The 974,036-nt window shown below is 45.2% G+C and overlaps 5 protein-coding genes, 1 long non-coding RNA gene and 1 other non-coding gene across 18 annotated transcripts; 3 read left to right on the top strand and 4 right to left on the bottom strand.

Moving 5' to 3' along the window:
- The first annotated feature begins 17,723 nt into the window (after positions 1–17,723).
- On the top strand, positions 17,724–631,626 carry dph1 (diphthamide biosynthesis 1). Of its 5 annotated transcripts, XM_087977225.1 has the most exons (13): positions 17,727–17,960; positions 33,662–33,808; positions 44,301–44,364; positions 267,568–267,689; positions 352,029–352,183; positions 368,228–368,349; positions 454,520–454,588; positions 521,578–521,734; positions 548,666–548,766; positions 598,248–598,326; positions 602,145–602,279; positions 630,491–630,727; positions 631,199–631,626. In XM_087977225.1, exons 1-13 carry the CDS (start codon positions 17,837–17,839, stop codon positions 631,316–631,318), a joined length of 1,632 nt encoding a protein of 543 aa, XP_087833351.1. In that variant the 5' UTR covers positions 17,727–17,836; the 3' UTR covers positions 631,319–631,626. The 5 variants fall into 5 exon arrangements, with proteins under 5 accessions (XP_087833352.1, XP_087833351.1, XP_087833354.1 ...); XM_087977226.1 differs by lacking the exon at positions 454,520–454,588 and having other exon boundaries at positions 17,724–17,960; XM_087977227.1 differs by lacking the exon at positions 630,491–630,727 and having other exon boundaries at positions 17,735–17,960.
- On the bottom strand, positions 154,691–161,814 carry LOC122563920 (uncharacterized). The gene is made up of 3 exons (XR_006315776.2): positions 161,734–161,814; positions 157,067–157,168; positions 154,691–155,042 (listed from the first exon to the last, which is right to left on the bottom strand). It is a non-coding gene; the product is annotated as an uncharacterized LOC122563920 (long non-coding RNA).
- Positions 386,510–386,612, bottom strand: LOC122564249 (U6 spliceosomal RNA). Its single transcript, XR_006315845.1, has one exon. It is a non-coding gene; the product is annotated as a U6 spliceosomal RNA (small nuclear RNA).
- Positions 631,627–664,259: 32,633 nt separating the features above from the next.
- On the top strand, positions 664,260–669,282 carry ovca2 (OVCA2 serine hydrolase domain containing). Its single transcript, XM_043718166.2, has 2 exons — positions 664,260–664,478; positions 666,971–669,282. The coding sequence occupies exons 1-2, from the start codon at positions 664,289–664,291 to the stop codon at positions 667,471–667,473; spliced, it is 693 nt and encodes a 230-aa protein (XP_043574101.2). The 5' UTR covers positions 664,260–664,288; the 3' UTR covers positions 667,474–669,282.
- Positions 669,283–682,690: 13,408 nt separating this feature from the next.
- trim37 (tripartite motif containing 37) lies at positions 682,691–784,872 on the top strand. 6 transcript variants are annotated; one of them, XM_087977222.1, is made up of 28 exons: positions 682,692–683,099; positions 693,165–693,234; positions 693,726–693,828; positions 693,943–694,046; positions 698,211–698,312; positions 700,172–700,212; positions 702,642–702,758; positions 705,760–705,847; positions 706,546–706,668; positions 715,559–715,682; positions 716,186–716,253; positions 716,775–716,899; positions 719,259–719,309; positions 723,655–723,736; positions 724,989–725,065; positions 736,789–736,968; positions 741,539–741,653; positions 752,710–752,925; positions 754,614–754,753; positions 756,896–756,975; positions 758,651–758,839; positions 763,919–764,209; positions 772,097–772,228; positions 772,856–773,042; positions 774,870–774,985; positions 776,718–776,867; positions 778,616–778,673; positions 781,928–782,066. In XM_087977222.1, coding segments are annotated over exons 4-28 (2,874 nt in total). In that variant the 5' UTR covers positions 682,692–683,099; positions 693,165–693,234; positions 693,726–693,828; positions 693,943–694,025; the 3' UTR covers positions 781,929–782,066. The 6 variants fall into 6 exon arrangements, with proteins under 6 accessions (XP_087833350.1, XP_087833349.1, XP_087833348.1 ...); XM_043718164.2 differs by lacking the exon at positions 693,165–693,234 and adding an exon at positions 684,253–684,328; XM_043718165.2 differs by lacking the exon at positions 693,165–693,234 and having other exon boundaries at positions 778,619–778,673.
- A 10,253-nt stretch (positions 784,873–795,125) lies between these two features.
- On the bottom strand, positions 795,126–931,494 carry ppm1e (protein phosphatase, Mg2+/Mn2+ dependent, 1E). Its single transcript, XM_043718162.2, has 7 exons — positions 931,214–931,494; positions 829,713–829,834; positions 808,180–808,379; positions 806,985–807,173; positions 804,656–804,799; positions 801,750–801,843; positions 795,126–798,872 (listed from the first exon to the last, which is right to left on the bottom strand). Exons 1-7 carry the CDS (start codon positions 931,393–931,395, stop codon positions 797,989–797,991), a joined length of 1,815 nt encoding a protein of 604 aa, XP_043574097.1. The 5' UTR covers positions 931,396–931,494; the 3' UTR covers positions 795,126–797,988.
- Positions 931,495–940,912: 9,418 nt separating this feature from the next.
- Positions 940,913–971,054, bottom strand: rad51c (RAD51 paralog C). Of its 3 annotated transcripts, XM_043718156.2 has the most exons (9): positions 970,756–971,054; positions 967,393–967,651; positions 966,093–966,259; positions 957,213–957,346; positions 950,192–950,323; positions 949,029–949,095; positions 945,486–945,546; positions 942,089–942,149; positions 940,913–941,445 (listed from the first exon to the last, which is right to left on the bottom strand). In XM_043718156.2, the coding sequence occupies exons 1-9, from the start codon at positions 970,871–970,873 to the stop codon at positions 941,356–941,358; spliced, it is 1,089 nt and encodes a 362-aa protein (XP_043574091.1). In that variant the 5' UTR covers positions 970,874–971,054; the 3' UTR covers positions 940,913–941,355. The 3 variants fall into 3 exon arrangements, with proteins under 3 accessions (XP_043574091.1, XP_087833346.1, XP_043574092.1); XM_087977220.1 differs by lacking the exon at positions 942,089–942,149; XM_043718157.2 differs by lacking the exons at positions 942,089–942,149; positions 945,486–945,546; positions 949,029–949,095.
- Between the last annotated feature and the right edge of the window lie 2,982 nt (positions 971,055–974,036).

The raw sequence follows: 974,036 nt of genomic DNA, 5'->3' as shown, positions 1-974,036 counted from the left end.
CTCTCCCCTCCCCTTCTCTACATCTCTCTCCCCCCTCCCCCTCTCTCTCACACTCTCCCCTCCCCTTCTCTCACACTCTCTCCCCCTCCCCTTCTCTCACACTCTCCCCCTCCCCTCTCTCTCTCTCCCTCCCCTTCTCTCACTCTCTCTCCCCCTCCCCTTCTCTCTCTCTCGCCATCCCCTCCTCTCTCTCTCTCTCTCCCCTTCTCTCTCTCTCTCCCCATCCCCTCTCTCTCTCTCTCCCCATCCCCTCTCTCTCTCTCCCCTCCCTTTCTCTCTCTCTCTCGCTCCCCTCCCTTTCTCTCTCTCTCCCCTCCCCTCTCTCTCCCCCCTCCCCTTCTCTCTCTCTTCCCCCCTCCCCTTCTTTCTCTCTTCCCCCCTCCCTTTCTGTCTCTCCCTACTCCCCTTCTCTCTCTCTCCCCTTCCCTCTCTCTCTCTCTCTCTCTCCCCTCCCCTCCTCTCTCTCTCTCCCCCCTCCACTTCTCTCTCTCTCCCCTCTCCACTTCTCTCTCTCCCCCTCCCCTTCTCTCTCTCCCCATCCCCTTCTCTCTCTCCCCTCCCCTTCTCTCTCTCTCTCCCCTCCCCTTCTCTCTCTCTCTCCCCTCCCCTTCTCTCTCTCTCCCCTCCCCTCCTCTCTCTCTCTCTCCCCTCCCCTCCTCTCTCTCTCTATCCCCTCCCCTCCTCTCTCTCTCCTCCCCTCCCCTCCTCTCTCTCTCTCCTCCCCTCCCCTCCTCTCTCTCTCTCCTCCCCTCCTCTCTCTCTCTCTCTCTCCCCTCCCCTTCTCTCTCTCTCTCTCCTCCCCTCCCTTTCTCTCTCTCTCCCCTCCCCTTCTCTCTCCCTCTCCCCTTGTCTCTCTCACTTCACTCCCCTCTCTCTCTCCCCTCTCCTTCTCTCTCGTTACCCCCTCGCTCTCTCACTCTCTGTCACCCCATCTCTCTCTCCACACCCTTCTCTTCTCTCTCTCCCCTCCCCTTCTCTCTCCCCCTCCCCTTCTCTCTCACCCCCTCCCCTTCTCTCTCACCCCCTCCCCTTCTCTCTCTCCCCCTTCCCTTATCTCTCTCTCTCCCCCCTCCCATTCTCTCTCTCTCCCCCCTCCCATTCTCTCTCTTCTCCCCCCTCCCATTCTCTCTCTCTCCCCCCCTCCACTTCTCTCTCTCTCCCCCCTCCACTTCTCTCTCTCCCCCCTCCACTTCTCTCTCTCCCCCCTCCACTTCTCTCTCTCCCACCCTCCACTTCTCTCTCTCACCCCTTCCCTTTCTCTCTCTCCCCCTCCCCTTCTCTCTCTCTCTCCCCCCTCCCCTTCTCTCTCTCTCCCCCTCCCCTTCTCTCTCTCTTTCCTCTCCCCTTCCCTCTCTCTCCCCCCTCCACTTCTCTCTCTCCCCTCCCCTTCTCTCTCTCCCCCTCCCCTTCTCTCTCTCCCCCTCCCCTTCTCTCTCTCTCCCCCTCCTCATCTCTCTCTCTCTCGCCCCCTCCCCTTCTCTCTCTCTCCCCCTCCCCTTCTCTCTCTCTCCCCCTCCCCTTCTCTCTCTCCCCCTCCTCTCTCTCTCTCCCCCTCCACTTCTCTCTCTCCCACTCCCCTTTACTCTCTCTTCCCCCCTCCCTTTCTGTCTCTCCCCACTCCCCTTCTCTCTCTCTCTCCCCTTCCCTCACTCTCTCTCTCTCTCCTCCCTCCCCCTCTCTCTCACTCCCCCTCCCCTCCTGTCTCCCCCTCCCCCTCTCTCTCTATCCCCTCCCCATCTCTCTCCCTCCACCCTTCCCCTCCCCCCCTCCCTCCCCCGTTCCCGTCACTCTCTCCGCACTTTCTCTCCACCCCACTCTCTCTCTCTCCCCCCCTTTCCCCTCCCCATGCCTCTCTGTCCCTTCCTCCCCTCTCTGTCCCCTCCCCCTCTCTCTCCCCTCCCCTTCTCTGTCTCTCCACCTCCCCTTCTCTCTCTCCCCCTCCCCTTCTCTCACTTCTCTCCCCTCCCCTTCTCTCTCTCTCTCCCCTCCCCTCCTCTCTCTCCCCTCCCCTTCTCTCCCTCTCTCTCCCCTCCCCTCCTCTCCTCTCCTCTCTCTCCCCCCTCCACTTCTCTCTCTCTCCCCTCCCCTTCTCTGTCTCTCTCCCCTCCCCTCCTCTCTCTCTCTCCCCCCTCCACTTCTCTCTCTCTCCCCCTCCCGTTCTCTCTCTCCCCATCCCCTTCTCTCTCTCCCCTCCCCTTCTCTCTCTCTCTCCCCTCCCCTTCTCTCTCACTCCCCTCCCCTCCCCTCCTCTCTCTCCCGCCCTCCACTTCTCTCTCTCTCCCCCTCCCCTACTCTCTCTCTCCCCTCCCCTTCTCACTCTCTCCCCATCCCCTTCTCTCTCTCTCCCCTCCCCTTCTCTCCCTCTCTCTCCCCTCCCCTTCTCTCCCTCTCTCTCCCTTCCCCTTCTCTCCCTCTCTCTCCCCTCCCCTCCTCTCCTCTCTCTCCCCCCTCCACTTCTGTCTCTCTCCCCTCCCCTTCTCTGTCTCTCTCCCCTCCCCTTCTCTGTCTCTCTCCCCTCCCCTTCTCTCTCTCTCCCCCCTTCTCTCTCTCTCCCCCTCCCCTTCTCTCACACCACCTCCCCTCTCTCTCTCTCTCCCCCCCTCCCCTTCTCTCTCTCTCTCTCCCCCTCCACTTCTCTCTCTCTCCCCCTCCCCTTCTCTCTCTCTCCCCCTCCCCTTCTCTCTCTCTCCCCCTCCACTTCTCTCTCTCTCCCCCTCCCCTTCTCTCTCTCTCCCCCTCCCCTTCTCTCTCTCTCCCCCTCCCCTTCTCTCTCTCTCCCCCTCCCCTTCTCTCTGTCTTCCCCCCTCCCTTTCTGTCTCTCCCCACTCCCCTTCTCTCTCTCTCTCCCCTTGCCTCACTCTCTCTCTCCTCCCTCCCCCTCTCTCTCACTCCCCCCTCACCCCCTCTCTCCCCCCTCTCTCTCTATCCCCTCCCCATCTCTCTCCCTCCACCCTTCCCCTCTCCCCCCCTCCCTCCCCGCCCCGCCTCTCTCTCCCCCGTTCCCGTCTCTCTCTCTGCCCTTTCTCTCCCCCCTCTCTCCCTCTCTCCCCCCCCTTTCCCCTCCCCACGCCTCTCTGTCCCTTCCTCCTCCCCTCTCTCCCCCCTCCCCCCTCTCTCCCCTCCCTCCTCCCCTCTCTCCCCCCTCCCCCCTCTCTCCCCTCCCTCTCTCTCTCCCCTCCCCTTCACTGTCTCTCCCCCTCCCCTTCTCACTCTCTCCCCCTCCCCTTCTCTCACTCTCTCCCCTCCCCTTCTCTCACTCTCTCTCCCCCTCCCCTTCTCTCACTCTCCCCCTCCCCTCTCTCCTCTATCTCCCTCCCCCTCTCTCACTCTCTCTCTCGCCATCCCCTCCTCTCTCTCTCCCCTTCTCTCTCTCTCCCCATCCCTTCTCTCTCTCTTCCCCCCTCCCCTTCTTTCTCTCTTCCCCACTCCCTTTCTTTCTCTCTTCCCCCCTCCCTTTCTGTCTCTCCCTACTCCCCTTCTCTCTCTCTCTCTCCCCTTCCCTCTCTCTCTCTCCTCCCTCCACCTCTCTCTCCCCTCCCCTTCTCACTCTCTCCCCATCCCCTTCTCTCTCTCTCCCCTCCCCTTCTCTCCCTCTCTCTTCTCTCCCTCTCTCTCCCCTCCCCTTCTCTCTCTCTCTATCCCCTCCCCTCCTCTCTTCTCCTCTCTCTCCCCCCTCCACTTCTCTCTCTCTCCCCTCCCCTTCTCTCTCTCTCTCTCCCCTCCCCTCCTCTCTCTCTCTCCCCCCTCCACTTCTCTCTCTCTCTCCCCTCTCCACTTCTCTCTCTCCCTCCCCTTCTCTCTCTCCCCATCCCCTTCTCTCTCTCCCCTCCCCTTCTCTCTCTCTCTCTCCCCTCCCCTTCTCTCTCTCTCTCTCCCCTCCCCTTCTCTCTCTCTCCCCTCCCCTTCTCTCTCTCTCCCCTCCCCTTCTCTCCCTCTCTCTCCCCTCCCCTTCTCTCCCTCTCTCTCCCTTCCCCTTCTCTCCCTCTCTCTCCCCTCCCCTCCTCTCCTCTCTCTCCCCCCTCCACTTCTGTCTCTCTCCCCTCCCCTTCTCTGTCTCTCTCCCCTCCCCTTCTCTCTCTCTCCCCCCTTCTCTCTCTCTCCCCCTCCCCTTCTCTCACACCACCTCCCCTCTCTCTCTCTCTCCCCCCCTCCCCTTCTCTCTCTCTCTCTCCCCCTCCACTTCTCTCTCTCTCCCCCTCCCCTTCTCTCTCTCTCCCCCTCCCCTTCTCTCTCTCTCCCCCTCCCCTTCTCTCTCTCTCCCCCTCCCCTTCTCTCTCTCTCCCCCTCCCCTTCTCTCTCTCTCCCCCTCCCCTTCTCTCTGTCTTCCCCCCTCCCTTTCTGTCTCTCCCCACTCCCCTTCTCTCTCTCTCTCCCCTTGCCTCACTCTCTCTCTCCTCCCTCCCCCTCTCTCTCACTCCCCCCTCACCCCCTCTCTCCCCCCTCTCTCTCTATCCCCTCCCCATCTCTCTCCCTCCACCCTTCCCCTCTCCCCCCCTCCCTCCCCGCCCCGCCTTTCTCTCCCCCGTTCCCGTCTCTCTCTCTGCCCTTTCTCTCCCCCCTCTCTCCCTCTCTCCCCCCCCTTTCCCCTCCCCACGCCTCTCTGTCCCTTCCTCCTCCCCTCTCTCCCCCCTCCCCCCTCTCTCCCCTCCCTCCTCCCCTCTCTCCCCCCTCCCCCCTCTCTCCCCTCCCTCTCTCTCTCCCCTCCCCTTCACTGTCTCTCCCCCTCCCCTTCTCACTCTCTCCACCTCCCCTTCTCTCACTCTCTCCCCTCCCCTTCTCTCACTCTCTCTCCCCCTCCCCTTCTCTCACTCTCCCCCTCCCCTCTCTCCTCTTTCTCCCTCCCCCTCTCTCACTCTCTCTCTCGCCATCCCCTCCTCTCTCTCTCCCCTTCTCTCTCTCTCTCCCCATCCCCTTCTCTCTCTCTTCCCCCCTCCCCTTCTTTCTCTCTTCCCCACTCCCTTTCTTTCTCTCTTCCCCCCTCCCTTTCTGTCTCTCCCTACTCCCCTTCTCTCTCTCTCTCTCCCCTTCCCTCTCTCTCTCTCCTCCCTCCACCTCTCTCTCCCCTCCCCTTCTCACTCTCTCCCCATCCCCTTCTCTCTCTCTCCCCTCCCCTTCTCTCCCTCTCTCTTCTCTCCCCTCTCTCTCCCCTCCCCTTCTCTCTCTCTCTATCCCCTCCCCTCCTCTCTTCTCCTCTCTCTCCCCCCTCCACTTCTCTCTCTCTCCCCTCCCCTTCTCTCTCTCTCTCTCCCCTCCCCTCCTCTCTCTCTCTCCCCCCTCCACTTCTCTCTCTCTCTCCCCTCTCCACTTCTCTCTCTCCCTCCCCTTCTCTCTCTCCCCATCCCCTTCTCTCTCTCCCCTCCCCTTCTCTCTCTCTCTCTCCCCTCCCCTTCTCTCTCTCTCTCTCCCCTCCCCTTCTCTCTCTCTCCCCTCCCCTTCTCTCTCTCTCCCCTCCTCTTCTCTCTCTCTCCCCTCCCCTTCTCTCTCTCTCCCCTCCCCTCCTCTCTCTCTCTCTCCCCTCCCCTCCTCTCTCTCCCCTCCCCTTCTCTCTCTCTCTCCCCTCCCCTCTCTCCCCTCCCCTTCTCTCTCTCTCTCCCCTCCCCTCTCTCCCCTCCCCTTCTCTCTCTCTCCCCTCCCTTTCTCTCCCCTCCCCTTCTCTCTCTCTCCCCTCCCTTTCTCTCCCTCTCTCCCCTCCCCTTCGCTCTCCCTCTCCCCTTGTCTCTCTCACTTCACTCCCCTCACTCTCTCCCCTCTCCTTCTCTCTCGTTACCCCCTCGCTCTCTCCCTCTCTGTCACCCCATCTCTCTCTCCACACCCTTCTCTTCTCTCTCTCCACTCCCCTTCACTCTCTCCCCCTCCCCTTCTCACTCTCTCCCCATCCCCTTCTCTCTCTCTCCCCTCCCCTTCTCTCCCTCTCTCTTCTCTCCCTCTCTCTCCCCTCCCCTTCTCTCTCTCTCTATCCCCTCCCCTCCTCTCTTCTCCTCTCTCTCCCCCCTCCACTTCTCTCTCTCCCCTCCCCTTCTCTCTCTCTCTCCCCTCCCCTTCTCTCTCACCCCCTCCCCTTCTCTCTCTCTCACCCTCCCCTTCTCTCTCTCCCCCTCCCATTCTCTCTCTCTCCCCCCTCCCATTCTCTCTCTCTCCCCCCTCCCATTCTCTCTCTCTCCCCCCTCCACTTCTCTCTCTCTCCCCCCTCCCCTTCTCTCTCTCCCCCCTCCCCTTCTCTCTCTGCCCCCTCCCCTTCTCTATCTCTCTCTTCCCCCTCCCCTTCTCTCTCTCTCCCCGCTCCCCTTCTCTCTCTCTCTCCCCTCCCCTTCTCTCTCTCTCTCTCCCCCTCCCCTTCTCACTCTCTCCCCCTCCCCTTCTCACTCTCTCCCCCTCCCCTTCTCTCTCTCCCCTACCTTTCTCTCTCCCCCTACCTTCTCTCTCTCCCCTCTCCCTTCCCCCTCTCCCTTCTCTCTCTCTCCCCCCTCGCCTTCTCTCTCTCCCCTCCCCTTCTCTCTCCCGCCTCCCCTTCTCTCTCCCCCTTCCCCTTCTCTCTCCCCCCTCCCCTTCTCTCTCCCCCTAACTTCTCTCTCTCCCCTCTCCCTTCTCTCTCTCCCCCTCCCCTTCTCTCTCTCCCCCCTCCCCTTCTCTCTCTCCCCTTCGCCTTTTCACTCTCTCCCCCTCCCCTTCTCTCTCTCCCCTACCCTTCTCTCTCCCCCTACCTTCTCTCTCTCCCCTCTACCTTCTCTCTCTCCCCCCTCCCCTTCTCTCTCTCCCCTTCCCCTTTTCACTCTCTCCCCCTCCCCTTCTCTCTCTCCCCTACCCTTCTCTCTCCCCCTACCCTTCTCTCTCCCCCTACCCTTCTCACTCTCTCCCCCTCCCCTTCTCACTCTCTCCCCCTCCCCTTCTCTCTCTCCCCCTACCCTTCTCTCTCTCCCCCTACCCTTCTCTCTCTACCCCCTCCCCTTCTCTCTCTCCCCCCTACCCTTCTCTCTCTCCCCTCCCCTTCTCTCTCCCCCCTCCCCTTCTCTCTCCCCCTAACTTCTCTCTCTCCCCTCTCCCTTCTCTCTCTCCCCCCTCCCCTTCTCTCTCTCCCCTTCCCCTTTTCACTCTCTCCCCCTCCCCTTCTCTCTCTCCCCTACCCTTCTCTCTCCCCCTACCCTTCTCTCTCTCCCCCTACCCTTCTCACTCTCTCCCCCTCCCCTTCTCACTCTCTCCCCCTCCCCTTCTCTCTCTCTCCCCCTCCCCTTCTCTCTCTCCCCCTCTCTCTCTCCCCCTACCCTTCTCTCTCTCCCCCTACCCTTCTCTCTCTACCCCCTCCCCTTCTCTCTCTCCCCCCTACCCTTCTCTCTCTACCCCCTACCCTTCTCTCTCTCTCCCCTCCCCTTCTCTCTCTCCCCTCCCCTTCTCTCGCTCTCTCCCCCTCCACTTCTCTCTCTCCCCGCTCCCTTCTCTCTCTTCCCCCTCTGCCTTCTCTCTCGCCCCCTCCCCCTTCTCTCTCTCCCCCTCCCCTTCTCTCTCTCTCCCCCCTCCCCTTCTCTCTCTCCCCCTCCCCTTCTCACTCTCTCCCCCTCTCCTTCTCTCTCTCCCCTACCCTTCTCTCTCTCCCCTCTCCCTTCCCCCCTCCCTTCTCTCTCTCCCCCTCCCCTTCTCTCTCTCTCCCCCTCCCCTTCTCTCTCTCTCCCCCTCCCCTTCTCTCTCTCCCCCTCCCCTTCTCTCTCTCTCTCCCCCTACCCTTCTCTCTCTCTCTCTCTCCCCTCCCCTTCTCTCGCTCTCTCCCCCTCCACTTCTCTCTCTCCCCGCCTTCTCTCTCTCCCCTCCCCTTCTCTCGCTCTCTCCCCCTCCACTTCTCTCTCTCCCCCCCTTCTCTCTCTCCCCCTCCCCTTCTCTCTCTCTCCCCCTCCCCTTCTCTCTCTCCCCCTCCCCTTCTCACTCTCTCCCCCTCTCCTTCTCTCTCTCCCCTACCCTTCTCTCTCTCCCCTCTCCCTTCCCCCCTCCCTTCTCTCTCTCCCCCTCCCCTTCTCTCTCTCTCCCCCTCCCCTTCTCTCTCTCTCCCCCTCCCCTTCTCTCTCTCTCCCCCTCCCCTTCTCTCTCTCTCTCTCTACCCTCCCCTTCTCTCGCTCTCTCCCCCTCCACTTCTCTCTCTCCCCCCCTTCTCTCTCTCCCCTACCCTTCTCTCTCTCTCCCCTCCCCTTCTCTCGCTCTCTCCCCCTCCACTTCTCTCTCTCCCCCCCTTTTCTCTCTCCCCTCTCCCTTCTCTCTTCCCACTCTCCCTTCTCTCTCTCCCTCCCCCTTCTCTCTCTCCCCCTCCCCTTCTCTCTCTCCCCTCCCCTTCTCACTCTCTCCCCCTCCCCTTCTCACTCTCTCCCCCTCCCCTTCTCACTCTCTCCCCCTCCCCTTCTCACTCTCTCCCCCTCCCCTTCTCTCTCTCCCCTACCCTTCTCTCTCCCCCTACCTTCTCTCTCTCCCCTCTCCCTTCCCCCTCTCCCTTCTCTCTCTCCCCCCTCCTCCTTCTCTCTCTCCCCTCCCCTTCTCACTCTCTCCTCCTCCCCTTCTCACTCTCTCCCCCTCCCCTTCTCACTCTCTCCCCCTCCGCTTCTCTCTCTCCCTTACCCTTCTCTCTCCCCCTACCTTCTCTCTCTCCCCGCTCCCTTCCCCCTCTCCCTTCTCTCTCTCCCCCCTCCCCTTCTCTCTCTCCCCTCCCCTTCTCTCTCCCCCCTCCCCTTCTCTCTCTCCCCTACCCTTCTCTCTCCCCCTACCTTCTCTCTCTCCCCTCTCCCTTCTCTCTCTCCCCCCTCCCCTTCTCTCTCTCCCCTTCGCCTTTTCACTCTCTCCCCCTCCCCTTCTCTCTCTCCCCTACCCTTCTCTCTCCCCCTACCCTTCTCTCTCTTCCCCTACCCTTCTCTCTCTCCCCCTACCCTTCTCACTCTCTCCTCCTCCCCTTCTCTCTCTCTCTCCCCCTACCCTTCTCTCTCTCTCTCTCTCCCCCTACCCTTCTCTCTCTCTCTCTTCCCACCTCCCCTTCTCTCTCTCTCTTCCCACCTCCCCTTCTCTCTCTCTCTTTCCACCTCCCCTGCTCTCTCTCTCTTCCCACCTCCCCTTCTCTCTCTCTCTTCCCACCTCCCCTGCTCTCTCTCTTCCCCTCTCCTTCTCTCTCTCTTCCCCCTCCTCGATCCCTCCCCCACTCCTCCTCCCCTCCTCGCTGCCCCCCTCCTCCGCTCCTCCTCCCCACCCCCTTCCTCCTCCCCTCTCCTCCTTCCCTCCTCCTCCCCTCTTCCTCTCCCCCCTCCCCCTCCCCTCCCTTCCCTTCTCCTCCCCCTCCTCCCTCCCTCCCCTCCTCCTCCCCCTCCTCCCTCCCTCCCCTCCTCCCTCTCTCCCCCCTCCTCCCTCTCTCTCTCCCTCCTCCCTCTCTCTACCTCCCCCTGCCCCCTTCTCTCTCCCTCCCCCGTCGCCTCTCTCTCTCCCTTCCCCACCCCCTCTCTCTCCCTCCCCCGACCCCCTCTCTCCCTCCCCCTGCCCCCTCTCTCTCTCTCCCTCCCCCCGCCCTCTCTCTCTCCCTCCCCCCGCCCTCTCTCTCTCCCTCCCCCCGCCCTCTCTCTCTCTCCCTCCCCCCACCCTCTCTCTCTCTCCCTCCCCCCATCGGCTCTCTCTCTCTCCCTCGCACCCCGCACCCTCTCTCTCTCTCCCTACCCCTGCCCCCTCTCTCTCCCTCCCTCCCCCCTCTCTCTCCCTCCCTCCCCCCTCTCTCTCCCTCCCTCGCTCCCTCCCCCCAGCCTCCCTCTCTCCCTCCCCCTCTCTCTCTCCCTCCCCTTGCCCTCCCTCTCTCTTCCTCCCTCCCCCGCCCCCTCCATCTCTCCCTCCCCCCTCTCTCTCCCTCCCCCCGCCCCCTCTCTTTCTCCCCGTGCCCCCCTCTCTTTCTCCCCCCGCCCCCTCTCTCCCATGCCCCCCTCTCTCTCTCCCCCCGCCACCTCTCTCTCTCTCTCCCCCACCCCCTCTCTCTCTCTCCCTGCCCCCACGCCCGCCCCACCTCTCCCTCTCCCGTGCCCTCTCTCCCCCCCCGCCCCTCTCTCTCTCTCCCTCCACCTGCCCCCCCCTCTCTCTCTCGCTCTCCACCCGCCCCCCCTCTCTCTCCCTCCACCCGCCCCTCTCTCTCTCACCCTCCCCCCCCCTCTCCCCCTCCCCCCTCTCTCTCCCTCCCGCCAGCCCCCACTCTCTCTCTCTCGCTCTCCACCCGCCCCTCTCTCTCTCCCTCCACCCGCCCCTCTCTCTCTCACCCTCCCCCCCCTCTCTCTCCCTCTGCCCCCTCTCTCTCTCTCTTCCCCACCCCCCTCCCCCTCTCTCCCCTGCCCCTCTCTCTCTCTCCCTCCCCTGCCCCCTCTCTCTCTCTCCCTCCCCCACCTCCTCTCTCTCCCTCCCCTCCCCCCCTCTCTCCCTCCCCTCCCCCACTCTCTCCCTCCCCGCGCCCCCTCTCCCTCCCTGTGCCCCCTCTCCCTCCCCGCGCCCCCTCTCCCTCCCTGCGCCCCTCTCTCTCTCTCCCTCCCTGCGCCCCCTCTCTCTCTTTCCCTCCCCCGTGCCCCTCCCTCTCTTTCCCTCCCCCCGCCGCCCCTCCCTCTCTCTCTCTCTCCCTCCCCCCACCCCCCTCTCTCTCTCCCTCCCCGCCCCCCTTCTCTCTCCCTCCCCCCACCCCCCTCTCTCTCTCCCTCCCCTGCCCCCCTTCTCTCTCCCTCCCCTGCCCCCTTCTCTCTCCCTCCCCTGCCCCCCCTCTCTCTCTCCCCCCGCCCCCCTCTCTCTCTCTCCATCCCTCCCCCTGCCCCCCCTCCCTCCCTCCTCTCTCTCCCTCCCCCTGCTCCCCTTCTCTCCCTCCCCCTGCCCCCTCTCTCTCTCCATCCCCTGCCCCCCTTCTCTCTCCCCCCCCCGCCCCCCTCTCTCTCTCCCCCCCGCCCCCCTCTCTCTCTCCCCCTCCCTCCCCCTGCCCACCCCCTCCCTCCCCTTGCCCCCCCCTCTCTCTCTCCCTCCCCCTCTCTCCCTCGCCCCCCTCCTCTCTCTCCCTCCCCCTGCTCCCCCTCTCTCCCTCCCTCCGCTCCCCCCTCTCTCTCCCCCCCGGCCCCCCACCCCCTTTCCCTCCTTCCCCCACCCCCCTCTCCCTCCCCCCCCACCCCCCCTCCCTCCCCCCCCACCCCCCTCTCCCTCCCTCTCTCTCCCCCCACCCCCTTCCTCTCTCTCCCCCCACCCCCTTCCTCTCTCTCCCCCCACCGCCCCCTCTCCGCAGGTAGATAGGATAGTGAAGAAGGCGTTTGATATGCTTTCCTTTGTCAGTTAGAGTATTGAGTACAGGAGTTGGGAGGTCATGTTGCGGCTGTACAGGACATTGGTTAGACCACTGTTGGAATATTGCATGCAATTCTGGGCTCCTGCCTATTGGAAAGATGTTGTGAAAAGTGAAAGGGTTCAGAAAAGATTTACATTACAAGGATATTGCCAGGGTTGGAGGATTTGAGCTATAAGGAGAGGCTGAGCAGGCTGGGGCTGTTTTCCCTGGAGCATCGGAGGCTGAGGGGTGACATTATAGAGATTTACAAAATTATGAGGGGCATGGATAGGATAAATAGACAAGGTCTTTTCCCTGGGGTTGAGGAGTCCAGAACTAGAAGGCATACGTTTAGGGTGAGGGGGAAAGATATAAAAGAGAGCTAGGGAGCAACTTTTTCACACAGAGGGTGGTGTGTGTGTATGGAATGAGCTGCCAGAGAAAGTGGTGGAGGCTGGTACAATTGCAACATTTAAGAGGCATTTGGATGGATACATGAATAGGAAGGGTTTGGAGGGATATGAGCCGGGTGCTGGCAGGTGGGACTAGATTGGGTTGGGATATCTGGTTGGCATGGACGGGTTGGACCAAAGGGTCTGTTTCCATACTGTACATCTCTATGACTATTTATGACTATGACACAGTGAGTTCCCACAACGAAGTAGAAATCAGAGAGAATTCCCCACTTTTGTTTTTGCAAACAGGGCCACGCAATCTGTTATACCCTCCTTAACAGGCACAGAAAGTAACAGTAGACAATTCAGCCCATTAAGCATGCCTGGCCATTCTATACAATCATGGCTGACCTTGGTCTTCAACTCCATTTTCCCAACCACTTCCAAGATCTCATGACCCCCGGATAGATCAAAAATTTGTCTATCCCAGTCTTCAACATATTCAACAGTGGAGCAACCACGACCTTCTGGGTAGAAAATCCCCCAGAGTCACATCCACTTAGAATCACTGAATCCCTACAGTGTGGAAGCAGGCCATTCGGCCTATCAAATTCTTACCAACCCTCGAAAGAGCACCCCATCCAGACCTAGCCCTTATACTATCCCTGGACACCACAGGGCAATTTAGCATGGCCCATCCACCTAACCTGCACATCTTTGGACTGAGGAAGGAAACAGGAGTACCCAGAGGAAACCCATGCAGGTACAGGGAGAATGTGCAAACTCCACACAGTCACCCAAGGCTGGAATAGAACCCAGGACCATGGACAGTAAGACAGCAGTGCTAATCACTGAGCCGTCATGCCATTTACAGTCACAGAGACATAGAGATGTACAGCATGGAAATAGACCCTTCAGTCCAACTTGAGCATGCTGACCAAATATGCTAAATTAATCTAGTCCCATTTGCCAGCATTTGGCCTATATCCCTCTTAACCCTTCCTATTCATGTACCTATCCACATGCCTTTTAAATGTTAGTCAATACATGTAATATTTGGTAAATTCCACTTTGGAAATAGAACGAGTCTGATTCAAGACTGGGATACAGACAGACTCTGATCTCCCAACTTTAATGCATTGTCTGAGCTGAAATGTCACCCTTTGTTATAAAACCTGAAGTTATTTCGAGAAGTGACTTAAAAGAAATTCTGGGATTTACATATTAATGAACTTAAACCAGCATTCTAAAAGATGAAAGACTTGGATGGCACAATGACTCAGTGGTTAGCACTGCCACCTCACAGCGCCAGGGTATGGGTTCAATTCTAGCCTCGGGCAACAGTCTGTGTGGAGTTTACACATTCTCCCCGTGTCTGCGTGGGTCTCCTCCGGGTGCTCCAGGTTCCTCCTACAGTCCAAAGATGTGCAGGTCAAGTGAACTGGCCATGCTAAATTGCCCATTATGCTAGGTGCATTAGTCAGAGGGAAATGGGTCGGGTTGGATTACTCTTCAGAGGGTCGGTGTGGACTTGTTGGGCCAAAGGGCCTGTTTCCACACTGTAGGGAATCTAATCTAATCTTAACAATCCAGGTTTGTTGAATATATCACTATATAAAACTGTAACCTTTTGCTATAAATTCTGTGTCTTATGATCTTCTACTCCACAACCACCTGATGAAGGAGCAGCACTCCGAAAACTCTCTCTCCCCCTCCCCCGCTCCATCTCCTCCTCACCCTCTCCTCTCCCCCGCGCACTCTCTCTCCCCCTCCCCTGCCCCCTCTCCGTCTTCCCCTCCCCCTCTCCCACTCCCCCGACCCCTCTCCCACTCCCCCGACCCCTCTCTCTCTCCCCCCGCCCCCTCTCCCTCTCTCTCTCCCCCTGCCCCGCCCCCTCTCCCTCTCCCCCTCCACCGCTCTCTCCCGTGCCCCCCCTCCCTCTCCCCCCTCCCCATCTCCCCCCCCTTCTCCCTCTCTCTCTTCCCCCCGCCCCGCCCCCCCTCGCCCCCACCCCCTCTCCCTCCCCCCCACCCCCACTCTCTCTCCCCCCCACCCCCACTCTCTCTCCCCCCCATCCCCTCTCCCTCCCCCCAACCCCCTCTCTCTCCCCCCAACCCCCTCTCTCTCCCCCCAACCCCCTCTCTCTCCCCCCAACCCCCTCTCTCTCCCCCCACCCCCTCTCCCACCCCCCACCCCCTCTCCCACCCCCCACCCCCTCTCTCTTCCCCCCCGCACCGCCCCCTCTCCCTCTCCCCCCACTCCCTCTCCCTCTCCCCCCGCCCCCTCTCCCTCTCTCTCCCCCCGCTCCCTCTCCCTCTCCCCCCCGCCCCCTCTCCCTCTCTCTCCCCCCCGCCCCCCTCCCTCTCTCTCTCCGCCCGCCCCCTGTCCCTCTCCCCCTGCCCCCTCTCCCTCTCCCCCACGCCCCTTCTCTCTCTCTCTCTCCTCTCCCTCTCTCTCCCCCCCGCCCCCTCTCCCTCTCTCTCCCCCCCGCCCCCTCTCCCTCTCTCTCCCCCCGCCCCCTCTCCCTCTCTCTCTCCCCCCGCCCCTCTCCCTCTGCCCCGCCCCCTCTCCCTCTCTCTCCCCCCCGCCCCCTCTCCCTCTCTCTCCCCCCGCCCCCCCTCTCTCCCCTGCCCCCCCTCTCTCCCCCGCCCCCCTCTCTCCCCCCGCCCCCTCTCCCTCTCTCTCCCCCGCCCCCCCTCTCTCTCTCTCTCCCCCCGCCCCCTCTCCCTCTCCCCCCGCCCCCTCTCCCTCTCCCTCTCCCCTGCCACCTCTCCCTTTCCCCCTCCCCACCCCCTCTCCCTCTCTCTCCCCCGCCCCCTCTCCCCCTCCCCCTCTCCCTCTCTCTCCCCTCCACCGCCCCCTCTCCCTCTCCCTCTCTCTCTCCCCGCCCCCTCTCCCTCTCTCCCCCCGCCCCCTCTCCCTCTCTCTCCCCCCGCCCCTTCTCCCTCTCCCCCCGCCCCCTCTCTCTCTCTGCCCTCCCACGCCCCCTCTCCCTCTCTCTGCCCTCCCCCGCCCCCTCTCCCTCTCTCTCTCTCTCTCTCCCTCTCTCTCTCTCCCCCGCTCCCTCTCCCCCCCTCACTCTCCCCCTCTCCCCCTCCCTTTCCCCCTCCCTCGCCCCCTCCCCTCTCCCCTGCCCCCTCTCCCCCGCCCTCTCTCCCTCCCCCCACCCTCTCTCCCTCCCCCGCCCTCTCTCCCTCCCCCCGCCCTCTCTCCCTCCCCCGCCCCTCTCTCCCCCTCCCCCTCTCTCTCCCCCTCTTCCCCTCTCTCCCTCCCCCTCTCCTGCCCTCTCCCGCCCCCTCTCCCCCATCCCCTCTCCCTCTCCCCCGCCCCCTCTCCCTCTCTCTCCCCCGCCCCCTCTCCCTCTCTCTCCCCGCCCCCTCTCCCTCTCTCTCCGTCCCCTCTCCCTCTCTCTCCGTCCCCTCTCCCTCTCTCTCTCCCACGCCCCCTCTCCCTCTCTCTCTCCCCCGCCCCCTCTCCCTCTCTCCCCCGCCCCCTCTCCCTCTCTCTCTCTCCCCCGCCCCCTCTCCCTCTCTCTCTCCCCCGCCCCCTCCCTCTCTCTCTTCCCCGCCCCCTCTCCCTCTCCCCTGCCCCCTCTCCCTCTCTCTCCCCCGCCCCCCCTCTCTCTCCCCCGCCCCCCCATCCCCCTCTCTCCCTCTCTCTCTCTCCCCCGCCCCCCCTCTCTCTCTCTCCCCTCCCCCGCCCCCCCTCTCTCTCTCCCCGCCCCCGCCCCCTCTCTCTCCCTCCCCTCCCCCGCCCCCTCTCTCTCCCTCCCCTCCCCCGTCCCCTCTCTCTCCCCTCCCTGCCTTCTCTCTCTCTCCCCTCCCTGCCTTCTCTCTCTCCCCCCTCCCCGCCCCCTCTCTCTCCCCCCCCTTCCCCTCCCTCTCTCTCCCCTCCCCGCCCCCTCTCTCTCCCCCCTCCCCCTTCCCCTCCCTCTCTCCCCTCCCCCTTCCCCTCCCTCTCTCCCCTCCCCCTTCCCCTCCCTCTCTCCCCCCCTCCCCCTCCCTCTCTCCCCCCCTCCCCCTCCCTCTCTCCCCCCCTCCCCCTCCCCCTCTCCCCCCCTCCCCCTCCCTCTCTCCCCCCCTCCCTCTCTCCCCTCCCCCGCCCTCCTCCCTCTCTCCCCTCCCCTGCCCCCTCTCCCCTCTCCCCTCCCCTGCCCCCTCTCCCTCTCCCCTCCCCCGCTCCTTCCTTCCTCCCCCGCTCCCTCTCTCTCCCTCTCTCTCTCCCCTCCCCCGCCCCCTCTCCCTCTCTCTCTCCCCTCCCCCGCCCCCCTCTCCCTCCCTCTCTCCCCTCCCCGGCCCCCTCTCCCTCCCTCTCTCTCTCCCCTCCCCCGCCCCCTCTCCCTCCCTCTCTCCCCTCCCCCGCCCCCTCTCCCTCCCTCTCTCCCCTCCCCCGCCCCCTCTCCCTCCCTCTCTCCCCTCCCCCGCCCCCTCTCCCTCCCGCTCTCCCCTCCCCCGCCCCCTCTCCCTCCCTCTCTCCCCTCCCCCGCCCCCTCTCCCTCCCTCTCTCCCCTCCCCCGCCCCCTCTCCCTCCCTCTCTCCCCTCCCCCGCCCCCTCTCCCTCCCTCTCTCTCCCTCTCTCTCCCCTCCCCGCCCCCTCTCCATCCCCTTCCCGCCCCCTCTCCCTCCCTCTCTCTCTCCCCTCCCCCGCCCCCTCTACCTCTCTCTCTCCCCTCCCCCGCCCCCTCTCCCTCCCCTCCCCCGCCCCCTCTCCCTCCCTCTCTCCCCTCCCCCGCCCCCTCTCCCTCCCGCTCTCCCCTCCCCCGCCCCCTCTCCCTCCCGCTCTCCCCTCCCCCGCCCCCTCTCCCTCCCGCTCTCCCCTCCCCCGCCCCCTCTCCCTCCCTCTCTCCCCTCCCCCGCCCCCTCTCCCTCCCTCTCTCTCCCCTCCCCCACCCCCTCTCCCTCCCTCTCTCTCCCCTCCCCCACCCCCTCTCCCTCCCTCTCTCTCCCCTCCCCCGCCCCCTCTCCCTCCCTCTCTCTCTCCCCTTCCCCGCCCCCTCTCCATCCCCTTCCCGCCCCCTCTCCCTCCCTCTCTCTCTCCCCTCCCCCGCCCCCTCTCCCTCCCTCTCTCCCCTCCCCCGCCCTCTCTCCCTCCCTCTCTCCCCTCCCCCGCCCCCTCTCCCTCCCTCTCTCCCCTCCCCCACCCCCTCTCGCTCCCCCTCTCCCCTCCCCCGCCCCCTCTCCCTCCCTCTCTCTCCCCTCCCCCGCCCCCTCTCCCTCCCTCTCTCCCCTCCCCCACCCCCTCTCGCTCCCCCTCTCCCCTCCCCCGCCCCCTCTCCCTCCCTCTCTCTCCCCTCCCCCGCCCCCTCTCCCCTCCCCCCCCTGCCCCCTCTCCCTCTCCCCTCCCCCTCTCCCTCTCCCCCTCCCCCGCCCCCTCTCCCCTCCCCCCCTGCCCCCTCTCCCCCCTGCCCCCTCTCCCCCCTGCCCCCTCTCCCTCTTCCCCTCCCCCGCCCCCTCTCCCCCTCCCCCACCCCCTCTCCCTCTTCCCCACCCCCTCTCCCTCTCCCCCACCCCCTCTCCCTCTCCCCTGTCCCGCTCCCCCCTCCCCTGCCCCGCTCCCCTCTCCCGCCCCCCCTCTCCTTCCCCCCGCCCCCTCTCCCTCTCCCCCTCCCCCCGCCCCCTCTCCCTCGCCCCGCCCCCTCTCCCTCGCCCCCTCTCCCTCTCCCTCTCTCCCTCTCCCTCTCCCTCTCTCTCTCTCTCCCCCTCCCCCTCCCCCTCTCTCTCCCCCCCGCTCTCTCCCCCTCCCTTTCCCCCTCTCCCCCCTCCCTTTCCCCCTCTCCCCCCTCCCTCTCCCCCTCTCCCCCCTCCCTCTCCCCCTCTCCCCCCTCCCTCTCCCCCTCTCCCCCCTCCCTCTCCCCCCCGCTCTCTCCCCCTCCCTTTCCCCCTCCCTCTCCCTCCTCCCCTCTCCCTCTCCCCCGCCCCCTCTTCGCCTCTCTCCCCCGCCCCCTCTTCCCCTCTCTCCCCCCGCCCCCTCTTCCCCTCTCTCCCCCCGCCCCCTCTTCCCCTCTCTCCCCCCGCCCCCTCTTCCCCTCTCTCCCTCCCCCCCCCCGCTCGATGTCTCTGGGTGTGATTGCTCGCCCTCGATCGGTTTCTCGGTGAGTGATTGGCGCGCTGCTCGAGCTGCTCGCGCTGCCCACGTGGTCTGTTGTTGTCGGGGAATGGCCGAGCGGAGCGGGATGCCGGGCCCCGGGCTCACTCTGACTGAGGCAGTGAGGGCCGCCGGGGAGCACGGCCAGGAGCTGGCGGTACCGAGAGGCGGCCAACCCGGGAGGAGAACCATAGGTGAGGGAGAGCGGGGACAGAGGAGGAGAGGGGATGGGGAACCTCTAAACCTTAACCTCTCACTCTACCCCCTAACCTCTAACCCTTAACCCTAAATCCTGCCTTTACTAACACTAACCCCTACCCCCAACCCTAACTTCAATCCTACCCCACAATGCTGAGTATCGCCCTGCTCTGGGTATCGCCCTGCTCTGGGTATCACCCTGCGCTGGGTATCACCCTGCTCTGGGTATCGCCCTGCTCTGGGTATCGCCCTGCGCTGGGTATCGCCCTAGGCTGGGTATCACCCTCGGTTGAGTATCACCCTCGGTTGAGTTTCACCCTTGCTGGGTATCACCCTGCTCTGGGTATCACCCTTGCTGGGTATCACCCTGCTCTGGGTATCGCCCTGCGCTGAGTATCACCCTGCGCTGGGTATCACCCTGCGCTGGGTATCACCCTGTGCTGGGTATCGCCCTGCGCTGGGTATCGCCCTGCGCTGGGTATCGCCCTAGGCTGGGTATCACCCTCGGTTGAGTATCACCCTCGGTTGAGTTTCACCCTTGCTGGGTATCACCCTGCTCTGGGTATCACCCTGCGCTGGGTATCACCCTGCGCTGGGTATCACCCTGCGCTGGGTATCACCCTGCTCTGGGTATCACCCTGCTCTGGGTATCACCCTGCGCTGGGTATCGCCCTGCGCTGAGTATCGCCCTGCGCTGGGTATCACCCTAGGCTGGGTATCACCCTCGGTTGAGTTTCACCCTTGCTGGGTATCATCCTGCACTGGGTATCATCCTGCGCTGTGTTATCGCCCTGCGCTTCGAATCTCCCTGTGCTGCGTATCACCCTGTGCTGCTTCCCTCTGTCTCGTCCATGCATCCATTCCTCAGTCTCACTCTGTACTCATTTCGTCAGGATCAAAGGATACTGATTTGCTGGAAGTGTAGAATTGCACACATTTCAACCTTTTTCAAAAAGAAAAAAAAAATGTCAATAGTTACTGATCAGAGAATTTAAGTTGGGAAAATTTCGAGAAATAGTAACTTTGGAATAGAATTAATAGTTATTTGGTCAATGTGATTCAAGTAGGGAGAGCCAACGTGGATTTCTCAAGGGAAAGTTGTGTTTAATATCTTGGAATTCTTCTGGGAGTTTGGAGAGAATTGAATTGAATTGAATTTATTGTCACGTGTACCGAGGCACAGTGAAAAGTTTTGTCTTGCAAGCAATACAGGCTGATCACAGAGTTAAGTAGCATAGATAAGTAAATAATAGGAAAACAGCAGCAAAAACAAAAACAAGTACAGGTGAATGTTAAGAGTTTGTGAGTCCATTCAGTATTCTAACAACAACAGTAGGGTAGAAACTGTTGTGAAACCGGCTGGTGTGTGTTCAGGCTTCTGTACCTTCTCCCCGATGGTAGAGGTTGTAGAAAAACATTGCCGGGGTGGGATGGATCTTTGAGAATGCTGGTGGCCCTTCCTTGACAGTGGGCCTAGTAGATGGATTCTATAGATGGGAGGTTGGCCTTTGTGATTGTCCAGGCCGAGTTCACCACTCTCTGTAACCCGTCTCCGACCTTGAATGGTACAGTTTCCATTCGAGGTAGTGACACATCCAGACAGAATGCTCTTGATGGCGCACCGATAAAAGTTGGCAAGGATATTCGCTGCCATGCCAAATTTCCTCAGCTGCCTGAGGAAGAAGAGACGTTGTTGGGCCTTTGTAACCAGTGCTTGCACATGAAGAATCCAAGAAAACTTGTTGTGGATGACAACTCCCAGGAGCTTGACACTGTCCACTCGTTCCACCTCTGTGCTGTTAATGTGGAGGGGGGTATGAGTAACATCCCACCCTCAGTCAATAATGAGTTCCTTGGTTTTGCTGGCATTGAGAGCTAGGTTGCTGTCGGTGCACCATTTTTCCAGGTCTTCCACCTCCCATCTGTAGTCTGTTTTGTCGCCATCGGAGATTCGACCGACTATGGTGGTATCATCAGCGAACTTGTAAATGGCCTGGTACGCCGTCTGGTCCCATCCAGAGAGGATTGATGGGGGGAATGTTGTGTACATGGACTTCCAAAAGGCATTTGATATAGTGTGTAACCAAAGACTTGTGAGCTCAGTTAAAACTCATAAAATATATGGACAGCAGCAACATGGATACAGAATTGACTAGGAGATAGGAAACGGAGAGTATTGGTGAATGGATATTTTTCAGGCAGGAGGAAGGTCTGTATTGGAATTCCCTGGAGCTAACATGGCCTAGTGGTATTATCAGCGCTGAAAATGTGTTGCTGGAAAAGCGCAGCAGGTCAGGCTGCATCCAAGGAACAGGAGAATCGACGTTTTGGGCATAAGCCCTTCTTCAGGAAGTGGTATTATCACTGGACTGTTAATCCAGAGAGACCCAGGTAGTGTTCTGGGGACCTGGGTTCGAATCCCACTATGGCAGGTGGTAGAATTTGAATTCAATTTTAAAATAAGTCTGGAATTAAAAGTCTAATGACAACTATGAATCCATTGTCCATAGTTGGAAAAACCCATCTGGTTCACTAATGTCCTTTAGGGAAGTAAATGCCATTCTTACCTGGCCTGGCTTACATGTGACTCCAGACCCAGAACAATGTGGTTGGTTCTTAACTGTCCTCTGGGTAATTAGGAATGGGCAATATGTGCCAATGATACCCTCACCCCGCAGAGTCATGCAGCACGGAAACAGACCCTTTGCCTTAACTCAACCATGCTGATCAGGTTTCCTAAACTGAGCTAGTTCCTTTTGCCTGAGTTTGATCCATGTCACTATAAACCTTTCCTGATTTGGAGATGCTGGTGTTGGACTGTGGTGTACAAAGTTAAAAATCACACAACACCAGGTTATAGTCCAACTGGTTTAATTGGAAGCACACTAGCTTTCGGAGCGACGCTCCTTCATCAGGTGGTAATGCTATCACCTGATGAAGGAGCGCCGCTCCAAAAGCTATTCACCTTACCTATGAACCTCATGATTTTAAAAACCTCTATAAGCTCACCTCAACCTCCTACGCTCCAGGGAAAAAAACATTCGAGCCTATCCAGCCTCTCCTTATAACTCAAACTCTCCAGTCTTGGTAACATCCTTGTAAATCTTGTTTGTCTCTTTTACAGTTCAATAACATCCTTCCTATCGGAGGGCAACCAGAATTGTGTGCAGTACTCCAAATGTAGCCTTACCAATATCTTGTAACCACTGTCAATTGTCATTAAAACCCACCTGTCATCCTCACCTGGTCTGGTCATCAGACTCACAACTTTTAACTGCCCTCTGACATGACCAGGGCAATTGGAAATAGGAAATAAAATACTGACCTAGTGAGTGATGCTCAAATTCTGTGAACAAATATTTAAAACAAAGTCTAATCTCTACACTGCTGTGAATCTGGCCTCTTATTATGTTCCAGCGTTGGCAGCTGTGCCTTCAGCTGCCTGGACCCTAAACTTGAGAATGCCAATCAGAAACCATTCTCTCTCCACTTTTTAAACCTGACCTCTTTGACCAGGCTCTACCACACTGCCCTAATATCTTTTTGAATGGTTCAAAGTGAAATTTTTGGTAATTCTCCTGCAAGGTGCTTTAAAATGTTTATTTATGTTAGGAAAATAGGAACAGCAGTAGGCCATTCAGCCCCTCGAGCCTGTTGCGTCATTCAGAGAGATTGTGGCTGGCCTGTGGCCTAACTGCATATGCCTGCCTTTGGCCCACATTCCTTAATAGCTTTGACAAAAATTATCTCAGATTTAAAATTAACAACTGATCCAGCATCCATACCATTTGCGGAAGAGAGTTCCAAACCTCTACCACGCATTGTGTGTAGAATTGCTTTGTAACATCTCTCCTGGAAGTCTGTCCTGAACTCTCAGACTATGCCTTTTAGTTCTAACATCTCCAATCAGTGGAAATAGTTTATTTTTATCTATCCTATCTTTTCCTTTTAATAACTGGAAGACATGGATCAGATCACCCCTTAACCTTCTAAATTCTAGGGAAAGCAGATCTAATTTGGATAATCTTTCCTCATAACTTAACCCCTGAAGTCCAGGTATCATTCATCTCAAACGACGTTGTACTCCCTCCAAGGCCAATCTATCTTTCTTAAGGTGAAATACCCAGATAGAAATAAATAAAAACAGCAGTAAAGAAAGTCTTGCCATTATCCAGTATCTTTCACGACTGCCAGACTTCTCAAAGTGCTTTAAATCAAGCATATATTTCTCTAGTGTAGCCTCCTGTAATAATGTGAGAATGAGTCATGTAATGAGGTGTTGAGGGGCTTTCTAAATATCACTTGTTGTTGTAATCTGCATTACTGAGTGATGAGGGAACTGGGAAGAGGTCCCTGACCCATTCAGAATCATTATGTCTAACTAAGAAACCTGACCGAGTCTTTGTAGAAAGATAGTTCCTCAGTGCTAAATGAGACACCTTCCGTTTTAAGAAAAATAGTTTGCATTTTTCTCATGTTTTATTACCTCTCTCAAAGTTCCTGGAGCACTTAATGGAATTAATTTGAAGTAACTTTTTATGTTTAGATTAGATTAGATTAGATTCCCTACAGTGTGGAAACAGGCCCTTCAGCCCAACAAGTCCACACCGACCCAGTCCCATTTCCCTCTGAATGATGCACCTAACACTACGGACAATTTAGCCTGGCCAATTCACCTTACCTGCACATCTTTGGACTGTGGGAGAAAACTGGAGCACCCGGAGGAAACCCACGCAGACACAGGGAGAATGTGCAAACTCCACACAGAGAGTCGCCCTACAACTAAGTTCAAATTGCAAACCAGAATTCAAAATATTCTGCTATCCCTGATCTGCTTTCTGACATTCTTTTGTCTGTAGCTCTGTATACTGTACAGAAATGGGCCTCTGTATACTGTAACCAAATGGTCTGTGCTACCAGTTGTGTCACCTCCCCCCCCCCCCTCCCCCCCCCCCCCCCCCCCAACCAATTCTAACAGCACAGACCTCTATGCCCCTCCCCATTTTGTGTTTCAAATAAAAGCAAAATATTGTGTATACTGGAAATCTAAAATAAAAGAAACAGTGTTGGAGAAGCTCAGTAGACCTTGTAGTATCTATGCCTAAGGGAAAGACAATGGAACAAGGACATGCCACAACCCAAAGGACTAGCCACACTATCATACATCAAGAGCATTTCCGAACTGACAGCCGGACCACTAGGACTCATAACAGCACACAAACCAACAGCCACTCTCAGACAACAACTCACCAGGACGAAGGACCCGATACCCAGCATGAGCAAAACCAATGTTGTGTACAAAATCCCATGCAAGGACTGCACAAAACACTACATAGGACAAACAGGAAGATAGCTAATGATCCGCCTTCATGAACACCAACTAGCCACGAAACGACACGACCAGCTATCCTTAGTAGCCACACACTCAGATGGCAAGCAACATGAGTTCGACTGGGATAACACTACTATTATAGGACAAGCCAAAAAGAACAGCCAGGGAATTCCTAGAGGCATGGCACTCATCCACAGATTCAATCAATAAGCACATCGACCTGGACCCAATATACCGGCCACTGGAGCGGACAGCTGGAACTGACAACCGGAAGTGGCAGATTCAAACCACTACAAATGCCAGAGGAACCAACACAGAAGCGCTTCACAGGAGGCTCCCAAGCACTGAGGATGTCACCGAGAGGGGACGAAACGTCTGCAACACAAATTCCCAGCTCGGCGAACAGAACCACAACAACGAGCACCCAAGCTACAAATCTTCTCACAAACATTGAGTCATTGGCACACTGACCTCGGAAATAGTGTATGTGTTGCATCAGATCTGACTGTGGGACATGAGTGGTCAGGGCTGAGGGAGTGCTACTTTGCTGGTGCTGGAGGAGCTTATAGGCTGCGGCACTGTTTGTCCACTTGTTGACGTCATTCCCTTCCCTTCCCTGTCCCAGGAAGTTGTCTGTTATGCATCTCCACCTCTCCCTGTCTCATACTGCCCCCTCACATTCCATTCAGTCCTTTGTTTCAGCAATCCGTTTTCTTCTCTGCTCTCTCCTAAATTTTCTGTAGATTTTTCCCCTCTAAAAACTGCTTCTGTTTGCCATCTAACTAGAACACTGTGACCACTTCTGATCCCCTTATCTAAAGAGCCATATACTGGCATTGCAGGCACATCAGAGAGGGTTCACTGGGCAGAAACCAGGAATGGAAGGGCTGTCTTATCAGGAGAAGTTAATAAGGTTGGAATACAGAAAAATGAGAGGCGATCTTATTGAATCAGCAATGTTTAGGGCACTTGACATGGTAGAAGGGGAAACGTTGTTTCCCCTCGTGGGAGAATCTAGGGCTAAAGGGCACAACCTTAGAATAGGGGATCACACGTTTAAGACAGAAATGAGGAGGAATTTCTTCTGTCAGAGGCTTGTCAATCTGAGGAATGCTTTACTGCAAAAGGTTGTCAAGGCTGGATCATTAGACACAGTCATGGCTGAGATAAACAGTAAATCAGTAAAAGAATCAAGGCTTATGGGGAGAAGACAGAAAACTGGAGTTGAGAAATATAATATCAGCCAAGATCTCAACCCTTTGCAGACTGAATGGCCTACATCTGCTTCCGTTTCTTATGGTCTTATCTACTCGAGTGGAGAGGCTCTTCCAGCCTTAGACTTATTCTTAACAATGTGCCCCTGAGTTTTATGTTCCCTTTGATTTTGATGTTATGCATGAATCTCCTCTTATCATCAACCATTTCCAGCCCTTCTTTATGATCCAGTGTAGGGTTCCTCTTCTTTATCTGCATTGTGAATGCATTCAGCTTCTCCCTTGACCTTAATGGGGTAAATGCCAAATAGTTGTTTCTACTGGTCAGGGAACCTAAAACCCGGGCGCAATCTCAGAAGCAGAGGTTGATTGTTTAGGATGGAGATGTGGAGAAATTTCTTCACACATGCCAGAGGCAGTGGTGGAGGCTGGTACAATTACAACATTTAAAAATGTTGATAGTAGCCATGACGTGGAGGAGCTGGTGTTGGACAAATCACACAACACCAGGTTTATTTGGAAACACTAGCTTTCGGAGTGCTGCTCCTTCATCAGGTGGTTGTGGAGTAGAAGATCATAAGACACAGAATTTATAGCAAAAGGTTACAGTTTTATATAGTGATATATTCAACAAACCTGGATTGTTAAGATTAGATTAGATTCCCTACAGTGTGGAAACAGGCCCTTTGGCCCAACAAGTCCACACCGACCCTCTGAAGAGTAATCCAACCCGACCCATTTCCCTCTGACTAATGCACCTAGCATAATGGGCAATTTAGCATGGCCAGTTCACCTGACCTGCACATCTTTGGACTGTAGGAGGAACCTGGAGCACCCGGAGGAAACCCACGCAGACACGGGGAGAATGTGTAAACTCCACACAGACTGTTGCCCGAGGCTAGAATTGAACCCATACCCTGGCGCTGTGAGGTGGCAGTGCTAACCACTGAGTCATTGTGCCATCCAAGTCTTTCATCTTTTAGAATGCTGGTTTAAGTTCATTAATATGTAAATCCCAGAATTTCTTTTAAGTCACTTCTCGAAATAACTTCAGGTTTTATAACAAACGGTGACATTTCAGCTCAGACAATGCATTAAAGTTGGGAGATCAGAGTCTGTCTGTATCCCAGTCTTGAGTCAGACTCGTTCTATTTCCAAAGTGGAATTTACCAAATATTACATGTATTGACTAACATTTAAAAGGCATGTGGATAGGTACATGAATAGGAAGGGTTAAGAGGGATATAGGCCAAATGCTGGCAAATGGGACTAGATTAATTTAGCATATTTGGTCAGCATGCTCAAGTTGGACTGAAGGGTCTATTTCCATGCTGTACATCTCTATGTCTCTGTGACTGTAAATGGCATGACGGCTCAGTGATTAGTATGCTGTCTTACTGTCCATGGTCCTGGGTTCTATTCCAGCCTTGGGTGACTGTGTGGAGTTTGCACATTCTCCCTGTACCTGCATGGGTTTCCTCTGGGTACTCCTGTTTCCTTCCTCAGTCCAAAGATGTGCAGGTTAGGTGGATGGGCCATGCTAAATTGCCCTGTGGTGTCCAGGGATAGTATAAGGGCTAGGTCTGGATGGGGTGCTCTTTCGAGGGTTGGTAAGGATTTGATAGGCCGAATGGCCTGCTTCCACACTGTAGGGATTCAGTGATTCTAAGTGGATGTGACTCTGGGGGATTTTCTACCCAGAAGGTAGTGGTTGCTCCACTGTTGAATATGTTGAAGACTGGGATAGACAAATTTTTGATCTATCCGGGGGTCATGAGATCTTGGAAGTGGTTGGGAAAATGGAGTTGAAGACCAAGGTCAGCCATGATTGTATAGAATGGCCAGGCATGCTTAATGGGCTGAATGGTCTACTGTTACTTTCTGTGCCTGTTAAGGAGGGTATAACAGATTGCGTGGCCCTGTTTGCAAAAACAAAAGTGGGGAATTCTCTCTGATTTCTACTTCGTTGTGGGAACTCACTGTGTCATAGTCATAGAGATGTACAGTATGGAAACAGACCCTTTGGTCCAACCCGTCCATGCCAACCAGATATCCCAACCCAATCTAGTCCCACCTGCCAGCACCCGGCTCATATCCCTCCAAACCCTTCCTATTCATGTATCCATCCAAATGCCTCTTAAATGTTGCAATTGTACCAACCTCCACCACTTTCTCTGGCAGCTCATTCCATACACACACCACCCTCTGTGTGAAAAAGTTGCTCCCTAGCTCTCTTTTATATCTTTCCCCCTCACCCTAAACGTATGCCTTCTAGTTCTGGACTCCTCAACCCCAGGGAAAAGACCTTGTCTATTTATCCTATCCATGCCCCTCATAATTTTGTAAATCTCTATAATGTCACCCCTCAGCCTCCGATGCTCCAGGGAAAACAGCCCCAGTCTTAGCTCAAATCCTCCAACCCTGGCAATATCCTTGTAAATCTTTTCTGAACCCTTTCACTTTTCACAACATCTTTCCAATAGGCAGGAGCCCAGAATTGCATGCAATATTCCAACAGTGGTCTAACCAATGTCCTGTACAGCCGCAACATGACCTCCCAACTCCTGTACTCAATACTCTAACTGACAAAGGAAAGCATATCAAACGCCTTCTTCACTATCCTATCTACCTGCGGCTCCACTTTCAAGGAGCTATGAACCTGCACTCCAAGGTCTCTTTCTTCAGCAACACTCCCTAGGACCTTACCATTAAGTGTATAAGCCCTGCTCTGATTTGCTTTCCCAAAATGCAGCACCTCGCATTTATCTGAATTAAACTCCATCTCCCACTTCTCAGCCCATTGGCCCATCTGGTCAAGATCCTGTTGTAATCTAAGGTAAACTACTTTGCTGTCCACTGCACCTCCAATTTTGGTGTCATCTGCAAACTTACTGAATATACCGCTTATGCACGCATCCGAATCGTTTATATAAATAATGAAATGTAGTGGAGACAGCACTGATCCTTGTGGCACTCCACTGGTCACCGGCCTCCAGTCTGAAAAACAACCCTCCACCACCACCACTGGCTCAAAGGTAGAAGACCTTTGAGCCAGTTCTGTATTCAAATGGCTAGTTCTCCCTGTATTCCATGAGATCTAACCCTGCTCACCAGTCTCCCATGGGGAACCTTGTCGAACGCCTTACTGAAGTCCCTATAGATCACATTTTCCGTTCTGCCCTCATCAATCTTCAAAAAACTCAATCAAGTTTGTGAGTCATGATTTCCCATGTACAAAGCCATGTTGACTATCCCTAATCAGTCCTTTCCAAATACATGTCCATCCTGTCCCTCAGGATTCCCTCCAACAAGTTGCCCACCACTGACGTCAGGCTCACTAGTCCATAGTTGAAAATGTGTTTCAGGATTATGCCCAAAACGTCGATTCTCCTGTTCCTTGGATGCTGCCTGACCTGCTGCGCTTTTCCAGCAACACATTTTCAGCTCTGATCTCCAGCATCTGCAGCCCTCACTCACTAGTCTATAGTTCCCTGGCTTGTCCTTACCACCCTTCTTAAACAGTGGCAACACGTTAGCCAACCTCCAGTCTTCCGGCACTTCACCTGTGACTATCGGTGATCTTAGCAAGAGGCCCAGCAGTCACTTCCCTAGCTTCCCACAGAATTCTAAGGTACACCTGATCAGGTCCTGGGGATTTATCCACTTTTATATGTTTTGAGACATCCAGCACTTCCTCCTCTGTAATATGGACATTTTTCAAGATGTCACCATCTATTTCCCTACATTCTATAACTTCCATGTCCTTTTCCACAATAAACATTGATGCAAAATACTCGTTTAGGATCTCCCCCATTTTCTGCGGCTCCACACAAAGGCCGCCTTGCTGATCTTTGAGGGGCCCTATTCTCTCCCTAGTTACCCTTTTGTCCTTAATGTACTTGTAAAAACCCTTGAATTCTCCTGGATTCTACTTGCCAAAGCTATCTCATGTCCCTTTTTTGCCCTCCTGATTTCCCTCTTAAGTATACTTCGACTGCCTTTATACTCTTCTAAGGATTCACTCGATCTATCCTGTCTATACCTGACATATGATTCTTTTTCTTAACCAAACCTTCAATTTCTTTAAAAATCACCCACCAGGTTATAGTCCAATAGGTTTAATTGGAAGCACACTAGCTTTCCATGAGATCTAACCCTGCTCACCAGTCTCCCATGGGGAACCTTGTCGAACGCCTTACTGAAGTCCATATAGATCACATCTACCGTTCTGCCCTCATCAATCCTCTTTGGTTTTTTTTAGGTATATGAAAGGTAAAAAAATGGTTAAGACTAAAATTGGACCCTTGAAGACAGAAACAGGGGAATATATTACGGGGAACAAAGAAATGGCAGAAGAATTGAATTGGTACTTCAGCTCTGTGTTCACTGGGGAGGACACAAGCAATCTCCCTGAGGTAACAGTGGCTGAAGGACCTGAACTGAAGGGAATTTATATTTGCCAGGAATTGGTGTTGGAGAGACTGTTGGGTCTGAAGGTTGATAATTATTTTCCAGAGTTCGATAGATTCGTGATCAGTTCCTGCGGATTGGAGGGTGGCTAATGTTGTACCACTTTTTAAGAAAGGTGGGAGAGAGAAAGCAGGAAATTATAGACCAGTTAGTCTGACCTCAGTGGTGGGAAAGATGCTGGAGCCTATTATAAAGGATAAAATTACGACACATCTGGATAGTAGTAACAGGTTAGGTCAGAGTCAGCATGGATTTATGAAGGGGAAATCATGCTTAACTAATCTTCTGGAATGGTTTGAGGATGTAACTCTGAAGATGGACGAGGGAGATCCAGTAGATGTAGTGTACCTGGACTTTCAGAAAGCTTTTGATAAAGTCCCACGCAGGAGGTTAGTGAGCAAAATTAGGGCGCATGGTATTGGGAGCAAAGTACTGACTTGGATTGAAAATTGGTTGGTTGATAGGAAACAAAGAGTAGTGATAAACGGCTCCATTTTGGAATGGCAGGCAGTGACCAGTGGGGTACCGCAGGGATCCGTGCTGGGACCACAGCTTTTTACAATATATGTTAATGATATAGAAGATGGTATTAGTAATAACATTAGCAAATTTGCTGATGATACTAAGCTGGGTGGCAGGGTGAAATGTGCTGAGGATGTTTGGAGATCACAGGGTGGCCTGGACAAGTTAGGTGAGTGGGCAGATGCATGGCAGATGCAGTTTAATGTGGATAAATGTATGGTTATCCACTTTGGTGGCAAGAACAGGAAGGCAGATTACTATCTAAATGGAATCAATTTAGGTAAAGGGGCAGTACAGAGAGATCTGGGTGTTCTTGTACACCAGTCAATGAAGGTAAGCATGCAGGTACAGCAGGTAGTGAAGATGGCTAATAGCATGCTGGCCTTCATAACAAGAGGGATTGAGTATAGAAGCAAAGAGGTTCTTCTGCAGGGCTCTGGTGAGACCACACCTGGAGTACTGTGTGCAGTTTTGGTCTCCAAATTTGAGGAAAGACATTCTGGCTATTGAGGGAGTGCAGCGTAGGTTCACAAGGTCAATTCCTGGAATGGCGGGATTATCTTACACTGAAAGACTGGAGCGACTGGGCTTGTATACCCTTGAGTTTAGAAGAATGAGAGGGGATCTGATTGAGACATATAAGATTATTAAAGGATTGGACACTCTGGAGGCAGGAAATATGTTTCCGCTGATGGGTGAGTGCCGAACCAGAGGACACAGCTTAAAAATACGGGGTAGACCATTTAGGACAGAGATGAGGAGAAACTTCTTCACCCAGAGAGTGGTGGCTGTGTGGAATGCTCTGCTCCAGAGGGCAGTGGAGGCCCAGTCTCTGGATTCATTTAAGAAAGAGTTGGATAGAGCTCTCAAGGATTGTGGAATCAAGGGCTATGGAGATAAGGCAGAAACAGGATACTGATTAAGGATGATCAGCCATGATCATATTGAATGGTGGTGCAGGCTCGAAGGGCAGAATGGCCTACTCCTGCACCTATTGTCTATTGTCTTTCGGAGCGTCGCCTATCACCTGTTTCAGACTATGTCTTGATGAAGGAGCGATGCTCCAAAAGCTAGTGTGCTTCCAATTAAACCTGTTGGACTATAACCTGGTGTTGTGTGATTTTTAACTTTGTACACCCCACTCCAACACCGGCATTTCCAAATCGTCTCAATTTCTTTAGTCATCCAGCATTCGCTATACCTACCATGCTTTCCTTTCACCCTAACAGGAATATACTTTCTCTGGATTCTCATTATCTCATTTCTGAAGGCTTCCCATTTTCCAGCTGTCCCTTTACCTGCGAAGAGTTGTCCCTGTGGTGACCTTGTTTTCTTGGGTTATTCTGAGAGTCCACAACTGATTCATTGGTTGTGACATCCTTTTGTGGAGCTTTTGATGTTATGGCCACGCTGCAATAAAACAGTTGAAGAAGAAGGTTGTAAATGGTATTAATTCTCAATGTGCCTGTTACAGTGGGGCAAAGCTAGCACCCTCGGAAATCTGAGCCAACCGCAGCTGCGGTGGCTCTCCTTTGCCAGTTCCTCTGTCACTTCTCGATATCTGTTCAAAATCTTCAGCCCCTCAACCTGGGTGATCCACCAAGACAGCAAAAAGGAAGCTGCACTTCCTTTAACTTTCAAAAGCAGGGAGAAAGAAAGAATTTGAAAAACAAATGATTTTATAAGAACACTGTTTTATTTATGATCCTGTGGATTGGAGGCTGTGCAGAATCTTGGTGTCTCTCGACAGTGAAGGTGTTAAATTGATGTGTTGTGATAAACAATGCAGGATTTGCATCGGTGAATGTGCACAGCGAGAAAGGGATAAAAATCGGATGGCTGAAAGTCTGTTGTGTACATGAGGTGTAAAAACTGTACTGGGTAAATGACTGTACAGCTTACTGTGCATGTGCTGGAGTTAACTTGTAGTAGAGTCATCCAAATCTCTCTTTGGTGTGCTCTTGTCCTACTTGCATTTTTTAAAAATCCAGATTATTGGTTAATCCAAGTTTCTGTTTTGAGGGTAATTAAAAAGCAGTCTGCAGGGATTTCCCCATTGGGTTATGGCTCTTGTTCTGATCTTCAAGCCTGTTGTATCATCGCACTTTCTGACTACACGAAGCAGGATGTGGCAGGCTGTTTTCACAGGAATGTGTGTAGGAAGCTGCATTCGCACTGCTGTGCAGTTGAAACTAGAGCTTGGCCTATCTGATAATGCAGTTCCCTCTTGCTCAGACTTTGAATGGATGTCCTGGCTGCATGTTTTACTGGATTGCATGAATATTGAAAATCCTCTGGCGCTGTTCAAAGGCAGCACCTAGGGACCCGGCTTTGGTTCCAGCCTTGGGTGAATGTATGGAGTTTGCACATTCTTCCTGTGTCTGCGTGGGTTTCCTCTGGGTGATCCAGTTTCCTCCCAAAGGTGTGCAGGTTAGGTAGATGGGCCATGCTAAATTGCCCCATGGTGTCCGGGGATGTGCAGGGACCTCAGCCCGCTGATTGCCATCCTGGTCACACTCTTGGCTTCAAGTGAATAGGTTGATGGTGTGGGTCTAGGTGGGATTCTCTTTGGAAGGATGGCCTGGATCTGATGGGCCGAATGGTCTGCTCCCACACTGTAGGGATGCTATGATACTATTTTATGAAAAATAGTGACTAGAAGTAGAGAATTTCATCATCACTGAGGACACCTCTGTACTCTCAGGTGGGCAGAAAAGATCCCATGGGACTGTGTTGAAGAAGAAAAGGGAATTCTTCAAGTTCCTTAGCCGATGTTTATCCCTGAATTCACATCTCAAAATCAGGTCATCTGATTTTCTTACATGGCTGTTTGTGGGACCTTAATGTGTGAAAATTGGTTGCCATGCACACTACATTGCAACAGTCACTACACTTCAAAATGTAATGTATGGGCTTTGCAAAGAGCTTTTATAAAGGCAAGGTTTTTTTTGTGTTGTCTCCATAATTAATTGCACTATTGAGTAGTCGCATTGTAAAGGAAGAATAAATATTGCTGAGAAAAGACCGTTTCGTGAGGCTTTTTCCTTCCCACTCATTAGGACAGTTTGTGAGAAATTTTTAAAAAGTGCAGGGAAAACAACACTTGGAATACATGAGGAAGAGTGCTGATTGGTTGTCATGTAAACCCCTGTACCAATCACCATCCATTTGCCAACCAATTTCGATATGTTGGGAAACATGGCAGGCAGTCTATTCACAGCAAGCTCCCACAAACAGCATGATATAATGACCAGATTTTTTTTAAGTCATGTTGGTTGAACAATAATTATTGGCCATCAGACCAGCTTGTTCATCTTCACCTGAGAGGGCAGGCAGGGTCTAAGCTTAAGGTCTCACCCAGAAGATGGCACTTCCAGCATTCATTCCTTCAGTGTGTTACTCGCGAGCTGGATTATGTACTCTGGGATCTGGAGTGGGATGTGAACTCACAACCTTCTGACTCAGAGGGAGAGCGCTACCCACTGAGCCAAAACTGGCACCTAAGCGAAGCATAGTGGGAGGTTTCTGAGGGGATGGAATGCAATGTTATTGTGTGTCTGTCAGTCAGTCAGCAGAACTTGGTTTGCTGCTGTAGTGCAGGGCTTGCTTTACAAAGCGCCAGGAACCTGTTAGCTGGGGTGACAGTGATTGCTGGCCTCAGATACTCTGTGACTTCTGCTGAAGCACTCTGGGACCAAGAGGATCTTGATTCTGCTATGGTTATTTTTTGGTGTTAGGTCATCTTTCAGTAAAACACCACCGACTTGCATGCATTTTCCTGTGGGTCGTGGGGGTAGATGACTCATGGTACAACATGGGTACAAAGCTGGTTTATAAACGTTTTATAGTAAATGCTTGGGCCTTACAATTGGTTGGTCATCCACTGTCTCAGGCACTGTGAAAGACACAAAGAAGAATTAAGGACAAGAGAAATAAATATAGATGTGTTGAGCATTCAATGGTGTACAGACTAAACCTTGGCGTTATTGGTCTACATCATTGTTGTGAAACCGTTACAGCATAAAGGATGACTGTGCAAAATGGGTTTCATTAATACATGGCAAACACCTGAGTAATGATTCAGTAGGGGTGATGGGAAGGGCTCATCAACACAGTGGTAACTGTCTGTGTTTTTCCTCCTCTCCCACTTTGGGATTAGGTCCTCGTCGTCGGGTGGCAAATCAGATTCCTGAAGAAATCCTAAATAACAGAGAGCTCCAGGAAGCTGCACAGGTGCTGCCCAGTAACTACAACTTTGAGATCCACAAGACTGTCTGGAGAATAAAGCAAGCAGATGCTAAAAGAGGTACTAGTCCCCCTCACCCTGTTATCGCAGGAAGACGCGTAGATTAATGTCACCATAAGAAAAGTTACAAAGATGTTAAGTTGGGTCCCTAGCTTGTATTGGATTGTGGGACTCCATTTGGAGTGGAGATAGAGGCCCCAAAACTGGCCTCAGCACCAGGGTTAGAGCGAACCAAGATTCCGGGCACAAGTGGGGGATGATGTATGGTTTGGGATCCATCTGTTTGCCCAATAAAGCTTCCAGTGAGACACCGCTGGAGGACTGAGGCCAGTGACAGGTCAGCAGCCCCCCTCGATCCAAGAGGAGCAAATTAGCTAGAAAGGTGGCTGTGGGACTTGGTGGGTGATTGCTACTCCAACATGCTCTACCACTCAGTGCTAGAGAGGGAGTGTGAAGTCATGCAGTCAGAGCCATTAGTTGTATGCCTTACGATGGCAAGCTACTGCTCCACAAGTATACGTGGAGCTGATGAGCTTTATATGTAGCTGTTTATTTACTGCTTGTTCATTTTGAGCCACGTTGGTGTTGATGTTGGTGCAGTCATGAAGCTAACTGCAACTAAAGAGAATCTAATTTTCCCTTGATATTCAGTGGCATTACCATGCTGAGTCCCACATGATCTACATTCTGAGAGTTACCATTAACCAGAAACTAATTATGGACCAGTCTCATAATTGCCGTGGCTTCAACAGCAACCACAGCCTGGAAATATTGTGGCTAGTCATTCACCACCTGACTGTCCAAAGCCTGTCCTTCATCTGTCACACACAAGTCAGGAGCATTATTGCCTGGAAGTGTGCAGCTCCACTAAGACCCAAACTCAACATCATCCAGGCCAAAATAGCTCATTTGATTGGCACCACATTCATCACCTACATCATTGGCTGTCTTTACCATCAAAGCCACATTGGCAGCAGTGTGTATCACCTACAAGGTGAGTTGGAGCTGTATCACCATTGCTTCACCACCAGAGGGTCAAAATCCTCGACCTTTCTTCCTAACAGCTGTGTCGGTGATCCTACGCACATCAGTGGTTCTGAAAGGCAGCCCACCACCACTTTCTCAAAAGCAACTTGGAATGGACAGCCTTTGATTGTTTCCCTTGATCACATATGAAATAAGACAAGCTTGCATTTGTTTAGCAATTCTCCAGTCCTCCAGGATGTCACCCATGTTCAAGGATGCTGCAGAGATATCTGCTAGGGCCCCCACTGTTTCCTTTCTTGCTTCCCTCAATAAACTGGGATAGATCCCATCCGAACCTAGGGACTTGTCCATCTTAATGCCTTCTAGAATACCCAATATTTCCTCCCTCCTTATGCTGACTTAACCTGGAGTAATCAAACATCTATCCCTAACTTCGGTGAGGAAACAGACCCTTCGGTACAACTCGTCCATACCAACCAAGTTTCCCAAACTAAACGAGTCCCATTTGCCTGCGCTTGGCACTTATCCCTTTAAACCTTTCCTATTCATGTACCTGTCCAAGTGATTTCTAAATATTGTAACTGTACCTGCAACTACCACTTCCTCTGGCAGCTCATCCCACATACAAACCACCCTCTTTGTGGAAAAAGTTGTCCCTCAGGTACCTTTCAAATATTTCTCCTCACATCTTAAAAATGTCTCTAGTTTTGAACTTCCCCATCCAAGGGAAAAGATCTTTGCTTTTCACCTTGTCTATGCACCTCGTGATTTTATACACCCCTGAACTATCTCCATCTCAAAACCAACCAGATAATTAGTCATCTTTTAAAAATGCATTAGCACACATTCCCTCATTTTTCCCTGCTGATAATCCATTCCCACATTCCTGGCTCAGTGAGAAATGCAATGCAAAAAAGAAACTAGGCTGAGCAAATATAATTATTGCTGCTGTAGATTGAGCTGATCCCGGTCATCAGGCCTTTCTTTACAGTTTTAATGTGATATATGTAGACATAATAAACACTGTCCCTGGGGTGGGGGAGTCCAGGACCTCAGGACATAGTTTTAGGGTGAGAGGGGAAAGATATAAAAGAGACGTAAGGGGCAACTTTTTCACGCAAAGGGTGGGTGCGTGTATGGAATGAGCTGCCAGAGGAAGTGGTGGAGACTGGTACAACTGCAACATTTAAAAGGCATCTGGATGGGTATATGAATAGGAAGGATTTGGAGGGATATGGGCCTGGCACTGGCAAATGGGACTAGATTAGGTTAGGATGTCTGGTCTGTATAGACAAGTGGGACTGAAGGGTCTGTTTCCATGCTGTACATCTCAATGCCTATGCCTCTGACTCTAAACCAACCAAGAAGAAAAGCACATGGAATTTACAGTAACAAGCATTTTCTGCTGGAAGTGGCTTAGGAAGGTTTCCTTAAAAACCACAATCTGATAACATATCCCAGGTCTTCCAATGAGCTGTTGTTCAGCCGGTTAGTGTAGATAATGGGTTTGATATTCTTGTTCTTGCACAGGTTTGATCAGATCAGCAAAATAAATCCAAGTTCACACAACGGGATAAATGACCACTCAATGTACATCAATTTAAATTAAAACCATCTTAGTACTTTAACATATAAGATATTTAAGTATAAAATTATACTAAAAACAGCAAGGAATGACTAAAGGATTAGTAAGAAGGAGAAAATTAGAGTACAAGGGAAAACCAGCTGGAAATATGAAGAGAGAAAGTTTCTGCAACTGTTTGAAAAAGAAGACAGTTACCAACATCACTGAGTATAGTCAAGCCTGCAATCCATAGGCTTTTGGATTCTAGGAGAATCGAGAGGGATTGAGTGGGAAATGGCAGAGAGGTGGAAGATGAGCCATGACCTTATTGAGAGATAGGGCAGGCTCATGAGTTCCTATGGCCGATTGCTGTTCCTACCTTGTGTGTACCAAGTCTTTAAATCAAATTCCATGCTGGAGGCCTGAGTCAAATCAATCATTGTACCAGTTTTCCCCTTGTTTACCCATTGTCCTGGAACTTAAAATATGCTCTCCCCTCTCGATCCGATTACTGTCTTAGAATCATGGAATTCCCACAGTGTAGAAGCTGGCCATTCAGCCCATTGAGTCCACACTGCCCCTCCAGAATGCATCTCAGCCACACCCATGACTAACCCAGGAGCCTGTCCATCCTTAGACACTATGGGCAGTTTATCATGGCACATCTTTAGACTGTGGGAGGAAACTGGAGCACCCGAAGGAAACCCACCCAAATACAGTGAGAATGTACAAACACCACGAGAATGGAATTGAACCCAGGTCCCTGGGTGCTAAACACTGAACCACCGTGCTAAACACTGAACCACCGTGCCTAGATGTATTTATTTGCTTGGATGGTCATTGCTGACCTGGATTGTTTGGCTCAAGATGGCTGACAACTCCTCGGTTAGTGTGACTGGGCCACTGACCATGCTGCACCCCGTCAGTATTGGAATCTATATTTCTGATGCTAGGAATTGAATTCACAATCTTCCGACTCAGAGGTGAGAGCACTACCCAGTAAGCCATCATGTCACAAGAAAAATAAATTTACAGTTTTTTTTTGGTTTTTATTGCGGGGCTGATGTCAAGGAATTTTGGTTCTTCGACATGACAAGTCTCTCTGTTTTCTTTCCTAATATCCATACGATCAGATAGCCATCTTATGTGTCAACTGTCTGACAAATTTAATGGATTTATCGAGAGCTGTCTGTCTGAAGTGCACAGGTGGGTTGTGTTTGCTGAAGTGATTTTTTTCTCTCACCACAACAAGCTTCAGAGATGGTGGTTCTGGTGCATTTTTATTTCTCTATGTGATTAGGATAGTTAGGGGAGGAGAAAATTATATCTTTTTTCTTACCAAAGATCAATAGTCGCAATGTTTTAGAGTTCCGTTAGTTTCTTTATTCTTCATCCATGGTTTAACTGTATTGTTTCTGAGTGAACAAATTGTAACCTATGTTTTTATTAATATCTTTGCTTCTTTTTTCATCCTGTGGAAGGAAGACTTGCATTTATTTAGTGCCATTCATGATTACAGAAGCTTCACAGCCTATTGTGGGTGTCTTGATAACATAGGAAACGTGTCAGCTGATTGGTGCACAGCAAGCCTCGTGAAATGGTCACATGGCAATAACCAATCTATTTGATGTTGATCTGAGAGATCAGTATTGGGCAGAGCGCCAAGCATAACTTGTCTGTTCTTCTCTGAATTAGTGCGATGGGGTTTTGGTGTCCCCCAGCGAAGGTAGGTGGGGCCTCTGTTTGCTGTGTCATCTCCCAGGCAGCCCCTCCAACTGTGCTGCACTCCTTCAGAGCTGCTGTGAGGTGTCTGTCTTGATTTTCCGATACAAATCTCACATTAGACTTGAATCCACAACAGTGTAACTCAGGCCAGTGTTAGCAGTAGAGGTCTGGCTGACTGTGACTGCAGAGAGAGAGAGACCACTGACCTGAAACTCTGTTTCACTCTTCAAAGATGCTGCTAGACTGACTGAGCATTTCTGACATTTTCTGTTTTGATTAAATTTATTTTTAAGGCAAATATCTATTTGCCAGATGGGGGGGATGGTGGAGTCAGGTGTGGTTGCCTATGTTGCAAGGGAAAGAAGAATTCTCAACTTCTTGTCGTTCCTTAGTGTTCCCAGCTCAATTGTAACACAGACAGAGTGCAGCTCTTTTAGCAATGAACATACCTGTGATTAACAATGGACACGGTTACGGGGAGAATGCCTGCAATTAAGGTCCAGGCAGCTGAAGGAAGGATAAACATTGGAGAGATACACAGGGTTAAAATTGGAGAGATGTGGGATAGCGGTGTAGCTGGAGATGTTTACAGAGATCGGGAGGGGTTATGCCATGCGAGGACATTAATTTACAAGAGAGCCAGTGTGGCTAAAGTACCATGTCTTTGAGGCTCACAGAGCAGATTGAGTTGAGTTTTCCTGACATAAATGGAGCTTTTAAAATGTTAAATGCTGGGGATTAATTAATTAAGGCAATTTCACGAGGTGTGAACATCTTATCAAAGCTGCTTGAAGACTTGCCTGTTACAAATAACCAGTTTTTTTTTACATGGAAGTAAAAGATGCCTTTGTAATTAACATTTGAAATACGAAGCTATTCAGTCTGTCAAGCCCAGAATTCAGTCAGATCATGGCTGATCATCTCCTTAATGCCATTTTCCCACACCATCCCCATATCCTATAAGACTATAAGTTATGAAAGAAAGGCTGGATAGACTGGGATTTTTTTTCCACTGGAGTGCAAGAGGTTGAGGTGACTTTATAGAGGTTTTGTAAAATAATGAGGGGTATGGATAGACTTAAAGGTAGGTGTCCTTTTCCTAGGATAGGGGATTTCTCGACTAGGGCCACATTTTTAAGGTGAGAGGAGGAAGATTTTAAAAAGATACAAATTTTTACAAAGAGGGTGGTTCGTGTGTGGCATGAACTTCCTGAGGAAGTGGTGGAAATGGTTACAGTTATTACATTTGGATAAGTACATGAATAAGAAAAGTTTTGAGAGGTAAGGGCCAAGAGCAGACAGGTCGGGCTAGTTTAGTTTGGAATTATGTTTGGCATGGACTGGTTGGACAAGTCTGTTTCAGTGCAGTATGATTGTATGACTATGGTGACTTTAATTTCTTTTCACACCCTGCGATTTCTTCCTAAACCTTCCTGTGTATCTCTGTCTCTCTCTCTCTCTCTCTCTCTTTTAAGATAATCCTTAAGACCGACCCCTTTGACCAAGACCTTGGTGACTTGTATTCCGTCATGTGGCTCGGTGCCAAACTTTGTCTGATAATCGTTCCTGTCAAGTGCCGTGGGATGTTTAATTGTGTTAAAATGTGTTATCAGAATGCAAGATGATATGAGAGGCGAGACCATGAATGTCAGTGAGCCCATTCTGGGCATTGAGAGGGAAAGTTATTGCTGTCTGATCATTCTATTCCTTGTGTGCACCTGGGGACAAGCCGACCAGGCATGCAGCTCCACTGCGGCTTAGCTTTAGATTCAGGCCTTTGTAAATACAAGAAAGGAACATTGATTGGCAGGAGAGTGTACTGTATTGCAGATTGTTACACACTCTTCCTTTGTTCCTTATTTCTGTATTGCCACAATTTACCCTCTCTGTATCTGTCCTCCCATAATATACCCTCTCTGTATCTGTCCTCCCTTCTCAATTTGTGCTCCTGTCTACATGCCCTCTCTCTGTATTTCGGCAATGTGTCTTCTTTACATCAATAGTCTCATAATTTATTGTCTCTGTATATTAAGTAATAATGTGTTGAATGCCCTCTGCACACTGTGTTAAACCTCAGCATACAATACACATGTCTGCTCCCTTGCAGGATGCAGTTAAAAATCACACAACACCGGGTTATAGTCCAACAGGTTTATTTGGAAGCACAAGCTTTTGGAGTGCACCTCCTACATCAGGTAACTAGTGAGGCAGGATCCTGCTCCACTAGCTACCTGACGAATGAATAGTGTTCCGAAAGCATATACTTCCAAATAAACCTATTGGACTATAACCTGGTGTTGTGTGATTTCTAACTTTGTCCATCCCAGTCCAACACCAGCACCTCCACACCCTTGCAGGCTGGCAGAGGATTGTATCCATTGTTCTTGCAGGGTAGTATGCTCACCTCTAGTCTGCACTCCAATGTTCAAAGGCAGGTTCCTGTAGGTGGTTCTGTGTGCTGTGCAGTATTCCTGGTTGCTGGCTGCCAGCATGTTGTACTTGCCAGTCACAGCTGTGACCATTGTCTCACAATTGGCACTTTTGGGAAGAGAATTAAATTCCAGTCCAGGCATGGGGATGTAAAATCTCCGTGATTGCACAGAGATGGGAAGTAACAGTGAAAAGCCTATAAATAGGTTTGCAGTACCCTATGGATATTTTGTTCAAGCCTTTAGGTTTATGTAGGTTTATTGCAGTGATAGAGTTAATGCCATTACTCCAATCTCTTTACCCACTGGATATGTGACCCAGGAGCTAATGTTGACTGAACCAGTGTGTGAATATGTGCCACCAAACCTTTTATTGATATGTTCACAGGATGTGTGTTGGCACTGACAAGGCCAGAATTTATTGCTTAGCCTTGAATGGTTTTGCAAGATGCTGCTGGGCTTCCCCCTGGAGACACTGCAGTCAATGTTGTGCATTCAGTGTAAAACAAAGTTCCCAAAATGCTTCACGATCGTGATGCATGTAGGAAGATCTTTGAGCATCTGACCTCTGGGTTAACAAGGTGAGGTTCAGCATGAGAAATGAAGAGGAGGGAGGTGTGTAGGGTGAAAGGGAAAGGCTGAGGTTGGGCAGGCAAGGTGGAGCGTGGCCCTAGCCATATTGCTGTTGCAGAGAGCTGGCATGGATATATTGGGGTGAAGTGACCTGCTCCCCTGTTATGATCGCTCAAGAAGAAGTCAATCAGGGAGGGTTTTGGAGGGAATGCCAGAGCTTAGGGTCTCAGATGGCAGAAGGGTGGTGGTGATGGAGTGATGGAAATCTGGGTGAACAGAGGGCAGCAGAGATCTCCCAAAGGGAGAAGAGAATAGCCACTGCCAGTGCTCCTGAGCTTCAGCCACACCCCAATATATCCTAAACCAAACAGTGTTAATTTTCTGTGGCTTTGCCTTCAGCTACCCAGACTCTGCAGTCCAGAACCATCTGCCTGAACCTCCCGCGGTCTGGGACCATCCGCCTGAACCTCCCGCGGTCTGGGACCATCCGCCTGAACCTCCCGCCGTCCGGGACCATCCGCCTGAACCTCCCGCGGTCCGGAACCCTCCGCCTGAACCTCCCGCCGTCCGGAACCCTCCGCCTGAACCTCCCGCGGTCCGGAACCCTCCGCCTGAACCTCCCGCGGTCCGGAACCCTCCGCCTGAACCTCCCGCGGTCCGGAACCCTCCGCCTGAACCTCCCGCGGTCCGGAACCCTCCGCCTGAACCTCCCGCGGTCCGGAACCCTCCGCCTGAACCTCCCGCGGTCCGGAACCCTCCGCCTGAACCTCCCGCGGTCCGGAACCCTCCGCCTGAACCTCCCGCGGTCCGGAACCCTCCGCCTGAACCTCCCGCGGTCCGGAACCCTCCGCCTGAACCTCCCGCGGTCCGGAACCCTCCGCCTGAACCTCCCGCGGTCCGGAACCCTCCGCCTGAACCTCCCGCGGTCCGGAACCCTCCGCCTGAACCTCCCGCGGTCCGGAACCCTCCGCCTGAACCTCCCGCGGTCCGGAACCCTCCGCCTGAACCTCCCGCGGTCCGGAACCCTCCGCCTGAACCTCCCGCGGTCCGGAACCCTCCGCCTGAACCTCCCGCGGTCCGGAACCCTCCGCCTGAACCTCCCGCGGTCCGGAACCCTCCGCCTGAACCTCCCGCGGTCCGGAACCCTCCGCCTGAACCTCCCGCGGTCCGGAACCCTCCGCCTGAACCTCCCGCGGTCCGGAACCCTCCGCCTGAACCTCCCGCGGTCCGGAACCCTCCGCCTGAACCTCCCGCGGTCCGGAACCCTCCGCCTGAACCTCCCGCGGTCCGGAACCCTCCGCCTGAACCTCCCGCGGTCCGGAACCCTCCGCCTGAACCTCCCGCGGTCCGGAACCCTCCGCCTGAACCTCCCGCGGTCCGGAACTCTCCGTCTGAACCTGCTGTGGTCTTTATTTGAACTTGAATTCATTGTTTTTGAGGAAGCTTTGATTGATTGATGTTTGGGAATTGTTACAGTCAATTAATAATAGGCAGAATGGTCTAAATATACAACCAAATGGATTTGCATCACCACAGTTGTGTGGCTTTAAACCTGGCAGCAGGGTTGGTGGCAAGGACAAACACTGTCTTCCTGCCAATTGTCCACTAGCCAAACTGGTACTGATATAGATCTCAATAGTCAAATGACTTTGCAGCATTTGTAATCTTGGTTCTGCTTGTTGGGAGGGGGAGCTGAAGGCACAGTGGTTATGTTACAGGACTGGTGTTGCAGATAGCAAAGTTAATGCTCAGGGAACATGGGTTCAAATTCCGCCACTGTAACTGTTGGAAATAGAATTCAAATAATTAATAATTTCAAATTGGTAATCTGGAATTGAAGGCTAGTTTCAATATGGTGACTGTAAAGCTATCATCAGTTGTTGTCAAAGCCTCTCTGGTTCACTGACTTCCTTCAGGGAAGGAAATCCACTGTCCTTACCTGGACTGACCCACGTGTGATTCCAGACTCTCAACAATGTGATCAACTGTTAAGCACCCTCTGGGAAACTAGCCAGTGATGTCTACATCCGATTGAATGAATATTAAAAAATCCTATGGGAAAAGTAAAAATAACTTCCTCCTCAACTACTTCTGTCTCTGCTGATTTAGACCCTCTGAAGTTGACTCTGATGTTGTTGTCAACACCATCTCATATCTCCTTTGAGTTGATGTCCATATTTGATCAAACATCTTGCAATGTTGTTCCATGTTAAATCTGCTACATTAAAGTGTGTTACTGGTGGAGGTGGAAAGAGGAATTGCAGTCCCACAGTTAAATGGGTTGGTGATTGACAAGACAGTGAGTAAAGGTATATTATCATTGCAACCTGTTATCTTTGTCATTGCTTTGTAAACATTGTAAATCAAGTGAGGAATCTTTGCCTCCCCTATAATCTGTGTCATCTCGGCAAATTGAAATTTCAGTGTGTGACATATTTTCTCTCTTTGCGATCAATGATGGCAGCATATTATCCCAGATGAATATGGCATAGGTCAGTTGGACTAACTTTTGAGGAGCTCCATGAGCACTAGTGAGTGTCAATGCGAGGATCTTGGAAGGAAAGAGCAATCTTTTGTTCATGCATTATGTATATTGCAGGTAAGGTCAATATTTATTGCCCCTCCCTAATTGCCTGGGAGGAAGTGGTAGTCAGCTGCCTTTAGAGTGTCGGTAGACCAACAATGCTGTAACAGAGGGGATGAATTCTGAGATTTTAACCGAGCCATGGTAAAGAAATAGCAATTATAGCTGCATTCAGGATGGTGCGTGGCCTCCAGAGGAATGTGGAGGCGGTGGTGTTCCATGTATCTGCTACCCTTGTCCTTCTCACTGGAAGAGTAAACAATTGTTGCTGAAGTGAGACTTGGCAAATTACTGCAGTGCATTTTATAAATGGTACACATTGCTACCACTGAGCACCACTGTTGAAGAGAGTGAATGTTGAAGGTGGGGCTGCCAATCCATATGGAGGCTGCAGCCATGAGGTATACCAGGCGCCAGTAGGTGTCATGATCTAGGACAGTAACATGTGAACTAGAGATAATTCGTCAGTCTGGTTGGACACGTTCCAACCCATCTCCGTGGCATGGACCCTACCGTTGTACCACAAAACCTGGAGTTAGTTTGAGTGCAGTGACAATGTGGTGAGGAAGAATCGAGCATTTTCGGCTGGGCCTGTTGCAGACATGTAGCACACATCGAAAACACAAATAGAAACCCGCAAAACCAAACAGTGGTGTTTTCATCAATATCTCTTTTCTATGTCTTACATAGTTGCCCTGCAGATGCCTGAAGGACTCCTGATGTTTGCCTGCACGATTGCTGATATCATCGAAAGGTAAGACAACTCATTAAATTGACAGCTTTGAGCACCAAATCCATAGGGCCAGCCTGGACTTGTAAGTAATTAAGGGAGATCTGAGTAGACGCAGCACTTGTGTAGAGTATAGGACATCGGTTACTTGGTTTTGTGGGTTGTCGATGCTGATGTATTTGGTTGGATGGTTTTTTTTCCATCAAATTTGCAGAGCAGTGGTGGGTCAAGATGTTACAATTCACAGCTTTGTCAATGACTCAATTTGGTTCCTAATTAGCTGAAGGAATTAAAGAGAAGATAATGGGCTACATGTTCAGTGTCATAAACTGCAAGAAAGAAGCTTTGAATGGTTTATATTTGTCATAACAGAACCCTAGGGGACAGATCAGCTTCCTTCAGTTCACTCAGAGGGCACTTAAGTGAACCGCCATTTACAATTGCTTTTGTTGCTGCTGTGCTGTCCTCCTGTTTGATGTGGGGACTTTCCGATGTTGTTTGAAGGCTGGAGCTGTGCTGTGTAGGAATGGGCACAGTGGGTCTTTGATCTCAGTGTCAAGAATTGCAGAATGTTGTCCCTCGAACAACAGAGAGATGTGCGAGTCTTCAAAGCCAAATTTGACTTGTTGATAACTGAAATTAAAAGTGGAACACTTGTGGACCTTTGAGCAATATCACTGCACCATGCTCCATTTGCACAGAAAAATCCAGAATCATAGAAATGTTTCTCATAAGAACATTGGGGGAAAATCCTGAATACCATATAGTTAACAAAAATTAATTTAACTTCTTTTGAACAAACCATTGGCTATATCGGATCACATGACAGCCTCCCTGTATAATGCAGATTATTTTTTCATAACACAGCCTCTAATAAACCAGAGGACACAATATTAATTTCCAAAAGAGCCAGAGGAGACTTCAGGGAGATTGCAAATTGTTGTGATCTGGAATGCACTGCCTGAAAGGGCGATGGAAGCAGATTCAATAGGAACTTTCAATAGTTAATCAGGTAGCTACTTGAATGGTTTAAAAACAAAATGCAGGACTGTGGGTCAAGGGCAAGAGAGTGGGACTAACTGGATAACTCTGCCAGAGAGCTAGAATATATGTGCTGGGCAGAATGTGCTCCATTTCTGCAGTCTCACTCTGCTAGCATGAGGCCCAAGGTACAGTATAGCCAACACAGTGAAAAGAGAACAGGAGAGGTCACCAGAAGATGCCAGGGCGCAATAACTTAGGGTTTTCATAGGAGTTAAGAAATGTAAAGTGACAGTTAAGAAATGTAAAGTGTTTCAACATGCTGGAATAGGGCTTGGTAACCAATGTCTGATTTCAACAATAAATAAAAATCAGAGGACAAAAGCTTCACCTCACTTATGAATACTGGAGGATTGTGTCAAATGGTGTGGGAGATTCAAAGGAAAATCACAGAACACTTAGAACACAGAAAGAGGCCATTCCACCCATTATGCCTGCACAACCTCCAAATGAGCAACTCCCATTGTGTCCTTCTCCTGGGAAGCATGCAGAGTATTCCTTTCCAAGTAACAGTCCAATTCTCGTCAGAAAGCCTTGATTAAGCCTGCCTTCACCATACTTTCATGCAGTGCATTCCAGATCTGCCCCACCCACTGGATGAAAAAGATTTTCCTCATGTCACTTTTATTTCTTTTGTCAGTGGGATGGCTCAGTTGTTAGCAATGCTGCCTTACAGCATCAGGGACCTGTTTTCGATTCCAGCCTCGAGCGACTGTCTGTGTGGAGTTTGCACATCCTCCCCCTGTCTACATGGGTTTCCTCTGGGATGCTCTGGTTTCCTCCCACAATCCAAAGATGTGTGGGATATGTGGATTGGCCAAGGGAAATGCAGGTTATGGGATGGGGTTGGTAGAGTTGGTGTGGACATGGTAGACCAAATGGCCTGCATCCATACTATAGGGATTTAATGATTCTATGACTTTGAATCTGTGCCCTCTTGTTCTCAATCCTTTCATGAGTGGGAACAATTTTTCCTTATCTGCTCTGCCCAGAACTCCCCCTACCCCTCCAATGGGATCCCCCCATCGGATCTTCCCTGTGGCTTCTGTTCTCCAAGAAAAGCTGTCCTCACTTCTCCAACCTGTTTTTAATGAATATGTCAATTTCCTCAGTATTGGAAGTATTTTTGTGAATCAGTGACTGATTACAGAGGAGCAGCCTGATACAGTAGCTTAGTAGTTTCCTAGCCGGTATAAAGAAGTTTAAACACATTGTAAGATGTAATAGAGGAGTCTATTCAGCCCCACAAGGCTGTTCCACCATTCAAGCAGATGAAAGCTCATTTCCACCTTAACTTCATCTTCCTTCTTTGGTGTCTAACTCTTAATTAGAGAGAAAAAAAGTCTCACTTTTGAAGTTTTGGAGTGGGAAATTCAGATGCCTGGCTTGGTAATCTTTTGCGGATCAAGCTGAATGAGTGAAATGTGATTGAACTGAGGAGTTTAAGATAATTAATGTCTTTTTAATAGGTTCAGTACAAGTTGGGAGGATCCAGAACAAAGGAACAGAGCCTGAAAATTAGAGTCATTAGCTTCTCTTCACAAACCCTGTCCTCATACCATTGGAAAAAGACTGCTGTTAGGCGAGGGAATTTCTAAACTGAGACTTTTTTTTCGACAAGGTGTGCAACAGGATACAGAATCCAAGTGGGAAAATGCAGTCAAGTCACTGATCCAGCCCTGGCAGGCTTGAGTTGCAGTCAACTCTCAAGGGGCAGAATGGCCACCTGTTAGTTTTAATGCCTGAAATACCATGCTGCAACTCTGCCTGCCAGTTAGTCCCTTGTTAGTTTGTAAGATGCGCACACTGCAATCTGTCAACAGAATTAAAATGCACCTTTTTCACATCTCTCACCCCTTTGCTGCCATTAGCATTGCCTTTGTCTTTTGCTCTGGCATCCTCACAATCTGTTCCACTTGCTCTTCCTCCCACCTGTCAACAGCATTAAAACTACCAATTCCCTGCCCTTTCTCAGCTCTGAAGAAGCGTCTTATCCGATTCAAAACATTAACGCTGTTTCTGTCTCCACTGATGCTGCCAGACCTGCTGAGTTCCTTCAGAATTTTCTGTTTTATCAAACAGGGCTTGGTTGGCTTGCTGTAATTTCAGTTTCATAACTTATAATGTGTTTTCCTGTTTAAAATGAGCTCACTGCGAAGTTAATCAATCCCTGGTGAGCAATTGATGATTAGATCGTAATCATTAACATGACGCAGCACAGTGAATGTGGGCTAGAATGTAAGAGTGTGGGCTGGAATATAGTGTGATTGCTTAACATTTTTTAAAGCAGTCACAACTTTATCTGGAGATCTTAGATTTGGATGGTCAGCATCTGGGATTGCAAAACAATTTTGAATATCATGCAAGTATCCTGTGAGTCAAGCTGTGCAGGTTTATGGTATGACTTTTTGCAGATTGCAGTGATTCTGATAAAGCAAGAAAATTCTGGGGCTGATCAGCAGATCAAGCAGCTTCTGTGGAGAGAGAAAAACACATCCCAGTGAAAGCTCATGGACCTGAAACGTTAACTCTGTTTCTATCTCCCCACTGCTGCCTGGCCTGCTGATGATTTCCGGTTGCTTGCTGTTTGCATTTCAGATCTCAGTATCTGCAGCTTCTTGCCTTTGCAGCGATCCCCTTGTTGATTGGATTTGATGCAGTGAAATAACGTACCTTGTGATTTGCTGTAATTGATGACTCCACTGCTTATGGTTCCTCCAAGCATGCTGCCCTGTTTAGCAGGGGTAGCTGAGATAAAGTGTGATTGAGATATCGGTGAACTTTGTGATCAAATCGCTGCTGAATGGAAACTGATCCCCGGAGTCGATTTTTAAGTGTAGTCATTGTTGTATCCGGAAAAGGTGACAGCTGATTTGTGCAGAACAACACCCCCACCCCACAAGCAGCAATATGATAATGCCTGGATGATCTGTTTTTGTGTTGTTGATTGAGGGCTAAATGTTAAACAGGACACCTGGGATAAAACCCCTGTCCTTTCTTAAAATAGTGCCACAATATCTTTTACATTCACCTGAGAAAGCAAACAGTGATCTTGGTTGAACAACCCATTTGGAAGATGGCCCATTTAAGTGCAGTGTTCCTTCAGCACTGGATTAGGAGTGTCAAGGTCAGGTTTCACTCTCCAGCTTCTTGTATGGGACTTGAACTTGTACCCTTCTGATGGAGCACTGTCTACTGAACTGTGGCACCCTCTGGGCTGAAAGCTGAAGTTTGTTCAATCTTGTCTCCTGGCTGAGCCATTTTCTCACTTTAAATTGATGTTGTTGCTTTTCTGTGATCAACCTTAAATGTCTCCCTGCTGTCCCCATGTCCAATCCTGGGCCCATTCTGCATGGTATGTCTGGTTGAAAGATTGAATTTTGCTTCTGTTCTCCCGAGAATTAGTGGACTGTTCCGTGGTTTTAACATACTGTGACTTTTCTTTTGTGAAGCAGTTGAATTGCAGGTGAGCAAAACGGCAAAGTGCAATCCCACAAGCAGCAACAAGGCAAATGACCAGCACCAATTGTTCTGGATGCATTTCTGAGGGAGGAGTATTGACCTGAAAAAGAAAACTCTGTTCCTGCTTGAATGGTGCTTTCGTGTCACCCTGTCTAGATAGAAAGAACATGAGTGCAATGACCCAATCTAACAAGTCAGCACTCTTTCAGCTCCTGCACTGAGCTCTCAGCCTGGAATCTTGACTTGGATCAATACTGAGGATTGAACTGACGGCCTGCTGACTTTGAGGCAACCTGAATATCACTTCTCAAACCTTTGGAATCCAGCCCCATTCCTATCCATATGCTGTGGTATCTTTTCTCTAATACCCTAATCTTAATATTTATATAGATGAGGAAGCATTGCAAAAGGCAGGAAGGGGAGGATCACTTCCCCACCACAGCCACCTTGACAACAACCTCCTGAGACTTTGGGTGTGCAGGAAGATCTAACTTTCTCTCCACCAGTCCAATCAAACTTTGGCACGTGTTGAACAATTCTGACGAGGAGACTTTGCACCAGATGCCTTTGGCACTCTGCTCAGGGAGCCATCTGACAGAATCCCCGTCCTCTTGTTGTCTGATCAGATACAACGTCTTTATTGTACTTGCTAATGAGCCATGGTTTAATTTTCTTAACTCCTTTCAGAAATAGAATTGGACATGTATTTCAAAAGGTGCAAAAGTATTGTCCAACTTTGGATGAAGAGCAGGGGAGTGGGAATAACTGGGTGGTTCTTTCAAAGATACAGCTTTGATGTGGTGGGCTAGATGATGACCTCCTATGCTGCTGCTGTTCTGGTAATCAGTCGATGACAATTTGCATCTCTGGGTCCTTAAATGAGAAGGGAGAGGATCATAAATCCTGCTCTTTGGTGAAGACAAATCTGAAAAACAGCAAACAGTACAAAGGAAATTCCATTTGTGCCTCAAAGGAAGTAAAAGACCCTCCAGTTAACCACGAGGATACTGTAAATATCCGATGATAGACTGAATTCAAATACTCAAGCTGTTGTGAATTTGGCTTCTGTAGATTACTAACATGTTCACAAAGCAAATACGCTGCTGTATTTGTTTCTGTCAAGCCAGGCTGATTGAGATGTGTCTTTTTTTAGTCTCCAATTTCCTTTCAAATGAAAATTAATTTCACAGATGTTGAAGGCATGAAGTGATCTGTCGTTGTAGGGTGAAGCATGTCTCATCAAAGAGCAGGAGTGCTGTGCTCTGCTTGGTCCTCAGCTTGGAAACCAGGATTTCACGAAACTGCCGGCTGCTTCTCACTTGGGATTTTTCTTGTGAGACTAGAGACAAATCAGAATACATTAGCCAAGGGATCAAAGGCCTTCAGCATTGAGAGGTTTTAAGCTTGGACTGAATCAAGGCTTTGTCCATCGTGGGAATTTCTCAAGTGGTAATCACTGCCTTCCCTCCTCCTGCCAGGAGAAAGAAAATAAACCTTTTAGCCTAGATGTTTTTAAGGTCTGCCCAAGGAAAGCTGTCATAACATGGGGAAAAATGGCATCTGATTTATGCATAGCAATCTCCCAGAAGCAGTGAGGTGATAATGGCCAGACAATCTGATTTTGTGTTGTTGTTGAGCGATAAATATTGGCATGGTCACTGGGGAGCAGCTCCTCATCTCATCTCGGAAATGGAATCTGTTTTGCCCATTCAAAAGGGCAGATGGCATTTCGGTTTAAGTGTCTCATCTGAAAGACAGCAGCCTCGACTGTGTACAATTCATGCACATGTTGCTTTGGAGGTTTATTGTATCTAATACAAAGACATTAATGGAATATAATAGGATATAAGTCATAATTTGACAATATCTGGCACTGCCAGTGTTTTAAGTGCTGACACCTGATATCGTAGGCAGATGATTCTCCCAATTATTCCTGTGGGGATTGCAATGTCATTTCCATCTTGTAATTTGACAGGTTACACGAAGTTAAGCGGTTTTTATTGGTTTCCATTGTAAGCTATTTTGTTTCCTCTCTCTCCCCAAAGAACAGATCTTTCAACTCCAGATATGATTCAGCTTCACTCAGTTCGTTGCATTGTTGTCTCTCAGTCAGAAATTGTCAGTTCATGACCCAATCTAGGACTTGAGCAAGCAATCTCAGTTGTCATTGAGTAATTGCTGTATGGCGCTGCCGATAAGAAGTTAATCCACGGCTCCATCTGTCTTTTCAGATGGACCAGGTGGATTAAAAGATGCCCTTTTAGTATTTCAGAGAATAGGCATTTTTTTTAAGAAAGCTTTTTTTTGTCTTGCACATTGACCATTCACAAGAATACCAGTGTGAAGGGGAACAACATTTTTATGTTGCCCAAGTCGAGAGTGCAGATTTGTTTGCAAATAGACTCTGGTAGGGGCATAGACATCAAGAATGCATCAGTTAGATGATGACTGACAGTTAACTGCCAAGGTTTATTAAAGTGTTCTTAAGCGTGTATGCTGAAATGTTTTTGCAAAATATCTTTTTTTCTGCAGTATTCAAGAAGTCTCATTGCTTGTGAAGAGCTGTCTTCCTTAAATATTATCACTAAAATAAATGGATTAAGCGGTTACTCATGCCAGTTTTCTTTATGGGACCTTATTGTGCACGAAGTAACAGTTTATTTGACTACATAAGAATATTGACTGCACTCCAAAACTGTTCGATGTGCACAGGATTTTGTGATACACATGAGGAAACTGATGAGGAACTTGTTGCAATTTTAATCTCGTCTAAAAATGTTTAGTTAAGCAATGTTGATCACTCAAGGCAAATAGTGAGAAATGTATCCCACACTCCCTTATAGAAAGCTCACCTAAACCATATTGCCACACTGAACTTGAACAGAAATCTGTTGACCCAAAGTACCCACCATATTGTTGTTCCTGTTCTCTGTGGAGGAAAGCATCACAGTTGAGCTCTGAAGCTCTCCAGTAGCAATACACCCAGGTTTCTTCAACGGTACCTTCCAAACCCATGACCTCTGAATGGACTTCTCAAATTTTATGTTGATCTTGCTCTTTGTGCACCTTCTCGGCAGCTGTAACATTGTATTCCTTGTCCTGTTTTATTATCCTAATGCACTTTTTATGGTATGATCTGCCTGTACTGCACACATAACAAAACCTCTCACTGCATCTACCGCCTAGGAGGACATGAGCAGCAGATACGTGGAACCACTACCACGTAGAGGTTCCCTGCAATCCACACACACCATCTTGACTCGAAACTAGATTGCAGTCCCTTAGCTGTCATTGGGTCAAAGTCCTCGGACACTCTTCTCAATATCACTGAGGCTGTCCCTAAACTATGAGGACCAGAGCAGTTGAAAGGGCAGCTAACCACCATCTTCGTGCAGTTAGGGATGGAGAATAAATGTTGGCTTGTCCAGTGGCACCCACATCCTATTAATGAATACAGTGAGAAAAAAGGCTTTGCAATGCATGGTGAATCTGAAAACTATTCTATTCTATTTTATTTTAATCCTGGATTTGGTATAATTTGATGCTCAGAGTAGACGCTAACTTCCTCTGGTATGCTTTGTAGGGGGCAGTAACACACTGGGAGTTGGGACAAGGGTAATATGGCATCATAAGGATAGGAAGCAAAGATGGAAAATAGGTTTTCAGTCACTCTAATTAAATACCTTTCTTGGTCAAGGTCTAGAGGAAAATATTATAAGTTTGGAGAAATATTTGGAAAGCGTTGAATTTTCCTTCATAACTATAACCATTTAAACTTTGAATATTCTCACTTGGGTAAAGGAACTGAACAGGTCTAATGATACAAGGATGGTGGTGGGAAGAGGATAATCTCATTTGTGTGGAATGTAAAAGATCAACGTGAACCTGGGCTGAATGGCCTTTGGCTCTCAAATTCTTTTCAAGATAAGTCTGATCGGGACATCCATCAAAATGTGGAGTTATCCCCAATCCCTGAGTCCACTCTTTCTTAATCACCCCCTGACCCCCACATTACTCCCTCTATGATAATTCCAGTCCACATTCTCACCACTGCCTGTTTGCGGACCAGTCAAGGCATGGCTAGATTCACAAGACTGATTCATGGCAGTGTCCTGCGAGGGAGAATTTAAGGAAACTGGGCCCATATTCTTTGGAGTTTAGAACAATGAGAGTTGAGCTCATTGAAACGTGAAATTTTCATGAGCACTTGGTAGGGTAGTTGCTAAGAGGCTGTTTCTCTTGGAACAAAGGGACACTGTCTCAGAATAAGACTGAGATGTTTCTTTACTGAGAGGGATGTGAATCTTAGAATTTCTTTACACACAGTTGCTGAGTATATTAAAGAGAGAGTTGATAAAAATTCTTGTAATCAAAGGGAATTGAGGGGACATGGGGAAAGGACAAGAAAGTGGAGTTGAAGTATAGAATTATCATCTTGGAGAATGGCACAGCAGTTTCAAGGGGCTGAGTACTCTATTCCTGCGCCTATGTTTTCATGTGCAAATTGCTCAAAGCTTGAGCAATCTAAGCAGTGCCTACCTTCTACCAGTTTGTCTCTTCTCCTTTAATTTCAAATGGTGGCAAGGAATAACTTTACTATGTAACTCTGTTCTGTGGCAGGAAAATAGTTAATCTCACCCCTTCTTCCCCCTTCCCCAAGGCTGAAGACGGTACCTCGGATCAGGATGAGGCCATTCGCCCCTTCAAGTCTGATTCACCTTACAGTTAGATCACAACCTTAAATCCATGTACCTGCTGTGGATTGTAATCCTTAACATCTTTGCTTAAAAAAAATGCATACCTCCTCATTCTCTCTGGGAATGTTCAATTGTTACTCCCCACCCCCAGCACAGCCTCAGTACGCCCTCCCAGCCCAATCAACAATGCAAGAAAGGCACAGTCTGTTGCAAAGAGAAAATTAAAGGTAGCAATACATAAGTAGCATCCACTAATTTACTGACTCCCCAGAGGTCTAAAGGTAAATCGTTGCAGAAAACATAATTAGCGCAATATTCTTATACACAGCTGTTAATTAGAAATATTCCAGAAACAGACTTTGTTGCTTTATAACAATGGTCTTCATTGTGAGAATCTTTAATTCCTCATAGTCATTATGCTCTGTTGGGATGTAACTCCAAGAGGCAGGGCTTGTTGTGGAGGGAACATAATTGGAACAGATGTAGCTGTGCAATATGAGAATGAAGATCTGAGATTTTCGTTTGATCTTGGAATGTCAGGGCAACACTGATTGAAATTGCGATTGATGCACAGTCAATAATGACCTTCAAAGTGGGGTTGACTACTTGAATACACGGATTTGTTAAGGGAACATCATGTCTGATTAACCTGATGGAGTTTTTTCGAGATGTAACAGAGAGAGGCTGTTGATGTGGTATATATTGACTTCTGAAAGGCATTTGATTCAGTACCACACATTAGATTCATAGAGTCCCTACAGTGTGGAAACAGGCCAAACGGCCCAATGAGTCCACAACGACCCTCCAAAGAGTTACCCACCCAGACCCATCTCTCTACCCTATTATTCTACATTTCCCCTGACTAATGTACCTAACCTACACATCCCTGAACACTACAGGCAATTTAGCATGGCCAATTCACCTAACCTGCACATCTTTGGACTGTGGGAGGAAACCGGAACACCCGGAGGAAACCCACGCAGACACGGAGAATGTGCAAACCCCACACAGACAGTCACCCGAGGCTGGAATTGAACCTGGATCCCTGGCGCAGTGAGGCAGCAGTGCTAACCACTGAGCACCATGACTCGAGGAAAGTTGTATGCCATTTAATAAAAGGGACAGTGGCAATGTAGATACAAGACTGGTTGAGTAATAGGAAACCGAGGATGACAATTGACAGATTTGTATTTGGTTGGAGGAAGGTTTGTAGTGGAGTTCCCCATGGGTTGGTGTGGGACACATGCTTTTGCTGTGATAACTGACCCAGATTATGGTATGCAGGAGTAATCTCTAAAGTTTATGGACAATGTACGATTTGGAAGTATTGTAAACTGAACAGGACAGTGTAAGATGATATTGATATGTTGGCGGAGCGGGTGGTTAGATGGCTGGTGATGTTCAAAGTGGAGAATTGGGGAGTAATAACATTTTGGTACAAAGAATGTGGAGAGCAGTATAAAATAAAGGGAAATATTGCAGGACCAGAGAATCTGGTTTGTATGTGTACTTAATTTATGAAATGTGGCAGGGCAGGTAAAGAGAGCTGTTAATAAAGCATTTCTGTACTGTAGTGGTTATCCCGTTCACTTCACATGCCAAAGCATTTTGAAACGAGTTGCAGCATTTGTGAGCGATATTGTGGTGGTGTCCTTACCTTAGGGCTAGAAGGCCCAAATTCAGATCCCACCTTCTCCAGACTTGTGGTAATGCGTCTGAGTAGGTTGGTTAAAAATATAAGTATTTTAGATTTAACAAGTAGGGATATAGGGTTTGGCTAAAGTAGGAATGATGTTTCAAAGAGAGTATAGAATCAGTGGGTAGAATGGCCTTATTCTATGCTTGTTTTCAAATGAGAAAATAGTTTTTTTTTCAGGAAAATCGATAATTGAATGTTCTTGGTGAAGACTTTATCATGTTTCTTTGGTGTTGACAAGTGAGCTTAATGCTTGGGAAATTAGACTTCCCAACTCGTGGCATGGAGATGTTATTGCTCAACGGGTAGTGTGCCTGCCTTTGTGGTGGAAGCTCTGAGTTCGATTGGGAGCATTGGAGGATTATTTGGATAGATTTAATGTACAAGGTTATGGGCGGAAAGCGGGAGATTGTTATGAGGTAATGATGTTCACTTAACGGTGGGCCAAATGGCCTCCTTCTGCACTGTAACAATCCTGAGATTCTGTGATGGGAAAGGTTTGTTCACAGTGAGGACAAACCGGGTTGATTATCAATTCATAATTCCTTACAATGCACTCATGGTGGGCTGTCAGAGTGACTGTGTCGCCTGGTCAGTCAATGTTCAATGTGCTATGGTACTCTGACAACAAACTGATGACTGGTCCACAACAAATGAATAATGGAACCAGCACACGTTTTGTCGTGCCACTAAGTGTGGGAAAAGAAACTAAGTTAATAACATTCAGAAACTCAAGTTGGTACACCTATTATTTTAACTTGAATAAAATAACCTGGTTGACACCTTTCATTAAAATGGCAGGTGAAGGGATTTATAAGAGTGAATTTATGTCACTGCAGAATATTTGAAGAAACCTAACTGCACAATTCCAGTTTTGAGGTGAGGTACCTCAGCCTTTTGGCTTTTCAAGTACCATGGAGCCCACTGTTGGTTCTTGGTTGTTGATGGGATTTTAGCCATAATTTGCGAGAGGACAGTTGACCAGGAGTTGCCTGGAATTTATTATTAATTGGATGCCTTCTCAGGTGGGTGCTCAAGGCAGGTCAGACAGTAATACAGAAAGATTTAGAAGGACATGAGGGGCAACCTTTTCACACAGCAGGTGGTTTGTATGTGGAACAAGCTGCCAGAGGAGGTGGTAAATGCAGATACAGTTACAACATTTAAAAGTCATTTAGACAGGTGCATGAATAGGAAAGTTTTAGTGGGATATGGGCCTAATGCAGGCAAGTGGGATTAGTTCAATTTAGGAAACCTGGTAGGTATGGACAAGTTGGACCAAAGGGCCTGTTCCGTGCTGTTTGATTAGTTGTCCAAGCCTTTCATGACGTGTTCTGAAGAAGGGCCACTGGACCTGAAACGTTAATTTGGTTTTCTCTCCACGGGTGCTGTCAGACCTATTGAGGTGTTCCAGCACTTTGTTTCTGTTTAACTTAATGACATCAGTGATCTTGAGGTCGTAGCTGGCCGCTTGCAGTGAAATGATTCTTGGGAAGTGTATCCATGTGGAGTTGAGATGAATGACCCGGAATGTGAGGAGTTGAGTTGCAATCTGTGTGTGCTGAGTGTGAGAGAGGGAAGATTCCGTCATTAAGGAGCTACAGGTATGGTCCTTTTGCTTGGCTTGACTGGGAGGTGGAACAACTCCAGTGGCAGCCTGATATTCCTGCTTACTGGTCTGGAAGGAATGCTGCTTTGCATCTTACTCCACTGGCCCTGCTGGAAACTAGCCAAGAGGCTGTGACAGTAACCATGGCAACATCTCCGGTGTGGGCAGAGTTTGAATTTCTGCTTCGACAGAGGAGTCTGAAGGCTAGTGGGTAAGTGGATTTGAGGGTTGAGGGGGGGAAATAAATCAGAAGGACCCCATTTTCTAGGGGAGCATCCTGGCTTCTGAGTTCTTTTATGCTATGGGCTATTGCTTTATTGTCTCAGTGGTTTGATGTATGTTCTTCTGATGATAGAATAATAACAATTCTCTGATTTTCGTCTTTGCACTGCAATATCCAGGAATCTCAAAACACTGAAGCACAGCAGAACTACTAATGTGTTCAAGAAAGCAAGATTTGCATTTGTGTAGTGCCCATTTGTATAGTAGAGGTAAAAACAATGGCTGCAGATGCTGGAAACCAGATTCTGGATCAGTGGTGCTGGAAGAGCACAGCAATTCAGGCAGCATCCGAGGACCTCGGATGCTGCCTGAATTGCTGTGCTCTTCCAGCACCACTGACCCATTTGTATAGTGTCAGCTATCCTGAAGTATTTGGTCACCCATGAAGCACTGTTTTAAAGTGCGATCATATTTGCAGGGAATGTGCAAACCAGTTACTGGGTAGAAAACTCCCACAATCAGCAATGTAATCTTTGTTAGATAGTCTGCATTTTAATGATGTTGGCTGAGGGGTAGATAATTGCAAGGGAGTTATAGCATCATACAGCATAGAAACAGACCCTTTTCTCCAACTAGTCCATGCTGACCATAATCCCAAACTGAACGAGTCCCACCTGCCTGGGTTTAGCCCATATCTGTCCAAATATTTCCTATTTATGTACATATCCAATGTCTTTTAAACGTTGTAAGTGTACCTGCATCCATACTTCCTCTGGAAGTTCATTCTACACATGAGCCATTATATTTAAAAAAAATTGCCCCCATGATTTGTAAAAAAAATTTCTTCACTCACCTTAAAAATTTGCTCTGTAGTCTTGAAATCCCCCATCGTGGGGAGAATTCCCCTTCACTTGTGTGAAGTAATGCCACGTGATGTTATAGCTTTCACCTGAGAGGACAGAGGGGGTCTCTGTTCATCTTCTCATCAGAACACAGCAGCTCTGGCTGTGCAGCACTCCCTCAGCAACACTCCAGGAGTACCTCGCATTTTGTACTCGTGTTGTTGTTATACAGTTAAATCATTTACTCTGAGGTTTTCGTCTGTCGAATGAATTTTCAACTTTAGCTGTTTGTTATATGACTGCAGCTGAATGCAGGCTGCAGATTGTGATGGGTAAAGCTGCTGCTATGGAGAATGCAAGAAGATTGACAGTTAACTGTCAGGCTTTGTTTAAATTTTAAACAGGCTCGTTGGTGCTAATTGATTAGGGCATTGCACTGAGAAATGAACTAGCAAATGGCTCTCAACTGTTTTGTTGAGTTGAAACAAGTGCAGTGTGTATCTGTGATCCCTTTTCTGTCTTATTGTCATCTCACCCCAGTTTCCTTTGTGACCAAAAATTTATCCATCTCTGTTTTGAGTTCTGTGGTCTGTAGGAGAGGGCATTCTGAAGAATCACAACCATCTGAGTATGCAATTTCTCCTCCTCTCAATCCAAATGCATGTTTATTAGAGCCACCTCATTCTTCTGAAATCCAATTAACGTTGACCCATTCAACTCAGCCTCTCCCGTAAAAGAGGCATGTCACTAATGCTTACAATCATACAATAGTTATAGCAAGAAAAAGGGGCCACTTGGCCCCAATATATGTGTGCTCAGGAGAAGATATGGGGCCTCTCCAGTCTGTCTGCCACATCTTGAGACTTCACATAGCCAGCATAATCTCCCAGCAGCTCCCAACTCCTTCAATCATCTTCCGTGTTCCACCTGCCTCTTGTCTGTCTTCCAGACCTTGCAGCTTTGGTTAAGTTGGAACCTCACTAAACAGGCCCACACTTCTTCACACAAGACCACTGTCCAGACTTTCAGAGAGGAATGAGATGAAGCAAATCCGAGTGGATAGTGTGCTGCCAGGTTTGGGTGTTAAATCCAAATTGGATTTGTTTTGGCGGGGGGGGGGGGCAGATGCAGATGTTTGAGGCAGCGCTCCGAAAGCTAGTGCTTCCAAATAAATCTGTTCGATTATAACCTGGTGTTGTGATTTTTAAGTTTGATTTTGTTCATAAGTCATGCTTACAGCTCTCCAGGGTCGTAATGGCTGGAAATCTGGATGCTGCGTTGCCAAGGCGAATGCAATAAAACTCTCCTACTTCTCTAAGCAGAACTTACTGAAAGTCAAGTGCTTTGGCCAGTAATCCTTCTCCTGTCTAGACTGAAAGGAAAGCTCAAGCGGTTTATTGTCCTGCAAACACTCGGATGAGATTATTTTCATTGTGATCTTTCTCGCCCGCCCATTTTTTTTATATAATAGACATATATCCACAGGAATGCCATTTATAACAATTAAGGCTGACTTCTTGTTACCCAGTGCTAGCTGAAAGGCAATTTCACCTCCCTGACTCTCAGCCAGCGGGTGTGGAGTGTTGACAACGCATTGCATTCAATTGATATGTGATGACTGAAGGATTCAATTTGTGATGTAATCGCTACAAGATTGCTAGAATCCAATCTTCCGTGAATTACAGGGAGTTAACTCATACACTGGAGAGAGGGTCCTGAAGACATTCAAAACTGCGCAACCAAAGCTCAAGTGGTTTACAGCTGCCTTTGCACTCCTAGATTAGATTATTGTATTGAAATCCCTCTAGGGTTATCTCAATTCTTCCTCCCCGCTCTGTAATTCAAGTTTGGAAGTCTGTTTTCATGCCTTGAATATCTTTGTCACTACTGGTGGTGACTGTCTTAGGGGTTTTGTGCCGTCGATGTTCACTGACGTATACACTAACCAGTCGTACAGCTCTATCCCATTTTGCTTCATGTGAGGATGTGTCCCCAAGGTTATCGGGCCAGCTAGTTGTTCTGGACTGTGAAAAAGCAGAATCTCATGAAATCAGTGCTGGGGACTGTGGAGATGAATGGGATAACAGAAAACAATTTCACGGCCCTTGCAGTTCCTGAAATCATTTAGCAAACCACAGTGAAAAGTTTATTTATTTTCAAAAATATTTTTGCACATACTTATTTTTACCTTTCTGGAGAATAATTGGTGGAAGGATTCTTGGGCTCATTGTCGACCTGTTGATCAACATTGCGAGCATTCCTTCCATGATGACGTGGGACTCGAACCCAGCTCAGAGGTGGGGATGCTATCCCCTGCAGCTGAAGATCTTCATCCCTGTTGCTTTAGCAAAGGTGGAATAACCCTCTTTGACATTTTCGTGAAAGTGATTGTGTTCCACGTCATCATCCCTTCTGGTCTCTTAACCTCTGCTGAGCCTCTGCTGCCTCAGCTCTCTTCCAACTCTGCTCTCTTGCACCACCTCTGTTTCCATCATGGTGGCTGTCCTTAGCTCTGGAATTCCCACTCAGTCTCTCTACTGATCTCCCCTTCTTTACGACAACCCTTAAAATGTAACTTTTGAACGCCACAATTTTTTGTTGTCACCCCCCCCCCCCTTGTCCCTTGTTGTGGCCCAGTTCACATTTTGTTTGTTAACGTTCCTTGGGATATTTTATTTCATTCAAGGTGTTGTATTAAAGGAGAAGCTTGTTATGTGGAGGGCCATTACAGGTGAATCGGGTTTCAGTGGTACCATTTTGAGTTTAATCATCTTGTAAGTATTGTTTTATTTTCTTTTATTATGATGTTAGAAATCTTTACTCCAGCAATAAGTCCCTGGTTTAAGGGTGAAATTGGGCGTAAAAAAAGAAAGCAGAGCAGTACAGATGGTGGAGATAATGAATAAATAAACAAATAAATAAAAACAGAGTGCTGGAGACACTCAGCAGGTCTGGCACCATCTATGGAGAGAGAAAAATGGTTAACATTTTAAGTCTAATGTGACTCCTCTTCAGAACTCTGCTTCTTGATCTGTCCACGGATGCTGAGTTCCTCCATTGTCTTTTTCTAAAAAATACATTTGAAACAATTTCATTTGTTCTTCATCTACTGTTGAGGTTTTCCTGACTGCTTAGTCCTCATTTTTATCATTTTAAAATTGTATCAATCAAATTAATATTCTTTATCTGCTCATTCTGCTTTTTTCATTATTTATAAAACATGGAAATTTGACCAGATGTTGATTGGATAATCTCCTGGAGGTTTTGTCACATGATTTTCTTCTGATTGCCCTACCTCCACACTTTGCTACATCAACACATCACTTTTGGAGCACTTGGCGTCATTAATAGGAATAGGAGTAGGCCATTAGAGCCAACGAGCCTGCTTCACCATTCAGCATGATCGTGGCTGATCCTCTGTTTCAACGCCATACTCCTGCTCTCTCCCTATACCCCTTGACACTTTGAGTTTTTGGATTTCTATCTATTTTGGTTCTTCAATACATTCAGTGACTTCACTTCCATAGACTTCCATGATGGTGAATTCTGCAGGCTCACCTCTCTCTGCGTGAAGAAATTTCTCTGTCTTCTCCTCAATCTAAAATAGTCTGCCCCCATCCCCATCACTGCCCCAGCCAAGGGAAACATCGTCCCTACGCCCAGTCTGTCCAGGTCCTGCCAGAATTACATTTGTTTCAATGAGATCCCCTCCCATTCTTAACTTCAGTGGATACAGTCTGTCTGCCTTATGACAAACCAGTCACCTCAGGAATCAGTCTGGTGAGCCTTCACTCTCTGCCTCTGTGGCAATTGCATCTTTTATTTGGTAAGGAAAAGAAAACTGAACACAGTGCTTCAGCTCTGGTCTCATCCTAGGCCCTATACATCAGCAGTAAGTCTTCCTTGCTCCTTTACTGAATCTTCTTGCTATGAAGACCAGCATACCATTGAGCTTTCTAACTGTGCTGCCCCTGCGTACTTGTTTTCAGTGACTGGTGTACAAGGACTCGAAGATCCCTTTGTATATCAACATTTCCCAACCTATCATTGTTTCAATAATACCGTGCCATTTTGTTTTTTCCTACTCAAGTGGGCAACATCACAGTTATCCACATTATACTGCATCTACCATGTATTGGCCCATTAAATCAACTTGTCTAAATTGTCCTAAGGCCTTTCTATGTTCTCACCATTCACAGTCCCAACCTATTCTTGAGTCATCTGCAAACTTTGAAATATGACATTTGATCATCTTGTCTATTGGTATGAATTGTGAATAGGTTTTGCACAAGCAGCTCCCTGTGGAGGAGGCCATTCAACTGCTTGGGTTCATGCTAACTCCTACTTCCATTCTCTAAGCTCCAACCCCATAGCTTTCATGTCTCTCATAGCCTGCATTCCTTTGTCTCCAATATTTTTAGAATGCAAGTGAAAAGTAACATTTGTACCTTGCAAGTGTAAGGCAGTGTCCATTTCCAACATGAGAGAATCTAACCTTGACATTCAATGGCTTTACCATCACTGAATCCCCCACTATTAACATTCTGGTAGTTACCATTGACCAGAAACTGAACTGGACTAGCAATATAAATACTGTTCTTATGAGAGAAGATCAGAGGCCAGGGGTTCTGAAGTGAACAATATAACTTCTGACTTTCCAAAGCTTGACCTACTATCTACACGGCACATGTCAGGAGAATGATGGAATAGTTTCCATTTGTTTGGATGGTTGTAACTCCAACAACACATGACGTTTGACACGATCCAGGACACAGTAATCTGGCTTAATTGGCACCGCATCCATCACCTTCACTCTGTTTACCACCAACACTCTCTGTGGCAGTGGTGTACTCCATCTTCAAGATATACGGCAGTTACTCACCATGGCTCCTTCAACGACATCTTCCAAACTTGTAACTTGTAAACTAGAAGGGCAAGGGCAGTAGATACATGCAAACACTATCACCCATAAGTTCCCTTCCAGGTTACTCACCATCCTGAGATGGGAATATATTGCTGTTCCTTCATTGTTCTGGAATTGCCTTCCTAATAACGCAGCAAAAATATTTCACAAAAATTGAAACAAAACTTTAAATCTTCTATGATTGTTCCCCCTGGTTTTCTGGCAGGAGTGCCTTTGGAAATTAATCTTTAATTACTGTAAACTCCACTCTCTTTGGGTGTTTGCAGACTGTGTGTGATGTGCATTTTCGCAGTTATTCCAGGCAAAATGAGTGCTTGTTGCAAGAACCCTTTTTATCCAGGAAGTATTCTCTTCCTGATATCCCCATGGTATTCCTCAAGTGAGCATTGGATGTAAGGAGGTAATATGGAAATGGGTGGGATATGGTCGGGCACATCTCCAAATCAATAATTGTAAGAATTCACTTCTGAGATGGTAAAGTATTTGTAAATCAATTTCTGGGAAATAAGGAATGTTTCCCTTATTCGCTTCAGGTAAAGAAATCAATCATAGCATGCGTAGGAGGGATGAGTTGCATTTCTTGTCCATATGGTTAGGATGTGGATTTTGATAGCGAACATTAATAAATAAATAGAAGTTCAAATGAATCTAATTTCTGTTTTCGTTTTAATAAAATTCTATGCAAATGTACTTGCTATCATCAAAATATTCCATCTAAGCAAATATATGTATTTTTGTATTGCTGAAGAGAGGGATGAGTTGTCAAAACCTTTTGTTTTGCACTCATCAGGACAGAATCACAGGAATACAGATCTCAAAGGCAACAACATTTATGTTAAAAATCACATAACACCAGGTTATAGTCTAACAGGTTTATTTGGAAGCAATAGCTTTCAGAGCGCTGCTCCTTCATCAGGTGGTTGTGGAGTATACTTATACTTTAGAAAGTATACTCCACAACCACCTGATAAAGGAGCAGCACTCTGAAAGCTATTGCTTCCAAATAAACCTGTTGGACTATAACCTGGTGTTGTGTGATTTTTAACTTTGTACACCCCAGTCCAACATCGGCATCTCCAAACCATTTATGTAGGTTGAGAAGAGGGTATTTGTTGGATTGGTAAGTAGACTATGAATAGAGAAGTTGTGTTTCTTCCAAACTCTCTCATTTATATTCTAGCACACTCCTTGAAGTATCTCACCCTTTGAGACTGATGATTCTATCTCTCTTCTTGGACTCTTGCACATGACTGATGTCACTGTTACGTGATGAAATGAGTCACTATCTCCATTACCATAAGCATTAACCCATTATTCTACCTTTGACTTCTCATGTTGGTTGAGCTGTATAGTGTATTGCAGGTGTTACGATAGATAAGGTCGCTATTTTGCATTGCTTACTGCTTCCTCTCTTTGTATGGGAACTGGCCTGCATGTTGTGCCTTTTAAACCCATTGTCATTCTTTCTGAAGCAATGGCTTCGAAGTAATCAATGTTGTATTTCTTTCTTATTACACTGGTCAGAATTTTTATTCCACCTGGATCACAAATAAGATGCAGCAAAGAAAGCTGATGATTATTATTTTGGGCTGCTTCTATTTTTCTTACCTCCGTTAGTTTGGCTTTGGTGATTATGAATAGGAAAGGTTTAGAGGGCTCTGGGCCAAGTGCTGGCAAATGTCACTAGATTAGGTTTGGATATCTGGTCAGCGTCAACGATTTGGACCGAAGGGTCTCTTTCCATGCTGTACATCTCTCTGACTCCATGGTGATTCAGTTGCCTCTCATTGGTGAGGTGTTAGCTTATTACAGCATCTCTAGAGCATTACCGCTAGCTGCTGACGTCTTGCTGTGATTTCGTGATGTGTCCAGGATAGCAAAGAGAAAAGCTTACTTTAAACTTTTCCTTGGTCACTGCATGTATCCTGTGTCTCCACAGGATAGTTCTCACACTTCTGAAATGTGCGAAGCATCACAGCTGACCTAGTTTCTGATATTAATGTAAAATTTATTGAACATTAGATGGCAGGTGAATAATTATAATTGATTTTGAACACTTGTCTTTCTAGTAGATTTAGAGCAGTTTTCACAAGCAGCAAGTCCTGTTGCAGACCGAGAATGGCCATGTCTGTACGTTCTTGTTATGTGTCTTAATTATGTTGTGAATGTGGTCTCCAATAATAAGCCCTCAATGGAGGGCAGAGAAAAGACTTCAAAAAATACCTTGAACAATTTGATTTGTTTGCCTTCCCACTTGTGGCTGAGTTTTATTTTCAGTTTGTCAATAGATAATGCAACGATACATGTGTCGTGAATGGGTGAAATCATTCTTTGAAGAAAACTAATGTGTTTGCTGTTACTTGGACATTTGATCCTTTTATGGCCATAGCTTTGCTTTTCCCTATCTTCCCCAAGAGCCCTCCAGGCAAACAAGCCTTCGGGAATGCTAAATTGAACCATCTCACTCATTCTCAATTTCCATCCTACCTTCATTGCTGCTCTGGAATTGCCCACCTACTCTTCTACCTCTCTTTAGGATGCTCGCTAAAACCTATCTTTTCATTACTGTTGGCAACTGTGATTTAATGTACTCCTGAATCCCAAGGGCAGCACAGTGGCTTAGTGGTTAGCACTACTGCCTCGGTGCCAGGGACCCAGGTTCAATTCTAGCTTTGGAGCACTGCCTGCATGGTTTTTCCTCCAGGTGCTCTGGTTTCCTCCCACAGTCCAAAGATGTCTAGTCTAGATGGATTGGCCATGAGAAATGCAGGGTTATCCACAGGGATAGGGTGGGGATGGGTCTGGGTGGGATGCTCTTTGGAGGATTGGTGTGGACTCGATGGGTTGAACGGTCTCCTTCCATTCTAGGGATTCATAGGGATTCTATCATTCTCTAAAGGTTTCCTCACATGACTTGCTCCCACTCTATAGCCACACATCCATCCTTGTGATCCACCCATTGAAAAGCAAAGAAACTCGTGGCCTGAAAGGATGATATGTGACCGTCAGCCAAACAGGTGTTCTTTGATCCCCATTTACAACGTTTTAAAATCCAGTAAAGAGAAATGTTCAAATAACCTGATTCATAGGATCTTTTCTACTGTCTCTGTGACTTTTCTTCACTTTGTACATGTTGTGCTGGAGCCTGATCTGATGTTGTAATGTTGATAACCAGCTAGGTGTTAGGGTAATCTGTTATCACTTTACTATGCAGCAAGCAGCCATTGTTACTCAACACTAAGCATCTTCTGCTGAATCTTCATATGGTTTCCCTTCTCCACTTAATATTATGAACTCCCTAGACTCGTACTAATGAGAAATTGGGGACAGCACATCTACCTGAAGGACATATCATACTAAGGTGCATCCCCTACAACAACTTGATTCCTTCCACTAGTCTTCACCCACCAAGATAGCCACCATGATGCCCACCACTCTATCTCTCTTTCTCTCCTTTCTAAGTTGCTGCTTAAAATCTTAACTGTTTGTCCAACCTTTTGGTCACCTGGCTTACTGTATCCTGTCTTGGCTCAGTGTTAGTTTGTATGCAATACCTGGGGCTGGTTTCTTTTTAACTGTATCAAAGGCCCCACACAAATGCACGTTGTTGCATCAAACTTGTCTTTGGGTCAATGAGTTCTTGACTTCAATGCTCTCTGTGTAGGGTGAGGCATGAGAAATCATGTTTAAAAAAGCCCAGCTTTAAACATTCTGCTGCCGGCCATCCAGCCTTTTCGAGAATTACTCCTTGCTCTTTTTGCTTTCATTGTCTGGGCCAGTGTTCGTTTACTGTCACCATTCACTCTTTTTGTGTCAGTGACTCCTGAACTTTGAGCCAGTGGCCCCTGCAGCCTTTTGTCTGTCGGTCTCTGCGGGGAGCCTGGTGATTGTTGCCCCAAGTTGATAGCGTGTTTGTCCATGACATCGTTGTTATTTAAATAGTGTAACTGATGTAATTGTCGGGAGAAAGGGACTTCACAGAGCAACTGCGAACTCGTGATTACATCATTTAACTGATGATAATTAGCAGAAAATGATGCCATGGCAACCAAAGTGGCCTAAATTAGTGAGTGCTGTACACTTGCACCAGAGCAATAAAGACAGATTAAAAAGGTGCACACAGTAATCAACAGTAGACAAGGAGCCATAATATGATTAAACAGTTGCACACTGGATAACTTATTTCTATTGTTCCACTATTCCATTCCCTTCTCCCCATAAACGGGGAAGTGGTAGGAAATGTGGGAACACAGCCCTTACTTCTATGTTGCTGTGCTTGGTTATAGCATGCTCCCACTCCATATGGAGACACTGTTGAAATAATCAGTTCCCTCCCTCCCTCCCTCCGTCTCATGTGCCAATTAAGTCACAATCACTCGTTCACACGTACAGGTGAAATCTCACTTCCCCATGTTAACGAGGAAAATTGCAGCATGTCAGCAGATGTTACCAGTGAAGTCAGGCTCTTAAAAACCACTCGTATGAGTAAAAATGGGCATGAGTGTAATCATAAGAATCAAACGGCACAGATGGAGGCCACTTGGCCTGAATCTTTTATACTGGCTCCGACTATCCATTCAATTCCACTTATCCTAAGCTGTCACAGTAGTCTTGCAAAGTTGTTTTTTTCTTTATCATGTACATCTCTGACTACCACAATCGTACAGTACTGAAAAGGCCCTTCGGTCCATCAAGTCTGTACCATCAGAGTTATACTGCTACCTACACTCGTCTCACTTTCCCGCACTAGGCCCATAGCTTTGAATGCTATGACAAAGTTTTTCAGATAGAAGCGTAAACTGGCCACAGTCTCCACTGCCTCCCCTCCCCGCACCCCGTCCCACCCACTCTGGTTATTGAGGCTGACAGTGGGAGATGGTGATGTGGTGGTGATGATGCTCTGGAAGCAGCTGGTGGAATTTACATTCATAAGACCTTAAGAAATGGGAAGGAGGAGGCCGTTCAGCCCCTTGGGCTGATCCAGTATTCTTAGTGTCCACTTTTCTGCATTTTCCCAAGCCTTGATTAGAAATTTGTCTTAGCCTTAAACGTACACAAGGACTCTGCCCCCACAACTCTCTGTGGCAAGGAGTTCCAAACACACTCTGAGAAAAGGAATTCCTCCTAATCTGAGTCTTAAATTGGCATCCCTTTGATCTGAGACTATGCCCTCTGGTCCTAGATCCTTCCATAAGGAGAAACATCTCTCAGCATTTACTCTGTCAGATACTTTAAGAATCTGGAATGTTTCAATGAGATCACCTCTCATTCTTTTAAGCTCCAGTGAGTAGAATCCCAACCTGTTTAGCCTTTGCTCATACGATAATCCCACCATACTAAAGTCACACAAGTGGAATTTCTCTGAACTGCCTCTAGTGAAATGATACCTTTCCTTAAATAAGGGAACCAAATTGCTCGTAGTACTCCAGATGTGATCTCACCAGCTCCTTGTACAGTTGCAGTAAGACTTCCCTACTCTTCTACTCTAATCCCCTTGAAACAAGGGCCGACATTCCATCAGCCTTCCTGATTACCTGCTGTACCTGTGTGTTGGCTTTCTATGTTTTGCGCTCAAGTACCAAGAAGTCCCTTTGTATTGCAACGTTTTGCAGATTTTCCCCATTTAAATAATAATCTGTTCTCCCTTTCAAAAAAACCAGCATTTTCCCACATTATGCAGTATTTGCCAATTTTTTGCCCACTTACTTAACCTGTCAATATCTCTCTGTAAACTGTTTGTATCTCTCTGGCAACCTGCCTTTCCATTTCTTTTTGTGTCATCTGCAAATCTGGCTACAGTATATTCACTTCCTTCCTCCAACACATTAATATATATTGTGAACAGTTGTGGTCCCAGCACTGATCCTTGTGGGACCCCACTGGTTACAGGTTGCCAATCTGAAAAATAAATCACTCACTGTTTCCTGTCCATGAGGCAATTTTCTATTCATCTCTATCCATTCAATTAGTATTAAAATCTAGAATTCAAAAACTGGTCTCAGGGAAAGTAACCATGAGACCATCACTAGCAATGTGGTTTGATGTTAGGTGCCCTTTTGTAATTTCAGGTGGACAGTAAATGCACAGCCAGGCCAGCAAATCCCACATCCCAGAGCGAATAACATAAAATCTTTGATTGTCATTGGTTCACCAATGTCCCTTAGGGAAGGAAAATTGCTGTCCTTCCCCACCTGGCCTACACGTGACTCCAGATCCTCTTGAACTCTTCCCCCTGAAATGGTTGAGTTAGCCGTTCCATTCAAGGCAACCAATGCTGACCCTGCCAGCAACACACACATCCTGTCCCAGTAAAAGGTCAACTGTAACTATAAGGCCAGGGAGGTGATGGCCCAGTGTTGTCATCGCTATGCAATTAATCCAGACACCCTGGTAATATTCTGGGGACTGGGTTCAAATCCTGCCATGGCAGACTGTGAAATTTCAATCTGGATTTGGGAATCTAATGATGACCATGAACTCATTGTCAGTTGTCAGAAAAAAGCCAACTTTCATTAATCTTCTTCAGGGACGAAACTGCAGTCCTTACAACATCTGGTCTACATGTGACTCCAGACTCGAGCAATGTGGTTGACACTTAACGTAATTAGGGTTAGGTAATAAATGTTGGCCTGGCTAATAACACCCACATCCTGTGAATGAATAAAAAAAACTAATATCTGTATAATGGTGAAGGGCAAGTCCAGGATTTCAGGGGGTTCCCTTCTCCCCTATATCTTAACACCTAAACTCTTCCCCGCAAGAAAACTCCTTTCTGTTACCGAAGAACAGTGGAATTAATGGTGCAGCCATGAATCTCAATGTATGTTAATGCAGTGTTAAACCTCAAGTACACCTTGTATTTTAGTTTGTGCTGAAGGGACTGGGTGACATTCTGATAATGTCAAGGACAGCTACTCCTGCAGCTCTTGAGCTGAAGTGTGAGCCTGCTGCTGTGGTTGAAGGGAGCCATTGTTTGCTCAGACCTGGTTTTTCGAAGAGCAAAGAAATTATTTTCCCACCAAAGTGATTTGTTTTCTCCAGTGCATTTTGCTGCTTACAACAAAATAACATTTAAGAAGAAATAAGTGTATTTTCTCCACATTCCTCCAAACGGGTGATTGGCAACACCGAAAGTGGGCACAATTCCACCACATTGCCTAAGAATGCACAATAATGCCAGCCTTGCCAACAGTCCCAAGGAAGAGTTATAAAGTTGTACAGCATCAAAACAGACCCTTTGGTCCAACCGGTCCATGCTGAACATAATCCCAAACTAGGCAAAAGGAGATTAGAGTCAAGAGCGTGGTGCTGGAAAAGCACAGCAGGTCAGACAGCTCGTGCTCCTCTGGTGCTGCCTGATCTTTGCTTTTCCAGCATCATAATCCCAAAATAAACTAGTCCCACCTGCCTGCTCCTGGCCCATATCTCTCCAAACCTTTCCTTTTCATGTACTTATCCAAATGTCTTTTAAATGTTGTGACTGTGCCCATATCCACCACTTCCTCAGGAAGCTCATTCCACATATGAACCACCCTCTGTGTAAAAAAACAAAAATTGCCCCTCCTGTCTTTTTAAAATCGCTCTCCTCTCACTTTAAAAATGTGCCCCCTAGTCTTGAAATACCCCATCCTAGGAAAAAGACACCGACCATTAACTCTATCTATACCTGTCATGGTTGTCTCTCAACCTCCTAACCTCCAGTGAAAAAAAAGTCCCAACCAATCCATCCCTTCTTTATTACTCAAACCTTGCATACACGGGAACATCCTGATAAATCTCTTCTGAATCCTCTCCAGCTTAATACTATCCTTCCTATAACTGGATAAAAGGGGTTTATATGTGGTTATTTTGTGACGTCTTTGGGCCTACTCTGCTAAGCCTGTGTTTGAGCCAACTTATGGAAGATGTGTAGGAGAGGTATGGCCTATTGTGATTCTTCTGTCATTTTTTAAATCATTTGTCTGCTTCACAAAAACTGAGATTGGAAATTTGCTGCAAAGGGCCATTGAGTGGCAAACTTTGGCTTTAACTTTTTTTTGTTAATGGCACTTAGCTTCAAATCCCTGAGTATACAGCTCTTGCTGCCTATTACAGCAGTGCCTTGGCTATAGGTATCCAGACACTCGCAGGCGCTTTGTCTGAATGACCGGCCACGGGTTGCTTTGACAACTTTCATGTGTGATTGATTGTTCGGCACTCACTGTCCATGGATGCGCGACTCGGAGAAATGTTATTGATGACCTTTTTTTACTTTATTTTTCTTTAGTCATTAAGCATTTATCCGTGTCTGGCCTAGACATTCCCTTCAGATGCTGAACCGCCAACCTTGAAATATTATCAGAACTGATGACCCTGTCAATGGCTGAATTGTTAAGTGTGGAATGGTGAAAGGTCAGTTGGCCATTGAAACTTATTTCTCCTCCTCCGTGGTCTTGTGAACAATTTATGCTGTAAATGAAATAAAGTGCGGGAAGTGTGTAGAAGGTCAACCAACATTTTGAGTGTAGTGGTCAGTAAAGGGTTGTACTTGAAATGTCTTTTATTTTAATTGTTGGCTGACCTGTGCATTTTCGGAATCTTCCATGTGTATTTTTTTGTGCTTTCAGCTGTGGTTGCTCCCCACCCCACGCTCAGACACCTTTACACTGATGAATTTTGCAATTTAGTTCCATTTCCGAAGGAGGCAATTACTACAGATTATCAAATCTCAATGAAAATGCTACAAAATTTCTCCCTGACTTCTGTCTCCAAATGATATTTGATTGAAAACTGCAGGAAATCCGTAAAACATTTCAATTTTTCCATTAAACCCCTGGCCAATTACATTTTGTAGACCACCTGGATTCTGTAGATGATACTCCTTGTTTGAATAACAATCCATCCCTTCCACACTCACATTTTCATTAACTTCCATCAATGTAATTTTGCTGATATTAGAGGTGTTTAAAATATCACCTCCCTGTTTAGCTTTCTGCACTGCACAAATCCTCCTCCTCGTTCAAGTGGAACAGTCTCGTGTGATCAAATGACCTGCCTTGTTCCTATATTCCACCTAAGTCCTCAGCTGTCCTTTTAGTTCTTTCATGGGATGTGGGTGTCATTGGCTAAGCCTGCGTTTATTGCCCTAGAGCGGGTTATGATATGCTGCCACCTTGATCTGCTGGAGTCCATGTAGTGTAGGTACACCCGGTGCTGTTGGGAAGGCAGTTGAGATCATAAGATGTCGAAGCAGAAGCAGCCCATTCGTCCCCTCGAGTCTGCTTCTCCAACGAGGTCAATATCGATCTGATAATCCTCAACTCCTCCCTTTTCCCCAGAACCCTTGATTCTCTTACTGATTAAAAACCTGTCTGTCTCAACCTTGAATATACTTGACAACCCTGCCTCCACAGCAGTAAAAGGAATTCCACAGATTCTGAGAGAAGAAATTGCTCCTCATCTCTGACTTATTCTGAGATGAAAACCTCTGGTCCAAGACTGTGTCCCACAAGGGGAAACAGCCTTTCCACATCTGCCTTGTCAAGTCCACTAAGAACTTTGTATGCTTCAATAAGGTCGCCTCTCATTCTTCTATATTCCAATGAGTACTGGCTCAATCAAATCAACCTTTCCCAAGAAGACAGTCCCTCCACACCTAACAACTAGTGAGTTCCTGGATTGAACAATAATGAAGAAACAGCAGTTTATTTCCAAGACAGGGTGATGTGTTGTTGGGAGGGAATCATGCAGGTGTGTGAAATACTCATGTGTCTACTGTCCTTGTCCTTCTCTGTGGTAGAGTTTGCAGATTTGGAAGGTGCTGTCGAAGGAGCTTTAGTGAGGCAGTGCAGCTTGAACCTGATAAATACTGCTACCACCATGTGCCTCTGGTGGATGTGGTGATAATCAAGTGGGTTACTTTGCCCTGGATGGTACTAAGTGTCGTTCGAGCCCCATTCAGCTAGCAAGTAGAGAGTATTCATCACATTCCTGACTTGTAAATGGTGGATAGCTTTGAGGAGGCTGGAGGTGAGTTATTCACCACAGACCTTCTAGCCTCTTGCAGCCACACAGTTTGTTTTATGGTTGTTCACAGGATGAGGGCATCGCTGGCTAGACCAGCATTTACTGTTCATCCCTAATTGCCCAGAGAGCAGTTAATCATCCTAGAATCTGAGTTAACTACATTGCTGTAAGTCTGGGGTTGCATGTACATAAGACCAGGAAAAGATGGCAGATTTCATTCTCTAAAGGACATTAATGGACCAGATGAATTTTTACAATGATGGCTACACGGTTATCTGCTAAGCTTTTATTGAATTCAAATTTGACTATCTGTCGTGGTGCGATTCGACCCCACGTCCCCAGAACGTTAACCTGGGGCTATGGATTACTAGGTCAGTGACACTAACACTGCTCCTGCCTACCCTGAGGGGAGCCTGGGTCTGTTCAGTTTCTCAGAGAAAGTGAGGACTGCGGATGCTGGAGATCACAGTTGAAGAGTGGTGCTGGAAAAGCACAGTCGGTTAGGCAGCATCCGAGGAGCAGGAGAGTCGACGTTTTGATCATAAGCCCTTCATCAGGAATGAGGGGTGGCCTAAAGGGGACTGAGAGATAAATGGAAGGGGGCTGGGGGATGGTAGCTGGGAATGCGGTAGGAGATGAAGGTGGGAGTGAAGGTGATAGGTCGGGGGGGTTGGTGGTGGAGTGGTTAGGTGGGAAAGAAGATGGGCGGGCAAGACAGTTCAAGAGGGCGGTACCGAGTTGGAAGGTTGGAACTGGGATAAGGTCGGGCGAGGGGAGATGAGGAAACTGGTGATTCTCCTACTCCTCAGATGTTGCCTGACCGGCTGTGCTTTTCCAGCACCACACTCTTCAACCTAGTTCAGTTTCTAGTCAGTAGGTGTTGGTAATGGGTTCCTGCAGGGTGGAAGGTAAGGAGAAAGATTTGTTTTCATCCCCCTCCTTTGTTTTTCTCATTAACCTTTCACAATTCTGGTTTCTCGATAGTAAATTCATGCCCAATCCAGGAGCTAGCCTGCCTGGGCAAGTCAGCACTTGTTGTGAGTTGGTGATATCTAATGCCCACAGTAATCTAGGACGGTGTGCACTGGGAATATGTTGGTCTTGTTTATTGTCTGTCAGATTTATAGGTATATTTTTATCACATCCTTACCTAACCATAGAAGACAATAGCAAACTTGAAAGACTGCTCACAACTGAATGCACTGCAGCAAGCTCCTTAGACCAAAGTCCTCAAAAGGCAAGGGCAGCATGTACGTGGATGCACTACTCAAATTTCCCCTGCAAGGTGCAATCCATTCTGACTTCGACATGTAGTGGCCTATTTTTCAATGTTAAAAACAAAATTAGGGGTCACTGGATCCAAAATGTTAACTCTGCTTTCTCTCCACAGATGCTGCCAGACCTGCTGAGTTTCTTCAGCAATTTCTGATTTTGTTTCTGATTTACAGCATCTGTAGTTCTTTGGGTTTTTTCCCCTTTCAGTGTCGCTGTGTTAAAATCCTAGCGCTTCCTACCTGAAATTGTTGTGGAAGTCAGAGAGTCATAGAGATGTACAGCACAGAAACCGAGCTTTCGGTCTAATCTGTCCGTGCCAACCAGATTTCCTAAATTAATCTAGTCCCATTTGCCAGCACTTGACCCATATCCCTCTAAACCTTTCCTATTCATGTTCCTATCCAGATGTCTTTTAAATGTTGTAATTGTACCAGCTTCCAACACTTCATTCCATACATGCACCACCCTTTGCAAGAAAAGGTTGTCCCTCTCACCCTAAACCATGCCCTCTAGTTCTGGATTCCCCCACCTCAGAGAAAAGACCTTGACTGTTTACCCTATCCATGCCCATTATGATTTTATAAGCCTCTATCAGGCCATCCTTCAGGCCCCGGGAAAAGAGCCTCAGTCTATTCAGCCTCGCCCTATAGCCCAAACCCTCCAACCCTGGCAGCATCTTTGTACGTCTTTTCTGAACCCTACCTTCACCAACACAACGTGCAGCACCCCAACAACTTTTTGAGAGCAACTGAGGGCAAGCAGTTAATCTCTGTGCCACCCCCTTTCCCTAGAATTAACTTTTTAAAAGGTGGGTAACAGATTGTCAGAAGCAAATTGATTCACAGACAGCCACTTGCTGAAGCCAGTTTTAACAGCAAGTCAATGACATTAGTCGAGGTGAGACAGCTCACATGCACATCCAAAGCTGGACATGTGTCTAGTCTCCATTCAATCTCTCAATGGCACAGAATCAGGCCATTCAGCCCCACCAGTCCATGCCAGTCTTTGTGCTCCAACCTAGCTACCTCCCATTCTTCTATGTCTGACTATCATCGTAACGCCCAATTCCCTTCTCTCACTCTGTTTCTCTCTCTGTCTCTCTCTCTCTCTGTCTCTCTCTCTCTCTGTCTCTCTCTCTCTCTCTCTCTGTCTCTCTCTCTCTCTGTCTCTCTCTCTCTCCCACCCCCCTCTACTCCAACCACTCCCCTTCCCCTCTCTTCGCTCGCTCTCTCTCGCTCGCTCTCTCGCTCGCTCTCTCTCTCTCTCTCTCTCTCTCATGGTTATTTAGCCTCCCCTCAAAAACCTCTATGCTCTTTGTGTTATGCCATGGAGCAGTAATTCCCACGTTCCTGGCATAAAATGTTTCTTTTGAGTTCCCGAGTTGATTTCTTGCTGATAGTTTTGTGACCTTTAATTTTACCCTTATTGCAAATCCTCACTCTCTGTGGATCTATAATTTTGATGGCCTCTCTTTTCAAGAGGAAGGTACCCAGTCTGGTTACCATTTCCTGATCTGTGCATTCTTTGAGGATCTTTCTGGGGGAAAAAAATGATGGGCGCATATTTCTCGTGAGTGGAGTAGTCACCCAATCGTTACACATTGGGCCTTTCTCAGAATTACATAGGTGCTGTTCCCACCCACAAAGCTGTTTATATGATCCCATGTTTGTGATGACTCAGTCAAAGCCAGAACCAAACAGTGTGTCAAAAGCATCTGACTAGTGAAGTACAGGGTTTCGCTTTGCGAAACCGGTGAGTGTGTGTAGCAGCAGGGATACATGGACACCCCACTCACAGCCAGGCTCCCTGTGCTTTCTGACCAACATCAGCTCCTTGTCCAGCAAAGCCTCTCTTAAAACCCTGACCTTTGTTTTCCACCTCCCTCAGCTACACAGCCCTCTGACATCACTGCACTCCTCCAAATCTCATTTCTTGTGAAACCCCACCTTCCAGGATCTTGCTACTATTGCTGGCCATGTCTTCAGCTAATTTCGACTCTAAACTGTGAAATTCCCTCCCTCAACCTTTCCTCCCCATGCTCACTCACTCTCTGACCTGCCTCCTCACCATCTGTCCAGTAAAGAATGATTAACTCTTTCCCCCATCATGTTACAACTAATATTTTGCTATGCGATTCAGGTGTGAAAATTTGTTTTGAGTCACTTTGCCACATCTAAGGTGCTGTGTAAATCAAATTATATCACACATTGCTGTTGGTTAGATTATGTCATTGAATAATAACCTAGTGATCCGTGTTTTTCTATCACCAGCACTGTGGTGTACTTGCTTACTGTTCATTAGGCTGTTTGTCCCAACGCAAACTGAAAAAGGATGAGAAGCCATTCAAAGTGTGGAAAGTCCATGTTTCTTACTAATGAGTCTGAACTTGGAGTCCAATCTGCAGGAGAATTCACAAGTATCTGATTTGGTATCCAGTCACTGAATTTATTTCTTATCCTCGGAAGAGATAGCTGGGAGACTGGATGTATTTATAGTTAAATCCTTCAAAGTTACAATTGTTACGGTGCAGGAGGAGGCCATTCAGCCCACTATTCTCTGCTAGCTCTCCAATTGATCATCTCACTAGAGTCATCCTTCTGCCTTCTCTCTGTGACCCAGCACATCATTCCTGTTTAAGTAACAGTTTAATTCGGTTTTGCAAGCCTTGGTTGAACCTGCCTCCAGGGAGTGCATTCCAGACCCTAACCATTTACAGTGTGAACAAGCTTTCTCCTTGTGTCACTTTTACTGCTTTTGCCAATTGCTTCAAACCTCCTTTTACAAGTTGGAGCACTTTCTCTATGAACTTTGTCCCTCATGATTTTTTAAGGTGTCTATAAAATCTCCTGACAGCTTTCACTTGGTTCAGGGATTGAGCCCATAACTCTCCAATTTGTCTTCATAACTGAAGTTTCTCACCCCTGGAGCCACTCTCATGAATCTTTCTCGCATTCTCTCTGATGCTTTCCATATCCTTTTAAACTGCAGTGCCTGGAACTGGACACAGTGCACAACTGAGGCCGAAATAGTGTCTTGTACAAGTTCAACGCAATCTCTTTGGTATGAAACTTTGGTATTGCTGGAAAATCTCAGTAGGTCTGGCAGCATCTGTGGAGAGAATGCAGAGATAGTGTTAATGCTCTGAGTCTAGTGACCCTTTTTCAGAATTGGCAGTTTTTGTTTCTGATTTCCTGCATTCGCAGTTCTTTGGTTTTTGTTTCATAATCTCTTTGGTCTTGTACTCTATGCCTCTATTAATAAAGCTGAGGATGTTATGCGCTTTATTTAACACACTCTCCACCTGTCCTGCTATCTTCAAAGACTTATGCACATATACACCCAGGCAAGAAGCATCTCCAGAAGGTCTGCACTTGTAAGCAGTTTCACTGTGCACTGCTGCCACTTCTTGAAGGGAATATATTGCAATGTATTACGGAGGCTGAAGCCTCTGAATTGCCCGTTCTTTAGAGAGAATGAAGAAGACATTTCCAATAATGGTGCCAGAGGGGGGAGGGACCTCTGTTACATATAGGAGCTGGGATTGTTCTCCTTGGAACAGGAAAGCGTTAGGGGAGATTTTGAAGAGATGTTCAAAGGGTTTTGATCAGAGTAAATTGAAAAGAGACTTTTCCAGTGGCAGATGGTTCGAGAATTGGATTTATGGCAATCACCAAAAGAACTGGAGGCATGTCCATAAGCCCTTAAGAAATATGAACAGGCGTCTGCCATTTGGCTGCTTGAGTCTGCTCTGCCATTCAGTAGAATCATGGCTGGTCTGACATTCCTCATATTCACTTTCATACCCTTTCTGTGTAACTCTTGATTCCCGACTGCTTGAGAATCTGTCTATCTCAGCCTTAAGATTAAACAAGAACTGTGCCCTCACAGCTTTCTGTGGCAAGGAGTTCCAAAGACTTTTAACCCTCTGAGAGAAGCAATTCCTTTTCATCTCAGTCTTAAATTGGTACCCCTTAATTCTGAGACTATGACTGGGAGAATTTAAACAACATGCAAGTTGTTGTGATCTGGAACGCATTGTCTGAAAGGGGAGTGGAAGCAGTTTCAATCATAATGGGTGTCAGATAAATACCTGAATGCTGTCTGTGGGGAAAGTGGAGTGAGATTATTTAGATTAGAGTGGTGCTGTAAAAGCACAGCAGGTCAGGCAGCATCTGAGGAACAGGAAAATCGACGTTTCGGGCCAAAGCCCTGATGAAGGCTGCTCCTCGGTTGCTGCCTGACCTGCTGTGCTTTTCCAGTACCGCTCTAATCTAGACTCTGGTTTCCAGCATCTGCAGCCCTTATTTCTACCTGAGATTATTTAGATATTTGCTCAAACAACGTAGGTACAGTGAGCCATATGGCCACCACTTTATCTTTCAATGATTCGACCCGAACAAAAGTCGGAGCAATACAACCCACTTGTCGTGTCATTTTACCTCCTTTCCTCCTTCTCTGAGAGTTCTGGTCATTATCAATCATATTGCTTACTAAGACAAATGACCCTGCACCCCATCTCAGAATAACTTAGCTTGCAGCTGTGATTTTGGCACGGTAAGGATGGCCCTAACCGCTGAGTATCAATCATTTGAATTGATGCACTTGCCTGTGGGACCCTGTCCTGCCTGATGTCCCTGTGTAGCCAATGTGTACCCAGCCTCTAGTAGAGTGTCACGCAACTGGGCACGTGCAGTATTGTTAATAGATTCTCTGATAGGAACAGAAACGTAAGGGCCAAGAGAAGCAGGTGAGCGGAAGGAAACAGAGTGCAGTTTGTTAATTTTAAAATCTGGAAGACGTATTTGGCACGGTGCAGATTCACCAGAATTACGACAGAGCTCCAGAGGAGCTAACATATGAGGACAGGTGGCATAAACTTGGCGTGTGTTTTCCTTGCATTTAAAAGGCTGTGGGAATTAAAAACGATCAAAGTATTTGATAAGGTAAATGTTGAGAAGCAATTTTGAAATCCAGATGAAGGGATACAGTTATGAATGAAAGGCACCTCATAGGAGCTAAATCAGGATGGACTTCTTACAAAGTGGAAATGTGCAACACTCGGCACCTCGCCCTCATCACACCCTCAGCGAAAGGTTGGGGGTCATTTGCAACCTTTCAGGTTCAGTTTGTTGACTGGGAGTTTTGAGGGGAATGGATGGTTGGGGTCATGGTGCCGACCCACCATGATCTGATTGAACACCAGAATGACTTCGATAGGCCGAATGGCTTCCTAATGTTCAGCGATGTTTTTGTTTTGGCTGTGAATATGAAGATATTCATGAAGTCAGTCAGACCTTGCAGCATGATGCTGTGTGGCAAAGCCAGGATCAGATGTTTAATATGCAGGAATGTAGTTAAGAGTTATTTTGTTTAAATTAAGTGAGACAGCCTGCTCATCTAAGGAAGCGTAGCATGTTCATTATTTTGTGTTACTTGGAGACAACTTGATTGAATTAAATGAGCCCAATCCTTGTGTGTGCTGTGTACGTTCACTGGCAGGGTGTGAAATAAAGTAATATTGCGTTTCATGCCTGCCCTTACTCTGTCAACTGTTTGTACATTCCTCATCTGGCAAGGTTGAAGAATCATATGTGAGGGTACATGTTCAGTTATCTTTTCTTTATTTTTGCTTTTGATGTGGATACTGCTGGTAAGGTGAGCATTTGTTATGTGACGATGCTGTCACTTTAAAAAACTTATTTTGTCCTTGGTTTTTTTTGAAGAGAGGTCGTAAAGGCAGAGGTGCAGAAGAGGCTAGTTTAACCGTGGAAGGGGAGTGGCCAGTTCTCCAAGTTCAGGTTTTTTTCCTAGTTCTTGTGATTGCTACAGCTAAAGCGTGTGATTCCAGGAGGGTTGCAAGCTTCAGTAAAGATATCCTCTGCCTTTTCCGTGAAATCTCTGGATGTCAGTCCCTCCTGCCTGGGAGAATTTGTGTTTAAATTTAGCTTTTTGCCAAGGGATGTGTTTATGGGATGTTACTGTATTGGAACAGTTAATTAGTAATAATTGCTGTATTGGGTCGGTTAAGTTTTCCAATAGTTAAGTTGCTCTAAATTCTGCTTCCTTTTGTTCACGTTTCAACTGTAGTGTTCAATTACATTCTGTTTTGCTTAAAGCCGAGTGGTTTGACCAGCTGCATCACACCTGGAATACCCACTTCACATCGGCCTTTTAAATAAGAAAAAGCTAGGGTCTAGGCTACCTTCTTAAAATATTTTGAGGAGGTCTGGCCTGGTCCATAACAATTGCCCATTCCTAATTGCTCTTGCACAAGTGGTTTGCCCAGCCATTTTGGAGGACAGTTTAAAGTCATCCACATTTCTGTGGGTCTGGAGTCACATAGACTGGGCAAAAATGGCTGATTTCCCTCCCAGAAGGACATCAGTGAACCATGTGGGATTTTACAAAAAAAAGGATGGTTAGTCTGAACACTGTGACAGAGACTAATGTTTCTCCAGCTGCTGTTTGGGATTTGACCCCCCCCCCAAGATGTTTAGATTGGGCAAATGGATGTTACTTGTCGGAAAAGTCCTAGCTCCGGATCTGCTCCTGTAGCCACAATCTGAATGTGGCCGGTCCAGTTCAGTTTCTGATTAATGGGAACTTTTTGAGTAACTGGCTGAGATGTTAATACTATTGGATTTATGATTGACAGAGTAGAGACATCAATACAGTTAGTTTATGCCTTCAGGAACAAAAGGTTCAGACTTGTGGTTCAGTAGAACTCAATGCTCAGTTCAGATGATAGCAGGAGAATTGAGTCTTTAGTTATATGATTTAGTGTGAAGTTTCCAAGCCAGGAGTGTTTGGGTAGAAGTCTTCAAGCTGTTAGAACCAAAAAAAGGTTTAGCCTGTCAGTACTGAAAGATTGATACTAACACATTTGAAAATGAAAAGACAGCCTAAACAGACTAAGAGGAAAAAACTGGGAAGTGTTAGGCAAAAATTTATAAAGCAGAAATCAGAATAACGTTGATTTAGGATTGAATCTCTAACAAATGGTTTTGAGAAACAGTTAAAAAGCCTTTTGATTTTTGTATTAAGACCTTTCTACCTGTGGTATGTGCAAGATCTTTGTTTTTTTCTTCTTTTGTGTAATAAACTTATTCTGTTATTAAAGAGCATCTGCAGCCTTGTAGGAAAATGCTTGTTACTAAGTTCCATGGTAACCAACTCTAAAAATTAAATATATGATCTGTCAAGCCAGCTTTACTTCTGGGATTACCAACATTACCATCAGTAAGGCTTGTAACTACAGTTGATTCCACATCCATGTTGCAGACTCAATTGCATACCCTGGAGTGTATGTTGACAGCACTTTGTCAGTCGCTGGAGCTGTACTGTGGCCATTGACTGGGGAATTGATCAATCCTCTCTGTTCCAGCCATGAGTAATAGTGTCACTTTAACAACCCCTCACTCAAGGGAATTGAAGTGTTCGTGACTTCTGATCAAATGATGTTGAAGTGCTGACGTTGGACTGGGTTGGACAAAGGAGAAAGTGAGGACTGCAGATGCTGGAGATCAGAGCTGAAAAATGTGTTGCTGGAAAAGCGCAGCAGGTCAGGCAGCATCCAAGGAGCAGGATCCTGCTCCTTGGATGCTGCCTGACCTGCTGCGCTTTTCCAGCAACACATTTTTCAGCTGGGTTGGACAAAGTCAGAAGTCACACGATACCAGGTTACAGTCCAACAAGTTTATTTGAAATCACGAGCTTTCAGAGCGCTGCTGCTTCATCAGGTGAAGTGACTTCTGAGGAAGAGTAACTGGGCCTGAAACATTAACGCTGATTTCTCTTCACATGTAGTGCCAAGCCTGCTGAACTTTCCCAGCAATTCCTGAGGTCATGTGACTTCTGACTCTGATCAAATGCAGCTTGCACTTTGTGAAGTTTCTATGCAAAATAAGTTTGGACAAGATTTTTTCAGAAGTTCTCTCAACACGGTTGTTCTAAATTGCTAAAACTACAGTTGAAAACATTTGCGAGGCTATATAATGCTATAAGCTGAAAATGTGTTGCTGGAAAAGCGCAGCAGGTCAGGCAGCATCCAAGGAACAGGAGAATCGACGTTTCGGGCATAAGCCCTTCCTCCTGTTCCTTGGATGCTGCCTGACCTGCGCTTTTCCAGCAACACATTTTCAGCTCTGATCTCCAGCATCTGCAGTCCTCACTTTCTCCTATATAATGCTATAATACAATTCTCGACAGTAGGATCAGGGATACTTTGTAAGGGAACTAGGTTCATTCCTTGTAAGGTGTCTTGGGTTTGTTTCAAGAATGGGGGCTTGGCATTAAGTTTGAGGTAGTCTGAACCTCAGAACAGTACTGCTCTATATATAATATTATTGCCACTTCACCCATCTTCAAGCCATACAGAACACAGTTATTTGGACCCTTGTAGTCAGCAGGCAGATTGAGCTTGGTTGAATTTAAATTTTAAGTTCCTGAAAGTGTGTTCCCCAGATCCCCTGTGGCTGCTGCTGAATTTTCAACTGGTGTGAAATCTGCCTTCGTACAAATATGCTATTTTTTCTTGTATGATTGCCAAAGATGTGGGCGGTTGAATTTTATACTGTCGTTTATAATTAAAATGGAATAATCAGTAGATTCAGGATCTAAAACTCTGTTGCCCTATTCTGACTTGGACCAAGTCCCCTTCACCCATCTGCCTTCAGCTCGTTTAGCTACACTGGCTCAAAGTCTGATCCTCATGCATGAACCCTTCCATGACCTGACCCCACCTAATCTTGTCACATCTCTGCCTCCACTTTTGGTCCCTTGCATTTCAAGATTTCAATCAGTCTCCCACTGGGTACTTGCACCTTCAGCTGCTTAGGCCCTAAGTCCTGAATTTCTCTCTTTAAACTGTTTGGGTCTTTCTACCTCCCCTTCCCTTTCTCAGACTCTTAATGTCATTTAGATTAGATTAGATTACTTACAGTGTGGAAACAGGCCCTTCGGCCCAACAAGTCCACACCAACCCGCCGAAGCGCAACCCACCCATACCCCTACCTTTACCCCTTTAACCTAACACTACGGGCAATTTAGCATGGCCAATTCACCTGACCCGCACATCTTTGGACTGTGGGAGGAAACCGGAGCACCCGGAGGAAACCCACGCAGACACGGGGAGAATGTGCAAACTCCACACAGTCAGTCGCCTGAGTCGGGAATTGAACCTGGGTCTACAGGCGCTGTGAGGCAGCAGTGCTAACCACTGGGCCACCGTGCCGCCCACAAAGGTGGGGTCATAGAGATGTTCAGCACGGAAACAGACCCTTCGGTCCAAATCCTCCATGCCGACCAGATAGCCTAACCTAACCTGGTCCCATTTGCCAGCACTTGGCCGATATCCCTTGAAACCCTTTCTAGTCATATACCCATCCAGATGCCTTTTAAATGTTGTAATTGTACCAGCCTCCACCACTTCCTCTGACAGCTCATTCTATACATGCAGAGTGGAGGCAGAGATGTGACAAGATTAGGTGGGGTCAGGTCATGGAAGGGTTCATGCATGAGGATCAGACTTTGAGCCAGTGTAGCTAAACGAGCTGAAGGCAGATGGGTGAAGGGGACTTGGTCCAAGTCAGAATAGGGCAACAGAGTTTTAGATCCTGAATCTACTGATTATTCCATTTTAATTATAAACGACAGTATACATGCATCACCCTCTGCGTAAAAAGGTTGCCCCTATGTCCCTTTTAATTTTTTCCCTTCTCATCCTAAACCCATGCCCTCTAGTTCTGGACTCCCCCAGCCCAGAGAAAAGACTTTGTCTCTTAACTCTATCCTTGCCTCTCATGATTTTATAAACCTCTGTAAGGTCACCCCTCAGCCTCCAACACTCCAGGGAAAACAGCCTCAGCCTGTTCAGCCTCTCCCTGTAGCTCAAATCCTCCAACCCTGGCAACATCCTTGTAAATCTTTCATAGAGGTCTCCAGCATGGAAACAGAACCTTTGGCCTATCTTGTCTGTGTCCGCTTCTGAAAACCTGCATCTTCAGCTAAGCTTCTGGTTATCCAGTTTTAATACCTCAGTGCCAAAGATTGTCTGGAAAATCTTCCTGTGCAGCCTCAGGTGTTTCATCATGGAGAGTACCAAAATAGGACTCCTCTTGTGACTCAGGTGAAGTCATTACATATGAGGGCAAGTAGTCATACCAGTCGATCTGGGGAACTGTGCCCTTTGAGAAAATGGTGGGGAAGGTGAAAAAGTCTCATAAACATCTGACCCTTGGCTCCTAATGTTTGAGGGCTGCAGGACCCAGGAGCAACCTTGTGATGATGTCATGAAGCTACCCATCACTATGCATAAATAGCACAATGTGGACAGAGTTAGATGAGACTGCAATATGTGAGCCTAGACCACATCACATTGTACTACACAAAACTGCATTATAAACTAAACTGCACCACACTTAAACTAAACTACAGTAAACTAAACTAAACTTGAGAGTTTTAAGAGAAAATAGACATAAACTTACAAAGTGAATTGATTAATGACTATAAAGTGCAAAAATAAGACCAGAACCTGGTGTATTTACAATTACCATGGTTATTATTAATGTATAATACATAATGCTATTTTGAAGTCAAAGCTTCAAGACTGTTGGAGAGACTAATGACTGTCTGGGAGGAATAAATGTTCTGCTCAAGTCTACACTTTGTTCTTGTGACACATATGTGGGTTGTGGGCTGGATTATCTTATCCAAAAGTGCATAGTTTAAAAGAGTGAAGAACTCTGGGAGTTTTCACTGGGAAAATCCACATGTACCCCGCTGTGATGACCCCCCCACTCTCACCCCCTGCCAAACTGTGCTGCCATTCTAAACAAATCAGGCCCTTCAGTAATTCTTGCTGTAATTCTTTTTGTGTGTGTCTGTGGCCTGTTCATTTCAATGCCTGGTACCTTTAATGCTTTTTGGTTGACATTGTAAACAAAGGCAGCCCATGTGACATCTTCCAGGTTGTTGCTGGACCCTGTACATGTGTAGTTAAGTGCGGGCACTGCTTGTAACCTGGCCTATTGAAAGGCTTGATTCCTGAACTTATCATTTATTTCCTCAATTCCTGTGGATGCAGATGCAGTTTGACGGGCTACTTGCATCTTCATCTTCTGCTGTGACAAAAACTCAAAGGTGGGAAATACTCAGCAGATTAAGGGCAGACAGCGACAGAGTTCAGTGAACTTTTCACCACACGTTGAATGGCAGGAAAATGAGGCATCCTTGGGTGGAACTGGCTACGGGTTCCACAGACAGGCATGGGTTATACAAAACAGACAGCATTCACATCATGATGACAGGTCTCCTAGCTCTTGCTTGTGCTTTCACGCTCTCACACTCTGTTTCTCACTCACGTGCTGACACTCCTCTGTGTCCCTTCCCCTCCTCTCTACATGTCCAACTTCTTGCAGGGTTCTGACCTCGTTCACTTGCAAACTCTTGACATCTCCCACTTCTGATAGCATGTTGTTGACCTGAGGTGCTAGCTTTCTCTGTCTCTCCGCGGGTGTTACCTGACCCGCTGAGTATTTCCAGCCATTTCCTTCCGTCGTTTCCACCATCCACAACGCTTCCTATTTGTTATTCTCTTCTTTCTGTTTCCCCAAATCTCACCATAGGAGAGTAAGAGTGAGAGTGTGTGTGTGTGTGAGTGTGTGCGTGTGAGCAAGTATGTGTGAGCGAACGAGGAAGAGGCAGGAGACTTGTCATCATGGTGTGCATGCAATCTGTTTTGTGCCACCCTCGCACATTCACTGTAGCCCACCTGTGACCTCCACATAGTTTTTGCAGTGTTGGTGAATTCAACCAAACGGCAGTGTTTCTGAAGCTGAAATACTGGAAGGCATAGTCATTTCTCAGAGCTTAGGCTACACGGTGTTAACCTCCTCCTTAATTAATGAGGGATCAATTTTATATCTGTGTGTTTCATTTGACAGTTTACATTGTATTTGTTGATGAACTGAGTGCAATTTGATGTTAGATACTTGACTGAGGGAATTGAACCTTGAAAGGGCTCGCTAGCTCTGACTACTGCTCTCTCAGCCCTACACTTAAGGGTACTGTACTTTACCCCATCCTGGATTGAGGGCAGGGCCTGCGGGTGCTGATTGCTGGTAAAAGTCCAAATAAGAAACTGTCCAAATAAAAGCACCTTCACAGCAGGAGACATGAGATGACATTTTTGGTTATTATTACGTTGATAATGTATTTATGTGGTGCTTTTCACTACCACTCAATGTCTCAAAGTCCTTCACAGCCCAAATGAAAGTGCTCTTTAGAATGTAGTTACAGTTGTAGTCAATTTGTGCACAGCAAGAGTCCACAAATAACAGTAACTGTTTTTTTTGGGATGCTAGTTGAGGATTTAAGGTTGGCCCAGGATTACTCCTCTGCTCTGCTTTGAAACTGTGCCACGAGATCTTTTATATCTACTTGGGCAGGAACATTCGCCTCATCTGAAAGACAGCACCTCTGACAGTGCAGCACACCTTCAGTGCTACACTGGAGTAGCAGCTTGGATTGTTGTGCTTGAGTCCTGGTATGGGAGTTGAACCTGGAACCCTGTGACTGGGAAGCAAGAGTGCCATCATTGTTTGTCTAATAAATGTCCTAATTCAACAGGCCTGATATAAATGGAGGCCGATATCTAATGTGGCAATAAGGTTGAGGCAGGTTTAAGTGCCCCCCGTGGACAGACTAGTGCTCCCTCCAAGGATCACTGCATTTGGGATAAGGATGGAAATCTCGGAAAATGTTGGCAGCAGCTGTGAAGATGAATGATTTTTTGCCTGTCCTTGTTTTTGTCGTATTACTAGGACCTTATTCAAAAAAAAACCTGATGTCTTCACTATCACCTTGTTGGTTGTGGAAGCTTGCTGTGTATAAATTGGCCACTTTGTTTCCTATATCACAATAATGACAACTGAATGAGCTTCATCTTTTACCGTGTGATTTGATGCCACACTGAGTTTGCGTTTGAAACAGATTGTTAAGGAGAAAGTAAAGAACTGTCTTCAGGCTTGAATTTCAAGCTAACATTCTTTATTCATGTTAAATAGTGCTGGACATGGTGATCGTAGACATAGCACGCTCTGACTTCAAGTTGCATTAGGGAAGGACGTCTGTGCCTATTAACTTTCATGTGCTCCTGTGAAAGTTCCAGGCTAAGCTAGGGTGGGGCGGTGTGCAGGGGGCTGGTTTAATTCCATTCATACTGTGCTGTTTATTCTCAGTGTTGTGCAGCTCGGTGACATCATTGCTCTTGAAGCCATTACTAATCTAGAAAACACTTAGGGATACCCAGAAGTCATAAGAAGTGCTGTGTAATTTTTTTTGTGCTTCGTGTGTTTGATCTGCTTTCCCTATTGTTGCGTAAGGTTTTCAGAATCCTGGATCAACCTAATAGTGATATCTTGGCCATCACTGGGGTTAAATAACACCTTGTGGGCAGGGTTAAAATAATCTTGGGTGGAAAGATTGAGGGAGCACGAATGCACGCAATGGATAGATTACTCCTAATGTAACTATGAGATCAGAGTCTATTAAGTCTGATTATTATGTGCAGCAGTATTTCATATTTATGAATAATAAATCTTGTTACTTTGAAATCTGGGCAGTTCTTGACTTTGCCTTCTCCTTGACCAGTCTATCTCGAATCCAAACTCAGTGTGGCATCAAGCCACATGATAAAAGGCCGACAAGTGTTGTGTCAGCTTCTTTATTACCATGTCTTTCCAAGCTTCATGCGCACTCAAAAACGATAATGGTAACATTCAGCCACTGTCAGCCAAATACCGACCTTCTCCCATACCTCACTTCAGGCCCAAGGGAAGGGGCTGCAGAAGGTGCTATTCACTGGGACCTCAGCTGCAAAGCCCTGTCAGTCAAAACAGACCGAATCCTTAGCAGCCAACCTGGTGTGCTGACCACACTGTTTTGAATGACTGTATTCTTCAGCTTTGTTGGAGACACTAGATTACCCAGTCACTCCTTTCTTCCATGCCTCATGCCCTGTGGTGTTTCTCATTGTCACTACTGTCTTCACTCTTCACACCTGGCTAGAACATAGGTTGAGAGTGAGGCACTCTGTGCCCCCATATTTACTTTGGCCCCTTGGTCCTTGGCTCCCTCCCTCCTTACCTCCCTCTGCCAATGGTGTCCGTAGTCCTTTCCCCCTCCCCCTCCCCCTCCCCCTTCCCCTTCCTGACCTCACCTTGGTCTCACGATGATGCTGTGTCCCTGGCTGTGATGGTGTGCTGTCATTGAAAGTTTGAGTTTGCATAACCTGCAAATGCCCATAGGGCAGCAGAGAGAACGTCAGGACTTTTGATTATCAATGATGGTTGGAGAGTAATGAAGTCTTGCTGCAAGGCTTTAGTAAGACCACACAAAGAGGGCAGAGGGTAACTGATTTTATTTCTGGGACGATAGGGTTTAACTACCCCAAGACAGTAGGATAAGCCTTATGGCATCCCAAGTTTGGAATAATAAAGAGGTGATCAGATGGAAACAAAACATTCGGAGAGAAGTTGACAGGGAAGACACTCAATGTTCTTTCCTCTTTTGGAGGGGGTGGGTGGGCCTTCATTGTCCTCTAATAAGGGACTCGTGGGGGGTTTAGAAATCTCTCCAATCACCGTGTCAAGCTGTGGAATTCTCTCTTCCAGAGGGCTGTTCTTTAATGATGTTCAAGAGTGAAGTGGTCAGTATTTTGGACACTGAAAGGATTGGGGGATAAGGGCATAGTGAGGGTGAGTGGGGTTGAATTTGAAGATCAACAGTGATTCTATTGAAGGAGAGAGCAGGCTCGAGGGGCTGAGTAGCCTACTCCCGGTCCTATTATGTTCTCAATGTTGCGGTTCTCGTGCTTGGCTGAAGAAGGGAGAAATCTATGACCTTTGTGCCTTATGTGTCGCAGAAGCCACTGTGTTTTGTGAGATTGAATGCAGATCGAGAGCCTGTTGGCTGTGCAGCCAATCTGCCTGATCTTGATTGTTTGTGCAGCAGTGAATTAGCTGCCTGTGATAAAAGACATGTCCAGAGCAGTGTTGAGAGTGTTGGAGTCCTTCTGTTTGTGCCATGAATCAAACCTTTGAATTTCTAGCACCTGCACTGGCCCACACTCCTCCTCCATCAATTCCCAACCACTGGGACCAAGAGTCACAACTGTTTAATCCCGCCTGAATCAGACAGCAGCAAAGCATAAGGAGGCTTAAAGGAGCAGGATTCCACATTCGTGAGCTAAAGCATCTCATTGCTGGGATTGTCACTGTGCTAGCTTGAGCCAGACTAGGCTGGAGTTGTCCGCTCCTCCTTTCAAGGCAGTGCACTGGGTTTGGGAAGCTGCACAATTGAACAGGGTGAAGGTGAGGGGGTTGGAGGGGGGTTTATTTTACCCTCTTTGAAGTGGGGCACATCTCGGTGAGTTGGTCAGAAAGCAAACCCATCTGTCCAGAAATCTCAACACTGCCATAACATTTGAAAAAAGCAATAATCGTGTGCTGCTCTTCGCCTGTTGATGAAGTGGCTTCGGCAGAGAAGTGGAATGTGTCAGCTGTGGCTCAGTGGGAGGCACACACTTGTTGAGTCAGAAGGTTGTAGCTTGTTGTACCCCAGCCAACATTCATCTCTCAGCCAGCCTTGTTAGAAACGAGTTCATTGCCTATTCGTAATTTTTTGTGGGATCTTGCTATGCACATAAAATTGCACTGACTCACTTGTAAGTGGTAGCCAGGTGTTTGGAAATGACGAGAGGGGTCCCAAAGGGCAGGATAATTGCAAGACTTTCCTCCTCAGATAGCAGGTCTCTTAGAACATGATAACCGACCAGCAAGACTGGCACTTGGTTACAGTATCGAGCGAGTCATATTATCGGGATAAGACATTGTCTTCTGTATTGGTTGATTGAAAAGATCCCATGACATATTTGAAGAAGAACAAGGGAGACCCAGCCAAGGTAAATCCCTGAATCAACTTCACAAAAATATCTGTGTCTTGCAGTGGTCACTACTACCTCATTGGCTGTAGGGTACTGTGAGCTATCCAGTGCTCATGAAAAACACTTTATGCATGCAAAGCTTTATTTTCTATTTTGCTATTTTTGTTCAGATTTACTCTCTATGTGAGATTGGTTGAGAGGTAAGTGTTGACTGGGGGACCATGAAGAAATCCTCTTTTGTTCTTTAACCTGAAAGAACAATAAGACCATTTCATTGAAAAGAGAGCACCCCAACAGTGTAGCACTCCCTCCGTACTGCACTGGGAGTGCCAGCCTTGAGGGAATGTCAATCTAGAACCTATGGACCAAGAGCTGGGATAGGCTGGACAGCTCTTTTTTTCCCTGGATGGATGGACAGAATGGCTTCCTGTGCTCAACATTTTAATCACCTCCACCTGAAATGAGAAGGCCAGTCACTGAGCCAGACAGACAGTGATAGTCCTTGCCCTGTTGCCATCGACTGTCTGCATATGGTCTAACTCTGCATCAAGCTTGGGATCTTCCTGTTCCATATGGCTCAGTGCCACGAGAAAAGAGGATGGAATGGGAAAGGAGGAAGATTTCCATGGGAGCAGCTTTGATGTGTAGGCTGGGTGTTTGGAGCCTCTTGCATGCTGTGCCATAAGAGTGGGTTGAACATGGCTTCATGCCCAGGTTTTCTCTCTGTTTTGTTACCAGCCCCTGCGTTGTAGTCGAGCAGCCAGCAGATGCCAGCAGAGAGTCATCCAGGGGTGGGACTCCCACATGATCTGCTCTCGCCAGGTAGATGTAATTGATCCTATAGCCCCATTACAAAGAAGGCTGCAGGAGAGCTCCCCATTGTCCTGGCTAGCATGAAACCCATCAACCAACACTGTCTTAACAAAAGGCACATCATCTGGTCATTATCACTGTCTTGCTGGATCTTGCTGTCCATGCAAGTTTATATTTGATGTTTGCCATGTTGCAATGATGGTAACACTTCCCAAAGCACTTCATTCGCCATTGGGAAAGCACTTTGGGAACTCTCGAGGCTGTGAAATAGGCAGAGTGACATCGGAGGAGGTCACAGTTAGAACCTTTGAGCATAACATCATTCAGCCCTGGGGTCTGACTTTTTGAAGATCTGCTATCTGTGGGCAGGGATGAAAATGGAGGAGAACCAATTAGGAGACAGCGTGCAGGGATTTATTTAACCTTCCTAACTCTTCCCTCCCTCCCCTCCCTCCTTCACCAATCCAAACCATAAGGCTTCGACACGTTAATGTCCTTCATTAACCAGTGATAATTAAGTGCATTGTTACAGCTGAATCAATGAATAAAGTGGAGTTGTGAAACTTGTCACATTTGCTTGTTTGATATTTACCAGATTGGTTACTGGCTGCACATGAATCCTGTGCACTCCATTATAGCCTTTCCTAATTGCTACCACATCCTGCACCTTGACATTTCAGTTCTTCCTCATGAACGTTGTGAACCTTTAAATGCTGAAGCCCCTCTTCCTTTCATACTCTGCTGTAAAGGCTGTCATTTTTCCAGTAATTGATTTTGGTTCACCTCCCAACATTGAAGGAAGGTTTTCTGTGTTGCACTATGACCCCCAAATGGTTGGAACAATGGAAACCTCTGTTTCCTATCTCACATTTTCTGTACCTTAGTCACTGCTGACTTCACTAAGTTCTCATTCTCTCCCAAGTGCAGTGTGAAATCCATATTAAACTGTTGTTTGGCAGCCCTCTGTGATGGGTTAAGCAGTCAATGCTCCTGAATTCCAAGTAAGTAACTTTTCATATTGGATATACAAATTTAATCTTTTGTAAGATCAGTATGATGGGGATGGGTGTTAAGTACCAACTGGGCAGAGGGCCGTAGGTTCAAGCATCACTCCACAGCCTAGGCACATATTCCAAGCTGACACTTCAGGGCAATGCTGAGAATTGAAGTACATAAGATAGATGCCTTTAAAGAAATGCTAGGTAAGTACGTGAGGAAGAATGTAATGGAAGAGCATACAAGTGGAGGGGAGAGCTTTTGTGAGCCAAAATGCCAACAGATTTGTTGGGCTGTATGGCCACCACCTATGCTGTTATTTCTATGTAATTAAGCTACGTGGTAAGATAGAAACCCAAGTTGCATCGCTATTCTTTGTGCAATCAGTTTACTGACGTACTCAGTTCTACAGTTCTCACCCAACAACTCCTGTGCCCAAGTTGGTAAATAATTTTGTTACACGCACGCAACCAAATCTGTTCCTCTGAACCTTATCCATGATGTTAACAAGCCATAGCAATGTGATTGGCAAGTCAGCAGCAAGAAGATGTGTCTTCTCATCGAACCATTGCACGCTTGCCTGTTTCACAGGCGCTGTAAAGATCCCACAGCGCAGCTTAAAGATCAAGGCATTCTGCACACTATCTCCATCAGCCAATGTCACCAAAAGGCACCTTGTCTCATTGTCACTCATCAGATTGCTCCTTGTGAGTTTCTGCCTTCCCCACATAACTGACTGGTGCAAGACATCCTGGGACATTTTGAGATGTTGTCAGGTGCTATTTAATGGAAGTTTGTCTTTAAGCATTGACATATAATAACACTCCCATCATTTGAAGTGGATCTGTGTTAGGTTCCAGAGGAATGAAATTTGAACTATTGAGACATTACTGAGAGAAGCTGATCCGATTTGCTGGTCACTATGGAATGATCAAAGAGAATTGAACCTCAGAATGGAGCTGCCTCGCTTAGGTTTCCCACAGGCAGTGGTGAAATAGAGAGAGTACAGCCCAGGCATCAACACCACCCCCACCCTCTGTCCGAAAACCCTGTCTATGCTGCCCATATAACTTGCAGCGCTGAATTCAACACCTCACTGGGAGTTGGTGCCACACTTGCTATCCACTGATGGCAAGCTCCATTTCTTGTGGTGACACCCAAGGAGCTGTTTGTGCCCCTCTCTGCTGAGTGTAGGGTGGGAGGTCATGGTGTTGATTAACCATGTGAAGAGGATGGCAGGGGCTAGTCTGTCATGGTCACAGCAATGAAGATTGGCATTTGTAACTAGTTTGAGCCATTTTGGTTTTGTGACAGTGAATGAAGTACTAACTAGAATGACTCAAACATGGAATTGAAAGGACTTGGGAGATGGCATGACATTCAAGGATCCTGGAGTTTGATGATGGGGCACCAGTTTGCAAAGGCCCAAGGAATTCAAGGAGGAGTTTGTTGTTGGCTGTGTGACGGTTGTGAGGTTGGCTAACCATTTATAATGGGCTTTGACTGGGAAAGTGGGTGGGCAACAGCTGAGAGGGAAACAGGAGCCCAGCAAGTTGGGTGTCTAGCTTTGGAGCGGTGGGTGAGAAGGGTGAAACTGGACTGTGTTCATGCTGGGGCTTGTGGACACGGACAGCAGCAAGCTGTAGCCTAGAGAGCTCCTTCCCCTTGTGGCTGTGGGGAAAGGGGTTTGGGGGGAATCGGGAAAGCAGTGGGAGAGGGGTCTGCAGGGACGGTTGGCAGCAGAGGAAAGCAGCCTACAAAACGTGTTTTCGTATTTATGAAGATTTCCTGCACTTGGATCTGGTGCAAATCTCAGGGAGCAGCTGCTCCCTAATTATAGCAGAAACATTCTCCCAGTCTTCTTTTCACTGGCATGGTTGCAGCCAGGGGTACGTCATTGTTAACTGGCTGACGGCTGACTCTTTCTGGTTTCTGAGAAGAGCTTTTGGCTTTTCTGTTTACTCTCCTCAACAGTGGCAATGACCTGGTGTCCCTACTGTGCAAGACAGTCAGGGGTCCACCTCCCAACCAGATGGCCTGTTGGATGCAATGCTTGGGTTGCCAGTCACCTCGAACCTGCCGCCCACTGACAACAATCAATTACGTCAATCCTCAGACCGGTTAGGGGGCACATCGTGGTGAGACATCAACTCTCCCTTGTCTAAGGCTGGATAGTGAGGGAGGTGGGGGTGGTATGGAAGGTGTGACTCTAACTGCTTCAGCTAACTCTGGGGAGTTACTGACTGCCTCCTCCAATTGCATTGCTCTTGAGCTTTCTGGACAGTGAGGGTCATCATCAGGTATTCCAGTCAGCACTATACCTGTGCATGTGGAATGGACAGAGCCCCATTGCCTGCTGTCTTCTGAAGAATACTGCACAGTTCCATCTCACCCTCCTCTCTAGCCTTGCCACACATATGCAGAGCTAGTGAGGTTGATATTTGTTAACCCCACCCGCTTCTCCTGCTTCCAGGCACAGATAGAGTTACACAGCACAGAAACAGACCCTTCAGCACAATTTGTTTGTACTGCATTGAAGACTTGTTTCCCATAACAACTTGCACTTAAATGGCACCTTTAACGTAACAAATGCCCCAAAACACATCACAGGAGTGCAACTAGGCAAAAACTGACATTGGTTTTCTGTTAAGCCGGCAAAACCTCAGTCACAGAGGCAGGGACTTTCTTCTTTTCAAATTCTCTGCTGGAAGACAGGTCTGACCTATAGCATTGTGATCTCCACCATGGGTTGGGGAGGTCAACAATTATTTTCTTTTGTTAATTTTTGTTGAATTTGCTCCATTGAAACCAGTGTTCCAGATCTGTGCGAAGCACTAGATTTAAAAGAGAGAGTCTGTTTGCCTACTGGTTAATGTTACCAACTCCAACTGTAGTTGGGAATCTTTTGTCTTTCTTTAGATTAGATTAGATTAGATTACTTACAGTGTGGAAACAGGCCCTTCGGCCCAACAAGTCCACACCGACCCGCCGAACCGCATCCCACCCAAACCACTACATTTACCCCTTTAACCTAACACTATGGGCAATTTAGCATGGCCAATTCACCTGACCCGCACATCTTTGGACTGTGGGAGGAAACCGGAGCACCCGGAGGAAACCCACGCAGACACGGGGAGAATGTGCAAACTCCACACAGTCAGTCGCCTGAGTCGGGAATTGAACCCGGGTCTCTGGCGCTGTGAGGCAGCAGTGCTAAGCACTGTGCCACCGTCAAATGACAATCCCCTTGCTAATGCCAGGCACCTCAATGGGATCTTCTTTCTGTGCTGTCAGGAGCAGTCGAGTCAAGGCTTTGGTGCCGGGTTCTGTCGAGGGCTGTGATGACCTTCCCAAAATGCGGTGCCTCAAAGTACAGGTGATGATTCAGCTGGGAATGAGCTAAAGATTTACTAAAGGTTTTGCAGCAATCCTGTCTAGAAGGATGCCAAGAGAGTGACCTTTGAAAAGGGACGTTTGTGAGAGATTTTGAGGATTTTAATTTAATGAAATGGTTTATTTAACAAAATACGTGCAAATGGAGTTGAGCATAGCGGATGGAATGCCTGCGGGTCTGTGTCTTGGGTCCATGCTGCCGAGCTGCTTTTTGTTCATGTTAATTCTAAGCACTCGTCTTTATGGCACTGACTAAATTTGCTTTCATTCACTCCCAGGGAAATCTAATACAAGCATAAAATCCCAAAAAGCAGGACATCAGCAGAAATAAGCCAGTCACGGTCCATTTTTTTTTAACCAGAAGCGAACAATGTGTGCTCAGACTGAGGCAATTTCATTAAAGTCTCTCGAATGGAGAAAATAACTTTAGTGTTTGCCTTTATTGTCTCATTTTGATGGGAGGAAGGCATCTTGGCTTCTTTGATAGACGCTTAGAAAATACATTCAGCAATGTGCTTTGCACTTAGCCATTCGGTCATGCATATTTTCTTTATTTTATAATGAATTATGTTGCACTATTACTTAAGATAGGTAATAAATTCATATGTGGCACATGTATCAACAACACACTCTGTGCACATTGCATACACACTGCAAAACAAATACACAATACCTTTCATTCTCACTCAGACTCACTCTCACTCTCTCACTTTCACACACTCACTCATTCCCTCACACTTGCGCACACACTCATACTTTTATTCACACTCACTTTCACTCATACTCACTTTCACACACACACACACACACACACTCTCACACATATGCGCACACTCGCTCTCTCACTCATGCACATTCTCACTCACGCACACTCTCACTCAGGGGCACACATCCATTTACTATGGGGTCACTGACCTGAAGGAACAGATATATGCGATGGGCAAAAGAGCCAGCGATAACATGAGGACAAAATATTCTACGTAAAAGGGATTTGAAATTCACTGCCCCATAAGGTAGTGAATTCACCATTATCTTCATTGAATAAATTGAAAGAAAACCATTGCAGAAAGCAACCAGGCCGATATGCTTTTATTCTTTCGTGGGATATTGGCATCTCTGGCAAGACCAACATTTGATGCCCATGCTAATTGCATTAACAGTAATGAATTGAACAGCTTGCTAACTCACTCCAGAGGTCATTTAAGAGGCTGTGGCTCTGGAGTCATGCGAAGGCCAGACTAGATAAAGATAGCAGGTTTTCTTTCCTAACGGGCATTACTGGACCAGAAAGGTTTTTATGATGATCAGTGGTCGTTGTCTTGGTCACTAGTACAGAGTTCAATTCGATTCCAGAATTATCAACTCTTGTATTTAAATTCCTTCAGCAGCTGTGGTGTGATTTGAACCTCTGTCTCTGAAGCCTTTGCCTGCACCTCTGGATTACTAGTCCAGAGCCACTGTCTACCACAACCCAACTGATCTTCGATAGAGCTGCCACAGTTCTCCTTTACAGTACTATTCTGTGATCTTGGAATGGTGGTGGCATCAAACATCCTTGTTTAAGTGGTGTAGAGTAGATGGTGGCTTCACAGTAATGTCACTGCGCTGTGGTTCAAAGACCAAGGCTGATGAATACTCTTCAAATAAAGCCGTGGATTGTTTGCTGCTTCTGCCCAGTGTAGGGGAGGGATGAGGAGTGACCTGAATGGAATTACAGAATGTAGGAATGTCTCCTATATTCATGGACCACTTGGCCTGATGGATGTATGAAGACATTAAAGCTCTCCCTGTCCCCACTTCAGCTTGCGCCATTGGCATTATGTTACTTCTCAGTCTATTCTGCAGATCTCTGAAAATTCAGGCCGAGCCCACTGCAGCACTGAGGCATCAGCCCAGCTGTGGACCGCATCAACCTTCACAATTCTGCCTCATTTTTGAGGCTAGTGATGTCAGCGGAGTTAAGATGTTTCACTGAGTGTGAATTAAGACACTGTCGATCAGACACGATTGTATTGAAGAATAGAGTAGGCCTGAGGTGTCAGGTGGCCTGTTCTTGCTTCTTAGCACCAGAAATGTTTTAATGTTGTGAAAGGCTGGTTCAGAATCAATAGCAGCAGGCTTTTTCCAATTCTTGAGTTAAAGATTATCTAAGATTACAAAGAGATCTTGATCAATTGGATCAACGGGCTGAAGAGTAGCAGATGAAGTTTAATTTCGATAAATGCGAGTGTTGCATTTCGGTAAAACAAACAGTCCATTCAGTCCATTGAACCTGGAACCATACCAGAATTGAATGAATTTTGGAGAATTAATCTGCCAACACATCAAGTACCTCATTAGCTACCTCTTTTAAGATGCGAAGATGACGTCCATTAGGACCTGGAGACTTGTCAACCCAGAGCTCCCTCAGTTTTCTTAGAACCACATCCTTTCTGATTGGAGTTTTGTTAAGTTCCTCTTGCCCTTCCACCTCCTGATTTACAGTTACTACTGGAATGTCCCTAATGTCATCAGTCTCTATTAGCTACTTATTTCTCTTTTGAACTTGCTCCGTGAGTCTGAGGTAGAGAATTCCCAGCCACTGAGTGAAGAAATTCCTCCTTATCTTGGTTCTAAATGGCCTACACCCTATTTTGAGACTGTCCCTCCATTCTGCTGTCATGAACCAGCGAAATGTCCAGACTGCATCCACCCTGCATCCACTCTGTCACGCCCTGTACATTTTAATGAGATTGCCTCTCATTCTTCAAAACTCTGGAGAATATAGTCCCAATCTCCTCATTAAATAACACAGTAGTCCCTGAAATGAATCTGATGTAACTCCATTGTACTCCCTTTATGGCAAGATATCTTTTCTGAGACCAAAACTGTATACTAAACCATACACGTCTATGCACAAAGTGTTGTGGAGATCATGTTGAGGTCAGTGATTGAGTCACAGAAGTGTTACGGTGTAGAAGGAGGCCATTTGACCCATCACGTTTGCACCAGCTCTTCAAACGAGCATCATTTCCAAGTGCCAGCTCATGTTTTTTCCCCATATCCTCACACATTATTTTTATCCAAATAATCATCCAATTTCCTTGTGAATGCTTCAATTGAACCTGCTTCTACCACACTTGGTGGGAGGTGATAGCCTAGTGATATTACCGCTGAACTGTTAATCCAGAGACCCAGGTAATGTTCTGGGGACCTGGGTTGAAATCCAATCATTGCAGATGGTGGAATTTGAATTCAATAAAAAAAAATCTTGAATTGAGTTCTAACCATGAATCCATTGCTGATTGTCGGAGAAACCTTTAGGCAAGGAGTTGCCGTCCTTACCTGGTCTGGCCTACATGTGATTCCTGATCCCCAACAATGTGTTTGAATCGTAACTGCCCGCTGGGCAATTAGAGATGGCCAATAAATGCCAGCAACACCCTCATCCCATCAATGAATTTTAAAAAAACTTTCAGGCAGCATATTCCATGATCAGTCTGTGTGTGAATGCTCAAAAATTGAATTGGATATTGGAATCCAAGAAAAGAACTGAAGGGCTATATGACCACAGTGGGTAAATACAATTCAATAGATTCCTAGAGTGGGAGTTATCCAAGGAAGAGAAATTTAATAGGATGGGTCTATATTCACTGGAGTTCAGAAGAAAGATATATAAAAATATATAAAAGATATATTATTGAAATATATAAAATTGTCAGCAGGTTTGACAGAGTAGATAGTGAGAGCCTGTCTCCCCAAAGTTGAAGAGTCTAGAATTAGGGAGAGATTGTAGCCTCAGAACAAGGGGTTGACTATTTGAGGCTGAGATGAAGAGCATTGTGAATCTTTGAGGATCTTTATTGCAGAGATCTTGGTGGCTCAGTTGTTGAGTGTATTTAAGACTGTGATTGATAGATGTTTGGGTGCTAAGAGATGTGGGATTCCAAGCTGGACGATGAAGCTAAGATAGAAGCTGGGCATGATCTGATTGAATAGTAGAGGCAGCTGTATGGCTAAACTCTGCATATTGACAATTCACCTCTAAATGGAACAACGACACAAGTTTGCAGTACCCTGTGAATGTGTGCAGTCCTTTTGCGTACTTTGTGTTCTATCGAAAGAGAGAGTCTCTCTTAATTCCCCTGCTGCCTCACACCTGACATTTTCTTCCATTTCCTTATTGACATTGGAAGAGGGAAGAAAAAACATCAATTAGCAGCTCGAAAATGGGAACAAACAAACTGCAGAGCTCGATAAAAATCAACCATTTTGAAGAGAGGGCAAATCTATTTTGTAGAGCTGAATGCAGTCGCTGTGACACCAGTCACATTATCAAAGCAAACTTCTTGAAATAGCAGAAGAAAATTAAATTTTATCAGTGAGGAATATTTTCTCTGAAATTGTTTTTGTTCTCATTATTAGTGAAGCTCCTCTGAAGAAGTTGATTGCAAGCAGTGGGGTACGTGTGTCAGAAAAAAATTTATTATCAGAGTCCACACAATGAATAGAGAATCCCATGGAGATCAAATTTACCATGGGTATTGGCTCCCACATGGTCCTAAAGATCTCCACTGCAAAAGGCTTTGATGTATAAAACACTGAAACTGAGTGGTTTTTTTAACTGCTTACTTACGCACATTTGAGAGGAATTAGTCCCAATAGATGTGGTCGTTGTCATAGAAACGCAAGCTTCACGATCCATGGAAGTTGCAACACATTTTGGCCCATGGTCTCTCTGATGGTTCAACCAGCAAGCAGCACCAATTTGTATTTGTGAAGAGGCTGCCTTTATTGTTGTAAAACCTAAGACACCGTGCAAACATTAGCAAACAGAATTTGACGCTGAAACAAAATTGGGACCGAGAGCTCACTCGAAGGGATAGGCTGAATGAAAGAGAGTGGAGGAAATTTGAGAAATTAGGGCCCAGGCAGCTGAAGGCAGCACCGACCATGGTGGAGCATTACATTTGGGGATGCTGAAGAGGCCAAAATTGGAGGAGAGCAGGTATCTTTAAGGTATGCAGGTCTTGGTGGAAGTTAGTGAGGTAGAGAGGGCATGCAGAAAACAAGGTTGAAAGTCAACATTGAGGCATTGCCCACTTGAGAGTCACTCTAGGTCAGCGGGCACGGAACTGCTAGATGAATAGCACTGGATTTGGGTGAGGATGTGGTCAGAAGAGTTTTGGATAAACAAAACATGAGGTTCAAACTTGCTGGATGGCAGGGGCCTATCAATGACTGGTCGTTTCAGCCTGTCAAGGTGGGTTGTGCAGCTGGACCACCCCTCACCAATCCTAGAACCCTCCTTGCCAATCACTCGCCCACACCCCTGGGAAAGGTAAATAAAAGGAAGAATTGGACTGATTTAGTGGGGAAAGAAATACCTGATAGTGATTGTTAGGGTCTCACTTATTTACCATGAAGCCATGGAATCTTGCAATGCTGAAGGAGTCCCCATTGCCTGTGCTGGATCTCTTAAAAGTCTTATGCAAATCCCCTACCCCTTGCCCTGGTGGTTCCCAGGGCACTGTGCTTCTCTGTCCTTCACTATTAATCCAAGTTTCTTGTCCCATTACCTTTAAATCTGTCTCCTCCATCCAGTGGCTATAGTTTATGAGCTACTCTTCAAAATAGTGAATGGATTCAAACAAGGCACGTCCGTTCTCATGAGAACAGTCTGTTTCTCGATAACATATTACAATCCTGGAATAGGCCACCAGCTTTGTGATGCTCTGGTATTGACTAGTAATATTTACTTTTAAAAGTTGACAAAGAGTGAAATCCTGAGAGAATAAACCACAAGATTCCATGGTTGAACAAACAACAAATAACTTTATTATACAACTTTAGCACAGTAATATAATATGATAGATGTAGAATTTATATTCTGACACCTAGAATTAACATGAAGTAAGTGATCAGCCACGTCACAGTGCATGTCAAGTAGCACATGTGATTGAGACAGATCCCTTGAGTTTCTCAGCATCTCTTCCCCCCCCCCCCCCAAAAATGTTAATGACACAGTGAGTAATTTCATTAATCTTCTCGAGGGATTACAATTCCTAACTTTTGCTGAACCCTTCTCCAACCTTTGCATCATGGATTGCTTCAATGAGTGTTCCCATTCGAGTAAATCACTCTCTTCTTCCTGGGTTTATGTTACCCTGGAATCAGAAATTGCACTCCGGTATTTGTTCACAAGTGTAACTCCACTGACGGCTAGCTTCACCAAACTAGCCCTACCATGGGCACATCTTCAGGCTCCAGTCTTGTTCAGTTGCATCAAACACTGCCTGTGAGCTTACTAACCCCACTCTCACAGCTACAATGAAGTATTCTTTACACTGAGGTTTTTTAAGCTCTTCATGACCCTACCCCATCAAACATCTTTTTCAACTCCCCGGTACGACCTTTCATTCCTGACTCCAACACTTACTAATTCCTGGAACTTGTTCCTGAGTTCTGACAGCACACAGCCTTCCAACTGCTCTTGGCTTCTCACTGAGTCCCCTACTCAGAACCCATGTTGTACAGCCACCTGCCCAGTAATGTAGCCTAACATTGGGAGAAAGTGAGGACTGCAGATGCTGGAGATCAGAGCCGAAAAATGTGTTGCTGGAAAAGCGCAGCAGGTCAGGCAGCATCCAAGGAGCAGGAGAATCGACGTTTCGGGCATGAACCCTTCAGGAAATGAAGCCTAACATTGGGCCTACCTCTCTCTATCTGTCTCATCATCATGCCTTTTACCTCTGAATTCCTCTCCAATGACCACAATACTGTCTTGAGCAATATATTGGAAACCCTGGTCAAAATTGAATGTTTCCACCAAGTAACTTTTGTTTGGGAGTGGACTGTATTTTGAAGATCACTTTCTCAAAGAATACTGAAAACGGATTTCATCATAAGCTTCTCTGCTCACCTGAAGTCCTTCATCTCTGGCAGCATTCTGTTAAATCTCCTCTGCACTTTCTTCGATGTCCAGGTGCCTTTGATCAAGGGTAATGCCTGAAACTTGGCTCAGAACTCTAGTTGAGGCCAAAACAGTGCTTCATAACTGTTTAACTAACATAACTCCTGTACTTTCATGCTCTTTCCCTTGAGCTTTTTTAAAGCAGTTTTTTTCAACTAGCTCTTCCACCTTTAAGGATTTAAGTGGGTACAGTGTTAGATTTGTTCTGCTTGGCCTCCTTAACGTTGTACCATTTGGTTCATGTTCCTGAAAATTGTTGGAGGAATGAGGAAGTCAGGGAAAGTGGGCAGGAGACCTGGTAGAAGTATACAAAATCTCGAGGTGTCTGGACAGAATGGAAAGGGGAGAGACCGTTCCCACTGGTGGAGGGATTGAGAACAAAAGGCACAGATGTAAAATGATTGGCACAAGAAGCAATGTGGGTAGGAGGAGAGACTTTTTGATGCTGTGAGTGGTTGGGATCTGAATGCACTGCCTGAGTGTGCAGCAAAGGCAGATTCAATCAGGCTATCTAATGGGGATGCCAGAAAATTTGCTGCTTTGTCTCTTTTCCATTATTCAGTGGTCTGCATTAATGTTTCCCATTAATCACTCAAAGCTGATATGTGTTCGAGCCAGCATGCCCTTGCATTCGTGTTAATGAACAGACATCTGGAGGGGAACAAAACCCTTTGTTCTTGTTCCATCTTTCCTGTCTCCTTGTGCTTCTCAGGCACAAGGTTCCCCGCCCGGTTTTGGATCATATCACTCAGCGTATGGTTACAATAGTTGCATGTTTCAAGCTCGACTTTTCATCATGCCCAACTGTTGCTGCTGTTCGAGAATGAAAAGTCATGTAGGAATCCTGTTTCTTGTGATTAAATATCTTCAACCAATATCTGACTCTGGGACCAGCATTGCGGTGTAGTATTCCAGATCGGGTCTAACCATGGTTTTAGAGCAAAGGTGGGATTATCATGGAAATACATCTGAAAACTCTCATCACTTTTGCAAAGCCTTGCTTCGCAATCCAAAATATACAGTCTGTTCGAAAACTGCTGCGTGGTGGCAACATGCAGCTCTGACTGGAGTTTTCATTGTGTTGCTCAGGACAGTTTTGGGGTCACTGAAGAGGAGTTCAGAGGTCAAAGGCAGGGTGATGAGACAGACAGAGAGAGGTAGGCCACATTACTGGGCAGGCGACTGAATGACATGGGTTCTGAATAGGGGAACTTGTCAAATTGACGTGAGAATTCTGAGAGAAAAATGGGATCAGTTCAACTCATTCAGCACACTTTGTCATTCAGTAAAATTGTGGCTAATCTTCATTTTCTCACCCACTCCCACCGTCCCTTAATTCACCAAGAGCCTGAAAGTGTATTTCGCCAGCTTCTTCGATTGGTTAAGTGTTAAATTCATAATCTTGCAAGCCTAGAGCTTAATCCTATAGTACACTTCGAGAGTAATTCGCGGTATATTCGATTCCAACCTCAGGTCTGTGTGGAGTTTGTATGTTCTCCCCATGTCTGCATTGCTCTGGAGTTCCGGTTTCCTCCCATAGTTCAGGTTGGGTGGATTGGCCATGCTATATCATCCATAGTGTCCAGAGATGTGTAGACTAGGTGGATTGGCCATGGGAAATGCAGGGTTACAGTGACAGGGTAGAAGGGGTGGGTCTGGGTGGGATGCTCTTTGGAGGGGCAGTGTAGACCCGATGGGCTGAATGGCCTGCGTCCACTCTGTAGGGATTCTATGATTCCTAATTGTCTTCCTGACCTGTCTCCTGATCAAAGTTTGTCACTGTTGCAGGGTGTTGGATCGGTTTGGTCATGTTCTTGGGGAGGCTGTTTTGGAAGCCTCAGTAAATTGGAAATGAGGGGACCTGGGGAATGGCTGTGCTGTACCACAGCAGAGAGGAGGAGGAGAAAAGGAAAGGTGAAGAAGCTGGGACTTGGTTCCTGAAGGAATTGAGTCTGAAGCACAGATATTGGGATTAGAGACTGTAGCTAATGGGAACGAATCCTAGAGCACAGGCTTGATGGACTGAAGAGTCTGTCTATCTCCAGGCAGCTCAGAAGTGGGTATTGGGCGATGTCAGGAGTTAGATGGGCTATTAAACTCCTCACCACTTGTTATGAGGAATGATTGTCGTCCATTGTAACATTGAGGTACATCAATAGCATCTGCATTTCTATCACAGCTTCATTGTGGTTAAATGCCCCATTATTAAATGCCCCATTCCTGAAGAAGGGCCTGTGCCCGAAACGTCGAATCTCCTGTTCCCTGGATGCTGCCTGACCTGCTGTGCTGTTCCAGCAATAAAGTTTCAACTTTGATCTCCAGCATCTGCAGACCTCACTTTCTCCTGCCCCATTATTAAGCATTGTCAAGCTTAAGGGACAGATGACGGAAAGCTTGATGCATCTTAAGGGAGGTATGAGAGAGAGAGGGAACAGGTGAGGTTTAGGAGAGAATTCCAGAGCTTGGAGCATCAGCAATTGATGGTGTGAGCATCAGGGCTGGATGACTGGGGATGTTCAAGAGGCTGGAATTAGAGGAGCACAGTGATCTTGGAGGGTTATAAACCTGGATGAGGTTGCAGAGATGTGTCAGAGGGATGGTAGATGGACTTGAATACAAGGCTGAGAATTTTAAAATCAATGTCTTGCCAGTGCAAGAGCCAATGTTAGCCAAAAACACTCCAGTTTTATTTGTTTTGTGCCCTTTAGGGCTGTCGAGCTGTTATGATTGTTTTTAGTTTACTTTATTTGACAGTCTCTAAGCTCAAATCTGCTATGATTTGGATTTCATAATTCTTCAGTCACTCCTTACCAAAGGGTGTTTAAAAAATGTTCACAAGATGTTGTTCACAAAATATTATTCATAAAGCTGGTGACTGTTCTGGAGGTTAAGGGGGCTTGAATTTTGAGAGGTGGGCAGGTGTTTGAGTCTACAAGCATATGAATTGGGGCTGGAGGGAGGCCATTTGAAAATTCCACAGGCTCCGCACTCTCTGGTTGAAGACATTTCTCCTCATCTCAGTCCTAAATGGTCTATCCCATATCGTTAGAACCATAGGTTCTGGACTCCCTCCCTGACTCGGGAGCACCCTTCCTGCATTTATACTGTTTAGTCCTGTTAGAATTTTATAGGGATTCTATGGTTGATACTGCTCATACTCCAGGTCTCCACGTGATGGGCTGAATGGCCACCTCCTGCTCTGGTACAGTTATGTAATGTTGTTGGTATTTGGTTCCTGGACTAGTTTATGTTTATAATTTTCTTGTAGCTGGCATTGTGTGAAGCTTTGGTCTGTGCTGTGTCGGATGCAGGCAATGCAGCATTGCATTAGAATGGTAAACCCAGAGAGTGGGGCTTTGCACCTCTGGTATTCTGTGGAGCTGGGACCAGCACAGGATGGAGGATTGCAAGCAAATCTCCCTCTAGTGTTGGCCAACAAAACTGCTCAATTTCAGCACATTCAGCATCAGACTTCCCAACTGAAAACATGCCCCATTATTGGGCCTCTCCTAGAGCATTTCCCTTGCCCAAATTTCATTCAGACATCATGCTGCGGAAAGGCTGCCAACATCATCAAAGACCCTTCTCACCTCAGTAATGATCCCCTACAACTTCTTCCCTTCTGTCAGGCCGAAGATACAGAAGCCTAAACACACGCAGCAGCAGGTCAGGAACAGCTGGCCATCTCGAACCCCAGATAATGCACAACTTGCTAACGTTGATCTCTCTTGTACACCTTGTGCAATGTTACCCACATGCCTCTGTCTAAATCTTCTGATCTGTACATCCTTGCTTGCTATGATCTGCCTGTACTGCTCATAAAGAAAGCTTTTCACTGTACTTCGGTACGTGTGACAATAAATCAATCAATCAATGTCTGGCTCGAACTTGAGAGCCACTTGATGCGTAGGCTGTCAGTGATGACCTGCATATAGATAGCACCTTTACCAGTAGTCCAAAGTCCCAAGGAGTGCCATGGTCAGTCAACCTCTAACTCTGACCCACTTAAAAGGATGTTAGGACAGACAGTCAAAGGCCCTGACCAAAGACATCGGGCTGCAAGCCTCCATGTGACAACTGAAGCTAAACCTGACAACCTTTGACCCCAAGGTGAGCATCTGGCCAGTTATCCACACTGTAAGACCTTAGCCCTATTCTGTAACAGCACCCCTGTCTGTACCTGCCCTGGCTCACCTGTCACTGAAACCCTCCTTTGTACCTGTGTTATCGCTACATTTGACTGTTCCAACACACTCCTGGTCAACCTCGCACTACATCAGTAAACCGGAGGTCACCCAAAACTCTGCTGTCTATGCCTCACTCAGGCCGACAAAGGTGGAGAGATTTGGTGAGGGTATTTCAAGAGGATGAAGCTGCGATTAGAGTCAGTGGCTGTTGCACTGCCTATACTTCCTTACACCCTTTTTGTGCTGTTAATGACTCAATTTTTTATCCGGTGAGAGCAAAACGTCAGAATCCTGTTTGGGAGACTTTAAGCGAGGATGAGCTTTGATCAAACGAAAGAATGAAATGTCAGAGAATCTGAGCTGGTGGAAAGAGTTGATCAGTATTACCTGGTTATTCCATTGTTTTGACATGTTAGACCTGGGATTAAAATTGCTAGAATGCAAACAGAAAGTGCTAGAGAAACTCAGCAGGTCTGGCAGCTTCTGTGCAGAGATACAGAGTTAATGTTTCCGTTCAATGACCTTTCATCAGTCTAAAATGTTAACCCTGTTTCTCCAACACTTTCTGTTTTTATTCCAGATCTCTGGCATGTGCAGTATTTTGCTTTTGGATCAGAGTTTGATGTTGCTGGGATTTGTTCACACAAATGTTTACACTTACTCACACTTAAGCATGTACACACACACACAGGTGCACGTGTATATGTGCTCACATGTCCATGCACACTTCCATAGACGGATACTCATGCTTTTACACATGCACGCACACGCACACACACATGCAGACCCATTATGCACAGACATGTAGCTGCTCCGAGGTTCCTCTGATGTTCTCTGGTGCACCAATCAGTGTGACTGGTGTCCTGACACATTGACTTCTAGTTTTAGGAGTCACTGCCGCACACAGACTTCAGAGGCCTGCACACAGAGAGAAAAATTCTACAGAGTATTGATGCAATGACGTGTACACACACACAGATATATCTTCATTTCCCTTTTGAGAAATCTCGATGAAATGCCAAGGCCCTCAGTGAAGGGCACAATCAAGATTTAAACGGGTGAATGAGATGAGTTATATCGGGAAACATTGGTGACAGGCTTGCTATTTAATCAACTTTGAAGATTTTCGAAAGGAGCAAAGGCTGAGGGTTCCACTGTTTTCAGGCTCCAGGAAAGATTGTGTTGGAGGTTGAGACAATGTGATGGTCTCTGTGCAGGAAGGAAGAGGAAGATGTAGCAGGAGGTATTTCAAAATAGGGGGCAACTCTGGTGATGGCTTTACAAGAATCTGACACAAGCAAATATCTGCAACATCCCAACCCTCCGAGCTCTCCCAGACTTGTACATACGTGGCACATTGTGCGTCTTTTCTGTTTGCTTTGTTTTCATAGAATTGCCTGTGTTATTTGTTGTGTTCCTGGTGTGTGTATATATATTCACCAGTATCATTTTATGTTTAAAGATTATGTGAAATGTTATGCTTATTTCACTGTTTTCTGCTGCTGTGTACTTGCTGTATCAACCTATCACTGTATATGTTTTAACGACCTAAGCTACGATGCCTTTCCTTGTGCAGTATCTGATTTGGGCTTGGTCTGTACTATTTTGTGAGCAGAAAGGTGTAGGAGGAGACTGTGATGGTAGGATGCAAGCTCTGTTTAACGAATTTCTATTATCATGACCAGGCAATGACTGAATCCCCCACTATCAACATCCTTGGGGGTTACCCTTGAGAAATGTTTGGGGGCTCTGGCCCAGTAATAAATAAGTTTAATTTGTGGGTTGTGTGTTTTGCCATCATGTTCCATTTGAGAAGATAGCCTTCTGGAGTGCTAGTTTGTGCCCTGCTTGACTATTTCAGAGGATAGTTAAGAGTCACACACTTTATTGAGGGCCAGCAGGCCAAACCCGGTTATGATAGCAGATCCCCTTCCCTTAAGAGTACAAGTGAATGCAACGGGTGTTTATAATGACCTGGCAATTTAATGATCACCGTTAGATCTTTTTATAAAATTACAAATATGCTTCATTAAAATCAAGTTCCACAGCTGGTGTGGTGGGATTTGAACTTCTGCCCAGCCCAGAATTCTGTCTTACTGGTCGAGTAACATGACCACAGGCAATTCCCGATTTTTCAGTGTCTGATGTACGAACACAAACCCATGCAGGGGCGTATTGACATTAATTTTAAAGATCTGATATGCAAATATTTCCACATATTTATGAACAACTATTTTATATTGTCCTATATTGCATTCCAACTTGCATACTAATCAAATGTACTCAAGAACAGAACCTATTTGTACACTGGGGGCTGCCTGTGTGTGAGACCACACCTTGTACAGGAAAGGGTAAAGTGAGCGAGAGATGACATTCTGAGTATAAATGCTGGTCAGTTTTAGTGATGTGCAAGTTCCCTTTGATGTTGAGAGCCTGTTGAGAGCAAAAGGTTAACAGGAGCCTTTAGTCGTGGAGTGGAGCAGGCAATAAATGTCAAGGGTTTGTTGGAATGGCTGCAATCCATGACTTTGTAAATTGTGTTGTTTAATCTGAGTCAATTGACAATTGAGTAATATTCAGATGCCATGAAAACATCAAATACTACAGCATCCTGGCTAATTATGATTTCAATTTCATAAGCATGGTATTGTCATAAGGATTATACTGCACAATGCTGCCCATACATCACAGGAAAATCCTTATCCACACCAGTCCAGTCAAACTGGCCAGTACTTTTGTTTTGTGAGACTCCTGACAGACCAGATGGTTATAGTCTGTAGTTTTTCTTTTGTTTTGCAAGGTTTGGTATTTGCTATTGGAAATACAGAACAAATTGGGGCATTGTCATATGTTCACCCCCTGATGCAGACCCACTCCAGAGATCTGAGCATAAGAGCCTGGGTTAACAACCTAATGCAGTACTGAGGGAGGCTATACTGCCAGAAAGTCACCACTGGGGGAGTATCACGGAGTCAGTACTGATGGAGTGCCACACTTTCGGAGGGCCAGTACCGAGGCAGTGCGGCACTATCAGGATCAATGCCCATTGAGAGTGTCCATATTGTCAGAGGGTCAGTACAGAGGGAGTGCTGCGCTGTTGGAGGGTCAGTACTTAGGGAGTACTGCACTGTTGGAGGGTCAGTACTTGGTGAGTACTGCACTGTTGGAGGGTCAGTGCTGAGGGAGTGCTGCACTGTTGGAAGGTTAGTGCTGAGGGAGTGGGCACTGTAGGAGGATCAGTGCTGACGGAGTGCCGTTCGGTCGGAGGGTTGGTGCTGAGGGCGTGCTGCACTGTCGGAAGGTCAATGCTGAGTGAGTGCCGCACTATTGGATGATCAGTGCTGAGGGAGTGCCGTACTGTCAGAGGGTCAGTGCTGAGGGAGTGCTGTACTGTTGGAAGGTCAGTGCTGAGGGAGTGAGCACTATAGGAGGATCAGTGCTGAGGGAGTGCAGCACTGTTGGAGGGTCAATGCTGTGGGAGTGCCGCAATGTCGGAGTGTCAGTGCTGAGGGAATGGGCACTGTAGGAGGATCAGTGCTGAGGGAGTGTCACTCTGTCGGAGGGACAGTGCTGAGGGAGTGCCACACTGTCGGAGGGTCAGTGCCGAGGGAGTGCCGCTCTGTCGGAGGTTCAGTGCTGAGGGAGTGCTGTACTGTTGGAAGGTCAGTGCTGAGGGAGTGAGCACTATAGGAGGATTAGTGCTGAGGGAGTGCTGCACTGTTGGAGGGTCAATGCTGTGGGAGTGCCTCAATGTCGGAAGGTCAGTGCTGAGGGAGCGCCGCACTGTAGGAGGATCAGTGCTGAGGGAGTGCCACACTGTTGGAGGGTCAGTGCTGAGGGAGCGCCGCACTGTAGGAGGATCAGTGCTGAGGGAGTGTCGCTCTGTCGGAGGATCAGTGCTGAGGGAGTGCCACACTGTTGGAGGGTCAGTGCTGAGGGAGTGCCGCACTGTCGGAGGGTCAGTGCTGAGGGAGTGCCACACTGTCGGAAGGTCAGTGCTGAGGGAGTGGGCACTATAGGAAGATCAGTGCTGAGGGAGTGCCGCACTGTCGGAGGGTCAGCGCCGCACTGTCGGAGGGTCAGCGCCGCACTGTCGGAGGGTCAGCGCCGCGGGAGTGCCGCACTGTTGGAGGGTCAATGCTGAGGGAGTGCCACAATGTCAGAGGGTCAGTGCTGAGGGAGTGCCGCACTGTCGCAGGGTCAGTGCTGAGGGAGTGCCGCACTGTCGGAGGATAGTGCTGAGGGAATGGTGCACTGTCGGAGGATAGTGCTGAGGGAATGGTGCACTGTCAGAGGGTCAGTATTGAGGGAGCTTTTTTTAACATTATAAATGAAATCAAAATGCTGGACAAACTCAGCAGAACTGTTTTGCTCTATGCATGGATTCTGACTGAATTTCTCTAGCAGTTTCTGTTTTTATTTCTGATTTCCATTGTCCTTAGTTCTTTGTTTTCATTTTTATGTTTTATTTTGGAGAGGTGGGGCCATCAATGGCCAGGCCAGTGTTTAATGTCTGTTCCTAATTGCGGTGGAGAAGGTGGGATAGCGGCTACAGTATTTGGTTCAATGCGATTCTGCTGATATCCTGTACTGCCTGATGAATGGCCATTTTTGAGTTACTAGATTATTTTGAAGTCATTTCTGATTTCGCACTATCAAAGTGGTTGTATCTGAGGGAGTGCTGTCTCATATGTCATGGATTGGAAAAAAACATTCAATGTAAGGTGAAGCCCCAGTGACGGAGCACTTTGGAAAACATTGGTCAACAGTCTCTGTACCTTTTGTTTTATTCATTCGCGGGATGAGGATGTCACGGGCCAGGCCAGCATTTATTATCCATCCCTAATTGCCCAGAGGGCGGTAAGAGTCAGCCATATTGCTGTGGGTCTGGAGTCACATGATAGTCCAGACCAGATAAGGATGGCAGTTTCCTTCCCTAAAGGGCATTAATGACCCAGATGGGTTTTTCTGTCAATCGGCAATGGTTTCAGGGTCATCATTAGACTCTTAATTCCAGATTTTTATTGAATTCAAATTCCATCATCTGCTGTGGCAGGATTTGAAACTCAATCCCCAAAACATTCCCTGGGTCCCTAGATTAACAATCTAACGATAATACCACTAGGCCTTCGCCTCCCCCCAGCCAACTGCACAGTTTTCCTTTTGAAGGTGTCTTGGTCATGTTCTTAGGGTCCTGAGGCAAAAAACTGGGATCTGCAACTTGCTGAAGATTTAAAAGTTAGAATGTCAGGATCTCCTTGCAGCGAGGAGCTATCCGCAGTGCTTGGGCCCAAGAGGAACATTTGTCAGAATTAGTAATTTTAGCATCTAAAATGTGTCGAGTGTAGCACAAACTTCCTGTGAGTGTCTCATTTATTGCACGCCTGTCACACCTTGATGATTGAACATGAATCCTCCAGCTTGCCATCAGCAAAGCCACATTACCAGGGAATTATCTTCAAATGCCACATGAAATGATCCAATTACATTTTCTCCCTGCGTGTTCTCAGCTGTCCAGCCCATAAATCAGGAACCAAATAATAACTTGGAGGGTTTGTTTTCTGTTAACTGCGATGATCTGTGCAGTCGGTGGTGAAATGGAATCTAAGGGATTGACTCGAACATTTCCAGTCGCCACGGGCAAGAATTGATCAATTATACAACTTTCTACCACTTGACCACATCGTTGGTGACCCCGAAGGAATGGGCATCTCATTGAGGTATTTTTTTGTCTCACTGTCCAGTCACACATTGGGAGGCTATCACTGGCCTTGATGGTGTGCTCCAGGAACCTTACCCAAAGGATCTGATTTTGGCATGTTTGGAAGGGGCAGAAGTGTTTGGTGGATAAGGCTTTGCAAATGTCTCAGCGCTCAGTGTCTCTCCATCAGAAGTGGTGTTGATTCACAAGTTGAAGCCTTCACTGATTTGTATTTTTCCCCAGCTGGAACTGAATTATTAATTGCCCATTGATGTTCTTGAATAGTTTTCACAGGATGGGTCCCATTCCTAAAAAGGGTTTCATTTGGAAATTGATGACTTTGGACAGAGAACAACAAATGTTAGGATGTAAGGTTATGTAATAGAAACCTCGCAAAACTGTAGCTCCATCCACAAACATGCTTCCCAGTGAGAACAGTCAAAGGCTATCACTGACTCCCACACACTGTCTCCCAGATGGAGTGTAGCGGCTACACTCTGTGCCTCCAGGATTCAGTCCTGCATCAGTTGAAAGAATCGAGGTCAGTGTCTCTAGGCTTTTTCTGTTTGGTGTTTTGTCGGAGATGGTGGATAAAATTCAGCCAGGGGGAATGAGGAGGGTTAGTGGCACACACGGCACTGGCTGTCAAACCAGCCCCAGAAATCCCCACAATATTAAAGCAAGGCACTGGTGTCTGATGACTCCATCTAACATGGCAAAAGCTAAAGGAGGAAGGCAATGGGGAGTAAATCTGCTGACTAGCTCCCTGCCCTCCCGTGCCCCCTGCCCTCCCGTGCCCCCTGCCCTTCCGTGCCCCCTGCCCACCTCTGCCCCCTGCCCACCTCTGCCCCCTGCCCAACTGTGCCCCATCTTCCTGTGCCCCCTGCCCCCCTGCCCACCTGTGCCCCATCTTCCTGTGCCCCCTGCCCACCCGTGCCCCCTGCCCACCGGTGCCCCCTGCCCACCGGTGCCCCCTGCCCACCTGTGCCCCCCGCCCTCCTGTGCCCCCTGCCCTCCTGTGCCCCCGCCCAACTGTACTCCCTGTCTCCAGTGCTCCATGCCCACCTGTGCCCACTGCCCGCCAGTGTTCCCTGCCCGCTAGTGTTCCCTGCCCGCCAGTGTTCCCTGTCCACCTGTGCCCCATGCCCTCCTGCACTCCGTGCCCATCTGCGCTCCATGCCCTCCTGTGTTCCCTGTCTCCTACGCTCCATGCCCTCCTACGCTCCATGCCCTCCTATGCTCCATGCCCTCCCGCGCTCCTTGTCCTCCCGCGCTCCTTGTCCTCCCGCGCTCCTTGTCCTCCCGCGCTCCTTGTCCTCCCGCGCTCCTTGTCCTCCCGCGCTCCTTGTCCTCCCGCGCTCCTTGTCCTCCCGCGCTCCTTGTCCTCCCGCGCTCCTTGTCCTCCCGCGCTCCTTGTCCTCCCGCGCTCCCTGTCAACCTGCGCCCCATGCCCTCCAGCGCTCCCTGCCCACCTGTGTCCCCTGCCCAACTGTTCTCTGTGCCCTCCTGCGCTCTGTGCCCTCCTGCGCTCTGTGCCCTCCTGCGCTCTGTGCCCTCCTGCGCTCTGTGCCCCCCTGCGCTCTGTGCCCTCCTGCGCTCTGTGCCTTTCTGTGCTCCATGCCCTCCTATGCTCCCTGTCCACCTGCCCCCCCTGCCCTCCTGTGCACCCTGTCCTCTTGCGCCCCATGCCCTCCTGTGCCCCATGCCCTCCTCTGCTCCCTGCCCTCCTCTGCTCCCTGCCCTCCTCTGCTCCCTGCCCTCCTCTGCTCCCTGCCCTTCTGTGCACTCTGTCCTCTTGTGCCCCATGTCCTCTTGTGCCCCATGTCCTCTTGTGCCCCATGTCCTCTTGTGCCCCATGTCCTCTTGTGCCCCATGCCCTCCGCCCTCTGCTCTCCTGCACCCTCTGCTCTCCTGCGCCCCCTGTCCACCTGTGCCCCCTGCCCACCTGTGCTCATCGCCCACCTGTGTTCCCTGCCTACCTGGTACCTTAGTTCCTTAACAAACTGGCTGCTCAACCCCACATATACCTGCATACCTACACTTTCCCATGAGCTGTTAAAGTGTCTGACTGTGCTGCTGGACAGTTAAATCTCAGCCACAGCATACTGCTGTGGAATGGTCTGGTTTGACTTTCCTGAGCTGTCCTGCACTCTGGTGGGACTGTTTGCTTTGTGCTCTGGCCTGTGTTTCCAAAGGATCAGAATTGCTGGCCAGAAATGTGAGCTTGGTTCTGACAGGAGAAACAGGAGCTGAGTTGCAAATTGCAATGTCTGGGGCACTCTTCTCTCAAGAAATAGTTTGAATTCTTCATCCTAGAGACCATCAAGGTTGAGGAGAAGAGAAAGATGAGGTAAAGAGTAGGGATAGCTGTCAGTCAGACTGTTTCAATGGTGTAATGGTCCATTGAAAAACATGACATATTTCCAATTGTACCTTCCTTACCTAACCCTCGCATAGCCACTTACTACCTTGGCCTTTCTTAATTTGATTAGCCCGAAGATGAAGGTCCTGGATAACAGTTAGGACGCTGGTCTTTGTCTGGAAGGCGTTTTAATGGTAGCAAACAACGAGGCATTTTATCTTGAGCATCAAATGCTGAACGTAATATACTCGACTCTGAACAGTTCAATATTCTCAACTGGATTATTACCCTGTAAATCACCGATGGATGTCCAGTATCGATATAATATTTTCAAGAATGATAACTGATAATGTAATTTGAACAGAGTCTCTGATTTCCTGTTAAAGCTATAAAATTGCAGTGTTAATTTTTTGATTTATTTGATAGTACCATCTCAAATCTCCAAGTGGAGAAGCTGGTTTTCTATTCTAAGCTTTCCTTCTACTTGTGTTTCATAAAAAGATAGATATGAACAGATTTGTGCTTTTCAAGACTGTCACTGCATGAACGTTATTAAAGTGTGGTGGCGGTCAGAGGGCAGGATCCATGGTTAGCCAATACTACACAGCCAGATCCCGCCAAAAATAAAACCATGTGGTCACGATCAGATAGTTTATTTTGAAGATGTCGCTTGAGGGATAAATATTTGCCAGGACCCTGGGATAACTCCACCTGAGCGAATGGACAGTGACACGTGGAAACAAAAAAAAATTGCTGGAAAAACTCAGCAGGTCTGGCATATGTGGAGAGAAAGCAGAGCTAATGTTTTGGGTCCAGTAACCGTTTTTCAGTTTCTTCTATTCTGAAGAGGGATCACTGGAATCGAAACATTAACTCTGATTTCTCTCCACAGATGCTTCCAGACCTGCTGAGTTTCTCCAACAATTTCTGTTTTAGTTTCTGATGCCAGCACCTGCAGTTCTTTGGCCTTTTTTTTATGTTTAGTAATCAACTGGGACCTGTTTGCAGAAATAGCTGAAATCCACTTCAGTCAGAGGTCGTTAGACCCATGGCTGAGAGGGTTAGATTTACCAGAATGACCCTTGATTGCACAAATAGGGCTTGTGTTCACGGGGATTTGGAAGGTTAAAGGCTTATTTGCTTGATATTTTCAAGAAATTAAGGGAAGCAGATAGGATAGATTAGGGGATACTAATAGATTAGATTACTTACAGTGTGGAAACAGGCCCTTCGGCCCAACAAGTACACACCGACCCGCCGAAGCACAACTCACCCATACCTCTACATTTACCCCTTCACCTAACACTGTAGGCAATTTAGCATGGCCAATTCACCTACCCTGCACATCTTTGGACTGTGGGAGGAAACCGGAGCACCCAGAGGAAACCCACACAGACAAGGGGAGAATGTGCAAACTCCACACAGTCAGTCGCCTGAGGTGGGAATTGAACCCAGGTCTCTGGCGCTGTGAGGCAGCAGTGCTAACCACTATGCCACTGTGTCGCCCATGGATTTTGCTGATTGGTTGAAATAAAGACTTGGGCCTGCAGTCAAATGATAAAAGCCAAACTAAGGAATGAAATGAGGAACAACTTCTTCACACAACAAGTGAGAGATATTTTGGAACTCTGGGCCACAAATGGCAGCTGATACCAGACTGGTTATATTCTGGAATATTCAGTACATTTGCAGAGTCCCAGCAAATAAGCCTGTGGAAATTCTGTGTCAGAGAAAGAGACTGAGGCCTAATATTGAATGTTTTCAAGAAGGAGACCAATATAACTATTGGGGCGAAAGGGATCGTAGGGTATGGGGAGAAAGTGGGAACATAATTTGGATGATTGGCCATGATTATATTAAATAGCGGAGCAGGCTTGAAGGACTGAATGGTCTACTTTGTTCCTGTTTTCTGTGTTTCCATGTTTCTGTGGCATGAAGGGATATGGGACTAAGGCAGGTGTTGGGTCACACGTTGGCTGTGACCTCAGTGAAGATGGTACAGGCTCAATGGATTAAATTTTCTACAGTTCCTGTGCATCCAGCTTTGTGAAAGGTACCAGTGTTTTACAAGGAAGAGAGGAGATTGTAAGACAGAATCAATCGGGCCTTTAGACTGCTGGTTTTCTGCGCGGTTTTCAGAATTCTACTGGCAGAATATGCGAGAGACCATTCCGAATAGGCCATTTGGTCCCTCAAGCCTTCTCTGCCATTTCATCAGACAATAGTTGATCCCCAATCCACACTCCCACCTATCCCCAGTAACCTTTCACCCCCTTGTTTAACAAGGATCTATCCTAAGATTATTCAGGCTCTGCTTCCAGCAACTTTTAAGAAGACATTTCCAAAGACGTGTGACCCTCTGTAAGAAGAAGTTTGCCTCATTTCTGTTGTAAATGGGCAAGCCCTGATCTTTAAACAGTGACCCTTTGATCTCGAATGTATGCCTTAAATCAGCTTTAATGGCCGAGTAAATATTCAGGCAAACCGTTTAACTAATTGTACTTCTTCGTTAGTGTTTATTTATTTTGCTCCAATACTATGTGGCCTTTAATTTTGAAGCATGGAGGAGAAAAGGATTTTAAAAACCTGGTAGAAAACTTTAGGAAAAAGCTGAAAGGCTGTGTACTGCTACCTGGCAGAGCTGATTTAGATTAGGTGTGTAATTTGTACCTTTGACACTGCAGTTAGATTTTATTTCTAAGTGATGTTTCAGTTGTAGTGAGGCTGTAAATTTTCTCGATTGTTCTTGGGAAATGATTGCTATTGGTAGGACCAGCACTTATTGTCCATCACTGATTACCATTGAGAAGATGGCAGTGACCCATTGCCTTAAACCACTGCAGGGCGAAAGTGAGGACTGCAGATGTTGGAGATCACAGTCAAGATTAGAGTCGCGCTGGAAAAGCACAGCAGGTCAGGCAGCATCCGAGGAGCAGGAAAATTGACATTTCAGGCAAAAGCACTTCATCAAGAAGCTTTTCCAGCACTACTGTAATCTTGACTTAAACCACTGCAGTCCGTCCGGTGTTGGGGCTGGCAATTAATATAAGCTTGGCACCATCCATGACGAAGGTGCACAATTGATTGGCATCCCAACCACTATCTACAACATTCAGTCTTTGACCATATGGTTTGATGCCAAACTGAGTTTATTGAGACAGACTGATCAAGGAGAAAACAAGGACAGTCTTTAGGCTTAGATGTGAGAGTGATTCTTTTCTTATACTTCCATACAAAATATTGCTATAGAGTCACAGAGATGAACAGGATGGAAACAGACCCTTCGGTCCAACCTGTCCATGCCGACCAGATATCCCAACCCAATCTAGTCCCACCTGCCGGCACCCGGCCCATATCCCTCCAAACCCTTCCTATTCATATACCCATCCAAATGCCTTTTAAATGCTATAATTGTAACAGCCTCTACCACTTCCTCTGGCAGCTCATTCCATACACGTACCACCCTCTGTGTGAAAAAGTTGCCCCTTAGGTCTTTTTTATATCTTTCCTCTCTCACCCTAAACTATGCCCTCTAGTTCTGAACTTCCCCACCCTAGGGAAAAGACTTTGTCTATTTATCCTATCCACGCCCCTCATGATTTTATAAACCTTTATTAGGTCCCCCTCAGCCTCCGACGCTCCAGGGAAAACAGCCCCAGCCTGTTCAGCCTCTCCCTATAGCTCAAATCCTCCAACCCTGGCAACATCCTTGTAAATCATTTCTGAACCCTTTCAGGTTTTGCAACTTCTTTCCGATAGGAAGGAGACCAGAATTGCAATATTCCAACAGTGGTCTAACCAATGTCCTGTACAGCCGCAACATGACCTCCCAACTCCTGTACTCAATACTCTGACCAATAAAGGAAAGCATACCAAACGCCTTCTTCACTATCCTATCTGCCTGCGATTCCACTTTCAAGGAGTATGAACCTGCACTCCAAGGTCTTTTTGTTCAGCAACACTCCCTCAGACCTTACCATTAAGTGAATAAGCCCTGCTCTGATTTGCTTTCCCAAAATGCAGCACCTCGCATTTATCTAAATTAAACTCCATCTGCCACCCCTCAGCCCATTGGCCCATCTGATCACGATTCTATTGTAATCCGAGGTAACCTTCTTCGCTGTCCACTACACCTTCAATTTTGGTGTCATCTGCAAACTTACTAAGTATACCTCTTAAGCTCAGATCGAAATCATTTATATAAATAACAAATAGTAGAGGGCCCAGCACCGATCCTTGTGGCACTCCACTGGTCACAGGCCTCCAGTCTGAAAAACAACCCCCCACCATCACCCTCTGTCTTCTACCTTTGAGCCAGATCTGTATCCAAATTGTTAGTTATGCCTGTATTCCATGAGATCTCACCTTACTAACCAGTCTTCCATGGGAAACCTTGTTGAACGCTTTACTTAAGCCCATGTAGATTGTGTCTGCCGCTCTGCCCACTTCAATCCTCTTTGTTACTTCTTCAAAAAACTCAATCGAGTTTGTGAATCATGATTCCCCACGCACAAAGCCATGTTGACTATCCCTCATCAGTCCTTGTTTTTCCAAATACATGTACATCCTGTCCCTCAGGATTCCCTCCAACAACTTGCCCACCACCGACACCAGGCTCACTGGTCTATAGTTCCCTGGCTTGTCCTTACCACCTTTCTTAAACAGTGGCACCACGTTAGCCAACCTCCAGTTTTCTGGCACCTTACCTGTGACTATCGATGATGCAAATATCTCAGCAAGAGGCCCAGCAATCACTCCTCTAGCTTCCCACAGAGTTCTAGGGCACACCTGATCAGGTCCTGATCAGGATTTATCCACTTTTATGTGTTTCAAGACATCCAGCACTTCCTCCTCTGTAATATGGACATTTTTCAAGATGTCACCATCTATTTCCCTAAATTTTTAAGTCTTCCGTGTCCTTTTCCACAGTAAACACTGATGCAAAATACTCGTTTAGTATCTTCCCCCATCTCCTGTGGCTTCACACAAAGGCCACCTTGCTGATATTTGAGGGGCCCTATTCTCTCCCTAGTTACCCTTTTGTCCTTAGCATATTGTAAAAACTCTTTGGATCCTCCTTAACTCTATTTGCCAAAGCTATCTCATGTCTCCTATACCTGGCTTTACTGAAATACCAGGCTATGACTTGTATTTGTTGCAGGCTAATCTGTTGTCTTCGTGTATTCGTGCTCAAGGAAGTCTTAGAGTACAAAGTGTTCTAACTCTGCCCTCACTGTACTATTTATACATGGTGTTGTGCAGCTGCATGACATCATTGCAAGGTCACTCCATGTTCCTGAATCCCATATACCACATTCAGTATCATTGTCCTTGGTGCATAGTGCTGCCAGTGTGTAACATGTATGTGATATGCTGCAGCAATGTCAAGGACTTACATATGTGGTACAGAGATGCTTCAGTATTGATGGTTGATTGAAAAAGTGGGCAATCTGAGCACAATTCCTGATGGAGACTCAGTCACCACTGGTATGGAATGGTGGAGGGAGCTGGGTGCATTGCAGAGACTGAGCATGTGTTGGGCAGGGTTCACAGTGAGAGAGAGCAAGAATTACGGCCTTCATCCTATTAAAATATGGACTGGACCTGCATGGTCTCTGAAATATTTCCAATCCCGGATCTTCAAGAGAAGGATTCGTTCCATCGAGTTCCCCTCTGGGAAACCGGGAGAGAGGCTGCAGCCAACTTCTTCATCTCTCGCTGCACCAGGCTGAGTGGTTAAAAGCAGCACTTATACATTTTTTATGCAGTTCCCAGTTCCTTATTTCCTTGTTCATTAGAGAAATTCAGAAGCCGGTATTCCCTGGATGCAGATTTTAATGAGTAATTTCAGAAAATGGGAAGTAAATTACTCGAACATTGGTGCATTTGCAGTCCCTGCCTACTACCCAGCACTCGATTCTTTCCAAAACAACAATTAAGGCCGACAAAGCGTGACCTTACTAAGAACTCTGATATCGCACTAAGTTCTTTCAATTTGAATTGCTGTTGCCCTTTGAGAACCATACTAGTGGTTTGGTTCCCGATAATGTTCCGAGCTCTGACAAGCTGCTGCATAATTCCCAACCGGAGTGGGACGTTTATATTGATGCATTTCCTATTTCAGCTGAAAATAGAAGCATATGTCGGATGTCCAATTGCTTCAGTTCTAATATATTTAATCCCCTTCTGCTGTTGAGCTGGTTTCTGTTAATGAATATTTGCACCCTCAAGCTGGTGTTTCACTATTTCCCAAAACTTCTTGTGTCCAATCTATCCCCAACCGCCTCATGTCATTTCCAACAATAAAGATCTAGCCATCTTTCCTTGCTATTCAATGCATTACCAATGTTGAAATACCCTATCAATGTCTAGGGGGGTTTACTACTGACCAGAGACTGAATTGGCCTATACTTACCCTGGGTGCAAGGGTGGGCCAGAGATGGGAATTTGTGGGAAGTAACTCTCATCCTGTGTCCCCAAAGCCTGTCCACCATCTACAAGGCACCAGTCAGGAGTGTACTGGAATATTCTCTCGCTGCCTGGACGACTGCACTCAAGAAGCTTAACACCATCCAGGACAATGCAGCCATCTTGATTGACACCCCAGTCACCACCGTCCCTCCATCACTAATGCACAGTGACACCAGTGTGTACTAGCAACAACTCACTAAAGGTCCTTTAGCAGCCTCTTCCAAACGCGTGAACATCCATCACCAAGAGAGACAAGGTCAGCAAAACTCTACTTATCTGTTCCCCCAAAGCACGTGGGATGGTCTGGGTGCACCCTTCGGAGGTGGAGTTTAGTCTTGGTTGACATGTCTGAAGGTGCAGCTAGCTAGCTCTCTCCTAGTTTATATGAACTTACAAATTATGAGCACGTGTAGGCCATTCAGCCCTATGAATCTGCTTTGTCATTTGATAAGATCATGATGGATCTGATTAACTCGACTTCCTGTCTCCCCCCTATACCTTTTGACAGCCTCACTAGTCAAAAATCTAATTCACCCTCAAAATATTCCATGATACAGCCTGGGTCTATGGAGAAGGGCATTTGCTAGTCTCACGGCCCTGTGAAAAACGCAAAAATTTCCCAATTTTTGTCTAAAGTGGGAGACCACTTATTTTTAAACTATGGCCCCTGATTCCAGTCTCTCCTATCAGGGGAAACAACTTGGCAACAGCCACCTTCTCAAATACTCGCAGGATCTTATATTGCCTTGTCTTAATATTTGTCCTTTGGAATTTGAGACACGATCGTGAACAAACACAGCTGCACTGACTTCCCTTGTCTTCCTCCCCCTGTTGCCCCTTTCCAGAAGAGGTTCCAAAGATATCTCTTACCACCACCTATCCTGTTTGAGGTTATGGTGAGACGTAAGTGCATCATCGTGATGATCTGTCTCAGAAAGTGTTGTCTGCTCATTTCTCTATGTCACACAATCTTACACTTTCCTCTTTGGTTGCTTATAAAAGTCTCCCATTTTCAGCTTCAAACAACAATCAGGAAAAAGAATATGCAAGATAGTTTCTCTCCTTTGTGTGATTTAAAGAAGCGCAAGTCCTTTTCCTGAAGGATCCCCTGCCTATTAGTGTCCCTCAGGAGCTTCCAGCTCTTCTGCCGTCACTAGCAAAGCTTTTGCTGGTTCAGTCCTTGGCTATAGTTTATAACTTTGAGCATGAACGTGTACCTCTGTCCAGGGATACTCAAGGTCTCAAGTGATTCTGTTACCTGTGCAATTCATAGCTGCCATGTTTGTTTTCGAACTTTGTACCAGCAGTGATGAATTCATTGCAGCAGTCATTGATATCTTCAGTGAGCCAGAAATTCTGACTTATTAATCTTACGATGCACGTTCAGCTCCCATCGCACACAATCAGGAAAGTCTGGAGACAAGAGCGTGGTGAAGTGATTTGAGTGTGACCAGGATTTTGTCGCCAATATAAATTTTGCAAAAATTATCACTGGTTAGCCCTTAGGTGGGGAATTATGTTCAGTTGTGAATGCCACACTTCGGAAGGTTATCAGATTCTTAGAGAAAGGGCGCAGAGGAGAATTATCAGCACAAATCAGAGACTTCAGTTATTCTGAGAGACTGAACAAAAAAGCTTAAAAAGAGATTTGATGGAGGTGTTCAGATCATGAAGGATTTTGATAGAGCAAATACAGAAATAAGTATTTCTAGTGGTGGAGGGACTCATTCAGTGTGATTGCCAAAAGAATCAGAGGATACATGCAGAGCATTTGTTTAAAGCTGCATTTTGTCATGGTCTGAAAGGCTGGTGAAAGCAGTTCCTAAAAGTTAAAACCGGAGCCAATCGTGATAAATCATTATCAGCATTTATTTGCAGAGTAGTACATTATAAGCATCCATCTCTTAATGGTGAATACCATTGTTTCTGTTTATGTCAATAAGTAGTAGCACAGGTGAATCCCCAGTTAATGGCCACCACCTTTGTACAAATAACCACAATATGCATCTTAACAAAAGTAGATTCAAACAGGCTTTCTAAAGCAGATTGGATATGTTCTTGAAACATGCACAGACCTGTGAGGTGAGTGCGAGAATCAAAATAATTAAGCAGTTCCACCAAAGAGCCAGTAAATGAATGAGAGGTTGAATGGCCTCTTTCTGTACTGGATCATGCTATGATTTTAAACTGTTTGACCATAGTGGCACCACAGCCCAGTTTGAAATCTTCTGTACCTGATGAGACCAGAGTTACAAACTAGATTCACAGGACAATAATCGAGAGAGGGAGATCTGATTGACTTTTGTTTGTCTCTTTGCTTCACCAAAACTAGCCTGTCACAGTTTAGCTATGGCCAGAGCAGAGACTGTATTTCCTAATTGGTTTAGTTCCACACCAGGCTGAGCAGCTCCTGCTCCCAAATGATGGGGGAGTTAGGTGATAGATCAACCATGATCTCACTGAATGATGGAACAAGTTTGAAGGGTTCAATGTCTTACTCCTGTAATATGTTGATGGCATCGTTGTAATGTCGCTCAGCTAGTACCAGAGGTCACGACTCATGCTGTAAAGGACACTAATTCAAATCCTACCTTGGTGGCTGGTGGAATTTGAATTCAGTTACTAAAAGCTGGAATTGAAAGCTAGTCTCATTGACAGTAATATGCAATTGTAATCAATTATTGTAAAAACCCATCTTCCATCCTGAAGGAAAGGCAATCTGCTGTTCTTGCCCGGTCTGGTCTACGTGTGATGTGGGAGCTCAATAATATGGTTGGCTTTTAACTGCCCTTTGAAATGGCACAAGCTGGAAGAGTACAGCAAGCCAGGTAGCATCAGGAGGTGGCAAAGTCCAACTTTTGGGTATATTTGAAATGGCGCAGCAAGCCATTCAGTTTCAGGGCATTTAGGGATGGGGCAATATATGTTGGCTCTGCCCAGGAAAGAATAGAAAATAAAACTAACCTTGCTGTCCCCTCGGGGTATGTGGAGTGATGTTGGAAGTTTGGAAATCTGGGTGCTGACAGTCTCGGGGCGATAACTTACAGAATATCAACAGGCAAGTGCTGATTGGATTAGCTGCACCCACTCTGAATGGGTCGCTGGACCATTGCAATGATGTCTCTGAACACATATCTCTCTCGTTCTCTCTGTGCAATTCACAGCTGCCACTTTTCTCATGACTTTGTACCAGAAGTGATGGTTTCATTGCACCAGTCCTTGATATCTGCAGTGAGCCAGAAATTCTGTCTTATTAATCTTACAAAGCATGGTTCAGTGCAGCTCCCATCACGCACAATCAGGAGAGCCTTGAGTTGAGAGGGTGGTGAAATGATTTGAGCGTGACCAGAATTCTGTTGCTTAGCGTATTTGGTTCGGTCCTCAAGAGACTTACCGTCTGAAAGAAAGAGATTCAAACCTTTGAACTTGTATAGCGCCCAGCACAACCGCTGACTGGACCATTCCAAGGTGTCTTATAGCCAGCAAAATACTCTTTGAAATGTCACCGTTCTTGTGTTGGTCAGAAAAACAGCAGTCAGTTTAAGAACAGGAAGATCCAGTAGCTGGGAGTGAAATAATCAGGCAGGTCATCTGTTGTCAGTGCTGGTTGATGATTGGGCAAGGAGAATGCCCCAGTTCTTTGTTGAATAGTGCTGTGGAATCTGAAGGCCTTGGTTTGATGCTACCACTACGGGTAATCCCTCAGTACTCAACTGGATTGTCAGCCCTAGATTTTGCGCTATGTTCTCTGGATTGGAACTTGAACCCATAACCATCTGTCTACATTGCACATGTTTAGAGAGCCATTGAAAATGACATGGAAATATCGAAAATACGAGCAGGAGTAGGCCATTCGGCCCCTCAGGTCTGTTCCACTATTCAGTATGATCGTGGCTGATCATCCTGTTCCTATTTCTGCTTTCTCCCTATACCCTTTGGTCTCTTTAGCCTTAAGAACCTTTTCCAACTCCATGAAAATGTTCTGCATTTTGCCCTGAACTGCTTTCTGTGGCAGAGAATTCCACAGGCTCACCATTTCTCCTCATGTCAGTCCTAAATGGCCCACCCAGTATCCTGAGACTGTGACCCCTGGTTCTGGACTCCCCAGTTAGTCCAGAACCAGTCCAGTCTTTGGGAACATTCCAATGTGATGTCCCAATGTGATGGACATTGCCAAAACGTTTTGGGGGCTTTATGAATGGCTTGACAATAAGTGCGGTCACCATGGGTTTAGCAAAAATGACCTGCTGGGGATTTTGTTCCCAGTCAATTCTAGTTTGTTTCTGTGTTAATGGGCACATGGGAACAAACTGAAGATGCTAGCAAAAACAGAAATTGCTCGTAAAGTTCAGCAGGCCTGGCAGCATCCGTGGGAGAGAAATCAGGGTTAACTTTTCGGGTCCAGGGATCCTTCCTTTGAACAACTGCTCCAATTCAGAGTTCTGAGGAAGGGTCACTTGACTTGAGCTTTTCCAGCAATTTTTGTTTTTGTTTCTGATTTGCAGCACCCAGAGTTCTTTCAGTTTTTATGAAGATTGCTCACTCTAGTTCATATGTTCCTGACAGGTTGATCCCATCTCCTGTCATAACTTACCCAATTGGTTAGTGTACTCCATATGTCTGCAGCCGATGGGAAAGCTGTAAGACCTCCTAGTCACCTTATTGGATGATCTTAGACAATCAGTTCAACAGCTTCAACAGCCATCTCTACTATGCAAACACAAATGACGCAATTATTTTTGATGTCCTCATACATTTTATCTTCTGCTATTCCCAGCAGTTGTTCTGCAGATTAATCTTCAGTCCTGGAGAATCGGCAACTCCAAGGCATGGCAGAAATCTAACCACATTTGTATCAGCCGCATGTAGGCTGGGAGCAAGCAGAAAAATACAACAAGAATTGAAGATAAACTGTATTCTCATCTCTGAACTGCACAGGGGGTTGTTCAGGCAGGGACGTTGGCCAGTATTAAGGAGATCCGCACAATGTTTGAATGTTCTGTGATTTCACAGTAAATTAAGCTTCAGGTAATGTAACCAATTCCAGACAAAGCAGTCTGCAGGACAACAGACAAAAAAATGTTACGTTATGAAAAGGGGCCCTTGCAAATCCTTAGAGATTAATACATTCTCAAGATTTATCTTCATTTTGCTTGCAGAGAAGGTGGGGGAAACACAAAACTGTAGAGTGCAAATGCTTAAAATATGTTTTTGATCAGAACTTTGTAATCAGAGGTCTGAGCGATATTGGTCCTATTCATGATTTGGAAGTGCCAATGTTGGACTGGGGTCTACAAAGTTAAAAATCACACAACACCAGGTTTTGGTTCAACAGATTTATTTGGAAGCACTAGCTTTCTGAGCGCTGCTTTTTAATTGGGGAGCATTCACCAAAAGCTAATGCTTCCATATAAACCTGTTTGACTAGAACCTGTTGTATAATTTTTAACTTGGTCCTATTTAAGCAGCCTGGTTTTTGTCTTGAAGTTTCCCAGGGAAAATACTGCTGAGTAATGCTGTCCCCAACAATGTACCAATTCCTGATCTCAGAGGAGTGCTACATTCTGCCTTATGGCAATCTAGTTTTACTCCAAATCAGCCATCGTATTGTCTGGGGGAATGAGAGCAAGTTCAGCACCATTAGTTATCAAGTGTATGTCCAATATAGATTCGAGTCTTACTGTCACACAATATTGAGCCACTGTATTGGAAATCACTGCCAGCTGTTTGTTGACCTGGATGTACTCTGCTGTTGAACCAAAAGATTGTTTGCAGGTCAACATAACCCATCCTGATCAAAGCTGGAGTCTTCGTGCTGGCCCTGGAATGCACCAGTTTTGCTAGCCTGTCTCTTGTGGAGGTTTTAGGCATTGATGAATGGTTGCTGGTGCTGCTCAAGCCTTCTGCCATTGTGGAGCCATTTGGAAGCTTAAAAATTGTCACAGTTTCATGGGTGGACATTTTGGAGCATGGAAGGGGGTGACCAGAATGGGGAAGTTTTCTGTGAAAGTGGAGGGGGAAAGATGCTACGTGCTAGAGTGGAGCACATCAATTTTACTTCAGTCTGCATGCCACAGTAGCCATTGCTGTCTTGGAACCTGTGACCCCAAAAGTCTAGCGCATGACCCTACTTGTGTCTCAACCAATCAGGAAAATAGTGTCTTGCTGGTTAGGCCTACGTCTATTGACCATCACTTAATTGTCCATGAAAAGTCTTGTTGAGCTGCCTTCTTGAACTGCTATAGTCCATAGGATGTAGCTGCACCCATAATGCTGTTCGGAAGGGTGTTCCAGAATTTTGATTCAGTGACAGTGATTTCTCAATGCAACATTATCTCTAGGCATCTCTCTTTATACTCTCGTCGAATCCATCAGTTGAATGCTTCCCCTGTCGAAGAGTGCCTGTGCTACTGTGACTACGGTTGAGTTTATGGTGGAAGAGTAAGACTTACAACTCGATTAAAAGATGGAAAAGAGCTCCAAGTAGAAGGTTTGTGAGAACCAGCCTCAAAATGTAGAAGCCATTAATACAGGGGCTCATTGAACATGTGAGGTGCCAGATCCATGTACCTGGATCTGAATGTACTATGAGATTTGAACACACAGATGGCCCAAAGATCATGAAGTATGATTAATGATGATGCCAGTGGAATAAATAATCTTAATTGCTGTTCATTTTTTTTGCAAAGAAGACAAAATTTATATGGAATTAGCCTGTGGTTTATATTTGTTTGAGGAGATCCTTTATCTATTTGGTCTTTCTGTCCATGAGCCCTCGACCCTCAAAGACATCCTCTCCTCCAGAGAGGGTCCATTTGATTACTCTAGCCTGCCTACTTAGTGCTGTCCCTCACTGTCGCCACCTGCTGCTGAGGTCTTGTTCTGTAAAAAAAGGACTCTTGCGAATCCTTACAGATTAATATTTTCTCAAAATTTACCTCCACTCTGTGTGGGACATAAGTGGGTATTAGAAATAAGTTGCTGAAGTTACATTTGAGGGAAATTGAGACTGTACTTTCGGGTGGTTGTGAAACCTTTAGATTGACTGTAGAAAGATTTAACAGAAGAGTTCCAGGGATATAAGACGTCAATTGAATTGGAGAAGCTGGGTTTTCTGTTAGAAAAAAACAAAGTTGAGAAGAATGTAACGATACCTCAAGATCAAGTTTCCACCAGTAACACAAGAACAAAATACTGTGGATGCTGAAAATCTGAAATGAAAACAGAACATTCTGGAAAGTTCTGATAACAGATCATTTGACTTGAACCATTTGCTATCTCCCTGGAAGCTGCCAGCTGTGCTGAGTATTTCCAGCATTTTCTGCTTTTATTTAATTTGGTAAACTGATGATTGCAAGAATTGTTGTTATTAACCTTTCTCTAACAAAGGGCAGATTGTCCATTTACAAAGTTTGCAACTTGTGGAGGACAATGTCTGTCTGCTGTGAAGCCATTTCATTTTTAAAAAATACCTCATTAGTAAGAAGAGTTCAGATCAAGCGAAAGAGTCTCTGATAAATGAAATAAAAATCAATTTCTGTTTGACAAATTCCCTTGGTATTCTGTGCTTTGAGTTCAGCATGAGTTTGTTCTGGGCTGTGTCTTGAGCAGTTGCCCTGTTTCTCATCTTTATTAAGTGTTGAGTTTGCACATTTTTTGCAGTATTTAGGAGTGTTTAATGTGAATATACAGTTAACAAAGGGAAAAGCAGATAAGCCACATGTCTCAGTCTCTTCCACCCGTTGAGTATCCTGGCCCCGTCAGATCCCAACCTGAATACTTACGAAATGGGACACTACTGGTTTACGGTATGTCATAGAACCACAGAATCCCTACACTGTGGAAACAGGCCATTTGGCACAACAAGTCCACACTGACCCTCCGAGGGAGCATCCAACCCAGACCCACCCCCCCACCCTATTAGAACATAGAACATAGAAGAATACAGCGCAGTACAGGCCCTTGGGCCCTCGATGTTGCGCCGATCCAAGCCCACCTAAACTACACTAACCCACTATCCTCCATATACCTATCCAATGCCCTCTTAAATGCCCATAAAGAGGGAGAGTCCACCACTGTTACTGGCAGGGCATTCCATGAACTAACGACTCGCTGAGTGAAGAACCTACCCCTAACATCAGTCCTATATCTACCCCCCCTTAATTTAAAGCTATGCCCCCTTGTAATACCCGACTCAATACGCGGGAAAAGGTTCATACTGTCGACCCTATCTAACCCCCTAATCATCTTGTACTCAACATTTCCCCTGACTAATGCACTTAACCTGCTCACCCCTGAATACTATGGGCAAATTAGCATGGCCAATTCACTTAATCTGCACATATTTGGACTGTGGGAGGAAACCGGAGCTCTTGGAGGAAACCCACACAGACACGGGAAGAATGTGCAAACCCCACATAGGCAGTTACCCGACAATGGAGTCGAACCCGGGTTCCTGGCGTTGTGAGGCAGCAGTGCTAACCACTGAGCCAATGCCATCATGTCCTACATGATGGATTTCCAAATTCCCTCCTGCTGAAGTTGTGAGTGCTCACCAAGTGAACGGACTCCACTTCAGCCCTGTCTTCATGCTGCACTGGCAACACCTCAGCCCTGTCTTCATGCTGCACTGGCAACACCTCAGCCCTGTCTTCATGCTGCACTGGCAACACCTCAGCCCTGTCTTCATGCTGCACTGGCTACGTCTCAGCCCTGTCATCATGCTACCCTGCCTTCGTCTCAGCCCTGTCATGAAGCTGCACTGGCTACGTCTCAACCGTGTCTTCATGCTGCACTGGCTACGTCTCAACCGTGTCTTCATGCTGCACTGGCTACATCTCCACCTTGTCTTCAAGCTCCACTGGTTACGCCTCAGCCCTGTCTTCAAGCTGCACTGGCTATGTCTCAGCCCTGCCATGAAGCTGCACTGGCTATGTCTCAGCCCTGCCATGAAGCTGCACTGGCTATGTCTCAGCCCTGCCATGAAGCTGCACTGGCTATGTCTCAGCCCTGTCATCATGCTGCACTGGCTACATCTTAACCCTGTCACCGTGCTGCACTGGCTGTGTCTCAGCCCTGTCTTCATGCTACTATGAATCTAGAGTCTAGATTAGAGTGGTGCCGGAAAAGCACAGCTTCTTCAGGATGAAGGGCTTTTGCCCGAAACGTCGATTTTCCTGCTCCTTGGATGCTGCCTGACCTGCTGTGCTTTTCCAGCACCACTCTAATCTAAACTCTGGTTTCCCACATCTGCAGTGCTCACTTTTGCCTACTCTATTCTAGTCTCACTCTTCAGCAATTGGCCCATAGCTGTGAGTGTAATGAGATTTCAAGTGCTCATCCACGTACTTTTCAAAGGTTGTGAGGTTCCCCACTTTAAAAGTCATTAAATACTCCCTGCAAATGTTCTTGCTTTGGGCTGTGTGCTGTCTATCGTCTAAGGGACTGCTGGAGAGAAATGGATTTTCTTCATTCTTCATTTTTCTTTCTCCCACCTGTCCACCCACTTTTCATGACCATCATCCCATCCTGTCATTTGTTTCCATTTTCTCCTGTACCCAGTCACTCACGATTCTGACTTGGAAATATATTGCTGGTGCCTTCAATATTTTAGGCTCAAAATCCTGAAACTCCCTCCCTAACAATACTGTGGGTCCACCTACACCAAATGGACTGTGCCAGTTCACAAAGGTAGCTCACTGCCGCCTCCTCCAGGGTAATTAGGAACAAGCAATAAATGCTGGTCCAGCCAGCGATGCAAACATCTCATGAGACTGACTAAAACAAAACACACTTTCCAGACAAAGCCTTTCACCTGTGTTCAACCCGAGTTATTATTCCAGCATCTGGTTTTGAGGAGGACCCTGCGGTGAGATTGAATATGGACAAAAGAGCAATGATTGATTTTTCCCAGAGAAGCATGTGTCCGTATAGAAAGCTGTGTGCCACACAGTTCCACTCACCCTTAATCAATTTCCAGTCTGTGAGAGCTTGCTGCTGAAGTGCCTCTCAGTTCTTTGAACACAATCCTTCCTAACTGTTCTGTCAGAGAATGATCTTTTTGGATATGTGGGAATGGGGTCGTGAAGCAGGCCTCTAATCCTTGCCCCGACTTTCTGGTTTTATTGATAAACTGAAGCAGGCAACAGGGAAGAAGTTACTCCCCTTGCTTTCCACTCACTGGATCAAAAACCTGGACATGTCATGGCATTGCTTGCGCAGTATGGAAATAGGCCATTCAGCCCAACTGAATCTTGCTCTATAATAGTCTCTTGCCCCTCCCTTCATCCTGCCCTGTCAACAGGTTCTTTTCTCTTTCACATTTGTGTATCTTCCCCAATTTGTGCTGTTCACTTTAGGAATCCCTGTGGAATCTGGTGTGCCCCCTAATGCCTTGTGGTTGTTTATGTCTTGGGCCTTTCCAGTGTTTAAGGGAAAAGAACACATAGTATAGAGTACCATAACAAGATAGCAAGAATGGTTAGTGCATAATAGCAGCAGGTGTAGCTACACTTGGTTAGGCATGTCTAGGAGCTGGGACACATCTCTCTGAAGCTAGAGTAGACCTCCTCATCTCTACCACAGACTCTGTATGACATCAGTAGAGTGAGTGAATCCAGTGCAATGTGAATGTTATCCCGATCAGAACCACTACTTTATACAACTATGACTGAGTAAAATCTCTCTTGAATTTCAGATTGTGACTACCATACATTTATGACCTCAAACTTAGGTCTCCCTCACATTATCTCTCTGTCTGAGCTATCAGACCCCCTTCATGATTTTCAAGATCTCTATCAGGTTGCTCTTGAGCTGACTTGCTCTGAGAGAAAAGAGTATTGGTGTAATCACTGATATAACCTCGCAGTTTGATAACATTCTGGTAAAATCTTATCTTGCATCTTCTCCAATAACCATTTTTTAATTGCGAGTTTTGAGAAGATTTGTAGCTCGGGTCGAGGTTCTGGATGTAGGTTTGCTCGCTGAGCTGGAAGGTTTGTTTTCAGATGTTTCGTCACCACACCAGATAACATAATCATTGAGCCTCCAGATGAAGCACTGGACGTATGGCCCACTTTCTATTTATGTGTTTAGGTTTCCTTGGGTTGGCGATGTCATTTCCTGTGGTGATGCCATTTCTTGTTCTTTTTCTCAGGGGGTGGTAAATGGATCCAAGTCAATGTGTTTGTTGATAAGGGTTCCGGTTGGAATGCCATGCCTCTAGGAATTCTTGCACGTGTCTCTGTCTGGCTTGGAAACACATTGACTTGGATTCCATTTACCACTACGTTCCTTAGATGAATGTTTAGTATTCTTCAACTTTAAATGCTTTGTTTTTCAGTAACAACTACAAAGCAGGTTTCCCAGTAAGGTTTAAATTAGAAGAAAGGATGATGTTTGTTTACACAGACATACACAAACACAAGTGGCTTCTAGAAACAAGGCACAGATTTAAGTTTTTGCTTTATTTGATCATTGACTGTGGTCTTTGCTGGTTGGGCCAACATTTATTACTTGTCCTTCGTTGCCCTTGAGAAGGTGGTGGTGAGCTGCCTTCTTGAATCGCTGCAGTCCATGTGCTATAGGTTGACCCATAATGCTCTTATGGATGGATTTCCAGGATTTTGACCCAGTGACACTGAAGGAGCGGCAATGTATTTCCAAGTCATGATGGTTAATGGAGGAGGGAAATTTGCAGTGGGTGGTATTCCCATGCATGCTGCCTTTGTCCTTCAAGATGGAAATGGCCATGGTTTGGCAGGTGCTGTCTGAGGATCTTTTGTGAATTTCTACACTGCATTTTGTAGACTGTACAGACTGCTGCTACTGGGTGCTGGTGGTGGAGGGAGTGGATGCTTGTGGATGTGGTGCTAATCAAGTGGACTGCTTTGTTTTGGATGATGCTGAGCTGCATCCATCCAAGGAGGTTATTAGCAGAAATACAAATAGTTTTTGAAGTATTAGTTTTCAGTCGTGCACACACTGTAGACCTGGCTGATATTCCTTCTCCTCACTCCTTGGAGAGGATTGGAAGTTTGGAAGTCTCTGGATTTCCAAGCTATGTTATGGCTGGGTTTCTGTCAGGATGAATCTTTTAAATGAAAATGAGTTAGTCCCCCTAGCCAGGGTTCTGTTCTTGTGACTGGAGAAATCGTCCCTTTAGTCCTGTTCAGACTGACTGGTTTCTGCTAACTGAAACAACAGAAATTGCTGGAGAAACTCAGTAGATCTGGTGGCATCTGTGGGGAGAGAAACACAATTAATGTTTTGAGTTCAGTGACCCTTTGTTAGACCTGCTGAGTTCCTCCAGCAATTTCTGTTATTGCTTCAGATCTCCAGCATCTGCAGTTGTTATATTTGTCTGCTGTCTGATTTGTTATCAATGTTTCATTTCAGTCAAACAATCAAATCTTCAATAATCCATTAGAAATTTTAAATTTAAAGGTCTCAGTATACAACAGAGAATGGATGGGGATTCTTCACACTTATGACTTGACGGCTCTTTTGTTAAGCTTCAAACTTGGGAGAAGGTCATTGATTTTGAGCTTTGGTTAAGTCCACAAATAGAAGGTGCAAGTTCCACAGGTGATTTTCAACTTGGCTCCTTTGTTCAAGGAAGGGTGTCCCACCGTTTACGTTTCTAGATCTTTTCAAAGGCTTGGTCAAACCAGAACTGTTTGTCTCTACTTAAGAAAAAGTGACAGAGGGTCTCATTTCCCTCGGCTATCTTGGATCAGGGTATAATGTTCATGTTCTTGTATTCTTAATGTCAGAAATGTTCATTGTTTTTATGCACTTGCACATGACCTGAGTGTGACAGAGGTTACTAAACAGAGAAATGCATTGTTATTGTTGAATTTTATTGTTGAAAACTTCTTGTGGTAATATAATGTAGGAAAGCATGCATAATATTGAATAAGGTGTAATATTGAAAAGACACTTGGTTGGACATGGATGGTATGGTCAAACATGGAATGGAGATGGTTAGGGTGAAGGAAGGGTTAGCTGGTTAAGAACCAGAATAAAAGGGACCCTGATTTTGTGTGGTAGAGGGATCTGAAGACTAGAGACGAGATTTGTCAAAACAAGAAGCAACATGCAGAGATAGGCTTGAAGGCCAAAAGATCAAAGATGTGAGAGAAGCCATTTGTGTGCTTGAACATCCTGATCTCGCTACCTGTACTAAAATCCACATTAAACTGCAGATTGACATGCAAACAGACATACTAGCGTACCGATCAGGAGCAGGGGTAGGCCCCTTGAGCCTGGTCTATCATTCAATAAGATCATTGCTAATCTGATTGTGGCTTTAACCCTCATTCCTGCATTCCCCCATATTCTCCGATGCCTTTCAAGCAAGCATCTATCTGCCTCTGTTTTAACAATGTTCGATGGCCCCAACCTCACCACTATGAGGAAAAGAGTTCCACAGACACATGACCCTCAACTCCACCTTAAATGGGAGACCCTTTTTAGTTTTTGCCTCTTTTTACAAAGGGAAACATTCTTTCAGCATCCACCTTATTAAGTTTTCTTAAAATCTTATTTTTTAGTAAGATGATCTATTGTTTTTCTAAACTCCACTAGATACAAGCCCAGCAAACATTCCTCATAACACAACCCCTTCATCCCCATGAGTGAAGCTCCTCTGAATTGCTTCTAATGCTGTTATGTCCTTTCTTAAATTAGGAGATCAGAACTGTATGCTGTACTGTAGATGGTGTTCTCACCTATACTCTGTAAACTATAGCAAAATATCGTGACTTTTATATTCTATTCCCTTTACAATAAACAATGATACTACATTGGTTAGCGATTTTTGAGAAGATTTGTAGCTCAAGTTGATGATAAGTCTGTAAGTTAGCTCACTGAGCTGGAAGGTTCATTTTCAGATGTTTCGTCACCATGACTAGGTAACATCATTAGTGAGAGTCTTCAGTGAAGCCCTGGTGATATGTCCTACCTCTCTATTTATATGTCTTGTTTTCTTAAGGTGGGTGATGTCATTTTAGGTTCTGCTTTTCAAGGGAAGGTAGATAGGATCTAAATCAATGTGTTTATTGATGGAGTTCTGGTTAGAATGCCATGCCTGTACGAATCCTCGTGTGTGTGTCTTTGTTTCGCTTATCCTAGAATTTGTGTGTTGTCCTAGTCAAAGTGGTGTCCTCCTTTGTCTGTATGTAAGGAAACTAGTGATAGTGGATCATGTCTTTTGGTAGCTAGCTGGTATTCATGTATCCTGGTGGCAAGTTTCTGCTTGTTTGTTCAATGAAGTTTTTTTTACAGTTCTTGCATGGTATCTTGTAAATGACGTTCGTTTTGCTGATAGAATGAGCTACATCACACTGCAGCACCCTAGAACTACAAACAGCAGAAGAAAAATATTTGTACAAGATTTTCCAGAAAAACGGGTATCCAATAAACACAATCCACTGCTTCCTCAGAAATAAACCCAAACAAGCAGACACAATACGACCAAAAACTACAACCACATTACTTTACATCAAAGACATATCAGAAATGACTTCCAGACTACTCAGACCCCTTGGCAGCATGATAGCCCACAAACCTACTAGCGTACTTAAACAGTGATTAATGAACCTAAAGGCTCCAAAAGATACTACCAGCAAAGTGAACTCATTTTCAAGATACCGTGCAAGAACTGTAAAAAAACACTACATCGGACAAACAAGCAGGAAACTTGCCACCAGGATACATGAACACCAACTGGCCACCAAAAGACATGAGCCACTATCATTAGTTTCCATACATACAAACACAGAAGGACACCACTTTGACTGGGACAATACATGCATCCTAGCACAAGAGTAACAAAGACATGCACAAGGATTTCTAGAGGCATGGCACTCTAACCAGAACACATTGATTTAGACCCCATCTACCTTCCCTTGAAAAAAAGAACTGGAAATGACATCACCCACCTTAAGAAACCAAGACCTATAAATAGAGACATACCACCAGCTCTTCACCAGAGACTCTGACTGATGACGTTACCTAGTCATGGTGATGAAATGTCTGAAAACAAACCTTCCAGCTCAGCGAGCAAACTTACGTACATACTACATGGGGCGGCATGGTGGCTCAGTGGTTAGCACTGCTGCCTCACAGCGCCAGAGACCCGGATTCAATTCCCACCTCAGGCGACTGACTGTGTGGAGTTTGCACATTCTCCCCGTATCTGCGTGGGTTTCCTCTGGGTGCTCCGGTTTCCTCCCACAGTCCAAAAAAAATGTGCATGTTAGGTAAATTGGCCATGTTAAAATTGCCTGTAATGTTAGGTGAAGGGGTAAATGTAGGAGAATGGGTCTGGCTGGGTTGCACTTCAGTGGGTCGGTGTGGACTTGTTGGGCCGAAGGGCCTGTTTCCACACTGTAAGTAAGTAATCTAATCTAAGTAAGTAAGTAAAGTACATTGATCTTCCTTATCACTTGCTGTATCTGCAAACTAATGTTTTGTGATTCATACACTGGGACACCCAGATCCCTCTGCACTCCAGAGTTCTGCAGACCGCTTCCATTTCAATCATTTGCCGTTTTTCTATTCTTCCTGCTAAAGCAGACAAGTTCATGTTTTCCTGTATTGGACTCCATCTGCTAGATTTTGTCCGCTGTCTAACCCCTCTGTATTGCTTTGCAATCTGCTTATGTCCACTTACCTATCTATCTTTGTCTCATTGGGAAACTCAGCAACATGCATTCAGACCATTCATGAAGTTTGTTAATATAGATTGTAAATAATTCAGGCTCTAGCACTCCTCTTGTTACTACAGTTTATGGAAATCGTAACAAACCTTTTCTGACTTTGTCTCAATAAAATTGATTCACAACTGAGCTTTGCTGCTAAGTCTGTTCCTGCTCAGGAAGGAAGAAGCCCAAATTCTGACACGCTTTTAGAATCATGTTCTCTGTTTTCATGGATCTTTACTTTATTTTAAATTCATTTTATTTTGCTGTATTTTAAATGCATAGTCGATCAGAACCCAAATGTCTATGACTATGTACAAGGAAAGCTAGCAGACTGCATCGTAGAAAATTTGGTGAGGAACATGGAAGCGTGTTCCAACTCGAACTTGTCAGCTGTGTCCCCCTGGGTAGTCCTTCTGGATCTGAAGGTTGTGGGTTTAAGTGTCATTCTTGGCACTTGAACAAAATATTCCAGACATCCGCTCCCAGTTTAGCACCGAGGGAATGCCACACTGTTGGAGATGTCAGTTAGAATCATAGAGTCATAAAGCACAGAAACAGACTCTTTGGTCCAATTGCCCATGCTGGCCAGATATCCCAAACCAATCTAGCCCCATTTCATGGATGAGCCATTAAAATGAAGCCTCACATAGACATGAAAGATCCTGGGACACACTTTTGACAATACATTGGAGAGCACTCCCTGATCAATAACCACTCCTCAACCAACATCACCTTCTTCTCAATTAGAAAAAAAACATATTATCTCTTATTTTATAGTACACCTTGTTCCAAAATAGAACTGATGAACTTCACACGTTTACTTTTCTTCTCTCCATGGATGCTGCTGGACCTGCTGAGTTTTTCCAGCACTTTGTTTTTAATTCAGATCTCCAGCATCCGCAGTATTTTGCTTTTGTTTCAGATTTTCTTCTTTCTGTTTGTGGAATCTTGTTGTGTGGACAGCATATCCTGAGGTTGTGAGAAATGCTATCTGAATGAAAGTCTTTATTGTGCTCCTTGAAGGCAGCATTCTTGATGAAAGTAGGTGGGTGAGGGGATTTAATTAGATAGAGCGGTTGTTTTGTGAGGAAAGGCTGAGCAGGTTGGGCCTGTACCCAGTGAAGTTCAGAAGAGTAAGAGAAGATCTTATTGTGGCATCTGAGATCCTGAGGGGACATAACAGGATAGATGCTGAGGGAGTGCGAAACCTTACCACTTGGGGAGTCTCGAAGTAGGGATTACAGTTTAAGAACAAGGGAGATGAGAAGTTTCTTGTCTCAGAGGGTCACTCATCTTAGGTATTTTGTCCGTGAGAGAGCAGTGGAGGTTGGGTCATTGAATGTATCCAGGGTTTAGACAGGGAGTTGGAGTCTCGTGGAGGGAGAAAGCAATAAGGCAGCATTAAGATCACACTGAGCCAATTCATGAACTTACTGAATGTTGGGGCAGGCCTGAATGGCTTCCTCCTGCTCCTATTTTTTCTGAGATCTCATTCAACAGAGGTACAGTTTCTGTGACTGATTGAGATGAATTGAAGTTTGATGCTGTTAATTTATTATAAAGTGGTGGGTTCAGCTGCACATCTTTCCTGATCTGTGCATTCTATTCTTTTCCGTGCTCGAAATTTCAAGTTTTATTGCTGTGTCTTCAGCTTTCTAACATAAAACAAAGCACATTTACCCTAATATGTACAAACCACATAGCTTTATGAGCTCTGGAAAGCTTAGCATATTATTAGCATGAAATAAAGAGGCTAAAGTGAAAGATGCTGATTCCAATCTTAAAGATAGAAGCAAAAGATGTTCTTCACATGCAAACAGGCATTTTAACCCACCACGCCTGTGTTGTTTATGTTCCACACAAGGCTTTCCCTTTATCTGAACCCGTCGAGGTAGCTTTCTGTTCTTTCCTGTCCAGTCTGTCCAACGTCCTTCTGAAAGCACCAGTGTTGTAGTGATTGGAATCAGGACCAGGTAGACCTCATTGACTATGAGATGCCTGATTGGGATTGTTAACCTAGGCCAATCAGGGAGCCCTGGCTGACACACATAAACAGGAGACATATTTTGATTTAGTCCCTGCCCTCCCCTTCACGGTTTGATCACACAGAATTGCCCTTTGATGTGAAGGGCACTGCTTGTCACTGGCCACTCGGGTGTTTTCCTATCTTCCTGATGGTGGAAATTGAATAAAGATTCGTGCACTTTGTGTCTCTCACTGTGTCTCACACCTGCGCACACACACCAAAACAAAACAGAGGATTCAGTTTGTAAAAAAAAATAAACAGGAGACAAGGTGGGTTGGTCAGTCCACACGTTGGTCAGAGACTGGAAGGCCGATGACTGTCCTGCAGGAAGGCTAGCCAAGGATGGTCTGATCAGTATGTAGTGGGGACTGGTGTCAGGTATCTTTCTTATAAGCCATTTTGGGTCTGTGTTCTGTGCACTGTTTCTCATTTGATTGCAGTGGCTTGTCTGTGTTTGTTACTGTTATCTTTGTGCTGACTGAAAGTGGGATCTTAGGTTTGTCCTTTTCTCCCTGAAAACTGGTTTGACTTTGCTGCCCTTTCCCCTGTATATAGTGGGGGGTTTTGTGAACTGCTGCTTTCTGTTTATTATTAATTGTATTTTTTACTGTTTAATAAAAAAAATATAAACAGGAGATTCAGAAGGTCTCCTCAGTGATTTGAGCTGACTGGTCACAGCCCATGTATTGTGCCTGTGTAAATAAAGAGTGACTTGGTGACAGAATACCAACCTCTCGGCAGTTATTTCGGACATTATTTGTCTTAAGTACCACTTGTGATAGTGAGTTCCACATCTTCACCACTCTCTGGGTAAAGAGATTTCTTCTGCATTTATTAGCAGCTAATTTTTTAAAAATATAAACGACCTCTCGAATTTAATATCCCCAGAAGTGGAAGCATCTGCTTTACACTCCCAGACGTCCCTTCAGTCCTTTATCTCCCACCCATTGGCTCGGCTCAGTGAACAAACCTCTTGTGATTCGGGGTCAGGGACTTGGTGTCCCCTCTCTTGGCTGGTATGTGGGTGTCACACTGGGTGTGGCCTTTCTTTGTCTGTTCTGTTGGATGTGGCAGGTTTCCATAGAGTAACCTAAAGAGCGAAGGAAGTTTTGTGTCCATGTTAACATTCTTCACACCCTGAACCACTTCCCACCCAGTGCCTCTGAAAATAGACTCCCCAGTTTCCCGATTCCTTGTATGACCTCATATGGTTTGGCCAGTCACCTTGGTAACCTCTTGTTGGTCACCTTACTGTAACTAGCTTCCCTTTATTTACTCTTATGTAAACCCTTCATGATCTTGAACATGTCTGTCAAATCTCCCCTTGAAAGAGAATAAACCCAGCTTCTACCGTAGCAGTACATTAACAGCCTGTTCTCATTCCATAAATCTCCTCTGCCCCTGTGCTAAGGTCTTTACGTTGTGCCTAAAGTGTGACTGTGCATTGAGCAGGACCACCGCCTAATAGTGACATTAGAAGGCAGTGGGTAATGTTGCACCATTGGGATGGAGTAAGAGGGGGGCAGTGTGACATTTTTAGTTTTTCAATTGGAGGCTGACAGCTGGTGCTTTGCAAAGGGTCTTGCCTTCACTGCTTCGTTGCCAGGAGTATATTGTTGTTGTGCTTACAAAGTGGGCTTTCAGACTCTTGTGTTCTGAATAGGCCAGAGTTTGCTTCGCTGCCAGATTCATCTCACTAAAGAGTCATGGGCCTCTCAGCCAGCTGTCATTTGGTGAGATTAGCCACAAGGTGCATTTAGTTTGGAATTGTCTTTTCATCAATGGGTTTATTGGATTGAAGTTAGTATCTATTCAGCTTCTCAACATTGAACCAATGTCCTGCTCTCTGTGTGCTGTTTTTAATTGACTCCTCTTCTCCTACCTATCTTGCATCCCCTTGCCCTCACATCCCCTCACCCTCACGTTCCCTCACACCCCTTCGCCCTGACTCCCCATCACACGTTCTCATTCTCACTCCCTATCACCCTCACCCTCACCCTCACCCTTGCATTCCCTTTCACCCCCTCGTCCCCACTCCCCTCACACCCCGTCACCCTCACTCCCTGTTATACTCACAACCCCTCGCCCTCACACCACCTCACCCTCATACTCCCTCGCCCACACACCTTCCGCCCTCACAAACCCTCATCCTCAGACCCCTCACACTCACTCCCAAACACCCACACACCCGACCGTCACTCACCCTAACCCTCCTTCACCCCGTCCTCACATTCACTCAACCCCCCACACCTTCAATCATCCTCACTCCCCATCACCCTCACTCCACCTCACCTTTGCACCCATCAACCTCACTCCCTATTACCCTTACACCCCCTTGCTCTCGCTCCCTCTCACGTTCTGTCATCCTCACTCCCCACGCTGTCACACCCCACGGCATCACACCTCCCACCCTCTCACACCCCCCCCCGCCCTCTCACACCCCCCACCTGCTCACATCCCTCTCAACCCCCCGTCCTCTTACACCCCCCGTCCTCTTACACCCCCCGTCCTCTTACACCCCCCGTCCTCTTACACCCCCGGTCCTCTTACACCCCCGGTCCTCTTACACCCCCGGTCCTCTTACACCCCCCTCCTCTTACACCCCCCCTCCTCTTACACCCCCCCTCCTCTTACACCCCCCGTCCTCTTACACCCCCCGTCCTCTTACACCCCCCGTCCTCTTACACCCCCCCGTCCTCTTACACCCCCCCGTCCTCTTACACCCCCCCGTCCTCTTACACCCCCGTCCTCTTACACCCCCCGTCCTCTTACACCCCCCGTCCTCTTACACCCCCCGTCCTCTTACACCCCCCGTCCTCTTACACCCCCCGTCCTCTTACACCCCCCGTCCTCTTACACCCCCCGTCCTCTTACACCCCCCGTCCCCTTTCACCCCCCGTCTCCTTACACCCCCGCCCTCTTACACCCCCCGTCCTCTTACACCCCCCGTCCTCTTACACCCCCCGTCCTCTTACACCCCCCGTCCTCTTACACCCCCCGTCCTCTTACACCCCCCGTCCTCTTACACCCCCCGTCCTCTTACACCCCCCGTCCTCTTACACCCCCCGTCCTCTTACACCCCCGGTCCTCTTACACCCCCGGTCCTCTTACACCCCCGGTCCTCTTACACCCCCCTCCTCTTACACCCCCCCTCCTCTTACACCCCCCGTCCTCTTACACCCCCCGTCCTCTTACACCCCCCGTCCTCTTACACCCCCCGTCCTCTTACACCCCCCGTCCTCTTACACCCCCCCGTCCTCTTACACCCCCCCGTCCTCTTACACCCCCCCGTCCTCTTACACCCCCCCGTCCTCTTACACCCCCGTCCTCTTACACCCCCGTCCTCTTACACCCCCGTCCTCTTACACCCCCCGTCCTCTTACACCCCCCGTCCTCTTACACCCCCCGTCCTCTTACACCCCCCGTCCTCTTACACCCCCCGTCCTCTTACACCCCCCGTCCTCTTACACCCCCCGTCCCCTTTCACCCCCCGTCTCCTTACACCCCCGCCCTCTTACACCCCCCGCCCTCTTACACCCCCCGCCCTCTTACACCCCCCGCCCTCTTACACCCCCCGCCCTCTTACACCCCCCGCCCTCTTGCACCCCCCGCCCTCTTGCACCCCCTGCCTTCTTACACCCCCCGCCTTCTTACATCCCCCTCCTTCTTACACCCCCCGCCCTCTCGCGCCCCCCGCCCTCTCGCGCCCCCCGCCCTCTCGCGCCCCCCGCCCTCTCGCGCCCCCCCGCCCTTTCGCGCCCCCCCGCCCTTTCGCGCCCCCCCGCCCTTTCGCGCCCCCCGCCCTTTCGCGCCCCCCCGCCCTTTCGCGCCCCCCCGCCCTTTCGCGCCCCCCCGCCCTTTCGCGCCCCCCCGCCCTTTCGCGCCCCCCCGCCCTTTCGCGCCCCCCCGCCCTTTCGCGCCCCCCCGCCCTTTCGCGCCCCCCCGCCCTTTCGCGCCCCCCCGCCCTTTCGCGCCCCCCCGCCCTTTCGCGCCCCCCCGCCCTTTAGCGCCCCCCCGCCCTTTCGCGCGGCCCCGCCCTTTCGCGCCCCCCCGCCCTTTCGCGCCCCCCCGCCCTCTCGCGCCCCCCCGCCCTCTCGCGCCCCCCCGCCCTCTCGCGCCCCCCCGCCCTCTCTCACCCCCCGCCCTCTCTCACCCCCCGCCCTCTCTCACCCCCCGCCCTCTCTCACCCCCCGCCCTCTCTCACCCCCCGCCCTCTCTCACCCCCGCCCTCTCTCACCCCCCGCCCTCTCTCACCCCCCGCCCTCTCTCACCCCCCGCCCTCTCTCCCCCAGCTCTCTCTCACCCCCTTGCCCCCTCTCGCACCCCCGCCCTCTCTCACCCCCCGCCCTCTCTCACCCCCCGCCCTCTCTCACCCCCCGCCCTCTCTCACCCCCCGCCCTCTCTCACCCCCCGCCCTCTCTCACCCCCCGCCCTCTCTCACCCCCCGCCCTCTCTCACCCCCCGCCCTCTCTCACCCCCGCCCTCTCTCACCCCCCGCCCTCTCTCACCCCCCGCCCTCTCTCACCCCCCGCCCTCTCTCCCCCAGCTCTCTCTCACCCCCTTGCCCCCTCTCGCACCCCCGCCCTCTCTCACCCCCCGCCCTCTCTCACCCCCCGCCCTCTCTCACCCCCCGCCCTCTCTCACCCCCCGCCCTCTCTCACCCCCCGCCCTCTCTCACCCCCCGCCCTCTCTCACCCCCCGCCCTCTCTCACCCCCCGCCCTCTCTCACCCCCCGCCCTCTCTCACCCCCCGCCCTCTCTCACCCCCCGCCCTCTCTCACCCCCCGCCCTCTCTCACCCCCCGCCCTCTCTCACCCCCCGCCCTCTCTCACCCCCCGCCCTCTCTCACCCCCCGCCCTCTCTCACCCCCCGCCCTCTCTCACCCCCCGCCCTCTCTCACCCCCCGCCCTCTCTCCCCCAGCTCTCTCTCACCCCCTTGCCCCCTCTCGCACCCCCGCCCTCTCGCACCCCACCGCCCTCTCGCACCCCACCGCCCTCTCGCACCCCCCCGCCCTCTCGCACCCCCCCGCCCTCTCGCACCCCCCCGCCCTCTCGCACCCCCCCGCCCTCTCGCACCCCCCCGCCCTCTCGCACCCCCCCGCCCTCTCGCACCCCCCCGCCCTCTCGCACCCCCCCGCCCTCTCGCACCCCCCCGCCCTCTCGCACCCCCCCGCCCTCTCGCACCCCCCGCCCTCTCGCACCCCCCCCGCCCTCTCGCACCCCCCCGCCCTCTCGCACCCCCCCGCCCTCTCGCACCCCCCCGCCCTCTCGCACCCCCCCGCCCTCTCGCACCCCCCCGCCCTCTCGCACACCCCCGCCCTCTCGCACCCCCCCGCCCTCTCGCACCCCCCCGCCCTCTCGCACCCCCCCGCCCTCTCGCACCCCCCCGCCCTCTCGCACCCTCCCGCCCTCTCGCACCCCCCCGCCCTCTCGCACCCCCCCGCCCTCTCGCACCCCCCCGCCCTCTCGCACCCCCCCGCCCTCTCGCACCCCCCCGCCCTCTCGCACCCCCCCGCCCTCTCGCACCCCCCCGCCCTCTCGCACCCCCCGCCCTCTCGCACCCCCCGCCCTCTCGCACCCCCCGCCCTCTCGCACCCCCCCGCCCTCTCGCACCCCCCCCCCTCTCGCACCCCCCCGCCCTCTCGCACCCCCCCGCCCTCTCTCACCGCCCCGCCCTCTCTCACCGCCCCGCCCTCTCTCACCGCCCCGCCCTCCCTCACCGCCCCGCCCTCCCTCACCGCCCCGCCCTCCCTCACCGCCCCGCCCTCACCGCCCTCTCTCACCGCCCCGCCCTCTCTCCCCCCGCCCTCTCTCCCCCCGCCCTCTCTCCCCCGCCCTCTCTCCCCCCGCCCTCTCTCCCCCGCCCTCTCTCCCCCGCCCTCTCTCCCCCCGCCCTCTCTCCCCCCGCCCTCTCTCCCCCCGCCCTCTCTCCCCCCGCCCTCTCTCCCCCCGCCCTCTCTCCCCCCGCCCTCTCTCCCCCCGCCCTCTCTCCCCCCGCCCTCTCTCCCCCCGCCCTCTCTCCCCTGCCCTCTCTCCCCCCGCCCACTCTCCCCCCGCCCACTCTCCCCCGCCCACTCTCCCCCCGCCCACTCTCCCCCCGCCCACTCTCCCCCCGCCCCCTCTCGCCCCCGCCCCCTCTCGCCCCCGCCCCCTCTCGCCCCCGCCCCCTCTCGCCCCCGCCCCCTCTCGCCCCCGCCCCCTCTCGCCCCCGCCCCCTCTCGCCCCCGCCCCCTCTCGCCCCCGCCCCCTCTCGCCCTCGCCCTCGCCCCCTCTCGCCCTCGCCCCCTCACCCTCTTACACCCCCTCACCCCCTTCCCCTCGTTCCCCCCTTGCCCTCGTCTCCCCTTCGCCTTTACACCCTCGTACCCTCACACTCCATTGCTCTTTCGTGGGTCGATGTAGACTCAGTGATCCAAGTGGCCTGCTTCCACACTGTAGTGAATCTATGCTGCTTTGGATGTGGGGCAAGTGACCTGATATAGTTGGGAAACTGGAAAATTTGAGAGAGGTGGTATGGCGGTCAAGTGGGTGTTGGAAGAGACCATGAGGTATTGATGGACGGAAGTTGTGTGCAGGTTGAGCCTCTTCCTTATTGATTCTGCTCAGTTTCCATTGACACTCTGGCAGCCTTTGCAGTTAAGGAAGAATTACAGTGCAAGAGGCACAGTGCCAACAGAGAGAGGTGAAGGAAGAAGATCCAATATATTGAAGTGTGAGTTGTAGTAATTAGGGTTTCTAACTGCCTGCTTAACATCCAGCTTTGGGCATTAACTGTGGCCTTACCGTTCTGCAGCACGACATTTAGGGAGATGGCTTTCTCAGTGTAGAATTCTGTTTTGATTAATTTGCGAAAAATCTTCTGTTAGCTTCTGCCTGCTATCTTGTACCAATTTTTAAATACGATGGTGTTGAGGAAATGCTTCCCTTATGTGTTGTAGCCTTAAATGTAAAGTTGTGATGATTACTGAGGATATTGATGAATTTTTCAATGAGAGTCCAAATATCTCATACCTCAACACAAATGCAGCAGGTATTGTTACTCCATGACGTTCTCACCAATTAACAATTAGATTAGATTAGATGACCTAGAATGTGGAAACAGGGCCTTCGGCCCAACAAGTCCACACCGACCCGCCGAAGTGCAACCCACGCAGACCCATTCCCCTACATTTAACCCTTCATCTAACACTACGGGCAATTTAGCATGGCCACTCCACCTAACCTGCACATCTTTGGACTGTGGGAGGAAATCGGAGCACCCGGAGGAAACCCACGCAGACATGGGGAGAATGCGCAAACTCCACACAGACAGTCACCCAAGGCTGGAATTGAACCTGGAGCCCTGGTGCTGTGAGGCAGCAGTGCTAACCACTGTGCCACTGTGTCAGTGAGAATGAAAAAATCGAAATACTGTGCTCCAGAAAAGCTCTAGAGGAAAAAAAAGTGATTGTGACCCATTTCTTCAGCAGTGAAGTACATTCTCAGGACAGCTGTGGAATGCCTTCCTGGATTTTTCTGCTCACATCAATTCATTTGTGGGATATGGGTGTTCCGGTCCAGGCAAGCATTTATTGCCTGTTCCAAGTTGCCCCTGAGAACATGGTGGTGAGCTGCCTCTTAATCTGCTGCAGTTCATCTGCAGAACCAAAAACCCTCCACACAGAAGCTGGAGTGGGACCCACTGATCCACATCTTGCCCTCCGTCCTCCTATCTCTCCCCGAGGTGGAGAGAGTTTGTTCACAGTTGAGGGGCAGACTGCTAGAGCTGTACAGGATTTTCTTCTGTCATCTCGCTCTCTCTCGCTCTCGCTCTCTCTCTCGGTGCTATGTCGCTTGCTGTGTCCCTTAGCCCCTTCCTCAAAGAGAATGTGGGCAATGGACGGCTGTATTTCTCATCAAAACACAACCCCCGCATGGTCCACCACACAGTGGGGTTTGTTCAATTCTTTAACTTGTGATGCTGCTTTTAATTCTGTCTCAGGTGAAAATATTATACAAGCCATTGGTGCTGCTGTCAGATTTGTGTTAGATTATAAAGCTAAAATAATGCAGTGCATCTCATTTTTTTTATTTCATATCAACACATGAGCCCCCCCCTCCCACTGCCCCTTGGGATGTATTTAATTATCATCTGCCTATATAGCTCTTTGTTCTATTCAGCTCAGCACCACCGATTTACTAATCTGGCTTGCATTTGTATTCTGCTGTTGCAGAGTCTTCTTAAAAGGTCCCTCTCTATCCATCTGTCAGCCCTGAGCTCCTAGCGTTTTGTCCCCCCCTGACCCCACGGTGACCCGCTTGTTATTTTGGCTTCTGGTGCACCATCAGTTTGAATTCAGTCGGTTGGTGATGACTTGTGGCAGCAGATGTGCTCCGAGTGGGGGTGAGTGTGAGACACATGTTTAATAGTGATGATAGGTTGGCAACTCCTGGGTCTAAACCCAACACCTGCAGAAAAAAAGGGCACCTTGCATTTTCATGGCGCCTGTTTTAATCTCACTCCAAAGTGCTTTACAACCGGTGAAGTGCGTTGTTGCAACGCTGTTGGCCGTCTTACGGTGCTGCACTGTCAGAGGGGCCGTCTTTCAATGAAACAAGAAAACGAGAGCACACTTAATGCCCCAGTGGATGCAAGAGGTCCAATGGCACCATTGTGGAAGAAGGGTGGGGACTGAACCTCCGTGTCCTGGCCAGTGCTTTTATTCCCCAATCAGCATTGTAAAAACAGTCTATTTGGTCTTGATTAGTGGAGTACCACAAGGATCGGTGCTGGGTCCTCTACGTTTTGTTATTTATATAAATGATTTGGATGCGAGCATAAGAGGTACAGTTAGTAAGTTTGCAGATGACACCAAAATTGGAGGAATAGTGGACAGCGTAGAGGGTTACCTCAGATTACATCAGGATCTTGACCAGATGGGCCAATGAGCTGAGGAGTGGCAGATGGAGTTTAATTCAGATAAATGCGAGGTGCTGCATTTTGGGAAAGCAAATCTTAGCAGGACTTATACACTTAATGGTAAGGTCCGAGGGAGTGTTGCTGAACAAAGAGACTTTGGAGTGCAGGTTCATAGCTCCTTGAAAGTGGAGTCGCAGGTAGATAGGATAGTGAAGAAGGCATTTGGTGTGCTTTCCTTTATTGGTCAGAGTATTGAGTACAGGAGTTGGGAGGTCATGTTACGGCTGTACAGGACATTGATTAGGCCACTGTTGGAATATTGCGTGATCTTCCTATTGGAAAGATGTGAAACTTGAAAGGGTTCAGAAAAGATTTACAAGTAGGTTGCCAGGGTTGGAGGATTTGAGCGAGAGGGAGAGGCCGGACAGCCTGGGGCTGTTTTCTCTGGAGCGTCGGAGGCTGAGGGGTGACCTTATAGAGGTTTACAAAAGTATGAGGGGCATGGATAGGATAAATAGGCAAAGTCTTTTCCCTGGGGTTGGGAGGTCCAGAACTAGAGGGCATAGGTTTAGGGTGAGAGGGGAAAGATATAGAAGAGACCTACGGGCAACGTTTTCACGCAGAGAGTGGTATGTGTATGGAATGAGCTGCCAGAGGAAGTGGTCGACGCTGATACAATTGCAACATTTAAGAGGCATTTGGATGGGTATATGAATAGGAAGGGTTTGGAGAGATATGGGCCGGGTGCTGGCAGGTGGGACTAGATTGGGTTGGGATATCTGGTCGGCATGGATGGGTTGGACCGAAGGTATGACTCTAGATTGCTGTTTGTGAGATCTTCCTGTGAGCGACATGACTCCTGCATTTCCTGCATTACAGCAGTGACTCCACTTTTAAAAAAGACCTTATTGGATATAATGGGCTTTTGGCGGTCTGTGAAGAAGAGTCAGGGACTCTGAGGTTGTGTAGGTGCTATATAAGTGCATGTAATACTATTAGGCCTTTGGCTTCCCATCACTTACTGATATTACAACAGTGACTGCATCTCTGAAAAAAATTTGTTTTGCTGTGACCCTCTTCAGGACTTCCTGAGCTTGTAGGAATTGTGAAACAATGATTAAATAATCATAATTCATTATTCTTTTGAAGCACTTGGAGGTAAGGTTAATTGGCCGAATAGCCTTTAACCCTGAGTGGAGTGATTGCTCTCGTTATTGTTCCTGGGTTCCACCATTTTGCCGCCTTCCTGATGGCTGCTGGGAGGCGCTGCTGAGCAGAGACTGAGCACTCTCCATGGAGGAAGCAGAAGTGGCAACAGCCCCCTTACCACAACCTGTCCATGAGAGAATCAGCCAGAGGACTCCGAGGAGGCAACTTGCTTGTGTTTCGTCTGAAACCCACAGATCAGGAAAATAACAAAAGGGAGGAATTGAGAGTTATCTGAGGGGCGTGATGTTTGAAAGATGCATTTTTTTTCCCCAGAAATGAACTTAGTACTATCATTGTATCTGTTTATATTGTCTAATGGGGCAGAGGAGAGAAAGAACGGGTAGGAAAAGTGGGGGAACGAGTATAGGGGAGGGGGGAATGTGACTAGGAGAGGGGGATGAGTGTAAGGGTGGGAGAGGGCTGGAAGAAGAAAGGTATGTAGGTGGGAGAGGAATAGGCTGGAGGGAAGGAGAGTAGACAGTAGGGGAGAGGGGTTTGGACAAAGTTAGGAAAGGTTGGGTGGACTGGGGAGAGGGAAACCAAGGTGGGAGTGTGATGAGATGTCTGTGAACTGGAAAGGAACATGTGAAAGGAACATGTGTAAGGTCTTTTGTCCCTTGAGCCTGCTTCTCCATTCAAGTAGAACATGGTTATCTATATCGTACACCATTTAACAATCTTTGATTCAAATTCCCTTTCCTGGAAAAATATATTTATCCTGTAACCCACTGCGTCAGAAGAGTATCAACAGTGAGAGAGCCATTGGAATAGAATGACGGAGTGGGACTGATTAAAATGTTGTGTGGAGAGCCAGCAGGATATTGATGGAGTGAATGGCCTCCTGACATATCTCTGGATTTACAGATGTCAGCTTTGAAAGCTTCAATTGTTTCAGTATCCAGAGCCTTTTGGGAGAGGGAACTTTTACAGCCTTTTATGTGAAAAAGTGCTGATTCCCCTGAGTGATCTGGCTGTAATTTGAAGATTATTTTCCCTTTACTTGACTCCTGCTGCAGAGAAAATGGTTTCTACCCTGTCAAATCCTCTAAACGTTTTAAGCACCTTGATGGGACCCGCCCTCTCAATCTTCTGCACTCAAACACTTACTCTTGGATTAATGTTTATTTTTATTTTGATGATTTAAAATTCTTTGTATTTATGTAGCACCTTCTCCATCACACAAACGTATCAAACCGCTTGACAGACTAAATTACTTGTGGAGTGAGGTGACTGTGATGTTGTTGTTTGGGACTTGGTGTGCATGAGCAACAGTTACCATGGATACTGCCATTTGTTCAGATTGCTTTAATCTTCAGCATTGAAGCAGTGGTCCCTTAACCTACAAATAACAAGGATCGTGCCACGGGGGAGGGGCCGTCATCTTGAGGTGACCATTCGGCCTCTCAAGCCTGTTCTTCTGTTCCTCGAGATTGTGATGATTGTCTGTCTCAGCTTAGGCCTGTCTTCTCTACCCTTAGAAAATATCTTTTTTAGTAGGTTTGTTTTGTTTTTGGAAGCAGGTGCGCTATGGCATGTACGTCGGCATGTGTTGAGCTAGAGGTAAGGGTCAGTCCCTTTTACCTTCAGATTTCACTGACACCAAAGCACCCAGCATTGTCTGTTCAGTCATTGTCTACAAGCTGCTCTGGAGAAATCCCTTGGTCTTGAAAGACACAATACAACTGGAGAGGTTCCTGTCACCCTTCCCACCCCTCCCACCCAAACGTTGGCGCTAAGAGGTGAAGGATGGGTGGTGGCAGAAGACAGGGTACTGCATATCACCACCACCCAGTGGGTGAAAGAGCATGAGGAGCTGGGCAAATCCTCCCCTCAGTGTTGGGAGTGATTCCCAGCGCCTGAGATGAGGAGTTGCAAAGACCTCGCTTGAAATACAGTCATTCCACTGTCTCCCAAAGCGCATGTCACTGCATGTAGTTGATTAGGAGGGTTAAACAATATTTTTGATCAGCTCGAAATTAAATAACCAAGCAATCACAGTGTCAAACAGGCAGCTGGTGCAGGCACAGAATGGTCATGATTACACATCCTTGCTGTGAGAGACAGTTGACACTGCCTCCTAATGAAACAAATACAGATATCTCCTTTTATTAGCTGGGCAAGTGACATATGCATTGACTCGATGGTTCACTCACCACCAGATGGCACCGGCTCTCGGTGATGCCAAAGTGTTGGTTGGCCAACCTCTTAAGCGGCCCACTCGACCAGGAAGGCTGCGTGTTCCTGATGACTGGTACAGCTAAAAAGCATTCCTCTATGTGGCTGGACAGACTCCATCGGGGACAGGTTGGCTTTTGATAGCCTCTCGAAATGTGGGTAGGCCCTGTTGAAATTAAGGTTTGTTCAGTTGGAAGTTTTTGAGGTTTTGAGTGTGATTCCTCACTGTTACCTGCAGGATGTAGAGTGCAGAAGGGCAAACTGGTTTGGTTCTCTCCTCCTCTGGGGTAGTTTACCAACTGGCTGTGGGTCCCATGCATGTTTTTTGCAGATGATAACTCAAGATTCCATTCTGTTTCACCCCCTCTCACCCGTCACCCCACCCTTTGTCACCCGTCACCCCGCCCTCTGTCACCCGTCACCCTGCCCTCTGTCACCCGTCACCCTGCCCTCTGTCACCCGTCACCCTGCCCTCTGTCACCCGTCACCCTGCCCTCTGTCACCCGTCACCCTGCCCTCTGTCACCCGTCACCCTGCCCTCTGTCATCCGTCACCTCGCCCTCTGTCACCTGTCACCCCGCCCTCCGTCACTGTCACCCTGCCCTCTGTCACCCGTCACCCCACCCTCTTGTCACCCGTCACCCCACCTCTCTCACCCGTCACCCCACCTCTCTCACCCGTCACCCCACCTCTCTCACCCGTCACCCCACCCTCTCTCACCCGTCACCCCACCCTCTCTCACCCGTCACCCCACCCTCTCTCACCCGTCACCCCACCCTCTCTCACCCGTCACCCCACCCTCTCTCACCCGTCACCCCACCCTCTCTCACCCGTCACCCCACCTTCTCTCACCCGTCACCCCACCTTCTCTCACCCGTCGCCCCACCCTCTCTCACCCGTCGCCCCACCCTCTCTCAATTGTCACCCCAACCTGTCTCACCCGTCACCTTATCCTCCCACACCCATCCACACACTCTCTCTCATCCGTTACCCCACCCTCCCCATCTATCACCCCACCCTCTTTCACACGTCACCCCTCCCTCTCTCACCCATCACCCCAGCCTCCCTCACCCATCACCTCTCTCTCTCACCCATCACCTCTCTCCCACACCCATCACCCCACTCATTACCACACCCTCTCTTACCCATCACCCCACCCTCTCACCTATCACCCCACCCTCTCCAGCCATCACTACATCCCCTACAGCCCATTCCCCCTCTCCTCACATCCATTTACCCCATACCCTCCCACTCGTTCCCCTCACCCTTCCCACCCGTTCCCCTCACCCCTCCCACCCATTGTCCTGCCTCTTCTCATTCATTTAGCTCATCCCCTCCCACCCATTCCCTGCTCTCCTCACACCTATTTACCCCATACTCTCCCACCCATTCCCATCTCTCCTCCCCTGGCTCTCATGTCACCAGTCGGAGGAGACTTTCTATTGTCACAACTCACTGGGGTAAACATATACATAAATAAACGAAAAGGTGTTATGGGTGGAATGGATAACTGGAAAAACCGTTCAATGTCTCCTGTCCACAGGGTTCACTGAGATGATCCTTTAGCTTGTCAGAACCTGCTGTTTGTTGATCTCTCTTCTCCAGATGCTTTTCACTTCCTTACAGGAGGCACAGAACAGCTGGTTTACAAATTATAAAGTCTCTTAATTGCCGGTTAAAAGTCACAGCTTACAGCAACTGGTGAGGGAAAAATAAATTAGATTTCTCCTGGCTTTTGATGTTTTTCACTGCAGAAAGAAAGAGACCGCCTTCTCTATCTGGGTCTGACAGCAGCTTGCCATATTGTAAACATCCATAAACTGTTCAGTTGTCCCGTAGCCAATCATGTAGCTGTTGGAAGGCAAAAGGCCTTTGTCAGTGACAGCTGGTCACCTCTGCACAGACCAATTGCCGACTTGTTTCTGGCTGAATCTCACCTTGGATACGTACTTCCAGCTGTCTACAGTAACATTCCCCCATTGCTTTAACAAGCAGCAGTGTAAACAGTGCTTAGAGTGAGTGTCAGTAATGCACTTTTTAAAAGGGCAGCAATCCCTTCCATAATCCTTGGTTCTTAAAACAGCCCTGTTCACATTTTAATCCACAAACAAAATGTAACACTGAATACTGATACCAGTATTCACTCTGTCATACGCTACAATTATTTTGTGCATTTCAGTGAAATTGCTTCTTACTTTTTGACCCTCGAGGGAATGCAGGCCCAGTTTCCTCAGTCTTTCCTTGTAGGACAGTCTGATTAGGGATTAGTCTGGTGAACCATCACTGTATGTCCTCTGTGGTGAGTATCTCCCCCTTCAGATAAAGAGATCATAACTGTGCATAATATTCCAGATGAGATCTCAGCAAAGCTCTGAATCGCCTACTCTCGCTCCTAATTTGTCCTTTTGTAATGGGCGACTGCAGTGCACTCCATGAAAAAATAAAAATATTTCTAAATCTCATTGAAAACGTTGGCCTTACAAATTGCTCATTATGCAATCCCAAGCATTAGCCATATCTCATTAGGTAGGTTTCTTTCTCTGGCATGGTCACCAGCAATAGTTGTAACATTGGGAAAATCCTGAACTCTGTGTAATAAAAAAAAATTGTCTTCCTGACTACAAACCTGTGGCAGTTTTGGATCACATGACAATCTCCCCTAGACAAAACACTTCTTTTAATAAGACAAAATCTAGCAAGCGATGATGTTTTGTTTCCCGTGACAGGTGGTTTGTTAACCAGAGGGCACAGATTTAAGGTAATTGGTTCAGAGCCAGAGGTGACTTTAGGGAGAACAGTTTTACACAGTGAGTTGTTATGATCTGGAACATGCTGTTGGAGAGGTTGGTTGTAGGGGAGTCATAGAATCCCCACAGTGTGGATGTAGCCCATTTGGCCCATCAAGTTCACACTGACGCTATGAAAAGCAGAGGGGTTTACAAAAATTCAACACCAAGACCCACAAGATAAAGCAGAAGAAGTGATCAAACATTTGGTCAAAAAGATTAAGGAGCGTCTTATAGGAAGAGGGAAAGAGGAGAAGAAGTGGAGAATTTTAGGGAGGGGATTAGATCTTAGTGGCCCGTCACCTGAAGGTACAGTAATACCAGAATGATGGAAATCATGGGCATAAAGGAGCCAGAATTGGAGGAACGTGAATCAAAGAACCCCTACAATGTGGAATAAGACCATTCCCTCCATCGAGTCCACGCTGATCCTCCAAAGAGCATCCCACCCAGACCCTGTAACCCTGCATTTCCCATGGCTAATCCACCTAGCCTGCACATCCCTGGATCTATGGAAGTTTAGCAGAGCCAATTCACCTAACCTGCACATCTTTGGATTATGGAAACCCATGCATACACGGGACAACGTGAGGCAGCAGTGCTAACCACTGAGCTGCCGTGCCAGAACTTTGAAAATGAAATTATATAAATATTTGAAGAGTAAAATTTACATGGTGTAGGGCATGGGACTGGGTCTGTGCTAAAAAGCTGACAGAGAAGCAATGGGCTAAAGGCCTCTTCTGTAACTCTCTGCATGGTTGCTGTCCCCACAGCTCAGAACAAAAACCTGCCCTCTTTAGAATGGACAATGCACAAGATTCTCTGGGAAGATTTTGTTCAGTTTTCAACTGAGTTTCAGTGGGTCACACTCTCTCATTGGAATGTGTCACAGGAGATAAAAATAACCCTTCTCAAATCAAGACATTGAAATAATGCCACAGAGGCCGGTATCCCATCACCAAGATATCCTTTATTTACACACTGAGAGCCCCTGACATTAATTCAACTCCCTCACATTCAGCTCTCAGGGTGAACAGAACCTCTGATGCTCTTCTTTCTGTCTGTCAGCCAGGGCTCCCTGATTGGACCAGGTTAACAGCCTCAATCGGGGAACTCCTATTCTATGAAGTCCACCTGGCTGACCTCATTACAATCAGTACAGAGCTAAAGGCTCGGGGGACTTGAACACCAAGGTCTCAGCTGCAGCTTGGCTGTGGGAGGCACTCCCATAGACCGTGGCTGATCAAGCAGAAGGTCCTAGCGATGCCTTTCTCCAGCACATTGCTGGCTTCACCCGCTGCACCCACGTCCTGAAGGTGAACACAAAAGAGAAATTATTGATAGGTTTCTCACATTCTGAATATTCATCTTTCATGCGCTGTTCCCAATTCAACAAAAAATCTCGGGTGAGCAAACTACACCCGAGCAGCATCTAATGTCTTGTCTATCTTTATGTCTCTGCATGATGTTTTGTGCGGTAGATATTACAGTTCATGGTCCATTGAGAGCATCTTTCTCTTTTTTTCCCTTTCCCCAAAAACATTTGCGCAGCAGAAATTAGAGATTGCAGTGTTTTCCTTACATTGTCTATCCTAGGGGCACATTGGAAGATTGATATGATTCCCAGCGGAGTCTTCATAGATGAGTATGTGCACAAGCATGCAATCTGTCTCTGTCATTCTCAGATACACAGGTACACGGCACACACACATAAGTGTGTGTGTATATATATATATACTATATATATGTATACACACACACACGGACACGGACAAATGCACATATACACAAAATGAACTTTTTGTATTAGCAGTGTCATTGAGATTAATAGAGTTGTACCGCACGGTCCAATGTGGCCATGCCAAACAGAAAACCTAAACTGATCTCAAGTCCCATTTGCATTTGGCCCACATCCCTCTCAACCTTTCCGATTCATATACCCATCCAGATGCCTTTTAAATGTCGTGATTGTATCAATCTCCATCACTTCCTCTGGCAGCTCATTCCTCACATCACCAGCCTCTGCATGAAAATATTGCCCCTTAGGTCTCTTAAATCTTTCCTCTCTCATCTTAAACCTATGCCCTCTACTTTTGGACCCCCCCCTGCCCTGTGAAAGAGATCTTGGTTGTTTGCCTTATTCATGCCCCTCATGATTTAATAAACCTCTATAAGGTCACCCCTCAGCCTCTAATGCTCCAGCGAAAATAGCTCTAGGCTATTCAGCCTCTCCCTATAGCTCAAACCCTCCAACCCTGTTAACATTCTTGTAAGTATTTTCTGAACCCTTTCAAGTTTCACAACATCTTTCCTATAGCAGGGAGACCAGAACTGGATGCAGTATTCCAAAAGTGGCCTCACCAGTGCCCTGTACAGACTTCCCAATTTCTGTGCTCATCGCACTGACCAATAAAGACAAGTGTTTTGTGGAAATAAATCCTGAAAGGCGGGCTAGCATAGGGGAAATGGGGGTGCAAAGGTGAAGGGAAGGGGATGGTTATTCAGCACTGTTTCATGGTGGGGTAGACTTGTGTGTTTGAAGAGAGATCTTGCTGGATTGAAAATTCCTTTAATGAGGGAAGAGGAGCCATCAAATTCAAGTTCCCAATTTTTTTATTTCTTTGGAAAACAAATTCAATTTCTTCTGCTGTTGTGCTTTCCCCTAGTGGCTATGATCTGAGATTTGCTTTCAGCAGCACCTACCAGTCTTGCTGTTTACTCTTTTTCAGCATTTCATCACATAAAGGATTTAAATGTTTTTTAAAAGAAAGGCAATGTATTCTTGTCATTCCCGTGGAGAAAAGGTGCTTAATGTGACAAGTTAAGGTGCTTTCTCTGCAAACTGAATGGTCAGAAATACGTTAGCATGTCTGGGTAATCAAAAACCACTTCACACCCATTATGTTGAAAAGTCCTGTGATTTCTATCTTTCCAGTGAACAGAGAAAGCTGAAAAGAGTAGAGGCTGTGCCAGCTTTTGAAACTGCAAGGGGGCTGATTCTTGAACAGCGAGTTGTTAAAATTTTCAGTTAGAAGTCGTGGGGGATGGTTAGAAAGCATCTTTAAGACAAGTCGGATAACTCATTGAAATGAGGAAGTGTGGTATACTACACAGTGTTTGTAATGTGTTAACATACAGATTTGTTGAGCCATCTGCATTTTAAAAAAAATGATTATTTGTGTAAATTTGGGATTTTATAACATTGTGGGTGTTTTCATATGTTTTTTGGTGCCTATTGAGAGACTGCCAGATTTACTATGGTGAGGTTTGAACTCTGAACCTCAAAGATGATAACTGCATCCGTTGGCTTTCACCCCTCCTTTGTCTAACTTACCGTTTTATTCTCTCATTCCTGTTTCTTTGTCTCTGTCTGCCACTTCCTCCTTGTTTATCTTCATCTCTTCCCATCTTTATTTTCATCTGTTCCCCACGTTCCCTGTTGGTGTCAGAGGTTTGTGAGCTGCTGGGTTAATGGAAGTGATCTTGAGGAACTGCAGCTGCTAAAGCTGAGATTTTCATTAGTGCATGAGGTACATAACAGAAATTAATTTTATTTAAAAAACTAAATGAGGAAAATGAGATGAGAGCTATAATGAATTGACAATTAATTTCTTCATATTACGGAAACCAGGAAGATGCTCATCGTGTTCTCCTAAGCAACAGGCAATTTAAAGGCTGAGTTGTTTTAAGTTTAATTAATTCCAGTTACCATCACTGTCTGAAAGTGGGATCTCCATGGCTTACAAAGCTTGTCCACATTAATGTTCTTAATTTGGACTAATATAGTTATCACCATTAGTGCTGTTTAAAAGAGTCGTCGGTTAAGCATGTGGACATTTTGTACCATTATAAAGTAGGAATTTAAAGTTGCAAATTCTAGTCATCTCCCTGTTGCCTATAAGCATTGAATCTGATCCACCTCAGCTCATCTGCTGCTGCAGACTGGATCCTAGTTTTGTTCTCTGGACTTGGCAACTTCATCAGACTGCCTTCCCTCAACCCTCCCCTATTCTCCTCACAGTCCTACCCTCCCCACTCCCCTTCCTCACCCCTCAGCCTGCTTACCTTACTCTGTCCTCCTCCCTAGCCTCCTCCACACTTTCCCACTCCCCTTCTCCTGTTTCCCAGGTGATGCCAGGGGCATATTAACTGTTCTCGCCAACTCATCAAAAAAAGTTGCCGCTTTACAAATGGATTTGTAGGCTCTTGTTCAGGTTATTTTTAGCTTTATTCCTTTCTTTAATGTGCAATAAATTCACCTCTATCTCCATTCTAATTTTATCTCCATCCTAATTTTTGTGCTAAGATGTATCAACATTGTGTGACTTGTTCTGAAGTCCCATCAGCAGTGAGAATGATCAGGTAATTTATGCAATTATTCTATTGTTAATTTTTCTGATGGGCCATTACCTCATTTGCCCTCTCAGCTGAGTAAAAACGTAGTTGCAATACTGGCAGTATCAACTGTGTGAAAAATTTCCCAGGTATATCCTATCCCTAAAAAGCTAGGTCAATCTAACCTGGACCAAACCTATCAGTCCACTTTTGATCATCAGTAAAATGATGGAAGGGTTTGTCAACGGTGCTATCAAACACCTTCTCATCAACAGTAACCTACTCACGTGACCCCCAGTTTGGATTCTGCTAGGTCCATTCAGTTCCTGACCTCGTTACCTTAGCCCAGTCCATCACGAAAACCAGCCTTTCATCAATTGACTCCCTCTATACTTCCTGCTGCCTCAGGAAAACAAAAAGACCCTTCCCATCCTGATTATTCTCTCTTCCACCCCTTTCCATTGGGCAGAAGATACAAGCACTTGAAAACACATACCAAAAGATTTAAGAACTGCTTCTTCCCCCCGAATATCAGACTTATGAACGGACATCTCATATTAGAGTTGATCTTTCTCTGCCCCTTCTCAGTGGCTGTAACACTGTATTCTGCTTCCTGTTCTCTTTCCCTGATTTGTAAGGTATGATTTGTCTGGATAGCATGCAATACAGTACTTTTCACTGTATCTCAGTACATGTGACAATAATAAATCAAATGAACTCAAAGATATTTGTATCACATGTGCCGGGCATTGACCATCTCCAAAAGAAAGAAACCAAAAGTCATCCCTTGACATTCAATGGCATTGCCTTCATTGTCCCACTGTCAACATTCTGGGGATTAACATTGACCATAAACTGTACTAGACTAACCACATACATACGGTGGCTATAAGAGCAGATGGGAGGCTAAGAATTATGCAATGAGTAGTTTACCTCCTGACTGCCTGAAGCCTGTCCACCATCTACAAGGCACAAATCAGGAGTGTGATAGAATACTCCCCACTTGCCTGGATGGATGCAGCCCCAAAAACACTCAAGTTCAACACCATCCAGGCCAAAGCAGCTCGCTTGATTAGTACCATATCCCTACTTTCATTATTCACTCCCTCCACCACTGACAGACAGAGACAGCAGGATTTATCATCTACAAAATGTACTGCAACAACTCACCAAGGCTCTTTTGACAGCACATTCTAAACCTGTAACCTTACCATACAGAAGGACAAGGGCAGCTCATGGGATACATCAGAGGTATCATCACCTGCAAGTTTCCCCTTCAAACTACTCACCATCCTGATTGAGAAATATATCACCGTTCCTTCAGTGTCACTGGGTTAACATCCTGGAATTCTCTCCCTAAGGGCATTGTGGGTGAACCCACAGCAGGTGGGCTGCAGCAGTTCAAAAAACAGCTCAGCACCTTCTCAAGGGCAACTAGGGGCAGATAATAAATGCTGGCCAGCCAGCGACACCCACATCCCACAAGTGAATAGTGCAAATGAATTTAAAATAACAATCTGGGAGTGGCTACCTGTTTCGTATTTGTAGTAATCAGCAGTATTGATTGAGATTTGGAAAGTGACTTTGGTTGCTGTGCAGTAGCAAGGCATCCAACTACCCGATTCTGTCATGATATGAAGCATTGACTTGTCTGAGCTTTGTGATCTCAGCATGTGATCCATAGCACTGAAATTATTGAATTCAAGGAGATTTTTGTTTTAGTTTGTTAAGCTGGATGATTGACATGTTTGTAATGCGAAGGGGCTGTCTCTGGAATGGAAACATCGTTTCATTAAATTTGACAGTACGTGAGGAGGCCATTTGGTCCATTTTGCCTGTTTTGGCTATTGAGTTAGTTCCATATCCTCTTCTGCTTTGCTCACGGCGCTGCAAGTATTTTCCTTTACAAATGCTGATTCAATTCCCTTCGTCTAAGTTGCTGTCAAACCTGCTTCCATCATCTTTGCAGGCAATGCAGTCCAGATTGTTGTAACTCGCTGTGCAAAAGCATTTATCCCCTCTCCTTGCTGGCTTTCCCTGCACGCATGTTAAATCAGTGTTTGTTGGCTTCTGGACCTTACTACTATTGAAAAATGTTTCTCTCTTTTTGAAAGCCCTCCTACAAATGTGAACACTTCGAGTAAATCTCACCAAACCTTCTGTGCTCTAAGGTGGACAATCCCAACTTCTCCTGTCTCCAGATATAACTGAAGTCCCTCACCTCTGATACCTTGCCTGTAAATCTCCTCCACACTTTCTCCAAGACCTTGTCATTCTTTCTGAAATGAGGTGCCTGAATTAAAAACAAATCATGGGAAGTAGGTCTCGCTAGCAAAGTCAACATTTTGTGCCCATCCACTTTAGATGGACTTGCCATGCTAAATTGCCCATAGTATCCATGGATGTGCAGGCTAGGTGGATTAGCCAGGAAATGCAGGGTTACAAGGATAGGGTAGGGGATGGGTCAGGTGGGATGCTCTTCAGAGGGTCAGTGTAGACTCAGTGGGCCTAATGGCCTGCTTCCATGCTGTAGAGATTCTGTGATTCATCCCTAATTGCCCTGCAGGAGGGGGTAGTGAGCTGCCTTCTTCAGCGGTTGCAGTCCTTGAAGTGTAGAGAGATCCACAATGCTGTTAGGAAGAGAGCTCCAGGATCTTGGTCCATTGATGGTGAAGGAAAACTACAGTGATAGATTTCCAAGTCTGGGTGGTGGCTGGCCTGGAAGGGAACTTGATCATGGTCTTCTCATGTTGCTCTTCTATGTGCAAGTTTGGAAGTTACTGCCAAAAGAGCCTGGTTGAGTTACTGCAATGTACCTTGTAGGTGGTGCACATTGCTGCTACTGTGGTGGAGGGACTGAACATTGGAAGTGATGTAGGGGGTGTTAATCAAGTGGGCTGCTTTGACCTGGATGGTGTCAAGCACACTCCTGACTTATGCCTTGTAGGTGGTGGTGCAGGACTCCTACTATCTGACCTGCTGTTGCAGGATGTGGCTGCTCCAGTTTCTGGTTAGTAATAACCCTCAGGATGATATTAGTGAGGGATTCAATGATGGCAGTGGCATTAAATGTGAAGAGGCGATGGTTGAATTCCCACTTGTTGAAGATACTCATTGCCTGCTACTCATGTGGAACGATTATTACTTTGCCATTTGTCAGCCCAGTATCTAGCTATACATGATGCCAAGCTATACTCCAGCAGCTTTGTTTGAAGTCACAAGCTTTCAGAGCACTGCTCTTCAGGAGAACTTAATCTGATGAAGGAGCAATGCTCTGAAAGCTGATGAGTTCAAATAAACCTGTTTGACTACAGCCTGGTGTTGTGTGATTTCTGACCACCACCCCCCCCCCCCCCCCCCCCCCCCCAAGTCCAGCGCTGGCACCTCCACAACAAAGCAATGATCCAATCAGGTGTAACTTCCTTGACTTTTCTGAACTCTACTTCCATTTACAGGAACACAGGAGCACGAAGAGGCCATTCAACCTCTGGAGCCTGATCAATTACTCATAAGATCATGGCTGATCATCAACCTCAATGCCATTTTCTTTGTTATTCCCATATCCCATAATATCTTAAAATCTAGAAATGCATTTCCATGTTTGGCAAACTCAGTGGATTGAGACTATGCACCCCTCTGAGGTTGAAAATTCCAAAGCTTAAGTACCTTCCGAGTGAAGAAATTCCTCCTCATCTCAGGCCTAAATGGCTAGACCCTTGTTCTGAATCTGCGTCCCCTGGTTCCTGCTGGGGTAAACGTCCCTCCTATCATGTCTGTGCCAGCCACGTCCAGTTTCCCATCTGGAAGTTCCACATTTGACCAAGCTACAAACGGAACTTGACACCCGCGTGCGTCACTGAGGGCAGCAGTGTTTTTTTTACAAGTGGGGAGGAGGAGCAGAAGCTGCTGCTAATAATGATGGAAAGAGACATGAGGCAAGAATTGAAAACAGCACGAATCTAGGGCACCAGTCAGCAGAAGCTGTTCATGTTTAAGTAAATGTGTCTTTTATTGCAAAATGGCTGGAGTTTTTCACTGAAATACAAAATAAAAAGGTCCATGCAAAGATTTACCTGCTATGTGAGAAAAGAATGTGTATTTCTCTGCATGTTTGTGTATACATGCACGTGCACATATATATATATATGTGTTTCTTTGACAGCTTTCCATATTGTGAAACAATGACCCGTGCTGTGATGGCCCTTTCTACCTTAAATGCTGCCTCGTGTCTCAAGAGCCAAAGGATGTAGGAGTAGACATTGGCCATTCTGCCCATCAAGTTTGCTGTGTCATTCACCAAGATCATGGCTGATTTGATCATCTTCAATCCCTGCCCCTCCCAATCCTTGGCTCCCTTGATCTCCTTATTGATTAAAGCTCTGTCTATCTCAGCTTTGATTATACTGAAGGACCCAGCCTCTACAGATTCACTACCTTCTTCTGCTGTCCCTCCAAATGGTCATCACGCAGAGAGCATGCCCATCAGGGACTGTGTTCTGGTTGTCTCTTTTACATACCTTCCCTCAACAACATCTCCAAAGCAGATTAACTAATCAGCCCATTTACGGTTTCTGGGATCTTCTGCAATTGCTGACAGAACAACTATGGCATGAGAACATCAAAAAAACAGGAGGAGGCCATTTTACCCCTCACAACTGCTCTGCCATTTAGTAAGAAGTTCGTTGATCTGATCCTGGTTCACCTTAACTTTCCTGTCCGTCATTTTAACTTTTGATTCCTTGCAATACAAAAATTTGTCAAATTCAGCTTCTAATATATTCAATGTCCCAGCCTCCGCATCTCTACAGTGTAGGATTCCAAAGATAAATGACCAAGTGAAGAAATTTCTCCTTATCGTTGTCTTAAATTTGAGACAACTGTATTCTAAAATGATTCAGAGATGCCGGTGTTGGACTGGGGTGTACAAAGTTAAAAATCACACAACACCAGGTTATAGTCCAACAGGTTTAATTGGAAGCACACTAGCTTTCGGAGTGACAATCACCTGGTGAAGGAGCGTCGCTCCAAAAGCTAGTGTGCTTCCAATTAAACCTGTTGGACTATAACCTGGTGTTGTGTGATTTTTAACTTTGTATTCTAAAATGATCACTCCCTCGTTCCAGCATGTTCCCTCAGCATTCAGTCTCCCTCAGAATGTTGCACATCTCAAGTGACTGCATTTATTTTTTGACCCTGTGGCACGTGTGAGGTATACATATGCACATGCCTGATTCCTGGCTGATCCTGTCCTCTAGTCCATTACATTTTGAAACAGTGAAAACAGGGAAAGACAGTCAATCATATCATACCAGTTTCTTGTCATCTGGGAATCTGTAACCTCACCTCAGAAATCAAAGTCAGCTTGCCTTGTTTGAATTTAATAATTTAACTGTGACAAGTAACAGTTCCCCACCAAACATAGTCCAACCAATCAGCATGTTCTGCTCAGCTGTGTACACATTATTGTTTAGAAATGTGTTGCTGGAAAAGTGCAGCAGGTCAGGCAGCATACACATTATTGTTGCCCTTCTAAAGTTGGTTTTCTTGTGTTTCAGTCCTGATGAATGCCAGACAGAAACCTTCAACATCATGTTTTTTTAAGGAATTTTTATATTTTAATTAACCTGGTATTAACTTCAGAATAAGTACAGCAGGAGGCCGTTCATCCCCTCGAGCCTATTCTGCAATTTAGCAAAGTCACAGCTGATCTGTATCTAAACTCAATCCACCTTGAGAGCCTTTAAAGCCTTCACTGGCAAAAATCAATCGACCTGGCTAGATATACAGTTTGGCCTTTACAGGCTTTATGGGGTCAGGCTTAGCTGCAAACATTGTTCCAGTTTGTCCGCAGAATAATACGCTGTGCAATAAATACTGCAACCTACTGAACTTTGGGTTTTGGTGATATCACAGATTTCCAATGAGCTTAGCGTGTGTGGAAAGACGGACAATGTAGTATTATTCTAAATTTATTGAACTATCTGTTACCATCTGGCCATGTGCATTGAGGTCCTGTGTGCTTGTATTTAGTGTGAGTCAAGCAGTCACTGCATGGCTTGGGGAACGATTCCTTCCTTGCATATGCTGAAACTATTGCCTTTGATTATTATAAATACCATCCTGGATGGACCTGTCAGGAAGTCATTTTTAAAACACAGATCGAGCAGCCAGCACCCTTTTAAAACAAATGGATCTGGAATAAATTCATTCATAAATAAATGATTACCTGACTGAGAGTCGCAAGCAGGTTTCTCTGTACTCCACTCTCCCCAAGGTAGTGACTGCAATCTTTCTGCAGTTTGAACGAGATAAAGAGTGAGCTTCTCTAGAAAGCAAATGTTGGTTTAGGTTAATTGCGCAAAGTAGGGATGATGCTCTGGGATCCCATGTCTGATAAATGTCTTAAAAGAATTGCCTCCGAATTTACTTATTGCTTTCCTTGTTTAAACCTATTTCCCTTTTGATTGGTGGACAGGTTGACATTGGGTTGGAGTCGTGTAGGAAAATGAGTTGGGGAAACCAAAACTAGAGCTGTTAACGTAGAAACGTAGAAGCATAGCAAATCGAAACAGGAGACAGCTTTGAGCCTGCTCAGCCATTCAATATGTTCATGGCTCATCGTCCAATTCTGTTCTGTGGTCCTTATTTCTCCCTTACCCTTGAATCCCTTTAGTCCTAAAAATTATATCTAACTCCTTGAAAACATTCAATGTTTTGGCCTCGACCGCTTTCAGTGGCAGAGAATTCCACAGGCTTCGCACTCTCTGGGTGAGGACATTTCTCCTCACCTCAGTCTGAAGTATTATGGTCACTAAATAAATTGAATAAGGAGCAGGAGAAGCATTTTTACCTATCCAGTGATGAGAATGTGGAACCTGTTACTACATGGAGTACTTGAGGTATCTTTGTTATCCTGTCATCGGAGACGGGTGTCACTGGCAAACTAAGCATTTGTTGCCCGTCCCTAATTGCCCTTGAACTGCTCAGCCATTTTAGAGGCCAACTGAGAGTCAATCATGTTGTTGTGGGTCTGGTGTCACATGTAGGCTAGACTGGGTAAGGATAATAGATTTCCTTCCCTGAAGAGTATGAGTGAATCAGACGGGAGCAATGGCTGATAGCTTCCTGGTCACTGTTACTGAGACTAGCATTCAATTTCAGGCTTTCTCATTGTGTTTAAATTCCAACAGGTGCCATGGTGGGATTTGAACCCGTGCCTGTGTAGCAACAGCCTGAGCCTTTGGTTCACTATAGGCCAGTGACATTATCACGACATTATCCCACCCACCATCTTTTCGATGAGACATCAAAACAAGGTTCTGTCTATCCTCTCAGGTGGACATTAAATTAAAAACTCCCATGTGACTCCAGACTCAAAGCAATTGACTCTTAATTACCCTCCGAAATGGCCATAATGAGGCACTCAGTTCAAGGGGCAATTATGAGCGTTGTTGAAACTTTATTGCTGGAACAGCACAGCAGGTCAGGCAGCATCCAGGGAACAGGAGATTCGACGTTTCGGGAACGTCGAATCTCCTGTTCCCTGGATGCTGCCTGACCTGCTGTGCTGTTCCAGCAATAAAGTTTCAACTTTGATCTCCAGCATCTGCAGACCTCACTTTCTCCTCGCAATTATGAGCGTGTCAAGCTTGCCAATGAGATCCCATAAAAGAATAAAGAAATTGAATTCCACTTCAATGCCTTGGACTAGGAAACTGAGCCGACCAGTTCTGGTTCCTTCTCCCAGTTTCTGCCCAGTGCCATTGAGATTCTGCTTGAGGTGCGTGTGTGAGCATCGAGCATAAGCATTGTCAAACCTACCTCCCCCTCTTAGTGCAGTCATGTGCTTTATGCCAAGTTGAGCTTTCACACTTGTAGGAGCTGCTGGGTGGCAGCTGCCAAATGTGGAGCATCACTGACAGTGGAGGCTTCTGGAGGAGGCTGAAGGTGGAGGAGTATTTCACCAGTTCAGTGTGGGCAATGAGTAGTATTTTCACTTCCAGCAGCAAGTTAAAGTGATTGTATTACATGTAAATGGCTAACTAATTTGAGGTTTGCTGAAATAAAGTGAGGCATTTTGTTCAAGCTTTTCATCTTGTACTGATCAGGACAATTTGCAAAATCTCCAAAGTGAAAGGACGTTTATACAACATGAGAGAAAGATGTGGATTGGTTGATGAGTGGACTCTGGTAATCAAAGAACACTTGCCAACCAATCAGCACTTTGCTCTCATGCAGTGTAAGTGTCATTTGCTTTTCTTGCGAATTGTCCTGATGAGTGCAAGACGAAAAGCTTCAAGTAAATGTGTGCTTTTCCTCCGCAGGTCTGTCCTGCCAAATTACTTTTTATAATTAGAGGTTATAATTGTTCTGCATTGATTTAGAGCTTAGGAGTGCAATTGTTATGCGACTGAATGTTGTCTGTGAACAGTTACTGGATTGATGTTACTGTGCAAAGGTGCTGGTTGTGAGCACCAATATTGCACACTGCCAGGAAATTACCGGGATAATTATACACAGGAGAAATGAAACAGAATAACAAGTAATGAGAGACATTGCCCTGGGGAAGCAAAAGCACTTAATAATTACACTGTATGCTTACGGAGCAAGACTCTTTAGTCATTATTGGAATGACACAGTTTTGGTTGGTTCAGTCTTCATTCTCAAAAGGAGTTAACTGAAGGCACTTCATATAAGGTGCTTGGAAAGGAAAGGGTCAGCTCTAGATCAGTAGTAACACCCTTGCCCTCTTAATTTGTGGGCTCAAGTGTCACCTCCAGCCAGAGGTCTTGGCAGATGTTCAGTGCAGTGGTGAGGGAGTGCTACGTAGGCACTGGCTGAGGCATTAAACAGAGGCCTTGCCCACTCTGCCATCGTTATTTGAAGATTTTGAAGAACAGGCAGGTTCAGCTGGTGACAGTAAAACTCTTTTCCCCTCCTGTCAAAAGTACGAAGACAGACCAGAAGTCAACTTTCTAATTGTTGATGGGATCTTGCAGTTTTCAATTTGACTGCCATGTTTCCCAAGGTTGAATTTGGAAAAGTATCTTATTGGCTGTAAAGAGCTTTGAGCCAGAGGTGCCATCTGAATGCAATTCTTTATTTATTTTCTTCCCTCTCTCTTGACAAGTTTGCCTCAGCTTTAAATTGGTGAAGGACAGATTTGGACCAATGTCAGGAAATCTATCTCAGCACAGGTCTTTTTCATGAACTAGCAATCTGAAGGCTTTGAAGACACAGTTCAAATCCCAGTCTGGTAGCTGTGGAGTTTAAATTCAATTAATAAAATCTTGGATTCAAAAGCTAGTGTTCATAACATTAACCATAGTGTAATCATTTATTGGTGTAAAAATCCATCTGCTTCACACTTGTCCTTCAGGGATCAAGATCTGCGGTCCTCACCCAGTCTGCCTGCACATGACTCCATACTGACAGCAATATGGTTGACTTTTAATACCCCATGGAAATCTCTGAGCAGAGCATTCCGTTCATGGGCAATTAGGGATGGGGAAAAATGCTTGGTAGCCAGTGACACACACATCTCATTGAAAGAATGAAGAAAACTCATTGCCTGGAGTCAGGATATTAAAAAGGAGAGACTGGGGAATGGGACAATGTGACATGACTATACAGTCTGCCTAAGCTGTACTTTTGTGTGCTCAACACCTTATGCTGAGCAAGAGCAGTTTGTTTTGTTTTATTGTCAAAATATTAATTTGTATTTTCTGTCAGTGTTGACTTTTGCAAACAGGATTTGTTAGAGGTATAGTCAGACATTTGAGGAGAATTAGTGAGAGTGTGTGTTTGTAGCCTCGATTCCTCACTGCCTGATGCTGACAAAGTATACCAATATGAGCAAGGAAAAGGGGCAAGAAGCAGAAAAGATTGTTTGGGCTGTTTTACTGCTGCTCCTTTGACTCTCCCATTCCAATCTATTATCCTCACTGTTCTATCAAATCCTATCCCTCTTGTTCCATCACTCTCCCACCTCAGTCATACTCTCCTCAACTCCCTGTCACCCTTTCTCCCTTGAAATCCAAAACTCATCCTCCTTGAACTCCACCATCCCTCCAGTAGCCTTATCCTCTCACAGAAGCCATTCTCCCTGTAATACACTAACTCTCCCATGGAAGTTTCTCCTCTCTCTGCTAATTCTACTAGCCTAACTATTCTTTGATATATTTGTTATGCAGCCTGGAACCTTAATTTAAACCTTATCTATAACAGCTTTTATCGACACGGAACAACAAGACATGAGTAAGTGCATTTTTGAGCAAAATGGTCTTTCTTCTGTAGTATTGTCTTCACTCAGGCCTTCAGAAACATAATCTTGGCTCATTCTCCAGCTGCCACACTGAGGGGAGTGCGTTTGGGGTGAGGAAGTGGAGTTAACCCTTTGTGTCCTGGCCAACATTTATCTCTCAATCAACGTCACCAAAACAGACGATGTGATTATTAGTTTCTGGGTATTGTGAGTCCTAGGGAAATGTCTCAATTTTCAACAAAAATCCTGCAAATATTCAACATGTGAAGAAGCATCTATGGAGAGAAAAACAAAGGTGATGTTTACCATTTAAAAAAAAACTGCTCTTCAAAATGCTTGGTCCCTTTATGATGCAGATGTGCAGTGGAGGAACAACCCAATGTCCATTGAGGAACAACCCAAAACACAGACATCAACAACCTCTAAACAAAGCCTGTCCAGAAGTGATTGGGCTACAAGACCTGGTTTATATTTATCCCCAAACCAGTTCTAAAACTGGTCATTTACACATGGCTGATTGTGGGAATTTGCAGCGTGCTCTTAAGTTATTGCATTTCCTACATGATCAGTAATTTTACTTGGATATAAAATGCTTTAGGACATTCAAACGTCAAAAAAAGCTGCCATGAATTTTTCACTTAACTTTCTTTGTGACAAAGTCACCATGGAGTGGAGCAGTTAAGGTCTGAATTAAATCTGAATTGTTCTGTGGCATTTACCCAGCACTCATTACACCTTAAAACTCTTCTTTTTAGTTCAATTCAAATTAAAAAATGGTTTAAGAACAAGTAGACTCTTCTAGTAATGGCATTCTTCCCAGCAGCTGTCTATATTTGCTTTTGAAATGTAAAATCCCCCTGTGTCTATTCCCAGCACTGACCTGTAATAATTACAGGTTTAATTAGGAAGGAACTTAGAAATGGCTACAGTTACTGATACTCCCCGGTGAGCTTTTCGAGAACTTTCCCCATCTATTTTGTGTTAAGAGCTGAGGCCATCTTTCTCCACCACCCACATTTGACAATCCTTTCCCTAATAAATTCTGTTTTTCAGCCTGGAGTTTTAATATCCTTGGTTTGTGGCACCTGAAGGAAACAAGATATAAAATCTAAGTGCAAAATAGAAAGACAAATGTAAACTATTTCAAATTGCAAATGCTTCAAATGCTGTGTCAAGTGACTTCTGTAGCACGGTCTTGACTCAGGCCTTCAGAACAATAATCTTGGCTCATTCCCCAGCTGCTGTACTGAGGGGAGTGCGTTTGGAGTGGGGAAGTGGAGTTATCATTTGTGGCCTGGCTAACGTTTATGTCTCAAATGACGTCACCAAAACAGACGAGGTGGTCATTAACAAATTGGGAGCTTGCTGTAGACAAATTGGTTGTCACCCTTCTTACACTAAAATATGACTACATTTCAAAAATGGTGGATTGGCTCCAAAGCAATTTAGGTTATCCATTGGTTGTGAAAGGTGCTGCATAAATCCAAATGGCCTCTTCTGGTGTAGCTGTAGTGTCCCTACCTCTAAGCCAGGAGGCCTGAGTTTAAGTGCTACCTGTTCAGAGGTGTGTAACAAATCTCTGATCAAGTTGGTTAGAAAATATCCACAAATCCAACTCTTCCTGTGTGGACTCTTAGGAGAATTAGAAATGCCAGATTCATGCAGTAAGGGGCATCTTTTTGAGTTTGCAAATGAGGCAGTTTGATATATTTGACCTCCGTGTGCATGTTGTTGTCATCTACAGTTAGAACACGTACTGAGCGATTATTGGTGAGAAATACAATTTTGATTATCGATGAAATTCCTGCACCTGCTTTTGAAAATGGAGGTGTTAGCATGTTCAAAAGAGGTAGCACCTTTGCTGAAAAGGAGACTTTGCAGGGCTATGGGTGGGCAGGAGGAGAGTGGGTGCAGAGGAAATTTGCAAGGATGTTACCAAGATGACCCAATTCAGCAATGAGGAAAGGTCGGATAGACTGGGGTTAAGGCAGAGAAGCTGAGGGGAGATTTGCTTGAGTTGCACAAAATTGTTAGGGATTTGGACAGAGTGGATGGGGAGTTATTGTAGCAGAGAGTTGAGTGGCTAGGGACGGTGTTTAAAAGTGATTAGTAGAAGAGTTTAGAGGAGAGGTGAGGAAAAGTACTTTCATCCATTGGGTGGTAGGGGCTACAACACACTGACTGAAATGGAGGCTGAAACTTCCAACTTGTTTAAAAGGTATCTGGACATAGACCAAGGTCTATAACCTATAGGAAGACTCTTCACAGACATCAATGATCTCTCAGATGAGCCTTTACTATTACAGCGCGCAAAGATGAATGGTGATCCATTTTGGTCCCCCGTGAAATAACATGAGCATTATTTGCACCAATGTCAAATTCTCATGTCTGCAGAATGCTCTTGCTTGGAAATGAGAAGGGGCCCTGGGCAAGACTGCACTGCTGTGAGTCGAGAGTGTGTTGCTGGGAACGCACAGCAGGTCAGGCAGCATCTGAGCAGCCGGAGATTCTCCTGCTCCTCGGATGCTGCCTTACCTGCTGTGCTTTCCCAGCAACACACTCTCGACTCTGATCTCCAACATCTACAGTCCTCACTTCCTTCTGCATTGCTGTGAGAACAAGGTCACTGTACACCATTATTGAGCTTCATCCATCGTGGTAATGATTCTTCCCAGCTGCTGGTGGTGGGTATTGTCACTAAATGAATGTCTTGCCTAATCCTAATGCAATATGTATTAATGACATGGATGACAAAAGTGAACATACTGCAGCCAAATTTGTGAATGACACAAAGATAGGTGGGAAGGTCGGTGATAATGAATAGAGATAGAGGGATATAGGCAGGTTAATGAGTGGTCACAAACTTAGCCAAAGGAATATCGTGGGAAAATGTGAGGTCATGCACTCTTTCTGGAAGAACAGAGCAGCAGAATATTATTAACGTGCAGAAAGAGGGCAGTGGGGGCCCTTGCCCTTAAGTCACAAAAAGCTAACATCCAAGTTCAGCAGGTAATAGCAAAGGCAAATGGGTTTTTTACCTTTATTTTGAAAATAATTGAGTATAAAAATGGGAAAGTCTCACTAAAACGATACAAGGCACAAATCAGCCCTCACCTCGAATATTGTGAACAGTTTTGGGTGCCTTATATAAAGAGAAAAGTAATGGCAATAGAAGCAGTCTAATGGACATTGTCTGGGTTAATCTTGGTTGTGGCTGAAAATGTGTTGCTGGAAAAAGCACAGCAGGTCAGGCAGCATCCAGGGAACAGGAGAATCGACGTTTCGGGCATAAGCCCTTCTTCAGGAATCAGGAAGCCCTTCCTGAAGAAGGGCTTATGCCCGAAACGTCAATTCTCCTGTTCCCTGGATGCTGCCTGACCTGCTGCGCTTTTCCAGCAACACATTTTCAGCTCTGATCTCCAGCATCTGCAGACCTCACTTTCTCCTTAATTTTGGTTGTGGAGGGATTGTCTTTTTAGGAGAGATTGAGTAGGTTGAGACTGCATTTATTGAAGTTCAAAAGGATAGGAAGTGGCCTTATTGAAACATACTGCATACTTAGGTGCTCATTAAAGGCAGACACAGAGAGGCTGTCTCCCTTTGTGGGAGAGTCTCGGACCAGAGTCATATAGATGTACAGTCCAACTCATCTATGCCAATCAGATATCCTAAATTAATCTAGTCCCATTTGCCAGCACTTGGTCCATATCCCCCTCAACCCTTCCTATTCATATACCAGATGCCTTTTAAATGTTGAAATTGTGCCAGCCTCCACCACATCCTCTGGCAGCTCATGTTGACCTTTGGGTCTCTTTTCAATCTTTCCCATCTCACCCTAAACCTATGCCCTCTAGTTCTGGATTCCGGAGAGCACATCTTAGAGTAAAGGGTAACTATTTCAAATAGAGGTGAGGAATGTTTTTTCTCTGAGTGTACTGAACCTGTGGAATTCTTTACCACAGTGAGCTTCGAGGCTGGCTCTTTAAATATCGTCAAGGATGAGACAGATTTTTAATTTGTAAGGGAATCAAGAGTTATCGTACAAAGAGTGGAGTAGAGGTTTGTCATTATTAGTCATTGTCTCCTTGAATGATTGGCTGAATGGTCTATTTCTGCTTCTATGTCATATAGTCTTACCTTAATTCAGATATTATAAAGGGACATCTGCCTTTACACGGACTTCCTATCAACATCCCAAGGAGCACCATTGATCAGAAACTGACCCGGACTAGCCATATAAATACTGTGGCTGCAAGAGCAGATTAGAGGTTAGGAACCATTCTTTGAATAACTCACCTTTTCATTCCTCAAAACCTGTACAAACTCTCCAAGGCACAAGTCAGGAGTATGATGTGAAGTCTCCACTTGCTTGGATGTATGCAGCTACAACAACTCTTGAGAAGCTCAACAAAATTTGGGACAAAGTAACTGCTTGATCGGCACCCCCTTTATCATGTTTGCTCTATTTACCGCTGACACACAGTGTGTACCATCTACAAGATGCGGTAACTCATCCAGGCTCCTCTGCCAGCATCTTCCAAGCCTGCAACCTCTACCGCTTAGAAAAGCAAGAGCAACAGATACATGGGAACACCATTACCTGCAAGTTCCCCTCCACCAGTCACCATCTTGACTTAGAAATATATCAGTGTCGCTGGGTAAAAGTCCTGGAATTCTCTCCCTAACAACATTGTAGATGTACCTACAGCACAAGGACTGCAACAGTTCAAGAAGGCAGCTCACCACCACCTTCTCCAGTCCAATCAGGGATGGGCCAGCGATGTCCATATCCTGTGAACTAGTAAAAATAAGCACCTGCTGGAACTTTGTGTAGTCTAGATGAGCTAATAGTCACAGGCTCCCACCTCTAACTGACATTAATCAACAACTTTTGTGGCTAAATCCAGCTGTGAGTTGCTTTCCATGATAGGATTTGAACTAGTGGGTCTTGCTGGTGAGGTACTAAAACCACCCAATTATTGTAACACTGTAGGGGTCAGTTAGCTCAGTTGGCTACAAGGCTAGATCATGATGCAGAATGACTAAAATGGCTTGGTTCAACCCATAAACTAGCTGTGGTAGTTTATGGATGTCCTCCCTCCCCATATTGACTCACTCTTACATGGGATGTGGTTAGCTCTCATGATAATCGTATGCCTCTCTCAGGTGGAATGCAGTGTCTATGGACTTTCATAGTCTATAGTTAATTATTTTAATACATCTTGTATTGCTGTGCACTGTGTGAGACATGAATACACAGGCTGTTTTGATGCCAAGCCAGTCAGGGAATTATAATACTAGACTTCATACTTTTCTCTTGATACTGAGTTTGTTTGCAGAATGTTGTGTTACATATGTATGTTCCAATCTACAAATCCCAATGTCTCACAGTATTTTTAAAATTTTTTTTGATAAAGTTGAATAAAGAAATAAACCAACTGACAGCCTTTCAAAGGGCAGCATAATCGCAAGATTACATACTCAACTCATGACCAGGACTTGGAAACCTGACCTCCAATACAGGGACAAGATCACTAACTAAAGAGCCACAACTTCCATCCAGTATTAATTCACGTTCCACCAAGTGCCGTAATGAGATTCAAATCTGAGTGTTAAGGATACTGGCTTAATGCTCTGGCGAACTGTTCCACTAACTTTACCGTGACGCACAGTCTTTCTCTATTCTCTCTCTCTCTACACTTTTCAAGAAGGATTGGCCAACTTTCTTTAGCTCTTTGTTATCGTTGGCAGGGTCATTATTTGTTCCCAAATCCTGAATTGTCCTTGAACTGAGTGGCTTGCTATGCCATTTCACAGGGCAGTTCTTTTATTCATTTGTGGGATGTGTGTGTTGCTGGCTGGGTCAGCATTTATTGCCCGTCTCCAGTTGCCCTTGAGAAGGTGGTAGTGAGCTGCCTTCTTGATGTTATGTGTCTGCCTGTTTGGAGTTGGCCATACCTAAAATGGACAGCAGTGAGCCACATGGCTTTTACAAATAATGGTAGTTGTCACGGTAACATTAAGCAAAGAACTGCAGATGCTGGAGATCTGAAACAGAAAGAGAAATTGCTGGAGAAACTCAGCAGGTCTGGCAGCATCTGTGGGGAGCAAGCAGAGTCAATGTTTTGAGTCTGGTGACTGTTCCATCAGGTTTGGGATGCTGCCAGCCCTGCTGACTATCCCCAGCAATTTCTGTTTTTGTGCTGGTTGCCACAGTCACAACTTTTAATTCCAGTGAATTTAAATTTCACAAGCAGCTGCAATGGGATTTGAGCCCAGGTTTGAGACTCTAGATCACCAGCCCAGCATCATCATTGCCTCTGCTAGTCTCTATTTACAGTTGTTTCACGTATTCTTAATTAAACTATTCAGACTTGCGATGGCACACTTGATGGCAGGTGGGATTTGAACACTCCTGGCCCCGAGAAGGAGCACTACCGCTGTGCTACCTCTATTCCATTAGAGCAGTTGTTTTAGTCAGCCCTGGTCAGAGATTTCTGGAGCAGGTGGGACAAGAACCCAGATCTCCTGGCACAGAGGTAGGGACACTAACACTGCACCACAAGAGCACAAAGTTAAAATTAAACAATGCCCTTCATGTGTATCTTAATTGTATCATTAGCATGCCATTAACACAGGCCTCCAAATGTTGGATTAGGAGGACATAAGCTGTCTTATATTTGCTGGAATCCCAAAGGCAAGGCTGATTTAATTGAGTTTGTGTGAACGTTGATTGGGTATGTGGCTAGAAACAATTTTGCCCTGGGGGTTTCAGTAGTTGCGGACAAGGGGACATAATCTTAGAATCAAGTCAGACCATTCCAGTTGAGAATTTGAGAAAGAGCTCTAAAGGCACAAGGTGTGAGAAGTTGGAGACATTCCGCTTGCACAATTCTCCGTCAATAATTTTAACCCAGAGGTGGACAGATGTTTGCTGGGCTCTGCTATTTAGAGATTTGTGGGCAAGGCTCCTCGATCAGCATTAAGGGCAGAACAAGTTCAAAGTGCTGAATATCCTAATGCAGCTCCTCACAGGGAAAGGGGAAAGCAGGAGTGGGGCAATTGGAAAATCAGCGAGGTTCTCAGAAGGTTTCTCTAGGGCAATTTCTTTGTAATTGGAAACTGTTTAGTGAGCGCAGTTCTCTATGTTGATGTCAGGTTGTTTAATGGAAGTATTGAAAGCTGTGATCCCACTGATTTGTACTGAGAGCTGGATAGTGTTTTGCAGGGAGCTGAATTAAAATTGACTTTGTTTTTAAAGTTAAAAATCACAATATTAGGTTATAGTCCTAATTATTGGGAAGCACTAGCTTTCAGAGTGCTGCTCCTTCATAATGTGGTTGTGGAGAAAAAGATCATGATCACAGAATTTATAGCCAAAAGAGTCCAGTGTGATGGAGATGTGATTTTTTTTGTTTTTAAAGAGCAGGTTGCCATTAAGTAGATCAGTCACATGGTATTCCGTCAGATCACATGAGGTAAACCTGAGATGAAGGATGAATTAACAAGATTGGCTTTGAATCCTTCAAGACCCCAATAAACAATGTTTGGTATCCACTCTTTAATTAACACAGTCGAGCATTGATTAAGGATAGGTCATTGAACCTTGCTGGTCACAGAGCAGTTCCAGTCTGCTCCGGCTTCTATTCCCAGGTTTCCAGCTTCTGAGGTATGGCCTTTCTCACTTTTCCTGACAAAATTGCTCCTGCAGCTCCACAATCCCAGACCGATCTGTGCTCCACTGTGTAGCTTCCCAGGTATGGGAGTCTACCATTAACCTGAAGCCACCAACCTGAACCCCTTACGGGGGAAGATTGAGCAGGTTGGGTCTGTACTCATGAGAGTTGAGAAGATTCAAATGTTATTTGCAACAGGAGATTCTGTGGGTGCTTGACTGGGTGGGTTCTGAGAGGAGGTTGGGGAAATGTAGAACAAAGGCTTCTGTTTAAATTCCACTGGAGTCTCCCAGTTTAGGTGGGGGAGACTGAGGAGGAATTTCCCCTCTGAGGTGAGAGTCTTGGAAATCTCTTGCACAGAAAATAGTGGATCTTTTAGCATATTAAAGTTTGAGTTCGGTTGATTTCAGATCAACAAGGGAGTAGAGGTTATGAGTGGGGGGCAATGGGTGAAGTGCTGGTGGGAGTGTGTATAGGCAAGTGTCAGATGGCGTTTAATTTAGCTCAATGTGAGGTGCTGCATTTTGGAAAGGCAAATCAGGGCAGGACTTATACACTTAATGATAATGCCCCGGGGAGCGTTGCTGAACAAAGAGACCTTGGAATGCAGATTCAAAGTTCCTTGAATGTGGAGTCCCAAGTTGACAGGATGATGAAGAAGATGTTTGCTATGTTTGCCGTTATTGTTTTGTGCACTGATTATAGGAGTTAGGAGGTAAGGTTGCAGCTATACTGGATATTGGTTCAGCCACTTTTGGAATACTGCATGCAATTCTGATCTCCCTGGTTGAGGAAGGATGTTGTGAAACTTGAAAGGGTTCAGGAACGATTTAAAGGATGTTGCCAGGATTGGAGGATTTGAGCTACAGGAGAAGCTGAATCGACTAGGGCTGTTTTCCGTGGAGCGTTACGGGCTGAGGAGTGACCTTATAGAGGTTTATAAAATCTTGAGGGGCATGGATAGGGTGAATAGCTAAGGCCCTTTCCCTGGATTTGGGGAGTGCTGAACTAGAGGGCATAGGTTTTGGGTGAGAGGGGAAAATTTTAAAGGGGACCTGAGGGGCAGCTTTTTCACACAGAGGGTGGCGCGTGTATGGAATGAGCTGCCAGAGAAAGTAGTGGAGGCTGGTACAATACAGCATTTAAAAGGCATCTGGATGGGTATATGAATAACGGCCTAGTGCTGGCAAATGGGACTAGATTAATTTAGAATATCTGGTCAGTATGGATGAGTTGGACCGAAGGATCTGTTTCTGTGCTGTACATCTCTATGATTCTTAAGTGGATCTGCCATGGTCTTATTGAATGGTGGAACAGGCTTGATGGGCTAAATGGGCTATTCTAGCTCCTATTTTATATGTTCAACAGGGATGTAGCTGGATGAATAATATGTGCTGCCTAGGTGGCTGCTGTGTCTCTGAAGGCTGGGTGCTGGAAGTGTGGTGTTGGGAGGGTTCGCTCTTGGTGTGACCTGGATGAACACTAGGCCTGAGCCTAAGACATAGTTACTTTAAGTAAACAAATAATTAAAAAAAGAAAATGATGAGCTAGAATTTGAAATCTGTCAACACCGAACTGACGTAAACCTTGTCTGTGGTAGTTACAGGCCACCCACGTGAAAGAGTTTGTGTTGCTTCAGTCCAGGTCCTAATAGGCCTGAATACAGTGCACAAAATTGCCCATAACTCGGCACTAATTGACACTAAATTGTCCATCAGAGTCAATGGGATCATGGGTACAGCTGGCATGGGAAAAGGAATGTCATTATATTATGGAACATCAGAGCAGCAGGTTATAAACCATGTCAGGAATGCGGTCTAAGCTATAACAAGCTCAGCATTTGATAACTCTTTATGCTATTGTTTGATGCCCCTGGGTCTGATATTCTTGACTCTTTGGCAAACAACTAATCTTTGCTACAATATCCGCAAGCATCTTGTAACCTTGGTAAACGAAGTTGTTTGTCTTACTTGTGACACTTCCTACTGAGGTGTGAAGACCATACAAACTTACAGTGAAACTCCTAGTCACCTTGTGATGCTGATGACAGGACATGGTTGGCTCCATGTCTCTTCCAGGAAGGAAGAAAAACATACTTTGCATTGATATAGTACCTTTCACAAACCCCAGGATATTTTATAGCATTTTACAGCTAACAACGTATTTTTGAAGCATAACCAGTTTTGCATTGAAGCCAATTTGTACACAGCAAGCTCCCACAAACAGCAACAAGGTAAAGACTAGATATCCTGCATGGATTTGTTATTGTTAATTGAGGGATAAATATTGACCAGGACACAGGGGAACATAGCCCAGCTGCTTGTGAAAATGCATGGTGGTGCCTTGAATGCCCAGTTGAGAAGGGGGTTGGTTTTACTCCATTGGCTGCGTTGTTGGTTTGTGAGACCAAATTCCAATCCTGGCTGCATTTACCATGCCTCAACCTCACTCCTCGTCTGAGGCGTGGTGACCCTCAGGTTAAACCATCACCAGTCATCTCTCTCTTAATGAGAGAGGTGGCTGTATGGTCCAGTTAGATTATGGAAACTTTACTTAACTTGAGAGGGACCTCAAGTTTCCCCTTATTGGCTGCCCCTTCAAATCCCTCAGCACCTACACTGGGGGTGTCAGCCTCAGGTTATATTTTCAAGACTCTGAAACGATCCTTCAGTCTCCCATTCAGAGGCAAATGTGTAATCACAGAGATCCAGAAAGTGATTTTGAGTCCTTGACAGTGTCATGATGTGTGTAATTTTTCGAATGGGGAGTTCCTCAGCTTGACGCTCTGGCCTTGTGGGGTGTGTTTCAGGAAGGTTGGACCCTAGCAGCCAGAAGTAAAAGGCGATTCACTCTCAGGGGGAGTGTTAGGTTTTTCTGTGTGCAATTATTCAATATTCACTGTGTTTGATTGGTTAAGGCTGGATGTGGATCCAGAGCAAAGTAAACAAGCTCTAGAAATTGCTGTAAAGTCAGAACAAGATCTTTAAAATAAAAGCTCTTTAAATCAAGGCCTTCATATATACAGACTGACATACTGCTTCTGAATTTCAGAATGTACTTCATTGGACTAACTCTGCACACACAGGCAGTCTGGTAAAGATGGGTGTGTAAGCCGCAGGGTAAAATCTGGTGTCCTGGTAATAAAATGGTGTGTGCTGATCCGCAAATTGTAACAGAGAATCCTGGCATAAGAAAGAGAGGGCCGTCCGGAGGCTCATTGTATGGTGATGAAACGTCTAAAAATGAACGTCTGAAACCTACGTCCAGAACCTCAACCTGAGCTACAAATCTTCTCAAACTTGATTCATTCTGAAATGCTTTTCAAATGTTTCAGTCTGCAAGTTTTGTTAGAAAGATCCGAGGAAATATTAGTGAATCTCGCTTCCTGACCGTTTACTTCTCTCTTTGCTTCTTTCGGTCACCCCCTCTGGATATTTGCCCCCTCTCTGGTTATTCCCCCTGAGTACTTGCCCCCCTTTGGGTATTTCCCACCCTCTCTGGGTGTCTCACTGGTTGTGTCTCACCCTGTCATGCTTTTCTCCCGGATTTCTCTCATGTTGTTCTCAGTTTTTCTGTGTCTTCTTCTACTTACAGTTTCTTCTCAGCCTACTGTACATTTCACTCTTGACTTGATCTCTGTTTCTTTCATACTTTTCTGACTGTTTGTCCCGGTCTCTGTATTTCTCTTGCTCTCTTTGTCTTTCTAGTGTTATGATCCAAAACAGGAACCTGTCTTGATAGGTCACATTTTGTTTTGTATTGGTTTTAACAAGGAGGTTTCTCGTTGAAATAAGCGTGCGATGCTACAGATTTTCTCTTAACAATAATGTCTCTCTTCTCCGTCTGTTATCACGGTGTAAACTTTCTTGCTTTGTTTTGCTGAATTCAGTTTGTATGGCTTTTTGAGGCTATGGCCATTAATAAATCTCAAGTGACTGGATAGAGTGGAGGGGATTTTCATGTTGTAATTAAATATGTGGAAGGGTTCAGGGGATGTCTGAAACTGCTGAAGTGTAGTTCAAGTGATGTTGTGAGCTCAAGGTTAAAGTACAGCTTTTTACTTGGAGAGTTTGACTTAAAGAACGTGCGGCTTAGTGGTTAGCACTGCTACCTCACAGTGTCAGGGACCCAGGTTTGATTCCACTCAACTGTGTGGAGTTTGCACATTCTCCCCATGTCTATTTGGCTTTGCTCTTGGTGCTCCAGTTTCCTCCCACAATCCAAAGATGTGCAGGCTGGGTGGATTAACCATGCTAAACTGACCACAGTGTCCAGAGTTTCTAAGTGGATTAGCCATAGGGAATGCAGGGATAGGATAGGGTGTTGGTTCTGTGTGCAAAGCTCTATGGAGAGTCGTTATGGACCTATTGGGTTAAAGAGCCTGCTTCCAAACTGTTGGGATTCTATGATTCGATGAAGAGAGGGGCTTTATATCTGAAAATTAGTCACTTGTCCGTCCTGATAAAACTGCTGAGGGGATGGCTCAGAATATAGATATAAAACAGCAAAACAAGGAGAGAGGGTCCTCCAGAATGAGGAAGGGGCTACCAGCAGTCTGCTGCATGTCTCTCTTGGGCATTGGGGGAGTGGGCGAGCATAGTGATAGCCTGAACCATTTGAGACAGCGCTAATGCTTTAAACAATCAGATTGGTCTTATTGATGTATTGTCATGAGCACCATCTGATCAGGGACAATGTTGTTATGGTTGTTCCTTCTGGGCTGAGAATGTAGGAAGAGAGTGCATTATAGATAAGCTCGCCCCTGACGTTATCTGCGTGTGTGCGCACACAGGAACCTATTTATAAAGCAACTGCTATGCAGTCGAACGTCCCAAGGCACTTTGGAGAAGTGTTACCAAGCAAAATTTAACATTACGCCTCATCGAGAGATAGTGGTCAGATGAAGAAAAGTTTGGCCGAACAGCAAGATTTTAAGGAACGTCTTAAAAGGTAGACACACACTGACACTACCTGTGTGCATGTATACACGTGCACAGAGTATGTGAATATGTACAAACACAGGTATATTATTTGTGTGCATATACACACATGATATGTATGCATGTAATACTCATACACTATGTGTATGCCTATACGGTACACTGTGTGTGCATATACACACATGTGCAAACACTAGACACTGTATAACGTGCACATGCTGAACGGAGGATCCACCTCATTATGTCCTCGTATGTTTGGCTCTGTTGCTGGTGGTGAGTGTGCTCCTCAGACTGGATCAGTGCTGGGGTGAGCGGAGGTCTTGGTATACCATTGGAGTGCAAGTGCACATGCTCACATACACACACTCACAGAGAGAGAGAGAGACGCATGTATATACACGCGCACGCGCACACTCACTCACTCACTCACTCACTCTTTCACACACACACAGATAGACGTGCACACACACACATAGATAGACGTGCATACACACACAGATAGATGTGCGCACACACACAGATAGACATGCGCACACACACAGATAGACGTGCGCACACACAGATAGACGTGCGCGCGCACACACACAGATAGGTGTGTGCGCACATACACACACACACACACACACACATACACAGACGTACACACACAAAGACAGGCACATGCACACAGACACTGCACGACGTGAACACGAACTGTTTCCTCTGAAGCATATGAACAGACTTTGCACACACACACACTGCACAACATATACATTAACTGCTCGCACATTAATGATGCACAGTGTGCACATCACAAGAGTGCATGTGAGGACCATCCACACAATTAACACTTGCAATGAAAGTGGAGCCAAAGCTCCCTGACCTAGGCACTCCCCATTCAGCCCTGAGGCAACCAGCCCAAACCAAGTTCTTGGCTAGTGCACCTCAGCAAGGCCTTCTTGCTGTTAGTGTGATAGGGAAATGACCAGCCAGGGCTAACATACCTCCCCCCTTCACAATGCAGTGTTTAGAAATAAATCTTTCATTAAGGGCTTACCCCAGCTCTCTCAGCTCAGTAAAACCACACGAGTTGCAATAGTATTCTGGTGCACTGCCTCTCCGGCTCTTTCTCCCCTTTGATCTCGGGAAACCTGCCCTTCTTGGTGATGCTGAGTGCTTATTAAAACAGTACTGTCTGCTGCCTCTCGATGCAGCACAGTTACTTACTGGGGGAGCCTGTCAGTTTAGATAAATAACGGGCCTAGCAACCCAAAGCAAACCGTCAGTAGTTCCATGTTACGCTACCAATTATTTATATAAACTGACAGGTGGATGTGCCATAGCAAGTACTTCATTCAAACACAGAATGACTTGACTGAAGAAATATAGAATTCCCTCCATGTCGGTGAATGGAGGGTTGGCTACAGTAGCCGATGTCATCTATTCCCTCCAAATATTGGCCCAGCTTTTCATTTTCCTTACAGTTCTCCATCGTTTTCACCACCAGCTCCTCACTCCATCATTTCCCAGCATCCCTCCCTCATCTCCCCATCCACCCATTTCCATTCTTCCCTCCATCATATCCTCTATCCCTCCTGCATCACACCCCTCATCCTCCATCTCTCCTTCCCTCCATCACATCAATCACATCCTCCAACTCTCCTTCCCTCCAACATACCCCCACCCCCGTCTCCCTCCCTCCCCTCCACAACATTTCCCTATTACTCCCTCCCGCATATTCCCCCTCCTCCCTGCCAGACCCCTCCCTCCATCTGTCAGCCAGGCTGTCTATCTGCAGCATTGTGGCTGTATGCAGTCCCTGTTGGTCCCTTCCCTTCCTCTTCCTGTGTCACACACACTGTGCTTTGTTCTAATTGCAAACAATTCTGAGGCCTGACCCTTTCGTGAGGGAGCTAGGGCAGTGTGTAGCGTGGAGTGACATTGGACTAGCATTCAATCTTGTGCGCAAACACACTTATCAGTGGCATGTGTACATTGTGGAGCGTGAGCACTGTGTGTAAGTACATGCACTGGTTTGTTTCCTCTAAATACATAGGAGCATAAGAAATAGGAGGAAGAGGAGGCTATTCAGCCCTTCAAGCCTGATTCACTATTCATTATGATCACGTCTGATCATCCAGTTCAGTCCCTTGTTCCCACTTTCCCCTAACCCTTTAGCCCTAAGAACTATATCTAACCCCTTTTTGAAAGCACTGTGTTTTTGCCTCAAATACTTTAATTGGCCGAGAATTCCACAGGTTTACCACTCTCTGGGTCAAGAAATTTCTGCTCATCTCAGTCCTCCAAGACCTACGTCATATCCTTAGACAGTGAACCCTGGTTCTGCACTCCCCTTGTCATCAGGAACATCCTTCCTGCATTTACCCTGTCTAAGCCTGTTAGAATTTTATTGGCTGCTATGAGATCACTCCTTATTCTTCCAAACTTCAGTGGATATAGTTCTAACCAATCCAGTCTCTCTTCATGCGTCAGTCCTGCGATTCCAGGAATCAACCTGGTAAACCTTCAGTGTACTTCTTCCATCACCAGGACATCCTTTTTCAGATAAGGAAACTGTTACTGCACACAATATTCCAGATGTGGTCTCACCAAGACTCTGTACAATCGCAGCAAGGTATCACAGCTCCTATACTCAAACCCTCTTGCTATTAAAGTCAACATGCCATTTGCCTTGTTCAGGACCTGCCCCACTTGCATCCTTACCTTCAGTGAGTGCTGTACAGGGACACCCAGGTCTTGTTGCACCTGTTCCTTTCCCAACTCTTTGTTATTCAATCTGCCTTCCTGATTTTGGTACCAAAGTAGAATACCTCTCACATGGCACTCACAGCATACTTCATCTGCCATGCTTTTACCCACTTACTCAACTTGTCCAAATCACACTGAAGTATCTCAACCACCTCATAGTTCAGCCTCCCACCCAGAATTGTGTTACCTCTAATCCCTGTACCTAAATCATGAGCATATACTGGAATAGCTGGGATCCAAGCACTGATCCCAGTGGTTCCACACTGCTCAGTGGCTGCCGCTATTTATTCCAACTGTTTCCTGTCTGCCAACCAGTTCTCGATCCGTGTTAGTACACTTGTCCAAAATCCCATGTGCTTTAATTTGTGCACATGCAGATTCTAATGTTTGTGTGTGTCTCTTTGTTTTTTATACATGCGCAGTAAATGGGTGCTGCTGACGAGGTCAGCAGTTACTTACCCAGAGGATAGTTAAGAATCACCCACATGGTTTTTTTTACACCAATTGGCAATGTTAACATGAAGCCGTTAATCCACCCCATCACACTACGACGTTAGCCTGGGCATTCTGAAGGGCTTGTTCGGTGACATTACCACTACTACACCAGTGACACTCTGTGAGCTCTGTATCTTGTGAGCATTTGTCCTTCACTTCCCTGCAATTCCTGAGGGCTGAGAATGAGACTGTATCTTCACTCATAATTGTTATTGAAACAGGTTGGCATAGTCCTTTCAAATAATGTCTAAATGTCAGATGTAACAAGGGGAAAAGATAGCTGCTTAATGGCTTTGAAAAAACGATTTTGGCTTTTAGAAGAATAAATTTTATGCATCTCCATTTAAAATCAGCCTGTTTTTTCAGAGCTGCAGGTAAGGGACTTCTCCCTCCATTTACTCTTCTCTTTTCCTGCTATTCCTTCTCTTTGTCAGTACTTGGATTCTTTCTGCTGTTCCTTTTACTCATGTTGTTTGGCCATTTCTCTTTCCCTTTCTCTTACTCTCTCTCTTTGTCTCTCTCTGTCTGTCTGTCTCTCTCTCTCTCTCTCTCTCTCTCTCTGTCTGTCTCTCTCTCTCTGTCTTCAACGTCTCTTTTGGCCCTCATTGCCGTTTTTTAATTCGATGAGCAAAGATTGGGAAAGATCAGAGGAGCTCAGGCTCAAGTCTAGGGAGGATCAAACACTAAACCCCGAAGGCACTTAGGATTAAGCCAGAGAGCAGGCCCAGAGGACAGCAATGTGTGCTGATAGGCAGTACATTTGGAATTAGAATAAGGAAGGATTTCACTCTCAAAGGCAGAGAAAAGACTGGGAACAGTTGTCAGACACACGGAATGCAACAAAACTCAAGGGTGTTCAAGGATGCTAGGGTTTATGTTCAAAGGAGGAAGCTAAATTGGAATGTTGTGGCACCATGGCAGTGAGAGAGGTTTCTGTGGCTTACGGGTGGGTCAGTCAGGAAGGGTCCAAAACTAGACGAGTGGGTCAGTGAGACAGGGTCAGGACTAGAGAAGTGAGTCAGTGAGGGAGAGTCAAGACAGAGGAGTGGGTCAGCGAGGGAGGGTCTGGATAGAGCAGTGGGTCAGTGACGGAGAGTCGGGACTAGAGAAGTGGGTCAGTGAGGGAGGGTTGGGACTGGAGGAGTGGGTCAGTGAGGGAGGGCGGGGACAGGAGGAGTGGGTCAGTGAGGGAGGGCGGAGACGGGAGGAGTGGGTCAGTGAGGGAGGGCGGAGACGGGAGGAGTGGGTCAGCGAGGGAGGGCGGGGACAGAGGAGCCGGTCAGCGAGGGAGGGCGGGGACAGAGGAGCGGGTCAGCGAGGGAGGGCGGGGACTGGAGGAGCGGGTCAGCGAGGGAGGGCGGGGACTGGAGGAGGGGTCAGCGAGGGAGGGCGGGGATAGAGGAGCAGGTCAGCGAGGGAGGGCGGGGATAGAGGAGCAGGTCAGCGAGGGAGGGCGGGGATAGAGGAGCGGGTCAGCGAGGGAGGGCGGGGATAGAGGAGCGGGTCAGCGAGGGAGGGCGGGGACTGGAGGAGCGGGTCAGCGAGGGAGGGCGGGGAATGGAGGAGCAGGTCAGCGAGGGAGGGCGTGGATAGAGGAGCAGGTCAGCGAGGTAGGGTGGGGATAGAGGAGCAGGTCAGCGAGGGAGGGTGGGAATAGAGGAGCGAATCAGCAAGGGAGGGCGGAGACTGGAAGAGCGGGTCAGCGAGGGAGGGTGGGGACTGGAGGAGGGGTCAGCGAGGGAGGGCGCGGACAGAGGACCAGGTCAGCGAGGGAGGGCGCGGACAGAGGACCAGGTCAGCGAGGGAGGGCGGAGACAGAGGAGCGGGTCAGCGAGGGAGGGCGGGGGCAGGAGGAGCGGATCAGCGAGGGAGGGAGGGGACAGAGGAGAGGGTCAGCGAGGGAGGGCGGTGACGAGAGGTGTGGGTCAGCGAGGTAGGGCGGGGACGGGAGGAGCGGGTCAGCGAGGGATGGTGGGGCCTGGAGGAGGGGTCAACGAGGCAGGGTAGGGATAGAGGAGCCGGTCAGCGAGGGAAGGCGGGGATAGAGAAACGGGTCAGCGAGGGAGGGCGGGGGCAGGAGGAGCGGATCAGCGAGGGAGGGCAGGGATAGAGGAGCGGGTCAGCAAGGGAGTGCAGGGACAGAGAAGAGGGTCAGCAAGGGAGTGCAGGGATAGAGAAGAGGGTCAGCGAGGGAGGGGGGGACAGAGAAGCGGGTCAGCGAGGGAGGGTGGGGATAGAGGAGCAGGTTCGCGAGGGAAGGCGAGGACAGAGGCGCGGGTCAGCGAGGGAGGGCGAGGACTGGAGGAGGGGTCAGCGAGGGAGGGTGGGGACAGAGGAGCGGGTCAGCGAGGGAGGGCGGGGACAGAGGAGCGGGTCAGCGAGGGAGGGCGGGGACACAGGAGCGGGTCAGCGAGGGAGGGCGGGGACAGAGGAGCGGGTCAGCGAGGGAGGGCGGGGACAGAGGAGAGGGTCAGCGAGGGAGGGCGGGGACGGGAGGAGCGTGTCAGCGAGGGATGGCAGGGCCTGGAGGAGGGTCCAGCGAGGGAGGGTGGGGATAGAGGTGCAGGTCAGCGAGGGAGGGCGGGGATAGAGGAGCGGGTCAGCGAGGGAGGGCACGGGTAGAGGAGCAGGACAGCGAGGGAGAGCACGGGTAGAGGAGCGGGTCAGCAAGGGAGGGCGGGGACTAGAGGAGCGAGTCAGCGAGGGAGGGTGGGGATAGAGGAGCGGGTCAGCGAGGGAAGGCGGGGACTAGAGGAGCGAGTCAGCGAGGGAGGGCAGGGACAGAGGAGCGGGGCCTGGATGAACGGGTCAGCGAGGGAGGGCGGGGATAGTGGAGCGGGTCAACGAGGGAGGGCGGGGATAGAGGAGCGGGTCAGCGAGGGAGGGCGGGGATAGAGGAGCGGGTCAGCGAGGGAGGGCGGGGATAGAGGAGCGGGTCAGCGAGGGAGGGCGGGGACTGGAGGAGCGGGTCTGCGAGGGAGGGCGGGGATAGAGGAGCAGGTCAGCGTGGGAGGGTGGGGATAGAGGAGCAGATCAGCGAGGGAGGGTGGGGACAGAGGAGAGGGTCAGCGAGGGAGGGCGGGGACGGGAGGAGGGGGTCAGCGAGGGATGGCAGGGCCTGGAGGAGGGTTCAGCGAGGGAGGGTGGGGATAGAGGTGCAGGTCAGCGAGGGAGGGCGGGGATAGAGGTGCAGGTCAGCGAGGGAGGGCGGAGACTGGAAGAGCGGGTCAGCCAGGGAGGGTGGGGACTGGAAGAGCGGGTCAGCCAGGGAGGGTGGGGACTGGAGGAGGGGTCAGCGAGGGAGGGCGCGGACAGAGGAGCGGGTCAGCGAGGGAGGGTGGGGATAGAGGAGCGGGTCAGCGAGGGAGGGTGGGGATAGAGGAGCGGATCAGCAAGGGAGGGCGGAGACTGGAAGAGCGGGTCAGCCAAGGAGGGTGGGGACTGGAGGAGGGGTCAGTGAGGGAGGGCGTGGACAGAGGAGCGGGTCAGCGAGGGAGGGCGGGGACACAGGAGCGGGTCAGCGAGGGAGGGCGGAGACAGAGGAGCGGGTCAGCGAGGGAGGGCGGGGCAGAGGAGCCGGTCAGCGAGGGAGGGCGGGGACAGAGGAGCGGGTCAGCGAGGGAGGGCGGGGGCAGGAGGAGCGGATCAGCGAGGGAGGGAGGGGACAGAGGAGCGGATCAGCAAGGGAGGGCGGAGACTGGAAGAGCGGGTCAGCCAGGGAGGGTGGGGACTGGAAGAGCGGGTCAGCCAGGGAGGGTGGGGACTGGAGGAGGGGTCAGCGAGGGAGGGCGCGGACAGAGGAGCGGGTCAGCGAGGGAGGGTGGGGATAGAGGAGCGGGTCAGTGAGGGAGGGTGGGGATAGAGGAGCGGATCAGCAAGGGAGGGCGGTGACTGGAAGAGCGGGTCAGCCAAGGAGGGTGGGGACTGGAGGAGGGGTCAGCGAGGGAGGGCGTGGACAGAGGAGCGGGTCAGCGAGGGAGGGCGGGGACACAGGAGCGGGTCAGCGAAGGAGGGCGGAGACAGAGGAGCGGGTCAGCGAGGGAGGGCGGGGCAGAGGAGCCGGTCAGCGAGGGAGGGCGGGGACAGAGGAGCGGGTCAGCGAGGGAGGGCGGGGGCAGGAGGAGCGGATCAGCGAGGGAGGGAGGGGACAGAGGAGCGGGTCAGCGAGGGAGGGCGGTGACGGGAGGTGCGGGTCAGCGAGGTAGGGCGGGCACGGGAGGAGCGGGTCAGCGAGGGATGGCGGGGCCTGGAGGAGGGGTCAACGAGGCAGTGCAGGGATAGAGGAGCCGGTCAGCGAGGGAAGGCGGGGATAGAGAAGCGGGTCAGCGAGGGAGGGCGGAGACAGAGAAGCGGGTCAGTGAGGGAGGGCAGGGACAGAGGAACCGGTCAGCGAGGGAGGGCGGGGACAGAGAAGCGGGTCAGTGAGGGAGGGCAGGGACAGAGGAACCGGTCAGCGAGGGAGGGCGGGGACAGAGGAACCGGTCAGCGAGGGAGGGCGGGGACAGAGGAACCGGTCAGCGAGGGAGGGCATGGGTAGAGGAGCGGGTCAGCGAGGGAGGGCGGGGACTGGAGGAGCGGGTCAGCGAGGGAGGGCGGGGACTGGAGGAGCGGGTCAGCGAGGGAGGGCGGGGACTGGAGGAGGGGTCAGTGAGGGAGGGCGGGGACAGAGGAGCGGGTCAGCGAGGGAGGGCGGCGAGGGAGGGCGGGGACAGAGGAGCGGGTCAGCGAGGGAGGGCGGGGACAGAGGAGCCGGTCAGCGAGGGAGGGCGGGGACAGAGGAGCAGGTCAGCGAGGGAGGGCGGGAACAGAGGAGCGGGTCAGCGAGGGAGGGCGGGGACAGAGGAGCAGGTCAGCGAGGGAGGGTGGGGATAGAGGAGCGGGTCAGCGAGGGAGGGCGGGGACAGAGGAGCAGGTCAGCGAGGGAGGGCGGTGACTAGAGGAATGGGTCAGCGAGTGAGGGCGGGGATAGAGGAGCTGGTCAGCGAGGGAGGGCGGGGACTGGAAGAGTGAGTTCCTGTGGGAGAAGTCTCTGAGGATTGGAGTGAGTTTTGAAGGTTGAGTTAAGAGTCAAAGATGTTGATAGGAAAATTAAGGTGCTGAGCACTTGGAAAGATTATTTAATCTGATGGAGTCAGTGACTGGGGAGTCTTTAATTAAAAATTATCGTTGGCCATGTGCGAGAATCCTGTTTGAGCAGGGGATGCTTTAAAACTGAGGAAGCCATTGAGTGGGGGACAATTACCCTGTCTGGATATTGAAAATGAATTAGGTTCTTCAATCACGTTTTGCAGTTCTTCAACCTGTTGTGGATGGCGATGCACAATCTTACATTTAATGCTTGATGAAAAGGACACTGTACATTTGAGAGTCTTGGAGCTCCCAAATATCCAGTTTAGGGTGGCTTGGTGGTTAGCACTGCAGCCTCACAGCACCAGGCCCTGGGTTTGATTCCAGCCTTGGGCGACTGTGTGGAGTTTGCACGTCCTCCCCATGTCTGTGTGGATTTCCTCCAGGTGCTCTGGTTTCCTCCAACAATCCAAAGATGTGCAGGTCAGGTGGATTGGCTGTGGGAAATTATTTTCTGGATTAGTGGTGCTGGAAGAGCATAGCAGTTCAGGCAGCATCCAAGGAGCTTCGAAGGGCTTTTGCCCGAAACGTCGATTTCGAAGCTCCTTGGATGCTGCCTGAACTGCTGTGCTCTTCCAGCACCACTAATCCAGAATCTGGTTTCCAGCATCTGCAGTCATTGTTTTAACCACAGGAAATTATCCACAGTGTTAGGTGCATGAGGCAGAGGGAAATGGGTCTGGGTAGCTTACTCTTCAGAGGGTCAGTATGCACCTTAGATTAGATTAGATTACTTACAGTGTGGAAACAGGCCCTTCGGCCCATCAAGTCCACAGCGCCCCGCCGAAGCGCAACCCACCCAAATCCCTACATTTACCCCTTACCTAACACCACGGGCAATTTAGCATGGCCAATTCACCTAACCTGCACATCTTTGGACTGTGGGAGGAAACCGGAGCACCCGGAGGAAACCCACGCAGACACGGGGAGAACGTGCAAACTCCACACAGTCAGTTGCCTGAGGCGGGAATTGAACCCGGGTCTCTGGCGCTGTGAGGCAGCAGTGCTAACCACTGTGCCACCGTGCCACCCACCTGTTAGACCAAATGGCCTGTTTCCACACTGTAGGGAATCTAATCTAATCTAACACACTTTTGAAGGTGAACATGAATAAGCAGTTGTTTCTAATTGCTCTCCTGAGGGGCAGTGACAGAATCGATGGACCAAATTGCCTGTTGTAATTAAATGGAGAGAGAGGCTTTCTGATTCTGTACATTTTATTTCTGCCCAAGCCGAAATAACTCGGCCGATGAGAAACTCCAGGAGTTGTGTGGGAGATGTATAATAATGTTGAATCTTTCAGTGCAGGCTCAGGTCACTTTGGTTTTGGGTGGGTGGGCAGGGCAGACATTAAGCTGGAAGCTGAGGCTTGTTTCAAGCCAGCCTGAGGATGTCTTCCCTGGAACAGAACATCTCCTGGCATCTCTCCCTGGGCAAGATTCCCTCCAAATCTCAAATGCCTGATGTTAATCCCTGCCCTCAGACTGGGCTGGGCTGGGCTGGGCTGCAAACTGCTTGATTCAGATCATGGAAAGGCACAAAGAGAACAATATTTATTTCCCAGAGGACAGTTGAGAATCAGTCACTTTGCTGCGGGTCTGGAGTCACATGTAGGCCAGACCAGATAAGGATAGAGACGAAACAAAACTGCTGATGCTGGAATCCAAAGTAGGCAGGCAGGAGGCTGGATGAACACAGCAAGCCAGGCAGCATCAGGAGGTGGAGAAGTCGATGTTTCAGGTGTATCCTTTCTTCAGGGCCTGAAGAAGGGTTTTAGATTAGATTAGATTTAGATTACATTACAGTGTGGAAACAGGCCCTTCGGCCCAACAAGTCCACACCGACACGCCGAAGCGAAACCCACCCATACCCCTACATTTACCCCTTACCTAACACTACGGGCAATTTAGCATGGCCAATTCACCTGACCCTGCACATCTTTTGGACTGTGGGAGGAAACCGGAGCACCCGGAGGAAACCCACGCAGACACGGGGAGAACGTGCAAACTCCACACAGTCAGTCGCCTGAGGCGGGAATTGAACCCGGGTCTCAGGCGCTGTGAGGCAGCAGTGCTAACCACTGTGCCACCGTGCCGCCCACAATGTTATATCCAAAACATTGACTTCTCCACCTCCTGATGCTGCCTGGCTTGCTGTATTCATCCAGTCTCCGCCAGACCAGGTAAGGATGGTAGATCCTGTTCCCTGAAGGCCATTGGTGAACTAGATGGGTTTTTAGAAGAACCGTCAGCGGTTGTATGGTTGTTGGTGGAATATTTCTATTTTAGATATTTTCTCCCCAGCATTGATTTCAAATTTGATCTTCTGTGGTAGTGGGAATTGAACCCAAGGTCTCTGGGTCCAGCAAGGTCTCTGACGTCACTATCTTACTGTTTCTCCTTCCCAGTGACTGACATTGTCATCCCTGGAATGGATTTGCACATCTTTTCAACACCTTCGTCAAGGTCTTCATATCCTTCCAGTTTTCCCATGTGAGGGACTACCAGCTTTCTGCTGGTTGAAGAGACCAGAACTAGAAATGTTGCCTAAAATTGGCGCCAGATCTTGCATGGGTCAAACTAAAAACACATCTACGTGAATAAGTGTGATCAAAGTAATGTGTTATGTTGGTTCAGGGATAAATATTGTCCAGAACGCCAGGGTGCACCCTCTTCAAAACAGTGCCCATGGGATCTTTTATGTTAGTCTGCAAGAGAAGGCAGGGCCTTGATTTAATGTATTATCTGAAGGTTGGCGCCTTTGACAGTGCAGCCCTCCTACAGTACTGCCCTGGTAGTGCCAGCCAAGCTTTATGGCCAGGGTTTTGGAGTGAACACTCCTGTTTTTGACTCTGAGGTGAAGATACTGTGCACCAAGCGACAGATAAAATCTTTTTTCTCCACTCTATTGATATCGCTCATCCTTTGATCATGATTTGGAGATGTTGGTGTTGGACTGGGGTGTGCAAAGTTACAAATCACACAACGCCAGGTTATAGTCTAACAGGTTTAATTGGAAGCACTAGCTTTCGACACCCACCTGATGAAGGAGCGGCGCTCCGAAAGCTCGTGCTTCCAATTAAACCTGTTGGACTATAACCTGGTGTTGTGCGTTTTGTAACTTCATCCTTTGGGAAATTTGGACTGTCTCCTTGCCAACAGTGGGTGCTGTAAACCACTTCCCTAGTCACAGCTGGACATCGTCTTGAGAAAAATAGCCAAGTCTAGAGAAGTCACAGGCCTGACTGCGTTGTAGGTGAAGGGTTCGTTTTGCAGCGGATGCACGCAGCCTCAGTGATCCGGGAACTGTGGGAGTGTAGTTGTCATGGTTGCTGGGAGTTCGACACTTAACTCTTGTTACGAATCTATAGGTGGCTACTCTCAAAATTGAGTGTGAAAAGAACAAAGTTGAACCTAATATGAAGCTTGCTTTTGAACACCCCAGGAATGAAGTGGTAGCCTTTGGATTTCAATTCAGCAATTGGATAAAAATGTCAAAGCATTTTCTGATGTGCTTATAGCTATACTTAAGAATATGTGCTTCACCATTTTCACTTCTTTGTCATCTCCAACCCATAGCCTATCATCAGTAGGAGAGAGTGCGATCAATACTCTTTTTTTTCTTGATTCTTTATTCATTCAGGGGATGAAGGCCTCACTGGCTTCCTGATTTTAGGGCTGTTGTGATACAGTGGTAGTGTCCATACCTCGGGTCAGAAGGTCCGGGTTCGAATCCCACCTGCCCCAGTGGTGTATTGTAACATACAAAATCAAAATACTGCGGATGCTGGGAAGCTGAAACAAACAGTGAGAATGCTGGAGAAACTCAGCAGGTCTGGCAGCATCTGAAGAAGAAAGTGAGGACTGCAGATGCTGGAGATCAGAGTTGAGTGTGTGTTGCTGGAAAAGCACAGCAGGTCAGGCAGCATCTAATGTCATCTACCATATCCGTTGCACCCGATGTGGTCTTCTCTACATCGGGGAGACAGAATGCCTACTTGCGGATCGTTTCAGAGAACATCTTTGGGACACCCGCACCCACCAACCTCACTGCCCCGTGGCTGAACACTTCAACTTCCCCTCCCAATCCATCAAGGACATGGAGGCCCTGGGCCTCCTCCATCGCCAAACCCTAACTACCTGATGCTGGGAGGAAGAAAGCCTCATATTTTGCCTTGGGACCCTGCAACCACACGGGATCAATGTGGATTTCAACAGTTTCCTTATTTCCCTTCCCCTCCACGTTATTCCCAGTTCCAAGCCTCCAACTCGGCACCGCCCTCTTGATCTGTCCATCACCTTTCCCATCTGTCCGCTCCACCTTCCTCTCTGACCTATCACCTTCGCCTCCACCTTCATCCATCTATCACATTCTCAGCTGCCTTCCCCCCCCAACCTGCCTCCCAACCTCCCTCCCATTTATCTCGCAGTCCCCTTGGCCCACAAGCCTCATTCCTGATGAAGGGCTTATCCCTGAAACGTTGTTTCTTCTGCTCCTCAGATGCTGCCTGACCTGCTGTGCTTTTTCAGCACCACACTCTCAACAGCATCTGAAGAAGAGTCATACTAAATACTGGGCCCGAAATGTTAACTGAGTTTCTGTCTCCACAGATGCCACCAAACCTGCTGAGTTTCTGCAGCATTCTCTGTGTATGTCATAGCGTGGTTAAATTGGCTGATTAAAAATATTGACAATGGAAGGATAATTGATAGTGCACATGTGAGCACCGCTGGCAGAATAAGGGCTCAGACACATTTCACCCAACACGAAGATAGCATCACCTCCAAGTTCGTCAGAAGCAGGACTCCCCTCTCTGTGTCCTGTTTATCCTCTAACCATCTCACTGTCTCCGAAAGGGTGCCCTGTGGCAATGGCATGGGTTCACTGCAGCCTCAGCTCTTCCTGTGTCGGTGGGAAGATTGAATTCCAGCAATTCGGAAAGAAGGGAAGGAAGCTGGTGGAACAGAATAACATCATAAACCAGTGTACCTCCTTGGAACTGCAGTGAACCCATGCCATTGCCTCAGGTCACCCTTTAGGAGACGGGGAGATGACCAATGTGACCCTGTATTCACAAGTAGTTGCCAATAGATGCCCTGTTGAAATAAGAAGCTGTGTTTGGTGTTAGCCATGGGTTAGTGGGCAGATCTCTGAATTAGAACATCATGGGTTTATATTTCCTCCCAAAGACTGGAGCGCAGATCATAGAATCGCTACAGTGTGGAAACAGGCCATTTGACCCTCCGAAGAGCATCCCACCAGACACACCCATCGCCATAACCTTGCATTTCCCATAGCTAATCCACTTAGCCTGTACATTTTTGGCCTCCAAGGCAGATATACCAATGTACAGATTAGGATTTAAATGAGGCTCTCAGGCCATTGAGCCTGCAATGTTGTTTGATAAGATCCTGACTGATGTGCCTGTGATTTCATACCCTCAACAGCGGTTGACTCCATTATTAGTCAAGAATCTATCTACCTCTACCTGAAAAAATATTCATTGGCCCAGCCGCTGCTGCTGTGTGTTGGAGAGAGTTCCACAGGCGTGCAACCCTCTGAGAGAAAGACAATTTGCCTCGTCTACGTTTTAAATAGGAGACCATTTTAAACGGTGCCCCCTAGTTCCAGTACCTATGTCCCACCACCACCACCACCACCACCAGGGGAAACATCCTCTCATCGTCACCCGGTCAAGGCCTCTCACGATTTTGTATGGTTCAAAAATCACCTCTCCTTCTAAGCTCCAGCAAATCCCAGGTCCTGCCTTTTCTCGAGAGGTAACCCCAGCGCTCTGGGTATTGGGAGGGGGTGAACTGTTGATAATGCTGCACTGTCAGAGGGGCAGGCTTTTAGATGAGATCATAGAATCGCAGAATCCCTTCAGTGTAGATAGAGGCCACTCAGCCCATTGAGACTGTACTGACCCTCTAAAGTGCATTCCACTCAGACTCACCTCCCTGACCCTATCACTGTAACCCTGCAATTCCCATGGCTAATGTACCTAGCCTGCATCTCCCTGGACACTATCGACAATTTAACACGGCCAATCCACCTGACCTGACATATTTGGACTGTAGGAGGAACCTGGAGCAGTTGGAGGAAGCTCACACAGACATGGGGAGAATGTGCAAACTCCACACAGACCGTCGCCTGAGGCTGGAATCGAACCCAGGTCCCTGACGCTTTGAGGCAGCAGTGGTAACCATTGTTAAAGATATTAAAGCATAGTCCTGTTTGCTTCTTCAGGGTGCTGTTTCAGAATGGGGTTGCATGATTCTGACCAATATTGGTCCGTCAGCCGAGGTTGGCAGCTGTGATACACCTCACACATTACCACATTGGCAGTGAAGATTCCTGGGGTGCCTGAGATGGTAAAGGGTTCAGTATATAAAAGCCAAATCTTGTTTCTTTATTGCCTTTTGTGAGCAGAACCGAGGCCACTTGTTTCTGCTGTAGTCTTCAGCAGGGTCGACCCCCAGTGATGCAGTCATCAGTTTACCCAGTGGGCCAGAAGTGAGTTGCAATGAGCAACAACACAAGTTCTGTTTGATGTTTAAAGCCTCCTCACCTTGCTTTACTTTGCAGAGGTCACTCTCCTTAATGAGATATAGTTTGAAGTGTAATCGGCTACTGGATTGCAGACTTTCGAATCAATATTATTAATGTGAATATGAACTCCTGATGCCAAGAATTCCTGACAACATCAAGGGATGTTTTCTGTTTCTCTCTCGCCCTCTCTCTCTCTCTCTCGCTCTCGCTCTCTCTCGCTCTCTCTCTCGCTCTCTCTCACACACACACACACGCGCACACGCACACATTTTCTCATAGAAAATACCAGCAGAAGTAGGCTATTCAGCCCATACAAGCCTGCTTCACTATTCTATGGCTGATCATCTAACACAGTCCCTAGCTCCTGCTTTCTCCTCATACCCTTTAATCCTTCATAATATTAAGGGTATTGGTCTCCATCACTTTCTGTGCAGAAAAGTCCACAGGCTCATCACTCTCTAGGTGAAGAGGTTTCTCCTTGTCTTAGCGCCCTAAATGGCCGACTCTGCATCCTTAAATTGTGACCCCTGATTCCGATTCCCCCGCCACACTCTCTCTTGCTTCCTTTTTGTCTCTCTGTCTGTCTCCCCTTTCCCCTCCTTCTCCCTCTCTCTTTCTCGCCATAAGACATAAAGACATAGGAGCAGAAATTAGGCCATTCAGCCCATTGAGACTGCTCCGCCATTCAATCATGGCTGATAAGTTTCTCAACCCCATTCTCTCGCTTTTTGCCCCTAACTCTTGATACTCAAGAACCTATCTATCTCAGTATTAAATATACTCAATGACCTGGCCTCCACAGCCTTCTGTGGCAATGAATTTCATAGATTCACCATTCAGATTGAAGAACCATGGTTACCAAGGGAATCATGGGACCTGGGCACAGGCTGGGTAAATGGAGAAGGTGTGATTATCAGCCATGGATCTTAGAGAATAGCAGAGCAGACTCAAGGGGCTGAATGCCAAACTGCTCCTGATGTTTCTTATTGGATGCAAATCGCGACAGCAACATTTCATTTCTTGGAGATGAAGGCCAGCATTTGTTGCCAATCCCTAACTGCTCTTGAATTGTGCAGCTTATTGGATCATTCAAGAGGGCATTTAAGAAAGGGCTCTAGTGTCAGGTGTTGGCCGGACCCAGTAAAGATGGCAGATTTCCTTCCCTAAAAACACATTAGAGAACCAGATGGGTTTTCTTATGACAATCACTAATAGTTTCATTGTCACCATTACGAGGAGTTGCTTCCAATCCAAATTTTATCAAATGTATTTCAATTTAGATTTGAACCCATATCTTAAGTGAATTTGCTTGCACCTATGGATTCCTAGTCCAGAGACATGATCACTACCCACTACCTTTGAAATAACTGTGGCGGCAGGGTGGCTTAGTGGTTAGCACTGCTGCCTCACAGTGCCAGGGACCTGGGTTTGAATCCACCTTTGGGTGACTGCCTCTGTGGAGTTTGCACATTCTCCCCGTGTCTGCGTGGGTTTCCTCCGGGTGATCCGGTTTCCTCCCATGGTCCAAAGATGTGCACTTTAGGTGGAATACCCATGTTAAATTGCTCAAGTGTCCAGGAATGTGCCAGCCTGGTGGGTTAGCAATTGGGAAATGCAAGGGTCAGAGATTGGGTGGCTCTGGGTGGGATGCTCTTTGGAGGGGCAGTACAGACTCGGTGGGCCAAATGGCCTGCTTCCACACTGTAGTAGAATGGAGCAACCACCGCAGTCATTCATGGAGAAGTCAAAGAGGAGATTTGATTCGAGGCTTTGGAAATTATAACTGGTTTTGATGAGGTGAATAATGTACGTAAGAGTTCATTTATCCCCTGTTGCTTGTCAATGGTGAGACAACCTTCGATTAAAATCCTTGATCGGAGTGAGGAGATATTCTGTTGCACCGAGAGTGATTGGAGCTTTGGAAACCTCTCCACAAGAAGTAGCTGAGCAAGAGAACAGGTCATCTTTAGCTGCAAAATTTGTGTGAATATTCAAAGAGGGGGCATTAGTTTTATAGTCTAGAAAAAAGTTGAAATAACCCAATGACTTATTTCACAGCTTTAAATGTTGATGGTTCTCATACAGCTTTTGCGTGAGTTGTTAAAACTGAGGCCCTGTCTCTCCCTCTGAAGAAGGAAACCGAACCTGTGGCAATCAATAACAAAAACAGGGCAGTGGAAGAAAGTTATGTCTCAGTCCAAGAAGAATATCTAGTCATTAGCAAATTTCTGTTTGGAGGACTTGCCTTTGAGGAGATTGGCTACCACATTTCCAACATTACAGCAGTGACTGCACTTCAGAATGCCCTTGGCTAGCCTTTAAAGTGCTTTGGAATATCCTGAAGTGGCAAAAGAATTCACGGAAATCCAAATTCTTCCTTTACAATCTAACAGGGGTTTAAATCACCGAATGGCAGCTGGTGGAATTGAAGTTCATTTGTTGCAAATCTAGGATTGAAGCAGGTCTGGGTGACGGTGATGGTGAAACCATTGTCAGTTATCATTAAAAACCCATCTGGTTCACTGATTTCCTCCAGTGGAGGAGATCTACTCTACTCATGCACCCTGGCCTGCCTGTCGGGAGATTTTGTCATTGCTTGCCTTCATGTTAACAATCCATTATCACTCCCACCCCCATTTGTAATATTTTTACAACAAGAAAAGAGAAATGCTCAAAGGAAACATGAAAAAAATTCCATCTTTTTAAAAGGTCTTGTGATTTTTCCCACGGTTGCACATAACAATGTCCTGGAAATTCATCTGGCTCAGTGGTTAGCACTGCTGCCTCAGGGCCAGGGAGCCAGGTTGATTCCAGCCTGGGGCTGTGTGGAGTTTGCTCATTTTCCCGTGTCTGCGTGGGTTTCCTCCTGGTGCTCCGGTTTCCTCCGACAGCCCAAGGATGTGCAGGTTAGGTGGATTGGCCATGCTAAATTGCTCAGAGTGTCTAGGGATGTGCAGACTTGGTGAATTAACCTTGATTTTTAAAAAAACCCATGCGGAGTTACAGTTTGGGTGGACCTGGGTGGGATGCTCTTCAGAGGGTCGGTGCAGATTTGATGGGCTGAATGGCCTCTTTCTGCACTGCAGGGATTCCACAATCTTCTACTCGGAAAGAGTGCAGACCAACCCTGGAGAGTGGGCCTGTCCTATGAACAGAGACGGGGCCTGTATTCTCTCAAGTTTTGAAGAATGAGAGATCATCTTATTGCTACTTACAGCATACTTCTAGGGATAGAGAGGGGAGATCAAGATAAACACCTCCTCTGGCTGGGGAGTCTAGAACCAGTGGCCACAATTTAACAATAAGGGCAATGTCACTAAGATCAGAGATAGGGAGAAATTATTTTATTTGGATGATGACGAATCTCTCGACCCCAGATGGCTGTGGCTGCTCAGTCTTTGAGCGTGTTTAAGGTAGAGATTGATTGATTGATTTCTGATTACCACCGCAAGGTTATGGGGATGGAATGGGTAAATGGTGTTGAATTGTTCAATCTGCCGTACTAGAATTGAATAGCACAATGGACTGAATGGTTTCCTCCTGTTGCTGCGGTGAGCTGGAATTCCTACTGCAGTCCCACAGCAACATGGTTGTTTCTTCAATTGCCGTCTGAAATAACGGAACCACTCAGTTCAAAGTTAATACGGGACTGGCAACAAATCCTGGCATGCGCATCCTCTAAAAAGAACACACTTGTTTATCAAAAAAAAGACTAAATAAATAGGTGAGGGGAGGCATGATTCTGAGAGAGTCTCCTTTTCAACAGTAAAATGGACCAGTTCCTACTCTTCCAGTCCCAAGCCCCCTGTTTAGCTCATTCCCCTGGTGACACTAGACAGCACACACTGTGTTTGTGTTGTTCTTGTTGTGCTGTGGATCTTTGGCTGAAGGCAATGTGCTGTACATGAGAGAAATGAGAGTTAGTGCCACTCGAGTGTGTTTCATTTCGGGGGCTGTGAAGTGTTTGAATGCTTCACGGATCCCATGGGGTTGTAGGGTTTTGGCGGGAGGGGGGGGTGTTGGGAAGCAGGTTTGAAAGTATCGTTTTGTTCTGCAATGAATAAAGAACATTCAGCATCATCGCCGTCTGTGTTGTTCGCAGCCTGTATCTGTCTGTCCAATCTAGTTGGCCCTTGGGGGGGAGAACGAGCTGGACGAAGATATAAACAACATACGCAATCTCTCCTTGTTGAAGCAAAAGAAAAGATTGATTTGCAGTCGGCGAAGGCTTAAAAATAGCTCTGAAAATTCTCTTTGTTGGCAGGATTTGGAAAACTGGATTTGTCTTTTTCTCTGCGGGGAGTTTTGAGATGGTTTCACCCGGTTTCTTTTTATAGCAGTCGGCTGTGACCCATTTCCAGTGTAATAACTTGCGTCGTTTCTATAAGGGGCAATTATTTTTACTGTTCAACTCTCTCGGCATCTTACCCCAAGAGACCTCTTGCTGCTACACCTGTGTAATCAGTCACTGATGTATAAGTGAGAGTCCCTGAGCCTCACATTTTCACTGTGAGGGCAAGGTGTACCAACTCCCCAGGGCATAGGACTGGGATCTGGGTCTCAGCATGTTGTTGATGGTGGACAGGGCCTGGAGTGCTGTGCCATAGAATCGTGGAATTGTACAGCACGGAAACAGACCCTTTGGTCCAACCTGTCCATTCTGACCTGATATTTTAAATTAATCGAGACCCGTTTGGCCTATGTCCTGCTAAACCCTTCCCATTCATACACCCGTCCAGATGCCTTCTAAATGTTGTAATTGTACCAGCTTCCACCACTTGTATCTGGCAGTTCATTGCACGCACACTTGCTGCGTGAAAGTGTTGTCCCTTAGGTCCCTTTTACATCTTTCCCCTCTCACCTTAAGCCTATGCCCTCTAGTTTTGGACTCTCCTACCCTGGGAAAAGACCATGTCTATTTACCCCATCCGTGCGCCTCATAAACCTGTATAAGGTCACCTCTCAGCCTCTGACGCTCCAGGGAAAATAGCCCCAGCCTATTCAACCTCTCCCTATAGCTCAAACCCTCCAACCCTGGTAATATCCTTGTAAATCTTTTCTGAACCCTTTCAAGTTTCACAACATCCTTGATACAGGAGGAAGACTGGAACTGAATGCAATATTCCAAACTTGGCCTAACCAATGTCCTGTACAGCTGCAAAATGACCTCCCAACTGTTATACTCAACGTACTGACCAATAATGGCAAGCATACCAAATGTCTTCTCCAACCTATTATCTCCCGGCGACTCCACTTTCAAGGAACTGTGAGCCTGCACTCCAAGGTCTCTTTGTTCAGCAACACTCCCCAGAACCTTACCATTAAGTGTGTAAATTCTGCCCTGATTTATGTGGGCGGCACGGTGGTGCAGTGGTTAGCACTGCTGCCTCACAGCGCCAGAGACCCGGGTTCAATTCCCGCCTCAGGCGACTGACTGTGTGGAGTTTGCGCATTCTCCCCGTGTCTGCGTGGGTTTCCTCCGGGTGCTCCGGTTTCCTCCCACAGTCACAAAGATGTGCGGGTCAGGTAAATTGGCCATGCTAAATTGCCCGTAGTGTTAGGTTAAAGGGGTAAATGTAGGGGTATGGGTGGGTTGCGCTTCGGCGGGTCGGTGTGGACTTGTTGGGCCGAAGGGCCTGTTTCCACACTGTAAGTAATCTAATCTAATCAAAATGCATCACCTCATATTTATCTAAATTAAACTCCATCTGCCAATCCTCGGCCTATTGACCCATCTCACCTGGAACTTCATCTCCTTCGTGTCACCCTGTTTCCAACGATGCGCATTTCTGACAGAAACCACTTTGACTATGCATTTATGTAGCACCCTTGATGTAGTAAATGTGCTCCAAGATGCTTGACAGCTGCATTATCGATTAAGCTGACCTTTCACTGTTTTGTGATCTGTAAAATTTGACAGAGACCTACATCAGGAGGGTTCAGGATAGGTGATCAAGAACCAGGTCAAAGAGGTAGGTTTTAAGAAGGACCTTAAAGTAGGAGAGGGAGATAGAGTGGTTTCGAGAAGGATTACCGGAACGTTAAATCTTGGTAGCAGGAAGCACTGCGGTCAGTTGGGGAGTGATTAGAAAATTGAGGCTGTTAATTGATAATATCCTGATGGACCTGATCATGAACTGAACTCCACCTTGGTGACTGCCTCACCTGAAACCTTCGACTCCCTGGTTCATCTAAATTCTGTCCAACTCCATCCTGAGAATATTTAAAGACAATTTTAAGTTACAAGTACAGTTTTGTCATTTAAGAAACATCTGGAGAGGTACGTGAATGGGATAGGTCTGGAGGGATGCGGACTAAGCACAGGCAAATGGGATTAGATTAATTGTGAGAACTGAGTGGCATGGACAAGTTGGGCTGAAGGGTCTGTTCCTGTGCTGGACGACACCTCTATGACTATATGACCTAGCCTTCATAGATCTGTGGGGAAGAGACTTCAAGAGACTATATGACCCTTGCATCCCCCTCCATTCAGTCTTAAATAGCATTTTTTTTAAACTACGCCCTATGGACAAGGATAGTAAAATACAGATAAGAATTTCAAACTGGACGTTTCATAAGACTACAGGGAGGATGAGGGATAATAACCTCAGTTCTGTCCCCCATCACCTCTTCCATCCATCCCTCCCTCCTTTTCATCTGAAGCATTAATGAGGTTTTATTTATAGTATTTATTCATAAGCCTTAAAGCCTTGGCAGTGACAACAGGACAATCAGTTTCTTCTTTCTCGTTCTTGGTTCTGACTCTGAAATGTTTGACCTGTGACTGCAGATGTTGCCCAAATTACAATGCAGCCTAATGATGTGGCAGCATTCGCTGGAGAGGACCACAGCTAATACCACGCCACAGTTTATTTAGAAATAATATCTGTCAAAGAATAATGAATTGACCGAGTTTTGGAATTTTAATCTAGAAACTGTTTTTTTTCTAAATTATGAGTCGCAAGGCTTGAATAATTTATCGCCTCAAATATCATTAATATTCATGCAGAGATGTTGGGAGATGTGTTTGTAGATCCAGGGAAGAGAGTGGGGTTTTTTATTGTTGCTTCACCCTCAGCTCAAACGGCAAACTTAGCTCTTACACAGTTTGGGCTGTTTCTGCCCGGTGAGGTAACAAGGAAACATTTGCCTGTGTTCAGAGTTTCCTGCCACCTGAAGCATCCTCCCGAAGCCCGGTGGGCGATTGATTGTCCTTTGAGGACTTTGACAGAGCGAAGTGGCCGCCAAGTATGTGCACAGCAGGATCCCACGCACAGCCATTAAGGGTTTCGAGGGATTGAGGTGCATACGGTTTGTATCGGGAGTGGGCGAGGTGATAGTGACATCGTCAAGCTTCCCAAGCAGGGAACTGGTAGTATGGTGGGAATGTCGTTGGACTAGCAATCCTGGGAAACCCAGGCCAGTGTTTTGGGGACATGGGTTCAAATCCCACCAGAGCGGATGGTGAAATTTGAATTTAGTAAATATCTGTCGTTAAAAAGCTGGCCAACTGGCAACCGCTGTCAATTCATTAGAACAAAACCATTCTGGTTCACTAATGTCCTTTAGAGAAGGAAATCCGCCATTCTTACCCGGTCTGGCCTATATGTGACTCCAGAGCCACAGCAAGGTGGTTTACTCATAATTGTCCTCTGGGCAATAAATACTGGCTGAGCCAGTGATGCCCACATCTCGTGAACGAATTAAAAAAAAACACTCGGGTTAAGTAATGTAGATTCTTGGCTGTTCCACAGACTGGAACAGACTGCATGTCAGATGTGGCTGTTCTGGTAATGTGACAGGTCTGGGCATTTCGTTGAGAGGTTTGAACGTGGGACACCTGATGGGATGGCAGAGTATGGTCAGAGACTGGATACCAGGCCACACAGATAGAAATGGATCATTTTTGCTGTTGTAAAGGAGGGCCTGGTCCTGTTGCTGAAACCATTGAAACTGTCAGGCAGTGAGGAAGAAGAGGTGGCCAATCAGTGTTTAAGTGTGAATGGAGTCAAATCCTCCAGAAGGTGGCTGTCTTTTGCATCCCCTTGATGATGTAGGGGCTTTAAAACTTTCATACTACTTTTAAACCTCTCATAGCATCACCATTCCCTGTCTCTGTAAACTCCTCTAGCCTCACAATCCTCCAAGATATCAGGCAGCTCAGTGGTTAGCACTGCTGCCTTATAGCACCAGGGACCCAGGTTTAATTCTACCTTCAGGCAGCTGTCTATGTGGAGTTTGCACATTCTCCCTGTGTCTCTGTGGGTTTCCTCTGGGTGCTCTGGTTTCCTCCCACAGTCCAAAGATATGCAGGTTAGGGTGGATTGGTCATGGGAAATGACCCATAGTGTCCAGGGATGTGCAGACTAGGTGGATTAGGCATGGGAAATGCAAGGTTATAGGAATAGGGTAGCAGAGTGGGTCTGGGTGGGACGCTCTTCATAGGGTTGGTTTGGACTCAATGGGCCGGATGGTCTGTGTCCACACTGTGCAAATTCTGTCTTTCTGTAATCCATGTTCCTCCAATTCTGGCTCCTTGCATGTCGCAAACTCCTATCCCTCCGTCTTTAATTCCTGTACCTTCAGATGACGGGTGATTAAGCTCTATAATACCTTCCCTAAAGCTCTCCACTTCTCCTCCTTTCCCATAAGTCGCTCCTTAATACCAACCTCTTTCACCAAGTGTTTGATCGCCTCTCATGCTTTCCTTTGTGTGAGTTTGTTGTTGAATTTTTGTAATCTTTTCCTGTGAAGTACCTTTAACGACTTTAAGTTGCTATGAAAATGCGAGTTGTTGTGAGATTTGGATGATCCAATGAGTGCAGAGAAAGAACTGTTGCAGAACTGTGTAAGAAATTGCTGTAAATCGGTGACCTTTAATGTAGCGATCCTAGCAGCACTGAGAGTAGAGTACACTGTCACCGTGCCCTTTATTCTGTTAAGATGCACCATAAGGAGTATTTGCAGCTCCTTATTTCTTGAAGCAACACTGGAGAAGAAAAGTGAGTATTTATAGACTGCTGTCTGTGTAAGCAGAACAGCTGCAACAACAAACAAGTGGACAAAAGCCTTTGGCAGCAGGCTCCTCCACTGAATCCCCTACCAAAGTGAATGTGTAGGATTTACTTTAGCTGTTTCACTGAAAGACTTGATAGAGATTGGGAGATAAGGATAATTTTTTTTCCACACAGTATGTTTTGCTGTGATCTGGCATAAGCTGTGACAGGGCGGAGGATGTAGATTCAATAGTAAGTTAGATAAAGAATCATAGAGTGGGTACAGCATGGAAGGTGATCTTTCAACCCATCATGTCTCTGCCAGCTTTCTGCAAGAATGACTCAGGTAGTCCAGCTGCCTCACCTGATCTTCATGGAATTGATGCTTTTTTTTCCTGTCCTGTTGCTTATCCAACTCTCTTTTGAAAGCCATCACTGAATCTGCCTCCTGTCAGGCTGCACATTCCAGATCTCTACCATCCATGGTGTGAATGGGTTTACCTGTCATCTCATGGAGTCACAGATCTCACAGCACAGATCGAGGCCTTTCAGCCCATCATGGCTGCACCAGTCACCAACCCTCCATCTACTCTAATCCTATTTGCCAGTACTTGGCTGGTAACCTTGCATGCTGTAGCATTTCAAGTGTTCATCCAAATAATTCCTCAATGTCTTGAGGGTTCCCACCTCATTCTTCAAGGGGCAACTTTGCAGGGGCACGGAGCAAGAGTGGGAATACCCGAATGAGGGGTTGCTGCGTTGGGGAGCTGATATGACAGATATGGAAGTAGAAGGTATGATTGGTTCCTTTCCTCCATTGAACCTTCAATTCGATCATGTCTCATCTGTATCGAAACTCCTTGGTTCCACATCCCACAATACCCAGGATGTGGAGGTGCAAGTGTTGGACCGGTGTGGACAAAGTCAGAGGTTGAACCTGGTGTCATGTGACCTCTGACATAATCTCCCAATGAGGCTGAATGGCTTTTTGTGTGGTGCATGTTTCTGTGACTGGACCGGATATTGCTTTGCAGCACTTTTCATCTTGTTCATTACTCCTATTTCCCACTTCCTCTACATTCAGCCCCTGCTCTGCAGGAGAAGGTCACCCTCCAGGGACCTCGCTGCACTCCTATCATTGGTCTCTGACTCCTGGTCGGAGTTGGTAGATGGGGCCATACCCAGATAAAGGACATGGCCCATCCTGTAGCTTGGCACTTCTGAGCAATGATCCACATGTCTCTTGGCTGCAGGATGAACTGTGATGGTGGCTGGAACAGTTTCAGATTCCCACCATCATCAAGAAGTCCAACAGAATTCAGGAGTAACCTCTCCCAGAGAACAACAGCAGGATAAACTTATATTTATAGAGAAACATAGAGAGTAAGAGCAGGAGTAGGCCATTCAGCCCCTCTAAGCCTGCTCTGCCATTCAGTATGATCATGGCTGATCATGCAGTCAGTTCCCTATTCCCGCTTTCTCCCCATCTCCTTCGATCCCTTTAGCTCTAAGAACTATATCTAGCTCTTTGAAAACATTTAATGTTTTGGCCTCAACTGCTTTCTATGGTAGAAATTCCACAGGCTCCCCATTCTCTGGGGGGGAAGACATTTCTCCTCATCTCAGTCCTAAATGACTCTCCAAATATCCTTAGACTGTTGACTCCAGGTTCTGGACTCCTTGATCATCAGGAACATCCTTCCTGCATGTACCCTGCATTGGCCTGTTAGAATTTTATAGGTTTCTGTGAGATTCCCCTCATTCTTCTAAATTCCAATGAGGATTATCCTAACCAAACCAGTCACTCCTCATATGTCAACCCCAGCATCCGTGCTGTTACTGAGAATCTTTTAACACAATGAAACAGGCCGAGGTGCTTCACAAGAATGTAATAAAACCAACTGTGACAGTCATTCACTTGGTGAGATGATAAGAATCTCCAAATTAGGAACAGGAGTAGGGTGTTTGTCTCTTGGGCAACCTCCACCATTCAGTCAGAACATGACTGAGTATTTACTTCAATGCCAGTTTCCTACATTATCCCAATATCTCTCAACATCTTTAATATCTAGGGATATTGGTCAGATGACTGAAAGCTTTGTCAGACTTAGGGGTTTTCATGTATTGTCTGAAAGGAGGAGAGCACAGTGGGCAATGTAGGGAGGGAATTTCACTTCCATTTAATTGAATCCATCTTGGCTTTCAATTGAACAGTGTTGAAGGACTTGGTCAAAATACGTCCCGCAGATGTTGGTGATCTGAAATAAAAACAAGCTCAGCCGGTCTGTTCCAATACTGTTCCAACAACGCTGGACTCAAATCATTAATAAAAACCAAAGAACTGTGGAATTTGAAAATCAGAAATAGAAATTGCTGGAAAGGTTCCCGAAACGTTAACTCTGATTTCTCTCCAAAGATGCTGCCAGACCTACTGAGCTTTTCCAGCAATTTCTGTTCCTGTTTTGAATCATGAATTCTACTGCTCCCTCCAAAGATGCTGTCAGACCCGTTGAGTTTCTGCAGCCCTTTCTGCTTTTATATTGAAGTACACTGTCCTCTCGGGTTTTGGTTTTGAAGCAACGATGAAAATAAGTGTGCGACTTGCTCAACGTGGCTCGGGAATTTGACAGTGTAATCTGAGGTGAGAGGGAGCAGTTCATAAAGCCTCATTAAACTGTGGCTAATTATCATTCTGATGAGGCAAAGTTGATGTGGTCTGGTAGTGAATGCCCTGAGCCAATAGAGCTCGCTTCCAGCGTGCCTGCTGTCAGCTGGCATTAACCTGGAGCTCATTTTCAACTGATAGAAATCTCTGCTGTCTCCAGGCTACTGGCTGCAGTTTAGTTTGGTAGAGGAGAGTTAGAGAAATTGTATAAGTCCCAAATGCAATAAAACAAATACTTGGGGTCTCATGATTGTCTGTCGTTCCTAAACAACATGAGACTCCTACTTCTTTTTGTGGTCCTAACTTATTCTGTCTCTGTAAATTGAAAACAAGAAGCAACCTTCCTGTTGGTACCTGGTTCTCCGGCAATGAGCTGGATTGTTTTCCTGCCCTTGGGGTTTCACACAGGACTGAGGGAACCTCGCAGGACCTGGACTGACTCCTGAGGAGTGCGGAGAGCTGTGTGACCTGTGGAGTGGTTTCAGCAGGTAGCCTGGGGTGGAAGGGGGGGTGATGCTCAGCTTGCCCCTTATCCCCACAGTCAGGATCTCATAAAAATAGTGTCTCGGTGACATCCTCAGTGCTTGGGAGCCCCCTGTGAAGCGCTTCTGTGATCTTTCCTCCGGCATTTGTAGTGGTTTGAATCTGCCGCTTCCGGTTGTCAGTTCCAGCTTTCCGCTGCGGTGGTCGGTATATTGGGTCCAGGTCGATGTGCTTATTGATTGAATCTGTGGATGAGTGCCATGCCTCTAGGAATTCCCTGGCTGTTCTCTGTTTGGCTTGTCCTATAATAGTAGGGTTGCCCCAGTCGAATTCATGTTGCTTGTCATCTGTGTGTGTGGCTACTAAGGATAGCTGGTTGTGTCGTTGGTGTTTATGGATGTGGACCATTAGCTGTCTTCCTATTTGTCCTATGTAGTGTTTTGTGCAGTCCTTGCATGGGATTTTGTACACTACATTGGTTTTGCTCATGCTGGGTATTGGGTCCTTCGTCCTGGTGAGTTGTTGTCTGAGAGTGACAACAGGAAGCAGCAGATTCAAACCACTATAAATGTCGGAGGAAAGATCACAGGAGGCTTCCAAGCACTGAGGATGTCACCTAGACAGGGGATGAAACGTCTGCAACACAAATTCCCAGCTCGGCGAACAGAACTACAACAACGAGCGCCCGAGCTACAAATCTTCTCACAAACTTTGAAATGAATGGAGTATTCCAAAAGTTGACTAACCAATGTCCTGTACACTGTTCCTACTTTCAATTTTCATGTATCCAATATGTTTGTTTTTCTTCTAATTCTTGCAAGGACTGTGCCTGTCTCTGGACCAGCCAGTCCCTAATTCCCATTACCCTTGCCTTGCTGTGTCATTTCAGAGGGTACTTGAGGGTCAATTACACTCCCGTGGGTCTGGAGTCACCTGTGGGCCAGACCAAATAAGGATGGCAGCTTTCCGGACTTTATTCTGGACACGAGCACATCAGATAGTGTCTAGAGATTAGTTTTATATTCTAGATTTATTCATCGAATATAAATTCCAGTCACTGTCTTGATGGAGTTTAAACCAGGAGCATAAGGCTGGGCCTTTCTATTACTGTTTTAGTGATGTTCCCACTACAGCATCTCCCTCTGAGTTGATGTGTTCAACGGTCTCAACTAAGTCCAGTGTTTCGTAGAATCACACCAAGTTACATTATAGAAGGAGGCCATTCCATCCATTATGTCAGTGCGGTGTCTTTGATAAGTTCTTAATTCTCACCCTCCATTTTGTGTGCATATCCTCACAAATTCCTCATTCTTAAGTTCCGGTCCAACTCCCTTTTAAAATTCATAGGGAATCAACATGCACCACCCTTTCAAGTGAAGAGAACGGGGGTTAGAGGCGAGAAGCAATTGGGCAGTTTTCCTGTTCATGGCTGCTACCTTTTATTTAATTGAAACATACAAGATCCTGAGGAGAAACAGGAATTGCTGGAAAAACTCAGCAGGTCTGGCAGCATCTGTAGAGAGAGAAAGCAAAGTTAACGTTTTGAGACTAGTGACACTTATCCAAAACGCCGGACCCGAAAAGTTAATCTTGCTTTCTTTCTCCACAGATGCTGCTCAAACTGCGGAGCTTCTCCAGCAATTTCTGATTTTTGTTTCAGATCTTCTATATCTACAGTTCATTGTTTTATTTTGATTCCTGAGGGACTTTGACTGGGTGAATGTATCTTGTGTGAGAATCTGAAACAAGGGGTCGCGGTTTAAAAAGAAGGCATTGCATGTATAAGTCAGAGATGAGAAGTGATAAGTTTTTCTCTGAGGGTGAATAGTCTTTCGAAGTCTCTTTCTCAAAAGACAGTGGAAGCAGACTTTGAGGATTTTAAGATTGCCTTTATTGGTCAGTGCATTGGAGTATAGGAATCAGGAGGTCATGTTGTGGCTGTACACGACATTAGACCACTTTTGGAATTCTCAATTCAGTTCTGGTCTCCCTGCTATAGGAAGGATGTTGTGAAACTTGAAAGGGTTCAGAAAAGATTTGCAAGAATGTTGGCAGGGTTGGAGGATTTGATCTACAGGGAGAGGCAGGGCTGTTTTCCCTGGAGCATCAGAGGCTGAGGGGTGACCTTAGATTAGATTCCCTACAGTGTGGAAACAGGCCCTTCGGCCCAACCAGTCCACACCGACCCTCCGAAGGGTAACCCACCGAGACCCATTTCCCTCTGACTAATGCACCTAACATTGTGGGTGTTTATAAAATCATAAGGGTCAGTATTCAGGGTTTTTGCCACTGGATAGGGGAGTTCAAAACTAGAGGGCATAAATTTAAGAGAAGAGGGGAAAGATTTAAAAGGTACCTAAGGGGCAACTTTATCTCACAGAGGGTGGTGTGTGAATGGAATGAGCTGCCAGAAGAAGTGGTGGAGGCTGGTACAATTACAGCATTTAAAAGACACCTGGATGGGCACATGAATACGTAAAGTTTAGAGGGACATGGGCCAAGTGCTGACAAATGGGATTAGATTAATTTTGGATATCTGGTTGGAATAGATGTGTTAGACTAAAAGGATGGTTTCTATACTATGTGACTCTAAGGGAACTGTGGATAGATTCTTGATAAGCAAAGGGGTGAAAGGTCATCAGCATAGGTAGGAATGTGGAGTAATTGGTTCCGTTATGATTTTATTTATGGTCTATCAGACTGGACGGGCTGAGTGACATCCTGCTCCTGATTTTGTGTTCTCAGTATAAAGCGTGCTGTACAGGTGATTCAGGACAGAGTTAAACTGTAGCCTGTGAATCTCAGCCACCTAGGTCCATATATGGAGTATGGACACTTGGATGATGTGTCCTCAGTGAGCTGAGTCCTGGGGAACTTATGTGAGTTGTACCCCAGATTGTGTTTGTATCTGTGAGACAACCATAATCTGATCAGTGTGTGAGAGTGAGAACTGTACCCTAGTTACTGCATGGTGTGTATCTGTGCCTTTCCCCAGAGAGAAATAGGCAGCTTAAAAAGAATCCTGATTGTTCAGCACCAGAGTTACTGTTCATCCATTGAGAGCAATTATTTACCTTCATTTTGAACCAGTGTCCAATCCCTCGACAGACATGAGCACCCAGTGTTACATAGCAAGATCGCCATGATTTATTTGGAGTTTTCTATTGCCAAGCGAGCCCACTCCCCGAAGCTGAGGATGATCAGGCAGACCCTGTAGAGTCATCTTTGACTTGTTAAAACCAGGAGACACTTGAGTGACATTTTGTGGAGCACTGAAGGATTGGTTTAAAATCCGATTGAGTTATCTGTGCAGTAGGTCATTTTTCACTGTCCAAAGATGATATGAGTTTGATGATTTATTTCGCAATAACCTGGAATGTCATTTTTTTTCCCCCGATGGATTTTTTTTATATCCGGTTTCTAAATGTTTTGGGGGAGAGGATTTGATCATCTTTCCATGAAGATAAGCTGTATAGAATTTGTGCTCTTTTGTTGACCTTGCCTGCATCACCTACACTTTGCATGGACTGTAAACAATTCAACCTTGGAAATCCTGCCCTAATGTCTCATGGAGGCTTAAACTTGCTGCTTTGACTTAGCCAGTAACATACTCACTCCGCCTGGCACTTCCCAAAAGGTGTGAGTTCAAATCCCCCTCAGAGGACCAAATCCAGGATAACTGCTCCCAGTGCAATACTAAGAGAGTGCTACATTTATGGAAGTGCTGTCTTCTGGGTAAGATGCCAAACCCCTGGCCCTGCATGGCCCCTCAGGTAGATGTAAATGATCCCATAGCCATTGTTCCAAAACAAAACTTGTATTTATATAGCATCTTTAATGCGGCAGAACTTCCTGTTGCACTTCACAAGAGCATTATTAACCAGAATTTGACGTTAAAGAGGGTATTATCAGGAAAAATATTTCATCAAAGGGGAATGCCTTATAGGAGAACAGAGAGGTGCTGAGATGGAATTCATGTGAAAGAGAACAGGTGAACTCTCTCTGGTGTCCTAGCTGATACTCAGTCCTGAAGCAACATCACAAACACAGATTATCTGCCCGTTAACAGGTTGCCGTTTGGGGCATCTTGCTAAGCAAATTTGTTCAATGGGTTTCTTGCATATATAGCGATCGTTTATTCAGCTCCCATTTGAAAATCAGTATTCAGGCTGTTTCTACTGCTGCTGCTTCAGGCAGGACCTTCTGGATCATTATAATAACTCACTGGGTAAAAGCAACTCACTAAGGCTCCTTTGACAACATCTCCTGAACCTATGACCTTTACCCTCTTGTAGGACAAGGGCAGCAGATATACGGGAACACCACCACTTGCAAGTTGCCCTCCAAGCCACTCACCATCTTGACTTGGCAACATATTGTTGTTCCTTCACTGTAGCTGTTCAAACTTCTGGACCTCCTTCTCTAACAGCATTCCGGGTCTACTTACACCCCCACGGACTGCAGTGGTTCAAGAATGCAGCTCACCTTCAGGGCAATAAGGGATGGGCAGTAAATGTTGGCCTTGCCTCTGAAGCTCAGATCCTCACCTCTAATGAACCAGTAAAAATAGTTTCTTCTTGTTGCAGTGTCAGAGCGTGAGTTTGATTAAACCTTGGTTTAAACTTTAACCCTCTGTTGTGATTAATTTCTCTGTGTGGTAGTGGGTTTGACTCTGCTGGCTTTGTTGCCACTTTAAGTGAAGGTTGTGAATGTGAGACTAGCTCCACAACACGGGCTGAAGCTAATGTGTGCACCAATCCCTGGTTCCTACTTTCCCTATAAAGTGAAGTGATGGGATTTGATTTGGTCAGCCCTCATCCACTTTCGTGTCAATTTCAGTGGAAGGTGGACTAAGCGGCCCCAGCTCTCGGCTGTGATATAGAGGCACTGGGCCAGTGCCCATGGGCTGCTCTCTATCACTGCTTGAACTGAATACCATGCAACCATTAGTGGCTGGTTTTGAAGACGACTTTTCAAATGCAGATTGCGTGTGAAGTTGATCCTGTGCTTTTACTGCTGACCTACTTTACACTGACAGCAGTTGATCCCTCAGCTGCCTGGCACAGTCCCCCAGCCACACTCTCCCTGTAATGAGCCTGCTGGAACAACACAAAATCCACTCGATCACACTTCCCCAAAAAAGCCAGAGCATGTCCCATTATACGCACACTCCCCACCACTCCCCCTCCCCCACCTTTCTCTGTCTGGCCTCAGAGAAAGGCATTGTTACAGAAATTGACGCTGATTAAATTCCAGCCAGGATAAATATTCTAAATTTAATGAATACACAACAAATCCCCATTTAAAGCATTGATTAAAGGAAGATGAAAGACCTACCTTTGTATAAACCCTTTTCACAACCTCAGCATGTCCCAAAACATAGCCAATTAAGAGTCTTTTGAAGTGTAACGTAGGAGATATGACCAACAATTTGTACGCAGCAAGCTCCTGCAAACAACAGTATGATAATAAAGTCATAGTCATTATGGCACTGATGGAGGCCATTCAACTCACTGAGACTGTGCTACTCTTCCATTCCTTTGTTCTATCCATTTAACTCTACAGGTTTATTTTCAAGTGCCTGTCCAATTTCCTTCTGAAATCATTAATCGACACTCTTTTCACCATCCTCATGGACAGCAAGCTCCATAGAATTTCTATCCACAGCATTAGAAAACTCTTTCTCCTCCACCCCGCCCTGTCCCGCCCCACCCCACCCTGCCAATCCACTCTATCTCTTTGTCCAATATATTAGGTCTGTGGTTCCCAGTCCTTGCAAAATCAACCAAGGTGAACCCAAGTCATCTGCTTTTGTGATGTTGGTGAGAGGTATGTATTCGCTGGGACACCAGAGAACTGAAATAATGTTGTGGAATCTTTCATACCCAGACCTCAGATCTTTCTTGTTGACATAGCTGCATTTGCGAATTATTTTCTACTTCTGACTTTAGAATGAATAAATGTCCAAATCACCAGTTATCCATTGTTCAGTCTGCAAACCTGTAACCTGCAGTGGTTGAGGATGCAATGGTTTAACCCTCATACATGGATAATCCTGTAGCAATCTGAAATCCACATTGATGGCAGCCACTTGCATTTATATAGCATCTTTACCATAGTGAAGTGTCCCATTGCGTTTTCCTAAAACATAATCAAACATGGGGACAGCACGATGGCTCAGTGGTTAACTCAGTGCTGCATCACAGTGCTAGGGACCTGGGTTCGATTCCACCCTCGGGTGACTGACTGTGTGGAGTTAACATGTTCTCCCTGTGTCTACAAGGGTTCCTCCAGGGGCTACAGTTTCCTCCCACAGTCCAAAGAGGTGCAGGTTAAGCGAATGGGCCTTGCTAAGTTGCCCTGTGTTGTCTGGGCATGTGCAGGCTCGGTGGATGGGCTCTGCTAAGTTGCCCCGTGTTTTCCTTTCATGTGCAGGCTAGGTGGGTTAGGCATGGGAAGGGTCACATTATGGGGCAGGGGATTGGATCTGGATAGGGTGCTCTTCAGATGATTGGTTTGGCCTTGATGGGCGGAATGACCTGCTTCCATGTCATAGGGATTCTATGACTCTAAGTGATATAAATTAAATGTTTGGTGAAGACAGGATTTTGAGGGAACATCTTGCAGGCGGAGTGAGGGAGAGATTGAGAGAGGGAATCCCAGAGCCCTGAGCCCAGATACCTGAAGGAACAGTTGCCATTGGTGGTGCAGTGAATGTTGGGCAAGACCAAAGTGACCAGACTGGGGGAGCACAGATATCTCAGTGAGGCTGGAGATGATTACAGAGGTCCGGGCAGGCAAAGCCAAGGCGGGATTTGAAGATAAGGATAAGAGGCTTCGAACTGGGGCTGCTTAATGCAGGAAGAGAACAAATATAGGCCAAGGTCTGGAGGGGGGAATGTGACTTGGTGCAAGTTGCTGCACGTGGAGTATGGTGTTCAATTTTGGTCACCTTGCTAGAAGGATGTTATTAAACTGGAAAGAGTGCAGAACCAATTTACAAGGATGTTGCCAGACTGAAGGGTCTGAGTATTAAGGAAGATTGGACAGGCTAGGACCTTTCTCTTTAGAGTACACGAGACAGAGGGGTGATTTTATAGAAGTGTATAAGATCATAAGAGCGTGGATAGGGTGGATGCACTCAGTCTTTTTCCCGGGGTTGAGGAATCATGGACTAGAAGGCATCAATTTAAGGCTAGAAGGGAAAGAATAAAAGCGAACCAGAGGGGCAACTTTTTTGCACAGAGGGTGGTGAGCACATGGAATGAGCTGCCAGTGGAAGCGGTTGAGGCGGGTACATTAACAATATTTAGGCATTTTGGACAAATATATGGATAGGGAAGGTTATGAAGGATATGGGCTAAGTGCAGGGAAATGGGTTAGTGTGGATGGACATTTTGGCATGGATCAGTTTGGGCTGAAGGGTCTGTCTCCTTGCTGTAGGACTCTATGGCTCTTAATTAAACAGTGTTTTTGCATGAACTGGTCTTTGTGCTAGTGCATGATGGGAGGTTGACCGGAGAGGCACTGGGACACCGAATCAATGGAGGACGATTTGGAGATGAAGCAGACTTCTGATTTGCACCTTGCACCTGATAGGCTGACGAGATTTCTTATTAATAATTTTCTATTGATCAGTTTGCCTGAATGTCACTTGTCAGTGCTTTTTCTGATGTTGAACTGTCTTGTGGGTGAGCCCAGCAGGTGGATATAAAAAACATCCCATGTCACCAATTTCAAAGGTGACTTGTTCCTTGACTGAAATCACAAAGGACAAATGAGCTCGTCATTCTCACAGTACTCTTTGAGGGAGCTTGCTGTGAGCAAATTTGCTGCTGTGTTTCTTGGGTCACGAGAGCAACTATGTGTCTGAGGAGTATCGACACACAGAGTCAGAGTCATACAGCATGGAAACAGACTCTCCGGTCCAACCAGTCCATGCTGAACATAATCCCAAACTAAAGTAGCTCTATCTACCTACTACTGGCCCACATCCCTCCAAACCTTTCCTAATCTGATGAAGGAGCGTCGCTCCGAAAGCTAGTGTGCTTCCAATTAAACCTGTTGGACTATAACCTGGTGTTGTGTGATTTTAACTTTGTACACCCCAGTCCAACACCGGCATTTCCAAATCATTTCCTAATCATGTACTTATCCAAATGTCTTTTCAACATTCTAATTTTACTGTAGTGGTAGTGAATGGTGCTATGTAAATGCAGGTTTGGTGTTTGCACCTGTCTGTGAGTTGTATTGTCATGGATGTGAGAGAATGGTCAGGGCTGCTTGAAAGCTGCTGCAGAACCCAAATTTAAAAATAGACGCGTTCCATTTTTTTTCATAAGAGCAAACCAGACTGATTCGGGTCATGGGTGCGGAAGGGAATGCCAAAAATATAGAAGGGCACTGTGTGTCATTCATTGGTGGTTAGTTTGCATCTCCCTCCCTGACCCTGCAGTCTAAGTGATGGATGTCCTGGGAACTCACCTGAATGTGGCTGAGAGCCTTATTATGCTGCCCTCCCTCAAACAGCAGGAGGAGAGAGATACTCTGCCTCAGCAGATAGCACTTGGCCGGATTACAGCTTGACTTAGTCAGAGTGGAGTGGGCTGGAGACAACTAAGCCAACCATGAATTTATAGATGTGACTCTGGCCCCTTGCTGGGTAAGTGAGGAGTTGGAGGACATGAGGTTGGATGAGATTCTCAGTCTTGGGGAGAAATCATGAGGATTTTTAAATGCTTGTGTTCTGGGAGTTGGAGGACCAGTGGAGACCCTGGCTGAGGGTGTGAACATTTTTATTAATTAGGCTGTAAATGTAGGAGGTCAATGAGAGGTTCTGCCAGAGAGAAAGGTAAGGGCAGAGAGAATCGACTCTTGGGTCAAGCATTAATTTTGGGGAGTTGGTTGAGAAAGCGACCCTGGGTCAGGGGTGCTCTAAACAGATTGACAGCATCTTAGTTTAACCAAGACAACACTTCTCTTAATAGCTCCCAGAAGTTGCAGACCCTTCCTCAGGGTGGCACTGCCTCAGGACTGCACTCCCTTGGGAGTGTATTGGACGTGTCGGTCTGTGTTATCTTTCAGCAGGACTTTAAGCTACATTCAACTGACTAGGGCTGGAGTAATGCCAACTAAACCAAGATGGAGCCCAGTTTAATATCTGTGTCAAAATAGAGAGGGTTTGTTGGACTGTGCCATCATTCTGATGCTTAATCACATCCTGAGACCACATAGTGACATTGTTGGTTGAGATGATGAGGGAATAAGTGGACAGTAAACTGACTTTGTTGATGTGACCTTTCAAAACACCGAGTTTGGACCACCTCGATTGCTGTGCTTGGTTCCTGCTATCCATCAATCAGAAGTGTTATCAGTTGTTGTGTTTTTAACAATGCCTTGGGAAACCAGGAGGATTTCCAGCTGTTGCAGTAATGAGAGCTAATCTTTGTGAAAACACTTTGATGCCTTGTTTCCTGGTTTGAAGCTTATTCCCTGCTGGCTGGGTGCAGACTCACTGCCTTTCCCTGAGCTTGAATTCCCCACCCACCCACTCTCATGTCTAGTCTCTCTCTATCCCCCCCTCCCCCACCGCGCTGATAGCTGTGATGAGTGCGTCCAGGTACCTTCCTTTCATCTCAGCTCTGAATGTGCCGTGAGCGTGGCTCCCTATCACTGTGTGAAACCAGGATGTCTCTTTAATTACCACCTTAATTAGAACTCAAGCATTGCCATTGGGATTTCAGTGAAGTACAGATTCTGGGTATATAAAATTTTCATACAATGTCCACTTTGAAAAAAAAACCAGCAATAAAAATGTAGAGATAGTCTTTCCGCAATGGACTTATCTCTGGAGGGACCATTCTGGGCTCTCTAAACACCCGAGTATAATACCATCAGTTACAGCTTGGTCTCTGGCAAGGGAGTATTTGGGAGGTCGTGAATTAATAATGTAGCATATAAAGCTTGATTATAAATACCCCTCTAGCCTACAGTCTGCTGTCACAGCACCCCTGTCACATTGAGCCTAAGCTCATGTTTTTCAGATTCTGGAATACCAACTTCTGTTATGATTTGGTGTTGCACTGGGGTGTACAAAGTTAAAAAAATCTATATGTTTCCACTTTCCAATCTGGTGCTTCTAAATAAACCTGTTGGACTATAACCTGGTGTTGTGTGATTTTTACTTCTTTTATGGCATAGATTCCAGATCACATGGGTTTGCACCTTTAAGACAGTCAGGTGGCATGATGATGTGATCTGAACTCGTCTTCAGTCATGCTGCATGAAATGGAGTCAATACAGCATCTTCAGTCAGTCATGATTTGGAGGAGTCGGTCTTGGACTGGGGTGGACAAAGTTTAAAATCACACAACACCAGGTTATAGTCCAATAGGTTTATTTGGAAGAACTAGCTTTCGGAGCACCTCTCCTTCAGGTGGTTGTCAACCACCTGATGAAAGAGCAGCGCTCCGAAAGTTAGTGCTTCCAAATAAGCCTGTTGGACTATAACCTGGTGTTATGTGATTTTTAACTTCAGTCAGTCAGCTATGTGTATACATCAGTAAGCACAAAAATGAGTCTGTGTCTGCAAGTCTGTGATATTGTAGCTGTCTAAATGGTGTTGCAAATAAACATCAAGACATCTGTCTCAATAAGTACCAGGTTCTTTGTGGTATTGTTATGCAGGCCAACAAATACCAAACCACAAAGCACACCATTAGTGGTAGTGTTAAAAGCTAGTGGTTCCAGCTAGTTGGTGGCAGTAAGTCACGTCATTTTCCTGTTGTGACTCCGAAGGGATGAGTGTACAGGTGATCAGGCCCTACCACTCCAAAGGCAATTCCAAACTGTTTTATTTAAACACCAAAATGGTCAATTTCTACTATTACTGTTATCCAGAATGCAAGAGACTTTCTTAAAACTTAAAAAACATCTGGATGGGTACATGATATAGGAAGGGTTTAGAGGAAAAGGGTCAAGTGCTGGCAAATGGGACTATATTAATTTGGGGTGGATATCTGGTCAGCATGGACACGTTGAACCAAAGGTTCTGTTTCCATGCTGTACAACTCTATGATTCTAAACAAAAGAACTACAGATTCTGGAAATTTGAAACAAAAACAGAAATTATTGGAGATACTCAGCAGGTCTGGCATCATCTGTGGGAAGAAAACAGGGATAACACTCTGAGTCCGGTGACTCTTCATCAGGAACCCTGATATTTAAAAGGTTATCAGGTTTCAGTTGTAATTCACTGTGAGATTGCTGGCTTTGTTTTACTGTTTATCTATTACTAACTCGAAGAGAGATGCTGTCTGCTATAAGTTTCTTTGATAACTTATATCTCAGGTTTGTGAAAATATGCAGCAATTAACTCCAGAGGCTGTTGCGAGGTAACAAACAGCACATTTCCAAGGTTTTTCCAACTCTGTTTCTCCTGCAATCATTTCTTCTTAAAAATCTTTATTGGATTGTTTCTCCCAAACTTGTTTGCTTTTCTAACAGATTGCACTGTCTTCTTTGACCTCTGATTTGATACTTTCAAATTTGACAAAGCCTCTTCAGACCAGAAATGTCTAAACAGTTCTATGTTATAGTTTCTCACAGTCCATAAATATATATTAATTCCCATCAAACACCCATCAACCTGTGTAGGCTCAAAACTGAAGTCTATTACCACAATTAAACTAAAAGCCACAAACCTATACTAATGCAGATCAAGAAATGTATCTATCTTTTTATAAAAACAATAGTTAAACAAGTCCCAGGACAACTCTAATGTAAAAAAATAGAAACTGGTTAAAAGTTTTGAAGGACAGCTCCATTCCACAAAACAAATCTAAATCAAAATATGGCTTTCTACATTAAAAGAATATTGCTTTCTTAATAAAGAGGCCTTATCTGTGTCCAAAGTCCATTTTGTTTTTTCCTGAAACAGCACAAGACCAATTATCAAAGTGGATCAGTGGTGCTGGAAGAGCACAGCAATTCAGGCAGCATCCGAGGACAGGCAAAATCGACGTTTCGGGCAAAAGCCCTTCATCAGGAATAAAGGCAGAGAGCCTGAAGCGTGGAGAGATAAGCTAGAGGAGGGTGGGGGTGGGGAGAGAGTGGCATAGAGTACAATAGGTCAGTGGGGAAGGTGATGAAGGTGATAGGTCAGGGAGGAGAGGGTGGAGTGGATAGGTGGAAAAGGAGCTGGGCTGGTCGGACAAGTCCGGACAGGTCAGGGGATCGAGTTGCTGGAGGTTAGAAGCTAGGATGAGGTGGGGGAAGGGGAAATGAGGAAACTGTTGAAATCCACATTGATGCCCTGGGGTTGAAGTGTTCCAAGGCGGAAGATGAGGCGTTCTTCCTCCAGGCGTCTATTGGTGAGGGAGCGGCGGTGGAGGAGGCCCAACCCCAGGGCATCAATGTGGATTTCAACAGTTTCCTCATTTCCCCTTCCCCCACCTCATCCTAGCTTCTAACCTCCAGCAACTCGATCCCCTGACCTGTCCGGACTTGTCCGACCTGCCCAGCTCCTTTTCCACCTATCCACTCCACCCTCTCCTCCCTGACCTATCACCTTCATCTCCTTCCCCACTGACCTATTGTACTCTATGCCACTCTCTCCCCACCCCCACCCTCCTCTAGCTTATCTCTCCACGCTTCAGGCTCTCTGCCTTTATTCCTGATGAAGGGCTTTTGCCCGAAACGTCGATTTTGCCTGTCCTCAGATGCTGCCTGAATTGCTGTGCTCTTCCAGCACCACTGATCCAGAATCTGGTTTCCAGCATCTGCAGTCATTGTTTTTACCTCGTTGATTTTAACCCTACTGCGAATCCTCTTGCAAGGATGCCTGCCTTGAAGAAGTTTTCCTCCTCTCTCTACAAGAATCTCAGGGAGTCTCTCTCTCTCACTGCAACTCCCAGGTCATTTCCTCAGCCCTGAAGCTCTTCAACCATGTCCTGAAACAAACTCGCTATCACAGCCACATTTGCTTCCTCAGTGCCTGTCTCCGTAACCAACTCACCCTACACGGACTCCGGACCACCTTTAAACCAGCAGAGTTCGGACCCGAACAGGACAAACAGTACAGATTACAGATTCAAAAACACCAGCAACGGTTCTCCATCAAGATCCTCCGCTCCACGCTTGCAGCAATGCGCCGGTACCTAACCTCTCTACAGTCTGCCCTGCTTCAGCTGAGGGCCACACTCTCTCAGAATTGCAAAGGACCCACTCTGTACTACATCCTCAGGAGAATTCATACTCTCAACAAACAGTATTTCAATTCCATCTCAAACATCAAAAACTGTAAGTACAACAAACTTTTATCTACCCAGCACCATAACCAGCACTCCTTGAACATCCCAGAAGATTCCCCTGGCCTCGGAAACGCCATTAGCCATGCGGCTGATGCAGCTGCCACCCCCATGCTGATTGATGATGTCACTTCTGCCCCATCATGGCCACTCCCACAGCCACTTCCGGCCCTCACATCATCGCCGATGCCACACGCTCAGTGACTTCCGCCACCCCTACTGCCGTGTCTGCCACCACTTCCGACCCCACCAGCGCCACTCACCTGCATTCTGCTGACACCCCCCCCCCCCCCCCCCACAGACCCCACTGTCACTATCCCCACCCCCCAGAACCCCGAGGGGAACACTACCCCTGCTCATGACTCTACCCCCATTCCCCCCACCATCACACCCACTACAGGTACTGGCTCCAACCCCACTCCCAGCTCTACACCCACACCAGCTCCCAGCCCTGCCGAGTTTTCACCATCCCCCCAGACCTCCCCCTCACTGAGGACGAACGATCAGTCCTCAGCAAAGGACTCACCTTCGTCCCCCTCCGTCCACGCATCAATGAATTTAATACACGCCGTGACATCGAACAATTCTTCCGTTGCCTCCGCCTCCGAGCTTACTTTCACAATCAGGACCCCCGCCCACCTTCCGAGGACCCCTTCGCCCACCTCCAACACACTGCATCCACCTGGACACCCCGCGCTGGCCTATTACCTGCCCTCGACCTCTTCATTTCCAACTGCCGCCGGGACATTAACCGCCTCAACCTGTCGACCCCACTCCAACCTCTCACCCTCACAACGCGCAGCCCTCCAATCCCTCTGCTCCAATCCTGACCTCACCATCAAGCCAGCGGACAAAGGGGGCGCAGTGGTAGTCTGGCGCACTGACCTCTACATCGCTGAAGCCAAACGCCAACTCGAGGACACCTCTTCCTACCGCCCCCTTGACCATGACCCCACCCCCCATCACCAAACCATCATCTCCCAGACCATCCAGAACCTCATCACCTCAGGAGATCTCCCACCCACAGCTTCCAACCTCATAGTCCGGGAACCCCGCACTGCCCGGTTCTACCTCCTTCCCAAGATCCACAAGCCTGACCACCCTGGCCGACCCATTGTCTCAGCATGCTCCTGCCCCACTGAACTCATCTCTACCTACCTCGACACTGTCCTATCCCCCCTAGTCCAGGAACTCCCCACATACGTTCGAGACACCACCCACGCCCTCCACCTCCTCCAAGACTTCCGTTTCCCCGGCCCCCAACGCCTCATCTTCACCATGGATATCCAATCCCTCTACACCTCCATCCGCCATGACCAGGGCCTCCAAGCCCTCCGTTTTTTCCTCTCCAGACGTTCCCAACAGTACCCCTCCACCGACACTCTCATTCGTTTGGCCGAACTGGTCCTCACCCTTAACAATTTCTCCTTCGAATCCTCCCACTTCCTCCAGACCAAAGGGGTAGCCATGGGCACACGTATGGGCCCCAGCTATGCCTGTCTCTTTGTTGGCTACGTAGAGCAGTTGATCTTCCGTAATTACACCGGCACCACTTCCCACCTCTTCCTCCGCTACATTGATGACTGCATTGGTGCCACCTCGTGCTCCCGCGAGGAGGTTGAGCAATTCATCAACTTCACCAACACATTCCACCCTGACCTTAAATTTACCTGGACCATCTCTGACACCTCCCTCCCCTTCCTGGACCTCTCCATCTCCATTAATGACGACCGACTTGACACTGACATTTTTTACAAACCCACTGACTCCCACAGCTACCTGGATTACACCTCTTCCCACCCTACCTCTTGCAAAAATGCCATCCCGTATTCCCAATTCCTCCGCCTCCGCCGTATCTGCTCCCAGGAGGAGCGGTTCCACCATAGAACACACCAGATGGCCTCCTTCTTTAGAGACCGCAATTTCCCTTCCCACGTGGTTAAAGATGCCCTCCAACGCATCTCATCCACATCCCGCACCTCCGCCCTCAGACCCAACCCCTCCAACCGCAACAAGGACAGAACGCCCCTGGTGCTCACCTTCCACCCTACCAACCTTCGCATAAACCAAATCATCCGCCGACATTTCCGCCACCTCCAAACAGACCCCACCACCAGGGATATATTTCCCTCCCCACCCCTCTCCGCCTTCCGCAAAGACCGTTCCCTCCGTGACTACCTGGTCAGGTCCACGCCCCCCCTACGACCCACCCTCCCATCCTGGCACTTTCCCCTGCCACCGCAGGAACTGTAAAACCTGCGCCCACACCTCCTCCCTCACCTCTATCCAAGGCCCCAAAGGAGCTTTCCACATCCATCAAAGTTTTACCTGCACATCCACTAATATCATCTATTGTATCCGTTGCTCCCGATGCAGTCTCCTCTACATTGGGGAGACTGGGTGCCTCCTAGCAGAGCGCTTTAGGGAACATCTCCGAGACACCCGCACCAATCAACCAAATCGCCCAGTGGCTCAACATTTCAACTCCCCCTCCCACTCTGCCGAGGATATGGAGGTGCTGGGCCTCCTCCACCGCCGCTCCCTCACCACCAGACGCCTGGAGGAAGAACGCCTCATCTTCCGCCTCGGAACACTTCAACCCCAGGGCATCAATGTGGATTTCAACAGTTTCCTCATTTCCCCTTCCCCCACCTCATCCTAGCTTCTAACCTCCAGCAACTCGATCCCCTGATCTGTCCGGACTTGTCCGACCTGCCCAGCTCCTTTTCCACCTATCCACTGCACCCTCTCCTCCCTGCCCTATCACCTTCATCTCCTTCCCCACTGACCTATTGTACTCTATGCCACTCTCTCCCCACCCCCACCCTCCTCTAGCTTATCTCTCCACGCTTCAGGCTCTCTGCCTTTATTCCTGATGAAGGGCTTTTGCCCGAAATGTCGATTTTGCCTGTCCTTGGATGCTGCCTGAATTGCTGTGCTCTTCCAGCACCACTGATCCAGAATCTGGTTTCCAGCATCTGCAGTCATTGTTTTTACCTAATAAACAAAGTGCTCATGAGACCTCACTTCTGTATTTTTGGTGCAAATGGCACCTAAAGGTGCATGCATGCAATTTTTACAGGGAGAATAAAGTAATAATGGAGTAAAGAGAAGCTAACAACAGTTTTTCAAAAACTGTTCTTTAGGAGAACATATTGCTACACAAGGAAGTTGGAAATATATAAACTCGCAGTGGAAGTAGATCATTTTGTCCCTTCAAGCCTGCTCCACCATTCAATATACAAACAGCTCACCACAGATTGGCAAACGATTGACATGCTGTCAGAATTTTAGTTTGTTAAAGAAAGAATCTACCTTTACATGCACTATACATTTAAGACAGTTACATGATATTTCAACATGTGATATTCTAGTGAAGAGGTACTTGTCTTGCCTCCAGTCACTTTTTCTGTGTAATGGAGTCAGTGTAGCGGCTGCAGTCAGCTACATGAATGATATCAGCAAACACAGAACTCTGATTGTACAAGTCTGAAATATTGCAACCATGTAAGTAGGTAGTGTTGTAAATGAACTTTAAGGCATTTGTCTCAACATGAACCCACTCTCTGCGGTGTATGTTATACAGAGTAACACATAGAAAGTCACAAAGTGCATCACTTATTAACGGTAAGCTCCTGAAGGGAGGGCATCAAGGCCTTATCCAACATCCAGGGGATATTGACTAGAACTGGACTGGTGTGTGATACAACACAAGGTTGATCTCTTTGGAGGGGAGATGAGGTATTTGAAACTGGGAGGAATTTTGATCAGTGCAGAAAGAGGGAAACTAATTCCATTGGCTGGTGGATCATTAACCAGAGGATGCAGATTTGTGAAAATCTTGTGGGAATAAACAAATGAGATGAGGATTCTTCCTGCGCAGCAAGTTCTGGAATACACTGCCTGAACGAAGCGGTGTTGGTTGATTCAGGAATAATGTTTGCAAAAGACCTGAAGGGCAAAATAAATGGAAAAGAGTGGGGATTGGTGGAGTGGGACAAAATGGACACCTCTTTCAGAGATATTGGACAGGCGTGATGGATCAAATGGCCTTATTCTATGATTCTGTGCCGGGAGCTGTTAATATGCAACATGTTATTCTGCAAGTTAAAGCTCCATCATAGCCATGAACTCCCTCATCTTTCACAAGTCTGTCTAACTCAGCCCTGAATATGTCAGTGACCTCCCCTCCTCTGCTCCCTAGGGAATTGAGCTCCTTAGACTAATTCTGGATCAGTGGTGCTGGAAGAGCACAGCAATTCAGGCAGCATCCGAGGACGGGCAAAATCGACGTTTCGGGCAAAAGCCCTTCATCAGGAAGGGCTTTTGCCCGAAACGTCGATTTTGCCTGTCCTCGGATGCTGCCTGAATTGCTGTGCTCTTCCAGCACCACTGATCCAGAATCTGGTTTCCAGCATCTGCAGTCATTGTTTTTACCTCCTTAGACTAATGGCCATTGGAAAAAAAAATCTGCTCTTCTCTAGCTTAAAAGAGAGACCTGTGATTCCAAGATTTTTCTGAGATTGGCACATGAATTGTGACACATGATTGAAAGGTAGATGTATTTATAGAGTTCACAGTTATCTTTTTGTTTTCTTTCCCCTTCAGCTCAATTATTTTTTGATTGCAATTAAGTTTAAGAGTCTCCGTCTGGTATCAGAAGGTTGCTGAACTCTGGAGGCTGGCTTGTGTCGTGGCAGTGTCTCTACCCCTAGACTGGGAGGCCTAAGTGTGTCATAACATTTCTGAACAGGTTGATTAGAAAAGAAATGTTGAACAAGCAGTCCAGCTGTCTGCATCTCACTTTGAGATGTTTCTTAAGTTGGATCGAATCACTCTGCATAGTTTTAGAGATTCCTTGCTGTTGCTTTCTGATGACTCCAGACTTTTATCTGTAAGGACGACCCTCCTAACATTGACCTTTAACCTTGGGAGGATATGATCCCCATTGGGTCTGACAACTTTCAAACGAAAGCAGTTTCCAGGACGCCAATGGGCAAGATTTCAGTTTTTGTAACTTCTCCTTAACAGATCAATTACAATCAATACAATACAAGCGTTAATTAGCAGGTGAAGGATGTTTTAAATGCAAAAGGTGAGTTTAACTTTAAGTAGCCAGGAAAATACAGATATGCCTCCTAGTTGCAAGCACTCAATACTTCCTGCACACATGAAGCAGCACCTACAAACTCATAGCATTTACAAAACACCCTCCACTATGTAGGGTCTTTCCAAATCCAACGCATTCTGGTTTGGCCCTTGGCAGTTCATAGCAGCTGCATTCTGACAGAAATCCCTAAACAGTTACCATCAGTCAGGCACCTGTCTGCATACTCTCTCTCACTTGGGTCTCGATTGTCCCAAAGGCACAGAGTCTTCCAAACCCCCTTTATCTGATCCCTTCAAATGTTCTGGTGGGCTCTGACATCACTGAAACAAAAGCATTGGATCTTGATGAAGCCACAATTCATTTCCCTTCCAGTATTCAGCTCTCTGCTCTTTCCCGGTGGCATAGCACACAGTAGCACAGTCTCTGTTCCATGCTCAGAGACCGGCTTCAAACCAGGATCTGTTCAAAGGCTGTGAAACCAAAAACTCTTCAGTTCTGAGAGAACCTTTTCTTTAACTGTTTATACTTATCCTCAGTCTGTTTTTCCAATCAGAAATTGAAACCTGTCTCAACCTGAGCTTTCTTTTCACCTTTCACTTTTTAGCTCTTGTCATGGCAGCCTCAGGTCACATGGTCATTCCTTGGAACTCAAAAATACCATAATCAGGAAACCAGTTCACCTTCTTTCAGATTACTACCCAGCCCAGTTTCAAGGAACGTCTCTCAAATTAAATACAAGCAGTTCCCAAAATACCTGGGTCATGAGACAGAAGTCAAGGTTACAAAGCACAATGTGGTGATTCCAGCCCAAGTGGGGATGTTCATCCTCCCAGAATCAGTCACACAGTGCTTCGGATGAAGGAAGCCCTTCGGTCCATTTCAGCTCACCTTGTATCGGAATGTCAAACCTGCTGTCAGCATCCAGAAGATTTTGGGAGGAAAGTTCCGGTCTACAGTTAGGACCGTGGAATTTTCTCGATCCACCCAAGCAACTGAACAAATCGTCCCAAGGACAGAGCCTTGCCAAAGGCAGCACTCCCTCAGACAGTGCCATTTTAGGTTATGAGCTGAGGCCCTTAAGTACAGATCGACTGGACCCTGTTTTCATTGCCTATTGCATAGAGGGAGTCCTATTTGCAATCTGAAACTGCAGTATGCAAACTGCATTTGTTTTCACCATCTCTTTCTCTGTTCAAGTCTGCTCTAGATGATACAGATAAAATTCTGAGGGGACCTGATAACGTTGCGTCAGTCTCCTCTGGCTGGAAATGGAGAGCGGGTTTGCCCAGGCAGATGGCCCACAGGCCACAATGCAGCCCCCTAAGGGGCCTTATCTGGCATACCACCTGTGTTCCAAATACAGATCTCTACATATGGAGATAAAAACAGAAATTGCTGGAATAAATGCCATCACATTTAATATTTGCCGGTAGACTGGGGAGTACCTAATGGTGCACTAAACCTTTCATCTGTGGCTCAATGCATTGACAGCCATCTATCTGAGTTGTAAAAAAGTGAGCTTCAGGCCAACTGTAGTGACTTGAGCACGATAAACCTAGCAGACACTGTGTTGTCTTGATTAACTTAATCTTTCATTCGATGTTTAAAATAAAGTCCCTCTCTGCCCCCTGGTGAAAGTAAAGCATCCCATTGCTGCTATTTAAAAGCAGATTGGGGGAGTCTTCCTCCACCGCCATCACCATGCAAGCCCATGTTCTTCTCAATAATTTCCCTTCGGCAAATAATGAGGGGCAAAGATAGGACAAATAGGCAAAGTCTTTTTCCTGGGGTGGGGGAGTCCAGAACTAGAGGGCATAGGTTTAGGGTGAGAGGGGAAAGATATAAAAGAGACCTAGGAGCAACATTTTCACGTAGAGGGTGGTACATGTATGGAATGAGCTACCAGAGGAAGTGGTGGAGGCTGGTATAATTGTGACATTTAAAAGGCATCTGGATGAGTATATGAATAAGGAGAGTTTAGATGAATGTGGGCCTTGTGTTGGCAGGTGGGACTGGTTGGCATGGACGAGTTGGACATGTTTCCATGCTGTACATCTCTTTGACTCTATGTAATAACTCAGCAGGTCTGGCAGCATTTGTGGAGAGAAATCAGAGTTCATGTTTTAGGTCCAAAGACGCTTCCTTAGAACTGATGGTAGTTAGGAAAGAGTTGGTTTTTGTGTTCTTGTCTCGTTGTGGGCTCTATCTCCACCTCTCCTCCCCTCCCCCCCCCACCCCATGCACATACACACACACACACACCCTATTTTATGCATAAAAACAAACTTTTTCCGAGCTACCGTCAGTTCTGAGGAAGGGTCACTTTACTTGAAGTGTTAACTCTGATTTCTCTCCACGGATGCTGCCTGCTGAGTTTTTGCATCAATTTCTGTTTTTGTTTCTGATTTCCAGCATCTGCAGTTCTTGTGGTTTTTACTTATTTCCTTTAGCGCAGGTTTAGCTCAGGTGGCTGGCAATTGGTTTGAGATGAAGGGTGATGCCAACAGTGTGGGTTTCATTCCCACACTGACTGAACTCACCATGAAGGACTGTTGTTCTTCATCTCTCCCCTCGCTGGAGGCGTGGTGACCCTCAGGTTAAACCACAACACATGTCTCTCTCTAATGAGAGAGTAGCCCCCTTATGGTCTGGTAAAGATTACAACGACTTCTAGACATTGATGTTTTTAAACATTCATTCGAGGGATCTGGGCACGCTGCCCAGGGCAGCACGGAGTCCCTATCACCAATAGCCAAGGGTGTTCAGAAAAAGGGAGAGTGAAAATGATTGATAGAGTCATACAGCATGGAAACGGACCCTTCAGTTCAACCAGTCCATGCCGTACATAATCCCAAACTAAACTAGTCCCACCTGCCTGCTCCTGGCTCAGGTATCGGTCCAAATGCTTTTTAAATGCCACATCCACCACTTCCTCAGGAGGTTCTTTCCACACTTGAAACACCCTCTGTGTAAAACATTTGCCCCTCATGTCTTTTTTAAATCTCTCTCCTCTCACCATAAAAATGTGCCCCAGTCTTAAAATTCCCCATCTTAGGGAAAAGACAATATCCGTCGACTCCATCCATACCCCTCATTATTTTATAAACCATAATCCGGTCATCTCTCAACCTCCTATGCTCCAGTGAAAAACATCCCAGCCTATCCAGTCTTTCTTTCAAACTCCAACCTTCCATATCCAGCAACATCCTGGTAAATCTCTCTGAACCCCCGTCAGCTTGATAATATCCTTCCTATAACTGGGCAACCAGCGCTGGACAGTATTCCAGAAGAGTTTGTGTGAATGACGTGTGGAAAGGAGCAATAAAAGTGTACGATGGTAAGAGTGAAAGTGTGAGGGAGAAAGTGCATGAGTTAGGGAGAAACTCTGAAACTAGGGTTCATATTTCAGGGGTTGAAGACTTCTTTACCTCAGCAATCTGTGGAAGCTCAGTAGTTTCTGAGATTGATCAGTGTTTGTACACAAAGGTGCTTGAGGGATAACATTTAGAAGCGAGAAATGAACTTGAGGTGGAGCATCAGCCATAATGGGCTAGCAGGCCCCAGGGGCTGAATGGCCTACTCTTACTTCTCATGTAGAGCCTTGTGTTTCTTTAATGAGCAGACATTCTGTGAAGAGATGCCAGATGCCAAGTGCTTCTCGAAATGAGCGCCACCAGCTTTGTGACTGATTCAGCTGCAAACTGTGAAATAATTCCATCTCAGCTCATGTCCAGAGTGCATGACAAAACCAACAGCAGTCAGACTGGATCAGGAAGTACTTCTTCACACAAAGGGCCAACTCTCTCCACCAGAAGTCTGCTGGGTGGGTGAGGGGCCATGTTTACTTGAAACATTTTGCAAACTGAAATGGGAAAGTGATCAATGGATAGTTATGAGGAAGGCATGGTGGGATATAGTGCTCTATCATGATCTAATTGAGAGGTCACTCTAAAGGGGCTGAATAGCCTCCTCCTATTCTATAGTCCAGTGATTTCACAGCCGACATGATTTAAACGGTAAAAGGCACAGTGGTGTTGGCATCTGAATGCCATACTGAATGACATTGACAAAATGGTTGTGCAACGTTCGCAATCATAGCATCAGTGAACGGGCTAATTGTTTGAGCCATCCTTTAGTCCTGACCAGGGTTAGTTGTAGTTGTCTTTTCCCTAGGATGGGGGATTTTGAAACAAGGGGGCACATTTTTCAGGTGAGTGGGGAAAGGTTTAAAAAAGACATGGGACAGAAGCTTTTACACAGGGTGGTTCGCGTGGGGAATGACCTTTCTGAGGAATTGGTGGATATAGGCACAGTTACAATGTTTAAAAGACACTTAGATTAGTATATGAACAGGAAAGGTTTGGAGGGATATGGATCAGGAGCAGGCAGGTGGGACTAGTTTAGTTTGGGATTATGGTCAATGTGATCTGGTTGAACTGTATGGCTCTATGACAAAGTTTTTTATTCAAGTGCTGCTCTCTATGTTAGCTTAAATAAAGATTGAGTTCTTGTTGGGACAGATTTCTTGAGATTTATTAACAACACTTACTGCCTACTTTGCTGTAACATCACTGATGTAAGCGTAGTCTGGATTCTGTGTTTATTCATGTTTACTATACATGACATACCCATAGCTGACTGAACTAAACACTACTCACTCCATTACACTGAGAAGACAATTGAAAGCGACATGGATACTTAATACTGGAGTGTCAGATGTTGTGGTATCACTTGAAGTGCCATAACCTCGAAGGGTATGGACCAAGAGCAAATGGGATTAGGCTCTGCCTCTGTGCTCGAACTTGCTACAGTTCACTGATTCCAGTTACTTTTTCACTTCATTATCAAACTGAATTGAAGATTTCCCACTGACATGCTGGGTTCTGAAGTCTTACTCTCTAGATCATTGATCCAATTGTATAACCAGTGTTGCAGCTAAGACATGGGAGGTACTGTAGTACTGAATCACTTTTAGATTGATTCACACCAGAAATGCAGGAGGCTTACAGTGGAAGAAGCAACTTAGACAAGACTGGCTTCATCAGGGATTGGGAACTTTGGAAGATCACAGATACCCATGCTACTTGACGTGCCTATCTGGGCTGGAGTCAATGTCATATCATAGCAGATGAAACAGAAAGCACCCATTTAGACAGTAAGTTCTAGATCCCTACCACCCTATGGGTGAAAAACATTCCCCTCTAAACTTTCTACTTCCTTCTCTAAATCCACAAGCACCAGTGGATGCCCTCACCGTCGACTATCTGATTAAGCCAGTATTCCTTAAGTTCCAACATGTTGCTTCCTTCACTGTCAGCCTCTTGCATTTCTTGTGTTAATCATTCTAATCAGGATTCGGTGCCCTAATACCTACTGTGAGGACTGCAGAAGAGAGTCCGAGTCGAAAAGTGTGGTGCTGGAAAAGCACAGCAGGTCAGGCAGCATCCGAGCAGCAGGAGAATCGATGATGAAGGGCTTGCACCCAAAACGTTGACTGTCTTGCTCCTCGGATGTTGCCTGACCTACTGTGCTTTTCCAGCACCACACTTTTTGACTTGAACCTACTGCTGTCTTAGTTACAGGACTGGTTTTGGAAAACAGTCAGGTGGCAACATTTCCTCACCAACATGGTGGATTCTTAAAGGCCCAATAACTTGCCTTCACGAAGAGTAGTCACCTGTGGCTTAGTGAGTAGTGCTGTTGCCTCAATGCAGACATGAGGGGCCGAATGGCCTCTTTCTGTGCTGGAATGATTCTGTGAAGTGGTTGAGTAAAACTGCTGAGTCTTGCTGAGTGGATGGTCCAGCACCTCCTTCCCCAGGCAGCTCGGAGTGCACAATAAAAACTAGCCTTGCCCTCAACGCCGTTGAGTCTGTGAGTAATGAACAGCACTGCTCACAAATTGTGGCTTACGGTGGCTGCACAGTTGGAGGAATGGCTGGATTGTTTCAGGTTCCCAGCAAGGTTTCGGAGCATGTTTTTTGGAAAGGACTTGTGGTGGTCGAAAGGGTTAATCTGCACTGTTTCACTTCAGTGGCCAAACATTTGCTTTGGGTGTCGGTCTTTTTATTGATGCATCCTGCCATGTCTGTAAATCTCGTCCCTCAATTACTTTCACCTCAGAATATGAAGCGTGCAGTAATTGCAAGTCGTCAAGTCATTGTGGAAAGCTGGTCATCTCAAATTAAATCTCTGGCCCCCTGAACAGCCTTAGGCGGATGAAATGGTGGAATTCAAAGATGTGTCAGCAGTCACAGAACAGAGTGGCCAGCGCAGCAGGGCAGAACTCCTTTGTATCATGGCTGTGGGATCTTTTATACCTGTCTCAGAGGGAAGAGAGTGCAGCACTGTCTCTGGGCTTCACTGGCAGTGTCACTGTCCAGTCACTGGGCTGGGAATTGAAGCTCATGCCCTCCTTAGTCAGGGGGAAGTCCATGATGCTATCAGCTGCTTTCCACCTCATTCATACTAGGGAAAGGCAGGGCTGCAGTTCACAGGGTTCTGTGATTTGATTGGGCTGACAGTCTCGTGAAAACCGTCCCCTGCAGGTTTTCCCCTTTATGGTGCTGTGCGATCTTTGGTGCTTTCCACCAACGTGGAATTTCACAAAAGAGGAAAGTGCTGATCTTTTATAAACCACACACACTCACCCTCACACCAACACATGTGCACACACATGCACACGCACTCACCCTCATATCCACACATAGTCATCCACACACACCCACACGCACTCACCCTCACATCCACACATGTGCACACAGTCATCCACACACACCCACACCCACACGCACTCACCCTCACACCCACACATGTGCACACACTCATCCACACACCCACACACACTCACCCTCACATCCACATGTGTGACACACTCATCCACACACACCCACACGCACTCACCCTCACACCCACATATGTGCACACACTCATCCACACGCACCCACATGCACTCACCCTCACATCCACATGTGTGACACACTCATCCACACACACCCACACACACTCACCCTCACACCCACACATGTGCACACACTCATCCACACGCACCCACATGCACTCACCCTCACATCCACATGTGCATGCACTCATCCACATGCACCCACACGCACTCACCCTCACGCCCACGTGTGACACACTCATCCACACACCCACATGCACTCACCCTCACACCCACATGTGTGCACACACTCATCCACACACCCACACAAATCCATACATACTCATCCTCCCACCCATGCGCACACACACATACCCATGTGAACATGCACTCAATCATACATCCACAATCCCACACGTACTCACCCAAACATCCACAAGCCCACACGCACACCCACACATACACACATGTACAGATACGCATTGACATACCCACATGCACGCACACGCAGACACACATGCCTAACGTGTACACGCACAAGCACACATCCACACGCACAGATGTATATGCATGCACACATAACGCCCTTGACAGCTTTCATAGAATTATACTCGAGATACGGCAATGAGTAGCACAAAAAAAGTCCATTCAGCCCAACCAGTCTGTGCTAGTGTTTGTGGTCCACTAGATGCTTCTTCCATTAATCCTTATCTCAATCTGCCATTGTAATCCTCTCTTCCCTACTCCATAAGCTGCTTATCTAACTTCCCCTTAAATACTACCATTAATAATATGGAGTCATATAAAATTCACCCCAAATGCTCTCTGTGATAGTGAGTTCCACATTCTCACCACTCTTTGGGTGAACTAGTATTTTTTTTGAATCCTTGATTTGGACAGAATGCTGTCCTCTCAGGGGCAATGTAACCATCCCTTTTGGTCCTCTTTTGCAAAAGGGCAGCAGAATCCTGGTCAACATTTACCCCTTGATCAACATCAATAAATCTGATGATCTGGGTCACGATCCACATTGCTGGTTGTGTTAGCTTGCTGTGCACAAACTGACCGCTGCTTTTCCTACATCGCAGGAGCAATGTCAAACACTTCATTGGTCGTGAATCATTGACAGCCTCTGGTTATAGTCTTCCTCACAAGAGGAAGCATTCTGTCTGTATCCGTCCTATCATCCTGGGTTCTGAGGAAGGATCACCAGACCGGAAACATTATCTCTGATTTCTCTTCTCAGGTGCTGCCAGATCTGCTGAGATTTTCCAGTAACTTCTGATTTTGTTTCTGTCAAAACATGTCATTATTTTAAAGTTTTCTATTAGGTCACCCCTCTGCCTTCTTTTCCCACCCAACCTGTGAATCCTTTCCTGATGTGCAAACTCGCATGTTTCTAGAGTCTCCGTGTGAGTCTCCTGTGCATCCCTGTCAGTGCCTCTATATCATTTTTATAATACAGTGACCAGGTCTGCACATAGTATCTGAAGTGTAGTTTAACTGCTGTTCAATATGCAGTTAGCTTAACTTCTCTGTTTTCAACTGTATTCCTCTAAAAATAAACCTGACTGCTTACTTTGCCATTTTAGGACATTGCTAATCCATGAGACAACTTTTAGTGATTATGTTAGTCTGAATTTCTTTTTGTTTTTCTGTCCCCAGCAAGACTTAGCCCATCCAAGTTACAAGTGACCCTTCCTGTTGTCAGTGATAGCTTGAAGGACAAGTGTTGATCGGGTCATTCGGGTGTAAAAATGAAAGGTTTGCATTTATATAGCTCCTTTTATGACTGCTGGACATCGCAAAGTGCTTCACGACCAATGAAGTGTTTGACATTGCTCCTGCGATGTAGGAAAAGCAGCGGTCAGTTTGTGCACAGCAAGCTAACACAACCAGCAATGAGGATAGTGACCCAGATCATCAGATTTATTGACCTTGATCAAGGGGTAAATGTAGACCAGGATTCTGCTGCCCTTTTGCAAAAGAGGACCAAAAGGGATGGTTACATTGCCCCTGAGAGGACAGCATTCTGTCCAAAGGTCCATGCCCAGCGATTGGTGTGCCGGCACGGTGCTCCGGTTTCTCCCGTCATTACTGCACACACACCTCGGCAGCCGGAGCGATTGGAGGGAACGTTGCAGACAGGCCCTCATGTCTTCTGCAAGACTCCTTCTGTCCTGCCCTGGAGTGGCAGCTTTGAGCTCTGTTCTCAGGTTTCTGGGATGAGAACTGAACCCAGAAGAGAAGCTGTTAAACTAATCAGATTTTTAAAAAAAATTATTCATTTGTGAAGTGCAGTTATCACTGTCTGGGCCAACATGTATTGCCTGTCCCTAGTTACCCTTGAGAAGGTGGTGGCGAGCTGCCTTCTTGAACTGCTGCAGTCTATGTGTTGCAGGTAGACCCACAATGACATTAAAGAAGGAATTCCAGGACTTTGACCCATATAATCCCACAGAGGGGAACCTGATCCGCACTTTGGATCAGGAGTTGCTCTCACCCCAGATAAATATATCAGTTGTAGGTCTGTTGGGTATCTCCGATACATGGCTAGCCTTTCATGATCGTTATCACGCTTGCTGCCATCTTGGCAAAATGGCCACCGTGTGGGAGGGTTCCTCTCCAAAATGTGGTAACTTCTCCCTGGAACTGTCCTCTGTCCAGGGATCCTGCCTCACAGCCCAACACATACAGCAGCATTTTCAGAGAGAGTTCAATAAAGTTTCTGCTTTTGTTGCTTCCATTATAAATCTTGTCAACGCGCTCTCATCGTCAGCGTGGATTAAGACGATAAACACATTTCTAACTTCTATTGAAAGATTAGTTCAAACTGCACACAAAATAATACCCATCGCACGAATGAAAGAGAGACATTTTGCTTCAAGCTGTAAGTAGATGCAGACTTCCCTCATGGTTTCTCATCTGCAATTCTCACTCACTCTCACCTGCACTCACTCAATTTCTTTTTATTATATCCCCTTGTACTCTTTCTTTCAAAAATTCGATTCCCTCTCTTATTTGCACATATAGTCACACACGTTTTTCCTCAAACTCGCTCACTTCCTCACTGATTTTACTTTTCCACATTTTCTTGCAACACATTGTGCACCAGAACAAGCCAACATTGACAAATAAACTGATTTCTCTCTGTGCCCTTCCCCTATCTGGCCTGTTGCACTTACCCTCGCCTCTTTGCACTCACTGTCCATCGCTGTCACTCTCTCTTCCATGTTCTGCCTTGTTCTCCTTTATGCTTTTCCTTCCTCTCTATCCCTCCCTATCTCAGTGTCCCACAATCTCCCAATGTTCTCTCACTCTCTCTGTCCGCACCTCTCTCTCCCTTTCTTGCTCTCTCTTGCATTCTTGCTCCATTTCTCCTTTTGGCTCTGCTCTTTCTCTCTGGCTCCCTCTGATCTTCCCTTCCTCCCCCCATTATTTTCTCCCTTTTTCTCCCCATCCCCTTGTCCCTCCCTCACTCAGTCTCTCCCTCCATCCCACTCTCCCTCTGTCCCTCCAATCACTCTCCCTCTCTCTGACGCACCCTCCCTCTCTCTTTCACTCCATTTCTCTCCCTCTCTGACTCCCTTTACTACCCTCCCCCAAACACACTCTGACCTTGCTCTCTGTGCCTCTCTTTGAGTTGGGTATATAAGGGACTGTTCATTTAATCAGATATTTTCACTGAATCGTCGTGAGGAGGAGACTGTTTGATGCCTGTGCTGTCTGTGTGGTTGTCCCAAAAGGAGCAGCTCCAGAAACTGAAGTGAGCCTCACCCAGCGGTCTCCAGGATCACAAACATAGAATGATCCACCTCTGTAGGAGGTCATTTGGCACATGGAGCCTGTGTCAGCCCTTTGGAGGAATAGTTCCTATTGATCCCATTTCCCAGATCCTTCTGTTTTCTCTGTCTAGGTCGATGTGTTTTAGAAGCTGCTGTAAAATCTGTCTGAGCAGCAGCTGGAAGCAGTGCGCTCCAGACTGTAAAACCCACAGTCTGTTTTCTGTTTGAGGCCAGGGTCAGCCCGATTAAATTCAAACACGTAATCAACGCCATGGGGAATGACAGAGAGTGGGGATTATCGTTTTAGCGAGAAGTGTTTGGGTTGGGGAATGAGAGTGTGGAGTTAGGAAGCTGGGTTGATTATTTTTGGCTTTTAGATTTTGTTGTGTTGCCTCTACATTACCAAATAGCATCTGGTGGACTAAATATCCTCCAATCCTGGAATTACATGCGATTACATCCCATTAGTGCAATTGGAGCAACTCCCGCAGCTTTATCCACAGAACAATCAAAACCCCTTCAACTGCTTGTGGTGTCTCAGCCCGGAACTGAAAGTTTCTCTGTTATTTGAAGTGTTTGATCAATCAAGGATTATAGGTTCCTACATAACCCAAGTTGCTAATCTTTTTGGAGTTCACTCTAACCAGCCGTGCTGGCCCCTCTCTGAATTTAAATAACTCTGACATTGTTAGTTTGTCTAATATAGTTTGAACTTTAAAGAATCCCGAGTGCTGGATTACAGTACCATTCTCTAACTGTGATCAGACTGATCAATGTGAAGAGAGGGAGCTTTTTCTTTTCAGAGGACATGGTGAAGCTAAAATATCAATTCCTGTGCTGTTTTGGCTTTGGGTTGGATATATTACAGAATTGATGATTTTTAATATGCTTTCAAAGTTCAGGAGCTTTTCTTTCTCAGATGCCCATTTTAAGTGTACCCCTCGCTCTCATCTGTCCCTGGGTGTACCTCACTCTCACCTGTTCCTGGGTGTATCACACTCTCACCTGTCCCTGGACATACCTCACTCTCACCTGTCCATGGGCATACCTCACTCACTCCTGTCTCTGGGTGTATTTCACTCTCACCCATCCCTGGGCATACCTCACTCTCACCTATCCCTGGGCATACCTCACTCTCACCTATCCCTGGGTGTATCTCACTCTCACCTGTCCCTGGGTGTATCTCACTCTCACCTATCCCTGGGTGTATCTCACTCTCTCCTGTCCCTGGGTGTATCTCACTCTCTCCTGTCCCTGGGCGTATCTCACTCTCACCTATCCCTGGGCGTACATCACTCTCACCCGTCCATGGGCGTACCACACTCTCACCTGTCCCTGGGTGTACCCCACTCTCATCCATCCCTGGGCATACCTCACTCTCACCTGTCCCTGGGTGTATCACACTCTCACCTGTTCCTGGGCGTACCTCACTCTCACCTGTCCCTGGGCATACCTCACTCTCACCTGTCCCTGGGTGTACCTCACTCTCACCTGTCCCTGGGTGTATCACACTCTCTCCTGTCCCTGGGCGTACCTCACTCTCACCTGTCCCTGGGTGTACCTCACTCTCACCTGTCCCTGGGTGTACCTCACTCTCACCTGTCCCTGGGTGTATCTCACTCTCTCCTGTCCCTGGGCGTACCTCACTCTCACCTGTCCCTGGGCGTACATCACTCTCACCCGTCCCTGGGTGTACCCCACTCTCATCCATCCCTGGGCATACCTCACTCTCACCTGTCCCTGGGTGTATCACACTCTCACCTGTTCCTGGGTGTATCTCACTCTCACCCGTTTCCCTGGCCATACCTCACTCTCACCTGTCCCTGGGCGTACCTCACTCTCACCTGTCCCTGGGTGTACCTCACTCTCACCTGTCCCTGGGTGTACCTCACTCTCACCTGTCCCTGGGTGTACCTCACTCTCACCTGTCCCTGGGTGTATCTCACTCTCACCTGTCCCTGGGTGTACTTCACTCTCACCTGTCCCTGGGTGTACTTCACTCTCACCTGTCTCTGGGTGTACCTCATTCTCACCTGTCCCTGGGTGTACTTCACTCTCACCTATCCCTGGGTGTACCTCACTCTCACCTGTCCCTGGGTGTACCTCATTCTCACCTGTCCCTGGGTGTACTTCACTCTCACCTATCCCTGGGTGTACTTCACTCTCACCTGTCCCTGGGCGTACCTCACTCTCACTTGTCCCTGGGTGTACTTCACTCTCACCTATCCCTGGGTGTACCTCACTCTCACCTGTCCCTGGGTGTACTTCACTCTCACCTGTCCCTGACTGTACTTCACTCTCACCTATCCCTGACTGTACTTCACTCTCACCTGTCCCTGACTGTACTTCACTCTCACCTATCCCTGACTGTACTTCACTCTCACCTGTCCCTGGGTGTACCTCACTCTCACCTGTCCCTGAGTGTACCTCACTCTCAGCTGTCCCTCGGTGTACCTCACTCTCACCCGTCCCTGGGTGTACCTCGCTCTCACTTGTCCCTGGGCATGCCTCACTGTCACCTATCCCTGAGTGTACCTTACTCTCACCAGTCCCTGGGTGTACCTCACTTTCACCTGTCCCTGGGTGTACTTCACTCTCACCTATCCTTGGGTGTACCTCACTGTCAACTATCCCTGGGCATACCTCACTCTCACCTGTCCCTGAGCGTACCTCACGCTCTCCTGCTCCTCTCCCGTGTACCTCACTCTCTCCTGCTCCCTCTCGGGTACCTCACTCTCTCCTGCTCCCTCTCGGGTACCTCAATCTCTCCTGCTCCCTCTGGGGGTACCTCTCTCTCTCCTGCTCCTCTCCCGTGTACCTCACTCTCTCCTGCTCCCTCTCGGGTACCTCACTCTCTCCTGCTCCCTCTCGGGTACCTCACTCTCTCCTTCTTCTCTCCCGTGTACCTCACTCTCTCCTGCTCCCTCTGGGGTTGCCTCACTCTCTTTTGCTCCCTCTGAGGGTATCTCTCTCTTTCCTGCTCCTTCTGGGGTACCTCACTCTCTCTGCTCCCTCTAGGGTACCTCACTCTCTCCTGCTCCTCTCTGGGGTACCTCACTCTCTCCTGCTCCCTCTGGGGTACCTCACTCCCTCCTGCTCCCTCTGGGGTTGCCTCACTCTCTTTTGCTCCCTCTGAGGGTATCTCTCTCTTTCCTGCTCCTTCTAGGGTACCTCACTCTCTCCTGCTCCCTCTAGGGTACCTCACTCTCTCCTGCTCCTCTCTGGGGTACCTCACTCTCTCCTGCTCCCTCTGGGGTACCTCACTCCCTCCTGCTCCCTCTAGGGGTACCTCACTCTCTCCTGCTCCCTCTGGGGGTAACTCACTCTCTCCTGCTCCCTCTAGGGGTACCTCACTCTCTCCTGCTCCTCTCCCGTGTACCTTACTCTCTCCTGCTCCCTCTGGGGGTACCTCACTCTCTCCTGTTCCTCTCCCGTGTACCTTACTCTCTCCTGCTCCCTCTGGGGGTACCTCACTCTCTCCTGCTCCTCTCCCATGTACCTCACTCTCTCCTGTTCCTCTCCCGTGTACCTCACTCTCTCCTGCTCCTTTCTGGGGTACCTCACTCTCTCCTGCTCTCTCTGGGGTACCTCACTCCCTCCTGCTCCCTCTGGGGTAACTCACTCTCTCCTGCTCCCTCTGGGGTACCCCACCCCCTCCTGCTCCCTCTGGGGTACCTCACTCTCTCCTGCTCCCTCTGGGGGTAACTCACTCTCTCCTGCTCCCTCTAGGGGTACCTCACTCTCTCCTGCTCCTCTCCCGTGTACCTTACTCTCTCCTGCTCCTCTCCCGTGTACCTTACTCTCTCCTGCTCCCTCTGGGGGTACCTCACTCTCTCCTGCTCCTCTCCCATGTACCTCACTCTCTTCTGTTCCTCTCCTGTGTACCTCACTCTCTCCTGCTCCCTCTGGGGGTACCTCACTCTCTCCTGCTCCTCTCCCATGTACCTCACTCTCTTCTGTTCCTCTCCTGTGTACCTCACTCTCTCCTGCTCCCTCTGGGGTTGCCTCACTCTCTTTTGCTCCCTCTGAGGGTATCTCTCTCTTTCCTGCTCCTTCTGGGGTACCTCACTCTCTCCTGCTCCCTCTAGGGTACCTCACTCTCTCCTGCTCCTCTCTGGGGTACCTCACTCTCTCCTGCTCCCTCTGGGGTACCTCACTCCCTCCTGCTCCCTCTGGGGTACCTCACTCCCTCCTGCTCCCTCTGGGGTACCTCACTCTCTCCTGCTCCCTCTGGGGGTAACTCACTCTCTCCTGCTCCCTCTAGGGGTACCTCACTCTCTCCTGCTCCTCTCCCGTGTACCTTACTCTCTCCTGCTCCCTCTGGGGGTACCTCACTCTCTCCTGTTCCTCTCCCGTGTACCTTACTCTCTCCTGCTCCCTCTGGGGGTACCTCACTCTCTCCTGCTCCTCTCCCGTGTACCTCACTCTCTCCTGTTCCTCTCCCGTGTACCTCACTCTCTCCTGCTCCTTTCTGGGGTACCTCACTCTCTCCTGCTCCCTCTGGGGTACCTCACTCCCTCCTGCTCCCTCTGGGGTACCTCACTCTCTCCTGCTCCCTCTGGGGGTAACTCACTCTCTCCTGCTCCCTCTAGGGGTACCTCACTCTCTCCTGCTCCTCTCCCGTGTACCTTACTCTCTCCTGCTCCTCTCCCGTGTACCTTACTCTCTCCTGCTCCCTCTGGGGGTACCTCACTCTCTCCTGCTCCTCTCCCATGTACCTCACTCTCTTCTGTTCCTCTCCTGTGTACCTCACTCTCTCCTGCTCCCTCTGGGGGTACCTCACTCTCTCCTGCTCCTCTCCCATGTACCTCACTCTCTTCTGTTCCTCTCCTGTGTACCTCACTCTCTCCTGCTCCCTCTGGGCATGCCTCACTCTCCTGCCTTCACGTATGCTCTGCTGTTGCCAGCTCTCCTCAGGTGTCCCGCTCTTACTGTCCTGTGTGTCCAGACCCAGTTAAACGTTAATTACCAAGTGTCTGATTGTGGATCTCTCTGGGTGTGCCATGGTTGGGTGTGGGTCACTGCTGTAATACTCCAATGCCCACCTCACCTGCTGAGAGAAAGAACTGGGTTCCCTTGCATACCCAGTACCCAATGGCAGTTCACTGTATGTGGTCAAGGTGCCTCGTGGTGTTTAGTTCTCCTGCCAGGTACCTTACCTGCTGTCGATTCTTTCCCTAACAGAACAAGCTGGAGGCTTCAGGGTTTACCCACACGTCTTAAAATGGGCTCCCTGCTGCAGGGAGCACCTCCCAGATTGTACAGAGATTCGTGAGCTGTAAGGTGGCTCCTGCAACTCAGCACCACCACGGAAGAAACTGGTGTTGATTACTTTGCTTTGGTGTAAATCACAGTCTGAATCCCTGGGATTCTTTCAATGTAATGTGCCTGTGCCCAGTCACCAAAGGGAAAGATTAATCCACAGCATCAGTACCTGTGTCTGTGTCTGTCTGCTTATCATTATTTGTGTCTGTGTCTGTCTGCTTGTCTGTGTCTGTCTGTGTCCATGTCTGTCTGTGTGTGTGTGTGTGTGTGTGTGTGTGTGTGTGTATATATATATATATATATATATATATATCTGTCTGTCTTTGTCACTGTTATCACAAGACTCAAGTTTATCAAGAAATAGTTTGTTAAAATGGTGTTCCAATTTCTTTCTTCAACTTCCTTTCAAAAGTAAAATCAGGCATTCATAGTCCTTCAAATTCAAGCCTATCCGAAATTGTTAATCATAAGGGCTCCACAGTAGCAGAAATATTCATAATTGAAACATTCATAATTGATCATTGTAAATTCTGTTATTATTTTATACTTTATTTTTATTTCAACACTCGGCTATAATTATTTTATGAATTATGATAATTTGTTTTATTTGTGGCATCATTATAATTTGGCATTTGTTGCCCTGATGAATTTTCAATAAACTGTTGATCTAAAACCAATTATCAACATGCATGCCTTTCTATCTGTCTGCATGCCTCCATCTTTACACACACAGTCAAAGAGTCATTCAGTACAGAATCAGACCCTTTGGTCCATCTCATCCATGCTGACCAAGTTTCCCAAACTAAATAGAGTCATAGAGATGTACAGCACGGAAACAGACCCTTCGGTCCAACCCGTCCATGCCGACCAGATATCCCAACCCAATCTAGTCCCATCTACCAGCACCCGCCCATATCTCTCCAAATCCTTTCTATTCATATACCCATCCAAATGCCTCTTAAATGTCGCAATTGTACCAGCCTCCACCACATCCTCTGGCAGCTCATTACATACACGTACCATCCTCAGGGTGAAAACGTTGTCCCTTAGGTCCTTTTTATATCTTTCCCCTCTCACCCTAAACCCTGCCCTCTAGTTCTGGACTTCCCCACCCCAGGGAAAAGACTTTTCCTATTTACCCTATCCATGCCGCTCATAATTTTGTAAACCTCTATAAGGTCACCCCTCAACCTCCAACGCTCCAGGGAAAACAGCCCCAGCCTGTTCAGCCTCTCCCTGTAGCTCAAATCCTCCAACCCTGGTAGCATCCTTGTAAATCTTTTCTGAACCCTTTCAAGTTTCGCAACATCTTTCAATCGGAAGGAGACCAGAATTGCAATATTCCAAAAGTGGCCTAACCAATGTCCTGTACAGCCACAACATGGCCTCCCAACTCCTGTACTCAATACTCTGACCAATAAAGGAAAGCATACCAAACGCCTTCTTCACTATCCTATCTACCTGCGACTCCACTTTCAAGGAGCTATGAACCTGCACTCGAAGGTCTCTTTGTTCAGCAGCACTCCCTAGGACCTTACCATTAAGTGTATAAGTCCTGCTAAGATTTGCTTTCCCAAAGTGCAGCACCTTGCATTTATCTGAACTAAACTCCACCTGCCACTTTTCAGCCCATTTGCCCATCTGGTCCAGATTCTGTTGTAATCTGAGGTAACCCTCTTCGCTGTCCACTACACCTCCAATTTTGGTGTCATCTGCAAACTTACTAACTACTTCTTATGCTCGCATCCAAATCATTTATATAAATGACAAAAAGTAGAGGACCCAGCACTGATCCTTGTGGCACTCCACTGGTCACAGGCCTCCAGTCTGAAAAACAACCCTCCACCACCACCCTCTGTCTTCTACCTTTTGGCCAGTTCTGTATCCAAATGGCTAGTTCTCCCTGTATTCCGTGGGATCCAATCTTGCTAATCAGTCTCCCATGGGGAACCTTGTCAAATGCCTTACTGAAGTCCATATAGATCACATCTACTGCTCTGCCCTCATCAATCCTCTTTGTTACTTCCTCAAAAAACTCAATCAAGTTTGTGAGACATGATTTCCCACGCACAAACCCATGTTGACTATCCCTAATCAGTCCTTGCCTTTCCAAATATAATGAGTTTTATTTGCCCGCAATTACCCCATATCCCCCTAAACCTTTCCTATTCATGTACCTGTGCAAATGTCTTTCAAATGTTATAACCTTACCTTCATCTACCACTTCCTCTGTCAAGTCATTCCAGATCTGAACCACCCTCTTGCCTTAAAATGATGCTTATGCCTCTCCTACTGTGTCTCTCAGTGCACATTCTATCCTTGTGCACGTTTGTTTTTTTTTATTCATGTGTGGGCATTGCTTGGTGGATGTCCATCCTAAATTGCCATTGTCTGAATGCATGGCTTGGAATTTCCCCAAATCAGGGCAGCTTCTGGGATTGCCCACCGCCCTCCCTTCCCATTTCCACTTATCGCAGTCCTTACCTTGTCAGCTCCATTGCTGAAGTGGACAGTTTAGCTGCCCCACTCATAACTGTAATGGAAACCCCTTCTGTAAGGAGCCTTTCAGTGAAACTGTGAATCACGAAGGAGCCCCTGTCACAAGTAGAGGAATTACTTTATTCACAAATACAGCAAAAAAAAATTGCTTGTGAACACTTGACTGAGTTTCAAAAAGTCAAGAAACACATAGCTCTTCCAGGGTTGTGTTCACTTATGATGGACAGTTTTGTGAGACTTTTAACCAATTGCATTTCAGTGTGTTTGATGAAAGAGATGTTTAATTTTGAAACTGATTGATCACTCAAGGATTTACATTTCTTATATCAGTTTAATGATTGAGATTTTCAATGTCTGGTGTATTTTAGTAGGAGTTCCATGAGATAGTTAGAAGTTTGTTTTTCAGCTCCATTTCAAAGACTTAGCACCTGAGGTCTTTGGTAGTGATGCCAAGTAGATGGTTATGAAAGAACATGGAGAAAATCAGGGGCCTGATCTTCAAGGGTTTAGACGGATATGGGGCAAATGCTGTCAAATGGGACTACATTAATTTGGGATATCTAGTTGGCATGGACGAGTTGGACTGGTATGTCTGATTCCATGCTGTTTGACTTTATGATTCAACATTTCAATGTGTTTTTGTTAGCATGCACGTGTCTGTCTCAATGTCTCTTTGTCTCCTGTCATGTTGGTGCACATACTGATGTGTGTATCCGTGTCTGCGTCTCTCTCTGGTTGTTTCTTCCTCCTTGTCTCTCTGTATGTTAGTGTCTCCCTGCCTCTACATATTCCAATTTGTACCTTGTCTCTCTGGCTCTCTCTCTCCCCCTCTCTATCTCTCTGTGTATGTCTCTCTCTCGCTCTCTCTCTCTCTCTCTGTCTTTCTCTCTCCCTCTCTTTCCTCCTATTTCAGTCTCACTGCTTTTGTCTAGTTTTCATTATTTTCAGTTTTACTTTTTAAATCTTATCCTTTCTTTGTTAATGTATTTTGGTTCAATCCAACTAGCCCTGTGATTTTGTTGTTCAGTAATACATGGTGTGAATTTTAACTAGTTTCAGATTGCACAGATTATAGCAGGATTTATCCATAATGGTGATCTGATTGATAGAGAGGCAGTGTTGCTTGTGACTGCTCCTTGGGAGGGAGTGAGTGTTGTGGATGGACAGCAGTGGTACTGAATCTAAAGTACAGTTCAGTGTTCCAGCTGCCTCTCGTGAAATGAGTCCTTTCCTAATGAATATGTTCTTGGACTATGTGCATCTCTGGTGAGGCGGTATTGATTATCCAGCTGAAGTGGGGCTGTTGGCCCAGCGCCTTAATGCTTTTGAGTTGCGAGCTAGGTCACTTCGCAAGCTGGTAAAGAGTGAACCATGTTGGAATGGGATTGTCTTATGAGCAAAGCTTAAGCAGGTTGGGACTCATAGAGTTGTACAGCATGGAAACAGACCCTTCAGTCCAGCTAGTCCACACTGACCATGATCACAAACCAAACTAGTCCCACCTGTTCTGAGCTTGGCCCAAATCCCTCTAAACCTTTTCTGTTCATGTACGTATCCAAATTTCTTTTTAATATTGTAACTGTATATGTATCCACCACTTCCTCTGTAAGTTCATTCCATATTTGAACCACACTCTGTGTCAAAAATCAATTGCCTCTGATGTCCTTTTTAAATTTTTACCCTTGCACCTTAAAAATATGCCCCCTAGCTTTGGACTCCCCCACCCCAGGGAAAATACTCTTGCTATTCACTCTATCTGTGTCCCTCATGATTTTATAAACCTCTCTAATGTCACCCCTCAGCCTCCTACACTTCATTGAAAAAGATCCCTTTATCTTTATAACTCAAACCTTTCATTCCTGGCAACATCCTGGTAAATCTTTTCTGAATCCTGTCCTTGAAGAATGAGAGGTCACCTCACTGAAACATATAGGATTCCTAAGGGACTAAGCTCGATGCTGAGAGATTGTTTCCCATCATGGAGGAGCCTAGGGCCATAGTGTTAGATTAAAGAGGCACAAGTTTAAAACTGAGATGAGAAGGAATTCTTCTAATGAAGGTTGAGAGTCTTTGAAACTCCTGTGTTTTTTTTAAGGCTGAGATGGATTCTTGATCTGTGGTGGAATCAAGGCTATGGGGAAAGGACAGAAAAGTGGACACAAGGAATGTTGGATCAGCCATGTTCCCATGGAATGGCAAAGCGGGCTCGAGGGGTTGAATGGCCTATGCCTGTTCCTAGTTCTTATGATCCTATGGAGCAGAGCTATAGATACTCATGTTGTAAGAGATGCCCACATCTAGCAGCTGGTTCCACTGTGAATTTGCTGCTTGTAAAATTATTTTACAGGCTTACTGACGAAGGATTAACCACTAATGGATCATTGACGGAAGAGGTATGTACTTAAGTAACAAGAAGTCATTAATTAGATAGTAGTAAGATATGGGTTATATTAGAATACATTGTTATCTCCTGAGAGATAGCAGCAAGGTCAATGTGACATGGCTATAGAATGTAGCATTACAACTGACCAGCTCTTCCCAGAGACAGCCCTTTATGTATCAGTGATTGGAGCTATTCCAGATCTTCCCACTGCCTTGCATATCGCAATCTGTATTCCATGAGCAAGAAAGGTATGTGGAGATTTACCAGAATGGCCCCAGCGATTAGTTTGGAGCAGAGAGCATTGAGGGGGAGCTGTTCTATGTGTACAACTAATGAGAGGTTCACACAAGGGAGTCTGAGGACCAGCAGCAACACATTCAGGGGAAGAGGAGAAGGGGGTGTGTGTGAACAGTATTGGGGGTTGGGGTGAAGAATGTGGGAGGAGTGTGGTATGTGAAGAATGCAGGGGGGGAGTGTGAATGTGGGGAGGGGGGGTGGAGATTGTGGAGAGTGTGAATGTGGGTAAGGGGGTGTGTGGGGGGCGGGAGTGTGAATGTGGGTAAGGGGGTGTGTGGAGAATGTTGGAGGGGGAGTGTGAATGTGGGTAAGGAGTTGTGTGGGGAATGTGGGGGGGGGGGGGAGTGTGAATGTGGGTAAGGGGGTGTGTGGGGAACATGGGGGGGGGGGGGAGTGTGAATGTGGGTAAGGGGGCCTGTGGAGAATGTGGTGGGGGGAGTGTGAATGTGGTAAGGGGGGTGGAGATTGTGGAGAGTGTGAAAGGGGGTAAGGGGGTGTGTGGAGAATGTTGGAGGGGGAGTGTGAATGTGGGTAAGGAGTTGTGTGGGGAATGTGGGGGGGGAGTGTGAATGTGGGTAAGGGGGTGTGTGGGGAACATGGGGGGGGGGGGGGAGTGTGAATGTGGGTAAGGGGGCCTGTGGAGAATGTGGGTGGGGGGGGAGTGTGAATGTGGGTAAGGGTGTGTGTGGAGGGTATGATGGGGGGAGTGTGAATGTGGGTAAGGGGAGGTGTGGAGGATGTCGGGGGGGTGAATGTGAGTCAGGGAGTGGGTGGACGATGTCGGGTGAGGGTGTGAATTTGGGTAAGGGGGTGGGTGGAGGATGTCGGGGGGGAGTGTGAATGTGGGTAAGGGGGTATGTGGGGGGAGTGTGAATGTGGGTAAGGGGGTGGGTGGAGGATGTCGAGGGGGAGTGTGAATGTGGGTAAGGGGGTGGGTGGAGGATGTCGAGGGGGAGTGTGAATGTGGGTAAGGGGGTGGGTGGAGGATGTTGGGGGGAGTGTGAATGTGGGTAAGAGGTGGGTGGAGGATGTCGGGATGGAGTGTGAATGTGGGTAAGGGGGTGGGTAGAGGATGTCGGGGGGAGTGTAAATGTGGGTAAGGGGGTGGGTGGGAGGAGTGTGAATGTGGGTAAGGGAATGGGTGTAGGATGTTGGGAGGGAGTGTGAATGTGGGTAAGGGGATGGGTGGTGGAAGTGTGAATATGGGTAACGGGGTGGGTGGAGGATGTCGGGGGGGGAGTGTGAATGTGGGTGGGGCGGAGTGTGAATGTGGGTAAGGGGGTGGGTGAGGGGGGTGTGTGAATGTGAGTAAGGGGGTGGTTGAGGCGGGTGTGTGAATGTGAGTAAAGGGGTGGTTGAGGGGGGTGTGTGAATGTGGGTAAGGGGGTGTCTGGGGGCAAGTGTGAATGTGGGTAAGCGTGTGTGTGTGAGGGGTGTGTGTGAATGTGGGTAAGGGGGTGTGTGAGGGGGGAGTGTGAATGTGGGTAAGGGGGTGTCTGAGGGGAGAGTGTGAATGTGGGTAAGGGGGTGTGTGAGGGGGGAGTGTGAATGTGGGTAAGGGTGTGTGTGAGGGGGGAGTGTGAATGTGGGTAAGGGTGTGTGTGAGGGGGGAGTGTGAATGTGGGTAAGGGTATGTGTGAGGGGGGAGTGTGAATGTGGGTAAGGGGGGTGTGTGTGCGGGGAGTGTGAATGTGGGTGGGGTGTGAGTGTAGGGGGGTGTGAATGTGGGTAAGGGTGAGTGTGGGGGTGAGTGTGAATGTGGATGAGGGTGTGTGTGTGAGGGGGGAGTGTGAATGTGGGTAAGTGTGTGTCTGGGGGGGGGAGTGTGAGTGTGGATAAGGGTGTGTGTGTGAGGGGGGAGTGTGAATGTGGGCAAGGGGGTGTGTGGGAGCGCATGTGAATGTGGATAAGGGTGTGTATGTGAGGGGGGAGCATGAATGTGGGTAAGGGGGTGTGTGAGGAGGAGTGTGAATGTGGGTAAGGGGGTGTGTGGGGGGGAGTGTGAATGTGGTTAAGGGGGTTTGCGGGGGGGGGAGTGTGAATGTGGGTAAGGAACTGTTTGTGGGGGTGTGTATGAATGTGGGTAAGGGTGTGTGTGTGTGGGGGGGAAGTGTGAAAGTGGGTGGGGGGTGTGTGTGAATGTGAATGTGGGTGGGGGGTGTGTGTGAATGTGGATAAGAGTGTGGGTGGGGGTGTGTGTGTGAATGTGGGTAAGGGTGTGTGGGTGGGGGGGAGTGTGAATGTGGGTAATGGGTGTGGGGGGGGTGTGAATGTGGTTAAGGGGGTGGGTGGAGGATGTCATGGGGAGTGTGAATGTGAGTAGGGGGGTGTGTGGGGGGAGTGTGAATGTGGGTAAGGGGGTAGGTGGAGGATGTCGGGGGAGGTGTGAATGTGGGTAAGGGTGTGTGTGGGGGCGAGTGTGAATGTGGATAAGGGTGTGCGTGTGAGGGGGGAGTGTGAATCTGGGTAAGGGGGTGTGAGGGGGCGCATGTGAATGTGGATAAGAGTGTGTATGTGAGGGGGCGCATGTGAATGTGGATAAGGGTGTGTATGTGAGGGGGGAGCGTGAATGTGGGTAAGGGGGTGTGTGGGGGAGAGTGTGAATGTGGGTAAGGGGTGTGTGAGGGGGAGTGTGAATGTGGGTAAGGGGGTGTGTGAGGGGGAGTGTGAATGTGGGTAAGGGGGTGTGTGAGGGGTAGTGTGAATGTGGGTAAGGGGGGTGTGTGAGGGGGAGTGTGAATGTGGGTAAGGGTGTGTGTGGGGGGGGAGTGTGAATGTGGGTAAGGGGATGTGTGAGGGGGAGTGTGAATGTGGGTAAGGGGGTGTGTGAGGGGGAGTGTGAATGTGGGTAAGGGTGTGTGTGGGGGGGGGAGTGTGAATGTGGGTAAGGATGTGTGTGGGGGCAGTGTGAATGTGGGTAAGGGGTTGTGTGGGGGGAGTGTGAATGTGGGTAAGGGATTGTGTGGGGGCAGTGTGAATGTGGGTAAGGGCTTGTGTGGGGGCAGTGTGAATGTGGGTAAGGGCTTGTGTGGGGGCAGTGTGAATGTGGGTAAGGGCTTGTGTGGGGGCAGTGTGAATGTGGGTAAGGGGGTGTGTGGGGGCATGTGAATGTGGGTAAGGGGATGTGGGGGGAGTGTGAATGTGGGTAAGGGAGTGTGTATGGGGGGAGTGTGAATTTGGGTAAAGGGGTGTGTTGGGGCGAGTATGTGTGTGGGTAAGGCTGTGTGTGGGGGGGGAGTGTGAATGAGGGTAAAGGGCGTGTGTGCGGGCGAGTGTGAATGTGGATAAGGGTGTGTGTGTGGGGGGAGTGTGAATGTGTGTGTGTGTGTGAGGGGAGTGTGAATGTGAGTAAGCGGGGTGTGTGGGGGGGGGGGAGTGTGAATGTGGGTAAGGTTGTGTGTGGAGATTGTGTGGGGGAGGGAGTGTGAATGTGGGTAAGGCGATGTGTGGGGGAGGGAGTGTGAATGTGGGTAAGGGGCTGTGTGGGGGAGGGAGTGTGAATGTGGGTAAGGGGGTGTGTGGGGGAGGGAGTGTGAATGTGGGTAAGGGGGTGTGTGGGGGAGGGAGTGTGTATGTGGGTAAGGGTGTGTGTGGGGGACGAAATGTGAATGTGAGTAAGGGTGTGTATGGAGGAGGGAGTGTGAATGTGGGTAAGGGGGTGTGTGGGGGAGGGAGTGTGATTGTGGGTAAGGGGTTGTGTGGGGGAGGGAGCGTGAATGTTGGTAAGGGGGTGTGCATGTGGGGAGTGTGAATTTGGGTAAAGGGGTGTGTGGGGGCGAGTGTGAATGTGGATAAGGGTGTGTGTGTGAGGGAGGAGTGTGAATGTGGGTAAGCGGGGTGTGTGTGGGGGGGAGTGTGAATGTGGGAAAGGTTGTGTGTGGAGATTGTATGGGGGAGGGAGTGTGAATGTGGGTAAGAGGGTGTGTGGGGGAGGGAGTGTGAATGTGGGTAAGGGGGTGTGTGGGGGAGGGAGTGTGAATGTGGGTAAGGGGCTGTGTGGGGAAGGAAATGTGAATGAGGGTAAGGGTGTGTGTGGGGGAGGGAGTGTGAATGTGGGTAAGGGGGTGTGTGGGGGAGGGAGTGTGAATGTGGGTAAGGGGATGTGTGGGGGAGGTAGTGTGAATGTGGGTAAGGGTGTGTGGGGGAGGGAGTGTGAATGTGGGTAAGGGGATGTGTGGGGGAGGTAGTGTGAATGTGGGTAAGGGGGTGTGTGGGGGAGGGAGTGTGAATGTAGGTAAGGGGGTGTGTGGGAGAGGGAGTGTGAATGTGGGTAAGGGGGTGTGTGGGGGAGGGAGTGTGAATGTGGGTAAGGGGCTGTGTGGGGGAGGAAATGTGAATGAGGGTAAGGGTGTGTGTGGGGGAGGGAGTGTGAATGTGGGTAAGGGTGTGTGTGGGGGAGGGAGTGTGAATGTGTGGGTAAGGGGATGTGTGGGGGAGGTAGTGTGAATGTGGGTAAGGGTGTGTGGGGGAGGGAGTGTGAATGTGGGTAAGGGGATGTGTGGGGGAGGTAGTGTGAATGTGGGTAAGGGGGTGTGTGGGGGAGGGAGTGTGAATGTGCGTAAGGGGGTGTGTGGAGGATGTGAGGGGGTGTGTGGGGGGTGGGGGTGTGAATGTGGGTAAGGGGTTTGTGAATGTGGGTAAGGGGGTGTGTGAATGTGGGTAAGGGGATTTGTGAGGGCGAGTGTGAATGTGGATAAGGGTGTGTGTGGGGGCGAGTTTGAATGTGGGTAAGGGGGTGTGTGGAGGGGGAGTGTGAATGTGGATAAGGGGTGTGTGGGGGGGGGAGTGTGAATGGGGGTAAGGGTGTCTGTGATGGGAGTATGAATGTGGGTAAGGGTGTGTGTGGGGGGAGTGTGAATGTGGGTATGTGTGTGTGTGAGGGGAGTGTGAATGTGAGTAACGGGTGTGTGTGGGGGGGGAGTGTGAATGTGGATAAGGTTGTGTGTGGGGGAGGGAGTGTGAATGTGGGTAAGGGGGTGTGTCGGGGAGGGAGTGTGAATGTGGGTAAGGGGATGTGTGGGGGAGGGAGTGTGAATGTGGGTAAGGGGCTGTGTCGGGGAGGGAGTGTGAATGTGGGTAAGGGGGTGTGTGGGGGAGGGAGTGTGAATGTTGGTAAGGGGGTGTGTGGGGGAGGGAGTGTGAATGTGCGTAAGGGGGTGTGTGGAGGATGTGGGGGGGAGTGTGAATGTGGGTGAGGGGGTGTGTGGGGGGTGGGGGTGTGAATGTGGGTAAGGGGTTTGTGAATGTGGGTAAGGGGGTGTGTGAATGTGGGTAAGGGGATTTGTGAGGGCGAGTGTGAATGTGGATAAGGGTGTGTGTGGGGGCGAGTTTGAATGTGGGTAAGGGGGTGTGTGGAGGGGGAGTGTGAATGTGGATAAGGGGTGTGTGGGGGGGGGAGTGTGAATGGGGGTAAGGGTGTGTGTTGGGGGAGTGTGAATGTGGGTATGTGTGTGTGTGAGGGGAGTGTGAATGTGAGTAACGGGTGTGTGTGGGGGGGAGTGTGAATGTGGATAAGGTTGTGTGTGGGGGAGGGAGTGTGAATGTGGGTAAGGGGGTGTGTCGGGGAGGGAGTGTGAATGTGGGTAAGGGGATGTGTGGGGGAGGGAGTGTGAATGTGGGTAAGGGGCTGTGTCGGGGAGGGAGTGTGAATGTGGGTAAGGGGGTGTGTGGGGGAGGGAGTGTGAATGTGGGTAAAGGCGGTGTGTGGGGGGACGAAATGTGAATGTGAGTAAGGGTGTGTGTGGAGGAGGGCGTGTGAATGTGGGTAAGGGGGTGTGTGGGGGAGGGAGTGTGAATGTGGGTAAGGGGATGTGTGGGGGAGGTAGTGTGAATGTGGGTAAGGGTATGTGTATGGGGGGAGTGTGAATTTGGGTAAAGGGGTGTGTGGGGGCGAGTGTGAATGTGGATAAGGGTGTGTGTGGAGAGGAGTGTGAATGTGGGTAAGGTTGTGTGTGGAGATTGTGTGTGGGAGGGAGTGTGAATGTGGGTAAGGGGGTGTGTGGGGGAGGGAGTGTGAATGTGGGTAAGGGGGTGTGTGGGGGAGGGAGTGTGAATGTGGGTAAGGGGGTGTGTGGGGGAGGGAGTGTGAATGTGGGTAAGGGGGTGTGTGGGGGAGGGAGTGTGAATGTGGGTAAGGGAGTGTGTGGGGGAGGGAGTGTGAATGTGGGTAAGGGGGTGTGTGGGGGAGGGAGTGTGAATGTGGGTAAGGGGGTGTGTGGGGGAGGGAGTGTGAATGTGGGTAAGGGGGTGTGTGGGGGAGGGAGTGTGAATGTGGGTGCAGAATGGGTGGAGGATATGTGGGGGGGGGCAGTGTGAATGTGAGTGGGGGATGCGGGGGGGGAGTGTGAATGTGGGTAAGGGGGTGCTTGTGGGGAGGGAGTGTGAATGTGGGTGGGGGATGCGGGGGGGGAGTGTGAATGTGGGTAAGGGGGTGCTTGTGGGGAGGGAGTGTGAATGTGGGTAAGGGGGTGCTTGTGGGGAGGGAGTGTGAATGTGGGTGGGGGATGCGGGGGGGAGTGTGAATGTGGGTAAGGGGGTGCTTGTGGGGAGGGAGTGTGAATGTGGGTAAGGGGGTGTGTGGGGGAGGGAGTGTGAATGTGGGTAAGGGGGTGTGTGTAGGGGGCGTGTGAATGTGGGTAAGGGGGTTTGTGTGGGGGAGGGAGTGTGAATGTGGGTAAGGGGGTGCTTGTGGGGAGGGAGTGTGAATGTGGGTAAGGGGGTGTGTGTAGGGGGCGTGTGAATGTGGGTAAAGGGGTGTGTGGGGGGAGTGTGAATGTGGGTAAGGAGGTGTGTGTAGGGGGCATGTGAATGTGGGTAAGGGGGTGTATGAGGGGGGAATGTGAATGTGGGTAATGGTGGTATGTGGTGGCGAGTGAGTATGTGGGTAAGGGGCTGTGTGGGGGAGGGAGTGTGAATGTGTGTCAGGGGGTGTGTGTAGGGAGCGTATGAATGTGGGTAAGGGGGTGTGTGTGGGGGGAATGTGAATGTGGGTAATGGTGGTATGTGGTGGCAAGTGAGAATGTGGGTAAGGGGCTGTGTGGGGGAGGGAGTGTGAATGTGGGTGAGGGGGTGTGTGGGGGTAGGGGGTGTGAATGTGGGTAAGGGGTTTGTGAATGTGGGTAAGGGGGTGTGTGAATGTGGGTAAGGGGGTGAGTGTGGGGGGAATGTGAATGTGGGTAAGGGGTGTGTGGGGGGGGCAGTGTGAATGTCGGTAAGGGGTTGTGTGGGGGAGGGAGTGTGGATGTGGGTAAGGGGGTGTGTGGGGGAGGGAGTGTGAATGTGAGTTAGGTGGTGTGTGGGGGGGCAGTGTGAATGTGGGTAAGGGTGTGTGTGGGGGGGAGTGTGAATGTGGGTCAGAGGGCGTGTGGAGGATGTCGGGGGGGGGGGAGTGAATGTGGGTAAGGGGATGTGTGGCGGCGAGTGTGAATCTGGGTAAGGTCGTGTGTGGAGATTGTGTCGGGGAGGGAGTGTGAATGTGGGTAAGGGGGAGTGTGGGGGAGGGAGTATGAAACTGGGTAAGGGGGTGTGTGTGGGAGAGAGTGTGAATGTGGATGGGGGGATTGGTGGAGGATGTGTGGGGGAAGAGTGTGAATGTGGGTGGGGGTTTGGGTGGAGGATGTGTGGGGGCGAGTGTGAATGTGGGTGGGGAGATGGGTGGAGGATGTGTGGGGGGGGAGTGTGAATGTGGGTGGGTTGTTGGGTGGAGGATGGGTGGGTAGTGTGAATGTGGGTAGGGGGGTGGGTGGAGGATGTCGGGGAGGTGTGAATGTGGGTAAGGGGGTGTGTGGGGGCGAGTGTGAATGTGGATAAGGATGTGTGTGTGAGGGGAGAGTGTGAATCTGGGTAAGGGGGTGTGAGGGGGCGCATGTCAATGTGGATAAGGGTGTGTATTGTGGGCGGCACGGTGGCACAGTGGTTAGCACTGCTGCCTCACAGCGCCAGAGACCCGGGATCAATTCCCGCCTCAGGCGACTGACTGTGTGGAGTTTGCACGTTCTCCCCGTGTCTGCGTGGGTTTCCTCCGGGTGCTCCGGTTTCCTCCCACAGTCCAATGATGTGCAGGTCAGGTGAATTGGCCATGCTAAATTGCCCGTAGTGTTAGGTAAGGGGTATGGGTGGGTTGCGTTTCGGCGGGGCGGTGTGGACTTGTTGGGCCGAAGGGCCTGTTTCCACACTGTAAGTAATCTAATCTAATCTAATCTAATGTGAGGGGGGAGCATGAATGTGGGTAAGGATGTGTGTGTGTGGGGGGGGGGGGGGGAGTGTGAATGTGGGTAAGGGGGTGTGAGGGGGCGCATGTGAATGTGGATAAGGGTGTGTATGTGAGGGGAGAGCATGAATGTGGATAAGGGTGTGTGTGTGTGGGGGAGAGTGTGAATGTGGGTAAGGGGGTGTGTGGGGGAGAGTGTGAATGTGGGTAAGGGGGTGTGTGAGGGGGAGTGTGAATGTGGGTAAGGGGGTGTGTGGAGGGGGAGTGTGAATGTGGATAAGGGGGGTGTATGGGGGCGCATGTGAATGTGGATAAGGGTGTGTATGTGAGGGGAGAGCATGAATGTGGGTAAGGGGGTGTGTGGGGGAGAGTGTGAATGTGGGTAAGGGGGTGTGTGAGGGGGAGTGTGAATGTGGGTAAGGGGGTGTGTGAGGGGGTGTGTGAGGGGGAGTGTGAATGTGGGTAAGGGGGTGTGTGAATGTGGGTAAGGGGTTGTGTGAGGGGGAGTGTGAATGTGGGTAAGTGGGTGTGTGAGGGGGAGTGTGAATGTGGGTAAGTGGGTGTGTGAGGGGGAGTGTGAATGTGGGTAAGGGTGTGTGTGGGGGGGGGGAGTGTGAATGTGGGTAAGGGTGTGTGGGGGGGGGGGGAGTGTGAATGTGGGTAAGGGTGTGTGTGGGGGGGGAGTGTGAATGTGGGTAAGGATGTGTGTGGGGGCAGTGTGAATGTGGGTAAGGGGGTGTGTGGGGGCGTGTGAATGTGGATAAGGGGGTGTGTGGGGGGAGTGTGAATGTGGGTAAGGGAGTGTGTGTGGGGGGAGTGTGAATGTGGGTAAGGGGGGTGTGTTGGGGCGAGTATGAATGTGGATAAGGGTGTGTGGGTAAGGCTGTGTGTGGGGGGGAGTGTGAATGTGGGTAAGGGGGTGTGTGAGGGGCAGTGTAAATGTGGGTAAGGGGGTGTGTGGGGGGACTGTGAATGTGGGTAAGGGAGTGTGTGTGGGGGTAGTGTGAATGTGGGTAAGGGTATGTGTATGGGGGGAGTGTGAATGAGGGTAAAGGGGGTGTGCGGGCGAGTGTGAATGTGGATAAGGGTGTGTGTGTGAGGGAGGAGTGTGAATGTGGGTAAGGTGGTGTGTGGAGGGGGAGTGTGAATGTGGATGGGGGAGTGTGAATGTGGGTAAGGGTGTGTGTGGGGGCAGTGTGAATGTGTGTGTGTGAGGGGAGTGTGTATGTGAGTAAGCGGGGTGTGTGGGGGGGGAGTGTGAATGTGGGTAAGGTTGTGTGTGGAGATTGTGTGGGGGAGGGAGTGTGAATGTGGGTAAGGGGCTGTGTGGGGGAGGGAGTGTGAATGTGGGTAAGGGGGTGTGTGGGGGAGCGAGTGTGATTGTGGGTAAGGGGATGTGTGGGGGAGGTTGTGTGAATGTGAGTAAGGGTGTGTGTATGTGGGGAGTGTGAATTTGGGTAAAGGGGTGTGTGGGGGCGAGTGTGAATGTGGATAAGGGGGGTGTATGGGGGCGCATGTGAATGTGGATAAGGGTGTGTATGTGAGGGGAGAGCATGAATGTGGGTAAGGGGGTGTGTGGGGGAGAGTGTGAATGTGGGTAAGGGGGTGTGTGAGGGGGAGTGTGAATGTGGGTAAGGGGGTGTGTGAGGGGGTGTGTGAGTGGGGGGGGGGAGTGTGAATGTGGGTAAGGTTGTGTGTGCAGATTGTGTGGGGGAGGGAGTGTGTATGTGGGTAAGGGTGTGTGTGGTGGACGAAATGTGAATGTGAGTAAGGGTGTGTGTGGAGGAGGGAGTGTGAATGTGGGTAAGGGGGTGTGTGGGGGAGTGAGTGTGATTGTGGGTAAAGGGGTGTGTGGGGGCGAGTGTGAATGTGGATAAGGGTGTGTGTGTGAGGGAGGAGTGTGAATGTGGGTAAGCGGGGTGTGTGGGGGGGGGAGTGTGAATGTGGGTAAGGTTGTGTGTGGAGATTGTGTGGGGGAGGGAGTGTGAATGTGGGTAAGGGGGTGTGTGGGGGAGGGAGTGTGAATGTGGGTAAGGGGGTGTGTGGGGGAGGGAGTGTGAATGTGGGTAAGGGGGTGTGTGGGGGAGGGAGTGTGAATGTGGGTAAGGGGCTGTGTGGGGGAGGGAGTGTGAATGTGGGTAAGGGGCTGTGTGGGGGAGGGAGTGTGAATGTGGGTAAGGGGCTATGTGGGGGAGGGAGTGTGAATGTAGGTAAGGGGCTGTGTGGGGGAGGAAATGTGAATGAGGGTAAGGGTGTGTGTGGGGGAGGGAGTGTGAATGTGGGTAAGGGGGTGTGTGGGGGAGGGAGTGTGAATGTGGGTAAGGGTGTGTGGGGGAGGGAGTGTGAATGTGGGTAAGGGGATGTGTGGGGGGGGTAGTGTGAATGGGTAAGGGGATGTGTGGGGGAGGTAGTGTGAATGTGGGTAAGGGGATTTGTGGGGGCGAGTGTGAATGTGGATAAGGGTGTGTGTGGGGGGGAGTTTGAATGTGGGTAAGGGGGTGTGTGGAGGGGGAGTGTGAATGTGGATAAGGGGTGTGTGGGGGGGGGGGGGAGTGTGAATGGGGGTAAGGGTGTGTGTGTGGTGGGAGTATGAATGTGGGTAAGGGTGTGTGTGAGGGGGGAATGTGAATGTGGGTAATGGTGGTATGTGGTGGCGAGTGAGTATGTGGGTAAGGGGCTGTGTGGGGGAGGGAGTGTGAATGTGGGTCAGGGGGTGTGTGTAGGGAGTGTGTGAATGTGGGTAAGGGGGTGTGTGTGGGGGGAATGTGAATGTGGGTAATGGTGGTGTGTGGTGGCAAGTGAGAATGTGGGTAAGGGGCTGTGTGGGGGAGGGAGTGTGAATGTGGGTGAGGGGTTTGTGAATGTGGGTAAGGGGGTGTGTGAATGTGGGTAAGTGGGTGAGTGTGGGGGGAATGTGAATGTGGGTAAGGGCTGTGTGGGGGGGGCAGTGTGAATGTCGGTAAGGGGTTGTGTGGGGGAGGGTGTGTGGATGTGGGTAAGGGGGTGTGTGGGGGAGGGAGTGTGAATGTGGGTTAGGTGGTGTGTGGGGGGACTGTGTGAATGTGCGTAAGGCGGTGTGTGGGGGATGGAGTGTGAATGTGGGTAAGGGGGTGTGTGGGGGGGAGTGTGAATGTGGGTCAGAGGGTGTGTGGAGAATGTCGGCGGGGGGGGGAGTGTGAATGTGGGTAAGGGGATGTGTGGCGGCGAGTGTGAATCTGGGTAAGGTCGTGTGTGGAGATTGTGTCGGGGAGGGAGTGTGAATGTGGGTAAGGGGGTGTGTGGGGGAGGGAGTATGAAACTGGATAAGGGGGTGTGTGTGGGAGAGAGTGTGAATGTGGGTGGGGGGATTGGTGGAGGATGTGTGGGGGGGGAGTGTGAATGTGGGTGGGGGGTTGGGTGGAGGATGTGTGGGGGCGAGTGTGAATGTGGGTGGGGAGATGGGTGGAGGATGTGTGGCTGGCGGGTGTGAATGTGGGTGGGGTGTTGGGTGGAGGATGGGTGGGGAGTGTGAATATGGGTAAGAGGGTGGGTGGAGGATGTTGGGGGTGTGTGAATGTGGGTAAGGGGGTGCGTGTGGGGGGGGAGTGTGTGTGTGGGGGGTAGTGTGAATGTGGGTAAAGGGGTGCGTGTGAGGGGGGAGTGTGAATGTGGGTAAAGGGGTGCGTGTGAGGGGGGAGTGTGAATGTGGGTAAGGGGATGCATGTGAGGGTGGAGTGTGAATGTGAGTAAGGGTGTGTGTGTGGGGGGGGGAGTGTGAATGTGGGTAAGGGGATGCATGTGAGGGTGGAGTGTGAATGTGGGTAAGGGTGTGTGTGTGGGGGGTGGGGAGTGTGAATGTGGGTAAGGGGGTGCGTGAGAGGGTAGAGTATGAATGTGGGTAAGGGGGTGGGTGGAGATTGTTGGGGGGAGTGTGAATGTGGGTGGGGGGTTGGGTGGAGGATGTGTGCGGGCGAGTGTGAATGTGGGTGGGGAGATGGGTGGAGGATGTGTGGGGGGGGAGTGTGAATGTGGGTGGGGTGTTGGGTGGAGGATGGGTGGAGAGTGTCAATGTGGGTAAGGGGGTGGGTGGAGGATGTTGGGGGTGTGTGAATGTGGGTAAGGGGGTGCGTGTGGGGGAGGAAGTATGAAACTGGGTAAGGGGGTGTGTGTGGGAGAGAGTGTGAATGTGGGTGGTGGGATTGGTGGAGGATGTGTGGGGTGAGAGTGTGAATGTGGGTGGGGGTTGGGTGGAGGATGTGTGGGGCGAGTGTGAATGTGGGTGGGGGTTGGGTGGAGGATGTGTGGGGCGAGTGTGAATGCGGGTGGGGGGTTGGGTGGAGGATGTGTGGGGCGAGTGTGAATGTGGGTGGGGAGATGGGTGGAGGATGTGTGGGGGGGGGAGTGTGAATGTGGGTAGGGGGGTGGGTAGAGGATGTTGGGGGTGTGTGAATGTGGGTAAGGGAGTGCGTGTGGGGGGATGTGTGTGTGTGGGGGGGAGTGTGAATGTGGGTAAAGGGGTGCGTGTGAGGGGGGAGTGTGAATGTGGGTAAGGGGATGCATGTGAGGGTGGAGTGTGAATGTGGGTAAGGGTGTGTGTGTGGGGGGGGGAGTGTGAATGTGGGTAAGGGGATGCATGTGAGGGTGGAGTGTGAATGTGGGTAAGGGTGTGTGTGTGGGGGGGGGGGGGGGAGTGTGAATGTGGGTAAGGGTGTGCGTGAGAGGGTAGAGTATGAATGTGGGTAAGGGGGTGGGTGGAGATTGTTGGGGGGAGTGTGAATGTGGGTGGGGGGTTGGGTGGGGGAGGGAGTGTGAATGTGGGTAAAGGGGTGCGTGTGAGGGGGGAGTGTGAATGTGGGTAAAGGGATGCGTGAGAGGGTAGAGTATGAATGTGGGTAAGGGAGTGGGTGGAGATTGTTGGGGGGAGTGTGAATGTGAGTAAGGGGGTTGGTGGAGAATCTGTGGGAGAGTGTGTATTTGGGTGGGGGGTTTGCGAAAGAGCCTTTCTAATATAGCGTGACCTGGCCAGGTGGCCGGGGGTAGAGACAATCTACAAAATCAAAAGGAAATTGGAGGGGCAAACAAATTAGACTTGAAGGACGATGTGGATGGGGTAAAAGATTGTATTTCTCCATATGGTGCCAGCATGGGCTGAGTGGGCTGAATGGCCTCCTCCTGTGCTGTACTGAGCACCTCACTTGAGGGCCTGAGTATTAATGAGCCGGATGCTGTGGTGGTTGTCCAAGAGTTGACCCAGTGCTCCGTGTCTAACCCCCTCCTTAATGTTCTCTGTGAAACAGACTGAGCCACTATATGTCTCTGATTCATACTGTTTCTCACGTGGAAGCCCAGCATTTGTGGTTTGATTTTTTAACTGAGAGTATACATGAGCTGTGTAGTATTTGCGTGTTATATAGGTGTGTGATAGGGCACAGTTTGGAAATGAGAAAGCTCCAAGGTGGTATTGATTGAGTGTGAAATTACTCTGAAGCCAGTTGGTACTTTGAATACTATAAACAATCAGCTAATCACAGCAACTGTGTTTCTCTCAGTCATCTGTATCTGCATCTTTATCATACACTTTCCAGCTTTTCTTTTTCTTTTTGTCCACCTCTCTGCCTTTCCATCACTGTCTCACTTTCCTCTAGCTCACTCCCTGTCTGTCTATATCTGTTTCCATATCTAGGTTTCGGTGCCTCTTCTTCCTCTTCGTGTCTGCCTCTATTTTTTTTTCTCATTGTGTCCTTCCTCACTCTTTGCTGGTCTCCTCATCTCTGCCTCTCTGGTTCTGCCAGTGCTTTTCTCTTCTTCCAACACTGAATTGCTGTGAGGCACTTCTGAAACAGAAAGTTAGCAGCTAGTATGTCTGCCTCAGTTCGGCATTACTGGAGTGGAAAGCTCCTTCAAGCTGTTGGATAATTGTAATCTAACAGCCATTCCAGACACACACACATACACAACCTAGAAAATGCTGCCTATTTGCACTGTAAATGTTTAGTTGGAAAATGCAGAGTTTTGGTAAATACTTTGAAGCGAAGCTGAAAGCAGTTTGCTTTAGGAATTATAACAGGAGTCAGTAATCCGTGCTTAGCAAGGATGAACAAATCTGCTACTCTGGTAAACATTAATGTTGAGATCCAGGATGTAGGGCCCGAGGGACATCTCAGATGTAACACGCGGCCCTACAATGGGCAAGGGCGTGAAGGTGAAAGACTCCCATCCAGTCTTGAGCTCTTTCCCCATGCTGCAGTGTTGAGTGGCTGCCACTAGTGGCCCACAGTGAGCTCAGACTTGAGATGGAGAGAAAGCTGGTTTTGTAACAATTGTGAGAATCCCACAAATCACAGGACCAGGAAAAGGCCAGTCAGCCATAGAGTCATAGAGATGTACAGCATGTCTCCACCAGTTCCTCTGGCAGCTCATTCCATACACGTACCCTTTGAGCTTTTTCTACCATTCATTTAAATTATAGCTGATCTGTTCTTAACTCCATATATCCATCTTTGTTCTGTAATCCGTGGTGTAGTGATAATGTCACTAGATGAGTAGTCCAGAGACCAGGCTAATCTCTGGAGCACAGGTCAAGATGGGGAAATTTGAAATTAATAAAGACCTGGAATTATAGGTTAGTGTAACGGCAACCATGTAATCATTTTTGGTTGTCCTGGGGAAAAAAAATCTTTATTTATTAGTGTCCTTTAGGGAGGGAAATACATTGTCCCTACCTGCTGTTATTGATCAAACCAAACCCCCTTCAAACATAACAATAAGTTAGCCCGTTACCCAACTTTTTCTTATTTAGAGGCGAGTATAAAGTGCTGTGTTCCAGATGTAATTCAATGGTTTATGCTCCACGGCTTTAAGCAAAACACACTTTATTCTCACTTGACAGTTAAAATACAAAGGAAAGAAAGAAGAATTGTCTAACTTTAAGTTCGTTGGAAAATTTAACAGGATAATAGATTATTTAACTCCAAAACAGCAGCAGTTCCAATATAGTAACACACTTGGCAAAGGCAAATTCAATAAAATAGATTGTATCACATGCAATTCTCCAGTCCAGGAGGAAAGAACATTAAGAGAAAATTCTGGCAGAGGGGGAGAGTTCAAGTGTTTTGCTGTAGTAGGGAGTGGTGTGTAGCAGCTTTAAAACCCCAAGAACTGCTGAAAGCTAAACTAAAACCCTGGTTCAGTGAGAGCCTGACTCCATCCATTCATGCTGCTTCCATTGTTCTGACTTTCAAAAAATAACTCCAAGGTCTGACAAGCTGTTTCCTTTGTTGACTTGGAATAGACTGTTCTACACCTCTATCTCAATCTGTCCTCAGAAAGAAAAGAGTAAAATACACCTCTAAAAGCCATAGTATCATCTCACTGCTCTGGCCTACTTGTGACTCCAGACCTACTCTTAATTGCCCTCTGAAATGGCCCTACTAAACTACTCAGTACAAGCGGCAGTTAGGAACAGGCAATAATAAATGCTTGCTAAACCAGCGACTTCCACATCCCATAGACAAATAAAAGGCTGGGCCTTACCTAATACAGACAGTGGGCCTGGAGAAGGCTGGTCCAGTTTGCTAATGGGCAGTGGAGTTTTTAGCTGGTTGACCCACTGACCAATACCAGATACCTTTTTGTTCAGTATACTAGGCCTGAGGTGGAAGATTAATTTAAAGAGAAATGTACAGCGCCAGAGTCCCAGGTTTGATTCCAGCCTCGGACAACTGTCTATGTGGAGTTTGCACATTCTCCCTGTGTCTGCGTGGGTTTCCTTTCACAGTCCAAAGATGTGTAGGTCAGGTGAATTGGCCAGGCTAAATTGCACGTAATGTTAGGTGCATTAGTCAGAGGGAAATGAACCTGGTTGGGTTACTCTTCGGAGGGTCGGTGTGGACTGGTTGGGCCAAAGGGCCTGTTTCCACACTGTAGGGAATCTAATCATAATCAACAGTAATTTTGTAAAATACAGGCGTGTAAAGACAATGATTAACCAAGGATGCAACATGATTTGGTTTGCTGTTCTCATCAATGTTTCAACATACTCTCAAGCACAAATGATTTGGGCCCATTTTTATTTGTGGGTTTGTAGACTGGGCGGTCTATGTTGATGACAGCATGGAAATAGGCCCTTAGGCCCATCGTGTCTGCAGTGATCATCAAGCTTCCATGTATTCTAATCCTATTGTCCGGTACTTGGCCCATAGCCTTGTGTGCTGAAGAGATATACAACATAGTGTGCGATAATGTCATCCCTGTGCAGGTGGTGTTACACCCCCACTTTGTAGCCACATGCATGCCGGTCAGGTGCCAGGAATTCCTTGCCGACAGTAGTGACCACCGTATGCTCAACGACTTTGAGTGATTGTCTTTTTGGGGCCAGTTTGTGGTGAATGCCAAACCTGCAAGACGTTGCCTTAAATGTCATGAAATGGCCCGACAAGAACATTGTCAAGTAAAATCTGACATTGATCTGGGAGGTATGTTTCAAACAATGTCGTAAAGGAAGCAAGAGGAGGCATAGAAAGGAATTGGAGAAGTGAGAGTCCAGTCAGCTAAAGGCACAACTGCCACTCTTAAAATCTGTGATGTGCAAGAGGCCTTACATATAGAGCAGAACCAATATATCAGAGTTTGTGGAGCTGGATGGGATGACAGAGAGAGATAGAGATGTGAGGCTAGGGAACAGGGATGACGATTACAAACTTCTAGATCTATACCAGTGTCTGATTTTCTTTCCCACCATATATTTCTAAATGGGCCTTCGTGTTTAAATGTGCACCGATGGAAGAGTCAGCTATTGAGAAAGTGTTCAAAACTTGAAACTGGGTGAAGGAGCTTTTGCTTTATGGATGCAGAGCCTGGTCAGGAGGACACCCCCCTCCAAGGAACCCATGTTTGAATCAGGCCTAGGCTCCTCTCTCTGGGGAATGCACCCCTGTGGTTCAGGAAGGGGCATGTTTCGCTGAGGTTATTGAATGGATGTCTGTTGGAGTTGAGTGGGGTTTCACTCCAGGATTTGTCTGCCACACGTTGGCTGGGCAATGCTCGATGGCCATCCTCAGGATAAACAATGTGCTTCTTTAGACAGCAGTATCATCCCTTAACAAATACATGGACAAGCAATGCAGCTTCAGAAAGACAGCTCTAACTATTATTTCTGAATTCAGGGCAAAGTCCAGCTGCTAATTAGCTCAATTACCATATGTAAATCACACTCAGCATATTTGGTGTGACCTTCTCAGCATAGTAATGACTGTAGCATTTAAACATGGTCAATGTGAAGTAGTTCAGAGTGACCTTGTCTTGCAGCCTCTGCCCTCTCCCAAATTGTTGAGGAAGAAGATTTTAGAGAGCAATTTGCACTGTCATTCCTGAGCTCCCTTTGCACAATCTCTGGAATGAAAGGCTGAAGGGATCTTGCTGCACTTGTATCGAGCTTTGGTGGGATTGTCTCGGGAGTATCCCTGATTTCGGGCCCCTGCCCAAAACGTTGATTTTCCTAGTCCTCGGATGCTGCCTGACCTGCTGTGCTTTTCCAACACCACTCTAATCTTGACTCTGATCTCAGCATCTCCAGCCCTCACTTTCGCCTCGGGAGTATTGTGTCCGGTTTTGGTTTCCTTGCCTATGGAATGGTGTATTAGCCACAGAAGGGCCCCCCAGACTAAACTCCAGCAGGCTGAGATTATCCTGTGAGGACAGATTGAGGAGACCAAGAGTTCAGAAGAATATATGGTGACCACATGCACAATCATTCTAGAGCTTGACGCAGGAGAAGCAGGAAATCGGGGTGGTAGGGGAAAGGGCTTTTATAGATCCAGTGGACACGGTCTCAGTATGAGAGGTAGGAGTTCAGGACTGAGGTGAGAAAGGATTTCTTCGTTCAGGGATTGGGGTGAACTCTGTCGCTGGGGTCCATGGAAGCTCAGTTATTGAATAGATTCAAGATAGAGATCTGTGAATTTCTAAGCATTAAAGAGTTTAAGAATATGGGGATTGAATGGAATATTGGCTTGCAATAAATCATCAGCCATGATCTAGTTGAATGGTGGGGGGGGGGGTAGTGGGATTGAATGGGGTCTTTGTGCTCCTATATTCTGACGGGTACTGCTGACTATCTAAGGTCTTACGTCCATATCAACCAATGAGGGGTGGTTATCACAAATTTCTAGCAAATATTGATTTGCATCTCAACTTTGTCTTAATGTTGCAGAAAAGAGGAGGCATTTTTAAGAGTTCACAAGGTGTGACCTTGAAGCTGAACTTGGGAAAGAACCCTTTGAGCTGGTTGCAGCCTGTAAATCACACTTGTGTGTTCATTATGTGAAGGCACTCAACCAGTATTCCACCTCATAACACCACCCAATCCATAATACCATTATACCAGAGTTCTGAGGAAGGGTCACTTGACTCAAAACATTAACTCTGATTTCTCTCCACAGATGTTGCCAGACCTGCTGAGCTTCTCCAGCAATTTCTGTTTTTGTTTCTGACTTACAGCATCTGTGGTTCTTTCAGGTTTTCTTTTCCCACAACACCTCTCATCTCTTTGCTGACCTCTGTTGCACCTGCCCTTCGACAATCCCAATTACCTTCAAAATTCTTGCCCTTGTGCAGAAGTTGCTGCCTAGTCTGTCCCGTCCCTACATATTCGCTGGAGTATCAGAGCGATACTGGAATATTGAATCAGGGGTGATTCGATTGTGATTTTTAGGATTTTGAAAGTCATTGGTAGGGTGGATGGAGAGGAACACTTTCCCCTGGTGGAGGAGATGTGGAACAGGGATGACAGAACTTTAAAATCAGAGTTGTTCATTCAGGAGAGAAGTTAGCAAACACTTCTTCATGTGAAGGCTGGTTAAGACCATAAGATGTGGGAATGGAAGAAGCGGCCATTCAGCCCATTGAGTCTGCTCCACCATTTAATGACAGCTTGGCTGATCTGATAATTCTTAACTCCATTTTCCTGCTTTTTCCTTCAAGTGTCAAGCTTTCCCCTACAAGACACAATGGGATGCTGGCTAAATTAATCATTTTAAATCTGTAACCAGTAGATTTTTGTGGGTCACAATTGCTAACAAAGTCAAGTGGATGGAATTAAGATACAGGTTGGTCATGATTTAATTGAATGGTGGGAGAATGTTGAGGTGCTGAATTCCCTCCTCCTGTTCCTCAGACTCTGGGACACTTCAGTTCCACTTCTTACCCCTACATCTCCACGCCTTTATCCAGGTAATACTGTACAGTTGTCTAACTCTAATGCATGCTCTCTCCACACCTCCCTCGTGCTTGTGGCTGTCTGTACCGGTGGTCAACACTCCCCACTCTACTTTAAAACTGTTCTATGATTCACTTCGTGAGTCATCTCCCACCATCAAAGCCCAGTCTCCTGTAATCCTCAAGTTTAAGCTAAACCAGTCGGAGGTGAAGTCAGGAACTGCTTCGTTACACCTTGGATAGTTGAAATCTCAAACTCCCTTGACCCATAAGGAGTCTATGGATGAATAGGAGCCAGCTGTAATCTTAAAGATTCAGATTGGTAATGTTTTGTTGGTTAAGGGAGTTGATGGTTAAGGTGGGAAAATTGAGATTGATGTGCAGATTGGTCATGACCTGCCAATTCAATGACAGAACAGAATTGAGAGGCTGAATGGTCTCTTAACTTGTTCCTGAACTGAATGACCCTGATACTTTGCTCTGAATTAAAGCTGCCACATCGGTTCTTGTCCATGATGAAGTATTGGGGATTGAAGCAGTTCCCTGTTGATAAGGATTATAGGGACTTTGAGCAGAAGCTCAGAGAAGTGGCAGTGTGACGTGTAACTCTCTGGCTTGTTTTGCAGGTTCACAGGAGCTGACACCCTGATAATGGGTGATGTAACCTATGGAGCATGCTGCGTGGATGATTTCACAGCCAGAGCCCTTGGAGCTGACTTCCTGGTGCATTATGGCCACAGCTGTCTCGGTCTGTATCTCTTCCTTCTATTTACCTAGTCACAAGTCATCTCTCAATATGAGTATTGTCCCAGTGTCTTGGTCAACCCCGATCGCCCTCAAGGAGAAAGTGAGGTCTGCAGATGCTGGAGATCAAAGTTGAAACTTTATTGCTGGAACAGCACAGCAGGTCAGGCAGCATCCAGGGAACAGGAGATTCGACGTTTCGGGCACAGGCCCTTCTTCAGGAATGAGAAGAAGGGCCTGAAGAAGGGCCTGTGCCCGAAACGTCGAATCTCCTGTTCCCTGGATGCTGCCTGACCTGCTGTGCTGTTCCAGCAATAAAGTTTCAACCCCGATCGCCCTCAACAGATACCATTAAAAACAAAGGATCTGGTCATTTATCTCATTGCTGCCTGTGGGATCTTGCTGTGTGCTAAGTGGTTGCTGTGTGAGCTTACATGGGTGTGTCTCAGAAAATAGCTTTAGGGTATCCAGAGAATGAGAAAAATACAATGGATATTTACTTACATATATTCTCCCTCTCTCTCTCTCTGTCTCTCTCTCTCCCCCACCTCTCTCTCTCACACTCACGCACACACACTCAATCTCTCTCTTTCTGTCTCTCACTGTCTCTCTCTCTCTCTCACACACATTCTCTCTCTCTCTCATACATTCTCTCTCTCTCTCTGTCTCTCTCTTTCAATAGTGGAATCTTTATAAAATATGCAAGCTCTTTAGTTTTCCAGTAGGCACATTGTTGTTTTGGTTCCAATTGATATTTCAATTGCGCTACGTGCCGCACAGAAATGCCTCGGGATTCAGAAAGTGCGATCCGCAGTTGGCACGCAGATGTTCTTGCCGGGAAATGTTCAACTTGGTCAAGAATTCATTCCCCCTGACAGAAACAGCCAATTTACAAAGCTTTGCCTCCAAGCTCATTTAATAATTTAGTTAGCAAATTAAACGGAGCACATGTAGCATGACTGTGTGGTCTTCCCCACCCCATCTAGCAGAAAGTGATCTGATTGGTGTTGTGGATCTGCGAGGGATGCGCAGTCGCTCATACTAACACCTGGTGAAGTTGTGGCAAAATGGAATCTGGGACCAATAACAATTGCACGAGCAACCCGATGCGGTAATATTGCATTGAATAATCCATCCTAATTGGAATTGGAAAGGCATTTAAAGCCAACAGGGATGTAGCTTCTGAGATATCTGCCAATGATTAGTTGGACAGCACACACAATTGATCAAGAAGTTTTGACGAAAGTGGCACACTGAAGGAATGTTTGCAGGTGCCCACCAAGAGTCAACTATAGTTCTTTAGGCACATGCTTAGGAGAGAGAAGCCAGAGCATCTTGTCGTGTTGGGTAAAATTAAGTTGGTGAGGTAGGGCAAGAAGAAGACAAAGGAGAAACACAATGATGTTTTAAGAAGCAGATCAGATACATTGAGCTGCGATCAAGGGCTGTGAAAGTTGAACCATGATGGTTGATGCCACTGGAAGTCATCTTTTCCTCTGTCTGTAAGAGCTGGCAGTCACTGGTTCAGAATAAAAAGATGGTTAGTTTATCAGGTACTCTCTTCATTATCACCATCTGCTTTCAGCTTCATGACAGTGCCTATCTCTGCCACTGTCTCAGCCCAGGTACTGCTAAAACACTCACCTTCTGTACTTTTGTTACTACCAGACTTTGCTATTCCAACTTTCCCCAGGCCATCTTCCATTGTCTGTAAACTTAAGCTCATCTAAACTCCTCTTGCCTGTCTTCTAACCGGGGTCAAGTCCCGTTCACCCATCACCCCTCTACTCATTGCCCTACATTAACTCCTTGTTAAGGATCACTGATGATAAAATCAAATCCATACGTTCAAATTGCTCAATCACCATATGACTCCCCCATCGCTGTAACTTCTTCCATCACCACATCCCTCTGAGGCAGCCTGACCTCTTGTGCATCTGCAAAACTTAATCACTTTACCATTAGTGGCCACACCTTCAGCTGGCTGGACTCTGAGTTCTAAAGTTGAAACTTTATTGCTGGAACAGCACAGCAGGTCAGGCAGCATCCAGGGAACAGGAGATTCGACGTTTCGGGCACAGGCCCTTCTTCAGGAATGAGCAGAGAGTGTTCAGCAGGAGAAGATAAAAGGTAGGGAGGAGGGACTTGGAGGAGGGGAGTTGGAAATGTGATAGGTGGAAAGAGGTCAAGGTGAGGGTGATAGGTCGGAGTAGGGTGGAGGCGGAGAGGTCAAGAAGAAGACTGCAGGTCAGGAAGGCGGTGCCGGGCTGGAAGGATCCGGCTGAGACAAGGTGGGGGGAGGGGGGATGAAGAAACTGGTGAAGTCCAAGTTCATCCCCTGCGGTTGGAGGGTTCCCAGTCGGAAGATAAGACGCTCCTCCTCCGACCGTCGGGTTGTTGTGGTTTGGCGGTGGATGAGTCCAATGACCTGCATATCCTCGGTGGAGTGGGAGGGGGAGTTGAAATGCTGTGCCACAGGTTGGTTGGGTTGGTTCGTCCGGGTGGCCCAGAGGTGCTCCCTGAATCGCTCCGCAAGTAGGCGGCCTGTCTCCCCAATATAGAGGAGGCCACACCGGCTGCAGCGGATGCAGTAGATGATGTGGGTGGAGGTGCAGGTGAATCTGTGGCGGATATGGAAGTTTCCCTTGGGGCCTTGGAGAGAAGTGAGGGGGGAGGTGTGGGCGCAAGTGTTGCACCTCCTGCGGTTGCAAGGGAAGGTGCCGGGAGTGGTGGTTGGGTCGGTGGGGGGTGTGGATCTGACAAGGGAGTCGCGGAGGGAGTGGTCTCTACGGAAAGCTGATAGGGGAGGGGAGGGAAATATATCCTTGGTGCTGGGGTCTGTTTGGAGGTGGCGGAAGTGACGGCGGATGATGCGCTGTACATGGAGATTGGTGGGGTGGTAGGTGAGGACCAGTGGGGTTCTGTCCTGGTGGCGGTTGGAGGGGCGGGGCTCAAGGGCGGAGGAGCGGGAAGTGGAGGAGATGCGGTGGAGGGCACCGTCGACCACGTCGGGGGGGAAATTGCGGTCCTTGAAGAAGGAGGCCATCTGTGTTGTACGTATTTTGAACTGGTCCTCCTGGGAGCAGATGCGGCGGAGACGGAGGAATTGGGAGAATGGGATGGCGTTTTTACAGGGGGCAGGATGGGAGGAGGTGTAGTCCAGGTAGCTGTGGGAGTCGGTAGGTTTGTAGTAGATGTCCGTGTTGATTCGGTCGCCTGAGATAGAAACAGAAAGGTCTAGGAAGGGGAGGGAGGAGTCCGAGACTGTCCAGGTGAATTTGAGGTCGGAGTGGAAGGTGTTGGTGTAGTGGATAAACTGTTCAACCTCCTCGTGGGAGCACGAGGTAGCGCCGATACAGTCATCAATGTAGCGAAGAAAAAGATGGGGGGTGGGGCCAGTGTAGTTGCGGAAGATGGATTGTTCCACATACCCTACGAAGAGGCAGGCATAGCTGGGGCCCATGCGGGTGCCCATGGCTACTCCTTTTGTTTGGAGAAAGTGGGAGGATTGGAAAGAAAAGTTGTTCAGGGTGAGGACCAGTTCGGTCAGTCGAAGGAGGGTGTCGGTGGAAGGGTACTGGGTGGTACGGCGGGAAAGGAAGAAGCGGAGTGCTTTGAGTCCTTCGTGATGGGGGATGGAGGTGTACAGGGACTGGATGTCCATGGTGAAGATGAGGCGTTGGGGACCGGGGAAGCGGAAATCCTGGAGGAGGTGGAGGGCGTGGGTGGTGTCACGAACGTAGGTGGGGAGTTCTTGGACTAATGGGGACAGGACCGTGTCGAGGTATGCCGAGATGAGTTCGGTTGGGCAGGAGCAGGCTGAGACGATGGGTCGTCCGGGGCAGTCAGGTTTGTGGATTTTGGGCAGGAGGTAGAAACGGGCGGTTCGGGGTTGTGGGACTATGAGGTTGGAGGCGGTGGATGGGAGGTCCCCTGAGGTGATGAGGTTATGGACGGTCTGGGAGATGATGGTTTGGTGGTGGGGGGTGGGGTCATGGTCAAGGGGACGGTAGGAGGAGGTATCTGCGAGCTGGCGTTTGGCCTCAGCGGTGTAAAGGTCAGTGCGCCAAACTACTACTGCGCCTCCCTTGTCAGCTGGTTTGATGGTGAGGTTGGGGTTGGAACGGAGGGAGTGGAGGGCTGCGCGTTCCGAGGGTGAGAGGTTGGAGTGGGTGGGGGGATAGGGTGGGGGATGCCCTCCACCGCATCTCCTCCACTTCCCGCTCCTCCGCCCTTGAGCCCCGCCCCTCCAACCGCCACCAGGACAGAACCCCACTGGTCCTCACCTACCACCCCACCAATCTCCATGTACAGCGCATCATCCGCCGTCACTTCCGCCACCTCCAAACAGACCCCAGCACCAAGGATATATTTCCCTCCCCTCCCCTATCAGCTTTCCGTAGAGACCACTCCCTCCGCGACTCCCTTGTCAGATCCACACCCCCCACCGACCCAACCACCACTCCCGGCACCTTCCCTTGCAACCGCAGGAGGTGCAACACTTGCGCCCACACCTCCCCCCTCACTTCTCTCCAAGGCCCCAAGGGAAACTTCCATATCCGCCACAGATTCACCTGCACCTCCACCCACATCATCTACTGCATCCGCTGCAGCCGGTGTGGCCTCCTCTATATTGGGGAGACAGGCCGCCTACTTGCGGAGCGATTCAGGGAGCACCTCTGGGCCACCCGGACGAACCAACCCAACCAACCTGTGGCACAGCATTTCAACTCCCCCTCCCACTCCACCGAGGATATGCAGGTCATTGGACTCATCCACCGCCAAACCACAACAACCCGACGGTCGGAGGAGGAGCGTCTTATCTTCCGACTGGGAACCCTCCAACCGCAGGGGATGAACTTGGACTTCACCAGTTTCTTCATCCCCCCTCCCCCCACCTTGTCTCAGCCGGATCCTTCCAGCCCGGCACCGCCTTCCTGACCTGCAGTCTTCTTCTTGACCTCTCCGCCTCCACCCTACTCCGACCTATCACCCTCACCTTGACCTCTTTCCACCTATCACATTTCCAACTCCCCTCCTCCAAGTCCCTCCTCCCTACCTTTTATCTTCTCCTGCTGAACACTCTCTGCTCATTCCTGAAGAAGGGCCTGTGCCCGAAACGTCGAATCTCCTGTTCCCTGGATGCTGCCTGACCTGCTGTGCTGTTCCAGCAATAAAGTTTCAACTTTGATCTCCAGCATCTGCAGACCTCACTTTCTCCTCTGAGTTCTAAAGTACATTAACCTTTCTAATGTCTCCTTCTGTGGCTCAGTACTACGTTTTGACAGAAGAAGCTTCCTTGAAGTCTCTGGGACATTTTCAAATGTTAATGGCGCTATACAAAGACAAGCTTTGTTATGTATGACACTAGAGACTTCTTTTCTTCATCTCACTTTCTCAGGTGGCTGATTAGATTTTGGCTGGAGGTTAGGAATGCCAAGTTGCAGATCCTGACTGGATACAGCACCTTCCTGCAGGATCTGGCTCAAGACTGAGGGGTCCCTCAAGCAATGGCTGGGAGAACTGCTCCCCATCCTTCGATCACTATTTACTCATCCTCCTGCTCCCTCCTGTTGTGTCGTTGTCAGTAATTCCCAGGTTCCAGGAAGGACAGCAAAACCGTTCGAGGAAATAGTTTTATCCAGAGGATTGTCAGAGCACAGATGAGTGGCCAGAAACTGCTGGAGCACAATCTCTAAAAGCTTTAAGTAGATAAAGTGAAAAGGTTATGGGGAAAGGGCAGCAGTTTGAGACTAAGTGGGTGGCTCTTTCAGAGAGAGGTTACACAGATCCGATATGTAATGTATGTGCTGTCTCACTGCATATATCTACTGCAGACAGTTTAATCATGGGAATGAGAACAATCTGTGAGGTTTTAGGCAAAGGGCAGCAAAGAGTTCGATTAGAGTAGGTCATTCGAGTGGGAGTGGTGGCAAGATGGAACTTAGTGAATCTCTTTGTACTTTTTATGCAAAGTTATAATTTAGATATTTCATATATAGTCAGCCAGGGATATGGAATCGTAAATGATGTTGGGATGCATCAGTCAGTGTGTGTACATCAGTCAGTGTGTGTACATCAGTCAGTGTGTGTACATCAGTCAGTGTGTGTACATCAGTCAGTGTGTGTACATCAGTCAGTGGGTGCACATCAGTCAGTGGGTGCACATCAGTCAGTGGGTGCACATCAGTCAGTGGGTGCACATCAGTCAGTGTGTGTACATCAGTCAATGGGTGCACATCAGTCAGTGGGTGCACATCAGTCAGTGGGTGCACATCAGTCAGTGTGTGCACAGCAGTGTGTGTGTGTGCACAACAGTGTGTGGGTGCACATCCATCAATGAGTGTGGATGCATACGAGTGTGTGGATGCGCATCAGTGTGTGGCTGCACATCATGAGTGTGGATGCAGGTGTGTGTGTGCTTCTGTCAGTGTGTCCAGCACATGTTACTCTATGTAGCCCTCGCTGTGTATACGTGCACAAGGCAATTTCCCTGTGCATGTCAATATGTGTTAGCCTATAGATCTGCACACACACCAGCATGTGTACATGCATTAATGTATGTCTGAGTGTACATTAATTAGTGTGCCACTTTGTGTTTATATATGTCATTGGCAGTGTGTGTGGATGTTAGTATGTTTTTTTGCATTTGTTCGTGTGTCTGTGTATGTCAGTTTCAATCCATGTGTATATGTCAGTGTGTAGGTCAGTATGTTGTATGCATTTTTCAGCCTGTCAGTGTCTGTATGTGTGCATTCGTGTGTTTATGTCAGTGTGTGTTAGTGTGTTTATGTCAGTGTGTGTGTGTTTATGTTAGTGTGTGTATGTCAGTGTGTCTGAATGTGTGTTAGTGTGTTTATGTCAAGTGTGTTAGTGTATGTGAATGTCTGAATGTCTGTGTTAGTGTGTGAATGTCAGTGTGTGTATGTCAGTATGTGTGTGTGTATGTGAGTGTATGTCAGTGTGTCTGAATGTCTGTTCGTGTGTGTATGTCGGTGTGTGTATTTCAGTGTGTCTGAATGTTAGTGTGTGTATGTCATTGTGTCTGAATGTTGGTGTGTGTATATCAGTGTGTGTTGGTGTGTGTATGTCAGTGTGTCTGAATGTTAGTGTGTGAATGTTAGTGTGTCTGAATGACTGTGTTGGTGTGTGTATGTCAGTGTGTCTGAATGTTAGTGTGTGTATGTCAATGTGTGTATGTCAGTGTGTGTTAGTGTGTGTATGTCAATGTGTGTATCTCAGTGTGTCTGAATGTTTGTGTTGGTGTGTGTATGTCAGTGTGTGTATGTCATTGTGTCTGAATGTTAGTGTGTGTATGCCAGTGTGTGTTAATGTGTGTATGTCAGTGTGTTTGAATGTCTGGGTGTGTCAGTATGTCTGAATGTCAGTGTGTCTGAATGTCTGTGTTAATGTGTGTATGTCAGTGTGCCTGAATGTCAGTGTGTGTTAGTGTATGTATGTCAATGTGTGTTAGTGTGTTTATGTCAGTATGTGTTAGTATGTTTATGTCAGTGTGTGTTCGTGTGTTTGTCAGTGTGTGTATGTCAGTGTTTGAATGTCTGTGTGTCAGTGTGTCTGAATGTCTGTGTTTATTAGTGTGCGTGTGTTTGTGTGTGTACGTCAGCGTGTGTTCGTGTGTGTATGTCAGTGTGTGTTCGTGTGTGTATGTAAGTGTGGCTGAATGTCTGTATATGACACTTTGTTAGTGTGTATATGTCTGTGTGTGTTAGTGTGTTTATGTCAGTGTATCTGAATGTCTGCGTATGTCGGTGTGTTTGAATGTCTGTATGTGTGTATGTCAGTGTGTGTGAGTGTATGTCTGTTTGTGAATGTTTGTGAGTGTATGTCAATGTGTGTATGTCAGTGTGTGTTAGTGTGTGTATGTCAATGTGTGTTAGTGTGTGTATGTCAATGTGTGTATCTCAGTGTGTCTGAATGTCTGTGTATGTCAGTATCACTGTGTGTATATATCAGTCTGTGTGGATACACAGGGCATGTAAGAGTGCATTTGCTTTTATAGCAGCTCATCTTATATAAGCCTCAATTGCCTCTGCAAAGCCTCTTTGAATTACCCAGACAGCTATCTGCAACGTTGAGTACAATATGATCTCTCAAAAATAAATTCCATGTGGTTACAATTGCCAGAATTATTGGGTGAAACATGCTACAGTGACTTTGGCAATACTACACTGCATTAGTTGGCTGGCTCTGAGAGTATTAGACATATGGGCGAGTTAACCTACGAAACAAATTAGCTTTTCACTAGCTTGATTAGCCTCAGCATGAGAACTGTCACAGAAATGTAATCTTTGTATCGGTGAAGTTGTGTAAAGAACCTTGACAATCCTGTGTATTCTTCATGTGCCTGCATCTTTAGATTTTCTTAGTGCTCCCCACTGCTCATGAATTTACATCGACTCCACTGACAAGTAGCTACTGCTTTGATGGTTATACCAGAAACAAATCAAAAATGAAGGGGAATTAGAGTACGGATCAGACAGTAGACAGTCTAATAACAAAAGGAAAAGCTCTGCATCTGCAATAAAAAAAGAACATTCTGGAAATATACAGCAAAAGTCCCTTGGCATCTGAAAAGAGTGAGGATGATTTAACCGTTCTGGCAGACAGAGCTTCACTGTCGCTGGGTCAAAATCTGAAAAGTTCCTCTGTCAGCACTGTGGGTGTACTTACAGCAACCACACTGTAACGGTTCCAAAAGGCAGTTCACCACCAAAAGGCAGTTCTCGAAGGCAACTAGGGATGAGTAATGAATGCTGGGCCCAGCCAGCGACACCCACATCCCACGAATGAAGGAGAGCCTTCATTACCCTGCCCCAGCAGGAGAGCGCAGCCCAAAGTCCCAGGCCAACGATCTAGCTCTCACCCATGATTACAGCTGCCATGTTATTTTGTTGGGGGATCTTCCCATGCATAAATTGACTGTGGGTTTTTTATGCTTGCATTGTGACAGTGACCATAGTTCAGAATGCACCTTGTTAGTTGGAAAAGCCCTGCAGCGAGACGCCTTCTTCCTGTCTGCTTTGCTTGGGTGCCTCCGGACTGTTCTAGAACATTCTGCTGTTCTGTTCTGCAATCAGAAACTGGTCCCCAACCTCTCACGACAAGGTGTATTCCCTTTTCTCTCGATGGATTGAAGTGTAAGCCTGATTGTAACTTCTGGCCTGCTGGGTGAGATTGACTCTGGAGAAGAGGCAGAATGGAAGAGGTACATTCAGATTGAAACAGAGTGTGCAGGTCAGGCAGTCTGTGCAGAGAGTGAGCTAGAGGTAGTCAAGTGGATTTTCGCATGTCTGCGGGGCTGGGACCTGAAGTGGTCTGTTTCGGATTGTGAAAATGCTGGTGGGTGAAGGGACTCCAGTTATTGGCCCATTCAGCTACTTTTAGAACTTGGTACATTTGGCATGGCGATGTCTAAATCTTGCTTCGGTGAATCCGTAAAGTCCTCTGTCCAGCTGTTGGATTCACCAAGCTGCCAAAAGGACGGTGCTTTCCAGTGACAGAGAAAGTTATCGGGTCATTGAGTGACCTGAGCCAGGCTGCACTCACGCCTTAGCCTTGTCAGTCATTAATCCTGTGGGGAGCTGCCTGCTTACCCTTTGGAAAGGCAGTGGCAGCAGCTCTCAGCATGGCCGCTGTCTGCCTTTGCCCCATTACAGCAGAAACACTGGTGCCACTCATTAACACAGAACGGGATTCCCGCTCAACCGGGGGATAAGTAATGTTGTGGAGCTTTTTTAAAATTCATTCATGGGATGTGAACGTCAGTGGCCAGTCCAGTATTTATTGCCCATCGCTACTTGCCCAGAGCACATTTGAGAGTCAACCACATTGCTATAGGTCTGGAGTCACACGTTGGGCAGTCCAGCTAAGGATGGCAGTTTCTTTCCCGAAAGGACATAATGATTTTTTTCTGACAATCGACAGCAGTTTCATGATCATCGTTAGACAATCCCAGAGTTTTAAAAAATTGGATTCAAATTCCACCATCTTCCAAGGCAGGATTTGACCCTGGGTTCCCAGAACATAACCTGGGTCTCTGGATTAATATTTTAGCGATAATACCACTAGGCCATCGCCTCCCCTGGAATTCAACTGGGTGTCAGGGTCCAATCCCCTCTTTGAAAGTCCAGCCTAGTGTTATTAACCTTTCGTCAGTGGAACACTGTTGCCTGTACTGGAGCAAGTCCTTTAGTCAACCCACACAGGAAAGGGAACCATTCACATCAAGCATACATTGATTTAATCACTCCATTTTATTAAGATCCAGGAATGAATCTGCTCTGTCTCAGTGATTAGTATTACGGCAGGGGTTACTTTTCTGCTTCCTGTGTCTCCCTCCCCCACTCTCATCTCTTTTCGAATCCAACTTGAAAAAGTGCATGAGGATGTGAAGGAATAGCAAGCAGTGCCTAAAAACAAGGAAGTTGAAATAAAAATGCTTGGAATAACTGACACTTAAAGGAAAAGCCAAACCAGTCAAAAGGTTGCAGATGTAGGAACTGCCTCTCAATTTGAGTGAGGCCCTTCTCATTAAAGATGATAATCAACATCCTGAGGATGCTGAAACAAAAATGGACGGTGCTGAAGAAGCTCAGCAGGTCTGGCAGCATCTGTGGAGAGAGGGACAGAGTTAATGTTCCGAGTCAGGTGTGACTGCACTTCAGAATGTCACCAAACTTGTTTCTCTTTGTTTTGTTCGGTCTCATTTTTGCTGTTAGTGCTCCCTTTCACTTAACTGTCTTTACATTTGTGTATCTCTACATTCTGTACGTTGTGTGTACAACTCGGACTGCTGTCCTATTACCTCAGTATGAACAAAGGGCCTGGCTGAATTTCCTCCATTTTTATCAGTTCCAAATGAACTGGGGTGCTTCAGATATTGGATTCTCTGGATCTTGCTTATCCAGAGGCTCCAGATTTTCCATCACCACCTTGTTTTCATCAATTCCACCTCTCTCTCTGTCGCTCAAGTCATCAGCTGAACCTTTGATGTCATATGTAGCCTTGAAACAAGGTCATGAGCAAACATCTATGTCATCATTGAGACCCACCCCTCCGCCCCACCTCCATTTCCACAATGCCTGCCTGTGTCTGCCGCATCTCAACTGCTGAAACCCTTGTCCATGGCTTTGTTACCACTAGACTGAACTATTGCACACAGTCTGTGGCAACTTGTTATGGTACAGCCTCCAGAAATCTAAGACCATCCAAAACTATTGCCATGTGCTTGTTAGCCTACATCGGCTTGGACATAAGCAATCCTCAATTTGAAAGTTCTTTTCCTTATAGTCAAATCCCTCCATGACCCCCTATTTTTGGAATCGCTTCCAGACCTTTGAAATATCTGTGTTCTGTCAATTCTGGTCTCTTGAACATCCCTGGTTTGCTGCATCATTGGTAGTTGTGCCTTCAGCTCCTTGAACCTTGAGTTCTGGAACTCTTTCCCTAAGCCCCACTGCCTTGCTGTCCTTTTAAGATGCTCCTTCAACCCTTGCTCAATGACCAAGTTTTAGCTGATCTGTCCTGATGCCTTCTCCTCTGGTTGGAGTGAGATATCAATCATGTCCACCATCTACAAGGCACAAGTCAGGACTCTGATGGAATAGTCCTCACTTGCCTGGATGGGTGCAGCTCCACCAACACTCAAAAAGCTTGACACCATCCAGGACAAAATTGTTACAACCACAGTGATCCACTCCCTCCACCACCGACACTCGGTAGCAGCAGTGTGTCAAAATGTGGAAAAGCACAGCCGGTCAAGCAGCATCCGAAGAGTGGGAGAGTTGACGTTTTGGGCATAAGCTCTTCATCATCCCTTCATTCCTGATGAAGAGCTTATATTCGAAACTTCAACTCTCCTGCTCCTTGGATGCTACCTAAATGGCTGTGCTTTTCCAGCACTACATATTTTGACTCTGATCTCCAGCATCTCCAGTCTGCACTTTCTCCTAGTAGCAGTGTGTACTATCTACAAGATACATCGCAGAAATTCACCAAAGATCCTCAGACAGCACCTTCCAAACCCATGACCACATCCGTCCAGAAGGATAAGAGCAGTAGATACACCACTTGTAGGTTTCTCTCCAAGCCACTCACTATCCTAACTTGGGAGTATGTCGCAATTCCTTCACTATCGCTGGGTCAAAATCTTGGAATTCCCTCTCTAACAGCATTGTGGGTGTCCCTACATCACGTGGTCTATAGAAGTTCAGCAAGGCAGCTCACCACCACCTCCTCCAGGAAATTAGAAATCAGCAACAATGCTGGCCCAGCCAGTGATTCTCTCGTTCCATGAATACATTTAAATAGGCATCTTGAGCGCTTTTGCTATAGTAAAGATACTACATACGTGCAAATTGTTGTTGTATGTCTGTGGACTGGTTCCCAAAAGGTCGGCTTACCTTTTCCGATCTCAAAATGTGCTCAAGCCCTCTCAGTCTTCTTTCCAGGAACTTCTGTATGAACATTGTTTATTGCTTAAGCCACATTCGTTTTGTATCATTCTTAATTCATTACTTCCTGTATATTCCCGTGTATTCCTCAACTGGTCTTTGTCTTCTCTCACGTTTCTGCCCTCTCTCTGACTGCACAGCACTGGAGAGTCTAGAACCAGGAGACATTAACTAAAAATCACAAGCAGGCCTTTTAGGAATGAAGTTAGCATGCAAACATCCAAATTAAGACAGGAGTAGGCCATTCAGCCCTTCAAGCCTGCTCTACAAAAGAACACTTCCACTTGCAAAAGATATTAGAAGTTTGGAACATTCCTCCATGATGATCAATTGAGGCAAGATCAATTATTAATTTTAAACCTAATGTTGATCGATTTCTGCTAACTGAAGGTATTAAGGAATACGGGGCATAGGTGGGGAAATGGATTTAAGTCACGGCTGAGTCATGATTTCATTGAAGAACAGAATAGGCTGAAAGGGCTAACTGGTCTCTTCCTATTCCTATAATCTGCATATTTTCTCAATGCTTTCCCAAATAACACGACCTTTGTCTTTATGTTAATGCATAATACAAATCTTCTGCTTTCCACTTCTGCTTTGTCAGTTTGTCTCTGCTAATCTGATTTAGATGTTGCTATAAGGTCAACCAGAGATTGCTTTAAACCTTCCACATAACGAGAGCCCTCCAATATCATAAAACTACATAGAATTTATAACTTGGACTCAGGCCTTTCAGTGTTCCAGGCCAACATTGGTCTTTAAGCTTCATGTGAGTCGCTCTCATTCTATTCACTGTCAGTAATTCTGTCCATTCTTTTCCTTCTCGTTTACTTGTCAAACTTGTCCTGAAATCTTTCCGTCAACATTTTACTGCGAGATTTGTCACTGCTTAAGTCATTTGCAGGTTGAGGGTGTAGGGAGGTTAATTTGGCTTTTGCTTGAGCAGATGCAAAGAGAACATGGAAACCGGGCTGAACTAGAAAAAGTATGACTGTACTGTTTGACTCAAAAATCAATGTTCGATTGAATGAAGATTGGCTCCTAATTGTCACCACTGGCTTTCTGGAATGTAGACGTTTTATGATTACCCTGTTCAGACATGTTGTGAGACATGTACAGAGTTAATAGGACTCGAACCTGGATTTTCTGACCCAGAGGTAGGGACACTACCACTGCGCCACAGGAGTTCTAAACTATTAACTTTCAACATCCCCTCCTGGTGCTTACCCTTACAGACAGGGCAGAACGCCTGGAAGTTTGGTCATTGTGGGATTCAAGCCCATAATTCGATAGAAGCTTCTGGGAATATCACATCCAAGACTACAGTAAATGTATCTGATGACATTGTGTTTTAATCCCAACTGTTGATCTAAGCCAATTCATTTAGTTTCCTCTCTCCTGTAATAACACTGGGGAGGTTGTTATTGATAGTTCTTATCAGTCTGATGTGTTTCTCAGGAATACTACACTCAGGATTTGCTCTGTCCTCTCACACTGCACACTGTCATGCACCTTGTTTAATTCTAATGGAATTGTAACAATGGATGTGTGTTTTATCAATTTTGCCAAAATCTGTCTAAATGTGAACATTTGATCCATTTTATTGTATTCCAGGTGGCATCCCACGCCACCCGTACACATCTTTAACATTCTCCTCCCAGTTTCTTTGTAAATACTTTCTCGGAGATATTTCCCAAGCTGCTTGTTCTGTAACTGCTGGGTTTGCTCCGGTTTCCTTGACGCCCGAAAGTGGAGGTTGTTATTGTTGCCTCTCTGAAGTCCTCAGGTCGTTGGTCCACTTCATTAACTTGGTGAAACAGCCTGAGCTTTGTATTCACCCATTCGCAGCTGCTCTGGAATCATGTAATTCAAACAAGAAGTTTCGTTCTTTATTTTCAACTGATTGACAGACGTCTTCACTTTGTCTTCTGAGGAATTCAGCCTGATTTTGCCACCACGTGTGAAAGGGCAGTTTGTGTGGAGCTTATGTCAGCTGCCATTCTCTGTACAGATCTCTTAAACCTGCTCATCTTCAATTACCTGAGCGTTTTAGCCTTTTAGCGTAGCTCTTCTAACTCCTGCATTTTGTTTCTCTTTGTGTAATTTTTCGATGGTTTATCCCACGGTTCTTAACACACTTAGCTTTCAGAACAATCTGCCATGTTAACCTGATATATTTGGCCCTCACATTGGGATCTGCATATCTTTAACTGTTTCTTGAACTGTTCACTCAACTCTGGGACTAGTTTTCTTCTCCTTTTCTGCTTCTGAGCCGCTTGTACTTTTCCATATTGCATTTTTAAAGGTACCAGCCCTCTTTCCCATTGAGCTCTCCAGTGATTACACCCATGTGCTCAGGTGTCTGTGTTCTGAATGCTTGTGGCATACTATGTTTATTCTTGCTCCTGCCGGGGGAGAGGGGGGGGGTTGGGGTCGGTCAATACTTTGGCTCTCACTTTGCTCCTGTCACTTTTTCTGTGTGTGTGTGCGTCACTATATCCATTTTCCTTTTTGTAGTGTCTGCAGGTACTGCTGTCTCTCTCTCTCTCTCTCTCTGTCACGGATGGTGTGTGTCTGCTGTGGCTTTATACAATATGTGTCTTCTCTCTATCTCTCTCTCTCTCTCTATATGTATATATCTATATCTCGCTCTCTCTCACCATCTTGCTCAGTTTATGAATGTGTGTTTCTTGTGTGTGCTTGCTCACTCCCTCTACTTATCCGTAAGCATTTCTCTCTCCCTCTCTTGTCAATCCCTCTCTCCCACTTAGTGAGGGTCATCCTTGATCAGACGTTAAACGATTGAATGCAGCATACACAAAAGAGAAAGAAAAGGTACCGCCTCTCTTTATGAATTTCTTGTGAAATTATAATCCACTTCAGTAAAAAAGACTGAACACTTTGGTCGCCTTGTAGCTCGTCAAGACAATTTTCCTGGGTGATATTTGGCAGCATTAGTGTAAATGCTGTGATTTAAAGTTAATGGCAGGGGTTTGACAGCATGAATGAAGAGGCTTTCTCTGTCTCTTTGAACAGGAATGGAGAATTACCAACCTGTTCCTGCTCTTCGAATCATTTCAGAACAACAGCTTTCACTTGCAGCCTTTTATCAGACGTCTCTGGAAGTATTTTAAAAATTAATAAACAGTGGTCTTGCTCTGATGTGCTATGGAGCAGAATTTTGGAGGAATGGAGTCGAAGGAAGTTGTGCACCAAGTAGTGATGTTGGAGCAGATAAAAAGATGTCCAAGTGTGAAAGTGCAGAGACATAGAATCATACGGCATGGTAACAGACCCTTCGGCCCAACTCGTCCATGCCGACCAGGTTTCCCAAACTGAAGTGGTATCGTTTGCCTGCATTTGGCCCATATCCCTCTAAACCATTCCTATTCACGGACCTGTCCAATGACTTTTAAATGTTGTAACTGTATCCCGCCTCCACCACTTCCTCTGGCAGTTCGTTCCATACATACACCACCCTCTATATGAAAAGTTGCCCCTCAGGTCCCCTTTAACTCTTTCCCCTCTCACCTTAAATCTATACTGTCTAATTGTGAACTCCCCTACCGTAGGAAAAAGACCTGGCTCTTCACCTTTTCTATGCCCCTTATGATTTCATAAACCTCAGCCTACTATGCTCCAGGGAAAATTATCCCAGCCTGTCCAGCCTCTCATTATAACTCAAGCCCTCCAGTCTTAGTAATATCCTTGTGGACCGTTTTTGCACCATTTCAAGTTTGATAGCAGCCTTCCCATAGCAATGTCTTCTACAGCCGTAACATGGCATTCTAATTCATATGCTCAGTGCTCTAACCGATGAAGGCAGGCGTACCAGATGCCTTCTTCACCACCCTGTCTACCTGTGATGCCACTGTCAAGTGTGTGTGCCTTGAAAAACCAGGCCACTGTTTTACATAGAACATAGAACATTACAGTGCAGTACAGGCCCTTCGGCCCTCGAAGTTGCGCTGCCCTGTCCTATTAATCTGAAGCCCATTCCACCTACACTATTCCATGTACGTCTATATGCTTGTCCAATGACGACTTAAATGCACTTAAACTTGGCGAATCTACTACCGTTGCAGGCAAAACATTCCATACCCTTACTACTCTCTGAGTAAAGAAAATACTTCTGACATCTGTCTTATACCTATCTTACCTCACTTTAAGCTTGTGCCCCCTTGTGTTTGCCGTCCCCATACTTGGAAAAAGGCTCTCCCTGTCCACCCTATCTAACCCTCTGATTATCTTGTATGTCTCTATTAAGTCACCTCTCAACCTCCTTCTCTCTAACGAGAACAGCCTCAAGGCCCTCAGCCTTTCCTCGTAAGACATTCCTTACATACCAGGCAACATCCTAGTAAATCTCCTCTGCACACTTTCCAAAGCTTCCGCATCCTCCTTATAATGCAGTGACCAGAACTGTACACAATACTCAAAGTGTGGCTGTACCAGAGCTTTGTACAGCTGCAGCATAACCTCCTGGTTCCGGAACTTAATCCCTCTATTAATAAAGGCCAAGACACTGTATGCTTCCTTAACGACCCTGTCAATCTGGGTGGCAACTTTCAGGGATCTGTGTACATGGACACCGAGATCGCTCTGCTCATCTGCACTCCCAAGAATCTTACCATTAGCCCAGTACTTTGCATTCTGATTACTCCATCCAAGTGCATCACTTCACATTTGTCCACATTAAACTCCATTTGCCACCTCTCAGCCCAGCTCTGCATCCTATCTATGTCTCCCTGCAACCTACTACATCCTTCGTCACTATCCACAACTCCACTGACCTTAGTGTCATCCGTAAATTTACTAACCCACCCTTCTAAGCCCTTATCCAGGTCATTTATAAAAATGACGAACAGCAGTGGACCCAACACCGACCCTTGTGGTATGCCGTTAGTAACTGGACACCAAAATGAACATGTTTCATCAACTACAACCCTCTGTTTTCTTTCAGCAAGCCAATTACTGATCCATGTGAATGTTCTGTTTCCCATAAATTTTGAGGAGCGTGCTTTCTTCCTGGCAACCTGTGAATGTCCTGGAAAGGCACGGACTGTTGCTGAGATGTTCTCTCGGTTGACTGGATACCTCATGGTGCTGTGTCCATCCTCCTCCAGCCCTATAGCCTCCAGGACCTAAGCACTCCTTCACTGCTCACCTGTACAGTGTCCCTGACTATGATCATTTCACCACTGATGGCCCCCCCTTCACCTACACCCTCGCTAATCCTCACCATCTCTCCAATTCACTTTCCTTCTTTGAGGCAGTTTTTAAAAACTGACCTCTTGGAGCAAAAAGTCTAAAAAAACTCACATCCATATTTTGTTTGGTAATTGCTCTTATGAAGTGTCATGAGAGATTTAATGTATTGAAGATGCTAACTAAATGCAACTTGTTGTTCGAGGCAAGCACTGGTTCTTTGGCAAACCAAATTGTAGGGAGCCAGTTTGATTCCATTCTTTATGAGAATGCTTTCGGCCTGCCCTGTGTTAGGAGCTCCAGCCTCTGGTGCAAACCTGAGCACATAATTACAAACAGTATCTCAACGAGTGGGTGTCACTGTTTCAATTGAAATGCTGTGGATGACAATGCCTTTCTGCCCTCTGGAATGGTGCTTCAGGTCTGGCTATGTTTTTTATTCATTCATGGGATGAGGCCTTCGCTGGCTGGGCTGATATTTATTACCCATTCCTAATTGCCCAGAGGGCATTTAAAAGTCAACTGCATTGCTGTGGGTCTGGAGTCACATGTAGACCAGACCAGGTAAAGATGACAGTTTCTTTCCCTAAATGACATTAGTGAACCAGGTCTGCCGACAATGATTAACATTCGACTCTTAATTCCAGATTTTTTATTGACTTCAAATCCTACCATCTGCATCGCAGGATTTGACTCCAGGTCCCCAGAACATTACTTGGGTCTTTGGATTAACAGTCCAACATAATACTATAAGGAGAAAGTGAGGTCTGCAGATGCTGGAGATCAAAGTTGAAACTTTATTGCTGGAACAGCACAGCAGGTCAGGCAGCATCCAGGAATACTATAATACCATTAGGCCATCACTTCCTTCAAATATAACAGAACCCTCATTTGTGTCTAACAGAGCAATAGGACAAATTTATTACAGTTCTTTGAGAAGGTAACAAGTCAGATAAATAAAAGGGAACTGGTAGGTATAATATATTTGGATTTCCAAAAGGCATTCAAAAACATACTGTATGTAAGGCTATTTAATAAGATACCAGGCCACATTTTTGGGTGTAGTATATTAGCACAGATAGAGGATTAGCTAAGTAATGTAAACAGAAAGTTGGAATAAGGTGGGCACTTTCAGGACGGCAACCTATAACTAGTGGAGAGCCACAGGGATCAGTGCTAAGACCACAATTACTGACTACATCTATTGATGATTTAGATGATAGAAGTGATTGTACAATTACCAAGTTTAAGGATGTCACAAAAATAGATGGGAAGGCAGTTAGTGAGGATGTTCCAAAGGTCTGTACAGAGGTATAGACTGGTGAAGTGAGTTGGCAAAAATTTGGTAGGTGGAATATGAGAAAAGGTGAGGTTATGCACTTTGGCAGGAAAAGAAACAGAGAAGGTGAATATTATTTAAATGGAGAAAGACCACAGAAAGCTGCAGCACAGAGGGATTTGGGAGTCCTCATCCATGAATCGCAAAAAGCTGAGTTCAGCAGGTAATAAGAAAGGCAAATAGGGAGATCTTGCTATAAACTATATGAGGAATTATTCTGACCACAGCTGGAATGCAGTGAACATTTTTGGTCCCCTTGTGTCAGGGTAGATGCAGAAAGATTGGTTCCCCTTGTTACAAAGTCTAGGACCAGAGGGCATAATCTCAGAGTAATGGGCACGACTTAGGACAGAGATGAGTAGGAATCTCTTCCACCAGAAAGTAGTGAATCTTTGTTGGCTGAGTCATTGAGTATATTCAAGGCTGAGATAGACAGATTTTTAATCAAAAGGGGAATCAGGAGGAATGGGGAAAAGACAGGCAAGTGGAGTTGAGGATTATCAGATCAGCCATGATCTCATCGAATGGCAGAACAGTTTCGATTGGCTGAATTGCCAACTTCTACTCCTGTGACTTATGGACTTTATATAAAGGGAAAGGGAAAGTTGCAATCATTTTACTAAACCATAGGGCTGCTCTGAATAGAGGCATGACAGGTGGTGGTTTAACCTGAGACTCAGCATGCCTGAGGCAAGAGGAAAGGTTGAGAAGGAGAGTCCTTCATGATAACCTCAGCTGCTGTGGGAATTGAACCCACGCTGTTGACCTGACTCTGACTTGCAATCAAGCTGTTCCAGCCCAACTGAGCTAACCAGCCCCCATGGTCTTTCTGTTATACAGGGTTAACTGGTCTGAGGAATTGTGATTTGTGACATACGTTCCCAAGTGTTGATGGCCTTGATAGACAGAGCTAAGCAAATCACAACAAACTGATGAGAACAAAGCTGTGTAGTCCTGCCACATCCAGTCTTGAATGGGCAGTGGACAATTTAACAATTAACAAGTGGAGAGGCTCCACAAATATCTCCATCTTCAATGATGCAGGGTTCAGCACATCAATGCACAAGGAAAGGCTGAAGCATTTGTAATTGTCTTAAGTCAGAAATACTGAACAGATGATCCATCGTAGCCTCCTCCTGAAGTCCCCAGTATCTCATATGTGCCAGTCTCAATTCAGTTTCATTCATTTTACATGATATCAAGAAATGGCTGAAGACACTGAATCCTGCAAAGGCTATGGGCCTTGACAATACTGTGGCAATGGTACTGGAACTCCAGAACTAGTGACAACTCGAGCCAAGCTGATACAGAGGCATCTACTGGCAATGTGGAAAAATGGCTCAAATATGTCCTGTCTACAAAAAGCAGGAAGAATCCAACTCAACTAGTTATTGCTGTTTCGGTCCACTCTCAGTCATCGATAATGTGACAAAAGGGGTCATCGATAGTGCTATCAAGTGACACTTGCACAGCAATAACCTGCTCATTGACACTTTGGGTTCTACCAGCAGCACTCAGCTCCTGACCTCATAACCTTAGTCCAGACCTGGAAAAGAGAGGTGAACTTCAGTGGGATGGTGACTATGACAGCCCATAATGTCAACGCAGTAGTGACCAAATGGAGCATCAAGGACGTATCATAGAATTGGAGTCGATGGGAATTGGGGCAAACTCTCTGCTGGTAGAAGTCAGACCTGGCATATAAGAAGGTGGTCGTGGTTTTTGGAGGTCAGTCATCTCAGCTCCAGGACATCTCAGCAGGAGTTCCTCAGGGTAGTCCTAAGCCTAACCAACTTCAGCTGCACCATCAATGACCTTCCCTCCATCATAAGGTCAGAAGTGGGGATGTTTGCTGATAATTATACATGTTCAGCACAATTTACAATTCCTCAGATACAGAACTGTTCTGTGTCCATATGTAGCATTTAGGGTTTGGGCTGCTAAGTGGTAACATTCATGCTACTCAAGTGCCAGGCAATGACCATTTCCAACAAGAGAGAATCTTCTCTTGATGTTTAATGGCATTACCGTCTATGAATCACCACTATCAACAATGGATGTTACCATTGACCAGAAATTGGACTGGACTAGACATATAAGAGTAGATCAAAAGCTAGGAATTCTGCAGCGAATAATTTGCTTCCTGTCTATCCAAAATCATTTACAAATCCCAAATCATGAGTGTGGTGAAACATTCTTTGTGTGTCTGGATAAATGCAGATCTGACAACACTCTAGAAGCTCGACACTATCTGGACATGAAGGCCTGTTTAATTTCGAACCCCTTCCATTATTGGTGTCAAGTGGTAACAGTATGTAGCAGGTACATGGCTTCAAGGCATTAGCTCACCATGTCATTCTCCAGAGCAGTGAGGGTTAGGCAAGGAACACCTGCATCGCATTGCTCAGAGATAAAAACGTTAACAGTTTTGAGTTCAATATGTTTTTCAGATTGAATTTTTTTACGACTCATTCACAGGATATTGGGTCATTACTGATAAAACCAATATTTTACTGCTCTCCAGAAGGCGCTGGTGTGTTGTCATTTGAGCATTCGATTGTTAACAATTAACCTCTCTCTCTCTCTCACTCTCTCTCTCACTCTCTCTCTCTCTCTCTCTCACACACACACACACACACACACACACACACACACACTCACTCACTCACTCACTCACTCACTCACTCACAGACATACACGTGCACGTGCATACACGTATATGCACACACACACAGACACATGCAGGCACACATATTTAGACACACTCATTGACGTGCCCAAAGGGTACACTTGTACTTGTATTCAGTAAAGAAAATAGCTGTTTTTTACCCTTTGGGAGGGAGGGAGCTTGTGTAGATGCTGCTGCCAGAGGAAGGGTAGTTTATTGGAAATCTAGGTTGCTTGTTTGGTTGTGTGTATTTTCTGGCATCTTGTGTCAAATGAGCAAGTTTGGAGTGGACTGTGAACGGTATTAGTGAGCACCACTTAATGCAATTACAGGCAGATGAATAAATACACTGGGGAGCACTTGTCTTTAGACAGCGGACAGAGAAATCTCATATAAGTGAATTAAGCACTCATCTGCTACACTTCAGCAGCATCTCTCTCAGCTTTTGTTACTCACCTCCTGTGTCCTCCTGCAGCCAGGAAATAGGCAGTGACGGGCCGAGGGAACATGGCGAGCCTTAAAGTGGCCAGGGAGGCAAATAAATATTTCAGCAGGTTAAGGTAAAAACAAACTCCCAACTGGATCAATCATGGATCTTTCCTGGAAAGCGTGAAGGCTTACATTGCTCGTAAATAGCTTTGGATTTTTCTGGTCGACAATGATTAACCTTTAATGCTTCATGTGTTTGACAGGGAAATCAGGTGACATGCTATCATTCAGCATTGCATTAGGAAGTGTCCCTGCTGTGCGATTGCTCCCTACAAATGTCCCAAATGGAAAATATTAATTTTTAAGTAACTGGAGTCTATTAAAAGGTATGGAGGATGGACTGAAAAGCCACCTGGTTGTGGTGATGTTGCGAATGTTTGTGAAGAGGGGAGGAATTGGCTCCCTGTAGGATTGTGCTGGAGGGCTGTACTTGTTGGCTATTAGGTTCTCAATTCTGGTCAGATGTATTCTTGGAGGATTTGTCACATGACCACTTATTTCCCAACTCGCCCCATCCAGCCAAAAGCCTTTTGTTCACCCATATCCACTCCAGTGTATGTTACTTCAGAGATCAGTTAACTCAATTGGCTGGGTGACCATTTTATGATGTAGAGTGACGCCAATAGCGTTGTTCAATTCTCACATCAGATGAGATTACCACGAAGGACTCTCCTTCCCAACCTCTCCCCTCACCTGAGGCGTGATGACCCTCAGGTTGAACCGCCACCAGTTGTCTGTCTAATGAGAGACCACTCCTATGATCTGGTAGGACTATGGCAAGGAGAAAGGAATGTGATACCGTTGCAACAAAAGTGTTCAAAGAAAGATGATTTTGGGCTAATGTTGCTGTGATTTTTCTCCAGGATGTTGTTTGCAGATTCCAGGCAGACCTGGAGGATTGGTAACTATGGGGACAGAAGGGGGCAGCAGGAAGTGAAGATGTCCAGATCATTAATATATCAACATCACAAAAACAGATTAACTGGTCATAATCACATTGCTATTCATAGGAGCTTGCTGTGTGCAAATTTGGTACTGTATTTCGTAGCCTATAACAGTGACTTCACTTCAAAAATACTTCATTGGTCTGGATGTAGGTTTGCTCGCTGAGCTGGAAGGTTTATTTCCAGACGTTTCGTCACCCTACTAGATAACATCCTCAGTGGGCCTTCAGGCGAAGCACTGTTGATAATTCCTGCTTTCTATTTATATGTTTCGGTTTCTTCGGGTTGGTGATGTCATTTCCTGTGGTAATGTCATTTCCTGTTCTTTTTCTCAGGGGATGGTAGATGGGGTCTAACTCGATGTGTTTGTTGATAGAGTTCTGGTTGGAATGCCATGCTTCTAGGAATTCTCATGTGTGTCTCTGTTTGGCCAAAAGACATCAGCACAGGAAATGACATCACCAACCCAAAGAAACCCAAACATATAAATAGAAAGTAGGAATTATCAACAGTGCTTCACCCGGAGGCCCATTGAAGATGTTACCTAGTAGGGTGACGAAACGTCTGGAAATGAACCTTTCAGCTCAGCGAGCAAACCTACATCCATGTGCCCGAAACGTCGAATCTTCTGTTCCCTAGATGCTGCCTGACCTGCTGTGCTGTTCCAGCAATAAAGTTTCAGCTTTGATCTCCAGCGTCTGCAGACCTCACTTTCTCCCCTAGGGTGAACGACACCTAGTGAAATGAGTTTTTGGTCATGATGTCTCAGAGACATGTGAGATATGCTGGCCATTAACTGCTTGCTTCCTTCTGTTCTGTTGTGTTGCTGAGACCATGGTCAGCTTGCTGGTGGTCAGTTATCCGTGGTGGGAATGTCCATAACAACAAGTAGTTCCATCTCATTTCACTAACTGGCTTATAACGAGAAGAGTTCTGAACTACCTCAGGTCTATTATGTGGGTTAGTGACTATGTGTAGATACTGGTCAGATGTTAACCAGGCGAAAGTGGGTACTGCAGATGTTGGAGATTAGAATCAAGATTCGGTTCTGTCAGCAGGCACTGAGGAAGGAGATGCAACTGTAGTAAAGAGTCTGTTTCAGGATGTGATTGAAGACCTTCAGGGCAGAGAAGATGAGAGAGACTCGCTGAGATCCTTGTAGAGTGAGGAGGAGAACTTCTTCAAGGTAGACATCCTTGGAAGAGGATGATGAAGGGCTTTTGCCCGAAACATCGAATTTCCTGCTTCTCGGATGCTGCCTGACCTAGTATGCTATTCCAGCGCCACTCTAATCTTGACGCTGATGTTGACCAGAGTCAGGTAGTCTCTCACTTCTCTGCTTCTCTTTTGAGGTGAAAGTGATGATTTTCATCATCTAGAGATTTGGTAGGGCTCTGATGAGTACACTCTATAGGTGATCCAGGTCTGCAAAGTTCATACTGCTGTGAGGCAATAAAAAGGGGAGATGGACCTTGACACAGATTTTGCCAAACATGCCACATTACGTGGATTTCATGATATATGCTAAATCGTGTTTATAAAGAGACTTTAAAGACATTTCACAGGAATGTGATGAGACACGATTTGACACTGAATCATGTAAACAGATCCAAAGATTGGTGAAGGAAGTTGCATTTCAGGGAGAAGATTCCTTCCTGAGGCCAATGGTTCAGGAAGGGATTTTCAAGCTGACCACCTGAACAGCTGAAGATATGGAGTGGCGGACATAGGGGATGTGCAGAAACCTCAATCTGGAGGAATTTTGAAATTTCTGAGGGTTATCGGGTTGGAACAGGTTACAGAGGGAGTGTCAAGGCCAAAGAAGTATTGAAACAGATGGACAACAATTTTAAATTTGCAGCATCGTTGGGTTCAGAGGCAGTACAGGTCAGTGAGCTCAGGCGAGATAGGAGAGCAGCACTCGATGTGAACTGAGGTACCAGCAGCAAAGATTTGGATAGGCTTGAATTTTAAGGTGAGTAGAAAATAGGACATAGACACAAGGTCCACTGCTCACAGGTTTGATTGTACTCAGATGCATATTGTACATTACAGCAACTTTTATAAGAGTGGGAACTGCTGAAAGCAGAAACCCAACTTTGTTATATGCAGAAATATCACTGTACACGGGATCGGGGGTCTTGCCATACGTGAAAACATATTTATTCGGTTTGGATGTCTTTCATGTTATTAGTCAATGTTGGTTACTTGTCAGTCACTTGGTTGTTCAAGTTCAGTAACAAACACTGGGTCAATCCAACTAACAAACAATTCTGACACTGAATTTGATCAGGTGGGAGTGGATGGCTGTCTTGTCGAGAGTGACAGCTCCATGATCATTTCATATTGTGCCTGCTTTCAATAATATCACCAAGTCCACGGATTAGTGAGGACTAATGTCAGTGTGAGAAAGTGCATGTTTGAAGACATGTCAAATATCTTGTTCTTCATTATATTATCTCCTGTAAAATGCACTGAATCTTTTCTGAGAGAGAAAGTGTTACACACTGAAGGATCACAGTATGCATTACGGACAGTTGTCTTTGTAATCTTCTAACTTGATGAATTTACACCATATTCCATCTTGCTCTGATACTAGTTTGACTGTAACTCTTTCAAGCTGACATTGAATCTGTATTCTGTCAATTCAGTTTGTGTCCACTGGGGAATGTTTACAGTTCAGGAGACAGGAACACATTTGTCTTTCAGAATGGCTTTAATATAAAGCATAGACTTAGCCTGGAAGACGGTGCTAAGGTGACCACCAATCACTCTGTTGAGAATGTCAGTCTCAGGAATCAGGATGTCCTTCAAAAAGCTGCTGTTTTTTAAATATGTTTGTCCTATTCAAAATTTCAGGCTAATCTTAACCCAGTGAAAATAGTTGGCCTTTCACTGTCCCTTCAGCCAGAGCAACCCTGGGTGTAATATTAAAGCAAAATGCTACAGATAATGGAATCTGGAATCAAAACAGAAAGTGCTGGAAATACTGTGTAGGTCCAGCAGCACCAGTGCAGAGACAAACCAGGTCAACAAGTTGACCTGATCTCTGACCTAACTGTCTTGGCATAGATATTCTTCCATGAGTCCGATGCAGAAAATCAAAAGAATCCCATCTTCCTCAACCCGACTTTCCAAACTCTGCCTGGACAGCAGATTATTGGTGCAGGTGGGACGTAGGAATCGACCCCAGCCAACCCTGGAAGAGAACGGAGGATTCCAGGTCTAAAGGCAAGCTGGCCAGAAGGCCTTGCTTAGTACACTGGTGTGGAGGGGAGATATTATCCAAAAAAAATCCCTCCAACACTCACACCTTCTCAGCCGCATCCATTCTCTTTCTCCACACTCCTATATGACACTTCTTGCCAAGCTATGTCTCTCTATCCACCAAACACAGTCACTTACTCATCATGCAAACTTTTCTTTATTATAGAATCCCTCCAGTGTAGAAGCAGGCCATTCAGCCCATTGAGTCCACACCCACTCTCTGCAGTGCGTCCCACCAGACTGACTCCCCTGCCCCATTCCCTGTATCCCTACACTTGCCATGGCTAACCCATCTAGCCTACACATCCCTGAACACTATGGGCAATTTAGCATGGCCAATCCATCTAAGCTGCACTTCTTAAGACTGTGAGAGGAAACCAGAGCACCTGCAGGTAACCCACACAGATGCAGGGAGAATGTGCCAACTCCACACAGACAGTCACTCGAGACTGGATTTGAACCCAGGTCCCTGGTGCTGTGAGGCAGCAGTGCTAACCACCGAGCCACTGTCCCACCCCCACTTATGCTCCTCTAGTTGCCCATCCTTCACAGCATCCATGCTGGCCTATGACCCTGTACCAACTCCCCAATCCTCAGGATGCCTGCAGAGATAAAATTGAATAAGTTTTATTAAATAATGGTCTAACTGTGTATTGTTAACCTCTCTATATTTGAAAAGCACTCTCATTGATAAAGCACGTTTACTACATTTGCATGCCTTTAGCTACATAGTGCCTTAGAAGAATAAACCGTTCATTCCAGTACACAATTCCTTATCGAAGCAAGTATTGGCATTCATTTATAGCACCACTCCAATAGGCCTACCACCAGTTGGAGCTCTCATTCAAACTGTGAAATTTGCAGGTGCTGCACTGTGATAATGGATGGTTCTGAAATCAGTCATATGGCAGTAATCCAATGATGGAAATTTAAAAGCTCATATCAGCAAACAGAGTAAAATAACATGCAGTGTTGATTTTAGACATGTCAGCTTTTTTTTAAAATAAGATCAGAACTTTTAAATGTCTTGACAATTCACTGTATAAGTTGATGTTGACATATCCTCTTCATACTTTTGAGAATTTTTGAAAGCTGGTTTTGACAGGTCTATTGACTGTTCCAGTGAGTTTGACAGTTTTATGCACATTTATAACTATTTTAACCATTCCAAACTTACTTCTAGCAAAGACTCCTTGAACAGCCTCAAAGATGTCTTACCTTTCCAAAATTGTACCTGGACTGTACAAACAATGCACAATGTGCCGACCGGCTCTTCCCACACTCAAGGTTTCATACTTCAAGCTGATATAAATCATATAGGATTGAAAGTCGTGGTGATTTAAATGGTCAGCTCTCCCCATGGACAGCACATGCACAAAGCCCCAGCCAAAATTCACAATCCTGCCCACAAAAATGAGAAGAGTCATAATCAAGGCGGGCTTGGGAATTTCTGGGTTCGTCTGCCATTTGCTCCTTCATGGACAGTCTCTCTGTCTGGCAAAGAAAAACAGCATCAGTGATGCACAGCTACTCCCCTGTGTGTGTGTGAATTTTTATTCATTCATATTGCCTGCATTGCTCAGTCCTTTGAGTATAGGCGCTGGGACATCATGTTGAGGTTGTACAGGTGAGGCTTCTTCTGGAATACTGTGTCCAGTTCTGGTCGCCCAGTTATTGGAAGAACATTATTCAGGTAGAGAGTGTTCAGAGAGATTTACAAGGGTGTTACCGAGTATGGAAGCTTTGTGTTATGAAGAAAGGCTAGATAGAGTCATAGAGATGTACAGCATCGTACAGACCCTTTGGTCCAACTCGTCCATGCTGACAGATATCCTGAATTAATCTAGCTCTATTTGCCAGCACTTAGCCCATATTCCTCTAAACCGTTCCTATTCATGCAGCCATCTAGATGCCTTTGGAAAATGTATAATGTAACATTTTGTCCAACTGAGACAAAAAACAAATTCAAATTTAGCCAATCAGTTTAAATTATGCTCCAAAATACCAAACTCCAATTAAGTTTGAATTTGGTATTTTGACAATATTAACACTAATGAAACGATTCGATGCTTTGGGGTTTAAATATTAAACAAATTGAACAGTTGGCGAAGAATTGCCAAAAGACCAGCAGATGTAGACTGCTTGTCAGAAATCTCTGAGAGGCGCCTGCCTAGAAAGGGAGTTTGCACAGAGGAAAAAACATCAACAACGACCTGGAGAGCAAATCTACAAAGGAAGGTACAAAGGGAAGATTCGGCAGCTGGCTGGTTTTGAAATTTGAATTTTTTTGGTAAATCTTAATCTGAGTTTTTATCGGACCAGTATTACAGATGGGGAAGTAAAAGATAGGTTAGAGAAAGGAATTGTAAATAGTTAATTATTCTCTGTTAGACTTTTAAACAAAAATAAAGTTGTTAATCTTTACTTTAAATAGTGACTTTTGGGAAACTTCTTGGCCTCTTGAAATTTCACAGATTACCGCACAGGGTAAATCTTTTCTGTGTTGCTGGTTTAAATTAGCAGGGGAGGGGGGGTTTACCCCATGTCGTAACACAGCTCATTCCTCCCCCTTGTGAAAATGTTACCCCTTAGATCCCTTTTATATCCTTCCCCTCTCATCTTAAACTTATGCCGAATAGTTTTGGATACCCATACCCTGGGGAAAAGACCTTGCCTATTTACCCAATCCATGCCCCTCATGATTTTATAAACCTCTATAAAGGTCATCCATCAGCCTCTGATACTCCAGGGAAAATAGCCCCAGCCTATTCAGCCTCTCCCTCTAGCTCAAACCCTCCATCCCCTAGGAGGAATGCTTAGTAAGTTTGCAGATGACATCAAAATTGGTGGTTTAACGGACAATGAAGAGGATTATCTCAGAGTACAACAGGACCCGAATCAGAAGGGCTGCTGAGCCGAGGAGTGGCAGGTGGAGTTTGATATAGATGAATGTGAGGCTTTGCATTTTGTAAGGCAAATCTGGGCAGGACTTATACAGTTAACAGTAGGGGCCTGGGGAATGCTGCCAAACGTAAAGACCTTGGAGTGCAGGTTCATAGTTCCTCGAAGGTGGATTCACGGGTGGTTAGGGTGGTGAAGAAGGTATTCTTGCCTTTATTGTTAGGCTGGGACTTTTTTCACTGGAGTGTAGGAGGTTACGTAGTGGCCCTTGTAGAGGTTTATAAAATCATGAGAGTTGTAGATAGAGTTAATGGCAGGTGTCTTTTCCCTAGGATGGGGGATTTCAAGACCAGGAGGGATATTTTTAAGGTGAAGGAGGAAGATTTAAAAACACACGAGAGGCAAGTATTTTATACAGAGGGTGGTTCATGTGTGGAATGAACTTCCTGAGGAAGTGATGGATGCAGGTTTTAACGTTTAAAAGACATTTGGATAAGTTTACGAAGGAAAGGTTCAGAGGGATATGGGCCAGGAGCAGGCAGATGGGACTAGTTTAGTTTGGGATTAGGGTTGGCATGGACTGGTTGGACCCAAGGGTATGTTCCGTGCTGTGTGACTCCATGACTGTATGAGAGATGGGCATTGCTGGCTGGGCCAGCGTTTATTACCTTCCCTCTGTCACCCAGAATGTGATGAAAAGCTGCCGTCTGAACCTGCTGCAGACTTTGGGCCTGTTAGGAAGGGAACATCACTCTGTGAATTGCTTATGTGCACAGTACTCTTCTGGCCTAATCTCATTTGCTCGCCTTAACTTGTATCCTTTGGAGAGGATGCCTTTGTATGTAATGTTATAATGTCTACCTTGAAATCGCCATGTTAGTGCCCCCCCTCCTCCTGGCTGTGTCACTGAAGGCTCACTGTGTTATAAGTGCCACTTTCATGGATTGCTTCAGGGAAGCAGAGAGAGAGAGGCTGTAAGTCCTAGGTGGTAAGGACAGACTTTGATCGCTGTGTAAATTGTATTTCGTATAAAACCCTCCTGATTTAATATAATTTAATTGAGTTACTGCATTGCCAAATCCCAGTGTAGCCTCTCCTATAGTACCTGTAGTGACAGCTTAACTCCAGTGCTAAGGCTATGTTTATGATTTATATTCAACCTTTACAGCCTGCCTGCTGTGACTGACGGTCAAATGAGTAGGTTTTGTTTTCACTGTGCATTCATTCCTGTGCTGCTGAAGAGCTCCTCCTGTCTGTTTCTCTATCCCTTTCCCCACTTCTCTGCTGGAGATGCTGAATTCATCATTGTGAACCAAAATCCAGGAAATCTCTTTTTGTTTTCTTTATTCTTTTATGGGATCTAGGCGTCGCTGGCAAGGCCAGCATCGGTTGCCCATCCCTGATTGCCCTTGAACTGAGTGGCTTGCTCAACCGTCTTGAAGGGCAGTTAAGAGTCAAACACATTGCTCTGGGTCTGGAGTTACATGTAGACAGGAGCAGATATGGACAACAGATTTCATTCCCTAAAGGACATGAGTGAACCTGGTGGGTTTTTACCATAATCGCTGATGGTTTAGGTTCACCATTACTGAGGCAGGTACAGAGAATTCTGGAGAAACTCAGCAGGTCTGGCAGCATCCATGGAGAAAGAAACACAGTTCAACATTTCCAGTCTAGTATGACTCTAGACAAAAAAAAACATAACAACTGCGGATGCTGGAGTTTTGAAAAAGGGTCACTGGACCTGAAATGTTGACTCTGGTTTCTTTCCACAGATGCTGCCAGACCTGCTGAGATTTTCCAGCAATTTCTGTTTTCATTTCTGGTATGATTCTATTCCTGTTCTGAAGAACGGTCATACCAGAGTGGAAATGTTTAACTTTCTTTCTGTCTCTCCACAGATGCTGTCAGACCTGCTGAGTTTCTCCAGCATTCTCTGTGTTTGTTTCAGATTTCCAGCATCTGCAGCATTTTGCCTTTATCACCATCACTGAGACTAGCTTTCAATGCCAGATTTTTATCAGTTGAATTTATATCAATTTCTTATGAATTTGAGATGTTTGGAGGGGTACGATTGAACAGAAGGGTCTGTTTCCATGCTGTACGATTCTATGACTCTATGAATTTAAATTGCACAGCTGCCATAGAACATAGAAAGGTACAGCACAGAACAGGCAGTGATGGCCCACGATGTTGTGCCGAGATTTAATCCTAATGTAAAATATAGTAACTTAACCTACGCACCCCTCAACTCACTGCTATCCATTTGCATGTCCAGCAGTCGCTTAAATGCCCCCAATGACTTTGCTTCCACCACCACGGCTGGCAACGTATTCCATGCATTCACAACTCTCTGCATAAAGAACCTACCTCTGATGTCTCCTTTATACCTTCCTCTTAATATCTTCAAACTATGACTTCTCGTACCAGTCAATCCTGCCCTGGGGAAAAATCTCTGGCTATTGACTCTATCTATTCCTCTCATTACTTTGTACACCTCGATCAGGTCTCCTCTCTTCCTCCTTCTCTCCAGAGAGAAAAGTCCAAGCTTATTCAATCTTTCTTCATAAGGCAAGCCCTCCAGTCCAGGCAGTATCCTGGTAAACCTTCTTTGCACCCTCTCCAAAGCCTCTGTATCTTTCCTATAGTAGGGCAACCAGAACTGGACACAATATTCCAAGTGTGGTCTCACCAGGGACTTGTGGAGCTGCAGCAAAACCTCGTGGCTTTTAAACTCAATCACCCTGTTAATGAAAGCCAAAACACCATATGCTTTCTTAACAACCCCATCCACTTGGGTGGCAACTTTGAAGGATCTAAGTACTTGCACACCTAGATCCCTCTGTTCCTCCACACTAACAAGAATCCTGTCTTTAATCCTCTATTCAGCATTCGAGTTTGACCTTCCAAAATGCATCACTTTGCATTTATCCAGGTTGAACTCCATCTGCCACCTCTCAGCCCAGCTCTGCATCCTGTCAGTGTCGCGCTGCAGCCTGCAGTAGCCCTCTATACTATTGGCGACACCTTTGTGTCATCTGCAAATTTACTAATCCACCCCTCAACCTCCTCATCCAAGTCATATATAAAAACTACAAAGAGGAGAGGCCCAAGAACAGAGCCCTGCAGGACCCCACTCAACCCTGTCCTCTTTCCATCTTCCCTACTTTTCATCTACAACCACTCTCTGCCTTCTGTCAGGCACGAGCTGAAAATGTGTTGCTGGAAAAGCGCAGCAGGTCAGGCAGCATCCAGGGAACAGGAGAATCGACGTTTCAGGCATAAGCCCTTCTTTCAGGAGTCGCCCGAAACGTCGATTCTCCTGTTCTCTGGATGCTGCCTGACCTGCGCTTTTCCAGCAACACATTTTCAGCTCTGATCTCCAGCATCTGCAGTCCTCACTTTCTCCCCTTCTGTCAGGCAGCCAATTCTGAATCCAGATCGCCAAATCTCCCTGTACCCCTCACTTAATGACTTTATGAATGAGCCATGATAAGATTTGAACCCATATCCCTGAAAACGAGCCTGGGCCTTTGGATTACTGGCACAGTGGCATGACCAATACGCCACCCTCAATTACAAAATTCCCTGGGGTAGTAGTGACTGGTTCCCATTCTGGTAGCGGGTGTTTAGGATCCCTACAGTGTGGAAGTAGGGCATTCAACCCATTGAGTCCACACTGACCCTCTGAAGAGCATTCCATCCAGATTCACCCCCCTACCCTATCCCTGTAACCCTGCATTTCCCGTGGCTAACCCACCTAGCCTGCACATTTCTGGACACTATGGACAATTTAGCATGGCCAATCCACCTGACCTACACATCTTTACACTGTGGGAGGAAACCAGAGCACCCGGAGGAAATCTATGCAGACACGGGGAGAATGTGCACACTTCACAGTGACATTTGCCTGAGACTAGAATTGAACTGGGTTCCGGGCGCTAGCCACTGTGCCACCTTCTGGGTTCTGAGTTGGCTGATAAGTCCAGTGTGTGGCCTACAGCCTCAGCCACTTGGGGTAATTAGTACTGGAAGGGGGTTGCTTGGAGATGTGATTGCTGCGTCGGGTTTGGCACCATGCACTCTTCACGGAGTGTTTTGGCAGTTCACTGAATCCCCAAAGGGGCCTTTTCTATTTTGGCTGGTCGCAAGCTGGGATCTCCTGTGACTGCTGGTGGGGAATGTTTGATCTCCTTGAGGAAATTTGAGGAGATTCCTGAAACACTTCTGTCCTCCCAGGAGATTCCTGGTAAGGCCACCTTTGAAGTCATGCATATAATTTTGATCACCTTGCTATAAGAAGGATGTTATTAAACTGGAAGGGATGCAAAAAAGGATTTACAAAGATGTTACCGAGGCTGGAGGATTTGAGTGATAAGTCGGGGCTGAATAGGCTGGGACTTTTTCCCCTGGAGTATTGGAGGCTGAGGGGTGACCTTATGGAGGTTTATAAAATCATGAGGGGCATCGATAGGGTGAATAGACAAGGTCACTACCCTCGGGGTAGGGGAGTTCAAAATTAGAGGGCATGGGTTTAAGGTGATAGACGAAAGATTTAAAAGGGATATGAGGGATGACAGTTTCATACAGAGAGTGGTGTGTGTATGAAGCGAGCTGCCAGAAGAAGTGGTAGATGCCAGTGCAGCTACAACATTTAAAAGACATTTGGACAAGTATACGGATAGGAAGGGTTTAGAGGGACATGGGCCAAACGCAGGCATGTATTAGCCATGATGTGGAGGTGCCGGTGTTGGACTGGAGTGGACAAACTCAGAAGTCACAGGTTATAGTCCAACAGGTTTGTTTAAAATCACAAGCTTTCAGAGCGCTGCTCCTTTGTCAGGTGATGTCACTTCACCCAGAGAAGGAGCAGCGCTCCGAAAGCAGCCAAATGGGAACAGTTCAGTTGAGGAAACCTGGTCAGTATGGACAGGTTGGGCTGACGGGCCTGTTTCTGTGCTGTACAATCAAATTCAGAGGAGAATGACGTGCCCTGCTCAGCAGAGCTGCTTCTGAATGCCATGATACAACCTAACCACATTGCAGGAACATCTTTATTTCAGGCTGCAGTGGAAAAGCCAACACAGCCCAACCCCTGCCACCCCCCTCCCTCCCCTGTCTTCCCAAGGGAAACTAGGATTGGCCAATAAAAGCAGGATTTGGCAGAAATGAATAGCGATAGGGATCCAATCTGCAAGGTCAAGTCAGGCATTAACTTCAGCTCCATCTCAGCTGTTGCTAACTTGCAGATTGACCCTACGTGGTGGAGTATTATATTAGCCCAAGGTTATGTGAAATTATTATATCCTCAATGTAAATGGTCTGATTCTCTCAGGACTGAACAGTGTGGCCTATGGCCCACTTTGGACACATTCAAAATTCAGAGCTGGGTGAAAGAGTCATCAGTGTGTCTGGAACTCCCAGGATCAAATTCCAGTCCAGAGATTGTACCCAGGATCCAGGCTGACCCTCCCCTTGCATCACCAAACAGTGCTATATATCCAGAGGTGCATCTCTTAAAGATGTTTTCCCTCATGCCCTTTTTTTCTGTTCTCTTAACTCTGTGTTGTGTGTTTACTGATCCTCCTCCCAATATCAGAATTTATCTGTATTTATTCTCTGATGACCATTCACAATTTTGAAAATCTCTATTAAATCCTCTGTAATGTTCAGTTGTTCTGTGTTTGTTTATGAGAGTTAGTTCATTCTTGAGGGAAACTGTGCTTGATTAGAAATTGGCATAGAAATTGGTGTCATTGCTGCATAGATTCATGATGTAAAATGTACAGCATAATCTTCCCTACTCAAAGGAAAACACCAAAGCTCCAATTTCTTGACATTCCATTATACCTACTTTGGTGGTGTAGCAATAAAACCACACCTGAGCTGAAAAATTTGTTGCTGGAAAAGCACAGCAGGTCAGGCAGCATCAAAGGAGCAGGAGAATCGGCGTTTCGGGCATAAGCCCTTCTTCAGGAATGAGGAGATGTGCCAAACAGGCTAAGATAAAAGGTAGGGAGGAGGGACTTGGGGGAGGGGCGTTGGGAATGCGATAGGTGGAAGGAGGTTAAGGTGCGGGTGATAGGCCGGAGAGGGGGTGGGGGCGGAGAGGTCGGGAAGAAGATTGCAGATCAAGAAGGCGGTGCTGAGTCCGAGGGTTGGGACTGAGATAAGGTGGGGGGAGGAGAAATGAGAAAGCTGGAGAAATCTGCATTCATCCCTTGTGGTTGGAGGGTTCCTAGACGGAAGATGAGGCGCTCTTCCTCCAGGCATCGTATTGCCATGGTCTGGCGATGGAGGAGGCCAAGGACCTGCATGTCCTTGGCAGAGTGGGAGGGGGAGTTAAAGTGTTCAGCCACAGGGCGGTTGGGTTGTTTTGTGCGTGTGTCCCAGAGGTGTTCTCTGAAACGTTCCGCAAGTAGGCGGCCTGTCTCCCCAATATAGAGGAGACCACATCGGGTGCAGTGGATGCAGTAAATGATGTATGTGGAGGTGCAGGTGAATTTGTGATGGATATGGAAGGATCCCTTGTGGCCTTGGAGGGAAGCAAGGGAGGAGGTGTGGGCACAAGTTTTGTATTTCTTGCGGTTGCAGGGGAAGGTGCCGGGAGTGGAGGTTAGGTTGGTGGGGGGTGTGGACCTGACGAGGGAGTCGCAGAGGGAGTGGTCTTTCCAGAATGCTGATAGGGGAAGGGAGGGAAATATATCCTTGGTGGTGGGGTCTGTTTGGAGGTGGCGGAAATGACGAAGGATGATACGATGTATCTGGAGGTTGGTGGGGTGGTAGGTGAGGACCAATGGTGTTCTGTCCTGGTGGCAATTGGAGGGGCGGGGTTCAAGGGCGGAGGAGCGGGAAGTGGAGGAGATGCGGTGGAGAGCATCGTCAACCACGTTTGAGGGGAAATTGCGGTCTTTGAAGAAGGAGGCCATCTGGGTTGTTCAGTATTGGAATTGGTCCTCCTGGGAGCAGATGCGGCGGAGGCGAAGGAATTGGGAATATGGGATGGCATTTTTACAGGGGCCAGGGTGGGAGGAGGTATAATCTAGGTAGCTGTGGGAGTCAGTTGGTTTGTAGTAAACGTCTGTGTTGAGTCGGTCGGTTTGTAGTAAACGTCCGTGTTGAGTCGGTCGGTTTGTAGTAAATGTTCGTGACAAGACTAGAGGACCACTTTATTGGGACATTAGTTCAAATTTGACCATGATGAATTCAAATACAAGTAACAAGCAAAGTCTGGAATTTGAAGCATGTCTTGATAATGGTGACTGTAAGATCATGATTAACTGTTGTAAAACATCAATCTGGTTCACTAACACCCTGTAGGGAAGGAAAGCTACGGAATTTCCTTGGGAAATCTAGCTTACATATGACTCCAAACCCTCAGCAATGTGGCCCAGGCTTCAGTTATTAGAGGAGGTTATGAAGGAGAAAACACACTGAACCAAAAGAAGACTAAAATGTTGTTAGAATGAGAAGAATCCAGGGCGTCAACTGAGAAGCTTCAAATGCACTGGAAGCCTTTAAAGGACAATAGAATAAATGCCAAGAAAATTTGAACCACTCAAAACAGCTTGAAATATGAGATTAGTCAATAATTAATTTGGTGCAAAACCTCACTAATGTGTCAAGATTAGCAATTTCTGGAAAGCAACTTCATTCTGTGAAAGAAAACTTTAACAATACAAACAATAACAGGTAATATCAGCAAGGACTGTGAAAATCAATAGCAAAGACAAAACCTTCAGTATAAAATCTGGCCATATGAGCAAATTACCTAAATTTCTTTTCAAGACTCTCAGGCTGATTGTTATAATAAGTGGTTAAACTTTCATTCGGAGTGGACGGTGATGTGGTATGTGCATCTTACCTTTAAGAGCTTTCACCTTTAACAGTGACTCGTTTTGCTGTCTGTATACAATGCTGCGATTCTGTCTGGCTGTTAATCTGCACAATACACACAGAAATCAGTCCCTTTGCTGTAACTTCTGCTTTATAACTTGTGATGTGTTTTACTGTGTTGAATAAATAACCAGAAATTAATCAAACCCCATTGAGTGATAGATTATTAGACCATTATCATTAACATGATATCTGTCCATTTTACCAGCCTGTTAATATTGTCCTCTAGCCTGATATTATTCTCATCTCTGTTTGCTACATTTTTGTGTTTAGTGTCATTTACAAATCATGCCCCAAAATGCACAAATCTGCCACTTTAATAGCTTGAAAAGAGCAGTGGGTCTCAATACTGAACCCCAGGGACACCACTGTGTACTTCCTTTCCATCTGAAAAGCAATCGCTCAATCTAGCTCTCTCTGCTTTCTGTCTCTTAGCCAATTTTGTTTCCAATTGGCTTATTTGCATATTATTCTTACTTGGCAGACTTAATATAATGGAATCAGTGCAGCTATCTCAAGGGGACCGTTGCAATTCTCCTTCAATTATTTAATGCATTTTGTTATAAACAGTGCAGTACGTGCGTTACCATTTACAAGAGTCAGAGAGCTGCATAACTGCATTTAGTCTGGTATATGTGTGTGTGTGTGTGTATGAGCTAAAGGTTAAGCAGAATTGTTACAATGCAGAAAGTGGCTACTCAGTCCATTATAGCTGCACCAGCTCTCTGAATAAGCAAGTCACCGATGGCCTATTCCCCCACCTTCTCTGAACAGTGCCTGTCCTTTATCAGTGAATGAGATAAGTAGGTCTGCAATTGGCAGGCTAGATCAAAGATATGTGTGGGCCCTGGCTGGGGTAAGACTGTTGCCCATGTCACTTGGTTCTGGGTTCAGGTCCTTTCCCAGAGCATCGAATCCAGGCTGACACTCCAGTGCAGGGCTGAGGGAGCACTGCTCTGACTGAGGTGCCATCTCAACGTCAGACTGTGACTCTGTCTGCGCTCGCTGGTGAATGTGAAATTCCCCCATTCCCCAACATTATTTCGAAAGTTAAAGGATGCGAGGGCCTGGTGTCTAGGTTAATGTTAATCTTCACCCAACCTCAGTAACAGCAGATGAGCTGGTCATTGTCACATGACCATGGTAGCTTGCTGGGCACAAAATGGCTGCTGTGCTTCATGTATGATGAAAATGACATCACTCCACTTACTTCATTGGCTTCAGAGCATGTTGTAATATATACAGAGGCTGTGAAAAGTGCTATATAAATGCAGGTCTTTTACCGATCTTTAGAATTACAATTGCCATCTTAAATTCACAGTTGAGCTTTACAGCAGTGCTGGGTTGCTGAGATACAAATCCAAATTTGGCTGGATCCACAGGACTGCTGAGCTTTCCAGACACAGATTCAGAGGGAGCTGATGTAATCGGGGGCCAAGATGAGCTGTAAGTGTGCGGTAGAAAGAGCTGATAAACAGAGACATACTTATCTACAGGTTCACTTGGCCAATTGAGGCTAAAAATGATTCTCACCAAAAAGCAAAGAATGTGTGTGCATGCAACTCCCTTGTTTGGCTTTCTGATGGAAGAATTCAAATTCACATATCTATTCCCTGAAATAAAGGTACCTTTGTCATTCCCAAAGCACTCTGCCATTGGAGGATTTGCTAACCTTATGTCTAACTCTGTTGTAGACCGGTTGATAGAGATTGGTTGTTGTCAATATGACAATGCCAACATTGACAAGCTGCATTGAAGCAGTTGGTGTGATTTCAGCATCTTGGGACAAATGTTTTGTGATGGAAATGTGTTGCTGGAAAAGCGCAGCAGGTCAGGCAGCATCTAGGGAACAGGAGAATCGACGTTTCGGGCATTAGCCCTTCTTCAGTAATACCTACAACAAATGTTTTGTGCCCAAGTTTAGATAATCCACTGAAAAACGTCAAAACGTGCAAAAGTGAATTTACCCTTGGGAAATCCCTCATCCACATGGTTTGTATTGCCTTGGACTTTCTCTTTTGCAAACACTGTGTCTACATTTAACTAGTGATATGGTGTTGCAGAACAATTGTTATTGACAAAGTACACCGAACATTGACCTCACACCAAGCTCACTCCCACTGACACACCTGACCCCACAACGAGCTCACTCCTACTGACACACCTGACCCTACCCGGAACTCACTCCCACTGACACACCTGACCCCACTCTGAGCTCACTCCCACTGACACACCTGACCCTATTCCAAACTCACTCCCACTGACACACCTGACCCCACTCCGAGCTCACTCCCACTGACACACCTGACCCCACTCTGAGCTCACTCCCACTGACACACCTAACCCTATTCCGAACTCACTCTCACTTACACACCTGACCCCACTCCGAGCTCACTTCCACTGACACACCTGACCCTATTCCAAACTCACTCCCACTGACACACCTGACCCCACTCCGAGCTCACTCCCACTGACACACCTGACCCCACTCTGAGCTCACTCCCACTGACACACCTAACCCTATTCCGAACTCACTCTCACTTACACATCTGACCCCACTCCGAGCTCACTCCCATTGACACACCTGACCCTACCCCGAGCTCACTCCCACTGACACACATGACCCCACTCTCACTGACACACCTGACCTCACTCCCACTGACACACCTGACCCTACTCTGAGCTCACTCCCACTGACACACCTGCCCTGACTCCGAAGTCACTCCCACTGACACACCCGACCCCACTCTGACCCCATTCCCACTGACACACAAGGGCTTATTCTGATATCTCCAGATCATGGTGTGGATGCCAGCTCTACTGTGCTCCTGAGCCGATCACCCTTGATCTAACAGGGGACCATATTAGGAATGTGTATGTGGTGTCAATCAATGTGGTCTAATTATTAACATCACACTGTGCATTGGCACCTACAGCTAATACATCCCCCAGTTGGCCACAACGTATTTGCTGATCACTGCATTTTGGAGTGTCACCAGTTAATTGTGTTTTGTGGCCAGTTTATTGCCGAACTAATAAAGGTTACTCTTTATTTATTTCACCAACGCCCTTCTCTCTCTTCCTCTTAATAAACCTCTCCTTGAAATTGCCAGGAAAGCATTTTGGGGAAAGTGCACTTGGCTGTTACCCTCCGGCTACAGATTAACGCACAGTCTGAGTCCATGAATGTTTCATGTGATCACTGCTGCGTGTGATGGTACTCCCGATGTGAAGCAGTCACACGGAGCTGACGGGAGCAGGTGACTCGGAGTTCATGTATTATTCAGTTCAAGCTGGTACTCTTGATTCTTCTTTTATTTTCCCGTTTCTTGAGGTGGGGGTGGGGCGTGCGTTGATTTGACTGACTCAGGTAAAGACAGGCAATTCCTCCCCCCTTCACAGTTTCTCTTGATGATCGATGCGGTGATAATGCTGAGTCAGCGAGGACGGGTGAACTCAGGTCAGGCCCATGTTTGCCTTTGTGCCCCCTCAGTGTGATTCCTCACAGTTTCTATGACACACAGATATACCTCTGAGTCTAACAGGTCCATGTGGACGCTTGCATAACCCTCTTCCAGCTCACCCCGATGACATCTCTTCCTATTCCACCTCCCGTCCCATGTGTTTATCCAGCTTCCCCTTGAATCCAGCTCTGTTATTCGGACCCGAACGCACCCTCTTCTCTGGGCTCCAGGGGGTTCTTTTGAACTTTATTTATGTTTTAATGGCATTTGTTATTTTTGCTGATAGGATTGGGCAGCATTCTTGTTGGTCGGAACTGCTTCTGAAACAGATTGCTCTCTTCCCAAGACTCTGTGCTGTGAGTGCTTCAGTAACTATGGCAACTAAACCTCCTGTCCTCTGCTCTCAGTCACATTTAAAGTTCATTGCTAGTCACAGCAAATCCAGAGTTGGGGAGACGGTGCGATTTTTAAAACTTTTTCTGCAATACTGGCTTCACTTTGGCTATTTTAGTTCGGCTGGAGCCCCTCCCCCTCTCATACCAACCTGTTCGAGAATGGAGTACAATGTTGGGCTGGATCAAGGAGGTAGTGAGTTTTGGGATGATTTGTAGCTCAGGTTGAGGTTCTGGATGTAGGTTTGCTCACTGAGCTGGAAGGTTCATTTCCAGACATTTCGTAACTCTACTAGGTAACATCTACCACCCCTTGAGAAAAAGAACAGGAAATGATGTCACCACAGGAAATGACATCACCAATCCAAAGAAACCCAAACATATAATTAGAAAGCAGGAATTATCAGCAGTGCTTCGCACGGAGGTCCACTGAAGATGTTACCTAATAGGGTAACGAAATATCTGAAAATGAACCTTCCAGCTCAGTGAGCAAACCTACATCCTGGGTCAAGGAGGGTCGAGGAACTGACTCCTGATGTTGGAGAGACTAATGCAGAGTCTTTCGATGCGTTGACTTTGTTTCCCAGCGCTTGATGCAGTTTTGACAAAACCATGAACCCTGAATAAGAACCGATAGTAAGCAGAATCTTGTTGAGGTGTTGCAGTTCTCACCAGCTGGAGAGCTGATGGGAGACCAAGTCTGCCTCAGTCTACCAGACTGATTCCAGCACTGCGAAGAGACACTGGATCGGTTGGACTATAGAAGAATGAGAGGGGATCTTACAGAAGCTTGTGAAATTCTAACTGGAAGGATGTTCCCAATGACTGGGGAGCCCAGAGCCGGGATCATGGTTTAGGGATACAGAGTAGGCCATTTTGGACTGAGATGAGGAGTAATGTCTTCACCCAGAGAGTGGTGAGCCTGTGGAATTCTCTGCCCCAGAAAATGGTTGAGGCCAGAATTTTGATTGTTTCAAAGGGAGTTGGATATGGTTCTTAGGTCTAAAGGGATCCAAGGCTATGGGGAGAGAATGGGAACAAGGACTGAGTTAGATGATCAAATTGAATGGTCTACACCTCTTGCAATGGCAACTGGAATATTGGGCTTTATTTCAAAGGGAATGGAATATACATGTCAGGAGGTTTTGTTATAACTATACAGTTCACTACAGCTGCAATACTGTGAACAGTTGTGTGCTGTGTATCTATAGCAAGGTATATTGGCGTTGGAGGTAGACCAGAGGTTCACTGAGTTGATACCAGGTGTGTTGGAACTGCCTGATGAAGAGAGGTTGAGTAGATTGGGCCTGCACTGGATGGAGTGGAGAAGAAAGAGAGATGACCTTAATGAACCAGATAAGATTCTTAGAGGACTTGACAGGGCAGTTGCAGAGAGATTGCTTCCCCTGGTGAAAGAGTCATGGGCAAAGTCTCAGGATAAGGGATTGAGACATTTAAGACAGATGTGAGGAAGCATTTCTTCACTCAAAGGTTGTGAATCTGTGGAATTTGTCAGGCCTTTGAATGTAGGAGTTGGGAAGTCATGTTGACGTTGTACAGGACATTGGTGAGGCCGCTTCTGGACTACTGTGTCCAGGTCTGGGGGCCCAGTTACAGGAAGGATGCTATTCAGCTGGAGAGGGATCAGAGGAATTTTACCAGGATGTTGCCAGATATGGAGGTTTAAGTTATGAAGAAAGGCTGGATAGGCTGGGACTTTTTTCACTGTAGCGTAGGAGATTGAGAGGCGACTCTATAGAAGTTTATAAAATAATGAGGGGTATAGATAGAGTTAATGGATGTTGTCTTTTCCCTAGGGTGGGGGATTTCAAGACTAGGGGACACATTTTTAAGGTGAGAGGAGAGAAATTTATAATTTGGGGCAAGGTTTTTACAAAGAGGATGGTTCGTGTGTACAATGAACTTCCTGAGGAAGTGGTGGGTGCAGGTACAATTACAGCATTTAAAAGACATTTGGATAGATACATGTTTAGGACAGGTTAGGAGAGATATGGGCCAGGGACTGGTTTAGTTTGGGATTATATTTGGCATGAACTGGTTGGACAGAAGGTTTCCATGCTGTGTGACTCTATGACTGTCAAGGCTGGGTCATTCAGTATATTCAAGACTGAGATAGATAGATTTTAATCAGGAAGGGAATCGAGGTTATAGAGAAAAGGCAGGAAAGTGGAGTTGAGGGTTATCAGATCAGCCATGATCTGATTGAAAGGTGGAGCAGACACATTGGCCTGAATGACCTACTTGTGCTTTAATTTCTTATCTGAAAAATGTGTTGCTGGAAAAGCGCAGCAGGTCAGGCAGCATCCAAGGAGCAGGAGAATCGACGTTTCGGGCATAAGCCCTTCTTCAGGAATGAGGGGGTGTGCCAAGCAGGCTAAGATAAAAGGTAGGGAGGAGGGACTTGGGGGAGAGGCGTTGGGAATGCGATAGGTAGAAGGAGGTTAAGGTGAGGGTGATAGGCCGGAGAGGGGGTGGGGGCGGAGAGGTCAGGAAGAAGATTGCAGATCAAGAAGACGGTGCTGAGTCCGAGGTTGGGGCTGAGATGAGATGGGGGGAGGGGAAATGAGAAAGCTGGATAAATCTGCATTTAATGTCTTATACAAAGGACAAAGAAAATCTACAGCCCAGGAACAGGCCCTTCAAGCCTGAACTGATCCAAATGTACTGTCTAAACCTGTCGGTCAATTCCTAAGCATTTGTATCCCTCTGCTCCCCACCTACTCGTACATCTGTCTTATGTTTTATGGAGCTGTTTTCCTCTTTTCAATGCTTCCAGGGAAGGCTTGCCAGCTCGTGGGCCTTCCCCTGGGATTAAGATCCCTGGGCTGTAATCAGAGGTTGGCATCTCTTATCATCAGTGTCTCCATGGAGGAGGTCCCAGTTTTGGTGGAAATGTAGTCCCTGATACCCAGGACCATGGAGAACCAAGGATGAAGGTGAATGGCATGGAGAAAGGGGATAGTTTTGCAGCTGGCTCCTAGAGGGCACCCCGTTCCTCCTGCCCTGTCCTTCAGTCAGGCACCAGCTGCCTTTGATAGAAAGACCCATCCTACCCACCCCTGTGGTGACACACTGGCTGTGTGTTTTCAGCATTAAAATCTCGATCATCATGATTTAAGAGGAGGTGGTGGAGTAGTAGTAATGTCATTGGACTAGTAGTCCAAAGTGCCAGGTTAATGTTCTGAAGAAATGAGTTTGAATCCCATCATGGCAGATGATGAAATCTGAATTAGTAAAAAGTGAGTTTAATGGTGAATTATGTATTACTGCTGATTGTTGTAAAAACTTGTCTCGTTCACTAACATTTTTTAAGGAAGGAAATCTGCCATCCTTATCCAGTGTGGCCTGCGTATGATTCTACAGCAATGTGGTTTACTGTTACTACCCTCTGGGCAATTAGCAATGGGCCATAAATGCTGGTCTAGCCAGTAATATCCCAGGAATAAAAATGTTTAAAATGTTGCTGTGAATGGTGACAGGCCCAGATTGCTGCTCCGTTAGTCCCCTCGGTGGAGGGAATGAAGCCCTTGAGTAGTCATTCCTTGGCCAATTAAATGCCTCCATTTCAAGGTCAACCATTGGTCTTCCCATTCACAAGGTAATTCTAGTATAGACAGGAAGCTGGTGGAGTTCAGGTTAAGACACCACCCTTCCTTAATTAAAGCCCATCCCATCTCCGAGCTCACCATCACGCAGAGCAGAATATTCTGTCCAATATCCAGAGGACCCACTGCAAGCAAGGTAAAGAGCAAACACATGCTAATGTGTAATGCAGCTCACATTCAGAGGTCAGCCTGGCCCTTCGTTCTTTATCAGTGCATGAGAGCAGCCTCACATTCTGTGCATTGCCAGAGTGCTCTCTGTTTCCTACATCCTGATGTACAATAAGGAGCATTTTCTATGTTGTGATTTTCTGTCATTAAGGTGATGGCCCCTGCTATGCAGACTCAAGTGCATTATTCAGTCTGATCTCAGCACTGGAGTTTAACCTGCTCACTTGTCCTGATCTCTATGAATCCCTTGACTAACTCATGAAGGTGGACCATTTGGTCAGTTGATCTTTGTCGGAGCTTACTGTGCATAAATTGGCTGACACATTTCCCAGACTGACTATGCCTCAAAATGTACTTTCTTCGCTTTAAAGGGCTTTGGGAGGTCTTGACTGTGTACGAAAGAGGTGACACAGAGGTCACAATCTGACAGCGATTCCATCTGGGGTGACAAGGCTAGCATGGTGGCTCAGTGATTGGCACTGCTGCCTCTCTACTCCAGGGACCCAGGTTCGATTCCAGCCTTGGGTGACTGTTTGTGTGGAGTTTGCACATTCTACCCTTGTGTGTGTGGATTTCCTTTGGATGCTCCTGTTTCGTCCCACAGTTTAAAAGATGTACAGGTCCATGCTTAATTGCCCACAGTGTCCTGGAATATGTAGATGAGGTGGATTCACCATGGGAAATGCAAGGTTACAGGGATAGGGTGGGTTGGTAGCCTGGGTGGAATGCTATTCGATACAGACTCGATGGCCTGAATGGCCTCTGCAATGTAAGGATTCTGTGATCTAAGATGCAGTGGTGGCGGACTTGACGTACTGTAATGTAAAAACAAACCATGCATAATGGGGTACTGAAAGATTCAACAAACACTCATTTCGCTTATTGCTGGTATCCACACACGTGACACATAGTGACAATCATGGGCATTGCCATGTCTAGATTAGCTTAGCCGTGAACAATGTGGTTGACAGCTGATCATGTTTTCCTCAGCATGTCATGTTCCAAGTAGCCCAATAGGATGGAGCCTGAGACCTTTATACCATCAGGTAATATGACTTGGCACAGTGCACTATCATGAGTACCTCTTAAAGATACAATGCATACCTGCTATGCGATTTAACACAACAGGTGGCATTTAGCAAAGTTAACTGGAATATATTATAATGCAAGCAATGAGAAGAATAGGATAGTTAAGAGGATTTAATTTAATTTGTTTGATTTATTATTGTTACATGTAGTGAGATACAGTGAAAAGTATTATTTTATGTGTTATCCAGACAACTCATTTTTTTAGAAGGATGAGAGGGGATCTGATTGAGACATATAAAATTATTAATGGATTGGACAATCTGGAGGCAGGAAGCATGTTTCCACTGATAGGTGAGTCCAGAACCAGAGGACACAGTTTAAAAATAAGGGGTAGGCCATTTAAAACAGAGTTGAGGAGAAACTTCTTCACCCAGAAAGTGGTGGATAGATGGAATGCTCTGCCCCAGAAGGCAGTGGAGGCCAGGTCTCTGGATACTTTCAAGAAGGAGATGGATAGAGCTCTTAGTGGAATCAAGGGTTATGGGGATAAGGCAGAAACAGGATACTGATTGTGGCTGATTGGCCATGATCATAATGAATGGTGGTGCTGGCTCGAAGGGCCAAATGGCCTACTCCTGCATCTATTGTCTACACAGTACATGTGACAATACTTGGGGGCGACACGATGGCTTAGTAGTTAGTACTGCTGCCCCACCAGGGTTCGGTTCTAGCCTTGGGGACTGTCTGTGTGCCATTTGCAGATTCTCACCATGTCTGCGTGGGTTTCCTCCGGTACTCTGGGTTCCACCCACAATTCAAAATGTGCAGTTTAGGTGAATTGGCTGTGTTAAATTGCCCATTTAATGTTCAGAGATGTTGTAGGTTAGGTGCATTTGTCAGGGGTAAATGTAGAGTAATAGGGTAGAGGAAATTATAGTCTAAGCTTAGTGCTAGGGAAGTTATTTAAAATTGTGGGGGATAAAATATATCTGCACTTGGAGAGACGTGGATTAATCAGAGAGTGAGCATGAGTTTGTTGAGGGGAGGTTGTGTTTGACAGATTTGAACAATTTTCTTGAAGAGCTGATCGGGTGTGGTCTATGTGGACTTTTGATAAGGTCTGTCATGGCAGACTGGTCAAGGAGGTAAAAACGAGGTAAAAACAATGACTGCAGATGCTGGAAACCAGATTCTGGATCAGTGGTGCTGGAAGAGCACAGCAATTCAGGCAGCATCCGAGGTCAAGGAGGTGACAGTCCATCAGATCCAAGGCTGGTCAGCAAATGGAGTTCAACCATGGAAAGGGGAGAGGTAAAGCACTTAGAGAGAGGGCTAACCAAGCAAGGGATTACACTGTGAATGGTACGACCCTGGAAAGTATTGAAGATCAGAGGAACCTTAATGTCCATATCCATAGATCCCTGGAGGAAGATCAGGTGATTAAGAAGGCATTTCAGATATTTGCCTTTATTAGCTGAGGCACAGAATACAAGAGCAAGAAGGTTCTGCTGGAACTGTTATAAAATACTGGTTAAGGTACAAGTGGAGAACTGTATGTAGCTCTGGTTGTCTTTCGAAGAATACTGTTGCTTATAGAGATGGTGCAGAGGGGGTTTCCTAGGATGTTCACTGGGCTGGATGAATGGTTGGATAGGCTGGGGTGGTCTTCCTTAGATCAGCAGAGATTTAGAGGGACCTGATGGAGGTGTATAAGATTTTGAAGCATAGAGAGGCACTTTTTCCAGGAGTAGAGGGGCCAGTAACCAGGGGGCATAGATATAAGGGAGGAAGTGGAAGGCTAAGAGAAGTGTTGAGCATTTTTTTTTACTCAGGGAGAGCAGGGAGGTAAGACTAAAAAATCACTGGCTGAAAGGCTGATCCAGTCAGAAACTCTTGTCACATTTCAGCCGAATTTACATATTCACTTGTGTTGCCAATAGCCTCCAGGGCTATAAGCCAAAAAACTGGAAAATGGGATTAGCATAGTCAGATCTTTGTTAATCAGTGCAGACGCAATGAGCTGAATGGCCTCCTTGTGTGTTGTCAATGCTGTTGTGTGTCTGTGTTTGTTGTTTTGCTTTGTGTTCTTCACGATCTTTGCTCACATCAGCTCCGTGTCGGTTCAATCTCAGCTTCTCATTAAGTTGGCCTGGGTGTGCAAATACACAGGAATCATTTCAGATTGATGGAGCTACACAGGTAGATAGTGGGTACAGACCTTGTGTCCTGGCATCACCCCCCCCCCCCCCACATCCGAGATTGTTGCCATCCCCTCCCCTCCCCCAGGCCACCTTAACTACATTGTGTTCTGAATTTCAGATAAGGCTGGGATTTTAGATTCAGGTTTTCCCCATGTGCACTCTGCCGCATCACCCTCTTTGAATATTTTAATAAAATTATCATAATGATCCAAAACATTGTTCGCTGAAATGTTTTCATTGGTGACTCTTGCCCATCCCCCCCTTTCCAGTAAAAGACCATCATCTCTCCACTGACCTCCCAACAGCCAACACCATCTGACACCCTCCTCTCGTGTCGAAGGGATTTCTCTGTCAACTTGAAACTGTCCAAACAATACTTCAACATACACAGTGCAGCAGTCAGGAAATCACACGCAGCCAATAGGCAGATTCTAATTGTGAAACAGAGTGCCATTGTGCTGTGTTATGTTAATAATTAGGCCAATGCTGATGCATTATTGATGGGGGTCCATATAATTGGCACAATATGCTAATGCTGTTCATTACACTGCACAGAGGGAGCCTCATTCAATCAGAGTTTAGAAATCGTAGTCAGCTGATGGAGCTTATGCTGCTAATATGGAACCTGCTGCTTTGTAACTGCCTCTCCAGTCAGCCAGTAGCTGAAGTGTATTTACATCTGCTCATCAGGCCAATGGGTCAGTGTGAGACTCGACGCTACAGCTAAATTACCTTAATGTGATCAAAACGCTGGTGCCATCCAATCTTGCTGCACAGGAAAAGCATTTTCTTCCATCCAACAATCACATGCTTCTATTGTTTGCACCTTCCTCAAAATGTTTGAATATCGGAGAAGGTAAAACTAATTTAAGTGTTGTGATGTGATGCAACATCAGTCTGATACAGACTTGGCAATAGTCTCACTGACTGATTGACTGACCTATGGGATTAGCTCTTTCCTTTTCACTGTAGGATCAATCGAGCTACTCAAGTAAATAAATTACTTTTTTATTCTTTCCATGCGTATCATTGTTGCTGGCTGGGCCAGCTTTTGTTTCCTGTCCCTAGTTCCCCTCAGAAGCTAGTGGTGGATAGCTTCCTTGAACCACTGCGATCCACGTGTTATAGGTAGACCCAAGATGCCATTACAGAGGGAGTTTCAGGATTTTGACCCAGTGACACTGAAAGGATGGTGATGTATTTCCCAGTCAGGACAGTGAGTTTCCTGGAGAAGAACTTGCAAAGAGTTGTGTTCCCATGTATCTGCTGCCTTTGTCCTTCTGGATGCTACAGGCTAGTGGAAGTTGATGTTGAATTTGCCTTGATGAGTTCCTGCAGTGCCCACCTTGTGGATGGTACACACCGCTGCTCCAATGTGCCAGTGTAGCATAGTCTGAGAATTAGGGCCAGACTCTTTAGAAGGGATGTTAGGAAGCATTTTTACACAAAAAGTGATAGAGGCGTGGAATTCTCTCTACAAGCTTGGTCAGTTGTTAGTTTTAAATCAGAGAGATTTAAGCAAAGGTATTAAGGGGTATAGACCAAAAGCAGTTACATGGAGTTGGGCCACAAATCAGCCATGACGTCATTAAATGGCAGAGCAGGCTTGAGGGGCTGAGTGGCCTACTTCTCTTCCTATGTTCCTAGGAGAGTAAGTGATAAAGATGGTGGATGGGGTGTCAATCAAGAAGCTGCTTTGTCTCGGATGGTGTTGAGCATCTAGACTTCTCATTGAAGCTGCACTCCATCCATCACTCTCCTGACTTGTACGTTGTAGATGGTGGACAGGCAGTGGAAAAACAATAGATGAGTTATTCACCGTAGAATTCCCAACCTCTGAACTGAAATAGTAACCACAGTATTTGCATGGCTGGTCCAGTTTGGTTTCTGGTCAATGGTAATACCGTAGATGTTGATAGTGGGGGATTCAGTGAAGGTAATGTTGTTGAATCTCAAGGGGTGATGGTTAGCTTCTCTCTTATTGGAGAGGGTCTTGCATTCCATTCCCACTCTCTTTGACCCTGCACCATGGAACCTCTGATTTCCATCTTCCCCCATTCACAGATCTTTCATTCTGTTTCTCTGACCACAGAGGCTGTGAGAACTCATGAGGAGTTTTGGCACTTCCTGTTTCTTTTTCCTTGATTAGTTAAAATTCTTATTTTCAATCTCCCCCCAGCCCCCCACCTCCCCAGATGACTTCAGAGCTCTCCCTATCTCAAACTGCTTCTAGCCCTGTAACCCTCTGGGATATCTGGGCCTGCCCAATTGTTCCACCATTAGCGGCCTTGCTTTCAGTTGCCTGGTCCCCTGCTTCTGGGATAAAGTTCCCTACAACTCACCACCCCCACCCCCAACCCCAACCCATCCGCACTCTAATCCTTTGAGACACATTTTAAGACCCAAGCCTTCAACCAAGTTTTTTCTTATCGGTCTAAATATCCCTTATACGACTCATTCATCATGTTTATTACTATATTGGCACTGCTACATAAATGTAGGTTGTTGTAGAGATCAGGAGCTGGGAAATACTCTGTCATGAAGTTATATAAACGTCCTGGGTTCTCCTGTTCTGTTGATTGGGAAGGGCTGTCCCAATTTTTTTTCTATCAAGGAACGAGACCATTCCACCCATCGAGCCTGTGCTTGCTTTTTGGAAAAACTACCCAATTAGTTCCCCAGTCAAGGGATGGTTTGGCTTCATACCTCCCATGTTAATTATTGTAAACAAAAGCAATATGGACTCTCTGCCCCATGGACAGACTGAGGACCAGACATGAAGGGAAAGACGATGAATGCAGGATGAGGTTTAAACGCTTCCTGAGGCTGGTGGATCTGCCCAGGCCCTTCTCCAGGGTTTCCTGCAGCCAACCAGAATACCTCATTTGACCCAACTGTCCTGTTGGTGAGACAATACATAGGGAGCAAAATGACAAAAAAAAGCCTTCTTTAAATATTCTCTGTCTGCCCTCTGACATCTTTCTGGGGTGAGAAGGGGGCAAGATGCTTGTTGAGGTGAGTTATTGTGGAAGGTGAAGCTCATCATGTAGTTCATTCCAGTTTATAAAGGTGGTTCTTCCTCCATACCTCCCTCTAAATGTAACTCAATCTGTGAAAGATATATTCCCTGTGCCCCCTGTAGTTGGCACCTTGTCAGATGGTGAATTGCCAGCTCATCATTAAGAAATGCCTCCTTCCCCACCCCCCCACTTTAATCATCGCAGCTGTTAATTATCTGTAATGAGGAGTTTGCATAGTGTTCAAGTATTCATTGCACTGTCCTGTGCTGAACAGGTTGTCAGTCTGATTATAGACATGAGTAAATTGAAAGCTGATTTATTGATATGGTCACTGTTTCTGTGCAGGAGAAACTGAACAAAGTCCAGCTATGAAGAGCAATTGGCCAATTCCCTTATGCTGCTCCTTTCTCTGGAAATCCCTCTTGAAAATGCTCAAAACTTGCTGCTGATGCTGCAGCGAGGAACCTGCAGTCATTAATTTTGAAATTTGCAATTATATAGTGTTTGAAAGCACTTCGGAATATCCTGAGATGGGTGAAAGGCTCTAAATAAAGCACAGTCCTTCTGCTTACCTTCAACCGCTGCATTACAAATAGTGAGCATGCTTACTTGATGAGATTACATGCAGTTCTGGTACAGTTAAGAACTTGCATTGAACCAGTTTCTTTCATAGTTCACATTATGGGAGCTTGCTGTGTATAAATTGGCTGCTGTATGTCCAATATTACAGCAGTGACTACACTTCAACAAGTGTTTCAATGGTTGTGAAGCACATTGGAGTGTCTGATGGTGCTACACAAATACAAATCTTTTCTTTCAAGGGTACAATTGTCCTTCCTTGTTTGTCAATACGTCTTTACTGAGCTGCCAATCAAGTAACAAAACAGCCAGTGGTGTAGGAGGAGATGAGACACAGGATGCAGGCGAGATGTATAATAGGCCTACAAGTATCTGAAAGGCTTGGTTTGTGTTTTAGCGTCAATCCCTGCTAATAAACTGATCTCCTTTTCAGATTGCACACACCTGCTGTGTGTTTCTGAGTTCCTGGTGGTTTGATTCTGTTGCAGTGTTGCTTTGGAGGATAAAGGATTCAGTGCAGGGGAAGGAAGAAATCGAATCATCAGAACAGGTGACAATTGATTTCCATCCAGGGACACATGTCCCTTCGCTGCATAAAGGATTTTCCTCAAAGGGGTTATCAGACACATTGATATGAGAGAAACCAGTGCTCACTCCAGTGCTACCTGTGATCTGCTAGACAAAGATATGGCACACCTCTCGTATCAAACAACAAGTCTGTTACCTCACTTACCATACCCATGCTATCTCAACATTGACCTTTTCCATCGCCTGGCTTCACCCATGCCTTAAGACTCAACAAATCCCACGCATTTCTGGCAAGACTCACACGCACCGCCCCCCGTGAACTTAAGACCTTCCAAAACTCTGCTCTCTGGTCCTGTTCCTCTCTCTTACCTCTGCCCGTCGACCTAATTTGGCTCCTGATCAAGCAACCTCTTGATTTTAAAATCTTGCTCCTTGTTTTCAAATCACCCAAGTCCTTGCCCCTTACTGTCTCTATAATTTCTTCCAGCTCCCGCATAACCCTTAAGATCTCTGCTCACTGTTAGTTCTGGCCTCCTAAGTATCCCCAATTGTAACTGCTCCACTAATGGTTGTCCCACAGTTAACCAGGCCCCAATCCCTGGTCTTCCCTCTGTGTATCTCTCTTTCCTCCTTAAAGACACTCTTTAAACCTACCTCTTTGGCCAGGCTTTTGGTTATCATCTCTAATATCTCATTCATAAAAACAAAATGCTGCAGATGATAGCAGTAAGGAGGTTGCACTGCATTCATGTAGACACTTGCTGCGACACCTGCAGTACTGCATGCAATACTCTAACCTATGGAAAGATATACTCACCAAAAAGGGGATATAACACAGATACACCAACTAATTCCTGGAACAGAGTGATTGTCCTGGAAAGTTGGGCAATCATTGTTTAATGTTCCTTTCCTTGAGAGTGCCATTCAACCCTTTCAGCTTTGAAAGCCTATCGACATGTACCAAGAGATTTATACACATGACCAATCCAAAAGATCATGATGTAGGATTCTGTATTCCACTAGCATCAGATCATTACAAATATCAAACAAAATTACATTATGTAAGGAGGACATCGTATTAACATGGGATTAGGCCTGTGGTTTATATCTGGCTGAGGCAATCTTTGCCATCTGATCCTTCTGCCTGTTAGGCCTCTTTCCTCCAAGAGACTCTTTCCTCCAGGTAGGTTCTGTTTGACTATTCCAATGGCCCTCCTCAGTGTCCTCTCACCACCATTGCTGGAGATCCTGACACAACTGCTCCAGCTGCCATGCTCTGTGAAGCCCATTGCTGCTGCTACCTGCTGGTGCTGCTGGAGGTCCGCTTCCTTCAGGATGCAGATGGCTACAGAGAGTGAGGCTGCTTTTCACTCCCCTTCGCAGGTCTCTAACAGAGACGAGTACAGAGATTGGCTGCGGCATGACCTACAGATTCCAGGTCACAGTGCAACCCTTAGAGGGCACTCATCCGAGAGTTCACCAGGTCCTGATGATTGATCCAGTCCAATTAAGACTGTGCAGTGAGCATATTGTAAGCAAAATTAATGCATTTTATCTATATTTTTCTATTGACAGCAGAAATAAAACTCCCTGTTCATCATATTTATAATTTGTTTGTGTTTGTTTTGCCCAAATGATGGATGATGGTAGTGTGTTTTGTCAAATCCCGCTCACAGCTCAATTCTGAGGGCATTGATTAGGCCTGTGGTTTACATCTGGCTGAGGCAATCTTTGCCATCTGATCCTTCTGCCTGTAAGGCCTCTTTCCTCCAAGAGACTCTTTCCTCCAGGTAGGTTCTGTTTGACTATTCCAATGGCCCTCCTCAGTGTCCTCTCTCACCATTGCCATCTGCAGCTGGAGATCCTGACACAACTGCTCCAGCTGCCATGCTCTGTGAAGCCCATTGCTGCTGCTACCTGCTGGTGCTGCTGGAGGTCCGCTCTCTTCATCTTGTGGTGCAGTAGTGGTGTCCCTGCGTCTGAGCTAGGAGGCCTGGGTTCAAGTCCTACCTACCCCAGAGGTGTATAATAACATCTCTGAACAGGTCGATTAGAAAATATCTGTCTCTCCTAATTTTGCATTCGGCAAGCCCAGATTGGTCGCTGGGGGAAAGGCTGGTGGAAGCTGAGGGAGGGAGACATGGGTTGAACATAGGGAAAAGGCACAGACTATTTGGCCCCTCCAGCTTCTTCTAGCTGTCAAGTAGATAGACAGGAGGCTAGAAGAACACAACAAGCCAAGCAGCATCAGAAGGTAGAGAAGTCCACATTTGAGGTATAACCCTCCTTCAGTAAGATTGCATCTTATCTACCATGAGTCTGTGACCCATAATGCGCTTATCAAATAAATGTCCATCACATTTTCATTAAAACTTCTTTACCATGTCCATCTAAATTTCAATAGCCTTTTGGGAAGAGAGTTCAAGATTTCCACTGTATTTGGTGTGAACATTTAAAATGATTAGTTGAAGCAACAACAACCAAATGAGAAAAAACATTTCGGTTTTTTAAATCCAGTCACAGAATGCAGACATTATTAGCCAGGCCAGTGTTTATTGCTCATCGGTAGTTGCCCTGGAAAAGGGGATGGTTAGCCGCTGCAATCCGTGTTCTGAAGTTAGACCCACAAAGCCGTTAAGGAGGAAATTCCAGGATTTTGACTCATGACAGTGAAGGATCGCTGATGTGTTTCAAAGTCATGATGGTGAATGGCTGAGAGGGAAACTAGCATGTGGTGTGTTCCCACGTATCTGCTGCCCTGGTCCTTTTAGATGGAAGTGGTTGTGGGTTTGGAAGGTGCTGTCTGAGGATCTTTGGTGAATTTCTGCAGTGCATCTTGTAGATGGTACACACTGCTGCTACTGAGTGCCGGTGGCAAAGGTAACAAACATTTAATGTGGTACAAATCAAGCGGGCTGCTTTGTCCTGGATGGTGTCAAGCTTCTTGAGTGTTGTTGGAGCTGCACCATCCAGGGAAGTTAGGAGTATTCCATCTGAGTTGTGCCTTGTAGATGGCGGGCTGGCTCTGGGGAAACAGGAAGTGAGTTACTTGACACAGAATTTCCAGCCTCTAACCTGTTTGCATTCAATACAGGGAGTAAAATGTAGTGAGTAAGGTTCCGTCAAGGCCTTCAGAAGGAACGCTGTTGAAGGTTTTTGGGAGAAAATGGTTGTGGGAGTGAGTGTGCTTGGTGACACAAAGTAAATTGTCACTTGGAGGGTTCATGCAGGAATGATGGGCTGAATGGTCTGCTTCTGTGCCACATTGATTCTGTGATGTACTACCTGAGCTTAGACAGATGTCTCATGTCAGGATTCTGCACTCCTTTTGCTTAAGGTGAGGGAAGGAGGGAGGTAGATGTTAATATGATGGTAATGGTATGAATCTAGTTTGTAATTGGCATCCTGTTTAACTCATGATGCAGCATGCCTCAGCCTGACTTCTTGTTTTGCTAAGCTGCCCCTCCCTCAGTCAAATTGTCAAATTGTGGGGTGGCACGGTGGTTCAGTGGTTAGCAATGCTAACAGCACCAGGGACCCAGGTTCCATTCCAGCCTCGGGCGACTGTCTGTGTGGAGTTTGCACATCCTCCCTGTATCTGCGTGAGTTTCCTCCAGGTGCTCCAGTTTCCTTCTACAATGCAGGTTAGGTGAATTGGCCATACTAAATTGCCCATAGCATTCAGGAATGAGTAGGCCTGGTGCATTAGTAAGGAATAAATCTAGAGCAATAGGGTAGTGGAATGGGTCTGGGTGGGTTGGTGTGGGGCCAAATGGTCTGTTTCTACACTGTAGGGATTCTATGAAATTAGTGTCAATTCTGCAGCATCAGAGAGTATATCAGTTCAATCAATTCCTATCTGCTTGCAACTTCCTGCTCCCAGACTCCTTGTGCCCATTCAGTACCATTCAACACCCTGAGCTGTTGTCACCAGGCAGAGCTTTCAAGCGCCTGGGCTCAGTCTGAATTGTAAACCAGCCGCACCCCAGAAGACTGATGCTAACAGACTACTGTGAGGCATTCAGTGCGGAGGCAGCTTCAAGAGGACCATTTAACCGAAGCTTGTGCAGTAGGCTGCAGGTCACTAAGCTGGAACTGTAGCAGTAATGACAGCTCAGTGAATGCAGTGTAGTTGTTACAACAAGCATTAGGTGCCTGGGAACCAACCTGGGCAGAGTGTTGGCCTCAATCCTCCTCCCTCTGCTCATCTGAAGGGCTGTTCATTGGGCTGTGCTGGAGGATGGACAGCTCTCGGCACAAGAGGCTTTTGTCGTTGATAATGAGATACAGCTTATTTTTTGCTTTTATTTTCATCTAGAGATGCTAGAACACATATTCAAACTTTTTCTTCACCACTAGCAAATCAGCCATGTTTCTGGCTAAAAGAACAGCCCTTCACTGGCTGAGATGTGATTGAGATATTTTCTAATTAACCCCTTCAGAGATGTTATTACATAGCTCTGGAGGAAGTGGGACTTGAACCCAAGCCTCCTAGCCCAGATGTGAAGACACTACCATTGCACCACAAATGCACTCTTGAAATGTAGTTTATATTTTTCTAATCAACCTGTTCAGAGATGTTATTACACACCTCTGGGGCAGGTGGGACTTGAACCTGGGTCTCTTGGCTCAAAGGTAAGGATATAGCCACTGTCCCATAATGGCCCTTTGAGGTGTAGTTTAGATATTTTCTAATCAACCTGTTCAAAGATGGAATGATGACTGAAGCAGGTGGAACTTGAGCCCAGGCCTCCTGGCTTAGAGGTAGAGACACTACCACTCACTGTTATGGCCCTTTAAGATGCAAGTTAACCTGTTTTTCTAAAGATGTGGTTAATTACCTGACAGTAATGATATACAGTGACACTATCTCATCGACTTGTTAAGTATTTACTAACACATGGTCAGTGAGACACTTGAGGCTGCATCAGGACGCTCGGTTAAAGACCAACTAATTCCCAAACTGCCAAGTGGCTGTGTTATATATGTCAGACAGGGTGGAGCTTTATAGGGTAGCCCATAAGATTAACTCTTTCATGACCAATACCTTGTATAACACTGGTGTCCATGCCTTCCACTCCCTACTTTCACCAACAAGTTTCATATGAAGTTGTTTTGTTCTTCCAGATCAATAATATAGTACAGACAGAGAATGGTGTTTCTATAGCCCCTTCATGACATCCCAAAGGGACTCACAGCCAACACAGTACTTTTGAAGAGTAGTTGCTGTTATAGGAAACACGGCAGCCACATCTGACACAGCATGCTCCCACAAACTGGAACGTGACCGTGAATGTTTCAGAGTGTCAGTTTGCATTTTTGTGCTGTCAGTTCTTTTGAGTGGGGCTTGAACCCACACCTTCCAACTGATAGGTGAGAGTATAAGCCATTGAGCTACAGCTTACTCCTCGCTGAGATGTGTAATAATTGGATCAAGTATTTGTTGGCTGGGGGGGTGAGTTACAGTTGGTAGCTTTTGCGAGTGAGTCAAGCAGTGGTTCTCTGAGTATACCTTACCATGGACTGCTTTTTAATAGGCAGCCAACTGTGGAATTAGGTAGCAAGCAGTAAGAACTTGGACTGGGCCATTCTGGTCAGGTAGTTTTACTTTCAAAAAGGGATTATTTTCTTCAGCAATCCTCAGCTGTTCGATTTGCACTTTGTCTCTCACTGTTAAGCTTAATATTCTTTTTGCCCACACCAATTTATCATCAACTTATATATGAACATGTGCTTTAGGAGTAGGAGCTAGTCACTCACCCTACCCTGGAACCTGATCCATCATTCGATAAGATCATGCCAGATCTGATTTTTTTTCAATACATCTTTGGGGTGAGAGCATCACTGCCTGGGCCAACATATATTGTCCATCTCTAATTGCCCTTGAGAAGTGGTGGTTAAGTGCCATCTTGAACTTTGGTATAGTCCATACGCTGGAGGGACACCCATACAGTGCTGTTAGTGAGACAGTTCCAGGATTTTGATCCAGTGACACTAAAGGAATGATAATGTAGTTTCAAATCAGGCAGGCATGGAATTTTCAGCTGGTTGTGTACTAAGAATCTGCTGCCCTTGTCCTTCTAGGTGCTAGAAGTTGCACATTTTGGAAGGAGCTTTGGTGAGTTGTAGATCATACAAACTGCTGCTGCTTTGCATCGATGGTGAAGGGAATGAATGATGAAGGTGCTGGATGGGTGTAACTCTTTCCTGCCAAACCATGCTACCTTTGGAATCACTTATTGGTCCAGAATCTATTCAACTCTGACTTAAGACAGTATTCAATGACCCCTGACTCTACCACTCCAGGAAGAAAATCCAGAGAGTGATGATCCTTAGGAAAAAAACTCCCCATCTTTTTATTAAATGGGATATCCCTATATTAAACTGTCTCCCCTAAATTCTAGTCTCTTACAAAGGGAAACATCCTTTCAGCATCCATCCTGTCAACTGTAGAGCCATAGAAAAGTTACAGCACAGCAAGAGGGCCATTCAGCTGCCGATACTAATCATTCCAAGTCCATCACCTCGTCCCTAGCCTCCTGGTTATTCCATTTCAGGGCTAGATCCTGATGTCAGGGTTTCAGTCTCAACCACACAACTGAACCCGGGAGTAAGTGAGGACTGCAGATGCTGGAGATCAGAGTGGGGTGCTGGAAAAGCACAACATCCGAGGAGCAGGAGAATCGACGTTTCGGGCAAGAGACTGAAACCTGATGAAGGGCTTATGCCTGAAACGTCGATTCTCCTGCTCCTCGGATGCTGCCTGACCAGCTGTGCTTTCCCAGCACCCCACTCTCGACACCAAACTGAGCAGTGAATTCCAGATATTCACCACCTGTACAAGGGAAGGGTTTCTGTCCATTTTCCACTAATCCTTCTACCAATTGCCTTCCAAGTGTCATCTCTCCATTAGGGCAACAGCTCTTTCCATCCTAGCCCCTTGTTATTCTGTACACCTCAATTAAATCATTCTTCAGCATCCTCTGTTCTAAGGAAAAAAAGATCCTGGCCTTTCCACTTTTGAAATTGTGGCAGCACTTTTGCAAGCCTCCTACGTGTATCTCTGGAGGAATGATGTCCTTCTTTCATGTTGTGACCAGAACTTATACAAAACTCCAGTTGAGACTTAACCAGTGTCTTATAAAGTTCCAGTATCACACCCCTACTCTTGTATTCAATACCTCACCAATGAAATAAAGCATCCCAGATGTCTTTGTTTTAACCTATCTTGCCACCTTCAGGAACCTGAACTCCAAAGTTTCTCACTTGCTCTACCCTTTCAGTATTCTCCCATTTATTCTGTACTCCCTTGTTTTGTTTGCCCTCCCCAAATGCATAACCTCGCACTTTTCCAGATTGCATTCCATTTTCCACCTATCCACCCACTCAGCCAAACTATTGATATCATCCTGCAGTCAACAGCCATCCTCTTCATTATCAACCACCCAGCCAATGTTTATGTAATCTGCAAATCTTCCAAACATACCTCCTACATCACTAGCATATACCACAAACAGCAAGAAGGCCATCTGACTCCTATGCAACACGGCTGGAAACTACGTCCCATTCACAAAAATATTAATTGACCATTACCTTTTGTTTCCTGTCACTGAGCCAATTGTAGATCAAATGCTCGACATTCCACTTACCTACCACCCATGAGCTTTAAATTTTCTTTACAATGCACCATCTGGGGATCTCGTTAAATGCAGTACTAAAATCCATGTAGACAATATCCTCTGCACAACCTTCATGAATCTTCCTTATACTTCCTCAAAATATTCAATGAAGTTAACATGTTTAGTAACCTTCCCTTCACAAAACCAGGCTGACTATTTCTGATTAATCTGTGCCTTTCCAAGGAACAGTTAATCAAGTCCCCTCAGGATCTTGTATGTTTCAAGTTTGTGTCTACGTTGTGTCTTTAATGCACAATGAGATTCCTGAGGGCTTTTCATCAATAGCTCTTTCCTGATATTCTCATCAACTGTTCAGAGATATTACAAAGCTCTGGAGCAGATGGAAGTTGAATCCAATTCTCTTATCTCAGAGGTAAGGACAATACCACTGCACCACAAGAACCCTTGTAAGAAAGTCAGTGGAACAAATATTCATTTCTGCAGAATAATTTGTATTTCTTGGTTGGTATGCACAGGAATGAAACTATACCACGAGGATCAGATCCTGTTCCACACATGCCATTGCCCCCTGCTGACTTCGCCCATCGTGAGCAGCAATTTACTGACATACAGGTTAAGATTCCAGAGAATTCTCTACATGGTTAGGCTGTCCCTCTATTGGTGAATTTGAATGGTCTCTTCAGCTGGGCTCAGTGGAGAGTAGGAGGACTGATTGACTGGCCTCAGACCAATTCCAACAGTACATCCTTAATTATATGTGAGGTAATACATTTAGGCAAGACTAATTCTGGAGCGAATTATACAATGAACCGAAGAGCCTTGGGAAAAGTTGATGGGCAGAGAGATCTGGGAGTGCAGGTCCATTGTACCCTGAAGTTTGCTGCACAGGTGGATAGAATGGTCAAGAAGGCATATAGTATGCTTGCCTTCATTGGGCGGGGTATTGAGTATAAAGCTAGCAAGTCATGTTAAAATTGTGCAAGACATTCGTTCGGCCGCATATAGAATACTGTGTACAGTTCTGGTTGCCACATTACCAAAAGGATGTGGACGCTTTGGAGAGGGTGCAGAGAAGGTTTACGAGGATGTTGCCTGGTATGGAAGGTGCTAGCTATGAAGAGAGGTTGAGTAGGTTAGGTTTATTTTCATTAGAAAAAAGGAGATTGAGGGGGGACCTGATTGAGGTTTACATAATCATGAAGGGTTTAGACAGGGTGGATAGCGATAAGCTTTTTCCCAGGGTGAAGGATTCAATAACGAGAGGTCATGCTTTCAAGGTGAGAGGTGGAAAGTTTAAGGGGGATACACGTGGCAAGTACTTCCCACAGAGGGTGGTGGGTGTCTGGAACATATTGCCAGCAGAGGTGGTAGAGGCAGGTACGGTAGATTCATTTAAGATGCATCTGGACAGATGCATGACTAAGTGGGGAGCAGAGGGATACAGACGCTTAGGGATTGACCGAGAGATTTAGACAGTGGATTTGGATCGGTTGAGGCTTGGAGGGCCGAAGGGCCTGTTTCTGGGCTGTAAATTTTCTTTGTTCTTTGTTCTGTATGATGTGCCATCTAGATGGCTAAATGTCTGATTTCCCCAGTGTCTTTCTAAGAAGAAACATGGAGTCCAGAAGTACCTTTGTTTGTATAGAACTTGAAGTAATGGAAATGTTGTTGGAGGTTTTTGTTTTGCGTTCATCAGAACCAATACATGAATGCCAAATTTCCACCAGTCACAACATGTGTCCGACGGATGAAAACGGTGCTGAGTGGTTGTCAGGTCAGCTCTGATTGACCAAGGTGTTGCCATTGTGAAAGCAGAGCACCTTTTAGTGCACTCAAAATTGTTTAGCAAATGGTGCTCAATCACAGAATCAACCTAACAGCAGATGTTTTATTGTGGTTTTATGAATTTTGGTCTGTTCATTATGGTCTGAACTCTACCTGTTGCTCACAACTGAAAGAAGATGCTGGTGGATTTGATTAGCCAGTTGTTGAATCATCGAGCCTATGGTCTGCCTACCACAAGGATGTATGTGACTTTCAGTGCCAATGTGATGCCAGGTACATTTGTGATTAAGCCAATTCCTCGCCTTCTGTCGAGATTGCACAGAATTTCCAGTAAGCACTTGTATTTAAGTGGTGCCTTTCATCAGCTCAGAACTTGAAAGCACTTTAGAACTAAGGGAGTTCCTTTGTTGAATGTTAGTCTTTGTTTTTTTATTACATCACTTCAAAAAGTGCTTGAATGATTAAAGCTCTTTGTGACATTCTAAGGTTGTGAAATGGAGAATTAATATCCAGATCCAAATAAATAAATCAAATGATATCTAATTCAAGTTCATTCATGTCAAAACAGTAGGTAACCTGCATACAGTGAGATTCCACAAAGAGCAATCTGATTCATTGACTTGCAGTCACAGAGGTTTACAGCATGGAAACAAGCCCTTCGGCCCAACTTGTCCATGCTGCCCAGTTTTCACAATTAAATTAGGCCCATTTGCCTGAGTTTGTAGTGATGCTGATTGTTGGTCAAATATTAATGGATATGTAGGAATCACTTGCCTTGTGCCTGTGATCCTTATGCCCTTGAACCTGTCACATCCACCTGAGGGAGCAGATGGTTTCAAGTTTTCTAAGGGACACCTTCTGATGACTGTGTAGCACTCCTTCAATACTGTAAGACTTGCTTTTAACTCCAAAAGATTGTTCAGGAAGCTCTCACATACCGTAAGTAAAAAGGTTGGACCTGCTCCTTGGGCTTTTGCTGTTTCCTCGCCTTCTGGAACAGAATTTGTGAAGATGGATTGAATTTGAGCTGTTTAACAGGCGACCTCCGGCAGCAGCCACTTTGTGTGGCCACGATACCTCATATTTTATGATTACCAGACTAATGACAGAAACAGATGATTCCGTTATCCCAGCCTGGACACTGTACTTAATCACAATTATTATTTCATTACCGCCTCAATAATTCAGTGGGTTTGGCTCACCTGCCCCTATTTGTAGTGAAGCTGATTGGACTTGCTGTCTGTTATGTCGGTGTGCTTGTGTCTGCTCTCTCTCTCTCTCTCTCTCTCTCTGTAACATTGATGAGCCTGCAGGTGGCATGGCAGTCACTGACCAGAATTGGTCTCTGTCTGCGATTATACTGTCACCCTCGATCAGGGGCTTGTGGGCTGAAACTCTTCCCTGCCCACACCACCCCCCCCTCAACCAACCACCCCCACCTCATCCCACATATGGTCCAGGTGACACTGTGGTACTAAGGAAAACACTGCTTTGTTACATAGCTACAGGGGGCATTAATCCAAGCTGAGTGCTATTAGATCAAAGGACACATCGTGAGGGAGAGAGCTTATTTCCACCCTTCCAACTACTATCCAGGCCAACATTCATCCCTCAGTTACATGGGTCATTTTTCTCATTGCTGCCTGTGAGACTGTGCTTTATATAAATTGTCTACTCTGTTTGCCCAGAGCGACTATACAGCAATGTAATGTTATGCATGACCTTGGAGGACATGCAAAAGATTCTAAGAAACAATAGATCGTTTCTATTAGAAATTAGACCGGTTCCTGTGAGGAGAGGGTGTCCTTTGAGGTGAGACTGAGGAGAATAGGCTGAAGTTCTGTAGATATTCAAAGAATGAGAGATGACCTCAGAGAAACACCAGAGCGCATGACAGGGAGGTGCTGAGTAGATTTGCGCCCCCATCTTTGGTGTCAAGAACATAGGAACAAGAGGAGGCCATTCAGCCCCTCAAGGCCTGTTCTGCCATTCAGTGAGACCATGATTTCAAGAATGAGGTGTTCTTGATACAGCTTCAACCCTTTAATACTTAGATGGGGAGAAATGTCGTAGTTCAGGTGTGAACTTGTGGAATTCTCTTGCCCAAAGGTATGTTCAGACGACGTGTGTTTAAGACTGAAATCCTGTTTGACCACAAACAGAACTGAGGGATTTAGAGATAGGGCAAGAGGGTGGAATTAAGGGACAAGATTACCCGCGATCTCATTGAATAGCAAAGCAGCCATCTCCTCCTCTTATCATTTACAGAGCACTCAATGATTGGAGAGCCATAGGAAGTGCTTGTATTTTAAAAATAACAAAGAACGGCGGTTGCTGAAGATCTGAAACAAACACAGAAGTTGCTGGAGACACTCAGCAGGTCTGGCAGCATCTGTGAGAGAAAAGCAGAGTTAATGTTTCGAATCCAGTGACTCCTCATCAGACTCTTCAGTTTTTCCTCTGTGTTGGCCTATTATCCATATTCTCCTTGTATACTTATGTCTTTCATCTCCCCCGCCACCTCCCAAACTTCCCTCCTGGCTCCCCCACTTTGGCTTCACCATAAATACCAGCTTTTATTAGCTCCTAACAGAGTTACTGGAATCAAAATGTCAACTCTGCTTTCTCCACACAGATGCTGCCAGACCAGCTGAGTTTCTCCAGCAATTCCTGCTTTTGCTTGTATTTTGTTCTTCTATGTGGGTGTTGGTGGCAAGGCCAGCATTTGTTGCTCATCCCTCATTCCCCATAAACTGATTGGCTAGCTGACTTATTAGAAGGGGCAGTTGAGGCAATATGGTGTTCCATGTAGGCCAGACTGGGTAAAGATAGCAGAAATTCTTGAAGATTCATTTAATTTACTAAAGTTCATTTCCACAGCTGCCACGGTGAGGTTTGAACCCATTTTGCAGGCCTGTGGATGACTAACCCTATAACATAACCATATTGTTGGGAATGCCACAAGCAATGCTCTGCATACGGCAACAGTGGCTCAGTGGTTAGCACTGCTGCCTCACAGCACCAGGGTACCAGGTTTGATTCCAGCCTCGGGTGGCTGTGTGGAATTTGCACATTCTCCCCGTGTCTGCGTGGGTTTCCTCCGGGTGCTCTGGTTTCGTCCCACAGTCCAAAAGATGTGAAGATCAGGTGAATTGGCCATCCTAACTTCCCCATAGTGTTAGGTCATTTAGTCAGAGGGAAATGGGTCTGGGTGGGTTACTCTTCGGAGGGTCGGTGTGGACTGGTTGGGCCGAAGGGCCTATTTCCACACTGTAGGGAATCTAATCTATAGGGGTCTGAGAATGTATTTGTCTATAAATGACCCAGTCCTGTTTTGGTTTTTGATGACGTTGGGATGTTTGGTGAGGGATGAATGTGGGCCAACACAACAGCTTTTTCACCACATCCACCATAGCCTTCCACCTCTTTGCCACTTGTTCTGTTACAGGCTGTTCTGCTGTAAAACGCATGTCATTAATGCAAATTCACTGTAATGAAGTGACAAATTGAGGACGTTGATTCTAAAATGCGAACTTTTAAGACATGTGTTGGCTGTAATGCGATTACATCACCAACACTTTAATCGCTGTTTCTAAAGCACAATTTTTCTATCACATGGGGTTGCACAAGAACACAACCATCATGTTAGAGAAGAACTGACTGTACTTGCTTCAATTCAATTCCCGCCTCAGGCAACTGACTGTGTGGAGTTTGCACATTCTCCCCGTGTCTATGTGGGTTTCCTCCAGGTGCTCCGGTTTCCTCCCACAGTCCAAAAATGTGCATGTTACGTGAATTGGCCATGGGAAATTGCCCGTTAGGTGAAGGTGTAAATGTAGGGGTATGGGTTTGGGTGGGTTGCACTTCAGCGGGTCAGTGTGGACTTATTGGGCCGAGGGGCCTGTAAGTAATTTAATCTAATCTAATCTAATAAATTTCCACTTTAGAATTAGTGTCCTCAATTCGTCAATCGCGTTACAGCGAATTTGCGTTCACAAAATGTGTTAAAGCAGAATGACTTGTAATAGAACAAGTGGCAAAGAGATGGAAATTGCCCCTTTGGTGCCTTTTAAATTTTTCCCCTCTCACCCTAAATCTATGCCCACTAGTATTGGACTCCACCAAGCCTGGGAAAAGACCTTGTATATTTACTCAATCCATACCCCTCATGATTTTATAAACCTCTATAAGGTCACCCCTCAGCCTCCAATGCACCAGGGAAACAGCCCCAGCCTGTTCAGCCTCATCCTATTGCTCAAACCCTCCAATCCTGGCAACATCCTTGTAAATCTTTTCTGAACCCTTTCAAGTTTCACAACATCTTCTGATTGGAAGAAGACCAGAATTGCACGCAATGTTCCAGAAGTGGCCTAACCAATGTCCTGTACAGCCTCAATATGACATCCCAACTCTTTTACTCAATGACTAACAATCTTCAATATCAATCTGTAGCTTCAACGTACTCAACAACTGAACATCCGCAGTCCTCTGGGGTAGAGAATTTGAAAGGTTTGTCACTCTCTGAGCAAAGAAATTCCCACTTCAGTCCTAAATGGCTGACCTAAATGGGGAACAACATCTCTGCACCTACTGTCTCCAGTAACATTATCCTGACACTTGCAACAATTACTTGCCCAATAGCTTGTCTTCTCTTGTCTGTTATAACAACTTGCAGTCACAAAGCACTCTCAACATATCCAAATACTTTGTCTGACAAGATTTGACACCATGCCACATAAGAAGGTATAGGACAGGTGACCAAAGAGAGTGTTTTAAATCATAGGGAGGATTATGAAGGGAAGTGTAGAGCTTGGGGTCCAGGCCAGCAATAGATCAAGCAGAACGGGAAGATGTTGCAGAGATAGCAATAGTGATTCATTGCCGTTTAGCACAGAGGTCTTTGTTTTGTATTTTTGTTGCTTATACTTGGGCACTGAGTTTGTTTGCAGTGGAACTATATCAGTCGATATCAATTGCCATCTATCAGTCCAATGCTCTATTTTAAGCACCACCATCACCACTGCAGCTGATTGACAGCAGAAGGTCAGCTACAGTCCAGGGACACTGTTGTGGTGCAGTTACCTCTGGGGTTAGAAACCCACATTCATGTCCCACCTAGTTCAGAAGTGTGTAATAACATCTCTGAGCAGGTTGATTAGAAAATATCTAGTTCAGAGCACTCATTAAGAGAGACTTCAGGGACAGTGGAGGTGGTATGTAGGAAGCAGACAGAAGGAATGCTGTATTCTGTGATGAACCCATTACCAGCTGCCATCTATTGAGAGCCCTTCAAGGGCAGGTACTTGCTACTTCTAGACTTTGGCCAATGACACTTTCTTTTCTTCAATCACAGGATGTGGGTGTCACTGGCTGCGCTACGATTTTGTAGCCCTTCCCTACTTACCCTTGAGAAAGAAGAAAAACACATGCATTTATATAGCACCATTTACTATCTCCGATAGTCACATTCTGCTTTATTTTTAGTGTAAAACCTATGAGGTGTAGTCACCATTGTAACGTGACAGCCAATTTGCACACAGCATGATCCCACAAAGAACAATGAAATAATCTCTTTCACTGATGTTGGTTGATCTCACAAAGAACAATGAAATAATCTCTTTCACTGATGTTGGTTGAGGGACAAATGTTGACCAAGAGCACCTGGGAGAGGTGCCCTGTTGTCTTTAGAAAGAGCACTGTGTGATCTTTTAAATCCACCTGAAAGGATGCATTTTACCTGAAACATGCCAGCTATGTCAGTGCAGCAATCCCTTCATGCTGTACTGTGAATGTCAGCTTCGATTGTGTGCTCACCTCTCTGGAGTGGGGCTTGAACCCACTGCCTTCTGACACAGTTATTGAGACATAATCATAAGCAACCACCTTGATGGTGCGGGGATTCAGAGGGCAAAGTGGGATGAGGTGAGGATCTGAGGCTTTTTCTTCAAGAAATCCTGTTTGTTCCGCTATAACGTGTGTTTTGTCAGTTTGAATTGGCTGTAATGTGATTGATGAATTGTGGACATTTGGATGACGCAAGTTTTGCACTGAATGGGTATAGCAATTTTCTATTAGTGATGTTAGCCAGTGTGATGTTCTATAGTGGTTTTCTATAGCGCAAGGTTGCAGAGAAACACAACTGTCGCTTTATAGCAGAACGACCTGTAGAGAGAATTTTAACTTAAAGTACATTCCTGATAAAATCAAATGGCAGATTCCCTTGGTTGTTTGTGGTAAACAGAGTACAGACCCCATACTTCCAAAACCCAAAACATAGAACCGCATCGAACAGCAGATACTGTGTTCGGGCAGGACTTGTTGAACAATTCTCAGCGCAATAATGGTGCATTAATAACTAATGTAAGATGGTCATTTGAACTCTATATGGAACAAGTATGTTTGCTAGAAATGATAGAAATCCTGTTGCAGAAAACTGCTCTCTGCAAACAAAAGCAATAAACCCGAGCCTTGTACCTTAATAGAATAACCCAGGAGTTTGGGATCCCGACAGTTCCCCATTACTTCCCCCATGCCAGTGCCTCAGCTGTTCAGAGTCAGAATGCCTTTTTCTTCTGTGGTATAAATGATTAGGGATTGTTTGAAACTTGGCATTCCTCCATTTGTCCAACGAGTGCAAGATGAGAAGCTTTGGCAACAAGTCTCTCTTTTCAGCAAAATTAAATCACAAATATTTTGTATAAACATAAACATTGAGAGTATGGCAGAGGCTATCACTGCTGAAAGGGGAGTGAGTACATCAGTGTTAAAGATGGCAGAAGTCTAAACCCACAAGTGGTTGGGCGTGTTACTCCATTCCACACAACCATTGGCTGCCTAAAGTATCCATCTTATGTGATGCCCTGCATTCCTTCAGCCAGTTAGAAGAGTGACAGATTCCTCCTCACCTGATTGTCAGTCAGTCACCCACTTCAGAAAGTGCCCAGAATTTTAATAAAAGGTACAACACCTTCTATTGCCTCCCACTCTACCCCCTTCGAATCGTATTCCCTTCAGTTTGCTCAAAGTAGTCTGCTGTTAGTGAGTTTTGAGAGAGTTTGTAGCTCAGGTTGAGGTTCTGGATGTAGGTTTGCTCGCTGAGCTGGAAGGTTAGTTTTCGCACATTTCATCACCATACCAGGTAATATTAGTTAGCCTCCATATGGCCGCTTTCCATTTATGTATTTTTTCCAAAACCCAAGGAAACCCAAACATAAATAGAAAGCGGGCTACACCACCAGTGCATCATCCAGACGCTCACTGATGATGTTACCTAGTATGGTGATGAAACGTCTGAAAACAAACCTTCCAACTTAGCGAGCAAACCTACATCCAGTCTGCTGTGTTAATGGTATGATGTTAAGAAACACAGGTGTAGGGCATTGTTAGTTTCAGTACTGCAAGCATCTACATAGGGCTCTGGTGACACAGTGGTAATATCTCTACCTGTGAGCCAGCAGATCTGTGTGCACGTCCCAGTTGTTACAGAGGTCTGTCATTACATTTGTAAGTAGGTTGATTCAGAAATGTCTAAAGCATTTATGAAGAGTTCTTGTAGTGAACGGGTAGTGTCCCCACCTCTGACCCAGGAGGCACAGGTTCAATTTTCACTTGTTCTAGAGGTGTATAATAAGATGATTGAGCAGATTAATTAGGAACGAGTACTTAGGAACTCTTGTGGCACAGTGATAGTGTCCCTTCCTCTCAACCAGGAGGCCTGAGTACAAGTCCCAGCTGGAGTTCACCTTTGAACACGTACAAAGGGAAACTAAAAATGCTGTCACTTCTCAAAGTCAGAAGTCGCACACACCAAATTCTAATCCAACAGGTTTATTTAAAATCACAAGCTTTTGGCGTTGTGTGATTTTTGACCTTGTCCACCCCAGTCCAAGCCTGGCACCTCCACATCATGTCTCAATTTGGTATTGATTTAACAAAGCAAAACGAGCTTTTGTAACACACTGGTAATGTCCCTAGCTCTGGGCCAGAAGGTGTGGGTTGAAGGCCCACTTATTTCAGAGGTGTCTGAACAGGTTGATTAAAAAAAACACTCTAGAAGAGAGTTGACTGCCTTTCTAATTGGCTGTCATCTGATTTGATTTGGATTATTAGCACTCGAAAGGGTATAAAGAGAGACTGCTGGGACACTGGGGTTGATCGCTGGGAAGCAGACATGTATAATGCTGCAGTAAAAACAATGACTGCAGATGCTGGAAACCGGATTCTGGATTAGTGGTGCTGGAAGAGCACAGCAGTTCAGGTAGCATCCGAGGAGCAGTAAGATCGACGTTTCGGGCAAAAGCCCTTCATCAGAAATAAAGGCAGAGAGCCTGAAGCGTGGAGAGATAAGCTAGAGGAGGGTGGGGGTGGGGAGAAAGTAGCATAGAGTACAATAGTTGAGTGGGGGAGGGGATGAAGGTGATAGGTCGGGGGCAGGGGGAGGGGATGAAGGAGATAGGTGGAAAAAAGATCGGCAGGTAGGACAAGTCATGGGGACAGTGCTGAGCTAGAAGTTTGGAACTCAGGTGAGGTGGGGGAAGGGGAAATGAGGAAACTGTTGAAGTCCACATTGATGCCCTGGGGTTGAAGTGTTCTGAGGTGGAAGATGAGGCGTTCTTCCTCCAGGCGTCTGATGGTGAGGGAGCGGTGGTGAAGGAGGCCCAGGACCTCCATGTCCTCAACAGAGTGGGAGGGGGAGTTGAAATGTTGGGCCACAGGGCGGTGTGGTTGATTGGTGCGAGTGTCCCGGAGATGGTCCCTAAAGCGCTCTGCGAGGAGGCGTCCAGTGTCCCCAACGTAGAGGAGACCGCATCGGGAGCAACGGATACAATAAATGATATTAGTGGATGTGCAGGTAAAACTTTGATGGATGTGGAAGGCTCCTTTAGGGCCTTGGATGGAGGTGAGGGAGGAGGTGTGGGCACAGGTTTTGCAGTTCCTGCGGTGGCAGGGGAAGGTGCCAGGATGGGAGGGTGAGTTGTAGGGGGGGCGTGAACCTGACCAGCTAGTCACGGAGGGAACGGTCTTTGCGGAAGGCGGAAAGGGTGGGGAGGGAAATATATCCCTGGTGGTGGGGTCTTTTTGGAGGTGGCAGAAATGTCGGCGGATGATTTGGTTTATGCGAAGGTTGGTAGGGTGGAAGGTGAGCACCAGGGGCGTTCTGTCCTTGTTACAGTTGGAGGGATGGGGTCTGAGGGTGGAGGTGCGGCTTGTTACAGTTGGAGGGGTGGGGTGTATAATGCTGCATTGTGTGAATAAACCTTGTATCAAGAAAAGTATTAGTGTCTGGCTTTGTACTTCACCACTGTCTTGGGATCGATATAACATACTAGAGATTCCATTTGAAGTTTTGGAAGCTTTAGGCCAGTCCCAGAGGATTGGCAACCTTACAGTGGATGGTAAAATTATAAATGGTGTGTGTTTTCATCAAAAAGAAGAGTGACTGAATATTAAATACTTCTAACTGGGATGAGTTTAAAAAAAAACAAATCTCCTCCATGGATAATCCCATTGAAAAGACATTACATTCCTCATACTGTGTGCATCACCAGTTCATTATTTGCCCATGACTTTGAAGCTTGGCAGTGAAATTACTGATGCAGTTTGATGTTGCTGGTAATTTCTGCAAAGTCCTGCGAAATGACAAAGCTTGTTTGATAACTGAGATATTTCTGCCCTTTTCATGTGAGACATTGTTCTTGCAGTTGACGGCTGAGAGGTGAAAGTGGAAGGAGTATTAGATACAAAGAAATTGCCAATCCATAGACACAACTTGCCTCCTTTAATTATTCATCAAATTCCAGTCACAGAGCACTTCTTTCTCAGAGATAATTTTTTTTTATTTGCTGACTGGCTTTGACCTGGAGGCTGAAGACGATTTATTGTTGCTTTGCGGGGATGTCTTATGCATGTTCTAGTTTGTCGTTTTTTTTTTCATTTTCTCACTGCTTGCTACAAGAGGGCTGCATCTGTGCGGGCTGGATAGTCCAGGTTGTGTAGAAGGAGGCTATCAAACACTTCATGCTTGTTCCAGCTCCCTTTAAGATCCATTCAATTGGTTGCATCCCTACCCACCCACTCTTTCCTCATAAATTTTTTATTTTAGTTTTGACTTTTTACCCAATTCCCTGTTGAAAAGTGCTGCCGAATCCGTTTTCTGTTTCAGTTCAGGCAGAGCACTGATTCCAAATCATAGCAAAATCTCTGTGCTTGTTTTAAAGATAGGGTCTTCCTGATTCCCCTGGGGATTTTTGCCAGTTATCTTTCAGCATTGGTGGCCATGCATTGATCTGTCTCGACTCTTAGCTCTGGAACTGTCTTCACTGTCATGATCTGCAAGTGCCCCCCACCTCTCCCACCCCCTCCAAAAGGTTTGGATTCCTCAGCCCCCCAGCTTCTGTAAAGAAATCAATCAGACATTAAGGGAATCAGGGGATATGGATTATCAGATTGGAAAGTGGAGCTGAAATAGACGATTGCCTTTGATGTTATTGGATAGCAGAGCAGGCATAAAGATGCCCAGTGACTTGTTCCTGTTTCACCCTCTTCATTCCATACAGGTGTGATGTGGAGATGCCAGACTGGGGTGAACAAAGTCAGAAGTCACACGACACCAGGTTATAATCCAAAAGGTTTATTTGAAATCACAAGCTTTCAGAGCACTGCTGCTTCATCAGAAGTGACATCACCTGACAAAGGAGCAGTGCTCCCAAAGCTTGTGATTTCAGATAAATCTGTTGAACTGTATCCAGTGACTTCTGACTTGGTTGATACCTCTTTGACCAAGCACACAGTCCCAGGTTTAGTATCTTTATTTGTCTCAAAGGAGTGTTGAGATCTATCCTTAGATATGAGTTGAATGGAGTAAGTCTCTAATCACTGTTGATGAGCCCTGTACCATTAGGCATTGCTGTTTCTGCTTTAATACTGCTCCAGCAAGTGTAGGCAACATTTTTCAGGCATTTGTTGGATTCTTCAGATACCATATTGAGGTGGGCAGGTTGCATTAGTAATGTGGCAACATAGTGAGAGCAAAGTGTGAAAATACAGTCACTGGAAATGTATTTTTAATAGGGAACAAATGTTTTGTATCAAATTTTTGAATATCTGTGGGTTCTGGGATGATTTTCAAGTATTCATTTGCAACAGCAATTTTCAAATAAAGGTCTTCAGTATTTGCAAAACAGAGTGAGGCACAAAGTGCAGGTTCAAATGTCGGGAGGCATTTGGAGTTCCTGCAGAACTTTCTCTAAACATTACAGAACCACCCTCACAACCTCGTTCTTGGCAAACAGCAAATGCTGCGTGTAGAGTATACACATGCACACACACACACACACGGCTATGGTTCCTGACAAACACTTGGCTTTCATTTTTATGCCAATGATTTAAACATTTCAGCACTGTTCTTCTTCCCTCCCCTACATGCACCCTACACCCACAACCCCTCCCTGAATCCCCATTGGTTACAGTTTAGAAAGGATCAGAAGAAGAGGTCATTCAGCCCCTCAAGTCTAATCTATACCAGAACTTGGTCAGTCTGCCTGTGTTCTGTATCCATTTATACAGTCATACAGCATGGAAACAGATCCCTTCATCCAACCAGTCCATACTGACTATAATCCCGAACTAAACTAGTCCCACCTGCCTGTGCAAAGCCCATATCCCTCCAAACGTTTACTAACGAAATGTAATGACTGTAGGAAATGTAGAAGTAAATCTAGAAATCAGCCACAATCTCAAGAGCAGCTGCATGATCCACACTACTCTCAGTCCACCATTTTAGAATTTATGCTCTCATACCACAAAAACCTATCAAATCTCCCGTCTTAATTCTTAATTGCGTAGGTATCACCTGCTTTTCGTGGAAAAGGCGACTAGCCTTTCACCAGCTTTTGCAGAAAGAAATGTTTTCTTTTCTGCCTTTTCCCCTGAATGGCCTGGTGCTGCTTTGATATTGGTTTGTCACCATGTACCCCATTAGTCACCAACACTTCTTTATCAACACTATCAATTCTGTTCAAGATCCTTAAAAACCTTCATCAGATCGCTCTTTAACCTTCTATAGTTCCTGAACACACACATGCAGTTTATGACAGTGCTTCCCATAACTTAACCCTTCGAGTTTTTGTAACATTCTGCTGAGTTACCCCCAGACACCTCTTCAGTGGCCGGGGGTGCCTTGATGGTGAGTGCTGCTGGCTCATTAGACAGATTGGTAGAGAATGGGGCATTGACCATTAAAGGTCGAACCTGATCCAACCCTTGTGTCAGGGAAGGGGCACTATGGCTGGCTGTCAGAGAAGCCTGATGCTGGCTTCTCTCATAGTTACCCAGATCATTCTGTTTTAACACAACAGTTGCGTTCCTCTGCAACCTCACGCTACACAAAATCGTGCTATGGGAAGCCACTGTAGAAAATCGCACTGTAGAAGATTGCTTTAGAAAATCGACGATGGGAAACCGTTGCAGAAAGTCACGCTGTAGAAGATTGCTATACAAAATCATGCTGTGGGAAACCACTGTCGAAGATTGCTATAGAAAATCGCTATACCTGTTCAGTAGAAAGTTCGCGTTATCCCAACAGCATCTACAATTCGTCAGTCGAGTTACAGCCAATTTGTATTGCTGAAACACGCGTTATATCAGAACGCACTGTATTGGCGTTTCCACCACTCCCGCTGTGCTCTCCCACTGTGAAATTGGTGATTAGGAATCAGCTGTGGCTGTGCTGGAGACTTTGTGGTTTCACCTATCACTTGGTAAATTAGCTAAGCCATTGGCAGATGTTGCATTTTATTGGAAATTTTCTTCCTTCCCCCAAGATTCTCAACCTAGAAGGATTACTGTGAAAGTGAGGCTCAAATTAACATAGAGATGGCATGAGCAGGAGCTGCACAGTCTGATTGTAAATCATAGCACTGCTTCAATTCCAGTCTCTTGGCTATCCCCCCATATTCTTAACAGCCTAGAATTTTAAATCTAGATTTCCCTCCCTGAACCCACAGGCATGTGAATAAGGGGACCCCTTATTTTTAAACAGCGAGGTCTAGTTCTACGTTCTCGAGGGAACATCCTTTCCTCATCCACCCTGCCACCAGCCCTCAGGACCTTATCTGTTTCAGTCAAGTTGCCTCTTACTCTTCTGAACTCCAGTGGAGACAAGTTCAACCCATCCAACCTCTCCTCCCTCCATTCCAGGTATTAGTCCAGTAAACTTGTTTGAGTGGTTGCGACACACCTGCATTCTTTCTTCAATAAGCAAACTTATACTGTGTGCAGTAATCCTGATAATGATCCCACCAATGCCCTGTATAACACAAGCATAGTCTCCCTGCTTTAGTATTTACCTCCCCTTGTGATAAATAATGGTAATCCATTAGTTTGTCACGTCTCTTCCTTCCTCTCTCTATTTCAATCCCATTGCTTTAACCTTGGTCAATTGTCTGAATATCTCCTCATGTGCCGGGATGTTGAATCTGTCTGGTCACAATGTCACAAAGCACATTAAGGGCATCTCACTCCATTATTCTTCTTTCTTATTCTTCTCATGCTTACGTCTGTTTGCAGCGCTAGATCTTCCTGGAGAGGATCATCAGCCTGTTATGCATAAGCCTGAGGGGCATCATTCCACATTGAGCATGACTGGCCAGGAGACTCTCTCATGCTGACCACTAGCTGTGGTTGGAGATGATGACATAGTGGCAATCCCACTGAACAGGTAAATCAGGTGGTACTGTGGGGACATGGCTTCAAATCCTGTCACAATAGTTGATGAAATTTAAAATAAATCTTCGAACTTAATATAAAATCTGAAATTGAAAGCTAAGTTTATTGTTTCTGACAACCATCATCAGTTGATATGAAGACGCATCTGTTTCACTAATCCCATTATAGGGTCATAGTCATACAGTATGGGAAATGAGAGCCTTCGGACCAACCAGTCTATGCCAACCATAATCCCAAACCAAACTAGTCCCTCCTACCTGTTTTTGGCCCATATCCCTCCAAACATTTATTATTTATGTACTTATCCAAATGTCCTTGAAAAAGAGACCTGTTGTTCACGTTATCCATAGCCATCATTATTTTATAGACCTCTATAAGGTCACCTCTCAACCTCCTACACTCTTGTGTAAAGAGTCCCAGCCTATCAAGCCTCTCTTTATAACTTGAACCCTCCATACCCAGCAACATCCTGGTAAATCTCTTTTAAACCCTCTCTAGCTTAATCATATCCTTCCCATAACAAGGAGACCTGAACTATGCACTGTCCTCCATAACAGGCCTCATCAACGTCCTGTATAATCTCAATATAATGTCCCAACTCTTATTCTCAAAGGCCGGGGTAATGAAGGGAAGACCTTACCTGGTCTGTCCTACATGTGACTCCAGACCCACAGCAATATGGTTGACTCTTGTCCCAACTCTTATTCTCAAAGGCCGGGGTAATGAAGGGAAGACCTTACCTGGTCTGTCCTACATGTGACTCCAGACCCACAGCAATATGGTTGACGCATCATCCGCCGTCACTTCCGCCACCTCCAAACAGACCCCAGCACCAAGGATATATTTCCCTCCCCTCCCCTATCAGCTTTCCGTAGAGACCACTCCCTCCGCGACTCCCTTGTCAGATCCACATCCCCCACCGACCCAACCTCCACTCCCGGCACCTTCCCTTGCAACCGCAGGAGGTGCAACACTTGCGCCCACACCTCCTCCCTCACTTCTCTCCAAGGCCCCAAAGGAAACTTCCATATCCGCCACAGATTCACCTGCACCTCCACCCACATCATCTACTGCATCCGCTGCAGCCGGTGTGGCCTCCTCTATATTGGGGAGACAGGCCGCCTACTTGCGGAGCGATTCAGAGAGCACCTCTGGGCCACCCGGACGAACCAACCCAACCAACCTGTAGCACAGCATTTCAACTCCCCCTCCCACTCCACCGAGGATATGCAGGTCATTGGACTCATCCACCGCCAAACCACAACAACCCGACGGTCGGAGGAGGAGCGTCTTATCTTCCGACTGGGAACCCTCCAACCGCAGGGGATGAACTTGGACTTCACCAGTTTCTTCATCCCCCCTCCCCCCACCTTGTCTCAGCCGGATCCCTCCAGCCCGGCACCGCCTTCCTGACCTGCAGTCTTCTTCTTGACCTCTCCGCCTCCATCCTACTCCGACCTATCACCCTCACCTTGACCTCTTTCCACCTATCACATTTCCAACGCCCCTCCTCCAAGTCCCTCCTCCCTACCTTTTATCTTCTCCTGCTGAACACTCTCTGCTCATTCCTGAAGAAGGGCCTGTGCCCGAAACGTCGAATCTCCTGTTCCCTGGATGCTGCCTGACCTGCTGTGCTGTTCCAGCAATAAAGTTTCAACCCTGACTCTTGTCTGCCCTCTGGGAAATTAGGCATGAGCAATAAATGCTGGTCATTCCAGCAATGCTTACATCCCATGAAAGAATAAAGAAATGTCAGGCTTATCAGAAGGGTAGACATGTTGTGACACACATTTCATTATATTAATGTCAGCTCCAGTTTCCTCCCACAATCCAAAGCTGTGCAGGTTAGGTGAATTGTTCATGCTAAAATTGCCCATAGTGCTCAGCGATGTGTAGGTTAGGTCATTACTTAGCAGTAAATGTAGAGTGGTGGGGGAATGGGTCTGGGTGGGTGACTCTTTGGAGAATCAGTGTGTAGGGCTGAATGGCCTGTTTCCACACTAAGGATTCTGTGTTCTATGATAAATGCAAACTACAGGCTGCTTTAATTTCTTGCTGTTACCCCTGGTGGACAAGCACTTTACAAGGGCTCATGTACTGCCCTGTTAGTTTGATCAGTGGAATTTTAAGTTTTACACATCTGGTTAACTAAAAGCAGCAAAATACATGTCACCGCAGCAGTAATGATGTCACCGCATTACCAATTCTGCTGTTTTACGTCAGCACCACCAAGTGTCTTGTTTCCATGCCAACGCCCCATCTTTTGAGGAAAGATAGAGCATCAGGTTTTTGCACAATGCGCAGTTGCCTCACACAAAGGTGACGCACTGGAGCTGACATTTATAGTTACAGTTGCAGCTTTAAAAATTGAGTGTGTTTTATTTATCTTATCAAATGGTACAAGAGAGGGTTAAGGGAGGTATTTATCAGAGACTTTCAGAGTCAGAGGCAGTGAAATCTTGTTTCCGCTTGTTGGCAAATTGACACCAAGTTACGACACAGTCTGAAAATTCTCACTGAAAGAATTAAAGCGGAAGTTAGAAGATTTTTTTTTTCACTGGTAGAATTATGAGAGCATGAAATTTCAAATTCCCACCTTGTTTCCAAATCCCTCCCTGGCCTTGCCCCTCCCTATTCCTTTCCAGATCTCTATTTCCCCCTACCGCCCCCCACACCCCAATGCCGGTCTCTTGCAATCTCCTTCAATTATTGTGGATTCCCAATTTTAATCTCTCCACCATTGGTGGCTGTGCCTCTAACTGGAATTCCCTCCCTAAACCTTCTAGTGTTCTGTCCTCATTTAAAACCCTAACCCGAAACTTAACATTTTGACCATCTGACCTTTTATCTCCATGTGACTTTAATTTTATTCTTTCATGGGATATGGGCATTGCGAGCAAGACCAACATTTGTTGCTTATCCCTAATTACCCCTCAAGCAGAGCAGTTTTTTCAGGAGATGGGTTACCGTTGCTGTGGATCTGAAGTCACATGTAGGTCAGGCCAGGAAAGGACGACAAGTTTCCTTCCCTGATGGGTGAAAGGGCTTTAGTGAACCAACTGGGTTTTTTATGATAATCATTGACACAACTACCATCAATGAGGCTAGCCTTTTGTTATGAAGTGAATTTAAGTTCTACCACAGTCACACATTAAGATTTGAAGCCACGATCTCAAGCAATAAAAACAGATAGTAGAAAGGAAAACAGAGTTATTGTTTCGAGTCCTGTGACCCTTCACCAGAACTGAATGTCAGAACTATTCCAACGAAGGCTTACTGGACTCAAAACTCTGTTTCTCTCTCCACAGATGCTGCCAAAACCGCTGAGTTTCTCCAGCAATTTCTGTGTTTGTTTCAGATCTCCAGCATCCACAGTTACAGAGTCGTAGAGTCATACTGTACGGAAATAGACCCTTCAGTGCAACCCGTCCACTCTGACCATGTTCCCAAACTAAACCAGTCCCACCTGCCTGTGGTTCGCCCATATCCCTCCAAACCTTTCCTATTCATGTACTTAGTCGAGAGTGTGGTGCTGGAAAAGCACAGCCAGTCAGGCAGCATCCAAGGAACAGGAGAATCGATGTTTCAAGCATAAACCTTTCATCAGGAATGGCTCATTCTTAATGAAGGGCTTATGCCCGAAACATTGATTCTCCTGCTCCTCAGATGCTGCCTGACCTGCTGTGCTTTTCCAGCACCACACTCTCGACTCTGATCGCCAGCATCTGCAGTCCTCACTTTCTCCTATTCATGTACTTTTCCAAATGTCATTTAAATGTTGTAACAGTACCTGCATCCATACTTCCTTTGGCAGTTCATTCCACACAATAACTACTCTCTGTAAAAAAAAAAAGTTGCCTTTCATGTCCTTTTTTATAATAAAATTCTCCTCTCAGTTTTAAAATATGGCTTGTTATTTTGAACTCCCACTCGAGAGAAAGGACCTTTTGGTATTCACCTTATCCATGACCATCATGATTGTAAAAACCTCTATAAGGTCACCCCTCAGCTTCCCCCACTCCAGGGAAAACAGTGCCAGGCTATTTTTATAACTCAAATCCTCCATTCCTGGCAACATCTTGGTAAATCTTTTTTGAACCCTTTCCAATTTAACCTGTAGCAGGGTGACCAGAACTGCTGCCTTGTCTTATTTCCTCAAAACAATATTCCTAAGCCTGTGGATTACTAGTCCAGTGACATTACCATTAAGCCACACCATTGCTCCCCTTGGTATAGCATTTTCTTCAGTAATGCCCCTATGAAACGCCTGGAGACAAATGATTATGTTTAAGGTGCTATTGAGGTGTAAGTTATTGTTGCCATGGGGATTATTTGCCACAAGTGCCGATTGAGGCAGAAAGCAAACAACCGATCAAATGGACAAGTGTTTACAAAGGAAGAGTGCAGGAAGGTCGCTGGGAATGCAATTTCAAGTAGGTAACTTCGGTTGAGGAGCTGGCACTGATTGTAATTTTCAAGATTCCTTGGGGGACACAGGACCTTTGAGAGGAATATTTTCTCATAGACAGTCGCAATTTTCTTGTCCAGCAGTCTTTGTCTCTCGCAAGATTTCTGTTTTAATTCCTGTCATAAATCAGCAGAAACATAAGGGGCAGAAAGTGGGATAGGAATGGGGGGGGGATGAGAGCACAGTGAGGAGCTGGCTGGGGGGGGGGAGGGACCCCTGTGGCCTGCTAGCTGCTTTTTGTGGTATCCTTCAATTCAGCTCAGACAGTTTCCAAGAGTGTTTCATTAGCTGGCGCCGGCAGGCTGGCAGAGGTGACCAGCTGCCTTGCAATGCTACTGACCTCAACCAGCCTGCATTCCTGAACTTCATCTCATTTACACTGGAACACACAGTTTGAAGCTCTTCCTTTTTCTTTCTAACTTAAAATATAAATACATTGGGGATCTGGGGATGTTCGACTAACTTAGAGTGACTCCTGCTGTATTAGCTTCAGAGTGAGTGCAGGCTGAGGTGGTCAGTGGGGTGGATTATGAATCCTTGTATCTCCCTCTTGAGCTTCCTAAGCAGCCAAGGTGAATATGTGTTTAGACAGGGTTTCTGCATATCCTGTTGGAGTTGTGTCCCACAGTGCAAGTGAATGCCTCAAATCTGACACTCCCTCCCATTGTTGTTCTCCTCCCCGCTCCCTCCACCTCCCCCAGACTAAACCTTCGAAGCATGAGCAGTTGTCAGGAGCCCGCAGTGGTGTTGGTTGAGAGATAAATAGCCGCAAGACACTGCGAATACTCTATGACCTGCAGCTGAGATGAAGTTTAATGTTTCATGTGAAAGTGGCACCTCTGGCAGTGCAGCACCTTCTCTGTACTGCACGTGAACTTGTCAGCCTGGTTGATGTGCTTCGGTTTCTGGAGTGGGATTTGAATCCAAAGCCATACTGATAGCCACTGAGGACACATTATCCTCTGATAATCTTCTCCTCCCCTCCCCCAGTCCATGGCTACATGGTGTGGGACATGGAGGATATCACAAAACTGAAATGAAGTGGACCAGTCATACCTGTGTAATGTTTTGTATGTACTGTATACTGTGGCTTCAAGAGCTGCAAGTAACTCCCTCCAAAGCTTCTGTGTCATCCACAAGTCAGGAGTGTGATTGATTACTCTCCACATGTCATGATGTTCTCAGCTCCAATGTCTCCAACATGTGAACAGCTTGACATCCAAATCAAAAGCAGTCCCATGCCTGATCGGCACCCCATCGACCAGTTAAATAACTATTCCTTCTTCCATCAGCGCAGAGTGGCAGCACTGTGTACCATCGACAAGATACTGTGCACGACCTCACCAAGGACCCTTCCACAGCACCTGGCAAACTCATAACCTCTACCACCTAGAAGGACAAAGGCAGCAAATATGTGGAAACACCACCACCTGCAAGTTCCCCTCCAAGTCCACATCATTGGGACTTGGAAATTTACCATCATGCCTTCACTGTTGCCAGGTCAAAATCTTGGAATGTCCTTCCTCACAGCCCTGTGAGGGTCTCTATACCATGTGGAGTGCAGTGGTTCAAGAAAGAAGCTCACCACCATCTTCTGCAGGGCAATTAGAGATGGGCCACTGATGCCCGCATCCCCCACGAAAGAACTTTGTTTTAAAAATGCCACTTCGTGTACCTCCAACACAAGCTCACAATCCAAACACTCTGGAGCTTCACTGCTGCCAGCGTTAGAATGCATCATCCTTCCATATGAGGTACTTCCAACTCAAAACATTTCTTCAGGCTCATCTCTTTCAACTCTGTACTCAACTTGGGCTCGGCATTGATTTGCATCCTGGCACTATGATGTTGGTTTACTAATGTAGCACTGAGGAGTTAATGGGACCCATGACGTTTTCCAGCATTGATTAGTTGAACCATTAAGTCCCTACATGCAGTTGGACTTACTTTTCAGCAATGTGTGTACTGTAAAAGACCTTGGAGCAAGTCTCACTCACCAGATCGCTCTCCTGCGATGAATGATGTAGCTAAAACCCAGCCCTCTGCAAGATTCATTACCTCGGTGAGCTGCTGGGTGACCTTGGTTGAATGTCTAAAGTTTGGTTGAGCTGAAATGCTGTGAGCCTGGTTCTGTTCCCACATCTTGTTCCCTCTCAGTCCCTGGGAGCTATCCTTCCATTGACCAGATCACAGTCAGGGTCGGGGTCCTGGGCCAACTCTTTGGGCCATCAGATGGGGTCACTGCGGGGAAATATAATCTCGCTTTAGCACAGTACCTTGAGAGCCTTGGCAGCAAGTCGCACAGTGTTCCTAGACATCATGAGAATGGAATTAAGCTCAGTCTCTCTTTTATAAGTTACCTGAGCCTTTGGTCACTCATCCTAATAGCCTCTTGTCAAACTACTGATTAGAATATTCCCTTACAATGCTCATGTGAAATGCATTAGGATGGTTAATACATTGAAGGTGTTACATAAAGGCAAGTCTTTGTTGTTTACTGTCTCTCTCCCTCCCTCTGAAGATGTTTACTTTGTTTCCAACTTTTCTTTTCACATGTGCACACCAACATTCCCGCTCATTCTTTGTTTTTTTAGGAGTGTGTGATACCCTTTACTTTGTTGGCACAGAAGTTTAACTTGCTCTTGGCTGGTGGCTGAGGACTTTTACGCAGCCCCACAACAAAGCCAATTTTCTTCACTCTGTATTTGCGGTCATGTTTTCAGCAATTGCCCTCCTCAATCTCTCTGCCTCTTTCTCTCCTCTTTACAAAGGATTCTTTTTTGACCATGTCTTTGTTCACCTGTCCTAACATGTCTTCCTGTGTCTCAGAACAAAATCTATTTTCCAAGTGTGTGTGTGTGAGAGAGAGAGTGTGTGTGTGTTTAATTCTTCATGAATTATGCTACTCGTTCTGTGTGCCTTCAACCAATGGATGCACTTGGCTGAAGTTGTCATTTTTTAAGGTGAATCGAAAACGATTTGTTGGAGTATTTTTTTGTTCACACTCCATTAGTGTGAAACTTATTGAATTGCAAAGGTCAAATCAACCTAATGTTTATTTAGCCAGAGGATTGAATAATGCTGACTCCTGAGCTGCACTCAGTTTCTGCTCCTGTGACATCTTTGGGCTTCTCCTTAGTTTACAGAATTTTATTAAAGCCCACCTCCATCGCCAAATTTACATCCCCTCCTCTCATGTAGACGCTAGGGTTCAAGAAAAGCAGGTCAGAGGCTGGGGACCATGCAGCAAATAATTCACTTCCCGATTCCCCGAAGCCTGTCCAGAAGGCACAAGTCAGGAGTGTGATGGAATACTCCCCACTTGCCTGGATGGGTGCAGCTCCAACAACATTCAAGAAGCTTGACACCATCCAGGGCAAAAACAGTCTGATTGGCTAGCCCCTAGTCCACCATCTTTGACATTGACTCTCTCCACCCACCGATGCTTAGTAGCAGCAGTCTGTACCATTTAAAAGATGCACTGCAGCAACTCAACCAGCCTCCTTCGACAGCACCTTTCAAACCCATAACCACTTCCACCTGGAAGGATAAGGGCAGCAGATACATTGGAACACCACCACCTTCAAGCTCCCTTCCAAGCCACTCACCATCCTGATTTGGAAATGTATCACTTTTCCTTCAGTATTACAGGGTAAAATTCCTGGAATTCCTTCCAGGATATTGTGGGTGTACATACATCAAATGGTCCACAGTGGTCCAAAAAAGGCAGCTCAACACCACCATGTCCAGGACATTCAGGGATGAGCAGGGAATGCTGCTCCAGCAATACTGTGGGATCTTGCTCGGATGGTGTAAAAAAACACAATGGCAATAGCGTGAGAGGGAGACAGGGCTTGCTGGGAGGTCCTGTTCAGTGTGGGGCAATAAGTATGGACTGGCAACATAAGTGGGAGAGGAAACCGGTAAACCAAAGGAGAGGGAATGTAGGAGCTGGAGGAGGCCATTCAGCCCCACTGGCCTATTCCTCCATTCATTTGTTCATTTATGTTTAACACCGAGCAACAATCCAGCCATCTCTGGTCAGAAAGTTCTGTCAGAGCTAGCTTGAACCTCCTCCTGGGGAGAGCTTTAGGGGGTTTCCACTCCCCTCTGTGCAGCGTGATTTCAGCTTCCTGTTCCCTCCTCTGAACTCTCCCAACAGCAGAAATGGTTTCTGTCTCCCACCCTCACCCCCACCCCCACCCCCACCCAACAATGATTAAAGGAATTGACAGCAGTTCAGGCTGGCCATCCTTGTGCCGATCGGAATTGTGACATTCCCTCACTGAGAAGGTGAGGGATGCGTGCTTGTTTGAGTCACTTTGAGCAAGGAGGAAAGGGGGCAGCCCTGGTTCCTACCTCAGGTTCCCTGTCACACTGCCTCTGGCAGCAAAGCCTTTGAAGGTAGGCCGGACCTTAAAACGAAGAGCAACAAACCTTGAGTGACGGCTTCTGTGATGGTGCATGTGGCCATCGATTTTTCTTCCAACTTTTCCCACTGGGCTCATCTGTCTTTGTTCTTCTTGCTTTCAGTACCGATCGACTCCACAGCAGGAATAAAGATGCTCTACGTGTTTGTCGATATCAAAATTGACAGTGTGCATTTTGTTGACACAGTTCGATTCAACTTTCCCAAGGGCTCGGCCCTAGCTCTGGTCAGCACCATCCAGTTTGTGGCTGCGCTGCAGGTAAGGAGACAGTGTTGTCACACCACTGTACATGCATTGTTATACCACACCCTGGCTCAGAGTCATCCCTTAATTTCATCATTTCCAAATGTAATTCCATGACTATGCCACCCTAACATCACCACAAAACCATCCTAACGTCATTGCTGTCCCACTTTAACGTCATTATCCCACGGTAGTCTCAATTGTAACTACGTCTTCATTACTGCAAAGTAACTCCTGGGTATTAAATAATATCCCTGGCATTGCCTGGTCACTGACCCCCAAGTAAACCAACATTATGTGACTGTGCCCAACCATAGTGTCAACTCTATACCCAGAACACAGATGAGAGCGTGGGAATTAACTGTTAAAGCAGGAGGTCAGCCCCCTACATACACACACACATCCCCCCCCCCGCACCAGTGACATTTACACAGCAGCTTTGGCACCAGGCAAAGCCTCCCCCCAGAGCCTGAGCAACAGTCCGGCACTGTCACCTCCAGCCTCAGCTAGAACAAAAAGTCCCTCCAGCTCTAAAATAAATTCAAGTGTCAACATCAATGAGCGAAAGAATTTGTTCTATTTATTGGCTAGGAATCTGACAGCACCTTGTACATCCCACAGGGGAATACGGCTGGAGATGAGTTGATTGAAAGTGTTGGATCCTGGGGTTTCCTCACAGGATTCCAGGTCTCATCTGTTAAGCAAGTTTTGAGTGTCTGAATACTCGATCAGATCTTTGGATAATTGACAGACAGAGTAAATGATTTTCCAGGGCAATTCTGATGGCTCCCCAACTCCAGCTTGCTGTGCTGCTGTTATATTCAGCCTCTGAAGGTCTCCTGTACTCTGAGCTATCCATTTCATGTGAACACCCTGATTACTATCCACAGTTAGTATCTTCATTGTGTTTTTGGGTTGCGTTACCTTCAATGACTCTCAAAGACTGTTAACCACAAAGCACTCATGTTTAGCAGAGATCTGAGCAAGAGTCACATCAGACTCGAAACATTAACTCTGTTTCTATGCAGATTCTGCCAGACCTGCTGAGTTTCTCCAGCACTTTCCGTTTGTATTGGATTCATTCATAGAATCCTTACAGTGTAGAAACAGGACATTTGGCCCAACAAGTCCACACCGACCCTCTGAAGAGTATCCCACCCAGACCCATTTCCCATTCCTTTTACTTTACATTTCCCCTGAATAATGCACCTAATCTACACATCCCTGGACAATATGGGCAATTTAGCGTGGCCAATTCACCTAACCTGCACACCTTTGGACTGTGGGAGGAAACCCACACAGACACTAGGAGAATGTGCAAACTCCACACAGACAGTTGCCTGAGGCTGGAATTGAACCTGGACCCTGGTGCTGTGAGGCGGCAGTGCTAACCACTGAGCCACTGTGCCGCACTTTTGCTTGATTTTAGTTTGGCAAAGATTGTAATGGTTATAGAACCAAGAAGGGTGGATAGAGTTAGGATTAAATGGTTGAATTGTTTACATATATCCAAATTAGGGGAGGTGCTGGCCTAATGGTATTATCACTGAACTGTTAATCCAAAGACCTGAGTTTGAATCCTGTCATGGCAGATGGTGGAATTTACATTCAATAAAAATCTGGAAATATGAGTCTGATGACGACTATAAATCCATTGTCGATTGTTGGGAAAAATGCATCTGGTTGATGAATGTCCTTTTGGGAAGTAAAGGGCTATCCTTCCTTGCCATGTAAATGCAGGCCTCGCCAGCAAAGCCCTCATCCTGTGAATGAAGAAGAAAACCCTTGCCTCTGTTACATTCCCTCCTGCCACACTCCATTGCCAGCGGTTTTGCTTTCCGATGTCTCGGGGCCCACACTTTCGAATTCCCACCCAAACACCTTCCAACTTTCCACCACCTCCATCTCCTCTGCTTCCTTTAGGGCTCAATTACAATCCAACTCTTTAATCAGGATTTTGGTCCTTTACCCCTTCCCCTCCCTGTCTTTACTTGCTAGTAACATGTCTGTTAAGACTCACTGAAGGGCTTTGGGTGTTTTGCAATAATGAAGGAGCGGTTTAAAGGCAGGATATTCCCCTCGCTGAATTCTACACAGTACGTTTTGGAAGTCTCCTGATACTGGGCCAGCTGTTTCCAGTCAATGTTAAGAATCTGTCCAGTCCCTGAGCAGTGGTGAGAAAGTTGGGAAAACCATTTGATGTGGCCAGCAAGGAGCTTCCTCACGTTGATAACAAAATTCCCCATTCTCCAGCCGAGGATTGAGCAGTGAGATGGGATTCTCACCAGTGAGCAGTGAGAGGGCTATCATCATGAGTCAACATCGTTATTATGTCACTGGCCTTATGATGTGGAGCTTCCCATTCTCCCACCCTCCGGGTAGAAGCCAGACAGCAATAATTCCCACCATGAGGGGCACAGCGGCTACCTGGTACCTCCAGCCTACTGCATAGAACATAGAACATTACAGCGCAGTACAGGCCCTTCGGCCCTCAATGTTGCTCCAGCCTGTGAAACCAATCTGAAGCCCATCCAACCTACACTATTCCATTATCATCCATATGTTTATCCACTGCATGCTCCTCTGGCCCTCCATCCATCACCAACATTTCAGGACAGGTTCCACGCTGTAGGTAAAAGAAGGCATCTCACCACCAGCTTCTCAGGGGCAATTAGGGATGGGCCTGGCACTCTCAATTAGACAATACATTTCAACCAATCAGCATATCATGTACTGTTCTCACTCAGTTGTTTATCTAGCTTTTCCTTAACTACTGCTTAGTTAATAATCCATAACCATTCCTTGTGATAGCAAGTTCTGCATTTTCATGATTCTCTAGGTAAATGAGTTTCTCTTGAATTCTTCCTTTGATTTATTAGACTGCCTTATACTGAAGGCCTGTAGTTTTGATCCACCCCCATGACTGGAATACCTTCTCTACATCAGCCCTGTCAACCCTCACTGTATTGTATTAAGATCTCTATCGGGTTCCCTCGTGATCTTTCATGGAGAATGGAACTCTGCCCTGTTCAGCTTCTTTGACAGTTGTCGCTTTTTTCTCTCTCTTGTTCCTCCTACTTATTCCCACTCACTTTTCAGCAGTGATTCCATCAGGCAAAACTGGGCAGCCAATAAAGTGTTCACACTCTGGAATGCATTGCAGGCCAGTTGATAAATCCAGGCTTAAATCTGCTTTCAGAATTGTTAGCAGCGGAGGCACCTGCCTTTGATGAGAAAGCAGTGGCAGTGTGGCAGTGCTATGTGCAATAAAGGTGATCAATTCTCATTCCCCTCGCTCCTGAACTCCTATGTAAACTTGCAGTGGCAGTCTGACAAGACGACGTCAGCTATGTTATTTGATGCAGCTTTTTTACCTGAATCCAACACTTCACAGAATGACATCCTGATAGATTGCCGTGACTGCTTTCAGCTGACCTTATTGAATGGAAAGTGGGAGAGATGAATGAATATTTCTCGAAGCTCTTCTGGTGATTTGGGGCATTTATCAGTTTTCTGACTCCAAACTTGATGAAGTCCATTATCCCTGCGCATCATTTGACAGGTGATAATTTGGACATTATTCCCTGATGAAAGGTAGCGCCCAGATTATCAGACAGAATGATTGCTGTGAGCAGAGAGGTTTAGAGAGAGGTTGGTGGATGCAGGTTCATTTCTGTTCCTATCACCCCCACAATCCGTTCTCCTCTGAATGTGGTGGTCTCAGTGTTAGCGGGCAGGTGTAAGGAAGAGGAAGCAACTCTCCGTTTCTCTGAGCACAGTGGGCATGGAGCCCTTTGCAGAAAGGAGTGGGAGACTGTTAACAGAAATAGTTACCAAGATAGTGTGGATGCTGGAAACCTGAAAAAGATAAACCTCAGATCATCGTGCATCACCTGCACAAAGAGGAATGAGGTAAACATTTCAAATCAGTGTTCTTTCATCAGAACGAAAGAGCAAATCTGATTGTGTCCTCAATCACAGCCAGATGTAAACAACCTGGTGGGTATGCCCCTCATGCTGCCACATAGGCACAGCCACACACCCAACACTGACACCCCAACACACCCAGCACAGGCATCCCCACACCCAGCACAGACACCCCCACACCTCCACACCCAGCACAGACACCTCCACACCCCCACACCCAGCACAGACACCCCCACGCATCCACACCCCAACACACCCAGCACAGACACCCCCACACACCCAGCACACACATCCCCCCCATCCCCACACCCCAACACACCCAGCACAGGCACCCCCACACCCAGCACAGACACCCCCACATCTCCACACCCAGCACAGACACCTCCACACCCCCACACCCAGCACAGACACCCCCATGCAACGACACCCCAACACACCCAGCACAGACACCCCCACACACCCAGCACAGACACCCCCCACCCACACACCCAACACAGACACCCTCACACCCCAACACACCCAGCACAGACAACCCCCCACACCCACACCCTGCACAGACACCCCCACACCCCAACACACCCAGCACAAGCACCCCCACACCCAGTACAGACACCCTCACATCTCCATACCCAGCACAGACACCTCCACACCCCCACACCCAGCACAGACACCCCCACGCATCCACACTCCAACACAACCAGCACAGACACCTCCACACCCCCACACCCAGCACAGACACCCCCACACCCAGCACAGACACCCCCACACCCAGCACAGACACCCGCCCGCACCCACACCCAGCACAGACACCCCCACACACCCACACCCAGCAGACACTCCCACACACCCACACCCAGCACAGACACCCCAACACACCCAGCACAGACACCCCCACACCCCAACACACCCAGCACAGACACCCCCACATCTCCATACCAGCACAGACACCTGCACACACCCACACCCAGCACAGACATCCCCACACACCCACACCCAGCACAGACACTCCCACACACCCACACCCAGCACAGACACCCCAACACACCCAGCACAGACACCCCAACACACCCAGCACAGACACCCCAACACACCCAGCACAGACACCCCAACACCCCCACACCCAGCACAGACACCCCCACACCCAGCACAGACACCCCAACACACCCACACCCAGCACAGACACCCCAACACACCCACACCCAGCACAGACACCCCAACACACCCACACCCAGCACAGACACCCCCACACCCCAACACCCAGCACGTACTCCGCCACACCCAGCACGTACTCCCCCACACCCAGCACATATACCCCCACACCCAGCACAGACACCCCAACACACCAGCACAGACACCCCAACACACCCAGCACAGATACCCCCACACCCAGAACATACATCCCCACATCTCCAAACCCAGCACAGACACCCCCACGTCCAGCACAGACATCCCCACGTCCAGCACATACACCCCCACACCCAGCACAGACACCCCCACACTCAGGACAGACACCCCAACACACCCAGGACAGACACCCCAACACACCCAGCACAGACACCCCCACACCCAGCACAGACACCCCCACACACCCACACCCAGCACAGATACCCCAACACACCCACACCCAGAACAGACATCCCGACACCCAGCACAGACACCCTAACACACCCACACCCAGCGCAGACACTCCACACACCCACACCCAGCACAGACACCCCCACACCCAGCACAGGCACCCCTTCACCCAGCACAGACACCCCCACATCTCCACACCCAGCACAGACACCCCAACACACCCACACCCAGCACAGATGCCACCACATCTTCACACCCAGCACGGGCACCCCCACACCCAGCACTGACACCCCCACACCCAGCACTGACACCCCCACACCCAGCACTGACACCCCCACACCCAACACAGACACCTGCACCCCCCACACATGCAGCACAGACACCTGCACCCCCCCCCCCCCAAAACCCAGCACAGACACCTGCACCCCCCGACACCCAGTACAGGCACACCCACACCCCCACACCCAGCACTGACACCCCTACACTCAGCACAGACACCTCCACACCCAGCACAGGCACCCCCATACCCAGCACAGACACCCCCATACCCAGCACAGACACCCCCATACCCAGCACAGACACCCCCATACCCAGCACAGACACACCCATACCCAGCACAGACACCCCCATACCCAGCACAGACACACCCACACCCAGCACAGGCACCTCCTCACCCAGCACAGGCAACCCCACACCCAGCACAGACGCCTCCACACTCCCACACCCAGCACAGACACTCCCACACCCCTACACCCAGCACAGGTACCCCCCACACCCAGCACAGGTACGCCCACACCCAGCACAGACACCCCTACACCCCCACACCCAGCACAGGTACGCCCACATCCAGCACAGACACCCCTACACCCGCACACCCAGCACAGACACCCCCACGCTCCCACACCCAGCATAGACACCTCCACATCCCCACACCCAGCACAGACCCCTCCACACCCCAACACAGGCACAGTCTCACATGCAGCACAGATAACCCCACACACACCCACACAGCCCCATGTGTATGCGCAGACCTGCTTCTCTGCACAACCACTTCCTTGCATGTACACCTCCTTGCACACAGACATGCTTCTATACCCACCACCTTGCATGAACACATCCTTGCATATTCACCTGTTTGCATGCACACGTACTTCAATGCACACACATTTTCGCGCACACAGAACCTTGCAAACACACACACACAGCCATGGTTGCATACTTTCTTTTGTGCACACCTACTTACACAGACATCCTTGCACAAGCATCTCTGTCTGGAAGCCTCCATGTGCACACATGCTTCATCACAAGGTATTGATCTTGTTTGAGGATAACCTTTAGGACATTGTGGTTTAGAGTGAGAATGGGCGATTGCTTCTCAGTCTTAGAAAGGCAGGCAGGCAGGTAGTGCAGGAGTTTCTGAAATCCAACTCACCTAATGGCTGGTTTTCTTTTTGGATACAGGTGAGGGCAATGGTTTGTCAGAGAAATGTAGCAAGAGCTAAACTTGTGGCACCACAAGTGGTTTAATGCCTAGGTGAGGCAGGAGAAGAATGAAAGGGCACTTGTGATCAATGATTCAGTAGATGTGCAAACGGCAGGGACAGGCATTTCTGAGGCTATAGACATGGCTCCAGTATGTTACCTTCCTGGTCTACAGGCACAGAGTGATAGCAGGACAGTTCTTTGAGGCTGGGTAAAGAAGGATTGTGGCCCATGTTGACATCAAAGGTATAGGTAGAAACAGGGATGAGATCCTGAAAGTAAAAATTAGGGAGCTAGGTGGGAGACTGAAATGTAGGCCTCTCAAGGAGAAACCTCAGGATCACTCTTAGTCCCACAGGCTGCTGAGTATAGAAACAGGAAGAATGAGAGAGTGGTCACGTGACTGGATAAATGACTCAGAGGAGAGGACTTTCGATTTCTGGATGGAGCTAAGAAAAAATTCTGGTCAACGACCAACTCTGAAGTTCTGCCTGGAGGTACAGCAAGGAGAAGGTGAGGACTGCAGATGTTGGAGATCCCAGTGGTGATGAAATCAAATGGGATGTTGGCCTTCATAGCGAGAGGATTTGAGTTGTCACAAAGCTAGTCCTTTATTTTTCTAAAAGCTGTTCCTTGGCTCAAGGAGACTCTGTCCTTCATTTTTTTCAGAGGGGTAATAAACCTGGCTGGGCTCCGATCAGTCTGGTTTGGTACAGAGATGAAAAGGATTTTGAGAGGCCTTTTATTTATATGTAAACAGATAAGACTTCAGGCCAAAGCGGTCATGTTTTAGAAGTGACCTGTAGAATGAAAGGAAAGTGGTCAGCTCTCTAGCTGAGCTGTTTAATTCAGTCCAGAGAGAGTTGGGAAGTTCAGCAGTGGACTGTGTGAACAGGCTTTTTCTCTTACTGCCCTTCTAACTTCATCCTGTAAGCATCCGTCCCATTTTTTATACTGTTCTTCAAAAGGGTTTACTTATTGGGACTGTTGTGTATATTCGGAACAGCATAATTAGATCTAGTTTAGATAGGAGAAAGTGAGGACTGCAGATGCTGGAGATCAGAGTTTAAAAATGTGTTGCTGGAAAAGCGCACCAGGTCAGGCAGCATCAAAGAAGGGCTTATGCTCGATACGTCGATTCTCCTGTTCCTTTGATGCTGCCTGACCTGCTGAGCTTTTCCAGCAACACATTTTTAAGCTCTAGTTTAGATAGACTGAGTTCTGTAGGGATTCTTTATTCTGTTCTTTGTGTTTCATTGTGTAATTTTGTGAATAAATTTCTGTCTGTTTTAAAACCTAGTAGCCACCCTAGCTAGCTTACTCCAGTTAATTTTCACTGTACACTTACCGAAACAATTGCAAAGTTATGGTCTGGGTTGCTTGCTCAGGAATGGTTTGAGTGGTCTGGCCTCGTCCATAACAGAGTACAGGAGCAGGGATGTCTTGCTGCAATTGTACAGGCCTTGGTGAAACCACACCTGGAGTTATTGTGTATAGTTGTAATTTCCTTATCCAAGGAAGGATGTTCTGGCAATGGCGGGAGTGTATTGAAGGTTTTCCACACTGATTCCTGGGTTGGCAGGACTGATGTATGAAGAAAGACTGGATCAGTTCGGTTTATGTTCACTAGTCTTTCAAAGAATGAGGGGAATCTCATTGAAACGTATAAAATTCTAATAGGACTAGACAGGTTAATACAGGAAGGATTTTCCTAAGTATGGGAAAGTCCAGAACCAGACGTTACAGTCTAAGGAGAAGAGGTAGATCATTTAGGCGAGGAAATTGAGAGGTATTCCTTCATCCAGAGAATGGAGAGCCTGTGGAATTCTCCGCTGCAGAAAACAGTTGAATCTTTTCTAGAAGGAGTTAGATATAGTTCTTAGGGCTAAAAAGATCAAAGGGTATGGGGAGAAAGTGCAAATAGGAAGCTGAGTTGGATGATCAGCCATGGTCATGTTGAATGGTGGAGCAAGCTTGAAGGGCCGAATGGCCTACTCCTGCTCCATTTTCTACGGCTCCCCAGAACTAGTGCCAAGTGTCCCTTGATTCAGACCCAATTTATTCCACACCAATTTTTGATCTAAGCATTCATCTCTCCAATCCTATTTGGGTGGCACAATGGCTCAGTGGTTAGCTCTGCTGCCTCACAGCGCCAGGGTCCCGGGTTCAATTCTTGCCTCGGGTAACTGTCTGTGTGGAGTTTGCACATTCTCCTTGTATCTGCACGGGTTTCCTCCGGGTGTTTCGGCTACCTCCCACACTCCAAAGATGTGCAGGTTAGGTGAATTGGCCATGCTAAATTGCCCATAATGTTAGGTGCATTAGTTAGCGGTAAATACAGGGTAGGGGAACGGGTGTAGGTGGGTTACTCTTCGGAGGGTCAATGTGGACTTGTTGGGCCAAAGGGCCTGATTTCATACTGTAGTGAATCTAAAAATCTAAAATCATATGCCAATTTGCATGTGGCTCAGATAATCTTTCAGCACTACTTAATTTTGTGGTTCTGCCTTTTCCTTTAGCTCCGACCTGCTCCTAATCCCTCAACTGAATCTCTTTTCTAGCCCTACCTTTGTCATTGGTACCTACGTGTACCACAATAACTGGATCCTTCTCCTCCATTCAAATTCCACTCCAGCCCAGAAGTAGTGTCCTTAACTCTGGCACCAGGTAGGTAACACAGCCTCTGTCTTTGCTGCAGAGAACAGAATCAATTTCCATTCCCTGTCACTACAACATTTCTGTCTGCCCACTGGAATGCACTCAGTATCAAGTGTTTCAGTTAATTTGCTTATCCATCCTGCCACCTATGTCCTCATTCATAAGCAAGATTCTCGTCCCTCTTAGGCAAGGGATTTGGCTGAGGTTCCTCCTCGGCTAAGTTCTGGACCTGCCTCACACACAGTCACACCCTCCTGTCCCTGACCATGGATCACATTTGATGTAATTACGCTAAAGGGTGTGTGTGACTAGCTGCTGAAACACAGTGCCCAGGTATCTCCCCATCTCCTTGATGTGTTGCAGTGTCCACAGCTCGGAGACAAGTTCATCGACTCAGAGCCAAACGTTCTTTGAGCAGCCAGCACTTGCTGCAAGACATGGTAGGTCACTGTGGATCACACATGCTTCTATCAGCTCCCACAGACTTTAGCTGCAATACATCATTGCCCATCCAACTCTGTTCTGTTTAATTAATTCATTTTGATGTTAAGTATTTTAAAAGTGAATTTCTTAACTGTACTCTTCAGCTATAATAATACCTCCTGTCTAAGCCATTCAGCCAATCGAAAGAGATACCTACGTGTATCTGTTTACCTGTATTATCACACTTAGTTTGTGACGGGTAAAAACAGTTTGAAGGAGCTCCCTGGTTTTTATCTCACACCACTGCTGCCTTTTTCATACAGCTTCACTTTCCTGGTCAGCTTCACAATGATGCCGACCTACTGCACACTCCTCCCAGTTTGGCGGCAGTGTTCTGGCCTGTACTGAGGATTGGTTCACACACAGAAAACAGAGAGTCAGGATTAATTAGATTTTTTTCATGTTGGAAAGATGTAACCAGTAGAGTGCCACAATGGTCATTGCTGGGGACTCAATTATTTACTATCTGTGACTTGGAGGTGGGGGCAGAATATAATGTATCCACATTTTCTGATGATACAGAAGTGCGTGGCAAAGGGCATGTTGTGTTGAGGTCACAACAATGGGATGTGGATAAATTGAGTGAGTGGGCAAAAACTTAGGAGATGGAGTTTAAAATGAAGGAAAGTGTAAGGCAGGAAGAATCAAAAGGCAAACTATTATGTAAATTGAAAAAGATTCCAGAAAAGGTGCAGAACACTGGGACCTGAGTGTTCTTGTGAATAGAACACAAAAAGTTAACACGTGGACGCAACAAGCAGTTCAGCAGGCAACTGAAATTTTGACCTTTATTGTGAGGGGATGGAGTTTTAAAAACAGGGAAGGTTTGTAACAACTGTGTTAGTGATGCTATACCTGATGTGCTTTGTACACTTTTGGTCCCCGCATTTAAGAAAAGATGCACTAGTATTGGGGGCAGATCAAGATTCATTCGGCTGACTCCTGGGATGAAGGGATTGACTAATCAAGAGCAGCGAAACAGGGTTAGGCCTTTATTTAGTAGAGACTAGGAGAATGAGGATGATCTTATTGAAAGAAAATTTTGGGAGGACTGACAGGGTAGATGTTGAGAGGATGTTTCCAACTAGGGGACATAGTTACAGAATAAGGGAACACTCATTTAAAACTGAGATATGAAGGAATTTCTTCTCCCTGAGAGTAGTAAATGTCTGGAATTCTCTACCTAGGGCAGTAATGCAGGTTAAATCACTGAAAGTAGTGAAAAATAGATTTCTGAAATATTGGGGAGTTAAAGCTATGACGGGCTAGGACGAAAGAAGAGGCCTGAAGCAGATCAGCCATAATCTTATAGAATGGTGGGGCAGGCTTAAGGGGCTGAATGGCCTATTACCACTCCTATTTCTTATACTCTTATGTCAGTTGTTGTAAAGACCTATCAGGTTCGCCAGTGTAGTTCCAGGAAGGGTTTCTGCAGTCCTTACCCAATCTGGCCAACATGTGACTCCAGATCCATAGCAATGTGGTTGACTCTTAAAAATAAACCCAAAAGAGACTGAGTCAGAGCCAGGGTCTGACCCCATTAGAATCTTGAGCAGGACACTGGATACTCAGCTAAGATTATGTGAGATTGATGGAAGTCTAATGCAATCTCCAACACTGACCGTTCCAGAACCGTTACCATCTCCAACCTTACCAGGCCATTGAGATGATCCAAGCACACTGTTTTCCCACAGGCCACAGGTCTGCATTGCCTCCCTGCTCCAGCCAGTAGTTGATTTAATGTGCATACAACAGTTAATGTTTTGGGGTCATGAATCACCATCACTGCAGCTAGTGGAATTTAAATTTGGTTAATACAGTCTGGAATTTGAAAGCCTGAATTTAACCCCTTAATCCTTTTTTTCAGATGAGACTCAGGTTTCTTTATTTAAATATTTATTCATTTATGCAAACCTTACAATAAAATAACTTTTTATGCTATTTCTAGAGATAACAAGTTTTCAATCGAAAGGTTACACATTTATTCACCAATATCTCTATCCATCTGTATTCACATTGTCTACATTTCAGGCTAGTACGCATGATTATAATATCCAATCATATAACATGTTCACATCTTCTGCCTGTAAGTGTGTACTTATGATTATTAGAAATCATATATTGTCCCTTGTCCCCCTGTCAAATTGAAAACTAATCTCAGAATTGTGACTTTGAAACTATCATTGATTAGAATAGAATAGTATTTTAATGTCACTTGTATTTAGGAAAATGTAGTGAAAAGTGTATAAGTCTCCATACTCTGGCATCATTTTAATTACAGAAAATATGTAAAGAAATAATTAAGACAAAGTTCATCAGAAGGCCAACTATTCAAAAATTCAGCAGGAGCTGGGGAATGTAGATTGGGAACAGCTGTTTGAAGGGAAATCCGCATTCGATATGTGGGAGGCTTTGAAAGAGAGGTTGATTAGAGTTCAGGAGAGGTATGTTTTTGAGAAAATGAGGGATAGAAATGGCAAGATTCGGGAACCATGGATGACAGGTGAAATTGTGAGACCAGCTAAGACTAAAAAGGATGCGTATACAAGGTCTAGGCGACTAAAAACAGACAAAGCTTTGGAAGAATGTCAGGAATATAGGACCAATCTGAAATGAGGAATTAAGAGGGCTAAAAGGAGTCATGAGATATCCTTAGCGAACAGGGTTAAGGAAAACCCCAAAGCCTTTTATTCATATACAAGGAACAAGAGGGTAAGGAGGGAAAGGGTTGGCCCACTCAAGGACAAAGGAGAAAAGGTGTGCATGGAGTCAGAGAAAATGGCAAGATTCTTAATGAGTACTTTACATCGGTATTCACCGAGGAGAGAGACGTGGCCGATGTTGAGGTAAGGGATGGATCTTTAATTACTATAGGTCAAGGCGGCATAAGGAGGGAGGAAGTGTTGTGTATTCTAAAAGGCATTAAGGTGGACAAGTCGCAGGTCTGGATGGGACCTATCCCAAGTTACTGAGGGGAGCGAAAGAGGACATAGCTGGGGCCTTAACAGATATCTTTGAAGCATCCTTGAACACGGGGGATGTCCCAGAGGACTGGAGAATTGCTGATGTTGTCCCTTTGTTTAAGAAGGGTGGCAGGGATAATCCAGGTAATTACAGACCTGTGAACCTGACGTCAATGGTAGGGAAGCTACTGGAGAAGATGCTAAGGGATAGGATATATACCCATTTGGAAGAAAATTGGCTTATCATGGTTTTCGCAGCATGGTTTTGTGCAGGGAAGGTCATGTTTTACAAACCAATAGAATTCTTTGAAGAGGTGACAAAGTTGATTGATGAGGAAAGGGATGTAGATGTTATATACATGGACTTTAGTAAGGCATTTGATAAAGTTCCCCATGGTAGGCTGATGAAGAAGGTGAAGTTGCATGGGGTCCAAGGTATTCTAGCTAGATGGATAGAGAACTGGCTGGGCAACAGGAGACAGAGAGTAGAAGTGGAAGGGAACTTCTCAATATGGAGACCTGTGATTAGTGGTGTCCCGCAGGGATCCATGCTGGGACCACTATTGTTTGTGATATATATAAATGATTTGGAGGAAGGTGTAGGTTGTCTCATTAACAAGTTTGCAGATGACACTAAAACACTAAGGCGTAGCAGATCATGAAGGGGACTGTCAGAGAATACAGCAGAATATAGATAGATTGGAGAGTTGGACAGAAAAATGGTAGGTGGAGTTCAATCTGGGCAAATGCGAGGTGATGCATTTTGGAAGATGCAATTCAAGAGTGAACTACACAGTAAATGGAAATGTCCTGCAGAAAATTCATGTACCAGAGAGATCTGGGTGTTCAAGTCCATTGTTCCCTGAATGTGGCATCGCAGGTCAGTAGAGTGGTCAAGAAGGCATACGGCACGCTTTACTTCATTGGAAAAGTTATCCAGTACAAGAGTTGGCGGGTCATGTTGCAGTTGTATAGGCCTTTGGTTGGGCCACATTTCGAATACTGCGTACATTTCTGGTCACCACATTATCCAAAGGATGTGGATGCTTTGGAGAGTGTGCAGAGGAGGTTCACCAGGATGTTGCCTGGAATGGAGGGTGCTGCCTATGAGGAGAGAGGATGAGTAGATTAGGATTATTTTCATTGGAAAGAAGGTGGTTGAGGGGGGACCTGATTGAAGCTTGCAAAATCATGAGAGGTATAGACAGGGTAGATAGCAAGAAACTTTTTCCCAGAGTGTGGGACTCAATTACTAGGGGTCATGAGTTCAAAGTGAGAGGGAAAAAGTTCAGAGGAGATATATGTGGAAAGTTCTTCATGCAGACGGTGTAGAGTGCCTGGAATGAGTTACCAGTGGAGGTGGTAGGGACGGGAATGATAGCATCATTTGAGATGTATCTAGACAGATACATATCCTTAGAAAATAGGCGGCAGGTTTAGATTAGATTCCCTACAGTGTGGAAAGAGGCCCTTCAACCCAACCAGTCCACACCGACCCTCTGAAGAGTAACCCACCCAGGCCCATTTCCCTCTGACTAACGCACATAACACTATGGACAATTTAGCATGGCTAATTCACCTGATCTGCACATCTTTGGACTGTGGGAGGAAACCGGAGCACCCGGAGGAAACCCTCACAGACACGGGGAGAATGTGCAAACTCACACAGACAGTGGCCCAAGGCTGGAATTGAACCTGGGACCCTGGTGCTGTGAGGCTGCAGTGCTAATCACTGAGCCACCGAGCCACCCCCAAATAGATAGAGGATCTGGATCTGGATCGGCACAGGCTTGGAGGGCCGAAGGGCCTGTTCCTGTGCTGTAAGATACTTTGTTCTTTTGTATGTTCCTTTTATGTCGCCTGGGTTTCTGAGGGGACTCTGGGACGCCGCTGCCAAAGCCATTACTGAGGCTGCCATGGCAAGGCGGAATAGACCAAATCAACAATGGCTCCACCTCATCACAGCCGCAAGGATTTGTGGGCTGGACCCCGCAGACTACCATCACAAAGCTACCACATTGTCACCATAGCGAGGAGGAATGGACTGGGCCCACCAAATCACCACCACTGAAACCATCGCATTGTCACCATAACGAGGAGGAACGGACTGGACCCACCAAATCACCACCACTGAAACCATCGCATTGTCACCATAGCGGGGAGGAACAGACTGAATCCATCACACCGCTGCTGCTGCAACAGCCTGCCACAACCGCCTTCATCCACCGTAACCATAGAAAGAAGTTAAGATGAAGTTTGATGTGAAACATAAATGAAGAAATAAAACAAAAGAAAGAAGGCTGCAGCTGCCCTGGTGATCGGGAGCAGAGAGGCTCAGAAACCCGCACACTCCTGACCTGCCATTGCAATCTTCAACTCGTCATCATAACCCATCCCTAATTTAGGAAAGGAATCTTCAGGGGAGGAAATCTGCCATCTTTACCTGCTCTGGTCTTTCTGTGACTCCAGACTCAACAATGTGATTGACTTTTACCCATCCCCTGAAATGTCCTGACCAAGCTACTCCGTTCAAGGGCGATTAGAGAAGGGCAATAAAAGAAAATCTAAAGTTTTTTTTAGCCCTGTCTGCTGATAGCACCTTAAATATAAAGACATCGTAAAAGTGCCCTGCGTCGCTATCAACAGCAGTTTTATTGAAGAAGAATCCTCTCGCACTTTAATGATCATTAAGTGAGGCGTTACTGAAGGGTGACGAGAAAAATAAAGAATTGCTTCCTAATTAGCTGTAAAATTTAGGGAATAACAAGTGCAATGCTGGAAGCAGTCCCTGGGTGTTATGGCAATTGGCATTGATGACCCATTTTCAGCTACTCCCAGCAGGAAAGGGCTAATGAGGTTTGACTGTAACTTGTCTCTCGTTCGATGGCTAATCTGTCACTAGCTCTCAAATCCTGTTTGCCTTCCACTGTCTTTTTTAATGTCTGCCTGACTCTCTCCCTTCTTTCTGTAGTGCACCAGCCAGGAACTGCGATCGGAATACGATGTCTGTGTCCCGCAGTGTAAGCCGCTGTCGCCGGGTGAAATTCTGGGGTGTACCTCACCACACATTGAGAAGCCCGTCAGGGCTATCATGTGAGTACTGTCTGCGCTGCTTCTGTACCAGGTGTGCAGCAACATCCAACAACAAATGTTCACAAGGAGCCAATTTTCAGTTCCTTCAGGTTTCTTCCAGCTCTTATGTGGAAGTGCTAGGAGAGGCTAGGATTGCTCACCTTCTGGGTGAGAAGGTGAATGAGGGGTTTAATCAAGATTCTCCATATGATAATGGTTTGGATGGAGTAAAGAGGGAGACACTCTTCCTAGCAGAGGGAGAGTCTGTAAGCAGTTGATGGAGATTTAAGGTGATGTTTCATTTTTGTTTGCGATAGTGTGGCTAGGCCAGCATTTATTGCCCATCTCTAATTTCTCTGGAGGAGGTGTTGTTGAGCTGCCTTCTTGAACTAAGCACTCGCACCAGAACAGACCAGGTTCTGAGGAAGGGTCGCTGGACCCGAAATGTTAACTCTGATTTCTCGCCACAGTTGCTGCCAGACCTCCTGAGCTTTTCCAGCAATTTCTGTTTGTTTAACAGAATAGACCAGTTGGGCTGAATGGCCTATTTCTGTGTGGAAAAGGCTTTGTGATATAATGCTAATGACTAGTCTTGGATTTCTTTGGGGAAAGGGTTAAACACACCCATGTAATCAAATGAACGGGCGGTGTGTCTGCTGTTGAACGTCTCCTCAGTAGCATGAGGGTCATTAAATGATACAATATACAATAATTAATCTTGCTGTCAGTTAGCATAATATTACACGGTGTTTGGCTCTTCAATTATAACCCGCAGAGGCTCTTGTACCACAGTACAGAATTCGAACGTTGCAAGGTTTGCTATTTCATTTGATTAATTGTCTGATACTCGATGAGTTTGACTTATTTCTGCTGTTGGTCTCTGAGGATTAATATCAGGCGCCACTGGGAAGATGTGCAAGTATTAATTGGGCATTGTCATCTGTGCGACCAATTTCTGGTCTCGCCACATAAAGTATCAGCAATAGATACTGGAGCATTATTCATTAAGTTTTGGATTCCTCCCTTTGCTAAACCACACTTGCTTGGTCACATTATCCTCGTCAGTGTTGACCACACACCTGTTTTGGCAGTGCTTTGATATTTCTTCATGAATGTGAGTGTTTTTGGCCAGGCTGGCAGTTTTTTATTTCCTGACCCTGATGCCCCTTGAGAAGGGTGACCCAGCTTTGTGTCAACTGATTGTCTTCCTTCAGAGAGTAGGTAAGAGACAGTATTTTGATTTGGTTGGCAGATTCTTTTCTTTAAAGGATATATGATAGTAAGATATAGGAGTAGAATTCGGTCCATCGATTTCACTCTGCCTTTCGATCGTGGCCTATACATTTCTCAACCCCATTCTCCTGACTTCTCCCCATGACCTTTAATCCACTTACCAATTATGAATCTATCTTTCTCTGTCTTAAATACACTCAATGACTTGGCCTCCACAGCCCTATGCAGCAATGAGTTCCACAGAGTTACTACCCTGTGGCTGAAGTAATTCCTCTTCATCTCAGTTCTGAAGAATCATCCCTTTATCAGTGAACTGAATGGGATCCTCCTGCAATTCTGTGATTATAGGGTCACTGCTAGATTTTTGTTCCGGATATATTTCACTTCCTTTGTGGCCTTGGTGGGTCCCGAACTCCTGGATTGACTCTCACCCACTTAGCCATCCCCTGGGGGAAGATAGGATGAGGGGTGTGGTGCAGAATTGGGTACCATGCATGTTCACTGCTGTCGATTGTATTCAGTAGTGATGAGAAGCTGTGAGCTCGTGGGCCAATTGCAGCACCGATTGATGGCTACTTAGCAGCCAGCTCCCACTACTCCTGGGTTTGTACCCGTGGTGGAGAGGGGATTAGGGTGTGAGTGTGTCAACACAGGACGGTGGTGTAGAGGGTGGTTGTGTATCTTCTCTTTCAGTACCCTGTGTCCATCTGCATTCTCTGGCCCCAAGTTAATCCCCAGTCCCCTTGCCTTTTCATTCATCACGTGCCCCAACATCCCTGTTGTTTCCAGACTTGGCCCCCCATGAGACCCTAAGTTAGCCTTTAGCCCAACTCCTGGCACGTCGTCTTTAAGGGCTGGCTGCAGTCCCAGTGGTGGCTACTGCTTCTAGTGGTGCTGCTAGGTCAAGAGCTGTTTTCTTGACCAAAGATAGGCTGTCCCCTCCAATGGGGGCAGAAGGCCCATCTTTAGCCAATGAATACTCAAAAGCTGTCTAATGACAATAGAGGTAAGTCAGTCAAGTGTAGGGGAATTGCCCCAAACTTCACTCCCTAAATATACCTGTATTTCTCAACCTTGAAAGCAAACAATTAACAGATGATCCTATTCATAATTGTTATAGTTTTTCAAAAACAACAATGGCAGTATATTTAAAATGGCCAAATTGTAATTTAAGATTAATCCCCATGGCATTTTTCACACATGATTAGACAGTGGTAGTGAAATTCAAACCCACTAGATCACAGAAACTGCACAACAAAAGGAGCCCACTGGGCCCATCACTGATGTTATGGTGCTAGACATTTCAACTGGACTTGCAAAACCCAAATCAAAACATCTACTTTTAAATGTGATTCCACAGCTTGTCAGCATTTGATGAACAATCAGATTGTGCTAATATTGGCACTAACAGCCAACTTAAAATATTCAGTTTAGCTTATAAAATTGTCCATTTAAACTTGCTAAGCGCCTACATTCATTCACAGGTGCCTGTTCTCTGCAAACAAACAAATAACGATCAAGCCTTAGGCCTTTTGAATTAACTAGGAGCTTAGTGAGGCCCTTTGTTTCCTGTTGTTTTCTCTGTGGCAATACGTGAACTAATTAGTGTCAGCGTGCAAGTGATTGATATCCTTTTCTTCAATGATATAAATTGTTATGATCGTTTGAAATTTGCCATTCTTGCATTTGTCCTGATGATTGCAAGACGAAAGGTTTTGATAACATGCCTTTGCTTTCGAAAATATTCAGTATTTCGCCTATCAAGCGACTGTTCAACCATTGTAATCTTCAGCACAGACTGATCTGAAGTTTTGGTTACAGCTTTTAATGCTTTTTATCATGGAGACAGCGAACAGACAGACTGACCTTGAAATCTTTGCTCCATTTTGATTCTCACATCTCTGTATTCGTGAATTGGATTTTCAGGCCATGTTTGGAATGGGCCAAACTATGTTGTACAGAAACCATTCCGTGACTCTGGATTTCTGGTGAAACCTCATTGTTTACTGGTGGTTCATGAAAAGTCTAATGTAATTGTGTAACATCCTGCCATGACCCTGAGATTGTGTAAGAAAGAGGAACTTTGTAGGGGAGCTGTTGTTGTGTGGATTGGTTTGGAAGAATCAGTTTGGATTTGTTGAGGGACCTTCTGAAGAAGGGCTAATGCCCGAAACGTCGATTCTCCTGTTCCCTAGATGCTGCCTGACCTGCTGCGCTTTTCCAGCAACACATTTCCATCTCTGATCTCCAGCATCTGCAGACCTCACTTTCTCCTGAGGGACAATCAAGTCTCACTAACTGACTGGAGCTTTCTGAAGAGGTAGCAGGGAGGGGAAGGCTTGCATGGACTTCAAAAAGTACCACACAGCAAACCTTTCAGGGTAGGTATAGATCATGATCAAAAGGAATGATGGCAGTATAAATACTTACAAAAGGAGAGAGCTGTGCATTTTTGAGAAGAGATTGCAATCAGAGCTTCTTCAGAAAAGTAGAGCAGTTCTCCAGTTGTGACAATGAGCAGGGTAAAGAGGGCTAATCCCAGCAGCTGGAAAAGTTGGCTCAGGAGTGGAGTGAGAGATGGAAATGTCGGAAATGGAGCAGGGGAAGGAAGAATCGAGTCCCGGTAAGTGTCAGGGTCTGGGGAAGTTTAGATAGTGGTGTGTGAATAATATGTAGGGTCTGTTATTCAGGAATTGCACCATGTATTTTATCATTTAGCATTTCCTAAGTAATAATTTATTTAATTTCATCAGAACTGTCTGAATTTTTTGATTTTAATGGAAATGTTCAGTGTATTCTGGGTGAATGGAGAATAGCCTTGTGGAATCTTCAGTTTCCTGGACAATTCCCTCAGGGCCTGTTGCAATGGTGATTCCACAAGGTTCCAAAACACAACTCCCAGCCATACTGCAATAATGAGTAGCCATTGTCAAATCTGACTGTGGGATGATCCAGTTAATGAGTCATTTTCAGATTGGAAGAAACTTTTTTATGAAGTTCCCCAGGTGTCGATCAAATCTTTCTTTTCGTGATGTAGATCTTGTTGAGAAGGGGACAACTTTAAAATTTGAGTTTGACACAAAACTTGGGCGAGTTGTAAACTGTGAGGAAAACAGAGTAGAACGCCAAAGGAGATGACAGATGAAGTTCAATGTGGAGAAGATTTAGGTGAGGTTTTAGTACAGAGCGCCTGGAGTGTCAGAACAAACTTAATGCTACCATTCTAAATGGTGTGTAGGAGAAGATAGGTCTGGGTGTTTGTGTACATAAGTCATCAAAGCTGATAGGACAGGTAGAAAGAACTGCTAACACAGTATTCTAGCTTCATAACTAGGGTTGTAGAGTACAAGGGCAGAGCAGTTACGATGCACTTGAATAAGACACGGGTTAGACCGTAGCTGGGGCATTGTGTACAGTTTTGGACACCACACTATAGGAAGGATGTGAGTGTATTGGAGGGAATTCATGAGAGGTTTCTGAGTCTGGTTCCAGGAATGAGGATCGATTGGAGAAGGGGTGATTGTTCTCCTAGGAGAGGAGAAGGTCATGAGAAGATTTGATGGAAATGATAAAATTTTTGAGGGTCTGCACGGAATTGAGAAGAAGAAGCTGTTCCCACTTAGAAAGGGATTTTGGAACATAGGGCACAATTTTAAAGCATTTTGCAAATGAGGCAAATGTGAAGGGAGAAAACACTTTGTCACTCAGTGAGTGTTTAGGATGTGGAATGCACTGCCTGGAATTGTGGTGGAGGCATGTTCCATTGAGGCATTCAGGAGGGCATTAGATAACTATTTAATCAGACTCCGTGTGCAGGGTACAGGGGAATGATACAAAGCTAAAGTGCTTAGAAAGCTGGTGCAAACAAGTTGGACCGAGTGGCCTTATTCTGTAATGGTTCTGTGAATCAGAGGGTGGCAAATCTTTAGCATTCGGTACCCCAGAAGGCAGTAGAGACTCTGTCATCGAGTATGTTCAAGACAGATATTTATATCTAGAAATTTATCAAAGACATCAAGAGCTAAGGGGATAATGCAGGAAAATGGTATTGAGATAGAAGGTTAATTACAGTCTAATTAAATAGCAGAGCAACCTAGAGGGACTGAATGGCCTGATCCTGCTCCTTATTCTGATATTCCTTAAGAATGGAGCAGCTATTACTGTTGAGACCACCCGCAGTCTCCCTGTGAATGATCCCTGTTACTGTACAATAAACTCATTAGAACATTGATTCTTAACGAACCAAAGCCCCTCAGCACACACACCCATTCACTCCTTGTATAGTATCTCAATGAACTGCTCTCTGTCTGGAATCTCAATGGACTAGACCTGATCCTGTTCATTCCCCAGAAAGAATGCCAATGAATCCGTTCACTTCCAATGTGGAGATAGTCAATGCACAAACTCTTTTTCTGTAGAATTTTACCCCGTTTATTTCCAAATGAGCTCCTCCCAACCTGTGCTGTCAAATCCTGTCGACACCATCCTCATCCTTTCTACTTAAATGCATTGGCGTTGTTCGCTTCACCGATTTCACTTTGTCGTGAGTCCTGGGTGGTGGTTATGTCGTGGTAAGGCCAGTCATCCAGAGGCTTGGACTAATGCTCAATGACATTGGTTCCATTCCCAACTGGGCCTTAAAATCAGTTAATACATCTGAAATGAAAAGCTGGTCTGAGTAACAGTGACCATGATGTGATCATTGATTGTGCAAACCCATCTGATTCATTAATATCCTTACCTGTCCTGCTCCTCATGACTTCAGACCCACAGCTATGTGCTTGAGTCTTAACTACCCTCAGAAATAGTCTGAATTTAAAGATGGGCGGCACATGATAATGTTGCCAGTGACACCAACATCCCATAAAATTAACATTTTAACCACTTTCTGGGCAAAGAGTTTACTCCCAAATCTCTTGTTAAATTTATTCATAACTGCCTTGAATTTATGGCTTTGCTTTCCTCCAAATACTCTCTTTGAGGCATATCAAGCCTTTTCATCACTTTCAAGGCTGCTGTTAGGTTATGCCTTTCTGTTATTGCAACTTACAGTCACTGTATAGAATTCCAGCTGACAAATCTTGTTCCACCATAAAGAATTCCGATACAGTGCATTCCTTTGGATTCGGACAAAAATGCTAAATGCAGAATGTGATCAGATGATTTATTCTGGCTCCTATTGCTCAGCACATTATAGATAGTTGATTCATCGCATCAGTCACTTTCTTTGTCACTATCTACTTGTTTTGAGACACACTCCTGCTGCTTTTCGTGTAAGTTGTGCTGTAGTTTGAATGAGTTGCGAAAGATATGAAGTAGGTCACTTTATTTTGTCCTCATGCAGTTGACAGAAAATGCGGAGTCGAGTTTAACATTTGTGCTGTGGTCCTGGTAGGTTCCTCAGTGTCGAGGGGAGGAGATCCAGGAGCAAGTCCCAATGTGCGAGGGATATGGAACATTCCTCGTTGTTGTGCATCGGAAGGGGGAATGTGTGGTGCCAAGTAGAATATATTTCATTTTAATTAACTGGCATGAACAATTTACGAGGCTTCTAATTTAAAAACTGAGCTCCTAGTGAATATTACTCCTTTTGTATCACAGGAGCAGTTGGTTTGAATAGCGGCAAATTACATGAATACGAGACCCAAGTGAACATTTCCCAATTCATCACGGACATCCCAACTGGAAAAGAGCTCACTAAAAACTGCTTTCAGCGGATGATGTGCTATTTGTATTTAAATTGCATCCACTCTTGGGCATTATCAACTGTCCTGGTTTCCTCTGTTTGTGAGTTATTGTTTGACTGCTTCAGACAGAAGTGAGAAGAATTTGCTGTCAGAGCATTGAGAGTCTGTAGAACTTTCTTCCTGAAAAGACAGAGGAAACAAAGTCTTTGAATATTTTAAAGGCAGAGGTAGATAGATTCTTGGTAATTGATGGGGTAAAAGGTTATCGGAGGGAAGTAGAAATGTGGGACAGTCTGATCAGTGGTGGAGCAGTGCTCAAGGAGCTGAGTAGTCCTCTCCTGCTCATACTTCACATGCCTGTTTGCTTTTTATTCTGCCTTGAAAGTGTCAGGCTGCCTCAGTTTGCAGCTCTCTCTCACTGCTCAGTCAGAAGATAACAGATTCAAAACCCACATCCCAGAACTTGATGACATGATCAGACAAGTTCAATGTGATATTGAGGGAGCTGGAGGTGCTGCATTTCAAACGAGATCTTAAACCAAGGTCTCTGTTTATACGTTCAAAGACTGCAAGAAATTTTTCAAACAACTGTGGGAAATTTTCAGAGAATCCTGGACAATATTTACTCTACACTCACCAACATCAAATTCTAAATCTATTCCATTGCTATTTACTTGCTTTGCACAGATTCCCACAGAACACTATGCTACACAGATATTTTACCACCATTGCACAGCAGCAGCAGCCACAGGATGTACTGCCTCAACTCGCCTTGTAAACCCGCGATCTCTACATCTTGGAAGGACAAGAGCAGCAGACAGAACATAAGAACTAGGAGTAGGAGTAGGCCGTCTGGCCCCATGAGCCTGCTCCACCATTCAATAAGATCATGACTGATCTTTTTGTGGCCTCAGCTCCACTTACCCGCCCTCTCACCATAACCTTAATTCCTTTATTGTTTAAAAAAAAATCTATTTTATCTTTAAAAACATTTACTGAAATAACTTAAACTACTTCAGTGGGCAGGGAATTCCATAGTTCCTTCTCTATTCCGTCCTAAATCTGCTCCCCCACATTTTCAGGCTGTGCCCTCTTGTCCTAGTTTCACCTGCCAGTGGAAGCATCCTTTCTATGTCTGTCTTATCTATTCCCTTCATAATTTGATCTGTTTCTTTAAGATCCCTCCTCATTCTTCTAAATTCCAATGAATATAAACCCAGTCTACTCTGTCACTCCTCATAAGCCAACCTCCCTCCACTCCGGAACCTAGTGGACCTCCTCTGCACCCCCTCCTGTGCCATACATCCTTTCTCAAATAGGGAGACCAAAACTGTACGCAGTACTCCAAGTGTGGCCTCGCCAGCACCCAATACAGCTGCAGCATAACCTCCCTGCTTTTAAACTCAATCCCTTTACCAATGAAGGACAAAATTGCATTTGCCTTCTTCATTACCCGTTATACCTGCAGACCAACCTTCATGAACAAGGACACAACTATCTCATAGTTTTTGAAGTTATTTGCTACATCCTGAGAATAACAACAACTCAATATCCTCTGTTCTTACTAAATTGTTCAAGTTTAAATTATTCGTAAATCGATACATTTATCTGTGTAGCGTAGTGTTATCCAGGAAATTCAGGTTTTTCTTGGAAAATTATCCATTTGTGTGTTTTTCCAGCATCTCTCCATCAAATAGCACATTGAGGGAAATGTAGACAGTTGTTGAGAAAGGATTTACATTTAAGAGAGACACATCATAAATTTTGTTCTCTCAGAGGGTTGTAAGTCTTTGGAACCGTTTGTCTCAAAAGTGGTTGGAAGCAGAGTTTTGAATATTTTGAATATATTCTTGGTAAGAAAGAGGGTGAAAGGTTACTGAGCATAAGTGAGTATGGGAACTTGGGATTAGTCGGATTTTGGGATTAGTCGGAATAGCTGATTTTATGAAAAGGCGGGGTCCAAAAGAGGTCCAATGGCCTATTCATGCTCCTAACCCATATGGACAATGTATATTACACATTTCGCATTGTTGATGCGATCCAAAGAGTTTTCCAGAGAATTCCATTGCTTTGAAACGCAATTTCTATTTTACTTTGGGAAGTTCATTAATTGTTGTGCGCCAGTAACACAGTGGAAACCAACTGAATTGAGAAGCCAATTCATCTGTGGTGTTGACAGAGACATAAGCTTGGGCCAGAGTACGTGGCACGACGTTCATCAATGGGCAGTTCCTCGCTATGGGCAGTGTGCAGCACCTCCAACGCCATGGTACTGCTGACTGTACAGCACTCCCTCAAGATTACACTGAAGTGCCAGGCTAGATTTTGTTGCCAGCTGTTTCCTGGTGCACTTTTCCTTATTTTCCCCTAATTCTGTTAATATTTCCTTTTAGGTTTCCTTCCATTACCACAGTCAGTCTTCCCAATTAAAGGCACATCAATAAGTCTTACACAAACTTGCTTTTATATAGCACCTTTCATCATCTCAGGATGTCCCACGAAATAGCCCATGTAATAACTTTGAAATGTAGTCACTGTTGTAATGTAGAACACACGCCAGCTGTTTCCAGACAACTCCCACAAATAGCATAGAGGCATACAGCATGGAAAAAGACCCTTCAGTCCAACTTGTCCATGCCGACCAGGTTTCCTGAACTGAACCGATCCCATTTGGGCAGCCTGATGGCTCAGTGGTTAGCACTGCTGCCTCACAATATCAGGGACAGGGGTTCAATTCCCCGCTCGGGCAACTGTCTGTGTAGAATTTGCACATTCTCCATGTGTCCTTGTGGGTTTCCTCCAAGTGCTCCGGTTTCCTCCCACAGTGCAAAAATGTGCAGGTTAGGTGGGTCAGCCATGCTAAATTGCCTTCTAGTGTCTGGATTAGTCACGGGAAATCCAGGTGTGTGTGTGTGTGTGTGTGCGCGCGTGCGTGCGCGGGCTGCTGTTTGAAGGGTCAGTGTGGACTTGATGGGCCAAATGGCCTGCTTTCACCCTGTGGCGATTCTATAAAATCCCCTCCTGTGCTCATCCCTGTGGAAACACTGAGTGATCCAAGTCTCAGTCAAAAAGCAGCATCTCCAAAAGTGCAGCACTCTCTAACTGCTGTGCTAGGAATGTTATCCATGTTCATGCATGGATAGAGTCATAGAGGTCTACAGCCTAGAAAAATGCCCTTCACCCCATCAAATCATGACAAACAAGCACCTAACTATTTAAATCCCAATTTCTAGCACTTTGCCTATAGCCTTATGTGGCTTGGCGTATCAAATGCACATTTATAGAGTCATAGATGTGTACAGTGTGGAACAGACCCTCGGTCCAACCCGTCCATGCCGACCAGATATCCCATCCCAACCCAACCCACCTAACAGCACCCGGCCCATAACCCTCCAAACCCTTCCTATTCATATTCCTCTCCAAATGCCTCTTAAATGTTGCAATTGTACCAGCCTCCACCACATCCTCTGACAGCTCATTCCATACATGTACCACCCTCTGCGTGAAAAAGTTGCCCCTTAGGTCTCTTTTATATCTTTCCCCTCTCGCCCTAAACCTATGCCCTCTAGTTCTGGACTCCCTGACCCCAGGTAAAAGACTTTGCCAATTTATCCTATCCATGGCCTTCATAATTTTGTAAATCTCTATAAGGCCACCCATCAGCCTCTGACGCTCCAGGGAATTTAGATTAGATTAGATTCCCTAGTGTGTGGAAACAGGCCCTTCGGCCCAACAAGTCCACACCGACCCTCTTAAGAGTAACCCACCCAGACCCATTTCCCTCTGACTAATGCATCTAATAATGTGGGCGATTTAGCATGGCCAATTCACCTGACCTGCACGTTTTTGGGAGGAAACCCATGCAGACACAGGGAGAATATGCAAACTCTACACAGACAGTCGCCCAAGGCTGGAATCGAACCTGGGTTCCTGGCGCTGTGAGGCAGCAGTGCTAACCACTGAGCCACCATGCTGCCCTTAACATCTAAATGCTCATTTAAAGTAAAGCTCCTAAAATCACGTAGAATCGGGCCCAGTGTCCAAGATAGTATTGTCACTGCCTGTCTTATAGTAGCACTTGCGGTTCATCAGAGTTTTCTGCCTTACGGCTAGAAGAATAAATGGTGAAGAATAACTCTCCAAAGATGTGATCCAGGTCCTGTTAACTGGTGACTGTACCAAGCAGCCAACTGTACAGGATTCTGTACAGGAGTTACGCATTTGGACTCACTTCAAAGAAGATCTAATTATACATAAGCAATCATGGCAAATATGATAACCTTGATTTTGAGCATGAGTTCCAGGTTCCATAAGTAAAGGTACAGAATCCAAAAGTAAAGATAGTGAATGAACTGATTTTGCATCAGCTGGAGCATTGTGCCCAGTCCTGAATTCCGAATGGATGTGAAGGCATTGGACAGAGTGTAGGGAAGATTCATGAGGATGGGTACAGAGATGAGGGACTTTAATAATGAGGAGAGTTTCAGCAACGCGAGTCTGTTCTGGGCAACAAGGACACTTGTGTCAGACTTCTATTTATTGACTTTAGCTTTGATTCAACACCATAATTCCAACCAAACTCAGCTCCACACTCCGTGACACAGTATTCACCTCTCCCCTCAGCAACTGGATCTTCAACCTCCTGACCCATAGACTGCAATCAGTCAGGGATAGGCAACTGCACCTCCTCCACAATAATCCTCAATACCAGCACCCTGCAAGGCTGCGTACCCAGCCCCTTACTACGTCTAACACACTCACGACTGTGTAGCCAATTTCAGCTCCATGTCCATTTACAAGTTTGCTGAATACACCACCGTAGTGGGTCAGATCTCAAACAACAATGAGACAGTGTACAGGAAGGAGATAGAGAGCTTACTGGCATGGTGTAAAGACAATAGTCTCTCCCTCGATGTCAGCCAAACAAAGGAGCAGGCCACTGACTTCAGGAAGCGAGTGGAGGGCACGCCCCTGTCTGTATCAATGGGGCTGATGTGGAGATGGGTGAGAGCTTCAAGTTCCCAGGAGTAAATCTCACCAACGATCTGTCCTTGTCCAACCATGTTGAGGCTAGAAAACACACCAACGCCTCTACTTACCCCGAAAGCTAAGAACATTCAGCATGTCACAACAACTCTTACCATCCTACCTGGGCACATCACAGATTGGTATGGCTACTGCTCTACCCAAGACTGCAAGAAATTACCTGGAGTTGTGAAGGCAGCCCAGTCCATCACAGAAACCAACCTCCCAGCCATTAACTCCATCTGTACTTCCTGCTGCCTTGGGAAAGCCGCGACCATAATATACTCTCTTCTACCCTCCTTCATCAGGCAGGAGATAGAAAACTGTATCAACAGATTCAAGAATACCTTCTTCCCCATTATTATCAGAGTTTTGAATGGACCTGTCATATATTAGAGTTGATCTTTCTCTGCACCTTCTTTGTTGCTGAAACACTATATTCTGCATTCTTTTCTATTACCCTGATGTCCAGAAGGCACTAATTAAAGGTTGTTGATGAAAGACATGACAGTGACACTAGGCAGACCTGTTTGTGCAGTTGGTGGCTGCAACCTGTAATGTGCTGCCTGAGTGTGTGATGGAGACCCATTGAACTATGATTTTCACAAAGGGCTTCAGTAATTATCTGAGGAAAAACACTTTGTAGGGTTACAGGAAAAAGTCAGGGGAGTAGGGCAAGATGAGTTGTTCTCACAGAGGCGGACAAAAATAATGTCTCTTTCTGTGCAGTATTTTTAATAGGCTTTACTATTATCATTCCAGTTGGCAAACAGAGGCCAGTGACTGATCTGGAAGTGACAGTGATGACTACAGCAAAGCTGAACCCTCATTCCTCAATCAGCAGCTTCAGTGATTGTGTTAACCCATTTATCTTAAGCAGATTCGTGTCTCATTCATTTACAGAGAATTAAATGTGATGGAGTGACATTCAGGTGCTAATTTTGCGACTCTGGTTTCGCAGTTAGCTGCCAATTAAGTTTGGCAGTTAACAGAGAGAAGGAAGAGCATGACAAACATGCATGCCAAGGCCTTTGTCCACCTTCACCTTTGTACAGGATGGGCATTCAGTGAGCCTCTAATGGTCGGCCTGGTCTTTCCCAGCCTGTTATTGCTGGATGCCTATGCAATTGTTCCCTAGGCACAGCCCATTCCTCCCTTAATATACCGCTGTGTCTTTAGCCTGTGTGAGATTGTGCTCAGGATCTGAGCCCATGTGGTTTCATTGCAAGCCACTGAACTATTCAATGTCTTAAGTTGGTAAAATCAGAAAGGTGTGGGCCAAATTAATAACCCTAATAATTTGATATGTGTTTTTGCTTGATTAAGTATTGATGAAATAAGTGAGAAATTGCCTGGATAGAAGTGAAAACCTCACAGTTTAAAAAATTGTTACAACTACAGGCTGCAGCTAAAATCTCTAAACAGATACAGAGCTCTGCTTGAGATCAGACAGTTTTGGAGAGCAGAAATTTTGTAAAAAGGACTGATATAAAAAATTTATCCACAGATAAAGAATGAGAAATATTACAGCAGACATGAATCCATATTCAAGTGACTTGCTCTCAAATTTGATTTTCAGATGCTCTTTCGAAATGCCTCAGAGTGTTTTACAATACTAAAGGTGCAATATCAAGGCACATGTTTGATATTATGCGCACATTGTCAAACTCTGAAGAGTTCCAAAGACGAGTCATATACGACTTCATTTCTTTCTTCATAGCTGCTGCCAGATCTGATGGGCTTTTCCAGCATTTTCTGTTCTTACTTCAGATTTCTGGCATCTGCAGTATTTTGCTTTCAATTTAATGTCCAACCTTGAAGAATTGGAGGGCCTTACTGGGCACTATTATGACTAAAATAGGACACTAGCCCACAGTAAACAGGCTCCTGCTAGAGGCAGGTCTTCCTGTTCCTTTGGTAGCAGCAAGTCTGATCCAGTGTGCATTACTGCATCTTGATTGCTGGCTCCTGCATTGACATCAATGGATCACTCCATGGGCTCATTGGCAAAACTGTTGCCTGATCCAAAATGCCTTTGAGGTCAGGCCGTTTCAGAGGGCAGTTAAAAGTCAACCACATTACTGTGGGTCTGGAGTCTGGTCTAGGCCAGACCAGGTCAGGACAGCAGATTTCCTTCCCTGTAAATCATTTGTGAGTCTTTCTAATATGATCATAGAGCTGTACAGCATGGAAACATGGTCCAACACTTCCATGCAGACCAGATATCCTAAATTAATCTAGTCCTATTTGCCAGCATTTGGCCCATATCCCTCTAAATCCTTCCTATTTTTATACCCATCTAGATGCCTTTTAAATGTTGTGATTGTACCAGCCTCCACCACTTCCTCTATCAGCTCATTCCATACAGGCACCACCCTCTCTGTTAAAAAGTTGCCCCTCAGGTCCCTTTTAAATCTTTCCCCTCTCACCTTAAACCTATGCCCTCTAGTTTTGGGCTCCACTACATTGGGAATAATACCTTGGCTATTTTTCCTATCCATGCCCCTCATGATTTTATAAACCTCTATAAGGTCACCCCTCAGCCTCTGATGCAGCAGGGAAAACAGCCCCAGCCTATTCAGCCTCTCCCTGACGCTGACAACATCCTTGTAAATCTGTTCTGAACCCTTTCAAGTTTAACAGCCTCCTTCCTAAAGCAGGGAGGCCAGAATTGCACAAGTATTCTAAACGTGGCCTCACCAATGTCCTGTACAGCCACAACATGACATCCCAACTCCTATACTTAATGCACTGACCAAGTAAGGCAAGCATGTCAAATGCCTTCTTCACCCTATCTACCTGTAACTCCACTTTCAAGGGACTATGAACCTGCACCTAGACCAGGTCACTTTGTTTGGCAACACTCCCCAGAACCTTACCAAAATGCAACACTTCACAGTTATGTAAATTAAACTCCATCTGCCACTCCTCGGCCCATTGGTGCATCTGGTCAATTGTACTCTGAGGTCACCTTCACTGTCCAGTGCATCACCAATTTTGATGTCATCTGCAAATCTACTAACCATACCTCGATTATTCACATCCAAATCATTTATATCAATAAATGATTGGTGACACTTTCAAGGTCGCCATTTTGGGTACTAACTTTTAATTGCTGTGGTAAGATTTGAACCCATGTGCCCATAGCATTACTCTGGTCCTCTGGGCCAGTAGGCCAAAAGCATTCCCACTGCCCCACCATTTCTCACTGTGTCCATAGCATTACCCTGGTCCTCTGGGCCAGTAGGCCAAAAGCATTCCCACTGCCCCACCATTTCTCACTGTGAGTTGAATGGAGTGGTGACTGGAATTACAAGAATTGAGGTGGGACCCTTTGGGGACTTTGGGTTCAAAGTCATCTGCACAGCCAGTGATCAGGAAGGCAAATGGAGCGTTGGCCTTAAAGAGGGATATATTTCTGTTCAAGGATTTTCTGATCAGGTTCTCCAAGGTGGTTGTTGCAATGAAGGGTTGTCTCCTGAGGAAAGATTGAGCAGTTTGGACCTGTATCCGCTGGAGTTCTGAAGGATGAGTGGTGAACAAATTGGAAGTATACAAGATCATGAGGAGGCTGTAGGTAGATGCTGACAATATCTTTCCCTTAAACGGGTAAATCCATAACTAAAAGACACAATTTCAGAATATGAAGATTCCCATTTAAGTCTGGGGTGAGGAGAACTTTTTCTCTCAGTAGAGCAATAATCTGTTCAATTGTGTTCCCTGCAGAGCGATGACGGCTGGGTCATTGAATATATTCACTGCGAGATTAGACTGATTATTGATGGACAAGAGAATCCAGAAGTATGGGGGGGAATAGACAGAAAAGTGGAGTTAAGGCACATCTCATCAGCTCATGATCTCACTGAATAGCAGAACATGCTTGATTGGCTGAATGGCCTATTCCTCCTATTTCTTGATATTGTATATCCCCAAGCTTTCCACATTTAAAATATATTGACTTATATTTCCACCCATAATTCAGTGGATTGCACTACAGCACAGACCAGCTACACAGGAAGAGTTCAGTTGCTTACAGTCCAAGTTATCAGTGCAGTTTAACTTGTCACCACATGTCACTTCCTTGGCAGCTTTCAGACTGGGGATATGTGGGAGTCACCGCTCCTGGGAAGATCTCCCTGATAAGTGGCAGAGGAGCATTGAATGTTACGCAGCACAATGCCAACTATTACCGAACGCAGTGCAATCGCACAAGAAAGAACACTCGCAATTCTGTGCACGGCTTTTAGTTCACTGTCTCCTTTGAAAGCCTGGTGTGAGCACTTTACAAATTATCTCACCTCCTGACAATGAGTCTTAATTAAACTGAGCTGTTGAAGCAGCAGATTTATGCTTCATTGTGTATTGAAGTCATTGAAACTCGACTAACTGTTGGGGAGTTGAAGTGGTGGCTTTGAATAGTTTTCTTTGTAGCAATGGTGGCTAATGCAGCCTCCAGGCATGACCATGAGGTGCATAGAGACACAAAGGGCTTAGCATTTAAGGAGAGACTCTTCCATGAGCAGCAGCCTTGGTTACAAGGTCATGCAGATTTATGCTCATCGATGTAACAAGCAGAGGTGAGTTAAGGACACTTCAACACAGCGAGTTGCTACAATCTGGATTTCACTGCCTGAAAGGGCAGGAAGAAATAGATTCAATAGCAAGTTTCAAAAGGAGAGTACTTGGATAGACTTTTGAATATTTCATGAAAAACTGGGTTTGGAGCAGGGGTTTGAGGTTTGGGAATGTTGTGAGTGTTAGCCTTGAGTCAGCAGTAGCATTCCTGCCTCAGGGTACAAAGTTCTGGGTTCAAATTCCACTCCAGGGAGCTTGAGATCAGAAGTCTACACTGGCACTGCAGTAGATATTGAACAGTGGCTCCCATCCACCTGCTTAGGAGGATGTAAAGGATCCACTGGAGCTGCTTTGAAGATGAGCTGGGAGAACTCCCTAACTAGTGTCTATTCTTCAGTCAACTGCAGAGAAAAAAATCATCTGGTCATTATCGTGTTTGTATTTGTGGGATCTTGCTGTGTGCAAATTGGCTGCAGTGTTTCTACATTGCAGCAGTGACTGTACACAGAGTCATAGTGATGTTCAGTGCGCAAACAACCCTCAGTCCAACTTGTCCATGCCAACCAGATATCCTAAATTAGTTTAATTCCATCTGTCAGCATTTGGTCTGCATCCCTTCCAATTCATATACCCATCCAGATGCCTTTTAAATGTTGTAATTATACCCACCTCCACCACTTCCTCTGGCAGCTCACTCCATACACACACCATCCTCTGGCAGCTCATCCCATACACGCACCACCCTCTGGCAGCTCATTCCATACACACACCACCCTCTGGCAGCTCATCCCATACACACACCACCCTCTGGCAGCTCATCCCATACACGCACCACCCTCTGGCAGCTCATCCCATACACGCACCACCCTCTGGCAGCTCATTCCAGAGGACGCGACGCGGTGGAGGCGGGTAAAATTACAACCATCCAATAAAAAAAATCTCACTGGCTGTAAAAGGGCTTTGAGACAACTGGTGATCACAAAGGGTGCTACAGATTGCAAGCTTTTCAATCTGCTAACACTTTCAGAGAGCTGGCAAGGGGATGATGGGCCGGATGGCCGCCCTTCTGTTCAGTAAAATCCTACGAATACTGTCTCGATCCATCCCACATGGTGGCTCAGTGAGTCAATATGTTAAGTAAAGCGACTCTGAGCCTTCAAGACAATAAGCATATTGCAATAAAAATGGACGATAGAATTTGAACCTAGTCTTTGCAAGCTTTTATTTGCAGAGGCAAACATGCAACTCCAAGTTCAATCGTCAAGGCTTCAAGTTGTTTTAATTAAATGTGTTGGACATGTTATGACTGAACTCAGTGGTCATTACATCCTGAGGTGGGACTTGAACTCAGACCTTCTGGTCCAGAGATACAAACACTGTTACCTCCTCACAAGACCACTTGCTGATTCACTATTAAAAGATGAAGTTTAACTAACCTGTCCAAACCTGTTAATGATATACCTCCAAGGGAGTTGAACCAAGCCATGAGGAAGGGACACTACTGCAGCTCCTCAAGGCCCTCTCCAGTTTGGTCCTAAAAATATTTTTAATCAAACTGTTTGGAAGTGTTGTGGCACACCTCTGGGGCAGTTGGTGGACTTGAATCCAGACACCTTCTTGACCAAGGGTAGGGACACTGCCCCTGGGCCATTAGAGCCTTCAAGAATATGGAAGGTTTCACAAATGTGCGTGTCACCCTTACTCACGATCGATGTCTGTCTTCTCTGTATCATTCCAGTTTCAGCCCAAAATGAACATAACATCTGCAGCACAATGCCAGGCTGCAGGGCAACAAGGGGCTGTTAATATGTGAAATAATCACTGAGCCAAAGGCAATGCCAATCCTGTTTGCTCCTGTGTGAAGATGGGTGAATCCTGGTTAATGCCCACCACCTGAATGCAATTAAACTCCCAATTAATATGCAATTAATCAAGAATGCCAGTTCCCAGCTCAGTTTAGCTGAGACTGTAGCTCTTGGCCTTGGAGGATGGGAAGCCATTCCTGATCTGATTGCAGTGATGTGACCTTCCCCCTCCCCCACACCTGTATGGTCTCAATAGCCTCCTCCTGCACTGTGCCAGCCCATGGTTGGCAGCTTCCTGCAGCTGTTGCAAATATTCACTGGTCCCACAGTTTTATGGAGCCTTCTCCTTAATGTTCAAAAGAGGTATCTGCTTCAGAACTGAGCCACTCAAAGCTTCTGTCGCTATGAGGTTTTAGGACTGACAGGCTGCAAATAGTCACCAAGGACAGGGCTAAGTCACGCTGCTTTCTATAATAGCCAGTGTTCATCTGCAGTGGGAAGATTTTAGTTAGAATTCACCTGGTATTTAGAACCTGGTGTAGATATTATGAACCTATTTTTACATATGCCCCTGTGTTCACTTTTTCTTAATGGATCAATGATACAAAGTCAATTTTATGTCACAAATGAATGATTCAAAATTCCCTCATTAACTTCTAGGCCTTTAAAGATTTTTTCCCTTAGTGCATTGCTAAACAAAAACATCAAATTGCTGAATTAGTTTTCAGTTATTTATGAAATCTCTGCATTCCTTCAATTCTCAGCTCTCCTTCATCCCCAAGTTCCTCCTACTCCCCCAGCCCCCACCTCACCATTAGCAATTGTGACTTGTGTCCCTGCTATAAGAAAGATGTTGTTAAGCTCGAAAGGATTCAGAAAATATGTTGCCAGGGTTGGGGCAGTTTAGCAATTGGGAGAGGCTGAATAGGCTGGGGCTAATTTCCCTAGAGCGTCAGAGGCTGAGGGTGACCTTACAGAAGTTTATAAAATCGGTGAGGGCATGGATAGGGTGAATAGACAAGGTCTTTTCCCTGGGTTGGGGGAATCCAGAACTAAAGGGCATAGATTTAAAGTTAGAGGGGAAAGATATAAAATGGCCCTATGGGACAACTCTCTTTCATGTGGACAGTAATGCATGTATGGAATGAGCTGCCAGAGGAAGTAGTGGAGGCTGGACCAATTACAACATTTAATAGGCATCTGGATGGTATATGAATAGGAAGGGTTTAGAGGGATATGAGCTAAGTGCTGGCAATTGGGACTAGGTTAATTTAGGATATCTGGTCGGACTGGACTGAATAGTCTGTTTCTGTGCTGTACTTCTCTATGATTCAATGACTTTAGCCATCGGAGCCTCCACTCTGGCCTTTCTCTCCTGTTCCTCTTTTTCCTTTCTTTTCCTTTACTTTTTCTTTCCTTGAAACTTCTTCTTAAATCCAAGCATTTGATCACCTGCCTGACCATTAGCTTCTGTGACTCAGTGCTGGACATTGTGTCAAATACACTCTTACAAGGAATATTTCAGTGCATTAACAGCATGGCTGTGTAAATGCAATTTGTTGTTGTTTATTCACTGGGGAGACACCAGCCTTATATTGCGAGGTATCCAGAAAGCCCAGGCCAATCTATTATCCACAACTGATGTTTGCATTTGTTAGTTCAATATAAATATCAGTCTGCTCTCTCTCCCCATCCTATCCAGTAGCCCCCATGAGGCAAACCAACCCTTGACCTTTTCCAATCACTCTGTTCAAAGACATTAGTATGCACATCTGGAGCAGATGTGAGCATCTGCTGCTGGGTCTGTTGTCTCTAGAACTTGAACTGGTTCATTCCAGAGTGCTTCCATGCAGTGGTAGTGACCCTCTGTCTGGACCTAGAAGGCTTCACATCCCCAATGTTCCAGAAGAGTGTAATAACATGGGCTGAACAGATTCATTAAAATATCCTGGTTTATTCTGGGTCTGTTGTGGTGCAGTGCTAGCATCCCCATCTCTGGGTCAGGAGGTTTGGGTCAGGTTCCACCTGCTCTAGATATATGTCTGAGCAGGTTACTTAAAAATATTGCCTGGTTCATCCTCAAAGAGACCATCATTCGCAACATTGTCAACCAGTGCAGTGAGCTCTGTTCTGCTGCCAGTCCTTGTAACCTCAGGCCTGTGTTTGATCCATGGTGAACTATGTAACATAGCAGCTATCTGACCGGGTTAGTAATCCAGACCTGCATCGCAGCTGGGCAATTAAAACTTGAATAATTCAATAAATGTGGAATAAAAAGCTAGTTGCAGTAACAGTGACCGTGAAACTACCAGACTGCCATAAGACCCCATCTGATTCACTAATGGCCCAGACCCACAGCAATGTGGCTTACTGTTAACTGCTCTGGTAAGCCGCCCAGTTTTACCCATTACTGCCTGCACAGATGTGTGTTTTGACTGTAGGTAGTCGACCAGGTACTTGGGAGTTCCTTGGGAGTCAACCTGCTACTGTGCTTGATCCCAAGTGGTGACCAATGGTTTTATTTTTACAATTAATTAAACCAACTGCATCCCATATTGTGTGACAGGTTTGAGAAATGAATCCTTCTGCCAGCATAGGAAACTGTTCACCCTCTCTCTGTCTGACATTTCCCTCAGTGTCCGTCCACTCTGTTTCAACATTTGCTCGCTGCATCAACCCCACTACAATTGGGTTTCTCCTTTTGTCTTTCCCTTGCTCCCTCTTTGTGCTCAGTGAGTGTTTGGTATGTATATCTGCTGCAGTAGAGGTCCCTCTCCTGTCACCCCACTTCTCTGACTTAACTACAAGCTTTCTGATCAGTGAGGATCCGGATCAGGGTGAAAAATGCTCACCACAAAATGTGATCAGATTATTTATTCTGTTTCCTAATGCTCAGCAAATTGCAGATAGTCGATTCACTGCATCATTCACTTTATTAGCCACTATCAACTTGTTTTGAAAGTCTCTCCTGATGTGCAATGAGCTGCTTTTAATTTACATTCTGCTTCAGCTTGAGTGAGGTTCACGTACGACGAAATGGGTCACTTTAATTTGTCGTTCCAGGCAGTTTATAGATAATCCCACGACAGGCATAACATTTGTGCTGAGGTGCTGATGAGTTCCTCAGTGTGGAGGTGCACAGGGAGCAGATAGCAGCTAGTGACGTGAGCAGGATCTGGAAAATTGCTCCTGTACTTCATGGGGAGGTGGCATGTGTCAGGAACCAGCTGGGTGTCTTTCATTTTGATCAACTCATCAATATCCGATCTTCCTCATTGTCAAACACTGTATCTCTCACCCCGAAGCCGCACCCAAAAATTCAATATGAGAACAAATCACCCAGTTTACAGCTTAGATTTATTATTGTCAAATGTATCGAGATATAGTGAAAAGTATTGTTTTGCCAATACTTAAGCCGTTTAAAATGACTAAACTGCGTTGGCAATCACAAACGGTTGTGTTTTCAGTGTGGTCAGTCAGCAAGCATTGTAGGACGTGCCATGCGACCTGGACATTAATCACTCATCCGTCACTGTTGCTGGGTTGAATGTGTGCATTTCCTTACCCTCTGATCTCATAGCTGCTGATTGCAGGTGTTCTGTTTAATAATTGGTTTGTTCTTTGCTAGTTCAGGTGAAGAATCTGTTACTCCGGATTGTAATTGTGACCGGCTGTGCTACAGATCATATTAATTACCTGAATCCCACGCACAAATGTTCAATTCATGACACAATGAAGTTACCAATTGCAAACTAAAATACATTTTTAAAAAAGCTTCATTTTACCTTTGCACTTTTTGGATGTTATTGCCTGAAGGATCTATGTCATGTCACTGGGTGCAGGGTTTCACTGTCAGTATGTGTACTGACAGAGGATGCCCTGCTGTCTGTACTGTGTCCGGGTTGCAGTTACTGGTGGGAAGGGGCTGTGGAACTGGGGAATGTGCTGTCTGTGCAATGTGGTTACCTGCATTGTTGGGGATTTCAATGTCAATGGGTACAGTGTCATTCTGTGCACTGTGTTCGTGCATGAACCCAGTCAGACCACAAGACACCACTGTATAAGACTGGATTTTCCAATCACTGTAAATTCCAGCCAATCACTGTCAGATTGACCTTCACTGTTACTCTTTCTCCATTATGAAAGAGCTTGGCTATTTTGGTAGGTGATTCTGATCAGGGCTCCTTCAGAAATGAGGAATCAACAGTAAACCTGACAGGTCCCTGTACCACAAGCCACGTCCCATTTTCACAGCAGGAGCTGCCATGTTCTGAGATTGCAGTGTCTAACAGCACAGCCAGTATGACAGCTCCCGGAACAGCTAAGGGGGTGAGGTAGGATCCTAACTGTGCCAGGAAATAATGGACTGTGTAGGGTCAGTCCAGGAGGGTAGGGATATTAGTGTTCAGCGGAGGAGAAGTGGAGTGGGGTCTTCCCAGCAAGGGGAATGGAGAATTCCTACCCAGTGGGAAGGGAGGCGGGGTGGTATCAGGTCCTGGGGAGGAGGGGTTTGGGTCCAAGGGAATGGGAGCTGACAGATCCTGGGGAGGTGAGGGGAGGGTGTTGTCAGATCTAGGGGAGGGGGTGGTGTCGGATCCGGGGGATTAGGGTGGTGTCGGACCTGAGGGGAGGAGGAGGAGGTGGGTGGGATCCGTGGGAGGGTGCTGGGGTCAGATCCAGGGGAGGTGGTGGTGTCGGAACTAGAGGGAGGGGGGCTGGTGTTGGACCCAGTGAGGGGGGGGTGGTGTCGGACCCGGGGGAGGGGGCTGGTGTCGGACCCAGTGAGGGGGGGTGATTTCGGACTCCGGGGGAGGGGTTGGTTTCGGACCCGGGGGGGAGGGGTTGGTGTCGGACCCGGGGGAGGGGGTGGTGTCGGACCCAGTGAGGGGGGGTGATTTCGGACTCCGGGGGAGGGGTTGGTTTCGGACCCGGGGGGGAGGGGTTGGTGTCTGACCCGGGGGAGGGGTTGGTGTCGGAGCCAGTGAGGGGTGATGGTGTCGGACCCGGGGGAGGGGTTGGTGTCGGAGCCAGTGAGGGGTGATGGTGTCGGACCCCTGGGGGAGGTGGGTGGTGTCACACCCGGAGGAGGATGTGGTGTCGGACCCGGGGGGAGGGGGCTGGTGTCGGACCCCAGGGGGGAAGACGGCTGTTGTCGTACCCCGGGGGGCGAGGGGGCTGGTGTCGGACCCCGGGTTTGGGGCTGGTGTCGGACCCCGGGGGGTAGAGGGTTGGTGTCAGACCTTGGGGAGGAAGGGGGGGTGGTGTCGGACCCCGGGGGGGGGTTGGTGTTGGACCCCGGGGGGGGGGCGGGGGGGGGTTGGTGTTGGACCCCGGGGGGAGGGGGGGTTGTTGTCGGACCCAGGGGAGGGGTTGGTTTCGGACCCGGGGGAGAGGGTGGTGTTGGACCCGGTGGAGGGGTCTGGTGTCGGACCCCGGGGAGGGGGGTTGTTGTCGGACTCCGGGGGGAGGGGCTGGTGTCGGACCCCAGGAGATGAGGGTGGTGTCGGAACCAATGGGGGGGGTGTTGTCGGACTCAGGGGGAGGGGATGGTGTCGGAACCGGTGGGGAAGGGGGTTAGTGTCAGATACTGGAGAGGGGATGGCGTTGGACCCCGGGGCGGGGGTTATCAGGTCCTAGAGAGGAGGTTGGTGTGTCAGGTCCTGGGGAAAGAGGGTTGGGGAGGGAGGGGATGTCGGATCCTTTGTGGGGCGAGAGTGTCATATCCCAGGGTGGAGGGGGTGTTGGGTCCAGGTGAGACAGTATGTATTGTGTCTTTGTGGAGGAGGGGGTTGGCGAGTCCCAGTCCGTTGGGTCTTGGGTTAAGGAACGTAAAGGGTGTGAGGGAGGTCTAGTTGGAGCAGAATTAAGTTGTGGGGTCAGTTTAATATTTATTTTGTCTCGACTGTTAATTGTGTAAATTTTCCTGGGCTAACTATTGACTGCAGAGCAAGTTTTTGAATGCTTGATTTAAATTGATAGTATGGGAGTGTTCCAGGTGTGCCCATCGGAATCGGAATTTCCTGGGAAATCTCATCAATTCCCCTTCCGAGCTGCAGAAGCTGCTGTCTGGGCTAGTTTTCATAATGACTAGTCGGATGGGAATAAAAAGGTGAGGATTCCTGTTGGTAAACATCCAGTCTGTGCATTGTTACTCAGTCTGTAATGAAGAGGCAGGAATCCGTGTCGGGGAGTATGACGATTAAAGTGAATGAGCAGGAAGATTGAGACTGGTCACTAACTCATTCAAACATACGGAACAGTCCTTTCTTATCCGTGGTAAGTTATGTTGTATTAATTCGACTTACATTTTTAAGCCTGACCTGTGAGATCCGATAGGTTAGACAGAAACTTAATCTTCTTGTTTTTAATTGAGTCAAAATAACAACCCAGGTTTCAATTCACTGAAACCGTTATCCAACTCTACGCATTGGCTGAAATAAGGATGTCTAATACATTCTCTGTGAAGTCAGGATTAAAATAGCAATTAAGCGGCTTTACCATAGATGAGGTAAATTAATTTCGGTGGCTAGGAAGGCGAGTCAGATTGCCCTTTCAACAAGCTGTTACAGACACACTGGGCCAAATGGAATCCTCCCATGCTGTATGACTCTAGTTTGATTCCATTTCTCCATACTGCATTTTCAATGAGTGTTAACCAAGACTCTTTTGGTAACACACTCTCCTCAGAGTGAGAGGACCTGAGTTCAAGTCCTATTCCAGGGCCTGAGTACAAAACCCTACGCTGTCAATCCCAGTGTAATGCTGTGGGAATGTTGTCGGGAACACTGTCTCTTGTTGAACCAAGGCTTCATCTACCTGCTCAAATCAATGTAAACCATCTCATGGAACTTAGGCAGAAAATAGAAGGGGTGTTTTTCCCTGATGTCCATCTGGTCATTATCATGCAGCTAATAGTTTAGAACCAGGACACGTAGCTTCAGAATAAGGGGAAGACCATTTAAGACTGAGATGCCGAAGAACTTCTTCATTCAGAAACTCGCAGATGGCTGTGGCTGGTTCACAACAGAAACCTATTGTTATCTGGGGACGTTTGATGTCAAGGGACCAGGAGGCAACGCAGAGAAGTGGGGCAGAGGTAAATGGTCAGCCACAATCTAGATGGGTCATATAGCCTACTCCTGTTTCTGTACTTGTGAGGGCTTCCTGTACGCAAATTGGCTGCTGAAGCTCCTACATCACAATCGTCACACTACGTCAAAAAGTAAGGCATTGGCTGATATTAAAGACATCAAGGGAGGTAAGGATGGTGTGGGAGCATGGAAGTGAAGTGGAAGATTAGCCGTGTTCTACTTGAACGGTAGAGAAAGCTCAAGGGGCTGAATGTCCTACTCCTGCTTTTATTTCCAGTTAAACATTTGGGATGTCTGGTGCATTGCATAAATGGAAATCATTTCCTCTATGGATTGTGATTGAAAAGGAGAGCTTGTTGTCTACATGCGTAGTCTCACAGTTTACAGGGGATCCATGTGAGTCAGTGTTAAACACTTTGTTTTCATCTCAGGATCTCTCGGTCAAGAGCAGGCCATATTGATAGAGCAGGTCCTTTCTCCTCTGTAGGCAATACAAAGCTCTGTGAACAATAGATCCAGAGGATCAAACACTGTTCTGGCCATTGCACCTTCAAAACAATTAATTGACCTTGAATGGATTTCAATGCAGGCTCGTTAAAATGGTCCCAGGTATTCAAAGGCTAGAACTGAAGGAGAGATGACATAAACTAGCTTTGTATTACCTAGTATTCAGAAGGTTACAGGGTGAGGTTTAGGGATTTTCAAAGACATCGGTAACATTGATTGAGAGAACTTTTCTGTGAAAATAAGGGAGCTTAAGACAAAGGAGACATAACCTCAAAACCCAGAACCTGGCTTCTCAGGAGAAAGTTTGGGAAGCACGTTTTCACTCAAAGGGTGAGATTGTGTCCCTCGAAACGTGCTAGATCTTATTTCACATAATAATTTTAAATCTGAGGGTACCAGACAAGGGTATTTGAGGAAATGGTGGCAAAACAGAGGGGCTCTGCTGAAGTCCTGGTCTCTCTGGATGACTCGAGGCTGAATGGTCCTGCTTCTGGTCTTGTATGTCTGGGTTTCTCTGTTCAGGTTCCTGAATGAAATGGGAAAGCACCAAAGGCCAAGGGTACAGCAAGGAGGAAGTGTCTGCTGGTTACTATAGCACTACAGAGACAGTTGGCACAAATGAGTAGTCTAATTCGGGAAGGTAAGGGACTACTGTGGTGGGTTTAGGCATTTCCAAGCTCCAGTGAGGGCTTCTCATCTGGCATTAGTGACAGAAATTTAAGGAGATTGGTTGTTGGAGTAAAGGGAGCATTACTGAGCAATTGGTATTATTGAGAATTGGCTGGGCCAGCATTTATTGCCAAGCCCTAATTGCCTTGGATAAGGTGGGGGTGAGCCGCAGTCTTAAACCGCTGCAGGCCATGTGAAATAGGTTGACCTTCAAGAAAGTTCTAGGATTTTGACTCAACGACGGTGAAGGAACGGCAATATATTTCCAAATCAGGATGGCGAATAGCTCGGGAGGAATTTGTAAGTGATGGTGTTTTCATGTATCTTCTGCCCTTGTCCTTCAAGGTGGCCCCGGTTACAGTTTTGGAAAGTGCTTCAATGAAGGCCTGATGAGTTACTGGAGATGGTACACCCTACTGCTACTAAACGTCAGTGGTGGAGGGAGTGGACGTGGTACCAATCAAGTGGGCTGCTTTCTCTTGGATGGTGTCAAGGTTCTTGAGTGTTGGTGGAGCTGGACCCATCCAGGCAAGTGGGGAGTATTCTATCACACTCCTGACTTGCGCCTTGTAGATGATGGAGAGGCTTTGGGGAGTACTTGCTGAATGTTCCCTAAACTCTGATTTGCTCTTGTAGCCACAATATTTATATCGCTTATCCAATTCAGTTTGTGCACAGCACGATCCTGCATAGATCAATGAAAAAAATAACCACGGCAATATGTTTGAGTTGCTCATTGAGGGATCATCATTTATGTTTTTGTGCATAGCCCCTCATCCTAGAGATCAGTCAAATATAGGTTTGGACAGGAACTATGTCCAACGGCATCAGATCCATGTTCTTTACAAATGCTTCATTAAATCTGGTCACACCAGGGTTATTCTACCTGTTGTGTTCAGGACCATTTTACCTGTTGTGTTTGGGTTCATTCTGCCTGTTTTGATCGAGGCCATTCTACCTGTTGTGTTCAGGGCCATTCTACCTGTTGTCATCAGGGCGATTATGCCTGTTGTGTTCGGGGCTATTCTACCTGTTGTGTTCGGGGCTATTCTACCTGTTGTGTTCAGGGTCGTTCTACCTGTTGTGTTCAGGGCCATTCTACCTGTTGTCATCAGGGCGATTATGCCTGTTGTGTTCGGGGCTATTCTACCTGTTGTGTTCAGGGTCGTTCTACCTGTTGTGTTCAGGGGCCATTCTACTTGTGTTTGGAGCCATTCTACCTGTTCTCTCTAACGAATGGCGTAAATGGGCTGAATGGCCTAACTCTTGCTCCCATGTTCTTCCGGTCAGAGGTTTGTGCGGATGGTTTCAGTGGGAATGTGCAGTCCCAGGCTCAATGAGCAACTGTGCCCACTGGAAGCAAAGTTCTGTTCGGGGCAGTTCTGCCTGTTGTGTTCGGGGCAGTTCTGCCTGTTGTGTTCGGGGCAGTTCTGCCTGTTGTGTTCGGGGCAGTTCTGCCTGTTGTGTTCGGGGCCGTTCTGCCTGTTGTGTTCGGGGCCGTTCTGCCTGTTGTGTTCGGGGCCATTCTGCCTGTTGTGTTCAGGGCCATTCTGCCTGTTGTGTTCAGGGCCATTCTGCCTGCTGTGACAGGGGCCATTCTACCTGTTGTGTTCGGGGAAATTCTGCCTGTTGTGTTCGGGGCATTTTGCCCGTTGTGTTCAGGACCATTCTGCCTGTTGTGATCGGGGCCAATCTACCTGTTGTGATCAGGGCCATTCTGCCTGTTGTGATCGGTGTCATTCTACCTGTTATGTTCAGGACCATTCTACCTGTTGTGCTCGGGGCCATTCTGCCTATTGTGTTCGCGGCCGTTCTACCTCTTGTGTCCGGGGCCATTCTACCTGTTGTGATCAGGGCGATTATACCTGCTGTGTTCAGGGGCCATTCTACCTGTTGTAATCGGGGCGATTATGCCTGTTGTGTTCAGGGCCGTTCTACTTGTTGTGTTTGGGGCCATTCTACCTGTTCTCTATAACGAATGGAGTGAATGGGCTGAATGGCCTAACTCTTGCTCCCATGTTCTTGCGGTCTGAGGTTTGTGCGGATGGTTTCAGTGGGAATGTGCAGTCCCAGGCTCAATGAGCAACTGTACCCACTGAAAGCAAAGTTCTGTTCGGGGCAGTTCTGCCTGTTGTGATCGGGGCCAATCTACCTGTTGTGTTCGGGGCCATTCTACCTGTTGGGTTTGGGTTCATTCTGCCTGTTGTGATCGGGGCCATTCTGCCTGTTGTGTTCAGGACCATTCTACCTGTTGTATTCGGGACCATTCTGCCTGTTGTAATCGGGCCCAATCTACCGGTTCTGTTCTGGACCATTCTACCTGTTGTGATCAAGGCCATTCTACCTATTGTGTTTGGGACCATTCTATCTGTTGTGTTCAGAGCCAGTCTGCCTGTTGTGATCGGGGCAATTCTACCTGTTATGTTTGGGACCATTCTGCCTGTTGTGATCGGGACCAGTCTACCAGTTGTGTTCAGGGCCATTCTGCCTGTTGTATTCAGGGCCATTCTGCCTGTTGTATTCAGGACCATTCTGCCTGTTGTATTCGGGACCATTCTGCCTGTTGTATTCGGGACCATTCTGCCTGTTGTGTTCGGGGCCATTCTGCCTGTTGTGTTCGGGGCCCTTCTGCCTGTTGTGATCGGGACCATTCTACCTGTTGTGAGCATGGCCATTCTACCTGTTGTCTTTGGGGCCATTCTACCTGTTGTGTTCGGGTACATTCTGCCTGTTGTGATTGTGGCCATTCTGCCTGTTGTGTTCAGGGCCATTCTGCCTGTTGTGTTCAGGGCCATTCTGCCTGCTGTGATCGGGGCAATTCTACCTGTTGTGATCGGGGCCATTCTGCCTGTTGTGATCGGGGCCATTCTGCCTGTTGTGTTCGGGACCATTCTGCCTGTTGTGTTCGGGACCATTCTACCTGTTGTGATCGTGGCCATTCTACCTGTTGTGTTTGGGTTCATTCTGCCTGTTGTGTTCGGCACCATTCTGCCGTTGTGTTCAGGACCATTCTGCCTGTTGTAATCAGGACCCGGTTCTGTTCTGGACCATTCTACCTGTTGTGTTCAGAGCCACTCTGCCTGTTGTTATCAGGGCCATTCTACCTGCTGTGTTTGGGATAAGGAGCTTACGTTTTGTTTTTGTATGAGGGAAGTGTTGAGTATGGGAGGGGTTGAATGGGCTAGTGTATAAGGTGATGTAGGTTGGAGCGAGGTGTTGTGGGAATGGGCCAGAGAGTATCTTGTGGTGTGGTGTGGGGTAATGGGGAAGTATGGGGGAGGTTTGTGGGCACTTGGATAGGTTTATATTACACAGGGTCCAGGGTCTGATTGTGTGAGGGGCATGGGATAGTTGTGGGTGGCACGGGATGTGAGGTATCTGAAGGGGTACAGTACATGATATGCTTTCGATGAAGGGGTGGTGTCCTGGGCTGGCAGTGCCATGTCAAGAGGCTGGAACTAGAACATTCTACCCCCTCTGTCTGCATCACCGCATCAAGGAGAGGTTTGTCTACCCATCACGAAAACATCAAAGCCTTGGAGCAGCCAAATCGAACACTGCCAACCAACAGCCCCCACTACCTCATGGGCATGTGTACAGTATTTTTCCAGCCGCTGTGTACATTGACAATATTAAATATTTTCGTGAAGCTGTTCCCTCTCAGATATATTTAGCCAAATCGTAAGAACAGAAAATGTTTTATCACTTTGTGCTGCAAGTCACAGAACAGTTTGTCACAACATATTCCAATTGCTGCCATAATCCAACTCTGCAACACTTAGTCTGGGGCAAGAATTCTTCCTTAAAATACCTCCTAGAACCTCTGCTCCAGCACTCAGCATCTCCAATAGCATTAGAAAAATTCACTTACCTTCTCCCAACCTCTTAACAGTTTCCAAGGAGCCTTCAGTCTGTCACTGTGACATTGCAGTGTCTCTCTGGAGCACACTGCCTACCTTGCCCTGGCTCCCCTTGAGACCAGCTCCTGAGATGATTTCTCAGCCAGCAGTCCAGTATTACCGCCTCTGAGGTCATGCTGCAATCATCTTTTATGGTCTGGGTCTTATTGCCAGAAGGTGCGTGCTGTCCTCTCAAAGTTTGCTTAATACATGGCCAAAGACAGACTGCAACCCTGGAAGCAATTCTTAAATGAGTTCTGGCGTACCAGACAATTGCTGCTGTCAGTTTAGATGAACACTGCTCGAATGGCTTGTTCTTATATTTACTTCAGACAAACGGAGATTTTAAGCCTGGATCCTGCATCTCCCTGCATGGTATTTGTCATATGCTATTGCACTTGTCTAAACTTAAAAAGGTTTGTTTTTGTTTCTGAGCAAGAGCTCAGGAGGGATATCCTCTTGTCATTGCATTGGACGGTGATAAACCACGAGCTGGCTTTTCCTCTCCTCTCTTGGGTCTCGGAATCGCTTGTCCACCTTATCGCAGTGTGCAGAGGGTGCACCAATGACTCAGTTTGAGAATTTTTTTTTTAAACATCGTTAATCTTTGACTCCCTGTGTTATCTCAGTTAAAGTATTCTCTTGTCGAGCACAGGATAGTAGTCAGCCAATCTATTACTTTAAACATTGAAAACTGCTTGTGGAGGGAATAGTTTTTAGATTTGCTACACTTGAGTAGAAGCAGAATTGTGCCACATGAAATAGGAAAGAGTGGTGAGCCCCCAGACTCACCCCTATTTTGCATGTCAGCCTTCCTGCAAAGCTTTGGTTGGAGGAAAAATGAGGGAGGGTCTAAGTTCCTTGCAATGCTGTCAGGAAAGATTCCACATTGATCCATGCCTTTATTATTTCTCGACCTGCCTTTCCAGCAGGCTCACCCATTTTACCTCCTGGAAACTCAAGGTTGCTGCTGTTTGTGTCAGCAAATCCCATTCACTCATCACCCCGTGTTCACTCACTGAGATTTATTCCCTTTTAAACCACACACCTCGAAGTTCAGATTCTCGTCCTTGGTTTCAGGTTCTTCCATAGCTTTATCCTCCAAATTCTTTTCTTCTCCACTCCCCGGATCACTGAATTCTGACAGTTCTGGCCTCTTGTGTGTTCCCGGTTTTAATCACTGTCAGTGATGGCCGTGCCTTCAACAGCTAAAGCTGGAAAGACTGGAATTCTCTTCCTGACTTGCTCAGTCTCTCCAGATCTACCTCTTCCTTTAAGATGTTCCTTAAAACTTTCATTTTTGACCAAACATTGCCTCACATATCTCTTTATACGGCTCATTGTCAAATTTAATTCCCCACGTGAAGCACCTTCTGATGTTTTACCTTTTTAATGATGCAGTGCAATCAGAAGTTGTTCTGGAGTTGAGTTAGTGGACCTGGATTGGGACAGCACTGGGTGCAGCCACCAATGTTTCCCTGAGCTAGGGAGATTAAGGGAAATAAAAACCTGGAATTTCCCAATCCTGACTGGTGTCCAGGAATATTCCAGTCTGGGAGGAGAGTTACTCAAAAACACATCAGTACACTGACACCGAATAAAGAAAAATGATTCACATGAGACACCCTCAGGTGCAAAAACGGGCACAATGGACCTGGTGCTTAGCATCTCTGGGGTTATGAGAAAGGAAGGCACAATGAGGTGTAAAATTAGAATAAAACTCCTCAGAAATCAGGAGAGTCCTGTCTAAAAGAAGCCCTTGGGAGTATTGGTGAAATTTAAATACAGTGAATAAACCTGGGTTTAAAATCTGATCTAACAGTTACCATGTAACCACTGCTGATTGTTGTACAAACCAATCTGGTTCATTAATATCCTTTAGGGAGGGAAACCTGCTGTCCTTCTCCGGTCTGACCCGACAGAACATGAGGCTCCAAACCCACAGAAATGTAGTTAAATCTTAACTGTCCTCTGAAATGGCTGGGCATGTCCGCTAGCTCATGGGCAGTTATGGATGAACAAGTGCTGGTCTTGCCAGCAGTGCCACATGTCAGTAAAGAATTAAATAGACAGAAACACATGCAGAAAGTGCTGTAGAAACGCAGCAAACCTGGCAGCCTCTGTGGAGAGTGAAACAGAGTTAGCGTTTCAAGTCCGATATGGAAGTATTTTGCTCTTAATTTTAAAAAAAGCCAAAATAAAAGACTGAACCTTTCACACTGACTGCAGACTCAGTGAAGTGTTTGAGAAGGGAATAGAATCAAGGTGGGTGGTTGGAGATAAAATGGAGATCAGTTATGATCAAGTTAAATGGTGGAATATTGCCGAGGAGCTAAATGGCCGACTCTTGTTCCTGCGTTACTATCCCTTGGTTAAATAAAGTAAAGGGAATACATTTGGATCTGGACTGAATGGAAATGAAAATAGTTTCAAGGTGGGTCCATTAAGATGAGTTATTGATTAGGCGAGACATGATCATGACCTTATCACACTTCAGTCCCCTCATCTCACTTGTTCTCACAAAGGTTTAGAATACACTAATGGAAGTGAGCACCTCAGACATTTCAAGAAAATTCTCAATCCTGTAATGAAGAAAACTAAGGCTTTGCTTCTGACACAAGAACAAGATCCTGGGGATTCTAGGAATCCAGGCATTACATTGTGCTGTGACAGTATAGTCAGAGGCCATTTAGACCAGTCTGTGAAATGTAAAGTGAAAATGTTGGAAATACTCATCAAGTCTGTGCTGTGAGAAGCAGCCGGTATTTTGTCTGAACTGGAGAAAGCTAAACGTTTCCTAGGTTTTAAGAAGCAGGAAAGCTGTTGAGAATAAAAGGGCCATTATAGGGAATGGGTCAAAGTGAATAAATGATGATTGTACTGATGGTGAAAAGAGATGGTAATAAGAAAAGTAAGGAAACAAATGCTTCACCTGGAGGAAGTCAGAATGGGAAACTTCGTTTAAGGGCAGGCAAGGTGAGAAGAGTTGAGTGAAACTAAAACAGAAATTGCTGGAGAAAGCTCAGCAGTTCTGGCAGAATCTGTGAAGAGAAGGTAGAGTTAATGTTTTGAGTCCAGTGACCCTTCCTCAGGCCTTGCTCCTCATCCCTCGCTGTCCTATCCTGAATAATGCAGCTGCAGATGAGCGTGAAGGTTATGGGTCAGGCGTGCCAATTAGAGATCTCCACCACTGTCCTGTGGTCACTTTCTCCCACAGGCCATAGGGACCTGTGCGATGAACTGGAATTGTGTTTGTCTGAATCACTTTTGCTTGACTGACCACAGGCAACATAATCAACTAGGAGAAAGTGAGGACTGCAGATGCTGGAGATCAGAGCTTAAAAATATGTTGGTGGAAAAGCGCAGCAGGTCAGGCAGCATCAAAGGAACAGGAGAACAGGAGTCCTGAAGAAGGGCTTATGCCCGAAACATCGATTCTCCTGTTCCTTTGATGCTGCCTGACCTGCTGCGCTTTTCCAGCAACACATTTTTAAGCACAAGCAACATAATCCCCCTGGAATCCAGATGACCACTTCAATGCAACTTTGAAATAAAAATTTCTTCATGAGTCACGAATGTCACTGACTGGGCCAACAATTCTTGCCCATTCCTAATTACCCTGATAAAGTGATGATGAGTGCTCTTGAATGCTGCAGTATCTGTTCAATAGAGAAACCCAGAGGGAGGGAATTCCATGATTTTGACCCAGTGATAGTGAAGAAATAGCAGTATATTTCCAAATCAGGATGGTGAGTAGTTTGGAGGGGAAGTTGCAGCTGGTAGTGTTCCCATGTATCTGAATACCTTCGCCGTTTGAGATGGAAGTGGTCTTGGGTTTGGAAGGTGTTGTCTAAGGAGCCTTGGTGAATTTCTGCAGTGCATCTTGTTGGTAGTACACACTGTTGGTGAGCATTGGTTGTAAGTGGGCTGCTTTGTCCTGGATGGTGTCAGGCATGGAGCAATTTTCCACAAATTCACATATGGTGCAACAGTTTCATGGCTCCCAAAAGACTCAAATGTTTATTTAAATTGTCACTTTGCTAGTATAAAATGGTACTTGTTTTGTACTGTGGTCCAGCTCTAGCAGGGTCTGATTGGATGGCAATCACACTTTTTGGCCCCTAATATCCACATGGAAGCAAATTCCCAAAGTAGCTTTGTCTCATTTCGACACATCCCATTAGAGTCACAGAGTCACGGAGATTACAGCACAGAAACAGACCTCTTGGTCCAATTGTCCATGCCGACCAGATATCCTAGCCTAATCTAGTCTCATTTGCCAGCACTTGGCCCGTATCCCTCTAAACCCTTCCTACTCATGTACCCATCCAGATGCCCTTTAAATGTTGCAATTGTACCAGCCTCGTTCCAAACACATACCACCCTCTGCATGAAAAGGTTGTCCCATAGGTTCCTTTTATATCTTTCGCCTCTCACCTTTAACCTATGCCCTCTAGTTTTGGAGGAAAAAGTGAGGACTGCAGATGCTGGAGATCAGAGCTGAAAATGTGTTGCTGGAAAAGCGCAGCAGGTCAGGCAGCATCCAAGGAGCAGGAGAATCGACGTTTCGGGCATGAGCCTTCCTGAAGAAGGTATTGAGTGGACATAAATGCAACATTTTGTTACTGACAGCCAGCATAACCTTGAATGGGGACTAATCTGATCAGGTCTCACTAACTTGAGTGAATTTTTTTGAAGTAACAAAGAGGATTGATGAGGGCAGAGCAGTGGACATGATTATATGGACTTCAGAAAGGTGTTCCATAAGGTTCCTCGTGGTAGACTGGTTAGCAAGATTAGATCACATGGAATACAGGGAGAACTAGCCATTTGGATACAGAACTGGCTTGAAGGTAGAAGATAGAGGGTGGTGCTTTTCAGACTGTGACCAGCAGTGTGCCACAAGAATTGGTGCTGGGTCCACTGCTTTTCATCATTTATATCAATGATTTGGATGAGAATGTAAGAGATATTGTGAGTAAGTTGTCAGAGATTGATATGTTACAACAAAGAAGCTTACCTCAGAGTACAATGGAATCTCAATCAGATGGGCCAATGGGCTCAGGAGTGGCAGATGGAGTTTAATTTAGATAAATGCAAGGTGCTGCATTTTGGAAAGGCAAACCAGGGCAGGACCTATACATTTAATGGTAAGGTCCTGGGGACTGTTGGTGAAAAAAAAGACCTTGGAGTGCAGGTTCATAGCTCCTTGAAAGTAGAATCCCAGATAGACAGGATAGTGAAGGCGGCTTTTGGTAGGCTTATTAGTCAGTGCACTGAGTATAGGAGTTGGGAGGTCATTTGCAGCTGCGCAGGACATTAGTTAGGCCACTGTTGGAATACTGTGTACAATTCTGGTCTCCCTGCTATAGGAAGGATGTTGTAAAACTTGAAAGGGTTTGGTTAAGCTTTACTAGGACGTTGTCAGGTTTGCAGGTTTTGAACTACAGAGAGAGGCTGAATAGGCTGGGGCTGTTTTCCTTGAAGCGTCAGAAGCTGAGGGGTGACTTATTGACGTTTATAAAATCATGAAGGGCATGGATAGGGTGAGTAACCCAGGTCTTTTTCCCAGGGTGGATGAGTCCAAACCTAGAGGTGAAAATGTGTTGCTGGAAAAGCGCAGCAGGTCAGGCAGCATCCAAGGAGCAGGAGAATCGACGTTTCGGGCATGAGCCCTTCTTCAGGAAGGCTCCTGAAGAGAGCAGGGAGACCAGAATTGTACACAGTATTCCAACAGTGGCCTAACTAATGTCCTGCGCAGCTGCAAATGACCTCCCAACTCCTATACTCAGTGCACTGACCAATAAGCCTACCAAAAGCCGCCTTCACTATCCTGTCTATCTGGGATTCTACTTTCAAGGAGCTATGAACCTGCACTCCAAGGTCTTTTTTTTCACCAACAGTCCCCAGGACCTTACCATTAAATGTATAGGTCCTGCCCTGGTTTGCCTTTCCAAAATGCAGCACCTTGCATTTATCTAAATTAAACTCCATCTGCCACTCCTGAGCCCATTGGCCCATCTGATCGAGATTCCATTGTAATCTGAGGTAAGCTTCTTTGTTGTAACATATCAATCTCTGACAACTTACTCACAATATCTCTTACATTCTCATCCAAATCATTGATATAAATGATGAAAAGCAGTGGACCCAGCACCAATTCTTGTGGCACACTGCTGGTCACAGTCTGAAAAGCACCACCCTCTATCTTCTACCTTCAAGCCAGTTCTGTATCCAAATGGCTAGTTCTCCCTGTATTCCATGTGATCTAATCTTGCTAACCAGTCTACCACGAGGAACCTTATGGAACACCTTTCTGAAGTCCATATAATCATGTCCACTGCTCTGCCCTCATCAATCCTCTTTGTTACTTCAAAAAAATTCACTCAAGTTAGTGAGACCTGATCAGATTAGTCCCCATTCAAGGTTATGCTGGCTGTCAGTAACAAAATGTTGCATTTATGTCACACTTTTCCTTTTGTTAAGTATCCCAAGGCGCTTGACAAGTCTGAACAAGGTTTGTTAGTGAGTCACAAATGGAAACATGAGGACAGAGAGCCATAAACAATGAGTCAAAGAGCTCACTTTCAAGGAGAGACTTAACGTGGAGTGGGGAATGGTGCAGAAGAGGCTTAGGGAACAGCCCAGAGGTTGGGTCTCAGGCAGCAGAAGACATGGCCACCATTGGTGCAGTGATTAAAATCAGAGAATCTCAAGACCAGAAGATGCAGAAATGTCGAGGTTTTCTGGGGCTGGTGGAGATTACAGAGATGAGAGCTGACAGGCTATGGGGGATTTTGTAGACAAAGGTAGGAATTTTAAACTCTAAGCTTTTGCAAGACTTGGATCCAGCATTCGGTCACATAGAGTAGAAATTTACTCTGTGAGGCTCAGAGAGCTGCAGTTGAACACCAGGATTTATTAGACCAAGCACCTTAAGGGAAAGCATGTCTTGAGATTTAGTTTCTCCATTATTAAGGCAGCTATAAAATGTGGCTTCTATCAGAGGTCACAGTGAAGGGACTGCTTTATATCGCTTCTGTGTAAAGGGTTTGTTTAAATCACTGGTATGGCTCCCACCCAGGGATGTGTGGCTTCACTTTTCTTGCTGATAGACACATCTGGAAACTGAAAATAAAGTGCTTGTCCCCTATGGGCACCCGTACCTTGGCTTATACAGGCTGATCATTTTCATATTTCACATAACCTGATGGATATTCCTATTAGACTGCTTGTTTGATCCCGGTATCACTTGCTTATTTTAGCTTTTATCCTTCTTTATCTCTGCTTTATCTTTAGGACTGTCTCTGCATTTCAGCCCATGCCCCATGTAGATACAAACACACTCATTGTGTGTGTGTGTCTCTCTCTCTCTCACACACACACACACACACACACTCTCTCTCTCTCACTCTCACTCTCTCTCTCTCTCTCTCTCTCAGATAGTGTTTCTGAACAACCATCTGACTCCACAGCCAAGATTGAGACTCTCACACAAGAAGTTCCTGAGATGAATCTTTCATCTCCCAAATAGGGTGTAAGAACAATTTCTAACAGAGGTTTCAGGGTTCAGTGACCTCAGTTATTTGGAAATATTGAAGACCGAGGAAGTGTTCTCCCTGCAGAAGAGAAGGTTTAATGGAGGTCTTCAAACTGATGAGGGTTCTGACCCAGTAGACAGGAAGAAACCATTCCCATTGCTGGACAGGAAGAGAACCAGAGGACAAAAGATTTAAGGTATTTGGCAGAAAAATTATGACTGGAGGAAAAACCCCTTCATGCAGTGAATGGTTCTGATCTGGAATGCACTACCTGCAAATGTGGACAAGGTAAATTAAATGGTGACGTTTAGAAGGGAGTTGGAGAATTATCTGAAGAGAAGAATTTGCAGGGCTGTGTGGGGAAAAGGCAGAATGAGTTGGACTATCTGAGGTCCTCTTGCAGAGATCCAGCCTAAACTTAACAAATTGAATGGCCTCCCTCTATGTTGTAACCACCATTCTAAATCTTTCAACAACAACTTGCACTGGTGCATAAGAGAGAGGCCCTGGGAGGAAGTGACTGGGACAATGTGCCCCATCTCCCTAGGGCATGGGACAGTGATCAGAATCTCAGCAGGTTCTTGATTGTGTACAAGGCCTAGAATCCTGTGTCAAACTCCATTCCTTTACTCCTCACTAATTCAAAATCTTACCTGGAGCTTCACCTTCTGGCTGCCTTTGTCATTCTGTCACCAAGATTTTGTTACAATATTGTGCCACACCATTCCCCATGTACTTATAATGGCAAACAACAAAAAGAACATATAATTATATAATACCCTTATTATTGAGAAATATCCATTGCAGTTCACTGGAGCAATTATCAAAAGCCAGTTTGACCATAGCACACTTTCCAGCAGTGGGGACCAATACTTGCTGTGATTTTGATGTAGAGATACCGGTGTTAGATTGGAGTGGACAAAGTCAGAGGCACTCTGAAAGCTTGTGATTTCAAATAAACCTGCTGGACTATAACCTCGTGTCGTGTGACCTCTGACTTACGTGATTTTATCATCATGCACGTCCTATTTATTGCACTGTTTAATCCTGTTTAGATAGCAACACATGTAAAAGGTTACATTGGTTGTGCATAACCTGCTGATTTCACCATGGATGACATCTTTGCACTCAGACATGTAAAGGCTGTATCTTTTTTGTTTATCTGTGTCTTTAATTGTGGATTTAGAAGGGACAAAAGTTGGTTTAAAAGTCGTGTTGTTGAAGAATTGCTGCACATTCTAAAAGCAAGTTACCTGATACTAATTGTATGTGGTGTTTCCACAGCTGCTTGTTCAAGCATTAGTGGAAGCCTAGTTTGCAGACTAGCTGGAGCCAGAGTCTGAATATGAATAGAGCTTTCGCTGGCAACAATTAGCTGATTAGTCTGTGGACTAGTGACCAGTTAGCTGAATAAAGAGAACTTGGAGTGCAGGTGCATAGTTCCTTGAAAGCGGAGTCGCAGGTAGATAAGATAGTGAAGAAGGCGTTTGGTATGCTTTCCTTTATTGGTCAGTACATTGAGTAAAGGAGTTGGGACATCATGTTGCAGCTTTACAGGACATTGGTTAGGCCACTGTTGGAATATTGCATGCAATTCTGATCTCCCTGCTATAGGAAGGATGCTGTGAAACCTGAAAGAGTTCATACAAGATTTACAAGGATGTTGCCAGGGTTGAAGGGTTTGAGCGATAGGGAGCGGTTTATTAGGCAAGGGCTATTTTCCCCAGAGCATCAGAGGCTGAGGGATGACCTTATAGAGGTTTATTAAATCATGAAGGGTGTGGATAGGGTGAATAATCAAGGTATTTTCCCCAGGATGGGGGAGTCCAAAAGGGCATAGGTTTAGGGTGAGAGGGGAATGATATGAAAAGTATCTAAGAGGCAACTTTTTCACACAGAAGGTGTTGTGTGTCTGGAATGAACTGCCAGAGGAAGTGATGGAGGCTGGTACAATTCCAATATTTGAAAGGCATCTGGATGGATATATGAATGAGAAGGGTTTAGAGGGATATGGGCCAAGTGCTAGCACATGGGACGAGATTAATTTAGAATAACTGGTCAGCCTGGAGGAGTTGGACTGTAGGCTATATTTCCGTGCTGTACATCTCGATGACTCTAAATGTGATTGACTTCCAGGTAGCTGAACAGCTTAGGAATGTAACTATTTGGGAGAAGCCCTTGGATCCGGTTAAGGTTAAACCTGAAGAAAGCTGGTTTATGTTTTCCTCAGTAATTGCTGTAAGCTTTGGCTTTCAATCACTAAACCAGATGCAATCCTGTACCTTATGCAGGCAAGTGAAAGTATTTGGAGAGGGAGAATCAAAGAACAGCACAACGTGACAAGAGCCATCTCAATGAACCCCGGTTACCATCAAACTGTCTCTGCAGTCTCTACCTCTATCAATAACATACATGTTTGTTCAATATTTGTGTGTAGGGGAGGGTTTTAACGTGGGTTAGAGTTTTAACTAGTTGGGGTATGTATTGACAGTTCACAATTGTTCACCTGTAGTTAATTCCTGAAGAAAGGCTTATGCCCGAAACGTCGATTCTCCTGTTCCCTGGATGCTGCCTGACCTGCTGCGCTTTTCCAGCAACACATTTCCAGCACCTGTAGTTAATATCTATTCATTTATCATGAACAGTAATTCGTGTTAAGTACAGGAACTTTCAACATGGGTCTAAAGGGCAGGTAAATGTATACAACCTTTAACACTTGTGGCTACTCCTGAAATGGTAGAGCATTACTCCAGTGAGGAACAACAGAGGGAACTTGGGTGACCATCCCAGTTCTTACCCCCAATCCAATCTTCCACCTTGTTTGAAGTCATGGTTAAGTCAGTGCAGACTGAAGATTAAACACAGGGTCAACATTTGTATCTCTTTTCCAAAGGCTCAGTGTAGAATACAGTTCCCTGCCCAAAGCATACAGAATTAGTTCAGCTTTTGTTAGCTGCATAATTCGGTGTATAACTTGCCTCAGATGTGTTATAGATTGGTTTGAGCAGAGTGCCTCTGAAATGATATTAACCTATGATTGCAATAGATTGGAGCCTCTGTATTCCGTCTCTCTCCCAGCATCTTTCTCACATATTGTTTTTTATGGAGAAGATTTTCTCATGATTGATGAATGTAATATTTTTCAAGGCATACTTTATCTTCTTTAACTCATAACCTGAAAGTGGGAGAGATTGCAAGGGGTGGATCATTAAGGATATCCCAGGAATCCAACTGATGGGTTGTGAGGCTTACTGGAAGGCTGGCAGAACAGACACATTGTTAATGAGAACTTAACCATTGCGTAAAGACATTGTGACATGTCCATTACATACCATTACATCTTGATATACAGTGTACAGTCAGGTCGGTTCAAGTTGGTCAAGAAACTGCTGCCCAGAGCTGCTACTGATTGTTGTCAAAATTCTTTAAGGTTCAAGGATAGTGAGGTACTGTTAATGCATACTGCAAAGTTATAGAGTTACAGAGCATACCATAGTCCAAGCCTGCTCTCTTAAGGAGTTCTCAGAATTACTTAATGTCTCTGTTATAGATTGAAACCATTGTAACTTTTTAATTTCCGGAACATCAAGGAGTTTCCATCGGCTGCTCTATTGCCCTTGGGTGTTGAGATTCTGAATTTTTTTTATTCATTCACAAGACATTGCTGGCCAAGCCATCATTAATAGCACAGAGACAGTTGAGAGTGAACCACATTACTGTGGGTCTGGAATCACATGTTGGCCAGACTGGTTAAGGATGGCAGATTTTCTTCCCTAAAGAGACTTTGATGAACCAGGTGGGTTTTTCCTGACAGTCAGCAACACTTTCATGGTCATCAATAGACTCGTAATCCCAGATTTCTATTGAATTCCAATTCCAATTCCACCATCTGCCATTGGTGGGATTTGAATCCAGATCCACAAGACATTACCTGGGTCTCGAGATTAATATTCCAATGATAATAGCACTAAGCCATCAATTCCCTTTCGAACACTTCAGCAAGGTGTTTTCCTAGGGCAATTATTTTTAAGAGTATGATGGGTACTTAACTATTTTGCGTTACACTAAACTTTGTGTAGAGGGTAGATCATATAATGGCAACATAGCCACTGTACGCACTGGGATGTCCCAATGTTCTTTACAGCCAACTTAGTTCCTTTTGTAAAAAAGCAAATTACTGCGGATGCTGGAATCTGAAACCAAAAGCGAAAATACTGGAAAATCTCACCAGGTCTGGCAGCATTTGTAAGGAGAGAAAAGAACTGACTTTTCGAGTCTAACTGACCCTTTGTCTTACAAATGCTGCCAGACCTGCTGAGATTTTCCAGCATTTTCTCTTTTAATTCCTTTTGTACTTTAGTTGATTTCTTTTGTCGGTAGTAATCTCTAAGACACTTTCCAAACCAGTGACCCTGATTGTAACCACTGGCTGGTTATTAATAGCTGGCTAACCTTTTTGGGTGAAACAGGTTAAGGCCTGGAGAACACACCCTGTTATTTATTTGCTTATAGGGTGTGGGTGTCTCTGACTGGGCAAGCATCTATTTATTGCCCATTGATAATTCCCCTGGAAAAGGTGGTGGTGAGCTGCCTTCTTGAGCCGCTGCAGTCAATGTAGCTGGGGCACATCAAAGGTTTTTGTTTGCAGTGGTTTGATGTGACTGAGTGGCTTACTGGGTCACATTGGAAGGCAGACAGAAGCCAGCTATGTTATGTGGGCCTGGAGTCAGGTGTAGCCCAGACCAGGTAAAAATGGTAAATATACTTCTGCCAAGGGATATTACTGAACCATATTGTTATTAGAATGACCGAGTCATTTCATAATCATTATTAAGAAAATTAATGTTTCTTCCAGATTTATTAAGTTGGTGTGGTGAAATTTTAACTTGAATCTCAAGACGATCAGTCCAGGTCTCTGAATTACTAACAAAACCAGAAATTTCTGGAAAAGCTCAGTGGGTCTGGAAGCATCTCTGGAGAGAAATCAGAGTTAACCTTTTGGGTCGAGTGACCCATCGTCAGAATTCTGAGCTTTGAGGAAGGGTCACTCGATCTAAAACATTAACTCTGATTTCTCTCCACAGATGCTGCCAGACCTGCTGAGCTTTGCCAGCAATTTCTGTTTATGTTTCTGATTTACAGCATCCACAGTTCTTTCGGTTTCTCTGAATTACTAGTTTAGCAATATCACCACTCCTCACTGAAGTGCTATTAAGGAGAAAGTTCCAGGATTTTGACCCTGGAACAGTGATTTATTTCCATGTCAGGGTTGTTGGAGAGTTACTTGCAGGTGATGATGTTCCTATCTGCTCTGTAAAGTCTGAGAAAAGGCATCAGTTGCACGCCCCAACATTAAAAACACACACAAAGAGTGAAATGAATGCAGTCCGTGAAGAATTACAATGGCTTAATTAAATATAAGTGGGACAACGCCCTCAGCAAACATTCGCTTCTGAATTCAGCTGCTGTTCAGAGTATTTCCCAGTAATCTGGTTGAAAAAGACTTCTGACCTTCTCCACAGAAATGTAACATGAAAAGTTTTGAGTTTTATGGGGTTTAGGTTGATAACTCCTTCCTTTTACAGTGGCAGTCATTCTACTGTTGTAGACTGTGAGACAAACAGAAAGCCAGCTACGTTCCATTAACTGAAGAGTTATTACCTGTTGGGGATCAGAGGTTAGTGGGATGGTCGACTGGAGCAGGTTTGAATTTGCATGCATTACTCTTTAATGAGGTCCCAATGGCATCGAGGGTGCACATCTACACAGAGGCAGCTGCACAGTCACAGAGAGCTGGATGGGCCAGTAAATGAGCACAGATGCTCAAATGTATCTCCTGTGATCCAGGACACTTTGATCAAGCCACTAGTGTTTGGTGAACTTGTGACCCTCAGCAATGTACGGAGTATAGTTAAAAAAAATCAGTTAAAGAATTGAAGAAGTTACGGTAGTGGGATGAAAGCAGTAACTGCAGCCACAGCTAGATTGCAAAGTGCCTGAGTGAGAGTGGTTCAGTGAGAGCCACTGTGTGCACCAATAACATCCTGCCTCCAAATCTGCCATCACTTCCAGCACAGCACTGAGGGAGTGCCGCACTGTCAGAAGCGCTGTCTTTTAGCTGCACCATTAAACCAGGGCCCTATGGCCAGCTTGCTTAGGTGGATTATAAACAATTTCATAGGCCTATTTCAACAAAAAGCAGGGCAGTTATCCCTGGTGACTTCATCATTGTTTGACCTTGGATCAATTTCACAAAAACAGATTATCTGGACATTATCACACCGCGAGGGAAAAATATAGAATCATAGGATGCCTACAGTGTGGAAACATGGCATTTGGCCCATTGAGTCCACACCAACCCTATGAAGAGCAGCCCACCCACTTCCACCCCCTACCCTATCCCTGTAACACTGCATTTCCCATGGCTAAGCCACCTAGACAGCACACCCTCAGACACTATGAGCAATTCCCTATGGCTAATCCACCTAGCCTGCACATCTTTGGACTGGGGGAGGAAACAGGAGCACCTGAAGGCAACCCGCACAGACACAGGGCGAACATGCAGACTTCACAAAGACAGTCGCCCAAGGCTAGAATTGAATCTGGGTCCCTGGTGCTGTGAGGCAACACTGCTAACCACTGAGCCACTGTGCCAGCCACGTTGTGGAATTTTAAAGCCCTGGAAGGGGCCATTCAGCCCCTAGTAAGACTGCAGTTATATGCCCCTTTGCGCTATACCGACACCTCGTTTTCACCATTGTGTGAAAGCACCCATCTAGTTACCAACAATTACCAAAACCGGCATATGTAGGGTCTTGGGGAATGGTGGATTTAACTTCAATGATTCACAATGTCAGGATAATTTCATGAGTGAAGGCCACACCAATAGTTTTAGTTTCTCTTTGTGAGGGAAAATTGGCAAAATTTCCAATGCTCCAGGGTTGTGCTGCAGCCTCTAGGATGACGACGCTGTGACAAGCAAGACCCAAGAGCATATAACAAGGAATGTTAAAATCAACATTGTGTTTTTCTCTCATCATTTTTGAAGATTTTCATTCATCAGGTACAAAAACGTTGATTGCAAGTTGACAGTCAACAGTTTGACTAACAATTTAATATTAATCCAATTATGTAAGAAAGAATTTTATCTCTTACCAGTTACCTGTGTAAAGGTGTTGTGCCAAGGGTTTGACCAATAGAAGGGAGACACTTCATGACTGGAGCTTTCATGGTGGAATCTCCAGGAATGCGCACAGGCAGAGCTAGCAATCTGAACTGACCAGGATTACCACAGTCTGCTTCCATTGGCTGGTTATGCCACAATCAAAATAGCAGCTTTAATTTCTGCTCCCACATCCCATATATTAATTTTTTAAAAAAGACCCTTTCCAGTTTGTCATAATGTTGCTCTGTAGGTAGTCTGCTGACATGGAGGCAGTGTCGTAATGGGAATATCGGGTACTGGTAATCCAGAACTCCAGGGTAATACCTAGGTTCAAATCCCACCACTGCAGCTGGGGGACTTTGATCTGGAATTGAAAGCTAGTCTCATGGTGACCACCAAAACTCCGCCAATTGTTGTAAAAACCCGTCTGGTTCACTGATGTCTATGAGGGAAGGAAAGCTGTGTTTCTTACCTCGTCAGGCTTACATGTGACTCTCGACTCTCAGCAATGTGGTCAATTCTTAACTTCCCTTTGAAAAGCCCTGGCAAGCCACGCAGTTGGTGTGAAATGGGATTGGCCAGCCTTGGACATCCCATGAAAGAATAGAGAAAAATGATCTTTTCAGTATCTTCAGTGTTCCCATGTATAAAGCCATTAAATCCAAACAATCTGTTTTCTAAGCTTGAATTGCTTGTGCAGTTTGTAATTTAAGGTCAAACATATTACCAGGGTTCAATTCATCTATTTCTTCAAAATGGCCTTTTTGAAACTATCTATCTATCTATCTATCTATCTATCTATCTCAGCAAGTAAGGCCAGAGGAGAGCCCATTTTGCATCACTACGCTCATTGTCACACATCAGCAGGGATTTCATTCCCAGCATAATCCTTCAATGTCATTGAAGACCTCTTCTTCAGCACAGCCACCCCAGCCCTCCCCAACAGACTTCAACAACATCGCTCTCTACCTTGTACTTATACAGGATCCTTAATGTCACAAAATTTCCCAAGATGTCTCTGAGCAGTATAGTAAAGCAGAAGTTGAAACTGAGCCACCTAATGTGATTTTACATTTTAAAGAGTGCTCTAAAGGAGGGAAATTGAGACGCTGAGTGATGGAGAGTGAGGTCAGTGAGTGCAGGGGTGATCGGACTTGACTCGTGATGTTAGGTTCACTGTGAACAAATGGCTGGGGCTTTTTAAAAAATATTCCCTGCAAACAGGCAGAAGAACCAGTTCAAAGTCAGCACTTCCTATCCAAAACTCTTAAGTTGCTTGTTGAACCACTAGGACAAGCAAGAAGGCAGCTGGGAACAGAGCAATTTAGGACATTTTCATTCACTTCCCAGAATTCTCACAGGGGTTATGGTCCATGGTGGTGGGCTTGATTGCTTTGTGAACTGGGTGCCACTTTCAAACAAAATGGAATATCCAGTTTAGACGAGATTTCCAGTTGCTAATGGTTTCTGAGGGAAGGTATTGTAGGAGAATGCTGTTCCTCCAGTAGCTGGTTTTATTCTATTTTGAAGTGGGCACGGGAGCTCTGATGTGCAATCGCGTGGGACCCACCTCCTGAGCAGCTCCGAGTGACCTTGTACATGTTGTCTCAGGGACCCCTTCGCTGGCCTCAGTTACAAACCACTGCATTGGTCAATAAAACATTAATTCATCTCTCCAGCAAGAAATAGCAATGTTGCTCAAGAGCAATAAATCTCCGCGCCACCAGCAACACCGATAAAACAAATTGCATATTGAATATTTTATAATATGATCCAATTTAGATGAGGGCATTGTGTTCTGCTGGAGCATAAAAGGCAACAGGAAAGGTTCCTGTGGAGAGTGGGGGATGGAAGATACGCTAGACAACAGAACCCCTGACTGTTTTCTCTCTCTATTTTTAACCCTTCTCATGTTCTGCTTGCATCGAGCACCCGTATGATCAGAGGATCATAGCCCTGACCCCTCCACTGGCTGCCTTGATGCAACCCTGATTCAGGACATTAGGATTTCCAGTACCCCACCCCTCACCTCCCTCAGCACATGATCCAGGCGGATATTCCCAGGGCTAAGGGCAGAGAGAATACGACTCCATTTGGTGGAGGGTAACACTATCACTCGGAGGAGACGCTGACCCCAGGCCACTCCTACCCTATCATGTTGGATGCAACAAAACACATTGCATGGTACAAACTTTGTAGAAGAGCTCAACGGATCTCCCTCCCTCCTACTGTCCTGGCCAATATTTATCACTCAATCGGCTGCTTGTGAGAACCTGCTGTACTCCAACTGGCTGCGTTGTTTCCCTCACTACTAATAACTTCAAAAGATGTGTAATGGCCATAAAGGTTGCGAAAGCTGCTATATAAATGCAAGTCTTCCTCTGTCTCTCTTTCAGCTACCCGAATGTGAGACTAGGTGAGCTGTCTGAGGTAGCTCACTCACTGTGACCTGCTGTGACTCCCCTGGGGCAGAATGCAACCTCTGCCCACTCTCACTGCTGCCACCCACCAAACATTATTTCCCTCTGCTCCCAAAGAGAGAGCTGTTCAACTCCTCTGCTTTTATTTTACCAAGACTTCCCAGAGATGAGTGTCTCAGATTAGCATCACTTTATTCCCTGAATGTTGACTTACCTTTTCCTCTCTTCAGTATTCTGCTGGGTGACTGTCGCAATGGCTGTAGACTTGATTAGTCCAGCCCTCTCTTGACTGCTATAGGAAGACAGTGACATAGTGGTTTTACCACTGGATCAGTAATCCGAAGACCAAGCTAATGCCATGGTGAAGTATAGGCTGGGTTCACATTCCAGCCAGTGGAATCTGAATTCAATTAATAATCTGGAATTTATAAACCTAATCTCAATTGTTATGAAAATCCATCTGATTCACTAACGTCCTTTAGGAAAGGAAATCTGTCATCTGTACTGACATCCATGTTATCACATTGAGGGGGTTGACTCTTAACTTGCAAATCACTCACTTAGGGATGGGCAATCAATACTGATCTTATGAGTGAAGCCCATAAAAGAATAACAACAAGATAATGCTACCCTGAAAAATCCATAACTCTGCTGTCCACGCTTTAACGCACAACAAACTATGTTCCAATTTCCATCTAAACGTATGGAACAGTCTCACTCTTCATTGTAAACTGTGTATCTCTGGCTGGTTAAGTGATGTTTCCTGCCAATCTAGAACTGATAGAATCCCCCATGACAGGGAATGAACAGACAGAAGTTAGTTCTACCGGATGGAATTACTCAGGTAGAAGTAACAGTTGAAATTTACTCCTGTCAGTTCCTGGATCCTGAAGTTTTGCCAGTTCTTGTCTCTCATGCAGCTCACTTGCTAATCTCCTCCTTCCTTCTCCCCGGCTCTGTGCCCCTGAGATAGTTCGCTCATAGACATTCTCAATCCCTTGCTCACCCCACCTCCTCGCCCCTTACTCTCAGCAAGGGTTTGGAAAGATCACCAGGAAGCAGGAGGGTAATAGGATGCAAAAACATAATGAACAGGATTAAAAGTAGGCCATTCAGCCCCTCAAGCTTGCTTCACCATTCGTTAAGATCATAGCCTCAACTGCAGCTCCTTGCCTACCCCGATAACCTTTAACTCCCTTGTTGATCTAAAATCTGTTTAACTCAGCCTTGAATATATTCAATGGCCCGATGATTACTTTCTGGAGTAATTACTCCAAACACTAACAACCCTCTGAGAAAAAAAATTCATCCCTCTCCCTTATTTAGAGTCTGTGTCCCCTAGGTTCTAGATTCATCCACTCCGAAGCCCCGACAAGTCTTCTGTTTCAATAAAATCTCCACTAATTCTTCTAAACCCCAATGTGTTTGTCCTCAAACTCTTCAACCTTTTCTCCTAAGGCAGTCTGTTCATCCAGGAAATCAACCTCGTGAACCTTCACAGAACCATGTCCAATACACACAGCTGACCCTCCTGATCGTTGCCTCTCTCCAACTTGCCACTAACCCTAGAGCTCCCTGCCTCTCTCCCTCTCATACCAGCCACATCCCATCTTACTTACCCACAGGTGGGGCGAGTAACTAGGAAGGCAAACTAAATGTTAACCTTTATTGCAAGGAAGCATGGAGTATAAAAACACGGAAGAATTGTTACAATTGTACTGAGCTTTGGTGAGACCAGACTAGACTACTATGTACAGTTCAGGTCAGCTTACTTAAGGAGGGATCATTAAGTCACCACAGTCCTAGAGGACCATAGTGCTGCTCTCTCTTTGGAGAGAGAAAGGGAGAGAGACGACTGATACTGAGTTTAACTTGAGGGTCATCACACTCGGCAAGGACAGAGGTTGAGAAGGAGAGTTCTTTATCGTAACCCCAGCCAGTTCCTCTTCAAGGGCTTAGATCACAGCTAAAGTCAATCAGTGGTCACGTTCGGAATCACCAGTGATAATCCAGGAGGCTGTATGTAGCATTGTGGCTTTAGTAATTGGTAGCTGCATAATGTTTTCACACAGAGCCTGGTTTTCAGCATTTATACTGCCTCTGTGTCATTTGTAATCATAATGGGTTCCAATAATATTATGATGTCTAATTACGCTATTAGCAGCATCTGTTAAAGAGCAAAGTTTACCATCAATATGCAAGATAAAAGTGTAAGTTTCTTGTCACTTTTCTGTTTGGTTTCTTTGTTTTCCTCTCCTAGTGTTGTCTTTGCTTTTTGCATTGTTAATGAGATCATTGGGGTAGAAAATGGCTGGGAGGAGATCCTTGTCGAGTCACTGTAAGGGATCGAAATACTGCGAACATATCAGAAGTGACATGATTGCTGAGTTAGTGGCCACATTTACTGTGACTAATTCAGTTACCTCAGGCTCATTGACATTCTCATATTAATTCGAGGAGCTCTTGTGGTAAAGTGACAGTGTCCCTATCTCTGAGCTTCAAAGCCCTGGATTCAAATCCTAGCTGCAACAGAGGTGTATCTGAGCAGGTTATTTGTAAGCGCTGTTGTGGCACTGTGGTAGTACACCTTTCTCTAAGCCAGGAGATCTGGGTTCAACTCCCATCAGCACCAGAGGTGTGTTGTCACATGTCTGACCAGGGTGATATCCAGTGACTATTTACTAACTGGATTCAGCCTGATTAAAAATTCCACGTTGCAGATCGCTTTGGAAATCCACACTCCCCATCCCCTGACACACAGTCTGCAATCCTTCATCAAGCAGCTCCACCCCGGATTAGCAGTCTACTCAGTCAGCTCATGACACTGTGTCAGACCTTGCTGTAAATGCAATGTGTATGTCAACATGACAATCACAATGCTGCATTTATTGTGAAGCACCTTGAAATCCTTTTCAGGATGAGATTAAAAGTGCTCAACACTCAGCATTGGCTGGCATTTATGTAGCACCTTTTACTGTCTCTAGAGTATCATCAGACAAAATACTCAGACAATGCCCTGCACAACAAAATACTGTGCACTTGCCTGGTCATGGTCATCATGCACATACACAAGCACACATCCAGTTGACACTTGTCCATCATACTTGGAACCCCCTGCATAACACCCCTCCTCTGGCATTGTGGCCTCTCAAACATCACTCACCCATGTACATGCTGACCATCCGTGCTGCACCTCACTTAACCACCTCATCATCAGCTGATCCATCCATCTTGCCCCCATCACCACTAATATAGGGCAACCTTTCTGAGCAAGATCTACTAGGCAACTTCCTTTGGACTAAGGAATGGGAAACATGGGAGGTCACCACCATGTTCTTCCTGATAAACCCTACATGTGGCATAGCAGGCTTGGAACTTCCCCGGCGAGAGTGGCCCTTGCTAAACAGGCTCAGGACAACCCTGGATCTCCGACGTATGGGATCCTGAGAGGACATGACCCGGTTTAAAAAGGATCTTTCCTCTTGTGGGAGAACCTAGAACAGGTCACAGTTTAAAAAAAGGGGTGTGATTATTTAAGACTAAGATAAGGAGACATTTTTGTTTCTCATAGGATTGTGAGTCTTTGGAATTCTCTTCCTCAAAAAGTAGTTGATGCAGAACCTTAAAATACTTTTAAGGCAGAGGTAGATAGATTCCTGATCACCAAGGGGGGTGAAAGATTATTGGGGTTATGCAGGAATGTAGAGTTGAGGTAAAAATCAGGTCAGCCATAATCTTTTTGAATGGCAGAGCAGGTTTAAAGGGCCAAATGGCCTACTGTTGTTTCTTGTTTGTATGACATCTCCCCCTGACACTGCCCCCCCCCCCCCCCCCCCCCCCCCCCCCCCCACCGCTGGGGCCTCCAGGCAGCCCCCACCCCCCTTACCAACTTACGGTGAAACACAAAACTACTCCACATTACCATGGAGTGTCCATTGGCTAAGTGGCAGACTAATCATCTTCAGTTCAGCAAATGAAGAGACCACGGATTGGCTCCAGGGATTTGCATTCGCTCAATAAATAAAATGGGATAAGTTGGTACTGTACAGGGAAAAGGGATACTGGAACCAAAGGCTTAGAATCAAAGAGAGAGATTTTGAGAAAGGAGACAAAGAGAGATGTAGAGAGCACTTTTCAGAGCTTAGAGCCTAGACAGCTGAAGGTGCACCTACCATAGTGGGATGATGGGAGTGTGTGAATGTACAAGAGGTCAGTGTTGGAGAAACAAAAGATTCTCAGAAGTTTATGAAATGAGAACTGCATCAGTATATGAACCACTGAACTCTCATGGATGGTGCAATTGTAACGAATGTCCAAAGTGAAACTTCACCCTTAACCTCACCACCCCACAAAGAGCTTTAGATAATAAATATTGTGAATGAGTATAAATAACAATTCTGCATTCATATTGTAAAAAGCGAATATGATGCCACTGGATGTACATTCTCATTGTTCTACTCTCCGACAGGATCTGTACTGGAAAAAATGCAGTGTAGTGTGTAATATGGGTCACATGCACCATTCAGTCTAAACTGTGCAGGCACTGTCCAGGACTGGGCACGAGACGCCTGAAGGCAGGTCCATGCAGCAGATTAAAAAACAGGGGAATGCTGTTGACATGAAGTAATGTCATGACTGTGTGTTTTCTGACAATAGTTGCTGGGCAATTTTATGTGCAATTTACACAATCAATAACCGTTACAACAGAGTGGGCTAGCTCATTACAGTTTCTGATATTATTTACTGATATAATTTACTTTGTGTATAGACATGTGGATGTATAAATTTGCAAGACTATTATAGAAACAGGATGAAGAATTTGTGAAATTTTGGGAAAGACTGCCATTCTGTCTGTATGATATAAAGAATGTAGTCAGCAATCTAGGTTTAGGGGTATCTAAATCTATGATTTGCGGAGATGGGCGAAATGGTCTCCTATACTATAATGACTTGGCATTCTGCATGAAGGTATTTTATTTTTGCCTCCCATTTAATCCTGTCACTCTGTGTGATTGGGGTTTAATAAACATTACACAGTGGACAATTCAGGCTACAAGTTCAGACAGAGAATGGTCATTAGGAGCTAATAAAAGGAGAAGCTGCCCTCTGTATTTGTCTGCATTTGAAGAAAGCTTTTAGCAAAGTGCCTGACTCTGCCTGCAGCAAAGGTCCTTAATTGGAGGTCAGTCATCACTGGATGAACATTGCTTCACCATTTCTGCACCTCATCACTAGAGATTTATTTTTTAATTATTCATCTCCAGTACCCGCTGCTTGCCATTTTTCTGATGGGACTCTGTGCCCATGTGCTGCCCTCAGCCATCTGTGACTCATCATGTGCTGCTGTGCCAGCTTTAGTAACATTCACAAAGAATTACTTGAGGCGTGCAATTCCATCCAACTGGTCTCTGTCGGCCTTCATACTCCACACAGCTCTTACATTTACTTTGTGCCTTCAATGTCATAAAATGGTCAAAAGTGCTCTGCGGGTGTGTTACGAGACAGGCTTTGACACCAAGGTGCCAAGTCTGATGACCAATTGCTTGATCAAAGAGGTCTACTTTGAAGAATATCTGAAAGGAGGAGAGAGGGAGGTAGAGACATTTGGGAAGATCTTCCAGATCTTGAGGTTTTGGTCAGTGATTAAAGAGGCCAGAAATGGAGGAGTGCAAAGATCCCATCAAACTTAATATCTCCCTCTCATTCCTTCCATCCTCTCCTATCCACACATCAGCTGCGATCGTAAAGCTCCAACTCAGTCATGGTGACCAGGGCACCTATCATCAATTGTAAAACTCCAGCTCATATCTTTTAGGGAAGGAAATCTGCCATCTTCACCTGATCTGGCCAGTCCCAAATCCACCGCAGTTTTGTCTTTATTCCTTCATCGAATGTAGACATCACTGCTAAGAGCAGTGTGTGTTGTACATCCCTGAAATACAGGCTTACTGATCCATTTCAGAGGCAGCCGCAGTTCTGTGGGTCTGGCATGTAGGCCAGACCAGGTGAGGATGGCAGATTGTCTTTGTGACATTAGTGAACCAGGTGGGATTTTACACCCCCCCCCCCCCACCATATTGATGACTGTTTCTCAGTAACGTCAGTAAGACTAGGCTTCAGTTCCAGATTTATTTCACCAGCTGCCACAGTTGACTCTTAACTGCCCCCTGAAATGCTGAGCAAACCACTCACTTCAAGGGCAATTAGGAATGGGCTTGCCAGCAATGTCCACTGTTCCCTGGTTGAATAAAAATCACATCTTTCCTTCTTGACTTTATAAATGCTGTTCTTGGGAGGATAGTCCAAAACCTAGGTGCCGTCATTTGCAAAGTCATTGATAGATCCAATCAAAAATCCTGTAAAAACGTGTTTGCCTAAACTGTGATGAGAATGTTGAATTTGTTACCACATCAGGAGGCTGTGGTGAAGGGCATCGATGTATTGAAGGGCGACCTAGATACTGACATGGGAGAGAAAAGAACTGAGGGAGACCCAACCAGAATTAAGTGAAGTAGATGAAAACTTGTGTGGACCACGAAAAGTGGTATAGAATTGTGGGGCTGAATGACCTGCTTCAGTTCCACATTCTCACCAAGTGAAGATGTTAGGAGTTTCTCCTGAATTCCTGATGAGATCCATTGGTAGCAATCTCCTATTTATAGCACCTGGTTCCCACACTGGCTGAGGTTACTGTAAAGGTCCCACCTTCTCAACCTTGTCCCTTGTTTGAGACGTGCTGACCCTTAGGTTAAACTCACTCACTATCTCCAATGAGAGAGCAGTCCTGTGGACTTCTGAAATTATGGCAACTTTACCTTTCGCCCCTAGTTTCGGACTCCAGGATCAAGTGGGTAGATCTGATTGAATAGCAGAGAGGGCTTGAGGAGCTGAATGGTCTAATTTGGTCCTATTCCTATGTTCATATATAAATCTCTTCATAAGTTTATAAAGCTCCTTTACGTTAATATAAATTCTTCTCTTTTCTAAAGAAGGAGACCTAGTCTGTTTTAACTTTCATTCATAATAGAACCTCTCGAACCAGCTACCGTTCTTGTTGATTGCCTAACATCATCCCAAGTATCTTCGTATCATTCTTTTCTGCATTGGAGTCTAGGAATGCACACTTTTCTCCAAACATAGCAGAACCCAGGTAGAGAGGGATCAGAGCTGTGTGCAGACCTCCATGAAGACTGTGGGTCTACTACAGTATGGACTGCAGCAGTTCAAGAAGGTAGTTCAGCATCACCTCCTGATGGGTAACTCGTGGCCGGCAGTAATGACTGGCCTGGCCAGTGACGCCCACATCCCATGAGAATATTTTTAAAATCTGATTGTGTGATCAACAGAGTTTAATTCCAGTTTTTGGGAACACTGATAGTAATCAGTGAGTTGGAAAAGGAAATGAAAAAGACATCTTCCCATGTGTTTGCATTACAGCTGGGTAGACTAGACATGTTTATAAAATGAGTGTGAACCTGGAAGAGCACAGCAGGTGAGACAGCTTCCGAGGAGCAGGAAAGTCAATGGATGAAGGATTTCGGCCTGAGACATTGGCTTTTCTGCTCCACTGATGCTGTCTGACCTGCTGTGCTCTTCCAGCTTCACATCTATCGATTGTGGCTTCCAGCATCTGCAGTCCTTATTGTACCCATGTTTATAAAGTACATCCTGGTGATGTACTTGCTACTAATAGCGAATAGAATCCTCAGGGCTGTGTTGGAATGTGAGAGAACTGCAAAAGCTTCATTTCAGCGATTTGCTTGTGAGTTTCAGGTCCATTTCACAAATTCCGACTCTGTCTTCTCCAGATCGGGGCTGATTTCAAAGAGCTGTGATAAATCAATCACAGCAGTACAAACCAGAAAGAATTTCACACTTCTTTTCTTTTCTCTTTCGACCAGATTTCCACTCCCTCCTCCCTCTTTTCTGTTCCTCCATCTCACTCCATCCCTTTTGTTTCTTTGGCTTTCTTCACCTCTCCTCCCCCATAACCTCCCCACCATTTCTGGAAGGATTGACCCTGGAGGGGGAGGTTTCCTGGCTGTCCCCTCCTAACCTGCTTCTTCCTTGTGTTTGAGGCTAAACAAAGGGCTTATTCTCTCTTTTCTAGCGAGAAAGGGGAACAAGGCGTTAGTGACCCTGATTCCAGTTATGCATTTATGCGACAGCAGGGCTCACTACAGAACAGCTCAGTTCAAAACCTTGTAGTGAATCCATTCTTTAGCCCAGTGTCACTACAACCAACTGTCCAGACTATGGACAATGTACAGAGCTAAATCAGGTCATTTGGCTTTTTGGCTGGTGTTTATACACCACATGGGTCTCCTTCCAATCCACTTTCCTCAATTCAACCTTTTAGTCTATCTTTTTATCTGTTTTCCTCTCAAGCACTCCTTTAGTTTCCTTCTGAAGGCATCTAAATTATTCACCTCAATCATTTCCCCTAGCACTGAGATCCATACTCCAGTCACTACCTGAGTAAAGATATTTATCCATCAGAATTATTGTCTGTTTTGGTCCTCAGATTCCAATTCTCCTGAAAATGGTAATATTTTCTCGACACCTTCTCTATCAAACCCATTCAGAGTTTTCCATTAGGTCGCCTCCCAATCCTTTTTTCTAAAATAAAAGTAAAATACTGTGGATGCTGGAAATCTAAAATAAAAACAAAAGCTGAGCAGGAGTGGAAGCTGTTGTGATATAAGGTGTATGATCTATATATATATATTGCAAATACTTATTTTCAAATTTGGAATTTGAACTAGTGGCATGTGGGTTTTGGTCTGTGTTATGAAGGGATTTAATGATCAAAATGTCAGTAGTTCTGGATCTATAAGTTTTTAAAATAAGTATGAGGGAGAGTTTTCTGGAGCATTAATGGGAATTTGTTTGCTTTGCAAGAGTTTATGAGCGGACAGGTCAAGCATTGAAATCATTATCTTGCTTTCAGTTGTTTGATCTCGGATTGATTTAATTTTTGCTTAAAGGAAACACCAATAAGTTAGAAAGCTTTTGGTTTTAGTTTGCAAATGTCCTGCTTTGACTGGATGTATGAAACAGTTCTCCTGGAGCAAAGTGTTAGTTCAGAAAAATTTGCAAATCGGTTGCCTCAGTATAAAGGTTTAGTTTGATAGTTCCAGACCAAAAGTGTTTAGTTAGAAACCTGAAGATATATTATTTGAAGCTGAGCAAGTCTAATCTCTGTTGTGTGAATACTCAAGGATGAGACAATCCGACTCCCAAGACCCAGAATTGAAAGTGACAGTTAAGTTAATACTATAAATATGTTGGAGAAGCAAATTCTCCCTGGTGTTTAAGTACTGTAAAGGGATAGTATTGGCAAGGATGAAATAGTATAGCTTTTACAGTGTGTTTCAAATCATTATATTTGTAAATAGCCTGTCTTTCCTATTTTATTGTATTTTCTTTTGCACTATGAAGTCTTTTATTTTATTAAAACCATGTCTGCAGCACTGTATTTGTGTTTTTGTGAAAGACTACTTTGTCAAATTTTTAAAGAAACAGAATATGATCTACCAAGCCAGATTTCAGTCTTTGATCTGATTTGTTCAGTAATGCTGGGATTAAAACACAGTGAAAAGAGAAACAAAGTTAATATCTTGAATCTAAAAGGTCTTTGCTTAGAGTTCTGAAGAGAAGTCACAATAGACTCAAAATGTTAACGTTGTTTCTTTTTCCACAGGAGCTGCCAGGCATCGCTTGGCTTGTCTTTTCTAACCCCAGCCTTTGACAGTAATGTCTCTAATCTCTCCGTTCTGACTCTTTCAGTTCTGATACTATCTTTGTAAAGTGTTCGTTATTCTGCAATTTCTTTAACCTGTTCTTCTAGGTCCCTCACAAATAAAGAGTCCAGAACTGTACAGCTTGACCAACCAGGTTTAAAATAACATGAGTGCTTTTGAAATTCTGCATCCCTTGAAAGAAACCTCAGGGGTTTGTTAAAACCTTTAATTGTGTTTTCAGACCTGCCATGATAGGTGTACAAGCAAGCACAGTGGGCATTGTATACAAACAAGGTGTCTTGGATGACAGAAGGCTGGTTCATTTAGTCTGTAAGTCATAACAACCCCCCCACCCCCCACCCCACTCCCCCAACCCAGATCTGCCAGAATAATGTTGTGGATTCTATCTGCTGATGTAGTGGACTGTAAATGCTGAAAGTGTGGAGTCTATATGTGGATATTACAGAGCCTTACAGTCTGTGCGCACTGATATTGTGGAGCGTATTCATTTACATTGTGGCATGTTGAGTACAGGAGTTGGGATGTTATAGAACAATACAGCGCAGAACAGGCCCTTCAGCCCTCGCTGTTGCGCCGACCTGTGAACTATTCTCAGCTTGTCCCCCTACACTATCCTATCATCACCCATGTGCTTATCCAAGGATTGTTTAAATCTCCCTAATGTGGCTGAGTTAACTATATTTACAGGTAGGCATTCCATGCCCTTACCACTCTCTGAGTAAAGAACCTGCCTCTGACATCTGTCTTAAATCTATCACCCCTCAATTTGTAGTTATGCCCCCTCGTACAAGCTGACGTCATCAAGCCAAGAAAAAGTCTTTCACTATCTACCCTATCTAATCCTCTGATCATCTTGTATGTCTCTATCAAATCCCCTCTTAGCCGCCTTCTTTCCAATGAGAACAGACCCGAATCTCTCAGCCTTTCCTCATAAGACCTTCCCTCTAGGCCTGGCAACGTCCTGATAAATCTCCTCTGCACCTTTTCCAATGCTTCCACATTCTTCCTGAAATATGGCGACCAGAACTGTACACAATATTCCAAGTGTGGCCGCACTAGCGTTCTGTATAGTTGCAGCGTGATATTGCAGCTCTGGAACTCAATCCCTCTACGAATGAAACCTAACACACCGTATACCTTCTTAACAGCACTATCAACCTAGGTGGCAACTTTCAGGGATCTATGTATGTGGACACCAAGATCCCTCTGCACATCACACTACCAAAAGTCTTTCCATTGACCCAGTACACTGCCTTCCCAAAGTGCATCACCTCACATTTAACTGCATTGAACTCCATTTGCCACCTCTCAGCCCAATTCTGCAGTTTATCCAAGTCCCCCTGCAACCTGTAACATTCTTCCAAACTGTCCACTGCTCCACTGACTTCAGTGTCGTCTGCAAATTTACTAATCCATCCATCTATGCCTGCGTCTAAGTCATTTATAAAAATGACAAACAGCAGTGGTCCCAAAACAGATCCTTGTGGCACACCACTAGTAACCGAACACCAGGCTGAATATTTTCCATCAACCACCACTCGCTGCCTTCTTACAGAAAGCCAGTTTCTAATCCAAACTGCTGAATCACACTCAATCCCATGCCTCTGCATTTTCTTCAACAACCTACTGTGTGGAACCTTATCAAAGGCTATACTGAACTCAATGTACACCACATCAACCGCCCTACCCTCATCTACATGCTTGATCACCTTCTCAAAAAAACTCAGTGAGGTTTGTGAGACATGACCTTCCCTTGACGAAACCATGTTGACTCTCTGAAATCAAATTGTTGCTTGCTAGATGATTATAAATCTTATCCCTTATAATCCTTCTCAAAACCCTTCCTACAACAGAAGTAAGGCTCACTTGTTTATAATTACCTGGGTCATCTCTACATCTCGACTCACCTCGACAAGGGCACAACATTTGCAATCCTCCAGTCCTGTGGTACTAAACCTGTAGACAATGATGACTCAAATATCAAAGCCAAAGGTTCCGCTATCTCCTCCCTAGCTTCCCAGAGAATCCTCGGATAAATCCCATCCGGCCCAGGGGACTTGTCTACTTTCACTCCTAGAATTATAACACCTGTGCATAACTAACCTGGATCCTTTCTAGTATAACATCTCAAACCTCATTCTTCTCCTCTACAATATTCTCCTTTTCCTGAGTGAAAACCGATGAGAAATGTTCATTTAGCACCTCTCCGATCTCCACAGGGTCCACACTCAACTTCCCACTTCCCTTTTTGATTGGCCAGATTCCTACCCTAATCATCCTTTTATTCCTCACATACCTACAGAAAGCTTTAGGGTTCTCCTTTATTCTATTTGCTAAAGACTGCTTGTGTCCTCTTTTTGCTCTAAACTCTTTTTTTAAATCCTTCCTAGCTGATCTGTAACTCTCCATCGCCTTAGCTGAACCATCTTGCTTCATCAACACATAAGCCTCCTTCTTCTGCTTAACAAGAGATGCAATTTCTGTAGTAAACCACGGTTCCCTTACCTTATCACTTCCTCCCTGCCTGACAGGGACATACCTATCAAGGACACGCAATATCTGTTCCTTAAACCAGCTCCACATTTCCATTGTCTGCATCCCCTGTATTTTGCTACCCCATTCTGTGCATCCTAATTCTTGTCTAATCACATTATAATTGCCCTTGCCCCATCAATATCTCTTGACCAGTGGCATGGACCTATCCCTTTCCATCGCTAAACTAAACATAACTGAATTATGGTCACTTTCTCCAAAGTGGTCACCATTAACTAAATCAAACACCTGGCCTGATTCATTACCAAGCACCAGATCCAGTGTGGCCTCCCCTCTTGTCGGCCCTTCAACATATTGTGTCAGGAAACCCTCCTGCACACATTGGGCAAAAACTGATCCATCCAACGTACTAGAGTTATAGCATTTGCAGTCAATGTTGGGGAAGTTAAAGGCCCCCATGATGACCACACTGTTCCTTTCACTCCTACTCAGAACAATTTTGCCAATCCTCTCTTCCACCTCCCTGGAACTCTGCGGAGGCTGATAAAGAAACTCGCAGCAGTGTGACCTCTCCTCTCCATTTTCTAACCTCAGCCCACACTACCTCAGTAGACGAGTCCTCGTCAAAAGTTCTCTCAGCCACCGTTATACTATCTCTGACTAACAAGGCCACACCTCCCCGTCTTTTACCACCTTGCCTGTTCTTAATGAAAGATCTGAACCCTGGAACCTGCAACATCCATTCCTCACCCTGCTCTATCCATGTCTCCGAAATGGCCACAACATCGAAGCCCCAGGTACCTATCCATGCTGCAAGCTCACCTACCTTATTTCAGATACCTCTGGTGTTGAAGTAGACACACTTCAAACCAGCTTGCTGTCTGCCAGCACATTCCTGTGACCCTGAAATCCTGTCCCTGTCCTCCCTAATCTCATCTTCCTGTGCACTGCAACTACACCTCAGGTTCCCATGCCCCTGCTAAGCTAGTTTAAACCCACCCGAACAGTACCAGCAAATTTCCCACCCAGGGTTTTAGTACCCCTCTGGTTCAAGTGAAGACCGTCCTGTTTGTACAAGTCCCACCTTCCCCAGAATGATCCCCAATTATCCAAGTAGTGAAACCCTCGCTCCTGCACCATCCTTGCAGCCACGTGTTCAGCTGATATCTCTCCCTATTCCTTGCCTCGCTATTACATGGCACGGGTAACAAACAAGAGATAACAACTCTGTTGTTCTGGCTCTCAGCTTCCACCTTAGCTCCCTGAAATTCTGCCTTAAATCCCTATTCCTCTTTCTACCTTTGTCGTTGGTACCTACATGGTCACCCTCTCCCTTCAGGACCCCACAGATATGACCCGAGACATTATGGACCCTGGCACCTGGGAGGCAACACACCAACCGCGAGTCTCGTTCATTCCCAACAAACCTTCTATCTCAGCCTCTAACTATTGAGTCCCCAGTGACTAACACTCTCCTCCTTTCCCTCCTTCCCTTCTGTGCAACATGGACAGGCTGTGTGCCAGAGACCTGGACCCCACTGCATACCCCTGATAAGTCATCTCCCTCAACAGTATCCAAAACTGTATACATGTTTTTCAGGGGAGCGAGCACAGGGGATCCCTCCACTGACTGTTTTTTCCCCTTTCGAACAGTCACCCAGCTTTCTTTGTGCCTCGGAGTAACTACTTCCCTGTAACTGTTATCTATCACAGCCTTTGCCTCCCAAATGATCCAAAGTTCATCCAGCTTCCGCTCCAGTTCCCTAAGACGGTCTTGGAGGAGTGAGATTTGGGTGCACTTCCTGCAGATGTACTTGGATGGGACACTAATGGCGTCCCCCGCCTCAAATATCATGCAAGATGAGCATTCATCTTCCTGCACTGCCATCCCTGCTAGTCCCCTTATTACAAAGTTAAAAAAGAAGAGACGCTTACCTAATGTGTCCCTGGTCTTTAAGGTTAGAAAAGGTGGTTGGGTGGGAGGCCCTACAAAAGTAGAGTCTCGGGTTGAGAAAAAACTGACTTGTATAGCTGGATGGAAATAAAAATGAGAAGTCCCTCTTTTCCCAGAAACCTCTGCTTTCTGATTTCAAATATAAAAAGCTCAAATCAGTGACTCACCACTCCCAGCAGGCCCCTGGTCCAAGCTCCCGCCCTTCGAGTTGCTGCTGCCGCTGAAAGACAGCAATGCTACAGCTATACAAGATATTGGTGAGAGCATATTTGGAGTACTGCATACAATTCTGGTCACCCTGCAATAGGAAGGATGTTATTAAACTGAAAAGGGAGCAAAAAAGATTGAAAGGGATGTTACCGAAACTGTAAGGTTTGAGACATAACACAAGAGGCTGGATAGGCTGAGACTTTTCACCCTGGAGCATCGGAGTCTGAGGGGTGACCTTATAGAGGTTTATAAAATCATGAGGGACATGGATAAGGTGAATAGCCAGGATGTTTTCCCCAGGATAGGGGAAACTAGAGGACATAAGTTTAAGGTGACAGGGGAAGAATTTAAAATGGACCGGAGGGGCAACTGTTTCCCACAGAAGGTGGTATATGTATAGAATGAGCTGCCAGAGGAAGTGGTGGAGGTGGGTACAAATTCAGCATTTAAAAAGCTTCTGGATGGGTACATGAATAGGAAATGTTTAGAAGGATACGGGCCAAGTGCTGGCAAATGGGACTAGTTCAGTTTCGGAGGCCTGGCCAGCATGGAGGAGTTGGGCCAAAGGGCCTGTTCCATGCTGTATGGCTGCATGTATGTGTTGATGTGGGGCTTGACCCTTCGACATTCGCGCCAAGTTTCAGGGTGATAGCAGCTGAGCTAACCTGGAGTTTGCATATTCACTGATGGAGTGTGGGTTCCTGATCTACATCCAGTGTTCACACTGCTATGATGATGTTTGTGTCTTCTGTTACATTAACCACTCTCTGAGCATGGTTAAAATGATGGGCAGAAAAGCTGAAGCTCGTCAAAATACAAGACGGCTCTGTGTGAGCCAGTGGGACATGAGCTGAAAATAAATCTGCGATAATTAAAAATGATAAACCAGAACTAATCCCCTGGCTTCAATATCTTTTTAGTTTTAAGTAGAGTGAATTATGTGTATTGCTTATTTCCAGAGGCATATTGCGGTTCAACACAGCAGCATATCCCATTCTCCTGTTCCCAGTCCACCATTTGCTTTAGTTTGCACTCATTTTCAGGATAATGATCTCAGTGGCAAGACTGGCATTTATTGCCCATTCCAACCTGCAGTACAATAGAGTGTCTTGCTTTGCCATTTCAAAGGGCAGTAAACAGTCAACCATGTTGATATGGATCTGAAGTTACGTGGCACGCAGATTTCTAGCCTTGACATTGGGTAGTTGCAAAACCCAACTGGGTTCATCAATGGTTTCATAATCACTTTACATAAGAACATTACTGATGAGAGCAGGAGGAGGCCATTCAGCCCAGCCTCAGTAAGGTCAGGGGCATTCTGGTTGTAGCTTGAACTCCAACCTCTTGTCGTTATATTTCATAGGCTGTTCTATCTCTTTGTGCTGGCTTCCAATCCACGGTCAAACACTGACCAAACCGTAAAGATCCAGCCTGCTGGCAGACCTTGTCATTTGACAGACGAAGGCTGTCTGTGAATGAGGCTAGTCTGGAGTTACCTCCCACTGAGGAACTGGCTAAGCAAATGACAGCAGTCACAGCTCTGATTCAGAGGCTTGAAGCTGCTTGCGGTTTGAGTGCATCATCCCAGCTGGAGCTGTAGGGTGGCCTGGGGATGTGCTACTTGCCAGTGTTGCTGTTCTTTGGTGTTGCCAGCTCTGGCTGTCGTCTGAAGATGCCATTACACGACTTGCTGACTCCAACATGCACACTAATCACAAGTCCATCCCAGCTTGGTGCCAACTTCCTGCCACCTTTCAGAAGGAAAGCACGACATTCCAGCAGTAACCACACTTCAGAAGTACATCATCGCTTCACAGTATCTTGAGATTGTGAAAGGTGCAATGCAAATGCGCATAGAGTCATAGAGATGTACAGCATGGAAACAGACCCTTCGGTCCAACCTGTCCATGCCGACCAGATATCCCAACCCAATCTAGTCCCACCTGCCAGCATCCGGCCCATATCCCTCCAAACCCTTCCTATTCTTTATACCCATCCAAATGCCTCTTAAAAGTTGCAATTGTACCAGCCTCCACCACATCCTCTGGCAGCTCATGCCATACAAGTACCACCCTCTGTGGGAAAAAGTTGCCCCTTAGGTCCCTTTTATATCTTTCCCCTCTCACCCTAAACCTATGCCCTCTCGTTCTGGACTCCCCGATCCCAGGGAAAAGACTTTGTCTATTTAACCTCTCCATGCCCCTCACAATTTTATAATCATCTAAAAGGTCACCCCTCAACCTCTGACGTTCCAGGGAAAACTGCCCCAGCCTGTTCAGCCTTTCCCTATAGCTCAAATCCTCCAACCCTGGCAACATCCTTGTAAATCTTTTCTGAACTCTTTCAAGTTTCACAACATCTTTCTGATAGGAAGGTGACCAGAATTGCACACAATATTCCAACAGTGGCTTAACTAATGTCCTGTACAGCCGCAACATGACCTCCCAACTCCTGTACTCAATACTCTGACCAATAAAAGAAAGCATACCAAATGCCTTCTTCACTATCCTATTCACCTGCGACTCCACTTTCAAGAGGCTATGAACCTGCACTCCAAGGTCTCTTTGTTTAGCAACACTCCCTAGGACCTTACCATGAAGTGTATAAGTCCTGCTAAGGTTTGCTTCCCCAAAATGCAGCACCTCGCATTTATCTGAATTAAACTCCATCTGCCACTTCTCAGCCCATTGGCCCATCTGATCAAGATCCTGTTGTAATCTGAGGTAACCTGCTTCGCTGTCCACTGCACCTACAATTTTGGTGTTATCTGCAAACTTACTAACTGTACCTCTTATGCTTGCATCCAAATCATTTATGTAAATGACAAAACGTAGTGGACCCAGCACCGATCCTTGTGGTACTCCACTGCTCACAGGCCTGCATTCTGAAAAACAACTCTCCATCACCACCCTCTGTCTTCTACCATTGAGCCAGTTCTGTATCCAAATGGCTAGTTCTCCCTGTATTCCATGAGATCTAACCTTGCTAACCAGTCTCCCATGGGGAACCTTGTCGAACACCTTACTGAAGTCCATATAGATCACATCTACCGCTCTGCCCTCATCAATCCTCTTTGTTAATTCTTCCAAAAACTCAATCAAGTTTGTGAGACATGATTTCCCACGCACAAAGCCATGTTGACTATCCCTAATCAGTCCTTGCCTTTCCAAATACATGTACATCCTCTCCCTCAGGATTCTCTCCAACAACTCGCCCACCACCGATGTCAGGCTCACTGGTCTATAGTTCCCTGGTTTGTCCTTACCACCCTTCTTAAACAGTGGCACCACATTAGCCAACCTCCAGTCATCCGGCACCTTACCTGTGATTATCGATGATACAAATATCTCAGCAAGAGTCCCAGCAATCACTTCCCTAGCTTCCCACAGATTTCTAGGGTACACCTGATCAGGTCCTGAGGATTTATCTATCTTTATCCATTTCAAGACACCCAGCACCTCCTCCTCTGTAATATGGATATTTTGCAAGGTGTTGCCATCTATTTCGCTACTTTCTATATCTTCCATAACTTTTTCCATAGTAAATGCTGATGCAAAATACTCATTTAGTATTTCCCCCAATTTCTGCGGCTCCACACAAAGACCGCCTTGCTGATCTTTGAGGGGCTCTGTTCTCTCCCTAGTTATCCTTTTATCTTTAATGTATTTGTAAAAACCCTTTGGATTCTTCTTAACTCTATTTGCCAAAGCCAATTCATGTCCCCTTTTTGCCCTCCTGATTTCCTTCTTAAGTATAATCCTACTGCCTTTATACTGTAAGGATTCACTCGATCTATCCTATCTATACCTTACATATGCTTCCTTATTTTTCTTAACCAAACCCTCAATTTCTTTAGTCATCCAGCATTTCCTACACCTATCAGCCTTTCCTAACAGGAATATATTGTCTGTGGACTCTCAGTATCCGATTTCTGAAGGCTTCCCATTTTCCAGCTGTCCCTTTACCTGCGGACATCTACCCCCAATTAGCTTTTGAAAGTTCTTGCCTAATACCATCAAAATTGGCCTTTCTCTAATTTAGTACTTCAACTTTTAGATCTGGTCTATCCTTTTCCATCACTATTTTAAATATAATAGAATTATGGTCGCTGGCCCCAAAGTGCTCCCCCACTGACCCCTCAGTCACCTGCCCTGCCTTATTTCCCAAGAGTAGGTCAAGTTTTGCACCTTCTCTAGTAGGTACATCCACATACTGAATCAGAAAATTATCTTGTACACACTTAACAAATTCGTCTCCATCTAAATCCTTAACACTATTGCAGTCCCAGTCTATGTTCGCAAAGTTAAAATCCCCTACCATAACCACCCTATTATTCTTACAGATAGCTGAGATCTCCTTACAAGTTTGTTTCTCAATTTCCCTCTGACTATTAGGGGGTCTATAATACAATCCCAATCCCAATAAAGTGATCATCTCTTTCTTATTTCTCAGTTCCACCCAAATAACTTCCCTGGATAAATTTCCGGGAATATCCTCCCTCAGCCCAGCTGTAATGCTATCCCTTATCAAAAATGCCACTCCCCTTCCTCTCTTGCCTCCCTTTCTATCCTTCTTGTAGCATTTGTATCCTGGAACATTAAGCTGCCAGTCCTGCCCATCCCTGAGCCATGTTTCTGTAATTGCTATGATATCCCAGTCCCATGTTCCTAACCATGCCCCGAGTTCATCTGTCTTCCCTGTTAGACCCCTTGCATTGAAATAAATGCAGTTTAATTTATTAGTCCTACCTTGTCCCTGACTGCCCTGGCTGTTTGACTTGCTTCTGTTCTCAACTGTACCAGTCTCAGATTGATCTCTTTCCTCGCTATCTCCCTGGGTCCCACCCCCGCCATCTTACTAGTTTAAATCCTCCCGAGCAGCTCTCGCAAATTTCCCTGCCAGTATATTCGTCCCCTTCCAATTTAGGTGCAATACGTCCTTCTTGTACAGGTCACTTCTACGCCAAAGGAGATTCCAATGGCCCAAAAATGTGAATCCTTCTCCCATACACCAGCTCGTCAGCCATGCATCCATCTTCTCTATCCTCCAATTCCTGCCCTCACCAGCTCGTAGCACTGGGAGTAATTCAGATATTACTATTCTCGAGGACCTCCTTTTTAAATTCCTCCCTAACTGTCTGTAATCACCCTTCAGAATCTCAACCTTTTCCCTTCCTATGTCGTTGGTTCCAATGTGGACAATGTCCTCTTGCTGGCTCCTCTCCCATCTTTCTTGTTAACTTTTACATGGGCTGTTAACCTCAGCTTCACTTGACCATTCTGCTGTGATGATCTTTTACTTTGAATTAGATGACATCAAATGTTCGCTTCCCCCCACACCGCCTCTTGGTCTCAATGATTAGCCTCTCGCTCTCAAACCATTAAAGATTCACCCATTTCAGGCAGAATTTTTATTTTCTCCCAGAAGGTTGTGTGTATCTTTCTCAAAAGCGGGGAAACAAAGCCACTGAATATTTTAAAGCAGACTTAAATTCTTGATAAGTAAATGGGAATGGACGTGAAAGGTTATTGGGTATATGCAGAAATGGAGGGGGGAATGGTTACCCAGATCAGTAGTGAGGGGCTGAGTGGCCTACTCCTGCTCATAACCCCGATGTTCAGAAGGGTGTTTGAGTTTGACTCCATCATTTAATCAGACACAGTCCATTTCCAGACACCCATCGACAATATTTTAATATCCTGAGTGCAGTCTCTCAAAGTTTTGAGCAATATATGAATGGATTCCCCTTTTCGGAACGCTGGGAACAGCCATAGTACCAAGCGGAGATCTGTCCACAGTGGGAAAACATTTGCACTGGTTCCGAAATGGTGGTGGTGGTACTGTTTGACCTTTTAAGACATCGGGGTGGCACGGTGGCACAGTGGTTAGCACTGCTGCCTCACAGCGCCAGAGACCCGGGTTCAATTCCTGCCTCAGGCAACTGTCTGTGTGGAGTTTGCACATTCTCCCTGTGTCTGCGTGGGTTTCCTCCGGGTGCTCGGGTTTCCTCCCACAGTCCAAAGATGTGCAGATTAGGTGAATTGGCCATGCTAAATTGCCCGTAGTGTTAGGTGGATTAGTCAGAGGTAAATATAGGGGGGTGGGTTTCCCTTCGGAGGGTCACTGTGGACTGGTTGGGCCGAAGGGCCTGTTTCCACACTGTAGGTAATCTAATCTAATCTAATTAAGACATTGTGTGCTCCTTGCGTTTATATAGCATCTTTCTTGACATCAGACTGTTCCAATGCACTTTACAGTCAATTAAACACCTTTGACTTTTAGTCATTATTATCATGTAGGATATATGGCCCTTTTCCTGCCACTGAGGCATGGTGTTGTAGGTTGAAGTCTCACTCCAGAGACATGAACATACAATCTGGACAGATATTCCAAATGCAGCACTGAGGGAGTGCTGCACTGTTCAAGTAGCTGTCACTTGGATGAAATGAGGCCCTGTTAGGCCCTTCAAGTGATTCATTTCCAAAGAAAAGCAGTGTTCTCACCAGTGTTATGACCAGCGTTGATTCCTCAACCAGCATCACTTAAAGAAAAAAACAGTTAACATCTCATTGCTATTCGTGGGGGCTTACTGTGTGCAAATTGGCTGCCTTGTTTCCTACATGACAACAGTGACTAAACGAAATGTACTTCATTTGCTGTAAAGCGCTTGGAAGCACCCTGAGTTAATGGGTTGATATATAAATGAAACTTCCTCCCTTCCCCTTCCCTTTATTTGGTGCTTTCTGCCTGTAGCGAGGCAGTAAACTGAAGCCAGTGGCAGTGTCACAGAGGAAACCTGGCCACAGCCAGAACTTTGCTAACCATAACTTTCAGCTTGATCCCCGGTCAGCTTGTGAAGGTTATAATTTTACCAGAACCTTTCCAGCTGCAGTTTCTCTTCCCTGCCATCCATCACATTAATGGCTTTATGTTTCTAAGTGGCTTTGGTGTCACATTAAAATTCCTGAAGGTGCTGATTTGGGACCAGCCCAGTGTTACAGGAGCTAATAATTGCTACATATATCAGGGAAGTTTACACAGAGCTGGAAGGAGGCAGGCTAATTGGTTGTCGGAACATTGGGGACCACGTCTCGAGAAGCATTTGTTTTAATAAAAGGCTTTCAGAATTAATAGAAAACTTTCTTTCTGGTTAATTGTAAGTGGAGAAGTTTATTACGGGAGCAATTCCTGTGGGGAGAAAGACATTTTATAAAGCCCAGCCATTCCAGGACAATGAGACAAAGTTCAGCTTAGAGTCACCGAACTGGAAACTGAACTCCGGGCGTGGGATGGAAGCAAAGATTACCTGGACTCTGTGCACCAGGAGGTGGTCACATCCCTTGGGGTAGCCTCCTCTGATCGGATCAGGGACAGGAGTGTGTGTGTGTGTGCGTGCGCGTGTGTGAATATGAGTGAGGCAGCTAAGGGAATTGTGAGAGTCCAAGTGAGGGATCCTCAGCGTTTTCAATAGTCCAACAGGTGCTTGCTGCCTGTATGGATAAGAGCTGGGGGAAACATAGAAAAATACAGCGCAGTACAGGCCCTTTGGCCCTCGATGTTGCGCCCATCCAAGCCCACCTAACCTACATTAGCCCACTATCCTCCATATGCCTATCCAATGCCCATAAAGAGGGAGAGTCCACCACTGCTACTGCAGGGTAGATAGAGTCAGAGAGCTGTACAGCACGGAAACAGACCCTTCGGTCCAATTCATCAATCAGATAGCCCAGTCTGAACTAGTCCCATTTGCCAGCATTTGGCCCATTTACCTCTAAACCCTTCTTATTAATTTCCCAATCCAGATGTCTTCTAAATGTCGCAAATGTACCAGCCACCACCACTTCCTCTGACAGTTCATTCCATACACGCACCACCCTCTGTGGAAAAAATTACCCCTTAGGTTCCTTTTAAATATTTCCCTTCTCACCTTAAACCGATGCTGTCTAGTTCTGGATTCCCCTACCTTAGGGAGAAGAACAAAACATAAGAACTAAGGAGCAGCAGTAGGCCACCTGGCCCCTCGAGCCTGCTCCGTCATTCAGTAAGATCATGGCTGATCCTTTCATGGACTCAGCTCCACTCACCCACAGTCTCACCATACCCCTTAATCCTTTTATTATTCAAAAAATTATCTATCTTAGCTTTAAAAGCATTTACTGAGAAAGCCTCAACTATTTCACTGGGCAAGAATTTCCACAGCTTCACAACCCTCTGGGTGAAGAAAGTCCTTCTCAATTCGGTCCGAAATCTGCTCCTCCTAATTTTAAGGCTATGCCATCATGTTCTAGACCTTGTCTATTCACCCTATCCCTGCTCCTCATGACTTTATAAACCTCTATATGGTCACCTCATAAGCTCCAGTGAGAAAAGCCCTATCCTTTCCAGCCTCTCCCTATAACTTGAACATTCCAGTCCCAGCAACATCCTTGTAAAACTTTTCTGAAAATTTTCAAGTTTAATAACATCTTTTCTATAGCAGGATGGCCAGAATTGCCCACACTGTTTTCAATGTGGCTTCACCAATGTCATGTATAGCTGCAACTTGGCATCCCAACTCCTGTACTCAACGTTCTGACCAATGGCAGACACCTTCTTCACCACCTTGTTTATGGGTGAACTGAGCTACAGGAAACATGGAGGAGCCAATAGTCGTAGGAGATAGTATTGTCGGGGAATGGATACGGTGCTCTGCAACAAAGAATGAGAATCTGACTCTCCAGAAAGACCCCCTAATGTACAGGCATAACAGTGCAAATTCCTCTCTTGGAAAGAGTTGTGTTTGTGTAGCACCTTTCAGGACCTCTGGATTTATACAACCAAATAAATCCTTCAGGAGTACAGTTACTGAGGGGATATAGGGAACACAGCAGCCAATCTACACACAGGATCCCACAGACAGCATGGCGATCAGATAATGTGTTTCAGTGACATTCACAGAGGGGTAAACACTGGCCGGATCCAACTTGCCCTCGAAATGGTGCAGTGGGATTCTTGTCAGCGACTTTAGAGGCAGGCAAAGACTTGGTGGAAAGGCAGTCTCTCCAGCACTCCCTCCGTGCTGTGCTGTGCTGTGGAGTGTCCGCCTGGATCTTGTGCTCGAGTCTCGGGGAGTGAACTTCCATCCATCTTTCACTGTGATTGACAAATGAAAACAACTGAAAGACAAATAAAACCTTTGCTCCACATCTGTAGCACTTGAAATGAGGTAAGGTTTGAACTGCTGGTCGTTGGGGAGGTTCGAAGAAGAGGAAAAGAAATGGGAATGGGGCTATGTACTTATCAAAGAAGTTCTTTGCGATTGAATTCTGCCATCTCTTCAGTCACAGTTTGGGACTCCAATTGTGCTTTCGCACTCTGGAGGCTTTCCGAATCCAACTCCCAGTGGACCAAAGCCTCCAGTACAGTTGCTGTGCATGTATCAATCGACTCTGAACTGTTGAGATGAGGAATTGAAATGTTACGGTGCTGGAGCAAGCCTGGTGAGAACTGTACCAGCAGTGTAGAGGTGATCCTTTATCTTAATCCCAGGACAGAGGGGATTGTGTTACTGTCTGCAGTGGAGAGATTCAGTCCCTAGTGCTGTGACTGCCTCCTCAAACTACCAATGATGCATTTTTTAAAATCATTTTCTTTCTGCTGTTTGGGTTTGTATTGGAGATGGAGCTTAGGTGTCTCTTCCTGCTTCCCAACCCAGTACACAACATCCATTTGGTATGTCCAAAATCCCCTTACACTTCAGCCCAGTTCACCACCACATCCCCCCTTCCCCCCATCTCACAGCATCCAAATGTTTCTTATAAAACTGTCTCTAGCTTCCTCATCTACACTAAGACTGAAGCACTTGCATTCCTGTAGCACCTTCTATGAACTCACAACAACTCAAAGCATCTTCCAACCAGTTGAGCACTCTTTGAAGTGTAATAATTATTGCAATGTAAAATGTGAAAACTGTACACAGCAAGCTCCCATAAACAGCTGTTAACAACAGGACAATTTGTTTTAGTGACATTAATGTGTCCTTTCCTCCACACTTCTGCCATTGGCCACCTCCCATGCCCATCCTGACTGGACACACCTTTGTCTAAAGTTAATGCTGAATTCGATCATTTTAACCCTCCTTCAATATTTTGCACGACTTAATTCCTTTGAAGACATTTGTTAAATACATTTGTTAAATTAGCAGAGGAAGTAGTAGATGCAGGTACAGTCACAACATTTGAAAGACATTTACGCAGTGCATGAATAGGAAAGATTTAGAGGGATATAGGTCGATAAAAAGTGCGGAGCTGGAAAAAGCACAGCTGGTCAAGCAGCATCAGAGGAGTAGGGGAGATGACGTTTCAGGTCAGAACCTTCCATCAGTCCTGACAGTTCTGACAATTAGTGGCTAACAATGAGTGGTGTATAATGGCAGATCGTGTGATAATAAGGACAGGTGTGTTGGGGGTTAGCATAAGGACAGGGGGAAGGTGCACAGGCCCTAAAATTGTGGAGCTCAATATTGTGTCCAGGAGGCTGTGAAGTCTCCAAGCAGAAAGTGAGGCGCTGTTCTTCCAGTTTGCGCTGAGCTTCACTGGAGCACTGCAGCAAGCCTGAGGCAGAGATGATGGACAGGGAACAGGGTGGGGTGTTGAACTGGCTATAGTACTGTGTAACTTCCATCAGTTGTTGCCTATTGTCTAACGCTTCTTAAGGAAAGGAATCTGTTATCCTTAACCCAGACTGGCTAAAATATGACTTAAACTCCAATGTGGTTGACTACCTTCTGAAATGGCCTCGCAAACCTTTCAGTTCAAGGGCAGATTAAGTTCAGATTAAGCATCAGCAACAAATGGAGATCTTGACAAGCAACACCCACATTCCAGAATGGAATAAAAAATTCTTCTATCACCAATAAACTGTGACCTTCCCTGTTTTGAAAATATTTGGTTAGTTAACTCATGCTCAACATCCCATAGCTTCTCGTTAAATTTTTACGTCATTTGGAAAAGTCACAGAAATGAAACTTGAATTATGGAGCAATAACTGTTTGCTCCAGATAAGTACAATTGAAACAACAATAGGCTGACGGCCTCGTCTTTTCATTATTTGTTCCTCTACAAAATCTGCATGGCATTTGCAAATCAAAAGCTCTTAAAATGTTAATGAAGCTGCACCTCACAAATAAAGGGCAGCCTGTAATCTTTATGGTCAAGAGCCCACAACCTTGGTTTTGATTTCTCCTGGTATGTTATAAATCTCACAATAGCCCGAGCTGAGGCAGACTTGAGTAAGGCCTAGATGGGTCATGTCACTGAAAGTGGAGAATCAATATGCAAGAGACAAGTTAGGGTCACTGAGACTTCTGGAATTCAAGGTTAATCTGCAGGGTATTTCTGTGAGCGATCTCACGGAAAAATTATTGAGCACTTTAATTGCTTCTTTAAATTTTCCTTTACTACAAAAATATAGTAAATGCGGAAGGAGAGAGAGGCCGTTTCATTAGCCATCAAGGTTCATCCAATCAGAAAGCAAAGTGCCTTGATTCACCAGTTGGGGAAAGGCTTCACAATGATAGATCTACCAGCTGACCAATGGCAGCAATGGGAGGTGGGTGATTGGAGGTGGGATGCCAAGTGTTGAATCTTCCAGGAATACATATAGCCAGAGTTGGCAAGTCTACAAGCAACCATATGAACTGTGCCCTTGAAGGGATGAGCAATGTGAGACTGTATGATATAAAGGTAGGTTTCTTAGAGACTAACTGGAGAATTCAGAAGAAACCCATTTACTAAAACATGATTGGGATGTGGACCTCACTCCTGCATGGCGTGACTGAAGTTCTTCAAAAAGCAGTCTTTATCATACCCATGTTCGCCTCATTGGGTGCTGTAATTAACAATGATACCATAAAAAGACATCAAAATTTTACCCTCTTGTATATTTTTCCTGCTGAGTTTATAGGTAGTGTTAAAAACAAAATCAGAAATTGCTGGAAAAGCTCACTAGGTCCGGCGCCATCTATGGAGAGAGAAAGCAGAGTTAACATTTCAGGTCGAGTGACCTTTTTTCAACACGTAGCCAGTATTATTCCTCCACGGTCAGCTAGCAAGACAATCCCCGATGAAATGATTGCAACTTCCTCAGAACGCTCAAAGCTTCTATCTGTAATTCCCAACACCAGAGATAGAAAGGAACAGCAAGAGGCCATTCAGCTCCTCAAGCTATTCTGTCATTCAATTAGCTCATGGCTGATCAGCATCTTTTAACTCTATTTACCCACCTTGGTTCTGTCATCCTTAATATCCTTGACTGGCAAAATCTAAATGAGGAGATCTGAAATGGCAGATCTTATTGTAGCAGCAAATCTAACAATGTTTGATAAGATCTGACAGATATTTCTAACGATTTATATTTTTGTGACATCTGAACATATTTCCTGTCTATACAATCTGACTTCTTGTTGTTATTCTTCTTGTGCCAACGTTTCTCCTTTATATATTCTTCTGCCCACACCTGTAGAACTACAAAACTGTCACACAGAAGACCATTCAGCCCATCAAGATTGTACTTGCTCTTTTTGAAGAACTATTCAATTTGTCCCACTCACATTGTTGCATTTTTTTCTCCTTTGAGTGCTTACCCCAATCCCTTTTGAAGATGAATGTTGCATCTCTTCTCAAAATCAAAAGAACTGCGGATGCTGTAATTCGGACACAAAAATAAAGATTGCTGGCAAAGCTCAGCAGGTCTGGCAGCGTTTGTGGAGAGAAATCAGAGTGAACGTTTCAGATCAAGTGACCTTTCCTCAGAACTCATTCCTAACTACTCATTGTTTCGAAATATTTTTTTCTCTCAGGTTGCTGATGATTGTTTTGCCAGTCTTCGTAAACCAGTGCCCTTTAGTTGTTATCCTTTCAGCCAATGGAAACACTATTGGATAGGATTTTATGCCTGTAGGCTACGGTTATGCAACAAATGCTCACAAATTACTCAAAATACTCATTAAAGTTTTCTTCTATGTAAGATTTCAAAGGCACAGAAACAGGCTGTTTTATTGCAGTTAGTTCATGCAGGTGTTTGTGCTCCAGAAAAGAATTCCCTATTGGATTTCTCGATGATTATCTTAAATTGATGGTCTCTAGTTATACTGTTCACCACTATTCCCGCCTTCCAAAAGAAGAATTGTCTCTGTACCCAATTTACCGAAAGCTTTTAGAGACTCTATCAGGTCACTGTTTGGCCATCATTATTCAAGGGAGGAGAGACCCAGCCTGTCAATCCTTTAGTGATACATGTGCCCACACATTTGTGGTATCATCTTCTTTGCAACTCTCCCTTACATCTGTATCATTTTTATATGATCCACGTCCAGTCTGACCATGTTTCTCAGTAACTCAAATTCTTAATGTCCAAGATCAAGATTTAATAGTTACCAACAATGCTATATATTTCACAAAGGCAGGGTGATGTTCAAATAATGAATCAAGCTTTCAAAAATCCCAATTCCAAACGGGTGAAGGTTTAATTCAGTGACGAGCTTAGTGCTGCATCCATTAACATAACATTGCTTTGTGTGTGGCTGCAATGCCATTATTTCTGAGACAAACTCTCTTCCTTAAAAGGCAGTGGAAGCAGAGTTGTTGAATAATATTAAGGCAGAGGTAGATAGATTCTTAATAACGAAGAAGGTAAGTGGTTTTTGGGGGTAGATAGGAATGAGGAGAGGCTAAATGGCCCCCACCTCCTCCCAGTTCAGCAGTATATGAATGCTCATATTCCTGGTTGTTTTCACACTGTCAGCAACACACTGGGTTAGCCACTGTGACAGAGTAGAATAACAAGGGAATTGTATCATGGAATCCCGAGAGAGCCTCAGTTTAATGACACGTCCGATGTACAGTGCCACTGACAGTGCTGTACTCCCTCAATACAGGGCTGAATGGCTAACCCGGATTTTGTGATGGAGTGTCTGAACTGGTGCTTGAAGCCACACCTTCTGGCTCCAAGCTAAGAGAGTGTTAGTCACTGAGCCATGCAATGACATTCCAATTATACAGTGCAGTAAAGATCAAAGGTGTGCAGATTGGACAGTCTGTCAATAGAATCATAAACTAAAAGAAAGGTTAGCATGCCATCGATCGAGTGCTGTATTGATCAGGTGATGTCATTGGCGTATTTAGCAAATTGATCGCTAGCAACCAGTAGCATACTTAATAAATAGTATAATCATATACATCATCGTTACAATCAAAGAAGTCCGGAGTAGCGCATCATTATGGTGTTGGTTTTTTATTCAGTCTCTGATAGAGTCTGTGATGTAGACACCAATTAATAACTAGCCATGTGCACAGAGCCTTTCTCCCATCACACTGTGACTGGTGAGAAATATAGACTTGAACTCACTTGCAAAACAACGACTTACATTGAAATAGTGCCTTTAATGCAGTAAAACATTCAAAGGCACTTCCCTCGAGCGTAAGCAGACAACCCACAGCGCTGATCCAAAAAAGAGCTGCAAGGACAAATGACCAAAATCTTGAAGAAACAAGTAGGTTTCTGGCTGCATCTTAAAGAGGGGGAGACCCCTACACAGGCTTGGGGCAGGGAATTCCAGAGGACAGCTGAAGATTCGACAACCAGTGGTTGAGCCGAGTAAGGAGGGGTTAATGTTCTAACACAGTGTGGATAGAGGATTGTTCAACGAACAGAAAACAAAGAATGGGGACAAATGAGTCAAGAGAACAGAGCTGAGGCCACAACCAGGTCAGCCATGATCTTATCAAATGATGGAGCAGGCTCAAGGTGGCGAATGGCCTCCTGCTCCTAACTCGTTATCGAAGAAGCCAGAGTTCGATGTCTCAAAGACCTGTTGGATTTAAAGATGTTTAGAGAAGAGGTAGGCACAGCCATGGAGTGATAGAAAGTGTATGTTAAATTGGAGGAGTTGCTGGATGGAGCTTAATGATCATGTGGGATGGAGATAATGAGCGAATGGGACACGCTTGAATTTGGAAAAGGACCCCACACTGGAAGGATTGCAACTGAAGGCGATGTAGGTTCTTGCAACAGAACTGGTACCAGGATACCTTAACCCGGGATATGTTTCACACGTACAGCCTGCTGCCAGCTCTGCTGGGTGCACTGTATCACAGCAACGACTCTCTCTGTCCCTCACCCGCTTGACACAAGGCTGCCTTCCTGTATAGGTAGAATTCATACACTTACAACAGCTACTTGCATTTATCTAACACTTCGAATAAAATAATATTAACACGATGAAATGTCCCAGGGCGCTTCAACAGAGCAACAGTCAAATAGCAATTGACACCGAGGTGCAAAGGAGCTTGAGATGGATGTTGGTTTTAGGGAGAGAGTCACAGAAAGGCAAAGAGGTTAAGAGAGGGAGTAGAGTTTGCTCCTTGGAACATGAACGCAAGACTTTGAACTATGACCTTTCAATATCCTGCCTGCAACAGTTTGCTTGCAGAGTGCAGGGGTCCCAAATAAGTTTTGAAAGATGCTATGTATTAATGAGTTTCAAGAACTTCCTTCTGAGGCACATTGCTCCATGAGCATGTGATTATCTGATATCCCAGGCCATTTACCTCTGAATCCCCGTGTTAAGCAGTGCTGATGAGCTGACTGGAGCATTACTGGGTGAAGGAGTAAAGGCCGGTGTTGTAAAGGAGCACATGTTCTGCTTTTTAAACAAGCAGATTCAATTTACGAAAACAGAAATTGCTGGAAAACCTCAGCATGTCTGGCAACATCTATGGAGAGAAAACAGAGTTCACATTTCAGTTTCAGTGAGCCCTCTTCAGAACTTGAGAACTGAGTTCCAAGAAAAGGTCCCTGGACCTGAAATGTTAACTCTGATTTCTCTCCAGCGATGCTGCCAGACCTGCTGAGCTTTTCCAGCAATTTCTGTTTGTGTTTCTGATTTCCAGCATCGCAGTTTTTTTTCTCTTAGATTCCTGTTGCATTGGCAACCAATGGTGCTGGATTGGAGGGCAGCAATTATACAAAGACCTAAGAACTTCTACGTGGAAGTGGGCTACATCACACACAGTGTCAAGTTGCATAAAACAGCTATGTTTTATGGCAGGCTGATAAAGAAGTTGAAGTCACATGGGACCTGCAGTGAGCTTGTAAGGTAGATACAGACCTTAGTCATAGAGGACAGAGAGTAGCAGTGGAAGGGTGTATTTCTGCCTGGAGATCTGTGACCAGTGATATTCCGTAGGGATCAGCGCTGGGACCCCTGCTGTTTGATGTATATATAAGAGAATGTAGATGGTCGGATTAATAAGTTTGTGGATGACACAAAGATTGCGGGAGTTGTGGATAGTGAGGAAGATTGCCAGAGGATACAGCAGGATATGGATAGTCAAGAGTCTTGGGCAGAGAAACGGCAAATGGAGTTTAATCTGGACATATGCGAGATTATGCATTTTGGCAGAGCTAATGCAGGAGGGAAGTATATAGTAAACAGCAGAACCCTTAATAGCATCAACATGCAGAGGGATCCTGGCACACAGGTCTATAGTTCCCCTGAAAGTGGTAACCCGAGTGGATAAGATGGTCGAGAAAGCACATGACAAGTTTGCCTTCATTAATGGGGGCACTGAGTATAAACGTTGGCAAGTCATGTTGCAGCTGTACATAAATTTATTTTAGGTCACATTTGGAATATTGTGTACAGTTCTGGTCACCACTCTACCAGCAGGATGTGGAGGTTTTAGAAAGGGAACAGAATCGGTTTATCAGAATGTTTCCTGGTTTGGAGGTTATTAGCTATAAGACGAGGTTGGACAAGCTTGGCTTGTTTCAACATGGACATTGAAGGATGAGGAGTGGTCTAATAGAAACATACAAACTTCTGAGAGGCATGGATGGTCAGAATCTTTTTCCCAGGGTAGCAATGTTAATTACTAGGGGAGGCACGATTCTTACGCAGAAGGTTGTAAGTGTCTAGAATGTGTTGCCAGAGGAGATGGTGGAGGCAGATACAATAGCAGTTTCCAAGAGGTATCTTGACAGATACATGAACAGGCAGGGAATAGAGGGACATGGACTGCAAGAGGCTAAAGTTTTTTGGTTTAGAAAAGCATCATGTGTCGGTGCAACTTTGGTGGACGAAAGGGCTTGTTCCTCTGCTGTACTGTTCTTTGTAATACAGGGAGTTGTGCTGTGCTGTGGTGCAGTAACAGTGATTACTTAACAGGACTCGAAATCCATAGACCTAGTTTAATTATGTTTCCCCAACATAGTTTATAGACATTGCTGACAAAGCCAGCATTTGTTTCCTATCCTAAATTATCCCTGGACAGGGTGGTTTGCTCTGCCATTTCCGAGGACAGTTAAGAAGCAATTACATTTCTATGAGTCTGGAATCAAACAAGGTCAGACCATCTATTACCATCTACAAGATGTACTGTACAAATTAACCAAGTCTCCTTCGACACTACCTTCCAAACCCATGACACTTCCATCTAGAAGTACAAGGACAGCAGATACATGGGAACACCACCTCCTGCAAGTTCACCTTCCAGACACCCACCATCCTGACTTGGAAATATATCGCCGTTCCTTCAGTGTCATTGGGTAAAAGTCCTGGAATTCCCTCCCTCAGGACAGTGTGGTCCAAGGACTGCAGTGGTTCAAGAAGGTCATCCACCACCACCTCAAGGGAATCTGGTATTGAGTAATAAACATCAATACAGCTACTGACATCTACATTGCATGAATGAATGAATCTAAAGGTAAGGGCGGCAGATTTCCTGCCTTAAAGATGTGAATCAATTGGTGTTCATTTCATGGTCACCATCACACTGTTTAATCCTGTTTAGATAGCCACACGTGTAAAAGGTTACATTGGTTGTGCATAACCTGGTGATTTCACCATGGGTGACATCTCTGCACTTAGACATGTAAAAACTGTATCTTTTTATTTATCTGTGTCTTTAATTGTTGCACTTGTTTTAAAAGCAAGTTACCTGATACTCATTGTATGTGGTGTTTACACAGCTGTTTGTTCAAGCATTAGTGGAAGCCTAGTTTGCATACTAGCTGGAGCCAGAGTCTGAATATGAATAGAGCTTTCGCTGGCAACAATTAGCTGATTAGTCTGTGGACTAGTGATCAATTATCTGAATAAAGAGACCTTAGAGTGCAGTGCATAGTTCCTTGAAAGTGGAGTCACAGGTAGATAGGATAGTGAAGAAGGTGTTTGTTACACTTGCCTTTATTGGTCAGTGCATTGAGTAAAGGAGTTGGGACATCATGTTGCAGCTTTACAGGACATTGGTTAGGCCACTGATGGAATACTGTGTGCAATTCTGGTCTCCCTGCTATAGGAAGGATATTGTGAAACTTGAAAGGGTTCAGAAAAGATTTACAAAGATGTTGCCAGGGTTGGAGGGTTTGAGCCATAGGGAGAAGCTGAGTAGGCTGGGGCAGTTTTCCCAAGAGCATCAGAGGCTGAGAGGTGACCTTATAGAAATTTATAAAATCATGAGGGGCATGGATAGGGCAAATAGACAAGATTTTTTCCCTGGGATGAGGGACTCCAAAACTAGAGGTTTAAAGTGAATAGAGAAAGATATAAAAAGTTACTTAGGGGCAACATTCTTATGCAGTGGGTAATGCGTGTGTGGAATGAGCTGCCAGAGGAAGTGATGGAGGCTGGTACAATTTACATTTAAAAGGTGTGTGGATGGGTACATGAATAGGAAGGATTTAGAGCGTTATGGGCCAAATGTTGGCAAATGGGACTAAATGTATTTGAAATATCTGGAGGAGTTCGACCAAAGGGTCTGTTTCCATGCTGTACATCTCTATGACTATGACTATCACTGAGACTAGCTCTCAACTCCAGACTTTATCCATTGAATTCAAATTTCAGCACCTGCCACGGTGGGTTATACTTTATCACCAGAACATTAACCTGTGCCTCTAATTATTCACGCAGTGACATTACTACACATGGGGTGGCATGGTGGGTCAGAGGTTAGCACTGCTGCCTCACAGCGCCAGGAACCCAGGTTCAATTCCACCCTCAGGCAACTGTCTGTGTGGAGTTTGCACATTCTCCCAGTGTCCGTGTGGGGTTTCCTCTGGGTTCCTCCCACAGTCCAAAGATATGCAGGTTAAGTGGATTGGCCGTGTGAAATTGCCCCATGGTGTCCAGAGATGTCAAGCTGGCTGAATTAGCTGTGGGAAATGTGGAGTTATGGGGATAGTGCAGAGGGGTGGGTTTGGGTGGGATGATCTTCAGTGGGTCAGTATGGACTTGATGGCCTGTTTCCACATTGTAGGGATTCTAATCTATTCTATTCTACCATGGTGCCTCATCTCCCCTGGTCTTGAGTTCAAATCTCACCACAGCAAATTACTGGAGATTTTTGATTTTGTTAGTTAAACAGATCTGGAGTAAAAAGTTAACATCAATAATGGTGACCACGGAACTACTAGATTGTTGTAAAAACCCAGTGCGGAAGGAAACTTGCCGTCCTTATCCGATCTGGTGTACATTGACTCCAGCCCCATCGGAACATGGCTGACTCTTAACTGCCCTCTGAAATAGCTCAGCAAGTCACTCAGTTGTGTTTAAGAAGGTAGTTTACTAGCCCCAACTTCTTGAGGGCAATTAGTGATGGTCAATAAATGAATACTGGCCTATCCACTAACTCCCACAACTTATGAATGAATGATAAAAGAGAATCAAAGAGCTGTGTAATGATACAAGGCTCAGGGCAGCTCAGCAATTATTTTAAAATAAAGAGCTGCCAGCCACTGCCAATAAATTGAAGAGTTGTAGCTGCACCAACTGGATGGTAGGCCAAGCAGAAAGCGGCTGATGTGGTGATGATTTGCCAAGTGGCCACTCGAGTTTTTGTAATGCTGGATTGTCCTAACAGCAACTAGAGCCCTGGTCCGTATAGACTGTACTGTGCTGAATAACTCACAATCATCACCTTGAGCTCAAAGGAGGGTCTTTGATCGGAATTGATACAACATGCCATCCTGACATATGGGAGATATAATCTCACGGTATCGAGATATAATTTGGGATTTTAAATTGAACAGCAGGTTTAAAATGCAATATTTAAATTTGCAGAATCACATGTACATCATACGGATGGTGAACAGCTTACAAGAATCTTAATAGGAAGGTAATAAAGTGTGGAGCAGCCAGTATGTTGGTTTGCTGTCTGACCGTGAAGTGAATTGTATGTGTCTATATCTTTCTCACTCTCCTCCTCCACACCTTAAAAATGTGTGTGCGTGTGTGTTTGTAGCTCACTTTTAATTTGAGTGATTCAATTTAAAAATAACCAGCATCAAATCTTTAGTTTTAGGCAAGAGAAATGTTTGGATTTTCATTTTGCAGAGCTGCTGCTGTATTTATCCGAGTACAAATGATAAGAGTATTATCTAAAAATACATACAATTTCTGGGTTTTGCAACAAGAATCTGCTTGTTTATAAAGCAGAACATGTGTTCCTTTGCAACACAGTAAAGAGGAAAAAAATATGATGTTATTAGAGAAAGACAGAGAAGTGAGACTGGCTGAATTGTTCTCGCAGGAACCTAACACAGACCTAATGGGCCGAATGGCCTCCTCCTCCTGTGCTGTGACAATACTGTCTTTCCAAGATCGATGATTGGAAGATTTCACGTATCAGGTAGATGAGAGAGAAAGTTTAGAAAGCACCACTTCACAATTCATCTTGATCTGTTAATTTCCCCTGACTTTAATCATTTTCACTTTGTCCTCTCTACTGTGTAGATGTGAAGAGAACTTGTCGGCACACATTGACTAGAGTCACTTGTAAACAGTATATGTTGGGCTAACAATGGTTTTCAAAGGCTTATGTCAGCAAGAGTTACCAATGCCATAGGCAGCATGTGCTCACTTTACAACATCCACAGTCACTCCCTCCACCACTGATCTCAGTAGCAGCATTGTGTACTATCTACAAGATGCACTGCAGAAATTCACCAAGGTTCCTTAGGCAGCATCTTCCAAACAAATGACCTCTATCACCTCAAAGGACAGGGCAGCAGACACATAGTGAGGTGCTGCATTTTGGAAAGGCAAATCAGAGCAGGACTTATACACTTCATGGTAAAGTCCTGGGGAGTGTTGTGTGAACAAAGAGACCTTAAAGTGCAGGTTCTTAGTTCCTTGAAAGTGGAATCGCAAATAGATAGGTAATGAAGAAGGCATTTGGTATGCTTTCCTTTATTGGACAGAGCATTGAGTACAGGAGTTGGGAGGTCATGTTGCAGCTGTGCAGAACAATGGTTAGGTCAGTTTTGGAATATTGTGTGCAATTTTGGTCTCCCTCCGTTTGGAAACTTGAAAGGGTTCAGAAAAGATTTACAAGGATGTTGCCAGGGTTGGAGGATTTGAACTACAGGGAGAGGCTGAATAGACTGGAGCATCGGAGGCTGAGGGGTGACCTTATAGAGGTTTATAAAATCATGAGGGGCATGGATAGGATAAATTGACAAAGTCTTTTCCCTGGGGTCGGGGAGTCCAGAACTAGAGGGCATAGGTTTAGGGTGAGAGGGGAAAAATTTAAAAGGGACCTAAGGGACAACATTCTCATGCAGAGGGTGGTACGTATATGAGGAAGTGCTGGAGGCTGGTACAATTGCAACATTTAAAAGGCATCTGGATGAGTATATGAATAGGAAAGGCTTAGAGGGATATGGGCCGGGTGCTGGAAAATGGGACTAGATTCGTTTAGGACGGGCGGCATGAACGAGTTGTTTCTGTGCTTTACATCTCTAAGACTCTTTGAGTCTATGACACCACCTCCAAAGCACTCGCCATCCTGACTTGGAAATATATCATCATTCCTTCAGTGTTGCTGGATCAAATTTCTTCAATTCCCTCCACAGTGTTGTGGGTCTACCTACAGCAAATGGACTGCAGTGGTTCAAGAAGGCAGCTCACCACCACCTTCTCAAGGGACGAGGCAATTAATGCTGGGCCCACTGGGGGCACCCAAATCCCAAGACTGAATGAATAAAACAAAACCAATAAACCCTTGGCTGAACCACAATTATGAGAGTCGAGCATTGTAACCTGCACCTTTTGCCATCTCCTCTCCCACAGCTCCTACCCTACAATACAGCCAGCCACATCATCTCCTGTGAGATCCAAAACCCACTCAGAGGGGAGCAGTACCCTAGACAGCTCCTCCCAGACATGCACGCAAGATCACATCAGTTAAAAATCACACAACACCAGGTTATAGTCCAACAGGTTTAATTGGAAGCTAGTGTGCTTTTTAACTTTGTACACCCCAGTCCAACACTGGCATCTCCAAATCAAGATCATATCAGAGGAGGAGATCCCACCGCCTACAGAGCCCATGCCAGTAGGCATTGCCAGGAGTCATAGAGTCATAGAAATGTACAGCATGGAAACAGACCCTTCGGTCCAACCTTTCCATGCCGACCAGATATCCCAATCCAATCTAGTCCCACCTGCCAGCACCCGGCCCACATCCCACCAAACCCTTCCTATTCATATACCCATCCAAATGTCTCTTAAATGTTGCAATTGTACCTGCCTCCACCACATCCTCTGGCAGCTCATTCCATACATGTACCACCCTCTGCATGAAAAAGTTGCCCCTCAGGTCTCTTTTATATCTTTCCCCTCTCACCCTAAACCTATGCCCTCCAGTTGTGGACTCCTCGACCCCAGGGAAAAGACTTTGTCTATTTATCCTATCCATGCCCCTCATAATTTTGTAAACCTCTATAAGGTCACCCCTCCGCATCCGACGCTCCAGGGAAAACAGCCCCAGCCTGTTCAGCCTTTCCCTATAGCTCAAATCCTCCAACCCTGGCAACATCCTTGTATATCCTTTCTGAACCCTTTCAAGTTTCACAACATCTTTCCGATAGGAAGGAGACCAGAATTGCACGCAATATTCCAACAGTGGCCTTACCAATGACCTGTACAGCCGCAACATGACCTCCCAACTCCTGTGCCCAATACTCTGTCCAATAAAGGAAAGCATAGCAAACGCCTTCTTCACTATCCTATCTACCTGCGACTCCACTTTCAAAGAGCTATGAACTGCACTCCAAAATCTCTTCGTTCAGCAACGCTCCCTAGGACCTTACCATTAAGTATATAAGTCCTGCTAAGATTTGCTTTCCCAAAATGCAGCACCTCGCATTTATCTGAATTAAACTCAGAAGTGGGATTTGATCCAACTGCTCCTTGGGTGACTGAGACTACTCAGACCTTAGACCAATTGGCTCAGAGTTATCCATTAATCTGCTGACCTTCCATACCATACAGTGTCTGCTCCAATCAGGAACTGGTTTACTAGGCCCTTGAAGATAGTCAGCACTAACCAAACCAGTGTATTCCAGAAGCACAAATTCCTTTGAGGGAAGGATTAGGGCTTTATCACTCGTCTGTTCCCCCGGCCCTCCCCCATTTAGTTTTGCTGCTAGTCAGCAGCAGAATCCTGAATGATTCTGCCCAGCCCCTCCCAAAGAGACAGAAAGTGGGTGAGGACATTGTCATAGCCGTGATGTCAGTAAATCAGTCATCCAGAAGCTAATGCTCTGGGGACACTGGTTCAAATCCCATCACAGTATCTGGTGGAATTTACATTCAATTAACTAATAAAAGCTGAAACTGAAAACTCTTCTCAGTAATGGTGACTGTGAAACTTTATTGATTGTGTTGTGAGTGAGGAGTGGTAGTGGGGGAAGGAGGAGTGTGGTCCATTGGGAGAATAGCTGTTTTAACTTGGTTGGAGACCCATATGGTAGCTCTTTGTGCCTCATCACCTGCAATCCCATTAGCAGACCTGCTCCTCAGTCAGTCCAAAGGCAATTAAGAATGGGCAATAAGTGATGGTGACACCCAAATCCCATAAACATGTGAAGACAAAGATCTTGTTCTCAGAGTGATTCTCTCCCCCCCCTCCCCGACAGAGAGGCTGAGCTCGGGGCCTGACAGTGATGCCTGAGCTCGGGGCCTGACAGAGAGGCCTGAGCTCGGGACCTGTGGAGCTGCTTTGTTTTGAAATTGACTTACTTCTCGCGCTGGCAGCAGTAGTGATTAACACGAATGTGTGCTGCCACACTCCCACACTAATGCAGCACATGTGTCTTTTCCCCTTCCAGTTACCTTGGCGATGGACGTTTCCACCTGGAATCCATCATGATTGCAAACCCTGGTATCCCAGCCTACAGGTGAGTGAGAGTGCACCTGCAAGGACGAATACCTCATAGAAATATGGCTATTCGAAAGAAATGCATGGTTTTTACACTGTGAGCCGGTTTCACAGTGATGGGTTTGAATTGTCTGTACAGATCCTCCTGCTGTTGGCATTGGTCATTAGCTACAAGTTCCCTTCATGTCAGGTCAGATTTAAGGCACGGGTTTGTGTCTTTGACTGTTTTGAATTGTACTCAAAAGGAAAGGCGAGCACTGATATTTATGTTGCTGCACATCACAAAGAATAATATAGCCTCATACTTTGGGGGCAGTATATTTAGTGTTTATAATCCTCCAAAACCAAACTTTTGTCTTCACATTTTGGAATTTTGGGTGATCAGTTGGCTGTTTTGTCTGGAGAGGAACCTCGTCGGTTAGGTGCAGCCTTGGGTGTGAACAGTGAATGACTTTGATGACTGTTTATTGGAGAAGCACGTGGCACCCACTGTTTGGGCATGGTAAGATCCCAGTAGCAGTGGTGAAGTGTAGGCCTAGCTTGGCTCTTGGCTGATGTTGTTTGAAGGACCGTTTTAAGACCATAAGAATTAGGAACAGCAGTAGGCTATTCAGCCCCTTCAGCCTGCTCTTCCATTCAATAAGATTGTGGCTGATTCAACATTCCTCACATCTCCTTTACGGTCTTTTCCATGTAACCCTTGATTCCCCTGTTGATGAAGAATCTATTTATCTCTGCCTTAAATACATGCAAGGACTCTGTCCCCACAGCTCTCTGTGGCAAAGAGTTCCAAAGACACTCAAACCCCTCACAGAAGCAATTCCTTCCTCATCTCAGCCTAAATTGGTACCCCTTTATTCTGAGACTGTCATGTGGTCCTACACTCTCCCATGTGGGGAACCGTCCTCTCAACATTTACTCTGTCAAGCCCCATAAGAATCCAAATGTTTCAATGAGATCATCTCTCATTCCTTTAAATTCCAGTTAGCAGAATGCCAACCAGTTCTGTCTTCTGGTTCCTGTAAAGTCAAAATATTTTCATGCTTAGACACAAAATGATGGATCTTCATGGAGTATGTTTCTTGCTTTGCTTCATTTGCTCAATGGACTAATACATTGTTCCATGGCATATGGCTGCAGTGCAGCAGTTCATGTGACAGCCTGGGTCAACATTCCCAAAATAACTAGTTCCTAATTCTTAACATTGAGATATAACAAGGATGAATTACAGGCCAGCCAGTCTAACCTTGGTGGTGTGGAAACTATTGGAATCAATTCTAAGGGACAGAATGAACTTGGAGAGTCAACCTGGTTTTGTTAAGGGCAGCTCCTGTCTGACCAACTTGTTTGAATTTTTTGAAGAGGTGACCAGATGTGTAGATGAGGGAAATGCTTTCAACTTCAGCAAGGCTTTAGATTAGGTCCCACTTGGGAGACTGACAGCAAAGGTAAGAGTTCGCGGACTCCATGTAAATTTGGCAAATTAGATCCATGTTAGCTGAGTGGCAGGAAGGAGAGGGTGAGGGTGTTTTTCTGACTGGAAGACTGTCACCAGTGGGGTCCCACAGGGGTCAGTTTTGGGACCGTTGTTGTTTGTGGTTTATATAAAGAATTTAGACTTGAATGTAGGTATGGTTGATTAGGAAGTTCACAGGTGATGCGCAAGTTGTTGAGGTGGTAAATAGTGAGGAGGATAGCGTTAAGTACAGGAGGATATGGACAGGCTGGTCAAGTGGGCTGATCTGTGGCAAATGGAATTCAGTCTGGATAAGCGTAAGGTGGTGTATTTGGGCAGGACATACATGATGATTAGTAGGACCCTGGGAAGCACCGAGGATCCAAGGGACCTTGGTGTGCATGCACACCGGTGTCTGAAGGTATCAGGTGGATGAAGTGGCTAAGAAGGAATATGGGATACTTACCTTTATTAGGCAAGGTGTTGAGTTTAAAGGCAGGGCATTATGTGGGATCTGTATAAAATGTTGGTGAGCCCACTGCTGGAGTATTATGTGCATTTCTGGAGTCTACATTCTAGGAGGGATGTGGTAGCACTGGAGAGAGTACAGAGGAAGATTTACCAGGATGTTGCTTGGGCTGGAGAGATTCAGTTATGAAGAGAGACTGGAACTGCTTTCCTTGGAGCAGAGGAGACTGAGAGAGGATGTGATTGAGATGTATAAAAGCATGAGAGGCATAGATAGAAAGATGGAGGGATCAATGACCAGGGAGTATAGATTTAAGGGTAAAGGGCAGGAGATTTACAGGGGATGTGAGGTAACACTGTTATACCCAGATGCTGGTAGAAATGTGGAACTCACCACCTGTAAGGTTGGTTGGGGCAGAAACCCTCAGAGGAATTTAAGAAGTACCTTAGATGTACACTTGTGATGCCAGTGCATGCAAAGCTACCAGCCAAGTGCTGGGAATGAGATTAGAATGGTATGGTGGCAGTTTTTGACTGGCATGGATGCAGTAGGACAAACAGCCTTTTTCTGTGCTGTCGATCTCTTTACTGGGCTGCCTTGCTTCTTTGAATAGGAGTCATTGGTGCACTGGCCACTGCCCAGTCCAAAGTGTGTGAGAGAGCATGACCTTTCCAGATCCAGTAGCTAAAGCATTTCCATAGCTGGCTCGTCCTGTGTCCTTGGCCAGCAGTGGAGGACATAGCCGTCTGTTTCTGTGTGAATTATACTGGGAATGATGCACCTCGGTCTGAAAACCTTACCCTGTTACTACGCTGAGAGAGTCCTTACAGATCTTTTAGCTGTGCCAACCTTAGTTTAAGCCAAGGAGGAATCCCAGCCCCATGGCTCTGGTTAGGAGTTTCCCCTCCAGGTGAGTGCCTCCATCTGAGAAACTCTCCCTGTATGCACAGTTGGTGTTTGCACAACAAGCTGATAGTTGTGCTTGCAATAAACCTGCTGTGCCTGGGAGCTGCTCATTATTCAGAAACACAACACGACAGTGCTGAGGATAATAGGATCAAGGTCAAGGAAATACACCAGGTGAGTTCTGAACAGGGCTGGTGGTGGAGAAAGAGAAGTACACAAACTGGGACTGAGAGAAGCGAGAGAGGAGAGAGACATGCACAAACTGGGAATGAGAAAGAGAAAGAGACACACACAAACTGGGAATGAGAGAGAGAGAGACAAACTGGGAATGAGAGAGAAAGAGAGACACAAACGAACGAGGAGAGAGAGAGAGAGAGACACACACACACACACACACACACACACACTTGGGGTGAGAGACACAGACCCACATACTCCGAATGGGAGAGGAAGAGGGAGTGAAGCATTCAAACTGGAGGAAGGGAGAGAAACACAGTCGGAGAGAAATTGAGAGCTAGAAGCATGAATTAAAGCAAAGAAAGAGAGAGATGGCAACACAAACAATGGGGAGGGGGAGCGCGCGAGAGAGAGAAAGACCCACACACAGGGAGAAGGTGAACAAAAGATAAACTGCATGGGAGGAATAGAGAAAAATCAATTAGTTGAGGAAAACAACAGAAATTGAAAATTGAGGGTGAGTTCATGTCCATTTGTGGTATTTGATGCTGTGTGTGCTTTATTATGTTGTTACCATGGAAACGTCTTCAAACCAGGACAGTAGACATGGTCTCAATATTTTACTGCCTTATTGAAAGACAGAATATAAGAACTAGGAGCAGGAGTAGGCCATTCAGCCTCTCAAATCTGCTCCTATATTTAATTCTGTCATGTCAGCCTCAATACCACTTTCCTGTCCATTCTTCATAACCCTTCCAGCCACTACTGTCACACTTCAGCCTGTCTTATCCTTAAATTTATTCAGTGTCTCAGCATCCACTGCATTCTGGGGTAGTGAATCGCACAACTTCACAACCATCTGCGAAGCAATTTCTCCTCATCCCTGTTTTAAATCAGCTGCCCCTTATTCTAAAACCGTGACCTCTCATTCTAGATTTTCCACAATGAAAGGGATCAGCTTAAACTGCTCAATCTCCTTTCATTTGACAAACCCCGTCACCTCTGGAATCAGCTTTCCTGATGAAGAGCTTTTGCCCGAAACATCAATTTTCCTGCTCCTTGGATGCTGCCTGACCTGCTGTGCTTTCCCAGCACCACCCTAATCTAAACTCTGGAATCAATGTTGTGAATCTCCTCTGATCTGCTGCCAATACACAAACTGGGAGTTCTCTCAAGTAAGATGACCAAAACTGTACGTAATACTCCAGGTGCAGTCTCAATATGCCTTTTACAGTTGCAGTAATACTTCCCTACTTTAATGTTCCATTCCTTTAGCAATAAATGCCAATATTCCAATTGCAGCTCCCTAAAAGTACAGGACTCCCTCCATCAGCATTGTATTTGAGTGTGAGCTTAGATTTTGTGAACAAATTCCTGGATGGGGACCTTTAACTGACACCGACGCTCAGACAAGAGTATGCCATCCACTTATATTGTGGCTAGCGCCTTAAACCAGCAAGACATGGTTAGGTTAACTTTTTCTTTTGTAATAACCGAAACATTGGTATATCGCAGCATCATGTGTGAAGTGTAATGGTTGCACACTATATGCAAACTGTTAAAATATATCTCTTCAATGACGGAACAACCTCAGTTATCTGAACAAGACAGGCATTGGATTTTGTTCGGATAATTGATCTGATTATAAACGAAAGAAGCATTTATGGGACCTTGAGATCTTGTTCAGATAATCCAAAATTCGGATAATTGATGTTTGGATAAATTAAGTTGTTCTGTATTTGTTCACGGGGATGTGAGCATTACTGGCCAGACCAGTCTGTGTTGTCCATCCCTGTGGCAGGGGAAGCAATAATAGTATTATTGCTGGATCGGTAATCCAGAGACCCAGGTAATGTTCTGGGGATCCAGGTTCAAATCCCGCCATTGCAGATGGTAGAATTTGAATTCAACAAAAATCTGGAATTAAGAATTTAATGACCACAGATCTGTTGTTAACTGTCATAAAAACCCATCTAGTTCACAAATGTCCTTTAAGGAAAGAAACTGCCATCCTTAACTGCTCTGACCTACATGTTACTCCAGACCTACAGCAACGTGGCTGATTCTTAACTGCCTTCTGGGCCCTTAGGGATGGGCAATAAATGCTGGCCAAGCTAACAATGCCCTCATCCTGTGATTGATTAAAAAAAAGTATTGCAACAGTCACTTTGTTCCATTGGCTGTACAGCACTTTGGGATGTCTTGGGATCACAAAAGCTATGATATACATGTAGGGCCTTATAGATAAGACATTTTTATGTGGAAATCTATGGACAGCTAACACAAAACCATCCAATCCACAAAGCAAGAGTCAACCAGTTGATCAGTCATTCACCTAAGATGCTGTCGCCAGTTTTTGCAATCATTACAGCCTCTTGTTTGGCCGAACAAGTTAACAATTCAAACACTATCCACAACCAACTTCCTGAACCACTCATCAAGTAAAGCTGTTCCTTTCATCCCAGGCTAATGATGTCTGCAAAGTTTATTAACCTGCTGTTAAATGAACAAAGCGAACAGAAACATCAAACCTTGTGTGTGAACAGGCAGGCAGCGCCCACAGTGAGTATGTGGTTTTCCAGTAGAAATGAATGATATTGCCAGTTTTAATCCCATTGTTCTCACAGTTAGGATCCTCAGAAACCTCAGCTTCAATCCTCATTGTTTCCTTCGAAGAGGAAGGTTGCTCATGAAGATGCAATGCTGTGGCTGTTGCACCCCACTCACTTGCTTTAGAGGCCTCAGTAAATTTCACAGCTGGACATACAGCAAGGCCACATCCAAATATGAAAACAGTTGGCAAGTGAACCAGTGAATGCACAACTAGCCAGCCCTATAACCTCCTTGGGGAAGAAAATAACGCCTGGACACAGCCTTGGTTGGACGGCTTACCCGTCTCTCAGGCGGGAGGTTTGCCTGAGGCCTTGCCAGCCTGTTCAGGTGGAAAAACCACTGGAAAAAGACCAAAGGCCTCTAAGCAATATGGCTCACTCAACCAGCAATGTACGTCGCTGACCATTGTGGAATCTTGCTAGTCTCCAATTAGCTGCTGTTCTCGTCTGCACAGCATACATGTTTAGAACTGGGGCGTTGTCTGAGACTTAGGGCCAAACCATTCAGGAGAGATGTTAAGAAGCACTTCGACACATAAAGGCGGTGGAGGTTTGGAACTCTCTTCCACAAATGAGAGTGTGGGTACTAGATGAGTTGTTAATTTTAAATTTGAGATGAATATATTTATTGTTTAGCAAAGTTATTAAGGGATATGGGCCGAAGGCAGATGCATAAAGTTAGGCCACACAGATCAGTTGTGATCTCATTAAATGACAGAACAAGGGGCTAAATGGCCTATTCCAGTTCCTCTGTCCCTGTACATAGCTGCATTTTGCTTATAAACAATGGGCTGGCCATTTGCGATGTTATTAAAATTTGAAAGGCAGTGTATCAGTACAAACCCTTGCTATTTTTCCAAACAGTTTACAATTGTGAGACACCAGCTGAAACTGCAGGAGTGTGTACAGATTTCTCTTTCCTTGTCTCAATTTAGAACCTGTTGATTATTTTAATTAGCGATTTTGTTACAGATTCCCAGGTTAACTAGTGTCATTCAGTCACTTAATGTTTTAGACTGGGGCTGAATCATCACATCTGTGTATTTCCTGAATGAGAGAGTAACATGAAGTTGTAATTCTCACATCCCCTCAGGATCTGGATCAGTTAGATGTCTTTTGCAAATACATCTCTTCAATCCCTCTGAAGTTGCATCAAGTTAGTACCGGGAGGAGAAGTTTCATTTTAATTATAAGTTGTTCTCTATAACAGTTGGCCCATGTTCGCTCTTAGCTGCACAGATGTGCAGCAAACCGTAAATCTCTGTGCAGGCTGCAGGCAAGTCAAACCCTGTTAATTACTTCACGTATGACCACAAAAAGTATTTAAAGGGGTTGCATTTTTGAAGAAATCACATGTGCACTTGGAATTAGAAACAGAATGTTGTACTGAGGTGAAATATCGAGCGTTAGGCATGACTGAAGTTGCTTAGCTCACTCAGCACCATATACTTACATTAAAAGGTACAGAACAAAGAATAATCCACACTATCCCACTCAATGAGTCACCTGTTTAAATTGCAAAAGTAACTCTTCCCTACCTCCTGTCTTATACAGCCGCCTGTTTCGAAAAGCACATTTATCCTTTCCTCCTGTCTGTGTTCTCTTAAAAAAAACATCTCCCATCTGCCTTAAATCTTACCACCTCTCAGATTGACAGGTGATCAAAGGGGCTTTCCAACACAATGCTAAAAATGTCTTTTTGAATGCGCAAACTCTTCCGATTCATCTACACGCCTTGATTTCTTTTTGTTAAAACTCACCAGGCTGCATGCTGTTTTCAAATATTGCAAAAATTTAATGTAATCCTTACTGCAGCTGGTTCCTGTGGAAAAGTGTTCCAAAAAGCATGAGGAACCTGCAAACAGGGTTGAAAACTCCATTACAGTTAGAGAGATGACCCTATTCTGGATTAAAGGGGAGTCTGTGGCAGAATCTTAATCCAGAATGCCAGGCTAGGGCCAAGGGTCCAATTAAATTTATAGAATAGAATCCCAAAAGTATGAAAGAGGCCATTTGGCCCATCAAGTCCACACTAACCCTCTGAAGGGCATCCCACCTAGACCAACCTTGCATTTCCCATGGCTAATCTATCCAACTTGTAATTTCTTTGGACAGTGGGAGGAAACTTGAGCACTGGGAGAAACCAAGCAGACACAGGGTGAATGTACAAACTCCAGTCAGATAGTCAACTGAGGGTGGAATCAAATCCATGTCCCTGCATGTGAGGAAGCAGTGCTAACCACTGAACCACCGTGCCACCCAAATTTGTAAAAATCTGGAATGTGAATATTAAAACTAGTCTCTGTCATGTTGAGCACAAAGACGTTGTAAAAACCATCCCCTGATTTGTCCTTTTAGGGAAGGAAATCTGCCACTCTTATTTAGTCAGGCCTACATGTGACTTCAAACCCACAGTGGTGTGGTTGATTTATATCTGTCCTCTGAAATGACTGAGGTAGACATGCAAGAGGCTGGAAGAACACAGCAAGCCAGGCAGCATCAGGACTTGAGAAGTCAATGTTTCATGTGTTACCCTTCTTCAGGATTGGGGGTGGGTATAGGGGGAGCTGCAGATAAAGGGGGTGGCGGAGGCAGGGTGATGAATTGGAGAGAGGTGAAGACAGGTAGAGGGTATGACTCAAATGCTGGGTGAGCCTTTCCCTAAGCTTATGTTTGGTCTCCCAGATGTAGAGAATCTCAGATATCTCTCTTCTGGGATTTCCCATCCATTGTGATAAGGATAGTTACAATAAAGAGGTATCACCAGACAAGCACAGCAGGAAGAAAATCCTGGCGCAAAAGCATCAGCCCTCAACTGGTTCTTGAATCCTACAATGAAATAGTGACTGGATTATAACTGTTGACAGTCACACAGCCAAAGATTTGATTGGGACGATTACATTAACTTTATGATGTGTTCGTACATGCCAGGTGTATTAATAGCCTGTTTGCAAGTTGTAGCCATGTGTTTAACTACACCATTGACAGGATATTGACTCTCGTATACCATTCATATACTCATTAACTGGGATTTAGATCCATTCTATTAACCTGCTAATGTGAATTTTAGTGCAGAAACATAACCTGTAAATGGGCTGTTTAAACATGTAACTATAACCTATTAATAGGCTTTTTAAGCGGAGGCCTATAACCTGTTATGATGCTGTTTAAACATGGACATGATGTGTTTAAGGAATATTTTGTGTTTTACCAGCTATCCTTTTCCATCTTCAGCACACACCGCTTTCTGCCTTGTACATTCTACACTCAGTGCATCAATATTGTCTCTTTCACTGTTCCTGCTTGCCTTCCTTCTCTTGCACACAAAACACAGCCAAGACATGAAACAAGACAGAGTAATCTGCATTATATGTGGTGTCACAACCTCAGGATGTCCTGAGTGCTTCATGGTCAATGAAGTACTTTTTGAAATTAGAATTAGATTTTATTGCCACATGTTCTCAAATATAGGAATACATAAGTACGGGCAAAAGTGTACAAAGTCACCACTGTCCAGTGCCATCTTGGTTACAAAACCAGAATGTCAAAAAAGAAGCAGAAATAAAAGAAAACAAAAAGGTAGGATAAGCGTCCAGATCTCAAAGTCGAAGTTTTATCTCTATAAAGGTGTTCAGAACTACTGATGCAAGCTCTCGGGCTGAGCCACGTCCTCAATCTCAGTCAGCCTGAGAGTCTCGTATCAGTGTCTGGAAGAAGCCGTATTCTGTCCTCTGATCTCTGGAGGAGCTTTACCACCACTGCTGCCGGTGTCAGTCCCGAACGGTAGGAGAACATCCATTACAGTCTCCCGTCACGGGAGGAGCCATGAGTGCCACCTCAGACCGCCAGGAGGCTGCCACCATTTCACACATGGCCCCCTCTCACTGCTGTGTCAATGCTGCCGATTAACCTGCCGCAAAACACATTAAATAAACAGGGGGAAAAAATGAAAGAAAAGAAGCTGAAGTTAAAAGAGGAAAAAAAGAAAGACAGCAGATGGGAGCAGACAAGCCCTGAGCTCAAAAGCCAAAGCACAGCCCTGCTACTCAGCCGCCATCTTGTTTGAAGTGTAGTCCTTATAACATAGGATACATAAGCAAACACCCACAATCAATTAGGTGATAAATGATTGGTTAATTTGCTCGGTGGTTATTTGAGGGATAAGCATTGGCCAGTACTTGAGGAATACTCCTGGCTGATCACGGTCGATAGTGGGAAAGTCTTGTCCCTTCTTGAGGAAGTGTAAACTGAGCAACAAAGTACAAATGAGAGAAAAAAAGACAAGGAAACACACTGTTCGGGCCCGGTAGGTTCATGCTGGTGTCCACATTGAGTCTACCCTCACCTTTCTTGCCCTGATCCTACCAACATATTCTTCTATTCTTTTCCCCCTCATCTGATTATTGAGGTAAATGTGGTCAATTTTATTCATCTCAGCTACTACTTGTGATAGGGAGTTTCACGTTTTCTTCTTTTTTAGGTTTTCTTCCTTGGGATATTGCCCTGCTGGAAGTTGTTTCTTTTTAATGGGAATTGGTTGCCCATCACTAATTGCCCTTGGACTGAGTAGCTTGTTTGACGATTTCAGAGGGCACTTAAGCCACGCACATTATTGTAAGTCTGGAGTCACATATAGGCCAGATCAGTTAAGGATGGCAAATTTCCTTCACGGAAGGATAAAGTGAACCCAGAAAGGTTTTTACAACAAACATAATTGTAGTGATTGCAATGAGGTCAGGCAGGTGGACCACATAGAATGTGAGATCCCTGATTGGGGCTGTTAATCTGGTCCAATTGATGAGCCCTGGCTGACAGATATAAACAGGAGTATCAGCGGGTCTGTTCACTCTGAGAGCTGGCTCTGAGAGAGCTGGATCAGTGTCAAGGACTCTCCACATGTAAATAAAGTGGTGATTTGGTGTTGGACCCTGGCCCCTGTAGAATTATATCAGTGATGATGGTCACCGTTACTGAGATTATCTTTCATTTCCAGAATTCTTATTGATTGAATTTGAATTCCACCAGCTGCTTTGGTGGGATTCGAGCCTGTGTCTCCAAGAGCATGAACCTGGGCCTCTGGATTGCAAGTTGAGTGACATTACTGTGGTATGATGTGTTATGGGTAATGGTTGTTTGCAAGAGTTTGTTGCCATCAATCCTCCATTACATTTGCTTCTTCCGGGATCTATCTAGTGATTACTGGGGCAGTGAATGTGCCATTGTCAAATATCCACAGAAGGCACTAGAAAACACAGTATTATTGCAAGATAAGAATAAATTAAACTGCATTTGAACTGGCGTAATTACGGAGACTCGGGGGAGTTGGGACAGAATGCATCAGTTCCCTCTGAAAGCTATAGTTCCCACCCACAGATTGTGTGTGACATCAGTAGAATGGATGGATTCAGTGCAACGTGAATATTAACTTCTTCAGAGTCATTGCCTTATCCAACATCTCCAGCTCCATGTTTTGTTTTCACCTAGTGTACAATCATAAATATTACAGTCGTAGAGATATCCAGCACAGAAATAGACCCTTCGGTCCAACTCCTCCATGTCGACCAGATATCCTAAATAAATCTAGTCCCATTTATGCATTATGTCTATTCCACATACCATTGCCCCATATCCTGTAAGTCTTTAACTTCACAACTATAGATGGTCTGGACGTTTCACATGATTTTCAGAATTCGCTGTCTTCAAACTTGGAAGGACAGTAAAACACTTCTTTCAGGATCATCAACTCTAGTCCCGATGTGTGATCATATCTCTGCTGGATTACCTTGTACCTCGCAGATATCCTTCATTTTTGGTAGATGTTGTTGGTCCATTATCTCATGTGGAGGACCCTTAATCTGTGGAATTTCATTCCTGAAAGACAGCTGCCCTGTTCGAGTTTCTCAGACTCACGGTTGTGTTACTGGAAGATTGCTGCACACTCAGTACTACTTCTGTCTGTCATGAGCTTTGTGTGTGTTTTACAAAGGAGAGAGGGTTGAATATTTCCACCTGTCCGGTGAAGCCTGAGACCTCCTTCATGTTGACAATGTTAGACAGCTCTCTTATGTCAGAGTAAGATCTGACTGGGTACTATCTTCTGTTTGGATTCCGCATGAGTAGGCTTTCAGGTGTCTCAGCTTCTGTTGTGGCTGAAATGAAAGTTGGCATTCGGAGCTGGAGTGGACCCCTTCCCTGTATCCTGGTTCACAGTATCCTAGTGTCATTTTTTCATTAGACCAGTCATCTGGCTTCTCCACTTCTCCGTCTATGTTTCAGACTCAAGAAGCTGAATATCCAGAATTCACATTGATTTAGTTTTTGTCTGAAGATGTTTATACTCAATTCCCCTGGAGTGCAGGCGAACCTTCTTTCCCAATGAATCATTCCCTTGACTGATGGCTCCTAACAGGAGTTTGTTTCTTTCTCTGGTGCTAATTGACCTCAAAACTGTCGGAGTGGAGGAAACCGCTGTTAAGACAGTTTCTTTTAAGTAAGTTGTTTAAAAAAAAAACAATACAGCTCAGTCAATTTGTAAGCACCCAAGGGGAGATTGATGAGATTGTTGACAGTTCATCTCACCACCATATTGGCAAGAGAAAGAGTCTGCAGGACATGCTGAGCTTTGCCATTACCTTTATTTATTTGATGGTGGGGGTCCAGGTGGAGGAAAAAAACATTTGACTATTCATGAAGGCCCTAACATAATGAGGAGGAGGCCACTCAGCACCTCAAGACAATTCTGCCATTCAACAAGAGATTGTTGCTGATCTGTATCTTCCCTCCCTGGTCTCTCCTTGGATTGAAATCCTTTTATAAAATCTATCCAACTCAAATTGTAAACTGATTGAGCCAGAAGTTTGTCAAAGTTCTGCACTTCCACCTGTGAAACGTTGGGGGTCTTGGCAGAGTAGGTGTGGAAAGGATGTTTCCTCTTATGAGTGATTTTAGAGTTAGGAGTCTCTGAATAAAAATCAGGGGCTAATCCAGGAAAAGCGGGCACCATATCCAAACCATTCGCTCCCTCAACCAGCAATGTTTATTATGGCTTTGTACCATCTTCAAGATGCATTGCCATCTTTTGATGGCATCTTCTAACTGGCAACCCTCTAATGCTTAGAAGGAAAAGGACAGTTTATACACAGGAACACCAGTACCTGCATGTTTCCATCAAAGCCACTCAGCATCCTTCCGTTAGAAATGCATGACCATTCGTTCAGTGTCATTGGTTCAAAATCCTGAAACTCCCTTTATAACAGTATTGTGAAATGTCTCTACACCACGTAGACTTCAGCAGTTCAAGAAGGTGACTCACCAACACCTTCTCAGGGACAACTCGGAATCAGTGATAAATACTGGTCACGTCCATGATGCCCACATCCATGAATGATTTCTTTAAAAACTCATCAGGCATGATCTTCCTGTTAAGTCCCATGAAAAAATGTCAAGATGTTCAGTCACCCTATCCTTCTTTATAGACACTGAGAAATGCTGAGGACATATGTTTGCCTAACTGATCTATAATTCCTTATTTTCTCTCTGTCACCGGTCTTAAACAGAGGTGCAACCCAGGCAATTTCTAAGCTGAAGGAATGGTGCCCAAACCCAGAGAAGTTTGGAAATTATAATGAGGACACCTAAAATCTACAAAGGGGCAAAAACATTGTTTAAACTTGTATTTATATAGCACCTTTAATGATCACAGGGCAACGCAAAGTGCTTTACCACCTATGAAGTGTACTGACTGTTGAGATACAAAGATCAAACTCCCATGCACTCCATTGAGAATAAATTACCTGATGATCTACTCTAGTGGGTCATTGTTGAAGGATGAATATTGGATAGGACACCAGGGAGAATGTCCCTGCTCTGCTTTGAATAAAGCCATAGGGCCTCAGTTTAATGTCTCATCTAAAAGGGTCCAACTCAAATACTACAGCATTCCCTCAGTACTGCACTGACATGAGAGCCTGGATTATTGTACTGAAGTTTCTGAAATGAAATTTAAATCCACAATTTTCAGCTTCTTTGACATCCTAGACAATTGCACATCCAAACGATAATTCTGTCAGTAAGAAACACTGATCATTCCTCTCTGTCTGCAGAGCATCTCTGAGATATTTGATTAAACATGTTCAGCTTGAGTTTTGTAGTGTCTTCAGCTTCTAGGGTGCCTTCTATCTTATTGAATGTACACAGTCATAGAGATTTACAGTTCAGAGAAAAACCCTTCAGTCCATTGCATCCATGCCATTCAAGTACAAGCATCTAATATTTTAAACCCACTTTCTAGCACTTGGTCTGCAGCCTTGACATTACAAATGCACATTTAAATTCTTCTTAAATGTTATGAGGGTTTCTACCTCTCCCAGCCCAACAGACAATGAGTTCCAGGTTCCGACCAGGGTCTGGGTCAAAAAGCTTTTCCTCACATCTCCTCTAATCCTCCTGGCCCAGATGTTGATCCCTTTATTAAGGAGAGAAGTTTCTTCCTGTCTACTCTGTATATGCCCCTCATAATTTTATACTACTCAATCATGTCCCCTGTCAATCTCCTCTGCTCCATGGAAAGCAATCCCAGTCTATCCAATCTCTCTTCATAACTGTAACTCTGCAGCCCGGGCAACATGGAATGGACATTGTGAAATGACATGGTCGGGGTGTGGGAAATGCTTTCTGGTTAATTCTGCATTTGAAAAAAGAGTCAATTAACTTCCTAAACTGAATACTAAATATAACCTGGTGCTTTTTGGAAGAGGGACGGGGCCGGGGTTGCGGGTGGTGGTTACAGCCATTTTCCTCCGCTCTTGGGAGCAGATGCCCAGTTCACTGTCCCACAGTGCACTGAGGTTAGTATCCTATAACTTTATTTATTGATGCTAAACAGAAAATCGAGATGACTTTCAGTAAAAATGGCACATACTAAGACCAGATTGACTCCTATGTGAGAGCTTTAGAAGATTGGTTTTATATCCTCTGGAATATAAACAATTGAGGGATGGTATCCTTACAAGACGTAAAATTCTTAGATGGCTTGACAGGACCTGGTGCTGTTCCCTAGCTGGTGAGTCTAGAACCAGGACTCATTATGTTTTTGTTTATGTATGAAATATGGGCACTGAGGGCAAGGCCAGTATTTATTGCCCACCTCTAATTGTCCTTGAGAAGCAGTAAATGATGCACCCTTTAGAACCCATGCAAAGGCAGTTAAGAACTAACCATAAATTTAGAGTCGCATGTTGGCCAGACTGGGTAAGGATAGCAGATTTCCTTCCCTGAAAGGCATGAGTGTGCCACATGGGTATTTACACCAGTGCAGTAGTTTCATGACCACTGATATCTCTAAATACTTCAAGGTTCATTTCAGTAATGTAAAGACAGCTCCTGCAGCAGTGCAGGGTTCCCTCAGTGTTACATTGGAGTGTCAGCCATGGAGTTTATGCACTCAAAGCTTGGAGTGAGAGAGGAACTGGTGGTTCAGAGGTAAAAATGCTATGACCTGAGCCATAGCAAGGGCAAGTTGGCAATGAGCAAAATATTTTGCAGAGCTGGTGTTCATTGAAAGATTACAGAGACGATAGTCATTGTAGTTTCAGTGGAAATAAGGTCATGCCTTCTGCATCTCCTGATTTCTTTGAGGAGGTAATTCAATTAGTGCATGAGAGCAGTCCAATGAAAGTAAATTACTTAGATTTTCAGAAGCCATTTGAAAAAGGTCAGCATTTGACGCTTTCAAAGGAGATTAAAGAACGTGGAATTAATGAGAAATTAGCTAACTGGATTGAAAGCTGATTTAGCAATTGAAATGGAAGGTGATAATAAATACAAAGGGCTTGATTCTGTGGAGAGGTATGTTGGTGTGTGAATGGGGTGGGAGTTGCTGGGTTAGCAGAAAGCAGAAACAGAGCTTCTTAAAGGACTTTTCCAAGCGAGTGAAGAAGAACTGGGGAAAGATTCTACAAATCCACTGATGACTCCAAACTGAGCAAAAACTGTGAGGAAAAGTGGCAGGATATAGCAGGAACTGAAGTGAAACCTGAGGAGGGAAAATGAAAGTAACTGCATGGAGTGATGATTGCTTCTATGATACCTTTGTGAAACAAAGAAGTTTATAAAGTAGCCTTTTACAACTTCAGGGCATCTCAAAATGTTTGACAGCTAATGAAGCACTGTTCTAATGTAATCGCTGTTTTAATATGGAAAGTGCAGCAACTAATTTGTACACAGTAAGCTCCCACTAGCAACAGTGTGGTGGTCGCTAGTAGTATTGCCTCTAATTGTCATACCGGCTGCACAGGCCTTGGAGGTCCGTGTAGAGCAGTGACCTCCTGAACCAAAAGTCAATGCCACAGATGAGCGTGTCGACACCACTCACCATCCACAGGACCTTGGAGAAAACGTGAAACTTGGCGGGAACATTGATGAGCATAGAATTTTTTCTTTAGTTTTTTTTATTCATTCATGGGATGAGGATGTCGCTGGCTGGGCCAGCATTTATTGCCCATCCCTAATTGCCCCAGAGGGAAGTTAAGAGTCAACCACATTGCTGTAGGTCTGGAGTCACATGTAGGCCAGACCACGTAAAGGTGGATAAGCAGGCAGCTGGAAGAACACAACAAGGCACCTGCTTGTCCACCTTGAATTCCAGTATCTGCCATTTGACAATGGCAAAGCAGCTTTGACAAAGGGTCAGTTAGATTCGAAACGTCAGCTCTTTTCTCTCCTTACAGAGGCTGCCCGACCTGCTGAGATTTTTCCAGCATCTGCAGTAATTTGCTTTTATTTCTGCCATTTGTTTGTCTCAGACCATGTAAAGATGGCAGTTTCCTTCCCTAAAAGACATTTGTGAACTAGATGGTTTTTTTCCGACAATTAACAGTGGAGTCATGGTCATCATTAGAATCTCATTTCCAGATACTTATTGAGTTCAAATTCCATCATCCTTGGCAGGATTTGAACCCAGGTCCCCGGAACCTTTTTCTGGATTCTAGATTAACAGTCCAGCGATATTGCACTAGGCCATTTCCTCCTCCTGGTGAGTGATGAATATTGACCAGGGGATCTCCCCTCTCTTTGTTGAAATAGTCCAGTGAGATGTTTTTACCTTCCACCCAAGAGGGCAGACAGGTCTGGGTTTAATGTCGTATAGAAGGGACTTTATCCAATCAGAATGAGAGTGGCTGTGGCCAGGAAGAGCCCTGAAGTGTGGTAAATCTCCTGAACAAAGCTGCTGCAGAGGTGAGGATTATTACAGTTGGTGGTCTGAGTTACAGATGGGAAAGTCCATCACGGTTCTGGACCTTGTTGGGTACACTCTTTAACAATTAATAGGCAAAGTAGAATAAAGGTACTGATCATACCCAATTAACCTATATTTACAAAACGCAAACACTGTATCCAGCATTAGATGTGATTCTGTGATTGGAAATCATTTGCTGAATAATCCCGTGTGTTAAAAGAATTACACTAGCAACCGGTTGCATATGCTATATATATAGACGTGGGGCCGGTTCTTTACAAACAGAAAGAACATGTACACACAGTGCATCTGTTTCAACTCGGTGTCAAAAGAGGTGACAGCCGCACACTGGTTCATTCCTCAAGACAATGCTATAACCAAATTGAATCAACCTGCTCAGTTCGAATTTAAAGAAGTTTGGCGGGAATTAGGAGGGCTAACAGGTCAGGAAATGTCTTTGGCAAACAGGATTAGGGAAAATCCCAGGGCAGAGTAGCTAGGGAAAGGAGGGAATTTATGCATGGAGCCAGAGGAAGTGGGTGAGGTCCTTAGTGAGTATTTTGCATCGATATTCACAAAGGAAAAGAACATGTCAGATGGTGAGTCTGTAGATGGGTATGTTGATATTTCCAGCGAATGTCAGTATAAAAAAAGGTGGTAGTATTATGTTTTTAGATGTATTAAGGTAGACAGGTCTCCAGGACCTGATGGGATCTATCTGGGAATGCTGAAGGAGCCAGGTGAGGAAATTGCTGGGGCCTTGTAGGAGATCTTTGTATCCTCTTTGGTCCCAGGAGAGGTCCCAGAGGATTGGATAGGAGCCAATATTGTCCCTTTGTTTGAGAAAGACAACAGCAATAATCCAGGAATTTATTGGCTGGTGAGCCTTTTGTCAGTAATAGGGAAATTATTGGAGAAAATCCTTAGGAATAGGATTTACTCACATTTGTAAAAGTATCGACTTCTTAGCTTCGTACAGGGAATGTTGTGTCTTACACACTTGATTGAGCTTTTTGAGGAAGTGATAAAGATGATTGATGAGAGAAGGGCAGTAAAAGTTGTCTATATGGACCCTAGCTAGGACTTTGACAAGGTCCCTCATGGCAGGCAGATACAAACGGTGAAGTCATAAGGGATCTGCGATGAACTGGTAAGATCGACAGAGAACTGACTGGGTCACAGAAGACAGAGGATAACAATGGAAGGGTGTTTTTCTGACTGGAGATTTAAGACCAATGGTGTTCCACAAGGATCAGTGCTGGGACCCCTGTTACATTGTTTATAATAGAGTATATACAAATGATGGAATGGGGAATGTAGGTGACCTGATTAGTAGGTTTGTGGACAACACGAAGACTGGAGGAATGGCAGATAATGAGGAGAATTACCTGAGGATACAGCTGGATATAGATAGGCTAGATACTTGGGCAGAGAAATGGCAAATGGAATTTGATCTGGGCAGGTGCGAGGTGATGCATTTTAGAAGATCTAATGTGGGAGGGAAGTACACAGTAAATGGCAGAACCCTTAGGAGCATCAGCTTACTGAGAGATCTAGGCATACAGGTCTATAGTTCTCTGAAAGTGGTATAAGGTGGTCAAGAAGACATATGGCTTGCTTGCCTTCAACAGTCGGGGCATTAAGTGCAAAAATTGGCAAGTCATCTTGCAACTGTATAGAACTTTAGTTAAGCCATATTTGGAATATTGCATACAGTTCTGTGTGCCACACAACCAGAAGGATATGGAGGCTTTGGACAGGGTACCGAATTGATTTAGCAGGATGTTGCCCAATTTGGAGGGTATTACCTCGTTTGTTTTCACTTGAATGTCAAAGGCTGAAGAGGCGACCTGATAGAAGTTTGGAAGTTATTTGGGTGGAATTGAGAAATAAGAAAGGGATGATCACCTTTATTGGGATTGTATTATATACCCCCTAATAGCCAGTGGGAAATTGAGGAACAAATTTGTAAGGGGATTTCAGTTATCTGTAAGAATAATAGGGTGGTTATGGTAGGGGATTTTAACTTTCCAAACATAGACTGGGACTGCAATAGTGTTAAGGGTTTGGATGGAGAGGAATTTGTTAAGTGTGTACAAGAAAATTTTCTGATTCAGTATGTGGATGTACCTACTAGAGAAGGTGCAAATGTTGACCTACTCTTCGGAAATAAGGCAGGGCAGGTGACTGAGGTGTCAGTGGGGGAGTACTTCAGGGCCAGGGACCATAATTAGTTTCAAAATAGCAATGGAAAAGCTTAGATCAGATCTAACAGTTGAAGTTCTAAATTGGAGAAAAGCTAATTTTGACGGTATTAGGCAAGAACTTTCAAAAGCTGATTGGGTGCCGATGTTCACAGGTAAAGGGACAACTGGAAAATGGGAAGCCTTCAGAACTGAGATAACGAAAGTCCAGAGACAGTATATTCCTGTTAGGGTGAAAGGAAAGGCTGGTAGGTGTAGGGAATGCTGGATGACTAAAGAAAATTGAGGGTTTTGTTAAGAAAAAGAAGTAAGCATATGTAAGGTATAGACAGGATAAATTGAGTGAATCCTGAGAAGTGTATAAAGGCAGTAGGATTATATTTAAGAGGGAAATCAGGAAGATGAGAAGGGGACATGAGATAGCTTTGGCAAATAGAGTTAAGGAGAATCCAAAGGGTTTTTATAAATATATTAAGGACAAAAGGGTAACTAGGGAGCGAATAGGGCCCCTCAAAGATCAGCAAGGCGGCCTTTGTATGGAGCCACAGGAGACGGGGGAGATACTAAACAAGTATTTTGCATCAGTGTTTACTGTGGAAAAGGACATGGAAAATATAGAATGTAGGGAAATAGATGGTGACATCTTAAAAAATGTCCGTATTACAGAGGAGGAAATGCTGGATGTCTTGAAACGCATAAAGGTAGATAAATCCCCAGGACCTGATCAGGTGAACCTTAGATCTCTGTAGGAAGCTAGAGAAATGATTGCTGGGCCTCTTGCTGAGATACTTGTATCATCAATAGTCACAGGTGAGGTGCCGGAAGACTGAAGGTTGATTAATGTGGTGCCACTGTTTGAGAAAGGTGGTAAGGACAAGCTAGGGAACTATAGACCAGTGAGCCTGACATTGGTGGTGGGCAAGTTGTTGGAGGGACTTGTGAGGAACAGGATTTACACATATTGGGAAAGGCAAGGACTGATTAAAGATAGTCAACATGGCTTTGTGCGTGGGAAATCATGTCTCACAAACTTGATTGAGTTTTTTGAAGAAGTAACAAAGAGAATTGATGAGGGTAGAGCAGTAGATGTGATCTATATGGACTACAGTAAGGCATTCGACAAGGTTCCCCATGGGAGACTAGTTAGCAAGATTAGATCTCACAGAATACAGGGAGAACTACAGGGAGACCCCCTGCGGCCGTTCCCTTCAAGAACAAGTATACCGTTTTGGATACTTGTGGGGGGGGGGGTGACTTACCAGGGGTAAGTAACGGGGCTCAGGCCTCTGGCACGGAGCCTGTCCCCGTTACTCAGAAGGGAAGGGTGGAGAAGAGCAGAGCAATAGTAATTGGGGACTCGATAGTTCGGGGCACAGATGGGCGGTTTTGTGGGAATGAGAGAGACTCACGTTTGGTATGTTGCCTCCCAGGTGCAAGGGTACGTGATGTCTCTGATCGTGTTTTCCGGGTCCTTAAGAGGGAGGGGGAGCAGCCCGAAGTCGTGGTCCACATTGGCACCAATGACATAGGTAGGAGGAGCGCTGAGGATGTTAGGCAGGCTTTCAGGGAGCTAGGTTGGAAGCTCAAAGTTAGAACGAACAGAGATGTTGCCTCTGGTTTGTTACCCGTGCCACGTGATAGAGAGTCGAGGAATAGGGAGAGAGAACAGTTAAATGCGTGGCTACAGGGATGGTGCAGGAGGGAGGGATTCCGGTATTTGAATAACAGGGGTTCTTTCTGGGGAAGGTGGGACCTCTATAAACAGGATGGTCTGCACCTGAACCTGAGGGGCACCAGTATCCTTGGTGGGAGGTTTGCTAGTGCTCTTTGGTGGGGGGGGGGGGGGGGGGGGTTAAACTAACTCTGCAGGGGCATGGGAACCCAGACTGTAGCTTTAGGGTGCAGGACCTGGAGTGTAGGGAGGTTAGGAACATGGCATCAATTTCAAAGGAGGGTGCCTGTAAACAGGAAAGTGGCTTGAAGTGTGTATACTTCAATGCAAGAAGTATACAAAATAAGGTAGGTGAACTTGCAGCGTGGGTTGGTACCTGGGACTTCGATGTTGTGGCTATTACGGAGACATGGGTAGAACAGGGACAGGATTGGCTGTTGTAGATCCCAGGGTTTAAATGTTTTAGTAGGGTCAGAGGTGGGGGTAAAAGAGGGGGAGGTGTGACATTGCTTGTCAAAGATAGTATTACAGCTGTGGAAAGGACGATGGATGAAGACTCGCCATCTGAGGTAGTTTGGGCTGAGGTTAGGAATAGGAAAGGTGAGCTCACCCTGTTAGGAGTTTTTTACAGGCCTCCTAGAAACATAGAAGAAAGGATTGCGAGGATGATTCAAGAGAAGAGTGAAAGTAATAGGGTGTTTGTTATGGGGGACTTTAACTTTCCTGATATTGATTGGGAAAGCTGTAGCTCAAGTTCGTTAGATGGGTCAGTGTTTGTCCAATGTGTGCAGGAGGGTTTCCTGACACAATATGTAGATAGGCCAACAAGAGGTGAGGCCATACTGGATTTGGTTCTGGGTAATGAACCAGGCCAGGTGTTAGAATTAGAGGTAGGTGAGCACTTTGGGGACAGTGACCACAATTCGGTGACTTTTACTCTAGTGATGGAGAGGGATAAGTGTGCACTACAGGGCAAGAGTTATAGCTGGGGGCAGGGACACTATGATGCGGTGAGGCATGACTTAGGATGTGTGGCTTGGAAAAGTAAGCTTCAAGGCAAGGGCGTAATTGATATGTGGAGTTTGTTCAAGGAGCAACTATTGAGTGTCCTTGATAAATATGTACCCGTCAGGCAGGGAGGAAAGGGTCGTGTGAGGGAGCCGTGGTTTAATAAGGAATTGGAATCCCTTGTTAAATGGAAGAGGGCGGCCTATGTAAAGATGAGGCATGAAGGTTCAATTGGGGCGATTGAGAGTTATAAGGTAGCCAGGAAGGACCTGAAGAGAGAGCTAAGAGCAGCAAGGAGGGTTGAAAGGTCCTTAGTTGGTAGGATTAGGGAAAACCCTAAGGCTTTCTATAGTATGTCAGGAATAAAAGAATGACTAGAGTAGGAATAGGTCCAGTCAAGGATAGTAGTGGGAAGTTGCGTGTGGAGGCTGAAGAGATTGGGGAGACACTGAATGAATACTTTTCGTCAGTATTCAATCAGGAACAGGACATTGTTGTCAATGTGAATACTGAGTCACAATTAAGTAGAATGGATGGCTTTGAGGTATGTAGAGAAGAGGTGTTGGAAATTCTGGAAAGGGTGAAAATAGATAAGTCCCCTGGGCCTGATGGCATTTATCCTAGGATTCTCTGGGAAGCAAGGGAGGAGATTGCAGAGCCATTGGCCTTGATTTTTATGTCCTCGTTGTCTACAGGAGTAGTGCCAGAATTGGAGGCTAGCAAATGTGGTTCCCTTGTTTAAGAAGGGGAGTAGGGATAACCCTAGTAACTATAGGCCGGTGAGTCTCACTTCTGTTGTGGGAAAAATCTTAGAGAGAATTGTAAGGGATAGGATTTATGAACATCTGGATAGGAGTAATGTGATCAAGGATAGTCAGCATGGTTTTGTGAAGGGCAGGTCGTGCCTCACAAACCTTATTGAATTCTTTGAGAAGGTGACTAAGGAGGTGGACGAGGGGAAAGCGGTAGATGTGGTGTATATGGATTTTAGTAAGGCATTTGATAAGGTTCCCCATGGTAGACTACTGCAAAAAATACAGAGGTATGGCATTGGGGGTGAGTTGGAGGTTTGGATTAGGAGTTGGCTGGCTGGAAGAAGACAGAGGGTAGTAGTTGATGGCAAAGGTTCATCTTGGAGTGCCGTCACGAGCGGTGTTCCGCAAGGATCTGTTTTGGGACCATTGCTGTTTGTCATTTTTATAAATGACCTGGAGGCGGGGTTAGAAGGTTGGGTGAGCAAGTTTGCGGATGATACGAAAGTCGGAGGAGTTGTAGACAGTGAGGAAGGATGTGGCAGGTTACAGCGGGATATAGATAAGCTGCAGAACTGGGCAGAAAGGTGGCAAATGGAGTTCAATGTAGCTAAGTGTGAGGTGATTCACTTTGGTAAGAGTAACAAAAAGATGGGGTACTGGGCTAATGGTCGCATACTTGGTAGTGTGGATGAGCAGAGGGATCTTGGTGTCCATGTACACAGATCTTTGAAAGTTGCCACCCAGGTAAATAGTGTGGTGAAGAAGGCATATGGCGTACTGGCTTTTATTGGTAGAGGAATTGAGTTCCGGAGTACGGAGGTCATGTTGCAGTTGTATAAGACTCTGGTGCGGCCGCATCTGAAGTATTGTGTGCAGTTTTGGTCGCCATACTATAGGAAGGATGTGGAGGAACTGGAACGGTGCAGAGGAGGTTTACCAGGATGTTGCCTGGTATGGTAGAAAGATCGAATGAGGAAAGGCTGAGGCACTTGGGGTTGTTTTCATTGGAGAAAAGAAGGTTTAGGGGTGACTTGATAGAGGTGTACAAGATGATTAGGGGTTTAGATAGGGTCGACAGTGAGAATCTTTTTCCACGTATGGAGTCAGCTATTACAAGGGGGCATAGCTTTAAATTAAGGGGGGGGTAGGTATAGGACAGATGTTAGGGGTAGGTTGTTTACTCAGCGAGTCGTGAGTTCATGGAATGCCCTGCCAGTAGCAGTGGTGGACTCTTCCTCATTATGGGCATTTAAGCGGGTTTTGGATAGGCATATGGAGGATAGTTGGCTAGTGTAGGTTGGGTGGGCTTGGATCGGCGCAACATCGAGGGCCGAAGGGCCTGTACTGCGCTGTATTCTTCTATGTTCTATGTTCTATGTTCTATTTGGATACAGAACTGGCTCAAAGGTAGAAGACAGAGGGTGGTGGTGGAGGGTTGTTTTTCAGACTGGAGGCCTGTGACCAGTGGAGTACCACAAGGATCGGTGCTGGGTCCTCTACTTTTTGTCATTTACATAAATGATTTGGATGCGTGCATAAGAGGTACAGTCAGTAAGTTTTCAGATGACACCAAAATTGGACAGCGAAGGTTACCTCAGATTACAACAGGATCTTGATCAGATGGGCCAATGGGCTAAGAAGTGGCAGATGGAGTTTAACTCAGATAAATGCGAGGTGCTGCATTTTGGGAAAGCAAATCTTAGCAGGACTTATACACTTAATGGTAAGTTCCTAGGGAGTATTGTTGAACAAAGAGACTTTGGAGTGCAGGTTCATAGCCCCTTGAAAGTGGAGTCGCAGGTAAATAGGATAGTGAAGAAGGTGTTTGGTATGCTTTCCTTTATTGGTCAGAGTATTGAGTACAGGAGTTGGGAGGTCATGTTGCAGCTGTACAGGACATTGGTTAAGCCACTGTTGGAATATTGCATGCAATTCTGGTCTCCTTCCTATCGGAAAGATGTTGTGAAACTTGAAAGGGTTCAGAAAGGATATACAAGGATGTTGCCAGGGTTGGAGGGTTTGAGCTATAGGGAGAGGCTGAACAGGCTGGGGCTGTTTTCCCTGGAGTGTCAGAGGCTGAGGGGTGACCTTATAGAGGTTTACAAAATTATGAGGGGCATGGATAGGGTAAATAGACAGTCTTATCCCTGGGGTTGGTGAGTCCAGAACGAGAGGGCATAGGCTTAGGGTGACAGGGGAAAGATATAAAAGAGACCTAAGGGGCAATATTTTCACAGAGGGTGGTACATGTATGGAATGAGCTGCCAAAGGAAGTGGTGGAGGTTGGTACAATTGCAACATATAAAAAGCATCTGGATGTGTATATGAATAGGAAGAATTTGGCGGGATATGGGCCGGGTGCAGCAGGTGGGGCTAAATTGTGTTGGGATATCTGTTCGGCATGGACGGGTTGGACCAAAGAGTCTGTATCCATGCTGTACATCTCTATGACTCTATGATTGATGAGGGCAGAACAGTTGACGTGATCTTTATGGACTTCAGTAAGTCATTCGACAAGGTTCACTATGGGAGACTGGTGAGCAAGGTTAGATCTCACGGAATACAGGGAGAAGTAGCCATTTGAATACGGACCTGGCTCAAAGGTAGAAGACAGAGGGTGGTGGTGGAGGGTTGTTTTTCAGACAATGGAGTGCCACAAGTATCGGTGTTGGGTCCACTACTTTTCATCATTTATATAAATGATTTGGATATGAACTTGGGAGGTATAGTTAGTAAATTTGTAGATAACACCAAAATTGGAGGTGTTGTGGACAGCAAAGTGAGCAGTGGCAGATGGAATTTAATTTAGAATAATGTGGGAAAGCAAATCTTAGCAGGACATATACACTTAATGGTAAGGTCCTAGGGAGTGTTGCTCAAGAAAAAGACCTTGGAGTGCAGGTCCATAGCTCCTTGAAAGTGGAGTCGCAGGTAGATAGGATAGTGAAGAAGGTGTTTGGTATGCTTTCCTTTATTGGTAAGAGCATTGAGTACAGGAGTGGGGAGGTCATGTTGCGGCTGTACAGGATATTGGTTCGGCCACTTTTGGAATATTACGTGCAATTCTGGTCTCCCTCCTATCGAAGGATGTTGGAACACTTGAAAGGGTTCAGAAAAGATTTACAAGGATGTTGCCAGGGTTGGAGAGTTTGACCTATAGGGAGAGGCTGAATAGACTGGAGCTGTTTTCCCTGGACCATCGGAGGCTGAGGGGTGACCTTATAGAGGTTTGTAAAATCATGGGGGGCATGGATAGGATAAATAGATAAAGTATTTTCCCTAGGGTGGGGGAGTCCAAAACCAGAGGGCATTGGTTTAGGGTGAGAGGGGAAAGATATAAAAGGGACCTAAGGGGCAACTTTTTCACGCAGAGAGTGGTACATGTGTGGAATGAGCTGCCAGAAGAAGTGGTGGAGGCTGGTACAATTGCTATATTTATAACCTTTCCGAATGGGTATATGAATAGGAAGAGTTTAGCGGTATATGAGCTAAGTGCTGGCAAAGGGACTAGATTAGGTTGGGATATCTGGTCGGCATGGAGGAGTTGGACCGAAGGCTATGTTTCTGTGCTGTACATCTCTATGACTTTATAACACCACAACTAATCAGAGGCCACTTGCCAACCACATATTACTTCTTTTCGCACAGTATAAAATGTTGATCTCTTTAACGTTGGTATTGCTTGTGTATGTCACACCTGGATGATGTTCATGACCTGTTTCAGGGCTTGAAGCCAGAACCTAGTGCCTCACAGAGGAAAAAATAGCAATGAATAAGGCAGGCCAGTAAGCAAACAGTAAATACAAGCAAATGCACTTCCTTGACTTAAGAAAAAATGTAATAATAGCCACTGCTCTGAAATGGTCTACTTTCTCTCTTGCCTGTCAGAGTTGGCTTGTTCTTGACAGCTTTTCACTTTGTGATGATGTGACGTGACATTGTTCCAGCCTGTCCAACTGTCCAGATCCATCAAAAAGTACGTGAAGTCACATGTAAGAAGCTGTCTCCAGTTTTCACTATTCACTAGGTCCCAAATAGTACAATTCCCTCCCTGACCCTCTGTGTGTTCTCTCTTGAAGACACTTGTTTGAGCAAGCTCCTGCTGACATGTCTTGATGCTTCCTTCTTTGGCTCGATGTCAATGTTCTTTGACCTCAACTTGTTTCTTCACAGTAATCACGTTTGGAACTTCTCAGAAGGTTAAAGTCTTTATCAAACTGCAGTTAATGTTGTCTTTAAGGGTGTGAAATCTCATTTTCTCTTTCTTTATTGTATAGGTCTCTGTTACATTCATTTTACCAACAGTGTGTCTCTTTGACAGCGTGTGCATACAGATGCATGTGCGAGCACACAGCATTAGTGAATCAAATGGGTTTTATTGACAATAGACAATATATAGTCGCCATTAGGTTGGCTGTCCATTCCAGATTTCATTCAGTTCAGGTTTTGCCATCTACCCTAGTGGGATCCGAACCCTCTCAGTGACATTGCCACTAAACCACCGCCCACCCTCTAAACAACAGAAATAAGAAACTGTAAACTGAAGGCAGTCAATTCACATTCCACCAGTGTCCAGCTGTCAATCAAATATATTTTATTGTGACAGTAATCAGTGACAGATGTATGTGATCAGCAGCAGGGACTTTATACTCTAAGTATAACCATGAATCTCCACTCCATCTGGGAAGTGGGGGAGAAAATAGTAGGAAATCAAACAATGAAGCAAACCAGACTGAAGGATTGGAGTTGTTTTCCCTGCTGACTTCATCTATGTATATCAGATCGATGTGGTTCAATCACACCCAGGGATCTGTCCTCTGCAGGCAAAAGCAACATATCCAGGATTTCCTGAATTAAAAGAAAGCCATAGCCCATGTTGTAATTTCAGTAGCAATGCCTCAACCAATCAGAACTGACTTTCCAATCAATCAGACCACTTTTCTCATGTAATATAAATGTTGTTCCCATTGAAATTTGGCATTCTTGCATCTGTCCTGATGAGTGTAAAATGGATAGCTTCTACACCTGACTCTTTCTTTAGCACTGAGAGTGAGTGGTGAAAGAGGGGTCAGTTCTCCCCAGTCCAGTTTTAAGTTTTTATATTGAATTCTGTTAATAATCGCTGTTCAAAGCATTGTATCCATTCCTCTTGACCAGGGTCGAAGTGCTCTGCACTGCAGTTATCTCAGCTCCAAGTTTTGACTCCCCTTCATTAGCATGTGGCCCAGAGGTTTGCTTGAAAATATAACCGTGACAGTACATGCACCAGCCCTGTCACAGAGATTGAATTTCCAGCTCAGATAAATCATTACCTTCCTTGACTCAACCTTGTGCGACTGACCTCAGGTGAAACTCACAGGTTGTTAGGGCTGCCCCACACTTGCGATGCCTGGAGCAGCAACAACAATGACTGTTTGCATTTATATAACACCACTGACATCACAAAACGTCCCAATGTACTATAAAGGAGTGTGATCAAGGAACAGGTTCTGGGAGGCAATTTTAGAGTTAGACAGCATAGAAGAGGCCCTTTAGCCCATCACTACTAATCCCATTTTCCGGCACTTCACCCCTAGCCTTGAATGTTATGACATGTCATGTGCTCATCCATGTACGTTTTAAAGGTTGTGAGGTTTCCCACTTCTGTTGGCAGTGCATTCCAGATTCCAGCTGCCTTCCTGGTTAAAAAGACTTTCCTCAAATCCCCAGTAATCCTCCTACCCTTTTCCTTAAAAACAGGCAGAGCTTTGGGCTTTGATAGCAGGCCGGATGGTCACCAGGAGTAGCACAATTGAAATGAAGCTTGAGGACATAGAGTCATTTACTTCAAACCATTCGACCCCTCATGTCCATGTTGCTTCACATGGAGCGACCCAGTTAGCTGCATTCCCCCGATTCTACCCTGTAACCAATTTACCCAATAACCTTTCACACCAAGCCTTACAACGAGGTGTAAGGACAAATCAGCATGTGCTGGTCAAAGAGGCAGGGACAGATTCTCAAGCAGACCCTTTGCTAGAGTGAGGGTCAAACCTGGTCAATGCCACAGCAGTTGGCGCACAGTGGCCCCGGGAAACCAGGCAGTGGGAGGGCTTGCAATTCTTTTGGGAACGACAGCACTCTAGATGCTCTTTACATATTCCTCAGTGTTTCATCTAAATTTGTGATGTTATCCAGACCGTACAGGTAATTTTCTCATTGTACTCAGTGCATTTGGAAAAACCCCATGTTCAAGCATGTCTGCATGACAGCATGACTCTGTTACCCTGACAACGCAAAAATATTTAATCGGTTTCCAGCAAACATGATTGTTAACTTCTTCAAGTGATGCTATCTTGGTGTTCAGTCATCAGCAGTGGATGCCCCCCCTCCCCCCAGCTCGCTACACCTGCTAAGGAGTTATTAATGGACCACAATTAAAATCACTCAACTTTAATGATTTGCTATCTGTACAGCACCTTGCCTGAATAATCTCCCTTGAACTCTTCATTTATATCAAGTCTTTTCTTAAAAAGAAAATTGGTTTCATTAACCTGATCTTAGCCTCTCTCCTTGTGCTCCCACCTCCCCTCCCCCAATCTTCTGTTTGTTTCTCCTTTCTCTTTTTTAACTGCTTTCTTTTTTCTCTTTCTATTGTCTCTGTCTCTCTCTCTCTCTCTCTCTCTGTCTCTGCTCTTGTTTCACTCCCTCTCTCACCACTTTTGTACCTAACCCTTTCTTCCTCACATGCACCCCTCTCTCTCTCTCTCTCTCTCTCGATCTATCTCATTCGCCTCATTTCTCCCAGAGTTGTTGTTTTGCAACAGGGAGACCAGCCTCTCTCATCAGGCAAAATTGAGGACTGCAGATGCTGGAGATCAGAGTCAAGATTAGAGTGGTGCTGGAAAAGCACAGCAGGTCAGGCAGCATCCAAGGAGCAGGAAAATCGATGTTTCGGGCAAAAGCCCTTCATCAGGAATGATTTTCCTGCTCCTTGGGTGCTGCCTGACCTGCTGTGCTGTTTCAGCATCCCACTCTAATCAGTCTCTCTCACTGCCTTAAAACACAAGGAAAACATGGCAGATACCAGGCAGCTGCCCTGTCTGGCAGATATACTCGGCATCAGTAGAGAGAGAATCACAGTTCATGTTTCAGGTCAGTAACCTTCTCTTGCTTCACTGCAGTAATCTTTATTTGTTCCAATCTCTGATACCCTCCCTGAGGGTGCTTTTCACATTCATAGTGAAAACCTCAGATAGACTGGCAGCCACACTGCATTTTATTTCTGGAGCACCTCTGCTTCCCCTGGACTTTCAAAAGTAGGAATTGGAAGCTTCCTGGGTCTCCCTCCTTCCACTTTGTGGAGGGGTCTCTTCTAGTGGCTATTGGTTTGGCTGCTCGATGTTGATCTAACTCTGCACAGGAAGACTCACTTGTGGCTATTCGGATTTGCCATTGGGTTCCTACCGTGCAAGACCTTCCTGATTTAACTCCTTAAAACTACTTAAAGAGAGAATGTTTCCTTTTGTGGTGAAGACTATAATCAAAAGCTGTCGATATAAAATAAACACCAAAAATTTCCAATAGAGAATCCAGAAGAAACATCTTTGTCCAGAAAGTAGTGAGAATGTGGAGTGCATTACCAATGTGCACCTGATGTCAGCTTATGTTATCTCTCACAATATAAGAAATAGCCATGAGTAATGTGGTGTTGAAAGATCCAGCCGACGTTTATATCAGCTCACTGTTCTATACTATTATTTCAGTTGTAGGCCTATCCATATCTGGGCAAGTGTTAGGCTGTTTGATTCGAAAGAGCAGTACATTTCATGAGCATGTCATGGTTCAAGTGGCCTGAGTTAATATAGAGTCTGAAACCTTTATGGCCTCAGGTCATATGATGGCTATGATGGAGTGATGACATCATGAACATGTGTAAATATACCTTTATATCTTAAAGGAGTAATGTTATAATGAATGAGGCATAGCAGCAGCTACCACAGGGAGGAGTTGAAGTGAATACCACCAATGTATTGAATGGAAAACTACATAAGCAAGTGAGAGAGAGGGGCAACGAGTTGCAATGATAGACTTAGATGACGAAGGATGGCAGGGGACTCGAGTGGAGCACAAATGCCAGCATGGATTGGTTAGCTGAATGGTCTGCTTTCTTTTATTAGTCCATGGGATGTGGGTTCTGCTGGCTGGTGCAACATTTATTATCCTTCCATCATTGACCTTAAGAGAGCAGTGGTGAGCTGCCTTCTTGAACTGCACAGTCCATATGCTATAGGTATACCATCAATGTCCTTAGAGAGGGAATTCCAGGATTTTGACCCAGCAACAGTGATATATTTCCAAGTCAGGCTGGTGAGTGGCTTGGAGAAGAACTTGCAAATTCTCATGTATCTCCTACTGTCATCCTAGGTGGAAGTGGTCATGTGTTTGGAAAGTGTTGAAAAAGGAGCCCAGGTGAATTTCTGCAGTGCATCTTGGAAATAGCAGGCACTGCTGCTACTGAGCATCAAGGGTGGAGGGAATGAATGTGGATTTTTAATCCTTAGCGACCATTCCCACTTCTGACCTAACGATGGAGAGAAGATCACTGATGATGCAGCTGAAGATGGTTGGGCCTCGGACACTACCCTGAGGAACTCCTGTGATGCTGGGACCACTGGAGAGAGCCATTTCTGTCCCACATGTTCTCTGAAATCCTATAAGCATTGTGGACAAGTAAAAGTTGCATGAGCGAATATCATGCCTGATGCAGAATCGGCAGATCAAGCAATGGAATTCAGGGAGATTTACACCTAGTTTTGCACCAGGAGAAGTCTGGTGAGTTGTGTATCTCAGCGTGAGTTCAGGTCCCAGTATCCCCGTATCCTTCTCATTTAGAAATAGCTATGCCAGCAACTAGTCAGGAACAAGGCCGATAAAGGAGGAGTAAGATCCAAATTCAACTCAAAACAGTGAGATAAATTAACCAGCTCTTAGCCAAGGGGCAATGAAAGGATTTATTTTGCCTGAAATGCACTGTCTGGCAGTGTTTAAAATCCCAACAGTGTGGAAGTAGGCCATTTGACCCATTGACTCCACACTGACTCTCCGAAGAGCATCCCACCCAGACTACCCCAACCTGTTCCTGTCACCCTGCATTTCCCATGGCTATTTCATTTAGCACATCACTGGACACTGGGCAATTTAACATGACCAATCCACCTAACCTGCACATCTTTGGACTGTGGGAAGAAACTGGAGCATCTTTGTCCAATTCTCTCCTGAAAGTCAGCGATAAATGAAACACTTTGGGATGTTTTGCAAGGTAAGGATGCTCTATCAGTGCAATATTCTGAACACGCACATGCCCAGCTGGTTAGTGTGTGGGGATCAGTGGGTCATGAACCCTGGTGTTGCCCTCGGTTACTCGAAGCCAGCAAAACCCAACAAAGAGCCGATCTTTAGTTTTGCGCTGAATCCATTGACAGGTTTGTCTGTTTGTGAATTTGTGAAAACAAACTTATTTTTAACCTGAAATGCTGTTGTTAAAATTAATCTCCCAATGACTGCAGTTCTCTCAGCAACAAAAGTCATAATAACTGTACTTGATATTTTTAACGGGATATATTTAAGTGGGAAGACTTACAAAACAGTGTAGATAAAGCCAAGTACATTGGGCCACTGATAGATAACGGCATTGGAAGGGTTTGAAACTCTAGTTGTCATTAGAGAGTCGCTTCATTTCAACAATGGTTAATCAATTAGGTTTTTAAGAATTTTTTCATGAAATCTGGGTATCTGCAGGGAAGTTGAGAATCAAATGCATTGCTGTGGGTCTGGAGTAATATGTAAGCCAGAGCAGGTAAAGATGGAAGATTTCCTTCCCTAAGGAGCATAAATGAACCAGAGAGGTTATTATGGCAAAGTGAAGATAACTGACTAGCTTTCAATTAATTGAAGCGAAATTCCACCAGCTTCCAGGGAGAATTTGAGTCCATGTTTGAGGGGCGTTGCTTGACTCCCTTGATTACGAATGCAGTTGCATTCCCATTTTGCCACCATCTCTCACAAAGCCAGGTGCCCTCTGTTTGTTCCGAGCTGACTGCAGGCTGCGACTCAGTGCAGGCGGAAAGTACTCGTGCTGTTTCAAGCATCATCTGAAGTCTAGATTCAGCTCAGGTGTGACCGACACCCACTGCGCGCTCTCCACTTTGGCAAAGAAACCAATTATTTGGAGAGCACCAGGAAAGGGATCAAGAGAAGGTGTCAGTCTGTTGGTATTGGTACACAGGAGAAGATGAGCCTTTTGAATTATGACAGTGTAAAGGCTAATACTTAGGATAACGTGCCACGTGTAGTGAACTTAAAAGTGAGGAACGGGGAAGGCCATTTGGCCCTTTAAGCTTGTTACATTTGATGAGATCACATCTGATCTGATTGTGGCCTCAATTGCCCATCTTCATGTGATATTGGGAAACAGTTGGAGAGGCTATGGCTATGGGCAGTGCCAACAATTCGGGAATGGTACTGAAGGCTTGTGCTCCAGAACTTGCCGCTCCTGTAGCCAAGCTGTTCCAGTACTGTTCCTTGGTATACCAAAAACATGAAATATTGCCAAGATATGTCCTGTGCACAAAAAGCAGGACAAATCCAACATAGCCAGTTTCCATCCCATTCACCTCTTGTCAATCATCAGTAAAGTGATGGAAGGTGTCATCAACAGTGCTATCAAGCAGCACTTGCTCAGCAATAACCTGCTCAGTGACGCGCAGTTTGCTTTCTTCCAGGGCCACTCAGCTCCTGACCTCATTATAGCCTTGGTTCAAATATGGACAAAAGAGCTGAATTCCAGAGGCGAGGTGAGGGTGACAGCCCTTGACATCAAAACTGCATTCGACTGAGTGTGGCACCTAGCAAAACTGGAATCAATGGGTATCAAAGGGCAAACTCTTCACTGGTTGGAGTTATACCTCCACATTGGAAAATGGTCATGGTTATTAGAGCTCAGTCAACTCAGCTCCAGGACATCTCTGCAGGAATTCCTCAGGGTAACGTCTTCGGTCTGACCATCTTCAGCTACTTCATCAATGACCTTCCCTCCACCATTCTCCAAATGGGAAGATCTGCTCATGATTGTGCAATGTTCAGCACTATTTGTGATTCCTCAGATACTCAAGCAGTCCATATTCAAATACAGAAGGATCCAGGCTTGGGCTGACAAGTGGCAAGTAACATTCGCGCTACATAAATGCCAGGCAATGACCATTCCAATAAAACTCAACCTAATCACTGCCTCTTAACATTCAGTGGTGTTGCCATCACTGAATCCCCCACTGTCTACATCCTGGGGGTTACCATTGACCAGAAACTCAACTCGACTCATCCCATGTAAATGCAGTGGATTCAATAACAAGTACAGGTATCTCCCACTTTTCAAATGTTCGCTTTACGCAATTTTGCTTTTACGAAAGACCTACATTAGCATCTGTTTTCATGAACCCAAAGAGGATTTTTGCTTTTACAAAAAACGGCGAGACTTTTTCCCATATAAATCATGCACTTCGCTTTGCGCCATTTTCGGCTTACAAAAGGTTTCCTGGGAACACTCTACTTTTGGATAGAAGGGAATATTGCGGTGAGTAACTCACCTCCTGACTCCCCAAAGCCTGTCTACCATGTACAAGGCATAGGCCAGGGTTGTGATGGAATACCCCCCACTTGCCTAGATGAGTGCAGCTCCAACAACACTCAAGGAGCTCAACACTGTCCGGGAGAAAGCAGCTCACTTTTTCAGCATCACATCCACCAGCATCCACTCCCTCCACCACTGACACTCAGTAGCAATTGTATATACCATCTACAATTTACACTGCAAAAGTTCACCAAAGATCCTTAGTCAGCATGTTCTAGATCTCTGACCATTTCCATCTAGAAGGATAGGGCAGCACATATGTGGCAGCGCTATCACCTGCAAGTTCCCCTCCAAGCCACTCACCATCGTGACTTGGAAATATATCACTGTTCCCTCATAGTTGCTGGATCTAAATCCTGGAATTCCCTCCCTAATGACATTGTGGGTCTATCTACAGCACATGAACTGCAGCTCACCACCACTTTCTCAAGGGCAACCTAGTTTAGACAATAAATGCTGAAAAGCCAACGATACCCATGTCCCACTTTCCTGTCTGCTTCCCTCAGCCTTCCCCCACCACCCATTGATCAAGAATCCATCTCACTCAGCCTTAAAATATTCACAGACCCTGCCTCCTCTGTGCTCTGGCGAAGGGAGTTGCACAGACCGATGTCCCTCTGAGAGAAGAATCGGTGCCCCTGAATTCTGGTCTCTCCCACAAGGGGGAATACCGTCTCGGCATCCACACTGCTAATTCACCCGATGAATTTAACCTTGCAAAGTATTCAGTGAGTGATGGAGACTCAACAAGCCCAAAGGTGATCTCTTTCTGTTCCATTGGCGAGAGAGTTGGCTGTAGGAAACTGGCTTAGCAAGAGACACTGGTGAGGTATTGTAAGGCCCAGAATGTGTGCCATTAATGAAATGCTGATCGAGCTGCCACATTTAATTTTCCTTTCTCTCATTTTGGATCTAATTCAGGATTAGAAGCCAACAGAACAATGTGTCTATTTGTCTTTCTCTGCATTTTATGCAAATCCTGCGCACACTGTCAAGGAATAAGATTATTTGTACCAATACAACTCTGCAGATTACATCAGGCTCCTGCGAAAGGGGCTTTCAATATAGGAAGGAAATTGAAATCTTTACTTTTGTTATCGCTTTTAACCTCCCAGTCAGGACCACAGCAGAAAAAAAGTGTTAATAATAGATTGTATTTCCTCAGGGTAACTGGTGTTGGAAAAGGAAATTACCGTAACAACAACTTGCTGTTTATATAGTACCTTTAATGAAGAAAAACATCCCAAGGCACCTGATGGAGGCTTTTCAACCAGTAAATGGACAGCTCACTAATTAAGGAGACATAAGGGTGGGCTGCTGAAAGAGCAGAGGGATGTGAAATCTCCAGGATAGTCCTGAAATCTGCAGCAACTGAAGATTGATCTGTAGGACACTGCTGTGAACAATCAGAGAGAAAACAATCATTGGGATTTTTAAAACATTGCAATTGGACACATTGCTTATTAACTGTATAAATTAGAAAAGAGGTGAGCTAAGGGCTGTTTGTATTTGAGAATTGTTTGGTCATGTAAAGGAGAGTCTATCAGTTGTTGGCTGTGGGAATGGGGTCAAAGTGCATGAGGGAGGTCAAGTGGCAAAGCAGTATCAGGAATTGGTGAAACAGAGGCTTTGTATTTTGGTGGGAAAGAGTGAAGGTAGAGAGAGGAGAAGAGTCTTCGGGCTGAGGGTTTTTGGAGCATTGCGAGTAGGTGGCATACCCACCTGTGATGTGTTGAAGGAAGGCGATATTTTGTATTCCTTCCTAAGATGGCCAGGCCTGCATTTATTGCCCATCCAGAATTTCCTTTGAGGAGAAGATCGGGAGCTGCCTTTTTGAAAATTTACAGTCCATGTGGTGGAGGGACACCCACACAGTGCTGTTAGGGAGGGAAGTCCAAGATTTGGACCCAATAACAGCAAAAGAGTGGTAACACATTTCCAAGTCAGGATGGAGAGTGGCTTGGAGGGAACTTGCAGGTGCTGGTTTTCCCATGTATCTGCTCTCCTTGTCCTTCCAGATGAGAGGGCACAGGTTTGGTCAAAATAAGCTTGGAAAATGCCAGTCTTGGAGGAATGGAGAGATCTCATAGGATTGTTGGTCTGGGCAAGGCTGCAGAGATAGCGAAGCATTGTGGTAATTGAAGAATTTGGAATCTGCAGTGAATATTTTGAATGGGAAGCATTTGCCAGTATTTCCAAACGCTACATAGAATTGAAGAAAGAACATGGCTTACCACCAGCATGGACCTGTTGGACCAAATGGCCTGTTTGTATAAGTAATTTGATCATAGTGCTTTTTTTTATTGTCATAGAGTGGTATCATAGAATCTCTACTGTGTGGAAGCAGGCCATTCAGCTCAGGGAATCTACATCAATCCTTTGAAGAGCATCCCACCCAGACCCACACCCCGTATCCTATCCCTATATCCCTGCATTTCCCATGGCCAATCCATCTAACCTGCACATCTTTGCACAGCGGTGACCATATTAGTGTGATTCTTGGTGGGGCTCCCCTAATGCCGGAGGCAATCTGGGGAGAATGTACAACCTCCATACAGACAGTCACCCAAGGCCATGTCCCAAAGTATTTTGCAGCAGGGAACATGCTGACCAATTTGCACACAGCAAACACCCATAAAGAGTAGGTAATAATGAGCAGGTTATCTGCTTTTAGTAACGTTGGTTGAGGGACATATGTGGGTTATGATATTGTGGGCTCCAGTACATCAACCCGAGAGGGTGGAAGCGTCCCCAAAATTGTTAACATCCCTAGCATCTCTGACAGTACAGGACTCCCCCAGTCCTGGCAATGCACTGTCAGCTTTGACTGTGTGCAGTTGGATTATGACCCGCATCGTCCACCCTTAGCTGCCAGTGCTACAATTAATGCTAAACTCTCTTCTACTTACTACGTTCTCTATTAAAGTTGCCATTACCCAATACTGGATACCTTCAGGGTCAATAATTTTACAATGCATACCATCATTGCAGGATCATTTCTTGCCTCACAATAACCAAAATGGTCTGTCTCGGCCCGGTGTAGTGGTCTCTCTCAGCCCAATGTGGTGGTCTATCTCGGTCCAGCGTGATGGTCTGTCTCAAGTCGGGTGTATGGTCTGTCTCAGTCCAGCGTGATGGTCTGTCTCAGTCAGGTGTAGTGGTTTGTCTCGGGCTGGTGTGGTGGTCTGTCTCAGCCCAACGTGGTAGTCTCTTGGCCTAATGTGGTGGTCAGTCTCAGTCCGGCGTGGCGATGTCTCTCGGCCCAGCATGGCGGTCTGTCTCTAGGCTGTCATGGCGGTCTCTCTCAGCTCGGTGTAGTGGTTTCTCTCTCAGCCTGGTGTGGCGGTTTCTCTCAGCCCAGGGTGGCATGCTATCTCAGCCTGTCATAGCAATCTCTTTCAGCCCAGCGTGGCAGTCTCTCTTGAACTGTATGGCAGGCTCTCTCTCAGCCAGCAGTGGCAGTCTCTCTCTCTCAACCCAGTGCAGCTTCATAATGGACTTCCATCCTCGAATTGATTCCAACGTGGTCTCCTTGCCTTCAGAGCCTCAAGGTGAAGCCTAGTGTGGTCTGGAGTCAAGGCCCACCCCGTCCCTGAGGATAAGTACTGGCATGGACTGCTTTGGAAAGACTGTTATTCTGAACTTTCAAAGTTCTTTATCTTTCTAATTTAGTCCTATGATCTGTAATTCTGGGCTTTTTAATTTCTTTATTTTTCTAAATATTTTCCCTAAGAATTTGTTCTTAAGAATTTGTACATAGGTACCTTTGCACCAAGGTGGCACCGTAAGTGGTGCCTTGTAAACTTTTCATTGTACTCATTTGAGTACATGTGACAATAAAACTAATTCTAATTCGGCATCCAAGCTGACTGTGATGAGATGAAATCATTTCACTGAAAGGGTTGTGAATCTTCAGAATCTCTGTCCCGGGGGTTGCGAATGCTCCGTTGTTGAATAGATTTAAGGCTGGGATGGATATGTTTTTAGCCTCAGGAACTGGAAGGATATGGGGAGTAGGTGGGAAAGTGGAATCGAAGATGAAGATCAGCGGTGACCGTATTAGTGTGATTCATAGTGGGGCTCCCCTAATGCCAGTTAGTGCTTCACATAGTCCAGCCTCATAATAGGAACTAGTTTAAATCAGAGCTGGGAGCTTTCTTCCATGCATTAATAGGAGGATTGGCCTTTTGTGCTAGGTCTTTCTTGATGGAGTGTTTAAAATTGCTTTGTGCGCAGGGTTCTCTCCTAATGTCTCTGATTCAGCAAACGCAAATTGGATAAATTGTGCATCAGATCATCCAGAAATATCTGTGAGAGAAATGGAGCGAAACACAAACCAAGTTTGATTAATCCGAGACGCGTTGTCCCAGAACTGTTTAAAGATTGTTCAGGAGTCAGTCCCTCAGTTGGCCGAAATACCTTCGCGAAAATACACTGGTGCCCTTCAACTCTTTATTCCTGCTAATAAAGGCCAGGCTAACTGGTGGTCATCTGGGGCATCTGTTACTCATTGAAACATGCCTTGCACCATATTCCAATGAGCAGTCAGCCTCTTTCAGCATACATAGGTCTCAAGATGAAGGAAATAAAGACCTTGCATTTGTTTGTAATACAGACTTGACTGTTACCGAGAAACAAACATGCTGTTGTTTCTTTTTGCCTTGCACACATCAGGACAGATGCTAGAATACTATGTTTCGAAAGGAGCAAGAATTTATACTGCAGGAGAATGGAATGCTGATTGGCTGGCAAGACAACTCTGATTAGTCAAGGTGTTACCATGGTGAATATCCTAGAGAATGATTGGTCCCCCAGCTTTTGTTTCATTCAAAAGTTGCAATATTCCATTTACCTGCAGAGACAGGTCCCTATGTATCGGAGTTGAAGTGAGTAAATGTGAACAGTAATGATGGGATGCCAATCAAGCAGGCTGCTTGATATTAATGTTCTTGCATCTGTCCTGATGAGTGCAAGCCAAAACCCTTTGGCAGTGTCTATTTTTTCAACAATACTAAAGATCTTGTATTTATATACAGACAGCCCCTGGGTTTGGAATGAGACTCATTCTGGAGTACATTCATAAGTTGATTTGTATCCAAGTCACAATGCAGGGGCATGGGAACCCAGACTGTAGCTTTAGGGTGCAGGACCTGGAGTGTAGGGAGGTTAGGAACATGGCATCAATTTCAAAGGAGGGTGCCTGTAAACAGGAAAGTGGCTTGAAGTGTGTATACTTCAATGCAAGAAGTATACGAAATAAGATAGGTGAACTTGCAGCGTGGGTTGGTACCTGGGACTTCGATGTTGTGGCTATTACAGAGACATGGGTAGAACAGGGACAGGATTGGCTGTTGTAGGTCCCAGGGTTTAAATGATTTAGTAGGGTCAGAGATGGGGGTAAAAGAGGGGGAGGTGGGCATTGCTTGTCAAAGATAGTATTACAGCTGTGGAAAGGACGATGGATGAAGACTCGCCATCTGAGGTAGTTTGGGTTGAGGTTAGGAATAGGAAAGGTGAGCTCACCCTGTTAGGTGTTTTTTACAGGCCTCCTAATAGTCCTAGAAATGTAGAAGAAAGGATTGCGAGGATGATTCAAGAGAAGAGTGAAAGTAATAGGGTGGTTGTTATGGGGGACTTTAACTTTCCTGATATTAATTGGGAAAGCTATAGCTCAAGTTCGTTAGATGGGTCAGTGTTTGTCCAATGTGTGCAGGAGGGTTTCCTGACACAATATGTAGATAGGCCAACAAGAGGTGAGGCCATACTGGATTTGGTTCTGGGTAATGAACCAGGCCAGGTGTTAGAATTAGAGGTAGGTGAGCACTTTGGGGACAGTGACCACAATTCGGTGACTTTTACTCTAGTGATGGAGAGGGATAAGTGTGCACTACAGGGCAAGAGTTATAGCTGGGGGCAGGGAAATTGTGATGCGGTGAGGCATGACTTAGGATGTGTGGTTTGGAAAAGTAAGCTTCAAGGCAAGGGCGTAATTGATATGTGGAGCTTGTTCAAGGAGCAACTATTGAGTGTCCTTGATAAGTATGTACCCGTCAGGCAGGGAGGAAAGGGTCGTGTGAGGGAGCCGTGGTTTAATAAGGAATTGGAATCCCTTGTTAAATGGAAGAGGGGGGCTATGTAAAGATGAGGCGTGAAGGTTCAATTGGGGCGATTGAGAGTTATAAGGTAGCCAGGAAGGACCTGAAGAGAGAGCTAAGAGCAGCAAGGAGGGGACATGAAAGGTCCTTAGTTGGTAGGATTAGGGAAAACCCTAAGGCTTTCTATAGGTATGTCAGGAATAAAAGAATGACTAGGGTAGGAATAGGTCCAGTCAAGGATAGTAGTGGGAAATTGCGTGTGGAGGCTGAAGAGATTGGGGAGACACTGAATTAATACTTTTCGTCAGTATTCAATCAGGAACAGGACATTGTTGTCAATGTGAGTACTGAGTCACAATTAAGTAGAATGGATGACTTTGAGGTATGTAGAGAAGAGGTGTTGGAAATTCTGGAAAGGGTGAAAATAGATAAGTCCCCTGGGCCTGATGGCATTTATCCTAGGATTCTCTGGGAAGCAAGGGAGGAGATTGCAGAGCCATTGGCCTTGATTTTTATGTCCTTGTTGTCTACAGGAGTAGTGCCAGAAGATTGGAGGCTAGCAAATGTGGTTCCCTTGTTCAAGAAGGGGAGTAGGGATAACCCTAGTAACTATAGGGCGGTGAGTCTCACTTCTGTTGTGGGCAAAATCTTAGAGAGAATTGTAAGGGATAGGATTTATGAACATCTGGATAGGAATAATGTGATCAAGGATAGTCAGCATGGTTTTGTGAAGGGCAGGTCGTGCCTCACAAACCTTACTGAATTCTTTGAGAAGGTGACTAAGGAGGTGGACGAGGGGAAAGCGGTAGATGTGGTGTATATGGGTTTTAGTAAGGCGTTTGATAAGGTTCCCCATGGTAGACTACTGCAAAAAATACGGAGGTATGGCATTGAGGGTGAGTTGGAGGTTTGGATTAAGAGTTGGCTGGCTGGAAGAAGACAGAGGGTAGTAGTTGATGGCAAAGGTTCATCTTGGAGTGCCGTCACTAGCGGTGTTCCGCAAGGATTTGTTTTGGGACCATTGCTGTTTGTCATTTTCATAAATGACCTGGAGGCGGGGTTAGAAGGTTGGGTGAGCAAGTTTGCGGATGATACGAAAGTCGGAGGAGTTGTAGACAGTGAGGAAGGATGTGGCAGGTTACAGCGGGATATAGATAAGCTGCAGAACTGGGCAGAAAGGTGGCAAATGGAGTTCAATGTAGCTAAGTGTGAGGTGATTCACTTTGGTAAGAGTAATAAAAAGATGGGGTACTGGGCTAATGGACAGATACTTGGTAGTGTGGATGAGCAGAGGGATCTTGGTGTCCATGTACACAGATCTTTGAAAGTTGCCACCCAGGTAAATAGTGTGGTGAAGAAGGCATATGGCGTACTGGCTTTTATTGGTAGAGGAATTGAGTTCCGGAGTACTGAGGTCATGTTGCAGTTGTATAAGACTCTGGTGCGGCCGCATCTGGAGTATTGTGTGCAGTTTTGGTCGCCATTCTATAGGAAGGATGTGGAGGCACTGGAACGGGTGCAGAGGAGGTTTACCAGGATGTTGCCTGGTATGGTAGAAAGATCGAATGAGGAAAGGCTGAGGCACTTGGGGTTGTTTTCATTGGAGAAAAGAAGGTTTAGGGGTGACTTGATAGAGGTGTACAAGATGATTAGGGGTTTAGATAGGGTCGACAGTGAGAATCTTTTTCCACGTATGGAGTCAGCTATTACAAGGAGGCATAGCTTTAAATTAAGGGGGGGTAGGTTTAGGACAGATGTTAGGGGTAGGTTCTTTACTCAGCGAGTCGTGAGTTCATGGAATGCCCTGCCAGTAGCAGTGGTGGACTCTCCCTCATTATGGGCATTTAAGCGGGCATTGGATAGGCATATGGAGGATAGTGGGCTAATGTAGGTTAGGTGGGCTTGGATCGGCGCAACATCGAGGGCCGAAGGGCCTGTACTGCGCTGTATTCTTCTATGTTCTATGCAGTGTGTCACCATAATAGCATTCGGTTTGTAATTAAGAGCAAACATTCACATGTCGAACCTTTACATTTAATATTAATATTTTCCCGTATGGGATTTTGTTTGTGAGTACGAGCATTTGTAAGTCTGACATTAATACATTGGGGTCCGCTTGTAGTACCTTTCACAACTTTAAGACACCCCAAAGTGCATTACAGCCATAGATCTGGCTGTAATGTAGAGACACTTCCCTCCGCAACTCCCTTGTCAGGTTCATGTCCCCTGCCAGTCCACACCACACTCCTGGCACCTTTCCCTGCCACAGCAGGAAGTGCAAAACCTGCATCCACACTACTCCCCTCACCTCCGTCCAAGCCCCCAAGGGATCCTTCCACATCCGTCAGAAATTCACCTGTACCTCTACCAATATCATCTACTGCATCCGTTGCACCTGGTGTGGTCTCCTCTACATCGGGGAGACAGGACACCTTCTTGCAGATCGTTTCAGAGAACATCTCTGGGACACCTACACCCACCAACCCTATCGTCCCATAGCTGAACACTTCAACTCCCCCTCCCACTCCATCAAGGACATACAGGTCCTGGGCCTCCTCCACCATCAAACCATTACCACCCGACACCTGGAGGAGGAACGCCTCACATGCCGCCTTGGGACCTTGCAACCACACGGGATAAATGTGGATTTCAACAGCTTCCTCATTTGCCCTCCCCCAACATTATCCCAGTCTCAAGCCTCCAACTTGGCAACGCCCTCTGGACCTGGCTGTCACTGCCCCCTTTGATCTATCACCTTCTCCCTCACCTTCATCCACCTATCACTTTCTCAGCTATCTTCCCCCTAACCCCACCCCCCCTCCCATTTATCTCTCAGCTCTGACCCACAAGCCTCATTCCTGATGAAGGGCTTATGCCTGAAACATCAATTCTCCTTCTGCTTGGATGCTGCCTGACCTGCTGTGCTTTTCCAGCACCACACTCTCGACTCTTGACCTCCACATCTGCAATCCTCACTTTCTCCTACAAACAACAGGTTGTTAATAACTGGACAATCTGCTTTCAATGCAGTTGCTTCAAGGTTAAATATTGGCCAGGACATTGAGATGAACTCCACTGATCTTTGAGACGATGCCAGAAAATGGGCTGATGGGGGTGCAGTTTAACATCCTAATGAAGGCAGTACCTCTAACAGTGCAGCACTTATAAAACTTTGGTTAGACCACACTTGGAATACTGCGTCCAGTTCTGGTCGCCCTATTATAGGAAAGATGTGGATGCTTTGGAGAGGGTTCAGAGGAGGTTTACCAGGATGCTGCCTGGACTGGAGGGCTTATCTTATGAAGAGAGGTTGACTGAGCTCGGACTTTTTTCATTGGAGAAAAGGAGGAGGAGAGAGGACCTAATTGAGGTATACAAGATAATGAGAGGTATAGATAGAGTCGATAGCCAGAGACTTTTTCCCAGGGCAGAAATGGCTAACACGAGGGGTCATAGTTTTAAGCTGGTTGGAGGAAAGTATAGAGGGGATGTCAGAGGCGGGTTCTTTACACAGAGAGTTGGGAGAGCCTGGAATGCGTTGCCAGCAGCAGTTGTGGAAGCAAGGTCATTGGGGACATTTAAGAGACTGCTGGACATGCATATGGACACAGAAATTTGAGGGTGCATACATGAGGATCAATGGTTGGCACAACATTGTGGGCTGAAGGGCCTGTTCTGTGCTGTACTGTTCTATGTTCTGTATCTACTTCCTCAGTACTGACAACTGTGGGATTTCTGTCTTCAAGTGTCTGGAGTGGGACATAACACCACAACCTTTTGACCCAGAGGCAGCAGCACAGTTCTCACAACAGGCCTGTTGTGATGTTCCACTTTATCAATAATGCAAAGCTGACTTGCAGTAGCTTAGTAACGGGGGTGGGGGGGGTGGAAAATATAGCTGAATGGGGGCGGGACTAGGGGGAAACTTTGCAGTAAATAGTCTGTGCACCAATCCCCCAATCAATCACCTCGAACACTTAATGAAATCTGCTGCACAGATGATTCATTTTCCTGTTTACAACAAAGCGTGAATTAATTGTAATTTCTTTCTTGGTGGTAATTAAAGTGGCTCAGCCCCATGGTTTTACTGGATGTGGAGCTCTGATTCACTGTACACATTCTGCCCTAGGTCTGGTGCAATTTAACTACTTGCCTTATTGACAATATTATGTTTCACAGTCAGGGTGATTGCTGTGACCTCCCGAAATGCACACCACTCCTCGTTGGATTTGCTTCTTGTCCAACTTCTCCGTTCCACTTCCTTCCCCAGTGTCACCATCCTCCAATCTGAAGGAGGTTTCATTTATAGGTGGACCTCAATTTACAAATGTCTGACTCACTCGGACTTCTGTGTGGCATCCCAGATTAGTAATAATTTTACAGATCCAATATGTAACCGTTTGCTCGCACGTCCGAGCACCTGCTTTATGTCGTACTGTATCGTGTTGGAGAAAGTGAGGACTGGAGATCAGAGCTGAAAAATGTGTTGCTGGAAAAGCAGCAGGTCAGGCAGCATCCAAGGAGCAGGAGAATCAACATTTCGGGCATAAGCCTGAAGAAGGGCTTATGCCCGAAACGTCGATTCTCTTGTTCCTTGGATGCTGCCTGACCTGCTGCGCTTTTCCAGCAACACATTTTTCAGTACTGTATCGTGTTCCAACTTGTGAACAGATCAATTTACAAAGGTACAGAAGAATGGAACCCATTGGTAAGCTGAAAACTGCTTGTAGATAAAAGAGGAAAAACCAGTACAGAGGGAATTGGTGATCCCCATGCTTCAGTCACCAACATTGAGCATCCAGGTTCAATGGCTGATAGTGAAGGCAGATCATAAAATAGAACCATCGAATCCCTACGCTGTGGAAGCAGGCCATTCAACCCATTGAGTTGGCAAGAGCATCCCACCCACAGCCAACCCCCTACCCTGTCCCTATAACCCTTACATTTCCTATGGCTAACCCACACAGCCTGCGCATCCCGGGATCTTACAGCAGCACGGTGACTCAGTGGTTAGCACTGCTGCCTCACAGCGTCAGGGACCCAGGTTCGATTCTCACCTTGGGCAGACTATCTGTGCAGAGTTTGCACATTCTCCCAGTGTCTGCGTGGGTTTCCTTAGGTGCTCTGGTTTCCTCCCACAATCACAAAGATGTGCAGGTTAGGTGAATTGGCCATGCTAAACTGCCCATAGTGTTGGAGCATTATGTCAAGGGTAAATGTATTTAGTGGTATGGGTCTGGGTGGATTACTCTTCGGAGGATCAGTGTGGACTTGTTGGGCCTGTTTCTATACTGTAGGGAATATAATCTTTACAGGGCAATTCAGCATGGCCAATCTACCAATGAATATACTTGGACTTTGGGAGGAACCCAGAGCATCCGGAAGAAACCCACGCAGACACAGGGAGAATGTGCAAACTCCACACAGACAGTCACCCGAAGTTGGAATCGAACCCGGGTCCCCAGCGATGTGAGACAGCAGTGCTAACCACTGAGCCACTGTGCCGCCCCAAATGGAATTTTGACCTTAATTTCCAAGCGAGCAGAGTGTAAAAGTAGGAAGGTCTTGCTAAAAGACATTTGTGCTCAAAACCCTCCCTGGCTTCAGCCCCTTTCTTATTTTTCTAACCTCCTCTAGCTTTTCAACACTAGCTCCAGCTAGTCCTCCCCAGCTCCAGCCGCTAACACCACTTTTGCTACCAAGTATGTTGATTGGTGGATTGGCCATGCTGAATTGCCCTGTAAAGATTATATTCCCTACAGTATGGAAACAGGCCCAACAAGTCCAATCTGACCCTCCGAAGAGTAACCCACCCAGGCCCATACCCCTAAATACATTTACCCTTGACATAATGCTCCAACACTATGGACAATTTAGCATGGCCACTTCACCTAACCTGCACATCTTTGTGATTGTGGGAGGAAACCAGAGCACCTGGAGGAAACCCACGCAGACACTGGGAGAATGTGCAAACTCTACGCAGATAGTCTGCCCTGAATTCTCAAATTCCAACCCTAAACTTCTCTGACTTTCCTCCTTTAAGATGCTCCTTAAAACCCACCTCTTTAACTAATGTTTTGGCCACTCTGTCTCAAAATCGCCATCATTTCCTCACTGTCAACCTTTGCTTGACTTTGCCTCTGTGAAACACCGGGGATGTATTATACATTAAAGGTACTGGATAAATGAAAGTTGTTGATTTTGTAATTTCTGTCAATTTGTATTCACCCCAACCTGTCTCACCAAATTCACTCCCTTAACTGGTTTTAATCTTCTCTTCCCTTAATTCCAAAAAGATCCTTTTTTGTTCTCATCCCCACAGTTTGCATTGGTCCCAAATCACTGAAACGTTATCCTCGAATGGTGTAACTATAAGATATAGGAGCATAATTTGACCCATCAAGTCTGCTCCACCAATCATGTGTTGATACAGTCAAAGTAGTATTAACATTGGATAAGGAATTGCAGAGCTTTCATGTAGAGTTCATGAAAAAGATAGACTTGCATTTATGTAGCACTATTTGCAATTTCATGCTGGCCTATTGTGCTTCACAGCCACTGATGTACTTCTGAAGTGTAATTATTTTTGCAGTGTAAGAAATAAATACACAGATTTCCTGCAGATAGTGTAGTTTCCTCTTGGAACGCACAATGTCACACTCCATTCAGTAACATGTCTAAATAAAGCAGCATGTTTTCCATCACTTTATTAAGAAGAAATGGTGTAGAACACATCCATCACACTCCAGTCCTCACACTTTCTTCTAGAGTCGGATCACACTTTGAAAAACTGAAAGCCAGCCTTTGGAATTTGCCACACTTAACTGATATAGAAAAGTTCCAGACAATGCGACAATTAAAATCTGACTGACCTGAACTGCATTTTAAAAATTAATTCTTAGGAATTGGTGTGCTGCAGGCTGGCCCAGCATTTGCTGCTGCTACTTCCTTAACCAGCCGTGGGAGAGTGATCGTGAGTCACTGCAGACAGTGCGGTGTAAGGGACACCCACCATGTCTCTAGCAGTTTTGTATACTTGAATGATTGTTTTTAGACCATTTTCAGAGTCAACCATATTGCTGCGCGTCTGAGTTTGTACTTAGGTTAGACCAGGTCAGGACAGCAGATTTCTTTCCCTAAAAACCAGAAGTAAAGCAGTTGGGTTTTGACAACAGTCCATTAGAGTCCTGGTCATCATAACTGAGATTAGTTTTTTTAATTCCAGGTTCATTCAGTAATTGAATTTACATTCCCCCAGGAGCCATGGCGGGATTTGAATTTGTGTCCGGCCTCTGGAGTAGCTAGTTTAGTCACTTACCACAATGTTGTTATTGATTTGAATGTTGTGGCTTTAAAAGGACTCCAAATATTACATTGTGCATGCCTTGGTGTTCTGCTTGCATTGTTTGGAGAAGCTTCCACACTGCAAGCAATGCCACAGGAGGTCTGCCAACGGTATGTAAAACCTCTGCGCCAAATTTGATGTTGTTGCATTTTTGCATTCCATTTTATCAGTCTGTTCACGTGGAGCTAACTGTTCTCAAACTTCTACAAACCCACATTTGCAAATGTTGGCAAAAGCCGTCTGCCTTCTGCCAGGCCCGAACATCTCAGAATGTTCATTGAGGTCAGAGTCAAGCGAGTTGACAGCTAAGGTCATGGGCATGCTCAGAGACGACGAGGGAATGAACGAACCCCTAGCCACTCCTGCTCAGTGACGTAGAATTGTTTAATTTTTAGAAAATTATGCAAATCAAAGAAAATTGGCACTTTTATATTTTGGAGAAAATTAGCCTTGCCTCTGAAAAGCCTTCTGTTGAGAGTTAATTGGTAGAAAAAGACCATCAGCTCTTTATCGTTTCACTGGTGTTTTAATGACTCCCTTCAGTGTTAATATTTTATTGTGAGGAAAGTTTTTTTTTAAATACTCTTGTTCCTGCCAAAGGGAGAAGAGTTAATGTGCACAGCTGCTAAATTCAGACATGTTTCAGATTTTATCTTCTTGATTCAGGCACACACAAGGGAGATATTCTGAGGTTTGTGATCTCATGTCATAGTTGTTAAGTCTAGTTAGTATTAACTACATTGATGTTAGTCTCCCAGTTAGTTTGGTTCAATTAGTCCTTGGCTCATTATTAGTGTTAGTCTTACAGCTACTCAATTCATTCAGTATTAATCTAGATTAATGTTATGCTCACAGTTTTCCAGACCTGTTAGTATTAATCCTGACATTGGCTCAATCCAATTAGTGTTAATCCTGAAGTTGGCTCAGCCTGGTTAGTATTAATCCTGTCATTGACTCAATCTGGTTAGTATTAATCCATTCAGTTATTACAATCCCAGTTTTGTGCAATACTGCACTTGCAAATAAGTAAAAATGTGTTGATTGACCGCTTCATATGTTTGCTTTGTTCATGACAGAAGAATTGTTGGAAACCTTTGCCTCTTCAGGTATTGTGTAGGATCAGTAAGATTACCTGTAGCAAAGAAACAGACAACCAGGGTCTTGGTTTAGCATCAGAGCTGAAGGACCCATCTTCTGAAATTGCAAAACTCTCTCAGTCCTGCACACCCTCAGTGCTCAAGTCTGACTTGAATCTATTTCTGCCTTGATCCTTGGACTGTTGTTGGAGCCTGCAGCTGAAGTGAAATAGTTCCGACATTCTCTGGCATTCAAAGACAAGATTACCTCATTGAAGCAAACAACATTGTTAATCTACCAGAGTGAAAGCTGTGGAAGTGTTCACTCTGGCTGTAAATATACGGTAAGGAGTCAGACGTTTAGGACTGAGAGGAGGAGAAGACATTCCTTCACCCAAAGGGTTGTGTCCTTGCAGGATGTTTGAACTTTGAGTGCATTACAGAGTGACGTCATCACCATCGGCGGTCCCTCGAAGATGAGGATGACTCTCCCACTCTCAGGGTGAGTCTGTACGTGGCTGTCCAGATCGATGCAGCTCCCAGAGGTTCTGTTACACTTGGGCAGGTGGTGGTCTCGGGAAGGGGGTGGGTGGGGCATTGGTGTGGCAGCGTGCTCCTTACGCTGTTCCCCACCCAGCTTCTGCTTTTTCCCAATGACAAGTCTCAAGGTGCTCAATGCCTTCCCAGATGCTCCTCCTCTACTTTGGATGTTCTTGGACAAGTGATTGCCAGGTGTTGGTGGGAATGCTGCATTTCACCTGTGAGTCCTTGAGGGTATCCCTGAGGCCCTTCCTCTGTCCACCTGGCGCTCACCTGCCGTTTCGGAGCTGGGTGTAAAGCACCTGCTTCCTGCTTGGGTTCCACTCTCCCCACCAACTCTCTCTCCCCCCCCCCCCCAAATACCCCTGGAAACTTCCCCCGCAATCATAAAAGATGCAAAACCTGCTGGCACACCACCTCCCTCACTTCCAGGGCTCCAAACAGTCCTTCCTGCCTCTCCTCCAACCTAGTTTACTGTATCTGGTGCTCCCGATGTGGTCGTCTCTACTTCAGTGAGATCAAACATGAACTAAGAGTGCATTTCACGCAGCATTTCAGCCAGGCATTTAAGGGACAGCCTGACCTCCCAGTCACTGCCCATTTTAATTCCCCTTCCCACTCCCTCTCCAACATGACAATCCTCAGCCCTCTCCATTGCCACAGGAAATCAGACTGCAAATTGGAGGAATAACACCTCATCTTCCGCCCGGGCAGCCTACAGCCCAGAGGACTTAACATTGAATTCTCCAATTTTAAATAACCTTCCCATCCATCCCTCGACTCCCTTTCCATGACCTCCCCCTCCCTTCCATCCCTCTAACCGACCCATCCTTCAAGCTACCAACCAGATTTATCCCTCCCATTCAACTACCACAACATACCCACCACCTGTACTCGCTTATCACTACCTCACCATTCTGCCCCTCTCCCCACCCAACACCTTCCTCCCCACCGTCTTTGCATCTGCAGCTTCCTACCCCCACCTTCAGTCCTGAAGAAGGGTTACACCCAAAATGTCGACCCCTCCACCTCCTGATGCTGCCTGCCTTGCTGTGTTCTTCCAACCTCCTGCTTGCCCCCTGGGGAGTCTTGTGTCAGACATGAGGATGACGTGCCCATCCCTTCATAGCTGATCATGGGTGGTCAGTGCTGGGGATGTTGGCCTGGTTGAGGACCGACACTAAGCTCATGGTATACAGAGCGTGATAGTTCCCGCTCTCCGATATGGCTCCGAGACGTGGAATGTCTACAGCAGACACCAAAAAGGCACTGGAGAAGTACCGCCAACACTGCCTGAGCAAGATCCTGGGAATCCGCTGGGAAGAAAGACACACCAACACCAGCAGAGTCCTCAACCAGAGTGAAGTGAGCAGGAAAGATAAGGTATTATGGAGAAAAATTGAAGCTGAGATAGAAGTTCAACCTTTTTGCATGGCAGAACAGTCTGGATGGGTCAAATGGACTCCTCCTGCTCTGATTTCTTGTCTCACATGACTTGAGCTGATCTGCCCACCCTGCAGTTTGTCAGTTGCTAGATTGAATTCTCCCAATGGTGGAGCAATCCCCAGTCTGCTCCTGACCTTCCCGATTGTAACCGAATCTCTTTATTTACCTTTGGCTGTGGCACCGACTCTATTCCCTCACCTTCACTTTCACAACTTTAGCAAAGACCTACTTCAATTGAGAAAGAAAGGTGAAATGAGAAGGAACAAGGATAACTAAGGAAATTAAAAATCGTACCAAATTGCAGGAGAAGCTGTGCAACATTGCAAAGATTAGCAGTGATCCAGAGGATTAGGGAAATCTTCGAAACCAGCAAAAGATGGCAAAGAAAATGATAGTAGGTCTTTTGAGTATTGTGTTTACGCTAAAAGGAAATAGAAAAAAGACAATAAAAGCTTCTGCAAGTAAATGAGAAAGGAAGACACTAGCTAAAGCGAACATTGATCCCTTAGTAATGGGAAACAGGGAAATTGCAGGAATTTTGAACAAGTATTTTATAACTACCTTCACATTAGAAGGCACAAAAAGCACACAAGAGTAGAAAAAAATCAAAAAATCAAAAGGAAGGTAACTTAAAGCAAGCACAATCACTAGAGAAGATGTACCGTGAAAACTAATGGGATTAAAAACTATCATGTTTCCTGGACCTGGTGGCAACACAGGGTCTTAAGTATCCTGACTGTAGAGATAGTGGATCCATCATTTGTAAATTGCCAAAAATCCTTAGATTCCAAAAAGCTTCCAGCAGATTGAAAAACCATGAATACACCACTTTTATTCAAGAAAGGAAGGAGGCAAAAAGCAGGAAATGACAGGCCAGTTACCCTAACAACTTTAATTGAAAATGCTAAAACCCATTACTGAGAAAGTAGTCACAAGACAGTTAGAAAATCACGATGATACAATCAGGCAGAGTAAACATAGTTTTGCAAGAGAGAAATTGTCTTTGACAAAATGATTAGATTTCTTTTGAGGATGTAGCTAGCAGGGTGGATAAAGGTGAAGCAGTATATGGTTTGTTACTTGAATTTTCAAAAGGCGGTTGATAAGGTGCCAAGGAAATGTTACAAGGCACAAGCTTGAGGGTGATATATTAGCATGATTAGAGGATTGGCTAATGAACACCAAATAAAGAGTTGGGTTAAATTAATCATTTTCAGGATGGCAAAGCAAGTTGTGAGGAGGGTATTAAGATTTAAAGCTAAAGAAAGTGATATAGGTGGGTTCAGTGAGTGGGTATAAAATGCACAGGTGAAGTATAATGTGATAACCTGACATCGTCCACTTTGGCAGCAAGAATAGAAAAGCCGTATATTATTTAAATGAAGAGATATTTTAGTTTGCTACACTGCAGAGGGATCTGGGTGTCTTTCTACATGAATCATAAGGAGTTAGTATGCAGCAGGTAATTGGGAGTGGGAAGTGGAATGTTGTCCTTTATTTTACAGGGGCAGGGGATGTGGAGTGCGGAGGTGAAATGTCTTATCACAGTGTTGTTGACTCTTAACTGCTGTCTGAAATGGTCCTCGCAAGCTCCTCAGTTCAGGCGTAATGAGGGACAGGCAGTAAATACCAATGACACCAACATCCCTAAAGGATGAAAAAAAGCAGAGTTATGACCACAGTTAGAACAGCCTTGCTCTTACTGACTGGAAGAGCAGGGTTGACAGGATGAATGGCCTCCTCCTCATCCTCAGGAACCTTTTCATCCTTTCCTGTTGAAATTCCTCTCACCACTCATCCTGCTTCCTGCATCAAGTCCCTTATACCCATCGCCATCCCAGTCCCTGACAAACTCCCTATTCTTAAGCAAGCTAGTCTGAAGGTTCTTATCATTAGCTCCAAAGTCCCTTCTTGTTTTTCCCTCCAGCTTTTAGATCAAAGGCAGAAGGACCAGGGAGAGAGTTCAAGAGAGTGCTTTCCTTTTACAGAGGAACCTCAATTATCCAAACAAAATGGGAGGGCACTATTTTATTCTGATAATTGAATAATTTTACCTTAAACAAAGGAAGTCAAACTGATCTAATGTTGTGCTCCACCAGACAATTTGTTTAAATCTATAATTTTAATTAAACTGCCATTTAAACAAACTAATCCTTGCAGTCTGCAAATTACAGGTTAAAATGAGAAGGACTTACTATCACATAAATACTGTATATCAAATCCCAGCATTAAACAAGGTCCCGAACAGCTTCTACGATCACAAGAGCACTTGTCAGTTTCCGGGAACTCAGTCTTGCAATAGAAAGACAGAAGCATCGCCTCACACGTGTGTACTTTCTCTGCCATTATTTTCATGAATGGCCCGGTAAAGTGATGGGAATACTGTAAGACACTTAGTTTTGCAAAGGGCTATGTAACAACCTGTACCTAAAATAAAAATCTAGTCGCTGATGCTTGAGCTGATTGTGTTTCTTTGTTTTTGCCAGCGTTTTCACATCTTCTTCAGTCCACGTAAATCAAATACACTTACCTCTTTGATGTAACGTTTTCATGGGGCCTTTAGATCTTCTTCAGATAATCCGATAATCAGGGTTCCTATGTAATCAGTGAGTCCTTATGATCTGTGGAATAACTCCCCGAAGGCTGGTACCCTGTCACCAAGTCACCCTTTATTTATATGTGGAGAGGACAGGGCACTAATTGACTCTTTTGCCTCTGAGATGGGTAATGAATGCTGGCCTGGCCAGTGATGCTCACATCCAATAAAGAAAAAACTGCATCAGTCAACCTGATGAACTTTTACAACAATTCTAGCACAGAGCTGCTCTGAGGGTGGACAGAACCCCTGACACTCCTGGTTATATCTGTCAGCCAGGGCTCCCTGATTGGACCAGATTAACAGCCCCAATCAGGGAACTCCTATTTTATGAGGTCCATCTGACTGACCTCATTGCAATCACTACAGTGTAGAATACACAACCTGAGTGGATTGTGGAATCACTTTCTTTCATCATATTCAAAAGGAAGTGTACATAGAATTCATAGCACAGAAACAGGCCATTTGGCCCAACAAGTCTGACTATGCTGGCGTTTCTCCTTCTATTCCTTTCTCCAGCTTCTTCTTAAGTATATCTGAGGTAATTGAACACCCACTCCCTGTGCAGCTGGATTCTATATCCTCACATTCTGAAGGTTAAAGCTTCTTCTGAATTTTGTATTAAATTTATTAATGATCTCCCCCATGAGTGGGAACAGGTATACCTTACTTACCCTATCCTACTATTTTAGAGTCCAAATGACCTTTATCAGGTTCCCCCACAGCCTTCTCTTTTCTACAGAAATGTACCCCATGCTGTTTGATCTTTGCTCATGGTTAAACCTCTCAGGTCTGATGTCGCCCAAGTGAATCTTTTTTGTATATTTCCCAGTACCTTTCTGACATTTTTATAATATGGAGATCAGAACTGTGCACACGCACTGGAGGACTTTCATTGACAGGTGCCTTTTCCCTCGGGTGGAGGATTTCAAATCTTGGGGACATACTTTTAAGGCGAGAGGAGAAAGATTTTAAAAACAATGAGGTGCAGTTTTTTCACACAGAGAGCAGTTAGTGTGTGGAATGAATTTCCAGAGGAAGTGGTAGACGTGGATACGGTTACGATGGATAAGTACATGAATAAGAAATATATGGAGGGATATGGGCCAAGCGCAGGCAGGTGGGACTAGTTTAGTTTGGGGTTATGTTCAGCATGGACTGGCTGGGCCGAAGAGTCTGTTTCCGTGCTGGATGACTCTATGATTGTTTGCTGAATTGCAGTCACTTTTGTAAAGCAAGAAACCCTGAAACCAATAGGTCCACTGCAAGGTGGACATACAGCACTGCAATAATGACCAGATGTTCTGGGTTATTTTAATGTGGCATTGGTCAAGAGGTAAATATTGCCCAGGATTCCAGGGGTTGCTCTCCCATGTTCTTCTTCCAATACTGGTCTTCCAGTGAGATGTTTTGCAAACAAAAGTACTGTATGACTCTGGGGATGGAGCAAACTGCGGCAATTGAACAGCTCTCTTAATGAGCTGGCATGTGAATGATGGACCAAATAGCCTCTTTCTATGTGATGTGGTTCTGTGGATTTATTTAAGCTGTGTACTTCCTTTCTCCTGACATCTGGTTATTGTATGTGTCCCACTCGATCTCCAACCTCTTGAATTCTTCATTGGATCCAGTTTGTTTTGTTCCCCTTTCCTGCATTCAAATGCCTCCAGAAATGCTTCCCACTGGACAACCTCTTCCACCTTTGTGATTTCCTTCACTTTTTTTCCCTTGTTTGTTGAGGGTTCTGATCCTCTCTGTTACACAGGGGGAATAATATCATCACAACTGGATCTGCAATATTGTGACTTTCTGTAAAACCTTTACTTGAAAGATGTATTTTCTTTCCAAATTCAGGTACCTTGCTGTCTCAATTACTGTAACTCATCTATTTGTCAAGACTGATGCACCTAGCTTCAGAATTACCATTGTTTAAATATCAATCAGATACAGGCAGCTATAAGGTTTGGCAGTTGCACTAGGGGATGTTAGAGAGAGCATATAGTGGGATATAGTGTGGCCCAGTGCGATTAAAGTGTCACCCAGTGTGATAGAATGTGTCACAGTATGATTATAGTGTGATCTTAGTGCAATAGAGTGTAACCCAGTGCAATTATAGTGTGTCCCAGTGCGATACAGTGTGATCCAGTGCAATTATCGTGTAACCCAGTGCAATTATAGTGTGACCCAGTGCAATAGAGCATGACCCAGTGCAATTATTTTGTGGATAGTGCAATAGAGCATATCACTGTGCAATAAGGAATATCAGGGTTTGTAAAAAAGCACCCACTGATCAAGGCTACCAAGACAAAAGCTTGGACATTCCTCCATTCAGTCTGATAGAATCAAGCACAGCTGAAACTCCATGCAGTACATTGTACCGAAAGCACAGAGAACTGTACCCAGTGTCAAAGGGAGAGTATACGTTCATTTGAATTGTTGTATGGTCTAAGTGGTGCTGCAACAGATACATGTGCACTTACTGACCTTCCTTTATGGCTTGCTTCATGATTTAAAGCCACTTTTGACCACAGTTAGAGTACTGTGAACACTTCTAAGTGCTCCATTATTGAAAATACATCAAAGCCATTGAGAGCAAACTGTGTAGATTTACCAACATAATCTAGGAATGGAAAACTACTCTGTGAGGAGGAAGTAGAGCTATTGAATAATTCTCAACTGCAAAGTAAAGCTAAGGGAAGTGTTTTCTTCTTATTCTGAAGGTTTTAACTGGAGTGGAGTTGAAGAAGCTAGTTTTTGTGGTTGCAAGAGGTTAGAAATCATTACTTTTTTTTGGGTTTGTTGCACTGCTATGGAAATGGATCGATGTAGAGATTGAGTGGTAAGGTGGTGGTGTAATGGTAATGTCACTAGGCTGGTAATCCAGAATCCCAGGCTAATGTACTGAGCACATGGGTTCAAATCCCACCATGGCAGGCAGTGACATTTCAATTCAATAAATATCTGGAATTAGTAACTGACCTCATGTAGCAATTGTCAATTGTTGTAAAAGTTCATCCGGTTGACTGATGCGTTTTTTTTCTTTATTGGATGTGAGCATCACTGGCCAGGTCAGCATTCATTACCCATCCCAGAGGCAATTAAGAGTCAACCACAAGAGCCACATGTAGGCCAGACCAGGTAAGGATAGCAGTTTCCTGCCCTGAAGGACATTAGTAAATGAGATGTTTTTTTTCCTGACAATCAGCAATGGATTCATGGCATCATTAGACTCTTAATTCCAGATCTTCTTGTTTTTTCTTATCTTGAATTCAAATTCCACCATCTACTGTGGCAGGATTTGAACCTGGGTCTCCAGAACATTCCCTGGGTCTCTGGATTAATAGTTCAATGGTAATACCACTAGGCCATCACCTCCCCCTTTAGGGAAGGAAATCTGGCACTCATGCCCAGTCTGGTTTTCAGAATTGTATCTTTTGTGGCATATTTTTCAGCCTGAGTTTTCTGTTCAAGAGAACAGGATTGAATTGGTGAAACTAAAACCAACAGAAAGATATACTGGGATTGGATCGCTGACACAGCAGGAGAGGGAGTGAGAGGTGCAGGCTGTCTCCAGATTGCAAACAGGTTTCATTCTTGATGTGTAAACAAGCCAGAGCACAGTGCAGTGTAATATAGAATAGCCACTTAAGAGGATACTGAAACATTGATATGTCAGATCTTTAAAGGTACACCCCGTAGGGAGTGCGATCGTAGACTGGACATACATAAGGGACCCCTTGTAGAGAGACATGTCTGTGAGTGTATATTACAGTCACAAGACTTTTACCTCATGTCTGCAGACAGCGATGTAAATTCAGTAACAAATTGATAAGGAAGGTCCTCTTCCAAAAATGTCCCTTCAGTTCCAATGTAAACTGAGTTCTTGAATGTGGTCAGATGGTGGTCTAGTGGTTATGTCATTGGATAAGTGATCTAGATTCCTACTCTCATGTTATGGGGGTTTGGGTTCAAATCCCACCATGGCATTGTGGAATTTAAATTCAGTGAATAAATCTGAAATTGAAAACTACTCTCAGTAATGGTGGCCGTGACAACTATCATTGAGTAATGTAAAAACTCATCTGGTTCACTTATGTTCTTTAGGGAAGAGAAGTCACTGCACTAGTCAGAGAGAACCCCATCGAATGTTCTGGGAATGTGTTCAAATGGCAGTTGGTGAAATTTGAATTCAATAAAATATTAGCCATTCATGATGGCTATTTATTTACATAAAAACCCACTTTTAGGAAAGGAAATCTGCCATTCCTAACCAGTCTGGCCTACATTGATTCCAGATCCACAGCAAGGTGTCTTAACTCTTAATTGCTTGCTGAAACAGCCTAGCAGATCACTCCGTTAGAATTGCTACAGTGGAGCGTCTTGGCCATTTGACCCATTGAGTTTGCACCAATCCTCTGAAGATCCTCTTTCACCCAGACCCACCCTATGCCTGTGACCATGTATTCCCCCTGGCTAATCCACACCCCTATACACTATGGGCAATTTAACATGGCCAATCCACCTAACATACACATATTTGGACTGTGGGAGAAAGCCGGTGCACCCAGACAAAGCCCACACAGACACAGGGGACAACATGCAAACTCCACACAGACACTTGCTGAGGGTGGAATCAAATCTAGGCACTGTGAGGCAGCAGTGCTAACCACTGAGTCACAGTGCCACTCTAGTTCAAGAGCAGCTGGGGATGGACAGTAAATGCTGCCTTACTATTGTAATCCATGTCCCATAAAAGTGCAGCCAATTGAGAAAAAGATGACCAGGTCCCCCGTTTTATTGATATCACACAGCCCAGTGTACTTACTAATTTATTTTGTTGAGCACAGCCCAGGTGATGGACTGAGTGAGCCCGTTACGATTGCTGTGCAGCAATACATGCCTGTATTTTAAAGAGACTGCTGTTTATGCACATTTTGTTCAACACCTGCAAAGCATTTTCCCAATTGTTGCAGGGTTGTGCAGTTATCAACAAGTATTTCTGATGCAGAAACAGGCCATTCAGCCCAACCAATATCTGCTGACCTTGCATGTATAATAAATATTAGACAGAATATTTTGGAGGTAGAGAGTGTGAGACAACAAGAAAGAAAAAAACGCACAGAACGAGGGAGAAAAGATGAGGGAGAGGGACAGAATTAGACAGAAAAGAACAGACCAAGAAAGTCTGGGAGAGCAGAAGCGACCAAGATAAAGAGAGAAATTGAGACAGAGAAAGAAAAAGAGATTATGAAAGACAAAGCATGATATCGGGGAAGATTGAAATAGAGGGAGTTTTGTTTCTGGAAAATATTGGGGGAGAGATTGAGTGAGAGTGAAAGACAGAGTAAGGAAAAAGAAACAGAAAGAGAGATGAGACAGACGGAGATAAAACTTGACAGAAGGGCAGATGGAGATAGGAGGAAGTAAAGAGAGAGAGAGAGACTGAGTAAGCAACTGTGTCCCAAAGACCTATTAACAACCCATTAATAGCTTTTAGTGATATCAAAACTGCGAGCATGAAATGGAAAGACAGGATATGAATCCTCCCGAGGGATCTGTCCAACTCTCACCGCTCCACTCATTTTAATGCATCGGGCCTATTACTGACGTGCTACTTTCTGCTTAATGAGGTACGGCAGTCTTGACAGATGTAAACATCATGTTCCTTTGGCCATTTAGCAAAATATTTTTTTCAACATGGCATTGATTTTATACTTTGTTGAACATTTTTCCTCTCCGAGTGATTCTGGACGGGTCGATGGAGTCGAGCTGTTATCCAGCCTTTGGCTGCTTTCCTCACATGATTGGGGAATAGTAACTGTGAGGCTGCTCAGACTGTGGCAGGGTTCACTCTTGGCCTTTGTGTGTAATGTTTCAGGTGGCTGTTGGGTCACAGGAGACATCTCAGCTTCTTGCCACATATCTATGTTTTCCCAGCAGGCAGTCACTGCTCACTGATCAGGCTGGAAACACAGCCGGTCACCATGGAGAAAGAAATCGGCACACAACAATATCCACACACTGCGATGTAGAGTTGCCAAAGTTAGTCTGTTTTCCTGAGATTGTTTCAGGGGGAAATGGGTTAGTCCCAGCCCCTTGCTCTCCATCAGAATAGCACCATGGGATCTCGAACACACACCTGAGAGAGCAGACTCTTCCCAACATCTCACACCTCTGTCAGTGTGGTACTCTCCCAGTGGGTCATGTCAGCCTGGATGGAGGCCACAAGTTTCTGCAGTCAGACCTGAATCCACAAACTTTCAACTCCATGTCATGATGTCACAGATTGCTCCAGAGTTGGATTATAACTGGGTTCCAGGAATCAATAAAATATTATTTAATGATACAACATAAAGAGGAGTCAACTGTTCCCCACACCTATTGAACTGCCTAGCTTGACTGAAACAGGATATTCTATTTTTCCACATTTCTAACCTCCTAGGACTGATTATAACTCTAAGTGAATGCTGTTCAATTAGTTAGAATCTTGGCATTAGTCTCTAGCTACAGAGTTCTCTTTAAGAATCTTACGGAACATATGTGATCTTTGTCTCACTTTATTCCTGTCTCCATAGGGAATTAGGATTTGATTCATAACTCTTTTCCCTTGCCACGTATTGCTCAGCGATAATCAAATCTGTACCTGGTCTGTAGTGATTAGAACGAAACCAGCCAGGTAGATCTCATAGACTATGAGTTCCCTGATTGGGGCTGTTAACCTGGTCCAATCAGGGAGCCCTAGCTGACAGAAACAGGAGTGTCAGGGGTTCTGCTCACCCTAGGAGCCGGCTCTAAGCTAGCTGGGTCAGTGTTGTCATGTTAGAAGATTAAATTGGACCATCTCTCTGGACATTAAAGGGTTAAACTGCACTGTTTTCCTCCAGAGGATGAACATTCTGCAAGTGGGTGGGGATGGCATTCATGCAGGAATGTGGATGACTCCCACTTCATTTAGAGAGTCATCTACTTCTACCCCCTACTATTATCAAAATAAACTCTCATTCAGTCCCTTCCATTTAGAAATACTTTCATAGCCATCCTGCAGCCAATCAGGTTCACTTGCATGATCATCCCTGATGCTGAAGCCTATCACACCTACATTGTCTGCAGAAGTAGTGGAGCCAGAACTCATTTGCAAAGTTGCCCCGAAGCTAGGACATTTCATGTCTACATTGTCTTGAGGAATCACGGAGTCAGGAAATCATCTGCATAATGATTCCCTAGGAATAGGGCATTTATATTTGCATTATCTCCAAGGCTGATCTCATCCTATCATTGTACCTGGAGTAACATGTGGTTATGAGGAGTTGAGGGAGTGGCCAGAGTACCTGTGAGCATTACCAACTGACCTGTATAAAGGAGATGTGTTTTCTTTGTTCGGGGCCTCTTTTGACTCGACTTTGTATACCTGTGAAGAGGGTCAAAGGGGTCACCTAGCTTTTACAGGCGTTAAACTTTACCTGTTTGCAGAAGTTGGTCTATGCAAATTACATCCCACGTCTGAAACCTCAGCAAAGAACCTAACAGTGTCATGTCTGATGTACATGTAAATAAAGGGTGATTTGCGATGGGATACTGGCCTTCATGGAGTTATTTCAGTGTCCATTCCTCTGTGATGTTAGTTTTGTTTAAAAGCTCAATCGTGAGAGGTGTTCCGTCACCCCCCGCCCATTTCCCCCATCCCCCTCTCTCTTTCACTTCAGATATCCTACCCTAAAAGGTCACTGGTGATCATGGACCTCTGTATTGGTTCATAGTTTTGCCTGTGAAGACACTGCATTGGTTTGCCACTGCTTTCTGCAGATGGCTGACCAGGAAACTCTCCTGCCGTTACTGCTGGCCACAGGTGTAATGGAAGGATATATCAGTTCAGTTTCAAGCAGCTTGAGCACCCTCCTTCCTGTGGCCACTTCTCCCCTCCAGCAGGAATCCCCTGTGCAAACATATTCCATTTTTCCAGATCAAATTGGTAGAGGTTTTGATGGATAATTTCCAACTGTGGCTCTTGTCCTTCTAATCCTTTACAGATCCATCTCGCCTCAACCCAAGAACTCTTGACCAGACTCACTGAGAAAATAGTCAAGAAAAGTCTGAAACAAATCACATTGTTTAAGTTCTTACCGCTCCGTCATTGCACCACTGGTAGCTGCACCCTTCATTAGATTAGATTCCCTACAGTGTGGAAACAGGCCCTTCAGCCCAACCAGTCCACACCGACCCTCCGAAGAGTAACCCACCCAGACACATTTCCCTCTGAATAATGCACCTAGCACTATGGACAATTTAGCATGGCCAATTCACCTGACTGGCACATCTTTGGGAGGAAACCGGAGCTCCCGGAGGAAACCCATACAGACACAGGGAGAATGGGCAAACTCCACACAGTCACCCGAGGCCCTGGTGCTGTGAGGCAGCCGTGCTAACCACTGAGCCACCATGCTGCCTTCACTCTGGAACTGCCTCCTTAAATCTCTGCCTCTCTCTCCTCCTTTAAGACCACATTTGAACACCCCTCTTTGTCCCATTGCCAGCTTGTGTGTGGCCCAGTGTCAGGTTTCTGTCATTAACAACCTTGTGATGCACTTCAGGAAATGGTTTGCTGTCATGAAGTGAATGCGAGGTGTTGTTGTTGGGAGTGGCTCGACCTGTGTTAGCACTGCTTCAAGAAAGATCTCCACAGCCCCCGCTCCTTTTTACATGTCAGGCTTACCGCCCAAGAGATTTTACAGATCCCTGGCCCTTCTGTGGTGGGACAGGCTTATAGGTATTTTTTAATCAACCTGCTCAAAAATGTTATGACACAACTCTGGAACAGGTGGGATCTGAATTTGGGCATCCTGGCTCAGAGGTGAGGACCACTCCAATTGCGCCACAAGAGGCCCCTAGGGATACCCTTACATCGTGAGCCATCTTTATTAAGCCTTTGTGGCTCCTGCCCTGAGCTTCAGTGCATTACCCTGTGCTGGATCTTGGAATGTGCCAGTCTGCATCATCCGCTCTTTGAAAGCTCTTTACCCTGGAAGGCCAGTGGCCTTCTGGCTGATCAAAGATTGTCTCTCACCACCTTCATGGTGCTCTAGCCTCAGAGGATTTTTACCTCAGTCTGCATGTCTGGCAGATAGCTTGAACGGTGGCACTGGCATTGTGCTAATGTCCCTAGAGCAATAATCTCAAGCAATGTTCTCTCTAAGCTGCGCAGCTGTGTGTATGTGCAGTCACTCCGATGTTCACCCACCGTGAGTGGCATTGGCATTCCAATTGTGGCACTGATTTGGGTTCCGAAATCGCTGCAGCACACGGTTCTCAGGGGCCTACAGAACCAGTCAGAAAATTAGAGGGAAAGCCAATAACGAGTCTCAGGCTAATGTTCTGGGCACATGGGTTCAAATCCCATCATTGACGATGCTGAAATTTGAATTGAACATTCAAAAAGATTTTCTGTCAAAAAATAGTCTAATGGTGACCATGTAACCATTGTTTGATTGTTGAGAAAAGCCCATTAAAACACTAATGTCCTTCAGGGAAGAGTATCTGCCATCCTTACCTGGTCTGGTGACTCCAGACCCACAGCCATGTGGTTGGCTCTAGTTATTCTCTGAAACCCACTCAGCTCATGCACTGTTTGAGACATGCCCCATGTGCCTGGATCCCCAGCAAGAATAAAGAAATTAAAGCCCATAGAGCACCAAAATTGGTATCAGGAAACAGATCAGGCTGAACCTCAACAAAATCCGCTGCATCTCCTTCTCCCTCTCTGCAGACCTTCTTTGCAAAGGCTTGTTTGCAAAGCTATTCAGGACTGAGATGAGGAAGAATTTCTTCACTCAGAGTTGTGAACCTGTGGAATTCTCTACGACAGGAAGCTGTTGGGGCCAGTTCATTAAGATATATCTGAGAAAACTAGACGCGGCCCTTGTGGCTAAAGGGATCGGCGGTGTGAAGAGAAAGCGGGAGTGAGATACTGAGTTTGCAAGATCTGCCATGCTTATTCCTGCACCTATCTTTAATGTTTCTGTGTTCCAGAGTGAGATGGGCAGTGGTCTCTTCCCCACCATTATCAGCGAGTACTGATAATCCCACATTCTCTGGAATTACTTGAATTATTTGTCCCAGCAGTTAGAGTGTGTGCAGAAAGGCAGCTCTCCCGAATCAGATTGTTTGTCTATTTCCCAGAGTTGCACCTTTACATTGTAACGTGGACTGGTTAGCTGCTCATTCATCCTCGGAATGTGGGCGTCACTGGCTCAGGCAGCATTTACTACCAGCCACTAAACGAGCCGAACATTTAACTGGGAGCTTACTCCATTAACCGGAGACTGTTCGCAGCTGTCAGGAGAAAGATAAGAAAATTATTTTTGGGTTTCCAGAAGTTTGAAAAAAAACAAATTTGAGCTTTCTGTAATCTTTGTAAAATGGTGACAGAGATAACAGTAGTGAGGGGGTAAATTGGCCACAAGATATTATCTGCACTCCTATCACCACTTTCAGTGGAAGTAGATTGTGTATGTTGCTGGAGTTTTTGTCACATCACCTCTGAACTTTAAATGCATCAAAAAGCCAAGCCCCCTCCATCATCTTCACACTCCGATGTTCTTACAACTGAAGAAACTAAATCTTTCACCAAGTGCAAACATCCCTGTCCTGTTTTCTTCCCCAATCACTCACAGCAATGTCCAGGGTGTTCATAATTCACGAGATGCTCTTCAATTGTCATTCCTATGACAGGAGATTCCACAGCTAGATGGTGCACAGCAAGATCCCACACACCAACGAAACAAATGACCAGATCACCCACTTTGGGTATGAGCTGAGGGACAAGTCTTGGCTGAGGGGTGCTGGGGACAACACCATCCCCCCAACACCCGTCTCAGAATTCATGCCATGGTTGGATTTTTTTAAGCCTACCTGAGAAGGTAGCCACAGCCTCAGTTTGATGTGTACAACAATGCAGCACTCCCTCAGTGCCACAGAACCATGTGAAGCTAACAGCAAAATGGTGTACGGTGGAAGTGAAACACTCTTTTACAATGCTTTGGCAATCCCATATATGCTAACAGTTTTGTTTACTGGTGACCTGCTGTGAATGCAAATTGATAAATCTACAGTAGGATCTGGGGTTGTTACAGTGGTAGTGTCCCTACCTCTGAGCCAGGAGTCCTGGGTTCCAGTCCTAGCTGCTCCAGAGGTGTGTCATAACATCTCTGAGCAGGTTGAGTAGAAAATATCTAGAAATCTGCACTGATTGAGTTACATTTGTCTGTGGGTCAGTGTTTGTGCGTGTTGATAGGACTTTGCTAATAACCAATGCCATTTACTGGGCCACACTATAGCTGACCAGGAGAAGGTGGCTGGAAACTGGAGGGACCCATTACATGTAAGTGCACAATACGATCCACACCTCTCTCGGAGGAGGCAGACAAATCGTTTAAAATCCTTCACCTTCTGTCTCAACAAGATTTGACATCCCCATGATCCCATAGGCCAGGTTCGTGCATGATGTCCCAAATAAACATCTAAAACGCTGCTGCCCATCTTCTGACTCACCAAATCCTGTCCCTTCATCACCCCTGGGCTCGCTAATTTATACTGGCTCCCAGTCCAGCAACTCATCATTTTCAAAAGTCTCTTTTTTTGAAAATGCTTCCAGTGTCTTGCTCCCTCTCATCCCTGTCCCCTCCACCCTCTAATATATGCCTTCAATTCAGATTTCTTTTCCATCTCAATTTTCATTTTCCTAAGCGTCTCGCGCGCTCTCTCGGGAAGTTTACACTGAAGGCATCATATAACTGGACATTATACTTAACAAATGCCAAAAGAACTATAGATGCTGTACATCAGAAACAAAACCAAATAATGCTGGAAAAGCTCAGTAGGCATGGCAGCATCAAAGAAGAGAAATCAGAATTAACATTTCAAGTCTGGTCACTGGACTTGAAACGTTAACTCTGATTTCTCTTCACAGCTGCTTTCATAGACAGGTAAAGTCACAGCTATTGTGTTTCCATTACATATGCATAAAGCTGGAAGATTTCAACCAGGCAATTATTACCCTTTTAAATTGCATCTCTGATCTTAAATTTGGATTTTAATTTAACAATTGACCCAGTGTTCATTACAATAACATCCACTCTATATCATCTATATAATATTGCTTGAACATATGCAGCCTTAAGCTAGAGATTCCACATTAATTAAGGAATTCATTATCTCAATGATTTCAAATTGTCCCGGCTTTCACTTAGCATAGTATCTCTTTGTTGTGAGGTTGAAAATGATTCTCTAGCCTTTGCAACTCTGACCACACCCCAACCCCAGTTACAGCTTCCCTTTCCCCACTCCTGTTCAAGCCTTGCTGTTTTTTGTTAATTATCTGAGAACTTGGGGAACCTGTAGTTTCCCATGGCTTTCTCCATGGCTGAGATGTTACCAATCAGACTTCCCAGTCAATCCCATTCCTTTTGCCTATAATATAAATTGTTAGAGATTTGGCATTCTTGCAATTGTCTTGTCTGACAGAAGGCAAAGAGTGGGAGTAAAGGGGTCTTTTTCAATAGTTAGTTTTGGGACCATAGTACTCAAGTTATACATTAACGATCTGGATGAGGGAACTGAGGGCATTGTTGCTACGTTTCCAGATGACACAAAGATAGGTTGAGGGACAGGGAGGCTACAAAAGGCCTCGGACAGGCTGGGAGAGTGGGCTTAGAAATAGTAAATGGAATACAGTGTGGCTAAGTGCAAGTTTATGCATTTTGGTAGGAAGAATAGAGGCACAGGCTATTTTCTAATTAGGGAAAGACTTCGGAAGTCTGAAATACTAAGGGACTTATTCTGAAATACAAGGGAGTCCCAGTTCAGGATTCTCTTAAGGTTAACATGCATGTTCATGCATGTAGGCATATAGGAAGGTAAATGCAGTGTTAGCATTCATTTCAAGATGGCTAAAATGCAAGAACAGAAATGTACTGCTGAGGCTGTATAAGGCTCTGATCAGGCTGCGTTTGGAATATTATGAGCATTTTTGGGCCCCATATCTAAAGGAAGGCTGTGCTGGAGTTGGAAGTGGTTCAAATAAGGTTTACAAGAATGATCCTGGGGATGAAGGACTTGTCATATAAGGAGCAGTTGAGGATTCTGGGTCTGTACTCAGTAGAGTCTAGAAGGATGAGGAGGTCTGATTGAAACCCAGAGAGTAGTGAGAGGCCTGAATAGAGTGGACATGGAGAAGAAGTCTCTCCTCCGAGTGGAAACTAAGACCTGGGGCACAACCTCAGAGTGAAGGGATGAGCCTTTAGAATTGAGATGAGGAGGAATATCTTCAACTAGGAGTAGGGGAATCTATGGAACTCATTGCTGCAGAGGGCTGTGGAGGCCAAGTCATTGAGTGTATTTAAGACAGAGATAGAAAGGATCTTGATTAGTAAGGGGATCAAGGGTTACACGGATAAGGCAAGAGAATGGTTTTGCAAAACACATCAACTGTGATTAAATAGTGAAGCAGACTTGATGGACCAAATGGCTTAATTCTGCTCCTGTGTCTTACAGTTCTTATGGTTAAGGTCTCGTGGTTCTGATGAGTGCAAGGTCAAGAGCTTTGACAACGTGCCTCGCATTTCAACAAGATTGAAGGCCAATCCTGAAGCTACTGGCAGGATGATGTGTAATTGAAAGGTCAAAGGCCAGGTCATTCAGATGGACTCTTTGCTTCTTTCACTTTCTCCATGACATGTGCTCTCTGGTCTTGCAGGTATGACCCTTACAACAAAGTCCTGACCCGTGAGCTCTACGACCATGGAGCGATGCAGGCAATCAGAAAGGACGCAATAGCAACGGCTGCAAAGGCAACAATGTGGGGCCTGATTCTCGGAACACTTGGACGGCAAGGATCACCCAAGATCATGGAGGTACAAAGAATGATGAGAAAACCATGGTTTGTAATGCATAATCGAAGCCATTTTCCCAGTATTGTAGGGATTGAGATATTGGTGGGATCTACTGGTGGATTGCTCATACCACTGGACTAGTAATCCAGAGCGCCAGGCTAATATTTTGGGGACAGGGCAAATGTTGAAATTGGAGTTCATTCAACATCAGAGATTAAAAGTGTGTTTAATGGTGACAATAAAGGCACTGTCAATTGGAGTAAAAATCCATCGGATTCACCAGTGGCCTTCAGAAAAGACAATTTGCGTCCATACCCAATCTGGCAAATGCAAACCTAAAGCAATGTGGATGATTCTTAATAATGTTCTGGTTAATTAGGAATGAGCAATAAATGCTGGACTAGCCATTGTCACCCACATCCCTGGCGCAAACAAAATATTTTGCTGGCATGAACCATCCTCTGAACCTGGGAGTTTATTAAACCCTCTAGATTGTGGAATATGTGCTCAGTTTGCCCACTGATTATCCCATTGGACATTGGGTTCTGAGGGTTCAGTGATAAGTAGAGCTCATGTGCACCGTATATAAAAACTTCCAAGATTAGGGGGATTTTATTGTTTTTTTTCAGGATTTTCAGAGGTATTGATGGATAGATAGATTTTTTTTTACTTTGGTTGGCGAGTCTAGGACAAAGGGGCAGCATTTTAATAATTTCAGGCATGCCATTTACGAGATTAGTTCAGAAGCATTTCTGAGTGGAACATTTGCCAGGGGCTGAATGGCTTCCTTCTGGCCCCACCTTGCTAAAATAGTTATAGGACCACACGAAGAAATATGTTTGATCCATTTTGACCAATAGTTTGCCTCAGTGTTCACTGCTGGGTTCAGGAGAGTGAATTCCTTCCAGCCTCTGAGGTCCAGTGCAAAGCCAGGACCCCTGGAGTCAGTTTGAAGTTGGGATGATCTGAATTCTGATTCCTTTTGAAGTGACAACAGCTGTCCCTTTGACAGTAACAGGTTAACCGTGAGTTACAGCCTGGGTGACAGAGGCTTGCTTTCAAACAATCTTCCATTAAAAATTACTTAACAGACTGCAAATTGTAAAATGGAAAACCATTGTTCATGTTTCACTGAGAAGCGATTAAAGAAGCAGAAAAGGAGACCATTTCCTCACTATCAGTTAAATAGATCTCGGAACTGATTGTATAATTGCTTTCAAAGTCAAAACATGCAGGACTCACGGATTCACAGAATTGTTGCAGCGCACAAGCGCATCTGTTCAACCCATCTTGTCTGTGCTAGCTTTAGATTTGATTGCCGAGGTATGGTGAAAAGTGTTGTCATACATACTTTACAGGCAGGTCGTACTATACAATTGCATCAGGGTAACAGAACAGAGTGCAGGAGACAGTGTTACAGCTGCTGAGAAGATGCAGAGAGATCAACATTAACATTAAAGGGGAACAAATTACTGCAGATGCTGGAAACTGTACTGAAAATCAAAAATGCTGGAGATCTCAATGGGTCAGGTTGCATCCATGGTGAGAGCAAGCTAACATTTCAAGTTTAGACATGAAACATTAGCTTGCTCTCTCTCCATGGATGCTGCCTGAACCAATGAGGTCTCCAGCATCTTTTGTTTTCCATTAAGATTAAGAGGTCCATTCAAACATCTGATAACAGTGGGGAAGAAGCTGTTCTTAAATCTGTTCATACATGTGTACAAACCTTTAAATCTTCTGCCCGACAGAAGAGGGTGCAAGAGAGTATAACCGGGGTGGGAAGGGGTCTTCAATTCTGTTGAGCAGTGCCATACTGTGACCCTCCTTCCCTCCCGTAGCACTGCACATTGTTCCTTTTTAAATCACAGTGAAAATAACTCCTGAAACCCCCAATTGAATCAAGTTCAGTTACACTGTCAGGCAGCACATTCCTGACCCTAATCAGATGCCATAGCTTCCTGTGGCAATTCCCTTGAATCTATGCTTTTTTTTGTTCTTGACCCCCACACTATTGAGAGGAGATTTCTTTTCTCAATCCATTCTATCCAGAATACCTCAACACATGGACAGTTAAATCAGGAACAGGCCATTCAGCCCCTCAAGATTGCTCCACCATTCATTAAGGACTGATCTGAATACAGCACATTCTCACCTCCCTCTGAATACCTTTCACCTCCTTTGCTTATCAAGGCTCGGCTCCCACTGCCTTTTGATGGCTGTCGATTCTCCAAGGAAATCATATCGGTCTCAACACGTTACCTCTGTTCCTCTCCACAGCTGCTGCCAGACCTGCTGAGTTCCTCCAGCATTTTTTCTGTTTTTATTGCAAGTTCTCCAACCTCTGGCTCACAATAGTTCTGCAAGTCTTGTCCTCAATTCTATATTTCACTTCAAGAGTACTTTGTGATATATTCGATTCCAGCCTCAGGCGACTATGTGGAGCTTGCACGTGGTCCCTCTGTCTGCGTAGGCTTCCTCTGCATGCTCCTATTTCCTCTTAAAGTCCAAAGATGTGGAGGTTAGGTGGATTGACTATGCTAAATCATCTACAGTGTCCAGGGATGTGCAGGCCTGATGGGTTAGCCATGGGAAATGCAAGGTTATAGGGATAAGTTGTAGGAGGGGGCAAGGTCTGGCAGGGATGCTGTTTGGGTGGTTGAAGTGCACTCGATGGGCTGAATGGCCTGCTTCCACACTAGGGATTCTTTAATTCTATAAAGCAAGTTCTCCAAGTATGATCTTTTGAACTACTTCACCACTCACTGGTGCTTGCCCGTGGCCCGTGTAACCCACATGTTGTCCAGGCCGGTGTGGGGAGGGCGATACGACTAGCGTGTGGTTTGTGTTTCCCTTCTCTCCCACCCTTCCTGATGTGCCAGTGTGAGAGCAGGGGCAGATGAATGGAGACCTTCAACCCCACCTCCCCATCCCATCCAATTGATCCTTCAAGCATCCCACTTGACTCTGCAGTTTTATTTTAGGAGTTTCTCAGTACAGCAGCAGAGCGACTGGGATCCTTTATTCACTTCACGCCTCTCTGACTGGCAGCGTGAGTCCTCGCAGAGGAAACCAGATGCCTGTACACCTGCCGAAAGGTCAGCAAAGAGAAAAGAGTGACTCGAGATCTTGCTTTTCTGCTCGAGAGCCTTTGAGAAAGAGCAAGGATGGAAGTGGTGGAGGGAAAAGGCAAGGCGTGTTTTTTTTTTAAAATAGTCCTGTAATAGTTGGATCACGACTGAGCTTTGTCTTTCTACGAGTAGGTTTTCACTACAGGCAGATTTGCAGTTTGTACCACACTGCAGCTGATCTCAGGGAAAGGTCAGTCAATGCTGACGAGATTGCTTCACTCTCTGTTTGACTTTGTACTGGTGCCAATATAGAGAGTCCTCCAGGTTAAGCCTTCAGGGTTAAACACCAGGAGATGCACTGAACCATCTGCAGCATCTGTTGTACTTCCCCATTTGCTTTTGAAACACAGCCTTAGAAAGGTCTTATTCTTGTTTTTTTATTCTAGTCATGCTTTTGTTACCACTAGCGTTGCCTCTTGCAGTGCTGTCCACTCTGGGAGTCCCATCTTCCACTTTCCCTAAACTAGAATTCAATGAAAGTCTTATCCAACCATGCACCTTTGTGATCGCCTATTACCCCGCAACTCACTGGTGTATTGACACTCAGTCCAACAATGCTTCTGTTTTAAAATTCTCATCCAGACCCTCCATGGTTTTTCCTCAGTGTAATGCAAGTGTAATTCCTCAGTCCTGGAATCACCGTCATAAACCTCTCGTCTTCTCAAAGCCTTCCCTAAAGCATAATGTCTACCTCAGCAGAGGGAGCTTCGAGGTAACATCTCACTCCAAGGAGAACCCCCTCAGGGACTGTAACTCCCTCTCTGGGAAGTGTCAGCTTTGGACATGTGAAACATGTGTTGGGTGGGGAGGTCGCAGTGCTGAGTGAATTTTCTGCTGCTCTGTTCCAACAACCCAACATTCAGAAACTGCCACTGTGCTAATCAGTGCTGAATTGTAAGGGCAATGTGGATTTGTGTCCTCTGAACCCTCTCCCCAGCAGCTGGTTGGACACGAGGCCCAACACTATCTACCTTCATGGGAAGGGTGATGGTAGTGGTAATCTCACTAGACTAGGAATCCTGTTACTGCAGTGAGTAACTCACATCCGGACTCCCCAAAGCCTGTCCACCATCTACAAGGCACAAGTCAGGAGTGTGATGCAATACCCCCCACTTGCATAGATGGGTGCAGCCCCAAAAACACTCAAGAAGCTTGGTGCCATCCAGGACAAAGCAGCCCACTTGATTGGCACCACACCCACATCATCAAATTCCATCCGCATATGCACATTAACAAGCCTTTTGACCCAACGCATCACTTCTTTTCGTTAAGATTTCCCTGAGAGAAAAGAAAGAGTACTTTCTTAATTTGTAGGGTGAGCGGGGAGTTAATTGGACAGTTGTTGAAAAAAGCCAACCCAGGCATGATAGGCCAAATGGCCTCCTTGTGTACTGCAGGATAAATTCCTAAAGTCCAACAGGGAAAAAGCACAGGATTGGTTACTGTCTGTGTAGAAATTGCTGTCCTGTAGCCATGCTGCGGACCCAAGAAAGATCCCATTAACATTTTGTTTAAGAAAAATGTAAGCAAAAAAAAACCTGAAACCAAACAATTCAGTTTCACTGTACAATACCATTTGCCAAAAGAAAAATAATAGATTTCCCTAAGCCCTGATTTCTATTATGATATGGGATCCTTGCCCATCCTCAGAGATCCCCCTCCCCTCACCAGCCAAGGGAAACATTTCAAACCATTCATTAGTCTGAGTATAGGCTCGTGGATCTTTAATGGAATTGATATGTCTTTTTTTTAATTCCGGCTACATTCTGCCTGACTAGATTTAATGACTAGTCTCTGCCAGTCTGCACGCCCATTCATTCCAGACTTCATTTAGCCACTCACCCAGGAGCTAGGAGCAGTCAAACAATTAGCCAAAGCCTAAATGCTTCTATTCTTTATTGGTTCGGGTGGGGGGAGAGAAATGATCGAGGTGGGGCAGTGGTGAAGAATCAGTCAGCTTGACTCTCATTAAAGCAGCTCAACAGAGAGATGACTTTCATTTCACGTTGCCGCTTTGATAATTCTGCAATTAATTTTTTTCATTCTTATTTATAAGCTGAGGGTGCATCAAATTGACCTCTTCAAAGTCTCTCTCTTTTTTCTTCTATCTCGCTGTTGACGACAATGCTCTGACAAATGAGTTCCACAACTGTTGATGACCTCTTTTTCTCATTGTCTGTGATTTTCTCTTTTGCACCTCCTCCCCTTGCCCCCTCGTATGCAAGAAAACTTTCTCTGCTTTAATTACTCCGCTGCTTTGAATTTCTCAGAGCAGAGGTTCCTGAAGATACTAGATACTGTAGGGACTAGGGTGTTTGAGATTTGAGAGGCTAAATAGGCTGTAACTTTTTTCACTGGAGCATCAGAGACTGAGAGATGACCTTATAGAGGTTTGTAAGATCACGATGAGCTTAGATAGGTTTTAAGAAGAGAGGTTTAGTAATTTAAACAACTTATACGCTTTTCACTGTATTTTCATTCATACAAGTGACACTTTAGAAGAATGCAAGGAGATCTCATCATGGTGTGTAAGATGCCAAACAGGGCTGACACAGTTGATGCAGAGAGGAAGTTTCCTCATGTGGGGAGATCCAGAGTGAGTTTTAGGATAAGGGGTGGTGGATGTAAAACAGATGAGGAGAAGTTACTTCTCTCAAAGGGTGGTGTATCTGTGGAATTCACTCCCTCAGAGTACAGTGGATACTGGGGCATTGAGTCAATTTAAGGAGGGGGCGGGACATGTTTTTAATGGTGGGGGAATTCAAAACTAGGGGGTATATTTTTAAGTTGAAAGATTTAAAGATATGAGGAGCAACTTTTTTTTACAAAGTGGTTAGTGCGTAGAATGAAAGGCCAAAGGAAGTGGTGGATGCACGTACAGTTACAACATTTAAATGAGTACATGAGTAGGAAAGGTTTGGAGAGATGTGGGCCAAAAGCAGGCAGGTGGGGCTAGTTTAGTTTGGGAATGTGGTTGTCGTGGAAAAGTTGGACTGAAGGGTCTGTTTTCATGTTGTTTGACTACAATTATGACTATAAAAATTGAGAGGAATATTTTAATGCAACAAGTGGTTTGGGCTCTGGAGTGCTGTACCTGAGAGTGTGCTGGAGACAAGTTCAGTTGAAGCCTTCAAAATCAGTTTGACTGCTGTCTGAACAGGGAGAAAGTGCAGGGTTATGGGCTGAAGGAAGGAGAGTGGGAACAACACGAATTGTTCATTCAGAAAGCAGGTGCAGATATGGACTGAATGGCCTCCTGTGCAGTAATGATTCTGCAATACTCACAGGTCAAGGTTACAGAGAACACAGCATGAATGGGCTCTTTTGGCCAGTCATGTCCATACTAGCTCCCACATACTCTTTTTGCTGGTATTTGTTCAAAGACTTAATCACCACTGAGAAAAAAGTAATTGTTATCCCTTTTACAAGGCAGTGTTGATATGAATGCTGTGAGACAGAAATTACCACAGAACCATGTAATGAGTTAAAGAGTACCAAAGTGCTTAACTTCTAAAGGAACAACTGGTGTAGTGGATTGCCAATTTAGAGGAAAAACCCTTGAAGCCATTGTCTAGGTAACTCCAGTTACACAGCTTGATATAAATCAATGAAACATTCACATTTAAAAATCAATAATTAAGTTGTTTTCAAATTGGATTTGAAGCGCGGTGATCTATTTGAATGTCAGAATGGACCAAGGGGCTGAACGGTCTCCTCATGTTCCATTGAATGGCATCCCATTGGTTTGAGCTCCAAATTCTGAAGGAGGAAGTTATATTTTCACTGACCAGAGAAAACAGGTGTATAGCAATGCTCTCTTTATAGGCAGGAAATGGAGTCCATTTGCAAGTCAATTTGTACACAAGTCAAAACACAATGCAGGATGAAATAATTTTAGTGGCCAGTATACTGTGTCACCAAGTCACCTTATATTTACATGTGCACAGTACGTGGGCTCTGACCAGCCAGCTCAGAGCCTAGGTTGAGGAGACATTCTGAATCTCGTTTATTTTATTAACCAATACAGTTTGCAAAACAGTTAACATCAGCAGCTATATACAGAGAAATAGCAATTTACAAGGGAAAGGAGCAGCAAAGCCAGGCCCCAAACCCTACCATTCATCCAGTTTTCAGGGAAATGAGGACAAACCTCAAATCCCACTTTCAGTCATCACAAAAGAAGCAGTAACAGATACATACGAGAGTCCAATTAGATAAGAAACAGTGCATAGAATACAGACCCTTCCAGCAACCCACCTGTCCCTCCCACCTTCCGAACACTCAAAAGCAGTCCACCCCCCCACCCTTCTGGCTCTCAGTCCGCCCCATGCCCCTTCCGGCCATCTCTAAGACAGCCTGTCCTGTTTCCCCAAGTCCCCCAGGACAACAGCGATCAGGACGGCCTACCTACTTTCTGGCTTCCCTAACCACCCTTCACACCTTCCGGCCACCTTAAGGACAGCCCATTCCCTTTCCTAGGGCAACAGTGCGCAGGGCAGCCCACAAGCCTTCCGAATCTCAGCCTGCCCCTACGTACCTTATGGCTCTCGGCCACTGTCACACACCAGCCACCTATAGGACAGCCCGTCAAGATTACCCCTTCTTGGGACAACAGTGCTCAGGCCAGCCTACCCACCTTCCGTCTCTCGGGTTCAGCGGCATTGGGACAGCCTACCCACCCTCATGTTCACAGGATAGCCTACCCACCCTTCGGCTCTCAGGGTTATAGCTTTCAGGACGATCTATGAGCTTCCCAGATCACAGAAAGGCCTGCCAGACTCAGGGACTCAAGATAGTGCAGGTGATAAACCCCACAAGCAACAAGACAGTCAATTATCAACAGAGTCCCTTCTAGTACAGAGTTCATTATCATAAACAGTTCTCTTCAAAATGTAGAGTCCTTTCCCAGGGACAGAGTCCACTCCAGTATACAAAGTGCATTGTCAGAAATAGAGTCCAATCTAAACTGCAGAGTCCATTGCCAAAAACAGAGTTCACAACAGAGGGCAGAACCCACTCCCAAAGGCAGCAAATGTACACCCCGCAGCGCACACACAGGTATTCAGTCTCCATAGAGGCCTGGCCTATCCATAGAGAATCATATCCACTCACATGCCCACAGTACATTGTAACGCTACAGGTAACCCACAGGGGTTTGGTCCACTCCCGAACCCCAGGATGCAACAAATGCTCACCCCATAGCACACACACAGATGTTCAGTCTTAACAGAGTCCTAGTCCACCAACAAAGGGCCAGGCCTACCCACAGGAACAGCACATAGGTACAAAAAGGTGCATTTTTTCACAGGAGCTCAGACCAAACCAAAAATGAAAACACATTCAAAAAACAAAAAAAAACATAATGCAAGGGCTAAGCCCTGCCACAAAATCAACATTGTCCTTTTCTCAAAGTAAAAGGGAAAAGAGTAACACACAGCCTATGACCAGCTAGTGAAACAACAGTTCCCTAATGAGGGCTGAATTACACCTGAAACACATTGACTGTGTAAATCAGGCGGTTAAAAAATTAGTCCTCAATAAAAAAGGAATACCAGTTAGCAAACTGGCGATATAATTCAGAGCTGAAAATGTGTTGCTGGAAAAGCGCAGCAGGTCAGGCAGCATCCAGGGAACAGGAGAATCGACGTTTCGGGCATAAGCCCTTCTTCAGGAACTGAAGAAGGGCTTATGCCCGAAACGTCGATTCTCCTGTTCCTGGATGCTGCCTGACCTGCGCTTTTCCAGCAACACATTTTCAGCTCTGATCTCCAGCATCTGCAGACCTCACTTTCTCCTGGCGATATAATTCAGCCAGTTCAGCCCCCCCACCTTTAGATCTTTAAAGTGACATCCCTGTATAAGATCATCTTCATGAACCAGTCATAAATAACATACCACCTTTATTCTGCCTCAGCTCCCATTCTAGAAGGCTGACCTTATTGAGTATTCTTAATTTATCTACTCTGGACATGATTGACAATAGCCAGTAGAGTTAGACTTTTTTTGGTTACAGAATACAGCAAACAGTATGATTATAGATTTTTGAGGTGAACCAAGGCAGAGATAGTTTTATTGTGACACTCTCAGCTTTCTACCTGTCCTCTCAAACCTGCTAAAGGACCTTGGCTCATAAACTGAAGAGAGATACTTATTATATTTTTATGAGCTAATATTCTGTGCTAAACATTTATAGAGCACAAGAAAAACAATGGTCAGAAAGAGATGGATGGGACATAATGGGAAAGGGCACATAAAGCAGCGAGGAAATGGCAAATGAATCACAAACGGGAAGACCGAGAACAAGGAGCAATCATTAAACAAGTTGTAGAATAGGCTCTTCCTGGTGGAGCTGATGGAGCCACTGGCCGCTGTGACACAGAGTCTAGGGAATTGTCAGAGACCAGCATACTCCAGGCATGTTTCCTGGCAGACCTCAACCCATGCTGGTATCAGTCACCTACAACAGGACGTAGATGGGCTGGCAGAATGGTCGAGCTGTGGCAGATGAAATTTAATGCAGCGGAGTGTGAGACAATTCTTTCTAGCAGTAGGGAGAGACTAGATGGAACATATTCTAACAAAATATACAGAAGGTATCCTGAATGTCTGAGGATTCATGGGCTCGGAACCTGAAAGGTCACAGGACACATTGAGGGAGTGGTTAGCAAAGTATGTGAGTATTTAGGGCTTCATAAATGGAGGCATTGAGTACAAAATCAGGAAAATTATTCTTAACAAAAATTGCTGCAGAAACTGACCAGGACTGGCACCATCTGTGGAAGGAAAGCAGAGTTAACATTTTGAGTTCATTGACCGTCCTTCAGAATGTGAAGCTCTGAGTTTCTCCAGCAATTTCTGTTTTTCTTTCAGATTTTTAGCATCTGCAACTACTTGAAGTTAGAAGTCACACGACACCAGGTTATAGTTGAAATATATTTGAAATCACAAGCTTTCGGAGTGCTGCTTCTTTGTCATATGAAATGCCACTTTTGGGTACAAGTCCTTCAATGAAATTGTTTTGCCAAAGAGTTACCCCAGGGAAGTATCAAACCCACACTTTCAAAGGCTGACATTGAGTGAGTGAGTGAGAGAACTCTCAGTGAGACGATACAAGGATTCGGGTGGAGAACACTATGCTACATTTTGAAAGATGTTCCTGCGATCTACGAAATGAGGAAGAAGAAAGAAATTTTACAGGAGGGCTAGCCTGACAGTGAATGTAGAGAGAAGCTCAGCAGCTCCCAGAGGCAGTGAACAAGAGTCCATTTCTGGCCATGAGATTACTTGCTGTCACAGAGATCTTCCTCCGGTTCACCAGGAGTTAAGCTTCTCTGGAACCAGAAATCAATTTCCTCAGCTCCTTGTTCCATTTCCTTCTCAAGTTCAAAATGCTAATGTTTAACCTTTTTTTCTATTTTTTCCATTTTCTTCAATTAATGAAATATAATGAAGTTTGCGGTGTGCAGCAGAATGTGCTGAAAGCTTTTGTTAACCAGCTGCCTGCTCATATGTGTATGGTTAGGACATTAATCAAAAGAAGAACAAAGTGTGTGTGTGTGTGTGAATTGGCAGTGTAACACTCCCTCAATTCTGCACTGGGGGCTCCAAAACCCAATTATCCGAATTGAGTGCACCACTACTGCTTAATGAGCCTGATGATCATCAGAAGATATAGGAGGATAGAGAGTGTGTGAATCACGTTAAATACACCGAGTCCTGCAAAAGTCCCAAATAGACAGGGGCTCACCACACCAGAGCAGATTTAAGACCTTGATCTCAGCACAGTGACAACAGAGACAGAGTGGGAAGAATATTCAAGCTAATGTTGCTGGGCTGCATGGCATCTTCAATCCAACAATCTTCATTTTCCTCATTGGAACACTCACCACCTCAGGTAGTCCTTGAAGTGAACATCATGGCTGCATTTGACGGCAGGCTAGATGGTACATCAGGGAGCAAGAAGCAACAAGAAAGGAAATGTTAGCAGTTTGAGAGGTAGAAGATGGGAAGCAGAGACCAGGAGGATCTAGTGGGACAAGTGAATTCACTTCAAAACCTCCCTCGAGTTGGACCATCCAAGACACCTTCCACTTCCCATTCTCCTAAGATCATGGACCTTCCCCCACGGTCCAGCTGATTCTCTGAGACATTCCTTAATCCTTGAGAAAAGAAATTCTTCCTTGTAAATTTCAAAAGTGATTTTTGCACCAATTCTAACCGAGGTGCTTGAGATTCTGAAGGGATTCAACAGGGGACCCCTATGGAAGATTCCTGCACTGGGAATGTCCCTAATGTATCCAACAGAGAATTCAGGAGGAATCTCTTCACCCAGAGAGATTGTTAGAATGTGGACCTTGCTGTACAACAAGCATTAAAGACAATTAACAGCAATGCATTTAAGAAGAAATTGGATGTAAGCAAATGAGGCAGATATCAATGGACGGATCTGCTAAGAGGGTGAAATGGAGAAAGGAGGAAACTCTGTGTGAAGTGTAAACACCCACCAGTTGAATTGAGGAGTCTGTTTCTGTGCTGTAAATTCCTGAATATAGTTACCATCTAACAGGATATTCTATTATAATTCTCATAAATTTAATTCACTTGTGAGAGGATGATGAGGGGGCGGGGAAGGCGGATAAGACAAAACCAGTTCATTATGCTTGTTCCAGTTAATGTAAACCTCTACATGATTGTAAAACCTTTGCATGGATCTGTAATTAATCACTTCCGTTTGCTTGCAAAGTGCCTATTTAACAGGTATGAGGTTATCGGGATCTGTGATTATTATGCATAACACCACATAATTAGAGGGCTTCTGAATATTTTATCTTCAGGTTGAATCTCGAGTTGCTCCAGATTAACTGCACAGTTGGGTTGATTTTTTTTTATGATCCATAAGATCCCTCAGTTGCTCCCAGGCACTGCTCAGTGTCAGCCCTACCTCAGTATTTAGCAGGGTCCCTGCTGAGTGAGAGCACTGGGACTCCACGCCTCAGTCCAGTGACTAGAGGACAAAATCAAACCTGACTTCTCCCCATCCCTTCCCTCCACACATGCCCTGCTGCCAGCAGAATGGTGCATTTGCCTGGATGGATGCAGCTCCAGCAACACTCAAGAAACGTGGTACCATGCAGGATAAAGCAGCCTACTTGATTGGCACTACATCTACAAGCATCCACTCCTTCCACCATTGACACTCAGTTGCAGCAGTGTGAGCTATCTACAAGATGCACTTCAGAAATTCACCAAAGGTCTTCAGCAAGCATGACAATGACTTCCATCCAGAAGGAGAAGAGCAGCAGATACATTGGAACACCACCACCTTCAAGTTCCCATCCAAGCCATCCTGTCTTGGAAATACATTGTTGTTCCTTCACTGTCACTAGGTCAAATTCCTATAATTCCCTCCCTAAAGGCATTGTGGGTCTACCTAAGCAGGTAGACTGCAGCAGTTCAAGAAGGCAGCTCACCACCATCTTCTCAAGGGCAGCCAGAGATGGGCAATAGATGCTGGCCCAGCCAGTGAGACCCGTCTCCCATGAATGAATAAATAAAGCACATTGGAGGTGGTGTTTCAGAAATAAGATGTTCAGCTGAGTCTCCTATTGGCCTTCTTGGGTGGTTTCATACGATCCTGTTGCAATTATCCAAAGAAGAGCCTCAGTGTTCTCCTTGATGTCATAGTCAATAATTATTCCCTTGACCAACCAACCTGATTAAAACTAGACTTGCATCCAGGGACCAGGCCACTCACCATCCTGACCTGAAGCTATCATGGCTGTTCCTTCACTGTCACTGGGTCAAAATTCTGGAACTCCCTCCCCTGCAGCACTGTGGATGTCTGTGCACCACATCGACTGCAGCAGTTCAAGAAGGCAACTCACCACTTCCTCAAGGGCTGGTAGAGATGGGCAATAAATGCTAGGTCCAGTCAGTGATGCCCACAACCCATGGGGAAATAAACAAATAATTGCATTATCGTTTGTGGGAGCTTACTGTGCCAAATTTGACTGTCTCAGCATCTGATGTTACAACAGTGGTCACGTTTCAAAAATATTTGCTGTCTTGGGGACATTAGGTTGTGAAAACCCGCGGTAGAAAAGCAAGTGCTTGCTTCTTTACTAAACTATACAGAGTAGGCAAGTATCATTGGTCTCTCTGCATTAACCAATAGTCCCCCTTATATGCCCCAAACCTCTTAGGATTGGGTTTGATTGTGATGCCTGCACAGTCGATTAGCCTTTGAGTTCTGAATGGCCACCTAAGTAAACCTGTGAGAAACTAATCCAGTGGATACATTTTCACAGTGCCATTGGACATAAAACTGGCATTGCCAATTGGCATTCATTAGAGAGACTGCCATTCCTTTATCTTCTGTTTCCACTGATTCCAAGTCTGAACACACCTTGAGATTGTGATAGGTGTTATATGAATATAGTTATAGAGATGTGCAGCACAGAAACAGACCCTTCCGTCCAACTCGTTCACACCGACCAGACATCCTAATCTGACCTAGTCCCCTTTGCCAGCACTTGACCAAATCCCTCTAAACCCTTTCTATTCATATGCCCATCCAATAACTTTTAAATGTTGTAATTGTACCAGCCTCTCCCACTTCCTCCGGCAGTTCATTCCATACACACACCACCCTCTGAATGGAAGGTTGCCCCTTAGGTCCCTTTTATATCTTTCCCCTCTCACCTTAAACCTATGCCCTCTAGTTCTGGACTCCTCACTCCAGGGAAAATACCTCATCTATTTACCCTATCCATGCCCCTCGTGATTTTACAAACCTCTATAAAGTCACCCCTCAGCCTCCAAGGTTCCAGGGAAACACTTTGTTTCATTCTCTGGTGCTGATGGTTGGTGAGGCGGTGTTCAGACAAGGGTCAGTGAGTACACACTGTGGGAGTTTTGAACTCAGTAGTTTGAGATGACTCTGACATGTCTGAGAACGGCAGAGCTCATGGGGAATAGGGTAAGGACAGGGATCCTGGCTCTGATTTTGTTTCCTGTCGTGATCCCAGAAAACCGCAACTTTGGGATCGCAGAGCTACATAATCTCAGAGACAAGGCAAGGTTTATAAAGTCACTGCTGTACAGCCTTGCCATTTCCCACGCCCCTCCCACCGAGTGGACTGAGACATAAACCCACAATTTTCGAAGTCAACAGTGAGTCTATTACAAAACAAAGAACTGCAGATGCTGGAAATCTGAAACAAAAACGGAAATTGCTGGAGAAACTCAGCAGCTCTGGCAGCACCACTGGAGAGAGAAACAGAGTTAACGTTTTGGTTCCAGTGACCCTTCTCCAGAACAGAGAAGCAAGAATGTTAAATGCTGAGCTCCAACTGGCACTGAGCAGTTCCTGGGAGGAACCATGGAATCTTGTGGATCAGGAATAAATAGTCCGAGATCTCAGCCCTCCAATTTGTGCCTGTTCTGCTTACCTCACTTTATTCACCAGAAGTCTTATGGCAGACTGGATAGTGTCCCTGCCTCTGAGCTGGACAGTCCAGGTTCAAGTCCCACTCAGAGCCCATTTGGCGACAGAAGAATATTGCTGTAATTCTGATCACCCTGCAATTGGAAAGGTGTTGTCAAACTTGAGAGGGCGCAGAAAAGATTTTCAGGGATGTTGCCAGATTTGGAGGCTTTGAGTTATTGGGAGGCTGGGGATGTTTTCCCTGGAGTGTTAGAGACTGAGGAGTGACCTTATAGAGGTTTATAAAATCATGAGGGGCATGGATAGGATGAATAGCCAAGGTCTTTTTCTGAGGGTGGAGAAGTCCAAAACTGGAGGGCAGGGGTTTAAGGAAAAAGCGGAAACATATAAAAGGGACCTAAGCAGAAACCTTTTCATTCAGAGGGTGATGTGTGTGTGAAACGAACTGCCAGAGAACGTGGTGGAGGCTGGTACAGTTACAACATTTAAGAGACATCTGGAAGGGTTTGAAGGGATATGAGCCACATGCTGACAAAGGGGACTGGGTTGGATTGGGATATCTGGTCAGTCTGGACGAATTGGTCCGAAGGGTCTGTTTCTGCACTGCATGACTCTCGAAGGAGTGTTTATAACATAAATCAGTGAGCGGGCAGTCAGCCTTTTCATTCTTCCTCCACTTGCCCAATATTCCCCAAAAGCAACAGAAAAGGCTGTGGAGGTATAAAACAAATGAACAAACTTATTTCACTCATACATTTCTGCCTTTGCCTTCAACTGACTAAGCACTCCAATTTAAAATTCCCTCCCTAAACTCCTCTACCTCTTTCTCAACCTCTCTCCTCCTTTCACTATTTGACCAAGCTTTCCTAATAATTCCTTGTGTGACTGGGTGTTAAATTTTCTAGGACACTCCTGTTTCACAGGGTCAAAGGCAGTATATAAATGCAAGTTGTTGGTGTTAATTTGGCCGAATTCTCATTGTACTCCTCATCACCTTGTGAACCTTTCAGTAAAGTAAAGGGGTCGATGGTTATTGGTTGGGCTGGGATGGAGCTGATGCCAAACTCAGGTAAACCATGACCATGTTAAATGGTACAGCAGGCTTGAGGGGCCGAATGGCTCAAGGAAATGACAAAGAGGGATTTTAGGTTGCTCAGTTTGGGTCATTGTCACTGGAAATATCAATCTGAGATTGGGGTGGGGGTAGTGGTGGGTGGTGCACAGATGGAGCAAAAGGGAATGAAAATGTATGATATCTCAGCGTCCCTCAGCATTGCGCAAGGATTATTGAGACGCCGGTAAAAAGAAATATAATCTGGCAAGTATATAGACCAGGGAGAATGGGTTTAAGTCAGTTTCTATCAGCGAGTTGTGCATTCTGTTCTTAATCCTGTATTTCAAGTGTAAATCCATATGTTTGTATTTATGTTAAAACTGCCTATGTTAACGTCACACTATAATTAACAACCTCCCAATAGTGCCACCTCAGGTGGCAACCTGTAATGACAACATGACAAGCTTTTTATTGGCAATTTCCAGTCACTCTGTGGACACAGGAGTTTATAATGGGAAAATGATGCTCTGTATTTTTGTGTGTGTGTGTGTGTGTGTGTGTATTCAGATTTGTTAGTCTATTAGCATAACTTTAATAAGAATTTAGATTAGTCGCATAGGTTGAAGATTTATTTTCAGTTTTGATTTGAGTAGATGCTTTATTTGGTTTCAGAAATGAGCTTTTCTTCCTGAGCTAAAGGTATTTAGCTTCTTTGAAACATTTAATTTCATGCCTTAGTACAGAATATGTTTTAATATTATTTTCAGCTGAGCCTCTTTTGGTTTGCATTCTTTGAATTTAAAATAAACTACTCGAGGGATTGAGTAAAGATGTTCCATACACATTCTCTGTTTTCCCTCCCTTTATATTCCTCACTCCTTCCTTCTTTTGAATTTGTCCCCCGCCTCTTTCTTTTGCCTGCTTTTATTCTTTATTTCTCTTTCCCTAACCTTTATCTCACTCTTTGAGACATTTTCCCTTTTATCAGCTCACGACTTCTTCCCATGCACATTTTCCTTGTTCTCTTTCACTCTTCCCACTCTCTCATGTTCTCCCTCTTTCCTCTTCCACTCCATTTCTTTAGTTTCCTCTTCCCTATGCTCTCACACTATTCCCCTGTCTTTTTGCCCTGAATCCTGCACTATATCGTACCTAGAACAGTGCATTGCTTTCTTTTTCTGTCCCTCCTTTACCTCTTCTTCCTCCTTTCCCCTTCCCCTCTTCATCTTCATTCTCTGACCTCTGTAGGCCTTCCTCTGTCTGGAGTTCTCAGCGGAGGGGCTGCATGTTCTTCCTGGGCCAAATGGCCTCCGTCTGTGCCTAATGACTTATGGCTGCTCTCTTTTCTAGCTCGTTCTCTTTCTCTTCTTTTTTTTACTTCATCCTACCTGTCTCTTCCTTCTCTCTTTCCCATTTCTCTCTCTTCCCACCCCTATTTGTCCTCTCTCTCTCCACACTTTATCGCCATCAGACATTTGGAGGTCAGTATGGAGATCTTGATAAAACATGACTCAGACCCTGAGGCAAATGCAGGGAGCAGGATGGCATGTAGTGCCAGTGATGCTGACCAGCTCAGCTCTAACTGGGAAGCGACAAAGCACATCGTACACAAGGTAGTTAGATCATCCGTCATCTTCAGGATCTCAGTAGCTCCAAGCGTCTGCTGTATTTTCTCTGCATTACACTTGCCACAAATCAATTAACAGCCAAGCATTGAAAAATCCCCTGGAAAGATGTTGCCTAAAATGAAAAGGTGAAAACGCAACTTATTTGTTGCTTATGGATTTGCGAGGCGTTTCGTTCGCAGTGTTAGTCATTAGAGTTTAAACAGCGTTGCCTCCTGGGATTAGCCTCAAGGAATTTGCAACATATTCGCTGAATTGTGCTTTTATTTTAATTCAGCACCTGGTGCAGAAACCATTAGGCCTGTGTCATTCCACCTGACGTGGATGTCTGGTTGTATATTGTACAGCACCGCATGAAGTCAGGAACTTTAAAAAAACCAGCATCAGCTGGCTGTCTTGGATGTGGAAGGGACAGTGATGACATTGCCCCTTGTGCTGTCTAAAATTAAATTCCTCTCTCCACCACTTTATCCCATACGTGTCTGAGGCCTCCAGGTGTAGGTGCCTACTAGTGCTGTACGTTCATCCATCACCTCAACAGAACAGCAGCAGGTCGTTCAACTCCTCAAGCTTGTTTTTTCACTCATGAGATTAGGGTGGCATCTGTCACTCCTCCCTAATTGTCCCTCGAGAAGGTGGTGGTGAGCTGTCTTCTAGGGCTGTTTTCGCTAGCGCCTCAGAGACTGAGGGGTGACCTTATAGAGGTTTGTAAAATCATAAGGAGCATGGATAGGGGTAAATAGACAAAGTCTCTTCCCTGGGGTGGGGGAGTCCAAAACTGGAGGGCAGAGGTTTAAGGTGAGAGGAGAAAGATTTAAAAGGGACGTACGGGGCAGCTTTTTCACACAGAGGGTGGTATGTGTGTGGAATGAGTTGTCAGAGCATATGGTGGAGGCTGGTACAATTACAACATTTCAGAGGGATGTGGATGGATCAATGAATAGGATGTATTTAGAAGGATATGAGACAATTGCTGTCAAATGAGACTAGATTAATTTAGGATATCTGGTTGGCATGGACGAGTTGGATCGAAAGGTCTGTTTCTGTGCAGTACATCTCGATGACTCTGTGTGCAGGGTGTTGACCCACAATGTCCTTAGGGAGGCTGTTCTGGGATTGTAACCTAGCGATATGTTTCCATGTCAGGGGACGGTGACATATTTCCAAGTCAGGATGATGAGCAGCTTGGAGGGGAACTTGCAGGTGGTGCCATTCCCATTTATCTGTGTCCTTGTCTTGGAAATGGAAATGGTTATGGGTTTGGAAGGTGCTGTCTAAGGATCTTTGATGAATTTCTGCAGTGCATCTTGTAGATAGTACACACTACTGCTACTGAGCATCGGTGTTGCAGGGAGTGAGTGTCCTTACCATATTCCATTAGATGTGCAGCTCAAAACCATTTTTCTGCTTTTGTTCCATGTACCTTGACTCCTTAAATCCACCAAAGATCTACATAAGTCAGGATTTAGAACTTTAACTGACCTTCCTGGCACCCCTCCCCTTTCGGGGAAGAGAGTTGCGGATATACATCGCACTTTATTCGAAAAATTCTTCCCTGATTTTGATACTGAGTAGCTCAAATTTTAATCTCACATCCCATCATTCTTGACATGAGCACCAGAGGAAGCACCTTTTCTGTATCTGGCCCACAAAATCCTTTTAAACACTTTTATGAGATTGTCACCTGAATGCCCCGAACTCAGATAAAGATAAGTCGTATTTATCCAACTTTATCTGAGCGCTGTCTCAGGTCCTGGGAACCGGGCCCTAGGGATGTGAGGGTTGCTAGGGATGAGGAACTTACATGGATAGATTGTGGAAGTTGGAACTGTTCTCCTTGGAGAAAAGCAAATTAAGGGGAGATTTATTAGAGATGTCCAAAATCATGGGGGAGAGTGGACAGAGTAAACAGAGAGAACCTGTTCCATGTGGCAGAAAGATTGAGGACCAGAGGGCACTGCTTTAAAGTCATTGGCAAAAGAAGCAAGGCTGACTTTGTTCTCCACAGGATCTGGATTGTGCTGCCTGCGAATGTAGTGGAGGCAGGTTCAATAGGGAATTGGCTCATTACTTGGATCAGAAAATATTTGCAAGGGGAAGGGGAACAAGTGTGACTAGATTTTCTTAATTCATTCCCTCACGGGCTGATGGTGTGATTGGCTAGGCCAGCATTCGTTATCCATTCCCATAATTACCTTCTCCCCTCCCTTCACAATGTATCTCTGGCTGTGTCGCTCTGTGTGGGGAAACTAAGACAAGGAGGAAGATTGGAAGGGCAGGGAGCTGTGGCTAACCGTTTCACACAGAGCAGTATTGTTTTTGTTGAAGCGAAAGTTACTATGACGCAGGCATGTCTTCACAGTGAGACTGGCAAAAAGAGGGCTTGGTGTGCACTATGTCACTGCACTGAGGAGAAACGAGGAGATTAATGGAGTTGACATTTAGTCTTGTCCTTCGTCTCGTCTTGTCTCTCTATGCGGAGTTTCAGAAACACATGGCTGAGGGGTCAGTGTAATATTCATCAGGTTCATCACCAGTGAATCAGTTCGCTACTCACCAGTTTTTATCCAGCCTGAATTCGCTTATCGGGCGAGTTATACACAAAGGGTCCCTGTTGCACATTCCTCAACTGACCGGGGCAAGTTCACGCTACACTTAATTAGTGAAAGGCTGAGATTACTGACAGCATCAGAAAGTGGTTAAGCAGATATTGTGTGAGTGTTATCTGTCCTCAGTTCCCAATTTTCTACAAGCTGGGCCTTTAGCATTGTGAAGGTTGGGAGTCAGAGTGTGCGTCTTATAGGTCACAGCTTTTCCAACATTGGGTTGGTAAGGAAGGAGGGGTTTCCAGTTATCCTCAGTGCTCCCTGACATGGAGATTGGGGGTGGGGGGGTATAAGGGGAGGGAGAGATAATTAGCTGGCATTCTGACTTCCTGCTCTCCCGTTTCACTGGAGATAACTAAGTTTTTCCATGAAGGGGAACAGACAGTGACTGTGATGCTAACATAAACGGCAAATGAATTACAGATGTAAGTAGGGCATTCAGGCCTTCAGACCGCTTTATCTTTAGATAAGGTCATGTCCTATCTGTGACCTGAAATCTCACTTTCCTGTCTGTCCACAATGTCCTCTTAATTTCTTGTTAGTCAAGAATCTGCCTTAAGAACATTTACTACCCTGCTTCCATCGCCACCTGCTGGTTACCCCACTCCTAAACCACTCATCATCCTGACTTAGAAATACTCCTTCCATACTGCTGGGTCAAAATCCTGCAACTCTCTCCCTAACATCGTTGTGGGGATACCTACTGTAAATGGGCTGTGTCAGTTCAAGGATGCGGCTCACCATCACTTTCTCAAGGGCAGCTAGGATAGGAAATCAATGCTGGCCCTCCCAGCGAAACCTACATCCCATGAATGAATGGAAAAGCTCACTGGGGCAGAGAATTCCATAAGCCCATGGCCCTCAGAGAGAAAGGAGGTTTTCCTCATCTCCACCTTACATTGGAGACTGTCTCTGTTTCTAGTTTATTCCAAAAGAGGAAACATCTTGTGAGTAGCCACCCCATCAGTTTTGCTCAGAATCCTTCAGATTTTAATAAATTACCCATATTCTTCTAAACTTCAATACATTCAGGCCCAACTAACCCAAACTCTCCTTAATCCCAGCAGTCAATCAAGTGAACTTTCTCTGAACTGCGTCTTATGCAGTTATGTCCTTTCTGAAAAAAGGATCTTAAGACTGTACACACTACTCCAGATGTGGCCTCACCCATACTCTGTACAATTGTAGCGAAACGTCCTGACTTTTATATTCTATTCCCCTTGCAATGCCATTTTATTTGCTTTCCGAATTACTCTGTATCACAGAGATCTTCAATTTCTCTTCATTTAAGTAGTATGCTACTTTTCTATTCTGGGAAAAAGTGAGGACTGCAGATGCTGGAGATCAGATTTGAGAGTGTGGTGCTGGGAAAGTACAGCAGGTCAGGCAGCATCCGAGGGGCAGGAGAATGCTTTTCGATACTCTTTACCAAGTGGATACATTTGCATTTTCCCACAACATACTGCCAATGTTCTACCTGCTCGCTTCACCTATTTATTTCCTTCTGCAGTTTCCCTACACAAGTCTTTGACTCTTCACAACTTACTTTCCTACTGACACAGAAATGCTGGAGAAACTTAGCATTTCTGGCAGCATCTGTGGAGAGAGAGACAGAGTTAATGTTTCAAGCCAGTACGTCTATCGTTTAGAATTCTGTTTCCAGTTCTGAAGAGTCACATCAGACTCAAAACGTTAACTCTGCTTCTCTCTCTATAGATGAAGCCAGAATTGCTGAGTTTCTCCAGCACTTTGTGTATTTGTTTCAGATTTGTAGCATCCACAGTATATTTTGCTCTTACATTCCTACCAACCTTTGTGTCATCGTCAAATTCAGCAATTGATATGGATTGTAAACCGTGGATGGTTGAGGCTGCAGCACTGATTCTCTAAGGGACTCCACTCACTACATCTTGTCAACCCAAAACTAACTCAGAATTTGGATGTGAAAGAATCGAAACCAATGTGGTCATTCTAAAAGATGAGAGACTTAACAAACAGTCCAAGTCTTTTTCAATATATACTTCAAGTTGTATCATATCGTAAACTTGTGCTATAAATTCTGTGTCTTACGATCTTATATTCCACAACCGCCTGATGAAGGAGCAGCGCTCTGAAAGCTAGTGGTTCCCAATAAACCTGTTGGACTATAACCTGATATTGTGTCATTTTTAACAAAAATAACTCATGTAAAATAAATGTCTGCTTCCTTTTATATTACCCCCTACACTAGAAAAATGTTACTTTGCATTGTAACTTTGATGTGACACCTTGTCAAATGCCTTCTGGAAGTCCAAGTACATCACATGCAGATCATTGTCTGGTATTTGTGGGTTGTGAATGTTACTTGCCATTTAACGGCCAAGCCTGAATATAATTCCTGATGAAGAGCTTATGCCCGAAACGTCAATACCCCTGCGTGAGTGGCTGTGCTTTTCCAGCACCACATTCTCAACTCTGATCTCCAGAATCCTCACTTTCTCCAAACCTGAATATTGACCAATCCTTGTCGCATATGGACATTGGTTGGTTTAGTGTCTGAGGGGTCATAAATGATGGTGAACATTGTGCAATCATCATCAAACGTCTCCAGTTCTGACCTTATGATGAGGGAAGGTCATTGGATCAAGGACCCTCCTCTGAGGAACTCCTACAAAAATATCCTGGAGCTGAGATGACTAACCTCCAACAACCACACCATAACCATCTCCTTTTATGCCTTCAACAGCAGAGAGATTTTCCCTGATTCCCATTGTTTCCTGTTTTGCGAGGGCTCCTTGATGCCAAATGCAGTCTCTCACCTCACCTCTCGAATATGGGTTATTTTCCATGTTTCTGTGCTGGCTATAATGAGGTCAGGAGCTGAATGGACTTGCTGGATCCCAACCTGAGCATCTCTAGATACTGCTAGAGATGCTGAGTTTTTACAGCACTTCCTATTTTTGTTTCAGATTTTTCCAGTCTCTGCAATATTTTGTTTTTATATCAGTGAGCACATGGTTGTTTTGCAAGTGTAGGCTTGATAGCACTATTGATGAATACAGCCCAATCCATCACCCAAACCAGCCTCCCATCCATTGACTCTGTCTGTACTTCCTGCTGACTTGGAAAAGCAACCAACATCATCAAAGACACTTCCTACTCCTGTTATAATCTCTTTCACCCTCTTCCATTGGACAGAAGATGTAAAAGTTTGAATGTTCGTACAAATAGATTCAGGAATTCAAGAACAGCTTTTTTCCTGGTGTTATCAGACATTTTAATGGACCTCTCAAATGTCAATAATGATCTCTCTCTCTCTCTCTCTCTCTCTCTCTCTCTCTTTCTCTCTGTACATTTTCTCTGTGGCTGTAACACTGAATTCTGCACTCTGTTCAGCTACCTTGATGCACTGTGTATGGTACAATCTGCTTGTATAGCATGCAAAACTATACTTTTCACCCTTTCTCGGTATATGTGACAACAAACAATCAAAGCACCGATACTTGACTGATGAGATTTTGATTCATCAGATTAATTTTGTCCTGCTTTATATGGATAGGATATACCTGGGCAATTTTCCATATTGTCAGGTAGATGCCAATGTTGTAGCTCAACTGGACCAGCTTGGCTAGACATGTGGCCACTCCTGGAGACATCAGTTAAAATGTCAATGGCGTCCGTCTCTGTGTCAAACCCTCCTAGGTCAGGTTGGATGCAGCGTAAATCTTCCTTCAGATAGTCGGATAGAGAGAAGCTAAAAGAGTGGTCGACCTGGGAAACAGAAACATTGTCCTGATGAAGCAGAGAGGGAGATTTAGACTTAGTCCAACTGTGAGGTAGCTGACTGAGGAGTCTTTTACAGGATGCTGGATAGAGGCTAATCCTTGCAGAGAAACCCTCCTGCCTTCCGGAAATGAGGGTCGAGGGTCAACTCCACTCCAGAATCACCTCACATTCACATCAATACAGTGAGAGGAAGACTCTGATTAAAGCTGGATCTCAGAGATAACAGAGTAGCCTGCTTTCCCACAGTCCAAGTTCACATATTTCCATTTCTGATTCCTCTCTCCGTTTTATCCTGTTAATTCTGATTTATTTCCAACTGTTTTAATTTTGTCGATTGCTTCAGCCTAATCTACTTGATGCTTGTAGTCACTCTGAGCCCTCCAGGTAGAAGGAGAAAAAGCCACACTTTGTTTAAATAAGTTTTTTCTTGTTGCATTCATCATGCACCATCACTGCTTATTCCTCAGATCTACCACCTGTGGGGATAAACCTTTTCTACCACTTCTTGTTTGGTTTCAAGCTCCCATCTCCATTGCGATGCTGTCCTGCTTGGTCTATAAATAAGGAGTTTATTTAAACTCCCCCTCTATTCATTCCTCTCTCAGATTTTAATACAATGATTGTGTCATATAAATCACACTGCTCTGAGGAAAGTGAGCGTGTTTCCTTAACTGTGTCCTTGCAGCAGCTATGAATGAGCAGCAGAATCATCCCTCAGCAATCTTCCTTTGTAATTGTAAACCTCTAAGCATCCATTTCATGGGAAGTTCAATAAATTCAGGAAGGAGAAAAGAATGGATGGATGGTTTGATAGTGTGTGATCAAATGAGTTAGGAGGAGACTGATGTGGAGCATCAGTGGGCGGCACGGTGGCACAGTGGTTGGCACTGCTGCCTCACAGCGCCAGAGACCTGGGTTCAATTCCCACCTCAGGTGTTGAATGTGTGGAGTTTGCACATTCTCCCCGTGTCTGCGTGGGTTTCCTCCGGGTGCTCCGGTTTCCTCCCACAATCCAAAAATGTGCAGGTTAGGTGAACTGGCCATGCTAAATTGTCCATAGTGTTAGGTGTAGGGGAATGGGTCTGGGTGGGTTGCGCTTCGGCGGGTCGGTGTGGACTTGTTGGGCCGAAGGGCCAACACTACCAGTTTCCACACTGTAAGTAATCTAATCTAATCTAATAAACGGCAACATGAACCTATTGGGTTAGCATGGTTATCATTGGCTGAACGGTCTGTTTCTGTGCTGCAAATTCTAAATAATTCCAGAAGAAAATCAGATAGGAATTTCTTTAAAAGACATATATAAATTGTACACATAACCTACGTCAAAATGGCCCAACTGGCTGCCTATAAATGTCATGCAAATCTTATTCTCCTTGCAAGGTAAATCTCTTTATGCCCACTTCCTATTTAAAAATTAAAATAAAATTAACAATAGAAATAGACTACTAGGCCTTGTTCACTGACCTATATACAGTCTTGTTGACGATGTTTAATTGAAATTGCTTGGTGAAAATAAATGAATGACGATTAACTGTCAGTTCCAATAAAGCAGAGGTGTTGTCTTGACTCTCAGTTCCATTTAGTCTTGAATTTACTTTGCCTCATTGCACCAAGCTGCTTGATTCTTTGCAATGTTTCTTCTTCCTCTGTATCTCACAGGTTCTGCCTCCACCCTACACCTGTGTTTGCACCGTGTCAGAGTTAACCAGAAACTGACACCTCATCCTACTCATCCCAACAGGCACCCAACTATTACCCTGAGCTCTCCCTTCCAGGCCTGTAGGTCCCCCTCAGAATATACCATCTAGGAAAGATTCCTTTCTCTCTTTCATGCTCTCTTTCACGCTTTCTGTTTTTCTCTCTCTTTCTCACTCTCTTTCTCTCTCTCTCTCTCTTTTGCTCCCTTTCTCTCTGTCTCTCTTGCTCTTTATCTCACCCTCTGTCTCCCTCTCACTCTTTCTTTTTCTCTCCCACTTTTTTTCTTTCTCTCTCAATTTTGCCGTCTCTATTTCAGTCTTTTGCTCTCTCCGTCCCCCTCTCTCTCTCTCTCTCTCTCTCTCCCCCCAGTCTCTCTCACACTTTCTCTCTCTCTTTCCCACTCTCGATTTTGCTCTCTGTTTCCCTCTCCTTTGCTCTCTGTCTCTCCCACTCTTGATTTTGCTGTCTGTCTGTTTCCCTCTCCTTTGCTCTCTGTCTCTCCCACTCTCCCTATCTTTCTCTCTCTCTCTCCTTCCTCTCCATCCTGCCTTCTGCCCTCGATGCTGTGTGATGACTCCAGCTGTTCTCAGGCTTGTGTTTGAGCAGGAGCAGCTGACACCTTGACCCGGGACACATGAGACAGCCTGAAGTTCCCATGTGGCACAGCAATTACAAGCCACACGACTCGGACATGCATGTACGATGGAATAGGAAACTTCTGAGATCCCAGTTACAACGAGAGAATGCCTCCCAACCTGTGCTTGTTTATTTTAATTTGTTCATGGGATGTGAATGTCACTGGCCAGGCCAACATTTATTATCCCTAATTGCCCAGAGGGTAGTTAAAAGTCAACCACATTTCTGCGGGTCTGGAGTCACACGTAGGCCAGACCCGGTAAAAGACATCAGATTTCCTTCCCTGGGGACATGAATGAACCAAATGGATCTTTACAACAATCAACTGTGATTACTGGTTGCCATTCTTTATTCTGGATTTTAATGTAAATCTACCTGCCATGGTGGGATTTAACCCATTTCCCCAGTGTATTAGCCTAGAGTTTTGGCATTGATAGTCCAGTGAAACTACCGCTCCATCACCGTCTCTCCCTTCATTTGCTGACTGTTACACCAACCCCTGACTGAATGTTTTCAATTTCCTAAATCTTAATTTCACTCAAATCTCACCGAAAAGGCAGTCCCTCCAGCACTGCAGCACACCACACTGCAGTGCCAGAGCCATAATACTGCTGTACTCTCAGTATAATGGTGTGACTTTGAGCTGTACAGTACAGAAAGATCCCTTGTAGTTTGATCCCTGGTCAGTTCTATGTGTTGATCGCTGTAGGGAAATATTACAGTCATTCCCAGAAGCCCTGATCCTGATCTTGACACTTCAGTCTAGCCCCATTTTAGTTCCCTGGAGGTAAGCACGTGGACTTCAGGTCTGTGAACACAACCTTTGCCAGTGTTACGAGCAGCACCCCTCCTAATGGCTCCTACCTTGGTTGCAATCTTGTTAAGTGTCTCCCTTGGTATAGATGTTATATAAATACAGGTTGATGTTGAATGTGCAGTGTAAGTGTTGTTGTCCATTTGCTGACTGCTCTTCCCTTCTGTTTGTCAGCATGTGGAATCCCAGCTCCAGACTCTCAAAGTGCCATACATCATTGTCCTGTTATCCGAGATCTTCCCAGACAAACTCCGACTTTTCCAAGAGGTCGATGTGTAAGTACAGCTACAGTTAGCATCGGGAAACTCATTTGGCAAGCTAGGCTGGAGAAAGGACTGCATCAATTTATCCAGTGTGGCTGCAAACTATAAGCCAGACAGTGAGATTAGGATGGATGGCGACTTGTCAGCCAGCACCAACATGATGGGTCAAATGGTCCCCTTCCATACTGCAAATTTCTATGACTGAGATAATTGGCAAGAAACGCCAGTGGAAAGATGAGGAGACCCTTCCTTGCTCAGTCAATCTAAATGCACTGCCTAAAAAGGATAGCGAGAGCAGATTCAGGAATAACTTTCTGAAAAACAGATAACCATTGGCCGATTCGCTTAACATCTTCTGCTGGAAAAATGTTGGAATCAATTATGAAGGAAGTCATAGCAGAGCATTTGGAAAAGCACAATCTCATGAAGCGGAGTTAAAATGGCATGAAAGAAAAAGTTGTGTCCTTCTAATTTATGAGAGTTTTTCGAGGCAGTTTAAGGTGAGAGGAGTAAGATTTAAAAGGGACCTAAGGGGCAATGTTTTTCACACAGAGGGTGATGCGTGTATGGAATGAGCTGCCAGAGGAAGTGGTGGAAGCAGGTAATCAGGAAGGCTAATGGAATGTTGGCCCTTGTTTCAATAAGGTTAGAGTAGAAGAGTAGGGAAGTCTTATTCAATTGTACAAGGAGTTAGTGAGACCACATCTGGAGTGCTCTGAGCAGTTTAACGAAAGATGTCATTTCATTGGAGGCAGTTCAGAGAAGGTTCACTAGAATGATTCCCAGTATGGAGGGATTGTCTTATGAGCAAAGGCTAAACAAATTGGGATTCTGCTTGTTGGAGTTTAGAAGAATGAGAGTGACCTCATTAAAACATTTGGATTCTTGTGATGTCTTGTGTTCTGTGTTGAGCAGCACAATTGAATTTTATTCAAAGCTCTTTTACCACATGGGTGGGAGAGGCCAGAGACTGCTCTGAATCTGGCTTTCACCTGGGACCCAGTTGCCATCTTAATTATGGCTTCTGAGGAGAGTTTAGTGACAGTCTGGCTTCCCCAGCTGAATACAGTATTTTTGTACATTTCACATTACAGTAATTACATGCATTACATGATGTCATTGTTCCATCCCCATAATCTATACATCCAATCTTATAAAACACCCGATCAATGATTGACACCCCTATGGACAGCCTTAGATTCTCCAGTTTTACCAGACATGTTTATCATCAGGCCTTGGGATCTTATAATGTATCCCATTAATTTACATTGCAATATGAGCGGTTATATTCTTTCTCAGACATTTGCCAGATTTGCTTATCTCTAAGGACTGTTCGAATTCTGTTATTCATTGCTATCCTTATCAAATTCTGTTACTCATCTTATAATTCCTTCTATTCTAATCGCAGGAGATAGAAAAAGATGCTAATTCCTACTAATTGCTATAAAATTTGCAATATTCACTGTGCCTAGGTACATGTGCCAGTAATAAATCAAACCAAATAAAAAATATATAATGTTAGTTGTATATGCAGTTAATGGTTACAACTAATGTTCGAACTCTTTAGCCTTTGGGTTGTGAACAGCCTCTCCCCAGCTGACTGTGGAAAGTTAGGTGAACACTGGCTTCTGTCTTGCAGCTGCAATTATAACTCCTTCTGTTCACATGCTGCCTATGTGTTTAAAATAGGAGAGTGCTTCTGAGATGAATTTTACTGACCCTACTCTAAACATTTCTACACTAACTCTTTTACTTAATAAGACAACATCTATTCTATTAATAAGACTGAAACTCAATCACTTTTACAGCTCAGTGAAGTTGTCTGATCTCCTAGGGTTTTACAAGACATAATCGAATTCTCCTTTTACCTTATTATTTGTTTCTGTTATTGCAGGATCATACTTTTCTCTTAATTCTTGCTAAACTACAACTTTAGGCTGTCTGTTCCCAGACATCTCTTATCTGCAGTTATGGGTTTATACAGAACCTTGTAAGATTCTTTGTTCTGCCTGGACCCTGTTACCTTGGATTTATCTTATTCTTAAAGCTACCATTGTCCTAACTTATGATATCACTTTAATTCTGAACTCGGCAAGCCAATTCTGTGACTGCAGGTAAAAATCTTCTCCGTCGTACTTGGTGAAGGGCTTATGCCCAAAACGTTGATGCTCCTCCTCCTCGGATGCTGCCTGACATGTTGTGCTTCTCCAGCACCACACTTTTTAACTCTGACTCTCCAGCATCTGCAGTCCTCACTTTCTCACCGTCATATCTACGCCAACTAAAAATCCACAGGCAGCCATCTTGTGCCACCTCTGGCCATGGGCAGCCCTAACAGACTTGACAGGGTAAATACTGAGAGACTGCTTCCCCTTGTGGAAGAGTCTACGGCTAGAGGGCGCATTCTCAGAATAAAGGGGCACCAATTTCAGACTGGGATGAGGAGTTTCTTCTCTCAGAAGGTTTTGAGTGTATGGAGCTCCTTGCCACAGAGAGATATGGGGGCAGAGTCCTTCTGTATATTTAAGGCTGAGATATGATGAGAAATGACCAAATGGATCACTCAGCACCCACGGTCTACTTCAATCTTTGAAGATTTTATTGTTTTCCACCAATGGGGAGAATGTTTCTGTGCAGCCCAGGCACCTTTCCACTGAACAAAGGAGATTATACAGTTTAAATGCAATCGAAAGGTACAAGTACTCAGACCATCTCTGCTGGCGGCTATTCAATCAGTCCAGGCCCTCAGCATCACATGGCGGGTGATTGGGGCAGGGTCTGCTGCCTTCTAGGCGTGGGTTCTAGGACCTGTTTTTGAGCAGAGTGCTCCATATCAACATTCCTCAAGACCGCACCTTGTCTAACCACTTTCTTGCTTTCCTTTATGAGCAGTCACAGCTGCTCATGGTTGACCATGTTCACAGGACCCACTGTGTGTATTATCTTAAACCTGTTTCCGCTGAGACAGCTATTACTTCAGCTGAAGTGCGCTTTCTGTTTGAAATGACCTGCTTCTTTAACTCAGCTGTTCCTCCAGTCATTTTATTGCTGCTTCTGCTCTGTGTCGCCACAATAGACAGACAGATTCTGATCAGTCGGGGAATCAAAGGTTACAGAGAAAATGCAGGAAAGTGGATGTGAGGCATGATCTTATTGAATGGCCTACTGCTATTCACATTTCTAATGGTCTAATTGGACACACATATGAACAGGAAGTGATTATGAGGCTGTGAGGATAGTGCAGGGCTGTAGATCCTTTCATGTCACACAAAGTGGGCTGAACGATCTCTGGGCTACGAGCTTCTGTGAGGAGGTGTAGAAACAGAACTTGAGAGTGTGGTGCTGGAAAAGTACAGCAGGTCAGGCAGCATCCGAGGAGCAGGAGAGTTGACGTTTCAGGCATAAGCCCTTCATCAGGAAGGACTTCCTCCTGCTCCTTGGATGCTCCCTGACCTGCTGTGCTTTTCCAGCACCACACTCTCAACTCTGATCTCCAGCATCTGCAGTCCTCACTTTCTACTAGAAACAGAACTTGCCTGGAATACACATCTACTGCACCTCCAGCCGAATGTAAAGGTAAGATGGTGTTTGGGTTTGCAATATAAGAGGGAATAAGCCTGATAGTGAAGGCTGCCAAAATGTCACAGAATCAGAGAGCCAATCAGCTCATCACACCTGCACTGGCTGTCCGAATGAGCACCATGACATCGTGCCACATCCGCCCCCCACCACCACCTGTGATGCTGCACAATATTTCAAGTAACGACAATGATTACATAATCACCCAATGCCTCAAGTGAATCTGCCACCATCACATTTTCAGGCAGTGCATTCCATAGCCTGACCACTCACTGTATGAAAAAAAATTGTTTCTTTTGCAAATGCTTTAAATCCATGCCCTCTCATTCTTTGTTCCGTTATGAGCGGGAACAGTTTCGCTATGGCCACTCTATCCAAATCTCTCATGATTTTGTAAGTTACTGTCAAATCTCCTCTTGGGCATCTCATCTCTAAGGAAAACGATCCTAAACTCTCCAACACGAACGTCTCTGACCAGAACCACTCCAACCCTAACCTCTCCAATCCTATCCTCTCCATCCCAAACCTCTCCAACCCTAACCTCTCCAAACCTAGCCTCTCCAACCCTAACCTCTCCAACCCTAACCTCTCCAACCCTAACCTCTCCAACCCTGAACTCTCCAACCCTAACCTCTCCATCCCTAACCTTTCCATCCCTAACCTTTCCATCCCTAACCTTTCCATCCCTAACCTCTCCATCCCTAACCTTTCCATCCCTAACCTTTCCATCCCTAACCTCTCCAATCCTAACCTTTCCATTCCTAACCACTCCAACCCTAATCTCTCCAACCCTAACCTCTCCAACCCTAACCTCTCCAACCCTAACCTCTCCATCCCTAGCCTCTCCATCCCTAGCCACTCCAACCCTAACGTCTCCAACTAACCTCTCCAACCTTAACCTCTCCAACCTTAACCTCTCCAACCTTAACCTCTCCATCCCTAACCTCTCCAACCTTAACCTCTCCATCCCTAACCTCTCCATCTCTAACCTCTCCATCCCTAACCTCTCCATCCCTAACCTCTCCATCCCTAACCTCTCCATCCCTAACCTCTCCATCCCTAACCTCTCCATCCCTAACCTCTCCATCCCTAACCTCTCCATCCCTAACCTCTCCATCCCTAACCTCTCCATCCCTAACCTCTCCATCCCTAACCTCTCCATCCCTAACCTCTCCATCCCTAACCTCTCCAACCCTAACCTCTCCAATCCTAACCTTTCCAGTCTATCTTCAAACAAAGTTGCTTAATCCAGGAAACATTGTCTCTGTCCTCTGTCCAGGATATTCACATCCTTCCTGATGTGTGGTGTGTGGTAGTTTATACAATATTCTAATTAAAGTCTTATACTTAAGGCACTATGAAATGTGAAATTTTACAGCTTTTTAGACCTTCTCTAAAAAAAAGATATGAGGCTGTTTGATCAGGAACTATCAGGGAGATGCATGATCGAAGGGGGGTGTTTCCCATAGAGGAATAATGATCTCTTCTTCACTTTGTGCCTTTATAACCAGAACTTCAAACCATTAACCTTGAAATTGACACAGCAGGGGACTTGGAACAACACAGAGACGATAGAATAGTATAGTGTAACACAGAAAGAGGCCATTCAGCCCACTGAATCTGTGCTTGTTCCTTTCAAGAACACTAGTTATTTCAACTCCTCTGCTCTTACCCTATATCCCTGTAATTATTTTTCTCTTGTAAAGACTACTATTGATCCTACAGCCACATTCCTATGAAACAGGGCACTCCAGATTCTCGTTGCTGATTTCAATATGACCTTTCTTCCTACCGGATTGAACAGTTTATTCTGTAGAAAGCTGCCCTAAACTCTGTGTCAAATGGTCTCCTCAAGACAATAATGACCCTACGGCAATGGATCAAGATTCTTTTGATTGACACTTCCCTGTCCTCTGGTCATTGATATTCTAGTCACTGGAAACTGTTTCTCCTTATTTGCTCTTATTACATTCTTTTATAAAGTTGAATTCCTCTGTTAGGTCTCCTCATAACCTTCTCTGCTTTAAGGAAAACAGTATCGGCCTCTCCACTCTCTCCATGTTAACGAAAGTTGCTGGTTTATTTTTGTTCTGGTAAGTGGGCCACAGTTATTTGCAGAAGGGACATGGGGTTGTTCAACACTGCTTGTTCTCCAGGTCAGACACTGTTCATCATTATGGAAATCACAGACGTATCCTGTGTCTCATTTCCCTGACGTTGCTGTAAAGTTGCGATATTGATTGCAGACTGTCTGAGTTCCAATGATAACAGTGTGATGAAAACACTGTAAATCTTCCTTCTAAAAGCACAAGCCGTTAAAGATTGCTTTCCCCCTACCCACCTCGAATACCTGCATACAAATTCATATTGGCACAAAGAGGAGGCCAGTCAGCCCACCTGTGTAAGAGGCATCCAGTCTTCTTAGACAGCGCCTCTCACACCCTCCCACTTCCAACACTGGCGCTAATTGCCACACTCTTCTTCAAACTAGTGCTGAGGGCCAACTTACATTCCCTCAAAGGAGTAAACAAGACCTCTGTTTAACTTCTCACCAGACGGCAGCACCTCTGACAGTGCAGCACTCCCTCAGTATCACACTGAATGTGTGAGCCTGAGCTTTAAGCTATGGGGATTTGAATTACCAACTTTCGGCCACAGAAGCAGGAATGCTACCAACTTAGTTAACTCTGTCTCCTGTGCATAAGATTAAACGACAGACCAAAATGCAATTGATATGGGTACTGTGTTTGGCTGGATGAGGTGCACAGCGTAAGGCTTTTAGAGGCCAGTATGTGGATGGTTAACTATGATATCATGCATTATTGGTGCAATATTACAGAGCAGTCAGTAGCGTTAAGTCAGCACAGTTCTGGTAAAGGGAAACCCTACTGTATTTTTAACCATCTGCTTCTCACCCTTCTATACAGCTTGATATGAAATTGTCAACCCACAGCCCTTCACAGCTCAGGTCCTGTTTGTTCAAGAGAGCGGGTCTACTGAACACTGTCAACATGAGCTAATGGATAGAGAAGGGGAAAGGTCCCCATTGCCAGAATGATGTAGTGTTTATGTCACTGAAGCTGAAACTTTCCCAGAGAATGACAAAGGCTCACTGAATTATTACACTCCCGAGGGTAGCTCAGCATCATGTGTCTGTATGGCTCAGTGCATTGCATGCTCCCTTCTGAGTCTGAAAGTTGAGAGTTCAAATCTCTCTCCAGCACAAAGGCTCAAGCTGACAATCCAATGCAGCACTGAGGGGGAGCTGCATTGTTAGAGGTCCTGGCTTTAATATGCGGCATGTTTGTACCTTATCAAATTTGTGCACAATGACCTACGCCAGCTCCCACTCAAGCAACTTCTTTATTTTAAAATTGTCATGTAGTCTTTAAATCCCTCCCTGACTGTCTCCCTCCCTTATCTTGGTCATTTCCTCTGCCACGTAACCCTCCAACCTATTTTCCATCTTTCAATTCTCACTTGTTTAGAATCCCCATTTTAATCGCACCACCAATAGTAGCCATGCCTTTATTTGCCAATGCTCCAGGATTCTCTCCCTCCACCTCTCTCTCTTTCTTTACGACTCTCTTTAAAACCTACTTATATGATCTTGCTTCTACGAATCCAGCCTCATATTTTCTAATATTGCTCACTTTCACACTTTGCTTTACAATATTCTTGTGAAGCACCTTGGAATGTTCCATTATGTTCAAAATACTGTATAATATTTCAGTCAGTCAGTGACTGGTCAGTCTATGGAACAGTCTCCGTAGCAAGTCAGTGGAGGGAGTTATGAATGACTTCACTCAGTTAAGTACAAATTTTATAGATTTCTTTCAGAAAAGGACATTTGGTGATAGAGTTACTGAATAATCTTACAGAACAGTCAGCTTGGGAGGAACAGGTGAGTTGGGCTTAGGCCCTGTATTCTGCAACACTGATAACTCCTCCTTCCCTCATGTCTGTAGTCTAATTGATAGTTGGCAACTCCACCATCTTTGTACCAACTGACATGCAAGATGTCAAGCTTGATAGACCTGCGTCTTTTATTGTCTGTCAATTCCTATGTTCCTGAGAGAATAAAACAATTAGAAAGACCTTGCAATTTTACAGTGCCTTTCTTGAGCATTCTGTGTCCACCTGAAATACTTCTAGAAGTCTGTGGTCCAAAGTTGGAAACTACCTGGGATGTGGTGGGATTAGACCACATGTGAATTCATCCTCAGCTGTCCCAACAAAGGGATAAAAGAACCCGGGAACACTCACTCACAGGGTGACTAATGAGAGAAAGGTTAAACCCCCCCTCCACCTCCTTCCAGTACACAAAAGTGACCAAATCTGCTGCTTTTCTTCAGTGCTTATTACTGATAGGCTCAATTGCATCACACAAGTGAGCCAATCAGCAGGAAATGTGGGAGAGAACCAGACTGATTGGAGGAGCAGTGGGAAAGTAAGTTGCAACACATCAGTCTGAGCACCAGGGTGGTGACAATGAGAGAGAACCTGAGGGGTGGCAGAGAAATTGTAAGGTCTAGCAACTTTGAGTGAACAGAAACTACAGTGATGCAGAGTTCTAAGTAAGAAAGGTTTTGAGGGAGCAGAGACTGCAAGGGAGGGATGAGTTGTAAATGAGAGAGAGCAAATTTAAATCTGCCAATGAAAGAATACTCAGCTAACTTGAACCAGGAAAACTTGAAGTCACTGAGTTAATGAGTTCATTACAAATGAATGTAGAGCCTGTGTCTTAAAGCTGCATAAGTTTAGGAGGTGTGTGTGTGTGTGTGTGAGAGAGAGAGATGTTGTAATGCACACTGTGTTAATCATTTGATACTGAACAGTTTTGTTTCAAAGAAGGATTTGTATCTGTGTTATCACAGCTCAAAGAATTTCCCATACTATGAGAGTTATTTGTGGTGCAATTATTGTGTGAGAGACAAACATGCAAACATTTTGCATCTAATAAGATTCCAAACAGTTCTGAATAATTTGCATTTTTATTCTGCTTTTGCAACCTTACAGTCAATGAAATACTTCAGAAGTTACAGTCCTTGTAATTATCTAGGAAATGCAGTAATCAGTAGTGCACAGCAAGCTCCCACAGACAGTAGTAAACTAATACACCAGGTAATGGTATTTTAATTAAGGACTAAATATTAATTTGGGACAGCTTGAAGAACCCTCCTACTCTTCTCAGTAGTACCACAGGCTTATTTACATCCACTTGAGAGGACAGACAGGGTCTTATCTAATGTATCACCCAAAACGTAGCACCTTTGGCAGTGCAGCACTCTCTCAATACTGCACTGTGACTGTCAGCCTGGATTATGTGTTCAAATCTCAGGAGTAGGATTTAAATTTGCAGTTTTCTGACTCAGTTACGAGAGTGCAACCAACACAGTTTACTATATTGTGATCTAAGATTACAGGACAGATCCTCTGTACACATTGTGATCTAAGATTACAGGACAGTCAGTAATAAATTGGAGGAATTCTAGTAAAGGGAGACCTTGGTTATATTTTTAAACATCTCCTTCTCTCTATTACATGCGGCTTGACATTAATTGTCAACTTGCAGCTTAAGAGCTCAGATTTTTGAATTATGTATGATGAGCGATCAACAGAATGCATTCAACACTGGCTAATATTTTCAGAAAGGAATTGATCTCAAAGAAGGGGAGTTTTGTGTGTGGCTCATATTTACTAACAACTGGCTGAAATCCCAAAGTCTAGTGACCTGGACAGGCTGACTCTGAATTGAAGGCAGGGTATCTTGGAACCTGTCACTGTATTACTTAGATTTCCCCAAGGCGAATATAATTCCTACCTGCATCTGTTACAACAGCTCAGTTTGAGAGGTGCAGAGGAGTTTCCCTGGTAACCTCAGTGGCAATAGTTTAGGTGGAGCAATGATTTATCTGCCTACCCCTCTGGATTTTTCAACTTGTATTTACGGAGAAAGAAGGCTTCACGTCCACAAAAATCAACTTGTAGGCACACCCCCACCCCAGGGCCCTCCATTATCAAGCCTATGATGGAAGCATCTAAGTTTCCAGGTCTGAGGGACCCTGAACCACACAATCTGCCAACTACTTCATGGGACATAAACTGAAATTGCTGGAGAAACTCAGCAGGTCTATGGAGACAGAAACAGAGGTACCGCTTTGAATCCAGTGATCCTTCTTCAGAATTTGATGGGGATTGGTCATAAATGAGTGCATCATAAAGTCAGTGCCCCAGTACATCTCTCTGTCACTGACTTCACGTACAATATAAGCAATCAGTTTTGCAGTTGGAGACTTAATCTAATGTTAGACAGTAGACAATATTAGCCTATACTGACGATGGATCTTTCTTTTTTGTTTACTGTCTGAGGCAAGAGAATCTATCCACATACCCAGCTTCAGGTAGTGCTCAGGAAGAATCTATTCAGGGTTATTGGCATCTTCTCTTATACTCAGTGAGACTTCCTCTCACTCCTCTCCTTTCTAATCTGAAGACTTGATCTGTCTGAGCTGGGGTTGAGAGTTGGTTGGTGGGGAGGGGGGGTACGGTCATCTCCTCTCCCATTCTTTCCTTTCTTCCCTCTCCTCTTCTCCATCCTAATCTTTTCTACTTACTCTCCGACCTCCCCTTTCCCTCTTCTCCCCCTCCTGCCTTTCCCACCTCTCCTCTTCCCTCTTGATCCATCCATTTCATCAGGTCCCTTACCCTCCCTTCTCTTTATCTCAATCTGCCCTCACTTTCCCAACCATTCCCCTGCACGCTGCCCTTCCTCTCCTTCATCCCTTTTCCTCACCCTCTGCTCTCCTTTCTCACTACCTTCCTCTCCCCACCTCTTCTCTCCCCACCCCTCCATTGCTCAGTTGGTGACAGTGATTTTTTTGTTTTGCCCTGTGTTATTGTTTAGTCTGTTCTTCATATGTCTCCATATTATACTCAAATAAGTTAGGAAAGAGATAACAGAGACGCTATTACGTGTGTATAAAAATCCATTAGAAAAGGGATAGTGCCTGAAAGGTGGCAGACACTTAATGCTATTGCTGAATAAGAAAGGGAAACCAGAACAACAGTAGAGCTAGTTAAACAGCAGTGGGTGGGAAGGGGAGTGCGATCCTTACTGAAAAATAGAGTAGAAAACTGAATATATGATGTTGAAGAAGCAACAGAAAGGGTTGGAAAAGGAAAGGCACTTAATGTAATATATTTGGATTTTTGAAGTAAGATATAAGACCATTCACTATCAGGTCTGCCCCACCATTCAATGAGATCATAGCTGATCTGATAAGCATTCTCCTGCCTTTTCCCCATAATCGCAATTCTCTCTCTGATTAAAAATATATCTTAGCCTTCAATGACCTAATCTCGACAGCCCTGTGTGGTAAAGAATTCCACAGATTCACAACCCTCTGAGGGAGGAAATTCCTCCTCATCTCTGCCTTAAATGTGCAGTTTATTCTGAGATTATGCCCTCTGATCCTAGACTCTCCCATGAGGAGAAACAACTTTTCCACATCTACCCCATCAGAATCTCAGAATCTTGAATGTTTCAATAAGGTCGCCTTCATTCTTCAGTATTTCAACAAGAACAGACGCAATGTACTCAACTTCTTAATCAACAACCTCTTACCTGAACGGCAGACTCATGACCGAAGCTGGAGCATGTAAAATCAGGGGCAATTTGCTGAATGGATAGCAATCTGGACATAACATAGAAAACAAAGTGAAGGTTAAAAGTCATTATTCCTGGTACAAGACAGGAAATGATATCCTGAAGGTTTCGTGCTGGGAACAATGTTGTTCATCATTCACCTAAATAGTTTAGACAGGGAATTTGGAAGTGCACTTTATTGATGGCATTAAATTGGGGGAGTTGATTAATATAAAGAAAGATGGTGAAAAAGTACAGGATTAATAACACTCTGGTAGAATGGACAGGCATTTGACAAATACATTTTAGTACAAACCACTGTGAGGTGGTGCACTTTGTCAAAAAGAACAAGAAAGCACATGCTCATTGTAAAATAATTATCTCTTGCAGAGCCAGGACTAAATTATCTCCTTATGGTTGTAACTATTCTGATTGTAAATGGAGTAGGAGAGGAGTGGGTTCTGGGGATACACACGCAAAAATTGCTCAAAGGTCCAATGCAAGTTAACAGGGTCATTAAAGAAGACTGACAAAGCACAGAAGTTCCTAGCTGGAGGGCTAGAATTGAAAAGACAGGAGGTCTTATGCTTCAATGGGTAGCGTCTCCACCTCTAGGCCAGAGGTTCCAGGGTGAGTGCTGCAGCCGGTGCATTTGCAACGTGGTCATTCAGTCTGACTGTCGGCCTGTGAATGTCGAAAGGCGTTAAGAACGGAGTTAGTCACCCTGAACGAGGCAAAGGTAAACCACTCTAACAGTTTGCCAAAAAGCATGGACCAACCCAAGGGAAATGCCTAGAGGTAAGGATGGGGCAGAGAATTGCAAAGCAGAGACATTATCTTAACTCTGTATTGAAACTTGGTTAGACCACACTTGGAAATTTGATTTCTGTATTATTAGAAAGGATACCAGGACATTGAAATAGATGCAGTAAGGATTTGCAAGGATGCAGAGATCATACTTATCACAAAGATTGAACATGGCACTGCTCTTTTCTCTAGAAAAGAAAACTGAGGGTTTACCCCATTTTTAAAAATTAATGTTGGATAAGGTGGATCTAGAGTAGTAGATGGGGGTTTGTATGGAGAGTAGGTGCTGGAATGAGCCTTTTGGGCTCAATGGCCTGTTCCTCTGCTGTTAAATGATATGCAGTGCAGCCTAGTCTTGTAATGTGTAGTATGGGAGGACAGAATACCCAGTATACAGCAGCTCATCACAGACAGAATCCCAGTGATACAGCAGGTGATAATTTCTGAGAACAATTTGTTACGCACAACACCCAAAACTTTACCATCTGCTTTCTGGGGATTGTACCAAATTATTAATTTAAAACTATCATTTATGCACTAAAATGCATCTTTGCAGCCTACACTCACTAGGGTTGCAAGTGCCTGAATCAAAACTCTTACTCTATAGGGTTGCCAGCTCCAGCTGGGTGTATTCCTGGAGGCTCCATCACCTGGCTCTCCACCTCCAACCACCCCATTTGGTCCCCACCTCCAATTTCTTCAGAAGTCATTTAAAAAGAAGAATCATAGAATCCCTACAATATGGAAGCAGGCCATTCTGCCTATCAAGTCCAAACTGACCCTCCAAACAGGATCCTACCCAGACCCACCCCCTTACACTATCCCTGTAATCCTGCATCTCCCATGGCTAATCTACCCAACCTGCATATCCATGGATACTATGGAACAATTTAGCACAGCCAATCCACCTAACTTGCACATCTTTGAAGCGTGGGAGGAAACCGGAGCATCCGGAGGAAACCCACACAGACACTGGGAGAACGTGCAAACTCCACACAGACTGTCGCTTAGGGTGGAATCAACCCTGGATCCCTGGCACTGTGAGGGATCACACACTGACCACTGAGTCACTGTGCCCAAAGAATGGAAAATAAAATCACCTTGTTAAAACTTTGATGTATTTTCTCCTTCTTTTGCTCACAGCAGAATCCCAGAGGTTAATCTTTAATTCCAGGGCCCTCCAGGGCAATCCTGGCTGGTTGGCAATGGAGCCACTCACTAAGATGTTGACCGTTGCTGGGGGTCCATCTGCCATCTTAGCCAAGTGGTCAGTTCCCATCTGGCGACCCAGTTGGTAATATAGAAAGAAAAGAAAGATTGACGCTTCTATAGCACCTTTCATGTTGTCAGAATGTCCACAAACTATTTTGCAGCATAGGGACTATATTTGTATTGCAGAAAATTAACTAGTTTTTGTTTACTAGAAAGAAAATTGCAACTGTGTGGTGTTTACTTACTGGTTGCACATTGTCAGGGATTTGATACTTTTGTGAAATGTACTAGGTGTATTTGGGTTAAAAACTGCTGAGCAACAGCTTTTCAGGATAAGTTGCAATTTACCATGGAAATCAGAGCAGAGACAAATACATTCGTGCTCAGGATAGCCTGCAAGAAAAGAGAGCCACCTCTCTCTCTCTCTCTCTCTTTCATCATATGTGAGTGGAAAAGAAACAGAACTTGAGCAGAAACCGAGGTCCAAATGACCGGTTACCAAGTTGAAGATTACTGCTGTTAACAACATGATATCGTCCCAAGTTGAAGATTACTGCTGTTAACAACATGAAATAATTTTAAAAAGGGGGAAAAGTCTCCTTATTCCACCCTTGTGGTTCAGATTCTGAATCCAATGAATTTGATCTTTTTGCCCAATGTTTTCCATCCATTGTATTTCTGCCGAAGCATCTGTCTTGTCTTTCCTTTTTTGAAAGCGTGTGTGTGAGTGTATATGTGGTTTTAGTAGGGGTATTGCATGTTTGTAATTAATAATCTATTCTGCCATTTGTTAGAGGTTGTGATTGTTTAATTGAGATAGTGATCAAAGTCAGGGCAATTAACCATATTTGTGATTCAGTTGGTCATTTATGGAGTAGTGCAGCTCGATTTTCAGCAGGGTCCTGGCAACAGCCACTGGATACTTTTCAAAGTGTACTCTCAGTTATAATGGAGAGAAGATGGCAGCCAGTTTACACACAGCAGCAATGTAATACTGACCAGATTGTTTCAGGTGACGAGTAAAGATCTGTCAGTTTTGTTCTAATATATGGGCGGCACGGTGGCTCAGTGGTTAGCAGTACTGCCTCACTGCACCAGGGACCCAGGTTCGATTCCAGCCTCAGACGACTCTCTGTGTGGAATTTGCACATTCTCCCTGTGTCTGTGTGGGGGGTTTCCTCCGAGTGCTCTGGTTTCCTCCCGCAGTCCAAAGATGTGCAGGTTAGGTGAATTGGCCATGCTAAATTGCCCATAGTTTTCAGGGATTTATAGGCTCGGTGCATTAGTCAGGGAAAATGTGGAATAATAGGGTCAGGAAATGGGTAGGATACTCTTCAGAGGGTCAGTGTGGACTTGTTGGGCCAAATGGCCTGTTACCATTATGTACGGATTCTATGATTCTATAGTTCACCAAAGAGAAATCCTTTGATTAACCTCAAATGAGTGCCAGTGGAATTTTTATGCCCGTCTGAATGGGCATATGGTGCCTCCATTTAACAACATCTCAGCTGAGAAACGGCACTGCAAATAGATTAAATTCCCTACAGTATGGAAACAGGCCCTTTGAACCAACAAGTACCGACCCTCCAAAGAGTACCCACCCAGACCCAGTCCCCTCCATTTACCCCTTACTAAGCCACCTAACACTATGGGCAATTTAGCATGTCCAATTCACCTGACCTGTACATCTTAGGATTGTAGGAGGAAACCGGAGCACCCGGAGGAAACCCACACAGACACGGGGAGAATGTGCAAACTCCACACAGACAGTTGACCAAGGTTGGAATCGAACCCTGGTCCCTAGCACTGTGAGGCAGCAGTGCTAGCCACCGTGCAGTGCAGCACTCCCTCAAAGCTGCACTTGAGAATCAGCTGAGATCTCATACATTCATGGGCATGTAGGCATTACTGGCTGGGCCAGCATTTGTTGCCCAAATACCCAGTTTTCTTTAAATTTAATGGCACATTGGGCCATTTCAGAGGTAGTTAAGAGTCAACCACATCGCTAGAGATCTGGAGTCACCTGTAGGCCAGACCAGATAAGGAGGGCAGATTTCCATCACAAAAGGACACTAGTGAACTAGACAGGTTTTTGAGAGATTTGACAATAGGTACATGGTCACCATGGAGTTTGCACATTCTCCCTGTGTCTGTGTGGGTTTCCTCCCACTATCCAAAAGATGTGCAGGTTAGGTGACTTGGCCATGCTAAATTGCCCATAGTGTTCAGGGATGAGTAGGTTAGATATGTTAGTCAGAAATAAGTGTAGGGTAATAGGGTAGGGGAATTGGTCTGGGTGGCTTACTCTTCGGAGGATCGGTGTGGACTTGGGCGAAATTGCCTGTTTCCACACTGTAGGGATACTATGATTCTATAATATTCTATAAAATTAGACAACCTTTTAATTCAACTCAAATTTCACCATCTGCAAGGTGTGATTTGAACCCATGGCCCCAAACCTTTAGTCCGAGACTCTGGCTACAAATCCAGTGATATTACCACTACACAGCACCTCCTTTCTCAGAGGTGAGCTACCCACCGGACCATGGCTGAGTGAATAAAAACACAAGTCCATATGAAGGAGAGAGAACTTGTGAGAGTCGCTGCTGCTGCTGCTTCACATTTAACACGACCTTGGGAGTACAGATTTCAAAACGACAAAAGGAGAGGGGAAGCTGGAAGATGAATGTGTTGGTGGGGACCAGGCAGAGGCAGTGAACGTGTTCCGAGAACACAGCACACTCAGACTCTTCAGGTTTATCTTGAATCAACAAAATGCTGGCTGTGCCACAGATTATTTAGGCTGGACCTGAATCTGTAAGAGAGCACCCGTGTGTCACTGTGACTTCCAGGTGCAAGTCACCTCTCTCTCCCCAGCCTCCACCATCACTCCCCCTCCAAAGCAGGAGTCGAACGAAGTGTGAACGGGCTGATCCTGGCTTCCAGTGCTGTCCATTGTATATATGAGTTGATGGATTCCCATAGATTCCGTTTTCACAAGTGAACTCACTCAAATTGACTCCACTTCTTTAATGGCTGTGAGCTGCTGCCTGCCTAACAGGCCCTTTCTGCTCCTTCTCCCTCATTAGCTGCCTATCTTTAGTCTTATGTCAGAGCAGTTAAGAAGTGAAGTCAGTCAGTGGGGGGAGGGAGCACGAGATATCAGGCTTTGACAGGTGTGAAGTGCACACAGTGCAGAGGGAGCAGCCGTAATGGGAGGCTGAAGGACTACAGTGTTTCAGAGTAAAACTTCTAGTTAGTGCGACTCTGAGCACTTTGCCTGATAACTTGCTTGTGAAACGCAGTGGCTGTTCCTTAGACCAATAATACAGCAGCCATTTCATGCTGAAAGATCACAAACAGCAACAAATGACCAGCTAAACTATCCATCAGACAGGCTTGCAATGTGGCTTACAACACTTGCTGGAAGCTGCATACATTCGTGGACAAAGTACAGTCCTCTGCAGGAATAATGGACATCCGGGTATTGCGACCTTTCAAATTAAACAAAAACTCCCTCATGCTTTCTCTCTTTTTTTCCCACCTCTCCCTGAACAACCATCTCCTGTTTATACTTTTTTTTCTTTTTTTATATTAACCCCCACGCTACCACCTAAGTGCAGTAGTGCTTATTTTTTCCCCAGCACCCATGGTGTGTGTGTGCAGGTGTGAGACACAGTGAAAGACACAAAGTGCACGAATCTTTATTCAAATTCCACCACCAGGAAGCTAGGAAAACACCCGAGTGCCTAATGCTTTCTCCATAGCAGCACCTCAATCAATCAGAACCAATTTGCCAATCAGTCAGCACTCTTTTCTCAAGCATTGTAGTTCCCTTTAAGATTTTGTGTGTGTCCTGAAGAGAGCAAGATGGAAACCCTCAACAGAATGTCTTTTTTCAGCAATTCTCATTATCCCTCACAAATACATGACAGTACTCTCTCTATAATCTGTTTCAGAAAGTACAATACTGTCAGTGCTCAAATCTGAACTAAAAACAAAAATATTCTAGAAAAAAGCTCATCAGGTTGGCAGCACCTTTATAGTGTGAAAGACAGTTAATGTTTCAGATCTGTGGCCTTTCATTAGAACTGGACAAAATGAGAGATGTAATAGATTTTGAGCCAGGGTTGAGTAGTGCAAGGACGAAGGAAGGTCTGTGACAAGATGGAACACAGGAGGGATGGAATGACACCATAGCACTCCAGAGGCTCTACCTCCTGCTCCAAAGACAAACTGTTGGCCTGCATTTGAAAACAGTGCAGAGGGGATGCTGCATTACCTTAATGAGAGCAGTACAGAGAGGATGCTGCATTACCTTAATGAGAGCAGTTCGGGGGGTGGGGGGGGTGCTGCATTACCTTCATGACCATTCTGGAGCTCCCCCGCCTCCTCAGCAGTTGGTGGTTTCAGATCAGAGGTACATATGTTTGTGTGTCTGTGCATATGTGTTGTGTGTAACAGGGTTTTCAGCTCTCCCGGTGAATGAGGGTGAGTGTGTGTGTGTAACACAGGGCTTTCATTCCTTACTGCAAGTGAGGTGATCCGAGTCTCACTTTAAAACACACTCTGTATCAATATCCAGGCAGCCTCATCTGATCCTCTAATCGTATTGATTTCAAGTGACACTGACTTATGTTCCAAAACCAGCTTTTCTATGAAGCTGCCCAAGGACGAGATGTCCTCCTCTCCAATCTCTGTGTGTTTTAATCACTGTAATGTGGGTTTGATTAACTGTGTTTAATGATTTCCACCAGCTAGCAGTGTGTAGTGCAGGGTTAAGTGAAACAGATCTTGGGATATTGATCGATGGATGAGGACCCGAAGCCAAGGAATTGGCTCCATTCTCTTCTCTTCCATTTTATTGCTGTAGAGACTCAGACTTCATAATGCCAAGGCAGGGCCCACCCCTCCCTGTTCCTGTTCCCACTACCTCTGTTAACCTGCCCCAGACAGTCTGGGGCCAGTTGTGCAACTCTCCCCCCTCGTAAATCTGCATCTTTCTGTTGTAGATGGCTCATGGAGCTATCAGTAGAACACGTTCAGATACCTGAACTGGTGCCTCCTGGTGGAGTGATTGAAATATTTCAATTGGCCTCCTCTGTCAATGAACCTTATCAGCTACCTGTCTTATGTAATTGGGTCGGCATTGATACCACTGTTCCCTCATCAACCTACACCCATTTCAATATACACCCCCAACCCTCTCTCCCCCAACCCAAACCCCCCACAACTCTCACTCCCAACCCACACCCCCCTACAACTCACACCCCCAACCCACATCCCCAACCCACACTCACCAACCCAAACCCAACCCACACCCCCACAACTCACACACCCCCAACCCACACACCCCCAACCCACACCCCCCGACCCACACACCCTCAACCTACACACCCCCAACCCACACTCCCCCAACCCACACTCCCCCAACCCACACTCCCCCAACCCACACACCCCAACCCACACACCCCCAACCCACAGACCCCCAACCCACACACACCCAACCCACACCCCCCAACCCACACCCCCCAACCCACACCCCCCAACCCACACACCCCCAACTCACACCCCCAACCAACATCCCGCAACCCACAGCCCCCAACCAACATCCCGCAACCCACAGCCCCCAACCCACACACCCCCAACCCACACCCCCCCAACACACACCCCCCCCAACCCACACCCCCCCAACACACACCCCCCCCAACACACACCCCCCCCAACCCACACCCCCCCAACCCACACCCCCCCCAACCCACACCCCCCCCCAACCCACACACCCCCCAACCCACACACCCCCCAACCCACACACACCCAACCCACACCTTCCCAAACCACTGAAGTGTAGGTTATGTGAGATGAGGATTTGAGGAATCAGATGAAGTTAAAACAGGAAGATACTTATGTAGAGAATTTAAATACCATTTGGGCTGAATGGTCTGTTTCTGTCCTGTGAATCCACAGTAATGCACTGTGGAAATGTAAATAAGGTCATCTGCATTCAGTTCAGCATTGACTTTATCATTCTTTGATTGGGACGGCATGGTGGCTCAGTGGTTAGCACTGCTGCCTCACCGCACTCAATCCCAGCCTCAGGTGACTGTCTGTGTGGAGTTTGCACATTCACCCCATGTCTGCATGGGTTTCCTCCAGGTATTCCAGTTTCCTCCCACAGTCCAAAGATGTGTAGGTTAGGTGGATTGGCCATGCTAAATTGCCCATTGTGTTCAGAGATTTGCAAATTAGGTGGATTAACCATGGAAAATGCAGGGGTTACAGGGATGGGTGTGGGTGAGGTGCTCTTTGGAGGGTCAGTGTTGATTCAATGGGCCATGTGGCCAGCTTCCACACTGTAGGCATGCTGTGATACTGCTGATATTGTAAAAGTTGCCATATAAATGCACTCATATGCCTTTTAGAGAGAACAGATACTGGGCAAGCATTGGCAGGAGAAGAGATCGATAACTGTAAAGTTATTGGGACTGTAACAGCTCTCTATTGAGTGAGAGACATTCAGAAATCAGACAGTGTGAGCTGCAATAACATGGGTCCTTTATTATCTCTTCCCAATAGACTCCCTCTGCTGGTGCATGTGTGTACAGTAACCACAAGAAGGCAAAATGCTCAATGCAGTTTTCAATACATTACAGTAAGGTAGTGATTACCCAGAAATCCAAAGGTTTGGACTAATAATCCAGAGATACGTTCAAATCCCACCATGGTTGTAGATTCATAGAGATGTACAGCACGGAAACGGACCCTTCAGTCCAACTTGTCCACGCCGACCAGATATCACAACCTAATCTAGTCCCACCTGCCAGCACCAGGCCCATATCCCTCCAAGCCCTTCCTATTCATTTACCATCCAAATGCCTTTTAAATGTTGTAATTGTACCAGCTGCTACCACTTCCTCTGGCAGCTCATTCCATACATGTACCACTCTCTGCATGAAAGTGTTACCCCTTAGGCCTCATTTATATCTTTCCCCTCTCACCCTAAACCTATACCCTCTAGTTCTTGACTCCCTGACCCTAGAGAAAAGATCTTGTCTATTTATCCTATCCATGCCCCTCATGATTTTGTAAACCTCTATAAAGCCACCCCTCAGCCTCCCACACTCCAGGGAAAATAGCCCCAACCTGTTCAGCCGCACCCTAGAGCTCAAATCCTCCAACCCTGGCTACATCCATGTAAATCTTTTCTGAACCCTTTCAAATTTCACAACATCTTTCCAATAGGAAGGAGACCAGAATTGCACGCAATATTCCAACAGTGGCCTAATCAATGTCCTGTACAGCCACAACATGACCTCCCAACTTCTGTACTCAGTACTCTGACCAATAAAGGAAAGCATACCAAACGCCGTCTTCACTATCCTATCTACCTGCGACTCCACTTTCAAGGAGCTATGTACCTGCACTCCAAGGTCTCTTTGTTCAGCAACACTCCCTAGGACTTTACCATTCAGTGTATAAGTCCTGCTAAGATTTGCTTTCCCAAAGTGCAGCACCTCGCATTTATCTGAATTAAACTCCATCTGCCACTCCTCAGTCCATTGGCCCATCTGATCAAGATTCTGTTGTAATCTGAGATAACCTTCTTCGCTTCCACTACACCTTCAATTTTGGTGTCATCAACAAACTTACTAACTATATCTTATGCTCACATCCAAATCATTTATATAAATGGTGAAAAGCAGTGGACCCAGCACCGATCCTTGTGGCACTCCACTGGTCACAGGCCTCCAGTATGAAAAACAACCCTCCACCACTACCTTTTACCTTTGAGCCAGTCCTGTATCCAAATGGCTAGTTCTCCCTGTATTCTGTGAGATCTAACCTTGCTAACCAGTCTCCCACGGGGAACTTTGTCGAACACCTTACTGAAGTCCATATAAATCATGTCTACCGCTCTGCCCTTATCAATCCTCTTTGTTACTTCCTGAAAAAACTCAATCAAGTTTGTGAGACATGATTTCCCACGCAGAAAGCCATAGTGTTTGGAGAATTTCATTTCAACTAATTAATTAAATCTGGAATGTCCTTCAGGAAGGAAACCTGGGTGCCCACTCAGTCTGGCCTTTAAATTTGTTCAGACCAGCAGCATTTCACTTCCCTCTGAAATGGCTACTTAGTTCCAGGGCAATTAAGGCTCAGTAACTAATGCTGGTTTTGTCAATGATGTCCACATCCCATGAAAAAATAAATGTTTTAAAAAGCTCTGAACAGTTGCATAGCTGTACAACATCGAGGGAACATCAGTGCAGGGACCTGGGATTTGAGAGCAGGTTTGATGTGTGTTGGGGAAGACTGGGAAGTTTGAAGCCATTGACCTTGTGACAGAAAGTGCCGTGGTTTATACTGTAAGGAGTGAGCCTCCTTCTACCTCTCCACTCTGAGTGTTAATGGTGACTCAGCGAGTAATGTTCTCACCTCTGAGTCAGAATGTCATGGGTACCATTACCATTACCATTACCTGGCCACAGAAATCCTAACTGATGTTTCAGGCCTGTATAGAGGGAGTGCTGCACTGCCAGAGGTGCATGCTGAAGATGAGGTGTTAGACCAAGACCTGATATGCCCTCTCAGGTGAACACAAACAATCTCATGGCACTATTTCAAAGAAAAGGCGAGTAGTTAAGGCATTCCAAAGGTTATTGGATGATTTTTTTTTGGAGAGAAATATGATGCAAGGTATGGGGCGAAAGCCCAAAATTGGCAGCAGGTATCGATGATCTTTGAAGAACCAATATAAATACAACGGGTGAATGCCTCAAAAACATAAATTGCTGGAAAAGCTCATCAGGTCTAGCAGCATCTGTGGAGAGAAATCATTTATGTTAACATTTTAGGTTGAGTGACCCTTCCTCAGGACAGGGTGATTTGCCTCCTTGTGTGATGAATTGCCTTGCTACTGTGCCAAAAAAAACCTTCTGTGATTGTTCTCACTCGGCCACATCCAGCGCTCAGTGCTGAAGAGTGTGATGCCGGAAAAGCACAGCAGGTCAGGCAGCATTCAAGGAGCAGGAGAGTCGACGTTTTCCAGCATAAGCTCTTCCTCAGGATTCCTGCTTGAAATGTCGATTCTCCTGCTCCTCGGATGCTGTCTGACCGGCTGTGCTTTTCCAGCACCACACTCTTTGACTCTGATCTCCAGCATCTGCAGTCCTCACTTCCTCCACATCTAGCCCTCAACCAGTGTCACACAAAAATGACCAGATTATTGTCATAACGCTGTTCACAGGAACTTTCTTTGTACAAATTGGATTCCGTGTTTTCTGTGTTATAGCAAGGACGGAAATTCAAAATGTACTTCATCGGCCACAAAACCCATTGAGATTGTGAAAGGGTGCTGCATAAATCTAAGCCCATCTGACTCATCAACATATCTTGTATTTCTTTCTTGCCCTCCTGCCTGTGCTAATGTAACATCCCCTTCAATGCATCGCGACTAATCACCTCACCTACTCCATTTGATAGCAAAATCCACTTTCCAAGCACTCACTGGGCAAAGAGGAGCATTCTGAGCTCCTTATTGCATTTATTAGTGACTACCCTCTGTAGTGGCCTTTGGTTTCAGCAGGTTCCGGCATAGTCTCCAATGGCCGCAGGAGCTGATTAGAGATAAGGCAGCTACCTGGCTCCTTAATATGTTGAAGGGCTCCACCCTCAGACTGGAACATGCCACAGACAACACTAGAGACATTAGTACAATGTATCACACAGAGCAGCAAATTCCAATTCAAAGCACATTCTTAGAAAGTGCAACCCAGAAAGGTTGGCTGACACTAACTAACTAATCAGGCCAAGTAAAGTGTGTAATCTATCTCACAAAGCCTTTGAAAAAGACTGGTCAAAAAGAAAACCGACAACATCAATCCATCTTTACTGAGTATAGATTATTGTTGACACTCTGCCCCTGTGAGCTGTGGGCTACTCTTACTATGGTGTTGCCTGAATGGGGCAGGGGGGAAGGGTGCTAGTTACCTGGTGAGCTATGCAGGGCAACATAAACAGCTTCCTTATCATGTTAAGTCCCCATCTGCTGGTCACTTGTTCTAAGGACAAGCCATGTTTGGGGTGGTCCAGTGTCCTGGCTAGAATCTATTCCTCAGTCAGCATCACCTGACAAACAAAATGATTCAGATACCACATGCTCGCACAGTGTGGGATTGCATTGTGCATAAACTGACTGCTGCAAAACCTCCAAATTGTGACAGCGATCTCTTTTCAAATATGTACCATGTTGGCTATCGTACACTCTGGGGTGACCTAGGTCGTGAAAGGTGCTTCATAAATGCACATTGAGTATCTTGCTGATGAAACCAGACCTTACCCCAACATGACGCCCAGTGAAACAAGACTTGGGGTTATTTACATTATACATGTATACTACTATTTTGTGAAGTAGGTGTACTAACATAGAACCTCTGCATAACTGCTAGAAGCGCTTAAAGATGGCGATTAACTTGATGACTTTGATTTAGGCAGCCTTTTGCCTCAGTCTTGCCTTCCAAACAGGGCAATGCTCCCTTAGTACTACCCCTCAGACAGTTTAGCAGTCCATCTGTGCTGCTCCCTGATAATATGGCACTCCCTCAAAGCTGACCCTCCAACAGTGCTGCCCTCCCTCAATGCTGACCCACTGACAGTGCAGCACTTCCTCAGTACTGAACCTCTGACAGCGCAACACTTCCTCAGTACTGACCCTCCAACAGTGTAGCATACCCTCAGTACTGACCCTCTGACAGCGCAGCACTCCCTCAGTACTGCCTGTTTGACAGGGCCACAGTAACCATCCATCAGTGTGGTCCTCCCTCAATACTGACCCTCTGACAGCGCTGCACTTCCTCAATACTGACCCTCTGACAGTGCAGCACACCGTCAGTACTGATCCTCTGACAGTGCACTGCTCCCTCATTACTGACACTTCAACAGTGGAGCACTCTCTCAGTAGTGACCCTCCATCAGTGCAGCACTTCCTCAGTACTATTCCTCACAATGCACCACTCCCTCAGTCCTGCCCCTCTGACAGTGCACTCTCCCTCAGTACTGCCCCCTCTGACAGTTCACTCTCCCTCAGTAGTGCCCCCTCTGACAGTGCACTCTCCCTCAGTACTGCCCCCCCTGACAGTGCACTCTCCCTCAGTACTGCCCCTCTGACAGTGCTGCACACCCTTAGTACTGCCCCTCTGACAGTGCTGCACGCCCTTAGTACTGCCACCTCTGACAGTGCACTTTCCCTCAGTACAGCCCCCTCTGACAGTGCTGCACACCCTCAGTACTGCTCCTTGATAAGTACCACTTCCTCAGCACTGCCCCTCTGACAGTTCACTCCCCCTCAGTACTGCCCCTCTGACAGTGCACTCCCCCTCAGCACTGATCCTCTGACAGTGCACTCCCCCTCAGCACTGACCCTCTGACAGTGCATTCCCCCTCAGCACTAATCCTCTGACAGTGCACTCCCCCTCAGCACTACCCCTCTGACAGTGCACTCCCCCTCAGCATTGACCCTCTGACAGTGCACTTCCCTCTCAGCACTGACCCTCTGACATTGCACTCCCCCTCAGCACTGACCCTCTGACAGTGCACTCCCCCTCAGCACTGACCCTCTGACAGTGCACTCCTTCAGTACTGACCCTCCGACAATGCACTCCCCCTCAGCACTGACCCTCTGAAAGTGCACTCCCCCTCAGCACTGATCTTCTGACAGTGCACTCCCTCAGTACTGCCCCTCTGACAGTGCACTCCCTCAGTACTGCCCCTCTGACAGTGCACTCCCTCAGTACTGCCCCTCTGACAATACCACACTCCCTCAGTACTGATCCTCTGAAGGTGCATTGCTCCCTCAGTGCTGATCCTCCAGAAGTGCGCCACTCAATCACCACTGGCTCCCAGACAGTGCAGCATTCCTTCAATACTGACCTTCTGACATTGCATACTCCCTCAGTATTGACCCTCTGACGGTGAAGCACTCCCCTAATGCTGACCCTCCAACAGCGTAGCACCCCCTCAGTACTGCTCCCTCACAATGCACCACTCCCTCAGTCCTGCCCCACCCTCACAATGCAGCAATCACTCAATCCTACCCCTTTGAAAGCATAGCAGTCCCTCAGTCACAGTGCTGCACTACCTCAGTATTGCCTGTCCAACAGTGCAGCACTTCGTCAGTACTGACACTCCAATGGTGCAGCAATCCCTCAGTACTGACTCTCTGACAGTGCGGCATTTCCTCAGTACTGACCGTCCGACACTGCAGTGCTCCCGTAGTACTAACCCTATAACAATACAGCATTCCCTCAGCACTGACCTTCCAACAGTGTAGCATTCCTTCAGTACTGTCCTCCAACCGTGCAGCACTCGAAGCATCAGTACTGACCCTCCTGCAGAGCAGCATTCACTCAGTATTGACCCTCTGACAGTGCAGCAATCTCTCAGTACTGACCTTCCGACACTGCAGAGTTCCATCAGGACTGACTCTCCCACAGTGCAGCACTCCCTCAGTACTGACCCTCCAACAGTACAGAGTTCCATCAGTACTGACCTTCCGAAAGTGCAGAGTTCCCTCCATACTGACCCTCCAAGTGCAGCATTCCCTAAGTGACCCTCCGACATTGCATCGCTCCCTCATTCTTTGCCCCTGACGGTACAGTTCTCCTTCAGCACTGACCTTCCGACAGTGCAGCATTCCTTGAGTATTGCCGCACCGACAGTGTGGCAGACCCTCGTCAGTACTGAGCCTCTGACAGTACAGCACTCCTTCAGCACTGACCCTCTGACAGTGCAGTATTCCTTCAGTACTGATCCTCCTACAGAGCGGCACTCCCTTAGTACTGACTCTCTTGATAGTGCAGTGCTCCCTCAGTACTGACCCTCCAACAGTGCAGCACTCAAAGCCTCAGTACTGACACTCTACAGAGCATCAATCATTTAGTATTGACCCTCTGACAGTGCAGCATTCCCTCAGTACTAACCCTCCAAAAATGTGGCGCTCAGTATTGCCCATCTGACAATGCAGCACTCCCTGAGAACTGACCTTCTGACAGTGCAGCACTCCCTCAGTACTGACCCTCCAACAGTGCAGCACTCAAAGCCTCAGTACTGACACTCTACAGAGCATCAATCATTTAGTATTGACCCTCTGACAGTGCAGCATTCCCTCAGTACTAACCCTCCAAAAATGTGGCGATCAGTATTGCCCATCTGACAATGCAGCACTCCCTGAGAACTGACCCTCTGACAGTGCAGCACTCCCTCAGTACTGCCCCACCCTCACAATGCAGCATTCTCTCAGTCCTACTGCTTTGAAAGCACAGTTGTTACTCAGTATTGCCCCTCTGACAATGCAGTACTCCCTCAGTACTGACCCTCCAACAGTACAGCACTCCCTCAGTACTGACTCTCTGACATTACAGTATTCTCTCAGTACTGACCTTCTGATAGGGCCACATTCCATTAGTACTGATCCTCTGAAGGTGCATTGCTCCCTCAGTACTGATCCTGCAACAGTGCACCATTCCCTCAGTAGTGCCCCTCCAACATTGCGGCACTCCCTCAGTACTGAGCCTCCTACAGAGCAGCACTCCCTCAGGACTGACCCTCCGACAGTGCACCACTCCCTCAGTACTCAACCTCCAACAGTGCAGTGCACCCTCAGTATTGACGCTTAAACAGTGTGGCACTCCCTCAATATTGACCCTCCAATAATGCATCACTCCCTCATTCTGACCCCCCAACAGTACAGCACTCCTTCAGTACTACCCCTCCAACAGGGCGGTACTCCCTCAGTACTTCCCCTCTGACAGTGCAGCACTCCCTCAGTACTGACCCTCTGACAGTGCGGCATTTCCTCAGTACTGTCCCTCCAATAATGCAGCACTTCCTCGTTAATGCCCCTCTGAGAGTCCGGCACTCCCTCAGTACTGCACAGAATGTCAGCATGATTTGGGTGCCCGGCTCAGTACATTACGCAGGATGGTCCTCAATCACTGTATGTTTCTGATAGCCTTCAGCTGAATCATGCAGGCACTTCAGCTGCTATCAAACAGTGTCTGCTGCTGAGCTGGAAGAGAAGCTGTGGATAATAACACTCAGTTTTAACTCTCATTCTCTCCAAATGCAAGGAGTTGATCTTCCTCCTGTTGTGTCAGAAGGTCTGATAATAGCCCACCTCCTCATCCTTTTTTATTCAGCGCGTTATGAGATGCATCAAGTGTGTGTATTTAATAAAATTAGACACAGGACATACAGAAGTTATGTTATGGTGGTGTGTTGATAATGTTAACAGACTAGTAATCCATAGGCCCAGGCTAATGCCCTGGTTGTATTTAAATTGAATGAATAAATTTGGATTTGAAGGCTAGATTCAGGGATGGCGGCCAGGAAACTCGCATCCGTTGCTGTAAATACCCAGCTAGTTCACAAATGTCTTTTATGGAAGGAAATCTTACCTGGTCTGGCCTACACATGGCTGCAGACCCACAGCTTTACCTGCTTCCCTTTGAAGTAGCTGATTATGCTCCTCAGTTCCAGTGGAATTAGGGATGGAAAACAGATGTTGGCCTTGCCAGTGACATCCACATCCCAAGCAAGAATAAAAAATGGAGTCACTTCTTCACCAAAGAGGAGTGGGTTTGGAACTCTCTCTCCCAGGAAAGTTGTTGAGGCTGAGAGGATTAATTGAACATTTCCAAACTGGGATAGTAACCCAGGGTGGCTGGTAATGTGGTTTCTGGATAAAACACCATTGCCAGTATCATATGGTCTGAGAGTCCCCTATATGATAGTCCTTGTGACATATACCACAAAGATTGGATACTCGTTGAGACAAATGTCTTGAAGATTATGAACAATGTTCCCTCTTTAAGATCTACTGTAAGATCTCAGACTTGGATCTCAGAACGTCGACTGGGTTCTGTGCTCAATACTGTCACTGCAACAACTACAGCAACTGAAGGTGAGGCAGGTATTGTTATACTGGGACATTATATGTCGTGACATCACTTATTGTATAGGTACATGGTCTATCCACTCTGGAATCCATGCAATAATACGTCAGATGGAGGGGGAGTTAAGATACACTTCACTAATGACTTAGTTGAAGTAGACACTGTCCACTAGTCGAGGAATCTGAAACATGGGGGCTGTGTCTCAGGATATGGGAATGAGATGAAAAGAAATTATTTCACTCAAAATGTTGTGAATCTTTATGATTCTGTACCAGGGAGGGTTGTGGATGCTGGACAGGGTTTCGGTTTCTCAGGAATTAAAGGATATGGGAGAGCAGGCTGGCAAATGAAGTTGAAGCCGAGGATCAGCCACGATCATGTTGAATTGTGAAGATGGCTCGATGGGCTGAATGGTCTATTTCTGCTCCTGTTTCCTGTGATATTTAGGAACAGGCTGAGCAGTTTCCTGTGTTTCCACCTCTCGGACTAGATGCTGTGATTAACTGATCAGGGTGTTAAAGTTGCTATAGGAGCACAGGATTCAACGGAGCACAGTTCACATGAAAGCTGGTGCCACCAAATGTTTTCTGTTGTTGATTACATCTGAATGCTTTGCTGCAGAATCGTAGAACCTTACAGTCTGGGTGGCTGGCCATTTACCCATCACACATGTGCCAGCTACCAGGCTAATTCTGTCTCTTCAAAAGAGGACAAAGATGTTTTGTAGGTGATGAGGCTGCCTCTTGTTTTAATACTTTTCAATATCTGGCTCAGTTTTAATTTGGGAAATTTAGAGGAGCCTGCGGAAAAATCAATGCCGATTTCAGTAGCTGACCTCATCAGTAAATGGAGCTGAAGAGTAAGGAATCCCCAGGGAGGTGAGTGCATACTCTGGAAGTGTTCTGAATGCAGTTAACCCTCTCTACACTGTTACCGAGGGCGAGTCTATTGGTTGTGAGTACAAGAGGCTGTTTTGACATTTAACCTGGCTGTCATCAGGGCTATTCAACTGTGTCGAGCATCATGTCTGTCTCACCCTCCATCCCTACCCCCCAAAGCACACAGTTTATGGTGTAGGGCTGTTGCAAGTTACTGAATAGATGAGAGGACCCCAACCCATCTTCAGCACATTGGCACTGAGGTCAATTCAGTTCACCTAACCAGACACTAGTAAACATTTGCAAAGCCCTTGGGTGAACATCAGTCCAGGGCTGGGCATTTGATGCTCCAGTGATGACCAAGAGGAATGCTATTCCATCCTCACAATTTCCCATTTCACAAATGGCCCTCTTGGTCATAAGTGCCATGAAGTCCAGGGACAGAGACTCTGAGAGAGAGGAGCCTGTCGCAGTAGCCGGTGCTGCCTGCCAGGTATGAGATAAATGTTCAGAGACCAGTTGTTTGCCATTTTGATCCTCCTGTATGTGCCCAAGTGCTTGTGTTTTTGGTTGTGACCTGCCTCTCCCTATGCAGAGTTGAAACTTTATTGCTGGAACAGCACAGCAGGTCAGGCAGCATCCAGGGAACAGGAGATTCGACGTTTCGGGCACAGGCCCTTCTTCAGGAATGAAGAAGGGCCTGTGCCCGAAACGTCGAATCTCCTGTTCCCTGGATGCTGCCTGACCTGCTGTGCTGTTCCAGCAATAAAGTTTCAACTTTGATCTCCAGCATCTGCAGACCTCACTTTCTCCTCTCCCTATGCAGAACCTTGGAAACAAAACCGACAGTGTATCTGGACCATACACTGATCAAGAACAAATTCAACCAGGATCACAAGCCAGACAAGCCTCTGCTGTATTTAGGCCAACCCCAATTGTATTTAAAATCCAACTGAACTCAGATTGTAACCATAGCAAACCCAGTTAGATTCCAAACAAACCCAGACTATAACCAAACCTGGTCTCAAACCAAAGCCAGACTATAACCAAACCCAAACCATAACCATAACTAAACCAGTTGGCAATCAAATAAAATCCAGATTGTAATCAGATGAAACCAATATGAATTCTGATCAAACCCCAGACTGTCAACAAACCAAAATCAGACTATAACCATAACTAAACCAGATTGTAATCCTATCAAAGCCAGGTTGTAATTAGATAAACCCATATAGATCCTGACCAAACACAGTCTGTAGCCAGCACCTGTTGTGACCTTAAGACATCCTGAAGCACTTTATCATCAATTAAACACTCCTGAGAGTGTAAAGGTCTCACTGAAGTGTTTGGGCTGGGCCTTGTTTTACAGTGCTCCAGTGAAGCCCCAAGTGGTTAAATAGTTGGTCAGCATCCACAGAGAGGACTGGTCCGTACAGAACAGCTACTGGATAAATCACTGGAATCTGAACTTCAGGAGCACTTTCAGGAGATGACAGACAGTAAGAGAGAGAGAAATAAATCTGGTTTGGTATAAATTTGAAAACATTCCTAATAGCGCAGCCTTAAAATAGGCATAAGGCAACACGAACAGAGGTTTGAGAGGGGGAGTCTCACAGCAGGAATCTTCAAAACAAAATCCCAAGTCAAAAATAACTCTGACAAACTGTGACAGAAGCTGGTATTTTTTTGTCTGCTGTTGTCAGTCTGTTTGTCTGAGGAGCTGGTTTTCAGGTGAGACTGGAGGTGATGGTGAGAAGCTGCATCGCTCCACACACTTGCTACTGGAAAAACCCCTGAGTTAAAAACTCCGCTTTCCCAGAGGGGTCAGCACAAGTCCGCATGGCCTCCTCCTGTGCAGCCTCATTCTGTCTCAGACTTTTCTGTAACATTTAATGGCCCAATTTCGTCACCAACCTTCAACCCCACCACTCTTTTTCACATCTGGGTGAAACTATACCACTCCTGCAGCTCCCTGTGCAAAGCCTCTGTGGCATGATCTTGTCATCTCAAGAATGAATGTAACACTGGCCTCTGAGTATTTTGATAGCCAAAGTGGCTCTATTTGCACACAGATCGTAGAGGAGGGTTATTGCCAGAATCTGAAGGCCCGTGTGAAGGAGAAAGGGGACAATGTGTTATCAGTGTTGAAACTTTATTGCTGGAACAGCACAGCAGGTCAGGCAGCATCCAGGGAACAGGAGATTCGACGTTTCGGGCACAGGCCCTTCTTCGGCCTGTGCCCGAAACGTCGAATCTCCTGTTCCCTGGATGCTGCCTGACCTGCTGTGCTGTTCCAGCAATAAAGTTTCAACTTTGATCTCCAGCATCTGCAGACCTCACTTTCTCCTCGACAATGTGTTATCACTCCATGTCACTGGATACTGCAAAAGCAGTGGGCCCTGCCAACATTCCAGCAATAGGACTGAAGACCTGTACTCCAGAACTTGCTGCTCCCCGAGCCAAGCTGTTCCAATATAGGTACATCACTGGCATCTACCTGACAATCTGGAGAATTGTCCAGGTATGTCCTCTGTATCGAAAGCAGGACAATTGCAACCCAGTCAATTCTTGCCTCTTCAGTCTACTCTCGATCATCAGTAAAATAATGGAAGGTGTCACCAACAGTGCTATCAAGCAGCAGTAACCTGCTCAGTGATGCCCAGTTTGGGTTCCGCCAGGGCCACTCAGGTCCTGACCTCATTACAGCCTTGGTTTAGACATGGACAAAAGAGTAATATTTTGCAAGGGTAGATGAGAGGGATAATAAAAACAAAATTATACATTTTCTTCATGGGTGATAATGATCAAGGGATTGAAATGTGTCGGTGAAGAAGTGTTAGTAAATTGCTGCAGTGTATCTTGTAGATGGAACGCACTGCTGGTAAAGTGTGTTTGTGTCAAAGGCAGTGAATATTTAAGGCTACATCACACCAGTGAGTATTTTTCAAAAAGTACTCACTTGGCTGAAGGAATGGGATTTCACTGAGATTGTGAAAGGTGCTACAGAAATGTAATATTTTCTTTGTGGCTATAAGAATTTTTCAGAGTTAGATAAAACTTCTGGGGGCTTCCCATCTATTTACTGATGTTTATGTCTCTAAACCCTGTGGGGATCCACCCACAGGGTTCACATGTGACCAGTCGAGCAGCAGGAGGCACTGTGCTGTGAGAGGGGGACAGGAGAGGAGGAGGGTGATGTTGGAGAGAAAGATTCCTAACCCTGACTTCCCTTCTTCCTAATATCCATTAAGTAAAAGAAAATACACAAAAGCAGAAAAAGTAACAAGAAATAATGATCTGGAGTTATTACAAGTCAATGCAGCAGATGTATTTGAAGGATTTACAGCGCTGTGGGAGATTCTAGCAGATAGTTAAAGTTTTATAGATGTTGAGTGTACTGCGAGGAGATTGTGCTTTTTATGAAGAAGCATCAGTCCATCAGTTGTAAACTAGAATATGAAGCAATCACCTGTAAGTCTTCCAATATCATCAAACAGTAGGGGTCCTTGGCTGTGCTTGCAGAGGCTGCAATCTGCACACAGTCTATATATAGAAACCGACCGGCAATGTGAAGGACTCCCTACTGCTCTGCAGTAATGGAGAACATGTCACTGAGTGTTTAGATCTCAGCACATGCAAGAGGTGTTTTGAAGCCTTATCTTTAAATGCATGATAGCTTTAAAACAAAGAGAAGGAGCCCTCAATTGGGCAGAAAGTGCAGTGTGTGGTGAGAGCTGTATCATTAAAGCGGTAATATCAGAGCATTCCACACAGTTCCATGCCTTTGGACTTCCCTAATACTGATTAACAGAGAATCTCCTCGATACTCCATCTCTGAGAGGGAGCAATCAGAAATCTAAAGTAACACCAGTATGAGACAGGGCACAGAGACAGTGAATGAAATGCAGGACAGGTGTGAGATGTAAGACAGTGAATTAAATATGAGATAAGGTGTGAGGTTGTGAGACAAGAGTGTGACATACATAACACTGTGGAAAATCAAACTGGATGTGGGACAGAGCATGAGATACGGGACAGGTGGTGAAATACAGGATGGGCCGAGAGTTGCAAGACTGGGTGTCAGATATAAAACAGAATGAGAGATAAGGGATACAGGTGTGTGAGATATGGGATATAGGGATGAGATACAGGACAGGATATGAGGTACAAAAGGGAATGCGATATGAGAGACATAGAATTTTATATCTCAGAGCATCAAGGCTATGGTGAGTTTTGTGTCAGAATTGGACAAGTGAGGCCCATCTCAACTTTAGGAGCATCCTGCTCCATCTTTTATGCTTTTCCAAGCAGTATAGTGAGTTTCTCACTCGGCATCAGTTATCAGCCAATCAAAGGCAATGATTCCTTATTAACCACCTTGCTGATGGTCCAGCTTGCCTCATTCCATCTCACCAAACTTGCCAAAGACTTCAGGACGACTCAACATGAAACCAGAGCCGGTACCTGGTGAATTCAGCTCACCACTTGCTCCAAAAGACACTGGGCGCCAACATTCTCAGACCAAAAGAAAAAATGCTGGAAAATCTCAGCAAGTCTGACAGCATCTGTAAGGAGAGAAATGAGCTGACGTTTTGAGCTTTGACAAAGGGTCAGTTAGACTCGAAACGTCAGCTCTTTTCTCTCCTTACAGATGCTGCCAGACCTGCTGAGATTTTCCAGCATTTTCTCTTTTGGTTTCAGATTCCAGCATCCGCAGTAATTTGCTTTTAGCCAACAATCTCAGGACATACTCCATGGATACAGGCTACATGCATTCTACATCCATGAACATCGGCATTGGATGTGTGCCAGCCTCAGTGAACCCTTAGAGCACATCTCTGACCCACTTACAGGATGCTCCTGCACTTCAATGCTGCACCAACAATTCTCATTGTCATGCTGCAGTAAGGACATCGTGCACTGAGAGTGACACACCTAGCTCATCGACTGGACCAGGCTGCACCTCCGAGCTTTCAAGAACATCTCCAGGATACCCGCACCAATCAACCCCACTGTCCCATGGCTGAACATTTCAACTCCTCCTCCCACTCTGTCGAGGACATGCAGGTCCTGGGCGTCCTCCATCGCCACTCCCTCACCACCCAACGCCTGGAGGAAGAACGCCTCATCTTCCACCTCGGACCCTCCAGCCCCATGGCGTCAATGTGGACTTCACCAGTTTCCTCATTTCCCCTCCCCCCCCCCCCCCGCCTTACCCCAGTTCCAGCCTTCCAGTTCAGCACCATCCTCATGACCTGTCCTACCTGTGAATCTCCCTTCCCACCTCTCCGCTCCACCCTCCTCTCTGACCTATCACCTCCATCTCTACCCCCATTCACCTATTGTACTCTTTGCTACCTTCCCCCCAGCCCCCCCCCCCTCCCATTTATCACTCCACCCCCGAGGCTCCCAGTCTCATTCCTGACAAAGGGCCTTTGCCTGAAACGTCAATTTTCCTGCTCCTCGGATGCTGCCTGACCTGCCATGCTTTTCCAGCATTGCTCAAATCCTGCATCTCCAAGCTCTTCCCTCTCTGACATTGAGCAAAGGGGCTTGTTATGGTTGTCAGCAGCACTCAGTCCCAACTGTGCACTACCCCATCCAGCAGAACCCTGCTGGCACGGTGAGGTGCCAATCACCCCTGTCTGCCATACGCAGGACAAATGGCTGGGTACAGGCAAGGTCAGAAGTCACACCACACAAGGTTATAGTCCACTGCAGCTGCAGGAGGAACAGTGCTCCAAAAGCTTGTGATTTCAGATAAACCTATTGGACTATAACCTGGTGTCATGTGACCTCTGACTTTGTCCACCCCAGGCAGGGTGACTTGAAACATACTCGAGAAAGTACAGGAACCAACCTCTTCACCAATGTCATGGTTTTTTTGATACTACAATTATCTTAGCCATTAATATCTGACAGTTGGTTTTAATTTTCATCACTAATCAGTACTAATTTACTGCTGTGTTCTTCTGTTAAATCTAAAACCAAATGTTCCAGAAAGATAAAATTAAACTCAGAGTCCTTTTTTTTTAACAATCTGACAAGGGGGACAAGTCTTACTTCTGCTTTATCAACCTTCTTTCCAGTTGTTGACATTTATCATAGGAAGTTTCAATGTAAACATGTCATGATGCGATGACAACCTCCCACCAATGATGATAGTGTAACAGCTCGATTTTTGATTTCCCCACTTCCTCCCACCATAGGTTGTAACAAAAAAGGATTAGAACTAATCAGGAAATGTATAAATTGGCACAAGGGTTTGAGTGAGGTCTATGTGCCTCTTTCAATTATTCCCTGCTCTATAACCCTCTTCCACCAAGTCTTGGCTCACCATGTGGAACAACAACAGGAGATTGACTGGCATTTGCGATAATTAGGGGGAAAACTGTGTATGTTAAGAGCAGTACAAAATCAAATTATAGACATTTAGAAATACTGGTGTCTTAGAGGCTTTTAAAAAATATTTACTTGATCAAATTAAGAGCTTCATAGTAGCTAAGTGGCTGGGTAATGTCCAAGCCGTGTCTTAAGTACATGAAATTTTGCACCGACAATAATGAAGTTAATTTTAAAATGATTTATAATACAGCCATTTAATTGCAAGCTGTATCAAGACAGCCTACTACAGATTTTTTTTAATAACTTTGAGGCAGTCATATTAAAGTCATTGCCAGTGGGTTTACCGTTTAGCCAGTTGGGTTGTAAATTTATTTCAGAACAACCAGAATGTCGGATTTGTCCCTTTTTCATTAGTGAATGATAAGGGAGTGACCTCGGTGTAAGGTTTTTCAGGGTGAAGGTGGAGTGCAGACAGGAAAGAATAAGTTATCCGTAGAACTATAACCCCACTCATTTCTCAAAAGACAGAGTACATTAGCCGCAACTGGAATTAGTCCTGTCCCATTTTTAAGTGACGCTCAGCAACTGAAGTTAATCCCATCCCAATTCCACATTTCTTCTGAAGCAGAGCAAGCCTGCAATAAGGCGTGCCATTTTACCCCAGAGCCTTAAATTAATAGACTTAACATGCAGTCTCCCCATTGGAATAATTTGCTTGTTGGTGACTGTCAAGTTCCTCTGGTGCAAAGAACAAACTAAATCCTTCAGAAAAATCAAAGGAAAATGAGATTCTGTTGCTAATGTCGAGCATGCCGTGTTTTGTGCGTGGTGCTGCACCTTGAGTGTGAGCTGTTGTGTTTGGTAGGTGTTAAGGTGCCACACGCATTGAATGTGAGATGTTGTTCATTGTGGCTGCGAATAATACATTTACCTTGAATCAACATCGGATCAGGAAATATGAAACTTATCCTGTTCCTGGTTTGGCCAGGTCACTGCATTCCCATCTTGTCCACCCATTTTGCTTTTTACTCCAGAAGTGCAGCTGTTTCAATACAGCTGTTCCTCTTCCTGACACAGCTGAATTTTTCTGTCTTATTGCAGTGACTCCACACCTCTCCCCACTCCAGGTTTGTGATTGTGATGTTCTGCAAAGACCCTGTTTTCTCTTCACCCTCCTCCCCAAACATTGAGATGGGGAGAGCTCTCAGTCACCTTGTCTCAACTCACTTTTGGAATGTTGTATACAGTTCTGGTCACCCTGCTACAAGAAGCATATTATTAAACTAGAAAGGGTGCAAAAAGATGTACAAGAATGTTACCAGGACTGAAGGGTTTGAATTATAAGAATGGGCTGTGACTTTTTTTCCCTGGAGCACAAGAGGCTAAGAGGTGATCTAATGGAGGTTTAGATAATCATGAGGGGCATAAAAATAATGTGAATAGCCAAAGTCTTTCTCCTAGAGTAGGGGAGTTCAAAAGTAGAGAGTACAGGTTTAAGGAGATTTAAAAGGGACCTAAGGGATAACTTTTTCACGCAGAGGGTGATGCGTGTATGGAATGAGATACCAGAGGAAGTGGTGGAGGCTGGTACAGTTACAACATTTAAAAGACATTTGGACAGGTACATAAATGGGAAAGGTTTAGGGGGTATGGGCCAAACACAGGCAAATGGAATTAGTTTAGTTTAGGAAACTTGGTCAGCATGGATGAGTTGGACCAAAGGGCCTGTTTCTGTCCTGCATGATTCTATGACTTGAAGCTTTCTGCCCACCAGCAGCTCAACAGCCTCTGTGAACTGTCTGGGAGAGAGCATTGGAGGTGCTATGTAAATGGAGCCACTCTCCAATTTGTTGCCTTCCCATTCCATGTAGCCTGCCTGCTCCCCACATCTCTTCATCCACCCCCCACACACACTCACACATACTCAGACACTCACACATTCACACACACACACACTCACACATTCACTCACACTCACACACCTACCTGTGCATTCTGCCCCGACAGTCAGCCTCGAGCTCTGACCTGTTGAGTCTCACTGTCCTCTTTAGGCTTCACCTCCCAGAATTTCCAAGTGCTGCGATCACAAGGGGATTTCTTTGCTGTGTTCATTATTGGGAGCTGTGCTTTGCTGCAAAGGCTACCCCACAGAAGGTGATGGGGCTGTTAGTGGCTATCCATCATCTAAAGCCACAGGGACTTGAGTTGTTCATATGGCTTTATTCTTGTTTACCTGGTTCATTCTTAAAATTATCTCCAGCCTATAAGCATCACTGTCAAGGCCATCACTTATTGCCCATTCCTGGTTGGGTGACTGCATGGCTTGCTTGACGAATTTATTCGGCAAATAACCAGTAGATACATTGTTGTGGGTGTGAGTCACAGGTAGGCCAGTCCAGATAAGAAAGCCAGGTTTCCTTCCCTGAAGGACAGAATGTACCAGGTGGGTTTTGATGACAATCTCTTATCGTCTTATGGACATTATTAGTTATATTCCAGATGTATTTAATTAAAATTTCCTCACCTGCTTAGGTGGGATTCGAACTCTTGTCTTTAGGCCTCGGAAGTTCCAGCCAAGTAATATAACCTCTATGATACCATACCCTTTAACCTTAGGCCTGAAACTGAAATACTGAGTTCAGTGTTGGACACCGCCCTTAGAAAGGATGTCAAGGCCTTGGAGAAAGGGAAAAGGGATTTACTGGAGCAATACCAGGCTTTGTGGAGAGACTGCCAAAGCTTGGATTGTGTTCCTCAACACAGAGAAAGTTGAGAAATTAAGAGCAGCACAGTGACTCAGTGACAGCAGCACACTGCTGCCTCACAGCACCAGGGACCTGGGTTCGATTCTACCCTCAGGCGACTGTCTGTGTGGAGTTTGCACTTCCTCCCCGTGTCTGCGTGGGTTTCCTCTGGGTGCTCCAGTTTTCTCCCACAGTCCAAAGATGCGCATGTTAGGTGGATTGACCATGCTAAATTGCCCATTGTGTCTAGAAATGTGCAGGCTAGGTGGATTAGCTCTGGGAAATGCAGGGTCACAGGGTAGGTGTACGTTCGGTCTGAGTGAGATGCTCTTCAGAGGATCCCTGTGGACTCAATGGGCCGAATGGTATGCTTCCACAATGTAGGGATTCTATGACTTGATAGAGGCATCCAGATATACGAAGTATTTTTATGGGGTAAATCTGAAGAATCTATTTTCAGTGGCAGAATGGTCAGTAGTCAGCACACAAAAGTTTAAGGTGGTCAGAAATAAACATGGGATTTTGACGAGAAATTTTTTTTCACAACAAGTCGTTGTGATCTACAATGCACTGCCTGAAAGTGCAATGGAAGCAGATAAATAACTTTCAAAAGGGAGCTGAACTAATTACCAAAGCATGGAAAGATAAGAGCTTGTTAAAGAGCCAGCATGAGGTCTTGGGGGGTGAATGGCCTCTTTCCGTACTGCATGATTGTACGGAATTAACAATGCTGAGGATTGGGAGAGATATTGAGTGGGTTGCAGGCACACACATTTTGCACTGTCACTCACAGGCAAAATCTGTCCCAGACAAGATGAAGAGCCATCTTCAGTCAAAATGCAGTTAGTGGGCAAGTCTTTTTTAAGTAAAGGCAAGTTTGGATGTTGGAAATCTGAAACAAAGTCAGGGAATGATGGAAAAACTTGGCAGATCTAGCAGCATTTGTGGAACGAGAAGCAGGGTTAATTTTTCAAATCTGGTATGACCCTTCCTCAGATGAAGATGTATAATTAAGTCCCTGTTTTGAAGAAGCACATTCTATTCAATGCTTATATTTTCAGTATTAATTCCTATATGTGGATAGCATAATGAAAAGCATCCCTCCTCTATCTGACTCACTAACATTTGAAGAATAGGAATTGGCAGTAAGAAGGAAGATTTTCTGTGCTGCAAACAGTTCCTGGCATGGGGGTATTGTCTGTTTGCCTCTGGGATCAGTGCAAATGGGCTTGAAGGGTTTGATGGTGTATTATTTGCATTGGTTGTGAACGCAGAGGAACAATTAACATTATCTGTGAGTGAAAATAGGGATAAATCTCCTTTATGTACTTACAATAATGTAAATGAATAATGAGAACATCTTGACCCTTTTAAAAATGAACCACTTAACTAGAATATACAGGCAGTTATTATGAAATCATGAATGTTGTCAAGATTAGTTCAGTACTTGAAGACATAACAATATTTATTCAGTACATTGAGAGGTATTTGTAATGAATAAAATTGCTTTGGGGAAATTTGTTGCTGAGTGAGTTACGTTCATGGACATGAAACTCTCAGGCTGTGTAGCACACTGTATCAATCATGGGTCAGAGCAGAGCATTGCTAACCCAAATAAAGGTCACCCTTTCACATCCTGATCTCAGTACCAATGTGGAATGCCCCCACCTCCCCCTGCCTCCAGAGACTCTCCCAAATCCTCCAGTGCTCACTGCTCAACAATCCTTGTCAGTAACCTTTCCTTGTTATCTGGCAAATCAATAAACTTTGACCTATATCAGCACCAGCATTTGAATGCTTTCTGACGCAATCTGTATCTTAAAGGAGCAGTCTGTGTGCTATAGTGCTGTCTACCTTTCCCACCATCTCCAACCCTCACCCATCGACCGGTTGCCTTCAACACACTCTCACTCTCACATCCACACTCTCTCGTTTACACATGTAAACTTATACCTACCTCTCACACACTGATGCATTCACGCAGAGTATCAGACACATGTGGAACACCCACTCACTCTCTCCACACACTCACTCCCCCTCCACACACTCGCTCAGTCCCACACACTCACCCAGTCCCACACACTCACTCACTCCCCCACACTCACCCCCAGCCACACACTGACTCACACACACTCACCCCCACACACTCACCCCCACACACTCACCCCCACACACTCACCCCCGCACACTCACTCCCACAAACTCACCCCCGCACACTCACCCCCGCACACTCATACCTGCACACTCACCCACACATTCACTCCCACACAACCACTCCCATGTACTTACCCTGACACACTCGCACCCGCAAACTCACACCCGCACACCCACTCCCCCACTCTCACTCCCACACACCCACTCCCACGTACTTACCCCCACACACCCATTCCCACACACACACCCCCACACACCCACTCCCCCACACCTACTCCTACACACCTACTCCCACACACCCACTCCCACACACTCACTCCCACACACTCACTCCTACACACTCACTCCCACGTACTGACCCCCACACACTCACTCCCACACACTCACTCCCACACACTCGCTCCCACACACCCGCTCCCACACACCCGCTCCCACACACCCGCTCCCACACACCCGCTCCCACACACCCACTCCCACACACCCACTCCCACACACTCACTCCCACGTACTTACCCCCACACACTCACTCCGGAACACTCATTCCCGCACACTGACTCCGGCACACTCATTCCTGCACACTCACTCCCCCACACACACACACCCCCCACACACTCACTCCCACACACTCACTCCCACACACTCACTTCCACACACTCACACCCCCCACACACTCACTCCCACGTACTCACCCTCACGTACTCACCCCCATGTACTTACCCCCACGCACTTACCCCCACACACTCACTCCGGAACACTCATTCCCGCACACTGACTCCGGCACACTCATTCCTGCACACTCACTCCCCCACACACACACACCCCCACACACTCACTCCCACGTACTGACCTCCACACACTCACTCCCACACACTCATTCCCATGTACTTACCCCCACACACTCACTCCGGCACACTCATTCCCGCACACTGACTCCGGCACACTCATTCCTGCACACTCACTCACACACACACACACCCCCCACACACACACCCCCCACACACTCACTCCCACACACTCACTCCCACGTACTTACCCCCACACACTCGCTCTGGCACACTCATTCCTGCACACTCACCCCCACACACTCAGCCCCGCACACATATCCCCACACACACTCAGCCCCGCACACATATCCCCACACACACACCCCCGCACACACACACCCAGACACTCACTCCCACACACTCACCCCTGCACACTCAGTGATATTTATTGATGGGAGCTTACAACTGAAATGTGAGGGACCTGAGAGGTGTGTTGAGGAGTGAGTTATCAGAGTGGAATGCTTTGCCAGGAGAGTAGCTGAGACAGAGACCATTATCTTGGGGCAGAGAAAGATAGAAACAGGAGCTGGGGAAGTCCATTCAGCCCTTTGCACCTGCACTGCTATTATGGCTGATCATCCATCTCAATACCGTTGACTCACACTATCCCTATAACCTTTGATTTAATTAACTTCCAGAAATCTATCAATCTGTCTTAAAATGCTCAATGACCAAGTTTCCTACAGCCCTCCAGGCTAGAAATTTATCCTCACCTCAGTCCGGAATGGCCAAGGTCTTATTCTGAGACAGCGGGCCCTGGATCTAGACACCCCAGAACTGGGGGAAACATCCTTCCTGTTGAGACCATTGGAATTTTGTTATAGTGTGACCAGCAGAGAATATATGGGCAGCTTTGAACCTCAAAAAAACCTATGACAGACAGAGTGAGCCTAGTAACCTTCCTGATCATAGAATCATACAGAAATGAAGGAAGCCATTCAGCCCATCCTTGTATGGTAGGTGCCTCTAATAAATTGATGCTGATGCTGCCTACAATATCTTCAGTGCTACAGTAGATATTTTATTGAAAGATTAAGTTGAACATGATAATTCCCAGTGTCACCCTATTTAATTAAAGTAAGTCCATTTATCAGTTGTGACAATCAAACATGGCAGGATATATTCACAGGCTATTTTCAGTACTTCTTCTGGTTGCCTTGTCAAAACACTCACATGGGACTAGGTGCCTCCATTATTTAAGACTGTTGAACAATACTGAGTCCTACAAACCAAGGAGAATGGTCACTGACTCCCTGGGCTCTAAAATACTAAGTGGACTCATATTTCCTTGTGATAAATTGAGCTCCTTTTTACTGCTAGAAGGTATTTTTGTAACAAATAGGGCAAGAATGTAAATTTATATAGCACCTTTCCTGATCTCAGGATGTCACAAAGCTCATAACATCCAGTGAAATACTTCTGAAGTTCTGTCACAATTCTAATTTGAGAAATGCAATAACCAATTTGCATGCAGCAAGCTCTCACAGACAGTGACATGAGAAGGACCAGGGATCTGTTTTTGCCCAAGGGAACAGCATTAAGCACACCATCAGCAAGAAAGCCCCCGGTTCTTTCTCAGAATGCTGCCATGGAATATTTTCCATCCAGCTGAGGGCAGATGGGCATTTGGTTTCACATCCCACCTGAGGGATGGCACCTGGAACAGTGCAGCACTCCTTCAGTACGCCATTGGAGTGTCACCCCCAAGATAATGTGCTCAAGTCTGTTTGGCATTTCAAGCCATAACCTTCTGGCTCAAGAGACTGGAATAGATAGACCAGGCTGATCACCCTGTGCAACACTAAGACAACACAGTCCCAGTAATCCCTCACATATCATCACTTCAATAGGAACAGATCATGATTTCATAGTTTGTGAGAGTTTGCTGTGTGAACATTAGCGGCTGTGTTCCTGATGTTACAGTAGTGACAAAACTTCAGAAAGCACTTCACCAGCAGTAAGGTGCTTTGGGACATCTTGAGGTTGTGAAAGGTACTGTATAAATACAAGTACGGGTACTGTACTTCTGTCCTGACAATGCTGCAACTACATCTGTGCTGCATTGCTGTCGGTCTTGATTAACTGCTCAGACTCAGAGTGGGGATTGAACCCAGAACCTCCAGCGATAATAATAGCAATGGATCCAATCTGACAGGCTACTTAGATAGCTCAGGGCTCATATGTAACAGGGCTTCAGTTTCTGTTAGTGTGGTTAATGGGTAAATTACACAGGAGCAAAGCAGATGTGGCTCTGTGCTGTCAAACTGGTACTTGTAATTTTTTTTTTTGGTCAATTATTTTATGTTACCCAAAGAGAAAATTCATGTTTCCTGTTAATTAACAGTACAGTTTCAATCAATACACTGTCAACCTACTCGATGACGTCCACCCACTCCCCCTGCCGTTAGTTCAGAGGGCTTGAAAAGATCCATTTTACCTCTTGTCAACCTGCTTCTCATTCAGAAGACACAAATGGCACAGACATCCAACATAATGCTATTATTAATAGATAATAAATAATATACAAATACTAACAAAATGTTTATTGCTCCCTGGAAACCTCAGCAGTTTACATGTCTCCTCTTTTCGTAATATAGATGTTCAGTCACCAAGTGTCTTCAGTCAGTCCATTATAACAAATGTCCAATCAGTCTGTTACAATCCAGTGTCTGTTACCACCTTGTCATAATTATAATTGAATATCCACTCACGATGTGATGACCTGCTGTCCACTGAGTTTGTAATTCACATCTTCTCTAGACAAACCTTTGTTTCTTAACTTGTCCCATTCCCACTCCCTTTGATGTTGCACCTTGTGTCATCTCATCTCTCCTGCTCCCCACCCTATCATAAACCTTCCTGTCTGTTTTCTTGCTTTATGCTATCATGGGATTCTTTTCTCTGTTTACAGAATGTGGCCATCATGGCTGGGTCAGCATTTGCTACACACCCCCAATTGCCCAGACAGCAGGTCAGAGTCAACCTCAATGCAGTGGGTCTGGAGTCACATGTAGGCCAGACCACATAAGGATAGCGGTTTTCTCTCCCTAAAGGACATTAGTGAACCAGATGAGTTTTTACAGCAATCAACAATGATCACATATTTGTCAGCAGGGTAGCTTTTTTATTAATTCAAGTTTTTCCCTAACTAGATGGTGAGATTTGAACTGATGTCCCTGGAACATTCGTAGTTTGGGGGAAGTTGTCATGTCACTGAACTAATAATCCAGAAACCCAAGCTCATGGGAACTTGGTTTCAGATTCCACCACAGTAACTAGTGGAATTTAAACTTGATTAATAAAAATCCAGAATTGAAAACTAGTCTCAGAAAGACTGACCTTGGAACTATCTTTGATGGTTGTAAAAGGTTTTTTAGCGAAGGAAACCCACTGTCCTGACCTGGTCTGGCCTACATGTGACTCTAGACCCACAGCAATGTGGAATGGCCAAGTAACATGCTAAGTGTAGGGTATTTAGGTTTGGTAACAAATGATGGTTATGTCAGTGACACTCACATCTCATGAAAGAATAGATAAATATTTCTGAAGAGGGAGAGAGAGAGAGAGAGAGACGTGTTGCCAAAGGTATCCACCTTGCGAGATAAATGCAAGAACGCCAAACTTCAAGCAATCTCAATAATTTAGCAAAAGGACAGAAACTTCACAAATTTCTTTCTTTCCAGCAGAATAATTTACGTTCAAACTCCTCTGAAGCCCATTTATGTTGTGATGAGTGTCCATTAACACTTAACCCTGATGTTGTATCCCCTGGGAATGCAGCACTAACCACTTTGCGTGTTGAAATAATTCTTCCGTTTCAAATCATTTCCTTGCTTTGCATCAAAAGACACCTCCAGTGTTCCCTTTTTTGCAGCTGGGCAGGGGATTCAGGAACAGTGACCAGTCACTCAGGGATGCCAATGTTAATTGTAGAATCCTGCAACTTAAAGCCTGGGTTGCCAAGGGCAACATCAAGGTGATACCACATCTTACAGACCAGAGCTATTGTCGCTTTACACTTATGTCTGAGAAAGAATTGTCCTATTTATACAAATCCGGCGAGAAAAATGATCCCAGTGAACCTGGCGTGTGCAGAGTGCAGATTAATGCCGAGCTAAGCCCCTATAATTTCACGCAGCATACTTTCTAGAAATGTGTTGTCTCTGCTGACTTATTTATTCTGGATGATCCTTGTCTGAGAGGCTGTACCAGCCTGGTGTGCGTGACCCTGCATAGATACAGCCTGACACTGTGCCAGGCATAGAAACAGCAAGGAGGCAAAAATAGAAAATGCTGGAAGAAAAGCAACAGGTTAATCGGCTTGTGAAAGGGGCTAAGAGGCCGGGTGCAGTCGAATTATTAAAGGCGCTAACAGAGGCACAGGGGACGGTCAATTAGAGCTCACCAAAAGAAAGGTAGTAAATACAGCAACAACAACCCATCCATAACGTTTATTTACAGAGTGCCTTTAATGTGACGAAACATCCCAAGGTGTTTATAGGAACATGATCATGCAAAAATCAGATGTTGGCACATGTAAGGTCTAATTAGGACAGGTTAGAACAAAGAGATGGATTTAACAAGGTGTTGGCGGAAGGAGAGAGTTTGAGCAGTCTAAGAGAGAATTTCAGGGTGTAAGGTGTGACCCCTGCCAATGAACCAGTGGAAACCCGGGTGGGTTGGTGGAGTTGTCGGAAGGGTGTACAACTGGCGTATTTATAGTCAGTATGATTTTAATATTCTCATCGTCAAGAATGTGGTGCTGAAAAAGCACAGCAGGTCAGGCAGCATCCAAGGAGCAGGAAAATCGACATTTCAGGCATAAGCCCTTCACCAGGAATGAGGCTTGTGGGCCAGGGGTGCTGAGAGATAAATGGGGGGGGGGGGGGGGTAGGGTTGGGGGATATGTGGCTGGGAATGCAATAGTTAGATGAAGGTGATAGGTCAGAGAGGAGGATGGAACAGACAGATGGGAAAGACGATGGACAGGTCAAAAGGGCCATGCCGAGTTGGAGGCTTGGGACTGGGATAAGCTGGGGGAGGGAAAATCAGGATACTGGTGAAATCCATATTAATCACATGTGGTTGCAGGGTCCCACGGCGGAAGATGAGGCGTTCTTCCTCCAGGAGTCGGTTGGTTAGGGTCTGGCAATGGAGGAGACCCAGGACCTGCATGTCCTTGGTGGAGTGGGAGGGGGAGTTGAAGTGTTCAGCCACGGGGCGGTGGGGTTGGTTGGTACGGGTATCCCAGAGATAAAATTTTATATTCTCATCCCTGTTTCAGAACTCCTCACAATCTCACCCCTCCTTATCTCTGTAACCTACTCTAGCCCTGAGACCTCAGATCTCTGCACTGCTCTGAATCTGGACTCTTGAATTTTAATTGCTTTCTCTTGGTTGCTGTGCCTCCAGGCCCCAAACTCTGGAAAGCTCTCATTGCCCCTCACATTCGTCCTCAAAAACCGTCGCTACGCTTTTGATCATCTAATTAGATATCAGTGATTGTGAGTCATATTTCATTTCATAATGATCCTGTGATGTCCATAGGGGTTGTTTTATTACATTAAAGGTGCTACACGAATATAACTTGATGAATGCAGCACCATACACAAATGCATCAATGACTGTCACTTGAATCTTCCTCATTCAGTTTTGTTTAAAGAAGGGATTACTGGTATTGATCTTGGCGATGGTAAAGACACCACTTTAAGCCAGACTTATCAGATCAAGCGAGTTCTGTTTCTGAGTCTGTGTTAAGCTTTCTGTCTTGCTGCTGATGAACAGAGGTTGGGATGAGTGAACTGACAAGGGCTAGAACAACATCTGGAAACTCCTGGTCCTGATTGCAATTCGTGGTGAAAACCATGTGGAGTGGACAGCAAGCAAGAATGGGGTGGTGATGCCTCTGCAGCTGATCAGCCACTTAGAACCAAGTTTGTGAGGCCCAGTCCCAAATGCTGGTGGAACCCCACCCCGGTCAAGAAAAAGAAGCTTCAAAATTAAAATACTGAAAGGCTCAGATCACCCCCACCCCCTCAACAAACTCGCAGTGGCTGAGATGGATGGTCCAATGCAAGAGTACAGGATTAGCACCACAACTCTTACACTTAACGCTTCCTTATGGCTCCCATTAATAGGACCAGTGCCCCTACAACTATGATGGAAGGTGTGATTTTTGAACATTTTAATATCATTTATTTTGGAGTTTTGAGTTTGGACTTATGCCACATGGGTTTTCCATACATCTGAAAGGTTTAACTATTAATTTATTTTTGTAGTCATAGTGATTTAGTTTAAAATACAGTGTGAGAGAATTCCTGGAGAGTAATAAGTTTTTGTTTACATTGGGAGGATTTTACCAGCAAACAATGCAAACAATTATACATTCAGCTGCAGCTTCAAAAGGCAGAACAATATTTTTTGATCAGGGTAACTTAGGAAAAGAATGGGGGTTTTATTAGTTTCAATTTGGGCAGTTCTGTAGGAGTCTTGGCTGAAGGCATATGTGTAAAGTATTTGCTCCTAAGAAACAGAGAAGATAGTTAGAATTGTTTAAAAAAAAGTTACCTCAAATTTAGTATAAATTCCAGACCAGAAGTGTTTAGTTAAAGCCCTGAAGGGATTATTTGAAGCTGAAAATGTATCAGCTGTCTTATATGAAGGCTCCTAGAAGAGGCTGTCAGATTCTAAAGACTGGGAGTTGAAGCCTCCGTTCAATTAAACCTTATAAGAGTGAAGGAGAGAATTCTCTCTGGTGTGAGTACTGTGAAGGGATGACTTCAGAATTAATTGTATTTTAACCATGTATTTCCCAAATCTTTAAATATATGTTCTATGGAAATGGTTTAGTTTATTCTATTTTTGTTAATTTCTTTGTGTAATAAACTTCCGTTTTTTTTTAAAACCAAATTTACACATTGCATGCTTTTGTTTCAATCAGCGACCAGCTTGTTAAAACCAAACAAAAAACAAAATATGATCTATCAAGCCTGATTTCAGTCTGGGATTTGACATGCTCAGTACAGGTGCATAATCCTTTATCGAGACCAGCTGGTTTCTGGAATTCAGAAGTTTTCGAATTTCAGAATAAGTGAGTTTAATGGTGAAATTTTTAAAACTCTTACCTAACAGCAGACTCACTTTGAGTAAAACAGGCCCTGAAACAGAGGTGAGGCCTTCCAGTGTTGGGCCACGCCTTCTCCCCCCATCGCATCTGAGTGGCGCGCATCGAGTGGGTGTGGATTTTGGTTAACTATTTGCATACCAAACAACCTCGTTAATGATAAAAAAAACTTAACAAAAAAGCCTTTGGATTTCAGAGCTTTTCAGATTTCAGGATTTCGGATAAAGGGTTGTCTACCTGTAATAATGTGAACTGGGATCATAACACATCCACAATATGCCAGACTGGCAAATGAAAGATCAAAGAAACCCAGTGGCTTGGGGAAACCTGGAAGTTGTTGTATCTTACCTCCATGACCAGTAGCTTTGCAGACAGTCGGCATGAAATATTCAGGAGCTGTCTTACAGTGGGAATCATTAATTTAGCCTCTGAAATATTTAGTGTCTGCAGGACATTGCTTAGTTCCATGTCTATTTCAGGTGTCCAACTTCATTCACAGCACTTGCTCCCCACCTGCACTCATTGCCAGCTGGGAATAAGTTGGGGTTAGACACAGATACCACAAAAAAGGACAGCCCTCCCTCCTCACAGTAACAGGAGGGTTCAAGGAGTTGGGAGAATGGGTGCTGTTTCATGAGACATTGCTGTATCTTGGAGAAGGTGAGAGTGTTGGGAATGCAACATCAAAGTTCAGCCCCCACCTCTTATAGGCAGAGCGGCTCTGCTGTCCATGTAGCTTCCTCCTGCCCTGCAATCTTCCAAGCTGCCTGCCCTTCTCCAGTCTGTCTATCACTAATTTCCTGTATCCCACCAATAGCAGCCATGCCTTCAGCCATCCAAGCTCTGGGATTCCCTGCTTACTGCTTCTTTCTCTTCCTTTAAAACTCTTTGCAAAGCCTCTTCTACCAAGCGTTTGGTCATGAGTACTAATGCCTCCTCCTTTGCTTTAGTGTCAGTTTTTTATCTGGTTCTTACTCCTGTGCAATGGCCTCAGGACATTTTTCTAACTTAAAAGGACTACTGACGCAATTTGCTAATAGATTGAATTGATTATTCTTAATAAAAGTCTTTGTGTTTAAAACTGATAACTCACTCACTTTTTAGAATGTCTTGGGATGTTGGACCATGTTCACGGTTTTATTTGAATGCAAGTTGCGGTTGTTGTTGTCTTTGCATATTTTGCTGATGAGACCTTCACTCAGAGTGTGCCACTGTATTCTCTCCCTAGATGGGTCCAGGTCGCCTGTCCGAGACTTTCCATTGACTGGGGAGAGGCATTTTCTAAACCCCTGCTCACTCCGTATGAGGTAAGTAGCCAGACGAACAGAGTAGTGGTGAGGTCAAACTGTCGGTGTTCCTCTCCACAGGAATACGGTGGGATCTCATTATTCTGCTCTGAGTTATCTGCTGGGTGCTGTAGATCATGGAATTGTCATCACGTATCCCAGAAGGAGGCCATTGGGCTCATCAGACCTGTACAAGGATTTAAACTGACCAATCCTTACACAGATAGACAGAGTAGTTGCAGGTACAATGGCTGTGGGATCTAAAACCAGGAACAGAGTCTCAAAATAATGAAGCAAAATTTCCTTAGTGAATGTTTGGAATTCTGTATTCCAAGGGACTGTGGGAGCTCAGTCATTGAGTATGTTCAAGGCAGAAAGTGAGAGATTACTAATTTACATCGACCAACTTAATTGAATTTTTCAAAGATGTAACCAGGTGTGTGTGGATAACAGCAATGCTTTTGATGTAGTCTGCTTAGACTTCAGCAAGGCTTTTGAGAAAGTCCTGCATGGGACACTCATAGCAAAGATATCCAAGGAAATATGGCAAATTGGATCTAGAATTGGCTGAGTGGCTGGAAAGACAGGGTGATAGTGGAGGAATGTGTTTGTGAGTGGAAGCCTATGTCCTGTGGAGTTCTATGTCAGTGTTGGGGCCCTTGTTGTTGTTGTCGTATATATAAATGATTTAAACTTGATTGTAAGTTGATTGACTTGATCGGTAAGTTCACAGATGATATGAAAATTAGTGGTAAATAGTGAGGGGGATAGGGTTAGATTACTGCAGAATATGGACAGGCTGGTCAGATAAACTGATCAATGGCAAATAGAATTCAATCTAGATAAATGTGAGGTGATGCACTTGGACAGGACAAACAAGGTAAGGGAATACATGATGAATGGTAGGACCCTGGGAAGCACTGAGGATCAAAGGGACCTTGACAATTAGATATAATGGTCAACATAGGAACAAGGGTAGGCCATTCAGTCCCTCAAGTCTGCTATTCAATGAGTTTATGGCTGATCTATGGCCTAACTCCATATACCTGCATTTGGCCCAGGTCCCATAAGACTTTTGCTTCACAAAAATTCATCTACGTTACATATAAAATTTGCAACTGATTTGGCATAACCGTTGTTTGTGGAAGGGGGTTCCAAGCATTTACCACCCTCAGTAATTTGCTCTCAGCTCTATAGACCTGTACTTTAGTTAACAGACTCTTGTGTGGGACGTCATCAAATATCTTCTGGAAGTCTATATAAGTAACATCCGTAGATGTTCCCCTGTCCATTATGTTAGTCACCTCGACAAAAGGTTCAATGAGGTTTGACAGACATGACACACCTGTCATGAATCCATGCTGGCTCTTCCACATTATTTGAAAATTTTCAAAGTATTCAGTTAACCCTATCCTTGATTACAGACTTCAATAATATCCCCACCACAGATGTTAGCCTAACAGTCTATAAATTCCTGGTTTTCCTCTTCCGTCCTTCTTAAAAGGTGAAGGGACATGTACAATTTTCCGATTCAGAGGGATAACTCCTGTATCTGTAAGATTATGGATTGGCTGTCTTCATTGTGCTCCCTACTTCCTTTAATAACTTTGGAAGGAAACTGTCAAGTCTAGGGATTTGTCGTTCTTTCATTCCATTAGTTTCCTCTTTACCGATGTTTACTTACAACATCTTTATTCAGTCTATGTTCCTGATGCATTATTAATTTCCTGAGAACTCACCCTCTCCAATTGGAAAATAAATATTCTTCAATTCCTGATTGGATGTTTCTTGATTGTAAATCAATAAGCCTTTTGCCCTTCCACTTTTGACATTTCTATCATGTGAACAAAAGAGTGTGAAGGGTTTTTTATGTGGGTTTTTTGTCAGATTAAAGTCTTTGTTCCTGGAGGTTCTGTAGTGATTGTAATGAGTATGAGTTCCCTGTTTAGGGCTGTTAATCTGATCCAATCATGGAGCCCTGGCTGACAGATTCCAGTCTCAGGTGACTATCCGAGTGGAGTTTGCACGTTCCCAAGTGTCTGAGTGGGTTTCCTCCGGGTGCTCTGGTTTTCTCCCACAGCCCAAAGACGTGCAGGTTAGGGTGGATTGGTCATAGGAAATGCAGGGTCACAGGGACAGGAAATGGGGGTGTGTCAGGGTGGGATGCTCTTTGGAGAGTCGCTGTGGACCTGATGAGCCAAATGGCCTGTGCCACACTGTAGGGATTCTATAAGAACAGGAGTATCAGACATCCTGTTCACTTAGAGAGCTGGCTCTGAGGGAGTTGGATCAGCATCAAGGACTCTCTGCGTGTAAATTAAGGGGGACTTGGTGACGGGATACCGGCTTCCTGTGGAGCTACTTCAGGTTCATCTTTAATCCTTGGAGACTCCTGGCAACCCAAATCCAAATGGATTAATCCTTCCCTCCCACCATGGCCTCACTCCCCACTTTCAAATCCTCTCCACCTTCCCTGAGTGGCCTCCAGTGAAGTCAAGCTGACAGCACAACCTGTAAGAATAGGGTCATGGCCCATTCAGCAGAGATTTGACCAAGAGAGGAAAAGAATTACAGATTTTTTAAGAAAGTCACTTAGAAGTAAACAAATATAACAAGAAGATCGAGTGCAGTGCAGCTTCAGGACATCAATCAGCAAACAGAGCATCGATTGCTAAATAATGTGGGGGAAATAATGCAATTGTAATTTGCAGCAAACAATTGATAATTAAGCTTTAACTGCGCACAGAGAGGAAATGAAATAAAAAGATTAATTATATCAATTATTCAGGATAAGGCTATCTGAGAGAGAGAGAGAGAGAGGGAACAGCCACCAGACCAGGTTCATTCATTTTATCTACTGTCTGCACTGCTTAAGAGTAAAGGTCACATAGGCAGTCCTGATTCACTCAGATAAACTGCATAAATCCTGGCACTGACACTAAACTTGCAGTTTCTCATCACTGTCAGTCTCCAGCACAAAGGGGCAGCGATTTTTCAACTCGTAACTGAGGCAAGAATATAACAAAAAAAAGAGACTCCCCCCCCCAACTAGTTCACTGTGTGTGAAAGGAGCTTGAGATGGGCCTGTTAACAATCTGTCCAAGGACTTTGGGGTCAAAATACCCAAGTTCTACATTCTCCTCAGCTTTTAGGAAACCCTGACAATTCAAAAGAGAACTCTGAGTTCCACTTTGGAAATATACTGCCATTGTAGCCGGGTAAAAATCCTGCAGATAGCTTCCATACAGCACTCTGGGTGTCCCTACATCACATGAATTGCAACGGTTCAAGAAGGCAACTCACCTACTCACCCAGCATCACAAAATCCTTCTCCATCACCCCTTCTGCCCCCTCCCCACTGTTGCCAGGGACGTTGGATTGGGCAGTAAATGCCCAATGACACAAAACCTGTGAAAAGATAAGACAGGGGTAATCATTGGTTGTCTGGGAGGAGGTGATTATCGATCATCTTACCCGACTAACCCTTCATCCCGGGACAATTAAGGGCAAAATAATGAAACAGCCAAGGGTCAGGCCCTTGTGACGCAGTGGTAGTGTCCCTGCCTCTGAGCTAGAAGGCCTGGGTTCAAGTTCACCTGCTCCAGAGGTGTGTAATAACATCTCTGAACAAGTTGATTAGAAAATATCTGAATCAGCCAAGGGGAAGGCGTGAATACAGTACAGCAGGTTAGCTAGCCTGTACAGCTAGTTAGAGGAATGTTAAGCCAGTACAGCTAGTTAGATGAGTGATAAACTGCTAGTTTTGTTTCTGTGAGGAAGATGTGACCAAGTGTATCCTACAGTTTCAGAGAGTTCTGGTTTCCTCTGTCTGTGTCTAGGCAGCTGTAGCTCTCAAACAGATCGAGTGGCAACATCACTACCCGATGGATTTCTATGCCAACCAGTCACTCGGTCCGTGGACTGTCAATCATGTGACTCACCAACCCGTAAGGAGGAGCAGGAAGGCTATGGAGGTGAGTGGAGACTCGCTGTGAGTCTTATTTCATCTCCTGCTGCTGTCGATGATCTGTGCGAAAGGGATTCTCTGCCAAGGAAAATCTGGCAAAGAGCAAGTACGGATGGCATGGTGTGCACCAATCAGTCAGGCCTCTGTGTTCGGGGCAGGCTTACATGCTGTCACCTTCTGGATTAGTGGTGCCGGAAGAGCACAGCAGTTCAGGCAGCATCCAAGGAGCTTTGAAATCGATGTTTCGGGCAAAAGCCCTTCATCAGGAATAAAGGCAGTGAGCCTGAAGCGTGAAGAGATAAGCTAGGGGAGGGTGGGGGTGGGGAGAGAGTAGCATAGAGTACAATGGGTGAGTGGGGGAGGAGATGAAGATGATAGGTCAGGGAGGAGAGGGTGGAGTGGATAGGTGGAAAAGGAGCTAGGCAGGTCGGACAAGTCCAGACAAGTCATGGGGACAGTGCTGAGCTGGAAGTTTGAAACTAGGATGAGGTGGGGGAAGGGGAAATGATGAAGCTGTTGAAGTCCACATTGATGCCCTGGGGTTGAAGTGTTCCGAGGCGGAAGATGAGGCGTTCTTCCTCCAGGCGTCTGGTGGTGAGGGAGCAGCGGTGAAGGAGGCCCAGGACCTCCATGTCCTCGGCAGAGTGGGAGGGGGAGTTGAAATGTTGGGCCATGGGGCGGTGTGGTTGATTGGTGCGGGTGTCCCAGAGATGTTCCATAAAGCGCTCTGCTAGGAGGCGCTCAGTCTCCCCAATGTAGAGGAGACCGCATCGGGAGCAACGTATACAATAAATGATATTAGTGGATGTGCAAGTAAAACTTTGATGGATATGGAAGGCTCCTTTAGGGCCTTAGATAGAGGTGAGGGAGGAGGTGTGGGCGCAGGTTTTACAGTTCCTGCGGTGGCCTAGCTCTTTTTCCACCTATCCACTCCACCCTCTCCTCCCTGACCTATCACCTTCATCTCCTCCCCCACTCACCCATTGTATTCTATGCTACTCTCTCCCCACCCCCACCCTCTCCTAGCTTATCTCTTCACACTTCAGGCTCACTGCCTTTATTCCTGATGAAGGGCTGATCAAACCTCATAGCCTGTTATGCAGTAGGAAGAAGAGGGTGGATTTCAACTCCTCTAAAGTATGACTCAAATGGAAATCTATCCCCTACTTATTTGGCTAAAAAGGAGGCCTCAGAAACTCAATTTCTACACCAGTACATACAGCGATACCATTCCAAACTCTACCTCACTTATAAAATCTCCTTTCATTTAACATGCTGCCCAAAACAAAGGGTATAGTAACAGTCAATCCATACCCCAACCACTCCCTCCAACACCAGTGTACAGAGGCAGCAGTTTAACTAGCTACAAGATGCACTACAGCAATTCACCAAGAGCCTAAGGTAGACCCTTTACCGTCTAAAAGGACAAGAGCAGTAGGTGCTTGGAACACTGCAAACCAAACAAAATGAGCTACAAATGTTGGCTTTGCCAACAATGGATGGTTCAGTACCACCAAAACTGAAGATGCTTGTCACCATCCAAGACAAAGAAACCAGGATAATTGATACCACATCTACCATGTCCCTTTACCACAGAAACATTTGCAGTCGTGTGTCTTTTGTACAAGACGCACTGAAGTAACGCACCAAGACACCGAAAGCACCTTCCAAATTTGCAACCTCTATTACTGAGACAACAAGGGCAGCAGATACCTGGGAACACCATCACCTACAAGAATCCCTCCCAGTCACTCACCATCCTGACTTGGAAATATATGCCTATTCCTTCAATGTTACTGGGCCAGAATCCTAGGCTTCTCTTCCCAGCAGCACCATGGGTGCACCTGCACCAGATAGACTCCAGCAGCTCATGAAGACAACTCACCATCTCTTCTCTAGGGCAGTTAGGTATGAGCAACAAATGATGGTCTACCCACTATGCTCTCATCCCATGAAATAACAATAAAGGCAGTACAAATCTGATATTTAGTGCAGGTATTCACGACATAACTGAATGATTCTGGGCTATGGAAGTTGTTGTAAGAATTAGTGATTTACTCCCATCTAACAAAATAATGCAGATGGTAGAAATCTGAAATTCAAATAGAAGGTGCTAAAAAAACACTCAGCAGGTAAAGCAGCATCAGTAGAGAGAAAAACAGAGTGAATGATTCGAATTTGGGGTTTTTTGGGGGGGTGGGAGTTGTCTGCTTGGTCATAGCCCTGACATATTAATTCTCTTTAAGAGAGAGAAAAAGTTAATATTTACAGCCCAGTACAGAGTCATAGAGTCCTGCAGCACAGAGACTGGCCCTTTGGCTCAAACAAACTGTCCATCCACACTAACCCATTTCCTTGCACATGGCCCATTTCCATCTAATCCTTCCCTCTCCATGTATTTATCCAAATGCTTTTTAAATGTTGTTAATGTATTCACCTCAACCACTTCCGCTGGCAGCTCATTCCATTTGCGTACCACCCTCTGTGTAAAAAAGTTGTCCCTCAGGTTCCCTTTTATTCTTTCACTTCTAACCTTAAACTGATGCCTTCTAGTCCTTGATTCCCCAACCCTGGGAGAAAGACTGAGTGCATTCACCCTATCCATGCCTCCCATGATCTTATACACTTCAATAAGATCACCCCGCAGTCTCCTATGCTGTAAAGAAAAAAGCCCTCACTTGTCCAACTTCTCCCTATAAATTAGACCCTTGAGCCCTGGCAACATCCTTGTAAATTTCTTCTGCGTTCTTTCCAGTTTAATAACATTCTATCTATAACAAGGAGACCAAAGTTCAACACAATACACCCAAGGGAGCCCTGAAGAAGGGTTTATGGCCAAAATATCGATTCTCCTGCTCCTTGGATGCTGCCTGACCTGTTGTGCTTTTCCAGCACCACACTCTCGACTCTGATCTCCAGCGTCTGCAGTCCTCACTTTCTCACAATACTCCAAGTGCGGCCTCACCAACCTCCTGTACAACTGCAACATAATTTCCCAACTTCTCTACTCAGTGCCCTGACTGATGAAACCCATCCTCTGAATTCAAGAATCATATCAGACTGGAAACGTTACCTCGGCTTTCCTCTGTGCAGATGCTGCAAGAGTTGCTTATTATTTCCAGCTCTTGCCTTTTTAAAAAAGTTTCACATTTCCCCCAGAACTTTGTTTGAACTTTCTGTTTCTCTTCATTTTTCATTGATTTCCATTCCCTTTGAATCGCCTCCCACCTCAATGGCTCTGCCCCTCATTGAGATGGAGTCCCTAGTTCTTTTGGAGTCGACCCACTTACGTGTAATTTAGTCTTGAAGCTGCTGAAGAAGCTGCTGTTAAATCTGAGTGTTATCTTTCTCTTCGACTCGATGGGGGAAGCTTCCAAGTGAACTCACTGCAAACAAGGGCTTGTGTTAAAGAGGCCTCTAGTCACCTGGCATCTCTCAGTCCTCAGTCACAAAAGCTACGTTCAGCTTTGCAGGTATCCCTTCAGTGCAATAAAGCTGCAACACCAACTTGCATTTGTATAGCCCCTCTAACAGCAGTAAAAGAGCCCAAGGAGTTCCAAAAAAGCAGCAGTTGATTGTGAGTGGATTAGGGCTTGTTGAGAAAGGTTTCAGCAACATCTTAAAGGAGAGGGTGGGGGAAGGAATTTTAGAGCTTAGGCTGAGTAGGCTAAAGATACAGCCTCTAATTTTGGAGTGCTGAGGCCCCACGGATGTGGAAGAGGGTGGAATTTGGGATCTGCAAGAGGTTACAAGGATCGAGAGACACGAGTCCTGAAGTGACTCCAGAATCGACTTTGAACACCCTCCTGAGCACATCATTGTGGCTTTGAATGCACAAAATGACACAGGTAAAATAGCAGTGGTGTTCAGGAAGAAAACAGTGAATTGGTAAACAGAAAAGACGATGTGTGGTGACATTTACCGCTGATCGGGCCATTTAATCATTGTTATGTGAAATTGTGCATTGGAACACATACACTGAGCTCAGATAATAGCTCTGCAATCATGAGGACTTCCATAAATAAGCAATTATCATCCATTAGATTCAGGTACGGACACAGAGTACATCAGACTTTTGCTTGGTATCCATTACACTGTTGCTGTGTCCTTTGGCTACTGTACTGTAACATTATTCAATGTCACAGAAAGCCCTTTGGAATTAAATGGACGAAGCAAAGATCATTTTCAAGTATTTTATTTGGTTTCAATGGGAAGCTTAAACTGATGAACCAGTGCAGATGCACATTCTGATTATATCTGTGGTGCTTTGCAATCCTTCATTAATGACCTCCTCAGATTGGGGTTTTAAGGCTCATTTTGAAAATCTAGGCTGATGTTTATGTTCACATCAGGCTTTTAAGCAAAACCTTTCTCCTTGCAACGAGGCCATTCAGCCCCTCAAGCCTTTCCCACTATTTTACTAGCTTGTAGTTCACCTATTCCATATCCTTCAAGTCCTTATCCAACAAGCATGATGGTCCCCAGCATCCACAGCTTCATGGGAGAGGGAATTTCAATGTTTAATGAAGATGTATATCCAGAGTTTACTCTTCCTTTTATTTATGAATGTTTTGGAACATGCATTCTGATGAAGGATCCCTGAACTTGAAATGTTAACTCTATTTCTCTCACTAGAGATGCTGTCAGACCCGTTGAGTTTCTCCAACAATTTTTGTTTTTGTTCCAGATTTTGAGCGTCTGTAGTTCTTTGTTTTGGTTTAGTTGTTCATGTTGACTGGACTCCCTATTATCGTGGAAGGGACGGTCCTTATTTGTACATGAAACCAAGACAAGGTGATTTATTTGATGTTGGATGTGAGTTTAAAAGTATCGCTGTAACTTGACCCATCTGCAGGCAGTGTTCCAGTGGGCACAGTCACAGCCTTATTTTTCACTCTTCTGTGGGATGTGAGCATCACTGGCAAAGCCAGAATTTGTTGTCTATCCCTAACTACTCTTGAACTGGACGGCTTGCTCAATCATTTCAGAGGGCATCTAAGAGTTAGCCACACTTTAGATGATCCAGGCCTGATTTTAAGATTAAGGTCTTAAACTATGCTTTTGGTAGTGTCATGTGGCCATTTCTTTCTCTGGGTTCAGGTACAAGGGAAAATCTTGTATTTCTGTGGTGCCTTTCTTGACTTCAGGACATCTAAAACCCTTTACATCCTCCGAGGCATTTCTGAAATGCAGTCACCGTGGTAACATAGGAAACTGACACAAGTCACCCTGGAAGTACCCCATCCAGTAGTCAAATGTCATGGTGGTTCTTCAATGGGGATATGGATTTGGAATCAAAACCCCAACCCAACCTGATCCTGGCCCCTCTCAATATCCAGACTGATGCTTACATTTCCCAACAGGATTCCTTTTATTGTGGTCAAGCTTTGGGATTCAGGCCATTGAAGCCAATTGTTAATAGCCTGGTTAGCCATATACCCTCTGGAACACAGAAGAATGAGAGGTGATCTTATTGAAACATACAAGATCCTGAGGTGTCTTGACAGGTTGGATATTACGAGGATATGCCTTCGCTTGGAGGATATCTCAAACTAGGGACACAGTTTTAAAATTAGGGATCACCAATTTAAGAGGAGCAAGTTTGTTATTCTGTGGAATTCTCTTCCCTAATGAACCATGGCAAACATAATCAAAGCTGTTTTAGACAGATTTAGGATTGATAAGGGAGTTAAAGTGAGGCAGGCAGGAACATAGAGTTGAAGTAACAATCACTTCAGCCGTGATCTTATTGAATGGTGGAGCAAGCTCAAAGGGACAAAGGATCTACTGCTGCTCCAAATGGTTGTGTTCTTGCAGCAGCAGTGAGTCCTAGAGGCTCATCACACACTGAGGAAAGAACACCCTCCCAAACCCAGTCCGTTCCTTGTCTTGCAGAGTTTAAGTGCAAACTTTCTTCATTTCTGTAAGTGTTCTACAGGCCGTGGGGTAGGACTTTCCATGTGGGGTGGGCTGCTGACGTTGGCCTCAGATACAGATCCCAATCTCACACCTCACCAGCAGCCGCAACCCATCATTGATTTTTTTCTGGACTGGCCAATCAGAGGCCAGAGAGCGTGCTCTCTGCCCACTTGAGCTTAGTGAATGGACTCTCAATGGGCCAATAGGAGGTAGCCAGCACTGAAGGAGCAACAAACTGCTGTCGTGGCGAAGGGTGGGAGATGGCACCCCCACTTCGCATGCACTGCTCAGCGCTTTGCCAGTGTTGGAGTGAAGAGCTACTAACCCAACAGTGTGGCCAGGAAGCAGGTCGCTGGTTGGCGGAGTGGAGTGGAGGGAGGTCCATAACACAAAAACAGAAGTATCTGGGGAAACTCACCTGGTCTGGCAGCACCTGTGGAGAGAAGAGTTAACGTCACAGGTCCAGTGACCTTTCTTCAAAACTGATTGTAGCAAGGAAAATGTTGGTAAAAATGCTGGAGAGGTCTATTGGTATTATTACTGGACTCTTAACCCAGAGACCTAGCTAATGTTCTGGGCTCTAGGTTTGAATCCCACCACGACAGAAGGTGGGATTTGAATTCAGTAACAAAATCTGGAATTAAAAGTCTCATGATGACCACAAATCTGTTATCCATTGTCGGAAAAATCCTTCTGGATTCTCTAATGTCCTTTCAGGGAAGGAAAATGCCATCCTTACCTGGTCTGGCCTACAAGTGACTTCAGACCCACAGCAATGTGGTTGACTCTTAACTGCCCTCTGGGCAATTAGGGATGAGCAATAAATGCTGACCTGGCCAGTGATGCCGCCATCCCGTGAATGAATAAAAGGGGAGGAGGGAAAGAATAAATATTGGGTGGAGGTGGAGCCCAGAGAGAGAGAAAAACTGTTTTTGTTTCTAATTTCCAACATTCACAGTTATTTAAAATTTTCTCTGCAAAGAAAGAAGTTTTGGTTTCTCTCTCACTGTTTGTGGGTCTCATAGCCCATGGGATCAGCTGGTCAGATCCAGAGCACAGCCTAGTGCAGTGATATCTCTGGACCAGAACTCCTGGGTTCAAGTCCCACCTGCTCCAGAGGTATGTCATAACATATCTGGACAAAAGTATCTGTACAGACTGAAACTCCGGCCTTCCTAACCTCTGTGACTCAGTACCAAAATCATCAGTGTATTCCCCTCTGACCCCAGTAATCCCTGTCAGCTCCCGCCACCATTCCCCAGCTCTGTTTAGATTAATTCCAGCAGGCTCTGTATTTTCAAGACTTCACTCACGCTTACTGTCCACGTCATTACATGTGACAGATCCCGGCTCTGACTGGGATAGTTGTCATCAGTCCATCTGGTGTGGGGGTGGGACAAGTGCCTGTGACACATTCAGACACGAAGCTATTGACATAAAACAACCACCGAAACACAGGTTTTGCTCCGTTTGACTCTGAGCATCACTGCATTTCTTCCATTACACAACCAGCCACACAATCTTACCAGCCAGACTGCCCTAGTGATAGATTTATAGGCTATTTGAAAGAAAGGGCTTGCTTTTATATAGTGCCTTTCACATCCTTGGGATGCCCCAAAGTGAAGTATGTTTTTAAGTGTAATCCCTAATTTAATGTAGGAAACTCAACAATCAAATTGTGCAAAGCAAGATCCCACAAATAGTAGTGAGATTGTGATCAGAATACTCTCTTTCTGAATGAGGGATAGGTATTGTCCAGGATACCAGAGAGAATTTGCCTGCTGTTCTTTGAATAGTCCTGTGGGAATTGGTATGCCTCATCCAAAAGACATCCTCCCCAGGACTGTGCTGTCTGCCCAGCCTTGATTCTGTACGCAAATCTCAGGAGTTGGGCTAGACCATACAATCTTCGCAAAATTACCAGGGGTGACATGAGGAGAAGCTTTCTGACACAGTTTGTGGTTAGGAGTGGATCCAATAGTCACCTTTAGAATGCAATTGGACAAAAATTATTGAAGGGGAAAGAATTGCAGGGGATGCAGGGAAAGAAGCAGGGAATTTTAACGGCCTAGCATTTCCCCACTCTACTATTACCTCAGGCCATGGGATCAATCTGGGTTCAACGGAGCATGCAGAGGGGCATACCTAAAAATGAGATGTCAACCTGCTGAAGCTACAAAGCAGTAGTACTTGCACGCCAAACAGCATAAGCAGCAAGTGGTAGACAGAGCTAAGCGATCCCAACGGATCAGATCGAAGCTCCGTAGTCCTGCCACACCAGTTGTGAATGTTGGTGGACAATTTAAAAACACCCTGGAGGAGAAGGCTCCCCAAATATCCCCATCTTCAATGATGGAAGAGCCCAACACATCTGTGCAGGAGATAAGGTTGAAACATTTCACAGCAATCTTCAGTTAGAAGTGCCAATTAGATGATCCATCTCAGCCTCCTCCAGTGGTCCCAAGCATCACAGATACCAGCCTTTAGCAGGTTGTTCGGCCCGTCTGGTCCGTACTGGTGTCTATGCTCCATACAAGCCTCCATGAAATGCCTTCCAGCTCACCCCATCAGCATATCTGTTCCTTTCTCCCTCATGTCTTGACCGAGCTTCTCCCTTCAAAGTATTGACACTGTTAATCTCAACCACTCCCTGTTGTAACGTGTTCCACATTCTCATCACTCTCTGGATAAAAAGATTTCTCCTGAAATTGATATTGGATTTATTGCTGTCTATCTGAGGGTAATTGAGTTTAACACGATGATACTCCTGTCGATTGTTCTTGTTAATAAGGTGTGAGTGAATGTGTAAAGGTTTGGCATGATGTCCAGGGAGGTGGGCGATCACTTTAAGGTGCTGTAACCAGCAACTTTGACTTTGATGAAACTAAATGAATTGCATCTGAGTCGATGTAAGTGATCTGCTGGTTGAAAAGTGGACCTTTGAGGATGTCATTGAATGAATATTGTGTTAATTTGCTGTGTAGTAGGTTTGATTCTCCCAATTCCCAGTGATTGATAGATTGTAGCATGTCAGCTCCTGCACTATTTCAGAACTTGCTCATCGATAATACCTTTGTTGGGATGATTCCCTTCACATGTTGTTTAGCTGGAGTTGATAGCCTGTAACTACATCCCTTGTGTTTTACAGCATAAGATGCAATGGGCGCTATTGAAAGCAATCAATACCCTTCAGCTATTAAACATTCTTTATTGCTTTGGCATGAACAAGGGCTCTCTTCAACTCTAACCGACAAGCTAACATGCAGCTCTATGTAAGTCCGACTGCTCTCTCTGGCTCCAATCACAGGTTGCTCTCCCTCCACATTGACTGCCCATCATTATTGGACTTCAATTATCACCTTTAAACACAAGCCATTCAATGAGAGGCAGCAACGTAGTGAAAGTTACAGGGCTGGTAAAAGAAATAGTGCCCTCCAAAAGCTTGGAGAATGGACAGAATGGAGGCTGTTAGCCTTGGATTCTCACTTAAGGTTACTGCCATTTTTGGGGATGATAACTCAAAAGGTCAGAGATTGCTGCCATTTCCTAAAGGACAACAACTATTCGGGCGGCATGGTGGCTCAATGGTTAGCACTGCTGCCTCACAGCACCAGGGACCCAGGTTTAATTCTAGCCTCGGGCAATTGTCTGTGTGGAGTTTGCAAATTCTCCCCGTGTCTGCATGGGTTTCCTCCGGGTGCTCTGGTTTTCTCCCACAGTCCAAAGATGCGCCAGTCAGGTGAAGTGGCCATGCCAAATTGCCCATAGTAGGAGGTGCATTAGTCAGAGGGAAATGGGTCTGGGTGGGTTACTCTTTGGAGGGTCGATGTGGACTTGTTGGGCCAAAGGGCCTGTTTCCACAATGTAGGGAATCTAATCTACACTCCTGACCTGCTTCTGTGGCTGCAAATGTGCTGAGGTCACAAACGATGCTATAGAAATAGAAAAGGTGCTCTTCTTTGTAAATCTGGACCTCCCACCATCTGAATAAATCTGTGGTCTTTCGGTTGTTCACGTTTGAGTATTGCAGAAGAAATACACATTTTATCAAAGATTTCCATCTTGTCATCAAGACAATTCAGAAGAAATACTAATATAACAGGAAAGCTGTCACTTTATACTCTATAAGAAGAGTTTGCTGACTGATTAGCGATTGGATTCCTGATTGTTAGAGGTGTTGTCATGGAGAATGCTCCAGTTAGATTACGACTGATAGTTAATTGCTAAACTTTGTTTAGATTTAAACTAGGCAAGTTGACTCTGATTGGTCAAGGCATTGCCCTGAAAAATGAACCTGATAATAGTTGTCAACTGTTTTGTCCAGCTGAAAAAGACACTGTAGGTAAATGTTATTTCTGCCTGTAAAGGACAAGACCCTGTGTATTAATATAGGTTGCTTCTAGTACACGCATGTGCATAATACTGCAAGCCTGACTGACAATCTTAAATTGGTTAGAGTTGTGCTGGAAAAGCATAGCAGGTGAGGCAGCATCTGAGGAGCAGGAAAATCGATGTTTCGGGCAGGAGCCCTTCATCAGGAATGAGGCTGGGAGCCTCTGGTGTGGAGAGATAAATGGAAGGGGGGTGGGGCTGGGGACAAGGTAGTAAAGAGTGGATGGAGGTGGATGGAGGTGGGGATAAAGGCAATAGGCAATAGAGGAGGGTGAAGCAGATAGGTGGGAAGGGAGATAGGCAGGTAGGAAGGTCATGGGGACAGTGCTGAGCTGGAAGGTTGGAACTGGGGTGAGGTGGGGGGAGGGGAAATGAGGAAACTGGTGAAGTCCATATTGATGCCCTGGGGTTGAAGTGTTCCGAGGTGGAAGATGAGGCGTTCTTCCTCCAGACATCGGGTGGTCAGGGAGCGGCGGTGGAGGAGGCCCAGGACCTGCATGTCCTCGGCAGAGTGGGAGGGGGAGTTGAAATGTTCGCCCACGGGGCAGTGGCGTTGATTGGTGCGGGTGTCCCGTAGATGTTCCCTAAAGTGCTCTGCAAGAAGGTGTCCGGTCTCCCCAATGGAGAGGAGACCGCATCGGGAGCAACGGATACAATAAATGACTCTTGTGGATGTGCAGGTAAAACTTTGATGGATGTGGAAAGCTCCTTTGGGGCCTTGGATGGTGGTGAGGGGGGAGGTGTGGGCATAGGTTTTGCAATTTATGCGGTAGCAGGGGAGGGTGCCAGGAGGGGAGGGTGGGTTGTTGGGGGGCGTGGACCTGACCAGATAGTCACGGAGGTTACTATGAAGGACTCTGCTTCTCATTCCTCACCAGAAGCAGGTGACCCTCAGGTTAAACCACCAGTCATCTCTCCCTCTCTGCAATGAGAGCAGCCCTAAGGTCTTGTAAGACCAAAGTGACTTTTCCTTACCCCTGCATGGGATGTGAGCATTGATGGCTGGGCCAGCATTTATAGCCTATCATTAGTTGCCCTGGGATGCAACTGAGTGGCTTCCTAGGCCATTTCAGAGGGCTGTTCAGAGTCAACCACACCACCTGCTGAGCTTTTCCAGCAATTTCTGTTTTTGTCAACCACACCACTGCAGGTCTGGAGTCACATGTAGGCCAGACCAGGTAAGGACATCAGTTTCCTTCCCTAAGGGACATTATTGAACTTTTACACAATAATCAGTCACCCAAGAGCTTTTCATGCCAGATGTTTTTTAAAAAATTCAGATTCCACCATCTGATTTAGACTTGCATTCCCAGATCATTACTAGGTCTCAGGATTAATTGGCTAGCAACGCTACCAGTAGGCCACTAGGTGAGAGACTGAGAAATGTTACCATTCAGAGGAACCTCAGCATTTTTGTACATGAATTATTTGATATTAACATGCAGTAAAGCAAGCAATTGAGAAAGTGATATATTAGCCTCTATTACAAAGGGATTGAAATACTAGAGGAAAGAAGGGCCTTGGTGAGACTGCACCAGGAATATTACATAGAGTTTTGGTCCCTTTGCCCAAGGAAGGATATGCCTACCAGAGAGGGAGTGCAGCAAAGGTTCACCAACCAGATTTCTGAGGCAATGGGATTGTCCTATGACACGAGATTAAGTATTTCCCAGAGGTGATCTAGTTTAGAAAAAATTTGGGGGTTTTACAATGTTTCCCTTTATTTATTAGAATTAGGAGCAACAGTCTCAAAATAAGTACAAAGATCAGAAATTTCTTTATTCAGGAGTTGTGAATCTTCGGAGTATTCTAAACACAGAGGGCTATGGTTGCTCAGTAGTTGGCTGTATTCAAGACAGAGATTGATAAAAGATTTAGGGAAAATGGATTGACAGAGAGATGAGGCTTTTGGGTGGAAGATCAGCTGTGATCTAGTTGTTTAGCACAGCAGGCTTGATGGGCTAAATGGCCTAATCCTCCTTCTAATTGCTGTATTTATGTTCTTATTGAGTAGTTTACAGTAAAACTAAACATGTGAAGTATTAGTAGATTACTGTCTGTATATATGTATGTGTCTATGTGTGGTTAAGTGTGCGTGTTTGTGGGTAGATATGTCTGTGTGGGTGTAGTTATATGTGTGTCTGGGTTTGAGTAGACCTGTAAGAGTGTGTGTGTGTGAAAGAGAGAGAGATTAGGTGTGTGTTTAGCGATATGTGTGTTTGTAGATGTTTCTGTGTATATAAGAGGGGTTTGGGTACATCTGTGAGAGTGTGTGTGTATCTATCTGTATAGCGAGGGATTACGGGTGTGTGTGTTGGGAGAGGATGTGTGTGGGGGGGTGGGAGATAGGTGTCTGTGTGTGTGGGGGGTGGAGAAGCAAAGTGTGTGTGTGGCGGGGAGAGGTGGATTACCTGTGTTTGGGGGGAGTAGGTGTGTTTGTGTGTGTGTATGTATAGGGGTGTGTGAGGGGGAGACTAGGTGTGTGTGTGTGTGTGTATGTGTAGGAGAATGTGTAGGGGTGTGTGTGTAGTGGTGTGTATCTGTGCAGGGGTGTGTGTCTGTGTCTGTGTGGGTGACTGTGTGTGTGTAGTGGTGTGTGTGTATCTGTGTGTGTAGTAGTGTGTATCTGTGTAGGGATATGTGTGTGTCTGTGTGTGGGTGTGTGTGTATATGTAGGGGTGTGTCGGGGGAGGCTAGGTGTGTGTGTGTAGGAGAATGTGTTGGGGTGTGTGTATCTGTGTAGCGGTGTGTGTCTGTGTCTGTGTGGGTGGGTGTGTGTGTATCTGTCTGTGTATCTGTGTGTAGGATGTGTGTGTAGGGGTGTGTGTAAAACCTGAACTTTTGTTACTATCTCTAATTGTTCCAGCACAGAGACTGGTTAACCTTGCAGGTACAGGGTCCCTAAAGACAGCTGCAATTTCAAAACGAGAAAAACACTGCTCTTAACACAGCTTCTTGTGCTGGTCTTGTCACGATGCAAGATCTCAGCAAAATTGTTAATGAATGTTTCCCCAGGAACCCTGATCAAAGTGTACTTTCTTCTGCAGAAGAGAAAGTACTTGCATTTCTTTAAGGTCTTGCAATCACAGAGCATCCCAAAATACTTTACAGCCAAAGAAGTGATTTTGGAAATGCAGCCTCGATTGTAAGATAGGAAATGCAGCTGCCAATTTGCACACAGCAAGATCCCACAGCAATGGGAGATTGACCAGACCATCTGTTCTTCGTTTATTATTTATTGAGGGGTAAAAATTGGCCAGTACACCAGGAAGAACCCCCATCCCTCTTTCCTTCTTTTTGAAACAGTAGCTGCAAGATCTGTCATGTCCCCCAGAAAGGACAATTAATGCCTTGGCTTATGCCTTGTCCAAATGACCATTCCACTGACAATCCGTCTCTTCATCAACAGAGCACAGTGTGTGCTAGCCTTGCTTTTTATCCTCAAACCTCTGCACTGGAGTGGACACCATGAGCTTCAGTCTCAAAGAGGTGAGGGGCTACCTCTCAGTCACCACTGATAATCTAGAAGAAAACCTAGACGTTTTCCCTTCTGCAGTCATCAGCTTTCAGGGTTGTCAAATTGGACATTCTTCTTATTTAAGCCACAGCTACTTGACCTTAGGAGCATCACAGTTGAACCTTAATTTTTTTTATATAGAGCAGCATTCTTCAACATTAGACAGTGATCAGGAGTCCGTATCCTCCGTGAGTCTCTCTGCATCAGCCCTACAACAAACACACACACAAAGCCGACATAAACAGCTCATTGGCGGTGCCATAACTGCAGCTCCAGCTGCAATGAGCTAACTCGGCACAGGATGGAAACATCAATTCAGATATTAACCTGCCTTCCTCTTTTTGCTACCAGTTTGAATAAGCTCACACTTATTCACATTATACTTCACCTACCATTCATTTGCCCACTCATTCAACTTGTCCAAATCACACTGAAGCACCTCTGCATCATAGAACCGTAGAAAATAGGAACAGGAGTAGGTCACTCGCCCCTTAGAGCCTGCTGTACTATTCAGTATGATTGTGGCTGATTATCCAACTCAGTCCCCTGTTCCCATTTTCTCCCCATACACTTTGATCACTTTAGCTATAAAAAAAAGTAAATCTAGTACCTTTTTGAAAACATTCAATGATTTGACCTGAACTGCTTTCAATGGCAGAGAATCCCAGGCTCGCCACTCTCTGGTTGAAGACATTTCTCTATATCTCAGTCTTAACTTGCCCACCCAGTGTCCTTAGACTGTGACCCGTGGTTCTGGGATCTCCTGGGATCATCTGTGGGGAATTGCCCACATGCTCTCTGATTCTGATGTCCAAATTCCTTAAAAAATTCAAACGCTACTGCTTTCTTCCTAATGAGATACATTTGGATTGCCAACCATATCCTCCCCAGATTGTCCTGGAGTCTCTTGGGTGCTGGATTCAGAGCAAACAGCAGCGCTATCGCCTAACTACTCTGTGGATAGAGCTCTTTCTGGAGAGCAGTGGATTATGGGTATTGTAGCCGCCATTATGATTCAGTTCCCATGAGGATTGGCATAGGTCTAAACAGAATTTGTCCATTATCAACTTCGCATCAACCACCACTGGCTAATCCACGCTCCTCAACTTCCTGTGTGATGACCTCTATTTGCTTTCAGTAACCTACAACCTTCCCTCATCTCTCCTCCATCCTGACTCATTCTCTCCTATTCTCTACAGAGTTTCATTCTCCATCACACTTTCAAATCATTTCTTTCACACTCAGACTCCCTCTCACTTTCCTCACACACATTCTCCTTGACCCACTCCCTCTCAATATCCTTTTCTCTGTCTTGCCTCCCTTTTTCTCCACTCTATCTTTTCCTCCTCTCTCTGATTCTTTTTTCTTCCTCTTCTCATTTCTCTCTATGCTCCTCTTTTTCTCTCAATCCCCCCCTCCCACCACCATTCTCTCCCTTCACTCTTTCTCACTCCATCTCATTCATTCCTCCCCCTCCCTTTCCTTCTGACGACTGCTCTCTTGTCCTCGCACTCCTTCCCTCCCCATAAGAGTTCGGTTTCTGTCCCTATCGCGTCCAGGGTTTACTTCCTCCTGTAAAATGCGGGAATTCCCACAGATGCTGGAAACTGAGCTTTTCATTCATTAAGATGTTCTTATTGTTTATTAAAAAAAAGAAACGGCCACAAAGAAAGAGTATTTTTAATAATCACAAAGTGGAAATGACATTGAGCCAAACAGTGGACTCAGGCTGAGGTGGGGGAAGGGAAGCCGCCACAATCTCACGTCACTGCCCATACACTCAACATACCTGAGCAGGAACAAAGAAAAGAGACAGTAAAACCAAGGTATTGTCTTCTTTCTCTCTCTCTCTCTCTGTACTTTGTGAGATTTTATTTATATTTCCCATTTCGCAGCTGTTGAGTGGGAGCATTTCTGGCATTTAATGATTTATTCGGGTCTCGAGGAGTGTTTGCTTTATTGTTAATTGCTATGAAATAAATCCCAAATTGGCTCGACTCTCTATATTGCTGCCATAACTTACTGTCTCCCCTCCTGCTCTGCCAGGGAGCTGCTGACTTTAAAGCAAGCAGCGCCATCCACAGACAGCATCGAGCATTTCAACCACAGTACATTGAATTTATGCCAGAAAAAAAACTTGAAACAACCGAAAGAACTAGCTACCATCAGTTCTTAAGAGGGGGTCACTGGACCCAAAACCTTATTGCTGATTTCTCTCCACAGATGCTGTCAGACTTGCTGAGCTTTTCCAGCAATTTTTGCTTTTGTTCCAGAAAAACAGATCATTTGACCCAATTGATCTCGACACCATCTCCATATGAGCTTCTACCCACTTCATTTCATCACATTCTATTTGCATAACCTTTGATGCCTTTCCCCTATATGTGTCTATCTAGATTCCTGTTCTGAAACACGATTCCTGTTACACGATTTGCCTTACTCACTATCTGTGGCTGTGGATTCCACATTCTCAATATTCTCTAATTAAAAAAGACCTTCTGCTGAATTCTTTATTGGATTTGTTAGTGACCTGTCTTCCTTTATACTCTCCAGTTTTGGTCTGCACAAGTGGAAACTTTTTTTTTACTTCTGCTCTTTTAAACTAAATAGTGAGAAGAAGGGAACTGGAGGGGAGCTGTTGTAACTCAAAGGGAGTGCCACATGGATTAGTGCTGGGTCCTCTATTTTTCGTCATTTGTATAAATGATTTCGATCTGAGCTTAAGAGGTACAGTTAGTAAGTTTGCAGTTGACACCAAAATTGGAAAGAGTAGTGGACAGCGAAGAAGGTTACCTCGGATTACAACAGGATCTTGATCAGATGGGCCAATGGGCTGAGGAGTGGCAGATGGGGTTTAATTTAGATAAATGCGAGGTGCTGCATTTTGGGAAAGCAAATCTTAGCAGGACTTATACACTTAATGGTAAGGTCCTAGGGAGTATTGCTGAACAAAGAGACCTTGGAGTGCAAGTTTATAGTTCCTTGAAATTAGAGTCACAGGTAGATAGGATAGTGAAGAAGGTGTTTGGTATGCTTTCCTTTATTAGTCAGAGTACATAGAACATAGAACAATACAGCGCAGTACAGGCCCTTTGGCCCTCGATGTTGCGCCGATCCAAGCCCACCTAACCTATACTAACCCACTATCCTCCATATACCTATCCAATGCCCGCTTAAATGCCCATAAAGAGGGAGAGTCCACCACTGCTACTGGCAGGGCATTCCATGAACTTACAACTCGCTGAGTGAAGAACCTACCCCTAACTTCAGTCCTATATCTACCCCCCCCTTAATTTAAAGCTATGCCCCCTTGTAATACCCGACTCCATATGCGGGAAAAGGTTCACACTGTCAACCCTATCTAACCCCCTAATCATCTTGTACACCTCAATCAAGTCACCCCTAAACCTTCTTTTCTCTAATGAAAACAGCCCTAAGTGTCTCAGTCTTTCCTCATACGATCTTCCTTCCATACCAGGCAACATCCTGGTAAACCTCCTCTGCACCCGTTCCAGTGCCTCCACATCCTTCCTATAGTATGGCGACCAAAACTGCACACAATATTCCAGATGCGGCCGCACCAGAGTCTTATACAACTGCATCATGACCTCAGGACTCCGGAACTCAATTCCTCTACCAATAAAAGCCAGTACGCCATATGCCTTCCTCACCGCACTATTTACCTGGGTAATGAATACAGGAGTTGGGAGGTCATGTTGCGGCTGTACAGGACATTGGTTAGGCCACTGTTGGAATATTGCATTCAGTGTTGGTCTCCTTCCTATCAGAAGGATGTTGTGAAACTTGAAAGGGTTCAGAAAAGATTTACAAGGATATTGCCAGGGTTGGAGGATTTGAGCTATAGGGAGAGGATGAATAGATTAGAGCTGTTTTCCCTGGAGTGTCGGAGGTTGAGGGGTGACCTTATAGAGGTTTATAAAATTATGAGGGACATGAATAGTATAAATAGATAAGGTCTTTTCCCTGGGGTCAGGGAGTCCAGAACGAGAGGGCATAGGTTTAGGGTGAGAGGGGAAAAATATAAAGAGGTGTAGGGGGCAACTTTTTCATGCAGACGGTGGTGCATGTGTGGAATGAGCTGCCAGAGAAAGTGTGGAGGCTGATACAGTTGCGACATTTAAAAAGCATCTGGATAGGTATATGAATAGAACGGGTATATAGGGATATGTACCGGGTGCTGGCAGGTGGGACAAGATTGGGTTGGAATATCTGGTCGGCATGGATGAGTGGGACTGAAAGGTCTATTTCCATGCTGTACATCTCTATGACCCTATGAACTGGATAAAAGAGCAGAGTAGCAATTTAGCTCATAATAGCCAGAGTCTATCGGGAAAGAATGGATAGTGTAAAATTATAAATGCAGATAAGACCAGAGATTGCCAAAATGTTAAATAAACAGTGTTCAAGGCTCTGTATCTGAATTTGAACAGCCTTCATAACAAATGGATGAACTGTTAGAATGGATAAAATTAAGTATGTATGACCTGATAACTATGACATACGCTCCTGAATATTGAAGGGTTATTTCACATTTCAAACTTTCACATTAGAAAGTTGGAGGGAAAAAGGTGGGGTCGCTCTGTTCATTAAGATTGTCATTAATACAGTAGTGAGAGAAGACCTTTGCATCAAAGACATCAAATCAGTTTGGGTAGAGAAACAGGAAAGCTAAGTGGTGATGGCACAGGGTGGTATGGTGGTTCAGTGGTTAACAATGCTGCCTTATAGCCACAGGGACTCAGTTCAGTTCCAGCCTTGGGCGATTGTCCGTATGGAGTTTGCACATTCTCCCTGTGTCTGCAAAGGTTTGCTCCAGTTTCCTCCCACAGGCCAAAACTGCGCTATTATTTTCTATGTGCAGGTTAGGTGGATTGGGCATGCTAAATTGTCCATAGTGTCCAGGGATATGTAGGTTAGGTCAATTAGCTATGGGAGATGCAGAGCTGTAGGGATAGGCTGGGGGTATGCTCTTCGGAAGGTCGGTGTGGGCCTAATGGGCCAAATGGCCTGTTTCCACACTGTAGGGCTTCTTTGATGATGGGAGGTGATGTTATCACTCGATTGTTAATCCAGATTAACATTCTCGGGACCCAGGTTTAAATCCCACCATCACAGCAAATGGTGGAATTTGAATTCAAATCAAAAATCTGGAATTAAGAACCTACCGATGACAATGAAACCATTGCCGATTGTTGGAAAAACCCATCTGGTTCAGTAATGTCTTCAGAAAAGGAAATCTGCTGTCCTTACCCGGTCTGGCCTACATGTGACTCTCGACCCGCAGCGGTGTGGTTGACTCTTAATTGCTGTCTGAAATGGCCTAACAAGCCACTCAGTTCAGAGGCAGCTAGGGGCAGGCAATAAATGCTAGCCAGACCGTGATACCAACATCCATGAGCAAATAAAAGAAGGCTTGACAACTAATCCAGGCTGAGCAAAACTTCCATTAACTGCAAAGTAATAACGATGAAATAATCTAATGTTAATTGTGGAATAAATATTCAGGGCCACAGACTATGAGCAAGAGATACAGAGGAGAGGTAATGAAGAACCTAACTGAATTTATTAGAGGCTGACGGATAAATTTTCAACAGAAAAGGGAGTCCCAAGTTATGACGTATAGGTATGAATTATAACAGATATATCTCTAGAAGACAGAAAAGTGGAGCTGCGACCATAAGGAGATCAGCCAAGATGATAATGAGTGGCGGAGCGGGCACTCCCTCCTGTTCTGCTGTTTACGTGTTTATCGATGCAAAGGGGAGGCATGCCTGTGTGTTGTGTAGCAGCAGAATTTCAAAGGAAACTGGGCAGGCACTTGAGGAAAATAAACTTGCTAGGCTAAGGGGTTAGAGCCTGGGAAAGGGGCTGACTATGGCATGCTGTACAGAGAGCTGCCAGGGATTGTTGGAAAACACCATCTGGTTCACTAATGTCCTGCAGGGAAGGAAATCTGCCATCCTTACCTGGTCTGGCCTACATGTGACTCCAGACCCACAGACCCTCAACTGTCCTCTGAAATGGACTAGCAAGGCACTCAGTTAAAAGACAACTAGGGGCAATAAATGCTAGCCAGCCATAAATGAATAAAGTAAAATAAAATAAGTAAAGGTCACCAAGAGAGGTAGTTTATCAGCCCCCTATAGGGATAGCGTATACAGGAAGAAATAAATGGAGCATGCAAGAAATTTACCACAATAACCATGGGTGACTTCAATGTACATTTGATTGGGAAAATCAGATTAGCAAAGGTAGCCTGGAAAATTAGTTTATAGAGTACATTTTGGGAAGGTTTCTTAGAACAGTAGATTCTAAGGAGCATGCTTTTCTAGACTTGGTAATGAGGAATGAGACAGGCTTAACAAATAACTTCCTGGTAATGGAGCCTGTAGGTGTCAGTGATCATTACACAATAGAATTTCACATTCAGATTGAAGGGGAGCAGTGCGGGCCTAACACTAATATTTTAAAGCTGAGTAAAACTATGAAGAGAAAATTAGCTTAAGTGAACTGAGAGACTATATTCTGAAGTCGGAGAGTAGAGATGCAGTGGCAGGCTTTTTAAGGAGCTATTGATAACTCTCAGCAAAAATATATCCCAGTGAGAAATAAAGACTGCTTTTCAAAGGATACATGTCAGTGGATGAATTAAGGATTGTATCAACTTGAAAGAAACATGTACAAATGTGCAAAGATCAGTGATAGGTCAGAAGATTGGCAAAATTGATGGCATAGTAGACAGTGAAGAAGCTTTTTTAATACAACAAAGGAATCTTGATCAAATGGGTCAATGGACTGAAAAATGGCAAAATGGAGTTCAATCTGGATAAATGCAAGGTTTGCATTTTGGTCCAACAGACAGGGATAGGGCTTTGGGTAGTGTTGTAGAACAAAGGAACCTAGGAGTACACCTACATAATTCTTTGAAGTTTGTGTCACATATAGACAGGATGGTTAAAAAGGCATTTGGCACGCTTGCCTTCATTGCTCAGTCCTTTGAGTATAGAGTTAGGAAGTCACGTTGAGATTGCACAGGACATTGGTGAGGCCTCTTCTGGAGTACTGTGTCCAGTTCTGGTCGCCCAATTGTAGAAGGATATTATTAAGCTGGAGAGAGTTCAGAAGAGATTTGCCAGGATGTTGTCAGGTATGCAAGGTTTACGTTACAAAGAAAGGCTGGATTGGCTGGGACTTCTTTCACTGGAGCATAGGAGGTTGAGACGTGACCTAATAGAAGTTTATAAAATAATGAGAGGTATAGATAGAGTTAATAGTAGTTGTCTTTTCCCTAGGATGGGGGGGCTTCAAGGCTAAGGGACACATTTTTAAGGTGAGATGAGAGAAATTAAAAAAGACATAAGAGGCAAATGTTTTACACAGAAGGTGGTTCACATGTGAAATGACCTTTGAGTAAGTGGTGGACGTGGGTACAATTACAACGTTAACAAGACATTTGGACAGCTACATGAATAGGGAAGGCTTGGAGGGATATGAGCCTGGAGCAGGCAGGTGGGACTAGTTTAGTTTGGGTTATGTTTGGCATGGACTGGTTGGACTGAAGGGTCTATTTCTGTGCTGTATGACTCTATGACTAGCAAAGATTGACAAAAAACAGAAAGAAAGCAGAGTATGAGAGAAAATTAGCCAACAGTATAAAAACAGATAGTGAGAGTTTCTACAAATATTTTAATGGAAAATATCTGAAGCAAGTGATGGTGTTCAAGAGAAAGAGTGTGGGAATATGATCATGGAAAACAAGGAAAGAGTGGAGATATTGAACTGATATTTTGTGTCTGTCTTCATGTAGATGACTTACAAAACTTCCCAAAGATACTTGAAAATCATGATAAAAATGGAAGGGACAAAGGAATAACAATCGCCATCAGCACAGAAAAGAGGTTGGAAAACTTTTTAGACCAAAAGGCTAACAAATTGCCAAGATCAGGTGGCTTCTATCTTAGAGTCATAAAAGAAGTGGTTACAGAGACAGAATATTCATTGGTCATAATCTTCTAAAATGCCTTCGATTCTGGAATTAGAATTAGAATTAGATTAGAAAATAGCAATAGAAGACATTTTTTCAACAAAGTTAGCCTGTCATCTGTTATTTAGATGATGTTCAGGCAAAGCTGACATGAATGTGTAAGGGAAGTTGAGTTTTAACAAATTTATTGATGTGTTTTGAGGAAGTAAGAAGAAAGCTGGATAAGGTGGTAGTGGAGGAATCAGATTTGTGTACAGCGATTTCCAAAAGGCAGTTGGTGAGGTGCTTCATCAAAGACAATGACTCATAGTGTAGGGCTCAGCTTATCAGCAGAGGTAAAGGATTGGTTAGCTCTCAGGAAGGAGACGGTGCGGATAAATGGGGAGTATTCGAGTTGGTTGTAATTGGTTCAGTGTCCAAGGATCGGTGCTGGTACCTCAGAGAGTTACAATCTACATCAATGATGAAGAGACCCAATGTATAGATGCAAAACTTGCTGATGACATCAAGGTAGGTAGTGAAGTAGGTCATCAAGAGGAAGATGGAGTATTATGTTGGAAAAGGGATTGAAAGTTTAATGGAGATATGCAGGAATGTAGAGCTGAGGTTAAAGTTAGATCAGCCATGATCTTATTGAATGGCAGTGTAGACTCGACGGGCCACATAGCTTCCTCTTGTTCCTTGTTCATATGATCAGCCATGATTATACTGAATGACCTGCTCTTGCTCCTATTTTCTACATTTTCTTTGTTTCTAAATGTGAATGATCCATTTTGTCAGAAGGGATAGAAAAACAATATCCTGTTTAAATGGATACATGGATCAGACAAGGTAGTAATGTTAGCATTTATAACAAAGGTAATGGGATGTAAGAGTGACAACACTTTCCTGCAGCCGTACAAGGCCTTGGTGTGACCCTGTCTGGAGTACTGCGTATTGCTTTGTTGTTTTTATTTGAACAAAAATGTGTAACTGCTTTCAAAGCAGTTCATAAAACCTTCATTTGACTCATTCCTGAGATGAATTGTTTATCTCTTAAAGAGAGTATAAGCAGGTTGACGATCTGTGTCCATTGGACGTGAGATGAAAAAGAGGTGATCCAATTGAAACACAAAAGGCCCAGAGGGAACTCAACAGGAAGGATGTTTCCTTTTGTGGGGAACACAGTTTAAGATGAAGAGGTTTCCTCTTTAATTTGGAGGTGCTGGTGTTGGACTGGGGTGTATAAAGTTAAAAGTCACACAACACCAGATTATAGGAGAAAGTGAGGACTGCAGATGCTGGAGATCAGAGTCGAGAGTGTGGTGCTGGAAAAGCGCAGCAGGTCAGGCAGCATCCGAGGAGCAGGAGATTCGACGTTTCGGGCAGAAACCCTTCATCAGCCCTTTCCCTTTCCTGATGAAGAGCTTATGCCCGAAACATTGATTCTCCTGCTCCTTGGATGTTGCCTGACATGTTGTGCTTTTCCAGCACCACACTCTCAACACCAGGTTGTAATCCAACAGGTTTATTTGGAAGCACCAGCTTTTGGAACACTGCTGCTTCACAACCACCTGATGAAGGAGCAGCACTCCAAAGCTAGTGCTTCCAAATAAACCTGTTGGACCTGGCGTTGTGTGATTTTTATCTTTCCTCTTTAAAACAGAGATGAAGAGCATTTTTTTTCTGTGAGGGCTGTTAGTCTGTGAAATTTGCTTCAGTAAGCACTGGAAACAGGATCATTGAATTTATTCAGGATGGAGTCAGAGAAATGGACAAGGGAGTCAAAGGTTGGTGGGGGATTGCAGACAGGAAAATGGAGGTGAGACCAAAACCACATCAGCCATCTTACTGAATGGTGCCGTGGGCTTATGGGGCCTATTCCTGTGCCTCATTCCTGTGGAACATTTGAACCTTTTTATTTGAAAAAGGAACATCAGTCTGTTCAGCCTTTCCTCAGATTGTATTGACAGCCTCTCAGTTCTGGTAGCATCCTTATCAATCTGTTTTTGCACCTTCTCCGGTGCCTATCTTTTTACGAAATGTAGTGACTAGTATTGGAGTCATGCACAGTACTCCAAGTGTGATATCAAAACTATCACAGAGCCAAGAACAAGCAAAAAAGGATTGGAGAAGCTGGGACTGTATGGGGGAAATGGAGGCGAGTGGCATATGGTGACTTACTCTTCGGTAGAGCCATCACAGACACAATAGGCCGAATGGCCTCCCTTTGTACTGTGACCATTTTATCATTCTAGAAATTTGCATCTAAGCTGGTGCGTTATCCAGTTTTCAGGATACCACAGTGTTGGTGCTGGGTATGGCACAATCCGAACCTTCATGTCCACTCATTTGAGCCCATTGCAGACAGAGATGAGAGGGACCTGAACCACAGTGCATTGCTACTTTCTCTTGTTGTTATTCCCAGAGTCACTTCTTTGTTTTAAACCACTTTCCACGGTCTCATGGCCGACAGTGAAAACTGTACGTTTGAAAGTATTTGTATGCCACCAGCATCATCGAAGGGAAAATAACCGAATCTAAAATCAAATTTGGTGTCAACATTACAGTTTTATCTCGGTTAGGAATTGAAGTGATGTAGAAGCATATCGATGTTCTGGCAATATGGTATGTTCACTTTGGCGAGAGACTAATTGTGGAATTCCCAATCTAATGTTCCATGCAGCCCTGTAACTGATAATATTTAGAGATGGATCATCTCTGAAGCCAGCTCTCTGTATCATCTCACACCGTGTTATATTCCCAATCATCTGTCTATGACACTGTTGGAAGGAGACTTAATTCCAACGATGTGCTTATCACCGGCAGGTCACACTGTGCTCTGCTCCTGTCAAGTAAATCGGTTCAGTGTGAGTTCACACTGTCAACTCCAGGTAAATTGCAGACCAGATTGAAGAGTAGAATTTCATTGTTTCTGATCCCTTTTTCCTGTTCACTGCCATCCTGTGCAATTGCCTGATGCACTCAGACAGAACAAAGCCGCAGCCTGACACTTGCAAAGAAATCAGTTCCAGCAAATACCCCAAAGAGTTGCCTTCATCGGCCCCTTTAGTTATCAGCACTATGGGATGCACGCTCCCTGACTGCACACAACTGCCGGTCACACTGAGATAATACAGCTTGCATTTATCTAATGCACACAACATAACAAAATGGCCGAAATACTTCTCATAGTCAAACCAAAAGGCTGGTAAGAGAGAGATGGAAGGTGCAGGAGAAGATTTAGGACAGAGAGACAATGGGAGCAGGAGAGATGGAGGGAGTGGGAGGAGCAAGGAGAGATGGAAGGAACGGGAGGAGTAAGGAGGGATGGAAGGAACGGGAGGAGTAAGGAGGGATGGAAGAAACGGGAGGAGTAAGGAGAGATGGAGGGAATGGAGGAGTAAAGAGAGATTGAGGGTGTGGAGGATTGATAGACTGGAGATAACAAGGAGAAAGTGAGGTCTGCAGATGCTGGAGATCAGAGCTGGAAATGTGTTGCTGGAAAAGCGCAGCAGGTCAGGCAGCATCCAGGGAACAGGAGAATCGACGTTTCGGGCATAAGCCCTTCTTCAGGAATTCCTGAAGAAGGGCTTATGCCCGAAACGTCGATTCTCCTGTTCCCTGGATGCTGCCTGACCTGCTGCGCTTTTCCAGCAACACATTTCCAGCTGGAGATAACAAGGAGTAAGATGAGAGGAAGTGGAGTGAATTCAGGAGATGTAGAGCTTATTTATTGTAGGACATGGAATTTGAAGCTCGAACTAGGGTTGAACACATTACAATTGGATCGCAGCATTGACACACAGTGGAAAATGTGTTTCAGCCACGATTCCACCATTCAAGTTCCTCTGGTCTCAGACATGACCCAAGCTCTCTCCATTAAAGACAATATTAATCTGCTCCGACAGCCCTTCTGGAACCTGGATATTCTGTGGGAACAGGAGAGTGTTTTAATGCAGCAGAACTATGGAATCTCTTACACAGCATTGTAAGGAATTTACTGCCTAGCAACAGGGAAACGTCTATGCTCCATATGTGCCTCCCCTCACTCCTTTTATTTCAAACTCATCTGGCATGTCCTTCTGTTCCTTCCTCCTTCATTTGTTTAACTAGCTTTCCTTAAACACATTGATCTCACCCATTCCCTCTGGTAGTCTAGTCCACATTTCCAATTTCTCCCAAATTTCCTGTTATATTTATTAGTAACTACACTGTAATTACAGCCTCACCCTATGATCTACCAACGATCATCTACCATCTAACCTGATAAACCATAAAGACCTCAATACAAGTCACCCATTCCTGTGTCTTCCCAGCCTGATCCATCTTTCCTGAAGAGTTCAACTTCTCAGTTCCAGTATCTTAATTGTGAATCTTACTTCAGCACCATCCTCACAGCCTGTACATCATTTGTGTGATATAGAGCCCAAAACAGTACACTCAGTGCTGACCCTCTGACAGGACAGCATTCTCTCAGTATTGACCCTCTGACAGTGCAACACCCTCTCAATACCGAATACAAGAACAAAGAACAAAGAAAATTTACAGCCCAGGAACAGGCCCCTCGGCCCTCCAAGCCAGAGCCGATCCAAATCTACTGTCTAAACCTGCTGCTCAATTCCTAAGCATTTGTATCCCTCTGCTCCCCACCTAGTCATGCATCTGTCCAGACGCATCTTAAATGAATCCACCGTGCTTGCCTCTACCACCCCTGCTGGCAACGCGTTCCAGACACCCACCACCCTCTGTGTGAAGTACTTGCCGCATGTATCCCCCTTAAACTTTTCACCTCTCACCTTGAAAGCATGACCTCTCGCTACTGAATTCTTCACCCTGGGAAAAAGCTTATCTCTATCCACCCTGTCTATACCCTTCATGATTTTGTAAACCTCAATCAGGTCCCCCATCAATCTCCTTTTTTCTAATGAAAACAAACCTAACCTACTCAACCTCTCTTCATAACTAGCACCTTCCATACCAGGCAACATCCTCATAAACCTTCTCTGCACCCTCTCCAAAGCGTCCACATCCTTTTGGTAATGTGGTGACCAGAACTGTACACAGTATTCTAAATGCGGCCGAACCAATGTCTTGTACACTTTTAACATGACCTGCCAGCTCTTATACTCAATACCCCGTCCAATGAAGGCAAGCATACTATATGCCTTCTTGACCACTCTACCCACCTGAGCAGCAACCTTCAGGGTACAATGCACCTGCACTCCCAGATCTCTCTGCTCATCAACTTTTCCCAAGGCTCTTCCGTTCATTGTATAATTCGCTCTAGAATTAGACTTGCCTAAATGCATCACCTCACATTTGTCTGGATTGAAGTCCATTTGCCACGTCTCCGCACAACTCTCCAGTCTATTGATATTCTCCTATATTCTTTGACAGTCCCTTATGGTTTCTGCTACTCACCACTCACTCTGATCTTGTGACAGAGCTGCACTCCCTCAGTACTGATCATCTAACAGAGCAGCACACCCTCAGTACTGACCCTATGACAGAGCAGCATTCCCTCAGTACTGATACTGTGACATTGCAGCGCACCCTCAGTAATGTACCTGGATTCCACTCTAGATTTTGTATTCAAGAAGAAACAGTGGTTTGTGTTTGTACATTCCACAATCTCAGCATGTCCTAATGTGTACTAAAGCAAATAAAGTGTTTTTTTCAATGTAGAATGAATGAAGGAGACAAGGCAACTAGCTTGTACAGCAGTGAGATCAATGATCAGCGAAATTGTTTGAAAGTGGATATCCAACTAAGAACACTACACAAAACTCTGATGGTCTTCCAATTTCGGGATCTTTTTTGGCAAAGCTGAGAGAGCAGATGGAGCAGACGCAGAGAATGCTGGAGAGATACAGTAACTCTGGCAGCATCTGCACACAGAGAAACTGAGTTTACAGAGTCTCAACTCTGGTATGACTCTTAAAGATCAAAACAACTGTGGATGTCAACCAGAAGCAAAAACAGAAGTTGGAAAATCTCAGCAGGTCTGGCAGCATCTGTGAAAAGAAATCAGAGTTAAATTTTGGGTCCAATGACCCTTCCTCAGAACTGATGGTAGCTAGGAAAATGTTGGTTTATATGCAGGAGATAGGGTGGGGGAGGGAGTAAGGAATAAACAATAGGGTGGGGGACAGAGGCAAAAGAGAGAGAAGAACAGTTGGACAGACAACGGAGTGGACAGTCACCTGGCTGGGAGGGTGAATAGCTGTTAATGGAGATTGTTAGTGGCTAACAATAGGTAGTAATGTAATGGCAGACTGTGATAACAAGGCCTGGTGTGTGTGGTCGGGGGCTGGGACATGGGGTGTTCAGGAATAAAGTTATTGAACCTGATATTGAGTCCAGAGAGCTGCAGGGTTCTCAAAATGAGGTGTTGTTCTTCCAGCTTGTGCTGAGCTTCACTGGTGTGACTCTTCTTCAGAAGTGTCCACAGTTTAAGGTCTCATCTGAAAGGCAGCAGCTCAGACAGTGTGGCATTCCGTCAGGATTGGATGGAAGCCAATGCTGGATGGAGCTCTGTACCAGTTTGGAGTCTGAGCTCGGACCTCTGGAATGGGACTTGAGTCTGGCAGCTTCTGACTTGAGATGTTCCAGTTCTGCCAGTCGGGAGCCTCTGTGCCGTGTGGGGTTTGGACACTGTGCCGTGTGGGGTTTGGACACTGTGCCGTGTGGGGTTTGGACACTGTGCCGTGTGGGGTTTGAACACTGTGCCGTGTGGGGTTTGGACACTGTGCCGTGTGGGGTTTGGACACTGCGCCGTGTGGGGTTTGAACACTGTGCCGTGTGGGGTTTGAACACTGTGCCGTGTGGGGTTTGAACACTGTGCCGTGTGGGGTTTGAACACTGTGCCGTGTGGGGTTTGGACACTGTGCCGTGTGGGGTTTGGACACTGTGCCGTGTGGGGTTTGGACACTGTGCCGTGTGGGGTTTGGACACTGTGCCGTGTGGGGTTTGGACACTGTGCCGTGTGGGGTTTGAACACTGTGCCGTGTGGGGTTTGAACACTGTGCCGTGTGGGGTTTGGACACTGTGCCGTGTGGGGTTTGAACACTGTGCACTCGTTAGTCTGACGTGCTTCTGTTTTCTCATTCAGGGGAAGCTGGTGGAGGTACAGCCCACAGTCACAGGAGGCTCATACACAGACCACAGCTGCCAACAGGAGAGAGTGTGTAAAAGTCAGCTGGAGGAACACTGTCTCCCTCCGAGGCAGTGATGAAGCAACAATGAGCCCGAGCTCTGAGGATACATCAGAAGGAGCGAGGCTCTTTCAACAGGAGGAAAGGTGTCAAGATAAACGTGAGCCATCCAGTTCAGTTGGGCACGCAGTTTGGCTTGACTTTGACATTTGCTCAGCTCCTGTTTGATGGTGCTGTGCAGGTCAAACAGTTCCGAGAATTTCAGCATTCCTGTATCAGGGAATCCACAAACCTGGAAATAACCAAAGTCTTTATTTTTAATTTGAGGGGAACTCTGGGTGGGTCAACACTCAAAATAACTTGCAATAAAATGTGAATAAATCAGTCTAGTCTGGGCTCCTTCTGACTTCGCTATTCTTGTTCCACTGAGATATCTGGAGCTTTGAGATTGTTTTGTCACAGCAGTTGGCATGAAACCCTCGAACTCTGGCACCTCAAGGAGAGGCAGTGGTTTAGTTTTCATGTCACTCGATGAGTAATCCAGGACCTGAGGATAATGTTCCAGGGACAGGTTTTTGAGCCCCATCGTGACATGAATAAAATCAGCGGGAAGAAGCTGGGCTCATGGAGACCACATAACCACTAAAATAAAACAGAGAACTCTGGATGCTGCACATACTGAGAGAGTTCCTCCAGCAGTTCCTGTTAATTGTTGTCAAAACCCATGTCATCGAGGCGTGAAATGTTAGCTTGCTCCCTCTCCATGGATGCTGCCTGACCCGCTGTGATCTCCAGCATTTCAGTTCATCGACTTCACTTACCCGGTCTGGCCTCGTGTGACTGCAGACCTATGGCAATGTGATTAACTCTTAACTACCCTCTGGGCAAATTGGGATGGGCAATAAATGCAGGCTGAGCCATGGACACCGACATCCGGAGTAATAATGAGAAAAGCTACTCACACACACCTCCTGTTTCTTCAAACTCCTTCAGAACTTGCTGTTCAAACTTTGTTCCTCGAGCCCAACCTTTATATATTTCAGAGTTAATGTCTTCAGTTACTGCCTGTAGCTCCTCATTCTCACCACTCCCTGGGAATGACATTTCCCCTGAATTCCTGATGGGATTTTGTTCGGTGAAAGAGAAACAGAGTTTCTCTTAATGTTTGAAACTTCAGTCTGGAGGGAAGTTGTATCAAACACGAAATGTTAACTCTGTTTCTATCTTCATTGATATTGCTAGACCTACTGAGTTTCTCACAGTGTTCTTTGCGTTTGTTTCAGATTTCCAGCATCTGCAGGATTTTAGTTTTATTGGGTTTATTCCTGACAGTCTTATCTCAATGGATGCTAGTTTTTCTCTTGCTCATCGTTGTTAGGTCTTCAGCTGCCTCAATCCTATTCTCTGGACGTCCTCACTAACCCTCTCCAATTCTATGCCCTCTGAAATATCTGCACAGACACCGTTATCCCGTCACCACGTCAGCCTTTATTTACACGTGCACAGTACATGGACTCTGACCAGCCAGCTCAGAGCCAGTCCCTAGAGTGAGAAAACTCCTGTTTATATCTATCAGCCAGGGCTCCCTGATTTGCCCCAATCAGGGATCTCATACACAATAAGACACACCTGACCAAGCTTGCTCCAATCACTACATCCCTCCTCCCACTGAAATCCCCTCACACCACCCTCCAGCTTCCCCCTCCCCATAACATCCCCACCCCAGGAGGCCTGATACAGAAGGAGAGGAGGAATAGGGAGGTATTCAGGGATATACTGTTAGGGAAGGGGCTTAAAGAGGTACATTGTTTCTGCACTGCAAAGACAGTAGGATAGAGATATACACAAAGGTGTGTACTCTAAGGAGAAGGGGATGGTAATGTCAACAGGTCTATATACTCTTTGGAAGTGGGAATAGAGAGGTATATAGGCTGTGTACCATAAGGAGAGGGGGTTAGAGAAGTATATAGGCTGTGTACCTTACGGAAAGGGGGATAGAGAGGTATGTAGAGTGTACCATATGGAGAGGGGGATGGACAGGCAATATAGGGTGTGTACCATAGGAAGAGGGACTTAGAGAGGTATATAGGGTGTGTATTGTAAGGCGAGGGGGATAGAGAGGTATATAGAGGTGTAAATGGTATGGGGATGTACATAAGGTTGTTAAAGAGCTCAGAGCTGTACAGTCACTGCTAATCTCTTAACAATCCCTCAACGAGTAACAATCAATGGATTAATTTATCCCATCAAGCATGGACTTTGAGAAACTGCAGCCAGTCAGTAAGTGTGAAAATGACCAGCATTCCAATATCAATCTCCCTCTACATGTTCTATCTGTGAAAAATATTCAGATGAGTTGCCATTTAACATCATGTAGTTTGACAGTGATGCTGAATGGTTCTGTCAACACAACAGCAGAAAGCCAATAACAATTGCTTTCTATCTCCAGCCTCTGTCCTTGTGAATCAGGAACATTTTACTGCTTGTTAATTTCCAGAGTTATTGAAGCTTTTCAGGCTGTGAATATCACAAACATGCTTGAAAATGTTTGAGGTCAGGTTTTTAACTCTTTCTACATTAGAGCGTTAGATATCATATACGGTCACAAGATTTTGTGGACCGTGTCAGCTGGAATTCAGTGGGGTAGCAATGAAGTCTAAAGGTCATGGGTTCAGGTCCCACACTCGGACCTGAGCACGTTGCAAGGCTATCTGTCCCAGTGCAGCTCCAAGGGAGTGCTACATTGTCAGGGGTGCCATCTCTTGGCTTGAGAGTTTAAATGGAAGCCTTGACTGTAAAAGATTCCATGGCACTATCTCAAAAGAAGGGCAGGGGAGTCTACTGTATTGCCCTGGCCAATATTTATCCCTCAATCAACATCACTAAAGTAGATGATCACATTGTAGCTTGTGGGAGCTTGCTGTGTATGTGTTCCCTGCTCTGTTTTCTATTATTAAAGCGATAACTACACTTCAGAACAAAGTACATGATAGTGCTCAGTGCATCCTGAGGTTGTGAAAGGTGACCTAAAGACACCATATTTTTACACCAACTGGATGCTGCATCCCTCTCAAGGAGGACAGTATAGTAATTCCTTTAGTAAAGGTGACATACTCCAGTAGATGCTGGAAATCTGGCACTGCTACCTCACAGCGCCAGAGACCCGGGTTCAATTCCTGCCTCAGGCGACTGACTGTGTGGAGTTTGCACGTTCTACCCGTGTCTGCGTGGGTTTCCTCCGGGTGCTCCGGTTTCCTCCCACAGTCCAAAGATGTGCAGGCCAGGTGAATTGGCCACGCTAAATTGCCCGTAGTGTTAGGTAAGGGATAAAGGTAGGGGTATGGGTGGGTTGCGCTTTGGCGGGGCGGTGTGGACTTGTTGGGCCGAATGGCCTGTTTCCACGCTGTAAGTAATCTAATCTAATCTAAAAAAAACAAAGTGCTGGAGAAACTCAGCAGGTCTGGCAACAATTGTGCAGAGAAACAGAGTTAACATTTTGAGTCTAATGTAGATTGAAGAAGTTCCACAGAGTTTTTAATCAGACTCGAAACATTGCCTCTGCCTTTCTCTCTGCACATATACTGCCAGACCTGCTGAGTTTCTCCAGCAATTTTTAATTGTTATATCTTTGTTGTCTACGGTGAATTCTGTTTCTTGTAATTCATATAAAATGGCTGATTTTAAATCATTCTTTGCTGCTGCAGAAGCGTTTGGTTATGTTCAATTTTCCTTTCTCTTTCTTTTGGTTTTGTATTGATTTGTTTATCATCTTGTCCTTCATTCCCCTGAAGTACAGCAAGCCTCTTCAACACTGGTTGGATCTTTTACACTCAGAACATCCAGGACACCTTTCAAACTTGCTCAAATTGCCACAGCCTCAACAAAACAACACTCACAAAATTTGACACCATCAAGGACAGAGCAGCCTGCTTGATCAGCAATGCATCCACCACCTTCAGCATTCACTCCCTCCACCACCAGCACACAGTGATCAGCCATGTGTATCATCTACAAAGGCACTGCAACAACCCACCAAGGCTCCTTTCAACAGCACTTACCAACCCCACCAGCTCCACTATTCAGAAGGACAAGGGCAGCAGGTGCATGGGAACACCACTGCCAATGTGACAATAAATACTGGCCCAGCCAGTAACACTCATGTCCCATGAATTAACAAGAAAATACACAGAAAGATCATAAAAATGAAACATAATTCTTCTAATTCCTTCATAACTTTTATCTTGAGTTGCTCAAAGTAGTGTCTTGGACATTAATCATTAATCACGAGTGACTCCAGGATAATCATTGAGTAATCACAACTGCAGGAACACGTGTGAGTGTGTAAAGAACACTGCAACAATGATTAATTGTTAATTGCATAAATTCGACATTAAATGTCTACATATAGATGACGCTTCTTCGATAATGGCATGTACATATAAAATGATGTTCAAAGGGCCTTTGACCAGTGGTGTTTCACAGGAATCGGTGCTTGGTCCACTATTGTTTATTCAGCTGTGGGATGAGGGCATTCCCAGCTAAGCCAGCATTAATTGCTCGTTCCTGATCATCCAGAGGGCAGTTATGAGCCAACTATGTTGCTGTGGGTCTGGAGTCACATGTAGGCCAGACCAGGCCTTTCCTAAAAGACATTAATGAACCAGATGTTTATTTTCCTGAAAAATTGACACATGGTCATCATTGGATTCTCAATTCTGGATTTTTAAAAAATTCAAATTCCACCATCTGCCTTCGCAGGATTCAAACCCAGGTCCCTGAATTAACAATCTAGCAATAATAACACTAGATCATCACCATATTTGCCGGAAGGTGTACAAAGAGACACTTATTGACTCTACTGGTGGATTGTAAATAGTGTGTGTGTGAGTGGGTTGCTCTGCCAACCCCCACTTGGTTGGGGTAATTTTCTGCCATTGTCCACTTCCTTTGGCTAGCTCAAAGGCAATATTTAGTTTACTGTGGTCAAGGAAAAACAATGAGAAGTGGCTCCTTTTGTTTTAAATTAATACATGGGATGTGGGCCCTACCAGCAGGGCCAGCATTTATTGCCAATCCTAGTTACCCCTGAGAAGGTGGTGATGTGTTGTCAGTGTAGATACACCGTGCTGTTAGGGAGGGAATTACAGGATATTTTGACCTAACGACACTGAATGAACGGCGATACATTTCCAAGTACAGAGAGTGAGTGGAACTTGCAGGCAGTATGTTCCCATGTAAGTGCTGCTTTTGTCCTTCTAGTTGGTACACACTGCTGCTACTAAATGTTGGTGGTGGAGGAAGTGAATCTTAAACATAGTGGATGCAATGTGAATGAACTGTGCTGCTTTGTCATGGTTGGTGTCAGACAAATTGAGTGTTGTTGGAGCTGCACCCATCCAGGCAAGTGGGGAATATTCCATCATACTCCTAACATGTGCCTTACAGATAATGGACAGGCTCTGGGGATTCAGGAGGTGAGTTACTTACCCAAGTATTCCTAGACACTTACCTGCTCTTCTAGCCACTGTGTTTATCTCAGGAGTCCAGTCCAGTTTCAGAAACAGGTCTTAAACAAGATGTAGTTTATTGCACAATAGAAATCATGTCCGAGTTACATTAGTAAGTGAGACATTGTTGTTCAGACCTGTGTGTTTGGGTCTTCATCTGACAAGATCTTAAGATGTTCTGCCCTTTCCCCACCCAAGTCCTTTTGACATCAGGTTCGATAGAGATTAATACAGTCTCCAACGATAACTCCTTCAGAAGCAATACAACAATCTCCTGAAGAAGGGCTAATGCCCGAAACGTCGATTCTCCTGTTCCCTAGATGCTGCCTGACCTGCTGCGCTTTTCCAGCAACACATTTCCATTTCAAGTCCTATCTAACAACACCTTGGAACAGGGTGGTCAGAAATATGAATAACCAGGGCTAACTCTTTACAGTTTCCCATAACCCCCATTAACCCAATCAATAATTCCACTCGGAGCTGGTGATAGGAGTTAGGGTGGAGGGAGATGGGAGAGTTTCCACCAATTATGGCAAGTAAACTGGAGCAGTAAGCAGCAATTAAGCCTCCACCATAATACAGAGACATATCAGCAATTCCTGTTAACCAGACTCTTTATTCCTATGAAAGTGGGTGTGTGGGGAATTGTCTGTCATGCTTCTACGGGCACACTAACTTCATTAAGAAGCTGGATTGAAAATTGTAAACAGTCAGCATCAACACAAAGATGTGAACTCTCATGACACTTGCTTTTTCTGCAGAAGATGTGGCAGCTGAACTGTCAGGGTTAGTAAGGCTGTCATGTTGTTAGAATTAAAGGAATTCAGATTTGATTTATAACGATGCAACTGTTTTATGAACTTAGGAGTCTGAGAGACTTTAAACCTGTTTTTTTTCCAAGGCACTAACTCTCATCGCTAGGGATATTTTCTACCCATACGTCTCGCGGCTGCATCATTCATACTACGTTCTTTGCTTGACCTCTTGTACTTATGTGCATCATTTGGGAATTCTGTCTCTGCTGCCTCTCATTTCTCCAGAATTATCAAGCTGAACAAGTGTGAGATGTGTGTGTGGTTTTCTTTTACATATACTAAGGCGACTTTGTGTCAGACACTCTTGTCTGTCACACCCATCTGTGGAAATTTGTTGCAACTTTATTTCAAAGGGAGTGCAGTGTAAAAGTAGGGAGGTTTTGCTAAAACTGTACAAGGCACCATTCAGACCACACTGTGAATAGTTTGGGCCCTCTACATTAGAAAAGATATACTGGCATTGAAGGCAGTACAGAGAAAGTTCACTAGGTTGAGACCAGGTATGAAGGGACTGTTTTGTGAGGTGAGACCTGTAGGTCTGTACTCATTGGAATGTAGAAGAATGAGAGGTGACCTTTTTGAAACACACAAGACTCATAGGGGACTTGATAGAGTAGACATGGTGAGGTTGTTTCCCATTGTGGGAGATTGTAGGACCAAAGGGCATCATCTTAGAGTAAGGGGTCATCCACTTAAGACAGAGGTGAGGAAGAGTTTCCTCTCTCTCAGGATAGTGAACTTGTGGGATTCTTTACTGCAAAGGGGCTGTTGAGGCTGAGTCATAAAGCGTGTTCCAGGCTGGGATAGATTTTTAATCAGTAAGGGAATCAAGGGTAATGGGGAAAAGGCAGGAATATGGAATTGAGGATGATCTCACTGAATGACAGAACGGACTCTACAGGTGGAATGGCCTATTTCCGCTCTTACATCTTATGGTCTTTAAGAGAAAAATGTTAAAACGAGAGAAAATTAATTGTGGTGTGCAAACTAGAAATAAAACTTTGATTCAATGAATATGACAGGACTCCCTTGAAACAGCATTTTAACCTCTACACCAGCTGTCTCAATATAAGTCTTCATTTTTATAATGTGCACTCCATGATAAGCATACACTCAAAAGCAAAACATTTCAAATTAAAGATAATAGTACAATAGAAATAAACTCTTTTCTGTACACCATATTTCACTCCGAGGTGTCTCACTGCAATTTCAATTCTCTTGATGCTCACAATGTGCATTCAATGTCAGCATACAGCACAAGGGGATCTGCAGTTTCAGGATATAATTTGGCAGAAAAACCTCAGATAACAACCTTTCCCCACAGCCCCTCCTTGGCAGCTGCTCCCATGTGTCCTTCAACAGTCAATCTTCTTCCTTGGACTGTGCAAGTCTGTAATGCTTGGGCAAGGACAATTCCTTGCAGTGGAAGTCTAGCAAGTTTCAGGCTGACCAAAGAACATCAATCGCTTTGTTAATGGTCCTCCAACATGGTTGACGCTTATTTTGGTGCGTGTTCCAGGGAACAGCGCATAGTGCACATCATCCTGTGTCAAGATAAACCATATTAAAAATTACCACAACTCTCACCAAACCTTCTTTGCAAAGGCACATTCCACAAGGAGATAGACAATGGTCTCTTCCCCACTACAGCTACCTCAAGGCTCAAAGTCCAGAGAGGGGGAGTCTCCGGCCGTGAAGGAAAATTTCTGATGGCCAGCAAAGTCCATTAGCTCTGTTGGAACCTCAACCAGTCTTATAGTAAAAGCAAGATACTTCAAACGTTGGAAATCTGAAGTAAAAATAAAGTGTTGGAGAAACTCGGCAGGTCTGACGGTATCCGTGGACAGAGGAACAGAGTTAATGTTCCAAATCCAATGTAATGTTCATTCGGACTCAACATTAACTCTGAATTCCAGTCCATGAAAGCTGCCAGAGCTGCTAAGATTCTCTAGCAACTTCTTTGTTTTAATTCTTCATCAATATTTCTTTCACCTGATCTGATTGCTAACGTCAGTGAGTGGTTATAGATATTCTGACTCTCAAGACAGCTGGAGTAGACGTTAAAATGCTGTTTTCGAGAGAGTCTGTTTGAGTCAGAGTTTTATTTCACAACAAGCTCCAACAACACCCAATTACTTCAGTAAAAGCAAAATACAATGGGTGCTGGAAATCTGGAACAATCACAGGAGAATGCTGGAGAAACTCAACAGATCTAACAGCATCTGTGGAGAGAGACAGAGTTAACATTTCCGGTCCAATATGGCTCTTCTTTTGAAGAAGTAATTGCTCCTTATATTTAGCACTCATCTCTCACTCAATTAATCCTTCAATAATATAGGTCCATCAGCTCTGAAGATGGATCTCTGGAATCAAAATGTCAACTGGTTCTTTCTCCACATGTGCTGCAAGCCCTGTTGAGTTTCTCCAGCAATTTTTGTTTCTGTTTCAATGTTCTGGTAACCTGGGTTCAAATCCTGCCATGGCAGATGGTGGAATTTGAATACAATAAACATTTGTAATAATGACCATGAATCCATTACCAGTTGTTAGGAAAAAAAACCCTATTTCATATAAGTGCCTTTTGGAGAAGGAAACTGCCATCTTTACCTCGTCTGACCTACATGTGTCTCCAGGCCCAGAGCAATGTGGTTGACTCTTAACTGCCCTCTGAAATAGGTGGGCAAACCATTCAGCTCAAGGGGCAATTAAGGATGGGCAACAAATGTTGCCATTGCCAGCAACACTTACATCTCATGAATATAAGTGAGTTGAGTGTGGAACCTGTAGAGATTGGAGAAGTGGTAAATGAACATTTCTCATCTCAGGAAAAGGAGAATATTGTAGAGGAGAAGAATGAGGTACGAGATATTAGACTAGAAAGGATCGAGGTTAGTTACGCACAGGTGTTATCAATTCTAGAAGGAGTGAAAGTAGACAAGTCCCCTGGGCCGGATGGGATTTATCCGAGGATTCTCTGGGAAGCTAGGGAGGAGATAGCAGAGCCTTTGGCTTTGATATTTGAGTCGTCATTGTCTATAGGTTTACTACCTGAGGACTGGAGGATTGCAAATGTTGTGCCCTTGTTCAAGAAGGGCAGCAGAGATGACCCAGGTAATTATTGACCAGTGAGCCTTACTTCTGTTGTAGGAAAGGTTTTGGAAAGGATTATGAGAGATAAGATTTATAATCATCTAGCAAGCAACAATTTGATTTCAGATAGTCAACATGGTTTTGTCAAGGGCAGGTCGTGTCTCACAAACCTCATTGAAGTTTTTGAGAAGGTGACCATGCACGTAGATGACGGTAGGGCAGTTGACATGGTATACTTGGACTTCAGTAAAATCTTTGATAAGGTTCCACATGGCAGGCTGTTGGAGAAAATGCAGAGGCATGGGATTGAGGGTGATTTGGCAGTTTGGATTAGAAACTGGCTTTCTGGAAGAAGGCAGCGACTGGTGGTTGATGGAAAATATTCAGCCAGGAGTCTGTTTACTAGTGGTGTGCCACAAGGATCTGTGTTGGGACCACTGCTGTTTGTCATTTTTATAAATGACTTAGACGCAGGCATAGGTGGCTGGATTAGTAAATTTGCAGATGACACTAAAATCGGTGGAGTAGTGGACAGTTTGGAAATATGTTACAGGTTGCAGGGGGACTTGAATAAACTGCAGAATTGGGCTGAGAGGTGGCAAATGGAGTTCAATGCAGCTAAATGTGAGGTGATACACTTTGGGAAGAATAACAGGAAGGCAGAGTACTTGGTCAATGGAAAGATTCTTGGTAGTGTGGATGTGCAGAGGGATCTTGGAGGCCATGTGCAGGATCCCTGAAAGTTGCCACCCAGGTGGCTAGTGCAGTTAAGAAGGCATACGGTGTGTTAGGTTTCATTGGTAGAGGGATTGAGTTCCGGAACCGCAATATCACGCTGCAACTATACAAAATGCTGGTGCAACCACACTTGGAATATTGTGTACAGTTCTGGTCGTCTCATTACAGAAAGGATGTGGAAGCATTGGAAAAGCATTGGAAAGAAGAAGGCTAAGGGGGGATTTGATAGAGACATACAAGATGATCAGAGGCTTAGATAGGGTAGACAGTGAAAGACATTTTTCCTAGGATGATGACGTCAGCTTGTACGAGAGGGGAGAACTACAAATTGAGGGGTGATAGATTTAAGACAGATGTCAGAGGCAAGTTCTTTACGCAGAGTGTGGTAAGGGCATGGAATGCCCTACCTGCTAAGGTAGTCAACTCAGTCACATTAGGGAGATTTAAACAATTCTTAGATAAGCACATGGATGATTTTGGGATAGTGTAGGGGGACGAGCTGAGAATAGTTCACAGGTTGGCACAACATCGAGGGCCGAAGGGCCTATTCTGCGCTGTATTGTTCTATAACTTTGTTTTTAAATGGGAGGGCAAGTAAAGCTTCAATTTAAAGTGTTAGCCCAGTGACAATGTTCCATCAGTACTATGCTGGACTGTCAGCTCAGGTCTTGGACAAGGTTTTTCTGGAGTGGATCTTGAACCTGCAATCTCAGAGCCGCAGGTGCTAAAGTTCCATGTCAAAAAGAAAGACTAAAATGCTTCAGGAAAGCTAGAGGATGGGGGGGTTGGGGTGGGAAAAGAATCACTGGCTGCAAATGAGAGAAGACTTCGTAACTTTGACAGAAGGTGAGCACTCTACCGAGCTCTCATGAGGTGACATGTTTTCCAAATCCCGACAGCAGGCTGGGTACAACAAGCAGAAAATGCAGACTGAGCAATCCCAGCTGACTAGGGTAAGACGCATAAAAGTTAGCCCTCCACCACTGAAACTCCCAAACTGCAGAATATCAATGTCAGCGGCTGCAGGCACTTCGGGACAAGACTAAAAGCAGCACTGACACGAATCATGGCGTTTAATAACGAGGTTTAAAAATACTGGCAACTTCACCCGGTAAAGCAGCCAAGTCACAGTGTTAGGTTTACACTTTGTAACCACTCTATAATGTGCACAGTGAACATTCTGCTCTGCTGCAAACACACTCAGCTAATTGGACCCAGGACTGAAAGCAAAGTACTTTAATTAGGCTCGGATTCCCTCGCCCTGTTTAGAGTTCGCTGAATTTGTGATAATACCTGCCTTCAGAAGCAGCCTTTCTCATTTACAGGTACCAGTGAAGATCCTTCTGTTGACAGACCGGAACTTTGAGTTTGTTTTTCTCTTTCTCCGAATAGAACTCTACACAGAGATCTGCTGAAACAAAGAGGGAATGTTTGAGAAGCTCAGCAAATCTGGAGAGAGACAAAAAATAATTGACGCTTTGAGTCTGATATGATTTCTTCAATTAGTCATAGTCATAGAGATGTACAGCATGGAAACAGACCCTTCGGTCCAACCTGTCCATGCCGACCATATATCCCAACCCATGTTGTACTCGAACTATTAACTCTGTTTCTGTCTCCACAGATGCTGCCAGACCTGTTGAGTTTCTCCAATATTCTCTGTCATTGTTTCAGAATTTCCAGCATCCGCAGTATTTTGCTTTCACTATAGTGACGTGATGTCCTGTTTAGATTAGATCATCCAAGGCCTAGATCTGCCGAGAGAACTTGCATTTTTATAGCACTCTTCATAAAATCCTGAAATTCATTCCTCAAGTGTACTCACTATTTTTCACTGAGGAAACATGGCAACCAATTTACACACAGCAAGTTCCCGACAATAATAAGTGAATCTGTCTGAATGAAGTTGATTGAGGGATAATGTCGAGAACTCCCTTGGTGTTTCCAAAGTAGTACCAGAGATTTTCATTTGAAGAGAGATTGGGGAAAGGGGGCTCTGTACTCTCTAGAGGTTTCATGGTGATCTTATCGAAGCTTAGAAATCTCTTACAGTCCATGACAGGGTGGGTGTAGTCAAGTTACTTGCTCTAGCTGATGAGTGTGGAACTGGGGTACATAGTCTCAGTGTAAGAGACAGGCCACTGAGGTAAGGAGGAAGAATTTCTTCACTCAGACAGTATTGCATCATTGGAATTCTCTACCACAGAGGCTCCGTCATTCAGTAGGTTCAAAACTGAAATCATTTCTACATATTGAAGATGTCAAGGGTTATGGAGATAGTGTAGGAAAAATGATACTGGAGAGGTGCTCAGCCATGTTTTTTAGCAGAGCAGTTTCGATGGGCTAAATGTCCTGTGTTCCTATGTTTCTATCTTAGTTATACTGGATTACTATTGTTTATGGATAGGTACTGGACTTGAACCACTGGGAAAATTTCTCACTGATAATGCGAGGGAGACATAATGTAAGGTCATTGGGAAACAGCTGCAGTCAGGAAGGTATGGTGTATTATCAAAGGGAGGAGTGGAGACACCCAGAGAAGATTATTGGGAAAGATGGACAAATAATAACTGTACAGCATGAGAAGTTTACAGACTGTTTGGGTACAATCTTCAAGATTGCACACATTTAGATTACATATCTGCAGATTCTGAACAAGTTACAGAAAATAATAAGGAACCAGGTACCTCTCTCAGCCATATGGCACACAGTTCTGAGGATTAGACAATCACTATTGACTGTGTCTAATGACAGACAGCTCAGTTCTGGTCTCCAAATGAGGTCATTAGTCCCAGAGGACAATTGCCAAAAGTGGGTACCAATGACATCTTTTTACCAGAAGGAACTCGTCAATGGAGAATTGCGATTATCATCATTGGAACAGATAAGGTCACTGGAAAATGATTACATGTCCAGGACAAGGAAATAAGAAATTAGGCCCAAGGATTGAGAACATGAAATATAAAGGTGGAAGACAAGAGAAGGCAGTGTAAACAAATGCTTGCAAGTGTCAATCAACTGATATTCAAACTGCCTCTCTGCATGGAAATTAGCTCAGAAGGAAAGTGTTTCTTCATCATCCAAAAGAAGTAAGCAAACACTGCGGGGATATTCCAGAAGTATTTAACAATTTGGGGTGGCACGGTGGCTCAGTGGTTAGCACTGCTGCCTCACAGCACCAGGGACCCAGATTCAATTCCAGCCTCAGGTGACTGTCCGTGTGGAGTTTGCATGTTCTCCTGTCTGCATGGGTTTCCTCCAGGTGCTCTGATTTCCTCCCATGGCCCAAAGATGCGCAAGTTAGGTGGATTGGCCATGCTAAATTGCCTAAAGTGTCCAGGGATGTGCAGGCTGGGTGGATTACTTATGGGACATGTAGAGTTATAGGGTAGGGGATGTGGATCTCAGTGGGATGCTTTTCAGAGGATTGGTGTAGGCTTGATAGGCTGAATGGCTTTCTTCCACACAATGGGGATTATAATCTTCTAACTGTATTGGGTAGTATGACAGCATAAATAAATGTATATTTGCCAAAATGGTGCCTCTGTGTTAGGTTGTTTTCTTCCTGAGATTTTTTCACACTGGATGCAACTGCAATACGCCAACCTTTGTGAACAACAACCAAATTTTATTAAGTAAATACAGTACAAGCTGTGGAGAAACTCTTAATATTCCTTGCTATGCTTGCAAAACATGTCAAGAGGTCTCTCTGAACAAAGAAAACAGTCCTTCCTTCCTTCCTTTATACCAAATCTTTACATCACAGTTGAGAATGCCCACAAGACAGACCCCATCCCCCACAATCACATGCTGCTCAAGACACAATGCAGTGACCACATCGTCTCCAGAAAATTGTAACGTAAATCATTCCTTAATGGCCAAATCTGTTGTGAAGTGCTTTTTAACTGCAGGGAGTAGTCCGAATTCCAACTGCAATGTTCTTACTGATTTCTGAATAGGAGATGATGATGATGTAAATGGCTCTGAATGGCTAGGAAATGGCGATGTAAGTGGCTCTGATTAATGGGAGATGATAATGTAAATTCCTTACATTCTACCTGTAAGAGAGAGACATCACACCCCAGCCTCGGGACATCCAATTTCCTGCAGGTCAGCAGAACAAATGAACTGTTTAATATCTCATCCAGACTTTGGTACTTCGCAATAAGGTCTATCTTATTAACATTGGACCATCTCTAATTGAAAGCAGATCCTGTCATGTTTTACTGGCGGTTTGCAGGTATCTTTATGATGCACATAGGTGAAATATTGTGGGCAGGGAGCATTGATTTTGAAAACATTGTCAAAAGTGAGATTAAAGCAGAATTCAAAATTGGAAGTCAGGTTTCAGGGGCTTCTAAGTACATTGGGTTAGAAATCAGGCAGAATGGGTCACTTTGCATCAGCAATCTTATTTGGAAAATATTAGCCCCACTAGTCAATTAGTCAAAATAGGGCATCACAAAAAGATGCAGCAACTCCCAAAACTGAAATGGAGGTTTTTGCAAAGTCTGCTGGATGGCTGAATTGGCTGCCACCCAGACAGGTCGAATGCCAGTTTGGAAACATTAGAGTTGAATACTGGATACAGCTATGTCTGTGTGAGCCCTGACATCCCATCCCCACACACACATACGCGCGCTCACACATACACAGATACATATGGACAGAGACATACACACCTACAGACCACACACACAGACACACATAAACACTCACAAACCCAGGAACATATACACAAGCACAAACATGCACATGCACACTTAGATATATATGCACAAAGACATACACATATAAAGAGACACACACAAAAGCAGACACAAATACATACACAGACACATATACACTCACTTGTTCATTCTTCTTCTCTCCTGCCTCCCAGAAGTTAAGGTATGTGAGAATTCCTGGTCAGAATCTGCTGGTGTCACAAATGAAGCTGGTGCTGAAGTCTAGCATTGGTGAACTCAAGGGCTCTAGAAAGGAAACAGCTTTGAGAAGATGTGAGACTGAGATTATGTACATGCAAAGTTTCTTTTAAACCAAGTGATCCAGGTGGGAGTAGCTGAGTCTTCCAGTTTTCCCTGGAGTCTACACCTAGCGATGGGTAACAACACAGTGAGAAGGAAGGTGTGTGACCGCAGACCTGACCAACTGTTAACACATCTGCCAGTGTGGTGAGGAACACACGTCCAAATATCCTGACACATCAGGGCCCATCTGGTGTCCTCCATTGATATCCCTAGGGCGAGAGACAAGTTGAATGTTTATAGTTTACATAATTTATTCAGGTATGTGGACTTAGATTAATTTTCTGCTGTTTTCACAGCCCCAGGCTGTCCCAGGAATAGATTCTTTCACAGCGTTTGAATAAGTATCTATCTCTGTGACTCAATTGGCGCTGTAAATATAAATGTATTTTAAATTAGGCAATTCCGGAAAGAACTGAGGTATGTAGTGCCCCTGTTGCCCATGGTTACCAGTAAGGCCCCATGCCAACAGTGATAGAATACATTCCTCACCTCGTTAAATTTAAAAAGGGCTAAAAGTCAAGTAACTAGAAATAAGTACGCTAATTAATGGAGAGACTTCCACAGCTCAAATGAAGTTAACAACAGAAATTATTTCAAATTCCTCGCATGAGCTGGTGATGTAAGGGTAGGACCCAGTGTCTTGCTGAGTCTGACAGGTCAGATCAGCTGTAGGCCCAATCTCCAGGCCTGACTACACTCAATAGATCTCAAGTAAGTTGAAGGTAGATTTCCGAGGCTTTATTGAATGTTAGAAAGATCTGCACCATAGTGGAAGACAATCTACCAAGTGACCCTGACAGATGTAAGAAGGACCATCCTGCCTCAACACACCCTCCACCACCTCCTGACCTGACTGTTACAGTACACCAAGCACAGAAGCTTTCTGCCTCCACCAGTCTTTCCAGCATAATTTCCAGACACCTCTCAGCCCCACCCGGATGAAGAGAATTATTCTTTCCTGCCTCTCACCCTCGTCCTCATTGCCAAAGTCCTCCTGGCTTAGGTTGGGAGGGGTGCTGGTGGAATAACAGGAAGGTTTCTAGTTCTTGTAGACAGTGCTGGGAAAGTGCTGTGGATGTTATGATCAGGTTTGGTTTTTCTGGTGAGAGCCATAGTTCAATATTTCTCCATCATACTCTCAGGCACTGATCCTCATCACTTCCTGCGTTAAGATGTTTTCTGCTTACTACCATTAATTCTTTCGCCAATCACCTTATATTGTGTCCTCCAGTTTGCATCCCCTCAGCCAATGGAAAAAGCTTTACTCTCTCTACTCTGTACAGACCCCTCATACACTCACTGTTATAATGTCGGAAACTGGGAATCAATTTGTGCACAGCCAGCTCCCCAAATGAAACAAAATGTAGTAACAACCAGCTAAGTCTGTTTTGGTGATGTTCGTTGAAGGATAAAAATTGGTCAGGACACAGGATAACTCCTTTAGGGCCAGACAACTTTAACCTGCATTTGACTAAATAATCACAGAGATGTTACAGCACAGAAACAGACCCTTCAGTACAACGTGCCCATGCCGACCAGATATCCTAAACTAATCTAGTCCCATTTACCAGCATTTTGCACATATCCCTCTAAACCCTTCCTATTCATATAACCATCCAGATGCCTTTTAAGTGTTGTAATTGTACCAGCCTCCACCACTTCCTCTGGCAGCTCATTCCATACACGCACCACTCTTTGTGTGAAAAAGTTGACCCTTAGGTACTTTTCATATCATTCCCCTCTCACCCTAAACCTACACCCTCTAGTTTTGGACTCCCGTACCCTGGGAAAAGACCTTGTCTATTTACCCTATCCATGCCCCTCATGATTTTATAAACCTCTATAAAGTCACCCTCAACCTCTGATGCTTCAGGGAAAATAGCCTCAGCCTGTTCAGCCTCTCCCTGTAGCTCAAAACCTCTAAACCCAGTGACACTCTGGTAAATCTTTTCTGAACCCTTTTAGGTTTAATGACTTCTTTCCTATAGCAGGGAGACCAGAATTGAATGCAGTATGCCAAAGTAATGTCCTGTACAGCTGCAACATGGCCTCCCAACTCCTGTACTCAATGCTCTGAACAATAAAGGAAAGCATACCAAATGCCTTCTTCACTATCCTATCTACCTGCGACTCGACTTTTAAGGAGCTATGAATGTGCACTCCAAGGTCTCTTTGTTCAGCAACACTCCCTAGGACCTTACCATTAAGTGTATGTAAGTCCTGTCCAGATTTGCCTTTCCAAAATGCAGCACCTCACATTTATCTAAATTGAACTCCATCTGCCACTCCTCAGCCCATTAGCCCATCAGATCAAGATCCCATTGTACTCTGAGGGAACTTTCGTCACTGTCCACTGTACCACTAATTTTGGTGTAATCAATAAGTTTACTAACCATACCTCCTATGTTCACATCAAGGACATAATTTAACATCTCATCCAAAAGACAGCACCCACTGACAGGACAGTACCCACTGACAGGATAGCACCCTCTGACAGGACCACACCCACTGACAGGACAGCACCCACTGACAGGACAGCACCCACTGACAGGACAGCACCCACTGACAGGGCAGCACCCACTAACAGGACCATACCCACTGACAGGACAATACCCATTGACAGGACAGACCCACTGATAGGACAGCACCCACTGACAGGACCACACCCACTGACAGGACAGCACCCACTGACAGGACAGCACCCACTGACAGGACAGCACCCACTGACAGGGCAGCACCCACTAACAGGACCATACCCACTGACAGGACAATACCCATTGACAGGACAGACCCACTGATAGGACAGCACCCACTGACAGGACCACACCCACTGACAGGACAGCACCCACTGACAGGACAGCACCCACTGACAGGACAGCACCCACTGACAGGACAGCACCCACTGACAGGACCACACCCATTGACGGGACAGACCCATTGACGGGACAGCACCCATTGACGGGACAGACCCACTGATAGGATAGACCCACTGACAGGACAACACCCATTGACAGGACAGCATCCACTGACAGGACAACACCCACTGACAGGACAACACCCACTGACAGGACAGACCCACTGACAGGACAGCATCCATTGACAGGACAGACCCACTGATAGGACAGCACCCACTGACAGGAAAGCATCCACTGACAGGAAAGCACCCATTGACAGGACAGACCCACTGACAGAACAACACCCACTGACAGGACAGACCCACTGATAGGACAGCATCCACTGACAGGACCACACCCACTGACAGGACAGTACCCACTGACAGGACAGCACCCTCTGACAGGACAGCACCCTCTGACAGGACAGCACCCTCTGACAGGACAGCACCCTCTGACAGGACAGCATCCTCTGACAGGACAGCACCCTCTGACAGGACAGCACCCTCTGACAGGACAGCACTGTCTGACTCCTGCACTGACTATCAGCCTGGATTTAATACCCAATGTGACTAGGGCTTGTGTGGGCCTTGTACTAACAACCTTCTAACTCGGAGAGAAAAACAAACTGGGATTTCAATCCCAGGATATCTTGACGAAAACTAGGTATCTGGACCAACCTTCCACTGGAAAACTGGGGCAAGGCCAGGGATGGGAGAGGCATTTGTGGGGCTGTTGTCCTGTCAGGAAGGGATGGGGGTGCTTGTAAAATGAGGTAAGTGTGATCTTTCTAGGCTGTGATCAGCCACTGAACAGAAGATACTTTGAAAACATGGGGCTGACAGATTCTAGTCACCATCTCCCTCAGTTTTCATTAGAGTGCAGTTCCACCTGAGAAAGTGCTTTCAAAGAAGGGGAGACTAACAGCTGCGAGCATGTTTAAAATTCATTATCTATTATCTTATTAAATATTAAACATTCTTGCTTGAAAGCATGTTACATTTCAAATAGGTCCCTGGTATGAAAAACATCTTTCTGGCTTCACATTGCATGGTTAAATGAAACTCATTTAACATTAACTCATCATCTCCCAGAAAATTCCTGCTAACTCATAAACAAACCCATCAGCTCAGATCCCTCCTGATTAAACGTGTAACATAGATTAAGCAGAGCGGGGGAAAGGGGACGCTCTGCAGCAGCAGTAGTAGTGTCTCTCCCTCTGAGGCAGGAGGTTCAATTCCCATCTGCTCCATGTTAAAAATCACACAACACCAGCTTTTGTCCAACAGCTTTATTTGGAAGTAGAAGCTTTCGGAGCACTGTTCCTTGTTCGAAAAGCTAGTGCTTCCAAATAAACCTGTTGGACTATAACCCAACAGGTTTTAACTTGTGTGAGTTTTAACTTTGCCCACCCCTAGTCCAACGCCAGCTCCTCCAAATCATCTGCTCCAGAGCAGTGTGTTGCAACATCCCAGAATGGATTGATGAGAAAGTATTTTGAATACAGCAGAGGTCACAACCTGCAATGTTCCCTTACAACCCAGCACCGTTATCATCAACTGATCAATTAGGAAAAAGATTAGTGAGCTGGGTGACAATAATGAACTGGGAGAGACCGGATTGTCAGTGAAATGAAATGCAGCCACAAAATACTCAATGAAGAGACAGGTCAGCTCTCAGAGAGATTGCTGCAGAAGGTGTTGCCAGCAGGAGATTGGAGTGAGGAGAGATGTGCAGATGGTTCCAAGAAGCTGTAAATGATGAAACCAAGACACCATCCCTTGCTTCTGGTTGTTGAATCATTTTTATTTTTAAACAATGAAGGCAATATTTCACTGGCACTTAGCGCCAGCCAACACTCAGCCTAATTCTGTAAGTGAATCTATCACTGCACGATAATTAAAGGAGCCTCACCAGCCATTCACACATTCCAGCAAACAGTCACAACAAGCCAGATTCACACAGACTTCCCAAAGAATCTGTAAGAGCTGCAAGTATTTTACCAACAGCAACTTACTTTTATGTAGCATCCCTTTCCCATGTAAAGCAAAAGGCAAACCTTGACCCATCAGAGAAAGAGAGGTCAGGAGGGGGGTGATCAAAAGGTGGGCTGAAGAATTGAGTTTGAAGGAGTGGAAGAGGAGGTTCAGGGAAAAGAGGTGTTAATTGCAGAGTCTTGGAGCTGAAACAGTGCTCTGTGGTGGTGGGGCAAAGACAGGATGATGACTAAAGGTGAGACTCAGAAATAATGAAAGTCTCTGTGTGTAGGTGTAGGGGGATGGCGAGGGGGAGGAGGTTGCTGGGGCCAACTGGAGTGTTGTGGACAGTTCCAGAGCTTTGTAGGTGGTGAAGAGGGTTTAAGTTGGGTTAAGGTGGGCTGGGTGGGGGACTGGGAGCCAGAGTAGGTTCAGGATGAGGGTGAACAAGATAGGGCATGGTCAGCTATCTTTTGGAAGAGTTAAGATTCATAAAACTGGCGGATGGGATATTGATCTTGGACTGAACTTGCACAATGGGAGATTCACTGGGGCATGGGCTGAGATGGGGGTGAAAGTGGATGATATGATTGTGGTGAGCAGATGGGGATCAAAGCTGAGGGTCAAAGCTCCAAAATAATTCTTGTTCCATCTGAAACATGGCCTAAGTGGGAATAGACTGGGGGATGAGAGCCCAGAGTGTGTGCAGGAGAAGCAGAGTCAGAACAATGCTTTGGATCTATCTGATGGAAATCCTGGCTCCGTTATGATGTGGCATCAGTCAAGGCTGAAGCTGTAACAGGTACAGATCAGGGAGGAGTTGAGGGCTATGGGAGCCTATGCTGATGGATGGTTTTACATGAGAACATAGAAAACAGGAGCAGGCGATGCCATTCAACAATACTATCCCACTTTGATCAGAACAGATCTTCTGACCTCAGCTCCATTTTTCCAGTCCAACCCTGTTTCCCATCACAACTTCATGTCTAGAATCCTACTGGTCTCTGTCTTGTACTAACTCAATGTTTGAACTGCCACAGCCTAGACGACCCCTTATCCTGGAGATGGTTCCAGTGCAGTGTGTGAATGAGAAAGGGGTGGCAGGGGAGCCAAGGGATGGAGCTCCTGAGGAAGTGGTGCAGAGATAGGACAGGAGCCCATTGGGGGAGATGTTCCAGTGATGGTTGGTTGGGGATGGAGCTGGATAACAGCTGGAATGGGACAATGTGCAGATCCTGTCCAAAGGTGGTAGAGAGGAAGTGGGAGAAAGCACCACGTTCAAAGTCACAGTGAAAATGTTGTTTGTAATTTTGCTCAGCAACCTTCTGAAGCTGAATGAGAAGCAGAAACCTGCAGCAAGTCAAGTGGGGCCTGTGGGAATGCAGGATATGGAACATAGAATATTTCACAGTACAGGAACAGGCACTTCAGCCCACTATGTCGTCCTGGCCGTGATGCCATTCCAAACTAAACTGATCTGCCTGCACATGGTCTGTACTTCTTTCACAGCTATCTAGAAGTAGGAGTACAAAGAGACCACTCGGCTCTTTGAGCCTATCCCACCATACAACAACACTGTGGCTCATCTGGTTGTGGTCCCGATCCATTTTTCTGCCTGTCACAACCCCCACACTCATCTCTGTAATCCTTGAATCTTGCTTATCAAAATTCTGTCCAACTTGTAATTACTTTCTGGTGAAGAGAGACAGAGAGAAAGGATTTAGGATATATTTTTATTATTGTCACATGTACCTAAGTACAGTGAAAAGTTGTGTTTTGCCTGCAGCAAAGTCAGATGATACAACACAAAGATGATGGAGTGATTGAACAGAGTGAGGAATACAAAGTTACCGCTGCAACGAATGTACACAAAAAGCAAGATCAACACTAGATTTGGAAGTTGAGAGGTCTATTCAGAAGTCTAATAACAGCGGGGAAGAAGCTATTCTCAAACCTGTTGGTGCGTGGGTTTAAACATTTGTATCTTCTGCCTAACAGAAGAGATTGGAGGAGATTATAACTGGGCTGGGAGGGGTGTTTGGTGATGTTTGCTGCCTTACCACATCATCAAGTGTCAATGGAATCAGTAGATTGGAGGTCGGCTTGCGTGATGGTGTGGACTGTGTTCACAACTTTCTGTAGTTCTTTAGCAAAACATTCTCAAATTCGGTGAGGAAGGGGGTTGGGGATGGGGCAGGGAGTTGCTAGGTCAAAGAGACCAGAAGTGTGTTTCTTGAAGAGTGACAGAAACAAAAGGTCAGGAACAGATGTGATGACAGGTTAATGTAATCAGCATGGAGAGCAGCGAGAGGAGTTGGTGGGAATGAGGTGGAAGGGGTAGGGGGTTGGGTCTCATGGATTAGGTTATAAAGAGGGTACAAGGGAAATGGGGTAGGAAATAAAGAGAGGAGCTCATGCCCAGGGAAGGCAGATGGAACCACATGGAGAGCTGTTATAGCAGATTTGAGAACTAGAAGTCACTCTTTTCAAAATAAAAAGTCGCCTCCTTAACACAGAGCTGAGGAGAATTTCTTCCTCAGAGAAGGGTTTTGGAACTCTCCTCCTCAAGGGCCGGTGGGAACAGAGTCTTTAAATATTTTGAAGGTGGATGTGGACAGTGATAAGTGGGAATGTGGAGTAATCAGCTCCACCATCATGGACCGAAAGACAGAACATGCTCAAGGAGCCGAATGGCATCAACGCCATCTGGGCGGAAAATCAGTACTTTAACAAAACCCATCGAGTTTCTCAGAGAATGATGTTCGAGGCTAAATTGAAGAAGCCAGGCTGATGTTGCAGGAAAGAAACCAAGACCAACTTTTTTGTCTGGGACAATCCTCAAATGGGGTGTGTAATTTTTGATGAGGTAGAGTAAGGTTTGGAAGGACTCGATGCAATCCCGTGTGTTACCGGAGCCTGTGTGTGATACAGATATAACCAAAATGAACACACACTTACAAATGCCCCATTGTGCTGTTATCTGTACGTTAGAGAATGTGTTGTTTTGGGAGGATGAGCTGATATGCTGTATTGCCACACAATTAACACTCCTGTGAAGGTGTTGTGTCCCTGTACAAATACAAAGGCTAATGCTGTTATGTGAAAAACTGTGTCAATTTATTCAGTTTGATTTCCATTCAGGTAAGGAACTGTGTCTGTCCTTGAAATATGAAAAGTGAGGATAGGAGGCTGTAGATATTCTGACTGTTATTAACTGTTCCTGCAGATTCACTTATCACACCACAGAAAAGTGACTGGGTTTCTCTCTGCATTTTATTTCCAAGCATGACACGGAAGGTGGAATGTGATTTGAAATGTTACAAGAAAAGTATGCTGCACATAACGTTTATTTATCACACTCCTGACAAATCTGTAGTGCAGTCCAGTCATTATTTCAGCATCATTTTAGATGTTCAGGGACATTGGGTCATGTGGAAGAAGAAGTTTGCATTTATTTAATTTCTTTCAGGATTTTAAGACACTTAAATGCTTTGGAGGAGCCGGTGTTGGACTGGGGTGTACAAAGTTAAAAATCAGGTTATACAACACCAGGTTATAGTCCAACAGGTTTATTTGGAAGCAATAGCTTTCAGAGCACTGCTCCTTCATCAGGTGGTTGTGGAGTATGTACGTTTTCAAATGCAGTCATGCAAAGTGTAGGCATAAACACTCCAAAGTCAGAGATGTACAGCATGGAAACAGACACTTTGGTCTGACTTGTCCATGCTGACCAGAATTAATCTAGTCCCATATCCCTCTAAACCCTTTCTATTCATATATCCATCTAGTTGCCTGTTAAATGCTGTGATTGTACCAGCCTCCACCACTTCCTTTAGCAGCTCATTCCATACACACACACACCACCCTCTTGTGTGAAACTGTTCCTCCTTTGAGTCCCTTTTAAACCTATTCCCTCTCACCTTAAACCAAGCCCTCTAGTTTTGAATTCACCCACTCCTGTGAAAAGACCTTGTCTATTTATTCTGTTTATGCCCCTCATGATTTTATAAACCTCTATAAGGTCACCCCTCGGCCTCAGATGCTCCAGGGAAAATACCCCAGTCTATTCAACCTCTCGCTATAGCTCAAATCCTCCAAGCCTGGCAACATCCTTGTAAATCTTTTCTGAACCCTTTCAAGTTTCACAACATCCCTCCTACATGAGAGACACCAGAATTGAACTCAATGGCCTCACCAGTGACAGCTAGAAAGTCCAATTCCTGTTCCTACTGAGAGGGGTTCAGAAACTGCTACTGAGTGAATTTGTATTGATCTCACTTAAGAAGTTGAAGAAATTCTGGCTCTGGTATTTGTTTTGAATATTTCAACTGTCCTGTCACATTATGTGGGTAGCTTAGTGGTTAGCACTGCTGCCTCAAGTTTAATCCATCCTTGGGCGACTGTCTGGGTGGAGTTTGCGAGTTCTCCCGTGTCTGCATGGGTTTCCTCCGGGTGCTCCAGTTTCCTTTCACAGTGCAAAGATGTGCAGGTTAGGTGGACTGGCCGTGTTAAGTTGTCCCATAGTGTCCAGGGATGTGCAGGGTGAGTGGATCAGACATGGGAAATGCAGAGTTACAGGGATGGGGTGGATGGGACATTCTTCAGTGGGTTGGTGTGGATTCAATGGGCCAAATGGCCTGCTTCCATACTGTAGGGATTCTTAAAGTGTGACACCAGAGGTCGAGTCCGACAGATTGGAAATATCACCAGCTATTCCAGCTGGGAATTTTACTTTGGACTTCCCTGATTGGATTAGTCAGCTTTGATCTGGAGAAATCAGTTATACCACAAAGAGATTTCGACTGACCGCTATCCAATCCGGAGAAACTTAAAGAAATTCCCACTGACCATTTTGATAACAAAATAAATAAATTTGTGATATATATTATTAACTTATATACAGCTAAACATTTCTGTATTCTCCCATAACTTTGTGTTACTTTTAATGGAATCCTGACCCACTTCTCGGGGGTTGTTTCAGTGGGTATGTGACGTTTAGCCAAAGGAGTAGTAGTGGTGCTAGAGTTAGCTTAAGTCCCCAACAATGGGTTGGGGGGGGGGGGGGGAGGAGTCAACCAAGACCAATCCTCTGAATTTGTATTTACAGACAAACATACAAACTGCGAAGAGTTGCCTATTCAGCACCTTCAAAGCATCATGGCTCAATGGTTAGCACTGCTGCCTCACAGCACCAGGGACCTTAGTTCAATTCCAGCCTCAGGCGACTGTCTGTGTGGAGTTTGCACATTCTCCCCGTGACTGCGTGGGTTTCCTCCAATAGTCCAAAGATGTGCAGGTTAGGGAAATTGGCCATGCTAAATTGCCCCAGTATCAAGGGATGTGCAGGCTATGTGGATTGGGCATGGGAAATGCAGGGACAGTTTATAGGGGGTGGTTTCTGGGTGGGTTGGTCTTCAGAGGGTCATTGTGGACTCAATGGGCTGATTGGCCTGCTTCCACACTGTAGTGATTCTAAGCCCAGTCTGCTATTCGATAAAATCATGGTTGATCGGATTATTCCGCATTCCGGCTTACCCCTGAAAACTTTTCACATCAAGGATCTATTTACCTCTGTCTCAAAAATGCTCAAAGCGTCTGCCTTCCACCACCTTCTTAGGGAGAGAGTTCCCACAACCCGCTGCGAGAACGTAGAACATAAAAACATACGAGCGAGGAGCAGGAGTAAGTTATCTGGCCCCTTGAGCCTGCTTTGCCATTCAATAAGATCATGGCTGATCTTTTTGTGGATTCAACTCCACTTACCCGCCCTCTCCCTGCTTCTATGTTATCGATTTTCTTCACAATTTTATCTGTTTCTATAAGATCCCCCCTCATTCTTCTAAATTCCAATGAGTATAGTCCCAGTCTACTCAATATCTCCTCATAAGCCAACCCTCCTAAGAATCAACCTAGTGAACCTCTCTGTACCCCCTCCTGTGCCATACATCCTTTCTCAAGTAAGGAGACCAGAACTGTATACACTGTACTCCAGGTGTGGCCTCACCAGCACCCAGTACATCTGCAGCATAACCTCCCTGTTTTTAAACTACATCCCACTCGTAATGAACGACAATATTCCATGCCTTCTCATTCCTGCTGCAGCTGCAAACCAATTTTTTGTGACTCATGCACAAGGAGACCTCATTCCCTCTGCCAAGCAGCATGATGCAACTTTTCACCATTTAAAGTCCAGTTTGCTGTTATTCCTACCAAAATGTGACTTCACATTTACCAACAATGTACTCCATCTGCCAGACCCCTGTCCATTCACTTAACCTATCTATATCCATCTGTGTGTCCTCTGCATACTTATCTTAGTTATATGTGTGAACTTTGACACATTAAACTTGGTCCCCCAACTCTAAATCATCTCTGTAAATTGTAAACACTTGCAGTCCCAACACTGAACACTGAGACATACCACTGGCCACTGATCTCCAACCAGAAAAACACCCATCCTTTGCTTACTGTTAGTTAACCAATCTCCCATCCATGCTAATTCATTACCCGTAATGCCGTGCACTTTTATCTTCTGCAGCAGCCTTTTATGCAGCACCTTGTCAAATGCCTTCTGGAAATCCAGACACACCATATCCCCCTTGTCCAGTGCGTTCGTAATGTCCTCAAAGAATTTCAGTAAATTAGTTAAACATGACCTGCCTTTCATGAATCAATGCTGCATCTGCCTGATGAGATAAATTCTATCCAGATGTCTCACTAATTCTTCCTTGATGGTGGATTCAAGCATTTTCCCCACTACAGAAATTAAGCTAACTGGCTGATAGTTACCCGCCTTTTGTCTACCTCCATTTGTAAACAATGGCATCACATTTGCTGTTTTCCAATCTGCTGAATCGCCTCAGAATCCGGTGAATTTTAGTAAATTACCATGTGCGCATTTGTTATTTACCCCGCCATCTCTTTTAGTGCATTGGGAAGCATTCCATCAGGGCCAGGAGACTTGTCTACTTTTTACCCTTAGCTTGCCCAACACTACCTATTTTTGTGATAATGATCATTTCTAGGTCCTTGCCCATGTTATTTGTAAAATGTTGTGCTCATCTCTGACTTAAATGAGTGACACCTTATTTTAAAACAGTGACCTCTCAGTCTAGATTCTTCTACAAGAGGTGGTCGCCGCAGCTACTTCCGCCCCCAGTGACGTCAGCAATCTACGTTTGGACCACATCGCCGCATGTGTCTCCGCCCCCCCGGCGCGTTCCGTCACCACGCCTAACTCCGCCCCCGGCCGAGTTCCGTCACCGCGACTAACCCCGCCCCCCCGCCGGTCTCTATCACCATGTCCAACTCCGCCCCCAAGCCGACCTCTGTCCCCGCCCCCAGGCCTAACCCCGCCCCCACATCCAGCTCCAGCCCCACACCAGGTCCTAGCTCCCAGCCCTGCCGTGTGTTCACCATCCCTCCAGACTTTCCCCTCTCTGAGGATGAAAGATCAGTCCTCAGCAGAGGTCTCACCTTCGTTCCCACACGTTCTCGGGTCAATGAATTCAATACACGGAGTGACACCGAACAATTCTTCCGCCGCCTTCGCCTCCGTGCCTTCTTCTTCAATCAAGACTCTCGCCCACCCTCTGACGACCCCTTCTCCCACCTCCAACACACCCCGTCCACCTGGACACCCCGTGCTGGCCTCCTACCTGCCCTCGACCTCTTCATAGCAAACTGCCGCCGCGATATTAACCGCTACCTGAACTCCCACACTCCCCCCACCCACTCCAACCTCTCACCCTCGGAACGCGCAGCCCTCCACTCCCTCCGTTCCAACCCCAACCTCACCATCAAACCAGCTGACAAGGGAGGCGCAGTAGTAGTTTGGCGCACTGACCTTTACACCGCTGAGGCCAAACGCCAGCTCGCAGATACCTCCTCCTACCGTCCCCTTGACCATGACCCCACCCCCCACCACCAAACCATCATCTCCCAGACCGTCCATAACCTCATCACCTCAGGGGACCTCCCATCCACCGCCTCCAACCTCATAGTCCCACAACCCCGAACCGCCCGTTTCTACCTCCTGCCCAAAATCCACAAACCTGACTGCCCCGGACGACCCATCGTCTCAGCCTGCTCCTGCCCAACCGAACTCATCTCGGCATACCTCGACACGGTCCTGTCCCCATTAGTCCAAGAACTCCCCACCTACGTTCGTGACACCACCCACGCCCTCCACCTCCTCCAGGATTTCCGCTTCCCCGGTCCCCAACGCCTCATCTTCACCATGGACATCCAGTCCCTGTACACCTCCATCCCCCATCACGAAGGACTCAAAGCACTCCGCTTCTTCCTTTCCCGCCGTACCACCCAGTACCCTTCCACCGACACCCTCCTTCGACTGACCGAACTGGTCCTCACCCTGAACAACTTTTCTTTCCAATCCTCCCACTTTCTCCAAACAAAAGGAGTAGCCATGGGCACCCGCATGGGCCCCAGCTATGCCTGCCTCTTCGTAGGGTATGTGGAACAATCCATCTTCCGCAACTACACTGGCCCCACCCCCCATCTTTTTCTTCGCTACATTGATGACTGTATCGGCGCTACCTCGTGCTCCCACGAGGAGGTTGAACAGTTCATCCACTACACCAACACCTTCCACCCCGACCTCAAATTCACCTGGACAGTCTCGGACTCCTCCCTCCCCTTCCTAGACCTTTCTGTTTCTATCTCAGGCGACCGAATCAACACGGACATCTACTACAAACCTACCGACTCCCACAGCTACCTGGACTACACCTCCTCCCATCCTGCCCCCTGTAAAAACGCCATCCCATTCTCCCAATTCCTTCGTCTCCGCCGCATCTGCTCCCAGGAGGACCAGTTCAAAATACGTACAACACAGATGGCCTCCTTCTTCAAGGACCGCAATTTCCCCCCCGACGTGGTCGACGGTGCCCTCCACCGCATCTCCTCCACTTCCCGCTCCTCCGCCCTTGAGCCCCGCCCCTCCAACCGCCACCAGGACAGAACCCCACTGGTCCTCACCTACCACCCCACCAATCTCCATGTACAGCGCATCATCCGCCGTCACTTCCGCCACCTCCAAACAGACCCCAGCACCAAGGATATATTTCCCTCCCCTCCCCTATCAGCTTTCCGTAGAGACCACTCCCTCCGCGACTCCCTTGTCAGATCCACACCCCCCACCGACCCAACCACCACTCCCGGCACCTTCCCTTGCAACCGCAGGAGGTGCAACACTTGCGCCCACACCTCCCCCCTCACTTCTCTCCAAGGCCCCAAGGGAAACTTCCATATCCGCCACAGATTCACCTGCACCTCCACCCACATCATCTACTGCATCCGCTGCAGCCGGTGTGGCCTCCTCTATATTGGGGAGACAGGCCGCCTACTTGCGGAGCGATTCAGAGAGCACCTCTGGGCCACCCGGACGAACCAACCCAACCAACCTGTGGCACAGCATTTCAACTCCCCCTCCCACTCCACCGAGGATATGCAGGTCATTGGACTCATCCACCGCCAAACCACAACAACCCGACGGTCGGAGGAGGAGCGTCTTATCTTCCGACTGGGAACCCTCCAACCACAGGGGATGAACTTGGACTTCACCAGTTTCTTCATCCCCTCTCCCCCCACCTTGTCTCAGCCGGACCCTTCCAGCCCGGCACCGCCTTCCTGACCTGCAGTCTTCTTCTTGACCTCTCCGCCTCCACCCTACTCCGACCCATCACCCTCACCTTGACCTCTTTCCACCTATCACATTTCCAACTCCCCTCCTCCTAGTCCCTCCTCCCTACCTTTTATCTTCTCCTGCTGAACACTCTCTGCTCATTCCTGAAGAAGGGCCTGTGCCCGAAACGTCGAATCTCCTGTTCCCTGGATGCTGCCTGACCTGCTGTGCTGTTCCAGCAATAAAGTTTCAACTTTGATCTCCAGCATCTGCAGACCTCACTTTCTCCTCGAAACATCCTCTCCACATTGACTCTGTCAAGACCCCTCACTGTACCCTGGATCTTCTATATTTCAATCAAGTTGCCCCTCACTCTTCTAAACTTCAGCAGATAAAGGCCTAGCATATTTTGAAGTAACTGCACAATTGAAGCCTCAAAACGGGTCGAGAAGACAACAAGTGCCATTCGTCCTCACTCAGAAAAATGATTAAAATTTTCTGATGGTGTAGCTATATCAGTGAATGAGGAAAATTAGCTATGACCTTCAGGAAGGATTCCACTTACATCTCTCACAAAACCTGTAGCAAAAAAAATCATGTCCTTATGGATTCAAGGAGTATAATTGCTAATTGGATCGAAAATTGGCCTGACAACAAGAAGCAGAAGGTATCCATTAAAGGAAATTACTTGAGTGGGACAGCTGTGATTGATGGAGTCCCACAGGGATCAATCCTTGGACCTCTGCCTTTCATTATGTAGTTTATGAGACGAATGATTGATTTTTCTGATGGTCGAACACGGTGGAAAAATCAAGATGTCAACAATTTGGAAATTGTTTGTTCGGGAAAAAGAGGTTGGGGGCCTGAGGGAGATGTTGCAAATGCCCATTCCGTGCTGATAATTGGCAGGCAGACCAAGTAATGACCATCATCAGTGACTGATGGATGGATTTCAGCACATACAACAGGGAGGAGAAGATTGGGACAGTTGACAAAGTCAACAATAGTCCCACCACAACAAGAAGCAGCAGTTGCCAAGGGACACATGTCAAGATATGTAGCTGAGTAAATCAATATATTATGTTTGACTTAATAGTGTTGATGCTCTGTGACACATTTCCATCTGGCTTTGATCTCTGGAAAGTAAGTATTTGCATTTATATAGCACTCCACATGACCTCAGGACACCTCAAAGTCAATGATGTACTTCTGAAGTGTAATCACTGTTGTAATGTAGTACATGTGTCAGCTAATTTGAAAACAGTCAAGTCCCACAGATAGCAATGAGATTTTGGTGTTATGTAAAAAAGGAAATAAGAGAAGAGGGGGGCCATTTAGCCGGTCATAGCTGCTATACCATTCAAACCAATCATGGCTGATCATCTATCCCTATTTACTTGATTTCATAAACATACAGAAATCTATCAATGACTAATGAACATACTCAATGATTAAGACTTCACAGCAATTCCAAATATTTCCCAACCTCTGAGCAAAGAGATTTCTCCTCAGTTAAACAGTTTGGCTCTTATGACAAAAGTTCCCTGATATAGATCTACCAGCCAGAGAGATTATCTTACCTACATTCATCCAGTTACACCTTATATGAATGTTGTAAGCTTTAATGAGATGCTGGTTAAATACTGACCAGGAGATTTCCCTTTCTTTGATTAGTGCTGCAAATTTTTTTTCTGCCCACCAGAAAGGGCAGGTAGGGCCCCGATCAGTGTTTCACCTAAAGGTTGAGCTACCCTGAGATTTTGACATTGACTTTGGGTCAAGTCTCTGAAGTGGAACCTGAATCCCAAACCTTCTGACTCACAGCCAAGGCTGCTGCCCAATGAGCCATGACTGATTCAGTGATTATAAAATTAAGTCAGTCCTTTTTCACGTTTCCTTATTTGTCGATCTTCTGAGGAGAGATCTGGTATTATTGGAGGAATTGTGCTGTTATTTCTCATGAAAATATTAACTATACCTTCAAATTAACAGCTGAATGCTGCTGATAAACTCAGAGTGTCCTCTTACAGCTGGATGGTAGTTCTTCATCTGCTCAGATGCATTCTGTTCTGTTTGTGACCAATTCTGCCCCCAACCCCAATCAAGGTCCAAAATACTTCCATTTGGAAGAGTCTTTACCCTGAATCAATGTTTACCTTCAGTACAATCTTGTATGGTCACCTCTGACTTCCTGAAGCCTTGGGACTAGATTGGGTTGGGATATCTGGTTGGCATGGATGAGTTGGACCGAAGGGTCTGTTTCCATGCTGTACATCTGTATGACTCTAAGTCATGAATGTGATAGAAAACTCCTGGATAGATGCACCTCCAACAATAATCAAAAAGTTCAACATCATCCAGGGCAAAAACAAAACTTACTTGACTGGCATGCCCATCACTTACAACATTCACTCCCTCCCAGGGCCAGGGACAGAAATCATGGGCTCTGGTGCTATTCCACGACCAGGCCTCCAGCCCCTAATCAAGCACAGCAGAAGCCAGAGGACTCTGGGACTTAGTTATTGGGCACTGATGTAACCCCCAGTCCACAGACCCTGCTCCTTTAGCCACCAATGTATCGTGGCAGCAGTGTGTATTATCTCCAAGATGAACTGCAGAAATTCACCCAAGCTCCTTAGTTAGCACCTTCCAACCCATGCTCTCTACCACTGAGAACAGTAGATACACAGGAACCACAACCTGCGAGTTTCACAAAGCCACTCACCATCCTGATTTGGAAATGTATCACTGTTCCTCTAAAGTTGCTGGGTCAAAATCCTGGAATTTTTCCTTCCCTAGCAGCATTGTGGGTCCCTACACTTCATGGAGTGAGGCAGTTCAAGAAAGTGGCTCACCATTACCTTTATAAAGGGGCAATTAAACCAATGTGTGCTGGCCTAGGCAATGACACCTTCATCCCTTGAATCACTGAGTTTCATTGGAATTAGATAATATATTCATAGATTCATACAGCATAGAGACAGGCCCTTTGGCCCACATATCTATGTCGACCAAGAAACACCAAACCACACTAATGCCATTTACCTGCATTAGTGGGTCCTGCCCTTTTAAGTGTATTTAAATATTCAGTCATTGCAATGGAAATCAAACAAAATATTCTTTTTCCTTTGTGAACAGCTTAAAAGGTGTACAACTGAAATTGGAAGCAGCTGATTGGTGTAATTCTAGATACTTTGTTTGTTGTATCATTTTGGAATGACTCAGTTGGATTGGGGAGTAAATTGGTGGCGGGGGAACAATCTATCGGGCGGGCAGTGTGTACGCGGCTCTTGGTTGTCCAGTCGGATGGGTTTGGGTGGCGGGCTCCTGCCGGTTGTAGTTGCCGTCGCTGTAATGGCTCCGCCGGTGTTGCGGCTGCTGTGTGTTCACGGTTACCGTCAGGACGGCAGGATTTTCCGAGAGCGGACCGGCTCCCTGCGGAAAGCGCTGCGGAAACGCGCCGAGCTGCTGTACGTGTCGTCGCCGCTCAGGGTGCCCCCTCCTCTGGGGACTACGGCTCAGCCTCCTGCAGCCGCCGGAGACGGTGAGTCGGTCAGGCGAGTCCGGGGAGGGAGCTGGGCCTTGTCGGTGAAGGGGCCACAGCATTGAGTTTTCAAACCTGGACTGTTACCTCCGGGGCCTCCAAATCACAAAATCAACCGGGTCACTCATAAAATCGGAAATATTGCAGATGCTGGGAATCTAAAATCAGAATAAAACTAAAATACTGGGTATTTCCAGCCTTTTGTTTGGTCTTTAAATTCCCAACGAGTTCGAGTGCCCTTCCTTTCTGCGTCCCAGATTTGCCACCCCCCAGACTGTGGGGGGGGGGGAGTGGTCCTGATCCTGAGCCCGAGCCCCCCCCCCCAACCACCAAAGACTGTCGGACTGACCCTGATTCCTATCCCCCCGAGACTATGGGGCTGACCCCTGATTCGCCACCCCCCAAACTGCAGTTGACCCCGATTATAACTCTCTCTTCCCCCACCTCCCCCCCAAGACTGTGGGACTGCACCCGGTTCTCCCCCGACCCCCCAAAGATTGTGGAGCTGACCCTGAATATTATCAGGGTAACTAGCATAAAACAACAACAAAAAGTGAAATTGGTGGAAAAACTTCACAGGTCTGGCAGCATCTGTGAGGAGAAATCAGAGTTAACATTTGGGTCCAATTACCCTTCCTCAGAACGCCAGTTAACTCGGGAGAAACGTTATCTCTGATTTCTCTCTGCAGATGCTACCAGACCTGCTGAGCTCTTCCAGCCATTTCTGGTTTGGTTTCTGATTTACAGCGTCCACAGTTCTTTTGATTTTTTAAAAATTTAGCATAAAACATTACCTTGCATTTATTTAGCACCTTTAAAGTAGCTCCAAGTCCTAAAGCTGCTCCAGGGAACTGTAATCAGACAAACTTTCGCACTGAGCCACATGAGGAGAGATTCAATTGGATAACCAAAAATTTGGTCAAACAAGTAGGTTTTAAAAACTGCCTGAAATAAGGGGAGAGAAGGGGGTGGAATGCAGATGCAGCCAATGGTGGAGCAAGCAATTAAAGTCAGGGCTTTGTGAGAGGCTTGTAGAACTGTACGATATACATAGATGAGAAGAGGCAAGGCTGTGGTCAGATTTGGAAAGAAGGAAGAAATTTTAAAATCAAGTTATTGTTTAACAAGCAAAGGCACCAGATTTTGAGTGATTCTGCTCCAAAGCCAATATATCCTGGCAGAGCAGTCGATGTGATCTATATGGACTTCAGTGAGGCGTTTGACAAGGTTCCCCATGGGAGACTGATTAGCAAGGTTAGATCTCATGGAATACAGGGAGAACTAGCCATTTGGATACAGAACTGGCTCAAAGGTAGAAGACAGAGGGTGGTGGTGGAGGGTTGTTTTTCAGACTGGAGGCCTGTGACCGGTGGAGTGCCACAAGGATTGGTGCTGGGCCCTCTACTTTTTGTCATTTACATAAATGATTTGGATGCGAGCATAAGAGGTATAGTTAGTAAGTTTGCAGATGACACCAAAATTGGAGGTGTAGTGGACAGCGAAGAGGGTTACCTCAGATTACAACAGGATCTGGACCAGATGGGCCAATGGGCTGAGAAGTGGCAGATGGAATTTAATTCAGATAAATACGAGGTGCTGCATTTTAGGAAAGCAAATCTTAGCAGGACTTCTACACGTCATGGTAAGGTCCTAGGGAGTGTTGCTGAACAAAGAGACCTTGGAGTGCAGGTTCATAGCTCCTTGAAAATGGAGTCACAGGTAGATAGGATAGTGAAGGCGGCGTTGGTATGCTTTCCTTTATTGGTCAGAGTACTGAGTACAGGAGTTGGGAGGTCATGTTGCAGCTGTACTGGACATTGTTTACGCCACTGTTGGAATATTGCATGCAATTCTAGTTTCCTTCCTATCAGAAAGATGTTGTGAAACTTGAAAGGGTTCAGAAAAGATTTACGAGGGTGTTGCCAGGGTTGGAGGATTTGAGCTACAGGGAGAAGCTGAACAGGTTGGGGCTGATTTCCCTGGAGCGTCGGAGGCTGAGGGGTGACCTTATTGAGGTTTACAAAATTATGAGGGGCATGGATAGGATAAATAGACAAAGTCTTTTCCCTGGGTTCAGGGAGTCCAGAACTAGAGGGCATAGGTTTAGGGTGAGAGGGGAAAGATATAGAAGAGACCTATGGGGCAACTTTTTCACGCAGAGGGTGGTACGTGTATGGAATGAGCTGCCAGAGGATGTGGTGGAGGCTGGTACAATTGCAACATTTAAGAGGCATTTGGATGGTTATATGAATAGGAAGGGTTTGGAGGGATATGGGTCGGGTGCTGGCAGGTGGGACTAGATTGGGTTGGGATATCTGGTCGGCGTGGACGGGTTGGACTGAAGGGTCTGTTTCCATGCTGTACATCTCTATGACTTTAATAATACTCTCTTACCAAGTTATCCTGCATTCCAGGAATAAATATTTCTTGCACTTTGATCCAACATTTCACACACGGGAAAGTGATAATTCTAGTATGTTTCATTGATTCAGGGACTCAAATGGGGGAAACTGAGGAAGATGGCCGTGGCTGGTGGTTCTCAAACCCGGTTGAGGACAGTTTCAATGCCTTGGATCATGTGGAGACCTGCAAAGGGCTTGAAGAATCGCTGGAGACCATCTCCAAAGCCATGGCTGAATTAGGCCCATTTGATGGTATCATGGGTTTCAGCCAAGGAGCAGCTCTTGTGGCAATGGTCTGTGCCCTCAAGCAGAAGGGAGACCCCAGATTCCAGTTTGATTTTGCAATTCTTGTGGCTGGCTTTAAGAGCAGGTGTAAGCTCCATGAGCATTTCTATCAGGAGCCCATCGCTATTCCGTCTTTGCATGTGTTTGGTGATACTGACCGGGTCATCCCTGGAGAATTGAGCCAGGACCTGTCCAAATCCTTCGTCGATCCTGTGATTCTTACTCACACAGGAGGACATTTTGTTCCCGTCTCTGCTCCTCAGAAGCTGGTTTACTCAGAGTTCTTGGAGAGGTTTCAGAAGAAATAATTCGAGCCTCAACTAGGTTTTATCATTAAGGCATTTTTTTACTGGAGATCTTTGAAATGTGATGTATTTCCATTTGCTTTAAAGATGAAGAAATAACCCCAGATTGTTCATCCAGAGGATGGTGATTATGGAAGAATACCCAATTTAACATAGTCTACCCATTGTAAGAGATCCTGAGAACTCGTCTGAATCCCTCACATAAATTTCTCCTGAATTAATCCTGGCCTTGTCCAACACTTGTGGGCATTTGATTTCCAAAAGAGTCACTGGACCTTGATCAGGATTGGGAACTCCAGCTCATCTTCCTTAGCACCAACCATGAATGATTTTTCTGCCTCCTTTGGTGTGAGCCATTGTCACATTGAGAGCACCTATCTTGTGCAAATAAACCATGTCATTATTTAGAAAAAAAGGAAAACTAAAGGACTAGACTTGCATTATTTTTTCTGTTGAATGTGAGAATCATCGGTAAGCCCAGCATTTTGTTGCTTGACCCTACTCAGCAGTTTTTACAACTGCTAGATGTCTCAGTGGGTTTTTTAAATTTCTTCTTTCACGGGTGTGCGCATCACTGGAAGAACCAACATCAGTTGCCCGTCCCTAATCACCTTTGAACTTAATGGCTTGCTCGGCCATTTCAAAGGACAGTTAAGAGTCAACGATGTTGCTGTGGATCTGGAGTCATGTGTCACAGACTGGGAAAGGATGGCAGATTTTGTTTCTTAAAGGACGTCAGTGAACCTGAATGATTTTTAAAACAATTGATGATAATGTCATGATCACCATCACTGAGACTGGGTTTATGTTTTTGAAAACTTGTTGCCAGTTTTTAGATCTTTTCTAATCAACTTTCTCAGGGAGATGTCTCTGGAGCAGGTAGGCCTTGAATCCTGGTCTCTTGGTCCAGAGGTAGGGACTCTGTCACTGTGTCTGGCTTTTAGTTTGTTAGTTAATTTGTGATGATACCTCTAGAGTAGGTTGGACTTGAACCTGCACCTTCTGACTCAGAGGTGGGTCTACTATTCTGTTCCAGATCTTAGAATTTAAATTCAATTTATATCAGCTGCCATGATCTGAACCCATGTCGCCACAGCATTAGCCTAGGCCTCTCGAGTATTAGTCCAGTGACATTACCACTGCATCACCATCTCCCTGTGAGTTTTCCACTCTCTTCTCCTTCGTGCACGTGGTCATCTTGAACTGGGCTGACTTGAACTCAAGGTGGTAGGAAGAAGCTCTAGCATAAGGTAGTCCAGCCACGCACCCTGATTCACTTTAGTTCCCATTAAAGTCACTGGCAGATCTATTTCCACCACAGCCAAATACTGTATCTGTGTTTCCAAGATGCTTTGTTCATTGGTGGTTCCCAAATTTTTCCCTTTTGACGCTAGAGAGAGGGAGAAATTGAGAGGGGGAGTCTGTTAGAAGGGGAGAAGGGCTATTATAATTCAGTCAGAGCCACCCATTGCCACCTCTGAATTCGCCACCTTGATCCCACTTAAGGTACCCCTATGCTTGGTGCTCCCCGATTCCTACATGCCTGCATGCAATTCCCATGTGCTATGTTGTTAACATGCAATACCTCCCCTTTCCTCTCTCCATCAGCTCTTCACCCTTCCCTTGTGTTTTAAAAAATTCTCAAGGTCAGGTTCATAGGAGAGTAGTCTGACACAGAACAAACGACCAAGAGGCGAGTCTGCTAGAATATGGGCATTTTATTCCCCGCAGCGTCGCCAGAACGGGTCTGGCTTATACTCACTCTACATGTTACCAAAACTGGGAGCCGTCAGTTCTCGTAGAGCGGTTGCCAACAACCCACGCTCGGCGGTTAAACGTAACCCCGGAGCAGACTCACCGAACTGGAGACTTTTCCAGCTGATATACTCTTTTCCAGATATAAACATTCATGTGAACAGCAGAGCAAGGCTAAAAAACACATTCCATTCTGGTTACATACAGATAAGAAGATTCACACGGGACTAAGCAACACCTCCATTCCGGTTAGATTCACACATGTATTGGGACATAATTTTTAACCGTTTCACCACATTCCACTGCTTGGAATTTTACACCACACCTTGGCATTCGGATGCACCCCTCCCCTCCTTTAATAGCAGACTTTTCACCTCTCCCAAGACATCAAGGCTGTGTTTTGTTCTCCATCTAACTGGATCTGGCAGATTCTAAACTGATCCACTCTGAAGGACAGAAGATGGTAAACTAGTTTAATGAAAGCTTGATGTGACTCTGTGCTGTGGAGAGCTATTGAGTAATAATTGCCCCCATACACACCCAACTAAGGAGGTAAATTGTTTGGGGAGGGAGAAATTTGTGTTCATCTGGTCTCAACAAGGACACCTCATTGAGAATGACCGAGGCGCATCTGCTAGGTTGAACTGAAGGATGATCTAAATGGAAGAAGAAACCTCACTTGTCTGCACTGAAACTTAAAACAGGTCGGTAGATAGCTTTTTAAATTATCAAGATTATTTTGGATCATTGATGGCTAGAAGTTGAGGAACCAGTCAGTTGTGATCTATTAGAATGACAGGGCACATCGGAGGAGCCTGCTCCTGTTCCTCTTGTTGTGAACTGCTGGTTGATGCGGTTATTCTCACCCATGGCTGGCACGTTGCACCAGCCGGTTTGCTTGTGGGTACTCTTCCCCATGAACTAACAGATCATCCCTCTTGCTAGGTCCCAGGCTATGTAAGCCAGACACACTGCAGACTCTGAACAGGCACATCGACTCTTCCTTCTGTCTTTGGCTCCATTTATGATGGATTTATTTGGAAATGGAAGATGACAGGAAATAAACAGGGACCCCCAGAGAGATACCTGCTAACAACCTAACAGCAGATGGCTTGATGTATTGAACAATAATTTAATATAAAATCAAATGATTCCTATTAGAGTGACAGTCACTCAACGAGGTCATACCATCAATTATGGCAGAAGCAGAAACTTGCTCTGTTTGTAAAACACATTCTTTTGCAGTCATTTGACTTTGGTTTCTCCCTCATTTTAACTCTGTTCAGAACAGTAACAGAAACATCATCTCTGTGTCTACCCCATCAATTTAAAGAGGGCTATCATGTTCAACTGTCAGTCTTCTCTTTTCCAAATCAGAGCGGCAGCTCGATCATATAAACATCCACTGTTTATGTAACAAGCACAGAGTGGGGAGACTCCTGTTAGAGAGATTCAGATCAGAGCTCATTGTATAAACAGTTGTACTGTTATAAAAAGTTGTACATTTTCCCCTGTTTCTTATTTCAAACATCATTTGGCAGTAGATGGTTTGGGATGTCCGGATGTGGTGAAAGTCTCTAGTAGTCTCTAGTACAGCACCTTTGAGTGCAGTACAAAGTCCCAGGATGCTTTTCAGAGTCACCATCTGAGAAAAATGGGCGCCGTAAGAAAAGAGGAGCTATTGAGCAGAAGCCAGGTTGAGGAGCTGCTTTCTCAGGAGAGCCATAAGGGAGGCCACAGGGACGCTGAGGCAGAGCCCTGAGGGAATCAAAGGGCCTGAATGGAGTCTTGCTGTTTGGAGTTGCTTGAAGAATTGGGTCTGACTACTTTGTGCTTTTGCAGCTTTTGAGAATTCCTTGTACTCAAATGAAGTGAAGGAGTGGGCGGGAGGAACATTGTCCAGTGCTTGTAAATTTCCCTCATAATTGCAAAAATAACACGATGATCCTGTCGGTATATTTGTTAGCCCAAAAGCATAAATTATGCTTGTAATTCTCAACAGTGGTGTAAACTGCAATTAAATTTTGCAAGTATATTTATTATCTAAAGTGTGGAATGGATCTAACTCCTCATGTCTTCTGATACTGTTGGTACCTGTTGCACAAGTGAAACACAGTCAGATTGTTGTTTCAATACAGTCACTTATTCTATGTGCAGTCTTTTTATTTCCCCATTCACTCTCCTATCAAAACCTTCCAGAATACAAGAAGGAAAACTTGGGCCAACTTGCTGCACACCTTCTGCTGGTTTTATCCTGTCACCAGCTGCGACGAGCTGTCCATAGGAATCCAGATTTATTTGGACACCTCATTCTCTTCCCCTTTCTAAATAAAGCACTTTAGTTCTGAGTGCTTGATACTTCGACTAAGATTAGAACAGCCCATGTTTTAGACTGATTGCCGATACAATGCCCACCACTTATTCCAGGGCAGCCCTAAACCCTGTGCAACAGAAATCTAACATTATAAGCATAGCTCAATAATTAGTGCTGTCATCTGAGTCAGAATGTTAGGAGTTCAGTCGACATCCCAAAGATTTGAGCAGAGCATCTCTCAAACCCACGACTTCTACCATCCAGAGGGCCAAGGGCAAGTTCCTCTCTAAGCCACTCACCATCCTGACTTGGAACAATATCACTTTCCCTTCACTATCACTTGGCCAAAATCCTGAATACATTTCCTAACAGCATTGTAGGTGTAACTACACCACATGGACTGCATGATTCAAAACTGTTCACAACCATGTTCTCGAGCACAATTAGATGAGTGCAAAAATTCTGGATTTGTCAATGAAACTCTCAACCTGTAAAAGAATTTGAAAAAACATCCGGTTTCAGTGCAGAACTGATTATTGATAGTGCAGTCTCTCGGATCATGCAATACTGAGGTCCTGTCTACCATCTCCGATTTATCCCATAACTAACAGTATGAAAACAGCCTATGTGGACACCTATCTCATTGCTATTTGTGGACTTGCTAAGGGCTGATTGTTTGCCTGTTTCCTGCCATTACAACAATGACTACCCATCTAAACATAATTTCCTGTGGGTGTGAAAGGTTCCACAGAAATGAAAGTTCTTTCCTATAGTGAGTAACTGGATGTTTTGGTATATTGTCAAATGCTGCAATATTTCCTCTTGATGGCCTGGTAAACCTGGTGGAGCTGGGGAAATGGTGAGGCGCATGTGCTGAATTCATGGCGTTTCTTAGCAAACTCTGCCCAACTGGCATTCCTGGCATAAGTTCGCACAGCGTGGAGGCAATGTCGCTGGTTTATCACTCTACACACTGGGGAGATTCCCAACTGGGCAGGGCTGAACATTGCAGAGACATTTCATTTTTAGGTGCCACGTGTCAGGCAGTTGGCAGAGGGCCAATACACTGATTTCAGAATTGGGTGGAGATTTGCACTTGTCTCTCATTGAACCCAGGGATGCTGCGCAGTAACGGATGGTAAATCCTCAGGAGTTACACGGGAAAAAACAACTTGTTTTATTGCAAAAAAAAACAATCCTCCTGTTAGTCATCTTCCTCCGCTATCAGCACCTGTCATCTGCTGCTTATGGCTGTAAAAGCAGCTGCTTTTTGTGTGAGATCAGCGACTGAACATTCGTTGCTGAATGTTAAAATAATCATCCTGTGAATCCGGTTGTAAAATAAATTGATGCAGAACATGAACTGTTAACTTTGGCAGAATTTGAGATGTAATTAATTCTAAATTAAATCCGGTCACAGAATGAGCATGTCACGCATGTTTGGGGATATTTTGCTCAGATGAAATTACGTGTTAAATTTTGCAAACGTTATTTGACAGTATCCTGGAGGAGAGAATTGGATGCGCTGATGCAGAATCCACCCTTACAGTCCCCCTCCTGATAATTTAAAGTTGTTCTGCTAACAGAAACTTGAATTAAATTTCTCCAAAAGTTCATTTGAGCTGCTAAAATAAAAGCAGTATATTAACTTGAAAACTTTTTTAATTATCAGATAATACTAATTAAACAGCTACAAATTAGGGATAGAATGTATTGCTTCGTAGGTTTTAAATAAATTCAACATAGTACGATGAAATGCTGACTCTCCTCCCCTTCTCTTGCTTTACCAGTATCCTCATTGCCTGAGGGTTGCTAATTATGGCATTTGCCATGATTTCACTCTGGGGCAAGGAAAGAGAGCAGCTCCCAGAACTAGCCCACCTAGTACAGGATATGAATGTAGTTTCCTGGTGTTACTCTGTACCATACTTTAGTCAACAGAATTAACGAGCCCGTGAGCCCTTCCCCAACACCGAATTCATAATACTAGGAGGGAGAAGATGCAAGTTTAAAAATAGAATTTGTCATAAAGCTTTTTACTTCCCTTCTTCCTGAAAACTCCCTATCTCTCACTGTTTCTCCCCAGTTTGATGCTTGAATTACACTTTTCCTGTTGCTTACACAGTACCTGGGACATTCCTCAGAGTCAGGAAGTTTTGGGTTCAAGTCACAGTCCAGAGGAAATTTTCAGCTGACTGTTCAGGATTGATGAAGGTCCTGCATTCAGATGAGTTGTTAAACCAAGGCCTTGCTTGCCCCCTCAAGTGGATATCAAAGATCATATGTGTCACCATCTGAAGATAAAGGGTATTTTGTCCAGTGTTTATCCTTCAATCAATGTCATACAACAGATTAATTGGTCGTTAGCACATTCTGTTTGCAGGACCTTGCTGTGCACAAATTGCATGCTGCCTTTACTCCATTACGATAATTACACTTCATTTGGCTGTCATTGGGATGTCCAGAGGTCATAAAAAGCACATTGTCAAGTGAATGCAAGCATTTCTCTCCTATATAGAGCCATCGGATGAATACACAGTCCTGTCTTATTCCAGCACTAAGTGCAATTCATTGCAGCAGTACTTGAACTTTGCTGTCCTCCCCTCTCCCTCAGCACTGTAAGCTGCTGTCAAGCCCATCTAACCTTGAGTAAGATGCAAACACCTGGCAACTGGTCTGAAAATCATTTGGATTAACTGATTATCTGAGCGATCTCCTTGTAATATGAGTGCTTATAATAATACATTCTTAGGTTTCTCTGTTGGCAGAAACTAATACCCACTTTGTCCAAAATCTCCAGTTAGACTTTTGATGCTGTACAGTGAGTTCGTAAATAATAATCTCCCAATCACAAATATAGTAAATAGCTTCTGAACACTGTAAAAGATCTTGGCTGTTGACAAGTTCTTGGAGCATAAGAGGACCTAACTGTACATGGTCGGTATTTCTCTGCTCCCATATTTAATTCATTAGTCACCTACTAACCAGGTAACAGATGTTCTGTGTGGACTGTTCTCTCCAGTGATCAGGAATGGGGATATTTTGTCATCCAGGAGATGACATTAAAATGGAGTGCAGCCACCGTCCTATCCATAGTGCTGCTAGAGCATAACTTCAACCTGTTCCTTTTGACATGCTGTTGCTAGGCAACTGCTTCAAAGCAGTTCAGCTGAATGCACTTCTGTCACAGAAACAAAACCCAAGTATTTTACTGCTGCCTGTTGGGGAGGGGATGGGAGTGTGTCCTTCACCCTTCCAGGATTTTCATTGGAGGGGGGAAGAGAGTTTTTAAAAAATCTTGAAATACATGCACAATTCTATGATTTTTCCATCTTATTAATCCGCAAACCCCAATGTCCATATCCAGACTCACACCTAGCCTGGTTCACCCATAAGTCGCTGTACTCGCTTGATGTGGATTGGCTCCTGTTTTGGTAATGCTTCAAATTTAAAATTGCTCATCCTTGTGATTGAATGACCTTGTCCATTCCTTACCCCTGTAATCTCCTCTGACTCCAGAACCCCAATCCAATCTGTTTGCACTTTCCAGATTGTGGATTGATATTAAATTTTGTTCCATAATTACTTATGGAAAATATGTTGAGATGTTATATTAAAGGTGCTTCTTTAAATGCAAATTATTCATGCTACTTTACTTCATAATGAACTGATTATGTTCCTTCTGGGTGATCTGCTGCTTGAAGCCTCTCTGTTATTGAATTGTTGCTGTGCAGAATTAGATTGTTTGGCCCATCATACTTGCAATGGCTCTCCAGAGAGCAGTGCACCTTGTGCCATTCCCCCACCTTTTCCCCTGTAACTCAATGCACTTGTTCTTATCAGATAAGACTGTAATTTCCTTTGATTAAACCTGCCTTCACCATGCTGTCAGGCAAAGCATTTCAGACCCTAATGACTGGCTGCATGGAAAAGGTTTTTTACTTTGTTCAATTGACAGGTCCTTCTGACCTGCTTTGAAAACTGTCTCACCATCCCACATACTTTGCCCTCCAAGGAAGAGTTTATGCTCACTCCTTGACGGAGGTGAGTACTGGGGAATGAAGCATTTTTCCACTTTCAATATCCTGTGTTAACATAAATGCACCAATTCGGGTGGAGAACACTCAGATTTAAAAAAATACTGTGGATACAGATCCAAAGAAGAGTTGTATTGGATTCAAAATGTTAAATCTGTTTTTCTCTCTCCACAGATGCTGCAGACCTGCTGAGTTTCCCAGCACTTTGTTTTTATTTCACGTAGATAACAGTTTGACACCGTGTAAAGGTACTTAAATTCTACATTAACAGCGCATAATGAGCCCAATCTCAGAGTATGTAATAGTGCAGCAATGTAGTAATTATTTCAATTTCTCATACCGACCATTCCATACCTATCTGAGTGCTTCAAGTTGATGGCTGACTGTAGCTACATGCTCACCAGAACCTGGATAAACAAACCTATTACACACAGATACAAATGAGACTTCCATCCCAGCTTTTGAACTCTGCCTGGAACAGGAATGCTAATGTCCAGCTTGCACTGAGAAAGGAGGTGAGTTTGGGTAGATTTTTGAAAGTGGGAAGAAAGATGAGTTCAGAGGAAGAATAGCTAAACGCTGTACTTTTATTACAGTGGATGGTCTAATTGGGTCTACATTAGAAGCTCAAGGAAACATTTCCCATGTTATTTACAATATTTACCAGTAACTTGGGTGAGGGAAATGCCAAGTTTGTAGATGACACAAAAATAAATGGGTAGGCAAGTTGTGAGGATGAAACAAAGTCTGCAGAGGGGTATAAACAGATTAAGTGAGTGGGCAAAATCTTGGCAGATGGAATATAATGTGGGAAAATATTAAGTAATGTACTTTAGCAGGAAGAATAGAGAAGCTGATTGTTATTTAAGTGGAGAAATACTGAAGAAAGCTACGGAGAAGAGAGACATCTGAGAGTCCTTGTGCATCAATCTCAAAAAGTTAGCATATAAATTCACCAGGTAATAGGGAAGGCAAATGGAATGTTGGCCTTTATTTCAAAGGAAATGGAGTATAAAAATAGGGAGTGGGGGGGGGGAAGGGAATGTCTTGCTAAAATTACACAAGGCACTAGTCAGATCATAGCTGGAATACTGTGAACAGTTTTGGTGTCCTCACCTAAGGAAAGATATACTGACATTGGAAGCAGTCCAGACAATGTTCACTAGATTGATCCCAGGCTGGAGAGGTTTTCTTATGAAGAGAGGTGGAGTAGGTTAGCCATGCACTCATTGAAGTTTAGAGGATTGAGAGGTGACTTTATTGAAACATAAGATTCTTAGGAGGCTTGACAGAGTTGATGCTGAAAGATGGTTCTCCTTCCGGGGGACTCTAGAACCAGAGGACATAATCTCAGAGCAAGGAGTTACCCATTTAAAATGGATATGGAAGAATTTCTTAACTTTGAGGCAAGTGAATCTGTGGAATTCTTTACTGGGTAAAGTACATTTAAAGCTGAGACAGATTTTTAATCAGAAGAGATGTGAGGAAAAGGCAGGAAAGTTGAGTTGAGGATTATCAGATCAGACATTGAACAGTAGAACAGAGTTGGCTCAAGAGACCTACTATTGCTTCTATTCTCATGGTGTTATGCTGAGTCGATGGATGGAAGAACCTCTAAGGGGAAGGGTGGAATGAATGAAGTGATTTGAAAATCAGAATTGCAAAGCTGATAAATAGATGTGGAGAGTTGAGAAAAGAGTGGGATTTTGATGGGACACAGGCCTTTGAGATCTGAATCAGTTGTAGGTTATATGGATTTACCAGTACAAGTATTGGAAAGGTTCAGGTTTAAGGTGATGAAACCATCAATGTGGTGTTCCATAATATAGGAGTTGAGGTTAGTGACTGAACCACTGGTGGATAGACGTGGTCTTGATGATGGACGTGTTATCTTTGATTCTCATGTCAGACTCTGAAGGTTGTGGGGCTTAAATCCCACTCTGAACATTTGAGCAGAAAACCCTGTTAAGTTTTAAGACATTTGCCACCCAGGTAAATAGTGCGGTGAGGAAGGCATATGGCGTACTGGCTTTTATTGGTAGAGGAATTGAGTTCCGGAGTCCTGAGGTCATGATGCAGTTGTATAAGACTCTGGTACGGCCGCAACTGGAATATTGTGTGCAGTTTTGGTCGCCATACTATAGGAAGGATGTGGAGGCATTGGAACGGGTGCAGAGGAGGTTTACCAGGATGTTGCCTGGTATGGAAGGAAAATCGTATGAGGAAAGACTGATGCACTTGGGGCTGTTTTCACTAGAGAAAAGAAGGTTTAGGGGTGACTTGATTGAGGTGTACAAGATGATTAGGGGGTTAGATAGGGTCGACAGTATGAACCTTTTCCCGCGTATTGAGTCGGGTATGTTCTATGTTCTTCTATGTTCTATGTTCTATGTTCTAGTGCTGCACTTTAAGAAGCTGTCTTGCAGATGAGAAATTAAACTGACATCCCACCTACCTTCTGAGGTGAACACAAAACATCCCATGGTCATTATTTGAAGAAGAGCTGGGGGTTTATCCCTCAGCCACTTTCACTAAATCAGATTACCTTATCAGATCAAGCTATCATCAAATACCATTAAACCAGACAACAACTCTGGTTGAATGAAGAGTGCAGGAGGGTATGCCAGGAGCAGTACCCATCATACCTTAAAATAAAATGTCAGCTTGGTGAAGCTACCAAGCAGAACTCAGCTGTGTGTCAAACAGCAGAAGCAGCAAGTGATAGACAGAGCTAAGTGATCCCACAAACAACATATCCAATCTAAACTCTGTAGTCCTCCTCCATCCAGTTGCAAATGGTGGTGGACATCTAAACAACTCGCTGAAGGAGGAGGCTTCACAAATATCCCATCCTCAGTAATAGAAGAGCCCAACACATCAGTGCAAAGATAAGGCTGAAGCATTCACAGCACTCTTTAGCTAGAAATGCTGAGTGGGCAATCCATTTTTGCCTCCTCCCAGTGGTCCCCAGCATTACAGGTACCAGTCTTCAACCAATTCAGTCCACTCCACGTGATATCAAGAAATAGTGGAAGCTCTGGACACTATCCATGGGTCCTGACAACATTCTGGCAATAGGACTGAAGACTAATGCTGTAGAACTTGCTGCATTCCTAGCCAAGCAGTTTCATAACATCTATAACACTAGCATCTACCTGACAATGTGACTCACCTCCTGATTCCCCAAAGTTTGTCCACCATCTACACCATTACTGGTTAGGATTGTGTTGGAATGCTTCCCAATTGTCTGGAGGAGTGAAGCTTCCAGAACACTCAAGAAGCTTGACACCATCCAGAACAAAATGACTCAACTGGCACCATATCCATAAACAACTGTTCTTGCTACCATGGATGCTCAGGAGCAGCAGTGTGTACTACCTACAAGATGCACTGCAGAAATTCACCAAAGATCCTTAGAGATCACCTTCCAAACCCATAACCACGTAAGTTCATCCTTTTTTTACATGGGTTCTGAAGCTACTCAGCAGTTTTTGATGGTTTCAGTCCAAACAAGTAGCTAAAGAGGGAAACAGAATCAGCATCTAAGATGTGATATTAGATTGTAATTTTATTACCTTTTCATTAATAAGTCCAAAGGCCTGACTACTTTGTGTGATAATGTGCAATATTTTATACTAATTAACCTCAACATTGTAGTTGAGTTAATTAGAAAATAGACTCTCCAGAAGTATAATTCAGATAATCTATTTTCGTACACAAGTTGTCGTATATACATGAAGATGATTTGAAATAAATTAAGCTAATTAGATGCTATGAAAATTGCTTTCCATATTCATTGTTTCTAAATTATTTGACTGCTTGTCCAACACTTAATCTTAGATGAGCAAAATTTCTTCCAACTCAGTCATGTATTGGAAAGTTCAAACCTATTATCTTCAGTCTCTTTTGCAAAATCTATGCTCGAGCCACATCATTCCTCTTCCTGGCTACTGTCTGAAACCAAACCAGAATATTCACAATCTTGGGTGTTGAATTTGACCCCCTAAGATGAGGTTGCTATAAGAGATTGCCATCACTAGGACTGTCATTTGTACTGCATCCCCATAGTTTCTAAATAGCTGAATTCATCATCCATGCCTTTCCTTGTAGACTTGACTGTTCCAACCAGTCTCTCAACTTCCATAAACTTAAAGCTAATTGTAAATTTGTTACTTGTATTCTATTTACCCATCACCCTGATTTATTGCACTCTGATTTATTGGTTCCCAGTTAAGCAACACCTCAATTTTAAATTCTCATTCTATGATCAAATCCTTCTATGTTCTCCAATTCTGCCCTCTTGTGTATCACTGATTTTAATTGCTTCATTATTGTATGCTGTCACATTACCTGCTGTGGAATTCACTCCCTAAACCTCTTCAGTTTTCAGTGTTTTCTTCTTCCTTTAAGGTGCTCCTCAAAATCTTTGTCTTTGTTCGAGCCTTAAGTGGCAGAATGTGAAGTTCTGTTTGAAAACGCTCCAATTCTGTGCTTTATAGGTGTTATGCTATTTTAAAGTTGCTGTATAAATCTAACATTGTTGGTTGTGTTTTTTGACTTCATACAGCCAGATGTTTGCAGTTTAATTGGAACACATTACTTCCTTTTATACTTTATATTAACAATATTAAAAAGCCAGGTTTTACGCAAAATTGGAAACTTGGCTTCCACACATGTAGCCTTGATAATAACAACTTGAGCTATTCTGATACACTTATCGAACACTAAATGTTCAGGAAAGAGAAGTTGTACTGAGTACTGAAATCAGGAAGTGTCAGTGTGACAGCTATTGTTGAACACAGAGTGAGCCCTATAAACAACAGTGAAATTAATGATTGGTAAAATAGTTTCTGGTGCTATTAATTGGGGCAATGTTTAAAGAGGAAAGTTTCCCATAAAATTGCACTTTGTTTAGTCTGTCTGATTGCTCAGATAGAGCCTCAGTTTAATATCTCATCAAAACCACATCTTACAATAATGAGACAGTGCTTCAGTTCATACTGTCAACTGTGGATCAGTTGAGGGGAGATCATTGTGTCGTGGTGAATTCACTGAACCAGTAATGCAGATGCCAGTCTAATGCTCATTCAAATTCAGTTAAGAACTATATAGAGTCACAAAGATGTACAGCACAAAAACAGTCTGGGATTGAGAACTAGTTTCATTGACATTGACCATGATGGCCATCAATTGAAATAAAACCTCATTTGGTTCACTGATACCCTTTGTCTTTACCTGGTCTGGCCTACATGTGACTTCAGAGTCACAGCAATGACTCTTAAATCTCCTCTGAAATGGGACTGCAAGCTGTTCAATTGAAGGGAAGTTAGGAATGGGGCAATAAATGCTGGCCATGTCAGTGATACCCACTTCCATCAAAGAATAGAGAAAAACATTGGCACCATCCTCACCTCTGAGGATTAATTTCCCTTTCTGGAGACCTGAACACAGTTCACATTCCATTCCTGAAGGCATGCTGCATTGTCGGAGGTACTGCATTTCAGATGTGTTGGCAAACCCAGGAACTGTGTGCCCCTCTCAGTTAGATGTAAAACATCCCATGTTGTTAATTGAAGAAAAAGAAGTTATTCCTGTTTTCCTGAGCCAATAAGCATCTATGAACCAACATCACAGAAATGGATTCCCCAGTTGTGAGCCTATTGCTGTTTATAGACAATATGGAACTTGCTGCGTCACTTACATGACGAATACATTTCAAAAAATACTTAATTGGATATAAAGAAATTTGGGATTCCAGAGATCGCCAAGAATGTTTCATTCTTGGGTAGGCTATATCCTTGAGTCCAGGAATCTAATTTGAAATCAGAGCTAAGAGTCCTATCAACAAGAGTCCTAACCCATATGGAGACTAGGAAGAATCTAAAGAATTTAAAGCATAAACAAAAACCCTGAACTAAAACTAAAACTGAAATGTGAAAATCTGAAGTAAAATCAAACTTGGAGAAATTCAGTAGGTCTGGCAATATCTGTGAAGATTAGATTCCCTCTAGGGTGGAAACAGGCCCTTCAGCCCAACAAGTTCAAACTGACAATTTGAAGAGGAGCCCACCCAGACCCATTCCCCTACCCAATATTTACCCTTGACTAATGCACCTAACATTGTGGGCAATTTAGCATAGCCAATTCACCTAACCCGCACATCTTTTTGAATTATGGGAGGAAACCCACGCAGACCCAGGGAGAACTTGCAAACTCCACACAGACAATCAATGGAGGTAGGAATCGAACCTAGTCCGTGGCGCTGTAAGGCAGCAATGCTAACCCGTGTCGTCCCAAGGAGTTAATAAAAAAGGAGTTAATATTTCAAGCCTGATAATGACTACATCAGAACCCATATTCTGAAGCTTATTAATAGAGTAAATTAAAACTATTTTGGATTTCCAGCATTGTTGTATCTTGCTTTTATTACAAAGTTAATAAAATTGATTTACAATCGAACAAAAAAAAACCAGAAAAACTCAGCAGCATCTGTGGCGGGGAAAAGACAAAACTTAACAGTTTGAGCCAAGTACAACTCTCCTTTAGACAGTACATTTGGATTGGCTCAGGCTTGAAGGGCCTGTTCCTGGGCTTTGATCAAGATGGGGGAAAAAGTACATCACTCTCTTTGTAAATTAAGTCTTTGCAAAGTTTGGTTCCTCAAAGTCTCGTTGTAACTTTCACCAACTGGGCTGCATGAACTTCGTTGCTAAGGATTGTATCCTTTCTGCCCGGAGTCGAAGACCATAAGACATAGGAGCGGAAGTAAGGCCATTCGGCCCATCGAGTCCACTCCGCCATTCAATCATGGCTGATGGGCATTTCAACTCCACTTACCCGCATTCTCCCCGTAAACACATCAATTATAGTAGCTATGGAAACAGGCTTTAAATTGTCGCGATAACTCCTCCGAGTAGGAGGTGCCCAATAGAGGGTAGTTCCTAAACAGCCTGAGCCATCCACGTTATGATTGGCCAACTCGAAAGAGCAAGCAATGGTGGTTGGTTGGGCCATGTTCAAGCTGCCCCCACGTGGTGTGACAGCGAGCAGGCGGGGCCAGATCTTTGGGGGCGGTGGCGAACCATCCGCCTCCTGATTGGCTGCCTCGTCTCCCCGGGTGACCAAACGGTCGCCTGCGCTTTTTGAAGAGGCGCGGGGTTGGGGAGGTATCAAAAAAAAACATTACGAGAAGCGCAAAAAAGAAGTAAAACAGCGATCGGTGAATGAGTAATCCAGTTCAGAGTGAGGGGAGAAAAGTAGTGTGACAGAAATAGAGAAAAAAAAACCCAAAAAACGTTGAAAGGTGGTTGGGGGGGGGGGACCGGATCTACCGTCAGATGCACCGACGCCGGTCAGTGGTTTCTGCAACCGCTTTAGGCCGCAGGCTGAGGCCTACGCACATCCTCCTACACTCACACACAAACCCCAGGGATAACGTTACACTTCACAGGAGCAATAAAATCCTCAGTGACGCTGAGCGAGGGACAGCAGCATCATTATTACCCTGGATTGGACGACTACCTGTGAGTTGAACTGCATGTTTAATTGTTTTATACAATGGTGGTGTGGCCGAGGAATGTGGAATTCCAACCTTTTCTTCCAGTGTAAATCAGTTTCAAAGTCAATAATCGGTTTTCCTTGCTTGTGCACGGGGGCAGTCTCTCCCACATAGGAAGGATTGTGTTGCTAAAACAGAAGAAAGAGCATTGTGTTGTGCTTAGTGCCTTCCCAGCCCCTATTCTCTGCATCCAGGCTAGCATTAATTCGGGAATTAGTGATAAATCCCCAGTGCACCCAGTATGGTGTGATGTGCCGAGGAAATGGATTGTCTGCAGGCACATGAATAAGCACGGAATTGTACAGTATTTTTCTGCCAGGTCTGTAAAGGCGCCTCTATCAGCTCTTTTACAACAGGCCTGTAATTCTCGTTTTTGAGTATATAAATCATTTCCTTTTGAAAGCTATAATTGAATTTCCTGATACCATCAATTCCAATGTTGCATTTCAGATTGGTTTAATGTACCGTGTAACTGTTCCTTTCCTCCCTTTTCATTTTCATTGACCAGTTATCTTAAACTTTATAGTCTGGTAATGTAAATAAAATGAAAGAACATAGAATGTAGAAAAGTACAGCACAGAACAGACCCTTTGGCCCACGACGTTGTGCTGAGCATTAATCCCAATGTAAAATAAAATAACTTAACCTATGCACCCTTCATAGATTAGATTAGATTCCCTACAGTGTGGAAACAGGCCCTTCGGCCCAACAAGTCCACACTGACCCTCTGAAGAGCAACCCACCCAGACCTATTCCCCTACATTTACCCCTGACTAATACACCTAACACTATGGGCAATTTAGCATGGCCAATTCACCTGGCCTGCACATCTTTGGATTGTGGGAGGAAACCGGAGCACCCGGAGGAAACCCACACAGACATCGATAGAATGTGCAAACTCCACACAGACAGGTGGGAATCGAACCCAGGACCCTGGTGCTGTGAGGCAGCAATGCTAACCACTGAGCACCGTGCCACCCTCAATTCCTAGCTTTGAAAGCTTCCATCAAATCTCTCCTTAACCTCTGTTCTAATGTTGATAGCAGATTTTCTGGATTCTATGTAATTGAAGTCTTATTGTTGCTACTATTCTAATAAATCTCTTTATTTTCTCTAAGACCTTGGCATCCTACTTCTGGGTGTGCAGTTCAGAATCTGATATTTTGGCTGAAGCTTAACTTGTGACTTATAAACGTTAGTATATTTTTCATCATTTATTGTCTTGATGCCTAAGGCAGCATTTATTGCCCATCCTTAATTATCCTGGAGAGATGGTGGTGATTTGCCTTCTTGAAATACTGTAGTTCTTGGGATGGAGAGACATCCATAGAAAAGGAGTTCCAGGATATGGACTCTGAAACGTTTTAAAAATGAACAATATAGTTGCAGTTCAGGATAAGGCTGACTTGAAGTAGTAGTGTTCCCATGCATATATTGCTTTTGTCCTTTTTTGTTTAGGTGGAAGAGGTCGTGAGTTTGGAAGGTGCTGTCAGAGGAGCCCTGGTGGACTAATGCTTTGGATCTTTGTTACACACTGTTGCCGCTGTGCTACTGTGATTAAGGGAGTAAATGTTGGAGCTTCCAGGCAACTGAGTTGCTTTGTCCACGATGGTGTCAAGCTTCTTGTATTGTTGAAATTGTACCTATCCAGGCAAGTGGAGGAGATTCCATCAGACTCTTGACTGGTGTGCTTTGATGAGTTAGATTAGTTACTGTCTAAACTTCTAACTTCTTTCCTGTGCAGTTTCTGGTCTATGGTAGTCCCTCCCCTCAGATGTTGATACTGGTGGACTTGGAGATTTTAAGGCCATTGACTGTCAAGGAGTGATGGTTAGGTCCTCTTTTGTTGGCACATATGGTGGTTGTCATTGTTTGGCACTTAGCACCCCAAAGCTGGATGTTTTCACATCTTTTTGTGGCGGACACTAGACTGCTTCAGTATTTGAATAATAAATAGTGCTGACCATTGTGCAGTTATCAGTGAACATCTTTTTGGAACAGTTTGTGGTGGACCCAGAACAGGCAATGCTGGATTTAGTGTTGTGCAGTGAGGCAGACTTGAAAGGGGAGCTTAAGGTGAAGGAACCCTTTCGAGACAGTGGCTATAATATGATAGAACTTATTGTGTAATTTGAGAGGGAAAAGGTGGAATCAGATGTAACGTTAGTACAGTTGAATAAAAGTAACTACGGAGGCATGAGGGAGAAGCTGACCGGATTTGACTGAGAGGTGCTTAGCAGGAAAGACAGTGGAACCGCAATTGGGAGTTTGGGAGTAATTCAAGACACAGCAAATTTATTGAGGAAAAAGAAGCGTACAAAAAAGGAGGATGAGCCAACCATGGTTGACCAGGGAAGTCAGGGACAGCATAAAAGCAAAAGAGAAAACATATAATATGGGCAAGGGCAATGGGAAGCCAGAGAATTGGGAAGTCTACAAAGACCAACGGAGAACAATGAAGAAAGAACTAAGGAAGAGAGGATTATGTATGAGGGTAAGCTAGCTGATAATATTAGGAAAAATTGCAAGAGTTTCTTTAGATTTATAAAGGGTAAAAGAGAGGCACAAGTGGGCACTGGGCTGCTGGCAAATGATGCTGGAGAAGTACTAATAGGGAACAAGGAAAGGCTGAGGAACTGAATCAGTACTTGCATCAGTCTTTATGGTGAAAGACATGAGTAATATCCCAAATATTCAAGAGTCGGGGGCAGAGATAACAATGGCAGCCATTGTGCCAAAAAACAAACTGAAAAGGCTGAAAGTGGATAAATTGCCGGGACTAGATGGGTTTTACCCTCGAGTTCTGAAGGAAATAGCTGAAGAGATAGTGGTGACTTTAGTAGTGATCTTTCAGATATTACTGGAGTCAAGGAAGGGTCTTGGAGAACAGTAAAATCGCTAATGTAAACCCTCTGTTTAAGATGGGAGCAAGGCAAAAGATAGGAAATTATAGACTGATTAGCCTGACCTCAGTCATTGGTAAGGTTTTGGAGTCCATTGTGAAGGATGACATTTCTGAATACTTGGAATTGCATCATAGGGTAAAGTCAGCATGGGGGTTTCATCAAGGGGAAGTCATACCTGACAAATCTGTTAGAATTCTTTAACAAGGTAATGAGCACGTTAGACCAAGGAGAGCCAATGAACGTCATCTATCTGGACTTCCGGGGACCTTTGATAAGGTGCCACACAGGAGGCTGCTGAGTCAGATAAGGGCCCATGGTGTGAGAAGCAAGATACTACCGTGGAAAGAGTATTGGCTGTCTGGCAGAAGGTAGAGAGTGGGGATAAAAGGATCCTTCTCAGGATGGAATCCGGCGACTAGTAGTGTTCCACAGGTTCAGTGTTTGGGTCACAACTTTTCACTTTGTACATTAATGATCTTGATGAAGGAACTGAGGGCATTCTAGCTAAGTTTGCAGATGATGCAAAGGTAGGTGGAGGGGCAGGTAGTATTGAGTGGAGGTTGCAGAGAGCTTTAAACTGGTTAAGAAAGTGGGCAAAGAAGTGGCAGATGAAATATAACAGGGAAAGGTGTGAGGTTGTGCACTTTAGTAGGAAGAATAGAGGCATGGACTATTTTCTAAATGGGGCGAAAATTCGGAAATCTAAAGTGCAAAGGGACCTGGGAGTCCTTTGGTTTCTCTTAAGGTAAACTTGCAGGTTGAATTGGTAGTTAGGAAGGCAAATACAAAGTTGTCATTCATCTCAAGAGAACTAGAATATAAAGCAGGGATGTATTTCTGTGGCTTTAAGGCTCTGGTCAGACCAGAGTACTGTGAGCAATTTTTTTCTTGATTCCCTACAGCATGCAAACAGGCCCTTCAGCCCAACAAGTCCATACTGACCCTCCGAAGAGTAACCCACCCAGACCCATTTCCCTATCCTATATTTACCATGACTAATGCACCTAACACTGTGGGCAATTTAGTATAGCCAATTCACCTGGCCTGCACGTCTTTGGATTGTAGGAGGAAACCGGAGCACCCAGAGGAAACCCATACTAACACAAGGAGAATGTGCAAATTCCACACAGACAGTTGCCCAAGACTCAAATTGAACCTGGGTCCCTGGTGCTGTGAGGCAACAGTGCTAACCACTGAGCCACCATGCCGCTTTTCTGGGTCCCATACTTCAGGAAAGATATGTTGGCCCTGGAGCAGGTCCAGAGGAGGTTCACAAGAATGATCCCAGGCAGGAAAGGCTTAACATATGATAAATGTTTAAGGACTCTGGGACTATACTGGATGGAGTTTAGAAGGATAAGGAGGGATCTGATTGAAACTTACAGAATACTGAATGGTCTGGACAGAGTGGACGTTGGGAAGATTTCTCAACAACAAACCCCACAAAGCTGACAAAACATGTCCAGAATCCCTAGCCACTCTCCCCTACATCAAGAACATCTCTGAAATGACTGCCAGACTACTCAGATCCCTTGGCATCATGGTAACCCACAAACCCACCAAAACAGCAGCTAATGAACTTGCAAGACCCTCTACAGACAACAAGCAAAACTAATATCATTTACAAAATACCTTGCAAGAAGTGTAACAAACACTACATTGGACAAACAAGCAGAAAACTAGCCACCAGGATGTATGAACATCAACTAGCCACAAAAAGACATGACCCACTCTCACTAGTATACTTACATACAGATGAGGAAGGACACCACTTTGACTGGGAGAATACATCCATCCTAGGACAAGCCAAACAGAGATACGTATGAGAATTCCTAGAAGCGTGGTATTCCAACTGGAACTCTATCAACAAACACATTGACTTGGATCCCATTTACCACCCCCTGAGAAAAAGAACAGGAAATGATATCGCAAACCCAAGGTAACCTAAACACATAAATAGAAAGGGGGCTATGTCACCAGTGCTTCATCCAGAGGGTCACTGACTATGTTACCTAGAATGGTGATGAAACATCTGAAAACGAACCCTCTAGCTCAGCGAGCAAACCTACATCCAGTTAGGAAGATGTTTCCATTGGCAGGAGAGACGAGGACCCGAGGGAACAGCCTTAGAATGAAGGAAAAACCTTTTAGAACAGAGAAAAGGAGAATCGTCTTGAGCTAGAGAGTGGTGAATCTGTGAAATTCATTGCCACAGAAGGCTGTGGAGGAGTGGTCATATTTAAAACAGAGATAGATAAGTTCTTGATCTCCAGGGTGATCAAAAGTTACGGGGAGTAAGCGGGAAAATGGGATTGAAGATCCTGTCAGCCATGATTGACTGGCAGAGCAGACTCAATGGGCTGAATAGCCTAATTTCTGCTCCTATATCATATGGTCTTATTCTCACCTCTGACCTTGCGATCGAGGAAAGTCATTGAAAAAGCTGAAAGTCGTTGTACCTCAGATCCTACCCTGAAATAGTTGTGTGGTGATAATCTAGGGCTGAGATGATTGACTGACTGCAACAATCTTCCATTGTGCTAGGTATAACTCCAAGCATTGGAGAGTTTTTCCCTTGCTTCCCACTGACACCTGTCAAATGTTATCTTGATGTCGAGAGCAGTAACTCTTACCCTATCATCTGTTGGAGATTTCTATTTGTCAAGATCTATGTCCTGTACACATTTTAACAGCCTTTGTCACTTGTCCGTATCTTCAAAGATCTGTGTATCTCTGTTCTTGAACCTTTTTTAAAATATATAATTTGGTTTGTTTGTATTTCTTCCCTTCATTCACTTGCAAAACCCAAACATTCACACTATGCTTTATTTAAATTGCATCTGCTGTTTATTTGAAATTTCACCAAGCAATCTATATCCTGTGATAGTTTGTATCCTCCTTTTTGTTTATGACATTTTCAGGTTGTTGTGTGTACAAACTTTGAAATTATGCCACCATTCGACTATAAGAGAAAACAGAAATTGGCTATTTGACACTTTGAGCCTGCTCTGTCATTCATTAGGATCTTGGCTAATTCTACATTCCTCATTTACACTTTTCTACCTTTTCCCTGTAATCCTTGAGTTCCCTTACAGATCATGAATCTATCTATCTCAGCCTTAAATGTCCACAAGGACTTTGCACCACAGCTCTCTGTAGCAAGGAGTTCCAAAGACACTCAACTCTCTGAGAAGAAATTCCTCCTCATCTCAGTTCTAAATTGAAACCCCTTTATTCTGAGACTATGCCATCTTGTCCTAGACTCTCCCCTAAATAAGGGGATCAGAACTGCTCGCACTACTCCTCAATGTGGTCTCATTATCACTTCATATAGTTTCAGTAAGACTTCCCCACTCTTATACTCCAACCCCTTAAAATAAGAGCCAACATTCCATTATCCTTCCTGAATACTTGCTGCATTCGTGTGCTTGTTTTCTGTGTTCGTGAACATGTACCCCCAATATCCTAAAGACCCGAAGACAAAAGCAACATTCTACGAATACTAGAGATTTTCAATACAGGCCGAAAAGTGCTTGAAAATTCAGTGTGCCTGGCAGAATTTGTGGAGAGAGAAACCATTAACATTGTGCTCAGTACGATTCTCCATCAGAACCCCTATCCTAAAAGCCCATCGGATTCAATTTTGCCCTTATAGGGAAGAAAACCTGCTTTCCTTACTCGATTGAACCACTGCACAAGTAAGGTGGACTTAACAAGCCACTTGGTTGTACCTAACCAAGTCTAATTATTGGTCAGGTTGTACCTAACCAATTCTACAAACGTCTAATTACTGTGTGGGTGTATACACCACAACAAAGAATCAAGTAGTGTTCCTACCTCTGAGCCAGGAGGTCTGTATTGAGATCCCATCTGTGCTGTGGAGTTGTCAGAACATTACTGAACGGTTCGTTTTGAAATAAGTAACAACAACCACAACAACTGCAGTGGTTGAGGATACCATCCCAGCATCAGCTTATCGAGGAAAATTAGGAATGAGTAACAGGCAGCCAGATCCAATGAATTAATAAAAATAAATTTGCTGGGTTTTTTTTTAAAATCCCTGTATCCTTTTGCCGGTTATCTTGAATCTATATTCTTTGATTATTGACTTGCCCTTTAATGGCTAGTTTAATTTATCTATAATGATTCCTTCTGAGCACTTCAAACTTTCCTAAACATTTCTGCTGAGAAGAATCCCAGCCCCTCTAATCTCTCTGTAGCTGAAGTTTTGGTTTCCTCATACTATTTTAGTCCATCTCAGTATCATCTTTTCTAAAGTGTGTTGCTTATGGCCAAAAACCCAAATTAAACTATTCATTTACAAATATTTGTGAACTTTGCAGTTTCGTTTAGTTTCTTAAATAAAAACAAACAAAAAAAAATCTTGAGGATACATTTCATTTCTGGTTTCAGCTAAAGGTACTGAATGTAATAAAGGAATTTACATTTGCTTTTCAATCAGTTGTAGCAATATTTGATGTCTTGTGCAGATGACTAGCACCCAGAATTTAATGCTGTAGTATAAGTTAATTGCTGTACAGTATCCTTTTAAATCTTCCTTTTGTTCAACATCTTCCTGCAGTAGTTGCCCTGTTTTGTACACCAAGGTAGAACTGAAAGGTGTATGCTTTTCATAGTGCCCTATGAAGTGGCCAAAAATGCCTGAGTTGACTGGATACCTAATCTTGCCCACTCCATATGGGTAGCACCTGAACTCTATTAAGTGTGTATGCATAGCTAGATCAGTAGCTTCTAGTGTAAGGGAATCTGAGCCAATTCTTCTGCCCAAGCATTACGGATCACTTTGTCTGGGATAGATTCATGTGTGAAATGTTGGATCAAAGTGCAAGAAATATTTATTCCTGGAATGCAGGATAACTTGGTAAGAGAGTATTATTAGAGTCATAGAGATGTACAGCATGGAAACAGACCCTTCGGTCCAACCCGTCCATGCCGACCAGATATCCCAACCCAATCTAGTTGCACCTGCTAGCACCCAGCCCATATCTCTCCAAACCCTTCCTATTCATATACCTATCCAAATGCCTCTTAAATGTTGCAATTGTACCAGCCTCCACCACATCCTCTAGCAGCTCATTCCATACACATACCACCCTCTGCGTGAAAAGGTTGCCTCTTAGGTCTCTTTTATATCTTTCCCCTCCCACCCTAAACCTATGCCCTCTAGTTCTGGACTCCCCGAACCCAGGGAAAATACTTTGTCTATTTATCCTATCCATGCCCCTCATAATTTTGTAAACCTCAATAAGGTCACCCCTCAGTCTCCGACGGTCCAGGGAAATCAACCCCAGCCTGTTCAGCCTGTCCCTGTAGCTCAGATCCTTCAACCATGGCAAGGTTTACCAAGTTTTAGCCTCAAATCTTTTCTGAACCCTTTCAAGTTTCACAACATCTTTCCGATAGGAAGGAGACCAGAATTTGCAATATTCCAACAGTGGCCTAACCAATGTCCTGTACAGCCGCAACATGACCTCCCAACTCCTGTACTCAATACTCTGACCAATAAGGGAAAGCATGCCAAACTCCTCCTTCACTATCCTATCTACCTGCGACTCCACTTTCAAGGAGCTATGAACCTGCACTCCAAGGTCTCTTTGTTCAGCAACACTCCCTAGGACCTTACCATTAAGTGTATAAGTCCTGCTAAGATTTGCTTTCCCAAAATGCCACACCTCGCATTTATCTGAATTAAACTCCATCTGCCACTTCTCTGCCCATTGGCCCATCTGATCAAGATCCTCACTAAATGTGAAGTGCATGATTTTTGTTCTATTAGAAGTTGAGAGGATATTTTGCTGGAGAACGTCAGATTTCAATTTAAATATTACAGAATTTGCAAACAAATTCAACATGTTTGATTGTAACAGTCTTCACGTTCAGCAAGTACATGTATGCAGCCTGATGGCAAAACATTTCAAATGATAATCTATAGTCGCTGTAGTTGATGTAAAGTTCTCCGTACAACATCTCACTGAGGTTCGTCAAACCCTTTTGATAGTCTTGATTTACCCTGTATGTTCTTGGTTGGGTGCGAAGAGGGGTATTTGCCAGTCTGGGGTACACTACAACTGAGAGGCATTAGGAAATGAGCTTTTCACATTGTGTTTCTAGAATGCCTACCTCAAACATTCTTGCATCCCTTGGCACATGGACTGGAGTTTTGCAGTTGACATTCAATCAAGCATAACTCCATGTGCAGGAATGCCAGCAAGTTTTGTGCAGACCAAAGAGCGTCTTTCACTGAGTTGATGCCCTCTGTTGATGTTTGTCTCTCTGCATTCAGGAGAACAGGATATACAACAGAATCCTGTATCGCGGAGCTGTTCGGGTTGAACCTTAACAAAAACTATTGCATGTCTTTCTAGACTTTGTTTGCAAGGGCACATTCTACAAGGAGGTAGAAAATAGTCTCTTCCACACTACGTTCACCTTGAGAGAACATTACTCAAGGTGCAGAGGTGCTGATACTTCAGTTCGACTCCTTTGTATTGCCATAGGCCTCCATTATGTTGCGTGATGACCCATAACATCTGGTCAAAGATGTTTTTCTGCATCGACCTCTTCATGACGCTTAGATAATATAGTGTGGTCCGACTTCTTTGAGTGTATTGTGGCAATGTGGCCAGACCCATCCTTTGCAATACTGGGGCGAGGTAGAATCTCTGCATGTGGGGACACTTGATGTTTGCATGATGGGCTGGATGCACCTGCATAAGAAAGTAGCCATTCGGATGAGGGTGATGTTGGGTACTTTTTTATCTCCGTTATCTAGAAGTTTGTACATTGTGTCTGAATGCAGAAGGTCCATTATTCACCTCCAGATCCACCTGCTGTAAATCACCTTTTGAGCTGGTATCATTTTCTTTTTCCATCTGGCAACAATAGAGTTACTGTTCAAGTTACTGCAATTTTAAAGTGATATGTGCAAGGTAATGTGGATCTCACAAGATGACAGCTCTACGTTTGTCACTGTAGCTTTCTCACCTTGTAATGCTTCAGTGATTGGCACAACTGAGGAAATGCCAAACCTATGCATAATTTGAGTAAAGGTCATTTTGTTTTTAAAAAGCTGATATTTCTCTTACCTTTTTTTAACTATGCAGTAATGCCTTCTCAATGAGATAATTTTACACCCTCTCTTCCCCACTCTGAAGATTCACGGATAATCTCATTGTAAGCATTTTGCATTTCATTAAAAAGTAACCTTCATTGAAATTCATGATGTTTCTTTTTATTATTGCAATGTCAATTATAGTCTTTTTAAAATCATTAGTATTGTGGATTGTTATCTGAAACAAATACTTCCTGTTGTCAAGAGGTTATAAATTCACAGTACAGTATTTAATAAATAGCTCAAGTGTAATCAAAGAATATATTGTATGTATAGTAATTAAAATGCAGAACTTCATACTGGTGGACTTTTGTTTTAGCAATGTGATTGGTTGCAAATTTGCAAGAGGATGCATTGCTCTAGCTACCCCTGGCAATATATACTAAAGACAATGTGGACTATTTTGACTCTCCAGTGCTAGAGGTTTTCTAAAATGCAATCTTGAGATAAAACTACAGAGGAATTACTACATAATTTAGAAACATTTCTTTTAAAAATAAACTCAGCGGTTTAAGTCTAAGACAATTTGTTTCTCTTTATTCCTTTGGTTCAGCCTCTTTCTATGCTGTCTAGAAATAGTTTCAGCCTACAGCTGAGGAAGGATGTAGTTTCGTCTACCATAAAGAGAACAGCCTTTCTAGCCAAGGAGCAAGCATGTAAGCTATCTATAATTAAAACTGACACTTTTGACTAACAGCAGTGGAATTGCTTTGTTTAGAATTATGTTTATCCTCTCAAATCTCTGTAGAACTGACTTTGTCCTTGTTCAGTTGTGCAGCAATAGCAGATTCATTCTTAATCGTTGGTCCCTGGGTATACCTACAAGGTCTGTCGAACTCCGCACGCCGTGAAAATGGATGAGCAAAGTGTTGAAGTAAGGAAAATATTGTGTAATTTCAAAATGTGATTGAAGTCACCGGGTAGTCTGATTTCCAAGCTGCTGCTTTTAACTGAGATCACTCAGGCTGCCTTTTATTTTTCCCTCTGCAATATCAGCCAGCTCTACCTCCTTTTGGCTTACCTGTTGAAGAAACCTTCATCCTTGCCTTTGTTACCTCCCGATTTTACTATTCTGATGACCACCTGGCAGACCGCAAGTTGTATACATTGTGTAAACATTGAGGCCTGCCAAAATTCTACTGCTTGTGCCTTTTTTAAGTGCACTGTCCCCATCACTCATCAACCCTGTACAGACAGCTACAGTAGCTTTTAGTTAAATGGTGACTTGCTTTGAAAGTTTAGATTAGATTACTTATAGTGTGGAAACAGGCCCTTCGGCCCAACAAGTCCACACTGACCCTCCGAAGAGCAACCCACCCAGACCCATTCTTCTACATTTACCCCTTCACCTAACTCTACAGGCAATTTAGCATGGCCAATTCACCTAACCTGCATATCTTTGGACTGTGGGAGGAAACCCACGCAAACTTAGGGAAAATGTGCAAACTCCACACAGACAGTTGCCCGAGACAGGGATTGAACCCAGGTCTCTGGTGCTGTGAGGCAACAGTGCTAACCACTGTTCCACCGTGCCGCCCTAATCTTTATTTTGAAGGTCCCTACATGGCCTCACCTTGTGTAATCTCCTTTTCCACCACAGCCCTCCAAGACACTTGTACTCTTATTTAATTCTAGCCTTTTGTGCATTGCTACTTTTAATCAGTATATCATTGGTCATATCCTTAACAGCCAAAGTCCTAAGCTCCATAGTATCATTCTTAAAACTCTCTGCAACCCCTCTTTTTCCTCAAGGCATCCCTTTTTTTACTTATCTTTTTTTAACCAAATTGTTAGCCACCTGCCGGAATATTGCCATATGTGACTTGTGTGAAATTTTGCTTTATAGAGGTTTTGAAGCAGCTTGGAACATTTTATTGCATTAAAGGTGTTATTTGAATTATTGTAAATTTTGTGCCTTTGTTCCTTGCCTTATCATTCATCTCTTCAATCAAGAGAATTAAATGCACTGGTCTTTTGAAGTAGGGATAATTACATTGCCATTTTGTGATCAGCTAAATGCACTTGCACTGAATGCCTTGACCTCACGCGATTTCAGTTTTTTGACTGCACATTACTGAAAACTGAAAAGACCTCAGCTGTGCCCTACTATAGCACACCTTGATGCTGTATTGATTGGAAGCATTGACCATAGTTTAGCAGGTAAAATACACCAAATGATGTGCTACTAAGTCTCACAGGTCAGGTCATAGATTGAAATTCTGATCAGTTCATAGTTAACTGAAACATGATCAGAAATTGCTGGGAAAAACTCAGGTCTGGCAGTGTCTATAAAGAAAAAGCAGAAGGGTCACTGGACCTGAAACATTAACTCTGCTTTCTCTCCCTAAATGCTGCCAGACCTACTGAGTTTCTCCAGTAATTCTGATTTTGTTTCTAATTTGCAGCGTCTGCACTTCCATAGCTACATATTTTGGTTCATTTGTTTTTTTTTCTAATCAGCCTGCTTGGAGATGTTTATTACATACCTCCTGAAACAGGTGAGACTTGAACCTGGGCCTCCCAGGTTAGGGACACTACCACTGTGTCACAAGAAAGCCTGAATTTTTAGGTTATTTTTTTTAGAAAGAACCAAGTTTTCTAATCGACCTGTTCAGAGATGTTATTACACACCTCTGGAACAGGTGGGACTTGAACCCAGATCTCCTGGTTCAGGGATAGTAATACTACTGCTGTATCATTAGAGGGCCCTAGTTTTTGGGTTTTTTTTAAATCATTTTCTCTTTGCTTTATACCTATTTTTCTAATCAACCTATTCAGAGATGTTAAGCCTTAAGAATTTTTTTAACCCCTACATTACCCAAGAGGGCCTCTCAGTAATACTTACATTTTTCTCCAAATTAGGTTTTTTTTTGTTGGTAGTTAACTGAGTTCACCAGGTACAGCTATTGAGCTATTCTAATTCATCTTGGTTTATCAAAATTCCAAAAAGGAACAATCTGCACTAATTCTTGATTTTGATCACTGTCCCTTATGCTTCTTGAAATCACAATTTTTCAGATGAAGTGCAAACTATGTATGTCAATGGACAATAATGTGTGCGCTTCTGTAAAACCTGAAAGTCTTTCTTTAAAAAAAATCAAAGTTTGAAGTCTTGTCAGATATGCAAGGTTTCTGTTTTATAAATGCAAGAGTTCTAATAGGGAGAAATCACATTGTGAACATTAAGTTGAAAATGTTTCTTATCTTATTACCTGAAATCTGACCTCAAATTGACACCTCTTAGTGGTACAAACCATCTCTGTGAAACAATAGAAGCAATGCTGTCAAAGTTTACATCTTGCAACTATCGGGACACAATCACAGGAATACCACATTTCAAAGGAAACACCACTTTATACTGCAGGGAAAGACAGTACTGATTTTTAGACATTGCCTGGAAAATGCATCAAGGCACATTTAAATGCCAAGCTTATGTTTGAATTCAAACAAGGTAGGACAACCCTGATCTTGGCACTGCCATAGAGAACACACCAGGGAATAGCTGTTTTCCAAACTTTTGTCCACTTGAAAATGGCACAACGTGTGCCACATTCTGTTTATCAAGGGCTTGGCACAAGTGAACCCCACTACAAGCCCGAATGATCTTGATTGTTCGTGTAATTCCTAGCATAACTGGCATTGTTAAGCAGGTGTTGTCAAATCATGGAATCTCATTTAGTGTCCTGAGTTTTGTAATTTTGGGCTGGTTGTTACAGTCAGTATTCTTTCTTGTTGAGCCAAAGGGGCATGCTATTTGACCTGCCAGTTGTTGTGACATATAACCTGCATACCTAGCATCCTGGCACTGAAATTCATGTGCCACATTACTCATTTTAAGCAGGCAGAGTTTTTTGGCTTTCATTTCCTGATGTATTCCCAATGGTAATTACCTGACCAACTGGATTTGATTTGCCTGCTTTAAATTTAAACAAAAGCCTGGAAGTTTAATGTTTACGGCTCCATGGGAACACCCCTTCCAATCAGGGTCCGCTTGCAAACAGATCAGCACTTCTTGTACAGCACAAATTGTTGTTTGCTTTCAGATTTAATCTTCCTGCAGCTCTGTCCTGATCAGTGCATTGCAAAAAGCTTTGACAGCACTTTTTTAACAATACTGAAATCCTGTTGGTGTTGCAAGAAAAAATACATTGTAACAGGATTTTGCAAATCTGGATTCTGACGAGAGAAATTTGCATTGTCAAGTGTTAGTAAAGCTTAATAAAACAAAAGTCACTGAGGGAATTAAAAATTGGCATTGAGATAATACAATTCATGTTGCATCCGAACTGATGGTTTTAAAAAAAACTATACGAGGAAACAAACCAAAAATACGTTTTCGAATAATATTGGTACCTGACTGTTGATTAGAACCATAGATTGATATTTCAAACCATTTGAAGTGCGTATTTGTTTTCTTCAAATTTTTCATAGCCCCTCATAGTGTTAACATGTAGTGAAGATAACGTGAGTCAGATTACATTGGAGCTTTATCCTTGGAAAATGTCCTGTACCAGGAAGAAAAGGCCTGAATTAGGAACGTAGCTTAGAGTATAGTGTAAAGTAGATAATGCTGCTGAGTACGGCAATTTTGAGCTGGGTTTGCAGAAATTCACTGTTGATTATTTGTTTAAATTACTTAATGTTAGTCTCTTTCCAAACAGGTGGAAGACATTTTGAGCGTTTCAATGATGGGACTTAATTTACTGATTGTTTGGAGGTTAAAGAATCATGGAATAAGTCTGAATACTTTGAAGTTTACATTGTCTTGTGGAAACTTTGTTTACAAATATATTTAATTTAATTCCCACAATTGTTACAATTGCTAGCAACTTCTGCCCAGTTCTGTTTTATTGCTGCAAAAATAATGCGTAGGTGCTATGAACCTACTTCCAAACATGCTGCTTTGATGCAACAAAAGCCTCTGACAAGGAACTTTAGGGAAGGTTCCTGCAGGCAAAGGGTTTTGATCTGATGCATGTTTAGTATGCCACACAGTATCCAATTAAGTAATCCTTTTCCCTACATTATGTTTTCCCAGAGTATTGCAGAGGTGTTCAGGTGCTTTATTTGTATGGAGAAGTTGCGTGATGCCAGGCTCTGTCCACATTGTTCAAAGCTTTGTTGTTTCAGTTGCATAAGGGTAAGTTCCTAATGTATTTCTGAGTTGGATGTTGCTGTCAGCTTCATGTGCATCCATGCAATAAAGGTTGGAAATGACTAACTGCTCCATTACACCTGGCTCAGCCGGACACACTGCCTTGATCTGCAAATACTGCATTTTACAGTGCACACTTTTTTTTTCAGCAGCCTAGGTTATACAATTTCTTGGGGAAAATGTCCTCCTGAAATTTAAAGCTCGAGAGATATTCTATAGAATGGTTTGACATTGCAAGTGACCAGTCTGCATGCTTTCATCAGATAAAACTACGTACCATAGATTTCTCAGTTGCCAGTGTTACAGGAGTCCAAATAATCAGGAAGAAAACTTGAATTGTAAGTGAGAAAGATGAGTTGAAGAGGAAGCTACACGTTGACCCCATTGGCTGTGTGCAGTTGTAGTTTCTAGATCACTGCTTTTAATCTAGTCAGTTTCATTGCCATGCTGTGTGCAACTGTATAACCTGTTTTAATATGCAGTGGAGTTTTTGATTCTCTGACCAATGCACTGAAAGGTTAGAGAGCTGTTATTGGGAAGAGTAAGATTTAATTTACTGAGTGAACATCAGATGCTGTTTTAAATGGTACTGGAAATCTGGAAGTGTTACTGGGCTGTTGATATTCTATGTACACTTTCTGTGGTTCATGTGACAATACCATAATGCAGTTTGGGACAATTGTTATAATTCCAAGAGGATGGGAATGTGCTAGCAAGATCTATATCTGACCTGAATAAATTATTTTCTTTTTAAGAGAACTTGCTGATGTGAATATATCAGCTGATTTTGTAATTTTAAAATAATATTCTCTGTGCTGAGCTGTGGTGCTGTAATCCAGGCTCATTGCTTGCACTGCCTTATAGTTGAGATGAATTTGCTTGCTGGTAAGAGCATTTTGAACGTTACATGTGTAAAAATGCATTTTTATAATTGCTTCAACCCGTACTAAGAAGCTTATTCGCCAATTTGTTCCCTTTTTTAAATTCGTCAACCTGCCCAATTTTGGGATTCTCACATAAGCGTCATAGGAATATACAGCATGGAAACAGACCCTTCGGTCAAACCTGTCCATGCTACCCAGATATTCTAACCTAATCTAGTCCCGTATCTCTCTCAACCCTTCCTATTCGTATACCCATCCAGATGCCTCTTTAAATGCTGTAATTGTATCAGCTCCATCATTTCCTCTGGCAGCTCATTCCATACATGCACCATCCTCTGCATGAAAAAGTTGCCCCTTGGGTAGCTTTTATATCTTTCCCCTCTCAACCTCAACCTATGCCCTCTAGTTCTGAATTCCCCATCCCCAGGGAAAAGACTGTCTATTTATCTTATCCATGCCCGTCATGATTTTATAAACCTCTGTAAGGTCACCCTTCAGCCTCTGACGCTCCAGGGAAAACCGCCCCAGCTTATTCAGCCTTTCCCTACTCCGCTCCAGGGAAAACAGCCCCAGCCTATTCAGCCTCTCCCTATAGCTCAAATCCTCCAAACCTGGCAACATCCTTGTAAATCTTTTCTGAACCCTTTCAAGTTTCACAACATCCTTCCAACAAAAAGGAGATCAGAATTGCCGCTTAACCAGTGTCTTGTACTGTTGCAACTCCCAACTCTGATACTCGGCGCTCTGACCAATAAAGGAAAGCATAATAAATGCCGCCTTCACTCTGTTGAGGTCCTGTGTCATTGGATTCCAACTGTTTGATTTCATATTATCTGGGGATTTCTTGAAATGTAAAGTGAAGACCTGGAAATAGTCAAATGATGTGCTTTCATGCTTTCAAGAGTCAGAATTTGACCACTATTGAATTTTTATTTAAAAAAAAACTTCTTGTCTCCACAGCGCTGGTTAACAGAGCAGAGAGCCCAGTGCCCACATTGCAGGTAAGGGCCAACCTCGAGCAAATCTGGAAATTATTTTGACTTTTCACCAAACTGCAATTTTAAAAAATGGCTGTCTCATGTGAATCTGTCTGATTTCAGTCCAGAATTATAATGTTTGACTAATATGGAAAAGAAAATTGCAGACATTAGGAGCGATGGCTGATAACTATTAATAGGTTACCATTGATTTATGTTATTTGGAATTACAAGTTCTCTTTTTCCTTTTATCTCTACCCTATATTGTAACAGCAATATTTCTAGTTTCAAGATTTTATTTGCAATGTTTTTTTTAACATTGAAAAATGAGAAATGTGGTACCTGTTCGAATTACATTGTGCATTTGAAGCTGACATGAACTGTTTTGAACATTTTCAAGACATGGATGTTCAAATATGATGCACACTTACTGTTTTCACTTTTATTTCTGTTATGATACTTCAATCAGCTTGACTCTTCCGTTGTGTCCCAAATCAATTTGACACAATGTTAGAATTAAAACTGAAAGAGATACAGATGTTGGAAACAGATGTTGCAAAAACTCAGCAGATCTGGCAACAGTTGTGGAGACGAAGCAGAGTTAATGTTTCGGGTCCAGTGACCTTTCACAGTACACGTTTTTCCAGCAATTTGTTTTTTTTTGTGACACTGAGAATTATTGTTCAGTTAGTGGAGAGTTTCTCCAGAAGAATCAAGCCACTAAACACACATGAATGGTTTGTCTGATTCATTTGAAAAGTGTGTCATAATAAATTAGTTTGATCTGTAACCTTCAAAGAGGCACTTTTTTTTAACAGAAACCTCAGAAGAGAATACAATAAACCAGATAATGTCTTTACTTAGTGAGGAAAGGGGAGCTTTAAAAAAAAACTAATTTCAACAGAGTGGCTGTTTTAGACCCAGAATTATGAGCCATTTACTATTATACATTATTTGAGGTGTGTGACCATTACTGGAAACATTCTATTTGTTGTTATTCACCTACACTGTTAATGTTTGAAATTCTTGGCAATTAAAGCCTGAAGCAAATGCTAGTCTTCAAAATAGTCATCGAGTCATAAAGATGTACAGCATGGAAACAGACCCTTCGGTCCAACCCGTCCATGCCGACCAGATATCCCAACCCAATCTAGTCCCACCTGCCAGCACCCGGCCCATATCCCTCCGTATCCCTCTACCACCTCTCAGCCCATTGGCCCATCTGGTCCAGATCCTGTTGTAATCTACGGTAACCCTCTTCGCTGTCCACTACACCTCCAATTTTGGTGTAATCTGCAAACTTACTGACTGTACCTCTTATGCTCGCATCCAAATCATTTATGTAAATGACAAAAAGTAGAGGGCCCAGCACCGATCCTTGTGACACTCCACTAGTCACAGGCCCCCAGTCTGAAAAACAACCCACCACCACCACCCTCTGTCTTCTGCCTTTGAGCCAGTTCTGAATCCAAATGGCTAGTTCTCCATATATTCCATGAGATCTAACCTTGCTAATCAGTCTCCCATGGGGAACCTTGTCCAACGCCTTACTGAAGTCCATGTAGATCACATCTACTGCTCTGCCCTCATCAATCTTCTTTGTTACTTCCTCAAAAAACTCAATCAAGTTTGTGAGACATGGTTTCCCATGCACAAAGCCATGTTGACTATCCTGAATCAGTCCTTGCCTTTCCAAATACATGTACATCCTGTCCCTCAGGATTCCCTCTAACAACCTGCCCACCACCGAGGTCAGGCTCACCAGTCTATAGTTCCCTGGCATGTCTTTACCACCCTTCTTAAACAGTGGCACCACGTTTGCCAAACTCCAGTCTTCTGTCACCTCACACTGTTTAGATACAGGATATAAACAGTAGCTGAATAATTTTTTTTAAACTTCATTATTTGTTACTTCAAGCAGGCTGCAGATTTTATATAGATTTGTCTGGGCACATGAAAACATTCGTAAGTATTAAAAGAGATGTTCTTTATGCTTACCTACAAAATAACAGCATGGGAGCTGAAAACATCTGACCTTGTAAGAATTTAAACACATAGTAGGGAAAGAGTAGCATCTCTGGTGTGCAATGATAGATTTAATTAAAAATGAAAATAAATGGTTTATCTCTATCAAATCATTACTTTTAATAATCTTTTAAATTTGAATTTTGCTTTGACAAATTAAGTAAACTATTGAGGTACCAAATTCAAATGATTCAGAATATTTTGAATTTCAGTGGATGAGGATTCCATCTAGTCTCTCCGTATCTGTTCAGGGAATATGTTGTGCTAACATGAATGGGAGCAGTCTGATGCCTGCTAAAAACATTATTCAAATGAAAAGTATTTCAAAATGTTTATGTTACCCAGATGAATAAATGACTCAAAATACTGCAGATGCTGGAAATCTTTGTCTATTTAAATTTCAAGTTTCAATATCTGACTTGTTGTAGGGCACCTCTTCAGTTACGGGAGCTTGTGAACTGTCGCTGGGCAGAGGAAGTTACACAACAACTGGACACGCTTCAACTGTGTAATCTCAGTAAGCATGAGGAGAATGACAAAGACAAGTCAGTATGTTATTATTACATAAAGATTTGTAATTTTGGTTTAAGTACCTAAACTGTTAAATTTCCAGTTTTTTAAATTCAAACTTCCAATTTTTCCTGGAACTTATGATTCTTCTTGATGTGAGCAGAAAAGCATTCATTTGCAGTTGCAATCCAATTCGTGACTTTTTGCCATGGAGCCAGTAATGATTATGGTACCCGATTTAAATAGACTCATAGATGTACAGCATGGAAACCAACCTCTCGGTCCAACTCCTCAATGCCGACCAGATATCCTAGATAAATCTCATCCTGTTTGCTAGCATTTTGCCATATCCCTCTAAAGTCTTCCTGTTTATATACCCATTCAGATGCTAATTGTACCAGCCTCTGGCAGCACATTCCACTCACACACGACCCTATACATGAAAAGGTTGCCCGGAACTCTTATCAACAAGCACATTGAATTGGACCCCAATTACCACCTCCAGAGAAAAAGAACAGGAAATGATATCACCATAGGAAATGACATTACCACAGGAAATGACATCACCAACCCCAAGCATATAAATAGAAAGCAGGGATCATCAGCAGTGCTTTGTCCAGAGGCTCACTGAAATGTTACCTAGTATGGTGACGAGATGTCTGAAAATGAACCTCCCAGCTCAGCGAGCAAACCTACATCCAAAAGGCATTCATATCAAACGTCATCTTCACTATCCTGTCCACTTGGGAATCTACATTCAGTGAACTTTGAACTTATACCCCAAAGTCTCTTTATTCAGCTACACTGTCCCAGGACCTTATCATTAAGTGTATAAGTCCTGCTTTGGTATGTTTTCCAAAATGCAGCACCCTCACATTTATCTAAATTAAACTCTGTCTGACATTCACGGGCCAATCTGGTCAAGATCCCATTATACTCTGAGGTAATCTTCTTTGTTGTCCACCACATCTCAAATTTTGGTGTCATCTGCAAACTTACTAACCATACCTCCTACGTTCATATCCAAATCATTTATATAAATGATGAAAAGTAGTGGACCCAGCACCGATACTTGTGGCACACCGCTGTTCACAGGCCTCCAATGTGAAATATAACCCTCCACACCACCCTCTGTCTTTAACCTTTGAGCCAGTTTTGTATCCAAATAGCTACTTTTCCCTGTATTCCATGTGATCTAACCTTGCTAACCAGCCTACCATGAGGAATCTTACCAAAACCCTTACTTAAGTCCATATAGATCACATCTGCTGCACTGTCTTCATCAATGCTTTTCATTATTACTCCAAAAAAAACTCAATCAAGTTAGTGAGATGCAATTTCCCATGTGTAAAGCCATGTTGACTATTCCTAATCAGTCCTTGCCATTCTAAATGCATGCAACTCCTGTCCTTGATTATATTAGATTAGATTACTTACAGTGTGGAAACAGGCCCTTCGGCCCAACAAGTCCACACTGCCCCGCCGAAGCGCAACCCACCCATACCCCTACATTTACCCCTTACCTAACACTACGGGCAATTTAGCATGGCCAATTCACCTGACCTGCACATCTTTGGACTGTGGGAGGAAACCGGAGCACCCGGAGGAAACCCACACAGACACGGGGAGAACGTGCAAACTCCACACAGTCAGTCGCCTGAGGCGGGAATTGAACCCGGGTCTCTGGCGCTGTGAGGCAGCAGTGCTAACCACTGTGCCACCGTGACGCCCACATCCTTCAGGATGCCTTTCAACAACTTGCCCACTGCTGATGTCACACTCTCCAGTCTATAGTTCCCTGGCTTTTCCTTACCACCTTTCTTAAATATAGCCAACCTTCAGTCATCTGCCACCTCGCCTGTGGCTATCAATGATACAAATATCTCAGCAAGGGGCCCAGCAATCACTTCCCTAGCTTCCCACAGAGTTCTGGGGTACAGCTGATTCAGTGCTGGGGATTTATCCACCTTTTTGCGTTCTAAGACGTCCAGCACTACCATCTCTATAATATGGGCATTTTTCAAGATGTTGCTATTTATTTCCCCAAATCCTCTTTTCCATATCCTTCTCCATAGTAAACATTGATGAAAAATTCTCGTTTAGTATCTTCCCCTATATCCTCCAGTTTCACAAATAGGCAGCCTTCCTAATTCTTAAGGGACCCTATTCTCTCTCTTGTTACTCTTTTGTCCTCAATTATTTGTAGAATTCCTTTGGATTCTCCTTAACCCGGTTTACCAAAGCTACCTCATGTCCTCTTTTTGCCCTCCTGATTTCCCTCAAATATACTTCTGCCTTTATGCTGTTTTAGGGATTCTCGTTCTCTGGTATCTTTACCTGGCATATGGTCTGTCCTTTTTCTTGACTAAAACCTAAATTTCTCTTGTTATCCAGCATTCCCCACACCTACCAGCCTTGCCCTTAACCCTAGCAGTAACATACTATCTCTGAACAGTTGTTATCTCATTTTTGAAGTTCTAACACTTGGCATCTTGATGGCTGAACAGCCTCTAAACTAAGATCAGTTTATTCTGCTGAAGACTATCTTGAGAAACCTCACCCTAGATGAGCAACAGGGTGGCAACTAGAATGTTGAACTTGTTTATTTAAATTTGGAATCCAATCTGGTCCTGACTCCAAGGTCTCCAGCAATATAAGTAATGCCCTTGTGCACCTATGATTAAATTGTTAACATACTTTAATCATTCACAAATAATATGAATTCAGTGGGAGCAGAAGTATTCTTGTAGCATCTCTGCAAGAATCACCCAATATCCCGACTTGCAGGATGTTTGTACGAATGACTGTGGTGACCCACTGCTGCTTTGTAGAAACTCTGCAAGCATTGAGAGAAAACTTCAATCCCATTGGACTAGCTTTCCTGAGTCACTAATGTAAAAGCAAACTTTTAAAAATGGAATTCAACTTGCAAGTTTGTAGCTTTAGACCAAGATGGTTATTTTTAAGTGTAATACAATCATGTATTTAAAATACTTCAAATTATTTATTTAAAAATAAAGCAACCGTATATTTCAGGTGTGACAGTCACCATGAGAAGCTGAGTGTATTCTGTTGGACATGCAAGAAGTGCATCTGCCATCAATGTGCACTTTGGGGCGGAATGGTATGTAGAACAGAAACTCTTCTTTGTTACACACATATTTAAAGAATGGACAATGTTCCTGTAATATGATGTGGAATTGTAAAGAGCTGTGAGTTGCAATGTTTTTTGTCTATGGGGAAACCTGCAAATATTGTTAAACTCCTTAGAATTGCCACTATAATTTTCACTGGATTGTGTCAACTGCTACAAGATTTTTTTTTATTGTGCATCATTAAAAATAAATAGCCAATTATAAAAAATCTGGTATCCTTTTAAAAGTCTACAGTGAATTGCCCATTATACATATTAATATCTTCCAGTGGAAATGTTTTTTGCTGGAAGCTACAAAGACATGTCTATTGGACTGTTTATTGGAATGGTAAAATACTGATTTGTAATATGATTCTGCACTTTGGTAGTTGAATTATAAAGCAACATGAATGCAATATGTTTTCAAGCATATAAGTCCATTTTGAAATACTACAATGAGGGCAACTGCCACAATTCCTTATGTTTGTGCTCCATTGGCAAGTAAGCAGCAACTATCAACATTTCAGTTTTTGCCAGCATGCAAGCCTACTGACATTGAGATTGTGTTTATGATCCCCTCTACATTCCTATTTTCTCTGTCTTTGGCTGATGTGTAACCAAGATCATAGAATCTTACATTTTAATGAATATATGGTTTTACACTAAAGTATTTTGTGTTTTCATTGCAGCATGGGGGCCACACATTCAAACCATTAGCTGAGATTTATGAACAGCACGTTACAAAAGTTAATGATGAAGTGGCAAAGCTGCGTCGTCGATTGATGGAACTGATCAGTTTGGTGCAGGAAGTGGTAAGGTTGTAGGGGTCTAAACATTGGGACGTGATAGGATATATAGTCAGTTCTACAACAGTCTATTCTAGTCCCTTCCTTTCTTGTTTTTGTCAGTTGATCTGGCTAATTCAGACGAGAATACTTTTGTCCTTTGTCAAGATATTTACTCCTGGGCTGTGTTGTCGAATATATGTAGTTTTTAAGCTCATAAAAATCACCCATGATTACATCGTAAAGTTTTGCTTTTACTCTCTTTCTCTATACACATATTACTCGTGAAAATTTCAATCTGTAGTGAAAAGTAACTTAAAATCCTTATCTTTAGTCTCTCCCCATCTCTGATGGAGCTCCAAACTTTCTGTTGCACTTCTCCTGCCCCAAAAAGTCCCCAGCCTCATTTTCATCCCACAGTTGATATTGTGTTTCCAATCACCCAAGTCCCACTGTCTGGCATTCTTTTTATGTTCTTTCTTCTCCTTTTATGACTCTCTTTTGATTGAACTTTTGGTTGTCTCTTCTAAGTATTCTTTTCCTTTTCCGTAATGCCTGTTTTCCTTGTTCATCTTTCAATTACCTGGAGATTTTAAAGGAGGTGTATAAATGCAAGTTGATTATCACCATCATTGTTCAGATCTTTACTTTGACACAATTCCAGAATATGGAATACAGGAATGCAATCTCTATCTGACTGCTAATAATTCTGTAGTGAGTTGGCTTTGTGAACCAATACACGCATCAGCCTTCAATCATTCTTTGGGCCAGTGATCTCTTAAAAGCTGAGGACAAAGCCTCCAAGCTATTAAATTAAAGAAGGGAGCATAGTGTCGGTTCTTGTAGGCTGTGCATTTCTCATTTTGTATGAGCAGGCAGATGGGTGTTCTCTTGGTTTGTGAAGACATTGTACCTTTGAACAAGGAAGCAGGTAAAGGGCTAAGATATGGTTTGAATACTTTTTATCTAATCATGCAACATGCCAATTCAGACACTTCGAGCTGTGGTCCAGAAATAAAAGGCTAGAAAGAAAGGAAAAGCAACTTGGAATTGTATGGTGCCTTTCATGTTCTTGGACTGACGTGAAGAAATTCAAAACCAAGGAAATACCTTTGAAATGTGGACTAATGGAGTAGTTAATTTGTGCACAAAATCTCTCAAACTATAATCAGATGCACAAGCAGTCCAGTTGTATTTGGTGATGTTGTTTTGAGAATTGCATGTTGCCCACAACACCATAAGAACTCCCAACTCCTTTTTGAATAAAGTCATAGAATCTTTTATGACTGAGGGGGAAAACGGGGTCCTTGTTTAATGCCACATTCTGGAACTGTCTAAAAGTAAATTGTATACTTAAATTTCAAGTGAAGCTGAACCGATAGCCATTGGCAAGGCTATTATCATGAAGCCAAGGTTAGACCTCTGCATTAGGAGATAGGCTGAGAATAGCTAAATTTATTTTGAACTCTACTTTTTCTGTAGAGATGGTTATTTCTGCCATCGGTACTAGCTGGACTCTGACCAACAGCCCAGACATACATGGCTGTGAACTTCACTGTGGCACTTCTAGGTTTCAGATTGTTATTCTTAAGACATGATAGTTAGTGTTCTTAGACCTGAGGTGCACAATATTTGCACATTTCTAAAGTCAGTGCTAAATGGAAGCACAATGCTTTCCAGTTTTGATCTAGAACCTCAGTATTTGAAAATCTGGGAACAAATCCCTTCTTGACTGTGACAAAATGAAGGAAGTTGATGGGTGTTTTGTTTAATTCTGCTCTTTACGGATGAAAATGTGTTTCATTTTATGTAAAGATATCAGAGTTAATTCTTATTCTTTCACTTTTCTTTTAAAAATTTAAGTTTCAGCTTGTAGGGCCAAAGTAAAACATGTAGATAGCAATTAATTTAGTTGCAAACTGTTGCGACTGCTGTGCACAGTCACATGCACATTAGTACAGAAACAGGGATCTTTGTTTGCAAAATGTAACTTAAAGTTGATTTAAAGTTGAGCACATAATTACTCATTTCCTTAGTTTGATTTATTTTAAGTTATTGAAAAAGGCAAAATTAATCATTCAAACTGATGCTTTCCAAAATGCTTATAAATGAGAGGAATTTTACAAATACAATGCCAAATGTAAGTGATAATTTATTAAACATTTTGGATGTAGGTTTGCTTGCTGAGCTGGAAGGTTCGTTTTCGGACGTTTCGTCACCATACTGGGTAACATCTTCAGTGAGCCTCCGGATGAAGCACTGGTGTTATAGCCCACTGTCTATTTATGTGTTTGGGTTTCCTTGGATTGGCGATGTCATTTCCGGTTATTTTTCTCAGGAAGTGGTAAATGGGATCCTAGTCAATGCTTTTGTTGACAAAGTTCGGGTTGGAATGCCATGCTTCTAGGAATTCTCGTGTGTCTCTGTTTGGCTTGTCCTAGGCTGGATGTGTTGTCACAGCCGAAGTGATGTCCTTCCTCATTCATATGTAAGGATACTAGTGAGTGAGGGTCATGTCTATTTGTGGCTAGCTGATGTTCGCGTATCCTTGTGGCTAGTTTTCTGCCTGTTTGTCCAATGTAGTGATTGTTACAGTTCTTCCAAGGTATTTTATAAATGGCATTAGTGTGGGTTGTTGTCTGTATAGGGTCTTTCAAGTTCATCACTGCTTTTTAGTGTGTTGATGGGTTTGTGGGCTACCGTGATGTCAAAGAGTCTGAGTAGTCTGGCAGTCATTTCCAAGATGCCCTTCATGTAGGGGAAATTGGCTAGGGATTCTGGACATGTTTTATCTGCTTTTTTGGGTTTATTGCTGAGAAATCGGCGGACTGTGTTCATTGGGTACCCATTCTTTTTGAATACGCGGTATAGGTGATTTTCCTCTGCTCTCCATCGTTCCTCTGTGTGTAGTGTACGGTGGCTTGTTGAAATAATGTTCTAATGCAGCTTCGTTTGTGGATGTTGTGATGATTGCTCCCATTTTAACCACCCCCTTAACACCCCTCTAGCCCACTCCTGGTTTATGAATTTTGGGTAATCCGTAGAAACGTGATGTGTTGGATCCATCTGGTTTCATTTTTTTTGAACGTCGATCTTATTTATTTTTTCCAGATTTGTGACTTTTTTGACTATGGCTGTGATTTGGTTCTCTAATTGTGGGGGTTGGGTCTATCGCCACTTGTTGGTATCTGCAAGTAGTGCATTCGCTTTCTCAATCTAGTTTCTGATTTTAAAATGACTGTCAAGCATCCTTTGTCTGCAGGTAGGATAACAATTTTTTTTTTAGTCTTTCTAGTGCTATCTTTTGTGTATGGAGTGTCTTTCTTTCCTTTTTTCCTGCTTAATGTGGGTGCGACTGTCTGTCTGATGGTTTGCTGGGCTTCTTCTGTGAGTTGGTTGTCTTTCAGTGTTGTTTCTAATGCTGCTAAGAAATATTTCTTGTCCGCATCCTGGAAGCTGTAACTTAATCCTCTTACTAAGACGTTTTTTTCAGTGTCTGTTAGGGGTCGGTCAGATGTGTTTTTTATCCATGCTTCTGTGTTGTTATTTTGTGTAAATTTGTCTAGTTTTTTTCCGCAGGTCTAGTTTTTCATTTTCTGTGTTTGTCACTGACTAATGTCTATGGCTTGTTGCACTGTGTCTGTCCATTCATGGTCTGTTGCATTAGTGAGTAAAGATTTTTGGCGCAAAATTTCCTGGCTGTATTTACAAAGTCTATTGTGGGCATCATTAATCATTTTTGTGGTTCTGTTCGCCGAGCTGGGTATTTGTGTTGCAGACATTTCGTCCCCTGTCTAGGTGACATCCTCAGTGCTTGGGAGCCTCCTGTGAAGCGCTTCTGTGATCTTTCCTCCGCCATTTGTAGTGGTTTGAATCTGCCGTTTCCGGTTGTCAGTTCCAGCTGTCCGCTGCAGTGGTCGGTATATTGGGTCCAGGTCGATGTGCTTATTGATTGAATCTGTGGATGAGTGCCATGCCTCGAGGAATTCCCTGGCTGTTCTCTGTTTGGTTTGTCCTATACTAGGAGGAGAAAGTGAGGTCTGCAGATGCTGGAGATCAGAGCTGAAAATGTGTTGCTGGAAAAGCGCAGCAGATCTGGCAGCATCCAGGGAACAGGAGAATCGACGTTTCGGGCATAAGCCCTTCTTCCTATACTAGTAGTGTTGTCCTAGTCGATCTCATGTTGCTTGTCGTCTGCGTGTGTGGCTACTGAGGATAGCTGGTCGTGTTGTTTCGTGGCTAGTTGGTGTTCATGGATGCGGATCATTAGCTGTCTTCCTGTTTGTCCTATGTAGTGTTTTGTGCAGTCCTTGCATGGGATTTTGTACACTACATTGGTTTTGCTCATTTTGGGTACCGGGTCCTTTGTCCTGGTGAGTTGTTGTCTGAGAGTGGCTGTTCGTTTGTGTGCTGTTATGAGTCCTAGTGGTCGCAGTAGTCTGGCTGTCAGTTCGGAAATGCCCTTAATATATGGTAGTGTGGCTCGTCCTTTGGGTTGTGGCATGTACTCATTCCGTTGTCTTTCCCTTAGGCATCTGTTGATGAAATTGTGGGGTTATCCGTTTTTGGCAAATACATTGTAGAGGTGTTCTTCCTCTTTTTGCAGTTCTGGTGTGCTGCAGTGTGTTGTGGCCCTTTTGAACAGTGTCTTGATGCAACTTCTTTTGTGTGCGTTGGGGTGGTTGCTTTCGTAGTTCAGGACTTGGTCGCACAAAAGAAGTTGCATCAAGACACTGTTCAAAAGGGCCACAACGCGCTGGAGCACACCAGAACTGCAAAAAGAGGAAGAAGAACACCTATACAATGTATTCGCCAAAAACGGATACCCGCACAATTTCATCAACAGATGCCCAAGGGAACGGAATGAGGACATGCCGCAACCCAAAGGACTAGCCACGTTACCATACATCAAGAGCATTTCCGAACTGATAGCCAGACTACTATGACCACTAGGACTAATAACAGCCACAAACCAACAGCCACTCTCGGACAACAACTCACCAGAACGGAGGACCTAATACCCAGCATGAGCAAAACCAATGTAGTGTACAAAATCCCATGCTAGGACTGCATAAAACACTATACAGGACAAACAGGAAGACAGCTAACGATCCGCATCCATGAACACCAACTAACCACGAAACGACACGACCAGCTATCCTTAGTAGCCACACACGCAGATGACAAGCAACATGAGTTTGACTGGGACAACACCACTATCATAGGACAAGCCAAATAGAGAACAGCCAGGGAATTCCTAGAGGCATGGCACTCATCCACAGATTCAATCAATAAGCACATCGACCTGGACCCAATATACCGACCACTGCAGCGGACAGCTGGAATTGACAACCGGAAACGGCAGATTCAAACCACTACAAATGGCGGAGGAAAGATCACAGAAGCGCTTCACAGGAGGCTCCCAAGCACTGAGGATGTCACCTAGACAGAGGACAAAACATCTGCAACACAAATTCCCAGCTCAGCGAACAGAACCACAACAACGAGCACCTGAGCTACAAATCTTCTCACAAACTTTGATCATTAATCATTTCTCTAAGCTCTGCTTTTCTTTTGGCTAGTGGGGTGTTAAGGAGGAGTTTAAAGGGGGGCAATCATCCCAACATCCACAAACGAAGCTGCATTAGAACGTTATTTCAACAAGCCACCACACACTGCAGCACAGAGGAACGACGAAGAGCAGAAGAAAATCACCTACACAGCGTATTCAAAAAGAATGGGTATCCAATGAACACAGTCCACCGATTTCCCAGCAACAAACCCAAATAAGCAGACAAAACACGTCCAGAATCCCTAGCCATTTTCCCCTACATTAAGGACATCTCTGAAATGACTGCCAGACTACTCAGCCTCCTTGGCATCATGGTACTACAAACCCACCAACACACTAAAAAGCAGCTAATGAACTTAAAAGACCCTATAGAGACAACAAGCCAAATTAATGTCACTTACAAAATACCTTGCAAGAACTGTAACAAACACTACGTTGGACAAACAGGCAGAAAACTAGCCACAAGGATACATAAACATCAGCTAGCCACTAAAAGACATGATCTTCTCTCACTAGTATCCTTACATACGAATGAGGAAGGACACCACTTCGACTGTGACAACACATCCATCCTAGAACAAGCCAGAGACACAAGAGAATTCCTAGAAACATGGCATTCCAACCCGAACTCTATCAACGAATGCATTGACCACCCTCTGAGAAAAAGAACTGGAAATGGCATCACCAACCCAAGGAAACCCAAACACAAAAATAGAAAGCGAGCGATACCACCAGTGCTTCATCCGAAGGCTCACTGAAGATGTTGTAAAAACAATGACTGCAGATGCTGGAAACCAGATTCTGGATCAGTGGTGCTGGAAGAGCACAGCAATTCAGGCAGCATCCGAGGACAGGCAAAATCGACGTTTCGGGCAAAAGCCCTTCATCAGGAATAAAGGCAGAGAGCCTGAAGCGTGGAGAGATAAGCTAGAGGAGGGTGGGGGTGGGGAGAGAGTGGCATAGAGTACAATAGGTCAGTGGGGAAGGAGATGAAGGTGATAGGTCAGGGAGGAGAGGGTGGGGTGGATAGGTGGAAAAGGAGCTGGGCAGGTCGGACAAGTCCGGACAGGTCAGGTGATCGAGTTTCTGGAGGTTAGAAGCTAGGATGAGGTGGGGGAAGGGGAAATGAGGAAACTGTTGAAATCCACATTGATGCCCTGGGGTTGAAGTGTTCTGAGGTGGAAGATGAGGCGTTCTCCCTCCAGGCGTCTGGTGGTGAGGGAGCGGCGGTGGAGGAGGCCCAGCACCTCCATATCCTCGGCAGAGTGGGAGGGGGAGTTGAAATGTTGAGCCACTGGGCGATTTGGTTGATTGGTGCGGGTGTCTCGGAGATGTTCCCTAAAGCGCTCTGCTAGGAGGCGCCCAGTCTCCCCAATGTAGAGGAGACCGCATCGGGAGCAACGGATACAATAGATGATATTAGTGGATGTGCAGGTAAAACTTTGATGGATGTGGAAAGCTCCTTTGGGGCCTTGGATAGAGGTGAGGGAGGAGGTGTGGGCGCAGGTTTTACAGTTCCTGCGGTGGCAGGGGAAAGTGCCAGGATGGGAGGGTGGGTCGTAGGGGGGCGTGAACCTGACCAGGTAGTCACGGAGGGAACGGTCTTTGCGGAAGGCGGAGAGGGGTGGGGAGGCAAATATATCCCTGGTGGTGGGGTCTGTTTGGAGGTGGCGGAAATGTCGGCGGATGATTTGGTTTATGCGAAGGTTGGTAGGGTGGAAGGTGAGCACCAGGGGCGTTCTGTCCTTGTTGCGGTTGGAGGGGTTGGGTCTGAGGGCGGAGGTGCGGGATGTGGATGAGATGCGTTGGAGGGCATCTTTAACCACGTGGGAAGGGAAATTGCGGTCTCTAAAGAAGGAGGCCATCTGGTGTGTTCTATGGTGGAACCGCTCCTCCTGGGAGCAGACACGGTGGAGGCGGAGGAATTGGGAATACGGGATGGCATTTTTGCAAGAGGTAGGGTGGGAAGAGGTGTAATCCAGGTAGCTGTGGGAGTCGGTGGGTTTGTAGAAGATGTCAGTGTCAAGTCGGTCGTCACTGATGGAGATGGAGAGGTCCAGGAAGGGGAGGGAGGTGTCAGAGATGGTCCAGGTAAATTTAAGGTCAGGGTGGAATGTGTGGGTGACGTTGATGAATTGCTCAACCTCCTCGCGGGAGCACGAGGTGGCGCCAATGCAGTCATCAATGTAGCGGAGGAAGAAGTGGGGAGTGGTGCCGGTGTAATTACGGAAGATCAACTGCTCTACGTAGCCAACAAAGAGACAGGCATAGCTGGGGCCCATACGTGTGCCCATGGCTACCCCTTTGGTCTGGAGGAAGTGGGAGGATTCAAAGGAGAAATTGTTAAGGGTGAGGACCAGTTCGGCCAAACGAATGAGAGTGTCGGTGGAGGGGTACTGTTGGGAACGTCTGGAGAGGAAAAAACGGAGGGCTTGGAGGCCCTGGTCATGGCGGATGGAGGTGTAGAGGGATTGGATATCCATGGTGAAGATGAGGTGTTGGGGGCCGGGGAAACGGAAGTCTTGGAGGAGGTGGAGGGCGTGGGTGGTGTCTCGAACGTATGTGGGGAGTTCCTGGACTCGGGGGGATAGGACAGTGTCGAGGTAGATAGAGATGAGTTCAGTGGAGCAGGAGCATGCTGAGACAATGGGTCGGCCAGGGTGGTCAGGCTTGTGGATCTTGGGAAGGAGGTAGAACCGGGCAGTGCGGGGTTCCCGGACTATGAGGTTGGAAGCTGTGGGTGGGAGATCTCCTGAGGTGATGAGGTTCTGTATGGTCTGGGAGATGATGGTTTGGTGATGGGGGGGTGGGGTCATGGTCAAGGGGGCGGTAGGAAGAGGTGTCCTCGAGTTGGCGTTTGGCTTCAGCGATGTAGAGGTCAGTGCGCCAGACTACCACTGCGCCCCCTTTGTCCGCTGGCTTGATGGTGAGGTCAGGATTGGAGCAGAGGGATTGGAGGGCTGCGAGTTGTGAGGGTGAGAGGTTGGAGTGTGGGAGGGGGGTCAACAGGTTGAGGCGGTTAATGTCCCGGCGGCAGTTGGAAATGAAGAGGTCGAGGGCAGGTAATAGGCCAGCGCGGGGTGTCCAGCTGGATGCAGTGTGTTGGAGGGGGACGAAGGGGTCCTCGGAAGGTGGGCGGGAGTCCTGATTGTGAAAGTAAGATTGTGAAGATGTTACCTAGTATGGTGACGAAACATCTGAAAACGAACCTTCCAGCTTAGTGAACAAATCTACATCAGAACCTCAACCTGAGCTACAAATCTTCTCAAAACTTGCTATTGAACATTTTCCTAATTTATTTTTCAATATAGCTTATGATATTGTGAAAATTGTTTTTGTAACCAGGAAAGAAACGTGGAAGCAGTACGCAGTGCAAAGGATGAACGTGTCAGAGAGATTAGGAATGCTGTGGAAATGATGATTGCGAGACTGGACACACATCTGAAAAACAAACTTATAACTTTAATGGGTACAGTATACATCTTTTGTAGATATACCAATAATTCGAGACTTAATGATTTCAAAATATGTTTTCTTGGTGCGGTGTATCCCCTGTAACTGCTTAACTACATTCCAGGAATGGGAGGTCTGTTTGTTACAGTTATAAATGAGATGGGTACAAAGCAGCCAGAATGCCCAGGAGATGAATGGCGCCTTCCAGTGGCCATCTTTAGACCCACCCATTGCCCATAACCAGACCGAGTGACTACCTGCCATCTGGGGACACAACTTGCTACCTTCAGATACTTGAAATATCTTGGTGGTGTTCCTTTTGCTGGGTCGAGATGATCTGTGCTGAGAGCAGAGCCCTTCTCACTCTACTGTACCAGTAGTGTCAGCCTTGTTGCATTGTAGGCTCTCTCTTAAGGAAATGTGCATTTCTGGATGAACTCTCTCAAAGTAATCTTGATAAAATCTGTAAATTTCTGCCAAGGGGATAGACATTTAAATATAATCTATCTCTCTCTCTAGGTCAGAAAACATCATTGACTCAGGAGACTGAACTGCTCGAGTCACTGCTACAGGAAGTAGAACATCAGGTAACCAAAGTGGCTGAAGAAAAATGAATTATGGGGCTCTTGGGTTCATAATTACTGAACTTGGCAGTTTTACCAATAACTTATGATAGATTGACCTTTTGATAATATATCATAAGACTAAAACTAATTATTGTAGAGCCAGCTGGTAAGTGTACCAGCAACAAGATATTGAATGACACAGATTAAGAATGTCGGATATTCTGATCCCAGTCTGTCCTGAGTTAACTGCATTAGTATTGGTGGTGCTACAGCTGGCTTTGGCAGCTATTAAGGTTAAGAAATATATGAAGTTAGAACTGTTTGGCTGTTAGTGCCACTATGATAATTTAACTTACTGGTACTTTCTGGGTATTTACCTGCAGAATGGTCACCTGAGTGAGGTGCAAAGTGCAACAGAGCTTCCTACACAAATGAAAAGACAGAGTTCGCGGCTCACACCTCATAAGTTTTCTTATTTTAAGTTGATATTTATAAATCTGATTTTAAAATGAAGTCTGGCAGATGTTTTTGCTTCCATACAGCTGCGATCCTGCAGTAAAAGCGAATTAATTCTGAAAAGTCAAGAAATTCTGCTAATGTTCCAACAAGTCCATCGTAAACCCATGGCTTCATTTGTCACAACACCTGTCCCACCAGACTTCACCAGGTATTATAAGACAAAAACGCGGAAGTTGGAAATCTGATGCAAGCAGAAAATGCTAACAATACATAACCAGTCGATAGGCAGCTCGAGCATAAAAACAAAGGGTGTAATACTTTGTGTTTTAACAATGCATTGCTAATAATACACAGCAGATGGAATTTTGTTTCTATCCCACAGTTTGCAGGTAATTTAATTGCTAGTTTGGTGTTATTGTCTATTATTTGATTTTTCTCTCTTCCCCCACCCCATATTTATTTAAAATAATTCTGTTTGTTTTCAGTTCTGGCATAAGGTGCGCAGGTTCTGACTAAAGTGTATTTTCAGCAGTTTAGATTTGAGTTTCACAAAGTTTTGTGTTTTACCTTGGTTTGTAGCATGGTTCAGTTTGGTATTTCTGGTTGATTTAATGGGCAAGTTGAGAGAGAAATTTATGGGCTTGAAACACCATGATGTCAACAAATATATTAAGAGCTGTTTTAATTTTTCTTGTCAAATGCAAAGTGGAGAGCAGCTATTACTCCTCAATGGCATTAGGAAATTTGGATATACTAGTATCCCGTTTTGTTCAGTTTAAGAAACATTAGAACACCAGTGGCCACATTTGGTATTATTCATGTGCAAGTGCTTGTTCCCTGTTGTTATCCGAATGTTTGAGTGGGCGTCTTTAATCTTCATGTTAATTACTTTATGCAACTTCTTGGCAGCTGTAACTTTGTATCCTGCACTCTGTTCTGTTACCCTAATTCACTTGTACTGTATAATCAGCTTGTAAAGCACTTAAAACGACAATTTTCACTGTATCATATATTTGTTGACATCATGGTGTTTCAAGCCCATAAATTTCTCTCTCAACTTGTCCTTTGAATCAACCAGAAATACCAAACTGAACCATGCTACAAACCAAGGTAAAACACAAAACTTTGTGAAACTCAAATCTAAACTGCTGAAAATACACTTTAGTCAGAACCTGCGCACCTTATGCCAGAACTGAAAACAAACAGAATTATTTTAAATAAATATGGGGTGGGGGAAGAGAGAAAAATCAAATAATAGACAATAACACCAAACTAGCAATTAAATTACCTTGCGTGATAGTAATAAGCAAGAAAAGCAGGCAGATCTGCATAAGATCTAGATTCACTTTATGGATATTTTCAATCATCTTGTTCAGAGATATCATAACAAGCCTTTGGAGTATGTGGGTCTTGAACTCAGACCTTTTTTCCTAGAGGTAGGAACGCAACTATTATACCACAAAAGACTTTGTATTCACTTTATATGATATACAGTTTCCTTTGGATAATTAATAAATGCTATTTCAAATAGGCAAGTGCTCTGTTTAAGAATCAGTTTAGGCCTGTGATGCCCTTGATGTACGGTGCAGCCTTTGAATGGCTGATAATGGTTCAGATATCTTTTGAAACTTTCTGAAGGCTATCGCCAGATGTTATCACATTTCTTCTCCTGCTGGTGTGCTCCCTGCCTAAGTGCAAATCTGCATTTGGAGCTATGCTCATAAATTTAACCTTACTGTGTGGGATAGGGTGCACGGAGGGAAGATAGTATACAGGTACCCCATTTTAATTTGAGATTGTATAAAATCCACTCCTAACCATTTGGGACTAAACTATGCCAATACTGGAAAGAGTTAATTGTTTTGCTGCCCTTTTAGACAGCAAATGTTTCAAACAAATGAAAATGCATTTCTGCTTCAGAAATAATTTATTTTATTTGATTGTCATAGGACTTGTAAGAATTTTTTCAGCATGTTTCCAGTGCAATGCCAATAATAGTATTGCCTCATGTCTTGTTAAAATCTCTTAAACCACAATTGTTTTTCCTCTATCGAGAATATTTGAGAGGTAAGGGGGAAACAGAGGTCTGGTGGTATTATTGCTAGACTATTAATCCACAGACTCAGGCAATGTTCTGGGGATCTAGGTTCAAATTCTGCCTTTGTAGATGGAATTTGAATTCAATAAAAATCTGAAATTAAGAGTCTAATGATGATCATGAAACTGTTGTCAATTGCTGGAAAAACCAGTCTGGTTCACTAAGGTCCTTTTAGAGAAGGAAACTGTTAACCTTACCTGGTCTGCCTTATATGTGACTGCAGTGTGGCAATTAGGCATGGCCAATAAATGTGGCTTAGCCAGCCGTGCCCACATGAATTAATTTTTAAAAGTATAGTGAATAGATCATTGACATACATATAAAGGCCTGTCAGAATAGTGAGGGAGTTCTACTTTTAGTTTATGTCAGTACAGCTAAGTACTGGTGAAATTTTTACATCCTCTTGTCAACTCAACAAACTGGATAACTGCAATTTCGCTTGTAAATTTCATTTTTCTTTTCCTTCTAGTGAACTGGTTCCTGCTTATGACTTCAGTACATTTGTTCTGTCAAATTTCAGGTAATTTTATACTGTACTTTCTATTAAGAATAGTTTGCAGTGATTTGACACCTGTAGTATTTTTTTAAAAACTCAATTTTTTTGTGGATGGTGGATAAGCTGTTCATTTGGCTTAGATTTGCTCATCGTTCTTCAATGGGTTTTTGTGCTGACTTGCTGTGGTTAGAAAGCCATTTTGAAAAATATCCCAATATAGAGTTTCTGGGACCAGTACAAACAGGAAAGGTGACTGTGTATCTCAACCAGTCCATTTGATGAATCCTTACAGAGGCATGCAGTCTGAACTAGGTAGGGTGAATTTAAAATATTTAATATGAAATCATGTAGCAGACAATATGGAGTGGGGGGAAGAAATGCAATTAAGAGACAAGATCTTTATTAAATAAAATCTGAAATAATGGACTGCACGTTTTGTTGTAGTTTGTACTAAAAGCAATGACATTAATTAAAGTTTATCACGTTGTTTAAGAATGACTTTCACCAGAAAACTCCTAAAGTCTTTTTGTTAAGTATCTATCCTACAAATGCTAAGAGTTCACACCCAATAACATGAGCCACTGTTTTTTTCTGAGAGATACTGTTAAAGCAAGGTTTGCGGACGAGCACGAGAACTCCAGACAACAACATTCTGATTTCTGCATCATTCTCCATGAGTGCTGGAAGTTGCTGTCTCATCTACACTCAGTGATAATCAGCAGTTGTCTCCCTGTTCTTTTACTACAAAATCTGGAGCATTATTGTTTGTTGTACTTATAAAATCATGATATAAATTTAATTGTTTTGGTCATTGTGACTTGAATAGGACTTTAAATCAACTCCAATTCCATTTATTAAAATAATTTTTATTTGGACCTGTCATCTAGCAGTGATTTACAATCATAACATCAGTGGGTGAGATAATGGAATTATACTGTTCTAGGCCATGCAGCTGCTGATTCGAAAATCAGACTTGGTTTAGTAATTAAACTGAATTTTGTCCCTTTTTTTTCTTAGAAATTGTTCTTTTGTGTGTATGTATAAGCGCTCATTTTGTAGACAAATGTTGAAATGAGAAATAGCTTTGAGTGTCATAAAACCTTAATAATTAAGTGTTTGGCTAAAGAATATATACAAAATCTAGCTAATTCTAGATGATGTTTGAGTAAGGGAAGTTTATAAATGTAATAAACTTCCTGCAGATTTTCTGTTTAATTCTAGATCACTAATAGATGCTACCATCTTTTCCTGTGAACTGATGTCATTAATTATTAGAATCATGGAATTTTGCAGTACTGAATGAGGCTTTTTGACCATTGTGTCTGTACTGGCTCCTGAAAGAGCTACCCAGATAGTTCCATTCTCCAGTCCCAACAACTCTGAGTAAAGAGATTTCTCTTCATCTCACTCCTCGTCTCTTGCTGACAGTCTTGAAATTGTGACCCATAAATACTAACATACCAGCTAGTCAAAACAGAATATCCTTCTTTACTCTGCCAAAACTGTTCATAATTTTGAACACCTCCATAAGGTCACCTGTTAATCTTCTCTCCTCCAAGGACACTAAGGCCAATTTATCTAATCTTTCCTTGTATCTAAAATCCCTTACTCCTGGGATCATTATCTTGAATCCCCTTTGAACTGTCTCCAGGGCTTTGACGTCATTCCTTAAATAAGGTGCTCTGACCTGAAGACAAATGTGGTCTGACCAATGATTTGTAGAGGTGTAGTATAATCTCCTTTTATATTCTCTCCCTGTATTTATAAACCCAAGAATCCTACAAACTTCCTTACTTGGTCACCTTCAGAGAATTATGTACGTGAACCCTGAGCTCCCTCCGATCCTGTATTGCCCTCAAAGTTGCACCATTGACCCTGTATTATCTCTCTCTGTTTCTTTGCCTAAAATGTATTACCTCACATCTCTGCATTGAAATTCATCTGCTAGGTGACTGTCCATTTAGCCACTTGTCAATGATGTCACTCAGCATCGTCCTCATAATTCACTGTTCTCTGTGGCTCAGTTTCATCTACAAATTTAAAGATTTTATTTTTGCTCAGCACCCATTTCCAAATCCTTTTATATAAATCAGAAAAAGCAAGGGTCCCAACCATGATTTCTGAGGAACACCACTTTCAATTTGTCTCTAATCTGAGAAATCCCCAACTATACCTACCCCTCTGTTTCCTATCCTTTAGCCAACTTCAAAACCATGCTGCCAACGACCCATCAATCATAAACATTTCTAATTTTGCTTCTGAAAATCCAGATGTACAATCTCCATAAAACTACCCTTATCGATTGTCTGTGTCACCTCGTCAAAGAGCACAATTAAATTTGCCAGACATGACCTGCCCTTAACAAAGCAATGTTGACTGTCTAGTATTAACTTATTTTTCTAAGTGCATATTTACCTTATCCAATATTATGGCCTCCATCAATTTTTCCACTATTGATGTCAAACTGACAGGTCTGTAGTTTCCTGATCTATTCTGCATGTTGATATGTAGTTGAACTATATTTAAACTGACTGATGAAGTCTATTTTAACGGATTTTAATTGGCAATTTCTCCTCTCCTGTCATGATCATTGTAATAAACAATTCCTTTTTAATCTCCAATAAACTTCAAAGTGCTGTCTGCAGTTACTGAGATGAGACGCTGGGTGGTGCTTGACACCAGGTGTCGTGCTACTGGTCCAAATTTTATGGAAATAAACCCTGGTTAAATTTATGAAAAAATCATTTTATCATAAGAGAGCTATCAGTGTTTTAAACTCCTTTGAAACCAGATTTCACATGCTGGTGTATTTTTTTCCATTTTTGTAAATTAACAGTCACATTGCAGGCTATCACTAAGCTTTTGTTAATAGTACACTTTGCCTATAATTGTGGCACCTGCATCCTATCTCTCTTGCCGCATGATGCATAAGCATTAATGATTGGATTGGCTTGGTCTCAGATGCTAAATGCTGCTAAAAGTTAATATGTTTAACACTAAGCAGCCTCCTAAACTGTTTATTGAATTAAGCACCAAATAGGACAGAAAAATGCAACCCAGAATAACCCAGTAGTGCAATCATAAAATATGTACAATGTCTCCTTTTAAAGTACTCTGATATTATTTGGTGCGATACTGCATATTACAACATCTAGATCGGACAGCTGGTCAGTACTCCCTCGCAGGAAGTTGCACCTTTTTCAGGCAGAGAGGAAACGTGCAGATACACATTTTCCCCTTGCTGCCTGTGCTTATGAAGACAAATTAGAGGTAGAAAAATGAAAGTAAAAGCGTCAACAGAAGCATATTAACAATCCTGCTTCGCCATTCAATGAGCATATGCTGATCTATGGTCTAACTCCATATATCTGTCTTTAGACCATAATCATGTAATACCTTGCTTAACATTAATTTTGCTTAACAGATTTAACAAATTCTAAACATCTCCCACGTTTAGTGTATGGAAGTGCTTCCTAGCATCTGTCTAAATGGTCTGGCCCTACTTTTTAGGCAATGAGCCCTAGTTTTAGAATCCTTATGTAGTGGAAATAGTTTGCCTTTATCTTTACTTATTTTTTTCCTGTTAATATCTTGAAGAGATGTTATTATTGTTCTTAAATGTTTAAAATTGGAAATAGCTATAAAAATTCTCTGAGGTTTACTGTTGTGTTCCCCACTTAAATCGGGTACAAATATTCCTGTTTAAAGCCTCTTCGAATTGCACACTTTCATTTGGGTGTTTGTGTAAGTTTTTGTGTTAGTGTAATTAGTACACATCCACCAAGAACTACTTTCTAACTGCACATGCTCAGTTTGTTTTGCTTTTAAATAATTCCTGCCACTTCTCTTTCCATTCCCTCTCTCCCTCCTTAGCTGCTCATTGTTTCTTGCTTGCCATTATTTGCCCCCTCATTTTCTGCCCCTCCCCTGAGCCCTCACTGTGCATCAGGGGGTGGCAAGTAGGAATGAATATTGAAAGTTGAGTAGAGTGTGTATTGGCGGGGCGATTGGATTCCAGCAGCTAATCAGTGCTAATTAAGAATGTGTTAATTAGCATGTTAAGGATAACCCAACCTTACTACATGGTTTCCTATGGGAGTGATTTTTGTTGAATGTATTTTAGTTTGATATCTTTTTATTTCAGAAATTATTGGGGTGCTAAGTAAGGGATAGCTGTATTTAACATTCATTTAGTAATGAATCAGTTTTGCAACTTTATTAAAATTGAGTTGTGTTATTCATTTTAAAATTTGTTTGAACTTTATTTGGCCTTTTGAAAGAAATTTTGAAGTTTTCTGAACTTTAACTGCTTTACAGCCCAGTTTCAAAATGGTTATGTTATAGACACCTTTTTAATCTGTTTCAATAGCACTTTGCGTCAACGTGCAGACCCAGTGTACAGTCCACCTCTGCAAGTGTCTGGACTTTGCTGGAGACTGAAGGTTTACCCGGTGAGTTTGGAAGGCTGGGTTTGTGACTATTTCAGGGATGGCAGGAGAAGGACAGGGAGGCTTTGTTAGAATGAACTTTGAGCCTAAGTTTTAAGACTTTGTAACAGATTTGCAGTAATGGTAGAAAACTCTCATGTATCACAAAAACAATTCTTTGAATTGAATGTTAGGGAAGGGTTTGAACAGTGGTTGTGTTGAAGCGGCACCGTGGTTAGCACTGTTGCCTCACAGCGCCAGGGACCTGGGTTCAATTCCCACCTCGGGCAATTGTCTGTGTGGAGTTTGCATGTTCTCCCCGTGTCTGCATGGGTTTCCTCCAGGTGCTCCGGTTTCCTCCCACAGTCACAAAGATGTGCAGGTTAGGTGAATTGGCCAGACTAAATTGCCGATAGTGTTAGGTGAAGGGGTAAATGTAGGGTTGCTCTTTGGAAGGTCGTTGTGGATTTGTTGGGCTGAAGGGCATGTTTTCATATTGTAAGTAATCTACTCTAATTAATTGGACTGAAAACAAACAGGGCAAGGACAATCCACAAATTAGTGACAAATTTTTGAGTGGGTGCTGAAACGGTACTTCTAGTTTTGACTACAAGTTGAAACTGAGTATATCTATTGGAGCCTACTGTAGCCCCTAACTGAGAATGTCATTCTTCATGTGTGCACCTGCAGATTTTAGAAATCTTACACTCCCGCATCTGTTATCCCTCTCTGGCAGATGCAAAACAATACACGCTCAACCAGCGGGATTAGCAAAATTTAGAACGTTGTCCTCCCTGGCAGAGACATTGAGACCTCTTGGCTGGAAACGCCTTATCCAAACCATCTATGGAATTGTACTACGGATGTAGGCTGGATGACTGTTTCAGCTGAGCTACTGAATGGATAATAGTTTTAAAAGCTATCATTTAGTAAACAAACCTACAGAGAAATGTATAAATAATCAACAAAAGTAGTTTAATCTGGCATAAGGAATGGCTTTTCCAATTTCATTTATAAAAAATTGCGTTGAATATAAATTTTTGTTTCTTTCAAATGCTTATGTGGTGTAACAAAATAGAAGAAAGCCCTGATGTTTGGGTGGACTTGAAATGATTTTGTCTATTTAATTAAAAATATCACTGCAGTTCAGAATGGATTGATTTTAGTTATAGTGTATCTTTTTTGAGTTTATATTGAGTGTGAGAATGAGAGAGAGAATAATATCTGAATGCATGCATCAAAATCTGCAAACATTAAATTCTGTATTCTATCCTAGGATGGAAATGGAGTTGTGCGAGGCAATTACCTGTCAGTGTTTCTGGAACTCTCTGCAGGACTCCCTGAAACATCTAAGTATGCAGATACTAAAATTATTTTGCATATGAAATTGATTGCTCTTCCTTTTTCATACTGTTCAATTCCAGCATTATTTCTGATTTTTTTTTAAATGACTTATTCTTCATTTTTTTTTCTCATCTTCAACTGGAGCATTTTAAAGCAAGTTGTTGAGTTCACTTGGAATTTGTGCAGTTCTTCTCTTCCTTTGTTTTTTCCTCCTCTCTTTCTCACTCACCGCATCCAATCCACTCATTTTGCTGGAAGTGATAACTGCTGCTCGGGTGTTTGCAACCTCTCCTGTTCCCAAAGTGGCCCTTTCATCTGTGAGCCAACTCGGCCGTGTCAGCTTAATGTTCAAATGCTGACTATCTAAATTTGAACTCTCCAAGCACATATACCAGCAAAAAAATCATTGGTTTGTGATTGTGAGCTGTAATCCTTTTCACTTCTGTTCATGCAGTAAACATCAGCTAATGTACTTTCCCAAAGGGTTTTTGGAACATTTTCTGATAGAAAGCGGATAAAAATTTAAAACGCATACTGTTTGTGTGTGTTTGTCTTGCTCCAGCAGAGAGGTATGATGAACATAGTACCACATTGTGGTTTCCTGCACTGTAAATTAATCATGGCACTAATTAAAAATGCAATATTCTGATCTGTTTGAATAGCACATCATACTGCCCAAGCAACTGGAGAGTTACCATCGCATTTATAAGCAGTTTTCAGAATGTTGCCTACTGATCCGAACCTTTCGCATTCTCAAATTTGTAGCAAGGTGGAAGATTCTGCTTCTCTGATTTATTTGAAATTTGACCTGTCTTATGCAATGTGCAAGGAAGGAGATTACAAGTTGCAGAAATGAACTTTTCTTTGCTCTCTTAAGAGAGAGGGTGAGGTCATGTTATCAAGCTTAGAATGCTCTGGGCATATTGATAATTGAATGTTACCCTCCACTAATTCCTTGAAGGCTGTCAAGGAAGACTGTCTTCTGAGATAAATAAAAAATACTAAATTCTGAAAACCTTGAGAGTAAAGTAGATCTTGGATTCTGACTAACTTGCTGTGAGTGTACAGTTTTTTTTTTAAATTTTGTGCTCTAAGTTGTCTGGGATCAGCCATTCGATAAATAACGAGATCTGAACTGTTCCTTTTTGGAATCTTGAGATTAAAAGTCATTTCTGATTCTTTTTATTCCCATGATGGTCTAGTTTTGTTCATGTAGCCTGAATCTAGTTCTATTTTATCAACTCTTTCAGGATTTTCTTTTCACCCTCTGTTTGTATGTTACGATTACAGTTTTAAATTTTCTGGTTTTCATGCTGTCTTCCAAAGAATCAAATATAACAAGTCTTGACTTTACATCTTGCTTTCTTAAGATTCCTCCTGTATGTATTAGAAACCTCACAGCTGTTTTAACCACTGATGTGTGTCTTTGCATATTTATATCTCTCTCCATTTGTGAAGTGAAACTCTAACCTAATCTAAATTGAATACAGCATTGTTAGTAGTCTTCCATAGGCTGTGACAAAGCCAGCATTTGTCATCCTTCCCTAAGTTCCCTTGAATTGAGTGGTTTCCTAGACAATTTCATCAGACCAGGGTAAGGCTGACAGATTTCTCTCCTGAAAAGACAATCGTAACATTAGGTGGAGTTTTACAACAATTAATGGTAGTTTCATGGTCACCATTACGGAGACTAGCATACCCTGCCATAATGCTCCAACAGTCCTTACATTAATAAGATTGCGTTTGGTTCAGTTTTGATAGCCATTAGATAAACCATATGGAAATCTATAATCTGACACATGGTGAAGCTGCAATCAGCATTCCCTCTAATTTTCTTGTTGGCTGTATGAACCTCCATAGCCTGTGCGCCTCAGCAAGTTCAAGAACCAATAATCAATGAGTCAGTGCCATGATTGGTGTGCAGATTTATTTTGTCATGGAGGCAGGGGACATGACTGAAGTATTAAACGAATACTTTACAGTTGGTCTTTATCAACGAGACTCCTGCTTCTCCGGCCATGGTGACAGGAGGAACCTATTATTGGAAGGTTCAAAATTAATAGGAGGTAGTGTTGGATAGACTGCTGGTACTTAAAGTTGACGGTAAAAAAATTGGCTGAGTGGTCAGAAACAGTAATATTAATGAATAGATGTTTTATTGGCTAGAGGATGGTTTGTTGTGGAGTTCCCCAGAGGTTTGTATTGGGACATTTTGCTTTTTCTGAATATATGTTAATTATTTAGGGAAAGTATCATTATTTGTGGATGATTTGAAGCTTGGAATATTGTAAACTATGAGGAGGGTAATGTCGAACTTCAGAAGGACAAAGACAAGTTGGTGGAGTAGGCAAATAGGTGTCAGATGATGTTCAGTGCAGAGATGCATGAGGTGATGCATTTTGCTAGGAACAGCATAGTCAAAATAGAGGGTACATTTCTAAAATGAATGAAGCAGAGCGCCTTGGGTGTATATGTGCACAGATCATTTGAAGATGACAGGACACATAGAGCATATGGTATTCTGGGCTTTATTAAGAATGCAGAGTACACAAGCAAGGAGGTGATCCTAAGCTTGTTTTGGAAACTTGTTAGATCTCAGCTTAGCATAATGTATACAGTTGTGGCCATCACATTATAGGAAGTTTGTGAACACAATGGATAGAGTGAAGAAGAGTTTTTTTTTAACAAGAATGATTCCGGATAAGAAACTTCTTTGGAGGCTAGATTGAAGAAGGTGGAAGTCTTTTTCTAGGAGGGGAGAAGGCTAAGATGAGATTTGATAGTTTTGAAAATCACATGGGAGTAGATGAGTGGAAATGTTCCTGCTCCTAAGAATCAAAACTGTGAAGGCAGAGAAATAAAGTGATTTTGAAAAAGAGGTAAATATTGTCTAAGTTAAAAACCTTTTTCATGAGTGGTTTGGGTCTGAAATGCACTGCCTGACGGTGTGGTGGAGACAAGTTCAATTTATGCATTCAGGAGAGTATAAGATAATTATTTAAACAGCAAGGGTATGGGGGAAGAGTGGAAGCAGGAGAATGGAACTATTTCATGATGCACATTTGAGCCAGTGCAAACTCAATTGACCAAATAGCCTCCTGTGTTTATGGTATATCTGTCATTCTGTAATTCTATCCCCTATAATTCTGACACAATATCAAAACACTGATACTTCTGTCCTAACTTGTATCAAATACTGTTAGCCCAATGCTCATGTAATTGTTCAATTCAACTGTGATCTGATTAAACAGGGCCTTAATTTTAACTTGTACTTTTTGAAATCCCAAAGTTCTCCACCCCAGCTTCCACCACCACCATCTCTAATCTCCAGCAGCTATGCACCCCTTTAAATATCTATGCTATTCTAAATGTTGCCTCTTGAGCATCCCCAGTGTCGGATGCTTCACATTTAGTTGTTTCTTCACTCCCCTGGGCACTAAACTCAAGAATACTCTCCTGTAATGATTGTAACAAGGTCAGCCAGGTGAACCTCATGAAGTCATGCTGTACAAAACTCTGGTGTGGTGGCACTTGAGAGTATTGCATACAGTTCTGGTCACCACTTTATGCAAAGGATGTGGAAACTTTGGAAAGGGTTTAGAGGAGATTTGCTAGGATGTGGAGGGAAGGTCTTATGAGGAAAGGCTGAGGGACTTGAGGCTTTTTTTGTTAGAGAGCCGAAGGTTTAGAGGAGACATATAATCAGAGGGTTAGATAGGGTGGATAGTGAAAGCCTTTTTTCTTGGATAGTGATGGCTAGCACAAGGGGACATAGCTTTAAATTGAGGGGTGATAGATATAGCACAGATGTCAGAGGTAGTTTCTTTACTCCGATTAGTAGAGGTGTGGAATAGCCTGCCTGCAATAGTATTAGACTCGCCAACTTTAAAATAATTTAAATGGTCGTTGGATAGACATATAGATGAAAATGGAATAGTCTAAGTTAGATGGGCTTCAGATTGGTTCCACAGGTTGGCGCAAATCGAGGGCCAAAGGGTCTGTAATGCACTGTAATGTTCAATGTAATTTGAGTCCCCTGATTGGGCACCAGATTAGCAGTCCCAGTCAGAGAGTCCAAACTGACAGATAAGAACAGTAATGTCAGACATCCTGTTCACTCAGCTGGCTGATGGAGCTGGATCAGTGTCAAGGACTCTCCACATGTGAATCGAGGGTGACCAGATACTCGCCTCAGTGGAATTAATTTAGTGGCACGCTCCTGAAGAAATTCACTCACAGCAGTTGTCTTTGAATTAGGATAAGCATTTCTGGCATCATGTCATTACTTGGGAAGCTTGACCCATTTGATCCTGTGATTGAGGATTGACCCCAGTATATAAGAAGAAAGCGCTTTCTTTTCTGGGCAAAAGCCATTGGGGCAGATTAAGAAGCAATGATGAATTCTCCTGATAGCTTGTGGACCCACAGGATTTTTTCAGTTATTAGGAGCCTAACCATACCTGAGACACCAGATACTAAAACCTTTCAAGAGTTGACAGATTTAGTTAAGAAATATTATGACTGAAGCCGCCTCTAATTCTGAGACGCTATCAGTTTTATTTGGTTGTTCAAGAGTCTGGAGAATCCATATTCGATTTTTGACTAGGTTAATGTGGCTGGCAGGTGCATGTGACTTTGGTTTAACCCTTAATGAGATGCGGAGAGATTCCATTTATTGTAGCCACATGTACCTAAGTACAGTGAAAAGCTTTGTTCACAAGCAGTACAGGCAGATTATGGCAAGTAAGGACATAGAAATATTAGGGTGCTTAGACAGAGTAAGATATAGAGGGTACACTGCACAAGAGGTGAGCAAAGCAAGATCAAAATTATTTCAAGTTAGAGAGTCCATTCATCAGTCTAATAATAGCAAGGGAGAAACTGTTCTTGAACCAGTTGTGTGTGTGTGTGTGTGTGTGTGTGTGTGTTCAACTTCTGTGTCTTCTGCCTGACAGAAGAGGTTGAAGGGGAGCATTACTGGGGTGGGAGAGGTCTTTGATGCTGGCAGCCTTTCTGTGGCAGTGAGAACTATAAACAGAGTTCATGAATGGGAGGTTTGCTTCCATGATGGTCTGAGTTATGCTCATAGCCTTCTATGGTTTCTTACAGTCCTGGGCAGAGCAGTTGCCGTACTAGGCCATTATGCACTCAGTATATTTTCTGTGGCCCATCTGTAAAAGCTGGTGAGGATCCTTATGAACATGCAGATTTTCCTAAGCTGCCTGAGGAAGAAGAGGCATTGTTGTGACTTCTTGACTGTCACATTTACGTGGGAAGTCCAGGACAGGTTACTGTCACTCCCAGGAACTTGATGCTGTCAACACTGTCGACCTCCACTCCACTCCATTGATGTAGATTGGGGTGTGTTCTCCTCTTTTCTTTGAGGTCAATAATTAGTTATTTTGTTTTGCTGACATTGAGAGAGAGGTTATCATTGAACCATGACACCAAGCCCTCTATCTCCTTTCTATATTCTGACTCATCATTGTTCAGTATCCATTCGACCACAGTCATTTGGTATATGCGATTAATGTTGCAACCATGCAACAGTACTTACTAGCTTAAATCAAACTAACTGGACTTCAACCACTGCACTTGGCTTTTATCATTGGAAAATGTGGCAAGCGGAGCATGAGTTGCACAGTATTCTGTTGGAAATAGACATCCTTATCAGTCCAACTGAGCGTGGCGAATGGCACTTGAGTGAAGGCAATTGCATAGACTGTCTCAGGACATATCCTGAACAGAAGGACTCTGTCAGCTCACAGCAAAACCCCAAAACCAAGCCAATTTGCAGATTAGAGACAGAAAAAGACTTCAACTAGACGTAAGAGAACTCCTCGGCCAATATCCAGGAGAGTGCACACCCTGGAAAGTCCACTGATATCTGGTTTGGAACAGTTAAATTGCTCAGCCGCATCCAAATCCGAACAAATCAAAATAAACGTCTGGTTAAATGGTCACTCGATTCGAATGGAAATCAATACCGGTGCAGCTGTTTCGCTGATCGCAGAACCAGTCTTTAACAAAATTCATTCGGAATTTAAGTTTGCGCAAGACCTCTGCTAGACTAAGAATCTATACCAGGTAACCCTTACAGATTATAAGGGTACAACTTTGGTTTCGGTCTCTTATGAGAAGCACCTGGTTCAGTTACTGCTGATTGTAGTAAAAGGCTTAGCCCAATCTTGTAGGGTGAAATTGGTTGAGAAAGATTCATCTAGATTGGTTCAACATTTTCCGATTAGAAAATAGCTGCCTGAGTCAAGTCCTATAACCTAAACGTTTTTCAGGAAGGTCTCAGGGCTATCAAAGGAGCCAAGGCCATCTTGCATGTTGACCAGGAAGCAATTCTGCAAGGCCAACCCAGTACCATTTGCTTTTGGGGCAAAAGTAGAGGCAGAAATCAGAAGGCTGGAAAGCTTAAGAAGCATCAAATCAGTCCAGTTTGCTGAATGGGCAGCACTCGTCGTACTGATTGTGAAGCCTGGTGGATTGGTTTTTCTTTGTGGGGATTTTAAACAAACAATAAATTGCTTTATGCAGCTGGATAAATACTCAATCTCTCACATAGAGGATTTTATATGCAAAGCTGGTGTGGATCTGTTCTTCACGAAGCCATGTGTACTTGCAATTGTGGTTAGATCAGGATTCCCAGATGTATGCTACAATTCATACCCAGAAGGATTTGTACCACTATATGAGACTGCCATGAGGGATGTCGTCAACCTGTGCTATTTCTCAGCAGACAATGATGCATATTTTACAAGATCTGCCCCAGGTTGCCATTTATCGAGATGACGTGCTAATAACAGGGAACATCAATAAGGAACACTTAGAGAATTGGACATAGTCCTTAGGTGTTTTTCCCAGGTGGGTGTGTGCCTTAGGGGGAAAAAATGCGTTCCAAGTGATCTACTTGGGCTACAGAATTGACAGGACCAGGTTATATCTTTTGGAACATAAAGTGAGGGTGATCAAAGGTGGCCTGGCTCCCATGTGTGTACTGGAGCTTGGGTCTTTCCTTGGGCTGATGAATTATTATAGCAAGTTCATATATAATGAATGCTCTTCATCCAAGCATTTTTTGCATCAACTGTTTTAAAATAGGGTCAGCCTTGGAAATGGTTGTGTAGTCTAGCCATATCTATCAGGGAAGTGAAGAAACAGCTATCATCCTCAGAGGTAATACACTGTAATCCCAAGCAAGATCTGGTATTCACATGCGATACCTCCTTTATGACAGCAGGTAGTATTAGCTCATAAGTGGCTCAATGGAGAGGTCTGCCTAAAGGTGTATGTGTCCAGGACTTCGGCTAATGCAGAACCTAAGTACGCCGAAATAGAGAAAGAAGGTTTAGTAGTCATATTGAGTGAGTAAGTTCTACCAATAGCTTTACGGACATAAATAATATTAAGACCAGAAACTTTTGCTAGCTCTGTATAGAAGACAAGGCAGTGCCACCCATAGCCTCAGGCTGAATTCAGTGGTGGGCTCTAATGCTAAGTGCATATAATCACAAGTTGAAACACCGACCAGAAGGCCACTTCACAAACGTGGATGCATTGAACTGCCTCCGGCTGGCAGATACGCAAGCATTGGTACCACTACTGGAAGAGTCTGAAATAGTTTTAAGTTTTCTGGACACAATTACAGTCACAGCTGACAATATCAGACTTTGGACATAGAATGATCCAGTCCTAGAAAAACTGAAACAGCTGGTGGTGATGGGGCAATACCAAAGGACCATCGTAACCGGTGCTGAAACCTTTTTCGGACCCAGAGAGACCAAATCACAGAGTGCATTATATTGGGGAGCGAGAGTGATTATTCTGAGCAAAAGTCACTGTCAGATAATAACTGAACTCCACCAGGGTCATGCAGGGGTTTTCAAAACAAAAGTGTTGCCAAGAAGTTATGTCTGGTGGCCTAGATTGAATGCAGACTTGTTGTGTTGGTGGGGCAGTACCCAGAGTGCCAACAACGGCAACAGTTAGCGTCAGCAGCTCCCTTCCGTTCATGGAAATGACTGGGTAAACCCTGGACTCGGTTACACATCAACTATGCAGGTCCTTTCATGGGCTTAATGTTCTTTGTCATTGTGGACACCCACTCCACGTGGCTGGATGTGCATAGGGTTCATTCTTCGAACATGGGGATGATTTAAAAAAAAAGCTGTGTGCCTCTTTTGCAATACATGGACTGGAAATGTTGGCCACAGATAATGGGCCATTGTCTACCAGCAGGGAATTTGAGTATTTCCTAAAGTTGAATAAGCATAGCTCCATATCATCCAATGGTCTAGCAGAAAGAGCAGTCTAAACTTTGAAGGCAGGCTTAAAGAAACAACCTACAGTTTCACTAGATACCACACTGTCCCAATTCCTATTTGATTATAGGACCACCAGTCGTGCAACTAGAGGGATAGCTCCAGCAGAGTTGCTAATGGGGAGAAGAGTAGAGAGTGTGGTGCTGGAAAAACACAGCAGGTCAGGTAGCATCCAAGGAGCAGAAAAATCGATGTTTCGGGCATAAGCCCATCATCAGGAATGAGGCTTGTGGGCGGGGGGGGGGCTGAGAGATAAATGGGAGGGGGTGGGGTTGGGGGAAGGTAGATGAGAAAGTGATAGGTAGATGAGGGTGAGGGAGATGGTGGTAGGTCGGATAGGTGGAGCGGATTGGTGGCAAAGGTGATGGACAGGTCAGGAGGGCGTTGCCAAGTTGGAGGCTTGGGACTAGGATAGTTTGGGGTAGGAAAATTAGGAAACTGTTGATATCCACATTTTATCCTGTGTGGTTGCAGGGTCCCAATGCAGAATATGATGCGTTCTTCCTCCAGGCGTTGGGTGGTAACGGTTTGGCAGTGGAGGAGGCCCATGACCTGCGTGTCCTTGACGGAGTGGGAGGGGAAGTTGAAGTGTTCAGCCACGGGGCAGTGAGGCTGGTGGGTGCCGGTGTCCCAGAGATGTTCTCTGAAACAAACCTGTCTGCCCGATGTAGCGGAGACCATATCGTGCAACGGATACAGTAGATGACATTGGTAAAGGTACAGGTATGTTTCTGTCAAATGTGGAAGGATCCTTTTGGGGCCTTGGACGGTGGTGTCGGGAGTGTTGTGGGCACAGGTTTTGCACTTCCGGCAGTGGCAGGGGAAGATGCCTGGAGTGGGATATAGGCTGTTGGGGGGGGGGGGGGGCATGGACCTGATGAGGAGGTCATGGAGGGAATGGTCTCTCAAGAATACTGATAGGGGTGGGGAGGGAAATATATCTCTGGTGGTGGGGTCCATTTGGAGGTGCCAGAGGATGTTATGATGTATGCGGAGGTTGGCACCAATTCCACCTTAGAAAATCTCAGGTGGCCTCCTTTCTCCAAGATCGCAATTTCCCTTCCCACATGGTTGACTATTCCCTCCAGTGCAACTCCTCCAGTTCCCGTACCACCGCCATGGAACCGCACCCCACCCAACACAAGGGAAGAATCCCCCGGACCTTACCTTCCACCCCACCAACCTCTGCATACATCACATCATCCTGCGCCACCTCCAAATGGACCAATCACGAGAGATATATTTCTCTCCCACCATTATCAGCATTCCAGAGAGACCATTCCCGCTGAATTACTCTTCAGGTCCACGCCCCCCCCCACCAGCCCACACCCCACTCCTGGCACCTTCCCCTGCCACCACATGAATTGTAAAACCTGAGCTCACACCATTCCCCTTACCTCCATCCAAGGCCCTAAAGGATTCTTCCACATTCGACAGAAATTTTCTGTACCTCTACCACCGGCCTTCTGCCCTGTCCATCACCTTTCCCATCTATCCACTTCAGTAACACCCCCCCCAACCTATCACCTACTCCCTCAACTTCATCTACCTATCACTTTCTCAGCTACGTTGCCAGCAACCCCACCTTCCTCCCATTTAGCTCTCAGCATCCCCCAGTCCACAAGCCTCATTCCTGATGAAGGGCTTATGCCCGAAACGTCGATTTTCCTGCTCCTTGGATGCTGCCTGATCTGCTGTGCTTTTCCACCACCAGACACTCAAATCTGATCTTCAGCATCTGCTGTCCTCACTTTCCCCAATGGGAAGACCCCACTGCGGGTTAAACTGATCTTCCCGGACCTGGGGGTTAAGATGAAACAGCATCAGGAATGCTAATGCCTGATACATGTCTCTGCTAAATGAGAGGGGTGATTTGGTTCAGGGTGTGAAGTTTGGTGTAGGAACCACTGGAATGGCCCTGCATGATTACATGTCATGGTCGACACAATGTCATGTCCAATGATGTATAAAGTTCAGGTATGTGCGGCAGTCCTGAACAAGCACATTGACCATATGAAAGCTGCAAACATGCAAATAGTGCGGAATCAATATGTGTCTGGCTTCTTGACTGACTTTTCAACTGTTCCAGAACCCATGGGTTCTCTGTCTCTGTCAAAGGTTGAAGATACGTTGGAATTTGAGATGGACACAGTAGAAGTTGCCACCTTGCTGCCTTTGCAGCCTTAAGAGAGTAAAGTTCTACTGAGGTGCTTTGGGTACAAGAGGCGAGTTACTGTGTGTTATACACCACCCATATCAGACGCAGGAACCTGACCTGGTGCTAAAATGCCCCAGGAGGAGCTACAAAACACAAGAACTGGCCTATGTCCTCTGACTCCAAGGGAGAGGAATGTAGTAATTGTCACAAGGTCAGCCAGGTGGACCTCATAGAATAAGTTCCCTGATTGGATCAGATTAACAGCCCCAATCAGGGAACAGTAGCCGACAGGTAAGAACAGGAGTATTCACACCTGCACATACACAACATGGGTGCTGGGGAAAAAATAAGCACTACCGCAATTAGGCGGTAGTGTGGGGTTTAAAAAAAGAGAAAAAAAAATAGAAAGTAAGAGCACAACTCCTTTGAAAAAAAGAAGAAAAAAAAAACAGGAGTATTGGACATCCTGTTCACACTCAGAGCTGGCTCTTGGGGAACTGATGTCAAGGACTCTCCACGTGAATAAAGGGTGACTTGGTGACAGGAGTTATTTCACTTCCCTCCATCTCCCTGCTCTCTAAAACCTATCTCTTTAGCCTGTGTTTTGGTCATTTGCTCGAAGACCTGCTTGCATGTCCCAGTGTCAAGTTTTATTTTAACCTATTTTTCTAATCACCCTGTTTAGCGATGTTATTACACTCTGGAGCTGGTGGGATGTGAACTGCACCTCTTGGTCCACGAATGGGGACATTACCACTGTGCTACAATAATGCCTCTGAAATGCCTATGGACAAGCAATTACATTTAAAGATATATAACTTGATTTTTGCAGTCATGCAGCATGAGAATAAATTAATTGTAAGAAGGAAAATGCAAATGTATACTAAATTACAAATGGTTTTTCTCTCAGAATTGGTTGTGTGATTATAAACAGCTTTTCTTAAAAAAAAATCCTTGCATTATGATTGACTCTGACTCTGAACCCAAAGATTATACAAGAAATATTCTAACAGTAGAGTTTAGTTGAAATATTTAAAATTCTGAAGCTTTTTTGTATTTTTGGAAATGCTTGTAAAAATCTAAAGACAAAATATTTATTCAGACTTTAATTTTGACAGTTGACTAAGGAATAATAAAATTGAGTTTTTTAAATCCTTAATTTTAGAATTATTTCCATTAAACTGCAAAATGTTTGTGTTACACACAAACTTACGTGCTGTTTGTTCTCTGCTCTCTATTTCTAGGTATGAGTACCGCGTGGAGATGGTTCATCAAGCCTCTAATGATCCAACTAAAAATATTATTCGAGAATTTGCTTCTGATTTTGAGGTTGGAGAATGCTGGGGTTACAATCGTTTCTTTCGATTGGATCTTCTTCCCAGTGAGGGTTACCTGAATATGCAGAATGATACCTTGGTGCTCAGGTAATCAGTGTTTTGTGTATTTCATTTTCATCACTTCCTCAATAGTTTTCAAGTTATTATAATTTGAGCTGATCAGTCTGTTGAATTCTTGAGTAAGTCCAGCCTCTGGAGGAATTCAGTTTTGATTCATGTGCAATCCCTAATCAATGCAAGAGCTCTCAACCAATAAGCTAGACTTCTCATAGACGTTTGCAGCACAGAAGTGAATCATTTGGCTTTGATCCTTCAACTAATGAGGGGGGAACCTACCTTCCCATCCACCCCCATCGATGTCCATTAAAATCTTGTATACTTCCTCTGAAGTCCCTGGTCAACCTTTGTTGCTCCAAGAAAAACAACCCCAGCCTATCCAAACTTTCCTCGTTGCTTAGACCTTCCAGTCCAGTCAGCATCCTGGTAAATCTCCTCTGCAGCTCTCTAGTGCAGTGACGTCCTTGCTATAATGTGGTGGTCAAAACTGTATGTGGTGGTCTAAACAACACTTTGTGCAATTTTAGCAAAACCTCCTTGCTCTTGTTTTCCATATCTTTGCTAATAAAGACAAGAATACCACCTGCCACCTTAACCACTTCATTTACTTGCTCTGTTACCTTCAGGTGTCTGTGGATATGCACACCAAGGTCTCTCTGACCGTCATTTAAGGGTGACTGTAATTCAGAAACCCAGCTAATGTTCTGGGACACAGGTTCTGATCCCACCATGGCAGATGGTGGAACTTGACTTTGATAAAAATCTGGAATTAAGAATCTAGTAATTAGACAAGATTAGATTCCCTACAGTGTGGAAACAGGCCCTTCGGCCCAACAAGTCCACACCGACCCTCCGAAGAGTAACCCGCCCAGACCCATTCCCCTACCCTATATTTATCCCTGACTAATGTACCTAACACTGTGGGCAATTTAACATGGCTAATTCATCTAATCTGCACATCTTTGGATTGTGGGAGGAAACCGGAGCACTCGGAGGAAACCCACACAGATGCTGGGAGAATGTGCAAACACTGCACAGCCAGTCACCCGAGGCGGGAATCGAACCCAGGTCTCTGGTGCTGTGAGGCAGCAATGCTAACCATTGAGCCACCGTGCCGCCCTGACCGTGAACCACTGTTGATTGTCAGAAAACCCATCTAGTTCACTCCTGTCCTTTAGGAAAGGAAATTGCTGTCCTCACCTGGTCTGACCTATGTGTGACTTCAAACCCACAACAATTTAGTTGACTCTTAACTGCTCTCTTGGCAATTAGGGATCAACAATGAATGTTGACATAGCTAGCAATGTCCGCATGCTATGAATTAATTTTCTTTTTAAATTCATTGTGTCATCCCTTGACTTTTTTAGCCGTCCCCAAGCATGTTATAAATGTTGCATTCATTCAGATACAGAGCCTTTAGTTTTGTCTTTTTGTCCCCTTTGTAATACTCAGTCTTGACAGTTAGCGTACTCTTAGGTTTATTTCTCTCTGTCCTTTCCTATCATTCACTGACTTTTTTTGTTTCTCATTACAAATGTGCTGTCCTGCCTCGACTCTACTCCTTGTTACTACTTAAACTCTAACTTGATTCACCCTCTGATACCACATCACAATCTTTAGTTTAAACTGTTTGTGCTTCACTAGCTACACTGCTCAGTAGCACACCAGTCCCAATGGAGGTCAGGTGCACATGATCCCAAAAGTACAAATCTCATTTTCACAGGTGATGTACCTGTGCTCTGTGAACCAGAACCCCATTCTCCCACCTGTCTTTCAATCATGTATTCATTTCTCTAATCTTATTTTCCCTGTTAAGGTTTGCAAAAAGATTTGTAGCTCGGGTGCTGGCTGTCATAGTTTTGGGTATGTTCATGAGCTGGGAAGTTGATTTGCATATACTTTGGTCCCTGTCTAGGTTACATCTTCAGTGCTGTAGAGCGTCCTGTGAAGCGCAGCTGTACTCTCGTCTGGAATTTATTTGGTTCCTTTCCTGCTACTTCTGGTTGCTGGTTCCAGCTGTTTGTTGTACTGACCGGTATATTGGGTCTAGGTGTATGTGCTTGTTGATGGAGTTGGTGGATACGTGCCATGTTTCCAGAAATTCTTTCGCTGTCCTCAGTTTGGCTTATCCTATGATGCTTGTGTTGTCCTAGTTGAATTTGCGATCCATGTAATCTATTTGTGGCTACTAGGTACAGCGGGACCATGGTGTTTAGTGGCGAGTTGGTGTTCGTGGATGCAGATTGCTAGTTATCTGCCTGTTTGTCCTATATAGTGTTTCGTGCAGTCTTTGCATGGAATCTTGTAAATTATGTTAGTCTTGTACATTATGGGTATTGGGTCTTTTGTCCTGGTGAGTCGTCATCTGAGCGTGGCAGTAGGTTTTTGAGTTGTCATGAATCCCAGTGGTCAGACAAGTTTGGTTGTCAGTTCCAAGACGTTTTTTATGTAAGGTAGCGTTGCTAATGAGTTAGGTGGAGGCATGTTCTCGTCACTTTTTGTCTGTTAGGCATCTGTGGGTGGAGTTGCGGAGTATCTGTTCTTGGCGAATACTCTGGAGGTGTTTTTCTTCCCTTCGTAGGTCGGGAGTGCTGCAGTGTGTTGTAGCCCTTTTGAACAGGATCCTAATACAGCTTCTTTTATGTGTGTTCGGGTGGTTGCTGTTGTTGTGCAGGACATGGTTGGTGTGTGTGTGGCTTTCCTGTACATTGTTTTTTTTGTGGTGCATTCTCTATGCCAATTTGGTTGTGATTCAGATATTAATGCAGAAATTGTTACCTTTTTACAGTTTTGCTTTCTAGTTTAGTGTCTAACTTCTCGTAGTCCCTCAGCAGTTCTACCTAATAGAAAATGTCAGCATTGTCACAGCTAGTCTGCTCACAGTGTTAAAGGGAAAAGACTAGGTTTTTTCGTATTTTCTAACATTTTTTAAATATGGATCTGCATGATTTGCCAGCAGTTTGTTTTTAGTCACCATTGTTCTTTGTGTTCCACTGTTACCTGTTTTCAACTGAAGATGGCAGTATTTATTTAGATTTGTGTTGTCCTTTCTTAAAATTGATTTTTAAGTAGTTTTGAGGCAAATGACAAATCTATCTTTTTATGAATAAACACTTCCTGGATTTTAGTGCAGAAATTAATCACACAATTTGAACTAAAGTGTATACCTGGAATGGGTTCAAACAAAAGACAGTTCCTCAGTAAAGGTCATTGCAATAACTTTGTTTAAAATACTTGTCTTTAGGATGAGAATGTAAATATGGCCTTGCAATCAAACTGCTGCACAAGAGTTTGTAAGAGGGAGCTTGAAATTGCTGTTCAAATTCACTGATGAAGTGTGTTTTTATTTCCCTTCCTATTTGAAATCAATAATCATGGTTCTGTTGGAAGAGTGGGAAATGGAAACTCGGGTCAGAATTTAACAGGCCCCAATTGAGCAAGTTTGAGACCTCACTAGGGATGGAGCTGGTAAAATTACTTGGGTATCCTTCCGAATACCCAATCCTGACTTGTTTACAGCTTTACAGGGTGAAGGTGAGATGCAGAGCAGCCCATCTACCTTTATCCCTGCCCCAGTTGGTACCTGTAATGACTAAATAATGGTTGCATCCAGTCCACCCTTAATTTTGAGCAATTATGGCAAAGGCTGGCAGGTTACCAACCTGGAATGTGAAAGACTAGGGGAGGTGTGTATGGTTGTGCCTTTTTAAAAAAAAATTCAGAGAGATGTGGGCTAGGCAGTTGTTAACTCTCAGTGTGTGTCTGCATTATTCTATAGACTGGATTAGTTATGTTTAGAATTGTGTTCATTCTGCAGAGTCTATTAAAATCCCTACAAGTATAAAATGTCACTAAAACTGAAGTAACCAGGTTTCTTATAATCAAATTGGAAATGAACACCTGTTAGGTATTTAGTAGCATTGAATCACTTTGCTACTTTCCCCTACTGTGATTACCCAGTATTTCATTATTGAACAAGGCTTGAAAGTTGCTTCTGTCTGCCTGTTCAGCTGGATATGAAATATCCTGTGGCATGATTGAATGCAAAGAAAAATATCTTCATTTCAGGCCTACGTTTATTTCAGATGAAGCTATCAAAATGGGATTACTTGGTTGTTAATCTCATTGTTGTTTTGTGGATTGGTTGGTTGGTTATATTTGCCTACATAACAAATGACTACACATGTGACTGTCACCTAAGTCACTTTAGAATATTCTAAGAATGTAAATGGTGACGTACAAATGCAAGTTATTTACCTCATATACAGTTTTTATTGCAAGATGGCTCATATTTCACAATCATTTACTCTAGCGAAATTGCCTGCAAGTATCACTGAATCTTTGAAGTGATTCAATTTCCTGTTAGACTGGCATTATTACCTTGCTACTAATTTTGGCACTAAACCATGATTAATTGCCTGAGTCTTAGTGAAATTGTGAATATCAGTTTAAATTATGATTTCATTTAACATTGATTTCATACCTCTGATTTCTCTCGACATCTAAAATCTGTTCACGTTGATCAATATTTCATTTGGCTAACCCATCAATTTTAGAAATGCTAGACTCTATTAATCACTCGTCTGTCTGAATGTTCCAGGTACCAGGTGCGTGCTCCTACATTCTTCCAGAAGTGCCGCGATCAAAATTGGTACATCAGCCAACTTGAGGTGGCTCAGACAGGTTACATTCAGCAAGTCAACAATCTCAAAGAGGTCAGTATCTATAATCAATCTTCACACTCCAGTCAAATAGGAATTTAAATGATACAGGTTGACATTTTGACTGGATCAAACCTCGATGACTAGCATTTTTCCTGCATATATTGTACACCACCTCCTTATTTAGCTGCTTTCACAGTCCTCAGAAGCATTCAATTAATAGCCAGCTCCCTGAATCATTGGTCACAGCACAGAGTAGCTATCATTGTTGATATCAGTATTTTCTCACCTGTCTTCTTATGTGCTTTGTTTCTTTTGACATTGTAGCAATTTTGGGGGAAAAAAAGGTAACAAATGATTTCATGTAATAGCCTGTTTTTAAAAAACATTTAAGTTCATATGTGGTTTTATAAGGATTTTAAAATGACACTTGTGTTATTCGTAGTGTGTTTTACTTGTATTACAATTTCTTTTGACATTTTGCACCAGCTGTGTTTTCCTCAACCTGGAGGAAACAAAGCTGTTAGTTAATTGTTTTTTTTCTGGACGGAAGTGATGGACCATATTTTGCTGTAAGAGGGAATATAATGGCATCTGTCATTAGTTAGATTTGCTTTTACATTCTTGGATTTTAAAATGATTCAATATGACATATTGCTGGAAGCATGAGCTAATAATGATGCAGTGAGACAAATAGTGCATCTGACACCTGAGTGAACAGGACTAGCAGCTGTACATACTCACCAATCTGATTTGAAGAATTATGAAATTACCAGTTGAGGAATGAGAAGGAAAATATAACTGAGTTGGTGAAGTTGACATGAAATTGGATACAAAAGGAGAAGTGGAGATAGGGAAAGAACAATTGAATAAGATGGAAGAAAAATGTCTCAGCAAGATGGCAGCGATTCATTAGAACTGCCATGGACAGCTCTGCCTAACACCCAAGGCATATTGGTATTTTTTTCCATCCCTGGCTAACTCCTATGAGAGAGTTGTTCATTTAATGCCTTGGGAAAACATATTTGTTAATATTTGAGAGTGGGAAAGATGCCGAAGGGAAAGGGAGCGAGCAAGCAGCATCGGGCACGTTAGAGGTTGCAACTGGGGATGGGCGGAGTGCTTACTATCAGCGTTCCAAAAAGACCATTCCCTAAATGACTCCCTCATCAGGTCCACAACCCCCACTATCCCACTCCACGCTTCTGGCACCTTTCCCTTCCAACACAGGAATTACAAAACCTGCACCCACACCACTCCCCTCACCTCAATCCAAGGGACCTTTCCACATCTGTCAGAAATTCATCTGCACCTTTCCCAGTGTCATCTACTGCACCCGGTGTAGTCTCCTCTACATCCTTCTTGTGGATTGTTTCAGAGAACATCTCTGGGACACCCGCACCCACCAACCCCACTGCCCCGTGGCCGAACATTTCAACTCCCCCTCCCACTCCGTCAAGGACATGCAGGTCCTGGACCACTTCCACTGCCAAACTGTTACCACGGAACACCTCATGTTCCATCTTGGGACCCTGCAACCACATGGGATGAATGTAAATTTCAACAGCTTCCTTATTCCTCACCCCCTCCTCCCCCCACCCCCAACCTATCCCCATCTCCCTCCCCTTCATTCACCAATCACTTTCCCAGCTACGTCCCCCAACCCCACCCCCTCCCATTTATCTCTCATTCCCAATCTACAAGCCTCGTTCCTAATGAAGGGCTTATGCCCGAAATGTCAATTCTCCTGTTCCATGGTTGTTCCTTACCCAGCTGTGCTTTTCCAGCTGTGCTTTTTGACTTTGTCTTCTCTTGGGTTGTAAAATTATGGGTTGTAAAATTGGGAACATAGCAATTTCTGATCAAGCAGCGGTGTATTTGGAGTTTTTGACTATCAACTCCGGTATGGCTAGTAGTCAAGGCCTTGCAAAATGTGCAGCCCCCTCAGCAGCTTTCAGCCGCATCTCTGTCGTTTCTGGCTAGCCGAATACGTAATAGCTAATCCCCTAGCAAAGGCCTTAGCAGTCTCCCATAGCATAGATTGACTACTAGCCATGCCGGAGAACTCCTGAAACTCCCTCAAAAAGTATTCTACAAATTTGGAATCCTTGAGGAGGAAAGGATCCAGTTGGCAATGCCGTGAATCTAACCCCTCACTCTTGGCCTTCCTGTCCAAATATACTGCTACATGATCAGAAATAGCTATGTTCCAAATTTTATAACCCATAATTGAATCCAGAAGGGTTGAGGGAGCCAGAAAAAGATTAATCCTCGAGTGACATGTGGATTTGAAAAAAGGTGAAGTCCCTGCCAATAAGGTGAAGACATCCCCAAATGTTCACCAACCCCAACTCCTTGCATAAGTCAGTCATTTGCTTGGCCTGCAAAGAAATAGTTGGGGGCCCACTAGGCATCCTGCCCACTGCCGGATCCAAAAAACAATTGAAATCCCCTGCTATAATAATGTCCCATGTTCCAAAGACACTCAGTTTAGAGAAGGCACTAATCAAAAATTTGAGGGGATGCACCAGGAGGCAATAGACATTTAAAATGCCATATTCCTCCCCATGTATCAGGGCCTTAAGTATCACAAACCACTCTTGCTCATCTTTCAGTTGCTCGAATAGTGTGAACGGAAGATTTTTCTGGATAAGTATAGCCGCTCCCCTACTTGTAGTAGGAAAGGACGAAAATAATACCTGGTCATAGCCCCCCCTGTTGTAACTTCAGGTGTTGCCTATCATCAAGATGGATTTCATGCAACAAGGAGATATCAACCCTTTCCCTCTTAAGGCTGGAAAGAATTTTTTTCCTTTTAGTAGGCGAATGACTTCCCTTGATGTTCCAGGTGCACCATTTAACAAGACACCTAGCCATATCCCCTTTCAGAGACCCTTGAATACCCAGGGGGGAGAACACTGCTTGCAGTGCGCTGAACACAAGTAAATGGAGACTCACAGTGCCGTAAGATTGTGTATACAAAAACTATTCTAACATATCACTCCTATATCATGCCTACCACCATCTTTGAGAGAAACTAAAATTTCCCTCATTCTTAAGAAGGGGGAGGTTCCTGAGGATTATGTCTCATACAGGCCCATCTCTCTATTAAATTCAGATGTTGAGATTCTGTCTAAGATTTTGGCACTAAGATTAGAGAGGTGTTGTCCTATATTGTCAAAGAGAACCAGACAAGTTTTTAAGGGGTGGAAAGTCCTCTTAAAATATTAGAAGGTTGCTGAATATGATCCTAGTATGTCAGCAACAATCTCCAGGGGTTGGTGATTTCCTTAGATGCAGAGAAAGCATTTGACTGGGTGGAATGGCTGTATCTCTTTTATGTCTTAGAGCGGTTTGGGCTGGGTATGGTCTTTGCTGGGTGGGTGGAGGTTTTATATCGCCACCCTCTGGCCACAGTCATCGCCAACTGGGTGAAGTCTGGGAACTTTAGGATTGGCAGGGGTAGACGTCAAGGCTGCCCTCTCTCACCATTGTTGTTTACGCTGGTGATAAGAGTCACTGGCAGAGGCCATTCATCAGAACATCCACATAACCGCTCCGGAAGAGGGATCGAGGGCACACAAGATTACAGTATATGCAGATAATGACCTTCTGATTTTATCGGACCCAATGATCTCCATACCCCATTTGATGCAATGTATTAATTCATTTGGGGCTTTTTCAGGATATAAGATCAATTTTGCAAAGTTGGAGGCTATGCCTTTGGGGGAACTTAAGGAAGTGCCAGAGGTTGAAGGTGGCCCTAGGTTCTGCTTTAAATGGCCACGGGTGGGTTTCCGATACCTAGGTGTTGTTATTAATCCCGTGTTTGATCGGTTATTTCGGACTAACTTTGTTCACCTGCTCGACAATATTAGGTGGGATCTCCAGAGATGGGAGGCTCTTCCAATTTTGTGATTGGGCCGACTAGCCCTTTTTAGATGAATGTCCTCCCTCATTTGCTTTATCCCATGCGTATGCTCCCTATAATGTTTCCCAGGTTAACGCTGCGGAAACGTATGGATTGGTTTAGTTCTTTCGTTTGGCATCGTAGTGGCCCCTCATCAAACATAGTAAATTGCACTTACCTCCTGATGTCTGGGAAATCAACTCCTCCCCCTCCTTGAGGCATCAGTTGAGTCCCCTGCTGTCCTTTATGTGCGATTGGGTAGGTAACGATCCAGGCTTAGTATGGCGGGATATCGAGGCCTCCCAGGCAAAGTGCCCTCTTATTAACCTCTTGCTCATGGATAAGATGAGGACAGTTATGGACTACTGCCGGAACCCCATTGCTATTAGTACAGTCAAGGCCTGGAGGGCAATGCATCAGAGTGAGGGTTGTTTATCCAAGACTTCGCCACTTACGCCTATAGTTGGTATGCCGGGGTTCTGACCAGGAATGATGGACTCAGGGTTCAGACTGTGGGTAGCGAGAGGAGTTTCTAGTTTGGGAGACTTGTTTGAGGAGGAGGTTATGATGTCTTTCGAGCAATTGAGCTGCAAATATGGGCTGCCCAGTAGAGATCTTTACCGTTCTTTTCAGGTTAGGGATTTCATTCAGAATAAGATTACGCTTCTCACTAAGCCCTATAAGCCCGATACAGAGAAGTTGTTGCTACGTGCCGCAAGCATCCTTTCGGTTAGTGCCCTCTATCGCCTACTGGTTGGTAGAGTCTGATAGGATATCCAGGATATTTAACCAGGATAGAGAGACCGAGATGTACAGCACGGAAACAGACCCTTCGGTCCAACCCGTCCATGCCGACCAGTTATCCCAACCCAACCCAATCTAGTCCCACCTGCCAGCACCCGGCCCATATCCCTCCAAATCCTTCCTATTTGTATACCCATCCAAATGCCTTTTAAATGTTGCCAAGATATGAAGTCTGGGAGCAAGAGCTAGAAGTGGAGATCTCTTCTGAAACCTAGGGGGACATATGGGAGAACACGCCAAAGATCTCAATCTGTAATAGTCATACGCTATGCAGTTAAAAGTTCTGCACAGGATTCATTTGGCACTGGATCACCTTTTTTTAAAAAGGGGCATCTCCAAAGTGCCCCAAATGTAAAATAAATGTAGGTACTCTTACTCGTTGCTTCTGGACATGCTACAGGCTCCGTGTTTATTGGAGCGCTGTGGCAAGAGAGATAAGGAGCGTATTGAGGACCGAAGTTACAAATAGACTTGACATCTCTCCTTCTCGGTTTACCGAATTTATCATCTTTAGACTGGCATGAGAAGAAACTATTTAATATTCTTTTTTACTGTGCATAGAAGAATATTCTGATTGATGGATTGGGAGTCCGAGAACCCACCGGGCTTGTTGGGATGGCGGAAATTAATTATGGAGCACATTCCCTTGGATCTTTTCACAAAATGGTGCACCACGCAACAGACCTTTTTTTTTAATTAGACATGGCAGCCCTTTTAGAGTTATTTGGACACAGATTTGTCTGCTATCTTAACTAGGGTGTCCATTTAACCAGAGAGAGATGTACAGCACGGAAACAGACCCTTCGGTCCAACCCGTCCATACCGACCAGTTATCCCAACCCAATCTAGTCCCACCTGCCAGCACCCGGCCCATATCCCTCCAAACCCTTCCTATTCGTATATCCATCCAAATGCCTTTTAAATGTTGCAATTGTGCAAACCTCCACCACTTCCTCTGACAGCTCATTCCATACATGCAGCACCCTATGCCCTCTAGTTCTGGACTCCCCGCAACCCAGGGAAAAGACTTTGTCCATTTATCCTATCCATGCCCCTCATAATCCTGGAAACCTCTATAAGGTCACCCCTCAGCCTCCCACACTCCAGGGAAAACAACCCCAGCCAGTTCAGCCTCTCCCTATAGCTCAAATCCTCCAATCCTGGCAACATCCTTGTAGATCTTTTCTGAACCCTTTCAAGTTTCACAACATCTTTCCGATAGGAAGGAGACCAGATCTGTCCATCCACAGCATTCCAACAGTGGCCTAACCGATGTCCTGTATAGCCGCAACATGACCTCCCAACTCCTGTACTCCATACTCTGACCAATAAAGGAAAGCATACCAAATGCTTTCTTCACTATCCTATCTGCCTGTGACTCCACTTTCAAAGAGCTATGTATCTGCACTCCAAGGTCTCTTTGTTCAGCAACACTCCCTAGGACCTTACCATTAAGTGTAGAAGTCCTGCTAAGATTTGCTTTCCCAAAATGCAGCACCTTGCATTTTTTCCGAATTAAACTCCATCTGCCACTGCTCAGCCCATTGGCTCATCTGGTCAAGATCCTGTTGTAATCTGAGGTAATCTTCTTCGCTGTCCACTACACCTCCAATTTTGGTGTCATCTGCAAACTTATTAACTATACCTCTTATGCTCACATCCAAATTATTTATATAAATGACGATGCTGAGCCCTGGGCCCTGGAAGGGGGCTTCCTGAGTTAATACAGGTATATATAAACGCACCTGTTTTTTTTTTGTTTAGGAGCTCTGTGCCAAGCATTGTTATTTTGTTTATATTATGCTTTTATGTGTTCATTTGTTTTCTTTTTTTAGTCACTTATTTATTGGTGTTGTTTTGCAGAGTGTTTGGTTTTGTTTTATAGGGTAGGTTAGTAGTAGTAAGTAGACAGTAGTTGTATTGTAATTTGTGATTTTCTTTTTATTCTACTGGTATTTGTCATATTTTCCATAACTTTATATTTTTGTAAAGTCAAAAAAATCTTTTTTTGCTAATAAATATGCTTACAAAACAAAGATGGAAGAAAAATAAACAAAGCAAAAAAAATGCAGCAAGTTCCCTCTTAAAGTTGTGACTGCATTCCTGAAAATCACAACTTTGATTCTATAGGAACTCATGTCACTTGATGTTGACATGAGTTAGCTTCCCTTGAGCCAGCCTTATTGGGGAAAAATATTGAAGCGTTATACCCTGTAAGTTGAAGTACTTTTCATTGTTAAATTTCTACATTGATAAATAATTTTTTTTTTGTTTTCAAGTTGATTTTATTATCCAAGAAAAATATTGTTTACTTCTTGCCACCTTCCGATCCTGCTTCCCCTTTCATAACCCACTGCCTTCCTGAACTTCCGAGAATGCAGCTTTAGTCAATGCTGCCAGAGGTCTGTACCAGGACACCTTTACTCCTCAAGTTCCAGACTGCCTGCTTGAGCCACATTGTAGCTGCTGCCTGACAGCATCTTTTTGAGGGGCTGGAGCATCCCTTCTAGCTGGCTGCCTCTATCTAAAAGTTTGAATCATAAGGTAACTACAAACAGTAAATAATTTAAACACTGATTTTGCCCATTTGATACTGGTATACTTATTAGATCATTTAGAAACTTGTCTCCACTTTTTATAGTGGATGCATGAAAGTGGACGCATGAAACCATTTTAAAGTCAACAAGACTGGTAATGAGGAAACTTTAGGTGATTTGGATATTTTTACACTAATTTCTCGGGTTACGACGTTGGCCTTTAATAAATTCGAAAGCATAATCAGGAACCCTTTTTATCAGTGCGTGAGAGATATCAGTTGATCAATCAAATAGTGAAAATTCAAGTTGTCTTCTTTCCACACCACCACCCTGCTGCCATTCCTGTCCTCCCCTCCTCCTTTTCGAATCTCCTTCTTTTCTGCCCTCTTGTATTTTGCTGCTCTTTAATTTGAATAAAAGTAAATGTTACGCAAGTGAACAGTTTGGACACTACTATGCCAATCAAAATAACTAGTTTGCTTCATTTTTTTCCACTTTGCATAGATCTCTCATCCCTCTTCTCTGTGTTGGGGGAGGTGGTGAGGTGTGGAGGAACCTGAAGCATCTGTCTTATGCTTTCCTTGCTCTATAACTGGTTGCAAGGAAATGAGGAATGATTGGTCCATATTATATTGATAGGTAGGAAAACAAGTGTCTAACCTGCACTTTCAAATCTGCTAGATTGAATAACTGAGATCAGGAGTGCTTCAAGACATTTGTTGCTGTAAACCTACATTTGCCTTTCTGTGGTACTGCTTTGTGACCCATCAGACTTTTGGAAGCTTTGAGCTACTGCATACCACTATTTCTGTAGCTTAATTTTGATAGTATCCTCTTAGCATTGAACTTTATTTTCCCCACTTTAGTTTTAATTAATCTACTGTATATTTAGTTTCTGAACTACAATTCACAGCTGCTAAACTCTTTGTTTCTGCTGTTTCTTAAAATTAAAAGCTTATAAGTCAACAATGTGCCCTGATTGGTTGCTTTGGTGCTTGCAAAGTTTTTTTATTCCTTCATGGGATTTATGTTGCTGGCTAGCATCTTTATTGCCAATTTCAAGTTGTCCGTGAAAAGGTGGTGGCAAGCTGCCTTCTTGAACCACTCCACTTCATGTAGGTACATCCACAATGCCATTCGAGAAATCGTTCCAGGATTTTGACCCAGGAACAGTAAAGAGGGTGACAATGTTGTTCCAAGTAAGGATATATGGTTTAGAGGGCAATTTGCAGGCATTTATCTTCTGTACAAAGCACTTTTCAATCCAGGACCTATCAAAAGTTAGTGTTGCAGTATATTTTGTATTTGATGCACACAGCATCAGTCTTGGGGGGATTGAAACTTGAAGGTGCCAGATGGGGTGCCAGTCAAACAAGCTGCTTTGACCTGGATGATGATGAGTTTCTTGAGTGTTGGGTTAACGTAGTTGAAGCAAGTGAAGAGTATTCTATTACACTTCTGACTTGTCCCTTCAGATGGTGGAGACTCAGGCAAATTACTTACTGCAGAGTTCCTAGTCTATGACCTGCTCTTATAGCTAGTCCAATTTAGTTTCTGGTCAATGGGAATTCCTAGGAGCTAATAATGATGGAATCAATGATGATAATTGAATGTTAAGGGGAGTGTTTGGGTTCTCTCTTCTTGGCAATTGTCATTGCCTGGCACTCATGTGGTGTGCTCAACATAAGCAGCAGTGAAGGAATGGTTTGGTGTCTGAACACCTGAATGTTCTTTTGATGTCAGACCCTTTAGGACATTGCTGTGCCACTGAAACTTGAGGAAAATAGTGCAGGATATGCTTCTTTATCCGAATATAATTCTTATCGTATTTGAATCTGCTCTGGTGATTGTGGCAGGTGCTGGCACTGGACTGTAGGAGATTACCTAATTATCACTGGCAGGATAGATAACTAGTTCAGTTGAGTGATAGAGAAAGAACAATCAAATGGAGTTGTTTTGGGTTGCCAATACCTCCAAATCTGGTTTGAGATTTTGAGAATTGATTGTCAAGTTAAACCAGATTTTACAGCATCTTGAGGCTGAAGGGACAGTTCCCACAGTTGTTTTGAACCTCAATTGTATCTTGGAAAGCAGATCAAAACAATCTTAAGATGTTTAGTTGTCACGTGAGAAACTGGATTTACAAACATTAGAATATTTTGGTCCTTGCTTTTTAGAATAAGTTTACTGTAATGTCTTATTGAGTAGATATTTTTAGTTGACCTGTTCAGTTATGTTTTGACACATGTCTAGAGCAAGTAGGACCTGAACCCTAACCATTTCGCTCTGATACAAAGACAGTATTACAAGAGCTCCTCCTGGTTTATTGAGTTGACTTGATCAAATGATGCAACATCTTCATGACTGGCAGATTTATAGAATTTGCCCTAAGATAATAGCACTTGAAGTGGGAAAAGAGAAAGCGTTGCAGTTTGGCAGTGTGTGAGCAGCTCTTATCTCTGGATTATTTTGGAAATGTCGGCATTTCTCACTTTACACTGCAAAAACAAAAAGTTATTGTGACCTATTTTGTAGACTTGAAATGATTAAACTCCAGGCATTTCTAATGAAACTTTTCTCAAGTTAAGTAATTCTGCCAATCAATGCTGGATGAAGGAAGCAAACTCCAGATTAACTGCTTCCTTGTCCTGTTGTTTTAATCTTTGGTCTGTTGCAAAGAAAATCTTAACTATGATGAAATCCCCTTTCTTAAAAGATCAAAATGGGTTGCATGTAAGTTTTGTGTGTATTTAAAAGTAGCAATACTTGACAATTTTGACCCTAATTACTACTTGAATTCTAGACAACATCAATGATAAAAAGACTTTTTTTATTGCTAAATGTTGGGGATTTTCTCCTGGATTGCAGAGAACAGTTTCTTCAATATAAATTCACGTAGTATAACTTTGAGAGAACCCTTTCCGTCATGATATTTAATCCTATTTGTTCATGGATTAGCATCCTACCTCTTATTCATCTGCTTAATAAGATCAATAAAACACTTGGGTTAATAGAATCCAAGTGAGTTTGAATATGAAGTCTGCTTTATTGGAGATTAAAGTAGTGACCTTTGTTTTATTATGGTGATAAAATAGACCTAGTTTCTGTATGGTATCATTGAGGAATGAATGAGCTGACTTCATTAGCTTGATTAGAATTCTAGCTTTCTAAACAAGTACAGTAACAGAGTTTGCTGGAAAAGCTCAGCAGGTCTGCAGCATCTGTCATCTTCCGAGTTCTGAAGTAGGGTCACTGGACATGAAGCATTAACTCGGCTGCCTCTCCACAGATGCTGCCAACCCCAGCATGGGGGTGGCACTGCTGCCTCACCAGGTCAGGGACCCAGATTTGATTCCACCCTTGGGCGACTCTACGTATTCTCCCCATGTCTGCTGGTTTCCTCTGGGTTGCTCCAGTTTCCTCCCTCAGTCCAAAGATGTGCAAATAAGGTGGATTACTGGTGGGAAATGTGGGGTTGTAGAAGAGGGGTGTGGGTCGATGTGGACTTAATGGGCCGAATAGCCTGCTTTCACACTGTAGGGATTCTATAATTCTATGAGAATCTGCTGAGTTTTTTCCAGAAATTTCTGTTTTTGTTTTCCAGCATCCATAGTTCTTTTGTTTTTTTTACCCCAAGTACATGAATTGTGATGTTCCTTTTAATGTTCTTTAGTACAGCTCTATGTAAAATAAAAATCTTAACATTTGAAAGAAATCATCCCAAGGTAACAACATTTGTGTATTTAATTGAGAAAGGAAAGCACCTGTTAATTCATTCTGTGCTTTGGAAAATTTTGGTCTTTAAAAACATTTCTTCTTGTCTTTATCTTCTTCCCTGTCCGTACCCTATACTCTTCAGCGATTGGCCATTGAACTTTCACGTAACAGGACAGCACAAAGTTTATCGCCACCCGACACACGCTTGAGTCCACAAACTAATGATTGCTTAGACACAAGGACAAAAAAGCTTGTTCATAATGAAGATTTACCAGCAGAGGGAGCATGTTCGGTATTGCCGAACAACCAGGTGAAAGAGGAGGATGAAGAGGACAAGACCGTGCAGGATGACTCCAATGTAAATGGTTTTATTACGAGTACAGCCTTGTTCTACTTTTCATATCTGTTTTAAAAATAGTGTGTAGAACCTTTCAATCTTAAGTTTTTATTTGTAAAACTTTAAACAGAATTTCAAGAAAATATATTGTGACCTCTTCAAAATCCTAAAAATCTCAAACATTGCCTGCCATTCGCTTCCAGAAGAGTAAGTGTAATTGCCTTAGTCATTTGTGCTGCATCTATTGCATAACTTGCCAATTCTACATTTCTGCACATTTTTAGGACATTGAGAATCTGGCCCATGTATTTTCCTTTTTTTAATTGTATGGCAAATAAGCATTTGTATTATTTTTAAATAGATGAAATGTGCATAGCTGCAGTAGCTCCTTTTAGGCAGTGTATCAACTGGTTGGTGACATACTTCTGCTCTGCTGCAGTCGGTTTGGAGATGATTGACTGAATCCGTTTCATGATCTGCAGACTCTGCCACATGTAGGGCAAGTAGTGCTCAGATGGTTGGATAGGCAGGTTATTTGGAACTTCATATCCCTCAGGCACCACTTCATCTCTGTGTGTTGCTCTTGAAATCTTTCTCTGGTGCCTTCCTGAATTAATTTTGAACAGCCCCAAACTTGAGTTGGTAGGAATGTTTGATCTCTTCAGAGTTGCTTTGAGCATGACCCTGAATAGTTTTCCCTGTTTTTACCATGTCAGAATTCCCCACTGGAAGTTATTTTGGGAGTTTGGTTTTGGGAATGTGAACATTATATCCCACTTGCATGTTCGTTTGGGAGAGATGGGCCCACCTTTCTTGCCACTGGAATTGAGGGTAGGAGGAAGGGGATTTGTGATGGTGCTACTTCTCTAGAGCTTTGGGGATCCCATTTGTAGTTGTCCAAGTCTCCAAAACATGGAGGTACATTGAATTGTTACTGTCCAGAAAACCATGACCTTAGTCTTAGGTTTGAGACGCTGATCTTCGAATATTCTGTTTCTCAGTCAGCTGAAGTCAATTTGGCACATTAAAAACAATGGTGAATTTTGATACTATGATTGTCTTCCAGGACATGGAAGGTGGTCCATGTTTCCTAGGACCTTCCCATTGATCTGGATTGATGGAGGGAGGGATTGTGTGGAGGGAGGGATTGTGGGGGGGACATGGCTGGAAGAAAATTTAGTGTTCGGTGTATTTAGTGAGAGAGGCCTTTTGTTAGTTTTTATGCTTCTGGTATTCTAACAACAGAACATTAGTCGGTTTGCTCTCAGGGCACTATGCACCTTCAAAGTAATGAAGTCCCCTTGAGTTTGGAGTGTCAATTGGATCAACACAGTGTCGTGGTTCAGTTGATCATGTGTAACAGTTCACTTCTGTTCTCAAGTTGTTTAAGCTTTGCTTTCTCTTCTGCTTAAAAAAACTTACTTGGTTCCACAACTAGTGATTGTAGGTGATGTAGGACTGACCACTAAATGGGATTATTTTGGAGGAATGTCCTGCTCAGACAACCCACCTCAATGGAATTCATCCATACACCCTACGTGTCATGAGATCCTTTTTCTGATGAGTGATTGTGAATATCATTTTCATTGCTGTGCACATTTCAAAACGTAAGTTGTGTCCCTACAGTTAGTGAAACATTAGATATGTAGTTGAAATGTTAATTCCTTTTCTAAGTGCTTTTACTTAATGTAACATTTTTCTTTGTTTAGCATGATCTGTCTGATGGTGATTTGGACATAGAATGCCTCACTGTGGACGATGAATTGATCCAACTTGATGGCAGCAGCTCATCTGCTAGTTCCACAGCAACCAGTAATACAGAGGAAAATGACATTGATGAGGAGACTATGTTAGTATTGTCGTGCAATCTCCTACTTATCTATTTTATGTCTACTAACGCGATTTATGCTCAACGTACGTTTCAAATTTAAAAATCATTAATTTAAGTAAAGGAGACTTTGATTTATCAGGCCTCCGTTAGCTGTAACACACAGAAATTCAACTGATTCCATTTCATTGTCCTTTATATTCCTGCAATTTTTTTCTCCCTCAGTATTTATTCACTTCCCTTTCAATGTTTGCGACAGAACCAGTTTCCACCATTCTCTTACTGTTTTCCAATTCCTAACCAGTCTTATGTAAATCAGAGTTCTTTTTCCCCTCGTTGCCCATCTGCTCTTTTGCCCATTTGTTGTTTATTTACTCTTCAGCCGTGGAGAAATTTTCTCCTTATTTGCTGTATAAACCTGCATGATTTTTTTTTTCAAATTCACTCACTGAATGTTTGCTTCGCTGTCTGGACCAGCATTTATTACCTATCCCTAGTTGCCCGTGAGAAGGTAGTGGTGAATTGCTACAATGCCAATAGGGACGGAGTATCTGGATTTTGACCCAATAACACTGAAGGAACAGTGCATTATTTACATACCTGGATTGTGAGTGGCTTAGAAAGGAACTTGCAAGTGACAGTGTTCTCGTGCTTTTTCTGCCAATGTCTTTTTAAACAGTTGTGTGTTTGGAAGATGCTGCCTAAGGAGCTTTGACATCTTGTTGATAGTACAAAATCTGCTACTGAGCATCAGTGCTGAAGGGACAGGATGTGGTGCCAATCAAATGGGCTGCTTTGTCCTGGATGGCATCAAACATTGTGTATGTTATCAGAGCTTTGCTCATCCAGGCAAGCGAAGAGTATTCCATCTCACTCCTAACTTATAGCTTGTCGATGCTAGACAGGTTTTGGAGAGACAGGAGATGAGTTACTTGCTGCAAGATCCCTAGACTCTGACTTACCTTTCTAGCCACAGTGACTATTATGGTTTGTGTGACTGGGCAAGTTCAGTTTCTGGTCAGTGGTAATGCCCAGGATGATAACTATAAATTCTTCTCTCTTGGAACCATGCTAGTAAATCTCCTCTTTAACCTCTTGAGTTTGTTTCAGAGCACGATACCTAGAATTAGGTACAACGTTCAAACTGGGAATGAGCTAATATGTTGCACAAGTTCATTATAACTTGCTTTTGGCCAGAGGTCTTGTTCCTAATTTAATTACAGGAACATTACTGGAGAGATTTGGACCCTTCTTTGATGCCTCTTGTGCAGTACAAAGACACACCTTTGTGGTACTTGGACAAGGTGCTTGACAGCTACCACACCTTAAATTCACACTCTGCTTGAACCAATCCTTTGAGCAGACTAGAGGAGAATTTTCAACTAGGTCATCAGAGTGGTGATCCCTTACTATGTTCCTGATCTCTGAAGTACTGCCGTTGATTTACTTCAAAGGGAAATGAATGATGGGAAACTTTGCTCAAACACGCTACACATTCTGGTGACCAATTTAAGTAGCAGTCATCCTTCTTGGCAAGAATAAATTTTTACGAAAATTATTTTGGTTTTGTTTAATTTACGAGCTGGCAGAGAAGATTCCAAACATAGCCATTGTCACATGCTGACATTATAGTACCTAAAATATTGGATCACATAATGGTTACTAAGATAAATATTTCTTAAGAACATTTAACCTGAAATTTTGCAAAAATGGCTTCTGAGGAAACCTTTTTACATATTTTGATCATAGATGTGCCTTGGTCCTCTGGTCCTCTTCCTGCAGGTTATAAGACTATCTAAGACTAAGGGGTCTCACTTTTAAGATGGAGATGTGGTGAATCTTTTTTTCTGATGGTCATTAGCATGTGGAATTCTCCAACAGTGGAGGCTAAGTTATTGAATTTCTTCAAGGCTGATTGGACAGATCTTTGGTTGATGGGCGAGAGGCTAGGGCTCTGGAGGGTGGGGTCAGACAAGAAGGTGAAGTTCACATCACAACCACAGCACCTATTATCTTACTGAATAATGGAATGGGCTCGAATGTCAAATGGTCTATTCCTGTTTCTAAGTCGTGTGATCCTGTATTGAATTAAGCTCAAACAGTAGCCAAAAGCTCCCAAAATTTATCCCGGTTGAATTAGCTTTTTAAGCTTTACTTTTTCAGGTCTGGAGAGAATGATGTTGAATACAGCAACAATATGGATCTGGAGGAAGGAGAGTTGGATGATTCAGCTGGAGCTTCCGGTAAGTCTGTGATTGAGGATATTTGAAATACCTTGTGTTTTGGTTGGAGGTGGGGATCAATTATTCTTTGCCATTGAGTATCTGACTTCATTAAGTATCATTCCCCATTCTCCTATTTTAAAGTTCAGCATGGTGGAAAATAATCCTATCAGGAATGAAGCATCAATTATTTTTCATCAAGTCGACCAAGGTTTATATTCGAGATGAATTAGACGTACAGTCCACAGGAACGGAGTGAACCATTTTACTCGTCAAACTTGTTCAGCAATTTGGTTAAATCATGTCTGATATTATTAATCTGCCTTGGTTCTTTTGGTCTCGATATTCTTGCTTGTGAGAAATATTATCAGTCTCCAGTACTAAACTTTTCTGTTGACCACCTCTTAATTGTAACTGTTATTTTGCAAGGGAGAGTTCGTGATTTCCATTACCCGTTTGAATGAAGAGGTGTTTCCTGACATGCTTGAATGGGCTAGCTCAAATTTTATGTTTATTCCCATTTTGTTCTGAACTTCCCCCATTGAAAGATATGATTTAACTCTCATGTCTCAGGTTTTTATCCTCATCCTCATCATCTTCCTCCATTGTGAGGAGCAATTACAAAGTAGTCATTTAACAAGACTGCAACTTTCCTCTCTTGCAAATGGTGATTTAGATCCCCATTCTGTATCTCCTGTATGATTGATCCTCAAACAGTTAAGCTTGGGTTAAGTAGGATTGACAGCTCCTTCATTTTCTCCTTTGTGGAAGCCTCTTCCGAACCCTTCAGTCGAATTCTGAAAGGTTGGAAAAACCAAAAAGGGCTGAATTAATGAATAAGGAGGAAACCTTCTTTCTAAAAACCTCTCATTTGTGTCCGTATTTATCATTTTGACCGTTTTTAGCATTCCTACAAATTCTAGCCAGCTCTGCAAATGGGACTTGCTGTGCAGTGATTTTTTTAAAAAAATATATTGGGGTATCCATGCCCCCTATGTAATTACTAGTGATGCTTTAGTGTGAGGCTTATACAATTTGCTGCCACTTGGCATAGAAGGTAACAATCTGTCTTTGGGTGTCTCATCAGAGATAAATAAAAAATGATTAGAGAAGCAAATTTATCTCTTCAGAAAAACAAAAGAAAGTTAATGAGTCCACCAATGATGTAATTATACCATTGTTATCCTTGGAATAGAGAGGAAGAAACTGCGCACATTGAAAATGTTGAACTAAAAACTAAACATAGTGTAAACGCAAGGCAAGTTCACCACCTTTTGTCAGAAGTTTGGGTTTCGGGTATGGATCCTTTTCTGAAAATGGGCTCTGAGATGGCTGAGTTCTTTGGTGCAAATAACAAATGAGAAAGGAATACAGGTGGGAATGCCCAAATAAAAATTTTGTCCCAACAACCATACTTCTGCTTCAGAGGCTTTATTGTCAATCCATCTATATGTGGTTATTTCATATCAGTGTGGTGAAACATTATACAAAAAACAAACTCTTGGTGTTGTGAATAGATTGTCATATTGCTTGGATAGTTTTAACAGCTTGAATTTATCCTGTTTGGTGGAAGTTAGAAGCCGTAACTAATGCTATCGTGTTTTCCTTTCAAAAAATCAGATTTCTTTTCTCCCCTCTTTCTATTGTTTCTTGCATATTTTTGCATTAATTATAATTTTGATTTTCTTTGCCACAGGAGGGCTGAGCAACCGCAGCAGGTCCTCAAGAAGGGGCATGGGCAGTCTCGCATCTGCAGCCAGCTGCAGTCTACTCGACATTGACCCAGTTATTCTCATACAGCTATTGGACCTGAAGGACCGGAGTAGTATGGAAAACTTGTGGGGCCTTCAACCACGCCCACCAGCTTCCCTCCTGCACTCTGCAGGTATCATGCTCAATCTGTAATTTATAACGTAATGCAATGTGTGCAATACTTAAGATGTTTCAGTTAAAACTCTGAAATTAGGGGCCATAAATACAAGATAGTCAACAATAAGTCCAGTTGGGAAATTCAATTGGAGCTTTTTCTTTGCTTGAAAATGGTCAGAATTTGGAACGGTAACCCATGTGGATAAATTCATAAAGGAGAAAGGAATGAAAGGTTTTGCTAATAGGATTAGGTGAAGTTGGGAGGGCGAAGCATTAACATAGAACGCATTTGTTGAAATGTCTGTGTTTGTGCTGTCAATTCAGAGTTATACTACTTAATTCCAAAACATGGTCCCACCTCAAGCCCAGAACTGAGGAGTTCAGCTACTTAAACGTCATGGAGAACTTCTCAACACCATGTGAAGGTTTATATATAAAAATAATTTTGCACTTGTGGTGGTTGATAGAAGCTGTAGTATTTGGCCCAAAGCCAAATCTTCTGAGGTTCTTGACATCTGATGATATAGTTGTTGTATAAGAAATGCATCATTGATGCAATTTAAATTTCCTAAAGGTTTGGCAATGATTAGTAAAGTCTGATTGTTCTTTCATTGCCTTTGTCTTCAAAGTACCTGTATTGCTTTGTACTTGGGGTGATTGTATGGCAGACTGCAGCATGGATTTGTAAACTTTAGATTAGTGTGTGCAACTCTTCCTGTAGCTCCTCTGAACCAACTGTTCCCTCTCTAATTTGAGTATGTTATACCATCAAGCTGCTTAGAGTCCATGGTTCAGATAGTACAATATTCCTTCATGACTCCAAGCATCTCTTTGGCTCTCCTTTCATCTACGGGACTAGGCAAAGAGAATACTTCACCAATGCTCCTAAAAAAGCTTGGACTGTCTGTGGTAAAAAGCATTACAGGCAGTCCCTGGGATATAAACTGGTTCTGTTCTGGAGTCCATTCACAAGTCAATTTGTGCACAAGTCAAAACAAGGCAGGACAACATAAAGCTGTTCGTAAATACAGGAGATGTTCGTGTGTTGGGTCTTTAAAGTTACACCCCTCTATGGGATCGCATTCGTAAATCAGATGTTGATAAATTAGGGATCCGTTGTATGTAAAATGTTACAGCACAATAAGAAGTAATTGCCTATCTTTCCCTTACATGCACCTTTGCTATTAACATTTCTACTTCTATTACTATCAAATCCTTTCAAAATTTCAAAGATATTCATTTGGTAAAACCTCAGCTGTTTCCTTTAGAGAGAAGGGAGCCATTGCCTGTTCAAATACTCCTGATAGTCATGTATGTATAGATTATAAACTCAGCACCAGAGAGTTCTCCTTTGATACTTTGGGTCCCAACTTTCTGGGGTAATGAACCAGGCCAGGTGCTAGAATTAGAGATAGGTGAGCACTTTGGGGACAGTGACCACAATTCAGTGACTTTTACTCTAGTGATGGAGAGGGATAAGTGTGCACTACAGGGCAAGAGTTATAGATGGGGGCAGGGAAATTATGATGCGGTGAGGCATGACTTAGGATGTGTGGCTTGGAAAAGTAAGCTTCAAGGCAAGGGCATAATTGATATGTGGAGTTTGTTCAAGAAGCAACTATTGAGTGTCCTTGATAAGTATGTACCCGTCAGGCAGGGAGGAAAGGGTCGTGTGAGGGAGCCGTAGTTTAATAAGGAATTGGAATCCCTTGTTAAATGGAAGAGGGCGGCCTATGTAAAGATGAGGCGTGAAGGTTCAATTGGGGCGATTGAGAGTTATAAGGTAGCCAGGAAGGACCTGAAGAGAGAGCGAAGAGCAGCAAGGAGGGGACATGAAAGGTCCTTAGTTGGTAGGATTAGGGAAAACCCTAAGGCTTTCTATAGGTATGTCAGGAATAAAAGAATGACTAGGGTAGGAATAGGTCCAGTCAAGGATAGTAGTGGGAAGTTGCGCGTGGAGGCTGAAGAGATTGGGGAGACACTGAATGAATACTTTTCGTCAGTATTCAATCAGGAACAGGACATTATTGTCAATGTGAATACTGAGTCACAATTAAGTAGAATGGATGGCTTTGAGGTATGTAGAGAAGAGGTGTTGGAAATTCTGGAAAGGGTGAAAATAGATAAGTCCCCTGGGCCTGATGGCATTTATCCTAGGATTCTCTGGGAAGCAAGGGAGGAGATTGCAGATCCATTGGCCTTGATTTTTATGTCCTCGTTGTCTACAGGAGTAGTGCCAGAAGATTGGAGGCTAGCAAATGTGGTTCCCTTGTTCAAGAAGGGGAGTAGGGATAACCCCAGTAACTATAGGGCGGTGAGTCTCACTTCTGTTGTGGGAAAAATCTTAGAGAGAATTGTAAGGGATAGGATTTATGAACATCTGGATAGGAATAATGTGATCAAGGATAGTCAGCATGGTTTTGTGAAGGGCAGGTCGTGCCTCACAAACCTTATTGAATCCTTTGAGAAGGCGACTAAGGAGGTGGACGAGGGGAAAGCGGTAGATGTGGTGTATATGGATTTTAGTAAGACATTTGATAAGGTTCCCCATGGTAGACTACTGCAAAAAATACGGAGGTATGGCATTGAGGGTGAGTTGGAGGTTTGGATTAGGAGTTGGCTGGCCGGAAGAAGACAGAGGATAGTAGTTGATGGCAAAGGTTCATATTGGAGTGCCGTCACTAGCGGTGTTCCGCAAGGATCTGTTTTGGGATCATTGCTGTTTGTCATTTTCATAAATGACCTGGAGGAGGGGTTAGAAGGTTGGGTGAGCAAGTTTGCAGATGATACGAAAGTCGGAGGAGTTGTAGACAGTGAGGAAGGACGTGGCAGGTTACAGCGGGATATAGATAAGCTGCAGAACTGGGCAGAAAGGTGGCAAATGGAGTTCAATGTAGCTAAGTGTGAGGTGATTCACTTTGGTAAGAGTAACAAAAAGATGGGGTACTGGGCTAATGGTCGAATACTTGGTAGTGTGGATGAGCAGAGGGATCTTGGTGTCCATGTACACAGATCTTTGAAAGTTGCCACCCAGGTAAATAGTGTGGTGAAGAAGGCATATGGCGTACTGGCTTTTATTGGTAGAGGAATTGAGTTCCGGAGTACTGAGGTCATGTTGCAGTTGTATAAGACTCTGGTGCGACCGCATCTGGAGTATTGTGTGCAGTTTTGGTCGCCATACTATAGGAAGGATGTGGCGGCACTGGAACGGGTGCAGAGGAGGTTTACCAGGATGTTGCCTGGTATGGTAGGAAGATCGTATGAGGAAAGGCTGAGGCACTTGGGGTTGTTTTCATTGGAGAAAAGAAGGTTTAGGGGTGACTTGATAGAGGTGTACAAGATGATTAGGGATTTAGATAGGGTCGACAGTGAGAATCTTTTTCCACGTATGGAGTCAGCTATTACAAGGAGGCATAGCTTTAAATTAAGGGGGGGGTAGGTATAGGACAGAAGTTAGGGGTAGGTTCTTTACTCAGCGAGTCGTGAGTTCGTGGAATGCCCTGCCAGTACCAGTGGTGGACTCTCCCTCATGGGCATTAAAGCGGGCATTGGATAGGCATATGGAGGATAGTGAGCTAGTGTAGGTTAGGTGGGCTTGGATCGGCGCAACATCGAGGGCCGAAGGGCCTGTACTGCGCTGTATTCTTCTATGTTCTGAAGATCAACAATGAGACTGTTCAAACTGATCAATTTCTAATTTCTTTTATTATTTCCATAACACTTAAATTGTCGTGAGTTGATCCAATGAGTTCCTGAGCCATACTGACCAGTAGTTTGACAGGAGGTGTACCTTTAGATAAAAAATAGAAAAAAGGTAAACTTAGCTGAAAGGATTCTAACAGAAGTAGTATGCTTTAGTGCAGTGGGTCTCCATTTCTGCTTTGGTTAAAGGACTCTTTGAAACTGGATTAATCATCACAGACTCCCAAAATTAACTCAGAACTTTTGAGTATTTTTCATTGTGTTTATTTTTTTCATGGGATGTTGATGGTGTTTGCTAGGTCAACGTTTTATTGCTTATTCCTAATTGCCCTTCCGAGGAAGTGCTGATGAGTGCTACTTTAATCTGCTGCAATCCATGTAGTATAGGCACGCCCACAGTGCTGTATCGAAGTTCCAGGATTTTGAAACCAAAAATGGAAACCAAAGTAGGCTGTTCATCCACGCAAGCCTGTTCCATCATTCAGTAGGATCATGACTGATGTGACTTCCTCTTGTCCGCTTGCCTGCATTTTCCTGTAACCTATCTACCTCACCCTAAAATACATACAAGGGCTCTGCTCCAACAGCTCTCTGTGACAAGGATTCCAAAGACACCCAACCTTCTAAGAAGAAATTCCTGCTCATCTCCATCTTAGATTGGCATCCCTTTATTCTGAGACAATGCCCTCCAGGACCAGACTCTCCCATGAGGGGAAACCTTCTCTCAGCGTTTACCCTGTTAAGCCTCTTAAGAATCGTGTATGTTTCAATGAGCTCACCTCCTCCTTCCAAACTTCAGTGAGTAGGGTCCCAACCTGTTTAACCTGTCTTCATAAGATTATCCCTCCATGCCAGGGACCATCCTAATTAGCCTTCTCTAAATTGCCTCCTGTGATATCTTGCCGTTAAATAAGAGGACCAGAACTGCTCTCATTATTCCAGATGTGGTCTCACCAGCACCATGTACAGTTACAGTAAGATTTCACTACACTTATACTCCAAACCCCCTTGAAATAATGGCCAACATTCCATTCAGATTTGATTTTATAGGATTTTTTGTGATTACCAGCTGCACCTGTGTGTTAGCTTTCTATGATTCATGCACGAGTATTCCCAAGTCTCCTTGTGCTGCAGCTTTATGCAGATTTTCTGTTTAAATATACACTTTAAATAATAGTGACAGAACAGCGATTATAGTTACAAGTAAACATAGTGTGACTTGGACGGGAGCTTACAAGTGATGGTATTCCAAGGCATCTGCTATCTTGGCCTTTCTGGTGGTAGCTGTCACAGTTTTGGATCCCAACACCAACTACTATTTTGTTCGTGATTTACTAAGCCACCCAATTTGTTTTAAAATAACTTTGCATCCATTTTTCGTTTTACATATTAGCTCAATGTCGGAAAGATCGTGAGCAGCGGAGACAGCAGACTGTGCGTCGATCGCCTCCTAATTCCGGGGTTCTGAAGAGATTGAAGGCCCAAATGGCTGAAGTCAGAAGCAAAATGTCTGAAGTCAAAAGCCAAATGTCTGAGGCGCGAAGTAACACAGTATCATGTGCTGATTTGGGGATGAATTGCACCACTTATGTAGGAGAACAAGGAACATCAGGGACATGTGGAATTGACAACATTCGGAGAAATGAATCTGGACTAGATCTCCTTTCCAATTACATATCATTTGGTGAGTTATGAACAGGAGACTGATATTTGCCCTATGGCCAATGTGAAGAATGTAAAAATACCTGGTTTTTGCACAAGTTGCTAAAATTGATTTTGGATTTATTCAAGAAAATGGGTTTAAATTCAAAAACCATATGTTTGTCATAGGTATCTTCAGTGGGTGATGTCTGAGCAGTTCTCAGAAACATTTCTGATTTTAAGAGAAACCCTCATCAGTGTTGATACCACTTGAAGGTTTGTATACTCAAATAAAGCGAAATATAACCTAACCAGGTCACAATTTAAGACGAGATTGTGACGTAGTAGTAGTGGCACTGCACAGGTCCCCAGGTTGTAACTCCTGGGTTATGAGCTTGAATCCCACCATGGCAGATGGTGAAATTTGAATTCAATAAAATCTAGAACTGAAAAGTTAGTCTAATGGTGATCATGTAAACATTGGCAATTGTCATAAATTGTTCACTAATGTCCTTTCAGGGAAGGATATCTGTCATTCTTACCTGGTGACTTCAGACCCATTGCAATGTGGTTGACTCTTAACTGCCCTCTGAAATAGCCTCTCAAGCCGCTTCGTTTAAGGGCAAATAAGGATAGACAACAAATGCTGTCCTTTTCAGCAGTCCTCACATCCCAAGAAGAAATAATGAAAAATATGTGCATGATGTATTGCCAGCTGACCTAACTAACATTAACTGGTTGCCAAGTAGACAAAACTTGGTGGAAGTATACAAACATCTTTTGCACATTTGCACTATTGCAGAGTGCAGTCATAATCTGCAATAGTGTGAAATGCAAGCAGTGGATGAAAAATACCACCGTCAGAAATCCAAACAGTTAGACAGAAGTTCAGAACTGTGATTTGCTGAGAATTTAATAGGTGGAAATATAGAATGATTGCACACACATTAGATTCCTGAGAGATAACCAGAATCAGAAGATGCTTTAATTTGGTTGTACAGGTACACTATCCTTTATCCGAAATCGTTGGGACCAGCTGCTTTTCGGAATTTGGAATTTTTCGGTTTTCAGTGTCCCTGTAGGGTGTAGGGCACATCCCGTAATCAAACCTAAATAAAGACTATAAATACTACCACACTTTATTTATAGAGAAGTGTACTGATAAATGAAATGCATCAATCATGCGTATTCAACAACAATTTATTTCCAGAAAAATCATTACAACAAACCATTTGGGAAAACTTAAACATACACAGCTGCAGCACTATTGCAGGCAACATTTTTAAAAGCTTCTTCAAGTGTCATCTGTCTCATTAACATAGGTTTCTGTCTAAGCAATCTCTTTAATTGAATAAATTGCCATAATCTCTTGCTCACGGATAAATGAAAGTTGTTCAAGGCCAGCAATTAACTGATCACACATTTTCACCATATTGTCAGTGGGGACTTTTTCAACTGTGTTCACTAACTCATCATCGTCATCCATTTCAGCTAATGTTCCCATCACTCAAGGAATGCATGACAGGCACATCATTGTCAATGTTCAGCATTCCTTCGATGTAATTTATTTACGCTTCCATCTGATAAACTTTGTGCATAAGTAACAAGGCTTACTATCATCATTTTCTCTTCAGTGACATGAAATCCTTCAAACTCTTCATCTGTAGGTTCATTTATAAGAAACATAGTTGTAGGCCAGAGTCTGTGCCAAGCATTTGTTAGTGTTGTTTTATCAACATGATTCCAAGCATTAGCAAATGCTTAAATAGCATCCTTAAGACTAAACTCTTTCAGGAAGTCTTGAATTCCTACCTCTCTGCAGCAAGCATACTATTTCAAAAATAGTCTTTATACTTCAAAGTTTGTGAGAAGATTTGTAGCTCGGGTGTTCGTTGTTGTGGTTTTGTTCGCCGAGCTGGGAATTTGTATTGCAGACGTTTCGTCCCCTGTCTAGGTGACATCCTCAGTGCTTGGGAGCCTCCTGTGAAGTGCTTCTGTGATCTTTCCTCCAGCATTTATAGTGAGTCTATAACAGATATCTCTGGGTCAGATATGTAGATGACACCTTTGTAATCATTAAAAACACAGAAATAGAAAACACACACCGGATCATCAACGCCACACTCACAGGAATCCGATTCACTAGAGAGGAAAAAAAGGACAACCAACTCCCATTCCTAGACATGGTACAGAGAACACCGAACGGAGAATTCACCACAAAGGAAAGCCACACACACAGACCAAGTCCTGAACTACGAAAGCAACCACCCCAACACACACAAAAGAAGTTGCATCAAGGCACTGTTCAAAAGGGCCACAACACAATGCAGCACACCAGAACTGCAAAGAGAGGAAGAAGAACACCTCTACTCTGTATTTGTCAAAAACGGATACCCCCACAATTTCATCAACAGATGCCTAAGGGAAAGACAACAGAACGAGGACATGCCGCAACCCAAAGGACTAGCCACGTTACCATACATCAAGAACATCTCAGAACTGACAGCCAGACTACTGCGACCACTAGGACTCATAACAGCACACAAACCAACAGCCACTCTCAGACAACAACTCACCAGGACAAAGGACCCGATACCCAGCATGAGCAAAACCAATGTAGTGTACAAAATCCCCTGCAAGACTGCACAAAACACTACATAGGACAAACAGGAAGACAGCTAATAATCCGCCTTCATGAACATCAACTAGCCACAAAACGACACAACCAGCTATCCTTAATAACCACACACGCAGAGGACAAGCAACATGAGTTCGACTGGGACAACCCTACTATTATAGGACAAGCCAAACAGAGAACGGCCAGGGAATTCCTAGAGGCATGGCACTCATCCACAGATTCTATCAACAAACACATCGACCTGGACCCAATATACCGGCCATTGCAGCGGACAGCTGGAACTGACAACCGGAAGCAGCAGAGACAAACCACTATAAATGCTGGAGGAAACGTCACAGAAGCGCTTCACAGGAGGCTCCCAAGCACTGAAGATGTCACCTAGACAGGGGACGAAACGTCTGCAACACAAATTCCCAGCTCGGCGAACAGAACCACAACAGTCTTTATACTTGCTCTTCATGGGGTGTTAAATTCCTTGGTCACAAGGTTGTAATACAGATATCACATTCGGGGGCAAGTAAATGCCAAAAACATTACTTTTCACAAGATGTTTGGCAGGGGGATGTGCAGAGCAGTTGTCCGGGAGCAATAAAAATTTTACACTATTCTTCCAGTCCAGCTTGCCCACAATGAGCTCGTGCCGCTGGTACGAAGTGTTTACTGAACCAGTCGGAAAACATTTCTCTGGTTACCCATGCTTTCCTGTTTGCACAATAATGCACAGTCAAATTGTGTACAGCTTTAAGACATCTCGGATGTTTGCTTTTCCCAATCACTGCCAATTTCGCCTTGTGTATGCTTGCAGCATTGGCACACCCAAGCATAGTTAATCTGTCCTTAGTTTCCTTAAAACCTGTTGGTGTTCTCTCATTAGCCGTTGTTAAGGTTTTCCTGGGACATAGTGTCAATTGAGAGCCGTTTTAATGAGCATTGTAAATTTGTTCAGGACTAAGACTTTCATCAGATATCAGCTTGGCAAATTCATCAATATAATTTTCAGCTGCTTCATGGTCAGCAGAAGCCTTTTCACCACAGATTTTCAGATATTTCACACCATTAAGCTTCTTGAATTTCTGCAGCCACCTTCTGAATATTGACACTCACCTTTAATGTTCAGTTCTTTATGACATTTTCTAGCTTATTTCATGACCATCAAACCAGTCAGTGGCATACGTTCACTTCTTCGTTGTCTGATCCACTCCATCAACACACAGTTAAGATCTTCATTTTAACTTCATTTCCTATTTTCCATTAGTTTATGGTCATCACTGTTACCATGAAACTTCAGTAACTTGCCTTTCTGTTTCTTCAAATCAGTGGTAGTTCTGACACCATATTCTTCAGTAAGACGCCGCACAGCCACACCACGATCAAGCTTCTACAATAACTCTACTTTCTGCATTATTGATAATCTCAGATGCTTTCTTTTCTTTATATTATTGTTACCCGTAGGTGTACCTGCACCTCCTTTTTGACATTGTCACTCTGAAAGTAAACAATTAAGTATAGTAAAAACAATACATGACTGACACCTGCGAGTGCTGGGCCACGCCACCACGTGGGTCGAGTGGGTGTGGCCTTCGCCCGCCAAGAAAATCCTGTTATGTTACGCAAACATGACTGACGCTCCACCCCCCCCCCCCATGAAAACCTTTGGTTTTCAGAGCTTTGCGGTTTTTGGATGTTCGGATGAAGGGTCTTCTACCTGTATTTGTTGCATAGCTATTCTGTTTTATTTCCTCCTACGACTGATCCTGGCTACAACCGCTCATTAGACTGCCTTGCTAAGTTGACCACTTTTGATAGTCTCTTTCAGCTAGTTAATACTAATATTGTGTATATGTTGCGCACTTGTTATGCAAAGCTGCTATCCTGTTGGGGTTTGAAGTGATAAACTGCAATTTATAATGTTAATTGTGTCATGTTCACAATGATCTATATAATCCTGTCCAAGTAACGTGGACATTTCTTAGTATCATTTCTGTGGGGTCATCCTCAACTGGAATATATGTTTCAACTGTGCTGTTAAAGGAGCTTAAACACTTAAGTCTTGGTTAAATACAAGATTGATCCAAATGCTTATGTTCTCTAATGACTATCAGTTTGCGTTACAAGTGTTAGTCTTTCAGGGGTGCACCATGCTTCCATCCATATATACAGTTTAGATTTATTTCAAAAGAGAATAACAATCTAACCATAGAAACCTTGCTGGATTCTTTAGCTGGCAGAAACCCAGCGATAACAGTTTCATATTTGGATCACTCCAGTTCACTGTTTAGCTAAATCTAGCATCAGTGAAGAATTCTGCCTTGTCTTTTCTCTTTACAAACTTCCAGGCTTGGATGACTGTGTGGAGTTTGCACAGTACAGGCCCTTCGCCCCTTGATATTGCGCTGACCTGTGGAACCAATATGAAACCTATCTAACCTACACTATTTCATTCTTGTCCATATGCCTATCCAATGACCATTTAAATGCCCTTAAAATTGGCATGTCTACCACAGTTGCAGGCAGTGTGTTCCATGCCCCTATTACTGAGTAAAGAAACTTTCTCTGACATCTGACTATATCTGTCACCTCTCAATTTAAAGCTATGACCTCTCGAGCTAGCCATCGCCATCTGAGGACAAAGGCTCTCACTGCCCACCCTATTTAACCCTTTGATTATCATATCTCTCAATTAAGTCACCTCTCAATCAACTTCTCTCTAATAAAAAAAACCTCAAGTCCCTCAGCCTTTCCTTGTAAGACCTTCCCTCCATACCAGGCAACATCCTAGTAACTCTCCTCTAAACCCTTTCCAAAGCTTCCACATCCTTCCTATAATGCAGTGACCAGAACTGTATGCAATACTCCAAATGTGGCCACACCAGAGTTTTGTACAGCTGCAGCATGATCCCATGGTTCCGAAACTCAATCTCTCTACCGATAAAAGCTAACAAACCGTATGCCTTCGTATCAACCCTCGCAACCTGGGTGGCAACTTCCAAGGATCTATATACATGGACACAGAGATCTCTCTGTTCATCTACACTACCAAGAATCTTACTATTAGCTGAGTACCCATATCTGTATGGGTTTCCTCCCACAGTCCAAAGATATGCAGGTTAGGTGGATTGGCTATGCTAAATTGCCAACAATATTTAGGGATGGTCAGGCTGGATGGATTAGCATGAGAAGTGCACGGTTATGGGGATGTGGTGGATCTGAGTGGGATGCTCTTTTGGAGGGTCGGTTTGGTCTCAATGGGTCAAAATGCCTGCTTCCACACTGTAGGGATTCACTGATTTGAGTCATTGAGTGTTACAAGCACAATGTGCTTTTTTCCTCCAGCCCTTAGTATTCCTTTACCTTTATAATTAGATAACAGGGGTGCAAGCCATTAAATGTTTGACAGATGTTGTGTTTCGCTGAATCCAGTTCTGGACTAACTAATACTGAAGTAAAGATCACCTTACCAAAAGCTGAAAATCTGAAATAAATACTAATGGATCTGCTGTCCACTTCCAGCAGTTTGTTTTTTTTCTGCAGAGGAAAATTTGAATTAGTTGATTAGGTGAAGACTGATATAACAGATCTTCACCTACCACTCCTGGTTTGTTGAAGGGTATGATTATTGAGTACTGTAAAATGCCAATCATAGCTTTCACACTTTGACACTATTCCCTCCCTCTTCAGCAAGCGTTAAGGTAACTGTTAGAGTCAATAGGGGTGGATGGGATCTGATAAACCAGTCAAACCCAACAGCAGCTACTTGAGTGTTGCTGGTCCTGAGAAGTGATTCAATTCAAAGTCCATTTGAAAGGTTTGGTTGAAATCTGTGGCTTGTAAAGGTTTGCTGAGCCATGTTTGGAATGTAGGGCAAACTTGTCACCATCTATTGTGAAACCCATCCAAAATATAGCAACCAAGTAATAGAAGTGGCATCATTCACCACTTGATCCATTAAGAGGTTAATTTAGAAACTTACCAATAATCCTTATAGAAATTACTTAATGCTATAGTTGGTAAACAGGTACTAGTGTGAATTGCAAAATGCATTGCTATTTCCAGTTATCTCTGTTTTAGTAGAATGAGGGCAATATAAGGTATATTTCTTCAGTTTTCTCCCATTCTTTCCTGTTCTGGCTGTAGATGCGTCATGAGTGTCGTGACTCCTGCACTTTCTCATCCAAGTGACTTTTTTCCGAATGTGTGGGAGTCACGAGGAGGCACCATAGCCCAGTCATTGGCAGCCCTCAAACAATAGCATGAATGTGTACTTCCAGTAGAGGGCACTGTTTTTCACTGAATCCAGTTTTGGGCTAACTAAGCATTACTTAAACAAAAGATACTAGAAATCTTTTATAACAAAATACAAATGGATCTCTTTTCACAGTTTCTGTTGGAAATGGTATTTATGCTCCTGCTAACCCAAAAACACTGGAGCTCCACATGTGGCACCAATCAGGCATCAAACCTCTAAGCATTTGTTGCTCATAATGCCTAGCCCATTTGGAATTGACGACACTTGTTTAAAAGTTAAATTCAGACTGTTCAGAATTAATTGTACTCTTTTGTAGAACAATGTATTAGTGACTCTCTTTCCATTCAGTGCCTGATTGAAATTTTCCTCTTACCCTTCCTCAAAAAAAATCCACTTTTATGTGCTACAGGCAGTCAAAGATACTCTGAAAGAAAAGCACTAAATGTTTAGTGAAATGTTCTTAAATGCTGGAATTTAGTGCTGAGCGATCAGATTGGAGTTGCCTTGGAAACAGGACTGATTCGCTTGAGTGTACATCCTGGTCACCCTGAGCCAGTGCCTTTTGACGTCAGAGCAGTAAATGCCCTGTGAACATGAATTCAATTTGGTGAGCACATTGTGAAAAGGACTTTGCTTTTTAAAAAAACGGGAAAAAATACTCAAGTGAGCAGAGTGCGGGTTTGTGGGAAGAATCTAACAAATTTGAACAATGAGGTAAATTGATCTCAATGAAGAGATCTCTCTGTTTCTGTGAAGAAAAGAGAAACTGTAAACACTACCACAATTTTGCCCTGTCATTTACTGTCTTCAGGTTCTCATGAACTTTTTTGTACATGGACTTTTGAATTTAAACATTAAAGTTTCTGAATCCAGAAGTGATTATTTGTCAAGTAACAATCCTGCTTTTGCACTCCAATCTATCTTAATGTTTCTTCTTTAAAAAGCAGTAGCATGGTTTCCAAGTATTACCAATTGAGTTTGTGGGGTACAGCAAAACAGATGAGCTGTGAACTTGTAAATCCACTCCCTTCAATTTTTCCTTTCAGCATCTACAAAGAAGTGTGGATCTCCAAGACATAGTCGCTCAGGTTCAGGGACTAGTTTCTCTTTCCGCAGAGCTCTGGAATGTGGTGATAAAGATCTCCACTGTCAAGAAAATTGTCAATCCTGCACAACAGGTAACTATCTTACTTTGTTTTAGTCATTTTTGTTTAAATTTGATGCTATGTCACAAGGTTGAATATATCCAAAAGCAAAGCCTCACAATTATTGAAGCAGATGATTTTGCGTAGATTTCATAAATTCCGTACTTAAAATATACAGCATGATTTGCTGTTTGAAAAATACACCTTTTACAATAGACGTTCTTTACATCTGACCATCTCAGTAATGATAAATGATTTAACACAACAAAGTTTGTCCTACCCATGATCTGGCCAAGCATCCTCTCTCTCCCTCCAAGCCTTGTAGCCATGCTTGTTGAGATGTCTACAAGTATAATCCAGCTTGATGTTACATATAGTCTGTTGCATTCCACTTCTGGCTCCCACTGTTGTCCTTCTGATGTTGTCTGCAATGTGTATTTGCACAAAATAGCTGATGTGGTAAACCTGTTTTTGTATTTAAAAAAAGTCCAAGTATTTAGTAGCAATTAATAGGATATAGTCAACAAAATCTTCTCCTGACCTCTTGAATATCAGACTTGGATTACATCTATTGGTGCAAGCAAGAGGTTAATATAGATTCTAGCAAATCATTTGAGATTTCTTTCTAAATTTCTAATGTTCTAATTTTTTTTAATGTAGGACTGTCAAAGCCTAGCAGTAGACGAGGATCACCACACTCTGTAATCAAGGCAAATGACTTGGAAGCTCCATCAACCTGTAAGGCTGAGGACAGAGCTTTTACTGTTACTGCATCTGACCAATTCAGTAACACTGCATTGAATGGATTGGCAGCACTTGAAATTACACGGAAAGTTGCCAGTTTAGGGTAAGCGTGCTCAAGTAATTTATCTTGTGTTGAATTGCAACCAGCCTTCTCTTTGTGCAGCTGTGCAGTTATCTGTTTAATAATTATTTCCAAACTGAGGGAAATAATTGGGCAACCTGTATTCTCAAGTTTAAAATGCTCCCAAATGGGATGAAGTGCCACAGGACCCAGTAGAACAGATGCCATTATTTATGAAAGGGCATCATTTGAATTTATCGCTATTCATTATAATTCCAAATTACTTTTGCAATGTAGCTCCTGTTGTCAAGTAGACAAACAACAGCCAGTATAAACCCAAAAATCCTGAAAGCAGCAAGTGAGAGAAATAGAAGTGAAATGCTGAAAATCTGAAAGAAACAGATGATCTTGGATAAACTCAGTAGGTCTGGCAGCATCTGGAGAAAGAAACAATTAACGCTTCAACTCTAGTATGACTCTTCAGAACAAGTGGGACATGTAGACATTTTAGTTCATTTTAGTGGTAATTCTAGTGAGAATTTCTGTTCAGGACATCAGGAGAACTTCATGCTCTTCGAACTGTATCATTTGTCTTTTAATATTCACACAAACTGCTTGTGGAGAACAGTGATACAAGGGGATCTGGGTGTCTTGATAATGAATCACTGTTAGTATGGAGATACTGTAAGTGATTAGGAAAGCAAATGGATTGTTGTCCATTACAAGAAGAACAGAATAGATAAGTATGGATGTTTTACTTGAGTTGTACAGAGCATTGGTGAGACCACGCCTGCCATACTGTGTACAGTTTTGTACTCCTTATTTAAGAAAGGATATAAATACATTCACAGTTCAAAGAAGATACAATCAATTGATACCTGGAATGAAAGGGTTACTTTCTGAAGAGAGGTTGGAACAGGTTGGGCCTGTATCCATTGAAGTTCAGAAGAATGTGAGGTGATCTTATTGAAACTTACAAGATCCTGAGGTGACTTGACCAGATGGATACTGAAAGGATTTTTCCTCCCTTCAGAAGTACTGGGATGGTGGGAGGATGCTCCTTAAAATAAGGAATTTTCCATTTATGTGAAGATTCTGTTTTCCAGAAGGTTTAGAGATTTTGAAACTTTCTTCCTCAGAGCAATGGATACAGGATCATTGAATACTTTTAAGGTACAGGTAGATTGTTAATCAATAAGATTAGGCAAGAAAGTGGAGTTGAGGCCACAGCCAAATCAGCCACGATCCAACTGAATAGCAGAGCAAGCTTGGTAAACTGAGTAGTTTGTACTGTGTTTTGCTGAATGATTCATTTTAAGTTTTACATGCTGAAAAGGAAGCACATCACTTGTACTGTGGGCCTCAATTACTTGCTCAAGTCCTACCATGGAGTTTAAACTCTACCTTCTTAAAACAAACTGCAAGAATGTCACTGAGGCATGCTGATAGTTTGGTTCTACTGTGTTGTGTATATTTAATTATACTTTTGTTTTACTTTCTTTTCCCCTTGCTATATTTATGATTGTAGACTGATTTGGTTTATAGTCTCCACCATGATAGTCACATTTTGCCAACCAAAAAGAAACTTATTTTTGAAAGGAAATATTAGTGACGTAGTTTAATGTTCAGAGTAAAATAAAGATTAAATGTACTCATGATATTGCTTTTAGAGTCAATGGAGTAGTTGAATTATCTGATTCAATTCCAAGTGTGCACCATCAAGCTGAATAAGTACCTTTATTTAATGGGTTAGCAGTCAGATAATGGTTTTAGACAAATTGAGTTGACAAGAATAGCATTTAAGTGAAATTGCTTGTGTGTAATTTGAACATCTCATATTGACCCCTCATATTCTCTGTTTGCTTTCAGGTCAGTAACCCAATGCAGTTTAACAGATAACCAGCAACGTTCTGATTCTGATAATGCAAGCACTGCAGGAACACATGTTTCACCTCTTGAGGGTACATCGGATAGGCCAGAAGAAGGTAAAATCTCATCTCGTAACGCCTTTGAAATTTCTGTTACGTTGCTGGGAAGATGCCAAGGCAAATAAGTATGCTATTGCCATGCCTCAATGAGTTTTAATGTTGAATGCTGTGAAAGTGAATGGTTTAGTTTTGCCAGAGAGCAATGGGCATAATTTTAAAGAAAAAGGCAGGAGGTGCAGAGGGGATTTGAAAAAAAGCTTTTTCATCCAGAGGGTATGGAATTCTGGAATGCACTACCTGAGGCAAGAAACCTTCTAAAAAGTACTTGGATAAACACTTGAAGAGTTAATGTTTTGAATCTGCTTTGACTGCTTCAAAACTGGGCATAGCTGTAAAGAAGTCATATTGCACTCAGTTTCTCTCTCTCGCATTTTCTGTTTTTATTTCAGATTTTCAGCATTCACTGTATTTTGCCTTTATTTGGGAAAGCTCCGAGTTGGATATCCAAAATGAAACACATCAACCACCATGTCTGTCCTTCATCCACACTGTGGTTTTATCTGCCCTTCATGTTGACGAATAGCAGATATAACATACATAGAACTACACATAGTCGAGAGTGTGGTGCTGGAAAAGCGCAGCAGGTCAGGCAGCATCCGAGGAGCAGGAGGATCGACATTTTGGGCATAAACCCTTCATCAGGTCCTTCATTCCTGACAAAGGGCTTATGCCCGAAACGTAGATTCTCCTGCGCCTCGGATGCTGTCTGACCTGCTGTGCTTTTCCAGCACTACACTCTCGACTCTGGTCTCCAGCATCTGCAGTCCTTACTTTCTCAGAACTATATATAACCATGTTGAAATTTCTATGATGTTATTTGACCCACTCTCAACATGTGTAGTTGTATGCCTATATGAGCAATGGCCCTAACTCTGTCTTGTCCCAGTCCCCACATTCCTTTTTCTTCAATTACCAATTCTTAATTTATTTAATTGAAGTTCCTAATTTAAACATTTGCTTCACAACTTAACTGTTTGAAGAAAAGTTTCTCCTATCTTGTCCTAAGGCAGTCATAATCCTGTATTTACATTTTTGGGACGACTCAGGCACTGGAATTAGTCTGTTCCTTTTATCTCTTCTTCCCCCCCATTTCTCCTCAGTTTAAGGTTCTGAAAAGGCTTGACAAGTTAGATACTGAAATGTTGTTTTCATTGACTGAGGATTCTAGATCACGGGGCGCATAGTCTTAGGATAAAGGGTCGATTGTTTCGGACTGAGATGAAATCCCTTTGCTCAAAGGTTGCGAATCTTTGGAATCCTGTACTCGAGAAGTAAAGCTCCTTCGTTGAATGTATGAAAGGCAGATTTTAGGGATCTCTTCAAATGAGGGATCATACAAGAAAGTTGAGTTGAAGCTCAAGCTCGGTTATAATCCTGTTGTATGGCTGAAAGGCTCAAAGGGCCATAAGGTGATCTGCTGTTCTAACAAATATAACTGCACTTTGTGAAGTGTTTGTTGTCTTATTTGTAATTCTTCATATCAGGAATCACTCCTGCTCTCTCTTTGGTTGCTTCAACATTTTACAACATGGAGCCCAAAGCTGATAATAGATCTCTTACTGTGGCTGTTATATGGATTCATATACATTTAAGATTAAATTATGATCCTCCATTTGAATGATTACTGACTTTTAAGGTCTTGTAATTTTGCACACTGAATCCTTGTGCTCTTGTGCATCATCCAACTTTTTATCTTAATCCTCTCAACTTAATCTTGTTCTTTTTACAGTTGCATTGCTTCAGAAAAAGGCCCTTCATTTACTTCCTGGTATGAGCAGTGACAGTGAGAGTGAATGTGAAACTGAGATTGAGGAGCAAGAAGGGAACATGGCCTCAGAGCTTGTGACTCATAACTTCACTACTCAGAATTCTGGAGAAGGTAGGATTCTACGTATTCATTCTTGGATGGGTGCTGGCAATAAATTTTGTTTTAAATTGTCTATGATTGGTAAACTTCTTTAAAAACTTTGACATAATTGGAAGATTTTTGAATGATTTGCATATACATGCAAAGAAATTTGGATTAATGCTGAAACAAAAATACAATGTTGAAAGTGTCCAATTGGTCAACAAGTTGAAAAGAGACAGCAAACTATGGCATTTTTTGTGGTGTGTACCATTTCATTGTAATTAGTTTTGATGTAGGATCCAAACACAACAATTCGTCCTGATAAAGCTGACGCTTGGTTTTTATTTACATTTACTTTCTTGTCAATAGGATTGTCTTGTTTGAACTTTTTATTATCCTGGAAGTTTGGAAAGTTTTGCCCTTAATGGCATTTACATTATCAAATAAATCCTAAATTACAATTCAATTCTGATGCCAATAAATTATTTGAACATTGCTTTCAAACTTGTTTATAACATGAAAGTCTCCACAACAAGAATAGATTAACTTTCAGAAATTCTCATCAGTTGTACCTTTAATAATATTGTTTAGTTATATTGTTTCAACAATCCACCGGACTGTTGTAGACAACTTTTCAATTCTGGAAACACCAGTTTTGTCAATGGAGATGCAAAGGAGTAGTAAGTGAACAGAAGCTTTTTGTGTTCATTTTGAGCTCAATATATTGCATCTAAAAGTACACAATGCACTGGATCAAAAGACCAGTATCAATGTTGTTCCACTTACTTTACTCAAGCTGTCATTCCTAATAACCTCTCCTGAAAGCATTTATGCCATTTGCATAAATGTCATAATGTTCTCAAATTTCACAGTTACTTTTATGATATGTGAACACCACTGGCTCTTTATAAATGCATCTTCAACAATATTACTTGGTTACTTCATCCAGTGAAATTGCAAAGATTGTAGAGGTCTGCCATTTAATCTTAGCTCCTACTGTTTGGTCATTTCAGCTGGAAAGGCAAGGGGCCATCAATAGGGGATTCTGTTAGTTGGTCTTGATACTCTAGAGCTAGGTTCAAGCTCCAGTGTATTCCTCCACTAGTCTCTGGAAGTGAGTGAATACTGGGTAAGGACAGAATTCAGCTAATTTTGTAATACATCCCACACCTTGCACTCAAATAGTTTGTTAATGCTCACTGTGAAGCTTCACATTGATTAACAGCCAATTGTTCAAAGTCAAAAGGACACTTGATACCTGTAGGATCATAAACACTCAACGCCTTCATGGGTTGAAAGGGGCAAATGAAATTTGAGAGGGTGCTAATAAAAGAAGGGTTCTTTTTTAAAATTTCTGCAGCAGTCTGCTGGGTGATCATCTACAATGCAGTTTACTGTGGAGGGATAGAAGCGAGGAGGAAAAACCTAACGTACTCTGGTGGAGAACGGCTGCTGTGGAAAGCTTGTCGACACTGATAGGAGGAGGAGTTTGGCTGACTTAAAACAAAGGGAATTTCTCATTTCATCCTGATCTTTTGGAAGTAAAAGATGTTACATAAGGGTGAACAGTTTTTAAAATTTCCATTAGTTGAGTAACAGGCAACCCCGCCCCCGCTCCCTCCCATATGTCTCCAGCCAGTCAACTTAACAGCTTTGCAACCCTCAAACCACAGGAGAGTTTGTGATCCATTTCCATCACTCAACCTGATAAATCATAAATTTAATATGTTCAAAGGAGGAAAATTTGAGATCTATACAATGTGTATTTTCTTTTCAAGCAGGTGATTTGGGCAATTCTGGAAACACCAATTTTGTCAATGGAGATGCAAAAGAGTAGTAAGTGAACAGAAACTTTTTGTGTTCATTTTGAGCTCAATGTATTGCACCTAAAAGTACACAATGCACTGGATCAAAAGACCAGTATCAACGTTGTCATTTTGCTTTAAAGTGAAAACCCCACTCCGTGCTAGCTTTCTCCCACCATCAACTCAACCGCAACATCTCTCAAACTTCCAGCTTCTTGGCCTACACTCAACAGAAAATCTGGTCTTTGAGCACCATTCACCAGCATATTTCTACTCAATCATACTCACACATTCACTTTTCATGCCTTGTCTCACCATGGTCATTTGACATGATGGAAGGGACACAACATTGCAAAATTGATACACAGTTGATTCACAGCATGATTTGACTAGGCCAGCCAAACTCTATTAGGTCCTGCTTTACCAAAACTACCAAGGCTGCTCATTGGTTGTTACACCAGAATCATCATGGAATGCAAAAGAATTAACCCTCACCCCTTCATCCCTTTTCTCCACTATCAACAGTCTCACCTCATTTACATCTCCAGCAAAACTCATGGACTTCTTTGTCGCTTAGATTGAGACTCTGTACAGCTGTTACACCTTTGTTGTTAAAACATTGACCACTCATTTTATCTTCCTGCTGCACCATGCTAGCTTCTGCTATTAACTGTGTTTCTGGTTCTATACACTGTCATCACTCTTTTAAAAAAAAAAGGCCTTTGAGCCTTCTGCCCTTGTAAACTGCTGCTCATCTCAAACCTTCATTTTGTCCAAAGGCCTTGTATGCAGTCACCTCCCAAAATATCCCTGGTTTGAAACTCTCCCAGTATGTCTGTCCCGCCAAAGGACTGAAATAGCCCTATTTAAAGCAACAATGATGCCCTCCCTGCTCTTTATTCTCAATTTGTCTGAAATCTTTACATTGCTGATCGCACCATTCTCCACAAACATCTCCATGCAAATCTGAGTGTGAGTGCTCAGACTAGGCGTTCATTCCCTCGAGACTTGACATTGCTCTCCTGCTACTCTCCAATCTTTTACATCTGGTACTTTTATCTTAATTCACATCAAGTTCTATTCTTACTTGTTCAGTCAGCGAATTTACAATGTCTTCACTTCCCATCTCTGGAGTTTACTGAGAGTCTGCCCTTCACCCCCTCTCATTTCTCAGCTATGTACAATGCTACACCAGTCTCATTCAGGAATACATCAGACTACACATGTGCACTGACTGCATCTATCATCCCCTTTCTCAACTCCACTAACTTTGTATTGTCAGACTTCCCAGCATCCAGTACTGGATGAACTGAAACTTCCTCCAGTAAAACAGTAGGAAAACCAAAGTCCCTGTCACAAATTTCCATCACTAATCTCTGATACCCCTGTTTCAGACTGAACCAAACTGTTCACAACCTTTGGTTTTCTATTTGACCGTGAACTGAGCTTCCACCCCAGAACCTGTCCGTTACCAAACACTGACTTCACCTTCTGTCTTAACACCCATCTTCTCCTGTTCCTTATTCTGTCTGAATCCTCACTAGCTGTTGGTCTCCTGGTCTGTCTCCCATCTCCAACAATTTGAGTTCATTCAATGTTTGTTGGTTGCATTCTCATCACACTAAACACTATCCACCCTTTGCTCTGTGCTTGCTGACCTTTAGCTCCTGTTCCACCAACGCTCCCATTGTTTTCACGTGTTTCAATTGCCTCACCCTTTCTCCAGCCCTGCAACCAGTAAATGCTGCATTCCTTCAATTCTGATCTATCATGCATTTTTTCTCCTCACCATTGGCAATATAGTACATGCATGGTATATTGAAGTGTCATCCTACGCTCTGTTCTATCTCTAGGTTGGGATATAACCTACAACCTTTCTGATTTGGGCTGCTTGCAGAGCATTGACATTTGAATACAAATAAACACTGGCACTTCAGAAGACAGGTTTACTTGTTTGTTCGTTGGAGTTTAATTTTTTCCACACACTCCATCCCAACCACTCCCTCAGAGACCAACTGGAACACCCCTATATCTTTTCAAAATAGCTATCTCTGTGCCCTTGGATAGTTGAAAATAGAAGAGGTCACAGAGATAAGACATAGGAGCAGAAATTAGGCCATTCAGCCCATCGCATCTAATCTGCCATTTGATCATGGCTGATAAGTTTCTCAACCCAATTCTCCCTGTAACCTTTGATGTCCTTTTACAATCAAGAACTTATCTATCTCCATCTTAAATATACTTAATGACCTGGCCTCCATAGCCTTCTGAGACAATGAATTACATAGATTCGCCACTCTCTGGATGAAGAAGTTTCTCCTTATTTCTGTTCTAAAATGTCTTCCCTTTACTCAAAGGAAATTACAAATTGCCAATAGGGAAAGGTAACGCCATAGAATTTAAACTTTAACTTGTTACCGGGCAAGAATGTATTTCCTTCTAAATATTTAGATCTTTGGGTCCAATAAAATGCATGATGGGTGAGAGGGACCTACTGGACTGTTCTTAATGCTGGATATCTAACTTTTCTCTTTGGGGAAGATGGTGTGGTGGTAATGTCAGTGGGTGAGTAATCCAGGCACTCAAGGCCATTGAGAAAGTGATATGGGTTCAAATCTCAACAGGGCTGTTAATAAGTCTGGAATTTAAAAACTGGACTTGGTAATGATGGAGAAAGTGAAGACTGCAGATGCTGGAGATCAGAGCTGAAAATGTGTTGCTGGAAAAGCGCAGCAGGTGAGGCAGCATCCAAGGAACAGGAGAATCGACGTTTCGGGCATGAGCCCTTCTTCAGGAAACTTTCCTGATTCCTGAAGAAGGGCTCATGCCCGAAACGTCGATTCTCCTGCTCCTTGGACGCTGCTTGGTAATGATGGCAACGCAACCTTTTGTAAAAATCCTGCAGGCTTACTAATGGCTTTTAGGGTGGGAATCGGCCATCCTTACACATGATTCCAGACCTACAGCAATGTGATTGATTGTTCTATGCTCTCTAAAATTAAACAATATATCAGCAATTAGCAATGGACAACTGAGGCACACAGTTGGGGAGAATCTAATGTTATCTAGTACGCTCTTTGCAATGATGTATGAGTATTTCTGAGCATGGATCTGCAGCATATCATTAACTGGGGAGGCTAGTTAATCCTTTGCAGAAGGGTTGAGGAAATTGCAAATTATGTTGTAGCAGCTAGAATTATAACTGGTGGGACTACTTCATCTGAAAAGAAAGGAAGAGAAATCTGAGCAACTAAACATTTACCTTTGATTTTTTTTCCTCCACAGATCATAAGGACCTTGTCCGTGGAAGACATTTTTATCCAAATTTTGGTGAAACTGTGGAAGAGATTGCTAAAGGAATTTGCCCATCTTTAATAAGTAGGATAAAGGAAATAACCTGTAACATCCCATTTGAAGCTAATGCTTGCCTGTTACTCATGCAGTATACCAGCTGTATGTTGCAGCAAGATCCCAGTAAACCTTTGCACTGATGGATTTTCTTTTTCTGTGTTATCATCATTGGGATGGAGTGAGTTACACAACCATTTGATGGACAGTCCAAATTCTTGTTGAATGTTGCCTTCAGAGCTGGTGTGGACTGCACTTTCTATTCACAAGCCTGTCATGCAACATTCCTTCCAGAATGTTTTCCAGGATTTAGGCTGTATCTTCTAGGGAGGGGGGGGGGGGAGAAAAAAGTTTAATAATAAACGATAATGTATTGGAATGATTTGCTTGCAAGTATAATCACTAAAGTGAAGTGGAAGATGGTGAGGTTCTTTAATTGAAGCCAGTTTACAAACATACTCAGCAACTAGTTGCTGGTTGGGTGCATCTTAAATGCCACTTAAACAAAACTGTTATTTTTGGAGCAGCCCAGCAGGCGAGTCCTGCTATTAACATCCTGTGCACTGGATTATTGGTGTCTCACTGCCATTGGTTCTAACGTAGCTGAGCTTGTGAGCAGTCCATTCTAAGTATTCTCAAGCAAGTCAGAACACCTTTTCTCAAGCAGCCTACTTGCTAACTTTCATAAAATATATATTTCTTTAACTCTTTCTGGGTGAGAGGGTGAAGGTTTCTTGCAAACAATTGTTTTCTGCTCCTAATTCCCATTATTTGGCCAGAACAACTGGCAGGCAACGTTATGCTAGTCCTTTGTCTCTTTATTGGCAGAAAATAAGCCAATAACTCCCCTGGACACATCTGGTCTTTCCTCAGCAGAGTGCATGACTAAATTGGGGAGGTGCCATGGAGGAGAAGGTGCAATACTGTAACCCAAAAGTGCCATTGTGCCTCTTGGGGTTATCTTTTATGCAGGTTGCAGACCACTGCCTAAGCTGATTGTGAGATTGTAAAATATCCCACTTTGGTAGACCAACAAATTAATAATCTAATCGAATATAGCAGTAAGTAGACATTATTGGCTGATATAAGGTGACTTTGTAATTCCATGCATGCTATGATGCGAAGATCATTTTGGATTCATGAGGGGCATTCACGGTGTAGTGTTGAATTTTCCCTGTCTCTGATGCAGTGAACACAGAATAGAGTGATATATTACATAACTACTTAGCTAAAAACTTGTAAATTTGATCTATTCATGTCTTTGTACTTTCTTTTAATGTAATGTGCATTTTAGCAAAGTTACCTGAATGTTATGTCCTTGCTGTGATTAATTACTGTTAAGTGCCTGTGTTCTAACTGGCCATGTTTAACTGCTAGTCCATTGCTCCTCTACACAGTAGGGTTATACTGTAGCTTTGATTGCCGTGAGCAGTGGTTACTTGTTCCATAGTTCTCATTGTTGACACAGTTATGATTGTAGATTTCTGGGCCTGATGCTTAGTGTCTAACATATTTCTGAGCAAAAGTTCTCCTACAGTTTGGCACCATTGTGCCCTGGATCAGATTGCACTACACCTCCAAATCTTGTTGTGTAGAAGGAAACTCTGGAGAAAGATTCAGTGGTCTGCTGGTCAGGAGTTTTATGAGTAATGAACTTCAGATGTCTTCAGAATTAAAATTTAACATACTCCATCAAAAGTTGGGAATGCTTTAGTCACGTTGTAAGATTACTTGCATCTGATTGTCAATTATAATTTTTATGTTAAGGATGAAGCTAAGATTCCAACATATGCTTTCAAATGAATTTATTTTCCATCTAAGTACCCTGTTTATTTATTTCTATCTCCTGCTTTGGAGCAGTTATTCTGCATGATCCGCAAATGTACACTTCTCTGCGATTTGCATTTCTTACAGGAGGCAATCATTTTGTAGATTTCCTTTTTGTTATGTAGATGTACCTCAGTAGTGCAAACCACTGTCTTCCTCTGGGAATTCTCAAAGCTGCTGGTTAAAGAGCTGGTTCCTTTCTGTTAAGAGAAGCCTTTACATAAATTCTGAGGCTTTATATGGGTGCTAAATGTCTCCTCTACTCAGAGCTTCTCTTCATAATAGCAGTTTGTTCTGTCAGCGTTAGAACCTGACGGTATATTTTCACCCAGTGTCATTGTCCTCAAATTAATTGTACTAAAATTAAACATTCCATGTTGCTGAAAATGAAATAATAGTTGCTGGAATAAGTAGATATTTCTGGTAGTTTCTACTGGTTTGGTCGACATGTAGACTCTATCCTTTTTCACCGACCCTGCTCATATGTGGAGAGATTTTATTTTTAAATATGTTTTCTACTATTTGCAGTTCTTCTCTTGGATGGCAATAGATAATTTGCCCTAAATGCAAGTGTCTTTGCTGTAATTCTGCTTACGCACCACCATCAGTATTCACCCCCTCTCCCCTGCCCACCCCTCCAAAGAAAAGCTAACTTATTCTGCCAGTGCTATATTTAACTCTGAACATTTCAGGTTTTTTTTTTAAAATGCATTTTGGAGTCTTGGTTTCTGTGAATTTATTTTTGTGTTGTGCTTTCTGGGGTGGTTCTTATTGAGGGAACTTACAGTTCGAGCAACAGCTCCTTTGTCAATCATTGCTAGTGGTCTAACCTGTATAGTAGGAAGTTGCTTACTGATGTACAGTCCCTGAGTGCTGTTTGTGTGATACATGGTGAAATCCTGTCTGAATGTGATGCACCTTGTACTGTGAAATACTGTTTAGAAAAGCTACGGTTTATCTGTAATGTAATATTGTGTTTGCTTTTTAAATACTGTCTCGTGTTTACATGATCACATTTAAGCACTTTTTTAGTTAATAAAACTGAAAGATATTAATTCTTGGTCAGGGTTTGCTTCCTCTGAACAGGGAGGGGTGGATGGTTTAGTGAATCAGTTTTCAGCGAGGGACTATCTTTCATCAGAGATGTAAAAACAGTAGGATTTTGGCAGTTGATTTTACAGTCTGAGGGAAAGTAGGCAACCAATATGAATGCTCTTAGCAAAGGAATCTTTGCTATAAAAATGCTTTGTCTCTTGAACTTCTCAATGCATGTTGAGTGCATTTGCAAATTAAGTTGCCAAATTGCACGGAGATTCCACAATACCAATGAAGTGTGAATAGTACTTGTCCAGCCCATGATATCTGGGAGTTCTGAAGAAGGGTCACAGGACTCAAAAGATTAACTCTGTTTTCTCTCCATAGATGCTAGTTTCTCTGGCAATTTCTGTTTTTGTAACAGAACCCATCTGTCCTCTCAGGTGGACCGAAGAGATTACTTGGCATTATTTCAACAACAACCAAAGTAATTCCCCCTGTTGTTCACAGCCACTATTAATCCCTTGCATCACTAAGATACAAATTTATCCAGTATTTATCTCATTGCTGCTTGTGGGTGTTTGCTGCACACAGATTGGTTGCCAGGTTTTCCACATTACAACAGCATGCTTCAAAAAGACTTAATTGAAAAATATGCTAATGTGGTCAAGAATAAATACCTGTTCTTTCTTTTAATGTTGGACTTTGTCCTTGAGCCATGATATTTTACAGGATCCTTTTGTAGTATTATAATGGGTGGCTGTTACAAATGTGAATCCATTTTCAACAGTGTGAAATGTGGAGAAGCATATATTGCAGGGACTGCTGTTTACTGAGAATCCGTTTGCTACTTACACTCTCAGGTGCCACCTCAACACCCCTGACAAGAGGTCTGGTCTGATAACCAAGAATTAATCGTTTGGCTGACTTTTTTTTTGAAAGAAGAAAAGCAGGAGGGGGAAAACACAATACTTGTGCTCATGTGCCAAATTAGGCCAGTAGAATCTGTCCAAATCTTTGCAAGTAAACCAATTCAGCTTGTCTCCCCTTTCTAGGATTTTGATGGAAACATCTAGAGTCATACATGTTTACAGCATAGAAATAGGCACTTTGGCCCAACTTGTCCATTTCAAGCAGGTTTTCTGAATTGAAATGGTCCAATTTTCTTGCATCTGACCCATATCCCTCTAAACCTTTTCTATCCATGTACCTGTCCAAATGCCTTTTAAATGTAGGAGTTGTATCCAACTCTACCACTTCCTCTGGCAGCTTGTTCCACATATGCACAACCCTCTGGAAAATGTTGTCCCTCACGTCCCCTTTTAAATCTTTCCCCTCTCACCTTAGACCTATGCCAGCTAGTTTTGGATTCCCCTTTCCTGGGGAAAAGACCTTGGCTATTTACTTTCTCTATGTCCCTCATGATTTTATAAACCTCTATAAGGTCACCCCTCAGCCTCCTGGACTCCAGGGAAAATGTTCCAGCTTCCCTTTATAGCATGTTCAGAAAAAATAAATTTGTATTTTTTTCATTCTTTGAATGAGTGTGTCACCAACTGCGTTTATTATCCAAGGGCCAGTTTGGTGTCCTATGTCAGCTGAACGCTTAAAAGTCAGCAGATTTCCTTCTCTGAAAGACATTGCCAAACAACAACCAGTCTTGTGGGCACCATTTAGCAAACATTCTATTCCAGATTTATTTTGATATTGAATTCAGAATTCACTATCTGCCGTGGTGGGAGTTCATATCCCTAGAGCATTAACCTGGGTGTTCTGGATTACCAATGACGTTACTACGACATCATCTATCTTCACACCATCTTAAAACTATTGAATTGACTTAATCCTTTTTTTCTTTGTTGTTGTCCAGTCATTTTTGTTGTTGTCATTGTTGTTATCCAGTATCACAAACTGCTAATGATCTGAAACAATCAATAGTTGCTTGCTGAAAACTCATGAAATGTTCTTTTTGAATCTGTATTTCTGTTTAACTTTAGTCATGTTTATTTGCTGTCTTTGGGCTGTGTCTCTCTGTCAATCTTTCTATATCTCTTGGCCTGTACGTCTTTCTAACTCTTGAATGTCTGAGTTTTATGTCTGTCTGCTCTTGTTCTCTGTTGATTTCTTTGACTCTGTCACCATTTCTTTCTGTTGTCTTGTCTCCTTATTTCTGCCTATCTAACAGAGAGAGTCTCTCTGCCTTTCTCCCGTGCACATACACGCGCCTATAATAAATTTTTAAGTTCATTCATGGGAAGTGGACATTACTAGCTAGGCCGTCATTTATTGCCAATTCCTATTTGTCCAGAGGGTTATTAAGAGTCAAACCAGGTAAGGATGTCAGTTTCCTTCCCTAAAAGACATTAGTGAACCAGATGTATTTCCAACAATAACAATGATTTCATGGTTAAAAATCACACAAGAAGTTACTGGTTGATTTGGAAGCACTGGCTTTCAGAGCACTGCTCCTTCATCAGATAGCAGGATCATAAGACACAGAATTTATAGCAAAAGATCACAGTGCAACTGAAATGATATATTGAACAAACCTAGATTGCTGTTAAGTCTTTCAATTTTTAGAATGAGTTGCAGGTTTTGGTTCATTAATGTGTACAAAACAACCTCGAATATCTGATGAGCTGGGCAGGGAGTATTTTGTTTAGATAACTGAGTGTTTGGATAATGGAGAACGTTTTTGCGTGCTCTTGATATCTTATTCAGATAATCCAAACTCTGGGTAATTGATGTTCAGATGACTGGGGTTCTGTAAATCCCAGAACTACTTTTAAGTCAAGTTCTCAAGATAATGTAAGCTTTTATATTAAAAAAAAAGTGACATCTCAGCTCTGACAGTCTGTTAAAGGTGTGAGGTTTAAGTCTGTCTGTATCCCAATCTTGAGGCAAACTGGTTCTATTTCCAAAGTAGGAATTTATAAAATGTAACATGGATTGACTGCCTGCATATTATATGCTTTTTGAGCAAAGTAAAATGTCAGCATATACATTTCTGCAAAGGCAAATTCACCCCATAGACTTGTCTGTGTGCATGTGTGTATGAGAGGGAGAGAGAGAGTGTGTAAGTGTGCGTGAGAGTGTGTTTGCATGTATGCTTGCTTGATTGTGTGAGAGAGTGAGTGTGACGGAGTATAAGCCTGAGAGAGAGAGAGAGAGAGTGTATAGTGTAGTGGGGTCACCTGTAGTGTGACATGAATCCAGGGTCCTTGTTGAGGCCATCCTCATGGTACCAAACTTGGCTATCAACCTCTGCTCGGCCACTCTGCGTTGTGTATCCCAAAGTCCGTCGTGGAGAATGGTCACCCGAAGATCCTGACTGAGGTGTTCCCCAACTGGGAGGGAACATCTCTTTCTGGTGATTGTTGCGCGGTGCCCATTCATCCGTTGTCGTAGCATCTGCTTGGTCTCGCCAGTATACCGTGCCATGGGGCATCCTTGCCTGTAGCATATGAGAGACAACGTTGGCCGAGTCATGTGGTCAAGGATGAAGCGGATGAGTTGTAGGATGGTGCTCAGAGATTGGCAATATGCAGGCAGTCAATCCATGTAATATTTTATAAATTCGTACTTTAGAAATAGAACCAGTCTGACTCAAGATTGGGATACAGACAGATGAACCTCACATCTTTAATGCATTGTATGAACTGAGATGTCACTTTTTCTTAACTGAAACTTGCAATCCATTCTAAAAGGTGAAAGACTTAACAGCATCCTAGGTTTGTTCAATATATTGTTTCAGTTGCATGACACTAATCTTTTGCTATAAATTGTGTCTTATGATCCTGTTCCACAGATACCTGATGAAGGGGCAGCAATCCAAAAGCTAGTGTTTCCAAATAAATTTGTTGGACTATAACCTTGTGGTATGTGATTTTTAACTTTGTCCACCCCAGTCCAACACCGGCACCTCCACATACTGATTTCACGGTCATCGATACACTTTCAATTCAAGATGTTTTTTAAATTGAATTCAAATTCTACAGTCTGCCAGGGCAGGTCCCCAGAATGTTAGTTGGATCTCTGGATTAGTAGTCCAGCGATAATATCGCTAGGCCATGACCTCCAACATCGTTCCTATTGACCTTCCAGACATAATGCACAATGATGCAAAAAGAACAAATATTACTGAATCTGTTTGATAAATAGTGGATAAGGACTGAAATAACTCTCCCTCTCAGATACCATTTCCACAATGTGAATGAATCATTAAGCTCTGGGTTTCCACTGTGGGCTCTGAACAGTGTGAACATATTTGTATGAAATTCTTTTGTGACTCTTAAATTGATGCCTTTGATAAAACAGATGAAAGCATTTCCCCTGACAAGAAGTATGAATCTGTTCTGAGTTCATTCAGACCGTGCCTGGAGGATGGGATTCCCACTGCCTTTCTTTTGTTGTCCGCCCAGCAATCCTGATGGGAGAGTGATTTGTCCTTTGCGGTGTTAGCAACTGCTGACAATCTTCAACTCCTCTGCTCAAAGTAATCATTCCAAGAAGTGGGTACTGACTGTATGTTCTTTTTTTTAAATCTAATGCTGCAGTCTAGGATCTGCCTCCAAAGCTTGGTGTGAGTCACCCAACTGTGATGACTCACAGATATTCAAAGCAGAAGTGCTATTGAATGTCATTATATATAATTTAATGGGGAGAAATTATATACCACAGATCTTGCTATCTGACAGTTAAGATTGAAAGTAACCATGTATGGGACAAATAGATTCCATTTAAAAGTCATTGAAAGTTACCTGCAATCATTACCTTTTTACTCTTCAAAATTCATTTTGTTCTTGGATTTTCAATTGTGTGTGTGATCACATTGTGGAACAGATGGCGCAGTTGGTTCACACTCAAACCTTCCTGACGTTTTAATTTTCACTGGGGGAGGTGAATCGTGCACAGTTCCAGAGAGAAGGGAGAGGCTAAACAACAGGGAGGGCCTTCACCGCATTTTCCTTGAGCTCCAGAAGCCAAAAGGTGTTTGCAAGTCTTTTCCAAACAGAAAATGTTTAATTTATGAAGAAAATGATTAGTGAGCATCGATGCAGTTTTTACATTAATTGTTGCACTGCAGCACTGACATCATTTTAAGTGATTTTCTTTTTTAGGGTGGGGAGGCAGGGGTTAGACCAAAGATAAAGGTCTGGACACTCTGAAACCAATTATTTTCAGAAGTTGAGTCATGTCAGACTGGAAACATTCCCCAGAGATACTGCTAGACCTGCTGAGTTTCTCCAGCACTTTCCAACGTCCATAGTACCTTACATTTACGATCTCTAAACGAGTTCATTTTTTTAACTTGAACCCATGCCCCTTAACTGAGAGGCAGGGTCTGACCACAAGAGTCTTCTACTTTGCTTTTTTTTAATATGATAAATGTTTCAGCTGTATTAATAATACTGTAACAATTCAGCACTCCCAAATACATTGTTTTGATGGAAAGCAGGGAAGCATTTAATTAACTGCACCTTGGTTCAGATTCTTGGTGGTGTTGGCTGTCATGGTGGTAGGCCTTTGGGTGTTTGGGTTGCAGATAGTTCAGACCTTTGAATTTAGGAGTTGGGACATCATGATGAGATTGTACAGGATGTTGGTGAGGCTCTTAGAGTCATAGAGATGTACAGCATGGAAACAGATCCTTCGGTCCAACCCGTCCAGGCTGACCAGATATCCCAACCCAAATCTCGTCCCACCTGCCAGCACCTGGCTCATATCCCTTCCAATTCATATACCCACCCAAATGCCTTTTAAATGTTGCAATTGTACTAGCCTCCACCACTTCCTCTGGCAGCTCATTCCATACACATACCACCCTCTGCGTGAAAAGGTTGCCCCTTAGATCCCTTTTATATCTTTCCCCTCTCACCCTAAACCTATGCCGTCTAGTTCTGGACTCCCCGATCCCAGGGAAAAGACATTGTCTGTTTATCCTATCCATGCCCCTCATAATTTTGTAAACCTCTATAAGGTTACCCCTCAACCTCTGACCCTCCCAGGGAAAACAGCCCCAGCCAATTCAGCCTCTTCCCGTAACTTAAATCCTCCAACCCTGGCAGCATCCTTGTAAATCTTTTCTGAACCCTTTCAAGTTTCACATCTTTCCAATAGGAAGGAGATCAGAATTGCATGCAATATTCCAACAGTGGCCTAACCAGTGTCCTGTACAGCTGCAACATGAAGTCCCAACTCCTGTACTCAATACTCTGACCAATAAAAGAAAGCATACCAAATGCCTTCACTATCCTATCTACCTGCGACTCCACTTTTAAGGAACTATGAACTTGCACTCCAAGGTCTCTTTGTTCAGCAACACTCTCTCGGACCTTACCATTAAATGTATAAGTCCTGCTAAGATTTGCTTTCCCAAAATGCAGCACCTCGTATTTATCTGAATTAAACTCCATCTGCCGCCACTTGGCCCATCTGATCAAGATCCTGTTGTAATCTAAGGTAACCTTCCTCGCTGGAGAAAGTGAGGGCTGCAGATGCTGGAGATCAGAGCTGAAAATGTGTTGCTGGAAAAGCGCAGCAGATCAGGCAGCATCCAAGGAACAGGAGAATCGACGTTTCGAAGAAGGGCTTATGCCCGAAACGTCAATTCCCCTGTTCCTTGGATGCTGCCTGATCTGCTGCGCTTTTCCAGCAACACATTTTCAGCTCTAACCTTCCTCGCTGTTCACTACACCTCCAATTTTGGTGTCATCTGCAAACTTACTAACTATACCTCTTATGCTTGCATCCAAATCATTTATATAAAGACAAAAAGTAGAGGACCCAGCACTGATCCTTGTGGCACTCCACTGGTCACAGGCCTCCAGTCTAAAAAACAGCCTCCACCACTCTTCTAGAGTATTATGTGCAGTTCTGGTCACCCTGTAATAGGAAGAATATTATTAAACTGGAGAGGTTTCAGAAAAGGTTTACCAGGATGTTACCAGGAAAGAAGAGTTTGAGATATAAAAATAGACTGGAAAGGCTGGGACTTTCCAGCTGGGGAGATCTAATAGAAACTTACATGATAATGCATGGCTTAGGACGGGTGGACGCTTGGAATTTGTTTCCATTAGGCAGGGAGACTAGGATCTGTGGGCACAGCCTTAGAATTATAGGGGTCAATTTAGAACAGAAATGACAAATTTCTTCAGTCAGAGTGGTGGGCCTATGGAATTCATTCTGGATCTGTGGTGCTGGAAAAGCACAGCAATTCAGGCAGCATCTGACGAGCAGCAAAATCGATGTTTCGGGCAAAAGCCCTTCATCAGGAATAAGGCTTTTATTCCTGATGAAGGGCTTTTGTCCGAAACATCGATTTTGCTGCTTTCATTCCTGATGAAGGGCTTTTGCCTGAAACTTCGATTTTGCTGCTTTCATTGCCATGGAGAACTGTAGCGGCCGGGACATTGAGGTCTTTAAGGCAGAGGTTGATAAATTCTTGATCTCACAAGGAATTAAGGGCTACAGGATGAGTATGGGTAAGTGGATTTGAAATGCCCATCAGCCATCATTGAATAGCAGAGTGAACTCGATGAGCCGAATGGCCTTATTTCCACTCTTACGTCTTATGGTCTTTTTTTCACTGGAGAGTAGGAGGTGACCTTTATAGAGGTTTATAAAATCATGAGGGCATAGATAAGGTGTATGACAAGGGCCTTTTCCCGAGGGGATGAGCATTCAAAACTAGGGAACACATTTTTCAGGTGAGAGGAGAAAGATGTAAAAGGGACCTGAGGGGCAACCTTTTTAAATAGTAGTTAGTGTGTTGAATGAATTGCCAGAGAAAATGTTAGCTGCAGGTAGTTAGTGTTTAAAGACATTTAAAAGGCATTTGAGTAAGTACATGAACATGAAAGGTTAGAAGGGATTTAGGCCAAGTACATTAGTTTGGAAAATGGTCTGTGTGGACTGATTGCACACTGGTGTCCATGTTTTATGACTAATTGGCCAAATGTGTTGGCCAAAGACATGTTGCAAATAGTCTTTAGTAAGTGCAATCCCTAAAAAAAAATTAAGTTTCAAGTCTTTCAAAAAAGCTGCATAAATATTCTACACTACACCTTGTTTTTTTTAGCTCAAATGCTGATCACTTTTGTAGATATTTTGTCAAATTTGAACTTGGGCCTTCTGGCTCAGAGATAGGAACATTAAGCAGAGCTAACCCCTGTCACATTTCTATCCTGTGAGACTGGTGCAAACCCAAAGTTGGCCTCCAGGGATGTTAAGGACAGTCTGCTGCATTGGCCCCTATTCTGCATTGGTTTTCTGAGAATCTTTTGCAAACAATAGCCAGTTGCCTTCAATGCAAAGGTTGGTGAAGCTGCCATTTCCTAGAGAAGTGCTGCTTAAGATTCATTCTCAGCATAGTGCTCTTTTGCTGGCAGTTCCACTTGTGATAGCTCATTGAGCTGGCTGGAACTGCTGAAGTCTGTTTATGCAGTGAAGGAGCTTCCATATTGCTATCAACAGTTACAGACCTAGCACCCACTGTTTGATGAAGGTTATATATCTGTTATTGATTATGTTGACCTACCTTTGAATGAGATACAATTAAGGGGCATTGGAAAAAGACACTGGTGGGCAGGATTAGAGGGAGAACCCCAGGATATTCTACAAATACATCAAGGGAAAGAGAACAACCAGAGAAAGCAAAGAGCCCATTGCCCCCTTGGTCTCTGTGTGTAGAGCCAGAGGACACTGGTAGAGTATTAAACAGGTACTTCATATCTATCTTTGCTCAGGCGGAGGATGTGGGTACAGAATTTGAGGTGGTGGGGTGTGAGATTCCTAAACAGCATGTTGTAGAATGAGACATTGGAGGATTTAGCAAGCTTAAAAGTAGACAAATCCACATGTCCAAATGAATTGTGTCTCATCCTGCTGCTGTGGGAGATGAGGGAGGAAATGATTGGGACCTGACCCAAGTTTTTTTAAGCCTCTGTGGCCACATATAAGATGCCAGACAACTGGAAGTGTGGTAGAGATAAACCAGCAACTTGCAAACTGGTTGCTCTCATGTCAATAGTAGGGAAACTATTAGAGAAAATTCTGAAGGAGAGAATTAATTTCCACATGGAGTTAGAAGATTTGATCTGGGACAGTCAGCATGGCTTTGTTAGCTTGAAGTCATAGTGAACAAATCTAATGCTATTTTTTGAGGGGGACCAGGTGAGTAGATGAGAGTAGCGTAGTCAATGTACTTTATATGGATTTCAGCATAGCCTTTAACAAGGTCTGATAGGGGAGACATGTAAAGAAGATAAAACATTCCCATGACAAGTCACTCACTATCCTGATTCAGAAGTATATTACCATTCATTTTGCTGTTGCTGGGTCAAAATTCTGGAATTCCCACTGTATGGGTGTATAGACTGCAGTGGTTCAATACCATCATCTCAAAGACAACAAGGGAGAAGTAATAAATGCTTGCCAGCCAGCCACGCCCACACCTGAATTTTTTTTTACAAATAGCTAAGGGGACATAAGAGATGCTTTCCTGATGAAGGGCTTTTGCCCAAAACATTGATTTTTTTTTCCCCTGCTACTCAGATGCTGCCTGACCTGCTGTGCTTTTCCAGCACCACTCTAATCTTGATCTAAACTCCAGCATCTGCAATACACTCCTCCACTGACTTTTATCAACCATGGCATAGATTATAAGAGCAGGCAGCTGTACACAATGTTAATTAGGCCACAGTTGGAATATTACTGTTCTGGTCAGCACACTATAGGTAGGATATGATTACTCTGGAGGGAATGCTGAGGAGATTCTCCAGGATTTTGCCTGGGATGAAGCAGATTAGCTATGAAGAGAGGTTGGATTGTTTTCTTTGGAACAGAGAAGATTGAAGAGGACCTCATAGACGTCTATAAGGTTTTGAGGAGCAGGCTGAAGAGAAAGTAGCTGAAGGGTCAGTAACAACAGGGTGCACTTCTCGGACGAAAGGTGAGAGATTTAGAAGGGATTGGAGGACAACTCCTTTTATCCAGAGACTGTTGGGGTATGGAATTCAAACTGGGAGGGTGGTTGAGGCATGAAATCTCAACCTTCAAACAGTACTTGGACAACCAAATGAAGTATAACAATATTCAATATCGCCTAGTGTGGCAAAGTAAGACTCGTGTAGATTTAGCATAATTTTGGTAGTACAAATATGATGGATTGAAGGGCCTCTTCTATATGCTGATTTGATGAAGATGTTATGTTCAAGGAACTCTGCCTCCTCTGTCAACCTATTAGCCCAGCAAGTAAATAAGGGTTCATCAAACTGGTGAAGTCCCTTTAATCATTATTAAAGGCTTTGCTTTTAATAATACAAAGTGCTCCACGATTTCCAATACACAAGAGATATTACATAGAACACAAAATGTACACAGACTAAACAGCATTAAAACAGATTATAATTACAATAGTGTTGTCACCTTTTTAGTGTTCAAGTTTTAAGACCTATATATATATATATATATAATTTTTACATTATCACCAGAAATACCATCATTAGAAATTACAAGATACTGAACATGTAAATACAGGTACTGGTTGTGGGGGGAGGAGGGGAGGGAGTTTATTATTTATTTAAACAAGAAGCAAATAAGGGCACAGAAATTCAAACTAGGTTAAAGACTACTTGCTACCACCAGCTGCAATTAGTTCAACACTACGTGTTACAAAGCCAGGCTTGTTTTAAAGTGTGTAACCAGTACAGTCAAACTGCTTCAACTGTAGACAGTACCTATACAACTACAGGCATTAGTACAAGTATACAGGCAAAGTGCTACAGTTGTAGTCAGCACCTATAATACTACAGGCACCAGTACATGTGTAGTTAAACCGCTTCAATTGTAGACAGTACCTACACAGGCACCAGTACAGGTGTACGGACAAATTGCTACAATTGTAGGTAGCACCTATACAACTACAGGCACCAGTATTCAAACTGCTTCAATTGCAGACAGTACCTATACAACTACAGGTGTACAGACACATTGTTACATTTGTAAGCAATTCCTGTACAACTGCAGGCATCAGTACAAGTGTACAGTCAAACTGCTACAGTTGTAGTCAGTATCAATACAACTATAGGCACCAGTACAGGTGTACAGTCAGAAGTATTTTCAAACTGATGTACAGTTGACATCTGTGCAGGCAGATATGCAGACAGACTGCTAGAGGCACCAACTCAGATGCACAGTCAGAAGAGTAGTCTCAAACCATCACGGGTACCTGTACAGGTACCAATACAAAATGGGTTACACTAAAACCAGAACAGCAGAGATGTACATTGAAACTATGATTAACCTAGGTGAGTGGCTGGATTGCTACCTGTACAGGTGAAGTGATACAGTCAGATCCACTGTAAGCAGTGGCACAGGTTCTAGTGCAGCAGTACAGGGGACCAGCACAGTTTCATAGTCAGACTTTCACAGCTATCAGTACAGGTATATTATCAGACCAAAAACTACTAATGCATCATACATGTCTTACAGAATTACTTTTAGTTCCTTCAGAAGGAAATACATTATAAAGATTAACTAGCTATCAGTGAACTCATGACTGTTACTGCCAGTATTTGGTGGGGAGTGCCCTGATGTGTACTAACGTATATGATTTTTATAATACCAGCCAGGACACCTATTCAATGTGTAACAAATACAAGAGCCTTTAGTTTGAGAAAAGCCATTATCGGAGTAGGAATCATCAGTTTGAGAGCCTTAGCCTCACTAGCTTGATTTGCTATGAATGAATTCCACAGCCAGACACAAACAAATACTTTTAACTATTGATTATCAGAGAAATCACAGTTAATGCAGTTTAATGAGTTCTGTAAACTGAGAGATATTCACTTTCACACACATTCTTCCCACTTCGAATATCCAATCGGAAATGAAACCCTTCTTTAGGATTGGGTTTCAGTTGAGCCCAGCTCTAAACTTTTCCGATTTCTGACTGAGGTAAATCCGGGACCAGGTCAGACATCTCTTCGAGAAGGGGGTTTGCAAATCTTCATAGGCTGCCAATATCTCCGGGCACCATTCAGTCCTAGGAAGGAGGAAGTTGGAGTGGGGCGAGGGAGGTGCATGGACAGTGAAGGAAATGGCTGAGAATCATCCACCAGACTGGCTGAGGACTGACCACGGAGAGGGCTGGGAATGGGGTAGCCGGAGCATTATCTAAAAGGTCTGCTGGTGTAACATTACTTTTTTTTTTAAAATATATTTTTATTATAACATTTACGTTTGAAGAGTGTTAAGCCAGAAACCTAGATGAATATATTGAGAAAGTCTGTACAGTTTGAGAATTTGAGTTCAGTTCAGGAAATAAAAGGCAGTAAATGTGCCCACAGAGCCTTTGGATTATCCTAAATGCAAAACTGGTCCATAATGAGCTTTAAGGAGGGAAATATGCCAGCACTATTGGTCTGACTATGTGTGACTCCATTCCAACTTCAATGAAATTGGCTCTCAACTGTTTTCTGAAGTGACTAAGCAAAACATTCAGTTGCTTTCAACTAGTTCTCCCCTCCCCCGACCGAGTGTAACTGGCAAAAAATGACTGGCACTGCCAGCCAGCAATGCTGCTGAAATTGGTTTTTAAAAAAATAAATGCACTCTTACTGGGTGAAAAGGGAGCTGCTTGACCACAAAGGCAAGTCAGAAATTGCAGCAATTGTATGTCACTTGTGGAAGTTGGGGACTAAAGGGATCAACAGGTACTGCATAGCAGAGAACGCTTGATAAACTGAATTGCTGACTCCTGCTACGTATCAGACAAGTGGATCGGAATATGACAAATTTCCTCTCCACCACCCATGCCCCACTCCTGGCAGCTGGCTATCGGGCGTCACGAAATGTCCTGGGAAGAGTCGGGGAGTGGGATTATTAGAGGTAAAATGCCACGGTGATGCTGCTCAGTCTACAGAAACCAGTTTAAGATATGATCTTTTCTGGGCAGCATGGCTTACTGTTTATGGGCTTCAGCTTACTATGCCTAGGCCGGGAATATAAGATAACGTCAAGATTACGGAGTTGAATTATAAATTAGCTAGAATGAGGTGAGGATTGCCTAGGAACAGGGGAGTAAACAACTCCAGTCTAGTAACGGGTAGGGAGGTTATACTGGGAAAGCATTACTACTGCTGCTGAAGTCGACATGAGCTACTTGAGATGAGTGGCACCTGCCCACGCCAGCTGTCAGGAGTCACCACTGCCCCGGAGCCGCAGCCACTGCCCGGTTTTCTCTGCCGCGGTGCCCGGTGTACTGAGCCGCTGTGATTCCTCAGGGTTTTGCTGCTGGCCCGCCGGCTGAGGCCTCGCTGCCTGGCCGCCAGGGCCCCGGGGAAGCAGGGAGCCGGCCTCTCCGCCCGGCCCTGCCTCCTCGAGCGCCCCGCGGGCCGGCTCTTCCGGTGCCGGACGGCGCCCGACGCCAAGTCCCTGCGTTCCCGCAGGCTCGGAGCCCTACCCGGCTCCTCGGGCCCGCACCGCCCTGCGGGCCTTTCTTTGGCACCGGCTGCCACCGGGAGGACCCCTCCCGTCGGGGGGCCCAGAACCAGGCTAGTTCTGTCGGTGAGTGAGTCCTCCCGTGTGTCCTGCGTCAGCTCTGAGGCGGCGCCATATTGGTGCTGGGCTCGAGAGCCCTGATAGTCGCCGCGGTTCTCTTTGTCATCACCACCGTCTCCCTGCGCGCCGTCGAACGAGTTCCCGGTCCATTTGGAGTGACCGTTGGCCCCGCCCTCTTCCTCCGCCGCCGCGCTCAGGTCGCGCAGGAACACCACGATGACCGTTATGTTGTCGCTCGAGCCCGCGTCCCGTGCGCTCGCCACGAGCTTGTGAGCCACCATGCTGCTGTCGCCGTTGTTCTCCTTGAGGTGATCGGACACCACCCTGACCGCCTCCTCGGGCTCCATGGTGTCGTAGAAGCCATCGCAGGCGAGGATGAGGTAGTCTTCGGTGCCGTCCAGTACGGTGGAGTCGCTGTCCGCCTCGCCGCAGATGTACGGCTTGTGCTCGGCATCGCCTGGGAATGAGGAGGTGCGGGTTTGAGGAGGAGGGTGGGGAAATAAAAACAAGTTAGACACGAAAACCTGAGAGAGAAATAAAAATTTAGGACTCCTGCCCCTCAGGTTTGACAGGAGAAATGGACCAGACCATCAGAAATAGGACCAGGAGACCATCAGGGATCTCTCAGCCTTCCTACTCTACCACTCAATCAGATTTTGACTGATCATCCACTTCAGTTCCAGCTTTCCATACTATGGTTACATCCAGCAGTAGAGGAGCAGAAATTCAATACTGGGAAGACTGCAACTATTGTTTCCAATCGTCCCCCTCTGTCCAAACTCAGTTCCCTAGTTTCCAACTCCATCCCTCATTCCAGGCTCAGCTGGAGCCTGACTTCATCTTTACTGAGATTTCATAGTTCCTTCTCAGTCACACTGTCTGACTTTGCCCCATCCCCCTATCTCCAATCATATGCTACTGAAATCGCTTGGTTACCTCTGAACTAGGAGAAGGTGAGGATTGCACATGCTGGAGATCAGAGTCAAGGGTATGGTGCTGGAAAAGTGCAGCAGGTCAGGCAGCATCGAGGAGCAGGAGAATTGACGTTTCGGGCATAAGTCCTTCATCAGCCGAAACGTCGATTCTCCTGCTCCTTGGATGCTGCCAGACCAGCTGTGCTTTTCCAGCACCACACTCTTATCTCTCAACTTGACTATCTAAATGTTCTTCTGACTGGTTTCCCATGTTCCACTCTTCAAAAACATCAATTCATACAGAATTCACAGCCAGGCCTTAACCATGATCAATATTGGTTTCTGGTCAAGCAATTTCTTCATTTTAAAATTTTTGTCACGTTTTATAAATCATTCTAAGGTCTCACCCCTCTTCACTACTGTAATCCTCCAACCCCTCAATCATCTGAAGTATCTGCCTCTTCAGCATTCCTTAATTTAATTTAATTTCTCCGCTATTGGTTCATGAGCTCTGGGACTCTTCCCGCTACCTCTCTCTCTAGGCCTCTCTCTGTTGCTTTGATGCTGTCCCACATCTTTGCCCAAGTTTTGGGTCCTATATCCTAAATCCTAATGGAGAGATTGTCTTATGACCAAAGGTCAAATATGGTTGAGACTCTTTTCGTTGGAGTTTGGAAGAAAGAGATGATCTCATTGAAACATGTAGCATTCGTAAGGGTAAATGACATGGTAAATGTCAAGAGTATGCTCCCATCTCATGGGAAAGTCTAGGACCAGAGGGCATAGTTTCAGAATAAAGGGGCACCAATTTAAGACAGAGATGAGGAGGAATTTCTTCTCTGAGGGTTATCAGTTTTGCCATGATCCTATTGAGTGGCAGAACAGGCTTGAGGGACTAAATCACCTACTTTTTCATATTTTTTATGATCTTATGTCTCCTGCTCGGGAACATTGTGTTTTATATTGTTCTTGCGAAATGCCTTGGGAGACCTTTTATTAAAGTCACTTTTTAAATATGAGTCTCTCAAACCAAAATTCATATTTAAATTTACTTAGTGACTGAATATCACATACCTCTAGGGTACAGAATTTCCAAGATTCACAATCTTTTAATTGAGTGAGTTTCTCCTCGTCTCAGTCCTAAATAACAGAGCTATCCTGCTGCCCATTTCTAGACTTTCCTGCCAGGCAGATCAACCTCTCACCTTTTGACCTGTTGAGGCCTCCCAGGTCATTATAGATTTTCAATGAGTTCACTTCTAATTCTTCCAAACTCCATAAGCCATCTGCCCATTCTGCTCAACAGGATGCAGCAGAGGCAGTGACCACAGTGTCTGAGATACAAAGAGTTGGAGGTGTACACACAACTAGCTTTTATGACCCTTTATGTTCCAAAGTGCTTTACAGCCAATGAAGCTCTTTTTCTGAAATTGTAATTGCAGCAAAGCATTGCACAGTAAGCTCCCATAAAGAGCACTATAACTTCCTTAGGTGCAGTCCAATATTTTATCTTAGTTTAATGTCTCATTTGGGAAAATAACAGCACCTCCAACATTGCAGCCGCATTTCAGCTTGGCACTAAGAATGTTGGCCTGAGTAATGGATCCAAATTCACAGTTCAGTGCTACAGCTGATGCAACATTAATAAATCACAAGTTGATTGAAAAGCAAACTGAGTTTAGGCTTCAGTCGCTATCTAGTCATATTCCGCATATGGTCCGCAGATGTGGAAAATTGAGGTGGGCAGGCTGGCAAGGTTTCCTGCCTAAGTTTAAATTTGGGAATCCTAACTGGACCATGTATGCAACCTGAAAATTCCTAACCACTACTAGACAGAGCTAGAGTGAATGACTGGGTCATATGAAGCACTGGAAGCACTTCTGATTTCTATATTTTTTTAAGAATTTGTAGAGACACTGGAGAAAGTGACCATAAGTTTTGAGGATGACTGAAGATCCAAAAGATTATCCTATTAGGGAAGATTGAACAGACACCTTTCTCTCGAATGATCTAAGAGAGGTATTTAAAATGTAAGGTGTTTAAGAAGGCATTTGATACGAGATACCTAAAAAGACAATTCAACTTCTTGGGGAGATCATCACTCAGGGATAGGAGAATTACAATAGTCATGAATAAATCCAGTTGGGAATTATGGAGTGATTACCAAGAGATGAAGAGAATGTAGAACTCGCTCCCACATTTATGTTTTAAGAGAAAGTTGGAAAAACTCATGAGCGTGAAGGGAACAGAGTGCTATGCTGATGGATGAGAGAGGTATGTGTGAAGCATAGACTAGTCGGGTAGATCAGTCTGCTTTTCTGGCCTCCAAGGAATAAAAATCTAGCCAATGTGTCGAGATGAACAGCGGGCATGAGTCTGAAAATATAACTAGGGCCAGTTTCCTTATTTAAAAACCTCACCGATGGCTCTGGAAACAGAGAGGCTTCCATTAACTCGCCAAGCCCCAAACCACACCACACAGCCTCCGAGCGCTTCAATTCGCTGCTTTTCATCCTGAGGGAGGCAAAAGGGAAGAACAAGTCAGAAAACAAAACATACATCAACTCGACTGAGATATTTGGTATAGACATACCATCCATCATTGTTAGGTGTAAAGTGCACAATGAGGCATGCACTCAGAAGGAAGCCACCGCATTGTATCCAAGTGAGTGATGAAAATTTCATGTCATCTGATCAAATATAACAGCAAATAGGCCAAATATTTTAAAACAAGATTCCTAATGTCCAATTTTTAACCTCAAAAGATTTATTACAGTCAGCAGGTCATTCAGCCCACCATGTCTGTCCTAGCTCTCCTTGGGGCAATTCACATGGTGCCATTCTCCTGCCTTTTCAAATAATGGTCTTACTTTCTTTTAAATACATTAATTGACCCCGCCTCTATCACACTTCCAGGCAGTGCATTCCAGACTCTTAACCACACACTGCATGCAAACATTTTTTCTCACCTCGCGTTTGCTTCTTTTGCAAAACACTTTAAATATGTGCCCTCTTGTTCTTGATCTTTTTATGAGCATGAACAATTGCCCCATATCCACTCGGTCCAACGCCTCATGAAGTTGAAAACTTCTGTCTGACATCCTCTTAGCCTTCTCCAAGGAAAACAGTTCCAACTTCTCCAGTCTGTCCTCAAAGCTGAAGCTTCTCACCCCTGGTCAATCTGTTCTGCATGCTCTCCAATGCCTTCACATCCTTCCTAAAGTCCAGCACCCAGAACAGGATGCAGTACTCTAGCTGCAACTGAACTAGTGTCTCATAAAATCACAATTACCTTCCTTGGACTTGTATACTGTGTCCTAGGATCGTGTATGCTTTATGAACTACACTCTCCACTATTCCTGTCACCTTCAATTACTTATTCATCCAGGTCTCTCTCTCTCGCAATCCCTTTAGCCTGTACTTTAGCCAAATTCTTCATAAAATATTAAATAAACCTCATGAACTATGTACATCCTAAACACAATTCTTTCTGCTATAAATCCCAGTTGTCTGTTTATAATGGGAGCTGTCAGATCTTGCAGCACCACCACTGACAGAAGGGTCTAATTATGAACATCCCATTAATACTGAAGAATACAGGGGTGGAAATAAGTACTATCACTAAAGAAATAGCATTAGACAAACTAATGGGGCTAAAGGCAGATAAGTCCCCTGGCCCTGATGGCTTGCAGCCTAGGATCCTGAAAAGTAAACTACAGAGATCATAAAACCATACAGAGGTGGCACTTTGGCCTATCAAGCCAAAAATAGGCTACTACTTACTTTCATCCCACTTCCCTGCACCATGCCCATAGCCTTGAATGTAATGACATTTAAAGGGGTTAACCAGTTACTTAAAGGTTGTGAGGTTTCCTGCCTCAATTACCCTCTCAAGTAGTGCATACCAGACATCCATCACCTTCTGAGTGAGAACATTTTTCTCAAATTCCCTCATAACCTTTCACTTAATGTCCCCTTATTATTAAGACTTCAACTAAAGGGACAAGCTGTTTTTTAATCAACCCGGTCCATGCCCCTCATAAGCTTATAGACCTCTCAGGTTCCCCCTCTCAATCTTCTCCACAGAAAACAACTCAAACCTACACAGCTTTATTTCAGAGCTGAAATGCTCCATCGAAGACAACATCCTATGCAACCCCATCCAGCACAACCACTTCCTTCGTATAGTGCACTGACCAGAACTGCACATAGTACTCCAGCTGTAGCCTAACTGATATCCTATGCAGCTTCAATAATAATCTCTCTGTTCTTATAATCTATGATATGATTCATAAAGGAAAGCATGCCATATGTCTTCTCAACCACCCTATTAACTTGTCCAACAATTTCAGGGATCTGTGAACAAGCACACCAAGATCTCTCTGTTTTCTGAACTTCCTAGTGTCCTGCCATTCATTAAGCACTCTTTATCGTATTACTTCTACCAAAGTGCATCATCTCACCCTTCTGACCACTCTGACTATATCCTAACACCTTCCTCTTCACTGTCAACCACTCAGCCAATCTCTGCATCTCCAAAAACTTACTTACCACCATCCCTCCCCATATTTTCATTTACATCTATGAATATTACAAACAATAAGGGACCCAGTACTTATCCCTGTGATGCTACACTGCACTCCAGTCATACAAACAGCCTTTACCATCACCCTTTAGCTCATATGTGAGGGTGCCAGTATTGGACTGGGGTGAGAGAAAGTGAGGACTGCAGATGCTGGAGTACCAGAGTTGAAAAATGTGCTGGAAAAACACAGCAGGCCAAGCAGCATCCGAGGAGCAGGAGAATCGACGTTTCAGGCATAAGCCCTTCTTCAGGAATGGCCTGAAGAAGGGCTATTGGACTGGGGTGGACAAAGTTAAAAATCACACAACACCAGGTTATAGTCCAACAGGTTTATTTGGAACTACTAGCTTTCAGAGTGCTGCTCCTTCATCAGGTAGCTGTGGAGCAGGATCATAAGACAGAATTTATAGCAAAGATCACAATGTCATGCAACTGGAACGATATATTGAACAAATCTAGAATGCTGTTAAGTGTTCCATCTTTTAGAATGGGTTGCAGGTTTTGGTTCATTAATATGTAAATCCCAGAACTTCTTCTAAGTCACATTCTCGAGATGACTTAAGGTTTTATATTAGAAAAGGTGACATCTCAGACAATGTATTAAAGGTTAGAGGTTAGACTGCAGGCAGTCAATCCATATAACATTTTATAAATTCCTACTTTGAAATTTAATTCCGTCTCCTTCCTTAGCGCCTGTGCACAAAATAAATGACCAACGCTTTGAGATTGCTGACCAGTTACCTCTCTGTCGGGTTTGTGAGGTTTCATCAGTTCCACTGCCTGGCCCTTGCGCACCATCATCACCTGGGAGTCACCCAGCCAGGCTACGTGCAGCATGTTCCCGCGCATAAAAGTCACCACGCCAGTTGTTCCACATCGCAGGTTCTAAAAGTAATGGAATGAGAAGAACATATCTTTGTGTTTGTGCTTTATTCGTACCCTGGCCCAGATCCTCATGTGTATTTCTGACTTTTTCTATGTGTTGGGGGGGAATCTGTATTCCTCTCTAGCTTCCACATAAAGAGATATCTTTAGGCAAATTTCCCCTTCACTAAGCTGACAAAGTATCATTGTGATCTGTATAAAATAATACAGCAGAGAAGGAGCACACCCTGTCAGTGTGACCTCTTTGGAAGGTAAAGTCTTACCAGGGTTCACACCCTGTCAGTGTGATCTCTTTGGAAGGTAAAATCTTACCAGGGTTTTGGACTGCTCTCTCATGAGAGGGATAACTGGTGATGCTTTATTTAAATGGTCACCATGCCTCAGACAAGGGAAGAGAGGATGAGAAGAAGAATCCTTCATGGTAACTTCAGTCAGTGCAGGAATTGAACCCATACTGCTGGTGTTGCTTCTACACTGCAATTTAGCTGTCTAGCCAACTGAACTAAACAACCCTCTCTGCAAGAGCTGAATAGTTATTCTTATTCTCATGCTCTCCTCTCCCTCAACCTGCTGCTATGCCAGTGGTAATGAGCAGAAGTACAGCAGCTGAGGGAAAATTCAAACAAGAGAAAGAAGAGGGAGGGTTTCCTCCTTTATTAATGAAAACCAACAGTGAATATAAAGAGTTCCATTTCTTACCTGCATCTCCCTTTAAGTGAAATAGTAGACAGTGCAATAGTAGGGTACTTCAGTGAAGAGAGGGGGATAATTCTCTATTGAGAAGGACAAGGGCAGCAGATACATGGAACCATCACCTACAAGATCCCCTCTCAGCCATTCACTACCCTGACTTGGAAATGTATCACCATTTCTTCACTGTCGCTGGGCCAAAATCTTGGAACACCCTTGTCAACAGCATCATGGGTGTCCCTACACCCAAGGAGTATGGTCGTTCATGAAAGCAGCTCACTACCACCTTCTCAAGGGGCAATTAGGGATGGCCAGTAAATGATGGCCCAGCCAGTGGCACCTACATCCAGTGAATAATTTTGAAAAAGAAGAAGAGAAAGTCATAGGGAAGCCTAAAAGTCGGTCAAAATGATGAAGGGTTTCAATGAAGAACTAAGCAGTGGTTAGAGATTTAAAACAATCAAAGAAAGAGTGAGGATTTTGGGGGGAGAAATTTCTTCACAGAGTTGTCAAGCTTCCAATTCTATCGTCTGGACTCTGATCCCACAGTAACTTTCAAAAGAAAATGTGCTGTGGAAGAGGATTTATTTGCCTGATAATGGGGGAGAAGCTGGCGGTGTGTAATTAAATCTCTTTCATATTGCCAGTGGAAGTTTTGGGGGATAGTGTATTTGCCTCTGAGCTAGACATGCTGAACTCATGTTTCACTCCTGGAATGAACAGCCAAGGAAGGTAGCACGAATAGACTGAATAGGCAGGGGCTATTTTCCCTGGAGCATGAGAGACTGAGAGGTGACCTTATAGAGGTTTATAAAATCATGAGGGGCATAGATAGAGTGAATAGTGAAGGTCTTTTCTCCAGTATAGGGGATTCCAAAACAAGAGGCATAGATTGAAGGTGAGAGGGTTAAGATTTAAAAGGATCCTGAGGGGCAACTTTCTCACATAGAGGGTGACGTATGTATGGAATGAACTGCCAAAGCAATTGGCGGAGGCTGGTACAATAACAACATATAAAAGACATCTGAATGCGTTAGAGGGAAATGGGCCAAATTCTGGCAAATGGGTCTAGATTACTTTAGGATATCTGGTTTGCATGGACGAATTGGATTGAAGGGTCTGTTTTCCATGCTGTACATCTCTATGAACAAATAGATCAAGTATCAATCTTCAAATCATTCGGAAAAGCCAATGGTGAGCAGTTGGAGCAGGAGAGTCACCTAGTTAGACATGACTCAATGTAGAGTAGGGCTCCTGTACATCCTAGTGATAGTTTACAACCTTTTCAGAAGAAAGCAGCTACAGAAACAGATGTAAATACATGTTTTGCCTGTTTCACAGGTCAGTAAGCACAGGGAACAATGTTTCAAAGAGTCAGTACATGTAGGGCAGGTCATATGTCCTCATATGGTTCTGCAAGATTAACTATAGCCCAGGGAATGTTGTGCAAAATTGTGTGGTTAACCCAGGGGTGGGGTGGGAGGTGATCACTCACCTCCCGGGCGGCCTTTTGAACAAACCGCTCGTCCGTAAGGCGGAAGGCTCGACACAGGGCCTCAGCTGGATCATGCTGGAAGATCTCCTGTCGGACGAGGTTCACATGAAGGTGGATTGAGGCATAGATTGCAGCATCCACTCCTCCATGTCCATCGAACACAGCAAAAAATGACTGCTCCTCCTGGTCCTAGTGAGAGAAGAAAGGAAAGGAGAAGGAGCCGGCATTTCAGTAGCTGACCTGCTACCTGGGCCCCACCAAACAATTTACGGCCAATAAAGCACTTCCTCTCTTTTGAACTGTGGTCTCCTGACAAGTAAGAAACAATCTGAGGACAGCAAGATCCCACAGACAACAACACAACTTGGTAGGCTGAGATCTTAATGAAGACTTAAATGAGCTGTGTTTTAACAAGAGAGTGGCTCAGTTCTGAATGGGAGCAGAATCATTGTCTTAGAGGTCTACAGTCCTCAAAAAAGGCTCTTTGAAACAGTCCAAAACAACCACCTAATTATTCTAATCCCATTTTCCTGCCATTTCCTGCAAATGGCAATTAACCGTGTGATTGAAGAAGAGTAAATTGCAAGGATAAAAAAGCGTTGCATTTGTCTGGCACCTTTCTCAACCACTAGATACCTTAAATCAGTTTACATCAATGCCATACCTTCCCAAAGGGAGGATGAGCCATTTAGAAAGATGGATTAGCAATGAAAGACAGACACAGATATGGACCAGTGGAAGAGTGTCACCAAGTAGTGGAGGCTGCGAGGAATCTGACAGAGGGTATTCTGAGGGAGCAGTCAGTGGAGCTGATTCTCAGTCCCTGTCACTGGGATTCCAGGATTTTGAATAAATGTCGGAAAAGCAAGATGCACCATGTGTGACTGCGAATGCACACAGCTCAACATAGTCTCTGACTACCAGACTCTTCCCTCATCCTCCTTCCTTCCCTCACTCTGCCTCACCACCAACTGTCTCTCATCTTCCCTCTGCCCTGCCTCCACTTTACATTTTTCCTTCTCAACTCAGTTCCTCCCAGTTCCAAACAGTTCTTCTTTATCTCCCCACATTCCCTCATCTTCATGGCTCTTTCTGCCTTCTTCCATGTTACTCTCTCTCCCCCTCACCATCAACTGGGCCCACTGACCACTTCACTGGGACCTACAATGTTGATTCAGGCTTGTAGCTGACTTACCTCTAGATTGAAGAGAGTATTGAAGTCTGGCAGACAGACATGTTTGTCCTCCATCTTCCTGCGCATGTTTTTGATGGCATGAATGGATGTTTCAAAATAGGGATGAGTTCTTCGTGTCAATGGCAAGTCTTTCGCCCAGCTGCAGCAGATTTCATGGAGTTTGTTGAACACCATTCGGGACAGCCTTGTTGAGTCAAACTCTAGAAAAATATAAGACCAATTTCCACATATTAGAAAACAGAAGGGATGTGATCTGATTTATCACCTGAAAACACCTGTGGAGAGAAGGTGAGAAAATGCAAAAACCTGTGGCCCCAGGCAGGTGAAAAATCTTAGCATTAAATGTTTTGGATTTGAGATTGGAGTTTGAGGGAAATAGTCTTTTGTTAATAATATATTGATGACTTCTTTAAAGATTGCAAAGTTTTTACTAACCAGACTACAAGATTGACATTGATGCTTTCTTTGGACATTTTAAAGATTCCTATGGCTTTTTTTTTATGTTATATCATTAATACATTCTGTAGTTTTAAATGTGTGTTTTTTAACTGCTAAATTTTCTCTTGATAGTTTTAGTCAATACAGTTTCAGCTGATTGTAGCCTCAAATCCAAATTCTTGACTCCCCCATCCCTCCCTGATAATCTTTGACTCCCTTGTTAGTTAAGACTTGGTTGCAATTGAACATTGAGGTAATTGCAGTCTGCTTGAAGATATCACAAGGATCACTGTGGATGGAGAAGCCCATTCACAGTATCTTAACTCAAATATGAAGAGGGTCTTTATTATATTTTTTAATTAATTCCAGAGATTGTGCTTCCTTCCCTTACTAATTCTCCAAGTATTAGTCATTCTGTGTGTGCAACAATGAAATTGAGACATTACAGAAGGTAGCCATTCAGCTTGTTTAGCGTATTCTACCTCTTTGAGAGAGTTCCCACTCTGCCTCATCTTTAAGGTGAGTGATGCCAGTGGAGTTAAAATGTTTCATTGAATGTGAATTAAGGCACTGATGATCAGACACAATCGTATTGAAGAGCAGAACAGGCTTGAGGTGTCATGTGGCCTGTTCTTCCTTCTTTGCATCAGAAATGTTTTAATGCTTTGAAAGGCTGGTTCAGAATCAATAGCAGCAGGCTATTTCCGATTCTTGAGTTAAAGGTTATCTAAGATTACAAAGAGATCTTGATCAGTTGGGTTAACGTGCTGAAGAGTAGCAGATGAAGTTTAATTTGGATAAATGTGAATATTGCATTTCGGTAAAACAAATAAAAACAAGACTTGTACAATTAAAAGTAGGTTTTTGGGCAGTGTAGAACAGAGAGACCTCAGGATTCAGGTACACAGTTCTTCGAAGTTTGCATCGCATGTAGTCAGGGTGGCTAAGAAGGCATTTAGCATGCTTGCCTTCATTGCTCAGATCTTTGAGTGTAGGAGTTGGAATGTCATGCTGAGGTTAAACAGGACATTGGTGAGGCCTCTTCTGGAATACTGTGTCCAGTTCTGGTCTCCTTGTTACAGGAAGGATTTTATTAAGCTGGTGATGGTTCAGAAGAGATTTATCAGTATCTTGCTGGGAATGGAAGATTTGAGTTATAAAGAGAGGCTGGATAGGCTGGAACTTTTTTCACTGGAGCAAAGGAGGTGACTGATAGAGGTTTATAAAATAATGAGGAGTATGGATAAGGTGAATGGCAAGTGTATTTTCCCTGGGGTGGGAGATTTCAAGATTAGGCAGCATAATTTATGGTGAGAGGGGAATGATTTTTAAAAAGACATGAGGGGCAGTTCTTTTACAGAGAGCGGGATTCATGTGTGGAATGAACTGCCAGAGGAAGTGGTGGATGCGGACACAGTTATAGTGTTTAAAAGACGTTTACTTAAGTATATGAATAAGAAATGTTTGGAGGGATATGAGCCACGCCCAGACAGTTGGGACTAGTTTAGTTTGGGATAATGGTCAGCATGGACTTGTTGGACCGAGGGGTCTGTTTCCATGTTGTATGCCTCTATGACTATGGTGTTTCTGTATGGTGATCTTGTCCAAGTATTTATCCAGTTCCTTTTCCAAAGTTAAAAATTACACAACACCAGGTTATAGTTCAACAGGTTTGTTTGGAAGTACGAGCTTTCAGAGTGCTGCACCTTCATGAAATAGCTGTAGGGCAGGACCATAAGACACAGAATTTATGGCAAAAGATTACAATGTCACACAACTGAAATGATATATTGAACAAACTTAGGTTTCTGTTAAGTCTTTCATCTTTTAGAATGGATTGCAGGTTCCAGTTCATTAATGTGTAAATCCCAGAACTTCTTTTATGTCACATTCTCGAGACAAGGTTTTGAAAAAAAAGGTGACATCTCAGCTCAGACAATGCATTAAAGGTGAGAGGTTAGAGTCTGTCTGTATCCCAGTCTTGAGTCAGACTGGTTCCATTTCCAAAGTGGAATTTATAAAATATTACATGACTAAACTGCCTGCATTGACTGCCTGCAGATTGTACACTTTTTGAGCAAAATAGCATGTATCTGCAAATATAATTCTGTAAATGCAAATTCGCCCTCTAGACTTATCTGTATGTATGCGTGCATGGGAGACAGAGCATGTTCAATCAATCTGTCAGTTGCATGACAATGTAATCTTTTGCTATAAATTCTGTGTCTTATGGTCCTGCTCCACAGCTACATGATGAAGGAGCAGCGCTCCAAAAGCTAGTGCTTCCAAATAAACCTGTTGGACTGTTAGCTGGTTTTGTGTGATTTTTAACTTTGTCCATCCCAGTCCAACACTAGCTCCTCCACATCATGACCTTTTTTCAAAGATTATTATTGACTAAAATAGGATAAATAGACAAAGTCTTTTCCCTAGGATCAGGGAGTCCAGAACTAGAGGGCATAGGTTTAGGGTGAGGGGGGAAAGATATAAAAGAGACCTAAGGGGCAATTTTTTCACGCAGAGGGTGGTGCGACTCTATGACTCTGAATCATTAATGTCACATTAGACTGGTTTGTATTTTTGAATGGTTTTCAGCCTTCAGGAAGAGAGACTGCAGATTGTTGTGGCACAGAGGAATCTGGGTATCCTTGTAATAAAGCCCATAAGATATAGGAGCAGAGTTAGGCCATTCAATCATAGATGATATGTTTCTCAACCCCATTCTCCTGGCTTACCCCTTTTACCCTTAATCCTCTGACTAATCAAGAACTTATGTATATCAGTCTTAAATATACTCAATGATGTGACCTCCACAACCTTCTGCAGCAATGAGTTCCACAGATTCCTCACCCTCTGGCTGAAAAAATTCCTCTTCGTCTCAATCACAAAAAGTCAGCATGCTGATGTAGCAAGTAATGAGGAAAGGTGCATGCAATGTTGGCCTTTATTGTGAGAAGAAACAAAAGCCTTCCTATGACTGTACAGGACATTGATGAGAGTGCATACAGAGTACTGTGCAACTAAACATGCATAACCCAGGAGAAAAATCACCAGGTCATTAAAGACTGTGTTTTTGCATGTTCTTTGAGCACTTCATTACTATATTTATAATAGCATCGGACATGGAGATGTAAAGATGGTTTGACTGACAGTCAGTGATAGTCCAATCTAGTGATGGTGAGTCTGTTTTACTTTCACATTGATCGGTTTCATGCAGATGTAAATGGTGGACAGCCAAAGGCAGGTGGGCAAGTGTTTTGACAGGAGGTCATTTGACAATATTCCTGAGCAGGAAAAAAAACAGTAAACAATGTTAATGACACACAAACTGATCACCTTGTTATACATTACCTCCAAAATGGTGCTAGAACATAGAACATAGAAGAATACAGCGCAGTACAGGCCCTTGGGCCCTCGATGTTGCGCCGATCCAAGCCCACCTAAACTACACTAACCCACTATCCTCCATATACCTATCCAATGCCCTCTTAAATGCCCATAAAGAGGGAGAGTCCACCACTGTTACCGGCAGGGCATTCCATGAACTAACGACTCGCTGAGTGAAGAACCTACCCCTAACATCAGTCCTATATCTACCCCCCCTTAATTTAAAGCTATGCCCCCTTGTAATACCCGACTCAATACGCGGGAAAAGGTTCATACTGTCGACCCTATCTAACCCCCTAATCATCTTGTACACCTCAATCAAGTCACCCCTAAACCTTCTTTTCTCTAGTGAAAACAGCCCCAAGTGCCTCAGTCTTTCCTCATACGATTTTCCTTCCATACCAGGCAACATCCTGGTAAACCTCCTCTGCACCCGTTCCAATGCCTCCACATCCTTCCTATAGTATGGCGACCAAAACTGCACACAATATTCCAGATGCGGCCGTACCAGAGTCTTATACAACTGCATCATGACCTCAGGACTCCGGAACTCAATTCCTCTACCAATAAAAGCCAGGACGCCATATGCCTTCCTCACCGCACTATTTACCTGGGTGGCAACTTTCAGAGATCTGTGTACATGGACACCAAGATCCCTCTGCTCATCCACACTACCAAGTATCCGACCATTAGCCCAGTACCCCATCTTTTTGTTATTCTTCCCAAAGTGAATCACCTCGCACTTAGCTACATTGAATTCCATCTGCCACCTTTCTGCCCAGCTCTGCAGCTTCTCTATATCCTGCTGTAACCTGCCACATGCTTCCTCACTGTCAACAACTCCTCCGACTTTCGTGTCATCCGCAAACTTGCTCACCCAACCTTCTAACCCCTCTTCCAGGTCATTTATAAAAATGACAAACAGCAATGGTCCCAAAACAGATCCTTGCGGAACACCGCTAGTGACAGCACTCCATGAAGAAACTTTGCCATCAACTACTACCCTCTGTCTTCTTCCATCCAGCCAATTCCTAATCCAAACCTCCAACTCACCCTCAATGCCATATCTCCGTATTTTCTGCAGTAGCCTACCATGGGGAACCTTATCAAACGCCTTACTAAAATCCATATATACCACATCTACCGCTTTCCCCTCATCAACCTCCTTCGTCACCTTTTCAAAGAATTCAATAAGGTTTGTGAGGCACGACTTTCCCTTCACAAAACCATGCTGACTATCCTTGATCACATTATTCCTATCTAGATGTGCATAAATCCTATCCCTTACAATTCTCTCTAAGACTTTGCCCACAACAGAAGTGAGACTCACTGGCCTATAGTTACTAGGGCTATCCCTACTCCCCTTTTTGAACAAGGGAACCACATTTGCTATCCTCCAGTCTTCTGGGACTACTCCTGTAGACAAAGAGGACATAAAAATCAAGGCCAATGGCTCTGCAATCTCCTCCCTTGCTTCCCAGAGAATCCTAGGATAAATGCCATCAGGCCCAGGGGACTTATCTATTTTCACCTTTTCCAGGATTTCCAACACCTCTTCTCTACATACCTCAAAGCCATCCATTCTACTTATTTGTGCCTCAGTATTCTCATCGACAACAATGCCCTGTTCCTGAGTGAATACTGAAGAAAAGTATTCATTCAGTGTCTCCCCAATCTCTTCCGCCTCCACACGCAACTTCCCCCTACTATCCTTGACTGGACCTATTCCTACCCTAGTCATTCTTTTATTCCTAACATACCTATAGAAAGCCTTAGGGTTTTCCCTAATCCTATCTACTAAGGACCTTTCATGTCCCCTCCTTGCTGCTTTTAGCTCTCTCTTCAGGTCCTTCCTGGCTACCCTATAACTCTCAATCGCCCCAATTGAACCTTCACGTCTCATCTTGAGATAGGCCGCCCTCTTCCATTTAACAAGGGATTCCAATTCCTTATTAAACCACGGCTCCCTCGCACGACCCTTTCCTACCTGCCTGACAGGTACATAATTATCAAGGACACTCAATAGTTGCCCCTTGAACAAGTTCCACATATCATTTACACTCTTGCCTTGGAGTCTACTTTTCCAAGCCACACATCCTAAGTCATGCCTCACCGCATCATAATTTCCCTTACCCCAGCTATAATTCTTGCCCTGTAGTACACACTTATCCCTCTCCATCACGAGTGTAAAAATCACCGAATTATGGTCACTATCCCCAAAGTGCTCACCTACCTCTAATTCTAACACCTGGCCTGGTTCGTTACCCAGAACCAAATCCAGTATGGCCTCACCTCTTGTTGGCCTGTCTACATATTGTGTCAGGAAACTCTCCTGCACACATTGAACAAACACTGACCCATCTAACGAACTTGAGCTATAGCTTTCCCAATCAATAGCAGGAAAGTTAAAGTCCCCCATAACAACCACCCTATTACTGTCACTCATCTCCTGAATCACCTTCCCAATCCTTTCTTCAATGATTCTAGGACTATTAGGAGGCCTGTAAAAGACTCCTAACAGGGTGACCTCACCTTTCCTATTCCTAACCTCAGCCCAAACTACCTCAGATGGCAAGTCCTCATCCATCGTCCTTTCCACCACTGTAATACTATCTTTGACAAGCAATGCCACACCTCCCCCTCTTTTACCCCCACCTCTAAACCTACTATAACATTTAAATCCCGGAACCTGCAACAGCCAATCCTGTCCCTGTTCTAGCCATGTCTCCGTAATAGCCACAACATCGAAGTCCCAGGTACCAACCAACGCTGCAAGTTCACCTACCTTATTTCGTATACTTCTTGCATTGAAGTATACACACTTCAAGCCACTTCAAGCCACTTCCCTGTTTACAGGCACCCTCCTGCAGCATGATACCTACATTCAGTGGCAATAGGGCTAGACAATGGGACTAGCAGAGTGGCTCTTTCAGGCCGTCATTCCTGATGAAGGGCATTTGCCTGAAACTTTGATTTTCCTGCTCCTTGGATGCTGCCTGACCTGCAGTGCTTTTCCAGCACCACTCTAACCCTGGCTCTTTCAGGAGCCAGTATAGACATAATGGGCTGATTCTACGTCAAAGTGTTACTGCTTTATCATTCCCGGAATTGTGTAACCAGATTTAGAATTGTGTGAGGTCAGAGTCAGGCTGAGCTGTAAGGACTGTCACAGTTGAAGAGCTGTGACTGAGGGCTTTGGTTAGGTGCATGTTGTCACGTGAATGAATGAGACGTGACCAAGTATGAGCGAGTAAGTAAGTAGCGAATAAGTGAGTGGTCAGTGAGTGAGAAAGTGGAGTTGGGGAAGGGTGCACACCAGAATTGGTTGTGACTCTGTGAAGAAAGGAAGTAGCTGGGAATATTAACAAGAGATAATTAAAATTCCTTTATAAACAGAGCAGTCAAACCTCTCAAGACAGCGTTACAGAGCTCACTTCTCGCAGAGTCAGCTGTTAATGATAATCAAAGGCTGCCCTTCTCAGGGTTTCCCCACACACAGTCAGAAAGCAGGTACTTACACACAGTCACTGCAGTTCTTGGGTCTAGCATGAGGAAAGGGAAAGGGTTGCCTTTCAGACTGGAGGTCTGTGACCAGCGGCGTGCCATAAGGATTGGTGCTGAGTCGACTGTTTTTGTCATTTATATAAATGATTTGGATGTGAATATAGGAGGTATGGTTAGTAAGTTGGAATTGGAGGTGTAGTGGACAGCGAAGGTTACCTCAAAGTTCATCTTGATCAGATGGGCCAATGGGCTCAGGGGTGACAGATGGAGTTTAATTGAGATAAATGTGAGATGCTGCATTTTAAAAAGGCAAATCAGGGCAGGGCTTCTACATGTAATGAGAAGGTCCTGGGGAGTGTTGCTGAACAGAGACTTTGGTGTACAGATTCATAATTCCTTGAAAGTGGAGTTGCAGGTAGATAGGGTAGTGAAGAAAGCATTTGGTATGCTTGCCTTTATTGGTCAGTGAATTGAATATAGGAGTTGGAAGGTCATGTTGTGGCTGTACACGACATTGGTTAGACTACTCTTAGAATACTGTGTGCAATTCTAGTCTCCCTGCTACAGGAAGGATTCTTTTTAAGATTCCCTACAGTATGGAAACAGGCCCTTCGGTCCAACAAGTCCAAACTGACCCTCCCAAGAGTAGCCCACCCAGACCCATTCCCCGACCTTACATTTACCCCTGACTAATGCATCTAACACTATGGGCAATTTAGCATGATCAGTTCACCTGAACTGCACATCTTTGGATTGTGGGAGGAAACCGGAGCACCCGGAGGAAACCCACACAGACATGAGAAGAATGTGCAAACGACACAGTCACCCGAGGTGGGAATCGAACCTGGGTCCCTGGTGCTGTGAGGCAGCAGTGCTAACCACTGAGCCACCATGCCTCCCATGTTGCAAAACCTGAAAGGATTCAGAAAAAATTTACAAGGATGTTACCAGGGTTGAAGGGTTTGAGCTATAGGGCGAGGCTGAATAGGTTGGGGCTATTTTCCCTGGAGTGTCAGAGGCTGAGGGGTGACCTTATAGCATTTTATAAAATTATGAGGCGCATGGATAGGGCAAATAGACAAGACATTTTCCCGGATTGGGAATCCAAAATTAGAGGGCATAGATTTAAGGTGAGAGGGGGAATATTTAAATGGGATCGAAAGGGCAACCTTTTCACACAGAGGGTGGTATGAATTGAGCTGCCAGAGGAAGTGGTGGAGACTGGAACAATTACAACATTTAAAAGACATCTGGATGGATATATGAATTGGAAGGTTTAGAGGGATATGGCCCAAATACTGGCAAATGGGATTAGATTCATTTAGGATATCTGGTTGGCATGGACAAGTTGAACCAAAGGGTCTCTTTCTGTGCTGTACAACTCTGGTGATTAACACATACTTTCCAATAAAAACCTCCGCTCCATGTCCCATTTCTCTCACCCAAAACCAGGAGATGTGAGACATGTTTGTGATGTGTGTGTTTATGTAAGTTTGTATCTGTGTGTCTGTATGTATTTGTGCGAGAGTGTGTGTAAATCTGTCCAAGTATATGTTTATGTGTATGTATATGCATGCAAGTACATGTTTATGTGTATATGTACCTGCTCATGTGTATGTTAATGTCTATGTTAGACAGATTCCTGACTGATGGTGTCCATCGGTTGTGACCAGCTCAGAGGATGAGGAGAGGACAGGACAGGAGACAGAAAAGTAGTAAAACTGCAAACAAAAGGGGAATGAGTACTTGATTATTCCTCCTGTAGTTTTAGGGACAAATGAAAAGGAGCAGAGATCCTAAGCTGGAAATTCCCATCATGCTGCTCAAAATCTAAGTGTCAGTCATGGCTCAGTAGGTAGTGCTCTCACCTCTGATTCAGGAGGGTAAGTCACTCAGACCCCATGCTTAGACCAGAACACAAGGCTAATGCTTCAGTGCATTACTACAGGAGTGCTACATAGCTGAAGGAGACAATAAGCCGAGGACCTGTTTGTCGAACCCCTCAAGGGGCAGTAAAAGAAAAGACAACATGATTTTGAAGAATGATTCTCCTCAGCATCCTGGTCAATTTTAATCCCTCAATCAACTTTACAGATTATCTGATCACGATCTATTTGCTGCTTATGCAATTTTACTGTACACAAACTGATCGCCATAAGTCTCTATTACAAGAGCGATGGCTACACTTCAGAAGATTTGGACCATCCTGAAGTTGCGAAAAGCTTTATGTAAAAGACCAATCTTTTTCGTTTAACAGTAGCTTACCAGAGAGTGGCAGTAAGGGTTACCGGACTGGAATTTAAACTGGAGTACTGAGCGTTTGCTTCTCCACCCCCAACAGGTGCTCAATAAAATTTCCACACAATAAATAATTACTGGAAGGCCGTGTGGAAAAGATCCTTCTGTCTCGGCCAGGCTGCAGTGTGCAGTATTACTCATCAATCATTCACAGTAGGGTAGGGGGCCTGAGAACACATAGCTGACTCAGCAAGCAGTGACGAGCAATCATGCAGAAACCTATCCCTCCCTCTCAGCAGCAGGCTGTGTCATATCAGTGACTCAGTACAGTACCTATCATGTATCTTTCCGAGTGACTAGTAAACTCAGTCCAGGTCCCTTTATTCTGTGCAGTCAACGTCAAACACTTCACTTCTCCTCAGCTGACTCTCATGAACATGTTATTGTTTGCAAGGGGTTTTCAAACTAATACCTTAAAAAAAAGGTTCAACTTTTCATTTTCAACCTGTTTTGCTAGCACGTTGTCAAGCTCAAGGCACATGTCAGGAGTGTGATGGAGTACTCTCCACTTGCCTGGATAGGTACAGCTCCAACAACATTCAAGAAATTTGACACCATCCAGGACAAAGCAGCCCGCTTGATTGGCACCACATCCACAGCATCCACTCCCTTCATCACTGACACTCAGTAGCAGTGTACTGACTGCAAGATGCACTGTAGAAATTTGCCAAAGATCCTTAGACAGCACCTTCCAAATCCACAACCACTTCCAATAAAAAGAACAAGGGCAACAGATACATGGGAACACCACCAACTACAAGTTCCCCTCCAAGTCATTCACCATTCTGACTTGGAGATATATCATTGTTCCTTATGTGTCACTGGGTCAAAATTCTGGAACTCCCTCCCTAACAGCATTGTGGGTCTACCTAAAGCATAAGGATTGCAATGTTTCAAGAAGGCACTTCACTACCAGCTTCTCAAGGGGTAATCAGAGATGGCTAATAAACACTGATCTTGCCAACAATGGATACATCTCATGAATTAATATTTAGAACTTAATTCCAAGCTGATCGAATACCCTAAGGTTTGTCCAGTTCCATGCTGGTTTGCTGGTTGATGTAAGAGACTGGGCCCAGTGGTGCTGAACGGACAGCTCTTTCAGTACTCTCTCCCCCTCTGTTATGACTGTGTGAAACCAGATTCTGACCATTCTTGATCATAAACTGAGCTTTCTCCTATTCTGCCCATATTACCCAGTATTTCCAACTGAAATGTTCTCAGCAGGTGAGACACCTATCAATCTGTGAGTAGTTTGAGCATTTTGTATCAATCTGGATGCAACCAGTTGTTGAAACAGAACTCAAGGCACCTATTTTTGTGGATAGAGTTTATTGACTACTCAGTCTTACAGTTCTTTCCACCACCCTGGTGCTACAAGTGGTCCCAACATAAGATTTTTTTAAAGTCACGAGTAACCTTGTAATCAATCTGTTCAGAGATTTTATTACACACCTCTGGAGCTGGTGGGACTTGAACTCAGACCTTCTGGCTCAGACCTCTCTTACTACCCCTGCACTAAAAGAATATTTCCAGTTCCTACATAATAAATTGGCACGAGCCATTTCATCTTAACCTTAAATAAAGACATTAACAATCTCAACAATATGACTAACTCAACACTGGCATCTTGCTGGTGTCATACATCACTGAGAGAGGGCAGTGAATAGTGTCCCTGACTGATCCAGGAGGCACACATTCAAGTCCCACCTGCTGCAGTTGTGTCAATAACAGATCAATTAGAAAATCTCAACATCACACAGACAGTTTCACTTTCTCTGGGAACCTGCTGTTTTCCAGAGTTACCAATAATGATGGTTGCAGCTCAGATTGTCAACCACAAAATTCTCCCACTATCACCATCTGCCATTGGCATGTATTTAAAGAGTTTACAAATAGCCAAGTTAGCTGTGTTATGAATGCAACTTGCTCAGCCATCCTACAGACTGCACCACAAAACTTCCTCTGGATATTTTATACATCCCTTTAATTGCTTAGACCAAGGAGTCAATTCTGAGCTCATTATTTCAGTCTGTCCCTTCATATTTCTTACGTTCTATTCCAAAGATTGGCTTCAGATTTCTCAAAAGACTGTAAATGAGACTGATTGCCATCTCATGTCTCCTCAAGATTAAGCCAGAAGGAGGCAAATGCAACAGACGAATTATAAAATGATCAGAGTGTGCAGCAAGGTTCATTCAGGTGTGTAACATGATCTGCACAGGCGAAGTTAGCATAACTTGTACAGGTGTGTAATATGGTGTGTATTGGCATGTAACATAGACTGTACATGTGTATAACGTAATCTGTACAGGTGTTTAACATGACCTGTACAACTAAAACATGGTCTGTATATGTGTAACATGGTTTGAGCTTTTATTTCACAAAATGAATACATACCATGTTGCAATGTTTGAGTTTTTGAAAACAAAATGGGGTCTGTGGAAAGGAGGGGTTGTTGTACTGCAAGGTTTGAGAAGGAGTCTCCCTCCGCTGACTTCGACGGAGTGTTATCCTGGGCAGAAAAGATTGTCCAGTGGGGAGAGACTTGGATTGGTGCTCTCTGAGACTCCAACAATGAGCAGAGATCTCAGAATTCTTCAGAGAATGGATAGCCTCAATGGCTGGGACATCTGGAACATGGTTCAGCCACTGAGAGGAGAAATTCCTTCACTCACAGGTTTATCCATCTGTGGAATTCTCTGGAGTACTCAGTGTGTCTAAGACTGAAATTAATCATTTTTTTGGGACTAGGGAACTGAAATGATATGACGTGAGTGAGGGAGGTGATGTTGAAATTGAAAATCAGCTGCGATATTGTTGAATGGTAGAGCAGGCGCAAGGGGACAAATGGCCTCTCCAGCTCCTATTTGTTAAGTTGTCCTGAGGAAGATTTCCCTCCTGTATGATGTTGGTGCAGAGTGAGGGGCTGTCCCCATCAGATGGAGGCTCCTTGGCCAACCCCATCACCCCAAAGCAGTCACCCCAGGTTCCTTCTGTGTTCAACCAGCTAATAGTGGATATCTAAGCCCATAAGAAATAGGAACAGGAGGAGGCCATTCAGCTCCTTGAGCCTGCTGTATCATTCAATAGGATCAAGGCTGACCTGACATTCCTCATGTTCACTTTCCTGTCTTTTCTCCGTAACCCTTCATTCCCCAACAGATCAAGAATTTATTTATCTCTTGTCCCCACAAGCCTCTGTGGCAAGAAGTTCCAAAGACACTGAACCCTCCAAGAGAAGTAATTCCTCCTCATCTCAGTCTTACATTGGTGCCCCTTTATTCTGAGACTGTTCCATTCTCTTAGAAATTTACCCTGTGAAGCCCTTTATGAATCTTATCTGTTTCAATGGGATCATTTCTCATTCTTCTAAACTCCAGTGAGTAGAGTCTCAACTGGTTTAGCTATTGCTCATAAGATAATACCTCCAGGATCATCCTAGTCAACTTTCCTGAAAGACCTCCAATGAAATGATATCTTTCCTAAATAAGGAACCAGAACAAGAAAATTTTCTGATTCAGTATATGGATGTATCTACTAGAGAATATGCAAAATGTGACCTATTCTTGAGAAATAAGGCAGGGCAAGTGACTGATGTCAGTGGGGGAGCATTTTAGGACCAGCAATCATAATTCTTAAAATAGTGATGGAAAAGGATAGACTGGATCTAAAAGTTGAAGTTCTAAATTGGAGGAGGGCTTATTTTGACTTTCAAAAGCTTATTGGGGGCAGATGTTCGCAGGTAAGGGACAGCTGGGAAATGTGAAGCCTTCAGAAATGAGATAACAGGAGTCCAGAGAAAGTATATTCCTGTTAGGGTGAAAGGAAAGGCTGGTAGGTATAGAGAATGCTGGATGACTAGAGAAACTGAGGTTTTGGTTAAGAAAAGGAAGCATATGTCAAGTATAAACAAGAGAGATCGATTGAATCCTTAGAAGAGTATAAAGGCAATAGGAGTATACTTAAGAGGGAAATCAGTAGGGCAAAAACGGGTTATGAGATAACTTTGGCAAATAGGGTTCAGGAGAATCCAAAGGGTTTTTATAAATACTTTAAGGACAAAAGGGTAACTAGGGAGAAAATAGGGCCCCTCAAAGATCAGCAAGGCGGCCTTTATGTGGAAGCGCAGGAGATTGGAGAGATACTAAATGGGTATCTTGCATCAGTGTTTACTGTGGAGAAGGACATGGAAGATATGGAATGTGGGGAAATAGATGGTGACATCTTAAAAATGTCCATATTACAGAGGTGCTGGATGTCTTGAAACACACAATAGTGGATAAATCCCTGTGGGAAGCTAGGGAAGTGATTGCTGGGCACCTTGCTGAGATATTTGTATCATCGATAGTCACAGGTGAAGTGCCGGAAGACTGGAGGTTGGCTAACGTGGTGCCATTATTTAAGAAATATGGTAAGGAAAAGCCAGGGAACTACAGACCGGTGAGCCTGACATTGGTGGTGGGCAAGTTGTTGGAGGGAATCCTGAGGGACAGGATGTACATGTATTTGGAAAGGGAATGACTGATTAGGGACAGTCAACATGGTGTTGTGCGTGGGAAATCATGTCTCACAAACATGATTGAGGTTTTTGAAGAAGTAACAAAGATGGGTCCAGACTGGTAGACGTGATCTATATGGACTTCATGAGGGCATTAGACAAGGTTCCTCATGGGAGACTGGTTAGCATGGTTAGATCTCATGGAATACAGGGTGAACCAGCCATTTGGATACAGAAATGGCTCGAAGGTAGAAGACAGAGGGTGGTAGTGGAGGGTTGCTTTTCAGACTGGAGGCCTGTGACCAGTGGAGTGCCACAAGGATTGGTGCTGGGTCCGCTACTTTTCGTCATTTATATAAATGATTTGGATGTGAACATAGTTAGTAAGTTTGCAGATGAAACCAAAATTGGAGGTGTAGTGGACAGCGAAGAAGGTTACCTCAGACTACAATGGGATCTTGATCAGATGGGCCAATGGACTGATGAGTGGCGGATGGAGTTTAATTTAGATAAATGCGAGGTGCTGCATTTTGGAAAAACAAATCAGAGCAGGACTTATACACTTAATGGTAAGGTCCTGGGGAGTGTTGCTGAACAAAGAGACCTTGGAGTGCAGGTTCATAGCTCCTTGAAAGTAGAGTCACAGGTAGATAGGATAGTGAAGAAGGTGTTTGGTATACTTTCCTTTATTGGTCGGAGCATTGAGTATAGGAGTTGGGAGGTCACGTTGTGGCTGTACAGGAAGTTGGTTAGGCCACTTTTGGAATATTGTGTGCAATTCTGGTCTCCCTTCCTATCTTGTGAAACTTGAAAGGTTTCAGAAGAGATTTACAAGGATGTTGCCAGGGTTGGAGGATTTGAGCTATATGGAGAGGCCGAATAGGCTGGGGCTGTTTTCCCTGGAGCATCGGAGGCTGAGGGGTGACCTTATAGAGGTTTTTTAAATCATGAGGGGCATGGATAGGATAAATCAGCAAGGTCTTTTCCCTGGGGTAGGGGAGTCCAGAACTAGAGGGCATAGGTTTAGGGTGAGAGGGGAAAGATAGAAAAGGGACCTAAGGGGCAACCTTTTCTTGCAGAGAGTGTTGTGTGGAGCTGCCAGAGGAAGTGGTGGAGGCTGGTACAATTACAGCAGTTAAAAGGCATCTGGATGGGTATATGAATAGGGTTTTGATGGATATGGGCCAAGTGCTGACAAATGGGACTAGATTAGCTTAGGATATCTGATCGGCATGGACAAGTTGGACCAAAGGGTCTGTTTCCGTGCTATATGTCTCTATGACTATATAACGGCTCATAGTACTCCAGATGTGATCTCACCAGCTCCTTGTACAGTTGCAGTAAGACTTCCCTATTCTTCTACTCTTACCTCCTTGAAATAAGGGCCAACATTCCATCAGAGTTTCTGATTACCTGCTGCACCTGTGTGTTAGCTTTCTGTGTTTCGTGCACAAGTACCACCAAATCCCTTTGTATGGCAGCCTACTGTAGTTTTTCTCCATTTAAATAATGTACCCTGAACAATAATTGGAACGGCACAGAGAGAAGTTTTTAGAGCATCTCTACCTGAAATGAGGACACACCGGTACTGCATTAGATTTGCAATCACAGAAACTGACCTCAGTAGAAATACAGTCATCTGTCACTGTCTCCTGTTCCAGTCGCCCCCAGACTCAAACTGTCTGTAATAAAGGACATCATCTCTACTGCAGCGTTTCATTGTGATCTTGCCTCCTTTCAAACCTCTCACTCTATTTTAACCTCATTTACAGCAAGCACTGAGGAATTTACCGCATTCGTGTAATTCTCAAAGGGCGGCTTTGCCCTTGAAAAGATCACACAATTGGCACTAATAACTCAAGGAGCATTTCTAATTTCATCCCACACAATCAGCAAAAGCCAACTGATGAACAGTTGCCTGGCAACATGGTTTCAGACTGTTTGACCTGGCTTTGAGATTGTTATTGGCGTTCTGCGACTCTCACCCGTTAGCTATGGGATCAGTCAGACTTTGCCCCTGACCTAGGAGAGGCTGGTGCTTGCTGTCCCCCCATCCAGTATGCAAACATTGCGTTTTGCAACTCTGAGAAAGTACGGGTCTGACCGACACTAAATACTGGCACACGTTCACACAGCAGCACATCTCCTCTTGTTTAGGCGTGGTTAAGACAAAATTGCAGGCTACAATCTTGTAAGTCCCCAGCTTACAGAATCATTGAATTATTATGGAGCTGAAGGAGGCCATTCATCCCCCGTGTGCCTGCAACAGCTCTACTATCTAATGCCACACTCTTGCCTTTACCCCATATCTCTATTTCTATCCAAAAAAAAATCCAACACCCCCTTGAATGCCTCCATTGAACCTGTGTCCACTACATTTCCAGGCAGTGTATTCCATACTGTAACTGCTAAAGTTTTTTTCTCACATCACCCTTGTTTTATTTGCAGATCTCTTTAAATCCATGACCTCTTGTTCTTCTTTCTTTTAAAAGCAGGAACAGTTTCTCCCTATTCTGGCAGTTCTCTCATGATTTTGAAAACCTCTATCAGCTCTTCTCTCAGTCACATTCTCTCCAAGGAGAACACTCCCAAATTCTTCATTCTTGTAAATCGCCTCTGCACTATGTCCCATGAATTCACACCTTTCCTGTCATGATTCTGCACAGGCCATCCAGTGGATTCAACTCAGTAGCTCCAGCCTCAGATTAGACATAGTCCTGCTGACTTTAAGCATGTTACAATGTGGAGGAAATGAGGCCAATAAGGATTCCCATAGTAACAGCGAGGGAGAGGAGAACAGGCCAGCAGTGAATCACCCACTCGTGTATGAGGAGATATTTCTCAGGATCTTAGGCTTAGGTCCTAGTCTGAACTTGCTAATTCCACCCTTAATAATATTGCATCTTGTTTATTGTTATAAACCATCGCACAGAACGCATGGCACAGAAACAGGCCATTCTGCCCAATTGATTCATGCTTGAAAGGGTTCAGAAAAGATTTACAAGGATGTTGCCAAGGGTTGGAGGGTTTGAGCTATAATGAAAGGCTGAATAGGTTGGGGCTATTTTCCCTGGAGCTTCGGAGGTTAAGGGGTGACCTTATAGAAGTTTATAAAGTCAGGAGGGTCATGGAAATGGTCATTAGCCAAAGTCTTTTCCCTGGACTGGGGAGTCCAAAACAAGAGGGCATAGGTTTAAGGTGAGAGGGGAAAGATTTAAAAGTGACCTAAGGGGCAACTTTTTCACGCAGAGGATGCTGCATGTATGGAATGAGCTGCCAGAGGAGGTAGTGGTACAGTTACAACATTTAAAAGACATCTGGATGGGTATATGAATAGGAAGGGTCCAGAGGTACATGGGCCAAATTCTGGCAAATGGGACTAGATTAATTTAGGATATCTGGTCAGCATGGAAGAGTTTGACTGAAGGGTCTGTTTCTCTGCTGTACAACTCTATGACTGGTACCAAGCTTCCCATGTTGTTTTATCTAACTTTATCAGGACATCTTCCTATTCTTCACCCTCCCCAACACCAGTCACCTTCACCACCTTGTATGATATTGAGACCACATACAGAAATAAATGTACAGTATATTCTGGGACCATACCATAGATGCATCATATGGACTGCAATGGTGAAAGATGGATGCTCATTCCCCCCTACTCTAGGACAATTAGGAATGGACAACAATTAATACCCAGAGATATCCATGAATGAATTAAAAACAAATAAAATAGTAGTTAGACCCCTATATTGAGACCTGTGTCAGTTCTGGGCACTATACCTCAGCAAAGTAATGTCAGCCTTGACAGTGCAGATTCACCAGAATCAATCCAGAGCTGAAGGTTAAATGTCAAGGGCAGACTGCATACAGTCGACTCGAATTCTGTTGAATTTAGAAGGTTGATGGGTGATATAATTGAAGGGTTTAATGTGATTGAAGGAGTTTGTCAAATTGATGGAGAGAAACTATTTCCTCTCGTGGCCCAGAACATGTGGGGCATCAACATTCAAGCAAGACCATTCAGGACTGATGTCCCAAAGCATTTCCGAACCCAAAAGGGGCCTGGAAACCCAGAGCTTCCCACTCACAGCAAACAAATTTAGGTTGGTGTTTGCGTAGGGAAAGAGAGGGTTAAGGGTTAATTTAAATATTTCAAAGTGAGATTGCTTGATTTTTGTCAGACACAGGGTGTTAGGGGTTATGGAATCAAGGCGAAGTTAAGATAGACATTCGCTATGCTCCAACTGAATGGTAGAAGTAGCTCAGAGGTTGAATGATCTTTACCTATCTGTATCTGTAGGTTAGGAATGTTTGGGGAGGGGGGTGATACATGTGATTGGCACAGGGTTGATGTCAGGTTGGGGATTCCGATTGGTCTCAGTGCAGGTTACGTTGGCTCGGTGGTTGGGTTTGTGATTTACTGTCCCCTACTGGAGACCTGAAACAGGCTTCAGATGCTTTCCATGGCCAAATAGCCATCAGCACTCCATGGCTCAGACCCTTCTGAAGAATTGGCAAAATCCACTGGAACATACCTATAGAATCCTGGATGGATACAGCACAGAAACACACCCCAGGAAGAGTCACTGGGGAAGGAGGAAGGGGATATCATTTTAACAAACTGCAACTGTGAGAAACAGAAGATCAAAGAATCAACCACCTACTTCCCACAGTTTCACAGAGAGAGTGGAACAGTGGTAACATCGCTACACAAGGAATTCCTAGAAGTCCAGGTTAATGCTCTGGAGAGATGGGTTCAAATCCCATTACAGCAGTGCTCAGCGGAATTTGAATTCAGTTTTTAAATGTGGAAAATAAAGCTATTGTGTAATTCTGACCATGACAACTGTCACCTTGTTATTTCATCTGGTTTGCTAATGTATTTTAGGGAAGGAAATCTGCCATCATCTGCTGGTGAGGCCTATGTCTGACCTCAAATTCACAGCGATGGGGATTGGGTCTGGACTGCCTGATTCAAGGGCAATTAAGATATGAACAAAAATTCTTCACGCTGTCAGTGTCACCCACATCCCACGTAAAGAATTGTTTAAGCTAACATGAGCAGTGACTTCCTGTTCCCCTCACCAACTCACACCTTCACCCAAAGTCAATCTCCCCTCACTTCACCCTCCCTCCTGCCACTCCCCCAGTAAAGGGGAGAGAAGTCAGAAAATGTGAACCATTGTGACAAGTTGCAGGGGTCATGTCAGAGGCACATATCACTGATGAACAATTTACTACTTGTTGTTGAAGGTGATCAATATTTAAGTAAATTGAGTGGGCGAATTGCTAAAAGATCAATGGAAGTGGGATATCCATTTGGCACTGGGAGCTGTGGCTGATGGGGAGAATTGGGCAGTGGCTGTGGATGCAGCAATAGTGTAGAGGTGTTGAGGGAGTTAGGCACGCTGCTAATCCAACAGTAATAGGGCTGGACATCACCCACATTTCACCCTGGGCAATCTACCCAGTTTTACCATTTCCCTTCATTCAGCAGTGATACAAAGGCCAGTGATAAATGAATGGGTTTGTGTTTCCAATTCACTATCTATTTGAATAAATGATAGATTGATAGGTAACTCCACGTACAATGGAGGTTAATAAATACCTCCATTCCTGGCTCAAAGAGACTCTCAGATGCTGGTATTTTAGCTACCACTGACTCATGCCAGCCTCTTCCATGACAGTTGGGGCAGATGGAGGGGGCTCTCAGGTCAGACCCTTGTGGAGTTGTCTCTGGTTACTGAGAGGTGAACACAAAATGGTGTTGGGCACTGCCAGTGCAGGTCTAAAGGAGTGCTACACTGTCAGCAGTGCCATCTCTCAGATCAGGTGACAGGTCCCACTGTCCTCTCAGCTGGGTGTAAAAGTTCCCATGGCCACTATTTTGAAGAAACACAGGGGAGATCTCCCCACCCCCTGACTCCTCGCCCTTCCCTTCTGGTGACCTGGCCAACACAACACTCATCAGTATCCCTAGAGAAGAGTATTTTATTTCTCGCGGTTGTTTCTGGGATCTTGCTCTGTAAAAAGCACCAATTTTTTGAAATATTGAAAATACCATATTACCCTGGGGCCTTCAGGTTTGATGATGATCAATTAATCACTCCTGAAACTGCCCAGGGAGCTTGCTTGTCCCGGTTGCTGCCTTTTTCACAAACTTTGATTGAAAGCCGTTACGGAAGAATCCCAAACTGAAGCTGACTAAACCCTGCGAAGAGTGTGCAGTTGAATTCACTGCAAACTACCTGGGCTGTGTATCTGGCACTAAGTCAACAGCAACTGTGCAGTGAATCCCAGCTCACTTAGTCTTAGGGGCAGACAGACAGAGAGTGAGCAGAGTGTCACTGGATCACTACTGTATTTGATGGTGATTGGAAACCATGGGCAGAACTTTAGCTTCAAGGCCCTGATCCCAACACCAGGCTATATTTCAGGTCCAGATCCTGGAAAGGTCTGCAATGTGACATATGTAAACATTAGGAGCAGGAGTAGGCCATTCGGCCCCTTGGGCCTTTGATAATATCATGGCTGGTACCATGAATTCAACTCCACTTCCCAGCTACCCATGATTTCCCTGTCGGTCAAGAATCTTCTAGACTCTGCCTGAAAAATATTCAATAACACAGCCTCCATCATTCTCTAGGAGAGTTCCAGAGACTGACGAAGGCTTGAAAGGAAACAATTCCTCTTCATCTACACCTTAAATTGGGAATCCTTTATTTATAAGCTGTGTGACCTAGTTCCAGTCTCTCCCACAGGGTGAGAATCTGCCTTGTCAAGCTCCCAAGGATCATATCTGTTTCAATGAGATTGCCTCTCATTCTTCCAAACTCCAGTGCCCAGTCTTACCAACCACTGGACAAAAGGATGAAAGGACTTCAGAGCAAAAGGAACTTAAGAAGGGTTGCTGGACCCAGGAGGTGATCTCTGCTTTCTCTCCACAAACGCTGCCAGACCTGCTGAGATTTTCCAGCAATTTTCATTTCTATTTCTAGATAATTGAAATCCCATCAAGCACCTTCAAACTTCACTCCTTCTACCACTGACGCTCAGTAGCAGCAGTGTGTACCATCCACAAGACGCACAGCAGAAATTCACCAAGGCTCCTCAGACAGCTCCTTTCAACCCATGACTACCATGGGAACACCACCCCCTGCAAGTTCCTCTCCAAGCCACTCACTATCCTGACTTGGAAATATATCGCCATTCCTTTACTGTCGCTGGGTCACAATCCTGAATTCTCTCCCTAACAACACTCCAGGTGTCCTACAGCAGGTGGACTGCAGCAGTTCAAGAAGGAAACTCACCACCACCTTCTTAAGGGCAATTAGGGATTGGCAATAAATACTGGCCCAGACAATGATGCCCATATGCCAGGGCTGATTTAAGAAATACTCACGTGTGACCCCGTCGGTCCCATCCAGAAGTTTCGGCACATAATGGAGAGCAGAAAGGTCACTCTGAAGAATTTCATTTGTTGTTGCCCTTGCCAACGCCGCAGCCAATGAGAAAGGGGCATTACTGGAAAGGAAAAGACACAGAGGTGATGACTGGATGAAAAAATGTCACTTTCCTTGACAACAGGGCTGTCTCACCTGTTCCAAAATAGATCTGGAGCCAAGGTTTGGGATAAGCTGGTGTATTGACCTGGTGCACAAATACAAACACTACTTAACAGAATTAAATAAAGCAGCAGGTTCTGGAGGAACCCATGACAGCATCTGTGGAGATAGAGATAGCATTTCAAGTTCGATATGACTCTTCTTTGGAATTCAGGTCTCTCTCTCTTCCTCTCTCTTTCTCTCTGTCAGACCGGCTGAATTTCTCCAGCACTTTCTGACTTTCTGTTTTTATTCCAGATCTCCAGCATCCACATTATTTTGCTTTAATCTTACGGAGGAAACCTTTGAAGGCCAAATGAACGTATTCAATTTTGCAGTGAACACACATCAAATTGAATGTGATCTCGTAGGCTTGATTTTGACTATCAAGGGTGATCAGAGAGAATTTACCCAGAACCTACCCCCTTGTTTTTGGTCCCTGGGTTTCTTGTCCTCTTCTAGGAGATTATATGGCCTTTGGAGAAAGTTGTTAAGTGCCAAATCATGATGCTCCAGGCATTAGGCAATGTCAGGCAGCTTTGATGGAACAACCTATATTTTCCTGTCTATCATTAGTGTGTGTAACTGACTAAAGCGGATTAGATACCAAGATAATCTTCAGGCTCACCACACTAAGGAGGATTTTGTTTGAAGCTTTTCAATATCTGGTTCTGTCTCACATCATCCCTCTCTCTTGACAAACCAGAATCCAGAAGGGTTCTGAAGAAGGGTCACTGGACCCGAAATGTTAACTTTCTCTCCACAGATGATGCCAGACCTGCTGAGTTTCTGCAGCAATTTCCGTTCCTGTTTCCTATATTTCCTCCCAGCTGGGACTTCTGGTTCTTTAAGCTTGCATGATTTTGGGAGCTTTGACTCAGGAAACTACAAAGTCCTTTTGGAGCCACTGAAATATTTTCTGGAGTGGCAGTGGCTTTTGTAAGTAGCGGCCAATTTGCAGACAGCAAGCTATCAAACAGGCAGGCTTTTGGCAATGTTGCCTGAGGGATAAATATTACCCAGGACTCCAGAGAGAACCTGTCTGAGCATCTTCAAACCAGCTTTTCAGGAACGCTTCTATCTCACCTGAGAGAATGATTGGTGTCTCTGTTTAACACAGCCTGACAAGACTGCACTCCCTCAGTACTTTGATTCTGTGAAGATTGTAGACTGGGACTTGCTGATGTTTAAATGCATAAACATTTTGTTTTCTTCTCATTTGGCATCCAACACCTTCCCAAAGATTCCCAGTTGCAATGAGACAATGGAGCTCCTGACACAATACAATGACTGGCAATGTGCTGGTCTAAGTGATCCAGTGTAATAGCAGAGAGAGGGACAGCCCCACCACTTGAATCAGCCGCTTCTGTGTAACAGCAGAGTTGGTGTGTTGTAACTGACTGAGAGACAAGCGGTTTTGCCTTACAGAGAACGTGATTGTCTGAACATCAATAATAGCGATACATTCTTAACTTGCCACAGTCTACAAGGGCAAAGGATCATTCAGGGAAGGGAATGGGAATAACAAATTAATCTAGGACAAGTAGTTCAACAGATCAACTTGTCTGTTCTCTGCTCCTGGGGCTTTTTGCTATTTTTAATCAGCATGGTAAACAGCAACATCCCAAACAGCAGATTAATGTCCAAATGGCTCATTCCACAATGGGGCATTCATTATTCCAGCAGTAACACTCCAATTCTCCCCCTCCCCACCTTTTCCCCAACTCTCCCCCTCACCCCAAACACCCCTCACTTCAACACCCCCTCACCTCAACCCCACCTCACCCCAACTCCCCTCTCACTCCAACTTCCCCCCACTTCAACTGCCCCCTCACCCCAACAACCCCCTCCCCCTCACTTCAACTCCCCCTCACCCGAACTCAGCTCTTACCCCAACTTTCCCCTTCTCCCCAACTCTCTCCCTCACCCCTTACCCCAACTCCCCCCCACTCCAACTTTCCCCTTCTCCCCAACTCTCCCCCACCCCAAATCCCCCTTTGCCCCAACTCCCCCCTCACTCCAACTTTCCCCGTCTCCCAACTCTCCCCACCCCAAATCCCCCTTTGCCCCAACTCCCCCCTCAATCCAACTCTCTCCCTCACCCGAACTCACCCCTTACCCTAACACCCCCTCACCCAACTCCCCCCACTTCAACTCCCCCTTCACCTCAACTCCTCCCTCACTCCAACTCTCCCCCTCACCCCAACTCTTCCCTTCACCCCAACTCTCCCCCTTCAACCCAACTGTCCCCTATCCCCAACTCTCTCCTCTCACGACAGCCTGTGTGCTCTCTCTCTCTCTCACATCCAGCCACACAAACACACCCACATCCACAGCAACATTTCCCACCCACGCTTCCCACATATTCACAATCACATACACACACACCCATACAGACTACAGGGTGTAGTCAGGGGTCCAATATCAGGGCTACCAGTACAATGGCAGCAGCACAAATGGCCCAATCTATGATCAAAATGTAATGAGGTTTGCTCCAAGCGCTCAGCAACAGGCATGATGAGGTGTCATTGTCGGGAGCGACAGGACAGTGCAGTTATTGCTCACCATTTTAGAGAGTCAGTCACCTTGTTTTCTGTGCGTTCGGTAGAGGATGTAACAGCAAGTGAGACATCCAACTATGTACACAGTTCTCAGTGAGAACCATCTCAGGATTTGAGATTGGTAAAAAATCAAGCATTCCTAAACAATCTCACCCTCAACTGTTCACACAATTATGGTTACATTCTGCCCATCATTAATCGCTGAGGATTGTGCTCAGCGTTTTCTATAATAGCCCAGCCATTCACAGGAATCTGGGACCTCATTTACACACTTGATCATGTTAAAATACATTTCCCACTGGGTTCTTACGGGTGTCCTCGCGATAGTTCCTCTCTCTCTCTCGGAACTTTCCCTCCTGGTCAGAAAACTCCGACCTCTCCTCAACATTTCTCTGTGACTGACATCAGAAACTCCATACAAGCCCTGTTCCTCTGCTGACACATTGAATTTCTGATACAGTAGAATCCCATTTTCCATACGCAAATTCATCACTTGCCTGTCAGATGGAGATTAACTCCCCACAGCACTGACCGTGAGCTGAGTCAGACATTAAATCTTCACCAATTGTTGAGACGTTGACAGACTGAGAGACACTACATTAAAAAGAATCTCAATCGTTGTCTAAAGGTTCCTCTGTCAATAGCTTTTATTAATCTTCAAATGGAATTAGATTCAGGCGAAAGAATTACATTACTCTGTCTTTGTACCTCGTCGTCAATGTCTTTGAAGAAAGGGTTGGATAATGACTTGCATTGAATCGATAAAATATAGTCTTTCAGCAATAAAGCTTGAAACCCCCATTCATTTCCCCTGTTGGCTCTTCACGATGTGAGATTACTGAAAGTGGTTCAGTCTAGGGCCGGTAGCATTGTATGTCAGCATTGAATGGAGGCAGAAACCAGGGTTGTCAATTGTCAAGGGGACCTCTCATCAGGCTGGATTGGAGGGAGTGGGAGTTATGTTTCTGGAGGAGGGAGTAGTGGGGAGGGGCTGACGGAGTTGAGCAATGGTGAGATAGAGGAACGGGCATTGAGGTGCAGGAAGAGAGGAGTGAGGGCTGGAGTTTGCATTCTGGAAGGGGAGATGGGAACAGTGTTGGGGGCAAAGAGATGGGATTCTGATGCCAACAATTCAGGTTGGAGGAGGGCGGTTTGGGTTCGGGGCTGAGGAAATAAACAGTTTCCTTATTGGTGTTGTGATTCTGTAGTGTGTGGTGATCACGTTCGGCTCACATGCAAAAGGTTCCCGGTTTCAAGCTGAGCAGAAACAGAGGTGTTAGTCACTCCCACTGTACACTGGGTTAGCTCAGTGCTCCGGGTGTTAGTCGCTCCTGTTATTCAGTGGGTTAGCTCAGTGCTCCGGGTGTTAGTCACTCCCACAGTACAGTTGGTTAGCTCAGTGCTCCCGGTGTTAGTCACTCCCACTGTACAGTGGGTTAGCTCAGTGCTCCGGGTGTTAGTCGCTCCTGTTATTCAGTGGGTTAGCTCAGTGCTCCAGGTGTTAGTCGCTCCTGTTATTCAGTGGGTTAGCTCAGTGCTCCAGCTCAGTGCTCCGGGTGTTAGTCACTCCCACAGTACAGTTGGTTAGCTCAGTGCTCCCGGTGTTAGTCACTCCCACTGTACAGTGGGTTAGCTCAGTCCTCCAGATGTTAATCGCAGTGGGTTAGCTCCTGCCTTGTTTGTGTGCTGCATAGAGCCATTTGCCGAGTCCATCAGGAAGGATGCGAGCCTGAGGGGGGTGACTATTCCTGGCAGTGGGGGCCTGCAGATCAAGGCCTCCCTGTACATGGATGACGTCACCATTTACTGCTCGGATCTGCTGTCCATGCACAGACTCATGTGCATATGTCACCAGTTCGAACGGGCCTCAGGGGCCAAGGTAAACCGAGGCAAGAGCGAGGCCATGCACTTCGGGAACTGAACCGACCAATCCTCAATCCCCTTCACTGTCAGGACCAACCACCTGAAGGTGCTGGGTATTTGGTTCAGGGGGGCTGGGGCGTGTGCCAAGTCTTGGGAGGAGCGTATCAGCAAAGTGAGGCAGAAACTGGGCAGATGGAAGCTACGGTCGCTCTCCATCGCGGGAAAAAACCTGGTCATCAGGTGTGAGGCACTGTCATTGCTGTTATACATGGCACAGGTCTGGCCTATTCCCAGAACCTGTGCCGCTGCAGTCACCCGGGCCATCTTCCAATTTATATGGAGATCAAAGATGGACCGGGTCCAAAGGGACTCACTGTACAAAGATCTGGGCAACGGGGCAAAAAATACACCCAATGCCACCCTCACCCTAATGGCCACCTTTGTGTGTGGCTGCATCAAGCTGTGCGTGGATCCCTGGTACGCAAACACCAAGTGTCACTACGTACTGAGGTTCTACCTGTCCCCGGTGTTGCGAAGGATGGGCCTGGCCTCGCTGCCGTGGAACGCTCCGAGTAGTTGGACCATTCCGTATCACCTGTCCTTCGTGGAAAAGCTTATGAAGAAAAACACCTTTGATCACAAGTCCATCAGGAAGTGATCAGCACATAGTATCCTTGAGACCCTTTGGGAAAAGGAGAGGGCGGATCCTATCGAGCAGTTCCCTGAGCAGATTGTCAAAGCCATTTTGCAGAATGCCTTATCGCCAGAATTTTCCAACAAGCACCAAGACATGGCTGGGCTGGTGGTGAGAAGGGCTCTGCCTGTGAGATCCTTTATGCATGACCGGACTCTCAGCCACACCACACGCTGCCCTCGAAGCGGCTGTGGGGGGGACGAGACTGTCACACACCTACTTCTGGAATGTGCCTACGCAGAAGAAGTCTGGAGAGGAATGCAGTGGTGTTTGTCAAGATTTGTCCCGAGCAGCTCCGTGACGCGGGACTCCATGCTCTACGGCCTGTTCCCCGGGATGCACACCGACCCGAACATCAACTGTGCCTGGAGGATCATCAACTAGGTGAAGGACGCTCTCTGGGCGGTCCAAAACCTGTTGATCTTCCAGCTGAAGGAGTTGACCCCGACTGAGTGTTGCAGACTGGCACATTCCAAGGTCCAGGACTACGTATTGAGGGACGCGCTGAAGCTTGGGGCAGCTGCCGCCAAGGCTTGGTGGGGAAAGGCCACCGTGTAACATCTGCCTGCCTAAGAAGAATAGGGGGCCCACGCAGTCATTTGGGCTCTGCTGACACCTCAGCTAAGTATGTAATCGCACAGATCTGATATATATGAATGAATTCTCTGTCTCTGTATACCAAGAAATGGAATGTTTATGGATGTAAGGCATGACCAATTGTACAGATTATCAAAATATTTTATGAATAAAGTATATTTTTGAAATAAAAAAAGGTTAGCTCAGTGGGTTAGCTCAGTTCTCTGGGTGGTTAGTCACTCCCACTGTACAATGGGTTAGCTCAGTGCTCTGGGTGTTAATGGCTGCTAGAGATCTTCACTGTCCCTGATCTTAGACCAAACCAAGCTGGTGAGACCAGCTCCCAGGTAAAGGCTAAGATCCAACAGATGACAGAGATATGGGGAAAGACATTGGGAATCCAATACCAGGGGCCGGTAGTGTATAAGACAGTTACTAATTCTTAATGAAGAAATTCAGGACGCATCTCTTGAATGTGAATGTGCAGCCTGGCAGGAAGTGCTGGGTATGAACAGCACTGAGGGGAAGCACATCAGGGACAACAGATCAGGAGGATATGTAGAGAAGGTGAGAGGGAACAGGGTGGGGCGTGAAGTGGTGGATGGAGGATTTATGGAGTATGACCACGTGAGCCAAACAGTCTGTTTTTGTGCCTTGAATACTATGTATTCCAAAGTTAAAGTCCCATAATTATTTTCTCACCAATGCAAAGCATCAGTGTGACAATCCATGCACCAACAACTATATACAGCACCCTCTGGACCCCCAGCCACTTTGTGCACAGCAAGATCCCACAGCCAGAAACCAGAAGAATTTCCTACTGCTCTCCTTTTCACAGTACCATGGATGTGTCACCTCCACCGGAGCAGGGTTTGGTTTAACAATGGAAGAATTTGGCATTTCCTGGCAAATTTCTCACAGAGACACAGTGTGAGCAAGAAACGTCAGGAAAGCAGTCAGAAATCTTGAGCTCAGCACAATGACATTCTTTGAATTATATCCTTTCAGCTGGCACTGATGGTGGGTATTAGATGTTACACAAACATGAACCTTATGAACGCCTTCTTTAGTTTTGAGGAATAGGATGTGCACTTTGCAATTTGAAGAGAGTGATGTCAACCCTAATAGACAGTCAATGCTGATGTGAAATGATAAGCCATCAGTCTGAAGCACTTTCACTGCTGCGGGTACTCCATGCTGTAAATGTATAGGAGCTTCTGAAAGTGCATTTGTATCTTAGCAGTATTGTTGTTGTCATGGTGCTGCAGTTGTTTAAACAACTCTCTCTCTCTCTCTCTTTCCTCTTCCTCCCACTCCATTCTTTGTCTGAATACTTATTGCTCATGAGCAGATCCTGCAACATTCCCATGAGAACCCTGATCTTAATCATTCCAGTTGGCACAAAGCTGACACAGACTCTGGTCTGGAGATGGTGCCAGAGCTCAGTGTCACTCTGTTACTGAGCTTGCTTCAGCATCTCACACCATGCATTTGTATAACACCTTTCCCAACCCCAGGACATCTCAATGCACTTTCGTCAATCTTGAGATGTAGGAAACACGGCAGTCAATTTTCACACTGCAAGATCCCAAAAACAGAAATGCAAAAAGTGACCAGTTTTGACTAGGGGATAAATGTTGGCCTGGGACACCAGGGTTAACTCCCCTCTTTAGTTTCCAGTCCAAAGGCAGATCCAACACATAGCGCCATGCTCTGGAGCACAAGCCTATTGCGGAGACTCCAAACTCCGGTCTGTGTGTATGTGAGGGCACATCCTCAGCAAAGCACTGCTGAGAATAACAGGTGAAATAGCAACTTTAACATGGATGGTACAGGATTTTCTATCCAGCTTTATTAAAAATGTGTCTTTTTTTGGTACTGTAATTATTTAACTGTGATGAGGAACTCGCCACTTGGGGAATTGAGAGGTGCAAACTCATTTCCTAACACTCTGCTCTTCAGCACAGTAATTACAAAGAGCCTTGGCTCCACCACAGTGAAGTGTTTCATTAACCTCTCAGTAGCTCTGCTCCACCGTTCCAAAAACTATTATTGAAACTGCAATGTTTATAATCATCAAGCTTTTCCACACTTCCACGAACCACCTTCATTCATTACCTGGAAGGATTGTGCAGCAGATTGGTGACCACCAGGAATTCTAGCCATGGATCCACAGAACAGGAGGAATCAAGCTTAACTTGCCAATGGGCAGAAGCACTTAAACTTCAGACCTGAGTGACGTGATTGAGTTGGGGCTTAGAGTCTAAAGGAACCAGCAAGGGTCAGAGAATGGACCAGTGTCACCAGTTGGAATGAGTGTTTAGCAGAGAGGATAAGAAGAGTCACTTCCATGTCCAAGAAACAAAGCTTCAGATGCAGAATGGTTGTAGAGATTAGGAGATGCTAATAAACACAGTGGCTACAACATCAGGTCAGAGGCTAGTGATTGTGCAACAAATAACTCACCTCCTGACTCCCCAAAGCCTGCCCACCATCGACAAGGCACAAGTCAGAAATGTGATGGAATACTCCCCACTTGCCTGGATGGATGCAATTCCAACAACACTCAAGAAACATCCAGAACAAAGCAGCCCGATTGGTACCACATCCACAAGTATCCACTCCCTCCATCCCCCCACCCTGCTCAATAGCAGCAGACTGTACCATCCACAGGATGCACTGCAGCAACTCACCAATACTCTTTAGACAATACCTTCCAAACCCAAGTGTTGTTATCTCTCGACAATTAACCTAGAAACCCAGCTAATGTTCTGGGGACCTGGGTTTGAATCCTACAATGGCAGATGGTGAAATTTGAATTCTATAAAAATCTGAAATTAAGAGTCTAATGATTTCTAACCATGAAAACATTGTCAATTGTTAGAAACCCCAATAATGTCCTTTAAGAAAGTAAACTGCCATCCTTACCTGATCTGTACTACATATGACTCCAGGCCCACAGCAAACTGGTTGATTCTCAATGACTCTCTGAAGTGGCCTAGCAAGGCACTCTGTTCGAATGCAATTAGAGATGGGAAGAAAATATTGCTCTTGCCAGTGATACCCATATCCCAGGCATTAATAGAAGAAAAATAGCCACTTCCATCTAGAAGGACAAGGACAGCAGATACATGGGAACATCAGCCTCTACAAGTTCCTCTCCAAGCTGTTCACCATTCTGACTTGGAAATATATCATCATTTCTTCACTGTCACAGCGTCAGAATCCTGGAATTCCCTCCCTAAGGGCATTGTGGGTCAACCCACAGCACACTCACTACAGCGGTTCCAGAAGGCAGCTCACCCCACACCAATCCCTATTTGCAACAAGAGATGGGCATAAAATGCTGGTGGCACGCATATCCCATGAATTAATTTTTAATAAGGAATGAGTTAAGGGTGGACTTCACCTTGTGTATAAAACAGAGAGATCAGTGATTGGAGACAAGCTCTCTTGATCTCTGGGAAATGATCTGCTGTATTCTGAGAGCTGCTGGTGCTCTCACTAATTGAGGAGTTAAGTATTAAGTATGAGGTTCACGTTGTGTGGCAGTGAGTGTGATGGTGACACATCAGACTTGTCACAGAATGTCTCAATCAGAGACTATTCCACCCACACGGCAACCTTTGCAATATGCACTATTTATGCTAATGCACATCCAAGAACACCCCAGAACAAAGTCCCCGTCCCCTCCCCGATTGCTTGCAGCAAACAGTCAATAGATACCAAATATTAATATCTCACAGAGGCTGGAGAGAAAGACAATACACAACATTGTTTCTGGAAGATGGAGAACGAAACATTAAAGAAATACACATTGCTAGAAGCAGGAACATTTCATTTCTCAGCAGTCTGACGGTCAGTTCCTCTCATATCTCAGGGCATTTTAATACTTATACCCAGACACAGTAGCCAAAAACAGTACTCAGACACAGTACCCAGACACAGTGTCCAAGCACAATATCCAGACACAGTATCCTGACACAATATCCAGACACAGTATCCAGACATAGTATCCAGACACAATATCCAGACACAATATCCAGACACAATATCCAGACACAATATCCAGACACAATATCCAGACACAGTATCCAGACCCAGTATCCAGACAAAGTATCCAGACACAATACCCAGACACAGTATCCAGATACAATATCCCGACACAATATCCAGACACAATATCCAGACACAGTACCTAGACACAGTATCCAGGCACAGTACCCAGATACAGTACCCAGACACAGTAGCCAGACACAGTACTCAGACACAGTATCCAGACACAGTACCCAGACACAGTACCCAGACAAAGTATCTAGACACAGTACCCAGATAAAGTATCCAGACATAGTAGCCAGACACAGTACCTAGACACAGTATCCAGGCACAGTACCCAGATACAGTACCCAGACACAGTATCCAGGTACAGTACCCAGACACAGTACCCAGACACAGTACCCAGACACAGTACCCAGACACAGTATCCAGACACAGTAGCCAGACACAGTATCCAGACACAGTAGCCAGACACATTATCCAGGCACAGTACCCAGACACAGTACACAGACGCAGTACCAAGACAAAGTAACCAGACACAGTATCCAGGCACAGTATCCAGACACAGTAGCCAGACACAGTATCCAGACACAGTAGCCAGACACATTATCCAGGCACAGTACCTAGACACAGTATCCAGGCACAGTACCCAGACACAGTACCTAGACACAGTATCCAGGCACAGTACCCAGACACAGTACCCAGACACAGTACCCAGACACAGTACCCAGACACAGTACCCAGACACAGTACCCAGACACAGTATCCAGACACAGTAGCCAGACATAGTATCCAGACACAGTAGCCAGACACATTATCCAGACACAGTACCCAGATACAGTACACAGACGCAGTACCAAGACAAAGTAACCAGACACAGTATCCAGGCACAGTACCCAGACACAGTACCCAGACACAGTACCCAGACACAGTACCCAGACACAGTAGCCAGACACAGTATCCAGACAAAGTAACCAGACACATTATCCAGACACAGTACCCAGACACAGTACACAGACGCAGTACCAAGACAAAGTAACCAGACACATTATCCAGACACAGTACCCAGACACAGTACACAGACGCAGTACCAAGACAAAGTAACCAGACACAGTATCCAGACACAGTAGCCAGACACAGTATCCAGACAAAGTAAACAGACACAGTATCCAGGCACAGTACCCAGACACAGTATCCGGACACAGAATCCGGACACAGCACCCAGACACCGTAACCAGACACAGTACCCAGACACAGTACCCAGACACAATATCCAGACACAGTATCCAGACACAGTACCCAGACACAGTACCCAGACACAGTACCCAGACACAGTACCCAGACACAGTATCCAGTCACAGTATCCAGTCACAGTATTCAGACACAGTACCCAGACACAGTACCCAGACACAATATCCAGTCACAGTATCCAGGCACAGTATCCAGACACAATATCCAGACACAATATCCAGACACAGTACCTAGACACAGTATCCAGGCACAGTACCCAGATACAGTACAGAGACACAGTAGCCAGACACAGTACCCAGACAAAGTATCCAGACATAGTAGCCAGACACAGTACCTAGACACAGTATCCAGGCACAGTACCCAGATACAGTACCCAGACACAGTAGCCAGACACAGTACTCAGACACAGTATCCAGACACAGTACCCAGACACAGTACCCAGACAAAGTATCTAGACACAGTACCCAGACAAAGTATCCAGACATAGTAGCCAGACACAGTACCTAGACACAGTATCCAGGCACAGTACCCAGATACAGTACCCAGACACAGTATCCAGGTACAGTACCCAGACACAGTACCCAGACACAGTACCCAGACACAGTACCCAGACACAGTAGCCAGACAAAGTATCCAGACACAGTAGCCAGACACATTATCCAGGCACAGTACCCAGACACAGTACACAGACGCAGTACCAAGACAAAGTAACCAGACACAGTATCCAGGCACAGTACCCAGACAAGAACCCAGACACAGTAACAAGACAAAGTAAACAGACACAGTATCCAGGCACAGTACCCAGACACAGTATCCGGACACAGAATCCGGACACAGCACCCAGACACCGTAACCAGACACAGTACCCAGACACAGTACCCAGACACAATATCCAGACACAGTATCCAGTCACAGTATCCAGTCACAGTATTCAGACACAGTACCCAGACACAGTACCCAGACACAGTACCCAGACACAATATCCAGTCACAGTATCCAGGCACAGTATCCAGACACAATATCCAGACACAGTACCCAGACACAATATCCAGGCACAGTACCCAGACACAGTACCCAGACACAGTACCCAGACACAGTACGCAGACACATTATCCAGTCACAGTACCCAGACACAGTACCCAGACACAATATCCAGACACAGTATCCAGACACAGTATCCAGACACAGTATCCAGACACAGTATCCAGGCACAGTACCCAGATACAATATCCAGACACAATATCCAGACACAATATCCAGGCACAGTACCCAGACACAGTATCCAGACATAGTACCCAGACACAATATCCAGGCACAGTACCCAGACACAGTATTCAGACATAATATCTAGACACAATATCCAGGCACAGTACCCAGACACAGTATCCAGACACAATATCTAGACACAGTACCCAGACACAGCATCCAGACACAGCATCCAGACACAGTACCCAGACACAGTACCCAGACACAGTATCCAGACACAGTGGCCAGACACAGTATCCAGACACAGTAGCCAGGCACAGTACCTAGACACAGTATCCAGGCACAGTACCCAGACACAGTACCTAGACACAGTATCCAGGCACAGTACCCAGACACAGTACCCAGACACAGTACCCAGACACAGTACCTAGACACAGTATCCAGGCACAGTACCCAGACACAGTACCCAGACACAGTACCCAGACACAGTAGCCAGACACAGTATCCAGACACAGTAGCCAGACACAGTATCCAGACACAGTAGCCAGACACATTATCCAGGCACAGTACCCAGACACAGTACACAGACGCAGTACCAAGACAAAGTAACCAGACACAGTATCCAGGCACAGTATCCAGACACAGTAGCCAGACACAGTATCCAGACACAGTAGCCAGACACATTATCCAGGCACAGTACCTAGACACAGTATCCAGGCACAGTACCCAGACACAGTACCTAGACACAGTATCCAGGCACAGTACCCAGACACAGTACCCAGACACAGTACCCAGACACAGTACCCAGACACAGTACCCAGACACAGTATCCAGACACAGTAGCCAGACATAGTATCCAGACACAGTAGCCAGACACATTATCCAGACACAGTACCCAGACACAGTACACAGACGCAGTACCAAGACAAAGTAACCAGACACAGTATCCAGGCACAGTATCCAGACACAGTAGCCAGACACAGTATCCAGACAAAGTAACCAGACACAGTATCCAGGCACAGTACCCAGACAAGTACCCAGACACAGTACCAAGACAAAGTAAACAGACACAGTATCCAGGCACAGTACCCAGACACAGTATCCGGACACAGAATCCGGACACAGCACCCAGACACCGTAACCAGACACAGTACCCAGACACAGTACCCAGACACAATATCCAGACACAGTATCCAGACACAGTACCCAGACACAGTACCCAGACACAGTACCCAGACACAGTACCCAGACACAGTATCCAGTCACAGTATCCAGTCACAGTATCCAGTCACAGTATTCAGACACAGTACCCAGACACAGTACCCAGACACAGTATCCAGACACAGTATCCAGTCACAGTATTCAGACACAGTACCCAGACACAGTATCCAGACACAGTATCCAGTCACAGTATCCAGTCACAGTATTCAGACACAGTACCCAGACACAGTACCCAGACACAATATCCAGTCACAGTATCCAGGCACAGTATCCAGACACAATATCCAGACACAATATCCAGACACAGTACCTAGACACAGTATCCAGGCACAGTACCCAGATACAGTACAGAGACACAGTAGCCAGACACAGTACCCAGACAAAGTATCCAGACATAGTAGCCAGACACAGTACCTAGACACAGTATCCAGGCACAGGACCCAGATACAGTACCCAGACACAGTAGCCAGACACAGTACTCAGACACAGTATCCAGACACAGTACCCAGACACAGTACCCAGACAAAGTATCTAGACACAGTACCCAGACAAAGTATCCAGACATAGTAGCCAGACACAGTACCTAGACACAGTATCCAGGCACAGTACCCAGATACAGTACCCAGACACAGTATCCAGGTACAGTACCCAGACACAGTACCCAGACACAGTACCCAGACACAGTACCCAGACACAGTAGCCAGACACAGTATCCAGACACAGTAGCCAGACACATTATCCAGGCACAGTACCCAGACACAGTACACAGACGCAGTACCAAGACAAAGTAACCAGACACAGTATCCAGGCACAGTACCCAGACAAGAACCCAGACACAGTAACAAGACAAAGTAAACAGACACAGTATCCAGGCACAGTACCCAGACACAGTATCCGGACACAGAATCCGGACACAGCACCCAGACACCGTAACCAGACACAGTACCCAGACACAGTACCCAGACACAATATCCAGACACAGTATCCAGTCACAGTATCCAGTCACAGTATTCAGACACAGTACCCAGACACAGTACCCAGACACAGTACCCAGACACAATATCCAGTCACAGTATCCAGGCACAGTATCCAGACACAATATCCAGACACAGTACCCAGACACAATATCCAGGCACAGTACCCAGACACAGTACCCAGACACAGTACCCAGACACAGTACCCAGACACATTATCCAGTCACAGTACCCAGACACAGTACCCAGACACAATATCCAGACACAGTATCCAGACACAGTATCCAGACACAGTATCCAGACACAGTATCCAGACACAGTATCCAGGCACAGTACCCAGATACAATATCTAGACACAATATCCAGACACAATATCCAGGCACAGTACCCAGACACAGTATCCAGACATAGTACCCAGACACAATATCCAGGCACAGTACCCAGACACAGTATTCAGACACAATATCTAGACACAATATCCAGGCACAGTACCCAGACACAGTATCCAGACACAATATCTAGACACAGTACCCAGACACAGCATCCAGACACAGCATCCAGACACAGTACCCAGACACAGTACCCAGACACAGTATCCAGACACAATATCCAGACACAGTATCCAGACACAGTACCCAGACACAGTACCCAGACACAGTACCCAGACACAGTACCCAGACACAGTATCCAGTCACAGTATCCAGTCACAGTATCCAGTCACAGTATTCAGACACAGTACCCAGACACAGTACCCAGACACAGTATCCAGACACAGTATCCAGTCACAGTATTCAGACACAGTACCCAGACACAGTATCCAGACACAGTATCCAGTCACAGTATCCAGTCACAGTATTCAGACACAGTACCCAGACACAGTACCCAGACACAATATCCAGTCACAGTATCCAGGCACAGTATCCAGACACAATATCCAGACACAATATCCAGACACAGTACCTAGACACAGTATCCAGGCACAGTACCCAGATACAGTACAGAGACACAGTAGCCAGACACAGTACCCAGACAAAGTATCCAGACATAGTAGCCAGACACAGTACCTAGACACAGTATCCAGGCACAGTACCCAGATACAGTACCCAGACACAGTAGCCAGACACAGTACTCAGACACAGTATCCAGACACAGTACCCAGACACAGTACCCAGACAAAGTATCTAGACACAGTACCCAGACAAAGTATCCAGACATAGTAGCCAGACACAGTACCTAGACACAGTATCCAGGCACAGTACCCAGATACAGTACCCAGACACAGTATCCAGGTACAGTACCCAGACACAGTACCCAGACACAGTACCCAGACACAGTACCCAGACACAGTAGCCAGACACAGTATCCAGACACAGTAGCCAGACACATTATCCAGGCACAGTACCCAGACACAGTACCCAGACACAGTACCCAGACACAGTAGCCAGACACAGTATCCAGACACAGTAGCCAGACACATTATCCAGACACAGTACCCAGACACAGTACCCAGACACAGTAGCCAGACACAGTATCCAGACACAGTAGCCAGACACATTATCCAGGCACAGTACCTAGACACAGTACCCAGACACAGTACACAGACGCAGTACCAAGACAAAGTAACCAGACACAGTATCCAGGCACAGTACCCAGACACAGTATCCGGACACAGAATCCGGACACAGCACCCAGACACCGTAACCAGACACAGTACCCAGACACAGTACCCAGACACAATATCCAGACACAGTATCCAGACACAGTACCCAGACACAGTACCCAGACACAGTACCCAGACACAGTACCCAGACACAGTATCCAGTCACAGTATCCAGTCACAGTATTCAGACACAGTACCCAGACACAGTACCTTGACACAGTACCCAGACACAATATCCAGTCACAGTATCCAGGCACAGTATCCAGACACAATATCCAGACACAGTACCCAGACACAATATCCAGGCACAGTACCCAGACACAGTACCCAGACACAGTACCTAGACACAGTACGCAGACACATTATCCAGTCACAGTACCCAGACACAGTACCCAGACACAATATCCAGACACAGTATCCAGACACAGTATCCAGACACAGTATCCAGACACAGTATCCAGGCACAGTAACCAGATACAATATCTAGACACAATATCCAGACACAATATCCAGGCACAGTACCCAGACACAGTATCCAGACATAGTACCCAGACACAATATCCAGGCAAGGTACCCAGACACAGTATTCAGACACAATATCTAGACACAATATCCAGGCACAGTACCCAGACACAGTATCCAGACACAATATCTAGACACAGTACCCAGACACAGCATCCAGACACAGTACCCAGACACAATATCCAGGCACAGTACCCAGACACAGTACCCAGGCACAATATCCAGGCAGAGTACCCAGATACAGTATCCAGACACAATATCCAGACACTACCCAGATACAGTTTGCTGACACAATATCCAGGCACAGTACCCAGACACAGTATCCAGACACAATATCTAGATACAGTACCCAGACACAATATCCAGTCACAGTACCCTGACACAGTACCCAGACACAATATCCAGTCACAGTACCCAGGCACAATATCCAGGCAGAGTACCCAGATACAGTATCCAGACACAATATCCAGACACTACCCAGATACAGTTTGCTGACACAATATCCAGGCACAGTACCCAGACACAGAATCCAGACACAATATCTAGATACAGTATGCAGACACAATGTCCAGGCACAGTACCCAGATACAGTATGCAGACACAATATCCAGACACAGTAACCAGACACAATATCCAGACGCAATATCCAGGCACAGTACCCAGGTACAGTATACAGTCACAATATCCAGGCACAGTACCCAGAGCTGATATTGTGTTGCTGGAAAAGCGCAGCAGGTCAGGCAGCATCCAAGGAGCAGGAGAATCGAAGTTTCGGGCATTAGCCCTTCTTCAGGAACCCAGATACAGTATTCAGACACAATATCTAGACACAATATCCAGACACAATATCCAGGCACAGTACCCAGATACAGCACCCAGACACAATATTCAGGCACAGTACCCAGACACAATATCCAGGCACAGTATCCAGACATAATATCCAGACACAATATCCAGGCAAAGTACCCAGGCACAGTTCCCAGACACAATATCCAGACACAATATCCAGGCATAGTACCTAGACAAAGTATCCAGACAAGTACCCAGACACAGTACCCAGACAAAGTATCCAGACACAGTATCCAGACGCAATATCCAGGCACAGTACTCCGATACAGTACCCAGGCACAGTACCCAGACACAATATACAGACACAATATACAGACACAGTGCCCAGACACAATATCCATGCACAGTACCCAGACAAAGTATCCAGACACAGTATCCAGACACAATATATAGGCACAATATCCAGACACAAAATCCAGACACAGTACCCTGACACAATATCCAGACAAAGTATCCAGACACAATATCCAGACACAGAACCCAGACACAATACCCAGACGCAATATCCAGGCACAGTACCCAGGTACAGTATACAGACACAATATCCAGGCACAGTACCCAGAGCTGATATTGTGTTGCTGGAAAAGCGCAGCAGGTCAGGCAGCATCCAAGGAGCAGGAGAATCGAAGTTTCGGGCATTAGCCCTTCTTCAGGAACCCAGATACAGTATGCAGACACAATATCCAGACATGTTATCCAGACACAATATCCAGGCACAGTACCCAGATACAGTATTCAGACACAATATCTAGACACAATATCCAGACACAATATCCAGGCACAGTACCCAGACACAATATCCAGACAAAGTATCCAGACACAATATCCGGACACAATATCTGGACACAATATCCGGACACAATATCCAGGCACAGTACCCAGACAAAGTATCCAGATACAGTATCCAGACACTATATCCAGGCACAGTACCCAGATACAGTACACAGGCACAGTACCCAGACACAATATCCAGACACAATATCCAGATAAAATATCCAGGCATAGTACCCAGACAAAGTTTCTAGACACAGTACCCAGACATAGTACCCAGACAAAGTATCCAGACTCACTATCCAGGCACAGTACTCAGATACAGTACCCAGGCACAGTACCCAGACAAAATATCCAGACACAATATCCAGGCACAGTACCCAGATACAGCACCCAGACACAATATTCAGGCACAGTATCCAGACACAATATCCAGACACAGTACCCAGACACAATATCCAGACACAATATCCGGACACAGTACCCAGGCACAATATCCAGGCACAGTACCCAGACAAGGTATCCAGACACAGTATCCAGACACTATATCCAGACACAATATCCAGACACAATATCCAGACACAATATCCAGATACAGTACCCAGATACAATATCCAGGCACAACATCCAGACACAATATCCAGACACAATATCCAGACACAATATCCAGACACAGTACCCAGACACAATATCCAGACACAATATCCAGACAAAGTATCCAGACACAATATCCAGACACAATATCCAGACACAGTACACAGGCACAGTACCCAGATCAAGTATCCAGACACAGTATCCAGACACAGTATCCAGACACAATATCCAGGCACAACATCCAGACACAACATCCAGACACAATATCCAGACACAATATCCAGACACAACATCCAGACACAGTACCCAGACACAGTACCCAGACACAATGTCCAGACACAATATCCAGACACAGTACCCAGACACAATATCCAGACACAATATCCAGGCACAGAATCCAGATAAAATGCGTTTTCTCACAATGGGTTAGAATCAGGGGCTCAGGGTGGGTCCCAGGTTAATAATTAGGTCTGTGATAGGTTCAGTTTAGGGGCTTGAGGTGGGTTTGGACTTGGATTTGGTTTCAGATTGGGCTCAAGGTTGGGGTTTGTGTGTTTTATATTCACCCACAGAGTGAGTGTCACCCACACGACCAGCATTAGTCAGCCATTCATAATCCACCTGCAGGTTGGAGGACGGTAGTCAGGCTGGGGTAGGTGGGTTCAGACTAAGGGAGGGGGTACAGATTGGGGGAGGGAGACAGGCTGGGGGAAGGGAACAATCTGGTGGAGGGGGTACAGGCTGGGGGAGGAATGTACAGACTGGAGGAGGGGGTACAGACTGGGAGAGTGGTGGACAGTCTAGGGGAAGGGGGACAGGTGGGGGAGGGGGTACAGGCTTGGGGAGGAGGGTACAGACTGGGGGAGGGGAGGAAAGGCTGGGGAGGACGGGACAGGGTGGGGGAGGGTAGATAGACGGGGAGGGGTGAACAGGCTGGGGGAGGGTGTACAGGCTGGGGGAGGAGGGTACAGACTGGGGGGGGAAGGAAACACTGGGGAGGAGAGGATAGGCTGGAGGAGGAGGATGGACAGATTGGGGTAAGGGGGGAACAGGCTGGGGGAGGTGGGACAGACTGGGGGAAAGGGGGCAGGCTGGGGGGGACAGGTGGGGGAGGAGAGGAGAGGAGAGGTGAGGCGAGGGGCGGAGGGGACAACTCGGGGAGAAGGAGACAGATTGGGGGTGTGGGGTAAAAGCTGAGGGGAGGGGGACAGACTGGGGCAAGGGAAACAAACTGGGAGAAGGGGGGACAGGCTGGGGGAGGGGGTAACAGGCTGGGGGAGGGGGGACAGGTTGGGAGAGGGGGGACAGGATGGGGGAGGGGGGACAGACTGGGGAAGGAAGGACGGACTGGGAGAGGGAGAACAGACGGGGGGGAGGGGGAAGACTGGGGAAGGGGACAGACGGAGAGGGGGAACAGGCTAGGGGAGGGAGAGACAGGCTGGGGGATGGGGAATAGGCTGGGAAGGGAGTACAGGCTGGGGAAGGGGGGACAGGCTGAGGGAAGGGGAACAGGCGGGGGAAGGAGGGACAGACTGGGGAAAAAGGGACAGACTGGAGAGGGAACAGACTGGGGGAGGGGGAACAGGCTGGGGAGGGAGGGACAGACTGGGGAAGGGGGGACAGGGGAGGGAAGGAGGGACCGACTGAGGAAGGAGGGACAGACTGGGGAAGGAGGGACAGACTGGGGAGGGGGAACAGACTGGGGGAGGGGGAAGACTGGGGAAGGAGGGACAGACTGGAGAAGAAGAGACAAACTGGGAAAGGAGGGACAGACTGGGGAAGGGGGAACAGGCTGGGGGAGGGAGTACAGGCTGGTGAAGGGGGTGACAGACTGGGGAATGGGGGACAGACTGGGGGAGGGGGAACAGGCTGGGGGAGGAGAGACAGACTGGGGGAGGAGGTACACACTGGGGGAAGGGAGACAGTTTGGGGGAGGGGACCAGGCTGGGGGAGGGGAGACAGACTGGGCGAGGGGGGCACCCACTGGGGGGAGGGTGGACAGGCTGGGGGAGGTGTAGACAGTTTGGGAGTAGGTACTAGTTTCAGAGTACGGTGGGGTGTATGTTGGAGGATGAGGTTGGGTTTGGGGTGGGATCATGGTTTGGAGATAGTTTCTGTATGATGGGAGATGGAGTTGGAGCAGGTACAGGTGTGGCTTTCATCCTTTTACAGTCAACATCATAACTGAGCCAAACCCCACCACTCTATCAATTTTCATCCAGCTCTGACCCTCCCCCATGCAGCACCAACCCCATCCAATATACACACTCTCACTCACACTCACACACACACACTCTCAAACACATACACTCACATTCTTATGTACACACACTCTCACATACAGACATAAACAGAGTTTCTCTCTCTCTCACACACACACACACACATTCTCACAATAGTAACAGAGCTACCTTTTCCCTTACAACATTCTTCACAAAACCTCCCTTCCTTGATCCTTCTCTTCTCACATTTAAAGTTGCCATCATTCAGCACCGCCTCCTCTCAGCTGGTAACACTCTCGCCTCTCGGTCAAAGTCGTGGCTTTGAGTCCAGCCTCGAGTCTCGGCGTTGGGGGGGGGCGGGGCACTAGCCTTCTTTTACACCCTCCTGAGAACACATACCAGTCCTTAGTCTAACATCGCCTCTGAAAGATGGCATGGTCCACAGTCTGTGCCCCCTTAGTGCTGTAGTGGAAGTGCCAGGTTGAAATCTGTGGGAGTGGGGAGCTGTGAATTCACACTTTGTGATGAAGAGCTGAGAGTGTGAGCCACAGCTGATACCCAGAGCTCAGAATTCACCAGAAAGTGGTACTGGCTTGCCTCTTTTGACCTGTGCCCAAGTCAAGTGTGGGAGAAATTGAGGAGAGACAATGCAGCAATGAAATAGCAGCCTGGATTGTGAGCTCAGACTTTGGTATTCAGGCTCAAACCACTGCCTTACAACAGAAAGCCACCTGAGTGTGGGAGAGATGGGAGCGGGAGTGCTGGGTCAAGAAAGGCTGTATTTGATACGGAGGATCTCTCTGCCGTACAGCAGAGATTACTCTGCAGTCACACAGGAAATTCTCAATGCTGACATAGGATTGAAACTGGAGGAATTCTGTCAGGGTAATGCAAATTCTTCACCGTGTAACACTCACACATTCACTGCTTTATAAAGCCATGTCAGCATTTCTTAATTTACCTGAACTTAGCGAATGATGAGGTGAGGAGATTTTTTTTTGTTTGCTTAATTCCAAGAGGTAGTTTCCGCTGGCTGGTGATTTTAGAATAGGGGGCGGGTGGGGGCATGTGTCTCAGGATAAGGAACCACAGGCACTAAAACTACAGGAACAGGAGTAGGCCATTCGCCCCTTGGAGTCTAGATTAGAGAGGTGCTGGAAAAGCACAGCAGGTCAGGCAGCATCTGAGGAGCAGGAAAATCAATGTTTCGGGCAGAAGCCCTTCATCAGGGCTGCTTCCTGCTGTGCTTTTCCAGCACCACTCTAATCTAGAGTCTGATTTCCAGCATCTGCAGTGCTCACTTGTGCTTCATTCGCCTGTTGGAGTCGATCCCACCATTCAGTAAACTCACAGCTTTTGTCTTGTTTTACTCTCCAGCCAAACCAGCCTCCTCCCCTGTGACTCTCTCAAAGGTCTGTCTTAGCTCAGCCCTGAGTAAGCGCCCAGTGACCATTTGCTACTGGAAAAGGAAATTCCACAGATTAATGATGATTTGAGGCAAATTACTTCCCCTGATCTCCACCTTAAAAGTGAGACCTATCATTCATCTTTGACCTTTGCCTCTTTACCAAGAGGGAATACCCTCTCAGCATCATCCACCACCCACCTCCCACAATGGGATCTTATATATTTCAGTAAGATCACTGCTCCTTCTACTAACTCCAACAGAAACAGGCTCAACATGTTCAGGTTCTCCATAAGTGAAGGCTTTCATCCAAGGAATGAGCTGTATGAACCTTCTCTGAACTGTTTCCTATGCAGTTATATCCTCCTTCCAAATGAGGAGACCAAAACCTTTCATGGAATCTGGATTCGGTCAGGCCTACACGTGACTCCAGACGCACAGCAAAGTGGTTGACATGTTAGTACCCTCTGAAATGGGCAAGCAAGCTCCATTCCAGGGCAATTAGGGATTGGCATTAAACACCCTTGCCACTGCAGCCCACACCCATCAGAAAAACAAAGTGACTGCACTTCAAATATTTTCTATAAGTCATTTGTTGTGAAGGACCTTGGGACAACCTGAAAGGTACTGCGTGAAGACAGGCCTCTCTGCTTTCAAAGAGCTTGCACAAGCATCATGGGCCAAATGGACTCCTTCAGTGCGATAATGTTTTTAAAATTCTGTGTAACTTATCTTTTTCCACATTCCACTGTTTCAGCGCTTAAACCCAGAATGGTTGTGATCCACCATCTCCAAGGCACAAGTCATGAGCTGGTACAATTACAACATTTAAGGGGCATGTGGATGGGCATATTATTAGGAAGGGTTTAGAGGGATATGGGCCAAATGCTGGTAAATGGGACTAGATTAAAAATCACACAACACCAGGGTATAGTCCAACAGGTTTTATTGCCACCTGATGAAGGAGCGGTGGTCCGAAAGCTAGTGTGCATCCAACTAAACCTGTTGGACTATAACCTGGTGTTGTGTGATTTTTAACTTTGTACACCCCAGTCCAACACTGGCATCTCCAAATCGGGACTAGATTAGGTTCGGATATCTGGTCAGCATGGTCAAGTTAGACTGAAGGGTGTGTTTCCATGCTGTACATCTTTATGACAGCTTTGCTATTCTTCCTGTGCCTGTGTGATAAACCACACCCATTTCTCCCCCCCCCCCCCCACCCCCGCTCTTTGCCCCTGTTTCCAAACAATAAGTACATCCAGGAGTCAAGGATACCTGCAGGAATTATTCCTAATTGAATACTCTGTAGTTGCCAGGATGGGTACAGCTCCAATAATGAGGAAAACGCTCTGTGCCATTCAGGACAATTCACCTGCATCCCATCTACCCCTTCAACATCTACTCCCTCCCCCACCGACCCTCACTAACAGCAGTGTGTACGATCTACAAGATGCGCTGCAGAAATTCACCAAAGATCCTCAGACAGTACCTTCTAAATCTACAACCACTTCCATCTGGAATGACAAGGGCAGCATCACCTGGAAGATCCCCCCAAGCCACTCAGCATCCTGACTTGGAAATATATCGCCGTTCCTTCTCTTTCTCTGGGTCAAAGTCCTGGAATTTCTCGCCCTAAGGACATTGTGGGTCAACCTGGACATGGGCAGCAGCGGTTCAAGAAGGCAGCTCACCATCATCTTCTCAAGGGCAACTAGGGACGGGCCCAGCCAATGACACTCACACATAGTGAACGAGCAAATATAAAATGACACACGTTGCTGGATAAATAGAGAGAAATGGTGTCTGCTGACTGGGGAGTCCGAGATAAAGGGGCATAGTATACATTTTGTAGAACAGAATTTCGGCTTGGGACAGATAGGAGCATCCGAGCCCAATGACCTGGTAGAGGATTCCCGGGAGCTGCGGTGCTCTGGTTTTTAAGGCAGGACCACTGGACGTGGGTTGGTGGGGCAAGTTCGCAGTGCTCTAATTGAGTTGCTGTTTCATTTGGCTGTTTCACCAAAGTAGACCATTCGGCCCATTGCTTCCAGTGTTGGCCCCCTGCAAGAGCATCTCAGCTCGTCCCGCTCTTCTGCTTTCTCTCAATGGTCCTGCAAACCTATTTGCATTTGATCATCTTCCAATTCTTTTTGCAGGCTTCAAATGAATTGTCCCCCTCCCACTGTATTCCAGATCCTGAGGCAATACTTCCCAGAGTCTGTGACCCCATTTCAAGGCTTAAAAATGGTCGTGATCCCTCAGCGAGGGGGTTGGGGGAAGAGAGAGATAGGACTTTGAGAATGTGGGGGACTGTTAGACCAGACATGTAGAGCTAAGGCTGGAGCTCCACAATGGCTACTCTCCCTCAGAGTTCATGACCCCACTTGGGATTCTGATCCCAACACCGGAATGCCCTGACCCCTAACCACTTGCTGCAGGTTTTCCCACATCATCCTCGGTGGATTTCCATTGGACCTAGACCTTTTTGGAATGAAGGAGAAAGTGAGGTCTGCAGATGCTGGAGATCAAAGTTGAAACTTTATTGCTGGAACAGCACAGCAGGTCAGGCAGCATCCAGGGAACAGGAGATTCGACGTTTCGGGCACAGGCCCTTCTTCAGGAATGAGCAGAGAGTGTTCAGCAGGAGAAGATAAAAGGTAGGGAGGAGGGACTTGGAGGAGGGGAGTTGGAAATGTGATAGGTGGAAAGAGGTCAAGGTGAGGGTGATAGGTCGGAGTAGGATGGAGGCGGAGAGGTCAAGAAGAAGACTGCAGGTCAGGAAGGCGGTGCCGGGCTGGAAGGATCCGGCTGAGACAAGGTGGGGGGAGGGGGGATGAAGAAACTGGGCCACCCGGACGAACCAACCCAACCAACCTGTGGCACAGCATTTCAACTCCCCCTCCCACTCCACCGAGGATATGCAGGTCATTGGACTCATCCACCGCCAAACCACAACAACCCGACGGTCGGAGGAGGAGGGTCTTATCTTCCGACTGGGAACCCTCCAACCGCAGGGGATGAACTTGGACTTCACCAGTTTCTTCATCCCCCCTCCCCCCACCTTGTCTCAGCCGGATCCTTCCAGCCCGGCACCGCCTTCCTGACCTGCAGTCTTCTTCTTGACCTCTCCGCCTCCATCCTACTCCGACCTATCACCCTCACCTTGACCTCTTTCCACCTATCACATTTCCAACTCCCCTCCTCCAAGTCCCTCCTCCCTACCTTTTATCTTCTCCTGCTGAACACTCTCTGCTCATTCCTGAAGAAGGGCCTGTGCCCGAAACGTCGAATCTCCTGTTCCCTGGATGCTGCCTGACCTGCTGTGCTGTTCCAGCAATAAAGTTTCAACTTTTTGGAATGAATTCAGGAAATACTTCAGGAAATACACAAAGAGTCTGGAGCTCTCTTCCACAAACATCAATTGATGTGAGATTTATTATTAATTTTAAAATGTTTCAATTTTAAATATGTTTTTGTTATTAGTTATTAAGGAATGTAAAACGATGATGGGTAAATGCAGATGGACTGCAGGTTAGCCATGGCCTTCCTGAACAGGATAATGGCTTATTGACCTCATCCTGCTCCAACATTCCATGATAAATCACACCAAAGGGAAAGGCTGGATGACACTGGGCTGAAGGGAACGGGAAACAACATTGTTAAAAATAAAATGACCCACAAAGGAAGGAGTAGTTAAAGATGGCGCCTGACGGTGGTTAACAAACACATGAGAGACCCGGTTGCCAATGTCTGTGCTGGAAAGAACGTGGAACCTTCTAGAAAGAGGAGGCGGAAGAGATCGACTTCTAATGGAGCTAGCAATTTCATTTCATTTTTTAAAGGAGAGAATCCTGATATCTAGCCATTAGTGTCAAAACCCCCACAAGCTGCACCTTGGTGTGGTTTCAAGAGGCAATTGACAAATAAATTTCTTCTTCTCATGAGCTCTTTCTCAGCTTATATTTCAGAGAGAGAGAGGTGGATACAGCAGGAAGAGCTAAAAAAAAACACAATGCGCTTGTTTAGCAATTATTAGCTCTTTGGGTTCAAGTGACTAATACATGTAGTGCGCTCAGTGTTTGCGAAAACGTAATTAGCATTCCCTCCAACAGTCTTTTGTTTTCTTTCAAATGTGTTTAATTATTTAGTCCATTCTGTGATGCCTTTCGAAACACAGTGTGAGGAGAGGTTTGATGTCTCAGTGACAGTCACACACTGGCCCAGTTACTGGAGGGTACTCCTGGTCACCATTTCAACAGCTGGGGGTCTGGCTGAGATCGGACACATGCAGCAGGATCATTCCAGGGTCAGAATTAACAGCAGGTCCCCTTAAAACTCAAACAGAACAGCTCCAGAGAGTTGACTGAGAGATGGTGGTGTTCAATGGACTTTGTGTTTATGAACATGGCTCTACATTTAGTTCCCTCCTTCACTCCTTACCTTTTTATGCTGATGCATTGCCCAAATTGCATTAGTTAGAAACACGAGTGAATTGATGGTGGAGAAAAAGGCATTCAGAGGTATGTACAAGCATCTCTGGATGGGAAAAGAGCTGAGCTCTCCTGAGTGTTCCTGGAGAGAGAGTGAGTGATATCCAAGAATCCCTTTGAGAGGTGGGCAGCATGAGGGTGTGGAGGCCATCATTTCCCCTCCTCCCCATAACTCCATTTTCATTTAAGACATTGGTGTGGCCACATTTGGAGTACCATTTACAATTCTGGTCACCCTACTATAGGAAGGATGTTATTAAACTGGAAAGGGTGCAAATAAGATTTACAAGGATGTTAATGGGCCTGGAAGGTTTGAGTTATAACGAGAGGCTGGATAGGCAGATACTTTTTTCCCTGGAGTATAGGGGGCTGAGGGGTGACCTTAAATCATGAGGGGCACAGATAAAGTGAGTCGCCAAAGTCTTTTCCAAGGGTAGGGGAATCCAAAACTAGAGGCATAGGTTTAAGAAGAGAGGGGAAAGATTTAAAAGGTATCCGAGGGGCAGCTTTTTCATGCATGGGGTGGTGCATGTATTGAATGAGACGCTAGAGAAAGTGGTGGAGGCTGGTACAATTACGACATTTAAAAGACATTTGGACAGGTACATGCATAGAAAAGGTTTAGGGGGATATGGGCCAAAAACAGGCAAATGGAACTAGCTTAGTTTGGGAAACTTGGTCAGCACGGACGTGTTAGGCCAAAGGGCCTGTTTCCATGCTGTATGATTCTATGACTCCAGCCTCCTCTATATCTGTTATTATTACACTGCCCACGGCCTCTGGACAGGGGAAGGGTCCAGAAGGAAAAGAAGGAAACAGATGTTTGTGCAAAATTATAGATCTACAATAAAGCCCTTGTAAATCTCTGAGAGCCTTTTGCTGACCTATTTCAACATAACGTTATCAGTCTGTTCAACCTGAATTAGGCCCATCACAACCTTCTTTAAATGGTCCCATTCCAGGGGATGGCAGCTCACAGGGTGTTCCATGCAATTCTGCTATAACTCTACACCACTTTTCCCTTCTCCTCAAACACCATAACAAACAGCAATAATTAGATAAGATTACTTACAGTGTGGAAACAGGCCCTTCGGCCCAACAAGTCCACACCGACCCGCCGAAGCGCAACCCACCCATACCCCTACATTTACCCCTTTAACCTAACACTATGGGCAATTTAGCATGGCCGATTCACCTGACCCGCACATCTTTGGACTGTGGGAGGAAACCGGAGCACACCCACGCAGACACGGGGAGAATGTGCAAACTCCACACAGTCAGTCGCCTGAGTCGGGAATTGAACCCGGGTCTCTGGCGCTGTGAGGCAGCAGTGCTAACCACTGTGCCACCGTGCCGCCCACTGACTCCAGCCTCTAGCAGGCCTTCAGCCCCTCGAGCCTGCTCCACCATTATGGCCAACACATAGAAACCACTTCCTTCCTTCATGGGTGTCCAATGATAGGACCTTTTCTTCAGAAACTTCAGGCTTCAGGCCCAGCTCACTCCAGAAACTTCCAGAGGTAACCTCAGTTTGCACTTCCCGGTGCAGGTACAGAGTGGCTGGCTACATTCCGAGAAGCCATCTTTCTGATGGGACGTCAAACCAAGACTCCCACCTGGCCCCAGGGTTTCCTTTACATTGTGTGACCATCTTGTACACACCAATTGTCATGTCGCTGCATGACTGCTTCCTTCCAGAAGCTGCTGCTGTGCACAGAGCTCAGACACAAACTCAGAGGAAGAGGGAACATCACTCTCAGGCGAATGTGACACAGGATCTTACAACCCTGCGAATTGGGGAAAGGGGAGGCATTAACATTCTGAATTTGGATTTGAATCCATCACTTACCTCAATTGTCAAATTGTTACCCCACGTAAGTACTTCAGAAGTATCTTGGGGGCGTTGTGAAAGTGCTATTTGAATGAAGGTTTTCTTTCTTTTACCTTAAGGATGGTTTAGGAAAATTCATCCAACACGAGCTGCAGATATAATACAACCAGGAATCTTTTATTTCCGCTTGAGGTGTGGGCAAGACAAGATTGTTCCCCACCCCTACCTCCCTGAGGGCATTAAATCTAGCATAACATCTAGGACATGACTCATGTGTAGGGCAGGGGATGGGGATATTAAGGTCTTTACAATAAATCATCACCATACAATCTATCAAAATTAACTCCCGATTTACACAAAGTGGGATCTGAATTCCCAACTGCTGGAATACCACAAGCTATTAAACACTTCCTGACCTCTCCTGACCTGACAGATTAGTTCGGACAGTCACTGACACCTGACAGAAATGATTTTTAATTATTTAAGTAACTTGGTTCTTTGACATTTAAAGAAAATAATAGTGGAAGTAATGTACAGAGTTTGCCTGAGATAAACTTTGTAATATTATATTAATTATCTCTGTCCTGCTTAACTGCCTTCTCCGCTGGGTGTCAACATGGATTTAAAAGAAAAAAAAACCCTTGTAATTCATCTCACTTAAACTTGGAATCAGTCTTACCCTGACCCATAACATCATTAAAGATGGGAGCAGAAGTAGGCCATTCAGCCCACTGGGGTGGCATGGTGGCTCAGTGGTTAGCAATGCTGCCCCACAGCACCAGGGTCCCAGGTTCAATTCCAACTGTGGGCGACTGTCTGTGTGGAGTTTGCACATTCTCCCCGTGTCTGCGTGGGTTTTCTCCGGGTGCTCCAGTTTCCTCCCACAGTCCAAAGATGTGCAGGTCAGGTGAATTGGCCAAGCTAAATTGCCCATAGTGTTAGGTCAATTAGTCAGAGGGAAATGGGTCTGGGTGGGTTACTCTTCAGAGAGTTGGTGTGGGCTGAAGGGCCTGTTTCCACACTGTAGGGAATCTAATCTAATCTGCTCCACTATTTGATGAGATGATCCTCAGCTCCATTTTTCTGCCTTTTGCCCATCACATTTGATTCTCTTCCTGATTAAAAACCTGTGGATCTCAGCCTGGAATATACTGAATGACCCAGCCTTGACATCGCTCAGAGATAAAGAATCCCACAGATTCACACCCTCATTCCTCCTCATTTTTCTTAAAGGTGCAACAGCTTATTCTGAGATGATGCCTGCGTGGTGGCTCAGTGGTCAGCACTGCTGCCTCACGGTGCCAGGGACCTGGGTTCAATTCCAGCCTCAGGCAACCATCTGAGTGGAGTTTGCATGTTCTCTTTGTGTGGCTTTCCTCCCACAGTCCAAAGATGTGTAGGTTAGGTGAATTGGCCATGCTAAATTGCCCATAGCGTTCAGGGATGTGTAGTTTAGGTGCATTAGTCAGGGGTAAATGTAAAGTAATAGGGTAGTAGGAGAACGGGTCTGGGTGAGATACTCTTCGGAGGGTTGGTGTGGACTTGTTGGGCCAAATGGCCTGTTTTCACACTTTAGGGATTCCGTGATGCCCTCTGTAAGATCTCACTAGTATTTTGTGCAGGCTTTGGCTAACATTCAATGAAATGCTACAAAATTCTGAAGGTGTTGGAAATCTGAAATGGAAACGGAGCATGTTGGAGAAACTCAGCAGGTCTGGCATTGTTTGTGGAGAGAGAAAACAGAGCCAATGTTTCAAGTCCAAAGACTCTTCAATTCCCCTGAAGTAGATTCATCCTGCACTCAAAATGTTAACTCTGCTTTCTCTCTCCATCAATGCTGCCAGACCTGCTGAGTTTTTCCAGCACTCTTTGTTTTTATTGTATCTGTCTGTACATCTCCCAGTGACCTCTACTTTAAATCACTTTGCACCATCCATATGACAAGTTCACTCACAATCTCAGATCTTTTCTCTGAGTCACTCTGTACTAATTTGATTCTATTCTCTTTGCACTTGTGTGTCATTAGATTTTGTGAAAGAAAATTTCTATTAAACAGATGCGCTGACTAAAATTGCCTCTGCTATTGTGTGTGATCCTCTAACTCCTCTCTGAGTCATCTTGAGTGGCATTTGGATTAAAAATATATATTCTTCTCTTTAAATAAACAGATTGTTAGTCAGAAAAAACAGATGACTTTTCAATGTTCTGGGAAATGACTTTTTTCAAGGGCACAAGATTGAGAAGTTGGGAGTTTAGCAAGTAAGGAACGTTAAAAGCCTCAGATTCGTGCAGTGACAAACTTTGAATTCTTTCAATAGGGTATGGGCATCATTGGCAAAGGCTTCAGCACAGGACTGGAGTCACATATAGAACACAGAATAGAACAGCTCTGGAACAGGCCCTTTGATCCGCAATGTTACATCAAACATGACACCAAATTAAAGTAATCGCTTCTGCCTACACTTGGTCCCTATCCCTCCATTCCTTGCATATTCATTTGCTTATCAAAAATTCCCATAAACATCCCTAACGTACCTACTTCTAACACCACCCCGGCAGTACGCTCCAGACTCCTACTGCTCTCTGAATGAAAAGCTTGCCCCTCACATCTCCTTTGAACTTTCCCCCTCTCACCTTAAATACATGTCCCCTAGTCTTAGACATTTCAACTCTGGGAAAAGATTCTGACTGTCAACCCTAATTATGTATATCATAATTTTATAGACTTCTATCAAGCCTCCATTAGCTCAAAACTCTCTCGATGGATGCTATCTGACCTGCAGTGAATTCACAGCATTTGTTGTTTTCAGTTCAAGTTCCAGCATCTGCAGTAACTTGTTTCTACCCTGTATTTTTCCAGCCTCTCCTTGTAGCTCATACCCTCGAATCCAGACGGCATCCTGGTAAACCTCTTCTGCACCCTCTCCAAAGCCTGCAGATCCTTCCTGTGATGTGGCGACCAGAACTGAACACAATGCTTTGGACCAAGTAAAGCCAGCTGGTTTCTTTCCCTCTAAAGGGCAGAAACAAAACAATTTGGAGTTTACAATAATCTGATGGCTTCTTGATCACATGCCACTTAATTTCTAGATTCTTTCCAGATCAAATTCAAACTCTCAGACTGTTTCGGTGGGTTCTGCTGGATTACTGACTCAGTAACATAACCAATACACTGTGTGGCACACAGCCAGATGGGAAATGTGACCAGTCAGGTTGTACCCAGTGATGGGGAGCAGGATTAAGATTGCCTTATTTCTATTACAATAGTGACCACATTTCAAAAGCGCTTCATTGTCTGTAACAATATATTTGGGATGTCCAGAGAGTTTCTCACTGGTAAAGGGAGTGATTGAGTGGCACTGACTGACTGCCACCTCCCCCACCCACCCCCACCCCCCCACCACCACACAAACCCCACCCATCCCAGGGCATATCTGTCACCATCAGCAAACAGAGTACCTCATCACCTGAGACCAGACCAATGGATTGAAAGGGCAAAACTGAGGATTGCAGATGCTGGAAACCAGAGTGTAGCTTAGAATGGTGTTGGAAAAGGGCTTCCTGATGAAGGGCTTTTGCCCGAAATGTCGATTTTCCTGCTCCTCGGATGCTGCCTGACCTGCTGAGCTTTTCCAGCACCACTCCAATCTAGACAATGGATTGAAAGGTAAGGGTTCCTGCAGAACCACACATAAGGCCAGCAAGCTCCCAAGCCAGCCACAAACCCAACCAAGATGTTCCGATGCAGCTCCAACACTGAATCCCCAGATCAAAACCCTTTGGGTTAGCATTGACCTGAAAATTACCTGAACCATCTACAGGTAAATTGGGGGCTACAAGATGCTGGGAATTTTGCAGTGAGTAAATCATGCTCTGAAAATCCCATGTTGCCCACCATCTACAAGGCACAAGCCGAGAGTATGATGGAATATTCTCCACTTGTCATAGAGTCATAGAGTAATTGAGATGTACAGCACGGAAACAGACCCTTCAGTCCAACCCGTCCATGCCAACCAGATATCCCAACCCAATCTAGGCCCACCTGCCAGCACCCGGCCCATATCCCTCCAAACCCTTCCTATTCATATACCCATCCAAATGCCTCTTAAATGTTGCAATTGTACCAACCCCCACTACTTCCTCTGGCAGCTCATTCTATACACGTACCACAATCTGTGTGAAACAGTTGCCCCGTTGGTCTCTTTTATATCTTTTCCCTCTCACCCTAAACCTATGCCCTCTAGTTCTGGTCCCCCCAACCCCAGGGAAAAGACTTTGCCTATTTACGCTATCCATGCCCCTCATAATTTTGTTAACCTCTATAAGGTCACCCCTCAGCCTCCGACGCTCCAGGGAAAACAGCCCCAGCCTGTTCAGCCTGTCCCTATAGCTCAAACCCTCCAACCCTGGCAACATCCTTGTAAATCTTTTCTGAACCCTTTCAAGTTTCACAACATCTTTCCGATTATGGATGGACACAGCTTCAACCACACTCACCATCGCCTGAAGCAACACTCCTTCTGCCACTGATGCTCAGTAGCAGTGGTTTATTCCAAGCTTCCTTAAGACAGCGCCTTCCAAACACGTGGCCTCTTACCATCCAGAAGGACAAAGGCAGTAGATTCATGAGAATAGGCTTCTCCTGCAAGCTCCCTTTCAAACTACTCACCATCCTGACTTGGAACCATATCACCATTTCTTCAAAGTTGCTAGGTCAAAATCTTTGTACTCCATTTGTGACAGCCTTGTGAGTGTCCACACACAACACGGAAAAGCAGTGATTCAAGAGGTGACTCAGCACCACCTCCTCCAGGAAAATTAGGGATTGGCAACAAATTGTTTACACCTCATGAAATATCATCAAAACTAGGTTTAAAATTATTTCTTGGGACCTGGACATCACTGGTAAGGGTAGCATTTCAGACCCATCCCTAATTGCCCTTAAACTGAGCGGTTAGCAGGCCATTTCAGAGGGCAGGCAAGAGTGAACTGCATTACTCTGGGTCTGGAGTCACATGTAGGGAAAGGAAGGCGCTGAAGGCCACGAGTGAACATTATGTAGGTGGAGTGACAGGTAGTACTGAGGATACGTGGAAGGTGCAGAAGGATGCAGACAGACTGGGAGAGTTGGTAAGAAAGTGGCAGATGGAATACAATGCAGGAACATGGGAGGTTATGCACTTTGGAAGGAAGAACTGAGTCGAAGAGTATTTTCTAAATCTGAAACACAAAGGGACTTGGGAGTTCTAGTTCAGGATTCTCTTACGATTAACGTGCAGGTACAGTTGGCAGTTAGGAAGGTAAATGCAACATTAGCATTAATTTCAAGAGGGCTATAATACAAGACAGACCTATATCGCTGAGGCTGTATTAGGCTCTGGTCAGATTGTATATGGAATATTGTGAGCAGTTTTGGGCATGAATCTAAGGAGTTGGAGGGGCTCCAGATGAGGGTTACAGGAATGATCCCAGGGACAAAAGGCTTGTCATATGAGATGCAGTTGAGGATTCTGGGTCTGTACCCAATAGAGTTTAGAGGGATTGGGTGGGGGGGGGGGGGGTGGAATCTGATTGAAACCTACAGAATACTGAGAGGCCTGGATCGAGTGGACATTGAGAAGATGTTTCTACTAGTAGAAGAGAGTAGGACCCAAGGGCACGGCCTCAGGGTGAAGGGATAAGCCTTTAGAACTAAGATGAGGGGGAATTTCTTCAGCCAGAGGGTAGTGAATCTGTGGAACTCTGCCACTGAGAGCTGTGTAGGCCAAGTTATTGAGTGAATTTAAGACAGAGATAGATAGGTTCTTAATTGGTAAAGGGATCAAGGGGTGCAGGTTGAAGGCTGAACAATGGGGTCGAGAAACATATGAGCCATGATGAAATGACAGAGCAGACTCAATGGGCCGAATGACTTTGTTCTAATCCTATATTTTAGTAGATAGGTTTTTAACAAGAATCAATGCTATTTATTAGGCACCAATAGCGGGACTCGCTTTAACTTCCGGATTTAAACACCACTAGGCTGCTGTCGGATTTGGATCCTTGGCCCCACAATGGTCAGTTGTTTGTGACATTAGCACTTTGCCTTATTCTGCCTTCCTGTCAATCAATAATCCCATGTGGTTCAAACTGACCCACCGCAGTTCCTTCATCATCAAGGATCACCTCATAACAACAAGAGGGAACTAAATCAGGAGAACTTCCTTTGCTCATCACTGCAATGCGCAACACACTGACTGAAAGGGTGACAGAAAAAGGACCACTCGGAATGGAATTGGACCAATATTTGAAAAGGAAAAAATTCTCAAGGAAAGGGCGGTGGGGTGAGGGTTAATTGCTGAGGTGCTTCAAAGAGCTGGAACAGAGCCAGTGGGCTCCTGTCATACTATGGGATCCACAATGTCGGAATCTCTCAGAAACCCACCACTTTCTGCTACCTCCCATCCACGACACAGAGCTGACAGTGGGAAATGATGGGGTGGGAAGAGGTTCAGGATCCAGCCCACTTTCTGCTCCCCCTGACATTGAGCTGTGCAGTCAGAAACTGAATAATTCATCAGAAAACATATGCAGCCATGGAAACCCAGGGAACAGCCACTGAACAGCAGGGTAATTGCAGTGCATCGAACTATCCATTAAGAGGTGACGTCTATAGCACTTAATCACAGTGGTTAGAATCTCACTATTCATTTTTTAAAAAAACTATATATAATAAAACGTGTGTAAATATAGATCATTACCATGTTCCCATCTGCAACACTCAGTCTGTGAGTGAGCAGACATCATCAGAGTGTGCATTTGTATAGTGCTTTTTCACAGCCATGGGACATCCCAAAGCACCTTGGGGAATTTCTTTCTGAAGGGTAGCTGCGAAGTAGGATAGCATCAGCCAATTTGCACACAGTAAACTCTCGAAAACAGACAAATAGCCAGATCGTCTGCTTCAGTGAATACTGGCCACGCAGTGGTATGGGGGTGGGAAACAGCAGGATGGGAGTGGGAGACAGCAGGGGACACAGATCAGCAAGGAGGATTCATCCTGCTCTTCTGTGAGATAATGCCTCAGAGGGCAGATGGGACTTCAAGTTAAGTCCTCAGTGCAGAGAAGGGATTCCCAGAGTACAGCAATTCCTCAGCACTGCACTGGAAACATTAGCAAATCCCACAATCCCAAACACTATCCTGGTTAACATCCACTCAGCTGATTCCAGGCTGACAGAGATATCAGCTCAGTGTTAGATTTGGTATTGATACTCCTGCCCCATCCTTTGGAGTTCATTTCCCCCCCTCCCCATCCCAGAGGATGGGGTCTGACCACTGTGACAGTACCTTCGCACTCACATCCAGGAACATAGAAACAGGCCATTCATCCCTCGTTAAAATCTAACAACCCAAGTATTAGCCTTAACATCAGGGAGAACTCCCCAACTTGAAGTAGTGCAGAAATCCAGTGTTTCCCATCCAAAACAGGGCACCCACAAACTGCAGCACCCGACTCAGTGCCGAATCACAGAAATAGGCCATTTGGCTCATGGCATCAATTCTGGGTCTCTGAAGGGATAATTTACCCAGTCTCAGTTCCCAGCATTCTCCGGGTCACCCTACACATTCCTCACTTGTAGCTAATGGTCTCATTTCCATCGAAAGTCTTGGTGGATTCTCTTTCCACCACACCATCAGGCAAGGCGGCGCTCCATGAAGAATGTAATTACTCAGAGTGTGTAGATGTTTCTCCTCCTGTCACCCCTTGCTGTGCTGGAAGGTCAGCCTGGAGGAGTTCAAACTGGCAACTTGGGACTTCAACCCAGAACATCCTGACTCAGAGTTCACAGGGTGATACACCCTTCCTGGATAGAGTTGATGTTGAGAAGATGTTTCCACTAGTAGAATAGACTAGGACCTGAGTGCGGTCTAACCACAGCTTTGTTTTACTCATGACATTATAGTGGCAATGTCACTGAGTTAATAATCTAAGGTCTAGGCTGATATGCTGGGGATGCAGGCTCAAATCCCAGCACTACTGTAGAATTTAAATACACCAATACTTTTGGATTCCTGATGAAGGGCTTATGCCCAAAACGTCGACTCTCCTGCTCCTCAGAGGCTACCTGATCTGCTGTGCTTTTCCAGCACCACACACTCGACTCTGATGTCCAGCATCTGCAGTCCTCACTTTCTCCTAATACTTTTGGAATAGAAAGTTTGTGTCAGTGACAGCTTTCTATCATTGAAAACCCATCAGGTTCACTAAAACCCTTTAGGGAAAGAAACTGCTCTGTTTACCTGGTCCAGCTACATGTGACTCCAGATTCCTGCAAAGGCTATGGATCCTGACAACGTTCCAGCAATAGTACTGAAGAGTTATGCTCCAGAACAGTTACAACACTGACATCCATCCAACACTGTGGAATATTGTCCAGGTATGTCCTGTGCACAAAATGCAGGACAAATCCAACCCAGCCAATTCCTGCCTCATTGGTCTACTCTTAGTAGTGATCAGTAAAGTGATAGAAGGTGTCATCAACAGTATAATCAAACAGCAGCCACTCAGCAATAACCTGCTCAGTGATGCCCAGTTTGGGTTCTGCCAGGGCCAATCAGTTCAGACTTGAGATGGAAAATAGTGGGTAACAGTTGTGCCACACAAGTGCCAGGCAATTACCATCTCTGATACGAGACAATCTACCGTTGACATTCAATGGTACTACCACCACAAAATACCCCATTATCAAAATCTTGGGGTTACCATCGATTAGAAACTCACTTGGACTGGCCACATAAATACAGTGACTATCAAAGTAGGTCAGAGGCTAGGATACCTGCAATGCATAACTCACCTCCGGACTCCCCAAAGCCTGTCCATCAATTACAAGGCACAAGTCAGGAGTGTTATGGAAAACTCCCCACTTGCCTGGACGGGTGCAGCTCCAATAACACTCAAGAAGCTTGGTACCATCCAGAACAAAGCAGCCCACTTGATTAGCACCACATCCACTCCCTACAACTGTGGACACACAGTAGCAGCTGTTTGTACCATTTACAAGAGGCACTGCAGAAATTCATCAAGGCTCCACAGACAGCACCTTCCAAATCGATCACCATTAAAGAGAAGAGTCTGGTGACCACTGTTCACAATCCTTGATTTAACTTTAGTTGTTGATCTTGGGATTTGCAAATTGAATGGCTCTGAAAGAATTTGTACAATGTAGCCAGTTCACTTAGATCATTATTCAGAACTGTCAGTGCAACATGATATTGTGGCTTTGTGAACATTTTCAGGTAATACTGGTTTATTGGATTGTTGTAATCATTCACTTGCAGTAGTTGATCAAGACATCGCAGTTGTGTTTCATGCACTTACTGCAGTGTATTGACTACCACTTCACTTCATTCAGAGGTCAAAATGTCACTGTACCACACTCTGTTAGTTAGGACAATTTTCAGAATTTTCCACTCCTCCCATTTGGCCTGCTGAACATTGTATGCTGGATTATAAGTTCTCAGAAGCTTGTCAATATCATGCATAATTGAGATTGCTTCCAAGCATCATCTATTCCAAGATCTTCTGTGAGTAACACAATGCTGTTCTGACAAATACTCGATTTAATTTTTAACATCACCACAATTCCATTTTTCTTTCCAAGGAAAGAAGATCTGTATGATGCAAACATCACCATTTTCTGTAAATCAAGGTTAAATTAGCACAAAACAGCTGGATTGCCAACTTTGTGGGCAGCACGGTGGCACAGTGGTTAGCACTGCTGCCTCACAGCGCCAGAGACCCGGGTTCAATTCCCACCTGAGGCGACTGACTGTATGGAGTTTGCACGTTCTCACGTGTCTGCTTGGGTTTCCTCCGGGTGCTCCGGTTTCCTCCCACAGTCCAAAGATGTGCAGAGCAGGTGAATTGGCCATGCTAAATTGCCCATAGTGTTAGGTAAGGGGTAAATGTAGGGGTATGGGTGGGTTGCGCTTCGGCGGGTCGGTGTGGACTTCTTGGGCCGAAGGGCCTGTTTCCAATCTGTAAGTAATCTAATCTAATCTAAAAAAAACCATTGCAAACCATCAGTTTCCAAATTCCAGTAGAGATGAAGTTCAGATTCTAGCTGAAACGTGATGTTCAAAAGCAACATTTTTTACTGGATGTAGGTTTGCCCACTGAGCTGGAAGGTTCGTCGTCAGCGAGCAAACCTACATTCAGAACCTCAACCTGAGTTACAAATCTTCTCAAACATTTTTTGCATCGAAGCAACTCTGCTTGTATCTACTATCAATGGACGAAAATGTGCCATTCACCAACAGCTGTTTCTGTTTGACAAGGTTAATACACTCCACAAATTCAAAAGTGTCATTCTTGCACTCGCTCTCAGTAATTGCTGTACATTTTGCCCACATGATCTGAATGTCTTGCATGGAAAACACGAATGTATTCATCTTTATTTCAATTAGAGCTGTCAGCAAATCAGGATTGGTTGTTTTTGTGATTTGTACCCTCCACCCTCGTCTCACAATCTCCTGGTGGTTTGAAAGCATTCATATAATTCCATTTTTGTTGTACAGTGTTTAATAAATTAATAATGGAATCTACATGGATTTTTTTAGTTCAAATGCCACCTTAGAATCCCTATTCCACATCGATCCTCTGAAAAGTAACCCACCTAGAACCATTCCCCTACCCTATATTTACCCCGGACTAATGCACCTAACCTACATATCCCTGAACACTATGGGCAATTTAGCATGGCCAATTCATCTAACATCTTTGGACTGTGAGAGGAAACCAGAGAGCCCAAGAGGAGACATGGGGAGAATGTGCAAACTCCATACAGACAGTCACCCAAGCTTTTAATTGAACTCAGGCCACTGGCACTGTGAGGCAGCAGTGCTAACCACCCAGCCACAGTGCTGCCCAATTTACAAATCCCCCACATTTTTCCAAGTGCTGAGCTCACCATTTGCTCTTGAACAGTGCATAAGGCAAAGAACTGTGGTTGCTGGAGATCTGCAACAGAGACAGAGAGATTACTGACAAAGCTCAGTGAGTCTGGCAGTATTTGTGTGAAGAGAGCAGAATGAACCTTTCAAGTCCAGCAACTCTTCATCCATAATGTTAGGAGCTAGGAACCGTGGTATTTATTCTGAAGTCAAAGTGGGAGAGGTGTTGGGGGATGGGGAGAATTGAGTGGACAGGTAGACATGGAGCCCATAGAGAGCGAGTGAGATATGGGAGGGGAAGGTAAACGTTGGCTCTGTTTTCTTCCCATAGATGTTGCCAGACGTGTTGAGTTTTTCCAGTAATTTCTGTTTTTGTTTCAGATCTCCAGCATCCACAGTTCTTTGTTTTACTTTAGTGTTTAAGTCACTGCCACATCTCTTCCAGGTACGCCCCACCCCCCCCGAAGAAGTTCTGCTCCTCTCTCCGCCAGGACTTCCATTCTAACTTTTCTCCTGGTTCTCGGTCATTCCTTTCATTTCCTTTCCTAGTATTTGACAAAGTCTTTGCCAAAACCCGCTTCCACAGCTACATCTCATTCCTCAGTGACTGCCTCTGGCTCAGCGTCACCCAGCGTGGATTCTGACAGAAGTTTCATTCTTCATGTTTCGAATCCACTTTGGATCACAGGTATCTCTGTGATGAACAATGCTACTCAGACAGCTGTTCTCACTGCTTCCTCCACACCCAGTGCTACGGTCTCCATCAGCACCACCTCGTACTCTCTCAGAGCTCCCAGTTTCACTCGTTCTCCAGCTCCTTTGTGATGCTAACAGGAATTAAGGAAGAAAAGCTGGAATAACCCAGAGTTATTCAAACCCCTCTTGAACATTGCTCCCTTCCCTTTCCATCTGACTCCATCCTTTCCCTTGATCCCACCACTTGTTGGGCATTTTCTATCCCTTTTGACCTTCCAATCTCCACCGCTTAATGTTCTGCACTCAGCATAGGTCTTAATCTTATCCCTCTGCCACCCCCCGCCTCAATGAATTTTGAGCAAGGCATGACAACGAACTCTTCTTCTGTCACCACTGTGCCCATTCCCTTGGACAAGTGTCCTCTCCCAATCTCCCAGATCCTTTCACCCATCTTCATCAATCTCCTGCCTTTCTCTGGCATTTTACCTGCAATTAAATTATTCATAGAGAACTGTCAACGAGACACTGGTCGCCTCAATTTCTCTGACCTCTCCCTCACCCATTCCAACCTGTCTCCCTCTGCACCGACTGCACTCTGTGCTCTCAGATTCAACCCTGCCTTTGTAATGAAGCCTGCCGATGAGGGTGGTGCTGTTATAGTCTGGCGGACTGACCTCTACATTACAGAGGCTGAGTGCCAGCTCTCAGACACCTCCTCCTACCTCCCCCTCGACCATCACCCCACCATAGAACACCAATCCACGATTGTCACTAACCTTATCCCATCTGGGATCTCTCCACCACAGCCTCCGAGCTCATAGTTCCTCATTCGTGTACAGCCCTCTTCTACCCTCTCCTCAAAATTCACAAACGGGATTGCCTGGACAGAACCATTGTCTCTGCCTGTTCCTGACCCACTGATACTTCCCTCGATTCGATTTTTTTCCTCCTCTTTCAATCCCCTTGTTTTTATGTCAGTTTCAGAATTCCCAGTTTGTGGGCTCCAGCCACCTCCTCTTCACCATGACTCTGTAATCCCTTTAAACTATTCTCACTATCTTCAGGTCAATGGTGTAGCCATGGGCACCTGAATGGGCCCCTATTATGCCCATCTTTGTAGGTTATATGGAACGTTCCTTATTCCAATCCTATTCTGCCACACCCCCCCACCCACAACTCTTTTGCCGGTATATCGATGACATCATCAGCGCTGCTTCCCTCTCTTGTTGATCAATTTTGCTTGCAATCTCCACCCCTCTCTCACCTTCACCTTCATCTCCAACTCTTCCCTTCCTTTCCTCAACATCTCCGTTTCCATTTCTGGGGATTGGACAGCCACCGATATACATTGCCAACTAACCGACACCTACAGTTCCCTCAACAGTACATCTTCACACCCTGTTTCCTGTAAACAGTCTATTCCATTCTCCCAGTTTGACTGTTGCAGTGAAGAAGGTTATCTAAGATTACGAAAATATCTGGTTCAATTGGGTCAATGGAATGAGGAATGGCAAATGGAGTTTAACTTGGATAAATGTGAGGTAAAACAAACAAGGGCAGGACTTATACAATTAAAAGCAGGGCCTTGGGCAGTGTTGCAAAACAGAGAGACCTAGGGATTCAGGTACATAATTCTTTGAAATTTGCATCACATGTAAGCAAGATGGTTAAGAAGATGTTTAACACACTTGTCTTCACTGCTTGAGTATAGGAGTTGGGGTGTCATGTTGAGGTTGTACAGGACATTGGTGAGACATCTTCTGGAGGACTGTTCCGGAGGACTGTGTGCAGTTCTGATTGCCCTGCTATAGCAAGGATCTTATTAAGTTGGAGAGGGCTCAGAAAAGATTTACCAGGATGTTGCCGGGAATGGAGGGTTTGAGTTATAAAGGCTGAGGCATTTTTCACTGGAGCAAATGAAGTTGAGGGCTGACTTTATAGAGGTTTATAAAACCATGAGGAGCATAGCAAGTGAATAGCAAGGATCTTTTCCCTAGGCTGTTGGGAGGTTCAAAACTATGGGCATATTTTTAAGGAGGAAGATTTAAAAAGGACATGTGAGGCAACATTTTTACAGAGAGTGGTTCGTGTGTGGAATGATCTGCCAGAGCAAATGGTGGATGCAGTTACAGCTACAACTTCTAAAAAACATTTGGTTAAGAACATGAATTGGAAAGGTTTGGAGTGATATGGGTCAAACACAGGCAAGTTTAGTATGGGAACATGGTTGGCATAGACTAGTTGGACTGAAGAGTCTGTTTCTATGCTGTATGACTCTTCACTGTCGCTGGGTCACAATCCCGGAATTCCCTCCCTCAGGGCATTGTGGGTGCCCAAACAGCACTTGGACGGCAGTGGCTCATGCAGGACGCTCCTCACCACCTTCTCAAGGGCAATTAGGGATGGGCAATAAACACTGGGCCCAGCCAGAGATACCCACATCACAACAGCAATGTGAGGAAATGGCCTAGAGAGCCAATCAGTTCAGAAGCAATTAGGCAGTGAGAAACAGATGTTAGCCATGTCCCATTAAAGGGTAAAAATGCAGCAGATTGCCTTCTTGACAGGTTTCCATAGCAATTGATGATAGTTTCATGGTTGTCACCACTGTTTTCAATTCTAGATTTTATTATTTGAATTTAAATTCCACCAGATGGGATTTGAACCAGCGAAAGCATCGCATTAGCAATGGGCCCTGGATTACAAGTTCAGTGACAGCGCCAATTCACTACCATCTGTCCAAAGCTGAGCATGCAAACATTTTAGCTCTCACAACAAGTTTGTAATTTTTTTCCTTTGTGAATTTATTCCTGTTTCCCTTCCCCCATTCTCCTGCGTTCCTGAACATATTGATTTATGCTGGTATAGTAACAACTGCTGTCCACACCTCTCACACACGTCTAACTCTCCACGTAAGCTAATTTAGTCAGCTGAAAATTTCCAAACTGATAACGTCGGTGTTACAGAATGAAGGCAGCTGAAGGGCCGAGAGTGCCTTGTCAGCCAGGTCTCAGTGGGTAGCACACTCACCTGTGTTCAAAGATCCTGGGTTCAAATCCCACTCCCAAGGCTTGAGCACAGAAATCCAGATGGGTACAGAAATGCAGCATTGAGGGAGTATTGCAGTTTCAGAGGTGCTGTCCCTTGTGTGTGTTAAACCCAGAGCCCATCTGCCCCCTCAGAGAGACAGAGGTTCCTCCCGGTCCAAGCCAATTTGAAGTCTCAACTCAAAGCAAGGTACTTTCTGTGGGAGCTTGCTATGCACAAGTCGGCTGTTGGATTTTCCTGTACACTGTGACAGTGACTACAGCTCAAACACATTAAAGAGATTCCCTGCAACTAACTGTGTTCGCCTTGTTCCATTCTGGGGCACAACTTAATTTGCAAGCGACGCTCAATGCAAATGGAAAAGTGCATTTGGTTTGGTTTGATTTATTCGCTGTTAAAGATGCTGCCAAGCTAGCACTGCCTCCTCCCCCCTCCCCGTTCTCCAAGGACATCTTTACTCAGAGACGAGGTGTTACCCTGGAAATATCCAACACTGCACCGCAAATTGAGATTATGTAAAGGGGCTGGTGGAGAGGGAGCAGCCAACACAGGCATATTACACATTTGCATAAAATATGAATGTTAGTGAGCTCCTTGATTATTCATGCATATTATGTGCATATATTAACACATCTGGAAGTGCCAAGCTACGTACAGGGAACATCCCTGGGGATTCTCCTGTCAAGGTGCCTGATCCATGGGGGCTCTGCAGAAATGTGTACTCTGCAAGACATTTCCTAAATTACCAGAACTAATGCCACTTAATTCATTGAAACTGCAGGTTCTCCCAGGCTTGGCTGAGGATAGTGAGATGCCCTTCCTTTCTGGGATGCTGCAGGTCATCAGAACTCACTTGATGGGGGAAGGTGAAGGAAGGAGACCTCAGGTGCCAATTCTCCTGACCATGCCCTGTAGTCTCTGAGAATCAATGGGTTTAATCTCCCGGGGAAAAACTCACAGCCCAAGATAATTTGGTTTGTCAGTTAGGAAAACATTGAAGATTGGGAGAGGCATGTGGAAGAAAGGGCTGATGACTGGGTTGGTGCTAAGCCCCCTGGAGAAATACCCCAGCAAACAGGCAGCAACTGTAGGGAGACAGAAGAGAGAAAAACAGTTGAGATTTCAGTGCTGCTGCCCTATCATCAGAACTGGGGTAAGGGGTCAGGTGGGAAGAACAACTCTGTTTCTCTCAGCCACCTTCCAGTTCAGACCCAAAATCCTGTTTCTCTTCCATTGGTCCAGTCTTCCACTTATCTCTGCCATCAAGAAGGCATACTGCATAGAACATTACAGCGCAGTATAGGCCCTTCAGCCCTCAATGTTGCACCAACCTGTGAAACCAATCTGAAGCCCATCTAACCACCAATATTCCATTTTCAACTATATGTTTATCCAAAGACCATTTAAAGGCCCTTAAAGTTGGTGAGTCCATTACTGTTGCAGGCAGGGCATTCCATGCCCCTACTAGTCTTTGAGGAAAGAAACTACCTCTAACATCTGTCCAATATCTATCGCCCCTCAATTTAAAGCTATGCCCCCTTGTGTTAGTCATCACTGTCCAAGGAAAAATGCTCTCATTGTCCATCCTAACTAACCCTCTGATTATCTTATATTTCTCTATTAAGTCACCTCTCAACCTTCTCTTGAATAAAAACAGCCTCAAGTCCCTCAGCCTTTCCTCACAAGATCTTCCCTCCAAACCAGGCAACATCCGAGTAAATCCTGTTTGCCTTCACTGTCAGCGCATTGAGTGTCACAGTTGGCACAGCTGTAAAAAACGTCAGTGTGGCCACATGGAGTATTGTATGCAGTTCTAGTCACCACACTATAGGAAGGATATAGACATTTTGGAGAGAGTGCAAAAGAGGTTGAGTAGGATGTTGCCTGGATTGGAGTCTATTAGCTAGAAGGAGAGATTGGATAAACTTAATTGTTTTCACTACAGCATTAGAGGCTGAGGGGCGACCTGACAGAAGTTCATGAAATTATGAGAAGCATGGAAAGGATGGATATTCAGAATTTGTTTGTCATGGTAGAAATATCAAATACTAGGTTTAAGGTTCGAGGGGGCAAGTTTTAAGGAGATGTGCAAGGCAAGTTTTTTTAACACAGAGGGTGGTAGGTTCCTGGAATACACTGCCAGGGGAGGTGATAAAAGTAGGTACAATAGCAACATTTAAAAGACATTCAGACAGGCACATGAACAGGCAAGAGATAGAGGGATATGGTACATGTGCAGATAGCTGGGATTCATTTAGAATGGCATCATGGTTGGCATAGACGTGGTGAGCTGAATGACCTGTTCTGGTTCTATGATACTATCAGACCTGGCGAAGAAGTTCCTGCATTTCCCACCGACGTTCCAGTGTCCGCATTAATTCTCCATGGTTCAGGGTGCCCAGTTCTCACCAAACCATGAGCTCCATTGTCATCTCCTTCAGGTCTGCTCAGGTGGTGGGATAAGGTGGAGAAAACACCCCTCCAGCTGTCAGGAAAGGGAGCTGAGAGATTTGGGAGTGGGGGGGGCAATGAGGTCTGGAGGGAGGGGAGCGCAATGGGTCCGCAGGTTTAGGGCTACCAGGCAGAAGGCTAACCCAGGATTGCACCTGTCTGTTCAGATACTTGCAAAAGATTCATGACACCATTCTGAAGAACAGCTTGAGTCCTGGTTTCTATTAGAATGTTTATCTCTCAAATAATATCACAAACTTGTGTCTCTGTGTGTGTGCATGTGTGCGCACACGCATGACTGTGTGTGCATTTGTCTGTGTCTGCATGTGTGTGCATGCGTCTATGTGTGACTGTGTGTGTATAATCACAGATTTTACAGTGATTGTGGGAGCTTGCTGTGTACAAATTAGGTGCCACATTTTCTCCATTACAACAGTGAGTACACTTCAAGAAGTAGCTTTAAAGAGCTCATGCTGCCAAGCAGTTGAGAAAAGCATCATTAACAATGAAGTTTTTCTTTATTTAATCAGGTCACCCCATAGCAGTTCTGAGGCAGAGTCCCTGGATCCAAAACATTAATTCAGCTTTCTCTCTCCACAGATGCTGCCAGACCTGCTGAGTTTCTCCAGCAATTGCTATTTTTGTTCTTTAATTTTTTTGTTAACTACAGAGGGAAATAAATTGTTGACGACAACAGGAAGGGTTAACATTTACAGGACTGAAGTTGTGAGTACCATACCCTTGGGAATGGTGAGCTAGCTTCCAGTTAATAGATGTCTCAGTGTGACTCTATCACAGGGGCTCCTAATGTTGCTGAGTAGCATTTGAAGTGAAAATCAATAGGCTCTCTCTTTTGTTTTTCGCTACAATTTTCTAAATTATGCTGCACAGGGTGAAGAATTCACTCCAAAAGTGGCAGTTTGGGGAAAGCAGGTTTCTATCAGCCGTGGGCAGCCTGATGCTCGATTTAGCCCTTTCCCCCAGGACCTGACTTCGACCACGAGCAGCTGCCTCACTGACGTCACTCCACTCAGTCTGGGATAAAATTAGCCTGAGCCATGGGTCCGTTCAGCCGGGACCTATTGCAGAATTTACAGGGGAGGAGGAATATTAAGGAGACACAGACAGACACACAAACCAGGGCAGAGATACACTGCAGTGTCACCGACAGAGAGAAACACAGGCACATGTACACACACAGACATATACACAGACACAGACACGTACATTCACCTGTCAGTCAGTCACACATACACACATATACATATGTTCCCACAGTCACACATATACAGACAGGCACACACACCCACACAGGTGCAAAGATACACATGCAAACAAATGCTCAAAGACATACTTACAGAAACACAGACTGACACATGCACAGACAGACAGACAGAAAGGCACAGAGACACCAAACAGAGGCAGAGACACACACACAAGACACAATCACACACATACACACAAACAGACATATGAAGGTCAATGCAGAATCACATAAAACCTCCATCAGAGAAATCATAAACTGCAGTGTGGGAGGGATGGAGGTGGAGGGATGGGGTAGGGGGTAAGTGGTGGAGAGCGGGGGTGGGGATGAGTGATGGAGGGTGGTGGGGCAGCTTGTAGGAGGGGGTGGGATAAATCAGCTCCATTCTGCAAGGACACTTCAAACGTCTAAAAATGGAAAGTACGCCTCGGGTGGTTAATGCATTACTGTCAGAGCTTTCAACACACACACAGACACAGACATTCTCTAACCTATCACAACAATGTTTTTTTGCCAACGCTATTTGATGGAAAGTTCACGGGGAATGTAGAGCTGAAGATGACAAAGATGTGTCACAATCAATGTAGTCTCGCGCCCCTCACAGAAACGGAGAGACCCGAGACTCCCCTCCCAACCCCTGGGGTGTGTCTGCGGCAGTGTCTCCCTCTCCAGCCGGTGACTGGGGAAGCCCCTAGGGCTCTCATTGCATGAGGGATTCGACTGTCTTTCCTTCCATCACCGAGAATTTGTTCCAATGAAAGAGCTGACTAAGAAGAAATACAGTACACGTTTTAAATTATTTTTAGTGTTTGTTCCTGGGTTGTGGGTGCTGCTGGCCAGGCTCAGCAGTTATTGACCATTCCTTATTGCCTCTGGTGGAGCTGCTGCCCAGCATCAGTGAAATGAGCCCTGTCCCACTGCCAGGAATCCAGCTAACACACGCACCAGGAAGCCGTGGACTCAGGTGCCGCAGGTTTCTAGCATGAAAACAATCCCGGCTGCAGTGCTGAGGAAGTGCTGCAGTGCCGCAGGTGCCTTCCAAGTGAACAGGAAGTCCTCCTCGATATTTAACTCCTGGGCATTATCTGGCTAAAGTTAGCCGGTCATGATCACATTGCTGATTTTGGGAACTGGCTGAGTGCAAACTGATTGCTGGACTGCAATGATGGCCAGAACTCAGGAGGTTCACTGGCTGTCCTGAGTCACACTGAGGGTGCGAAGGGCGCTATATAAATGCAAATCTTTTTTTTTCTTTTTTCTCCAATGGTCTCTGCCTGTTCTTTTAAGGCCTTGGAGTTAAGCCAATACAGAGCCTGAGAAATAAGCTCGGGGCTTAAGTAGCATAACCCCCGATCAGTCTCTGAAACTGAATGTGAGCTGCAATACTGCTGTTCCTTAAATAAAAGGCGTTACATTTCTGTGGTTCTCTGGCAGAGACAATGAAGAGAGTTAGGATAACATTACTATGATCGGGAATACACTGCCTGAAAGAGAGCATTGGGGAGTGGATCTCATTGTATTAGACAGAGAGATTGTTTCCCCTTGCGGGAAAGTCTAGGACCAGAGAACATAACATCAGATTAAGGGCTCACCTGGGTAGGACAGAGATGAGGAGGAATTTATTCTGTCAGAGGGGAGTGAATTTGTGGAATGAGGTTGCGTTAGTCAGAAAATGAAAAGCTGAGACAGACAGATTTTTGATCAGTAAGGGAATCAGGGGAATTGCGAAATTGAGGATTATCAGACCGGCCACAATCTCATTGAATGGCAGATCAAGTTCGATGGGCTGAATGGCCTCCTTCAGTGCTGTATCATTCTCTAATAACATCACCTTAAAGTTGGAGCAAAGTCTTTTAGGAGTGACACTGAGAAGCAGGACTTTCTTTTCCCAAAGGCAATGAGTGCTGAGGAGAAAGCTTTCGAAACTGAGATCTTGAGGATATTGGAGATAGATAAATAGGGACAGGGAAATTCTCATTAATACATAGCGGAACAGGAATTATGGATGGCATCATCTCGTCTGTACATTCCTTCCTGGAAAGTGGTCACGTGCTGTGCTGTATTGAGTGAGAAAAAATGGTCATCCCACTAAAGATGAGAATGAGGAGAACGTATTTTCTCTCAAGTGGGTCGTGAGATTTTGAAACTCTCTTCCTCAGAGGACTGCAAAGTATTTTTTAGCCAACAGGTTATAGATCAGACTCTTGACTCTTGAAAGGGTCAAAGATTATCAGGAGTAGGTGGGTCAGTGGATTTGGGATCAGAACCAGTACAGCCATGGTGCAGCAGGTTGGAGGGGATGAATAGTCTTTAAATGGCTCCTGACTTGGGTGCGTCCATGTAGTTGGTGCTACACATCACCGTACGTTCGTCTCGGGACTGTCACTACCCAAACACAAGTGAAAGAGGATTAGAGAACTAACCATTGCTGGTGGGACACTGAGTGGGAGAAAACAGAAGGATCCATTTGAGAAGGAATCTCTGAATGGACAAAAACCATGGAACAGAGTCTCAGGGCCAGACAAAGAGACCGCAGGGTGATGAATGTTGTTCTCCCACCATTAACTTTCATGCTGCCTGGAGACTTTAGCTGTGCTGTAAAAATCGAGCTTTAGGATCTTAGGAAAATGGGGAAGAGGCCAAACCAGAGAACAGAAAGAAAGATATGAACCTCCAATTTCTGGAGTCTCCTAGACAACAATGCAGCACTGACTTTTTTTTATTTAATTGTGGGACATGGACATCACTGGCTGGGCCCAGCATTTATTGCCTGTCCCTAGTTGTCCCCTGGAGAAGGTGAGGGTGAGCTGCCTTCTTGAACTGCTGCAGTCCCCCCACTGTGCGTTGACCAACTGGGGAGGGAATTCCAGGATTTGGACCCAGCGACACTGAAGGAAAGGTGATATATTTCCAAGTCAGGATGTTGAGTGACTCGAAGGGGACAGTGTTCCCAAGTATCTGCTGCCCTTGTCCTTCTGGATGGAAGTGGCCATGGGTTTGGAAGGTGACCTGACCTCATTGGAAAAACTGGAGCAGTTCGCTCTTGAAGGCAGGGGTCTCCTGTGGTACTGGGAGAGTGTCCCTACCTTTAGACCAAGAGGCCAGGGTTCAAGTCCCCCACCTGTTCCAGAGGATGTAATAACATCTCTGCATGGGTTGGTTCAGCAGTGAACCTCTGAACTGACGTTGTAATCCCGAGGCCTAGACTAATGATCTAAATGATGTCAGTTCAAATCTCATCACTGCAACTAGGGAAATTATACTCAGTTAATTAAACAAATTTGGAATAAAAGGCTTCTGATCACATTGTCAGAAAGCCCAATATGGTTCACTAAACTCCCTTGGGGAAGGTAAGCTGCTTATTTTTATATTGTAAAAATATATTTTACTCATAAAAAATTGTTTTTATGCACATACACAGGAACTAAAGCTGTTCTGTACAGTCTCTGTATGATCCAGCCACTCCTTTTCCCACAGGGTCTTGAGGACACTACATGCTGACCTCCTTCCTGATGGGCTTGTGCTCAAAGGTGATTCCTTCACAAATTAGAGTCACAGCATTAGAGATGTACAGCATGGAAACAGACCCTGCAGTCCAACTCGTCCATGCTAACCAGCTATCCTAACCTCATCTAGTCCCACTTGCCAGCACCTGGCCCATATCGCTCTAAACCCTTCCTATTCATATACCCATCCAGATGCCTTTTAAATGTTGCAATTGTACCAGCCTCCACCATTTCCTCTGGCAGCTCATTCCATACACGCACCACCCTCTGCATGAAAAGGTTGCCCCATAGGTCCTTTTTATATCTTTCCCCTCTCATCCTAAACCTATGCCCTCTAGTTCTGCACCCCCCATCCCAGGGAAAAGACCTTGTCTGTTTACCCTATCCATGCCCCTCATGATTTTATAAATCTCTATAAGGTCACCCCTCAGCCTCTGTACTCCAGGGAAAACAGCCCCAGCCTGTTCAGCATATCCCTATAGCTCAAACCCTCCAACCCTGGCAACATCTTTGTAAATCTTTTCTGAACCCTTTCAAGTTTCGCAACATTCTTCCGATAGGAAGGAGACCAGAATTGCACACAATATTCCAACAGTGGCCTAACCAATGTCCTGCACAGCTGCAACATGACCTCCCAAAATTCTTCCACAAGGGACAGGAGATACGGGATGGTCCAACGATTCCAAATCTATCCTTTGTAACACTGGATACACTACTTTGTTTTATTTCAAAAATATACTTTATTCATAAAAATATCTCAGTAAGCTGCTTCCTGGTCTCCGGACCCTAACCAATGCAGTTGACTGTTAGTCACTCTCTGAAATGACCTGGAGCAAACCACTCAGCACCACCTTCACTACATCCTCTGAATAAGTAAACCGACCACTCCAACATGGAAATATTTGCATTTAAGTAGCACCTTTCATGACCATTGGTGGTCATGAAACATTTCACAGCCAAATAAGAATGCTTTGAAATCAAGTTGTTGTTGTAATGTTGGAAATCCAGCTCTTGCTAACAGCAACACAAGGAAGACTAGATTATACCACTTTGTTATGCTGACTGACAGGAATATTGATTGAGATACCTAGGCAGGGCAGAGATCAGTTTAAGGCCTTATCGTAAAATCAGCAACCATATAGTATGGCACTCCCTCAGCACATCCCTCCCTCAGTACGTTGTTATGGCACTCCCTCAGCACATCTGCTGAGGGTGAGCAGACTCTTGAGCATCTGTGACCGATTGGAACTGGCTTCAGAGCCAAGGGAAATCGAGGCAAGAATGAGGCCATGTTCTTTGGGAACTGGGCCGACTGTTCTGTCATCCCCTTCACCGTCAGGATAGATTACCTGAAGGTGCTAGGAATATGGAGAGGGAGGAATGTGCACAAAAACCTGGGAGGAGCACACCACCGAAGTAAAACAGAAACTGATCTTTTGGGAACACTGCTCCCTCTCCATTTCGGTTAAAAACCTGGTCATCACGTGTGAGGTACTCTCCCCGTTGTTGTATATGGTGCAGGTCTGGGCCATCCCCCCAAAACTGTGCTGTTTCAGTCACCCAGGCCGTCTTCCATTTCATCTGGAGGTCCAGGATGGACTGTGTCTGCAGGGATATTACTTACAAAACTCTGGATAAAGGGGGGATGAACATAACCAACAGTGCCCTCATCCTGGTGGCTGCCTTTGTGTATGGCTGCATCAAGCTGCGCGCTGACCCTCAGTACACAAACACCAAGTGTCACTATGTACTGCGGATCTACCTGTCCCCGGTGTTGCGAAGGATGTGTCTGGCCTAATTTCTGCAGAATGCGCCAGGTAATGGGACTGTTTTGTATCACCTGTCCCATGTGGAGTAATTTGTGAAAGAGAAACACCTTTGACCACCTGTCCATCAGGAAATGCACACGGCATCCTTGAGACCCTGCAGGGAAAGGAGAGGGTGGATCCTGTCAGGTAGTTCCCTGAGCAAGCTGTCAAAGTCATTTGGCAGAACGCCTCATCACCAGAACTCTCCCACAAGCACCAAGACATCGCTTGGCTGGTGTTAAGAAGGGCACTACCTGTGAGATCCTTCATGTACGCCCAGTCGGTCTACATCTCTGCACACTGCCCTTGAAGTGGCTATGGAGGGTTACAAACTGTTATACATCTCCTTCTCCTCCCTCAGCACTGACTCTCCAACAGAGCGGCACTCCCTCAGCACTGACTCTCTGACAGAGCGGCACTCCCTCAGCACTGACCCTCCAACAGAGCGGCACTCCCCTCAGCGCTGACCCTCTGACAGTGCGGCTCTCCCTCAGCACTGACCCTCCAACAGTGCGGCACTCCCTCAGCACTGAGCCTCCGACGGTATGGCATTTCCTCAGCACTGACCCTCCGACAGTGCAGCATTCCCTCAGCACTGACCCTCTGACAGTGCGGCACCCTCTCAGCACTGACCCTTCAATGGAACTGCGCACCCTCAGTGCTGACCCTCAGACAGAATGATACTCCCTCAGTACTTCCCCTCCAATAGTACCGCATTCCCTCAATACTGACTCTCTGACAGAGCGGCACTCCCTCAGTACTGACCATCCGACAGTAAGTATTCCCTCAACACCGACCCTCTTATAGTGCAGCACTCCCTCAGCCCTGACCCTCCAACAGTGCTGCATTCCCTCAGTAATGACCCTCCGACAGTTTGGCACTCCCTCACTACTGACCCTTCCAGAGTGCGGCACTCCCTCAGTACTGACCCTCTGACAGAGCGGCACTCCCTCAGCACTGACCCTCCAACAGTGCAACACTCCCTCAGCACTGACCCTCCAACAGTGTAACATTCCCTCAGGACTGACCCTTCGACAGTGTGACACTCCCTCACATTGATTCTCTAACAGTGCAACACTCCCTCGGCACTGACCCTCCGACAGTGCAACACTCCCTCAGGACTGACCCTCCAACAGTGCAACACTCCCTCAGCACTTACCCTCCGACAGTACAACACTCTCTCAGCACTGACCCTCCGATAGTATGGCACTCCCTCAGTACTGACCTCTGACAGTGTGGCACTCCCTCAGCACTGACCCTACGACAGTATGGCACTCCCTCAGCACTGACCTTCTGAGTGTGGCACTCCTGACTGAGGGGTGACAGTGAGACGAACAGAACCACGGCTCCTCATGTATTCCAGAGCAGACTAGTATCTAGACTACGCCATTCATAATTTAACCCCATGGATCCCCATCCCTCCTTCTTCTCACTCTGAAAACTGAGAGAATTAACGGAGTGAGAGAACTGGTTGAATCCCCAAACCCCTGCAGCCTGCAGTCATTCCTGAACCTCAGCAGGGAGAGCCATCCCCTCGGCTGAACGATCAGTTCTACAGCCAGCACTCAGTTCCTGACAGACCATCCCCTTGTTAGATCTCCTTGTACCCTACCATTACAACACATGATTATCTGAAGATTTGCCTCATTAAAGCTTTCACCAGCTATCCTCATCACAGTCAAACACAGTATTGTTAATTAACACCACAGTGACATAGACTGAAATCACATTTGAAAAGCCCTTCACAGCCAACCTGATTACTGCTCTCTCGGACAGTAAGAGGCTGTGTCTGAGGTAGCTTGCCACTGTGATGGGTGTGTTTGATTTCCTGCACTGACGGTTTCTCCGAGACTGGGATTTCCAGCAACAGACGTCAATAGCTCCCGCAATCTGAATCTTAGAATCCCTGCAGTGCAGATGGAGGCCATCCAGTCTATCGAGCCTGTACCGACTCTCCAAAGAGGAGCATCCCACCCTATCCCCATAATCCCACATTCACCATTGATAATCTACCTAACCTGCACATAATAGGGCAATTTCCCATGGCCAATCCACCTAACCTGCACATCTTTGGACTGTGGGAGGAAACAGGAGTACCCAGAGGAAGCCCACGTAGACATGGGGAGAATGTGCAAACTCCATACTGACAGTCGCCTGAGGATGGAAGCAAACCTGGATCCCTGGTGCTTTAAGGCAGCAGTAAGGCAGCAGCGCTAATCACTGAGCCACCATAACACCCTGAGACCTAGCTCAGACAGATCACAATATTTTACATGTGGGAAGGGGAAGAGGAAATGACAGAGTGCGAGAGATGTCGAATGGCAATAAGAAAGGGGGGTGTCACGGGGAAGCAGAGTCACACAGTGGTACTATCACTGGACTAGTCATCCAAAACCCCAGGCTAATGTTCTGGGCACATTGGTTCAAATCCCACCAAGGGGGAAAGTGAAACTTGAATTCATTAAGCATGTAAAACCTAGCCTCATGACAAACAGGTTATGATTGCTGTGAAAACCTCAGCGAGTTCACTAATATCCCTTCAGGCAAGGAAGTCTGCCATTTTTACCAGGTTTGGCCTATGTGTGACTCCTGACCCACAGCAATGTGGTTGATTCTGAACTGCTGCCCTCTGAGGTGGCCTTGTAAGCGAGTCAGTTCAAGAACAGTTAGCGATGTGCAGTGCCAGTGATAGATACATCCAGAACAAATTAAAACAAGTAGGGAGAGGGAAGAGCAGCCAGCAGTGAACAAGTGTGATCAGGGGGTTTTGCAAAACCAGTCGCTCAAGGACAGAACTGGAGCCAATCTTTACACAATTATATATTGATTTACAGAATGTCATACTACAAATGCAAACCTTGTTATGAATGTAAGGTTTTATAGGATTATAAATCAGACAGATTAAAACAAGGTAAAATGGAGTGGTCTGCCCAGCAACAATCCTGGTGACTTGCCAAGAAACTTGGGCAGTGGTACCAACAGTAAATAGGCTTTCAGTCTGTCGGTCTTTGGCAGAAGAGAGCGCAAAAAGAAGATTGCAGTGGTGTAGTCTGCAGACAGAAGGAGCCGTTCTCTGTAAGTTATAAGAGGTTGACAGGGAATGTGGTCTCTAGTCAAAGCCATCTGAGAATTCGGGCAGTGCATCCTGGTATAGCCAGCCTGGGAGAAGAATCATCAGTGTTTGTTGTCAATTTGGAAACTCTCTAAAAACTAAGAAAGTACCGTTAAATGGTTATTTGAAACTACTGTGGAGTATGTGGCATAACATATTACCAAGGTGTTGGCTTTCCTGTCACGTTAAAACATTAAAAAGGATTAGCTTTACTGGACAGAGAATTCAGAGTTAACATTTCAGGTCCAGTGACCTTTCCTTAGTTCTGAGGAAGGATTACTGGATCTGAAATATTAATTCTGATTTCTCTCCACAGATGCTGCCAGACCTGCTGAGCTTTTCCAGTAATTTTTAGTTTTGTTTCTGATTTCCAACATCCAACTGTTCTTTCGGTTTTCATTAGGTTTACTGTAGTTTACAACATAAGTTGCCGATGAAATAGTATTTAGTCAATGTTGTTTTTAGTTTGTTTGTTATATTAAAAGTCTTAAAACGTGACACCTTGCTGCCTGTCACTTGGAACGGAAGTATATTTTTCAACAAAGTTACCTATCCCTAATAAACCAACAACCTCAGTGTCAGTCAGTGTCTTCAGGGATTCAAATAAATCCTTCATTAATACACACCATACACAAACAATTAAATATAATTGGTAGAGAATTAGCAGAGGCTCAGAGCTAGAGACACACCCAAGTGCACTACAAGATTTCCCAACACAGTGACAAAGTGGGACTACATTAAACTCCAGCACAGCAACATTATTTCCCGTGAGTATTTCATCTGAATAGTTATCACCTTTTGTGAAATACATTTTCACTGAAGGCAGGCATTAGGATAGGGCCAATCCTTTTGGGCAAAGACCCTTTCTGTTCCTCATGTGAGGTTGCATGAAAGTGGAATTTTATTTTTCTTTATTTATTCACACGCTGTGGTGTCGCTATCTAGGGCAACTTTTCCCTAATTACCAGCCCATCCCTAATTACCCAGAGGGAAGTTAACCACATTTCTGAACGTCTGGAGTCACATGTAGTCTAGACCAGGTAAGGATGGCAGTTTCCTTCCCTAAAGGGCATTAATGAATCAGTTGGGTTTTCCCAACAATTGACAATGGATTCATGGTCATCATTAGACTCTTAATTCCAGAATTATTTTTTATTCATTTCAAATTCTACCATGTCAGGATTTGAGCCCAGGTCCCCGTAATGTTATCTGGGTCCCTGGATTAACATCTAGCAACAATACCACTAGGCCATTGCTCCCATTGAGAGGCAACAAGCTCATTCGGCTCAACTGAGGTTGAGGATTAACTGAAGAAAAGTCTGATGCTCTCGGCTCCTCCCCCCTCCAGGGGACCAGCGCTGGGCAGATGCTGGGCCTGAATATTAATGTAGTCTCCAGCCATAATTGGCGGGGGGGGGGTCGTCACTCTGAAGAATGGTTGTATTCCCAAATTAATTTTGACAGGCCGCAGTTACATGGGAGTTGGCACATTTTGGCAGGAACAACAAGGATTCAGGGTGCATCACCAAATAGCTACAGCACAGGAGGTAGCCATTTGGCCTGCCAGGCCTGTGCTAGCCCTTTGTACAAGCTTTTAAAACTAATTCTAAATTGGGTAGAGATGCCAAGTGATCCCACAATAAATGGCTCAGATCTAAGCTCTGTAGTTCTGTCACATTCAGGCATGTTTGGTGGTGGGCAATGAAAGTTGAAACTTTATTGCTGGAACAGCACAGCAGGTCAGGCAGCATCCAGGGAACAGGAGATTCGACGTTTCGGGCACAGGCCCTTCTTCAGGAATGAGCCTGTAGAGAGAGGCAGAGAGCTTCTTCAAGGAAGGCATCCTTGTAAGAGGATTCGCAGTAGGTTGAAATCTTCGAGGAGAAAGTGAGGTCTGCAGATGCTGGAGATCAAAGTTGAAACTTTATTGCTGGAACAGCACAGCAGGTCAGGCAGCATCCAGGGAACAGGAGATTCGACGTTTCGGGCACAGGCCCTTCTTCAGGAATGAGCCTAGAGAGAGGCAGAGAGCTTCTTCAAGGAAGGCATCCTTGTAAGAGGATTCGCAGTAGGTTGAAATCTTCGAGGAGAAAGTGAGGTCTGCAGATGCTGGAGATCAAAGTTGAAACTTTATTGCTGGAACAGCACAGCAGGTCAGGCAGCATCCAGGGAACAGGAGATTCGACGTTTCGGGCACAGGCCCTTCTTCAGGAATGAGGCTCATTCCTGAAGAAGGGCCTGTGCCCGAAACGTCGAATCTCCTGTTCCCTGGATGCTGCCTAACCTGCTGTGCTGTTCCAGCAATAAAGTTTCAACTTTGATCTCCAGCATCTGCAGACCTCACTTTCTCCTCGAAGATTTCAACCTACTGCGAATCCTCTTACAAGGATGCCTTCCTTGAAGAAGCTCTCTGCCTCTCTCTACAGGCTCATTCCTGAAGAAGGGCCTGTGCCCGAAACGTCGAATCTCCTGTTCCCTGGATGCTGCCTGACCTGCTGTGCTGTTCCAGCAATAAAGTTTCAACTTTGATCTCCAGCATCTGCAGACCTCACTTTCTCCTCGGTGGGCAATGAAAGCCCTGCCAGGCCGTGAGAACCTTCCAGCAATAGTCCTCTAGCTCCGTGCTCCAGAACCAGCCACACCCTAACCAAGCCATTATAGTACAACTGTAAAACAAGTATTTCCTGTTCCTAGAAAGCAAACTAAAACCAAACTGCTCAAATCAGTCTCTCATTAGCAAGGCAATGGAAGATGCCATTGATAGTGCGATCAAGTGACACTTGCAAAGGAAGAACCTGGTCAGTCGTGCTCAGTTTGGGTTCTGCCAGGGCCATTCAACTCCTGACCTCATTACAGCCTTGGTTCAAACACGGACAAGTGAGCTTAACTCGAGAGGTGGGGTCAGGGTGTCTGCCTTTGACATCAAGGCCGAACATCACTGAGTGAGGCATGAAAGAGCCCCAGCAAAACCAACGGGAACACAATCTGCTGGTTGGAGTCATACCTGGCAGATAGGACAATGGTTGTGGTTGTTGGAGGTCTGCCAATTCAGTTCCAGGACGCCCTCTGCAGGTGATCCTTGAACTGAATTCATTCACGTCCTTTCGGGAAGGAAACTGCTGTCCTTACCTGGTCTAGTCTACATGTGACTCCAGACCCACAGCAATGAGTCGAATAGTGTGGCACTGGAAAAGCACAGCAGGTCAGGCAGCATCTGAGAAGCAGGAGAATCAACATTTTGTGTACACCTGACCTGCTGTGCTTTTCCAGCACCACACTTTTCGACTCTGATCTCCAGAATCTGCAGTCCTCACTTTTTCCACAGGGATGAGGTTGACTCTCGACTGCTTTCTGGGCAATTAAGGATGGGGCAAGAAATGCTAACCTAGCCAGCAACACCCTCATCCCATCAACTAAAACAAAATGGAATGTTTTGCTAGGATCATTTTGATTTGATTTGATCTGATTTATTATTGTCACATGTACCTATGTACAGTGAAAGGTTTTGTTTTATGTGCAGACAGCAGATAGTCATAGAGATGCACAGCATGGAAACAGACCCTTCAGTCCAACTCGTCCATGCCAACCAAATATCCCAACCTAATCTAGTCCCACCTGCCAGCGCCCAGCGCATATCCCTCCAAACTATTCCTATTCATATACCCATCCAGATGCTTTTTAAATGTTGCAACTGTACCAGCCTCCACCACTTCCTCTAGCAGCTCATTCCACACATATATCACCTTCTGTGTGAAAAAGTTGCCCCTTAGGTCTCTTTTATATCTTTCCCCTCTCACCCTAAACCTATGCCCTCTAGTTCTGGACTCCACCACCCCAGGGACAAGACCTTGTCTATTTATCCTATCCATGCCCCTCATGATTTTATAAACTTCTATAAGGTCACCCCTCAGCCTCCGACATTCGAGGGAATACAGCCCTGGTCTATTCGACCTCTCCCTATAGCTCAAACCCTTCAATCCTGGTAACATCCTTGTAAATCTTTTCTGAAAACTTTCAAGTTTCACAACATCCTTCCGATAGGAAGGAGACCAGAATTGCACGTAATATTCCAACAGTGGCCTAACCAATGTCCTGTACAACCACAACATGACCTCCCAACTCCTGTACTCAATACTCTGACCAATAAAGGAAAGCATACCAAACGCCTTCTTCACTATCCTATCTACCTGTGACTCTACTTTCAAGGAGATATGAACCTGCACTCCAAGATTTTTGTTCAGCAACATTCCCTACGACCTTACCATTAAGTGTATAAAACCTGCTAAGATTTGCTTTCCCAAAATGCAGCACTTTGCTTTTATCTAAATTAAACTCCATCTTCCACTTCTCAGCCCATTGACCCATCTGATCAAGATCCCGTTGTAATCTAAGTTAGCCTTCTTCACTGTCCACTACACCTCCAATTTTGGTCATCGCATACAAAGACACAAAAATGACGGGGTGATTGAACAAAGTGAGGGATACAAAATTACGCCTGCAAAGAAAGTGTACAAAAAGCAAGATCAACTTTAGATTGAAAAGTCAGCCATATTGCTGTGGGTCTGGAGTCACATGTAGGCCAGACTGGGTAAAGTTGACAAATTATCTTCCCTGAAGAACATTAGTGAACCAGGTGGGTTTTTTATTACTTGTTTCAGAGTCACTAGTAGTGATTTCAATTCCAGATTCTTATTAGCTGAAGTTGAATTCCACTGGTTGCTGTGGTGGGATTTGAACCCACATCCCAAAAGCATTGCCTGGCTCTCAGGATAACTAGCCAGTGATTTAATCCCAGTGTCCCTCCACCACAGGGAGCAAAGGGGCCAGTAAATGTGAATGCATCTGAGCTTCCTTCCAGGGGCAAAGCGCAGATATCCAATCAGGTCTCTCCCTCGCCTGGGATGGTGGGGATAGGGGGGGGAGGGGTGAAGATTTTAGTCCCTTGTGTTGCCAGAGCATCAAGAAATCCTTTGTTTGCTTTTTTTGGGTAAATTATGAGCTCACTGTACACTTCTGGTTATGAGTGAAGTTACAATTAGAGGAAACCTTCCCATTGATCCTGCAGTGTCATCGGCAACTGAGAGATCCTCCCTCAATGTGATTCGACACCACCTCCACTTGAAAAGCAGTAATTACATCATAACGCAGCGCAGGGTAGAGAGCACACACAGCACTGTCAGAGCTGTCACCTTGCCACTGTCAGCTCAGAGCTGGAGTCTCCTACCATCATGGCTGCCCTCAACCAAGACCACTGTTTCGAATGAGGGGTGAGGGGGAGCTCTCTCGTTTCCTGTGCATCCCTCATCCAGCGAAGAGTGGCAGCCCGGGGTGTGTCTGGATATTCACAGAGCTGCTGCTCCTGGATCTTGGTCAATAGATGTGAAGCTGGAGAAGCACAGCAGGTTAGACAGCATCCGAGATTGTCAGTATCTACTGACTCTGACTTCCAGCATCTGCAGTCCTTGCTAATGCTTGTGGGATCTTGCTCTGCACCAATCGGGCTGCCAACAGTGAAAGAACACCCATTGGCCGTGAAGCCCCTCTGGAATGTCGGGTGGTGTGAGAAGTGTTAGATAAACACACACACAGGGTCTTCCCTCCAACCATTCCCTCCCCTCCCCCTGCCAGTAACACCATCATGTCCTCCATCCTTGTCCTGTCTCACCTCGATGTGAGCCACTGGCATCCAGTCTGACATTTCAATAGCGTCTCAGCCCCTTCACACTGCCGGTCCCCCACATTCCCTGCTGAGGTTTTGAAAGACCTATACCAGTGAGGCCCAGCAGCTATTCGTAGCTGTGATGGGGTCTGGGGTGGAGGATGGTTGATCCCTGCCCCTGTTCCCAGCTGCACTTGCAGAGATGGTCACTGAATGGTGATGATGGGCTGGGAAAGCCAGGCAGGATTTGCCCATCCCTGACTCAAGGACATGGCAGCCGCTGCAAAGACCTAGGGATGTCCAATAGTCCAAGAGGATGGGACAAGAGGAGGAGACCATCTGACCTGTCAAACCTGCTCCATCAAATGTACAGATGCTGACTCACTGCCTTTGCCTTTCGCTCTGAGCTCCCTCACAATCTGTCCCACTCACCTCTCCTCCCCGCTGTCTCCAGCATTAGAAACCACCACTTTCCAGCTCCTTTCATTCCACAGAACGTTGACTGGACTCAAACGGTTTGCCCTGTTCCCCTCTCCACAGCCACTGCTAGACCCGCTGAGCTTCTCCAGTGCTTTCTGTTTTTGCCTCAGACACAGGCTCTTGCTTTTATTTGAGGACCTAGAGTTTCAACAGAAATGGACGAAGGTCTGAAGGAACTTGATGGAGCAAACGCTGGGAGAATGTTCCTTCCGACGAGGGGGAGTCCAGAACACAAGATCAGTCTCAGGGTAAGGGCCCGGCCATTTTTGACTGATATGAGAAAATTCTTCGGTCATGGGTTGTGGACTCTTAGAATTATTGACAGAGATTGCAGAGGTTTTTTTAAGGTACAAAGGGAATTAAGGGACATGAGGATGGAATAGGAAAGTGAAAGTGAAAGTGAAGTTGAAGATGAGCCTTGATCCTGTGGCTGACAGAGCTGGCTCAGAGGCCTGAGCAGCCTCCCTCCTGCTCCTAGCCTTGTGCTATATTCCAACTTCCTCAGGTCCCAAACTCTGGGTTCACACCCACCTGCTGGAGTAAAAACACAAGGGGAGGCAATGGCCTAGTGGTATTATTGCTGAACCTATTAATCCAGAGACCCAGGAAACATTCTGGGTACCTGAGTTTGAATCCCACCAAGGCAAATGGTGGAGTTTGAATTCAATTTTAAAAATCTGGAATTAAGGGTCTAACGATAACCATGAAGGCACTGTCTATTGGTGGAAAAACTCATCTGGGTCTCTAATGTCCTTTAGGGAAGGAAACTGCCGTCCTTACCTGGTCTGGCCTACATGTGACTCCAGACCCACAGCAATGTGGTTGACTCTTAACTGCCCTCTGGGCAATTAGGGATGGGCAATAAATGATGGCCTGGCCAGATACACCCTCATCCTGTGAATGAATAAAAAAAAACAACTTCAATGTCTTTGTGGATTTGGTCAGGGGCAAAACACCCGTGGTTTGATCTTGCTATGTCAAGTCCACCCAATGTAAGCTTTACCCCTGACAACTACGGGATATTGCACGTATGATGAGCTAATAGTAATTGGTTGCCATTGGATAATTTTGTTTGAAGACAGACACTGTTGTTGAAGACAACAGTGCCCTCAGGAGCCTTCACCAAATTGGTTCACACACACTATCCATGGGCAGCACGGTGGCACAGCAGTTATTACTGCTACCTCACAGCGCCAGAGACTAGGGTTCAATTCCCGCCTCAGGCGACTGACTGTGTGGAGTTTGCACATTCTCCCCATGTCTGCGTGGGTTTGCTCCGGTTTCCTCCCACAGTCCAAAAATGTGCAAGTTAGGTGAATTGGCCATGCTAAATTGCCCGTAGTGAAATGTCGGGGAATGGGTCTGGGTGGGCTGTGCTTCAGCAGGTCGGTGTGGACTTGTTGGGCTGAAGGGCCTGTTTCCAAACTGTAAGTAATCTAATCTAATATCACTATCCAATGTGTCTTCTTCAATTATTTTACAGGGTGTGGGTGTCCCTGGCTGAGCTAACATTTATTGCCCATCCCTAGTTGCCCTTGAGAAGGTGGGGCTGGGCTGCCTTCCTGAACCGCTGCAGTCCATTTGCTGGAAGTAGGCCCACAAGGTCATTAGGAAGGGAATTCCAGGACTTTGAGCCAGCAACAGTGAAGGAACGGCGATATATTTCCAAGTCAGGACGGTAAGTGGTTTGGCGGGGAACTTGCAGGTAGTGTTCCCATATATCTGCTGTCCTTATCCTCTCTAGATAGCAGAGTTCATGGGTTTGGAAGGTGCTGCCAATCAGGGTATCGGAGAGTTGCTGTATCTTGTAGGTAGTACACACTGCTGTGACCATGCGTCGGTGATGGAGGGAGTGGATGTTTACAGTGCAGTTAAGTTGCCAATCAAGATGGATACTTTGAAGATACTTCGTAACAACTGGAGGTCTCCCTGGTGTCCAGGCTAACATTTACCCCTCACCAAATGTCACTGAAACAGGTTATTTTGTCATTTATCTCCTTATTGTTTGCTGTGGAAGCTTGCTGTGTGAAAATGTGGCTGGGGTGTTTCTTATTTTGCCACAGTTTCTAAGCTTGAAAAGATGGAAAAGTATTGCATTTGTTACAAAGCACCCTGGGATGTCCTGAGGTCATGGAAAAGCCACAAATTAACAATTACGTCTCAATTAAACTGCTTCAAACTGTATTGTGTCTCAAATAAACTGTTTAAAATTATATTGCGTGTTGAATAAACTGCTATGAAGTATTTCACGGGGTACTTTCAGTTACTGATAAAACATTTTGCCTTGGATTCACTGGTTGCTAACCAATCAGGACCTTCCTCCCATCCAGTAGCAATTGCTGTTTCTTTTGAAATTTGGCATTCTTGCGATTCTGTCCTGATTGATACCAAATGAAAAGTAGGTCAGTGTTTAACAGAACCTCTTTCTTGCAGCAGGATCCACGTTCGGTACTAATGAGCAACCAAATGTTGTCGGACAAAATCTAACACTGGAAAAAAAGCAAATAATTTGATCAAAGAGCTCAGTTTTAAGGAGAGTCTTGATCGTTTGATTGATTGATTGTCATGTGTACCAAAGTAAAAGAAAATCTTTGTTTAAGAGTACAGACAGACCATAACAAGCAAGGATGTACAGATCAGAAAGACTTAGACAGAGGCATACAGGTTACATTGCACAGGCCGTGCCCGAGGTCAGCATTATTTGAGGTTAGAGGGTCCATTCATCAGTCTAATAACAGCTGGGAAGAAGCTGTTCCTGAACCTGCTACAGCATGTGTTCAGGCTTCTGTACCTTCTGCCTGATGGAAGAGACTGTAGGAGATCATTAGCGGGGTGGGAGGGGTCTTTGATGATGTAAGCACCCTTTCCATGGCAGCAAACCGTGTAAATGGAGTCCATGGGTGGAAGGTTAGTTTCTGTGACGATCTGGGCTGTGCACACAACCGTCTGTAGTTTCTTACGGTCCTAGACAGAGCAGTTGCCGTTCCAAGCCGTTATGCATCCTGACAGTATGCTTTCAATGGTGCATCTGTAAAGGTTGGTGAGGGTCCTTATGGACATGCCGAATTTCCTGAGCTGCCTGAGGAAGAAGAGGCATTGTTATGTTTCTTGACCGTTGCATCTACGTGGGAAGTCCAGGACAGGTTGTCGGTTATCGTCACTCCCAGGAACTTGATGCTCTCTACCCTCTCCACCTCAGTTCCATTGACGTAGATGGTGGTGGGGGGGGGGGGGGTGTTCACCTCCTTTCCTTCTGAAGTTAATGATCAGTTCTTTAGTTTTGCCAACAACTAGAGAAACGTTGTTCCTCACTGCACCATGTCACCACGCCCTCTAGCTCTCATCTGTATTTTGACTCGCCATTGTTTGATGTCCGTCCAGTCACGGTGGTATCTGTCAGTGAACTTGTAGATCGTACTCTTTGGAATTTGGCAACACAATCGTGGGTGTCCAGGGAGTACAGTTGGGGGCTGACAATGCATCCTTGGGGTGGCTCCAGTGTTGAGTGTTACTGTGGAGGAGGTGCAGCTACCCATCCTCAATGATTTCAGTCAGTGAATTTTGAGATCAGTCTGGAGGGGATAGTGTGTTGAAGGTGGAGCTGTAGTCAATGAGTAGGAGTGTGACATTGGTGTCCTTGTTGTCCAGATGTTCCAGAGTTGAGTACAGGGCTAGGGATATGGCTTATGCTGTCAACCTGTTAGGTGAGTAGGCAAATTGTAGAGGACTGAGATAAGCTGGGAAACTGGAGTTGATGTGGGCCAAGACCAGGCTCTTGAAGCACTTCATGATTATTCAGGTCAGAGCCATTGGATTGTATTCACTAAGGCACGTTGCATGAGCTTTCTTAGGTATAGCGATGATGATGGCCTTCTTGGAGTTGGTGGGGACTTTGGGCTGTAGGAAAGAGTAGTTGAAGATGTTGGTGAATACCTCCTTGAAGGACAAGGAGAAAGGAATTGTGAGGAAATTTGCATCTTCCAGTGTACAGAGTTGACCCTGACCGAGTGTTGCAGACTGACATGTTCCAAGGCCCAGGTCCATGCACTGAGGGACGCACTAAATCCTGGGGCAGCTGTTGCCAAGATGCAGTGGGGAAAGACCACCTTCCAAGATCTTCCTGCCAAAGTACAATGAGGGTTTGTTCAGTTCCAAGATTCCCTCCTTACCTTAATGTAAACGTAAATAGTTTCCTTGCATCATGCGAATATGCTTTTGTTTGCAATTGGACAGACGATCTGAGGAATATCAAATCCCACTGTATTATTTTTCTGGACAGAACTGTTTGGACCTTTGTACGTATTACAGTTAATTCATAAATAAAGTATATTTTTGCAATTAACATAAAAATCAAGCAGCTGAAGGCATGACTGTCAATGATGCAGCGAAAACTGAAGATGCAGAGGCCAGAATTGGAGGAATAGCAGCAATCTCAGAGGGTTGAAGGAGATCACAGCAGTTAAGGGAGTACACACTCTATTTCTTCATTGTTCACAACAATTAATAAATAATGACGGAGAACCATTACATTTACACAACTTCTCAGCCATTCATTGAAAAGCTTTGGGTCCAGGAGTGAAACCATTTAGAAATGACACAGTGAACCTGGCATTCAAAAGCAACCTGCAGAGCGCTGAAACCTTTTAAATCATTACCATTTCAGGAAAGGCTGCTTCAAAGTTGGGTCAATCCATGCCACGTTTCCCAGGCAACTGATGGATGAACTCCTTCACCCTCAGGACAGGCAGTTTTGTTAACCATCTTCTTGCATTTCCACCAAATCCCCCTCCCACATTGCCTCCCTTCTCCTGCCCTTTTCGGATTTATTGCCATCTATTATTTATCGGCCACTTTCGAGGCTTGTTTGCTGTCCAAGCCGTTCCCTATTGAGCTGACTGAACAGTGGTGCCTGCAAGACTGTACTGACCCAGAAAGCTGTCGGAGGAAGATCACCAAGCACAAATAGCACAGCAAAAGCGGCCACAAAATGAGACCAAATAAAGACAGAGAAAAGCCTTTTGTACTTTATCATATTCTTTCCAAACACCAGACTACCAAATCCACTTGACAACCAAAGTAGTGTTTTGAAGCAAAAGCAGACTTCACTGGAGAACCAGTGTGTTATGACCTGCTGGTATTATCGCTGGACTGTTAATCTGGGGACCTGGGTTCGAATCCCACCATAGCAGATGGTGGAATTTGAATCCAATAAATAAAATGGATTTAAGAATGTCATGGTAACCATGAATCCATTGCCAATTGTTGGGGAAAATCCCATCTGGTTTATTAATGTCCCTGAGGGAAGGAAGCTGCCATCCTAGCCTGGCCTACAGGTGACTCCAAACCCACAGGAATGTGGTTGACTCTTAACTGCCCTTTGGGTAATTAGGGATGGGCAATAAATGCTGGCCCGGCCAGCAACTAGCTCATCCTGTGAATGAATGAAACAAAACCTCAGCACACCTGGCAGCAGCTGTGAAGGAACTGAGTTCATGTTTTGAGTCCAGTGACCCTCTTTCAGAAGGGATTTGATGGGCTGAATGGCCTACTTCAGGAAGGACTTGAAATACTAACTCTTCTTTCTCCCTCCTAGACCTGCTAAGTTTCTCCTACAATTTCTATTTTTTGTTTCAAATCTTCAGAACCCACAGTTCCAAGTGTTTTTTTTTCAGAAAAGTGTTTTGAAGTGTTGTTGTGTCGGAAATGCAGCCCACAAGCAACACTGTGATAATGAGCTGATAACCTGCTTCGTGGGACAGCAACACCTGGGAATAGTGATTCGGGATCTTTCTCATCCACCCGTTAGTGCCTCCTCCTAACATGAGAAATTGCACATCCACCAGTGCAGCACTCCCTCAGTACCGTGACATCAGCTGTGATTTTAATGCTCAATTCTCTTGGATGGGACTTTTGAGATCACAACTTCCTGATTCAGAAGTAAGAGTGCTACCCACTGAGACAGGGCTGACACATTAGAAACCTCAGCCATAAATACCAGGCTGTGTTGTCAGCTCAGCACCTTGACAAGTGATAAATCCCCTCTCCATCAGTCATCTATCTCAGCAAGACTGTCAAACCTATACCATTTGGACTTTTTAATCTTCCTGTGCTGAGCATTCTATCAAAAGGACATTTTGAAAAATATTTGTACCAAGATAACAAGTTGTTCATGATATAATGTTTGCTGTCACCCCTCTTAATTCAGGGAAAAAGGAAACACCACTCCATTTAGAAATTACCAATGCATCAGAATTTCTAAAACATTTTTTTAAATGCTTTCATGGGACTTGGGCGTTGATGGCTAAGCCAACATTTGTTGCCCATCGGAGTTGACATTTAGAAGGTGGGGGGTGAGCTGCCTTCTTGAGCCACTGCAGACCATGTTCCAAGATATTGACCCAGCGACAGTAGAGGAACAGTAACATATATCAAGTCCTGATGGAGATTAACTTGGAAGGGAACTGGCAGGTGAAGGTGACCTACTGCATCTACTGTCCTAGTCCTTCCAAATAGTAGAGGTTGAGGATTTGGAAGGTGCTGTCTAAGGATCTTTGGCAAATTTCTGCAGCACAACCTGTAGATACTACAGACTGCTGCCACTGAGCGTCGGTGGTGGAGGGATGGATGTTTGTAGACGTAGTGCCAATCAAGCAGGCTGCTTGGTGTCAAGTGTCTCGAGTGTTGTTGGAGCTGCACCCATCCAGGCAAGTGGGGAGATTTCCATCACTCTCCTGACAAGTGCCTTGGTGACAGTGGACCACAACCAATCTGGGTTTAAGTGCTGAAAAAATGGAATGTGGAATAGAAGGTGCAGGGGACAGGGGCTGCCTTGACCACTGATGGTCATGTTATTCAGGAGCACCCTGTATCCCATCCTAACCCATCTGGTTTTCTCCCCTCTGGAAGGAGATTTAGTGTTAGGAAGGAGGTTGAAATGCTGTGTCCTCTCAGAAAGGGTTGAATTTCACTCATTTGGATTGGGATATCATCAAATCTGTTCTACTATACCTTCATCTCCCATCGACATGCATGAGTTGAATGAACTTTAAACAGAGGATGAGGCTATTGAGCCCCTCATTCTGATTCTGGGACTCCAATAAAATAGTGATGGAAAAGGATAGACCGGATCTAAAAGTTGAAGTTCTAAATTGGAGGGAGGCTAATTTTAGGCAAGAACTTTCAAAAGCTGATTGGGGGCAGGTGTTCGTAGGTAAAGGGATGGCTGGAAAATGGGAAGTCTTCAGAAATGAGATAACGAGAGTCCAAAGTCATTATATTCGTATTAAGGTGAAAGGAAAGGCTGGTAGGTGCAGGGAATGCTGAATGACTAGAAAAATTGAGGTTTTGGTTAAGAAAAGGAAGGAAGCACATATCAGGTATAGACAAGAGAGATCGAGTGAACCCTTAGAAGAGTATAAAGGCAGTAGGAATATACTTAAGAGGGAAATCAGGAGGGCAAAAAGGGGACATGAGATAGCTTTGGCAAATAGGATTAAGGAGAATCCAAAGGGTTTTTACAAATACATTAAGTACAAAAGGGTAACTAGGGAGAGAATAGGGCCCCTTAAAGATCAGCAAGGCGGCTGATATGTGGAGGCACAGGAGATTGGAGAGATACTAAATGGGTATCTTGCATCAGGTTTACTGTGGAGAAGGACATGGAAGATATAGAATGTTGGGAAATAGATGGTGACATCTTGAAAAATGTCCATATTACAGAGGAGGAAGTGCTGAAACGCATAAAAGTAGATAAATCCCCAAGACCTGATCAGGTGTACCGTAGAATTCTGTGGGAAGCTATGGAAGTGATTGCTGGGCCCCTTGTTGAGATATTTGTATCATCGATAGTCACAGGTGAGATGCCGGAAGGCTGGAGGTTGGCTAACATGGTACCACTGTTTAAGAAAGGTGGTAAGGAAAAGCCAGGGAACTACAGACCAGTGAGCCTGACATCGGTGGTCAGCAAGTTGTTGGAGGGAATCCTGAGGGACAGGATGTACATGTATTTGGAAAGGCAAGGACTGATTAGAGATGGTCAGCATGGCTTTGTGTGTGGGAAACCATGTCTCACAAACTTGATTGAGTTTTTTTAAGAAGTAACAAAAAGGATTGATGAGGGCATAGCAGTAGATGTGATCTATAATGGACTTCAGTAAGACGTTCAACAATGTTTCCCATGGGAGACTGATTAGTAAGGTTAGATCTCTTGGAATAGAGGGAGAACTAGCCATTTGGATGCAGAACTGGCTCAAAGGTAGAAAACAGAGGGTGGTGGTGGAGGGTTGTTTTTCACACTGGAGGCCTGTGACCAGTGGAGTGCCACAAGGATCGGTGCTGGGTCCACTACTTTTTCTCATTTATATAAATGATTTGGATGTGAACACAGGAGTTAGTAAATTTGCAGATGACACCAAAATTGGAGGTGTAGTGGACAGCGAAGAAGGTTACCTCAGATTACAATGGGATCTTGATCAGATGGGCCAATGGGCTGAGGAGTGGCAGATGGAGTTCAATTTAGATAAATGTGAGGTGCTACATATTGAAAAAGCAAATCAGAGCAGGACTTATACATTTAATGGTCAGGTCCTAGGGAGTGTTGCTGAATAAAGAGACCTTGGAGTGCAGGTACATAGCTACTTGAAAGTAGAGTTGCAGGTAGATAGGATAGTGAAGAAGGTGTTTGGTATGCTTTTCTTTATTGGTCAGAGTATTGAGTATAGGATTTGGGAGGTCATGTTGCGGCTGTACAGGACCTTGGTTAGGTCACTTTTGGAATATTACGTGCAATTCTGGTCTCCTTCCTATCGGAAGGATGTTGTGAAACTTGAAAGGGGTCAGAAAAGATTTCCTGATGAAGGGCTTTTGCCTGAAACGTCGATTTCGAAGCTCCTTGGATGCTGCCTGAACTGCTGTGCTCTTCCAGCACCACTAATCCAGAATCTGGTTTCCAGCATCTGCAGTCATTGTTTTTACAAAGATGTTGCCAAGTGTGGAGGGTCTGAGCTCCAGGGAGAGGCTGAACAGGCTGGGGCTATTTTCCCTGGAGCGTTGGAGGCTGAGGGGTGACCTCACAGAGGTGTGTAAAAATTGGGGGGGGCATGGATAGGATAAATAGACAAAATCTTTTCCCTGGAATGAGGATGCCCAGAACTAGAGGGCATAGGTTTTAGGGTGAGAGGGGAAAGATATAAAAGGGACCTAAGGGGCAATGTTTTTACGCAGAGTGTGATGCGTGTATGGAATGAGCTGTCAGAGGAAATGGTGGAGGCTGATACAATTGCAGCATTTAAAAGGCATCTGGATGGGTACATGAATAGGAAGGGCTTAGAGGGATATGGGCCAAGTGCTGGCAGGTGGGACTAGATTAGATTAGGATATCAGGTCAGCATGGACGGGGTTGGACTGAAGGGTATGTTTCTGTGCTGTATATCTCTATGATTCTATTAGATCACAGTCTAACAAATGAAAACCCATCCAATCATCCCAGACGGAGTTGGAGATGGCCACTCTCCTTTGTGGGAAGACATACTTACTTGTTTCACAACTGAATGTGCTGATTTTAATTTTAAGGTTAAGTCCCATCTCTCCCCTTGTTCTGGACTCCTACAACACAGGAAACAAGCAAGTCCTTGCTTATCGCTTTAACCATCTTGAGCTGGCATAGGTTTCAATGGAAAGAAGAATAATCACTCCCTCTGTCCTCTACCCATCCAGTATGACCTCATAAAATGTTTTTTGCACCAAAAAACTTGCTGGCAAAAATATTTCCTGCAGTTATACCTACTCAAAGAAAAGCTGGAGACTGATCCCAGTGCTCTTCCCAGCATTCATTTCTCAGCCCAGCAGCACTAAAACAAAAAGATCTAGTTATTTATTACATTGCTGCTTGAGGAACACTCTGTGTACAAATTGGCTGCTGTGACCCTACAATGCAATAGTGATCTATATATGGTCCCCTCACCACGGGAAAGATATACAGGCATTAGAGACAGTCCAGAGAAGGTTTACTCAGCTGATCCTGGAGAGATTTTCTCATGAGGAGAGATTCAGTATGTTGGCCTTGTCATCATTGGAGTTTAGAAGAATGACAGGTGACCTTATTGAAACATGTCAGATTCTTCGAACACTTGGCAGGGCAGAATGAAGGAAGGTTGTTTCCCCTTGTGGGAGTGTCAAGGACCAGAGGACAACATCTCAGAATAAGGGGTCACCCGTTTACAACAGAAACAAGGAGGAATTTCTTCTCTCAGAGGATCGTGAATCTGTGGAATCCTTTACCACAGGTGACTGTTGACAACGGGTCATTAAAGGCTGAGATTGGCAATATTATAATCTGTGAGGGAATCACTTGCTATGGGGAAAAGGCAGGGAAGTGGCGTGGAGGATTATCAGTTCAGCCATGACCTCATTGAATTCAATGGGCTGAATGGCCTACTTCTGCTCCTACCTCTTACTTCAATAGTTGTTAAAAATAAAAACCTCTGGTATTCCCTCAGCAGAGGCAGATTCACATCTCCTTGGAACTTGTAAACTGCAGAGTCAATGCCTTCGTGGGTACAGGAGGGGGAATGAGGGGCACAATAACTGGGACTGAATCATTTTGTAACAGCAGAGGCAGTCTGATGAAAGCCGTTTTGCCACACTGTTTGTAGGGATGGACAGAGAGGCCTGCTCCCCACTCCACTTCCCCTTCCCCACCCCACTCAGCATCCTTGTTAGAGTGGTAGGTGTGTGGAATGCACTGCCAGCAGTGGTAGTAGAGTCAGACATTAGGGACATTGAAGCAACTCTTGGGTAGGCATGTGGAAGTTAGTACAATGAAGGGTATGTGGGTTAGTCTGATCTTAAAGGCTGGCACAACATCGAGGGATGAAGGGACTATACTGTGCTGTACTGTTCTATGTTCTAAGTGCCAAAAATTGTCTCTGATGATGCAGGAAAAAAGGGGACTTAGGTTCAACCTTTCAAAGTAATATAACTAGAAGGTCTGACATTGAAGAGACACCAGCTCCTTGATCCAGATGATGTCTCCAGTCCCAGACCAGGCAATATATAAAGTCTTAATTATGTTAAATGCACCTTCCACCCCCACGTTTTCAGAAGCATGTCATTCCTCACAGTCGCTTGCTTTATTCTTCTCCCTGAATCACTGGGTTGGTAATTACTAACATCCCACACAGACAAGTAATTACCCGAACACTTTCAGCGCTGGATCTCTCACAGGCAACTCACCCGCCCACAGCCTACGACAGTGACAAACGAGTAACAAGACGACACAATGCCTTTACCAGCTTCACCAGCAGCTGTCACCGTGCACCCCCCCCCCCAACTTACCCAGCCCACCCTGCTGGACAGATGATGACAAGGCGACTGTGCAAAGTGCTGCTTTTTTGGAAAGGTCAAGCGTGGGTGGGGAGGACTAACCAATCTGCGCGGGAGAAGGGTGCGGGTAAAATCAACCAAAGCCAGACCATGGTTGGAACTTGGACACCTGGGCACCGATTCTCTGGGTCATGCAGTGATTGAGCAGCCCAGCACACGAGCTGCCCACGGCTTGAAGTGAAGAGGGGTTAAAGAGAAAGGAACATGCATTTAGATAGCACCTTTCACAACCTCAGTCCACTCCGAAGCGCAGCCACCATTGTCCAAGCAGACATGAACAATAAGGTGGCACAGACAGGGGTGCTGGCATAGGATTACTATTGGTAGTATCCCAGGAAGAATTACCCCTCTCTTCCTCATATAACAGAATCTGTTACAGCCCCTGAGCAGGCAAATGGGACATCAGGTTAGCATCTCATCCCCAAAATGGAAATATGTACAAAAAATATACACATACAGTGAGTATATATGTGCAGTGAGTATTTCCATATCACAAGTATATATGTATGGTATATGCTAAGTATATATGTACAGTCAGTATATATATAAAGTCAGGGTGAGTACATATGTATCGTAAATACATATGTACCATGAGTCCATACAGTGAGTGTATATGCGCGAGTATTCATGAAGTCCATGTGCAGTTCTGCTGATACATTAACACTGAAATCTGAGGAGGAAGGATTGTTCTGAGTGAGTCTCATATCCCAAAAAGCACAAACACAAAATTCATTGTGAAGCCACTTCATTCCTGAATGAGCTGTAAAACCTGGAACCTGATGTCTGGTCTCTGGCTGTGATTTAACCTTTTGAACAATTCACATTCACCTGCTTTATTATATTTAGAATGGAACAGATCCTTCAGTTTATACACGTTGTCTCTCTAGCTCAGCTTTGTCACACTGTGCTGTGCATTGTTTGTTGAGGGAACAATGAGAGATAACACGCCTTTCTATAACAGGTTTCACCAGCTCACTGTGTCCAAAAGCGCATTTGTCTTCAGTTTTCTGCCCAGAGGTGACTCTGACCCACACAGTATGATCTCCACCATGAGAGGTCAGAATGGGGATGGAACCTCTTACTGATGGGGCCGATCGGATCCTCACCAAATGTCCAACTGTGACAACATCCACTTTGATCTGCAGCTTGTGGACTGGGAGACGCAGTTCATGATGGTTGACACTCCCATCACACAGTTGACCAAGAGTCTTGGATACCTGGAAGGATTTACAAGTCAATCCTCAACCTGTTTGACTGCAGTAAGAACCCTACCCACCCACCTGTCCTGGAGTGGGTCTCACACCCGAAACCTCTGAGGCAGGGACACGAACTGCTGATCCTCCAACCCAACGTGCTTTATGGACAACTGAGCGATTCCAAAGTGTTGTTGCTGTCGCATTGTAGGAAGGTGATGGCCACCATGTACAGATCAAGCTCCCACAACCTGCTCATCTTTTCTTAAAAGCAATGTGCTGTGAGAGATAAATATTGGCCATAGAGATTGACTCCTGACAACAAGCAGCCTGTTTGACCACTGGCACCAATCTGACAGCATTTGGACCAAGGAACAGCCACCTGTCCTTCTAACCCCTTTGCTTGAAATTAAATACCCTCCTCTGTGCAGTCACCCCCGGCAACCAAGGGCACTGGACAGGCTCTCACAGAAACGCAGGAGCAGAAGTAGGCCATTCCAAGCCCTCGGGTCTGTTCTACCATTCATTGTGGTCATGGCTGATCATCGAGTTTAATACTTAATCCCACCCTCCCCCCCATATCCATTGATTACTTCAGTCTCTAGAGCTCTATCTAACTCCTAAAACATTCAAAGTTTTGGCCTCAACCGATTTCTTTGTAAGTGAACTCCAGAGGCTCACCACTCTGGATGAATACCTTTCACCACAACTCAGTCCTAAACGGTTTACTCCTCATCCTTAAACGCTGACCCCCCCGGTTCTGACTCCCCTGGTCATTGGGAACATTCTTCCTGCATCTAAACCCATTTCGTCTTGAAAAACTAGACCTTCCAACCTTGCAAAACCAATGAGATGTGAAGTTAAATGGTTTTCCAATTCTTCAACTTTAAAATTCATACCCTTTCTTATCAAATCCTCCATAGTCTCTGTTACTCATCACTACCTCTTTCTCTGTTCCCTTTGTTTCTCTCTGTTACCTTCAGAAATCTCTGTGCTCCTCCAAATCTCTCACATTTGACATGAATCACTCCAGCATCGATGGTCTTCAGTTGCCTAGACTCCAGCCCAAGACCTGGAATGCCCTCTCTGGTTCTCTCGCCCATCTCAGGTGATTTACAGTGAGAGATAAAAAGATACATTTCAATCAGCTGATTTTGGCAAGTTACGTAACACCTCTGACAGCAGGGGAACTTAAACCAAGGTCACTACCACTGGGACACAGCGTTCCCACATTTATAGGGCATTAGTAGCATCACGCTAATGTCACTAAATTATTTGCTATGAATCCATTATCGAGATTGCAGAGTACGTGGAAATGCACGGCAAAATAGGGCTGAGTCAGCACAGCTTCGTCAAGGGGAGGTCTGACAAATCTGGTAGAATTCTTTGAGGAGGTAGTGAGCAAGTGGAAAGCCAATGGATGTGATCTATTTGAATTTCTAGAAGGCCTGTAAATAAGATAAGAGCTTGTGGTGTTAGGGGCAAGGTACTGTCATGGATAAAGGATTGGCTGATTGGCAAAAGGCAGTAAGTGCAGCTAAATAGGTCTTTTTCAGGAATATAATGTGGGAAAGTGTAAGGTCCTACACTTTGGTGGGAACAACAGAAGCATAGACTCTTTTCTAAGTGGTTAAAGGCTTTAGAAATCTGAAGGACAAAGGGACTTTGGAGTCCTAGTTCAGGATTCTCTTAAGGTTAATCTGTAGGTTCAGTTAGCGGTTAGAAAGGCAAATGCAGTGTAGGAATTTATTTCAAGAGACCTAGAAAACATGAGCAGAGATGTACTGCCAAGGCTATAAAGGCTTTGATCAGACTGCATTTGGAATATTGTGAGCAGTTCTGGGCCCTGCAACTGAGGAAGGAGGGGGTCCAGAGGAGGTTTACAAGAATGAACCCAGGGGTGAAGGGCTTGTCATGTGAGGAGTGGTTGAGCACTCTGGGTATGTACTTGAAGTTTATAAGGATGAGGGAGGATCTGATTGAAATTTACAGAATACTGAGAAGCCTGGATAGAGTGGATGTGGAGAAGATGTTTCCACCAGTAGGAGAGACTAGGCCCCGAAGGCACAGCCCCAGGGTGAAGGGGCAACACTGAGATGGGCGGAATTTCTTCAGCCAGAATGTGGGGAATATGTACAGCTCATTGCTGCAGTGGGGGCTTGGAGGCCACGTAATTTAAGGCAGAGGTAGATGGGTTCTTGATTAGGAAGGGATCAAAGGTTATGGGGAGAAGGCAGGAGAATGGGATTGAGAAACATATCGGCCATGATTGAATAGCAGAGCATGTTTGATGGGTCGAATGGCCTAATTCTGCTCCTATATCTTATGGTCTAAATTTGACATAACCTTGCATGCCTCATTGGAGTCTCAACCAACACTCACTCCTCAACCAATACCACCACAGGAGGTCCGCTGGTCCTTTCTCAGTGCTGTCTGTGGGAAGCTGCCGTGCAGCAAGCTGTCCCCTTCACTTCCTGAGTTACCACTGTGGCTAACTTCAAGTTGTACCACCTCAGCTCGGGACACTGGTGGTTTTAAAAGTTGCTAGACGAATCCAGGCCCTCCTTTTTCTTTGTCATTTTGCTTGGCCATTAACCCAACAAAAGCCTCGGACTGGAGGTGGAGAGGCAGTGTTGCAAATCTGTCAAACACTGCCGGTTTCTCTAATCTTAGGAGTCTCAAGGAAAGGGGGAATGCACATTTATATAGCACCTTTCCCATCCTCAGACTGCCCAAAGCATTCTCCAGCTAGTAAAGTATCTTTGTGAAGTGTCGCTGTGGTTGTAAACATCGGGAATATGGCAATCAATCTGTCTTGGGATGTACAAGCTAATGTCAAACACTGCAAATATAAAACAGCAAGATGAAATCCCTCCCTTGCCATGTTCATTTGCTTCAGCAGCCTTGACTCAGTTTGAGAAAGAATCACCAAATTAATTAACTTGAACGGTTAATTAAAATTGTAATAATTTCTTTTACAAAGATACATCTGTAATCACTGCTCTCCCCAGCCTATTCTGAAGCAGCTAACAGAATAGTTTTCCAGTAAGAGAACTCGATAGGATTTCCAGAACAGCTATGGAATACCTTAGCAAAGCTGCTCCCACCTCAGACGCTGTCAACTTCCCCGCCCAGCCCCATTCTCCAACTCAGTCCCTTAGTCTTTCCCACTTTCCACATTAACTGTTCCTCACTCTCTCTCGAGTGACATTGGATCTGAAATACAGAGTCTCACATGCACCAGGTTCATCCCTCTGGGAAATCAGATTGAGACTGCCAAAAAAATTACTTTACTTTAAAAGAATTACACATTCAGAGACAAAGACAGAGAAAAGAAAACAAAGGGAGATAAAGAGGCAGGGACAGATGTAATAGAGAAAGTCAGAGACAGACAGGGAGTAAGAGAGACAGACAGAGAGAGAGAAGGAAAGATGGACAGACAGAGAGAGATGGATAGAGAGAGACACGGACAGGTAGAGAGACACAGACAGAGAGAGAAAGACATGGACTGAAAGATGGGGAGCTAGGGAGAGAAAGAGAAGTGAAGAGAGATAGGTAGAGGGGCGTGAGAGAGAGCAGAAAAAGTTAGAGACAAAGAGAAAGACAGAGCAGAGGGATGGAGAGAGAGACACACACATACAGAGGAGGGAGAGAGACAGAGAAGGGGAGAAAGGAGAGAGGGAGACAGAGAAAGAGAGACAGAGAGTGTGGGGAAATGGTGGGGGAGAGGGATGGGGGGAGAAAGAGTAGAGACAGCGAGATAGAGACAGAGAGAGGGGAATGAGAGACACAGAAGAAGAGAGGCAGAGAGAGAGGGAGCGAGATGCAGAGAGAAAGAGATAGAGACACAGAGAGAGGGGGAGTGAGAGAGAAAAGAGGAAGAGAGGCAGAAAGCGGGGAGACAGAGAGAGAGGCAGAAGCGAGACAGTCAGAGAGACACAGACAGAGAGAGACAGAGGTGAGATAGGGAAAAGAGAAGAGGGGTGCAGAGAGAGAGGGGGCACAGATGGAAGAGGCAGAGCAAGAGAGGATACAGATAGAGAAGTGGGAGAGGAGAGAGAGAGGGCTGAGAGAGAGAGTGAGAGACAGAGAGAGAGAGGAGAGTTGGGGTAAGAAAGTGGGGGGAGTGCAGAGAAAGAGTGAAGCAGTGGGGGAGAAAGGAGTAAAGTGAGGGGGTGACAGAGAGACAGGAGGATAGAGCAGGACTGCAGAGCGTGAGGGGAGGTAGTGAGAGAGGGAGCTGGGAGAGACACAGATAGCTTCCGAATTCAGTAACTTGGGTTCCTCCTCCCCAGTGCCCAAGAACAGGTCTTGGCTGAGCTTACAGACCTGGCCCAGTTAGTGTAATATCTCCCTCGCTGTGTGGCTGTGGGTTTCAGTGTTGGCTGTCTACTCACCAACTGCTCACTCAGCATCGCCTGAAACCCAATCCAAACATTGGAGGGGCAGCCCAGACCCCCTGCCCAAAACAATCACAGCCCCTCCATCTGGCTTAGCCATCTGCTGGAGCCAAGCTGCCACTTGGGAGGGGGCAGGGAAACGGGGGTGGGTGGGGGGCACCAAATGGTACAGCAAGTAATGTCTGTGCCAGCCACTGGGGCACATTCATTCACTTGGCACTTTGTGCAGGAAGCACCTGGCTGGGAAATCTGGCTCGGGCTGTTTGACAAATTGGGGTCAGACCCAACGGTTGGAAGCAGACAGCCTCCCACTGCATGTAAACGGTGTCAATGCACAATGTCTGAGCTGCTCCTTATCCCAGTCCAACACCAGCCACTCTCACAGTTCCTCCAACTCAATACTGCACAAGGGCAAAGGCACAGTTTACGGAACCCTCCACAGAAACCTCTGCCTCTCGACTGATCCCAGTCCACCACCCCCATCCCCACCCCACCCCACCCCGCGCCCCGGTCTTCAGTGGTTTCTCCCTACCTCGGCATCTCCTCCACCCCAAACTGAGCTCCTGATGTCCTTCTCCTCACCAACGGCACCATGACGTCTGGAGAGCGTGCAGCCTCTCTATGTTTACTCTGACTGACACATAAATCTCAGCCAACATTTCTATCACAAAATACACCAATCTGATCCTTTAACACATTGTTGTCTGTGGGACCTTGCTGTTCGCAAACTGGCTAACACGATGCCTATAACAGCATCAACAACTAAGTCTCAAAACAGAAATCCTTCGTTGAATGTAAAATGCTTTGGGATGTCTGTTTTTTATCCACTCACGGGATGAGAGTGTCTCTGGCTAGGCCAGCATTTACTGCCCATCCCTAATTACCCAGAGAGCAGTTGAATGCCAACCATATTGCGTGAGTCTGGAGTCACATGTAGACCTGACCAAGGTAAAGATTGGCAGTTTCCTTCCCAAAAGGACATTAGTGAACCAGGTGGGTTTTTCTGACAATCAACAATGGATTCACGGGCATCTTTAGACTCTTAATTCCAGATTTTTTATTAAATTCAAATTCCACTATCTGCCATGGTGGGATTGAAACCTGGGTCCCCAGAACATGACCTGGGTCTCCGGATGAACGACAATAATACTATGCACCTCTGTATGAAAACGTTGCCCCTCAGATCCTTTTTAAAATCTTTCCCCTCTCAGCCTAAACCTATGTCCTCTAGTTTTGCACTCCCCTACCCTGGGGAAAAAGACCTTGGCTATTTCCCATATGGCAACAAATATCTGTTGACCTGGTCTCACGTCTGGTATTCCAATTGCCAGCTTGAATTTGACCATTTATTGTTCATACGAGCTTGCGATCTGTTAGAATGATCACTGAGTGACCTATCTGATTCCTAGTGATTACAATGGATTCTCCCTCCTGATTAGAGGGTGGAGAGATGGTTTCTTTGTGTCTTCCCCATTTCTTTTTTCCTAGTGGACACTCAGAGTAAGTTTAAGGTTGAGATTGATAGATTTCTGAATAACAAAGACATATGGGGTGAGTAAAAGGTTTAGAAGTGTTTAACCAGCGATGATCACAATGAACAATGGGACAGACTCAATCAGCTGAATAGCCTACTCTTGTTCAGACTCTTTGACTCCCTTGTCACTCAGAATGTGTCTCTATCTTCAATGACCCCCACCTTTACTCTGTCCAGGGCAGAGAGTTCCGCAGATTCACAACCCTAGAGAAAATAACTTTCCCCATCTCCATCTTGAAGGGGAGATCATTTGTTTGTAAATTCTGTCCCCTGGTTGCTGTCTCTCCCATGTGGGGAAACATCCTCTCAGCCTCCAGCCTGTCAAATTGCCTCAGCAGCTGATACGTTCCCCCGAGATCACCTCTCGTTTCTCTAAACCCCAACGGCCACATGTCCAACCTGTTCCACTGAGAGAGTGCAGCATTGTCAGAGGGATCACTAAATCAAAGCTTCCCTATGGAAATATAAAAGCCATCATTTGTTAATGAGGAGGGGGAGGATGGGTGTGGAGTTGGGGGGGTGAAGTTATCTCGTGTCCTAGCCAAATTTTGTCTCTCAACAAGGGATCACTAAAATAACCCAGGTCACTTTGTTCGTTGCTCTTTGTGGGATCTCGCTGAGCACGCATTGGTCCCTATATGTCACAGCAGCAGTACACCTCAGGTGCACTGCGCCTGCTCATGTTGCGCTCAGAAACACTCTGTTCTGTAAACTCCTGGTTATCACCAGCAAATACACTGCCCAGATTAACAAAACAACGGGAGTCGGTTCATTTCTAAAAATTCATTGCAACTTTGCCCAATGTCTTCTGCCGTGAAAGGTCCTGGAACAAAGGATTCCCAAAAAGTTTTGTAGCATTTGATCACAGGAGGTGCCACCAGCTCTGAATAATTGTTCAGCTTTGACAGGCAGCCTGGAAGCATAGAGAGGGACAACCTGGAATCAGGCTGAATGGCCACTCAAGCCAGACCGGGGCACAGCCTCCATTATTTACTGAACAACTCGATGACTAGAGCCATGGGCATCTTGTTTAATAGGCCTCCATTTAACCAGGGCAGGCCAAGAGGCTGGTGCCAGGGTAACCAGGCAACTGTGAGACTTTTGAAAAAAAAAATCTGTGGCTAACACTTGCATTCGCCACATCAATCAACCCATGGGGAAGCTGGCCAAAGAAACCGGATCTACCAGCGAAAGAAAAATCACACAGACAGAGGCAGAGTTGCTCTCACACAACGACATAATCTCTCAGTGTCAAGGCCCAAGGGGAATCACTAATTAATCTCCTCGGGAGTGCATCAAGTCTGAGTTCCTTCAGTGACAGGCAATGGCCTGCCAGCTGGAACTCATCACCTGAGCCCCTTAGAAACAGTGGTAGCGTCCCTAGCCCTGAACCAGAAGGTCTGGGTTCAAGTTCCACCTGTTCCAGAGATGGGGGTATAATGAAATCTCTGAACAGGTTGATGAGAAAAATAGGTTAAAAGAAAGGTTAAAATAGGTTAAAAAATTTAAAAGAAAGAAACGCAATGGCAGGGACTGTCCTGGCTGGGACTATCCTGTGACACCATGGGTAGTGGCTCTGTTTTAGTGTTCAACAAAGAACAATGTCCCTTTCCAGAGAGGCTTCCTGAGTTATTACATGATGTGGAGGTGCTGGTGTTGCACTGGGTCTGTTTCCATGCTGTACATCTCTATGACTCTATGACTCTCAGTCAAAAATCACACAAAACCAGGTTATAGTCCAACAGGTTTATTTGAAAACACTAGGTTTCAGAGCGCTAGCACCTAATGAAGGAGCAGATCTCCAGAAACTACTGTTTTCAAATAAACTCACTGGACTATAACCTGGTGTCATATGATTTTTGACCTTGCATTATTACAGAGAAAATGGTCCCCCCCACCCCCCACCACCAACACACACACACACACCCATACACAGTACCTACCCCACATACACACGGAGCATCTCACCACTTCCCCCCTCCACACATAATCTCACACACACACAGAGCATCTCCCACACACACACACAGCATCTCTCTCACACACACACACACCCACAGCATCACACCACACCCACAGCATCTCACACACATACACACACAATCTCCCACACACACAGAGCATCTCCCCCGCACACACAGACACACAAACACACAGACAGTATCTCACACACACACGCAAACACAGTACCTACCCCCCATACACAGCATCTTCCCCACCGCACACACAGCATCTCACTGCTTCCCCCATGCACATATTCTCACACACGCACACACAGTACCTACCACACACACACAGCATCTCATCGCCCTCACCCCACACACACACAAACACACACAGAATCTCACACACACACACAGCATCTCCCCCCACACACACAGACACACACACACACACACAGAGCATCTCACACACACCCACAAACAGTACCTATCTCCCACACACACAGCATCTCCACCACACACACGTGCGCATACACACACCTACACACAGTACCTAACCCCCCTCACACACACAGAGTATCACACACACAGAGTATTACTTATACATACACCAACTCTCACACACACAGCATCACACACACAGAGCATCTCACACAGGCACACATACAGCATCTCACACACACACATACACACAAACACACACAGAGTATCACACACTCTCTCTCTCTTACACATACACACACACGGTATCTCACTCACAGACAGACACACGGCATCTCCCCCTCCCCATTCCACACACACACACACACACTCACACACACAGCATCTCACCACCCCCCACACACACATACAGAGCATCACACACACATACAGCACCTCCCCCCACACACACAGACACACACACAGAGCATCTCATGCACACCCACACACAGTACCTAACCCCCCCCCACACACAGCATCTCCCTCCACCACACACACACACGTGGGCATACACACACCAACACACAGTACCTACCCCCCCCCCCCCCACACACAGCATCTCCCCCACCACACACACACACACACAGCATCTCACCGCTTCCTCCCACGCACACAATCTCACACACACGCACATACAGTACCTACCACACACACACACGTCTCATCGCCCTCACCACACACACACACGCACACACACACAGAGCATCTCCCACACGCACACAGAGCATCTCCCATGCATACAGCATCACACACACAGACACACACACACACAGGCACACACAGAGAGCATCACACACACAGACACCATCTCTCACACACACAGACACACACACACACAGCATCTCGCACATACATAAACACAATATCTCCGATATACACACACACACACACTCACACACACAGAGTATCACCCTCCCACAAATACACACACAGAGCATCTCACACACACACATTCTCATTTAGTATGTCCCCCACACACAAACTGAACCAGGCAGACAGACAACTCCATACACAGATAGAGAGAGGGAGACATGGGGCTGGAGTTGACAGGTCACTGTGCCCTCTGCTAGCTCATGCTGAAAGGCTGATGGTGAACTCCCTCCCCCCCCTCCACAGTGCTGGCTGGCCACTGCTCATGGTTCTGTAACACTGGGAGTGCTGTTAGTCACTGTAAGGTGAGATTACAGACCTTCTCTCAGGAGGATGCCCTGACTGAGAGAACTACCAGCCAATTAGATGACCAGCAGCTCTGTAGGATCGCCAGTGCCACCAGGAGTGGTGGCCATTGCTGGGATTGCAGGCAACCCCGATGTTGAGCATTTGACTGACAGTAAGTTTGAGGTCAGGGGTCTTTGCGAGGTGGGTAAGTCTGGGGGGAGCAGGGAGAGCGAGGTTCAATGAACCCGAGCGGAGGGTCAAAGGGGAAGGGATATCACCTCAAAGGGCGGGCTGTCTCCTATGGATATAGGAGACCCACAAAGGTGTCTTTCTCACCCCCTCACGTGGAGTTAAGTGTCCCCCACAGTGTCTCTCCATCCGGCTGGTGAGATACCAGCTGGAGTGGGAGAATCAACCCTTCAATCCTGTTTGAGTGGGTGAGGGGGAGGCAGTGGGTGAGGGGGGATGTGGAGGGGCTGTCGGTGTTGGCAGTGAAGTGGGTATGGGGGAGTGAGTGTAGGGGTGTGGGTGTAGAGGGAAGTGGCTGTGGGGGTGAATGTGGGGTAGTGAGGGGGAGGAATTAGTGGGTGTGGGGAAGTTGGGGGAGAGAGTACAGGGGAGTGGGTGTTGTGGCAAGTGGGTGTTGGGGGAGTGGGTGGGGGTAAAATGGGGGGAGTGGGTATAGGGGAGTGGGTGTGGGGGTGAGTGGAGGGGGTAGTGCGTGGGGGCATTAGTGGGTGTGGGGGTTGATGGTGACAGGGAACTGGGGAGGAAGTGTGTATTGGGACCAAGGTGAGGGTGGAGTTGGTGTTGGTGAAGCAGAATATCTTGGGACATGGTTGTACCAGTGCACATGGGGCACTGCATTGAGACCCTGGGTTTATGTAGAAATAACTGCAGTGATTTTTATCTGAGTAGGGATGCGGGGGGGGGGCAATAGTTCCACAATCTCCCCCAATGGAAGCTTTCCCACTTTTTCACATCAGGTGGTAGCATCGAGCTGTGATTCACACATTGAATTGAGAGAGGGAAAACTTGCATTTATGTAGCACCTTTCACAACTTCAGAACATCCCAGGTGCTTTACAGCCAGTGAAAAATGTTAGAACAATGACTACACCAGAAAAATGTTAGAAATGTGACAGCCGGCAAGTGCCTACCAATTGAAAGAAGATAATGACGACGTAATCTGTTTTTAGGGATACTGTTAGGGGAATAAATACTGGCCAAAGGTATTCGGGAGATATCTCTTGCCCTTCCAGTGCTATGGAATCTTTTACATCCCTTTTGGAGGGGGGAGGGTGTTGGGAAGAGATGACAGGGTCTCAGGCTAAGGTTGTATTCAAAACAAGCACCTCCAACAGTGCGGCACTCCCTCAGTACTGGACTGGAGTATCGGGCTAGGTTTTGTGGTCCTGAGTGTCTGTGGTTAGACTTGAACCCTTAACGTGCTGACACAGTTACAAGAACATGACTTGCTGAGGCACACAGCTGCAGAGGGATCAGGAGTGACTAAGTCTGGAATTGGGAGTTAGATAATATACACAGAGAGATGGTCTTTGCTGCTGTGAATTGATGTATCCCCATAATGGGATGGCAAGGGAAGATAAAAACTGGCTCTCTCCAGAGGTGAGGACTCTAGAACAGGACAGGTGTAGCTTTAAGGTTAAACGTGAGGACCGCAAGCAGGAAAAACCTTTCATTAAAACACAGAGGGTTGTGATGCACAGGAATGACACAGCGCTTACAACATAGGAACAGATCATTCGGCCCAACAGGAATATGCTAAGTCAAAAGGAGGAGACATCGGTGAAATAGTTAGATCACTGGATGAGTAATCTGGAGGACGTGAATCTGAATCCTATAGCAGCTGGTGGAATTTGAATTGAATGAATAAATCCGGAATACAAAGCGAGCGGTAACTATGACGATGATCATTGCTTGTTGTTTGAAGAAAAACCATCTGGTTCACTAATGCCCTTTAAGGAAGGAAAGCTGCCGCCTGGCCAACATGTCACACCAGACCCAAAGCAAGTGGCTGACTCTGAGATGGCTGAGCAAGTCACCCAGTTCAAGGGCAATTAGTGATAGGCATCAAATGCTGATCCCACATCCAGGAAAGAACGGAGAGGAAAATAATGATGGAGTTTCTGCTCCTTAACAAGCTTTCTGTCTCCATTCTTAACTAACATCACGTTCCTGTCTCACTCCTGTGTTTACCCTTAAAGGCATCAATATTATCAATCTCCACCACTCCCCGTGATCGTACACTCTACACTTACACCACTCTCAAGATGAAAGAAAATCTGTCCTGAATTCCCAACAGTGTTGAATCCCAACTGGATTCCATATTCCCTGTTTCTGCCTGAAAGTGGTGTGGAGGCAAGTTCAATGGGAATTAGATAGTTACCTGGACAGGGATGATGTGTAGGGTTATCAGGAGAACCATAGGAACTAGGAGCAGGAGTAGGCCGTCTGACCCCTCGAGCCTGCTCCACCATTCAATAAGATCATGGCTGACCTTTTCTTGGATCTAGCTCCACTTACCCGCCCTCTCACCATACCCCTTAATACCTTTATTGTTCGAAAATCTACCTATCTCTTCCTTAAAAACATTCAATGAGGCAGCCTCAACTCTCCTGCTTCACTGGGCAGGGAATTCCACAGAATCACAACCCTTTTTGGGTGAAGAGGTTGCTCCTCAAGAAACATGTGTAAGCCACGTGGACAGCTAGCACAAACACGATGGGCTGAAAGACCTCTATCTGCTCTGTAACCGTTCTCTCAATCTGCAGGGCTTCCTAAAACTGGATGTCATGACCACCACCCCTCCCATTGGGTTAGGGGGCTGTAACATAGCAAGGTTTGTGACTAGTTCTACACAGCTCCTATTGCCCTTTAAGCGTTGCCACTTCACTCTGTGGGTGTTGTCTGTCAGACAGATCATTGAGGGCCTCATGGCTGCTGTAAGAAAGTTCCTGTGGGAAGGTAAGCGTATTACTTTGTTAAAAAATACAATCCTGTGGTTTACAATCCTACCCCTCCTCACCCCACTCAATAACTCCCAGAATTACCCCACTCCCAGCTTTTTCATTCTGGGCTTATTACAAAGTCTGGCTCTTCAAAATGCGGTCAGATTGGATTCCAAGTTTGGGGAGCTGTGTCCAGTTAGATTTATCAGTGATTATTCTGCTCGCTAACAATCTCTTCACATCTATGTTATAAGACTTCCCCTTCTGCCAGTCCTCAGCCATGTCTATCCCTGTACCCTTCTCCCCCATCTCAACACCAACCCATCTCAACACCAACCCATGTGTTACACAAAGCAGATGTCCACACCCAGTCCACCCACGAGATTGTATCTCACTTCAGGCTACACCGAGCCTCCTTTAAGCAAATTACAGCCCGTTGCTGAGCAACAGACACAAATTCAAAATATGTTGCATCAATGTAACCAAAAAGAAATGCAAAATCTGATCACAAGACAGTGACACAATGACATATACAGACACAGGAAGTCGCACACACACTCACACACACACACAGACCAGATAACCATCTTCCACCCTGTTCACCAGTTCTGGACACCAGCCACCAAGCCCTTCCCCATTCCTCAGTGAGAATCTCTGGCTGACATCTCCATCAGACCCATCCTGCCTCTCTCAATTCTCACCCAAAAGCCACCTCTTTACATTCTCAGGACAGTCTGAGTGTTTTTACAGTCAATGCAATGTTTCAAGAAACCAACTCCCCACCACCTTCTAAAGGGGCAACTAGGGACGGGGCAATAAATGCTGGGCCCAGCCAGTAACGCCTTTGTTCCACGAGAAAATGTTTTTTTTTAAAAAAGCTCTTCAAAGTGTAGTCATTGTAGTGATGTAATTTAAAAGCAGCCACTGTGTGCACAGCAAGATCTCAGAAGTGTTAATACTGGCCAGATCATCTGTTTTTGGTCCCCCACCCCCACCTGGAGTGTGAACCACTCAGAACATCTCCAATAAAGAGATCCAAGGTGACCTTGGTCAAATGTCTCAATCTGAGGAGCAGGACCTCAGAGACAGGCATCCCCTCCACCCCCGCCTTGCACCGACTGGAGTGTTATCGTCTCCGAGGTGGGACTTGAACCTATGACCTTCTGCCTCAGGGGCAAGGGCATTACCTACCCAGCCGTGGTTTCACACCTGTGCCTGGTTGGAGCTAAGCGGTGTAAAATTGAGAGCTGTGTTTGGAGGAAGATTCAAATCCTATGCAAGCAAAGCGCGCTCTCATCCCTGGAACTGAAACAGATGGAGACAGACTAACCCCATGCCACTCTGCGCCTCTGGGCATCCAGTCAGCGTGAGATCCACAGCTGAGTGTTGCTGGGAGTAGGCGGTTACAATGGCTTTCACAGTCGGATAACCTGCCTATGAGGAATGGAAGGGTAGGGCAAGGTACTGGGGGTGGGAGTGGGGGTGTGGGGGGTGGTCCTCATTCAGACTCCCTCATCCAGCAGCACACCGTAGCTCAGCAAGTTCTCAGCTGGGACAGCAGAGATGGAGAAACAGAAGAAGGACAGAGACAGGGAGCTGTAGGGAGGGGTGGCGGGTTGGTCACGACCAGCCAGTTTCACATTTCCCTAGCATCTGGGATCTACCAGGTTTACCTCTGATCCACCAAAAGGGAATTGTATCTGATAAAATGATAATAGGTCCAGTTCAAGTCCCTCTCAGAAATATCTTTCAGGGTGAATTCATGGCAATGAGTATAGACATTACATAAAAATGTAGAGAAATTGGAGCAGGAGGACTTTCAGCCCTTCAATCCTCCTCTGTCATTCCATAGCATTATGGCTGACCTTCTACCTCAAACCCATCTTTCCACACAATCCCCACATCTCTTGACATCCTTAATACCCAAAAATCGTACCAATCTCAGCCTTAAATACACTCAGCGACTGAGCATCCACAGCTCTTTCGAGAATTCTGAAGATTTAGAATTCTTTGTGTGAATAAATTTCTCCTTATTTCAGTCTTAAATGACTGACCCTTTACCCTGAGACTATTCTCCACATTCTCGAACTCCCAGCCAAGATCGGTGGGGGGAACCTTCTCAACAGCTCCCTTTAAGTGTTCTAAGTGTTTCAATGAGACTCTCCCTCACATTCTGCTGAACTCCAGGGGATAATGACCTGATTGCCTCAACTTCTTCTCATGGGACCTTTCCCAGCCCCTTAGCCTCTTCCCAGAACCTCTGTTGCACTCCCTTCAGGACAGCTTTGTCCTTCCACACGTCTCAGGCTCAGTACAGCAGGAATGGCCTCAGCAATGTCCTGTATAACTGCAGTAAAAGTTTGTTACTCAGACTACATAATCTGTTTGTGAGAAAAGCTAGCAGACGATTTCTCTTCCCAAATGCTCGCTGTGACCTACATACTGTGAGAAAACGCAGTAACCCGCAGGAAGTAATAGCCGTACAATCGGTTTTCAAGTGGCATTGGGACAAATATCGATCTGGTCTTCAAAGTGGGGCAGGAGGGAGCTCCCTATAGGAGAAGCTATTTCTTGCCATCTCCCACTGCCTTGTTTTCCCATTTGCCCCCGACTCTCATTTGTCCTTTTGTGACTGTATCACCATCTGCTACTTTCTCACTTCCTGGTGCTAAGCTGTCTCTCTGGCTCCTTTTCATTTCTAATGGACTCTGCCTTGGCTCTGTGTCAGTTACTCATTCTCTTTCTGTCTTGCTCCAACTCTCTAGCATCACATCACTTAAAAAAAAATCACAGAATCTTACATTAAATCCCAGAATCCTACGTTAAATTTCAGAATCCTACGTTGCTAGAGGTGACCATTCACCTTTGTTAGCTCTTTTAAAAAGCAATCCATCTTGTCCTCCCCCTCCCTCAAACATGGAATTAAAAACTACAATCAAACCAAGATTGGTCAAATCACAGGGAGCCTGCCCACAAAGGTGTGATATGCAGGGCTTCAAAAGAATAAGGAAGCCCCCATCCAGCCCAGTTTTGTGGACAAACACAAGCTGTGTCAAAAAAAAAAGCAATGACATTAAATATGTGAAAAATGTTTTTATTTTTCAACTTGTTCAGCCTCTTACACTGGCCTTACCTTGTACAGCAAAAGCCACTGAAAAGTTTTGGGAATTAGTTCTGGAAAAACTCAAGTCATCTTCTCTTTACATCTAGAGAACCAAAGTAAAAGGGTGCAGAAGCTATGCAGCAATTATACAAAATCCTGGTTAAAACCCACATGGAGACTGTGAGCTGATTTGGCCACCACACCTTAGGAAAGATAGACTGGCCTTGGAGGGAGTACAACATAGGTTTACAAGAATGATACCAGGACTTAAGGGGTTAATTCATGAGGAGAAATTAAATAATTTGACCTATTTTCTTAGAAGCTAGAAGGTTAAGGGATGATCCAATCGAAGTCTTCAAGATATTAACAGGAAAAGACAGGGTAGATAAAGGTAAAATATTTCCATTAGTCGGGGATTCTAGAACTAGGGGCATAGTGTGAGGATTAGGGCCAGTTTGTTCAGGAGAGATGTTAGGTAGCACTTCAACACTCAAAGGGTGGTAGATGTTTGGAACTCTCTTCCACAAATGGCATTTGGGGGCTAGATCAGTTGTTAATTTTAAATCAGAGATACGTAATTTTTATGTTAAACAAGGGACAAAGGAATATGAGCCGAAGGTAAACAGAGTTTAGCCAGAATCAGCCATGAGGTCACTGAATGATGGAACAGGCTTGAGGGACTGAATGGCCTTTACTGAGTTGTCATGCTGCAGTGTGAAGTCCTTTATGTAAACAGCGGGCGGGCAGTGCTGGGTCTCCTCAGAGCTATCCACCTCCTTGACCATACTTGCAGCGTGTCACACAGAGATCTCGACACTGAATGATGGCTTGCCCATGATTCCTCATCATGGCACGCTCCAACTCAGTTAGCAGTCTGCAGCTATGACTTACCATCACTGTCACTTGGCTGAATTTGTTAATGTACCATTGGCAACAGCTGACACCATCAGAGACTCTGCTTTTCTGACTCGGACCCAGCACAATTTCACTCTATTCCCATTACTGAGAGTATCCAAAATCTGGAGCAAATTTCCATCTGGTTCCCTAATGTCCTGGAGGGGAGGGAAATGTTTGTCCTGACCCAGCCTGGCCGATACGTGACTCCAGACCCACAACAATGTGGCTGAATCTTCACTGCCCTCTGAAATGGCTGAGCTAGCCTCTCAGTTCAAGGACAATTAGGGACGGACATTAAATACTGGCCAGGCCAGTGATACCCACACCTCACAAAATTATTGTAAAATAAAAAGAGTTCCCACTCTTGACTGCTCCCTAGTGATTCCCAAGTGAAGGCGCAGAACTGGGCTCAGTTCCGGAACACGCAATGGTCCAACAGCCTGGCCATACAAAACGTCTTCAGCTCAAATGAAGAACGGGCTTGAATATACATCGAGAGACTGTGTCATGTAGGAAAGCCTTGTGCTCTTTCTCAAGCTGTCTCCAAAGCTTTGTGTCAGTGACTAAGAATTAGCAGCATCTGTCAAGAGCTAGGAACTTGGGCCATCAGCAGTGAAACAAATAATTGAGAAGAGAAGCATGTAGCTAGAGTATAGATAATGTCTGTCACGACGGAATACACTCAAGGGAATGGATGGCCTGGTTTTTTGTGTGACAAACTATGATAGTGACCTTGAGATTTTGAACTTTCCAATGTTCCAAAGCAGGGGATCGTGCTCCTGCACAAGACTTGGGTTCCATCCAGAGAGCCCATTCTGAGGATGTCAGAAAATACATTTCCAGGCAAGGTACAATTACAGAAGCTGGGGGTTTTTTTTCTTGGAGTAAAGGAGGCTGATGGAAGGTGCAGGAGGTGTACAAAATTTGAATAAGATGGACAAAGAAAAGGAGTTCACAAGCACTAGAGGGTTTAAAATCTTGGGTGTGAGCGGCCGTGAGGAAGAACACATTAACGCAGCAAGTGATAATGACCCAGAACTCACTGCCTATACAACAGGCTTGGCACCAAGGCAATGATTTCAAAAGAAATTGGTTAGACACTTGAAGAAAATAAAGCCCAAGGCCACAGGGATACATAAGGAGCCATAAGGAACCAAGCGGTTCTGTATAGCTAGAGGCTAAGGCATGTGGTAAGGTGAATGGCAGAGGGGCCTCAAAGGACATTATGGCCAACTCTTGCTTTTACTCCATATGTTCTTAAACAGCCGCTCAGCTTAGTGTTAGCTTTCTGATGATTCATCTCAAATTCCTGAAGACACCACAAATGGACAATCTGCACCATCAGTCTCCTTTATTCTCCTATTACAGCTTCTCAGTGAAGGAGAAAACAAAATGGTACTTTGAGAGGCTTTTCCGGTCTTTAGCCCTTTATGATTAGGATTAAGGTTAGGGATAAGGTAAGGTTTAGGGTAGGGATAAGGATTAAGGTGAGGGTAAGGGTTGGGTTGGGATTAGGTTAGAGTTAGGAATAGGGTTAGGGTAAGGGTTAGGGTTTGGTAAGGCTAAGGTTTAGGAAGGGTAAAAGTAAGGCTAAGGGTTAGAGTTAGGTTAAGGGTTAGCGTTAGGGTTAGGATTAGGATTAGGTTAGGGTCAGGGTAATGGTCAGGGTTAGGTTTAGGATTAGGGTTAGAGTAAGGGTTAGGATTAGGATTAGGTTAGGGTAAGGGTTAAGATAAGGATAAGGGTGAGGGTAAAGGTTAGTATAAGGGTTATGGTTAAGTTAAGGTTTAGTGTTATGGTAAGGGTTAGGGTTAGGATAAGGTTAGGGTAAGGATTAAGGTAAGGGTACACAGGTGCCTGTGATTGGTAGATCATACACACAGTGCACCATATCTACCACACTGTGCTTGAACTTTTGAGAGGGGCTTGAGGAGGGGTTGCCAATTCATCAAAGATAATCCCTGGTGTCTCCAGAAGATTTCAAGCAACAGCCAGCAGAAAGGTCACAGGATGTGTGGTTTCTGCATGTGTCTCAGTCCCTTGGAACAGAAGTAATGCTTGTTCACAGGAAGAGCTGGCACAAGGAGTCCTTTAACATGGGGAGGCGACTGCATTCCATGGTTCTGGCTGAGCAGGACACACTTCCACAGTCACCACCTACCGTGGACCCATCAAAAGGGCTTACAACGCGTCAATCAACCTCTTTGGCAACAATAAGATGCTTTTTCTAAAAGAGATGTGAACTTGGAGGTTCTGGTGCAGAGATAGGGACACTACCCACTGCGCTACTAGACCTCCTAATGGTTTCCTCACATACTTGTGTTCATTGGTCACTGAAATGGGGGAAATGATTTGATCGAGGGTTTGAAATCAAGAAGGGGACAGAAGCAGTAATGAAGAGAAATTCCTTCCCAAGGCTGAGGGGTTAATAGCCAGAGGGACACAGATTTGAGGTGAAGTGGCAACAGGATGAGGAATGAGTGGTTGGGATCTCCAATGCACTGTGGTACATATTCAAGTCACCCTCAAATGAGAATTGGATATAAATACTCGAAAGAGCAAAGATTGCATGGGTGGGGGAGCTGACTGTGGTAAGAAAGAGCAAGCAAAGATCTGATGGGCCAAATGGCCTCATTTGTTACCTTTCTATTCTATGGTTTTAAAATGTTGTTTGACTGGTTGGGGTAGGAAGGTATTGTCATAAAAACTCAACAAGTGCACCCAGGAAGAGTTGGCAAAACCACGCCCGAGGGCTCTTGGGAATTAGGGAGAACTGGTCCTGAGCCAACAGATTGTGGGCTAAAGCACCTTTTCAGATATTTGAGTACATTGTCATGCATGACACACCCAGGAGAAAAGTAGCAAAGCAAGGCCCTCTCACATGGATCCCGTGGCTACTGTTTCAAAGAAGCAAGCTTGGGCAGGACTTATTGCCCTTTCCAGCAATTGTCCCTTAACTAATTCTCAAAGCAGATAGTGCACTGATTGATGCTTCTGCCATTTGTGGAAGCTTTCTGCACATAAATCAGCTGTTTTGCTTCCTATGACAGTGACAACATTCTAACCTCTGAGGGCGTGGAATTTGCAGGTTATTGCTCAGATCATTTAAACGTGTGATATGTCTAAGAACAGAAACTCCCTCTGCCTTTAACCAAGCGATGTTTGCAGACTTATGAACTAATCCACATGGACTAATCCTTATGAACTAATGTCATTAATCACTGAAGTTTGGAATGAAATCCCAAATAATTTGCATCCAATCACTAAATTTCTCAGTGTGTTGGGGTGGGGAGGTTTAACATTGACCAGAAGGCCTATCAGCACAGCCATATAAATACATAGTGGATACAACAGCAGGTCAGAGGCTAGGAATACCTCAGTGAGTAACTTACCTCCTGAATCCGCAAAGCCTGTCCACCATCTGCAAGGCACAAGGCAGGAGTGTTATGGAATACTCCCCACTTGCCTGGATGAGTGCAGCTCCAACAACACTTGAGAAGCTTGACACCATCCAGGGCAAAGCAGCCCATTTGATTGGCACTGCATTCACTCTCTTCACCATTGATGCCCAGACCACACTACATACCATCTACAGAAATTTCTGTACTGCAGAAATTCACCAAGGCTCCTTCCAGCCTGTGACCTGTACCATCTAGAGGGGCAAAGACAGCAGATACATGGGAACAAGTTCCCCTCCAAGCCACTCACTATCCTGACTTTGTCATATATCATCGTTCCTTTCTTACAGCTGGGTCAAAAACCTGGAACTCCCTCCCTAGCTCTGGCTTTAGCCTTCCCAATATTAAATTGCAGAAATTTCTGTTCTTCCAGTAAAGCATGAAACATGAGCAGAATTATTGAAGGTGCAAATGGAGGAGGCCCAGAGAGATGAGTTAGGACCTTCCTCTCAGTTTCCCTTCAAGAGACGGCAAACCATTTCTACATGAAGACACGGAACAATCCCGGCACTGATATTCTCCTCATGCTCCTGACTTACTCGAGCCCTTGCTTAGAGTTCAGCCACAGAGATGGGTGAGCAGCTCTGATTCAGTGACAACTACCCAGATAGGTTAACCTCAAATGGATCCATCTGGTTATAGATGGTAGGTCATAAACCCCAAAGGCACGGTGCCTGCTCATTCCAGGCAGTGGAGTATCAACCAATGGCCAGTAGCCCTGGTCAGGGAGAGGAACAGATACTTTGCTCGGCATTATTCTAGTCTTTCTGTTTTAAAGGCTTGTTGCAGAGGCAGGGGACTCCAGGTCCAAGCTCTGGCCCAGCACGGTGCAATTCTGGCCAGCCAGTGTTGAGGGAGTGCAGCACTGCCAACGATGCAGCTCTTTACTGAGAAATGCTCTCCACTCTCTTGGGTGGATATAACTTCCTACATGTTACAACAGCGATTACATCCCATCATAATACTTCATTGACTGGAAACCGTTCTGGGATGTTTTGAGGGCGCAAAAGGTGCTGTAGAAATGTGAAACTATCTCTCTGACTTGCCTTGAAAAATTACTGGAGTGGGCCCCCTTTGCACATTTTGCTAACAAAGTGCAGTTATTAGCCAATTTGTGACAGATTTGTTACAAGATAACAAGCAGGTAATCTATTCTGGAGGACATGTGGCAGAACTCCCTGCTCTCCTTTGAACGAGTACCACAGAATCTTTTCTGTCTCCATGATTAAGGTAGACAGAGCCTCAATTTACCATCTCAACAGTTGGTGTTGCTAACAATGTGACAATCCCTCAGTATTGCACTGGGGGAGGGTCACATTGATCCAAGGCTCATTCCTGTGACTGTCATTTAAAATATGCTAACACTAAGGTGAGAAGGGCAAATTTCCAAGGAGATGTGAGGGGCAAGTTGGGTTGGCAGATACACCAAGGGCACATGAAAATGCAAGGAATGGAGGGGTCTGGACCAAGGACAGGGAGAAGGGATTCATTTAATTTGGTGTCATGTTTGGCACAACATCGTGGGCCCGTTTCTATGCTGTAGTGTTCTAGGTCCTATGCACAACACACACACAAGTCACTCTTGTGAACTGAAATGTTAGAAGTCAACATTTCAGCTTCCCCTCTAGAAAGAGAATTCAACCCACAAAGTGGAAAATCTCGTGTAGATTGTTGAGGGATGGTGCAACAGGTTGTGGGAAATATTGCAACTGAAATGCAACAGGTCTTTATAAAGAACAATGGGTCGATCCCTCCCACATCTTGCTGGACAATCAATGAGCCCACACCACCAGCCGGCACTCCTTGTCTGGCTCAGCCCCACACTGCCCTCTAGCACAAAGACGGGGAGGTGCAGCCTCTGCAAGGTACAGAGTCGTGAGTTTCCAAATGAAGGTATACACTAAAATAAGATGAGATCTGTTTAATTAATAAAAAAGAAACATGCTGACCAACAGTGCACTAGTGTATTTGAAAGAATAGCACTGTCTGATAAATGCATAGAATCCCATCTGACACTAACAAATACAAATTAGTCAAAGCATGAACAGTATGCATGTAAGGCAATTTGCATATCAGACTGAATTATTTGCATAGAACTAGCCATTTGGCCCAACTAGTCCATGCTAGTGTCTACATTCCACATGACTCTCCTCTCCCCCCTATCAGAAACTCCATCCTTTGCTCCATCCAGTGTTTAGCTAATGTTCCCTTAGGTTAACCTGCAATGTTCTCCTGACTTGTGGGGAGATGGTCCAATCTGGAGAAGAGTCTGCAAAAGTACCAGCTATTTTGAGCATTGACAGGCCCTGATGGAGGCCCAACAGTGGAAGGAGCCAGTGAGAATCCCAGCATCCAACCAACCAGAACTCATGAAACATCAATGTGCAGAAGGATGTATGGCACTTGCCTTTGGGGATTGTGGGTCCTGCAGTACTGAGTTCCACATTCTAATGTCTTTCAGGACAGAGACGTTTCTCCTGAATACACTACGGTACTTATTGTTGACTAGCTTTTATTATTAGTGACTTGTCTTGGTTTCCACTTACAAGCCCCCATACAGTTTTAAAACCTTCAATCAGGACTCCTCTCAGACTTCTGGTTCTTTGGAAATGAGCCCCAGACTGTTTCACCTTTCCTGAAGGGATCCTTTATGTTCTGGTATCATCCTGAGCTTGATTGCAACATGAACACCAGAGCTGTACTCAGTGGGAAACCCCAGTGTGGTACTGCACCAATTCAGAACAATCAGGTGCAGTCTAATTGAGAATTACCTTTTCTTTCCAAGTTCCAATCTTACTTTCGGTTTTCCTCTTGTTTTTTTCTGCTTTCCCGGGGAGACAGCTGTTTATTCTTCTGTCATTCAACACCTCCTCTAATTACATCTTTTGTCACTGTTTGCCACCTCTTTTGTCATTAATCTCTCCTGCTTTCAATCCAATAGGAGACTTTTCCCTTTGCTCTAAGAATCAGAGAAAGATTATGGCGCTTGAGTCTGCACCAGGTAAGAAATGAGCCTCCCAACCTAATCAATCTCATTTGTCAGCATTTGGTCTGCAGGGAGGGGATGGTCTGATGATATTATCCCTCATCTAATAATTCAGAGACCTAGGTTCAAATTCCACCGTAGCAAATAGTGGCATTTCAATTCAATCACTAACAGAACCATTGTCTGGTAAACCCTATCTGGTTCTCTAATGTCCTTTACAAAGGCAAACCTACATGTGACTCCAGACCTACAGCAAACTGGTCTGACCTCTGGGCAATTAGGGATGGGCAATAATTGCTGTCTTGGAAAAGCACAGCATGTCAGGCAGCATCCAAGGAGCAGCAGAATCAATGTTTCAAGCGTAAGCCCTTCATTAGAATTCCTGATGAAGGGCTTACACCCAAAACATCGATTCTCCTGCTTCTTGGGTGCTGCCTGACCTGCTGTGCTTTTTCAGCACCACACCCTCGACTCTGATCTCCAGCATCTGCAGTCCTCACTTTCTCCAATAATTGCTGTCCTGGCCAGTGATACCTACATCCTATGAATGAAGTTTTAAAAACACTCCAGGTTACAGTACACGTACTGACTTTTAAATAATTTGGTTCTTATTAAGCCTCTACTACCTTTTCAGGCAGGGGGTTGCAAAAGCCTAACCACCCAATGGGTGAAAAATTGTCTCCTCATCTCTATTCTAATTTTTTAACTAAAATATTTCAACTAATCACTTTAAATCCATGCCTCCTAGTCACTGATCTCCCGGTCAAGGTCAACCTGCCCTTCCTATCCACTTTATGCACAACCTTCACAAATTTGTGCATCTCTTTGTGCATCTCTTTTTGCACCTTCCGTCCTCTCATTGTGCCTGCGTAAAACCTTATACATTTCTAACTTTGCCCCGTTTGGATGAAACCTGAAACGTTAACTCTTGCTTCTCTCTCCATGGATGCTGCCAGGTGTTTGCAATATTTTCTGTGTCTCCTGACCCAGTAATGAGCAGCTTGCCAAACTGCTGCTCAATACAAGCTGGGTGCTCCTCCCCTCATACAGTGCACCCTGCTGATGTTTAACCCCAGCATTACACCACGCAGACTCCGCACAGCAGGCTGTTCAATCCGAGGATAGTCTCAGAGCAACCAGAACACAAAATACTGTAGACTGAAAGGGAATCTGAAAATACTGGGATTACTAATCAAGTCTGGCAGCATCTGTGGAGAGACAGAGAGAGAGAGAGAAAAAGACAGAGACAGAGAAAAAGACAGTTAAAGTTTCATCTGAACTGACACATGCTCTGATTCTCTTTATCCACACATGCTACTCAAGACCAGTTGAGTTTCTGTTTCAATAAGAGTTACCATCCTGTTCAGACAGCCAACGATTATTGCAGGGAGACAGGTGGCAGTAAAATGGAATTGAGGCCACAAATGGACCAGGCCTCATCCAATTGTGATTGATTTTACTGAATTGTGGAGCAGGTTTGACAGGCTGAAAGGAATACTCTGTCCTTATTTATTATGCTCTGTTGTACGCTGAGTGGGCAATTTGGACATACGAAGACTCTCAGGGCTCCTATCATTGCAATACTCGGTGACTAGGATTTTGGAGATTAAACCCACTATGGAGGTGGTGGCAGCACAGTGACAATGCCCCTCCAGAGACCCCAGGTTAATACTCTAGAAACATGGGCTCAAATCTCACCATGGCACAAGAATCTTTAATTCAGTTCCGAAATCTGGAATTAAAACCAGTCACATTAATGGTGACCACATCGATTGTCATAAAAGTCTCATTTGGTTTAGGGAAATCTGCTCTCTACCTGGTCTAGCCTACACGTGACTCCAGACCCACAATAATGTGATTGATTGCCCTGTTAACTGCCCTCTGAAGTGGCAAAGCAAACCACTCAGTTGCAGGGCAATTAGGGATGGGAAACAGCCATACCTCACAAAGCTGTACAGAACAAAATCTCTGGTCTGGAGACATAAAATCCCAGGCTGATAATTCCATAAAGTTTAAGTACACAGCAACTGGATTTGCATATCAGACTGCAAAATCCGAGCTAACTCAGCAGGTGAAACAGCTGTTAAAGAGTATACCTGAAGTAGAAGGAGACATCGTATGGAGAGATAGAAACAGGAGGAGGCTAATATCCAGGCATAAATACCAGTCCAGACTGTGCCTTACTCACAGAGGAGCCGAACACAGCTGTAACCCTCCAATGAGGTTATTAGCCAGTGAGTAAACCATCATTTCCTCACCAATTCTGTTGTCAAGGTGAAAATAACGAATCTTAAACCTGCTGTCACCTTCGAAATTATTTCTACGCCTGACATTTCAAAGTTGTTTCTAGTGTGCATTCAAAACTATTCCCCAATGATTTGAATTTTAAAAAATACGAACTCGCCAAAGTGAGCTTAAAATTTGAATAATTGAAATGAAGCAGCTGGAAGAGGCGAGGGCTGGAAGGGATCGTTTTAAATGAAACTCTAAAATAAAAGTTACTGGGTTTACATTTTTAAAAAAAGCAAGAAATAAAATATACGCTGGCAAAGCAGAGCTACAAAACAGCGGCCAGGAGAAGCGCGTGTATGTGTGCAAGGGGAGACTCGGGGGCGCGCAGGGAGCGCGGAAGCGCGCCTGACAGTCCCTCAGGATAAGCGGGGAAGCACCATCATTTGTTCCCTGTCTCTTTTGGGGTGTGGGGGCAGGTTTCTGAGAGCTAGGTGCTCCCTCAGTGTTGGGAGGCTACAGGACCCTCAGTCCTCACGGCCGGCCGGGTTCTTTGCCCTGGGTAAACCGATACACCCACATTTTCACAACTAAACCCAAGTCATTCCGGGCAAAGCCAGCGAGTTGATGCGAGCATCACTTCTTCATCCCTCTCCGTGAGCTTACAGGAAAAGCAGTTTCCTACTACCCGACACCAACCCCCAAAAAACCCCACCAGGCTCAGACCTCAGGCAACGTGCAACCTAATACATGAAACAAAATGAAACTTAATTGCAATTTCCACAGACAGACAACAATAAAGGGATACCTCAGAGAACAAGGGGCGAGCAAATCCAACGCACTCTCTCCGCCCCAGCCCCCGTTATTAAGAAACATGTTCAAATTCTTTCGCAAATCAAAAACATCACCGCTTCCGCCCCCCAAGCCCCGACTCCACCAGGTAAAAGAGCAGAAAGCAGCTGTAACGTTTACCAGATCGCCCGGCGGAGGTTTCTAACGGTGTACAGCGACAAAAAGAAATCATCGCTTTTTTAAAAAAAAATGTAAGACAAAGGAACAAATTCTGCGGTGCAACTTTGACAGTGTCTGGTAACTTCAGCTCCGCTGCCAACCCCTCGGTTCGCAGTCTGGATATTCAGAAATAGCCCTGGGCTTTCCTGTCTAACAGCTAAAAGCAGATTAATCGGTCACTTCCCCAGCCCGGGTCAAACCTGATCCCATCCGATTTAAGTGTTCCAGATAAGCTTCGGTAAATACAGAGAATGCCTTTTGTTTAGATATTGCTGCTGCGTTCTCTTATTGTTCTCTTTGCAATTCCTTCGATGGGAGTTTACGCAGCTACCTCAATTCCTCCGAACCCTTTCTCGGGGTTACTCAGAGAAGCTTTTCAATGTCAAACTCCCGTTTGCCCGTGTGACATTTTACTCGTCAGAGCAGCCCTTGTCTTTTGTGCACTCGGCTTGCTTAGCCACCTGGATGCATCCTCTCCAACTGCACTTCACTCGCAATCGCCAGGACCGTTCTCAGGGTCAATTTCATGCTCTCAGCCACTCTCTCCAAGGAACACCAAACCTTCCCCCCCCCCCCCACAAAAAAAAACCTCCTGATTTCCAAGAGGAATAAAAACTTAATGTAATCACATTCGGCCCAATTTCCGCTTCTAGCCTCAGATTCCCAAGTACTTTGTCTCTTTCTCTCCCACTTTGTAGAGTGTCTGCTATTTATTGCACTTACAGGGTGTTGAGGTTGAGATGGGGAAGGGAGGGAGGGATGGGTGGATGGAGGCAGACACTGGGTCTGGGATGGGGGGGGGGGGGTGTGGGTGGGTGTTAAGTCAGAATAAGATCGGTACTTAACTATCTGCAGAGATGCTGGAGGCAGAGGTCCAAGCACTCGCCCTCCAGCTCCTCCTCGGTGATGTGGTTGGAGACCGGCCGGAGGGGTACAGGGTCTTCCTCGCCGAAGGGGCCCCGGAATTGGCGCAGCAGCAGCTCCAGGAACCTGCGGAAGGCGCTCTCCTCGTTGGCCGACGCTGCCATCGCTTCGCATTCCCGGAGCCCCCGAGCGGATCCGCAGCAGCAGCCGGCTCACCCGGGCAGAGCGGAGCACAGAGACAAGAGAGAGAGAGAGAGAGAGAGGCAGGATCGGGGGGGCGTGCGCGCTCCCGACCCCCGGCGTGCGCGCCACACCACCTTCTGCCCACCCACCCCCCGTGCACACATACACGCGCCCCATCCACTGCCGCGCGCCCCATTCTAATCCACTAAAGCACGCGCACGAGCATTCGTCGATGCGCGTTCGCGTCTGCGTCTCTTTCCACAGTGCGCGTTCACGATCTAACCCACAGCATCACCCATACACTGTAATGTACATATATGCGTGAGCATGTGCATCGCCCTTACACATGCGTGTGCACATGTACAGTGTTGTACAGTCTCGCCCTCAGACACATGTACGGTCTCCAGCATAGTCACTCGTGTACACCTGTACAGTCGTGCGTATACACTCATGTATACATGTCAGTCTCTGCCATAGACGTGGATGTACATGTGTACATTCTCACGCACAGACACTGTTGCATACATGTACACTCTCACCCAAAGACACACACGTTTACAGTCTTGTCCACAGACACACATGCAAACATGTACAGTCTCACCTAGAGACACACATGTGCAGATGTAGTTTCACCATTGACAATCATGTGCCCATGTAGATCTTGCCCACAGACGCACATCTGTGCAGTCTTGCTATTGCCTCACCCATAGACACATGTGGCAGATGTACAGTCTGCTACATAGACATTCACTACATCTGAATATTCTCCCCATGGATATGTGTGGACACATACACAGTCTCCCTGTAGACACCAGTGTGTGTGTGCAGCACCTCCTCTACAGGCACATGAACATGGCACCACCTCACACAGCTCGCTCCCTCGTCACTGGCTCTCATAAAAGCTTGATTTTGAAAATTCAAATTAAAAATCAACTGGTCAGGACACAAGTACAGAGGAATTTGGATTTCTGAAATAAAGAAAAACATGTTCTGCAGGTACAACTAGTGATTAGGAAGGCAAGTGAAATATTTGCTGTTTATTGCAAGCAGAGTAAAATATAAAAGTCAGGATGTTTTTCTACAATTGTACAGAGCATAGTTGAGGTCACGTCTAGCGTTGTGTACAGTCTCGGACTCCTTATATCAGAAAGGACATAATTGCCTAAGAAGCAGTTCAGAGAAGGTTCACTTGACTGCTTGCTGGGATCAGGGTGTTTTCTTATTAAGAAAGGATGGACAGTTTGGGCTTGTACCCGGTTAGACTTTAGCAGAACAAGAGGTGATCGTACTGAAATATGTAAGAGTCTGAGGTAAATAAATAACATATAAACACTTGTGAGACACTAATGGAGAGAGTTGGAAATCTTCTAGTCAGTCATGCTTGATATGAAGTTGCACCCTTTCAAGCTACAGACTGGAGACCTGTTCCACCAGGAGGAAAAAGAACCAGCCATAGAAACGGAGAACAGCGTGTGCTTTACCTCTCTCATGCACAGCTAGGGGTGGGAAATGACCAAGGAAGTCTGCACAATTCCTCCTTCCCTCGAGGACATATTAGGTTTCCTTATAAATATATCAATGCTCACAAAAGGGAGAATTAGAGAGGTAACTCCAGAAACAGGCAGCTAACAGATCAAAATGATGGAATAATATGGAATACTCTGTGAAGGAATAAGAGCGAAGATACCTTTATAAAGTGTTTGGCCACAGCTTTAGGACATCACAATCGTTAGATCATTCTTCGCTATACCTTAGTTTCAGCCTCCACTCTGTTAGTAACACTTGCATTTCTGAGTCAGAAGGCAGTGAGTTAATGGTCCAGTGCTGTCACTCAGCTGAAAGGCATTCATTCCTATAGTACTCTTCACACCCTGTAATGTGCTAAAACACTTTAATGCAATTTATCCATTTTAGTCATTTATTCGTGTTGTCATGCAGTGAAAGCAGAACCAATTTGTGCATAGCAAATACCCACAAACTTCAATAAACTTATGAACAAATAAACTCTTTTTCTAGTGTTGGTGGAGATATAAATGTCAACCAGGACACCAAGGAGGTGCCACCTGCTCTTCTTTCCAGAGAAGTTGGGCTGTTCGACAGACAGTCAGAGTTATAGAGCATGGAAACAGGCCCTTCGGCCCAACTCATCCATGCTGACCAGGTTTCCTAAACTAAACTAGTCCCACTTTCCTGCATTTGGCCCATATTCCCCTAAATGTTACCCATCCATGTAGCTGTCCAAATGTTTAAATGCTGCAACTGTTCCTGCTTCCACATCTGCCTGAAGGGGCCAATAATTTAGGTATCAACCTCAGATTTATAACTACAAGTTAACAGGTCTGAGATTGAGGTGGATATTGAAACCTCACTCAAACATATGCAACTTTGTCTTAATATTTTGGACATATGAATCAGGTTACATTTTGGATCAGATGCTGTATGCAAGTATATAAATATATATCCTAGCCATTCTCTGGTTCATTCCTCAAGGCAATGCTTTGACCAATCAGAATCAACCTACCTAGTTTAAATTCAAGCAATGTTTGGCAGTTACCTGTCAGTCATCATCCAACAGATGCATTCTCCATGACAACACCTGTACCAATCAGATTCCAACAATCACTAACTCTTCACAGAATCCCTACAGTATGGAAGCAGGCCATTCGGCCCAGCAACAAATGTTGCTCTCCTCTACTGTGGTAATCTTGGGGATGTCCTGATGTGTGCAGAATTAATGTTTCAAGTCCTGTACGACTCTTCTTCAGAAGTACTGTACTACAATATAAAATGACAATTAGATATTAAACCAAGATTCTCCTCTACCATTCTGCCGCTGTTTAAGATTGCTGTTCCTACTGCAACAAGAACACAAAATTCTCCTGGCAAACATTCTTCCTTCACTCACCAATCTGGAGTAGATTCACTGTGTCTTTCAAACACAGGATGTTGGCAACACAGAATACCTGCCTCATTTACCTGCACAGCAACGACAGTCTCTGCGCGTGTAAAGTAATGTGATGCTTTGAGGCATTCCCACATTGAGATTAGACACGATCGAAAAACACTAATCATTGAAATGAGAGACGGGGTCGCTGGTTTTGGACTTGATCCAACTGTATCTCATTGAGATCAGGAGGCACATACCTCCACCTGGGAAAGTGAGAATTGAACGTAAATGTACTTTTGTTAAACCTATTGTGACATTTGTATTTAAATATTTATACTCCATTGTTTGGCCACAGCTAAATGTGAATTCAAATAATGGTAATTTGATCACAGTGAGATAGATTGTGATGTTCAGATGACAGCCTGTTAACCCCAGTGTTACTCCCTCATTCAACTAGACAGATTTAAATATAGCCTTTGACTAACAAAAATAAATCTCCTACATTATAAGTCACTAAACCAGAAAAAAACTGCCTGGGGACATCATGAAAGGTGCTATAAAAATGCTGCATCTTTTGCAATTAAAATACAAAATGCTTGAAACACTTTGCAGGTCAGGCAATATGTTCAGAGAGAGAAACAGAATTTTGCTTACTTACTAATGGTCTCCAGGGCTTTGGTGATACGTTGGTGGAGTGTTTGCTCAGATCGCATTGAATGGTGGGTAGCTCAATTAGATTAGATTACTTACAGCGTGGAAACAGGCCCTTCGGCCCAACAAGTCCACACCGCCCCGCCGAAGCGCAACCCACCTATACCCCTACATTTACCCCTTACCCAACACTACGGGCAATTTAGCATGGCCAATTCACCTGACCTGCACATCTTTGGACTGTGGGAGGAAACCGGAGCACCCGGAGAAAACCCACGCAGACACGGGGAGAACGTGCAAACTCCACACAGTCAGAGGCGGGAATTGAACCCGGGTCTCTGGCGCTGTGAGGCAGCAGTGCTAACCACTGTGCCACCGTGAACAGCCTACTCCTGTTCCGATGTTCTTAACAGTTCAGACCCACAATCTTTCATTGGAACATTTTTCAGGGCCACACTGATAGTATACTGAACACTGATAACCATCAAATCATTGTAGATTGTCAGAGAAATCCATCTGGCTCACTAATGTCCTTCAGGGAAGGAAATTTGCTGCCCTTGTGACTCCAGACTCACAGCAACATTCTTGACTCTTAATTGCCCTCTGACATGGCCCAGCAAGCCACTCAGTTCAAGGACAATTAGGGATCTGCAATGATTGCCAGCCTTGCCGCCAACAACAATCACATCTCATAAAAGAATAAGTTTTTGAAAATTTTGTATGTGGCCTTTTCAGATATTCTGTAAAGTGACAGATGACAGATTTGTTGGACATTTGTTGGAGTACGGTGCTCAGTTTTGGAATGGAATGTGTATTCCCAATGCCAAAGCAAAGCATTATCATTTGAAAAAGTCATTGTGATTCGACTGACCCCGTGATGCAGTTGCGAAAGGAACAGAGCTTTGACAGGCAATTTGGATTCAAGTCAGCAGTCAAATCTCAATGAATCACATTAGTGGGTGAATACATTGTTTTCTGTTTCTGAAATTTGATGGGGCTGCATTTTGGTAGTATATGTTTAATAATTGGTAGAAGCCCTTAGTAAATTGCTACAGAACAGTCCTTTCTGAATCTGATCAGGAATGAACAATCACTCCTGAATCCCCTTTTCTTGTGGAAGGTTATTTGTGCATCACACCTGAAAAGCCATTCCAATTCTAGGCATGAGGGAGAGATGCGATAACCAGTGGTAGCGACAAACACAATTACTTTGGACACAGCACTTTAGGAAAGGGCTTTTGCTCGAAATGTTGATTCTCTTGCTCCTCGGATGCTGCCTGACCTGCTATGCTTTTCCAGCACCATACTCTCGACTTTAGGAAAGATGTCTAGGCTTGGGAGAGAGTGCGAAGGAGGACACCAGGGACTTCAGTGGGTGAGGTGGTAGGGGGAGGAGATTGGAGAAAATCAGGCTTGTTCTCCTCAAGACCAGGGTGAGGTAAAACTTAATAAGAGATGTTCAAAACAATGAGAAGGATTGATAAGTGTGAATGAGGAGAAACTGTTTCCACTGGTTGTAGGGTGACTAACCAGGGAACGCTGAACTAAGATAGTTGGCAAAAGAAATAAAAAGGGAAGAATATGAATATGTATTTTATGTAGTGAGTGCAATGGAATGTGCTGTGTGAAAAAGTCATGGAAGCAGAATTAGCATTAACTTTCCAAAGGGAATCTGGTAAGTTATTGAATAAGAAATCTATCGATATAATAGTGGGGAAACCAATTGGGTAACTCATACAAAGGGATAGCAGGAGAATGGGGGTGCCAAATGGCTTTCATTTGTGTTGTCGGATTCTTTTACACAGCAGCCTGTACTGCATTCTTCAAGTATATTGATTTCAAATAGCCTTAGGTTTATGACACAGCACAGATGAGTAAGAGAGAGTGTTGCGTTAGCAATGATTTATTTTTTCTTGATTCTTAAATCCAATTTGTTCAGGGCTGCACAACAGGCAAAGTTTCAAGCAACAACAGACTGCGCTCCAACACTTGTTTTTCTGCCTCGTGTCTCATTTCCTGAAGCAAAGTTCAGGCATTTTTTTCTCTTCCCACTAACCTCACCAGAACTAGGCTAGCACAGATTGTCATCGGCTCTCCACACAGCAGCCCCCAGGTTTGAATCTAACCACTTAACTCCTCACAAGCTCTCACTGTCAACCCAGAGGAAGAGGCAGCTACTGTGGCAGCTGAAGGTCATGGGATCAAACCCATTTTTAAGCGGGTAGTCTGGTGTGGTTTTGAGGGGTATGCGTCGGAGGTGTTCATCCAAGGTCTTGTCTGTGATCTCAGGTTAGAGCGGAAGGCAGTGCTGTAATGGTAATGTCAATGGAATAGCAATCCCAAACCCTTGGCTAGTGCTCTGGGGTCAGGGGTTCAAATTCCACTATGGTGGATGGTGAAATTTAAAACCTGGAATAGAGAGCCAGTCAAATGGCAGCTATGAAATCACTTTCAATTGTTGTTAAAAGCCATCTGGTTCCTTAATATCTTTTAGGGAAGGGAATCTGCCATCTATACCCAGTCTGGCCTACATTTGGTTCCAGACCCACAGCAATGTAGGATATCTGGTAGGCATGGATGAGTTAGACTGAAGGGACTGTTTGCAAGCTGTAGAACTTTATGACTCTAACTCAAACAAATATGAAAGATCTGTGGGAGGGGCACTGGGAATGCGATAGGTGGAAGAAGTGAGGGTTATAGGCCGGAGAGGGAGTGGGGGCGGAGAGGTTGGGAAGAAGATTGCAGGTCAAGAAGGCGGTGCTGAATCCGGGGGTTAGGACTGAGATAAGGTGGGGGGAGGGGAAATGAGGAAGCTGGATAAATCTACATTCATCCCGTGTGGTTGGAGGGTTCCTAGGTAGAAGATGAGGCGCTCTTCCTCCAGGCATCATGTGGTCAGGGTCTGGCGCTGGAGGAGGCCAAGGACCTGCATGTCCTTGGCGGAGGGGAAGGGGGAGTTAAAGTGTTCAGCCACGAGGCACTTGGGTTGGTTGGTGCAGGTGTCCCAGAGGTGTTCCCTGAAACGTTCCGCAAGTAGGCGGCCTGTCTCCCCAATGTAGAGGAGACCACATCGGGTGCAACGGATACATTAAATGATATGTGTGTGGAGGTGCAGGTGCAGGTGAATTTGCGACGGATAAGGAAGGATGCATTGGGGCCTTGGAAGGAGGTGAGGGGGGAGGTGTGGGCGCAAGTTTTGCACTTCTTGCGGTTGCAGGGGAAGGTGCCGGGAGTGGAGGTTAGGTTGGTGGGGTTGTGGACCTGACGAGGGAGTAGCGGAGGGAGTGGTCTCTCCGGAACGCTGATCGGGATGGGGAGGAAAATACATCCCTGGTGGTGGGTTCTGTTTGGAGGTGGCGGAAATGACGGAGGATGATATCATGTATCGGGAGGTTGGTGGGGTGGAAGGTGAGGACCAGTGGGGTTCTGTCCAGGTGGCGATTGAAGGGGCGGGGTTCAAGGGCGGAAGTGCGGGAAGTGGAGGAAATGCGGTGGAGAGCATCGTTGACAACGTTGGAGGGGAAATTGCGGTCTTTGACGAAGGAGTCCATTTGGGTTGTTCGGTACCCAAATGGCCTCCTTCGTCAAAGACCGCAATTTCCCCTCCAACGTTGTCGATGATGCCCTCCACCGCATCTCCTCCACTTCCCGCACCTCTGCCCTTGAACCCTGCCCCTCCAATAGCCACCAGGACAGAACCCCACTGGTCCTCACCTTCCACCCCACCAACCTCCGGATACATGATATCATCCTCCGTCATTTCCGCCACCTCCAAACAGAACCCACCACCAGAGATATATTTCCCTCCCCACCCCTATCAGTGTTCCGGAGAGACCACTCCCTCCGTGACTCCCTCGTCAGGTCCATACCCCCCACCGACCCAACCTCCACTCCCGGCACCTTCCCCTGCAACCGCAAGTGCAAAACTTGCGCCCACACCTCCCTCCAATGCCCCAATGGATCCTTTTATATCTGTCGCAAATTCACCTGCATCTCCAACACATCATTTACTATATCCGTTGCACCCGATGTGGTCTCCTCTACATTGGGGAGACAGGCCGCCTACTTGCAGAATGTTTCAGGGAACACCTCTGGGACACCTGCATCAACCAACCCAACTGCCCTGTGGCTGAACACTTTAACTACCGCTCCGCCAAGGACATGCAGGTCCTTGGCCTTCTCCATCGCCAGACCCTGACCACATAACGCCTGGAGGAAGATCGACTCATCTTCTACCTAGGAACCCTCCAACAATACGGGATGAATGTAGATTTCTCCAGCTTCCTCATTTCCCATCCTCCCACCTTATCTCAGTCCCAACCCCCGGATTCAGCACCACCCTCTTGACCTGCAATCTTCTTCTCGACCTCTCTGCCCCCACCCCCTCTCCAGCCTATCACCCTCACCTCCTTCCATCTATTGCATTCCCAGTGCCCCTCCTCCAAATTCCATCCCCCCTACCCTTTATTTCAGCCCGCTTGGCACACCAGCCTCATTCCTGAAGAAGGGCTTATGCCCGAAACGTCGATTCTCCTGCTCCTCGGATGCTGCCTAGCCTGCTGTGTTTTTCCAGCATCACATTTTTCAACTCGGGTCTCCAGCATCTGCAGTCCTCACTTTTCTCCAAATATGAAAGATCCCATTGCATTAATAGTCAGAGCAGAGAAGCTTCCCCAGTGCCCTGAAAACTGCTGCTCCCTCACCAAGTATCCCTAAAAAACAGATCATTTTATGATATATCACATGGGTTGGTTAGCTAAGTTGGTTGGATGGCTTGTTTGTGATCAAGTGATACTAACAGTGGGGGGTCAATTCTTGCTCAGGCTGAGGTTACCAGAAAGGACTCTCCTTCCCAACCTCTCCCCTCACCTGAGGTGTGGTGACCCTCAGGTTAAACCATCACCAATCATCTCTCTCTCACGAGAGAGCAGCTTCATAGTTTGGGAGGACTATGGTGACTTTATCATTTTATGTCAATCTGATTGCAGCATTTCATATATTACTGAACCGTTACATGACTGTTGTAAAGTACTTTATTGGCTTTGGAACTGTCCAAGATTATAACATAAATCATGCTCTTCTTTAACACTTTCTTCACTTGAACCAGTTGACTCCTTGTTACTGTATAACTCACTAAAGACTCTGCTGTGACCTTATATCATTGATGTCTAAACTATGAGTGCTGTCAGGTCTATACACAGGCACATAAAGATGGTGGTTAGACATGGAAATGGGTGAAAAGAGGAACTCATTATTGAAAAATGATGCTCTTCCATTACAATACTCACATAAGGTACTGACAGCATGAGAACTAACTTGGATTCACAACCTCAGGATACCTCAGAGCACTTTACAGCCAAGAATTACTCAAGAGTGTAGCACTGGAAAAGCACACAGAAAGGAGCCTGGGCTGGAGTAGGTCTGAGACAAGGCTGGCCAGAGAGAGGGGTCCAGGCCGGAGCCCGGAGTGGGAGGCAGTCTGAGCCAGGGCTGGCCAGAGAGAGGGGTCTGGGGCGGAGCTCGGAGTGGCAGGCAGTAGGTTGGGGCGCAGACTCAGTGAAAAGGACTATAATTCGAGTACTTTTTAAACAAGTTTTTTATTCCAGTACTGTTTAAAACTTTGTATTCTTATTCTAAACTACTTCCTTCTTAACTCTTTCAAGTCTGTTACGGACACAAAGTATCAGTACCTAGGTACCCAGTACCCATGATGGTGTCAAAGCGGTGACATTACAAACGTTTCACTATTCTATCCTTTTCTGACGGTGCAGCACTCCCTCAGTAGTGCACTAGAGTGCCAGCCTGGATTTTGCACCCAAGTCTTTGAACCATTCAGCGATGAGGATGGGTTTTCTATGACAAGTACTGATGGAGCTTGTGCAGAAATGGATGACTGTGCAGACTGCAGGAAGTGTACAGGAACACCAGGAGAAAAACAAACACTTACATAAGTGGGAGAATGGTAGTTCAAAAATGCATTTACTTAAAACGAGGACGAACAGGAGAGAGAAAATGAACAATCACCTCACAACAGTACAGCAACTCAAATCCAGAAAGGTGGCAAAAGTCTTTCAACAAGTGAGAAAAACTTTCAAATTCGATGCGATTCAGGAGTCTTTAAAAGGTTGATGAGGAGTTTGACTCTTGTTGGAAAAGAATAGTGACCAGAGATGGGGGTGAAGATTGAAGTCTCTGATACTGGGTCCAAGGGAAGTCCTGGATTTCACTGGTAACTGCTGTTCTGTGACTCTTGACTGTAATGGGCTGAGGTAAGGAACTCAGTAATGAGGGGTTCAGCGAGTAGGACTTGGTGGCTTTGAACTCTTTGGAAAGTCACTCAATTGGGTTCCCACAGTATCTCTGAAATCCACTCATTGAAGTGGGAAGCTCTCCGGTCTCTGTGTCACTCTCTGTCACCATCATCGTCGTCCCTTGGGCGTTTACGTGGGTTGTCTCCATTGTCTGATGACTGGACATCCCGAAAACCAAGCGACTGAAAATGAAACAATGGAGAGGAGGGATAGTAATGAAGTAAATCTAGCTCCAAGATTGCAAACCCTTGAACAAAGAAAGCTGTTTATTTCTGAAGATGAATCAAACGTTAACGCTGTTTCTGTCTGCACAGATGCTGCCAGATCTGCTGAGTTTCTCCAGTGTTTAGCTGTTTATTTCAGATTTCCATTAACTGCAGTATTTTGATTTTATTATAACCTGGTTGTTGGAAATTTTTCCTCAAATCTTAGTGTCTCTTCCCATTGACATTATAATTATTCCCCCAAATACAGCATTGTCCAACTCCTGCTCCTCATCTTCACCCCCATCGCAAACTCTCATACTGCAAACCACCTCAATCCTTTTCCTACTTCCTCAGCCACCAATACAATTCCAGAACTGGGAGTACTTGATGCAGAGGTATAGATTCATACAGCATGGAAACAGTCCCCTCAGTCCAAATAGTCTATGCTGTCTGTAATCCCAAGCTAAACTATTCAACCTGCCTGCCCTTGGCCAATATCCCTCCAAGCACTTCATACATCCATACATCTTCTAGCATCGACATCACTCACCTAAATTTGTGTAATAAAAAAAGTCAGCACCTAACGGTTGGAATATTTAAAAACAGTCACGGTACTCACGGTAATCTGGTATGGTACAGTCGCTTCTTTCTGACTTGGGGATTTGTAAAGGGAGGCAAACCTACAGAGTGGGAGAGGGAGAGGGAGAGGGAGGAGGGAGAGAGAGGAATGCATCAACTCTAGGAGAAAGGTCTTTGAAAATACAGCTGATCACTTGACTGACAGATCCTGGTTACTGCTAGAAGGGCAATGCTCACAGTATTGGCCTCAGACAGGAATACGTAAGGGAGAAATGTCGTCTCTCGCTGTGCTATGTAAAGCTGCCGCAGAAGTTAAAGCACTGACTTTCAACTTTTATTCTTTGAAGTTAAGCATTGACACCACAGTTTTAGCCAATGAGCGGCATGGTGGGGCAGTTCAGCGGTTATAGCACTACTGCCTCACAGCATCAGGGACCTGGGTTCGATTCCAGCCTTGGGGGCATGCCTGTGTGGAGTTTGTACCTTCTACCCTGCATGGGTTTCCTCCGGGTGCTCCGGTTTCCTCCCACAAGCCAGAAGATGTGCAGGTTGGGTGGATTAGCCAGGCTAAATGCGGGATTACAGGTGGGATATTCTTAGAAGGGTTGGCTCAGACTTGATGGGCTGAACGGCCGCTCTCTATATTGGGATTCTATGAAATGAAGGCAGGGTGTGACCTGTAGTATACAGTGGATCTATTCAGAGAACTGCTGCAATTGTAGTTCAACATCAGAACCACAACAAACTCTTAGTAAAAGCAGGCTGATCTCCTGAGTGACACGCAGTAGCTGGAGCAGAGTTACACAGTCTGAATTCAGTCCATGAAATCAAACCCAGTCACTGCCAACAGAGCTCGGTGGTGACTCAGCCAGTGATTATCACCCTAACTGGTAAAGGTGGTGTCACTACATCCTTTACTTTTAGCTGGAATTAGTGGAGATTTCAAGACGGAGATTGTTTGATTTTCTTTCCAAAACGCAAGTTAAGGATTTCAAGGGAATTGGAGCAAACACAGTTGCAATCAGTAATACTGAATGTAGAAAATGTCCTGAGTCGCCTCCTCTTGTGGCTCAGTAATTATACAAAGCAAAGTTAATACATTTGTACGTGGTGAGATCAGTACATGGTGCATAACTGCCTCCTTCCAGCATCTGCAGTCATTGTTTTTACCTCCTTGAAACAACAGCTAACGGTGGCACCAGTAACGGTTCAGATCACAGACAGCACAAGTCAGGAACGGACAAAATCTGGCTCTCCCAGCTGAGAACTGAAAACATCAAATGACAAGCACAGGCTGATGGACATTCACACGGTGTCTCCGTTATTCAATCAAGACACACTCTTCACCCAAAGACCAGTTGGAATCTTTATAATACACACTCCTTTGTAAGTTAACTGAGGCTGGGGTCAACAGAAAATTACAAAACTAAGATTGATAGATTTTTGTTGGTGAAGAATTAAGATTAGGTTAGATTCCCTACAATGTGGAAACAGGCCCTTTGGCCCAACAAGTTCACACTGACCCTCCGAAGAGTAACCCACCCAGACCCATTTCCCAGCATTTACCCCTGACTAATGCATCTAACACTACTGGCAATTTAGCATGACCAATTCACCTGACCTGCACATCTTTGGACTGTGGGAGGAAACCGGAGCACCCAGAGGAAACCCACGCAGACACGGGGAGAATGTGCAAACTCCTCACAGACAGTTGCCCGAGGCTGGAATTGAACCGTAAAGTATCGAGTGTTAAGTAATCAAGGCAGGCAAATGGGATTAGGATACAGATGGAATTGAATATCACAAGACCATTGAAGCCCTCCAGTGTAGAAGCAGGCCATTCGGCCCATCGAGTCCACATCCTCCAAACAGCATCCCAACCAGACACAGCTCCTACCCTGCATTTAACCTGGCTAATTCACTTAGCCTGCACATCTGTGGACACTGTGGGCAATTTAATGTGGTCAATCCACCAAACCTGCACATCTTTTGGACTGTGGGAGGAAACCCGTGCAGACCCAGGGAGAATGTACAAACTCCACAAATACAGTCGACCGAGACTGGAATTGAACCTGGGTCCCTGGTGCTGTGAGGCAGCAGTGCTAACCACTGAACCACTATGTTGCCCCAAATACGAACATAATAGAGGCTCAAGATGAATGACCAACTCCTGTTCCTGTAAAACATTTCAACAATGAGCAGATTGTTTCAAGTGCAATTCTAACTGGGGTAGAATAGTTTTTGATGAGTGACCATTTTCTTGAAGTGCGACATTAGATGTGTCCCAGTGAATAATGTTCTTTGGGGAAGGAAATCTGCCTCTTATGTGGTACAGTCTACAAATGACTCCAAACCCACACCACCCAGTAGATAATTTCCAAGGCAACTAGGTACAGGTAATAAATATCAACTTTGCCAATGCAGATCACACCCAAAGAATGCATTAAAACAGAATATTCTTCCCCTTTTACCAGACATGGACATCATCAGTAAGACCTGCATTTGTTGCCCATCCCTAATTGCCCCTTGATGTGAGTAGCGGTTAAGAGTCGATCATGTTGCAGTGGGGATCAAGTCACATGCAGGCCAGACCAGGTAAGGACGGCAGATTTCCTTTCCTAAAGGGCATTAATAAATCAGGTGCATTTCTACAGCAGTCATTCGTATGTTCATGGTCACCATTACAGAGACTGGTTTTATATTCCAGATTTGTTTTTCTTTTCCTTTTTCATATCTCTCTATTAATTATAATGAGGTCAGCCAGGTGGCCCTCAGAATATGAGATCCCTGATTGGGGCTGTTAATCTGGACCAATCAGGGAGCCCTGGCTGACAAATATAACAAGAGTGTCAAAGGTTTTGTTCACTCGGAGAACTGGCTCTGAAGAAGCTGGATCAGTGTTAAAAACTCTCCACATGTAAATAAAGGATCACTTGGTGATGGGATACCAGCCTCTATGGAGTTATTTCAATATTCAGAAGTGCTCTTACACACAGCTGAAGGGTTTTGTTTTCACTGTGGTATTCTTTCAACTAATAATGACTACAAGTAATATATCGCAGATTTATTGATTGAATTTAAATTTCAACAGCTACTGAGGTGGGAATTGAATCCATGCCCCCTTAGCATTAGGCTCGGTCTCTCAATGATAAGACTAATGACATTTCCTCTCATCTTCATTTTATTTCTCTGTATGATTTACTGATTTCAGAACTGATCATTCTATGCCGTTATTGAAACCAAATGCAGAGATTTGACATGCAGTTATGACAGAGGCTTACAGAATTATAGTCCCTTATTACATTGAAAATTGTAGAAAGTGGGTTCAAGGGCCCAATCACCTCACCTCGGAGTGGGAGGGTAATGCACACAGCGGTTACCCTACTGCCCCCTGTATGACTCAGACCTTTGACCTCTTACCTCAATTGACCTCTTACCTCAGCTTTCCCTCCCAGCGTAGAATTAAGCGGATGGTGGCTGCATGACCCCAGCTCTCACCTGAACAAAATAAACAATCACATTAAGCAGCAGAAGCAGTTGGGAGCCAGAAGTGTTTTGGGGAGGATCTTCTTCTACAGAGAGGCCAAACCCAGATAATACGATCACTTCCACTCAATCCATATGTGAGAATGAGCTTCTGTACCTGTTACTTCAACTATCTGCATCACACTGTGCTTAGCTTCCTTACATCATTTAACCTCAACGTAAGTTCGAAAAACAGTGCCTCATTGTTGATTACTTTGTGACCTTCTGGAATCAACATTAGGCTGCACACTTTCAGATCATAATCTAGTGATTCCCAAACCTTTTCCCTCTCTGAGCCCACCTTGAGGTTTGAATATGGTTGTGAACTGATCTGCTGGCTCCACATCCCTGTCTAACCCCCAATAGCCTTTCTAATGAGCATCCATCTGCCTCTGACTTAGAAACAGTCAATGACTCTGCTTCCAGCACCTTTGCAGCATGTGTCTTCCAAAGATTCATGACCATCTTAAAAGAAAACAAATCCTCATAATCTGTGTCTTAAATTGGCGACTCCAATTTTGGAAAGGGTAGGTCATTTAGGTCTGGGATGAGGAGGAGTTGTTTCATTTGGAGGATGATGGATTTTCAGAATTCTCTGCCCCAGAGGGCAGTGGAGGTTCAATCACTGAGTAAACTCAAGATAGAGGACTCAGGAGATAGGGTAAGAAGTGGTGCTGATGTAGAAGGTGTGGTGGTGATCTGGTTGAATGGCACAGCAGGTGTGAGGGGCTGAATGGCTTACTCCTGCCCTCAATTCCGTCTGGAACAGTTGAAGGTGAAGAAGGAAAAGCACTTTACAAGATGGAAATGGGAGAAGTCAGCAAGGATTTAACGCTCTGAGTTGATTAATAATATTAGAAGCTATCACATTCTGTACAATGTGGGATGCCTTTTTAACGTACCCACTATGTAGTGCTACCCAAATGAAATGTGGACTATTTCTGTGCACTGATGGCCTTTTAACAGGTTGTAAAGGTGAATAATGGCAAACTGAGACAGAACCAAGGTTAGGAAGGTGAAGAATGGTCACCTAAGGTTGCTGTAAGCTCATTTGACAGCAAGACAAAAGTACCTGCTGTGACGAGTAGTCTTTGAATTCTCATGTGTTGGTTGTCGAGTATGTAACATTAACTATTTGTAGAAGAAAGTGAGGACTGCAGATGCTGAAGATCAGAGTCAAAAAGAGTGTAGTGCTGGAAAAGCACAGCTGGTCAGGCAGCATCTGAGGAGCAGGAGAGTCAACGTTTTGGGCATAAGCTCTTCATCAGGAATTCCAGATGAAGGGCTTATGCCCGAAACATTGGCTCTCCTGCTCGTCGGATGCTGCCTGACCAGTGGTCCTTCATTTCAATTCCATTCTGCTGTAGTGTTGCAACGAAGGTCAACACAACCTGGAATAACAATATCTTGTTTTCCACTTGTGCACTCTATAGCGTCTCGGGCTCAATATCGAGTGCCACAACCTCAGAGCATGACCTTTGCCCTCCAGTTTCTTACATCCAACCCCCGTCTTGTTGACTTTACTCTCAGCAGAGTGGAACTATTTGCTCCTTTACACACCATTTTATGTTGAGAATGGAATAGTGTAGGTTAAATGGACTTCAGATTGGTTCCATAGGTCGAGGGCCTGTACTGCGCTGTATCACCACCACACTCACTGCCTTTGTCTTTAGCTCTGGGCACCCTTACAATCTGTTCCACTCACTCCTCCTTGCCTTCTATCTGCAGCATAAATAACCACTATTTTCCAATCCCTTACAATTCTGAAGAACGGTCATATCTGACTCAAAACATTAACTCTATAAACATACAAAGAAAAAGGGTAGGCCACTCAGCCCTTTGAGGCTGCTCCATCATTCAGTAAGAGCATGGCTGATCGAATTTTTTCCTTAACTCTGCATTTATGTTTAACCCCCAATAATCTTTCAGCCCCTTGGTAATCAATAATCTATCTCTCTTTGACCTAAAAATATTTAAAGATTCTGCATCCATTGCCTTTAGAAGAAGGGAATTATAAAGACTTATAACCTTCTGAGAAAACAAATCTCAGAACTGTCTCAAAAGGTAGAAGACAGAGGGTGGTGGTGGAGGGTTGTTTTTCAGACTGGAGGCCTGTGACCAGTGGAGTGCCACAAGGATCGATGCTGGGTCCTCTACTTTTCATCATTTATATAAATGATTTGGATGTGAGCATTACAGGTATAGTTAGTAAGTTTGCAGATGACACCAAAATTGGAGGTGCAGTGGATAGTGAAGAAGGTTACCTCAGGTTACAACAGGATCTGGACCAGATGGGCCAATGGGCTGAGAAGTGGCAGATGGAGTTTAATTCAGATAAATGCAAGGTGCTACATTTTGGGAAAGCAAATCTTAACAGGATTTAGGCACTTAATAGTAAGGAGAAAGTGAGGTCTGCAGATGCTGGAGATCAGAGCTGAAAATGTGTTGCTGGAAAAGCGCAGCAGGTCAGGCAGCATCCAGGAACAGGAGAATCGACGTTTCTCCTGAAGAAGGGCTTATGCCCGAAACGTCGATTCTCCTGTTCCCTGGATGCTGCCTGACCTGCTGCGCTTTTCCAGCAACACACTTAATAGTAAGGTCCTAGGGAGTGTTGCTGAACAAAGACCTTGGAGAGTAGGTTCATAGCTCCTTGAAAGTGGAGCCGCAGGTAGACAGGATAGTGAAGAAGGCGTTTGGTATGCTTTCCTTTATTGGTCAGAGTATTGAGTACAGGAGTTGGGAGGTTATTTTGCGGCTGTACAGGACATTGGTTAGGCCACTGTTGGAAGGCTGAGGGGTGACCTTATGATTTTGAAAACCTCTATAAGGGGCATGGATAGGACAAATAGACAAAAGTATTTTCCCTAGGGTGGGGCAGTCCAGAACTAGAGGGCATAGGTTTAGGGTGAGAGGGGAAAGATATAAAAGAGACCTATAGGGCAACCTTTTCACACAGAGGGTGGTGTGTGTATGGAATGAGCTGCCAGAGGAAGTGGTGGAGGATGGTACAATTGCAACATTTAAAACACATTTGGATGGGTATGTGAAAAGGAAGGGTTTGGAGGGATATGGGCCAGTTGCTGGCAGGTGGGACTAGATTTGGTTGGGATATCTGGTCGGCATGGACGGGTTAGACTGAAGGGTCTGTTTCCATTCTGTACATCTCTATGACTCTATTACTCTAAATGCCTCCTTATCTCTGCCTAAATGGGTTTCCCCTTATTTTAAGACTAGTTTCTCCTACATGAGGAAACATCCTTTCAGCGTCAAGTCCCTTTCAAGTCTGCTCAGGATCAACTCCGTTCCTCTCTCCTCAGAAGCTACCAGACCTGCTGAGTTTCTCCAGCACTTTATGTTCTTATTTACAAAGTAAGACTCTTCTTTTTTCCAATAAAATTATGCCAAGACTCAAAATTGTGACCAGCCTTCCTTACGAAGGAAACAATGAGTCTCACCGAGAGCAGGGACCAATGAGGACTGGACCTGTCCAAACCGCGTGGTCATCTGGTTTGTCAAAACCACCTGAAGAGGAGAGAGGTTTCACAGTTAATGCTGAGCTCTGAAGCTGTTCCAGGGAGAAACAAGCAACAGATGTCTCCTCATTGGAAATGTAAAGCTGCTTTAGTCATTGGAATAATCAAGCATTAGAACCTGATTGGACTTTAGGAGCCATTCCGGCAGAATACCAGAAGAAATTATTGGAGAATATGCTAAACCCGTAAAAGGGCAGAGGCCAGTCCTGTTCTAGAGCTGGGTCCAGATCCAATGCACAGTCCAATCTCCTCCATTCCAGATCCAATGCACAGTCCAATCTACTCCATCTCAGATCCAATGCACAGTCCAATCTACTCCATCTCAGATCCAATGCACAGTCCAATCTACTCCATCTCAGATCCAATGCACAGTCCAATCTACTCCATCTCAGATCCAATGCACAGTCCAATCTATTTCATCCCAGATCCAATGCACAGTCCAATCTATTTCATCCCAGATCCAATGCACAGTCCAATCTATTTCATCCCAGATCCAATGCACAGTCCAATCTATTTCATCCCAGATCCAAAGCACAGTCCAATCTACTCCATCTCAGATCTAATGCACAGTCCAATCTACTCCATCCCAGATCTAATGCACAGTCCAATCCACTCCATCTCAGATCTAATGCACAGTCCAATCTACTCCATCCCAGATCCAAAGCACAGTCCAATCTACTCCATTCCAGAGCCAAAGTACAATCCAATCTACTCCATCCCAGATCCAAAGCACAGTCCAATCTACTCCATCTGAGATCTATAGCACAGTCTAATCTAGTCCATCTCAAATCCAAAGCACAGTCCAATCTAGTCCATCCTAGTTCCAAAGCAAGGCAAGATCAGGTGAAACAAGGTCCAGTCTGCTCTGATCTGGCTTGCTATGAAAGCAAGTGTCATCACCAGTCCGTCCATGCGTAGGATTGTATTAAGTTGCTTGACAAAGCTCAGTCCAGTCCGAGGGAAGGCCAGAATATGTTAAGCCGTGTCCGATCCAATCACAAAGCTACACTGAGCTCCAGTTAGTGTGGTCCGTCCAGTTGCTCACATTCCAGTTACAGAGTATAGCCATGTCAGGTTTTACTCACTGCCACGTTGTGCTCATTGGCCATACTGATAAGCTGCTGCGCCAGTCCGTTCAGGAGGCGGGTCCGCAATGACAGGTCATCCAGGTTGTGGCGGAATGGGAATGCAATGCTGTCAATCACCACAATGCGCACCTGGTAAATGGGGAACGGGGTTTAGATCAACAATATAAATCCACAAGATCATAGGATCAGAGTAGGCCATTCAACCTTTTGAACCTGCTTGACCATTTCTATAAGATCATGGTGAATGTGAAGTGACCTCGGCTCCACATTCCTGCCTGCCCTTCATAATCCTCGACTCCCTTGTCAATCACTCCCCTGCTCTCTAGGGGAAGCAATTCCAAACACTGAAGGGTGCAGCCCAGAAATGGCCACAATAATGCAGTTGGAGCCTAACTAGTGTTAAAGGTACAGGTTTGCATTTATATAGCTCCTTTCACGACCACTTAACATCTCAAAGCACCTCACTCTCAGAGCATGGGACTTTTCTTAATGTAGCCAGCAATGTGAAACTGATCAGATGGTTTGTTTTTGGTGTGTGATGTTGATTGAGGATTAAATGTTAACCAGGAGACTGCTGCCAGTTACTCTGCTCTTGTTTAAAATAGCCCCATGGGTACTTTTTTATTCATCAAGTGGGTACAAGTTTAACATTTCACCTGAAGACACCCAACAGTGCAGCATTCCCTCAATGTAGCACTGTGAATTTCAGCACAAATTTATAAACATATGCTCCTTTCTATTGGACACCACGCTTCAATTAATAATACTAATGATCCTGTATGTTCTTTCATAACCTGTAGTTATAACTGTACAGTACTTAGATTAGATTAGATTCCCTACACTGTGGAAACAGGCCCTTTGGCCCAACAAGTCCACACCACCCTCCGAAGAGTAACCCGCCCAGACCCATTTCCCTCTGACTAATGCACCTAACACTATGGGCAATTTAACATGGCCAATTCACCTAACCTGCACATCTTTGGACTGTGGGAGGAAACCGGAGCACCTGGAGGAAACCCACGCAGACACAGGGAGAATGTGCAAACTGCATATAGACAGTTGCCCGATGCTGGAATCAAACCCAGGTCCGTGGCGGTGTGAGGCAGCAGTGCTAACCACTGTGCCACCGTAGTACAGAGGCATCATAGTCAATTGCAACCCACACCTGGCAAGTACTTCTTGTACAGAGCAATCAGTATCTGGTGGATTGATACAATGATTGCTGTGTCAATTCAACGCAGCATTTCCTGACTCTGTTCAGCATAAGTTGATGAAATTGTTGCAAGTTCTCTCAACTCCTACTCTGCAACTCCAACCTCATCACAGCTGCAGTGCACTGCTCCATCTAGTGAGCTCACTGAGAATTTCAATTCTGGAGTATTGCGTATTCCAGGGGAAAGTGAGGACTGCAGATGCTGGAGATCAGAGTCAAAAAGTGTGGCGCTGGAAAAGCACAGCAGATTAGGCAGCATTCGAGGAGCAGGAGAGTCGACGTTTCAGGCATAAGGGCTTTAGGAATGATGAAGGGCTTCTGCCTGAAACATCGAGTCTCCTGCTCCTCAGATGCTGCCTGGCCTGCTGTGTTTTTCCGGCGGCACACTATTGTGTATTTCAGCCAACTACAAACTTACACTGAATTCAAGGGGGTCAGTTAGCTCAGTTGGCTGGATGGCTGGCTTGCGATGGGTTTAAGTCCTGCACCAGCTGAGGCTACCATTAAGGCCCTGCCAACTCAATCTCTCCCCTGGCCTGAGGCACGCTGAGCCGCAAGTTAATTCATCACCAGTCGTCTTCCCAATGAAACAGCGGCCCTAAGGTCTTCTGGGAGTATGGCAACTTGATTTACTCATTCATTCTACATTTACAAGTTTGGTGAGTGATTTATAATTTAAGGGTTCTTGTGGTACAGTGGTGGTGTCCCTACCTCAGAGGCAATAGGCCCAGGTTCAAGCCCCACCTGTTCCAGAGGTGTGTAATAACATCTTTGAACAGGTTGCTTAGAAATGTATCTATATTTACATTGAAGTCATCTCAGAGAATGTTCACTTGGCTGATCTCTGGAGTGAGGGGGTTGTCTAATGGGGAATGCTTAGGCAGGATGGGCCTGCACTCACTACACTCTATGACTCTACTGGCAAATGGGACTAGATTAATTTAATGATATCTGGTCAGCATGGAAGAGTTGGACTGAAGGGTCTGTTTCGGTGCTGTACATCGCTATGACTCTATGATTAATTTACACAAATGATTGGTGATCATATTGAAACATGAAAGATTCTAGGAAGTTTGATAGGGTGAGAGAATGCAGGGGTATCTAGGACGAGGGGGAGCAGTTTCTGAGTAAGGCGTCCTCCAGTTAGGACAAAAATGAGGCAGAATTTCTCTTTTTTCCAGAGGGTCATTAAACTTGGGAATTCTGTGGCCCAGACAGCAGCAGAGATTGGGGCCAATGAATACATGATGTGATCACTGACACCAACAATCATCGATGACAGTGCATGCTCACTGTAGACATGTCCTGACTTCAAACATACACACGCATATACTATATTAGGCTGATTTTTAAATTAAAATCCTACTTTAACAATTTATTTTTTAATTACCATAGATGCACTTCCATTTAGTATTTTTTGCTCAGTCTTAGGTATTTGTCACCCATTGTTTGAATATGCTTATGCAAGATATTACTGTTCATCGGTATCAGTAAGTGCAGCCTCAAACTGAGACAGAGTTTTGGTAATAAAGAGATACACAGAGGGCAGGCAGGCAAGTGTAGCCAAGGCTACAATCAGAGCAATCATGAATGTAGTAAATGGTGGAGCAGGCTTGAGGAACTGAATGGCCTTCTCCTGCTCCTGAATCATATATTCATAATCCAGTGCTCCATTTGCAATCTGGTATGTTAACCCACTTTCTGTGTTTGGACCCAGACAGACTTGCTGTGCATTCTCAGCATCATTTGTGTTTATTTTATTCAGCGTTCATGATTTTAACTTTCCCTGCTCCACAGAGGGGTATCTAAATGACGAGACAATAGGGGCAGCCAGGGAGAGGAAATATTTATGACTCCAAGTACACAAACCATTTGAAACCAGTCGCTTGTAACGGAAGGGCCAATGGAAGATTGGTCTGTACCTCAAGTCATCTGGATTTCAAAGGACAGGAAGATATACTCCTGTTGTACCGACTCTTGATCAGACTCCATCTAATAGACACAGATAGAATTACAGCACTGAAGGAGGCCGTTCAGCCTCTCAACTCCATGCTGGCTAAAAGATCTATCCAGCCTAATTCCACCTTCCATCATTTGCTCCATAGCTCTGGAGGTTACACAGTGCTGCAAATACATATCATGGTATATAGAAAACTGTATTCAACTTTGGGAAATTTGCCTCAGGACTTCGTCTTGCAATGCAGACTCACAAAATTGATACAAGAATCTAAAGAGTTAGGTTGCTAGGGCAGATCCTATGAACCTAAATAATTGCTTTGAATTGTATAAAGGTCAGAGCACATTACTTGGACCCTAACATCCACTTGGCCCCTTGTGGATGCCAGCTCTCTGCAACTCACCTAATCCTCACTCACTTACCCTTTCCAGTCAACTATTTGCTCTTCAGATAATCACCCATGTCCCTTTTGAAAAGGCATGATTGAATCTGCTCCCACCAAATTCTCAAGCAATACATACACATAGGAACCTCGATTATCCGGCATTCGATTATCCGAATTTTGAATTATCCGAACAAAATACTCCCCACCCGTGTAATTCAGATATTCGGGGTTCCTCTGTAAATAAAAATAATTTCTCATGTTGCTGTAGCTTCTTTTCATCTATTACCTTGAATCAGTTCCATCTGATTCTTGAACCTTCCACTAATGAGAAATAAATTATCTCTGTTTATTCTGACCAAGCCCTTCATTACTTTTGATCTATTCTTTAAAGTCTCCACTTAAACCTCTCTTCTCCCAAGTGAACTGTTCTGAATTCACCAATCTACCTACATAACATACAAAATAAGAGCAGGAATAGGTCATCTGACCCTTTAGGATGTTTCTCCATTCAAAAGATCAAGGCTGACCCAATTGTGGCCTGAACTGCACAAATCCCCAATACCTTTTGACCCCCTTGTCAGTGAAGAATCTACATAACCCTGCCTTAAAAGTATTCAATGATTTCCCACCTCCACCCTCTCTTGACAGAGTTCCAATGGCAGACAAACCTCCAGGAGGAAATATTTCAGCTCTTCTCCGTCTCTTCTCTGTACATGCTTCAAGTTAACTTTTCACATTTCTAAACTACTCACCGTCTCCAACCCTTTTTCATAATAAACTCAGTCATCCCAGGGTGAATTTTCTCTGAACTGCTTCTGATACATTTACAGGGTTTATTCAATAAGCAGACCAAGACTGTTCACACCCTGTACAAATGTAACTAAACATCCCGATTTTATGTTCCACGCTCCTCACGTAAGCAAACGATTTGGAGATGCCGGTGTTGGACTGGGGTGTACAAAGTTAAAAATCACACAACACCAGGTTATAGTCCAATCGGATTAACTGGAAGCATGAGCTTTCAGGGCACTGCACCTTCATCAACCACTGATTCATTTACCCAGACATTCAGATTCCTCTGTACCTCAGAGTGTTGCAATCTCTCTCCATTTCAATAATGAATTGCTTTGAGTTCTTCCTGCCAAAGTAGACAAGTTCACATTTTCCCACATGATACTCCACTGGCAAAATTTTTGCTTATTCATTTAATCTATCTACAGATATAACTGAAGTCCCTCATTCCAGGGACCATTTATGTGTATTTTTTCTGCACGTTCTTCAAATGTCTTCATGTTCTTCTGAAGTGAGGTTCCCTAAACTGGACGCAATATTCCAGTCAAGGCCAACCAGGGTTTTGTAGAGGTTTATCAGAAGACCATAGAAATAGGAACAGAAGAGATCATTCAGCCCCTTGAGCTGCTCAGCCATTCAATAGGATCATGGTTGATCTAACACTCCTCACGTCCATTTTCCTGACCGTACCCAATCATCCTTGATTCCTTGACTGATCAAGATTTTTGTGTATATTAAAACAGATTAAATAGGTGTTTTTAAGTATACATAAGGACTCTGCGCCCATTGCTCTCTGTGGCAAGAAGTTCCAAAGACTCTCAAACCTCTGAGAAACTGAATTCTTCCTTATCTCAGTCTTAAAATGAAACCCCTTTAATCTGAGACTATGCTTTCTGCCCCTAGACTCTCCCATGAGGGTAAACATCCTCTCAGCATTTACCCTGTCAAGCCCCTTAGGAATCCTGTATGTTTCAATGGGATCACCCCTCATTCTTCTAAACTTCAATAAGAGTCCCAAACTGTTTAGCCTTTGCTCATAAAGCAATCCCTCCACACCAGGAATCATCCTAGAGAACCGTGAGCTGGGATAAAATGAAATACAATCCAGATTATAAAAGAGGTAGATTATACTTAAAAGCAGCGTGACGTGATTTTCTATGGTTAGCTCATTTGACATATACCACAGAGATTCAGGTTTTTAATTGAGTTGGATGTCATAGAGTCATAGAGGTGTACAGCACGGAAACAGACCCTTTAGTCCAACTTGTCCATGCCGTCCAGATGTACTAAATTAACCTCGTCCCATTTGCCAGCATTTGGCCCATATCGCTCTAAACCCTTCCTATTCATACACCCATCCAGATGTCTTTTAAATGTTGTAATTGTACCAGCCTCCACCGCTTCCTCTGGCAGCTCATTCCATACACACACCACCTTTTGCATGAAAACGTTGTCCCCTAGGTCCGTTTTAAATCTTTCCCCTTTCACTTTATACCTATGCACTCTAGTTTTGCAATCTCCTACCCTGGGGAAAAGACCTTGACTATTCAGCCTAGCCATGTCCCTTATCATTTTAGAAACTTCTATGAGGTCACCCCTCAGCCTCCAACGTTCCAGGGAAAATAGCCCCAGCCTATTCAGCCTCTCCCTATAGCTGAAAACCTCTAACCCTGGCAACATCCTTGCAAATCTTTTCTGAACCTTTTCAAGTCATGAATCCTTTCCTATAACAAAGAGACCAGAAATAAATGCAATATTCCAAAAGTGGCCTAACCAATGTCTTGTACAGCTGCAACATGATATTTGGAAGTTTATAACAACTAACTATGTACACTAACATGACACCTCAGACTTAATATACATTATAGTTTATAAGCCTAAGGTTATCATTACATTTTCTGCATAGTTGACTGATTGACTGACCAGATGGTTGACCATCTTCTAACGGCCTGCTAACTCTAGAGTGAGGTGAAGACTTTTTATATTAGAGAGTGTCACATGTCATTTAGCTGCCTGAAACGTACACTGCCTTTCTGACATCTGTGTAATAATATAACAAAAGTAATTCACTCTTTGTTCACCACTTTCCTGAAATTCTCTTCTGGTCACTGGACTTTCTTGGACTTTATCTGCAAGGCTGAAGATGCTGTGTGATATACTTTCTACATCCTTAAGAAGGGCTAACTAACTCACAACTTACTGTGTCTTCCATCCAAAGATGCCCCTGCCCTTATGGATCAACCTGAAATTAAAGTTTCGCCAATCCCATTACCTCTACCTCAGGGAAGAATAAGGGCAGCAGATACTTGGGGAACACTACCACCTTCAAATTCTTCTCCAACTCACACATCATCCTGAATTGAAACCACATCACCGTTCCTTTGCTATTGCTGTGTCAATATTTACTCCTTATGTATACCTCTTGTCTTAGTTCAAGAAGGTGGCTTGCCACTATGTTCTCTGGAGCAATTGGGAAGGGCAACAGATCCTGGTCAAGCCAATGAAGCCTACCTCCTGAGAATCATCACTTGGTAAAAAGAGGGTCTTAAACTTACATGCCTCATCCGCTAGCCCAGTCTGAACTGAACACCCTGTGAATGGATGGAGAGGAGAGAGTTCAGCTGCCAGCTTCCCTCCAATAGGTAAAGCTGGAGCCTGAGACAGAACGTACCTTAGGATGCGCCACTAGGAAGTCAGCAAGTAGATGAGCCTGGGCCAGCAGCTCCACATAGTCATGGCAACGGAAGTAGTAGATGCAAGAGAGGATTCCGGAGACAGAGAAGGCCTGCGCTGCTTCCCGTTGCACTGCAAGGCAGAGGGACACATTCAGACACAGAGCAATGGACAGGAAGAGGGTGTGTGAGTGAGTGAGTGAGTGAGAGAGAGAGACACGGGGGGGGAGGGGAGGTGTGGTAAAGGGGTGGGGAGGGGGAAGAGAAAGAGAGAGAAAGCGAGACAAAGAAAGCGAGAGAGACAGGGAGAGACGAACTGACAGACAGGGAGATGCACACATAGACAAACAGAGGGAAACACAGAAAAAGCGAAATACACACACACAGACACATACACAGACATACAGGGAATAAGAGAGGGAGAAACAGCGTCCCAATTTCGACATACTTTCTATTGAGAGAATCAGAGATCTACACATAGGAACAGCAAGAGGCCATTCAGCCCCTGAATCATGTTCTGTCATTTCACTAGTTCACTGTTTTAACTTCATTTATCCATCTTGATTCCATAAACCCAACAGTATAATTAGACGACCTATTGTCTGGTTTTAAACGTCCTATTCCAGCTGCAACAGCTATTTGGGGAAAGAGTTCCAGATTTCCAACCTCTCTTCTTGTGAAAATATACTTTCTGAAAAATCAGGCTTGAATTTTAAGATTCTGTGCCTTTGTGCTGGACTCTCATGTTCCCACGACAACAGAACAACATTTCTCTCGAATAACATCATCACCTCCATTTAATCATCTAAGCTCCTCAAGTAGTTCATTCTTCACTATATTTCAATGGAGAAAGAGTGCAGGAAGCTACAGCACAGAGGGTTTTGGGGTCCTAGACCATGAATCACAAAAGGCTAGCTTCCAAGTTCAGTGGGTAATACAGAAGGCAATTGGAATGTTGGTCTTTATTTCAAAAGGAATGCAGTATAAAATTAATGAAGTTTTGCCAGAAGTCATTAGTCAGGCCACAGCTAGAATACAATGAACAGTTTTGGTCCCATTATCTAGGGAATGATGTACTAGAATTGGAGGCAGTTCACAAAAGGTTCAATAGGCTGAAACTAGGTATGGAGAGACTGTCTTCTGACAAGAGGTTGAGTAAGTTGGGTCTGTACTCATTGGAATTTAGAAGAATGAGGTGTGGCCTTACTGAAACACACAAGATTCCTCAGGAACTTGACAGGGTAGTTGTGGAAAGGTCCTATACTTTCCCTCATGGGGAAGTAGACCTTGAGACGGCCATTTGGTTGGTGCACATCCAGTATGTCTGCGGCTGGCACATGGTGTAGATCAGATTGATGTTGCAGGGGACCATACACCACCCTCTGAATTCTGACTGTTGGGAACTATGACAAGCTGTCTGGCTTCTGTCTGTGCTCAAACTGCTACGAGTCTTTAAGCTCTGACGTTGGGAATGAGCGCTGGAGGTGGGAGCAGTGGGGGTGCCAAAAAGCAAAGCAAAACATCAAAGTAGGTATGAAGTGAGTGAGCACCAGGAGAGCAAGCAATGAGGACTAAGCTGCACCCTGGTCCAAAATGTGAGTGGGGTGTTTGGCCATGCACATAAGTTGTCTTGGCAGCAGCATCAGAATGAAAAGGTGCTGATGTGCTCCAAAGGGTAGCACTGAAGGGCAGAAAAGTACCACCAGTGGATCGGAGAGTACTACGATGATGTGGTGAGGCTGGTACACGTCAATGCCCATGGGCATGGGGTTTGTGCAGTCACTGTCCATGGCCCGTGCCCTGAGATGGGTAATGGAGGAGAAAGTGAGGACTGCAGATGCTGGACATCAGAGCTGAAAATGTATTGCAGTCTTTGAAGAAGGAGGCCCTCTGGGTTCTTTGAAGAAGGAGGCCATCTGGGTCAGATGGCCTCCTTCTTCAAAGACCGCAATTTCCCCCCCAGACGGGATTGACGATGCCCTCCATCGCATCTCCTCCACCTCCCGCTCCTCCGCCCTTGAGTCCCGCCCCTCCAATCACCCCCAGGACAGAACCCCATTGGTCCTCACCTACCACCCGACAAACCTCCATATACATTGTATCATCCATCGTCATTTCTGCCACCTCCAAACAGACCTCACCACCAGGGATATATTTCCATTTCCTCCCCTATCAGCGTTCCAAAAAGACCACTCCCTCCTTGACTCCCTCGTCAGGTTCACACCCCCCACCAACCCAACCTCCACTCCCGGCACCTTCCTCTGCAACCGCAAGAAATGCAAAACTTGCGCCCACCACCCCCACCCCCCTTACTTCGCTCCAAGGCCCCAAGGGATCTTTCCATATCCGCCACAAATTCACCTGCACCTCCACTCACATCATTTATTGCATCCGCTGCACCCGATGTGGCCTCCTCTATATTGGGGAGACAGGCCGCCTACTTGCGGAACGTTTCAGAGAACACCTCTGGGCCACCCGGACCAACCAACCCAACCACCCCGTGGCTCAACACTTCAACTCCCCCTCCCACTCCAAGGAAAAGCAGGTCCTTGGACTCCTCCATCGCCAGACCATAGCAACACGACAGTTGGAGGAAGAGCATCTCATCTTTTGCCTAGGAACCCTCCAACCACAAGGGATGAACTCGGATTTCTCCAGTTTCCTCATTTCCCCCCCCCCCCCCCCACCTTGTCTCAGTCAAATCCCTCGAACTCAGCACCGCCTTCCTAACCTGCAATCTTCTTCCTGACCTCTCCACCCCCACCCCCACTCCGGCCTATCACCCTCACCTTGACCTCCTTCCACCTATCGCATTTCCAAAGCCCCTCTCCCAAGTCCCTCCTCCCTACCTTTTATCTTAGCCTGCTTGGGTACTGGAGGGGCAAGGAGCAACTTGGATTCACCAGGTAACTGCTCTGACTTTTACATCACGAACACTCAGTGTCTGGTTTCTATCTAGCAGGTGGCAGAATGGGAAACTGCAGGGTAACGAGACTAGATTGGGTGGTAATGAGGCTGAAAGTGTGCGATAATCCATGCCAATAGGCCTCTTGCCACTGACTTGTGAGAATCTTGGTCTCATCATTCAACACTTGGTGGCAGAATGGGACTTTCTGATCTCAACATTGGAAAGGTCCTGTAGCAGTTTCAGGACAATCCCCAGGTTTTGAAAGGAAAATGGTTTTCTTGGAGAACTGGTCAACTTAGCATTTGTACAGGCAGGATTTCCCAGTAAGCCTGACACTTGTTTCTGGGCACAGAGCTCCTCAGAGGTATGAGATAACTCAATCAACAAACTGACACCCAATAGACATTGTATCAAGGAACAGGCAGAAAAATGCTAATGGACTAAAACTGTGAACAATGGAGCCCATCTAGTTAATGGGATAACGATTTGATCTAATCGGAAAACAGTTTTGAAGGCTCCATGAAATCATCAACATTTAAATTTGGAACAATGTCGACACTTCTGACTCCACAGCTGATGCGATTAAACTGGCCCCAGCAATCACTGGAGATTCTTTGTAAAATAAAAATATCCAAGGGGCAGAGTCAGCCGGCCCGCCCCTTTGAAACTGCAAGGCCAGAGCTTTCAGTCTCTCTCCATTGCTTCATGCACTTCCCTCGCCCTGAGCTCACTGCTCCTCTGGACACCAACCCCTTGGGGCTGAAGGCACCGACCTCGTCTGCAAACTCGGACTTCGGGAGTCCGCAACAACACCCGAAGCGGAGAGGGAGCCCCACCAGACATGCGACAAGTCCCTCGGAGACTGTAAGGACCCTTTGCTGGTCCAGGACGCTCATTCTCTGGGGTGATTGGTTGGGCATGGCTGGGGATGGGGTGGAATTTGTGTAACTTCTAAAGTAGAAGTACCCTGTAAATTGTGTAGGCTTAAAGATTTACATATTATCTGCTCCAGCTTTCTTATCTTCTACAGCATAGTGTCGGCTATAAATTTTATTAAGGTATTGTACGGATTGGGCAAGTTGAAGTTTTCTGTAATAAAGTTCACTGGTAATTTTGAACTCATATTTGAGTCCATCTGTGCTTCATCTGCTTGGCAGAGTTCACAGTAGATCCCAGACCATAGTTCCAGTGTCAGGACCGAAGGGTGATCCGGGCAGTTCGAACCGCCCACTCAAGGGGGATTGCTGGTCAGGATAAAGCAGCTTGATCCTCTTTCTCTCTCTTGGGGGTCCTGCCCGAGTGGGTAGGTACCCGGTGGCCGTTGTCCCACCAACAAGAGAGGGAATCGCCCAGGCATTGGTGTGCGGAGATAAGGTCCGACTCGCTGGTCAGGCTATAAACAGCGAGTTCAGCTCAGCGCTCTCTCCAGTGGAGTGGCCCTCGTGCGGCATTCTGGGTCGTTGAAGTTTCAGAGCCTGCTGGAGAGAGACCACCACAGTAAATCGGCGGACCACCAGACACTGGCCTGAGTGCAGAGTAAAATGAAAAAGGCCCTCGTACAGAATGGCGACTACAAAGGGATGCTGGTGCTCTGGGATTTGTGATTTGCCAGAAGCTGTGCGAGAATGAAGCAAGATGGAGGAGAGAATCTCCTCGTACCTATTGACCAAGAAATGGGTAGTGGCGCTGATCACAGTAGAGCAGCCGGCAGCAGCTGCCACTGAGTGGACCGAATATAAAGAATATAACTCGCGGTTAGAGAAGGCAGTGTGGCTAGCCTGTTTGGCACAACAGGTGGCCAAAATGGAAGGAACCATAGTGGGGTTGCAAGTGAAATTGAGGGAAGCACAGGCCAGCACTGAGGGGAGCGCTAGAACAGGCAAGCAGCTCCATGAGGAGCTGGGAGAAGCAAAGCAGAGCTTGCCATAGGCTCAAGAATCACATAGGAATACTCAGGAGTTCCTCCAGTGCCAGGTGTTAAAGGCCAAGGAGAAGGAACAGGACGTCCAGGAACTCCTAGCTCAGAGTACACAAAGGTACAGAGAGCAGGAGGAGAGGTTCAGGGACATACAGGCAGCATATAGAGTTGCCCGTGAGGAGCTGGGGGACAGTGATCACGGGTCATTTAGAGTGAGGATAGGGGGGGCTGGAGGAGGCTCTATCCAAAAGGATGGATGTACCTGGTACTCCCAGGGGCGTCCCCAGGGGATAGAGGGCTCCAAGCAGCAGATGATTTTCCCAGTGCAGCGGGGAATAGACCGTCTTCTGAGGCACCGGTAGTGAGTCCGGGTCAGCAAGTGAGGTTCGGTCAGTCCAGGGAGAGACAGGCCCAAGGAGGGGAGGGGGGGGTTGGCAATGATGTCATCATGTGTGGCACATCTGATGAGGTGGGGTCATCAAACATGAGGGGGGGGTGGGGGAAGCTGGATGCCGAAAGACTGGGGGACAGCAGCCCCAGGTAGGGCAGATGTGCCCGATCAGACAAAGAAAACATGGTCCCCCAGTTGGACAGGCTGACAGGGGGCCGTTGGAAAGTGATATAATTATTCCCCTCAGGATACACGCGCTCAGGGGAATGGTGGCCCACATCCCTTGGCTGACTAGGTCAGGGGGACCCTTGTTACACTTCATGAAGGTGCAGCAAACAGCAGATCTTAATGACTGTGACAAGGAAGAGAGAGTGAAGCTACTCCTGATGACGTTACACTCCTATTTGTGTAAGGCAGTGACCCCCAGGGCAGGGGGAAGACCTGCCACACTGGCAGTGGCCCAGACAGCGGTTCTGGAAGTGATGGGGTTAACTCGGGGTAGTCCCTTCACTCAAGTGTGGGAGATGAAGCAACAGGGTCGCGGAGACCCTGGACATGTTTGCAGACAGACGCTGGGCAGTCAACGAGGGAGCGTGTAGTACTCGGCTACATAGGCAAAATCTAGATGAGATAACAGCCCACTGGCTGAAGATGCTTGTGGCGAATTGCCTTCCACGAGTGAGGGTGAAGGCGGAGCATTGGTTCAATCCAATGGACCTGAATCCGAACAAGGTAGAGGTGATCAGAAAGCTCATATTGGCATATCATAATGGGGAGCGTAGTGAGGAGAAGCCCTGCACAGGAAAGGTGCATGAGATTTCACCGGCACCCCCAAACAGAAAGGAGTGAAGACAGGAGGGCAGCAGGGTACCCGAGAGGAGACTGGTGTATAATGGGTATGGGGAGCCCGGGCACGACAGAAGGGAGTGTCGGCGCCCCAACAAACCCGTCAGGGAGAAGGTCCCGGAGATAACATCAACAGCCCTGGTGGTGGAAGTACCACCAGGAGAAAATTGATGTCAAAGATTTGCTGGCTTAACTGCAGTTGAAAACAGCAGGACCCGGGTAGGTAACCATGGCGACAGGCCAAAGTGTGCCTCCACCAGCATCTCCATCTCCCCTATGACTGCCACCAACCCAGCCAACCTACCTGTGCCTGTTAGAGTATGGCCCATGTGGGAGACCCTGGATCAGGATTCAAATCCAGGATGTGGTCGGGAGTTACCTGCTGGACACAGGTGCTTCCAGTACCACTGTCGACATGGACAATCCCCGAACATCCACTCTACCCAGTGGGGTGCCCTACAGTCCTGTTGGTTTTACGGGAAACGGGAAGAATGGGTTTTTCTCTGTTTCCCTGTCCATTAATTAGGAGTGCTCCAGGCCCAGTGGAAGTGCGTCCTGATCAGCTGGGAGCAGAAGGGAAAGGGGATCTTAGACGTCGACTTTATAGTGGCACATCAGATCCTAGTGGACCTGAGAAACCACTGTCTGTGGGGCATAGGAGGGGAAGGGGCCGAGAGGGAGGTGATGGCTACAGACTGGGCGGAGGAGAAAGGGTCTCTATGCATTGTGAAACCCAAGGAGGGGTACGATTTAGAGGCCCTGGTAAGGAACATGCCAACTGTTATATCCAGCCTTGTTGAAGGATATGCTTCAAAAGTTTCACAACTTGGACTTTGAGGATTTTGATATAGAGGAGATGTATCACAGAGGGCGAGATTTCACTGTGGGTGCCAGTAGGCAAAAGTGGGGGGTAATGCTGGAACATCATTAGTTAATAGTATGGGTAATGTGGAGCTAGCTCTGCAGATTAACAGATTAAAGGGGCAGCTCCGAAAGATATTGGAGGATGAAAATACTGTGGTGGGGTCAGGCTTACATGAAGAGTGGCAATGACTCTACATCTTAAGGAAATTATAGTACAATTGGAACTACATGCCAAAACTATAAATGCTTTAATTCGGGAAGACTGGAATGTGTCCGATCAGGCTGCTCAAAATAAGGTGTGTGGGCTGTATGGGGCTTGGTTGCTGGGAGAAGGGAGCAGCAATTTGGAGGACCTGAGGCAAGGAAAGGTTCCCCTCCTGGATAAGCAACCAGCACCTAGCAGCACTACACCCTTATAACAGCACCTTGGGTCCTTATCAGCTTCGTGTGGCCTCCAAGGCCTACCCAGTACCGGTAGATGGTGGAAAGTCCAACCATACTATTATACCGAGTGGAAAACTTAGGAGTAGTTCGTGGGGGAGGACATATTCGCTATGGGAAGGTCCCGCCTTATGTCATAGTGAGAGAGCAAACTGTGGCAGGCACTGACCTTCTGGGTTGTCAGAGCAGGGGAATACACGTACTTCTGTGCCCCCAGCACATGGACGCCAAGGCGAGACCTCAGTGTGGGTTCAGAACTGTTGGGGCAGAGCCTATCAATTGCACCATGGAAGTGATGGCCGCAGACTACGCCTCCCCACAGGTGGCATACATAAGGGATGGGACATACTGTGTCACCACCAGTACTCCGTGTTATCAACACAGACCACAGCAATAGTGTCCGATAACGCACAGCACCTTTGTCCAGGTGGCACACCAGTGGATATTGCCCATCCTGGCACCTTGCTCAGTCCACCTCTCGGTACAGGAGAATGTCTCGGATCTACGAAAGTACATAACACATTTTGGTTATGATATATCCCCGCGCCGGAGCAGCTCAAAGCGCTCCAGGCAGCTGTACATTGTCACGGAAGCATTTCTTCTTCCTGGAGCAGAAAACTTGGAACATCGCCCGAGAGATCCAGGACATAAAACCGCTTCAATGGTGGGATCTAGGAGCGTGGATTGTGATCCCAGCATGGGTAAGAATTGTCCCCCACTTGTTATTGTTATTGTTCACATTTGTTATTGTTCAAATGGTTTTAGTCCTGTACCTAATAGGCGCAAATTGCCAAGCCCGAAAATGCAAAATTGTGCAATAATCCATGCCAATAGGCCTCTTGCTGCTGACTTGTGAGAATCTTTGTCTCATCATCCAACACTTGGGACTTCCTGATCTCAACATTGGAAAGGTCCCCTCAAGGCATCACTCAATTTTCTCAAATTTCTCACCCTGGTGCACAATATTCAGGGGCTGAGAAGATTCTGCCCCACATCTCTGCTGCCTCTACTGATCTTCCACTGTCTTCCACTCTTAACTGTCACACAGCTCTGACATTTCCTCCACTTTCATTACAAAATCAGATCTACTTGTATTTATATAGCATCTTTCACCTCCTCAGAACATCAAATAAAGCATTTCATAAGTAACAACATAATGAACCATTACATTCTGTTTGTGCAGAGCGAGATCTCATTGAGATAAGTAACCAGACAGTCTGCTTTTAATGATATAAGTTGGCCCAGAACTCCATCCCTTCTCTTTGTTTACTGCTGAAGGATATTTTGAAACAGGATGCCTCAGTTGAACATTTCAACTGATAGATAATGCAGCACTGCCTCAGTGGTACAAAGGTTGCATCCGCTTCCATTTCATACTCTGCGTCTGATGCGAGACTTGAGCCCGTGAGCTTAGAAGTCAGAGATGAGGGTCACGGAATGAAGAGCAAGATCCCAGGCCCTCACCCTCTCAGTTTGCCCATTGAACAGCTGCAGCCAGCTGAACAGCGTACCTTCATCCTGGTTGGACTCAGCAATCAGGTGGCAATGGTGCACAGCGGCAGCAGCGATGTCCATTGCTCGGTCCACAATAAAACTACCTTCTGTATCAATGTACACGGACTCACCGCCCAGGCCACCAAAGCATTCAGGGATTTGCGAGTCCACAACCAACTGGATACTGCACAACATGGAGAAAACAAAACAGGGATCTCAGTTGACTGACTGCAAATGCACAGGTTGCTCACTTTTATTTTAAATTTCAAGATATACTTTATTCATTAAAAAATATCTTTGTATATCCAGTATACATTGTCACAAAAGCAGTTCGGTTCTGTACAGTTGCATATCAAATGAACAAACAAAACACTGGACTTTGACTCAATCTGAAAAAAACAAAGACCTCTCTTGTACATATAAACAAATATTTACATATATTTGAGACAGTGGGAGGGTCTGAAAATTGAATGCACCCCCATTTACCTTCAGCAGGAAGACCTCAGAGAGTGGTCTTTCCCCACTACACCTTGACGGCAGCTGCCAAGTTTAGTGAGTCCCTCAACATATTGTCCTGGATCTTGGAATGTGCCAGTCTGCAACACTTGGTTGGGGTCGACTCCTTGCTTTGGAAAGACCAATAGGTTTTATGCAGACCAAAGAGTGTCTTTCAACGAGTTGATGTTTGTCTCTATGTGCGTCCCAGAGAACAGACAGCTCACGCCACATTACATGCATGGAATAACTCCACAGAAGCCAGTATCCCGTCACCAAGTCACCCTTTTTTAACATGTGCACAGTACACTGGTTATAGCCAACCAGCTCAGAGTCGGTCCCTGAAGTCAGGAGATTCTCAGAATCACTTGTTACTTTAATTTATTAATTTCTCCGATGAGGAGATTTCGAATCACCAGTTTATATCTATCAGTCCTGATTCGCCCAGGATAATAACCTCAATCAAGGATCTTATAGTTAATAAGATCCACCTGGTTCCAATTACTGACTTTTAGGGAACTCTCCAGAATTCCAATTCCTTTCACTATCCAGTCAGAACAGTAAAAGGTAGAAGGCTATTTGACTGTAGCTGGGGTGTAATTGATTAGGAATGGATTTTTTTCAGGATAAGTAACATGGTGAAGACATGGGATCAAACCTGCCCACAACATCACTGCAGCTGTTAACCTCTGATTGTAGGAGAATAATTATCGATAAACTATGAAGCTTATCAAATTTGCATTGTACTGTGCACCTTGTTGGTTCCATGTTTGAGACACAGTATTAAATAGGGACTTACATGGGTGCAGAATGGTATCCTACCTTAGCTGAGTTTTCCCAATACCAGGAGCACCACAGACCTCTACGATTTTACCAACGGGTACACCTCCCCCTAGGACTTCATCAAGAGCAGAGCAGAAGGTGATGATGGAGCCTTGAGCATGCTCCTGCTCCAGCAGTTCCAGAGCTGTGTACTTGCGAGCAGACGGCAACCTCACACTCAGCTGGGATTCCTCTCCAGACCCCTCTTGTCTCACAATTTGTAGAATTTCTAATGCTTCCTCCTTGGAGATGCCCAGCTCTAAATAGCAATGTAAAGGATACACTTTCAGGACAGATAGAAAGGAATATTCAACCACGTTGTGAGAGTCAAAAATGCAATGACTGGCATGCCGCAGTGGGAGGTGTCAAAACATTTCTGAATGGGTGAATCAGGTGGACGTATCTTGCAATATTGAGAGCTGGTGCAGATTATTGCATGCTTCTAGATTTTCCATCTTCCTAGGTGGTACCAGTATTTACTGCTAGTGCCAAAGATACAACTATGCAACATAGGATTGGAGCAACAGGGAAGCCAGCCCAGATTCAAGGCAGTTCTTCTCCCTCATCTTTGTGAATGCCATGGTTCAATTTTACCATTAAAGGGAATCGTCCTAATTTAATCAGGGCATGGAAACAAAAATCCCCTCTTCTCTGGAGGCTGTCAATCCTGGGGCACGAGGCACTCTCCAGGGCCTTACCCAGATGCTCATTCCCTATTGTGAATCCAACAGATTGTACAACCTGGGAGGGCATCACAGCCTAAACAAACCCCATTTTCTCACATCGGGACTAGAACCTCTAATTGGGCTGACAGCCTTCCCACAGGCCAAAGACCTCAGCTGAGCCCTGTCCTCACTGTCTGAAGGTAATAGTCAACTACTGCTGTTGTAATCACAGCTTATATTTTCCAAGGCTCTTCATAGGAGCATTTTCAAACAAAATAAGAAACCAATCTGAAATAACTCCACAGAGATCGGTATCCTGCCACTAAGACACCCTTTATTTACATGTGGAGAGTCCTTGACATTGATCCATCTCCCTCAGAACCAGCTCTCAGAGTGAACAGAACCCCTGACACTCCTGCTATTTAAAAAACGTCTACCTGAAAGAAGGGGGAGAGAAAAAAGAAAACTCTCTTTCTTAGTAGCATACCCAACAACAGTAATAACACACTGATTGTGTGATCCAGACAGTTCATAGTCAGACCCCTCCCTAACACAAATTGGAGAGTCCTTCACCACTGAGCCAGCTCCCTCAGAGGCAGCTCTCAGAGTGAACAGAACCTCTGACACTCCTGTTTTATCCTTCAGCCAGGGCTCCCTGGTTGGATCAGGTTAACAGCCCCATCAGGCAACATATATTCAATGAGGTCCATCTGGCTGGCCTCTTTACAATCACTACACAAGTCACATTAGGAAACTTTAATGCAGGTCATCAAAAGTGTGGTCAAAGCAGGGGAAAAATAAAATAAAGAATGAAGGTATACTGGGGTATCCTGAGCTCCATTTTAAATATACAGGATGCATCAGACCAATATGTAACATGCACCAGTTTTACTGTTTCTTTCCCAATGATAGCTTTTAGTAAGTATTTGAAAGAAGGAAAGTGAGGTAAAGAGGCAGAGAGGGAGGGTATTCAAAGACCCAGGGCCATGGCAGCTGAGGGCATGGAGACGAAGGCTGGAGGGATTAAAATTGGGGATGCTTCAGTGGTGATTGTAGAGAGTTTTGGGACTGGAGGAGATTACAGAGATAGGTAGGTACAAGACCATGGAGGTCAATAGACTATTTAACACCAGAATTCTGAAAGTGAAGCTAAGGTTTCGAATTGTATGGAACTTGGTTTGCTCAGTCCTTTGAGCATAGGAGTTGGGAAGTCATGATGAGGTTGTACAGGGTGTTGGTAAGTCCCCTTCTGGAGTACTGTGACCGGTTCTGGTCGTCCTGTTATAGAAAGGACATTATTAAGCTGGAGAGGGTTCAAAAGAGATTTACCAGGATGTTGCCTGGTCTTGAAGGTTACTGGGGGGGAGGAAGGGGATTGAATAGAAGGAGGGGATGGGGTTGTGGGGAGGGTAGCTGTGACGACGATAGGTAGATGCAGGTAGGGGGTGATGGTGATAGGCCGGAGGGGAAGGTGGAGCGGATAGATGGGAAGGAAGATGGACAGACAGGACAGGTCAAGAGTCAGCTCAAGAGTTGGAGGGTTGAATCTGGGATGAGATGGGGGAGGGGAAATAAGGAAACTGGCGAAATCGACATTGATGCCATGTGATTGGAGGGTCCCAAGGTGGAAATCGAGGCATTCTTCCTCCAGACATCAGGTGGTTAGGATTTGGCGTTGGAGGAGGCCCAGGACTTGCATTTTCTTGCAGAGCGGGAGGGGGAGTTGACGTAATCAGCTACACCAAAGGATTGTTTGGTGTGTGCATCACAGAGATGTTCTCTGAAACGTTCCACGAGTTGACAACCTGTCTCCCCAGTGTAGAGGAGACCACATCAACATCAACAAACACAGTAGATGAGGTGTTTGGATGTGCAGGAAAATCTCTGCTGGATGTGGAAGAATCCTTTGGGACCTTGGATGGAGGTGAGGGAGAGGTTTTCTACCACATGCCGCCACATGATCTATGATCATTACGGTAGCACATAGCCCTGACTTGCTGATTTAAGTCAGCATGCTGTCCTTATTTTATGCAATTTACAGGAACAGTGAATCTTAGTTTCTGATGTGGAGGTGCCGGAGTTGGACTGGGGTGGATGAAGTTAAAAATCACTCAACACCAGGTTACAGTCCAACAGGTTTATTCGGAAGCACTAGCTTTTGGAGCGCTGCTCCTTCATTAGGTGGTTGTGGAGAATAAGACCATAAGACTTAAAAGAAGTTCTGGGATCTACACATCAATGAACCAAAACCCATTCCAAAAGACAAAAGACTTTTTTTGCCCGAAACGTCGATCATTCCTGATGAAGGGCTTTTGCCCGAAGCATTGATTTTCCTGCTCCTCGGATGCTGCCTGACCTGCTGTGTTTTTCCAGCACCAATCTAATCTTGACAACAATTCAGGCTTGTTCAATGTATCATTTCAATTGCATGACACTGTAATATTTTGCTATAAATTCTCTATCTTATGGTCTTAATCACCACAATCACCTGATGAAGGAGCAGCGCTCCGAAAGCTAGTCTTTCCAAATAAACCTGTTGGACTGTAACCTGGTGTTGTGTGATTTTTAACTTTATCTTGGTTTAGCGAGTTTCGGTGATCTTGTGCTTTTGGTTTATTACGGTAATTTATGCCCCTGTTTCAAAGTGTTAGTAGCCATTCCTTTAGGTACATTACGGTCTTTTACTGTATCCTTTTACCTTTGCTGAGTTCCGTGGCTCTCACCCCGCTCAGATCCTCAGCGCTTTGGAAGCCGGAGCTGATCAGTTTGACCCTGATCCCGGGTGGGAATGGGAAGCTGCCCAGGTCCCTCTGCATCTTCTCCTCCCGCAGCAGCCGGAAAACCCCGGGGCCTCACTTCAAGCAGACCTCGAATAAACTGCCTGTGATTCCCTTTATCATTTCCTGTACCGCTTCCCCCAGGAGAGTAACCTGGCGAAGCAAAATAAAATCCTTCATAAGCAGCGGTGCGAACTTCAACCACTTCACTCCTGCAACATCCCCCGCCAAAAACAGGCTTGTTAAACAGCTCCCTGAGCCTCCTGCTGGCTTCATGGAGACACTTCAGGGTCTTAAAGGGACAGAATAAAAAATCACACACCACCAGGTTATCGTCCAACAGGTTTAATTGGACGCACTAGCAACCACCTGATGAAGGAGCAGCGCTCCGAAAGCTAGTGCTTCCAATTAAACCTGTTGGACTGTACCCTGGTGTTATGAGATTTTAAACTTTGTACACCCTAGCCCAACACCGGCATCTCCAAATCATTAAAGAGACCGTGCATCCCCAAGGTTGGGGAGAGAGATGCTTCTCACCAACTGTAGCTCAGTTGGTATCTTCAAGACATGGTATGGCCAGTGGTGAGAAAGACCCTCCCAGTCAGATCCTTTCTTCATACCCAGAGTGTCACCCTCCTCTGTATGTTGCCCTTGAGGTGGCGGCAGTGGGAAAGAGAACACCGCCAGTTGTTTTGTGAGGTTCATCCCAAGTAGCACAAGGACATGCAACTGCATTCTACGGGCTGTTCCCAGGGATGCACACTGTGACAAACATTTGGAAAGCAGTGACAGAATCAGTCCAGACCGGCATGGATTCAATAAAGGGAAATCATGCTTGACAAAGAGAGACATAGAGTTGTCCAGCACGGAAACAGATCCTTTGGTCCAACTCGTCCATGCTGACCAGATATCCTAACCTAATCTAGACCCATGTGCAAGCATTTTGCCCATGAACCTCTAAACCCTTCCTATTCATGTACCCATCCAGATACCTTTTAAAAATTGTAATTAACCACCCTGGCAACTCATTCCGTACACGCACCACCGTTTGCATGAAAAAGATGTCTCTTGGATCCCTTTTATATATTTCCCCCTCTCATTTTTACCAATTGCCCTCTAGTATTGGTCTCCCCTACCCTGGGAAAGGACATGGTTATTCACCCTATCCATGCCCCTCATGATTTTATAAACCTCTGTAATGTCACCCCTCAACCTCCATCACTCCAGGGAAAATAGCCCCAACCTATTCAGCATCTCCCTATAGCTCAAACCTTCCTCTTCACTACCCTGTCTCTCCTTTGACTGTAAGTGCAACTGAATGTTTCACAGGAACTATTAAGTACATACTGTAAATATAAGCAATATGTCAAATATGCAGGACTGTATGTACTGTATTGCCAGAAATTTAACTGTATGACATTTTATGCAATGTCAAATTTGAGTTGTTATATAACATGCAAATTTTATGAATATTTTGGGGCAGAAAATGTTAGCCTTTACTGCAAAATATTAGAGTGAATGAATCTTATTACATTAAGGCCTATGTAGGACAGTACGTAGAGCATTATGTACAGTTTTTGTTTCCTGATCTAATGAAGGACATACTTGCCTTGGAGGGAGTACTTAAGTTTTTAACCTTTGGTTTTAGAATTAAACACGAAGTTCTGGTGCTGTTGGCTCAGGCGAACATAAAAGATCCCATGTTATTGGTGCAAACCTATGAAGTTCTGATGTCCTGAGCTGACAATTCTTCATCCACCAAGATACCCTGAAGGCTGTGTTTATTGCCAGCCTCAGCTGATGCATCAGCGATCACACATAAGTAGAAACACAACTTTACAGACAAGCACCTGAGCAAAGGTTTGCTGAAGTCAGCACACATTGTTGGACGGTAGAATGAATTTGTCAGTGTGTCATTTTATGAAACTTGCAGCTTTGTTGTGCTGAAGCATCCAAGCAAGCGGTATCCTTGAAATTAACTACAAACCCACCACCTGACTTATTCTCTATTCCCCGAGCAAAGGATGTGGCAGTGAGAGGCATTCAGAAAGCTCTGTTGCAGTGATGTTATACCACTGGCCAGCATCCATTAGCCATCCTTGCTGACCATCTGAGCATTGACAACAGACATTATGAACACTGAAATAAACGCAGACTCTTCTAATTTGTCGCTTGTGAAGTTTTATTGGCCATTGCATATGTACACCTAAAGTCATTGGCTAGAAATATTGGAGTATTTCTCATGTTGTATCAAAAGTTATAAATGAAAGGGGAAGAATAAACCTGCATAGATAAAATGCCTTTCATGACCAGCAGACATCTCAAAGGACTTTACAGTCAATTAAATACTTTTGAAGTGTAGTCAATGTCATAGGATATATGAGCTCAGCAACACCTACAGACAGACAATATTGGTGAAGACACCGGGATTGGCTCCAATACTGTTCTTTAAATACTGCTATGGCATCTTTTACATCAACCTGAGAAGGCACATAAGTAATCTGATTAACATCGCCTCCCAAAAATGGGCTAAAATGAACTTATTCATTATCAACTATGTTACACTTTTGAGCAAAGTCTAAATAATAATATGAACTAAAGTATTTTCTGCCACCCTGAGGAAATAATAATATTCGTGTTTAATTCTAAAACCCAACAAATTATTAACAGACATATTTCTGTTAGTTATTACAAATATCTGTTATAACCATCACAGATATGACTATCTGTTACTATCTCACTGAAGCAATAGCAAGGCGTTAGAATGACATGCTAAATAGCAAGTGGCCTCTCCAGACCAACTATAGTCCAAGCAGTCACCATCTTCTTCTCATGCTGCATTAATTGTTGCTCCTTTTCTAAAGTTGGATTTCTTCTGTTTATGATGTGGATGTAGGACAAGGAGCTTTCACTTCATATCGTTGTTTTTAAACTTAACTTTTAAACTTAAAGAGTTAAGGGATATAGCTGTCACTGATGAAACCAGTATCTGTTGTCCATCCTAAATTGCCCTTGAACTGAGTACCTTGCTTGGTCTTTGCAATTTAGCAATGTTTCAGTCCTGTGCTGCTAAGTTATCATTAGCATCAGTACAAAAAAGCTTCAGGAAATGCCTTTGGCAACCTTTTGTCAAACATGTTCTGTGACTGACCATCATAGTAAACAGGAGCAACATTAAAACTTATAATTTATCAAGTCACAA

This window comes from Chiloscyllium plagiosum, unplaced genomic scaffold, assembly GCF_037043375.1.
Source record: "Chiloscyllium plagiosum isolate Xiang-an unplaced genomic scaffold, Cpla_swu_hap1 HiC_scaffold_31, whole genome shotgun sequence".
In the NCBI taxonomy this organism is placed as follows: domain Eukaryota; kingdom Metazoa; phylum Chordata; class Chondrichthyes; order Orectolobiformes; family Hemiscylliidae; genus Chiloscyllium; species Chiloscyllium plagiosum.
Note: the sequence above shows the minus strand (reverse complement) of the source record. Positions and strands in the feature narration are given on the sequence as shown.

Excerpts from the sequence above, each read along its gene's own strand:
- rad51c (XM_087977220.1), bottom strand. The coding sequence starts at position 970,873 with ATGCAGAGGGACCTGGGCAGCTTCCCATTCCCACCCGGGATCAGGGTC. Across the intron at positions 967,652-970,755 it reads AGCCACGGAACTCAGCAAAG|AGCTGGGCATCTCCAAGGAG; the intron begins GTAAAAGGATAC and ends ATTGCTATTTAG. Across the intron at positions 950,324-957,212 it reads TCCTAGTGGCGCATCCTAAG|GTGCGCATTGTGGTGATTGA; the intron begins GTACGTTCTGTC and ends CCCATTTACCAG.
- trim37 (XM_087977224.1), top strand. The coding sequence starts at position 694,026 with ATGGATGAGCAAAGTGTTGAA. Across the intron at positions 698,313-700,171 it reads GTTGTTTCAGTTGCATAAGG|CGCTGGTTAACAGAGCAGAG; the intron begins GTAAGTTCCTAA and ends TTGTCTCCACAG. Across the intron at positions 776,868-781,927 it reads TACTCAGAATTCTGGAGAAG|ATCATAAGGACCTTGTCCGT; the intron begins GTAGGATTCTAC and ends TTTCCTCCACAG.
- ppm1e (XM_043718162.2), bottom strand. The coding sequence starts at position 931,395 with ATGGCAGCGTCGGCCAACGAGGAGAGCGCCTTCCGCAGGTTCCTGGAG. Across the intron at positions 801,844-804,655 it reads CTCACAAACCCGACAGAGAG|GATGAAAAGCAGCGAATTGA; the intron begins GTAACTGGTCAG and ends TGCCTCCCTCAG. Across the intron at positions 798,873-801,749 it reads CTCTGTTTCCAGAGCCATCG|GCGATGCCGAGCACAAGCCG; the intron begins GTGAGGTTTTTA and ends CCTCATTCCCAG.
- dph1 (XM_087977225.1), top strand. The coding sequence starts at position 17,837 with ATGGCCGAGCGGAGCGGGATGCCGGGCCCCGGGCTCACTCTGACTGAG. Across the intron at positions 267,690-352,028 it reads TTATGGCCACAGCTGTCTCG|TACCGATCGACTCCACAGCA; the intron begins GTCTGTATCTCT and ends TCTTGCTTTCAG. Across the intron at positions 352,184-368,227 it reads AGTTTGTGGCTGCGCTGCAG|TGCACCAGCCAGGAACTGCG; the intron begins GTAAGGAGACAG and ends TTCTTTCTGTAG.
- ovca2 (XM_043718166.2), top strand. The coding sequence starts at position 664,289 with ATGGCTCCGCCGGTGTTGCGGCTGCTGTGTGTTCACGGTTACCGTCAG. Across the intron at positions 664,479-666,970 it reads TCCTGCAGCCGCCGGAGACG|GGACTCAAATGGGGGAAACT; the intron begins GTGAGTCGGTCA and ends TCATTGATTCAG.